Source organism: Drosophila navojoa, chromosome 2 (assembly GCF_054131105.1).
Source record: "Drosophila navojoa isolate 15081-1374.11 chromosome 2, UAZ_NAV_1.0, whole genome shotgun sequence".
In the NCBI taxonomy this organism is placed as follows: Eukaryota; Metazoa; Arthropoda; class Insecta; order Diptera; family Drosophilidae; genus Drosophila; species Drosophila navojoa.
Genome location: NC_142890.1, coordinates 25,592,639 through 26,465,978, shown reverse-complemented (window position 1 = coordinate 26,465,978; position 873,340 = coordinate 25,592,639). Strand labels below are relative to the sequence as shown.

The 873,340-nt window shown below is 39.8% G+C and overlaps 113 protein-coding genes, 7 long non-coding RNA genes and 2 other non-coding genes across 260 annotated transcripts; 60 read left to right on the top strand and 62 right to left on the bottom strand.

Annotated features, from left to right (window-relative positions):
* Positions 1-11,749: 11,749 nt before the first annotated feature.
* Hel89B (histone acetyltransferase 1) lies at positions 11,750-24,324 on the bottom strand. Its single transcript, XM_018112956.3, has 7 exons — positions 24,203-24,324; positions 18,776-18,867; positions 17,676-18,634; positions 14,896-17,042; positions 12,774-14,827; positions 12,472-12,712; positions 11,750-12,406 (listed from the first exon to the last, which is right to left on the bottom strand). Exons 2-7 carry the CDS (start codon positions 18,784-18,786, stop codon positions 11,963-11,965), a joined length of 5,856 nt encoding a protein of 1,951 aa, XP_017968445.1. The 5' UTR covers positions 18,787-18,867; positions 24,203-24,324; the 3' UTR covers positions 11,750-11,962.
* Positions 24,325-25,334: 1,010 nt separating this feature from the next.
* On the top strand, positions 25,335-30,278 carry mor (SWI/SNF- related protein mor). The gene is made up of 8 exons (XM_018112959.3): positions 25,335-25,580; positions 25,677-25,802; positions 26,067-26,994; positions 27,052-27,382; positions 27,440-28,217; positions 28,280-28,493; positions 28,774-29,799; positions 29,867-30,278. The coding sequence occupies exons 1-8, from the start codon at positions 25,464-25,466 to the stop codon at positions 30,001-30,003; spliced, it is 3,657 nt and encodes a 1,218-aa protein (XP_017968448.1). The 5' UTR covers positions 25,335-25,463; the 3' UTR covers positions 30,004-30,278.
* Positions 30,279-30,297: 19 nt separating this feature from the next.
* On the bottom strand, positions 30,298-33,265 carry Rbf2 (Retinoblastoma-family protein 2). The gene is made up of 2 exons (XM_018098091.3): positions 33,112-33,265; positions 30,298-33,056 (listed from the first exon to the last, which is right to left on the bottom strand). The coding sequence occupies exon 2, from the start codon at positions 33,047-33,049 to the stop codon at positions 30,671-30,673; it is 2,379 nt and encodes a 792-aa protein (XP_017953580.1). The 5' UTR covers positions 33,050-33,056; positions 33,112-33,265; the 3' UTR covers positions 30,298-30,670.
* Positions 33,266-33,631: 366 nt separating this feature from the next.
* LOC108660357 (uncharacterized) lies at positions 33,632-34,180 on the top strand. Its single transcript, XM_018113724.3, has 2 exons — positions 33,632-33,810; positions 33,867-34,180. The coding sequence occupies exons 1-2, from the start codon at positions 33,700-33,702 to the stop codon at positions 34,059-34,061; spliced, it is 306 nt and encodes a 101-aa protein (XP_017969213.1). The 5' UTR covers positions 33,632-33,699; the 3' UTR covers positions 34,062-34,180.
* LOC108660356 (uncharacterized) lies at positions 34,068-35,084 on the bottom strand. Its single transcript, XM_018113723.3, has 2 exons — positions 34,893-35,084; positions 34,068-34,839 (listed from the first exon to the last, which is right to left on the bottom strand). The coding sequence occupies exons 1-2, from the start codon at positions 34,937-34,939 to the stop codon at positions 34,311-34,313; spliced, it is 576 nt and encodes a 191-aa protein (XP_017969212.1). The 5' UTR covers positions 34,940-35,084; the 3' UTR covers positions 34,068-34,310.
* A 73-nt stretch (positions 35,085-35,157) lies between these two features.
* On the top strand, positions 35,158-36,872 carry LOC108660355 (uncharacterized). The gene is made up of 2 exons (XM_018113722.3): positions 35,158-35,402; positions 35,462-36,872. The coding sequence occupies exon 2, from the start codon at positions 35,475-35,477 to the stop codon at positions 36,501-36,503; it is 1,029 nt and encodes a 342-aa protein (XP_017969211.1). The 5' UTR covers positions 35,158-35,402; positions 35,462-35,474; the 3' UTR covers positions 36,504-36,872.
* A 2,103-nt stretch (positions 36,873-38,975) lies between these two features.
* Sap47 (Synapse-associated protein 47kD) lies at positions 38,976-75,550 on the bottom strand. Of its 16 annotated transcripts, XM_089259239.1 has the most exons (11): positions 75,224-75,550; positions 74,185-74,883; positions 60,079-60,126; positions 50,048-50,281; positions 46,908-47,005; positions 46,430-46,530; positions 46,075-46,349; positions 45,889-46,007; positions 44,787-45,083; positions 40,268-40,496; positions 38,976-40,054 (listed from the first exon to the last, which is right to left on the bottom strand). In XM_089259239.1, exons 2-11 carry the CDS (start codon positions 74,394-74,396, stop codon positions 40,012-40,014), a joined length of 1,656 nt encoding a protein of 551 aa, XP_089115365.1. In that variant the 5' UTR covers positions 74,397-74,883; positions 75,224-75,550; the 3' UTR covers positions 38,976-40,011. The 16 variants fall into 16 exon arrangements, 12 of the variants coding, with proteins under 12 accessions (XP_089115365.1, XP_017968352.1, XP_017968354.1 ...); XR_016196668.1 differs by lacking the exon at positions 75,224-75,550 and adding an exon at positions 42,442-42,764 and having other exon boundaries at positions 38,976-40,496; positions 74,185-74,459; XR_016196670.1 differs by lacking the exons at positions 44,787-45,083; positions 75,224-75,550 and adding exons at positions 42,442-42,764; positions 43,193-43,582 and having other exon boundaries at positions 38,976-40,496; positions 74,185-74,459.
* LOC149092288 (uncharacterized) lies at positions 40,820-41,417 on the top strand. Its single transcript, XR_016196676.1, has 2 exons — positions 40,820-41,115; positions 41,170-41,417. It is a non-coding gene; the product is annotated as an uncharacterized LOC149092288 (long non-coding RNA).
* Positions 47,099-50,041, bottom strand: LOC149092287 (uncharacterized). Its single transcript, XR_016196677.1, has 2 exons — positions 47,932-50,041; positions 47,099-47,793 (listed from the first exon to the last, which is right to left on the bottom strand). It is a non-coding gene; the product is annotated as an uncharacterized LOC149092287 (long non-coding RNA).
* LOC108659787 (LON peptidase N-terminal domain and RING finger protein 1) lies at positions 50,886-52,277 on the top strand. The gene is made up of 2 exons (XM_018112880.3): positions 50,886-51,173; positions 51,260-52,277. The coding sequence occupies exons 1-2, from the start codon at positions 51,009-51,011 to the stop codon at positions 51,299-51,301; spliced, it is 207 nt and encodes a 68-aa protein (XP_017968369.1). The 5' UTR covers positions 50,886-51,008; the 3' UTR covers positions 51,302-52,277.
* A 138-nt stretch (positions 75,551-75,688) lies between the features above and the next one.
* blp (mitochondrial import inner membrane translocase subunit Tim16) lies at positions 75,689-76,383 on the bottom strand. Its single transcript, XM_018112879.3, has 2 exons — positions 76,118-76,383; positions 75,689-76,057 (listed from the first exon to the last, which is right to left on the bottom strand). Exons 1-2 carry the CDS (start codon positions 76,278-76,280, stop codon positions 75,801-75,803), a joined length of 420 nt encoding a protein of 139 aa, XP_017968368.1. The 5' UTR covers positions 76,281-76,383; the 3' UTR covers positions 75,689-75,800.
* A 199-nt stretch (positions 76,384-76,582) lies between these two features.
* LOC149092286 (uncharacterized) lies at positions 76,583-77,617 on the top strand. Of its 2 annotated transcripts, none has more exons than XM_089259292.1 (2): positions 76,583-77,437; positions 77,551-77,617. In XM_089259292.1, the coding sequence occupies exon 1, from the start codon at positions 76,600-76,602 to the stop codon at positions 77,251-77,253; it is 654 nt and encodes a 217-aa protein (XP_089115418.1). In that variant the 5' UTR covers positions 76,583-76,599; the 3' UTR covers positions 77,254-77,437; positions 77,551-77,617. The 2 variants fall into 2 exon arrangements, with proteins under 2 accessions (XP_089115418.1, XP_089115416.1); XM_089259290.1 differs by lacking the exon at positions 77,551-77,617 and adding an exon at positions 77,506-77,542.
* Fbxl7 (F-box and leucine-rich repeat protein 7) lies at positions 77,310-93,808 on the bottom strand. Of its 3 annotated transcripts, XM_089259235.1 has the most exons (6): positions 93,258-93,808; positions 93,010-93,070; positions 79,347-80,215; positions 78,414-79,244; positions 78,164-78,343; positions 77,310-78,097 (listed from the first exon to the last, which is right to left on the bottom strand). In XM_089259235.1, exons 3-6 carry the CDS (start codon positions 80,146-80,148, stop codon positions 77,562-77,564), a joined length of 2,349 nt encoding a protein of 782 aa, XP_089115361.1. In that variant the 5' UTR covers positions 80,149-80,215; positions 93,010-93,070; positions 93,258-93,808; the 3' UTR covers positions 77,310-77,561. The 3 variants fall into 3 exon arrangements, with proteins under 3 accessions (XP_089115361.1, XP_017968346.1, XP_089115357.1); XM_018112857.3 differs by lacking the exon at positions 93,010-93,070; XM_089259231.1 differs by lacking the exon at positions 93,258-93,808 and having other exon boundaries at positions 93,010-93,128.
* LOC149092285 (uncharacterized) lies at positions 90,224-90,820 on the bottom strand. Its single transcript, XR_016196211.1, has 2 exons — positions 90,581-90,820; positions 90,224-90,519 (listed from the first exon to the last, which is right to left on the bottom strand). It is a non-coding gene; the product is annotated as an uncharacterized LOC149092285 (long non-coding RNA).
* An 807-nt stretch (positions 93,809-94,615) lies between the features above and the next one.
* Positions 94,616-95,574, bottom strand: LOC149092284 (uncharacterized). Its single transcript, XR_016197696.1, has 3 exons — positions 95,438-95,574; positions 94,733-95,386; positions 94,616-94,666 (listed from the first exon to the last, which is right to left on the bottom strand). It is a non-coding gene; the product is annotated as an uncharacterized LOC149092284 (long non-coding RNA).
* A 3,458-nt stretch (positions 95,575-99,032) lies between these two features.
* LOC108659782 (uncharacterized) lies at positions 99,033-109,459 on the top strand. 5 transcript variants are annotated; one of them, XR_016196220.1, is made up of 8 exons: positions 99,033-99,949; positions 101,741-101,951; positions 102,017-102,880; positions 102,930-103,457; positions 103,515-103,599; positions 104,535-105,842; positions 107,464-107,588; positions 107,822-107,841. XR_016196220.1 is itself a non-coding variant. In XM_089256431.1 (8 exons), exons 1-8 carry the CDS (start codon positions 99,714-99,716, stop codon positions 109,301-109,303), a joined length of 3,711 nt encoding a protein of 1,236 aa, XP_089112557.1. In that variant the 5' UTR covers positions 99,040-99,713; the 3' UTR covers positions 109,304-109,459. The 5 variants fall into 5 exon arrangements, 3 of the variants coding, with proteins under 3 accessions (XP_089112557.1, XP_089112564.1, XP_089112559.1); XM_089256431.1 differs by lacking the exons at positions 104,535-105,842; positions 107,464-107,588 and adding exons at positions 103,956-104,073; positions 107,133-107,319 and having other exon boundaries at positions 99,040-99,949; positions 107,822-109,459; XM_089256433.1 differs by lacking the exon at positions 104,535-105,842 and adding an exon at positions 103,956-104,073 and having other exon boundaries at positions 99,041-99,949; positions 107,822-109,170.
* A 789-nt stretch (positions 109,460-110,248) lies between these two features.
* On the bottom strand, positions 110,249-112,807 carry EndoU (Endoribonuclease U-specific). Its single transcript, XM_018112878.3, has 5 exons — positions 112,467-112,807; positions 112,250-112,409; positions 111,963-112,168; positions 110,859-111,091; positions 110,249-110,790 (listed from the first exon to the last, which is right to left on the bottom strand). The coding sequence occupies exons 1-5, from the start codon at positions 112,606-112,608 to the stop codon at positions 110,548-110,550; spliced, it is 984 nt and encodes a 327-aa protein (XP_017968367.1). The 5' UTR covers positions 112,609-112,807; the 3' UTR covers positions 110,249-110,547.
* Positions 112,808-112,976: 169 nt separating this feature from the next.
* glob1 (globin 1) lies at positions 112,977-121,387 on the top strand. 5 transcript variants are annotated; one of them, XM_089256455.1, is made up of 4 exons: positions 112,977-113,102; positions 120,422-120,648; positions 120,708-120,869; positions 120,933-121,387. In XM_089256455.1, the coding sequence occupies exons 2-4, from the start codon at positions 120,490-120,492 to the stop codon at positions 121,071-121,073; spliced, it is 462 nt and encodes a 153-aa protein (XP_089112581.1). In that variant the 5' UTR covers positions 112,977-113,102; positions 120,422-120,489; the 3' UTR covers positions 121,074-121,387. The 5 variants fall into 5 exon arrangements, with proteins under 5 accessions (XP_089112581.1, XP_089112585.1, XP_017968222.1 ...); XM_089256459.1 differs by having other exon boundaries at positions 113,055-113,074; XM_018112733.3 differs by lacking the exon at positions 112,977-113,102 and adding an exon at positions 114,600-114,716.
* A 1,369-nt stretch (positions 121,388-122,756) lies between these two features.
* Positions 122,757-170,712, top strand: LOC108659688 (atrial natriuretic peptide receptor 1). Of its 2 annotated transcripts, XM_018112725.3 has the most exons (11): positions 122,757-123,181; positions 133,050-133,717; positions 133,784-133,967; positions 134,032-134,234; positions 159,862-159,976; positions 162,791-162,935; positions 165,764-166,190; positions 166,264-166,992; positions 167,064-167,228; positions 168,331-168,514; positions 168,942-170,712. In XM_018112725.3, the coding sequence occupies exons 2-11, from the start codon at positions 133,162-133,164 to the stop codon at positions 170,686-170,688; spliced, it is 4,455 nt and encodes a 1,484-aa protein (XP_017968214.1). In that variant the 5' UTR covers positions 122,757-123,181; positions 133,050-133,161; the 3' UTR covers positions 170,689-170,712. The 2 variants fall into 2 exon arrangements, with proteins under 2 accessions (XP_017968214.1, XP_017968213.1); XM_018112724.3 differs by lacking the exons at positions 122,757-123,181; positions 133,050-133,717; positions 133,784-133,967; positions 134,032-134,234 and adding exons at positions 150,203-150,405; positions 155,260-156,307.
* On the bottom strand, positions 167,427-168,307 carry LOC108659692 (uncharacterized). The gene is made up of 2 exons (XM_018112732.3): positions 167,902-168,307; positions 167,427-167,845 (listed from the first exon to the last, which is right to left on the bottom strand). Exons 1-2 carry the CDS (start codon positions 168,104-168,106, stop codon positions 167,505-167,507), a joined length of 546 nt encoding a protein of 181 aa, XP_017968221.1. The 5' UTR covers positions 168,107-168,307; the 3' UTR covers positions 167,427-167,504.
* An 828-nt stretch (positions 170,713-171,540) lies between the features above and the next one.
* Hmt-1 (ABC transporter ATP-binding protein/permease Hmt-1) lies at positions 171,541-175,349 on the top strand. 2 transcript variants are annotated; one of them, XM_018112730.3, is made up of 7 exons: positions 171,541-171,692; positions 172,267-172,576; positions 172,650-172,849; positions 172,907-173,229; positions 173,296-173,700; positions 173,756-174,481; positions 174,544-175,349. In XM_018112730.3, exons 2-7 carry the CDS (start codon positions 172,280-172,282, stop codon positions 175,188-175,190), a joined length of 2,598 nt encoding a protein of 865 aa, XP_017968219.1. In that variant the 5' UTR covers positions 171,541-171,692; positions 172,267-172,279; the 3' UTR covers positions 175,191-175,349. The 2 variants fall into 2 exon arrangements, with proteins under 2 accessions (XP_017968219.1, XP_089112328.1); XM_089256202.1 differs by having other exon boundaries at positions 171,558-171,692; positions 172,248-172,576.
* Positions 175,350-175,486: 137 nt separating this feature from the next.
* cv-d (vitellogenin-like lipoprotein) lies at positions 175,487-186,159 on the top strand. 2 transcript variants are annotated; one of them, XM_018112729.3, is made up of 16 exons: positions 175,487-175,738; positions 176,175-176,374; positions 178,139-178,366; positions 178,430-178,740; positions 178,797-179,458; positions 179,517-179,904; positions 179,960-180,179; positions 180,240-180,474; positions 180,701-181,200; positions 181,265-181,362; positions 181,436-181,562; positions 181,618-181,836; positions 184,512-184,655; positions 184,720-184,899; positions 184,965-185,566; positions 185,631-186,159. In XM_018112729.3, exons 1-16 carry the CDS (start codon positions 175,708-175,710, stop codon positions 185,893-185,895), a joined length of 4,410 nt encoding a protein of 1,469 aa, XP_017968218.1. In that variant the 5' UTR covers positions 175,487-175,707; the 3' UTR covers positions 185,896-186,159. The 2 variants fall into 2 exon arrangements, with proteins under 2 accessions (XP_017968218.1, XP_017968217.1); XM_018112728.3 differs by having other exon boundaries at positions 181,265-181,380.
* LOC108659691 (arginine kinase) lies at positions 181,866-183,729 on the bottom strand. The gene is made up of 2 exons (XM_018112731.3): positions 183,488-183,729; positions 181,866-183,412 (listed from the first exon to the last, which is right to left on the bottom strand). Exons 1-2 carry the CDS (start codon positions 183,494-183,496, stop codon positions 182,051-182,053), a joined length of 1,371 nt encoding a protein of 456 aa, XP_017968220.1. The 5' UTR covers positions 183,497-183,729; the 3' UTR covers positions 181,866-182,050.
* A 52-nt stretch (positions 186,160-186,211) lies between the features above and the next one.
* On the bottom strand, positions 186,212-192,939 carry spn-E (tudor domain containing 9 protein spindle E). The gene is made up of 11 exons (XM_089256201.1): positions 192,675-192,939; positions 192,337-192,588; positions 190,109-190,836; positions 189,400-190,052; positions 189,214-189,344; positions 188,557-189,146; positions 188,339-188,486; positions 187,135-188,265; positions 186,950-187,071; positions 186,676-186,888; positions 186,212-186,614 (listed from the first exon to the last, which is right to left on the bottom strand). Exons 1-11 carry the CDS (start codon positions 192,864-192,866, stop codon positions 186,482-186,484), a joined length of 4,293 nt encoding a protein of 1,430 aa, XP_089112327.1. The 5' UTR covers positions 192,867-192,939; the 3' UTR covers positions 186,212-186,481.
* Positions 190,922-192,052, top strand: Pbp45 (proximal sequence element A Pbp45). The gene has a single exon (XM_018100138.2). It carries the CDS (start codon positions 191,005-191,007, stop codon positions 192,001-192,003), a length of 999 nt encoding a protein of 332 aa, XP_017955627.1. The 5' UTR covers positions 190,922-191,004; the 3' UTR covers positions 192,004-192,052.
* Positions 192,940-193,059: 120 nt separating the features above from the next.
* LOC108651002 (putative SERF-like protein) lies at positions 193,060-194,334 on the top strand. The gene is made up of 3 exons (XM_018100396.2): positions 193,060-193,229; positions 193,651-193,756; positions 193,821-194,334. The coding sequence occupies exons 1-3, from the start codon at positions 193,223-193,225 to the stop codon at positions 193,909-193,911; spliced, it is 204 nt and encodes a 67-aa protein (XP_017955885.1). The 5' UTR covers positions 193,060-193,222; the 3' UTR covers positions 193,912-194,334.
* Positions 194,335-195,923: 1,589 nt separating this feature from the next.
* LOC108650977 (uncharacterized) lies at positions 195,924-206,134 on the top strand. Its single transcript, XM_018100351.3, has 4 exons — positions 195,924-196,138; positions 203,925-204,189; positions 204,255-204,408; positions 205,190-206,134. The coding sequence occupies exons 2-4, from the start codon at positions 203,947-203,949 to the stop codon at positions 205,288-205,290; spliced, it is 498 nt and encodes a 165-aa protein (XP_017955840.1). The 5' UTR covers positions 195,924-196,138; positions 203,925-203,946; the 3' UTR covers positions 205,291-206,134.
* On the bottom strand, positions 205,628-206,682 carry Manf (mesencephalic astrocyte-derived neurotrophic factor). Its single transcript, XM_018100325.3, has 4 exons — positions 206,491-206,682; positions 206,275-206,399; positions 206,047-206,188; positions 205,628-205,981 (listed from the first exon to the last, which is right to left on the bottom strand). The coding sequence occupies exons 1-4, from the start codon at positions 206,576-206,578 to the stop codon at positions 205,815-205,817; spliced, it is 522 nt and encodes a 173-aa protein (XP_017955814.1). The 5' UTR covers positions 206,579-206,682; the 3' UTR covers positions 205,628-205,814.
* A 575-nt stretch (positions 206,683-207,257) lies between these two features.
* Positions 207,258-211,540, top strand: LOC108650946 (uncharacterized). 4 transcript variants are annotated; one of them, XM_089258740.1, is made up of 3 exons: positions 207,258-207,879; positions 209,800-210,256; positions 211,049-211,540. In XM_089258740.1, the coding sequence occupies exons 1-2, from the start codon at positions 207,776-207,778 to the stop codon at positions 210,221-210,223; spliced, it is 528 nt and encodes a 175-aa protein (XP_089114866.1). In that variant the 5' UTR covers positions 207,258-207,775; the 3' UTR covers positions 210,224-210,256; positions 211,049-211,540. The 4 variants fall into 4 exon arrangements, with proteins under 4 accessions (XP_089114866.1, XP_030241812.1, XP_017955784.1 ...); XM_030385952.2 differs by having other exon boundaries at positions 210,894-211,540; XM_018100312.3 differs by lacking the exon at positions 211,049-211,540 and having other exon boundaries at positions 207,282-207,879; positions 209,800-209,954; positions 210,036-210,797.
* On the bottom strand, positions 211,179-215,601 carry pad (poils au dos). The gene is made up of 6 exons (XM_018099508.3): positions 215,124-215,601; positions 214,624-215,051; positions 213,862-214,570; positions 212,412-213,730; positions 212,115-212,277; positions 211,179-212,058 (listed from the first exon to the last, which is right to left on the bottom strand). The coding sequence occupies exons 1-6, from the start codon at positions 215,262-215,264 to the stop codon at positions 211,753-211,755; spliced, it is 3,066 nt and encodes a 1,021-aa protein (XP_017954997.1). The 5' UTR covers positions 215,265-215,601; the 3' UTR covers positions 211,179-211,752.
* A 104-nt stretch (positions 215,602-215,705) lies between these two features.
* SF2 (splicing factor 2) lies at positions 215,706-217,302 on the top strand. The gene is made up of 4 exons (XM_018100217.3): positions 215,706-215,989; positions 216,066-216,435; positions 216,504-216,601; positions 216,715-217,302. The coding sequence occupies exons 1-4, from the start codon at positions 215,826-215,828 to the stop codon at positions 216,821-216,823; spliced, it is 741 nt and encodes a 246-aa protein (XP_017955706.1). The 5' UTR covers positions 215,706-215,825; the 3' UTR covers positions 216,824-217,302.
* A 1,485-nt stretch (positions 217,303-218,787) lies between these two features.
* On the top strand, positions 218,788-259,344 carry Sulf1 (Extracellular sulfatase Sulf1). Of its 6 annotated transcripts, none has more exons than XM_018099497.3 (11): positions 218,788-218,928; positions 219,499-219,577; positions 230,057-230,104; positions 254,089-255,021; positions 255,081-255,407; positions 255,476-256,145; positions 256,214-257,157; positions 257,213-257,523; positions 258,080-258,280; positions 258,345-258,447; positions 258,510-259,344. In XM_018099497.3, exons 4-11 carry the CDS (start codon positions 254,210-254,212, stop codon positions 258,607-258,609), a joined length of 3,468 nt encoding a protein of 1,155 aa, XP_017954986.1. In that variant the 5' UTR covers positions 218,788-218,928; positions 219,499-219,577; positions 230,057-230,104; positions 254,089-254,209; the 3' UTR covers positions 258,610-259,344. The 6 variants fall into 6 exon arrangements, with proteins under 6 accessions (XP_017954986.1, XP_089115448.1, XP_089115446.1 ...); XM_089259322.1 differs by having other exon boundaries at positions 218,790-218,964; XM_089259320.1 differs by having other exon boundaries at positions 218,790-218,993.
* On the bottom strand, positions 231,887-234,607 carry LOC108650611 (hexose transporter 1). Of its 2 annotated transcripts, XM_089265543.1 has the most exons (4): positions 234,530-234,607; positions 234,351-234,490; positions 233,213-233,385; positions 231,887-233,139 (listed from the first exon to the last, which is right to left on the bottom strand). In XM_089265543.1, the coding sequence occupies exons 1-4, from the start codon at positions 234,538-234,540 to the stop codon at positions 232,024-232,026; spliced, it is 1,440 nt and encodes a 479-aa protein (XP_089121669.1). In that variant the 5' UTR covers positions 234,541-234,607; the 3' UTR covers positions 231,887-232,023. The 2 variants fall into 2 exon arrangements, with proteins under 2 accessions (XP_089121669.1, XP_030241810.1); XM_030385950.2 differs by having other exon boundaries at positions 234,351-234,554.
* On the bottom strand, positions 235,081-237,421 carry LOC108650600 (uncharacterized). The gene is made up of 3 exons (XM_018099790.3): positions 237,159-237,421; positions 236,552-236,724; positions 235,081-236,492 (listed from the first exon to the last, which is right to left on the bottom strand). The coding sequence occupies exons 1-3, from the start codon at positions 237,328-237,330 to the stop codon at positions 235,359-235,361; spliced, it is 1,479 nt and encodes a 492-aa protein (XP_017955279.1). The 5' UTR covers positions 237,331-237,421; the 3' UTR covers positions 235,081-235,358.
* Positions 238,409-240,285, bottom strand: LOC108659463 (uncharacterized). Its single transcript, XM_018112396.3, has 3 exons — positions 240,094-240,285; positions 239,762-239,934; positions 238,409-239,694 (listed from the first exon to the last, which is right to left on the bottom strand). The coding sequence occupies exons 1-3, from the start codon at positions 240,209-240,211 to the stop codon at positions 238,540-238,542; spliced, it is 1,446 nt and encodes a 481-aa protein (XP_017967885.1). The 5' UTR covers positions 240,212-240,285; the 3' UTR covers positions 238,409-238,539.
* TRNAV-AAC (transfer RNA valine (anticodon AAC)) lies at positions 242,465-242,537 on the bottom strand. Its single transcript has one exon. It is a non-coding gene; the product is annotated as a tRNA-Val (tRNA).
* On the bottom strand, positions 242,645-242,717 carry TRNAF-GAA (transfer RNA phenylalanine (anticodon GAA)). The gene has a single exon. It is a non-coding gene; the product is annotated as a tRNA-Phe (tRNA).
* Positions 259,345-263,659: 4,315 nt separating the features above from the next.
* Positions 263,660-267,177, bottom strand: Zip89B (Zinc/iron regulated transporter-related protein 89B). The gene is made up of 2 exons (XM_018099835.3): positions 264,621-267,177; positions 263,660-264,046 (listed from the first exon to the last, which is right to left on the bottom strand). Exons 1-2 carry the CDS (start codon positions 265,858-265,860, stop codon positions 263,823-263,825), a joined length of 1,464 nt encoding a protein of 487 aa, XP_017955324.1. The 5' UTR covers positions 265,861-267,177; the 3' UTR covers positions 263,660-263,822.
* A 2,589-nt stretch (positions 267,178-269,766) lies between these two features.
* On the bottom strand, positions 269,767-306,017 carry gish (casein kinase I gish). Of its 41 annotated transcripts, none has more exons than XM_089265750.1 (17): positions 305,220-305,605; positions 303,578-304,351; positions 303,192-303,451; positions 303,008-303,109; positions 285,955-286,157; positions 282,011-282,073; positions 281,667-281,777; positions 280,552-280,718; positions 277,398-277,512; positions 277,062-277,330; positions 276,461-276,631; positions 275,653-275,730; positions 275,127-275,207; positions 274,712-274,774; positions 273,791-273,889; positions 271,357-271,463; positions 269,767-271,187 (listed from the first exon to the last, which is right to left on the bottom strand). In XM_089265750.1, the coding sequence occupies exons 3-17, from the start codon at positions 303,215-303,217 to the stop codon at positions 271,118-271,120; spliced, it is 1,725 nt and encodes a 574-aa protein (XP_089121876.1). In that variant the 5' UTR covers positions 303,218-303,451; positions 303,578-304,351; positions 305,220-305,605; the 3' UTR covers positions 269,767-271,117. The 41 variants fall into 41 exon arrangements, 40 of the variants coding, with proteins under 40 accessions (XP_089121876.1, XP_089121877.1, XP_089121881.1 ...); XM_089265751.1 differs by having other exon boundaries at positions 303,192-303,843; positions 303,916-304,351; XM_089265755.1 differs by lacking the exon at positions 305,220-305,605 and adding an exon at positions 305,900-306,017 and having other exon boundaries at positions 303,192-304,351.
* A 383-nt stretch (positions 306,018-306,400) lies between these two features.
* On the top strand, positions 306,401-310,533 carry Mat89Ba (nucleolar protein 6 Mat89Ba). Its single transcript, XM_018099456.3, has 6 exons — positions 306,401-306,574; positions 306,629-307,998; positions 308,132-308,242; positions 308,303-309,543; positions 309,609-310,012; positions 310,084-310,533. Exons 1-6 carry the CDS (start codon positions 306,539-306,541, stop codon positions 310,483-310,485), a joined length of 3,564 nt encoding a protein of 1,187 aa, XP_017954945.1. The 5' UTR covers positions 306,401-306,538; the 3' UTR covers positions 310,486-310,533.
* Positions 310,038-311,529, bottom strand: Mst89B. Its single transcript, XM_018112409.3, has 3 exons — positions 311,389-311,529; positions 310,507-311,320; positions 310,038-310,437 (listed from the first exon to the last, which is right to left on the bottom strand). The coding sequence occupies exons 1-2, from the start codon at positions 311,453-311,455 to the stop codon at positions 310,587-310,589; spliced, it is 801 nt and encodes a 266-aa protein (XP_017967898.2). The 5' UTR covers positions 311,456-311,529; the 3' UTR covers positions 310,038-310,437; positions 310,507-310,586.
* On the bottom strand, positions 311,500-314,069 carry asun (integrator complex subunit 13 asun). Its single transcript, XM_018099566.3, has 4 exons — positions 313,408-314,069; positions 312,316-313,345; positions 311,956-312,249; positions 311,500-311,892 (listed from the first exon to the last, which is right to left on the bottom strand). The coding sequence occupies exons 1-4, from the start codon at positions 313,931-313,933 to the stop codon at positions 311,703-311,705; spliced, it is 2,040 nt and encodes a 679-aa protein (XP_017955055.1). The 5' UTR covers positions 313,934-314,069; the 3' UTR covers positions 311,500-311,702.
* Positions 314,070-314,215: 146 nt separating this feature from the next.
* Positions 314,216-317,113, top strand: bor (ATPase family AAA domain containing bor). The gene is made up of 5 exons (XM_018099618.3): positions 314,216-314,739; positions 314,874-315,348; positions 315,411-316,235; positions 316,290-316,488; positions 316,548-317,113. Exons 1-5 carry the CDS (start codon positions 314,529-314,531, stop codon positions 316,647-316,649), a joined length of 1,812 nt encoding a protein of 603 aa, XP_017955107.1. The 5' UTR covers positions 314,216-314,528; the 3' UTR covers positions 316,650-317,113.
* A 6,169-nt stretch (positions 317,114-323,282) lies between these two features.
* On the bottom strand, positions 323,283-327,332 carry LOC108659482 (sorbitol dehydrogenase). The gene is made up of 7 exons (XM_089256584.1): positions 327,124-327,332; positions 326,979-327,055; positions 326,876-326,909; positions 326,341-326,810; positions 326,066-326,284; positions 325,527-325,648; positions 323,283-325,465 (listed from the first exon to the last, which is right to left on the bottom strand). The coding sequence occupies exons 1-7, from the start codon at positions 327,320-327,322 to the stop codon at positions 325,282-325,284; spliced, it is 1,305 nt and encodes a 434-aa protein (XP_089112710.1). The 5' UTR covers positions 327,323-327,332; the 3' UTR covers positions 323,283-325,281.
* A 960-nt stretch (positions 327,333-328,292) lies between these two features.
* LOC108650989 (uncharacterized) lies at positions 328,293-333,973 on the bottom strand. The gene is made up of 2 exons (XM_089256754.1): positions 328,822-333,973; positions 328,293-328,483 (listed from the first exon to the last, which is right to left on the bottom strand). Exons 1-2 carry the CDS (start codon positions 333,971-333,973, stop codon positions 328,437-328,439), a joined length of 5,199 nt encoding a protein of 1,732 aa, XP_089112880.1. The 3' UTR covers positions 328,293-328,436.
* A 110-nt stretch (positions 333,974-334,083) lies between these two features.
* On the bottom strand, positions 334,084-335,681 carry LOC108650928 (sorbitol dehydrogenase). The gene is made up of 6 exons (XM_089256585.1): positions 335,526-335,681; positions 335,421-335,454; positions 334,887-335,356; positions 334,612-334,830; positions 334,426-334,547; positions 334,084-334,364 (listed from the first exon to the last, which is right to left on the bottom strand). The coding sequence occupies exons 1-6, from the start codon at positions 335,577-335,579 to the stop codon at positions 334,181-334,183; spliced, it is 1,083 nt and encodes a 360-aa protein (XP_089112711.1). The 5' UTR covers positions 335,580-335,681; the 3' UTR covers positions 334,084-334,180.
* Positions 335,682-337,156: 1,475 nt separating this feature from the next.
* Positions 337,157-338,786, bottom strand: LOC108650818 (Sorbitol dehydrogenase 2). The gene is made up of 6 exons (XM_018100113.3): positions 338,574-338,786; positions 338,484-338,517; positions 337,928-338,397; positions 337,656-337,874; positions 337,472-337,593; positions 337,157-337,411 (listed from the first exon to the last, which is right to left on the bottom strand). The coding sequence occupies exons 1-6, from the start codon at positions 338,625-338,627 to the stop codon at positions 337,231-337,233; spliced, it is 1,080 nt and encodes a 359-aa protein (XP_017955602.1). The 5' UTR covers positions 338,628-338,786; the 3' UTR covers positions 337,157-337,230.
* Positions 338,787-340,444: 1,658 nt separating this feature from the next.
* On the bottom strand, positions 340,445-342,472 carry LOC108650791 (uncharacterized). Its single transcript, XM_018100077.3, has 3 exons — positions 342,046-342,472; positions 341,405-341,951; positions 340,445-341,344 (listed from the first exon to the last, which is right to left on the bottom strand). The coding sequence occupies exons 1-3, from the start codon at positions 342,178-342,180 to the stop codon at positions 340,770-340,772; spliced, it is 1,257 nt and encodes a 418-aa protein (XP_017955566.1). The 5' UTR covers positions 342,181-342,472; the 3' UTR covers positions 340,445-340,769.
* Positions 342,473-342,982: 510 nt separating this feature from the next.
* Fdh (alcohol dehydrogenase class-3 Fdh) lies at positions 342,983-344,567 on the top strand. Its single transcript, XM_018100101.3, has 4 exons — positions 342,983-343,140; positions 343,207-343,296; positions 343,367-343,828; positions 343,882-344,567. Exons 1-4 carry the CDS (start codon positions 343,120-343,122, stop codon positions 344,446-344,448), a joined length of 1,140 nt encoding a protein of 379 aa, XP_017955590.1. The 5' UTR covers positions 342,983-343,119; the 3' UTR covers positions 344,449-344,567.
* Positions 344,568-344,943: 376 nt separating this feature from the next.
* Tsp86D (Tetraspanin 86D) lies at positions 344,944-346,974 on the bottom strand. The gene is made up of 3 exons (XM_018100162.3): positions 346,299-346,974; positions 346,056-346,226; positions 344,944-345,997 (listed from the first exon to the last, which is right to left on the bottom strand). Exons 1-3 carry the CDS (start codon positions 346,678-346,680, stop codon positions 345,675-345,677), a joined length of 876 nt encoding a protein of 291 aa, XP_017955651.1. The 5' UTR covers positions 346,681-346,974; the 3' UTR covers positions 344,944-345,674.
* A 111-nt stretch (positions 346,975-347,085) lies between these two features.
* On the top strand, positions 347,086-352,478 carry SelR (methionine sulfoxide reductase SelR). Of its 6 annotated transcripts, none has more exons than XM_089256683.1 (4): positions 347,086-347,261; positions 349,231-349,428; positions 349,499-349,663; positions 351,986-352,478. In XM_089256683.1, the coding sequence occupies exons 2-4, from the start codon at positions 349,317-349,319 to the stop codon at positions 352,216-352,218; spliced, it is 510 nt and encodes a 169-aa protein (XP_089112809.1). In that variant the 5' UTR covers positions 347,086-347,261; positions 349,231-349,316; the 3' UTR covers positions 352,219-352,478. The 6 variants fall into 6 exon arrangements, with proteins under 6 accessions (XP_089112809.1, XP_030241244.1, XP_017955740.1 ...); XM_030385384.2 differs by lacking the exon at positions 347,086-347,261 and adding an exon at positions 347,701-347,972 and having other exon boundaries at positions 350,342-352,478; XM_018100251.3 differs by lacking the exon at positions 347,086-347,261 and adding an exon at positions 347,701-347,972 and having other exon boundaries at positions 350,339-352,478.
* Positions 349,737-350,360, bottom strand: LOC149092283 (uncharacterized). The gene is made up of 2 exons (XR_016196258.1): positions 350,209-350,360; positions 349,737-350,154 (listed from the first exon to the last, which is right to left on the bottom strand). It is a non-coding gene; the product is annotated as an uncharacterized LOC149092283 (long non-coding RNA).
* Positions 352,479-352,679: 201 nt separating the features above from the next.
* LOC108650707 (thiamine transporter 1) lies at positions 352,680-355,527 on the top strand. Its single transcript, XM_018099940.3, has 5 exons — positions 352,680-353,647; positions 353,710-353,792; positions 354,236-354,537; positions 354,603-355,170; positions 355,231-355,527. Exons 1-5 carry the CDS (start codon positions 353,522-353,524, stop codon positions 355,493-355,495), a joined length of 1,344 nt encoding a protein of 447 aa, XP_017955429.1. The 5' UTR covers positions 352,680-353,521; the 3' UTR covers positions 355,496-355,527.
* Positions 355,528-356,719: 1,192 nt separating this feature from the next.
* On the top strand, positions 356,720-358,610 carry LOC108650716 (thiamine transporter 1). Its single transcript, XM_018099962.3, has 5 exons — positions 356,720-357,143; positions 357,205-357,506; positions 357,573-357,907; positions 357,958-358,199; positions 358,259-358,610. Exons 1-5 carry the CDS (start codon positions 356,932-356,934, stop codon positions 358,497-358,499), a joined length of 1,332 nt encoding a protein of 443 aa, XP_017955451.1. The 5' UTR covers positions 356,720-356,931; the 3' UTR covers positions 358,500-358,610.
* Positions 358,611-358,806: 196 nt separating this feature from the next.
* Positions 358,807-361,572, top strand: LOC108650417 (uncharacterized). Its single transcript, XM_018099555.3, has 5 exons — positions 358,807-359,192; positions 359,303-359,453; positions 359,644-360,432; positions 360,498-360,858; positions 360,921-361,572. The coding sequence occupies exons 1-5, from the start codon at positions 359,074-359,076 to the stop codon at positions 361,559-361,561; spliced, it is 2,061 nt and encodes a 686-aa protein (XP_017955044.1). The 5' UTR covers positions 358,807-359,073; the 3' UTR covers positions 361,562-361,572.
* Positions 361,573-362,437: 865 nt separating this feature from the next.
* ear (ENL/AF9-related super elongation complex transcription factor) lies at positions 362,438-366,243 on the bottom strand. Its single transcript, XM_018099521.3, has 2 exons — positions 365,673-366,243; positions 362,438-365,609 (listed from the first exon to the last, which is right to left on the bottom strand). Exons 1-2 carry the CDS (start codon positions 365,851-365,853, stop codon positions 362,935-362,937), a joined length of 2,856 nt encoding a protein of 951 aa, XP_017955010.1. The 5' UTR covers positions 365,854-366,243; the 3' UTR covers positions 362,438-362,934.
* Positions 366,244-366,549: 306 nt separating this feature from the next.
* On the top strand, positions 366,550-368,467 carry LOC108650588 (uncharacterized). The gene has a single exon (XM_018099780.3). It carries the CDS (start codon positions 366,708-366,710, stop codon positions 368,196-368,198), a length of 1,491 nt encoding a protein of 496 aa, XP_017955269.1. The 5' UTR covers positions 366,550-366,707; the 3' UTR covers positions 368,199-368,467.
* LOC108650719 (uncharacterized) lies at positions 368,410-371,199 on the bottom strand. The gene is made up of 3 exons (XM_018099977.3): positions 370,506-371,199; positions 369,936-370,435; positions 368,410-369,316 (listed from the first exon to the last, which is right to left on the bottom strand). The coding sequence occupies exons 1-3, from the start codon at positions 370,676-370,678 to the stop codon at positions 368,679-368,681; spliced, it is 1,311 nt and encodes a 436-aa protein (XP_017955466.1). The 5' UTR covers positions 370,679-371,199; the 3' UTR covers positions 368,410-368,678.
* Positions 371,200-372,674: 1,475 nt separating this feature from the next.
* Tm2 (tropomyosin 2) lies at positions 372,675-378,006 on the bottom strand. 2 transcript variants are annotated; one of them, XM_018100176.3, is made up of 4 exons: positions 377,847-378,005; positions 374,902-375,548; positions 374,662-374,839; positions 372,675-373,323 (listed from the first exon to the last, which is right to left on the bottom strand). In XM_018100176.3, the coding sequence occupies exons 2-4, from the start codon at positions 375,493-375,495 to the stop codon at positions 373,241-373,243; spliced, it is 855 nt and encodes a 284-aa protein (XP_017955665.1). In that variant the 5' UTR covers positions 375,496-375,548; positions 377,847-378,005; the 3' UTR covers positions 372,675-373,240. The 2 variants fall into 2 exon arrangements, with proteins under 2 accessions (XP_017955665.1, XP_017955671.1); XM_018100182.3 differs by lacking the exon at positions 372,675-373,323 and adding an exon at positions 373,985-374,339 and having other exon boundaries at positions 377,847-378,006.
* Positions 378,007-380,669: 2,663 nt separating this feature from the next.
* On the bottom strand, positions 380,670-410,574 carry Tm1 (tropomyosin 1). Of its 19 annotated transcripts, none has more exons than XM_089265676.1 (10): positions 410,415-410,574; positions 406,008-406,162; positions 405,637-405,762; positions 394,796-394,929; positions 394,504-394,621; positions 389,351-389,421; positions 388,735-388,810; positions 387,792-387,854; positions 386,198-386,267; positions 380,670-381,219 (listed from the first exon to the last, which is right to left on the bottom strand). In XM_089265676.1, the coding sequence occupies exons 2-10, from the start codon at positions 406,119-406,121 to the stop codon at positions 381,143-381,145; spliced, it is 849 nt and encodes a 282-aa protein (XP_089121802.1). In that variant the 5' UTR covers positions 406,122-406,162; positions 410,415-410,574; the 3' UTR covers positions 380,670-381,142. The 19 variants fall into 19 exon arrangements, with proteins under 19 accessions (XP_089121802.1, XP_017955399.1, XP_017955406.1 ...); XM_018099883.2 differs by lacking the exons at positions 380,670-381,219; positions 387,792-387,854 and adding exons at positions 381,363-381,640; positions 388,517-388,579; XM_018099877.3 differs by lacking the exons at positions 380,670-381,219; positions 387,792-387,854; positions 389,351-389,421; positions 394,504-394,621 and adding exons at positions 381,363-381,640; positions 388,517-388,579; positions 390,036-390,106; positions 393,180-393,297.
* Positions 410,575-413,097: 2,523 nt separating this feature from the next.
* l(3)neo43 (cytochrome c oxidase assembly protein COX16 homolog l(3)neo43) lies at positions 413,098-413,651 on the top strand. The gene is made up of 2 exons (XM_018100384.3): positions 413,098-413,285; positions 413,350-413,651. The coding sequence occupies exons 1-2, from the start codon at positions 413,167-413,169 to the stop codon at positions 413,558-413,560; spliced, it is 330 nt and encodes a 109-aa protein (XP_017955873.1). The 5' UTR covers positions 413,098-413,166; the 3' UTR covers positions 413,561-413,651.
* Positions 413,652-413,691: 40 nt separating this feature from the next.
* Positions 413,692-415,496, top strand: MRG15 (mortality factor 4-like). Its single transcript, XM_018099929.3, has 4 exons — positions 413,692-413,845; positions 413,908-414,022; positions 414,087-414,202; positions 414,263-415,496. Exons 1-4 carry the CDS (start codon positions 413,776-413,778, stop codon positions 415,348-415,350), a joined length of 1,389 nt encoding a protein of 462 aa, XP_017955418.1. The 5' UTR covers positions 413,692-413,775; the 3' UTR covers positions 415,351-415,496.
* On the bottom strand, positions 415,483-416,397 carry LOC108650879 (18S rRNA aminocarboxypropyltransferase). Its single transcript, XM_018100206.3, has one exon. It carries the CDS (start codon positions 416,304-416,306, stop codon positions 415,515-415,517), a length of 792 nt encoding a protein of 263 aa, XP_017955695.1. The 5' UTR covers positions 416,307-416,397; the 3' UTR covers positions 415,483-415,514.
* Positions 416,398-416,590: 193 nt separating this feature from the next.
* Positions 416,591-422,307, top strand: Cp190 (centrosome-associated zinc finger protein CP190). The gene is made up of 5 exons (XM_018099478.3): positions 416,591-416,718; positions 417,500-418,009; positions 418,076-419,147; positions 419,517-420,511; positions 420,568-422,307. The coding sequence occupies exons 2-5, from the start codon at positions 417,608-417,610 to the stop codon at positions 421,582-421,584; spliced, it is 3,486 nt and encodes a 1,161-aa protein (XP_017954967.1). The 5' UTR covers positions 416,591-416,718; positions 417,500-417,607; the 3' UTR covers positions 421,585-422,307.
* A 54-nt stretch (positions 422,308-422,361) lies between these two features.
* Zip88E (Zinc/iron regulated transporter-related protein 88E) lies at positions 422,362-424,144 on the bottom strand. The gene is made up of 5 exons (XM_018100125.3): positions 423,739-424,144; positions 423,412-423,644; positions 423,130-423,343; positions 422,610-422,988; positions 422,362-422,535 (listed from the first exon to the last, which is right to left on the bottom strand). Exons 1-5 carry the CDS (start codon positions 423,964-423,966, stop codon positions 422,528-422,530), a joined length of 1,062 nt encoding a protein of 353 aa, XP_017955614.1. The 5' UTR covers positions 423,967-424,144; the 3' UTR covers positions 422,362-422,527.
* A 269-nt stretch (positions 424,145-424,413) lies between these two features.
* Positions 424,414-426,174, top strand: LOC149092282 (uncharacterized). Its single transcript, XM_089256275.1, has one exon. It carries the CDS (start codon positions 424,557-424,559, stop codon positions 426,033-426,035), a length of 1,479 nt encoding a protein of 492 aa, XP_089112401.1. The 5' UTR covers positions 424,414-424,556; the 3' UTR covers positions 426,036-426,174.
* On the top strand, positions 426,055-427,226 carry LOC108650842 (uncharacterized). Its single transcript, XM_018100150.3, has one exon. It carries the CDS (start codon positions 426,214-426,216, stop codon positions 427,138-427,140), a length of 927 nt encoding a protein of 308 aa, XP_017955639.1. The 5' UTR covers positions 426,055-426,213; the 3' UTR covers positions 427,141-427,226.
* A 6-nt stretch (positions 427,227-427,232) lies between these two features.
* On the bottom strand, positions 427,233-428,319 carry ATPsynO (ATP synthase subunit O, mitochondrial). Its single transcript, XM_018100282.3, has 3 exons — positions 428,159-428,319; positions 427,500-427,943; positions 427,233-427,446 (listed from the first exon to the last, which is right to left on the bottom strand). Exons 1-3 carry the CDS (start codon positions 428,186-428,188, stop codon positions 427,291-427,293), a joined length of 630 nt encoding a protein of 209 aa, XP_017955771.1. The 5' UTR covers positions 428,189-428,319; the 3' UTR covers positions 427,233-427,290.
* Positions 428,320-428,407: 88 nt separating this feature from the next.
* Positions 428,408-430,299, bottom strand: Set (NAP domain-containing protein SET). The gene is made up of 4 exons (XM_018100195.3): positions 429,873-430,299; positions 429,110-429,299; positions 428,697-429,044; positions 428,408-428,639 (listed from the first exon to the last, which is right to left on the bottom strand). Exons 1-4 carry the CDS (start codon positions 430,119-430,121, stop codon positions 428,629-428,631), a joined length of 798 nt encoding a protein of 265 aa, XP_017955684.1. The 5' UTR covers positions 430,122-430,299; the 3' UTR covers positions 428,408-428,628.
* A 129-nt stretch (positions 430,300-430,428) lies between these two features.
* Positions 430,429-436,659, top strand: LOC108650453 (eukaryotic translation initiation factor 2 subunit 3). 3 transcript variants are annotated; one of them, XM_018099605.3, is made up of 5 exons: positions 430,429-430,716; positions 431,306-431,480; positions 434,862-435,098; positions 435,159-436,032; positions 436,103-436,659. In XM_018099605.3, the coding sequence occupies exons 1-5, from the start codon at positions 430,651-430,653 to the stop codon at positions 436,176-436,178; spliced, it is 1,428 nt and encodes a 475-aa protein (XP_017955094.1). In that variant the 5' UTR covers positions 430,429-430,650; the 3' UTR covers positions 436,179-436,659. The 3 variants fall into 3 exon arrangements, with proteins under 3 accessions (XP_017955094.1, XP_017955090.1, XP_089112399.1); XM_018099601.3 differs by lacking the exons at positions 434,862-435,098; positions 435,159-436,032; positions 436,103-436,659 and adding an exon at positions 432,592-434,457; XM_089256273.1 differs by lacking the exons at positions 430,429-430,716; positions 431,306-431,480; positions 434,862-435,098; positions 435,159-436,032; positions 436,103-436,659 and adding exons at positions 432,090-432,171; positions 432,592-434,457.
* Positions 436,660-436,963: 304 nt separating this feature from the next.
* LOC108651012 (uncharacterized) lies at positions 436,964-442,921 on the bottom strand. Its single transcript, XM_089256272.1, has 4 exons — positions 442,752-442,921; positions 440,644-442,687; positions 439,073-440,214; positions 436,964-438,999 (listed from the first exon to the last, which is right to left on the bottom strand). Exons 1-4 carry the CDS (start codon positions 442,811-442,813, stop codon positions 438,915-438,917), a joined length of 3,333 nt encoding a protein of 1,110 aa, XP_089112398.1. The 5' UTR covers positions 442,814-442,921; the 3' UTR covers positions 436,964-438,914.
* LOC149092281 (uncharacterized) lies at positions 442,892-444,953 on the bottom strand. Its single transcript, XM_089256274.1, has 2 exons — positions 444,804-444,953; positions 442,892-443,166 (listed from the first exon to the last, which is right to left on the bottom strand). Exons 1-2 carry the CDS (start codon positions 444,844-444,846, stop codon positions 442,892-442,894), a joined length of 318 nt encoding a protein of 105 aa, XP_089112400.1. The 5' UTR covers positions 444,847-444,953.
* A 1,206-nt stretch (positions 444,954-446,159) lies between these two features.
* Amt (Ammonium transporter) lies at positions 446,160-448,573 on the top strand. Its single transcript, XM_018099632.3, has 3 exons — positions 446,160-446,694; positions 447,159-447,554; positions 447,616-448,573. The coding sequence occupies exons 1-3, from the start codon at positions 446,255-446,257 to the stop codon at positions 448,538-448,540; spliced, it is 1,761 nt and encodes a 586-aa protein (XP_017955121.1). The 5' UTR covers positions 446,160-446,254; the 3' UTR covers positions 448,541-448,573.
* Positions 448,574-449,491: 918 nt separating this feature from the next.
* Hsc70-4 (Heat shock protein 70 cognate 4) lies at positions 449,492-453,475 on the bottom strand. Its single transcript, XM_018099591.3, has 2 exons — positions 453,268-453,475; positions 449,492-451,748 (listed from the first exon to the last, which is right to left on the bottom strand). Exon 2 carries the CDS (start codon positions 451,746-451,748, stop codon positions 449,793-449,795), a length of 1,956 nt encoding a protein of 651 aa, XP_017955080.1. The 5' UTR covers positions 453,268-453,475; the 3' UTR covers positions 449,492-449,792.
* Positions 451,803-452,681, top strand: LOC149092280 (uncharacterized). The gene is made up of 2 exons (XR_016196219.1): positions 451,803-452,009; positions 452,131-452,681. It is a non-coding gene; the product is annotated as an uncharacterized LOC149092280 (long non-coding RNA).
* A 427-nt stretch (positions 453,476-453,902) lies between the features above and the next one.
* Positions 453,903-455,033, bottom strand: LOC108659491 (uncharacterized). The gene is made up of 4 exons (XM_018112448.3): positions 454,694-455,033; positions 454,440-454,634; positions 454,131-454,371; positions 453,903-454,073 (listed from the first exon to the last, which is right to left on the bottom strand). Exons 1-4 carry the CDS (start codon positions 454,909-454,911, stop codon positions 453,960-453,962), a joined length of 768 nt encoding a protein of 255 aa, XP_017967937.1. The 5' UTR covers positions 454,912-455,033; the 3' UTR covers positions 453,903-453,959.
* Positions 455,034-455,288: 255 nt separating this feature from the next.
* On the bottom strand, positions 455,289-456,193 carry mRpS10 (mitochondrial ribosomal protein S10). The gene is made up of 3 exons (XM_018100338.3): positions 456,096-456,193; positions 455,791-456,029; positions 455,289-455,714 (listed from the first exon to the last, which is right to left on the bottom strand). Exons 1-3 carry the CDS (start codon positions 456,102-456,104, stop codon positions 455,459-455,461), a joined length of 504 nt encoding a protein of 167 aa, XP_017955827.1. The 5' UTR covers positions 456,105-456,193; the 3' UTR covers positions 455,289-455,458.
* Art3 (arginine methyltransferase 3) lies at positions 456,164-458,344 on the top strand. Its single transcript, XM_018099773.3, has 4 exons — positions 456,164-456,299; positions 456,357-456,973; positions 457,049-457,230; positions 457,507-458,344. The coding sequence occupies exons 1-4, from the start codon at positions 456,278-456,280 to the stop codon at positions 458,195-458,197; spliced, it is 1,512 nt and encodes a 503-aa protein (XP_017955262.1). The 5' UTR covers positions 456,164-456,277; the 3' UTR covers positions 458,198-458,344.
* On the bottom strand, positions 458,198-460,280 carry Caf1-55 (chromatin assembly factor 1 p55 subunit). 3 transcript variants are annotated; one of them, XM_018100027.3, is made up of 4 exons: positions 460,139-460,280; positions 459,896-460,071; positions 459,271-459,831; positions 458,198-459,121 (listed from the first exon to the last, which is right to left on the bottom strand). In XM_018100027.3, the coding sequence occupies exons 2-4, from the start codon at positions 459,915-459,917 to the stop codon at positions 458,412-458,414; spliced, it is 1,293 nt and encodes a 430-aa protein (XP_017955516.1). In that variant the 5' UTR covers positions 459,918-460,071; positions 460,139-460,280; the 3' UTR covers positions 458,198-458,411. The 3 variants fall into 3 exon arrangements, with proteins under 3 accessions (XP_017955516.1, XP_017955508.1, XP_017955524.1); XM_018100019.3 differs by having other exon boundaries at positions 459,896-460,257; XM_018100035.3 differs by having other exon boundaries at positions 459,271-459,828; positions 459,896-460,256.
* Positions 460,281-460,523: 243 nt separating this feature from the next.
* On the top strand, positions 460,524-461,946 carry Dcps (Decapping enzyme, scavenger). Its single transcript, XM_018100090.3, has 3 exons — positions 460,524-460,816; positions 460,868-461,026; positions 461,083-461,946. The coding sequence occupies exons 1-3, from the start codon at positions 460,624-460,626 to the stop codon at positions 461,871-461,873; spliced, it is 1,143 nt and encodes a 380-aa protein (XP_017955579.1). The 5' UTR covers positions 460,524-460,623; the 3' UTR covers positions 461,874-461,946.
* Positions 461,947-462,723: 777 nt separating this feature from the next.
* Positions 462,724-465,824, bottom strand: Madm (MLF1-adaptor molecule). Its single transcript, XM_018099578.3, has 2 exons — positions 464,105-465,824; positions 462,724-463,632 (listed from the first exon to the last, which is right to left on the bottom strand). The coding sequence occupies exons 1-2, from the start codon at positions 465,284-465,286 to the stop codon at positions 462,820-462,822; spliced, it is 1,995 nt and encodes a 664-aa protein (XP_017955067.1). The 5' UTR covers positions 465,287-465,824; the 3' UTR covers positions 462,724-462,819.
* Positions 465,825-466,109: 285 nt separating this feature from the next.
* On the top strand, positions 466,110-470,087 carry Sym (symplekin scaffold protein). Its single transcript, XM_018099467.3, has 5 exons — positions 466,110-466,315; positions 466,384-466,577; positions 466,636-468,767; positions 468,823-469,739; positions 469,801-470,087. Exons 1-5 carry the CDS (start codon positions 466,229-466,231, stop codon positions 470,002-470,004), a joined length of 3,534 nt encoding a protein of 1,177 aa, XP_017954956.1. The 5' UTR covers positions 466,110-466,228; the 3' UTR covers positions 470,005-470,087.
* Positions 470,088-470,196: 109 nt separating this feature from the next.
* On the top strand, positions 470,197-472,096 carry LOC108650766 (lipase 3). The gene is made up of 4 exons (XM_018100046.3): positions 470,197-470,320; positions 470,557-470,821; positions 470,877-471,602; positions 471,660-472,096. The coding sequence occupies exons 2-4, from the start codon at positions 470,666-470,668 to the stop codon at positions 472,047-472,049; spliced, it is 1,272 nt and encodes a 423-aa protein (XP_017955535.1). The 5' UTR covers positions 470,197-470,320; positions 470,557-470,665; the 3' UTR covers positions 472,050-472,096.
* Positions 472,097-472,585: 489 nt separating this feature from the next.
* LOC108650782 (lipase 3) lies at positions 472,586-474,192 on the top strand. Its single transcript, XM_018100065.3, has 3 exons — positions 472,586-472,911; positions 472,970-473,692; positions 473,752-474,192. Exons 1-3 carry the CDS (start codon positions 472,756-472,758, stop codon positions 474,133-474,135), a joined length of 1,263 nt encoding a protein of 420 aa, XP_017955554.1. The 5' UTR covers positions 472,586-472,755; the 3' UTR covers positions 474,136-474,192.
* A 3,846-nt stretch (positions 474,193-478,038) lies between these two features.
* kumpel (kin of rumpel) lies at positions 478,039-492,260 on the top strand. Of its 7 annotated transcripts, XM_089256706.1 has the most exons (12): positions 478,260-478,402; positions 478,645-479,481; positions 482,132-482,291; positions 487,685-487,750; positions 487,849-487,900; positions 488,144-488,211; positions 488,270-488,424; positions 488,488-488,737; positions 488,858-489,238; positions 489,305-489,474; positions 489,538-489,857; positions 489,919-490,046. In XM_089256706.1, exons 2-11 carry the CDS (start codon positions 478,904-478,906, stop codon positions 489,821-489,823), a joined length of 2,166 nt encoding a protein of 721 aa, XP_089112832.1. In that variant the 5' UTR covers positions 478,260-478,402; positions 478,645-478,903; the 3' UTR covers positions 489,824-489,857; positions 489,919-490,046. The 7 variants fall into 7 exon arrangements, with proteins under 7 accessions (XP_089112833.1, XP_089112834.1, XP_089112832.1 ...); XM_089256707.1 differs by lacking the exons at positions 478,260-478,402; positions 489,919-490,046 and adding an exon at positions 478,039-478,147 and having other exon boundaries at positions 489,538-489,860; XM_089256708.1 differs by lacking the exons at positions 478,260-478,402; positions 489,919-490,046 and adding an exon at positions 478,047-478,136 and having other exon boundaries at positions 489,538-489,860.
* On the bottom strand, positions 492,141-493,754 carry LOC108650725 (uncharacterized). 3 transcript variants are annotated; one of them, XM_018099999.3, is made up of 3 exons: positions 493,169-493,754; positions 492,873-493,108; positions 492,141-492,803 (listed from the first exon to the last, which is right to left on the bottom strand). In XM_018099999.3, the coding sequence occupies exons 1-3, from the start codon at positions 493,752-493,754 to the stop codon at positions 492,399-492,401; spliced, it is 1,227 nt and encodes a 408-aa protein (XP_017955488.1). In that variant the 3' UTR covers positions 492,141-492,398. The 3 variants fall into 3 exon arrangements, with proteins under 3 accessions (XP_017955488.1, XP_017955497.1, XP_017955479.1); XM_018100008.3 differs by having other exon boundaries at positions 492,141-492,800; XM_018099990.3 differs by having other exon boundaries at positions 492,141-493,108.
* A 2,518-nt stretch (positions 493,755-496,272) lies between these two features.
* Positions 496,273-544,169, bottom strand: CCAP-R (Crustacean cardioactive peptide receptor). 2 transcript variants are annotated; one of them, XM_018099761.3, is made up of 7 exons: positions 543,455-544,169; positions 519,961-520,469; positions 497,977-498,112; positions 497,696-497,893; positions 497,339-497,599; positions 496,990-497,266; positions 496,273-496,930 (listed from the first exon to the last, which is right to left on the bottom strand). In XM_018099761.3, exons 2-7 carry the CDS (start codon positions 520,375-520,377, stop codon positions 496,696-496,698), a joined length of 1,524 nt encoding a protein of 507 aa, XP_017955250.1. In that variant the 5' UTR covers positions 520,378-520,469; positions 543,455-544,169; the 3' UTR covers positions 496,273-496,695. The 2 variants fall into 2 exon arrangements, with proteins under 2 accessions (XP_017955250.1, XP_017955241.1); XM_018099752.3 differs by having other exon boundaries at positions 496,990-497,275; positions 543,455-544,166.
* LOC149092279 (uncharacterized) lies at positions 517,506-519,067 on the bottom strand. Its single transcript, XR_016196191.1, has 2 exons — positions 518,029-519,067; positions 517,506-517,895 (listed from the first exon to the last, which is right to left on the bottom strand). It is a non-coding gene; the product is annotated as an uncharacterized LOC149092279 (long non-coding RNA).
* A 4,944-nt stretch (positions 544,170-549,113) lies between the features above and the next one.
* LOC108660300 (uncharacterized) lies at positions 549,114-551,729 on the top strand. The gene is made up of 3 exons (XM_030385375.2): positions 549,114-550,313; positions 550,370-550,493; positions 550,558-551,729. Exons 1-3 carry the CDS (start codon positions 549,369-549,371, stop codon positions 551,379-551,381), a joined length of 1,893 nt encoding a protein of 630 aa, XP_030241235.1. The 5' UTR covers positions 549,114-549,368; the 3' UTR covers positions 551,382-551,729.
* Positions 551,730-552,808: 1,079 nt separating this feature from the next.
* On the top strand, positions 552,809-559,646 carry boss (G protein coupled receptor bride of sevenless). 4 transcript variants are annotated; one of them, XM_089257737.1, is made up of 6 exons: positions 552,809-552,934; positions 555,682-555,851; positions 555,919-556,404; positions 557,178-557,627; positions 557,681-559,131; positions 559,187-559,646. In XM_089257737.1, the coding sequence occupies exons 2-6, from the start codon at positions 555,830-555,832 to the stop codon at positions 559,442-559,444; spliced, it is 2,667 nt and encodes an 888-aa protein (XP_089113863.1). In that variant the 5' UTR covers positions 552,809-552,934; positions 555,682-555,829; the 3' UTR covers positions 559,445-559,646. The 4 variants fall into 4 exon arrangements, with proteins under 4 accessions (XP_089113863.1, XP_030241242.1, XP_089113873.1 ...); XM_030385382.2 differs by lacking the exon at positions 552,809-552,934 and adding an exon at positions 554,682-554,821; XM_089257747.1 differs by lacking the exon at positions 552,809-552,934 and adding an exon at positions 554,922-554,943.
* A 4,390-nt stretch (positions 559,647-564,036) lies between these two features.
* Positions 564,037-579,133, top strand: fid (class I SAM-dependent methyltransferase fire dancer). The gene is made up of 5 exons (XM_030385383.2): positions 564,037-564,821; positions 568,090-568,745; positions 575,304-575,720; positions 575,785-578,614; positions 578,681-579,133. The coding sequence occupies exons 1-5, from the start codon at positions 564,749-564,751 to the stop codon at positions 579,097-579,099; spliced, it is 4,395 nt and encodes a 1,464-aa protein (XP_030241243.1). The 5' UTR covers positions 564,037-564,748; the 3' UTR covers positions 579,100-579,133.
* Positions 579,134-581,110: 1,977 nt separating this feature from the next.
* Positions 581,111-593,918, top strand: Nf1 (neurofibromin 1). 3 transcript variants are annotated; one of them, XM_018113279.3, is made up of 18 exons: positions 581,111-581,354; positions 581,697-581,840; positions 581,900-582,284; positions 582,340-582,481; positions 582,538-583,125; positions 583,200-583,521; positions 583,586-584,138; positions 584,201-584,735; positions 584,800-586,391; positions 586,450-587,056; positions 587,117-589,472; positions 589,527-589,784; positions 589,871-589,966; positions 590,531-590,620; positions 590,963-591,165; positions 591,224-591,410; positions 591,474-591,639; positions 591,818-592,254. In XM_018113279.3, exons 1-18 carry the CDS (start codon positions 581,295-581,297, stop codon positions 591,937-591,939), a joined length of 8,406 nt encoding a protein of 2,801 aa, XP_017968768.1. In that variant the 5' UTR covers positions 581,111-581,294; the 3' UTR covers positions 591,940-592,254. The 3 variants fall into 3 exon arrangements, with proteins under 3 accessions (XP_017968768.1, XP_017968770.1, XP_017968769.1); XM_018113281.3 differs by lacking the exon at positions 591,818-592,254 and adding an exon at positions 593,152-593,918 and having other exon boundaries at positions 581,112-581,354; XM_018113280.3 differs by lacking the exon at positions 590,531-590,620 and having other exon boundaries at positions 581,112-581,354.
* A 2,497-nt stretch (positions 593,919-596,415) lies between these two features.
* E(spl)mdelta-HLH (Enhancer of split mdelta, helix-loop-helix) lies at positions 596,416-597,530 on the top strand. Its single transcript, XM_018113731.3, has one exon. The coding sequence runs from the start codon at positions 596,737-596,739 to the stop codon at positions 597,292-597,294; it is 558 nt and encodes a 185-aa protein (XP_017969220.1). The 5' UTR covers positions 596,416-596,736; the 3' UTR covers positions 597,295-597,530.
* Positions 597,531-599,822: 2,292 nt separating this feature from the next.
* On the top strand, positions 599,823-600,795 carry E(spl)mgamma-HLH (Enhancer of split mgamma, helix-loop-helix). Its single transcript, XM_018113734.3, has one exon. The coding sequence runs from the start codon at positions 599,912-599,914 to the stop codon at positions 600,563-600,565; it is 654 nt and encodes a 217-aa protein (XP_017969223.1). The 5' UTR covers positions 599,823-599,911; the 3' UTR covers positions 600,566-600,795.
* Positions 600,796-605,724: 4,929 nt separating this feature from the next.
* On the bottom strand, positions 605,725-607,705 carry E(spl)mbeta-HLH (Enhancer of split mbeta, helix-loop-helix). Its single transcript, XM_018113733.3, has one exon. It carries the CDS (start codon positions 607,126-607,128, stop codon positions 606,397-606,399), a length of 732 nt encoding a protein of 243 aa, XP_017969222.1. The 5' UTR covers positions 607,129-607,705; the 3' UTR covers positions 605,725-606,396.
* Positions 607,706-612,727: 5,022 nt separating this feature from the next.
* Positions 612,728-613,529, top strand: E(spl)malpha-BFM (Enhancer of split malpha, Bearded family member). The gene has a single exon (XM_018113735.3). The coding sequence runs from the start codon at positions 612,822-612,824 to the stop codon at positions 613,269-613,271; it is 450 nt and encodes a 149-aa protein (XP_017969224.1). The 5' UTR covers positions 612,728-612,821; the 3' UTR covers positions 613,272-613,529.
* Positions 613,530-617,944: 4,415 nt separating this feature from the next.
* On the top strand, positions 617,945-618,775 carry Kaz-m1 (Kazal-type protease inhibitor m1). Its single transcript, XM_018100502.3, has 2 exons — positions 617,945-618,343; positions 618,409-618,775. The coding sequence occupies exons 1-2, from the start codon at positions 618,130-618,132 to the stop codon at positions 618,663-618,665; spliced, it is 471 nt and encodes a 156-aa protein (XP_017955991.1). The 5' UTR covers positions 617,945-618,129; the 3' UTR covers positions 618,666-618,775.
* Positions 618,776-619,996: 1,221 nt separating this feature from the next.
* On the bottom strand, positions 619,997-621,085 carry E(spl)m2-BFM (Enhancer of split m2, Bearded family member). Its single transcript, XM_018100557.3, has one exon. The coding sequence runs from the start codon at positions 620,950-620,952 to the stop codon at positions 620,257-620,259; it is 696 nt and encodes a 231-aa protein (XP_017956046.1). The 5' UTR covers positions 620,953-621,085; the 3' UTR covers positions 619,997-620,256.
* A 5,559-nt stretch (positions 621,086-626,644) lies between these two features.
* Positions 626,645-627,995, top strand: E(spl)m3-HLH (Enhancer of split m3, helix-loop-helix). The gene has a single exon (XM_018113144.3). The coding sequence runs from the start codon at positions 626,849-626,851 to the stop codon at positions 627,530-627,532; it is 684 nt and encodes a 227-aa protein (XP_017968633.1). The 5' UTR covers positions 626,645-626,848; the 3' UTR covers positions 627,533-627,995.
* A 1,555-nt stretch (positions 627,996-629,550) lies between these two features.
* E(spl)m4-BFM (Enhancer of split m4, Bearded family member) lies at positions 629,551-630,957 on the bottom strand. The gene has a single exon (XM_018113148.3). The coding sequence runs from the start codon at positions 630,222-630,224 to the stop codon at positions 629,757-629,759; it is 468 nt and encodes a 155-aa protein (XP_017968637.1). The 5' UTR covers positions 630,225-630,957; the 3' UTR covers positions 629,551-629,756.
* Positions 630,958-636,817: 5,860 nt separating this feature from the next.
* Positions 636,818-637,771, bottom strand: E(spl)m5-HLH (Enhancer of split m5, helix-loop-helix). The gene has a single exon (XM_089258139.1). It carries the CDS (start codon positions 637,684-637,686, stop codon positions 637,120-637,122), a length of 567 nt encoding a protein of 188 aa, XP_089114265.1. The 5' UTR covers positions 637,687-637,771; the 3' UTR covers positions 636,818-637,119.
* A 4,710-nt stretch (positions 637,772-642,481) lies between these two features.
* Positions 642,482-643,236, top strand: E(spl)m6-BFM (Enhancer of split m6, Bearded family member). The gene has a single exon (XM_089258144.1). It carries the CDS (start codon positions 642,483-642,485, stop codon positions 642,819-642,821), a length of 339 nt encoding a protein of 112 aa, XP_089114270.1. The 5' UTR covers position 642,482; the 3' UTR covers positions 642,822-643,236.
* Positions 643,237-646,381: 3,145 nt separating this feature from the next.
* On the top strand, positions 646,382-647,529 carry E(spl)m7-HLH (Enhancer of split m7, helix-loop-helix). The gene has a single exon (XM_018113145.2). It carries the CDS (start codon positions 646,481-646,483, stop codon positions 647,114-647,116), a length of 636 nt encoding a protein of 211 aa, XP_017968634.1. The 5' UTR covers positions 646,382-646,480; the 3' UTR covers positions 647,117-647,529.
* Positions 647,530-649,415: 1,886 nt separating this feature from the next.
* E(spl)m8-HLH (Enhancer of split m8, helix-loop-helix) lies at positions 649,416-650,195 on the top strand. Its single transcript, XM_018113147.3, has one exon. The coding sequence runs from the start codon at positions 649,517-649,519 to the stop codon at positions 650,066-650,068; it is 552 nt and encodes a 183-aa protein (XP_017968636.1). The 5' UTR covers positions 649,416-649,516; the 3' UTR covers positions 650,069-650,195.
* A 525-nt stretch (positions 650,196-650,720) lies between these two features.
* Positions 650,721-657,704, top strand: gro (TLE family member transcriptional corepressor groucho). 10 transcript variants are annotated; one of them, XM_018113135.3, is made up of 14 exons: positions 650,722-651,170; positions 652,043-652,433; positions 652,518-652,612; positions 653,271-653,334; positions 653,438-653,620; positions 654,085-654,120; positions 654,452-654,643; positions 654,709-654,807; positions 655,138-655,194; positions 655,331-655,507; positions 655,638-655,909; positions 655,977-656,650; positions 656,720-656,919; positions 657,128-657,704. In XM_018113135.3, the coding sequence occupies exons 2-14, from the start codon at positions 652,398-652,400 to the stop codon at positions 657,233-657,235; spliced, it is 2,193 nt and encodes a 730-aa protein (XP_017968624.1). In that variant the 5' UTR covers positions 650,722-651,170; positions 652,043-652,397; the 3' UTR covers positions 657,236-657,704. The 10 variants fall into 10 exon arrangements, with proteins under 10 accessions (XP_089112590.1, XP_089112589.1, XP_017968624.1 ...); XM_018113138.3 differs by having other exon boundaries at positions 650,722-651,202; positions 654,088-654,120; XM_018113134.3 differs by having other exon boundaries at positions 650,722-651,202.
* Positions 657,705-658,598: 894 nt separating this feature from the next.
* Exo84 (exocyst complex component Exo84) lies at positions 658,599-661,213 on the bottom strand. Its single transcript, XM_018113143.3, has 6 exons — positions 661,037-661,213; positions 660,820-660,975; positions 660,434-660,764; positions 659,577-660,370; positions 658,993-659,522; positions 658,599-658,933 (listed from the first exon to the last, which is right to left on the bottom strand). The coding sequence occupies exons 1-6, from the start codon at positions 661,074-661,076 to the stop codon at positions 658,748-658,750; spliced, it is 2,037 nt and encodes a 678-aa protein (XP_017968632.1). The 5' UTR covers positions 661,077-661,213; the 3' UTR covers positions 658,599-658,747.
* Positions 661,214-661,428: 215 nt separating this feature from the next.
* Positions 661,429-662,502, top strand: Vps2 (vacuolar protein sorting 2). The gene is made up of 2 exons (XM_018113449.3): positions 661,429-661,854; positions 661,919-662,502. The coding sequence occupies exons 1-2, from the start codon at positions 661,542-661,544 to the stop codon at positions 662,365-662,367; spliced, it is 762 nt and encodes a 253-aa protein (XP_017968938.1). The 5' UTR covers positions 661,429-661,541; the 3' UTR covers positions 662,368-662,502.
* Cmpk (cytidine/uridine monophosphate kinase Dak1) lies at positions 662,484-663,455 on the bottom strand. Its single transcript, XM_018113448.3, has one exon. It carries the CDS (start codon positions 663,387-663,389, stop codon positions 662,619-662,621), a length of 771 nt encoding a protein of 256 aa, XP_017968937.1. The 5' UTR covers positions 663,390-663,455; the 3' UTR covers positions 662,484-662,618.
* Positions 663,456-663,566: 111 nt separating this feature from the next.
* On the bottom strand, positions 663,567-664,450 carry Sld5 (DNA replication complex GINS protein Sld5). The gene is made up of 3 exons (XM_018113450.3): positions 664,295-664,450; positions 663,780-664,233; positions 663,567-663,724 (listed from the first exon to the last, which is right to left on the bottom strand). Exons 1-3 carry the CDS (start codon positions 664,439-664,441, stop codon positions 663,603-663,605), a joined length of 723 nt encoding a protein of 240 aa, XP_017968939.1. The 5' UTR covers positions 664,442-664,450; the 3' UTR covers positions 663,567-663,602.
* A 56-nt stretch (positions 664,451-664,506) lies between these two features.
* Positions 664,507-665,201, top strand: LOC108660157 (pre-rRNA-processing protein TSR2 homolog). The gene is made up of 2 exons (XM_018113451.3): positions 664,507-664,646; positions 664,702-665,201. The coding sequence occupies exons 1-2, from the start codon at positions 664,530-664,532 to the stop codon at positions 665,164-665,166; spliced, it is 582 nt and encodes a 193-aa protein (XP_017968940.1). The 5' UTR covers positions 664,507-664,529; the 3' UTR covers positions 665,167-665,201.
* On the bottom strand, positions 665,186-665,666 carry PIG-P (phosphatidylinositol glycan anchor biosynthesis class P). Its single transcript, XM_018113452.3, has one exon. It carries the CDS (start codon positions 665,664-665,666, stop codon positions 665,190-665,192), a length of 477 nt encoding a protein of 158 aa, XP_017968941.1. The 3' UTR covers positions 665,186-665,189.
* Positions 665,646-666,114, bottom strand: Tcs6 (Threonyl-carbamoyl synthesis 6). Its single transcript, XM_018113453.3, has 2 exons — positions 665,973-666,114; positions 665,646-665,920 (listed from the first exon to the last, which is right to left on the bottom strand). The coding sequence occupies exons 1-2, from the start codon at positions 666,011-666,013 to the stop codon at positions 665,677-665,679; spliced, it is 285 nt and encodes a 94-aa protein (XP_017968942.1). The 5' UTR covers positions 666,014-666,114; the 3' UTR covers positions 665,646-665,676.
* Positions 666,115-666,305: 191 nt separating this feature from the next.
* RpL34a (Ribosomal protein L34a) lies at positions 666,306-667,329 on the bottom strand. 2 transcript variants are annotated; one of them, XM_018098043.2, is made up of 3 exons: positions 667,165-667,329; positions 666,857-666,928; positions 666,306-666,797 (listed from the first exon to the last, which is right to left on the bottom strand). In XM_018098043.2, exons 2-3 carry the CDS (start codon positions 666,919-666,921, stop codon positions 666,386-666,388), a joined length of 477 nt encoding a protein of 158 aa, XP_017953532.1. In that variant the 5' UTR covers positions 666,922-666,928; positions 667,165-667,329; the 3' UTR covers positions 666,306-666,385. The 2 variants fall into 2 exon arrangements, with proteins under 2 accessions (XP_017953532.1, XP_089117713.1); XM_089261587.1 differs by having other exon boundaries at positions 666,857-666,933; positions 667,167-667,221.
* Positions 667,330-667,447: 118 nt separating this feature from the next.
* On the top strand, positions 667,448-669,272 carry Trmt61 (tRNA methyltransferase 61). The gene is made up of 3 exons (XM_018098123.3): positions 667,448-667,753; positions 667,815-668,273; positions 668,907-669,272. The coding sequence occupies exons 1-3, from the start codon at positions 667,585-667,587 to the stop codon at positions 669,227-669,229; spliced, it is 951 nt and encodes a 316-aa protein (XP_017953612.1). The 5' UTR covers positions 667,448-667,584; the 3' UTR covers positions 669,230-669,272.
* LOC108649119 (uncharacterized) lies at positions 669,056-670,710 on the bottom strand. Its single transcript, XM_018098124.3, has 2 exons — positions 669,682-670,710; positions 669,056-669,625 (listed from the first exon to the last, which is right to left on the bottom strand). Exons 1-2 carry the CDS (start codon positions 669,948-669,950, stop codon positions 669,289-669,291), a joined length of 606 nt encoding a protein of 201 aa, XP_017953613.1. The 5' UTR covers positions 669,951-670,710; the 3' UTR covers positions 669,056-669,288.
* A 17,320-nt stretch (positions 670,711-688,030) lies between these two features.
* dysf (neuronal PAS domain protein dysfusion) lies at positions 688,031-718,249 on the bottom strand. Its single transcript, XM_018112522.3, has 11 exons — positions 717,490-718,249; positions 714,523-714,978; positions 703,714-703,895; positions 700,788-700,855; positions 698,677-698,766; positions 695,023-695,286; positions 690,799-690,983; positions 690,596-690,702; positions 689,752-689,905; positions 688,459-689,690; positions 688,031-688,179 (listed from the first exon to the last, which is right to left on the bottom strand). The coding sequence occupies exons 2-11, from the start codon at positions 714,939-714,941 to the stop codon at positions 688,166-688,168; spliced, it is 2,715 nt and encodes a 904-aa protein (XP_017968011.3). The 5' UTR covers positions 714,942-714,978; positions 717,490-718,249; the 3' UTR covers positions 688,031-688,165.
* A 9,925-nt stretch (positions 718,250-728,174) lies between these two features.
* Positions 728,175-750,425, top strand: Cipc (Clock interacting protein circadian). Its single transcript, XM_018113629.3, has 3 exons — positions 728,175-728,765; positions 742,220-742,381; positions 748,827-750,425. The coding sequence occupies exons 2-3, from the start codon at positions 742,225-742,227 to the stop codon at positions 749,534-749,536; spliced, it is 867 nt and encodes a 288-aa protein (XP_017969118.1). The 5' UTR covers positions 728,175-728,765; positions 742,220-742,224; the 3' UTR covers positions 749,537-750,425.
* A 4,326-nt stretch (positions 750,426-754,751) lies between these two features.
* On the top strand, positions 754,752-762,196 carry LOC108660282 (glucose dehydrogenase [FAD, quinone]). Of its 3 annotated transcripts, none has more exons than XM_018113628.3 (4): positions 754,752-755,654; positions 759,892-761,113; positions 761,177-761,463; positions 761,528-762,195. In XM_018113628.3, exons 2-4 carry the CDS (start codon positions 759,916-759,918, stop codon positions 761,891-761,893), a joined length of 1,851 nt encoding a protein of 616 aa, XP_017969117.1. In that variant the 5' UTR covers positions 754,752-755,654; positions 759,892-759,915; the 3' UTR covers positions 761,894-762,195. The 3 variants fall into 3 exon arrangements, with proteins under 3 accessions (XP_017969117.1, XP_089121384.1, XP_089121383.1); XM_089265258.1 differs by lacking the exon at positions 754,752-755,654 and adding an exon at positions 755,806-755,825 and having other exon boundaries at positions 761,528-762,196; XM_089265257.1 differs by lacking the exon at positions 754,752-755,654 and adding an exon at positions 759,301-759,770 and having other exon boundaries at positions 761,528-762,196.
* A 943-nt stretch (positions 762,197-763,139) lies between these two features.
* Positions 763,140-829,817, top strand: LOC108660302 (uncharacterized). Of its 6 annotated transcripts, XM_089258018.1 has the most exons (7): positions 763,140-763,341; positions 797,850-798,000; positions 813,645-813,695; positions 827,825-828,002; positions 828,057-828,233; positions 828,297-828,411; positions 829,149-829,817. In XM_089258018.1, the coding sequence occupies exons 4-7, from the start codon at positions 827,930-827,932 to the stop codon at positions 829,267-829,269; spliced, it is 486 nt and encodes a 161-aa protein (XP_089114144.1). In that variant the 5' UTR covers positions 763,140-763,341; positions 797,850-798,000; positions 813,645-813,695; positions 827,825-827,929; the 3' UTR covers positions 829,270-829,817. The 6 variants fall into 6 exon arrangements, with proteins under 6 accessions (XP_089114144.1, XP_089114142.1, XP_089114148.1 ...); XM_089258016.1 differs by lacking the exon at positions 813,645-813,695; XM_089258022.1 differs by lacking the exons at positions 763,140-763,341; positions 813,645-813,695 and adding an exon at positions 796,509-796,794.
* Positions 829,818-830,317: 500 nt separating this feature from the next.
* On the top strand, positions 830,318-831,021 carry LOC108660303 (pfs47 receptor). Its single transcript, XM_018113652.3, has 2 exons — positions 830,318-830,456; positions 830,525-831,021. The coding sequence occupies exons 1-2, from the start codon at positions 830,450-830,452 to the stop codon at positions 830,956-830,958; spliced, it is 441 nt and encodes a 146-aa protein (XP_017969141.1). The 5' UTR covers positions 830,318-830,449; the 3' UTR covers positions 830,959-831,021.
* A 1,064-nt stretch (positions 831,022-832,085) lies between these two features.
* LOC108660301 (co-chaperone protein HGH1 homolog) lies at positions 832,086-833,676 on the bottom strand. 2 transcript variants are annotated; one of them, XM_018113650.3, is made up of 5 exons: positions 833,495-833,676; positions 833,193-833,380; positions 832,642-833,136; positions 832,365-832,582; positions 832,086-832,299 (listed from the first exon to the last, which is right to left on the bottom strand). In XM_018113650.3, the coding sequence occupies exons 1-5, from the start codon at positions 833,577-833,579 to the stop codon at positions 832,188-832,190; spliced, it is 1,098 nt and encodes a 365-aa protein (XP_017969139.1). In that variant the 5' UTR covers positions 833,580-833,676; the 3' UTR covers positions 832,086-832,187. The 2 variants fall into 2 exon arrangements, with proteins under 2 accessions (XP_017969139.1, XP_089114138.1); XM_089258012.1 differs by having other exon boundaries at positions 833,458-833,601.
* Positions 833,677-847,154: 13,478 nt separating this feature from the next.
* On the top strand, positions 847,155-848,610 carry Glut3 (Glucose transporter type 3). The gene has a single exon (XM_018101826.3). It carries the CDS (start codon positions 847,171-847,173, stop codon positions 848,569-848,571), a length of 1,401 nt encoding a protein of 466 aa, XP_017957315.1. The 5' UTR covers positions 847,155-847,170; the 3' UTR covers positions 848,572-848,610.
* Positions 848,611-873,340: the final 24,730 nt, after the last annotated feature.

Sequence of the window (873,340 nt, the reverse complement as noted above, 5' to 3'; positions counted from 1 at the left end):
TATGTACATACATACTCATGGCTAGTGATGGCACGATTAATCATATGACACACAATAATCGATTATTTTGTTTCAATTCACGATTTTATTGTATCGCAATATGGGTTTTGAATAATCGAGACAATCGATTATTTGCTCAAAAAATCGCAATAAGCAACATTGGCGCGTAAAAGTTAGAAAGCGAAGCGTAATTATGGCACCAACAATTAGTAAAGTTTGGAGATTTTGTTCTAAATTAAATGATGCATTTCAAGGATCCTCTTGCCTTGGCTTCAGTTATGAAGCGCATACGACAAGAAATGGCGGAGTTTCCAGATATAAATGAAAGTTTAGGAAGCAGTCGGCTCATGTACTAGCGAAGCTGAGTTCGATTTATGGACCCACCACAAGGCGCTGGCCCAGAAAACCAGTAAGAAAGACGGTAACCATTTTCAAATTCAGAACGAGCTCAGTCTTTTTTTAAATGTTCCTCTTTTTGAATTGAAACGTGATGTCGTCAACGCCTGGGAAGAGATGCGTACTGTATACCCTAAGCTATATGTTATAGGTTGTCGGTATTGTTTTTTAATAGGCACTTCGGTACCAGCGCAGCGTCTTTTTTCCAAGGCGGGTGCCACATTAACCGAAAAAAGGAACAGGCTACATACAGAGCATCTCTCACAACTACTATTTTTTAACTCAATTTAAAATAAACATTTATATTCTTTACTGTTGTTGTTATTTGTGCTTCTAAAAGGAGTTAAACAAAAATAAATTAAGCGCATTCAACAAATCATTTGATTAATCGATTTTTTCATTTTTCCGCGATTGATTGCAATTAATCTTTAAAGCACCTAAAACAAATCATATGATTAAATAATCGAACAATGATTTTTTTTTGACATCACTACTCATGGCAAGGCAAGTAGAGGAAAAGACAGCAAAATTGGTTGAAATTTTAAAGCATGTTGAGCATTGTGTCATTACGAATGATCTTTGGACTTCTCAAGCTAATGAGACAGTTACTTGAGCATTTATTTCAAAAGACTTCGATCTGCGCACTGCCGTTTTATCAACAAATAAGTTCATTTCGGAGGCAAATCAATTTTGCCATTGAGGAATCGCTGAAGCCTTTTATACTACTTTATAACAGTAAAAATTGGTTGGATACGCAAGCTCATAGCCCGGACTTAAGCCTCATTGAGAATTTGTGGAATATGTCAGAAACCTGGTCCAATCGATGAACAGACGCTTGGAAGCAGTCATAGATGTCAACGGCGGCCAAAAAAAGTATTAGTTTTAACTAAAAAGTAGTTAAAACACTATAATGAAATAATTATTTTAGTTGTGTAAACACTTTCTTGTCAGCTGATTTTGGTTATTTCTTTTGTTTTCTGTTATTTTCTTTTGTTAGTGGAAACATTTTCTTATTTTTTTTTTTTACTTACTAATATACTTTATAGTTTAATTTACCTATTTTCATTAAATTTTTTTTTCAAATTAATATTCCTACTGTTTTTAATACGCTTCAATATTTCGATTCTTTAAAGATGGGTGGAAAAATTACTAGGGGCGTGGCAAATCGGACCTGAAGATATAGTGATTTAAATTGCTTATGAGGTGTGAGTGAGTATTCCGCAGTCGGTAACGCCCGACTGCAACGTTCTTACATGTTTCTTATACATATGCTCTGCTTCATAACATTACCGAAAAGATTGTGGAGAAACGGTCTCTCTCTGTTTGTTTTGTTTTGAATCGGTTTCTGCCAAGCGCTTTGCATTGACTCATTTGCGTGACGCTCTCAAATGAGTGTCGCGTAAAGAGTAGATAGTATGTATGCTCATACATACAGTGGCATTGAAAGTAAAGTGCGCGAACTGTGACATGGAAAAGGCCGATTATTTTAGTTTTCTTTAATTTTAAATGTTAATGTTAGTTTAAATAGAAAAATAATGAAGTGCGTTAATACACAATGAATAACCAATAAAAAAGACCACATATAAATTTTTTGAATAACTTTACTTTACTTATTCCTGCACGAAATAAGGTGTATTTTCCCTGCTCAAGCCTCAAGAGACTGAGCCGAGCAAATACGCAATTGGGCAGTCAGTCTCTGTTATGCACATTTTTTCGGCGTTGAAAAAGTGGTATAATATATACATACATATATACGTATAAATGTACGAACACACATATGTACATACATACATCTGTGGGTATAAGATTCCAAAAAAGCGGCAAACGGTAAATTTTGTACTTTACAATTTGCACAGGCAGCAAGAGTTACGCACACAGGAACCTAAGCACCAAATACTCACACATGTAGCAAGGGACTGAAAATGTGTGTGTGTGCGTAGAAAAAGTTTCTTGTAATTGTTGTGTTGTATAATACAACTTGTATTGTTAATAATAAAACCCATGGCCACGAGAGAAACTAAATCTGTGTCACTTGGGATCGAACACTGGGAGGGAACGGACGTACTCACGGAAAAATAATGACCATCGTTGATTATTGCCGTGATTTTAAAGTGTCGCCTCCTGCTATAGATTTTATTTATTTTTTTATAGAGCTAGTGCCACTTTGATTGCCAGGAAGGTTGGAATAGATTCAATAAAATAAAGTAAAGTGAATAAGCTGTGACTATTCAATAGTGGAGTGGATAGGTGTTGCCAGGTCACGAGTTACGGTGTGTGGCAGACACCGCCAGACCTGGAACTGGCCTGTTGACAGCCTCGTTGTTCTCTAGACCTGGCCTGTGGGCTTTGCGATGCACGGCGGACGCCGCAAGACTTCGCTCTGAGCATTATACGCCGAAGTAGTGCCTGGACGGCTAGCAATGCGCGTGTCTTGGCTTTTTCAGGTCGCCTGTTGATTGATCACCGTTTCCTGCTGCCGCGTCTTAACACCGTTTCCTGTGGTTTTTTGTGGTAGTTTATAGTTTATAGTTTATATCTCCGAAGGTATAGGGGCATTTCATACCAAAAACTACCCTCTAATTAACACATTTTTTGAGCGTAATCACCATATGATTATGCTCTGAAAGTTCAATTAAGATTGTACTTCTAGAAATTAAATTAAATCAAATAAATTCTCATAATATTACCCACACTGCAGCGCAGCCCAAGCGCAGTCACTGCTCACTGAGCAGTTAGCAGAGCGCGTTCTTATACGTGTGGTTGGATGCATGTTTATGTGTGCATAAAAGAAGTGCAGAATGATTAAAATAACAGCTTGGAGGGTTAGTTGCAGTCCAGCAGTCTCGACTAGTTTGTAATTAAACATATTGCAATACTGTTCAACCACTGCTACAATATCGGCTACTTTCCTACTGCCTGGAAACGCAGCAGAGTAATGCCGATCCCTAAACCTAAGCAAAACCATCAAAGCCTACAGGGATATAGACCTATATCAATACTCTCAGCCATTAGACTCTTATTTGAAAAATGCTAATGATGCAGATTAAAAAACACACGGAAATGAATGAGATACTCAAGTCCTACCAGTTTGGATTCAGAGACAACCTCTCTATAAACAACTCACTGGCAGTCGCAAACTCATTCATATATAGTAACCTCTCAAAAATCTTCATCTTCATAGGTGATGCTCCTCTTCCTGATGCTTTGGAGTTTCGTCAAATTCAACCTTGGTGGCAACCTATGCGGACGATATCTGCGTGATGGTGTCAACAAAATCCAGCTCCGCAGCGGCGGAAATTCTCCAAGATTTTATTCATTCCTTTGTTCAATGGGCGAAATTAGCGCCACCAAAAGCAGGAGCTTATGCTTTTCATAAAGAAGGGAGGCGCCCGCCACCGTATTCATCAATGGTACCCCCTGGAAAAAGCCCGGACGGTGAAATACTTGGACATACACTTGGACAGTCGGCTCACTTTCAAGCCCCACATTCTGGCGACTATTGGCACCTGTCGCGCCCGCCTCAAGCAGATGTCCTGGCTGCTACACAGCAAAAGCAAGCTGTCCCTCGCAAACAAGCGCATGTTAATAACACACATAATCAGCAGAACAAGGCCTTGCGCCAAATCACTGGATGCCCCTGGTTCGTTCGAATTTCTTCCTTGCATAGTGATTTCAAAATGGATTCAGTGGAAGAGCAGATCTCACTTCATTCAAGCCGGTATAATGACCACCTCAAGTCCCACACCAACCGGCTGGCAAGAAAGCTGCCAAATTCGAAACCCATTAGTCGATTAAAAAGACGACAGTTCGAAAACCTCATCGCTAATAGTAATGAATTTACCTTAATATATATGTTTAAATTTAGTAGTAAATGTTAAACCTGTGATGCAAATTTTGTTTCAAGGAAGATTATAGGGCAAGGAAGATGCTCTGGCGCTTCCTAATAAAAATGAATTAAATAATAATAAAACACAGCCGTTGCTCATCCGAGTCACCTCTAAGCTTCGATGAGTACACAGACAACGAATGCGAAGCCCTGGCATCAACCTCAAAGATTATGTGGTTCAATAAGGAGGATTTCAACAAAATAATGGAAGAGCTCGCTTACCTAGGAGAGAAAATAGCAGGAGCAACTCCCGTCCAGACTCCAAAGAAACAAAAACAACAACGACTACGCAAAAGCAAACTAACCCGCTTCATACAGACGCTGAGTGGGAACAGATTTGCTTAATTAGCAGAGCAAGAGGAAGACAAAAATGAAGACAACATTGAGGAGACAAGCAACTTGCATGAGACTAACGCAAACGAGGACAAAGACTTCCCAGCGCTGGACGCAAAAATGGAAAAACCCTCTAAAAAGACCAGGAAGCTTGCGGGCCACTCACACCAACAGACACCATGGAGGTTGACAATAACGACTCACGCAAGAAAAACAAAAAAATTCCTGCGATAACAATATACAACACACCAGCCAAGGAACTGACGGGTATGTTGCAACAGCACATAAAAAAAGAAAATTATAAACTAAATATAATAAATAAAAACATAACGCACATAAACGTATACACTCATGAGGACTTTGCGAACGTTAAAACGCTACTAGTAGCAAGCAAAAAGAATTTTTTTTCCTACACCCCTAATGAACTGAAGCCATATAACGTTTTAATTACAAAATTACCTCATGAGAGCTTCACAGAAGCGGAGGTTAACTCTGCCCTAGAAGAAGCAGTTTCAGAACCAGCTTACAAAAACCCCAAACTTAAGAACCAACTTCTACATAAAGACCCTATTAAACTGTAAAGTCATAATTGAGCCCCTAAAAATAAAAGATAGAACACACCAGTGCCACAACTGTCAAAGATTTGGACACGTTGCTAGCAACTGCAAAATGCCCTTCCGCTCCATAAAATGCACAAAAACCCATAACCCTGGAGACTGTAACATGAAACACAAAAGAACCCCCTAGGCCGAAAGATTAAGCAAGCGTTAATTCTAGACTTCCTTATCCAATTAGCTCAATACTGGTTAACATAAAAATCATTTTTCAAAATGTCAATTCTATTGTGTCTCTACACAAGAGACACGAATTGAACACTTTTTTAAACCAACATAAGCCAGACATAATGCTTATTGCAGAGCACCGTCTCAGCAAAAAGCACTATACAAATTTCAATAACTACCAATTCGTTAGACAAAAGGAACGTGCAACGCACTCAGAACAAGCTCAACGCCCCAATCCCGAGAACTGTGGCTCATCAGTCGCCATTTGCACAAAAAATGGCATGAAATTCGAGACCATCCCGTTTCCACAATTAAAATATATTGAGGCTATGGCTATAAAAATACCCTATAGGAGCACAAACAGAGGCATACAGCACCTAATTGCAGTATCCCTGTATAAACGTCCAAACCACCCACTTCTTATCACTGATCTCAACAAAATAAAAAAAACAATAAGTTTATCGAGTGGGAAGATAGTAATTGGCTGCGACTTAAATGCCAAGCACCCAAGCTGGAACGAACCATACTTCAACCCGACCCACTTAAACACTCACGGGTCCAAACTCCTCAAATGGCTCGAAAGGCAACCCGACCTAATACTCCACCCATCAAATAAACCTATGCTCTACAGACCTCCAAATAGAATCCCGTAACATATGCCATATGATAGACGACTTCTCCTCAGACCATTTTGGGGTTAAATTGAGCATTGAGCTAGCCCGGCAGTGCTTGATGAACAATGACCCCATAATAGTGCGAAATTTCAATAAAAACAATAATAAGCCCAAACTAAACCACTCTGAAATAGATAACAGTATAAATAACCTAAATGCTGTTAATAATAGCTGTTATTGTAGTTTTGTCAGATGACGCTCTGTTATTAGCTTATTGTATTTTACACATAAATGCATACTCTAGCGTTGAAATGAGACTGATTTGTTTTTGCTTTGTTCTTGAATTTATCATCCGCTACTCTGACTCTTCTTTTCTAAAATGCGTTATAACAAGAATCTCATTTTTGGATTTCATTTTAATTACAATTGTTGACAGTAGGTGGTAGCGCTGTCGGCAACGGCGCCGGTTTAATTTGTTTTTGTTATTTTGACAAACATGGCTTGGGTGCGAGCTCAAATCGCGCGGAAAACTCTTTTTTGTAAATTGCAAATTTTGTTATTTTATTTTTCTTTTATATTTTTTAAATATTAAATTTTTTTTTTTATATATAGGAGATATAAAGTTTTGCGGTTTGCCACGCCCCCTTTGGGCAGATATATATCCACCAAAGCTTGTTGGACTTGGGTGGTCAACTCGTGTATACATACCAAATTTCAAGTCTCTAGCATCAATAGTGCCTAAAATATAGCCAAATTTGAAAAATCACTATATCTTCCGATTTGCCACGCCCCTAGTAGGCGTAGACATAAAATTTGTTCATCAGTCATTATAGAATTATAGCATTAGCTCACGTGCGAAATTTCAACGTTCCATCTTTAGAACTTTAGCAGATACAGTTTTATCTGATTTGCCACACCCCCAATGGGCGTAGATATATCCACCATAGCTTTTTGGACTTGGGGGGTTAACGCGGATCTACATACCGAATTTCAACTTTCTAGCTCTTCAACTAACATGATTTCTGGTATATCGGAAAATACATTTTTTGATTTGCCACGCCCCTAGTGAGCGGATAACCGCCATACAGACGCTGAGTGGGAACAGATTTGCTTCACTAGCAAAGCAAGAGGAAGCCACAAAAGAAGACAACATTAAGGAGACAAGCAACTTGCTTGAGACGAACACAAACGTGGACAAAGACTTCCCAGCGCTGGACGCAAAAATGGGAAAACCCTCTAAAAAGGCCAGGAAGCAAAAACAAGCCGAGCCACTCAAAGGAACAGACACCATGGAGGTTGACAATGACAACTCACGTAAGAAAAACTAAAAAATTCCAGCAATAACAATATACAACACACCAGCCAAGGAACTGACGGGTATGTTACAACGATATATAAAAACAAGTAAGATATTCTTATCATTCTGCACTTATTTTATGTACGCACACATTCATACATATGGATCCATATGTATTGTAGATATAAAATCTTGATGAAATTTTCAGGGCGTAATTATTATGTTATGTTATTGGGGCGAAGGGGGCGTGGTATCCAAAATCTGTTGATTGCAAAATGTTTGTATTCATCATATGTACATACACAGTAAATCTGAAGTCTCCATGTCTAATAGTATTCCAATGAGGCTCAAAACACAAAATCAATTTTTCGATTATTCTCGATAAAAAAGTTATCGGATGAGTTATCGAAAAAATAAAGCCAACTCGTACTGCGTATGGTATACACGAGTATGCTCTCTAGCTCTTATATCTTCTGAGATCTCGGCGTTTATACGGACGGACGGACAGACGGACAGGGCTATATCGACTCAGCTCGTCGTGCTGATCAAGAATATACATACTTTATACTTCTGCCTGTTACATATTTACGTGCTCGTTACTGTACATCCACCAAAGCGCCAAAGGCCACTCGCCGCTCCATCCACAACTACCCCCAACAACCACAGGAAACGGCGGTAAGACCCGGCAGCAGGAAACGGCGGTCAAGCAACAGACGGCCTGGAAACGCTAAGGCACGCGCATTCGGCGAATAATGTTCAGAGCTGAGTCTTGCGGCATTCACCGTGTCTGGCAAAGCCCACAGGCCAGGCCTAGAGAACAACGACAGCAGGTCAAACCCAGCTCTGGTGTATAATACTCTGAGCAGGATCGCGCGATGTCTGCCACGCACCGTAACTCGTGACCTGGCAACACCTGTCCACTCCACTGTTCAATAGTCAGTTTACTTTATTTTATTTAGACTATTCCTACCTTCCTGGCAATAAAATCGGCACTCGCTCTATCAAAAAATAAGGAAAACCCCAGTCTACAGCAGGAGGCGACACTTCAAAATCGCGGCAATAATCAACAACGTTTATTATTTTTACGTAACTACGTCTGCTCCCTCCCAGTGTTCGAACACAAGTGACACAGCTTTAGTTGTGCGCGTGGCGATGGGTTCTGTCACTAACAATACAACCAGTGGTGCCAGCTTTTGAACGACAAAATAGGCTAAATTTCTCAAAAATATAAGCTAGAATAGGCTAAAAATTCTAAAAAAAAAAAAAAAAAAAAAAAAAAAAACAGACTTTAAAAAAAAAGCCAAAAACTAAACAATACATAAATATTCATCTATCTAAATCTAATTGTGCATTTATTTTTATCTAATTGACAGTCTGAAGAAGTTGCATATTTATCGCTGCAACTTAATATTAGATTAATATATTTTTCTGACAGTTCGTAATTATGGCAACATTTGCTATGACGGCTCAATCCATATCTGTACAGATGTAAGGAACATTGTTTATATATTTAAATCAAGCAATTAAGTATTTCTTAAACAAACCTTATATGAGTGATTACAATCAATGATTTATTTGTCATGTTATTTCTAACTTTGATAACATTTCTATTGCAAAAATTGAAATTTCATGATACAAGTTGTTTTTGCTAGCATCTTGATATGCCAATATTTCTTACGAAAATTTAACAGTATCATTTGTATTTTAGTATTAATTTATGATATTTCCCATGGTATATAATGGTAAATCTCATGTTAAACCTAAAGACCTACAAAAAAGTTTAGTTTTGTTTCATTAGCTAAATAGGCTGAAACGGCAACACTGAATACAACACAGACACAAGGCACATACAACAAACATTTTCTACGTATTTTCGTATGTGCTCGGCTCACTCTCTATTGGCTCGGGCAGTCAAAATATGCCGACAGTCAGTGCGCTGCTATTTGCTATTTTGTTAATCTAACTCTATCCCTCTCTTTATGTGCGCACAAACAACCATCGGCTCCAGGGCTGTCATTTTAGCCTTTTTACCGTCAGATCTGATTTTTTTGAAGTCACAATTCGTAAACGGCGGGTTACGGAAATTCCGGCTTTAAAAAAATTAATTTAGCTCTATTTTAGAATTAAACTATACCGTAGTAAAGTATAACATAATTAAAAATGCGTTAGCTCCTCATTTTCGCCAAGATCTTAGAATAAAGTTTCAAAGCGCCAAGTTTATTTCGATTTTGCACAAATCAAGTGACAAAGCTTAAATATATATCACTTAATTTTTTAAAACCCTGCTCTCTTTTTAAAAGTTTGATAATTTTCTAATTTTTATATATATTAGTTTAATTTATCTTGAAAGTGGATATTTCTTGTCTATAGTTGAAGGAAACAATTTTAAACTAATGAATAATCATAAATGAATTTAATTGAGAAAATAGTGTTCTATACTTTGGCTTAATTTTCTTGAATCAGCTTTTTTTTTTGCGCCAATCTGGCTATATTTGCTCAAAAAATTATGACAGCACTGCACGACAGTCAATGCGCTGCTATTTGCTATTTCGTTACTCTATCTCTCTCCCTTTCCCCTTATGAGTGAAGAGTATAACCACTAATCAGACAACACATAGACCGGACCATCTCGGTCGAGCGCATGAAGAGAAATGATTTTGTGTTTCCATATTTTCGTAGCATAAGCCTAAAAAGGCGCCGAGCAAATACGAATGGTCTGGGAACCGATGCTCGAAAATAAGTATGCAAAACGCCTTGCACTACGTGTCCGGTCTATGTGTTGTCTGGTTAGTGGTATAACGCAATTTTAACAGTGTTTGCCAACGCATAGTATTAGCTATTTAATGAATATTTGTGGGAAGGGTGTAGAAGCGTCGATTCCCATTAAGAATATGATTTGGCAACGGGCATGCATGCACACACTTGCAGTCCCTTGCTACATGTGTGAGTATTTGGTGCTTAGGTGCCTTTGTGCGTAACTCTTGCTGCCTGTACATTCATACGTGTTTATGTATTTTTTTTTTTGTATTTCTATTATTTTTATAACATCCAAGGGATGCTCTAAAGTGATCCATTTGACTTGTATATGTACATATGTACATATGTACATATGTATGTACATATGCACATATGTATGTATTTAAAAGGGTAAATTAATTAAAATAAAATATTTGTTGCAGGCAAGCCGACGATCATTAATTAAATGTGAGCGCGATTCAGCAATGCGAAACTAAAACCGTTCACACAATTCTACGTTGTGGTAGGCACACTTAAATGCCTAGGTCTTATGTGTACACACATGCAAATGTTCAGGCATACAAATGATTTAGTAAGTGATACCCCAAATTAGTGAGCCTCGCGTCCCATGGTGTTGCCGGTGTTGCCGGCTTTCCTTATTTTCTGCAAGATCTGGCTTATTTCTAAATGCGTTTGCGGAAAAAAATTGTGAGTTGCCGATAGCGGAAAGTCTTATTTAAGAATCGAAACAGCTTTATGTTTTTTAATATCTAATTTTAGTTATCAAAATAAAGTTTCTCAATTACCGATTGATAGACACACTAACAGTCTGGTAATTATTAAAGTCTTACATCACTAATTCTGCAAAACTTCCATCCCTATAATATAGTGGTGAAATAGATTGGCAGTTGCGATTCGAATACATCCGTTACCTTGATCGCCGAAGTGGAAAGGGTCTTTAGTAAGTAAATTTTATAGTATAAACTTTGAATACGTTAACCTTAAGGTAACCATAACGCTTAAAAAGTTACAGTCTTATTTTAACAGAAACTAATATTTTTAAATTTTTACATGCGGATGGGATCGATTGATTATAAAGTTTCTCTGAACTGCTTCAAATCGATAGAAACCAAGGAACATTTAAATAATGAGCCCTATTAGTCTGTCAATTATCCTATGACAGATTTATTATTATTATAAACATTAAAATGAATCTGAGAATAGAGGCATTTAGACATTAGACGTATGGACCTACGCATTGCAGCTCTGTTGAACAGTCAGAAATTCAAATATTGAAATTCATCAGCGCTATTAGTCAAAAACTTAGAACAATCAAGGAACATCTGTTTCCTTGGTATATGACAAACTTTGACATCTATAAAGACTAAAAACATCCTCTTATCAAAGAGGGAATGAGAGGGAGAGACAGAGAAAGAGCGCAGACAGATATTCAAATAGGTTGACATGACCATTGCAATGGTTTAGCTTTAGGACTCCTCGACAACACAAATAACAGCCAACGGCGGTTAAAACTATTTATCGTTCTGGAATTGTCAAATAGAGAGTAGATTTAGTTATTAATATGTAAATATATGGATTTATATCACTAGAGTTCAAACCATCCGGTTATTGTTAGTTATTGCTAATACATTTGTTTATTGTTTAATATAGACAGATTGCAAATAAAAAAGAAAACAAAATTAGATTTAATTTCAGCTCGAAATGTTTTTATTATATGTTTCAGTGCTTTTCTTTTTCAAGTTTCAACCACTACAGGAACAGAGAAAAACATTTAAAAAATATCCAAAGTGCTCATAAAATTAAAATAAGAGCTTGACTCATCTTTAACGAAGTTTGAATGTAATTTGTGAGAGTGTACGTTTGATTGCCAAGTCTGGGAAGGAAATATGTGGCGGATCTACTTCTTTAAAGCCTGAACAAAGTTGCCCATGTCGTATTCTTCCTCATACTGGTGCTCGGACCACAGCTCCGGAAGGTTCTCAATGATAGTATTCATAGACATGCCACCACTGCCTCCAGCGGCTGTTGCAGCAGTTCCGCTGTTACTGGCCTTGTTATTATCACCATTGAACAGATCAAAGATCTGTGAGGTGCCCATGGTCTGAAGCGAAGCATTGTCGGCACTGACGACCGTATTAGCGGTTAGGATCTTAAACTTTTGCAGGCTCATAATTTTCTCTTCGAGCGAGTTGCGTGTAATTAGGCGATACACGTTGACCACTTTCTTTTGCCCAATGCGATGCGCCCGATCCATAGCCTGCAGATCCTTCATGGGATTCCAGTCATGCTCCACAAAAATGACAGTATCAGCACCAGTCAGATTCAGACCCAAGCCACCAACCTGAATACGAAAAGCAACACATTGGGTTTAATTCTGGGGCTGGCAAAAATTATGATTGGACTTACCAAAGTGGTCAGCAGCAGCACATCGATGCTGGGATCACTGTTGAAGTTGTTCACAATATCCTGGCGCAAGGATGCTGGCACGCTACCGTCCAGTCGCAGATATGTTACGCTGGGTAAATGCTTGCGCAACAAATCGTGTTCCACGATATCCAGCATGGCCTTCAACTGGCAGAAGATGAGTGCCCGGTGCTGACTGACTGACTCCGTTTGGACACCAATGCCGCAATCCAAAAGTAATTGCCTGCCAAGGTAAGGATTAAGGGATTAGCATGAATCAATGACTTAGATCTTAGACCACTTACTTCAAGGCTGGCAGCTTAGCCGAATGTTCGATGTCATCCAGTGTGCTATTGTTAAGTGCGAGCTGGGCGACGACATTGCTGCGCTCATCGCCGGATTGGCGCAACACTAGTTTGGGGTGATTGCAAACGTTTTGCAAATACCGTAGGGCTTGGAATATGTGTGTTTTGGTACCGAGATTCTCCGTATCGTCCAACTTATCCAAACAGTCTTTCAAATGTTTATTGCTAAAGTCTTCGTACAGGCGCAGCTGCAACGGACTCAGTTCGCACAGCAGATCCTGGGTGATTTTAGGCGGCAGGTCCTTCAGCACATCTTCTTTAACACGGCGTAGCAGGAATGGTAACACCTGGCGATGCAATGCCTCCATGGCCAGCACGCCAGCTTCCTGCTCCTTGGCCGAGCTTTTGCCATCGCGTGAGGCCAATATGGGCCGAGAGTACCGTTGTATAAACTGTTTCTCAGTACCCAGAAAGCCAGGCATTAGGAAATCAAACAGCGACCACAACTCCAGCACATTGTTCTGAATGGGCGTGCCAGACAAGATTAACCTATGGTTCGCCTTTATCTGTTTTATGGCTTTGGAGCTCTTCGTCTTTCCATTTTTTATGATGTGCCCCTCGTCCAGCACACAGTAGTTGAAGTGGATGCCACTGAAGTAGTCAATGTCCTTCCGAATGGTGTCGTACGAAGCGACCACCAGGTTGCAGCTAGTGCCAATTTGGCTCCGCAGTTTCTCGCGTCCAATGGGAAAGCCGAAGTAATGCAATGGCCGCAAAACTGGCGACTGGGCCAGAAACTTTTCCACCTCGTACACCCAGTGGCCTGTGAGTGTTGGTGGGCAGATGACTAGGCTGGGAAGTGGCGCCAGCTTGGCCTCCTGGCGCTGCACATGGTCACCGGCTAATATGCAGATGGTCTGGAGGGTCTTGCCCAGGCCCATATCGTCGCAGAGTATGCCGTGCAGATTGTACTTATTGAGGAACCACAACCAGTTGACGCCTGCCTGCTGATAGCCGCGCAGCTCCACACTGAGCGTCACCGGCACACGATAGTCGGGTATAGTCTTTGGCGCGAACAGATAGTCGAGGAACTCACGATCTCGCGTCTTGCGCTCTAGCAGCGGCTCGCTTTTGATCTGTGTTGCTGTCTTCCCGCTCTCATTGCTGTCCAATGGCATCAGTTGGATTAGGGTGGCAAAGGAGTGGGTGGCCAGCAAGCGGACCGATTCATCCGCATCACTCATAGCACCAAGCAGTGGCACCACTAGCAGAACTATATATGGCACTACGCGGATTTGCAGTCGGTTGACTATCCGCTCAATAGCCTCCACAGCGCCCTGTCGCTCAATCGGCTGCTCTATCTTGAGTAGCAGCCCCAGCAGCTCCGTCACCACGAATTGCATGGTGCGGCATGGATCGATCTCAGCCAAGATGGCGATGCACCGAGCAGCCATGTGACGCAATACCTTCAACGGATGCCGCACAATGAAGCCGAGATGTGGCAGAAGCGCAAACAGCTGCTCATGCAGCGCAACGTGCAAATGCGGCGCAGCCGTTTCGATAAGCTGCAGTGAGCTGATTAATTCGTTGCATGACGTCAGTTCCGGGAGCGTGCTAGCTAGCGTCTGCGCATTCGTGCTGGCCACGAATTGCTCCAGCTTGCCGAACATCAACTGCTGAAATATGGGCACCTTGTCCACAATGCGCTCCCCGAATGTGCTGCAAAGCTTGGCTATGGCGCAGGCGGCTCCCAATCGCTGAATTCGACACTGTCGCGCCTCGGCCTCTTTGGCCTGCCGGGTACTGAAATCACAACTGGCCGCAGCCGCCGCCGCCGCAGCCAATACTTCACTGGCCGGCGGCCTGCCCGGTCCCCTCGGCGTTGTTGCCAGGGTCGTGGCGCCCGTTCGAGTGCCCGCGCTGCTGCCGCTGCTGGGCGCACTGGTCGCAGCCTGTTGCTGCTTAAGCGTAAGTATTCCGTAATAGTCGCAATTGTCGTTCTCACTAACGCTGGTAGTCGGCCGTGTCTCCAACAACGTGTGCAACGGCACAGCCTAAATACAGGACATATGTTAGTTATATTATGGGGGTACTTGAGGATACCAAAGTTGATTGCACTTACTAGTTTGGGGGTATACTCCGCATCGCTGCGCAGCAGCGTACAGAGATTGTTCATGATTTTGCTATTGGGACTAGGATTTCGGTCACAAACTTGGTCCATGAGGTGCACCAAGAATTCGGCTGATAGTTGCTGCAAGGGAACGCATTGCTCTCGCTTGATCGACTCCATCAATGGCTTGACAACGGGATTTAGCTTGTCAGGAAGACAATGCAGCGCACAGATGGCACTGGCCAATGCCGCCTGAGCGCTGACGTGATAGGCGCCCTGTTCGCTGGTCGTCTGCTGATAGGAGGTCTGCAGGCTGCGCTTTCGTTCCAGCAGCATGTCCAGCACCTTTGGTTTGAGCGTATAGCTGCGCAGATTGTCACTCAGCGTGTTGGCCACCGCTTCGATCTGATCGAGCGTGAGAATCTTGGCATTATTGAAGTCGTTGATTGGTATTTTGTTCTGCTTCAGTGTCGCTATAAAGTCCTGTGCCTCCTGCAGCAGTCGTGTTAGCGACATGGCTACTTCGTCATAGTAAAAATACTCTGACACACATTGATGCAGCTTTTCCTGCAGATTTGGTGGTCCAGGTCGCACAGGCTCATCCTCCAGTGCCCAGAAGGCAATTATCAAACCGCACACAATGCGCTGCACCGCCGAGTGCGCATTTAAATGGCCCAGCAACACTTTGGTATAGCACTCCGTAGGACTCTCCACCTGTGGGGTATAAAGCACGCCTGGCGCCGGCTGCACCAGGTAGTGCGAGAGAGCGCCCAGAGCTCGCGATGCTGTGATACGCGCGCGCATGAAGTTCGCTTCCCGAACCTCTAGTGGTGTCGCCTCACTGCCGCCCAAATACAACTTCTGCATGGCATTTGTATGAGCCAAGGCAACTCCGCCCAAATCGTCGCCCATTCGAGGGGTGCGACGCCGCGTGCTGGCTCCCGACACAGAAGCAGTATCGCCAACAGCTCTGATGATAACGGCCGAGTCAAAGGCCAGACGTGGTGGCTGCATGGCTAGGCATATCCAGGACGAGACGTGCGGGCAGGCTGCGTGCAGCAGCGCACCCAAATCCGCATGCTTGATAAGATTTGACCAGACCTGATACGCCAAACTCTGTATGTCTTCCTGCGGCTCAACTAAAATACGCTGGTAAATGTGACGCAGGCTTTGCTGAAGCAATTGCCAGTTCCAGTCCACGACGCCAAAGTTGAGTTTCAGCACCTTTAGCTGACCATTGGTGCTGTCGGCTCCCTTATCTGGCTCCAGCTTGACATCAGAGGGTGTTTGTTTAGGCTCAGCCTCGCCGCCACTCGTTAGTGTGAGCAGTGTCTTCAGTGTCGAGCGACGCACCGAGCTGGTGCTGTGGGACAGGAACGGAAATAGGCGTGGCACCAAGCTGCCCATGGGTTCCATTTCGATCCAGCTAGCTGCCCGTGGCAAACATAGTATAGCTGCCAACAGACCCATGAAGCTGTTGCAGGCCGACGTCAGTTCATCCTGATCGAGCAGCAAGTCCCACAGCATCTTCACAATGGCCGACACTTGTTTGGCATTCAACAGCTTTGGCAGCCACACGGCCACTGGGATTAGCGTCGCAGCCGCTACCGCGCCCACATCATCAACGGCATCCAGTAGACCCGATAGTATGTCCGATATTGACTTGGGCAGGTGAATGGACAACAGTTCCTCGCGTACGACAAACACATACTTAAGGCCCAGCAGGCCGCCATGGCGGACTTCCCACTCGTTCTTGTGGCGTATCAGCTGCAGCAGAATGTCCACAATGCGGTGAACCTTGGGCTCATCGATTGCCTTGACCAGGGTGCCCAGCACTTGCGCACATGTCTCACGCACCGGAGCCACCACCTGGTCAGACACAAAGTCTCCGAATCGATCAAGGCATAGCACGCACAGCAGCCGAATTGCAGCATCCTCCAGCCATCGACCGTGCGCCTCGTGCATCTGCTCCGGGCTCTGCTGCACGCATTTGCCTGCTCCCTTGCCGTGCAGATTGATGAGTTGGCGCAGCGCAGTGGCCGCCCCATGGCGAACCTCCCATTTGGCGTGAAAGAGATCAATAAAGAGCCGCGCACAAAAGTTCTCCAAGGGCCATGAGACCGCATCAACCCAGTTGCCCGTCGCATCTGGCACAGCGGCTGTAAGAATAAAAATATATATAATTAAAAGTTTTAATTAAAGGAAGCGGAGGAAAATGAGAGTGAGGGAATATGAGTCAGTCGTGTGGTGCATCCCAGTCTAATTTATTTAAAAAAAAAAGTAATTTAATTAGGCAATTAAATCAAAGGAAGATTGAGAATAAACAAGAGCGAAATGTGAATTGCTGTAGAGGCAATATGACATCATGCATATATGCCAGATATTCCATCTGATGGGTATCAAACGATTCCTAAAATATTGCGAAATCAATCGAGTATATCGACAATTGGGATATAAAGGGATGAAGTATGTACAGGAAATTGATATACTTTTATAAATTGATAAACAATTGATAAAATTTAACAAGCAGCGAAGACAAATCCTAAGATATTGGTGTTAAATTTAATTCAAAACATAATTGAAGAATATTGGTTACAAGTCAAAGAAGCAGCTTGATGGATATCTATAAAAATGAAGGTCAAATCAGCTTGTTACGATATTTAATGGACACTTTAGTGCACTCAACTCATTTAGCAAAAAAAAAAAGAAGAAATATTTCATCACAAGTGGCTAAAAATACAATTTGACGTCACTTGAGCAAATATTGTGGTTTGGGACTGCTGCCCACGTACCATTTAAGCTGTAGAAAATCTCGTGTCTGTCGCTTGATTTCAGTTTTTTCTTCTCTGGCTCATCGCCTGTGACTGTGGCACCGTTGCTGTTGCTGTTGTTGTTGCTGCAGCTGCTGCCGCTGCTGCAGTTGCTGCCGGCGCCAATGCCGGCTGTTGAATTGCGGCGACTGCAAGTAGGCGTGACTACGGAGGCGGAATTGGCGGTGCTTTGACGCGCTTTGCGCTTGGCACGATTCATCTCACGGCAACTGAGCCGCTGGCCCGACGCACTGACAGCACCTCCTCCTCCTCCATTGGCTTGCTTGATATTCAGTATGTGCTCCACAGGCAGCTTCTCGGCATTCACATTGTAGCTGGTGCCAGAGCGCGCCAATGCCACATCCTCGTCGGTGATCATGTCAGTCAGATTGACGCCCAGCTTGGCGGCAGTGGTGAGGCCCAGTTTGTCGTTGAGCAGGGCACGCTGGCGACTCAGTCGGACGCCCTCGCTCTGATCTTCGGCGGCGCCCCCACTGGCAGGCTGCTCCTCCTGCACATCGAATTCATTCCCCTCAGAGCCGATCAGTCGGGCGCCTTTCTGTAAAATCTGCTGCAAATCGAACTCATCAAAGCTGAGCAATCGCTCGCTGCATGGCGTCGTCGTAGTCGACGAAGAGGCATTCGATTGACAGCTGTCCTCTTCGGCCGCATCGCTGGCCGAGCGCTCTTTCTTCAATTTAATGGCGCTCAGCTGCAGCTCCGGCTGCCATTGCGGCACCTGCTTCAGTATCGCCTCCACTGACTGCGCGGCGGCAATGCGTGTCTCCCACGAGGCACTGTGCAGATATCCCACTAGCCGGTTCAGCAGCGTGTGCAGCTCATGTGGATATAGTTTTTGCACCTCGCCAATTTCCTTGGCAGCCGCATGGCGCGTGGCTGCCGTGGAGCCCGACTCGAGTAGTATGAAAAGGCGATCGAGTCTGCAAAAGAGAGAGAGAGAGATGCATGGATGGGTTTAGTGGAAATTTGTTTAAGCTGTATTTCTTATAAACAAACGGTTTTTCGTATTATTTTTATGTTTAGCTTATTTCTATTTATATTAATATTTAACAATTACTTACCGGGATGTCATTCTCCAATTGAGATTTGTGATTCGTGTCGGTTGCTTAAATAATCAGACTCCGAACTGCTCTAATTACTATATGTAACTAATCTGCAAAACAACAAATATAAGAGATCATTAGTTTCTTGGCACTGAATTGGCATGAATAAGAGCTATAGTATCGTTATCTATTTTGGTTTGATTAATTAATGCATAATTAATTGAAAAGTGAAATTATTTTAGCTGCAAATATCTTCAATACAGTCTGAACCCTTTCAGAATTGGTGACCAATTGCTAATCTCTGAAGCCATCATCATTACTATTCACTGGTAGAAATAACATTTTTTATATTTCAGTTATATCTGTTATCAATCTCAGCCATCGACTGTGCATGTTTATGACTCTAGATAACGTGCAAATGTCTATTTATACATATATGGAATAGATCTGCATATAATGTTGCATGTTACCAGAGTATTTACATAAATACGTTCTTACTCACGTATTTGGGCGTCATAAAGCCATCAAATTACACACGATAACAATTTCATTCCTATATTTATATGTACAAAACACTTACACACTAAAGCTCATATTTATTACATTGGGACTGATTGGGGACCAGCACAAAAAAAGGCATTCAGCCGTAGGTAGAATTTGCCTAGGGCCAGCAAATGAATTTTCAACTAGAAAACTATTAGAGAACTGGGTCAGTTAGGAGCCCTGCCCATACTAATACTTGGAATTTCGACTCGGCAACAAAGAATAAAAAATTTATACGAAATCGCGAGCCTCGTATGATTTGTGTTTATCAAAAACAAATCTGTTTGTTTCTTTGAATTTACTTCTCTTTCTTTTTGTATAAGGAAGCTAAACGCTATTGCAACCTTGAATATTAATCAAGTATTTATATAACAATATGCTTGTACGTTTCACGAGTCTGTATGTATGAATTAGTGTGTGTGATTGTTTCGTTGTTTGTTGTGTTTCGTATTTTTATAGCAAGCGCGTTGAAATCGAATCACATTATTACGATTTTTTGGCTGCATACACAGTGAGTTTATTTATTTATTATTTTTTTTTAGTTTTTATTTTGTTTTAGTTTTTGTTTTTGGGTTGCGCTTGCGAACACGCAACGAGCAAGTAAACAAACGAGCGCCAACTAGAAGTCGACTGGGGGAATGAACATATCTAGCGGAATGAGCATATAAATTATATATATATATATATATATTGGGGGTGTATTGGATTGGATTGGAGTGGAGTGTGGTGTGCTTACTAAGCTGTAATCGGCAATGACATAACGGGGCTGTTTACAGAGCACAGATGTGCACAAATTGATATATCACAGCTATGCACTGTTTCGTAATGCAATTTAAATTTGTAAATCGTTCCGTCAAAACTTAACTCATATCGAATGTGAGAAATCAGTTGCTTTGTGTTTAATACATTCCATTTTCGAGATGAATCACTTTGGTGTGTGTCATATATACACGTATACAGTTTAAAATAGTTAGGCTTCTGTTATATACAAAAAAAAAAAAACTAAGTTTTAAGCCCTTTAAATAGCGAAGCTACAGAAAATATATTTATTTGACATCAAACTTAAAAAACAGGTTTCTTATTTTCTTAAAGAATTATATATTATATTGTGCGTTATCTGAAACAAAGACAAATTTAATAATATTATTCTAATATTGAAAATAATATAAACAAAAACTAATATTGCATGTGAGTTACACTTTTAACTGGTGAAGGATAAGAGATATTCATTGAACGTCATCAATGGGACGTGATTATTTAATGACATTTTTTTAATTCATAAAAAATACGTGAAAAAATCGTTAATTTCAAAAGTAATTTGACCAAAAGAAAGACAAAAAACAAATTCGCCTTAGCATGATTTTATTCACAACAATTACCGGCGTGCTTTGATACGAATGCAAATTATTATTAAATTTTTCATAATGCTTTACTTTCTTTGAACTTATCTATTTGACTGTTTTGTATACAAGAAAGATAAGAATTGATAACGAATGATGCTTTAAGCGATTACAATATAATTGTATATAAAATTTTAATAAAAACATAATCAGAAAATAATGTAATTGAAATGGCAAACTGATTGAAGATCAATAAAAAATTGATTTAGCTATAACCATCAAAACAATAAAATCGTTAGATTACATACATTGACATTGCCTGGATAGTTTGATCATGCATTGACAGCAATAATAAACGATTATGTATTTGTTAAATAAATGCAAGTCAACGATCGCAGCGCATTCAAAGTTCATTGAAATTCTAAAAAAAAAAAGAGAATTTCAATTGAACTTCTCTAAAAACAGACCTTGAAATTGTACACAAATTAGATTATCTACAAACATATAGATATCTAATCTATGTTTTATATGTATGTATATAGATAATCTTTTTTATATGTTTAATATATTTGGTGCAAACCATTGCAAATATTTATTCGCGCCTGAAATATTAATAATCGGTTAATTAATTATTGCGCAGTCGTTTACAGTCGACTTCTATGTTCTTACTTCCTGTAATGAACCTTTAGCAATAGTATACATATGTGTATAAACTCATAAATACCGAATTTCGTAGCTTGTTGATAAGCCGTAAAAAAATATATAAATAATGAGCAAATAATGATTAGAAATACAGACAGAAAGAGAGTCAGCGAGCGACAGAATGAGAGCGTTAAAGAGTGATTTAGATAGCGAGAGGGAGAGAGAGAGAGAGAGAGAGAGAGAGAGAGAGTCTGGGAATGAGTGACATTGAGAGGGAGTGAAAAGAGAGAACAGAAATAATATTCTTAATGCATACATGAATGTTTATTCATTCATAAATAAATACATAATATATACATATTTATACAGCTGGGGTCATAAAAATAGTAGTACGGCAGAACACTTAATGCTTTACAACAAAAATGTATTAAGACTTAGTAACTCAATATCGACATCTATATTAATAAAAATATATTAATCTTACTATACATTTTTAAAATATTTAGCTTACACCAACAATTTTTTTACGTCCAATTGCATTACTATCACACCTATTTTTATGAGCCGCAGGTGTTTGATGTCTGAACTCATTTAGCATACAATATCAATGAATTTGAAACACTTAAAATTATGAGGCTATCATTTAAGCCACGTGGATTTTTAATAAGCGTGTGCTAATATGTCTTATAAACACCTCATGCCATGAGTCAGCTAGCTTAAATTTAGATGAGTTATAGATAACTAAACGATAAAATACATCGGACGATAAAAATCCATTTTCGCAAATTTTTCTTACGAGCTTTCAAACAATAAACCTGGCATTATGAAATGTTATATAGCTTTCATTTATTTTTTGTGTGGATATATTTATTATTTATATATTACGTTTGTAAAGCAAATCATACCTTCTATAAATATTTTGATCCATACTTCAGCAGGAATTCATCTGTCTGATAAGTATCAGACATCCAACTATATGGGCTTTGCGTAATGTGAAAGACAAAGTAAACAAAATATAATAGTCTAGATACACTACAGAAATTTTACGCTAATTTTTTATCGGCGTAAATGGATTGTGAGGGATTTCGCAAACAGAAGAAATGAAATAATAAAACAAAAAACCTGAAAAATATCGTTAAAAACCTGAACAGTAAATAAATGTTTAAGAATACTTGTATTTATAGACTAAACAAGTTACCGAAAAGTCGTGTGGTCGATTATATGTTTAGGAATTCTGCACAAATGGAGATACATGTGTGTTTGAATTTTAAAGAGTTCAATATTAGCATACGAGCCACATTTTGCAAATATTAAAACAGCTGTCGTGGGCATTTCATTGAAAATTACACAAAAATCGAATACAAAATTATAAGACAATCTAAATGCATCTATATCTAGCCACATGGCTGTCAATTTTTCTTCTCTTTTCAATTGAATGTATTCAGTTCAAACCTTTCTTGTCTAATTTTCTTATAAATTAGTTTTATGGCTGATTTGTGAAGATTTTAAAGATATATTATTATTCTGCGACTTTACTGATTATCAAACGTATACACCTTTAATGGCAATGCTCAGGTATTTGAGTTAAGTGTTCAAGTTTTCCAATTTATTTATTTACAATTCAACCAATAACTGACCGTTCATACGTACAGACATATCGACAACGATATAATTGAAATAGTTTATGCATCCAAGTGTGAACTAAGTACACAAAAGGCAACAAAAGCTGCGAGTTCATTTAAAATATTCATGTCAAGCGACTAGAAATAAAGTGGCTAAACATATTTGGACCTCATATATATACATACATATATATAACTAGTTCAAGTGCCCTACCCCACTAAGCCTCACAGAAATAAATTTATGCACATATGACGTTTCATTGTACATAGGTACACACGTTTGTATGTATAGAAGGAAAGAGAGAGAGAGAGAGAGAAACTGGGGAGCGGACTGCTTTAGGCGGCAATGTCGATTACGGTAGCAGACCATAAATAAATATAAATGCCGCTTGCTGCTGGGTCTGCGTCAACGTGGACAACGCATGTTGACTGAGAGTACGACGGCAGCCGCGACTGCGACTGCGACTGCGACAGCGACAGCGACAAACGAAGGCACATCAACGTTAGGCATAAGCAATTGCTTGTAGTCAATTGGTGCGCATACGCCGCCCAAAATGTAAGTAAGTGTGTGACTGTGTGTGTGTAAATGCTGGGAGGCGCAGTGGGAAAGAGAGCTAGACAATAATAGCGAAATGCCGAACAACAATTCAAAATGCCAAACAACAAGCACAAAAGCCAAATTAGTATTGGGAAATGGTTGCGGCTAAAAATACAATTGCGAGGACATTTCAAATACTGCAAATAATATAAAATAAAGCCAATAAATTCCACTCCAATATAGGTACATATATAAAACAGGACCCTTAACTTTGCTATTTATTCTATATAACCTCACACACACGTAGCAACAATAGAAAGAACAGATGTAGATAGTTCTGGACGTTTGTAAGTACATATGTATGTATATGCAAAGACATATTATGTATGTATATGTACACATGTTTTTGTGCATGAGCCCACATAAATTGTACTTATAAAATTTCATAAATGGAGCTTATCACAGCTCAACATGCCCTCGTTGCCCCTCTTTCCGCGCGCTGACGAAGCAAAAGTCACAAAGACAGAGCACACACACACACACGCACGCACACAATAAAAATGCAACGGAAGACGCGCAGCGTCAAGGAGAGCGTCGCAGTCGACTCAACGATAAGTATACGAGGGCTGCGTCTCCAAACAGAGTGCTTAATACTAATGTAATTATTTAATATGTTTTTAATTCATATACATAATGCACACTATATTTATGTATGTATACTATCTTGTCCATATTTATTAACACATTACACGGCACTTACCTTTGGCAAATGTTACGATTCGGCTGGTGCTGTCGCGGCGTGCTGAGCTAGCAACTCTGCAGCATACCTATGGCGGCGTCGGAGTCAGCGTCAGCGTCGACGTCGACGTCTGCTGCTACTGCTGTTGCTGGTGCGGCAGCAATGCGACTGCTTGCTGTCACTTCAGCTCATGCGCGTTGCATTTAGCTGATGCATTTTGTCCACTTTTCACCACCAGATAAAGATTTTGTAGAAAATATCGCTTATTTAACTTTTTGTTTATTGTTTTAGATTGTAGAGTTCATTTTTTCGTGCGCAGTAGGTATGTGTGTCCCCTTGTTCGCTGCTCTGCTACGCGTTCACTTTTTTTCTTCTGCTAGCGTCACAAAACTATTCTTATTTCACTTGCACGAGTAGCCAATTCGTTTCATTGATTTTAAACGCACACATATAACAACAACCCCGGCGTAGGTGTGAAGACCGCAACAGATTCGATTGTGTCGCAAACGTCGTTTGGCCGAAACAGTCAATGCTTTAATTTAACATTTGGTTTGACACAACTACAAATGCACTCAATACGTTGGATATTCTCAAATTTTCGGATATTAATATTACCAGGGAAAGCCATGTTCGCGGCGTTCAAGTCACATTTATACTGTGCGGTGCTCGAATGGCGCATGAAATAAAATACAAACAGGGTTGTCACTGATCATTTCATAGTCTCGATTAGCGTGTAATATAATAACAAACTTATCAACAAATTTATGAAAACCACACCATGATTAATGTCATATCCTAATGTATTTAATAAAGTAGATAACATTATGATATTCATAATTTTTTACAACAGAACCAATGAGCGTTTGCATTTGCGTTGAGTGGTAACACTGCTCAGACTTAGAGATGGAATTTTTTGTTGTGATTTGGTAAATATGAACTAGTTTTATGAGTTAGAACTATAATACTTTTAGAACTAAAAAAAATAATTGCTTCAGACTTGCATTCAACATAAATTATCGAATCAAATAAAGAATAATAACAAAAAGAGCAAATTAGGTTGAATAGTCTTGTAAGTCTATTGTTTTTTGTGCTCAGAAAAACGAGAGTATGTGGTATCGACCACCTTTTTATATCGATAGCCATGCACGTCTATACTCAAGTGGTATCGATACTCCGCCATCCCAATTGTGTGCGTCTATTCCTGCTGCAGCATTTTCAATATTCGTTTTCGACTGGGAAACTGTGCACAATATCAAATAAAAGCATAAAAAAGTGTTGCACAATGAACACTCTCGGTCCTAAAAAGGACGGAAGTCCCAATGTTGAGTTTTTTCAATCACCTGAGACGCTGCAAGGTTTTGAGTCTATACGACTATGGCTACAAAAGAATTGTAAAAAGGTGAGTACAACGCCAGCGCCGCCACCGTGAGTGAAAACAAAAATGGCGCTTCAAGCAAATTAAAAACATGGTAATTTACATGCATATGTATTACAGTATTTGGCGCATAGCTCGGAGCCAATAACAAAGGAATCACTTGCTCAGCTGCTAATACTATTCTTGCAATATGTGGAAGCAAAATTGGGGAAAAACTCGGCAGAACCGCCGGCGACGAGGATCCCGGTAAGTGAATTGGGGGAACAGGGTGTTTTGGGTGTGCAAAATGTTTTGTATGTACACGCGCGATAGAGATGCGCACTTGTAATATTTCTGAGACACGAATTTGGATTTATTTATACACGACCCTATATATATTGTATTTGAAAGCGATATAATAATATATAATTAATAACATACTTCGAATTTTTTTTTTTTTGTTTTTATTAAGTTTTAATTATTTATATTATTAAAAATATATAATTATTGTTTCCCTTTAATTTTTTTCAGATGCGTTGTTTTTTGGATTTCAAAAACGGTGGAGGTCTATGTATAATTTTCTCCACCATGTTTCGTTTTCGCGCCGAGCAACGTGGCAAGAAATTTGACTTTTCCATTGGCAAGAATCCTACTCGAAAGGATCCTAACATACAATTACTGATCGAGATTGAGCAGGCTTTAGTGGAGGCAGATCTCTATCGTATACCCTACATTTACATCAGACCAGAGATTGAGAAGAGTTTTGAGACACGACTGCGTGAGATTCTTGACAATCGACGTGTTGAAATAGTCACCGACGAGGAGGATGCGACGCACATTGTGTATCCCGTGGTGGATCCACATCCTGATGAATATGCGCGGCCTATATTCAAGCGTGGTAATCATGTAATGCTTCACTGGTACTACTTCCCAGAGTCATATGACTCCTGGACACTGAATAGTTTCGATTTGCCTGATAATATACCCGAGAATCCGGAATCGCCTGCAGAACGTTGGCGGGTGTCTGCCTCGTGGATTTTGGATCTGGAGCAGTACAACGAGTGGATGGCAGAGGAAGATTACGAGGTTGATGAGTTGGGCAAAAAAAAGATGCACAAACAGCGTATGTCCATCGACGACATAATGTCTTTTGGCGATGATAAAAAGAAGCCGACCACCAGCAGTGGCACTGGAAAGCAGAAGCGACGTCGCTCTCCATCGCCCACTACCTCAACATCTACATCGAAGCCGGGCAAGCGAAAGCGCTCCCCAGCAGTCATACACAAGAAGTCGCGCAACGATGACGATGATGAAGATCTTACTCGGGATCTCGATGATCCACCAGCGGAGCCTAATATCCAGGAAGTGCACAAGGCAACGCATTCGGCAATTCAATCGACTGCCAGCCCAGCACCCGGCGGCAAATCGCGTGGGGACAACGATATGATGCCTATCAAGGGTAAGTGATCCATTTTATTATTATTGTTGGCAATTATTGTTATATTTGATAATTCAGGTGGCACTATGACTGATCTGGACGATGAAATGACTGGCGGCAGTGCTGCCCAAGCGATGTCCGCTGGCGATGGCGACAATTCACAGACGGGCAAGACTAGCGACAACAGCAATACCCAAGAATTCTCATCGTCTGCCAAGGAAGACATGGAGGATAATGTGACCGAGCAGACGCATCACATCATTGTGCCCTCCTATTCCGCCTGGTTTGACTACAACTCGATTCATGTGATTGAGAAGCGCGCCATGCCCGAGTTCTTCAACAGCAAGAACAAATCGAAGACGCCAGAGATTTACATGGCTTATCGCAATTTCATGATTGACACCTATAGGTGAGTTCCACTCTACAAATTGAAAGTCGAAGAGATCCATTCCCTTTTTCTTTGCAGGCTAAATCCAACAGAATACTTGACGAGTACCGCTTGTCGCCGTAACTTGGCTGGTGATGTGTGCGCCATAATGCGCGTGCATGCATTTTTGGAGCAGTGGGGTCTAATCAATTACCAGATTGATGCCGACCTGCGTCCAACGCCTATGGGCCCGCCGCCCACTTCTCACTTCCACATACTGTCGGATACACCATCAGGCTTGCAGGCGATTAATCCGCAGAAGACACAACAGCCATCGGCAGCCAAGACACTACTTGATCTTGATAAGAAGCCATTGGGCAAAGAAGGTGGCGCGGATTGCGATAAAGGCAGCGGTGGTGCATTGGGCATTAAAACAGAGACATTGGAAAACGGCGCAGCCAGTGGGTTGGCCTCTGGGGTCAGTCAGTTTGGTCTGAAACTGGATCAGTATGCCAAAAAGCCGGCGGCCATGAAAAATCGTACGGCGGCGAGCATGGCGCGGGAGTGGACCGATCAGGAGACGCTGCTCCTGCTCGAGGGTCTCGAGATGCACAAGGACGACTGGAACAAGGTGTGCGAGCATGTGGGTACTCGCACCCAGGACGAATGCATTTTGCACTTCTTGCGGCTGCCTATCGAAGATCCATACCTTGAAGACGATGGCGGCTTTTTGGGACCGCTCGGCTGCCAACCAATTCCATTTAGCAAGTCTGGCAATCCAATTATGTCGACAGTGGCATTCCTGGCATCCGTGGTGGACCCACGTGTTGCGGCTGCCGCTGCGAAGGCTGCTATGGAGGAATTCGCCGCCATCAAGGTAAGTTATACACCACACAGATCAATGACTGCAATTGTTAATGGATCTGTTGCTTACGGCAGGACGAAGTGCCAGCCACCATAATGGACAACCATATGAAAAACGTGGAGAAGGCTTCGTCTGGAGGCAAATTCAATCCCAACTTTGGTCTGGCGAATAGCGGCATTGCCGGCACAGGGAACGACAAGGACGATGATGAGTCAAAGGAGGGCAACAACAACAGTTCCAATGCAGCCGGCAACGATGAAGATGCAAAAGATGTTAACAAAAAAGACGGTAAGCAACTAGCTTTAGTTTAACGGTTAATACATATTTCATGCGATAAGAGTTCCACTTTTATATATAATGATGAGAAATATCTGTTTATATAAAATTAAAAACCGTGAAATTGAAAATTTAATTTAATTTAGAATTCAATGTGCAATTATGGCCGTTTTAAAATTCATTTGAGTTAATATTAATATTTCTTATATTGTTAAAATTGGTATAAGTGGTTTAAGCTAAAATTTATATTGCATTTATTTACATTTTCCCACTTTGTTTAAACAATCAACAGACGATGCAAAGTCCAAAGACAAAACGAAATCGGATAAGCTCAGCACCGCTACAGACTCGAGCTCCACATCAGCAACATCGTCAACAACAACACCAACTACAACAACAGCAGGAGTCGCAGCAGCAGCCACGACCACCTCAAATAGCACAGACAAAAAGTCGAAAGATTCGTCGCCGTCAACGGCCGCAGCCGACAAAGTCAATAAAACCGACAAGACGGGCAAGACGGCTTCCAACTCCTCACCCACAGAGACTGGAGCGAGCAACGATATTGAGATCAAGACCGAAGAAAACAGTGGAGACGGCGAGACGAAGGATGGCAGCAACGATGCCAGTAGTGGTGGTCCTTCTGCCAAGGATGGAGCCTTCAGCGAGAACAATATGCAAACGGCAGCTGCGGCCGCCTTGGCATCGGCAGCTGTCAAAGCGAAACATTTGGCAGCTCTGGAAGAGCGCAAGATCAAGTCACTGGTGGCGTTGTTGGTGGAGACACAGATGAAGAAGCTGGAAATCAAGCTGCGGCATTTCGAGGAGCTGGAGGCCACCATGGAGCGGGAGCGTGAGGGCCTTGAATATCAGCGACAGCAGCTCATTACGGAACGTCAGCAATTTCACCTTGAGCAGTTGAAGGCCGCCGAGTTTCGAGCGCGTCAACAGGCGCATCACCGTCTGCAGCAAGAGCTACAACAACAGGGCCAGGTGGGTGCCGCTGTAGGTGCCATGGTGATGCCACCACAGCAGCAGCAGCAACAACAACAACAGACGCTACCGCCGCCTCCGCATCAACAGCATGCCCAACAACAGCAGCCGCAGCAACAGCATCCTCTTCAGCCACCGCCGCCACAGCAGCTGGGAGCACCTGCGGTGCAGCATCAACCGTTGCCGACACATGTGGCTGCAGCCGCACCACCAAATGGTGCACCGTTCACAGCACCACCAGCTGTCGCTCCGGCGGCCGCAGCGCCGCCAACACAAGCAGGCGAGCTTCCTGCACCAGTGGCCCAGCCTCAAGCGCCCACGCCAATGGGTAAGTGAGAGTAAAATCTCATCAAGTTTAAATTAAAATGATAACCTTATCTCTGTCTTCCCTTTAGACACCACGCCGCCAGCTAATGCACCACCTGTTGCCGAAGCCGCCAGCGTGGCAGCAGTTGCGCCCAGCTCAGCGCCTGCTCCGAGCATTCCTGCGGCAAGCGTCGCTGCTGCTAATCCTCCTCCTCCTTCATCTTAAAGCTATTTGTAGGCATGAGAAAAACTTTAGCTATAAGTTGCACACTCTCAGTATATATTGTATGCTCTTCTCCCCTCCTCCACCTCCACCTCCGCCCACAACCCAATTGTCAACTACTCCCGCTTGCAAGTCCTTTTTTAGATTATTTTAACTATTTTTTGTAGAGCCGTGGTGGCGCCTAATCGTTTGACTAGGCACCTTTTCAATATACACAATTTTGAACCGAGATTCAAATTCAAAACCGCATTAAAATAAAGTCTATTCATATGTAAGAAGTTGTTCAATTTTTTAAAAAATGTATTCCCAAAACTAATAATCAAAGTATCTTGGGGGGGATACGATTTATATAATATGTATGTGCAATATCAAATATATTAAATGTAAAAAGCAATTTACAACGCAGATTACACAACCGTAATGTGTACACACTAATTTGAAGAGAAAGATAGATGGGAGGTGCTCCTTGATAGACGTAATCCAAGTGTCCATCATAATTCATGATCTAATATTGCAAATGCAACTATAATAAAAAGTATTCTAAATAGGTCTTCAGTAATACCTAATAAGATTCAAATTCATTCACAAAAAAAAAAAAAAACTAAATCTAACTTAATGAACCATAACAAGAAATAGCATTCTAGTCTTCATCGATGAACAGATCCGGTTTTCAGAGAAAGGTCGTGCGTCGTCTGAGTATGTTCGGTCGTTTACTGGATACTGGATGACCCAGCTCATCGTTGGAGTGGGCACGTTTCAGATTCTTCGGGGTTGCCTCACGCTCACTTATGATCTTGGCTTTGCAGTCGTTGGCCATGCAGATGCGGGGCATTGCTGCCGGCGAGACAATGATGTTGATCTTGAGGCAGCGCTTGTTGTTGTTGCCGTTGAGCTCCTGCAGGGGCCGACTGGTCGCAGCAGTTTCCTTTGCAGCATCAGATTGTCCGCATTGGAGGGCTACAGCGTAGTCGGCCATGAGTGGAATATAGACTCGATTGTAGAAGCTGATGATATCCGTGGTGGGCCGTCCATCGGCACAGTATACTGCCCGATAGATGGCACTGTCGGCATGAGGCTGGCGTCGGTACTGTTGAATAATGTCGCTGAAGGTGATGCGCAGTTGCGACTTGCGCCCCCACAGGTAGATGGCGCATATCAGCAGCTGTTCGAGGTGGCGCTGCTGCAGCAGCTCTTTGCCATGCACAATGATAGAGTGCTCAAAGATGTGCCAGATCTGTGTGTAGCTGGTCACCAAGGATAGACACTTGCAGAAGTACGTCAGTCGCTGGTTGGCCACATTGTAGAATTTACGCAGGCAAATTGGAACTGAGCCTGAAGCAAATCTGACATTTTCTTGGCCCAAGCTCGACTGCACATCCTTAAATCTGGGCAGACCTGCACTGTCTACATAGCGCCACAGCTGCGAGCTCTTCTGCCAGATCAGTTTGGTCACACATTGCGTCTCGATCTCCTGCAAGTGCTTGATCAGATCACGCGTCAGCAAACCGCTCTCATGCCGCACAACCAGCTCGATTATCTTTTGGAAGTCGTAAGCATCAATACTAAAGCATTTCAATACCCAGGGAAATTTCGTCTGTGTCTCGTCCGTTCCGAAGATGTGCAGCACCAGCTCCAGGCAGCAGGCAATCAGTGTTGCATTGAAGGTGCGCTGTAATTGCTTCAGCATCTGGGCAATTTTTATTGAGGGCCTGCGACGTAGCTCGGCGCCAACGATCTTGTCCAGCAGGACATAATACAACCCTCTGAATAGGTTAAAGCGGCATTCAGCTGTGTCTTGGTTCAAGGGCGAATTGCGCTCAAGCCTATCGCACATCTCACGCAGCGACTTTTCCAAGCGATTGGTAGCCTCCTTGCCGAGAGTGCCACCTATGTAGACAGGCAGGGATTGAGGCAGTCCATCTGTTAACAGCTTCGTGAGATTATCGCGCTGCGTGGCGTTTGTTAGCAGAGAAATTATCTTGCGATCGGCTTCATTTTCTTTAGTTCGCTTTTCAGTTTCTCTCAGCGCAAGCTTCTCATTCCAGGAATATGTTGTGGGTTTTAGTAGAATTCGTTCGTCAATTTCACTGATGTCTGATACGAGTACGGCGTAACTCCGATTTAAAGATGTTAAGTTCACTTCCAATATGCCGTCCTTGACCAATTCGCGCATAGCTCGATCGTTGCCCAGCAGACGTTGATCCATAAACAAGCCCATCACAGCTTTATGGAAGAAGGCATTTTTCATGATTCGAGCTCCTTTAACAGGCAGCTCCGGTATAAGCCCGCAGATGGCATCCAAGGCACTGTACTTGAGTAGCATATCGGTGTCGAAATTATTGCTACTCCACTTCGGGGGTACGCCCACAAATGACGTGTTAATTACGTCTGATTTGTGCACTTCAAGCGCGTTCACATAGACCAGTTCCAGGGTACAAACGAGCACCTGACAGCCATTGACAATGTTAGAGGTTGCGAACGATGGCAGCTCGTTGCGCACCACTAGAAACAGCAGCCAACCAAATTCATATAGCATTTGATAGTGCGCTCGACTCTCTGCAGTCGATGGCAGTACATAGAGTTTGTTGAAAATGCGTTTGTAGTGCTGTTGGAGGAGCAGCGTTATACCGAGACGTCTCTCCAGATCATTGATTTCCTGCTGAAACACTTCAGAGCTCTGCGCTATCCAATTCCAGTGTTCCATTCTCTTGAGAAACTTGGTAATATTAATGTTGAAGCTGCGCAGCAATTGGGTCAACGAAATGTTCCAGCTTTTGGAACGCGTCTTCTTTTCCCATGGCTCGAAATCGTTATCGCTCCTAGTGGTGGTGTCTTCTTCCTGACGCATATCCTTCATTTTGGTCTGCTGCAGCTCGCTGTATATGGCGCAGCACAGCCAATCGTCGGCTTCGCTGGACAGCACGCCATCTGCGTTTAGTTTATGGAATGTTTTGGTCGCTTTTTCCCAAATGCTTTGATCAATTTTTAGCATTTCACAGTTCTCAATGAAACGATTAAGGATCATCCCCTTGTCTTCGTCTTTCATCATTTGAATGCTGCAACAAAAAAATAAATAAATTTGCGAGCAGTTCTTAACCTCTATTTAATTACCTTTCTATATTTTAAATAGCTAAACAAAATAAAAGTTAATTTTCTTTCGGCGCGAACATTAAAATGCGACGCGGCGCACACAGGTTGGTCACACTATTTTTATGGTGTTCTATGATCCCAACCACTGGTCAGTGCCCCAACCTAATCAAATAAAATACGTTTTTATTGGTTTACCTCTTACAATAAAAAACTAAAGAATTTATAGGAATAAAAGCAAGGCTTTGAACACTCGATTATGATATGATGTCCTTTTAATTTAAGCTTGAGGCCAAGTGTGTGACCAAAACAAGTCAAATGTTATACCCTTCGGCTTGTTTTATAAAATATGTATATTAAAAACCAGAGTAACTAAGTCGCAGCTGTTAAATGTTAAATATGCGCATAAAGCGCACTAAATTATATTATTTAGCAAAAAAAAATCAAAAGCAAAAAATATATATGTATATGTATATACATATGTATACACTCAATATGTGTTTCCATTAACAGCTAAGCGTAATGTTAATTTAACAGTAAACAATGCATGCTGCATAACAGCTCTGTATTTGTAAAGTTCTTGTTAGTGGTTCTTGTTTGCAAGTGGTTAAAATGCTACAATCAAACCGTGTCTTGCTAAAAGAGCAGACTCATTTGTATGCCATAGAAAGAAAGCTGGTCAAGGCGCTGCCCATTATTCAGGAAACACTGAATTCGCTTAAGGTGAGCAGTGAAAATTAGCGATTACAATAGTAACTTAAAATCTATTCTTTGTTAAGGTTGAGGAGCTGCATTTAAAATCGAATTCAGTGCATCAAGCGGTGTCCATGGAGCCATCAAATGTGGGCATGAGTAGGGAAATCTGTGACCAGAGTATGAATACACCGAACGAGCAAATAAACTGTCAGGAAATCGACTTGCAGTTATTCGAAAACGATTTGCAACAGTTTGGTGTGGAAATCGAATCAGACTGATCGAAATTATAGCTGTTCACAATCATTTATTGGTACAAATTAAGCTAATTGAAAAAAATTTCCAAACTCATTTCGTACTAAATTAAAACTATTCTAAAATATAGTTGTTATAAAATGTTTCCATATTTGTGAATTCCCGGTAAAAGCACTCAAAAGTAAACTAAACTACTAAAGCTATGTATGCATTATACGTATTACAGTTACAGTTATTGTAGTAGTTATATTGATATTGAGAACTGTTTATACATCTTATGCATCGTCATCGGACGATTCAGCTGAGCTATCCCGGCGTTTCTTCTTCTTAGGTGATGAGTTTTCTTGATCATCACTGCTGCTAGAGCTGGAGTCGTCATTGTCGCTGTCACTTGAGGAACCTGAGTCGCCCTCTGAGGAGCTACCATCATCGTCTTCGTCGGAGCTGGAACTATCGGAATCGCTGCTGCTGCTACTATCCGAATTTGACGAGTTAGAACTGCTAGTTGAGCTATTAGACGAACTCGACGATGAAGAGCTATTGCTGCGTTTTCTTTTACGCTTTGTTCGTTTCTCCCGATGCAGGCGCACTTCAGCGCCGGCATCTGAAGAACGGGCCTCGTTGGTCGATGTTGATTCCACGTTGGTTGCAGCCTTTTCTGCCAAATGTTTGCTTAGCTGCTTGGTACGCGAGCTCCGGTGAACGTACTTTCGCTTTTCCTTACACTCGTAGCTCCAGTGCCCAAAATTCAGACATTTCTGACAGCGTATGCCATTTGGGAATGCAGCGGCCAACTTTGCAGATCTTCAAAGTGAAATATTAGCTGGGATATTTAACCTCTTATAGCTCATAGTTACCTTTGCTTTTGAGCCAGCTTGCGGGCTGCCAAACCCACTAAAGTCATCCTTATATAATATTCTCTAAGATCGTGTCTGGAGCCAATTTTGATAGAGACTTGTGGTAAGTTTAGGAAAAAATGTATATTAGGGTAGCTGTCAAAACGATTTGGTCCTATTTTGTTTTGTTGTCGATTCGATAAGTGTGACCGTAGTTACTATACCTTAACGCATTGAATATGCCGGAATTGTGTTGGAAGTGATTAATAGCATTCGATTACAAAGTCCATAACATCAAAACATTAGTTTGTTGTAACACATTAAACAACTTGTTATTGATTCATTAGCGGGGAATGATGTCTTATCGCTGTATACCGCTGTATTACTTTCAAAAATAATAGCGCATGCCGATCGAGGGACTATCAGGCACAAATTCGATCACCGAGTGGCTAAGATTACTCAAAACAATACAATCATTTGCTGACTAAGAAGCGAAAGCTGAACCTCGATATTTGATTGCGAAAAGATCAGGTAAAGGTTATTTGACCCGTCGGATGGTTGTTCAATAAACATACATTGTATATTCGCAGAAACACTTAAATAATGACCGAAACTGATGCGACGGGGACGGGTGTGGTGGCAGCATCAGCTGGCGCTCGATTTATGCCGCCTGAGGAGTTAGCCATGCAATCACTTACCAAACAGTTATACAAATCTCGACTCTTTCGAGGCGTTTACCTTGAGCGTTGCTTTGTGGAGCAGCTTGGTGGCTATCGCGACGTTATAGTCCTACAGCGCAGCGAACGTGATCTGGAAAAGCAGCTGTTGTCAAGCGCAGAGCAACTACAATTGTTTTACCAGCGTTTCGTACCCAATATGTGGGTGGGCATAACCAGAGGGAGCGTGGGTAGCTACAAGCACATTCCACATCCTGCACAGCTGGACACATGCATTTGGACGGAGCTGAGTGATTTGGCTTTTGGTGAATACTGGTTCAGCATTAAGACACTACGGTTTCGAAGTCAAGAAGTTCAGATCAAGTTGAAAATGATTCGCCCTGTTGAGGACGAGCCTCTGCCAACACCACGACCCTCACTAAAGAAGAGTAGCCCTAGCAGAGCCCTAACTTCTGGGGACAGCCCCAGAGTGGATGTTGATGACGAAGTACAACCACAACCGCAAATCGGATTGGCTGATTTTCTGGAGGTTCTGCAACAGTGGCGTCAGTCGATTGTGACGACAACGTACGAATTTATGGCGAACGATGTAAACAAGCGCAATATAATAGGAACAATACGATTTATGTGTCTGATCGCATTTTCCATATTGAGCGGCGCAGCTGTCGCTCTTCGGTTTATGGGCATCTTTGCGGTGCGCTTTCTGTTCGAGCTCAGTCGCTTCACACACACCGCTACCCCAATCATATTTAAACTAATCGAGTTTGTCAACAGAATAGTCGGTGCAATCTTCGTCCTCATAGCGATGATATGGAAGGATTTGTTTGTAAATCGGGGCGGCTCTGCACCCAGACAACAAGCACTTGAGGCAAACAATCAGTTCAAGAGCATCACCTATGAGAACTCCGAACAGAGGCACCGCAGCCCGCGCTATGGGTCATCTTATTATCGGTAATGCCGTTTGAATCAACTTACCTTACTATATCCCAATTTGTAGGTTGCATCTGCATTTAGTCACGGGTCTATGGGCTTTCGGGTTATTGTTTTCCCTCTCAAATTGTGTTACTAGCAGTAAAATTGTAATCAGCACTCAGTCCCTCAGATTTCGTTGATGTTTGCTCAGCAAACATTCAAAAATGAGATTTTGGCATTTTAAGCTTGAAATTGTTGTTCAACTATTTATATTATTTTAAACAATCAGGTGTTTTTTATTATTGTATATTAACTCGTGCATTGTTTCCAAAATTGTATAGTCTGCGGACAGGATTGTTCGATAAAATTGATTAAATTATTAAATTTTTGTGAATAAAATGTGTAAAATATTTTCGAATATTTTTATTTAAATAAATAAAATTATTATTATCAATACGATATAAGCAGACAGACATATCGATGGATAAGGCTAAATCGGATAGGGCCTGTTTAAAACCATAAGTATATACATATATATATATATATGTATATAAATAAAATAGAATAATGTTAGTCATAATGGAGTGAAGAGTGAATGTCTTTAAATTAAGTTCTTGATTCTCAACTTAAATTTTTACTCAGTCACAATTAAATAGAACCATTTCTAGACGCTGGAAATGTGACAAATAACCGACTGCATGATTCTAGCACGATTTAATAGGTGAATGTCTTCAGTGCATTTCCGATTTCGATTGATGTATCTGTAAAATAATGATATACATGCAAAACTTAGTGATCATAGGATATTTAGGCCTTTCCAGGTAACTTGAAGCTCTTAATCTGAAAAATGTATTGTAATTTCAAGCAACAGCGGATATGACAATAAAATATTAGTTGATGATTCAAAGCCATACAGGATTATATGTTAAAGATAAATTTAATATATTAAATACGTTGTGAGCATTGTACCCATTTTGAAAAGAAGCATACTCTAATCATAGCTCCAAAGTTAGCCAGAGGCTTAGCTGAGGAGCTTTCAACCGTTGTTTTTATTTTTAGATAAAACCTTTGACTAAAAATGACGACTTGTTTTTTTTTGTTAGTTTTAATAGTAATACACTTTCATTTTATTACTTGATGTTATTCTCATTAAATTGTTTTCATATATTTAGGTATATATACATATATGTATAAATATATATAGAAATATGTATAGTTTTATATATTCATACATATACATATATATATACATATATGTCGACTAGTATAATTTCTCGTTTTGTCTAAATCTTATAGAGATGATGTTCCTTCTCTCAGTGTATTTAGTTTATATGTTGTCAAGTTATCAATCTATTGCATTTGGGTTTATGTTTCCTCGTTGACTGGTACTTCTTTAGTATGCGCTCTAAGTATTACTTGACATTCAATGTTTGTGTTTTCTTGTTCTACTTCAATATGTTGATAAATCGCAGTATTTCACTTTCCATGTTCAACATTAGTCAACGCCATCTTGTGTGTCTAACTGTTATAAGTAATAATGTTGGGTTTTATTATTAGTCAACTAAATTATATATATATATATATTTTTTGTTTTTTATGGTGATACATATGTATACTTTATTTAGTACATAAACATAATATATGGTTTATTTTTGCTTTATTTATTATATATTATTATTTTGCAATGTTTTATATTTATGGAATTTTCTGCGTGTGTCTTTCATTAATTTTTTATTTTTCGACTTTCGGTATGCAAATGCTTTAACAAACTTTTCATAAAAACTTGAATTAACTGTTGCTTTGCTGTAAATTGTTCGACATATATTAGAATATGCATTGGATGTTGGATGTAAAACGGGTTTTGTGAACATTTCAATATTTCATTATTTGTCGTATTTTTTTTGGTTTTTTGTTTTTAGTTCCAGTAGAAAGGGGAAACAAACAATTGAAGTGTAATCGAAATTTAAAATATCAATAATTTAACCCTTGCTTTTTATTCTTGTTGTTATTGTTATTGTGAATACTTTCGATTAGTTTTAAAAGTAAAATTTACAATATACAATCTCCATCCCGATATCGATTTAAATCTCAATTTCAATAACTTTTACTTGTAATTTCAATTATCAATATATTTTGCCATTGTTAACAAATAATTATACATTTATATAGCATACGTCATATGTTTTTCATTTTAATTGTTTAACACGTCCTTGCTTGCTGAAAATAATTTATATATTTTTTTGTAACAATTAGTTAGACATTTAGAGCAAAAACATTGATAATATAGATTGTTTGCTTTGTTATTTCTTCATCTTCTTCTCATTTTATGCATAAAAATTTTTCTAGTGAAATATATATGTAAATATATATATATATATTTATAAGGTTTTTTGAACTGCTTATTGTTTATAATTGCGATTTTGTTATTTGTTTTGTTTTCCCATTGTTAATTGCGTTTTTAATTATATTTTGTTAAAAGTGTTATTTTACCTCAATTACTGTTGTTTTTAAATAATTTTTTTTTTTTTTTTTGGCATTTATTTTAGAAGGAATATATGCGTGTGTGTTTTGGTTAATATATTTATATTTATATAAAATCAGCCTAAGGGAAAACATAAAATGCTAGATTTGTAGATATAAAAAAGTATTTAAATCAAAATCAATGCAGTAACAAAGCTAATAAATTCAAAATTATTATTTAGTTTAAGTAAATTCAAGTAAATGACCAAAGAAAATTCAATTTTGTATTAAACAAGTTTTCTTGAATTTTAATATATTTAATTGGATTTCATATATGTATGTATATATATATTTTTTTTACAGAGTACATACATATATATACATATATATGTTATATATATCTATAATATTTATAATATTTTTTTACACATTAAATTCAAATGCATTAATTTTATCTTTTTCTGTATATGTATATATGCGTATATATATATATACATATATTTATATGCACATATATACACATATATATTTATATTCATATAATTAATTATTTATAAATATAAATAACAAAATGTTTCGCATTGAAGCTTCTTTATGCATCCATTACTATATTTTAATACGATTTATACTAATGCCGTTTTGTTGTTTCGATTTGTTTATTTTCATTTTCATATTTGTTTGTTTTTGTTTCATATTCTAGTTTAACCAGTTTCATGTGGAAATTTCTGTGTATGTATGTATGTTATAGTTAACTGTTTGCCATTTTCGTGTGCTGAACAATTGGCGAAAGTTTCCGACTCGTCAACCAATGTGACAAAACGATAAGGAGAATTCGTGGTATTTGGATTTTAGTTTGAATTTAGCCAAAGTGGATTTATAAATTGTAACATAATTGAATTGTTTGAGTTTAGTGTCTTATATCATCTTTAAAAGGCAACTGAGTAAAATGTTTGCATTTTTGCGCACGGCCAATGGCCAGATCTCAACCAACTTTTCCAATAGGATCCGAGGCAAATTCTATTTACATTTAATCGTTGTATGTTAACCAACTTTTTACGCCAACATTAGATGAGCGTAAAGATTGCCTCGTCTCATAGATAGCCCAACATGGTGCGTTTTAGGCACTTCAATGTTCTGTTGATGCGGCATAAATTGGTTGCAGATCGGTTTGGGGTCGGGGTGTTTGGTTTTTCATGGGTTTACGTAACAATAATCAGAGAGTAGTGGTTCGAAAACAAGTAAGGTTTGTTATTAAAAGAAACAAGGAATAGAAAGGAATGGAAAGAAACGTTAAGTTATAAACTTAGAGCCAACTTAGAAGAAACTACGATATAAGCTCTTAATTACTTTAAATCATCGGTATCCTCAATTAGGTCGGCATACTCCTCCCAATCGTTGTTAGTTGAACGTGTGCGCAAATTGGATATTGTCGGTGCGTCATCCTCATCCTCGTCCCCATCATCTGTTCGCTTCTGTTTGCCGCCGCCGCCGCCACCGCCGCCAGCGCCAGTGCCTCCTTCGTCGACAACCTCGTAGTCCTTGAGCTCAGCCTCCAAGTCCTTCTCCCATTGTTCCTCTGAGAAAGATGCATCAAACTGTCGATTAGTATGTGTGTGGCTTATAGTCACATGAGTTCATATTAAATATAGGTTGTATAGTTGGCATACTTATGGCATACATTATATTGAATATTATTGATTATAAATGTGTCTAGGCAAGCATTGAAGTTTGTTTAATTTAGATCGACCCTCCAAGCAAGTACATGTGTTTCTTTTCTATGTCTCGTTTTATATATTTTTACCTTGCAACTAATCGCGTGGCATATAACTAAGGGGGCATAGGAGGTTTTCACAGACTGTTATTCGTTTAGGTATGCGCACCGTAACTGAAAAGTAATCGTCTACAAAAGGTGGAAAATGTTCTTTTAATATAATAATGAGGCCAATGTAATAAATTATTGCTGTTTTTGTTTTTTGTTTTTTGATTAGCAAACTTGTATATGCCCATAACCTGGCTAATTAACGAATAGCGTGCAATATGCCCACGCACCAGGAAGAAAAGCTAGGAGGGGAAAAGGTCCTGCGCCATGACTTGCTTGTTGTTGTCCAGATACCAAATCAGGTGCCAAAGATGACACCAAGTATATAACGTATATATGTATGTATATAGAAATATTTATATAGATATACATTTATGTGAGTAAAAATGTTGAATAGTATTAAATTAAAATCTGTCATGTGTATTTACAGCATATTTAACATTGAAATCAAAAGCAAGCTAAATATTTGGATATCATTTCCGTTTATATACATATATTTACTTATACAAAGCACGCCAAATATATAAAAACTAACTAAAAGCTATTTGAAAAATTCTGCAAAGTAAATAAATTCGATTTCTGAACAACAATTAAAATTAAAAATGTGTTGGAACATGGACGGACTGACTTACGTTACTGGGAAAAGGTGTTTTTGTTGTTTTTGTTGATAATTGGTTTTTGAAAAATAAATTTCTTGGATTTTGTGTGGTGAGTTGGTTTTATGACAAACAAGAAAGAAAACATATTTTAAATTGGTTTCTAAAATCATGTTTCTTTCAATTTTTTGTTTCTTTTCTTTTGTGCAGTTAAAAGCTTCACAATTTTTGGGTAGAATTTCTCTTGTTTTTTAAAGGGTTTTTTTTCTATATATAATGATGTAAACTACATTTATCAAATTTGCATTTACTCAAAAAAAAAAAAAAAAAACAAAAAAATAATAAACTAAAAAAAAAACAACTACAAAAATACAGAAATTCATGTATTTTTATTTAACCTATACTCATTCACGAAAGTGACATGGGTATATTGCTTTTGTGTATTGTCCGTCTTTCTGTCCGTCTATCAAACTTGAAATGCGGAACATACTCGTGTATACCCTCCAACTATAAAGTTTCAACATATTCCCGATCCTTCAAATAGGAACGTGATCAAGCGGAAATCATATTTGTCAGAGAGTTTAAGTAAGCTTTTAAGAATCTATGTACCCATTGGGGGCGTGACAGAGCTATAAACTCACAATGTAACACCTCGATTGCTGTTGACATACTCTATATATATACCAATTGGAAGCGTGGCAAATCGGAAAATGGATCTATTAGTGTTTGGGCCGTGAATAAGCATTCTGCAATCGGTAATGCCCGGCTGCAACGTTCATACGTTTTTTTTTTTTTTTTTTTTTTTTTTTTTTTTTTTTTAACAGAAGTAAAAGTAAAATTTGTTGAAAACTTAAGTGAACACGAATAACAACAAACACATTGACAGATATTATATTGTACTTATACGTATGGGACACACATTGACAACAGCGATAAGAGAAATAAACTTGAAATTCGTGGCAACTATTTTGTGGAACAGAATTTGTATGCAATTGAAAATCAACAACAAAATATTCACAAATTTTTTATTTTTTTCGATTTGTTTTTTTTTTTTTTTTTTAATATAAGTGAAAATTGAATTTTTCAATCAACAATTTCTAACTTACCACACAAAATTTTGTTTCAGTTTTTAAGTAACATTTTTGGGTTTCTTTTTTTTGGTTTATATAAATAATATATATTTTTTTGTTTTGTTTTTTTTTTTTTTTTTTTTATGTTTGTCAAGTGAATATTTTATATATGTATATAATTTGGTTTGCTGTTTTGTTTTTGTTTTTTTTTTTTGTAAATCGTTTAACATTCTGTTTTTTTATTTGTTTTTGTTTTTTTTTTGTTTGCCGTTATGTGGACAATTTTGTTTGTTGTTGTTTTGTTTTGTTTATATATTTTATTTTTAGTTTTTGAATTTAGCGTTTATCCATTCAATCTTCTGCAAGATGATTTGAGAACAAATTAAGAAATACATGAAGAAAAATAAATGCTTGTTAAATGTTTTCAATACATAATTCATATTGTGTGTTAGATACTAAGAATTTGTATAGCTTTTTATAGATCTTTCAATGTGTTCAGTGTGTGGGAGGTGTTTTTGTGTCAGAGGGGGAAACGCGATTTAATTTTGTCTTCAAATTTTGTTTCTCATTTTTTTTTTCATATGATATTTGGCCGAAATATTTGGAAAGAATATGTTAAGACTAAAAAAAAAAAACTATAAACAACAAAATTGATAATCATACAGAAATTTGAAATAGCGAAATTTTAGAAAATTTTATGAATTTGCAATTGAATAAAAAGCACAAGATTGCAAAGAGTATTTCAATAATAATAATAAGAATCTGTATCATTTTGGTCATACTCAACTTGTTCGAAATTGATTTGTGGCTAGTTCATATTTTATTAATATCTTCTTAGTTGTTATAAATATATGTATTTATATTGATCATAGGTACTTAAAGTGGGCAATTATTGAATTTGTTTTGTTTAGTACTTTATATGCTAGTTAGAAGGGAAAGGCAACAACAGATTAGACTAGACTTGAGTTGTCTCTCGTGTTATATGCTTTTTATCATTTATATATGTACGTATATATATGTGTTGATCTATATATTATTTATAATACTTTATTATCCATAAGATGCCATAGGTTTTGCATATTCATTTCGGTTTTGTTTTATTATTTTATTGTTGTTGTTGTTGCTTTCATTTCAATTGATATTTATTGTTTATTTATTTAATAATTAAATGCCAGAGCTTTGGATTGTTGTTAGTTAGTATTTCGACAATAAAGAAAACGATTTGACAATAATTGAATTCATACAAAAGAAAGAAACAGAGCAGAGGAGAAAAAAGAGAATTGTTTGGTTTTTACACTTTGTTTTGTACACACATTTCTTGGTTTGTTTGTTAGTTTGTTAAGAGTTGAAATTTGTTTTTGTGTTCTCATAAAAAATTTCTATTTGAATAAAGTTAGTTTATGTATGATTAAATGATAATTAAAGTTTGTACAGCCAAACAGTTCAAATGTGGCAAGGGCAAAAGGCAAAAGAAACCCGAAATAAAATGAAAGAATTCAGAAATGTATATATGTATATTATATAGTATAGTTATGATACGACGCGATGGGGCGTGATAGACTAGAGACATGAGTCAAATATGCTGTTACGGACATGGAAATCAATTGAATTGGATTATTAGATCGTTTCACTTGAAGCTAGGATGAATGTATGGATGTGCCATTCGAAATCCATAGACTACAAACATTGCCTTCAGCATTTGCGTCTCTTGTGTTGCCATCTATAACTATAGAATTGCATGAACTATGAGAAATGCCACGATTTGAAGCGCTAATCGTTGCTTCCTTTACTATGTACGCATGTGTATGTATATATGTATGTGTATGTATTGTATATTTATGCGGCAGCCAGTGAAATTTATGCACGGACAAACTTCAAGGGCGTTGCATAAAAAAAAGAACCAAACCGAAAATGTATGTACAAAATGTGTAAAATAAATAACTTGAAATAAATCATAAGCAAATTGAAATTAAGTTTGAATATTACATAAAAACATATTAATTTTAATTTATTAATATTTAAAGGTGAATCGAAACTGACTTGATAAAACATTTTTCTATTAATTTTATGCCAAGCAGCTTTAGCTTAGCAATAATTCAATTTATTTTCTGCTCTATTATAAAATTGAAAACGGAATGTTATAGAACTTTAGAGTTATCGTCAGTCTTTATACGTATTTCTCGAACACAGACAAATACAGACAGCAATCCTCTGCTTGCAGCCCAAATAAATATACAAAACTTGTGACATCTTCGAGACTTCGACTGAAGTCCCAAGTTCTTATGTACAACCAAAAAGTAAAATGTTACCCAATAATAATTAGAACGAAACTTAATCAAATCACAGTTAGCTATTGCATTTCGCAAGCTAAGACCTCTTACCATCGGTGCTGGCGAGTGCCTGTTGGGACAGGCTATCGATGCCCAGCTTGCGCATACCGTCTTGGATTTCGGCCAAATCGGTATCATTGGATGTTTGAAATTCGTCCGAAACGAACTCGGACTCGGAGATTTTTTGGGTCAAATCATGCTTAAGTTCTTCGGCGGCCTTCAAATCAATGACAGGCTTCGGTTGGTCAGAGACAGCGGCTATTGCTGTGGGGCTGTCGCCGCCTGTCGTACTCTTGACAGGGCTGACAGTGGGATTAATATTTGCTTTATCTGGTAATTGTTTAGCTGCTTTCGAGCATGTCAATTCATTACAGTTGGGTTTGATTGTTTTTTTGGTTTTACAATTTGGTATTTAAAATAACCAAAAAATATATACATGAAAGTAAAAAACAAATAAAAATATACATAAATTTAATGTTAAGAAAAAATGTAGAAAAATCAGGAAAGAAAGAAAGACTGAGTTGATTTGATATTTGATTATAGATTATTGATCTTGAGAGCTGAGCGCACGACGAAGTGAATCGGTGAAAATGAGAAACGAAATCGAATCTTCAGCACAGGCGACAGACAGGCCGGTGCAGTTGAAGGACAATTACAAATTAAATTATAACCGAATCCAAATGATATCAAAATCGATTGAACAGAAATGAAACTTAGGGTTCAGATAGCATACTATATAGGCGGTGTGTAGTACAGATACTAGCCGAAAGTTAAAACGAGAGACTTATAACTTGGAGCTAATTCGAAATGAAAAGAGAAAAGGCGCGTGTATGAAAAGAAACGTTTACTAAATCATAAGTGGAAACATAGACTTAGATAGACAGAGAAAGAGAGAGAGAGTTAGAGAGATAGAGATAGCGAGAGCGAGAGACATTATTGGCAGAGTTAATTCACAGAGCGCGCGAATAGCGAGTGTTTGTATGTGTGTGTAGGTGAGAGAAAGAGAGTTTGGTAGAGAAAGTTACTGAAGAGGAAAGCGCAAGAAAAACAAAAACTTGCGCATGTTTATCGCTTCGGTGCAAGCGCTTGATTGTGATCTGTTCTTTGGTCTTTGGTGTGATAGCTGATGGGCAATAAACCATGATGAACTTACCATCTTCACCGCTGGAAGCCTGGCCCACGCCATCGGCGCCCAAAGTGCCCAGCTCGGCGGCCTGAATGATTAGCGAGACTCGATAGAAGTAATTCCGCCAGAAGTTCTCCTCAGTGATGCTGTGCACGGATAAATGAGTGAGAATCTTTAGGGTTAGCTTGGACGGGCATGGCCACGCGCACTTACATCTTGGGCACCAACTCGAAGCGCATCGTTTCGAGCGCCTTGTCTTCGGCCATAATGGCTATGGCAGTGGGATATGCAGTGTCATAGCTAAAGTCAAAGTCAACGCCGGCTGGCGGTGCGCGCACAAAGTTGCGACGATCCTGTGACAAGCCCAGGATTTCCTCCTTGATCTTTGCCTCGTTGGCATGGCCGATCCAGGGGGCAGCACCGTTGCCTGCACCGCCCTGGCCCTTAATGAATGCCTCCTGCTCCTTGTTGAATGACTCGAGTATGGTCTAAACGAGCGAAACGGGGAAGAACCACAAGAATAACATATAGAATATGCGGCTTTAGGATTTCACGCATCTGTACTCACATTATCCTTGACCGTCTCCTTGATCTTGCTGCCAGCCTTGCTGATGGCCGATGACAAGAAGGAGCCAAAGTGCTTGGCCTGCTGTGTTACTTTCGTGGTAACTGTGGAAGCGATAATCGGTTCGATTAGTTCATTGAATATGATGCGAATGAAGTAGAGTTAAAGTAAAAGTGATTCCAACTAATTAATGCAGTCAACCAAAGTCGCTAGGCTACAAACTAAACAGTATTGGGAGATCGGAATATTATCAGCTAGGGGTGTATAAGTAGGTGGGTGCTAGAAGTGTGTGGAGCATATTAACTACGGGTTGTATTTACTAGCTAATTAGTAACCTGTCACCGCTTTCTATAAATTTAGTTCGCACTTCGATTTGGCAAATTGCAATTGAAGTTCACTTTTTGCTTGTTTTCAAGTTGACTTTCATTTGACTTTTTATCAGTATTGATGTTTTTGTTACCAATCAAACTGTGACACGTACTTTTCAATTCATCGCCCTTACCCTGTCCAATTTGACCCTCGTCGCCAGTGGGCGTGCCGCCGCCCGATGCTGGATGCGAATCAGCACCCTCTGTAGCGCTGTAATTAGAAATTGCGTCAGCGTGCAACACAAAGAGATAGAGAGAGAGAGAGAGCAGAAAGGGAGAAAGAGAGATAGAAAATAAGCTTGCGTCAGATTTATGTTTGTGAATTTTGGGTACATTTATATGGAAATATTGTATATATATATCTATATACAGATTATCTGGTGTGGTTATTGCAGTTGAACTCGTGCAGCATGCGACATGCCCAACAACAAAATCAAATTAGACATTTGCCAATTGGATCCCGTTAAGCAACTAATATAATATACAAATCAAAGATACGTGCAAATTAAGTTGGGAGCCTGTAACTAGAGAAGGTTACTGGATCTTATCATAGACTAAATTAATCGATTCTAAATCATATTTTCATTGTTTTAATTAATTTATTGTGCTAATTAGTCAAGTTCATTTATGGATGCAACTAAGGGGGCATGGAGAGCTTACAATTGCGTTAAATTTGCGCTGACAATTAATTATTATACCCTCCAGCCTTTGTAAACGGGGTATAGTGTTTTTCTGCAGCTGTACGTAAGTGCTCAGAGAATCCTATTATAAACAGAGACATTTCTTTGTTCGGAGACGTTTCATTCAGGGAATGTTTTAATTGGGCATTATCAACAACTTTATGTTATACCCTGCAGCTATTGTGAATGAATGAAAGGGGTAAACTGTACGCAAGTGTCAAGACAATTCTAAACAAAGCACCTCAATATTTCATTATTTACAGACATTTATTTTGTAGGGTATCTCTTAGTTGGACATTCCGAGTGAGAACACCCTTACCTAACTTTTGATATAGCCTCTAGCTATTCTGAACAAGGAAAGGGTTATAATGTTTCTGTTCAACTGTACGTAACAGTCAAGAGAGTCCTTAACAGAGCAGCTAAATATTTCAGGGTATCCCAGTGAGAGCACCCTTACCTGACTTTCAATCAGGTTGGTCAGAGCTTTGTGTGTGAATGGCGACTAATTGATAATGCGTTGCCCGAAATTCACTCAATTTGTAAATTGCGCTGCAATGAGGATGGGCAAGCAGGAGATAAATTTATCCGCGCGACGCAAACGGCTGCCTCTCAATTATGTAAATTGAAAGCAATCAGTGTAATTGTCTAATTGCGTTCAAAGCTATATTTAACACCAACTCTATGTCGTATATTAATTTAGTCTATGATTGTGTGAGCCTGCGACAATTACTATATGTTTCCATAATCACATCACGTTTATGTATATTTACACGTTTGATTTTAGTCTCAGTCAAGGACAGTTAATATTTAAATTATTTTTGATGATTGCGAGGTGAATGCAATGTGAGAAGAATATATGTCGATTGATTGATGCAAACCGAAAGGAGGAATGAAAACCAAACCAACTGATATTACAAATGCATGAACCTGAACTCAAGAGACCAGAAAGAGAGATAGAGAGTGAGAGACAGAGGACACTAGGACATGCACTAAAAGAGATTTCAGTTTAGTTATTTGAGTCTCCCGCTGTTCGCTTTGTGACTTTAAGATCAATTAGAAAGAACTCTAGCACAATTGGAGAGTGTATTTGGAAGGAGCTGCAGAGTTGCAGAGCTGAAGAAAATGATATAGTTGCTACATACATTTAAAATCAGATGAGAAAAAATATAGTGAAAACATAGAGAAAATGATTACTGAGACACGATGAGCTACACATCGACACTGAGAAATTAGGATGGAATAAAAAACATTGTAAACTAATATCAAATCAAATGATAACAGCTATTAACAACAATTAGTTTTTAGTTAGTTTTATCTACTGCGTAGCCACAAGGATATTTCCAGATTAATTTGGTGTGAGTTTTGCTTAAATCCTTGAGGTGGTTTGATGGGCCGCTCAATAATGATGGAATCTGATACTTGAACATTTCTTTCTGTACTAATCGCTATATATATTAAATCAAATTGATTGAATTTTTAAAATAACGCGTTACGAAATGAAAATGTGAAATGAATCAAAGTGTGAAGTCAACTAATGATGGTCTTTGGTTAATGTTGTATGGGGCGTGTCTTCTTACAGCATGAATCCAAAATTAAATGATTATATAACTTGATTATGAGTTTTATGGAATTCGTTGTTTATGTTGCCGTCTCTTCAAGAATATTCTTCGACTATCCATAATTGTGTCCCCTTACAAAATGTCGAATTATCAGAGTATAATAAAAAACTTACCTTAATCAACTGATTGATAAAAGTGAGAAAAACTAATTCAAATTTTGCAAAGGGACAAAATTCTGTTTGATAATCGACTTTTTGGCACTTTGTTAGTTAATTGTAAGTTCCTTATTGGATATTAGGTATACATACAAAAACGTTTCAAAGAGTTATATGTGGGTAATTGTCTGTACAGTATAAAGACAAAGTTATAAGTAGTCAAACTAAATTTAGAAGAAGAGTTTTGAATAAAAAAAATTGAGCAAAAGTTGGAACAAAAAACGATAGAATTTGTTTGAAAGTGAATAAAAGTATTTGGTTTTGTTTTCTTGTTAACTTTTTTAGCTAAATAATTGTAGAAGAAAAATTGGTGAATAGTGAAAGACAAAACTAAATGACAGTAGTCATAGGGCATATTTAGGGTAACTTGTGTTTAAAATGTATATATATATAAATATGTTATTATTAGTTGTATCTTATTGTTTTGCCACTTTAGTGGGCGTATCAACGCAAAGGCTTGGGCGGGAGCTGTATAATTAATTTTGGTTTCGTTTCAAAATTCAAAGTTTCGTCTTGATTCATTCCGCAGGTTGAAACAAAACAGAAAAAGAAATATCCCGACAAACAATAGCCGTCAAGTGAGCAAAATTTCAACAAAAGGTGCGCCAATCGTATCAAAAAGTTGCACAAGAACTTAAGTAAAATAAAAAAAACTTACGAAAAAAGAAAATAAAAAATTTGTATATATAGGATAAAAGAAAACTTAGTAACAAACGCGCTTTTATATATGATCTTTGCTTTATGTTTGCCGCTGTTTGTATCGCATATAATTCCGTCATTCTTAAGCATGGGCCCATACCTAATATACCTCGACTTGTCGTCATCATCGCCTCCACTCACAGTACCCGCAGCCGCGGCATCTGCAGCGCCCTCGCCGCCCTCTGCTCCGTCGGCGGCGCCGCTCTTGCGTAGTCCAGGAATCGATGGTATCGATGGCATCGCCGGCATCGATGGCATCGACGGCATTGCCATGGCCGGCATCGACGGTATCGAAGCATTGCCCAACCAGCCCTTGGCGCTGCCCAGCCAGCCGCTGGAAGTAACAAAACAGAACAGAAATGGCATGAGCATAAGTTAGTCAACAGGACTCCTGCACGATAATCAATCTCGGCTGCAATTTGACGGCGCTCAACGCTTGGCTGCTCATAAGCAGACTCGATAATATCTATATATTCTATTCATTCAATAGTATGTCAAGCAATGAACAGGCGCGCATCAACTTGGCAAAAACTACTTCACAAAGCCCACTTCACACAAGCACGCACTCAACCAACCACAGGGTGTTCCAGGGCACAGAAAGCCATAGATCGAAACTAAATAAGCACTGTATTAGTTAAGGATATATAATATATTACTTCTACATAGCATTAATATATATTATAATAAGTAATAGTATTCAGATGGTCCTTCCGCACAGACACCCTGTACGATATTTTCTCTTACTTTCTAGAGTCTTATTTTTTTGCTGTGCCCAAAGGTTTGCGATTTATTGTAGAATCTTTGTTTAATGGCCGCTGTCATAAATAAAATGAAAGCTCGTGTAATACATTTAATGCACTCAACATGAAAAACGAGAGCGTAGAATGTCAAAGATGAAGAAGAAGAAAACAAAAATGTGTCAAAAATATTGCCTTTGCATTAAACTTCACGTGACATACGTTTGACTCGTATTTTTTTGGTCGCACATTCATAATCATCGGAAAAACAAACATTCATAAAAAATTAACTAAAACCGAACAACAAAAGGAAAAGTACTACAAATGGACGCTTCTGAAGACTTTTGTGCTATTTGCCTCTGCCGCAAGCATCGCATTGTGAGCACTCCATGCAAGCACACATTCTGCAAGCGCTGCCTCAAGAAAGTCTACGATGTCTGTCTCGCCAAGGTCTGCCCACTGTGTCGAGCTCCGTTCGAGTATTATATTGTGAGTATGGCGAGTCGCTGCAAAGCTCGCTAATTGGCAACTTGTTCTTAGCGCTGTGAATCTCTATCTATGTGTCTCTCTTCCAGCGTGAACGTGGCTCTGGCATTAAAATAGTATTTCTGGCATAGATCTCTACATATACATATAAACCGACGCGACGTTGGTCTAATTTGTTCAGTTACTTAAATTTTCCTGTTCTTATATTTAAAAAAAGCATTTTTTTTTTTAATTTCTGGTTTTACCTTGTTAAAACAATGTTCAAATTAATTTCTTGTATGTGCCTGCGAAACTCTGAAGCTTTACAAGAACTGAATACAGGGACTTGGAACATGAAAACGAATATTTGATTAAAAAAAATATAAAATTCAAATAAATCTAAGCAGATTGCATTTTACTCTTGGGCTGAGCTCACTAATCGAAATCACTTGACTCAGATTCATCAATGCCGCAGAGCGACGCTTCGATTCTATCCATTCAAGCAACAAGCAGCACAAGCACAATCCATGTGGGGCGATGGATGGAGCTCGATTCAATTCAATTCGATTTGATTCGATTCTGGGTAACATGCAATGCCAAAGCGAAGGTATTGAATGCTTTGCCTGCGGCAATACAAAGAAAGGGAAAGAATTGTCGAATTGCCGTTTTGCCACGCCATAAGCGTATCGCATGCTAAGTATGGATGATGACGAAGCTGATGATGATGATGATGATAATGGTGACGATTATGATGATAAAAGGACACGTTAGACCAGTGAAGGCTAAAGCATATGCAATAAAAATTGACAAGCAACGGAATATTACAGGCTAGCTGACATTCCATTTCATTGTGCTCTATGGACGCATTGACAGGGCAAAGGGATGCAGTGAGAAGGACTGCATTGCAATTATAATGGATATACACACACCGACACACACGCATGGGATCGATGGGGAATGAGCTCAGCGATGCGACAAGGACTCAATGCATACGAACAAAAAGTGACCATAAATTGACGCAAGTTAATTTCATTTCATTGCAATATTTATTGAGTTTCGCCTCGTGCAGCACCTATGGATGACAGACAATAAATGGAATTATTAAATGCATACATTGTACACGAATAAGCCATGTCGTGCTCAATTAGCCAACAGAGTTCAAGTCGGGGCTTATCTCTTGCAGCTGTGCAGCTTTGCAGCTCTGCTGCTGATAAGCCCTATAACTATCATTAGCATTCACCATCTTAGCCAAGTGGCCAAGTGGCCGGCTCCACTGCCACTTTTTGATGTGATTTATGCGTTTTGGGGGGCGCGATGCTTTTACGCAATTTTGTTTGCCTGACAGACGGCTACAGTGTTTATTTATGGCCCGCCTAGGACTATACAGCATTCGCATAATACTGCCCAGAGTCTGATAAGTGGCATACTTAAAGCCAGAGAGCTGGGCAGCGCCATCCAGGCATGTCGTGAATTTAAGTATATTAAAGCAGACCTTTAGCCTCTTCTCCTACACAAGAATAATACATTTATTTCTCTTTACTTTAGACTCTTCATTGAGACTGTAAAAATGAACCCCCATTATAAAATTTTGATTAACAATTTTAAATGAAAATAATTATTTGAAATATAAACAATAACTATTATTAATATTAATTCTTTCTAATTACTAAAATCCATTTCATTTGCTCAAATTAATTGGAAAAACCACAAATTTTTCAATATAATTTTTTTTTTTTTTTTATCAATTAATTTGGGCAAAACATATACACATATTATATGAAATATGATTTGTACAAAATATATAATATAAAAAACTTTTAAATAATTATTATTCAAAATTAAAATTTTTAAATAAAGTTGAATTGAAAAATGTTATATTCATTTAATTAATGGTAAAGAGTTCTCTATATTTTCGTTCATATTTTCCAAGTGCTATGAAATATCTTTTTTGAAGACGGACGAATTTCAATCTTCAATTTCATTCCTACCCAACATGTTGTGGTCTGAGACCTTAGAGAATTATTTTTTACGGAGCTTTTGAATTTTCATCATGTGCAGTATTTGTCAGTCCATGTTGAGAGAATTTTTCACGCTATATGCGTTGAGCCATTCATATTGATGTGGTTTTTCGTTGCTTGGTTTTTTTTCCTTTTTTCAGTCGAATTGCAGACAAAAGTTTTAATTATAAAAGTTTGGCGCAGTTGCCGTTCTGCAGAAAAATAAGCCATGCCGCAGGACTCTGCACATTGACTTACACGCACACATGCAGAGAGCCAGAGGCTAGGAATTTAGACAGCGATAATTTCATAAGGAATCCTTTCGGGCCAAGAAGTTAAAGCAATTTTAAATGTCTCTCATTTTTGCATTTAATTATTTACTTTTCAAGTTAGTATAAGCAAATCTGCAAAGCAAATAATTTAGCTTCACCTTGTCAAGAACTGAATGTTTATTCAACATATATTTTGCTGAAGAGAGATATTGAAATATATTTTAAATTTTAAGTTGTTTCAATTATCATATCATTTTATTTAAGATTGTACATCTAACATCCTTAAATCAGTGAGAGCTTGTTTTAATTCCTACTTTGCTAAAAATAGGTCGACTGCTAATTCTATTGACCTGAATCTGAATAACTAATGCGAATAGTAAACAAAGAAATAACTAATTATTCCTATTCATTTGTGTTTGCTGTCTGTGCAATGCAGCTCGATGCAGCTCTGAATCCAAGTCCCTGCGAATGCATTTAACAAGCAGAAGGAGGCATATTCAGACCATTTACATTTTATATGGGGAAGGATAGGATGGGTCGCATGGTTGTAACAATGCACTCCAGCCTATCTATCTATATGTATGTCTGCCATGCAGACTCTGTATGTATTGAAAGTTGCAATGCATTAAATAACAGCAACAGGGTATAGTAGCTCCTAGAGCACTCTTATTAGTCTGAATTGCATTTTTTTCTAAGCCAAGCATTTTCTCTGTTCTGGGTTTACACATGGGTTATAAAAGGATTGAGAAAATATAAAGGAAGTACATCACTTATATTTGCTGTATGTACAGAGTTGGGAATATCTAAGTTGAAGAGCAACAGCTAACCTCTATTAAACATAAATTAGCTTTATCTGATGGTTTACAAATTATTATTATTTTTACATTGGCACTCAGAGAAAATTCAAATTTTTATCACATTTACTCACAAGTATTCTATTTGCATTCAAATGTTATTAGTGTTATTTTTTATAGTTTGTCAATGAACTTTCACCCAACAAGTTTCTCTCCACAAATTGAGTTTTCATTGTTGCGTGAACTTTGCAGTTAAGCCAACTAACCGAATTGCCCTGATGCTGGCTGTATGCTCCAGAGCATTGTTCCCTTTATGCCAACTACAATAAAGACTTTTGACCTTAAATTTGCCTCAATGAGGGAAAATATGCAATTAAATATAAAAATAAATTTGTTTTCTTTTTTTTTTATAAGTTCATGACAAAGCAAAGGGATAACAGACCAACAACAACAGTAACAACAACGGCAAGAACATTCAACCAACACACAAATCGCACTTATGCAAATTGAAGTAAGGACGGCGAGGGGCAAAGCTAAGGACAACAGCTGCAATATGCAACTGCAGTGCAGAATTGCAAATGTGGCACACTGTGCGGAGGATATGTCAATGTGACACATCAAATTGCCCGACTCTACACAAGCCCCCCTACCCGCCCCTCGTGCCTGCTGATGCGCAAATTGCATTCGCTAACGTAGATGGCTTTTTCCCTCTCCTTTCTTTTTTTTTTTTTTTTTTTTGTAGTCGATCTGCCTGATTGCTTATCGCCATTTTATGGCTTCGCGCTGACAAAAAACACAAATGGCAATTGCCACAATAGGTGGATAGACGATAACAGCGCGAGCGGATTTTAACTAGCCGAGCTTGCTCCACTGGCTGTAAGTGCGCTTTTTAATTGAGTCTGTGTCGAGTGTCGGGCGTGAGTTTGTACTTTAATTGGATTACTTCGTCGTACCGAGATTGCGCTGGCTCTGATTTCAAAGCTGCCGAGACACGCCATTTTAAAGTAAGCTCGAAAGTGGAAAGCTGAGGAAGAAGCAGCAGCCATGCCTGGCAACGCCCGCCCGTTGCTACGGTAAGCCTCTGATGGATCCACGTGCGCAAACAAGCCCACCCACGCACACACGCACATACGCACACACACACATACGGCCAGCATATTAAGGGTAATGGTAAGGGAAATTTATTGCATTTGCACAGAAAAATAACGCTAAATGCGTATAAAAGCTAAATAATATCATGTTGTACGGCAACCAAGCAGCCGGTATGATGCTGACGCACAATGCTTAGGGCTCAGCAGGCAGCACTGGCATCGCGAGGGTGGTCAGAGTAGTTGGCCCCGATTAACTACATTTTGTGTGCATGGCCAGATTTAATTAAGAATTCTGCTACCTATAATTTTATATAACTGATTGTTTTTTTTTTTAATTTTGTATGAATTTTGAACAGAAATATTTTGCTAAAAAATACAAATTATATATTCAGTAGATTAAAAACAAAAACTCGATAAAGAAGTTATAATAATATATATTTTGCATGATATTATTAGGTATGTATATTGTTTTCAACACAGCAAGATAAACTTTATACATAATTTAATAAATAAAATCCCAGCATGACAGAAACAAATTATAACAAATTTGTTATTTATATATTTGGACAATAAGGAATTTCTGTATTCCATAATATAAAACATGTAAAACATGTTAGCCCGATGAGGGCTTTGGGTTGGCGCGTATTAAAGCGGAACGTCTCAAGTGATTTAGCAGAATCTGATGTTAAGTGCATAACTGTCAAACCCTTCTCACAAGTTGGCCCTCGCAGGGGGCAGCCTCTTTGAGGGTAAGGATATAAGGCAGTTTGGAATGCCCCGATATAATGTTGATTTCAAGTTTAATGCAGATTTATAAATTGATTTGGAAATGGCAAGCTTTCGAGCCACCCTCGCCAGAGAGACGCAACAGCCAGTAAAGGAAATGAAAAAGAATGGCCAAATCCACATTTGACAAATTACCAGCAAGCAGGTAAACAGCAGGTAAAGAGACAGGTGCGGCAGGTGAGTGGGAGGGCGTAATGGATGCCAGCCCCCGACAGGAGGTAAACACCGTGAAAAATGGAGCCTATGAATGACATATACTCGCCTATCGCGTCCATCTATTGTGATGATCATGTCTGGCAATTAATAATAGATGCAAGGCTCATTTAACGCCTTTACAATGGCCACGCCCACAGTCGATAGGTAATTATTGTTTGACATTTGACTTCCGTTGTTGTTTTCGTTTCAGCATTTTCATGAACTTTGCTGTTAATGCCAGCCGCTTTTCATATTTTTCTTCTCACATTTACCACGCAGTCTTCAATTTTCGTTTTATGTCTGCGCTGTGCACGCTGAATTTTTCCAATTATATTATTTTTATAAGCAGGCGCCGTAAATTGTGCCATAAAATATGCAATACAGCATCGTGGAATTATGAAATAAATACGAATACTGAGACTTCTCAAAGAAACTCGTTGAAATTGCCTCTGATTGGCTGAAAAGGTCAATCCAATGGGTAGCTGCCTATAGATGCTCGAGTTCACTTGTGACCTTTCCACGAGGCATCATCTGCGACTATGATTGGCAAAATAGTGTAAAATACTACTTAGACGTCAGCTGATACGGCGAAGCTGAGATGATTGCCAAGGTCGACCTTGACTGAGCTGACAAGGCTGAGCCAAGATTTCTTACTCTGAAGAGTTATGATTCAACAATTCGCTTTATTAGAATTCATATACATAAATCTAGATAATCGATGCTATGATACAAAGAGGGAAGAATCAAATCCTATTGAATTTTATTAAAATTGTTAAGTATCTCTATAAAAGAGAGGAAGCCTCCAGTTTTATTGATGATAATAGACTATTAAATACTTTCAACAACGTCAGATATTCGTATGAAAACATCGATAATTTAGCCAAAAGTGGGAAAAACTAAATTAATACTATACATCGCAGAGACTATTGAATATAGTAGTATAAAATCATCGATAGTTTAGGCAAAAGTGAGATAATACAAAAAATACCTCATTTTTTTAATTAGCTTAAATTCGTAGTAGGCTTTTTAAACCAAACGAAAATGTTTCTTCATAAATAAACGAAAGTTTTGATCAAAAGATCGAGATTTTAACTTTGAAGTAATAAATTAAAACTGAAAAATATTTAATATATAGAGAAACTATATACGTCTTGCAAGTCAAAGGGTAGACGTCTCGCAGTTGGGTAAGTAAAGTGTACAGCTCCTGATGAGTTTTTGCTGAGTGTGAGAGATGATTCTGTTCTCCTGGGATTATATATCTAATGGTATGTGCTATGCTGGAAGAGCGGCTCTCCACTGGGTCGAGCAGTCTGTAGACTATAGTCAGTTTGATAGATCCTTAGTCTATTATAAACATGACACACCGACTTCTGATGATTGAGGTACGCTTTTTCTCTTATCAAATATATTCCAGCCCAGCAACTTAATGGCCCCTTACTAACCCTAGCATATTAGTGCCCATTAACTGGGCGCAGCTTCATTATGCTCTCCCACTTCCCCTAGTTTAGAGTAGTTTGGTGGAGGCTTAGAGTCGTGTCATGTGCAGGCCATTTGTTTTTAACCCTAGGCGCTCATCTAATCATTGGGCAACAGCTAAGTTCTTGATGGCTCGAAATCCTCAGCAAAACATAACATTTAATGGCGCTGGCAGCACCTGGCAATGGGTATATAATTGAAGTGAGCACTGCATCGCATCGCAGCCCACTTCCGAGTCCCAAGTCCCATTCAGGTCTTTAGTTGTCGCCGAAGCCTTCACAATCTACTTAATGGGATTGCTTAACTCGAGCAGAGCTTGTGGCCGAGAGCAGCATTAAAATATCCTGTGACTGGATCCGACTCTGGTGTAAACGTAACGAACGCAGAATATAATTATAAAAACAGGCAACAAATGCTGCCATAACAGAGAGAACAGAAACTAAATAAAAAAGAAACCAAAACTTTGTACAAATGTCTAAAAATATCAGCAGCTAACTGCAAACGTTGCGTGTCGCTGACAGGCAAGAGAAAGGCTCTGAGAGGTCCTTTGGCTGCCCTAATGTGGCCCAGTGTTATAATACTCTAAAACTTTTGACATTTACCGGGGCACGCATACTCTAATACCCAGCACACCTGTGTGTGTGTGCGTGCGTGTGTTTGTGCTTGTGTGTCTGGCTTCATGTATTTCATTTGCTTCTTTTTTCTTTTTTATTAAAACATAATAATGCGCCTTGGACGCGAACAGTCAGACACTCGTGTGTTGCCTTATATGGGCAGATTATATACAGTAGCAAATAAATCGCATTAACGGCAGTTGATAGCTTATGTGATTTGTGCGTGTATCTGGGTAATATGTCAAGAGCGTCGCAAGTAAGTTCCATTGTCTGCTCATTCGAATGCACATAAATAACTAACAATAAATATGTGTTCGATGTGTTCCAAACACCAACTGAATACTCTTACAATATGGGATGTTTTAAGCCGGAAGACTAAATTAGAATTACGAAATTACTATTTAACAAATTGATGAAATTATATTATTAAATTTATATTTTTACCAGATCTATTTCTGTTAGTTTTCACTTTTTTAGAACTCTTACTGTGTCTCCATCTATTATGAAAATAGTTTTAAATGTCTCCAAACTAATCAAACAGTATTAATAAAAAATTCTTCATTCTTAGTCATTTTGCTCCGCATATTAATATTAATCAAAAAATTAAATTCCGTCCAAAGAAAGGGTATACGAGGCAAGGACAAATCACTGAATGATAAACAATCAGGACACACTCGTTGCTCGTTGCCATGGCAGCGCACTCAATCAAATGCAGGATTGGGGACGTGGCAAACGTGGACGTGTCTGGGGCAGCAAACAAATACACAAAAAGGTGCAAATGGCCAGGATTTTATGCGCATTAATTAAAGGTAACTTAGCACAAAGGCAGGCCCCAAAGGCTGCCCGGCCTGAGCACGAGCACAAATGAATTATTTAACATGATATTTAAGCTGATTGAGATGAATTATCTCGAAATGAATAGCTGATGGCAGTAAACGGGGCAGTGGATTGTTGGTCGACCGTGGGATTGTGACACCTTGGGATTATGGCAATTTAAGGCTCAACATGTGGATGGGCCCAAACTGTGCTGGAATCGCTTTTTGGCCTGGACTCGCGATGGCCTACAATTAGCAGAGCAGCTGAACGTAAGCCGAGAGTGCAGCCAGGCAAAATTACACATAGCCCCAAGGGGACAGCGACATCCAAAGTGACATGACAAAATCTTGTTGCATATGCCGCGGCGCGATGGCCGCCAGCGAAGCGATTAAGTTGCGCAACTTTTCACATATGAGCAGAACTTTGCGTGGGCTTATGTATGCGTGCGTGTGTGGGTGTGTGTGTGTGTGTGAGGTGGGTGCATAAAGCATGGCTGTGACACTCGCAAACACTTTGGCGCAATTAAAGTTTCGAAATGCCATCGGGATGCGAGTCCCCCAGCAGCAGTAGCTTTTATTTGACTTTCTCTACAATTATGGCGCCGAGAGTTTTTCTTTTTGTGATTGCCTTTGCCATTTGGCGGCTTAAGAGACAGCCAATGGGCGTGGTCGGGTGCTGGTTTTATGGTAGAAAGTTATGACAGCATTCAGTTAATAGTTTCGCTTTTATGTTTAGTACGACATACTGATGTCTTTACGATTCCACTTAAAACTGGCGTGCGGAGTGAAAGTAATTTTATTTAAAGAAAATGTTTATTATAGCACTATAATAAAATATAATGAGTCAAAAATAACATAATTATAAATTAAATGAATATTGAAAACTTACGTGGCTTCGCTGACTAACGAATCTACCAGGGAGGATGATTTGGGTAGGCTAAAATAAAATGTGTGCAAAATTAAATAACAAAATAATAAAAATGATGAGTTAAAAGTTAAAAAAAATTAAAAGTTTTTAAATAATCCTTAAACACAAATAAATATTAATATTAATTTTAAAGAGTGAGCAAAGTGGAAAGTACTAAATTATATTAAGTACATGTAAAGCAAAATCTTTATTGTTGTGGATTTTCTATATATTCGGTAGTTCCATGAAAAACTTATTAAAATCAATATTTCAAGCCGATTTTTATCTTTACTTGAAGTGACTATAAATATATATTTAAGAAACAATCTGAGTCCTGGCTAATTGTTTTTTTTTCTCAATATTTTTCACCTTGACCTTAAGTTAAATTCATCATCGTTTGAGTTTTGCCTTCATAGTTACCTGAAAAGAGGGAAAATTTTGAATTAATGAAGATTTATATCTTTGCGATGGAAATGTTAAGAAATTAATTAGACATTTTACGTTGAGAAGCCGGCAATTAAGGCCCATGAAAGGATTATCTAATGACCGGACCGAACCGAACCGAACCGAGCTAAGCCGAGTCGACCCGACCCAACTGAACCGGATCGGACCACTTTCCACATGCAACCAACTGAGTGAATGCCTTTTAATTAAGTCTCGAGATATGATTAAACGAAAGTGATATTATGTTAAACGGAGCCTCGACATGAAAGCCACTGAACGGCCCTTCATTGTTTTCGCACACTACAGAAGTTCAAAGTTCAAACACGCAAGCGACAAGCAAAAGGTGAAAGGGTACAAGATCCAATAAGGCATAAATCTATACAGGCAAGCCTCCGTAAATCAAAATTAATACGAGTCAAGAGAACAAAAGGGACAGATTGTTTGTTGCTCTCGGAACTGGTTGAAACCATCGACGGGTAATGTACGGGCATTGCAACAATTTGCCATCAAGGACCAACACATTGTATCTGCTGGTGGTGTCCTGTTTTTATAATCAATTGACAGGAATAACGGAATGACAGCGAAAAACAAACACAGAGGGAGAGCGAGATACAGTTAAAGAGAGAGACAGCACTCTCGCAGTGCTGAGGTGAACATATAAAAGTTGCAGCTGAGCTGGAAATTGAAATGTAAATCGAGCTGACCTTGGCCCAGTGCATGCGGCATGTTGTTGCCTGATGCCCGAGTCCTTAGTCCTGTGATAGAGCATGGAAACCAAACACGAACACGAACGGCTGGCTGCCATCAAAGGGCAACAAGGCACACATGGATAGTACAAGTTGTGCGAAAAAAAGAAAATTGCAAGGATATCCACAATGTATGCAAAATAATGCCTCATGCTGCCGCAAGCCACAGGCCACAAGGAATTTTTATTTAATTAAACGCAGAGTTCAACCAAACTCAATCTCACACATCGCCTGGGAGCCACGAGGCATTCTAACTTGTTGAAGCCACAGGAAGTTTCATGGCGTTGCTTTATAATGCTAATTAAGTATACGCAGCGTATGCGAGCTACGAAGGCTACAACTGAGCGATATATAATTCAATTAGAATGATGACTTGTCGGGCAACATGAATACGGTCTTCGGGGGCGGAACAGGCCCACAATTCCAATCAGCTAAATAAATAGTCGTAATGAATTTCTAGTTTTAATTGGAGCGTAGCCAGCAATATCAATCAATCAATCAGTTGGATAAACAGCTCAAGTCCCTATATAAATATAGTTTTTGTTGTAGGCATTTCAAAATATTTGTAGATACATATTTCTAATGCAATATACAAAATGAAATTGTACTTCAGTTTCAAGCAGTTCTTGAATGGAGCTCAAGCTGTAAGAAGAGAACTTAATGAGAGTCTGCTGCGAGCACTTCAAGGCTTTGGTTGTTATGAAATGTTGACAGGATGACCAGGATAACAGCATAGTTGAAATATCATTACCAGGAGACGTCGAGGCAGCGCCAACTTCAAAGTCTCTGACAGACAGACCCCTTGACCTTTGAGGGGGCCCTGTATTATTTTCATTGGTATGCCAGCACTTGTTTAAAGGGGTCGCTGCTAAACGAGGACTTAGCTTTGTAGGGGTGCTAGCGCATATTTCATTACTCAATTACAAAGCAAACAGTTGGCGCATGCTGCTGGAGCAGTTGGCGCTTGCAATTTTCAATTAACGAGTGAGTGGCAGACATTACAGTCCACAAAGAACTAAAGCCCCAAGCTAAGGTCATATTGCCAGGCGATATGAGCCATGCGCCATACACCCATGGCAGGCCGAACTGAAGAGGTCGATAATCAACAGAGGTGTGCGGCAGCAGAATAACATCTTAATGAAGGATGCAGCCCCTGAAATAATGCAAACCGATTAAAACCGCACATTGACGTGACTCTAAGCCTCAAGTATTTAATTAAGAAATCATTTTCCATTGACACGTCAAAGGGCGCAAGGCTGTTCTCGACACTGACTCGTGTCTGCATTCACATTGATTGGGTACGAAACGAGAGTCGAAATAAAAAACATTCTATTCGAAATCAAGCCAAAGCAATGGCTGCTAAATTAAGTGCAAATGCAATGCAATGTATGTAAATAAATGAAATTGAGCTATGAAAGGCAGTTGATTAAGCAATCGATTTATAAAGGGGAGAAGTACCATTAAAAAGATATTGAGAATAGGGATATATAAGGCATTTCAAATATAATATATGATCAAATATGTTTTTATCGATAGATTGTTTATATAAAAGATATTATATAGCTAAATGTACTTTTATAATAATTATTTATTAATTTATTTTTCAGAATGAAAGAAAGAAAGCTTACATAAATGAATTAATTAATATTTAATTAGGTTATTTAAACTTGTAACTATTAGAAGTTTATTGAAAAAAGAAGAAAAAAAAATAATAATAATAAATTATTAAGTGTAAAATAATTTATTGACATTAACAAATGTAATTTATTTTGATTTAATATTAAAATGCATTAAATTTATAAAATTTTTTTTTTATTTCAGTCCCACGAGAGAAAAGTTAGAGAAAATTGTGTGTTGTACAGAAATATGAACTTGACAATATTAAGTGAACAAGTAAACCGGATTAAGAGCACATATAGTTATTAACGTATGACTTGGGCATTTCGTTTCATCTTTAATGCCTATTTAAACTTGGAAAGTTCTCTGGAAAGGCTCTAGAGCTGCTACGCAGTCGGATATTTATATAAAAGTTTGAGAGCGCTGTCAACATCTTGTCACTTTCTTTATGAGTCAAGATGTTGGCCACCGCTCCCCGGGTGTTCATGAAATAAGGATGCTGCCAAGCAGGAAGCGGCGGCGGCTTTGTTTGGCAAAGCAAACGGCACCCGCGTCCCCCATAAGCCGGCAGGATGTTGCTTGGGGCGGAAATTGTATTGGCCATAAAATGTTTGGTGGCTTTTGAGGCACAGACACAGACACAGACGGAATCAAGGAGTTGCTCCGAGCTGGAAGCTACGACAGCTATTTTTAGATTAAGCCAAAGGTCGTGCTGGCTCTGGCACATGGAACAGCCCTGCCAGCATATTCTTGGACTGTGCCTGAAAATTTAATAAGTTTGTCCAAAATATATATCGACAAAGGTTTGCATTTACTTGATGGCTTGTCAAGTGCACTAAAGCAGGCAGCCCCTAGTACTAGATCGTTCACTAATAATTTAAGGGCTTGTCAGTTAAATAGTTTGTGCTGTTTGTGCACCTTAGCACACGTAACTAGCCTCAGGTGACTCAGCCGAATCGGAGCGCTGATGTACTTAGGAGTCGGAGCTCAAGTTTGGGCACAAACTGAAACTCAATCATGTCAGTAAAATCGATTCAATTATTTAAGATGCCCTGAGTTATTAAATATTTAATAATACATTCAATATTAAATTAAAAATACTTTTTACTTGAGTAGAAAATGTAAAATAAATAAAAATAAAATAAAATACAGTAAATGTCATTGCATATTTTCTCAGCTTTATTCAACTTGAAATGGGTCTAAAACACGAAAACCTAAGAGCCAGTAAACAGCAACACTTTATGAAATGAGTTGGTCATTAAAAGTTGAAAGCGGGCCACAGCCGAAAGGGTCGCTAAATATTGATAACATAACAATTAGATTAAACGAGGACTAAAGTGGAGCTAAGGAGTTGCTCTGTGAAACCACAAAAGCGAAATTGAGATGCAGTGAGGAAAACCTTAAATTGCAAATTGAGTGGGCGAGAAACAAGGGAAAATGTTGCGACATAGCCACAAGGTGTTGGCTCCGGCTCTGGCTCTGGCTCTGGCTCCCTGGGCTGCTTCTGTTGTTGACAGAATTAATTGCGCACGTTAGCGACGGGCGCACAACACAAAATTAAATTGCAAAACGACGTGCCAGCAATAGCAGGAGCAGTAGCAGGAGCAGCAGCAGCAGCAGCAGCAGGAGCAGGATGCCGTGGCAGTAGCAAGAGCAAGCACGTCAGCCACTGCGCTCCTTGTTGCCGCTGGCATCTAGCAGCGGAATTGAGTTAGGCGCTGTTTTTCATTCCAACTATAAACACATTTGCAAGGCCAATAGACGCTGCGCAGTTGTGGCCGCGCAATTGCGTTATGTCGCCATACAAAGGCTGTCCACGAGGCACGCCAGCTAAATTGCGTATACGCCGCCTATGACCAACGCAATATTTTCGAAATTTAACTTGCAAGACTTTAAGAAATTTCTTTCTTACGTGATACAGTTAAGCCAAGAAGACAATGTCAAGTCAAGCCATGATTAATCACTGGCAATATATGTTCTCCTCAGAGTTGAAAGCTTTAATATATTGACTTAATAGAATACATATTGCTTAGTCGACAATTTGTTACTTTAATTCTTTTGCATGTGCTAAAGCGTCTGTCATGCCGATAAAGCTGTATTTGTACAGTCGCTGCTTATCCTCTATTAAAGCAGGTTTAGGGGTTCTAAAAAGCAGCCAAAATGAAATGACCAACGTTTACGCTTCAGGCTGTGAATTTTACACTTGGGATGACCTTTTCATTCAAACACAGTAAACAGAAACACACACAGACATATACCCACCCATACACACACACACAGACACACACACATGAGCAACCGAGTCTGACTTTTGAAAGCAGTCAGCAGCTATTAGCGTTATGCAAATAGAACTAAGAGCAGTCCCAGCCCCAATCCAGAGTCCAGAAGTCAAAGCCAAACCCAAACCCGCACCCGAACCCTCCGCCATCGAAAGCAACCTAGGGTTGCTAACAATTTGAAAATTTTTAGTAAGTGCGCGCTTATCAAACGCGTTTTAGCATTTTATAGAGCGTGCGAGTTTTATGTTCATTTGACTGGCTCGCCAAATGGATGTGGCAACGGAATGAGGAATTACAGAATGCCGGATTAAGAGCTGCATAACAATGGCGACACTTTGATACCCTGTATAAATATTTTCAATTAAAAATGATGTGAAGTGGATGTATCTAGTCTTCCAGAGGCAAAAAATAATGTCAATTGATAAACAAAGATTCGACACTGCGTATAGGGTATCTATCTGTTATCACTCTTTACTGACTTCCTAAATCCCTGCAAATATTAAATGTTCTCTGCTCGGGATTCATTTCGCCAAGCGGAACTGCATAGTTGAATAAACAAGAAAACAGATATGAGATATAACAAAATATTTGCTCTTTACACATTTGTGTTGAAATGTTATGAATGATATTACACTCGGAAAATCAAATTAGATATATATATGAATGAAATAAAAGTGATTTAAGCTAACTGATATAAATGTTTAATGCAAAAGAAAGACAAGATAAGAGCTATTAAAAATCATGCGTGGAGTTCATAATCTGAATTTTCAGATTAGTTCACCTACATTTTACTATTTCTTAACTTCTAATTAAAATATGACTTTCGAACGATGATAATGAAATGGTAAAAGATATTGAAAACAATCTAAACTTTTAATGAGATGGCTTACTCAGGAATATATTATACACAGAAATATTTCAAATGTGGATTCTCTATTTTACAGTCGGAGAGACGGATATGGCTACGTAGACTCAGCTTGTGAGGAGCTAAAATATATACTCCGAGACTGAGTTTTCCTTTCGCTTTTTTCTTCTGACACAAATGAGCTAAAAAGAGCATTATAAACATTTTCCGTGAGTTCAGGTTGTAAATCAGTTTCATAAATTTATTTTCCGCAGCTTATAAAACATTTCTGTTATCATTATATGGAATCTAACTGAACTTTTTCTTTAAAGTTGACTTCCTGCAATATTTTTTCGCAAACTTTTGCCGTATCTCAACGTGAAACTTAAACAAAATGTTTTTTTTTTTTTTTTTGTTGTTGTCACAGTGGATCCGTAGAAAATACGAAAAAAAACACGTAGACATTGCGCTTTTACGTTACGGCGTAATTTGCTATTTTGTAGCATTTTGGTAGCCTGAAGACATATAACAATTTTTATGTGTGTGCGTGCATTGTCTCAACACACACACCCACACACACACACAAACACATTCTGCCAGTTAGTTCGTAGCACCCCCTTTTCTACTTTCACATCATTTGTTGGCATTACTTTGGCTGTCACTTCCGCCGTGCGTTAATATTTATGTCTTGATACGACTCGCCTCAGACTACGCTTTCGGTTGTATCGCTCCTTCCGTACCGCCAACTACATAGCTCATATACGTATATATTTCTAGATATACATATATGTAACCCTTTGTATGTATGTGAAATGTGCGTAACTTTTGCCAGTTTTTCCGTTTCCTGTACTCGTCGCCACTTCCGTGCACTTTGCCCATTGTTCCCTTCTACACATTTATCTTGATTTCTCCCAGCGCCAGCAGCAAGACAACGGGATACTTTAGCATATGTTCACACAGCATCCGCCATATGCTCGGACGGACCCAATCAAATTCGTTTAGTGCTGCAAATCAAATCACTTAGAGCCATAAAAAAATACGAAAAGATTCAATTGTATTCAAACTAGTTAAGGAAACGTGGGCCTATGAGTATAAAAATAAATGGAATGAAAGCATATGCGACCATAAAGCAATATGAAATACAGTTAGTTTAATACTTTTGCATATTTATTAAAAAATACATATTTTCTCTGCTCAGGCTGCAAATTAATTACAGAGCAAATGATAAGTAAATTTGCACAATTCCAATATTAATTGCTTTCACAACAATTATAATTATAATATTGCAGCTGCTGTAGAGCAGAACTTTAATTAAAAATTACATTTAATTAGGATGCTTTACTAAGAGTACAACAGTTCGTAAGCTTAAGACTCCTTGAAACCTTTTTTTAATGTCAATTAAGTGAAGCAGCAGAGATAATTTCAATAAATGTAAATAAATACATATAAAATATATTTATGCAGTTCAGTTCAATGTTGTATTTTTTTTACAACTCTAAGGTGTTTTGAATCAAATAGCTGACTAAATGTTTGATCTATATATGATCTATATTTCTAATTAATATCACGGCAGTTAAAAAAAATGACTATTGATTAGAAAACCGACTTTATTTGTAGCTGCAAATATCCTTAAAGCAAACTCTAGTCTTATGACTAACTAAGCCAAAAGAACTTTTCTTTTGACCGTTACGCTCACACATTTTTTTCACAATTCGCATGCAGGCAATTAAAACTGAGCACCATTTTAAGGGGTTACAGTTAATCGATTATATTATTTCTTTTTTATATCCTGCCTGTGCCATAAAATCAGCTGCCAAACGCTGCCAATTGGCCGTCAATTTGATTTAGCCAAGCTGTACAACTGCTGTGCAGTAACAAAATGAGGCTAAGTGCAGGTCAGAAAAATGGTGTCCATAAAATTAAAACGATAAAATTGATTGAACGTTGAACGTTCGAGACCAGTGCGCATGTGGGCTACTGGCCGACGAATAAGTCTTTCAGAATGGGCAGCAATGCAGGGATATAAAAGTATACAAATGTTCTCCAATTAGTAAAAGTGTTTAACAAAAACATAAATTTCAGTGAAAATTTGCTAAAATATATTCACAAAAGAATCAAACTTAATATCACGTATGGGAAATATGGCGAGCTAAAATTGAAAGGCTAAGTAATTCGAGGTTTCACTTTTGGTCAAAACCGCATTCAATATTTATGCTGCATACTTTGCGGCGCGGCCTTTGGCTGGGCGGGCAATTATCCTGTGAATTATATACAGGCGGACGACACTGACATGGAGTGGAAAGGAAAAAAAAAACAAGACTGCCTACAATTTCAGCCCCCATCTTCACACTTGACACACGAAATATTGGCACGTTAATGTGCCTCACATGGCAAGCGCCCACGCCACCCAGTGTCCGGCTGTCCAGCTGTGCAGTGTCCTGCGGTGCTGCTTGGCATACAAGTTTAATATCGTCCTTAAATTTAAATAGCCTCAAGTTGTCGGTGGCCTTTGCGTTTGATTTGCCAGCATTTCAATTCAGCACAGAGCATTTTATTTTATTTTTATTTGCCTGCCAGCCAACCGTCTTTCGGGGGCGGACATAAATTCTCAGCCTTGCGCCGTTGCTCTATTTATTTATTTATACATTTATTTTGAGGCCAGCGCTTTGATTTGATTGTGCACTGCAGTGAGCTGAAGATTCCCCCGCACAGGTAGCCAGCGCAGCAATGTAGGCTATGAAAACTGCATAAAGGCCTTGAAGTTGTTGACGGATCAACATGTGTACACACCTACATATAACTAAACGTATGTATGTGTATGTCTATGTGAGAATGGAATACTGTGCGCATGTAGAAATACGCATGTCTAAATGCGACATTTTCATTAGCCTTCTTAATAAGCCAATGCTCAGGTGAATTGTTCATTTAATATATAATCTTTGAGTCATTATTTAACAGTTGATAGGCATGAAAGATATGGCTCAAATCGTTTACTTTCAGTTGTAAGAACGATTGATATTGATATTGAATATATTGATTTATACTTATTATTGATTTATACTTATACAAAATAAATAAAATTCATATTTAGTTGTACAATACTTGTTTCAAATTACATTAAGGAAAATAGATATAAATAATATATATTTAGTTCAATAATATATACATATTTTAAAATTTTTAATTATTTATACTTAAAATATTTTCTTTGATATCTAGAAATCATCAATGATCCACCTCTAAATTATACTAATTCTGACTCTTAAACTGTGATACATGTCTATGGCAGAAAGTAATAAATTTGCTTTAAATTCATCTTAAGAGGAGATCAACCATAGAATACTTGCATTATTTGAAGGTTAAGAAACAGAGCCGCATGGCCAGTGAATAAATTGTGTATTATATTGTATTGGTATTAAATGCTACAAGAGTAAATATATTTTAGGTGATGAAACCGTAGCGGATATGATATATATACAAAATTCCAAGTAGAGAGGAAATGCTGCGAGGAGAACACAAAACCAATATACTCTCACTTCCTCTCGCATAAACAAGTAATAAATAAATGGGATATACGATTTGATGCCAATCCATATTGGCATATGCAAGCTTTTTGAATCGCAAATAAAAATTGTGCGTAGGTATATTTGATTGGCTATTGAATGTTGTTGGTAAGCAATCCGAACCAATTTCAAATTGAATCAATGCAAATATTTACCAGCTTTATTTTTCATGATAACCCAAAATAAACTCGGACGGTTGTTGTTCGTCTTGTTCTTTGTTCTTTGTTGTTTGTTGTTTGTGAGGCAATCAAAAGTTTTCAAAAAGTTGGCACGCACACACATGCATACAAATGCAGATATTTGTGTGTGCATAAGCATAAATTAATAAAAGTCTGTGACAAAGAGAATTCTCAAAATAACATAGCCTAGTTTAAGGCCAGCCCTTCGTCCTGCTTATTTGCGGAGCAATTTGAGCGCTAGTTTTGTTTTCATTGTTTCTGTTGGCATCATTTCGAAATACGCAGCAAGCAGTCGCAATGGCAACAACAACAACAACAACAACAACAACAACAACAACAACAGCGACATCAAATGCAAGGGCATTCACACATACACACGAGCACATACAGACACACGCAGTCACAGAGAGCAACTGCAAATAGTGTAAATGTCCTTGAAAGCGCGCAAATGGCAAAGCCAACAGCGTTGGCCCTGGCGACGCGAATACAGGTGAAGGCTGTGCAGGACGAAAATCGGGGCCAGCATGCTATCATGTTCGTAATCCTTTTGTGCCTCAAATTCTCATAATTAGTGAAGATATTTTCCAATATGGAACACCTACAGACAATGTATAATTGTAATTATATAAACGTAAATATAAAAATATAAATATAAACATAAATATAAATGTAAATATAAATATAAATATGAGATAGAAAGAGAAAGAGAACTATAACGATAAAGAAAGATAATAGAAAGAGAAAGAGAAAAGAAAGGAAAGAGAAAGTAATAGAAAATGAAAGAGAAAGAGAAAGAGAAAGAGAAAGAGACAAAGAGGAAATAAAGAGAAAGAGTAAAAGTATACAATATAATATAAGATAAGATAAATATAAATAATAACTAGAATATAAATATAAATATAAATATACATATAAATATAAATAAAGATAAAATAAAAAAACAATAAAACTATACAAATACAAAATAAAAATATATACATATCAATTTTAATTTATTATTACCCCTGAACCCATTGACAATGCGGAAATCAGGGTCTATAATGGTTTTGTTTGAATGTATGTAACAGGCAGGAAGGAGGCGTGGCAGACCCCACAAGTATATATATCTTGATCAGCACGCACGAGCTGAGTCGATTTGGGCCCCCTGTCCGTCTTGTCTGTCTGTCCAGTCCGTCCGTCACGTCCGTCGTTCCGTCTGTGCCGTATGTATTTCCTGAACGCGTCGATCTCAGAAGATATAAGAGCTAGAGACTTCAACTTTTTTTTAAAATGTCCGTATATATCGCGCGCATATCGAGTTTATCACCAAAAAACGATAACTCATTCCGATATTTTTTTATCGATAAAAAACCTTATCGAAAGTCAGTTAAAAAATTATATCTCCTACATCATTATGGCTAGAGTGTCCAAATTTTAAATATATATTAAGACGTATTTTATACAATTTCGGTTTTTGTTAAAATTTACCCCCCGCCCCTATATCCACCCCCTCACCATCATCTTTGTAGAAGTCGTATATCAAATACTAGAGACTTGAGCTTCGGTATACACATACATTTATACATCATGATTACGTTCTGAAAGTTTCATTACGATCGTACGTCTAGAAATTAAATTATTCCACAAATAAGTTCTCATAATATCGCCAACACTGCAGCGCAACCCAAGCGCAATCGCCTGTATATGCGAGTGTGTGCGTGTGTTTGTTTGTATGCGTGTGTGTGTATGTGTGCGTGTGTATGTGCGAATTATTATTGAAATATCAGTTGCTTGTAGGGTTCAGGGGATCTCGTAGTCGAGCAGTCTCGACTAGAGCTTTCTTACTTGTTTTTAAAGATAAATATTTATATTGAGATTAAAATTTTTAATTTTTGAAAGAAATTTGAACTTGAAATTCTTTTAATAATTGTTTAATAGTTAGATATAACAAAATTAATTTCATTTAAATAGAATATTTCAATTTTCTGTATAAATAAAAACTAATTAAGTGCTTAGCCGACAAATGAGATCAAGGGAAACGAGTTTCAAGTTTCTATAAAGTCATATAAAAAGTTATAGAAGTATATAAACGAAGTTCTAAGCTTGCTAATTTACACTCTGAATGCGCTTTTTGTTATGATTTAGTCCATGGAGTCAACTGCTATTTGTCCCAAATATGTAACTTTGCTTCCATATGACAGTTTAATGAGCTACATTTATGCATGGCAGGCAAAATTGAATAAATTAATTCAACGAAAATTATAGAGATTTAACGTTGATTGCTATTTTGGGGGGCGTCTGATTCTCAAATACCAGGCCACGTTCACTGAATGCACAATTATTAAATAGGCTGGCAAAAGGACAACAAGAACAACGGCAGCGAGCCGCAGTCGCAGCACTCGAGGATGGCAAGGATAGCGTCCTCTGCTCCACTATTGGCGAGGGCATATCACATGTGCACATTTCGTTTTGTTTTACAGACGCAACAGAGCAAAGGAGAGCGACCCAATCTTTAACTTTCTCTCTCTCACACTGCTTCTCTCTCTCTTTCTCTCGGCCTCTGTTGCCGCTCTCTTTGGTATCGATCCGTGCAAAACATGCAAAAGTCAACTGGAAACTGGAAAGCAACCACCAGAATCCTGTCCTGCTGCTGTGCTGCTCACCATGGAGCAAATGTCTCTGACATTGGTGACAGGATTTCGGTTTTTGCGTTACTCAAAGGAGAAAAACACTGAATGGCAACGACAGCGAGTGAGTGGGTGGGCAGCATGACTCAACATTTTGTGGTTATGCATAAGCCACGTACACGTGCAATTTGTGAGGAGTGCGAAACAAGGCGGATAAAGGAAGCCTGTAGTCCGTGTAGTCCGCGACACCGTCGTCACACAACTTGTCAATGTCAGTTGATAGTGAAAGGCAGCAGCGGGAATACTACTAAATGGGTAGACTAGGAGACGCACTTCAAAGTCTGGCAGCAGCTGTTGGCAGCTGGCAAAGGCTGCTCACGGGACGTGCCCAGAATTGGCTTGCCACAAGCACACACACACACACACACACACACATACACAATTAAATATTAATGTGCCAAATTAGGTGAAAAATGGCATTTGACGGTCTATGGTTTGGTGGGAATGTCGGGAAATGCGTCGAGCATAGCTCACAAAAGCTCCACCGTTTGGCTTGCGATTGTTCAAAGGATTAGGCAGTAACATTTGGAATTAACAGCTTGTCAGTTGGGCTTAAATTGTCTTAGGACATGTCACAAAATAGAATTGATGTCGATTGTATAAACTTTTCGAGTTGGTAGCAAAATAAAGAGAGACTCCTGTGTTATATGGCCATAAGCAATAACTAAATGCATTTATTCATGAAACTAAATTGTTTTCTTTTATTAAATACACAAATTTGATTATTAATTTATCACATAATGAGAAACAGTGAAGGAGAAAAAATATAAACAATATTGTAATGAGAATAATAGAAATTCGAAGCGCTTTAAATTTACTACGGTTTATATTTTGATTATTACAAAATTCCAAAATTTATCTATTAAATAGATAATTTTCTAGCTAGACAGGAGGAGATAAGTCGAAAGTCCTGCTTACAAAATGTCCAAGTCAAACATATGCATATCGATATCTATATCATATATAATTCTACGCCTACAATTCGGGTGCAAGTTTTTTTTTTTTACTAAGCAGCATAAGCAAATTATTTCCCTTCAATAACTAAATAACGAGATTAACTTGGGCATATGGTCCATGGGGAATCGCTTACTTCCCAAATGAAACTTGTCATTGCATTGAAAATGTTGATTTATATTGTGGAACAGCATGAATAGAAATTCACAGAGCCAGAGGGAGTTTTTCAACTTGCTAATTTCTCCTGGGCATCCAATAAATAATGTCATTTGAGATATGCTCGAATTAGCAACACAATCAGTTGGCAGTTAGAGTCATCACAATTGGGGAATCTAACAGTAAATCAACTTCTATCACGATACCATATACACATATTTACACATACATGTATAACGAAATGATCAGCTATACGTTTGCAGTCAAAGCAATTATGTTCAGTCACGGAAGAAAAAGTGCAATGAAATATGTAAGAGCAAAATCCAACAAGGAAATATGGCTAAGCCAGGGTAATCGAGCAGCCAAAAGGATTGGCCAAAATGCTAAAGGCAAGAAACTGCAAGGTCGATTCGGCACGCAAGTGGGTCTCGGGCTGGAGGCATAGAGCGAAGCGACGCTGGTGTGAAATGCCAATATGTTATAGACTTTCAAGGCATGTGCAGCTGTCAGGTAACGGGAATTGGCCTTGAGTGGCAACTGCCAAGAGATAAACACACATCAAACTCTTATCGGTTGTGGAAAGTGGCAAACATTTTGTCATTTTGATCGAGCCATATTGAGTGCAAGCAAGTTGACTTACCTTTTGGCACCCTCCTCGCCTTCGAGCAGTTGCTCGCCGCCGGCAGCGGCTGCAGCATCCTGTTCCGCTGATGTGGCAACTGCCTCCGCAGTTGATGTGGTTGCAGCGCCAGCGGCAGCATCGCCTGTGGGCACTGGGACATCCTCATCGCCAGCGCCGCCCTTGACTGCGCCCACCAGCGAGGTGAATTGATTTGTTAAACCCGAAAACATGTTTGGTTTTATTGCTCTGTTCTGTTTTGTGTGCGTTTAGCCAGCGAAGCGCTCGAAAGGATTAGCCTGGCGTCCTCGTGTATACACAAAACGAATGCCACACACAGCCGAAGTCGCAGACGTCGAAGCCGAAGTCGAAGAGCCGAAGACTCAGAAAGCAGAAACGTGCAAACGTCCGCAGAGTAGGCGCCTCGTTTGTGGGTGGTGTTGATACTTTTGGTACACTCTCTTTGTGGCTCTCTCGCTCTCTCTCTGTCTATCACTCTCTCGCAGGCTGCCCCTTGCTCGATACAATTGGCTCTCTGGTCGTGGTCTGCAAACGTCGCTGCTCTGTCTCGCAGCTACTTTGTCTCCTTCCTTCGTTTAAGTTTTATTACACTTGGCAGGAATTTTGTAATAGGTTTTTCTTTAGCATCAATGTAGTTTCACTTTCAATGGGTAAGTTATGTAAATTTTTTACTCTTTTACAGTTATTTATGTTATCACGCTGCAAATTGAATGAGAAACAATAAAAATTAACTAGAATTCGAATTAGGCTTTTGCCAGAAGCGAGGAAAATCAATAAATAGGCAAATTAATTGCAACTGATTATAGTACACTGGGCTTTGACTGACACTGAGAAAATGTCGCGTTTAATCGATATTTGTTTACGCTTCACGCCTTCGACTTTTTACTATATAACGTAACGTTCTAAATTACCACTTCATTGAGTTTGTTTTTTAACTGTTGTCTGCTTGGTAGAGCTAGCAAAACTCGAATTTTCGCCTGCCTGTCTCGAAGGTCCTCTGAAAACTGACTGAACAGCGGAATTTTCTTTGCACTAATACCGTTGTCTGGCGCGTACTCTCTTACCCCCCTTCTCCCTCTCCCACGCGTTCTCACTCTCTCAAATGCAGAAATGTTAGAGCTCCTAGAACGATGCTCCAAAAGACACCTTCTCTGTGGAAAATTGTCGTCGTTGCCGTCGACGTTGCTGGTGGTTGATTTCCTCGTTTGCTTTGTGCTGGAATTTCTGTGTATTTTCGCGCATGTGCCAGCTGTTTTGCGTCGTTAGCTTTTAGGCTTGTCAGACTGCGACAATTAAACAAACAATCGACACGTCTGATTGTACACATTAAAAACTAAATACTCTGTGACAACAATACATCTGCGTAGCATTGAATTTTTATCTTTTCTTTGTATGCACTCCAGTGCTGCCAAGCACCAGCTGTTACACGCAGCCAACTTAGCTTTGCCATAAGACAGGGCTGTCATCTTAACACAACCAGCTGTTTACAAACTTTTGAAATGTGCAAAGTATTATTTCGTATATTTACAAGCGAAAAACATTATATGAACAACTACTTAAAATCTAATTATAAACTAAATCTCGCGTCATTTCGAGGTAGAAAACACAACAATTTGTTAACGTCTTTGCCTTGCTCTGCTTTGCGGCGCTTCCTCCGCTTCTTGTTCAGCACTTGTCTTCTGATGTTGTTGTTGTGCCTTAAGTTCCTGGTCCAGACGCTCCTTGGCACGGAAGACTTTAGATTGTAAATAAAATGAACCGCCCTTTGCTCGATCATTAACGTTAAACAGATGCTCAAAGTTTTTATTGATGCTATCCACGCTCTTGAGGTCGTTAATGTTCAAGATTTGCTTGGCCTCCTCCAGTGTCATACCTATGGACAATGTGGTTAATCAACAACTTCCTAATGTTATCAATTAATAGTTGTAGCCACCTGTACGCAAATTTGATTCAGCACTCTGATCTCCTTTCCGACCGCCACCGGCGCGTCTAGCAGCTTCTTGAGATGCGGCGATCTCTTGCTTCAATGCCTTTGCAAAAGCACGACCGATTGCCTGACCACCCAGCACAATAATTTGAGCGATATACTTCGCCATGTCTGCTTCGGTTAGAATAATATTTAGGTAAAACTCGTACTTGAATTTAGGGATACACTTAAAACAGGCTCAAATCAATTTATGTATGTACTTGACATTATACAACGTATCTAACCTCCAAGCAGACTAGGCACGCAGGGCAAGCCACATACAGCTGTTCGCAGAGTGATGGGTAACACTAGTGTTGAGAGTGACCGTTTATTGTAATGAAGATTCGAAAATATCTGCGGATAGGAGCTATCGATATCTTCGATAACATATATTCCAAATTTAAATTGTTCAACATTATCAGGCTTCCAAAAATTGTCAATTTAATAAAATGGTTAAATCAAGAAAGCAGCAATGGCAAAATGACTTTAGTTACTTTGCCTACCAGTATCGCCGTGACCAGAAGAAAGTTAAGCATCTGGTCCACCAGATACATTGGCTAATTTGCAAGCACACGGACACAAAATATAATATTGCGTTGGAGAGCCAGCAGTATGGGAAGAAGATTAAGAAAATTCATGATCTGCGCCAAAAAGTAGAACATATACTGTCTTTACCGGATGTAAAGCTGAGCGCCAAGTATAAGGCAAAACTACGCAAATTGCAGTCAACGCTGCCCATCTCCGATTCGTTATTGGATCGAATCCGGCTAATGGAGCTTCTGGATGAGCTGCCAACATTTTCGGAGAACGTACATCAGCGGATGCACCATTTGCAGAGTTTGCATAGAAACAGCTTGAAGCGGATGGCCAGACACCAGGAAGAACTTAAATATATCAATGGGGAGACGCGCCAAGTTATCAATGATATAAAAGAATTGTTGAAGATCCTGGAATACTTAAGAAAGAGCCGAAGAGGAAAATGGAAGATCAAGCCGTCACTTGTGCGGAGTTGGTTGGAGCGCCTAGCCAACTGTGGTGTGAGGTCCACAGTTGGCACATCAAACAAGCAGGGGAGCCACAAAATATATGTGCGTCCGCCATAAATATTGAGGAACGTGCCGAGAATCATGCGAAAAATATAAAATAATCTGTAGAGCTTGGGGTTTATATGAAATAATTTATTACGCAAGAATTAGTCTAGAAGGCGCGCTACTTAAATGCTAGCAAATGCTCTATGGGCCTAGGCTAATCCTCTCCAGCCATATGTACAATCTGTAGTAATCTTAAGTAAGTATTTACAGTAACGGACTACAATAATTATCAGCTAATAATTTGTGTTTGCATTCATTGTTTAGAACATCTTAGCTCATATGGCCTGCCTCTTTGCTTTAACGTTCCAGCGTCCGTGCGCTCAACAGAAACCCGGATTGGTGTGCTCGATGATGCAGCGCTTGCAGTACTTCTTGACCGCACGATAGCCCTCAATGGATATCTGGCAGTCCTGTATGTTCAGCTGCTGCAGGCCACGACAATAGTAGGCAATGCATTGAACGCCACGATCCGTTATCATATCACAATTGCGTAGGCTGAGCTTCTTCAGGTTGGGGCAGCTCTCGGCAAGGGCGCGCAGACCCGCATCGCTCACATCGCACTTCCCAATGTCGAGGGCTCGCAAGCGAGGACAGGAGCGAGCTAGTACTGTAATGGAGTCGTCGCTGACTGCCTCGCAGCCGCGCGCATTCAAATAGCGCAGCTTGTAGCAGCGCCGCGCAATGACCTTCAGGCCCGCATCCGAGACGCGTTCACACTTGGCCACAGAGAGATAGCGCAAGGCGGCGCCCAGCTTGGCCAGCTCGTACAGGCCGAAGTCCGTGATATTGACGCAATCCGAGACGCTCAGTTCCTTCAGCGAAACACAAAAGCTTGGCACAAACTTCAGACCCGCATCTGTCAAGGAAATGGGAGTGACGTAAGTTAATTTTGTTCACAGTGATTGCAGCTCTAGAAACTTACCTGTAATTTGAATGCAGCGTCGCAGATATAAATACACCAGCTGCGGGCAGTTCTTGACCACGATTTTGAGGCCCATGTCATCGATGGCCATGCAATCGGTTAGGTCCAGATATTGTAGGAGCAAGCGACGTGGTGGTTCCACATGAGGATTTGGACTGATGCTGCTCACCTGACTGCAGCCTACGAGCGAAAAGGTAATCAATTATATGAGTTTCACTCTTGCATTCGAAAATAACAATTGCCGACTTACCCGTCACATCCAGATGCTGAAGATTGCTGCATTTGGTGAGCGCTTCGACCAGCGCCTGATTGGAGACACCGACACAGGTCTGCAGCTGCAGATGCGTTAGCTCTGGACAGCGACGCGTCAGCAGCTGCAGACCTTTGTCTGAGATGCGGCAGCCATCGGCAAGCATAACGCGCTCAACCTCTGGGCAGGCGCCATTGCAGCTCTGTCCGCACAGCTGGCGGAAGATCATCTTCAGCGTCTTGTCACCATTGAGATGCTCGCCGCGCAGCGTGATGCACTTCCAGAGCACAGGACGCCAGGCGAGCTGCTCGAAGCGGCGACAGACGCGCGCCACATTGCACAGCTCGCAGCTATCGAGCCAGCTGAAAATGCGCACAACGGCCTCGTCGGGCAGGCGGTCAAAGAAGGGGCCACAGCGATACGGACCCTTTCGGTTCCAGGGCGGCGGTCCAATAGCTGTGCCATTAACAGTCCCATTGCTGCTGCTGGTCAACCCTCGGCGCGGAGTTGTGGTCGGCGTGCTGCTGGCAATGACGCCGCCGCCAACAACATTTGGGCTGCTATTCTTGGAATTGCTGTTAACCACAATGCCCGCCGTGCTGCTCGGGTGGTGGCCAGTGGGCGATGGCGACACCAGTGTGGCATAGCCTTGGTCCAGGCTGGGCGAAAAGCGACCCATATTGCACAGTCCGTCGGAGAGGCTTTGCACTTTGGTGTGATGATGGTCCAGCTGGAAAGCATTGGCGGGCGAATTTGTGCTGCGATTCAGCAGATAGCGATCCGAGCCGCTCGTCTCGCTGGGACTGGAGTTGCGTGGATGATGCAGACGTTCTATAATGATGGAAACAACGTATTAACACTCAAATTCTAATAGTAAATTGTAATATATCAACTAATATATTTTATAACTGCTTTCAGTCATCTCTTTCTCACCTGGTAATCGCTCGTTGCCACTCCCGCTGCTGTAGTCCTCCAGGTAGTAGCGCTCGTTTTGGTACTGACTCGCCTCGGCACCCAGCGGCAGAGCTCGTAATGCATTCCCCAGATACAGTGACTCCATCTTCTTGTCCAGCAGGTATTGGGCACTGCTGTTGCCATTGCTCAGCACCGTGGGCACGCTGCAGCGCCCGCCTTGGGCTTGGCCACGCCTTCTGCTGCCGCCACCACCGCCCACATTGTTGTCGCTGGAGTCTTCGGTATCGGCGCTGTTGCCATGCAGCCAGTCCAGCGTCAGAAAGTTGCGCGGCTGCGGCACTGGAGCTATGGATCTGGTCGCTGGTGCGGGCAACGTTTGCAGCTCCGGCGACTTCTTCAGCTGCGCATGTCTGCCCACAGAGGCGGTGGAGTGAGTGCCATAGCTGGACGACGACTGCTCCTGCCGCGTGTGCCGGCCCCGCAGCTCGAATGTGGCCGCCTTCTGCTGCACCATATGCAGCACGGCTGCCGTCGTGGCCGTCGTCGCTGGCGTCTGCTGGTCGCTGTGCGGCGTAGAGCTGCGCGAGCCACGTGGATAGAGGTCGCCACTGGCAGCGGTATCGTTGATGTTGAGACCGAGGGTTGGCGACTTTCGTGACATCTTATAAGCTTGCGGATCCAGCGGGCTGGAGCTTAACGGATGCGGATGATGGTAGTGTGCCGCCGCCAATTGGTCTCGCACCGCATTGCTGGTCCGTCCAAGCGACGCCAGTGGACACTCCAGATCTGTGGCACGTCGTGTGCCCGTCTTGTGTGACATTATTTTATTTTATTAATATGTTATTAATTTTATTTTATACTGTGAACTTCGCCTTGGAGCTGAAAGTCTGCAAGGATAGAGAAATATAATGTTATTTATTCTATTTAGGGAAAATAATACTAATTTGATGTAATAATGTTATTCATATAATACAAATGTGAATAGCAAATTTTAGATATATTGAAAAGTGTATATGTAGAAATTATGTAATAGAAAAGTTTTTATAATTAAATTATTTTAAATTAGTTTTTATAATTAAATTAGTTGTAAAGTATAACGGTGAATGTCAATCGAATAAAATGCTTGTAAATATGTGTAAAACATGTAAATATCAGGTATTATAAAACTCAAATGTTTTAAACGTGGTTACACATATTTAAACACAATATTAAGAAAATATATTGAAAGTTTCAAAGCATCTGAGTGCAATTAATGGAATTGTTTCTTGATTTCTGCTTATTTTGCAGCAGGTGCATTATTAGCTTATTTTCTCAAATCCATAAAAATAAGTGAAAACCCCTAAGATAAATGTAAATGTATTTTTCATATTATCACAGAAATTCTACCAAACAGAAAAACTCTTTAATCAGTAATGATTACGACGAGCAAAACAAAAAAGATGTATGCACAAACTAGAGATTCGAACCCGGATTCTCATTTGTTCAAATTGACGAAGCCACTTGGACAAGAAGTTTAGACAGTCCAAGACAGCAGCAGAGAATTACAACAATAAAAAATATTAATTAATTGAACACGTTTGCTAATTTAAAAAAATGTACACCATTTGTCATTTAAAATTCAACAAATATATTATTGACGAACAAACGTCACAGAAAATCATTAGCATCGGTTTAATATTATAAAAAAAGGTAACTTTGAGTTACTTTTGCGGTAGTCAAAACAAAGTAAAATCAAGTTAAGATCAACCATTATTTCGCTATAAAAATTAGTCAAATAAACAGATAATATCGGCTTAAGAATTAAATTATTTTTGAGTCACATAAGAGACTGCAAGTTGAAAACAAAAAACCTTGGGTCGCCCATTAAAAAACCTGACAGAGTGTTTATATTTCAAGTGTGATTCAGTGAGTCCAGAGGAATATTTACTATATATGTATAAATATTTTGTGTATATACTTAAATTTTTTATATATATGCATAACTTTTTTGTATTATTTTGTATTTAAAATTAGTTCTTCAAATTAATTTAAAATATTGATTTATAAAAATGAACAAATACAATGTGAAAACATATTAGATTTGATATTTATTTGTACGTGAATCATCTCTGTGCATTGGCTGCAAAAGCAGAATGGAATTCGGGTCAAAAATAAGAAAAGAAAAAAATCTTAAAAAAAAAAAAACTGAAAAAATGTATATAAATTATATTTAGCCTGAGCTTCATTGGCCATGGGAATGAATTGTGCAGCGACTGTGTGGGCAGCTCAAAGTGGATTTTCTACGACTCCAATTGGCAATCTACACCGAGATATTTGTATGCGTATGAGCCTTCAACTATACATATATTTAAATTCTGTTTTTCTGGGAGTGCATTTGACCTTTACGATAATTGATAGCTGAAGTCTAGCCAATTTCTGCCCACGTCTGAGAGCATAGAGCATTGAGATTTTGGTTAACATGATTAGCTATTTAAATACGGCGCCAAATATATTTATATGTATATTTCTGTGAAGCTGAAATTGTTAACAATTTAACAATTAATAAGCAGTTCGCCCACGCCTCCAACCAATTATTCAGTTATTTAATTTTTTATTTTTTCGGTTGTTGTCCGCTGGATTTTACGGACACACGTATGCTGTCATATACTATATTTCCCCCGCCATCTCCATTCATAGGCCAGAGCTTAAAAATAAATATACATAGGTTTTTTCTTTTTCTTTTTGGCATGAAACCAGTTTGGAGTGCCTCGTGGAACATTGGAAACTCTAATCATAAGCCAGGCGTGGGCTGTTCTAATGTTAGTCCGTGGCCATCTGCAGCTTAGCCTGGCCTGAAAGTCGGCTGCTGCTGCTGCTGCTGCTGCTGGCTGGCATTGTTTGTTTTGTTGCTGTTGTTGCTGCTGTTGTTGGTGTAACCTAAGACCTTAAAGAATTGATGTTGAAAGTAACCCAATTCGGCAAATAGAACAGGGAAACAATCATAAACATAACCATGCGCCACTTTGGTCCCGCCTGCCTATAATATTTGTTTGTTTTCAGGCGGCTTTGCATAATTTTCATCCATACGAATAGACACAACAACTATCTAAATAGAAAACAATAAATTTATTTCGATATTTGTTGTTGTTGGCGCGGTCTCTGGCCAAATCTTCTTTATTTTGGTTTGGTTTGGAATTTGTTGGGTTGGGCCCGTCACGGTGCCCACAAACACTCATCTACACACACCTACAGAGTTTGGGGCAATTGTGTGATGGGTCGATCTTTCATTTGCCTACCTAGAGTCAGTTTTCGGGGCACGTAAATCAAACGCTGCTTACAAGTGGCTCGATTTCGGATCTGAGCTGAGTGCGTGAGTGTGTGTATGTGTGTGGCTTTATTTTTATTGTAATCAAATTTGAAATTAATTTTTTTTTCCAGCTATGCCATAAATAAACATTATAACAATAATAACACTAGGCCGCATTCATAAGACAGCAACAACAACAACACAGCTGAGCATTTGAGGCAACAAGTCAAAAAATCAACTATATATGTACATACATATACATACATATGTGTCTTGTCATTTGGCTTATGGCAGCTGATTAATCTTAGCATCTCCCAAATGGACGCCGCCTGTCGCGCCTCAAATGGAATGTCGCTCAACTGGTTCGCAGCGAACGTGTCCAAAACTGAGCAAAGGAATAGGCCAAGCGGCACAGCCGAGACACTTCAGCTGGCCAGACTTGGGAGTTCGACTCCATTTGAGAGCTTTTTGGGTATTTGCTTTCCATAATTCACAATAGTTAGACAATAAATAATTAATAATCAAATCAGCCGCGTGTGGACAAAAGTGTCAAATGGCTTATTGGGCAACACAGCATGCAATTTGCATAAATTTACATCTGTTCTTTGTCACTTACAGCCACAAATATTTATTAATCAGTATGGGCTGGGAAAACCCTATCGGGGCTATCGCCAGCATATGCTCAACTTTTACTATTTTCGAATTCGAATAGAAATCAAATTCTTAATTGTTATTATAGTGATAAGACGGTTCCACAAAGTTGACCTCTTTTCGAGCGTTAAATGATTTGATTTTGAATGGCCGATTGCTCTCTGCTAAACCCTAAGCCATTTAACCTAAAGATGTGATTGTAGATCAATCAACATTATGCAAAACTCATAGAACAAGTTTTACTTAAGCTGCATATGAGTTCTTTTTAAAAAATGTATTTTCATAGAATCTATTGACAATATGATTGTTGTACTCTGCCACTACAATCTAATCTAAGATGCTTTCATGTGAAGTGTTGGGATAAAAGCTTCATATAAGAGATGATAGAGTCTGATTTCCGCAATGACTGATACTAGGACTAGTCTTATACCCTATACACTGGTATATCATATCGGATGCTAGCCCACTGACAGCCACCTACATATGCTGACTACATGGCCTTCCTCAAATCTCCTAAATGCATCATCATGGACCAATATCTAAAATGGTGTATACGTCAAACCCAAGAAGTCCAATCAAACCATTTTTGCATTTAGAAGAAACTCGCGAAGAGTTCAAAGTTCCTTAGATCCATCATGAGATTTCTAAATCAACCGCAGATCATATGGATTGTATAGGCAGACACACGAACAGAATACAGTCTAAACTATCTATCTAACTTTTATAGATAGAGTTGCTTTCATAGGCTCTGTTTTCTTCTAACAATTTACTGCAAACCGAACCCTAGTCAAAAGTTACATTTCAATATTGAATACTTAAAGCTTTATTTAAATGTATTTTTTCCATATAAATAAATATTCATTTAAAAAATATATATACATATTTCGATATACATATATATTAACAAAGTCATCTAATTGTGTTTACTCAATTAATAATTGTTTGTAAAATACAAATTTGGTTCACATTACGAAATGAAGTTCGATGTTGCCTTGGCTTCAAGCACTATGGGTCAGCTCTTCAGCTAAACCCGTCAATGGCCATTCAATTAAATCACATTTTTGTCCATATATTTTATAAGGCAAAATGCGAAAGGCCAACACTTGAGTTGAGGCTATTGAAAACTGGTCCTTGTCGCTGCTTTAGCTGTTCATTTGCCAAGCCTCTCAGCGGGCTCAGCTGCTCAACAAGCAACAAGCAACAAGCACATAAAATATGACAACAACAAGTACTAATTATTTAATATGCTTAATGAACAAATGTCACCACGATGGTGGCCACAGTGGTGCAGCCAGCAAAGTGATTCACATTTGCGCACAGTGGTTAAAAAGATAAAATTGAATTTTTCAATACGATAACTTTTTAATAGAAAGAGAAATTTAATCTGCAATAAAATTAATTATGCAAAAATTAAAATAAAATGTAATAGTTACAAATATTGTAAATATGTTTCAATTAAAAAACGGTATATTTAAATCTTAAAACTGTTTGTTATTTAAACTGTTGGTAATTTACTATTTGTAATTTTATTTACCAAATAATTAAGATATTATATATATAAATATATATATATTATTCATTTATAATTTTACAAATTGTTGTTAGATTCTTAGATTTTTTTATAATTGTGAATTAGGTAAATTAAATTATATATTAAATTAAATCAGAATTTTGTTTTCATTCAATGAATAAACTATAAAATGTAACAATTGAAACTGTTATAAGAAAACATATTTCCAGGCTTTGCCTCACTGTGCTGAGTTTGAAACTAATAACTGCTGTGCTTGCCATTTGTGTGGTGTTCGTTGTCTGCACATGGCTGAAATCTAACGCTAACACAGAAATTACTTGGCGCCACAAAACAACAACAACGACAACAACAACAACAGCAGCAGCAAGAACAACAACTACAACAACAACATCACACATGCCAATGGAGCTAGGGGTATGGGCACCTTTTGGCCTCTATGGCATGGCACGCTGAGCGCCTGGCCCCAGTCTGGCCCGACAATCAACTATGTGGACGTGTATGTGTATGTGAATATGAATGTGTGTGTATGTGTGTGACTAGTCATGTGTGTGTGTGGCTACCGTGTTGCAATTTGCGCTCCGTGGGTTGGCTTTTTGCATAGTGTCAATTTTGATTTAGCAAAATGTTGCAGTTGCCGCTTGCTCTGTCAGCGCCCCGCCCGATAATTCCCAAGCAAATGGAACTCCTACACACTCAAACACACAGTTATATTATGTATACACATATATGTATATATATGAAGTGGACAGAAAGTGGGTGGCGCTGACTAGTTTCTGAGAAACAAGAAAAATATTTCTTGCAGCTAAACAAAAAGTGGGTGCAGCTGCTGAGCCGCTGCTGAGTTGAGCCAAGCATCGAAATGCTGTTTGATTTTCTGCGTTTTCCTTCATAACTTGCATAAAATGCAATTTGTTGTATTATAAATGTGGCGTCATATGTCATTTTAGTTACTTGTATTTATTTTGACTAATATGCCAATATTCAAACAGTTGGATTATATATATAAAGCTTTACTAGATAAACAGATATATGGTTAATGGATGAGAAGCCAGATTTAAAATTTTATTATTTGAAATTATTATATTCTAAGATGCTCATTACATTTTAATTTGTATAAAAAATTGTTTTACGTTTTTATTTTGTGTAAGCTATCAGCCAAATATAATATTATTAATTTAAAAGATTTATTGTGATCAATATAAACATAAATCTCAAAGTCTTTTGACTATTGACATGTGTACAAAATATTTTTAATAAACAAAAAAACACAAATTTCACATTCACATTTTTTTATTATCGAGTTCCCTTGATGCTTTATGTAAATGGGCATAAAAAGAATTGAAAGTTGTCGAGGCTGTGGCGCAGTTAACGACTAGAAAGAGTGCAAAATCGAGCCCGAAACGAAATTCGGAATGTGTGAAATGAATATCGAAAATATGTTTATGCGCATATTGAAAATGGTTTATGTAGATTGATCTATAGACGATACAACAATTTGAAGATGATTGCCAGTGAATGGGCGCTCATTAAAAGAAGGTCTGGGAAAGTCGGATCGAGCCCTTAAATAGCAAAGATAGAAAGTCGAATATATGTATATATATGTCGAATATATTGTAAAACAAATAATCTAGCTAACATATACATATATATGTATATATATTTGTATGTATCATTATATTGCAAAGTACTTTATATTCCATTAGTTGATTTCTTATGCTTGTAGATGTTTTTAATTTTCCTTAAGGCTTAATAATTTTTAATTTATTAATCCATGGCTAGCTAGCTTTCTCTCTCTCTTTCTGTGCTTTGATCATCAAAATTAGTAATACCCTACTTTTGACCACCAATTGAGAATATTTTTTAATGATTGTGTAGCATTTTATCATTAACTGAACTTAAATTTCACTCTGGACCGGCAGATTCATTAAAAAAATGCAAAATATTTTTTAGCCAAACTAATTAAACCGAAACTTATATAATGAACCATGAAGAAAGACGAGGCGAATGCCCTTTGCATGCCTTTGTGCCTCGCAATCTTTGGCTCCCTTTTTCGTTCATCATCGCGCGGCCAATGGATGAAAATTACCTGTCATTAATCAATAGAAAATAGTTACAATACTTTGCCTCTCCCTCCCTCTCTCTCTCTCTCTCTCTCTCTCTCTCTCTCACACACACTCGCTCTTTCTTGTTCTTTCCTGTACTCTTGCGCTATGTTATTTGAGTTTGATTGCTGCTGGGAGGAATAATTCAAATTCCAATGCAAAGTCAAAGCAGACGAACCAGTTCGTTGCTTAAGTCTTTTGTTTTATGACCCAAATTTCGAACAAAGCGACAGGCGAAACAGTCAACTGTGCATAAACGCCACTTAACCTAAAATGTAATGTCCAACAAAACAAAATAAATCACAACAAGCCCAAAAGAAACAGCAGGCAAAGACGCTGACTTACCGCAAATTACATGCTGTGCGACAGCAACTGCAACAACAACAGCAACAACAGCAACTGCAACAACTACAACAATGAAGCCACTGTGAACGTGAATGATGGCGCATCTAATCCAAGACAGCGCATAAATCCAGGCCAAACTTAATCCAATAAAAATGCCGACTAAATGCAAACGCGACAAATGCTTGACGAACGAATAGACAGCGCTAATTTATTTAAAAGACTTGCCCGACTTTTGCCTAGCACGCGAAGCAGTTAGACTGAGTCGGCGCGGTTGCTATAGTTGCCGACTCTGGCTTGGCAGCAAAATTTTAATTAAGACAAAATATTTGAGATTCTAACGATGACGACAACGAGCTGACTTCAACAAGCCAACAATTTGCCGCGTGCAATTTTTCAAATTACATTTCATTAAAGCGCGACAGAGAGAAAGAAAGTAAGTAAGAAAGAAGCCGCGGCCTGATGAGCAAGTGGAGAGAAAATACGCAGATGGAAAGGCAGAGAAGAGTACAAAAACAAAATGAAAGAAAAACGAATGTAAAGCACCGTTTTGTCTGATTTCAGCGGCACACACGTACAGAAATTTAGATGCTGCGAGCCAGCAACGACAACAGGTTATCTGTATCTTTGTATCTTTTGTATCTGCGGGCTGCTCGCTGCCAGCTCTGATCACTGATCGCGCTGCCCGCATGCAGCGACGCCCGCATAGGGTGACGCTTTGTGGCTTAGAACGCAACTCTTTTCTTTCTAATATGCCACACATAAATTGTTAGGCTCTACAAATTAAATTTTTAGACTTTTGCTCGCTGTTGCCCTGCAAAGCAGAACCAGAACAAAAGCCGCAACAGCAACATTGACAACAATCACAACAACAGCATTAACAGCAGCAACAACAACAACAACAACAACAACACCAACAACAATAACAACAGCAAGAGCAACAACTATGTCAGTCACTTGGCAACATTGCCAACTAGCAGCGACAACATTCCAGCTACCTTTGCTGCCCGCCAGCCGCTCCCCCTCCTGTCGCATTCCCTCCTCTACAGCTTTCAGTAGTCATCAAGCCCGTAACTAGCTGCAGCTACAAGTTGCCGTTTCTAATACAAAACTGTCGCTTGTGGCCGTGAGAGCTGCAAAACTGCACCGCAGCTCGCTAGCTTCTCCCTCTCCAGCTCCATCTGTGGCCATTGCTGGCAGCGGCAGCGAAATAAAAAATAATAAAAAATACATCGCATTGCATTTCAGTATTGCTTATTGCGCCGTTGCAAGCGCTATGAAATCATATATTGTACGTTTACAAAAAAAAAACAAGTAAGAAAGCTCTAGTCGAGACTGCTCGACTACGAGATCCACTGAACCCTACAAGCAACTGATATTTCAAAAATAATTAGGAAACACACACGCACACACACACACATACATACAAATACACGCACACACACACGCATACAAACAAACACACGCATACACACACTCGCATATACAGGAGATTGCGCTTGGGTTGCGCTGCAGTGTTGGCAATATAATGAAAACTTATTTGTTGAATAATTTAATTTCTAGACGTACGATCGTAATGAAACTTTCAGAACGTAATCATAATGTTAAAATGTATGTGTATACCGAAGCACAAGTCTCTAGTATTTGATATACGACTTTTACAAAGATTAGGGTGAGGGGGTGGATTTAGGGGTGGGGGGTAAATTTTAACAAAAACCGAAATTGTATAAAATATATCTTTAGCTGTAGCTTGAAAGATGTAGGAGATATAATTATTTAAGTGATCTTCGATAAGGTTTTTATCGATAAAAAAATATCGGAATGAGTTATCGCTTTTTAGTGATAAACTCGATCTGCGCGTGATATATACGGACATTTTAAAAAAAAGTTGAAGTCTCTAGCTCTTATATCTTCGGAAATCGACGCGTTCATACATACGGACGGACGGACGGACGGACGGACGGACGGACGGACGGACGGACGGACGGACGGACGGACAGACAGACGGACAGGGCCAAATCGACTCAGTTTGTCGTCCTGATCAAGAATATATATACTTTGTGGGGTCTGCCACGCCTCCTTCTGCCTGTTACATACTTTTAACAAAACCATTATACCCTGATTTCCCATTTTCAATGGGTTCAGGGTATAAAAAGCTATGCAACAAAAATTGTAGACAAGAAAGGTAAATAAGCAGACAGAGCCAATGCGAAGCGTATTATACTCTGACTTTGCTTTCAGACTTGTTGGAAAACAATGAAACCCTTTACTTTTGTTAATGCTTAGCTTTACTATATGTATGCTAATAAATATTTATATATACATACATAAATATTTGTACACACATATGTCAATTAAGAAGAAATAAATTTACCAATATATTAGATATTGATATTCAAAAACAATTACATTTGACTCAGTTCAACTATTTGCATTTAATTCAAAGATATGTTCATATTTATATAGAAATATGAAAATATTCAGATATTATCATAATTGTTTTCCAATTAAACTAATTTCAAATATTATAATAAATATAAATCTTATGTCTTATTTTGCTTCAGGAATTGCTGATCAGCTGGCTGAGCGAACGGATTTTAAGTTTGAGTTTTATTATACATATATAAATAAGAAATATATTTCTGAATTTTTGTCAGCTACAATTTGATTGATGTCTACTTTATATACTATACTTAATGAACTGGGGGTGATAAACCTACATAGCAAACTTACGTCGTTTGTTATCGACGTGTTTGTTGTCTGTTGTGACGTATTTTTTGTAAAGAGCATAATAATAATTTATAATGAAATTAATAATACTAAAGCAAGCCACACCATATTAAATTAAGTTTCTGCCGTTCCGCCTTCAGAGCTTGCTTATAGAAGAATATTAGTTCTGTATCTGTTCTGCTCTCTAAGAGAGATTAAATTGTCATACGGACCACGGACAGATATATCTTCTAGTCAGTCTTTTCGGATCATATCTTTTGAGTCAGAAATCATTGCTTTATTATTATTATTATTTTTAGTTTCAAATAATCCACCAGAACTTTAATTAATTATAATTAATTTATCCAAGTATATTACCAATATACCCCACTAATTTTAAAGCTGACCATTCTTCTACGTTCATCTTCTTAATGTATTCGCTAGCATCCTCTCCCGCATGACCAATTGCTTGAATTGCTCTGCCCGCTAATATTAAACCGTCATAAAACTTTTCTTTGAGAAATTTTAAGATGAAACCTTGGGTTTTTGGAAAATGTAACAGGAGCAGAACTGCAAACGAGACAAATAAATGTATTGCTGTTACTCGAATATTTGTGAAATTTTAACCTACTGGCAATTGTGAAATAGGCCTGTAGATGATTCGCCATGTTTGTAATGTTCTGGTCGATAACAAAACTATTTCTGAGGCCCGATTTTAGTCGACTTTAAAACCCATTTATTCGCCAATCGAATTCGTCATATATCATATTAAATTAATCTTTAATGTCGTTTGGACATTTGCAGCTGCACTGGAACCAATTGTAGGCGTTGGCGTAACAAACTAGGATATACCATAAACCCACTTTAAGTATTGATTTAAGGCGCCGTAGATGTTGAGAGAAAATTATAAAGGTATTTCTCATGTATCTTTTACAGCTTGGGCAAATTATAATATACTGTTATACAAATAAATTCATACGTGTTAATCAAGAGTTTTATGTTGGTTCAGTATAATTAGTTAGCTGAACTAAGACAGTTTTAGTTTGAACTTCATTATGAATATATTAAATATTTATATAAATGCACATGAAATATGTTAAAGTTTCAGAATCGGTTTGATCGACATCTTCCATAAATTACATTGCATGATTATAAATATTTATTTTTCATAAAAAACATATTGAAATAAATATTTGACTTGATTATAAAATTTATTATCATAATTAACTTAAAAGTCAGCAAACTAATTTTTTATAGCAATTACAATAAATAACCAATTTCTTTAGCTGAAAGTTTTTACAAGTTTTTATTTAATGAACTATTTTATTGTGATAGTTAAATTTATAAATTCCAAACTTGTATCTTGCAGAATGGCGCAAATAGATTTAGCAATAATAAAAATTAATTAATCAAATTAACAGCATTATATCTCTGATTTTCAGATATGATTGGATTAAATTAATCATCTTCTTTAGCTAGTAATGAAATATAATAAGGGCAAGCTAAATGCTTCTAATTTTTTTTATTAGCATATGAATTTGCCAACTGCATGGCATAGTTACTATGGCCAGCTAAGGTATTTAAAAGTTCATTGGAAATCTCATGAAATCGACGCGCGGCTTTTCCATGTCTGCGACGGCGTCGTTGACGATGTTGTCGGCTGCTTTTGGTTTGAAAGCTTTTTGGTTTTTGATATCTGAAGCTCGAGGGGCAGCTGTGGAAGGGGGCGCCTTGATTGAGGCTGCGGGCCATGGCTGACTGGACTGGAACGGACGAACGGGCCAAGTTGGCCTGGCTCGGCCGACTGCGGCTGGCTTGTCATTGCAATGCGCATATGTTGACATTTTTTATAAAAATACTTCAAATTGTGGTTAAATGCATTAAATGGCTGAGCCAGGCGGGCTGATACTAAGGCCTATGATACTTGCTTTTTTTTAATATATTTTGAGAGACGTTCAAGTTTGTCGTTTAAGTCTTTTGTTTAGCCATGGACATTTGGAAAGCTGCAGCGGCCGTCACTTGCCTGGCAAGGAAAGTGCTTTGCTCAAATGTCATAATGTTATGTCAAATCTCAGACAGATATCAAATTAACAATTTATTAACATTTAACCTTTCGTGGCAAGATAAAATAAAAAATAAAAACCATATGCTTTCCGCGTTGGCTGGCACAACATAGCGGATGCCTGCCAGGCATTCAAATAACAGACATAAAACCAAGAAAACATTTGGCACACAGATGGAACAGCATGGGGTGAACAAATACATACATACATACATACATATACATTTAACTGTAGACACATATGCATATTTAAAGCTAGATAATTTTATGTATTCGAGTGGTTTCATTCCCAGAAAGGGAACAGATAGTCAGACACATAGACAAAAAGTCACACTGCGCCGCCGATTGGGCTGTAATTGATGTTTGCTGCGACTGCTCGCATTGCAAATGAGTATTATAAAATTAAATTAAATGGCAATTATCATATCCGTTGCCTGGGCCAGTAATGAGAAACTAACTAGCATTGGTGGCTGCGTTAATGTTTATAACTTTTTCGCTCATTGCAAACAGAGCTAGGTGAGTGCGTGTGTGTGTCTGTGTACCAGTTATTAAAGCAAAATAAAAAAAAAAACAAAATAACAACAACTACTACTACACCACGCTGCATGCAGCCTGTTACTTATAATGGGCGTCTATGCAGATCAACCAGTTGCTGCAGCAGCAGCAGCAGCAAGCACTGAGGCTGTCTGACTTCCTTTACGTATAATTTGCATGCGAAATTGCCAGGCCAGGCCAGAGAGGGTGTATCTGTATGTGTATGTGCGTGTGTGTGTGTATATCTGAGAGCGCGAACGAGTTATGGCCAAAGTGGTGCATATATAGGAAACCACAACAGCCGCAAACACAAACACACAAACAATATATATATATATATAAAAACAACAACAAATATTTCTTTGAAGGTGTGATTTTAATGTGACAACTTTGCAACTGGTTTGGGCCAGTGCAGAGGCGCAGTCAAGTCTCTTCAGGGGCAGGGAAGATGTGCAATAATTTACCAAGTAAATGTCTGTCTAGGATATCCGTGGAGCTGCAATTATTCCTTGAGAATTTTACGTTCTAGCACCATAAAAAACAGCAAAAGCCTTTTTTTTTGTTATTTTCAATTTTGCGTTTACTGAAGCCATACAAAAACAAGAGGGAAAGAGACACGGAGAGCAAGACAGACATAGAGAGAGAGAGAGGGAGAGACAGTAAGAGAGAAAACCTGAATTGGAATTGCAATTTAATAAATAGCAGTTGCTACCTTTTTTATACACGTCACTCGTTTAGTTTTCATTTATGCATCGCACAGCTTCTCATTATTTGGCAGTTTTTGCTTCATTAAATTCCGTTTTAAATATATATACATATATACGCATATGTACATATGCATGTGTTTGCGTTTTAATTTCCTTTTGCTATTCCATTTCACACAACTTTTCTCTACTTTATTTTTATTGCAAGCAAGTTGGTATTGTGTGTGTGTGTGTGTGCGCGCGCGCAAGTATGTGTGCGCTGATCTTTCACTGTGGCTCTTTTACTTTGCTTTATGTTATCTTTTTGCTGCCTTTGCTTTGAGCATAGCACCAGCAACCACTACACGGACGCACTATACACACTCGCGCTCACTGGGCTCACTATCTCACTCACTCGCTCACTCACACACACGCGCAGGCAGGCACGCAACGTAATGCGGCGCCTCAAGATTCAGTTTCATCCGCAACGACAATGCACGAATTACAGCGCTCGGCAACAGGTAAATGGCAACTGAGCATGCGGCTCGTCGCGCAGTGACCGACCCGCTTTGAGCTGCGTCTGTGAGTCATTGCTTCGGCTTCTCAGTGCTCATTTACTATATCTCTCTCGCTCTCTGTCTCTGTCACTCCACAATCTTCTCTTCTCTTCTCTGCCGACAACGACTCTTTACGGGGCAGCGTTGCCAGCAAAAAGGAAAAACTTAGACAACAAACCTGCGGCATCGAAGCGCTAGAAAAATAATGAACAAAAAATATTTTTTAGTAAATAAAAACAAAACGTTTAAAGCTAATTTTATTTAAGTTAAAAATATATTCTTTCAAATATTTATATGCATTTATTTGTTTCTTATAAAATTATATTCTATATTATATAAAAAATAAATAACAATTATGAAATAATAAACAAATTTAAAAAAAAAATTCTTTTATTTATTTGTTGACTTCGTAAAGTAAGCCACATAATTTTCATTCATTCCATTCCATTCCATTCCATCCCGCCTTTTAATACTTACTCGCAAAGTTATAAAAGTACTATATATGTTTTGTATAATTTGCTTCTTCGTCTGTTTGCTATAGAGGGTAAAGTGTCACTCCTAACCCCCTCTATCCCTTGTTTTTGTCTGATGTGAACACTTAATAATTAAATTAAGGAATAATTTCAAGATCAGAAATGATTGTGAACTCCATTTTTATTCAAAATTTCTACTAGGTTTGTACTCTCAGCGTCCAAGCACATTTCCCACCGTTTGCGTTATTATTGTTCCATTAAGTTTTTGCAGGTAATTACCAGCAGTTTCCCCCGCACTACCAATCGCTTCGATCTTTTCACCCCCGAATATGACACCGTCATATATCTTATTTTTGATTGTGCCTATGATGGAACCGGGGCAATTCGGAAAATGTAACAGGAGCAGAACTGCAAATAAAACGAATTTATATTTATTTTTCGAATATTTTCAGTATATCGAAAGATTCCACGTACTGGCAACTATGAAATAGGTTTGTAGATGATGCGCCATGTTTGTAATGAGCTGTTCGCTAGCAAAACTTATTCTGATGTCAGATCTTACTCTACTTTATTCATTTATTTGTTAACCGAATTCGTCATATATCGATTTATATGAATTTTAATTTAATTTGCAATTGTACTGGAACCAATATTGTGACTCGGTATTGGCGTGACCAGGATACACCATAAACCTACTTTGGTGTTGATTAAGGGCACAGTAGATCTTGTTAGATTGCATTAATGAAGTCCTAGATATCATGGGAGCAATATGAGAAAATATAAGTATTTCTTATATATCCTTTACAGCTTGGGCAAAATATATTATCATCTGTTATTCAAATAAATGAAATGAAATTTATAATCGTAGTCTTCTATCTATCTTCTAGTCCAGTCATTCCCGACCACCTCCTTCCTTCGATCCGACTAAACCCAGACTATTTGCAATAGTTTGAGCTATGCTTATAATATTCAATTGTGTTGAGTTAAGTTTGCTATAGTACTCGGCTGCCTTCTCTCTCGCAAGACCAATTGCTTCGATCAATTGGCCCGCTGATATTAAAGTATCATACATCTTTTGCTTCTCTGGGCTGATCCCTTGGTTGCTCGGAAAATGTGAAAGGAGTAAAACTGCAAATAAAACAAATTTACTTCTGTTATTTTTTTAGAATTTTCACGTACTGGCAATTACGAAATGGGCCTGTAGATTATTTGCCATGTTTGTAATGTTCTGGTCGATAGCGAAACTATTTGTGTTGCCAGTTTTTACTGGACTTTAAAACACAATTTTTCGTTATTACGATTCGTCATATATTGTGCAATATTATTTTCACTTTTAGGCTATAAGTTATAGCTGAACTGGAACCAATTATTCGACTTAATGTTTGCGTGACAAAGCTGGTATAACTTAAGATCCCATTTAGATGTGATCAATGTTGTTAGAAAAGAGATATTAAGCAGTAGAAATTATTTTTTACATTTAAAATTTATATAGAAATGATGTATGGTACTATTATTATATGTATATATTTGCAATTTCAAGTCTCTTAATATTGTATATTGTAATAAGGAAATTTCCCCATTTCCTCTTCCAAATATTTTCTATATTGGTATATAGAGGGTAATACCGCGTATCTGAGCTTCTGTTAGAATAATTTGTGCAACGTTCTCTGCATTACTGTGATCCATATACATAAATAACTTCATATACATATTTACACTTGTTTTGGCGTAAACTTTGACATGCGTAAAATTACCTAGTTTTCATTTATAGTAATTAATTTAAAATACGTTTTGCTCTGCTTAGCCTCGTAGTATATGCGCTGGTTGAGTTGCAGTTACTTTCCAGAGCCGCGGCTCCTTCAATTGGAGATCGGCTGGTGAAAATTCTGTGCCACTTTTGCACTGGTCACAAGTTCGAGCAGGCCGCTCCGATGGCCAAGACATTTCACCATAGCATTAATAAATATCCCCACAGGCCAAACAGCCTGACTCGAAGAGAGGCACTGCAAAGAGAGCGGCAGAGAGAGAGAGAGAGAGAGAGAGAGAGAAACAGCAGCAGCAGTCGAAGAAAGAGGCTAAAGAGCACAAGTCGATATGTAAATGTGCATCTGTGTAAGTGTGTGAGAGTTGGATTACATGTGAGCATGCGCAGTGTGCGCCTCTCCCACCGATCAGTTCAGCTCGCTTTGGCTCTTTTGTTTGCAATGGAATTTCTTTCTTTTCATAAACATGTTTCGAGCGCACATTCAATGTTGCTGCTGTTGTTGTTGTTGTTTTTGTTGTTGCTGCTGTTGTGGTTGTTGTTGTGGGCTTATTACAGCATTTATGAGGCAGGCGGCTTGGGCAGCATTTGTTGAAGGAGCACTCGCTCAACCGCACACACATAAGCCAAAGTGGCATAAAACAAGTTCAACAGCGTCCATGGCTCTGGCTCTGCCGCTGCCTCTGTCTCTGACTCTGACTCTGGCTATGGTTCTGTCTTCGGCTTTGGCTTCTTGAATGACTGCGGCGCAGGAATGCAGTGTTGTAAATAGTTGCAGCAACGACGACGTCGACATTGTTGGCCTGGCTTGGCTTGAACGCCGAATCAGAGCAAGTCAAAGCCAGAGTCAGTCAAGGCAGCAGATCGCGACAACGATCAGAGCACAGAATACAGAGCCACAGACACAGGCGAAGCCAAAGCTGAAGTCGGAGCCACAGCCATGGCCACGACAACAGCAGCAGCAGCAACAGCAGCGGCAGCGGCAGCGGCAGCAATGAAAATTGCTGAGAGCGCCCCGAGGGCTTCCACTTGGACTTGGACTGGGCCTGGATCTGACCAGGTCTTAAGTCCGGGCCGTTTGTTGTTTCCAACAACATTGACCACGATCGATAACACTTACACACACATGCACACACACACACACTGAAGCACACATGAGTGCCTCACATGCTAGTCACTGTTTATGTTTATGAATTGTATTGCAGATATTCAGATCGGGCGCAAGCGGGAGTACGGCATTATGCGTTTATCTTAGAGGGTTAATATTTTTTCTAGACCCCGCATTCTGGACTTGGTAATTAAATCGCAAGAAGCTGATAATGATGCAACACACGAGCAGAGTCGGACAACAGCAAAAGGGCTACTCCACTCCACACTCACTCACAATTACAGCCCCAAATATGCCCTCTAGGAAATTATTCATGATAACACAGATTGCATTGATTGATTGAGCGCGCGTTCGCTGGGCTCGGCACAGTTGGACTCGAGTCTGAGTCTGAGTTGGAGTTGGAGTCGAAGTCGGAGGCTGAGCCGCAGTTCGTTCGCGGCACGGTTGCCCTCCTGGTAGCAGCCACTCGGCCTGAGTTATTTGAGCTATTAAATGTCTGTGATTTGCTCATAAGTTACTGTTCCGATCTCTAGATCAATTGTTGGCAGCCCAGGCGCTTCCACATGTGCCAGTGCCCCTGTGGTTATTGTGCACACCGCGCCACAAATTAGTGCAAACCGAACCATTCTTTCGACTTTGCATCACAATAACACGATCTTCTTGTTTTACAACAAATAAAAGTAGATTTTTAATTAACAAATTTTAGCTACATTTTTTTTATTTTTTTTATAAATAAAGAATTTTAGAATACAAAATATTTATTTAGCAGAACTCTTTGAGCTATTTTTATCAAATACATATGTGAATAAAAATTATTAATATTTTTTTTTTTTTTTTTTTTTTTTAATATTAAATAATGTGTATGAACTAGAAATATCAAACCTTTTGATTTTAAATATTGAAGAACATAAATTTATTATAATAAAATAGTAAGAGTAAGGTATATATGTGAAATGTTCGTCTGTCTATGGTAATAAAAACTATAAATTTTGTTGTTTAAATAAAATATTAAATGTTTATTATTTTCATAAATAATCGTTTGTATATGAAAATAATAAATAGTTACAAAAGAATGTTTAAATGCATTTTTTAAAGAATAAAATAAAATGTTTCAATTATTTATTTTCATTAGATATTTCTACAATTTTATTTTTATCTTTTGTTTTTTATTTATTTACTTTTAAAATCTTATATTTATATTTCCATTTTTACGTATTCTTACTTTTATAATACATGTGGAAATATGGAAATATGGTATTAAGGTCGACTCCTTAATTATTAATTCGTTTCGTTCTTCCCGTGTTCACAAATAATAAAAAAAATCAATATTAAGGAAACTTGGTCAGGTAATAACCATAAATATATATATTTAATTAATAATCAAATGAAAAAATATATGTATATACCTCTACAATACAATTTAATATTTTTCGAAATTAAAATAAATAAAATTAAAGTCTTCTCCAATGCAGCTGAACCTCTTGGTTTCTTCCACCACTTAAGGCGACTTCGATTTCATTCTCAATCTTCAGCAAGAGCGCAAATACCACATGAAGGGAAACGTCAACTGGAATAAGGTTGAAGGCACCAATTTGTGATCGTTTAGCAACGGATTGCCTGGCAGTTTGTCAATATTTTGATTATACAATATAAAGCAGTCAGCGGCAAGTCTAACTGTCAATGGCAACTCGTGGGTAGTATTTATAAACCACTTGCAGAGAACCCCAAAAATATGCACTGCTCTTTATTTTGGTGGGCTCCAAAAATGTGTTTTGGCCCCGTTTCCCTCGAGTTGAACAACCGGGACGGCGCCCGAGGGCTGGTGGAGGGAGACTGGAGAGAGACAGCAGACAGAGCCAAATATTGGCACAGATGTGTGAGCGTGCCGTCAATACATCGGCGGCGACAAACGTCGACCATTTCAGCTATCGATCAAACAGACGCACAGCCAAATTGCCGAGCAGCGGCGTCTGCCACACAGATTGTTTGCCCTGCGGATTGGGGCCCCCGTTGGGCGAACGCCTCTGGAGGCAGTTTGTGCATTCGCACAATTGTTAACATAATGCTGTGGAATTTCTGGCTGGGCACGCCATGGCACCGAACACATTAAAAGCACACTAAACTATATACATATACGCAACCCGGGCAACTAGCCGAAGGGTTGCCCTGCCCTGCCCTGTCAAGTCGAAGTCGACGGCGCGACGAGGAATTGTGTTGTAATAGCGAGTCTATAAAAGCTTTGACATGTGAGCGCGAGCGTTTCAGTTTAACTTTAACACGTTTCAACGTTCTGTCGTCCTGTCATCCGGTCGTGCCCCGCCGTAACCGCATCCGCGACCGTCTCCGGGCCTCTCGCCGTAGCCGCATCCTAACGCCAGCTCAAAGAAAAGAAACAATTAAAGCATAACCGCCAAGCGGAAGGAAGTGCATACCACAAGTGCTTTCCCCACTTGCATCCTTGCATGCCCGCACAAGTGCCGAACAAATCGTAACAAAGTTTTAAGACTCGACCCCCCAAGACCTAGTTTCCATTGTGCTCTGCTCCGTTGTGCGCCCTATGTTGGCCTCGCCTCGCTTTGTGTAAAATGAAAACGGAAAACTTCCTCAAGTACGGCGCTCCTTTGTACAACTCGAAAAGTACTCGCGCTCATTCGCAAGCCCAACCGCACACTGTCGGCAACAGCCATCCGAATAGCCTCGCATCTCTCTTGACCAACGAGAACTTGCGGAATCTGACGCCAAACCGCGCATCCGGATATTCCGACAGGGAGAGCATCTGCAGCTTGAGCAGCGCCGGCGGACGAGTTAAGAGGCGATCGAGGTAGGTGCACAGACCTCATATGCTTAATATTTAACTCATTTTCTATAAAATAAGACCTTTCAGTTATTAATTGTTAGTATATAAAATCGAAAAATAATAAATCTATTAAATATATACGCAGATTCGAATAATCAGCGCAAAAAGTAAATTTCAAAAGCGCCAAAAGTATGCAACAAAATAAATAGCTATAAATATTTTTCATAAACAAAAATATTATTCCCTGATTTCGTTGGGCTCAGAGTGTAATAATATTTCTGTAATATAATCAAGAATCTTAATTGTAAAATTTTACAATGCAATTGCAATCCATAACTATATTGTTTTGATTTATATTTGTTTTAATATATAATTGAATATTTCAAAATAGCTTTAAAGTATTAGTTTTTATGCTAATACTTTAAGCTATTTCGAAAGATTCAATTATATATTAAAACAATTATTTCAGTAGAAAAATATTTCGTATGTAGCTTTACCAATTGTTCCCTAAACTCAGAAAATTGGTATAGTATATAGCATTAATGAATGATAATAATAAAAATTTTCAAATTAAAATAAATAAAAAAAATTAAAACAAATAAATAAAAAAATATAAATAAAATATAAAAAAAAAAATAAATAAGAATTAATAAATAGATATGTATATTAAAAACAAAATTAAGAATACATTTGCTTGTGAAAATCATAAAAAGTATATTTATTTCAAATTAGTTTCATTGCATGAGTCTCGTCAATAAGTGTTTCCCTCTAGTTTCTAGTTTGATTTTAGGTATTTATCAATTTATTTTTATTTATTTCTATGTTTGATCTAGTTTTTTATTTATTTGTTTTTTTTTTTTTTTTTTTTTTTTTTTTTTTTTTTTTTTTTTTTTAAATGAGTTTAATGCAAAAAATATACATTGTTGCTGTTCAAATACTCAAGCTAAGATAGATTTTATGTTTTTTTTTTGAGAATTTTTATTTATTAGTAGATTTTTAGGCATGTTTAATTTAGACTAAACTTTCTCAAAAACAAAAAAATAAAAAAATTTTTTTTTTAATACAACTTAACGTTTTAAATAATAATGGTTGGCTTGACTTGTAAACTGGTAAATGAAGAAATTCCTTAGATAGGTAAATATTAAATTGTTCAAATATGAATGTGAATGCAAAGGAAATATTTACATAACTATTATCATGTCACAGAGTAGATTTACCAACCCCCGTTATGTTCTATATTGAACATATCGAGCACCTTAAACGTATTGAATATTATATACCTTTGCAGATATAAAATATATATAGATAATATTTCATATAAGCGAAATGAATTATTAGCTTTATAGTTCTAATAGCAAAGATATGAAATCATATTATGAATACAATACATATACTCTCTACTATATATACTCACTAATTTTCATATTCATACTGATCAACTTATGAAAATGAATCGAACGTGAAATACCCAGTATAGAGAAAAGAGGGAAAACAAGGCGGGTCCACTGAACCGTGTCGGGTGCACACATGGTCAAAAATATCTTTGTGTGTGCGTACAGAGGGTTAGAACAGGACAAAACACATTTGTATTTTGGCTAACTTGTTGTCCCGGCAACCAAGCGACAGTCCATGGCACAAGCACTGCATTTGTCACCCCCAATGCACGGGGCCAGCCTCAGTTCTTGTCCAGCTCGCGCACCATGCGCTCTCCTAGGGATACATTTTTTCAAACTGTTTTCAAAGAGCTGTTTAGGATGTGATTTCTCATAGATGTAGAGTACAAAAGTGTTGTTTTTCTTCTGTTCGCAACTTTAGAAACTTCTCGATGAAGTCCTCGAAGGGCATTAGCAAGAAGAGCAAGACCATGGACTACACAAACTATGCGTATAACGAGGCTGTGGGCCGCCTGAAGGTAATGCTGGCCGACAACTCCTATGCGGCCACGCCCAAAGGGTTGGGCAGCTCCTCGGCCTATTTGCGCAACTTCAACGAGGACTCAGGCGATAATTTCTCGGACAATTTGTCGGTAGGTCTAATATAAATTATCTCCATTATTACCCCGATTTGTTCATGCCTCGATGCTGGGTTCAGGTCATCGAACGACCCGTCTTCTCTGACATTTCCAAGTACTTGTCGCCCAGCCAGAAGTCACGCATCAGCACCTATCGTCCGAAGAAGAGCTATACGTCGGGCTACCTCTCGGCGTCCAAGGAGAACCTAGCCACGCCTCCAGCTCTCTATCCGAGCACCATGACTGCGCCGCCGCTGCCCACGGACAGCGTTCAGGCCCCGGTCGAGATATTCAACTTCATTGAGAAGCAGGAGGATTACATTGAGCAGCTCGAAAAGGAGTCCAAGTACTGTCGCAACGAGCTGACCAATTTGCTGGGCAAGGTCAAGGATGTCATCAACGAGAACGAGCATCTGACGGAGAATGCGCGCACTGAGCTGGCAGCGCTTGGCGGTGGCACCTCCAAGCCCTCGGCTCAACTGCCGCAGACCACCACGAGTCCCTCCTCGGACAGCGATGAGCACTTGCTCTACGCGGGCCGCAAGACTCCAACCACGCCGCGCAAGAGCAACTTGAAGTCGCCGCAGTCGCCGCGCTACGCCAGTGCGCCCAACATTGTCTACGAGGCACGCATCAGCGAGCTGGAGGCAGAGCTGATGCAGGCCAACATCGATTTGAAGCGCGTGAAGACCGAGAACGAGGAGCTCAAGCGCAAGTTGGCCCACACGGATCCGCTCAGCGCTGTCGCCACGTTGGGCAGCGTCAACTGCGAGACGCATCGCAAGCAGCTGGAGCTGCTGCAACAGGACAAGACCGCCCTGGAGGAGTCGGTGCGCCAGCTGCAACGCATGCTGGACGAGGCCAAGTCGCAGCAGCAGAACAACAATGCCAGCTCCAAGCGCTACATCACGGATCTAGTGCAAATGGAGCGATCCCAGGCAGAGGTGAGTGAAGGGCTATGATATATCCTATGATACCATTTCTCGACTCCAGCTAGAGGTGCGCCACCTGCGAGATGAGCTGGACAGGCAGCACGAGCGCGTGCGGGAGCTGCAGCATGAGATGGCGCGCCGCTTGGCTGATGAGCGGGCCAGTGCGGAGCGGCGCTACAACAGCCAGGTGGATCAGCTGGGCGGCGATCTGAGCAGTCAGTGGGAGCAGGTGGCCAAGCTGCAGCTGGAGCTGGAGCGCCAGAAGCGCTACGAGTCCGATCTCAAGCGCGATGTGGCCAGTCGCAATTCCCAGATCGAGGAGCTCAAGATGGAGCTGCGCGCCAATCGCACAACTTTCCTGGCCGACATGGCCCAGGCCAATGCGGAGAAGCAGTCGCTGGAGCAGGAGATTACCTCGCTGCGCCTGCAGCTGGATCGTGCGGCCCGGGAGTCCAAGACGGAGGCGGCCCGTCTCACGGCGGAGATCAACTCGCTGCGCCAGCGCCTAGATCGTGGCGACGCCGATCTGTTGCACTCGAAGCGCGAGGTGCTGCGCCTCAACGATGAGATTGCCAACTTGGAGAAGGAGGTAATTGACAGTCTTATCCAACAATGATCGCTCGAAATTGAAAATGATTTTTTGCAGCTGGCGTACGGGGAGCTAAAGAACGAAATACGTCCAACCAAAAAGGATTTGGACAAGCGCATCTCTGAGATGCAGGAAAAGCATGGTATGTGCACACGTTTCTTATATCTAGTTAAGTCGATCTCTCCACACAATTAGATAATTTCTCAATTGATTAAACCTTTCTGAAGCACCGTCTCTTGCTAATTGAACACATTCTCTAAACTCTGGTTGAGCTATTGATTTTCATATTGTGTGCGGTGAACATTCCCAGGCTACTTGTCTTTAATTCGAATTACCGATCAAACCTATCCAAAAGTCTATATCTATACAGATATACTATATGTATTTAACGTCAATAGTTTATCCATGAGTTTGCCTTACCCATAATGATACTCAATATACTCGCACTTCATTCACTAATAACCCACAACAATCTGTCTGTCTGTCTACTCTTTGTAGCGGAAACGGTAAATGAGCTCGAAGCAATGATAACGTCTCAGAAGCAACTCATGGATAAATTGACGGCCGAGTGTAAGACCTTAACCGGCAAATTAGAGGATACGACCTATAAGCACAAGTAATTATCAAATGCATTTTAAAGCTAACTATTTTGACGGCAATTCTCAGGCACTCACTGACTGCAATATCTATGTGCAATCCACCTATATTAAATACCCGTTAGTAGTTGTAAACCGAATCGTACAGTTCGCCTTAGACTTAAGCAATGAGCAATGCCAATTTTACAGATCTCATCAACCGTAGTATTATCACCTATGTATTATCGATCTTAACTCTATAAAATTGAACACAGCGCAATATGAAATTCATGGCCAGCCCCGAGCAAAACAAAAAAACGTAAAAAAAATATTCATTTTGCCACACCTAGTGCAATTAATTTTGTTTTGAGATTCGTTAACCACAACACAACAAAAACAACAACAACAACAACAACATCTACCAGAGCTTGACACTGGATTAACTTCTTCAAACCTCTTTTGTGCTGCCTGCCTGCGTCGCTCTGACATTTGTTAAATTTAGATTATGCGATGCCAACAACAACAACAACAACTGCAGCAGTAGCAACAGCAACAGTAGCCACCACAACAACAGCAACAACAACTGCAATAAACGCACATTCGATGCCAACTACAACAACAACAACAACAATAGCAACAACAAGCGCAGGCGAAAGCGTGTTCACTTTGCCGCCTGATGTGGAAACTGTAGATGAAACGAAGCCCATGGACGCGCATGTTGCTGCTGCTGACAATGGTGACGAGATACTAAGGAACATAATCGAAAGCAATAAGCGCTTGGCCAACGAGCTGGCCAAGATGCCGCCGTTACCAAAATTCACCAGCTACAATGCGCACAGCAGAATGCACAACAGCAACAGAAGCAGTAAAGCAGAGACAACAACAACAGCAGCAGCAACAACAACAATGGGTGCCAAGCCAAAGTGTTTTTGCCCCAGTTTTATGCGACACAAGCACGAGCATGAACATGTTTATACAAAGTCAACAATGCGCAGGCGCAACAGCAACGATATTAGCGCTACATGTTGCAGCAACAGCAACAGCAACAGCAGCAGCAATGCCAACAACAACAGTCGCAATCGTGGAGCTACAGCGCGTACACAAACCACACACAGCAAGAGCATGCATTGTCACGCTCATGAATTCACCCTAGACACACACCACCAACCACATCAGCCACAGCAACAATATTGCACAGCACCAGCAACATCAGCCACTTCAGCAACAAGCACACCTGCAGCAGCCCAGCAGTCGGCCAGCTGCTGTCATCCATGCAAAACGGAGCTGTTGCCTTGGCTGCAACAGCATCTGGTTTTGAATCAGACCATCAGCAGTGCCAATAGCTGTCAGGCCCCATGTCAAAGCTCGCATTTGACGGTGGACACTGAGACAACAGCAACTGCAACAGCAACTGCAACACCAGCAGCAACAACAAAAACATCAGCAGTATGCAAAGGCCGCAACAGCAATGCGCTCAACGCCAGCATTAAGCCGAAGCTTTATTTTGAGCAACTGTTGCAGCGCGATGGCTGCCACAAGAAGCCACGCCCACCCGTCAAAGTTGATGTCAACGTGCGCCTGGTGCCCAAGCAGGCGAAACAGTCGAAACAGTCACAGCCAAAAGTGAATACACTCAATGAAACATTTGTCCAAGAGCTGGACGAAGTGGCCCAAGCCCTAAACGAGACTTTCGTCAAGGAATCCTCGCCAGAGTTGGCCAAAATCGATGAACAACTAGCCCAATTCGAGGATGTCATCGATGATGACGTCGAGGACGACGACCAGGAGCAGGCCACCAAACTTTGATAATGTTAATATACCCAACAAAAAAAGAAAAACCATACCAATACCTTTTAATTCTGAGAACACATCACCAACTAGCTTTCAATTTGCATAGAGACATAGAAGTATAATCAAACCATTTCTTTAGCGTATTCTATATTCGTTATGCCATTATTATCATTAATTTTACAATTATTTTTAATTAGTTTAATATCTGAGACATTGTCAGTTTTGCCTCTTATATAAGATGTTACCCCTTTATAACATTTATTTAAGATACAATCTGCTATTACAGTTTAGCCACCATAGGGTTTCTTTGATTTATAAACAATTTTATACGCAAAAGAAGTCTATTACTTTTCTTATAGAGGGAATGGATTAGGTTTTCTTTGATTTCCAATTTTTTCTTATACAAGAAATTTATTAATTCTAGAAGAAATTTGTTATTCTTTGTTTTGTTTGTCCTATTGAAAACTACTTTTAATTAAAACGTAATGTATTTGCTTTGAGCACTCTAAATATTTGATTTCATTAAGGAATTCCTTAAAAAAATATGAAAAAGTTTATTTTTATTATTGCTTGTTTTTGTTATTTTGTTACTTAGATCAAATATATTTGTTTCCAGAGACCAACACTTGGTAACCATTGAACATATTATATTATAATGTTTTTTTTTTTTTTTTTTTTTTTTTTTTTTTTTTTTTTAAATTTTTTGATATAAATTTTTTGAATAAAATTAAAATTACAGCTCAGAAATTGTAATTAAAATTCAATTTAAATACTCAGCTATTTTTAATCATTTAAATACTGAGTTTGGTTAATATTTGGGGTAAATCTAATGAACAACAAAATTAGGTCACAAACAGAATCATATTGCATATAGTTGCATTTCCTGTTGAAATTAAAAATTTGAAAACATCATAAAAGGATTAGTCAACCCATTACAAAATAAACTAGTATATTATTCTTAGATAAACAAATTACATTATGCATACCATATTTTATTCTTTCTTACCTTTCAAATACGCCTTCATAGCTCTTATTTTTGTCTGCCTTAAGTTCTAGTCAACAGAAGCCTTAAGAGCAGCATTTAATAATAATAACGATAAATAAAAATAATTATTTTTCTTTCAGCTGATATATTAGGCTATTTGAAAGACTCGATGCATAATCAAAAAGAATTATGTTATATAACGAAAGTGTTATATTTATTTATTTCTATTTCTATTTTTATTTGATTGTATTTTATTTTTGCATCAGATTTGCTTTTCGCACATTTTAATATCAATTTGCAAATATTTCGTCTCAATCTTCTCAGCCAAGACAAGCAACAACTACGTGCTACAAACGAACAGCTAATGGCACGTCTACGGCAAATCTGGTGTAAATACAAGTCACAATTAGTTCACAATGGCAATAGTGCTAACGAGCTTAGCTCCGAAGAGTCAACACCCAATGATGAACGCAGTTGTTTATCGAAAATGCACCAAATTGACATATCCCAGGTAATTGACAATAAAGAATTTGTATTTGACTAACAAATTTTCTCTTTCTCTTTCTCTTTCCCTTTCTCTGTCTCCCCTCCTCTCTCTCTCTATATCTTTCTCTGTCTACCTCTTCTTGTCTGTCTCTCTCTCTGCTGTCCTTAGAGAGGAAATATCTGCTTTACAATCGAATCTAGAATATTTGTCTAATCGCATGTTGAGCAATGAAGAGCATATGAGTAAATTAGATACCACACCGCATGATTATACTAGCTTAGGCGCCGGCAAAGGTAAATCTTAAAAGATCCCATTACAAACGAAAAAAGACAAACAACACACAAGCCTCGATCATACACTAACTAATTGCCTTTGCCATGGACTGGCCCAGAGAGGATGCGGCATGCAGCAACAGTTTCATAACTAATCACACACACACACACACACATACATTCATAGATCATACTACACTAGATCCTTGCATTCAATTGGCCAGCAACACTAATCAAAATTTCTGTAACTATAGCCGCATACGACTACCAGCCGTCCACATATGACACTACAATTGAACCCATACAAAGCACCTCACAACTGCACAACAACGCTGACGACGACTACAGCAAGCCGAGCAACTCCTACAGCTACGATGCCGCTGGAGCAGCAACAGTTGCCGACAACAGCAGCGCCAACGGCAACGGCAACAGCAACGCCAACGCCAACGGCAACAGCAACACAGCTGCTGGCGCATCTGCAGCAGCGCGCAAGAGCAGCATCAGCAACGGCAGCGCCAGTTATGGACTCAACGATAACGATGACGAAAATCTCAAGGACAACCTTGGCATGGGCGAAAAGCAGCAACAGCAACAGCAGCAACAGCAACAGCAACAACAGCAACAGCAGGAGTTTGAGCAGCAACGCGAACGGCAGCGGGAACGAGATCGGGAGCTGCAACAATTGCGAGAGCAGCGCGAAAAGCGGGAAAGAGAACGCGAGCAACTGGAGCAGCAAGCACAGCTCAATCGACGCTACAGCAACGGCGAGCCGGAGCAACAGCAATCACAGCAGCAGCAACAGCAACAGCAACAGCAACAACAACAACAGCCACAGTCACAGTCACAGCTTGGGGATGCGAACGTCAGCAATGCCGGCAGCGCCAACCTGGCCGCCTACAACACTGACTACAGCGCCTACGATCAGCAGCAGTACGATGCCAGCGGGTACGATACCAGCGGCTACTCCCAGCAGCCATACGACTCGCAGCAGTATGGCTACGATGGCAGCGCTGGCTACGACTACAGCGCCGCTGACTATGGCCAGTCTGGCTATCAGTATGACGCCTCGCCAGACGCAGCCGCAGCCAACCAGCCGCAGTATCAGTCAGCGACAGGAGCCGGCGCTGCGGCGGACTACGCCCGATCGCCACCGTCGACGGCGACGCCGACAATCGCATCCCCTCCAGCAACAGCAGCAACAGCACCAGCTGCTGTCGCCCCAGCTGCGAGCCGACAACAATCGCGCCCGGGCAGCGGAACTGTGGGGCCAGCAGCTGCAGCTGGAGTCCTCGGCAGCGGCAGCAGCAGCAAATCCGCTCTGCCACAACAGTCTGCCGCGCCAGCCGCCGGCAAGAAGTAGCTGGAGTCCCGAGGCGACCGACCTCACGCCAATCGATCCGCTGCTGTTGGACTTCGGCATTAGCAGTCCCAGTCTGATGCGCTCCAGCGACGCCTCCAACCTCGACGACGACGACGACTCCTGTGCCGACCTGAGTGAAACATATATCCTGCCGCTCGTCGACTCCGATGCCAGCCTCTCGCCGGCTCACACCACCATTGTCACAGTGCGCCGGGCGAGTGCACCGGCTATGGTGCAGCGCGTCCAGGACGTCAATGAGACCATAACTATTGAGGTGGAGGAGCAGCTGGAGCGCCATCCACCGGACATCGCCAACGAGACGGTGATCATTGAGCGTGACCATGATCGTGACTATCGTGCATCGCAGCAGTTGTAAGCACAAGTTTTCCAGTTCACTCCGCTAGGGAGACTTCCAATAATATTCCACTCATATGTTTCGGATGGGCTTTAACAAATAATCCATATTTGATATTAACATTTTGTAATTACAACAATTTCTAAATGCAATATAAATTTAACTCCATAAACTTGATGAACGTGAGTTTTATTTCATTTTAAGCAACAAAACCTGAGATTCAGCTTAGTTAAATACGAACATAAACATTTTGACAAACAGAAATTGGATAATACAAAAAATTTAGGTTCGAATTAATATTTCACTTAATTTAAACTTTGTGACAATTTGAGGGCTCTCAATAGTTCTTAATAAATAATGATGATAGGACTTATAGCTCTCCTATAACTCTCAATGTCAAGTGCGCTGTTGAAGGTCATTAGATAGTTCTCCATGCAAGTAAATGTTGAATTTAATAATAAACAACTGAATGATAGAATTGCGAGGGCGCTAATATCATGCAAACCTGTCAAAGGAACTCAAATGCCGGCCTTAGGGACTGAGTGACAGGCCCAGGAAATTGGCGTTGACACGCACTTAGGGCATCAGCAATTATATTCTGAGCTCAAACTTAAAGTTCGCAAACTGAGGGGGTTTCACTTGAACTACTACTTGAACATGGGAAATAGTTTTCTATCCTGTTTCGAATACTTGGGCGGAATACTGAATAGATAATGTTACTTACGAAATGTTATTGAAAATTGAATACTTTAAACATATACATAGAATCGTCCTTTAAAAAATAACCCCTCTTTTACAATTTGCTACATATGTTGTTGAAACACTCTACACATACTTTAGCCACACTGAAGTTCATAACTCAACGGATTTTACTTGAACTATGGGCATGGATTGTCTTACAAAAATAATTTTGACTGAAAAATGTATATCCTGTCTCAAGTGCGTTTTCTGAATGCTGGATAGGAAATATGTCTAAAGAAAGGTTGAAAATTGGATAATAATTTGGGTCCATTTTCTGTACACAGATTATGAAAATACTCTTCCTAATCAAAGCAAGTTCTTCGATTATAAGGAAAGAACAAATGGAGATTTAGAAATTTTCGGAATATCTAAGAACATATTTACCATAATTATATCCAGCTAACGAATCTAAAATTCTGCTAAATTATTTATATATGTATACATAAATATATACATATATATAATGCATTTATATATATAGGCATGTTTTTAATTCTTGTTGATTGAGACTCGTATTGTGGCTTTTAGTCAAATTGCACATAGGCAGACGCTATTAGTTTCTTGCCTTTCCACTCCCAGACATGTGATACGATGGACAGCTTGGCCTTGTCCAGCTGGATCTCGCAAAGCTCATTCTTGGGCGTTGCTAGGAAGCACACTGTATATAGACTCAGCTCCAGCTCTGGCGAAGTGCCGACCAAGAAGCTATTGTACGACTTATTGATGCCAAAGAAGCTCATGCGGAAGGCCAATGCAAATTGATTGGGCTAGAAATAAAAGGGATTTTATAAATGAATGTAACTAAGATCAAATAGAATGAAATTGTTGAACGCACTCTTCCCGTCTCCTCGCGATCCAACCAGCCCTTGTAGTCCAAGTGACCCTGCTGCTCCTGCTCGGCAAAGTACAGCCAGTTGTGCATGCCGAGCACATTCTGATCCCGAAGCTCCGCCATGAAGACATGCTCGAAGCTGGAGCTACCCAAAATGCCTTTGCCCCGGGAATACGGGGTGAACCAGAGTTCATGGAGGAGTTTAAGCTGTTCATCGTAGTCACTGCCAACGAGGCCTTTAAATAGAAATGGAAATTATGATAATATGTTGTTAATAATGATGTTAAATATGGGTATATTATGTACAGTAAATAAATAAATATACGTGTGATATTTCTTATCTTTAATATTATTAAAGTGAGGAAAAATTTGATTAAAAAAATAAATTACTATTATTATTTCAATTATTATTATAATTATATGTTTATAATGAATTATTTTAAATATTCATTTAAAAAATTATGTTTAATCAGTAAGTATTATTGACTATTAAAAATATATTGGTGTGTGTTTCTCTGTTTTATAAAATATTCGATGAACAGAAACCGAATGTATATTATTTTTTTTTAATATCAATTTCTCTTAGTGTGCATATTTGAGTTTGTGTCGAATGGATGGAACTCACGACCTTCGAGGGAAATTTAATTTTTCGCTACGGTTGCAGGTAGTGAAACTAACTAACTAAACTTTGAGTAAACAATCGGGGAGGGCGAATTCGCGTGAATCTTGTACGTAAATCTATTTATAGCAAGTAAAATACGTAAATAAATAAATAAAATAAAATTCATATACATTTTATACATTTATATATATATGCATTATATATACATATTCATGAAATAAACAAATTTTATTGTAGCTCTACTATCTTATCTCTCTACATATCAAATGTTTAGGAAGCTGTGGCTGCTCAAAAGTACTTAAAGCACTGTACTTCTCTGTTGCTAATCGAGAATATGAAAGTATATGCCCAGCCCTACTTTAAGCTTACAACAAAAGCCACACTGATTCACGATCCAATCTGACTACTCCCATGAATAACAGCTGGCTTTGCAACAATTTCGGAATGCTTTTATACCAATTGGGTGAGCAATTTTGGGAGCTTACCTTTCTTGGCTAAGAAACGCATTGAGAGTTTCATGACGCGTGTGTTCATTACGGCACGCAGAAAGTCCAGCTGCTCTTGCTCATGCTCTGCCGTGACTACGTCCGGCACGGCGACGTCCAGCTCATAGTTGTTGAAAAGTCGCTGCAGCAGAGCCGTTGTGGAATTGCTATCTCTGACCAGTAGATCATTGTGCAGCTCAAAGAGCCTGAAATGAATTAACATAATGCAATAACCTAACATAGACCAGCTTAACAGAATCATGAACTGTTACAGCTCTCATACTCACGGTCCTGGGGCTCGATCGTCATGTGCGCCGGACTTGGTCTTGCCCTGCAGATTCACCTTGTAGAGATATGGGTTTTCCGCAGCTTCTTCTTTAAATAGCGTCTGCGACAAGGCCAGCACATCATCTGGTGCCGTGGGCAGCGGCTTGCTGTGGAAATACTCTGTAAATATACATAAATGTTTATGGGTCGCAATAAATGTGTGTATATATTACGCACCATAGAAATGCCAGCTCAGTATGCCAATGGTGATCAGCAGTCCGATGATCACGAATCTTTTAATTTGCTGACATTTCTCACTGTCGCAGTTAATGTTGTTGTTGCTCGTTTGGCTCTGTTGCTGTTGTTGTTGCGTGTCCATTGTAACATTTGTTTTGTTTCCAGTTTTATTTTTGCTATTTTCTTTTCTGTTTGGAAGCGCTCTTCACAGATACGCTTTTATCTTGCTATCCCAACGAGCCAGCATCAACTGTCAGAGATGTTCACTGAGAGAACCCGTTACGCTCCGTCACCACAACGATCTCGCTCTCGCGCTGAATATGACTGAAGCGTGATTACGAAACAGACTTCCATATCCAAACTCACATTATTTCGCTCTCTCACCTCTCACTCTCTTGGTATCCAGCTCTCGTTGTCTCTTTAGTGCATGTGTGTGCGTGTCTTTCCCTCTCTCTCTCTCTCTCACTCTCTATCGTCTCTCTCTGGGGAGCTTCCATCTGTCAGTTTTGTGTTTTGTTTTCATTTCATTCACGTTCGGCTTCTGTTTCTGCGCCTTATTTTTCCTTTTCTGTTGAATATTTAATTATTACTTTTTTTTTCAATAAAAGGTAATTTATTAACAACAAATAACATGTGGTAAGTTGGCTGTACAAGTGGTCGTTAAAGTCGCATATTTCAGCCATATCGAGTTATTATTTAAGCTCATTTTCACGAATGTTTACCATGTGCTATGAAATTCCGGCTAGCCAAAGGCCTGACCATTGCAAATAGGAATTCATACAAAGTAAATAATAAAGTGTTTACGCTTGTTTAGATCAAACACAAATAATCATACATTTATAGATACTAGATATATATAAACATAGATAAAATTCCTGCATTTCGCAATGGGCAACGTGACTGGAATAGTTTATCCCCAGAGTTGAATTGTTTAAACAAAACGAAAATCTGGAGAATCAATAGGAATAATCTATATAATAGTATTTGACCATTCCAGGTAAGTTTCATTAATATTTGCGTCTCGACTGTTTTTTAATGACCCACAATTTTGGCATAAACAATTGGCTCCATAAAGCAAAGGAAATAGTTTGACGCGCATAAAGAATTATTACATAAAATGTGTTTGAATAATAATATTCAATTCTAATATATGCATAATGCATAATAATTGAGCTGAGCCAAATAATTAGCAACAATGATAGACAATAATAAATACACTTTCCGACTCAACAGGTTCTAGCAGGCCTCATTAAGACTTGAAATGGGAACTCTTCAGAGCTTTGTGAAGAAGAAAGAAAAGAAAGAAATAGTGGTTCATTAGTAAATATTTTTATTTATGACAAATTTTCGTATGTTTTTGACTGCGAAGTAGATGTTTAATTGGCATTATAATCAACCCAGTGGAACAATAAAAACTTTTATTGCGACAAATTTGGGATTCTACACAGTTTGGTTTTCATAAGCTAATTATAAGAGTCGGTTTTCAACCCAGCCAATGGAACTATTTACAATGATTCGAATTCGTTCTTAGATCATCAGCTGAGTGGAGATAAATAGCGAGTGGATAGCAATGAAATAATTCATTGGACTGAACAGAGTGTGCCTGGAGTCGTGTGAAAACTTTGGAGAAACATGCAAAGTGTCCATTAAGAGTCCCCAAACATCTCGTGACAGTCGAAAAAGTCGAAAAGCTATGCAAAGGTCAAGTAAATGTGAGTTTGCAAGTGCGAAATAGATAAGAAATACGCAGTTACTTAACAAACCTATTGAACCAAATGGAACTGCTAGCAAAAGCAAACTATGCTGATATTCATATACAGTTGGAAATTAATTTGACCTCTTGACCCCACACATTACATCCATTGTATGCACTAATAAGAAATATATATCATTTACATACATACATCTACGATGATATTCAAAATAGCTACAGTGAACACCTTAACTAAGTATGTGATGTCCGTGATGCAATATTATTTTGATCTAACGAAATGCTCGATAACCCCATGCTCCCTAAATCGTCGATGGGAGCCGCGGCGATTAATGAAGTGCTGCTTGTTGTTCTTTGTCAGTGTTTAGCCCAAAATTATTTTTATTTTTATTTTTATTCATTTTCATATTCTCTCGTCTGTTCTGTTCGATTTGTTGTATTCAGTCGTTTTCGAAAATCGCTTAAATAGCCGCCCGACTTGACGATGCTGCTTAGTTCGAACTTGAACAGCGTTGAGTGCGGTTGCGACGGTGCTAAGAGTGAGTTGTGCTTGAGGAATACTTCCATAGAACTTTTAATTTGATAGGCAACAAATACACTTGCATATTATACACATGTGGAATTTCTTATATATCGATATGCGAATATAAACATACATACGTATATTGACTAAAGTGTTCTGTGATTTTAGCGCATTATAAACGAATTAGTGTGTTTTGTAGCTAGTTTTTTGCCGAGCCATTTGAATTTGTTTGTGTTTATTATCGATAAGCTATTGGCATTGTGTTCTATACATATGAACTTGTATAAATGTGTATGTATGTCATTCATTGTGCTGATAACAGGTAGAACAGCAGTTTGTGAGTTCATTGCAAGGCGGTTATCAACCAAAGCAGTAAAGCGAAAATTATATAATAAATATATTTTATTTGTACATATATGTATATACAGTTTATAGTTTTGCATTATCAGCCGCAACTTATAAATTTATTTAAAAATAAAAATAAATATTCAACAATAATCGAGAATTCGAACTGAAATTAGCATAATACAAATTTGAAAGCTGCATGCAGAGTTTATTAATTTAAATTTAGCGGAAATAGATTTTTATTAAAGTTTACTCTTTGCTTCGCAGAGCTAGAGTACGTGAGCGGAAGTCTGAGTTCTCAGAGAAAAGTTTCTATTTACATTAGCTGGGCTACAGGTGGCAGGTGACAATACAACATACCCGACCGCTACCATTCGGGCAGGTGTTGCTCTGCCAGTGCAGTGAGTGAGGCAAGGCTAAGGCGACCGCATGACATGCATGCGTAATCAAAGTGCTATCATGAGCGGCAAATCGTAAACAGCCCCCCAGTGAGCGACGCCGCTGCGCTGTCGCTGTCGCTCTCTCGCCGCTCGGGTCGGGATAGTTTTGCACGTTTTTGGCGCGCACACAACAACAAACGTGCAAATCCGACTGTATTTGCCGGCAGAGAGCGCGTTCTGCTAACGGCTGAAAACGAAACGCTCAGTTTGGGTCTCAGTTTCTTTCGGTTTCAGTTTCAGTCTCCGTTTCAGTGTCTGATTCGAACGCAAAGCGTGCGGTTCACAGCGGACTCGACATCGGCGACTTGCGACGACAGGTTTAACGAACTGACAACAAATAAAAATCAAGAGAAAAAGAAAAAAAATAGAAAAATACACACAAAAAAAGAACATAAACAATTTGAAAATCAGTGAAGTCGCAACGCCGCAGACAGCGCTTGGGCAACCGCTTGAGGAATTATGAAAGAATTGGGTGCGATTATCATGCCGTTAATTTAGAGCAATGCAGTTAACTGTGAATTCAAGTGCAAATGCGCAAATCGTGTTTGTTGCATTTAATGCGCGGGGGGAATCTTTAAATTTGCCGCGCTCTCGCTCAACAGGCTACAGCTGATTTAAAGTTGCCCCTGTGTTTCTGTGTCTCTCTGTCTGTGTATCTTCTGTCTGTGTCTGTGTCTGTGTCTGTTTCTGTTTCTGTCTCGGTTTCTGTTACGGTTTCTGTTTCCATTTCTAGTTTTCTTGCTTTTGTTGTTTTCGCTCTTCTTTGCGCTCTGGCGCACAAAAGCATGCTTTAAATTTATGGATTTCTCAGATGTCCTTGTGAACAAGTGCCGTTTCGTTGTTGCTGTTGTTGTTGTTGTTTTTTTTTGTCATTATCGTTAATGTTTCCGATGAGCATATGTCTGCAGTTGTATGTGTGCTCGCTCTAAATATGTGTGTGCGTGTGTGTGTGTGTGTGTTTGTGTATTGCCTGTACGAATAAAGCAGACGAGTTGTAAATTTAAAAACCTTTAGGCTGCCTACAGCAATCAAATTTAACTCAATTTAACTAAACAGGAAATGCCTTTGGGGCCCTTTGAACGTTCACATTATTCGATTTATGCATATTTCATTCAATCTAAAGGGCTTGAATTGAATTTGAATGTGTATCCTTGTTGCTTTGGCTCTTCTATCAACTTCAAAGATTTATATTGAGTTTTTTTTTCGAATTGAATATATTTAGTCTTAAGATATTGACAGATATTTACGTTGAAAAATATATCTTTCGTTTCTTTTTATTAATTTAGTTCGATTTGTATATATAAATACATTTTGCTATTATATTATATATTATCATATTTTTTGGATAATATTTTCAGACTGATTCTGTTCATCCATCATATTTGTATATCATATTATATATTATTATGTGAAGATGAAGCTGACACCTTAACAAATGAAATAGATCTCGAAAATTTTTACAAAGGAATTACTTTTAATACAAGATTCCTTTAAATTAAATTTTATGCCAAACACTGTCTCAAATTTCGAAAATTTAAAACCTTTTGGCAATAGTCTCAGTCGGGGATTCTTTTTATTTATTTTATTTTTTTTTGGGAAATTGTAATGGAATGTCGGACGACACTTGAGTGACAGCATACACACCATAGAATGACACACACACACACACACACACACACACACACACACACATAAACACGCAGACAGACACGCATATACACATATACAAGTACACACTTACATTGGCAAGGCTAGCGCCGCACTTTAGCAACACCTGAATGATTGGTTGGCTTTAGTGTGGGCAGGAGCAGAGGTAGAAGCAGTGGCAGGGGCAGTGGCAGGAGCAGGAGCAGATGTCAGCACAGCGACAGGAGCCGGGGCTGTCAGGCCTGCTGCCAGTTGCCAGTTGCCAGTTGCCAGTTGCCAGTCGCTTGCGTCTCGTTGTCTAGTAGCTGTCCATCAAGCTTTCTTAATTTAATTAAGCGCTCAATGTCCTTACCGACTGCGCACAAATACACGCAAGGCAAGCGGGCAACGCTTGATTTGTTGCTGCTTTTTTACTCTTGACTGCAGCATACACACACAGGCACACGCACACACAACCAATACACACACATATATATATGTTTGTATAGGTGTGTTATGTATCAACCACAAAAGCCACAGGACGTTTTGGCATGAAGGATATTATGTATGTTTGTACGTACATCGCTAGCTGCCACTGTTGTTGTTATTGTTGTTTTTGATGATGATAACGCTGATGATGATGATTATTACGATGATGATTATGACGATGATGATGATGATGGTTTCAACGATTGTGGCCTGAAGCGGGCTTCGAGACAAGGTTACCAAGAGTTGGCACATTCGCCATACCCTGTATACAAAAGGGGTTGGCAAGGGTTGTGCAACTTGATCAATTGACAATTGAATATGTCTGAGATGGGTTAGTTCGGTTTACTATTGTTGTGGAATAAAGGTAGCCACAGATTGTTCAGAAGGTTTATCAGCAAATTTAGTCTTTTATCTTTATTCGCATTGCAGTTAGAATTTTTGATTAAATAAATTGTAAAATTTTATTAATTTGTCTGCAATTATAGTATACTTCAAGCTTAAATTTGAGGAATTTAATTTAATTATTTTGTTATATAGGACACTTTATTTTTAATCAATTCTCGGTATGTGTATTACCAACATGAGCCTACATATATGAATATGTTGGAAGGAGTGCCACATGGAGAATAGTCTATTCAGCTAGATTGGTGGACTTGGCACAATTTAAGGGGTATCTTGAGTGCGCATATGCCCGCTGTCAGCACTTATACTTGGCATACTTACTACAGCGCGCAGTGCTGTGCAGCCCACTCCGCCCGCTCTGGGCAACAATAACATGGTGGCCACCTGCTGCGGCTGCACTTGAGTCCATTTCACTGTTATGCTATCTGTTTGTTATTTTTTCCACATGATGTGTCTCTCTCCCTCACTCTGTGAGTGTGTGTGTGTGTGTGTTTGTATGTGGGTTTGTTGCCTGCGGCAGCTCTGTCAGCTTGTAAATTTTTAATAAACTTTCAGTTGACTTTTTTTCTCCTTATATTATTTATGCTGCTGTTGCTGTTGCCTTTGCTTTCCTCATTAAATCAAGAAAAGAGGAAGCGAAATGGTATATTTTATGCTAAGCAATTGAGCTCGGCCTGCAGCACGATTTCATATTCCGCAAAACTCTCATTAAATATAGACTTGTGGGCTGTTCCACCATTCCGCATAAATATTTATGTATCCAGCGAATTCAATTCTCACTTTCATTTCCATTGAAACGGGCCATATTTTGAAATATGCAAATACTTATGTACTTCGTGGAAATCGGCGCCAACTCTGGATTATATGAGTTTCTTCTGAAAACTTTCCACATTACCTAATAATTGTGTATAATTGCTGAACAATCGCCGTTCATAATTGTAAATTATCATCTGTATTTCTAATCTCGCTGTTTACATTTCCGTTTTCCGCATGGAAACCTATCGCCGAGCTCTGCATGCCAATCCGATTCAGAACCTGAAGCTGAATCAGAATCTGAATTAAGTGTGTGTGCCGCACAATGCGAATCAAGTGCCACCACAATTTATGTCGACGAGAGCGGTCCACAAGAGCTGCTTATTAAGATGGGCGAAGGGAGCGGGAAGGCCAAGTCCACACAGCGCCGAGCAAACTCAATTTGAGATGAGCTCTTGTGGAATTCATTGAAAAAGTTTTAATTCACATTAAATTTGTAAAAACATTTATTTGCATTCCCTAGCCATTTACAAACAGAATAAAGCAGTGCCTGCAAATATATTTTTTAAAATTCATTTCACATATTCATAAGTTACTTGGAATATAGTTAGTGTAGTTGTCTGATATGAAAGTACAATGCAAATCACGCTATCATCTCTATTATGCTTCGTTGATTGACATATGCACGTTAATTTGATGGATGTTCTATTGTTGCTCTTTCGTTTGTTGACTTTCAGCACGTGTTGTGGTGTGCGTATATTTATATAAGCTATTGTATCTAGAGCATTCATGCTTCAAACTTTGTTGGGCTCCTCTGACTTGAATATGAAATGTGTCATGAATTGATAGATACAATTTGTACTTAAATATATAATTATGATAATATATTTTTGATTGTGGGTCACTAATATGGCAGCACATATTTCAGAATATGCATGTATGAAGTGGTTACAATTTTAATTGAAATATAGAATTTGACTATCAGCAATCAGTCAAACATTTATTTGAGTTTGCAATATAAATCTGCAGAAATTTGAATATTATTAATAGAGTTGATCTGAATGGAATACAAATTATTCGGAAATGTATTCGGAGTAGTGGGGAGAGGAATGTCTGGAATTATATGTATATAAATAAAAATATATACCATAGCAATAGATATAGAATATAGATAGCATTACTAACATTAAAATGATCAAAAATTATATTCGTATATCGAGATATGTTGATCAAACTAAACAATTTAAATGATCATATATTTCATAGTTAAAATCAGATTACATATTTGTTAATCGGCAAGGGCATTTGATCTTCGGTATTGCCAAAGCTCTTTCTTGTTTTGATTTTCGATTGTTGTCGTTGGTGCTCGTGAGCGCTTATTGCACAGCGAGTCAGAAAATGCGAATAGCAAATGGCAATTGCGATGTAAAGCTGTCAATCTCAATTGTCAGCTGACAAAAATGAGAGCGAGAGAACAAGGAAACGAGCAGAAAGAGAGAGAGAGAGAGAGAGAGAGAGAGAGAGAGAGAGGGAGAGATAGAGAGAGAGCATGGGTGACAGTGAGAATGCGTGCATGTGTGTGAGAGCGTAAAGAAGAGTAAATTTGAGCCTATAATCTGATCTAGATTAATACTAATGTGATTTTATTTAATTTGCTCTCTTACAGCCTAAGACCCAATATCGAGGCTACCATTTGAAGAGCAGCAGCAGCAGACGAGAATTTTAGTCGAAAACATGAACAGCGATGAGTTGGCAATGATCAAGAAGACCTGGGAGATTCCCGTGGCGACCCCAACAGACTCTGGAGCTGCCATACTGACAGCTTTCTTCAATCGCTTTCCGTCCGCATTGGAAAAGTTTCCATTTCGCGATGTGCCCCTGGAAGAGTTGCCCGTAAGTCGGATGTGAATGTGCAAAACGTGAAAACATAAAGCTAACCCATCTTTCTTCAGACCAATGCACGCTTCCGTGCCCATGCTGGGCGCATAATCCGGGTGTTTGACGAATCGATTAGGGTGCTCGGCCAGGAAGGCGATCAGGAGAAGCTGGATGAGATCTGGACCAAGGTGGCTGTCAACCACATTCCTCGCCGCATATCTAAGGAATCTTACAATGTGCGTGCTCAGCATAATCTATCATATCATATACATACTTATATACGGGTCTCGTTTCTATAGCAACTCAGAGGCGTAATTCTGGAAACGCTCACTGCTGTCTGCAATCTGGACGATAGTCAACAGGAGACGTGGACTAAGCTGGTCGACCACGTCTATAGCATTATATTCAAGTCCATCAACGAGGAAGGCGATGCCATCTAAACTGAGCCAGACGAAAGGCGTGAGAGCAGGAGCGAGAGCGGAGCGGGAAAGTAACGAATGCAGTTCACATTGCAAGGCACAGCTTATGTAGATTTAAGTAAATGATAAATGATAAATGTTAGCTATTTTCATTTTGTATTTATGAGTAAAAGTCCAACACACAAGAACACCGGCAAATAAATACACACACACACAGACATGACACACTAACACACTCGCACACTGCTCCGTAAAGCTTTAACCCATTGTCAGCCTTAAGCACTTAATAAGAATACAAATAAAATAAAGAGGTCGCTTGTAGTCGTAAAGCTGCAGTTTCTAGTTTTTTATAATTGGTAAGCATTAGTCTTAGAGCAGTCAAACTAAAGATAATCCGAGACAGTGGCGAAGTATTATATTAGTTATAGTTCTTCTGTCATCAAAAGCATATAGCTACGTCGTACTCCCAAAACAGTATCATATATCTTAATTTAGGCGAGTCAAGAGCAGTAGCAGGCATATACTTTCTAATGGAGCATAGCCTGAGTAAGAATTGTGAAGGATAATATACATTTTGGGCAGGTGTAAAGGATAATTAGAAAAAAAATTAGAAGATTCTATTTACAGTAGAGTATTATATATAGATTTATACATAAATACATATGAATTTTAATTGTATAGATATTTATATATGAAATTAAATATAAATATTTGTACATATTACATACTTTGCTTCATACATAAAGATAATTGAGATATTCCCATAAAAATATTTCATACACAAAATATACATTTTTGATCAGAATTCTAAAACGCAGTAGATATTAAATAACTTGTTTATGTTTCAATCAGTTGGCCTGAAAAAGTGTTTCAGGAAAAGCAACTAAGAAGGAAAAGTATTTTAGAGGCAAGTGCTAGACACACTTGAAAACCATTTCCCTGCACACTTATATGTATATATATTTCGCAAGCATTTGCAAAAGAATTTCCGCTGCTCAGGGCTCGCAACAACCAGCCGCAAAAGAATAGACTCAATGCAATTTAAACGTCACTCAGCTGGAATTGCATAATTTTAGGAAGAGTACCGCAGATGGGCGTTAAAAGTATATTAATTGCAGGCGCGTTAAATGGCAGCAGCACCTGCATCTTGACGACCCATGCATGGGGTATGGGCAATGTTAAAATATCTTAATTGCGCATACGACGTGGAGTCAGTTTTCTTTAAGGTAAATTATACACTTGAATCGGTCTGTGTTTTTTAAATATTTAAAAATATAACAAATAAAAAAGTTTATTTGAAATTTTAGTATAATAATATTTTAAAAATTAATTTAATGTAAATACATCGAATATAATGTATATTTGTTTGACTACAGGATACCAAAATCAAAAAATTCTACACATGAGCCCGATTAGCTGCTGTAAAAAAATCAACATGCCAATTTGGAGGCGTTTCTTATTATTCGTATTATCATTTACCCTATCAGCACTAGGCCAGTTAGATAGATAACAGGTTAATTAACAGCGTGCTAACATCGGCACTGTTAAATGGTCATGCCAAATAACAGCCATAGCGGGAACAGCCACCGGCTGGCGCATGTTATCTGGGCGCTTTCTTATCACTAACAGAGCTCGTTGTTGAGTTGCCCTCGCATTGGTGAGTTGTGCAAAAACCGAGGGCAAGCTTTACAATATTTGTCCAATAATAGTCGAAAAATAACTGTTAAGCGGAAAGCGCGCGTTTCGGGTTAAAATACGCTGCGAACGGTGAAACATCGAAGTTGTCAGCAATTACGAAAACGCGCGATTGTGAGTGTAATTGGAGTCTAGTGTGAGAGTGCGGGCATATCAGTGTATAATATTCGTGTTCCTCACACCCTCTTGAGTAGGCCTAGTAAGATATTTATAGCACCACTGATTCAATCATCAAAAAAGAAGCTAATTGCGTGTAGTTATAAAAGCATGAATGCCTGAGCAGTAAATAGAATTGCTATCAGTAAAAAAAAGTGTCATAGTCAAGTGCGCTGGCATTCCAATCAAAGCAAAGCAAGAACAAGCAGAAATAAATAAAATATCAAAGAAATCCAGCACAGCAGGCCACCCACACCCCGCACGCGTTAAATGACCAGGTAAGCTCTCTTAAAAAGACTTTATTGGCAGGTGTGCCATAAAACGTTCAAAGGATTCCCATTAGAGAATAAATACAAATACTTCGGTCAAGTTGGACTGACTTTAAAACTAACGACGGCCTTCACTCCCTCTCCTGATTAATGGCCAAAGTTATTTGACTGAATTGGCTGAATTAAAGGCAGATATATTTCAGTTTCTAACTTCGATGTTGCGCAATCCGTTTGGCCTTTGGGAATGCATCTATGCAGCCCGCCCTCACTTACCATAATACGCATATTTCCAATACCCCCACAGAATACGCTCTAAGTGTGCACACTTTGATTGTGCTTCAGCGAACCTTTAATGCATCTCGAACATCTAAAGCATCTTCACATTGCACAGCGAGTCCAGTGTCGTCCATTATTGGATGCTGCTTGACAAGTTGAACACCCTTAAAATATGTAGATGAAAGCTGTTATCTGTGGTCATCCAATAAATATTTCAATATGCATTGAAGTTATTTTTAATCAGCAACAGTTTCAGAGTGGAATCCTATAAATGCAAATTAGCTTTTTTATACTGAATAAGAAGTTAGATACTGAACTTTAAATATGCAGAAAATTAACTAAATACTTGAAAGTTATGTACAAATCATAGTCATATACGATTTGCCATACGTCTGATTTTGAGTGCGGGCATTGCGTTCTTCAGAACATTCCATTAAATTTACCATTATTTCAGTGATGATTATATTAATATTCTCTGTCATATGAATTAATTTCCCTGAAGAATGAAAATAAATATTTTTAGTGAAATTATCGCAAATATTAATTGTGTAAATATTTGTATATTGATTACCATAATTTTTATATACATTATAATTGAATTCAACAGAATTTTAAAATTTGAAAGTATGTTACATTTTGAATATTTTTAAAATATGTCAATTTTACATTCTTTTTAAAATTCAACATTCTAATTTGTGTATTTGTAGTTATTTTTGAGTTTTTTACATTCTATTAATTTTAAATATACACATTTTTTTCATAATATACACATTTGTATCATGTTCTGATCGATTTATATGAATGCCTGAATAAATTTGATGATAAGACAAAATTTAAATATAAATTATCCTTTTATTTGACTGTAAATTATATGAAATTGTATAAAATAATAGTTACTTAAAGCATAAATTTTTTTCTAGCTATATTAAATTTGGAAAAATATCTAATTTTTTTTTACTTATAAATAATATAAATCCATTATAAATAATTAAAAATTATTAATAATTAATTATTAATTATTAATTAATCAATAATAATAATTAATAATTAATTTTATTTATTTTTAATTTTACACAAGTTTACTATACAGTTTCTGTTAAATTTTCAATATACATATTTATTCATGTAATTAAATTGATTCGATTTAATAATTTATTATTCAAATTCAATAAGCATTTAACTGCAGCGTTTCACTTTAGCTGAAATGAATTTCAATATAATAGAGAACAATTATAATTATTTAAAACCAACCGTTTTGCTTTTGTCTCTGCAGATCAGGCTTTATTAATTACGCTGCTGAGCAAAGAGAACTGACAAACAGACATTAATTGTATGCTTAGTCTTGTGCTCTCTCCCTTATTAACAGCTGGCACTTAATTTCGTTGAAATTTAGTTGTTTTTCTATACACAATTTGTCTCTGCCTGGGGAATGACGTTTTTCTTTTGTTGGCTTCACACGCTTCGCTTCAATTATATAACTTTGTTTTGAACGCGTTGAGCTCTCCGACGTCCCAGTGAAGTATGCTGCATTTCTTTCTCCCAGTACTTTAGCTGTCACATACACACACACGCACACACATACACAGTGCGTATACGTAATGTTATTCAGCATTGTTATGCATGCATGCAGACCCGCACAGACAGCTGAGCAGAAAGAAGATTTGCTATTGCCTTCAACCACATTACATTATGCCCTGACTTGATGACATTTCCTGCACGTTAAAGCGAAACTTTCCTAATATCTGTAGATGTATATCCATATGATATCGTTAGCCATTAAAGCTGAGCTGTTGGGCTTACCGCAATGTCAATACAAATAATACTATTTGACCACAGAGACCCCCACATAAACAAAAGACATCCTTGTGTCTGTCCTCTATGAACTCTACACAAGTACAGCATATGGACAGACCTCAAAAACCTCAGCTCTAATTCTATGCACATGTCTTGTATTTGCATATGAATTTGCTCGCTGGCAAAGCCATTTAACTCTTTCCCTGCATATGGCAAAAATCATATCACACACTTAACACGACAATCGATTTAGTCAACGATGTCATCGATGTCTGCTCTTGTATTCAATGGAGCAGTTAATGGGGTATGTCTGCTTGAAAGTTTTTATTTCGCTTCAAATTGAATTTATTTGTGATTTAAGAATTCTGTTAAAAATCCTCTCTGATATGAAAATATATTTGTTTCGGTCTCTAAATGATAGTTTTCTTAATGTAAAGTTCTGGAATTCGGGTTGTAAATTTCTTATATATTTTATATATTGTCTTTGTTATACAAATTGACTATTTTAAAAAGCTCCTTTCATTTTAAAAATCCTCTTTGGTATAGTTTTAGTTTTTTTTTGCTTTTTTGTATTTTATTTAATTTTTTATTGCCCACCTTCTTCATTCAGTTATGTTTTGGCTTCTCTGCTAAGCTACAGTAGCTCTTAGCAGCTAACTCCAAGCTGATTTTATCATTTCACAACATTATCTGCTTCTCATATATGTATATACAAATGTTAAATTTAACAACTGAAATTTAAGAAATGTAGAGCTCTAAGTGAATTCAGGTGTTTTTGTCTATAGGGATTTGATACAGAAACTGTGATTTGCTTTTGAGCAATAGCTATTTAAATTGCACAGCTCTACACGTTTCACATCCCTTAAGTAGATTTCACAGGAAACATGAACATTGAATTTTTGCCACCTTTAAGATTTGAGCAAACATATTTTCACACATTTCTCAGCTCAGTAACGTCAGAACTTTAGCACGTTCAAAATTGATTGGTTTCACTTTGCCACAAACACTCTTAAGATGTCCGAGCCAGAGTAAACTAGTCCCCATTGCAGAAGCACGTACCTTAAATAGCACACATGACAATCGATAGCCCGAAATTGTAAAATAAAAAAGAGAACAATAAATTTAAAAAAGGAAAATAGGAAAGTATATGTATGTGCTCACTCCTATATATCTTAGCATATAATTGAAAACAAAGTTTTACCCAGACTAAACTTGAGTTGTCTTCGAATTGCCGCAGGCAAAGTTTAGCAAACTTCGACTTGAGCCCGAAGACAACTTATTCAATTTGTGTCAATAGAAATTTCAGTTGAAATATATTAAATTATTGAGCGTGTGAGCAATTACATAGCTGTAAATTGGCATCAGTGACAGTTTTTTCATCTGCTAAAGGCCATAAATGAGCGTACACTTCATTAAAGCGCTTTAAGCCATTTAATTAATTGCAGCGCTGTCCGCGCTGTGCCCGCTCACAAAATCTATTAAAGTTTTTCATTAGGCTTTAAAAACGTCATTCTGTTCTCTTATGGACACTGCGTGCTTTAATAGTTCCTGAATGCGCAAACTAACGAATTTATGTTAAAGCAGAGACATGTTCACAAAGAAAGGGAACCAAAATTTGTGTTTCATATTCACTATAGCCATGGCTGAAAGGGAAAGATAAATAGAGGAATCTCTATATATGGGATAAGTAAGCAAGAGAAAGGGAGAGAAAAAGAAAGAGTGAGATAGAAAAAGAAGCTATATGGAATAGTTCCGGGTTGCATGAGTGCCATGCTTACGACCAAAAATGAAAAGGCGACTTGTTATTGGAGTCCAGCACTGTAGAGTATGACAAAGCACTCTGTTTAAGGAAAAGCAATTTCCATAAAAGACAATGAGAAACAGAAAACCAAGAAGAGTTCATAATTGGGCACTGCGAAATAATTTTAATTTAAAATTGAATAATGATTAATTAGTTAGCACCCCCACAACATATATATGTATATATTCAATGTATCTCGTATACATAGATATTTAAATTAAGATATTTATATAATAAAAAGGATTTATATCAAACGAAAATCTTTGAAAATAATAAGCAGTTGCTAAAAGCAGTTCAACTAAAACATTAATATATTGTAGTTTCAATATTGAAACTTAATCGGAGCGAACCAAATCAATACGAAGATTTGGTTGGTCGTAGATAATCCACAGCTGTCATTTTAGCAGTCGGCGGATATTGCTGTGCTCTGGGAACGTTTGGCTTGCGTGGCGATTATTTGTCTTTAAATTTGGCGAAGGCTTTAAAAATACACTTGTGCACATTTTTGGCCTGTTATCAGGGCAGCCGGCAGTCTGTCTATATTTAAATAAAGTTATCCATGTATTAAAAGTTGATAAATAATATAAATTTAGCCGCGGCAAAGCCGGGCCAGGTTCAGTGTAAATAGAGCAAATGAATTATGGCCATGATGAATGGACATTTAAGTTGCATGCAAATTACTAGATTTAAAAACGATTAATTAAAACAACCTGATGAGAGCGCAAAAAACCGGAATATTTGTGGACAGTTATGTAAGTTAGGAGTATGCTTTAAGCAGTAGCTCGATATCTGTGCGTTTACCCCACAAGCAATCGCAGCGAATTTGTGGGCATTCCGCAATCTTATCAGCCCACGCGGCTCATTGATTAGAAGCTAAATATATAAACAAGTAACTATAAATAGACGCATTGGAATTGTAAGCGACTTGCCTCTGCCACTTGCTTAGCATGCGCTCAGATTCGATGAATTGCAATAGACCTCACTGGAAGTGTTTCGCCAAGGACTCTGCCTTAATTGCTCTTCATAAACTTGGATGGTTGACATTGCAAGTGCTACTCCATCTATGGCAATGATTGAATTGAACTTGTAAACAGAAATTAAATCTAATTGAACAGATAGAATCCTCAGGAAAAAGAAAGAGAGCGAGCGAGCCAGAGAGAGAGAGAGAGAGAGAGAGAGAGAGAGAGAGAGAGAGCGAGAGAGAGAGAGAGAGAGAGAGAGAGAGAGAGAGAGAGAGAGTCAGTTTAGACTAGTTTAATTACGTATTTCAATATACATAAAAAGATGATTTGTTCAGAGTTTATATTTATTATAGTTTTAAAAATTGAATACATTATATAATGTCAATTTATATCAAAGGATTAAATACCTTAAGGTGAAAAAATCCATTAAAATATGGTAATGAATATAACTGATTTTATTTGTCGCAATAGTCATCCTGAAAATGAAATATTTTTACAGCAGTTTAAACCTCTTAAACCTCTATATATATTTTATTATATATATTTTATTATTTTTTTAATGTCATCAATAAATCATGTTATATTATAAATTAAAAAATTGTAAATTAACTCAAAAGCAATAATCAATAAAAATGCTTTAGTAAACAAACTTATTTTTAGTAAATAATAAAAACCTTTAGAAAAATATATTATTATGTTTTTATTTTTTTATATATAATATAATGCTTAAAAAATTTTGCTCTGTTTTTTATATAATTTAATTTAAAATTCTTATTCAGAGCATAAACAATTTACTAGCTTAGATTTATATTAATCGCTATTCACTTATTGCTATGAATTAGTTCAAAGAATTTTATAGACTGTATTCTATGATGTTTTGTTATCCATAAAGCCACTAAGCCAGGCCACGTGTTGCTTGCTTTTAGTTGAGTGCCTGTATTAATGCGAAACTATGAGTAAGTCCGACGCGAGCCGTAAATGCGAGAACAATGCGGGGCTAAGTGCATATCAGCTGCCTTTGTTTGCCTACCCTGCACCCAGGCCAAATGACGGCTGTGACGGCTGTTGGCCAGACTGAAGAGGATTCGCCTTAATTTGCTTATCGTCTCGTAATTTGATAACTTTCCTAATTTGCTAATACAAAATTCAGTTGTTTATGTATGCTTATGTATAAATAAAGAAGAGTTTCGGCGACCTGGACTGAGCACAGGGTATGCGCGTGTCGAGCACTTTCGCAGCAGCATAACAGCACAAATTGTGCACATGTGTTGAGCTATTCGCTCGATGGCCCGATGGACATGTTATAAGTGGCCATACATATGTATATAGCGTCTATATGTATCTAGGTGTTTTAGCTATAAATATTTACACATTTGTTGCGTTGGAAATATGAGTAAATATGATTGATTCGCTCGAGGTGCAGCGCCATGTCCCGCCGAGTTGGTCGAGTGGGCAGAGAGAGGCGAGTGACGCCCCCGATTCCGATCATAATCAATCAGCACTTTATTTAATTTTGTTAACGACCTAAAAATAAATTGACGGTTGCCAATTGATAAGCCGTTTGATGTTTCAGCCAATTTGTTATTAATTTAATATATATATATATATATATATATATATATATATATATTTTTTTTTTTCTTTTTATGAGACCAACTTGACGGTTATTTATAGACGCTGATCAATATACCGAATGAGTATTTTCTACATGTAGAATTTTTTTTATTTATTGAAAATCAAATTAAAAATATATACTACATAAAAATAAAAAATAAAATAATTATATATATAAAAAACAATTATTATTATTTTTTAAGTGCAAATTTATTTATTTTTAGTATTTCATTTATTTTTGGTTTTATTTGATTTTAAAGTAAAAATATTTTGAAAACCAAAAACTTTTATTTTGTCTTATTAATTTTCATAGTAGAAATACTTAAAAATAAAAAATTTATTTTGTACAGTTTTACAATAAAAATACTTTGAAAGGAAAATACAATTTTTTTTTCAGTTACTTTATTTATTTTTAAATAAGCAAAATAAATATTTAATCTTTAATTGATTTTTTTTTTTATATTTTGTTTTATTTATATATTTGTATATATATATTTTTTTATATTTATATTTATTTATTTGTTAAGTTAAAATAACTATAACAAGAGAGATTAAGTTTTTCAAAGTTGATTGAATTTGCATTTTTATTTTCGCTGACTAACTCTGAGTCTTGGCTTTGAAGTCCTTTTGCTTGATTCGTGTTACCAAATTCTCATTGCTAACAATATGCTTCACTATGATTGATGTGGGTGCTTTTTTCTTTAACATGTATTCGCTCAGTAGTTGGCTTTTGTCATATCATAATGAGGGCTTTTCAACCGTTCAACTCTGCTGTTGATATCAAGCACATGACCCAAACGAATTGATATTTGGTATCATTGGCATTTTGGTTTCCAGATTGCAATTACCTTCTGCGCCTTATATTTGCACTGTCAACTGCTTGTGATGAATTCTTATTAATTACGCCTACCTGTGACGGCCCCCCGCCCCGGCTCTGATAAGCCCACTTCGCCCCCACCTGCTCTCTATTGATAATGTTTGTGTTTTGTCTTCATGTCTATTGGCAATATTTTGTTTGTATAGTTTCGTGAACAGGGACTCCCAAGCACAAGAGAACACCCCAGACAATGCCCCAGACGCGTGGCATTCCTGTTCTCTGGCGCCAAGCTCAACTGCGCTGCGTCAACTTTTATCAACTTGCTCGATATAGAACTTTGAATCCATTCAATGTCAGAATACGCTAAGCAAATATTATGGCACTAGTTTTAGTACCCTGCATATTGATAAGAGCTAGAAAGAGTATTCGAATGTCGATTAGGTTTGAAATGACGACCATTCAGCACTTCAATTAACTGCAAATCGATAAATATCGATTTTTCATTTTGCATGCATTCAAGTTATGAAAGTCTTTTATAATCGAACTGTGTATAAAGCTACAACCAAGTAGTTACTTAGCATTAATGGAAAAAAGTTTCAGCTAAATCATTCACTATTATTAAAGGTTTGAGACCTAGTCTATAAGCAAAGATAATATACGATTGAGAGAGAGTTCTTTTATAAGAATTCACTTGCTCTACCATAAAGTGTACCCAATTCTTGTTGGCAATTATGCAAAATCTATTTCACCGATTTTATGTCTTACATGACTTTAAATATATTTGCAATCTGATAATCCCCAAGGTCTTAAGCTACTACTTCTCGAACGTAGATGATTCGAATAATTCGAAACTGTCAAGGGTTCGTATTGTATTGAAAACTCTTGTCAAACTATAAACAACACAAAAGTTTTGTGGAACCATTGATAAGATTAAAAATCAATGTTGACAAATTAAAGTTAGCGTCAATTAAGTATAATTTCGAAAGTTCTTCTTCTGTTGCTTATTATATTTTATATTTTCGCTGAATTTCGCAGATTTCCGAAAATGTTTGATATGGTATTTTGTTTTACTGTGAATGCGTCGTGGTTCCATCGACAAAGTTTCCTTGCAATGGAACCTTATCAATGGGTTCTGTTAATGTAAACAATTCCATGGAATTTTGTATTAGCCATTGAACCTTTTAATACCCTCTACTTAAGCCAAGCGGAAGTATATCTGCTTCGTAGAATTATACTTTGAGAAATTATATATACTTTTATATAAGAGAAACATAACACTGATTGGCCACGCCCACTCAAAGATGAGATTAAAACAGCAGTCAGACTAAGTAGTCCTAATCTAATCTCGCTTCCGATTATCGCCAGTAAGCAAAGGAATACATTAGCCAGTGCTTACTATAAATAGAGTATGTCGTAGTTGAGTGCATCCGCCCACACTGCAAATGCTATGAAATGCTTCACACAACATTTCCACAATACAGTGATTCACTCTATCAGTTTATTAAGGGTCCATAAAACTCAATACGTCAGTCGAACGAATCAGATATGCGGACAAACATATCATAGCCGTAATGAGATGTTTACGGACTGCCATAAATGAGAAATAAAGTGGCCAAGTAGCAACTAGCTGGCTGCACGGCTGGCAAATCTGATAGGGGATTGCAAAATAATTTTATTTTTAATTCAGATTTCGTACAACTTTATGTGGCCATTAATCGGACGTTAATCTGACGTGGTCAATAATTTCATTGATTCCAGAGAGTATTCTTTCCCTCTGTGCCAAACCCTAGTTCAACAGACGATAAGTTTTACTATGTCAATATATATGTATATCTATATATACGTATAACATTTAGCGACATTCAATTGGAAAACAGAAATGTGTTTTATATATGGGATTGTCGAGTCTTTCTTTTTTTATTGCTCTGGATTTTGTGTGCTCTATGTCAAATCATGGAAATTGTGGAATAATTATGAACAAAGTTTTTTTACGGCGTTTATTGCGGGGCAATAAAAACAAAGATAAAAAGTTCCTTTAATTTAATGAGGCAGTAAATTTAAATTAAAAATATGATTTTATTCTTTGTTAAATAAATAATTTATATTTTTTTCTTTTAACAAGAGTGTTATGTATTTTATAAAAAAAACTATTGGTAAATAAATTAGATAAGGGAAAACCCTACACTGAAGATTCTCATGTCGACGTGTTCAAGCCCACAGCCAGACAGACGGACAGAAGAAGAAGAATGTATATATTTATTACATACATACATACATATTCACTAAGTCTATATAACTTATAATATTTTTCAGAATATATGCCTAGGTTGGGTGTTTCCTAATGTACTTGAGGAAGCTATTAAGATTATAAAGATATAACAACTCTCTGATATAAGACTATATTTTGTATAACGGTCTTAATACTACTTACTCATTAAAAGCTGCTAACTTCATAAAGCTATGTTTCTAATGAAAACGTATCCTAATACAATTGAAAAGAATTGAGTAAATATTGAATACCTTTATAGGTACATCTATAGAATCCTAATTTATTGTCTATTAACATTATTAAATAGCAAATTTAACGGAATCTTCCATAAATTTTCCTCACAGCATCAATATGCAGCAGAATCAGCCAACGTTTGTACTCCTTATGCGGTCAAAGCAGCTTAATTAATTTGTGAGATCCACAAAGCAGCAATCAAAGCAGAGCTGGGAACAGCTAATGAGCCCGAAAATCAAGGAATTAATTGACAGCTGCCTGGCTTCAGTGCAAATGAGCCAATTCTGCGACCAGAGGCTACAAAGTGCCCGAGCCAAGAGTTGCAAATCATTTGGAATCATTGGAAGCATCGCAGCTGGCACCTGGCAATGGCAGCAGCCAGGTGTGACTAATGGCAGTCTGAGCCAGCTTCAGTTGCTGCTGCTGCTGGGGCTGGGGCTGCTCTGCCTGGGCGGCTGCCAGGCCCGGTGCCGGGAGGAGCCAGCGCGTGACTGTGAGGCGATTTGCAATGCGGCAGGAGGCAACTGCTCGATACGCGCTCTGGTGCTGCTGCCCAACGACGATGGGTACGAGGCATCGCTGCAGCGAGTGCTGCCCATTCTGAAGGTGGCGGAGCAGCAGATCCGCAACACGGCTCTCATACCGCCGCACATTGACTTCGAGTGGCTGGCGCACGACACCAAGTGCGATGCCTCGCTGGGAGTCATCCGGGCCATGGACGGCATCATCAAGCAGTGTGCGCAGGTTATCTTTGGACCCGTATGCGACTACTCGCTAGGTAAATGGCCAATCAGAAGAACCCATTAAATCATTTTGCCCTAATGCGACCTAATGATTGTTTCAGCTGCTGTTAGCCGCATTACCAAGTACTTCAATAGCCAGGGAACGCCCCTCATAACCGTGGGCGGCTCCACCTACGACTTTGAGCAGAAGAAAACCGACTGTGGCGATGAGTTCTATATGCTGCTGCGCACCGGCATGCTGAGCTTTGAGTCCATCTCCGAGCTGACTATAAATGTAATGAAACAGTAAGTCGACCATCTTTCCATCAGGCAGAGCTCTCCATTATTGTTGGATCTACTCATGTCGCAGGCACAACTGGTCCCATTCTATATTCTACTATGAGCGCGATGGCCAGCGCAATGTGGCTGGTCTGCACACTTGCTTCCTGATGATGAAGTCCCTCGGCAAGCAGATGCGCAACGAGAACATGACCTTTGCCCAGTATCCGCTTGAGTCGAATGTTATGAATCGCTCGGAGGAAATGCGACGTGAGATTGGCAATAAACACTCAAGTAAGTTAATACTTAAATGATATTATTATAAGAAAGCTATATGCATAAATATTAAGAGAAATACAAATGTATATGGATGGAGATGTATCCGTATTCAATAACATGTCTCCTTAATGTTAAGTGAGGCACTAACAGCAGAAGGCACTGCTAAACAACTGCGCAATGCATTGTAATGTAAAGTGCCACATAACAGCGCTATGTTAATAACATTTTCAACAATACTTCAAGCAAAGATAACAACCATTGTGCTTTCAAAGCGCAGCCGTTACGATTATTATGAATAAAAGCACTGTAGATTGGAAGTTAGTTTCGAATATTAAATTTTGATTTAAGCGTTCAACGAAAAATATACTTTTCTTTCTTTTACCAGCTCTGTAATTTTGCAATATCAGGCAATGTAACATTTACTACACCTCCTCCCAGCAAATTTTGAATATTTCCCTCCATTACTTGTTAATTGCCTTACCGTTTTTTCTAGTATTGTAGCATATATATTTTTCTATGAAAAATTCGACCTGCTTTCCAGAATAATCATCATTCAAAGCATAAACAAAGACCACCCAATGCTGGCCCGCATAAAGCTCATTGTGAAACGTGTCATGCTTTTTCGAAAAGCAACATCAAACAGCTGTTAACGCACACTATTGCCGGCATGTGCCAAACGCCGGCTGCATTCTTACACACATACACTCGCACCAATGCTTGACAGTTTCGAAATCGAAAATCTACCGTTGTTTCAGTTAGCATCAGTAGCCGGCGATAAATTGTTTGGTGCGCACTAAAAGTTCAAACTGGCAGCGAAGTATTTAGCTATGGAAATTAAAAACCCGTTAAACGAGAATGAAGGCAATGAATTACCTGTGCAGGCCAGTGAAAACGAAATAATGCAGAACAAAATAATCTACTATAAAAAAAATACTTCAAAATATTGCACTCTTTAAAAAATGTGACTGAATTTAATAAATATTCATGTTGACTCCATATCAGCAGCATTAGCTAAACTAAACAATGATACATTGTTGATATCCTTTTATGCTGTAAACGCACTTGTTATCCTGGCACCCTTGAATGCTTCATCGCTTCCATGCACAATGCATATGTCCAAGTTGTGAAAGACATTCTTTGCATTTTTCATAAGCTGTTTACCTGTCAGCCACACGCAGCTCATCCTCAAAAGAGCTCGAAGAATTATGGCACATGAGGTTCGTTGGGCACCCTCTGGGCGTGCATTGTTATGCTTTGAATGTCCCCATCTTATGCAGCATCAATTTGTTGTGCATGAAATAAATATTGTATTCTGATAGACAATTGAATAAGTGAAATAATTGAAGAATGTCGAACAAAAATACTTGAAATTCAATGTCTTGAAGTCGAGTGTTTATTGATATATATATTTAATGTGCAAGGTTGTTTAATTGACAAAAGTATTTTATAGACTAACGCATAGCTAATCTAAATAATAGTGTTATTTAACGCCAATTTATCTATGACCTTGACATTTAACCAATGAACGTGGATTCGGTCTTCTATTCAAGCTCCTATTGTGTCCACAGCTCACTAATTAGTTATATTAACAGTATGATATCTCGCCTTCCACACGCAATAATGATAAAGCCAACAATACCCCAATTGACTGCCAAGTGCTAAGCTCAATTGAGACGTATCAATGTACCCAATCAGCATAATTGCTGCTTGCACATTTGCCTCATTAACATGTCTCCACACTAGCCACTAGCACTGTAGGTGTTTGACTTAATCAATTCAGACAGGCAATAAGCAATGCAACGGAGAGAGAGAGAGAGAGAGAGAGAGAGAGAGAGAGAGAGAGAGAGAGAGAGAGAGAGAGAGAGAGAGAGAGAGAGGAGAGAGAGAGAGAGAGAGAGAGAGAGAGAGAGAGAGAGAGAGAGAGAGAGAGAGAGAGAGAGAGGGGAGAATAAACACACTAGAACTTAAATCAACAAGAGTTGAGCTAGTCTATTATATTTGTGGACTGTTATTCATACTCATTAATATCTGTAGGTTTCATGTTCTGTATAATGACGTGATTACATACGGAGATTGTCCATTTAGTATAATAACTTTTTATGAAATCTTAGTCGAATTTGAACTATAATTAACTCAATAAGAATGTCCACAAATTTGGTATGATATTAAATATAAATGAGTTTTTTGGCAATAATCCCATCTATTTATTGTAATTATTTACTTAACTCTTTTTAATATTATAACTATATTAAAAATGCGATTTCTTTAAAAGTTTAATGTGGGTATCTTGATTTCTATCATCCTATTATATCGAAAAATTACACTCAGAAATCAGTTGCTCATTAGATATTACTGAATATAGCTTCTGCTTTAAGTATCTCTATTTTTCTATCAAATACGCATTAAATATATTTATTTATAATATTAGTAATAGTAATTCATTCTTTTATTATTATATATTTAGATCTTTTTAATATGATTGAACTGTAATGTCTAGCACAACCTACGCAATTTGAGAGTAATTTATTTGTGCTCTTTTTAAATCGTTTCAACTTCAACTTTTCCTCTGGCCAAGCAAGAGCCGAAGTGACGCGGTGATTTCTATTGTTGAAATATTTATTGCTTGTCTTCAACAGTTTTAACAGGGATTTTATCTCATGAGCTACAATAATATATAAGTATACAAACTGTGTCCATTCTATATATAGCTGAGACTCTACTTCCTTTGATATTCTCTGTTCACACACTGGAGGCAACCCACAAGAGCCAAGAGGCATGCGGCCACCAGCTCCAAAGGACCAAGCACTGAGATGAAAGCCGTAAAGAACATTTGTAAATAGCATCTGCAGTTACAACTGCCTTGGGCGCAATATGTGTATGTGAAATTTATTTCCCTTGCCCCAGCCGAATCAGGCTTCCTGCCTCAGGCCCAAAACTGCTTATGAGGTCACAAAAAAATGGTTAACCTGAAAATTAATTTCAGTAAATCGAAAATTACCTTATTTCTCTTCGTACATATTCTGGTCTACTGACAGACAAATCGCCATGAATAAAGCTACAAAATACATTTACTTTCCAATTCACAGCAATAACTCTTGTTAAATGCAAATTTGCCAAATTCAAAGTAGTAGTAACATAAAATTGCAATTCAACTACTCTCTTGCATCAAGAACAGAAAATACTTTGATAAAAATGCAGTACTGGCATCTTAAGGTCGCTAAGGCTCATTTATAATTTAGCAAACTTTCCCGATTTTCCAGTACTATAAAGCATGCCAGCAATGGCATTTTTATTCACATTATATTTGAATTTCATGCAAATTTAAAGACTTTCCACTGCTTGACTGCTGACTAAAACCTTAAATTTCTGCAAACTATGCTTCAATAGATGCCCAAATTTCACTTAGCAAAAATTTTTATAAAAGCGTTACTACATCAAAAGTGAACAAGCAAAAGAAACTTTCAATTACTTTTAATTAAATCTGAGCGCAATTTCATCGAGTTAAAAGCCAACCGAATTTGTTGCCTACTTAGCGGCGCCTTATAGTAAGCTGAATGAGTTTTTCTTTTGAAAAAATCTTTGTCCTACTGTAAATAATCGTGCCTTTATTTCCAACTCGTTAAGCTGCCAACTAGGTAGTAGAAAGCCTGTTTAAATAAAATAATACATATTTTTACAAAAAAAAAAAAAAAAAAATTGTGAAGCTGTATGTAACGGATACTGAAAGTATGATAAGAAAAATATTATATCTTAATTTTTAGATTATTATTTTAAAAGAATATATGAAAAATTGTGTAGAACAATTTTCTATATATTAGATAGAATATGTAAACAATAAATTTCGATATATAATAATATACACAAAAAAAAAAGTAATTAAATAAATAAAAAAATACTTAAATTCTAAATTTTTAACCGAAATATTTAATATACAAACAATAATAAGTACTTCAACTGTAAACACAGTCCATGTAATAAAACTCCTATTCAAGCAAATGCCGGTTCTCATTGTTCTCCTATTAAACTGAACGTCACTTCTCATTGTTGGCATTTGCCATTCAATTGTTCCACAGTAATCGATTGTAAATGGGGGTCCTGAGGCATAAAAAAGCTTTGCGAAAAAATGAACATTCAACAGTTTTAAGAGAAAACGAAAACGAAGTCCAAGACTTTACGAAGCGTAAAACAAATGTTTATTTAATCAAAGAAAATTGATGTAGTTTGGTGTGCCCTTTTACATCTTTCTTAGGCAAGAACTCTAGAACTGGTCTGAATTAAAAATATTATATGTAAATTATTTAAGTTATAAAAGAGGAAAAGATATAAAAAAGACAAATGAGAAAACCAAAAAACCCAAAAAAAAAAAAAACGAATATAATAAATTTACTAGCAAAATGCCTTGAAGACATAATTTCCTTTTCAATTTATTTTTTAATGTGTGCGTTAAGAAAACTAAAAATATGTTGGCCTTTCAATATTAAACAAGAGAAAATACAGAGAATATTGTTAAGCATTTGCTGTGCGCAATCAACTTTCGGCAACTTGTTGTTGTTTCTCGACATTGGCTGTGATTGCTCTTTGCTTATAAATCAGAAGTCTTGGTCATTGGCTAGAGGCCAGAGGCAATCAGACAGCGTAAAGGAAATTCATAAGAAATGAAGAAGAAAAGAAATGCAGAATCGAATTGCAGGAATTCCATTGCAATGAATTCATCTGGCAAAGAGAACTCAATCTCGTTCTCAGACAGACTTACCAAATTTAATTTGAACAAGAGAACTCTGAGCACTTTGCATATGTGTGTCAAGGCTTAAGTTCACGTTTGTCCAGCTGCTTTAATTAAATATTACGCATACGCCGCATGGCCGTCAGCTTTGGCCACAATTTAAAAATTGAAATGCTGACACAAGCATCACAAATTATTCACAGAGTTTTCCGTTGTCTAAATTTATGTTTGCCAAACATATCTCTGGCGCTGCTCAACAAAAAAAGTGAATTTCGTTTTTTCTCTATTTTATGGCACTTTTACTGTTAGCTTAATGGTCCAGCTGCATTTTATATTAACGCATAAACTCTGGAGGCTATAACTGGATTATTTGACTATAGCTTTTTTATACACCCGCTGGATGAATCTCTTACTTTTTTTTATTTCCATACATATTTAACGGGCAACCTCATTTTGGCGGAAAACATAAATTTGATATTTAAATTTGAGAATACTAAGTAAGAATATATAACAGTTTTTATCTGTCCGTATGAATACCGAGATCTCAGAAGATGTACGAGTTTTTCATTTATGGACAATAATCTATACTTCCCTTAAGTATATGTATAATCTAAGTATTTCCTTTAAGCCGTTCCTCTAAATCTTATCTCTATTTCCTATAAGTATTTCTTCAAAGTATATTCCTCCAAAAGTTTCTTCTAAGTATTCCCTCTGTCTTTAATGGTATGCTGAACGATCACAGACAGCAGTTTTTCTGTTCTATAGGTCTATTGAGGAGGATAGCTCTTCCTACTCAAATATGCTATATCTAGCTTGAAATAAGCTGAAATTATTTCGGTTTTTAAATGTTATTTGAATACTGTTTGAGCTAGACTCTTCAGATGTAGAGTGTAGATGCATTTGACGAATACAAATATTTTCTAATTTGTAGATCTTAGATACCACAAGATCTTGCATTCATAAAAAATCCCCACCATCAAGGTGAGCTGTTGAAATTGAAACTGAAGGCACGTCTAGGGCCACATATGCCAAGTGGCCTTGTCAGCTGTTGGTTAGATCCTCAAAAGCGTTTAGCTGTGGTCTTTAGACAGCACTGCATCTGGCAGTTAACCAATTGGTGGTGTGCTTCTGTGTGTGTCGATGCGGTTGAGTGGCTGTGGACTCGCCAGTGTCACCTGCAAATGATTCCTAAATCCGGCAGGTATTTTGGGGCAGCTGAGATTTTCGATGAGCCAAAACTTAGATTAGTTGAATGAAACATTTATCAGATTTTTGTTATACTCCCAAGCTAAAAAACAAAATAATAGTAAACCTATTGCTGTTGCATACACAACGAATAGCTATCCATTTTGAAACCCATTTCGCTTGATTTGCTTTCAATTTGCTAATTGCATCGTCATTCAGTTGAGAGAACAGGCAAACGAGCAACATTTCATGGATATTTGTTTAAATAAAACAATTCAATTTTATTTGGGCCCGACTGATAGGTCATGCGTATATTAAATGGTTTTAGCATGAACAAAACTAATTATGTTTAAAATTCGGCCAAATTATGCGTGGAAATTAATATATTTATATTAAATTGAAATTATTTCCAATTGATTATCCCTACTCTATGCATAGATAATAAGCATATCGATGGAATTTACTTCCAATTCATTATCAAAATTGGAATTCATAGTTAATCCGCCATTCAAAGCCTCTTAAAGGCAGCAAAGGCTGGTTGAATATTGCGAAATTGATATCCTTGCTTTCGGTTAATAAGCTAAATTAAGGCAATATAACATATCTACTCACATTTGTACATTTACATTTACATGTGTGAAGAGATGCTTATTGAAAAGGGACAAATTAAAGCAAATAATATTCTATTGAACCTTTTGGAATTATTCAATTTATTGAAACATTAAGCTCAAAATTGTATCTTACGAAGGCGCTAAACCGGATGTCGAAATAGAGTAAGCTCCACTATTAGATACCCTATACTCAAGGCATAACTTCGAAATATGAGTGAGAGAGAGTGAGAGAGAGATACAGATATAGAGAGAGTGAGAGAGATTGAGAGTGTAAGGCAGAGAAAGAGTGAGAGGGACTTATGCATTCACTTATATTGCATTTCTTTCATACATTAATTTGAAATTTGAAGTAACCCATATACAATCTTAGCATGCTATAATTTCCAAAGTGTATAAGTTTCCACTGTCTCAGTCAGTAATACATAGAGAACAACACATCGTACTCATTTTGCCTTCTACACAATATGTAATATTCTATTTGGTAATTAAATCAAATATGTCTAATATATATTAAAAACAAGATTTCAAGGACTTAAAGACTTAACTACAGGCAGCTAACGCTTAAGCTCGTTTTGTTTGATTTTCAGGTTGCTCTTTAAGGTATGAGTGTGAGACTGTTTGTGCATGTATGCATATGCGTGTGTGCGTGCTCGCATTCATTACGGTAGTCCAGTCTACGTCAGTTCCAGCTCACTTTGATGGTGTCTAATCAGAAATGATTTGCATAAAATTAAAATGTAGCCACACACACACGCAGCACTGTGTGCTGAAGGCAAAGAATGAGCTGTTAAAAGATTAAAACTTCACTCTAACCGGAACGCATATGCTGGAATTTAATAGTCGATAGATGGAACGAGAGTAGTTTCGCTGAAAGTTTGTACGATTTGGCATTTGCTGTAATAATAATATTATGGCTTAAGTGCCCACTCAACGTAATCCTCTTCTAATTCAGCCATCTATGAATTCCGTTTAAGTTGCGCAACTGAATTTGGCTTTATTAAAATTCTCTCTAATATCAAATTGTGGATAGTTGATTAAATCTAAGGACATATAAATGAATTCAAAATGAATCAACTTCAACATATAAGTTAATGCCATTAATTGCATCGATAGTTGATAATTTTAAATCTATTCAATTATTATCATTTGCAATTCAACTTTATAATCCAGCTAATCGGACGCGAACACAGTTTTTCACTCAGTGAGCTCAAACTTTTCCTCATTTTCACTAGTCTGGAATAATAATGCAAATTACTCCTGGGCCTTGGTGCCTTGTAATTGGCCAAATCAATTGGACAACTGTACCAAACTGAGTTTTCATGAGCTGTGACATTTTACATCAGATTTAAGTAAACAATGAAAGCTCGCTTTAAGCATTTGCCAAACAATCAGTGGCGATTTAAATTTATTTAACCGCCAGCCAGCAAGTGGCTTCGAAATTCGGAAGACAAATACAATTAGTTAAGCGCCAGAAAATTTAAGTTCGCTCAAAGTTTGAAGCGGAACTTCGCTTCAGTTCACTTCAGTTCAGTGAGCATCGTCGCCGCAGCGTTGAGGCCTTTTGGGCCGGCGAACTTACTTTTGCATCGGCAAAATAAGTGCATTAAGTATACGCCGTGGGCATCGCGGTTATTGATGTATAAGGTACAGCAGGGCAGGTGGCAATTGAAAGCTGACTGCCGACTGCTGACTGTTGACTACCACTGTATGCCGAGTCATTTCATTTTCCCACTTGCAAACTTTTCTGCATTCAGCTTTTCCATGTTCTCCACTTTTTTTTTTTTTAATTGAAACACAATTGCTGTCAGCTGAGAGGAAATGTTTTATGGCGCGTGTATTAGGTGCACCAATCCACGCTGTGCAAAACTACACAACAAATCGTAACAGTAGAAGGGTACTTTACTCGAGAGACTACTCCTGAATATACCCTGTATTTACTACTACCCCTGTATTTACTGTGCTGTTTCCTTTTTTGTATCTTCTATAAAATATTTATAGCTTTATTTTCATGCCTTATCATCTTCATTTTTTTTGCTTTTTTTTGTTTTATTTTTCTTATCTATTTTTTTATATATTAGCATTTGTTTTTCTTCATAACATTCAACTTTCTAGTCACTCAAAATAATATTTTATTTTCTATCTATATGTAAAAAAAAATAAAAAGAACTATATTTGAGCACCTCATTCACTGCTAATTCATCACATGTAAAAAAATAAAATATATCAAAATATATATTGTTTCAATAGTTATACAAATGTGCCCTCTTTTTGGCATACCCCCCATCTACCTTGATTCGTGCAGGGTACAAACACAATGCCCTGTAACACGCCAGAATTTGTCACGTGAATTTGGCGTGAAAATGTGCTGGAAAGTTATGAACAAAACTGTCGCATCGTTAACAGTTGTGAAGAGAAAGAAAACTCCAAAAAAAGAAGGAAAATAATAATACACAAAAAAAAACAAAATTAAATTTTGAAGTTGAAATGCAATTTGTGCCGCAGCTGAGTTTGCTGACACTCTTAATTGAAATCGTATTTTTACTCTCTTGGGTGTTAATTTAATTTATAGACTCGAAAGAATCGCTTTTAAGGAAAGAATCCTTGAATTCGCATTAAATAAATGAATAAATCGTTACCAAAATCCATTGAACTGCAGGCGCATAATAATAAATTATGTTTCCCGCATTTGTATTGCATGTCTGTGTGTGTGTGTGTGTGTGTGTGTGTGTGTGTGTGTGTGTGTGTGTGTGTGTCTGTTTCTGTGTGTGAAAACTTGGTAAACCAATGCCAAGTGAAGGGCTAACAGCCACTAAGGCGGCACAGAAAGCAACAAGAACAATAAAAAAAACAGCTGCAGCAGCCGCAACGGAAAAGGCAATAAGACAACAGCGTATTTCGTGGCACTTGCACTATATACTGTATACACGTATATAGTATATATATGGCACATAAATTTCACACATTCACGGAGTGGCAACAAGCGTCTGGGTGTCCAGGCAGCAGAGCTCTCAGATAAGCACAGCATTATTTATGTAGCCATCATTTGAAAGCCATTAAAATAGCGAAGGGCATGTGCTTCATGTTAATTAAGTTTGCTTAGCCACGTAAACGGAGGCAGCAGAAGATGATAATTTAAATGTGAAAGGAAAGAATAATGAAAAGTGGAAGCTAGTAAGAGCAATTATAAAAGGTTTGACATGCTTCATTATCACCGAAGGAAAGAGCGTCAGCTAAGTTCGCACTCCCGACCAAAGGTAAATCACATTTGCTAAGCTGGCAATTGTAGAAAGTTTCCAAGATATATACATACATACATATATACGCACAGCTATCAACTGCCACACTTACACAGTGGCAAGTCAGCATTTTGGCCAGTTTGGCACAAGATCTCTGAATATTAATCACTTACTTTGCATATTGCCTTGAATGCAGACAGTTTGCCACAGCCGAACTAGAGCTTAACTGCAGTGAAGATTTACAGGCTTACGATTGCTGTCACTGCTTTAAATTCCATTTATTATAGCACTTGAAAAGAATCTGCTCTGACTAGGCTCAATATATTAAACATGCAAGTTTGCACACCAAATGCTGCACGAAGTGAATGGAATCATCTATATGTATGTATATTGGTTTACCTAAATACTAAATTAGATTCAAACAGTGTCCTAGGTCTCAGTGTATGTCATACACATAGATTTTACTGGTAGATACAGTATAGCCAGGTTATAGTGACGCTCAAAGGGAACGTCGTTATACCTATAGAGTACTGAAAAGTCGACTATTCACACTGCATTTAATGCGGCTGCAAGCGTTATTCAGCCCGTCTGGCTATATGCCCATAAATAATACATAGAGAGGAATTCAAACAAGTAAAAAACGATTTGTAAACTCGCTTCTTTTGATAACAAGCTGCTTAACTAATTCGCCATAAAAATATCCTGTTCACAAAATTTATATAAAGAAAAGAATAAAGAATAGATAGTGGAGGGCAGCGAGGGGCAGCAATCGTTTAGCCGCTTTTCGGTCTGGTCAAATGGCTGTTATTCGCAGTGGGCCAAATGCTAAAGACAGGTCCGCAGACAGGCGAGGCGCACAGAGCCCAAGTAAACATAAACACACACACAGCGGAATACTTTGAGATGCATGAGCCAGGCCATAAACACGAGCAGCAGCAGGCTGGACTTGGAAATGAAAACTAAATATGGTTAGCAGGCAGAACGCCATAAAGGCGGCATTCCAAATGAAAGCAAAGCAAACACAAGCACAAAAAAATGTTTAAGTTCCTTTATATTGTATATTGTTCCATGACATGGCAGAATGCCACGAGCCTTCGTACACAAATTGGAGTTGCTGCAAATAATTTGTTCTGCCACAGTCATTTATTAAATTGATTTTCTCAATTGTGGCTCGAGGCAAGAATTTATACAATCTGCTAATTTTTTAAGTCATTTAAAAAGTCAAATTTTGAAATATTCAAATATATGTCAATATTCAATATGTGTAATCAAAAGGTATTCAATCCTTTTAGTAAGGAACTGGCAGACATCAATTGAAAACGGAAGATGAACGCATTAGTTGTTGAATCGAAATCAAACATTAGCTCCAGTTGGCAGCACACACAGACTTCACTCAGTTTAATCATTCAATTACCACATTGGTTGAATTGGGCTCGAATCAGTCGCGAAAATGCAGCTCAATGGCCAATCATGCACGTTCGCGGCCAACTGTGCGTATGAGCACTATGCGAAGCGGCATTGCTAACACCCACAAAGTAAATTGTGCACAATTTGAATTACGTGCCTGGCGCCCATTTACTTAACTGTAAACAGAAGCACACACACACACACATTTACACACAGACAACATTTTGTGTTGCGCTTTTGTTGATTTACTGTTGACTACGAAATGTATTTGTCATCAAATGCGGAAATTTATTTGCCCACTTCATATTAGTGAGGGCTTTGAGGCCATTGAGGGTCATTGTGGACAGACAGCAGCAAAGATTACGTATACGCCATGTTATGGTATTTATTTTCCAGTTGCATATAATTTATTTGCTTAATGCTGGTTATTGCACCCATTGACGAATGTGAAATGAGTATATTGGTTTAGTAATGTCCGTCATACTATACGCCCGTAATGCAAATCATTTCACCGCTACTACGCTGTTGATCTATTGAAAATGAGTATGGGATGGACAGAAATCGAGGCAGACTATGCAGAAGTCTTGCTCCTTAAGAGAACAGAGAGACTGCTGTCATTAAACCGCCATCTAATCATTATATATATTAATGAGCGATTTAACATATCAACACCTACATATTTCAAGTAAATATATTTTTCTGCAATGCGATAAAGTAAACCGCATTATTTATGTGTGTCTGTTCGAAAAATAACTACACGAGATCACTCAAGTTGCTTATATGTATGCAGCAGTACTCATTTAGCATCTATATTTAAGTAAAACGAAGCTCGAATGCTGGCAGCAGCAGAGAGCGTTCCCATTGGTCACTTGAGCCTCGACTGCAACGACCTCTACCTGGCGTCAGGCTGAGCATTTGAGCACCACTTTGTTTTTGAGGAAGAGTAGCCCTATATAAGGGGCAGCTGCTACAGCATCTTCTTCAGTCGCTCAGGCCTGATGGAGGGGTCAGTCGTGCAGTGCATTAGAGTGAAGTGAAGTAAGGGGTATGATCGTTCAGCAAAGCATTAAAGAGCTAGAGGAAAGATTTGAAGGGAAGATTTAGAGGAAATACTTAAAGGAATTACTTAAAGGAACTACTTAAAGGAAATACTTAAAGGAAATTCATAGAAGAAATACTAAGGGGGAATACTATGGGGAAATACTTTGATGAATTACTTTAAAGAAATACTTAACAGAATATTCAAAGGAAATACATGGGGAAATACTTGTTTGTACACATAAATATAGATATAAATATTTAAAGGAATATATAGCCTACATGTTACATATCGATAAATTATTACTTTTGAACCTAGTCAGCCTTAGGCACTTATGGCTTGTGGGGGCGTATCACCCGCAGGGTTCATAGTTGAGGTGATGCATACGCACGACTGCAGGTGTTTTAAATGCTGAAGGCGAGTCATTGTCCCGTTTGTCGCCAACACTCGCCAACATTCACATCGAGCCCATTCCGTTTTGAGCTCTAGCATTTAGGGGCGATTCATGGCTATTTGATTTTTGTTTTGTCATCGCGCTCAACACTTGCTGCATTTACCATCTGTCAACCAGCAGTGGGCTGGGACTGGTGGAATGCCGGCCGAGTCATGCTTGGCAGTAGCATACACATTTGAGTCATTTACACTTTATTGACCATTTATGTGTATTACGGGCACTTAATTTGTAAGCGCTGAAGTCGTGCGAAACTGTCGATTGCCCCCCAGACGGAAGCACACTGGTTGGGTGCCGAGAACAGGGAGTTGGAAATTATATATAATGATAGGGCTGCTATAACCAACAGCGCAGTGACTGCCAAGAATTTAGGTATGCAAATTACTTTCACAGCTGACAGATCGGACGTGAGGAACACTTAATGCAAATGGCTTAGCTCCAATTTCAATAAACTAGATTTATGCGCTAACAGCAGGAACTATTTGCATAGTAATTTTGTTAGGATTATAAATTAATATAAGGATTATAAATTATATATAATAATATAAATTAATTCTTTATCCATAATATTAATTAATAATTTAATAGCTATTTTATTTATTTATTTGTATTTGATAATTTATTTCTAATTTACTTCATCAATTTATTTTCTTAATTTATTTACTTAAAAAAAAATAAAATAGGTATCTATTCATTTTTTTATGAATAATCTTTTCTTTTAATTATTTGATTATTATTATTTTTATTTTATTTGAATAAATATCAAATCGAGTGTCACCAAAAAGTTTTAGGCTATAACAACATATAAACAAAAATAAACAAAATATGTCTCAATAATAATATTTTATTTGCATTGCACCCTAATATAAATTAAAATTCAAAGCCTAAAATAACAAAAAGCAAATAAAGCAACAAACAATTTTTTTTTGTTTCAAAATGTTTATATATTCAGATTAAAAATACAAATCCAATTTAAGCAAAGTGAGAAATAAAGAGAGACTTAAGATCCACACACAAGGAGAAGAATGGCCAGGCCAGCAATCTATGCCTCTGCTCACACTCTGCTAGGCCCATTTGGCGATTATCCGAATTCATCTTTCATTTTATACTTATTTTTCACAATTTAATTTATTCCATTTTGAATTCGTAGCAATAAATCAATTATTTCAATATTAAGCAAGGCGTGAATAGTAAAAAGTTAATTCTAGCGAAAAATACACATATTTGACCAATTATATCGGATGTCCGGCTGGCATTTCACAGCGATTCATTCACTTGACAGATGACGCCCGATAACCTTTGCCATTTTGACTGATAACTAGTTATTGCTGCAGGTGAATTATATCTGTTATCCGTAGCCATAACCGTGTCCCAATTGCCCACTGCAATGGCTTGGCTTCGTGTCAGGAAATTGGAAAATTCTGACATTGAATTTATGCGAAATATGCCGAGAGCTGGGGGAAGAAAACTAATTTATGCCGCATCCGTTTGGGTACCACGTGCAGTCCGAGTGAAATAGTAGCCAATACAATCCAAACAGCTTTCCTCCTTCTCACATATAACAACAACAAACTACCAAATTGAACGCAAACAATTACCAAAAATCCAACTGTCAAAGTTTGTTCACTGACGAAACCGGCGCCAGCTGCGTTACCAAAATGAGTTGGGCAACAAGTGCAGCTAAACACATGAAGCCGAAACACACATTCACACAAATATAAATACACATGTGTCCGTAGACATAAAAGGACACGTGCCAGATGAGATCCAATCGCATTGTGCTCGCACGTAACCCGATCTACGCGCAGCCACTGCCTTGCAGCCGTATGATTTATTAAGTTCAACTGTTTCCTGCTGCTGTGCAGAATAACAACAAACAACTAACAAAAAGGGAAGCTCAAGGCACTGAATTAAATTCTGCCTTACACTCGCACCAACACACACACATGCACGCATCGCACTCTGTCACAACAGTTGCTGTGTGACACGCGGCGTATGTGTGATATCTGTGAGTGCTCCGAGTAATCTAAGCAAATGAACTGCATCACGCAGCTGCTCCAAACGAGGGAATTCAAATTGTATCTGCACAACACGCAGCGGCAGCACAAACGAAACACAAAAACTGCAGACAAGAATAAATTATGTGCCCAAGTTCAAGTTGAGTGATTTCTTGTTGTGCTGCTGGTGAAACTTATGTGGCATAAATGGAGAGGAGGGCAATAAATTTGTTTACTGGCAACTGATATTTTAGAGAAGCAGAGACTCTAAGACTTTCATTGCAAATCAAATAAATGCATGTCTAAATTGGAAATATCTTGAAATAAATTAAAATTTAAGAGCTTCTTGAGATCAATCATTAAAATTGTCGTCCAAGTTTAAGAAACTGCTCAAGCCTAAAGCAAATTGGGCTGAACCTGAGCCGAACTCTCTTTAAACACTACCAGCTCCATCATTCGTCGACTTTAATGTCAACTTCGTGCTTCTCTCGTGCTCCGTCTCCATCTCTATGTCTCATTTTGCCTCGATGTTTTATAAAAAAGTGTAAACAGAGCCAAAGTCAATTTTGTCTGGAATTTAAGCGACGGCACGTTTCAGTGAAAGAAACAAATTTAATCGCAAGCTAAAAATAAACTTTGATATAATCAGTACACTCTACTTTAAATCAGAATTATGATATAAGTAAAACATATAAAAAAAAAATATATATTTTCAATAAAAGCCAGCATAAATATGTATAAAATAAAAATCAGTTTACTTTATTAAATATAAATATTTCTAGTTAAATTTCAATCTTAAATAGTCTGCAAATAAAATGCAAAATCAAAAATTCGCTGCAAGTGTCAACCGAAACAGCTCAATAGGTGGATATTTGACAATGTTATAGTATTTTAAGCCAACACCAGATCAGACTTCTAGCAAATAGGATTACTTAGCGTAAGTAGTGATTTGTTAGCCATGTTGATTTTGGGCTGTAAAACGGCTTAAGGCACTAAGCTCAAAAACCCTTTTACCACATTTACATGCAAAAACATGGACTAAACAGGCGAACAGGAAACGTGCGAACGCGACAGCAGCTTCGTCGCTTAAACAGCTGACTAAATAAGCGGCTGCATCTCTACACGTGCATGCGTATGTGTGTGTGTGTGTGCGTACTGGTATTTTTTCAACATTTGTTTCTTCTGATTTTCCATTTAGCTTTTGCTTTTTGCTCTCCGCTTACCGCAGATCATATCAAACGGTCGCTTACGTAGTTGTTGGCGCTGCAGCGTTTACGTTTATGTTTACGCTAACGTCTGTTGGCGTCCAGTTGCGTCGAAGCCGGCGGCGGCGTCGTCGTCGTCGTCGTCGTCGACGTTCTCGACGCGTCGATGCGTCTGGCCGAGTGTTTGGGTGAGGGTTCGTGCGTTCAGTTCGGTTTTCGACTCGAGACTCGACGCAACGGCCAAGCGAATCGCGCGTTTTTAACTCTTTGAACAAAAAAGAAATAAAATACAAATACATATATTTTCTAAACGCATCTCGGATTGGATGAATGTAATTGAACACAATTTAAAAATAAATGGAATAAAATAAAATACCTGCTTGATAATTGAATTGCCAAAAGTCGCAATAAATAAAAGTCATATTCACAACTGTGTAAACATACGACTCAAAATTGTGCTATTATGTAGACTGAAGTGAAGTTGTCTTTATAAATAGGCATTTGTGCCAACTAGAAAGTGAAACTGAAAATACAATTGAAATACAATTTGAAATTGCCAAGTGCGTTCGATTCCTTATCTGCTCGAACGTACTTGACATTAATGCTATACAAACAAACAGAAATTTATTTATATCTTCTCAAAGATATTACAAACAATTCGCTAGACTTTATTTATGTGAAGCTGTTTCATTCATCGAACTCAAAGTGTTTCCAGTAAAAAGCGAACCAGTTCTCAGACCATTAATAGTTGGCAAATGTTGTTTATAAACTATAAATAATTGATAATTATGTTTGGAATTTATCAATTTCAAGTTGCTTCTTATTTATTGAACTGAACTTCTAGCAACAAATATCTATCAACAAGATTGCTCTGTAGTAAAACTTGTTTTCGCAAACAAATATTCCGAATCATTGTTTATTTATTACAAACTAATTGTAGCAATAACTATAATTATATAATTATTGTGCGTGAGTCGTAGAAAACTCTATTCTGATCCAAATCACGCAACGGGCGCCTTACTGTCTCGGCGTCGATCAGACGCGTCGAACTTGAACGTTTAATTGTATGGGGCTTTAAATGTGTGTGTTTTAAATACCCTACACTTAACTCAAGTTATGTTTAATTATATGCAAATAGCTAAAGCTGGCAAACAGAATACTAGAAAAAGTTATTTATAAATGGGACGTGTTGAGGGTATCTAACTTAGTCAACTCGTTCTTATTTCAGTGTGATTTATTGCTACAATTGAAGTGTAATTCGTTTAGTAGTGATTTAAATTCGTTGTTTAGATCAATTGGATTTACTGAAACAGTTGTTTGAGTTTTCATTGGAGGTTGCTGTCTTATAATGCCCATCCTACTCATTAATACCTGATTTATGCCAAATAAATATTAAATATAAAATTTGTTCAAATATTTACATATTTAAAATATTGAACATTTCAAGTGACAATGCATCAAACAGAATATGAACTCGAAAGACAATGCAGCCGTGTCAATGCATAAATAAATAACGCCATAATTAATCATCGACGGAAATTAAAAGCTTGCACTTTTTCAGATGCAGCTCGGGCAATTAAACGTTTGATTGAATTAACTTGACTCGCTTGAAGTCTCATTAAAATTTATAACATATCGGATATTGTCATGCAGTGTGTCTAATGTGGTCATTGAACTGTTTGTAATACAACTCAATTATTGCAATTAATTTAGCCAATCAGTCTAAGCTTTTGCTAAACAACACCATAAAACTCACATATTTTGTAATTGCAATTAGTGAATCGATTTGTTGTTTTCTTTTTCCATTTTTTATGCCACTTGGTAAATTCCATTGAACTATTGTTATTTTATTGTTTCTGTTACCTAACATCACACATCGACCATCGCACATTGCGGCACTCGATAATATTTTTAAATAGAGCTAAAAATAATAAAAAAAAAAAAAAAAAAGGAAAAATATGCAGCTCATATTTCACAGCAGAGGCCAACGCAATTTACTTAAGCAGCGATCCCAGTCAAAACAATAATATTAGCCCACAAGCAATGACAGTATTGAAGGCTGAGTAATGCTCGGACAGAGATTGAACAACTTTCAAATGCCTCTCATAGAGACGAAACATTTTAAAGGCATCTGAAGAGATGAAGAGCAAATAGTTCCATTCCAAATTCCAAATCCGAGTCCATAATTAAACTGCAAAGAAATTGATTGAGAAAGGTGATCAATGGAAACTAGTTAAGCGATTAATACTGTGCATCATTAGTCCAATAAGGATGCAAGAAATAAACCCAAAAGATGAATATGATTAGAGATGAGAGACAGAGAGAGATGAGTCTGTAAACAAGTCTGCACCATTGACTCATGATGGATCGCGAGATTTGATATATTAAAAGCTCATAATTCATAGACTCTGTGCGAATCAGCAATTAAGACGCAGCTCAGCTGTCAATAACTGTCCGCGGCTCTAACGGCACAAACACAAACAAGCCAATACTAATGACTGACCGCTGGGCCATAGGAGGGCTTTACGCCCGCTGTGAGGCTGGCAGGCGATCGATCCGGTAATCCACGGCACGTGTAAGCTCTTAAGGTCTGCTTCGTTCCCAAAATAAAGAAAACAACGAGTGATCATACAAAGCTCGAGACCGTAGGAAATCGTATATACAAGTAATAATAGCCACGGAAAAATTGGCAACAAAATTACCTCTCACTCTCCCTCTCTCTCTCGGTCTCTTTCTTTCCGTGGGATTTGACCCATATTATATGTCTGGCTCTATTTAAAAATAGATGTATGTAGGCTTTCGATTGCTAGCCAGACATTTGACAATGAGTAATGAGTGAAGCCATTCAGATTATTTATATAATATTCATCGGGTGTTTATTTTTTTAATTGCATCGAACCAAATAGGCTATTCAAGTCATTTAAAATATAAAAGTCGAGCAAATATTTTGAAAACCATTTAGCAATATTAATACACTGTATAGAAACTCGTATACGTCTTTCAATGAAAAAAATTTATATTCTAATAAATCTCCTATTGTTCAATTTTATTTATTATAAATACAATCATTTATTTTCCAAATGCATATATTTGTATAAATATAAATATTTATATAGTTCCATAGATAGAATGAGTGCTATTTACGAATTCTTAATCATACTCGCGAATTAATTGCTTTGCTTATTCAAATCATAGATAAACAAGTAAGAGTGCTCTAGTCGAGGTTGCTCGACTAACAGATCCCCTGAACCTTCCACAGAGCTGATATTCCAATAGTTTTACTCTCTCTCTTGTTGATGGACTTTTTAAATCACACTCTAGATAACTATATCAATGAGGTCAGGTCAAGAATATATATGCGTCAGCCACGCCTCCTTCTTTCCGTTACATACATATGAATAAAACCATAATACCCCGACTTCCCGTTCTAAGCACATTCAGGGTATCATAATAATGATTAGCTTGAGATTGCATTATCTATTTCTCTCCCATATTATTTACTATCTATTAATTAACTGCCTTAGATTAGTATATGGCGGTACTAAATGCTGATTCTGCTTCTAGTACACGCATCGTCATCTTTTTAAGCATCGATCAATAACCTCAACGCGGATAGAAAGAAACTCTAGGCAGACAATTGTGTCAATGGCAAATTAAAAGTGTTCAAGCCAGGCTTCCTTTATTTTTATAACATCCCAAAATAAAACAAAGCAAAGCAAAGAAAAATAAAAATAATATAACTTGAAAACTCCACTGCCGTAGGGCATCTGTAAAGCTCTCTGTGCCAGCCTTTTGTTGCAAACTCTTTCCCATACATGCTTATTGTATTAATACTATTGTTTACTGTGGCCAGTCGGCATGCCTTGGGGTCATTATGTTTTGTGGTTATTTTTGGCATCAGCTTTCTGTGAGTTAGCCACCGATTACCATCTCGGGCATATTGTGTGAAAACCGGAGGGGAAGATAGTTGGCTAGCGAAAATCAAATAAATTACATATATAATTTGTCAGTTTGGTTGAAGTCTTTTGTACTCTAAATACCCTACACCTTTCCAATCGTTTGCCGGCCAAATGTGCTTTGTGGTTCAATAAACTTGGTCAGGCGGACGCTGTCTTTTATGCCAATTCATTCTGTGCGTTTTGTAACTCTGGGCCATTATTTACTTTGGTAATTGCCGTTAAATTTGTAACAAATTTCGATTGGTTTTGGATCGTAAAAGTCACCCCAATTCTCACTAATGTCCACTTACATTGACTAGAGATCGTCTCTCTCTCTCTCTCTGCATGCTTTCCAATTATCTATGAGTATTTATTGTGGGACCGATTTGTATTTAAATTTGATATTGGCAGACACGTAAAATACGTGCCAGTATTTCGTTTAAAATTCCCCAACGTGTATTAAAATAACAACATAAAAGTGAAGGTCAAAAGCATTGTAAACGCCGTAGCTGGTTTTATTTTTAGCCCTTTTGTTTATTTATTTTTATTTTTATTTTATTTTTTCTTTCTCTCTTGAGTTTGTCAACTCGCAGGCAAAAATTAATGAGTTTCTTAGGCATTTTAAACAGAACAAGTTCTTTGCCTCGCGACCCGTTTCTAAACATTCTGTCTGCCTCGATATAAACGTTTTTATTCTTAGTTTTTATGCTAAATATAAAACAATATTCAAGAAATGTAACTTTGCTAATAAGAGAACAACCGTTAAATGATTCGTTAAATGAATTCAGTTCAATGCACCTTAAAATATAATTATAAGCACGTTTATTTTTAACAATTGAAGCATATACAATATGAAATCAAATGAAAAACAATAAATTATTCAAATGAAATGTTTAATTTTTATACAATTAAAAATGCGTGAACAATAATAATCCTAATAAAGAGACACAAACGATTGCGCATGCAGATAAAGAATACAGTGAAGACTTAATAACAATTAAAGACAATTTATAGAGACTGCGAAAAACAAAACAAAACAAATTTAGTAATAATCAAGTTATTGTTTCTTAGCCAGGGTCTCATGAAATGCATAATTGAGAAACCAATATAAATAATGAGATCGACAGCCATAAGACGGTGTTACGCCTGCCAAACACTCGAGAACGAAGTCGAAAACAAAATTAAATACACTTAAAAAGAAAAGAAATATTAAAAAACAAAATCAAATCAATATATACGTATATAAAGTAATTCCACTACAAAATAACGGAGAGGACCGCACCAATATCGACACATCGGAGGCAACTCAACGGGACGAGCTGTCGCAGAATGTCCTGCAACATTGTGCGGCAGCCACAAAGTCAAAAACAGAAACGTAAACAGAAAGGAAAACTTCGCGAGTTGGTGCTGCTGGTGGCGCTGCTGCTGCTGGTGCCGGTGCCCAGCCAGAGAGCTGGACCAGCGCCAGTCTACGCCTGGTTCTACGATGTGGAGAGCGCACCGCATGCGAGCGTGGCCAGCATCAGCAGCATATCGGAGGTGCACAGCTTTAAGGTGCCCGAGACGCGCAACTCGTACAAGTCGCAGCGGACGCAGCTGGTGCAGCAGTTCCCGAGCAGCGTCAATCCTCATTGGAGCCACCATCATGACGGGCCGGTGCAGCGTCGCCAGCTGGTATTCGTGGCTCTGCTGCCGTCGGTGGAGTCCGATAACAAGAACGACTGCATCATGCCGAAGGTGCTGCCCGTGCTGGAGCTGGCCATTGGGCACGTGCAACGCATGGGCTTTGTCGGGGGCGTTCAGATTGACATTACATTGATCTCGCGCGACACTTTCTGCTCCTCAACCTATGGGCCGCTGGGATTCTTTGAGATCTACACGCAATGGCCGGAGATGAATGCCATCTTCGGATTGCCCTGCGAGTACGTGCTGGCGCCCATCTCCCGTTACGCGGATGTCTGGCAGATTCCCTTGCTCACGACCGGCGGCAATGCTGGCGAGTTTAGCAAGAAGACGGAGAGCTACTCGACATTGACCCGGCTAAAGGGCGCCCAGGTCAACAATCTGGGCAACATGGTCCGCGCCCTAATTAACACCTACAATTGGACACGCACCGCGCTGATCTATCAGAACGAGAACGCCAAAATCAAGGGCAACTCGGTCTGCTTCCTCTGCCTGGCGGCCATCCACGCCACCATCGAGAAGGAGTCGGTTTACCAGCTCGGCTTCGACACCGCGCACTGGACCAAGGCATATATCATACGTCTGCTCCGCAATGTCGCCATGCGTACAAGAAGTAAGTGAAAGCTATCTAGAGCTTGACTTGCAATTCCTAGTCATATATTTAGGAATTTAATTTGTCTACTAAATCTTGTATTAGACTTTAAACTTATCCTTCTATTTATTACGAATAATTCCTTAAATACTTTAATTTACTTTGATTCATTTATCAAGTATACAAATGTGTTTAGGAATTAAACTGTTATGCAGCGAATATTTGGGAAGCTTATAATTCATTATGTTTACAAACAGAAACCTGTTGAAGCCTAATTAAAATTTCTCTCCATCTCTTTCTTTGCCTTACTCTTTCCCTCTCTCTTTCCCTTTTCATTTCCATGTCTCTCTCTCTGTTTTTTTCAAAAGCATCTTCTTTGTGAGGTATTACTACTTGTTCATTAGTCATTTGCAAATGACTTATATAGATCATAATTATCGCAAACTAGATTAAATATAATTAACAGGCAAGAAAGTAACGGTTGGGCATTACCGCCAGCAGAATACTCGTTCACGGCTTAATCGCTGTGAGAAATTTGTTTAAGTCCGGTTGCGGAAATATTCGAAAGCAGCGGACACTCGATATCTTGACATTTATTCTTTTATTATTTCCAAAGTACGGGCCGAAATTTGAAAAGTTAAAATGGTTTTGCCTATTTTCTCATCCTTTTTACATACAAAAAATATAATCCTTCTATTATTCTCTAGTTGTTATCTCACGCTTTCATTCTTCAGCCAACAATGTGAGAATTGAATAAAATTATGCAGAGACTAATTAAAAAACATTTTTTTATATTTGGCATATTTACAGGTTATTAGGGTTTATTGATCCGCAATTTTGTATACATTACAGCTTATTGAATATTATTTACAATTCAAACAAACAATAACAAATGCCAAACATGTGTCACGACAGGCAACGCCACGCCGCAATGCAAACTGAGTTCAAAAAGATGCTAAATAAAATTCCGATATTGTTTTAAAATAAGAAGGAACTGCTGTGGATGAATGGCTGCTGAGCTGATCCCAAGTCACAGCTAAAAATGTCTCATATTTACTTCGGGTACAAATATGGCCAGCTGTATCAATAGTTCTTAATGCTGAACGAAAAGCGAAACTTAAGTTCTGCTTAATTATGAAACGAAATACAGAAATGCCCACAATATGTTAGAGTTTTAATATTCACGACACTTAACTTAACTAACCGCATACCATTAAATTCACATTAACAGCAATTTTTGGCAAATTTAATGTACACATTAATGCATAATTATGGCCAACATCAAAGTACAATAGCCAAACGTATTCTACGCCAATAAACGAGATATTCGGGCACACTTTGAGAAGCCGCCAAACAATAGATTCCCCAATTGAACAAAGCTACAAATAGATTTAGAGTTCAAGGGCAGCCAAATGAAATACTTATAACAATTATTATTTTTGATGCTCAGACCTCAATCTGAAATATTGCAGATTCCATTTACACATCAATTAGTATTACTTATTCTACAAGGTATTTTCGAATCGATTTTTACATAGTAAACCATATTTCAATGAGGAACCGGGTAATTTGTATTCAACACGCTTCACCCAAGTTTTGAACCTTTTGTTTTTAACCCGAATGCAAATCCAATTTATAATATAATTTAATAATAATCCCAATATATTTTGCATGATAAATATATTATGCGATTATTAATTAAGTATTTCTTCAAAATTATAATGCCTCGTGAATTATATCAGTTATTGGTATATTAATTGCCTAATTTATTATTAATATTAATTGTTTTAAATGATATCAGATCGGAGCTCGTTTGGTTCTTCAACTTTCAACGCAGAAATCACACTGACACACATAATTATTCAGATGCGTATATGCATGTGCATATATGTATATATAATATGACTCAGTCTGGTCGAGCTGGCAATTTACATCGACAGCAGCAAACAGTAATCAGTTTATACTTGGACTCATTCGCAAAGTTCACGTAAATGTAGTATATTTATGTATGTGCATATGTATGTGTGCATATGTTCTACATTGCATCCCACTTTAGTTTTGGCAGCTTTGTGCAATTAAATCAAATCTAGCTTTTACTCTGAACTTGACTCTGACAAAAGAGAATCAAGCATCATGGAAATAATATTGCTTAGAAATTCCTACAAGGAAATAAATTTCACATAAGTGAAGCTCAGAAGCTTATGATTTTAAATATTTTATGGTATACATTTGTACAATTTATTGCTTTTTCGTATCTTAGTTAATTCTTAATTAATTATGTATATATTTTTTAATTCATATATATGTATATGTCCTTTAAATATTTATCTTTAAATACCTTAAATTTTATAATAAACATATAGTATTTATATATTCATTTGAGACCTGAAATTCGCTCAATTATAGGGTATACAGAACACGTCAGTATCTTTATGGCATTTATCTACTTGTGTGCTGCGTCCGTCTGTTTGCGAATTGGCCTGCTTTTAAATAATTAAACTAATCCTCTGATAGTGGAAACAAAAATTGTATGTAACATTTGTAAATTGCATGGCAAGAGAGAAATTGACATAAATTATTTTGTTATTATTATTGCCAATTACGTATTAGCTTTGCATAATACTTGTAATAAAAATCTCAAAATTAAAAAGAAAAAAAACAAAGAAAAAATTTCAAAAAACTTTACTCTTCTGATTAAATTATTTTTTTATTCTATATAATACAAATCGATTTTCGTATTTTAAGATATGACTTATACATGATGAACACAGGCCTTTACATTATATATATACTAATATAATATATGTAGTAGTAGAATACTACTAAGTAGTTATTCTGTTGAACATAACTTACTCTATATGTATGAGCAATCTGCAAGAGTGTTGCCCATCTTAATTGATTATTTTCCATTCTGTTTTGTTGCGCCCAGACAAAGATTTCAAAAAAACTACTTTATGAACTTAAGAGTCATTACGAGTCAGTTCAACTACATCAAACTCTTTGAGTTATCTGCTGACGTCAAAGAAACTGACACTAAAAAATTGAAACAACTCAAAATTGAACTTGAGCTCTGTCAATCGCAGAATTCTTCTTCTGCAAAACATGGTGATCCTAAACCCCATTTAGACTTCTAAATAGATTTATACTTGACTCGCTCAAATGGAATCATCTTGTTGGATGGGTTATCTATAAATAAAATGTCAGAATATTAATTCTAATATTAACGTGAGCGTAAAAAAGGGGTAAAAAGGGGTGCACAAAAAAATACTATTTGTCTATAAGTATAAATATATCGAAAATAATAAAAAAAATAAATTTAAATATTTATATAATACAAGTAAAATTAACTCTTTAGCTGCCTTACCAAACATACAAGCTGAAATAAATGAATACATTTTAATGAAAAAAGACAGAAGACAGTGCTGCTGCCCCTACTTTTGTTGAATTGTAATTCAAGGTAGACAAAAGTCTGAAGTAGTTCCGAAAATGTTTTCTTTTCAAGCTGTTGCCTGAGATTTGCAATTTTTGCTTTAGTTTTGTTATTTACTTCTATTTTTGTTACGTTTTTTTTGCAGTTGTCATTATGTGCGCCGATCCGCAGTCCATACGTCAAATTATGCTGACAGCCGAGGAGTTGAATATGATCGATAGCGGCGAATATGTATTCATCAATATTGAATTATTTTCGCGGTGAGTACAAATACAAGTATCAAATAAATATATAAATTACTCAGCAAGCCCAAGTATGGAGCAACAACAGTAACAATCACAACAACAACCACAATAATAATAATAATAATAATAATAACAATAATAATAACGTCAACAATCACAAAAACTGATATTTGTAGCAATCGCTACAGTTTGTGGCCTTTCACTTTGGCAAAGCATGCGCACTTTGAATATTCTTTACAAAGTGCGCATAATACATGTTAGCCAAGGTTATTAAATTATGAAATTTACCAACAAAAATAGCTTTAAGCGATTCCAAAATGCTGACCAGTCAGCAATTAATATCTATTTATAAAACGAGGAAATTCCGATATTCGACACATGTCTGACTTGACCATTATTACCTCTAATGGCCAACGCAGAGGAAAAAAATACTGATTCGCGTCAACACGAGCCCCCTCTTTCCTCTTTCAGCCCTCCCCGATCATCATCTCCGATAGATAGCTGCTGTTTAATTACTGTGATATCTTAAATTAGCCGAGTCATTGCTTCCTCGCACCCACGTATAACGCGCGTCTTTGTATTTGCAATATTAACTAAGCCGCTCTAAGATATTCTATTTATAGACTGATGGCTTTTTAGTCAAGTGACATGATAGTTGAGCTGAACTGACACGACTGCTGAATTAATTTGTAGTCGATTTCCAATCGGCGTGACTAAGAAATATCCTGTAAACAGTTTTGAGCTGCTGGAACTTATCTCTCTCTCAGGAGATTATCGTTCCTCTCAAAGTTCAAAGTTTTGAAAACTGATATAACTAAAGCAGATTCTAAGAAACAATTGAATTATAATTAAGAACGTATATTTATTTAAAAAGGTCCGTTTCGACTCTGCTACATAAGTTTGATGTAGATGTGTTTAAATTAAAAGAAGTACCGCAGCATATAAGCTATCATGATTTCTGAAATACTAGAATATATCACACCCCTAGGGGGCGAATCGGGCAAAATCAAGTCACTAAAGTTAATAGAGGCGAAATGGCTTGCACTCATAAGGACAGACCGACATCCAGACGAGAATTGCACTTCACTTTCCTGTCAGAATATGAATAGTAGGTTTTCTTTACATAATCGAAACGGGAAGTTCTTGACACACAGCTATAGAGGCATTTGAATTATATTTGTGTCTTGTTGATTAGTAAATTTCATAAGTTTTGCTCTGCAATGTAATCAATGACATTAGGGGGTCGAGCTGCCTGTTACTCCTACACCATTGAAAAAGCAACGGCACATTTACAGGTATTCGTTGGCGGTGGGGAGGTAAACAAATAGAAAATATTTGCAAACACATACTACGCGGCAGTAAAAATGGGCGAGCAAAGCCAGGCAGATGGCGGGGCTTTCGTTCTCTTTTGATATGTAAGCGAACAATCGGTATTATTCCTATGTGCATTGCTAGTAAAGCTGGCTAATCACATGACCCCAGTGAACTCGTAATCGATCGAAAATATAGCGAATGAATAAAAATCATCAGTCTATGTGTTGCATTTACTATTGCATTTCCTGATATGGACTCTAAGTTCTATGCAATTTAGCACGGATCGAATTGGACCCATGCTTACTTACTGCTGAAACACAGTTGATAGACTATTGATATAACAATTTGATCTCCTGAGATTCATTGAGCACCAGAACATGGCTGTAATGTGGGTTAAAATTAGCTTAAGAATTTACATCTAACCACATTACATTGATTCATGTTTAGACTCAATTCAGAGTGTGGAAAAGTGATTTTTAAAAATAGTTGAAAACAAATTTAAATTGCTTATTTGAACCGGCTTGGCTGAGTTATTGGCTCTCTGTCAAACCGGTTCGAATATGTAATCTCAATTTGTGCTTATACTCAGTCAAACATTTAGAGGAGTATATTAGCTTCATACTTGTGATTTTCTATAGCAATGACAGCAACAACAAACAGAAGCAAATTTTGAATTATGTATATTAAATATGTATATTAAATATTCAATTACATATATAAAATACCAAAAAAAAATTTGTGTATAAATATTATATATAAAAATATAAATAATATTATTGATGTAACCTTCTGGAAAATAATATCTAATAATTTCTATGGGAAAAATTTACCATTAAAATTAACTATACGTAACTCTCACGCTCTACAAAGGCCATAAGCTGCAATTTTCGACCAATTTTCGAAAATTATTCCCGCATCATCAGCAGCATCATTTTGTGCATTTAGCCAGAAGCAAGTGAATCTGTTTACCAACGATAATCGATTTGCGGCAAATGTCATTCGCTTACTTGGCACAAAGCAGCTGACATTGAGTTGGCAACCCAAACAAGCTTTCACTGATAACAAGAACATGCCCTATTACTGTGTAACGAAATAAATAAATATATGCATGTATAAATGAAATTAATAATAGAATAGATCCGCAGCACCTCGAGGATCGTTTGCTTAAGGGGAGGTGCAACGGATCCAGGCAAAGACCTAGGCACAGAGACACTTCTAGACACGTGCCATATGTGGGCACGTAGACCCAAAACTAGAGAATCTTTATTCATTTTGCAATACATGTATGTACATGTAATTCTATTAATAAATAGTTTATGACGCATATCAGAGGAAAACTAAGCACATTGATAAGCCGACAGTACAAACTGCATAAACCGAACTGATAAGAGGCTAGCATTAAGTGCATTTACACACACACACACACATACACACATGCATGAACTCACACACGCGTAAGCAGATCTGCTTGAGAAGCATCTAATTTTACTTTGTAATCCCGCTTCGCAATTGCAGAGTGCCGTATATGACGTCGCTGCCCTGGTACGATAAGAACGATACCGACTTCAACAACGAGCGCGCCAAGAAAGCCTACACAGCCATGTTGACCGTCACGCCGAAGCAGCCCAATGACGACGCCTACACCAAAGTCTCCAACGAGGTGAGTCCTGGCACCAGAAGGTGGTCTACCGTAATTTGCATGGCAATGGACCTCAGCCAACAGTATATACATAGATTCCTCTGATTTCTCATAGTTCCTTGCGGTCAATTGCTGTGGCAGCATTTGTATACCCTTTGAGAGAGAGAGAGAGAGAGAGGGAGAGATAGAGAGAGAATGAATGTGAGAGTGAGACATAGACAAATTAAGAAATAGAGAAATAGAGAGATAGGTAGATTGTGAGGGCGTGAGTGTGCGGGAAAGAGAGTAAGAGATCGAGAAAGAGAACAAGTTAGTGAAGGAAAAAGTCGTATAGTTCTCTTATTCAATTTGTCACGTTTAAACTTATTTATACAAGATTTTTTTTATTTTTAAAAATTTATTTTAATATAAAAAAATATATACTATTTGATTCTCCAAGACTTTGGCCAACAGATTAGCTGAACCCTTGAAAATCCTTTATTGACAGAGTATTTAACACTCGTTTCTGTTCTCCTTTTTCGACTCGAGCTATTTGTTTGTTTCAGACTCATGCATACTCTACCTACGGTAGTGTACGTGCTCAGAGCCATCCCAATTTGCATTTATATGCGAGCGTATAAATGGTGCCTCTGTGTGAGCACCTGAGCGTGTGTGTGTGTGTTTGTGTAAGTCTGCGAAATTGTAAACATATTTTTGTATATGCACAAGGCAATTACAACGGCAACAACACTCGTCAGCAAGACAGATTATCACAATTGCTCGACTGAGACATCTCCTGTAACTAGCTGAAAGAATTATCAGCTGTCTATCTAGAATTGCAATTACAATATAATATAATTTTTTTGAATTATGCCATCAATGGGAACAAGGTATATTTAAATGGCGCCAGGCTGCTACGCCGGAATGCATTTGTTAGCCAACTCCCGGGAGACACTTGAACCAGCTCAGCTAACAGCATGTAATTATCTTAATGTCTTTTGCTGTGTAGGAAGCGACTTCATGTTGCTCTTGGGCTAATTCTGATGACATTTAACACTTTGTAACTTTGAGAAGATGACGTACATGCAGTCGAACAGCATCAGAAACACATTACTCAAATCATTACGGCAATGCATTGGATAATCGAGTGTCGAAAAGTCGTAACTTTGAGTTTTACTAGGAAACAACTCATAGATTTACATTCAATTATCGCTGGGTTTACCCTACACTACTTACAGCTGATAACAAGCAAAGCAAACTTTGCAACCAGGACAATGGCGCCGCAACTGCCAACGTGGCTTAAATACTTTTAATTTGAATACCCTAATTCCATCGCAAATTCAAATTCGGGGCATAATCATTCTGTTGAGATTTGTTATAAAATGTAGACGAAGGGGGAACATTTACATACATATGTATATAAATCATCTGAGTAACGAGCTGTTCTGACCTTTGCCTATAAAATCTAAAGGATTTTCTATAAATCCCCTTATAGGAGACCTAGCTCAAGTTTGTTTCAAGTTATCGATAATCATCCCAAATCAAATATATCGATTAAAATTATTTCTGAACTTGTCTTTTGTTGAAAGATTGAGTGTACTTGAACAAAATTACTAGACTTCGCTTCGGCATTGTTTCTTCGTTCATCTCTTAATCCACTGTCTTCGGCTTTGCCAAATTGTACTTTCCATTTTTTGCTTTATTTATTCTCACCCATCTCACTAAATGTCGTATGCTATGCTACACAATTCGAACTCATATTAATACACATTTGCTGCATTGTATGCCTCGCACTCAATCAAAGCACTTCAATTCAAATTGAGTTCGAGATATATTGTGAAGCAAGCTATGCAGATTTCTAGTACATACACACATACATCCAATACACATGTACATATGTATAACTCGTGTGGTTTTTGGCTGAATATATGGAGTATGTTTAATATACAAATCGGTTGATAGTCAGGATATGTTCTCTCTACTGTCTTACAAGTAAAATATTATTATTAGCATGTGCAAACTAAAATATATTCAAAAACTATAATACACTACAATAAATATAGATCCCCCTTTTTGACTATAAATAATTAATTTGAATTAATATACAAATTATTCAAAATGTCTATGCTTAGGTTATGCGAATTACTAGAGGACTAAATGTAAACAATTTTTATCTAATATTTTAGATAAAACTAAATAGATAAATTATAAGCATAATTTATATGTAGACACAGACACAATTTATATTAAAACTCAAAATAAAAAGTTCACCTGGGATTGTGGCATAAACCATAATACTTTCGCCCCTACCCCAATTGATAATAGTTATAGGGTATTCAAAATAGAAGGCATGTGTGCATTTGAATGGTGGCACATCTTGAATTCACCGAGAAAACGTCAGCGACTCTTCATGGCTTCAATAATATAGAGAGGACGTTGCTGCGGCTTAGCATTTTGTCATGTATTTGATATATGCGACACGCTCTGCTGGGCGTGGCTCTAAAGGCAGTTGGCGTCGCCCCGTTGCAGTTCCACACCACTCGAAATCCATCTAAATGGCTGTGCGAAAAGTGAGCCTTGGCAAAATGCTTTCGCCCAAGCCCGCCCGCTAAGCCCATTTGGGAGGCTATGGAACTGTGAGCTGATGGACTCAACGAGCACAGCTTTGTGAGCTGCGACGTGCAATAATTTCCGCTGGGCTTGCGGGTAAATCTCGGCGGCGCAGTAGTGGCCCTTGCCTTTTGTTGGCCGCGCAGATGTAATTGAATTTCACGGATGCCAAAGCAATTCGACACTAAGACTCGCAGTTGGGAACGGCTAGAACTAAACACTGATTGCTGGAATTAATGTGCTGTGAAACTCATTCGCAGATCAAGGACATCGCCTCGGCCAAATACAATTACACCTTCAGTGAGAACGAGCCGATTTCGGCATTTGTGACCTCGTTCTTTGACGGCGTCCTGCTCTATGCCAATGCACTCAACGAGAGCATCCGCGAGGATCCGAGCATGCTGACCAGACCCATCAACGGCACCGACATGGTGCGACGCATGTGGAATCGCAGCTTTACGGGCATCACTGGCAACGTGACCATCGACTCGAATGGGGACCGCATCTCGGCGTACTCTCTGCTGGACATGAATCCCACCACCGGCAGATTCGAGATTGTGGCACACTTTCTGCACAATCGTCTGGAGTTTGAGTCGGAAAAGGAAATCCATTGGGCCGGTGGTCGGGATCAAGCGCCACCCGATCGTCCGATCTGCGGTTACGATGGTTCGCTATGCCCAGACAACTGTAAGTAAATCACCAAAATATATATCCAATAGATCAAATTTATCGGATATTGATGTTGCCATCATCTTTGCAGCTTTACCTGGGTACGCCATTCTGTCTATAGTCCTTGGCATAATGGTAATCATAATGGCCGTCTGCTTCTTCGTCGGCTATCGGCACTATAAGGCCGAGGCTGAGATTAATTCGATGAGCTGGAAGGTCTCGCTGGATGATGTCATGTTCCGAGATACCGCAGATCATCTGATGCGTGGCTCTTTTCACTCGCTGGTCAAGCAGAGCTCGCAGCTCACACTTATGTCCGAGGACATGGGCTCCATAAATGGCGATCGCCAGATCTTCATTCCCGTGGGCATGTACCGGAAGAGCAAGGTGGCCATCAAGCCAATCGAGCTGGATAATGTTCAGGGCATTCTGTCGCGCAGCCTGATGCTGGAGCTGAAGCGCATGAAAGACCTGCAGCACGATCACTTGGTCAAGTTCTATGGCGCCTGCCTGGATCAGCGGCGCAGCTTCCTGCTCACCGAGTACTGCCCGAAGGGCTCCCTGCAAGACATACTGGAGAACGAGCAGTTTCAGCTGGACTGGATGTTTAAGCTGTCCCTGATGCACGACATTGTGCGTGGCATGCAGTTCATACACAGCTCCGATATTCGCTCCCACGGCAATCTCAAGTCCTCCAACTGCGTGGTCGACTCCCGGTTCGTCCTCAAGATCACCGACTTTGGACTGCACAGCCTGCGCCGCACATCCTACGACATTGAGAGCGACATTGAGAACTGCAATAGTCATGCCTACTGGAAGAGTAAGTGAGCTGTTGCCCAGGTGGAGTATATACGATTCATCATCCTCTACCCTCTCTACCTGCTCTAACAGAACGCCTTTGGACTGCGCCTGAACTGTTGCGCCTCGAAAATCAACGCCCGCCCGAAGGCACTCAGAAGGGCGATGTTTATTCGTTTGGCATCATTGTGCATGAGATAACCACGCGCCAAGGTCCTTTCTATTTGGGCAAGTGTTCGCACGAGAAGACGCCACAAGGTAAGCAAGAAGATGAAAATACCCCATTAAGAGATGGGCCTAATATTGATTAAATTAAAATATAAGTTATCAAGTTAGATCAACCTAACGAGACAGACAGAGCTAGATCGAATCAGTTTGTTGCCGTCGTTAAAACATTTACATTATGTAAGGGGCTAATTATGTTAAAATGGCTACTGTACTACTTATCCAGAACCGTATGCAATTTTTATATAAATTTATATATATTTATGTTCTAATTTAGTGGAAAATTGTAGAATGTCTAATCAAAACAATTCATACACAAGTGCTTTTACAATAGGGTAAATCACAGCTTTCCGTATCGGATGCACAAATACATCTAAGCCGGAACCATCTCCAGCAGCTTCTTTTTTTTGGAGTCGCTTTTGTCGATTTTTTAGCTGGATTAGTTAGATCATCTGTTGGGGGCTTGCATCTTTTGGGGAGTGGTCTGGAGCAATTCTGTATCAGCTGGAACCGTTGCAGCTGCTGTTGGCGCTTCTCCAATTCCCATAGCCAATCGATTCTTGACTTACCCCAACCGTATCTGCATTCCCGATTGCAAAATAAGTATTCGCAATTACAATCTCCAAAAATAATCTCAGCATCTGTGGGCGCTGAAAGACACGTTGATTGATCACAGTAAACACTGAATGGCCTGGATTTCGCATACCTCTTGACCGATTATAGACTGTGTTTTTTCTACTATCATAACTTGTTGCTTTTGTATGAAACATCAACTTGAATATCTTTGCTTCCGCCTCCACATCACGCTCATAGAACTGCACAGTTAAACCGTTTTGGGAATTCGGATGCCAGGTGGCATGGCGTTTCTTATCCGAAAAATTCCTCAGTTGTATGGCCGTATCCCTAGTCATTATATAGGATTAAACAAATTCCAAATATATCGTCTTCGAGTACATGTATGTTAAAAAGTCTATTGGTGTGATAGAATGCGACTTTATTGGCAGGCATTATATATAGTGTAGCCCATCGAACTCGATAAACAATGAAAAAAAAATATTTGACAACTTTAATTTTTCACTAAAATAGGAATGAAATATAAATCTGAGTCTAAGTTCGTCCATTTATCCATTTTCAGAGATTATTGAGCTGGTTAAGAACTACCAACCGCAGCAGAACAAACCGTTTCGCCCCGAACTGGAGTCCTGCACCGATGATACCAAGTCAGACGTTGTTGGCATCATCAGACGCTGCTGGGCAGAGGATCCTCTGGAACGACCCGACTTCAATACGCTCAAGTCGATGATCAGAAAGTTCAACAAGTAAGATCATCATCTATCATCAATTTAAAGTTAAGCTCTAGAGAACTAAGAAAGATTACTAGCCTAGCAATATGTGGTAAAGTAATCATTATCATATTTTTTTTGAAGAATGTTCAATATTTATAAGACATGGAATGGAATTCAAAATGAGTTTTAGTTTGCAAGAGTTCTCGCACTATTGATATTGGGAGCTGATCCTAAATATGAATTAATCATATCATCGACAGACTTGACAAACAAAACTTTATCTTTAATAGATCTTAGTTACAGTGGTAGTGTTTTTCGGATTTCCCATTTTATTATTCATAAATTTCTGTACCGTTAGCTTCTGCTGCAATCGAAAACAGTTTTAAAATTTGTCTGTTCTAAACAAAAATCAAAAACGATCATTTATAGAAAGCATTCTAACCGATCCGACTGCTTTCAGGGACAACGAAACTGGAAATATTGTTGATAATCTGCTAAAGCGCATGGAAATGTATGCGAATAATCTGGAGGAGCTAGTTGAGGAGCGCACCCAGGACTACCTGGAGGAGAAGAAAAAGTGTGAGAAGCTGCTCTATCAGCTGCTGCCGCAGAGCGTTGCAGCTCAATTGATCAGCGGACAGCCTGTGGTTGCCGAGACCTTTGACCAGGTGACCATCTATTTCAGTGACATTGTGGGCTTCACGGCCATTTCAGCGGAGAGCACGCCCATGCAGGTCGTGCAGTTCCTGAACGATCTTTACACCTGCTTCGACTCGATTGTGGAGAACTTTGACGTCTACAAGGTGGAGACCATAGGCGATGCTTACATGGTGGTATCTGGTCTGCCCATACGCAATGGCAACTACCACGCCCGCGAAATTGCCCGCCTGGCTTTGGCCCTGCTCGAGGCGGTGCACAACTTCCGGATACACCACCGACCCGACGATCGCTTGAAGCTGCGCATTGGACTGCATACGGGGCCATGTGTCGCCGGCGTTGTGGGCCAGAAGATGCCACGCTATTGTCTCTTCGGAGACACCGTGAACACAGCCTCGCGTATGGAGTCCAATGGCGAGGCACTGAAAATCCACATCAGTGAAACGACCAAACTCGCACTAGATGAGTTCGGCAGCTTCTTGACGACGCGCCGTGGCCTGGTGCCGATGAAGGGCAAGGGCGAAATGTTGACGTACTGGCTGGAGGGCGAAGTGCCCAAGCCAGATGAGGTAATGTCACCCGGCAAGCTGCTGCTGACGAGACGTTCGTCCCTTAAGCAGCCCCAGCGGCAGCCGCATTCCTTCTACAAACAATACTCAGAGCTGGGCGTTATGGCCACGTTGGCACCGGCAGTGCCGTCCATAGCCTTGCCTGCAGCCGAAAAAAATATCTCACCCAATCTTCGGGTCAAGCGCAAGATCAGCTCCAGCTCACCGAAGCTAAACGGAAGCTGCTTCGAGCAGCATTCCGATAATCAAAAGACTGAGCCTAACAACTGTTATTTGGATGCTGGACACCAGACGCTGTGTGATATATATAGCAGTCGCTCGCTGCGCAGCGAGGAGGCTGGTGCGGGGGCAGGAGCGGGCGTTGATGCAAATGCCAGCGATAGCTGGGAGCTGGCCAATTTCCGACTGCCACTCAGCGGCACGCTCAAGCAGCATCACAGCCAGCAACAACAACAACAACAGGGCAACCACCATGCAACACACTCCAATTCTAATTCCAATTTGAGCGGCATTCTGCAGCCAGCGCCGCAGGCAAGAGGACGCCTGAGGCCATCCCCCACGATCTCAACGTTGGTGAAGAACCATCGCAGCGACAGCTCCGCCGCCGACGCTGGCAGCACGAGCAGCGGCCAACGGATCAAGTTTGCCAACTGTGATGAGACGCCACTGCTCAGCGGCAAGACGCCAACAGCGCTGCCAGCGTCCGCAGCTCTCAATCTGGAGCGCAGCGGCAGCAGCTGCAGCAATCAGAACATTCCAAATCTGAGCAGCGACCATTCATATGGGTATCTAGTCAAGAACTATAAACAGCTTCTGTGCAAGCCCACAGCCCAAGTCTCGAATAACCACGGACATGGCCATGGACATGGACATGGACATGATTTGTCCTTTGCCGAAGAGTGCCCGCGGGCTCCATTGACTGCCCGTGGCACCGCGAGTAGCGCCGTGACCCAACCACTCTTGGCCAAAATTAACTCGTAGCCCTAAGCACTGAGAGACACTGAGGGATGAACCTTAATAACCTTCTCTAAATAGTACCTAATCGTAATGATGATGCATATTAAATGTACTTGTTTGTGATAATAAGTTAAAACCAATTTGAACAATTTAGTTAATAACGCAGGCCCACTATTTAAGCACACAATATACATATATCTCTGTTAGAAATAATTTAATGGAACACTCAATACTTTATACACACTATATATAAAGTAAACAAGTTAAAAGTTATTTTGAAAATAAATTTATGAGATCAAGTCAAGTAGATTTTAGTGTTACTGCGATATAGCTAGACACAAATTGTTGTAATATATTAATTTAAATTTTAATATATTTTTAATATAAATTTAAGTAGCGAATTCTTTAAACACATTCAATGAAAAACACACTTTTCATTTCTAAACAATTTGTTCTAAATTAGTTACTACCTTCGTTCTGATTAGAAAAACTATTAAAAAGCTCAGAAACTACTTTCGAAGATTATTATTAATTAGAAAATGACAGCTTGATTATTAGTAATGTAACTGATTATTAATTTTATTGTAAAGTATTAAAAAAATTGTTTCTTTGAAAAAAAAAAATAAATAAATATTTATTTACGAAAAATTCACTTGCCCACAATTTGTTATACTTGTTTTTGGTTTCATGAATTTTTTATATTCTGGAAGAATTTAGCCTAATTTTTGTGTCAAACATTGATACACAAACATTAAATATATTTTAAATTGATGAAGTGGTACATAAATTCGACCGCCAATACTTAAGCAGCGTACTCGCCTCAATGTTATTTATCACAGAAAAATTTTGAGCAGTTGAAGCTAACAGTGCCAATTTGAGTAACAGTCCATTTCGAGTTTCAAGTGCCGTTGTGAGCAAAACATGTTAATACAAACAAGTGCAGCTGCTCACTGTTAATTAAAGAATTGCTTAAATCAAAGTACTATATTTATATTACAATCATAGTCTAGGCAGCAGCACAAGCAAAGGTAATGATAATGATTTTGTCAACAATTTGAAATCAGAGCTTCCCCAAGTAATATAAAAAGAAAAAAAAATTAAAATTGCATAATTAACAATGCAAATGATCAATGAATGAATTGCAACTTTTTTCAAACTTTGTGTCAACACAATTTAAGCTGTGGGCAGAAAGTAGTTCCAATTTTTTATTAATTTGACTATTTTATTATTGCTGATAATTTCGGTGATTTTTTGTACAGTGCCATGTTGTGAAATAACAAAAGCCGGAAGACATACGCCCATTTAAATAAATCGTTTCAATTAATTTTAATAATATAAAACGCGATGTGTAGTATGTAGTATGTTTCATATAATTTTTATCAAAACTTATAGCATATAGTAACAAGCACTCTTGGTTTTCTTTGCCACAAAAATTGCTCCCAGTTTGATTTGTCATAGTCTGCACCCGGGCCGGTTATCGTCGTTGTAATTATCACTATTTGCGCACGTCTTTTGTTTCATTATATCACGATAAGTTCAACGTTGACCTATGTGTATCTATCTAATCAATAAACAAAAATAAGTACATTTGACCAACTGTAGGGCGACACACAAGATGTTGTATTGTCCGCCGAACATCACGTTCAACGAGATTTGGACCAAACATGGCATTTCGCACTGTTTTATGGACACCGTGGGACCGGCGATCTGTGGTGGCTTTCTTCTTCTCTTCGGCGGTATCCAGATACTGATGTACCGCAAATATGCGACACCAACAGATCCCACACACATCACAAAGTCCAGGCTATATTTCCTCCAACTGTTTCTCCTCCTCCTTGTACCGGTGCTGGCTCTATTGAGATTCTTCCTCAACGCTCGTATCTATCCAGACAGTGCAGTTTATGGCTATATGGTTCGTATAGATTGACTCCATTATTTGATATATTATATATATATATATATTTTATCATCCATTTCATTGCCAGATATTTTACACATGCGTGGTTTGCTTCTCATATCCATTTTGCATCTGGCTAATAGTCAAGGAGCGTTATTATCAGCTGCCATCGCTACCGACACGTGGTCATGGACTCATATTATTGCTCTTTTGGACGATGGCATTGATTAATGAGGCGCTGGCCATAGTCAATTTGGACCATGAGGACTGGTGGTTCCACCTAAAAAAGTTAGTAGTTGACGATTATCATTATATATTGATTTTGTCTATATTTTTGTTTTGTAGTAACAAAGATGAAATCGAGATGGGCATGTTTGTTACCCGCTTCTGTTGCTCTCTGCTCATCTTCGTGCTCGGCTTGAAGGCACCCGGCATTATGGCACCCTATAATCCGCACCAACGTCTGGATGACTCATCGACCGACTCAAATGGCAATGTGCCAACTGGCTCTGCTTTCCGCAATGGCTGGCGCAAGCTACGCACCCTGTTCCCATATCTGTGGCCCAAAAAAGATAGGATGCTGCAATGCGCTGTGCTCGTTTGCATAACGTTGCTTGTTGCTGGTCGTGTTATCAAACTGTTTCTCCCCATTTATCGCAAGCTGTTGGGTAGGTCATGTTCTCAACTAACGAAAATGGTGACAATAATCGGCAATCTATTCTCTCTTTTTTCAGTTGACAGCCTGACCATCGAGCCTATTGAGTTTCGCTGGGACTTTGTGCTTATTTATGTTACACTATCGTTTCTGCAGGGCGGCGGTACTGGCGGCATGGGTTTGTTCAACAATCTGCGAACTTTCCTGTGGATTCGCGTGCAGCAGTACACGACGCGGGAGATTGAGATTGATTTGTTCAGGCATTTGCATCAACTATCATTGAGATGGCATTTGCAGCGCAAGACGGGCGAGGTGCTGCGCATCATGGATCGCGGCACAGACTCAATTAACAATCTACTCAACTATATTGTATTCTCCATCACACCTACCATACTTGATCTGATAGTTGCTGTCGTGTATTTCATCTATGCCTTCAACTGGTGGTTTGGCTTGATTGTTTTTCTTACCATGTTCTTGTATATAGGTAAGTTTGAATGAACTTGAAATGTTTGCCAGTCATTCAATTATATTTTGTATAGCTTCTACAATTGCCATCACGGAATGGCGGACCAAGTACCAAAGGCGAATGAATCTGGCAGACAATGAGCAGCGCGCTCGAAGTGTAGACTCTCTGTTGAACTTTGAGACTGTGAAATACTATGGAGCTGAAAGCTACGAGGTGGATTGCTACAGAGAGGCCATATTGAAGTATCAAAAAGAGGAGTTCCTCTCCATGCTCACACTCAACCTGCTCAACACCGCTCAAAATATTATACTCTGTTTGGGTTTGCTCTCTGGCTCCCTGCTATGTGTGTATTTGGTGGTGCATCATCAGACCCTGACAGTGGGTGACTTTGTGCTCTTTTCCACGTATCTCATGGACTTGTACATGCCGTTGAACTGGTTCGGCACATATTATCGTGCCATACAAAAAAATTTCGTGGACATGGAAAACATGTTTGAACTGCTGCGTGAGGATGAGGAAATCGTGGATGCGCCTGGCTGCGCACCACTGCTAACTGCTGGCGGCGCAATCGAGTTCTCAAATGTTACATTTGGCTACACGCCGGATAAGCTGGTGCTTCGCAATGTCAGCTTCACTGTACCGGCAGGCAAGACAATTGCCATTGTAGGTCCTTCCGGCGCCGGCAAGAGCACCATCATGCGATTGCTATTCCGTTTCTATGATGTGCAATCGGGATCTATCTCAATAGACGGGCAGAACATCAAGCTGGTTCAACAGCAAAGTCTACGAAAAGCAATTGGTGAGTACAACTAAAAAAATCATTTGAAGGAACATTAAATAACAAAAGTTTTTGCCTCTTAGGTGTTGTTCCCCAGGATACGGTATTATTCAACAACACTATTTACTACAACATTGAATATGCCAAGATAGGCGCCAGTGCTGATGCAGTCTACGAGGCTGCGCGCTCCGCGGACATACACGAGAGAATATTGAGCTTCCCAGATAGATACGAAACCAAAGTGGGTGAGAGAGGACTGCGTCTCAGTGGCGGAGAAAAGCAACGTGTGGCCATTGCCCGAACGCTTCTGAAGGCTCCGATTATAGTGCTGCTGGATGAGGCTACTTCTGCGTTGGATACGCACACAGAGCGAAACATACAGGCGGCATTGGCACGCGTTTGTGCCAATCGTACAACAATTATTGTGGCACATCGCTTGTCCACCATCATCCACGCAGATGAAATATTGGTGCTAAAGGAGGGCACCATTGTTGAGCGTGGCAGACACGAGGAGCTGTTGCAAAGAGATGGAGGCATTTATGCAGACATGTGGCAACAGCAGCTGAAAAACTTGGATGCCGAACAGAATGCGAACGACAGCTCAGAGTCTATTACAGCAGAGGGAACCTCAGCGGCGGCTAGTGGAACGACTGGACGGCCACAAGCGCCGTCAACTTTGGGCAGTGGTGCTGTCTTTAGATCGGGACATGGACATGGAGGAGGGCACTAAGCGTTGGACATTAAAATATAGATATTAGGCGTAACTTTGATTATTTTTGTTAAATGTGATTTGTGGTATTTGTTGTATATGAACTGCATGTCTGATTCCTCGTTCTTGTGTACTTTACTGTAAAAATAGAAATATAATAATAATTTTTATAAACCTAAATAGATTTTTATCAATCGTTACCCCTTCATTCATTAATGCAATGAAAGAGCGTCCGCAAGAGCGTCGCTCTTAATATTGCTCAGAAACTGATGCCGCTGCTTATCAGTAAGAACCTCCAGCAAGGCCAGAGAATCGGCTTGAGAACGACACCAGCTTCAGTTCGAGTGAGGATCGCGAGCGAAGCAGACGTAGAATTTCAAAGTCGTTCTGCAATACGTTGGCGATAAAGAAAATCGGCGGTTTCTTTGAAAAGATTCCTAAATTACACACATATATATATTGTTAATGCGATATCGGAGTGAGGCGTGTACATTGTGTTATTAAATCTGAAGATTCACGAGTTTTTATACAGCGAATCATGCGGCGACTGAAGTGTTCCGTGTTTGTGTGTACGTAGAAAGTAGAAAATAACCTAATTGATAAACCCAGGGACCATATTTATTCAGGAGCATGACGCAATGTTTCATTGAATAACATTTAAAATCAAAATAACAAAAAAATATAAAAAGAAAAAAACCACCAGCATATATGTATACACATATATTTAATAATAATATTGATTAAACAGTTTTTTGCTCTGTGATGACCACATAAATAATCTACATGCATACATATTTATGTCCATATACCAGTGTATATATAAATATATATGTATGTACATAGATGCCTACATATATATTCATATATAAGTATATAGACAAAATTCAATTGATAAAGTGTATTATTGGATGCTGTTGCCCCCGGCTTGGGCTGTCACCAAGTTTATTGCCACACACAACAATTTCTTGCTGAATGCAAATGCTGAACACCATTTTCAATTTTCAGTTCTATTTTTGGTGATCGATGTCGGTCGTGCATTCAACATAATTGGCGTCAATAAGCAAATGCTCTACGAATATGTGGGCAATGTGCTAGTTGGCTCCAAGCCCCAGGACGAAGGGCATCCGGCACCGCCAACCACTGGCTGGATAGTCCGTGGAAAGCTCACGCTACAGCGACAGAGTGAACTTGTGATGGCCGCTGCGGTAAGTCAAAAGTCAATACTACAGCTACATACATATATGTATAGATGCAGAAATAGGTATATGAATCCCGAAACTAGATCCTTTGCGAATTAATGTGTATGAATACTGAAGGGAATAAAATATGCAACTAATTGAATTAGAGATATCTTTATACGTAAATATACATACATAATAATAAATATATACGAATGTAAACATAACTATGTTCAGAAATCATAGGGAATAAATATTTCTTAGCTATAAATACTATAAATTTTAAAGAATGTGTTTTTCAAATTATAATAATGCTTACAGCCTTACGGGCAGACTTAAGAAAAACAAAACTGAATTATATATACATATACATACACATATATTAATATATGGTATATATAAATTTATATATTGTATGTAATTCAGTCATAGCATATATAGAATATATTTTCATTTATAGCCAATTGAAAAACCTAAATAAAAATTTTGATTGATTTCACGATCAATTTGTACAATTCAATTAAGCTCGAACAGTGCAAATTCTCGGGGCCCCTAGTTGATGCCCAGAATTGCTGGACCAGCTGGCTCAATTCAAGTTTTTGCAGACACTTTCGCGAAAGAATTTGCAGATGAATTATAAATAATTTAACCTTTCCGCAGTCCCAGTGCACAATGAACTGAACTCGGCTGTGAACTTCTTTCATTGAGACAGATAAAATGATGCTACCAGTATACCCACCCATGCACCCATACACACGCACATTTGTATTGTATCACACACATATTAATACACAGGCATACATGCATATACATATACGCGGAGTAATCAGTTTAGATTGTTTTGACTGTGGAAGTGGGGGAAGGGCTCATAAAGCGGCGCTATGCTTATCAACAGACACATACAGAGACCCGGACACAACACACAGACACAAATGCAGACGCAGACACAGACATGTGTCTGCCATATGTAACATGGCTCAGTCTGCCCACTGAGTCTGACTAATCTTCATACCCTTTCAGACGATATTATAATTTTCACACGAAATGTGCAACCCCATGAAAAAAATATATAGATATGTATGTACATATATGTATATGTATATGCATATACAATTAATCTGTATCAAAAGCTGTGTAGATATAACTATGTATATCCGTTCATTTATCACTTTTGTGCAAACTAGTTCCTCATCTTTATCTCTTATATATGTATATAGCTGTTGTCGAGCAACATTATAATAAATATGCCTAAGAAACGATCAATCTTATATGTATGTTATAATATGAAGTCATATTATGCGATATATACAAAAAAATTGATTTATAAAAAATATAGAACTACAATAAATTCAATACTAAATATAAAATAAAATCTGGAATACTATTTAATAATAACAAATTCAATAATAAATATAAAAAATGTAAAATACTATTCAATAATTATAAAATGTTTATATTAAACATAAGGATTTTTTATCATTTTTGTATTGTATAACAATTCAAATTAATCTGAAATAATTATTAGGTCAGAAATATAGAAATATTTATATATAATATACATAAATGCATTTTCTAAGGGTATTAGGCCGTCACTGATTAAAAAATAATAATACAAATAATATTTTTGTTTATGTCAAGATAAACGTGGTGAATAAGCCAACACAGCTGATTTGTGCCAGCAAAAGCGAGTGTAGACCGTAGATTTCTCGACTCGGGATTTCCCGACCTATACATAAGTATTTCAATTAATCCTCTTTCTGTCTCTCTTCCATTTGCGCAATTTCAATTTAGCTGGTCATAGACGATGTAACGCTCAACAATTCTGGAGAAAAGTTCTTGCAGAACAAGGAAATGTATCCGCCCTACAAGCCCTTCAAGATCATTCTCACCAAGGAGGGGACCATCTCGCATGTGGTCTTCAAGGAGGGCGATCCCATTTGGTCGATGAACTTCAAGCGTGCCATTGCCAGCACTCTGCAATTTCAAATCAAGTCTAATGGCGCCTTTGTGGTGGATGAGGTTAGAGATCTTCGCCTATGCAGTATACAAATGACCTGATTACTAACTGCATTCATATTCCAGACGGGCATCCATGGCCAGTGCCAGACGGAGTATTTCGTGTCGAACAAGACCAACTACATATCCATACGGAAGACGCCCGAGCTGAAGACCTGTCTGCCCTACTCGGAGGCCGTGCACATTACGCGTAGCAATGTGCCCCCGAACACGTGCGAGTTCGACCACCAAAAGAGCGTCATCATTGGCAACGAGGCCATATACGGCATATTGCCCCACAATGAGACAGGGTACTTCCTCAGCATGGCCCATGCCAAGGGCACCACGCTCATTCACACTTTCGAGTCCACGGGCGAGGCACAGTACATCAACTCGGAGTAAGTTAAAAAGTGATCCATCATTCGTAAATGTCTAAGTCAAAATTGATTTATAGGCTGCTGCTAAACTTCCAAAATGAGACACCGATCGACAATCCAATTGATATTGAGACCTCCATGTCGACCGAGACCTCGAATTTGCAACTGCAGCCGCTGGAAATCAACGATCCGACTGGCGGACGCAACCCTCAGCAGCAGGAGACTCTGATATCTGCAGCGGCTGGGCTTCTGGACAACTTGGCCGAGGCGTTGGAGAGCACGGAGTTTAAGTTTAACGAGCCCTACGACTCGACACTGTCCGATGTCATAAAGCTACTGAGTGAAATGGACTTTGAGTCGCTAAAGAAACTCTACACCGAAGTGGACATCGGCACATCGTATCGACAGGAGACGATACGAAACATCTTCCACGAGATCATACCACGCATCGGCACAAAAGCCTCGGTCTTCTTGACGCGCCACTTGGTCAAAGAGAAGACGATCAAGTCGAACATTGCGGTGCAGCTGCTCATCCCCATGCCCTTTCACATATTCGAGCTGTCGGCGGAGTTGGTGAAGCAGTGCGAGGAGTTCCTGAGCATAGGACCCGATCGACCGGATGTCCGGCAGGCGGCTATCTTGAGCTTTGCCACACTCGTCTACAATGTGTACGTGGCACGCGGCATTGACAAGGATCAGTTTGAGGAATACGTCCAAAAGTATTTCAATTTGTACTTGAGTAAGTTGCACGAATTGCACTCAGGCGATGAATAATTAAAACCTATTTGCCTTCCCAGACGAGCGAGACTATGAGCAAAAGATGCTGTTTCTGCAGGGCCTCAGCAACTTACAGCTGGGCAATGTGGCCAACTATCTGGAGCCCATTGTGATGGAGGAGGGAAACGAGGACCTGAGGTTCATGGCTGCGTGGACAACACTCGCACTGGCCGACAAGCGCGCTGAGCGCATCTACGAGATCTACTGGCCCATCTTTGAGTCCCGCAACGCCAGCCTGGAGCTGCGTGTGGCCGCTGTTACCCTGCTGCTCATATCGAATCCCACGGCGGCGCGACTGATCAGCATTCATCGCATTATACAAAGCGAAACCGATCCACATCTAATCAACTACTATCGCACCACAGTCACCAGCATATCGGAGACGACATATCCATGCTATCAGCATCTGTAAGTGGGCTGAAAAGAAGAGAGTTCCTCTGATTCTAACTTTCGCCTTCCCTAGCCGTCGTCTGCTCTCCTATATGCATCGGCATCTGCCCCAGAAACCCGAGCCGCGCTACTGGGTGACGGGCAACTACATATTTGATTACAGGGACTCGAAATTCGGCATTGGTGCAATGCTGCAAACGTTTCTAGTAGGCGATCCAAAGTCGGATATGCCCGTTGTGGCATTTTTCAAGTTTGACACGGAAGCGCTAGGCAAATTTACGGGACAGCTTGCGGTAAGTCCTTTCAATTGATGAAAGTTTTCCGGTATCGAATCCGAACTTTCTATTTTTCAGCTGTATATAAAAGCGCGTGGATTACCCGATGCTATCTGGCAGACCGTTCAGTCCAAAGCCAACGGCTCGGATCCCTTCACTTTCAAAAGCATCAAGACCTTGTTGGCCATGCTGAAGGCGCCCATTGTCAACTCGAAGAACTTGCACATCGAGCTCATATTGCAAATGGAGGGCAAGACTGTGCTCTCCTACTACTTGAATCAGCGCATGTTCCAGCAACTGACCTATGACAACAGTGAGTATGGGTGGCTCAGTCGGCTGACTGAGCTCTATGTATGTATGATTCTAGAAATTGTAATGTAAAGGGAACGCTTTGTGATTTATATGTATTTACTTCATACATATTGCAGATAGATAGATAATATTGATATAATATACGATACACATACATTTCTGTTCCATTCCTTATATTTCATCCTTTCCCTTTCTAACTCTCAAGATTCAATTTTTCCGTTTCTCAGTTTTGGATCGCCTGCAACTGCTTATCCGCACCGATAGCCACATAAACATGCAGACGGTGCGCTGGCCATTTATGAACAAGTACTCGGTGCCCACTGTGCTGGGCACATCGTCTGATGTGCTGCTGCAGACCACGGTGCTCACCTCGCTGCGTGGCAATATTACGGAGCATCGGAAGCCGCCGGGAACCAAGCATACGTTGGAGATCGATGCGCGTTACTCATCTTACGCGACTGTGCGCAGCCGCAGCTACAATCCATTTCTTAACTTGGACCACGAAATAAAACGGGAGCAGGGCTTCCTCATCTACATACCGTTCAGCAGCGAGCTGACCTTGAATGACAGTGCACAGTGTGCCCGGTATACCTTTTCGCGGCCACAGAACCTGACCAGTGGTCTGTCCTTTAAGTCGCGAGCCGTGACCTCAACGCGTGGCCAGGTGACCAAGACAGCCTCCGCACCCTTCGAGGAGATCATGTACCCAGAACGAGGCAACGAAGTGGTAAGCGATGCGACAATGCCATCGATAGTCCTGAAGTTCTTTCGACTAATGCCCACCCCTGCAGTTCCAGCCTTTCAGCTATGCCATGCCAGACCTGGGTGTCAAATTGAAGGTCAACATAAATCTGAATGAGATGATTAAGTTTCGGGGCATGCTACTAAAGTCTGAGTTCATAGAGAAGTAAACTAAAGTAAACACGGAATGGAATTGATAAGTAAATCCCTCTATATTACAGTGGCTTCTCACGCAACATGGTCGTCAGCCTGATGATGTACGTCTTTGGATTTACTCAGCTCAGCTCCATCCACTTGGGTCACGATCGGAACTTTACCCTCTTAATGTACAACGAAAACGCCACCAAGGTAAGTCACTGAAGTCCCAAGAGGCCAGCTGGACTGATATAGATATATATTACAGATCGATGGTAATATCTGCGTCGAGGACGTGCTGAAGACATCCGAGCTGAAGGGCAAGCAGATCGGATTCACACTGGAGCACTCGGACGAGACGCAAAATGTGCAGTCCCTGCACAAGTGGAACGTCATAGTGGACATTCAGACCTCAACCAAGTCGAACTGGTTCAAGGTCAGCGGCAAGGTGCAACGGAACTCGAAGGATGATGAGGAGGATTGGAAGGTGAGTTAATGATGGAAGAACAATACTACTTTCGAAGGGGCTGAAATTTATTAAACCGAATATATGTGTACCTAATGTGAAACAATGTGATAACCGACAACTTAATTTGCTTAGAGTAAACTCGCACGTTCAGCCCCACTTTGTCCATGATTATGTTTGTCTTTAAGAAGTTACAATGGTGGTGGTGATGTGCTATTATTGTTGCTGGACGAGACTAGCCCTCCTGTCCCGCTATCTCCAGCTCCTCCTCGGCATTAATGAGAGCCACAATGCCGTCCTGCAGAGACTTGACCAGCTCAAACTCGGTGAAGCCCATGCGACGCTTGTTCGATATGTCCATAACGCCATCCTCGATAGGGGTGTGCTCGCCACCGGTACCGTGTATCGACAGAGACAGCTCCTCAGACATTGCCTTCAATCGCTCCTCGTCCTTGCTCAGAAGGGGCAGGCGAATATGTACAGACGCCCGCAATGTGGTGCCCAAATTTGTGGGACAGGCGGTCAGATTACCGTAGCTTGGATGACGAATGAATGTCAGATTCTTCTCCAGTTCCTGTATACCAGTGACCAGACGCTGGTAAACGTCACCCAGGTCACCGCACTGCGCCGCCGATATGACACGCACATGATCCTCCTCGTTGGACCAAATCATGAAAGTCTCAGCGGGATTGTGGTAGACTCCACGTCCGGTTGGCCAGAAACGGTAGCAGCCAGCGGTTTGCAAATAGCCTTCGCCTCGCGCGAAGAGAACGTTACGCTTGACCATCTCCTGTTGAGTCTCGGTATCAATGTCACCCATCGTCAGATAGGTGCCAATCAGCTCGCCGTCCATGGTTTCGGTGGCCGCACGGATCTTATCCTCTACCTCAATCAGCTGCTTCTCAGTCAGCTTGGGGAAGAACGGCAATCCCTCGATGTTACGCGAAAGGCGTATGCGCGTAGAGAGTATATATTTGCGTTCCGCATCCAGATTCTCGATCTCGTCCACGTTGCCCCAGTCGACGTCCTTCTGTAGCACATCGCTATCGTTCTCCTCCTGACCGTGATACTCCCTGATGATCGGGTCGAATAGCTTAGTAAACACATCGTAGCACTCCGCATCGGCCGCATATATGCCCACAGGCGCATCATGATGTTCAAAGCCAGACACGGCACAATCATACAGATAGGCATCGACCGGAGACGGGGTGGTCACCAGCATGTATTCCTCCAGCAACTCGGGCGTGAGGTATTTGCGCAAGAGCGAACTGACATACTCCTCGTCGTCGATCAGGGACTTGTAGCCAGCCATAGTAAGCTCTTGGTATTCCTCCGGCGATTTTTTGATTTGTCCACGCAGACGCTCCAGCTCCTGCTCGAGGCGAGCTATCGTCGTCTTGGCCTCATCCAAATCATTTTTCATCAAATCATACTGAGCATCGTCCGGGCAACTTTCGCACATGAACTTGCGCACGAATCGAATGGCATCTTCGGGCTTATTCTGCTCCTCGTAGAGCTTTATTAGTGCCTTGCTCAACGCATCGATAACTCCGGCGCGCTCCAGGTACTTGCGGTATTGCACGCGTTTTGATTCAATCTATGAGAGGAGGGAATTCGAATAATCCAATTTACATTTTCACATTCGCATCGTCTATCCATCGTTCTCTCTTACCGAAGTCATTTTGCTCCCGACGAATCAAAATCAAATAACCAAAATTTAAACACAAAACAAAGCCAATGCTCAATACTAAAGCGACCAAATCAACACGCTTTACAAACTAGAGCCCTCGGATTTTTCCACACTTTATATTTAAAAAAAAAAAAAGTGAATTTTCTGCTGAATTTATGATGTGAGAAATGCGTCTGAAACGTTTAGTAGCTGACTGCTTTCTAAAGTTGAAACCGGCCTGAAACATATTGATCAAACTAGCGACGTTTCACTCCCAGCCTGCTAAGCAATCTGAATATGTGGGGCAGCAATTGTGGTTGCTGCAGTAGACTCGTGTGCCACCTGACAATGTCTCTTGCTGTTACATAATCAAGTGGCACGCAGACAACAGGCCGACATACAGCAACAGCAACAGCAGTAGCAGCAGACCCAGCCAACCGACCCGACGACAGACAGCCAGGATATGTGTATGTTAATCGTTGCCGCAGTTGTTGTGGCTGTCTCCTTGGCTGTCGCTTCGTCATGGTAATTTGACCCACCCTCGCAGAGCACATCCACCTGCATGCCTGACGGCTGTAGGAATATTAATATGACCACAGGTTAATTATTGAATTTGCATAGTGTGGCATCAACTGCGAGAGATCTAATGACATTTACGGAAATATTATTACAGACTTGAAATGGAGTTATTTTAAGTTTAAATCAAAATATTTGCATTCAATAAACTCCAAAATACAATCCGATATAAAATATATTTAATAATATGTATTTCATAATTATTAATTAATATACTTTAAAATACTATTAAATTCTTGTATACAATTTATTAGTTACATGTCTGCCCTTTGAAAAAAAGTATTCCCATTTACATTATTCCCATATACATTGCTGCTGCTTCTATCAATGCGGCCAGCAATGTATATGCTTCAAGTGCTCATACAGGGTGCATGTTGGCTAATGAGAGCACTTCTCGCATGTCAGTGGCTGACTTCTTGACTCATTCTGTGTTGTGTGCCGTCTCTTCCAGGCCTGCACCAAGTTGACCTATGAACCTCTCGTGTTCACCAAACGCCCACACACACTCAATGGATATGTGGTCTTTGGCCTGGCTGACGAGAATGGGGAATGCCCGGAGACAGGCTCAAAGGTGCAGTTTGCCGCACGCGCAGGTGTAAGTACATATATTTCTGCTATTATAATTAGCTTATATTCACGATATATTTGTATTACTGTAGCCCTCGGAGCATGCACGCGCATTCCTACGCTCCGACAAGATTTCGCTAACGGACACCGACTTCTGCCCCAAGGAGGTGCTCAAATTCTCGCCCATCCCCACATCGAAATATTGCAAGCGCAGCAATTTCGAAAATTTCACATCTATAACACAATATGACATGGACTTGAAGTTTAATAATGTAAATTGAAAAGCACGTGGGGAATTTCAAAGATCAACTATATACTTAGTTATTATCCTCTTTAGATGCCCGCCTGGTTCGAGCTGTGGTCCACGCGTCTAGACCATCTGGTTTCCGCATTGTCGGCCAACAAGGTGGACAGCTTGAATATGAGTAAACAGATTAACATAACGATGCACACGCCCCACGATCATTTCTGGTTGACAGTGGAGGTGAATGGCGTCCATTGGCGCATCTATCACATACCGTTCCTTTACAAGCTCGACTCCAAGTTTGATGCATCGCACCAGCTGACCTACGACTCGGGCCTGAAGCGCTCCTGCTCGGTGATCAATGGAATGATCAATTCCTTCGATGATTACCTCATTAATCTGGGCGAGATTGCAGCACACCCGAACTGTCTAACTCTGCTGGTGGCAGACTGTTCGCCTCTGCCGAAGATGGCTGTTTTCCTCACCCCGTCGCCCGACGCCAAGAGCCTGGCCAGCAACTATGGACTTCGTGTGCACATTGGCCCCAACTATTTCAATTTCCGCTCGCGTGCCGGCAACAGCAGCCATGTCGATGAAGCTCCGGTCTTTATTTACGTCAACCAGGCACAAACACCATATGACGTACGCCAGAAGCCGTATCAATGGCCAATCGATGACAGCGACTATGCATTCCGGTACACTCCACTCATGGCTAATAATAATTGTTGATCTATAAATAATACGATTTCATTGCTTCAGGGTGGAACTCAACGAGCAAAACATTTTGATTGTGGAGTGCACCAAGCTGAGCGCCACCATCCAGTTCGACATGTACAACATCTTGAACTTCGAGATCTACGGCGTCTACAAGCACCAGATGTGCGGCCTCTGCAGTAAGCCGCTAAACCGCATGCAGAACTACACGCTATGTGAGCTGGATACGAGAGGGACGCCGACACCGACACCGATGCCGACGCCGACGCAGATGCCTGTGCGGAACGTATCTAAAGTACTTCTTACATAAGGACAATCATAAAGTATAACTAAAGTAAGAGAACGCTGTAGAACTCAAACTCGAAAACTTAGCTAAAATTCATGTACAACACGGCGGTCTTTAAAAAATGAACAAATATAACTTAAGAATGCTATTAACAAAACATAAATAACGCAGTCATTCTCAAATTTACAAATATTAATTGTACCATAGAACTATAAATCTTTTACAAATTGTAGCATACTTATCGGGACTCCAAATTAAATTGATTAAAGAGAAATTTAGCATTCAAAATTTATTATTTAATAATTTGCATTTATTCAATAGTAAATTTGAAAATGAAGCATTTGAGCATTTTGATTGGATTAATTAATTTGTTATGATGAAAAGTGAAAGAAAAGTTTGCTCGCGAGAAGCTTTTGTTTTTGGTTTTCAATTAACTTGTTGCAATTAATTTCACAAATTGCAATACGCGTATTCCATTATAATAAAGAATTGAGAGTTCAAAATTAGAATTATATGATGAAAGTCTATTCTTTCGCGTCAAAGGTGAAAAAAAAAAAATAAAATAAAAAATACTTTCTTCAAGAAAGGCGTGTTAAGTAAAATGTAGAAATTAGTTCTGCTTCCAGCCCACTTGCTTCTCCCGATCGCGATGAAGTTGGGTCAGCAAATGCAAGCGCAACTCAACAACGGACTCGAGCACATCGTTGCACAATCTGCATTTTATGGGCTGCATAGTACCCTCGCTGCAAGAAAAATACTTTTTAATATAATATTCTCTCAAGCTAATAGTTACAAGACATTTACAAGTTGCGCCAGCTGTACAATTCCTTGCAGTTCGCCTGTAACGATAACAAATTGGCCATATTTTCGCTTTCCAAATCATATGAGCTGTGCAAGGGGAATATAGCACGCTTGCCGTATGGTTCGGAGGGCGGCTCCAAGTCAGACATGTCCTCCCAAAGGTATTCCGAGTTCGATAGGTGACGTTCAATGAAACTCCGATCCTTGCCGAGCAGACTGCAAAGAGGATATGATAAATTAAATATCAAAATTGTTGCATTGCTTCAATAGCACAAACCGAATAAGCAGAGATCGCAACTGATTGAATATTACTACGCGATCCTCCGTTCCCACAGAGGGCATTTCGTTGACATCGAAATTGTAAAACATACTGTCAATATTATAACGCATTTGGTTTATCTGAAATAGAAGAAAATTAAAAAAAAAATCCTTTCTTTTAGATATTGAGACAAAACTACTTACAATACGAATATCATCCTTAACTATAGTCACATCCAAATTGATGACCATGTCGTGCTCTTCAAAATGCGGCTGCATAGTGTCGGGATTATATCCGAGTCCTGCTAATATAGATATGTACCTTGTACGATCCTCGTTGCATTTGATTTGCATGGTCGGGCAGAAAAGCATGGCCATGAGAGCACCAAAGCCATGTATGTTGGGCATCAGAGTTGTTCCACGAGCCGTCAAATTGTCCGAAGATTCAGTCACGGAGGCAGCCACTACCATTTGGTCATGACGATCCTGTGGATCACTATCCAATAGGACTGAATTGACAGATTCCTTGTCAATTAACACCGACTTATACGTGCCAATGCGGAGCAAGGAATTCAAGCTGGTCTCGAGCGGGCTGTATGGGCCTTTGAGACGTATGCTAAGATTGCATTTATTAAGAGGCGGTGGCTCTAAGTCCGCATCCTTTGGCAATTGAGCAAAACGTAAATACTCTTCATTGATGAGTCTTTGGTCTGCAATCGAAACATTTCGTTTGGTCTCCTGCTTACGCAATCGCGTATCGTGATCCTTGCGTGACATATAGTCCTCGTCGGCACGTCGAGCCAATTGAAGCTCCACCAGCATTTCGTTCAGCACTCCATCGCGCGTGTGTATCAAAACAGCAGCTACATTGTTGACCAGCGAATAAATCTCTAGCTCGACCCGCCCGGACTTGGCAACCGAAATCAACATTTCGTTGGCGCGCTGGGGCCAGAGATTATAGGAGCTGGCCACTGACGACGGCTGCACCAATGCCAAGCGGCATTCAAACATACGCGGCGGCAAACGCTCAAAGTCACGTTTTAACTGAGGCGACATAAGACGCAGCCTATCTATGGGCACGACTGCCATATCACCATAATCAATAAAGCGCACACGGAACCTTGGATAACCATTTATCTGAGTCTCAACCTTTAGTACTACTGCGCGCTGGTAAAGGCTTCCCCGCTTTGCCAACAATTGCAGACCCTTCGTAACTGCCTTCGCGTTCTGTACGTAACAGCTGAGGTGCAAGGATCTATTGAATATCTCTGACATGCTCGCAATACGCTCGGCAAGCTCTTGTGGCTGAAAATAAAACTTGCCACAATTGACACTCTGCAGATAAAGACGATTCATATAATGAAGATCAATTTAGTTCAAAAAGAAAATATGTCACGTCCACACTTACATGGGTTATCAGTCCAAAGATGGTCTTGTCAAATACGGATGGCAAGGTGAGTAGCTCTACAGGCCATTGATTTGATGGCGGCACCCAGGTACAGTCGCTAATTACACCAATTCGATTCTGCTCGATATACTTAAATGCTGAGTTTTGACTGTAGAACACACAAGTCAGGAAAGTCAGCTTTTACTTTATTGTTAAGCACCTTTGCTTAATATACTTACTCCATAACGCGCAGTGGACGATTTGGATTGTCAAGACGCATTCGCACTGCTTTATATACCTCGGTCATGACACGACCCGGCACCTGCACGACCTTTGTGGTATCCGTATCCTCATCGTCTGGTTTGAACGTTACAAATAACTTTTCTGATCCGTGCTGAAAGGTGACGTCAATGTTTTCGGGTGGGATTTTCGCCTCTAGAAACAGTTCCTTGATGCGTCGTGTGTATAGCTCGCCCATGTAGCGCGGCTCAAAATTGGTGAAGTAAACGGTGCGACATGGATCATTACCGCATATAGTTTGGTATAAGCTTCGATCGTAATCGGCATTCGCTTTGTTGCTACGCATAAAATAATTGGGATAGAACGCTCCAGCGATGATTACCTTTAGAATTATAGACTTCTCACGATCATCCCACATATGGCAGGCGCCATAAGGCAAGGACTGAATATTCAAAGTTGCGCATCGCTGGCGCAAGTCCTGTACCATCAAGTGCATCTCCTTAAGCGAACGTAAGTTTACGTTAAAGCGCCTGGCCCATTGCTGTGCCGACTCCTTAAGCATGCGATCCTGGCACATGTTCAGATATATCTAAACATAATCCAACAAGGGGTAACATTTTAAATAGGTTGCTGGTGCTTTTTCATTTGCTTCTTACGCTATAGACGCGCCAAATGGCAATCATATCTGAGCCGGAACCATCAGCAAATATGTAGTGCATCCAAAATGCCTCGTTCATCTGTCCACGATTTTCAGTCAGGTACAAGCTTCGCACAGTCAATCCAGCCGCTGAGAACAAAAACTTCTTAAATGAAATCCCCTAAGCGATCGCTTTATCACTTACCAATGACAATAGCCTCATCCAGACAATTGAAGACATATCCCAGTATAATCAACCGGCTGAGACGTACGTCTAGTGGAAATTTGGACATGATTTTGCCCCAAAAGCTAAGATCGCCATCAAGCTCCTCATATACACCATCAACGGTCATGTACAAGGCGCCCACCTCCTTGAGAAGCAACACAGTGTTTTGTATGTCAGAAAGATTAGGCGGAGACATAGCTAGGGCCAAAATCTCACTCGGCTTGCCCATTTCGAGTTCTTTGGATTTTAGTACCGAATTTTGGAGCGGCGATCGAAGCATTTCTGGTATGCCAAACTCATTCATATGATTTGTATAAAAGGCTTTAGTCACCATACGATAAACGCGTCCGCTACGTAGGCGGCCAACGCGTCCAGCACGTTGACGGCAGTTTACCTTAGAAGCCCACTCCAAACGCAGGCTGCTAAAATTGGAGGCCGTATCGGTGTGCAGAACCTTGGTTAAACAAAAATCAATTACATAGGAAACATCTGGCACTGTAATAGAACTCTCCGAAATGTTGGTTGTCAATATGACCTTGCGATGGCCAAGAGGAGGAGGCAGAAAAACTTCCTCCTGCGAATCGGGTGACATGAGCGAGTGACAGCGCACAATACTAACTTTAAAGTTAGGGCTGCAAATAAATCAAATCATCAAATGTATATCTTTATGAACTGTTTCTTTACTTACTTTTCATCGACGATTCGGCTAATATGTTCCGCCATTGTGTCAATCTCGTTGATACCAGGCAGAAAGATCAGCACAGCGCCGGTTCGCTTTGCTTCTTCATAGGACTGCTGAGATTGATTATCGGCCTTACGCTCCATATTATCAATGACTAAAAGTAGTTTAATGGCATCGTTATAGCCCTCAGGTCCGATGCCTGGTGTGGTCTGTTGGGGCTCATCCTTCCAGTGTATATTCTTCAACTGATCGCGATAGAATTTGACAAGGGGATATTTGCGTCCATGGCTAGCGGTCACCACGGGGGGAAATGATGAGCTCATGGCAAAGTATTTTGAAAACTCGCGTGTATCAATTGTGGCCGACATCAAGATGACTTTCACATGGCGTGAGTTAAGTGCCAACAAGCGGCGCACCACGATCAATAAGAAATCCATATCCTGATCACGCTCGTGCACCTCATCCAGTATGATATGTGTGTAATGGGTTAGCGTTTTGACTCGTATAAGATTGTTGAGCAAAACACCTGTAGTGCAGTACAATAGACGCGTGTCCTCCAGATTCGATTGGCGATGTAATCCCACCTGATAGCTGCACACAGTACCCGGTTGCCATTTTCTCTCCTGGCACACGCGATTGGCAATCGAAATGGCTGCAATGCGGCGTGGCTGCGTAACGACAATATTACAAAATTCGCGCCGTTTGAATGCCTCATCCAGAATATATTGCGGCACCTAGCGGACAACAAATGCAACAAGATAATCGATAGCAATATTATAAATATACTTTTCGATAGTCCGAATCCATCGCCCAGATGGCAGCACAATGCAATTTTGTAAACAAATTTTAAAGTGCAAGCACAAGAGACTGAATTCCTGAATTGATTTACAGCAACGATTTGCATGGAGCGAAATGTATATGACGACTGCTGGCAACTGCTGCAAAAATTTGGACAAGCCGCTGACGCTTCAAAAGAGGCAAAGTTCGAACTGTTTTGCCAAACATGGCACGAGTTGCAAATTCAGCATATTTACTCAGCGCAAACTAATAATATTGAAGTGATTGAGACCACAATGGCCGCCCTGCACGTCGGCAAACGAGTGGCATGTGCTCGTCGCACTACCGGTGAACCATTCCAGGCGACACGTGCTCATCGTATTGGCGGCATATACTTGCTATATGCCATTTACAACAAGCAGCCAACGAAATTGTTTGTCAAGATTGAGGTGTCGCCTCGCACGTGGCAGTCCCTGACCGACTATGTGGAGTACCTGCGGAGCGAAGGCGCCGATCGCAGCGATACGCACCAAGTTAGTTACATATTCTGGCAGCTGGTTAAACAGCAAGCTTTCCGCTACACAGCTTTGGATTACTGTCAGGCACTAGATTCGCTGGCAGCCTACGACAGCTTGGAGAGCTTCGCGGAAGCTAAACAGAAAACGAATAATAGAGCGGCGCTGTTAAAGCAACAACTTAATTCTAGCAGTAGCACTCTTTCCGAGGAGCTACACGAGATAGCGGAAATTGCAGAAAACTGTAAGACTTTGTGCCAGCTGGAGGCGGCATACAACAAGCAGATGGAGCCACATCGTCATTCGTTTCCCGCTACAACCATTTTCACGCATTTACGGGACGTTTTCTGTCAGATAAACGATCTGTTAACGGACGAGGAGTGCCCCACTACATCTAGCGCCCCAAATGAGCAACTGGATCTGCGAAAGAAAGCCCGTCTCAAAGCGATGTTTGGCGAAATCAAAGAACAGGCGCCAACTGAAGAGGTTGATGAAAAGAAGCTGACCGAACCACGGGATCCTCACGAGCGCCGCATGTCATCGGCGACGGTGTTTTCGCGCAGATTACCGGATGATGTGATTCGTGACTTGGAATGCGAAAATCATTAGTTATACCATATAAGTTATTATAACATTGTATTCTTATTATATATGTATGTATAATTGTCAGGCTAAGAGCTTCAACTGTGAAACATTCACCAAACATTATATGTAAGATAAATGTAACATATTAAATTGATTTGCATTTAGCCAAGAACTAAAAATTTTAGAATTTCTGAGATCTTCAACGACTTCTGATAAACCAAGCATATACTTTTATAATGCAGACCCATGAAAATTGGATTCTAAATCTAATCTATAATTTAGTTTTAAATTCTGTCACGCGTTCATTATAAATGATTTAAATGAAACTTGGGCTAGGTGGAATTCAATGGAACATACCTGAGTAGTCTTACCACAGCCGGTTTCGCCTTTCAAAATTACCACTGGATTTTCCTTTATGGCTTCTAGAATCTCCTCACGTTGTTCGTAAATGGGCAGATTTTTGTTACGATTTAAATCGAATCGATACTTCTTGTAATATTCTTCATCAGAACGCACGCTGGGCAGGTCTTTCATTAGCACTTCGTCATCATCGCTGTCCAGTTCATCGAGAGTTCTCTTATTTTTCGATGTATTGTATCCGTCTGCAAGCTGTTTATAAACAAAAAGCAAAGCGAGGCTCCAATTACAAACGACTCACACACACATACATAAATGTGCACCGCATGCACACATACTTTGTTCATTAGGTGCTTCTCTTTCTCAACAATTTCATGTACATAATCTTTGCCTATTATCTCCCGCTTGATCGGCTTAGAATCTATAGTCTCTGTAGTAAACGCTGTCGGGTCGCCAGTTATACAGCCTTTTGGTGCTGGTCCGCGGCTAAACTCCTTTGAAAAATCAAAAAAGTCCATCAAATCATCCATGTTGTCGGAAATCTGAGATGAAGCTTAAGCACTTCCAAAAATTGCCTAAACTGTCTGCGCGCAACTACGATTAAACGGTAAATGAAAAATGTTCAAATCTGGCAATATTTATATTCCCTAGCGTTTACCAACACACATAGCCGATATATTGCTAAGCACTAAATATATCGATATTAATTTGACGTATCTATGCGACAAAAGTATCAGTATCGATGCTTCAGTAAACTATTGCTGCTGACGTTTGACAGTAGAGCTAAACGAAATATCAAACAAAATTATTACTATATAGAACAAATAAAATATAATACTTGGATCAAAATTGTTAAATTAAAGAAGCTGCCTGTAAGGAGCGCAAAATGACTCGTAAGTGAATCGTACACTGAAAATATCTTTATTTTTTCCGTCTGCTGACTGTAGAGAATCGTGAATCAAATAAATGCCGAGGTTTCAATAACTAAAATAATATGATTGTAGTAGATAAAAGAATATTGATTGCATTGCTTATGACCGCATTGTGTAAATAGGGCTTTATATATACCTTTATATACATATAGATATTTTAGAATATATACATATGCATATGTACTTATATGTATATATGTATGTATGTGCTTATACATATAGATGTGTGTATATGTATGTATATTCTTATGCATAGCGTTCTTCTAACCTCTACAAACAAGCTTAAATAAATTAGCACGCGAGACTAACGTAAAGCTAGCGGTTAAACGAAAAATTCTTTTCAACATATGATAATGAAAAATCATTTTTATTTGTTTTTAAGGCGGCAATCAAAGGGATCTGGCTCGCGCCAAAAATCAAAAGAAACTGGCTGAACAAACCAAAGGAAAACGCTCCGATGCCCTTACGGTAGAGCAACGCAAAGCCAGGTGAGATGGAAGTTGTCTGATAACCAGACCTACCTGTACATCTTTATTATTTGTTTATTTACAGGGATGCTGAACTGATGAGAGAGAAACAAAAGAAAAAGGAAGAAGATGCGGCCGCAGCTGCAGCTGCCGCGGCTGCTAGCAAAGGAAAATAATAACTATTGATACCAGTTCCAGCTAGAACAGCGTGCATCCGTGCAATCGTCTAAGGTCAACACAAAATTTTAGTTAGGCATAGTCAGTTACAAGTAAAGAAAGCAGCAGCCGCAATCCGGAGCCAACGATCGAGGCCAGCGTTCGACTCCAGGATAATCAACATCAAAATCAATTGGTTAAATTGCGCTAATTGCGCCAAATGTGAATGACGAACAACGAAACAGCAATGTTTATTAATAACAAAGCATCCTTAGGCAGAATATACCCACAAACACACACAGACAAAACCCAAAACGCCGTTTTATTATCCTGCTGAGCGATTTATTATCTTAATTATTTCTCTATATACCTGACTAAATTATTTAATGTAAAATATAAAAAAAAATTTTCAATAAAACATATACAGCCAAAAATAAACCAAAGCGCTTGAGTATATTTTTTATATAATACTATAATATTTATAGTATTATAATATTATTTCATATTTAAATAAAGAAGAAAAATTGAATGTTTTCTATTGTATTTTACGCTAGATTTTGCTTGTTGGCCATGAAAAACAAAATATACGATTAAATAAAATACATACACTTTAAATAATTTTGAACATACTATAATTTGGTGTGCCTGTGTTTGTAATAAAATACATTATTTTAATTAAAAAAATTTAATGCAACCATTCGTGTCTCAACTTATCCATATGTATATGGATTGCGATTAGAATAGATTTACATGGAAGGCATTCAAGTGTAAGCAAAAGACGCTCATTTATTGACTGTAAATGCAGACTTAGTACTAATGCAAATATAAACTATTGATGTCTAGATCTTCAGCTCTTAAATTTTATAATCCAACAAAAAAAAAAAAACATTTTTTTGTTATGTTGAAGGAGGAGTGATATGTACATGAATCTATATAAAAAAGGTTAGATCAAATCAATCAAACTTTTCTAATATTTCTTAATTACAATATTGCCTGTACCCATAGTAACTCTGTAAACTTTTTAATATTAGTGTAAATTAAATTGTATTATCAGATCCTTCATTATTGGTCAAAGGGTATCCACAAACGACAATCAATACTCTCTATTGAAGAGATTTTTCAATTGCAGCCTCAAATTTAGCACAAATTTGCATACAATAGATCAATTGTAGGTCAATGAGAAAAAGAAGATGATATATAAACGAAATGCCGAAGCTTGTATACTCTTTAAAGTTTATTTCAAACTGAAATTAAAGTAGAAATCGAAGAATTCCAGTTGTAGCTACATAATTCGAGCTGTAAGGAAAGTAAGCTGACTACAAATAGAAGCCCATTGCCAATAAGTTGAATGTTGTAGTAGCGTTTACCATTTGTATAAGCATCGGTGAAATGCCCAAAAACAAAAGTAGAAACCACGATCCACTGGCAAACAGGCCAAACTAACCAAAAATGGGCGACAGCGAAGCGTGTTGCCATCATATCTATGGCGCGTATCTTGAACAAAACTAGTCAGAGTTCCATGGGATACGGATGTCGATGCTGGGAGTGGGTCTGCAACTGGTACAGGGTCGCGTGCGAGACGCTCCCATGCACACAGAGTTCTTGGAAATGCAACAAATGCAACAACGATGACCAGTTGCCCGGGTAATGAGCGACTTTGACTAATGATTTGTTCAGGGATCTAGTGCAAAACGTTGTCGTTGATATCGCCAAGCAAACAAAGGTTCATTGTTAGTTTAGTCTATTTTGTTTGATAATACTATGGCAAGCAATAAAAAACACAGACCAAAAACAATAACAGGTTTTTTTAAGACTTACAAGTTCCCATAGTAGAGAAAGCTTCACATCGAAAGCTTGAATATTGCCAAGAAATCTTTAGTCTCAGAACTTTTCTATGCCAGAAAACAAAAGAAGAGAAAAATACTTAACGGCGCCGTTGTCGTCGACGTCGACGTCGCAGCAGCCCAGCGGTTGAGAGTTGAGAGCAACAACCGTTCGCTGTCGATCGCCTCTCTATGCGACTCTCATGAATAGCGTGCGCGCGATTTCAGTCGCTACGTGAAACTCGCCGCAAGCACAACGAAAACGCAAGCAAAACCGTGCCAAAAAGTTGTGTTAAAATTAAAGCTGGGCCGCCGATAGATAGAGTTCTCAAGAGAAGGAAAACAAAATAAATAATTATCATTAATTGCCAATTGTTAAAAAAGGGCTTACGTTGAAAGTGAAGTGCGTGAGAGATTGGAAAGTGTAAGTGAAATTTGGCCAACTGCCAGCCCTCTTATTTGGCAGCCCTTCAATGCGGAAGGAAATGCTAATGCAAATGCCAAGTGTGTGACATTATCAGCAGCCATTTGGCAAGTGAATGCAATTGCAAAAAATAAAAAATAAATAAATAAAAATAAATTGAAATGATAGTCTGCCTGGGCAGTGGGCAGCTCGATCGAGCGATCGATTGAACACCAAATGCAAATCAAGTGATAAACGATCGCCACGAAATTGAAATAACAGGCGTACAGCTTTCGGCTGATAGGGGGACCAGCTAACCAAGTTCCTAGTTCCCTCCCCCTTTGCCACTGTCGATCGGAGACGATCGTCTGCCATTGACTGTCGCAAGTCGCCACTCGCCCCTCGCCCCTTACCATTCACAAGCCGCAGTCGCAGTCGCAGTAGCAGGCGCAGTCGTGTGTTTCATTTTATTATTTATACAAAATATATTCAATTTCATTTAGCTGTCGTCGGCGTTGGTGTTGTTGTTGCCTTCGACGGCGTCGTCGTCGTCGACAGCAATTCCAATATTCAAATGATCATGATCACTTGACTTCAACGATCGCGTTTCAAAGCTCAGCAATTTCTGAGCGCCTGCAACGGCAGCGGCAGACGCCAACAAATTATGATAAATACGCTAAGCAACAAAAAAGCAAATACAATTAAATATTATTACTAACAACAGCTCCCGTTTACGTTCTGATCGCGAAGCCTGCTCTCACCTACATCTGCTGCCTCTGACCCAATTTGTGGACGGCATTGATGAAAACTTATGAGCAAAACAAAACAGTTTGTTTATTTTTTTTCCTACGGTTATTTTTGCTTTTGCAATTGCGCTCTATAAAGGCATGACTGCATATATATAAAAATATGTGTGTGTGTTTATTTATACTGAATTGTGTTTCCTTAGCGCTGCATTGCTGGGCATGATGTCAGCTCCATCTCCCACTAAAAGAGAACGCGTTGACATTGAATTTGACGTCAACAACCTACAATGCTGAATTTTATTTTTGGGCATATGACTTTAAAGTCTGAGACTAAAGAAAGTGCAAAACAACTGAAAATGCATATCGACTGGGCGAATGTACATACATATATTGCAAATCTACAAGTAAACACACTCAGCTCAATTAGCCAGCGTGGGCGTATACGTAATATTTAGCATAAATTATCATTTTTGGCCGCGGTCTGCGCTACTTTTTAGGTATGCCAGTCAGCGTTGCCCAATAAAAATCACATTCAAAGTCGATAAGGAGAGACGAGCATGGAATAAATTTAAGCCAATTTTTAAGCGTGGCAGAAGAGAAACACCTGTTTTATCTGTGAATTGTGGCTAAGGATAACGAGATTTTGTGTATATATACAGACATAAATATACGTAAGACAACTTAATGAAGCGTTGTCATTGCTCAAACATTGATGAGCACTCATCTTTGACACAACTATATATATGTAAAAAATGTATATACTTGTGTATAATATTTATTTCATGCTACAATGCGTCATTAGGTTGCCTTTTAGGTTTGGGCATTAAAACACATTAGGAACTAATAAAAGTGAAATAAAAACACAACAGCAGAGAAGCTTTTACATAGATCGGCTGTAAACTCGTATTGTTAATATATGAGTCTCCTGCAATCTGAATACACCCGATCAAGCATTTCGTTTGCCAGAGTATGCCAAAAGCCAAGAGAGCGAGCAGCAAAACGTGAAGGTTAAAATTTACAAGGCAATCGGGCAGGCAGCAAGATAAAATAGCGGAATTCTAAATGGAATACATTTCTAGAAAAATGTTCTAATGCCATAAATGAAGCAGCCGCACACCTTCACAAACTAAAGTAGGCGTTGACTTTGGTACAGTGGTGCACGACTATGTGTGAAGCGAATGAAAAACCACAAAATATATATTTAATTAAAGGTATGTGCTTGGCAAATGATTTTCAAACGCAGCTGTTCAGAACTGGCAAATTGATATTTAAAATTTCTTATTGTATTAGATAATTCCATTTAATTACAAGTCTGTGAGGTAACTGCTCGGACTGCTGCCTGAACAAACAGGGGCCGGCTAAAAGCATTTTATTTATTATAAAATCTATAGATATCTAGAGAGCACAAAATGCTCGCGACCTTGTGGACTATTTATAATTCATTTAGTATTTGCTCGCCTGCCCGTTTCAAAAATGAATCATTTTTATGCCGAGTTTATACTATATGCATGTTTTCTCACTTTCGCGAGCGAAAGGAAAATCTTAGAGAATCATATTAGATTTAGTTGTTGAACGCGTTCAATGTCTGTTCATGACCATGAGCAAGTGTGACGGCTGACTGCGACAATATATATGTACGCATAGATAGATATGCGCAAATGTATCTCAAAGATACATAGCGGCATGTGCGTGTGCTAAAAGTTTGCCATTGCGAAAGCAATAAATGATAAATAAAAACTTTTCATTCGTTCGTTCACCCTGCAACTTCAAAGGCGGCAGCTGAGCAGTGCAGCTGCAACAACTTTAATTGATTTATACTTGTGGCATTTGCCAACTCAAGTGATTGAAAGCCTCATGCGGAAAGCCTAACAGACAATATACGAACAGACAAGAATTATCAGTCCCAAAGCAAAGTCGCGATTCGAGTTTTAGTAAAAACAAAAAGCCAAAGCCGCGTGCTTTCAACTTGTCAAATTTGGTAGAACGATTTTTGACCGGTTTACCAAAGCTCTGTCATATATCGAGACATTTGCTCCCACTAGCCGCACAGATTGAGCAATTTTGGCCAACAACGAGTAGAATAATGCTTTTTTGTCTTCATTGTGTTTCGCATAAAAAGTAGCGCAAAAAATGTCAAATTTAATTACGCGTCGATGCGCAAACAAATTGTGTGGGAGGTTGAACAAGAGTTCAACAATAATTAAAATTAAACTGAACAACAGTGCGGCACACGATTCAAAGATACATTTGTATCCCCAAGATACAAACAGCGAGGCACACGCTGACTGCACAACAACGATTCGCTTTCAGGCCCACAGCGCAATCGCTTTGAGCAGCTTGATCAACCTATATTTTAGGCGCCTGCACAATTCAGTTGATTTGTTTTTCTCTTTTATTTTTCCTATGCCCGCTGAATTCGAAATCAGAGCAATTGACATGATTTATATTGACTATATTCATTTCAATGCACACGCTGCGGGTGATTTTTATTTTGTTTAGTCGTTGGGCATATAGGTCATGTTTGTCTATCATAAATATAAATGTGTGTATGGGTAGTTACAAAAAAATCATAAATCTATCTCAATTATCTTACAATTATAGAGCACACTATAGCTTTCTATAGAAAGACTTACCAATAGAAAATTTCACAATAGCCGAACGCTTATAATTATTTATTATTATAATTTTTTTTGTTTAACCAATATAATATATACATCATACAACCTACATTGGCTATTTAAGCAAATACCCTTTGATAAAATATATTATAATACTAATCACAATAAATTTTATAAAACTTCAATTTTTCCATTAAAAACTCCTATCATCGAATAGGAAAACTATTATTATTTAATGTATCCTATTAAAGACTTATGATTTCGATATATGCTATGCGGAAACCGCAAATCTTACTGTATTAAAAACTTACCATTTAAAAAAATAAATAAATAATATTAAAAAATAAAAGACTTTGTAATGAAAATGCAATTCAAGTATATTTTATTAAATTAACTAAAGTTTGAGTTATTTTTTTAAATTAATTTAATTTTAATTTTAAAAATAATACAAAAACTAAATTAATAAAAAAAAAACTAGGAAAGTTTACATTAATATAAGCTATAATAGCTAAAGCACAAAACTTCTAAGGCCTTCGGCTTCAAATTGTAATGTTGTTAACTAACTTTACTAAATAAACGAAACAAAAGTTTTCTGAACAAATGAATCAATTAATTATCTCCATAAACTTATTTCCGCTCTGCATACAAAATACATTAACTATTTATCTATTCATAGTGATGGCTGAATTTAGATAAACGAATGATTTATAGCTTGATTATTAGTCGCGGCAGTTGACTGCTTCAAATTATAAGGTGAAAATATCAAATGGGTGATTTGTAAATGTATTTCTGAATCAATTAACACAATAGCAGATTTACTTCGGTAGCTGCATAAACTTAAAAGACTTTCCATCGGTCAGCGTTATGGACATGATCTCTAGCTCTCTTCATCTGCCAACCTTTCACATTTTTCGACATGAAAATACAGCATTCAATTTCATGAATGCAGTTGAAAAGCGCGCCCACACACATGTTGTGCCATGACGATCGTGTGCAAGCAACCAGTTGCACTTGTCAAACACTTTCCAGCTGAAGCCCACATAATCAACGAAGCTGCCTTTGAAATGCTTCAGAAAAGTCGCCAGCGAATCGCGCTGAAGTCGCGCGCACTCGTACGCCTACGCGTTCGCTTGAACTTGACTCTGTGCGCTTTGCGAGCTGTTTATGACCACATGGCAGCTCGCAACTCAGTTTAATTGTATGCAGAAGCGGAAGTCAGCGTCACCATTAGATTTTAATGTGCTTATTACACGGGCCATTAGCAGATGCTTTCGGCTGAACATGGGCAACGTGGCGCACATTGCTCAACTGATAGCTGGAAGCGTTGTTTACGTGTCACTATCGATGCCACTTGGCCAATCAGCCACCTACACTCCAGTGTGTGTCTGTGTGGTGTATGGGTTCGCATAGTTGGCATACGTTCATTCCAATGTATGTAGGTTGCCACACAGTCCAGCTAATTGGCCGCATCAAGAGCTTCAAGTGCTGTGCTCTATAGACCACATACAGTCAGACGTACTATATACCAGACCCCCAGCCTCGACTCCAAGTCTTGCCACATACACTATTAAAGTGTATAGAGCGTATCGTATAACAATAGACATGTAACTGTATATATGTACATATATAGAAGCCCTAAAAGCTCTGTGGAAACTGCGCATATCATTCTCAAATGGTTTAAATTTATTCACTATTTACACAACAACCAACACAACTGTAGGAGTGAAAGACGCGTACGAAACGCGTTAAAAACGCGCCATATGTCTGATTAAATTTCAACCATCTAGCTAGCACCGATCTCACGACTTTGCCCAACTATAGCAAAACGTTTACCGACCAATCTCAGCCATAAAATGTACGCTCTCCGACAGGTCTCGCCACTCACCCTTTCCCCCTCTTGGCCTATGCCCTTTTTAATTGCGTAATTTGTTCAGTTTTGCTTTTGTTTTCTATTTTGTTTTGAGTTTTTGCTAATTTTCGTAATTCTTTTCTCAACTTTTTGTTGTCTACGTCAAGTCATCGCATGGGATGTATTTAACAAGATTGAGAAAGATATATCAATAGTGTATTTGTTGATCAACGGTTTTATCCTATTCAATTTAGCCATTTGCTATTCTACGATTCAGAAACTTTTTGTAGTAGATTTTATCTGAAATGTTGTACCAGAGTTATAGTTCCAAAGTGATAAAATTGTAATACATATAAGTTTCCGGGAATAAATACAATTCATAATCTGGTGTACAATTTATATATTATAAAAGCAAATATAAAACAAAAAAAATACTTTAATGAATGCCTTAAATTAATTATACATATAAGAGAAAATGCTTCATTAATACAATTAAAAATTGAAGGCTTCAAGACAACAAAGGTTTCAGTCTGGCAAAGTCAACTGCATACTGCGGGCTTAAGGTGTATAAACAAGTTTAATTTTAATTTAAAATTCATATTTCCCTGTTTTCGCAATAAACTATATAATTTAAAGTTAATCTGTAGGGAAGGTCAACGGTAATCTGTGAGATCTTCAACTTATTTATATTTACAATCTCAGCTGTTATTAACTTTCCAGCTTAAAACCAATATACTCTGTTTGTCTTTATGAACAAGTATGAAAACAAACATCTACAGGGAACTGAATTCAGTCGAAAAGAATTTTACGATTCCACAGTTATATATTTAAGCAACAAATGAGTAACAAACGAGTAACAAACTTAGATCATCATGCTCTGCCTCTTCGAATTGTTATTTATTTATACAATTTAAGCGCTTTCTGCGATAGGTGTGAAGAAACGAAAATTCGCTTCGCCTATTTTCCGGTCTGCTGGCACTGCGAGTTTAAATTTAACTGCTGCTCTGCAATAGATGTTCCTGACACTGACTTTTGCAATGGCAACTGGTTAATGCCTTCGTAAAGTGCTTCCATGTATGACAAGACATTTTGGCGTCTTGCGATTATCTCATCAGCGTTGTATTGCTCCGGGCTTAAAACTAGTTAACCAGCACGTCCATAGCAGATAAAGAAAAACCGGCTAAGCTTCAATTTGAATTTGAATTCGAAATTTGCATGTGGCAACATCCACATCAACATCAAATTGGAGCTGCCGTTGTCGGCGTTGCATGTTAAGCGTTTGATTAATTTAATGACAATGCCCGTAGGCGGCAATCGATGAGGCATCACTTACATCTATCTACAGAGCTACATATATGTTAGTATCTGTGTGTGAATATGTGTGTAAGTAATTCATGTGCACGATTTGAAAGTCTGGCAAGGAAATCGGCTCTATCAAATTGATTTGATAAATTATTGAAAGCATGTTTTTTTTCCAGGAGAGAGTTTGCTATATTTAACAAAAATATGTATTTATATGTACATATAATCTATATTACATACATCTATAGTACATACATATACACATATACATGGCACGATACCTAAAAAAAAGAACAATATAAGAAATGCTTTTGTTATTGTGCTATATTTCTAAATTTAAATACGATTTGTTTTATAAACAATTTTGTGCTGACCGAATATACAGGCAATGCTTGACGTCATACAAAAATCTGTTTCACTTTGAATATTTCGTTTGCTTTAGGCACATTGCAATCACACATAAATTATTTTGGAAATGTTGATAAGATAACCTTTACCAAACATTGTGCTCATAATGCATCTGGGAATTGCAACACACACTTAAATTTATATAATGCTGACAAACAGTTGAGCGAATGTTAAAGTAAATAGTTACGTTAAGCGATTAACCTGTTTGAGGTCTGCTTATCTGTAACAACAGTTAATAAAGATAATTTCCCAAAAGTATTCTTAATTTCGATTACACCGTTAATGACTTATAAAACTGTTCGAAAAAAGTGAAGACGTGTGCCCATCACGTCATCATTTTGGGAAAACAGAGTTCGAGGTGTCAAAAGAATATTTTATAGTTTTTCAGAGTTCATTAAAAGCATTTTTTGGCACATATGGGGAAAATACATTTTTATGATTACAGAATACATGTACATATGCACATATATACACAATAAATTTGAGGCTCCATAAAAACTAAATAAATATTATGTACATAGAACACATATATATAAATATATAGATATATATTTATATAAAGGTCAAGGCAGCAGAAATTAAATTCAATTAGAAGCTGCTAACAAGCTGTATTTAGTTTTATAGAGCATTAAAAATGATTGATATACGTCGGAATATTACTATTGTACACTGAAAAAAAAAAAAACTGTTTTGCTGTAATTTTTTAGCAATAAAAAAGATTTCAAAGTAAAAACAAAAAAATATATACTTATATTTTAATCTTTTTGTTTTTTTTTTTATTTATTTATTTATTTTTGTAATTTGTAATAATAAAATATTACCATTCTTATAAAGCATGAATCACACAATTTATACAAATATTTTATATGTATTTTTATCTACAGCTAAGCAATAAATCAATTCAAAATGCCGAAACCTCTCGTCAAGTCCTGCTGCCTGTGTCAGTCGACACGTAATGGCTCCATTATCTCAGGAACTTTGGCCATCATTTTATCCATCATCACGATAATTGTGATATTCACAGCACGCGTGCATTTCAAGACAATTATCTTTGACTTCATACCAAACAACATAGTGAAAATCATTCTGGTGGTAAATCTATGCATGACCATATTGATATCATTGCTAATGATGTTCGGCGTTGTCAAGGTATGACCACTGATTATAATAGGCTGATTCCAAATCTACATATGTATATATATTCATTTTTATAGCGCAATCACTATCTGATGGTTCCGTGGGTGGTGCTGGGCATAATGATTGCCATTGGCTTGCTCATTTCTGTAATTTACACTGCCGTCGTCTTCTTCATCGACGGCTTCGTACTGACGGGCGTTCTGTGGCTAATCTTCGGGCTGATCTGTTGCGGTAAGTGCATATCGTCTACACCAGCTAATGGTGGCTTCTCCTTGTGCGGTTTTTAGCACCGGATGGCGTTTATATGCCAGCCGTTTTCACTTTATTGACGCATTTATCATGCGTCGATCACCTTCGTGCCGAGAGCAAAATGCGGCTGGCGCGGAGTTCAGACTGGCTGACAAATGAGGCGCGAAGTGCCTTGCCACGCAATTAGCTCTGCTGCCAAATGGCAAACAGTAGTGATTCCCATTTAAAAGATATTCAGGCTTCCATATCCATAATATCTTAACCTTAATTACATTTATAGACTTTTTATTATTATTATTAGACTTTCCATATTTATTTTTTTTTTAATTTTAATCTACGCCCCTAACAGCTATTTATTTTTCGTAGTTCAAAATGTAGATACATAGATGTTTGCATAAATATTATATATTTGTATCTAGGTAAACAGGTTGATGTCTTAATACAAAAGAATTACAGAGAATCAATTCATGTAACTTTAGAAAACAATTGTTACCTTATTACAACTGGATTTGAAATTTTGTGTATTTTTGAACTATTGCTAAAATGTGTAGTTCCTTTTGAAATATTCAATATTTTCTGGCCGCGCCCGCAAGTATGCTACACTTTTTATGTTGTCTGCTTTTGCTGTGCAGTGCTGTAATTTAGCCTTTTTACAGTTAGATCTAGCCGTTTGTTGACTGATCATGCTCTAATTTGAATATATATGTTTTCCTATATTTTGATTCTGTTCAATTTTAATATATGTATGCTTTAATATTTCCAGCTATACTCACATATTGTTGGTGTGTCGTCTACAGTGAGTACGCAAATCTGGCCGAGGAGAGCGAACGTGGGCGGTACAACAAGCAGCCGTATCGTCGTTGATGGACTCTATAGATCATAAAGATCTATCTTATCTGTTAGTTGATAATAAACTAAAATAAAACTGCTTTTGTTCGTAATTAGCTCATATGCTTAACTAATAATTTTAATTTAATTACTTTATAATGCGTACCCCAATTGGCATATACGAATACATAATATAGTTAAGTTAAATCAAATCATATTGGGTACGTACTAAGTGTAATTGAAATTCTTAACCCTTATGTCATTCTTTTTCACTGTCCAATTGTTGTAATTTGTACGTTAATTTTGTAATACAACATAATAATAATGATATTGTTAACACGTAAATAAAACAATTATTATATACGATAAAGTGTACGAGGTCATTGTGGGTTTATTGTGTAACTTCTCTCACATTTTCTGGTTTTCCATTTTATATTTCAAAATAGATATTTATTTCTCTCAAAGTCTATCAAAATTGTAAATTAACTAAAATATATGTGTGTGTGTGTTGTATAGTGGTATTGAGTGGGCGTGTCTCGTAAGTGACTAAGTAAATTTATTTACAGTTCATTTCGTGAATATTTGGGCTTAAGCTCCTCAATGCGCTTAATAAAATCGGTTTTCTCCAGACAACCGTCACAGCTCTCATCCCAATCGTTAAGGATCTTCTTCAGATCACGCACTTTCAGCTTCTTTAGGTCAACATTGTTCAAATCAATTTGTTTCTCTGCAAAATAGAAATAACTGTTAGAAACATATCATATATTAAATGTTGAATATTGAATCACATACCATAACGTAAATCGCAAATCTGTGCATCCTTTTTCTTCAGCTTTTCACATACTTTCTCCGCGGGCATTGACCAACTTAGTGGTTTACTCATTTCATTCAAAATACCTGTGGCTGACTCCTCAAGACCGCCCAGGTAATAACACTGCGTTAAATAAAAAGGACGTTTTTGTATGTTTCATTTGTTAAATGAGAACCTGTTTGCCGGCAATTTGGCCTTGGTCAACTCACAAATCTATGTTCCTTGTTTTTCTGTGTCTTGCAGAATTTCTTAAATGCAGTTTCAATCAATTTATAATCCTTTTTCGTCGTATCGTCCAGTGTGTCGGCAAAACGTTTAACAGTTTTCACACAAACTGTAATTACATACGGTGAAAATGTATTCCACAGCATTTTATACTTACGTGGCCATCAACGGCCCACTTCTTATATAGAAGGTGTACATACCTTCGCAGTCATCCTCTTTGATCGCCAGTGCCGTTTGTGCGACGCCGACTATGAAACATATCATTACTACTATTTGTGACGTGTTCATTTTGCACGCTGCTTTTTAAAGTTTTATTTAAAATTTAGTATTTGTTTGATGCTTACGTTAGCTTGGCAGCCAACTTGTTAGCTCGACTTGGGTTCTTAACTGTGTGACCAGTTATTGAACGGAATTTAATATGGAATTTCTGTAGAAAAATACTAACCAACCCATATTGCATGTTTTTCAAAAATATACCATAGAATTATGATATTATAAAAATGGCATAAAATACTTCTTTGATCGTGTAAAATTTAAAAACAAAAGTGTTCGTTTTATAAATCCAATAAACAAGTTTGTTGAAAATTTAATTTTATGCAATTTTTGTTTAACTTTTCTCTGGAACATTATAATTTTCTTGTTTTCTATGCCATACTCTGCCTAAAAATAGACTACAGTGTTGTTTATAATTTATTGTCGAACAAAACAAGAATTGTGTTTATGTGAACGATCGCTGGCTCTTTTATTTGTTGCCAAATTAAAATACTTATAGATCATATATTTAAACAGCTTTCAGAGAGTAAATACACCATAAAATGTAACCATTTTTGCTCTGTATGTATTCAAGCTCATCATATATATGTAAAAGTTAATGTGATTAGGTTAATGAAATTCTGTTACCCATATCTATTCGATAAGATAATTTATACTTATGCGAGAGTGTTTGAAAGCCGGTGTGCTGCTGCTCTCGTCTGTGGAATGCAAAAAAGCCGAAAATTCAGGCAGTACTGACTCAGTCAACGCGGCGGAAAGAACTTAGAGCGTGTGTCGGTGGCGACAGCGGTTGCAGTCAGCAACTTAGTTAGGTTCTTCTATTGCTATACGTAAATGAGAGGGCAAATATGTATCTTTTATTTAGTGAAAAGTGCTTTACCCGTGACGTCGTCGTGCGATCTTTGGACTGCTATTTTTGTTGAGAACGTCTGCTGCTGCGAGATTGCAGTCGAGCAGTATTATTCGAGCAAGCGAACTGTAAAGACCTCGCGGCTAACCTGTAACCGTTAGCAACCCAACAGAAAAGCAAAGCAAAGCAAATTAAAGCGAAGCGAAATCTAATTTGTTTACATTTTTGTTGAATGAAACTGCAATTTATTGACTTGAATACATACCTTGAATTTGTGTTGGTTCTAATTGTTTAAACGTGTCTAACAGCTGCATCCATATATTTAAATAGCGCACTTCAATAAAATAAAGTAAAGTTTTAAAATGGCTGAAGTTAAATACTTGGTTGTGCTACCAACAAATCCCAACGAATCAGACAGGATGAGCAAAATGGGTATCCAAGGATGTCTGCTGCAGGAACCAGAACAGTAGGTTAACTCTTACCACTTAAGAACAGTGCTCTTTTATTGTTTTAGAAAATCGATGGAGCCCTTTAAGTAACCCAATTTTTTCTAAGAACTGCCATTACGAAACTTGCGTGTAAACATTTTTAGTAGCTTTGCCGACATTCCATTGAAAGAGGCATTTCTAAATTGGGTTTTTAGAGCAAATGCACACATATTGGTGTGAAATATTTTAACGGCATTATTGGTTTAATTTTTATGATGTTACACATATACATAGATTTTTTGCGCACAACAAGAGGAATTCAGTCTGTTTATTTGCTTAGCCTAAATATATTAGGATCTAATTGATATGCCAGCCTGCAGCATAAATTATCGCGGCTCGCCTTGCTCTTGGCTTTTCTATATCAGTTCCCACAATCAATGACATCATCAACACCAAAAAAATTAAAGCATCATCAGCCACGCGCTCAAGACGCCGGCCGCTGGGCTGTTGCGACGGAGACAACAATACGATGAAATCTTTTTAAAACAGACAACAGACAATTAATAGAATGAAAAGCATCAAATAATAAATATGCCAGTACGATGGTCAGTCAACAGGTCAGACTTTGGGTGCCCATTCTTCAACTCGATGGTCACTGAGCAAATGATATCAATAAAGCTTAATTCTACATATTTCATCATATTCGTGGAGTTTGCGAGCTTACACTGCTTGGATCCGGCTTTGTGTTGTAAGGCGTGACATTGGCATTTATTTACAGTTCAATAACGCTATCTCGCCGCGATGATAACATGAGCATTGATTGTTAACTTTTCATGTCTTTAATTCGTTACCCTTATAATGATAAGATAGATTCATGACTAATATTTACAGACAAACTACGTAGATTAGTTCTTAAGATAAGATACCTCTCTATATAGCTCAATTTCTTATAGCCCCTTAAAATCATCACTTGAATTGTTCAACTTATTTATTATTGAGTATGCAACATTCAACATATTAATATAAACCTTATGTTCCCATGCAAAAATGCAAAAACGAAATAAATCTTCATATAGCTAAAAATAGACACTCTTTCTTGATTTGATTATCGCAAGATTTTTGCTTCATTTAAAAGGTCATGGTCTTTGAACTGATCTTCATAACTAATAATACAAATGGACCAATTACAATATGCATCTATTTATATGCATCATATCGATCGATTACGGTATATCAATCCGGCTCTAGCTGTATTCGCATTTCAATGATAGAAGATATATAAAATAAAAACCTATATTCGGTATCTATCGTTCGGTAATAAATGATTGTGTACTAAAAATTCAGTCTCTTGTCTAGTGTCTTTTGTGTATATAGTGCCATACAAAATAACGTATATGTGGTAAAAGATATGGTAATTTGTCATGGGTATAAGAAAACAAAGTACGTAGCACATTGTCATTAGAACCTCGCTTCAGTATATATATGTATGTATATATTCGAAATTTAATGTCTCCAACTTCAATAGCAATGTTATGCTTCAAATTCAGTTGGACATCGAAGCGGATAGTAGGTGCTTTATTGAGCACTTCAGAAACACGTATGAGAATTAAGTGTCATTTGAGGAATGTGACAAACATTCAGAGAGTTGAGCGTTGCCAATGTGTAAGAAGGCACTAACGAATTTACAATGAATCATTAGGCTACCGGTTGGAATACCGGTTGGGAACAAATTATATTTTAGGCGTAGATTGTGAATTTGTTGCACGTGCTTCACACCTACGCGAACATATTTGACTAGTGACATGAAGGTCAGCTTAATGATATGTGTAGGGGTATTTAGGGGCTCGAACTTAGGAATTTCACATCTGCTACAGCAGATTCCTCATAGACTATGTATTTACTTGTTAATTGCTAACTAAATATGCTCTTCTGGGGGTTTCTTTTTCTTTCATTTACAGATTCTCGATTAATTTCGTAAACAGTCCCAGCTGCACAGACAACATAACATATCATTTTAAAGTTAGGGTACCCGCACAGACGATCGTCGAGAATTACAAGATCAATGGCGAGTGGAGCGACGCACACCAGGAGAAATATCTGAATATATTCGATGGTAAAAGCGACAAGACAATGCCAAGCATATCCAGTATTATAAATGACGGCATCGATGCCGTACTTCACTATTCGTTCACAGAGTCAACCTTTTCGCTTGAGTTTCAATTCGATTACAATAATTCGACCATACACGTTTACCAAGTGCGTGGACAGGGTCACAATTTCGTTACGAAATTCGAAACGCTCTTTTCCCTATCCGACATACAGTCGATTCAGGTGTGGGGCGATGTCCAAAAGATAACCCAATTCTCATTGAGTTACGATTGAGGGTAGCTGCAAACCTGATAAACGACCTATAAGGTTAGCGCTGCATTCTTTATCTTCTCAATAAATCTGTTTTCTTCTGGTATGTTTGGTCCGCCGCTTGGTTTCTGTTTGGGTTTGTTATGTTCTGTTCTTTGCTTGGCTTGGTTTTGTTCGGTTTGGTTTGGTTTGGTTTGTTCCGCTCTCTCCCACATCTAACAATGTTATTTGCACTTAGTCCCATGCACAATTCACACGGAACCTAAATACATACATATATATGAGTCCAAATCACAATCATTCGATTTACAGTAACACATTTGGAGTAAATTGCATCGCCCTGCTACGCTTTTTGCACTGCGCCTGACTGGATTGCTCCATTGCTGCATCATGAGTGGAGCGTACCCACTATCCAGTAGTATTATGTAGTATGTAGAAAGTAGTCGCTAATTTTAATACACTTTTCTTTTCTGTTATGTATATTTAAGCCAAAGAATTTGAAATTTATTTATTTTCTATTAAATGTAAGCAAGATACGAATTCGGCAACCTCACATCCCATTCAAAGTATTAATTACAATGAAAAATAATAAAAAGAACATGAACATTATTTAATTTTACGATCCTAAATCCCATTAAATGTTGAGTAATTCGTTAATTTATGGTTTCGAATTCATTTCACTTGAAATTTTCAGAATTTGTTTGCGTAATATTTAGTTGGAATCGTGCTTCAATTTGCACTAGCCAATGGTATTTAGTAGTATGCCTGCATTCGTTGCGTTTCGTGGAAAAAAAAAAAATGATTTAAGGATGGCCAGAAAACTATTTTTCTTTATTTTTTCTTTTCTAGTCTATATTTTCAGCCTACGAATCAAACAAAGAAAATAACTTGAATATATTGTTTAAACAACGACGGCTGCCATCTGCTTTATTGCGCATCGAGCACCGAGCGCTCCAAAACCAATAAAATAACTATTCCATAAATGAAACAATTGCATTTATTTTCATTTTCGATTTGGTTGAACTTTCCCATTTCCTTTCCATTTCCACCTAACAGGTGTGGGCATTACAAAGATCTTAGTATTACAAATAAGTTTACGGCTACTAGTTTATGTATTTGCGTTTGATAAATATTTACATTTAAATGCTAATAAAATCGGTCTTAGATCTATAAATATGTATCTCTAATATTGGCAAGTCCTAGTGCTTAGCTTTATATAATTGAATTAAAATTAAGGAAACAAATATAAATAATTTTGGAAATGAATCGTAAAAGAAATAATAATCAAATAAATTAGATGAAAGGAACAAGGCAAACAAACAAACATATAAATATAATATATACAATACAAAATAATATAAAACGAACGCGTATATTGCACAAATAGAACTGAAAACCCTTTGCTTGATTGAAAAACAAAAGGGATCGACCTAAACATAAGTAAAACATAATGAGAAAAAAGCATTAACATTTGTTCTGGTAAGGAACCTGGCAGTAGACCCACACGGACTAGATGAGAATTCGAGCTACTCTAGTAGAACGAAATCCGAAATCTACTTTTCGAGCTTACAAACTATTTGGTTTGAGGACCCGCTGCCATTGTGAAACTGTGATAGTCCCAGCTGGACAAAGTTAGCCAGAGATGGCATAGAGGAATCGGCTGCCTGAGTTATTGTTATTGTATTCCCATCCAAATCTACATGCATGATTTGTGGATGTTGTTGTTGGGGCTGTTGTTGCTGTTGTTGTTGCGGCGGCTGTTGCTGTTGCTGTTGCGGCTGCTGTTGGATTTGCATTTGAGATTGCGGCTGCTGCGCTGGTGCGCCACCTGAGGATTCTTGCTTCACTTCATACTGATTCTGCAATGCGAACCGCCAATTAGTCCATGTGGCAAGGAAAACTGATTGACTATTACCTTTGTACCACCTGTATGCGCTTGTGTGGCGGAAGCTGCGTTTCCGGCACGAGACTTTTTGTGCATCTCACGGTGCTTTTCATATTGCTGCTTCGACGCGAAGTTTTTATTGCAGATGTCGCAGGTGTGCAGTCGAGTCTCGCCAGGCTGGATGTTGTGAGTTCTGAGGAGGAAGTAAGTCAGGTATATTAAAAATTCAAATTTACTTTTAACAAATATCCACATAAACTAAAGAATACTTTATTTTCAGTTTGTAGTGTATTTATTAAAAATAAGTTAAGGACTCAACGTACTCACCGCTTATGCTTGTTTAGATTATCCTTGCGCGAGAAGGGTTTCTTGCACTCCTCACAGGTGAACATTTTTTGGCCAGAGTGGGAGACGAGATGGCGTGACAAATGCTCCTTCCGACTGAAGGCCTTGTCGCAGCCTTCTTCGGTGCATTTAAAGGGACGCAGCCCCTCGTGAAGTTTAACGTGTTGCGTAAGATGCTCTTTCTTCTTGAACTCGCGCCGGCAGTTGGGACAGGTAAGCGCATTGACAGGCGTGGCCGTGGGCGGCTCAGTTATCGAACTGTTGGCCAACTGCTGCTGTTGCTGCTGAGGCTGCGCCTGCGGCTGTGGCGCTGTAGGTACCGGCAGAATTTGCTGCTGAGGTCGAGCGGCTTTTGTTTTCTGATTCTGCTCAGGCGGCTTACGATTGATTTTTCGTTGGTTAAGAATATGTGTGACAGGCGGCGTTGGCAGCTGCTGCACCGCCAGGGCTGGTGGTGGCGGCGCTGGCTCGGTTTTGGGCAATTGTAACTGTGCTTGTGGCTGTGCCTGTACCTGTGCCTGTGCCTGTACCTGTACCTGTGCCTGTGCCTGTGCCTGTGCCGTTGCCGCCGATTTTGCCTCCGGCTTTGGAGCAGCCTGTGTGGATATGCGACTAATAGTTATATTTTGCTTGTTTATCAGCGGCAATTTATGGCTCGCCACGGGATGTTGCTGCTTGGGCAACTTGGTGATGGTTGTATTCGACGAGAGTCGTTGCAAGGCAGCCACGTTGGTTTGTCCTGTTTGAGATGGCGGCTGTTTAATCTGCGGCACACGCTTAAACTCTGTCTGGGGTGTATTGCTAGACGTTACAGTTGAAGGAGCTGCAACTAAGGAAGCACTCGACGGTGTGGCCTTATATTTGATCTGCTGCTGTTGAATCGGCTGCTGCAGCTGCCGTGGAGAGGGCATCTTGAATGTCACCGACGATTCACCACTATTTTGCTCAGCGCTTACGTTCCGAATAACCACCTGTGAGCTGTTCCCATTTCCGTGGGGAGATCGAATGATTTGCTGTGAGGTTACTTTTGCTGTAGCAGGCGCTAGTTGTTGCTGTTGCTGCCGTGATTGTTGTTGTTGCTGCGAATGCTGTTGTTGCTGTTGTGAAAGCTGTTGCTGTTGAGGTTGTTGCTGTGGCTGTGGTTGTGGCACAAGGAACTGATTTTGATGTGTTGTTGTCGCTGCTTGAAAGGCCGTGGCATTGCCCAACGTCTGTGGCGTCAACTGCAATGTGGCTGGAATGGAAGTTGGTGTCAACTGCATAATGGGCTGACCGTCTGCTGTGGCCAATTGGGGCTGAAGCTGCAAAATTGAAAACAATTTGAATATGCTAAATATGCATTCAGAAACCTAAAGCTCAATGCACAGACATACATACGTAAGTAAAATTCTATTTGCATATTAGATTCGTTCATCAGCCAAGTAATGCTCACCTTCATTTGCACCTGATATGTGGTGGGCAGCACCAAATTCTTTGTGTCGATGTGCGCCACAATCTGCTGGTCGGAGTTTTCATCACGTATAGTTATTGGCAAGAAGCATTTATTTGGAGAGAGCATGTTGGCGGCTCCGCTACCACCAACTAACTGAGTGCCCGTCAGGGATAACAGAGCGGCTGCATTGAGCTGCTGGGCGGGCTGAACAGTTGCAATGTTGGCCGTTGAGTTGTTGCTGGAACTTGCACCGCCTGGCAACAGTTGCAACTGAATTTGTGGCTGTGTCCCACCTACATTTCCGAACTGTGGTAAGCTTCCAGTAAATTGTGGAGCTGTAGCTGGCGATGATAGTACAAAGTTTAATTTCGGTTTTTTGCTCTCCGTGGCATCATCGCCTCCATTGGCCAACTGCGATTGCGCTTGCAGCTGTTGAATTTGTTGCCAAAGTGCCTGTTGCTGCAGTAATACATTGATGTCGTTAATCTGCTGCGGCTGCAACTGCAGTTGCGCAGCAGGAGCCGGCACCGCTGTTATCGTCTGCGTCTGCAACTGTACAGATTGCTGTTGGGGCTGCTGCTGTTGCTGTTGATGCTGCTGTTTTATACTCGATAAGGTGGTGCTGCTCTGTGTGCTATGCACGTTATCCTTCTTACCGAGCGGCGTAATTTTGATGTCAGGCTTAAGGCGTATAAACTCTTCCAAAGTGCTGCAATCAAAGATGATAATAAATAAATGATTTGATTGCAAGTTAAAACCTACTTTTGCTTTTCGCTCTTAACATCATTCTGGGAATGTGAATGCTGCAACGGTTGCGCCGGCACATGACTATCCACAGTAATTGTATATTGCTGTTGTGGTTGCTGCTGTTGCGGTTGTTGCTGCTGTTGCTGGACCTGCATGCCAACAGCCTGCATGATGCTGCTGAGCAGATCATTGGGCTGTTGGCTAGCGTTGCTTGCGACAAGACCTCCGGACGATGTTGTGCCAACCACGCTAAGACTCTTTCCAGAGTCATTGATGGCATCCTTAATGAACACCTTCTCCTCGCTCTGTAGCGTCCGGTGGTTCAGCCAGTTGTTGAGTATCGTCTGAGAGTTTCTTGATATATTGCGCATTTCGTATATCTGTTCCACTTGCTGCGCGCAATGGGAGCATATTACCTTGGGCAGCCGATCCTTTTCGTCGATCTGTGCATTAGGATGGCAAATAATAATTATTATTAATACAGTTATCATGATTTCTTTTTGTATGTTACTCACTTGCACTGGCAGACATTCTGAGATTTTCTGGCTTAAATTTTTCGCACGTCCATCGGGGGAGTAAATATTTATTTTCTGTTCACTGCTTGCGGTGCAGATGCGACACAAATCCCAAAAATTTATGCACCGCACATTGGACATGTTTTGAATTATTGTCCAAGTTTAGGCAGCTAGCGAGAAAAAAAGAATTGCAACCGCTTCCCGCGTTCGCACTTTGTTTATATACACAAAATACACACACACACACACACACACAAAGTCATGCACACTCGATGATAATCAAGGCTGTTGTCTGCTGGCTTCAACAGACATCTTTATACACCTTAACGTGAATCACAACCGCATATTTTGAATATTTTTTACACTCGTTCTAATTCCTGTTTGTTTTATGCTTTCCTTTAGCTAGATAAACGCATCTATTCATTTTTTGTGAAAACAAAAGTTGTTTAGCAGAGTCAGACGCCGCAATACTCTGACGAAATGGTATTAAATTTAACCTTAAAACAAAATACCAAAAATTGTCATTTTTTGGTACTGCCAACCTGATAGAAAGCATTCTGTCGATAACTTAAACATGCAAGCTTGTAACGCCATCGCTTAATGTGTATATGAAATTTCCTTGTGTGTGTAATTGCGTGACAGCAAAAGTTCTGTGAAAAAAATTGTACTTTAATTTATTTTCCAAACTCTACAAATTACCAAATGGGCTCACGCAACGAGTGTCGCATTTATGTTGGCAATTTGCCACCAGATATTCGAACCAAGGATATACAGGACCTTTTCCACAAGTTCGGCAAAGTCACATTTGTCGATCTAAAGAATCGGCGTGGTCCGCCATTTGCATTTGTCGAGTTCGAAGACGCGCGGTAAGTAATGAAAGCAAATTTCTGCAAAAGAAGCGGCAATAATCAGGAGTTCCTTATTAAATTTGGTGACCAACAGCGATGCTGACGATGCCGTTAAGGCTCGTGATGGATATGACTATGACGGCTATAGGCTGCGAGTTGAGTTTCCTCGCGGCGGAGGTCCGGGAAGCTATCGCGGCAACAATCGCAACGATCGCAGTCGTGATGGCGGCGGTCGCATGGGTGGTCGTGGTCCCCCAGCTAAACGCTCACAGTACCGCGTCATGGTTACTGGTTTGCCTGGATCAGGCTCGTGGCAGGACCTGAAGGATCATATGCGTGAGGCCGGTGATGTTTGCTTTGCCGATACATACAAAGACGGCTCTGGCGTCGTGGAGTTCTTACGCCACGAGGATATGAAATATGCCATTAAGAAGTTGGATGATTCACGTTTTCGTTCACATGAGGTAAATAAATCAATCGCTTTGTGTGATTAATGCATTGCATATTATACTAAATTATGGATGACTTTTAGGGAGAGGTGGCCTATATACGAGTACGTGAGGATAGTGGAGATAATGACCGTGGCGGCGGTGGTGGTGGTGGCGGCGGCAGCCGTGAATATCGCGATAGGTAAGTTAAATGCTGATATTTAAAAAATGCTGAGTGCAGCTAAATATTTTGATTACTGGGAAAATGGTACAGACATTAATAATATTAATCTCCAATAAATATTAAATTTTCAGATCACGTTCGCGCTCGTTTTCATCGCGCCCTCGTCGTCGTGGTACTCCAACATATTCGCCGGTGCGTCGCCAATCCTATTCCAGGTCTCGCTCACGCTCTAATTACTAAATTCTGCAATCATTATCCATTAATATTAATATTTCTTACGAGCAGGAAAATTTAGGAAAAGCAAGAAAATTATCAAGACCTCCCATACCCCACTAACTATCTATCTGTTTAGTTAAATTCTGTTGAGCCGATCAAACAGTTTCAATATCACGAAAAACAAAGAAACCCTTTTATCAAGACTCAAGCAATCCAAGTGCGAATCCAAAATTTAGGAACACTATGTACACTTGCTTTTCTCTTTATCCAAAAAGATTCTTTTAAATTATTAAATTCATACAAATACACATTTGACAAGTTAAGTTTTCGCAATAATTATAATTCAAGGAATTCGTCTTTTTACACATTCCTTGTTTTAAAATTGGTTTAATTTACAAAAACCTAATTTATTAGAATTTATCGTATTAAACTGAACAGCAACAGAAATATTAAGAACCCAACACTACTGAGAATAAATATATGTAAACAAAATCCAAGCATAAGCATTTGTATGGAGTAGTATACATTAACAAATTATTAATATTTCATTTTATTTTCTTCTCTTCCCCCTTTTGCGCGTTTATGTTTGGAGTGTAATGAGGATAATTGGAGAAGGAGGAGGATGATGAGGAAGGATAAGGATGAGGAGAAAGGATAATTTTGATGTTAATGATGGAGTGAAGTGTGAAGTGGAAAGGATAAAGATGATTTTGGATTAAATTAGAGGAGGCAGGCTATTCGGAAAGCGTGTTAATTATAAAATGGTATCAGGATACAAAAGGATTTGGATATTAGATATCATAAAAGGATTCGGACTTTAGGCATTTTCTTTTACCTATGCGAGAGAAGCACACTAGACAGAGAAAATCACTAGGACAACGTGGGATTCAGTTTTCCCACGATAAACATGGAAAAGATGATTTCGATTGTAACATCCTTTGCTTTCTACTCTTTGGAACCTGGTTAAAAACAGCGTTACATCTTTTGGGTTTGTGTGTGTTTCGAGTTGGATAAAATTTGGTGTGTTTGAGATATCTTTAAATATGTGGAAGTAAAAAAAACTAATGCGCATGGACAGGATATGCAAGGATATTGGAGATTTCGGAAACGCGTCCCTTCGTACTTCACTTCAGCATTCGTTTCGCATCGGATTAGGAATTTATATTCGCATTTTTCCACCTTTTGGATAACATTCACTCGCACCACGTTTCGTGGCCTTTTCGACCATATCAATGGATTTTCCGCATCATCCAACGTTGTCTTTCGCCCAACGCTGGATAGTGTCTGGTCCTTAAGATCTTCCTCTATCTTTCCTCTTGGTATGTTCGATTTAATCGATTTAGCTACTGTTTTTAGTTTATTTTCAGTTTACGTTTTTTACATAAACCAAATAATTTGATATTTAACACTTGCCTTTATTGATGTGTTGCTTATGGCAACTTCTTCAGGCACGTGCTGTATATAAAGGTGTACGTCTATGTCTAAATGTAATATGCAAAAATGCCAGAGAACTGTTGCCATATGCCTTATGTGTATTTGTTTGATTTTGTCCAACTTATAACTGAAACTGAAATCCAAGCTATAGCGTTAATCTTTTGCATGAGGTTTCTTAATATTCATGTGTGTATTTCATTTAAGATAGCGCTGAGAACCATCCAAAATCAAATGAAAAACTACTTAAATGAATTGGCAAATCATGTGTTCTCTATGCTTAAAATTCTAAACTTAAATATTTTCTACTTCTTCATAACTTTAAATTGAATAAGTAAATGGAATATTTTTGAAATTAAATAAACCAACTGGGAGACAATGCATACTGTGTTTTTAATCTGGGAGAAGCCTTTTAATCTTTCATAGAAGCATTCAAAAATAGAAATGAAAATTACAAAGAGTTAACAGAGTCAATCGTTAACATAATCTAAATAGTATCGTAATATATTTATCGAAATGAAACATATCGATATCAACCGCGCAAAAATCAAATACATCGACAACTGCAGCTCAGTCGCAAGCAAAACATCGAACGTGAAGGTTGTGGCGCGGCAGCCTTCGTCGGAACGCGCACAGTACAAAAACATTCGTTTTCTTGACGCGAGTCGCAACCATTAAACTACAACAATACACGAAAAGTATGTGGGGTAGCAGATTTTGAGCCAAAACCAAGAGTAATAATAAGTGATTAGTTTGCAAAACGGTTAGCAAAGTACCTGCGTTCCGCGCTCACTCTGTCAGTTGTCAATGCGCTTGTTGTGGCATTACAATAAATGCATTTACAATTGCCGCGGGCTTTTCAAATAGTACGCAAATATATATGCACCTTTATTTATACATATTTGTTTGTAAATGTGTGCGTGCGTGTGTGGGTGTGTGTGAACTTGTTATTAATAACGTAAAGTGCATTGGCGCTTGCCCAAGCAGCTGAGCGGCGCGCGCGACGTGTGGGCAGCCGGCAACACGGATGAGTGTCGAGTGGGCTTCCAAGTTGGAGGTGGATTCATCAACCGTTTGGGTATTCTGGAATTTGTTTGGCCTTCACTGGCATCGCGCGCGCTTGCCCCTCAGCACGCACAATAGCCGGCTTTTTATGGACAACCATTGATTAAATGATTTATGGCCAGTGCCGGAGAGAGACGATCGTGATCTTTTTATTACTCCATTCGCCGGGTTAATTGAGTTTATTATTTCCACTAAAATTTCAGGCTAACACATAAAAAGGAAAGTGAAGTTCGCTACAAATAGTGAGGATAAACAAATACCTACACACCTGCCAGCTATAAGGTGAGTATATCAAATTTAAAGATTATCTTAGATCTTCTGCGTGGAATGACACTTTTGTCGTGTTGTCGGTTGGTGCGGTTGTAGTATGTAACTCGATCTTGAAGATTTGTGGTTAGTTGGCGGCTGCTTGCATCCTTGCGGCATCAGAGGTATCGACAGAAACCGCCGGCACGTCTTACCTACCTGGTGTCGGTTGCTGACAGACTCTCCCTCTCGCTCTCCCCAGCCCGCCCTCTTGCAGCTTCCGTTGCGTGCGTGTGTGGCAATTTTCGTTGCATCGACCGACAGCGTCCCTAAAATGACCTGTGTGGCCACCAGGTCGCTGTGCTTTTCCGGCGTGTTAATCTTTTGTTGTTATGACGATGCTTATCGCGCCCAAAGCAAAGCCAAACTGTTTGTCATTGCGGCAGGTGCGTCGTAACTTTTCTTTTTGTTAACCCAATGCGGCAATGCCTCTGCCTCTGGTCCCGCCTCCGCCTTTGCCCCCTCTACGGAAATGTCAGAGTTCATTTGTGCGAATGATTGACGGGCAGCTGTCCCGAATGCGAACCCAAACCAAACTATGGGAACCCTTTTTCGAAAGTCAATGAGCCGCATCGCGTACGCAATTTATGTTAATTGTTCTTGTTTGTACTCTGCCGCACACTTCGGCAGGCTCGATCGGTAATCTAAAATCATTGGCAACAATAAGAGATTGGCAAATAGAAAGTAGTTGAAGTTTAAACAATGAATCAAATTCAAAAACGATAAAATGGGACAAGTTTCCTCAAGCCCAATATAAGGAAATAAAGTTAAGAGACTTTGCAAAATAGAACTGATATGCTTAAAAGTAGAAAATATAAATAAAGAGCAATCGTTTTCACTCGTACACTACTGATAAACAATATGTTGATATTAATAATAAGACATATTGAATATATAAACCTTATTTAAAAAAAAATATGCATTATAAGTATGTTGATATTAGTAATCTAATTTTTATAAAAGCTTAGAGCCTTAGAAGAAATCCTTAGAATCTACTCATATATGTATTTTAATAACTACTAGCTGAACAGACTATTGACTATCTAGTCATTGATATTGACTATCTAGTCAATATTTTAAAAAATATAAAGAGCATTTTAACTTCGTTCAAGTCTTTGCTAGAAGTTTCTCTATTCTTTTTGTTGCGCTTGTCGCTTTTCCCGTGGGTTAAAGAACAACGCATTTAATTACACATTTTTTAGTTTTGACTTTTCACGCTGCAAGTGACCCAACCATAACGAAAAAGTCAGGGAGAGCCCGCTGCAACCGACCCAGCCCCTCCCAGCTGTAGTCGACCCGGCACGGCCCCGACAGCCTGCCAACAGCTTTTCCGGCAATTCGACTGTCTGTAGTCAGCCGCAACAAGTTGTTTGGACACCGCCGAGCTGTCTAATTGTTTTGACTGCAAAAATTTTCTCCACACCATTTTCGGATGCTTTCGTTTCGTCTGAGAGCTATGGAACTGGTTTTGTAGCCTAGCCAGCATAAAACAGAGAATCCGCTCAGCCTTGCATTGACTGACTTTCGGCTTTTGGCAATAGCATTATTTGATGAATGGCCAACAGAGCTCTGCTTGGGATGGGCAATCAATCAGACTGTCCTCAGAACTGGGTGCCACACACACACTCACACACATAGCTAATTGGATAACAAGCTTGACAAGCGACGACCATTGTGTGTCTGCAACTGGCGCTCATTTGCATTTCCTATTAACCAGCTCCAGCTCCAGTTGCCTAGCCCCCAGCTCTGGCAGCCAGTCCAATACAAGCTCGACTCATTAGCAATAATAGCTAATGCTCATAGGGGTATCATTTGAATATAGTCGTAAAAAGCGCCACAAGCGATGTCAACGATGGACGCGTTTTAGGCGCCGTTTAATTGCGCCGCTCGCGTTTCTGACGCGTTTTTAACCGGTTGCACATTGTGCATAAATATTTAATAACACAAACAGCAACAGCAACAGCTTTTTATGTATATTTTAATAGCCAGTGTCAATTTACATATGTATGTCCGCACATATTAATATACTTTAGATGCAGAACTTGACAGCCACTAATTAGTTTGAATTCAATTTAAATATTAGTATTTTTCTCTTCCTCTAGCTTGCCTTTTTCTATTTTTGTTTAGTCAATTGATAAGGCTGTCAGGGGTCAGCTCGAGCGTCAGTTTAGTTTATTATTGGCACCTAAAATATATTTTGAGAGTATTTCGGCGCCACTTGCACGGCACATGTTTAAAATACAAGGTTAAAGTCTTTTAGCATACCCTGTAATGTGCTTTAGTCGCTCGCTAATTTTTTTTATCTTATTCTATTTATTTAATCAATTTATTTTTGCATGTTTTTTCCTTTTTTATAGCCTATAAAAAGTTCCTATCTTTTGTAATTTAGCTGATGAACTGGTTTTTAATAGCTATTTTATAGTTGTTTACTTAATTTATTTTAAATACTTTACTGATCCTATGATCTCTGATATCATACAGATCTCGTGGTAAAACTATTTTTAGTATGACATTGCTCAGATATAACTTAAGGCAAAGTATTCCTTGATATCGAATAGTTAAATCAAGCATTAATGAAAAACAGTGTTAAAAATTCATATTATGGCCCATTGATGACTTTTATGGGCCTACAAGAAATGCTGTTAATACAATCAGGCAATATTAATAGGGCTGTTAATGATTATTGTATTTTGTTTACGAGGCGCTGAAAACGCTATCGACAACAAATTGTAGGGCCTTTAGGTACTTAGCATGCAATTGCTGTGGCCCGACCAGTTCTGTGCTTGCCTAGCCGTAAGGCTAGTCCAATAAAGAGGATTAGGCCTGGCGATCTGTGGCTCGGCGGGGTAGATAGGTAGCCAGGTATATGCATATAATTATATACGCAAATGTGCGTAATTGCAGTGGCTATTAAAATAATTCAGCTCGTGCCGGCAATGAAACGCATCGTAATGGGCCTGACATCCGAGGAAGGGTAGCTGATTACTTCAACAACGTCCGCCTCGGGGGTATTAACATAATTTTGCTAATATTTTGAGCAAAAGAGCCCACATAATGCGCTTAGAAATATGAATAAAAGCGGCATTAGCCCGAATGACCACGCCAGCTGCTGCGAATTGCACAGGCACAGCAAGCCAACAAAGGCTCACACTGGGATGGCTGAGATGCACTGTCTGCAACAACGGATTCGGATGCGGCCTCCAGCTGCATGATGAGCTGGGCTGAGCGAAAACGCGCCAATGCAACAGCCGCAGCAGCAACAGCAGCAGCAGTGGCGACGCCAACTGCACCAAAGTGGAAAATCCTGTCTGACAACATTAAACAAAAACAAAAAAAAAAACAAAAGTAGAAAAAGAAAAGGTAACAAGTAAGAAAACTCTAGTCGAGAGTGCTCGACTAGATACTACCCTGAACCAAAATAATAGAAAAGCACATTTAGTATGGTTCAAATTTCAATTTCGATGTATTTAAAAATATAAATTAAATAGAAAACTCATTTAATTAAATAAATAAAAATTTTGAAACAATTAAAAGAGATAATTCCGACACGCTCCGGGTTTGAGCCCGAGACCTTGTGATCAAGCGCCGCGCTTTCTACCTTGACGCCACCCTTCTGTTTTAATTTTCAATGTCAAAACTGAAATAGATTCACTGCTACAGCGCCATCTACCAAATCTAAGTCAAACTAACTGCTGATGTGACTTTAAGAATGTGCAAGAACAACCAAACTAATAAAAATGTTAAAATTTCAATTTCGATTTTTGAAAAAATATAAGAGAAATTTAATCACAAATATATAAAAGTTTTGAAGCAATTAAAAGAAAACTACAATACGCCCAGCAGGATTTGAACCGGGGACCTCGCGATCGAGCGCCGCGCCCTCTACCATGACGCCACTCCTCTGTTCTCATTTGCAATGTCAAAGCTGAAATAGATTCACTGATGCAACGCCATCTAGCAGAACTAAACGAAACTAACTGCTGATGTGATTCAAAGAATGTGCTAGAAGATGTTTGAATGTATGTGTGCACACGTATTGGAAAACTGCTGTTGCTGCAGCACGTGCGTTTGTTAATTGGCCAAACATTTTGTTATTTTTTAACGTCGATTGACTAAACCGAATTTAATGAAAGTTTCAGCATATGATCTACATATTCTATTGAATATTTGGCATTTAAAAGAAAACATCAAATCAAATCATTCACAATTAGCTATACTAGAATCTGACCTTCACTGGGGATTCTGGTGAATTTGGAGCCGGTATCCAAAATATAACAAAAACCGAAATTGTATAAAATGCATTGGAATATACTTTTAAAATTTGGAGACTATAGCTCTAAAAATGTAGGAGTTATAAATTTATAACCTATTGCTCTTGGGTTGCGCTGCAGTGTTGGCAATATTATGAGAACTTATTTGTTGAATAATTTAATTTCTAGACGTACGATCGTAATGAAACTTACAGAACGTAATCATGATGTTTAAATGTATGTGCATACCGAAGCACAAGTCTCTAGTATTTGATATACGACTTTTACAAAGATGAGGGTGAGGGGGTGGATTTAGGGGTGGGGGGTAAATTTTAACAAAAACCGAAATTGTCTAAAATACATATTAATATACATTTTAAATTTGGAGACTCTAGCTTGAAAGATGTAAGAGATATAATTATTTAAGTGATCTTCGATAAGGTTTTTTATCGATAAAAAACTATCGGAATGAGTTATCGTTTTTTAGTGAAAAACTCGATATGCGCGCTGTTTTTACGGACATTTTAAAAAAAAGTTGAAGTCTCTAGCTCTTATATCTTCTGAAATCGACGCGTTCAAACATACGGACGGACGGACGGACGGACGGACGGACGGACGGACGGACGGACGGACGGACGGACGGACAGACAGACGGACAGGGCTAAATCGACTCAGCTCGTCGCCCTGATCAAGAATATATATACTTTGTGGGGTCTGCCACGCCTCCTTCTGCCTGTTACATACATTTTAACAAAACCATTATACCCTGATTTCCCATTTTCAATGGGTTCAGGGTATAAAAAAAACGCACACAAAACACATAATAAGCGTGAAAAAAGCAAAATGAGAGCAAACCAGAGCCAGCCAGACCCAGTCTGGGCTGGCCAGGCGGTGTCGGGCAGGGCCAGGATTAAAAAGGCAATGAAAAGCGAATGCGGCTAGAGAACAACAACAAATTACGTACAATGTACAAACTGTTATATCTACTATTCAGAAAGATTGCCCACGGCAAGCGGACTGAAGGCCCGCGTCTGACAAAGAGTTATCCAGGATTATTTTCTAGTATTTATATTTTTATATTTTCTTATTTAATATTCACTTCAATTTTTGTAAATATTTACGTAGTGCATCTCAATTAAGCGCTATATTAAACTATTATTGCTTAACTTGATTTGAGTTCCAGTTTCCAAAAACCAGATTTCAGCTTTTGTATAAATATTTAACAAACAGCGTTTTTGAGATTGTTGAGAAATGATTATGTACATAAAATATAAAATATATTTCGATTTTAAATTGACTTCAATAAAAAAATACATGTGTTTAATTATTAATTAACACTCGTTAAATATATTTTAGGACTTAAACATTTTTTCAATAATGTTTAGCTCACATTTTTAATCTATATTTTAAAGTATAATGCTCCCAAGTCTACTATTTAAAATAATTTATGTTTCCGTTATTCAAAACATAAATTTCTCTCGAAAATCTTCGAGTAATTTTGAATAATTTCGTTTTAGGCGCTGCAAATTGCAAACTGAAATTATTGAAAAAAGAATGAACGAAATAAACTACTTGAGCCATAGAGCCATAATTTTGCACTGACAAAGTGCTGCTGTCAAAAGTCGGTTCATACAATTCCCAGAAATATTTTCAATTAACATTTGGCGAGGTAAGCTTCTTCAATGAACCTTTCATCCGGCACGCTTTGCCTCGGCCTCAGTTCAACGTAGCGCAATATATTTGGAGTCATTAATCACGGCGCCCGCAATCTCCAGTTCATTTAGCAACATCAACACATAGTGCATACATACATACATATATGTATATAGATATATGTATGTATATATTCTGATAGTTGGCGTCGCTGCTTTTCAACACATGCATTTCGTGCTGAATGTGCACATTTCTCATTTGTTTTGCCCAAATCACAGAAAATTAAGGTAAATAATTTTCCATAAATATACGGAACGAAAGCATTTGCTCTGCAGTTGAAATCATAGTTGCAAAAATTTGTATATATTTTTTATAGGCACATGAATTGTTCATTGTTAATTGCTAGCCAATAGACTTTTATGGATGTTTTGTATTTATTTTTCCTGCAATGAGTCAGTGTTTCAATTGTTGAGGAAACTTACATTAATAATAAATAATATTTGTGGACTTGTATAAGCTGCTTAACTTATTTATATGCAATAATTAAAATGTCACTAATCTTGATTATGCTGCTCAGCAGGCCATTAATATTATCTATTTCCAATAACCATTAAATTTGATTGTATTACAATAAATCATATGCAGCAACAATAACAACAAAGCCTCTTTTATATAAACAACGGCTATTAGGATAATTTTATTCTCCTATGATTGATTCTCTTATGCCTTATAAATGATGCCATTATGCTGTGAGCTGAAATATTTACTTTGTGCTGCTCTTTCTTCTTATATACATATATATATGTATGTGTATAACAGCATTTTTTCTTCATTCAGTTTTTTGTCAAGTCGGTTACAAATCGAATCGAATATGTCATTCGCCGTGCAGACGCAGAAACTATTTGGTCTTTGTGCAAGTTAAATAATAAGTGTGCCGGCATTTTGTCAAAGTCAAAAGCAGAAAAGGTAAAACATTTACTCATGTCATGTTACTTCCAAACACGCACGCATACACATCTATAGCCTCTATATGTCGTTGCATGTGTGGGAGTTGGACGGACCTGTCATTAGCAACAAATGGCAGGCTGTTGTTAACAAAAGGCCAGCAACCGCTGCTTACAGAAATGACAATTACTTTGGCCTCTGTGCTGTAAGTAATTTCACTGCTTTTCCTTTCGTTTACAAATATTGAATAATTAATTTAACATTGTGCTTTACTGCGCGCCAAACCCAGAAATCAATTAATAACCAGTTGCGAATCGTAATTGCAAATTGACACAATTGCTGGAATTGGCTCTGATTGTTATTTATGCGCAGATGCTGGCATTAAAGCAAAAGGTCTCATACTCTATATAATCATAAGAAGAGGAGAGACATGCTGAACATATGTATGTAATGTATAAACTATTATACATTACATTATAAATGTGTTTGCAATAATCCTAAGGCAAGTCTAGGATGTCTTACTTGGCTGAATATATATTCACATTACTTTTATTATTATTATATTATATTATATGCTTTAGTATACTGGATTATGCAACTGTCTTGATTAGAATTAGCAGACCAGCTTATCTAACTAATTGTAGTCTAGCTAGAAAAGTGAAGAGCATTTAAAAGTTTGAGCTTATATTATTATATTGTGTAATTTTTCGCTGTATTTTTTGTTTTCCAATTCATAGAATTATTAAAAGCTGTTATTTCCCTTGCCGAAATGTTTCGTCTAAATTATCAAGTATATACTCAAAGGCTATAGAGACTAGTAAGACAATTTTGATTTGTAATGAAAAACGAAAATGATTACAAAACATTTAAAATAACTCTCCCCCCTATCTCTTTCTTAAAAAAAAAAAAAACATTCACTCTCATTTATCTGTCATTTTAAAGAATTTGTTCGATTTTATATCTAGAGTAGAGTTTCTCGATAATATACGGAACAACTTAAATTCAAAAATGCATATGTAATTAGACGACATATTACATAGATATAATAAGAAGATATAATCAATATGTATTCTACGATTCATTTTTTATTATTTGAAAAATTTTTATTCATTTATTTTTATTAAAAAGTTCATACATAAGTAGAAGATGTCATTCAATGATTTTTTTCCATCACTACAAAACATGCATTAAGAGGACTTCCACATATATTGGATTAACTGTTAACTGCATTCCAAATGGTTAGCTCTAAATAGCTTTCAACTTTCTCACACCCATCGTATATAGAGTGTCACGCCCCAGTGGGGCGTAACTTTAGCCATTTGATTCCCAAGCCTGCACTCTAGCTATCGTCCCAGCCGTGCCCCTCATCCGCTGGGTCAGTGAAGCGTTAACTATAGCATTTTTGCCATTCCGTTTGTTTATTTGTTTGCATTGTTTATTTGACAGTATGAAATCATGCAATTACCTGTTCCGTAGTCATCGCCTTCTATTAATAAAACAGTGAGCCATTCAGCAATATCGTGTTGATATCTGCATCAGCTGATATAGGGGCTAGTTTTTGTGGGTTCGATGTGGCACAGAGTCAGAGATCGTTGACTTTGGAGGCTCTTATCGGCTGTAGGAAGTGAGAGCGGGTAGACTATATAGATAAAGCTGGCGGCATGATAAATGAACAGCTATCAATAATGAGAGGCTGCAGCAAGCACTCTCAATGCTGGCTTCAGTCTGAGTATTTACCTGCAATCAAAGCAGTTTATATATATATGTGTTTTTTTTTTTGTTTTTTTTACCTCGTGTTCGCTCTCTGTGTGCACTTCAAATGTTTGTTTACATGCCTGTCTGTGTGTTTGTCGAGCCAGCGAGAAACAAACAGCGCGACGAGCGAGCCACTCACTTTTCTATAGCTCACTTAAACTTATTTACAGTCGTTTATTTGTTTGTTAGCATAGGCAAACGCTGCGTATACGCAATGCGCTCATCTTATCAGCGATTCAACTAGACATTTGTTTCACTTTTTACTATAGGTTTTGATTCGATTGATTTTATCGAAGGACACTAACTGACTCGGCATTCACCCACTTTACCATCTGCATACGTATCGAACAATTTCCCCGCTTGACTTTTCCAATTTGCATATGCAATGAGCGCAGCTCGAGGCAAAGCTAAATGCAACTGTAATAAAGGTGTTAATGCTTACAGACTCTAAACAGCCGCAAAAGCAAACTAGGTTAAAGGCGAGTCGGGTCGGGCAAGGGTAGACATTGCGCATACGCAGCGTTGCACCTAAACCATAAAAAAAACAATTCAACACTGCTACCACTGCTGCCGCTGTTTGTTCAATAAAAGTTAAACGAGCTAGCAGCTTAACTAGGAAGAATTGTTGCAAAAATGAAGCCGCAACAGAAATACACTTTCTTTTTAACAAGATGGATATCAATATATTGTATGGTAAAATACGGCACAGCTGGATCACTTGATATGGACATTGATTGCATTTAAGATTACGACATAAAATATATTCTGTGCACAAGTTTTAATATCTTTAAAATTATTATTATTTTAGATTTAGATAAGCTCCAATCAATATATGGAAATTAAGGTTTTTATAATTATAATTGATAGCCTGTCTGTCAGTTAGCTTCATTTTGAAACAGATCTTACTTCCTCTATTCGTCCAAGTTTAGATACATACCTTTGGCTGTTTAGAGTTTTATTGCTTCATTCAATGCCTAGCAGGTGGCGCGAAAGTATCGCATAAATCTTGGCTCTCAGTCACAGCTAGAGCTCGAAACTCAATTAAAATACCAAGTTCAGAGCCTGCCAACGTGCGAAACTGACAGCTGACAGATGGAAATGGAGATGGATATGTAGATGGAGACGTTGGTGGAGCTGGGAGTGAAAAGCGCCTGTGTCGGGTCACGGACTCAACGTCAACATTTCACAGACTTCGTCACTCACTCGCTCATTCACTCACTCATTCACTTAGTCGCTCGCTCAGCCATTCGGTACAACTATCAATCATTCAAGACTTACATTGCTCATTTTTCAGCATTTCGTTTGCGGCAGGTGCAAAAGTGCAAAATTGACGATTCGAAATAAGCCAAAGTTCAAAAGTTTTGTCGCCCTCACTGACAGCCTGAACAGGGCACAGGATATTGCTAATTGTTATATTGATAGAACTCTCTCTGTTCGCTTGAAACTCGCCTCAAGTTTCACAGCAGGCACAACTCTTGCTTGCCAACACCTGTCAAATACAATATGCAGTTGCGTTACCTGTCGAAAGTCGACTGTCCGCTGTCCGCTATCAACTGTAAATACAGCGAGCCGCTTCTCTTTAATTATCTGAGCTCAAAAATATATTATTTAGATTCTTAGCGGCCAGAACGTATGCTTAACGAACTGATTTGATATAACTTAACTACTTTTGCTTTGATTCTATTTTATTATAAATCTTATAAGCTGCATATATCTAAAAATATCTAGAGTTTCTTATAACTATATTTATTTCAAGAATAAGTCAAGAGACTTGAGCTTTATTTTGTCTTTGTGTAAACTTAAAAACTTAAGCCTAATAACTCAACCAAGCTTTTACTTTAATTATTTGCAGATTTTGCTACATAGTTGAGGAACTTAAAGAAGGAAAACTCTAATTCAAGTAAGTAACAGTTAGCATAAGTCCCGTTATTGGCAGACAGGTGATTCTTTTTTATGAGTCTGTGACTTTTATGACTGAATAAATTAACTACATGAAATCCGTAAATGCCGCGGCGAATCCTAAAAAAAAGTCTGGGACAATCACAGAGGTTAACGAAACTTCTATTCCATTCCGGACAATTAAATGCAGTTTCGTTGGCTATTCGATTATTTCCATTTGGGTGAACTCTATGCGCTGAGGGGAGAGTTAAAGGAACTAACTTGAACTGTCACCTCGCTGTGATGTGCATTGGAGATGCCTTCAATTGATGTAAAAATCACGAACATGCATTTAATTCATTTGGCGCCTCGTCTGGCAAATGCTGTGAAAGCTGAAAAACATCGGCCTAACAACATTTTTGCACGCATTTTGTAGCTTGTCGATTCGATTTAATTCAATTGGCTAACACATATTTCCCCATCTTGGCCAGCATTCAATCCATTTACGAATGCGAGTATGTATGTATGTGTGTGTGTGTGTGTGTGTGTGTTAGCCATTAAGGGGCATTGAATAGTTTTCCCAGCTATGGCTGGGCTGCCTAGTGACTGCTGCTGTTGCAATGGTCCTTTATTGCCATTCCTTCATTGGGTTCGTATCTTGTAGATATTTTAATGCAATGTTTATGCGCATTTCTGCGCACTGTAATGTGTGGCTGTCCTATAACCATTCACAATAATTTCAATTGTGATTCATGAGGCAATCGTCTCGCAAGTCCCATTGTCTAGTAAAGGCAATCAGAAAGCTCTTGAGATTCTGCTTTTCTGGAACTCGTCAATTGCTGCTCAAGAGAGAATTTTAATCCATCAAAGAATGATTTTCGTGCTAGACTTTGGGCAAGAGCATTTTAATTTAATAATATTATATATATTTTATACAAGTTTTGTGCAGGCATTGAAATAATTTTAATTAAATATTCAAATAGTTATTATAAGTTGTAATATGTAGGAATTTAATAAGAATTACATAAGGGGTCTGATCCTTTGCAAAAATGTTATACATGTAAAACGATATTTTCTTCTGCCTATTTTTGTTGGAATGTCCTGGATATAATAATAATAATGAAATATTAATATGTAGTACGTATGGCATTTCCTAGCCTCAGCTTTACTTATTCTAAGACAGCAGCTGTGGCTAACAAACTAAATTCAATGATCCACAACTTGTAATAAACACACATTCAATGTTGGCAGCATAATCTGAAAAGACTTTTCAACTTTTAATCTTCACAAATAAAACGACATTAATGTGTCAAAATTAGTAGAGCCTAGCATCATGCTAACCAAACTATAAAGCTCTACGAGTAGGGAATTATGCCACGCCATGCACAAGACCGAGGAAGTTTATCCCGCTCGCACAGCCAGCGGAGATATAAATTAGTTTATAATATAAAAAAATAATGAAAGAGAGAGAGAGAGAGAGAGAGAAAAAAAACCGCAACGACCGCAAGCTTATAAAAATAGTCTTCATGGGCTGCGTTGTGTGAAAATTAACAGCATCAAGCATTCGAGAAGGCATAAATTGTAATAAAAGTCGAAAAAGTGAAACAGCTGCTGGCAAATGGGAGAGGAGACCAACTATGTTGTGTTGCAGTGGGGTGTAACCAACGGCCTAATACTCGTTCACAGTCCAATTAAAACTGAAAACTGGACAACAATAAACTATGATTTATGCACTAATGGAATCTATCCAAAGCTAATATAGCAATAGAATTGTGCGTGTATTTGAAAGGTTGGGAATATAAAATGCGTTAGAAAAGTTTTCTGTAACTTTATTGTCTACAACAATTATACTTTTTCTATGAGTGAGTGCTCGCTAGATAAGACAAGCTAAGAACGAGAATACGAGCTTAAATCCAATAAGGCTTTGGGCTGATTCTCAGCTTAGTGAGCCATGACATCGTGAACTCGATTGAATCGTCCGGTGGCCTGACGGAGCGATAGGCCGCGCGTCTCTGGCATCAGCACGGCAAAGATGATTAGGCCCACCACCAGGATAATGCCCACAGCCAGGAAGTATTGGTAGAAGAGATTTAACTTCATTGCACATGTCTCAATAACAATGATGTGAATCACTTGCTCGAGGCAGACGATCAGAGCGATGAAGAAAGACTTCACCTTCAGGGGGAACGCCTCACCCAAGTAGGTGGAGGTGCAGGGTATGTAGAGCCCAGCAAAGAACTGGAAGGCCATGGACAGATGACAGACCTGGCTCATGTAATAAGTGCTTATTAGCCTCGTCGCATCGGAATAGATGCCTGCCATTCCCAGCATCAGGCCGGCCATGCACAGTAGACCCAGCAGCGAAACGAACTTCCGTCCCACCCTGTCCAGTAGAGGCATGGAAAAGAAGGTGCCAAACCAGCGCAGCAAGCCCCACACGATGATGGGCCAGTTGAAGGCTAAATCCGCAACAACAGTGCTCGTAATCATGGAGTAGCTCAAGGGCAATGAGATTGTAAGCGGCACGAGGCAGCGGCTGAAGAGCATTTTGATAAAAGGCATCACAGAGGCCGCCAATAGGGCGCCGGAGCTCTGGCTGGTAGCTGTAGACACATACTGCTTGGCTTCGTCCAGGGCTGCGTTATAGATCTCAGCATTCCCACTGTGGGCGTAGAGTATCTTCAGCTGTGTTAGCGCCTGTTCCTCATTGTTTTTGCGTAGATAGAAAATGGGCGATTCGACGGATACGGCCACAAATGCTGTGGCGACCAAGGAGAAGACAATGCCAAAAATGCCATGCGCACTGTTGATGCCGTCATCTAAACTAGTGTCTAGGATCACCTGGATGGCAATGCCCAGCGCCAAGCCGTACTGCTCTACGCCACACCAAAATCCACGGCTGTTTTTCATCGTGATTTCCGAATTGTGTATGATGAAGGCAACCGTTATGAGCCCGATGCCTATTCCGCCCACATAGCGTGCTGCTAATAATGAAGTGTACTCGGATGTGCTCACGAATATAATTCCATCAATCAACAGCATCAGTCCTCCTAATGTCTAAATCAAAATAGAATAGAATAGAACTGGATTATTACTGGTTTAATTTATCACTCATTTTCAACCTGCTCACATAGAAAACCGATTTGGGAATGTGGTTAATGGTCAAACCCGACACAAAGGCGCCGATGATGACGCCAATGAACCAGCTGTACTGCATCTCTGAAGTTGTAGGCAAATCCGTCGATATATTCCAGCCAAGGCCCTGAGCCATATCCATTCCGCCATAAGCAAACAGCAAAATGCCTAGAGTAAAGATATGTTTGATCTAAATTTTGCTTGAAATAAAGTGGAATGAATAGGAACATACAAATCGCATACTATTAGATCTATTTATACTATCTCTTTACATTTGAAGCTGAGAGATTTTTTCCAAAAACTTTTTAGACATCTCATGTATTAATGAAATCTTCAATTTATCATTAAATATACATATATCTACTCCTTAATTTTTTTTTATATACTTGTTTGAATAGTTATTGTCGATATGATAAATAATTCTTCAGTTTCAACGGATTATTTATACGACTGGGTCTTCTCTATTAAGACAAAAAGTAATTAAAAGTAAATCACATGGAATTACACATAAATCATATGCAGTAAATGTCAAATAAAAATAGTCATAAGGTCAAGTAAAGTAATTTGTCCTTATGTCATATTTCTCTAGAGAATAATTACAAATCGGATTTTCTAATAAATCTATTATTTATATTTATTGAGTCACTCGCGTACTTTTATGTTATTATATCAAATAATTGATTTTTTAACAAATGGCGGGGACTTTTTTCATAACCAAAATATTCTAGAAGTTTTTTTTTTAAGATTATGTTTCTTTTGATGACTATAGTAACGAATAATAATGAATCATAATATTAGCAATAATTTGAATTTGTTAAACTATATATTATTATTCTTTATGTATAATACATCTATATCATACAATACTGTTACATATATATGATATGAAATGTCAATTAGTATAAGCTACGTTGCTTAATTATTTAGATATGATAACGCAATATCAGTTCTTGAATACACAAAGAAGACTTTCTATTTTTTTGGCTATATACGTACAAATGTGCCTAATTTCTAAATTTTGTGTTCCTCAGTTTGAATATTAATATATATTCAAAATATATAATATATTATTTATACCATATATAATTAGTATTTAGAAAGAGTATATGTCTATAGTATATATTTCTTCCCACCTGATGCCGCTGTGTGAGCATTCTGCTTGGTGGGTCGTCGAGTCCGCACCTGAACATAGGTGGTTTGTGGTGGTAGTGGAGGAGGACCTGCAGTTACATAGGTTACCTGCGCTGGCTTCGATTGCTGTGTGGTAACATAGGTAACTTGTGCTGGCTGTGCTTCGTTTGTGGTAACATAGGCGATAGTCATTTTTTTGGTCACTTATTGGTCACGCGTGTGTTAAGATTCGTTCGACGTAAAGGCTACTTCGTAACTGACTTCACAGCGTCAATTTGTTCATATTTATGTGAAAAAGAAAACTCCCTTATCATTATCTAATTATAGATAATGTATACAAATTGTAATCGGTATATATATATATATTTTTTTTTTTACCAGCCCCTTGACCATCCCACTTCTGATTTTGATTCATTATGGAACTGGGCCCGCTCTATATCTGGAAAAAATACGCACTTAATTACTGTTGGCTTTATTGATATGTATGTATTTATACATAGATAAAGATATATGTATTTATACATAGATAAAAATATATATAATTGCAAATCTGTGAAAAAAATATTTAAAGAAATGGAGTAAATATGTTGAAAGAATTGCGCATATTATAAACAGCTAAGGAAGGATCATTTTTAGCTAAAAACTATTTCATTTGTAAGAAATACTCAACATGTATTTTAGTTAGAAGAATATTTGAATATAGCGGTTGAGCCACCCAATCATATTTAATATTTTTATTAATTTTTATTTTGTACATTATAGTTCATAATATTATAATAATATGAATATTATTATTATATGTGATGCAGGTATCAATTTTATTTTTATTAATATGTGCCTTTAATAATATTGCGGCTAATCCATAGTCAATGAATAAATATTAGAAAGATTCAGCTTATCCAGGAACTTGATCATTGCTTCAATGAAATTTGAACCAAGGCCCAGTTGGATACAAGCAGAATTCCAATTTGACTGTGTGAAACATGTTTGGCCCCACTGTAAGTTGCTTCTCAATAGGACATCACGTCATAGTAACGACAGAAGCGCTCGTTAGCCTGTCGGAGGGAGAGGTCTCGAGTTTCGGGCATCAAGACGGCGAAGATGATCAGGCTGACGGCCAATATAATGCCCACGCCAACAAAGTACTGGAAGAAGCAGTCAGAGGTCTTGCCGAATGTGACGATCACAATGATGTGAATCAGCTGCTCAAGGCACACGACGAAACCAATGAGATAGGGCTTCACCTTCATGGGGAAAGCCTCGCCCAGGTAAGTCGGCGTGCTGATCACGAAGATGCCAGCAAAGATCTGGAAGGCCAGGGAGACGCGAGACACTTCTGCCATATAATAGGGGCTTGAGAAGTTCGGATCGTGCGTAAAGATGCCAGCCAGAGCGAGCATGAGGGCCGCCATGCACAGGAGTCCCACCAGCGAAATGAACTTGCGGCCGAGCTTGTCCACCATGGCGATTGCGATGAGGATGCCAATGAGGCGCAGAATGGTCCACAAAATCAATGGCCAGCTGTGCATGGTATCCTTCCAGACCACCGTGCTGTTCAGCATGGCAGCGCTGAGCGGATAGGAGAAGGAGAACGCCACAAGGCAGCGGCTGAAGAGCATTTTGATGAAGGGCATTCCGGATGCCGCGAGCTCTTCGCCGAAGCTGCGACTGTTGCTCTCCATGACGTAGCCCTTTGCCTCGGCAAAGATGGCCTCATATATATCCGTTGGCACCATGGTGCCCAGCAGCCGAGTTTGACAGTTGCGCGCCTCATCCTCGTTGTTGCTGCGCAGGTAGAAGATGGGAGACTCAACGGACATGGCCACGGTGCCGGTGGCCAAGACGGTGAAGATAATGCCCATGATGCCATGCGCCGTATTGATGTTAATACTCGAGTCGTAGTCCCATTGCGAGTCCATCAGCACCTGGATGAGTATGCCCAGGGACAAGCCGAACTGCTCCATGCCACACCACTTGCCACGTGTATTGCCCAGAGTTACCTCCGAGTTGTGTATGATGAAGGCAACCGTGATCAGTCCCATGCCCACTCCGCCCACATAGCGAGCGGCTCTTATTGGGTCGTACTTGAATGGTGCACTCACAAAGATAACGCCATCAATGAACATCATGACCCCGCCCAGGAGCTAGAGAAGCGCGCAGTTATTAGTAGTTCGATTAGATTCGCATAAATTCCCTGACTCACATAGAAGTATTTCTTTGGCACATGGGTTATTACAAGTCCTGCTACAAAGGCTCCAATGATGACGCCAATGAACCAACTGAATTGAATCTCAGCTGTGTTTGCAATACCCGTTCCCAGATTCCATTGAAGACCCTGGGCCATATCCATTCCGCCATAGGTAAAGAGCAGGAATCCTAAGGGAACCAAATTGTATAATTATCATTAATTTATTTGTAATTCACTTAAACGAAGGCAAAACAAATGGAATAGCTGAACTGTCTAGAGTAAATCCAATTCCCGTCAATAGTATTTGAATATATATAATTAACTGTTAATTAGTATTTCACTAAACGTATTACATAATGCATAAAGAGTCACCTGATAGACAAGGTGCGTAAATTGAATACAACTGTTATTTCTATTCATATTTAAATTACTGAAATAATTTTTGTTTCGTTTTGGAATGTATTAAAATGTTAAAGAAACGAATTTCATTTCGAAATTGAAAAATCATAAATTGCAAACTGAAGGAAAGAGAGCCATAGAGAGGCATTCCAAAACTTCTTATCAGGAATTTAGTCACATATTTAAATTTTTTGGTTGGGCGTTTCCATGTCGGGCGACTTACCAAAGGTTGCCGTGTGGGCGTTATGTCCATTTGTCCAGCGATTGTAGCCGCGTTGGGTTCGAGGATCTTCGATTACATCGATGTAGGTCAGTTGCGGTTGTGGAGCGCTCGTTGCTACAAAGGCTGGCTGCACACCTGGTGCTGGACCGCTGATTACGTAGGTGGTCGCCATTGGGACTCGCGTGGACTCTCAACTCAACCCGCTAAACGCTTGTGCAAAACTAATTTGAAGGCGATAATTTATGCGTTTATTTATCGTTAAATAAAGAATTCGTTATCTGCCTAAAAATGTCAGATATAGATATTATTACCGTTTTATAGATAGACAAAATTTTTGTGCTCTGCGGACGAGTTAACTGTGGTACCTACGGCAGCTAGATACGATCGTGATTCACTTCAGCTTGTGCCTGCCTATGCGTAGTCCCCAGAGACAATGTTCATAGTGCTGATTAAGTATGTAGAAGAGCGAATAATTTCATTGTGACTCACTGAAAACTCTTCGAGCTCGGGTTCTCTGCTGGGGGACACCTTTTGATGAATCAGCAAATATTTTGCTGTCATTCGCGAATGATATGCTAGCCAAGATTGATTAGCTACATGATATGTATCAGATCATGTCATGAAATCGGCGAAAGAATCTCCCGCATTGGAGCTCTTTCCTCTTGAAGTTTGTGGTGTGGGGAGAGACAGACCAACAGTCTTTCAATATCATACTTTGGGAACAGCATTCTTACACAACTTGATTTTTTGTATAAATTTGACTCTTTAGTATATGTACTCTTTTTCACTTCTATAATAATAAAGTATATAATAAAGCAACTCGGAGGCGTCATTAGGGTATCTGCGCGTCGATTATCTCTGCAGTTTCACTTGTCTATGTTGGCAATGCCTTCGACCCTCTGTCATATTCACCTAATGTTCACAAATCTTAAGTAATCCCCAGATAACAAAAATGCGTGAGGCTATCAATGCCAAGTAGTAACAAGTTGATAAAAATATTAATACTTTTATTACATTTCTCAGTTTATTGATACTAAAATCGATATGTTACTATTATTGGTCTTCATCGCACTTTGTATGCTAAAAATAATTATACGCATTTATATACCAAATTTCGATCTGTCGACGATTCAAATTCTCTTACCGAAATTCTTTAATAAGAATCCAAACGGTATTCGAGCTCTGTTTTCAACGTGTTAAAACTTAAACTTTAATTATATACAGCAAACAATTGTGTTCTTTAGGCTTTCTTTATTTTACATTTTTCTTATAAGCACAACCTATCACTAATTGGATTCCTGTTTAGTTTAAATAAAATTAGACTGCCTAGCTTGAGATATATGTATATTTTCAAGCGTGTATGAGACTTCAGTTGAAAAATTCATCGTATCTTCGTTAGTGGGCCTCGAAATGATATGTCATGAAGGCGGCGGAAGCGATGGCCAGCCTCTCGTAGTGTCATCTTTGTCGTTTCTGGCAGCGTCACCAACAGGCTCAGCATGCTTATGAGTAGGATAATGCCGACAGCCAAATAGTATTTGTAAAAGCTGTCTGGAGTCTTTTTGAAGGTGACGATCACAATGATGTGGATCAGTTGCTCGATGCACACGATGAGGGCAACGCAGAAGGGCTTGACTCGCATGGGGAATGCCTCGCCCATGTAGGCGGGCGTGCATGCAACGAACAGGCCGGCAAACATCTGGAAGGCCATGGAGAGGCGACATACCTGCCCCATGTAGTATGGACTATTCGTGTTGGCGTAGTTGGAGTAGATGCCGGCCATGCCCAGCATCAGGCCGCCCATGCAGACAAGGCCCAGCATGGCGAGGAGCTTGCGGCCCAGCTTGTCCATCACTAATATGGAAATGAGAGTGCCGATCCAACGCAAAATTCTCCACACGATGATTGGCCAGCTGTATAGAGTGCCCTTCCAGGCATCGCTGCTCGCTATGATTGTCTGGGTGAGCGGCATCGAAAAACTGAATGCGACGAGGCAGCGGCAGAGCAGCATTTTGATGCAGGGAACGATGGCAACGACTAGATCGTGCCCAATGGTTTCGTGTGTGCCCTCCGAGACGTAACTTTTGTTCTCCTCCAGCGCCTCACGCTGATCCTTTGGCGTTGCTTTTTTATCCATCAGCTCCCATTGGCAATCACTGGCCTTGTCGTAATCATTGCGGCGCAGGTAAAAGATGGGCGACTCCACCGAGAGTATCAGGACGGCTATGGCAACAATAGCAAACACAATTCCAATGATGCCGTGGACTTGATTGTTGCCAAAGGGCAGGGCCGGGTTCCACATTGAGTCCATGATCACCTGCACGGCTATGCCCAAGCCCAGGCCGGACTGCTCTACGGCGCACCACTTGCCGCGAGCGTCGTTTGGCGCCACCTCCGCGTTGTGTATGATAAAGGCCACCGATATGAAGCCAATGCCAATGCCTCCAATGTATCGAGCTGCGACCATAGCATCGTAGTTATACGGCGCACTCACACAGATAATGGCATCGATCAGCTGCAGCACAGTTGCAAAGGCCTGGATAGAAGCACAGGAGCATTATTCAAATGCAATCTTATAGATAGTCTCTGATTTTCTCACTCACGTAGAAGAAGAGTTTGGGCACGTGGCTAAATGCAGCTGCTCCCAATATCGCCCCAATAATGACGCCAATGAACCAACAGAACGAAAATTGTTGGGTGTCTGCGATTCCAGTGTACAAATTCCAGCCGAGACCCTGTGCCATGTCCATGCCTCCATAGGAAAATATTACCATTCCTATGAATTAGATTGAATACAAATCAAATTCGATGCGCTTTTTCGCTAATTTTAGGCTAATGCAATTTTTGGTAATCGAAATGGCATGCGGCATATATTTGGACTTTATTATAATTGTGATAGCTTTTAGTTGCGCGTATCATCGTTTCATCTATTCACCTGTTATGATGGAGTGCAATCTCTGACGATTGACGCAGCAATTCTGCAGCTTGCTGTCAGGTCGGGTGTTACTTCCCACCTCTATGAAGATATCTGGGTTGGTTTGACCCACAGCCATTTTCTTTTCGTCTTTATTTTTGGTTCGTTCGCTTCGATGGCTGTGCCAAAACTGTTTTCTAATGGTCAGCTAAATATGTTTTTATAAGCAAGGAACATCGATATCATTGGGTGTATTGATGACTGCCAATTGGAATCACGTTAACTGCACAGTTAACAGATAACAGACAGCAGACGGTAGACGGTAGACAGCCGATATCAGAGGGCGGTCAGTACCCAACTGTGATTCATGCGACCTAAAGTTCAGTATTTCTTATGCGGAGACCCCACCTGAATTAAGCCCTTACGATTCATTTCGTAAAGCTGATAATGGTCGTGACTCATTGCAGAGCCGTAGAACACTTTGAAAACGGCGGTACTGAATCAGCACACTTAACTTGGCTTAAAGCCGTGTGCCAAACTGTTCGATGACTTTCGGCTGGCTTTATAAAAACTTGAAATTCAATAAATGCATTCATGTACGAATGCATCAAATACGAATGTCTATCTATATTAATAGACTCCTGATAGCGAAGGTATTATTATGGAATGTATGTAACTTGTTTATTTGCAAACTTGCAGATATCTCTATACATACTCTAGGCTTGCCATAGACATATAACTACGCTTATAATTTATTGTATTTCATGCCACTTTCTAATCATTTATACCCATTAAACTATGACTGAGGGAGGACAGCTTATCATATATCTTATATATCCCTGACTACCCCAAGGTAAAAATCCAAAACATTGGTTTGAGTATTTGATATCAAAAGACAGACAACAATCGTTTGATATGCTTTTCACGCTAACATCTATTAAGATCAAGATTCAATTGAAACATCAAGAGAGTCCTATTAAATTACCATAAATATTAAAGAAATTGCTTCGAATCCTGATTGGACGCCAAGAGACGCTGTATTATTATTATTACACTTAACAAGCATTTATAATTAAGCAATGCACTTGGAGAGTTGGGTGTTGCCACACCTTGGCCCAACCCTAAATGACTGGCCAGGCCACTTGAGTTGTGGCAAGTGTCTAATATGGATGGCGCTGTGCAACATCTTCATTAGCTGACAGCGCAAACAAACGTCATTAATGTTGCAGCAACAGTCGACAGCAGGCAACCGAGCCAAGCAACATCCCTCTGGCGGCAATCTCAAGTGTTTGCTCGAGTTGTCTCAAATTGCGTAAAGTCTACTCTATCACAGCTCCAACTCCAACTCCAACTGCAATCCCAATCCAGACTCCATCGTCGCTGTAAGCCAATCTATCTTGTTGCGCATCAAACTGTCAAATTGTACACATGTCTCTGGCACTTCTGTGAGAGAATATTAGATGAGGGGGAAACGGGAAGCAGGGTATGGCAATGCGAATTCTTGGCTGCTCCTTGTCATTTGTCACTGCTCGACAAATTAAGCAAATGTGACGCCAAATGGCCATCGCTTCCATCTGCCATCTTCGCAACGCGTCGCCTCATATTTTGAGGCATTCAAGTACATTTTAATGAGTTTATGCACCAGGCTGTCTAATGGCTCAAAAATTATGAGCGCCGCATCAAGTGCCACCACCAGCACCAGAACCAGCACCAGTCCAAGCGAGCACATATCAGCATTAGCACATGGTGCCCATAATTCACATCCAGACACAGATACAGATACAGATATATAGATACTAATACAGCTAGCTGGAGACATCTGAGCACTTTGCATCAATTTCTGTATACATGCTCGTCTCGTGTCTGAGTGCGTGTGTGTGTGTGTGAGTCTAAGCAAATGCTTCAAGGAAGTGTCTGCCAGTGCCACTAATGGAGTCTAATTACCCCGACCGACAGGCGACGACCGATGCGGATCCCTCCCAGTGCCTTTGGCTAATAAAAGCATATTAAAACGTTTGTCGTTCTTATATGCTTGACAGACAACCAGACAGATAGAAAACATTGGCGCTTGGCGCTTTGACTGACTGTTGCTCATTATTTATTTTCGTACAATCCAAATAAAGCGCAGACCGTAGATCATCAGATTGCACATCACAGCCCGAAGAATTGAACAGCTCTAGACATAAATGTGTGATGAAAATTGTCTTCTTCTACTTGAATCGTTTTCATCGCAACACATAATTCGCTGAAAATGAATATCAATTTCCAATACATATGCATAAGTTATGTCAAGAAATGAAAATCCAATGCCAAACTATATAAATAGCAGCAATGAGTGATATAATAATTTATAATATTAATTTTAAAAATTGCTATAAAATAAATAACAATATGTTTCCGCCCGGGATTGAACCGGGGGCCTTCCGCGTGTTAGGCGGATGTGATAACCACTACACCACGGAAACTTATTGTTTTTTAGTTTAAGCAAAATAAAATTTCAAACGTCTAAAATAAAATTTAAAAAATTTTAATAATAATAGTAATAGATAAAGAAATTGCAAAAAGTTTCGTTTGCCGAAACCCGGGATTGAACCGGGGACCTTTAGATCTTCAGTCTAACGCTCTCCCAACTGAGCTATTTCGGCTAATAAGCGATGCGTGGCAAACGACGAATGGAATCTACTTAGCGAATCAATTTGCAAATGCAAAGCACACCCAATATGTAAATATATATGTATGTATGTATTGCTGTTACAATAATACAATACACTGCAAAACAAAGTTGTGGTCAAACAATGTAAGCAAAATATAAAAAGAAATACTTGCGCTTCGGCTTTCTATAAATAGATAGATGATTTCTCATACACAATATTTCGTATATGCTACATAAATCACTAAAATCCACATTTGCGCAGCTTTTGGCTCGTTTTATATTCATTTATTTATTTATTGTTAGACAGGCAGCCATGAGAATTGCGCTGACAGTTGCACGTCTTTATAAATTTGGCTGCAGTTGGAAAACTTTTTGCAGCTGCAGCATTTTCTCGCGCCTAAGTGTAACTTAGTTCAACGGCGTCTATTTAATATTTCAAGACATTTTATGCACATCAAACAAACTTTTCAGGCTGACAATTGTTAGCTGCACTTGCGTCAATTAAAAATAAAATCGTTTATGCAAAAAAAAAAAAAAAAAAAACATATTACAACACTTTCGTCAGGGAAAATAAACAAGAATATCAAACGTGATCCACACGACATTAGATTGTAAACTTAATGACGTCTGTGCGCAATAAAATAAACATTTTATAGCATATTTAATGCTTTTCAGCGCTTGCATCGAATCGTAGCGGGCAGTATCAAAAATTAAGTGCCACCTTTTTGGCAAAGCTTCAAAATCGGCTGAATTAAAATTCACAGCCAAACATAAATATTGACAAAATAAACTATAAACATTGGTCAAGTTCAAAAAATTTACGATTTCATGAATTCAATATACAATGCAAATTATTAAACTAAATACACAAAAATAAACTAATATTTACTATTTTATTTAATAGTTCATATAAAATTGGTCTCAATAGTTCAGACTTGCCTTATCAGCTATTACATACCACAATCTTTTTCTTGTTGATAAAAAATAAAAATAAGCAAATATTTCAATTATTTTGAGTAACAGTATAAAGTACTGAAACTATCTGTTCTGGTTCGGGTAAGTGGAGTTTGATAAGCCATCACCTCTATTATGCGATCCTACTCAATGCTTATTAATGTGACCTTCTTCATGTGAGTTGCTCATAAGAGAAATGAGTATAAAAAGTCGGATTGAAGGCCAGTCAATGCCGAGGCTCCTTTTGCATTTGTGTCATCGGAGCGGCTCGTGTCCCTCGCTTCGATTGCCTTGGGGCTGAGTGTCGACAAGTGGTTGAATCACCTGATATATGTATATGTATAGGGTCGAACGTCTCTCCTGTGCGTTTTGATATCTTATTTTCTTGATTTTTTTTTTATATTTTATTTTATTTTTTTTTTTTTGCTGTTTGTGTGTGTAACTAATGCGGCTTCCGTTTGACGCCCCGTACTGAAAGCTGAACCCTGACGGCCATTAGCATTCTCAGGCTCAGGGAAAGGTTTGTTTTCGACGTCGGCGTCGGTGTCTTGGTGGAGCAGCAGCCTCTTCTTTGCAAGTGATTCATATTGTTGAAAGCTGATCGCAGTAGCAGCCGAAATTCTTTAGAAGACCCAACCAAAGCCACGCCCACCCAGCAGCTATGATTTATGGCCAGCCCGCTGCAGCAACTCTGAGCTCAGCCCAGTTGTTGACCAGGGCATTTAGTCCAAGGTAGGCAACTTTTCAATAGTCGTCGAATTTGTTGTTTTCGGTGCCATCAGCAGAATATTCATGGGAGAGCGTGAGAGAGGGGTGCGACGAGCGGTGTCTGGAAGCGTTTTAGCTGCTGCGACTATTCGCAGCAGCTTCAAATGCGGCAGCGACGACGACAATGGAGACAGCCAGACAACATTCCTGTGATATGTCACGAGAATTTTTAACATTTGCACTAGAATTTCTATTTTAGTTGCGTTCACTCCACTCCCTCTCTCCCTGTTGCTCTTGGCTCCGCCAGCTTAAGCTGTTCCCCAGCTGGCGAGCCGCAAATTCGAATTTGTTATTTTTATTGAGGTGTTTCTAACGAGTGCATTTCGCTTTCTCGGCCAGTTTGGTTCAAAGTTCCTTGAAACTATGCGCAATTAGATCTAGAATTTTACTACTACTACTACTACTACTACTACTAGTTGTGCGCCCATTTTTGCCTGTTTGCAAAAGGACTCTGTAGTAGGAGATGTGCTATGGGCAGAGCATTTGGTATAGTAGACATGTAAATAATATAATATGAGAAGATGATCTAAATGTGGCTAATTAAGGCTCTTTACGCTTTGATGTTCTATTAATACACTCTCTATTCGTTTGGCATAGTATTGAATTTGTATCCCATATTTTACTTCACATTTCCGTAGGCTTTAACACTCGAAATTCTTAAATTTGGTCTCGTTTGGAATCTGCTGTCTCTCCGTCCGTTTCCCTGCATATTTGCCACATGTCCAAGTTGTCCGAAACTTCAGTTGGTCATATGCAAATGTCGGGCAACGTTGCAGAAGTCCTTTGGCCAACGAGTCCTTTCTGAATATAAATTGACAAAATGTGCTGAAAAAACCGCAGTTGAGTTTACAGTTAAGAGGATTGTTTTTGATTTTTTGTTTTTTTTTTTTTTTTTTTGTTCTGCAATTCAATGAAAATGTTTCATTTTCTATTTTTTTTTTACCCAACTGCAACATGACTTTTCGCTGTCACTGTCGCTGCATGCATATGTATGCGTGTCCATGTGTGTGTTTGCTAGTTCGTTATAGCGGAAAATTGTGTAAGCCTGTAAGTGGGTCACTGTTTGATTTGATTTGTTTATGGCACCGCAGCACCAATAACCACAGCTGTAATAGGGCTTGTCCTAGTCGCATTCTCATCTAAATGTTCGCCTGTAATTGGCCAATTGTGTCGGGGCAAAGGTGCATAGAAAAACGAACGTTTCCTGTCGTCATAGCCAATTAGTCAGTGTATTCAAATTTGTCTATTTCAATTCGACTGGACTTGGCCAACAACCAGCTCGGTTGGTGCTGGCTTGCACCGCACCACAGACTGCAGCTGTTGCCATTGCCATTTGACCTTTCCCAAACTTAACGAACTTAATAATAATTCTTTAAAGAGGAAAACCTTCAGGCAATTAGCTGATAATTGCCGAAAACGCCAATACCTACTATTTTTATATTTATAAAATATAAACTTGGAGTTTTTTTAAATGTCAACTGCAAGCTAAATTTATGCTGACGTTGTTAACGGCTAAAACATATTTTGCAAATTGCTCAACAGATTGCGAATTCACACATTCAAAATTAAAAATTCCAAAATATTTTATTGACTCAAGAGTGCGATTTCGCAATTTATAGTATTATTCTCTAAAAGCTGCAATAGGAATTTAATAGTGCCTATTATTATTATTCTAGGTATAGGTACATTTATTAAAAACTATGAATGAGTTAAATGCTTTTATGCAAGTTATATTAAATATGATATGCATAAGTAAGTGCCCAAGTTTTTTTACACTTTCTTTTAATATGACAATCTATGAAATTGAGTTGAAGCAATTTATTTTTTCTGAGTAATTAAACTGAAACGACACTTATACGCCTAGCTATAGAACCCAAAGTAAACTCGTAGCTAATAACTGTTCATGGAATTCGAATCGGTATTTAAGCCAAAAACTCATAACTTTAAACTTTATCAGTTCAATTAAAAATATTCAAGAGACAATCTATAACAGAAAAGTTTACTCGCGCATCACTTTAGAAGTAGGGTATTTCATAACATTTCGTCCAAAAGTCCAACCCATTGATATTATGATTTATTTGCGCATATTTCAAACAATTTGTAGCCATTTAAATAAAAGAAAGAGTGAGCCCCTAGCTGTAGCGCTTTGAATCCATTCAAATTTGAATACATACGTACATTCAATTTGTATTTATGTTTTGTTTTTGTTAACAAATTAATTTCGCTGCTGCTTTGCCCACACACACACACACATACAAACAAACACGCACACACGCACACACAGATCTTTAACATTTGTTGTTTGTCTGACACTTGTCTGAAAATCCGAACGTGTGCCAAAGTCATTCACATTGAGCAGGTTTCGTGCTTCTCTTTCATTTTCGCATATACAAATAAACAATAAATTTTACAATTTATTTTTATTAATTTTTACTAGCTTTTTCTAGTTACCCTGTAAAAAGGTATAGCAAAATTATGTTTACGAACTTTATTAATGAGATATATCCTATTATCATATATTATATCAGTTAGTTTTATTATATTTTTCTATTTATTTTATTTTTTTTTTTTTAATCTGAGGAAAAAACTAATAATTTAATCTGATATTTTTTTTTTTTTTAATTTTAATTTATTTTTATTTATTTATTAATTTTCTCATTTATTTTTGTATTTATTTATTATCTCATTTATTTAATGAATTAAGTATATCAATTAATATTTAAGTATTTGATCAAGTTGAATGCGGATCTTATGCCTTATATATGCCATGCGTGAAATACATGATATCTAACAATCGATCAGCTCTTACTCTTGCATCGACAGCTGTTTAATAAACAGATCAATACAGTCTTCAAAGATACGTATGCTCTGTTTAGTACAGCTGAAAAGGCGTATTAGCTTTTAGGGTAAGAAATCTTTTTGTGTATTGTTGACGTTTATCGAATTGTCAGGAGCTTAAGCCACTGACCAAATATGAAATAAATCTTGCATAATGGAGCTGGCTGAACACTTAAATATTCATAGCCGTAATAACTGTCTAATGTGTTTCTGCAAAGCGACGTCGCGACGTTCCGCTCGCCTCGCCTGCGCCTCTCCAACGAGTTGGGCTCCACCCAGATGGCATTTGCTACATATTACCGAGTGGTTTGGCGTTCTTACGAATGTTGTGGGCTGGCATAACTTCGAGTTGGAAGTGGAAGATGCTGACGTTGGCTGAGTGTGCATGTGGGCGTGTGGGCGTGTGGGCGTGTCCGACAGCCCACACCTCCCGCGTGCGTGTTTTTTATAGCTTTTTGCACAGCGCATGCTGCAGTTTTTAAATAGTTAGTTAAGCGTTAAATTGAGTTGGCACCGAGATGCCCATTCCGTCACTTGCTGTTCAGTCAGTCCTTAACTGGCTTGCCTGCCTAATTGCCTAATTAAGCACTGAAATGGATGGATCCGGAGTAGTAGATGCGACAGCCCACGCGGCTGGCTTCGAGTTTGCAGACTCTTTGACTGCGCAAAGCTCTGGCAACGATTGCCCCAAATGCGATCCACTGCCATGACGACTGTGGGCTGCCCACTCTCGGTGGACAACCATTTGCACACGCGAGTCGCTGACATGTGCACTAATGAGCCATGAGTCCAATCCTGCTCCAGCGGATCGGACGGCGGCGTCGCTGATAAGCGAGACTTATCATTGAATGCCGACTGTCGCCTGGCTGTCGGATTAGTGGCATCAAGAAGCCAACTGCCATTTATTTGCATATTCATAAATCTGCGCTAAGCTCAGCCACTACCCTGGCGGACGAACCGCCATTGCGTGCCGCGAATGCCTCCAAAGTCCGGACTCAATTGGCTCGGACTGCGCGCTAATTGAAATACACATGTATTTATTTGCATTTCATTGAACGTACAGCCGTCCGTCCATCTGATGGATGGATGCTTTCGACTGGACAATGGCAATTTGTGCTGCGTAATCAGCTAGTGCTATAATCTGATATGCATCTGTTCAGTTTGTCACGTTTGTGCCAGAAATAGAATGGGAGAGATCCATCTTCGGCCTGCCAAATATGAGATTCCCCTGGTAAATGTGCTTTATGTAATGTGATCTTGTCTTGTCAAATATTTTAAGCTTCGACTGCTAATGAAATTGAGAGAAAACGGAATGCAGCTCGATAAAAGTCTCTATGAATAGTATAAAATTCTGCCAGCTTACTGAATATATATTTTGCTGAAACTGTAGTACAATTATTAGCAACTAGCTTAATCTTGCTGTGATTATATATATATACAACTTTATTGAAATAAATAAATAACATATTTAAAAAGAAATATAGGAATTTGATTAAGTTTAATTTGTATAGACACAAATAATTTTCTTAAAAACATCTCAAAAATATATTTAGCATATATCTATTTACTAAAATTATTAGAGACTTGATTTAATCTAAAATTAAGACAAACTTTAGAAGTAACTACTGAAAACAGGGGTCCCACATATAAAATATATGATTTGTTATGTTTACGTTATGTTATGTTTCAAATATTAAATACTTTCTGCAGGGATTGTGAAGCATTCAAATGTTATCAAAACAAACTGTCTAATTCTCTTTTATGTTGATCAGAATAGTTTTCTTCTTCTAAATCCATAGTTAGGATCTTGTTAAAATGAAGCACTATAAGGGTTTTGTGTGTTATCATAATATATTTAAATTAAATATAAAATTTAACTAATAGCTAGAAATCTCAGTCATAGAATTAAGCAACTCAAATACAGTCTAAGCCAGTAAAAGACGTAGGAACCATAAAAAGACGTAGGCAATCAGTTATTCAAACATCATATTTATAGAAATAGATAGATATATCTGATTGCAGGCAACTAACACCAAAGGAGGGAAATTTGAAAAGATAGCTGCAAAGGGTATTAATTCTTTTCTTGTTAAATTTCATTTGATGTCCCATTCCAAGAGAAATTCCTACGATGCCAAAACCCTTCGAAATGTTGAAATGCACAAAGGCTACTATACTTAAGATGTTGCTATTAAATTTTACGAGCGCATAGCAACAGGCCAGGCCGAGCAACACAGACCGTTTCGAAACCGAACAGAACTGAACAAAGAGCATAACAAGACGGCCTAACAAACTCACAATATCCGGGCAGAGCGAGCGGAGTTGACAGAGCGAGCGGAGCTGAGCGAAGGACACAAAGCAAATAAATATCATGAACTTCATGAATGAATCAGAGAGAATCGTGTGGGCTCTTTATTTGTTGCGGCAGCGATAGAGATTCATTTTGTTGCTGTTGCTAGCCGGCAGAGCAGGTCCAGCTCCAGCTCCAGCTTAAGGTTTGGGTCCACGTCTGCTGGGTGCAGGGTGCAGGGTGCACTGTCTGCGCATGCGTGACGCCTGTCAAGGCGGCGACTGGCCGTGAGAGGCCGCACATAAAAAGAGCAGCGTTTGCAGCGTTTTGTATTTGTGCAGCTCCTTTTTGGTCTGGGGCCAGCGGCCAGTGGCCACAAACATGTTTCCTTTTTAGGGCCATGGACGTGGGTCATGCTGGGCAGCAGCAGCAGCAGCAGCAGCAGCGCAAAACTTGTTCTCGCCGCTGTTGCATATTAAGCAACCTTGGGGAATAAGGAAGTCGATGAGTCGGGAGTCAAAGAAAAAGAAGAAGAAGAAGCAGAAGAAGAGGCTGACGCCGATGCTGGGCACTGTCTGTTGCCAGCTGCTTACCTAAAAGCCACTTCAGCTGTTTGGCTTTCTTTTGAGCTACAATTGCTTGCGATTTCCAGCCACTCGATCGAGAAATGCAGCATAATTGGGCATAAATAAATAAAACGGCCAGGCAAAATATTGCATTTGCTGCTCTGCTGAAGACACTCGAACTTCGAGCACTTTCATACATATATACACACACACACATACACACACACATGTATTTGGCATGTGTTTTCCTTCGTGCCCCCGTCAAGTGGCCTATTGAGGCGCCTTCGATCTCCATTTTCGCCAGATATTTCTGTGGCAACCCGTGGCTGCTCCGTCTTCTGTTTGCATTCGCATTTTAACATAAATGGGCGCACATTTCAAAGCGAAAATAACAGCAATTTCTTTTTACTCCGCTGTGCACAGTTTAAATAAACAGCAGACCATTCGAATCGTGTAGTTTTCAGATATAGGTATATGAATGTATGTATCGAATGGTCCATGCAAAGATGATATGGGCTTGTCGCTGCAGGTCGAATTGGTTGCGAAATGTAAGCGAAATATACGTTTGAAAAATTGCACTAGTTGATTACAAAAACCAAAGACTATATATATATTAACTGACCACATACAAAAATATTCTTATTTAAATAAAATAAAAAATACAACTAAGTAAAGATAATACACTAAAGCAAAGGCTGGGATCTTCTTTAAATTTTTATTTTTAATTTTCTTTATACAATTTTTTTGCAAACGGTTTCATTTTAATGAGAACTTTAAAACAAAGACATGATTGTATGAAGATGAATAAATTAAGCTTACAAAGTGTGGTGAGAATAAATTAAATAGAATGTTTTATATGATTATATGTTCTATATGATTATTATGTACGATATTTAAAATATGTGAACTTTTTCTTCTCCATTTTGATGTTCATTTGTTTGATAAATATCCATTAAATATTTTTTTAAATGATGATCATCATTTGATTCTTAAACTAAAGGATTACATATTTTTGTAAGCAGTCTTATTTATAGAGATTAGAATTAATATAACATTAAAACTGACTAAAAACTTAAGCACTGGCAACTGGGCTCTTAAACTTTTCAAAAACAAATTTTAAGAAAATAAATAAAAACCAAGCATATGAAAACCCAACGAAGCATTGCAAGTTAAATTCATAAACTTAAGAGTTAGCAGAGCCGAGCGTTATTCTGACTGTAAGAGAGTTAAACGAAAGAGAGAGAGAGAGACTTAGGTGCTCTTTTGAGTCGAAGGTCGCAGTGCATAGAAAGATAATTGTTAGCAAAATTTTGCAACGTTTGCTCAATTTCAGTGAAGGCCACAAATAAGTGTGTTTGCTCAACTTGGAGGCAGCTGAATAGAGTTGCGCATTATGTGAAATGCATATCTCAGGTATTTCAAAATTTATTTGCCGGAGAATAGGGGAAAATGGCAATAAGCTTGTTGTTGCAACATCCGTGGCAATGGTAAAAGCTCCTTACAGCAGAATGCACTGCATAAATCACACTCAAGCCGCTGCCTGCACCCTAACCCTCAACCCTTAGCGCAGCAGCCCCTGCTCGAGTGCTGGCAAGCCAAGCGAGCGCAAGCTGCATCTGGAATTCGCTTGGAATTACCAGAAAGAGGAACAGAGCGAGTGCGAAAAAGAAACGGCAGTAAAAGCAGTTTTCACTTCACCGGCAAGTGGCACATAAATTTCAGCAAGGACACCGGTGCACTTCAAGAAACAGCAGCAATAGCAACAACAACAACGACAACAACGACGACAGCGAGAGCAACGATGACAGCTCCTTAAAACTGGGCAAAATGTTCATTGCTCTGATTCTTTCACCCGACCACGAAAAAGGGAACAAAAATTATGTTGAGAAAATGAAAACAGGAAATCTTTTGCAAATATTTGGTGACAAGAGCCCTTGTCTGCCGTCTGCTGTCTGCTGTCTGCTGTCCGTGCGGAAGGTCAATCGGTGCATAAAATATGCGAGAGAGAGAGAGAGAGAGAGAGAGAGAGAACAGCTGCAAAAGGCGCAGCAGCTGCCTTTGCCTTGACGGCTCTTGAATAACCAACTAGATGCGTCTCTAAGATGGCGCACAGATCTTAACCCAGATATGCGATGCGAAAAGCCATAGATTGGCGCTTTGTTAGCACAGTTTTGCAACAGTTGCTAAACCCCGGTGCTTGGGTGAAAGGTAGGCGGCAATAAAACCGAAAAGAAATCTGTTTTAATTAACTTTCTTGAGCGTGAGGCAAGAAAGCGTTGACTGGGAGATACGCTTACGCATACATTTATCTTCTTTATATGATATATATGACCTATGTATGTGTATATATATAAGCATTTACAAATATGAACAAAGTTAGCCTATCTACGCTCTATTATCAATAAGACTTTCATCTCTACAAGAAACTGGAAAACCTCTTAGAGACGAAAATTTACAATGATATTAAGATAGTGAGTGTGAATAAAGACTCGAGTGTGAAGTGGTGTGAACTAGATGAAAACATTGATATGAAATGAGACTATGAATTATCTAAGATGAATTATATATGCTTAAAATATTTTTTTTCTCCTTTCTTTTTATACCCTGAACCCATTGAAAATGGGAAATCAGGGTATAATGGTTTTGTTAAAATGTATGTAACAGGCAGAAGGAGGCGTGGCAGACCCCACAAAGTATATATATTCTTGATCAGGGCGACGAGCTGAGTCGATTTAGCCCTGTCCGTCTGTCTGTCCGTCCGTCCGTCCGTCCGTCCGTCTGTCCGTATGTTTGAACGCGTCGATTTCAGAAGATACAAGAGCTAGAGACTTCAACTTTTTTTTAAAATGTCCGTATATATCACGCGGATATCGAGTTTATCACTAAAAAACGATAACTCATTCCGATACTTTTTTATCGATAAAAAACCTTATCGAAGATCACTAAAAAAATTTTATCTCCTACATCTTTCAAGCTAGAGTCTCCAAATTTAAAATGTATATTAAGACGCATGTCATACAATTTCGGTTTTTGTTAAAATTTACCCCCCACCCCCAAATCCACCCCCTCACCCTCATCTTTGTAAAAGTCGTATATCAAATACTAGAGACTTGTGCTTCGGTATACACATACATTTTAACATTATGATTACGTTCTGAAAGTTTCATTACGATCGTACGCCTAGAAATTAAATTATTCAACAAATAATTTCTCCTAATATTGCCAACACTGCAGCGCAACCCAAGCGCAATCGCCTGTATATGTGAGTGTGTGTATATGCGTGTGTTTGATTGTATGCGTGTGTGTGTGCGTGTATTTGTATGTATGCGTGTGTGTGTGTGTGCGTGTGTGTTTGCTAATTATTTTTGAAATATCAGTTGCTTGTAGGGTTCAGGGGATCTCGTAGTCGAGCAGTCTCGACTAGAGCTTTCTTACTTGTTTCTCTTTCCCTAATTCCCTCTAAGTTACTCTCTTTCTGTCTCTAAATATTTAACTAGTTTGTTTTTGTTTCTATCTTTTACGTTGCCTCTCTCTTCCTTCTTACTGTCAAACTCTCTCTAGGTTGATTTATAGAGTCTTTAAACAGTGCTCTTCGCTATATCTATCCCTGGACTCTCTCACCCCCTCACTGTACATTTATGTCCGTCTGTCTAGCTGTAATTTCACTCTCCCATTCCACATTTCAATCTGGCTCTCTTTTTCTCTGTCTACCAATTATCGCTCCTGTCTTTCTCCCTCTCGTTTTCCGCTCTATCTTTCCATTTCTCTCGTTCTATATATCTTTCAATTTCGTCTCTTTATCTTAACATCTCTCTGCCCCTCTCTCTCTCAGAGTCCACTCTCGCTCCCTCTCTTCCCTCTCACTCTATCACTCTCTCCCTCACTCTCTTATTTAGTCAAATACTTACGCAATTTATTAAATTACATGAACTTTCTTAATCTACTTTCAGAGTAGTATTTAATGCATGTTGCGCTCGTCTCATAATGTGGCAGCTGACGTAAGCCGCGTTTCTTTGTGAGAGCATCTAAGCCAAGTCAGAAGACACCAGCCACCAGATTTTATAGTGAAAGATGCCGCCATTGAGGACTCACCTGGCCATTTGCTGCCTGGCGCTGTTCGTGTTCGGGCTACACCTGCTGCCCCTGTCGGCTGATGGCAAGGAGCAGCGAGAGCCATTGGCAAGCGAGTCGCATAGTAAGCAGCAGCACCGCAGCCACTCGAGTGGGGGATCCAAGCGCTTCTCGCGCGACTCGAATGCGGCTCGCGAGCGACGGCCCAACATAATCCTCATCCTGACCGACGACCAGGATGTGGAGCTGGGCTCGCTGAATTTCATGCCGCGCACGTTGCGGCTGCTGCGCGATGGCGGCGCCGAGTTTCGGCACGCCTACACGACCACGCCCATGTGCTGCCCGGCGCGCTCCTCGCTGCTGACGGGCATGTATGTGCACAACCACATGGTGTTCACGAACAACGACAACTGCTCCAGCCCCCAGTGGCAGGCGACGCACGAGACGCGCTCCTATGCCACCTACCTGTCCAATGCGGGCTACCGCACCGGCTACTTTGGCAAGTATCTGAACAAGTACAACGGCTCCTACATACCGCCTGGGTGGCGCGAGTGGGGCGGCCTGATCATGAACTCCAAGTACTACAACTACAGCATCAACCTGAATGGGCAGAAGATCAAGCATGGCTTCGACTATGCCAAGGACTACTATCCCGATCTGATAGCCAACGACTCGATTGCCTTCCTGCGCTCCTCCAAGCAGCAAAACCAAAGAAAGCCCGTGCTGCTGACCATGAGCTTCCCGGCGCCACACGGACCCGAGGACTCTGCGCCACAGTACAGCCACCTCTTCCACAACGTGACCACGCATCAGTGAGTGTCGATCTCTCCTTGAGTCATATAGCCATACTAATCATTTACTCGATCTCTAGCACGCCCAGCTATGATCACGCGCCCAATCCCGACAAGCAGTGGATCCTGCGGGTCACGGAGCCCATGCAGCCGGTGCACATGCGCTTCACCAATATCCTCATGACGAAGCGCCTGCAGACACTCCAGAGCGTCGATGTGGCCGTGGAGCGAGTCTACAACGAGCTGAAGGCGCTGGGTGAGCTGGACAACACGTACATTGTGTACACCTCGGACCACGGATATCACCTTGGCCAGTTCGGCTTGATCAAGGGCAAGAGCTTCCCCTTCGAGTTCGATGTGCGTGTGCCCTTCCTCATACGCGGTCCGGGAATCCAGGCGTCCAGGGTGTAAGTAATCCATGCAGATTTCCTCAATCAGCTCAATCCATGCTAATCGAGTCTTCTCTTGGCTGCAGTGTGAATGAGATCGTGCTGAATGTAGACCTAGCGCCAACCTTCTTGGACATGGGTGGGGTGCCAACACCGCAGCACATGGACGGACGAAGCATCCTGCCGCTGCTGCTCAGTCGCAATCGAGTGGTGCGCGACACCTGGCCGGACAGCTTCCTCATCGAGAGCTCAGGTCGTCGGGAGACGGCAGAGCAGATAGCCGAATCCCGGGCGCGTCTGCTGGCGGATCGACACAGCATGAAGCTAGTCAATAGCACGCTGCTGGAGGATTTGCTGGAGAACGTCAACAGCAGCAGCAGCAGCATCTCCAGCACAGTAGCTACCCTGTTGAGCTCTGTGGCAACCACAACGGAGCAGGAGGAGTTTGAAGAGGATCTGGACACCGACGCCGAAGACGAAGATGGCGACGATGCCATGGACAGCTCAGCGGCTGCGGCGGACGACGAGGATCTGGTAGATGCTGGGGCCGAAGAAGACGATGAAGATGAGCTCGAGGAGCAGGACCTGCTGCACCAGCAGGACAACCATCTGCCCATAGCACCCTACATCACGAAAATGATGCGACTCAACTCCGAGTGCTCGGATCCGGCGCTGCTAAAGAACTGTCTGCCGGGCCAAAAGTGGAAGTGCGTCAATGAGGAGGGACGCTGGCGCAAGCACAAGTGCAAGTTCCATGTAAGTATGGGCTTTGTTACCAGTCAAGTAATGCAAGCAGGTGCTCAATCAATTGTCTGACTTTTTAGCTGCAACTGGAGCATCAGCTGGCGGCGATGCCACGCAAGCAATACCAACGCAACTGCGCCTGCTTCACCTCGAACGGTTTGGTCTATACCAAGATCCGAGCACCGACTACATCCCTGCATCCGCACCGCCTGCACAAGCGCACTCAAATGCAGCACCACCAGCACCAGCAGCACCTGGCCAAGAGACGCCACAAGCGCCAAGTGGCCGAGGAGGTCTATCACTCAGAGCTGCCATACGAAATGGAGGAGCTGCTCGACTTACACCAGGCTGTCGATCTGCTTGCCGAGCACAAGACCAGAAGCAAACGGGAGGCGCCCAGCATGCAGAACCTCACTGCGAACAGCTCCAATTCCAATTCTAATGAGGCCATCGCTGGGGTCATACAGCAAATTCAGAGTACTCTGGAGACGCTGGAGCACAAGTTCAATGAGCACGAGCTGTACAATCGCAGCGCAGTCCCTTTGGGGCGCGGTGAGAAGTTCTCGAAGGGCGGCACCCGCTGCTATGTGGAAGAGAGCACGGACAAGGTGAACTGCTCGGATGTGATCTACGATGATGAGAAGACCTGGCGCACCTCTCGCAACCAAATTGATATGCTCATCAAGCTGCTGAAGGACAAGATCAGCACCCTGAAGGACATGAAGAAGCAGATGCGGGAGAGCAAGCAGCAAGCGGCTGCGGCTGGCCGACGTGGCGAGGGCCGACGACGCAATGATCCAGCTGGGCTCCAGGAGGGAGCCGGTCCCGAGTTCAACATGAGCTACTTTGGTGATATCGCCAGCACGACCCGCTCCGTCTTGCTGCCAAATACGTATGGCGGCAGCCAAAAGGATATCATTCGTGGTATCGGAGGAGCTGCTGGCTACGACCTCCCGGATCAGCCCCAGACGCCACACTATGCATCGCGTGCCGAGTGCTACTGCGAGCCAGATGTGGGCGAGAGGTAAGCTAAGGCAGACAAAATTAAATTTTCAGTAATTCATGCAATATATTTTCAGTTATGCCGACTCCAAGGAGATGGCACGCGAGGCACGGCGTAAGCTCAAGGAGGAGCGCCAGCGCAAGAAGGAACGCAAGCGCCTCAAAAAGGCGCGCCTGGAGAAGGAATGCCTGTCGGAGAAGATGAACTGCTTCTCGCACGACAATCAGCACTGGCGCACGGCGCCCTTCTGGAACGACAGTCCCTTCTGCTTCTGCATGAATGCCAACAACAATACCTACTCCTGCCTACGCACCATTAATGCCACCCACGACTTTCTCTACTGTGAATTTACGACGGGATTGATTACGTTCTATAATCTCACTATAGGTAAGGATACGACTGTAGAGGTCTAAGATAATGTAAGACAATGTGGAAGAACCTAGGAGCTATTTCACATGCTCCATATATTTTAGTCATAATCATAATTATCAATTAAAATTAAAATCTTGGCAATATGAATAGATCAAGGGGAATGTAAGAGAATGTTGAGGAACCAAAGTGTTATTTGCCATACTCCATTCATATCAATATTATCTGACATAAGTACAATATAATTCGTATTCGTATGTATATGAATCTATGAGAATTATCCTAATCATATTGGCAATATAAATTGATCTAAGGGAATGTAAGAGAGTGTAGAATAACTAATTACAATATTATTTATATTGTATATTTATCTAAGAGGATGTAAGAGAACTCAACGGCTATTAAAACCAATAACTTGTAAGCTTATAAGTGGCCATAAAAAAGCCAATCAATATATTCATATCAGAAATATATGTCAAAAAAAAAACTCACATCATATATCCCATACTCAATACATTCACATCCCAGTCGTAAATTGCAGTAATAATATCAATATAATTTCCCTTTTATGTAGATCGATTTGAGACACAGAACCAGGCCTCTAGTCTAACGCCTGCTGAGAGATCGCACATGCACGACACCCTGGAGCGCCTGAAGAGCTGCCGCGGACGCAATTGCAGCATTCGCCGCCAGCTGCCGCAGCTGGGCATGTCAGCGGCTGCTAACCCACCCACCGCCGTCAATCATGTCCAGCGCAGCAACAAGCGGAAGCACAGTAAGCAACGAGTGGAATAAATCTCTCATTGGGAGCGCGTTTAGACATTTATTGTATTTCGCAGACCCCTTGTCGGGCAGCGTGGGCAACTTTGGCTTTGTGGGCAGCCGGCTGGACATGGATGTGGTGCCATCTGCCAAGCGACGCAAGCTCTCCAAATATCACAGGCAAGCTGGCAGCTGAGACACGATTTTGTTTCAGACCTTAACTCACTTCAACTCGTTCACAGATGGACCAACTCGCAGAACACCCATCTCAAGCGTCGCCCCTGGAAGCAGCAATCCCATCGCCTCCTGCCCCAGCCGCCGGTGCCCGCTGTGGCTGCCTGAGCTGTGTTGCCATTGCCATTGCCTCCACCCAGTGCCCAGTGAGCACACATATGCGTATCCTACAGCTTGCCACGCCCACTCAGCGCATTGCTCCGGCTTGCATATTTGGATAGATAGCTGTGGAATGCGTCCTGGCGTTTTCTTCAATTTTCTTTTAAGTAAATAAGACTGTGTTTTTTTTTTTCTTTGTATTCAACTTACACTTAGTTCGGTATCTTTGACGTCTTGTAACTGTGTCTCTTCTTTGCTTCTTCGGCTTGAGCCCGCAATATTAACGAAAGATAGTTAGCATTTAAGCGATCTAATTTGTACATAAATTTAGGACGAGAGAGTGAAAATATTTACACCCTACATAAATTATTTAGCGCAATTGGTTTTACAATTAAATTATCTAGAGTAGACGAGTACACTTAGCCAAGAAATTAACTAACCATATAGATCCTATTTACATACGAACACGCACACACACACACCTGTAGCATTTGTATTTATTGGAAAACGCTAAAAACGCTACGCAAATAACAAATTGTTATTGTTTTAGAATGGAAATTGTGGGACAGTGGTCACTCATTGCCTCGTTGTGCTCTAATGTGTAAGTCAACTTGTTTGTAGCAGGCCTCACGCCCATGAACAAATATTGTAACTGCTCTAGCAAGCCCAATATCGTCTATTTAACACACTTAATCTAACAAAATAAAGCAATACATGCATATGTAAAAATCAGTACCTATTTAACTCTAAATGAGTTTTATTGAATAACTCCTACATATTTTTTATGAACAAGCTCTGATTTTCGATAATACTAATTAGAGAATCTTTAGCATTTGTGAAGTGATCACGTTATTCCTAATTATTCGGACGTGTATTATGTTCTAATCGCTGAGAGAAAATTTCTATTGTCAATATTTTTGAAAACATGATAATGGCACACGCTTATCGCTAATTAGTGACGTACTCTGAGAGAATTGATTTGTCACGGCTGACACTCGCACCTTTGACAACCGGATTTCACGAATATCTTAGCAGGTTTACATTCAACTCTAGGGATTGCACATATTTTATCAGTTACACAAACATATTTTTATGCTCAGGTTCGGCCAATTTTTGAATATAATGGGCAAATAGCTTGAAGAGCTTGTCTCTCAGTCGATGTTGTATGAATAGCAAAAGTGAATATCAACTGCGTTTGATACTTATTTGCAAATTTATTAGCGCACTCGCATATTGCCTTTGTCTGGGTTGTGGTATGAACGATACTCGTTTGGCCGAGAAAGTTCTTGACATTGGAGCGAAGCACGTGTCTGAAAAAATATATGAAAAGGAAAGGAAAAGAAAAGAATTTTTCAACTAGAATTAAAATTCTGTTCTTAAAGAAGTCAGCTGTAAATAAAGTCAAAAACTTTCCTAAGCTATGTTCGTTCGAGTTTGTTAATTTTATGTGACATGAATTCAGATTGCAACGCAGTTAGCTAATTAAATTTATTTTCAATATGATATTCAGTCTGTATTGCAGTTAACTTGAACATCATGAATACATACCGAATTTAACATAGCTATACATGTATTACACATAGACTTAATAATTATAAATTAAACTTAAACTTATATAAATATTAATTTTCTTTATATTCAGATTGAATCCAATATTTCTATTTTCACATTCCGAATGGTAAACCAGTCTGAATTTCACTTACTCCCAGAGAAAAATATTCATGAAATAGACTTGGGAGACTTTTCTAATTATGTTAAATTAGTTGGAACTTCGAAAAGTATGCAACAGAAACATTCGGTCAGCTATGGAGCATTACGAAATCTGTGGCATACTTATGCTCAAATATAAAACAAAAGAAACACGAATAAATATTCATAGCAAAACAAACAACAAGAACAATATGTAGACAACAGGTAGCTGCCCTCTAGTTCAGGGTGCCAAAAATCATTTAAATACTATTCGTATCAACAGAATGAACAACAATCTGTTTTCTTTTTGTTTGTAAATTAATTTAAGTGAAAACATGTTTCGGACTCGTTCGATTTGAATGAAAGAAACGTGTGTGCATTGATCTTATGGAGGTCAGGGCCTTGATTCAATACTTTTCGAAAACTTTACTTAATTAGTGAGCAGAACGATATGTAGATCTTGCCAAGAGAAAGTTTAAATAGTGAATTGCACTGTGTATATACATATACTGTAGATTCTTCACTCCCTAAACATTTCCCACACATATATTTCCATATTTCTTCAATTGCGCTCTAAACACATAATAATTAATTTGTTTTCGCCAAGCGTGAACATTCATTCACCTTACATAAGGTAACTTTTATAGCAACCCAGATTTTATGGCTCAAGCAATAAACTAAACGGCAATCTGTCAGTCAGTCAGTCAGTCAGTCAGTCAATCAGAGCAAACAGTTTTATCTGTGTATGCAGTAGCTTTTTAGAAATAATTTGCTGCTCGGTCTGCCCCAACCAGGTCAGCATTTGTAATAAAAAAAAAAACTTAGTTACTCAACTTAAGCACTGCTATCAGCCGAATTGTAAAGATAATAATTATTAACTGTTAACAGGTATCGGAAACTCTTCACTGATGCTTAGAGTAGGGCAATATATAAAAGCCTATCAATGCGAACATCACATTTTTTTTGGCAATCACTTGAGTAAATGTGTGTGCATGTATTTTATATGCATGACAGGCTACGACTGATAAGTGATAATCAGTGATAACAAACACTTGTAGTCGCTGATTGGCATTAGAATGTGTATGCATTGAGGCAGCTTCCACAATTCCAGATGGCCACAGTACAGTTAAAGCTAAAGCCAAGAATTGGGCAGCCAAAGCCAAGGGAGCCGAATCAAAATTTATTGCCACGAACAACATCATCGACATGAGACCCAGATGTAAATAAGATCAGCCGTATGCGCTAATTGAGTTGCCGAGATGTTTTCATCTGCTGCTGTCAAATATTGTTACCCACTTGGCAATTCACACTTGACACTTGACGCGCTAATTTCCGCTGCAGCAGGAGGAGGTTGGGGGCCTTCCCATCTTATCGCAGCCGAAGAGAGGAGAGCCCACTGACTGACAATGGGCCAGAGCGAGTGCGAGTGCGTGAGAGCGAGAGCGAGAGCCACTGCGAGAGCCACTGCGAGTGCGAGTGCGACTGCGAGAGCGAGAGAGATAGTTGTCGCTCGGAGCGTACATGGGGAGATATCGTGTTAAAATTTTGCGCAAGCAACAAAGTTATCAGTTTGAAATTTATTTATTGTTGTTTACTAGGCGACGGATACATACATATGTACCTGTGTACCTACCTGCCTAGTGCCTAGGTAACCAGGCAGACAGTAACAGTACATGGGCCTGAGCGAGGCCTTTGTGCCAGCGTTATTATAACCCCACTCAGCCCGCCCCCACAACGCCCGCCATTGCTCGATCTTGGAATAGCAACGAGCTCATTTATTGCAGACCGGGGCCACTTTACGATTTGCGCACTTCAATCGAGTTATCGTGCTGAAATTTCACAATTTCAGAATTGCCTCACCTGAAACGGGGCCTTCTCGTGGAGGGACTCAGCGTGGAGTGCCAGGCACGTACACAAACTAAACTGGGCAGCTGTTAAATATCACATAAGCAAATTATGCGACTCATGGAACGATGAACTCAACGAGAATCCGCACTGAGCTCTACTATATCTGGAGGCATCAGATAAACCTATTTGCATAATACAATGTTTCTTAAAAGTTATAAATAAACTAAACATAACACAGAGACGATAAGTGCATTAGTTATCTCCCCTGATAATGCTTTGTCAAACTCGAGATTAAAACTTAAGATCAAAGTTATCTACGAATAGGTTTTCCCAAGTAGACACGAGTCAAGAAATCAGATACACCCTGATTTTAGTACTTCATTCCATTATCATGCGCATATTAAAATATAGATGTTGGTTAGCTAAGCAAAAAAGTCTTTTAGTTTATCACTATCGACGTACTTGATAATTTAGTTAAATAGTTGAACAAACATTCCCAAAAAACAAAGGGAATGGAAAAAATATTGCTTCGCAGCGTGACTGATGATAATATTTGCACAAGTTTATTTTGCCTTTGAGAGAATAAGAATTATGAATTTCTTCAAGATCTAGTAAATCAGTTATCAATAGGTATATTATATATATAGGTAAATAAATTGTGTGAAATTTTGTGCTAATTGATAAAGCCAAATAATATTTGTCAATTTCCGACTCGGCTATGCAATTTTCCTTTGTGAAAGCAATGAAGATAATTTCACTTGGTAACAAGCTTGAAATGGTATCATAAATGAGGATAGAGCTTTCAGCAAGGGATTATCAATTGGCTAATCAATTTTCATTTTACAATGAATACCACTTAACAGATGCCATAGACCAATTCAGTCGGACAAGAATTCATAAGAATCTTTAGCGAAATGTTGATACATATGGAAATAATTATACCTAAATAAGCGAACCTCAATGGAATATCACAAAGGATTTTCATTTTCCATATCTAATTAAAGCCGCAAAAAGATGCTTCGATAAATCGTTTAAGGCGTATAACAACAATCATAAGCTTAATTAACAACATCAATTTAATTGCGGCTGTCAAAAAGCGCCAAGTGTTAAGTGTTTACTGTACATGTTTAATTATACCCATGCGGAGGTTTTTATAATATTGTCACGATATGTCAGACTGAACTACTGAGCGAGCATCCTCGGCTCTGAAAGATATACAAGATATACGAGATATACAAATATTCTTGTTTGGGATTTTGTGTTTTTCCACTTGCCCTTGCTTTAGCATTGAGTTCTTATCGAGAAGTATTTCAGATCTCGCGACTTTTTATTGAGCTTCAAGAGAAATTTCAGATCAAGCTAATATGTGTGAAGTCTAGGTAAATATCATAATAAATCATATTGTGCTCCGTTGATGATATATTTTATTGTGTTGTATAATGAATTATCACTGCCTAAATTGAGTTTTGATGTCTATGCTACGATTATAATAAAAAGACTTTGCTAACTATATTTGATTGTATTTATATTTCTAATAATTTAATTATTTGATTTACATCTTTATTACTACCTAGATAAATACAAAAGATTTATAATACGTATTTACAATTGCTGCTTAGCAGTTAGTAAAAGGGTTTATATATTAGCATGTCCTACATCCAGTAGAACCAACCGATCCGTCCATCTCAGTGATGATTGGGATTCGCCTCGAGCAGCTTTTGGGTCACCTGGCGCAGCACCTGCAGCTGCTCTTTGTACTTGTGCGCAGCCTCCAGCTGCTCAGCCTCGGTGTGATGTGGGTGGGCGTCTGCACTGGAGTCTGCTGCGCTATGATGGTCGTGGTCGTGGTGATCCTCGTCCGAAGCGCCACAGCTGTTGCCGTGGCTATGGCCATGACCTCCACTGGCACCTGCAAGACGAAATGGAAAGATGCGATTTGAAGACTCGGAAAACGTAGGTCGCAAAACAAGTTTCGACTGAGATGCAATACAAATTGAAAAATTAAACCGGAATCGTTACGTGTGCAAATCTTTATACACTATACACACACACATTTATGTATATACATTTGTATATGGAAACATTTTTGCCGCAATTGATATCTATATTGATATTGTCGCAGAGCAATGGAAAGTACAGACGGTTCTTTTTTCCGTATTTGGTTTGGCCGGCAGCTGAGATGATTTCACTGCGGGATTTTCCTGAGCTTGTTTGCGGTGTACTCGTACGTAAAACCACCGGCATCTCAGACCGCAGCGCGACGAGCAAGGGGCAGACGATGTCTGTTACAAGGTTAAAAACGCAAAAATAACAAAAACAAGCTGTCGATCTATCTTTTCAGTACGCATGCTCTGTAAAGAACCTGTTCCTATTTCGTCGGATTTGATTCCGGTTGAAGAATCACAAAGCTCTCGCGATCTCTTGCCTAAGCTAACACACACACGCACACGCACACACACCTGCACACATAATTGTTTACTCACCGATCTGTTGCAATCCGAACATAATCAGAAATCCAATAAAGAGCGCCAGATAGGCGCGCAGACCGGAACGATTCTTCGATAGAATCTCGAAGAAGACCACATAGATGAGCGTGCCGCAGGCGAAGCCTTGGAGTATGGCCGACACCAGGTTGGGCCCGGCTCCATGCTGGCCATGGCTAATCAGTATGCCCAGCCCGATGCCCAGGGGACTGACAACAGCGAATGTCAGCACGTAGAGCACCGCCAGACTGAGGCGGGTGCGGGCCACGATCAGCTCGACGCCCACGCAAAAGGCCAGCACCAGCTTGTGCGCCGAGACGGCGCCGAACATGAACCACACCGAGCTGGCGGTGCTCTCCAGGCCAATGGCCATGCCCTCGAACAGCTCGTGCAGCGACAGCGCCAGCACCACGAAGAGGCCGCGCAGCGAGGAGGTCAGCATGTCATTCGACGCCAGGGAGCCATCGCCAATGGGCAAATGGCTGTGCCCGTGGCCATGTCCGTGGCTGTGGTTGTGGCTGTGCTTCTCCTGATGCACTGCGCCATACTTCTGCTGCTCCAGATCGTTGTGCATCAGATCCTGCACAGAAAGCGTCGCATTGTTGCCAGACGTCGTGAGCTCGGAGCTATCGCCGTTTGGCGCCGTCGAAGAACCTTCCGACTTCACCAGGTGACTGTGGCGAATGCTGTGGCCACGCTCGAAGGCAGCGCCAGCGTCGTCCTGGTGATGCCGGTGCACATAGCAGTGCATGGCCTCCTCCACGAAGTACATGAGAAAGAAGCCGCAGCACATGAGCAGCTCGGCCAGCGGGAAAGTCAGCTCGCCGATGACATTGCACTCCTGCAGCTGCTCCACCACCTCCTGCACCTCGGGCAGCAGATGGAGGAAGGTGGTGGCCAGCAGAACGCCGCCGCCGAAGTAGAGCAGGCACTTGACCACGGTGGCCGAACGGGCGTTCGTTTGATTCTCTGTCCAGCGGTAATAACGATTCAGCAGGAACGGAATGGAACCACAGAGAGCACTGGCGCAGCAGAGCACCACCATGGCGGTTACTTTAGCCGTCAACAGAGAGCCGGAGTCGTCGTGATCGTGGTCGTGATCATGATCGTGATCGTGATCGTGATCGTGATCATGGTCGTGGTCGTGATCGTGGTCACTGTGATGTGCCGCCAAGTGACGAGCGGGCTCATCAATTTGCAGGAAGCACTTCAGAAAATTATTCACTTGTGTTTGATTCATTGTTGCTTTGAATTTATTTTCGTGTGTCTCAGCAGATCAGTAATTATTCCTTTTCTCGGCCTCTCGCTCTCGCGCTCGCTCTCTCCCTCTCTCTGTCTTTGGCCTACAATTGCCAAAATGTTATTGTTGCTCGGGCAGCAAGTGCTGCATTGGGAGTCCAGCTGCAATGTCTGCTTTGAATGTCAACGATTTTCACTTTCCAACTTTTCTTATCCAAAAGGTTTTCTTGCGCACTCACAGAAACGGGATTCGACGCTCGCCGTTTTATTTTATTTTCGACTTATTGTTTTTTAAGTGTTTTACTTAATGCTCTTCTCGTTTTTCTTGCTGTTGGTATTGAGATATTTGGTTTTGCCGCCACACAAGACGTGAACCCTCGGAGCAATCTCACAGACTGATTGGCGTTGGCTGAAACCGAGTCTGGCTGGAGCTGTTGCTGCTGGCAGTTAGTTAGCTGCCGCTGTCTATCTTGCAGTTATTTGCTCTGCTCTGCCTGCCCGCCTGCAACATACGCCAGCTAAATACTCTCGACTCGACTCGATTCGACGCTACGTGAGCAGCAAATTAAGTAAGCGTCAACAGCGGCGATACTCTTAAAGCTCTAACCTGCTCTCTTCTGCCTACTCGAACGTTCACCTGTTGAGCGACTTCAGTTTGCTTTGGGCTAAGCATAATACGAATCGCTCACACTCACACATCCGACATGCACACACTCACGCACACATACGCAAGCATATGTAATAAATATTAGCTTAGTAATGTGTTCATTGGAATCCCTTCACTTTTTGCATCGCCGGAGAGTGCGACAGAGATGTCTGACCTTTAGCTAGCTTTTGTTAGGATTCAATTGCTTTGCTCCATGTTAATTCTTGAGCAATTGCTGCTCAGGCGGCTGCCCGCTTGGCCAATCGAAGCAAAAGCTTTTGTGGCGAACCACGAAAAGCTTTTTGGTGTTTGTCTTGGCTAAATTTGCACAATTTACGTAGTCAAGTGCAAAAACAGTTACCAATATAATTAGCAATTGCTGTAAATGGCTTCGCTCGAGCAATGTGATCACGCTGCCGGAAAAACGTGTAAATGAAATAATTATTAATTAAATATATTCACTTAAAAAACAAAGCAAAGTGTTAGTCATGCGCACGATCGCGACCGATTAGCTGCAGTTGAATTGATATTTTTAATAATTAAGCCCACAATCGCAATCCGTCAACAATTGTGATGTGGTGACGACATTTGCATAGTTGTTTCAACAAAACTGCCCCAGGTTGTACATTTATAAATACAGCTATTAGATAAATGCAATAAATTTGCCACTTCAGACAAAAATGTTATTATATGTATATTCTATGTATATTTTTAGTTATATTTATCCAAGTTTAATGATAAATTAGCTTTTAAATATTTTCATAAAAAATCTATACTAAATATCTACATGCCTAACACTATATGTCTGTACAAAATGTTACCTGTCAGAACAATTTCATCGTCATATGTCATGCACTATATAATTTATTGACCGTAGACCGTATGTATATAGATCTATTCTTGTACTTCATCAGTTCGTGATGACAGGTTAGCGAGAGATAAAAATTGAGAAAAACAACTCTAATATATGTCTATAGATTTCGTTGAATAAGTTTCTATTGCTCAGTTGACAACAATAAAGATAAAAGGGATTAGTAATTACCTATTTAAAAGAGATTTATCGATCTAGCGAAAAACAAATCACGCTTCGACAGTACGGAAAATCCAACTATTGAGCAAGTCACATGCGGCAAATATATTATTTTAATTATGCATAAAAAATTACGTCTCTAAAACTAGCTTGTAAATTTTATTTCTAACGGAAGGAAGAGAAATAGAGAGTGAAACAATAATCGAAAGGATTGTTGACCAACTACACAATGTGGTAGATCTTCCAGGTCATCAATATTTTAATCTGATCATTTCTAAGCACTGTGAGTGATTTTCCTATGATGACCAGAAAACAATGGTTTTATTAACGGTAGAGAAAATTCATCGGAGAGCGCATGATCAAATTTAGTATAAGAAATGCATTAAACGTAAAGCACGTTGGGCAAAGAATAATCCGATATGCAAAAACGGAAATACGACCGACGAAACTGTCAACCTTAGTATTTGTCCATCAATCGACTAATGAATGGATCCATTCGTGTCCTTTAAGAAAAAATTTTTTCATATCAGATACCATTTAAGAAATTCATTTTCATGCATCCAGATAATGTAATACATTTAGAAGCTGTCATAAATCACGACACTTTTATTTTTTTTAATAATTTTCTTTTATTTTGTTTTCATTTTTAGCTTGTTTTTTCTGTTTTTTTCGGTTTGTTTCTTAGGGGGTTTCTTTCTTTTACTTAAATCTTGTATGTTTTGTTACTTATAATTAATAATAAATCATTTTTATACAATATTTATCTTTTACATACTTGTTTTCACTTTTCAACTGAAATGGCGCTTAAAACATTTTCAGCTGTAAATGACTTAAATATTTTTTAAATGTTTTTGTTTTTGTTTTTGTCGCTCGCGTTATGCATTTAATTTAAATGTTCAATTTGTTTAAAACTGCTTGCCAGAGTTAACAATGTCAACTACTTATCCTGCATTTAGCGAAAGGCTCTGCGTGCATTGCTTGCGCCAACCGGTTCAACTCCCCCGCACTCCTATGCTTCCTCTCCAGCTCCATTCTGCTCGATTTCCGTTCTGTGTCTGTATAATTCAAAAACTGTTCTGAATGCCGACTTGTTCTCTGTTTTGCTGTCGATTTGGTATATATATATATATATATATATATATATATATATATATATATATATATATATATATATATATATATATATATATATATATATATATATATATATATATATATATATATATATATATATATATATATATATATATATATATTTAATCAATGCATGCGCTTAATTTGTTGTGGTGTATATTCATTTTTTTTTTCTTTATCAACATTAAAGTACATTATTTTGTATTTATAATTTGTTATACTTGACTGTTCATATAAATATCGCTTTCTTATTATTGTTTAGCATAATTTTCTTTTGTTTTGTTTTTTACGTTTTAGATTTCATATATAATACAAATGATTTTCATTTAACTATACAAGAAATTTGGTAAGTTTTATATATGTTTTTTATTTTATTTTATTTTTTTTTATGATTTATGTATCATGCAATGTTTTGAAATTTGATTTTTGTTTACCCATGTTTGAATATAATAGCAAAAACACATTTAAAGTTAAGTTGAATTTTTCGCTTCATTTGTTTTTCTTGTTGTAAAGTCAACACTATTTGCATCTAACTTCCTCCTGCTCTTCTCGTAGTATGTATATTTATAAGTATAAAAAATTTGTTTAAAATATATATATATTTATATGTATATATATATATCGTAGAGTTGCTGTTTTTTTTTTTTCAAATGGGGAAGGAAAACAAATTCGTACAGATGGGTTGAAAGTAGTTAGCTGTTGCTTCGCACACACATATACATACATACATATATACCGATATATACACATATATGAATATTATTTAAGAGGTTTAGATCTGTGTTCGTTCACGTATGTATGAATGGGGTCGGGAGACGTAGCTGCAGGCAGCTTTTAGTGTAGTAAGTATGTAAGTTTAGTATCACGTAATATCAAAATAAATAGCTCAGTACTTTGTTTATATTTTCTCTTGATATTTCTTGTTTATCTTTTCCCTTCTTTCAATTAACATTAACTATAAAGTGTGATTGATTTTGAGTAGTTTCTAGTGTTTTAATTACTTTTTAGTTTCTCTTCTCGTGTATTTGCTTTAATCTTTTGTTAGCTATTGGAAAACAAGGTGCCGCCTAGAAGGATAGTGTGCTAATAGATTTCCCTTTCTCTTCTTTTCTTTTTGGTTAAGGCTTTATGTGTGGAATTCCAGCTGCACTGCATGCGATTATTTTAACTCGTTTTGTTTCTTTCATCTAAATTTTGTAAATGTACGTAAATAAAATTGACCTAAAGACACACACTAATCAAATAAATGCACTTATCTTGTACAAAATGAATTCGACTACAAAAACTTTAATCGGCGCATATCATGCTTGACTTTCGGCATTAGTTATAAAAATTATGTACAATAGCATATACAATATATATAAGTATATATGTATATATATATATATATATATATATATATTCATAAAAAAGTGCATCAAAAATCAGAGCTAAACAAAAGCTGCCTACGCTAAGAGGGGGCTGCGGGGGTGCACAGTGTGTCGCATGAGCTGTGCGTGTGTGTGTGGGTGTGTGTGTGTGATGGTGGCGCAAACGAAATATAATTTCTCTCATTTTGTTCAATAGTTCTTCGAATGAAATACGCGTATTTAATGTACAATTTGTTGTCTATAAATATTTATGTATCTATATATGTTGTTGTATTTGACGCTGCACTAGTTTTTAAATATATATCTGTATAGATTTATATAAATATGTTTTAAGTGGTACGCTGTGGCGTGTGTATGTATGTGTGGCTGTGTGTGTGTGTGTGTGTGTGTATAAGTGTATCAAGTTCTTAAAAGTTAGGATCGATTGGATTCATTCTCAGCTTTTAGCACGACTTTGAGCTGCCTGGCTTTGAATTATGAAATGTAATATGACAGTTTTGTATTTGTTGTTATTTTGTTGTATTAAATTTTGATGTATATTATTTGCTGTTTGTTTCTCATTTGTTTTTTTTTTTTATTAATAATACAATTAATAATTATAATAATTTATATAATTAACATAAACGCAAAATTGGTAAATAATAAAAATAATAATAAAATTGTGTGTTTTTCTTTTATTTTGTTTTGTTTTCGTTTGTATTTTTTTTTGTTGCAATTTTTTTACTGTTTTTTTTTTTCAGTTTTCTGTTTTTCTGTTTGTGGTGTTTAATGTTTTTAGGCTTTTGTTTATGTTCTTCTTCTCTTCTTTTTTTTTTAATTTTTTGTGGTTTTTTTGCTTTTCTCTATTTGCTGATTTCTGTATTTATATAAATTACAACGGAAGTGTCGGTGTATTTGTAGTTGGTGTTGGCGTCAACATCGACGCGGATGGAGGATAACGCAACGTGTGCTGCGACGTTGCCTGTTGGATGTAATCCTGACTCGGATTATTCAATACGCTATCCCGTGAGTTTGAATGTGAAGTGGCGCGCAGCAAGGTAACTGCCTCGCGTTCTGGACTACATTGTACACCTTCTAGTCATTTTTGGCGCGTTGATTTCTTCTTCTTTCGTTTAAAGAAACAACAACATCTGGAATATAAGGAACCACTAGAAACAGTTACAAAAAAGAACCGAAAAGAGAGATGCGCATTAAAACGACAAAGCAAAAACACCAAAACAGTTCATTCGATCGATCCACTCATTGACAAATCGATCGATGATCGACCGATTAATCAATCGATTCACCAAGAGCAATCGCATCTGATGCGCAACATACTTTGTTTCATCGACAAGCTCTACTTCCGGCTGCTGGGTGATGGGCGTATTGGAGTGTCCGGCCGTGGGATCGTCCGCATTCAGTTCGCCGTTTGTCGAACTCACAACCTGTAAAAACGACACAAGCAGAATGCAGAGCATTGCACAGCATTATTTGCATTAGTTTCGACCGAATCACGCTCACACTCTAACACTAAACATAGAGGGTACATAGATTGTCTGTATTTATATTAAATATACTTGGTGAAAATACATATTGGACGCATCATAAACCCTGCTGTTGCTTATAGCGCTAGTCAAAAATATATGAAAACCATAATCGGTTATTCTCTACCAACGAAACAGAATTCACAATGAACAAAAACAATGTCCCATCAGGAAGTTGATGAGGTTTAGCTAGTATTGTGCAGCTATCGAGTGAATGTGATCAAATTTAGATACTTTTTCTCTCGCATGAGCGTTATTTGCATGTCTTTCTGATGAGCTGCAAACGAGCTGCCTCTGAAATGGGGTTTACCCCCAACATCATTTGCAAAGCGGTACAAGAGTATTACTGAGTATTACTTAAAATGACTCAATGCAACTCTGAAATGGCTTTTTCTATATACAATTGACAAATGAAATTTGAATTACAATTAATTACGAATGAATGTAGAAGATAAAAATTACAAACTTTTACATATTCAATAGTGTTATATGAGATTTATCGCTGATTTGCATCTGATGCGTATGAGTTTACTTTACAGCTCAGTTCTACAGAGATTGCCTTTCCATATTCAGCACGTTTGCAGCAAAGTAAATTTTAAAAGGTTGATCCTAACTGAATGTATTTACACAGAAACACACACATACACAGGTCGGACGCACACACACACACATATATATATATATAACATCTTAGACTGGAGAACAGGCCACAGAAATTGCATAAGAAAATACCTCGCACTCAGTGTTGACACTAGAAACACATGTAAATAAAACCTTATAGCATATATTTGTTTTGGGGTAGGCAAGTTTATTGGACAAACAGAATTGTAGCTGGATCTAGCAGGTAGTAGGTAGTAGGTAGAAGATAGTAGATAGCAGATATCGGATAGTGGTAGATAGTGGAAGTAGAAGTGGTTATTATTTCTTGGGCCCATCGTCGCCGTCGCTTGTCTCATAATAAGCATCAAATGGGCTATCATCGTCCGAGCTTGAATCTTCGGGCAATCTCTGTAATAAGTTGGGGTTTTGGTTTGTTTTCTTCTTCTTGTTTGGCTGTTAAGCAGTTGACTCTGCTTGCGAATGGGCATGCCAATGAGACTGATTATGTGCACAGTAAAAAATTTTGGTTCCCTTTGATGTCAATGCCCTTTCTTCCTCCTGATCTAAGGGAAGAGTATTTTGTTGACTATGAAATTGAATTCAAGCCTATTGAAAATCCGAATTGATTGGATGTTATCCAACATTTTTTACTGTGTAAAGGATTATGATAATCTAATTATTGCCGAATTCTCAAAAAGTGTGCAGACTATGGTAATATATATAGAGGGAGAGAGATATATCTATGTGAATAGTACATGCAGTGTTTGGATTCTATAGTGAGGGTCATGCAGTATGCGATCAGTGTGGGTTAACGTCATGCGGTGCAAAAAAAATAGTCATTCTTAAGAGAGATCTTCTCAAGAGCTATTGCATTGTTCTCTACATTCATATTATCCATATATTTTCGACATGCAATCGTTTTCGATATTTTTACTTTTCTTTCAACTAGATATCAAGCTATGCATTCCATTTGGTAATCGGCGCAGTATATTTCAAACTTCAAAAAAGTATGTCCGAGAAAAAGAACTAGTGGAAACGGAACGGAACGAGAGAACAAACAAACCGAACGATTGTACTTAGGTAGAATAGAAACACTTGGGATATATTGAATTCAGTACCTTGTTGAGCTAATGTAGAGTAAATCAAGTGAAAACATTAGAATTGAAAAGGCCAAAAATATAACAGTCTGCGAGTAATTCAATTAATAGATATTGTTTGTTGTTGTAATCATCATCATCATCATTGTCATTAGCATTATCATTATCATTATCATTATCAGAAAATAATGTAAGTACATAAATAATCTAAGGATATATATGGATATGTTTAATGGATGCGTATGCTTAATGTTACACATATAAGAGAGTAGTTCAACGATCGGGAAACAATAGAGCAGAGAACATTTATGTGCTTAAGATGTAGAGCCTAGAATAGATACCCAATGATATTGATATGGCATGGGGAGGGTAGCGCTCAAATCAGTTAGTTCTCTAGTTGAATCATGAATTTCGATATATTTACAGAAAACAAAACCAAACTGATAACGGAACGATACAGAGAAACGAAATGTGGTAACAAAAGTGGCGCCTGGCTTTCAGCCTCGGCTTCGTCTACGACTCTGGACTTACCTGCACTGAACCATGCCGATCGGCGGGTGTCAGATTGCCAAGGGTCGCACCCGGCTTGGGCACGTCCGGCCACGCAGCAACACCTCCTTTGGCATTTGTCTGTGGTTGGTATCGACCGGAGTAGAGGAGCAGTGCGGAACGGATCGGAACGGAGCGGATCGGATCGGATCGGTTGGAGTGTCGTTTTACAGTGTGTCGGATGGTTTTATGGGTTTTAGGCGAGCGAGCGAGCAATGCATAAATTTGTCAATTATTAAATTTTATTTTATCGGTTTCAAAAGATATAGAAAAAGAGAGACAGAGAGACTAGACGCTAATTGTTTGTGGCTATCGACAAAAGTATAAACTAAAGCAATTCTCAAGTCGAGTGTGTGCCCATATGAGCTAAACTTGTTACAACAATAAATCATATAATAACCAAGTTGATAACAATTATAACACTTAAGCAAAATCAAATTCCAACGCCTGCAGTTGTATGTGTGTGTGTGTGTGTGTGAGTGTGTGTAAATGGTGTGCAGCAGCAGCTAAATATGTATATGTAGCAGTTAGAACCGTTCACCAAATTTCCATATTGTTAGTCATTAAACATTTTACAGTAGCAATTAGACTTCTAAGCTATCTAGCACTACGAATCATGTATTTCCTTTAACCGGACCTCTTTACAACGCAGTGCCCAGAATTTAAATTTACCTTCGAGGAACGAGCAAATGGAATCGAAAAGCAGCAAAATTGGAGTTAACACAGTCAAGAGCTTATAAATTAAAAAGCAACATCTAAATATACATAAGTCAAATATAGCAATTACATTTATCTATCCTTTTCTAGCTCACTGAAATGACAATCGTGTTCATATACAGTTATTATTAAACGCTAACCAGGTACAAAACATGTACTATATATTTTAGGTCTACTAACTCTAACCTGAAGTATTATATATTCTTCATTTTCATTATCAATTTCATCAAAATCAAAATACGAGACGTCCTACAGCAAGTCGGGTTCAATAATCAGAAAAAAGTATTGGATATTGGTTTTTGTTTTTGTTTTTGTTTAGATAGATAAACGAGAAAACGAAAAGCAGAAACCAAGTAAAAGAGCCGTTAGGAGAGAAGAGTTTGAGATTGAAATAACAGAGTAAAAGAAAGCGAATTTAAACTATTAAAGTAGTCAGAGTAAATTAATAACATTTTAAACTTAGTAATTAGGAAATTGTTTGCCTTATAACCGGAAGAATTATAACCAAAAACAAAACAAAAAACAATGAACAGAAACAAAGAAGTTAAATAACAAAGAAGTTTCTCACGAAAATTGTCAGTGATAGATTAGAATACTTTACCTTAGCCGTAACATTATGACGATCTTTATTTGGTGAAATGATGACTTCATGGCCAGTTTGCAGAGATCCGACGGGCGTTGACTGTGGGCGTGGTTGATTGGTCAATGATATATTATATATGGATGCGGTCGATTTAGTTTTTCGATTGATATTTATATGTAGATATATAAATATATTTATTTTAGACACAGATACACGCAGACACATAATTATTTTATTTATATTTATTATTTATTATTTATTTTTTGTTTGTTGATTTGTTTATTTGTGTTCGTTGTTGTTGACAATCATTAGGACAGAATTTTGAAGAAAGAGAGAGAGAGAGAGAAAGAGAATAGTGCTGTTAGAATGGCTTCAATTACAGTTAGTTCAATTAGGCCTTAATGCTAGTGCTTAACAATACGTAATGTGAGCTTGCGACAAGCGTTTACCAACACTGAACAAGCAACAATAATGGCAGTAACTGGCAGCATAACATCGATTCACTGGCAATATCGGCACAAAAACTGAACTGATTCGAGTATACCTTATCGGATTTGTTCTTGGCCAAATACGATGGCGGCGCATTTTTAATAACCTTCATTTGATCCAGCTGGTCCTTGGTCTTAGAAATGATAGTGCATAAACACGAGGCGTTCAAACACACACAGAAAGAAATGCTCTTTATCGAATTTAGTTGCAAATAACATAGAGAAAAGCTCACAAGCAATAAATGAAACAGTTTATGTTTGGTTGATTTTTGGTTTTCTTTTTTTTTGGGGGGGAGGTTTTTTCATCACTGATTGATGTGAGGTTCGGTCTCTCTTTAATTTAATTTTGTAATTGGCGCTTTATAAAAATATATATTCATAAACGAACTGAAAGAAATAAACATCGCGCTGCAACAAATATCGAAATCGAATTGAATTGAACAATCTGGGCCCATCACCATATTCAATCAGAAATCATTTGATGTTTTTATATCGCATCGTATTTGGGCATCTTTGGCTCTTTTGCATGCTATCCGAAATATTATTATTGATTACTGATTTTTTTTTTTTCAACTTTATACACTCTACCGGTGGGGTGGGCGGAGATGGGCTTCAACATGCGTTGCCCATTTTAAAATGATTATTTTAGAGTTACATGAGGAGGCGCATTACTCAAGTGTTAGATACTGGATATATTCTTGCTTTGCTTAGGTCTCCTATAAATTAGATGAGTTTAGAATTCGGCTCGAAGATGGATGTTAAATGGCAAATGTGAATATCAATTTCAAATATGCGCATATTTTCATAATGGATCGTGGGTGATTATCATTGTTAATCGGTAATAAATTTCAACTTGCTACCCACCATGGTTTTCCCTGTCCAGTCAAATTCGCCCTCGTCGGTATAGCCCTTACGTTCGAATAAGTCTTGAAACAGTCTTCGCAGAAAATCATAGTCGGGTGTTTCGAAAAAATCTAACCGCCGCACATAACGCAAGTATGTTGCAAACTCTTCAGGGTGGCCGTCACAAAGTACCTGCATAATATAGAGTTGTAATTAGTATATCTTAAGAGATATGTTGATCATTTTCTGCTTCTGAATTCTGAAAGGCCTTTGAACTGAGGAAAGTCATCTCAGATTTTTGTATGAATAGCCTAAATATGTCTTCATCAATAAAATATCGACAATATTCCATCTAAATATTCTAGATTTTGAGTATGTTTAAGGAACATAAAATATTCTTGATTTGACTTATGGTTTACTGGATGAATGAATTCTACTAGGACTCTAGTTTACATTGATTGCAAAGAATTTTCAATAATTATATTTCTATTATTACTGTTACTCTATGGATTCATATCTTTAAAGTTGTTTTGTACGTATTTTGATCTGCTGAATCGGTATATTTATCATTGGCTCATAAACAGAATTCAGAAGCTGAAATGCAATAGTCCTCCTCTCTCACCTCTATAGGTGTTGCACGTTTTGTATCACCGATTTTTTGATATCTCTCTTTGAGTGTATCAGCCTTAAGGCCTTGCCAGGGCAGTGATCCTCTTAAGAAGTACATAAACATATGACCCAGAGCCTCCAGATCGTCGCGCCTCGACTGCTCGCGCCCCATATGCGTGTTAATCGACATATAGCGAGCGGTGCCCGTCAGGGATTTATGCTCCCGATATGGTATATGTCTATTTGTATCTAAATCAATATATTCTTTGGCCAAACCGAAATCTATTGAAAATAATTAAAAGCAATAGATTAAAACTTGGATTCACTTACTTTCAATAATATCACTTACCAATTATATGTATAATTTTTTCACGTTTTGTTGATGTTCTGCCAATGAGAAAATTCTCTGGTTTTACATCTCTATAAATTAAGTGCCGACTATGAACATATTCGATCCGGTGGAGCTGTGTTTGTGTTTAGTTGAGTAATTGGTGAAAGAAAACAAGATTCAATTAGTATGCGCTCGGCTATAGGTGGGAGCTCTAACACGTTCAGTCTGCCAAGGAGCAAATCGTGACAAGTTCATTTAGAATTCATTCAATTGAGTTTTCTTTGACTCATTGACAGACTGATGAAATGTGTAAATGAATATTGAATTATATTTAATGTCAATCTGATTTGTAGTGTCTCAACTAGCTGAAGTTTTGTTGTTGTTGGTTTTATTTTTGATGGCAACAGTTTTCTGATAACTGAAATTGATTCGATTTCGATTTTTCTTGAAATATCTTGAAATTAAAAATTAATGCGAACGCGCTTTAAATGCAAAATAATAAAAAAATAGAGTATTTCTATGTCAACTACATAATAAATGCACATGCAATTACTTATTATTATTATTTTGATTTATTTTGAATATTATGAACTGATTGGTTTTGTTTTGTTTTGTATTTATTTTATTTTTTTTATTACAATGAACGTTGGCAGTTAACAACTAAATTGTAAATATTGAAGAATATGCTGGGTAAGAAGCGGCATTAAAATGTTTATGGCATTGGAATGCATTGTGATTAATGCTAAACTGAAACGTTAAGAACTTAAGAGCTACTTGCGTAAAAAGCCTTAACCAGTTATTGTCTACAAATGAGGTAAAAAGATAAGTTCAGGTGGGAGGACGAATAAGATTCAAATCAATATAAAAAGCATCCTTTTCTTGTTGTTGTTGTTGTTGTTAGTAAGCAAAATCAAATTAAAATACAATTAAATGTCGCAGTTAAATTAAAATTGATTAACTTAATAAGAATTCACCCAAGCAGGCCCTACAGATACTCTCTCCCAAGCACACAGACACACTCACACACACACACCTACACAAACAGTCGCATTCAACAAGAGTCGGATCGGATTGTCGGGTAATATATATTTAGTCATATATTTAAATGTGTGTGAAATCTTGCGCTTGCGTGGCCAGTGTTGGTTAATTGTTGGCTTAGCTGCTACCAGTGTTGTGTACGTGAACGAATATGTGAAATGTACTGAGAAATGCGCGTGCTCGAATAAAAAAAATTACGTTTTGCTATCTTTCTTTTTTTTTTCATAATTTTTTTTCTTTATTTTTTTTGTGATTTGTGGTATTGGTTGTACTTACTAATTGTATAGCTATCAGTAGTACGCTCTTCAAAGTGAAACGTCTGCCGCAAATATCGAACAAATCTTCGAGTGATGGACCAAGCAATTCCATAACAAGAGCATTGTACTTGCCGCATGGGCCGAAGTAATATACTTCTGGTACACCCTCTGCTACAGGCCAACAAAAATTTCGGAAATTTTCAAAGTGTGGGTGGGTGGGTGTAGATAAAAAGCGATTTTTAAAAATTACATTTTGTGGTTTTTGTTTTTTTTTTTTTTTTTTTTTTTTTTTTTAGTTTTCAGTGTTGGGCAGCGCACAGAAGTAACGTAGTAGTTTTTGGGGAAACACGTTGATTGATCGTTTGTTGTTGTTGTTGTTTTATGCAAGAAATCGACAAATATAAGAATATAGAGAAAGGGAGAGAGAGAGAGAGAAAAAAAGAGAGGAGAGTGAGGACAAAAAATTATTTTAAATATATATTTTTTTATTTCCAGCTTTTTTTGAGACAGAGAGAGAGAGAGAGAGAGAGGGGAGCACCGGGAAGAACATGAGATTTCAAAGAGATAGATAGAGAAAGTGAAAGGGAGAACGAGCGAGCGAACGACAGTGAGATTTATGACTCTTTGAGGTTAGTTTAGCGCGTCTACGTTTTATTACCACCTTTTATAAATTACTGCTTCATCACTTTGGGAATTTTTGATTATTTAAAATTTATTATTATTATTATTTTTTAGGAAAGTCTGTGCTAAAAACAACAAGAACAACAATAATAGAGATTCTCGAAGCATATAACGAGGAAGCCTATGAAACGACCCTGTCATCATTCAAAATTTATAAAATTGCTGCAGCATTATTCTGGATAGCAAATCCAGACTACGTTTATAACAGTTATACAGTTATATCGTTACGTGGTTATCACAGTGCCTGCATTCAACTTATAGCTATAGTAACTGCATATATAGGCCACATCTTAAGCTTAACTTAGGTGTAGAGAGTTGAGTGTATAACAGTTATAACAGTGTAGGCTCTGGGCTCTAGCCCATGATAAATTGAGTGTTTGTTGTTTCTGTTGGATTACCACTTTAGCAAAGTATATATATTTTTATTTTTATTTGATCTTGGAGCTGTGTTAGTAAATTGGTTAAAATAAGTATAATCAGAGAGAGGCACATACAAAAAGTTTGTCATTAATTGAAATCAAGAGAGAAAAACTTAGGCAACTAACGAGGAACTGTGGTTAATCAACTGCTTTCGCAATACTTGTTTTTTTTTTTTTTTTTCGATATACAAAGAAAGAAAGTTGTTCTTTATTATTTACATAGGAACATTGTAAGTAGTTTTGCCTATAACGACTCTTAGTTTACATGCTTTATAATTTAATTGGTGATTTTATTTGATTTGAATTTGGTTTTTAAATGAGCTACAACCCAAGGAATAAGGAACAAAAAAATAACGGAAAAGTTCTGTATTATTTGTAAGCTACGACGACAGAGGTATATTCAGTTCGTTCAGTTCCACTACATAAACTAAAATGTTGACACTAACGTTCATTGTGTGTTTTTGCAGTCGAATTTGAAACAATAAATAAATCGAGTTGCTAACATGAAACATTTAGCCGTTGAGACACTTTGCTTAATAATGTTGTTTTTTAAATCGAAATTAAATAAAGTGTAGAACAGTTTCAGCGAAATAGGCGACGGACTTCACACTCGCAGCGTATCTCTCTCGGTCAGTCATACTGTTATACGCACTGTACTACACATCGAACAAAATTATTCGGGCCATGTGAAAAAGCGAAAATGTGAAATCCGCGCCAATTCGCTCAAACATTAACGAAATGTATAATTTGTTCGCATTCCATTTTGAATAAACTTACAAGTTGTTTCGCTATCATCAATACAGTCTTAAGTGAAAATTTACGGGAGCAAATATTGAAGAGATCTTCTAATGATAATCCCAATAACTCTAAAACCATGGCATTATAACGGCCACCGCAAGTGCCCAAGTGATAAATGCGTGGTATGCCTTCTGGGGCGTTTTCGGCTGTAGGAGCATCGGATTGGTTTGTTTTTTGTTTTTACAGGGTATGTGCCATGCCATCACAATGTTTTATGCAAAAGAAATCAGCCGATTGATTTGGTGTTGGTTGATTGGTTGTTTGGTTGGTTGGTTGTCGCACGATGATTATATTTTTGACACGGGATTTATTTAATATCGCAGCCGGGACCGTGATCGTAATCGTGATCGGGACCGAGATCAGTTTCAAATTTCATATTTCACAGCGTGAGTTCATTGGTGGATGGTGTTTTTGATGGTTGAATGAAGGAACATAGCAATTTACATACATATATGTATTTATATATGTGTGTATATGTATGCATATATACATATGTAAGAACAACGAAAAAAGAACGGGCGAAAAAATAACGTAAGAATTGTTTAATAAGGTTGAGTTGAGAAATCAGCATATAGTAAGTTGGTGGGTATAAAATCAGAAGAATATAATGGCTGTACAGCGTAGCTGTGTCCAAAATATGCAATAGAATTCATTGTTTATATATTATTTTCATAATTATTCTCATATTTTTTCTTCTTCTTTGTTTGTAATTTAATTCACGCACCGACCTCCGAAATATGCTTGAGAAAATCTATTCATGTAGTCTTATGTGTATTCTTATAGCACTTCAAATTCAAAGTGTTATGCATAGAATTGAAATTACGAGCTTATTTGACTAACGAAGGTGGTAACGGTGCAAAACATAGTATTATTGGAGTGGTAGTTGGAGTAAGTAGGATTGGGTTAGCAATTTGTCAATAAATCGACAAACGGGCATGGAAAAGTATATATGTTTTGTAAATGATTGTTTTTTTGTTTTTTTTTTTTTTTTTTTCTGGCCTTATGGTTTATTTTGTTAGTCAATTTTACGGGACGGAGTAGAGGTTGGCATATTATGTGTATTCAATAGATATAATAAAAACATTTTAACATACCATGTGATCCTAATAGCTTATAAAACCTATACTCTAAGTGTAGTTGTGGAGCCTTCGACTTCATAGGCTCCATTTTTATTGCTACATGTTCATTGTTGTAAAGATTTTTTCCTGCAAAAGAAAGAGAAGGAAATATTAGCAAATTGTTCAATTAAAGTGATTAAATGGTTTTTTAAAACTGTCCCAAAATCCCGTTACATGCCTCGAAAACCAAGAGACTCCCACACACATACGCACACGCAGATAGGCAGACAGACACACACACATACATACATAACATCATGCTCAAGAGCACAACTGCAACTGGGCGGAACAAACATTCATGCAGATGACGCTTAGCCTACCTGTAACATTATCAGCGCCACGCCCACCACCAGAAGCACCTCCAAAGCAACACATGCGTCGACCTGACCATTAAGAGAATACCATTTGAAATGCGATTGATAAACGATCCAACTAATTCCCAGCCCAGGAAATGCGAGATCCCAACGGATTATATTTACTCTCACGCTCATTATTTTCAGAGTTGAAAATTGACTCTTCGTTTACATAGTTATCGTATATCATTATAGTAGTTGTAGATTGAAAGATTTGCTGTTTTACGTTTCTATATTCCTATATCTAAACAGCGATTCATACAAATATACTATATTAGCTCCTGGTTCTGTTTCGGCGCCCAATTCAAATCATAAATAATGGAAACTAATTGCCTGATTTTGCGGTTTGCGTGGTTTTATTCCGAGCTAAAGCGATTTGATTAATTAACTCGCATACACGTTTATCTTTTGTATTCAGTTAATTGCATAAATCAAAACGAAATATACATATAAAAATGTTATATATGAAGGAAAAGGCCGCTAGGTGCGAAATTATGTCATGAATGATTACGAAGTAAAGGGGGAAGAGCTTATCGCTCACCACAACATTGTCAACATTTATAGTCATCACTCGCCCACATTCACACTCACACACACACACACACACACAGCCGCCATGTGTGCGAAAAGCCGCATGACTTTGATTACAACAAAGCAAATTTGTATATGGAGCAACAGCCAACGGTCTGGTCTGGGTCTGCCACGCCCCATGCTTGCTTTCCATGAATTTGTTGTTTACCAATTTCATTTTGTTTGATTCATACTTTATGCCACTCACAATAAAAACAAAACAATTTGTAACTGTAAATATCGCGTCGCCTCCATTTGACCGAAACAAATTGCATTTTTGATTAATTCATGCAATATGTTTCCGAATAGAATTTTGATTTTTCATGGAAAAGCTAAAGTAAAGTAAATAAGACTTTCTCTAAAACTAAAATTCGAAAAGAAAATTTAACAAACAGTTGTAGAATTATTCTCAGCACAGTCTATAATATATTACTACTATAAACCTCAACGATTAACATTTCCTAATTTCTTTGGTAATTATATAGAAACAATAAAAGCTGGCCGCTTTTCGGCTTTATATTCCACTTAACTTAAATTAGAAGCGTGCTGTTATTCAAGCGTAGCTAAAGCTCTCCTGACCTAACTCAATATATACACGAGTATAGGCCACATACAATACATTATGCATTATATTTTCAGTGAATGTGGTGTGTGTGTGTGTGTATACATACAATCTAACACGCACATAAATTAAATCTAGAAGCATAACAAAGGCACATTTTCTTGAACAATAAATACAACAATATTAACTAAATAAACAAAAGTTGACCCAAAAACAACAACACGATTTACACACTCTCCCACAATTAATAGAGGCACAATTATAATAATTGGACTAAACTCAATTTCATAGCATTTCGTAAAGGCTATTAAATAAAAATAAATAATAATGCAATGCCCTAGCATAAGCTATAACGAAGCAAGAACACAATTGGCAAAAGTTTAAATTCGTAGAGAATGCCATGTTAATTAACAGCTGGATAACAGAACGCTGTTAAATAAATTTATTGGCTAATTTCTGAATTAGAATGTGTAGTTCCCTGAATAAAATGAAAGCAAATGAAATTGTGCATTCTCGTGCCTTAAAGTAAACCTAAAATAATCTAATTACGACTGTAAATTATTCTGGGGTAAATTTTTGAATAATGTAATCAAATGTGAATCATTTGAATCATATCTATATCTGTATATTCTCCTATGCAGCAGTAATACTACTAGACTAAGCTCTAGAGATAGAACAGCAATCCCAGCAAAGCTAAATTTGCCTTATTGCTAATTAAACACAGCTTTGTTTGAATAACTGACAACTGTATGTATGTATGTGAAAACACAGACGCACACATGCACACAGTTCATTACCTGTTAAACTGTGGAGTGACTCATACACAAGCACACACATGCATATGCATATACATGTGTTAAGAGCAAAAACCAGAGCTTAAGACATTGAATGATCACCTGGCTGGGGAATAATACCTAGCCAGACACTAGAGACAAAGAAAACGTGAGAGAAGGAACAGGTAAGCAAAAAAAAAATGAGCAAACTGGGAGATAGAATGTTGGGGCGGATGCAATTAGTTGTCATTCAAAGCGACGCGCGACTATAGCTGCTTAACAGTTTAAGCAGCACTGGACGACGACGACGACGGCTGGCTACCTGTTGGCAATAACGAACAGCAACAGTCGCAACAGATGTATGCAAATGCACAAAGGGAAGTGGCAAGCCCACAAAAGTAAAAGAAGCAGAAGGAGAGGTAAAAACCAAACGAAGTAGCAGCAAGAAAAACACAATTTTATAAAAGCGCATTTAGCAAACAAAGCAAAAGTGGCGATGCCAACAGCAACAACAACAACAACAACGGCGACAGCGACGACGACGACGACGACGACTGGGACAACAAAACAGATGGCAAAATGGAATGGCATTTTATTTTGTATTTTGCAAAAACGAAAAAAAAAAAAAAAAAAAAAAACCTCATTGTGGTTTCCCCAGTTGTTGTTGCCCACCTTCCCCCCTCTCTATCTCTCTCCCTCTGCTGTACTGTTGGCAGCCATGAAAAGGAATGCACATGCAAAGGAAGTCGCAACAAAGATGGCTATACAAAAGTACTCGAAGCCAACAACGCGTCGTGTCGCCTGCCAAAAGCTTTAACGAATAGAAAACAAAAATGATAAATGAAAACTTGTGGGCGTTAAAGCGCACAGCGAGAGAACAAAATAACTTTCGAGTCGAGTCGAGTCGAGTCGAGTCGAGTCGTAAGCGTAATTTACAACTTCTTTACAGTTATGAGACGCGCGTCTCTCGCAATCAGCCAACTTCTTGGTGTAAGAGGGGCGACTAATGATGTAAGACTTGATTCAGATACACTTCTGATAAGCTCATAAAGATACTGTTATGTTGACCCACTGACTGTGAAAGTTGGCTTTTAGCTTGTGGCCAACTTCTCTTTGTTGAGGTATACGCTTTGAAGTCGCTTCAATGCGATTCTCAGGTGGCAGTTATTCATCGCATATTATTTTGTTTTAATTCTATCTAGAGACCCTCAACAAGTTGATGTAATTCTAGCTTTTATAATTATACTTAGGCTTATCCCTACTATTAGAAGTAATACTGAACCTTTTAAGAAATCCTAGCATATTCAGATATAATATATGTATATCTTATAATATATAGACTTCGTTTATTATTTCTTTCATTTCTTCTTCTTTACTCTTTCAACAGATACTTTTTTTTATGCACAGCTAATTAATTCATCATGATCCACTTGAATAAATTAAATCTTTGTTTATAACCAATTGCTGTTATCGTTAGCCAATTCCAACTAGGACTACGCCTACTTTAAGTGAAATAGTTTAGGCACTTCGAGAACTACCAGGCATATTCAAATGATGCTAAGGTTGTCAACGAAACGAATGATTTTCCTTTATCTCTTTATCTCTTTCCGATATCTCTTAGAATTACAGTTTCTTTACTCTTTCAAACGAAATCCGAGTTAAAGTAACCCTATAAAGCAGATCAACTAACATGTTCAATTAGGATTCCTGTCTCAAGAATATATACACACAGACACCCACACGCAGTATTTCATGACAATTAGCCTTTGGAATAGAAGATCTCCCTTTCCTAAGGCTATAAACCAAAGACCCTAGAGTTTCGAAAACTTCACTCACAACCCAAATATTGTTTATATGCGGGATCAGAACTATTGCAACTAAATTTCAATACATTTACAAACTTTCCAATGTGAGCCCCTCCTCCTCCCTGGCAACGCTTTCATATTCCCCATTCTCATTACAAATTTAGTAGCTTACGATATATAAAATTCAATGAATGAACTTACCTAAACGCAATTCGCCAAAGTTACCACAGCCAATTTTTTTACCGACACGAAAATTTGGTCCGACCATGAGCACACCGGTTGTGGTGCTTACAGATTGGCGGGTGGAATACATGTTATTGCTTGTGCTCTTACCACCGGCAATGGTAGCATTTGCTACATTACCAGCGGATGGACCGGCAGTTGTTGTCTGTGGACCGCCGCCACTGCAAAGATAAGAAAGGGAAAGAGAGGCAAAGAGAGAGAGAGATAGAGATGACATTGATTAGATATATATATATATTGATGTATCAATTTATGGTATGTGTGGGTGTTTGTGTATGCGTGTGTGTGTGTGTATTTGATGTGCGAGTGTGTATGTGCTTGCAACACAACCTGAGATAGGTTTTAAACTTTTCAATCAACTTGGGCGCCATTAATTCCAAGTCTCACCAAACCAGAAACAATAATTAACAAAACTATCTAATCGAACGAACGTAAACAATGAGTTGATATATAGAGACCACAGCCGCGATTCTCGCGAGTAACTGGCGCTCTTTCGGCTGATGATTTGTTGTATTTGTTGTGTTTGAATTGTGATGTACGTACTGGGGTTTTTTTTTTGGTGTACGATACATTCAATTTTGAGAGACGACAAAAGCAAAGCACCGTATATTTTATAAATATACTTTTTTTTTTTTAATATTTTTAGTTTTTTTTATTTGGTGGGGGTGTTTTTAGAAATGTCAACTAGTTTCCTTAAACAGCTTTGGGATCTCGAAAAGATCATTTAAAATTCTCTTGTGGCCGACTACGAATACAAAATGTGCCCAACTTATATCGAGGATTACAACAGTTCAAGAACAAGTTGGTCGAAACGCTTCTGCGGCTAGTAGTGATCGAATGTGAAATACTCTCACATCTCAATGCTAACTCGATTAGCATAGAATGTCGAAAACTAAAAGAATTTGAATACAACTATGAGATATACATTTGATAATAATTAATAATTGTATTTATTAAATGTAAATTTGTAACTCTTCAACTGTAATATTATAATGAAATTCGTATTTAATAACTAATTCTTCATTTTTATAAAGGAAAGGGAAAACAAAAAAAAACTCGTACTTCGTATGATAGATATTTAAAATTTTAAGAGCACAACTTCTGCCTGCCTAGACATGGCTTAATGGACTCACTTCGTCGTCTTAATCAAGGATGTATGTACTTTATGGGTTCTGCCACGCCTCCTGCTGTAGGTTTTCCTGCATAAATTCTACTCTTATTTCGCATTTTTAATGGGTTCAGGGTATACCAAAAAAATAATCTAATTGCTATTGAATAAAATCGCTTTTCAATCCAATCAATTGAGCAATGCAGAGGACTGCTTAGCCCACAAGAGAGAGTATCTTGAAAACTAGCTTGGCGTGGCAAAGGACAATGACACAAAAGTTTTCGCTTGCATTTCGCAATAACCACAACAAAGCGAGCCACAGACAACCCGCAGCCAATCATAGATACGCGACTGCGACTGCGACTGCGACTACGACTACGACGACTCCAACTCTTCCCCCCTTTGGTCATATAATGTGGCCGCCCGCGCGGAACCAATTTGGGTGACTCATTCGTTGAGCGCGTCAGCTGGGCTTTCAGAAATATTATGGGCACAATGAATTACATACATGCCCACACATACACACGCATACAACATGTATATGTATGTGTGTATTTGATTAAGACAAAAGCCTTTTATGCTGTGCTGCTTGCTTGGCACTCACAATGTGCTTAGCGTCTTTGGGCGTGGCATGGCGTGGAAAATCTGCTGTTGCAAATCTAGTTCAATGTCAGGTCAATCATTCAAATGATTGCAACATCTGCCACATCGTGCAACGCACCGAGTCACGGCGGCAATGGGCATCTCAAGGGAAACCCAATGCCATGCCTGACTAAGGTTGACGCAGTTTCCTTCGGCAAGTGTCGTTTATCTTGAGTTACCCCCTGAGCAAAATGCCAAGGCTCTATCGATATATGTATACCATGCACAAGTTGAGGCTACATATAATTAATTTATTTATTTGTATTATTAAAAACAAATGACGTAAAAAAATATCGCGCTTTGAGCTCAAATATTTGAATTCCTTTGAGTAAACATTAAATCCCTCTATGCGAGGAATTTGCGATAGATGAAAGAAATATATTAATATCTAAAATATAAGTTTATATCAATGTAAATTATAATTATTGTATTGATATAAACAATACATATATAGTTTTACGTTTGATAAAAAAAATGCGCAAATGAAAAGAAAATTTAATTTAAATTCCTTGTACTATTTTTTTCATAATATTTTTTATGTATATATGTATATATACATATATATATAATTATAATATAAATTATACAAATTTCTTATAAATGTACATAATTCCTACATCAAAAACTTGTTTCTTAGATTGTCATGAATCGAAATATAAATATCTCTTTATGCTTATTGTTTAACTTAGGACAGATACAAAAAATAAATAAATAAAATAAAATATGAATTTAAAAATAAAAGCAAAATAAAATTGATAAATCATATTCCTATGCATGTTTGTATATTTAACTATAAATTTCTTTATTCGGTATCAGTTTACAGTCATATCAGTGCCCCGACACACACATGCACACATAGAACTATATAAAATCCAAAACATCGATAATTGTACCGTTAAGCACTACTGTTAAGGAAAAAGAGTATAAACCGCCGATAACAATTAAGCCCAGGGCAGTAACAGCCAACTTTCTGCAAATTGCTGTTGCTCTGCATGCGTGTGCGTATATATATATATATGTGTGTGTGTGTGTGTGTGTGTGTGTGTGTAGAGGGCAAGGGGCGTAAAGTGGGCTGCTGAAGTGGGTAGTGGGAAGGCAATGGACTAAATCGAATCGAAACTCAAGCTCAAACTGCAAAGAGAAACCAGTTTTGTGCCTCTTTGTCGCTGATGTGTTGGCTGCTTGCTTGCTTGCTCGGTTGGTTGGTTGGTTGGTCGGTTTGTCGGCTGCGGCCTGCCTGGTTTTATGGCTTAATATCCTGCAGCGAAAACTGGTTCAAACCAATCCATCGATCGATCGTCGCAACGAACTTCACAGCAAGCTCCACAACAGTTGAGTTTTCACAGTATTTTCGGGTCGTTCGCTTCACTTCACTTTACTTATTATTTATTTTTTAGCTCTTCACAAACGAGTTCTTGCCCTCTCTCTCACTCTCTGTCTCTCTCTCACACACACTCTTTCTTTCTCTTTGGCTTTGTTCTTAAATTGCCCAGCATTCGTTTTATGAATTAAATGCTAGGAAAAGGCTCCCAGTTGGATTCGGGACAATCGCACAGCTGGCCCGGCTATCGTTGACCGGTTGTTGGCTGTTAGCCGAAGGAAACAACAAAACCAACCCCTCCCACTCACACACAGAGTTAACTAACTGTTCTTTGTGATCGAAAAAATAAGTTAGCTTTATCAAGTCATGAGTTAAACAAAATCAATCATAAAAGATTATTTGGGCATTTGAATCTCACAAAATATTTAAATTATAATATTTTTAGTATTCAATAAAAAGATTTTAATTACAAACTAAAGATTTCCATTAAAAACGTTGATCAATAAATTTTTTCTTATGAATAAGGTTGATATTTTAAATATCATATATTATTTTATATTAAAAACAACTCTCTTTTTTATTATGTACTCAAAATATTTAATTTTAGTCAAGCACATTAAATTCCTGCCGATATATAATACAGAATATATGTATATAGCTCTCCCAAGTCATTTTGGAAATAAATAAAACACCGTTCAGTAACATTCAGAAATAAGTGAACTTCCGTTTAATAAAACAAGGAAAAACCCTAAATAAATTTGCAACAAGTGAGAGAGAAATTGCAGTCGGGCACTACCGACTGCAGGATACTTTGTTGAGACTTTGTTATTATGCCCTGAAAAAGGGAAAAAGTACAAATTTTACAATTAGGCGCGGCTAATTCGATTGCCAATAAGCCAAAAAAAAAATAAGCTTTCATTCCTTTTGGAAATAAAATCAAAATATATAACTACAAATTAATATATTTAACTTCTATATATATCTACCTTTTATAAACCTTTTTACTGTGAGCTATTAGAAACATAATTCGCATACAACAGTATAACATTCTGTCAGAGTAAAAGGAAATCTATGTAGAGCAATTTTAGAATAAAATCGATATTTAATTAAAAATAAGCCAATGGCTAAAAATAAACTCTTTCATGGAAATGTGGTTTTCCACACACACACACACACACACACACACAGGTACAGGTGAGAGCCAAGCGCAAATTGGACAAAAATTGAACTTAAAGCAAAAATGGAAAGAGAAGTTAACGAGGCGGCGCGATTTAAATTGAGTTTGGAAATTCGTCATAATAGGCGGAAAATCCCCAGTGAAACTTGACAAAACGGGTGTCACCACTTAGCAGCGACAACAACAACAACAACAACAATAGCAATAACACCAATTGAAAAGTTTTTAGCATTAGCCAAAGCAATTTGCATAATTTATCAAATTATCGATTTTGCTATTGACCACCAATGCTTGTCAAACTGTGAGTCCAAATCTGTCTCGCATTTCAACTCAATTTGTCAATTTAATTAAGCAAAACTTAGACCAGAAACCTTACAAAAATCTGTTTAGCGGCAACGATTATATAATATATAGTAGCAAAAAAAAAACCACAGCCCAAAAAACGACGACAACAATAAATGGGAGCTTAAAAGTAAACAAGAAAATAAAGCATAATCGAAAAGAACTGTTGCTAGTAACGCATACAAATAAAATGTATGTATGTATATGCATATATATGTGTATTAACATTGTATGTGCATTTACATACATGCACAAGGAATACTTGATAAATAAAACAAGTGATAAGCTGATTGCCTTATCAACTATTCGTTGTCTCGTTCGCCTTATCCCAAATAGATTCGAACTGTGACGTGTTTGCGTCTTTTATTCATTTTATTTAGTTACTTTCTTGTTTATTTACTTATTTTCGCCTGTGCATAGCAATTGCGTTGTTGCTATTTTTAGACACAAATCAATTTCATTTTAATTGTCCGACAGCAATTGAATATAAATCATGGCGAAAACAAAATGCAAAAACATTATTGGAATCTCCCAGACCTTCTTGCTGCTGCTGCTGCTATTACACACTTCTATATGTGATAACAATATCAAATCTACTTTGATAAATTGCTTAGCTTAGATAAGTCAATTACAATTATTTTGAGAATGTATGTGTATTTCATTGATAAATCACATATTGAAGAGTTCATTATCAACGACGAACCGGAAGCAGTGAACTGAACTTTTGCCAATTATTTATATCCTTCCGGCTTGGGGCCGCTTTTTATCTGGCGCTGCTGCACACAAATAGAAAGGCCATCAATTGCAAAGTTTTTTAGTTCAGTTCTTTTCTATTTTATTTTGAATGGAACTCGAATCTCCAATGAATATCAAATGGCCAGCAGAAAGGCTTACAGTGAACACTCCTCAAGCATTTGAAATGCAAATCTCATTCGCATTTGTATTTAAAATTAGAAATAAAGTTGTTTTTTTTTTTTTCGAAATGAATAGAATAGAATGTTCATAATTCGATTCTATTGACAAACTGCCAACAATGCGCATTGTTATTGGTTTTATTGCTTATGCATATTATTGTCTTTTCTTCGACTTGTTGTTGCTGTTTGTAATCGAATTGCGGCACACATGTCAATATCCACTTCCAATGGCATTTGACGTTGAATAAAGAATAAAAATAAAATAATGCGAGAAACGAACTGAATAAAGCACAGCAGTAAATAACAAGCGTAGCAATAGCGAACGCCTAAGCAACAACGGTAACAACAACAACAACAACTATAATGACAACGTTTTGATTCACATAACATAAATGAACAGCCGGTTGCGCCCCCACAGAGCCCTCCTCCAACATGTTCAAAGACAACAAGCTGAGCAAAATGATAAGCAAAGAACTCACACACGCACTCAAAGACAATCTCTCATGCACACACACACGCTCACGCCGACCATTGACGAAGCTGCAGTACACACAAACACACACAGCCCGAAAAAAAAAAAACAAATTGGCTAGATAAGGGCGCGTTGATTAGGGGCCGCGACATCGCTGACAGACAAACAATAGCGAGAGTCAAAATGACGGAGAACGAGTGGAGAACGCTAAAAAGAGCGCCGGTAAAAAGAAATAGCAACGAATGAGAGGGAACAGCAGCAGCAGCAGCAGCAGAAATAGCTGCAGACGCCCCACTGACGACTACAGCTGTGTATATGAGTGAGTGTAAGTGTGCTGGCATGTTTGAACGGTGTCTCAATGGCCGATTGACCTTTGCATGCTAGATTAACATTGACTATGCATCTCTCTATGCACTTACTTTGCATGGATCTATATGTGTGTGTGTGTGTAAGCACTTCTATATATATATATATATGTGTGTGTTGTTTAGGGGGCCAGGCAGTTGGCTACTTAATTAGTTTAGTTCGCAATTCGCACACGTGCAAGAGCTAAAATCTATGTAAATGAGCTTTAGAGGTCAAACTTTATCAGCAGAATAGCGAAAACGCCCACCAAGCCAATTATACACACATTTCTACACATACACATACATATGTATGTACAGCTACACATACGTACATACATACATATATAAATTGTCTGTAATTTGTTCTCTAGTGTCTTCTTCCTGCATAGACAACCTTCTCGCTCGTTAGCATTGCAATATGCCATCATCCCTGCCCCCACCGCCTCCGATAAAGCTTCTCGTTCTACTTTTGCGATTCCTTCCTTCCGCTTGAGGAAGGACGGCAATACCGCTGCCCGCGCCCACTTGCCCGTTCCCCTTAACTGACGGCATTGAAAAGCCTCACGTGCATTGGCGGCCACAATACTTTTTCGAGTGTGGAAGTAAATATACACACACAAACACATACAGCCATATGCATTCACAGGCAAATGTGTGCGTGTCTCATCTTGCAGCTTGGAGGTCAAAGTTTTTTATTTTTATCTTTTGTTGATGGCAGAAAAAATGTTGGGAGTCTGGTAACACTACCAGCTTCAAATTTACAGTTTGAAATGCGAACGCATCCATTTACATACATACACAAGCAAGCATGCACGTTCAACAACATATGCACACATACCTACATATGTATGCATGTGTGTAGACAAGTTACACTAACCCGGCAAACTCCGTTTAACGGCGCTTTTAATTCTGCTTCGCTCTCTTTTACGCGCTCAGTGAACGCCGCTGTGGTCTCATGTGTTCACGCCGAAATCGATGCGGGGGAGCAGCGCAGAGCTAATGTTGATTGTCAAACTGTAAGCACAGCTGTTTCTTTGGCTCCTCTGCTTCTGCTGTTGCTGCTGCTGCTGGTGCGGCCGTTCACTCGCGAGCTCGTTGATTGGCAGCGTCTGTTGCTGCGCGTTGCAGATGTTGTACTTTTTTTTTTTTTAATTGAAACTTGTTTTTTTAATTGCTTAATTGTTATTGCAACTTGTTTTATCATTCAATATGCAGACTGCACATGCACTTCATTATTTTTTGGCATTTTCTATTAATTGAAAAATATAATTACTTATTACTTTCTTTCTCTTTGGATTTAATTCTTTATTAATGATTAAAACTATTTTCATTTTTCGCACAGAAAACACTTCACTTTTCGCCAAACTTTTTTCCTTTATATTGTATTCATTAATTGTATTATTTTATTATTATTGTTATTATTATTATTTTTTGCATCCGTCGATTATTTAACACCAACGCGCTTTCTATTTTACACAATATACACTAAAGTCTACAACAACAATGGCAGCAGTAGTCTCCACTAATTTTTGTTGCCTTTGCTTTTGTTTTTGTGTTTGCTGCTGTCTCTCTCCATCTCTGTCTGTTTGCCTGTCGGTCGCTCGACAATTAAAGCTCAACTACAGTCAGCACACTGAGTGTGTTAAGTTGTCGTTGTCGAGTGCTGGGAGTTTGAGTGGAATATGTAAAATTGCGTATAGTTGCTTTTTTTTTTTTTTTTTTTTTTTTTTGTAATTTGTCATATCCGCTGCGCTTTGCGTCTGCATAGCCCCGTGTGTGTGTGTAAGTGAACCAGAGTGAGCCTGTACCCCCGCTCAAATATCAGATGTTGCAATTCGAGATGCAACTTTCGCCACATTATGAAATTAATGAAGCGGAGGCGCCCCCAACTGTTGTGTCTCTTAGCTGTTTTTGCAGGTCAAATGTCTGAGGACCACTTATGTGTTTATATACGTATATCTTGTACATGTGGGGACAAAGAAGAGATACAGAGACCGAAAAAGCAGGCATAGCACAGGCAAAATATAAATTGTAGAAAAAGTCATAAATAACTCGAAAAACCAGTTTCGTGTTGCCGGTGTACACACCGCGCCGAAAGAAAAACAACAACAGCAATAACAACTCCAGCAGCAGCATCAACAATAAACAAATGTGCAAGAAGTGCGCTGCGCTGCTTGAGCTAGCGGGCGAGTGAGCAAGATGGCAAGCTAAGAATAACACTCTTAAAACTCGTTAAAGTTGTGCAGAAGATATAAAGCACAGGGGCAAAAAGACAGCTGACTCAAATCAGAAAATAGATATACACAGTCACACATACACACAAACACACAGAGAGTATCTCCATTCTGGGTGTGAGTGAGAGAGCGACTCATTAACAGAGTAGGCAGCAACGAGACAGAAACGACAGTCAAGATAAGTTTTTACAGTTTGAGAGTCACAGTGCTGTTCAGGTGCATACTATTGAGTGCAAACTTCAAACACAAAACAAACTCAACACAATTATCAGACAATATGTATTCTTTTTCTGTGTGCATAAACTAACAACTTTGGAAAATGTGACAGACAGCAAACTGGAGCAAACACAAATTAACAAAAACATCACAACGATAAAGTGATTAACACATACACGCACACATTCACATAATTCATTTGTATGCGCGTGCATGCATGTGTAAACACCCACACATACACTCACTTAGCCACGCATGCAACGGCATACAGAATTTCCTCCATGCGTATGCTTATGCTAGTGTTGCTAGTGCTACTTCTTTGTTGTTGTTGTTGTTTGTATGCACACCCGCAGCGCTCCGCGCGAGTGAGCGTTGCAAAAACAACTTGCTTTTGCTTTTTTTTTATTTTTGTTCTTTTTTTTTACGCTAACAGCACCGATAATGGCCGCAAAGAAATGACAACTGCTACGGCGCACGATCGAAAACGAACTGAGAGTACGAACTGCGAACAACTGAAAACAGCAACGAGCGAGAAGCGTTTGGGAGAGTGAGCGAGCGAGAGACCTCAAAAAGACAGAGATAGAGAGAGACGGAGAGAACTAGGTTCAGCTACTGCTGCTGGCACTGGCACTGGCGCAGCCACAGATACGAAACACTTGTGCTTGTGAGCGTGTGAAAATTAAAATGCGGCAAATGAGCATTTTGTATTAGTATGTAATTATTGTTGCTGCTGCTGTTGCTGTTGCTGTTGCTGCCCTTGTCGTTACTGTCGTCGCGTCGTAGGGGAGGAATACACACAACACTTGAGCGCAGTGAATGTGCGAGAGAACGAAACGACAGAAGTATTGATAATGATAAATAGTTGTTCTCGTATTTGTGTGCATACACATACATACATCTGTATATAAATGTATAATTATGTATGTGTGTGCACATATGTCAGAGCAAAAACTACATCACAAACTTGTTACACATACAAGAAGCACCTGTCAAACACATGCACGAGCATGTACAAAAATACAATGCACACATATACACACACACGCGCATAAAATACAGCAAAGCCGGCAGCAGAGATCTGCCAAGCAATTGAATGTGACCAGAGAGCTCGCAGATTTAAACTGAAGTTGAGTGACTCATGCGCAGGTGCCTTGGCCTCGCACATACACACACAACACAAAGATATACTGACACATACATATGCATATGGATATGTATATATGTATACCTAACTGTGATATGTGACCAGCTGTTCGCTGTTACTTTTAACAACGACCAGCCGCAACAGAGGCATATGGTATTTTATTTAACCCATTGATGACATGGATACAATTTGAAATGAGCATTTTTAACATTTTGATTTGCAGTTCAACGACATTTGAAGCGGGTCGCGTAAGACGTTCATAAATACGCATACGTTATATAATTATTTTTAATGGGATAAAAATTCAAAAATAATGCCTGTGAAATGAAAATCATTATTATTACTAATACTAAGCTTTATAGGCATACCTCGCCTGGACATTAGTCCAGGCAATAGAATTTAGGGTATTTATGGAATTTTTGCGTTGATTCTCAGATATTTCCTATTGCCTGCACCGTCTAGTATACCTTGCAGTCGTTCAGGGTATTCAAATATCCAGGTCGGTGTCGCATTGTTGCCAACCAACAGGCAACAACCAGCACACATACAACATACATAATAAACCACAACTTTTCGTACGACTTTTATGATTTTTTGTATTTTTTTATAGCATTGTGGGGTTGGGATAACCTAAATTTTGCGCTATCCCAGCAGCAACTACAACAAGTAGAGTAGAATAGTAACTGTAAGTGTAGCGTGGTGTAGGCCGGGCAATAACAGAGTTGCCACCTGTCCCACACAGACCGCAGCGCAAGGCAAAAGTTGCGTGCGGCAGCCGGAAAGTGGCTTCAATAATCAGGCTGAAATGCTGATGAAAACTCAACAAAAGAAGGCCCGGGGTAAGCGGGTCGAAAGCGGAGCAAGTAGGCTGGCAGACCAACAAAGTGAGTAGCAGCTGTGGCACATAAAAACAAGGACAAATTGCGGATTTAGCAAAAAAAAAGAAAATGTGAATGTGAAAAAGAAATAAAAAGAAAACACGACTCGCAGACGGACAGCGGAACGATGGAAAGGCGAACGTTCGCACGATGGAACGAGAGAAACGAAACGAAACAAGTGACCCATCAAACATTATGCGCCAATGACGTCATTAAGCTGTTAGCGGCTGTCAATGTCGCTGTCTCTCTCTCTCTCTCTCTTTCTCCTACCTCTCTGTCACTCGTTCGCTCTTTTGAAACGTCTGATAATTTGTGTGGGTGCATGAAGAAATAGCAGAAGAAACAACATGCTAAAGGCCATAAGATGTTGATGTTTAATCAAAACATAAGGAACCGATGGGGATGTTATGTGGCCAGAAAGAGATAGCGGTATTTACATATAATCATGCATACATACACATATTTATGTACATACATATGTATGCGAAGAGAGACGAGGTCTAAGTGCATTCGTGTGTTGCAATCGCTAGAATTTAAGCAAACTGTATTAAACGGAAATCAATGTGTTGGTGTGTGGAAATGGACTACTTGAGCAGCCAGTAGGTGGTACTCAAGGAAAAGCCAATTTGGAAAACACCTTGGCACGATTAATAATAATTAAAGCTTTCTTCTTAGGCGGCAAATATATACAAATAATGTGTGTATCTCCATAACAGACAGAACTAAATCACCGGCATCGGCATCGGCGTCGGAGACGTCAGCAGCAGTAGATGAAGCAAAGCAGGAGAAGAGGAAGATGACGAAAAACCAATAGTGTGAAATTTTCATCTAATTAAATTAGATGCCAGTCATGCTTGAAGCGAAAAGCTCAATGGGCGCGAGCAGGACGGGACGACACACAAGCCGAGGAGGCGATGTGAGAAAAAGGTGCATAGTGAAGAGACAGTCAAACAAATCGATGGGATTTAACGACCAGCCAACAAAACAGTAGCACACACAAACACTCACACATGCACACATGTACAGCTGTGAGCATGCTGAGGCTAGGCGCAGCAACAATGCCCAAAGTCCAGCGACGCAGGCATCGCGATTGTGACTCATGGAAACTGATATCGCGAGCCCTTGAAGAGACTGTAAATGACATTCAAGTTTGTCACAGCTGAAAATACTTAATAATCGTATGCGTACTCAAATGGGAAAACTATGCGAGTAAATAATCGCATTGTAAGTAGTAAATTCAAATATTGTTGCATAGGGACTCAAAATAAGATTGTCATCAAATTTCTGTCGTGTTAATCAAATAATACACTAGCAAGTCCTTATCTATCAAATTGGAAATACCTCTGTTGAAAAGCAATTAGACTTTGTATGAGGAAGAACTAGGAGGAAAACAAAATTACATCCCCAGCCGCCACAATGAATGAAAGATCTTAGACGTCCCCACTCTTTAGAGCAGCGAGACCGTTTCTTAACATACCAATGGGTTAAAAATCCGTTTAAACTTTACCTGTGATACTCGTTCCCCAACAAATCAATTTTGTTCACTTATAAAATTTACTTTATGTTCATTATAAATTTATTTTTTTGAATTTTATGTCAAAGCTCACTACAACTGTTTCCAAAGCTCGAAATGAATGAACTGTATTTTCAATACATGTCTAAAAAACGGAAGAAACATAAAACAAGTGTTTTAGTTCATTTTTGACTAAAATAACTTTGCATGAAAGGTAGAAGAATGCTAATAATTTCATAATAATTATAAATATATATATTTAAAAAAAAATCCTAGCTCATAACTCATACCGGTTAAAAAAAAAAAACTATAAGATTTCTTCAGCGTGCATTGAATCATAAGTATATTAAAAACCACATTTTTTTCATAGGAGAGTGTATAAATTTGTAACCTAACATACCCATGTATATTGCACCGCCCACGACGAGCAGTCAACAGAAATCCTTTACAGCCTTTACAGTGATAAGCAGTTTAACAGACGACACTTCGCTGTGAATGGCAAGCGGCAAATGGCAATGTCAAGTGACTGACAGTTATAAGCTGTTCATTACTGACAGCTGCTTGGAGGCGCCACGAGGCACTGACAGTTAGCCAGCCAGTGTTGATTAACAGCGGCATTAGCATACTGTAACAGACACTCAATATGTTTGCTTGTTTGTTTGTTTGTGAATAGATTAAGTTTTCCCCCATGAGTAATGTCATAGATGTCAATAAAATCACAGTTCCTGATAAATGCGCGAATCCTCAAAATAATCTTTATCTTTAATGCTTTGAATCATTTAGAGACGATGACTAACACTAAATGAAAAGATATTTCAAACAATTACACTGATAAAAAAACTCACATGCCTCTTATTTTGGGTTATTAAGAAAACTTTCATGTGATATTTTACTGCAAAGTGTACATAAATCAAGTCATATCCACATATATTTAATCATCTTAAATGAAGTTCGAATCTATATGTATTTACGCCTTTATTTACTAATGGATGGAATTAATTATGATACGATGTAATGAGTATATGATAAGTAGAGCTAATTTGACTATCGACTCTCATAATAGTATAATAAATACGCCAAGCATATACGTAATTGACTTGAATTATCTAAAGTTTTACTACACCTTTCAGCTCTAAGGCCTCTAACACGCCTTACTCATTAAAAAATGGCGAAAATTTCGAATTTATAGCTTGGCTCTCCGCACTTGTAATTCTCAATTTCGCAATTCTCTTTCGACGGCGTTGGAGAATTCAAGTGCAAAGCAAATGCCAACTACTTTAGAAAAAGTTTTAAATGCTCCTTGCAGCTGGCACTGCCGCTCTATTTGCCTTGGACTGCGTCGTCATCTTTATCATCGTCTGGCACTTGTTCCGCCATGACGACGACGCAGACATGGCCGTTGACTCATTAGAAGCGCTAACAAGTTGGTCAAGTTTTCAGCTCTCTTTTCTCTTCTACACTCTCTCTGGCGTTACTCAGATTTTCCGTCATGTTTCCTGCATCAAGTAATTCACTTGCCAAAAGGCATTCGCGCTGTGACGGCCAAAGTTGAGTTCAAGAACAATTTCAATTTAATGAACCCCACACACAGCCGTCAGACAGGCCTTGTCTAGGGTCATTTGCGCCCCGGATTTGTTGTGCTTGATTGGCGCTCATCTTTCGCTGTTTGAGCCGTGATCTTAATTATTAACAGCCAGCGAAGCAACTGGTTTTACTTTAGCATTAATTTTATTTTTAGCATAAATTTCATTTGAATTAATACAACATCCCACTCACATATATATATACAAACTTGAGTGTTATCTCTGCTCTCTCTCTCTCTCTCTCCCTATTTTACTCTCTTTTTATTTTTGATTATGGTAAGTCAATCTCAAGTCCAAGTCCAAGTCGCCAGCAGGCTCTCCGAACACATGCGATAATTACAACATATATATGCAGTATGCAGCCCATGAAATTTCAATCGAAGGTTAAATCACTTTAGATCGGTATTTCAATATTTAATCAATTAATTATGAACATCACGCTAGTCTCTAGACTGCTGCAGGCATCGGCTATAGATATATGGATATATCTATATACATATCATATAGGTATGTATATCTATAGTCCGTTACGTTTACACAGTTGACGCTATTGGCTGATTGGGTTTGACATGTTATTATTCTCGTGTTTGCATTTCACAATGCAACAGCTGTTCATATGACACACAAATATAATATTTTCATTAAATAAGAATACATTCTCTAGTTATTCCAATGTACTTTATCCTTGTTGCTCGGGCTTTCACCTTGAATTACGATATTCATTCTATTCTTTTAATCAGCTTCAATATTCGGCCTTTACCTTGGATTAGAATATTCATTCATTCCCATTATATATTCCCGTTAATCGCCTAAACAGTTATTTACATCTTCCCCGAGTCAGATCAAAATATCGAAATGGAATTGAACTCTTTTTAATAATATCGGAATATCTAAATAGAATTTAAAGAAACTTCTTTATAATTTTAAGTTCTTTCTCTGAACGGCAGAATGTCTACAATTTGTTTTTATTCCCGCCACTTGAAGCCATAAAGTTACAAAAGTAATTATACCCCAAGGTCTCATTGTTTGGGCTTAGTTATTAGAAACATTAGTTTCCAGTCTAGGCCCGAAACAAAATAATATTATCAGGGAAAAGCGACAAGAAAATATTCTCTGTGTACACCTCGAAATGCAGACTACAAACAAGGCTTACGCAGAATGAAGATAGTAATAAGAATAATAATATTAAATATAATAATAGATGGGGGCGAACCGTAAACAAAAAGAGGACAACTAGTGCAAACAGCAACCTAGAAATGTCAATAGACCCGGCACAAGGTAAAGGAAACGGCAGCAACTGAAATTTGTACAAATATTCAGAGAGCAAAAGCGAGAGGGAAATATAGATCTAAATATATATGTGTGGGTGGGTATTTGAACTCAACTTTCCGCTTCCTCACAAGACACACGCATCCTCCTCCCGCCCGCTATAGAATGAACTGACGTTTCATTCAAGCCTTCAACAAGCGAATGTCTGCCAAGGAATCGCATTACAATAAGTGCTCAAACATACACAAGACGAAAAAAAAAACACGGAACGATGTCGAAAACAGAATCGAATAAAATACAAAAGTTTAAATAGAAATGCGATTTGCTAAAAATAAAATGTTAGAGAAAACAACAAATTCATAGTCCACACATATACATATGTACATATATGTAAATATACAAAAAATAGTTGGACTTTTTCTCTTGGCCATCGATAAAAGCCGCTGAGCATTGGCGCACAGTGACTAAATGGAAAACCGAAAAGAGAGCAACAACTCACACTTATACACTTATACTTCCACAAAACTTGTACGTTTTTAGAAGAGTACGCCGTGAATACAGGTGGCTCTGGCAACGTGCTCTCGCTGGCCAATGAAAAAATTAGTGCTTCGCCTTGAATTCACGTTGTAAGCTAATTTCTAACTAACTGCGACGACGTCACGAATTGCCAAACATTTATAAATAGAGTTTCTTCTATTATTAGTATTATTATTATATTCGATCGCCACTTTTCGCTTGTTGATGTTGTTTTTGGCAGTATTTCAGTTCCTAATCAGTTTATCTTTAAGATTATAGAATTTCTGTTCCTGTTCCCTTGCTTTTATCATAATTATATTCAATTCATAGTGGTGTGAAATATCTATTGTAAATCCAACATACAAATTATTAAAATGTATATTTCATCGAAGCGAATTCGTTAATGGGATATGCAAACTTAACTGATTAATAATAATTATTAATTAATCTGATGATTTTATTAATTCCAGTGAACTCATCCACAGATTTACATACTCCACTAAATATGTATTACTATTACTATATCCTATCTATCCAGTATCTACTAGCCTATAGCCATCTATATACTACCATCCTTGCTTTTCAGCCCAAGCTTTTTTTTACACGACTTCGATAATTAACTGAGTTATCTAGTAGTCCTAGGTCTATAATACACTGCCTTGGTGACATAACATACATATTTATATTAATGTCGGATCTTCATTTCATTTCAAATAAGAAAAATTAATAATAAACAGAAAACATTTGTTAATTCAAACAGATTTCTAATCTATATTCCCAATACTAGCTGATCAAAGTCTATATCATAAATATAACTTCTTTGTAAAAATACCCTATACATAAAAGGCATATTCGATTTCGACGTTCAACAGATTGATATACTTTCTTCCTGAATTATCTAATCGCCAAACATTTCAAGTTATTTTCAACTTTCTCAGCAACTGCAGCGCCCGCCCTGATAACAACAACGCATTGAATTGTACAGACATATATAAATCATTATAATGAACGTTTTTTCGCGTTACTTGAGTTTCGAGATAACACGCAAAAGATTGACAAAATATTGCTCATGATCGTACTCGGCAATGCTCCTTGGTTTGTTAATAAAAATTAATTGATTTACTGACTTGTTTTCATATATTCTAGAAATATGTATTCGATTTCAAGTATCAGTGAACCAACGAAAGAAAGTATTCTTAAGTCATTTGAAAGAATAATTGTTGCTGCAAATGGGCAATTTTTCGAGTTGGAAATAGTTTGTTGTTGTTTGAGTGTTGTGTCAAAACGAATTGATAAATGTGAAATGAATAAATGAAAAATGGGAAATCTACGCACGATTTTCGAAGATTTAAAGCAAGAGGGATTTGAGTGAGCTTTGCATACCACTGACGCAATGTCCTAACAAGCACGTTTAGCCAACGTTGAATGAAATCAAATCTGTTAGTCGGAGGGTTAGGGTATTTGTATAGCTGATCGATGGAATAGGTATTTGATGAAATGAATTAGATTTAACACTCACCTCGCTTGTCGTTCGCGTCGCTGCATATTGTTAATATTATTGTAATTATTGCTGCTGTTCTTGTTGATGTTGACGTTGTTGTTGTTGTATTTGTTGCAAGTTTCGTTCAATCACTCTCCACAGAATTTCCAAAGATAATATATATATGTATAAATATATATATATGCACGAAACTAATAGCAACGGCTAATGATTGTTGATAAGATTGATCCAAAACGTTGTAGAAATGCGGAATTGTTGCTCCAAATTTACCGTTCAAACTGTTGAATGTGTGGACTTTATTGTTGATCGTTTGTTGTTTTAGATGCTAGTTGTTGCTGCCGCTATGTTGTGCGTGCACACACATATACACGCATGCACACACTGGCACACGCACACACACTCACTTAACATCCACGCATGCCGCGCCTGCGTCCAATGCATACGGCAAGCCAATCGTTCTGTTGCTCTGTTGCACTACTCTCTCCAGTCACACTCTACCTCTCTCTTTCGCTCCTCTCTCTTCTCTAGACACGAGTTCGCAACTACCCTACTACTGCTCCCTTCTGTTGTTCTTCTGTTAACTTACAGTTGCTTTTGTTGATCTGTTGTTTGTTGCTGTGGCATCAGTGCTGCTGTCGCTTGACATTTAAGTATTCAATTTGAGCATTTCCTTGGTGATTTGTTATATGTTAAATGTTGTTGTTGTTGGCTATTGTTGAATGCAGCTGTATTATATATTTACTGTTTGTCTTAATTTAAGTGCTCGCTCGCTTGTCCGGTGCGTCGAAATATCTTTGTTATTATTGTTGCTCTTGTTGGATAAAGAAAGGCAGTTACGTTCTATGTAGTACTAGGTAAACAAATAATTTTGGCTAACAATTTAACAAACACACTTTTGCACATTTTCCCCACAAATTTCTAACAATTTTTGTAAATTATGGTTGACGTATTTTGCTAATGTTACGCCTACGACAACTAACAACAATAGTTTCTTGTTTTATTTATCTTTGATCTTTTCTTTCTTGATTAGCTTTGAGTCATATTCTATTTAACCGATCGTCAGCTGTCATTTGGCGCGCGCACATTGAAAATATGTTTGTTTGTCTCTTTTTGTGGGATGGTAGCGCTGTTGAATGTACACCTTATGGCCGACCCTGCGATTAGCATGTCATAACAGGCTGTAATTATAAAAAAAAAAATAATAATAATACATAGAGTATAATAAAAGAAAACTGCATTTATTTCAGATTGACAACAGAAAAACATATATATATATATATATTATTTTTTTCTGTTGTTTATTTGCATATATATTTATCTCATAAAAATTCAGCATTTGGTCAATTCCATTGCATTGAACTGTTTAATTAATCATTGTTTAACTAATATCACTTAATCATCATACATTTTAAGAGTGCGAAAATGCACCTAAAAGATGTACTAACAGTATATTGTGGTATATTCACTGTATTAGGTGCGGTCACACTAAAGCTGAGAGAGTGCCTGCCGCATACATTTGTCCATTGATTTTCAGGCGCTTATGCTGGCCTAAGAATAATGTAAATGGTTTTAACTATCACAATTATCTTGTCAATGAATTAACTGATCCTTCAATGAAGGTCAAATATAGCCCAATCAGACGACACAAATGCCGCCATCACTGAAGCATACAATGCTAAGGAAGTGTATCAAGAATCAGGCCAATTAGTGCATAGACATTTGGCCGCACATAAATATATGGTTGACCTGAGCAGAAATGGTTCATGGTTTTTTTAAATTTCTGTTTTTTTCATAAACAAGAAGGCCACACAAATTTTAACTGTATTTGTACGTGGTTTTTTATTTCATTACTTTTTTGAATGCTTTCGGCACGCAAAAGCTTCTCAACAACGACCGCAAAACTACAGGGTGCACAAATTTTAACTGTTTGAATTTTGGCATATTTTTTTAATTGCCAACGCGTCATTTATATTATGTCGTGGCTGATTTTTTGTAACACACGGTCATAAAGTTTAGCTTACGGCTACATTTGTACTTTTTATGTACCTTTTCGACAATTTTGCACACATATTCCTCACCTACGCCTCATTTTTCATTGCTCACTTACACACACGCGCGCACTTACACAGTTACACACACACGCACACCAGCGATTGGCCAATTTCTATAGTCGGGTATATGTATGCAATGTTACACTTATTATGCGGCGCGTTTTCGTGGATTTGTGTGTTTGCTTCCTACATAAAAGTCAGGCAAACACTTTTTTAATATTTATACGATTCGCCATCTAATTGTTTAGCAAAGCCAAACGTACGCAAGAGAGCACGAGAAAAATGGAGCGACTTTTTCTCCTGCCTTGCACACACACACACACAAATTGAACACTACGATGCAATGTGACCGTGCATAAATAATGACGAAATACTAAGTTGAAAGAGATACAAAATCATTTAGGAAAATATACTAGGCAAATACATAAAAATAATTAGCCGGCCTTTGTTTTGACAGAGGAAAACTCTTAAAAACACTCGACGACCTTAGCAAGGCGCGTTGAAATACTTTTAATTTAGTTCAAGCCACTTTTCATTTGAATTACTACAATGGTCTTGTCATACAAGTGTTGTTTAAGGTAACATCTGTGTAAGCACCATACACTGACGCAATCAACAATTTATTTCACAAAGGGAATTTATCGTTGTTACTCCATAATTACAGTTATTCCGCACCATTAAATACAGTACAAAATCCAAGTGTCAGCAAAAAACTGATAATAGTTTCTATACAGGTGCAAAATATCTGCTTTGCACTACTCCTCAGCAGAGTGACCGACTTTGGTATTTTGTTAATCGTATGATATTGGGACTATATCGACAAAGTATCGATAATGACATGCCACTGCTTTTCATCGATATTAAATATATTCGATTTGTAAACTCATAACGACAATTAAAAAAATTGTTTATTGTAAACTAAAAATCTCTTTATGATATTAATCCGTATTTAAATATGTCATTTGTTGCGTGTTAAGTTTCCTTTTAAAAGGTGAAGTCGTTCGTTGATAATTGAAAATGTAACAATTACACTAAATACATTGTATTTCATTAAAATGTGAAGGTCAAAAAGATGAATGGCTATATATTTCGTTTCTTGGTCATATATACATTCATTAACATTTCAAAACTAATAAAAGCAGAAATGAAAATTTTGAAATGTATGAAAATACTATTTCAATTCACTTATTTATCGATAAATTTGTGGCAAAAAAGCGCAATTTTTGCCGTAATTTTAAAACCAATACCAAGTAGCACGTGCAACTGTTGTGGACGCTCTTGAACTATTTTAGTTGATTGTATTGAATAAACAAAATGGGCCGAATTAAAGAAAATCCATCAAAAAAGAAGGTAAATTTCTAGTATTGAGTACCGGCGTAACTCTTATGTCATTTCCTATTACAGATGTTATTGACGGATTCCAAAACCTACTGCGATCAATCTGCAGCCGCTGTCACTAGCAGCGACGATGGCTTCGACGAACCAAAGGAAATTACAGCGCCTAAACGTAAACTGCCTTGCGCCAATAGCGAAGCGAAAAAAAAGAAAGTTAAGCACACAGGAGTGAACGTGAAGCCGCCAACTTTAGAAGAAATAAAGGAGATACGCGACACCCGTAATCTCTTTCACTCTAATCTGTTCAAGCTGCAGGTTAAAGAGATGTTGGAGGAGCTTCAACTCAAATCCAAATACAGCACCTACATTGAAAACTGGCTAGAGACGCTTACGACTGCGGTGCTCGAGCTCCAAGATGGACTGCTCGATGACTGTAAACTGGAAGTGCCTCTACACTTGCACAAGAAACCATTTAATTTTCAATTTCTGGCTCCAACTGCAGAGCCAAAGTTGATTGGCGCAGCGGCCATAGGCACATTGCTGGGTCCAAAACTTGTAGCGGATGTGGCTCTGGAAATACCCGAAAAGTGCTTTCAAAAGGAGGACTATCTTAATCTTATCTACGATCAAAAGCGCGCCCTATACCTCGCGACGATTGCCAGCAAATTAAAGGAGCTACCAGCCTTCGCTGCGGATCAGTTCGCTTACAACTACCATGCAAATAATCCACTGAAGCCAGTGCTTGAAGTAACACCCGCAGGCAAGATAGGTAAAAATTTGTCGTTGCGCCTCTATATCACAGCGCCGAAGGACATCTTCAAGCTGAGCCGCTTCGTGCCCTGGAATAACAATATTCGGCCATCATTCTTCGGCGACAAATGGAATGAGTCGGAAACATTGCCCTCCACCCAGCACTACAATGCAAATGTGCTCTTCGACTTAACGCTAGCTGAGAATCAAAAGCTGTTGCTGAACACATTCTCTGGCCACCGCAACTTCCAGGAGGGTTTGGTGTTGCTTAAGGTGTGGCTACGCCAACGGCAGCTGGATGTCGGCTTCAGCGGATTCAGTGCTCACATCCTAGCCGCCTACATTGTGTACTTGAAACAAAACCGTTTGCTGCATCAGTCAAGCAGCAGCTACCAGGTGGCTCGCACCGTATGGAATCAGCTGGCCAACAGCGACTGGACGCAAGGCATTACCCTATGCCCGAATCAGCCGCACCAGCTGAGCACCTTGGCCGGCTACTATGATGTGTGTTTCATGGACATCACTGGCTATTACAACCTGTGCACCAATCTCCCGCTCGCTGTCTACAAAGCCGTTTGTGCCGAAGCTAAATTGGCCGTTGAGCTGCTAAATGATGTGAAAGTTAATAGTTTTTCGCAAATTTTCATGCAGGCATCTCCCTTGTACACTCGACTGGATAACATCCTGAAGTAAGTGGCCTGTTATCCTGCTAAACTACTTATCTATTTATTTAGTAATATAAAAAGATATATCATTATATTATGTTATGTTATGGATTACTCAAAAAGCTAATCACTATTTGTAATAATTATCGTTGCAAAGGATTACGAATCCCGCCACCGTGGACCAGCTTCTTGAGTTGCATGCTCAGCCGCAGGTTAAATACGATTACGCCGACTATGCGTATCCGCAGTTGCTTAAATTGCTAACAGAGTGAGTAACATTATGTTATGTGTCAAATGTTAATAGAAACCTAAACATATTCTTGCATAGCTTACTTCAAAAGGGCTTGGGACAACGCGTCCATGCGATCCTGCCATTAGAAACGGCTTCCCAATCCTGGACCGTGGACACAAAAGCTCCGATTATAGGTCGCTGCTTGACGTTGGGGTTGATTCTCGATCCGGAGCACGCATTTGAAGTGCTGGACAAGGGTCCAGCGCCAAACGAGGATCCCGAGGGTGCTGCTGAATTTCGCAAATTTTGGGGCGAGAAATCTAATTTGCGACGCTTTCAGGACGGCAGCATAACGGAAGCAGTAGTCTGGGCTGCCGTCACAGATGCCCCCAGCAAAAAGCGCGTGATAGTGAGGCAGATAGTGTTGCACTTGCTGGAGCAGCATCTGCAGCTGGAGCAAAGCGACGTGCACTACATTGCTGGAGAACTAGATATTGTCTATTCTCTGACGTCTTCATTTAAAGTGGCCAAGCTGCAAACCAAGTTGAAATTGGAGCAGGAAACCGACGCCGAGGCAGTGGCACCGCTTGTCATCCACTGCTACGATGCACTGGCCCGGCAGCTGCACAATCTCGGGGATCTGCCGCTGGATATAGTCTCAATATCTGGTATTTCGCCGGTCTTTCGGTATTGTGAGCCGCAGCCTCTGCTGCCGCAGGCGCGGCTCGTAGCAGACAGAATGCACGCGGGCGCCGTACTGCGTGTGATCATTCAGCTTGGGCCGAGCGGCAAGTGGCCCAATGAGTTGGGCGCACTGCGCAGCCTGAAGACCGCCTTCCTAATACAAATTGGCAAGCAGCTAAAGGAGCAGCAACACCTTCACACACAGCTCTGCAAAGAGGGCTTGTTGGTGCTCAAACAAGGCTACTGCTTTCTCCTGGAGCTTGCGCACACCAAAGAGGTGGCACTGCTGAAACAGCAGCAAACGGAACGTGGCGTAACTGCATACGTGGATAATGCGGCCAGCCGCGAGATCGAGCGACGCCATTATATACTGCCCCGCGTCAGTGGCGCGCTGCATGCGTTGCATCAGTCGCACAGCACATTCGGACCCACGGTGCTCATTGCCAAGCGCTGGCTGGCCACGCAGATGATCGACGATGGTCTGTGGCCTTCCATAGCAACAGAGCTGCTGGTGGCACATCTATTCCAACAGAGACAAACGCCGTACACAACAGTCGCCCCACAGACTGGCTTCATTCGTTTCCTGCAACTACTGGCGCACAGCGACTGGGCCAGCGAACTGTTTCTGCTCAATTTCAACAATAGCTGGACAGGTAAGGGTTGCCTGCGTCCATTCTCTATTCTAATTCTAATACTGTGTATGTGTGTACTTTTGCAGAGCAACAGATTACAGACTTGGAGCACAACTATCGCAGCGAACGTGACAGCTATCCGGCTTTGTGCCTGGCCACGGCCTACGACCAGCAGCATGCAGGTCGTCTGTGGACCACTGATGACTGCCCCAGCAAGCCAGTTTTGGGGCGAGTCACACTCTTGGCACGACACGCACTGCAGCTGATCGAGTCGAGCGTGTTGTCGCCCAGCATTGGATTTGTGCGGCCTGCCCAGTTATTCATAGCGTCCGGAGAGGGTTATGACTTGGTCATCGAACTAAAACCAGATCTGCTGCCTAATACGCTCTGTTACGATCTCGGCTCGCCATTTTTACCATTCAGCCAACGCAATTTTCGCTTGCCGCTGGCGGGCATTGACCAACTGGCCAAGATTGTGCAGCAGCTGAGAGTAAGTTGCAATAAAAACCATTCAATTAGAAACAAGTTTTCTTATGCAATATTTTATTTGTTCTCTTTCAGTCAGCTTATTCTGAATTCGCTGCCTTCTTTTATAATCCTCATGGCGGCAAAGAGCTGGCCATTGTGTGGCGACCTGCCTCTGAATTTGCACCCAAACCGTTCAAGGTTAACGAGCTGCAAGCATGCACGCCCTGCTCTGCAGGGAAAGTCCAAGTGGTGAGGGATACGTTAGTCGAGGATTTCAAGTTGCTGCTGAAGGACTTTTATCTGCGCATCTGCACGCCGGAGGAATTGAAGCGTGAACAGCGCAGTCACAACAAGCCCAAGCGTTATTTTAATGACCAGAGTGTGCCGGATGTGGACAAGCCGCCAAAGAAGAAGCAGAAGCAGGGGACCGTAACTAAGCCAACTGACCTAAAGAAACGCCTGAAGAAGAGTAAATCACTAAGTGCTTTATGTTAATATGTAAATACCACTACTTACAAGACATAAAATTCCGTTAAGGCCAAATTCTAAAATCTAAAACCTTTCTTAGAGTGGCCAACGCCGATGTAATGTGATTCCTATTTTTTATCCTCCACCTTCGCCTTGTCCTTGTCATTTTCCTTCGTTTCTTTGGAGGTCTCATTAGGTATTTGTGTTTTGGATTTGGATTTGACTTTGCATAAGCTGGGTCGCTTGGGCATAGATTTCTCAGATTTTTTCTCCTGCAGTTGTGTGTTGGGACTGGACGGCAGGCATCCCTTGGATTGAGTTTGTTTTACATCCTTTATTTCCACCGTGGTAGTTGGCGGCGGGGTGGTTTGTGACCCTGTGTCCGTTGCAGTAGACTTTACCCACGTTTGGCAACTACCATCTCTTTTAACTGCACTCCGCTTCGGGATACGCTTGATCGGTTTGAAGCCTCGGAGTCCAGTGGTCGACGTTGAAGTGCTGTAATTGATCAGATAAGGTGAATTGGAGTTGGGCTGCTTGGACCAAAGCAGTTGGTTAGATACGTCTGCCACCATTTTCAAGGGATTCGATTGCATTTCAACGTCCTGACAAGGTGGACTAGTTGGAAAAGTGGAAGTATTCTGGGCCTGGCTGGCCAAAAGTAAAGCTTGCAGGGCGGAAAGCTGATTAGCTGGTGCGCTACTGCCAAAAACATTACCATTAAGTTGATTGAAAATGGGAAAAATGGGATGATTGGGTTGAATGGGAAGCACTTGATTGTAGCTCAATTGACGTATATCCTCCGTCCGTCTGATGTCCTGCTGTACAATCACAAACACCTCATTACCCACCAAAACGGGTACTGCAAAAGAAGAATTAAGACATTTCGGATTAGCCAACTCGCTGCGGAGGAACTAATGCAAAGCTTACTATGCACTGCTGGCGCTGCCTCCTCATGTACTTGAAGGACCCTCGTGACTGTGTGATTATTGGCCATTCTTAATAACTAAATAATTTTGTACTTTAAAAGAAACAACACGATAAATTTAAAATCTTCTGTTTATATAAATATTCTTACTTAATCTACCTACAAATGATTACACAAACCTAACAGAGTGCTTAGAGAAAAAGCATTCCTTATGGAAAACACACAGAAAGATAATTATGAAAAAACTCGGTTGAGATAAGGTTAGACATTGAATCTGCTAGCATTTGGTTGCCTAGTCCAATCTATCGTTGCCCACTCAACTTCGAATTGATTCGTCTTTTAAACTTGATGGAATAACGCCAGGGGTTAGGATGTCTTTATCCTTATTTCCAAATTCAGGATACAATTTGGCCGTTTGGCCCGCCGGCGTACAAAGCCGTCCAGAAAAATCCAAGCGTTTGCTCGATTGACTCCGTTCGGCTGAGCTGATTATATCAAGCAACGACCTGCAAAAGTGTAGAAAATGTTGTTTACAAATTAATCACTATCTCTACTATCTGAGAGCATACCGTTGTCCACAGCTAGACATGCGCCGCTTGCTGGCTTTTAATATGTTGCCGGACGAACTGCTGACACTATTGGTCGGCTCAAGGCGTTCAGGTGAGAGGGGCGATTCAGTATAGGAGCGCAAGTGAGCTGCACCTGGCTCCGACTTGTTGGAGGCATCTCCATAGGCCGCGCGCAGACTTTGCAGACTTTCCAGCAGATTCTTGTGATGAGGCGTATGTGCATTAAGCTGAATGAGTTGTTCCAACTCTCTATAGAATAGTCGGTACTGGTCCTTGGTTTTGTTTACCTTTAGGCTGAAAGAGTTCAGAGAGTTAAATGTCATTTTAAATAATATATTTATTAAAATTTATATTACGTACCGTGCGTTATTTGAATTGCTAAAAGGCAGCAGGTCGCCACGCGATGCGCTTTTGTATAGCTCGTGGATCTGTTGCTGGCAGCGCACCTCATCCTGCTTGTCCATATCCTCCTTAACTAGCAAATGCAGAAAGTGTGGCAGCCAGCTCAGCTGTCGCTGCAAATTGAACAGAATCGTCACATTGGCTGTTCTGGGAAAGTATCGCGGCATTCGCCTCCATAGATGTTCTCCTTGGGAGCATTTGCCCTTGGGCCTAGTCTTTAGGGGCACCAAGCGCGACATCTTAAGTAGTTGGCCCATTTCTGGTATGCGGTAGTCGGTGACACGTCCGCCGGGTCCGTCGGTTATTGATGGCGCCTCATCCATAGCCGAGCGTGCAATCGAAAGGGAGTGCACAAAGATTTCACCGCCACGAGCGGACAGCATGTGACTGGTTGTCTTCGTGCCTGATTTCCTAGGCACCTCCAGGAGTACAGAGCGGCCGTTTAACAGAAAGTTGATCAAACAAGAGCTGGGCCGCGAAGTGACATCGACGGGCGTAACATTATACTGACCCACACATGGTTGTAGATCCGCAGAGCCACAGCCACGCGGCGTGCACCATTTGAGGGTAACTGTTTCGTAGGCAGTTCCCGGCTTGATACTGGTAGTGAAAGTAAAATCTGGCCCACACACTTTGGTATGGGCGGCACGTTCGTGCAATATTTCGACGTCATAATTAGCGCTGGAATTGGCATTTTGTTCCTCTTTCATGGGTATGTTGGTGACGGTAGTGCTGGCCAGATCGTAATGACCCATTATAAGATGCAGTAGCTTATCCGAAATTTCCGGTGCATTGACTGTGTGTATTTCAGCATTAAGAAACGGAGATATTTCAAGCAAACTTCGATTTGTCACCAAGGATTCCACTCCCAATGGCACGATGTTCAATATTACTAGATGGCAATGATCGATCTGCAAGCCTTTTTTGGAAGGTGGTGCAACCAACGCATTCTGTTGTATTAGTACCGTATTAAATATGTCCTCTAAGCCTATGGAAAAGCATTCGGATGAAATCCTTTTATTCAATAAATTTCCAGCTGATTCTACTTACTTTTCATGCTAGTATTATCCCGCGCTGATGTGATGCAAATGACACGGCCCTTATTACCAATTCGTTTGCAGCCGGCATGAGCTGCTTGCAGTTGCTCATCTGTCGGCTCGGCCAATGCCTCGATGGCAGCTCGCAATCCATGTATGACTGAATAGTCTGAAGATTGCGGAATGCTGCGTGATGGTACGCTTACCATCATCATGGCGTTAGATACATGCGACATATTTTGAGTGCTCGGACTCCAGGTGTTTACTATATGCGCCGCCGTATCAGAGACAATAAAGCGCACATGCTTTTTCCCAGGAAACAGATCCCAAACTATGCGACAATACTCTATGGATGACTCGACAGCACACGTCCATAAGCTTTTACTTAACTGAGTCCCAACTATCGAGCTACCACTGCCTGGTGACTCGGCGACCGGCTTGCCTTTTAGATAGTCCATTGATATATATTGCTCACTAGAAATGCTGAAATAGCGAGTGTGGTCCAATACAAATATGGTTTTCTGGTTACGTTCGAACATGATTGTAAGCTTAATTAAAAAACTGTGACTTTTGCTAACTTAAGTTAAAATTGATATATGTATGTTTGTTGACAACAGGTGTTGCAATAGTGACGTGCTACATTTTCGATCACGCTACAAAGGAACGGCGATAACGAACGATTATAGTTCCGCAAAATGACGAAAAGTACATCACCATAGACCCCTCAAAAAGGATATGAAAACGATAATGAAGAGACAAGTAACCTATGAATTTAGCATATCAAATATATTCATATATTATACGTCATTCAAACTTAAAAAAAAAAAAATAAATAAATCATTGAAATAAACAGACACAAATGATACTTTAATTCATACAAATGATTTATGATATGATTTTCATTGTCTAGGGTGAATTATTTAACCATTCATCACGGTCAATCGATACATCGTATAAACTATCCATAAAATTGAATATCGATGTGTCTCTTACATCACTACTAGAATCACGTTGTCGAATGTGGGTTTGAAAAAAAGCTCGCACATTTTATTTATAGTATATTTCGTGCTTATATTGTGACAAAATTACGTTTTGAGTGGGTGTCAACATTGTAAACACGAATAACATAGCAACATGTCATGGTTATTGGGTAGAAATCGTCAGCAACCGACGGACTTTAGTGGTGGAGCAGATGGACCTGACAAACCAGAGGGTCAAACTGCCGGCGAACGTGGTAATGACTCGCAACTTACGAAAGCGGAGCGCAAGGCCATGGAGGCTTATCGGTTCGATTCCTCGGCTCTGGAACGTGCGGCGGACGCAGCGAAGACACTCGAGCGTTCAAGTAAGCGTATACTAAACGTACACAAATTCAAAAATTTCATCATCGGTTGCACGCGTTGCATAACCGATGGCAATGTTGATTGAAGTAGATGTGTGCATGAGTGTGGGTATTGACGATTATATGACATGTTTCAGGACATGCACGGGAGGCACTGGAATTGTCCAAAATGCAGGAGAGCACGCGACAACAGGAGTATGCCACCAAGGTAAAAGAATATGAGGCGCATATTGAGCAGGCCAAAGTGGAGCAGAAACGCATTGATCACGAGGAGCGGCGAAAGACGCTCATTGAGGAGACCAAGCAGCAGCAGCAACGTGCACAATACCAAGATCAATTGTCGCGAAAGCGTTATGAAGATCAGCTGGTGCAGCAACAGCGCGTGCAAGAGGAGAATCTTCGCAAGCAGGAGGAGAGCGTGCAGCGTCAGGAAGCCATGCGCCGTCAGACCATTGAACATGAAATTGAGATGAAGGAAAAAAATCGTCTGAAGCTGCTTGAGCATGAGCTGCGAGCCAAAGCTCGAGTGGATCGTGAGAATCGCGACATCAATCTTGAGAAGATTCGCTTAAAGGCACAAGAGCATCGTACCACAGTGCTGGAGGGTATACGGTAAGTTCTTAGTGTAAATATAAGATATATAACTGTCCATAAATAATATTAATTATCATTAGCACCGCTGGTTCAGTGATTGGTGCCGGTGCGGAGGCGATGTTGACCGACTGGGATAAGGTCTTGACGGCTGCTGGTGGATTGTCGCTGCTTGCACTGGGAGTGTACAGTGCGAAGGGTGCTACGGGCGTGGCATCTCGTTACATTGAAGCTCGCATTGGCAAACCAACGCTTGTGGGTGAAACCTCGCGTTTTGCATTTCTGGATGCTATAAAGCATCCTGTGAAGTATATGAAACGATTGCGATCGAAGCCCGCGGATGCCCTGCAAGGCGTTGTGCTGAATCCGAAACTAGAAGAACGTTTGCGAGACATCGCGATCGCTACGAAAAACACGCGAATAAATCGCGGATTCTATCGTAACGTGCTAATGCACGGACCACCTGGAACTGGTAAAACAATGTTTGCCAAAAAGCTAGCCGAACACTCTGGCATGGATTTCGCTATCATGACCGGCGGTGATGTGGCGCCCATGGGCAAAGAAGGTGTCACAGCCATACATAAGGTATTCGACTGGTCGAATACCTCGAGGCGAGGCCTTCTGCTGTTTGTTGACGAAGCGGATGCCTTTCTGCGCAAACGCTCGTCGGAGAGAATTTCTGAAGATTTGCGTGCTGCATTGAATGCTTTCTTGTATAGAACTTCCGAACAGAATCAAAAATTTATGCTTGTGCTGGCCTCGAATACGCCTGAGCAGTTTGATTATGCAATCAACGACCGTCTGGACGAGATGGTGGAGTTTACGTTACCTGGTCTTGAGGAACGAGAACGCTTATTGCGGCTCTATTTTGATAAATATGTTCTACAGCCAGCAGCTGCTGGAGCAAAGTAAGTAGAGTTTGTATATTAACGGCCAATTAGTTGCTAACTAACATTTTACAGACGCTTTAAGCTTGATACCTTTGACTATGGCAAGACATGTGTAAAGATGGCACAGATGTGCGAGGGCATGTCGGGTCGTGAAATATCTAAATTGGGCGTCGCTTGGCAGGCTGCTGTATACGCCTCGGAAGATGGCACGTTGACAGAAAAAATGGTTCTCGATAGATGTCGAGATGCTGTACAGCAACACAAGCAAAAAGTGAGTTGGAACCGCTTACTAAAAGTGGCCAAACAAATAAAATATTGAATCTTTTGCAGATGGCCTGGTTGTCGGAGCAAGAGCGTGCCGACCATAAATCAATAAGTGGGGCTTCGGAAGCCTCTAAACCACCGCTAACACTAACTGCCGACAAACTGTGAGATGGATAAGCTGGATCTGTCTGTTGACGAGCATTCAAAATTTGTTTAGTTTTAAAAGTGGACTAAGATGTAGTGTAAATCGCGAATAGCTTTTACTGGTCAACGGATCCTTCATTGTGTATATACATTGCGTATGTCTACACAAGCATTTATTACTGTACAACGAGCATTGCTGGGACTAGACATACAATTAAGTTTAACTTACTGATAATTGTATTTTAACAAAGCATTGCATATTAATTCTTACTTGTACAAAGCACAAGAGGTGTTGCAACTGCAAGATACGGCTTTGTATATAGTTTAAAAGTTAATGTCCATTGCTAAGGACAGCAATTTTCAATTGGTAACGCTGGCACTGTGAGAGATTTATATTAAACTTCTCGCTAGCGTTACCATAAATTCTAATTTGGCCAGTAATTCCCACACATTGATTTATAGAGAAAAATAAAAACATTGTTAAATTATTTATGTGTTTCATATTTAAAACAGATGGATATACATATTAAAAGCCATGGAGCAATAATTTGGCAACAGAAGGGAATTCTTAATAAATTTGGAATTTCAAACAATATTCCTGTATATGAAATAGCCAGTAAATTATGTTCGATATAAAATCCTGCGATAATAAAATCGATGTTATGTATGATTCGTTGCATGGTTATGTAACGCAGTAAATCCCATATTAGTGGTTACATTAATAATACATGTAAGCTACAGCAGTTAAATAATCGATAGCTCTAAATATTGAATGGTGAATTGTTTAGTTTCAAAAATTGATGACAAATTATTGTATTATTTTTATTCGGGGTTAAATAATAACAAATTCATTCAAATTTAGAAAATCAAATATTTTAAATATATCTACTTTTAATTTAAACGGAGTGGCATTCAGAAAGTATCTGTGTATTAGGTTCGAGAAATTGGAAAATACTTGTGGTACAGGCCTATGCCATACTTTATTTACAACATGTCCATTTCGCATTTCATTAAAGACTCATTCTCTTTATAATCTGTTATTTGTCAGCCCATAAATAAAGTTAGAGTCACAATTGATATAGAAACTACAGCTCATGTATTTGCTAACTTTGGTTAAAATGGGTTAAATACATGAATCTGATTTTAAAGCGTGGAACAGAGGGGAGCAGTTTAAATAAATTTCAAATAATTTGAAAAATAATATTGCTTATACATTTTACCACTGTAAATTTCCTTTATCTCTGTAAACACATTTCCATGTTAAAGTGAAATTTTAGCGGCTTGAACAATAGTATCCATGGCTGTTCAAATGTTTGCTATACTCTGCATACGACACGGTTTCTGCTAACACAAGTTTTCAGGCTAACACTTGTTTTCAGGAATCATCAGACTTTTCTTGGGAGGCAATTCTTTGACACTCTTTTCGTAATTTCATACCAGCTGCTTTACGATCGGCTCGGCTCTTTTTCTCCTGTTTTTTCTTAAGTTCGCTAGATTTCTTCTGTTCGGACAACTTCTTGCAAAGCTCTTTAAGTTTTTCAAAATTTGACTGCTGTTCTATTTTTTTGCATTTTTCTTTCTCGGCCAGTTCCTTGCTTTTTTCCTCTTCTTTATTACTTTGTTTACCATTGCTATGTTTTCCCTTCTTAGCTAATTTGGCGTGTTTTTCTTTTTCAGCCATTGCTTTGCATTTTGCCTTTAGCTTTTCTTTTTCCTTTTTGGCTAATTTAGCGCATTGTTCCCTTTCTGCCAACTCTTTGCATTTCTTTTCGAGAGCTTTCTTTTCTTTCTTAGCTAATTCCTTACACTTTTTCTCTAGGTTTTTGGCACTCTTTCCTTTTTTGCCTTTGCCCTCCTTTTCTTTCTTAGCCAGTTTGGCGCATAGTTCTTTTTCTGCCAATTTCTTACATTTTTTATTAAGATCTTTGTCTTTCTTTGCTTTCTTTGCCAATTTAGCGCATTGTTCTTTTAACGCCAATTGCTTACACTGTTTATCTAGGTCAGGTTTTCCTTTTTTATCCTTGCTCTCCTTTTCTTTCTCTGCCAATTTAGCGCACTGTTCTTCTAACGCCAATTTCTCACACTTTTTATCTAAGTCTTTATCACCCTTTCCATCTTGGCTCTTATTTTTCTTTTCTTTCTCTGCTAATTTAGCACATTGTTCTTCTAACGCCAATTGCTTACATTGTTTATCTAGATCCCTATCATTTTTTCCTTCCTTGGACTTTTCCTTCCCCTTTTCTTTCTCTGCCAATTTAGCGCACTGTTCGGCTAATGCCAATTTCTCACACTTTTTATCTAGGTCTTTATCACCCTTTCCATCTTGGCTCTTATTTTTCTTTTCTTTCTCTGCTAATTTTGCGCATTGTTCTTTTTCCGCCAATTGTTTACATTGTTTATCTAGATCCTTATCACCTTTTCCTTCTTTTGGCTTGTCTTTCCCCTTTTCTTTCTCTGCCAATTTAGCGCACTGCTCTTCTAACGCCAATTTCTCACACTTTTTATCTAAGTCTTTATCACCCTTTCCATCTTGGCTCTTATTTTTCTTTTCTTTCTCTGCTAATTTAGCGCATTGTTCTTCTAACGCCAATTGCTTACATTGTTTGTCTAGATCTTTATCATTTTTTCCTTTCTTGGACTCTTCCTTCCCCTTTTCTTTCTTTGCCAATTTAGCGCACTGCTCTTCTAACGCCAATTTCTCACACTTTTTATCTAGGTCTTTATCACCCTTTCCATCTTGGCTCTTATTCTTCTTTTCTTTCTCTGTTAATTTAGCGCTTTGTTCTTTTTCTGCCAATTTTTTACATTGTTTATCTAGATCCTTATCACTTTTTCCTTCTTTTGGCTTGTCCTTCCCCTTTTCTTTCTCTGCCAATTTAGCGCATTGTTCTTCTAACGCCAATTTCTCACACTTTTTATCTAAATCCTTATTACCTTTCCCATCTTTCGCCTTGTCTTTCTCAGATAATTTTTCGCATTTCTCTTGTTCTGCCATTTTAGCGCACTTTTCTTTTTCTGCCAATTTAGCGCACTTTTTATCTAGATCTTTATTCCCTTTTCCATCATTGCTCTTGTCCTCTTTTTCTTTCTTTGCCAATTTAGCGCATTGTTCTTCCTCCGCCAATTTCTTACAGCTTTCATCAAGATCTTTATCACCTTTTCCTTCTTTGGCCTTGTCCTCTCCCTCTTCTTTCTCTGCCGGCTTAGCGCATTTCTCTTGTTCTGCCAATTTAGCGCATTTCGCTTCTTCTGCCAATTTAGCGCATTTCTCTTGTTCTGCCAGTTGAGCGCATTTCGCTTCTTCTGCCAGTTGAGCGCATTTTTCTTCTTCTGCCAATCTAGCGCATTGTTCCTCTTCAGCCAATTTAGCGCACAGTTCTTTTTCGGCTAATTTTTTACATTTTTCCTTCGCTTTCTTAGCCAATTCAGCCCATGCTTCCTTTTGGGCCAACGCCTTTTTCTGTTCTTCTTCTTTTTTTGCCAATTCGGCACATTGTTTCTCTTCGGCCAAAGCTTTTTTCTTGGCTTTTTGTTTCTTTAGCAATTGGGCACATCGTGCCTTTTTGTCCAATTTTTGATCAGTGCCGTTGTCATTATTTTCGTTTTCGCATCCGTCTTCCCCTTTACTTTTCTTTCCTTTCTTAGCTAACTTAGCGCACTGTTCTTTTTGTGCTAATTCTTTGCATTTCTGTTTTAGATTTTTTCCTTTATTTTCTTGCTTAGCTAACGCGGCGCATTTATCTTTTTCAGCCAACTCTTTGCATTTTTTTAGTTTCGCCTTTCTCTCTGCATTAGCTTTTAATTGGGCTAATTTATTTCCCGACTCTTTCTTTTCTCCTCCCTTAGCCTTGCCTTTCTTCTCTTCTGTCTTAGCTTTGCCTTTCTTTTCTTCTGTCTTAGCTTTGCCTTTCTTTTCTTCTGCCTTAGCTTTGCCTTTCTTCTCTTCTGCCTTAGCTTTGCCTTTCTTTTCCTCTCCCTTAGCTTTACCTTTCTGTTCTTCTCCCTTACCTTTGCCCTTTTTATTTACGTTATCACACAGTTCTTTTTGACCTTTTTGCATGCATTCTTTTTCAATATGGTCTACTTTACAAGGTGCGTCTTTTTTGCAATTAGCTTTCGCCATTTTAGCCAAATTTCGGCAATGCTCCTTGAGTTCTTCAAAGGTAGCCATTATCTTGTTTGTTTTTTTCTTGTTATCGGTCTTTGCTTTTTGATCTGTGCCTTTCTCTTTTTCGTTCTTTCCCTTTGGTTTCTGATCTGTACCTTTACCTTTCGCGTTCTTTCCCTTATCGCCCTTGTCCCCTTTGGTGTCTTGTTTCGTTTCATCTTTCCCTTTGTCGGATTTACTGCATTGATCTTTTTCGGAAAGCTCTTTGCATTTGTTTGCCAGTTCTTCATTTTCTTTCTGTTCTTTCTCTTTCTCAGCTAATTTAGCACACTCTTCTTCCAGTGCAAATTCTTGACATTTCTTGTCCATCTCTTTCTTCTTTTTCTCCCTTTCTTGCCTCTTTTTGTTTTCGCGCTCCAGCTTTTTCTGAAATGCTCTGCTTTTCTTTTGTTTCGCTTCTTTAATTTTCCTTGCCTTTTCCTCTTCGAATAATATCGCGCACTCTTCTCTCATGGCTTGCTCTTTGCACTTTCTATCTTCTTCTTCTTTAGCTAATTTTTCACACTCAGCCATTTCGTCGGTCTTCTTTCCCTCCCCTTCTTTGCCTTTAGCTGCTTTATTGCCTTCTCCCTTTCCCTTAGCCTTCCCCTTTTCTTTTTGTTGACTTTCACCTTTGGCTTGCTTTTTGTCTCCTTTTCCTTTTTTCGATTTATCTGCTTTTCCGCCTTTACCCTTGTCTTTGCTTTCACTGGCCTCCTTCTCGTCACACTTGCTTTCCTTCCCTTTCTTTGTTTTTTTATTTTTTTCATCGTTTGTATTATTTGCCTTACGCGACATCTCTCTACACTGCTGTTTGAAATTATCTGGATCTGTAGTACCAATCGCCCCCATGGGCTTTACCTTTGCCATGTATGCCAAATTTCTGCACTGATGCTTCAACTCTTCCAGCCTTTTCAATACTTCATGTTGCCTTACGAACTGCTCCCTTTCGAGCCTAAACTGATGTAGGTGGTCAAATATGTCATCCATATTCCTGTCTATCTGATTCTTCGATTGCGTTTGCTGTTTGGCCGATTGACCAGACTCTTTATACTGGGCCAGTTCCTTAACCTTCTGCTCAAGCTGCTCCTCTCCACTAGCAACTGCGTTTTTCCATTGTAACGACTTAGTTTTTGCCAACGCTTTGCATTGCCTTTTCAAAGTGTGTTGTTGCTTTTTCTGCTTATCTTGCTTGATAGCTGAATTTCCCAAATGTGATGAATTTTTAACATGCTCCGGCATTTTATCGCTCTCATGCTGCTGATTCAGCTCTTTGCATATGTCGACAATGGCTCTCGCCTCACTATTCAAATCTTCCAGCTCGACCAAATTGGCATCCGGGTGCTGTTGAACCAAGCTTTCACAATGAACTCTCAGGTTTTCCAGTTCGTTCAGCATTTCGTTGCTCTGCCGAAAAACCAACTCCCTTCGTCTTTGTGAAATTGATCCGACATCCCGCCGCCTAAAATCATCGATATAGAAGCGTTGACAAGACACCCTGTATTTGCGTGAGGCGGGCTTGCCTTGAACCGGTAGCTTGCCTTTTGGGGCAGCTTTGCTGTCGTTATGCTTTCGTCCAGTAATCTTAACATTCGAACTATGATCACCTGTGGGTAAGTGAGGCGCGTAAAATGAAAGCCTCATTACATCCAATCGATATAACTTACGACCAATAGTGTCATCAGTTTGGTCAGTGGCGACTGTACGCGTAGTAATTTGGCAGTTGTCCAGCCTTTGCATGAGTCCATTGCAAAACAAAGAATTGCTGAACGTGATCACGGGCTGCATGCAAGAGTTGCACGACCTCGCTAATGTCTGCGGATTGCAGCTAACAACTGTTCGCGTAAACATCTTTGGGCCGGGCTATAAAATGAAATTAGACTTTTTACTATAAATTTTGAGGTCTGGCCCAGACTAAGCTCAAGCAAACAATGATAATCTATCCGATGCTAAACAACTTTGAAACAATAATGACAAATGTTACCTGGCCTGCCTACCTAGCCTATCATTTGTATGTAACATATTTACATACATATGTATATGCAGGAAAATCAAAATTACAATTCAAAGTTTCACTAAGGATCCAACATGTTGTAGGCTGCTTGAATAGCTAAAATATATAGCACACCAAAGCTAATGTCCACTGCGCATTCCAATCTCGTATAGCTGTTTAGTTCTTGCTCACTTTTATTTTTATAGAGTTAGGCATTAAAATACAGCACATGACTTGCTACTAATTATAAATAATTTATGAAGTTTTTCACGATATATTCGATATCGAGAACTATGATTTTTTTTTAAATTTCTTGAGTCAATTAAAAAAGTTATTGCTGTTTTACTAAGAAGTATTCCAAGGTAAAAGACATTGATTTTTCTTCATATGAAGATTTTTCTTAACATAAAGCTATGAAATACGTAATAAATATGCTAAGCATTACTTATATGTTGAACTTTATCGTTACGGCTTTTTACTACATTTCGATTCGAAAATTGTGAAACTAAAAACGATCTTTATTTAATTAGACGAACTTTATATCGGAACTGGAGAGTAGTGTACAAGGTTAAGCGACTTAAACAAATTATCAACATCAGCTGGCGGTGGGTTCTTGTGGGCTCAGTGCTTTATAGGCTTGATGGCGAATTTGGTTTTGTTGGTTTTGGCTTGTTGTTTTTGATGCTCTTGGATTTCGCCTCTTTAGCCTTCATTGCTGACTGTAAGTTCTGCACTTTCTTGGCCCTGATTAGCTCTTCATCAATTTTTGTAGTGAAGCTTGACATATTTTTTAATGCCTCAGATGGTGTTGCTGCGCTCTTGTCGCTCGATGCACTCTGAAGGGTCTTTGCTTTGGATAGCCCTTCCTTATTTTCATTGGAGATATTGGAAATATCCTTTGTATCCAATTCAGTTTTGGTTGCTGTACTTGGCTTTGTCTCAATCTGACATTGAGTTTGTTTACTTCTCAGAGAGTCTCTTTCAATTACTGTCAATTTAGGTTCTCGGCTTTCGGATTTGATCGAAACGCCCTCTTTGCTTATTGTGCCTGGAAGAGGGCTTGCTTTAGAATTATCCTTTGCAGTCGATATAGAATTGATTTCTGTGCCAGACTTCGTCTTCAACTGGGTTTGAGTTGGATTTTTAATTTCTTCTATTTTAATTGATTTAGTTCCTTCCTCAGATACACTTTCGTTTAGACTGGCTCTTGGTTTGAGTAATCCTCCCTTAATTTCTAAGGACTTCTGTAAATTATCATTTGTATTTGAATCAGTTTTGATAGTTGTACTCGAATTCTTCCTAGCCTTTAGAGAAGCAGATTGCTTCAATTTACTTTGCATGGCCCTACTTTTAGCTTTAGAAATATATTCAAGAAATCTGTTCTTCATATATGATTTGATGTCCTCCGAGTCGGAAGTTGATTGGGATTGTTTTGGAGCCTGTTGATTTTTGTCATTTATGTTGGTCATGAAACGCTCAAATCCATTTTTGCTTGTGCTGGTTCTGGTTCTTTCAGTTTTTCGATTCATATTTGTATCAGATTTCCCTTGGATTCTGAGCCTCACCTTGTCATTGCTTTTCTTATCACTGCTCGAGAGATTAGCTGAAATTTTATCTGCTTCTAGTTTACTTTTGTTCTGCTCCTTAAGGATTTTACTTTCATTCATCATCCGTTCTGTTTTGAACGCAATTATACTTCTTGCAAGTTCTGCTTTAGCTTCAGCATGATACTTTTCATCACCCACGCTTTCGTCATTTTCACTTTCATCGACAGGCTTATTTTTGGAATTATCATTATTTGCCCTTGGTAGATTTAAGTTGTCATTTTCTAATTTTTTCTGAGTTTCTTCTATTTTGAGTTTTTTTGACATTCTTTCACTCGACAGCCGTTGACGTTTCGACCCTTTTCTTTTTACTAAGGCTGATTCAACAAAGCTTTTCGTCCTCTTTTTGAATGCCTCTACATTTGAGATCAACTTGCTCTCCTTATTATGAGATTGACTCACAGTCGATGAGCGGGACTCCAATGAATCACTAGAGGTTGGGTTCACTTTGACTGGGAACTCAGAGCCATACAGATTTTTGCTGTTCTCAGCTATATCGATATTGGACGGTGGATTCACATTTTTGTCTTTAGATAAAACGGCGGAGTCTGCCTTTTGCTTTTCCTTAGCAGCTTCGCGTTTCAGTTCAGCATTCTTCTTCATTTGTTGTAGCAATAGCTTTTTAAATTCAGAATTGGGATCAGTTCTATCTTCATGTAAGTAACGAATCATAGGAACCAATGAACGGCAGGAAACCAGCCTAACAAATGAGTCGGTGCAAAGAGATTGAGACAACCGCCAGTACAGCATATTGGACATTTTAACTATTTTCCTCCAAGTGTAAAGTGCCGACACGAAGCACTCTAAGAACAAAGTTGAAATTTTGCACCAAACCAAAATATTTATTCTTTCTGACTATACGTATTACATATTTTCGAAACCATATTTTCTGAACCCAGAGCTTACTACAATCTAACATCTCACTGGATTGTTGGTATTCCTAGGTTGAACATGTATCATAACTTTGATGGCACCGCCCTTGCCATTACGAGCTGTATCGAATGCCTTTTGGGTATCCTGAATATCAAAGTGGTGGGTCACAAGCCGCTTTACATTTACTCTTCCAGAGGCCACCAGGGACAAAGCAGCGGAATAGCTACAATGACAAAGAATTTTTCAACCTGTATATTTGGATAAGGAATTAGGCTTTCACTCACTCATTGCAGTAACGGAAGACACCGCGAATGTCAATTTCTCGTGCCAGGGCATTGAATAGAGGCAGCTTCATTTCAGGCGGTCCCATGCCAACGATAACAACAACACCTCCTGCTCGTGTAGCCTGGAGTAAAAGAAAAGTAAGTTAATAAGAATACCTTCTGCCATGCCCTTCTCAATACTTTATCTTTTTATATTTATGGATTTTTAGAATATAAGTACATATACATATGTATTTTTGCTGTTGAATAAACTGTTTTTAATAAATCTCCTGAGGAATTTGCCGGATCTCAACTAAAAAATTGTTCATATATTCATAATATATACAATCCGTCTTTCCAAGCTTCCAATAATTTAATATAATTTGTACACGAGTATGTCTTTCAGCATGGCTGCACTTTAAACGTTTAGTGTTCCCTGATTAGCACGTATTACTGGTCGCTTAGGAAAATATTATAGCTTTACTATTGTAGTTTGCCTTTGGACAGGCGGACATGTTGAAGAATAGTTATAAGTGACATTTATTTAGGAGTGTTCTTACAAAGATTGCCAAGCGTGTGCTGCTCTCTGCTCCACAGCAGTCAATCGATATGTCGGGGTCCTCAATCATTGTGTGACGTACACAGTCCACGACCTGCTCAGCTTTCTCATCACGCGTCAGCAGCAGAGTATGAGTGGCGCCCAGCTCCTTAGCAATGTCCAGACGGTGTTGCACTAGGTCGGTTATTAAAATTTCTGTAGCGCCCATGGATTGAGCAACCTAGAGCACTCCCAATGAAATTAACTGCAAATGAATAGTTGAGGAAGACCACTCACCAGCAGTGTAACCAATCCAATAGGACCTGCACCTAGAATCAGCACCCTCGATCCCAAGCTGACGCCTGCACGCTTGCAGGTATGCACTCCCACGGATAGAGGTTCTAGTAACGCACCCTCCTCCATGGTGACATGATCAGGCAACTTATAGCAAAAGTCCGCGGCGTGCTTATAGTAACGGGTCAGATTACCATCGTAAGGGGGCGTGGCACAGAATGCCATGTCAGGACACAAATTGTAGCTGCCTTGCTTACAATGATCGCATTTGTAGCAAGGAACACCCGGTTCAATAGCAACTCGATCTCCTACAGCCAGATTCTTAACTTTGCTGCCCACTTTGGCAACCACGCCTGAGCTTTCGTGGCCAATTACCATGGGCTTGGTCACCACAAAGTGGCCGATACGGCCTTTAGTTAAGTAATGAACATCTGATCCGCAAATCCCAACGCTGTCCATTTCGATCAAAACTTCTAATGCAGTTTTATGTAGGAAAATACTGCTGAAGATGAATTAAAAAATCACAATTTTAATTTACCTTCTGGGGAAATATCGGGTATCGGGCGTTGCTCCTGTATATGGAAATATGGAAAAGTTAAATAAGTGAACATTTTTTATATTGTCTTCTCCAAGTGTCGTACCAAGCGCATGTCATCGATGCCGTATAAAACAGCTGTGAGGTTATCCACAGCACGATTGGTTTCATTTTGCGCGATTTCTGCAATAATTGAATGTATTTATTGTTAGCCTAATTGAAAGTTTTTGCTATATCTCAGATCTGATTACCATTATTGTCATTCCTATTGTGGCAAGCAGCACGTCTAATGAGGATATGGTAGCTTACAATCTTTTTCATCAGTCCAATGCCAAAGGAAGGCGTGAAAGGCTTCGCAAATGCTTGCGAAATGCAGCTTACAACAGAGCGTAAAAGCATGTTTAGTTCAGGTTTAATACTTACAATTTTAATGCGTGCCCAACATACCATATGTGTAATTCACTCCAATAATATTCCAAAAGTGACAATAGTTGTTGTGCCTGCCTTGATTCTTCTTAGTATTTTTATTTGATAGACCATATCGTACAGCCTTCGAATAAGTCGGAAATGTCATATTGCAACTCACTAATGCCTAAAGGTCTACAATTTGTTAGGTAGGCCTTCTGCCTGACGTCTCGTAAGACTGGAATCATGTGCTGCTCCCACTTTCAAAGGGCTCAGCGTATAATGAGCGTATACATAAACAGAGAATTGCAATAATCAGATTTTTTGTTTGTCTCCCGAAGAAGAACTAAAGATCGTTTAAGTTGTCTCTTTGCATGCAGCAGTTTTCTATTTATATTTGAGTAAAACGAAGCTAGAGTGCTTGAAGCAGCAGAGAGTGTTTAAGATTGGTCTCTTAAAGCTCTACTGATACGACCACTACCTGGCGCCGGCCTCAACATATGAGCGCGACTTTTGCTTCGAGTGAAAGTTGCCCTATATAAAGGGCCGCTGCTGCAACAGTTCTTCAGTCGCCCAGACCTATTAGGGGTCACTGGTCTAGTGTAGTATAGTGAAGTGAGGAAATACGTAATGAAATACGTGATGGAAAAACGTAATGTAAATACGTAAAAGAAATACGTAAGTAAACACGAAATAAAAATACTTAGAAGAAATATTAGAGGAATTACTTAGAGGAATTACTTGTAAAAAATACTTGTAAGAAATACTTGTTAGAAATACATGTAGGAAATATTTAGAGTAAGTATATATTCAAATGCGTACATTTAAGCACATGTCTCTAGTATTTGAAATATGATTTTTTGCAACTTTTCAATGGGATAAGGTTTTTAGTTTGTACATTTTATCATATCACTATTCAAAAAATTATAGCAAATATATCTAGTCGATAATAATTGATTGCAGAAAAATTAAAAATAATTTACAACCCAAACTTATTTATTCTTCATTAAATAACTTTTTCTTTTTAATTTTATTGAAAAAAAATGCTATTAAAACGTGAAAAATTTAAATATCATAAATTGCTTAGAGGCTTGACTTCGTCTTTGTGTTTTTTTCGCTTGTTTAATGGCTTTTTTCATTGGTTGTCGCAAGGTATTCCTTAAGACCGGTCCTTAGCATTTTTGTCAGTTCTGAAAAAAGCAAAAACTGCACAAAATATATTTGTTAGTGATTTGATGTTGACTTACAAATAACCTAATTACCCAATGTCTTATTGCCATGTGTACTATGTATATTCGCATTATCAACGACAGCAAATATGTGTGTGTAGCTGAGTGTGAATATTAAATATTTATAGTTTGATTTATTCTGGTAATCTATATAACGCAACTGTCATTCACCTCGATATGACATTGAATGTCCCATAGGGGGGCGTGAGTAATGGTGCTAATCTATTTCATAATAAGCTGTTTAAGGCCTACAATCTACTCATGCTGATATACATACATTCATATATATGTATATACATATTTATATATACTTACTAATGTTCTGGCTCAGCTGTCGACCCAAGGCACTAAATCTTCGCTTGCCACTTTCGTTGTCTATTCCAATGCCCTTAATGGCTTTCAATTTCATTAAGCAGTATCTGGATCCACCTTTAATTTCAATGTTGTTAGTTTCCTTCCTTGTATCGTGTTTATCAATTAGACTTTTTTCCTCGAATTTGAGCGGAGAGCCACCAGGCATGTTTGCCGTATCAACACTGTGATCATCTAAGTTTTTATCTATTTCTGCCTTTTTAGAACCCATTAAGACGTCGTCTGGGCTCGGGTTTGGGGTCACGTTCCAATCGGTATCGGAAATAATACTCATGTTGGCCTTTGGTGTCGTCTTCTGTTCGGTGTGACGAGGGTTCCCTTGAATATCGAGAGGAAACTTTGTTGGATTGGTTTCAGAACTTTTACGTTGCCTATGGAGTACGTCGGAGCCCATGCCACGCTTCTTCACATCCGGCGAAATGAAAGTCTCGTTTTTGGTTGATTTTTTAGGATTAACCTTGTATTTCTTCATTATACGCTTACTTAAACGATAATTGTCCGCATCTGTGTCCTGGCATTGAGCAGCCGAAGTTGTGATATTCCTGCGACCAGGATCGTTTTCGCTATTCCGCTGACCTTTAAGAAACTGATATAGATATTCTGTGAGCGTCAGTTTACGTTTTGGTAGACTAGTCAGCTCTATCTGTTTTTTTTCATCTTTCACATGTTCAAACAATTCCATTTTCTTCTCTACTTCAATTTCTGTATCCTTGTCTGATCTGGACTTTTTCTTTTCCAATCCCTTCTCTCCTCTATTATCTAACATACCTGCAACATGATCTTTATCTTTTTGATTTGGTTTTGGTTGTACGGACTCATTTTGTACTTTTTTGTTATCTGCGACCTTTTTCACTGCTTTTTTTTTGGTACCGATCGCTGGTTTGTTGATGGGCATTAAATTAAATGGTTCCTCTTCCACCTGAACACCTAACATATCTGGGATGCGGTCTTCACCTTCTGTTTTGGAATTATATAGCTTATCTGGAGAGAAGTCATCCGTTGACATATTGGTTATCTTTGTCGGTTCCTTATTTACAATTTTATTTGTGTCTAAAATATCATTTTGGTCAACATTTACAAACTTTCCTAAATTTGTTACATCTGCATTCGTTGAGCTCCTATGAATCTGAATCTCATCAGAAGCAACACACTGCGTTTTTGGGTAAGATGTTGTAGTGGTTCCTATATCCGAATTCCCCACCGAGTGAGACGGTGGCCAGAAATAGCTCTGATCAATATCAATAGATTCAAAAGGGGTTTCATTTGCTCTTTTACTAGTGATTGTATTACTTGTTATTGCATTGGAGATTAATTGAGCGCATGTATTATCACTTACTGGCTTTTTAGAGAATTTGTCGATTGGCGTTCCAGTAAGAGATGACTTGGTAAGGTTCCCTTTACCAGGCGCAGAATCTTCTCTAGCCTTGCTACTTTCAGTTAGATTTTGAATGTTCTCTTTCCTAAACTTTTCGTTTTTAGTTCTTTGCCTAAGTTTTGCGATAATGTCACCAATTGTGATCGGACGAGGTTTAAATGTCTTTGGCTTTGGCTTATATGAGCTCTTGGTGTTGCTTAGGAGAAGCGATTCGACGGTGTTGTTTTTCTTATTTTCAGTTTTGTCAAAGGCTTTGTTGTCCTCAGGGGATTTGAATCCGTAATATGTAGTCTCTGGTTTTGTATCACATGAAACGGCCTGATTTAAACTTGGTCCACTTTTGGTAAAATCTACGTTGATACTATCTGGACTAAAAATGCGCTTTGATTGAGTCTGTCCACTATTTACAACTGAACTGCCTGATGCAACTAAATCAATTGGCTTAGCCTTGATTGTATCATCCGAGATTTTATGATCTAAAGTAGACGAAGGCCTCACGGGATCGATCGGCTCAAACGAATCCTTGATAACTGTCGATGAAGAAGATGTAGGGTTCTTGGAACTGTTAGGGCTGTTGGTCTTCGTTTCTTTGCTAGGGTGAATAGACGGATCTTTTGGTTTGAAGGCTTCGCGAAATAAATCTACTGCGCTCGTTTTCTTCCAAAAGGGTCTTTCTTGGGTATCCTTTAGTTGCTTAGCTCTTGATAGCCACTTCTCAATGTTAGCACTGGTACCCGATTTATTTTGTGGTGTCACAGACTTAGTTGTTCCGCTCTTTTTGCTTGACACACTCTGAGGATATCCTTCTTTAGATTTTATGCTGTTCTTGGGATTATCCGTGGTCAGGGGACCCTGATTAAGCTCTTTCCTAAGATTTTGTTCAACTTTAATAGTTTTAGTTTCATTCTCTGATTTTATTGGTCCGCCATCATTGCTAGATGTTTGTTTAAGTGAACTCTTTGCAAAGTCCTTTGTATTCCATACAGATTTGATTGATATACTTGACTGGCCTTGAGAAGGCTTACTCTTAAGAAAGGGCTTTTCAGCTTTAGTAGATTTAGTTTCGTTCTCAGATGTGGTCGATACGTTGCTTGTTGCGCTCTGAGAGACTTTTGATTTGGATAATCCGTCCCTATTTTTAGTGGAGCTCTGGGAATTATCCAGTACAGTTTTGATTAATATAATTGATTTCGTCTCTAGCCTGTTTTGAGAAGGCTTGAAAATAGGCTTATAGTTTTTCTCCACCTTAGGAGATTTAATCTCTTTCTTCGATTTTGATTCCTTAAAAAGGTGTTTGACATTCCATTTGCTTGTCTTAAAAGTGGATCGCTTCTGAACATTCGTTGAGTCAGCCTCACCTCTAAACAGCTCGTTTACTGCACCTTTTACTAATATTTTATTGCCTTCAGCGTCTGAAATTGTTTGAGATTGTGCCGGTTCAGTTTTGCCTTTGGTATCCAAATTTGTGTTCGTTGATGTTTGTTGTGCTTGTTGTGTTTGTTTAGTTTCCTTATGGATTGTGCTATTCTTTAAATTTAAAATTTTGCTATTAGAACTCAAAGCATTTTCTGTACCTTGTTTAGCTTCTTCAGACTTGCTTTTGCTCTGTCCTTGTATGCCTTTTGTTTCATTCAAAGCCTTCACTTTGGTTTGAGACTTAATTTCATTTTGAGCACGATCTGCCTTTGCTTCTAATTTGAATTTTGCTTTGACTGCCGCTTTGGCTTCGGCTACTGCTTTTGCTGCGGCCGCCGATTCCGCTTTCAGTTTCTCAATCGCTTCCGCTTTAGCTTTTTCTTCTGCTCTTGCTTCAGCCTCTGCTTTAGCTGCGGCGACCAATTCTGCTTCTAGTTTCGCTTTCGCGTCTGCTTTAGCTTTAGCTTCTGCTTCCACTTTAGCTCTAGCTTCTGCTTCCGCTTTAGCTTTAGCTTCTGCTTCCACTTTGGCTTTAGCTTCTGCTTCCGCTTTAGCTTTAGCTTTAGCTTCTGCTTCCGCTCTAGCCTTCGCTTCTGCTCTAGTTTTCTCTTCTGCTTTAGCTTTTGCTTCCGCTTTAGCTTTAGCTTCAGCCTTAGCTTTAGCTTCTGCTTCCGCTCTAGCCTTCGCTTCTACTCTAGCTTTCTCTTCTGCTTTAGCTTTAGCTTCCGCTTTAACTTTAGCTTCCGCCTTAGCTTTAGCTTCTGCTTCCGCTCTAGCCTTCGCTTCTACTCTAGCTTTCGATTCTGCTTTAGCTTTAGCTTCCGCTTTGACTTTAGCATTGGCTTTAGCTTTCTCTTCCTCTTTAGCTTTCACTTCTGCTTTAGTTTTCTCTTCCGCTTTAGCTTTCACTTCTGCTTTAGTTTTCTCTTCCGCTTTAGCTTTCACTTCTGCTTTAGTTTTCTCTTCCGCTTTAGCTCGTGCTTCTGCATCCGATATAGCTTTTGCTTCCACTTTAGCCCTTGTTTCTTCCTTAGCTTTCGCTTTCGCTTCAGCTTTGGGCTCTATTTTCATCTCTTCTTCCAATTCGGCTTCTACTTCGGCTTCCGCTTCAACTTTCGTTTCGACTTTCGCTTCAGTTTTCGCTTCGGCTTTCACGTTAGCTTTCACTTCGGCTTTCGCTTCCGCTTCCGCTTCTGCCTGAGATAATTGTTCAATTCTATTTTCTTCAATCTTGCTTTGCCCCTTTGGCCCATCCATAGACATATTCTTGGATTCCCTATTTTTGGAACTTTCAGCTTTCTCATCGCTTTCTTTTCGCAACTTTGTCTTAGAAATATAGGGATCAGTATAGTGATCGAACATTCCTTCCCATGGGATTTGAGATTTAGTTTTAAATGAATCTTTACCGCCTTCGCTCCTAAGGTCCTTTAAAGACTCTACAGTTTTCCCAGTTTTTGTTGATATTATGTCCGTTTCCTTATTTACTTGAGTTCTTGATAGGTTAAAGTTTTTACCCTTTTGATTCCCTGAATCATGCGAAACGCTTTGATTTGAGTTAAAAGGTTCAATTTTAATTGATTCGTTTAGTCCATAGCTTTTGAAATCTTTTTGAGACCCCGATGTTTTCTTAGCTTTTGCTGATATTTTTAAACCAGTTTCGTTCTGTATTTCAGGTCTAAATAGAGAAAAACTTTTACTTTTTTCCTTCAGTGGATCAGGGGAATCTATTTTAGGTGAGTCGACACTTTCCAAATGAATTGGTGTTGAAGTACTTGGGGAAAGCTTTGGCTTCTTCTTCTGACTATTTTTTGAGGCCTGTTCAGCTTGTGGGCGCTCAGATTCCTTTTCCTTATGTTTGGCTGATTCAACAAATGTTTTCGCCCTGATTTCAAACGTCTCCACACTCGACTCGATATCCTTATCTTGAGATGGATTTGGAATCACGGAGCTGGAAACCCCTGAACAATCAGAGTCGGCATTTAGTTGGATTGGGCACTCAACACCATATAGATTTGGACTGCTCTCATTTACATTAATACTGGTCGGTGGCTTAGTTTCGTTAACTTTAGATAAGCTAGCGGACTCTGCTATGGTGGTAGGGGATGCTTTTTGCTTGACCTTAGCAGCATCGTCTTTTAGCTCAGCATTCTTTTTCATTCGTTGTCGCAGTCGTTGTTTAAACTCCTCAGTCTTATCTTCATGAAAGTATCGGATCATTGGAGCCAGTGGACGATAACAAACAAATCTAACGGATAAGTAGGTGTAAAGAGGTCGAGATAACCGCCAATACAGCATGTTGGACATTTTGTGCGGCTTTTTTTTTATTTTTATTTTTTTGCTTGAGTCCTAATTTAAACTACCGAAACTAAGCGCATAAAATGCAAATGTAATTTTGAAACTATAAGAACAAACGGTTAATTTTGTACCAAGCAAATAAATTTATTTTTTCTTCTAAAACTACTTATTACATGTTTTCAGAAATATATCCCAGTGCTTACTGAAATCTTTGAGCTAAAATTTTACAGGATTGTTGGTATTCCTAGGTTGGACATGTATCATAACTTTGATGGCATCGCCCGTACCATTACGAGCTGTTTCGAATGCCTTTTCTGTCTCCTTAATATCGAAGTGGTGGGTGACAAGCCGCTTTACATTTACTCTGCCAGAGGCTACCAGAGCCAAAGCAGCGGAATAGCTACAATGACAAGGAATTTGTTAACACGTAAGTTTAGATAAAGACTTTCGCTTTTACTTACTCATTGCAGTAACGGAAGACACCACGAATATCGACCTCTCGAGCCAGGGCATTGAATAGAGGCAGCTTCATTTCAGGTGGTCCCATGCCAACGATAACAACAACACCTCCAGCCCGTGTAGCCTGACGTAAGAAAGAACGTAGTCTTAGAACGAATTCAAATAACAGACATCAGTTGGGGTCTTACAAAGATCGCCAAGCGTGTAGTGCTCTCCGCTCCACAGCAGTCAATCGACATGTCGGGCTCCTCCCCCATTGCCTTACGCACACGGATTGCGACCTGCTCAGCTGTCTCATCACGCGTCAGCAGCAGAGTGTGAGTGGCGCCCAGCTCCTTAGCAATGTCCAGACGGTGTTGCACTAGGTCGGTTATTAAAATTTCCGTAGCGCCCATTGATTGAGCAACCTAAAGCTTTCCCAATGAAATTAACTGCAAATGAATAGTTGAGGAAGACCACTCACCAGCAGTGTAACCAATCCAATAGGACCTGCACCTAGAATCAGCACCCTCGATCCCAAGCTGACGCCTGCACGCTTGCAGGCATGCACTCCCACGGATAGAGGTTCTAGTAACGCACCCTCCTCCATGGTGACATGATCAGGCAACTTATAGCAAAAGTCCGCGGCGTGCTTATAGTAACGGGTCAGATTACCATCGTAAGGGGGCGTGGCACAGAATGCCATGTCAGGACACAAATTGTAGCTGCCTTGTTTACAATGATCGCATTTGTAGCAAGGAACTCCCGGTTCAATAGCAACTCGATCTCCTACAGCCAGATTCTTAACTTTGCTGCCCACTTTGGCAACCACGCCTGCACTTTCATGACCAATTACCATGGGCTTGGTCACCACAAAGTGGCCGATACGGCCTTTAGTTAAGTAATGAACATCTGATCCACAAATCCCGACGCTATCCATTGCGATTAAAACCTCTGTGAATGAAATTTAGTTTAAAATCAATCAAACTTTTAATTGATACCGATTTAAAATCTGTACCTTCTGGGGAAATATTCGGTATAGGACGCTGTTCCTGTTTATGATATGAGAAAATTAAATGATTTATATTTTTAATTCTTATTATGTATTTGGACTTTGTCGTACCAATCGCATGTCCTCAATGCCATGTAAAACAGCCGTTAGATTATCCTTTGCCATTTTGTTTTCTAATATAGAATAATAAGTCAAATATTTGTTTGAAAGAAGACGTCCACACAGCTTGAACGCTGATTCGAATCTAATGCAAAATTTGTTTTCAATAAAAGTTCGCTGGTCTTATCAACAACTTACCTCTAATTTTCCATAATCAAGGTTTCATTTGATATGTATGTATGTATACCTATACATTTGATTAACAACGAACTTAACAAACATACATATATAGTAAATACCCACATAAGAAGTGTATAATGTGTGTAAGAATTCGTTTACTCGCCTAAGAAGTGAAATTAATTTATTAGTGCTAAGCATTGCGATGATCTTTAATTAAGAGACATTTGTACCATTTACCAAAGAACAGTGGACATACATATGTACATATTTACATACATAGCTGCCTGCTATTAGCTAAGGAATAAAAGGTCATGAGAGCTTCATACATATATGTCATCCTTTTTTTTCTAAAATAAATTAAACCATAATTACCAAATACCATTTTTTTAAATATTCCCTATGTGAGCAAACCGACTACTGCATCGATTACATTAAGTTCCACTCGGCGCTCAAATGATTGATCTATTAATTTTCTACAACGTTTCCACTACTTCAGTTGTACAGCGCCATCTGTCTGTCATTGCTACTATTCATTCGAATTTCTAATAATCGAATAGCAACCTACAGTAAGAGCTAAATAACACCTGATTTATTTTAGCAGAAATATGTTAATACTAAAGTATCTCCGACATAAAAATAATAAAACGTTCAGTAACATTAAATTTAAATCTTTTGGTAGAATATCTACATAAATATACTAAATATAAAAAATATTAAAAATCTAGGGAAGGATCGATTATTTTTGTATCAAATATGTTCGTTATTAATCTTTATCGAGTAAAATATGCATATCGTCACATGTATTTAATTATCTAATATTTCAAAATGTTACAAATAGAACAAATTTATTAGGAAATCATTCTTTGTAATCCTTTTATTGAATTAGTCAAGATTGTTCAGACATTATAGGATTTTTACACCTTAGTAGACCTTGCAGTAGGCAGATTCTCCATGGACTTTTCTCGGTACCTATGATTCATGGGTGCCGTTTCACTCTTAATAACGGAAATAATTCCATTTATTTTATAGGCTGTTTCGCTTGCAATCGAATTTGATTTTTTCAATGTAACCACGTAATTGCTTTTGATCTTTTTTTTCTGCTCCATATCTAAATCCTGTTTGAGAACCTTCTCCAAGCTGGCTGCCTGTGTTGTGGGCTCACTAGACACATTCATTTGCCTTTGCTCATTTGTTGTATGCCAATCAGTAATCAATTGTTTGCGCATGCGTTCCTTGATCAAAACATCGAGATCCGCCCCTACTCCGTGCAAGTGTCGAATCATTGGAGACAATGAGCCGTAGCCGCTGTACTTTCTGGTTAAACAGCTTAACAGATTCCGCAACAGTCGGCAGCTATCCATTTCGCTTGAAACGGCTAAACTACTCCAATATATATATATATGTATATATATATTGATTTTGTACCAAAAAGCAGTATAACCAGAATGAGATAAAAACAAAAATTTTCATTCAATTATAAACGTTGTGTTTGTCGAAATAATATATTTTGAATAATAGTGTTACGTTTCATGGCAAGCTAAAATACTGGATTATTTGTATTTCTAGCTTGTACATGTATCATAACTTTAATGGCGCCACCTAACCCATCCCGAGCTGTTTCGAATGCTTTTTGAGTCTCTGTGATATCAAAATGATGTGTGACAAGGCGCTTTACATTCACTCTTCCAGACGCCACCAGAGCCAAGGCAGCGGAATAGCTATAATGATAACAAATTTCTTAGTTGTAATTTTAAGTAACAACCTAGCTTTCCACTCACTCATTGCAGTAACGGAAGACACCGCGAATGTCTACCTCTCGAGCCAAGGCATTGAACAGGGGTAGCTTCATTTCAGGCGGTCCCATGCCAACAATAACAACAACACCGCCAGATCGTGTAGCCTGCAACATATGACAAAATCAGATAAATAGAGCATACATCATATCGCATTAGAAGCTCTTACAAAGATTGCCAGTCGCGTGCTGCTCTCTGCTCCGCAGCAGTCGATCGCCTTATCGGGTTCTGCACTCATCAATTGACGCACACGCTCAGCGATGTCTTCCGCGACATCTTCTTTATTTAGCAGCAGTGTATGGGTGGCGCCCAACTCTTTGGCAACATCCAGACGTTGCTGTACTAAATCCGTGATCAGAATTTCCGTGGCTCCCAAAGATTGTGCTACCTATAAATATAAACATTTAGTTAAATTGACCAAATTAATGAATATTTGCATACCAGTAACGTAACCAGTCCAATTGGACCTGCACCAAGGATAAGCACCTTGGAGCCTAGGCCCACACCAGCACGACGGCAAGCATGTACGCCCACGGACAACGGTTCTAGTAAAGCAGCTTCCTCCATGGTGACATGATCAGGTAGCTTAAAGCAAAAGTCCGCTGCGTGTTTATAGTATCGGGTCAGATTACCATCGTAAGGGGGCGTGGCACAGAATGCCATGTCAGGACACAAATTGTAGCTGCCTTGCTTACAATGATCGCATTTGTAGCAAGGAACTCCCGGTTCAATGGCAACTCGATCTCCTACAGCCAGATTCTTAACTTTGCTGCCCACTTTGGCAACCACGCCTGCACTTTCATGACCAATTACCATGGGCTTGGTCACCACAAAGTGGCCGATACGGCCTTTAGTTAAGTAATGAACATCTGATCCACAAATCCCGACGCTATCCATTGCGATTAATACCTCTGGATAAAATTATTTGAAATTAATATCGATTTATCGACAGCTGTATTCTGCGGGCGTTCGATACATGTTGATGTTAATGGCTTACCCTCATCTGATATTTCCGGGATCGGACGTTGCTCCTGCATATAAGATGTATTAATTTTTATATTTATTATATCATTGATTATTTTTATACCAATCGCAAGTCGTTTATTCCGTGCAGAACTGCTGTCAGATTATCCTGTGCCATTCTGTAGTTCAGCTATGTACTTTTACTGATACGAATCCAAAATTATTTACTTGCAAGCAAATATGGTCTGCACGTATTAAGCGCCCAATTGATACTAAACTGATGTATTAAATAGCTGGTCGCTATACTCAACAACAAAGTTTTCTCTAGTGGAGAACTCTCTCTCTCTCTCTCTCTCTTAACACGCGAGAAAGATATTCATACGAAAAAATAAGTAAATGTTGATTTACATACATACATATATATAAGCAGACATTATATTATGCATATAATAAAATATGTAATTTTTTGTATTTGTGTATAGTATTAGAAATAATTCAGATAATACTCGCAGTAGACTTACTATCTGCGCTCTTGAACAGCTGTTTATTGATGCAATTCGCCCACTTGTTTTTAGTTTATTCACTGAGCTTTCCTGTTTTTGTTTGTGCTTAGAATTGCCGGCTGCTATATTCCTATCTCCCTTCTTCCAATGTGTATAGCATTTAGGTACACACATATATATTTATATTTATGTGTGCATGTGTCGCGTGTATTATATTCATTTCATAATATGAAGAGTTATATTGGCTTAGAGTATAGCTTATCATTTCAACCAATATTTACCATATACGTACGAGGTGCGTCGAACAGATTAAAAGCAATTAAAATTAATATGAGCTATAATATATGTATACCTAATACCTAATAGAGGGCATTATTTTGAAAATAAATTAAAACAAGTGGGTTAAGTTATTCTCAATTATAGTTTTTGTTTTCTTTATTTCTCAAACTAATTAAGTTTGTCATACATAAGAGATGGAAGTATACTTTTCCCCTCGCTACCGCAAAGGGCATTTTAATTTGGTCACAGAGCATGGACAACACTTTAATGGGAGCGACCTATTATTTGTATGTGTACGTATATATGTATGTATTCATGATCAACCTATCATTTGAATGCATAACAATGCATACTGAGGTGCATTAGATCAAATTGTTATTGGCAGCATGCAATGCGAAATCGGCTAGATCGCTTTCCTATATCATATATGTATCTGTGATAGGAACGATCTGTCGAGAACGAAGCTGTTGTTCTTAGGAAAAAGTTGCTAATATTTTATGTACATATGTATATCTTAACCAGACTTAATAAATACACAAATCATTGCACTTAAAATAGTTTTGTTTTTTGTACAAAAACATTTTGTTCATTAACTTAAATTAACGTTCACGAGTCATGGGAGATATTTAGCGTGTCTGATAGAGTATATAATATTCAGCGTCACGCATTAAGTTTTTTTTTTATTTTTTTATTAAGTATACCACTTACATTTTAAAAATTCTATTTAAAAACATTTGCTTATATCGCATATCATTCAAATATATGTATATTTTAGCCTCTACTATTGGCTGTATTTTTGGTACTTAAGACTAAATAAGATGCTTGCTTATGCTTAAGAAAATGCTTTATAGCTACTACGCAGTTTCACTTTGGTTTATATCAATATAAATGCAATTATTTTTAAATGCAATCGTAATCTCTGGAGTATATATATTCTTAAAATTTGGCCTTGAGTAAACTTTAAAAGAAAACCAACAAAAACACTAAATTGTGACATTGAATATATATGACTATTTGATTACATATATGTGTGTATGAATATGTGGATTTAGAATAAAAGGAACTTAATGTCTAGACTCTGTAAATTGGATAGTAATAATTTGTATTTGTGTATACTTGCAGTAGAAAGCTATGAAAGGAACAAATTTGGCCAAACTGGAACTAAATGCATTGAACTTTTGTTTTAGTTTTGTTGTCGTACTCATAGCACAAAGATATAGATATAATTTGAGTAACTGGTGTTTTTTTTTTTTATGTTTCTAATTACGTTTATCACACATATGGTCGAAAATCGAAACCGTCACAAAAAATATTTCGATATGCTGTTGGCTACTGCGGTGCTTGTTCTATTTGCTATATATTATTTATATAGTTATGTAGAAAATATAATAAAATCATAAATCATATATGAATATATATGTATATTGAGAGATAAACTAGAACCTGTCCAAATTAATTTATGGATGCACCCAGCACTTTTATGGCATTTGACGGTTTGCGCTGCTTTTTGCTAATATATTTTTCTCGATTCTTTGGTTTTACATAGATAATTCCTGCCTGGGCTTATTTATGTGTAGCCGCTGAGGGTCCTGTGGGGCCACACATATATCAGTTAGGATGACCACCTCGTAGGGACTGCAGTCAGACATGTGTAAGAAGCCGCACAACCAGCCATAGAAACCCTTCTCTATATCGGTTATATCATTTACCCAGCTGCTGTATTGCAGACTCAGTTGCTTAAATCCCGAATACAAGCCCAGGCCAAAGGTGCAAAGGACAATCGCCAATGGATAGGCCAGAAAGAGTATGGGCGTGACAAAGATCTTGTGCAAATACGACTTCTCCTCGCAGTAGTAGTTGAACATATTATACCAGGTCAAAGTGCCGATGTAAAATGAGTAGGCAGCCGAGATGATAGTCACAAAGGGTAAACATATTAACGAGATGAGAAAGATGTGTAGACCAACACCACAGCTGCAAGTGCAGCAGAGATTCTGACCCTTGTGCGATTCACTCGCCATGGCATGGGCATTAAGCTGTTCCAGTTCCTCCCGGCTGATGTTAATCTGCAGATCAATAGACTGACCTTTCTTGCGACCCCTCTTAATGGTGCCTAACCAGAGACAATGACGATGAATTCCAAAGCAATGAACTGAAATGTTTTGGTACCCACCTGTCATAGTTAAATAGTTACTTCCATCGACTCCCGACTTGCGTGTTTGATAGCGTTCTAGACTTTGATCGTAGGTGTTCAGCACACTGGTTTCACCCGACTCCAGATCCTCATAGTTGGCTATATCCGGCGTAGCTCGTCCGCTGCGCACTTGTGGCAAGTCGGAGGTGCGTATGTTAACTCGCTTCTTTGACGATGAACGATTGCTCAGACTAAGACAGTCCTGCGATTTGCTCAGCTTGGCATCCAAGCTGCTCTCTGAATAGCAACAGCTGCTGGGCGTTACTGTGCTGCTCTCATGGCGCTGTGACGTGGACTTGGTGCCCTGGGAAATAGACTCAAAATTCTGTAGCTCATTCAGATTGTTGGCGGATCGTGCTGATTTATTGCTCTGTTGAGTGGAACTGGCTGAGTTGGTGCTGGCGATTGTGTCACCCTGTTCACCTGGTAACTGAGGCAGTGGTTGTTTATTTTTGATTATTAATTTCGATTTAAGCAACTCTTCCTCGAGACCTGGATTCGAGGGTGACAGTTTAGTTCGGTTTTGCTGCAAACAAATACATATATTATTTAAGATAAGATATGTACCGCAATATATACATTTTATGGCTAAAATTGAAAGCAATAATAAGTGAAATTACCTGCACATTAACTATGTGATCGACATAATTTTGCTTTTTAGCCTCGGCTTTGTTTTGTTGACGTTTTCGTGGTGGAATGAAAACAGGGCGTTCCTTTGTTGTCACATCTGCGCTCAATGCGCCTTTACCAACCATTTTGTACTCGAGCAATATATGTAACTTATATTCACAATCTATATGTTTTTAATACCATCTATGCAATAAAATTTGCGTTTTCTCTGCTGCAGTTAACTTGACACTCATAAAAATGCACTTCCGGCTGTGCGTCTTAGTAGCTATGTAATTATTGATTTTTCATACTAATTCAATGTCCTTGTGCTGATTTGACGTTCCTTGACGTTTCCGCCTTTTTGGGTTGGGCGAATGATGTTTACAGAAAGCTAACGCAGGCGCAGCAACTTGTTTTAAAATGCAATCAAACAGCTGTTTAACAATTCAATAAAAAACAAACTTGTTAACTTCTTGAAATCAAAAAAGCAAACCATGCTAATTATATAATTTATTTTAGTTTTTAAAGGTAAATGTTGAAGAATTAGATTTGAATTTAAAACAAAAACGTTATCAATTTATTTGGTATTTTAGCAATTCGATATTTAATTTCGCCGGCAAAGTCTGCCATACATCGATAGCAAACGACAAAAAAAAAACAAACATTGTTTCAAAAATTAAAAGACAAAAAAACAAATAAAACTTTATGCAAAATACAGATTTACAGAAGCACGATATTATTCCAATTTAATAATATTTGTATCTAATAAATGCACATATTTAGTGGCTTGTTGTCTATGGCGCCAAATCTTAGCAAAGTATCGATTAATCATAACAAATGAGTTAAAATTATTGCAGGACAGATTTCCGAATATTTGTTGGAATACATATTCCAGCGATTATGTCATGCCCGCTGGTTTGGTCCACCAATATTAATTATTCACAATGACCGACAAAAGAAAGAGAGAGGAAATCCTCGGAGAAACAGCATATAGCTGGCGTTTGCTCACATCTCTAACATTCGCTATTCCGCTTCTGCTCTGGTTCAGTCGTTGTGGGTTTTTTCCATTAAAAAGATAGAAGAAAATGTCCGCTACTGAAGGAAAAGTGTGTATAAAATAAGTAACTTAACTAAAGCACAAGTCACAACTGTATATATGTGTTCTCCTTTAGGTTATCAAGTGCAAAGCTGCTGTTGCTTGGGAGGCCAAAAAGCCGCTTGTTATCGAAGATATCGAAGTAGCCCCCCCCAAGGCACATGAAGTATGTCGAGAACGATACCAAAGTCTAACTATTACAGTTATACATACATATGTATGTGTGTACTTTATAGGTTCGCATTAAGCTTACGGCAACAGGTGTGTGCCACACAGATGCTTTCACACTGAGTGGCGCGGATCCCGAGGGCCTGTTCCCCTCTGTGCTAGGCCACGAGGGCGCTGGCATCGTGGAGAGCGTAGGTGAGGGCGTGACCAACTTTAAGACCGGCGACCACGTTATTGCACTGTACATTCCTCAATGCAATGATTGTAAGTTTTGCTTGAGTGGCAAAACTAATCTTTGCCAGAAGATTCGAGTCACCCAGGGAGCTGGCGTAATGCCCGATGGTACAACTCGCTTCACTTGCAAGGGCAAACAGCTGTTCCATTTCATGGGCACCTCCACATTCTCGGAGTACACTGTGGTTGCTGATATTTCATTAACCAAGGTCAACGAGACTGCGCCGCTGAACAAGGTGTGTCTTCTGGGCTGTGGCATTTCTACTGGTTACGGTGCGGCTCTCAATACTGCTAAGGTAAGTCAGCATATGATATTATATATTCAGCTCAAGCAATGTTTTATATACAGGTAGAACCAGGAAGCACCTGTGCCGTTTGGGGACTGGGCGCCGTAGGTTTGGCCGTTGGACTAGGCTGCAAAAAGGCTGGCGCAAGCAAGGTCTATGGCATTGACATCAATCCAGCTAAATTCGAATTGGCAAAGCAGTTCGGCTTCACTGACTTCGTGAATCCGAAAGATGTTGCCGACAAGGGCCCTATTCAGAACTATTTGATTGATTTGACCGATGGCGGTTTCGATTACACCTTTGAGTGCATTGGCAACGTAAATACTATGCGCGCTGCTCTCGAGGCTACGCATAAGGGTTGGGGCACATCTGTGGTGATAGGTGTGGCCGGTGCTGGCCAGGAGATTTCCACTCGACCATTCCAATTGGTTGTGGGTCGTGTGTGGAAGGGCTCTGCTTTTGGTGGTTGGCGCTCCGTTTCGGATGTACCCAAATTAGTGGAGGCCTACCTAAAGAGAGATCTACTTGTGGATGAGTTCATAACGCATGAATTGCCACTAACTAAAATCAACGAAGCTTTCGATTTGATGCACAGTGGCGAAAGCATTCGCAGCATTATAAATTACTAAAACTTGTTCAATATACATACATAGTACATACATACATATAAATATACCACATTTTGTACTTGCTCTGTTGTAAAAGATAATAAAGAAAATATGTAATTGCCCAGTACACGCAAGCAAAATACTTCACTAGAACGATTTAATTGAAGCTTCAAGAAGAGCTAGTTTAAAGAGAGACAAAGTCTTATCTTTTGACCTTTGATTAGGTAATGTAATCTTGATGGTGCTCGAATTATCTTCAGCCTTGGAATATAATTTCATCAAATGGTGAAATAAAAAATATGTATATTCATTATATATGTATGTAGGTGGATGATTTAGCAAAAATAAATACATACCGACACATAAGCATGTCTGTTGACTTTGAAATTCCTTCTCATTTGGAAATATTGTAAGTTGTTTCTTATAATTAAAGTAAAAAGTCTTAAGGATGGCTTGAAATATTTAATAAATTATTTACTATACTAGTAACGCAATCAAATCAAATATTCAGAGATCTAGTATCTGACATTTGTATACACATATATTTGTTCGATATTTTGAGATAAGTATTTTTGAATGGTGTACTACTACAATACAATAGGTTATATAATATTTATACTAATACTAATTGTGTTGGGTATACAATACATATATAAATGTGCATGCAATTTCAAATTGGCTTATCATTTAGTTCGAATGCCGTACAGTAAATGCATACACCTCTCTTAACATCTATGTACATTATGTCTTTAATTTTTATGATAACGAGAATATATTAATATTGCGTTGAAATATATCAAAATTTGTTAATTTCATTATAATTTTGTCTATGCTTTAAAATACTTACATATAAACATGCATTAAATGGGCAATGCTCATTACAAATGTGGCATTTGGTAATATTATTTCTCTATGATTATAATAGGTATACACGATTAAGATATAAGGGGTAGTATTCGGAGTATAATATTGAGTAATTGAGAACAATGAAAATGGCAATGAAGGGCAATAGTATTCGAAATGCAAAAAGCTTCAGAAGAGTAAAATTGTATAAATACTGTTTGATTGTGAAAAAATATTTGAGCATTGCACGGACCAGATAAACTGACGATTGACAAAGAAAGGATTACCAAGAGTGACGCAGGCGCGGCCTGGCCGTTTACTTTGTTGCCCTCTGCTTACATTTGAGTGTCGTAGTAGTAGAAATCATCGAATGGATACCCGTAAAAAACCGGGTGCTATGGCACTCACGACCAACGAGATTTCTGCATATCGATCTGGCCCTCGAGAGTTTTTGCCAGGTAAATCACAAAGAGCTGTAAGAACGCAATTCCCAATGCAACTCCTGCAATCACATATAGATTCCTTTCTGCCCAGACACGAACAATCTCGATACAGCCGCTGGTCCATATCCGTTTGCTAGCTGCAGCCACAGAGTGCTCCTGCACACCATAGCCGCACATTATGTTGACTAGACCCGAGCTAATATCCGTAGCATTGATGCAACAGCTGTACGGCACGCCACATTTTTCTACTGATGGGGACGAGCAATTAAAGTATTCGTTTTTGCCTAAAAAGGTTACAGCGTTAAGGGGTTTTTAAAGTTTACATTTCAAATTTCTACGTACTCCAATCCTGGTAGCCAGCATTACTTAGACCACAGCACTTGAACTCCTGCTGTGCAAAGTCTATAAAGTTCTGTAAGTCGGAGTCATCACGGTATGAGTGGATAATCTTATCAGTAAATTGAAACTCTAGAAACGAGTTCATGTTTTGTGGGAATACAAAGCAAATGATGGCTGTAAACAGATCACAATTAAGTTAGGTTAACTGACGGTGAATAAAAAAAACAAAAACAAAAAGGTGCCCACCTATAGCCATTTCCATGAGAAAGAATATCAGCAAGCACATCGAATAGAATTTTAAAAGGCAAGTATTTTCTCGTAGAGCTCCTAAACAACCAGCAAAGCTGACCACAAATATGACAATACCAGCTATGATCATGACTAAAGATATATTGAAGATAACGTCGTAAATTGTTTCCAGTCGAACCCAGCCAATGCCATCCTTCAATTTATCCATAAATGCGTAAACGCCAATCGCTAAGAGCAGCCCACCGAACAGCCAAAACAAAAAGTTTAGCAAAAAGATAAGGTATTTCACACAACTGGAAACGTAGGTAAAGTGATGTGGATACGACATTCGTGGATGCATGTAGCTGCCGCCGCCGTGATGATATCTGTGGTTACTCATGGCAACGAAGTTATCACAACTACTACTAACAAGTAATACAAATATTCGTTAGGCGTCGAATTTGTTTTTTCTTTTTTTAGTTCTTCTTCTTTGTGCTCTTCCGCCCTTTGTTGACGCCCTCTTTGCGTGTGGTCGCTGCTGGTTGCTTTTAAAATTCAGATTTTCACATCGCGGTTATAACTATCTACGCCGACTATTTGCCATTATTTAAGCATCGAAATAATACTCTTTTCTTTTAATATTAGCGACACAAATTAACAAATTTGCAAGAGATTAAACTATATGTGCAGCCAGCAAAACAAATGTATCTGCAGTGCTACCAGATAGACCAAAATTAAAATTATAATCGTTGGCAACGCGGTACAACAGCTGCTTGCTTTTGGATTTTGTCTGGTAACATTGTCAACTTACTTAGGCAGCTGTTTTGTAGCTTTTTAGTTTTTCATTTTCCGTTGCTGCGAAAACAGAGCAGTTGTGGCTAACAGACGCAAATTGAGCGCAACACACAACGACTGCAAACATTATAAACAAAAGCCAAAAATAGCAATATAAGCAACACCAAATTATATACATATTTGCAGGTGAGCGTTTTCCTGGCCTAGCCGTAGCGCCCGTTCAAGGACACCTACGTTTGAATATATGTATAAACATATGTATGTGTGTGTTTTTAGTTTGCCTTGCGCCTGGCGTATTAGGAATTTTTATTAATAAGTGTTTGTTTTAAATTATCTGGTTATGAAAAATTCTATCAACTAGAAAATGAATGTATTTATTTTCTTTTTGTAAGCAACCGTGTGATATTGAGCAAGCTGCAAGCATTAGCATTGGCTTTCTCTCTAATACGCTTTCTCTCCCTGTTTGTGTGCACACATAAACTTACACAAGCGTGCATACGTAGAAATAGAATGCCAAAAAATAATAAAAACACGGAAGTGAGAAAAATTGCATAAATATTGGTTTAGTTAATGTGTGTGTGTGGGTGTGAGAGCAACACTCACGGGCGAAACATTGACTTTTCGCATTTGTTTTTTTTTACGATTTCACATGTGATTAAATAACCCATCAGTGCCAAGTGCAAACTGCAGTCGCGCCGTTGCTGTTATACGTTATTCGTTTTACGGACTTTCGGTTGTCAATTGGAGGTGTTTGAAAAATGTTTTCACTTTCTCGCTACGCACCGTGGGCACGAAATTTCGCACTTATTGCTAGTAAACAGCACAGGTACAACTTGAATCACTTGAAGAGCGGAGTTGTTGCTGTATCTGCACTACCATACGTGCGTGCCTTTGCGGGTGAGTCCGAAACCGAGAAGATAGGATGGGCTGGGTGGGCGTGGCACGGGCATAGCTGAGTAGTTATTTTATAAGTTGGACCAATGCGAATCGGGCGCCGCATAATACAATAGATGTGATTTATAATGAAACGCAATTAAATTGATTTTTATGCGGCCAGCCCATTGGCGAATTTCCAATTACAGTTCAATTTTCTAGTTCGAATTGCTGACATTAATACCTTGCACACTTTATAGCTGTCAATTTAGTTGCTATTTTTAGATGCTCACTGATTCATTTTATTTGATCAACAATGCGCATTTGTTTTGGTTTTGTTTTTTTTTTCGAAATGAATTCATCGTTTTAAGTTGTGCGCGACACACTTCAGTGGGTTTTTCTTTTAAAATCAAAGAAAAATTTAACAAAAACGCCCCCAATTTTCCCTCGTTTCGTGCATAGTCTGTTTTATGTTTATATTGGGCGCCACTTAATTTAAGTGCGGAGCATAAAATTATTTTTAACCTATGCGTTTCTTCACTCAATTTGTAGCGTTGCAGTTTCCAAAGACCTCACAAATTTGTTCACACCTTCCATTTTACTCAATTTTGTATAACTTTGTTAATGCACATATTGTGTATACAAATTATGCGGTTGGTTTTGGTTTGCAGTAACATTGCTTTATTTTTATGAGCTTCAAGTTGTTTTTCCACAATTATTTCTTGCATATCATTGCTGATAGCGGGGTAATTAACTTTCTTATTATTTGCCCGGCGAAGTCTGTTTTTATAATTTATGATCCTCTGTAAGGTTTTGTCGTTGAGTCTACTGATAAGTTAGTTAGGGCTAATAAAATAATCGCTATTTGCTTGATTTTCAAAAGAACAAAAGTATCAAAGCTGAGCGAAAGAAAAAGAATAGGGAGCTCACATAAAAGATTATAAGATAGATTGGAATATTACTTGAGATTAAGTGGAATCATATTGATAAGATGATTCAAAGTATATGAGAGCAAGTGCTAAAGAACAAATTTTTGTATTCGTATTTGCCTTGATTAAACTGGTTATCTAAATCCACTTTCTCAAGATGTGTAACATACTAAAAATTGCTAGCTAAGCAAATATTTTCGTTCACCTAAGTAGAAAATTTGCTAGGGCAACAACACATGGAGCTACTTACTGTACATACATTTTTATGGTAAACTGATACAAATTGCTCAATTGTTGCGAAAGAAAAAACGTTAACCGCAAGCTTAAATATACGGATTCGACTTAAATTGCAGATTCACGTCAAAGCAGCAACAGCAACGGCGAGGGCAACGGCAACGCCAACAACAAGAACACAAATTCCAACACATTTCAAGCAAACATGGAGAATAAAAGTGAAAAGATTACCGTAAACAAGGAGGAGCTGCGGAAACGTCTAACGCCGCTGCAGTATCAGGTTACACAAGAGGCGGGCACTGAGCGCCCCTTCACAGGTGTGCTTGAATAAACTTGACACTAATTACATAAACCTGGCTCTAAACCATGTACTTCTGTATTTTCAAGGCTGTTACAACAAGCACTACGAGAAGGGCGTATATCGATGTATTGTCTGCCATCAGGATCTTTTCAGCTCGGATACCAAGTACGATTCGGGCTGCGGCTGGCCAGCTTTCAACGATGTGCTCGATAAGGGGAAAGTCACATTGCATCGCGATGCCAGTATACCAGGTATGTGTGCTATATGTCTACATATAGTGCATTTGCGATTTCAATTTCTATTTAGCTTAGATACGTTCAGCACTTTTAAATGTTTTGCAATTGATTTTTATTTTGTACAATTCTTATTTAATTTGATTTGTTTGTCGCTTCGCAACAAGAATTTTGACTGCAAATTGAGTTTAAGTTGAGCACCCTGCAAATAAAATATTTACAAAAGAGTATGTTATATATAGAAAAAAAAATTGTATATAGTTACAGACGACAAAATCGAAAAGTTTGTGAAAATCCCATAGTCAATATCTATATCGTCGATCTATTACGTTTATTGTTGTTCTTGAAAAAAAAAAAATAATAATAATAATAATGCGTTTAGACTGTTAGAATGCTACAATTTACATACAAATACATCTACATATATGCGTGTGTTATATCCATGTGTTCACTGTAGTGTTGAGCTGCTTAAGTGTCAAACTGTTTGTGCCGTTACTTGTGATTATGTCCTGTTGGATGAATGTGCAATAGCCAAATTCTGAATAGCATTAACTAATTCTTACCTAATTGAGTATTATGTTCTTTTATCCACCATCTTTTTTGCTAACCAAAACCGAAAATTTCTCAAATTATGAAATTGACCTTGAAAACAATTGCAAAAACTAACATAATATAATATGATTAAAACAACAGTAGTCATTTCAAAAACGTTAGGGATGGTTCGCACCGAGGTGCGCTGCTCCAAGTGCTCGGCCCACATGGGTCATGTGTTTGATGATGGACCTCCACCGAAGCATCGCCGCTTCTGCATCAACTCGGCCTCGATTGATTTTGTGAAAAGTTCAACTGCAGCAGCGACGACGACATCGTCCAAAAAATAATGGGTTATCAGTTATTCATAATGATGTTGATGATGATGATGAGAACCAAGTGAGATCTATACAGAAAGACAAATGTTTTATGTTAAGTACATATAGTACATATATTTATAAAAAAAAAAAGTTATAGGACTTTATTTACTTGTATGTAACAACAAAAATACTCATGATACAGCGTTGATTACACTCAGAGAATGTAATTTGAAAAGTATTTTCGGGGGGAATTCAACTTATTAAAGAAACCATTTTTCTTTTATGTTGTTATTTCGTTCATCCATTTTTGATTGCGGTTTCAATATTATTGAAGAATTCTCGAGTTTTCAAACGTCCCATTCACCGTAATCCAAAAGCACGCACAAGCTTTTTCCATTAACTATAATAGTTTTTCTCACAAAAATTCATTAATCAAACATTTTGTTGGGCTAGGAGTATTTCACCTACATGTATATATATATTTATATATTTTGATTATATGTTCATATGGATGTATCTATGCATCAAAGTTGGTTGGAAGATCTGGTCGCATTGCTTTTTTTCTTGGGTTAATCTGTAACATATTTTATTTGGCTTTCTTTGATATTTTTATTATTTTTTGTTGCTATTCTTATTCATATTTATATATTTTTTTGATGTAATACACTGCAAGACTATTGTAGCTGATCCATATATATTCAACAAATTGAATAATGAGTATTTTTCGTATATTTTCTATTTCTCTTTTTTTAACTCGCTTCGAAACAAAAAAAAAAAAAAAAAAAAAAAACCAAACAAAACAAAAACAATATTAAAACTTAATGTTCCGCCTGTAAACGTTCTTTGGGGGTCTGTTTTGCTAACAAAACATACACACACGATCACACATTCACTTAAAATCATTGTTAAACTTAATGCATTACACCTGACGCATAAAATGGCTTATTAACAATCAATTTAAACACACTAAATCATTCGTAACAATAAAAACCAACACATTTAATTTGATTTGTATTTACTTTTACGCTACATTTCATATTTCAATCGATGCCGTCCACTGTTATTTTCTCTCGTTTACACCTATCTTCGCTTATCGTGTCTTTTGATTTGCACTCGCAATTCTCAATTGTCATCTGTACTCATTTGTCTCGCTGTCTCTTTCGCACAAATATACTTTCGCCGTTACTTTTTCTGTTTCTATTTCTCTTATCGCTTGAATCGACGCCTTTCACTCTCACTGAACCGGCCTCTCATTCACTGTCTCCCTGCTTTTCACATCTCTTATTTTCCAATTAATTTTGTATTCTTTTCAATTGTGTTATCAACCAAATTTAACAAACTGAACAAATTCAATGAAATGCAATTATCAATTATTGTAAAAACAAACAAACAACAATGGAAACGTAACCCGATCTATGCAAAAACAAAAACAAAAAATGAATGAACGTACCCAATTAATCTCACATTTGCAAAAAAACAAATTAAAAAGGGGGCAATATTTTACTACTAATTGCACATCCAGAACGTATACGCACCGAGGTACGATGCGCCCGCTGCAATGCACACATGGGACACGTTTTCGAGGATGGACCAAAGCCCACACGCAAGCGTTACTGCATCAATTCGGCGTCCATTGAGTTTGTCCAATCAGAGCCGAATTCGTTGACGGCGACGTCGGCGCAGGCCTTGAGCCCCCAGGGTACACCCATTGCGCAACAATGAGAATGAAAGTGACTAGAAGGAATGAGTGGAATGGAACAATCAACGAATACGAAACAAGTGCGAAAGAGTCTAACCTCAATGTTGCTGTTAAGAATTTTTACACGTATTTTCTAACTTTCCGTAAATGTGGCCAATAATTCTTAGTATAGTTCATTGATATATTGTATTGTATTGATAAATGGTCAGCTATTTATATGAATTATTTACATGAAGCAAAGTTATGAATAACATATTTCCGTCTGTTTGTGTAAATAGCTAAATGTTTCTCTTTTACTTTGTTATACATTTTCACATATAAATACTTTGTAACACTTACACACACACACACACACACAGATACATATAAATACTTTTAAAATGTGCGCGCTAATAAACGTGTATTTTTTACAATATACAAACAAAACTGTGTATATATAATCTCTGGTTAGTAGTATAATTTACCGTTGTTATTGTCGCAGTTGGAATTGGGTTACTTGTTTGAGCCTAAGCGCCAATCACAGATGAGGTGCGAACAGCTGTTTTTCACATCGCGTTGCCAACCAAATAGTGCACACAGCTGTCTCTTGCACGTGCATATTCATTTGTGATGTAACAAACGTCAACTTTATGAAATACAAATACATTCTCTGCTGACAACAACAAGCCCAAATAAATTGGAACAAATTGCGATGTTGCTGATGCCTATAAATCAATTAAATCAACAACCAGTGGCGTCGATAACATTCTGATCTTACTGTGTGTGTACGTGCAGCGGTTGCAATTGGTGTAGGGTATTCCGGATTCAGGCTGACCAACTGTTTACACTCAGTTATGTATATACATACATAGGTATATGCTCTTATTTCTGTGTGTGTTGCTGACATTCAAAATGTTGCTTACTCGTGTATCGAAAGCCGGCAAATTGGTCGCGGACCGTCAATGTGAACACAACGTCCGCTGCGATTTGTAACTTATAAATTTGCAATTATCTAACAATCGTACTACAAAAAGGAAAATAAACAATCAGTGTGCTAGCATTAATGCGAGATAATGCCATCTTTATAAACCAATTCAACGATTAGATTACCGACTACCGACTTGTCTGCAGGTCGTCACTTCCAAGAAGCGCACTTCAAGATTCTAAAATTAAACCGTAAAAAGCATGCAAAAAATACACACTCCAAGCTCAGTGAAATCAAACGTAGCGAGCTGCTGATGTGGATGATATGCACATAAATACACTATCGCATAATATTTACGTATTGCGTGACCGTTAAATTGTGGTGCATCACGTTACTATACGTAACGTATATACAATAAAGAAATGAAGGAATGGCTAAAAGTCTCCTGCCTGCTTTGCGTATTTGGCTTTGTTCGAGAAATTCGGCCCTCGGAGCCGTACGTAACGGAATATCTTCTCGGTCCGTGGCGCAACATAACGGAGCAACAGGTGGGCTTTGCGGTTAATCAATTTCGAATTGATTATACAGGAAAAATGTTTCTAATTCACAGCTTATTCAAGATGTTTATCCGGTGGGCACCTATTCGCATCTGGTTCAATTGGTTTTTGTATTCCTTATAACAGACTTTTTGCGGTAAGTTTTTCAGTAATTGAATAAAGTTGTACTTTAAAAAACATTATTTATATATATATTTATAAAAATAAACCATATGCAAACGTTAGAAGTCACCACTAGCAGATACGCCGGACCTAAAAAATAATTTTTAGCGCTTCGTTGTTTCTATCGTAGAATATATTTATTTACAAAATAAACACGAGGGATATGAAATCAAGAGATTAAGATGTATAAATATATAGAACATTTCGAAAATTTGCAAATATATGAATGTACACATATATATGTATGTATACATATGTATTAATTTTGGGTTTTCAACAATATGTATATGAAATCAATATAAATTCAGCTTTGATCTCAAGCTAAGTATGGGATATTAATTTAGCATAAATAATGCAATATTTATTTTTTTTAACTCACAATTTCATAATACGTTTTATATTTACTCTACTTTGCAGTTATAAACCGTTGATAATTACTATAGGTGCAGCTGGCGTAATAATATGGAGCATGCTCATATGGACAACCAGCTTGCTATCATTGCAAATTTTGGAGTTCTTCTATGGCACGTATATGGCCGCCGAGGTGGCCTATTATACGTACATCTATGCCAAGGTGGACAAAAAGTATTACCCACGTGTCACTTCCCACACGCGTGCAGCGATGTTCGTTGGCAAGCTGATCTCGGGGATAATATCGCAGCTGATGATCAATCTGGAGCTTATGAACTACAGACAACTCAACTACATAACGCTGGCCAGTAAGTGGGGCCAATTAAAATATTTAAAGATTAAATAATTAAGGGCTATCTATTTTTAAATACAGCACAGATATTGGCTATGCTCTGGGCTTTCGGACTGCCAAAAGTTGATAAGAGTCTTTATTTTCATCGCGAGGCGTTAGAGGAGTCGACGACAGCGCCACCATCAACAAATCAATTGCAGTTGGAGCCCGATGGTGTTAGCCAACAGATGAGCCCTCCGCAGGTGGAATCTAGTCCCATGCAACTGCTGTGGCAGCACTTTCACAATGCCTACACAAATCCGCGTGTGCTACAGTGGAGTCTCTGGTACGCCATTGGCTTAGCTGGCTATCTGCAGGTCACCTACTATATGCAAGTGCTGTGGAAGGTTATCGAGCCCGAGCCGCAGATTGCATGGAACGGCGCCGTGGATGCTGTGCTAACTGCTTTGGCAGCATTAAGTGCTCTGGCAGCTGGATACTTGCACAGCGGTCGCTTGAGGCCAAAGGCCAGTTTACTAGTGCTATCAGTGCTATCGGCGCTGGAAGGTGGCAGCGTTCTAGTCTGCTGCTGGGCCAACGACATCTATTGGTCCTATGTGGGCTTTGTCATCTTTGGTGCCCTCTACGGCTTTACCATCACTGTGGCCAGGTGCGTCTACATCTATCTGTAAATCTTATCATATTAATGAATTGAAATTTATTCCTACAGTGCGGAGGTGGCTCGCAATCTGCAGGAAGAGAGCTTTGGCCTGGTCTTTGGTATTAATACGTTGCTGGCGCTGATCTTCCAATCTCTGCTCACCATTATTGTTGTCTCCGAGACGGGCTTTGAGCTCAGCCCCATTGACCAATATGCCGTCTATGCTTTCTATTTCATAGCTGTGGCCCTCATATACTTTATCTCCGTCTTGGTGGAGCATCTGTGGCAGCGCGGATCCGAACAAGTCCATGCGAAAGCTGAAAATTTAGAATAGGTCTTTAGGTTACCCTTAGGTATTTTATTTAGAGAAATTAGCCCTTTAAAAAATCTTTTTTTTTTTTCTTAAATTTCTTTTAGCATTCCTTATTATTATTTGAAAAATCGTTTAAATTTAAGATAAATATATTTGTAGTTTGTTATTTCATTGTACCCTATTGTACTTAATATTACAGATATCAATTAGTTGTACATAGTAATAAAAATATTTATACAAATTGCACAAAAAAATGAAGCAGTTAAAATGCTTTTTGTTCATGAGGATAGTGTTTTTTTTTTTTTTCAATTATATTTACATTTATTATACCAAATCGTGAACCGAAGTAAATCGGCAGAAAGCTTAAGATTTAAGATATTGTTTTAAATCGGAAGAAAGCTTAAGATTTAAGATATTGTTTCAAGTGAAGTTTTATTTCTAGTTAAACGATGATGGATTGGAAGCCCTACTTTATTTATCACAATATTCTTAATATAAGCTTGAATATAACAAGCAAATGAATATACCATAATAAACATTTTATGATTGCAATACAAAACCGTTTTATCAACTTATTAATAGTCATTTCACAGAGCATTGAAAGAATATAATAAACTTTACGACGTAAGTATGTGTAATAATTTACATCCTTTATTTCTTTGCTCCCTTACTAACAAGAGCAACTAACCTTTCGCCTCGTATTATCTCATTATACCCTAAGCCTATTATACTGAGTAATTCGAGGTATGATGAGTTGCTATATACATAGTAACATACATCAGAAACCGCGTTTTTATTCCATAATCCCATAATTGAATAATAATAAGATAAGAGATACATATCACGATATATCTTTATCACGAAATCTATGAGAGCTAAAGATCTGAAATATTCCACAATGGTATCATAGTAAGATTAAAGCATATATATATATAGATATTTATGCATAAGTAAGATTGTTTAAAGCAACTCGAATAGTGTATTATTGTATTCGTGTATTCGTGATATTCAGACTGGAACACTCATGTTTTATAATCACCGTCTAGAGCCCCCCTACCATTGTTGTATTAAATAATTGAAACTTATTAAATTGCCGTACGGTAATCTTAAACGCGCTTTAAACTTATTTATAACGAATGCATAGATGAATAATGTGTGAATTTTTGCAACTAGTTAACTGCAGCTGTATTCGAAAGATTGTACCTGTGATTAGGGAAAATTTTCGCATTTCCCGTCTGGTACATTCGTCTGTGGACTACAGTGCTGATTACAATAAATATATATAGTTAGGTATATAGACACCTATGTGGCCGTGTTGTTTAACTTGTAACCCCATAAAAAATGTGCAATTATTTTAATTATTTGTATGCTACGTCCGATTACTCAAGTTACAGCTCGTTAGTCGAGTTTGACCAACTCGCTGATTAGATTGTGTTGAGCAGGCACTCGCACCAGCCATGGAGCATTCTTGGCTGAGAATATCTGGAGTGCTTTGTGTATTCGGATTCTTACGTGAGCTGCGGCCCTCGGAGCCCTACCACTCGGAAATTTTACTGGGCGAGTGGTATAATGTGACACAAGATCAGGTGAATCGGAGTGTCTACCCCATCGGGACCTATTCCTATTTAGCTCTGTTGATTGTTGTTTTTCTGGTCACCGATTTTCTTCGGTAATATGCACACAAAAACTCACACCCACATACATTTACAATTCAAATACCCTACACATAGATACAAGCCCATGATTATTGCCAACGCTCTGACTGGGATTATTATTTGGACCGTGCTGCTAACTACGAGCACACTGTTTGGCCTACAGATCAGTGAAGTATTCTATGGTTTCTATCAGGCCACCGAAGTGGCGTATTATTCCTATATATATGCCAAGGTCGATAAAAAGTATTATCCCCGTGTCACATCCCATACACGAGCGGCCATGTTTGTGGGAAAACTTGTGGCCGGATTATTGGCCCAATTGCTCATCGGCTTTGATTGGATGAACTATCAGCAGTTGATGTACATATCTGTAGGCTGTTAGTATGACTCAAGTATACATATATTATAAAATACGATCATATAGTAAATGGTGTATCACACAGCACAAGTGTTCGCACTCCTATGGACCGTCTTATTACCCAAAGTGGAGCAGAGCTTGTATTTCCATCAACAGGTGGCAGTCAGTGGACCCGTTGATAAGGAAGCTGATGCGCCTGAGCAGCTTAAAGATATTTCTAATGAGCATTTCAATGAACTCTCCGTTGCCCAAAAGGACCGTGCTCAACCGTTGCAACTGTTGTGGGCGCACTTCCACATTGCATACACAAATGTTATGGTCCTCCAGTGGAGCTTGTGGTATGCGGTGAGTTTGGCTGGCAGTTTACAGGTCGCAACCTACATGCAAGTTCTTTGGAAATCATATGAAAATGAGCCAAAAGTGAGTAAAATGAGAATAATTTGTTTTTGTTATTACTCATAGTTTCATAGATTGTATGGAATGGGGGCGTAGACGCCGCCCTAACTGCACTAGCTGCCCTCTTCTCTCTCATGGCGGGATATCTGCACGCAGGGCGTTTAAAAACTCGTGCCAGCCTTTTATCGGTAGCTGTGCTAGCGATTCTGGAAGGTGGATGCATATTACTCGCATCCTGGACCTCAAATATATACTTATCATATCTGGGCTATGTGCTATTTGGAGGAATATTTGGATTTATCATAACGGTAACCAGGTAAGTTGAGATTACATTTTAGTCTATTTTTTAAAAGAAACGCTTTTCACATATTGCAGCGCCGAGCTAGCCAAAAGTTTGGTAGAGGATAGTTTCGCATTGATTTTTGGCATTAACACTCTTATTGCACTGTTACTACAAACTATACTTACTCTTGTCGTCGTCTCTGAGAGTGCGAATCTTCAGTTGAACACGTTTGAACAGTTCACCGTTTATGCATTTTATTTTATTGTAATAGGCGCCATTTACTTCATAGTCGTTGTTGTTCAATACTTGATTAGTTGCTCAAAAACTAATTAAGGGCTTAGGAAAAATAGTAATACTATTGAGGTATTACAGTAATAGTTAATTCTATGGAAGAATTGACGGTTGAAGCTTAAAATGAAATAATTATTATATTTTTTTTAGAAGTAAGCATTTAATTTGTATTGCAACTCTATTTTATAATTTCAATTATATTACAATTAAATAACTATACCTAATTTGTATTAAAATATAGTTTTTATATTTTGAATAATCGTGCTACCAGACCTAACAATAAAAATACGTTAATGAAATGAAGTGCATTTAAAAATACTAACAAAATAAAAAATCAGTTCAACCATCTGGTCTCACATTTTTTGATATCTTGTGACAGCTCGGCACCATAACGCGGGGTTAAACAAAAATTTGGCTTGGCAGAAAATGCAAAGCGTAAAAAACAATTAATACTGATGCAGCAGACAATCTTTGACATATCTGCACTTCAAAGTGCTTCGATCAGCGAACTGTGCCAGTTTAGGATGTAGCTATATACAACATATTGTCGAGCCATATACTTATAAAATTGTTTTAAAATAATTAATTGGTTTTGCTATTATCAAAAATTATTAAAATGCGCTTTGTACGTCGCGGTGTAGTTAAGCTGGTGCTAATTTGCACAGTATTAGTCACGTTCGTCACATTTTTATTGCTTAACTCCGAGCCGGAGGATGTAGATAAAAACATAAAAATGTGAGTATATGAATATACATATATATGGAATTATATGTATGCAAAAAACATATATGTATCTTAGACTTTATTTACGTTTCTTGATTATTCAACTTTGCGAAACATTGCAGTCAAATAATTGAACGATCGATACGGTCTGTCATGAATCAGGGGGAATGTCGCCAACCCCATTTGCCACTGGATAATCCCGACATAATGAAATTCTACAAGCCGGTTGATAAAATAAACTGTGGGACAAGCCCGGATTGGGTTATGTGTGAGGTAAATACTGACTGCACTTGAGTATATATTTGCATTGTTGTGGCTATATGTTTTCTTTTGAAGACCTTTGCATGTTATCATCTGCATTGGAAGTCCGAAACTTTTAGCAATCATTTGTATTTTAAATAATACTGATTAAGGATATCGAATTTTTAATTGGTGTATACTTTAAAATTCGATAATTCCGTAGAAATCGATATGCTTTGTGAAACCCGAGATAACGGCAGTGCATGGCGATATAACATGCTCGTATACGGATATTATACGCAAATCGGACTACACTGCGCGCTTTGGACGAACAAATAGAATCAAAGAGCCTTATGTACTACAGAATAGCGATTTTGTTCGAGTCGCCTGCCATGCGTCCAGCGGTGAGAAGTGGTTTGGCATGGCATTTGGAATACGAGATACTGTGCAACGACCCGTAGTACCAAATGTAGCTGTATTACCTGCCGAAATAGTTATTGCCAATTCACAACAACAACCACAGCTGCAGGAGGTGCCGACGAGTCCCTTTTACAATGTATTGATGTTTGGCTTCGATTCCCTGAGCCGGAACGCATTCATTCGTAAGCTACCGCGCACCTATGCCTATTTAACTCAGCAGCTGGGCGCCATTGTACTCCAGGGCTATAATATTGTTGGCGACGGCACTCCACAGGCGTTGGTGCCTCTGCTGACTGGTTACACAGAACTAGAGCTGCCGGAGACAAGGAAACGAATCTCCAGCGCTGGTAGTGTTGATGCATATCCCATGATTTGGCAGGATTTTAGACGACTCGGCTATATGACCTCATTCAACGAAGACTTGCCATATGTGGGCACGTTCACATATCGGATGAACGGCTTCGATTCCCAGCCTGTGGATCATTATTTGCGCACGTATTATATGCAGGCTTCGAATATGCTGAGTGGTAGTGCACCAAACTGTATTGGTGCCCAGCCAGATCATCTAGTCATGCTGGACTATACAAAAAATGTGAGTCTCTTAAATATAACTTCATGCAATCATAATTCACTTAAAGTGTCGTTTTCGAATTACAGTTTATGCTGAAGTATCGTGACTCTCCGCGCTTTGTATTCAGCTTTCATGGTGGTCTCTCCCATGATTCTATTAATCTCATTGGCGCAGCCGACGATGATGTGCACGATTGGCTGGTGACACTCAAGGAGAAGTCCCTGCTCGATGATACTATCCTAATATTCATGGCTGATCATGGAAACCGATTTGCAGAAGTGCGCGCCACTCTTCAAGGCAAGCAGGAGGAACGTCTACCGTTCTTTAGTTTTACATTTCCCGAATCATTTAAGAAGCGCTTCCCCCAGGAGTATAATAATTTCTTGGCAAACGAGCACCGACTTGTCACACCCTTCGATGTGCATGCCACGCTCAAGCATCTAATACGTAAGTTTACCTAGAGCTTTAACCTATTATATAGAATCTAATTAACATTTATGTTCGTGAAGAGATGCAATCAGTGGGGCTGAATGACCAGACGCCTGACACTAGTTACGATGTCTTCAGCAATGATATCCACACGGAAACTAGTCAGACTATACACATCTCGGAACAAGCGCGAGGACGTTCCATATCGTTATTTGAGCGCATACCCAGCAATCGATCATGTGCGGATGCGTACATTGAACCACATTGGTGTGCCTGTCTTAACTGGCAGCCGCTGGAGCTGAACGACAGCCGTTACGAGGGCATTATTCTCAAGGCTGCCAACAGCATAGTGGAAACAATCAATGCAGCAACCCTTGAGAGGCGTCAGTTCTGTGCACCACTTCAATTGCTGAAAGTCAACTGGGCGCTGCGACTGCTGCCACACAAAGAACTCTTGCAATTTAAAACCAATAGTGACAAAGACGGCTTTCTGGCCGACATGACGGGTCACACCACAGTACACGAGGTCTTCTATCAGCTGCAACTTGTCACCCAACCAGGCCAGGCGCTGTATGAGGCGAGCGTGGCCTACAATTTGCACACATTCGAATGCACAGCCAAACTCTCGGATATATCGCGTGTCAACAAGTACGGATCGCAAGCGAGATGTATTTACGAGCGCGATCCGGAGCTGCGCAAATTTTGCTACTGTAGAGATTAAAGACCTAGTCAGTGCACAAACAATCTATATATTTAATTTAAAATTAGCTCTCTAGAATACGAAAATTTTGTTTGTATTCCTGTGCCAAAGACTTAGCTCTTGTCACAAAAATTTAAATTTTACGTTTGAAGCTCTCTCATTGTGCATAGTTCCTTAATTAAACAAACCTAGAATATTTTGATATTGAAAAATACAGTTATTATTTTTATAGAGGTATTTATTAACTTGTATGTTGTGTTTATATCTTTATTTGAATATTCTCTTAAACCATGCCTATGCACTTATATTCATATATCATTACAAATGCATAAATTCGTAACCGCATAAGTATTGCTTTATACAAATGAACGGATCTTTCAAAAATATAGTATTTGTAAATAACCAACCGCACATAACTAGCCAAAGAATTGATATTTGTAACTTGCACTCGTCTGGCATTAAACCCTAACAGGCAGATATATATATTTTGTAGATCGGCAAACAAATACGAAACATGTTAACCATATTTAAACGGGTTGTCTGAGTAATGGGCTATAATAACACTTGTACGTTCATTATGTTGTCAATGGCACGTTCGATTTTCTGGTCTGTTCAAATGTATTGCATTGTGTATATAAATATATGTGTATATGTATATATATGTTTAACCTTTATATTTTATTAATATATGCATACTTATATTTATATAAGTAACTATAAATTATTTATCGCACACAGTACGAATCTTAACTTTGGGTTGACTGCTACGGATTGAGCTTTTTCATTTGTTTTTCAATACTTTTAATATTATTCTCAAAAAAAATGTATTTTACTGCACATGTATTTTATAAACATGTTAGAAATCATGATTTATTTGTAGAAAAATACAAAAAAAAAATCAATAAATATTTATTGAAAAAGATATAGCATCATGGTATAAACAAATAGGAAACTAGGGTAATAAGATAATCTACATTAAGATGGAAACAGGACATTATCGTTACAGTTGCTAAATTAATTTTTTATGTAGTAGTTCTAAAAAGATAGCCTTGCAATATAAGGGGCGGGGTCTATCTGTATGTGTGTGTCGGTGTGTGCTTAAAAAGTATCGCATACTTTACGGCATAGGCGTTTGAATTACCCGCACTCATCAAAAACTTATAAACTAACCAGACAAATGGCCATGAAAAACGTAATACCAATATACACGTGACCAATAGAACTTGGGGTGTGTCTAAAATTTGGGGACATTCGTATTGCATTTCTGTTGCTTTAACTAATTGTAATTGTAATGATTATTTGGTTAAGTGCATGAGAGATTTGCCGATGAGTGTACATCTTGCTTAGCTATAAGCTGCTGTGGCCGCTGATGTGCCTGTGGATCCCATTTTGTGTCACGACACGGACGTCGCCAGGAACTCTTGGAGCCGCTGAACGGTGCCTCGATCCAATTTGCACAGATCAAAGTCAAAGGTTTTGTGCGTGATCTCGTAGCAGCCGGTGGCAGCGATCATTTCGACAACCTGCTGCAGCTCCTCGTTGTCCTGCAACGTCATTATCTTGTGATGCAGCTCCTGAAGTTCGCTCAGATATTCTGTGGGCAGAGGCGTGCTGTTGCCGGCTCCACTCAGCGGTTGATTCAGGGGATCAGCAGGTGAATGACTATTATTGCTATTGCTGTTGCTATTTATAGCTGGACAACTGTTGCTGTTATTGTGGCTACTCGGCGAGGAGTTGATGCTATTGTTGTTGGCTGACACTGCTGTGCCTGCTGCTGCTGATCCTTGTCGCAGGGACGGCGACTTAGACTTCTCGCGCGCAGATTTGCTTGCTGCCTGCTCTTTCTTTGTTGACTTCAGTGCTGGTTCAATGAAGGTGGTGCTGCTATTGCCGCTATTGCTGTTCTGTGAGTTGCGTCGATTGCGTTTCTTTTCATCTTTAAGCTCCGCCTTCTCAAGCTTCTCTGCCTTGGCGTCCGGTGACTTGTCCACTTTTTCTGCCTTCTCTGGCTTTTCGGCTAACTTTGACTTGGCTTTTTGTTCTTTGCCCCCATTGTCCGTCGGTTTGGTATCCTTTGCACTATTCTGGGCGTTTTTGGCACCCATTGAGCTCTTCTGTTGGCTACTCTTCGCTGGCAAATCAGGAAAACTGCTGTTTGAGCTGTCTGAATGCTGCAGTGTTGCAGCTGTTGCCGCCGCCAAGGCACTGGTCGCTGCCAAGTCTGGAGCCGACTGCGCCGAGTCCATATCACTCAAATCCAAATTGCTTGATCCCTTAATTGGCGTGTGTGCCGCTCCAGCTGTTGAGCCAGACGTGGGTGTCGAGCCCTGCTTATTACTATGCTTACTGTCAGCCTCGCGTTGTCGTTTCTCTTCTTTGCTGGCTGTTTTATCTTTCGATTTTTTGTGTTTCTCTTTTTTGCTAGTCACGGACACAGATTTTTCCATGCTGGCTTCAGCCTGCTGCTGACCACTCAGTTCTGTCTTCGGAGATGCTTCAGTAGTTCCTGCAGCCGCTGCTGTTGCTACCGTTGTCGACTTATCCGATGCATTTGGCTGTAGCTGCTGTGACTTATCCTTTTCGCGATCCTTGGGCTTGTCCTTGTCACGCTCCTTATCCTTATCGCGCTCGCTACGGTCCTTGTCTTTCTCCTTATCCTTTTCTTTGTCTTTGCTCTTATCTTTCTTCTTGTGCTTGTGCGATTTCTTTTCCGCGGTGCCATTGCTATTGCTACTCGTTGATTTCTCGTTTTTGCCTTCGGCGACTTTTTCAGCGCCCTTTGTTGTTGCAGCAGGTGATTTTTGTGGCGGCACCGTCAGCTCATCCTTGTCATAGGCTCGTTTACCAATGCTAGAGGCCAAACTACTGGTACTTGCGCTGCTGCCCAGCGAATTGGGTGTGCCTTTCCCGGTGGCCTTCATAGAATCATAGCTGGCTTGAGATTGTTGCGACTGTGCTTGTTGTGTTTGGTTGTTGTTGCTACCACTACTACCGGTGGCGGGGCTGTCGCCGTGTCCACGTTCGTCCTTCTGTGACCGCTTATCCTTTTCCCGCTCCTCTCGCTGTTTTTCCCTTTCCCGTTCACGTTCCTTGTCTTTTTTCTCCTTTTTCGACTTTTTGCTTGAGCTGCGCTCTTTGTCCTTTGACTCAGACTTCCCAGTGGACTTGTGCTCGTCACGCTCTTTGGAACGGGCATTCGGTGTACCAGATGCACTGTCCGTGGGCTTTTTAGGACTCATTTCGGCTAGTCCACTTCTACCACCGGCCTTAGGGCTGGCAGTGCGACGGACTAGTGCACTGGCAGCTGCAGTAAGCGTGCTGCTGCTACTACGTTCTCGTTCACGATCCTTGTCGCGGGACTTATCCTTTTTGGATTTCTCCTTGTCTTTGTCGTGTTTGCTGCTGCTGCTCTCGGATTTGCCAGACTTTCGTTCTTTGTCCCGACCATGTCGATCTTTTTTGTCCTTGTCGCGTGGTTTGTCCGAACTGTTTGACTTATCGCGCTCCTTACTTGACTTCTCCTTACCATCGTGAGCACCGACCTTGCCGCCACTAGAGCCCGATTGTGCCTTAGTGTCTGGTGAGTGCTTGGATGCACTTATTGCCGGCAGATTAGCGCTAGACGCACTTCCTTTGGTAATAGGTGAGCCAAAGAGTGCAGAGAATGTGCTAGCCTTGCCCTCATCGGTACGCGACTTGTGTTTTTTAGAGCCCGACTCAATTACCATACTACTGCTGCTACCACCCTTCGCCTTGACTACGTTCAAATCTGATCCTGGTTCACTAGGTGATACCGTTCGATTCAGGGTGCTGGCGGCAGCAACGTTTGCACCAAACACCGGCACTCCGCCTCCACGCAACAATTTTGCACGAAACTCTTCCGAAGGCGCTTCAAAAACATGAGTTTTGACTTCAACACGATGGCGAGGTGGTCCGGAATTTTGCAGATCTAAATCATATTGGTACATAATGCGCTTCGGCTCGTCTCTATTACGAAAATATATTTCGACGGGTAGTATAAAGCCGGCATATCCTGATTCCTGTATGACATAAGGTGGCTCTTTGATAACTGAAAAGAAATGATTGCTGTTTTGGCGCGCAAATCGAAAACAATATAATTATTAAGTCTTACCACGCTTTGGCTTGGGAAACGACTTGTGCAGTATAAAGACGACCTTGTCAACGAATGCACTTATTTCTGCCTTATTTACGCCCTGCACATAAATCTCCCAGTCATGGGTGAAGCCCAGCGGATGTTTTTTGTTGCGCAGCTTTGATGTGTGACCAATTTCGAACTGCACCTTTACTGCCATATCGATGTCGCCGGCAACGGTAACGGTAACGCATTAATCTACTATGGCCTTTATATCAATATTCTTTATATAAACAATTTGTTCAATTTGCCTGCTCTCCACTTTGAGGCGGCGCAGTATGAATGTCTGGCCGAGTTTTATGTGTTGGTGCCACCTTAACCAAATGTTTTAAGTACCAGGCAAAAACAGTAATTAAATGTTTATTGCTGTGCAATTTTAATCATTTAATTGTTACACTTCGTGTGAAAGCGACTTCGATACCAGCTTTTTAATTTAACAACAAATACGGGCAAAGAAAACGAAAACACTCGCACCACATACACATTGGGTAATATCGATATCGATATATGTAAATAACTTGGATAACTAGATAATGCAACACTGCAGAGCTCAGTGGCTGCGCAAAGCTCCGTTTTTCGAATTTTGACTTCGATTTTCGACGAATACTCAAGTTGGAATGCTTAGAATCTCTCCTGAATTATTGTTATTAATGTAATAAATTTTTGTTGATTCCACGATTAATGAGCTGAGACAATTTTCTATGTTTTATGTCTGCCTTTATTTAATATGCCACTCTTAATTAAATTAAAAAGTAACTTTTAAAATTATTATTTATTCAATCCATATACTAAATACCAATATTTTGTTAATACCGACTACGATAAAACAAAATACTACAGATATAATATCGATAGCGAAACCGCTGTTGACAGCAGCTGTTTTGCCATTCGCTTGCAACTGTGAAAACAATTAAATGTTTTGCGAAAAATTAGCTCAATAAAACTTAAGGAAAATTGCAATTCATTAAATGTAAGCAGAAGATAGACCTTGGTCGCATATAGAAAGGGTCTAACATGGCTAGCGATTATAGCGCCAGCCAATTTGTCTCAACAAATACATGTGCAGCAAGTGCAGCTAGCTCCTCACGCTGGTTGACCGAGGAAGTCTTCAAGCTGATCGATATTGTGCAACGCGATGAGGCCATCTATAATCCAAGACATAAATATTACTTTTGCCGGCCATATGTGGAGAACTTTTGGCGTGAAGTTGACCTGAAATTGGAGAAAAATCCCGGCGCTAGTTTAGCCAAATGGACTAATCTGCGCATTTCATTTCGTCGCGAATACACGAATTATTTAGAAGAGAAAGTTCCACCATGCTGGTCGTACTTTGATCGCATGTTCTTCCTACATCCATATTTACGTAAAAAACATCAACAGCCCAAATCGTTAGATACACAGGTTCAAGATGCACTGGCCCATCTCAGCAACCTCTCAAGCCGAATGCAGCGCGAACGAGCAGTTAATACTTGTCCAGCTGCAAGTTCTACCAATGCCAGCAATGCGGCGCAAGTGAATCCCAATGGAACCATTCACTCGGCACAGCAATCACCGCAACAGCAACCGCTTGACAACTATTTGGACTATTTCGATGAGCACGACCACAATAACTCGGAGCTTGATGAAATAATTGATGAGGAGCACAGGACACGTTTTCAAAATCATACGCTCGACAACAATGACATCAAATCAGAGTGCGAAGAACCAGTCGATGACTACGAAGCCGAGCAAGAGCAGCGTGTTCATCATCAAGATGAGGATGACCACGATCATGAGCCTGATGAGCATGAAATGCGCTCGTTAGCATATGATGCGTCAACTACCGCTGCGGCACCCAGTTCTACATCCACATTAGAAAAACGCTACACTCAACATTATCAGCAACACGCTAGCAGCAGCAGCAGCAGCAACGGTAGCAGCCGGCTGCAGCACATGAACCGCTTACAACTACGGAATTACCACGAGGAGGCACGTTCAATGCGTTCTCGCTCCCAGGAGCTGCAAGGCGTTGCCGCTGCCGCTGCAGCAACTGCAGTGGCGGCATCTGTCAGTGCTGCAAGTTTACAAACTCATTCAAATATTTCGTTTGTACGGCCAACCTTCAGCAGCAAGGCCGTGGACATGGTGAGCACCACCACGCATGCTAATTCAATGGTCGCTGGCAACACTGCAGCAACAGCAGCATCCACAACGGATAATGAGAATCTGACAGTTGTTGCCGCACCTACCAGTGCTTATCTGAGTCAGCGTCATATGCATGTGCCGCACACTCACGCCCACACCCACCACCAGGTGACGACTCCATCGCAACGCCTGGAATTGACCAATTCATCAACAGCAGTGACAACAGCCGGTCCGGTCGAACTGTGCGACTGCAAGACCGATTCGGATGCCATGTTTCTAATGAGCCTGCTGCCCGACATACAGAAGTTGAATGGACGTGATCGTGGAAAGATCAAAATAGCTTTCCAAAACATATTGCAGGATTACTTGTATCCCGACTAAATGCGACTCTAAGTCACAATTGGCTGCTAGTTAAGATCTCCCAGCTCTATTCTGTGTATACAATTTTGCTTATAGCATGCACAAATTAAGTTTATCGATCGGCTCAGCCGAAAGTTTTTGTTTTGAACGTATTTCCTTAATTCCTTGAAGCTTTGCTGTGCAAAAACAAAGTATCCTTAAATTGTACTTTAACTGTATATCCTTTGAACAGTATGTGTTATAAATTATTTTATTTATATAATATATGTATAAATATATAATGAATACAAGACGTTTTGTTAAATTAAGAAATTCTTTCCAAATTTACAACTGTCAATGGCTTATGTTAAACTATAGCTACGCAGCCCTGTTAAAAGTCTCTTTTCGGATTAAGGCTTTAAATAGTAATACATCATTGAAATTCATAACAACTCAAAGAGTGGTTACTGAACATTAATCTTAGACAGTATTGTGATTTCGAATTATTTATTCGATTCGGGTTTAGTCAAAGAGCTTTAGATCGCGCGCTATCTTCTGTATTTTATTGTCCAGGGTCTTGTCTTCGTATTCGCAGATGTAGTAATGCCTTGATGTGCACTCTTGTCCATAGTATGCATAGGTGTGCTTGCCCGCGTTGTAGCTGAGGCGCAAGCAGCGTCCCTTGCCTTCTATTTGGACTGTATTGTTGAGTATATCGCTGTCACCTTTGGTTTCCTCGCTGCTGCTGTCAACCAGATTAGAGGCTGTTGAATTTTCCGCCTTCTGCGACATTGCAATCGATGTGAGGTTGGTATTCGGATTGACGGGCTTGGCGGAATTGGACCAAATCCACAAAAGACCCGGATTGAGACCACCAAGCCAATAGTCACGGCCTCGATGCGTTGGCTGATTAAGTAAATAGGCCATGATCTCCTCGTTCTCGGACAGCTTCTCGAATTCGGCCAGGTGCGCCGATAGTCCCTTGCAAGCAGTGTTTGCCGTCTTCCAGTTCACCTGCTGATGACTATTTATATAATAGCAATTATCGCTGATCCGTGTGAAATTTGTTGGACAGGGATCCCGGACTTCCTTTTGATTATTGCCAGCCATTAGATAATAGATCAATTGTTCTGTTCGCCTTACGCGACTTTCCAAATAATCTAGAAAGGGCGACAAGAAATAATACAAATTAGACTGAAGAGCTTGAATATTGTATTCCATATATAAGAGACATTGCTGGAAATATATATAAAAATTTTAATTTTTATGAGTAGAATAAAAAATTAAATACGGCGAGAAGGATTTTAGGTACTAGAATTATATATAAGCTAAATATATGATCTTTAATTGATATTGAATCATTAATACACAAAAAAAAAAGAGTGATAAAGAGATATTTGTCTGTCAAGTACAAGTAAAGAACTTTATGAAAATGGACAAGATTTGAGAGATTGCGCTCCATTGTTTTTTATCTTTTACCACAACATATAAATCATATAGAAACAACATATAAGAACATAAAAAGAAATTTCATATATACATATATCATAATTAAATATTGATTTCTAAAATAATCATTGAACAGCTTGAAAAAGACTTCAAACCATTTTAACGTCCAAATTATTTAGGCGATTAGCCTAATTATGATATATCAATATATATGTATATATGTAATTTAGAATATAATTAAATAGTATAAACAGCAAAAATGTAACTTAAAACATCTCCAATAATCCTATCTATCTGTTCAACTTATATTTGTATTTTTTTATTTCTTACCAACGCGATAGACCAACTTCTCAATGGCGCCCAGCAAATACAAATCGTTTTCAGAGACGGCTCGGAAAGTGTTGGGCGGACTGCCATGTGCCGCCAAATGCTGCTGCTGCTGCGAATGGGGCGGCGGCGGCTGCTGCAGCGGCACGGGACGCAGGTGCGCCTGAGGCGGAGTTGGCTCAGAGCTACCGAAACCAAAGAGCTGTTGCAAGAAACCGGGTTGCTGGCGCTGTTGTTGCTGCTGCTGCTGTAGTTGTTGCTGCTGCTGCTGCTGGTGCAACATTTGGTTTGTCATGGGCCGAAACTGTGGATTGACCATCGGGCCTTGACTTTCTACCGGCGCGCGAAGATGCGGCTCTAGCTCCACAGCCTCACCAATGCGGCGAGTAATATAAATATTGTTGCCCGGTCGCCTATATGCCGAGGAATGATAATTAATGGGTCCGCTCATCTCGCCGCCCATATAGGCCAGATCCTTAGACATGCGCTGGCTGCTGCTCTGGCTACAAATTGACACAAGTTAAATATAATCATCCATCTGAATCACCAACTAACACGCACACACACACACACCTTAGCACATAATCTTCGAGAAATTGTGACCAATTGGAGGCGTCCGTCAACGATTCATTTGCGTATTTTTGCATAGTTTCACTGCCGTCCGGCTTGCATAACCCGGGGCAAAGGCCCAGACATATGAGCCATATGCAGACATGACGACACATCATTAGTTTCTTTACCGACATGTAATGTTTGCTTACAGATTCCACTCACACTCCCTATGAATAATAATCACAAGAAATACAATATGCAATAAAAAAGAAAATGAAAAACACTTTCGGTTTCTAAGAGTCGCGTCCGCTTCTTGTGCCACTCAAACTCAAACTGAGACTGAGACTGAGCTTCAATTGGCGCTGTGGTTGGGGCTGGCTCTGTCATGACCATGGCGCGGTTTTTTTATTCAGTTATATTTTTTTTTTACCTGCGTTAAATGCAAAATTTCACTTTCTCCGACGCTCTTCACGAATGTAAGTCATTGGGTTTGCCGCTGTTTGTTTGTATTGTTTAAGTCTATTTGATGGCGGCGCCTTTTTCGGCACTGTTGTTAAACTTAGTGCGAGTGCGTTTTAATTGTTTACTCCAGTTTATTGGTAAATACAAATTAATTAACCTTACTTATTATCGAAAAGTCGACTACTGGGCAACTGAGTCTTATTTATTTACTCTTAAAACGGGTTTTATTGCTCAAATGAAGCTCAAGTATGACAATTCAATACAATACAATAAATGAGCATAAATCGTCTTTAAAATTGTATAAAATATTTAAGTTATTTTAGGATTATTCAAAGTTTGACTAATAAAAAATGCTCAGCTATATTAACCGAATCTTGTTTGGAATTTCCAAAATTTGATTAGATATCAAATTTACATTCATAGTATAGATTTTATATGAGCTATTTAATAAAATTGTATTGTATTTCTTTTTAAATTCAAGATACTGTATTACCTTGTAACCTGTAATGCCTTTTACTTTATTAAAGTTTCACATGCTTTTTATAAAAGTGTTTTAAAACTAGTTCTTAAAAAAGTAAGTTTTCAGGTTTTCTAATAAAAAGCTAGATATGTAAGCCAAGCCAAAGATTATTTATTTATTAAAGTCCTTGTTGTTGCTATTATAATAAAATATATATAATTATTATATATATTTTGAAATGATTTTTCAAATTATGCTCATCTTAATGTGATAACCTTTTATCATTATTCAATTAATTGTTTTTTTGTAAATAGATCGTTGCCAAGACTCAAATGTATATTAAAATGCGTTAAGTATATAATAATTATAGAAGTTTAGGATATATATTTTTGAAAATTATGCATCCTGTTATTTTGTTTATAAGTTGTTTATCAAAATGCAAAAATAAAAATATACATATATTTTACGATAATTTATGTTTGTCATGACTATTCACAAATCATTTCTACAAAGTTGGCTTTCAAAGAAATGGCAGTTGAGTTTGAGCCAGTTTGCATATCATTAAAGCTTGATTAATCCATTGAGTTGCCGCTCGCTCATTGATGACTTTAGAGGCGAACGGCCCAAAATGAATGCGACCAGCATCCGTGAGTCGTGGAGCGTGTTTCCCGCTCTGCCCACATGACTGTAAGTGCTCTCGAGAGACATATTAAAATTATTTTGGATCGGTTGCCCTGAGCTGATCAACATGCTCAAATTGACTTTCATTGCGACTTATTTTGACTGCTTATTAGCCATCAATTTAAGCATGTTGCAACGAAGGTCTCTTCTCGACTTTGGTCTGGTTCGATGACGCATTTCGTGTTTCGTGTAATTATTTATTTGTGCGAAGGGGTTTTCCCAACGTGTTTTGCATTTCTTTAAAACCTTATGAAGAGTTACGGCAGACGTTTCTCAAGCTATACGTAGAAATCCAAATTCAGTCTAAATTTTAAACAAAATATGTGGCTTTTTGTTGCTTCTTAAATCTGCGCTTCTTCGATCTACGATAAAACTGTATCATTTGTGCGATACAAATTCGATTAGGAAACTCGACAACTTTCTCTGGCCCTGGCCTTCAAGCATTGACCTTGGATTCCCCAGATTCTGCGTAAGTTTGACAAAACCATTTAGCACCTTTTGCCCTTTAAGAGTAATTTAATTAAAGCGAATTGCCCCACAATAAAGAATTGAGAGCTCTGTTCCATGCAAAGACAATAAGTTGTAAGTTCTCATCAAAGCAAACATCAACATATAATTTTTTTGTAATTTTTTTTATAAATTTTATATAGTTTTTTTTTTCGTATTTTCTGGGTTTTTTTCTTTAATATATTATAAAATTTGAAATTTTCAACCATTCATCATTCTTAACAGCATAGATATATATTAGGTCTCTCTCTTGCTCGCTTCGCTCTCTCTCTTTTTCTCATTCTCTGTATATATATTTTCATTTATTTAAATCTCGTGCTACTAAGGATTGGGTGGTTAGTTACTGCTCGAGTTCTTAATATTTTTAAAACATGACTTTAAAAATACAAAAAATTATTCTTGAATTCAGATAATTGTTCATGTTGTTGTTGCTGCTGTTGTTGTCGATGTTGTTGTTGTTATTATTTATTTATTTAGAAATAGATTTGATTTAAAGATATACACAAAAGATGTTGTTCTTGGTATTTGGTTTTTCTTTCTTTTTTGATTTGCAAAATGATATTAAGATGATAATCGTTTACATTAAATTGAGTTCCACTTCTTCTTCTTCTTCTTTCTCTACTATCGTCCGGAGCAGAGGCCATGTTTAGTAGCCAGCCAATTCGGCGAATGTGGAGTCCATCTCGTCGGCCAGAGACTTGTACCTGTCCTTGTTGATGCCCAGCTCGTCTGTGAATCGAATAATATATATGGAGTATTAATAATTGGCACGGAATATTGGCGGATAAGTAAACAGAGAGTGCAACATTTATTTGAACACAAGTAACATAAATATTGAGCCACGTTGCCAGCAGTTGGCTGTGATACACTGTAAGAAATAAGTGTGCCGGGTTAATATATCAGTTTAGTGTTGCGCCGTTGACAAGCGTTTCCATATATGTAAATATATTTCTTTTAGTTAGTATTTGTAAATTACATAAAAAGGAATGCGTATTGTGTCTGAGTGAGGTTCATAGAGTGGTGTTCGGGAACAAGAAATCTCTAAGTGTGCAATGAGCGAGCCTTTGATGACCCAAAACTGAGCTACATGAGTGTGTATTCAACATCTGTCAAGTAGTGCCTTGGCAAAAGCCATCCGAACTGCAGTCTAAATAATGAGATATGAGCAGCAAAGGCGCTGCACGGATAGTATAGTCGAAAGTTGGGCTTGTTTTTGTGTCTGGGTAGGCAAGACAATTGGACATGCCACATTAAACAAAAGAAAAGAACTTTGCACTAAACAGAAATTAACTTTGTTTTTTGTTTTCGATACATATATATAAGATAATGGAAATCACCTGTTGATTCGAAAGCATAAATAACTACAGTTGGCATATAGAGAGTGGAACTGTTTCTTTGTTTTTACAGTGTAATAGTATCTGAGGGCTGGGTGGTATGTTGGAGAGCAACCACAAGACTATACAAATTATTTACAGTGTAAATTGTGACTGATCTGCACAGTGTCCAACAGTAGGGAATATGAATAATGCGAAATATGTTAGGGGAATACATTTGCTTGTGTCTCTGTATGTGCGTGTATGTGTGTGTGTTTGGACGTATGTCAGAGTGTGTGTGTATGTCATTATGGGAACTGTTTGACAATTTGTTTTTCTTATTTGGTTTTTAATATCCAGTAAGTTCAGCAAATGTCTGGTCCAAATCGTCGCAGATTGCTTTGTATTTTTCTTTCTCATGGAAGAGACGGTCTGCAAAAAGCATTTGTTGTTTATTTTATAATTATATTACATATGTACAATTAATAAAAGCAGCGTGTATTATTGTGGATAACCAACAATCAACATATGTACATTATAGTATAAGATATAAGTATATATAGACTGTTCGTATTAGTTGAAGCTGCATTTGAGTTTTTAGAACTTGAATGCGATATTTACATATCGTATATCGTATATCGTATATCGTAATTCATATATCGTATAGGGCAGGTGCACGCGCATCTCATTGGCGCACCGATATGGTTCGAGTAAATATATTTGGGAGTTATAGTTCGATTAAGGATTGACATACCTTCTAGCCTGTCGACTTCCTTCTGCAGGCGCTTGACTTGCTTCTCAGCCTGTTCGGCGCGCTGTTCGGCTTCCTTCAACTTGACGGACAAGGTCTTCATCTCACGCTTGAATTCCTCAACGCGCTGGTTGGCCTTCTCCTCGGACACTTCCAGAGATTTCAGCGAGTTGCCGACAACCTATATTGAAAGTAACGAGTTTCATAGTATTTTGGAAAAGGAATTTGATGTGTTGTATCAACCTTCAGTTCTTCCTCCAGCTCCATGATCTTGGATTCACCGGAGCGGACACGATCCTCAGCCACTTCCAGCTCATCTTCAACGAAGGCCAGCTTGCGGGAGACCTCATCGGACTTGGTATCGGCATCCTCAGCGAGCATGCGAGCTTCCTTCAATTGGTTGGTCAACTGATCCATACGCTCCTCATCCTGCTGGGAACGGTTCTCCAATACTTTGCACATACGGTTGTTCTCATCGGCCGACTGTGTGGCCTCCAACAACTTCTGTTGTGCGGTGGTTGAGCGCTCCTCAGATTTCTCCAAATCCTCCTCAATCTGTTGCACCTTACGGTTCAAGGTGGCTACCTCGGATTCCGTGGCGGTCAACAGTTTCTCCTTCTCCTCCAATTCGGTGTTGGCCTTCTCCAGCTGCTCCTTGGCGGTGACCAAATCGATCTCAACCTGAACAAATTTCTTCTCCAAGTCGCGCACCTCCTCATTGAGTTTGTCGGCGCGGGAGTTGGCATCCTTAGCTTGATTCTCGCAGGTATCTGCCTTATCAATGGCATTATCCTTCTCAAGCTTCATCGCTTGCATCTTCTTCTTGATGGCGTCCATGGTGTTTGTGTTTTTGTTATTTGCTTAGGAGGGAAGAAAACCGGAAAAAGGCACTGCAAACGAAAAATGTTAAGGAAAATTCAATAAGGAAAAATCTTTAAAGTAGTTTTTTTTTAATATTTAGTGTTATTTAAATTTAAAATTATATTTTATTTATTTATTTTCTATTTAAATATATTAATGTGATTATAATTATATTAGTATGGAAAAACATTTAAAAATATAATACATTCCAACACAAAGTACTTATATTAAAATTTTAATGACATGTCAAATCTACAGTTCTTTTTAATATAATATATTTATATTTCATATATTTTTTAATCTAAGATCTCTATTTTAAGATTATTTGCGCTTTTTCTTTCAAAAATTAAATTGCTTTCAAATATTTTCTCACAGCTCATTAAAATGCACTCCAGATAAAGAAAGCAAAATGTTTATTTTACCCAATGCAATTTATAAGGCTGCAGTCTAATAGCTGGAGGTGAATAATATATAGGTAGAATATACATACATATAGCTACATATACACATATATATGTATATATTTAAACATAAAGACGAAATGTAAACAGAATTTGTTTTTGCCGAAAACTTTTTAAAGCTAACGAATTTTTCTACGCCCACAAAAGAAAACTGAACGATCTCTATTGCTCTCTCTTTCCCTCCCACATGTCGATTCCATTTGTTAAACAAATTTCAAAGAGTTTAAAAATAAATCTGATATGCTTTTGCATGTGAATATATCCAGTCCAATATATGTATGTATGTACATATAGAATGCTGCTGGCGTTTTTTGGACATTTCGGCCTGGCCTGTCTGTAATTCTAGAGTTTTTCAAAGTGAGCACAGACATATATATATGTATATACATATATATATGTGTATATCTATATACATATATATACAGGCTGATTGCAATTTGAACATTTTCAGCTCATTTCTTTTTTGGGGTCAGAATTTGTGTAGGCGTTTGCCTATACACACGTAAGATTGTTATGTCTGTTTCTGTGTCGTTCGATAAGTAGGGCAAAGTCATTGATGTTGTAGTTGTACGGGGTTAATCCCAGATGGGAGAGGGAGATGTCAAGGCTTTAAGGAACAGCCAGACAAATGACTATAACATTACTCAATCATAAGTGAAATGATCAGCGCAATCCTAGCAACTTGAGTTTGACAAGGGAATTGATTGAATAAAATCTTCAAATTCAATGTAATTATTTTATATTTTTCCTAGAATATGGGAGCTATATATGTTTTATTTTGTATGGCCGTCAGTTTTATTCATATATAGGTAAAACGGAAAATATTGTGTGGGTGGCACACATCTATGTGTATATTTATTTATAATATACTCATAGCTATTTCTCGACATCTGCTCTCTAATAATTTTCTAGCATTTCTGACAAATGGCCAAAAAAAACTCAAGGATAAATTACCATTAGCAAAATGTTCGTTTGTGAGATCATGAAAGCTCAATGGGAAAAGCTTTCTCGTCTAAGTTTCAAGTAGAGTTAAAAATAAAATCTTTAAAGTTTCTACTCAGTCAGTATCTGTGTATCCGTATCTATGTGTCTGTGCGACAGGCAGGTGTCTGTCTGCAGTTAATTTTATAGAAGAATAGAAATCTGCTATGGGGCAGCTTTTCAATTCCGTTGTGTGTGAAAATTGTGCGTATGTGCATATGTATGTGTATATATGTATATGTATATGTGTATGTGTATATGCTCATGTGTGAGTGTATGTGTGTAGCTTTTCGAAAATGAGTGTGTGTGCAAATTGTTCACTCATACATACATTCATACACACTCACACACATACACATATAGAGGCGGATATTTTGGTCAGATTTAGTTACAAAATTCCTTATAAGCGAATTTTCTCACAACGTTCATATCATAAATTCGATATACTACATAATTCGTATAACTAAATGAGGAACAATAAATTTCGATTTTCTTTGTTTTTACAGATTTTTGGGCACTTTTTGTTGAATTTTTAATCTTCTGTCAGATTTATTATTTGTATTTTTATATTAATTAATCTATTTATAGACACATACATATGCACATTAATAACTGAATTCGTTATATATAATATATAAATATATATATATATTATTTATTTTTTAAGTTTTTATTATGCAGATAGCAATTTGAAATATGCATTTCAACTGCACTTTTCACTTTTTTTTATAACGTATAAAAATTTTTGTATGTAGAATTTATTCTGTTTTTTTTTTTAATAATTACGCAGTTTTGTTGAAAATATATTATACAGTTTTCCAATTTATATTTATATATATTTTTTATATTCCCAATGCAAAAATCCTGGCAGCAGCCGCAACTAACCTTAGCGTTTCAAACACACTATACGCTGTCGAAACCCCGAGAACACTGATGCTGACCAAGTCGCGGTGCCGAGAAAGCGACCCCAAGAAATAACGCAAGGCGCACACACACACACACCTGCACACAAACATACCAACACACACAAGCACTCACTCATACATAGGCACGCAGTATTGAATAATTTTTAATTTCGTAAAATTTCCCATTAAAAAAAAAAAAGAAAAGCGCTTTCGCAACTTTTCATGGGCCATTTGAAATTTCCCTCGATATTTCCCCAAATACACATACACATATACCTTCATGTATCCGTGTACTTGTATACATGTGCGAAGATCTCACGAAGAGCCAGCTCGCTCTTTCTTCTCCTCTCTCTCTTTTTTGGACTATGCTCGCATTTTCTTTTACTGCATTCAAGGCGTATGATGTCTCACAGACAGGCGTGAAAATTATGCGTTTTTTTTTTCTTAATTGAAAAATATACATACGTGAGTACATATATATTTTTATTTTGTATTTTTTCTATATGCTTGTGTATCTGTATCCATCCAAAGTGATGCTATAAATAGCACATAAATGTACGAAACATGCCCGAGTCGGACACGGCTAACAAGATGAGAATCTATTTTGATTAAATAAATATTGAGAAATTTTTTTTTCAATTTTTTTTTTCACACGGTGCAGACCGCTTTTGGTCTATATACATACTCACAACTATAATTTTTATATACATACATATGCACATATATATTTGTGACGTGGCATAAGAAAAACACAATTATAGTTTCAAAACTTAAATTTATTATCAGGAAACTAAAAGAACAAAAAATGAAAACGAGAAAATTAAAACTAAATATTGAAGAGAAAATTGCAATTTTTGCATATTTTAATGAATATGTTTGAAAAGTTGTAAACATCTTTTATTAGTTTACTTGAAATAGTAACCGAGAGCAACCAATCTGCAAGAGCTAGAATGAAGCATTTATATGGACATGCTTACCAGTGTCCGAAATATATATACATATATATATTTGTATTATAGTACGATCACTACTTGGATGTACTCTTAACTTATTTGTTATATTAGTATGAAATATTTTAGCTATTGTGAAGTTTACAATACGTACAAGTTACATATATGTATGTATGTACGTACTTTCCTATTAAAGCTATGGCTATGGCAATATAGGATATTTTTACTATGTATGTGAATCACTCAAGCAGAAAAAGGCAAACTTCCTTTTGGGATTGCTTCGCTTTATTGCTTTTACCCAATTAAAGAAAACAAGTAAGAAAGCTCTAGTCGAGACTGCTCGACTACGAGATCCCCTGAACCAATCGAGCAACTGAGCACACACACACGCATACAAACAAACACACGCACACACACACACACACACACACACACACACACACACACACACACACACACACACACACACACACACACACACGCACACGCATATACAGGCGATTGCGCTTGGGTTGCGCTGCAGTGTTGGCGATATTATGAGAAATTATTTCTGGAATAATTTAATTTCTAGACGTACGATCGTAATTAAACTTTCAGAACGTAATCATGATGTATAAACGTATGTGTATACCGAAGCTCAAGTCTCTATATATATTTGATATACGACTTCTACAAAGATGAGTGTGAGGGGGTGGATATAGAGGCGGGGGGTAAATAACAAAATCCGAAATTGTATTTAATACGTCTTAATATATATTTAAAATTTGGACACTGTAGCTATAATGATGTAGGAGATATAATTTTTTAACTGACATTCGATAAGGTTTTTTATCGATAAAAAAATATCGGAATGAGTTATCGCGTTTTAGTGATAAACTCGATATGCGCGCGATATATACGGACATTTTAAAAAAAAGTTGAAGTCTCTAGCTCTTATATCTTCTGAGATCGACGCGTTCATACATACGGACAGACGGACGGACGGACGGACGGACGGACGGACGGACGGACGGACGGACAGACAGACGGACAGGGCCAAATCGACTCAGCTCGTCGTGCTGATCAAGAATATATATACTTTGTGGGGTCTGCCACGCCTCCTTCTGCCTGTTACATACATTTCAACAAAACCATTATACCCTGATTTCCCATTTTCAATGGGTTCAGGGTATAAAAAGACAGGTCTAGCACAGGAGTAAAAATAATTACTTAATCGTTACAATTACGTTTCATTTATTTCGCCCCACCAAAAATCAACCACGAGGTCCACCTTGTGCATACCTATGTAGTTGAACCTTTTTCTCAAGCATAACTACGCCTATATAGTGGGCGAAGTTATAGCCAAAAGACTTCTATTAAATTAAATCATTTTATATATATATCTATTTATTTATCTTTTATTGTTATTCTCCTCCTCCACTTTGCCATATGTTATTAAAAACATATACCCTGTTCATAGCACAAATTCCAATCCTAGCTTCCGAACCATTGCAATCTAGGATCTATCTCCGCATCTTCCACTTACGATCACTGAATCATTTGCTACAATAAGGAAAACAAGACAAGGAACTCCCATATGACAGAACTTTAAACTTACTTACATTGGGCCATCGAACTGGAACCATTATGCAACACTGTAAACTCAATGCGGTAAACTTCCCATCAATATCCAATCAAAAGTCATTTGTTTTCATATTTTTATGCAAAAGAATTTGTTTTTCCATTTATTTGTCATAAAAATATAAACGCTTAATAACTGAGAATGTTTAGATTTTTAAAAATACTTGTACATATTGAATTTGTATGTTTCACAATTACAAAAGCTATGAATGTGTAAATTTTATTAATATTGGTTTTGGAATTTTCTTATACATCTCAATTTATTTGCAAAGGCCATAGAAATTTTCAACTAATTTTAGATACATTTGCCAACTAGCTTGCAAGCATAGATTCCATTTGATTTATTAAAAAATTTACCGAATTTTGTATAAAAAAGAAAAGTATGTGTGTGCAGTATGTGAAGCTAAGGTATTACATATATAAGCTATTGACTGGTGGGCTTCAGATATATTGAGAAATATAAATAAGTGATCTGTGGCTGAGGCTGAACTTCATTTAACTTGCAACCCTTAGGTTTACAGGCAGTATTTTCTGTTGAGTCAAGCTATTTCATACAAATATCCAATTTAAATATGATTCATATATAATTATATATTTTATCGCTAAAAATTTGTTTTATTTTTAATGTGGGAATGCTTAAGTAGAACGTTTTTGTAGCTGGATGTCGAAGGCTCCACTGGACTCCAATTGGTCATCTCTCATCAGCTCAATAGTTGTTGAGGTCGGCGTATTCCAGCTCCTGGGCAATGCTTTTGTACTTCTCCTTACCTTTGCTCACCTCATCTACGAGTGCAGCAGTCGAATAAATATAATAATAACAATAATAGAAAAGACGTAATCATTTGTATATAGTTTTTTAGTTTATTGCATAGTAGATTGTGAATACAAATGATAATTAAATAAAATTGAGTTAAACAAATACACAATGCGTTTGTCACATATAATTTAATGAAGGCTTTTAACAAAATCTAAATACATTTACTTTAACTACACAGGCAATACACGTTTACATAGAACACCTACGAGTATGCTACGAGATACATAAACAAGAAATGTGCAGAAAAATATGTGTAGATAGACTTTGGTGGAGCTCTTGGAGGCGGGCAATGGAGCAGCGCTTATTCCTTGAGGATGAGCTCGACAAAGGCGGTATCGAGATCGTCGCCGATATCCTTGTAGCGCTCCTTCTCCAGGACAAGGTCGTCTGTTCATTGTTGTCAAATCATAAGCGAACACAGAAGAGTAAAGAAAATACACAAAACAAAATATTTGAAATTAATAAAAATGAAAATATACTTAAATCAAGTACACAAATAAATATTGATAAGCCCCTCACATAACATAGAAAAAGAAACCTTTTACATAAAAACATTGAGACTGACACTATAATGGATTATAATCCAATCTGGACAACAAATAAAATCAACTGAATATATTTACCTCTGTAAATAAAAATAAATAAAAAGTAACGGCAGTGGCACTGCTTGTCGGCGGCAGCGTTTGTGGTCGGTAATGCAGTGCGTCGCTAGCTGTTAAATTCAAAATCAAAAATAAAATGCAACAGGCAAACAACAAGAGCTCAAAACAAAACTCAGCCAAGCAGCGTGTTTTCTTTTGTTTTTGCTTTGCTTCGATTAGATTGTTTTAATTAATATGAATAACAGTTTTTGTTGTGCATCAAATAATAAACAAATAAAAGCAGGGCAGCAGTTTGTAGCGGTTGTATGTCTTGCGCAGCGAATTGCGGGGCATTTATCGTTATCGCTATCGGTAAAGATAACGATAGCGAGCTTCGTTGATTTAGGCTGGCGGCGCCTCGGCCTCAGCGGCTGGTGCAGCGGCCTCGGCAGCTGGCGCAGCAGCTTCAGCAGCTGGTGCCGGTGCAGCCTCTTCTGCCGGTGGGGCAGCTGGTGCTTCGGCCGCTGGCGCAGCTCCTTCAGCTGGTGGTGCAGCAGCGTCAGCTGGTGGAGCAGCACCCTCGGCCGGTGGAGCCGCACCCTCAGCTGCGGGGGCCGCGCCCTCAGCAGGTGGTGCAGCTCCCTCAGCCGGTGGGGCAGCCCCCTCAGCTGGTGGTGCTGCGGCTTCACCCTCTGGAGCTGGCTCTGGCTCAGAGCCGGGTGGTGGTGGCTCATAGTTCTTAACGAACGGCACTTCAGCGCCCTCTGGCGGCAAGTCGATCGAGTATTCGAATGGTGGTGGTGGTGGTGGTGGTGGAGTAGGTTCCTTTGGTGGTGGAGTTGGCTCCTTTGCCACTGGGACACCAGCCTCTGTGACAACAGCTCCCTCGGCACCCTCCTCGCCAGCCGCAGCCGCCGCTGCAGCTGCAGCAGCAGCGGCCTCCGCCTCTGCCGCAGCTCTGGCCTCCTCCATGGCGGCCAGCTCTTCGGGCGTGGGCGTCGGCAGCTTGGGTGTGGGTGGTTTCGGATTGCGCGGCGTCCAGAATGGCTCTAGGCCCTTGATCAGGTCCAGGAACGCCTCGTCGAGACTGTCGCCGATGAGGCAGTAGCGCTCTTTTTCAACGATTAGGTCGTCTGAGATGTTTGGCATGCGAACGCGATGGCAGAAAGCAAGCAACACAAGCAGTCGGGTGAGAGATAAAGCAATAGAGAGAGATAGAGATAGAGAGATAGAGGCATGGAGATAGCAATAGTGAAAAGGAAGCATAAGCGAAGCTAACTAATTATTAAATGCTTTCCTAAGCAGCGGGTTAGTGGGCAAGTCGGGCGAATGGTTGGGAGGGCGTGGTCGCTTGTGAATCAGGTTAATGATCGTGCATTCGACGAACAGGAAAACACAATCCATAATTAGTTTTAGCCATAACGAGATCCTTTTTGATCTATTTACATAATTTGTTAACTACTTTATCAAATGAAATCAAATTCGATGCCATTTAAGCAGGAGGCGCTTCACCAGCAGCTGCATCAGCAGCAGGAGCTTCGGCAGCAGGTGCTTCAGCAGGAGCTGCTTCGGCAGCTGGAGGAGCCGCCTCTGCAGGGGCTGCTTCAGCAGGAGCTGCGTCAGCAGGAGCTGCATCTGCAGGAGCTGCATCTGCAGGAGCTGCATCCACTGGAGCTGCTTCAGCAGGCACGCCCTCTACAGGTGCGCCCTCGGTTGGTGCTGCATCTGCAGGAGCTGCTGGCGGAGCATCGCCCACTTCGAAGTTCTTTACATATGGCACTTCAGCGCCCTCTGGCGGCAGATCAATATTGTAATCAAATGGCGGCGGCGGTGGTGGTGTGGGCACTCTCACTGGCTCCTCAACAACTTCGGCAGCAGCTGCTGCTTCGGCGGCTCCATCGACTGCAGCAGCTTCGATCTCCGCACCCTCCCCTTCGCCTGCGCCCTCGGCCGCTTCTTCGGCAGCGAGCTTGGCTGCCTTGGCAGCAGCCGCTGCCTCCCGCTGCGCCGCAATGGCAGCGATCTCCTCTTCGGTTAGCTCGGGCGTGGGCGGCTTGGGGTAGCGATCGTTATAGAACGGCGGCATGCCCATTAGCTCGACGAACGTAAAGTCCAAGCTATCGTTAATGATCGCATAGTGCTCTTTCTCGTTGATCATCTCGTCTGGTGGCGGTGGTTTGGTAATTTAGTTGGTCAGTTCATTTTGGTTAGTTAGTGTTATTAGAATTGAAAAAATATCTTGATTAGTGCAAATATTGGCAGCTCTGGTTATGGCTAGTTAACTCTGGAATCCAAGAAGCCAATTCTGTGTGGGAGCACAATCTTCACAACAACAAAGACAACAATTGGCTGAAACAGTTCATTCTTGGGTTAGTTAGTACAACGAAAAATAGTCCGTCTGTCATAGGTCTTGGTATTTCATTTACCACCAGAGATATTTGTTCTTTTTTGAAAAATACTTTATTTGTGCAATTGCAGCAGCATGGTATTGTATTTGCATAGTATGTAATATATATGTATGTATATATTAAAAATATAAATAATTAATTTATGTAAATCGTAAATAAATCAATTTTTTTGTTTTTTCATTTTCATTTTGTTTTTGATGTCTCATTTAATGCCATTTTATGTTAGGTTCATTTTCATTTTAGCTTGCTCTTTTATTGGGGCAAGAACACATTTTCAGCAAAGATAGCGCATAGAAAACAGGGACTTTTAAATTTAATATTTTTAATTTAAAATAAAATATAGAAAGTTAACAATAGCTGTCTAATTATGAATGCTTGCAATTGGAATGGTGTGCGTGTCATTTGATAGTGTTTTGTCTTTTGTTTATTTCGGTATTTGCTTTGAATTTGTGTCTACAAAATAGGCGTGGCAACTTATAAGTAAGCAAATATTACACAACGTTCTGCAAACACGATTTGTTTAAATTGTATAAACAATGTATATATTAGCATAATTAATACAGTAGTTTAGCTGGCGACAAAAATACGAATACAAATACAAGTACAAATCGAATCTTTCCTTTTCAGTTACTTTACATATACATTTGTATAAATAATTACACATTAACTAATTCGCAAGTTGTGTCTTTTGTCATCTATAATAATTAATTACTTCGATCCATATCAAAAACAAAGAGTAGAAGAATAATAAAAGGGCTAGCAAAAGCAAATAGAAAGAAAAAGTTTAAACAAAATATTGCAACAGTTTTGTAAAGCATCAAATGTTTAAAAGTGCCGCCATTTTTTTTTAATTCTTGTATAACTTATTGCCATTCCAAAGGACAGCGATCAAGTGTATGCCATTCGCAGCGCAACGCGGACAAGCGAATGGCCAACAGCTTGCACTGCTTGAAAACATGAATGTATAGATTCATAGAAAATTTGGAATGCTCTCAATAGAAACAGAAGACATTCTTCTGTTTCAGTTTTAAATGTTTTTCTTTTTGTTTTAGTTTTGCTTCTTTGTTTTTGTTTGTTACGAGTTCTCTTTTCTTTCTTGTCTGCTTTTCTTTGAGTTTACCGCTTAAAATTATTAACGTTTTCATTTAAAAGTTTATCAAAAATTTAACGGCATGGGAAGACACATGGCGTTGTCCTGTGTGCCTTAGTATGCGTGTGTGTGTGTGTGAATGTGTTTGTGTTTTCTATTACAATAATATGGAAAGCGCCAGTTTTCTGTATTGACGTCAAAGCAGGCAGTTTAGTTCATTTACATAAGCTGCAAATTATTTGTTTACATGTTCTGTATGTCATGTAAAGTGTTTTCCATCTCCTCCTGCAGCAGTTTGTTCTTGGCGCGTTCGTTCAACAAGTCGTCTTTTTTGTTTCAACAATAACAAACGGGGAACAAAAAAGAGCACAGCAATACGTGGCATGCATTTAAAATAACAACAAACATTAGGGCGTTGGCGTTGGTTCAGCAGGCGGGGAGCGTACAAGCGGCACACAAGTTGAAATTGGTTTTTGTTTTGTTTGTTTTGGTTTTTTTTTTTTTCGGTTAAGCACAACAACGAACAAAATCATATGAAAAATAAACATTAAAATAGTTATATTAATAGGCATGAAAATAAAAATAAAAATTTAAGTACAAATAGAAATAATAAATGTAAATCTGGACTAACATAAGGAAATTGAGTTTTGGAATAAGGAACTTAATTTTGCACCTACTTAAATATAGATATATATAAAAAAAATAAATAAACTTCTCTATAAAAAGTCTACAATTTGTATATTTGAAATACTGCTACATATAATATTGAATATAATAATAAAGAAATTGTACTATTTGAAATTTTTCTAGAACTCTGAACTTTAAAGTCTTAGAGATATAAGATAATATTCTTGAACAGACATACCTTCGAGCCTGTCGACTTCCTTCTGCAATTTCTGAACAGAACGTTCAGCGAATTCAGCGCGTGCCTCAGCCTTTAAGTGTTGGTAAACAGAAAGTGAGAAAATACAGTTATTAGTAGTGAAATATTTATATGAATACATATTAATGAATGCAGCGTCTACAGTTAACCAGGATGAATTTCTTCAAGCATTATTCATATTGGTTAACATACAAATTCTATTCAAATGCCAGTGTTGTAAAACGCTACGTTTCAATAGAATTTGCAATTATCAAGCTTATTCATATAAACGTAAAAGAAGCTTCCCAAACAATTTGCTACCAAAACCAGCGGAATAAGTACATTATAATTTATATGAATACATGAAATATTAATAGTTGATATATTATTAATTAAATTAAATTTATGTGTTTATGTATGTAGTTGTGATGTGTTATAAATAAACGAAAATTCGTAAAATAAAACATTCAAAATAAACAGCATAACAGTTAAGAAGATAACACAACTTTGATCACTTAATCCATATGCTTACACTTTTTTTTTCTTTTTAATATATATTTATATTTATTTAGGGTGATTTGGTTTAGACAAAACCTAAAGTTGACAAATTAAACAATCATTTTTACGGGAGTGTTGATAATTTAATTTAATTTAATTCAACTACAACAATCGCTGTACGACGCTACGCAGTCACTGAATATAAGGAAAAATCGAAACTTGGCGCCAATTCGAAATGCTGTTAAAATTGATTTTTTAACATCAGCACAAATTTAAATGATTTAAAAAAAATATACACTATTTAGGCTGCGGCGACTTACAGTTTCTACATTTAATTTGAACTGAATGAGCTCCTGTTCAAATATTTTTTGATTTTCGCGTGCCTAGACGTCGAGAAATATACAACAAATTTTTGGTATATCAATAACAGTGCAGGACATACAACATAATCATTATCATTATCATCATTATGTGTGCAGTGTATGTGTGTGTGTGCGTGTGTCTGTGTGTATGTGTGTGTGTTTGTAATATGTGCAAGTGCTTTGACAATAAAATATCTACCGAATATTATAGAATTAATTCAATTTTTAAGTCGTTTTGTTTGTTTTGGGTACAGTTGCTACTATCAAGCAGTAGTGTTGTAAAACGTCATTTTTTGTTTTAATCATTTGCATTCAATGCACAAAAAGTTCTTTTCAATTTTCAAGTAATGTACACACACACGTCCTATACATATGTATGTATAGGGAAATACTTGCCGTGATGCACGCTATTGATATACATTTTGGATACTGCTTAAATAGGGTTTCTTTTCTTTTTTAATTGGATTTGATTTGTTGTATTCTCTCCCAGACGTTTGGGCAATTGCGTTTGCTCTTGCATATTTTGTATTTTAGTTTTTGTTATTTTGTTTTTAAAAGAAAATATCAAATGTGACGACTATGTACAATTAAATTAAAATTGAGAATAACGATTTGTGCAATTTAATATTTTCTTTTTTATTGCTTTTGATAATTAATAGATGTACCAACACCAGAGACCACAAACCGCTTACAAATATTGTTTTAAAATTATATATTGTATACAAGTGGGCATATACCTCTTTCAAGGCATGATCCAAAACCTTGATTTGCGTTTCAAAGGTTTCCTCTTTTTGTGTAGCCTGTTTTTTTTTTTTTAACATAGATATATTTATTTTTTGTGGTCGTTGGTTGAATTGGTGGAAATTAAATTGTTTTGCGGGTTAAGCAAACAAAAATTGCAAAATTATTTAGCAAATTATTGATGCATGCAGAGTTTGAGGCGTGGCAGGGAGGTGGGGACAGCATATTTTAAGCCATTTAGGTGGTGTTGATCAAAAATCCAGTGCGCAAATCATTTTTGTTTATATATCAGTCACAGATATATTCGCAAAAATAATCGATTGTATTTTGATTTTGTGTCAGCAACATTAAAGCGGAGCATGTTAACAAATATATGAAAATAAAAGTAGAAAATATAATGAGAATTAGTACACAAATCATAAATCAGAACAAATAAACGTTTTTAAGGGCATATATTAAAGGACAAGTTGCACGAGTTGTCGGTAGACATTTTATATGAATGCACGCGTGGCCAGTGTTGTGCAACGGCTTTTGGAAAACCTTCGAGCGGTCCTGTGCGCTCAAATTATTTCGAAAAAAAAAAAAAAACAAACAAACAACAACAATAATAATATATGAACAAGAAATCGCTGGTTGGTTTTGATTGCATTTTCCACAGCTCTGGGAAACTCCTTTCGTTTGAAAGATTTCTTTTGTTTTGCTTTGATTTTTTTGTATCTACCTCCTTTAGACGAGTGTTCAGGGTCTTGATTTGGTTCTTGTACTCTTCCTCACGTTGGTTGGCCTATTTATTGTTGTTGTTGTTTATGGGGGTGTGGGATTTACATATTAATTATTGTAAAAATAATACAAAAATATATATATTTTATTGATGATCAAAAATAGATTGTTTCGATCGTGAGCAATCATCTTGACTGATTTGTAACATTTCATACTGACCTTCTCCTCAGAGACCTCAAGGGATTTCAAGTTGTTGCCCACAACGCGCAGCTCCTCCTCAAGCTCCACAATTTTGCTATACATCAGAAAATAAAACACAAATTAGCTTCAAAGATTTACACAAATTGTCTTCAATTGGACTTTCGATGGGAAAACAAAAAAACAAAACAAAGTGCGCGTCTCATGCGGTAATTAAATTAAGTTTTTGAGCAATTTTTTTTATCGCCAACGCCAAAAATAAAAGCCGAAAAAAAATGTGACACTTTACTTTCAAAACTTTGGCACTGGAGGCGACAGAAGTGTCAAAAAAGAAGGAAAAAATAACAACAGAAAGAAAGAAACTAAATCATGACTGGCCAAACCAGACGAAGGTCTCTCGCCTCATAGCAAAATTTTTTAAATAAATAAAATATAATAACAACAGCAATTGTTGTTGAAGCCAACAATATTTCACTGAAACGATTTCACTTTTCTTACAGTTTTGCCTTACAGTCAAATATTGTATTTATTAAGATTTTCCATTTTGAATATTTTCAGTGAATATTTTTGGGCTGGCGATTCGATTGCATAGTTGAAAGTGCAGTTAGTACTTAAAGACAGATAAAGCAGGACAAACCTTTCGCTAAGCTCAACTTTTTCCTCGGAACGTTCCAGATCCTGTTCCATGAGCACTAATTTTCTGGCCACCTTCACAGGTGAGGGCGATCAGGCGGTCAGCAGGTGAGCAGGCATTAACAGGCAGGCGGGTTTATTAAACAGAACACAGACATAGCAACACGTAACGCATTTTGTGGTTAGGCATTGCGCGCATAAGAAAGGGTAATTTTTTTCAAATTAGTTCAATTAATGTATTGGCAGTTGCATTTTGGCCGAAAATGTGAATATGTTGTGCATTATGAGAGAGCATGAAGTGATATGCTTCTACAACAACTAAGATAGACGACACATGCGCGTTAAATACACACATACAGAAACATTCGTTAATTTTGATCGAGATATTCACATTTTTTGCCAATTTTAAATATTTATATAAATATAATGCCAAGCTAGCTAGCTAAAAATAAAATAACGGAATAAATAAAACGAGAAAACTATGCAAGAGAATTGGGTTAGGTTGCGTTGGTATCCTCTGTTTTTAACATGGGTAACAACTGTTAGTTAACAGCGCTGCAAAAAACAAACTTACAGAACTATGGCCACACTGTTTCATTTGAATTTTTTTAGGCACAACAAAAATAGTTTTCAAAGCATTTTGGCGCAACATTTAACTGATATTTCAAACAAATGGTTTTTCAACGTACTTTTCACCCTGTTCGGCACGTTCTTCGGCACGCTCCAAATCAGCTTCAACCATGGCCAATTTACGGGCAACCTTTCATTTTATCATATTGATATTTATATATATGGCGTGTGTGTATATATATTGTTGATATTTGTACATAATTTTACAATCGTCATCGTTCATCGAATATACACACAGAACAAAGAAAATGCGTTAAATTTCATGTCAATTTATCTAACAATAATTCGGTTAGTATTAACAACAGGATTGATGGAATTTACAGTTTATGATTTGGTTTCTTTTCTTTTTTATTAGTATTAAACAAAATGTTAATATTTTGTGATTTTATTTTTGCTGTGTATGTATTTTGTGTTTTTTTGTAGTTTGTTTTGTTGGCTGATCATTTGTGCTTTTGTCGTTGCTTCTTTAAGAACTTTAAGCTATCTTTCAATTGATAATGTACTCATATTTATGACCATAATTTATATTTTTATATTTGATCAAAAAAACGTTTGGAATTGTGTTTCTTCTCCATGTCAGTTGTACATCTTGGGAACAGAAAAGTTTTACCTACAATATAACATTTTTTCCCTTTTACTTTTCATTTTCAGCGGAAATTAAATTCAGTTTCTTTAAGTTTCCTTAGATAAAACCTGGGTCTTAAGAAATCTGATAGCTCCCTTAAAGTTCTGGCCAGTTACAGAACGGAAACGACAAGGTTTCCGTCATTTTTGGCTCGGCAATTAAGAGTTTGTGACTAACAAGCGAAAACCTAGATTACAAATTATAAAACCGATAAATTGAATGTTTCGCCAAAAAATAAAAAATATAAAAAAAAGTCGGGCCTGCTGAGGAAATTAAGTTTGCCAATTTGGACGACAGAAGTCGCAGCTGGTGGGCTCTGTGAATTTTGATAAGCGGGCAGCGCTACTTCTATGGATGCCAATTATAGGCTGACCAAAGCTGAATTTCCTGTGCACGTTCGAAATTATTATAAAATGAATGCAATGCGAACGGTTCATTATAAATTAAAATTATTCAGCACATCTCAACGGCAAACCCAAATGCAACACGCATCGATGTACCTGGAGTTCGCATCTCTCCCTCCTCAACGTTAAGAGAGTCATACGCATACGCCTGGACAGCCAAAGTAGGTGTGAGTCATAGCCACACGAAGAGCGGGGGCTTTACACACACACAGACACACTTTGGCAACGTGTGCTTTACTCACATACACATACATATGTGATTCAGTGAGTCTCTTGGGTCAAATGAATTTTTGATTCATCATCGAAGCGTTTGGCAACACTCTTTTTCTTTCTTTCCCTTTTTTTTGCAGCTGCTTATGTCATGAGCCGACGAAGAGCGCTAAATATACAAATTAACGGGGCATGATGGTATAAGTTTCATACGAAGTTTCCCGTTTCGCTTATCAGTCAACGTTTTCTTGTTTTCCTTTGCTTTCCGTTTCACAGTTTCTGCGAAACACAATATGTATATGGATTGATAGATAGCCAGCCAGGCTTGCTTATCGTCTTTTTGTAGTTTATCAATTTAGCCTGCTTTATATAGCCGATTCGATTGACGTACGAAACACGTAAGCAACAACTTTAAAGCATATGTGCTAACACAATAAATTAATGCTGCGGCTTATGCCCAATCGTGTGCAGCTAAAAGCCTGTTGAGCTAATCCATGTTGCGCCTGTCTACCTATATAATTATTATATCATAGAAATCTCATATTAATATGAGATTATGCCTGTGATTAAGTTTAGGAAAATCAGCAAGTTATCAATTGTATCTATAGCAATTTCTATTTAAGTTTTCGATAATATGAAAAACCTATTACAAAAACCTATAAACAAAAGAAATTCTCATTTAGCATTCCCGAGACCTATATATAATATATTATCTTTGGCCTTTTGACCATCCACTTCAACTACAAGTTATGCTCAATGTCGGATCCCAACTGGTTGCTCCTTATAATGTACAACTTCAAGAGAAATCCAAGAAATTTCTGCACAACTCCAACGCTTCAGGATTAAATATAATTATATATAATATATCTAAGTCATTTTTGTTGATGTTAACTTTATTGCAAAAATGTTATAATTCAATTAAATTTATTAAGTGTTACATATTAACTTTATATGCATTAGCTGTGAACTTGTTTTCTTTCTTTAGAATTTGCTTACGCTTTACACATTTGCATTTTGCATTTCACAATTTACATTTGTTTCTAAATTTTTACATAGAAAATTCCAAAATAAGCCCAACTAAATCATTTACATACAAGATATACAATAGCATAGACAAAATATTTATATAGAGTTAAAAGTTTTTAAAGGGCCAATATAATATGCTCCTATATTCCTTTGATTTGGGATATGATTATATATGCATATGCATAGATATCAATTTTTATTTTATTGCTTTCCAGCACAGTTTTGAGTACATTAACAATTTGTTTAGATTCGCTTAAACATTTACATTTCAATTTCATTTATTTTTCACAAAGGACTTTGTTCAGACGTTATATTAAAAAAAACATCATATTCAGCATACATATTTATATATATACATAAATAAAATGAATTAACTAATACAGAAGTTAATTTATTTATACATATATATCATATTATATATTCATGTATATATGTAAATATTATTTATAAGTAAATCGTTTAACGGGCGGCTAAGGCAGCGGCATGCCAGCATTTCTTTTTATTGCTTTAGCTGCACTTTTATCTTCAATTAACATCATCATCATCATCATCATCATCATTAGCATTAGCATTGACTTTAGCACAAATTTTACAATATCAGCACCAATAAATATTTGCCATCGCTGATTCCTGTGCCAAATTCCATTGCTGGCTCATTAAAGGCCAAAATCGAAATCGAAAGAGAATAAAACTTATTTTGTTTGGCAAAGAAATCAATGGACGGATCAAGTATCATTAGGTTTGTGGGCATTATTGTTGTGTTCGCTGTGTGGAATTGTGGAGGACAAAGTTGAAGTTTCACCAACAGCAGCAGCAGTAATATTTGCATTGTTATTGTTGTTGTTGGTTGGGTTTTCGATTGGGTGACATGATTTACTGTTACTGTTACTGTTGTTGTTATTATTGCTTAAATTAATTAAATTGGTATTTAGCTGCACCTCATCGTATTTCTTGTCAGCCTCCTCAGCAAGGAAACGCGCTTCCTTCAGCTGATTCTCAAGAGCGTCCATGCGTTCTTCATCGGCAAGGGCGCGATTCTCAAGAATCTTGCGTGCACTATATATAGTATATATAGTGATACAGATATGGATCAGTGTATGATCAATTATAGGACGACCACGTTGCGACCATGCCCATAGAAGACAGTGACCAAGTTGTTATATCGATGATTTGTCGTTGCGTACAGCCCCAAAATATTATGAATCATTCGACGTCATCGCATCCACATCGGTGTAGAAAGTGTAGAGTTGTTGTTGTTGTCAAGTTGTTGTAGAGTATGACAAACACATGGATGCGCAGTGGTACACACAGGTAGACACAACATAAATTATGTTGAAAGATTAAGTTTTGATTCGTTTTGTTTTTTTTTGTCGGATTTGTTTTTTTGTTTTAGTGAAGTTCCATAGTACAGATCAAGATTTAGAGAATTTTGCAAAAAGAAACAAAAATTTGTTTTCGCTTGTTGAGTTTTACAGTTCAGTTAATTAAAAAAAAGATACAAATAATAAAACGAAGCTGAAACAGTGCTTTGTGTAGTTTTTCAATTTCAGTTTTTTTTACTATAAAATAGCGCAACCGTTGAGCTATTTTTCAGAGTTAAATGTATTGTGTATAAATGGCTTCAAGTAGTATTTTACATATTTATAGGTATATTGAAGGTGTTTTGCGGTTTTTCTTTTATTACTAAAATATAGCTCTAAGCGTATTTTGAGGAAAGTGTATGAGCTCAAATCTATATTCTCTACACAGTTTCAAGGCACAAGGCAATGTTTTAGCTTTTTTCACATACAAACAATATTTTGGTTGTAAACAGATATTTAGATATTTAAACAGCGATTTACTAAGACACTACCATAAGCTAGACACATGCCATAATTAAATAACAATGTGTATATACGTAGAGGTTTATAAATATATACAATATACATAGTCCAATGGATCCATTTTGTTCTTGCTGATGCTGTCGTTGTTGTTGTTGGCTGCGGTCGGCGTTGGGCTTAAGACTAAATGCTGTTTACAAATGGTTAAGCGTTCTTAAATATACCCTATAATTATTTAACATATATATGTTTGGAGTCTGTAAGAGAGCGCAGTATATATAACCCATAACCTAATTAGTAACGGTAATTTCGACGCACCTAACCTCAAAACGAAGAAAATAAGTAAAACGAATAGAAAAGAAAACGACGAGAAGATAACCCTATTAACCCTAATTCCCTAAGATTTTTTCAAAGTTGAATTCAAAGCAATAGATAACTATACCTCTTCATATTTCTTATCAGCTTCTTCTGCAATTAATTTTGCTTGCGCTAATTGGTTCTCCAATAGAGCTACTTTGTCATCTTCCATATTTGTGCGATTTTCAAGCGCTTTTCGTATCCTAAATTTCAAAAGCAATTGTAAGAAGAGGCATTTTAAATATAAATATACCGAAGATAAGAGCTTGAGCTGGATACTTAAGTTGCTTACATATGCTGTAGACTTATTATTAATGTATACAATTTGACAATAAATATAATCATAGGGTTTAAATATAGCAGAAAATTGTACTAACCGTTCGCTCTCATCGGCGGCCTGAGAGGCTTCCGACAGCTTGGCTGTGGCGGAACCCAGACGCTCCTCAGAGCGTTCCAAGTCTTCTTCGAGCAGTTGAATGCGACGGTTCAATGCGGCAACCTCAGATTCAGCCTATAAAATAGATATTCGATGTTCGAACGAACATGACAATATAGCAAACGTACAAATGCTTAAAAATATACTATTATTCTAACTTAGGAGCTTACAAACTAATGCAAGAAATACACTGAACTTAACTAGTAAATTTTGCTACTTTTGGTATAAATCAAATATAGAAAGTTTCTCTCCTAACTTTAGCGCTCTCTCATAATAAAAATAAAAGTCTCCATATTTTAATAACTATTTAAAATTCAACTGTTTGCGACCGCAGCTTTTGCTCCATCTGAAATTAGAGATATCTTTTTCTTCTTCCTTTTTTTCTGCCTCCTTTTTGTCGCCCCATTCGCCTGAGTAAGCGTCGGCCTTACCATTTTAACAAGGTCGCCGGTGTTAACGCCCTAAAGCTAGCAATAAAATGTTTGTTTGCGTGTGCTATCGATAACAGTTCAACAGCACGAAGCCTGTCAAGGTTTCTGTTTTGGCCAATAATTAGGGGGTTCCATATATCGATTACACTTGTCTCAAGTTGCCAGCTCAGGAAAATAGGCAACAGCTAATCAAAGCATGTGCATGACGTCAACACATATGGAACAACAACCTTGCCAAAAATTTCGATTGCAATCTTTAGCGGCCAGTTTTTCCCACCAGCCGTATTTTCCAAAACACACAAAACGAAGCAATAAACATATGCCCATTAAAGAACGGAAAATATTTGACATTGACGCCGTCGCATTTGATTGCCTTTTACAGAATACGAGAGGGAAAGACAGAGAGGGAGAGCAAAAGAGAGATGGGTAGACAAATGTTGAAAAGCACAAATGAATTAAATGTTTGTGCAGCTCAGCTCAGCTCGCAGCACACGCCCAAAAATGGTTAAAAACGGCTTTGACCAAAAGCGGCCACAATTGGACAAGGTAGTCCAGGTCCAGTCGACGCGGGATGATTATTTGCCAATTTTTCAATACACTGCAATACACAAATACAAATAAAACAAACAAACATACATACATACACACATACATAGGGTTGTATGAGTGACGCTTAGAACGCTGCGGACGCGCGTCGTAAAAGTATCGTGTGATTATGAATTGGAACCAAAACCAACCGCGCCGCCGCTGTAGCTTACGTCATCGTCCAAACAGTCGATAGACAGGCAGCATACAAAGTACACACACACATATATATATCTATATACATACATAGCATGTGTGTAGCGTAAACTTAACGATAAAAAATCGTATAGGGGCAAACAGCGCAGCTTTCCAAAACACATACGAAAGTCACACAACAAAACCGTTGATGAAGCAACAGCGAAAAAAAAATGCCAAAAAAAATATACTCAGCTTGAGTTTCGTTTCGTTTAAAAATAGCGGGAGTCGCGCACGTTAAGTGTGTGCGACAGAGATGGACCTAAGCAAATTTTTGGTCTTTGCTTTGAACTCATTAACAAAACGTATTGAAGATTAAACGCCTCGAAAAGAAATGCAAAGCTAAACAGAACAAGTTTCGGGGTGAGGAATGGCAAAAAATTGCCGGCAAAACGGACAAGGAAAAATAAAAAACAAATAATAAAAGCCATGAGTATGCAAAAGCTGCATAGCAGAGAAATTGTACAAAAAAAATTGTTGACGGCTTAGTCACACACACCTTGAATTTTTTATTTGACTCGAATTGCTGTGGCAACGAAACCAAAAAAAAATATATATATATAACAAAAACAATAACAACAACACAAAAAACAATAACACAAGAGACGAGAGGCTACGTTCGAGTGCGTAGGGTGTGTTTAAATGTTATATATGATGCATTTTTAATTATGAGCCCGAAAATAAGCCATAAAAATTGTAAGCAAACCACTTCCAAACTTGTAAAGCGTAAAAGTAGCGATCTCTCAAGCATAAAATATACTAGAGTTTTATAGCATGTAGCTACTGTCATGCACATCTGCCTGGTCGTGTGTTGTAATCTCAAACTGTATGTGACTGTTGACGAAATTACGAAATGTAATAGAAGAGAAAGACAGAGTGAGAGAGGAAGAGAGTACTTGTCCAAAAGGCAACAAATCAAAACCAATTTGTCACAATAAGGCATTGAATTATCAGTGCTCAATTTCGTAACAGCAAAAAGGAAGAGAATGCGTGACGGGTAGAGAGAGAGAGAGAGAGAGAATGAACTGCTGCTGGGGCCACGCAAATGACATTGAAAGCATTGTCTATAAAAATTAAAACAACAAAGCACATTATGTTTTTTGTTTCAGCTTTTGTGCAACTAGCAGGCGAAGGGGCTGAACTAAACGTCAATCACTTGACAAAAGCGTGGAAAAATGAGCGCAAAAACTAGCAACTAACGGGGCATAGATGACAGACAAAATGGGAATGGGAATGCTCAAACTGAAAATACATTTTGATTTTCGGGGAGTGCCGTTACAGTTTTAGGAATTTTAACAGTACACGATCGAAGGACTATGAGAAACAACTGAAAACTTCTTCATACAAAATGACGTCAACAATGTTGTCATTACTGCGATACAAACTTTGAATTCACTAATACAAATATGTCTATACATATATAAAATATACAAATGTATATGTATACATATAGGGTTATCTTGCGTAATTGACTAATTAGAATTGAATTAAGCGCACATTTAGCTTGCGCCAAAAAATCGCACACACACTCAAACATTTCAAGAAGACAATTTGTTGGCCGTAGCTTAAAATTATAATTAATCGAATTTAGAACACCGCTAACTATACGCTGTGGCTTTGAACTGAATAGAGAAGCCGGTTTCAGTTCTTTTAAGTTTAAATTTTCACTGAATAGATTGCTTTTTCTTCTGATATGCTAATGAAATGCTGTCCGGGTTTGTGCCCCGTTCTTCGATTAGATTTTGAAAGGTGAATGAATTTTGGTCACTCAATTCATATTAGCTTAGAACGTACAAAATCTGAACTGAGATCAAATTAAACAGAAGCGCACTCTGCGTATATATAAACATATATGTATATGTACGTACATATTACAAATTGAAATTCATAACAAAAGATAGTCCAATAAAAAAGACAGCAAACCCATGGAGGAACAAAACAACATAAATGTGGCAAGACAGAGAGCGAGAGAGAGGGATCGAGAGAGCAGCGCAATGAGCGCGCAAAGAATGAGAGCGTGTATTTGTCTGTGACAGTCTGTCAGTGAACTTGCATCAGTATTTGTGTTTGTATGTCAGGCACAGTGTCTGTGTTCATGAGCATGTATTTGCATTGGAAACGTTGGCACTGCTCAGAACGAAGACCGAAGAGCGAAGAAATGCTTGCGCTGGACTAATCTTGAGCGATGGCTCAGCTTTGATGCAAAATGTTTATACCAAAAGTAGCAGCAAACTGATCTATATAGTTTTTTTTTTTTTTTAACTGAATTGTAATGTTGCCGATTGCTTACTTCTTCACGTCGAACAACTTCAAGTTGTAGTCTCTTGTGAAATTCCTCGCATTCATCTTTATACTTTTCCATTTCTTCTTTGGTCTGACGCATTTTCTTCTTGAGTACATCCAAAAGTGTACCTTGTGGAATGCTGGTCGTCATTTTTGTGCTTGTTTTTTGGACTTGTGGGTGTTTGTGGTAAGTGTTTACAATTGGACTTTGCGTTGGCAGGCAGTGGCAGATGAGGATCGCTTTTTTGACCGGCGATTGGCAGTTGGCACTGAAGCACACTTGTATTGGCTTTTGCCTCTTATTTTTTGTATTTATTCAAAATACAAATTTCTTTCGATATGGCAGCACCAGAATATATTTAATTTATAAACTGTGAAACACCAACACACGCACGTAATAGAACGAACGACCGAACGAAGCGACGACACAGACAAGAGTATGCGCTAACCACCGGTTTTTTTTTTTTCTTCTTTCTCTTCTACTGCTTTTCTCTTCTTTTACTGGTTTGCTTCGTTGCTGCTGCTGCTCTGCTGCCTGTAGTATTTTTTTTATTTTGTGTGAAGGGCCGATTAGATTCGAGCACACTTGATACACATTTATAGTTGAATAATAATTTTATATATTAAAACAATATTAATATTAATATTTAATTGCAGAAAGCTGCACAGAAACTACACACACACACGGAGAAACGAAGACGATAAAACGACGCGATTCTGCGACTGGCATTTGTGAGTACGTAACTGGAAATGAACCGCTGAAACACTTTGCATGCTCATGTCTACAAAGCGGCGGTGGTGGTTTATACGTTGTGCGAAAGAGACAACTGCTGTATGTGTGTGTGAGACTTTCCAGTCTGGCAGTGCCTCGCCTATGTGTCGTGTCGTGTCGCTCATATCTACATGTGTGTGAGTGCGAGTGCGCTAACCAGTGTGTATATGCGGCTTTCCCGCTGGAAAACCTGTTAAAGCCGCTAAAAATTCAGTCTACATGTTTGTTGTTGTTTGCATTAATTAGTGAAGAAATATTTGAGATTTTTGCCTTATTTCTCCAATACAATTAATATTATGCAAAATTGCGAGCGAAAATGACGACTGGCCAATTGCCCATACGCCAGTAAAAATGAGTAAGCGACCTGTCATCAAAAGTACATGTGCATGTGTGTGAGTCTGAATCCTCCCCGCTCGCCACTCACCACCTACCCTAGCCCACAAACAAGATAATTGTATAATACGGCATATAATGCCGGTGCTCTATCAGGCTTATCAACACGCAAGCAGGAGCAGCACAAATGACTAATCATTGGTCGCTGCGACACCGAGTATTGTTCGTATCAGGTTGTAGTTGTTGCTGTTGCTGAGCGTTCGCATGTGGTCCTAGTCCGAGACAGTTGACGATTGTACAAAGCTCGATATCGATACCGATAGGTAGACAGGGGGCGCGCGCAAGCAACAAGTGGAAATGCGATTTGTATTTGGCAAATGACATAATTGTTGATAATACAAACGATGATTGCCAATGGTCAATTTTAATTAAAATAAGCATGCCTGCCCATTTTTGGTAACTGTGCGGCATTGAAAAGAAATTAAAAGTAAACGTCAGTGCCACATAAATGAACACACACTACCATAGTGGGGTACATGTACACACACACACACACACGTAAAACGAAGGTCATTGGCGTTTTGCAGCGGTTATGAGAACACGTAGAAAACTGAGAATACGTTTAATTTAATATAAATAATAATTGTCGGGCCATGTTTGAAAAGAAATACATTTTTGGCTACAAAACGTATTCGTTTAATTTTTTTTTAGCTGCTGTAAATCAACTGTTGCTTTTTATGGAGTTCCACAACTAAATGAATGTATGTATGTGTGTGCGGGTGTGTGTGCGGGTACACGAGTGTGCATAAGCACAGATAATTGTAGCAGTTGTAACATTTGGTCTGTTTTGTTATCTGCTACCTTTTTGGGAGAGGCAGCGCGAGTGCGAGTGACGCCCACAGAGCGAGAGTGAGTGCAACAGGTGCTCGTCAAGTTTACCGTTAACCGGCCGAACAATGTACCAAATGCTGGAGCGCGCAATTGCGTAACTAATTAAACAATTGTTTGCAATTAAGTAAATAGGAATGTTTCTGCTTTAGCTAGATAAACAGTTGAAATGCTTTTGTGCTGAGCAATAAGAAAGCAAATGTGCGTATGTGTTTATGTACATATAGAAAGAAAAACCTTCACGACAGTTGTTGAGCGATTAACCCACAGAATGTGCATACGTACATCTGTACATATGTATGTATATATGTATGCGTAAATGGGGTCAAGATTTTATACAACTTGCGAACAATTGCAATGACAAACGATTTGACGGGCCAGCGAAGGGTTAAAGCAGAAACGGAATTCGGCGAACGTCGAAGAAAGCTAAACGAAGACGGCGACGTAATCGCTTTGCAATGCACACAAATTCACGCATACAAATACACATGTGGGTATGTGTGTGTGCGAAAAAGAGAACAAAAAGAACAAATTTGGAGCATTCATAGATAGAATAGACAGAATTCACTCTGAACCTAACCAAACTTTCTGCACAGCTTTGTCTTTTTTTACGCTTTCTGGCAGAGGCGACAACAAAGGCGGCTTGAAGAAAGAGATAAAAAATATGATTAGTGCAAATAAATGAAGTATAGTCAGTGTTTATGAATTAGGCTGCCCACATTTAATTACCCGCTTTAGCTGCGTGTTCATAATGTTGTGCAGCTCGTTTCGAATGATGTTGAACTTCATCATGGTGTCGGAGCTGAAGATGGAGCGTCCGAACGCCAGGCCCGGATAGTCAGCGCAACGTCCTTTGTTGCGTCGCGCCTCCCGTTCGGCCACAATCTCTGCCGCTTCACTGGTGCAACGCAGCTTCGCCCATTCCTGAGCTTGTGAGTCCTCATCCTCAGGGTTTAGTACAATGCCCTCATCAATGGCCCCCGCACTGAGATCTGTTGCAATGCTGTCGCTGCTCACATCCATTATGCCGCCGCTGCCACCTTGACGCTTGCTTTTCTCACGCTTGCCGCTGATGCCTGAAGAGGATTTCTTTTTGCGCTCGGATTTCTCTTTGTCGCCTTTGTCACGCTTCTTCTTCTTTTTGCCACTGGCAGCAGAGAGAGCGTCTGGTTCAGCTGCAACTGCTGCTGCTGGCGTCACTGCTGGAATTGTCTCGTCCAGCATGCTGCTCTCATCGGTTGGTGTGGGACTGTTGCTGCCCAGAGAATTTGTCACAGATTCACTCAGAGGAAGGCTGAGCGTGCTGCGACTAGCAACTGGCTGCTCCTCTGTTGGGGGCTCCGTCTGCGGTGTCGTTTCGCCACGTAGATTGGATAGCACGCCCTTGGAGTCACCGCGATAGAGAGCGGCCAAGATTTCCTGCACATTGGGCACGTTGGGGCGCCTTGTGCCGGCGAAGCGTGGATGATGCTGGTGGCCGCGTCTCTTGAGCGAAGACGGCACAAGGGACGAGGCATTGGAATTCGAATTAATGGTGCTGTGGCTGCCCGCACCACTGGTGCTGGACAACGCATCGTCGTCGACGCTGTTGCCCTGTGACATTTCTGAGTCAGAATCACTCCAACTCCAGTCGTCCGATACCTCCGATTGCGATCGCTGCAACTGCTGATAATTATTGTAGAGCTGGGCTAGATAAAGCTCCGCATTTTCATCGTAGTAGAGTAGTTTATCGAGCACATTCAGCTGCTCCTCGATGGAGCCCCAGCGGGAGGAAAGCTCCGATTTGTAGCCGTCGGAGCCGTTCTTGCCACGCTTGCTATTTGATTGCTTTTTAGGCTTGTGTTTCTGTTGTTCACTTTTGTGGCTTTGGGACTGTTTATTTGCATTAATTATGCGTCTGTTGCGCTGCTGTTGCTGCTGCTGTTTTGTTGTTTTTGTCTGCTGTCCTGCAGCAGCTGCGCTGCTACCTGCTTTATATGGAATTGTTGATATTACTATATATCGATATCGATAGTGTCGGTACAAATATCGTGCAAATCAGCTGATTTGTAAATACCAATATCGATAACTGAGAAAAAGTGTGACCAGACAAGTGCAAAAGACAAAGTTTCCAACAAAAAACAACTACATTTGCCTTGTGCACTTGTTTTCATTTTGCATAGAATGTGAAGCATAACAGTCCGAAAAACCCGGAAAATGCTCTGCATTCTATACAAATGATGGTCTTTTAATGTACAAATTTGTTTATTATTACGCTTTTGTTGTTTTGGCGGTTGCTTATCGTTGCCGCCGCTCGTCAATAGATGGCGGTGAGCCCGCTTTATTTGATGCGCAAGCGTTTGACGACGTGCCGCGTTGCCAACGTATCTTTTAATAAGCGGCGTCTGCGTTGCCGGCTTAAGACACGTTAAAACTTTTGTTGTTGAATTTGTTGTTGTTGATTTGTTATGGCTCAAATTAGTTTGTTTTATTTGTATTTCTGTTGAATTTTTTGCAGTCTTTGTTAATGTTATTTTATTCTTTTGTTTGCTTTTAGCCACCGACGCCGATGCCGATGCCGTTGCCGCTGCCGCCTTCGCTGTCGATGTCGATTGATTTTTGCTGTAACTCACTTTTTTCCACTCATATGCATTATTAACTTTTGCAGTTCCTATTGTTAATGTTTTCTCGTACATATTAATTATAAGTTGCGGCTTTTAATTTTTGTTGTTGTGTGATTTGGTGCGTGTTGTTTTTCTCTTTTGTTGATATTGTTCAAACAGCTGTGCTCATGGTACCGTTAGCTTTGAGTCTTTTATCTATTTTTACTGATGATTTAATACGGTTTCTCTATCTCTCTCTCTTCGCTTTTCTCAATTTTCAGTCGCGCGTTAAAAATTGAGCAAGGGAAAATTTGCGTATTTGGCCAACTTCCGCAACACGTTTTTTGTTTTTGCGATTTCAGTTGCCGTTGTTTTTGTTGTAATTTAATTTATGTAATTGAAAATCACTAAAATTTTACTTAATTTAAATTAAATAAAAATAGTGTTTTACTTGTTACCAAAGTGTTAAGAAGACGTTTAGATTATTTATTGAATTAATTGAATAATTATTGAATTTATTGTAATTATTTATGCGGCGTGCGGGCGGCTCGGTTCGGCTGCTAGTTGTTCGGCCCCTCCGGCAGTTGCTGCTTGCTGCTTGCTTTGGCGTTGTACTTGAAAGTGTTGTGCGATCATTTTTGTGGCCATGCGCTCGCTCATCACGGCGTACGCGCGCTCGGCCTCTTTGCCGCGCGCCTTCTCTCTTTCACTCACACACTCACTCACTGTCTTTCCATTGCTGCTGCTGATGTTGTTGTTGTTGTGGTGGTGGTGGTGGTGGTGGCAGCGCCCCCTGCCAAGCGGCAGTGGCAGCAACAGTCAGTGCGGCACATGTGCGAGTGAGTCAGCATTATGCACAGCTATTCCCGCCTGCATCTGTATTAGTGTTGCAGTGCGTGCGCTATGCGGGTGTAAAGGAGCGCAAGGCACTAATACTACCAGCTCCCACCGCCCACTCTCTGAGAGTGAGAGAGCGGTAGTGTGATTGTTCGCTCTGTACTCATTTCCATTTTCATGTTCTGTTAATTTCATTTGTGTGTTCCGTTTGATTTAATTGCTGTTCATTCTCTTCTCTATTTCTTTTATCATATTTGCGCATATTACTCAGCCGTCTCGGTCGTCTGTATCTCATTATTTATTTAAGGGAATGGTGTGCGGCAAGCAACAATGACATCAAAATATATTGATAATGATAATGAGCCAAAGTATTTTGTCAAAACTTTTGAATTATGTTGTCTGATAAGCATTTTTTTTTTTTTAATTTTTGTATCGTTTATTTGGTTACCTGTGTACACTAAACATATTTTTACTTATTTTGAAACGCTGCCAATTGGCAGCAAAACCGGCGAATGTCCTTGAAATACTTTCGTAGCAAAATAAAAGAAACCAAATCAAATCAAATGAAAAACTTTATACATTTTCCAATTGGAAACGCAACCGAACAGACCAAGAAAAATGTGCTAAATACTGCGCGGCAGCTATTTCGAAATTCTTATTGTAGAGAAAAAGCAAAGAAAAAACAAATTTGCTTGAGCAAATAATTTGGCAAAGCCAAAGCAAACACAATAAAAGAAAAACATCGCATTTTGTTTTTGCTTTTGCGTTATTTGATACACACACACACTCTCACAAACACGCTTAAACGCACATGCTGCATAGTCGCTGCGTCTCTTTCGCACCCAGCCAAAATTATTTGAACAAATTTAAAAATAGCGCGCTGCAAAGGCGTTGCCAACAGCAAATTAATTTCGATGTTTTTCACTTGGAATTTTTTGTTTCATTATTTCTGTTTGAAAAACTTTAGAGTTTTAATGGAATATAAGGGAAACAGACAGAACGCATTTTCCCAAACATTTGACGAGGAAACATTTATGAAAATCAACACGTAAAACACCCGTGAAATTCTTAATGTCAAACAGATGGCACAAATTTCCGAAGCCCGCGCCCCATTTTCGCTGTCACCAAATCGTTTATATATATATATATATATATATATATATATATATATATATATATATATATATATATTCATAGGTTATATATATCTATAGTCATAAAAATCTTATTCTAGTATTGATTTCAAGTGTATTTCTTGCATTCGTCTGACTAATTCACAATGGAAACAATGCTGATTCAGAATATACGTATCATAAATCTCTAGTAATACTTAGATGCTCTTAAGAAATATTCTAAAATTCTGCCGATGACCTACTTTCACATATGATTAGATAATGTATTTGAAATTGAAAGAGTTGATTCTTATGTTTTAAATTGGAATTTTAATCTAATTATATTTAAACAGCTTTTGAGTCAATTAGAATTTTATTCTTAATAAAGATATTTCATTTTTCAAAGGCATTGGAATTACTATAAATATTTCAATTAGAATACATTTTTAAAGCTTTTACTCGATTTTTTTTTTTAATTTTTTAAAATTTTGTTTAAACTTTGGTATTATGAGATAGAATATATTAAAAATTATACATTTTTTAATAAAAATAAAATTAAAGACTTTTACGTCTGATAAATAATATTATATTGTATATCAAAATATAATAGTAAAAAACTCATTCAAAACCTAAAAAAAATGAGATCTCTAACCTTTTCGAATTTTTCTCATACAAAAATTGTTTAAAATTATCTTCTATCTCGAACTTAGGAGTAAGCTAATTTATAATGGAATATATGTAAATTGTTCTAAGTGTGGACTTACATTCTGCAGAGCCTTGTTCTTCTCTTCCAGTTTGCCAGTGACCAGGGTCAAAGCCTCTTGGGTCTGATCCAATTCGTTTTCAACGGTCTGGATCTTCTTTTGCAGCTGGCGAGCCTCCTCCTCGGCCTGCGATCGATAACAAATGAGAGAGAGAGAGAGAGAGAGAGAGAGAGATATCGATTATTATTGGACAGGGGCAGGGCAACAGGTAATAGGTAATTAAATATGCAGGTGTTAACAATTTAACAGCCATTAATTATGGTTGTTTTCTTCATTGTTAGCAATAAATAGTTTTGTTTATGTTTCTTCTCCGGCTTCTGGGCTGGGCTGGGCTGGGGCATGCAACATGCGTTGCACGGTCGAGTGCTTACCTTCTCGGCGCGGGTGTTGGCATCGCGTGCCTCCTGCTCGCAAACGAGAGCGCGCTCCAATGCGCTATCCTTGTCGACTTTCATCGCTTGCATCTTCTTCTTGATGGCATCCATGGTGGCTGGCTTTTATTTGTCTCTACTGCGCTCGAAAGAAACTGAAATGGAAAATTGAAATGAAAATCAAAACGAAAATCCCAATTGAAATGGAAATTAATATCAAAACAATAAAGTAATTAAATTTTATGCGATAATCAGCGCCACATAAGATTTGAGAAAGTGAATTTACAACTCTTTATGACTATGTGACTTGAGAAAACATACACATGTGTATGTGCATACATTCAGATATAGATAAATGGAGATATTGCTTGATATGTAGATTCTAGACTCTATAAGTATACAATGTGTTTATGACTTTTACAACAGCTTCCACATTTTTTAACATTTTAAAAATAATTTTTATAGTTAGCATAATTTGATATGTATGTCAATTATAGTTGAATTTTCTATTTATTTTAATTTAATTTAAAATTTTTTCTTTGATACAGCAAACAGAATAATGATCTACAAAATATAGCTATGTAATTAAAATTTGAATGGCCTTTACATCGGATATATTTATAATAGTTATAGACTTTTTAAAGACAAACTCTATTACTCATAAGTGAGCAGCAACCTAAGAAACCAATCTAAAGTCTGTAGCTCTTATAGGATCTAAGATCTTCACGTTCAAGTCAGCTCAACGTCCTACTCTAGTATCTATATATAACTTATGGATCTGCTACGCGCCCCCCTGCCGACTACATTCATTCTAACAAAACCCTTTTACCCTGATTTCTGAGTTTCGATAATAATTTAAAAAAAAAAAAAAAATTGGTAGTGTACCTATTAATGTGATCATGATTGTACAAATCTCATTTATTATTACACATCTCTAGCTTATTTTATCGTGAGGCAAAATACATACAAATAAACTGAAAGAAATTGACACAATTTTTGGTAGCTCTCTACTTAGCTATGCTTCCAGCTTCGCGAAGAGCCGCTTGTGACCAGCATAGCTAATTGGGAGAGGAGGTGCTTCATCCCGAGCAGAGTTCCCATTCTCTTGCGCTTTGTTCGAAATCTCAGTTTGGGGACAAACAAATCGTTGAAGAACGTGCTGGCTGTAGCACTAAATGATTTAAATGATGAGAAATTGAAAGACGCCAGCGAAATATTAAAATACAATTTGTGAACTGAAACAATGGGATGTGAACCTGACTACGAATCGATTATTGGAACAAGCAAAGCAGCCTAAAGCTGCTTGCCCAGATGAGTTAAGCTCAAAAGAGATCATCAATGTAAAGAGTGAAGGAAAGATATGTTTAGCTGTAATAAAAAAAGACTCTAATGGGTTTGTCATGATTCACGAATTCAGAAAGGCCACAAATTAAACTTTATAAAAAAAAAAATATATATAAAATAAAATAAAATAAATAAATTGAGATATTCAATATGGAGATATTCAATATTTTTATAAAAGATCAAATTTAATTCAAATAAACATTGAAAATTAGCTAAATAAATACACCCATATTTATAATCTTGATACTAAATATGAATTTGCAATATCAAGTTTTCAAACGAAATAAAACTTCGAGCTGGTTCGAAGCTTGTTTCAACATTTTGAACTAGTTCATATGAGTTCCTATTCGTTCGATCCTAAACAAGCCGAATAGTTCTAATTATTGTTAGTTTATTTGCGTTTGGTTTATTTTAATACATATTGCGAATTGCATTCGAATTAACTAAAATATATATGTATATATTTGGCTTATTCATATTAAGTAAAATTTCTCTTGAGCTTAAGGTTTTCACACCAGACCCCATTGAAGTAAATCTAAAAATATTTTCAAAGCGAAATACTTTAAATTTTTCTCAATGCTCAGAACGGGGTATCTTCTAGTCGGGCGCATAGCAATAGTTTCCTCCTTTAATTTCCCAATGCACTAGCTCTCAAATTTGATAAATAAGATGAGTAACTAATTTTGTTTTCTTTGCACTTTTCGAACTCTCATCAGTTCACTTGAACTCTGCGATTTCCAGGTGGGGAATGCGAATAAATGTCGCGTTGATAAGGTGAGGAATGAAATGCCCAACAGCCTGACTCACATACTCGAGTGACAGAGAGGAAGAGGAAGACAGAGAGAGAGAGAGAGAGAGAGGTGGGAAAGGGGGAGAGAGAGATTGTGGATTCAGCTGTGAGGAGCTCTGGGTTAGCCCTGCGCTTTATACTTGACCAACATTTCAATTTGTCATGGCTGGAATGCCAAACTAATTGAGTCAGTGCCCAGCTATGGGTTTGTATTACTTATAATACTGCGTACATCTGAGTTTATTTTTAACACTTTTGTTTACATTGCAGCTCCTGAAAGAGATTCAACCGGCTAAGCGAAGGCAGGTTTCAGGCTTTTAGGCAAGCAAACAAAAACAACAACTGAAAATGCAATCGAGGCAAAAATTTATATGCATATATATATATATATAAATATATATCCCATTCAGACGGACAGAAGATATGGGGTCTTACAATTAGTTATATATGTCGCAAATCGAACGAGGTGACACAATGAATTATGTTTGCTTGTTCAGCAGAAAATCACTTTGGAATTTTATAACTTCGGAGGCACGAATAATGGCAATGACATACATCTACAAACGAGCCTATATAGACCTATATATGTAAAAAAAAAAAACTCCTCATCTAGAAAAATTGCAACGCTGTTAATACCCTAGATTTAGTTGATAAACCAAAAAGGAAAGGAAAGGAATGTATACATATATATAAATAGTATTTAGATGGCAATACTTTATAGATCTCACTAACTGCCAAGCTTATATATTTAATAATAATTTGAAATTCATTTTGCATTATTTTCGCTGCTTATAATATTAACAATGAATACAGAGTTTTTAAGAGTTAAATTTTTATCAAACTTATACATTTTTAAAAAGGTTTGAAAATCGAAAAATCGATCAATTTTGTATATTTAGTACACTCTTATATTGATATATACATGCACACCTTAATTCCAAGCTACTGGGCTATATTCTAGCTAGCGCACAATTTTATAAATTTTCAAAATCTTCAAAATTTCCAAATATCCCAAAGAAAAACAGGTATACATACAATTTGCATGTTCAGCTATTTTTAAAGTACAAATATATACATACATATTTGATACATATATATATATATATATACATATTTGATATAATGTAGTCTAACACAGACACAAGTAAGTATATATATATATATATATATATATATATATATATATATATATATATATATATATATATATATATATATATATATATATATATATATATATATATAAGTGTATTTAAAAAAGCCTGGCAGCGTTAAAAGCTCATAAAAGCTTTATAGATCACACTCAATCTCAATCTCTCTCCCTCTCTTTCTCTCTCTCATCATAATCTCTCGTACTTTTGGTGTTTCTAAAAATAACCTGGCATCTGTTGAATATTTCCTAACAGCTATGCGAATGGATATTACTTAATATAAACTGAGAGAAAAGCTTTTCAGGAACATACGAAAGCATTTCGCCTACGCCAGTCTTTAGATAGATTCGAACGTCGGCCACTCTGGTTCTGTATCAAATTACAGAGTAGACCAAAGTTGGATAAAGAACGTGTGATTTTGCAATATTTTGAAATATAAATACATATAATTGAGGTCTTTGAGGTCCTATAAGCTATGATAACTATTTCCACAAATAACAATTATTTTCAGCCACAATAAGTATCTAGAAATTATGCTACATTTTATTATATTCTTCTGGCCTGCCTCAACATATTTTTGTAAATTTTTCTAATCTAAGCACGTTTCCATTAGCCTATTGAGTATATTCACATATATCATATATGTATGTATATATGTAAGTATATGTATTTTAATCTCATGCAATGTGTTTAATTGAAATTCTAGAGCTCAAGTTGTGGTTAAGACAAAGACATTGGCTTTTTTCATTTTTTTTGTCATCATAAGTTTTTGCATTAGTTCAAACTGTTTGCCAGAGTTGCTTAACCTCAATTTTGTATATATATTTATCTTAAATATTTGAAATACTTGACAAAATATTTGCGGTTATTCACAGCACTTTGATTAGTTACATTATTTGTTATTTGTATTTTAGATTTGATTATGTAATTTTTCGACAATGTCCTTTTTTCAATTATTTAAGAAAACTCTCGGCACTTGTTTTTGTTTTTCAATTCATTTTTGCTTTTAACTTAAATATTAGCTGCAGCACAATTAATATTTGTTAATTTAATGTTGAACTGCTTGAAAAATTTAACTAGTTTGATTCTTTGTGGGTTTTCTTGTTTATTCCTTTTACTTACAAAACTTTTATTCGGAGTTATCCGCGACTTGAACGGATTGTGATGTTCAACTGAAAATATTTATTCAATATACTGACGTTCGATGCCCGCCGTTTTTCGATTTCAAGCTGTTTGCGTCTGTGTGCGTGTGCAGAGTGTGTGTGAGTGTGCGAGAGAGAGTAAGCAGAAATACATTTTGGGCAAAGCAGCGAAGCGAAGGCAGGCAGCAGTGCTGCGCCGCCTCGCTCGCACGCTCACACGCTCGTTTGCTCTCTTAGCAGCTGGCATGCGTTTTGCATGCTCAACACAAATCGTTCGGCGCTCAAATTTTTATTTTGTAACTGCATTCACGATGGCCACAGACGACGGGCGCTCAATTTACGAGCGCGTTCTTTTTCTGCATAAGCACGAGAAATCAAAGAACACAAAAAAGAATAAGTCGATGCAGCAACAACAACGAAATTGTGGCGCTCATTTTAATAGCTCTCCCTCTCTCTTTCTCTTTCACCTGTTCCTTTGTAGGCGCAAAGAATTTCAAAATTTCCCAGTATATTTTAAGCTTAATATGCCTGTATTTTGCTCTGTGTGTATATGAAGATTTTGTTTTATTTTATTTGGCTGATTTTTTTCTTTTTGAGCTATTTTTAAATTTCAGTTATTGATATGCCAAAAAACAAAATCTTGCTTCACATTCTCTCATACATTTACATACAAAATTTTTTGCTATTCTGTGCGTATTTTTTATAGATTTCTCAAAATGTTTTTCTGATTTTGAATTTGTTTCCCACTGCATGGAAAATCATATACATGTGCACATTTGTATTCATTTATATTATTTTTAAGCCAAGATAATTGAAGCAATTTCAATAAGATTGTTCTGAGTCATAATCTAGTGCTGAACGTGATAAAACCAATTTATGATTTAAAGCCTACACTACATGTATTAAAAGATAAAATATTTTACTTCTGAGCACGCATAATTCTTAATATTTTTGCTTAATGATAATATAGATTATGATACAAAAGCTATCTACTTATATTAATAATTGCTCTTTTGAGATTAACATTAACTTATAGTTAATGAAATTTAAAAAAAGAATCATCTTTTTATGTTTTATGTTTATCATTTAAGCCATTCTGAAACCAAAATATTTTAGCAACGAAAATAACAAAAATATATGAATACATAAACATTTGGCGATTTAGTGATCCACAAAATAATATATGATAAGCTACAAAATTCTAAAAAGACAATTTTCAATTTAAAATGTACATATGTGAATCATTTTTCAACAAGAACCCGAAAGAATTCAGTAAAAAACTTATTTGTAGTAAAATGTATTATTAAATATTAATCTTATTTATAATTAACCGTATATAACATAATTCCATAATACTTTTTTCAGACACATTTTTATTACATACTTTGTACATATTAAATATATATATACATACATATATTATGTATTTAAGTATATATATAATTATTTATTTAAATAGCAGCATATATGCTGTTTTTAGGTTTTGGAGAAATTCTGTTCAGCAATGAGGACACAGAAAAATGTCTATTTAAATACGAGCAACACCCACATGATGACGTAACTGTTTTCATTCAATATTTTTGGCAATGGCCAAAAAGAACAGCAAACGGAAAACAAATACAAATATATGTATAAATTTATTTTTTATATATATTATACATAAAACATATACATACATACATACAAATGTCTTTCAATTTAGGATAACATTGTAATGGCCAAAATACTAAAACAACTTGCTAAATATGATAAACAAAATCATGGCCAAATGGATAACGTATGTAATGTGTATAAATACAACGGATTTTTCATAATTCCAATGTGTTCTAAAATATATATATACATATATATTTATTTTTTTTCTATATACACATATTTTTATGTGTGCACAAGTTTGAATTTGTGCTGGTGCTCAAACAAGTGCAAAATCTTGTTAAGAAAATTACAACCATATTTGGTGAAAATTCAACAAAAATTATGGAAACTAAGCTTCGGCCTAGACGACTTGCCACATACAATTGCAACAACAAGCTGCAAGCGGAAAATGAAAAAATAATCGCAGATCGCCAACTGGCGTACATCGATTGATGACTCAATTGTCACCGTGTCGACTTCGACGTCGATGTCTAAGCTCCTTGTGAACTGGTTCGGCTTTGGTACTAAAAGGAAATCTTTACATCGAGCCACTTGCCTTGCCTTGCCTGGTCGGTCGGCTGCATAACGGCCAAGGTGAACCACAGACAGCGCTGTTCGTTCCATATCAAATGTCGTGGTGTGCATGTGAGAAACTTTTTGGCGCTCTTAAAGCGACGTCAGTGTCAATTAGTTGCTGAATACGTATGTGCAGAAACAATCGTTCTAGACCTTGAACTTAACGCCAAATCGTATGTAAATAAAGAACAGCAACAAACATAGCCGGAAAACAATTGGTCATTTGTAAATTTCTAGAAGCGAGCTAAACAATTTGGCAATTGGCATCAAGGGCATGCGAATATTTGAATTGAGCTATTTTTATATATGTAAATACAAGTAACAGCTGCGAATTTTTTGTATGCAGCTTAGAAATTCTAATGATAGTGCACAATTTTTGCAGTCAAATGAAAACTAAAGTCCGCCAGACCTATCGTACTGTTATCGATACGTTGATATCGATAAGAGTACATACATAAGTTGCGACCTATCGTCAGCCCTGGCGAGATCTTGTGTTATTATTTCATAACAATAACATCAACATGTCTTTTACACAAAAGCTGAATAACTACACCAAACGAAAGTCATTTAAATATGGTGTGCCCTTTCTTATTATGATAGTAGGCGGTTCTTTTGGATTGCAACAATTTTCAAATCTAAGGTAAGCTGAATATAGCTAATCTCACTAGGAACTCACATGCTAACGTATTTTTATTTGCTTCAAGATATCAGTACGCCAAGATGCAGCCTGTAACACCGGAAGAAATGAAGAAATTTGGTGTGACCATGAAGAAACGTCAAGAAGTGACTCTTGAATCGGAATATGATAAGGTAAAAGGCATAGATATTGAGAATTGGTCAAACAAGCGCGGTCCACGTCCATGGGAAGAGGAAGGATTGCCGACGACTTCATCTTCGCCGACGGCAAAGCAGTAAATGCAAATTAAATGTATATTGTGATGTAGGCATTAACGCTCGTTAAATATTGTAAATAAATACCATTCATAATACAGTGCAATAAATTGTCGCTTGTTTTTGTTTTGCACCCCTAAATTATCGGCGATGCATATATGTATGTAGCTACATATTTTGGGGCTGCCAACCTGATCTAATCAGCTGCGACGCTTTGGCATATATTTTCAATAAAAACAATGGGAGAAGTTAAACCCGTAAAAATGGACAACTGGACGCCCTCTGACTCCACAACATTATTTGCTGACGGTAAGGCCACAAAATGTAGTGGCAGGCAGCTCAATGTTTGATTCCATTAACTTGTTTTCTAGGGGAGCGTGTGCTTTGCTTTCACGGGCCGCTTATCTATGAAGCCAAAGTACTCAAAACAAAACCGGAAAGTTCGCCGGTTGAATATTATATACATTATGCGGGTTGGAGCAAGAAGTAAATATGCTTGAAATCCAATTTGTTACACATGTAATTCAATGAATTTTTCTACGATGCGCAGCTGGGATGAGTGGGTGCCAGAGAGTCGTGTGCTAAAATACAATGACGACAACGTAAAGCGCCAAAAGGAGCTCGCACGACTGTACGTTGAACGCTCGAAAAAGGATAATAAAAAAGGTATGAGTAGGTAACCTGCCAGAATTATAACTATGAGCTAAATATTGAAATATGTCGCAGGCAGTGCAAAGGCTAAAAAAATGGAGCATGTAGGCAATGAATCCCGTGCGTCGACACCCTCTAAGGACAGCAGCCAATCTCAGCCATCATCAGGCGCCAGCAGCGCCACAACCAGCACACCCATCGCTGCCGCACAATCAAAGACCAAAAATGATGGCAGCAATAGCAGCAGCAGTAGCGCAACCACAAGCAACAATACCCCCATCACGACCACAACTAGTCGAAGCAACCGCAAGTCCACACAATCCGCTACAGCTGCAGCTCGTCCAAGCACACCGAGTGCTGACAAAAAAGAGGATGCAACAGCTGCCGATAATACAGAAGAGGAGCCCGCTACACCCACAGCGCCGCCGCCGCCTAAAGCCAAACGCATGAGCTCCCAAAATAGCAATAGCGAACAACGTTCATCTCAGAGTGGCAATGGAATAGACGCCGCCTCAGCACCGCAGTCAACAACAACAGCTGCTGCAGCAACAACCACGACAACAACATCAACGCCAACAGCAGCAACCACAACAACAGCAGTTGCTGATGCACCGTGTGTTGAGAGCGAGGAGACCTACACGGCAAAGCTGGAAGTGAAAATAAAGATACCCGATGAGCTGAAGCACTATCTGACCGATGATTGGTATGCGATAGTGCGTGAGCACAAGCTCTTGGAGCTGCCGGCCAAGGTAACAGTTCAGCAGATCGCAGATCAGTATTTGGCGCACAAGAAGTCGGTGAAGTCGACCAGTGCCAGCAAAGAGGTGGCCATTAACGATGTCCTCGATGGTATTATCGAGTATTTCAATGTGATGCTTGGCTCCCAGCTGCTGTATAAGTTCGAGCGCACCCAGTATGCGGACATAATGCAAAAGAATCCGGATACGCCGCTATCTGAACTGTACGGCTCCTTTCATCTGCTGCGCCTGTTTGTGCGACTTGGCTCGATGCTGAGCTACTCGGCCTTGGATCAACCGGCAATGCAAACCTTGTTGGCACACTTGCATGATTTCCTCAAGTTTCTGGTGAAGAACAGCGCCATGTACTTTAGCATGACAAACTTCATTAATGTCGATCCGGAATATGTGCGAAATGCTCAGTAGACATTTAGCTAGGTAAACCTCTTTAATTTGTACGCGATTTGAATTAGAGTGTTGCTACTCACAACTGGCTTGTAATATAACAAGGAAATCACCCATTTAGACTTTGTATAAACAAATAAATCGTCTTCGGCCTCTTGTATAAATAATATACAACTTTATTTTATCTAGTCTTCGTTTTCCTCTTCGCTTTCGCTACTACTGCTGCTTGTGGGATAAAACTCCTTCAGATCCCGCGGCTTGTCACGTTCTGTTTGCTCTGCTTCAAGGTATTCCTGTTGCACCTTTAATATTTCGTCACTGCTTTTACATGCTGCATACGCATTGAGGAGCTTCTCGTTTAGCTCGAGGAATGCATGACCCCAAGAGAATTTGCCCATAAACCATCGCGCCTCTTCGGTGAATCCGCATATATAAAGGGTCGCTGCAATTGCCTCCACACAGCTCAGCTTGCAGGGTTTTCCATAGTTGATTGGATTGGCGGCCACCAAAAACGGCAGCAGCCGAGGATGGGGACTGCGCATTCTGTTGAAGGGCGTCTCATCCAACTTGGCCCAGGAACAGTCAATAACTGCTACTCCAGAGGTAGACACGATTTCGCGGTCCTGTGGACTAACACATAGTTGACCGACGGGCGAAAGGACGAGCCCAGGAAACTTTTGACCCAATCGCAAATTAGAAATAAGTCCAAGACGTGCTAGTTTTCTGCCCGAACACTTTTTTGGATCACAGTGATTGAGGTCCCACATGGAGACGGCGAATTCGGGCGCATGTCCAAGTCCATCCAAATTGTCACCTGACGAATCGGAATCCGATTCAGAGCTATCTGTGGCATTGGAAGCAGCCAGTTCATTGGCTTGTTGGGCGAAGCTGCGTTCGCAATTGTGACTTGACTTGACGTTGCGATAAGAACTTCCTCCAGCACCACGCCTGGATTTGCCTCTATGCCGAGTACTCATTTTGCTTTGTTAAAAACAATATTTATTTATATACAATTTTTTTATGTTGTCTTGCCAGCAACCGTTTCTTATCGATTTCGATAAATTAGCCGCGTGGTAGAAGTTAGCGCCCAGTAATTTTTTTAATATAAAAGATTTAACATTTTTGGCTTATTTTATTACTGATTATTTTCTCCATTTCTATTATCTGCTTAAAAATTGTATGATTTTAACGAATCTATAGCCCATTTTCACCCAACAATTTTATATATCTGGCTAAATCAGATTATTTATCGATTTAATGATATCGTTAGTGTGGTGGCGTGCAGAAAAATGTGGATTTTCAATAGGGTCACTCTGACGCCATCTTTTTTGTTGAACGGGGAAAATTAAAAATTTGTCCGGTAAAATCAGTGTGCAATAAAAAACAAATGTATGTTAATACGTAAAAAAGGTTTTAAATGCTTAAAAATATTCGCGGAAAGCATGTACAGACTTTGAAATGTACAGTTTGCATAATAATTTAATTGAGTCTAGCGATAACGATTGTGTCTGCAAATAAACGTTTTGTATGAGAAAAGTAAAGCGAACATAGCGCCAATTTGCTAAACATCAACATATAAATACTATTAAAGAATGTCAAGCTATTGTATATATAATTGAAGTAATTTGTGCTGGATTGTGCAAAGAAGGCGATGGGCATTGCATTTCATATACACATTACAATTATATATATGTGGCATACATACTAGGGTTGAGAGCGTGACTTCCGTGGGTGAATATATGCAAGGCATTTTAATGCTTATTCTGTTATGCCATATTTAATGTTTGGGTATATTTCTTATTTTTTATGATGCTAATTTGAAAAATCGTCAAATAACTAAAGAAAAATAAAAAGAAAAATATTAAATATGCGCTCCCAAAAGTTCTTCATTCGTAATAAATTGACACGCTCTCATCTCTAGCATTTACACATACAGACACACACACATGCAAAACATATCGGAGCTGCATTGCCGCGCCACGGGCAGTTAATATGTTTGTTGAAAATCAATCGACGCCCGTGATGTTCGTTTTAGTTTTGCAGAAAATCTCACAAAACTAATAATTTCGTTCATTAATTGAAAAATTCTTATAACTTTTGCATTCTATGTCAATCCGCTGTCCTGCAACCGTGTCTAAAATTCAATTTTCCTGCCCCCACCGGAGTACAGTTGCGCCAGCCGCACGCTAGGAAAGCCAAACAACGACAACTGTAGACATCGCGACGGGGAGGCCGCGTTTCAAAAATAAAGCATTTTTAACTATACAAGTTATCCAAGATGGGTGAAGTGAAGTCCGTGAAAGTAGATAACTGGGGCGTCTTTTTTCTGCAGAAGCTCCAGAATTTCTTTAATAAAACGGACTATTGCGATTTAACGCTGCAGTTTCGTGACAATTCACAGTTGAAAGTGCATCGCCTCGTTTTAAGCGCTTGCACAGATTATTTTAATGTGCTGGAGCAAACTTGCGACATAATAGACGACGCACTCATAATGCCGAGCGAATTTCAAGCCGATGTCGTTGTGCCCATCGTCAATTTCATGTACACGGGCACACTTGAGTTTGAGCTTAAAATGTATGGCAAACTGTTGCGCACCGCCAAAGAGATGAATATGACCGTGTTGCTGAAGCTATTGGAAGCCCATCGACGCACAATGGAGAATGTGAATCGGCAGCAAAGAGTGAGATTTTCATTTATTTATGGATTACCATAAATGGTAAACTGACTATTTCTTATCTATTAACAGCCTCCCAGTCCGAAGGGTATACGCCGTCGTCCTATGGTACCCAGCAGCAATACCCCGGCCGCCCAGCAACGTGTGTCCATATCGACACCACCGAATCGCATTGGTTCCAGTCCGGGCAACAGTAACGCGGGACGTACGAATGTGCAACAATCGCGTGCTGTAAATACCCCCGCAATCTTGCGATCCGGTGGCATCAGCAATCGCACACAATATGGGGAGACAACATCCACAAGCTCATATGTCAAACAGGAGCCCACTTCGCCGTTCGAACAACTACGCAAGGGTTACAACAACAATAAGAGACCGGCACAAACGAGCCTCTTGTCACCGCCGTCAAAGAAACCCAGCCTGGAGGAGGTCAAAGAATTTGCGGAACAGCAGCGCATGCGCAAACAAATCGCCGCAGAATATGGTGACCATGGCGATCCCGAATATGATAGCAGTATGCTGTACGATGATGTGCACACTGGCGATGATGATGACGATGATATGCCTCCACAGCCATCGACATCTAAGCAGCAACAACAACAGCAGACCCAGCAACAGTCCGGAGGGACGCAAACCCAAATGGAACATGGCACAACAACCATCATTCTGAAGCAGGATTCCCCAAGCCAAACGCCGACGATTATTGTCAAAGATTCGTCGAACACCAAGCTGAATCATACTAAAATAATAGCCGAGGTGCTCCGTCAATATCCGCACATTGTCAAGGGCCACAAGAACATAAAGCTGAAAATATTACCCAATAGTCCGGTCGAGAAAGCAGCTACGACAGTTAAACGTGCATCGCCGGCACCAGTTGGATCGCCAGCTGGTCCCACATCGCCACACAAGAAGCTGCACGTTTCATTCAAACCAGACAAACCAATGATAACAACACAGCAGCAGCAAAGGTCCACACAGAAATTGACGACGGCTCAGCCAGCAGCAGTCGAGGCAGCACCACAGCCAGTCGCGTCGGCAGCGGCAACCTCCACCACGTCCGCTGCATCATCAACAGGGCAAAAGCGGCGCATTGATAGCAAGACGATGCATGCGTTAATAGCACAGGGTGCCGAGAACACAACAGGTGAGCACATAACGGGACGGGGCTTATTTTTTAGTGAGCGATCGATAAGACGAGAACAAAAGATGATCTGAAAAGTTCTCCAAATTATTCGCTTGGTTCTCATTCAATAAAAAGCCCAGCGATATTATGGGTACACAATGTGGTCTCTTCAACATGTGATATTCCAAACGTTATTGAATATTTTTATTTAATTTATTTCACACTATTTTAATGTATCGAGGATAGTAAATTACTTAACCTATACTAAGATATAATTACTAAATAGGCATACGTGTATATCATATGAAAATTTTACAGATAAAATATTTTTCTGTAGAGATAACCCATATTATTATATATTTACTCACACTGAACTGTCTTGGCTTGCAGGTCCGTGGTTGTGTCTGCGTTGCGGCGTTAATGGACGGCCAATAAGCATTCCATCATATCGTGGCTTCCGTCGCCATTTGATCAACACCCACAAGGAGACAATAGATCCGGCGCTATGTGAGCATTGTGGCTGGCGATCTGCGAACAATCGGGAATTGCATTTCCACATGCACACAGAGCATCAGATTAAATCGCTGCTATACAACTTCGCGGAGTGCGTCCTGTGCAACCAAACTTACTTGACCAAGAACGAGCTGGAGCAGCACATCAACGAGGCGCACACGGATGAAAATAAGCAACAGTGCATTTATTGTTGCAAGGTGTTTGCCCAGGAGCTGCAGCTGTATAGGCATATGAAGAACTATCACAAGGCACAGGCGCTGGAGGATGGCATCATTGATGAGACCGATGAGGAGTATCTGGGCTCGCAGGACGAAGACGGACAGATGGAAGATGAGGAGCAGGAGGAGGAGGAAGTGGAAGAGGAGCCAATGCAGGAGCAAAAGGTGCGCATTTTATCCGACATCAGCTTGCCAGCGACCAGTGCCATTGTACAGCAACAGACCCGCGAAGAGCCCGATGAGGGGAACGTGACAGAGGAGGAGCAACTCATGCAGTCGCCAAATCCAGAGCAGGAAGTCAAGTTTGTCGGCGCCGATGGCAATGAGGTCGAGTTGACTGATGAACAGCGCAAGGAGATATTGTCCCAGCTGAATCAGCAACAGGCAGGCGCTCCAAGCGGGGGTGTTGTCATGGTGCTTAGTGAGCCAGAAGTGGATGCAAAGCAGGAAAGCGATGCGAAATCCTTAACGGGCACCGAAGAGGAATATGATGACAGTCAGATTTATAGTGAGCTAGCCGCCACCGGGTCTGTGGAGAGTAACAGCAAAAAGAGTGAGGCGGCCGATGAAAGTAAGGAGTCCATAGATAATCTGGAATGGGCCGAGAATTTAATATCAAAGCATGACTTGGAAACAGATCAGAATAGCAAAGAAGTAAGTGAAGTAATAATATTAAAGACAAACTCTAATTACCAATTTCTTTACAACAGCCAAAGGCAGAAAAGGGCCGCGATGACATTAGTGAAAAGCTTAAAGAGCTAACGGGCGAATGGACCGAGGATGAGAATGAGGATGAGGATAACATAGATGACAAGCCTGCGACATCAGAGCTAGCATCTATTGTACAAACAGAAACAAACACTGAGAAGCAGGTGGCAGTATCAACAGTTGCTGAGGCAGCCGCAGAGGAACCAGAGCCGGAAGATGACATTGATCTGGCGCTAGAAAGCTTGCACAAGGGTGGTGGCGAGACAGATGAAACAGAGGCCGTTGCCAAGAAAACGGCAGCTGCCACCACCAGCAACGCAACTGAAATAAGTCAAGGTGAACCAGAAGCAGCGGAAAAAGTAGCAGCAGATGAGCAGCCTATTAAGAAGGAAGATGACGATAAGAAAGAACGTGAACCTGAGGAGGAATTCATTAAGGAGGACGTGCCAACATCAATCGAGGCCAACGCCGAAGCCGAACCCGAACCTGAAACCGACGATATCATTAATGAAAGCATTGAAGAAAATTCTGCTCCTACAGACACCGCCTCTGGTATTGATGATGTGAACTTGGAGACAGAAAATATTCGGAAAGTGTTGATCGACGAATTGATTGCTGAAGCAGGAGCGCCTGGAGCCGATGTTGATGTGGATGCCGACGCAGTAACTGGTGAACAAGAATTGACCGAAGTTTCGCCTACTCAGCTAGCTGAGGTAGATGGATCCGATCAGACACTTCAAGCTGAGGCAACCAAACCTGTTGAGGCTGTAGATGAATCAATAGAAAATAATAATGAGAAAAAATGCGACGAGACAACAACAACAACAGTGGTAGAATCGGCTGCTGCCACCGAGGAGAAACCAAACACCAGCGATGCAGTTGCCGTCGATGGCAAAGATGAGGCGCTGACAGCAGGTACACAAGAGAAATTGAAGAGTCTCATGAATGAGTGGGTGGACGATGATGATGATAATGAGGACGAGAATGGGGTTACTGCTGCGACGAAAGAGCAACTCTAATTACTAGATTTATTTATGTTTTAAGCTAATTTTCATATGCCAGTGCTACTATTCAAGCAACTGAATAACATGGATTCAACATGGAGATCGTGGTTTATATGCAGATTTATTTGTGAATGTCATGATCAATGAATAGCTATGGCAAAAGAATTTTGGTTTCGATTGTAAATTAAAAACTGTTTCAATGGTACTTCTTTTTGAGACATATTTGTAATTGCACCGGATTTCCGCAACTTATAGAAATAGTAACAAAAATAAAATATATCATATATTTTACGCATGTGAAGCACATAGTAACAAAATCGATTTGCGTATTTGATAGACAAACCAATCGAGTACCAAGCAATTAGTTTCTCCTGCGTTTTACCACCAACAATTCAACTTCAATTATACACACATACATATAAATATATTTATACGTCTACATATAAAGTTTGTCTATATATATCTGGAAAATATTACATACATAAATGTGTATTTATAGAGATGTTTTAATTGGTTTAAAACAAAATTATAATGGCAAAGCAAATGTGTATGCAATTACATTCAATCGCTTAGCAAGATGTTTTATGATTGATATACATAAATACCTAGTAATACAAATCAAAAAACCACTTGAAACCGTTTTTTTTTTTATTTACAACTACATTAAGGTTGATAAAAAGGAAAAATCATAGAAACTTTGGAGAAAGCCACAACAAATATAAGTGTAGATATGAAGAATATTTGTCTTTTATTTATTTGCAGCTAAGCAAAAATCACACTCATAAGAATGTTAAAAAAAAACGTTATATTATATAAAATAGCACACATCTATGTTGTACAAAACATTTCAATTGGCTGAGACACTTAATAATACATTAAACAATAAAGCATTTTGCATACAAAATTTCTGATACACATACAAGATAAAAGAAAAACGGGCCAGTGCCCAATGAGATTCTCAGTCGTCTAGAATAGAAATGTAAATGTAAATAAATATTTGATGCGTAAATGCTAAAACTGATTATTTCGGCATGACGTACCAGCAAGATAATAATTAATTATGCACATTGTCGCAAAGCCAGCAACAACTGTAGTGAATTGCGCAAATCCCGCCCAGCGACGAATCGAGTTCGTATGCCATCGTGCCTTCTCACGAGGAATCACCTCACACACGGTCACATAAAAGAGAGTGCCGCCAGCCAATGCTTGTATGATGGGCAATGCCGTTTTCGACCAACTGGAGGGTATGTCAACGATAAGCATGCCCAGACCGATGCCGCACACGGCACCCAAAGCAAACACCAAGATGCCAATGAATTGCGAACGAAAGCTTGCACGTGGATTTGAGCGAAATTCCAGACCCAGGCAGAAGCCCATCACGAATTTGTGACACGCAACGGCGCCCAGCAGAAAGAGCACCTAAAATAAAAGCGAATAGACAAAGTACGAAACATTTACAACCGTGTATGCTCGCTTATCAAAATAAATATTTAGAAAGCAATCCCAATGATTATCTCACTGGTAGCATAAACTAAATGATGTCAAGGTAATCTCTTATACCTTGGTGGCCGAGTTTTGCACACCGATAGCCAATCCCTCGATGGCCGAGTGCAAGGAGAGCGCCACAAAGAGCCCCAATGTCCCGGTCATGGATTGAGCACATGGCTCAGTGTGGCTGGTATGACAAATTCGCGCATTTGCATCCTCAACGCTGACATCATCACATCCGGGAACGGGAACGTACATATGACCGTGATTATTATGATCATGACCGCTGTAATTAAAGGCAATCAATGAAATTAATCGATTGATTAAATAAGCTATTCACTTCTTTTATCATACTTTCCCCCATGTCGATGATGATGTGTTGTATCACCTCCTGTTAATGGAGTTCGTTCATCAGTTGCACCATAGACATTGTTGGAGCTTGGAGCGCTCGCTGCTGGAGTCACTTCATGTGTATGCTGAATGGCTTCGCCAAAGAAGTAGTGTATGAACTCGTCTATGAAATAAATGATGAAGAAGCCACCACACATCGCAACTTCGGCGAATTTCGAGTTCATTTGCTCACGTACCTAAACAATAGCACAAACAAACACACACATCCACACATAAACATATGAATATAAAAACAGTTATCAAATTGCACTCGATTACAGCTAGGTTTACCTCTGGCAAAATATGCACCAGCGCTGTAGCCAGCAAAATACCTGCACCGAAGCACAGCAGCAACGAGGTTATCAATGGAAATCGCTGACGATTACGTTCTGATATTATGGCCGGCAGCATGCCGGATAGAAGGCTTCCAAGTCCTAGCACTAACATGGCTAAAACCTTTTCCATATCGCCACGATCGTCGGCTTGCCAGTTGGTTATATTTGTGCCTGCTAAACTCATTATTCTGTTTTTAGTCTACTCAGTCATCAGCAAACAAATAAACTAAAATTGGATCGATTCGATGGGATGTTGACTTCGCGTCGCGAGTTTTTAAAATTAAACAATCAGCCGCATATATGGACGTTCAACGGACTACGAAACCCAACGAACGACACAATGACGAATGTTATTGCACTACCCCAGTATCGCTGATGCTGTGTTTTTTTTTTTTCAGCTATCGATAACTTTCCAATTCGCTGTCCAAGCAGTTCAGCTCATCGCACTTCTGCATTCTATTTGAATTTAACATACAGCAAGTTGGCAGACTTATAAGATTCGAAATGCTTATAAGCAAGCATTCCTAACTGCTTGTAAGGCAAACTAGAGTGAATTCATTGTATACATTTAATGAGTTAAAAGCAATTATTGGCAACAATTAAAACATTTATATGATATTCATAGAAAATTATATGATCTTGAATAGATTTACGTGTTGAAATTCTTTCGACACTTGTTTTTAGATATTTGATTTGCAAGTGATCCTCGACTATAAAATCTAAATTAATTATTTTGCCCCCGCCCATAAAAAATTTTGTCATTTGTGCCTTGTAATGGAACGTCGTTGTATCATATGTGGAGAGCAACCAACCTCAAAGTTCACCTATCCACATACTTTGGAGCAAGCGCTCAAATGGCAAAATATGCTCGCTATCTTTGTGCCTGTGGAGACGTTGATGCATAGCTGTTGTGTTTGCAATAAGCATGTTAATCGTAGGGAATATACTGTGCCAGAATCTCCTATTGATGAGGATCGTTCTGTAACTTTTACCAGCGCTAATGCCGTACATTACTTCACAGATCAAAGGCCCGAGACTCAGTTGGATTGTGCACATACAGAAAATTTTAGTAAGCCACAAATTTATTATCGATCCAATGATAATAAACAACCAAGCGACCAAATGTACGAAAAGTTGCGCATAAGATCGACTTCTGGTAGCGAGTTAAACTTTCGATTGAAAAAACAAAGTGCACTAAAAAATGCAAACTCCAATAAAAATCGGACGCAATCAAAAGGATCCTCAACTAAGAAAGCCTGTAAGTCAGATTGCAATCGATGCAGTCCTCCAAAGAGCTCTGAATACAATCAGACAATGCCAAGAAAGCGAGAGAGCTCTCCAGATAGGTCGGGCAGAAACCCGCAGCTCGAATCGAATTCAAGCTCTTATGGCTATCCACTAAATGCATGCAACAGGCAGATGTGTCTACAGAGACAACAACAACAAGAAAAGCAGCAGCAGCATCAGCAGGAACAACATAAAATCTGTCCTGGAATAAGGAAATGTTCTAATCACAACGTACGCATGCCAACGTGTAGCGAGAAATCATGTATGTGCGATCGCGGCTTTAGAGAAAAGGCTTGCGGAAATTCGAGCCAAATAAATTTGGGAAATTCAAATATGGGCAATGCACCATGTAGGCAGTGCTCTTTGATGGACACTGGCCGACGGCCACCGGTTAATGTTCTAATAATGGGTGGCTCCATGGTGCCTTCGTATTACAATGATAAGGACCTGCGCAAGCGATCCTCAGATATTTCGCAAATCTGTGTGGTCGAGTCAGATATGACACGCGAGGGAGCTTTCTTTCCAGACATCGATGAGCCGAATTATTCAGTTTGCCGGCAGCCTGCAGAGAATGGCCAGAAAGGAGCGGCGGATTCAACTGATGTACTGCTGCTGGGCACAACGCCTGAGAAGAAATGCCCGTGTGCTGAGGCGGCTTCAAGTACAAGTCCAAAAACAATGCCTCCTGCAGCAAAGACCATCCAACAGGCAGAAAAAAAGGCTTCAGAATCTATTAATAAAAAAGGAGCACAACAGTTGGATGAGCTGGAGTCGCTGTTGGCCCAGCAGCAGCGGCTTCAAAAGTCCATTCAGGCCAAGCTAAATGAGTTGCAGGCCAACACAAAGGTCGAAAAGGAAAGAGTCAATGCGGGTACGGTGCAATCAAACTTCAATTGGCCGCCCTATGAAAGAGTGACACCAAGAGTACGAGTTCTCAGATCAATGGCCAACTACAAAACATATTAAAGTGGGGGCAACAAAGAACTGAACCACATATATACATATAAACATATCCAAATAATACAAAGATCACACATAAAGTCTCACATAGCTATCATGACATTTAGGAAGCTACATTAACACACAAAATATTCTGTCAGTAATATTTTAAACAAAAATTTTAAGTTAAATTTTGAACGTTCCAATGAACCGTCGTTGTGTAACTTGCGGCAAGGAGTTTGCCAATGATGCCGTTGATTCCACCTATCATTATCCTAAAAATGAGAAGGAAGCTCAGATTTGGCAGAAGAGTATGGGAACCTTCGATACCGCTGTGGAAAGCATTGAGAAATGTTGCTGTGTCTGCATTGAGCACATACCACAATTCGTGGAACGTACTCAGAAGGAGGCGTCGCTCATTAAGGAGCAATACAAGGGGGATAACTGGATAATGCCAAAGATAAAGCGGCCTTCGCTGCAGGTGCTTCTCCTGTCGGGTGCTTCGCTGTCACCTTGTTTCGGTATATCCAAATCAGGAAGCAACGAACAGCAGGACGATGGCTTAGACGAAGAGATTTTTGTGAGCGAATCCAGCTATAAGGATTGTGGCATCCCATTGCCCGACATTGAGGCGACCGAAGCGACTGTGCTGCCCATGCACAATGAAAATATGGCAAACAACAATCTGCGATGTGGAGATATAGATTGCCTGTGCAATTGCACGGATGTCTTGTTGCTGGGACGCAGCCAGAATCATCCATGCAAATGCGAGGCATCTCCCCAAAAGCCACAGACAGAGAACTTTATGGAGGGCAGCGATGTAGAGTGCCAATGCCAGATGCACCTGCAGATGGGCGGAATAATCGAACAGCAACAACAGCGCATTTTCGAGCTAGAGAGTATGATCTGTCGGCAGAACGAATGGTATATAGCGTTACAGCAGAAGATGTATGAGTTATATGCAGATTTTGGCGTCATAGACCAGAGCGAATCAGTCAACTGCAATCAAAATAATCATCCATACCAGGAACAGTTAGTAAGTGCAAGTGTCAAGTCTGAACACGAAATAACTCCCAACAGAAAAGAGTTTAGGTGTCCAAGTAATAACATGCAGCCAGAGCCGTCAGAGTGACAGATGTTGTCGTCTTATCCTATACAGTATGCATACTAGTCTTCATTTGGATAAATATTGATAATAAATAAACATGTCTAACAATAGCTGGAAATGTTTTAAGTTATCCTCAACAGGTTTATTCGCTATTACACGCCGAACACGGAAATCTTAAGCGGCGGACTGAATGACGTCTGTGTAGAGTTTCACTTTGGTGGCAATGCTCATGTCCACATATTTGTCGCCAATGGACACGATCAGTCCACCAATAATGCTGGGATCCACGCGAGAAGTGATTTTCAGCGACTGGTTAGGCTTCAGGAAAGACTGGAAAAGAAAACTATTTAGTTTCGCTACATATTGAATACTGATTTTTTTACCTTGAGGGCTCCCTCCAATTGCTTGTTCTGTCCGGCATCTAGAGGCTTGGCCGAGATAACTTCGCAGACAACCTCACCACGGTGAGCAGCCATAATGGTCTTGAAAGCACTGATAACTGTGTCCAATTTCTTCAAGCGTCCATTATCAGCCAAGAGACCCAACAAATTGGCTGTTGCTGGTGCAAAATTCAGCTTTGCGGCAGCTTCTTTAAGAGCAGTGGCCATCACCTTCTTGTTGATGATGGGGCTAGTGACTTGTTCGCGCAGCTTCTTGTCGGCCTTAATGGTCGACTGCAGTGCGGTCAAATCCTTTTCCACCTGATCCAATTGGCTCAATTTGGTGGCTGCCGAATACAGAGCGGTGGCATAACGGCCCTCCAATCCGAACAATTGGATTGGTGGCTTCACCACCTGCTGGGCAGCAGCGGAGCTGAGTGTGCGGCTCTGCAAGCAAGCGAAGTACCATTAGTATAAATCATCTCTTAAAATCGCAAATGAATTTTGGTTATTGGTTAAAATTGCAAATTACATAACCAAGAAATTCGTGTTAGATAATTGTTTTCGGTTTAATACTATTACTGGCTTCCACAACAATCAGCAATTATTGTGCCGTTGCTGTAGAAGGAAGTACATTTTACACAATTTATAACAAAACCTACCAAAAGTGCTAATTTGTTAATTGAGGCCATTGCTTATTCCTTGCAGATACTTTTCCACCTAAATCTCGCAGCTGCGGCGTACAGGGTTGATTCGACTACACAATATTAGAGTTGTCATGGTCTTCCTTATTACCACAGCGGCATTGAGTATACCGATAACGATAACTTGATTATCGTTGAATCGCCAAGAATAAAAAAATGCAATCGTTTTTGGACTCACTTTATTTGTATTTTAAAAAACTGCTGCTCGTAGATGGGTTTTTCGGAAATACGTATTCATTTTACTTAATAAGTAACTATATAACTGTCTAAAATGGTATTTGCAATGCTCACGTAAAAGTTAAAATCATGTTTACGTCTTTATACTCCCGTTCCGACATAACCATACATAAAATAATAGTTTTAAGTGGTTAGCACATAGGGAAATAAATTGGAAAAATCAAATTGCATATATGTATTGATTTAAGGATTTACTTGTCATCTGAAAATATAAAATTATGATAAGTAACTCTTAAAATAGTTATCTGTGCCAACACACCTTCATCTTCGAGGTCTTCGTCGCCTTCATCCTCTCCATCTTCATCATCGAACGCTTCCTCTTCGTTGTCTTCATTTTCATCATCATCCTCGGGTTCCACCTCAATATCAGGTACGAGATAATACTGGAGTGGATTTGGCCAAAGATCATCCTTTATCAGTTCAGCAATCTCGTCATTGACGGGGTCAGCATTGTCCGAAAACCAATCGAAGAACGTCTTATAATCGGAATTCCGTTTCTTCTTATTGCCATAAGGTTTCGTTAGCAACTGTTTAAGTAAATTCTTGCCCTCCTTCCATTGAATGGGTGTGCTCGTAGACGCGGGCCAATCACCATTTTCAGAGGCAGCTTTAACAATTAAAGAGATTACATTGATATATAAGTGAAATAACATTATTTGCAATTACACATACCCGCTGAATTCAAATGAAACTCTTTGGTAAGAACCTTGTTCTCAAAGTACGGATTTTCATCGAAATGGAAATTTATGCGGTATCCTGATTTTATGTCCTCGAATTCCTCAACCTCCAGTTTGTTTAGTGCATGTAGACACTCCTCCTCTTCTTCGTCCAGAATGCCGGATACTTGCGGGTGGTTAATAAACTAAAAACAAATGGAAATTTAAATTAGATATCTGCTATCCATTTGATGTTACTCAAGAATATAAAGCTCGAAGTGACATAATCAGGGTGTATTTGAGTAACATATTGTCTACAATAATATGAATATACATTTATGTAATGCAATGTTTATGGAAATAAGTTAAACAACAAACCGGTAAAGAATAATTGTTCAGAACGATTAATTTAATTTAGAGGGTCAGAAATGTGCGGCTTCAACGCAGACATTTATCGATATATTCATACACTCACATGCACACGCACACCATAGGCAAAAAAAGAGCGGTGCGACCGGTGGCGGCGGCATGCATAGAAGACCAAGATGAAAAAGAACAAACGAAAAAAGTTCCTCGAATAGAGAAATTTTTCTTGCACATGTAGTAGAGACACAAAATCAATTAATGTTGCCTTTTTGTCTTTAAAATGCTGTGCACGCATTAGTGCTGCGAGATATGGGGCTATACCGAAAAATTAACATTTGTTCATGCTAAACATGCAAATCATGGCCGCTTAGAAAGATTCGCTCGATCACTACTACATTCATGCTCAAACTTACAGAAGTAACCCAAAAGTTGGGGATACGTTTGACAAGTTCACTGCGCTTTTCGTAACACGGTTTCCGCAGTTTGTTATATTTTTGCTCCACTTTCAGTATCTCTTCACTGGCTTTCTCGTTAAGCGCGTCAATTTCGTTTTGACAGGCATCGATTAGTTCCAGCGCCTCCGACTCCTCCTCGTTAGCACCGGCAGATGTATTTCCATCGGCGGCAGCATCCAACTTTTGTCGCTTTGGCACGCTCGACATATTGCTGGCTTTGTTTTAAATGGAGCGGCAAAGGGGAGACCAACACTTGGATTGACGAAATTGTTGTGAAAAGCTATTAGTTTATCTAGTACAGTTGAGCTGAAGTCGATTTAATACACTTAATGCGCGCCGTCCTCCCGGTTTGCGAATTCTTATCTAAGTGTGACCGACTATTTATATCGTAAATATGCATTGCGCAGGGTTGCCTTAATTCTTTACCAAACACAAAACGACAACTAAACAACTATCTTGAAAGCATTGAAAAAAATGAACACACAATTTTTTTTTGCTTATCTATTTATATATTTTTCTAAGAAACTTACAAATTTAAATAATAAATGTATATAGTTCTAGTTCCGGTTCCAAAATACTCAATGTCGTATCTGAGCATTAACAACACTTAAAAGATTACAAGACATTTTCGGTCCTTTACAACACGCGCGGACAATATTTAATGTCGAGGTGTAAACGAGCTGGCCCATTCATTTTTTAATTTTATATAGAAAGCGTTTTTAAAAATATTAAAAACATGGCCACGGCTGAAGCTCAAGTCAACGTAAACACAAATTTGCAAAAGCAGGACCTTAGCAATTTGGTGAGTGTGCAGGAATATACGCCGAAAATATCCACCTCCGGTTCGATGACTCGCGTCAGTTCGTGTAGACGCTGCATCTAAAAACATTAGGGGACCGCGGCCATTTGTATATGAAAAAGTGTCTTCGTTGAAGTTGAGACTGACTAAGACTAACTTTGATAAAACGTTATGTATAATCATCTTTTTACATAAATTGCTTTTGTTGCGCTTTGTCGGTGTGCAGTCGACCTCAAAAGAATGCAGCACGTGGCGCTGCCTGCTACGTTTCGCTAGCATTAATAGGGGTTTTTGCCCTGTGAGTTGTTTGGCATATGTTTGCAATATGCTCGGTGAATGTTCTTAAACTAACTTAATGAGAACATTAGATATGCGGCTTAACGGTTGCTACAATATCTGATGCAATATTCGGTTCATTCTAACCTCAAAAATGTACGGCTTTTTCTACGCACACTCATACCATTGTGTATATTTGTGTGCGTATACAGATGTATGCGTGTGTCAGTTTGTAAGGCGGTTTAGGGCGTGTTGTGAAAGTTCAATGGTTTGGTATAATATTTACGATAATCTACTATTTGCATTGTATTTACAGGAAATAAGCAATCTAACACCACTGTCGCCGGAGGTGATCTCCCGCCAGGCCACCATCAACATTGGCACAATCGGTCATGTAGCCCACGGCAAATCCACGGTTGTCAAAGCCATCTCCGGGGTGCAGACTGTCCGCTTTAAAAATGAGTTGGAACGAAATATTACAATAAAGCTCGGTGAGTTATATAGTTCTTTATCTTATATACTCAAATCATAATACTAGAATGACATTTGCTATTAGAATGATGATTGCGGAATGTGCAATATTGCGATTACCAAATTGCAAATACCAAATTGGGTAAATTCTTTAATCGTGTCATTTTAGCTTAGTTTTTATCGCTTTCGGCAAAGATTATTCCGTTTTATGATGCATAAAACTTAAATTTTCCTTGTTCTATTAACTAAATTACTAAACAAAAACCCAACTAATGTTGACGACGGCACAACGCGCAGATTATTCAAATCTATTCCAGTTTTCAAATTCGCAAAGAAAATTGAGAACTGAATAAATCGGGATCTAATTATTTTTTTTTTTAATTGAAACCTTTAATTTTAATTTTACATAATGTGAAAATCAACAAATATAATGATATATTTTTGGCTTCTAAATTACCTGCAAATTAATCTATTAATATTAACTGTATATAAATGGGAAAATTATGCATTTTAAAGTTGTCTATAAATGTATGGAATAAAATGTTTGGCTTACTAAATATGAAACTTGGAAGTAGTGATTTGTCAAAACCCAAATTACTTTATATATTCTAAGCTACTTTTGTTTGCAATATTTTTGTCGCACATACCGTGTAAAATTTATAGTTTTAAGTGTCGTGATCGATGATTTTGGATCGATGTTCTGAGCGTTCTGTAAATGATTGATAGATAAATGTGATATCTTTAAATATGACATGCATTGCTGGATTAGTCCCCCAACATCAAATAAATACAACACACGCACTGTGTCGTCGCCTTTGTAGTTTGGATTAGCTTTGGATTAACAGTCAACTATCGGCTAATAAAAAAAATTGTTTTTTCCTTGTACTTTGTATACATTTTAAATTTATCTATAGTTTGATAGTTTCTTAGAGCATTGCCAAATTTAATTTCATTGTTTTCGATTAATCCAGCAATTGTAATTAATTCAGTCCATCTTTTTCTTCTTCTTTTTCTTCGTTTTTCGTTTGACCAAACGACGCTCGTTAACCAAAACAAAAAAATAAAAATAAATAAATAAATAAAATAAAAAATAAAAAACAAAAATCGTACCAATACCAAAATCATTTGCAGAACGCTTAAGCGAAATGAAAATCCAAAAACTTCTGAAATCCAAACAGCAGCGCGATGCATACGACTTGAAACAGCGCCAACTGCTGAAACAATTGAACAAGCGACGTCAACGACAGCCGTCCAAGAGCAGACAGCAGGAAAATGCAATTGCTCCTTACACTCGAACCAGGCGAAGCATCAGCCAAGTCTCACTCAGTCCTAGTCACAGTAGCGGGTATGGCAGCGTCATCGGCCCCGACGAGCACGACACTTTGCCCGTGGCCATAAATCAGAGCGACAATTCAACAGTAAACATACGGAAGCGTTGCCGTAGCCCTAACGACCTTCAAAACGAGCACTCATCGTCGCCGGCCTTGAAGCGAGCCAAAAAGAGACCAAAGGGCGAATACTTTGTGGAGGCCATTGAGCGCGTTGAGGTGATGCACAACGAGCCCATCTTCTATGTGAAATGGCTGGGCTACGATAGCAGCGAAAATACTTGGGAGGCATATGAGAACCTAGCCGACTGCGTTCAGCTGGAGGATTTTGTGGATCGGCAGTCACAATTGTATGAACCCTTCATCAAAAAAATCGTTGGCAAACTGGAGGCAAAACTGGCGACAGCCGCTCCACTTGACTTGAGCAGTATTAATATAAAGAAGGACTTGGATAACTACGAGTCGATGCCGTTGAGTTTGGATTTGATATTGCTGGCCCAGTATCGGGCGGCGGGCAGTCGCAGTCAGCGTGAGCGCCAGCGCATTGAAGATCGAGCTCTGCGACGTATCCAGATCCAGGGTTGTCATTATGCGCGCCGAAAGCAGCTACAGGAGCTGGCCCAGTTTGAGAAGCGTATGAACAGCGTGGAGCTGCCTTCACCGCCCATAACTGTGAAAAACGACGTCGATTTGGATAGCATCGATGCGAATTTCGTGTATATACAGAAGAACATGTTGAGCGATTCGGTGCCCCACCCTGAGAAGGCAGTCTTCGGCTGCAATTGCAAGCATGACGAAGGGGATGGCAAGACCGAATGTTGCGCCACCAGTCGCTGTTGTGCCCGGCTCGCCGGCGAGCTGTATGCCTACGAGCGTACGACACGTCGCTTACGTCTGCCCCAGGGCAGTGCCATTTTTGAATGCAATAGCCGTTGTAGCTGCGATGAAAGCTGCACAAATCGCCTCGTACAATTTGGACGCAAGCATCCGCTGGAGCTCTTCAAGACCAGTAACGGTCGAGGCTGGGGAGTACGCACGCCGATTTCGCTGCGTAAAGGCGAATTCGTTTGTGAGTATGTGGGAGAGATTATTTCCAGCGACGAAGCCAACGAGCGTGGCAAGATCTACGACGACAAGGGCCGAACATACCTGTTCGATCTGGACTACAATACGGCCGCAGAGAGCGAGTTCACCATCGATGCGGCCAACTATGGCAATGTCTCGCACTTCATCAATCACTCCTGCGATCCCAATTTGGCGGTATTCCCCTGCTGGATTGAGCACTTGAACATGGCACTGCCCCATCTAGTATTCTTCACAACGCGGTATATCAAGGCCGGTGAGGAGCTGAGCTTCGATTATATACGCGCCGACAATGAGGCTGTGCCCTATGAGAACCTGTCGACGGCTGCGCGCGTCGAATGCCGCTGTGGTGCCCCGAATTGCCGGAAAGTGCTATTCTAGATTTCACATTCTTCACCATGGATCAAATGACTTTTATTTAAATAACCTACCCATTAAAATTTGCAATAACTTATAAGAATACAAAGCTATTCCACAGTTCATTGACGTCGGCTCTCGAAAAATAATTGACAAAACTGTTTTAAGTTGTCTGTTTAATATTATTTATTGTTAATATTGTATTTTTCAAACTTATACACACACATTAAATTAACTGTTTTCAAGTATAAGACATATATGTTAATCTTCTTAATCTAATTTTAAGTTAATTGATGTGCGAATTCTGCACTAGAATTAATTATTTTTTTCCGCAAATATATTATGCATTTTAAAATTGTTAAATGCTCATAAAATAAGGTTTTACTCTTAATGCTACTAAAAATTACATAATAAAATATCGTACAAATATTAACCCACAGTTTTTCGTACTAATGGTCTTCAAAGTTACTAATGTTGAGTGGCGAGACAGAACAAACACTTGACTGACTATTAAATTAAATTCATACATTAGGGCACACGATACCTAAAAAATATATATAATAAATATATGTCATAAAATAGCAGCCATAATATTATTAAATTATCCATCCATTTGGATTCATTTGTCCACAGGATATGCCAATGCTAAAATCTACAAGTGCGATAATCCCAAGTGCCCGCGTCCGGCCAGCTTCGTATCGGATGGATCTAGCAAGGATGACAGCATGCCATGCTCGCGTCTCGCCTGTTCCGGCCGCTTTAGACTGGTGCGTCATGTGAGCTTTGTCGATTGCCCCGGTCACGACATTCTTATGGCAACGATGTTGAACGGCGCCGCTGTTATGGATGCTGCGCTGCTGCTTATCGCAGGTAAGTCATGGTATTCACAAAACTATAGCACATTGGCTGATGCGTTATTTTTGCTTCAAGGTAACGAGTCGTGTCCACAGCCACAAACCTCTGAGCATTTAGCTGCCATTGAAATTATGAAACTGAAACAGATTTTGATATTGCAAAATAAAATTGATTTGGTTAAGGAAAGCCAAGCCAAGGAGCAATATGAGGAGATCACAAAGTTTGTGCAGGGCACTGTCGCCGAGGGTGCACCGATTATTCCAATTTCGGCCCAGCTGAAGTACAACATTGATGTGCTCTGCGAGTATATTGTTAACAAGATTCCCGTGCCGCAGCGTGACTTCAAGGCGCCGCCCCGTTTAATTGTTATTCGATCCTTCGATGTCAACAAACCTGGCTGTGAGGTGCAGGATCTCAAGGGCGGCGTGGCCGGTGGCTCCATACTGAGTGGTGTGCTCAAGGTTGGACAAGAAATCGAGGTGCGTCCCGGTGTTGTCACCAAGGACAGCGATGGCAATATCACTTGCCGTCCAATCTTCTCGCGCATCGTTTCGCTCTTTGCCGAACAAAATGAGCTGCAGTACGCAGTGCCCGGTGGCCTGATCGGTGTGGGCACCAAAATTGATCCGACGCTCTGCCGTGCCGATCGTCTGGTCGGTCAGGTGCTCGGTGCCGTTGGTAACTTGCCGGACATTTACATAGAGCTGGAAATTTCATATTACCTTCTGCGTCGACTGCTCGGCGTCCGCACTGATGGCGACAAGAAGGGCGCCCGTGTCGAAAAGCTGCAGCGCAATGAAATTTTGCTGGTCAACATCGGATCGCTCAGCACCGGTGGCCGCATCTCCGCTACCAAGGGTGATCTGGCCAAGATAGTGCTCACAACGCCCGTGTGCACGGAGAAGGGCGAGAAGATTGCGCTCAGTAGACGCGTGGAAAACCATTGGCGGTGAGTGCAAATGAAAATAGGGAAAAGTTACTCGACGTGTATGTAAATGAAATATTTCTATTGCTTTCAGTTTGATTGGCTGGGGACAGATCTTCGGTGGCAAAACAATTACACCCGTTTTGGACAGTCAGCCAACGAAGAAGTAAATGGATCAACAACCAGACCCGCTCCGAGTTCATATACAATTTAAGCGTTTCAAGTGCGTGTGTGTGAGAGAGATCACAAATAATTCTGTCGTTTGGCCAATTCGCTAATTTCGCTGCACCGTCTCTTCATCTATAAATCCCGCGTCGTCGTCCTCCTCCTTCTTCACGTCCGTTGATAGCAAAAACAAACAAAAACAAAATACGAAATAAAAGCAAAAGAACTACTGAAAATTGATGCATACATACCTTAAATTATTGAATTTTGTATGTATATAAGCGATTTTTGCTGAGATCTGTTATGCATGTATAGCAAATCCAAGCATTACATGAAACTAATAGGTTATACCATATACATATTATATAAAAACAAAACAAATCTGATACATCGTAAAATTGTTTTTATGATTTAAATACAAAAACAAACATTAAAAAAAAAAAAACAAGTAAAAAACTGTATGCATTTTTACAATTCAAACTACAATATATGGTTGTTTTACATATTTGGGAGTGGAGTGAGGCGAAGAACCATTTTAAATGGTTTTCAGTTCAAGCTAGCAAGAATTCAGGAATTTTTCATTATAGATCCATTTATTTGTTTAAGCATATTACAATTTTCACATTGTCGTTTTTGAAACATGATTTATTTTTAGTATTTGGTAAATTACATATTTTGAAACATCTTTTAATGTATGTATCGCACTTGATTCGTTTATCTAGCGCTCACTAATGTAATTGTAAACTACTATTTATGGTATGTTTATTTGTATTTGTTTTTATTTTATGTGTTTTTTCATTTTTTTTTTCGTATTGGTTTATTGAAATTATTTCGATATTAATTAGCTTAATTAATAAAAATTCGTACTTAGTCGCGATTCACATACATACGTTGTGTTTTGTTATTTAATTGCTGGAAACGTTGTTTAATTTAAGACTATTGAGATTGAGTAATTTGTAATTATTATAATACTTATTTCAAATACGCTTTTAAGTATTCGACAACAGAGATTTTCTTTCATTTGTTGCATTAGTTTCGTTGAACACATTTATAAATAACTCATATTGAGAATTCATGTCTAAGAGTTTGAGCGATATTAAGTCAGATAATCAGTAATTTGGAATGCAGCTGGAGAATTTCTCCATATTCCATATAACTTTTGAGATCTAAGCTCTCGTTGAGAATCAACATAATTTTAACCAAAACTGCCACAAAATGTGCTTTATATAAATAGACGATCATTTTAAGAAAATTTAATTTAAATAATAGTCTAACTTTGTTTGATGCTAGCATGCCTATGGTCTTAACTACCTGAAATTTTGGCTAATTCCAAAACATTTCAGTTCATTATTTTTATTATATAAAAAAAAACTTCTTTATCTAATCATAAGCACGCCAAGCAACAGCTTTGAGCCTAAACTGTTGCTTGGTGCGTTGCTTAAGGAATCAAATTATAAACAACATACTCTTTCGTTTAATTTGAATATGTATGCGTTGCTTATAAGATAGAAATGCTAGACTCGCTGTCCATTTCGGTACATCTTTTTGGTTTTTCTTTTCTTGTTCTGTTTGTTTTAAATATTTGTCATAAGTCTGTGTCGTACTATCAATAGACATTTCAAGTAAATAATATTCAATATAATTGTTTAACACAATTAGAAGAATACTATTTAATACATACATATAACAAGTACAATTCAATATTTCCTAAGCAAGAAATCAATCTAATATATATATTTATATATATTCTTTTTAAATTTGTTTGTTTAAGTTTAATTACATTGAACACCTTAAAGTGCTGTTGGATATCCATGCGTATACTTAATATACAACACACATACAATTCAATCGCCTTTCTTCAATTAGTAATTCAGCTTCAGCTCTCTTAGATAGTTAACATTTACATTTTTGAAATGGGTGACTGTGAGCGTGAGTGTATTTAGTATTTATGAATGCTTATTATTTGCTACTATTTCTGTGTGTGAGCTTTGGTTTTAGCTGGGGATATGACCCGCAAATTTGGTCAGCTTACATATAACATACAGAGCATGTTGTTTTTATATATAGTACATACATAATACAATTTATTGACAGTTATCTTTGGCAAATTGGAGTTTGTGTTCTTTCAATTTCGATCTTGACTAATCATTATTTGCTCTACATATATATACACATATAAAACAAGCAATACATGCTATATATTTATGTGGATCGACTATAGTATAAATCGAAAAATTGTAATTTCAACTTTCTGCATTGTCATTCTTTTTAGTTGATTTCAGTGTATTATAATTCTATTCTGTTTTTGCTTTTCTTCCTAACAAACTATAATCTTTAACAATTTTGACATTTTCTCTAACGATTTGAATAACGTTTGCAACTCTATTATGATACAATTTGAATTACTTACATAGTTACAAATGTACATATATTTGTGCAGAATAAAGCAAATTTTACATGCCAATGTTGGTTATCATAGCTACATAAATATATAAATATCTTTGAGCAATTTGCAAGTACATATATTATAAGTATACACCTAAATTTAGCACATCATTCTTTACAAATATATTTCACGGTTTTAATCAGGTTTTTATCTATGTATGTATTTATTTATTTAGTATATGCCATTAGGGTTGCGAGTTGGGTACAGAAGTAGAAGCCTGCATTTTCTTTAGGATGCACTTTTTGTTTTGGCATTTGGGTGTGGGTGTGGCATCTTAAAGAAAATGGCTCAAATCTCATTCGTTGACGTCCTCATCCGACGAACTGGCCGCAGGGATTGTGGAGAACTGCCACGCCTCGCGATTGTTGTTTTTGCTGACACTTTATGAAATATATAGAAATATATGAAGATTATTTGATCATACATGACTTTACTATTAAAGTTTATTCATACCCATGCTTCTTGGCATTGCTTGGCAGCGTGTGCGAGCTGCGGTAGTAACTGTCGTGCGGCTCCTCTTTTGTCTCCTCCAGTGATTTGCGCTGCAGCGTCATAGTCTCCTGTGGTGTTAGGGCGCTGGCTCCACCACCTCCGCTCATCTCGGCGTCTAGATAGTATTTGGCACTCTGTGCGATTTTGCAGTTCTCGCATTCGCTTAGATAGTCGTCGTCCAGGCTGGTATCGTTGGGCAGAAAATGCTCGTTAGGATTCAAACAGTTCTTCGATGTGGTGCACACTGGCAGCTGCTTGCTGGGCGTGCCACCGCGCCCGCTCTGCGCCTTGGCCACCAGCTGCGGATAGCTGGGCATTTGGCAATGGGCAATCGATTTGCTATTTGTAGTTGTTCCTGCTGCTGTTGCTGTCGATGATGCTGCTGCTGCTGCTGCTGCTGCTGCTCCTGTTGTTGTTGCTGCTGCTGCTGTTGTTGTTGCAGAGGTCGATGCTGTGTTTCGTTCGCTGTCCCGTTTCACACGCAATATTTTGGGCAGTGTGGTGCTCTTGCTGCTCACCGTTGCCTTCTCATTGTTGTTCTCCAATGGGGGTATGCTGATCACCGAGGGCACCTTGCTGACCACGCTGTTGATGGTGCTGTTCAGCGAGATCTTGCCGCTGATGTGCTTGGGCAGCGTGTAGGTGACATGATTGTTGGCCAGCGGATAAAATGTACTCGAATTGATTTTGCCGCTCGACTTCTCCCCGCAGCTGGACGAGGGGCTGTTCGGCGGCAGCGTCAATGTTGGCGCCTGCTCCTTCCGCTGATGTACGCTGCTGCCCGCCGACTTGCTGAGGGTGTAAATGGTGGCCACAGCATTGTTGTTGTTGCCTCCACTGCTACTGTTGCTGCTGCTGCTACTGCTGCTATTGTTGCTGTTGCTGTTGCTGTTGATGGCGCTGTTGCTGTGGCTGTTCGTACTGCAGCTGCTGGTGGCAGTGGTTGATACGGTTTTTAAATTCGTTAGGCTTTTGTTGAGTTTCGGTGGTAAAGTTGGATTGCTTTGATCGTTGTTGTGTTGTTGTTGCTGCTTCTGCTGCTGCTCTTGCTGGTTATAGAAATGTTGCTGCTGTTTCTGCGTCAAACTCAAGTATGCATCAACCTGTAAAGATCACTAATGAGATTAGCAAAATGTCAAAGGGAATAATATATATGTACGGAGAATAAAACCGCAACAAAACTAAGCAAAATAAATATTATGTTAATTACGAAATCCAAAAGAATTATTAAGATTGGCTATAAATTATAATATGTATAGCAAGATAAACTCTAAACACGAACAGAACCTAAATCGACACTTAATTATATTTTTATATGTTAATCAAAAACAGATACATATTAGAATATGTGTACATATGTATGTATTATGCTTAAAACTGTCTCAAATATATGTATGTATGTATGTATGTATATGCATTATGCATTTAGATATACATTTTTGGTCCATTTCATTATACATATTCTATGGTAAAGTCTATTGAGTGTCCAAAGTTCAGTATTCACAATGGGATTACTTACATTTCGAACTCACCTTTCGATTCAAGTAGGCGCTGGAGAGCATATCGACGCCGGATTGGGCAGCAGCTGCTGATCCGCTGCTGGACGCACTGCGTCCGCCGCTGCTGCTGCGGGCTCGTTCAGCAGCGCTGCTCGAGCTGCTGGAACGCTTTTGCACGCGACCCAATACAATGGGTGGAGCGCTGACATCGTCGTGATGCTGCAACGGCGGCGGCGGTATTATGGCGGAGACACTGCTCGAGCCGTGCGATGGATGTGGCTGCATCTGCAGCTCGTCGCCCACCTGCTTCGAAATGGTTGCAATCTTTGTGTCATAGGCGCAGGCACTGCGGCTGCCAAGCAGATCCTGTCCGTGCTGCTGCTGCAGCTGGAGATTAGTTGTGGACTTGGCGCGCTGACCATACGCCAGCGTCGCGGCATGCCGTGTGCTGGAGCTGGGCGAGAGGGCGCAGGCATTGCTGCCATTGGATGCGAATAGCTTGCCAGCGCCGCTAAGGAATGCGTTCGCATTGGCATTGGCATTGCTGCCCATGTAGGACATGGGCACATGCTGTATGGGGCACTGGCACATGGGCTTCTTGCTCGCCTTGTCTGTGCTGGAAGTGGAGCTGGAGCTGACGTTGGTGCTCATGCTAGACTTTGGCTTGACATTAACCACCTGCAGCGGATCGGCCACAGCAAAGTAGCGCGGAATGGTGCGATGATAGCGACGCGAGCTAGAGGGCGTCTTGCTGCCGTGCTGCTGCTGCTGTTGTTGTTGCTGCTGCTGTGACTTGAGAGCGGCGTGCAGCGGCAGCGGTAAGGGCAGCGTTTGTGTGACCGACTCAGCTGTGCTGCTGCTGCATGTGGGCGGCGTTGTTATCGTCGCTATGTCCATGGCTGGCAGCATGTCTATGGCAGTCGTGGACAAAGCTGCTGCGAGTAATTGCTGCTGCTGTTGCTGTTGTTGCTGGTGATGGTGTTGTTGTTGCTGCTGCTGCTGCTGCTGTGACAGGTGGTGTGTGGGCGTGACCAGCATGTCAGTCGTGGCTGGCAGTGAATGATAACTAGCGGCACTTGCGCTTGCATTAATCTCCACATCGGCTACAGTCAGATATTGCTGCTGTTGCTGCTGCTGCGGCTGCTGTTGCAGCAGTTCCTGCGAGCCGCGTGGCGTTCGCCGTGCTGCTGCATAGGCCAGCGAGCTGGAGGCGCTGCCAGCAGCAGTAGCCGCTGCGGTCGTTACACTAGCACTTATATTGAGATGACAATTCTTATAGCTGCACTCGCTATTGACACTGGGCTTGGGAGTGGGCAGGGTTTGCACACAGATCGAATTGCTGGGCGTCGGTGCAGAGAGCTGTTGTAGCTGCTGCTGGTGCTGCTGCTCCAGATTGTGCTGCTGCTGTTGTTGTTGCTGTAGTTGCTGCTGCTGCTGTTGCTGTTGCTGGTGTTGCTGCTGTTGATGTTGCTGCTGCTGCTGCTGTTGCTGCTGTTGCTGCTGTTGCTGCTGTTGCTGCTGTTCGCTTTGCAAGCTGTAAGGTGGTTGGTGATTCTCGCCAGTGGCGATTGTGGTTACGCCGCCGCTATTGATGTTTATATTAATCAGATTCGTAGTGCTCTGCGTATACTGATTGGATTGTGCGGCAGCTGCAGCAGCGGCCGCGGCACTCAATTGATGCGCATGCGGATGCGCTGCAGTCACGGGCACCAGCTGTTGTGCGTATGCATGTGGGTGTGTATGCTGCTGTGGCTGGGTGTGCAGCTGGAGCGTATGTTGCTGCAGGTGCTGCTGCTGCAGTTGCTGCTGTTGTTGCATTTGCTGCTGCTGCTGTTGCTGACTGACACTGGACACAGCCTGGCGCTGCACATGGCTGGGCAGCGTTACGGTGCACTGAGCGCTTAATGCCTCCGCCTGGGATATTGCGACGGCCTCCTCGTACGGCGGCGGTGCCTCGCCCCGCGGAAAATAGCCGCTTGGTGGCTTCCACAGTGGATAATGCGTGGTAGCTGCGCCATACGAATAGTCCATAGCACTCAGATTGCCCTCCATGTAACCCATGTTGCCGGCAATGTAACTGCAATGTTGATTGTGTTCAATTAGTAAATAGAATAAGGACTTCTTAGCTTTTGGAAACTCACCCAATGCTACCCACAATACTGCGCTGATCCTCCGCGTTCTGACGATTCTCGCGTGCTCGCATTTTCCGCTGTCTTAATCGATTGACCAAGAAGAAGAGCAAGGATAGGGATAGCGTGGCCGTAATGCCACTGGCCACCAGTCAAATGCCAAAATCAGTGCTGCCATCGCTGAACTGATCATCGAGGCAGATGACCTCGCAGCAGTTGTTGCCGCTGCCCACAGTTTGAAAGGACTTGCACTTGCTGAAGGCCTCGCACAGCACCATTTTACACGCCTTGGGCAAACCGCTATCGCAGATGCAGAGTCGACAGGAGTCCGGCCCGGGCATGTAATGCATGCCAGTCTCATACAGTTTGCCATTGTAATCGCGGCAATGACCACCCTGGATGAGGCTGGAGCTCACAGCGTTGCTATCTAATGTGTCAAGGACGATAAAAACATTAGGCATTAAAATTAGTTGTTGTGTATATGCAATTAAATATTATAATATTAAATAATATTATATTGAATATGCTATTTAATACTATAATATAAATATTCTGAAATAATATGCTGAAATATGTACAGTTTGAAGTTTGAATATAATACATATAAGCTTTATACACGATTAACGATAATTAACATAAATTAAATATAATACTGAAATGAAATTATAGTTAAAACAAAATAAAAACTTGTATCAAATTTAAATTAAATAACAACTAACACTTTTAATTTAACACTAAATAAACAAGTATGTATATGATTTTACCTACGAACATGGTTATGTATGTACATATGTATAAATTTCCGAACAACTGTACGATTCTTTATTTTGACACACTTGACCAAGTTTCGCTTTGCTACTGATTTAGCAGTTACCGTTTTTCGCCCAACATTCTCTCATCACCCACCCACACACACACATACATACACCCACACACACACATGTACATACATCTGCAATGGCGTATTGAAAATGCAGCAGGTGCTGTACACCCTTAGCCCCTCACCAATCGACTTACAGATAGATAGATATACATATCTATAGATACATATATACATATACATATATGCATATACAAGTGCATGAGTGTGTACATGTACATAACATTTATCACTTGAATGAAATTAAATGCAAGCCCATTACATTTTCAACATAATTTAAATGCTAAACAGCAAAAGGAAATTCAAATTAAAAACAAATATATCCAGCAAACGTCCTCTGGCAGCAGGAAAGTGGAAAAGTGGCTGCAATAACATGCACTAACACAGTCGACACGAACGACAAAGCACGAGTGCGAACGGCTGGGCAGGAAACACACGAACGAAAATGGCAAACAGCGCGCTTTACGCCCCCGCGCAAAGAAAAAAATTGCTGCCTCTCAGTGCGAGTTTCCAAGTGAAATTTTTGCAATAGACATACACATACACCAACATATACATACTCACACATACACACACCCAATCCAAGCCCATTCGCACACACCCAAACACATGGCAAAGTATACATACATGCAAAAACGAACGACCACCCACAAACACATACACATTGAACGGAGAGCAAGCGAGAGAGAAAGAGAGAGTGAGAGAGAGCGAAGCAGAAAGTAAGAGCGGAATGGGCAGCACTAACGCACAATTTTGCACGCCACTTCCTTCACATCGCCCAGTGGTAAGGCGTTATGCCCGCTTTTCGCAGGAGTTGCTGCCTGCTTGCTAGCTCGCTGAGAAAATGAGCGCAGCGCAAGTGTGTGTGTGTGTGTGTGTGTGAGTGTATGTGTGCCCCGTGTCCCATAAATTGTGAAACTCTGCTGTGGCCATGGACCATATTACAGTTATTGTAGATAGAGAACAAAAATTAAAATTGATTTTAGAATGAAAAAATAATACATATTCATTCGAAGTCCTTATCTCTAAGCACATTGGAAACAATTTTATTTCAACCAAAAGCCTAAGCTCATAAGGAAAAAATAAAAATTTTCACTGTTTTACTCTCTTTAGTACAGCAAGGATATGGTGGCTCTATGGTTGTGTGTGTATAAAGTTTTTCAATTTTCACTAAACTCCTTTACCTTTGGCATTTCCAATAAACGCAAGCACTGCCAAAAAATACATTTTGCTGGCGTTAATATGCACTATCAACTGCACAATTAACTTTTAATTGTTATAATATACACAGTTTTTATTTGATATTTTCAACGGTTTTAATGAACGTTCGAGCAATACCAACTAGTGCTAAAATTGATCTGAGTGACCGTTTACGTTAACGCCAAAATCCCCAAATTGAGCTTCAAAGTTTCCGTAAATACTAATAATACTAAACATAACGCAAGGAAGGAAAGGAAATAACGTAACAAGCTTAGGTCGACGTTCAAAAAATGGCGGAAAGCAGGTTACGTTAACGTTCTGAATGCAGCTCAAAGTATGCTATAATTTATGATTATGCACGAAAATATTGAACATTAAATAATGACCAATTTATAAGAAGTAAAAATATATTAGAAAAAATTAAAAATTAACACATAAATATAATATTGCTCAATATGAAGGTGATACAAGCAGCATTTGCAATTTAATCGGCACTGTTGAGGAGTTTATCACGCATTTGATAACGATATTACGTTACTCAGACACAAAACAACAAAATTTAAATTTAATTAAAAAAGGAAAAAACTTGTAATTGAATTTCATGCAAAATGCGCGCATTATTTTTGCAAAGTGTTTTAAGTCATGCAACGACTACAAACGCAACATCGTCAGCAGCAGCAACAGCAGCGACAACAACAATATTAACTTAATCGTAATGTCGAGTTCAAAGTAAGGCGATGGCAATTACTTTTATAGTTAATTAACCAAAGTCCTCGACAGAGAATATCTATACAAAATAAAAGGATTAAAACTGAGTAAAAAGTTAAAATACATAAAATAATATTGAAACAGTAATTTCTATGTCTACATTTTTCAAATAAAAAAATGTTAAAAACAAATATTTATTATAATATTATTAAAATAATAAAAAAAAATTCATTAAAACTAAAAATTTGGTATACAAACATAATATAAATTAATACACAATATTTTAATAAATACATACATATATATGTACATACTATGTAAATTTATTTATTTATACAAAAATTATTTTTTTTATATTTTTTGTATTGTAAATTTATATACATATTAAGGAATAACAGATGTATTATATAATTACATATGGATTTGGAATGTTTGGATTATTTGGATTGTAACTACAATTTGTACAAGTCACAAACACCCAATTTGTATTTAGTACTGGGTATATTTAGCTTGTTCATTCGAAAATAACACGCACGCAAAATTAAGCTAAATAATTTAGCTTTTTGGGTGGGCGCTGCGATTAGCTTGCATTCAAATCAAATGAATGTAATTTGTTGGCTTTCGCATTGAAATTGAAAACAACTTTGTTTCGTTCACTTCTAGAGCAACTCCCCTGAGCACCGGACGCGAGCGTCGGCACTAAAATAGATACGAGAAGAGAAATAAAATGAAGTTGGAGAATGCAACAGCGTCACAGATGATAGCGCTGAAGGGAGTGATTCGGAATAGCAGCTATGTGATTCCGGGTCTCTATGATCTGTCGATCGAGGATACCAATTGGGTGCTGACCTCATCCTTTATCATCTTTACGATGCAAACGGGTTTCGGGATGCTCGAATCGGGCTGCGTTTCCATAAAGAACGAGGTGAACATAATGATGAAAAACGTGATTGACATTGTCCTGGGTGGCTTCACATACTGGCTCTTCGGTTACGGCATGAGCTTCGGACGTGGACCCTTCTCCAACCCCTTCATGGCTATCGGTGACTTTCTGCTTGACCCTCCCGTTGGCGACGAGCTGATGGGCCAAATCTTTGCCGCCTTCCTCTTTCAATTGTCGTTTGCAACAACAGCAACGACCATTGTCAGTGGCGCCATGGCTGAGCGGTAAGCAAACTAAACATGAAAACATTTCACAATTGTTTATTTTTCATTACTATTTTTAATTTGCATAAACTATTTTATATGGTTATACCTATTTCTTAATGACACCTAAAATTTTCTAGAATATCTAGTATTGGGATAAGCTTAGCAATATTTTAATTTCCAGGTTATGCAAAATTTCTATAAAAATAATTCTTTGATTCCTAGTTACTATATTTTACCAAATTTGTTTGGCATTTATTATTTCCATATGGTTCTTGTATTATATTAATCATTTCATGTGTGATTTTAAATGATATTATTTGATTTGATAATCGTGGCATATTATAAAGTTTTAGTTCTTACAATATCACATAATTTGATATGATATAAAATATATACATATGTATATGTATTTTCTTATGGAATGAGGATATGATACGATATGGTATAGTATGTTTTAACGCGATATTCCTTGCACTTTACAGCTGCAATTTTAAGGCCTACTGTGTGTTCTCGTTCCTAAACACCGTGGTGTATTGCATACCCGCGGGCTGGGTGTGGGGCGAGCATGGATTCCTAAACAATCTGGGCGCCGTGGACATTGCGGGCAGCGGCCCAGTGCATCTGATTGGAGGCGCTGCATCGTTTGCTTCGGCTGCCATGCTGGGGCCACGTCTGGGCCGCTATGCGGAGGGCATTGATCCACTGCCACTGGGCAACCCGGTGAATGCGTGTATGGGTCTCTTCGTGCTTTGGTGGGGCTGGCTGGCCTTCAATTCGGGCAGCACCTATGGCGTCAGCGGCGCCAAATGGCAGTATGCCGCGCGTGCCGCAGTGATGACCATGATGGGCTCCTTTGGCGGGGGATTTGTGAGTTCGCTGTAAGTGCAGACCGACTACAAAGAGTTTTCCAGAAAACCATTAATCACTTTTCATATGCAGCTATTCGTTCTGGCGTCACGATGGCCGCATGGACATCATGGATCTGATCAACGGCATTCTGGGCTCCCTGGTCTCCATCACAGCTGGCTGCTTTCTGTATCGCGCCTGGGAGGCGCTGCTCATTGGAGCTTTGGGCTCCCTCCTATGTGTGATCAGCATGCCGCTGTTCGATCGACTGGGCGTGGATGATCCAGTGGGTGCGAGCTCGGTGCATGGGGTCTGTGGCATTTGGGGTGTCATTGCCGTCGGGCTGTTCGCCGACAACCCACTGCCCATGGACACGACAAAGGGACGCAGTGGCCTGTTCAAGGGCGGCGGCTGGTACCTTTTGGGCATCCAAACGCTGTCCGCCCTTTGCTTGGCCTGCTGGGGTATTTGCTCGACATTTTTGCTGCTCTATGTGATTAACAAAGTAATACCCATTCGAATGGACCCGCATGAGGAGCTGCTGGGCGCCGATCTCACGGAGCATCGCATTCGTCACACGCAAATCGGACTTTCGCGTGCTATTTCTGCTCTGGCCCCCATCAAGATCGACCTGAATGAGATTGTTGGCATTCAACCAATTGGGATCAATCCTGGGCACGAGCGCAGCATCGAACAGCTGCGCGCTGCCGAGGACAAACTGCAACAGTGGCAATCCTACCTGAATCAGGTGAGTGGCAAGGCGCACAAGCTGGACACTCCCCACAAAACTCTTGAGGAGCACCAACTGGAAACGGACATAACTCTCAGCTTGAAGCCCAGCATAAACGAACATCAGCAGACGGGCAACGTATTTGGGCGCAGACTGCGGTCAGTCCAGATTAAGGAGAACAACTGGAACCAGGACCAGGGCACCTATAAACCCAACAACAGTGAGCTGCCAGTGATTAGTCGAGTCGCCAAGCTGGACAAGGATGACAACTTTGCCTGGGTTGATTAGGCACTCAAAGGTTTATTCTCTCTTTGAAGATCGGTTCATCGTTGCTAATCAATTTTGGGATTATTACAACTAAACCGAATATCACAATATTAATTATGTTAATCACTGAAAATTGTAAAATTTATATATAAATAAAATTAGTTGAACAGCTCTAAATATGCAACTTAAATATACAAATTATTTTAAGATCGCTTAATGATTTACAAATTTCATAGGAGAGTCAAAAGAAAAACAGATAAAATGAATATAATAGATTCCATATTATCAAAACTTCATTCATACAAATGGAAATAACTATTATTATTTGTTCTTATTAAATGATATACACATTTATAAGCACTAATAAAATACTAATTATCATTCAATCTACACTAAATCATGCACTGCCACCAACCAGCTGCAGGTATAGACCATAAGCTTTTTATTGCTGTCTCTTTCGTTAACAGAAGAGCTGACCGTTCTGCTACAGCTCTGTCCACCCCTCGCTGTTAAAAGACTCAGTAAGTTATGTAAAGAACACTGTTAGGTCCAAGAAACACTCAATTGTGCTCACCACTTGCAGCCGAAAGCAATTACGAGCGATCGCATGATTAAGCAATGGGCTGAGTATTTTAACAGTGAACATGATAAGCTCTCATTTTGTTTCTGACATAAAGTTACTCAACTCGAAGCCACCGCCTTGGAGACTTTTTGTTTCAGAGTTAATTTTCGCACTCGTTCCAAATTTGAGTGCTTTTAAGGGCAGATAGCTTCTATCTTAAATAAACAAAATCCAGTTACTCTACAGCAAAAATAAATAAGCCCAACTACACCACGCCCAAAGATTTTATGGCCCATTTGATATAATCATACTTTTTTTAATTAGTGATAACTTTAAAACATGTATTTAGGCCTCAGAGATTTATTTGAATTTGTTGAGCATTTCCACCCCTCGCCAAAATTAATAACTCGTTTATTCTTTTGCAAATCTCAAATTAGATGTATTTTATTCAAGTATAAGCAAATATTATTTGGATGATCGATCGATGTATGATGATAATAATATAATATATATGTATTATCCTATGTAGTGCTTGGGCTTTCGCTTGCTTTTTATATATTTTAAATGTTGCAGTTGTATTATTATAATATAGTTATCAAGAGCAGTTGTCATTTGTTCTTGTGGTTGTGTGTTTTCTAATTTAGAATCCAAGTTGTGTAAAACGTATAAATTGATTTATTGTTTGGTTTGGGATTGTGGTTGGTGAATTGTTTAATCGACCTCCTCGATGGTTGGGCCAGCACCGCCGGCTCCAGCAGCGCCAGGAGCAGCACCAGCTCCGGGCATACCCCCAGGCATACCGGGCATGCCACCAGGAGCACCACCAGCGCTCTGGTACAACTTGGTGATGATTGGGTTGCAAACGCCCTCCAACTCCTTCTGGCGGTGCTCGTATTCCTCCTTGTCGGCCAGCTGATTGGCATCCAGCCACTTGATGGTCTCGTTGCACTTATCCAGGATGGTGGTGCGATCCGAGTCGGAAATCTTGCTCTTCAGATTCTCCTCATCCAGTGTGGCCTTCATGTTGAAGCAGTACGACTCCAGACCGTTCTTGGCAGAGATGGTCTCCTTCTGCTTCTCGTCCTCGTTACGGTACTTCTCAGCCTCGTTGACCATGCGTTCAATATCCTCCTTGGACAGACGACCCTTGTCGTTGGTGATGGTGATCTTGTTCTCCTTATTGGTCGAACGCTCAAGAGCGGTGACATTCAGAATACCGTTGGCATCAATGTCGAAGGTCACCTCAATCTGGGGAACGCCGCGTGGTGCGGGTGGAATGCCCGACAGCTCGAATTTGCCCAGCAGATTATTGTCCTTGGTCATGGCACGCTCACCTTCGTAGACCTGGATCAACACACCGGGCTGGTTGTCTGAGTAGGTGGTGAAGGTCTGGGTCTGCTTTGTGGGGATGGTGGTGTTGCGCTTGATCAACACGCTCATCACGCCGCCAGCGGTCTCGATACCCAGCGACAGGGGGGTGACATCGAGCAGCAACAGATCCTGCACTTCCTGCGACTTGTCGCCGTGCAAGATAGCAGCCTGGACGGCAGCACCATAAGCAACAGCCTCATCGGGATTGATGGACTTGTTCAGCTCCTTGCCGTTGAACAGATCCTGCAATAGGCGCTGCACCTTGGGGATACGGGTGGAGCCACCGACCAACACAATATCGTGAATGGCCGACTTGTCCAACTTAGCATCACGCAATGCCTTCTCCACAGGGTCCATGGTGCTGCGGAACAGATCAGCGTTCAGCTCCTCGAAACGAGCACGCGTGATCGAGGTGTAGAAATCGGTACCCTCGAACAGCGAATCGATCTCAATGCTCGCCTGGGTAGATGAGGAAAGAGTACGCTTTGCACGCTCACAGGCAGTGCGCAGACGACGCAGAGCACGCTTGTTGGTGGTCAGATCTTTCTTGTGCTTGCGCTTGAACTCCTGCACAAAGTGAGTGACTAGACGATTGTCGAAATCCTCACCACCCAAATGGGTGTCACCAGCAGTAGATTTGACCTCGAAGATGCCGTCATCAATCGAAAGAATGGAGACATCAAAAGTACCACCGCCCAAATCGAAAATCAACACATTACGCTCGCCAACAGCCTTCTTGTCCAGGCCATAGGCGATGGCCGCGGCAGTTGGCTCATTGATAATACGCAATACGTTCAAACCGGCGATGGTGCCAGCATCCTTGGTTGCCTGACGCTGTGAATCGTTGAAATAGGCGGGCACAGTGATGACGGCATTGGTAACCGTCTTGCCCAGGTACGCCTCGGCGGTCTCCTTCATCTTGGTCAACACCATGGAGGAGATCTCCTCGGGGAAGAAAGTCTTCTTCTCATCCTTGTACGTAACCTCGATCTTGGGCTTGCCATCAACGTTCACGACCTCGAAAGGCCAGTGCTTCATATCAGACTGCACGGCCGCATCATCGAATTTGCGACCAATCAGACGCTTAGCATCGAAGATTGTTTGGGTTGGGTTCATGGCCACCTGGTTCTTGGCGGCGTCACCAATCAAACGCTCCGTCTCCGTGAAGGCAACATAAGATGGGGTGGTACGATTACCCTGATCGTTGGCAATGATCTCAACCTTGCCATGCTGGAACACACCCACGCAAGAGTAGGTTGTGCCCAAATCAATACCAACAGCTGGAGCCTTAGACATCTGCAATAAATATAAAAAAAATGTCTAAATTTTAGAAGAGTTTCTATACGTAAATATTGTTTATTTCTCCTTCGTTTTTGTGATTTGGAAATTGAAAGCAGTCTCAAAGACAGAATTTACTGTCATTACGGGCATTTCAGTGACGTGTTGTATTGTATTGTAAAAAATCAATCGATTCAGTATTCCTTTGAGGACTATGGACTTTACACATACATTTCTTTTATTTACATTTTTGATGATGATCAATAATTATCTAGTTTAGTAGGTATACATTTATACGTTTAAATATTTGTTTTCATTAACAAACTTTTTAATACTTATTTAAAAGCAAAGGCTACAGCCCCGTCCATGAAATAAAAGTTAATGTTCTGATCATTTTCAGACCTTTTACGTAAAATTTCTCATGCAACGGAAACAGGTTGTTGCTAATGTCAGAGCGAAATCCAAAAACGGTGAAACGTGAGGTAAATGACTAATTTATATGACCGAGGCACGTATGTACAATTTATTATGTATACATGCTCAAGCCAAAAAAAAAAAAACACAAAGATAACAAAAGTGTTGAAGTTCAGCTGCAATTGCAGCTGCTAAATTTCAAGGGATGGAAGTACCGCATGGACAAAGTCGAAAATTCTGGAATACTATAAACCACAAACACATACACATACGCATAAACATATGCATGTATCTAGATGTATATGTATAGAGAACCACGCCGTTGCCAGACTGATAAGTTTGCACCCTGTACTGTGCGCATGAACGGGACGGCAATAGTATACAAGCACGCGCGCGCTAAATTTTCATACGTTTTGACATGTTTTATTCCAACAACGCATACAAAGGTATAGTTTAAAATGCCGGTTAGCAACGCGTTTTTTAGTATAAAAAATAAAAATAGCTAAAATCCAAACACTTGCCAAAGATGTTTCTTTATTTTTAGCGAAATATTTTTAAATTATAATATAAATCCAGACGTCAGTAGCTGAATTCTATTATGACTCATAATGAGTAGGCAGGCGAATGGAAAATTTGTATGTGTGTGTGATGCGGCAATTTTTCAATGGAATATTCCAGCAATTTCAAATAAACTTGCCAATTTCGAGAAGTCATTAACTATTGATGTATACATAATTTACAATGCACGCCGCAGTGCTCTGTTTATTGGAAGTCCCGAGTGTCGCAGAAAAATCGAATGACGCAATATAGGCACACATATTTAAATACGCGAATTTATGCACTACATGCTGTCCATGTATTTTTGTCCGTATTCTAAAGTTCAGTCACTTGCAGCCATAATTTTTTTCTTTATACAGTTCAATAGCAAAGACGTATTCAAAATGACCCCAAAATTACTTGCACCTAACATAAAATTATTGATTTTAGTCGTAAGACACATGGAAGACAATGGAAATTTTTTTTGAGGTCAAACCCACGCGGCAATGACCACGTGCCAAATTTAGAGTGCATTTTAATGCATGAATGCTTGGGAAAATTGTTAAATTCTAATTATAACACTTACCTTTTTCTTTTGTTCAGTTGAAATGTACTAAATATATGAATAACCGTGTAATTGCTACTTCACTTTGTCTCACTTAAATTTCTTTCTGCCGAACCGACACTCAAACGTTCGATCAAACTGGCGCTTGTATTAGGAATAATGATGGCGTACGACTGTGCCTTTACTTATAAAGCGGCTTGCCCTGCTCTGGAAAATTCTAATATATTAACTTTCACGATGTGGCAAGGCTGGCTGAAAACAATGTTGCCCTAATGACGCTCAGTGTTAATCGAAAATATCCAATTCTGCAGCCCTGCGTACTATGTTAACGCTGCTCAGCCGGTAATATACGCGCCAAACGCGCAAATTCAAAAATAAATTTATGACACGTCTAAGTTATAAATCAATAGGTGGTGATATCAAGACCCCACATCGAATCTGTCAAGTAGTTAATGGCATTCAGCTTATCAGCAATATTTAGTTGATAATGACAGGATTAGAATAGTAAGTGGGCTTTCCTATTGCTGTTTGTGCACTTTATCAATAGATTAGTGCATATGTTTTAAATATATACCTTTTATCGCACAACTTATCGTAACGATCTGCAAATACATATGCGACAAGCGATTTATAACCAATAAACAGAGTGGAACACCTTTGAAACGTTTCTATTTATTTATTGCTAAATTCATTATGCATATTAATTAGCCTTATTAAGGAGCAGGAAGCTTACAATCCGGTTCTACGCCTTCAAAAATAGGTGGTTTTCCACTGCCACCTCCTCCAATAATACCTTGCAGAATTCCCGACAGTTTGCTATTGATCAGCTGTAAGGGATGTAAATTATTAATTTAATTAATTATTAGTATATATATAATACACACCGCTTCGACTTTTGCAACAACTTTGGCCTGCTCATAATTCCATACATCACCCAATAATTCAACACCCATTTCGTTAATTAGATCATGCAGAAACAAATCAATTCGCTCTTCCTCCATTAAGTTTTCAAAATTAACTTTTAAATCTCCTAAAAGGATATCTATTTGCAAATCTGTGATGGATAAGGAGGACGACAGTTTCAGTTTCCATGAAATTTCAAGAGAAAAGGCTTTCACCAATACTCTGGACATTGAAGAAGAGATAGATTTAACAAAAAGTTTTTTTTTATATATAATCTCTATATTACTTACTCTGCATTGCCATCGCCAGCCAAATTTACAATATACGCTAAGGAACCTTTGGCAGTGTAAAGAGACTTCAAATAAGTGTATGGAAAGGTAACTTTAATTGTGCTACGAAAGCCAGGCACGGCATTTATTTTTAATGTATCTACAACAAAATCTGAAAGTCCTTTAAGTTGAAAGTCCTCAATGGAACCAGTAAAGCTGAATTTAAATAAATATCAATATACATTTATTACGTAAATTAAATAGGTGTCACTCACTCGACAAGGTATTGGTTATTCACAGCTGTCTCGGCAGGACCTAGTTCAAGTGGATCCAATGCAGGCAACCCCAAATTGGGTATCGGGTGACACATGCGCATACGAAACTCCTCTAGAAATTCCAATATTGCAGCCTCATAGATGCACACAACAGGCGAAAGGCAGCAATAAAGAGAGGCCGTGGCTAATAGCAGGCGCAATGTGTGACCCGACTGCATTTCGTTCGCTTAGGGCTAAAGCACGCAACTGAACTGCTTAGCCAAAAGTATTTGGTTTTTGTCAAGTGCTACCGTTTCCAGTTCCCGTTATGAATGTCAAGATACGATTAATACAAATTCGTTATATACCCTATCCTTATCACTGTATATTGGCGTAGCTGTTTTGCAAATAACAGAAAAATACGCTCAATTTTATATTGAGTGGTGTATAGGAGATATTCTGGGCTATCATTATACTCTTGTCTTTGAGGTATAGTTCCTTCATACAAAATATTTAAGCTATTTTGATATCAAGACCAAAAGCTTATCACCAAAACCTGGTGGGGCCTGAAACGTGTAAATCCAACATCAATTCTATTCTTATCAATAAACACAAATTTTTGATTAACACGACTTTTTATTTGTGTTTAACCATTGAACAATAATCTCTACGCTTCTGTTCGGTTAATCGCTTCAATGACTGTTATCAAAAACGTAAGAGTTAAATATGTACGTAATATGTATATGCAACACTTACAACTAAGTTCAGTAAATATGTATGCTTATGCTAAACTTGTTCTGGCGGCTGTTGCAAATGAGCAGGCAGCTGTTGTAGTTCCGTCTTGGCTGCTTGTAGCGCCACACCCTCGGGCAAATTGCGCTCGATGTACTCTAGAAAAGTGTCCAGTGTCGATCCCGTTAGCTTGTGGAAGTTCATATAACGAAAATGAGTTCGTATCTCATATTGAACGCGATGCTTCTTATAAATGTGCACGGACTTCAGTAGAGTCATTCGTTCATGGTGTGCCTTGCGGGGGCTCCAACTTTAAATGTACGATACAAAGCATTGAAATTAAAACTGCACATTTATAGTTCGTAAAAGAGAATAGACACACTTACCATTTGCCCAATTCAATGCCCAAATGCTCCGCCGCGGTTGTGGCGAACCAGGTATAACTTTTCAGAACAGCTGGATCAATTCCTCGCAGCTCAATTTCCAATTTGCTGTAGAGCTTATCGGGTTCGCCTGAATTGACAGCAGAAGAAGCATCAGCGGTGATCGAAGATGTATTTGTTACTGTGCTGCTTAGAGCAGAGGCAAAGCGCGTAGGCTGGGTCAAACGTAAACTCTTCAATACCTAAATAGTCACAGTTCAAACCAAAATATTAGTTCTAATAAATAAAAAATAAATTGAGCTACGCACCTGAAGCATGTTGTTATTAACAGAGTTATGCAAGTGAAGGGATGCGAAAAGTAAATTAGTTATCGATAGTTTAATAACATTTGCCGGGGTGTGGAAACACTGTTCCTTCCCGCACGTGCTGCTGTCTAAGAGCGCCTTTAAACTATTTGGTGTTGTTGATAAATTGGTTGATATTTATAAATATGGATAACCCAGAAATTAAAGGTAAATTTATATACAAACATATCATGAATATATCTCCAATCTGATTTTCAATAATAGCTAGTGAGTCCAGCTCTGATGAGGAGGCATTCGAGGACATCGATGATAATGAAGAAATTGAAGACGCCGACGACGAAGGAGAGCCAACAACTTGTTTATTTTGCACTCAAGTTTTTTCCAGTGTCGATCCGGCGATCGAGCATTTGAATAGCCAGCATAAGGTGAATTTGGCGCAGCTTAAGCAGAAATTCCAAATGGATCAGTATGCATTCATTAAGTTAATAAATTACATACGTGGAGGTCGAATAACTGCTGAGCAGCTTCTCCAAACCAAACAACCAGAATGGAATGATGAGAAATATTTAAAGCCCATTCAGTACGAGTCGTGGCTTTGCTACGACTACGATGCTATCACAACTGATGCTCCACAGGCAGCAGCGAGCGTACCCGAGTTGCTGCAACGCATTGCCGAGCAAGGACAATTGCTGCAACAAGCCAGCGAAGATATGGAACGCATGCGCAACGACTACAGAGATCTGTTACAGAAAGTGCACAGCGAGGGAAAGGATACCGCAGCAACCAATAATGGAGTTGTGCGTAATGCTCCATCTTTTGACAAGGAATATTTCAATAGCTATTCACACTTTGGTATACACCATGAAATGCTCAGCGATACGGTAGGATATTACATATTAACTAACTCTGTATGACCATTATTTTTGATATTATTTCTATTACTATTCCTTAAATAGGTTCGCACTAGCACCTACCGCTCTGCGCTAATGGAAAACCAGAAATATTTGAATGGAAAGTCCGTTTTGGATGTGGGCTGTGGCACGGGCATACTCTCCATATTTGCATCTCAAGCTGGCGCTAAAAACGTCGTTGGCATTGACAATTCAGAGATTGTATATACTGCAATGGATATCGTCAGGTAAGCCAAGCATCGTTAAGCATTTCAATTAGTTAATGAACAGATTTTTGATGATTATAAATAAATTTGTAGATATATTATTTTTTATTATAACTAAAACCTTTTGTATAAATTAAATAAAATTCGTCTCTGGTATATAATCTTATTAGAATTAAATAAGAATAAGGGAAAATTGTTGATTTAACGATTATAAATAATCTGTAATTGAATATACAAAACTTTTAAACTAATTTAGCCATTTAATACTTAATACCTTAAATCATCTCTCCTTAACAGAAAAAATAAAGTTAAGAATGTGCAGCTCATTAAAGGTCGATTGGAGGACACTGAACTGCCCGAGGCCAAGTACGATGTCATCATATCGGAATGGATGGGCTATTTTCTGCTCTACGAGGCCATGTTGGACACGATTATCTATGCACGCGAAAACCATCTGAATCCCAATGGGAAAATTCTACCCAATCGCTGCACACTCCATTTGGTGGGCATAAATGAGACGCTGCATGAGCAGCACGTAGAGTTCTGGTCAGATGTGTATGGAGTGGATATGAGTGATCTGCGTAAGCGCAGCATAGAGGAGCCGCTGATTGAGGTGGTCAACCCAGAGCACATACTAACCGACAGCCAAGAAATAGCCAGCTTTGATATGATGACCGTTGATCTGAGCTATTCGAATTTTTCGCATGAATTCCATTTGAAGTGCACCCAAACGGGCAAGCTGGCTGCCTTTGTGGGTTACTTTGACACATTCTTTGATCTGGACAAGCAAATCATGTTCAGTACTTCGCCAGCTGCGACGCCCACACATTGGAAACAGACGGTCTTCTTCATGGACCAGCCACAAGCGGTGGAGAAGGATCAGGTGATAAGCGGAAAGATCATGTCGAGGCGACACCAAGGAGATGCTCGTGCCTTACGCGTGGACATTGAGGCGTTCGGCAAACTGTTTAAATACACTGTTGATTAATTTGTTGGTCTTCAGATTGTTTTAATGCAAGATTTGTTTTGTAGACAAAATGTGAACTTAATTAATTGTAAAAGTATGTAATATATAAATTAAAATGAGTACACGTCGCCGGGTAAGCTGGTTTCGTGCTTAGAGCCAAGAAAACAATTTCTTTCACATATATTTCTTATGGGAGGTTTGGAAACATGCCAAAAACAGAAGTCGAAAGCGGGCCTTAAGCCGTATTGGTTTCCAGATCGGAGGCGGGTATCTCGGGCTCCTCATCATTGTACACATTCTCGGCCATTTGCCACACTTGCATGATATTATCCTCTGACACGGAGCAGATGATCCATGGCTCATTCGGATTCCAAGAGAAATCGCTGATTTTGGCCGTGTGGCCGCCGTGGATGAATAGCAGCTCCGGTGGCCCATCTTCGGCATCTTCAGAGCTCTGCTCCTCGCCAATTTTCGACAAATCCCACACATGGAGGCGTCGATCGGTACCAGAGGAGGCCAAAATGGTCTCATTGTGAGGGGACCATTGCACCTGGAAGATCTCATCCTTGTGCGACTCGAAGGAATGTAGTTTCAGCTTCAGATTACGCAAATCCCACAACGCAACCGTCTTGTCCGCCGAGCCGGTGGCCAATATGAACTCGGAGTACGGATTAAAGCTTAAACAATTCACCTCAGCCGTATGCGCATCCACAGTGTGCGATGGCTTCGATGTGTTGTTGTTACGCGTATCCCAAATCATGAGTTTTTGATCATCGGCCACCGAGCCAAAAAGTGATTCGTGCAGCAAATGCCAAGCGACATCCTCAACGACGGCCGTATGCCCAGTAAATATATTTTTCGCATCAATGACGCGATGTTCCTTGGGTGTGGCATTGATGTCCCACAAGCAGATAGTATGATCATCAGAGGCCGAGAGCAAATAGCCTAAAGAAAGAGCACGAAATAAGTCAATATGCATGGAATATAACTAAAGTTAGAAATATAGAAAATTATAAAAAAGCAATCTCCTCTTAAGCTTAATATGTCTATCTATTATCTAATTTATTAGTGTATATTTAATATTTTGTGATTACCATTCAAATTGGGATTCCAGGAGAGACCGTAGCCTTCCTTTTGATGTCCACGCAAACGTAGGTCAGGCTGGCATTCGCCGGATGGTTCAGGTTTGCTTGGATGCTTTGTGTAGTCAAATACGAGAACATCACTCGATGGAGTTTTCGTTGCAATGACGCAAGCATTTTGGGGCATGTAGCGTGCCCGGTTCACTTCACCTTCGTGATTGATTTTGATTTCAATTTCAATTTTCCCGCACACTGAACCAAAGCCACCAAACTCTCCCTTCTCATTGTCATAGTGGGAGCCATCAAATTGAGCATCCTCACTGGGCAGCTGGACGCTGGCAATAAGTAAATGGTTCTGCTCATCCGAAGTGTGTGTGCCCAAAATGAGGCGATGCACAGAGTAATCCTTGCCATCCTGTTTGGTCACATCCGGCAGCCATTGGGCCGTCAGCGAGGGCCACTCCAGAGCGTGGGTCATGACCAAATCATATAGAAATGGAGTGTTCTTCTTCCATATCTTGTATTCTTCGTTGATCACACGTTCCTCGACGGCATCGTCAAAGGATTCCGCTGCTTATAAACCAAAATGTTAGTTTTAATTATCATTTTAATCGAAATTGTCATATTTATTAATTACCATTATCGCTGCGATCCACCATTTTGACACACGCAGCTAAATTATATTTTCACGCAAATTTTTGTGCGCGTCGCAAAATTCAGGCGCCAAAACAACAAAGCGGCGGCGGTAAAAGCGTGTGCGCAAAGTCGGCAAAAGTTTTCAGTTTAAGCGATCTTGGGCCGCAAGTAAACGTTCTGCTTAACAATGCAAAACTTGAAATAACACTTTAAATGCGTTTACAGCAATTGCATATGCCCTTACACTTTTTGCAACAATACTTCCAGCAAAAAGTGAAGAAATTATTTTTCCTCTTCTTTTTTTTTGTGCAAGCGCGTCGGCTGCTAGTTGCGACAGAGATGAGTGGAAATCTTATCGACAGTGAAGGGAACAGTCCGATAGATCAAAAAATTCTTGGTACATAAAACCCGTTGTCGATTGTTGGCCTATGTCACTGACCAAACAGTTGTTGCCTATGTACATGTGTGGAGCAATTATGTTAACATATCTAGTCTAGAAAAAATAGTAATTTTATTATTGGTAAATTAATCATTTATCAATATACATATTTTTCACAATTTTCTTTTTATGGAAATGCTTAGTGCAAAATATCTTTATTGCTAATAACAAGATTCAATGACTCAAATGGTAATGGATCACTAGAAATATCGTTTATCCGTTGTTTGCCAACACTGAATAAATAAATTGCCGCCGAAACAAGACAATCCGAAGAAAATAAACATAAAATAATGCCTGAACAAGTAGAATCAAGTCCAAAACTGAATGTAAGCAGTGAGATTAAGTCACCAACTTATGATTTAACCAAGTTCCACCTCAAACGAATACTCAGCAATAATAGCAAATGCAAGAGTATAACATTACTTGGCACTTTCCCGGATATATCAGAAACTGATGCTGCAATTGTTGTTTTTGAGAAAAATGGTTAGTAATTCGTATGTGTCTTTAAAAAATGTTAAATGTCTATTTTTGCAGCTTATCGTGAGAGTGACGTGGCAACTGAAGTGCCGGCAGATCAGGATGCCGACTCGAGTCCGAAGCCAAGTTACTTTAGCACGGATTTGCAAGTCCGCACCGATTTTATAAATAATATTTACGCGAGTTTTCAGTGTGTGCCCACCCAGGAGCTGTGTAGTAAGTAATTGTAACTGTTTTGCCTAACAAACACTAAAACATTACTCTTTTAATAGCCGTGAAGGGTACAGTGATTTATCCAGCCACTGAGAAACATATTGAGAAATATTCCATATGCCAGAAGTATATAATAAATGAAACCCCAGATCTCTACGAATCCATTACGTTGCCGTACATCACCTCAAGCCAATTCTCGTTGGACTGGGTGTACAATATTCTGGAACACAAGCAGGAAACTGAACGTATTGTATTTGAGGATAAGCATCCAGAGAATGGCTTTGTCCTCCTTCCTGATCTCAAGTGGGATGGACGCAATGTGGAGACCTTGTATTTGCTGGGAATAGTACGCAAGCGCGATATTAAGTCTTTGCGTGATCTCAATGCGAGCCACTTGCCCTTGTTGCGCAATTTGCGAGAGTCGGCCAAGCAGGCAATACTTGAACGTTACGGCCTGAATCCTAACCAGCTGCGAATGTACTTCCATTATCAACCGTCATTCTACCATCTGCATGTACATATCAATCCGCTTAGAAACGACGCACCTGGCATCTGGTGTGAGAAATCGCACATGCTGGATACTGTCATCAACAATTTGGAACTGATGCCTGATTACTATCAGCGAGCCAGCCTGCCCTTTGTTTTATACGAGGGCAACAAGTTGTTGGAATTATATGACAAACAGTTGGAGGTCCGCCAAGTCGTAGCGCAGGAGCTGAGCGAGGCTGACGAAGCGCCCGAAGCTTTTACAGACGATGAGCCCGAAGAGGGACGGGAATGCAAGCGCATCAAGCTGAGCACTCCTCAGGAGTCCACTGAGGCGGAACTTCTTGAAATGCCGTGTGCCTAAAATTGGATCTATTGATTATCAACCTGGTTTGGTATAATAGTAAAAATAAACGTACAAAAGCACTCAATCAATATTTGTGTTGTCAGTTTTTTGCTTTCTTTATTTATTTAGTTAATTATTTATTTATTTAATAATAGTGTCGCTATGTCTGTTGTGTATTTGTTGTTGTTGTAGTTGTGGCTGCTTTATGCTACGATCCGTCAGTGTTTTGCTTTATTTGTGGTCTTTTCTTTTGTATTCTAATATTTGTAATACGTTGAAATACATTTACTGCGTTTGGGGACATTTTTGCTCTTTCATCATCTTGCTCGTTAACTACCAGAAATGTATGTATGTATATATGCATCAATAAAAACCATATACATATTCTTTTTGAGTGCCTAAATGCTATTTCGAAATGAGTCGAATTTTTTTGTTTGCTCTTGGTTTTCATGGGGCTGCTGCCTTTGCAAGTGTCTTTAACTTTTTTTGTTTAATATTTCTTTTATTTTTATTTCGTTTTAGATTAGATTTTCTAGCGGTATATTCGAGAATGCCGAATTCGATTCGGGATTTTCGAAAGTCGTGCTAAGCGAATGCTTTGATTTTATAAGCTCGTCTCTGGCTTACGAGTTAAAGCAGTGGCTTATGTATGTATGTGTGTGTGGTTGCATGTGAGTCGTTCATGTGTGTATGTGTGGAGTCGGTGTAGGATACACGTCGGAAATCTCTTGCCTGGAAGCCTTGTACAACATCGTTTAAATACATATACATACGCAAATACATAAACACATACATGATATACATACATTATAGATGCATATATATAAATACATACGTGTATGCATATATATAAAAATAACAAAAATAATAGTAGCAATAAAATCGTAGAGTGTAATTATTTCATTCCAATAATAAAAACAATGCGCACCCCGCCGGCTTTGCCCGAATACTTTCATCATCATCTTCAATTGCTGTGACTGTTGCTGCTGTTCTGGATCGGCGCACCCTCCGCATCAGCTGGCTCTTGTGGCACGTACATGACGGCCGCGCTGGGCGAAGTGTTCACGGACATGCTGGACGTCATCGTTTTGTCTGCATCCGAGATGGACCAGTTCCGTTCCAGCTGCTCCAGTGCAGCCATCGTGGCCGTTGTGGTGACACCGGCGCCAGAGCTCTCTGCGCCGGCGCCATCACTGAGGACGCCTGCACGTAGCGTCTCCTCGAGTAGGGCCTGAATCTTGTCCTGATCATCTAGATGGACAAAACCCAGGCGCACCAATTCGCTGGTCAAATCCGCTGCCGTATCCTCCTCGTTCACCTGACACGTCAACTGCCGATTCATTTTGTCATCCATGCGCAACAGTATTGTCATCAGTATATCGTTGCTATCCTCCTTCAGCTTCTTCACGCTGCACATCATGTTCACGATTCGGCGCGATTCGGTATCCACTGGCTCCGGCGTCTCCGACTTGACTGAGTCGGCACGTTCCGGGGACGCGGCACGCGAACGAAAATGTGGCGGCTTCTTGCCGCTGTACGTGATTAGCGGATAGACACCATATTTAACATCTTCGACAAACTTTTCCAGCTTGTCGGCCCCGGTCACATCCGACAGTCGAAATTGTACCTCATTGCCGGACTTTTTCAGCTGTGCCATTATCACATCCGGGTGATTGTAGCGCTGCATCAGTCCGTCGAAGGCTGTTTCCGAGAACATGGTTCGGTTGGCGGGCGAGAAGACCAGACAGTGGGCGGCCAAAAGTTTTAGTGCATGCACCTGTTGGGAGAACCCAAATTTATACAGTTCTATCTGACAAAAACTAGTTCAAAACAAAAAAACCAAAAAAAAAAAAAAAATTGTTTAACAAGTATCGAACTCGGAAGAGTACTTTAGTTGACAAGATATTCTATATAGATTACGTTTTTATTGACTTGGAGACGAGCTTAGGTCGTTTGATTTGCTTTTATACAAGTAACAATGGCTCCTGATCCACATCGTTGCTTCTAATGCAAGATTACTTTAGCAGAGAGATATAATAATATATTCTCTTCATTTTCAACAATGAATGATCGATGCTCTAAGCAGTTTACAGTTCCTAAAATTGATTCTCTAAGCTATCTAGTTTGTTCTTCTTTCAAAATTAATAAAAATATTCTTTTCTTTGCACTAAACTACTTATTCAATAATTACAGAGCTGTAAGCAACACATGACAGACTTGAGAGTTCTATATTTCTTTCGTGCACTCACCTCAAAGAGTAGTGGATGAAATAGCAAGTCGCTGGCACTTGGTCGATCTTGTGGGTTGGGATTGAGACACTTCAGTATCAGATCACGCTGCAGATCATTGTCCAAGCTGTTGATTGTGCGCAGTATGGTCTCCTCGTTGATGGCAGTCGATTCGCTGTTGCTAGACTGTGGCTGGATCTCCAGCGCGGCCATTTCCAAGGCGCACATACCAAAAGCATAGATGTCCACGGCGGCTGTCAGCTGCTCGGCGGCCCCATATTCGGGTGCATGGAAGTAGTGGGCACCACGCTCGCGCTCCCGTTCGGGCAACTGGTCAAGATGCTGACGGCGCACGCTGTAATGGACCGCATCTGGTACCACCGAGCCGATTTTGACCAGACCATTGTGCTGTATGAAAATGCTATCACAGGTTAGATTGCCATGAATGATGGGCGGCGAGCAGGAATGCAAATAACTGAGCGCGGACAGGATCTGTGTGCACCAGCGGCGCCATGATTCAAGCGGCAATCGCTTGGCATTGCGCTTGGTGCGCTTGAGGAACTGTTTCAACGAGCCGGACGACATGTACTCCGTGATGAAGATGACGCGCGGTCGCTCCGCATTCAGCGTGTCTGTCCAGTAGCGATGGAATTTCACAATATTCTGATGGTCCAGCTGCAGCAGATTGTCAAACACTTGACGCATCTTGTCCTCCTGAGTTTTGAGCTCCTGCAGCTGCGCATATTGCACCTCATTCCAAACGACTTCAACACCCTCCTCGGTGTCCATGGCCAGATGCACACAATCGATCCCTGGCACATCGCGCTGATCGACCTCTTCGCGTCTTTTTAGCCACCGACCACATGGTGACTCCTCCAATATTTCGCTCTCATCCTCTGAGTCATCGCCAGACTCGCGAGGCGATGAGTCCACAGCCAAGTTGTTGACACCACCATCCCCAGCTGTTGATGCAGTTGCTGTTGTTGTGCTGGAAGCGCCCACTATGTGCGGTGCGGTTCCACCTCCAGGTGCAGCAGCAGACGCCGGCTGTCCAGTGGAGCTCTGAGCTGCCGTTGTCGATGCGGATGTCAGATTGATGCTGCTGGCAATTGTGGTGGTGCCCGGTGAGGGATTAATTGCATTTGGATTCGTTTCATCCACGACGCTACCGCTGCTGCCGGCATTTGCTTGGCTATTTGACATTAGGGCGCGGTCGTCGTGTGTTGCTTACAAAAGCAGTTGAGCCGCTGTTGCTGTTGCTTCTACTAATGCCCTTGTTGTTGTAGTTGCTTCTTGTGTTGTTGTTGTTGTCGTTGTAGATTTTAGCTCACTATTTACTTGAAATCGTGGCTCTGTGTTTGCTCTGCCTCAACTAAACCTGCCGCTGTCGTCGCCGCTGCCGCCGCTGCTGCTCCACAGCCGCAACTTCTACCCACACACTCACATACACACATACACAAGCACGTACTCTCCGCTACCACCCTTCTCTTGCACTACCTTTGACTCTTCAGCCGTTGTTCAATAACACACCGTATTGCTGAACCTTCTTTTCTTGCCGTTTGTGCCTGCGACTGTCAATGCCTTTTGATGCAGCAGCTAAAAGAATTAACTAACTGCGCTTATTGGTCCTGATGTGCGGTCGTTTTGGCTTGTTTAGGCGTTTTTTTCACGCTTTTAAAACACCCAAAAAATGTGAGTAAATCGATGCATCGATGCTATCGATAATTATTAGCCGATGTATCGATATTACGATGTTTTATATGCAATGTTGAAAACGAATACAAGCTTAGAAGATAACATTTTAAGAATACGAATATGACGTCACACAAGTCATGGGAGCATATCATTTGCACTGAGCTTTAAATATATATATATATAAAAAAATAACAATTAATATTGAATGTAATGTGTTTGGCCTGTACCTAAACAGTTTCTCAAAAGGCTAAGAGGCAACGTAATATTTCTCCAGCTTTCGGTTTTTAGGACGGAGTGAAGAGAAAACAACGACATTGGCAAGAAAATTAATCGCTAGTGCCATTGCACATCACTAACGCTATCGAAATCTGGGAGCTCCTTCAGCTTGCACTTGCGGCATTTAAAAATTGTAAAAGACTCACTATATTTTATTAAATATACATTTTAACCATGGATAGTATAATTGGGCGCAGCCAGTTTGTGTCAGAAACTGCGAATCTTTTTACAGATGAAAAAACGGCAACAGCGCGTGCGAAGGTTGGTAGATGCTTTCGTGTCGAATTTGATGCGCTCATGTTATTTGAAACCTTGTTTATTTATCTTAGGTTGTGGAATGGTGCAATGAATTCGTGACAGCAAATGCTACGTTGAAATGTGAACTGCTGGTTAAAGTGCAGGAAATAGTGCTTAGTTCGTGTGTAGAGCTGGCAGAGGAGTTCTTGGAGCCGGTGCTCTCACTGGCACACGATCAAAACCAAGAGGTGCGAAAGCAAGTGGTCTCTTTTATTGAACAGATATGGTGGGCATATATCCTTGAAATACATAATTGCACAAAGTATAATGATGTTCGCTTTCAGTAAGGTTAAAGTGGAGCTTCTACCCTATGTAATTAATGTGATATCTATGATGCTGCGAGACAGTTCAGCTCAAGTCATTAAACGTGTTATCCAGGCTTGTGGCAGCATCTATAAAAACGGACTGCAATATCTATGCAGCTTGACTGATCCTAGCGACAGCGCTGAGCAAGCATGGAATGTCTTAAGTTTGATAAAGGCACAAATTCTGGACATGATTGACAATGAAAACGATGGCATACGCACGAATGCCATCAAATTTCTAGAGGGCGTCATCATACTTCAAAGTTATGCGGATGAGGACAGCATGAAGCGAGAGGGCGACTTCTCACTGGCCGATGTGCCGGAACATTGCAAACTTATCCGGCGTCAAAAGTTGCAAGACGAAGGCACCAACATCTTTGACATTATGCTGCAGTTCCATGGAACTACGCACATCTCGTCGGTGAATCTGATTGCCTGTACGAGTAGTCTATGTACGGTGGCCAAAATGCGGCCCATTTTTATGGGCTCTGTTGTTGAGGCCTTTCGACAGCTCAACAACAATTTGCCGCCCACACTGACAGACTCTCAAGTTAGTTCTGTAAGAAAGAGTTTGCGTCTTCAGCTCCAAATGCTTCTCAAGTTGCGCGGCTCATTCGAGTTTGCTGGAACAATACGTAATATATTAATGGATTTGGGAGCTAGTGCGAGCGAGATACAAAAATTGCTGCCCAAAATGGATAAGCAAGAGATGGCGCGCAGGCAGAAACGAATACTAGAAAATGCAGCACAGAGTTTGGCTAAAAAAGCGCGTCTGGTCGAGCAGGAGCGACATCCGCAACAGCCACAAGAAATGGAACTTGATGAGGAAGAGCTAGAGAGGCAGCGTCAGAAGAGTACGCGTGTGAACGAAAAATTCCTGGCAGAGCACTTGCGCTCCACGGAAACAGTGGTGAATTTGGTTATTGAGTTTTTACCCTCTCTGCCGGATGCGGCAACTCCGAAATTCTTGGCAGAGTACACGCCCATCAAGCAGCTGTCATTGCCGCAGCAAGTGAGCAACATTTCCCATCTGTTTGGGCAGCAGCTGACGGAGATGCGCATGGGACCCGGCTCGGCTGCATTCAGCAAAGAGCCGCCCATGAAGCCAAAGAGTCAGTCTAGTATTGCCATTGCCGATCCAGAGCCTCTGGCCATGGATGTGGATGATGCACAAGGAAAGCTTAGTGAACAGGAGCTGCAGCGCAAAGAAGAAGCGACGAAGAAACTACGCGAGACCATGGAACGTTCCAAGGGCGAACAGACGGTCATTGAGCGAATGAAAGAGCGCGCCAAGACGCTCAAGTTGCAGGAGATCACCAAACCCCTTCCACGCAATACTAAAGAGAAGTTTCTCTTAGATGCCATCATAAGGATCCTCAACTCAGAGCGGCAGTGCATCATGGGCGGCGTGGCGGCCAAGCGACGTAAATTAGTGACTGTTATTGCGGCCACATTTCCCGACAATGTGCGCTATAGCATCATGGAATTCATACTAGCTGATATCAAGCAGCGCATAGATCTGGCCTTCTCTTGGCTTTTTGAGGAATACTCGCTGCTGCAAGGCTTTACGCGTCATACGTATGTGAAGACAGAGAATCGTCCAGATCATGCCTACAACGAATTATTGAATAAGCTAATTAGTGGCATCAATGAGCGTTGCGAGTATAAGGACAGAATCATTTTGCTACGCCGCCTCTTTCTAGAGGCTCCCATACTGCCCGAGGAGGCGATTGTGCAGCTGGTTAAGTTATGCCTGGTCGAAGAATTCATGCATCACGGCTTGGAGATAGTCAAGGATCTTGCCGTGCTAAGACCTCCGCGTAAAAATCGTTTCGTACGCGTGCTCCTCAACTATGCCGTTCATGAGCGCGCCGATCTACGGGAGCGTGCTTTGGGCCACTTGATTACCATTTATCATGTGCACAAGATTGTTCCAGCGCGCATCGATGAGTTCGCTTTGGAGTGGCTACAATTTGTGGTTGCTGAAACACCACCGAATGCCATATTTTCGGCAGATTACGGCAGACCGACGCCGGAGGTGGCTTGGAAAGAAGATACTGCCAAGGTGTGCCTGCTCCTGGCTCTCGCGCTGCTGCCCTACAATCCGGAAGGTAAGCGTCATCAGATAGCACCATGCTCAACAAATCGTAACTCATTCCTTTGCAGTTTATCTGGAGAAGATTTGTCAAGTGTTTATGGAGACATCTGCAGAGCTAAAGCGGACCATACTACGCAGCTTGGATGCCCCTATCAAGAAGCTGGGCGTCGAGTCTCCGGCGCTGCTCAAGCTGCTGGAGGACTGTCCGAAGGGCTTGGAAACGCTGGTGATACGCATTATTTACATCTTGACCGAACGCGTGCCCACGCCACATCCCGAGCTGGTCCAGCGCGTTCGTGATCTCTACCAAAACAAAGTCAAGGACGTGCGTGTGCTAATACCCATTTTGAGTGGCTTATCGCGCTCTGAGCTAATCGCTGTGTTGCCCAAGCTAATAAAGCTCAATCAGGCTGTTGTCAAAGAAGTCTTTAATCGTTTGCTTGGTATTGGTGCCGAGTTTGCTCACCAACAGATGGCGATATCACCCACAGAATTGCTAGTAGCTCTCCACACAATCGACACTAATGTGTGGGATCTAAAGTCAATAGTGAAGGCCACTTCACTGTGCCTAGCCGAGCGCGAGGTGTACACACAAGAAGTGCTGATGGCAGTGCTGCAGCAACTGGTAGAGATGATGCCTGTGCCTACGCTCATGATGCGCACCACTATACAGAGCCTGACGCTGTGGCCGCGTCTCTCAAACTTTGTACTGAATTTGTTGCAGCGCCTAATACTGAAGCAAGTGTGGCGCCAAAAGGTCATCTGGGAGGGCTTTCTTAAGACTGTGCAGCGCCTCAAGCCGCAGTCTCTACCCGTACTGCTTCAGCTCCCGCCACCACAATTGGCAGACGCACTGCAGCAGTGCCCGGACCTCAGACCTCAATTGCTTGAATACGCGGAGAGCATTCAGGACGAGCCAATGAGCGGCATCACTCAGCAGATACTGGATATTATTAGCGGCAAATCGGTTGATGTTTTTGTGACGGTTAGTTTTATGACCTAATATTAATAATCATGTTCTAAAGTGTTTGAATTTTCTTTTGCAGGACGAAAGTGGTGGCTACATAAATCCAGACAACATCAAGAAGGAGTTGGTAGATTCCTCAGAAATGAACATTATTTCTACTGTTCCCGTTTTGACTTCAGTGCCAGTTGCTGCACCACAGCCCGTACCCGCACCCGCACCACAGCCAGTGCCGGCGCCCGTTCTAGGGGATTTAAATCAGCCGTTGCCACCTGGCGAGGATTAGTCATAGTTTAGTTCTAGTTTATTCTGTTTTGTTTAATATATACATTCGGTGTTTTAGTAAACCAAATCAAATGGCAATGCAAATATGTGTTCTGCAGCTCTACTTTCAAAGCTTCCTTCCACCTTGGTCTCTTTGTCAGGTAATCACAGAAATTGTTTGAATTATTATTATCATGAGGAGCTAGTGCTTTAAACGTCAAAAATCGAGCGTTTTTAAATTGCCATTCTGTCTATAAGTTAAACAAAATTAACACTGTTTTTTTGCCGAAATTACTAGCAAGGTTGCAATTCATGCTTAATGGACTATCGTCATGTGGGCAAGTATCAACAACGAATGTGTAATTAAAGAATTATGAATTAAGCAAATGGGTGCGGAATTTCCAATAAAAATAGACCTATATCATCTAGGGCAATAATGACATTATTTAATATTTATTTATAATTTAAATCTAAACCTGATTTCCTCTCATTAAATTTACCTTTTAATATAATATGTTTCCGGGGTAAAGGGAACCGTTTCATACGTTTATTTATTGATCACTTTCATACACAGATATTCCGGGTCATCGAAGATCCCCCGATGATAAATTTAGCAGAGCCAATCAAGCAAAGCTGGACTTCCAATGATTGGCTAACCACAGATGTAGTTGACACGTTACATAATGCATGACTACCTCATCTCGGCGCTAATTTTATTGACTGTATCAGTTGTTGGCTTAAACTCTGTTGCGCTTTATATCCCTGCAACTCACGCCCTTTACGAAAGCTTGTATCACACAGCAGAGCTTTTGGCTGGTGTGGACATGTCTACCACGACGGTATGTGCCTGTCCTTAACCTACCATATTTCAGCTCCTAACGACATACTAAGTAGAAGGATTTCATATCTAGTCACGGCTATCCGGCAGAGCACCATCACATTGTCACCGAGGATGGCTACGTTTTGGGTGTGTTTCGCATACCCTATTCCCACAAACTAAAGAACCAGGAAAAGATCCGTCCGATCGTGCTTATTGAGCACGGCCTAATGGGCGGCTCTGATATTTGGTTTTTTACTGGCCCAAATCATGCTTTGCCTTACCTGTTGGTTGACTCCGGTTTCGATGTGTGGGTCGGCAATAGTCGTGGGAATACATACTCAAGAAATCATATTTCAATGTCCACAGAAGACCCGGATTTCTGGAAGTTCAGTTGGCACGAAATTGGGTACTATGACATTGCAGCCACGATCGACTACTCCCTGCAGGTCAATGGTCAGGGACACCAGGCCGTCCATTATGTGGGACATTCTCAGGGTACAACTGTGTTTTTTGCATTGATGTCTATGCGTCCCGAATACAATGCGAAGATCAAGACAGCGCAGCTGATGGCTCCCGTTGCATGGATGTCCAATATGGAATATAAATTGGTTCATAATTTATCGCCCTATTTGAGCAATCCGTATAATCTATTCACGAGGTTCATGGAGAACATGGAGTTTTTACCATACAACAAATATGTTTTGAGAACTTTCGCCAATGTATGTGGCCGTGACCAAATTTTTCGGCCAGTCTGTGTGTATCTCATTAATTCGTATTACAACAGTACTCGCTGGAATAATGTGAGTAAAAGGCAGACTTCGTAATGCACATCATCACCATTTCATTTCAATTGATAGACTGCCATGACAGAAGGTTTTGGTCATCAGCCAGCGGGATGTTCCAGCAATCAAATAATACATTATATGCAAGAATATCGTTCAGGGCGATTTTGTCAGTACGATTATGGTAGCAAAATAAATAAAGAATTGTATGGATCAGCGGAGCCTCCAGACTACCCAGTCCAGCTAATTACATCAAAGGTCCACCTATGGTATGCACAGAATGATATAATGGCTGCTGTGAAGGATGTTAATTTTCTGGCTGAACGTCTGCCCAATAGGGAGCTGCACCTTGTGGATGACCCATTGTGGGATCACGACGACTTTGCTTTGAACGTGGATCTTCGAAAAGTTATTAATGATCCAGTCATTGAGATTATGAAGAAATTTGAAAGTTCTAAAAATTAAATTGTAATTTTTTCATGTATATGAATAGCTTATTTGATCCTGATGAACTGCATTCAGAGTAAATCTAGAGAAAAAGTATTATAGGAACTAAAGAGTATGAGAGCATGTACATGTGCATGTACTAATAATTCATTAATTATCAGATAACATTTAAGATTCATTTATATAATATCTAAATGATATGTGGAGTATTTTCTATTTTTCTATTTTATTTTCGACTTATACAAACTTCGATAATGCACAATCTCCATGTGTGGGCTTTTAATCAGCTCTATAATTAGTAGATTTAGTACAAGCCACGCGAAAGTTAATAAGGAGATTAATGATAAGTTAAGCAACGTCAATTAGATAGGCATATGTTTCCACGAATAATACCTATATTTTCTGGAATCGCCACTTGATAATAATTACAACTATATTACCCAGTAAATGGAATACTTAACGTACAACCGTTTATAATATATCATATAAAATAGTTTAGGTAAGTTGATCATTAAAGAATAGAGAGCCCTGGGATTCAGAAATATTAATAGCAACTTGAAATTCGAGTAACTTTATTTAATCAGTATTTTATTGCAAATAACTCTTGTTTATTCTCTTCACTCTTGAGAGTCTTCACTTTAATCTGAGACCACTTCATGATAATTCCCATTAAAAACCTACGCGACTGTTTGACTGGCCATAGTCCCAATTCAGACCCATAACAATGCAGCACAATTTGCTTTTGTTAACCTTGATATTGCTCGGTTTAGTGGCTGCAATAAATTGCGCAGCTGTAAGTGCAGCACCACCCGAAATCGACTTCTATAAGCTGTATGACAATCCGGAAGCCCACATAAGCATAAAGGATCGACGCACAACGGTAAGTCTCTGAAATTCGATTGTCCTTGTTTGTTCTTCACGTACAAGGCATCCTTCAGCGTGACCGCATTGCTGCGCATGGATATCCGGCGGAGCACCACCACATTGTCACCGAGGATGGCTACATTGTGGGCGTCTTTCGCATACCCTATTCCCACAAGCTGCAGAATCAGGACAAGATCCGACCCGTTGTGCTGGTTCAACATGGGCTGACAAGTTGCTCGGATGCTTGGATACTCCAGGGTCCCGATGACAGTCTGCCCTTCCTGCTCGCTGATGCCGGCTTCGATGTCTGGCTGGGCAATGGACGTGGTAACACCTATTCAAGGAACCACACATCCCGCTCCCCACAGCATCCGTACTTTTGGCGCTTCAGCTGGCACGAGATCGGGTACTTTGATATTGCGGCTATGATCGATTACGCCTTGAAGACGAATGGGCAGGGACAGAAGGCCATCCACTATGTGGGCCACTCCCAGGGCACAACAGTCTTCTTCGCCCTGATGTCCCTGCGACCCGAATACAACGCAAAGATCAAGACAGCTCACATGTTCGCGCCCATTGCCATTATGACGAACATGGAAAATAAATTGGTGCGCACTGTGGGACCCTATCTGGGCCACCGGAATGAGTACTCGCTCTTCTTTGCTGATCAAGAGTTCATACCGAGCAATAATTTCCTGTTGAGTTTGTTCTCCAATCTCTGCGAGCCCGATTACAAATTGAGGCCCGTTTGCGAAAATGTTGTGCAAAAGTTGTACTCTGGGAGTCGTGTGAATATGGTAAGAGCAATCACAGATCAGAGTTCTAAGTAAATCCTTACTATATATTTATTGAACAGACTGCTATGCCGGACGGCATGGCCACGCACCCGGCCGGCTGCTCCACCAATCAAATGCTGCACTATCTGCAGGAGCAGCAGTCGGGACATTTTCGTCAATATGATTACGGGCCTCAAAAGAATCTGGAAATATACCAGACGGAGGTGCCACCCGACTATCCAGTTGAGAACATAAGCTCTCAGGTCCACCTATGGTATTCCGATAATGATAATATGGCCGCTGTCGAGGATGTTCTCGCCCTGTCAGACCGACTGCCAAACATGGAGCTGCACCATATGGAGGATCCCTTGTGGGATCACGGGGACTTTGCCCTCAACCTGGAGGTTCGCAAATATTTGAATGAACCCGTTATTAAGATAATGAAGAAATTCGATCAAATGTGATTATATAGATTAGATTGTACGTTTTAGTAAATAAATTAATCTCGGAGTCTATTTTAAGGCTTTGTTTTATTGGTTTACTCTACAGTCGTTATCTCTAATCGAATTCCCCAATTTCGGGGAGGTCTGACGTAAGCTAAGGCTATAAATCTTAAGATTAGTAAAATCTAGATATTGGGCAATACTCACATCAATGTCAATATGAGAAATACAATAAAAAACTAGTTTATACATACATATATACATATGTATAAATATAATTGCCAAATCTTTTATTAAGTGCTTAAGGCTCATGCTTAAATATATATTCATAATTCTTTGGGAATTGTCGCCCTTTTGAACTCTCTGGGTGCATATGTCAAACGCACTTGGGGAAAATATGCTAAACTTTGTCAATTTGTTTCCATAATATGTCTGCCAGCTGAAATATTTTTAAATTGAGCAACTTTCAATGTAAATATGATGACCCATAGACACGAGTAACATATTACAAACATTTCTAATAAACTTTCGCCCCACACATATTAACTCATTTGACGGGCTATTCTTCAACTCTCTAAGGGACACGCCAACTTTCTGCTCATGCACTTGAATATGTGTATATATGTATAATATATATGCGTGTGTATATATTTAACTTATAGACGTGAATATGCGTGCTATTAACAGCAGACCAATTCAAATCAAGTCCTCACGGACATCTAAAATGAATTTCTACATACTGAAATAAATCTGGCATTGGCCTTTGCAGCCAAGTTCAAGGACGTTTCTTGGCTGAAATGGGTCAGAAGTGAGTGCTTAGCCTGACTTTGATTTGATTAATTAACTTTGATGGACAAGTTAATTAAGATGTTCTTTGCACATTAAATAATATACGTTTAATTGATGGTCCCATTTGTATTTTAAATACTATATGTTTTATTGATGATAAATTACTTAATTGACATAATAATATAATAGGGGAAATTTTTAAAAATACTTTAATTAACTTGGATAAAAGTAATAACAATAATAAATAATAATACATATTTTTCATTTAATTTTTAACTAAGATATTTTAATGCAAAACTTTAATTCATTTAATGTGCCTCATTTGCCATTTTGCTTTCTCTTTTATCATTTGTTTTTAGTATGAATAGTAACCATATTATAAAGTTTTATAAAAATACAAATTTGTGCTTAATTTTCATATAAAAATTAAAAAATAATAGCAATAATAATATAGTAATTAATTTGCCATAAATTGAGCTCTTCAGTATTTCATTTTGATGCTTTGCTGAATTGTCTATTAATGGTGATTGATTTGATTGAATCGTGTATGAGCACCCTTCAGATTTCTTCACTTCAGTGCATTTTAATTAATCCATTTGATAATACCTATGTCCGTTATCAAGCAGCATAAGCTGCAGCACAGGAGAAGAGTTTTCTGCAACAGTGTGCAGCTAACAAGTCACATCAGGGGTCCTTGCTCACTTTTTGTTCACTTGCTGCAGATGCGAGCTAAAAGTAAATAAAACTCTGCCAGAGCACATTTCGCTTTTACGGCAGCGCGAGGAGCAGCGTGCAGCCAGCGGGCGTGGCTAGTATAAAAAAGAGAAACAAAAAAACACACGGAAGCGTTAAATTGGCTCAAATGTGTGCAATACAAAACGAAAATAAAACAAAACTCTTTCAAGCGTTCAAATAGAGAGTGCAGGACTAGCAGGCATGCTATATAGGATAGTATTAGTATATGATATAGGATATGTGTTTTGATGGAGCACACTTGAAAATAAAAAGGTATAACCTAGATTATTCCCCTGTGCAAGAATCATGCAATCATTAATAATGGGAAAATAAATGAAGATCTAATATTAATCCACTAAACAAGCAGTTAGCTCTCACTAAAATACTCAAGCTAGATTGATAAATTACAAGCAATTAATTAATGGAATGTTTCACTCTGACTTCAAATCATATCCCAGCCCATCTCTGTGAAGGCACTGGGTATGGCAGCAGTGAACACAGCAAACTGATGCTAAAGTCAAGTCAGTGACAAAAACAATATAGCAAAAGACTCGGATGTTGCCCATAAACTATAGAAATGCTCTTACACCGTATCCTTTTGCCAAATACACAAGAGCAAATTCGCCTGGGTGGAGCGCAGCAGAAGAAGAGTTTCGCCCACGCATTAAAGTAAAGCTGTCGTTGATTGTTTTTAGCTTTTGCTATAAGATTCAACTAAGTGCGATTTCTAGACAAATTAAGAGGGAAAGACACTTTATACGTATATATGTATATTCATGAATATACAAATATATATGTAAAGGCTTTCATATTTATATGAGGGACTCCAAAAAAGAGGTCAAGTTTCTGCGTTTTTCGCTCTGTTAATTTTTTGGCCTATGCCAGGCATTTATTATTATTATTTTTTTTAAGCTTAAGCTTGTTTTCCTCTGGCTTTTGCTTTTCGCTTTCAGTATTATAATTCTGTATACAAATTAGGAGAAATTAAATTTTAATTTTGTGCAGCCCTTTGCGCCTTTTTGGCTCTTGCGTGAATCAATTTCTGTTGGTTTTTGTTGTGGCTTGGCACCTAAAGGGTAAATGTGCTCGGCTCGGCAGATTCAGACTTATGAATTTTCATAGCAAATTTAATAAGACCTTTTGTTGTTTGCCTGGTTGCCCTACCATAAAGCCATGTGCAGTACGTAAATGTGGATTAGAATTGCATGTTTCTCTTCAGATGTTTCGCTTTGCAAATATTACGCATTCGCCTCGTGGCACACTTGATGGGCTTGCAAATTGAATTTGCACAGCCAATTACCTAAACCACAAGTAATTACGACTAACTGCATTTAGTTGCAGAGCGAATTCCAATAAGCGCTACCAAATGTTTCGGGTTTGCCATGTGATTTCAATAGGCAATTAGCCAGCATAAGCACTCGATGCATCTAGAGACCATTATATGGTTTATTTCCGCACTTTACATTCAGCATAAATTGACGCCACTCCACGTGCATCAATGCTTTATACACGCATTAATGCGCAACAAAAAAAAAATACTCTGAATGCAGTGCGCGTGATAGCGGCGCAGCAATTGCTGATGAAGTGCTATGTAAATAGCAATGGCAGCGACTCGTTGATGGTTTAGCTATTGCACTTGGGCTCATTCTTCGAGCTTTTGAAATGTGTGAGCTATTGCTCATCATTCTATTGTATTCGTAGACATTTAAGATGCCTACAAGTTGGGGTAGCATTATCACGCATACGCCATGCGTGCACAGCCTCTCGTTTATGATCTATTCGGGCGCACAAAACAAATTGTCATTTATAGCTTCTGCAGTGCAAATAAATGGCACATCTTTCAAGCGACTGCAACGTGAGCAATTACACTGGATAACACAACAAATGTTTAATTTAATACTACTAGAAAACTTGTATAAATTCAATAACTTAATATATACAATATATATACAAATATAAGTTAGGAATAATAGAAATAAAATTTAAAGTCATCTTTACATTATATAGTACATGTATATGTAGTACAATGTAAACATAACCAGTAGCACCTGCCAAGCGCCAGTGAGAATCGGAGTTATCAAGGTGTTGTAAAGTATGTCAACATAATATCTGCCGGGCGACTACCTGATGATAGGAAAAAAACTGAGCAGAAGTACAGTTTATCCAAATTTATCTCGTATAACTGGGACTCATCTAATGGCGCACACAGAGCCTTTCCCGCAACACGTCCGCCCATGGGCGAGTGGGGGTGTGTTTTTATCTAGCCTATATATACGTCCGCTAAATCTGCTGATAAAGACCTCGACACACAGACAAGACTTACATGAATTATGAGCTCATCTTTCATCACCTAAAGCTTATCAACAGAGCCATGGACAATGCTCAGTTCGTTTGTGATCTAATTTCAGTTTCTCGCTGCGATTCGTGCGTGCAGCTTGTGCTTGAGCGCTCGATGTGAGCTGTGTGTGTTTTATCCTGATTTTCAAAGGGATTCTGCAGTGAGAGTCGAGTAAAGTGAATGTGCAACTGATTGTAAAATTAAATTAGAAATAAAAAATAAATATAAATCAAAATTAATGAATTTTGCGATCATTTTAGTTGCAAATATATTCAAATATCTATAAATAAATTTAATATAAAAAAAATATATAAAATATTACAACTTTTTTGGTAAAATAAAAGAACATTAAATAATAATAAACAGAAAAAAAAGACAAATGTTCACAATATTTATGGAGTTTAATTAAAATAAAAATAAATAAAAGTAAATAAAAATAAAAAAAAAAAAAAAAAAAATTAACTTTGCGATCATTCAATTAACAAACCTTTATTTTTGCAAATATAAAAAAAGTAATTTATAAAGTGTATTCTATACTTGCATTTTTTTATGATTATAAAATAAATCTTCACAATATCTAAACGACAAGTAATTAACAGAAGAAAAGAAAAGTTCACAATATTTATGCAGTTTATATAAACTAGTTTTTTTTTTAATTTTCAATTCAGCCAGCAGTTCAGTTTTCCTTGTGGCAAAGTTATCCGTGCTGGTCATTAGGATACACAAGCTTCTGACTGAAGCTTAATGAAAAATCGAAGGAGTCTGCAACAAGTGTCGAAGCGTGAACGTCTGTATGTGTGTGTGTGTCTGTAAACCAATACAAAAGTAATCAAAGCTGAGCGCATTTAAGCAAAAAGTGTGCTTGGGCAACACGACAGGAAGTCAATGAAAATAAACACATAAAAGCAACTTGCGGTCTACTGAATTATGTCAACGACCATTCAGCGGGAGGAAATAATAATGGATGTGGCTGAGGCTGTTAATACGCCGCCGACAGTGGTCAATGCGATTGTTCAGACAGTCCAATCCATAATTAGCAGCACAACGGCAAAAGCAACAACAAGTGTATCAGACTTGGGCAGCTCTAGCATCAGCACCGCAGCTGCCTTCACCACCACCACCACCATCCCCACCAGCACCACCGCTGACACCACAGAAGGAACAATACCAACAACATTCTCAACGACAACAACAACAATAACAACATCGTCGTCCAGCATGACAGAGAAGCCCAGCGTGAGCGATTTAAGCAGCGCACTGCAACATTTTGGCATTGTTGATTATTTGGTTTTCATAGCCATGCTGGTGGTCTGTGCCGTAATTGGCTTCTACTTTGGCTTCATCGAGAAGAAGAAGAAACAGCAAAAGGGCCAACTGCCCACCGATGAAAAAGATGGCGCCGGCACCGCCGGCATCGAGGAGCGTCGCGGCTCGGAGGCCTTGGATTACTTGGTGGGTGGACGCAAAATGAAAGTGTTTCCGGTTTCGCTATCCCTGGTCGCTAGGTGAGTTACAGCAAATAGCAACAGTATGTAAATGCGTCTGGGGCGCCGCCCCTTTTGGGCATGACGTAGGATATACGAGGGCTGTTTAATTGCCTCGACTGGAGCGTGCAGCGCCTAATGGGATTGCTCTGTGTGCTCTGGCTGGCTGGGGTCAAGCAATTTTGCAGCGCTGGCTTAAATTGAATTGTACACGAACCTGGCCATTATTTTTGTCTGTCCGTCTGTCTGTTTTGGTCACAGATTCTATTTGAATACAATACAGATAGGGAAAGTACATTAATTTACCTACAAGCCTAATTGTCAAGTTAAATAACTTGTAAAAACATCAAAAATTTAATGAAATGACATTCAATAAATTATAATAACTTACTCAAGTATTTACTTTAAATTATATGTTATTGGGTAGTCCCAAACTGCGTTTGCCATGGAATTCAATCTAAAATTTTAGATTTTATATATTTCTGCTTTCTTAATATTTATATACTGAAAGAATATAAATAGAGAGAATAACTTGAAATGAATAAATTTTTATAATAAGAATTTAATCGACTTTATTTTCATAAAAATCATACTAAAACAATATAAATATAAATAGTTACCAATTCAAATGAATATAATTAATTAAATAAATTATATTGTTAGTTTGAGCATTCTGCAGTATTTAAATATTTAATAAAATTTTTACCAGTATAATAATTTATTTTAATATTATATTTCTAATCAAGCATAATAAAATAGATCCATAAAATCTACTTAATTTTGTTCAAATTATAATGCACATTTATGGCATCTACACATAAAAATTTAAAGAAAAGAATTAAATTAAAATAAATTAGGAGACTGACGAAAATTGCATAAATAAATTGAAACACCGCCGTCTCGGAGAGTTTGTTCGTAATCAAAAATTTGCTGACATTGATTATACAGATTGGTCTTTGCACAATGCTTAGCCAAACGAAGTTCGGCATTTTCTCGGAAAGCAATCAAAAATATGTGCCTAATTTCACTTGATTTGCTGCAAGGTAGCCGCGACTAACCGTGCGTATGCGGAATCTGAAAAAATAGAGAACAAAAATCGTATATATAATGCCAGCCCGAAGACGCGTCGTCTGGCGAAATGTTTGTCAGCGCAAACAAAAGAAATTTTGCTCAAACTTTGCCCCCAAAGTGGAGTGAAAAGTGAGGCGCCAATAAATAAAAAAAATGTATATAATACAATATATTAGAGTGTCAGGGTCAGAATTATGCCTGATGATTATGTAGATAATGCTCTTCGATACGGCGTGGTGGGCACTTGCATAACTTTCTTGCTAAATATACAATTTGGCAGCTCTCGCTGCGTTGGTCGGGCAGCCACTCGTCGCTAAACGAACTAAGCCTGATTGAAGTTATTTAAACTTACGGCAGCCGCAAACTCAAATAATTTGGCAAATTACTTTTTGTTTTGGCCGCACCGACCTTGGTGTTGGCCAACGCTTTTTGGCCCACTCTATTTAGCACGTTTGGCCAAACACCTTTCAGCGGCGCATTGCCTTTGTCCTCGACGTATTGTCACCGCATTAATGACGGCAAAACCAGAAAAAAAAAAAATATATATATATATATATATATATATATATATATATATATATATATATATGTATATATACATACATTCATTTTGTTGGATGGAGTGTTTCCAATACTTTTGCTGTTCATGCTTCTGCTGCCCAGATTTTGGTCATTTGCCCCGACGACAATTGTTTTGGGCGGCTTTTATTGTTGTCCTTCATGCTATGTGCCGTCGTTTGCTTTCTGCAACAAATTCTGGCAACGTGCCTTGAATTACAATTATTCGCCAGCTTTCGCTCGCTCGCCAGCTCCATTCGAACGAGCTGCTCCATTATGATTTTACATTTTATTTTCCGAAATTTAGCATTTCGTTGCTTATTCGATTCGCATTATAGTGGGCTCGGCCTCTGCATCTGCATACTGTACTTCAACGCCACTTGTTATCAACTTTTAATGGTATTTGGGCTGGCTGTACGAAACTTTTCTGATGCCACGACCATGGCCTGGGGGCACTGCATATATCTCAGGGCTGTACTAAAATGATGTTTGCTGTGTACATTAATCGCCAGATTGAAATTATGCCTTGTGATATATATTTGTATATATATATATATATATGTGTGTGTGTGTGTAGATGACAAAGATTTGAAAAGTTTTTCATAATATTGCTGTAGCAGACGTTCCATTTCATCTTCTTGATATTTTTTTACTATTAAGGATTATTTTCTCTTCTGCTCTAGAGTTTTTTCGTCATTTATAGAAAGAAAGGAAAATTTCAGATATTTTCACTTGTCCATGTGGCAAATGAAGTGGATTGGTTTTGTCGCATGTCTGTCTGTCCGTTATTAAAGAATCTTGGCTTTTATTGTCATTATTATCATGAAAATTGTTTGTAAACGAACACTTGAGATGTGGTATATGAAGTGAGGGGAGTAGAGGGTAGAAAACAAGGGCAAAGCTAAGTGCTAAGTACTTTGCGTTTTTTTTCGATAATTGGACATTAATTTAGTTTAATTTTTCTCTTTTTATTTTGTATTCCTATTTGATTTTTATTTATTATGTTTTTATATATTTTATGTTTATATTTATTTTTTTTTAGTTTTGTTTCGGGCATATCATTGCTGGGCACATCAACGGAGATTTATGTGTATGGTACGCAATATGCGTTCATATTAGTTACGCTGGCCATATCGGGAGTCATATCGTGGTATATCTTCCTGCCCGTCTTCTGCAATCTACAATTGACCTCCACATATGAGGTAAGTTGAGCGTTATCTGATATGTCTTTACCTGTAATATGTATATATATCTGCTCTCTAATTACACTAAATATAAATGCTTAAAATATACATACACATTGCTACAAAATTAATGTTCTCTGTGTTGAATTCGGAAAATCATTTGGACAGAATTCTTAGTTTGCCAAGGTGTTGAGACTTCGGCTTGCTGAAGATGATTTTCTATTATATGTCAAAGTGATCTGAAAGCATGTTATATCATAAATATGTGTTGCATCCTAAATTTTTCTGTTGAATTGTGCCGAAATTCGCATGTCAATATGTAATATGTGTTAGTGAATTATGAGTAAATTGTCGATACACGATTATATTTCTAAATAAGCAATCGCTATACGAAAGTCGGGTTAGTCAGTTATTGTCGAAGTAGACAACATCAATGGTATTTTGTGGAACAAAACATTGACCAGTGTCGAAAACAAATGGGCGTTAAAGCTATTGATGAGTCGGAGCATTGTTGTTGGGCCTTGTTGCTGTCGTGTCAAGTGAAATATTTATGTGTGTTTGCCAGCAAATTGCAAATAGGAGCACAGAGACTCGTTGCTGTGCTCAACATCCAATTGTTGTTTGTTGCCAGCAATGGCCAACAACGGCCTGCTGACGGCTATGTGGTGGTGGCTCAAAGGCTATCTCAGATATCGGCTACACGGCGTATGCGTAATATTCGATTATGTATGCGTTGCCTTGCGTTGCGTTGCGTTGCGCTGTGTGTGTGCTCGTTTTTATTATGTGTTTTGTAAACGTGAACGTTGGGACTGTCCGAATCGAAAGATGCCAAAATACCAAATCAAATAAATGCTTACAGTACTTCGAGCTGCGCTTCAACAGAACAACTCGTGTAGTTGCCTCGGTGCTCTTTAGCATAACCACAGTAAGTACCAAGCGGTAGACGCAACACAGATACAACTACACTCACACACACACACACACACACACACACACAGATACAAATAACCAATTATCATCGTCTAGCTAATCTGGCTGCCTATCGTCATCTATGTGCCAGCGCTGGCCTTTAATCAGGGTAGGTTTTCAATCAGATCCACTGGAGTTTGTTTCAATTGTTGCGCTCTCCGTTCACAGTGACGGGCGTAAATGTTCATGTAATTACGCCGGCGGTGTGTATTATTTGCATATTTTACACCACGGTTGGCGGCTTGAAGGCTGTCGTCTGGACGGATGTTATTCAAACCATAATTATGGTGGGCGCCATAATTATCGTTGTCGTCAAGGGCACCCTGAATGCGGGCGGCCTGGGCGCGGTCATCCAAAGGAATCTGGATACTGGACGCCTCGAATGGCCCGAGTAAGTGATCATCAATGTGCTGAGCATTTGATTTTAAATACTTTTCATCATATTTCGATACACTGAATTAAAAGGGGTTTCTTTCAAAGGGGTTTCTTTTCAGGCAGTAGGAGCCATCTGTCCGTTTGTACGTGTCGATCCTAGAAGCTATAAGAACTAAAGACTTGCAATTTTATGTTTGAAAAAATCAATAATTCCTTTCATTACTTTGTTATCGATTAAAATCCTTATCGAAAAGCAATTAGATCTCTTATACCTTTAGAGCTACTGTGATTTATTGAAACATCGATTCCTTGAAGCGGTCAGGGGATCGCCTAATTGAGTAGTCTCGATTATATTTATTTTATATTTATATTTTACATATATTTTCACATATCAAATAGATGGACATTCGATCCGAAGACCCGCATGTCCGTCTTCGCCCTGTTCGTGGGCTACACAGCCCATTCGACGTACAACATCGGCTGCAATCAGATCATCACCCAGCGACTGCTGTCGCTGCCCAGCGTGAGGGCAATGGGGCAGAGCACATTGCTGTTTGGGTTCGGTGTGATCATCCTGACGTCACTGACCTTGTATAATGGCCTGCTGCTGTTCGCCACGTACCACGACTGCGATCCGCTGACCACGAAGGTAGGTGTCCCGTGAGTACTCCTGTTGCAATGCTGAGCGTAATTGTGATTGACTGGCAGCTAGCCAAGGCAAAGGATCAGCTGGTGCCGCTGCTGGTCATGGACACGCTGGGCGCATATCCGGGCGTGTGCGGCATGTTTGTGGCTGGCGTGTTTAGTGCCTCGCTCAGCTCGCTGTCCACGGCGCTCAACTCGATGGCCGCCGTCCTGCTGGAGGACTACATCAAGCCGCTCTGCAAGCGGCCCCTGACGGAGCGCCAGACGGCCATCACGATGCGGCTCTGCACCGTTACCATTGGCACCCTGAGCACCGTCCTGGTGTTCGGCGTGGAGCGCATGGGCACGCATGTGATGCAGCTGTTCATGATACTGAGCTCGGTGACGCAGGGTCCGCTGTTTGCGCTCTTTGTGATGGGCATGCTCTGCCCGCGCCTAAACTCAAAAGTGTGTATTCCGTTCAGTTGAGGGATGTGTGGATATGTTTCATTCATAGCTTGTATATCTGGCCTTGCAGAGTGCTCTGACTGGCGCCCTGTGCTCCTTCGTCTTCATGACCTGGCTGTGCATCAACGCCCAGCTGGCCGCCCTCTCGGGTGAGCTGCACTACGAGCCGAAGCCGGTGAGCGTCGAGGGCTGCACCTACGGGTACGACGCGCCGGACGTGACTCTCGCAAATGCCACATTGACTGCCACGGAGCCGGCGTGAGTTACGGCTTGAGCTGCTCTCGGTTGTTCAGTTAGTAATTTCTTTCTTGAAAAAAGTTCGCTCAGCTTTTTCCAGCAGATCTACTACACATCCTTCATGAGCTATACTTTGTTCGCCTCTCTTGTGGGCATCCTGGCTGGCCTGCTGTCGAGCCTCGTCTTTGGACGGCTGAAACTGGAGCAAGTGGACGTGGAGCTGCTGGCGCCCTGCATGCGGCGATTCTATAAGAGCAAATACGCCAGCGTGGAGCTTAATGATTCCGCATTAAAGTCTGCCTAAAGAACATAAAATGTGCTTACGACTTAAGACTTAAGCAATAAAAATTTTGATTAAGTATACGCCGTGTTTGACTGCAAGTTTTATTGGACTCTAATCTTGTAATGTGACATGTATCTCATATACATATATGTTTGTATAAGTGTTCTGTTTTTCTGGTTTTAGGACTGTCACTAACATGCATCATGCGCACTGACTCGTTACTAAAAATCTTGTAAATATTTGGGTTGTTGCTGCATTCATTTTTACCAATAAGCGTTTCGTAATGCTCATTAGATAATTAACATATGATTTCTAGTACTTTAAGCTGCGCTACGGCAGCAGCATTCGAAACTTCGGAGCTGTGCTCTTCGTCATCGGCATGGTAAGCATCATTCAAATAGATCGGAATTCATATTGAACAATGTTTCACGCAGTTGCTGTGGCTGCCTGTGGCCCTGTATGTGCCTGCCATCACCTACAATCAAGGTGAGTTTTCTCACACGGCCGCTGGCTTCGAAGCTAAAGTTCAACAATTTCAGTGACTGGCACGAGCATCCATGTCATCACGCCCATTGTTTGCATTATTTGCACTTTCTACACGTGTGTGGTGAGATTTAATTAAAACACGGCCTGCTTGGCATTCGCTCACACACAAAGTGCCGCAATTTCAGGGCGGCCTCAAGGCGGTGATTTGGACAGATGTCATCCAGAGCTTTGTCATGTACGGATCCATTTTGGCGGTGTGCATCAAAGGCACCTACGATGTGGGCGGCCTGGGCGTGGTCTTGCAGCGAAATGAGGACAGCGGACGTATCAATGCGCCGGAGTAATCATTGCATTTGGCTTACATTGCGAATTTCTTTGAGCACTCTGCTTATTTACAGGTGGACCTGGGATCCCACCGTGCGGCTGTCTATGGTCTCTGTGATAGTGGGCGGCACTCTGCACAAAATACAATCATCGGATGTCAATCAAGTGTCAATCCAGCGCTTTCTCTCCCTGCCCAGCTACAAGCATGCCAAGCAGTGCATGTTCCTCTATACCGTGCTCCTCATATTCCTGCTGAGCTGCTGCAGCTACATGGGCCTGGTCACCTATGCCGTCTACCAGGACTGTGATCCCATTAGCACCGGGGTGAGTCTTTGATACACTTGCCTTAACTGCATGCACAGTTAGGTGGTTCATTAGCAAAGAGAGAGAATTGGCATATTGGTTTTATGCAATCTCCGCATTGGTATGAATACATGTCCTCATTGGTGGCAACTCCATCTAGTTTTTATGTAACCCCTTTTAATGACCTCTCTGCAGCTTGCCAAGGCCAGCGATCAGCTGCCTTCGCTGCTGATGATGCGCACCTTGGGATCGTTTCCCGGTCTGCCTGGGCTGTTTGTGGCTGGCGTTTTCAGCGCTGCGTTGAGCTCGCTGTCCACGGGACTCAACTCGATGGCGTGCGTGATCTCACAGGATGTGGTGCGTCCGCTGCTGAAGAAGCCGTTGACGGAACGGCAAACCGCTTTGCTGCTGCGCGCCATCGTCGTCTTCTTCGGCCTGAGCTGCATGGGTCTGGTCAATGTGGTGGAGAAGCTGGGCATGGTGCTGCAGCTGGCCACCACCACCTCGGCTGTGTCCATGGGGCCGCTGCTGGGTATCTATGCCATGGGCGTGTGCCTGCCCTGGGTGAATGCCAAAGTTAGCTTCGCCTCAATTGCATTAAGCAAGGACTCAACTAACGCAAGGCCTTCTTCCAGAGCGTCATGACCGGCAGTCTGGTGTCCTTTGTTGCTCTGGGCTGGATCTGCATCAAGGGTCAGCTCGCGCAAATGCAGGGCGAGATTCGGTATCCCAAGATGCCAGTCTCAGTCTCGGGCTGTGATTACGCCTATGACAATGCGACCGTCTGGCGCACTCTGCATGAGTACAGGTAAGTATGAGAAAGCTACCTACCAAGCTTATAAAATATAGTCCTTGTTCCATTCGCAGTCCCTCAACAGATCGCAACATATATCACTTGTCGTTCTTCTGGTACACTGCGCTGGGCGGACTTATTTGCACTGTGGTCGCCCTGCTGGCGAGCCTCGTCTTCGGCTGGCAGGATGTGTCTGAAATGGATCCGGCTCTGGTCACGCCTTGCATGCGTCGCTTCCTGCCCAAGAAACAATATGAGGCTGTCGATCTCGAGGAGCTCTTTAGGCGCAAGGCGGAGAAGCCTTGAACCGAGATTTCAATAAAAGCTACCTGCTAATAAACTGTTGTTATGATATTCCAAAACAGTTTTTTATTTCCCATTAAATTAATTATCATTTTAATTTATGTTCGCTTTTAACATAATTGTGTTTTAATTTGATGTTGTTTTTATTTATTTTTGATTTAATTAACTACCTTCAAAGCATTATCATTTGCTTTCATTTTTTTTTTTTATTATTGCTCCTCTTTGTATCCTTGCTCTGCACTGCAGTACTTTGAGAGACGCTTCGATCGACGTATTCGCATCTTTGGATCCTGCCTATTCGTGCTGATGAATGTGAGTGCTCCGATTGAGTGTTTCGACTGAATCTAATAATCGATAATTATATTATTATTATTATTATTATTACTATTATTTTATTTTTATTTTTACAGATACTTTGGCAACCGATATGCATTTATGTGCCTGCTCTAACATTGAACCAAGGTGAGTTTTTATCATATTTAATGCTTCATCAATAGGAGCTCAGCTATACATTATAGATATTATATCATTTATTTTATATATAATATTATACCTAGTGGAATTAGGTTATAATGACGTTGAGGGGGCTGTCGTTATACCCGGAAGACGCTATAAGCATTTAATTTTGCTCACATTTCGTTTTTTCGTCACAATAACCGTACCGGATTCTATTTTATTATATAATTGCCTTTTCTCTATTTTCAGTTTCTGGCATCAGTATCCATATGATCGTGCCCTTAACCAGTTTGATATGCATTCTCTATACGAGCATAGTAAGAATTCAGAACTCATATGAATGCATTTCCATTGCTGACATTTCTAATTATCCAGGGCGGCATTAAGGGCGTCGTTTGGACAGATGTCATACAAGGAGCTGTGATGATTGGGGCCATGGGCTTTGTCATAGTCAAGGGCACTGCGGACTTGGGTGGTTTGGCGGTGGTGCTGGAGCGCAATCGTCAATTCGAGCGCCTGGTGGGTCCCGAGTAAGTTGTTCTTTACTAACCTCGTATTCTCCTCAAATGTCTTGCACTTCCCTAATTCGCCAGCATGACACTTGATCCGACGGCTCGCATGGGCGTGTGGGCCTTGTTTATTGGCGGCGCCTTCTTTAAGCTGCAGGCCAATTGCATTAACCAGACGGCAGTCCAGCGCTTTATGACCTTGCCCAACGTGCGGGCCGTTAAGCAGGCGCTGGTATTGTCGCTGATAGGCTTCATGCTTGTCATGGCCATGTGCATCTATCTCGGCGTGCTCGCCTTTGCCGCCTACTACCATTGTGATCCCATCACCACGGGTGTGAGTTTTCCCCTTCCACTACATTTATTTTTATTGTTAATAGGCGCTGTCATACTTTTATAAGTATAGGTTAAGCTGTCATCGCATCCATTAATCATCGGCTCCCATTCCCCTTTGCAGCTGGCACGTGCCAAGGATCAGGTGATACCCTTGTATGTGATGCAAAGCGCTGGGATGGTGCCCGGCATTGTGGGTCTGTTTGTCGCCGGCGTGTTTAGTGCCGCACTCAGCTCGCTCTCCACCGCACTCAATTCACTGTCGGCGGTGGTGCTGAAGGACTTTGTCGAGCCCCATCGCAGCCGCCCTCTGACCGAGCGCCAGACTGCCTTTGTGCTGAGAGGCGTGGTCGTCGTGTTTGGGCTCATCTCAATGGCGAGTGTGCCCATTGTGCAGAAATTGGGCATGGTCATGCAGCTATCGTCCACAGTGGCCGCCATCACCTGTGGCCCCCTGCTCGGCGCCTTCTCAGTGGGCATGCTGCTGCCGTTCGTTCGCACAGAGGTTCGACTCGGCTCCTGCCAGTGGACGACCTAGCCAATGACGGCTCCATTTATGTTTCTATTGCAGAGTTTGTTAACGGGCATTTCGATGGCCACCAGCTTCACAGCTTATGTCGTTGTGCGGGCCCAGATTGCCATGGCCACCGGCCAGATGACTTTCCCCACGAAACCCGTTTCCGTGGAGGAGTGCGACTACAGCTCCGAGCTGCGCTCCAACTGGAATGCAACGACCAGCGCGTATGTCTCTCGTTCGCCAGCCCAAATATGTTATATTCCTAACATTTCAGTTTGTATTTATAGATCGCCCGCCGAGGCCAAGAGTCGCAGCCTGCATGAGCTCTCGTTCCTGTGGTACACCATGATTGGCTCTGTGGGCACGCTGCTCTGCTCGCTGCTGGCCACGCTCTACTTTGGCAAGCAGGATGTGCGGCTGGTCGACAAGGAGCTGGTTACGCCCATTTTGCAGAGCTATTGGTATGGAGCGTACGAGAGTGTGGCCGGCGATGATGCGGAAGCCAAGCAGCTGGAGCTGCACGAGTCCTCGACCCAGCCTAAGCTGGACCCAAGCCCAAACCGATTTGATTGATTAATAAATGTTGTTGCAAACAGCCGTGACCCTTGTAGTTTTGCATTAACCTTAAGCTCTGTTCTGTGGCGTATTTAAATTTAGATTGTTTTCAGCTGGTTACCTTGACTGGGCTGCCAATACATACATAGATACTTATACACACTCACTCTTTCAGTACTTTGAGAGACGTTTCAGCAGGCGAATGCGTTTATTTGGGGCCTCGCTCTTTGTGCTCAAGGCGGTAAGTGAATGCCCATGGAAAGACAGTCCCTGACATAAATATATAACCAAGGTATTCTTGCGCTCTCCAGATCGTTTGGCTGCCCATCGCTGTGTACGTGCCGGCGCTGACCTTCAACCAAGTCACTGGCATTGGCGTGCACACCATAACCCCGATTGTGATTATCATTTGCACCTTCTACACGACGGTCGGCGGCATCAAGGGCGTTGTCTGGACAGACGCCGTGCAGAGTGTGATCATGTACGGCACCCTGGTGGTCATCATGATCAAGGGCACCATAGACGTGGGCGGATTCGGCGTGCTCTGGCAGCGCAACTTGGACGGCGGACGCCTCAATACGCCCGAGTGAGTCGTGCGAAAGTGAATCCAACTCCTTGAGACAATTTATGAATGTGTGATTGTTTTATATATAGATATAGCCTGGATCCCACGGTGCGTATGAGCGTCTTTTCGGTTTTCGTTGGCGGCACGTTTTTCAAGCTGCAGAACACGTCGATCAATCAGGCGACCATTCAACGCTTTATGTCGCTGCCCTCCCTGAAGCACATCAAGCAAACATTGTTCACCTTTAGCATCGGCTTGACCCTGCTCTATATGGGCTGCATCTATGTGGGCCTCGTGTGCTATGCCGTGTATTATGACTGCGATCCGATGGCCACGGGAGTGAGTTCGACATGTAGCTCCTTGAGAGTTCCGTCTTACAATTTGCCCTTTACTCATCTCTGCAGCTGGCTGGACGCCGGGATCAGCTCGTGCCACTTCTGGTGATGCGAGTGCTGGGCGTTGTGCCCGGCCTGCCGGGTCTCTTTGTGTCGGCCGTGTTCAGTGCCGCGCTCAGCTCGCTCTCAACGCTTCTCAACTCATTGGCAGCCGTCATACTCGAAGACTTTGTGAAGCCGCGCATGAGAACGATCAAGAGGCCCATGACGGAGCGCACTGTAGCCCTGACTATGCGTCTGGTGGTGGTCGTCTTTGGCATTAGTTCCATATTCATGGTCTACGTGGTTGAGCATCTGGGCATGGTGCTGCAGCTGTCAGCCTCGCTGCAGTCCAGCCTCTACGGTCCCATGCTGGGTATCTTCACGGTGGGCATGCTAATGCCCTGGGTGGGAGAGAAGGTTTGTTCACATCAACTGCAATTAAGAATGTTTCCATTTGAATTTGTATACATTTTCAGAGCATGTTTGTGAGCAGCATCGTATCCTTTGCTATCATGGCTTGGATTGTGGTCAATGCACAAATAGAAAATCTCACGGGCTCCTTCCGTCATACGAAGCTGCCAGTTTCCGTGGAGAACTGCACCTACGACTTCGACATGAACCGTTATCTGAACTCGACAGCAGAAGTGTAAGTGTTTTAGAATATTTTTTATTTTATATTTTATATTTTTTTTTATGTTTTATATTTTATATTTTATATTTTATATTTTATATTTTATATTTTATATTTTATATTTTATATTTTATATTTTATATTTTATATATTATATTTTATATTTTATTACAGTGAATCACACAGCGGCTCATCCGTATACCATATTTCATTCCTGCTGTACACCATGACTGGGGCCTTGCTGAATATTATTATCTCAAACGTGGCTACCTTCTTATATTTCGGACGTCAGGATGTTAACTCTGTGGATTCTCTACTCCTGGCTCCATTTTTGCAGCGCCACTTGCTCAAGAAAAGCCAGTATGAGTCCGTACGTCTTAAAAGTAGAGCAACTATTGTTGAGAGCTCGGATTAAAGTTGCCTTAAATCCTCAAATATACAGCCGACGTGTAGATCAAACTTTGAATCGATTTTAAGAAATCTTGGCTTTATATATAATACATAATTTTCTGCAACTTAGAAGCTAACTGAAGTCTTGCTTACGAGCTACTTCAAATTATTATTGAATATCCCTATTTACCTCATTATTATTATGTATGAATTATTTGTTCATGTATTCAAATACTTGTTCCTACACCCTGAAACCAGTGAAAATGAGTTTTCAGTTGAGTTTTTTCGTTACCTTTTCTACACACCATTCTGGAAAACCATAAGAGATATTAAGGATCGTCGCATATTACCTATGAATTGGAATAATTGGAATCTGCTTTTGGCTGGGCTTAGGGTATCTGCCGGTCGGGCAGTCTGAACTACTTGTTCTTTAATAATTTACTCTAATATTGTAAAAACTTTAACTACATTAAATTTGTAAAATCTGTAGAATTTGGTGAATATAATCTAGGCACTGTGCCAACCAAGTATGGCTGTCAACTGTGTGCATGGGAGTTTAAAGTGCCATGGAACACAGTTGGCAGCTATCGCGGGTTGGCGCTCAGGCCCAAATCAGAGACTAACGATTGATTATTTGTGGGATCTTTCATCATCCACACTGGGCATTGATTTGCCGTAGCTACGTAGCTTTCGTCTCGAGCCAATTGAGCTGGTGGCCTGCGTGACCGGCGCGGATGAGTTGAACTGGCAGCGGCACTTGCGACTCGTTCCAGTTGCGCTCGACGGCGTCGCCTGGCTGCCCCGTAGTCCAGTGCCCAACGGCGTCCACATAGTGGGCGTGGCTGGACGCTGGCTGGAGTGCTTGCTGCTCTTGCAGCTGGGAGTCCTGGACAAGGGGAACAGCGGCGAGTGATGCAAGTCGGGCATGCTGGTGGTCGAAATGCCCTTGACCGTGCGCTGCACAGCGATTGGCCTCGAGCAGCTGGAGTTGCCAGACCTCGAGGACTTGTGGCTGCAATTCTTGCATGTGGACTGCTGGAATAGAGGGCGTAAGTCTTGTTGTTCCCATAGCTGATGCTGTGGTCTATGTTGCGAAGGACTTGCCTTCGGCCTTTGCACAGCCGTGTCGGACTCCTCCCTCTGATCGTACTCGTCCAACAGGCGCTGAGCACACTCCACGCTGTAACATTTGCTCTCCTCCGTCAGGTCATCTGGGCATAGTTTTCTCTTCGATTGGCGCTGGTTGTTGAGCGCGCGATAGAACAACGTCTGATTGTCGATGAGCATCTGGGCCACAAACTTGAACTGATTGAGGCTTGACTCATTCTGCTCAACAATTTCTGGGGGCTCAGTGAATGAACATCAATTTCTAGTACTCAAATCAATTCACGCGCACTTACTTCCCATTACATCGCTGTTGTGCTGCTTCAGTAGCGTCTCTTGCTGCGTTAGATCTGAGGCAATCTGGTCCATTCTGGTAACAATGTGAGCAAAGTGCTTGGTCACTATATGCTCGACGGCGGAGTGCACCGCGTTAAGCACATTGTCGTAGAGGATGTTGAAGAAGTCGGAGCAGGTCTCAGACGGTGCTCGGCTCAGATCGGGCAAGTTTCTTGCGGGGGGTGCACCCTGCGGCTGAGGAGGGCCCTGCTGCAGCTTTTTACCGTACTCCCGATCATCTATCTCAATGCTGCCAGCGTGCGCCCTGTCTCTGTGCAGCTGCTGATCCATGGGAGGCAGGAGAAATTCCACGCTACGCCCGGCTGATCGTGGCTGGGTCTTCGCAGCGTGCAGCCTGCGCAGCCGCTCATTGTGCTCCTGCAGAGCCTGCTGCGCAGCGAACCCATCGTCCCTGACCTTGCCGCGATGCCGCAACGGACGCGAGTCGACACGCTGGCAGTTGCCATTGTAGGCGTTCTTTGGCATGTACAACAGATCGTAGCCATAGTCGTTGGGCACCTTGGAAAAGCAGTAGTTGGGAAACATGTCTCTCGAGAGGAAGGCACGAGCTGCACATAAATTTATGGTACGGGTTCTAAAAAGATGGTACTTTACTGTGATTTTGACTATTACACAAGCGACGTATGAGTGCGAACGGATGGATTCAACAACACTGTTTGTATAATTTCGAAATTGTTTGTTTTAATGTGTTAGAGTTCGATGATTTTGAAGGAAAAGCCAAAATGTGTCATGTCATCTCTGGGGTATTTCGGAAATTAAGGGTATTATATTATTTATTATAAGCGAATAATTAAAGTTTACAGAATTGATTACTCTTACTGAAACATTACCAGCTCCCAACCTTTTGCTTTTTCATCACTCAATAAAATTAGTAAATGTTAATTGAATTTAACAAGTAGAAGGAGGCGTGACAGATCCTATATAGCATAATAAAATATACATTATTCTTGATCAGGGTGACAAGTTGAATCGATTCAGCCATGCCTGTCTGTTTGAACGCGCCGATCTCAGAAAATGTAGTAGCTTCAGACTTTAAATTTGTTTCTTAGCCCGTTGTATATCACAGCTCAGATCGTTTTAGTATCCAAAATTTGATAACTATCATTGGTTTGATGTTATCGAAAATCGGTGTGCAAATTTTATATATTTATACATGTTTATTGTAATTTTTGTGATATTCCACCCAAGTCCCCCCTCTCCCTAAATTTGAAAAAGTGTACTTTACATACTAGAGACCTCTGCCTAAGTAATATATTAACATCGCGCTACATTATTCTAAGAATATCCTTCAAGAGTTTCTTCTAAGTCTTCCTTTCAAGTATTTCTTCTTAGTATATTCTTGAGGTATTTATTTCAAGCAAAAATATTCCTTTCAAGTATAAGTAATTCCTCAAAGTACTCCCTCCAAGTATTTCCATTGAAAAATTCTTCTAAGTGGCTCCTCCAAGTCTTAAATGCTCAGCTAAACGATCACACACTGAACTGCACGACTAGCCCCGGCCTGGGCGACTGCAGAAATGCTCCAGCTGCTGCCCTTTATATAGGGAGACTTTCACTCCGACTCTCAGTTGCGTTCAAATGTTAAGGCCGACGTCAGGTAGAGATCGTTGCAGTCGAGCTTCAAGTGACCAATGAAAGAACTCTCTGCTGCTGCAAGCACTCTAGCTTCGTTTTATACAAATATAAATACCAAATAAAATACCAAAAGAGCACTGCTGTATACATAAAGAAAAGATCTTCTGTAGGCAGAGGCAAGCAGGCAGAGAGACAAAGCTTAACTATGTTTGCTTATTCAATGTAATCAACACTTTCAACATTATCCTATTTATAGAAATTTCTCATTATTATACTCTGATCTATGTCAGTTTATATATCTTACACACAATTATAATTAATGCAGTTTTGTCAAGTTGTAAAGTTTTATTTCTTTGCTGCGCCGTATATACGCCGTATATATAAGTAGAAGTTTGTTTCTCTTCGCTCTGCCTTCCTACAGCAGTCTGTCGCTCTAATGGTATTTCAATTAAAAGTTGGTAAGTAAATTATGATAGCCTCATTGCAAACTGTTTACGCCTAGCCACGTTCCCAATGAAGCGTACTGGAAAATAAAAGCGGCCTGCACTTGATGCTCGCAATTTGGCAACTGGCTATATTAACGGCATTAATTAGTTAGTTTCGATGGTCGCGATTATGTCATTCCTGCTATTTATATAGCTTGTGCCATTTACGCAATCGGAGCATAATAAAATATGTTTTCATATTCGATGCAGGCATTCGACTAATTTATTGCGTTCACGTTGACTTTTGGCCATTGACGTCAAGAGCCGCCGACATTACAACAATTATAAATGAAGTAAGAGGGGTCGGGAGAGGGGGGGAGGGCGAGAATGAGAGCTGTCCCGTCATGTCCTCAGCTGTCCCAACTGTCCCAGCCAGTTCTCTTTGCTCTGCCGTTGGTCCTTGTCGCGTCGTCCTTGGGCCCATTGTGCTCTGTTGCATGGAGACCTAAGAATGAAATTTGTGGCGCATGCCAAAATGAATTAAAATGCGAGTCCGCAGATTTCTCAATTTCGTTTTTTATTCTTTTATTATACATATACTATTGGCCTTTATGCTTTATGCTCGGCCAGTTGATACACATAATTATGAAATAAATATTGGCTTAGACCAAATTGACTAAAACGTTATGCTCTATTAATTCTTAAGTTTTGGCTTTCAATGCTTGGACAAGTGGTGCACGCTTAAGACCTAACAAGTATTTAAAAATATTTACAGATTCAAGATTGGTACATAGAGAGACAATTAGATAGCGATATATAAATGTAGATTATAGTAATATGTATTTGTATATATGTAAATACTTAATTGGCTTAACGGCTAGTTGGACAGAAAAGAAATGCAATTACTGAATTTCGTGTAAATAAATAACATCAGTCTGATAAATAGAATACGAGTAGGAGTGTTTTTATTTTGTATTACTTGTTCTACACTAAAATAACATCACTTGGCCGAAACTTGGGCGAAATCGAGAGAGGTTTTCGTATAAATTATACCAAAAAACAAAATAAAAAAAAAACCCACGCCCTTACGCTTTGTGATGCCACAAACCTTAATTCAGCTAAAATATAGTTTAAAATTACGGTACGGTAATGGTTACGAGCTAGCTGCATAAATACTTAATAGATAAATTGCAATGGGAAATACACGCACTGAATTCGCAGCACACATACACACACATCTGTATATACATATATAGTACATATACATGTGTCTGCGTATTCGATATCCGTTTTTGGGCTCGCGCTATGCATACACAACTATCGCACTTATTGTCTAAGCCTCGTAGAGCCTGCTAATTGGGGGGCGGGTCGGCCGTTCACTTCGCTTAAAGGAACTCCGCATCGCTGAAGGACGTCGGCCCACGGACCGCAAACGTTGAACGCCTGCGGGTCGAGTGCGCCAGCTATCATACCTCGGACATGGCAGCCACAGTGATTACCTTGTTGGGCCGCTCGCAGATGATGACCCGGGCGTTCGCCTTGTTGGTGGAGCGTCTGGAGACCGTCAGAGATGTGGTCAGGGTGCGCATGGAATCACAGCTGTTGTGCAGGCGACGGCCCACCGTGTGGCAGCGGTTCTGCTGCGAGTTGTTGCGATACGATTTGCAGCAGCAGGTCAGCCACTTGAAGGGCGGGAAGCGGCTATAGAGTGGGCGGGGCATTTAATAGGGGCGAATAATTGGGTCCGTGCTGGCACTTACCTGAGCGTACGGAAGACCTGCGAGGAGAACAGGCAGTAGATAAGTGGATTTGCCGCCGAATTGAGCGGAGCGAGACTCTGAATGAATGTGGCGATGGCAATGTTGGTCTGCGAGTGCGGTATCTGCCCAAAGACTTGCAGCAGATCGAATATTATGTACGGCGACCAGCAGATGATGAACACAAACACAATCGTCAGCGTCATCTTCACGGTCTTCACCTTGGCGCGTGGTATGATGCCCCGGGAGCTGGCGCGTCGCGTGGCCGCCCCACCGAAACCTGCACGGTCTAGCCAGAGTGGAACGCATGAGCAAGGGGGAGCACAGGACAGGGGTTAGCTAGTCCACCTACCTGTCGGCACAAAGATGGAGCCTTTGGCCCATATGGTCTTCACAATAATCGCATAGCAGGCGGAGATTATCAGGGCGGGCACCGCAAACAGCGTGGCCGACACGAGGCACATATAAATCTGCCAGGCCATTGGCGAGCCCAGCTCGATCCAGCACTGCGGATGGCCCTGTATGAGCTTCTCCTCGTAGAGCACCAGGATGGGCAGGGAGAAGAGCGCGGAGACTACCCAAGCGCCTGCTACCAGATGACGGGCGCGTTTCCCTGCAAAGGTAAGACACACACACACACATGTTTTGCGTTAGGCCCAACTGCCAAAAGATTTCCCAATTAAAAAAGTTTCTGTGAACGAGAACTTACACGACTTTGAAAAGTTCATGGGATGTGTTATAGCATCGTATCTGTCAATGCTCATGGCCACGAGCACATAAGTGGAGGAATAGGTGACGCACACCTGCGAGAAGCGGATGACCTTGCAGGCCACGTTTCCGGCACGCCACGAGATGGTGATGCGCCAAATAATATCAGTCAGCACATTGAGCAGCCCCACGAATAGATCTAACACAATATGGATTAAATTTGATTTATTTAAGTATTAATTGTGCTCTTGGCTGCTGAAATCTCTCGCTCTCTGCACTCACCTGCCAATGCCAGCTGCTTGATGAAGTAGTTCATGCGGGATTTGCGATTCTTGTTGATGAACATCACGAACAGAACCGCCGAATTGCCTAGCACAATGATGGTAAAGAGTATCCAGAGTACAGCGAATTGTTCCGTCTACGAAGAGAGAGAGAGAGAAAGAGAGTGGGTGAGTGAGAGTGAGAAATTGAGTAAATATGTCTGTTATTTTTAAAACATTTTACAAACCGACCATAAAATTCATTGTCAACAAAGTGTTAAGAGCGGAAATCACACATAAAACTCAATTTAATATCAAGGCAATTTCAAAGACACACACGTATACACACATATATATACATGGATCTATATGGACACCGAGTCACATAAAACCACACACGCGTCTTTGTTTATGGCTCTTTAAATAGCCATAAAAATGATAGACACTAACTGAGCCGTGGCGAGGCGAGGCGAACCATGCCGCACCGAGTCGGTGCCAATGTAGGCGTCTGCGCCTCAATGGCAGGAACTGCCAACGGAAGTTTACTCTACCAGCCAACCAGACACGGCAACAGCAACAACAACTGCTACAACAATAGATGGAAAACACACATTGCTCGTAGTAATGATAGAAAGCAAACACCAAAAGTTGTTGCCTTCAATTGTGCTCGGTGCTCGGCGAGGTAATTAGGTTTTCGCTGTGTACTTTGAACAGGAAATTGAGGCAGAAACCAAGTGCTGGAAGTGCCACAAATCAGAGAGTCTAGCTGGGCTGTTTCACGATTGCCCAAAGCTGCGTAAATCACTTTGTTATCTATTTAAATCAGGTGAAATATGCCAGCCTAAGATATATATGTATATAAGGATTAGAACCCATATCAATATCGCATGGTGCCGGCTCCTTTTCATGTAATCCTGTTTACAACGCTAAGCAAGGTCTTTGCTACCTGGCCCAACTATATTGGGCTCGCGCAAACACCAAAAGTAAATTTGCAACAACAAGAACAACAACAAGACAGTCAACTTGACGTCTGCTTTTTGCTGCTTGCCTTTCAGCAGACTGGCGACGCCTGAACTTGTGCTACAACTTTTTGGTTGCTTGATTTTCGTTGCCTTTGTATTTATAAATTCTTGGCACACCGAGTGCTCGGGTCCCGCGTTCCGCGTCGCCCCCCGCCTGCCCGTTGATCATGTTGCGCAAATTGCCGTATAAATCAGCGAGAACGACAAATGAGCAGACGCGGCCAGACAGCGCGGCTATTTTTACTCATTTCGCATTTGATAGAGAGGTAGGTGTATGGATGGACGGATGCCTGCTGCTCCCGGCTGCTTTGGTTTTCATTAGTTCTTAAAAAATGTGCCAGCAAAATATTTGTTTAAAGTTAGCTTGAGTAAGGGCTTTTCACACTCGGGGGCAAATTCAGCATCCTTTCGGGTTCTCTGCCAAGTTCAGCCACAATGACTGGATCATTTTATGAAAGCCTTTGGCTTTGTGGCCCAAAGTGCTTTGGCCGCTACCTCGCTTCCTCGCTTCCTCGGAATTCCCTCGCATGACTTTGACAATTTTTGTTTCCTTGTACGTAAGCTAGAGCATCAAGCAAAAGTAAAAAATAAACAAGCCAAAGAAAGTTATTTGAAACTTTCGCCATTTAACGTGCGCTCGTTCAGCTCTTGTGCACTTTTATTATAGCCCTCGTTTTTTTGCGCATTTTATTCACATTTTTTGCTGGCGGCAACTGTTGGCAAAATATTTGCGCTGTGCCAAGAATTTTGGCTATTTGCGGCGAGTTTATACATTGTGAGATATACATATATGTATACAAATATATTCTGTAGAGTGAATATCCGCGTGTGCTGCCGGAATTCATTTCCAGCTACTCTCACTTCGAATATTTCATTTGAGGCGATTATTGACAGACATCAATGTTATTTACCGCATATAAAATAATATTTAAAATGAAAGGGCTCCATTGTGAGCACAGATTGAATGTTTTATGACTATCTTCCAGCTTCATTTCAGCAATAAAGTCTCAGAAGTCATAAACGTTTTTATTGTGTTTTCAAATGCGATTTCCTTTCAAATTTTGCGAGGAAATTCTTTTCCGAAACTCATTTGTAAATTTTGTATTTTAGTAATATTTTTTACTCAAGTTCTTGGCTCCTAATTTTTTTTTCCTTCGTCTATGCCATGCTGCGAGCCTTATAAGGAATGTAATAAATGGCACGTTGTAAGCCTTTTTTAATGACCAGATACTTTTGGTTGTGTGTGTGTGTGTGCGTGAGTGTGTTGCCCTTTTTATTTGTTGTTGTTTTTTTCGTTTTATTTTTCCTTTTTTTTGCGCTGTTTGGCAGCAAGTCATTATGCCCTTTTCAATTTCGCTTTGCACCTCAAGGAAATTGCTTTTTTGTTGGCAGCAATAAAAGTGCGAAATTTAATTTAGAGCCAAAGGAGTTTCGGGCTGAGCCTAAAGGCAAAGCGACTTAGCTGGCAGCCGATAAGGCCACATCAGCGACCACAAGACCTTATTAAAGGCCAATTTCGCAAACGGGGCCAACGGGCCAAGTTGCAAGCTGCAATGCCAACAATAGCTGCCGCTTAACACCTGCCACCGCCCACCACCCACCTGGCAACAGCCTTCAGTCCTCTGTTCAGCCACCTGTTGCGCATCGTTGTCTGGCTCGGGCCCCAACTATTATGTCTGATTATTAAGTGTGCCAGCCATAACAATGGCAGCCACTTGAGCCCGACACTGCTGTTGCTGTTGCTACTCCTGCTGCTCCTGCTGCTGCTGCTGCTGCTGCTGCTGTGGCTTGTTGGCTCTCCCCTTTGGCTGGCCTTCGCTAGTAACTTAAAGTGCGCTTTGTGCGGCTTTTGGGCGGCGGCTTTGCGCGGTTTAAGTTGCTTTGACAAATTCTAGCAGCTGCGCAGCAGCTAGATAAATGCCTGGCCACAGAGCACAGCCAATGGCAAATTAATTTCATTCTACTGCAATACAATTACAACAATAAAACGTTAAAGCTCTGCCAACTGCTGTGGTTGCAGCTGCAGTTGCTGTTGCCATTGCTGTTGCTGTTGCCATTGCTGTTGCTGTTGCTGCTGCTGTGGCTATGCTTATAAATCAGCAGCTGTAGCCCGCAAGTCCACAAGGATTGTAAATGGCATGAAAATGGTAAATGTTTGCAGTTGACTATCAAGAAATGTGGCCAGCTCTGTAGCCCAGCTGGAGTCGTTTTTTATGGCCGTTAACATTTCAATGCAGCTAACGCATTAATTGAAGGTCAAAACCAAGCAGACTGGGCGTATGATTTCATGCTATTTTAGGAATCGGAAAAATAATAAAAAATACACAAAATTGCCTTGATTTTATTAGCAATAATAGCATCCTTATGCTTCAGCAGGAATTTGTATACAGAGCTCTCTTTGAAAATCTGTTCGATTGATGATGATGTTGGTTTATTTTTAGTTGGCACTTGGGAATTCTTGCGTAATTCATAATATCTGTCATGTAAACCATTAATAATATTGCATAATAGCTTTCTAGAAATTATTAAGAAATCTGAATTTATTTTCAACTTCAATTTCAATTTATTGCATAACAATCATAGATTTCGATTGAATAGCTAGAGATTTTCTTCGTAATGTCGTTATATAAGTTGTTATATATATTGCGGTCGTTCATGACCGAGTGCCTAACAGTTCTTAGAACCAAAAACGTTGTCTGTAGTTACTCAACAGTCAAGTTTTAGCCGTAGATCGAAAATGAAAAAACATACAAATATATAAAATATAACAATATACATAAAGAGAGATATATATGTTTTCTTTGCTAAATTATATAATAGAGAATTTAATTCCAATATAGATATTTGTTTCCTGTATAACTTTTTGGGATGTGCTGTTTTAAAAGCCATACAGTAAACATTAAATTTTAAGGCTATAATATAAATATTTGAATGAACTTTTCACTTGTTGGCTTACTGTAGCATAAAATTAAGTATTTCTTTGGTTTTTTTTTCGGTTCTATCCCAAAAAGTAAAGCACTCAAACAGCGAGAGAGAAAAAAACACTCTTAAACGGCTTACGAATTTTCGCACAGCCATTAAATGAATAAGTTTTCAAGTTGTGCAGTCGCAGAGCGAGTGCCCCATTGATATCTATGCAGGATCTACTTGAAGTTTTTCAAGTTATTTTCCATTACTCTCGCCTGGCTGTTCGCAGTGTTTATTTTTATTGCACTTTTCATTAATACCGATTACGCTGTGCTCGAGTGCGGAGTGGAGTGGCGTGGTGGCATAAAGTGAAATTAAATGGAATATTACGTATACGCGGCGTGCCAAGCTCAGAACGGTCAGATAATAAGCAAAATAATGTCGCTGCCATGGCGACAAGGCGAGCGATGTGGCAGCTTCTTGGCTCGGCTGGCTGAGTTCAATGAACCCGGGGCGTGCTCTGCTGTTGAATGCTGTTTAATATTTAAGCATCCGCATATTGTCCACACTCACACACCACTACAGACATACACTCGTACACACATTGACACTAACAAACACTGGACGATTCCGCAATGTAAGCGTATCTGTTAAGCAGGCATAAAAACATGCATTTGGGTCAAGCCGTGCGCATCAATCATGATTTTAATGGCCGCTATACGGACAACAATGGCCAGTCGTTGAGTTTTATGAACTATGCTCGAGCCAAAGCCGCAAAAGCCAGTCGCCCACATTTGCTGCGGCCCAGGCCGTGTGACTGATGTGAGCCAGAGCAGTCGAAAAAGTGCGCTTTAATTCGGCTAATGGCATACATTTTGTCATCAGCTGGCTTAAATCATTTCGTTTGGCTCACTGGCTGCGCATATTTGGCGTTGATGTTGACACAAATTGAAATTAATAAAGCGTTCCACCTCCGCCCCGCTAGCCAACCAACATACATTAGCTGTGCGAGCGAGTGAGATGCAAGATGCGAGTTGTGTTTGTATGTGTGTTGTGTTTGTGTTTGTTTACTTGACAAACTGTTGAGCGGCACTTTTGACAGCCGACTGCGTAACGGTCACGAGCAGCCTAGAGGGCTGGCTAGAGAGCTGGGCCGGATCGGGCTGGGCTGGCGAGAGTGAAAAATGACCAAAATTTGGCTAACATCATTTTGGTTAGTTGCTGGTCGCAGCTGCCGCTGTGGCTGTGGCTGTGGCTGCCGGCACAGTTGTGGCCAATGATAACATAAAGCCAAAAATGGCACGGCAAGTGCTGTCAAATATATTTATGCATACATACATACATATACACATAGTAGGCAAATACAGGAGAGCTCAGCGCATTCTAGACTCGTAAAATGCTGTTTAAAGCGGATTACATGCTGTAAATGTGGCGGAAAATAATAATATTAAATATGATATATATATATATAATATTAATATATATTTTATAGTATGAATTAATAATTGCAATTTTCATAATATAAAGTACATACATATGTAAATTTTGCAAAATAAATAAATATTTATATTGGCAATTTATTGCCTGGCAATAATAAAACAAAAACAGTAAAAAAAAATAAAAAAATATATTGTAAAAATAAATAAATGAATAAAAATGTTTATATTTAAAATTTAAATGTTTTTATTTAAATAATAATGTAAATGATCACAAATAAATCAATATCCATATCTAAAATTTGCATTCAAATTGAAAATGTATTAACATATTGAGCATATGAAATAAAATAATATTATAGTCCAAACTGAGTCAAGAATGGAAGCAACTTTGGTAGTTCAATACAAATGCTGAACTGCAGACATAGGAGAGTAAGCATAATGATATTAGGAAGAGCGACCGTAAGATCCCAGAGCTCCCACCCGAACAGCTGCTTTTTATAGCGATACTCGCGTAGCGTTGCCTGAGGTTAAATTGAATTATTTCCAGTGACTTGACAAATATATTCTTTAAAAATAAATACATTTTTATACCTGTAATTACAATAATTTAACTATCATAAATCATTATAAACTAATAAATATTTATATTTTATTTCCACTGAATCTGAAACTTTATCCAAGTTTTCAGCATTTGCAAGAGAAAACAGATTTTTCAAATTTATTTACCGTATAACCCTGACCAGCTCTGCTGACAAGCTGACCGCAAAAAAACATCAATGAATATGTAAGCAGAAAAAAATTTGAATTTTATTGCAGAGAGTCGTAAATTCCCCAGCCCAACCGCAAGATATTAATCAAATGAGCCAAGCATAAATCTAAGTGGCATGCAAAAGGCAAAAATATTTGTATATTTCTCCAAGAAGCTGCAAGAGTAGTGAAGGACATGAAGGACATGAGGAATCATTGCTAAATGCTGTCGCTCCATTGGAACGAGCAGAAATAAATTTATTGTCAGCGGAGTCCGAACATATTTATGAACAGAGCAGTGAAAAGGCCAAATTAAATTTAGCCAAAAATAGCTGCTAAATAAACATAACTTACGCACACGAACGCACATTTACCGGATTGGCCAGACAATGGCAAAACAAAGGCGCAGTCGATATGGTTTGCTTCCTGCGCAGAGCAGACATCGAGTCAACAATAAATAGAGACACGCGTCTCGAACTATGCAAAACAAATTACAGCCAAAAAAGGCCAGCTAAATGGAGAGAGAGTGTGTGAGTGTGTGTGTGGGTGGGTGTGTATCCCAGAGTTACGAGTGTGTGTACTTCGGTAATTTACATAAATAACAGCAGCATGCAGGATACTCGGAGCCTGATCATGATAGTCCTGTTGGGGCAACTCGGCCAGAAGGCCAGAAGTCAAGTCAAGCATAAATTTGAATATTTTTCGCCTGTCTTTTGACTTTGAGTTGGGTTTTGGGCTATGGACGCCCAGTGCTAATTAACACATAAGCAGCGGACGCCCATCAGAGCTAACTGAGTGCATACAAAATATAAATAAATACGTCTATTTATCTAGTATAACTGAGCGGAATGAACTGAGCATGACCACAGATTTCAGTGTGTGTGTGTGTGGTCAGCAACTGAGCAGCCTGAGCTGCTGCCAGCAGAAAAGTCTGAAGTCGCTTCAGCCTCAAGTGGCAGTTGGCATAAGTCAAAATTTATTTGAAGGCAAACAGTTTGAGTGCTCTGCTAGGAATTGCCCATAAAAGCCATAGATTCCTATATATTTATTCGTTTGTATCCCGTAACTTACGAGTCTCGTGTGGCTGAAAAGAATTTGAGGCACTGTTAAGTAGAGATATTTGATATTTCTGTATTTAAGCAATTATTATTTCCTTTAACACCTTTAACTATGCATACTTCCCTAATTACACGCAATTCAGTTCCATAAAGCAGAGCATTTCGTTGTGGTCTATTTTTAGTTTAGCTGCGAAACTTTTGCGCCTTGATAACCCAAATATCATTAGACGCCAGCGTCCGTATCTTATTCCAGTGACTGGCAACTTCCTGCAGTCGAAACTCTTAGCCAACTTTTTGGCAACTAACAAAAAAGTTCAGCGTAAGCAATTTTAAGTGTGAAACATTTCAGCCTCGGCTGCTGCCAGAAGCAACCATAATAAAGTGTATTGAAGTGTTTGCATTCCTCAAGAACCTGTCGCCCGTATTCGGGCTTTGCAACTAACAAATTTAATTACTGTCGGGCACAGCAGCAGCCAGTGATTAACCAAAGGACAAAGACTTTACTTTGGCTGGCCAGAGCGAATCGTGTTCGACCAGAGGCATTCGCAGCTGAATAAAGTTTTTCTTAATTTGAAATTCCTCGACTGGCAGTTGTCAAAGGACGCAACGGCAACAAAAAGCCAGCACATAAGATACACAGAAGAGTAGACAAATACAAATACAAATACAAATACAAATACACACAGACAGGCACACACACTTAGGTAGGCAAACATGTATAGAGGGCAACAAAGGCGGAAAATACGAACTAGCTAGCGGAAATGCAGCAGCTTTATAAGGAAACAGCTCGGACAAGTTGGTAAGTTAGAAAAACAGATAGCAGACGCACGGGCAGGACGAAGGCGCGCGGCCGGCAATGCATTCCTCTCAGCTGCGCCGGCAGTCAAGTGGCCCTGGTCGCAACTAAAACTAGACGCCCGAGTTGTTATTTCTGATTTTGTTGGTTTTACAGTTTACGGGTGCTCAGCTACCCCGGGCGCCATGCTCCACGCTCCATATAGCTGCAATGGACGCCACTTGGCGGCTGGCTTTGATTCTATTTAAAGCTAAACCATTCGCAAATGTTGGCCCGCTCGCCTCTTCTGCCTCCGTCTCCTCCCCTGGCCGTGTTGTCAGAACAAGTAATTTGGTGTGTAAATGAAAAGTGTGTGGCCCGTTCGTGTTATGCAAATTGCTGCGGTTCTGTTGCCGCTGAGGGATTGTCTACGTGTTGGCCTGCTGCTCGACCCTGATAGTTTTACTAAAAAACGAAACGAAAAGTCAAGTCGGGAAAAAAGAACTCGACTTCCTGAAATTTAGGCACTTAAAATGGATTGTTATAAGTCAGCATTTTGTTGGGCCACCGCCCACTAATGATCGAGCTGAGAACTTTACTGTTCAAGCCATAATTAAATTTGTAGCGCTGCGAAAGAGCTGAAGCTCAATTCAGGGCATTTAGCACGATGTAAAAATGTAAACTTACATTTTTTGGCTGGCGTCAATTTAGCTCTTTGAAGTTTCTTTTCGTATAATTTTTGCGTCTTGAAAGTTTTGAAGTTTCATGTAATGAACAGACTGCTCTAAATGGAATGCAAAATGCAAACAAAGGAATCTCAGGAAGTGGATAAGAACATTCAATTTCGGGTATAACCATTTTTAAAGCTGCATTAAATCTTATAGTTTATTAACAAAAATTGACAAACAAAAATTGATTTGGCAAATACAAAGAAACATTATTTTAGATAAAACAAAATGTAATAATAAAATGAACTTTAGATACTCAATTAATAGTAATATTTTGCAATGTTATACCTTTCCATGTTTTTTAATTTTAAAAGTATTACAATCATAGCTCGAGTGTATTCGTTTAGTGTGTGTTTTTTACCCTGAACCCATTGAAAATGGGAAATCAGGGTATAATGGTTTTGTTAAGTGTACAAATTGGTGAGGTAAAGTTTGAGTTTTAAAGTTGTAAAAAGCTTTTAGCTTATAAGCAAAAATTAAGCAAAAGTAAAATGCATCCTTTAAAACTCGTAAAAAAACAAGATTCTGCTCATATTTAAATATTTAAATTTTTAAATAATGATAGTAAAAACTTTTATTCCGTTACATTTTTTCTTAATTTAAATGTATTAATATCAGAGCTCGTGTATGTCTGTCAAGTATTTCTCAAAGCTCGCAAATAAGTGTGTGAAAAATCACAAATGGAATAGAAAAGAAGAGTAAAAGTCTGAGTACAACGGTTTTGCAATTGATCTTTAAATGTTTGCTTTTTTCTCTTGTTATTCCGTTCTCGTTACTCCAAGACTATTTTCTTGAGCTCAATGCAGCCAAATATATTTTGTACAAGGGTTGGTATATATGCGAGAGTTGAGTAGAGTCATTAACCGCGTAAGTGAATGTGAATGGGTGCAAGTGCATGTGAAAGTGAAGACTATTTGCAAAGACTCTTTCAGATATCCGACGCTGACTGAGCCTTATTGAGCGAGCCTTAATCGTATCACTCTCGAAACAACGCTCTATAAAAAGTGACGGACAAATAGCTCACACAAAGGCGAAAGCGAAAAAAAAAAAAAAATAAGCACGAATACTCTTGCTTAGAGCAAGAGCGAATGTGTATAATTCTTTTCCGTTCAAAGCCTTATCACTTATTTACTTAATTAGAGCAGATGGCAACAGTATTCCTTGGACTTTGCTTAATTTATAAATATTCTTTATTTAAATCCATGATAAATGCTTCAATAAGTTCAAAGTAATATCAGCATAAGAAAATTGACTTTAGGTCTGCTTCACTGTCTTTCAGCACAGAAATGAGTGAGGTGCGTTACAAAGTGTCATTCGTTGCTCTCACTCAATAAATGTCAAAAAGTATATCACATGAGCAGCTGTTGCAATGACAAATCACAGCATTTTATTAAATACCACATATGTGTATGCTGTCAGGGCTTACATTACGTATACGCAATGCGGGCTGCTGTCAATTGTGAGAGCAACCGCAAATTGAAACAAGCCATGTAATTACAATGGAAATGGTTGATTGAAAAAAGGTTAAGGTGCACAAAAAGGGAATCAAATGCAATAGAAAATGTCTTAATGTGCAATTGATGTATGTGTTTGATTGTGTGGGCGGGCATTATAAAGTGCTTTGTGTCAAAGGCAAAAATGCATGGACTGTACGTGCAGTGCAAACCAAGTGTAAGCACGCACTTAATCATTTATGCACTCACACATACACCAAGCGACATTGTGTCTGCTCATGTGTGTGTGTGATTCTGTGTGACATTGTGCACGTACAGAGCATCGAGGCGTACGCGACTTTTACACGCGCTAGCAGCATTTTACTTTTAAGTTTCTATTTCTTTGCCCAACTAGCGACACTGCCATTAAAGTATATTATGTGGCAAATGACAAATGCAGCGCTGAAAGCAGCTGGCAAACGAAAGTTGGCCATATATGTACATTCGGCATTAATAAAGTTCAACATGAGCACAAGTTGCCTGACAGATTTTCACTCTACTCATCAGCAGCAGCAGCAGCAGCAGCATTAGCATCTCGCAATGGCAATGGCAATGGCAATGCCAATGCCAATGGCAATAAGCACTCGCTTTTCTTAAAAAGGGGGATGTTTGCTCCAGTTTCTAAGAATTGCATAAATAATGCCGGCACGTTCCCACCCCACATATTCCCCAAAAACTTTGTTATTGTTGCATTTTATTTGGTTTTGGGGCTGGGCAGCCTCAATAGAAGCGTGAACGTGTTTCCGTCACTTTGATGCAGCTTCTGATGGCTGCGAGTAGGTGTCGAGCACAAACAAACTATCAGACGGCATTCAACTCACAAGCAGATGCAGATGCAGATTTTATGAATTCCGTAATAAATTAAATTTCCAGGCAGTTGATTACGAGCTGGTCATGCCTGAAATGATAAACAACAAAAGAGTGCAAACTTCTCTCGTAATTAAGATGCTGCAAATTAATCGACAACAGCCCCAGATTGACTCGGATGCAGGCGATAAAGCTGCTAACTTTGACTGCAAAGTTCTGAAAGCAAAGTGCAGCCGGAATGGAAGTATTTACCTCGACAAAATATAAATGTATACAAAACTACATTAAACAGAAGGCGTCACCTTATGTAGATGGAAAATATTTATAAATTCGCTTTAGAATTATTTGTGAGTGACATCACATCTTGAAATCTGTTTAAAACAGAGAACAAAATGAATCAAATCAAGTTATTAAAGAGAAATTTGTTGTAAACAAGGAATTTAGCAAATTTGATTGAGTTATTAAAGAGATTTATTTGTAATTTTGTATAAACTTTTCTTATATTATATATTATTATATATTAATTTTTTTAATATAATATAAATTTATTATATTAAATTTTCTTTGTTAAATTTAATTTATTTTTAATTGTTTTTCATTTCGAATTAGATTTAAATATTATATTTATTGTTATATATTTTTTTTTATTTTATTTGTTAAGTTTTTTTATTATTATTATTTTTTTCCCAATTAAATTTAAATAAAAATAATGGATACTGAACACTGAAAAATATCATATTTAAGTCTGCTACAAATAAATTTAAAAAAAAAAAAAAAAATTGTTATACTTATATGTATAATTTATTTGCTGATGCGAAGTTTTTTAAAAGTATTTTATTTTATTTAAAAAAGAATAATTCGCTGTGGTTCATTGACACGTACTCGTTCTTTGTTTGTTTAAGTTAAATATAAATCAAATCAAATAACACATTCAATATTTAAATGCACTCGTGGTTAATCAGTTGAATATAATGAATTCATTATTTATTTAGTTGCTTAAACAGCAGTAAACAAATATTTCTCTGTTGATGTACGAGACAGGAGCGCATTCAAGGAGTGGAGTAAATGACCTTTCTATATTCAAATTTAGTTCGCCAGCTTCATTAACTCTCAAGTGGCGCGTAATAAAAACACAATTCATCATCATGAAATTTGTTGAAGTCATTTCATTTAATTTCATTTAAAGCGCCCGCAACGCATTGCATACTTTGGTGCGCTGTCGACTGCGCTGGCGCTGACCCAGTTCCAGGCTCCACTCGGACTGATGATGCTCGGGCTCAGCGTGCTGCTGACGGGATTTTATTTGATTCTCCGTTCTTTTCTTTTCTTTTCTTTTCTGTTCTTTTTTCTCTATCTTTTTGTCGTGTTTACTCGACTTGCACTTGAAGTCCCCAGTCGGGTTGAGGCACTCGGCTTGTATCTCAAGTATTTGCCGGGTACAAATTCGCTGTTCGTTGTCGCCTCTGCGTTTTCTCATTAAGCGGATTACGCGCTTGCACAAAAGCCGCACCGAGTGCTGGCCAGACTGTTTTGCTCTTTTTTTGCCACTCTGCCTGCAATTTGGTATTACTTATTTTTAGTGCACTCCAAATTCAGCTGCAATTATCTGGCCTGGCGCTCCTTAGGCGCGGACTTCAACGCTTTGCCCATTTGCATAATGTACAACTTGTGCTCGCGTTCTACAGCCACTTTTCTTCATTTTGTTGTTGTCGTTGTTTGGGTTCTTCTTTTTACGATTTTTTAAGTGCCCCTGGGTCGCGTCTGCAGGTTTTTTTTTCGCTTCATTCAAGCGCCGACATAGTTTACTATTTTTTTGTTTTTGTTTTCGTTTGCGTTCCAGCGACCTTCTGTCGTCTGTTTGCAAGTTTCTTACAGCTGCATGCACCTAGACAAAACAGCAGGCCACTGCGTCATGGATTATCTATGTGTGTGTGTGTGTGTGTGCGAGTGTGGGCATATGTGCGCGCTCGTGCGCTTCCGTTTCCGGGAAAACTTGTAGCGCCGCTTTGTGCGGCCTTACTTCGCATATTACTCATACGCAGCGTGAGCAGCGGCCGCACTGAATGGCTGTAAAACTGTAATCGACTTGGTCTATGCAAAATTTATTGCTGACTGCCAGCTCACGGTGCTGCCGCTGCTCCTGCTCCTGCTGCTCCTGCTGCTGCTGCTTATGAATGCAAATTGTCATTGCCTCGCAGTGCGAATGTTTCACAGCTTTTCCCACAGTTCATCGTGCAACATATTCTTTTGTGTTTGTTTTTGTTTTCTGTTTTGTCTGTTGCTTCCTGCCACATGCAGTGAGTGGCATTTTGTGCTTATGAAGTGAAATTTAATTTCGTGTTTCATTTCATTTCTACAAACGTCAAGTGGCTGCCATTCTGATGTGTGTTTGTGTCGCTTGTGTGTGTGTGTGTGTGTGTGTGTGTGTGTAGCAGGATGTTAAATCGCACTCCGCTTCATTGTTCCATCTAACTCTTATCGCCAGCGCTGCTTGCTCGTGTCCGCTTTGAGCACCAACCGCAAATGTCGCCCTGTGTCTTTCATTAGGGCAACTTCCGAAATGATTACAAATAATACAAATATCACAAAAGAAATGTTCACACTCATTACTTGCGATAGCGCCTTTGGCTGAAGTCCATTTCATGTGCGGGTGTCTGACATTGCTGAAGGTTGTTTGGACTACCAGGAATTGATTGCGATTATCGTGGTTATATGTGAGTAATACATGAGTGCTTAGCCCTTTTATCTATATTTCATTAAATAATTTGTGGTATTAAAAGAAACTTTTAATGTCTTAATGTCTCATAGTTCGTAGCATAAGCTTTATATGTGAAATAAAGAGATGTTAAAGAAAATATATATGTATTTCTTTGGCATTTTTATGTTGAGTGCTTAAGCGTTCTATTTGACTCTCATATTTAAATATTGATTGTTAAATACAAATATTTACAGCATTTCAAATCCATCTAATATTAGTCATTTATAATATTTGTTAGTTGTTGAAAATTTTCCTCATGTCTGATTTGAACATATTAATCTTTAAGCGTTTAAAAACAACCCTAGCAATTTGATACACAAAATGTTTATTATTTGGATATATTGTTGTCTGTATGTTCAGTACAGAGTCCTTGATTCAGTTCCGTTCATTGATGTTATTTGAACAGCAGTTCCCAGTTAACTAAATACAAATATCAATAATCATTCGAATCGAACGCATTTGTCAACAGACAGGACATCAGATATGCCTTCAGGCATCGCTTGCGCTCCATCGAGCACATTCCACACCGAGTTGCCAAAACAATTGTGAATACGATGCTCTGTCTCCCAGCTCCAATCCCACTCCCTCGTGGTCTGCCCCAGCGCCACAGCCGTCTGCAGTTGCTCCCAGGCAAGCATGCAAAATACAAATCAATTAGGCGTTAAAAAGAAAACATACAAAAAGTAAAGAAGAAGACGGAGCAGAGTCCCAGTCCCAAGGCAAACACATCCTCACATATGCTTGCCAAAGTCTGCGTGCGTCCTTCGTCCTGTTTATTTGCTGCTCAGCTGCTCAGCCGCTCCGTGGCAGCCCATGGCGACGCCTACTTAATGGCTATCACTGAAACGCTATTAACGCCAGCTTGATTTATAGCAATTTAATTTTGTTTCAATTTGGCCGTGTTCGAGTATTTTATTCCACAAATTATGTGCCGACACGGCTGGGGCGTGGCCAGCGCCTGGCCAAATGGTCGTGGGCAGAGTCCTGATTATTTATAGCAAAGGGCCGCATGATTTACTCCAAACTGAAAAGTTGGACAAAAGTTTATTTGCAGATGGCACAAGAGCTTTTATTGCTAGACAATAAAATCATATTACGCCGTTTCGGATTTAGCTTTAATTTGTTTACGTCTTTGATTTTTATGTGCTTTTTTTATAGATCCCTTTAACGCCACTTGGAGCTATTAAGCGTCTGCCTGCCTCTCGCATTCCTCAAAAAAATTGATTTGCTTTTGCCTTTAATCCTCAATCAAGTGCCCGAGCGTCTCACTTGCTGGCGGAAAAGAATTTCTTTGAGCTAGACTTGAATTTTTCTCATCCTTTTCCATTTTTATTTTTCGATCGAACTTATGCAAACTACAAGTTTTTATTTTGCTGCCTTTATGCATGTGTGAGAAGAGTTTTGACTGCTTCGCCCGACACACAAAGTTGCGCCTTTGAGTCGTCTGCCACATTCCGCGTCACGTCCCCAGCCTTGGCTCAAAGGAACATAATAAATTCCCCTAAAGTGAGCTGCAACTCTTTTCCTTGCTGAGCGAGCGCAAACATGTTTTAAATTTTAATTGCATTCAAAAATAACCTACATTTATTGATGTGAATTGAAATTAAAGCTGTGATTTAACGATGGCTAATTTAATCGATTGCCGCATTAGGCAAAGTGAACTGGCATCTCACACTGAGTACAATCAATTTGAGCATCCTTTAATGCAGAGTCGCTCTGTCACAGCTTGTTACGCGCAATCAATTGCTGCTTTAAGTGAGCATCGAGGGGTTGCTGGCAAAGTTTGCAACCCCTTTTAATTGAGCACATTAGCCAAACATAAACATCGGGTTCAAAGTTCAAGCGTGACAAATAAACCAACAATTAACTTTAATAGCCATTTGCTCCGATCCAAGCCGTCCATAGAAATATATTTGTGAAATTAACACTTTTGCTCATGCTTGAGCTTAAAGTTCTGATCGTTGTTGTTGTTGTTTGTCTGTCGTAAAGTTGGACAATAAATCCTTTACGTGATGAGGGGTCTAGCTGGCTGAGAGCTGAGCTGATGGATGCCGCAGCCATCAAGACACAAATTATTGCAATTAGCTGGAAAAGTCGTGTCGTCTATTGATTTCTGTGGGCCAAGTGACACTTGAAAACTTGAGGAATGCCGCCTGCACGCTTGCTGCTAAGAAAAGTGTCAAATACAAATTAGATAGAGCCAGCCCGCCCCAGCGCATTGAACCGGTCTCGGTATGAGCATTGAACTATGTAATGAAGGAATGTCGGTGCTAATGCACAGTTAATGAGCTGCCAAAAGTCAGCGATGCTGAAAAGTCAATAGACATTCGAGTCAGCATTAAAGCACAGCCACACACGGAAGTGCATTGACATTGAGAGAGAGAGAGAGAGAGAGAGAGAGAGAGAGAGAGCGAGTGTCTGTTTAACAATAATAATAATATTTCATTGGGCTCTGGTACAATCATAGCGAAATAATCGAGAGCACGCACAGCGAGCGCAGAATTGACGAGCTGAGCTGGACACGAATACAGCCTGATGGCAGCAAATCCTAAGCTTTATAAATCGCCCCTTTCTCTCTCTCTCACACACACACATACACACACACACACATACACACATAGATATAGAGCGGTAGACGTGCCAGATAAAAGTCTTGTCAAAACGTATTTTATGGCGGACTGAACCCTGCGGCCTGTGACATTGCATGTTGCTTGAATTGATGCTGCGTTCATTTATTAACTTGGCTAAGAGCACATAATGTTGTTAGCTCATTTTTTCGCTTGCCAGTGCCTCCCAAGGGGCACATTGTCAGCTTTCAGCTTCCACATGGGCCACTTCACTGTGCTTCAATGTGCTCGAGTCGATTTCTTCTATTTTGTCAAATGCAATTAAAAGCCAACTATGCACGTCTCAGCCATGCTTTAATTCGTGTTAAGGCACTGCAAGTGTAATTATTGCCACGCCCCTGCCGCAATCATTCATGGCTGTCTGTTGGCTAAATAAACAATCCAAGTGAAGCCTCGTCTCGTCTGGCCTTGCGCAGCAACTGCTTGGAGCTTCACACGCACATGAATTTTGCTGCCGCTGCCGCTGCCCATTGCCAGTGTCGACTTGTGGCAAATTAAATTGTTAAAAGGAGGAACCGTCCAACCGTCCCACTTGCTCAGCAATCCCTTGGTTAATGATGTCGCTTTGTGACCGCTAAGCGTTTAACCTTCAGACGCCGAGTCGTCGTCGCGACACGTGATAAATGTCGAGCATGCACATACATGCCTCCCCCCCTCTCTCTCTCTCTCACGCGATACATATATATATACATGTATATCTCGCATGCAGACGTTCAAGTCTAATTCTCATTTATAATTTACATTTGCGTTTTCAGCAATGCTTTCTATGCATGCTTAATTGTGCTTGACAAGCGAGCTTAAGACACATTTTCTTGCTAGATTAACGCCAACTGGCAGCAGGTCTCGTCGGTGAATGACTCTATATGGGATCAGCTTTAACAGACATGTGGTATTTAGAACTTATTTGCAAATATCTATTTAATAGATTCTTTGGAATACAGTTTAAAGTTTGATTTCTGAATTCTGAAGAAACAATCAAATTGAAAATAAAATTTTTAAGACTTTACGTTCTCTGTCAGCAGCTGACACGGCGTTTTCTTTAAAGAATAAAATGAAATATAAAAATTTAAAGTCTTAACATTTTGTTATAAAAACCCAAAATAATATAAATGAAAATACACTTTTACTTTTAATATTACCTTTATACATCATAAAACGTTTGCCGATAAATGAATAAAATTAAACAGAATACTTTCAGGAGTAAATGATAAATAATAAAAAGGTTTTGTGATTAAAGATTAAAAATAAAAATAAAATCTTCTAGACTTAAATATTCTATAAAGAGCTAAAGAAAAAAATTAAATACAGTTATCAGTAATTAGCAAAAATTCAATTCTTTAAATTTAAAAAAAAGAAAAAAAAAATAATTATAAGAAAATTGTATAAAAGTTAAAGCTGTATTTTGATCAAATTATAAAAATTAAAGTAAGACTTTTATACTCCATAAACAGATAATTCTGTATACTGATGAAAGTATAAAACTAAAAATAAAATGATCAAGAGTGAATAGCTTGATTACACAGAATCTTATATTAAAATAATGTAAGAAAATCTGCAAGTATTTACATGCTTCATAAAAAGGTAAGACAATACTAATTAAAGTAACATTTTTAGGACTTAAACAGCATGTATTTTATACCAACAAAAGAATAAAGATAAAATAATTGTTAAAGCATTGTCAATTTTGTTCAAACAGCTAAGGCCTTGCAAAATCTGACTTGGCTTAGGCAATGGCGCTATATTTAACCAAGTTAACATTTGGAGAAATCTCATACATTTCCTATTGTGCGCGATGCCCGACAAAGTCTTCAATTAATGTTGCCTTTTGATGGCCACATGGGCCGAAGGTCGCTATTGTTGTAGCTATTGAATGCTTACAAATAAATATATATAATAATCACATATAATAAGCACACATACGCACCACGACAGGACGTCGTCGCTGGGCTGGGCTAAAAATAAAGTGAATGTGGATTATGAAAAACAAGTGCTAGGAGGAGGCCTTGAGACGAGCGACGGGTGACGCCGAGAAGGTTCAGCAGGCTCAAGGTATATTGAGTAACGGCTACCAGGGTCATTAGCGCCACTCACTCACCCACATGCCAGACGGCTTTGAGTCCTTGGCCACCGGATAGCGGACAGCGGACATTTTTGTCTGAGTGAATGAAACAAAGGGCCAAATTGCTGGAATTTAATGTTTAAAGCCAAGCCAAGGAAATGGGAATGACGTGTGTGGTCGTGCAGCTATAGCAAATAGAACGGACATGAGCTGGCAAAGTAGCTGGAGGAGCACATTTCTGGAGTTCAGCTGACAAACAAAGCGAGTAGCTGCGTGTGCGGCTGCATAATATGCTTCGATTTTGCTAGCAAACATACATAAAATTACGCAATGTTTTTGTTTTTGCTCCCGGCTAATCGTGCGAGTGTGTGTGTGTGTTTGTGTGTGTGCGATTGGGGGGATGCCTGAAAGCATGTGGAAAAATCCAGCAACTAGCAAAGGCAAAGCTGCTTGCACATGAAACGAAATTGCTGCCCATTCCTATAGCCCAGAAGCCCAGCAGCCCAGCAAAGGGGCAAAGCTCCCGGTTAGAGCTGGGATAGACGCAGATACCAGATACACTGCAATCCGTTCGAGCTGGCCATGGTCGTCCGCATTGGCTGCTCGCTGCTCGATTTGGCATGAGCTGTCATATTTGACTTTGTCTAACCTTTCGGGCGCCGCGTGCAGAGTGTGATGCAGCTGTAATTGGCATATCTGTGTCAGAGCCATCGACAGCTCAATGTGCCAAGATTAGTCCCCAGGGCATGGCCTTGCCAATGTGTGAGCATGGACTGCGTGTTGACGAGCTTTAATGCAGCGCCACACTCTATAGGGCTCTGCCCAGGTTATGCTGTTGATTTAATCAAGATTTGAAATACTTTACTGTCATCTAATGCTTAAGCTATTTAAATTTGAGCAGAGCTCACGTGGCATATGATTTTTGAAATGTATGTATGTATGTAAGTGAAATATACATTTTACTTATTGCTCTATCAATATTGATTACACACTCTTAAGCTCGTCCACGTGGCGTATACGTAATAAATTATATATGTGTTACATTATCAATTCTACTTACTTAATCTCTTAAGTATTTAGACTACTTGCGTATGCTTTCACTGCATAACAAATCACTTCATTTCATTCCAGTTCATTTCATTTAGTTTGTTCATTTATTTGCATTCGTCACATCGCTCAAGTCGAGTTCACATCGAAACTATTCAAATTTCACAGCAGCCCCAACTAAGCCGGACTGAAATATGACACCGTTGGCTAAGCCCTTCGTATCCCTTTTTGTTCAGCAGTCGAGAATGGCTAAGGAGTTGAAATTGCGACGCTGAGATGTCTAGGCAACTGATTTATTAATAGGAGGATTATTTATTTTACATTTTTGGCTGTCTCTGGCTCTGACCATGGAATATATGAAATTCAATATTGTTATTTTTAGCGAATGCAAATAGAGCGAAAAAAGCTGCTCTAAGCAAACAGATATTAACATCTATCAACGAGTCAAGTCGGGAAGCCATTTGCGTGATTTGCCTAAACCAATAGAAAAAGAAAAAGAAAAATATTTGGTTTATATGTAAAACATTTGGACTGTCAATATGTCGCAAATATTAAGGGGCAAACTTATGTTTCGTCCAGTCGAGACGAAGATGAATTATATGCTTACCCTTGCGATCCTTTTCTTTATAGGGATACTGCGATGGGCGCACATAAAAACTAGCACTCGAATCAATAAGCTGTTGGCATTTGTAGCCTACGCCTGCTTTGATTCCCCATTGCTTTTTTCTCGATTTTGCTTTTTACAACTTTGTCATTGTTAGCCGGGCAGACGAGCGGGGCAAGGTTGAGGATTTAGCTCTACTCTTTGTCAGCCATATGCTGGCAGTGTATATATGTGTTGGAATTTGGCTTTTTACTTTTTGTGCTGCTCATTTAAATAGATCCAAATTTATGGCAAACACATACACACACACACACACAAGCACTTTGAGCGATTGGCAGCACAGATTGGTTGACGGGTCGGGGCGCGGGGACACACGGGGAACGTCTTGGGTTTAAGGCTATTTCCGCTTTAACAATGGCAGCTCGTTGGCGTGATTTATACGATGGCGCGTGTGGAGATTTCATTACACGTTGCATGCGTGCCACACTTGGCGGCATTTGCCTCAGCTCGCACCGCCCTGTCCCGCCCCCAGCTTCGGCTTTTATGGCAATAGCAAGAAAAAACGGAAGTTTAGTTTAATCGAAGTTGTTGTCACGACTTGCGACCGCTGATTGATTGCCCAATTGATAAGCCACGCCCGCCAGCCATGCAAATTAACCGCGAGAGAGAGAGAGCAATAGCCCCCGCATTCGGTGGCTCCTCTTGCGATTTCATTTCTAATTTGCAGCTGCGAAACAAATGACATTCGCCAACAGTCTGCCTTATTATTGTGCGTTGTCTTTCTGTCCCAGAGAGCGCTTCGTGTCGCGTTCCACTTGCGCAAAATTCAAATTTCTACCAAAACAAAAACATGGTAACAGCTGCCGACTGTGACCCCGGCCAAGAGCGCCAAGAGTTTTGTCTGCCAATGTTTAGCTCTGCTCTGCTCAGTTTTGTTCTGTTTTGTTCAGTTTGATTTTGCGGCAAGCGAATAAGAAAACTTTGCAGTTTGTAGCCAAAGTCATTCACATGCATTCTAAATGCGAGGGTGGATTGAACACTACATAAGCATATATGAGTTAATATATCTATGAGCTAAGATCAGTAAGAGACATTTCGAAATGGAAGCTTCAAATGAACAGTAAAAAGTCTTATTAAAATAAAATAAAATGAAATAAAATAAGACAGAAAAATAAAATAATTTGGTTATGTATGACACAATGTATATTATATTTTATCTACTCGGTTATGAATACTCTTTCTTATATTTCTATATGGCTATATGTATGTTTGAGCAGCTCTAGTTATTTTGTTGTTTATTGATTTATTTTTTTATCAACCAACATTTTTTTTAATGTATTATTTTGTTTTTTTTTTTTTTTTTATAAACTAACATAATTTATGCTTCACCACAAAAAGTTTTCAAACGAAATATATTATTTTACACTCTCAAAAATCTAGATATTTGAAGTTGACTTATTCACTTTGTGAAAAATTAAAAAAAAAAAAGAATTAACATATAAATATAAATAAATTAATATAAATATATAATAAATTAATATGTTTTTTTTTTTTAAATGCTACAAAATATTTTTTTATTCAGTGCCTTCTATTAAACATTAAAACTTTTAATATTCATTTCATTTAAGTATTAAATATTTTAAATTTTCTATTTCTAGCTCTACATCTAGCTCATTCTTTTTAACCCACCCTCGTAGAGCTGTTTTGCCAAATCAATTGAATGAAACAAAAAGTTAATATAGAATGATTCTGGGCAGCCCTATTGCAGCTTGTCCTGGTTTTCAATGCATAAATTAGCTGACTGCGCTCAGCGCAGATGAGCTGACTCAGAAGACAATGCCAAGAGTCGGAGCTCCAAGATATTTCTAATATTTATATATATGTATAAATATATGTATATGTATGTGTGTATATGTACATTTGTTGGCTACCCACCTCGTAAAAGTAGAACGAATTCAAGTTGTCCAATTCGCCCGCATATGGCGACGTCGCGTTGTCGCCGGCTGCTGCTGCTGCTGCTGCCTGGAAATCGCTGCCGGGCGATGTTGTTGTCGCTGCTGCTGCTACTGCTGTTGTTGCTGTTGCTGCTGTTGTTGTTGCTGCCGCTGCCATTGTCGCCGCTGTCGTCTGGGCGGCACTGGCGGTCGTTGGCGTCGGCGCCAGCATCACGTGTGAGTTCGCAGGTGTAAAATATGTCAGATTAACTGTAGCCTCCGCACCGGGCGCCGCGACTGTTGTGCCATTCAGCGTCAACTGGCTGCCATTGGTCGCCTGAGGGGGTGGCAGCATGCCCGACGACACGGAGGCCAGCGTATAATAGAACGAGCTATCGAACAGCCTCAGATGCAACATGCTCCTTCTCGCTTGTGTGTGTGTGTGTGTGTGTGTGTGTGCGTGTGTGCGGCCCAGCTTAGGCCTGAGCCATGTCGTACAGAGTGTTGTTGCTGCAATGCAAATTGAAAAACTCATTAATACAGTCGCGTTGCGTATCAAGCACGCTAAGTGCAACGACAATTGGCATGCCACAAGACCTGTTAAGCTTGCGTACCTAAACAGCCACTCATAAATCCACGGCTGCATAATGAATGCTTTAAGCGCTCGCTGGCGTTACGCCAAACCACTTGCCCCACGGCTGACATGGCGCTTGTCTGGGGACAGGGATTGGTTTTTGGTTTCGTTTGGGCACCAGCCGTTGTCTGTGTGTGGGTGTTCGCACTTTGTGTGTATTTACCTGTTTAGCTGGATTAATTTCAGCTCAGGTCGTGTACAGAACCTTCTGTTATAAATGTGGCGCCGTATGCGACTTTTGTAGGTGCCAAACTTTAGCGCCCGAGAATGATAAGGGTACGGATTTGCCCAAAAATTGCCGCTGCCTAATTCTCTGTTCAACTTTCGTTGAGGCCGGGGGCAGGAGGAGGGGCAAAATTAATGGCAAACTTTTTAATATATTAAATATGGGTTTGTCACTGAAATCGGCCTTTAATTTGGAAGTTTAAGCGTCTTAAATAGGTGAAAAGAAATTGGATAAATTAAAAATTAAAACCGATGATAAAAGAATTAAAATTAATCACACGAAGCAGAATATTCATGTCTAGCACGAACAAGATTGCAATTTGAGAGAGTCGCAAGCAGACTCACTGACTTTCCTTATCAAGATGAACGTTTAGAGAATATGTCAAAGAACAAGCTCAAAGAATACGAAAGAAAACTTGGGGAATATAAAAAGTAAATAAATAAATCCAGTTCTATAAGAGACGACAGTCTCTGCGATAATCTCATCTAATTTGTCTACATCGATAAGGCTGACAGCTTCTGCTGCAATATTCGAAGAGGAATGTTGACCCCACTTAAGCTAAATAGCTAACTAAAATAATATACAAAATTCAGCCAGATTAATCCATTAAAATCTACTCAATTATTTGCCTGAATTCATCTCGTTGGCTAAACTAAATTTGTTTAGTGCTAAGTTTACATTTTCCATATACACATAAATCAATCGCTGGGAAAGTTTTGTGCTCTGCGATTTGGAGGGGCACGTATCAAGGAGAGATTATCATCACGTCCCTAATTGAATTAAACATATGCATGTCTTGACCCGGCGGACATGAAACGGATTGTTAGATTGTTCATGGCTGATAACAATAACTTGAACAATTAGCTCTTGTTGCTAACAATGGCAATGGCCGGGCAGCACGCACGCCTCGGCCTGGGCCAGCGAAAGGACCTTTTGAACTCTTTGCGTGGCCTTAAAAGTTCTGCATATGCGACTCTGTCTGGATGGCAGTCTGACTGTCTCTCTCTCTCTCACTCGCTCTCTTACTGTTGCTATCTTTAACTGCTTGCTGTGACCTTTGACAGCGACTTAAAATTAAAATCGCTTCAAAATGTCAACTGATTAGCCAGAGGCTGCTCGACTGGCTGACAGTCGCAACGTGCCTCAAGTTGCCAAATAAATTTTATTCAAAGCTCACACAATTTGAATGCGGGCACGCAACTATTTGGCCCAATGATATATTAGCACACGTACAGGCCAGCTCAGCCGTGTGCGTGTGTTTGTGTGTGTGCTTGTGGCTCTTTGACACCTTCAATTTAGTCGAGTGGCTGCTGCTGCTGTTGCTGCTTGGGGGCATTGGAGGCGTGGCCACATGTCGGCACCTTCGATGCTTATATGCTTATATTTATCACTTTTTATTGCATTTTACATGCGCATAGTTTCTCGTTTTGGCACATGGCCAACGCCAAATGCGTTGCGGCGTCTGTTTTGTGTTTTGTTTCGCCCACCCGTCGCACCACCTCCCCCACCACACCACACCACACCGCTGGCAGCGGTAACGTGGCGCCTTTGTGGATGGGCTGCTGCATTGCAGAAAATAATTACTAGAAATGTGCTAGCAAAATGTCACATAAAAGGCAAACGCTTTGAAGTGCCGCACGTTAAAAGTATATGAAATATGATAAATTGCGTATACGCAGCGTTTCCGTCTGCTGTGCACTGGCGAAAAGTTTGCACCACCAGCAAAATGCGAACAAATTGTTTGCTGCGAGCATAACTTTATGTTTTTAAAGCGGTTCTATTCTATGGTTCTATGGGCTTACACGAACTGCTCACAGCAGCCATTGCCTTTTGTGCTTGGCTCGTGTGCAGCATATTGCAGCACAATATTCATTAAAAGTGATGCATTTAGTTTTGCTTAAATATGTGCATAATTACTAAGGAACTCAATAGAATCTGGTAGTTGAAATGTTTTTCATTGTCTAGTGAAAACTAAAAGTTGTAAAAGTTCTTTAGCCGGCAGTGCTTGGCCAGACGATACCCTTGCCAGCCCTTGCAGAGCTGAAGCTCACAATTTTTTACTTGTATTTATATAATGTTCAAGATATATTTTTATAAATGATAGAACGATGTATTTAATGTTCAAGGATTTGAATGTTAAACTAATTGATGTATTCAAGTCTAGTCCTAAATCAGTTGAAATATATAACACTTATATCAATTTAAGACAATATCACGTTAAGGAGAGTGCGCCAGAGAAGAACAGATATCAGTTTTAGATTTCTATAAAGTATTAATATATTATCTATGTCTGCCTCATCCTCTTCATATTGCTGCAGCTATTTCAACAAAAGAAACGTAATACTTTCACTTCGTTTATACACTGAGTAAAGGGTATTTATCGTATAAAATTTTTAGCTCCGCATCAAGTTTCCATTTCAATGCTGATAAACAAGTTCATTACAAGTTAATAATAAAAAAAAACTTTTAAAAAGCTGTTTAAATTTTGTTGCGCATTTTTTTGCAAAGATATTTAACAATTTTTATTTAAGACAGGAAATCCCAGGAAAAATTTAAAAAAATTTCTATTAATTTTTTTTATTTATTTATTTTTGTTTAAAAGTTTTTAATTACTTTCAATTATTATCATAAAATTATACAAATATTGAATATCTTTAATCATGTGAATTTTATTATTATTATTATTATATTTTCATAAAAACTTTAAATTGTTTAATTTTGGGTTTCATACAGAAAACATTTAAACCTCCTTAATGTAAATATAATAGAAAGGCATTCCACATCTATTCAAATATTCAACAAAATAAAAATTTTACTATCTATCGTCTATCTCTCTAAAGAGTTCACATGTTTCTAGACAAATGGATTAAATTGAAAAATCTGAATTGGAATAAATAAAATGAGCTCGAACCGGTTCGTCGGTTGCCTTGACTTCAACATTAAAATTGTGCTTTATGCCTATGTAAATTGAGAAAATCCTTTAAAATAAAATAATATAATCGGCTCAACCCATTTGGACTTTGCATAAGCAGTTTGGCATTTAAGTTTAAGTCTACTGCAGATGCTGCTGCTGCTGCTGCTGTGCTAATGCGCATTTAATTTGCATGCAAAATATCTGAAATATTCGGCAAAGCTTCTTCAATTCATGGCCTAGACACGGGCTGAAGCTAACGCGCCATCGAGTATTTGATTTTATTTGTTTTGCTCTACGCTTTGGTTCACTTTGATTGACGTATTTTGACTAAGCTGTCAGCCGAAATGCAGACAGTTTCAGACAATGAGAAGCCAAAATTCCTGGGCTCCACCACATTCCTTGCATTGGATTTATTTATTTTTTATCTTTTTCTTCTGTTGGCCACAATTGGCGTTGGCATCAAGCCGCGCTCTGTTCGACGGGCTGAAAGCAATGGCAGTGGCAGTGGCAGTGGCTCAACTTAATGCAGCTCTTGTTTTTTGACGCCTCGAGCGGCGAATGAGCAGTTCTCAGTACTCAGCTCTCAGCTAACAGTTCTCAGTTTACGGGACTAGATAGAGATGGAGAGAAATGTAGATGGGGGAAACGTATAGTTGAGCTTGTGGCATTTGTTTCGCCAATTCGACAATTTGGGAATCTGACAATCCGACAGCTTAAGAGCTGACACTCTCGCCTTTGCTAGTTGCAGCGCTGCCTCCTGCACTGGCAGCAGGAGTCGTGGCAGCAGCTGCTGCCTCTGCCACATGACTTTACGGCCACTTGCTGCATATTTATGTTTTCTTTTGTATTGTTTGCGCTTTTGATTGTGACCGCCATTATATTTAAGCCATTACGTTGTCTGCGCCCAGTCAGAGAGAAAGAGAGAGAGAGATAGAGCATATTGCCAGGACACGGCGTGGCGTCGCCATCCTGCCACGAAATGAAAAATTGATTCAACTGCAAAAATACGAGCATGGCCTGCCCAGCCACAGCACCCGGAACCCAGCACACAGACTTTATTGGGTCAGCAGACCTAGCAGCAGGCCACGCAGCGTCTGTATTTCTTTTTTATTTCTTCTCTTTCTCCCATTATTTTTTTTGGCATTTGTATTGCATTGTTTCTGCACTCATATTTTTTTGAGCTTATGCTTTGGCTTAGTACACTTTGCGTTATGTTTATAGACGGGAGCTGGGCCACGCGCTGCGCCCCTCCAGAATATTGCGTCACATGTGCAATTGCAGTTCATGGCAATCAGCACAATAACGGCACAAATTTAGTATTTCATTTCAATTTTATGGAGCGTGACGTGTGCATGCCACATAAAGGATAATTGGCAGTCGAGTATGCCATGGAGACAGCCGAGCACTACTTTCGCAAAAATAAACATTTTAACTGCAACAGCTTTTTTATTTTTTCTTTTTTTTTTTTGTTCTTTTATTTGTGAGCTCACTATTTGCTGTTTGCTTTGCAGCAAAAAGCGCTCATATTTGAACGAGCTGATAGTCAAACATACTAAAAGATGGCATTGTTAGATTGACTTTGTCTCTTTGCCTCTCGACCAACTGTTGGAAACTTTTTATGTTTGCATTCAATCTGGTCGACAGAAGTTATGAGTCACACTCGAAGCCACAGCAAGCATGAGCAGCACTTGCTTTTTGAAATACAACAATGGCCTGAAGCAACCCGTAAAATGGGTGATTATACTGCCATTCCAAAGAGTGCTCCTGCTAGTCAAATACTTGAAGTAGTCAAATACACAGAAAAGGACAAATAATTAACCAAGACTTAGTGCCTGAATTACGAATGCATTCCAGGCAATAAATACTCTACGTTGAATCCACATTATTGAGCCAATATCGAGATGGCAGAGACAAATTAATCAGAGTCCATATTGTTATGTTTAAGTAGAAAATGACTGGAGTGTTCTTTTTTCTTATATAAAAAATTTGTATATAAAAGCGGAATTTTGTTTAAAAAAAGTATTCCATATAGAGTAAAATAAATGATAAATGATATTAATCATATTTCTAACCCAATTTAATTTATAATTTATTTTTCTTTATGCGAGGTTTTTCTTCTTTTTATTTTCCTAACTTTAAATTACTATACGATATATACCTATAAAAAATTAACATTAGCTTTGTAATTTAATTTTAGTATTCACAACAATTTATAATGCTATAAAATAGAAAATAAATAAATAAATAAAATTAATAAACAATAAAATTAAAGTACAAAAATATTTATACATATTTATACATATATATATATATATATATATATATATAGATATATTAAATATATATATATTTTTTTTTTTGTTTTCTTCATCTGTCTCTCTCTCTCTCTCTCTTTTTGTTTTCTTTCTCTGTTCTCTCTCTCTCTCTCTCTCTCTCTCTCTCTATCTCTCTCTCTCTCTCTCTCTCTCTCTCTCTCTCTCTATCTCTCTCTCTATCCCCCCCATTTCATCAAACAAAAAAATAAAGGTAAAAAACAGTTAAAATAAAATTCAAAATACATATTAAAAAATTAAAATTGAATTGAATGAAAATCAAAATTATAAGTAAAAAATAATAAAAAATTAAAATCACTTCTAGCCGCTTGAAAAAGTATGTTCAATGCCTTCCTTAGAAATAATTTAATTATAAATTAAAATTTAACACTATTCCAAAAATGAATAACTGCACATTAAAGTAAATTTTTATGGCACTTTAAAAATAATATATATCTCTTATTAGCGAATTGTAATAACGTTCAACAATCGTAATACAAGTACAGTTATATAATTAAAAAGAAAAACAACTTATTAATACGGCTCCGCAGTATGTATATAATGTATATAGTGTATATATACTTTCAAATTGATTATGAAATTACAACAGCCTCTGAAAATTTCGCCAATTTAAACAGCATAATATAGAGAACATTTTACTGTAATTGCATTTTGTTTTGATTGGTAGAAGGTCGTTGCTGCCGTGCAATTGCTTAATATTTTCAGTTGTTTAATGCTAAATAGTCGCAGGGCAAATGCCAGACAAAATTAGTCTGGCTTGGAGGCCGTTAATGGGACTGTCGCGCATCTCAAGTAGCCGCTAATTCAGAATCTAAATGGCAGACGAAAATAGTCGCACGTAATTTCAAATGAAGCCTTTGCTACAAATTTGGCGAAACGGCTCAATGGCAGCGGCAAATGGAATGCTCAAATACGCTGTAAGGCAACGTTAGCGGGGTATATAGAATGCAGAGAAGTTTTTAATTTACCTGGATATCTTTTGGCACAGTTTAAGATGTTTTGGAACTACATAAGTTCATTTAGTCACTCACAACTGTTCTTTAGTTCAGGGCAAACACTTTTTCCTTGCAGATCCTGCTCAGTTATTTCAATGCGAAATAGAAACGTAAACGACATTGAAAACTTGGCGGATGAAACTTTTGCCAGCATCTTCCCGCTGGCCGGCACAGAGCTGGGTGTCTCCGGTGGCCAAACAGCCGTCGGGTCTGTCGTCGTGCGGCATTGAATGGCATTTCATTTTATTATTACACACAGGTGTTCGTGAATTTATATTCAAATTTGTAGCACCTGTACAACAGTTTGGGAAACAATGAAGCCACAACAGACGCCGGCAAGGGGACGTTCTTGTCTGGCAGCTGCCACACAACTACGCGCAAAGAGACACACACACACTCGCTTTTATAATGTGTGTGTGTGTGTGGGCGGCCTTTTAGCAAAAGTTAGACAAATATACGCAAGTGTGTTAGCTAAATCGCATCGAAACATTTGCCACTTGAGATTCTGTTAGGGCACGCCGCTAGCGATAAATTTAAAGTTTTCTCACCTATCAATTGCCAGACATTATGATTATGACTTGAAATAAAGAAAACTTTGGCTTACGCGTGTCTGAGTAGGCTGTCATTTAGACAGCCTGCTAACCAGACACAAATATGTCCTTGTGTTCTCTAAGCTGACAGCATTTAATTCTGCAGCTGCACCAAAGGACGTAATGTCAAGAAAGAAAAAAAAACAGAGAAGAAGAGGCAGATTGCGTATACGACATGTTGTGCGGCCTAGACAGACGCGTGGGCGGCCGTTCGATACGAGCTTTTGCTTAGTTATATTTAAAGCTTTCAGCACAAAAACAAAACTGAAACACGCAGCACACAACAACAGTTTCGCAATTGATAAAGTCTTGCGACTGCCAAGCGGATTTATTATTAATTTTCGACACACGTACACGTCGCCCCACACACACACACACACACCCACACACCCACACACTCAACACTGTTGCTTTTTATAGATGCCTTGAACTCATCGACAATTGATCTAAAGAGTATGTACTGTAATCCATAAGGAATATGCATTCTGTCATGAATATATCGTCTGTTTATTTACTGATAAGAGATTAGAATTTAAATAAAATTATGAGTAACTTAACAACTGAGCACTGGCAAATATGTTCTATATATGATGATAGAGTAGAGCTAAAGAGTTGAGCATAAGGAGCACAGACGATCTGAGTGAGATTCTGGCGCCTATATGAATATATGTATATGAATATGTGTTGCATGCGAGACGGGTAATCAAATGAGTCATAAGCATATCGTCTCTTCTTGTAAATGTCGTACCCATCATATATACAGAAGAGTTGAAGACTCGAGCATACAGTGCAATAAAAGAGCACAAGTGATACGAGTGGGCTTCTGACACCTTGGGATCATCATCCGAGTCGTACGAGTCATGCTCATATGCTTGGCCATATCTTCATCTAAGCCCATGATCTATATAGAAGTTGAAGCCTTTTTTAAGTAGTTGAGCATAAGAAAATCAACTCTATACGCATATGAGGCTCTGTGAGGCTCTGCCGCCTATAAAAGGCGAGTCTGCTTCAGAGCTCGTTCAGTAGTCTTTCGAAATTCCTGACGGCCAGTCGAAGTGCAGTGCAGTATGTTGTTTGTGTGTGTTCTATTAATTTTAATAAAATTACATATATGAATAACATACAATAATATTAATACTAATGTCTATAATGTTATATTGATATTTTTAGTTTAACTTATAAGAAAATAAAAAAATATTAAAACTAAAATAATAGTTTAGCACTGGCAGCTCGCTCATATGTTTAGTAAATTTGTCAATATTTTCATTTATATATATTACTACAATTGAAAATAAATAAATGTGAATGTAAATATAAATATTAAAAAAATATATTTACAAATGTTGCTAAGTATAGGTATAAAGGAAATGATTTCATGTCTCATATGTATACACATTAATATCTAAGTAAAATTGATTAATTACTACTGTGTATAAATGTGAATAAAAGAAAAGTTAAATAAATGTACCGCCGATATTTAGTTTACAGGGTATCTCCTAACCACATACTATCGCCTCAATCAATTTATCTTTTTTCTTTTGGGCTTTTCCTGCTTATCGGCGTCTGTCTGTCAAAATGTCAACAGCTAATGTGCTCTTATTGCTGTCGGAGCAACATGTGTGTGGCTCGAGGCCAAGAGAGGCGCACACAGTGCGTATGAGCGATATGCGTACGAATTTGAATGACAAGCTCTTGTAAATTGATACTTTAATAATGCCTTCAGCTATTCGCAGACATGCCTGCATTATTTGCGCATTAAATGGACCCAAGTCGAGCACTTTAAATGCCAGCACAGCCGTCTGCCAAATCGGCCCACCCAGGCACGAAGGCCAACGAATGCGAAAGCGAATGCGGCCTTAAGAGACACAAGGCAGAGGATGCGGAAAACTGTTTGGCATTACTTGGCACTTGAGTGCTGTGGCATAACGTTGGAGTACCCTTTATTGAATGCTTAAATTTAAATAATTTGCACCTGAATGGGGCAGCGAAAACAAAGGCATAAATTATGCGGAATAATTAAATTCATGGAAATGAATCAACGAACGAACGAACCAACGAACGAACGAACAAATGAATGAACGTAGCCGGATGCTGTGGCTGCCACCTGACCACGCCCAATTGCTCGGAGCCCATTTAGTCAATTATAAATAAATTATGCTGCCTTCGGCAAATATTCGACTGCATTAGTTATGCCAAGCCGACGTGAAATTAATCGCCCAGGGGTAACAGGGGCGGGCATTAATTAACCAGGGGTGGCAGAGCAGCGGAAATGCCTGTGAATAAGTTATTAATATTATTTATGTGTATTTACGAGTTGTTATAATGCTCATTTCAGGAGACCACTTTGCGACTAGAGTCTTTTTATGGCTTTGCCACCCGCATTCCCTTGCTTAAGTTGACTCGAGCACTTTTTATTCAATTTCCCAAAAACTAATCAACTTTATAAAATATGCAACAAAACTGTAATAGAAATCGGCCAGCCAGCAGCGGCAGCTGTAAATGAAACTACGCTGCCCCAGACACCCAAGGCTCCTCCCCCAGTCAGATGGACAGACAGTCAGCTAGATCGGCCGACACATAGACACGCCAGCTGATGGTCGGACAGCGAGCACAGCGTATTTTCTTATTTCTTAGATTCCATAGTAGTATATAATTTATGCGGTGCACACTGTTTGCTGGCGACGCGTTTTCGTCTTAAATAGAATTTTGAACTTGACTTAATTAGACAGAAGTACAGCGAATAGGGAATACCACAACCGCAATGCAGACAAGTTGAAATAAAGCTTCGCCCTGACCCAAATAAAATGCTAAACAAAAGGCTAACAAAAATGCATCATAAGTTTGATTTAAAGTCTTTAACTGCCAAAACAATTTATAATATATTAATTAGAGGGAACAATTTGCACTCAAATTACAATTCAATAAATAAATATTGAATAACTATAATAAAGTAAATTTAATTGAATTATTAATTACAAATTTAAATATTTTTAAAATATTATTTCAAGGTAATATAACAAAAAAAATGTAAACAAATTATAATGTTATCGACAAAAACTAAAAAAAAAAAAAAACTATTTTAAAATTAAAAAAAATATAGTTCTGTATTTATTATATCTTTTACCGTCAGAACTCCAAATTGGTAAAAAAATTAATAAAAATAAATATTTAGTCTTAATATTTTATAAAAAAAAAATTTTTATATACCTTATAAATCGTTATATACCTTATAAATATACTTCACTAAAATTTTGTTCATACATATTGTAACTGGAATTGATTGAGTGCAGCTAGAAAATAGCTAAATGAGCATCAATTGTTGAATGTTCAGTTCACGCGTTTGTCGCTTTGCCAAGCCCAGACCAAGAATCAGACTCATGCCCGAGTCTCGGCCCAAAAGGCCGTCGCGCGTTAATTAATCAAAAAACTGTTGAGGCTGCTGCTGCTGTTGATTCTCGAGGTGGTGGCGTTGACTGGCGTTGGTGGTGCTTGGTGGTGCTTTGGTGTGACTGGTCAACGAACTTGGCACCGCATTTGTCGCTCTGTGCAAACAATTAAAGCAGGGCAGCCCAATCAAAGTGCATTGCATTGGTGGGAGTCAAAATAAGTCAGATATTTAATTAAATGCTGAATAAAGTAGCACGTGTTGCGCCAGGAAGTGGCACAGTCACAGTCCCAGTCCCAGATCCAGTCAGAGTTTCCCATGTAAATTTGTGAAAAGCAATTTTAATAAACGCTAACAAAAGTTGCGATTGCAGGCCAGCAGTCAAATAATATATACACATACATACAGACATACATACATATACAAAAAAGTTGCAAATTCGAAATTGAAAACTCACGAAAGGAAATGGCCACAGCGTGGGCGATGCCACAGAGCCAAAAGAAGTACAAACAAACCCAGAGACAGACAACGTCGAGTCTACAGCGCGAGCCAGATAAATGTACATGTGGCTATATAGAGCGACGACAAATAACAGATAAATGGATCTCTCAACACCTACAGAAGCAGCAGCAGCAGCCGGAGAAGTCGGGGAAGTCGCGGCAGTCGTAGCAGCAGCCAGCAAACTGTCAATGGGCAGAAATCAGAATTTTCACTGGTTTCAATCTGCAATGCCAAATACGTACATATATGTATATGTATGTCTGTGTGTATGTATGCCACATGGGGCATGGCAGAACAACTGTGCGACAGCGGCTTTTTTGGCAGGCCTGTAATTAGAACAGAGCGGGGCGAGAATGGGAGAAAGAGAGACATGAAGACAGAGAGATAGAGAGAGTTGAGGTGCGGGCAACAACCAAAATGTAAATCAGAAGGCGTGAATTCTAAGACAAAGCTGCAAACATTTGATACCCTGCTTAACAGTTATTATAGGGGTGTATGTTATACATATATAAGAAGCAGTGTCTATCATTAATAATAGGTTTTTAATTGTTCAACTTATATAATTCAAAAATTAAGATTAGTTTTGAAGAGATATATGTTAAAGAAGTATACTTAAAACAGCCAAAAAAATAAATAAATAAATAAAATGGACATAAACAGAAAGAAACAAAAGGTTAAGTTATAAAATAATACACTACAGAAACTCCAAAAAGCCGCAAAAAAATAGTTTTTAAAATAAGATAATGTAGAATAATGTATTGCCAGGCCTGCTCATCTTTCAATATAAATGAAATTCAATATGGAAAATTAATCTTTTATACTACGAATGCTAAGGAAAGTATTAATTTTACATTATGTATTATCATAATTAATGTAATATTTGCATGATTATATAGAGAAAACTGTTAGCCATCACATTGAGCTGATTAAAAGTCAATCTTAATCATACGCTAAATATGCGCTGCCTGCGATATTCACGGTACCTTTCAGGGTCATTTTATACAATCGATTCTATAGCATACTTTTCAGCTGTATCAAAGGCAGTACTGGGTATTTCGTAGTCGATACAGTTGCTGTCACTGCTTGCCAATCAGAGTCTGTCAGTTATTCGGCGAGTTAGTCAGGCACACAGCGAGTTTTTAACTCAGCCAAGTTCCAGACATGTCACAAATCGTTCAGGTGTAAAATAATTTGTCTCGCTTTTCTCAAGCAATCGAATCAATAAAAGACTTCAATGCTGCAAATGACAGTCAGGCAACGCCATTAACAGAAAAAAATAAAAATAAAAATAAAAATGAAATAAAAGTAAAAGTAAAAATGTAATAACAAAAAGCAAGCTCGGCGTCATTTGATGCTGCTGCATATTACATCTGCGGCTGATGCTCCTTAATTGTACTGTCTTTTGCCTCCTGCGGTGCGCGGCTTCGACTTTTCTTTGCACCCTCTTCAGCCTCCGCCTCCGCCGCCGCCTTCAGGCCTTTGCCTATGCGCGACACGTACGCGACGTCGTCATTGCATAGGATTTTACTCCTTTCATGTGGTCTTAGCGCAGCTCTTCGCATCTGTTTGCATACCTCCACTTGTCGCCGAGTGGGCTAATGCAGGTGTGTGCGCGTGTCTAACCTTTGATTGCCCCACTTTATTCATAGACAAAAATCAAACACATGTAAATAAAATTGAGTATCGCACGTGCAGTCGTGTTTGCTTGCAAGCGTTTAAGGGCCATTGTGCACATATTTAGGTTACATTTGTTTTTATGGGCACATGTCTGCGTCCCACTGATTGAATTACGCTCTCTCTCTGACGTCATTATCAGCATGATGATGAGCCCAAGCCTATAAATAATAATGTCTCAGTCTGCTTATCGCATGCATAACAATATTTACCCTTGCCAAAATATTTTATGTGAGTGTGTGTTAATCAAAAATTCGTTCAGTCTGAGCACATTTAATCATAACATAATAATGATAATAATAAATATTGATTACAATATTCAATTCATTTTGGTAATAAATCGAAACATTCGCATTGATGCCAAATAGAAATTATATAGTACTATATTATATTTAAAATTTCTTTAATTCAATGAAAAATCAATTTCAACTCAAATTGCATTTAATTTGTACTTTTTCTTTAACAGACGCACAGAAAAACCTTGGCTGTTTTTCAATCCAATTCATGGAAATTTCGCCTACGTTGATTTCATTGAAAATTTTAATCAAATCATTTCACCTGAAAGCGACTTAATGCAATCGCAATATCAATCGAATTTCGAATCGATAAGTACTTATGGATATGCAGAACTCTATGTCTATATACTCTGCACAAGCAATTTAACAGGCAAAGCTGAAATAAATTTCTATCGCCTCAAACATCTTGAAGGACGAGTTGCAAAAGTTTTTGCATCCAAATGCATTGCAATGCACTCGATTTCAGTTGGTTCACAGCGAGAAACATAATTTATCTGGCTTATTTGACAGGCAGTCAGGCGATGCGAATTATCAAGTCACTTTATGGAGCAAACCCAAAGATGAGAAATGCAGTTCTCTGCCTGCCCTCGACTCTCAATCAAATTTCAGTTGATTCGCGTTGTCATAGCTGCTGGAATGAGACAAGAAGCGAGGAGAGCGAAGCAGTGGCATGCAAAGAACGTTTTTTAATGCGTTAACCTTTAACCTTTGAAATGAGTGAAACTTAGTTTTTGAATAATTTAAGTGAAAGCTAAATAAAACAAACGTACAATTGAAAAATCTCATAGACTTGCCTGTTTTTGAATCAATAAAATAGATAAAACAGAAGTAGGAGTTCTGTTGCCAAAAATAAATGAAATATATATATTCCACATGTTTGTTTTAGTATATTTATTATTAAAGTTATATACAATTAAATAAAAAATATAAATTCATAAGAATCACACTTAACTGATCTATGATTTTATTTTTATTTTTATTGATATTATTCTGATTTGCTATTGTCGAAAATAAAACAAAAATTAATTTTTAAAAGTGCTATTTATTTATAATTAAATTACTTCAAATAATTAGTTATTTTATTAATTTAAAAAATTTCAATTAGAATAAAGAGCGTATATTTTATATTTTTTATAGACATGCATTATTTGGCTAAGCCACTCACTTGCTATTTCCATCCTTTCGACTTTGTAATTCTAAAATTTCTCTTCTATTTATCTAATTGTTCTCGCATCAAATTTCTTTTGCCTATACTAACGCCGCAGGCACAGCATTAAATCTATGTATAAATAATTAGCTAATTAAAGAAAATAGACAAGTCTTCGTTTAGCCTTTCTAAATAAAAAAGCGGGAGTCGTAAATAAGTTCAGCAGCTCCTAATACATAACAAAATTGCCCACAAAAGAAACAAACTTATCATCTTTGATGGTCTTCAAATAAACTTAGAATACGAAAAAAAGTGAATATCAACGAAAAAGGCGTATTATATTTTAAAGAGTTCTTGTAGCCCAAGCTTGGGTTGGATGTGACTAGGTGAACTCAGTTACTGATTAAACATACTTATGCGGCCTACCACATGGGCTTCTACCTCTTACGCAAATTTTCAGCAAACCACTAGACCCAGAATTCTCATTTTCCATGGGATCAGGGAATACAAATTCATTTTCAAGTAAGCTATGTCGAAAACATAGCCAATCCCATTTTGAGTAGTTAGCTTCATTCATAGCATTGGCTGCACTTTTACTCCACAGCAGCAGCAGAATAATTGTGAAAACATTTCGGAACTAACAACATTTTTGTATTAAACGAAATTTGCACAGCATTGCCGCTGTGAGAGCTGGCAGCTGTCTAGCGCGTTGGAGTGACTGGTTGAATGGTTGATTGCCTGGCTGCATGACTGACTGACGGAGTGACTGAGTGATTGCCACAGTTGCAACGCGTGCAACATGTTAATGAGCAGTCGTTCCATTAGCGAACAGAATGATTTTCTTTTGACTGGCGCTGACATCATTTGTGCACATTTAAGGCAAATTATGAAGGCTGCGCTGTACGCTGCACTGACGCGAGCCACTGTTTTTGTTTTCACTCACTTTGAGCCTCATGACAGCCATTTCCCCATCACAGCTGCGCCCGGCGCTTCATGCTGCCAATGCTGGAGTCCTGTTGGTTTTCCTGCTGACATTGCTTATTATTGTCGACGCCCAGTTGGTAAACAGTCGAATTCCAATACAGTTGACACAGGCAACACGGGCAACACGGGCGACACGGGTAACATGGGCAGCCTGCCAGCTAGCATACATCACGCTTATCAGAAGGGCCTGTCCCACACATGGCCCAATTAGGCAACAAAGAGAGGGGAGAGAGAGTGTTGTAATCACAGCTGCGATAAAATTGTGAAATATGTTGTGGCTTATAGCCTGGCTATCTATCTGCCCAACTGGCTGCAAAGCGCCAAGATTTATGAGACATTTAAACTTGAATTTGTGTCTTTGGTCACGCAAGGCAAACGCTCTACGACCTCCACGCTAGCCTTTAATGCTTTAATGTCTCGCTAGCTGCAGCCGGCAACAATAGCGAAATTCTTGGAAGCAACTCTGGTAATCAATCTTTACTTTGTTGCTTCAGCATTATCATTAACGCCGTCGCACTCAGCGCCGCAGCAGCCGTTCCATTAACCTTTCCTCATTAGTTCTTAAAGCGCTTTAAACAGTCTCAAACTATTATATTCATAAAAGTATTTTGTTGTATCGAGCGAATCATTTTGTAATAGATTATTTTTTATACTTTTTGTCTGCCCGAAGTCCTAGCAAGTACTTATCTTAATGTAAATTCAGATAGATAGAAAAAACATGACAAGAAATAATGGATTCTGCCCCTAGGCGCAGCACTTGACACTGCGAACTGGAAAAAACGCTTAGTTATTTCAGATACTCTATGAAAATGTAAATTCTGGGTACGCTGGATTTGTTGAAGTGCATGCAACAGGCGGAACGGGGAGTGAGCGTGCCTAGATAAGGATGGCATACTTTAGTTCTCACCGTTTGCCTCTATCTCAATCATCTAGAAGAGTGAAACTTGTTATGTGGGGAAGGACGTCAAAAGGAAATTGTATCAAATTTCCAATCCTATTAATCAAAATATTTAATTAAATATATAAAAAAAAAAAAATAATAATAATAAATAAATAAAAATAAAACATAAATATAAATAATTTGTCATTAATTATAGCAGAATTAAGAAGAAATAAATTTAAGCTAACAAGAAAAAATTAAAAAAATAATTAAATGAAAATAAATTAATAATAAATAAATAAATAAAAATAAAACAACAAATTTTAAAATAATAATAATAAACTGAAAATTGTCTTAAGTCTATAATTTAAGTCATTAAAATAAATATTATTGTTAGTATTTTTATTAAATCATAGCCTTAATTTTGATTTTATTACTGAAATTAAATTTAAAAAAATATTAAATTACAAAAAAAAATTAAACAATTATAATAATGAATATAGTTTTAATAGTCCCTTTGCAAAGAATCTATAAAAAACTTCTTCAAATTGCAGTGACTAAATTAAATGTGCAGCCGCTTAAATTTATATATATTTTGGAAAAATAATATTTAACATTAAGTAAAAACATTGTAAATATGACTATAAGAGAACTAGCACCTATGGTAATTTGCCCATGTATAGGTAGATCATTTGCTGAAAATTGCATTTCCATCCGCTAAGTCGGCTAAACAAGTCAGCATTCGGTCAATTGGCTGAGCCCCGCGGCAATCAGCGCCAAGTTCACATTCAAATGCATTCCTTATCGAATTCTATTCAGAAAAAAGCACAATAAGGATTGAATTGTGTGTGGAATGGCAGTTGGTGGCTGCTTTGATAGCTGACGATGGAGTGAGATGGATGGCAGTGGAGACTGAGGTAACACTCCTGGGCGACGTGAAGTTCTGCATCGTATGAACAGGTTTAGGTACTTGTGGTATGATATTGCTTGTTCGTTAAGGGTATTTTGTAGTCGCCCACTATTCTATGAATGGGGGCTCATGCTTAAAATGTGTGCTTAACGTGTGGCATTACGCATACGCCGCGTTGTGTGGCGAGCATAAGCGAGTTAAATATGCAAGCCAAGTGTTTTTTTTTCCCCAGTGGGTGGACACACACAGACACACACACGCGCGCACACGAGCTACACATGATTAACGTTGCTGACAAGTGTGAGTGGCAACTGAACGTCTGAGGCTGTTAATGCATTCGTGATATTTTGAAATCCCATAAATTACTTTTGCATTTCGCGCACGGCCCGCAGTCCCCGGGCGGACGGCCGAAGTGGTTAAGCGATATGATATTACCGTCCACAATAGCGAGACAATAACAATAAAAATTAAATTATTGAAACGTCCGACGAGGACCGATTCACGCAGATGGATAATTGCGCGGCCAATAAAAATTAAATGCACATTGAACGGGTCGTCGTGTCGGCCGTCAAATGCACTCGATAAATAAGCCAAAAGTGTTAAGAGCACATAAATTGCGCGTAATGTGCGAAATTAAATAACTCGTGCAGCGGGATCTCTGCCCTCCCTCGCTTAAAGACATGTGCTCGCCGCTGGGCCGAATGTGCGAGCCGCAGCAAACCGAGGCGAACGCCCACTGGGACAGCCGCCCATTAATGTGGCGGTGGCATCATTAAAAAAGTGCCGCACACAGCACAAAAAACGACAAGATGAAGAAGAAGAGCAGCAGACAGTCAGGCAGTCAGACAGCCAGACAATTGGGCGGCCAGACAGAGAGACAGACGGCACATTATTGGTAATCACAATATTTATGTGCGTTTAACGACACGACAGCCAAAATTGTTGAAACAAATCATTGACAGCTGGCGCTGAGCTGCCTCCGCTGCCCCGCTGCCTTCGTTCGCTCTACCATCAGCATCCTCTCGGTCTGCACTGTAGTCCTCCTGTCTTACAGTGTCTTCTGATTTCCATACCATTTTCTCATCTTGCACTTCTATTGCCTCGTTTTTGTTGGTAATTGTTTTTTGTTTTTTGCAAATTTTTGCACATTTTTTTTGTTCAGCGAGACTTTTCACAATAAATGAGTTTTTTTTACTCTCGCAAAGTAAGGCGCAGGAATTTTGCGAAGGCGCTGACTAAGCCACTGAAAAATTATGCCAAGAATAACCTAAAGCAAAACTCGAGCAATAATAATTTATAATTTAGAATTTAGATGTGGATGGGTGGCGATTTACTCTTTAATGTGACTAAATTAAAATTGATTTTCTATGTCTGCGAAATGTTTGTATTAAATTTTAATATTTAAAAACAATGCAAAAAAAGATTTTTATTTTAATTATGTTGTAAGGAAAAAAAAAAAATAATTCTAATAAAAATAAATCAAAATTGTTATTCACGAAACTGAATTAAAGTAGACTTTCATCATTAAAACAAAATTTTATAAATAGGCACAATTCCTTAAAATATATGTGTATTAAATTAGCTATAATTTTTAAAATAATATTGTAAGTTTTAGTTCAATTTTCTACTATTGCAAACGTACATCAACAAAAGTAGATAAATTAAGGTGTTCATTGAAAACATTTTTAAATATTTTAGTTGTTGAGAATATAGTAGGCTTTTATAAGCCTTTCATCACTTTAAAAACAGTTGGACAAATGGCCAAAGTTCTTTTAAATGCGTTTAGCTTTATTTGTAGTATAGCCCACTTAAATAGAAATGATATCTGCTTATTTTTGGTATTTTATTCTAATATATTTTACTACAAAAGTTGAGAGCTTTAGTGCACGCTGAAAAGTCAATGCACTTAACATTCTCCCTCAGACCTAGAAATTGTCCCACAGTTTCACTGGGAGTTTGTCAATTCACCCGAAGGAAGCATAAAAAGCGAAACATGCCCAAATCACAGACTAGTACTGAATGAAAAGTACAGTTAAGTGGCTCTAGGGACTTTTTACAGCTAAGGCTTGAGGAAAAATGGGGTTATATAAGGCCGTGTTTAAAGCCTGGACTAACGCGTTGCAGTTATGGATAACAGCCAGCAAGTCAAGCATGGAAATACTGCAGCGATGTCAATATATATCCCGCTCTCAACTATGTTGATATAATTAAAGACCTCAAAGTTCGATTATCTATAAATGTGCATGTGCACAAAAATTAATTAGCTCTCTTACCTCTGGAGCATACAAAGCAAAAACACCTAAAAGGACTCCCCGTCCCGGGCCTTTCAAGTAGACAAAAGAAAATGTATGAATAAATATATGAGTTCATTTTAGACTAAACCATTCTGCTATTAATAATTAAATTCAATTAATGTGCTAATTGTTTCGGTTAAGACAGATTGTAAATAACACATGAATTTAAAATACAAAGTATGCATATATACTATATATATTTTGTTCTTTATTTTTCTTTTTGTTGTTGAATAAAATTCATTACTTGTGAACATTTAGAATAATTAAATTCATGTTAAATTGAAACAATTTATATTAATTTGTAATCGATATTAAACAAATTGCTTGATAATAATATGCAGAAGGATAGAAAATTTCATTAAAGTCATACAAATTCCAATTTTAGACAATATTTCACAGTTTGGGTTATACAACTATCTTTTTACTACAACTATTTATTTACTTTATTTTTTTTCTAAATTATTTTTAATATGTTTTTGTGTGCTCGTTGGATGCATGTTATATATTTTGACAAAATGTATGCCCTAATTTAGCAGACAAACATGAATTTGACATTTTCCATTTAGTTTTTGTCGCGGCAATTTCGTGTGTATTTCGCTGTTGTTGCTATTGTCAGAGAGCAATTGGGCATATATTGGAAAACCCTTTAATGCATGAGGCTCGTAGCTGCATAACACAAAGCTTAATTGAAAATGCCGAAATTTTTTTTGGCCATTTTGCCTTGAATTTTGCGGCATTGTTGGGTGATGAAATTAATAAAATGAATTTCTCAGAAAATTTCGCTGCCCTAGAACCAACATTTTGCGAGCGCTCACACAAGATACACGCTGTAAAATTGGTTAAAAATGATTTAAAATTGATTTATTCAAGGAACAGTTTTTACATGGACTTTAAGTCGATCTCTTGAGTAATTTAATTTGAACAAACAAATTAGTTACACTTAGTTTAAAGCATCGACAAATTGATTGCACGGAAAATTCAATTAGGTGTCACAAATCACCGACAGACTCAAGTTGAGCCCATTTCCATGAACCGAGATAAGACTTGGCGGAAGCTGACAGACAGTTTGGATACAGCCTGTGTGTGTATGTGGGAGCGATGTGGGCTGCGTAATAGACTACTTCCTGTTTTTGTCAGTCAGTTGTGCACTCAATGACAGATCAAATTTGTCAAGTAATTGCCGAAACGTTGAAGAAAAACTAGATAGGAATTTGAAAAATTCTTAGCCTGCTAGAGAAGTGAGTTTTTATTCAAATATATGCAATAAAATAGTCGACAACGGCCAAGAAATTCTCCAGCTAAGCATAAGTAGTAGTCTAATATGAACATAAGTAGCTACTAAGGCTATAAGTGCATAATCAGAAATGCAAATGTGGAAGACCCACGGCTCAAGCATCGAGGAGAAATTGAAAATCACAGAACTGAAATATGCCAAAGCAAATGGAAAATGCTTAAATACAAATACCATTTGCAATTTTACACGCACGTATTTCTATTACTTTATGGGTATGAGAATATTACTACAAGTCGCAATAGGAGTGGCCATGTGTGCGCGTGTGTGTGTGTGAGTATGCTCGTTCATACGTGATCCGGCTGGTATTGCCGTTGCATACATCTCGGCAACGGCGGCGATGGCTGCTGTGAATTGACTTGGCTCACTGCTCGGCTCGGCTTTAATTTTTCAACTTGAGTGGCTGCTTACCAAGGCTTATGCTATGTCTTTCATAGTGTGGGGCGTTCCGGGAAACATGCTTATCGGATTTGTAGTCTGCAGTGAATGTTGCCTAAAAGTCTCTCAAATAATCTCTGTTTTTCTTTCGAATCTGTTCTGCTCTATAAAAAGTTTTATATTTTTTTTTTTTGTCATAATGTAAACGTATTCCGGAATGCTCGATTTTTCATGCTTGATGACATATTTATGCGCATTTCACAGCTGCTGTAAATCAGCGCTCGGCCTATCAACATTGCCGCACACGGCCACGCCCACATACTTCCACACAAAGAGCCGCCGCTTTGGACCCTTGACAGAATGTTGTACAAAAAACCGCATGATTAGCTAACCCAAAACTCCCTTTCTGTCTATGTGTGTGTGTGTGTGAGTGTATGTGTGTGAGTGCGTGTAAGTGATTCTGTATTCTCCTGCAAAAAAAAAAGGACAACTTCACATATGCTGCCAGCATCGTATTGCATGTGCGCATCGCCTCGCGTCCAGCTAACAACTTCATAAATATGTCGAGCATGTGTATCGCATAACAGCTCCGTCAAAACCTCACAGACTCTGACTTGCCATCAAATCGTCCAGCTCTCTCTCTCTCTCTCTCTCCCTCTCTCAAAAAAAAGAAAAAAATCCCCAGGCAGAGATTTGTGCGTGTCATCGCTCAGAGCGTACCATTTTTACGCTTCCGTTCAACAACAAAATGGCATTAAACGCAGATCAATCACAATCTGGACACCGAACTGACCCACATGGACACATGATATGGCCAGGGCGAGCGATAGAGCTCGGACTTGTGGGGTTAGATTTTCCACCCATACCCACAGCTGACATTTGAACTCTGCCGAAGTGGGGGTGGCAATGAAGTTTTTCCATTTTCTGCCTTTTCTGCATGTGGCCAGCAAGTGTGGAGTAGCCTTAATTTGTCTTCGGCTCTGGGCGCAGTTAAGAACTACAAATTTATAGATCCCTTATCACTATCGTTGAACTCTTTGGTATCTAGCGGCACTGGCCATCGTTCATTAATTACTTATGCTTAATTGATTAGGAAGACATTGCTAAAGCCTCAGAAACTTCTGCAGTGTGGAATGTTTCAGCTCGATTTTGTCTGTGAGCTGTGGCAGCCACAGTTTGGCAGAGTTTGGCACAGTTATTGCTCTGCATCTGAGCAGAAATGGCAACTATTTGATTTTGTCTGACCAAATGAACTGAAAATAGTCACCAAGTGATAGAACTTTGCCATGGTTTATTCAATTAACATTTGCTTTCACTGCATTGCCTCGGCTATTGGCCAATGAATTTTTCAGCCCCAACTGAACAAGTCAAATTAAAAAGTTTTTCATTTTTCGAACTGCTGACAATGTTCTTTGACACACACATATGTATATACTTGAAAAATGAAAACAAATGTTTGCCATTTGCAATTAACAGTTAATTGCTGTTCAAGTGATTGCATTAAATTAATTAGTTTATTTATTCAGAGAGTGTTTAAAATAACGTAAATCTCATCTCTCATCTCATTCGATATTCATGTGCATTGGCATATTGCATTCAGCAATTAATTTGCCTGCATTTAGCTGTGAAATTCCGCAAATTCCCATCTACAATAACAATGTGTGTTTGATCAAAAATGCAATACGCCGCCACTTGGGGGAAGCACACGCATAAATTGCAATTGCGAATGCAGTTTTCACCCGACTCGAAATGCATAGGGAAATTTCAACATGATTTATATCCAAGTGCAAAGTGCGAATACTTTTGGAAAATTACTTTGAGCCGCAGACGGGGAGCACTTAGAGGCGCATTAATTAAATCAATTGCTAGGCAGATAGACATACAGAAATAGCTATGTATGTGGCAATAATTGAAATACATCGAATGACTTTTGCAAATGTTAAGATTTATCACTGTCAACTAAATAAACACATGCCTGCATATAGATATAAATTGGATAGATACTTAAGAGCCAAATCGGTGTCCGAGGCACGGCGCTTAGCTGATAATTGCGCAATACTCACTCAACTATTTGCCGTGGCATGAATTGAAATTGAAATTGCAGTTCGCAATCGCAGTTCGATGTGTGTTTGCCGCTTGGCTTGCAATTGCGATTGGGCTTGAGTTGCAAAGTGTTAAACAAGTGCCGCCAATTTGCACGAGCGACTTGTGAATTGCACTTGAGTTTTGTAAATTTTTTGGCATGCAAAAATTTCACCCGTTGCCGCCGCCTCTTCTTCTTCTTATCGACGAACTTTTGACGAACTGCAGCTCACAGTCTGTCTGTCGGCTGTCTGCACATTCTTCTCTGTGCGATGCACACGCGAGTTGGCCAATTGATTGTTAACCTTGTTTACAGCGACACTCGATCTGACACCGTTTTATTCTTATTTTTTGTTTTTTATTTTTGGCCACGTTTCACGAATCGCACGCGCGCATAAATCTTGATCTTGTTGCGGTCAATTAGCTTTTAGCCACTATCCTTCCGCTGCCAATTGTCAATTGCCAACTACACTTGGCCGTTTCTTTCGGCTTGCTTGTCGAAGGTTGTGCCTCCAGTTAAGTGCTCAACATAAAACACAGCCACATTTCATTTTGGCCTATTACGAGTAATACTTCGCGATATTCCGCACACAAAAGTCTTGGCGCTTCGGGACGCAAGCTATTCGCCGTCTGGCTCATTCACAATTTCGCATTGAACTGAACTGGTGTGTGGCATCGTCGTGCGGATTTTCCTGTTTGCTGTTGCCGTTACTGCTGTTGCTGCTGCTGCTGCTGATGTTGCTGCTGCTGCCGTCAAAGCACAGTGGCCGCGCAGAAGAAAGTTAGAAAATTACTTTCCCTCTTGCTCATTGTTGATTGAGCTGTTAAGTCTATTATATATTACAGTATTATTTAAATCATCTCTGTTCTTTTTTAAAATTATATATAATTCTAGTATATACTATATATGTTATTTTCAAATACTATTTATATATTTTTAAATAATTTAATTGCTTCTTTTGTTTATTTGTTTGTTTCTTTGTTATTTATTCATTGCCATATGTTTACATGATGCTAATTGATGCCTTATTTATGTTTATTGTTGAAATATATTTATTCATTATTTTCATCAAATTACCAATTTTTAGTTTAATATATATTGATTGTACAATTATTGAGTTACTTTTCTTTTTTAAGTTGTATTTCAGTAAATATGTATAAGAGATATATAAATTTTTGATTTTTTATGAATATATAAATTTGATGAATTCTAAATATTATAAAATGATTAATTTCAAATTTTTTAAAAATATTGTTTGTTAAACCATTATGTTAATTTTCTTTTAAGATGTTACTTTAAGAACATGTATAATTATTTTTTCATATTTTTATTTTATTTTAGTATTTATTTATATATTATCTAATAATATTAAAATTTTTTCATAATTATATTTTATTATATATTATATAAAACACAATAATATTGCTTTTTTTTTTAAATTTAAATTTAATTTATTTTAAAATAAATTATTATTATTAGTTATCCTTCCATTTTTACTACTATCAGCCCACTGTGCAACGCTGACGTCGCTGTGCGCTGCTGCTTGATTTCACTTCAGAAAGCTTTGCCGGCGCCCGAAACTGAGCCAGTAATCTGAACAGCTGTTTTTTGTTTATGTTGCCCAACTGGTTTTCGCACATGTTGCGCGCTAATGTGTTGCCACTGCACTTGAATGTGGCACGTCAGTGGCTGCCACTGCACTTGATAATGAGGATGCGCGTCGGCAGTCCAAGTGCCTCGAGTTAACATTTGTAATAATTTAACTATTTAATTAAGTTGTGAACGTGGCTGCCAGCAACATTTGCTGAGCAACACCAATGCTGCCCAGCAACATTCGAAAGCTTTTTGCATAGCAACACAGGCACTCGATGCTCCAGCGAAAGCTTTCTTATCAAATTGTGGCTTGAAACACTAAACAATTGAAAGAACAAGAATGAATATTTATCTGCACGTCTAACATAAACTTTTTCTTTTTTTTATAATTTCTAATTATAGATTTGCTAATTGGAAGAAAAAAACACATGAAAAAATCTAAATAAATGTTTTATGTTTGAAATGATCGTAAAATTAAAATGTAAACATTTCGTTTGGTTCGTGTTTTCGTGAAACATTTCGTAGTCCGTCATGTTTTTGTTTTTACCCAAGCATATTTATATTTATGCGTTTAATTGATTTGAGAGACGCAAAAATGTTGACCCAAATACCAACGCATTCAATTTCATTTCAGGCAACCCATGCAAATCAGGCAGGCGAAAGATCAGTGGACAAAAATCTTAAAGGCAAAACATATTCCCATTTATTTAGTGATATGCAGTGCGAGTGCAGTGCAGAGTTCACCAGCTGCTCTTGATTCTGCTTTTTTTGTGAATGCATGACAAAAGGCCATCGAAATACAAATAATCGTCAGCAATCAGAGTTGAACAAAGCGATTTGTTATTGCATACAAAATGGCAACAGCTGCGTTTATGAATATCGCATTTTGACTCAATTCGAAAACTTTGGCAGCAACGCATAAATAATCAAAGTGTTCGCGTTTTTTTTTTTTTTGTTTTATGTTTTACTTTTGCCAATATTCAGTTGGTAAATTTATTATTGTTGTATTTATTTATTACGCACATTTAGTCATAAAGCACAGCGAAATGAGACGACGGCAATGAATGCCGACACTCGTCATGTTCGCCTGTCAAGTGGGGAATGCTTTAAACAACAGTCGAGCAACAACAATGAAGAGCGCTTAAATTAAACAAATGCGAGCGAGTAAATTTCTACACTTCTTCTGGCCACACACGTGAAGCGATTATATACTGAAGGAATTGTAAAATATATACACTAAATATAAATATGTCTGGCGTCAGCTTTTGCTATACCCTCGAGAAGAACTTAAGAAAATATGTTAATTGTAATTGCATAAATGTTTTAAAGAAACAATTTAATTTGCTATTTTTACATAAATTAATTAAATGCGTACTCTTACACTCGTTCAGGAAAGAGAGAAGAGTATACTGGTTTTGTGTTATGTCCAGCTGTCCAGCTATGAACATAAACTACTATATAGACCCCCAAAATATACATAAATATACCATATATATTATAATCGTATATATCTAGTTATAAAATGTTAAGATTTTCTTGATTCGTATCCAGAAACCAGAATAATCGATGTGCTAGATAGTTCTCATCTAATAACCCAACATCAGTAAAATATGTCGGATACATACATATAAACTCATTATTTATTATTATTATTATTGCTTTGACTTTCACAAAATAAATATGTATGTATGGGGGCGTGGTAAATCGTAAAATGAAACCGGCAGCGTTTAGGCCATGAATAAGTATTCTGTAGTCAGTAATGCCTGACGGCTAATTGTCAATTCCTTTAAACTTATTAATTGTTTCACTTATACTTTTAGTTAAATATCTAATAATTAAGTAAAAATTTTCAAATAGTTCTTATCTATTTATATAACTATTTATTATTTTTTTATTAATATTTATTTTTATTAACCTTTTTATTCCCTATTTTCCTAATTAATTAATTAATTTTATTTATATAAGTATTCTTATTTATTTAATTGCCTTTTAATTTATTCCCTAATTTCTTTAAGAACAATAATCCCCACAGCATGATTTCAAGTTGAGTATGAAATAACATACATATGTATCTTTGTAAGGCGTCGCAGTGCGTGGGTGTTTCACGATGATATATATGTTGATCTTGACGACATCTGATAAATTTATGCATCTGTGAGAGACTCACATGAGTCTCCACTGGCTAATTGGGCAGCTCATAGTGGGAAATACATATATATATAGAAACACATATACATACATATATGAACTTATACATGTATTCGTACAAATATTCGTCATGTACTTATTTATTTTCTTTGCTTAAGACTTAACACGCGACAAATTACTGGCTGGACTTGTGTTTTGTACGCACTCTGTTAGATTTATGGTGTAAACTTGGAATGTTAAGTATGCATCATGGGAGTTTTGGCGCCTTAAGCCTGTCTAATGCGCTCTCCGTCTCACAGAATTAAGTATGCGTTATTTATGACTGTTTATGAATAATATCTATTTAAATGCCAGCGCGTGCGGGTCACTCCCGCCATAGTTCTCCCGCTCTCGGGCGCAACAGTTAATTTGCCCGCAAAGCCGGCGACTGTAATCAGCAGTCCTCATTTAGAGAACTCAAGCTGAAGCTGAAGCTGAAGCTGATTATTATAAGTAGACCATTAGGCATGACAAGGATAATGTCTGCACACATGCTTAGCCTCAGCTGCAACCGACACATGCAAATAAAGCCATAGAGAGCACGCTTATGAGTGCGATGATGAGCTACAAAGCGTTGCATTGGAAGTGCACAATTGCACATCAAGGCAACGGAGAACCGCATCTCTGGCAGACAGCGGCCATTGTGGTCAGCTACAGCATGGCAGCTCCAGTGGTGCACACCAGACAGTCGTTGAGAATCATAAGTCATCAAAATGTTGACTGTTGCTGGCAACGCTTGACACGACTCGACTTGACTCCATGCTCATACAGTGCGAGCAATAAGTGCGTTAACCAATGAAACTCTGCATTAGCATACATAACTTTCTTTGGATCATTGTAAAATATAACTCACTCAAAAGTTGCCTAAAAATATTATATGTATTGCACGTGCGTATTCTTTTAAGAGTGACTGTGAGCCTTACTCTGCATGTGCGTATGTCTTGTCCTTGCGCATCGCATGCAACAGCTTGCCAACTATATTATATGCACAGACAGAGACACACACACACACACACACACACACACAGACAGCAATGCGTGATAGTGCGGCGCCCAGCAGTTGCCCAGCAGCGAACACGTCGTATGCGCAATTTGCATAATGAGCAAAGAATCAAAATGGTGCCGCATGTGGAATGGTTTTGATTTCAGAGCAACTCAAGGCAGCAACTAGCACACCAGCAACACAACAACAGTCAGCTGACCCAATTACGTTACCACCAAAATCGTGGGCGTCTGTATCCCCAGGCACTCTATGATGTTTCGAATTGGGCTGCCTTAAAGCTATCATGTCGAAAGTGTACCGCCACTTAGGCAAACATTAAAAATTCCAGATGCGTCCAGCATCTGACGAGCCCCAACGCCCGATCCAACCAGCTGCTGCGCCGGGTTCAAAGGTAAATAATCTGATAAATTTCTTGCACATATTGGTACGCCGCGCATATTTATCTACACAGATCCATGGGACTCAGCCGAGCAAGCAAACCGCTTTAAACATCGCAATCAGCACCAAGCACCAAAGCAGCTGAGCTCATTAGCATTTTGATTTGGTAAAATCAAACAAACATTTCCGGCAAAACGGCTGACAGCAAACATTGAACTTCGACTCATGTCATTGGCTTTGCAAATGAGCCAGCAAAAGATGACGAAAATACGCAGATCCAAAGTGTTTGACTTAATTGGAGTACTCGAAATGAACTGAAGCTTGATTTGATGAATTCATAATTTATTATTTACTTTTATTCAATATTTATGGTATTCAGATATTGAACTTATTTTTGGATTTCAATTGTAATTTAATTTAATATTTGTTCTCTCGAATCGCAGCCGGCTCTGAGTGGAGCATCAGATTTCGTTCCCTTTGAATGTGTCAAATCATTTAACCTTAGCAGTCAGTTGGATATATACAAATGCAAAACAATAAAAATTTTTATACATTTATCAACATTTCAGTTTACAAGTAACAGGAACTTTGTGTATTAAGACCCCCCTCAAAAAAAAGGGGATCATTGATGAGAATACCACAAGGAGATCTTGTTTTGCATTTCAAATTGTGTTTTACCTTTTGGCGGTAAGTTTCAGTTCCATTGCAAAGATCTATAGGCAAACTGTTAGGGATGGTGCGCGCTAACCGACGTAAGCCCATTGAAGAGGTATATGGCACCAAATTGGAGCCCATGCAGCCGGCCCGACTGCAGGCCATCCCCCAGCCGGGCATGACCAAGACGGCCGCCATGCGCGTGAACTCCTCGCGCCAGGGGGACGCTCGCACCCAGCGCAGCTACGTGACTGCCAACGACTATTACATCACTACCAATGTGCCACTGAATGCCACGAACATGCGCGCAGCGCCCAGTGCCGTGATGAGCCATCCGGCCAAGTCGGGCCAGCTGCCGGTGCAGCTGCAGCAGGCGTCCACCCAGATGGCCAGCTACGGCTCGCTGTCGAACCGGCGGAACAAGCAAAGCGCGCGGCAGCCGCTGGCCGGCCAGCCGGCGAAGGTGCACTTTGTGCCCGCTGAGAGCAAGGCCAACTGCCATCCTCGTCCACATGGGCACGGGCATCCGTATGCCAAGGCGATGCCGCTGCAGATGACACAGCGCACGGCCTATGGGCAGAGAGACTGCGAGATGGATCCCAATCCCACGGAGATGTCGGACAAGGATCAGATGCTCAATGCCAACTCGATGAATGGCCGCCGATCCCATGTCCACTCGCATCCGAATCCGAATCAGCAGCACCCCCAGCATCCCCCACATCCCCTACATCCCCTACAGCACCAGCTACACCAACAGCAGCACTTGCCGAGCAACAACAGTATCCACACGAACATGCAGCAAATGCACCATCACTCGCATCAGAATATGAAGCACCAGCAGCAGCAGCATCATCTGCAACTCCAGCAACAACAAATACTTCACCAGCAACAACGTGGTCCGGCGCATATGCGCCAGCGCGGCGGCATGCAGAGGACCGTTGTCACCGAGGAGGAGGATGAGAAGGATGAGGATCCCGAGGAGTTCTTCGAGCTCATACGCCAGACCGTGAGAAAGGCCGTTGGCGTAAGTACCCACACTGGCTGTTGGCCTTGCATCCCACTTATCTTTTTTGCTTTCAGACAACCATTTCGGATGTAATTTCACGGAATTTCCGTGACCTAGCTAACAAAATGGAACGCTTCGCGAACGAGCTCAAGATGACCAATGAGAATTTGGGCAAACTGCAAACGGAGGTTACCAACAGTAGGTTATTTGTGTTTTGTTGCTTTTGTTTTTGGGGTCACGTCTCTCACGCATCCTTACTCAGAGGTAATCCGCTACGGAGAGGAGAACACGCGTCACTTTCGGTATCTGTGCATGAAATCTGAATATGATAAGATGTTCTACCAGCAGCAGACACTGACTGCTGGCAATCAGCTGTCTGCTAAAGTGGCCCCCACTCCAGCGATGTCCAATGCGAAGGCGACGGCGATGACGACCTCACGGGTGGCCAAGCAGGCGGCCACCTTCAACATGAAGGCCGGCAAGCAGCTGACGGGCAGGAAGCTGGGCTATGCTAGTCTGAAGAAGACACCACTCGATTGCGTCAAGGAGCAGAATAATTGTGCATGCCGCAGCACTTCGAAGTCCTCACACCAGCAGCCGACGGAGGATCGCCAGTCATCATCGGATCGTAGCGTCAATGCCAAGTCCTCGGAGCTGGGTGTGCGCGAAGTGTTGGGGCAAATACAGCGCTTCTGCACACAGATGCAGCTGGGCGATATGAAGGAGGAGCAGCCGAAATACAACTCACAGACCGGCATCTGCGGCATGGATCTCAGCGAGAAGATTAGCTCCGGCTCCACCAATTCGCCACTCGACAAGGCTTGCAGCAACGCCAAGCCAAAGCCACACGTCACCATCAATGCCACTCCAGCTGATGCTGTCGACGAGATGGACACTCCGGTCGACAGCATGGACGAGATTGAGATTGACAATTTCCAATACAGCTCTGATGAAATGTCCTCGTACAGTGAAGACGAGAGCGAGGTGAAATTCTCTGGCAGCGCCACAGCCCGTGCACCGCTCCAGCCATCCAGGGCTAAGCTCCCACCCCAACACTCGAACAAAGGTGCCGGCGATGGTCAGTAATCTAGGCAAACATCCATACACCCACACACACGCACATATACACACATACACACATACACACCAACACACACACACAAACAGTGAACGAATGCCAAAGGACGAGCAAGACTAAACAATCCAACTGAATTTTCCTGAGATCATCTTGCGTTGTGGTTTACTTTCTTTTTGGATCGCACAAAATTTTAAATATCCAGTGCTAAGCAGTGGGAAAGCAGGGCTCAAAACGTTTGGATATTTTTTACTGAATGAAATTTGTTCAATGCGTGACTTTGTTTTATTGCCTCAGGAAAATACATAAATCAATAAATGATTGCCGAAAGATGCAATAATATGATACCAATAAACCAAGTGAAAGAAGTGTCGATATTCTTTGCTACCTTTATAGATGTTTTCATAGGCAGAAATGGTATTATGAGGCGATATATACCCCTAGGTAAGATGGAGGAAGGAGTCTCAGCATAAAATACTTCTTACGTGATATTTTAAGCATAAGCCATTGTACATGATACTCAATTAAGTTATTTCTTCTTATTTACGAATTTAATTGCCATTTGATCTCTTCATCTTCTTTCATCGATTTTTTTTCATATTAACTTTTCTACTCATTCGTCCTCACATTGTAGTCTTCTTTCTCTTTCTACAGAAATTGAATTGCTTCACTTTATGAAAACAGTAATCACTCTTGTATTTAGAGCTCTGTACGAAAGTAACACATAATGCTTTTTTACCATTTGGTATAATATAAATAAAAATAAATATTTAGATACAAAGTAGTGGAGAAAATAGTAGTAACCGCTAGTAGATTGTCAAAAATATAATTTAAAATCTTAGAAGGTATATGTAATATACAAATATATTATTAATATATTTATTTGTTTTCCTATGAACTAGTTTTAAATATTACTAGCATTAAACATTTCGAATGCAGTATAAATACGCTTTATTTTATCTTAAATCTCACAATTTCCAGTATGCTCAAAATAAACTTAAAGAGGGCAGCATTATTCGTCTCACACTTGAACATTATTTGACATGTGTTTCTCTCTTTTGTCAGACGGCTTCAAAGCGTATTTCCGCTGCCCGCTTAGTAGGTGCTTACAACTGACCCATATATACAGTCGGGCTACCTGGTACGTAATGCCCTTTGGTGTCACTAATAACTGCATAATATATTGACTGCAAAGAATGCATGGCTAAGCACAAACAGAGAGGGAGAGAAAGAGAATGAGAGAGAGACAGAGAGCTGACACCAAAACTAGGCATAATTACAAGCCCAATGAAAGCCTGAGTGAGTGACTGTTGAGTGAATGAGTATGTGAGTGTGTGTGTGTGAGTGAGTGTATGCATAAATGCCTACCAAACGGTGGGCCGCTGCTCCACCCTCTGCACTGAGCTCTTGCATTTTTATGGGCTTACGGCTCTGCCGTACAGCAGCGAGCTCTGCGGCCAAAACAGTTGATATATGGACGTGGTCGTGGTCGCGTGAATGAATGACTAAGTGCATAGTGAACGACTAACGACTAACGACAAACGGCTAACGGCTAACGGCTGAGGTACCGTTTGTATTTTCGCTATCAGCTCGGTTACATAGCGCAATTCTCTGCTGGAAATTGCGTAAACAAATTGAACATTTGGTCGAAATACTGTCAACTGTTTGGCCCGCTCAACTGTAATTAAAGCGCCCAAAGTCGCTCTTTGACATACAGCCTGAAGGACGGACAGACGAACAGACGAATGGATGGCTGAACGAACATACGGACGGATGGTCAGAGAAATAGCAAACAAATTAAACTTATGCAATGATATTGGGGCCTCGGGGCCAAGTGAATCGCCTCGACTGCAGCTGCATTTTCGTGTTGACATTAATTAAAAGTGTTATGCAAAACAATCTAAGCCGGAAATACGCGCCCAGAAATGTCAATGTCCCGTTGGGGCATTTTAGCACGCTCTGCTGCCCATAGTGCCATGGACACTTGTCAAGGACTTGGCCCATGCAGTGAAAACTATTTATATTGAAACATTCAAGCTTTGTTTGTGCGCTTCACTCACACACCGAGCTGTTTATAGAAAACTTTATTCTATCAGCCATAATCGTGGAATATACTTGTAAATTTAATCAACTGTGCTGCTGTTTATCTGCTCCAGCACATATATAAATTATGTTTTATTCAGAATGCAAATGAATACAAAGGAAAACAGCAAACAGATAGCAAAACAGAGAGACTGCTGCAGTAATGAAGATAAACTGATTTTTCATTTAAATTCATTTACAAAGAGTTAACCAACAGAAGAGAGAGCGCTACTTCTATTATGTAGAAAATTGGATTTAATTTTAATGCATTGTTTTCTTAGAGGCATTCTAGGAGAGTTGTGCTCTTAACTGATTTAATATCCTCACTACTGAAAATTTTGATATCCATTTTTATAAGAGTTTCAGTAATTAACTAAATAAACCAAGAATGAATTAACAAGTCAGCGGTTGAAAAATAAGCAATTATATAGTTATATATATATATACTTTTTTTCAATTGAGTGTTAGTTATTTTTTATAAACTTTGTTTCTTATAAAATAATAATTCTTATAAAATAAATATTTAAAGTATTTCTTAACTTTTCCTTTTGTACAACAAAATAAACAAAACCATTTATTATTTTAAATATTTCTAACAGTTTTTACATATTAATTTAAATTATTTCAACCTAAAAAAAATATAAAAATAAATAATTGCATAGCTGTATTATTTTTTTTTTTTTTTGTTTTTTTTTTTATTATTATTTTTAATATTTTAAATTTATTTAACTCGAAAATTACAATTTATACAGTAGTTATCATTTGGCAACTGGCAGCCCTTTAATATATTACTACAATACTAGAGAGAGAGAGAAAGAGAGGGAGGGACACAGTGTGAGGCCTTGTTCAACCCCCTCGCCATGGCACTGTGTGTGCGTGTAACTGAAAACCTGCTTCAATCAGCCGCCTAATTGTGATGACCAATGTTTGAACTGCAAACTTTAGCCGGCAGGCCACAAGACCAACAGGAAAGGGGTTAGCGCAGCTCGAACACGTCACAGAATGTGGATTTTTGTAATTATGAATAGCTTTTCACTCAAATATTCCAGCGAGTGAGCCGCCGAGGTTGAGCGCATAACCATAACAACGCACGCTCGCTGTTGGCCCAAGCCCAGTTGGCCAAAACAAAACAAATGAAACAGGTGCAAAGCATTACGAGGGTGGCTCGAGAGCCCAGCAGAATAAAATAAAATAAAATAAGAAAACAGGAACAGAAGCAAAGCTCAATGCAGCATAATTGCAGCGCGACTCGGTTTGCTAACAATTGTCAGTGCCGTGCCACTTTAGGTTGCAGTTGCAGTTGCAGTGCTGCACCCGTTCGTGGGCGGAACACAAATTGATTGTCCGTCCTCAAATAACAAAAAACCGAGTTGAGCAAATCAAATACTATATATACATACATACATATGTAGTACATATGTGAATGGTTTTTGTGCTCGGCTTTCAGTGGTCAAATATAAAACGAGAAACGTTTAATTGACCCCAAAATCAGTGAAGCGTTCATCTTTTTTTTTATATATATATTTAATGTGTTTTAATAGTTGGAGTGAAAAAGTTAAAAAAGGAATGGCATAGAGCAGCTGAAAACACATGTGAACTCTGGACAGTAGTGCAAAAACATCTGTAAAAGTTTGTCAAGCTATAATCGATTCTATTGAAATAAAACTAAAACTGAAAAGAAACAGAAACTGAAAAGGAATAAAAAGGAAAAGTTGGACCTATTAACAAGCCAATTTGCATGGAATATCATTGCGGGCCACAGCAATTTCCGTAGAAAATACCTATTGATTTTCCTTTGGCTTGGCTTGCCATCCGCATTTTCCGCTGGCCGCTTTAAATAAAATGAAAATATGAAAAACTCAAACTAAAACGAAAACTAAAATATTTCCCACCGCATTACTTTGCACAGATACGAATGAAAAGCGTGCAAAGGCGAAAAGGCAACTGTGCCAAAGTTTTGTGTGTGTGTATGGGTGTGGGTGGGTGGTCTCTGCGTCTCTGTGTTAGTGTGACAATATTTAATGCGATTAAAGTGCAACACTCTCCCAAAGAGTGAGGCGACAAAGCGACATGGCAAATGCTAAAATTCTGCACTAAAAGCGCAATGCATAACAAATGCGCTCGCCAAACGCAGTTGCGAGCGCATTTCCATCCTATATTGGTTTTCCTTTCCGGCACTAATTTTCACAATTAAATGTATTGTTTGTTTCATTCTTTCGATTCTCACAGGCAACTTGTTTTGATTGCGATAATTAAAGCCTGCTAATTGTCCATAAATGTTGAGTGCATCGCATCGAATCGAATCGAACGAGAAGTGAATACAGAGCGAGAATTTCGTATTCAATTTAAATATTTAAAGCAAAAATCTGAGAAAGTCATGAGTGGCTCCACTCAATGCGGTAAGCATTGTCCACTCCATACATATGTATATCCATAGATTGATTTCATCAATTCACATCTTTGCAGCGTTAGTTTGCCTGCTCATCACTGTGAGCTGCATTGCTCAGTGCCATGGAGCAGGCACTGCCACGCCCATCAAGAAGGGGGCTCCGCTGCGCATAACGAAACCGCAGCCCATCAGCAGCACCACTGCGGCACCGCCAACGACCAGCGTGGACAGCACCAGCACCACAGGCGAGCTGCTGTCGCCTCTAATTTACTCCACGACGGAAGCAACCGCCAGCAGCGCCAGCGCCAGCAGCATCACGACGGCAGAGGACGGTAGCAGCACAACTGCAGCGGGCAGCCTGGTGCCGGAGATTTGTATAACGGGACTGCAACTGACGCTAACCAATGCGGCCGGGGAGCAGGTGGTGCGCAGGCAGCCAGAGCTGGTGCAAATCATCGAGGGCGACGTCATGCTGAGTGTCCTGACCAGTGATCCCGTCTCGGCGATGTTTGTCATCAATCGCGTGAACCAGGCTAATCTCATCTCAGCGGACTTTGAAGTTGGTAAGGAATCCCTACCTACAATATGATGCAATTCTTTCTAAAAATGGGCATACAATCTTGAATCTAAGTTCCTTATAAATGGGTATATGATTGTTTATCGAGGGATTTTTATTGACTGAGGTAGTTTCTGACTAAAAGGGAGATTTACTTTTCCAGAAATCCAGTACATATATTCGCAATTAGAGCAGTTCTTAGTAAAAGCTTTGATTTAAACGAAAGACTGTTCAGCATAATAAAATAACAGCAAGATGTTTTTCAGTTTCTGATGAAAATTCGCATATTTCTACTTTTTCTTAAAATTTATGATTTTGAACATATTTCATTTTAAAGATAAACAAGGATATATCTAAAATATATATACTCTATGGGGTCTGCCAGGCCTCCTTCTGTCTCTTATATACATTTAACCAACCCATTATGGCCTGATTTCCCATTTTCCATTGAGTCTGTGTATGTATATGAATTCTACTTTTCTTTTACTTTCAATGGGAAATTTATTGTTTATTATACTCATTCACGAAAGTGAAATGAGTATATTAGCTTTGTTTTTATTATTATTTTGTTTTTATGTCTTTGAAAACATTCATTAGGAATCATTGAATTCTAATAGTAAAACAATTTGTTCGAGTTCGCTCGGTTTATTTCGTGACTCAAAAACATCAAATCCTCCTGCTTCATACAATATAATAGTATAAAGTTATACTATTATATACTATAACTATACTATAACTGTACTATAACCATACTATAACTATATAAAATTCTCTACCCAGGCATTCGCGCCATAACTGTGGACAATGCCAGCCTGGCTGAGAATCTGCTCATACAGGAGGTGCAGTACTTGCAGCAGTGCACTCAGTACTCCATGGGCATATTCCTAGACTATGATCTGTACAGGCACCTCGAGTCGATAATCAGGGACTTGGAGTACAATGTGTGGCCCATACCCAGCACGCGCGGCCATCTCTTCCCCAAGGTGGCGCATCTGCTGCACCAGATGCCGTGGGGCGAGAAGACCGCCTCCGTGGAGATCGTCACCGAAACCCTGGACGTGTACAATGAGTTCATGGACGCCGCCAGGCAGGAGCACATGTGCCTGATGCACTTCAAGAGCGACGACAACATCTACATACTCTTCGGCAACAAGATGGCCAATCACTTCAAGGAGAACGGCACGGTGTTTGTCGTGCCCACGGACCGTGCAGATCATGTATTCCTGGAGGGTAAGTCCGAGCCGAAAGGTAGTCCGCTCTCGTTTTCATCAAGCTCTTTGCAGAGCTGCCCAACAAGGCATTCGTTCTGATGGAGAATGACATAGAGCTGCGGGCGGCTGACCTGGATCCGATGCCCACGGCGCTCGACGAGGTGCTCATTGGCAAGAGTGTGCTGCCCTCGCGCGTCCTGGTCTTCGCCAGCCCCGTCGTTGACCTGATGAACTGGCTGCGCGCCTCGCTGGCCAAGCACTGCAAGCGCGATGAGGACTTGTATGTGCTGGAGAGCTGCTTCAACTTCCTCAACTTCATCGAGGACTGGCGCACTCCCGAGTACCGGCGACCCCACGACACGCAGGAGCTGCTGGCGCTGCTGCGCATGCGCAAGCTCTCCACGTCGATGGTCTTCCAGATGTACCAGAAGAAACAGGAGACCCTGGATGTGATAACGGGCGAGTCGCGCATGGAGCTGCGCGAGATCGCCTCCCAGAACTTTGTGACCAACGTGACCACCTACTACCACTACAATCGCGACAATCACACCAGCCTGGAGCTGAAGACGAAGTTCGGCTTGGTCTTCAACTGCCAGTACACGGTGGGCGACAACCGGCGCCACCCGTTCGTCTTCGATGGCGAGAGCGTCATGTTCTGGCGCATCAAACTGGACACCTGGGTGGCAGCGGGCCTGACGGCCGCCATTCTCGGCCTGATCGCCACGCTGGCCATTCTGGTGTTCATTGTGGTGCGCATCTCGCTGGGCGATGTGTTTGAGGGCAATCCGGTCACCTCGATCCTGCTGCTGCTCTCGCTCATCCTCGTCTTCTGCTCCTTCGTGCCCTTCTCCATGGAGTACGTGGGCGAGCAGCGCAACTCGCATGTCACCTACGAGGATGTGAACACCCTCAACACGCTCTGCGCCGTGCGGGTGTTCCTGATGACGCTCGTCTACTGCTTTGTCTTCTCACTGCTGCTCTGCCGTGCTGTGATGCTGGCCTCGATCGGGTCCGAGGGCGGATTCCTCTCCCATGTCAATGGCTACATTCAAGCCGTCATCTGCATATTCAGCGTCTTTGTCCAGGTGGGCATGTCCGTGCAGCTGCTGGTGGTCATGCACATGGCCTCCGAGAGCGTCTCCTGCGAGAACATCTACTACGGCCGCTGGCTCTGGGGCCTGATGGCCTACGATTTCCTGCTGCTCTGCTGTCTGGTCAGCCTGGTGCCGTTCATCTATCGCTCGCAGCGCAACTACCGCGAGGGCATCCTGATTGTGATTGGGGGCGTGCTCATTCTGATCATCTGGACCGTCTGGATCATCCTGTCGCTCTTTGGCGACGAGTGGCGGGATGCGGCCATTCCGCTGGGGCTGCAGGCCACCGGCTGGGCTGTCCTAGTGGGCATCCTAATACCACGCGCGTTCCTCATTGTGCGCGGCATTGAACGCTCGGACATTGCCCAGGCGCTGCCCTCGCTTACCTCCCTGGCCTTTGCCCAAAACAATCAGTATTCCTCCGAGCAGGTGAGTTCCTCAATTGCAGGCTATTCGACAGCCTATTGACATCTGCTTCTTTCAGAGCGTTTATGAGTGTGTGAATCCTGCTATGCGCCACTGCTCGCAGGAGGAGGTGAACCATCAGTCGCCCAGCGAGATACCCACGCTGCCTCTGCGCGGCGGCGGTCCACGACGTCAGCAGTTCTTTGCCAATCTTCGCCAGGCCAATGCCAACATCAATCCGCAACGTCCGCCGCCACGCCCACAGCAGAGCCCCTCGCGCTCCTCCGTCTGCTCCCTGCCGCCCTCACCCGAGCACAGCAAGATCACACGTTTCTGAGCGAATCCGGGAACAGATCCATAGACAGACCTAACCAGCACACCGCAACTTCCGTTCGAACTCTAGTCAAAGCGCCAAGAATGTGCATTAATTAAATTGCTGTAATCTATTTGTTAATCTAACATTTTAATTATCGACGAACCAATAACCCATGGCCATTTACGACTTTAATAAAACTAAATGGATACAGACGAGAAATATATTACAGATAATTATTATTGAATATAAATAAATATGATAAAGATATTATAAAGCTAATAATATTGAATATAAATAAATGAATAAATATGAAATAAAAATTAAAAAGCTCATGCTTTTGTCAATAATAAATTAAATTGAAATTCCATTTTTTCTTGAAATTTAATAGATAGAAATGTTATAGATTTGAGAAAAAATGTAAGAAACCAAACATATTTTATATTAATTGATAATTTAAAATCCGGTTAATTCAAGTTTCATAGTTAAATCATCATTTAAAATCTTAGTCATTTAACTGAGATTAATATATAAAACAAGTATAGCCGAGTTTCGCTAATATGTACCCAGCTTAATCAAAAATTCGTGATAAATCGAAAAAAAAATTCTATTCCCTTGAAAGTAATTTGTTCTCAACAATTCTTGATAATTTGAATTTCTACTTAAATTGAATAGAAAAAAAACCGATACCCTTGCCATTTCGAATTATCCATATTCTACTGTTTTTGAATTGACGCCCCATTTAAGGCCACCCTCCTATGCCTGAACCAACCCTCTTAAAGTGCATTGTCCGCTTCGATAACTTTTGATTTGGCTGGTTGATGTCTTTGCTAAGTGAAAGCTTTCCAAATCGAGCTTTCTAACGGTAACTTTAATTGGCTTTATAGACACGTGATTATTATAGAAATTGGCTCAAGACGCCCAAAAGAAAACTCAATATCCTCTTTGCGTCACGCGACACTAGCGCTGGCGCCCATTGTTTGGCCTTGAAAAGGGGCGGGGTTTCAGCGTTATTTCTTCTTTTTGTGTGTGTTTTGCTACATTTATGCGTGGGCCGCTGACGTCAGGCCGCCAGTGTCCGCTGCGAGCATTGACCGTGGCACATGAGAAAATGCGCAACAAGACATCAGCTATAAATGTTTGGCCACAGCAACTATCAAAGTCCAAAAAAAAAAAAGCAAAAAACGGGAAATACAAAAACTAAGCAACATTGCAAGGCCGCCAAAGAACACGCGACTATCAGGAATGGCGTCGCTTTTAACCGTTGTCGCCACGCGCCAAGCATTAGATTTTAAGCAGAGCCGAAGAGGAGGGGAGTATAAGGGGGGCGTGGCTGGCAGCCGCAGTAAAGTTATGCCGACAAGTTTTATCTGGCTGGCAACGGCAAGTAGAAGTACGTGTTGTGCTGGCCAAATTTGCGTTGCATACTCTGTGGGCCTGGCTGGGGGCGGGGGGTGTGAGCGGAGGGCGTACTTCCGGCATAATTTGCACTCCATTTGCCCAAGCACACAGAGAACACCGAAAACAGCGAAAACACAGAAAACATCTTCGCCAGGACATTCGCGCAAATTTGCTTTGCCTTAAATCAAGATAACAAGCAAAACGTTTTGTATTTGCTTTTGACACAATTTTTTAATTAAATTTGCAATTTGGCACAGCTATTGTGCGTTTAATTAAACCTGTGCCGAGAGTAGATGGCTGTCGGGATACTGCCGTATAGAGGCCTGAGCTGATTCAATTATTTAATCATTATCTAACGACGCAGTTGCTGTCCCTACTATTTCTATTTATATACTTAAGCTCTGCTAATTGCATTCAAGAACTCACAAGCTGACAGACTGTCCATTATAATTGCCAGCGTTATCCTGGCTGCGAGTGGAGAGTGTGCGGCACTTAGCTGTCAAAAGCTCTGCTACGTGACATTATTAAGAGTGCAGTCGTCCATCGTGCATACACTGACTGGACCGGCCACCCCACAGACAGACGGACCGACAGTCGAACTGTGTGCCGGGGTGCGTATGATTTATGAGTGGAACGCAACTAATGATGGCACATTCGTTAGATGCCGGGCGTGCCAGGAGGCGCAAGGCAATGCCACTTGCACATGGACTTACATATCTATACATTAATAAATAATATGGAAACTACTGCAGCTGCTGCCAGCTGCAAAGTCGAACAGCAGGTCGATATTAAATGATCATTAGCACACAGAAAACAAATGCAAAAAACAAAAAAAAAAAAACAAAAACTGTTGCAAACTTTTACAATTTTAACCAAAATATCGTGTAATACCCATGCCCAGGCCAAACTTGCTAAACTTCCTGCCAATAACAATTGAGACATCTGCTCATTGCGCACTCTGTCGTTTATTTATTTTTATTTATTTATTTTATTTTGTTTGATATTTTTTTGCACATTGTCATTTGTCACATGCCAAGAGGGCTATAAATGCGCTACGGAAGGCAAAGGCAAAGGCAAAGGCTGAAACTTGCCGGCTGCATGATTCACCAGGCTTTTCTTGTTGGTTCTGTGACGACATCAACGCATGCCGACGCCCCCGCAGCGCGGCATAATAAATATTTTGTTTAAGGTTATCTGTCGTCGGGCTGCTTAACTCGCATTTGCCAAACTCATTGGCATGTCGCCAAAAATTTCGACGCCATATCCAGAGTCGCGTTGGCCATTTGATTATATTAGTCATGCTTACAAAAAAAGCCATATGACGCTCGGGCAACCGCCCACCCAGCCACTGAGCCACCTAGTCAAGAAGCTAGAGCCCACAACAGCTTTTACTACACACACACACACACATACACACACAAAAGACAACGTCAACGTCAGTCGACCCTTATTTTATGGTACTACACAAAAAAAAAACATGCCCTACCATATATAGACGGGGCTTAGGAACGGGGCAGGACGAACAAAAAGCTTTTCATTCATCAGAAATAATCAGGCGAACAAAGTCTTGTGGCCACTGTGTGTGCGTGTGTGTGTGTGTGTTTGTGCTTGTGTGTGTTTGTCTATGTGCCATTTGGTGTAGAGTTTGCGCTGCGCAAATTTCACAATCGCGTTCTATTTTTTGGCCCGTTCTAGTATCAAGCGACTATTTTGGTTAGCTCAGAGCTCCTGCTGCCAACTTGACGAAACTTTTGCTGCTGCTGCTGCTTCTTCTTGCTCGGGCTGCCTTTGTTTCTATTTTTATTTCTATTTATGTGCGTCTTCAATTGCCTAAAGGGATTCATTCATGAAATTTGACAGTCTGACGCGAGGAAGCAAACAAAGCGATTAAGCTTTTTATTTTAATTGCCCCGAGTTTGGCTATTTTTAGGCCAGCCGCAGCGCGAAACCAAGTGAGCGACCTACGAAATTCAATTTTTATTGATTCTCTTTCACATTTGAATGAGCTGCACACAGATTAGCATAGAATAAAACTGTCTGTCCCTGATTGACAAGCGCTTTTTGATTTTATGGCCCTGAAACCAATTCAACTGTAGACAAGTTTCTCAACTATAATAAATAATAATGTTTATATTTTTACTGTATATATAATAAATAAATATAGATGAGTTTCCTAAGGACAAAAATTAATAGTATTTATTTTATTTATAATTTATTGTACATTTATTACATTTAGTTTTTCATTTCTTTTCATTTATTTATTGCCGACTTATGAATTTATTAAATTATTGTTATTATTATTATTTTGTATTTTATTTAATTATTTATTTATTTATTTATTTTTTTTTTTTTTATTTAATATATATTCATATATATTTTTATTTTATATTTTAATCACAATTACATTTATTTCTGTATATTGTTGGTTCTACAAAAATTCCTCGAATACTGATATCCAACGAATCTTCTCTTATGAAGTTAGATTTTTAAATTAAATACTCCACTTATATTTAATTTAAGTACCTTATTAAATATAAGAACCTTGTTCAACATAAATATATTTAATTAAATCTTTCTTTATATGCATAAATTCTTGTAATTTTAGATCATTCATTCTTAACTCTGTTGGCAATTTAAGGGGATCTTCAGAGCGTCTGCTCTATTTGCGATTGTCGCGCAGTCGCAAATTTTTTCTTTTTGTTTTCCCTCTGGTTGTTGTTTTGTTGCCTTCCTCAGAGAATCACTTTCGCTCTCTGAGAACAGCTGTGGCTGGCCCAAGCTTTCGTCAAGTTATTGCCGAAAGCTCGCTGAATGCAATCCACATGGCAACAACATCCTTGAACAAAAGGATATGCGCGTGCTTTTGTGGCCAGTACGCGACGTTAACTCATGGCATACACACACGGCAGCGGCAGGTCCGACCCACACACAGACAGAGACACACACACGATATACATATACACGGACACGCTCACGCACACGCACACGCACACGACGCACACACACAGGCGCAGGCAGAGAGAGTTTGTGTTTGGAAATTGAAGCGCCAAGTGCCAGTGGCCTAGAAATAATGTGCGAAAATAAAAGTTGAAATTAATAAATAAGGAAATTCCATGTGCAGCGCTGTCGATGAAAAGTGCAAGTGAAAAGTGCCTAAAGCAGAACCAACGAAATCTCACACACACACACACACACATGTACAGCCATTGCTGAACACACACACACATGCATACACACACGCACGCACACACACAGTGAGACCCACACAAAGAAAACATCATATGCCAGAGGCAGGCTGTCGCTTGGCAGGCACATTGACAGCAACAGCAACATAAAGGCAGCAGGAGCAGCAGGAGCAGCAAAAAGCATTTTGTGTATCCTATTTTGTGTGTGAGCGAGCGCGTGTCCAAGTCCGTGTCCGTGTCCTTTGCCACAGCAGTAGCGACAACAAAAGCAGCTAACGGCAGTAGCAGCAGTAGCAACAGCAACAACAGCAGCAACAACAACGGCAACAGCCAACCGTAGCACAGCAATTACGGCGTGTAGTTGCTATAATGATAGATTTCAAAACAAAATTGAGCAAATTATCGTATAAAACGTGCCCCGGTTGGAAAATCTAAAAATAACACAACGCCAATTCCGAGCCGAAGTCGAAGTCGAAGTGGAAGTGGAAGTGGAAGTGGAAGTCAAAGTCGAAGCCAAAAACCAAGTGCCGTCTGCCCAACTGACTTTAAATTATGCATGCACATTGATTTTCTGACGCGTCGACGTCGACGTCGTTGTCGTCTTTACTTTCCTATTCATTGTCGTTAACAACAACAACAACAGCAACATCATCCACATCAACAGCAACAACAGGAACAGACCCTGCCTATATATTGGCAATCTCGTAAAGTCATTTCTCGTCCTGCGTTCAGCCCGCATCGCATGTTATCAACGGAACTGACGTCGACGGCGTTGTGGAATGCGAATTATCAGCGCACCAACGGCCTAACAAAAGGTAAGCACTAACAGTAGCAGCAGCAGCAGCAACAACAACAACCACAAGAACCGCTAGTCATTACATTAGGCAGAAGCCACAACATATTATGCATACGCATGATGTGCGCGGGCCCTCGGGACGTATGTGTAATATTCGAAATCATTCGGCAAAATGTATACAAAGATGCGCCCAAGATAGCAAGCATATGAAATTTAATGGCTGTTCATTATGTGAAAAAAGTCAAACAAGCTAAATGAAAGCTATTAAAATTACGTTAAATGCGTGCAGGCCGAATATAAATAGCGAAAATATTCGGGGAGTATTTACTCAGAGAGAGTACACATAAGTGTATATATTTTATATACCTATAAATAGAATTCATAAAATAAATAAATGACGATTTTCATTCATGATATATAAGGAATTACATCAATTTTAAAATAATTAACATAATATAAATAAAATATATGTATATGTAAATAGAAAGTGCATCTATATTGATACGTATATTTTATATATAAATATGAATAAAATTATATATTACTTCTCTCATCATAATAATAGAAAAATCTTTATTTATTTCCTGAATTAATTAATAATAATTCAATTCAAATCAAAGAAAATAAATAAATCAATATAAAGTCAATAAATTATATATTTATACATATATAAATATATATCGAATATATGTTTAAATATGAATAAAATTATATATTACTACTTTTCCCATCATAATAATATAAAAATCTTTATTTTTTCCCAAGTTAATTAAAAATAATTCAATTCAATTGAAAGAAAAGAAATTAATCAACATATGATGAATGAAGCAATATAAAGTAAATAAATTATATATTTATATATATATAAATATATATATATTTAATATATATTTAAATATGATTTTTCTCATCCTAACCAAAAATATCGCTATTTATTTGCCGAACTAATTAATAATAATTAAATTCAAATGGAAGAAAAGAAATAAATAACATATGGTGAATAAAGTAGTATAATGTAAATAAATTATATACCTATATATATAAGTAGAAAGTGAATATACATATTTACGTATATATTTAATATAAATATAAATATTGAAATATGTATGTATATTTCTCTCAACATAGCTAAAGGAAAATTACTATTTATTTGCTGAATTAATCATTAATAATTAAATTCAAATCAAGCGAATTTTGTTATGCTCTGCATTGGAAATGAATTCCTACAGCAAAGCTGAATAATATTTTGCTAGTTGCTATCGATTGGTTTAAACTGAACTAAACAATTGTAAATTTGTTATACATTGCATCAAATCTTAATAGACTGCAAGTAGTAATTTACTAAATTTATAGTCATTAAAACATCGCTCAAGATTTCCTGGCTAAAGTTTAGCTAACTGATTAATAGCTGCTCATTATGGCTATTCACTGGTCTCAAAGTTTAGCCAGTTAATCCATTACAGACAGGAGCAGTTCATTAGGTACCACAATAGTTAAGCTCTTAAAAGCCTTCAACTTGTGTAATGCGCCCGCAACAGCATAATTGAAAGTGAGTTGGAGCTGCCGTGTCATAGTTGCCCTTTGTCGCATCGGCAAATTGAATTAGACTGCCATAAAGTACATTCGCAGCTCATTTGCTGCGCTTATTAACACATGCACATGCACTCATTAACACCCTCTCACGCACACGCACACACGCACACACTTACGCACACAGGCAGAGACTCCGTTATGGTTTATTCTTTGTGCTCAGCTGCCAGAGGACTGCGATGCTGCGTCATTGTTGCCATTATATTTGCGTTTAATCTGATTTCAATTATAATTTCATTTAACAGCGCTAATGCGCTTTGGCACCCACTCGCAGTGGCAGCCGTAGGAGCCACTGTCCCTGCCATGTGCCCATCCTTCCCTCTCTGTGCCTATGCCTGTGACCCTATTTCTCTCAATCTCTGCCTCCCGCTCCCTCTCTCTCTCTCTCTCGCTCTCTGGCTTTTCCTGCCTATTTGCTGTGGCCCTTCTTAAATACAATTTATTACGCTGACAGCTTCTTGGTAGCTGAGGGCGTTCGAATTTCCATGCATGCGCTTTGGCCAGCGTCAACGGTAACTGGCACCGGAAATACAGTTATAAAATGTCAACAACAATGCAAACTCATGCTAGTTCTACATTTCCGGTATGCAAGTTGCCCAATGACGGCGTTGACAACGCGTTTGCATATGTGTGTGTGTGTGTGTGTGTGTGGGCTGGCTGACGTTGACTGTAACGATTTTATGGCTTGATGTCATGCATTGAGCAACAACAACGCAATAACAGAAACAATAACAACCACAACACCCACACACACACACACACACACACACACACACGAATATGCAATTGTAAATTTGGTTAAACATGCAATAGGGGCGAAAGTTTTGAGTTTATGACTCCTATTAAGGGACCCAAATTGCATTAATTATATAAATTGTTGGCACATTATAAATAACCATGCAGTTTTGCATATTTTTAGGCAATACAACAGAAATTTCATGGAAATTATACAAGTTACCTCTATATCAATGATTGAAGCGATTGTGAGAGATATTAATGGAAATTATGACAGATTTAGATTTATTACATTTGAATGAGTTTTTAGGCTGGATTAAGTGATCATACATTAAAGCATTTATGGATTAATATGAAAGAAATGATAATATGTTATTAACATAATTTTATCCCTTCAGCCCGAAGGCTCAACCATTTTTTCCATGCAAAGATTCTTATGTATGAACAAATATTAAATAATATAAGACAAATAAAAGTGGAAAAAAATTAATTTTGCGTTTCGATTTAGTTTGCCACTAATGCCGAAATATTTTTATTTTTAATAGATTATATACTGGACAGTCGGTAATCTTAGTTTGCAAATATTATTAGAAGTTATATTTATTAAAAGTTATATTTATATTTTTTAGAAGTTATATTTATTTATATTATATATTAATTATATTATATTAATTTTTATGAATATATATATATTGTCAATGAATATATTTTGGTTTTATGGCAGTTTCTCTAAAACTTATAAGCAGAACTGTATAACGCCATTATAGATACATGTACGTCTAAATGAAACACATTTAATATTAAAAAGTTGTCTGCATATGACTATACACCATCATTATATATCTACATATACAAAATCCCAAATGAGGAACATATATTCTTTCATATCATAATCTTAAAAAGTTATTTATAGAGCAACGTCTCATGTACATTTCCTCTATCTGTCTTTTTCTCACGCGCAGATGAGGCTTGCCTGTCGACGACATATGAACATTGCAGCAAAACGGAAACAGCGACAACAACAGCAGCAGCAGCAGCAGCAACAGCAGCAACAGCAGCAGCAGCAACATCAGCCGCAGCAATGACCAAACAATTGACAACAACAACGGCGACAAATGCAGCGTCTAGCATCACACAAGCGGCTAATTTGGCGCCCACGGTGATATCGCCCACAACACCAGGCGCGACAACAACAACAACAGCAACAACAGACGCAGCAGCGCCAGCAGCAGCAGCAGCAGCAGAGACAATAAAGACGCAGAGGCAGTGCAGAACAAAAGCCTCCTCAGCAGCATCAACAGCATCCGCAGCATCCGCAGCATCGGCAGCGACTGCAACAAAAACAACTTCTTCAACGGCATCAAGTGATGCCAGCGGGCGTTCGGCGGCTCTGGAACGTGCCTACGTCCATGATGTGTATGAGCACTGCGAGGAGCCGGCGAGGCCGGCGCGACCGCGAGTGGCACAGTTTCTGGGGAACCTGGAGCCGGGCTCGGTGGTCTGCGACGTGGGCTGCGGCAGTGGGCGTTACCTGACCCAGTGCAATCCCGCCATATGCACCATTGGCGTCGATCGCTGCTACCGCCTCAGCAAGGTGGCGCACGAGAAGGGAGGCGAGGTGAGTGGGCCGCGCCGGGCCGGCTGCCTGAATGCCATGCAATTGTAATTGATGTGGGTAAATTACTTTAAAGTGGGTCTTACAGCTGTGCCTGTGTGTGGGGGCGTGTCTGGCTGGCTAGATAGATAGATGCACATTTTTGTATTCATGCGAACAATAGTTCATTTGTCCTACTCTTATCTCTCTCTCCCTCTCTCCCTCCCTCTCTCCCTCTATCGCTTTCTGTTGGCATACAATTGACCCATTTTAGCCATGGCCAAGCCATCGCCTTTATTGCAGCGCATAAATTATGCTTATCATTTGAAATTATTTGCACATGTTCCCAGGGCTTTGGCGAGCGCTGAGCTGAGCTTTAATGCCCCCATAATTGCAATGGCCAACAATGGAGCCATAAAACGAACAGCGCTTTGGTCATTAGAGAGCAACTAATAAAGTGCAGCCGTCGCTGCAGTCAAGTGCATTCAAATCGATAACAAGCCCAACTGAGAAATGCCAACTGGAGACTCTCTGGCTCCGCTCGACAGCAGGCGGCCATATTTCTTGGGCCGGCTGCAAAGCTGTGCAAATTTAAATGCTCAAATTTATTGCTTTCAATTCAGTGCTTGACCAAAAGTTTCAGCTGCAACAATTTTAACAGAACTGCATGTGAGAGTGCAGCACCGACTGCACAGTGCTCGTTCATGGTCCACAAATAGTTTGCCAAGTCTCGAGAGCGAGTGGGTGGCAGAACTAGAGTGCTCATTAGTGTAGATATATCTATGTATGTGTAGGTATGTATCTATGTTTGGTTAATTTATTAGACGAGTTTCTCATTAAACTATAAAACTTTGATTTAAGATTTGGGATTATTCACTCGAATTCGAAACCTCTATATAAGCTAATAAATGGAGAGATATATGTATGTACGTCTCTCTGTCCATCCATCGTACAAACTGATGAGTGGATGGCAAATACGAATGAATGAGAAGCTAAAGAAATAATGCAAAAAATCAATACATGCTCCTTTAATTTCTCTGCAAGAGCAAAATCAAGGAATATTTCGCAATTTGAGAAATACAATTTTGGTCTAGCTTCAAAGTAGAAATTGAAATGTTTTATGAATTACAATCTTCTTAATGAGCAATACGGTTCATTTATGCATATATATACTTTCCCAAGTCTAGCCTACCCTAGCAGCAGTTGCTGCAGAGTAAGAGCAAACTAGAAAAGCATTTACAAATGCAAATTATAAATAAAGCTCAGCTTTATGGAAAACAAAACAAGTTTTCCCCAAGGCAATTTGTATGAATAATAATGAAACCAATTATTCAGCTTGCTTCTGTAACATGTTATATATGTACAAATATATATTTGTATGCATATACTTGACTTCATTCGGATATTTATGGCATGCCTTTAAAAATGCAACTACTTTGCAGTTAGTTGGTTGCCGTTGAATTAATTTTCATTGTGTTCACTTGTTGTTCAATTTGATTGTTGTTTCTCTTTTTTCACTGTTGCTGTTGTTGTTGTTGTTGTTGTGAAGTCCACAACATTTCCGTTTTCTTTATAGCAGCGAACAATAAATTTCGTTTCCCAGCTGCCAGCTCCCAGCGCCCAGCTCCCAGAGGTATGCAATAGTTTTTGCAATAATCTATTACACGCGCTTCGTTTCGCTTGGCTTCGCTTATTTATGGTGCCATTTGCAGGCGAGAAATGCCATTTTCTAAGAAATGCATACTATTCACCGCTCCACAATCATCATGCCCGCAAGTGAAAGCAGGAGAGGGAGAGGGTGCGGGAGTGCGCCTCTTAGCGCCGCGCCCTAGGCTCTGTTGCAGGCATTTTTCGCATTTAAATTGCATTCGCTGGCATTGCGTGGGGCTCGAAGTTCGCATGTAATAATGGCGAGGACAACAACGAGGACGGCGTCGCCTAGGGTTACTGTTCAATGGAATCGCACCCGGCCAGGGCTGCCACCCCTGCCGCCTCCTAGCCAAGCGGCAAAGTGCACACAATTTAGTCTAAATGCTTTCATTTATTTAATAACCAGTCCCATTGCCATTATCCCCGGACAGGAGAGACGGCGTAACGTGTCCATGATGGGTTGATTGTTGCAATTGTTGAGTCCTTGACATTTCATTGTTATCCATTAGGGGCAATTATATTCTTGTTTGAATTAGAAAAACTTAAATCGTATACAATTTTATACCAACTAAATTGCGATTAGTATTGATTAGATCGTTTAAAGGGCATTGAAAGGTCTGAAACTACGTATTCGAAGGCTAATATATAATTTATGCGAAATTATCTTTAATGAAAAAGAGTAATTATTTTATATTAGTACTTAGAAATTCAAAGAGTAAAGAACAGGCTGCCCAGAATGGCCCACATTATGGCCAAGTTTTGTTTTATATGTTTCCATAAACTGAAAATATGAGATACCTTAGCTTAACATATGTAAAACCTCAGTCAGACAGAGGCAGCTCTATAAACTATATGAACGACCTGTAAATTTTCAGTTAATAACAGAGATTACGGGAAAATAAGGAATATATGAAGTTTTACCTCTCTATTAGCTGACTCTTGAGTATCATAAGTATAGAAAATATACGAGAATTTTTAAGCTCTATTGTACTTTCTTTCTCTCAGACTCTCTCTCTCTCTCTCTCTCTCTCTCTACTCAGCAGACTCGTCTGCCTTACAACTTAAGAATGAATGGGTTATATCTGTTGCAGGGTTACATCTGTTGTATACACAGCTAAAAAAATATATATATGTATCTAAAAATAATATTATTGAGCTATGCATATAATTTATGCAATATTAAATGCCCACAAGCGGAATGTCGCTCTCTGCATTTATATAAACGCATTAGAATAGCTGAGCATGCCAAGGGCATTATTTAAATTACAATATGTCGAATTTGTCTTTTTTTATGTTGAATACGGATGATATGTCAACTGTGTGCATGTGTGTGTGTGTGTGTTAAATAAACTTAAATGTATAAAATGTAAAAGGCGTAAGCGACTCACGTGACCTGCATACGAATGCAGTTTGATACTTTGATTGCGACTGTTACTGTTGCCATTTTTCCACAAAAAAAAGGAGAAGAAGAAGAAGCAGCAGAGAAAAGCAAGATAAAAACGAAAACTATGTGAAAAACCAATTTAACTTCGACTATATTTACATATATCTGCTGCTGTTGCTGTTGCTGCTGCTGGTACAAAAAAGTTTCAGTTGCTGTCAGGCAACTTTGATTTCAGAGCTCGTGCATGGCCTGATTTACTATAATTTTGTAAAGCAAAACAAAAAAAAAAAAAAACTGCCAAGTGGAGCAGGCTATGCAGCAGGCATTAAGCAAATAACACACACACACACACACTCACACACTCACACATACATTCGTGCACGCAGCCTGCACTCATAAATTTTGTTGCTGCCCGAAATGACGCATTGAAAAGGAAAAACAAGAAGGCAGCAAATAAAAAAAAAGCAGCACCAAAAGGCAACAACAAAAAAAAAAAAAGGATGAACTCAGCGAATGCAATGAGATTCGTTGCCAGCTCCTCTTCTTCTTCTTCTTCCTTCTCTTCTTCTATCGCTTTTCAGGCCAAATCTTTGAGCTTTGTGCCCGTCGACTGCTGTCGACCTGCCGCAGCCATCAAGACCTCCACCTGTTCTCTTCGCTTTTATGTGCTCTGTGGTTCGTTTAAGCGCCATTTAAATAAGCTGCTGCCAGCCAAAGCGGGCTAAAGCAGATGTACAAAAATGTATATACATAGATATACATATATATACTTGAATTTCTCTATATGTATTTGCGATTGTGTTTTTTCTACTCGTTTTGCTGTGCAGCTTGGCTGTGTTTTGGCCCCCCTTATTAGTGTGCAACGCGGCGTATGCGTAACGTGTTTCACCTGACGCTCACAATATTAAGACGGAGCTGCATTGAAAACTTGTCAACATAAATTTCTAAAGCGTAATGTGCACGACCAGTGTGACATTACACACCCACAAAGAGACTGTGTGTATGTATTTGTGTGTGAAAAATGGCAACTGCTATAAATACAATTTGTAAAGAGTATGGAGAAATGTCAGCGCGTGCATTCATGACACCGGAACATGTGTTTAAAAAAGAATAAAAATCGAGGAACAGAAAAAGCACACACACACACATACATGGGCTGCACACAGCACTAAAGTCGAAAGCGAATGGGCGGCAGTTTATGTGCAGCTCCATACAAATGCCAAAGTCACATAAACAACGCCACGCCCACTAGTGGGCAGCGAAATGGACTCGATTTTTTTTTCAATTCAGCAGAAATATTTATATGGATCGAAACATAAAAGAGCTAGCGAAAGGATTATTGTGGCTTAATAATGTTTTTTTTTATCCATATAGATGTAGATGCTATATATATTCCTACATAATAATATAAATATAACTTTTGCTGCTCTAAATGAAATCCAAGCATAAATTTCTGGCTGTGGCTTTACACAATTTCTATTGCAAGTCAGGCTACAAACTTGACGAACTTTCCATTTCATGGAAACACGAGAAACTTTCTCGTCATCCACATAGCATTTGGCGTTGCATTTGCACGACCTCAGCACCTGCCGCTGTCAACTCTGAGAGCAAACACTTTACTTAATTGATATTTAGCTGCTGATGTTCAGCAAAAATACGAAAAATAAGAACTAAAATGAAAGAGAACGAAAATAAAAGTGTTTTGCCACAGGCTGAGCTGCAACGTCTGTTGCATGGGTCCTTGGATGACATGCCCAAGCACCTGCCTGGTCAGCTGCCGTTGTTACAGATCCACACAGCGGGACGAGGGGCTGCAGGACTGCCGCTTTGGCTGGTGGGTCAAGGCTGTTGCAGTACCACACACACACTCACACACACACACACATACACGAACCGAACGAACGATATCTGGCATTATTGCAACGTACAAATTATATTTGGGGCACGTGCAACGCAAGAGGGGCCACATATGCCCAGCCATTGTCCAAATGAATAGATATTTCACACAAATTCACGTAGCCAGGCAGCGGCTGGTAACAGTAGCCGCATTGGTATTGGTTTGGCAGCACGATGCATTAATTCATTCAGTGTAATCGATGCTAGTTTATTGGAAATCGCATTCCATGGAAAATTGTAAATGAATCGTGAAATGATTGAGCTCCTCGCATACGTGCGAAAATGTCCATTGCACAGCACAGCTCGTCCACATACGGACTGAATTTGTCCCCGATTTGTTTACTTCCCTTCTGATCAAAGTTAATTGACACTTTGAACACTGGCCGTAACAGGGGAGTGAATATAAATGACATGTATCTATAAAAAATATACATATATATAAATAAAAATAAACAAGCCACACACGCACACACACACTCCTTCATGTGCAGGCAGTTGAGTAAGGTCAGTTCACTGGGCACACATTTTTTTAAACGAACTTTTTCAATTGAAGCGAACAGAAACAAGACCAACTCAATGCAGATGGCCCAACCGACCACTACATGTGTACGTGTGTGTGTGTGTGAGTGTGTGTGAGTCTGTGTACACTCGCTGTGGCACTTCAATGGCAAATTGGGTAAACCAACTAGCAATTTTCATGAGGCGAGCGTGTTAACTTTGTTTTCACCCAGCTGAACAGAAATTCAGTTAATTGCAAACTCTTGTTGCCAACCGAAAACTTCCAACTAGAATTTCGGCAGCTATGCAAATTGCATTAAAGCATTTTCTATGAAAATCCAAAAATTGTTTTCATTTCATTTCTAATTACGTTCCCTGGCAAAGCTGAAAGTAAACTCAAACTTTGCCAAGCTCATGCATAAGAAATATTTAATGCAATCATAGGTAGTTGCTAATTCAGTTAAACTATATTAAATTTGAGTGCGAAATATTATTTTAGCTATACTATTTTACTTCTTTAGCAGTAAGAGAAAGTACTTTTGTCATTTCATCAACTGAAACTAGTTTTAAATATTTTTAGCTATTGCTTAGAATATTATTCATAAATTTTATTTTTAATATTCCTTTCAATTTTTTGTTTTGTTTATCATTTCTCTTGCTTCTGCTCTCACATAATATATGCTTGAAGCTGTATGCAATTAAAATTCCTCAAATAAATACAAAGCCCTAAATGCAGCTTGGCCCTTGGAATTTGTTGCATTGCTAGTGTCTCACAGGTTTTCGGTTTGCGCAACGCAAACGCAACATTCTCAAGTGAAATTAATAAAACGTAACTAAAAGAGAGCAGGAGCAGCAGCAGGAGCAGTAGCAGGAGCAGCTCAGGAATGCCTTTGGTTGGTTACTTAGCCAGCGGTCAGCTTTGCTTAGCTGCAGTTATGCAGCAGGAGGCAGTTGAGGCGTGGGCGCAGTAGGTGGGGCTAGTTGCTAGGGGGATCTGCTACAGAAGTGAAGGAGCAGAAAGAGAGGGAGAGAGAGAGAGAGAGAGAGACGGTGGCGTCTTGCGTAATTTAATTGGCTGAGCATGCAGCAACTTTAACTCGTATTTCCCTTGGCACCGAGTGGCTCGAAATTACATTGCCCTCTTTGGCCCACAGGTGGCGCTGTGTGACAATCTGGAGCTGCCGTTTCGCGATGATAGCTTCGATGCGGTGCTCTCGCTGGCCGTAGTGCATCACTTCGCCACCACGGAACGGCGCGTCAGGGCGCTGAGGGAGCTGGCCCGCATTCTGCGCGTAGGCGGCCGAGTGGTAATCACTGTGTGGGCGCTGGAGCAGCGCCATCGACGCTTCGAGTCGCAGGATGTGCTGATACCCTGGCAGCCGCCCAAGAATCGCACCTACTCTTACTCGTACTCCGACGAGGAGGAGGACGGAGACTTTCTGCCGCCCTATCATGCGTACACGGAGGACTCGACCAATTCCAGTCGCTCGGCCGGCGATGGCGACAGCTCAAGCCTCAGCTCATCCTCGCCCGGCGAGTCCTGCTACAGCTTCGTGCGCCGCGCCATACAAGTGAGTAGAGCCGTCGATATCAGGATGTGCATAGGCATTACTAATTTGTGGTTTCCATTTGCAGAAATTGGCTGGCGGACGTCGTCATGCCTGGTTCCTGGACTCCTGGACCTCCAAGGACACCAAGAACGACAGCAGCCTGGACTACGAGGATGCCAAGGATCTGCCCATCGAGCTGCGTCGCCTCGAAGACTTTGAGGACTTTCCCGATCCGCCGCTCTCCGCAGGCCTCAAGTCACGCAGCTTGGGCAGCATCCTGCAGCCGCCGCCGCGACAAATAGTGCGCTCGCGCTCCAGCGTGCCCAGTCTGGGCGGTCCTTTGGTGCCCGTCGAGACGAAGGCCAGCGCCGCAGCCGCCCTCCTGCTCAGCGCGCCCGATGCCCAGCTGCAGCTCAATGGCCGGCACTCGCCGACGAGCACCGCCAGCGCGGGCAGCACACTGAGCCGTCGGCCCAAGCTGATCAAGCAGAAGCAGTCGCTGTGCGAGGACGACATCACGCAGCTGGCAGACGCGGCGCCTGAAGCCGAGGCTGCGTTTCACATGGTCAGCAGCTACAATGGCGCCAATGGAACTGTCAGCAGCAGCCTCTACGCGCGCTCTGCCGCCAACCCAGCGCCAGTCAGCTGTCAACAGCCTGGCAGCTCCGCCTTGGCGACGGCAGCAGCAGCGCCCACCACAACTGCTGGAGCGGCGCCCAGCTTCCTGCGCAAGCAGAGCTCCCTGAACGAGGAGCTGATGGCGGGCAATCGACTGCGCGAGAAGGAGCGGGTGCGCAAGCGCATACAGAAGCAGACCTCGCTGAACGAGGCCTTCCTCTGCCGCTCGGCGCTGTTCTCAAAGCGGCTGCAGGTCATCCGGGAGGGATTCACCACCAAGATCAAGAGCTCGACGGGCAGCTTGGAGCGCGTGACCAAGACGGGCATCACGAAGCTCATGCAGAACATCAAAATCTCGCCCGCCAGCCAGACGGCGGCTAATCCGCCAGGCAATGCCCAGCAGGCGAACAACAACAACAAGCAGCCCACGACGCCAGCTGCGCAGACGCTGCAGCAGCAGCATCAGCACCACCACCACCACCACCATCATCACACGAGCAACGCGGGCAGCCTATTCCCAGCCCACCTGCTGCTGTCGTCGGCGACCACTGGCCCAGTCAGCTACTGCAGCGTCGTGGACTGCAGCGCGCCCAACATCTGCCACTGCAGCGCCTATCAGCAGGACTGCGTGGCCTGCGTGGCCTGCGCCGAGAGCGAGCAGGGCAACGCGCGCCGGCACTCGCGCGAGTCCGGCTCCGACTCGTCCAAGGACAGCAGCCTGCAGTCGGACACGAGCATTGAGTCCGAGGACAGCTTCGCCTCGGTCATTTTCATACCCAAGCCGGAGCAGCACCAGCAGCAGCTCAACTACCAGCAGCAGCATCAGAACTCCAACTCCAGCTCCAGCAACTCCAGCTCCAGCAATGGCAATGCCCAGGCGGCCTTGGCTGCGGCGTCCAACCCGAACGCAGCCGCCCAGCCCTGCTGTCTGGCGCGTCTGCCGCCCACACACTCCGTGCCAACATCGCCGCTTGTGATGCCCTGCCCGCCGACTCCTGCCCACTCGCCAGCCGCCATTCAGGGCGCGGTCACCTCGCCGCCCCAGTCCACGGCGTTTGTGACGGCAGCGATGGCCATCTTGACGCCCGTGGCCAGGCCTAATCAAGCGCGCTTCAATTTTGACGAGGCGCACATCAAGCAGCAGCAACAACAGCAGCAACCGCAGCAGCAACCGCAGCAACCACAGCAGCAGCAACAGCAGCAACAGCACCAGCAGCAGCAACAGCAGCAGCAGCAGCAACAGCAGCAGCAGCAGCAGCCGCAGCAACAACAACAACAACAGCAGCAGAAGCAGCAACAGCCACCGATACCCAAGATCACTCGACAAGCGATACGTGAAATGCCGCCCATACCCAAGTTCCGCAAGCAGCAGTCGCTGCAGCTGCAGCGCCAGAACTTTCCGATCGTGCGACGAGCGTCCGGCTCGGGCATGGCCAGCAGCAGCAGCAGCAGCGCCAGCAAGCTGCTCTCGCTGGAGCTGTTCAATCCGGCCACCGACGATCTGGACAGCGACTCCAGTGAGCCCTCCTCGCCGGACTCCATTGACAGTGTGATCAGCGCGCCGCGCTCCGCCCAGCTGCTCTCGGCCCCGAGCACGGGCACCGGCAAGTCCAGCGACGAGTCGGAGCCGGCGGTGGTGCAGCTCATCACGATCAACCAGGAGGAGTACCACAAGGGCGAGCTGCAGATCAACAGTGCCACGCCCAACGAAAACGACATCATACTCAATGCGGACAGCGCTCCGCTGCTGCCCAAGAAGCGCGAGGCTGGCCAGGCTCAGGCCCAGCAGCCGCACGACTGCGCCGAGTTCGCGGAGCAGCTGTCGGCGCAGCTGCAGCGCGAGCTGGACGACAAGAGCAATGGAGCGGAGTGTCGCAGCTTGGATAGCATTGGCGACATTGGGGAGTACTTGAGCGGCGCCGGCAGTGCGGGCGGCGGGAGCTCGAGCAGCGGCTCCAAAAAGCGCTCCAATGGCGATCTGAGCGCGCTGCGGGACGAGCTGCGCGAGCGGCGTCTGATGCTGGCCAATCTGTCGACCCAGCCCAGCCTGCAGCAGTCGCCCATATCGTCGTCCACCTCCTCGCTTTCGTCGCAAACGCGCAGCTTCACCATACACGAGGAGCAGGAGGGCGAGGAGGAGGATGAGGAGAACGAACGCAGCTACACCCTGGGCATCTACGAGCACTGCAAGATCTCCAAGTTCAACTACAAGCGCCATCGCCACTATAATCTCAACCCGGAGACGGCCTACCTGCTCCAGGACGATGGCGACAGCGACGTGCGCGACGACGAATATCGTGAGTAGACAATGTCCTGTATGTTAGGGACTCTAGACTATAATCCATTTGGTTTTCTCTATGCAGCCATACCCGAGGAGGATGAGGATGCCGAGGCGCTGGAGGCACGCGGCGGCGACCAGCTGGGCGAGGGCATGCACGAGTACGGGCAGCGCAGGCGCAACTTCAGTGCCATCAAATCGGTGACCTCCAGTGCGTCCAGCTCCACGGAAACGCCGCCCGCGCAGCAGTCCACGCAGCAGCAGGCACTGCAGCAGCGCACCTCCGCCGATTCGCTGGAGCACTCGAATAGCTCAAACACCTCGCTGGACAGCCCCTCGCAGGGCGGCTCCACCACCCATCATCGCTACTACCACGTGTTCCGCGAGGGCGAGCTGGACGCGCTGATCAATCACCATGTGGCCAGTCTGCATATTGTCAGCTCCTACTACGAGCGGGCCAGCTGGTGCGTTGTGGCCGAGAAGGTGCAGGTGTGGACGATCTAAGTTAGTAACCTAAGAGTAAAATAATAATAATAATAATAATAATTTAAAAAAAAAAAAAAAAAAACTAACTAAAATAATCTATTTATAAACAAAAAGTGTAATTGGAATACCCAAAAAGTCTCTGAAGCCCCCAAAGGAATTGTTAAATTTAGTCTTTATTCATAGTTGAGAGAACGCAAAATTTAGCACTAAATTTTAAGTATTCGTAACGACTCTTGCTTAGGGTTGCCAGGCCTGCTCAACGGCAGGGCTGCCGCACTGCATTGAAATTGAATTTCAAGTAAACCGTTTAGTTCTTAAGCCAAAATCGAAAGAAACAAAATCGAAACAACGCAAATTACGAGAGGATGAAAACGTATTGTATCAAAACTAAACAAATTTAACGATATATATACAAAGATCACTTACAACGACTATCGAATTTCATTTACCATCACAACATGGGAATGTTTTCTAAATACCATTTTATTCCACACATCCACAAATATACGAATAATTACAGTTATAGCGAAAATCTAACTAGGAGTTACTTAAACCGCGAATCAATAGAGAAAATGCAAAAACCATATCTAAGCATCTATATATATATATATATATACCAAGGCTTTATACACAAAACATAATGAAAATATTGTCGAAAAACTGAAATCTATCTAGCCACATATACAACTATTGAAATGAAAGTGAAAATCAATACGTAAGTTTTCTAATATCAATAACTGCATTTAACAATACTCAATGCAAAACTAATCAAAAGGGAAAAGCAGCAGAAATATATAGAATCGTATATACATTTTGCAGAGCTCACAATAATAATTGTATAACAATTTCAATAATTTTTTGTAAATTTCCAACTTTGATATTTACTTAGCACATATTTGTTTCTATTAAAAAAATAAATAAAACAAAAATTAAATGGAAACATAAACGATTTAAGTGAAACACTTCCCAAACGGCCAACAAACCCGAACATATGAAATATTAAAATATATGTTAATAATTCATTTTTGTCACCTAAGGCGAAGTTATTTAAAAAATAACGCAAGTTTTTTCAATATGTATATTTCGACTGTACATGAGATTTTTAGATAGCTAAACTAAACTTTATACCGTACAATATTAGAAAATGAAAAGTTGGATGATTAAATTAGAACGCAACTTCGAGACACTATGAGATCGATTTATAATTACGTATATGCGCTCGATATGCTGAATATGTATTTACAAAATATTATAGTATATACATAATTAGTATTATGTAAATCGAAAATACGTATTATGTATTTGCACGACCCACACAGAGATAGACACTACAGCTGCAAAAAAGTAACATACACTACCAGACAAATTCAATAAATTAAAAACAAAATGGAAAAACAACAATATGTTAAGCGTAAAGAGAAACATTTAATAAACTACAGCTACCAATACTTACAAATGAAACATGTATTTTGACTATTTCATTATTTCATAACGCACTTTTTTAAAGGAAATAGCTTCTTACGTGCTTGGCAGCACTATTTAGATTTGGCCGCACTGTTAATACGCAATTGATGGCAGCACTAAGTCGATAAGTGAAGCTATCGAAAATACTCGATTCTTGCAGTGTTCCTATAGATTAAATAAACTAATTTAATTTTGCATATATCGCACAAGTTTATTAGATAAAATAGGGCTTTGAAATATATATATATATTACGTGTAGTGACTGTATTGGTGCTAATGTCAATTTTGAATTCAGAGCGCGCAAATTCCTATACGAAGCAAAAGTATCGATACGAAAGTCGTCAATCAGAAGCATGTTTTTACTGCGTAGGTCGAATTTTTCGCACATAAACATGGGAGATGTGACGTCACACAAAGCAGTTTTCATTACATCGCCAATTTAAAGATCTATTAAACAGTTTAGCAGTGTTCTAATAGCTGATTAACTACTGAAATTAATATGTTTCTTACTTTTAGGCAGTAGTTACACTCATTTACGTAAATTGACTCTTGGTCAAGCAGACGCCAAGAGAGCAATTGGACTCTCATTGCAATGCAACCTCTCTCTAGCATTCGCTCCACACACACTCAGCTCTCTCAATGCAACCTCGACCATCGTTTTACACATCCATACAGACCAGAATTTCGTCGTATTTAAATTAAATAAAATGCAGTGAAAAACGGAGTACAATTTGTAAAATTAACGCGAAATGGCTACCCAAAAGCCTGGCGAGTGGGCGACTGGTCTGCTGACTCGGTTCGAAGATCAGGTAAAGGTTTTACAGCATTTTCAATATGTTGCGTCGCGCTGTCTTCGAGCAAAGTGAAAAAATGTACCTGCTGCTGGTGTTGTTTTGGTGTGGGTGTCGGTGTTGAGGAGGTGGGGTCTGGGCGCAAGTGGGGCCGGCGAGGCTTCATTCATGAAATGCCGAGCTCTGATTTGTTGAATGAAGTGCCGAGACGCGCATACCCTTAATGGCACATATTGCGACTCACAAATAAAGTTCTGAATTCAAATTAGCGATTTTATTTGAAAATAAACAAACGCGTTTAGATAAATAAATACATCAAAAGCTGTTAAGCTGTAAATAATAAAACTTCTTCATTTGCAGCTTCCATACAAAATCGGAGCATATGGCACTCAGGCTCGTATGAGCCAGGACCAGTTGGTGACATGCCTCATACACATCTCTCGATACCGCTTCTCACTGGTCATCTCCGGTCTGACAAAGATGCTGCAGCGTGTCAACGAGGCTGTAAGTATCTCATAATCCTACAATTACGAAAGGAAAATACTAATTATAAATAATTACAGGCGCGACAACCGCGTCATGAGCCTGAACGCTGCTACTTTGAATCTCTGGTCATCATATTGACCACACTGGAGCGCTGCCTAACCAACCAAACAAAAGATACCGCACGCTTTGAGGAAGCCATGAATGTAAAGCTCCTGTTACGCGAAATTTCCCAATTTGTAGACGTGCAGAGCGATAACAATCCCAATGCGGCTCAACTAAAGGCTCTCGCCTCCAAGGTGCTCTTTGCACTGTCCCAGAATCATTTCTCGGCGGTCTTCAACCGCATATCAGCACGCATTCAGGAGTTAACCTCGTGCTCCGAAGAAAATCCAGATTACAACGATATTGAACTGATACAACACATTGATATGGATATGATCAAGCTGACCAAGCTGTTGCAAGGTATAACAGCATCGACATTATTGTCGAATTTGTATTAATTATTGATCCCTTGCAGAAACAATTACCAAATTTCGCTCAAAGCGCGCACCGCCTCTCATTTTGCTGTACTCCTTAGAGAAGGCCATATGGAATTGGATCGAATATCATCCACAGGAATTTCAGGACTTGCAACGCGGCACTAATCGCGATATCTCAACGTTAGCTAACTTACATTTTATTATGAAATTCAACTAATATAAAATGTGAATTTCAGCTGCTGGGAACCCCTGCTGGACTTTGTTGAGTACTTCAAATCTGAGAATAAGAAGAGCAAAACTTTAGTTTGGCCCCTGCAAATGCTGTTGCTCATTCTAAATCCCTCCAGCCTGGAAGCCACTGTTAACGAGTTGCAGCAGTCGGAGAAGGAGAAGGAAAAGGAGAAGATGCCCTCAAAGTCGACACAATCCACGTCACGCGACAAAGACTTCTCGGCCAGGCAATTTATCGAGAGCATCAAGCGTGGTCTGGGCCCACATTCGCCATCGAAGCAGGTGACCGAATCCTCGGCCATAGCTTGCGTTAAACTCTGCAAGGCATCCACGTACATCAATATCAATGACTCCAACAATGTGGTCTTCAAGTTGGTCCAATATTTCATTAACGATCTGAAGGCGCTGCTCTTTAATCCCGTGAAGCCCTTTTCACGCGGCCAGGGCTACAATTATGCAGATATTGAACTAATGATTGACTGCTGGGTCTCGTGCTTCCGCATCAGTCCACACAACATAGAGGCTCTGAAAGTGTGCTTGAATCTGTCTTCGCCGCAGGCCTATCACTTCGTTATCGTGTGCTCCTTGTTGCGGTGAGTGAAATGAAATTAGTGAGTGAAATTAAATGTAAATTGCTAATATTCATATGCATAATACCAATTTGTAGCCTAGCGCACATTTATGTGGATTTTCGACTGCAAAATAAGAATCCCTTTCGCATTGTCAACCAGCCGCGTCTTCCCTGGTGGCCACAGACCGACGTTGTGCACTACCGTTCCGCTGAGCTACGCGCTCTCTTCACGGATACACTGAATAAAGCCACGCAGGGCTATATAGCGCACACACCACTGCGCTACATAACTTCGTTAACACTCAAGTCCAAGGACACTCAAAAGGGTTTGACACGTTCGGAGGAGGGACCAGCCCATAAGATGCTATTGCTGCTGTTAGTGCGTCTCATACACGCAGATCCCACGCTGCTCTTAAATGTAATCCCAATCATAAATTATAATTTATAAAACTTAAACTAATTTACAAGTTCCTCATTTCCAGACGCAAGGCAAAGTGGCGCACGAAGTACAAAGCTCAACTCTGGAGCTTATTAATGGCCTGGTAAGCCTGGTGCATCAAACGACCTTGCCGGATGTGGCACAAGAGGCTATGGAAGCCCTACTCGCCCTGCATGCGCCGGAAAAGATCGAAGTCTGGAATCCAGAAGCACCCATCAACACGTTTTGGGATGTCAGCTCACAGGTCCTCTTCTCCATCTCCCAGAAACTTATACAGCATCAGATAGCCAACTACACTGATGTACTTAAGTGGCTGCGTGAAATACTGATATGCCGCAACACATTTCTTCAGCGGCACAAAGACTATGCCCATGTGGGTAGCCAGATTGCCATATGCAAGCAGGCGCACATTAAAATGGAAGTGGTCTTCTTCATGTATTTGTGGAGCGTGGATTTGGATGCGGTTCTGACCTCACTTTCCTGTTTCGGGCTGCTCTGCGAGGAAGCGGAAATCTGCTGCAGCTCCGATGAGTTAACAGTGGGCTTCATCATGCCCAACTACCACATCTACCAGGAGCTAGCACAACTATCTTCATGTGAGCCAAATGCGATTTATAAGTATATCGTGTTAATTTATAGCATCATCCATTCATTTCAGCCGCCACGGATACACGTATTTGTTTCTTTGAGAACAGTCATGGCAACGTGAGCCGTGGGAAACTCCAAAAGCGTATTATGCCACTGCTGCGAAAGATCGAGCACTGTGTGCATGGTGTCCAGCCCGCCTGGGAGGAAACCTTTCGCAACTGGGAGGTGCTCAGTAAGGTGCTCCAGACTCACCCCAAAGTTAAGACCGAGGATGCGCAAGCAGAAGTGTTTCATCGTGGCTTGGGCAAGCGTCGTGCCAGCCACCAAAGCTCCGAGCATGATCTAGAGGAGCAAATCACCGAATGGGCCAATATGACCTGGTTTCTGCTGACCTTGGGCGGTGTTTGCCTGCAGAAACGCAGCAACAGCCGCCAGCTCTTGTTGCAGCAGTCGCAGAACAACTCGTCGGTGGCGTCACTGGCACAGGCGTCTCTCTACTCGAGTTCGACTAGCTCGGGACATGGATCGCTGCATCCCAGCACGGTCTCATTGTCCACCATACCACCAGCACCGCCCCAGGATGTCAGCTATTGCGCGGTTACACAGTGCGTATAAAATCAAATAATAATTATCCAGATATGTATATTAATAATAATTGTTCCACTTCAGATTTATTGGGCAGCTGCTGCGTCTGTTGGTCTGCAGCAATGAGAAAACTGGGTTACATATACAGAAACATGTGAAGGAACTTGTGGGCGAGGAAATGTCCACTCAGCTGTATCCCATACTCTTCGATCAAATCAGAGCCATAGTGGAAAAGTTCTTCGATCAACAGGGCCAGGTTAATGTGAATGTTACGGACATTAACACTCAGTTCATTGAGCACACTATTTTCATAATGAAATCCATACTGGATCCCAAAGCGAGCAAGGATCCCAACAACGACCAGCCATCGCCATCGGAGCATTTGGGAGTCACAAGCATTGAAGGCATGATGCTGGGCATTGTCCGTTATGTGCGACACCTGGATATGAATGTCTATGCTATACGCATAAAAACAAAGCTGTGCCAACTAGTGGAAGTCATGATGAAGCGACGCGACGATTTGGCCTTTCGGCAAGAGATGAAATTCCGAAATAAGCTCGTTGAATATCTAACGGATTGGGTAATGGGAACCTCGCATCAAATTGCTCCACCTAGCTCCGCAGATGCATCGCTACTCACCAGCACTTCGCTTATCTTTCGGGATCTCGACCAGGCGTGCATGGAGGCAGTGGCAGCTCTGCTACGTGGTCTGCCGCTGCAACCTGAAGAGTCAGATCGAGGCGATCTCATGGACGCAAAGAGCGCATTGTTCTTAAAATACTTTACACTCTTCATGAACCTGCTGAACGATTGCATTGACAGCTCGGAGGCCGAAAAGGAACTCAACAACACACCTCTTCTGCCGCCTCGTCCACGCATGGCAGCTGGCAAATTAACTGCGCTTAGGAACGCCACCATACAAGCCATGTCCAATCTGCTGGGCGCCAACATTGACTCTGGCCTGATGCACTCCATCGACTTGGGCTACAATCCCGATTTGCAAACTCGCGCTGCTTTCATGGAAGTGCTCACCCAGATCTTGCAGCAAGGCACTGAGTTTGACACTCTGGCTGAGACGGTGCTGGCCGATCGGTTCGAGCAACTTGTCCAGCTGGTGACCATGATTAGTGATAAGGGAGAGCTGCCCATTGCCATGGCGCTGGCCAATGTGGTGACAACCGCCCAAATGGATGAGCTCGCACGAGTTCTGGTCACGTTGTTCGATGCTAAGCATTTGCTGTCTCCGCTGCTGTGGAATATGTTTTATCGCGAGGTCGAGGTCTCTGACTGCATGCAGACGCTTTTCCGTGGAAATTCGTTGGGCAGCAAGATTATGGCGTTCTGCTTTAAGATTTATGGAGCCAGCTATTTGCAAATGCTACTGGAGCCACTTATACGACCGTTGCTCGATGAGCAGGAGGAGATTTGCTTTGAGGTGGATCCAGCGCGACTGGACCCAAGTGAAGATATCGAAGAGCATCGCAACAATTTGATTGCTCTAACTCAGAAAGTTTTCGATGCCATCATCAACTCTTCAGATCGATTCCCGCCGCAGCTGCGCTCCATGTGCCACTGCTTGTACCAAGTGCTAAGCAAGCGATTCCCAAATCTGTTGCAGAACAACATTGGTGCCGTGGGCACGGTCATCTTTCTGCGCTTCATTAATCCAGCCATAGGTGAGTTGCAGCTCTTGATTTAACATTGGCTCAGCAACTGACGATTTCTTTATTGCAGTCTCTCCACAGGAGCTGGGCATTGTGGGCAAGCAGGTGCCCAGTTCGGCCAAACGTGGGCTTATGCTCATGTCCAAAATCCTGCAGAACATTGCCAACCATGTAGAGTTCTCCAAGGAGCAGCATATGCTTTGCTTCAACGATTTTCTGCGCGATCACTTCGAGGCCGGCAGACGCTTCTTTATACAAATCGCCTCCGATTGCGAGACCGTGGACCAAACGTCGCACAGCATGAGTTTCATTTCCGATGCCAATGTGCTTGCTCTGCATCGTTTATTGTGGACGCACCAGGAGAAGATTGGCGACTATTTGTCCAGCAGTCGGGACCACAAGGCCGTTGGTCGGCGACCCTTCGACAAGATGGCCACGCTTTTGGCTTATTTAGGTCCGCCGGAACACAAACCCGTTGACTCTCACATGATGTTCAGCTCATATGCACGCTGGAGCTCTATCGACATGTCATCAACGAACTTCGAAGAAATTATGGTCAAGCATCAGATGCACGAAAAGGAAGAGTTCAAAACTCTGAAGTCCATGAACATATTCTACCAGGCGGGCACCAGCAAATCGGGTTATCCGGTCTTTTACTACATAGCCAGGCGTTACAAGTGAGTGTGTGTGTGTCAGTGTGATGAATGCCATATGTTCATTTATTTCGTATTTTGTAGAATTGGAGAAACCAATGGGGACCTGTTGATCTACCATGTTATCCTGACACTGAAACCCTTCTGTCACTCGCCCTTCGAGGTGGTCATTGACTTCACGCACACCTGTTCCGACAACCGCTTCCGCACAGAGTTCTTGCAGAAGTGGTTCTATGTGCTGCCCACTGTGGCCTACGACAATGTCCATGCGGTCTACATTTACAATTGCAATTCGTGGGTGCGCGAGTACACAAAGTTCCACGATCGCATCCTAGCACCGCTGAAGGGCAATCGCAAGCTAATGTTTCTGGAGTCGCCCAACAAGCTCATCGATTACATCGACGCTGAGCAGCAGAAGCTGCCTGGAGCCACGCTCTCACTGGACGAGGACTTGAAGGTGTTCAGCAATGCACTGAAGCTCAGTCACAAGGACACCAAAGTGGCCATCAAAGTTGGCCCCACGGCGCTGCAAATTACCTCGGCTGAAAAGACCAAAGTCCTGTCGCATTCGGTGCTGCTCAACGATGTTTATTATGCCTCTGAAATTGAGGAAGTGTGTCTGGTGGACGACAACCAGTTCACGCTGTCCATAACTAATGAAAGTGGCCAACTGAGTTTCATTCACAATGACTGCGATAACATCGTCCAGGCTATCATACACATACGGAATCGCTGGGAGCTTAGCCAGCCGGACTCGGTCACAGTGCATCAGAAGATACGGCCCAAGGATGTGCCTGGCACTCTACTCAACATGGCGCTGCTAAATCTGGGCTCTTGTGATCCCAATCTCCGAACAGCTGCCTACAATTTGCTGTGTGCTCTGACCGCCACCTTTGACCTGAAGATCGAGGGGCAGTTGCTAGAGACGCAGGGACTCTGCATACCTTCCAACAACACCATCTTTATCAAGTCCGTTAGCGAGAAATTGGCCACCAATGAGCCGCATCTGACGCTCGAGTTTCTTGAGGAGTCGATACAGGGCTTCCAGCGCAGCACCATTGAGCTGAAGCATTTGTGCTTGGAGTACATGACGCCCTGGCTGAAGAATCTAACCAAGTTCTGCAAGTCCAATGACGACGCCAAGAAACTAAAGGTCTCGCAGATTTTGGACAAGCTCATCTGCTTGACGATCGACCAGAAGGAAATGTATCCCTCGGTGCAGGCCAAGATCTGGGGCTCCATTGGTCAAATCCCAGAGCTCATCGACATGGTGCTAGACAACTTCCTGCACAAGTCCATTAGCTTTGGCCTCGGCTCACCGCAAGTGGAGATCATGGCCGACACAGCTGTGGCACTGGCCTCAGCCAACGTCCAATTGGTGTCGAAGAAGGTCATCACACGCATGTGCCGCGTCATGGACAAATCCTGCACAAATCCCACTCAGTATCTGGAGCAGCACATGATGTGGGATGACATTGCCATACTGGGACGATATTTACTTATGTTGTCCTTCAATAATTGCCTGGATGTAGCCACTTCGGTGCCATATCTCTTCCACACCATCACCTTCTTGGTCTGCTCTGGCTCGCTGTCCATGCGCGCATCGACGCACGGCCTGGTCATAAATATTATACACTCACTGTGTACCTGCACAAATCCCTCGTTCGGAGAGGAAGCTCAGCGCGTGCTCCGCCTGTCACTGGACGAATTCTCGCTGCCGAAGTTCTATCTGCTCTTCGGCATTAGCAAGGTCAAGTCGGCCGCTGTCACAGCCTTCCGCTCCAGCTGCCGTCACCCGAATGACAAGTGGTTGGGCAACGAGCGCGTCACCCAGCCGCTGCCTGCGGACCGTGAGCGGCTCTCGCTGCCATCGCTGGAGGTCATCACGGACGCTCTTCTGGAAATCATGGAGGCTTGCATGCGCGACGTGCCCGACAGCGATTGGCTGCACACCTGGACATCTTTGGCGCGCAGTTTCGCCTTCTGCTACAATCCAGCTCTGCAGCCACGCGCTCTGATTGTCTACGGCTGCATTAGCAAGAGCGTAACGGATCACGAAGTAAAGCAACTGCTGCGCATTCTAGTCAAGGCACTGGAGTCCTTCAACGACCTAATATTGATTGAGGCCTTGGTTATGTGCCTCACGCGCATCCAACCGCTGCTGCGCCCCGAATCGCCCATACATCGTGCACTCTTCTGGGTGGCTATCTCAGTGCTGCAGCTGGACGAGGTTACGCTCTACGGCGCTGGTCTGGCGCTGCTCGAGCAGAACTTGCATACGCTCAAGTCCCAGGGCTGCTTCGACAAGACGGAGACCATTGCTGAGGTCATGATGAAGACGCGCGAGAAGCTCGAGTGGCACTTCAAGCAGCTGGATCATGCCGTGGGCTTGTCTTTCCGCAGCAACTTTCATTTTGCTCTGGTCGGACATCTGATTAAGGTGAGTTGTAAATAATGGATGATAGGATTAAATTAATATGCGCATTCCTTTTAGGGCTTTCGTCATCCAACACCCACCACAGTCTCGCGCACATCCCGTGTGCTGACAATGCTTCTGGGAATTATAGCAAAGCCATTGCACCGCGACAAGTTCGAGGTGACGCCGGACAGCGTAGCCTATCTGACGGCACTTGTTGCTGTCTCCGAGGAGGTGCGCTCGCGCTGCCACGTGAAGCACGCGCTGCCCCGCTGGCCCGCCGATGTGTGCGGCAGCAATGAAAACGGCGAACCACTAACCAATGGTGTGCAGACTGTAAGTGAATAATAATTACGCATGCATATATAATGACTACCTATATAAAGTTACATATTAAATGTGTTAATACTGTTTACCTTTAGATTGGCCAGCCATTGTCGCGGCGTCAGAAGAGCTGGGATATACTCGACCAGTCAGCTCTGCAGTTTGCGCGACATCACAAAGTACCAACACTTCAGGTGAGCTGATCCAGTCCAGTTAATGTATTATCGTGTGTATACTATATATTTGAATCAAACTGTTGTACAAAAGTTGTTATAACCATTTGCTATAGTAACTTTTGGCTATCCACTTGTTATATTGAGATTACTATTATGTATACAACCCTGTAATCGAGCCTATTATCAACTCTATATCTCGAATATCTCGCCTTTGCATAACAAATTTATTAATCGTTCAATGACATTTCTTTCTTATCTCTTTTTATGTTGTTGAACAAAAATAATAATAACCGTAACATACATTTATCACAAACGTAACTCGTGTATACTATTACTATGCCACTATATATGCCTGCTGACTACTCTTCCATCTAATTGGTGCTTGTAACTCTCATCCATATACTCTTACTTATACCTACATATACTACTCGTAAATGCCACAACTACCTACTACGCATGAACATGGCTTTTGATTTCCGTTTGATTTGGTTAACGACATCAACAACAAACAACTAAACAACACTCACATCGACAACATTAACAATTAAACAACATCAACAATACTGTGCAACCCAATCGTAGAATGCGCGAGTTTTATTCAAAACTCAACGCTCATTTTCGGTACCAACCACCAAGGAGCCGAATAATGCGAGCGGCATCGAAGAACGACAGGTATTGCTCAACCAAACTCTCTCTCTCTATCTGTCTTCTTTCTCTCTCTCTCTCTATCTCTCTCTAGACCTTTAGAACATCCACTAATACCTAAACGTATGCGCCCACAAACCCCACCAAGAAATAGTTACTCAAATACTAATACTAGACGTTCTTATATTTTAATTATTTATCATTTTCCTGCATGGCCTTGCCTGTTCGCTTAAAGCCTTATCAATTTAATCAAATTCGAGTCCTAATCAAATTCGTTTCGCTTAACTAGTTTAACATCCATGTCCCTAATTAGCTCATTAGTTGTCAAGTCTAAACGGGTATCTAACAACTGTTTGTGCTAACCAACAGGAACGCGGCTCACGCTCTTCCGTCTCCAATGAATCAAATGTCCTGCTCGATCCGGAAGTGCTTCCTGATCTGTCCATACAAGCGTTAGTCTTAACGGTCTTGGCTACGCTCGTCAAATACTCCTCGGATGAGAGCGAAACCCGTGTGCTGTATCAGTATTTGGCTGAGGGCTCCGTTGTCTTCCCCAAAGTGTTTCCAGTGATGTGAGTTGCTAATGGATTCCCTAGTGAATATCTTAACATTATACGCCCTCATTTATAGACACTCTTTGCTGGATCAGAAAATCAATAATATACTTTCCGTATCGCACGATCAAGTCGTGCTGAACTCTGTGCAGAGCATCATACAGAACATGTTGGCCAGCGAGGATCCGTCACAGCAGCAACTCCATTTCCTGCAGAGCTGCGGATTCGGAGGACTTTGGCGTTTCGCTGGACCCTTCACAAAGGTTTGCGGCTTGAACTTAAGGAATCTATCCAATAGTGATAATTATTCTTATTTACACTTGCAGTACAACATGATGGGCGAATCTTCAGAGCTCTTTGTCAACTGCCTAGAGGCCATGGTGGAGACATGTTTGCCCGGGGATGAATCCGCGCCCGTTCCACCTTCACCGCGTCCCTACAACCTCAGCTCCAGCTTGAGCAGCCTAACCCTAGGCTCGCCCACTGATAAAGGTAAGTAATTTGCGAATGTAAATATAATAGAACATTAGCTGCATAAATTGTTAAACTTGCTTTTAGTCTAGCGTATTATTCTAGCCGCATACATATATGGTATACCTAAACTATGACAAACCGTTATATATTCTCTATTTACTCTTTCTTTATGCAAACACAACATTACGTTATATAGCATTCTCATCGGAATCATTAGACTTTTACGATAACTGCTCTGGCAGCGTCACCTCGCTGCGACGCGCCTCACACAGCAAATCACGCGCCAAACATCGATTGAACGAAAGTCCATCACATTAAACAGCAACTAATTTGATATAACCAATTGACAAATAACAAAATAATCAAATGAAAAAATCAGCAAGCTTAGTAAATTATACACACACACCTAAACAAACTCATTATCGTTGAAAGCACGTTATATAGTATATACATGGTGTTCTATAGAACCTACTATTGTACAATTACCAAAGCGAAACCAAATTGAATCCTTACCAACAATTGAAAGAGTCGAAAATGATTGTTTTAACTAACGGAAAAACATATATTAATCAGTATGCAAATTGTTATCAATCCAGTCCATCGAAAAGCAAAACAAACAAAAACCAAAAATAACTAGAAACAGAAATTATAAAACACACAAATGCACTTTATTGTATTAGCGAATTTTAATTTGGAATAATTGAGAATTGTATTTACGATATTCATCAGTACCTTGAAGCATTTAAAGAACGTTTTTCGATTACATACATATGTGACTCCAAATTGTCTAGCGTAGTGTAGTTGTCGTAAACGCTTGTTACATTCATTCATATACTATATATATAAAATATATGCAGATATATATTTGATAAACAGAAATCGGCCCTTGTTACTAACAACTATTTGATTTACCCAGTCACTCGACGGGGCTACCAAAATCGCCAGCTTAGTAACCTGGGCCTATATTTTATTATTCAATTTAGCTAAAGGAATTACGAATCACAAATATATAAATAAATAATATACCAAATATTCAATGTACCTAACGCTTACGCCATTATAAAATAACCGCATGTGACTTGCAAATATGTTGCACAACCACAGTTAAGAACCTGCTTAATCCATTGCACAACCACCTAAAGAATAAAGTTAAATTAAATATGCATATATATATGTATGTACAATATTTCAGTTGAAAGAGAGATTTGAGTTTTTACAATAGCTTTAATCTAGACTAAAATGAAACCGAACAACAGCGATATTTTATACATATTTTATACATTTGCATAGCATATTTTTGATTAGTTTAACAAAATACAAAACTAAGTAACTAGATAATAGACATTTTTATAAACGATACTTTGTACTAATTTGTTGCGTGGGAATTGCATTCCCAGCATCGATCTGATGATGGGAATTTCATTTTTAAACTGAAATATTCCTCCTGAGTACTCACTCGACTCTTATTTGTTTTCTTGTTTTTTACTTAATTTATGTATATGTTTTATGCCTCTTCTATCTTATTTTCAGCTGCATGAATAACAACAACAAACCCACGCACTAGACGTACCACACTAATCGCAAAAGTTATGCGTTTTCTGAATATATTTAAAAAATGTTTCTGAGCCAAACAACAAACGAAACTAAAGAAAACAAACTCTAAAATGTACAAACGCGTTTAAAGCGAATATTCATTGGTGAAGATCATGTATGTGTATTGAAAATATTGAATAGCCGAAAAAAACGATATATGTATGAGAACTTACTGTATATGTATGTATATAAGAAGAAGAATATAGAACAGCTGACAGAAACACAAGAAACCCCACGAATTAGTAATCCAGTTAGCGATAATTCATATAGTAATAGACGTAAAGATCTATTTTGTCACAGATTAACAAGCAAGTTCGAAAGATCAACAAAGTTTTAAATATTATCGAATCAATGTAGTTTTTTAACATATTTATGTATGTAGTTGATAAATAAGCACGTACTTTAACCTACTCACCAGTTCCTGAGACGAGCATGGCCACGGCGTTACGGCACCATTGTACCAGAGTTCATCAATCAAGAGGATAACTGCAACAACAAGAAGCTTTAATAGATTTGGCAGGCGAGATTTAGCTGCCCTTTTTGTTCTTTTGTATTACATTTGAATCTCCCGCTGCAAACAGAATCAAATTTGTAATTTATGGCATTTATTTATGTTTGTCTCATTTTGTTTAACTTAAGCTCATATTCATTTCAATTTTTATTTAATTTATTTCACAAAACATATATAAATATTTTTTTTATATTTTTTTATATAAAAATTGCAAAACACCAAAAATTGTAAAACACTCTAAGAAATAAGTCCAAAAAATCTCCCAGTGCGTTTTTAATGCAAATTAAGTTTAAGCAAGTTTTAAAGATCGTAAATCGAAATGTTTTTACGCGAATATATACATATGTACCTCTAATTGAAAATTCAAGCGAAAACAAAATTTCATTCAACAATTTAGTCCAGTTTCTTCCTTTTCTTATAAGGCAAACTAGCACAAAAAAATTTTTTTTTTATTCTCATTGCATTTTATTCTCTATGCATCTAATTAAATATATTTCTTAAATTTTCATGTTTCGAGTCTAAATATATATTGAACTAATTAATTTACTCTCAATAAAATGTTGAAAAAAAAAAACTGTTTGACTTTTGATTGGCACATTTGAAGGAAGAAACATTTAAATAACTGAAGCTTTTATCTCGGTCGGATTTATATTCAAAATAAGTAAGTCGCTTTCTTTCAATCTAGAATTGCAAACAATCGTTTCCTTGATTTGTGTTTGCTTTTTCTAACAACTCCAGCCATTATGAAGTAAATCTCTTTTAATCTATTCTGACATCTCAATAGCTGCATTCGCGATCCCTTTTCTTTGATAGGCAAATACTTAAGTCTCTTCTTGCAATTCCATCAGATCAACCCCAGAGTGAATACCATATGCACTTGCCTCGCAGCCCGGCCAGACCAAAAACCTCCCCCACGACGCAATCGGAATCAGTGCCTCATCGAGAAATGCCGTTGCTGTTGTTGCTGTGTTTGTTAACTTCTCGATTTCATGCATGCGATTACACGACCCTCTGAGGAGGAGGCCAGCACACACACAAGCAGGCATACACATTACCCTACACACTCACCCTCGGCTCGCAGGCCGAGCAGGTGGATTTTGTGAATGGGCCAATCGCAGTTGCAAACGCGCCAAAAACGGAGCAAGTGCCACAGCTGACCGGGCCAAATCTGGCATATTCCATATCCCAATACTTGTGGGAATGCTTGAAGTAAACTTTCTCACGATGCGACGCCAACGGCACACCGGCTGGCAAGTGGCTAGTGGCTGGCAGTGGTACGGGTGGCAGTCGCTGCGGTGGTTGCTCGAGCGAGCGAGCGCGACCCGTTCCCGTTCGTCAGTGTAACGCAATGTCGCGCCAAAGAGGAAATGAGGTCTGGGTCTCGATCTGCTGCCTGCGACAGCGCGCCAAAGGCAAGAGTACAAAAACGCACAGAGAAAAACGAACAAAGCCGCCATCGTTGAGATTGCCCATGTGTGAGGGTAGCTAAAGGGAACGGGCATGGCACGCATGGGGCACGGCTGCCAGAGAGTGTGCGAGGCACAGACACAGCGACAGCCAGGTCGAGGTCATGTCGCAGTCGCAGTCGCAGTCGTTCTTGAGTTAAACGTTGCACGCAGCCAGCTCGTGTGTGCGTGTGGTGCGAGTGGTGCGATTTGCTGCTGCTGGTTGGTTGGTGGTTGTTGCTCTGGTTCGGCCTTTGTCTCTGGCTCATGCTCATGCTCTGTTCCTGTTGCGCAGGCGCACGGCAATGGCACGAGAGACAAAGAGAGCGCTCTGGTTCAGGCAAAGGCTCTGCGCTCGCTTTGCTTGCATCAGACAGGAGATTCTGCACTGCGAACAATTTTAGAATTGAACTCGTACTTAAATTATTATAGTTTTGCATATTTAAATATTGTGATTAAATGAAATTAATTTGTCTTCTTTTTTTTTTATTAATTTGTTAATATATTTAGTAGATATTATTTGATTTATTTCTACTAAAATATGAGAAATAATAAAAAAAATTTTTAATTTATTATTTTATACATTATTATTACAAATTAAATTTATGTATTTTCAAATTGTCTTCGTTATACTTGCACGACAAAATCTCACTTAATTTTTTTTCAGTGTAGACAAATGACATCCGCTGGTTAATATTGCTTATACTCTGTAAATAAGAGGGCATACCCAAGGCAAGTTTTGAATTATCAAAATATATCTTAACGGTACAAATTTCATTATGGAATAAATACATAAAAATAATAATAATAACAATAAAATAATAATATATTTGGTAATATATTAATAAAGAATACATACTTTAATAAAATTATAATAATAATAATATTTTCTTTTTTTAATATACATATTAGAACAATAATAATATTGTAATAAATACTTTCTTTCAGAGATTTCATATCATTAATACATCAATATATACAAATAACTATTTATGTTATATAATAATTACACTTTTATAAATCATTTCTCATTATAAAATTACCAATATAATTTAATGAATTTTTAAAAATGAAATTTATTTCCTCTCCAAGAGCGAGTTTCAGAAGTGCACAGGGTATTTCAAAGTTGATCAGTGAAAATGGGTTAAATGTTGCACACGTGCAGCGTCGACTGAATGTTGCCACAAGCAGAGAGTCGGTGCCACACACACGGACGCACGCACAGCGACACGATTGATGCTCGTCTTGGGCCATCATTCCCGATCTCATCCGATGCGATCCGATGCGCTTCGCTCTGCTCGTTTGTGAGCGTTGCGTGGTAGCAGTTAGGGGAGGATTTTGCAAGTGTACGCACCGCCGACGCCGACGCCAACGCCGACTCTGCTGCAGCTACAAAAAGGATCAGTTTACCTTGCGGCAAGATCATTTCTCAAGCGACTACCGTGCGGTGAACAGCAGCAAGTGTCCTCTTCGCAGCAGCGCTCAACATTCAACGATCGCCTGGCCAAATCGAACAAGCCACTTGCCACATTTCAACCAAAACACAGACACACACAAATTTGCACAATGGCCGTGGAGGGTCAGAGATTTATGACCAAGACACAGCACTATCGCAAGGTCACCAAGCCGCTGCTGGAGCGCAAGCGGCGTGCCCGCATGAATCTCTACTTGGACGAGCTGAAAGATCTGATTGTGGATACAATGGACGCGCAGGGGGAGCAGGTCAGCAAGCTGGAGAAGGCCGACATACTCGAGCTGACAGTCAACTACCTTAAGACACAACAGCAACGGCGTCTAGGCACCGGCTCATCTACGCCCACCGCCACGCCCACTTCGCCGCCGCCATCTCAATTGAACTTTGACAAATTTCGTGCCGGCTACACGCAGGCCGCGTACGAGGTCTCCCACATATTCTCCACGGTGCCTGGCGTCGATCTCCAGTTCGGCACGCATCTCATGAAGCAGCTGGGCCACCAGCTCAAGGATATGAAGCAGCAGCTGAGCAGCCCAGTGCCCAGCGAACAAGCCAGCGAGCCCGTCAACCTGGCCAACGGCAACGAACAGCGCTCCACATCACCTCAGGAGAATCTCGACAAGGGCGAGGATGTCTGGCGACCCTGGTGAAGCGCCCGCTGAAGCCAACCCCCAAGCTTTATAACTAACATTTGCACATTGAGAGCTTTATTCCTCTGGTTTTAGTTTGTAAGATCTAACCGAGTTTTCCAAGGTTTACTGCAAGCATTTGCCCAAGTTTAGATACATACGATATGATGTGATGTTCCTGTGATAGTTTTTAAGTGCGTTTATTAGTATTTGATCTCCGGTAGAAAATAATACCAATGCTTGTTAACATAATTTATTTTGATTTCGATTCACACTGAGCTTCCCATATTGAGCTTCCACTTAGATTAATCTTACATTTAAATTTAAATTTAATCTTACTCATATAAATGCTTTAAATAAATATACAAACTAAATACAAAACCCCAGACAACTATGCGTATTTTGTTTATAGTTTTTAGTTAATGTGGACAAGCAAATAAGCTTTCCCATTATACATTATCTGTGTACCGACCTAATTTAATTATTAATTTTTAAATCAATGCACTGCATTAATTTGCAGACATTAATTAATAATATACAATTCAATTTTAAATATAAAGTAAGCTGAAAATATTATTTTTGAATGTATTCAAAATTCAATATTCGCCATATTTTCAAAATAATCAAATCTGGTCATATAAATACTAAATATCACTGCTTTTAATAATATGTATTTTTTATTCAGTTCAATAGCAGTTTAGTTTTTAATTTTTTATCCATCTTAAATCATGTCTTATTTGCTTATTAATTTATCAATTCATTTAAAAACAGATGCAATCTCTTTGTTTTAGATGCACTGATTCTATGTAGTTCCCTTTACATTACAGAATCGAGGAAATCTTAGTTACCTTCAGTACATTTATGTAAGATTTGTTTTTTATAAAATATTAAATCTCGATGTTTAAGGATCTGCTAAAGAACAGTTAATAAAACAATAACCTTGATGTTGTGTGAAAGAGAAAATCTTGCAAATTATAGCATTTAAAAAAATAAATAAATAAACATTATTATTAAATAAAGACGTTACAAACAGACGAACAAAAATAAATACCAATAATAATAACAATGATAAGCTGCATTTCATTGAAAAGGAAATTAAAAAAAAATATATATATATATATATAATTGTATATAAAATAAATAGAAAAATAAAATAATATTGGTAGATAAAACTGTAAAGCCAAATGCTAAAAAAAAAATAATAATAATAAATGAATTAAAAAAATGTATTAGAACTTTTCTTGAAGTTGATTTGAATTTGGATGTTATCTAAGATAAATATTAAAAAAAAGTATATTTTTACAAATACCAAATAAATACATATATTTTTATAGATATGATGCTTACATTCTTTTTAAATAAATTATGAAAATGTTAATTCATATATGAAAATATTAATTCATATACTTTGTATTTACGGTCTATTACTTATTCATAAATATTAGTATTCTTCATTCTTTTTATACAAATTCCTGTAGTAAGCCCAAAGCCTAATAAACCAAGGCCATAAATATCTATCCAACACCCGAGTGAGTACTCACGAGCACCACCCAACACCTCAACGCGTGCCAGCCCACACTCGCATGTAAATTTCACCCAAAAGTCCTCTGTCGTATTACAAGGGCCTGGAACGCGTACGACTTACAGTCAGAAGTCGAAAGTGTGTCTACCGTGCGCCACACGCGACTGGCGAGCTGCAGGAGTCGAGCTGCAGCATCGCTTGGCCCCTGCCCGACCTCGACTCTCACTTACAAAAGGTGTCCATGGGCCAGGCGCTGAGCTGAGCAGAGCAAAGCAGAGCAGAGACGGAAAAGCAACGGGAACGCACATTAAGCACACTCGTCGCACACGAGCAATGTTCCCACAGGATCGTGCAGGCCAACAAGTGTAGGACGAGCAGCCGAAATGGAATACCAATTCACAAACAGGAAGTGCTTCTCTTTGCAGCTCCGCCCGAGTGAAACGCCCCAGCAGCAGAATGTTGCTGCTCCTAGCATTCCCACGGCAACGAGTCTCTGCTGCTGCTGGCACAAACGAGATGGAAGATGAAGCGTGCAGTTCATTATCCTTTCGCTCGCCCATATTCTCTTAGGCAAATCATAACACAAATCTATAAATGCCAGCTGCGCCACAAACGCTCGCAAACACACAAACTGCAAAAATTCCCATGGCCAGGCGAAGCATGGTTCGAGCTGCGCTTCGTTGCCCATTGAGCAGGTGAGCCTGCTCAGAATATTGGTGTGAGAAACCAAGGAGGAAAGTGTTTCCCACGATACTGCAAGCACACACACACACACACACACGCACACAGAGGCAACGATCCTGCAAAGGCAGCGATCCTGCTCCCTGGTGCCCGCTCATGATAAGGGTGCCACAATAAGAAACCGAGCGAACAATAAGAAGCAGCGGAAGGGTCGACGACGACGTCGAGCAACCCTCATGCCAGCACACGCTGCACACGAAATGCCAGCACAGCCGAGCCCAAAGCCGAATGCCGATGGGATCATGGGGGTTGGTTTTGGCCACACGGCTATAAAAGGCAGCGGCCAGGCGAGACAGCAGCACACAACGTCTTGCACACTCAGAGCAGCAACAGCTCAGCAAAGCAACCAAATATCACATAGAAACATCCCGCAAAATGTCATCGATGCAAATATCGGAAATGTCCAAGACGTATCAATACCGCAAGGTGATGAAGCCGCTGCTGGAGCGCAAGCGACGGGCACGCATCAACAAGTGCCTGGACGAGCTGAAGGACCTGATGGTCGCCACGCTGGAGTCGGAGGGCGAGCATGTCACACGCCTGGAGAAGGCGGACATACTCGAGCTGACCGTCACCCACCTGCAGAAGATGAAGCAACAGCGCCAGCACAAACGCGCCAATGGTGGCGCCGAGACACTTACGCCGGCAGAGGGCTTCCGCTCTGGCTACATACACGCCGTCAACGAGGTGTCCCGATCCCTGTCCCAGCTGCCCGGCATGAACGTTAGCCTGGGCACAGAGCTGATGACACACTTGGGCCAGCGCCTCAATCAACTGCAGCCCGCTGTGAAGGAGGTGCTCCCAGTGACGGCGCCGCTCTCCGTGCACATCGCCAGCCGGGATGCCTACTCGGTGCCCATCTCGCCCATCTCCAGCTATGCCGGCAGCCCCAACTCCAGCGTGGCCAGCGAGCGAACGGGCAGCGCCTCCCTGCTGACCACCTGCTCCAGCAACCACAGCATCAATGTGACCAAAATGGATGAGGGGCCTGACAGCGAGGACGAGGAGAACGTCTGGCGCCCATGGTAGACCCACACAGCCAATAAGAAAAGAAAGAGAGAGAGAGAATGAGAGTTAAGAGTAGCAAAAGTCTTCCAAGTCAATGGGCTAAACAAAACCCATTGACTCCACTTAGCATAAGTTAAAAACAAATGATAAAAGAAAGCTTTAACCCAGGCGTAGTCCATGTGATAACTAAAATTAATAATAAATTATATAGCTAAAAATTGAAATATGCAAACATGTTTTTATTGACTCATCATTTGCGCCCCAGAAATTAATGGGAAGAGCTGCTTATCGGCAAGCGATTGCCCATCCAATTGGTCAGTCGCGATTTCAGGAATGCGCATATAATCGTACATGAGCTCTGCCATGTTAAAGTCCATCGAGCGGAAATGGTCTGACCGTAGCCTATGCTGCTGCTACAGATTCTCGAATCCAACTGCGTCAGTTCGTTGTAATTTTCTCTGTTTTTTCTTATTGTTACCAATAATCTCAGAACAATAGAAAGCGAAAACAATGCCAAGGCCGAGAAGAGAAATAAAATGGAAATGCCGAAAAGAAAATGGGAGAGAAATAAAATCAATGTCCGTTACGAGGCTACCGACGCGTCCAGCGCTCAGAGCTCAGAGCTCAGAGCCCTGGGCACCCTTGAACACGTGTGCAGACAATAAGACCGGGCCACATAAAAAATTAGAGACTTATCTCTTGGCGTGTCTAATCGAGTTACGACAATGTCGCTCAGTCTTAGGCACACAGCCCGAAATCTTTGTAAAGCAGAGTCGGGGCCGAACAATAGCAGAAAAGGATCGAGTCATCGGTGTACAACCCTCCGGTCCAGCCTCTAGCCTCCAGCCATTAAACATCCTTTTTTTAGCCAGAGCCACTCGGCTAGAAAATCTCGTGCGCACAATGGTCAAGGCAAGACACATAATTGCTCGGGCTGTCTGTCTGACATTCAGGTAAAGGTAAATGATTGCCATTCCCTAGGGCACCGACAGGATATCGCTCTTTGTTGGTGTTGGCCCGCATCATTTGGTTATCTTTTGCTGCCGTTGCTGTTGCTGTTGCTGTCGCTATAGCTGCTGCTTCGGCTGCTGCTCCAACAAGACCAGTAGCTCCGACGCCTGAGCTGTTAACAATCAATGAAGTTAAAGACAGCCACATAAAATAGCCCAGACAACATGAAAATTATGAGGGCACCTCTAGGGATGCATACTGTGGCCTTGATCAGCATAAACAATCTTAAGATTTAAGATTGCTGTCACATTGAAGAAGAAGCAATAAATTTAAGTGGAGTTTAAGAGCTGCGGGCGAAGATTAACTATAGATTAATTCAAGCGAAATGATCTACTTGTAATTTTCACATAATTACTTTTATAATTTTAAGTAATATTATTTAATATTGAATAATTATTATTATTTTTAATACATGTATAATTATAATTATTGTTTAATGTTAAATAATAATTAATAACTTGGGCTAACAATCAAAGGATTTTTATAAATTGTTTTAATATTTTTAAAAATATTTATTTTTATTATTTTATTAAAATTTTATATAAACCCAACTTGCCATATGTTTGTGACATAAAAAAAATCATAATTATATATAAATATTTTATTTTATGTTTTTGTTAAAATTTTATTTTATTTATGTTTACATATTATAATTTTGATTATGATCATGCTTCTCCATCCTTAAACCGAATAGTATATTTTATATTTCTTATTTAAATGAGCACCTATATACAAAATATCATGAAACCCAGATTCCCTGATTTAAGTGTATTTAGGATATTAAACATATTTATTGTATACATGTGTAACTGTGAAGTACTTGTTAAAAAATAAAATAAAATAAAATAAAATAAAAAATGTTGACTACTTTTCTGACTGTTAAATAAGTTGATTTTTAAGTATACGTAAATTGTCAAATATCAAATTAATATAAGTATATACATATGTATATATATTTTAGTTGGCTTTATTAAATTTTTCTTAAATATTTTATTATTTTTATTAGAGTGGAAATAAAAGAATTTACAATGCAAATAATTTAGATACAGCATTTCACAATATTAATATATAATAAATATTGCATAAATTGCGTTCGACAAAATCTAATTCAATAATCAAACTAAGCAAACAATAAACAGGCACATCAATTCTATTATACAACTCAATTGAATGCTCAGTCAAGCAGCTCAAGCAAATTTGCATATGATCAATGCGCAAAGCAGTAAGAAATCGCAGCTTAGTGCCGATCCTCGCCCATCCGCAGGCAGCATAATTGTGGCATGGCAACAAACGACAACGGCAACAACAAACAAGATGCATAGCCAGAGCCGACACCGACAATGGACAATGAGCAGAGTGTGGCATAAGGCAAAGGCGCAGGCGCAGGCGAAGGCGAAAGGAAATGCATGCGTGCTACAAAAGATACTTAATCTTAAAGGTAAACCCGATGAATGATGAACGAATGTGCTGCGACGTAACCGAAACCGAGGCCCAAAACTCTGAAGCGCTCAGAGAAGATTTGCAGCGAGCTCGACGAACGACGAACGTCGAACGCTCGAACGCAAGCCCAAGTCATTAAAAATCTACAATACACAAACTGCATACGAATCACTTGAAGGGCCCCAGCACACGCACACAACGAAAGGCGATAGACGAGGGACAGGGGTGCGGTGATGCGGAGAGTTGGCACGGCGTAAGGGACGAGGGAGAGCAGTACAAAAAATATCAGAAGCGAAGATCGTGAGAAAATGGTTTGGAACGTGGTTCTCACACGATCGACACACCTGCCCTTTTTTATATGTATTTGTATATGTGTATATGTGTGTGAGTGTGTGTGTGTATGTGTGTGTGTTTGTCCCTGTTGTACGTATTTCTGAATTCAAGATACAAGACCACTTACGGGCAAGATCACGACTGAGGAGCGAGGAGGAGAATAGCTGTCGCTGCCGCTGCTGCTGCTGCTGCTGTGACTTGAAAGAGAAAAGCAGCGTGCGGTAAGTGTGCGGCAAAGTCGACGTCGTCGCATTGGCCAACATTGTAATGACTGTGGACACACGATCGTTAAGACCACAGCGTAGCCGAATTGAAAAGGGGTAGGGGCATCAGCGCAGGGCAGGGGGCAATGCAGCGAGAGGCGGCCTGTGGCGCGGCGCATGCGCGAACGCAGTCGCGCCGCAACGTTTTGTCGAACGAACTCAATTTACTTTGTTTATGGCCAGAGCGAGACGCTGTTAGAGCGTGCGATAGAGACGGCCAGCGAGTGTGAGGCACCAGCCGAGCCGCACTTATATGGTGTGCTATTGACTCTGTAATATCTTTAATATGGGATGTTGTTACACTGCATTGGCACACGCGCACGCTGCCACTGGACAAGCGCTGTCCACTGCTCTCTCTCGCTCTGTCTGTGTGATGCTGGCACGAGTTGTGGCATGGCAGCCCCACCCCGCCTACCAAACTGAGCGCTGTTCATCCCAAACGATGGCTCTGGCCCAGCGCCCGCTTGATCGGCTGGGCTGGTCGCCTGGCCGGTTTTTGATTTTTGTTTCTTTTTTTATTAAGTGGGGGTCTTGCGCTTACTTTAATATGGCTGCATTAAGTTTTGCGGCGTGTGTGTATGATGACTGCAGTAGGTGGCACTGCCTGGCCCCGGGGTAGCATCAACAGCAGCAGCAGCAGCAGCCGGAGCTTCCACTGCAGTTGCCTGAGTAAATGGGAATGTGAATGGAATGGAATTAGTGTGGGGCCAACACTCAGAGGTCACGTGATGTGTGCGCCGTACTGTACTTCTTTTCGCAAATACAAATATATGTGTATATCTATATATATTATATTTTTCGCCTCTTTAAGGCGCTTATGAACCGTTCAAGCTGCTCCAAATTAACTTTTAGTTATTGGCCCACTTCAAATAATATCATGAACATCATCATTGTGTCTGCTCTATTTGATGAAGTCAATAGCGAAATACTTTATCAAGGTGTCGATATTAGTTCATCAATAATTGTGAAATTAAGAGTCTCAATTGGGTTTGCGAATCTGTTTGCCTCGAACGGGGCAAAGTCTATGAAATTTATTGCCTAGGCGCAGCTAGCTTTAAAGTACTTTGAATAAAAGCAAATAAAATTCCAAGCAAGCAAACAAATTTTATTATAGGTAAATATTATGTATTTTCGTCACAAAAGATAACAAACAATCTATAATACGTGTAAGGCAATATTTAAATTGTTTTCCCCTTTTCTTAATATTCTTTACACATATTATTGTTTCTCCTATTTTTCATTATTATTCATTAAAATTAGTCATAGCAAAATTGATAATTTGGTGAATTTTTGTTATTTAATAGTATCCTCTACATACATACATACCGCATATACTGACTATATTATTATTCTCACCTATGTCATTAAAATATCATCATAAGCCTACTAATCTCTGACCGCACTTTTCGAAATCATCAGCCAAGGCGAGTTCTTTAATGATCCTCTTGCAATTTTCGTTTCTTCAAACTTGACCGAACAAAAACAAAAAAGCGCTTAAATATAAGAGCTCATATATGAGTGTGTGCGTGTGTGTGTGTGTGCCTGTGTGTGTATGATAATAAAATAAAAGACTTGTGCAGGTCGCTGTGCCAATGTTACGTGACTAATCACATTTGGCAAAGATTAGCAGCAATCAGCATCTGTGGAGAGTAGCAGTCATCATCATAGTTGTCCACACCAGACACAAAAGCGTTCAATTCGAAGTTCCGTAACCGAACCGCACATTCGCATACCAATACATAGTATGTATGTATGTATTGATATGGCCACTCATATAGCGATACCAATACCGATACATAACAAAGTTTTAAGTGCTCGGTCCGGTCGCGGTCGCGGACCTTAATTTGCGATGTCTGCTGGTCTGTTCGTCTGTCCATCTGTCTGTCCGTTCAGCTGGCGGCCCCGGCGCATGTGCCAAACGGTCAAGCGCAGTTAAAGCTGTCAAAGCTACAACAACAACAACAATGCGAACCATTGACAGCCGACTCGAGCGGTTCTCACACTCAAAAACTTGTAATAAATGACGTTTCCTAGAATTCAGTTGGTGTTCTCTATATATATACAGACAGCTCTATAGATATCTAGATATATGTATGTATGTATGTATGTATATACTTATAAAAGAAAAGTATGTTATTTTCGTATATTGTTGCTCTACGCTGTTTTTATTATTTAATTGCCATAGCAGCGCCGGCGCAAAAGCCCCGTCGGCTTGGCTGAATGAAGTCGGAATCAGAGAGCTGAGAACTGAGAACGAACCGTCATTAAATGAGGCCAACTCTGGAGAGGCCCCGAGTGTGGGAAAATATTTAGCGACTTCCGGCTGCGGTTTTGATTTGGATTTCTATGGAGCTCATTATATGCCTGTCGCCTCCGGAAGGGCTTCATTGATGATTGTGCTTATCGTGCTGAGCAAAAGCAAACAACAACAACAACAACAAAGGCTAAACGTGACGCAGGCGCCTCTGATGAAATATAATCACTTGCTGAAACTTTAGACTGACCAAATTGAAAAGAAATTTCGTTTTTTTTTTCTGTTTTTTGTATTTTTATTTTTTGTATACAAATTTTTTTATTTTAGATTTTGATTTGCTCCGGGTACACAATAAAAAATGTAGCAACACTCGTTAGCCATGTTGTCGGCTCCAGCTGAGTGGCTCGTAGATGCATTTTTTCCCATCGGAGTGGAGCTGTCGGCGCACGGTTTCCAGTCCAGCGCGCCTGAGCGAACAGCTGCCCCGGGTGAGTGGGTGGGTGAGTGAGTTGTCAACGCCTTGGGCATCAAGGCTGCCGCCTGCAATGCCTTCACCATGGACGCCACATGGGTCCAGTGCTGTTGGAGCTGGTGCTGGCCTCGCTGGGCGCTGGGCTGCAACTGCCGCTGGCGCTGCCGCATTCCGAGGGCGGGGGCGTCACCAGAGCTGGAGATGGGCTGCTGCTGCTGCTGGGGCTGCTTAGCTCGTCGGCTGTCTGCAGTGGCACCGCCACTCCAATGGGCAGCGTGGGCACCACCACTTGCAAGTAGTTGAGTCGATGGCCCAGATGACTCATGAGCTGCGTGCCCAGATCCACGCTGACGCCGGGCACTGCAGCCAGGGTCTTGGACACCTCATTGGCTGCATGCACGTAGCCGGCACGAAAACTCTCCGCGATGCTCAGCTTGGAGTCGCCGGCGACGCTGGCGCTCGAGCCGCTGCTGCCCAGGCGCAGTTGCTTTTGGGCCCGCAGCTTCTTCATGTGCTCCACGGTCAGCTCCAGGATGTCGGCCTTCTCCAGGCGCGTAATGTGCTCGCCCTCCTGCGTCAGGCACTCCACCATTATGTCTTTCAGCTCGTCCAGGCACTTGTTGATGCGCGCACGACGCTTGCGCTCCAGCATGGGTTTCATCACCTTACGGTATTGATATGTCTTGGACATTTCCATTTCTAGCACCATGTTGTCTACTAAGGTTAACTCAACGATATCACGCGTAATCCACAGTTGGTCTTGATTCTTTCTCTCTCTTTGAGTTTGCTCTGCGCTGCCTTCGTGTTGCATACGCCGCAAAGTCGTAGCTTTGAATGATTCAGCTCGCCGTCTGCGTCGCGCTTTTTATAGGCTCGGCCCTCGCTTCGTTTCGTTGCGATAGCGAGTGCGAGCGAGACGCGCATTTTGCCTCGTGCGCGACCCAACTTTAGAGTTCCTTTCTCCCTTGCGCCTGATGCTTGCCGCTGGCCTCTTGCTGGCTTCTGTTTACGTATGCGCTGTGTGTGCGCTCAGCCAACGTCGCGCGCGCTCTCTCTCTCTCTCTCTCTCACTCTCGCTCGCGCTCTCTCACCCTCCCGTTTGCTTGTGTGCGAAGGCAATAAAATGACTTGAGCTGCGGCTGCGCCTCTATCTTGCTGTATGCATGCGCCTGTATATGTGCATGAGTGAGTAAGTGAGTGTGTGTGTGTGTGTGTGCTGTTGTGTGAGTTGTGATTGTTATACCGTGGGAAACTGTTTCGCAGCCGATTTCCACGACGACGACGACGGCTGGCAGCCTGGCCTGACTTCTTCTGATTGTGCATGCTTGGGGTCTTTGCCTGTACGTCCGTCCGTCTGGCCCGGACTGACGGCCCGCCTTAAGAGCTCTGACTGTGGCAGAGCGGCAGCCAAGCGAGCACATGCCTTCCATCCATAACAAGATGTTTGCATTTCAATTCATTTGTATGTGGCCGGGTATTTGGACTCGAGCTCAGAGCTCTCTGTTGTTGTTGTTGTTGTTGCTATTGCTGTTGCTGTTGCTGTTGCTGGTGGTTCGTCTTGGGTCTTGTCTTGGCTTCGGCTTGCCATGTGCCTTCGCCTTCGCCTTCACCCTTGCAGTAGCTTATGGCACGCTGATAATTGTGGAATCGTCATCGCGCAGCAGACTGTTGTTGTTGTTGTTGTTGTTGTTGCTGTAGTTGCTTTGTTTTGTTTTTGTTTTTGTTGTATGTATTTTTTTTTAACGCTTTATGGATCATTGATTGGGATCGTGGGCTTCGTGGGCCAAGCATTACGCTTTTCGTTTACATGATTATTCTTGATTGCCCATTGCGACGACCACTGCTCGGGCTTTGGGATCTGTTTGTGTTTGCGCGCTCTCTCTGTGTCAGTATGAGTGTAAGTGTGTGTGTGTTTGTGTTTTTTTTTTGTATTTTGAATTTTTTGACTTGGGTACGGCTTATGGCTCGGACTACTTCTACCATTTGTAGACAATTACCGGCTTGACTGGGCAAGAGGCAAAGCATTTTATGCGACGTGTGCGCGAAAGTCAGTTTCGAGTCGATGCTTTGCCGCTATTGTTGTTGTTGTTGTTGTTGTTGTTATTGTTGTAGCGGTGGTTGTTGTTAGCACACGCTATAAATGTTGTTGTTATGGGCTGGCTATACATATGTGGCTGTATCTGGCTCGTGGGGTGTTTGAGGCTTTTGTCACGTCACGAGTGATTTGAACTTTTTAGCACATATTTATATTTAGCACGGCCTTAAACTGTGATTCATTCACAATTCTCAATTATGTGTGTGTGAGTGTACGTTTGTATCATGTCTCCAATTCAACTATTTATAGCAATCATTGGCACACAGAGCTCCAATTTCACAACACTTAATTAGAAGTGGCGAACCGACGAAATCACATTCAATATGACAACACAAGTGGCGCATCATCAGCGTCGAGCAACAACAACAACAAACTGAAAATAAATAAATAACAAAAAAAAGAAGAGAAAAACAAACAACAAACGGGGCACAAGACAAATTAAGTTGGCGTTTTGTACGCATTTCAAATGAGCTACAGTTAACAAATGTTAACAGCCTCATCTTCATTTTGACCGTTGTGTTGTTGTTGTTGTTGCAGTTGCGTTGGTCCGTTAAATGAGGCGCGAGCTCAACGCCGTCAAAAAGCTGCCTGCTCCGGAAATGGCTAATTGGACTGAGAGTGAGAAGTGTGTGATTGTTAGTGTTGTAAAACACGCGTATGTATGCATATGCACAAAAGCATAGGGGTGTCGTAATTGGGCTCGATTTTACGAGGGTTGCTTGCCTTGAGCATCATTAAATCGAGTGAGTATTAGATCTGTCATGTGCTAACTTAATAACATTCAATTCATATGATATTCATGATATTTAGTTTCAATGAATTGCAGTTGACTTCGTTAACTGCTTCACTTTCCACAATCAACTTTTAATGTGACAAGCAATCGCATAGAGGAACATATTTATATCTATTTAAAATTCTAAAATGATAAATAAAAAAATAAAAATAAAAATAAATAAATAAAATTCTAAATAAATAAAATAAAAAATCGAATATATAAATCTATTTCATTAATTTTATAAGCATAAGTTCATATTAGTTATGCAATTAATTCTGTCTAGTCACGATCACACACATGAATCAATTTGTTAATTGAATTTCATGGGAATCCCCAAGCAAAATGTCCAAATCTTAATTGATTTTTAGTATATCCTAGAAGAGAATTTACTAATCGACGAGCTAAAACAAATTATTAGAAACGTAAATACGTTAATTATAATATTAAACACTGTTTCAGATTACAATCAGCTAAATTACGAAAAGTGATTCACATCAATAATTCAAATATGTGCTATAAAAGTACCCCCATTTTTACCGTTCTCAAAATATATTTGGCTCTACATTTAATTAGATTTTATTTATTTAGAAATATGATTACATAATTCCAATAGGCTGTATTTCAATAATGCCCAGTTCAAAGGTCTCATTCGAATTCGTCATCAGTCATACGCACTGTGAGCCAATGTAATTTCGCCATATGCCCAGCGTAGCGCATTCCTCACAGTCGTTCAAAACCAACTTAAATACCCGCACCACACACCATACACACACACACCACACACATACACACACCAATTCTCGGCAAAAGCCCAACGAAGACCTCATTTCTCTCGCTTTGGTCGTTTATTTTTTTCAGCATTATTTCTGCTTTTTTTTTTTCATTTTTGTAAAACAATTTTTATTTTTTTATCGATGGCATACGCACGCGCGAATTTTAGTGCCCCCGCTGCGCCGGCGACCAACTTTGGAGCAGCAACAACAACAACAACAACAACAGCACGAGAGCGTGCACAGGCACAAGCACAAGCACAGGCCCAAGCCCAGAGACCAAGCCGGGCAGCAACAACAGCAACAACAGCAACAGCAACGACAACAAAAACAACTATAGCGTGTTGTTGAATTAATTTATATCCAACAGTGCGCTTTCAACTTTATTGCGCCGCGAAAAGCAGCCACAGCCACAGCCAGAGCCAGAGCCAGAGGCAGCAGCGTCAGCGTCAGCGTCAGCAATGTGTTCGCGTCGCCCCCTGGAGACCGGCCCGCACCGAGAGCTCCATAACGCCGCCAGCAACCCACACAGAGACAGAGGGGCAGCCCATCCATACCGACAAAAGGCACGGCGGCGCAGTGGGGGCCTGCAATGGCACTCACAGATACTCGACAAGCCACACACACATGCGCAGTGCCAGACCGTGGGAAACAAACTCGTGCCAGTCGTTTCATTGCTGTCAAATAATATCTTGATGGGGATCAACTTGAAAAGATTGGTTGGGGCTGGCTCGTTGCCGCTGCCGTTGTCGTTGTTGTTGTTGTTGCTGCTGTTGTTGTTGCTGTTTGGCGAGTCGCTGCTGGCCGCTGTTTAGGATGCGGTCGACGCTTTTGTTTTTTTTTATTTTTAGGTCTCTTTTTAGTCTTTTTAATACTTTACACATTTGTTCGTCATACCCCAACCGTTGAGTGTCTTATGTCTGTATGTGTGTGTGTAGTTATAGCCATGGTCGTAGATCAGCTTGGAAACCAGTTTGCCATCCGCCAAAGCGAGGCTGAGGCTGACTCTTTGGCTGCTGCGTCAGCGTCTGCGGCTGCGGCTGCGGCTGCTGTAGATGCCAGCACATACTCGCTAAGATCACATAAAAGACCCGGCACGCCCCACCGAACCGCCCCGACCCACCGCCTGACCCGGCGCAAGCGGCCGCAACTTTCGGTCAGCTCATTCGTGAATGGCTGCTGTGGCTCGCTTTTATGATGCACTGTTTGCGCTCACACACACGCACGCACACACACACACAGGGAGACATGCGAGCACTTGGCACGTTGCCCATTATCTTCAGACCGCTGGAGGCTTCAGTTGCTCAAGTGCACATATCATATTACCACAGGGCCTGGGACAAGACGCAACTATGTATATAATGCAAAGGCTGCAAAGCCGCCAACTGCACCCCCAAGAGCTGTGGCTGGGGGTCCCCCTTGGAGGCGCAATTGACACATGCAGGCGCTCCAGCTCTCAGCTCTTCGCCGTGATAAACAATGTCAGCATGTCTTAAAGGCATTTCACACACACACCCACTCGATCCATTAACTAGCATAAACAGCGACCCCTTTCTATCACCCCCCTGGCTGCTATCTAATGTCATTAAAAAAAAGAAGAAGAAAGCAGTATCTCAAAGATATGCGCCTATTGCAACATTAATGCCAACAGCAATCGTCAGCGCGCTTCACACACACTTCTCCCCCACACTTCAGTCGCCCCTGCATCGAGAAAATGAAAATTAATTAAAATATCTATATGAGCTCACAGGGGAGCGTCAGCGTCAAATAAGGGCGCATTTATATTGAAATCGAAGACAAGTGGCAGCCACATTTATTGCCGCAGGGTTCGAGTTCAAGTTCGAGCCGCAGCACAAACAAAATCCGTGTGGGAAAGTTGAAAATCGAAAATCGAAAACAAGTGATTCAAAATGCCCATACAAATAAAGCAGAACCGCAGGACGAATGTTGTGGCAATGCGTGGGAATGCTGGATTTAGTGCTTCATTTTTTTCCTGAATATTCCCATTCCACTCGGGCACAGATATGCCCTAGGGTATACAGCCTTTATGTTGATTGCCCATTAGGACAACAATTTGCACTCCTTTTAACCGTATGATGATCCCATGCACAAATATTGGGCCTCGTCTTCTGTGTCCTGGCTTCCTTCGAGTCGTGAGAAATTTTACGAAGGAACACCTGCCTGTTGTTATTCGTTTTGAAGCCAAAGCCACTTGAATACATTTCCTTCCAAATTTTTAGGGTACCAAAAATTGTTTCCCACACTTCGTATAGCCGAACAGTTGCACTTTTTGTTCCCCTCTCACTTGCCCTCTCTCTCACTCTCTCGCTGTCCTTTTGTGAATCGGGGGTACATTTACGTTTCCTTAGCAAGTCTCGCGACTCTCGACTTCCTACACACACTGGAAAACAGGCTCGACTACCTGCGCTGCCCTTACCGTAGCCTCGGCCTCAAATTTCAGGTTCAGGTTCTCGCTCCCTCGCTCGCTCTCCAGCTAACCGGCTAACCTGCTAACCATCTTATCTCTCTCGCCACGGTCGCTTTCAATGAGGGTGAGGTGCGTACCACGTACGCGTGTCTGTCAGAGGGTCTTTCAGCGTTTCCTTAACTGTGTGTCTTTCTCTCTCCCTCTTTCTCTCTCTTGTGCGCTCTCTCCCCTCGTCTGCGGCCACAGGAAATGCATTTTGTTTGGCTGCGCTGCCGCTGAGTGCGGTGCGGTGCGGTGCAGAGCGGAGCGGAGCGTTCAGACAGCTATAAAAGCGGTTGCCTTTCGGTTGGGAAATCATTCTGACATCGTCAGCGTTTCAAGCAACACACACAAGCAGCACAACAAACCTATTCACTTTTCCATTTCAAATTCAAAAATGTGCCAACAAGTCAGCAGCAACGACAACAACAACAACAACAAAATGAAGACCAGCTACAGCCTTAAGCAGGTCTTGAAGACGTTCTTCAAGAAGCAGCAAAAGCAACAACAACAAAAACAGCAACAGCGCCGCCAGAACTCACTTGAATCCCTCGAATCAGTGGACAATCTGCGCAACGCCGAGGTCGAGGAGGTCTACTATGCCGAAATCGATGAGAATGCCGCCAACGAGAAGCTAGCCCAGCTGGTGCAGGAGCAGGAGCTCGACAGCGAGGAGGACATCTATGTGCCCGTTCGCTTCGCTCGCACCGAGGCCGGCACCTTCTTCTGGACGACCAATCTGCAGCCAGTTGCCAGCGTCGATGCCGATCTACTGCAGCCCGCTTACTGCTACTCCAGCCAACAGCATCCGTTCATGCAGTACCAGGACCGTTGGGCCCAGGCCTAAGATTCGACAGCCCACGTCCAGGCCTCCATTATCAACAAGCTTTAAATGCATGCAACATTGTGATAGCAACAGCAGCAGCAGCAGCAGCGGCAGCGGCAGCATCGTACTTAATCTTAACTCAAACTCAACTCAGCGATCCCAGCGCTTCCATTAGTTCTTAAGACATTGTGATAGAAAATGACAGCTTTAACACAGAGATGATGAAAAACAAGAAAGAAAAGATATTTTACAATACAAGAAAAGATATAAAAACTAAAATTACATTTGGTTTCTAATTGGTTTCGGGTTTCGGGTTTTGGATTTTAGATTTTGGGTTTAGCATTTCAGTTTTACGATCTAAACAGATCTTCAGCATATTTTATGCACATCCTTCATATATCTCGAGCAATGTTATGACGTCTGGCATTCCACGCAATTGAATAGATGCCTCAACATGTTTACGATATGAAATTTTCAGCTTGTGCTCCGCTCGTAAAATATGTTTCGCTCCCCTACGTGACAGATAAGAGACGTATGTGTTTATACGCTGGGATGTGACACATTCTTTCTAGATCATTTCGAAACAATTTGTTGTTGTTTACTTCGATGATATGTGGCGCCATTCGATTTATAGTTACAATAGGAGTTTTCAGTTTCTGATTTGTTTTTTTTTTTTTTCTGGCAATGCATTTGAAAATATAGCTAACATTGATTAAAAGTAAGTAAACAACGGAGGCAATAAAAGTCAAGACAGATATTGTAAGAATGGAAGCATGCTATGAGGTTTTAAAATAGATCAAATATGAGCTTATCTTAAAACAAAATACAACTTGGATATGTGGATATATTTAGAGTGGAATAAGGAAAGTCTTGATATTATTCAATAAATAATATGATTATAAGCTTATATTAAAGACAATTTTAGGTTAAATATTTCAAGTATTTTATTAAAATATGAAGATATTAATTATTATAAGACCATCGAATATTTTTAAAAAATATTAATTGCGCTAAGCCCATTGAAACTGAAAATCAGAGCAAAATGTGTTTTTTTTTTTTTTTAATTTAAATTTATATATAGTTTTGTTTTTTATTAAAAAGGACTTTCTGACCTTTACTGGCAACTAATAATTATAATAAAAATATTGAATATCATTAAAACATTATCTTTTAATCGTAACATATTATGTGTGCTTATTATATTATCATAGATATTTAAAACTATCTAGCGAAAAATAAAACATCCATTTCCACGAATCATAGCTGGTATTATATCTTTGCCTCTCTGTCTGTCTTTCTGTTCGTTTCTCTCCGAATTCATGAACTTTCAATGAGATGTTGACGCCAGAAGTTTTCTTCAAGTACGCTTTTCTTCTCTACAGCCCTTTATAAGTCGACCTTGCCTTGGACAACCTTAGCAGAGTCTATGCACATTTTATGGCATGCATTCCATTGGGCTATTGGCTTGTTTGGCTGGCAGCCAGTATGAAATGTTCCCACTCCGGCTGCAGTGTCATCATATTATTGCAGTTGTCACTTGCCTTGGCTAAGGCCACCGCCACCTGTGTGCCCAAATATGGCGATGGTGTGCATAACTTCACGGCAATTGCTTGCACGGGCTTGTCGCCGCGTGTCGTACAACTTATTTATGTGCTTTTCTAGAAAGAAGAAAACAGTCAGTCGACAGGAGAAGGAATTGGCGCTGGTGCTGGTGCTGGTGCTTGTTGTGTTAAGGAAAAACCCATATCAAAAGCCACAATTAAAATGCAACATGTAGACGTCAACACCTTCCAGTCACGGGCCAGTCACAGTCGCTGCAGACACGCAAGACTCACATGCCAAGGCGTTTCGAGGCGGACGTTGAAATTGGGCATAAAAACAGTACCGCAAAAGATAATCGTTCTCATACACTCCCATCTCTCTCTCTCTCTCTCCCTCTCTGTCACTCTATCAATCACTAACGCATTTCTCCTACACTAAAAATGCAAATTGCTGTCACACAAGAAAATAATAATAAAAAAAGTGGAAAAATTGAAAAAGAATCGGGGAATTGAATAAAATTCTGGTAGCGCCGTGACGTAAATTAAGTAGCTATAGAAGTTTCTGTTAAATTGGCTCCGACAGCGCATAATTAATTTCGTATGCACGGCGGTACTGAATTGGAAGAAAGAACCATCATGGAATGCCGTTGCTGATGTTGATAATGCTTGCGATGATTGCCTCTGCTGCGATTGGGATCTGTGCAGCTCGGCTACCTCTATTCATTTGCATTTACAAGCGAACGCTACATGTACCCACTCGCCTGTGTGTTGGTGTCGTATGCGCCGCTCTGTCTTGGCGAGTGGCGAGTGGAGTACGCGCCGGGCTGGCCTGGCACACGGGCACAGGTGTACGGAGCCTGCTGAACTGCTGGGGTTTAATGTACGCCTCTGTGCCCAATTCTCGGCGACAACTCAGCGGCGGCCTTCGCGTGCGTGACCGGCATGCGCTTAGCGGTCATTGATTGGCCAACACCAACAGCACCAGCAACAGCAACAACAACAATAGCAATAGCAGCAACCGTAGCGGCAGTTAAAACATTGTTGGCCAGTTCTTTGACCATGTCTATGCTCGACGAGCTGGCTCTTGGCTAAGGGCGCCGCGAGCAACAAGTGTGTGAACACATTAAGCGGTGATTAGCCGACACAGAGACATTGTTGTTGTTGTTGTTGTTGTTGTCGTCGTCGTAGTCGTAGTTGTTGCTGTTGCCTAAGCACTTTGTGTGTGGCGATTGCTGCCACAAATTAGCCCGCTGCAATGTTACCATTAAATTGATGAGGGACAATGTGGGCAGCCGGAATACACAAAATGTATCCACATAAAGATCTAAGTGCCGAGACAGAAGATCATTATGCAAATAAACATACATACATGTACATATATAATTTAAAAACAAAGTAAGTCATTTATTAATATAATATATATATTTATAAAATATAAAATAAATATTTTTTAAATAATGCATATACATATTCAGGTATACAAAAATTAAAATGAAAATCATATAATAATAATACATACGTACATACATTGAAATTTCATATATGTTTGCAGAATAAAGCAAACGCTAATAATTATTATTAAAATAAATTGAATACATTTTAAAAATAAATATAAATACATTGATGATTGATATATGACTATTATTTTTGTAAATTTTACTTTTGGCTACAATTATTATTTTATATAAATACAAATATTAATTTTAATAATAATTAGGTATTACTGTTTCAATAAAGTCTATTATATTTATTATTTTAATTTTAAACAAAATTTGCTTAAAGTTAGTTGGATTGCATTTTATTATTAAAAAATTTAAGTAATATCTATGCTATGAATATATAGTTAATATATTTTGTATAATGTATACTAAGATCAAAATCAGAATAAAAATGGTTCTAATAAATATATTTTAAAATTTACTCAAATTTTTATATATATTATTTTATATATATCTATAAAAAAGTTCGTGGAAAACATTTTGACAATCAATATATAATTTCTAGCACATAAATTATTTGTTTTAATATATGTACACAATTTTTAAGAGCTACATTGTATATTTACTTTGATCCTTTACAGCTACATAATTTTTCAAAGCATACTTTCGTGCTAACGGTTTGATCACATCGGATTTCAGGCACGTCGCAGATTTATTGATAGATTTTTCTTTTTTTTTATAGGTAATCTATTAAGCAAAAAACTCTAAAACTAGGCAAAGATTTTAATTGAGCACGCTATGTGAGTTTAGATCTCGACTGTATAGGCGAGCGCTGTCAAACGGGTTCAAATAAAAAACCTCAAGATTTATTGGCGATTGGTCATGGCTTGTGCGTAACCTTGATAAGTCGACTCTGCTGAGCCGCAATTAAATGGCAAAGTCGCTCAAATAAATTCCAATACATTTCCGCATCATGCAGTAACTCCTGATGTTTACGGACTGTGCTACATTTAATGACTTTTGATGCGAGAGATCGAGTTCTAAGAGATCATAGATAGGTATGTAACCCCTTCTATTGGTCAATATAATTAATACAATAAAACGCTGTTTCATATCATTAACTAAATGTTTTTCAAACTTCAAATTCCAGCTAATTCAGCGGAAGTATTTTAAACAAAATTTTTCTGATTTTCCACTGAAAATGTGTAACTATATCTATTCCGAATAAAATGAGTTTTGTTTACGTAAATAAGACAGACTCCCAAGTTGGGGAATTGGTAAACAAATGCTCGCTGATGACATCGCATATATTTTGCTCACAACATCCATTCGATGTATTTATGGCAAATGATTCCCCGAAGTTATCGCAAAAAAAAAAAAAAACAATAAGAAAATGTTGTTCTGATGTGATAAACAAGATACCAACTGACAAGGGAACAATATAGATGTTGATTCTCGGTGATTGCCGATCGATTGATGGCTAATGGCTGTTGGCATCAGGCAGACAGGCCCGTCAATTAGAGCATAACAAACGACGGGTATTACTCACCTCGGCCGTGGTACGAGCCAGAACGCTGTAGACCAAAAATAAGCACATTGCATGTCGCACTTTGAGATAGGCATTCGCCTTATCAGTCCGCAACTGATAAGAGTGCCCGAGTTGCCGCTGAAGTGGCGGCAATATAGGCGTATAAATATATATAAATCAATGAATTTCCAAACAGTAACAGCAATTGTAAGCAACAGCTAACAGAAAGCACACGTAGACCACGCAACCTAAGCCCAAACCAAAGCCAACAAAGGAAAACCCAGAGAAAAGAAAATAAATATTCATTTATACAAGCATACATAAATATTTACAACACACGTTCGCAAGAAAAACAAATAAAAGTTCGCTCAATGAATTCGCAAGCTTTGTCGCTCTGCTGCTGCCTGGCTCTCCTCGCGGGCATAGCAGCCACATCGGTGTCCACCAACGAGACGGACTGCCCGCAAATGTGCCCGGCCATCTATCAGCCGGTGTGCGGAACGGATGGCTTCAACCTCAAGGAGTTCGCCAGCTTGTGCAACCTGAAGGCCAGCAACTGTCGCCGTGCACGCAACGCCCAGACGGGTAAGTCGATAATTGCTCGATAATCGATTGTGGCCATTCCATATTTCTAACGGTTCATTGCTTAGTCTACGCTGCCACTGACATGGCCTGGTGCACCTCCAAGAAGGTGGAGAATCTGGACAAGCAACTGAATATCAAACTGGACGTCGCTGGCTGCCTCAAGCCCTGCCCCATGATCTACAAGCCTCTGTGCGTGACGAACGGCGAGTATCGCGGCCTCGTGTCCAACGACTGCTCCTTGGAGATCTTCAACTGCGCCCTAATGGCAGCTGGCGTCAATACCTCCAAGCTTCTCCGCATTCTTCAGGCCGAGACTTGTTGAACCTTCTAAATCAATCAGGAACATATATGTAATATAGGACATACTATGTCCTTTACTCACAATTGATTTGAAATGAGAAAAATATATAAAAACTGAATAACGGAAAATAATTCGAATCGCATATTTATTAAGCTAATACTGGGGAACTAATATATTAAATAAACAAAAAACAGATTAAATACTTTAGCTTATCTAATCACGACAAATGCAAAGCTAACGCGTTTTATGGATTTTGTTTTTTAAATATATGTGTTCACACTTTAGGAAAATTATCTGTTTCCCTGACAGTTTTCATTTACAATATCACAATTATCATAAAAAATAGCTCAGTTAAAAACTTTTTGCAAGTTTTTTCATTTTCAAGTAATTAAAAATGATGCGATAGCTTTTCATATTGTAGATAGCTCGTGCAATATAGAAAACTTGCTCTAATAGAGTACATATGTGTACATCTTTAAAAGTTTCTGTATCAAGAATACATGAAATTTAATTGCATTTTAAAATAGTGCTTTACTTTTAGTTAGTTTTAATTTGTTACCAAATTTTGAAATTTTTAATAAAAGAAATTATACATAAAGTCCTAATAATGTATTTATTCAACTCAAGTTTATATTTGAAAATTTCCCTTTACGGAACATTTAGCTGCATTATTAAATTTATTGAGAATTCATCATTTATTGATATACATTTATTAATATAATTTAGCGGATATCTATGTATATATCAATTGTTTATATATGAACTTATTATAAACAAAATTAAAATTTTTTAATAAAATAGGTCGTTCAAAAAAATTTGCATAAAAGACGATTTACATTCAATATATGTAAAAAAGGATTACAAATAATAATAATAATACAAAATAATACTAAGCATAAAAGAACAAAAAATTAAAATTAAAACATAAAAAATAATAATTTTCGCATAATAATATAATTTATCCTATTAATATATTATCTTAATTATATATATTTTTGGTAAATGCATTTCTGGTAATCATATTTTCATATGTTAAATATATTTGCAATTTTATAAAAAAAAAAAAAAAAAAAAAAAAACGATTTTCTATAGATCATATATTTTTCCAAATATGCAAAATCAAATGAAAACAATATTCTCCGTAGCTGCCATATTTTCAATAAGAAAATACTTTCTAATATATGAAAAAAATAAATCAAGATTTTACATATTATCCAAATTTTATGCAAAAGTAGAATAAATAAATTCTCCACTATCCGCATATTTTTGCTATTGAGATGAGAGAAATACAAATAGAGAGATATTTTGCTGTCAAGAGTTTGTTTAGCATCAGCACAAATCCACATTTCGCATAGTTTTCCATAGTTTTTCATTTATTTGCAAATTGATATCACATTGACAAAGTAAATATTGCGTAAGAAAATAAATAATTGTGTGAACAAGTAACTAATAAGTGTTTGGGCTGCCCAATGCTGGAACTCGACTGTCGAGGGTCGAGAGTCGAGCTGCAGTCACGAGTTGTCCAAATTGAGATCTGTTGTGGAGAACACATTTGCGGTCTGTCTGGGGGCGGGGGCGGGGGCGGGGGCGGAGGCGGAGGCGTAAGCGGTGGCTAGCAAAGCGTGCCGGGCAATTGGCTGAAGCTTTGGCAGAGCCAGGCGTGCAGCAGGTCGTCGTCGACGCGCTCCTGTGTGTTGGCCCAGAAGAAGGTGCCGTTGTCGGTGCTAATGTACTGCAGCGGCAGTGGCAGATCCCACAGTGTGGCTGCGGGCGTCACGCTGGACGTGACTGCGGGCGTGGGCGTGGAGTGGGACACTGCGCTGACATTTAGACTGTGGGCTGTGCGGTCGCTGATGTTGCTGATGTTGCTGCTGTGGTGTGTGTGCTGACAGTTGCGTCCATGGTGGCAGGCATTGCAGCTCTGTGCACTGACCTTCTCCACGTAGACGCTGCTGATCAGCGTGGGCGTGTTGGGCGGTGGTGGCGTCTGTGTCAGCTCCTCGTGCACCTGCTGCAAAGACAGCTCGGCGAACTTGCTGATAGACTCATCGGGCGTTGATTTGCTGCTGTCGCTGTTGTCCGCCTGCAGCGGCTCCAGCTGTGGCAACAGCTGCGTATTATTGAGATCCACATTGTTGGGATGCGGCTGGCAGCTGGGCCTGCCCTTGCCGCCCACTGTCAACAGCCGTCGCAGTGGCTGCCACACTTTGCGCATGCGTCTCCCCGCCCTCGGCGCCGCTAAAGCCGCTGTGGCTGCTGTCGCTGTGCTGCTGTTGCCGGCCGTCAGGTTCTTCGTATCCAGATACATGGCGTTAGCTTTTGTGTAAGCTCTGCTCGACTCGTTCAGGTTGTGAGGTTGTCTTCAGCAGCGAGTCGTTGCGTGTGCGCACCTCGCGAGAGTCGTTCGTTTTCTGATGCTGCTGCGCCAGCCGGCGCTCATATTTATATATGAGGCGCTGCCGCAGCGCTGCCAATGGCCAGTCAAGAGTGAAATCGTATGCCGGCTGATCTCACGAGCCCAGGCCAAGCACCGAGCACCGAGCACCGAGCACCGTACGAAATTTGAGTGCACTCTCATGCACACACACACACACACACACACGCTACACATACCAATGCAGACGCTTCTCATCGATGGCTATGAGGGAGAGGGAGCTGCTTTTTATGTGCGCGTATTTCCCAAATAAATTCCAACAGGAATCCACAAGCTTGTGTGTACTTTTCCCATGCACGTACAATCGACAAGGGCCGCTTGATGAGTTTTGGCTGCAGGTAGATGAAGACGATGCCGTTTGCACAGTGGTGCCAGAGTTGTTAAACGGGAAGCCACTGATTGGATTGCAATTGAAAAGGCTTAAGACCATAAATACTGCCCAATAAGTATATTCGAATACAATAAGTATATTTATGCAAATCGATTATAGAGATTAGCATGAATATTATTGCAAAAATAAACATGGAATTATGTCTGAGAACATTTGACAAAACTGTTCCTATGCCCACTCTCTGCTAATCGCCTTAAGGTATTAAAAATGTTTAGTTAATGTGCAGAAATATTAATGGCTCACTAAATTGATGATCATAAAAATTCAAATATTAGCATAAGCTTATAAAAAGGCTGTAAAATATCTGCCTGTTACTTTTGCTAATAGGGGAAAGAGGAAATCTAAAATAACTAATGTATTTATTGGCTGAAAACATGTTTTGATTAATAGTTTTGTTTTTTTCGATAATATTTTTTTAATATTAAATTAAGCAAAAATACATAATTTGTTAATAATCATATTACTATGCAATTTTTTATTTTTTGTATACATTTATTATTTATATTATGATATAAACCTAATATAAATTTTAAAATATATTTTTAATTAAATTTTTATATTAGCCAAATAGTTCATATGAAATTCAATTGGATTTTCAAAATTTCCCGTTTTATTGCCCATATGCACTTAATGGCCTGCAGCAAATTGCTTTGGCACCACTGTGCACTGCCTGTTCCGTCATTTATGCACGACTGACTTTGTTTTCACATTCACACGGTACCCGAAGCCGCAGCCGCAGCCAGAGCCAGAGCCAGAGCCAGAGCCAGGGCCCAGTAGTTGTTGCTGGTTTACTGCTGCTTGTCCAGCTGAAGCCGCTTGGGCGCAGTGACGTAGGCATTTCGTTGGCTCTGCGCGCACTGGGGGCAGCAGCTGCACCTGTTCCATTGTGGCCCCTGTAAACTAAGACGCTGTGCATTTCCGTCCTGGCGCAGGCGGCGCACCGTTGCGAGTGTGGGAAAGGGCTTATAAGAATTTCACTTGGGTTGTTCGGGTTTTTGGGTTTTCGGGCACTATTGTTGTTGTTGCTGTTATTTTTGTTTCCTTTCTTGTGATTTTTTGGTGTTTTGTTATTGCTGTTGCTGTTGCTGTTGCTCTTGCTACTGTTGTTGTTGTTGTCGGGAGCAGCTGTTATTGCTACTTGTTCGCCTGTTTGTTGTCATTTATAATCAAGGCTCCGAGCCCCGGCGCTGATAAGTTCATTTTACGTTCGTCGATCCTAGCCAAGGGGATTATGACATGTTGTTCACACGCTCAGCACAAAGGCAGATCTAATGAGGCCGTGACCTGATTTCACATACAGACAGACAGACGGACAGACAGAGAGCAGTCCTTTAGCTCTTTCCCACACAACGGCTAGTCTCGACAAACTAGTCGGCCCAGTCCGATCGCAAACAGAGCCTGGCCAGCTCTCTGGCTGCCCGGCCGGGGGCCGAATGCAACAAACTCGTGCCAATCGCGTGTACACCGCACGCCTGCAGCTTGTGAGCCACCGTCTCCATCGCTTTGGCCGCCATTAATCTTGAACCCGACGCTGGCGACGACGACGACGACGACGATGGCATCGTTGCCCCGCACATTTGCCCCCAATCAGCGCCTAGCTTTGAACTGCACGTTTGCTAAATTGAAAGCGACTTTAACTCCAGCTCCAACTACAACTCCAACTCCGACTCTGACTCTGACTATGGCTATGAGTGCAACTACTACTACAACAACTACAGAAACTAAGATGCTGCCCGCTTCAATTCCAACTGCACCTCCGAACGAGCTGCGCATGCGCCTGCCTTAACGCCTTATTGGTGGATGGGATAGTCGAACGCCAAGCTGCTGCCTTTGCTAAGCAATACACTTACTTTGGCCGTAACACTTACCCGTGAATTCATTTAATTTGCCCAATAAAAATATATTTATATTAAACGACTGAAAGCGAAACTAATGGAAATACATTTTATTTAAAATAAACTACATACTTAACTAAGAATTTAAATCTAATCAGATTTGTCTACAATATCTATCTATATCTACAATATTATTATGAAGATTAAATTTAGTTTTAAATTTGAAGGATATTTTACTTCCAACTCAATAAAGCTTCTGGATTTCATCAATTTCGTTTCGTGGCTTGTCAAAGCTTTTCTCTTTTAATAGTTTCAATTTGACTAAAAGCTTTCTGGCGAAAAATAATATCACCTAAAATGATATTGAATAGTTTGTAAATATTGTTGTAAATGATGTTATGTAAGCTCAGTTTCTAGAAAGACAATAGATAATGATTTTTCAGTTAATTTATACTTGCTCTATTCCTTGCTCTATGTAGGACTGATAAGACAGCTTTCTTAGAAATTATGATCAATTTTCATTTAAGCAATATTATTTAGTTAAACAATAGTTGGAAACTTTAGTGAGCTCTAGAGCGACTATTACTAATTATTACTAATGTAATGATGTTATGTTAACTAACAGATGTTACTTAACTGATCTCCACTAATTTGGGCAGAGTATTTTGGCTTCGATTTCAGGTTGCTGCAATTTCTGCTTCTTTTTTAGCCACAAGCAACCATTTGGCTTTTGGCTTTTGGTTCACACGGCAGGCGACCAAACGGGCAGCGAGGCAGCGGGGCAACGAGTTTTGCGCAAAACTTAGCGCAGAGCTTAAAAAAAGATATATGTATATATGTATGTGTGTATACATACATATATGACAAGCAATTAGTGTGCATTGAGGTTAGTTGAAAATGGTTTTTGGCTGTGGCTTGTGGCTGCTGTGATTCGCTGTTGCTGTCCGAGTGTAGTGTGTGCGTGTGTGTGTGAGTGTGTACAGTTGTATATCTGTGCTTTTGCATGCGCCTTGCGAGTGGATGCAACTGCGTTACTCATACGACACGTGTGACAACAAAGTCGAAAGTTAAGTCCGCTTGTAAGCTGAAGCTCTTGTTATTGTTGTAATTGTCATTGTTGTAGCCGTTATTATTGTTGCCTCTGTTCGAAGTCAGCGGAAAAAAGGCCAAGCCAGCAACCCAGCAAGCAACGGCTAACGGAAGTCATGGCCAAAAGACAAACAAACAAACCAGAGATTCTGCAGCATCATGGGAACTGCTTGGACCGGCAAAAAAAAATATAAAATAAAAAATAAGAAGAGAAAAAAAGCACAAGTGTCATATTGCTGTGCTGGTGATAAATAAAAAACAGGCAACATTTTATACACATAGTGTGTGTATGTGTGTGCCCCTTAAGAGCTGACAGCTGCCCAGCTGCCCAGTAGCTGTAGCCGAGATCAGCGAAAAGATGAAATAAAACATCATCTTAGAACGACAACCGGATGTTGAAGTTTATTGCGCTGAACGTTGACGGCGACAACATTTAGCTATGCAAAAGTATTTCGGCTACTCCCGAGGAGCTGTAAGAGCTGTAAAAGCTGGCGACGACGACGACGACGACGACTGCTGGGGACGGCTACGCTAAATCGATACGCTTCAACGAAATGCTAGCCACTTAATGTTGCTGTTATAGTTTTGTAGTCGTAGTTGTCGCAGTCATCATCATCAGCCAAGCATGCGACATAATTGCGCGAGTTAAAGCCCCCCAAACAAGCGACAACAACAACAACAACAGCCGCAACAACAGCAATCATCAGCAACAGCAGCAGCAGCAACAACAACAAGCAGCAAAACATTTCAGCAATCCATCGGATCGCATCACAATCCAGCCATCCGTCCAACGTGTGGGAAACACACGACAAATCTGTTTCCCACGGTCTCGTAAAGTAGGCACAACACAACACACACTCATAGTAGGCTCCCATTTGTGCATATGCATGTCTCTATATGCGTGTGTGTGTGTGTGTGAGTGAGAGCACCAAAGAGCCAAAGAGCCACAGACGACGACGAATAGGAGCCGCCGTTGAAGCAGCAGCGCAACTGTCATCATTGACAATAAGTATGACATGGACGATGGCAACAGCGACGGCGACGGCAGCAGCAGCAGCAGCAGCTAGCAACGACGGCACACTGAGAGCCACGCGCAGAGCCATTCTCACTCCAAATCCGAGATCCGAAAGCCACGACTGCGACGCGACGCCTCGCTCGGCAATCAATTTTCGAAGACGACGCGCGCCAGAGCGCAACAGGGCACGCTCTCTCGCTCACGCTCAGCCAATGCAGCAGATCAACAGTGCTTTGCCGAGTCGCTCTGCTTCGTAAACTGTCGCAATAATATGCCAAAGAGCGCACAGTGGACCCAATGTAATTATTATTTGTAAAGTTATCAAACATGCGGAAATTTATATTCAAACTTTTTGTTCAATTCGATAAGCTTTGATTTGTAATATAAGTAATTGATATAGAATACAATATTTCAATATTATACTTGTAAGGTAAAGCTTTTTAGGCACTATAGTTTTTCAAATGATTGGCAAAAATGTATTGAAAAAATATATAATATAAATGCTTTTTAATATGATACTGTTTATATATAATACAATATATATATATATATATATTTTTTTCCAAACAGGTTTTAAAGGACATTCGCAGCATACTTTAAGGAACAGAAAATTATTGAATTGAGACAGTAAATACCTATGCAGCTTTTATTGTAATATTGAATAAATAACTATTAACTATTTTACTGTATATATTATTGTTTTGTAAACTTAAAAGTGATTACCCTTCATTATCTATTTTTATTTGAAATTAGGTACTTCTGCTCTCAAAAGTAGGCAGTAGAAAATATTTGTGAAAATATAGCATCTCTGGATTTTTCTATATTATACAAAAAGAGTGTCTGTTATGTTTTCTTTTCAAAGAAAAATAATTAGATGCAAACTAAATAATTATAATATTGCTAAAGAAAGTGAAATCAATATTTTTCTATTTCATTAGCAAGCCCACACAAATTTGTCCACCGCCAAGTAGCAAGCACAAGTTGTTCACTGCCGACCCACTGTGCAGTCGGTTGCCAGGCAGCTCGACTACCCCAACCCCAACCTGTGCCTGCAACGGACTTCACAGTAGCCTCTCTTTGTGCGCGATGCCGAGTGCCGCTACCGAGCCGAGACCGAACGCGCACGAATGCCACCACAGCCCCGCGCGTGTGTGTGTGTGTGTGCGCGTGTGAGCGATCATGCGGGAGCTGAGGCCCAGCCGCTGCGCTGGGAGAGCGTCGTATAAAAGTAAGGTTGGGAACTTGTTTGCCACTCATTTCATAAACGTGCCGCCTGTTGAACGGAACGCTCAGCGCGACGCACGCGCAACCGCCCCCAAAGAAGTGACGATATCGACGTGAATATGTGCGTCTAGTTCGGTGCGAGCCAAAAATCAAAATTTGAAATAAATCCAAATAGAACTATATTAGAGAATAGTGGAACGTGACTCGAATCACAACATGGTCATGGAGATGTCCAAGACGTATCAGTACCGCAAGGTGATGAAGCCGCTGCTGGAGCGCAAGCGACGGGCGCGCATCAACAAGTGCCTGGACGATCTCAAGGACTTAATGGTGGAGTGCCTGCAGCAGGAGGGCGAGCATGTCACGCGCCTCGAGAAGGCCGACATACTCGAGCTAACGGTGGATCACATGCGCAAGCTGAAGCAACGCGGTGGCCTCACCCTGCACGCCGTCGGCAATGCTGCGACCGGTGGGAGCGGTGTGGCCGCCTCCAGCACCAGTGCCGCCCACGTCGAGTCCTTTCGCTCGGGCTATGTGCACGCCGCCGATCAGATTACACAAGTGCTGCTGCAGACGCAGCAAACCGATGAGATTGGCCGCAAGATTATGAAGTTTCTATCGACGCGCCTAATTGAGCTGCAGACTCAATTGCTGCAACAGCAACAACAACAGCAGCAGCAGCAACAACAACAGCAATCTCTCTCTCATGCCACAGGACGCTTGGCCTTTCCGCTGCTGGGCGGGTACGGCGCCGCAGCCGCAGCCAGCTACAGCGCCTTCCTGGCGGGCAAGGACGAACTGATCGATGTGACATCCGTGGATGGCACAGCGCTATCCGAGACAGCGTCGATTAGCTCGCAGGAGTCGGGCGCCTCGGAACCCGTCTGGCGGCCCTGGTAATCAACTGGCTGCTGCCTGCCCGGCGACATCATCTAATTTCTAGATCTTATCTTAAGTATTCCAAATGGCTATTAACCGTTCGCTGCAGCCATTATCAGCCGCAGCAACATCAGCAGCAAAATCTGTTGTCTTCCAAAGCAAATTGTGACGACGAGTCATTTCATTGATTCCGTTGCACTGTGCATTGTTTTTTAAATACTTTTAAGTTTATTTTGATAATAACTGTAAATTGTTGCATTTCAACTGTGATATAACTAAAGTACGCGGCCTTTCAACTCACCTGGAATGCGCCAACATCCTAATAATCTTTGCTAAAGTTCCCTAGAGTTAAAAGTGTGCATTGTTCATAGGTAAAGGCATCTTTAAAAAAATATACATATATATAACTACATTAAGCTTTAAATAATTTATAAATGTTAATTTAGACCTTATACATAAATAAACAAAACGTTCTCGTGTGAAATGAAGATCAGCGATGTTTTTGATTGAAGAGAAGAGATGACAATTAATCGGATTGAGTGTTCTAATTGGATGCCAATTGGATGGGTTGTACTCATGCTAAGCTAACTATTTCGCAATTTCATTTAAATTATGTGTATTTATGTGAAATGTTTGCATGGATTTCGTTATATCATGAAATTGTTAATTGAAGTAGATAATGTATAATATATATATAAAAAATTTGAAGTCATGCCTGAGAAATATTATATGGATTATATTACGCTTGCCTTATACGCATATAAACAATCAAGATGAAGAGATCCTGAAGATTAGAGCAATTTAAGAAGTCATTCCTTAAATTTTTATTTGGCTATTTGAACACAATAGGTTAATGGATGGAATCATACAGATAATATTATTTATTAAGAGAGAGTGCTGAAGAGGCGCAGTGTAAGTATCTAAAAATCCAATCCCGATCCTATTCGCTCTTATATATTCCCACTACTCTCGATCCAACGAGCTATTGCTACACTACAGCCCTCCCACGCGGTTATTGTTATTGAAGGCAATCAAAGATATTTAATATCATCAAATATATATTTATTGAAAGGTTTACAATGCAATAAGGCAAACAGTAAAAACACTGCTCTCACATTCATATATCAAATTCAAGCGGGACATCAAATCATAAATACTCTGTATTTTCTTGATGCCTATCTATTGACATTAAATATGCGCTGAGTGTGCATTCAATGAATTTTCAAGCATATCTTCACATATCTCCACATATCTCCAGTGCTCTCATTTCAAATGTGATCTACTGCCACACACACACACAACCACACACACACACACACTTGCATGTGCTGACTTTTACTTTTATCAGTCGAACATCTCTTCACATTTCATGCAACAAGTACATCAGCATATCTGAAGTTGCCTTCACACAAGCAATTAAGAGCTTGTAGCTACTGTAAATAGATGCAGATACAGATACTGCATACATACACACATATGGAGATAATATGAGTGTGGTTAAATATGTATGCATACACACATAATGTGAGTGTCTGAATCATTTATGTAATCAACTGTGCATCAGCGAAGATGCGAGAGCATCCTCTACTTCGGCTGGACATAATTAAATAACTGTCCAATCCAATTGGAGCCCTGGCACGATCAACGATCCCTTGTCCAGATTCTGATTAGCGACAGCAGGTAAATGCCAGAAACTGGTTAGACCTGCTGGCAGAGAAAACAACCCCTAAATTTGATGCTGTTGCATACAATCGGATTTTTACCTGCATGCAGGTTAAGACATAAACAATAAGCCTGCCCTAATAGGGACAATAGGGCAGGGATTGAGCTCAGGTTCGGGCTCAGGTAGACCCAAAGCCAAACAATCGATCGGTCACAGAGTGGATTAGCCAAGCGAGCAATGACTCAGGCTACTTAACAATGGTTTGCAGTTATGCAAAGGTTATTAAGTAGTTTTTGTTTGCTGGGGATAGCTGAAAATTGAATGCCATTTAGGAATGAGAACAAACAGGAAGTATTTCTTTTGAATTGTATATATATTTTGTTTTTGTTAAAGTATGAGTTAAAATTTATCACAATTTTGTAAAGCTCGATTGAGTGTTGCGCCTTGCTGTTAATTTTGATTTGTTGTGGATGCTCAAAATTAGCAGAAGACGCCTTAAAGCAGGAAGCTGGAGCCGCTGATCGCTGGTCCCAGAAGTGGAAGACATGGTTGCATGTGGGTGGATGACCAAATGTTGCTTGCTTAGGCCTGCACCCAGCGATCCTGGAACTGTGCGACGGCGATTTCGTTGGCGGTGCTGCAGTAGAGGGGCTCGACGAGATCGTTATCGGCGGGCAGATCGGAGGCGGCGGTCCAGAAGAAGGTGCCATGGGCGGTGCGCACAAAGTGAACTGGCACGGTGGGCAATTGCTCGAGCTCGTAGTCCTCCATTTCGCAGGAGGCGGAGAGACGCTCATTGGCCTCGTTCTCATAGGATTCCAGAGACACGGCGCAGGATTTGTTGATAGACTCGAGATCAGCATTGCGGCTGTTCTCGATGGACTCCAGAGATTCCAATGAGTTGGCCTTGTGTGTGTTTTGCATGTTCTGCTGCTCCTCGACTTGTTGCTGCTTGAAGATCTTTTGCAGCAGCTTCTTCACGCTGTAGGATTTCTTGTTGCTCTTGGCGTTCATGTTGTTGCTGATGATGATGTTCTTGTTCTGGCACATCTTGAATTTGTTATGTTGTGTGGTTGCTTAGCTGAGATGCTGAGATGTTTACTGTACGAAGCGTAGTGCTCGAATGATGTCTGATCCTCTGAGCTGTCGGCCTTTTATACCCGCACAGGACCAAAAACGAAACCCAAGCCCCGACAGCAGGTCGGGACGACGAGGGTTGAAGCCGGCAGGCAGGCAGGCAGCCAGAAAGATACACCAGATACACTCGTCGAGTGTGGGAAAGTACAAGGATACGTGCACAGACAAAACACTGTAAACGAGAAAATCCTGAGCGCACCAACACACAGATGCACACACACATTCAAAAACGGCAGGTGTGTTTCGAAACGGACGGCTGGGACGGACCTGCACGCCATTAACCTGCATGCGGCGGAGTGTGAAGGCATGTCATGCTGCTCCGCTCCCACCTGCTGCTGGTGTATCGCAATGTTATCCTGCGCCAGGATCGTGAGAAGCGAGACTTTCTACCAGTTCCCACAGTTTTTCGAAGGATCCTTTTTCGAGCCTATTGAAAACAACAACAGCAAACGAATCTTTTTGCTGATCACTTTTGGTTTTTATATGTTGTTATCGTTGTTGTTGTTGTTGCTGCTGCTGGCAGCTCTTTATGCACTTATCTCGTTTTGGTTGGCATAGAAATCCCTTTTTTTCGGGTCTTGAACACGTGTGCATCGGTTGCCCCCGCAAACGTGGGAGAATATTTTCAATTTTCAACGCTCGAACGACTCAAACAATTAATGGCCTGACAGCAGAGGCCCAGATCAACTAGTTGAATAGGCAAACACATTGGACTCGCATTATTCACTGAGATCTGGGATCATTTAATGCGCTGTAATTTGAAATTTATAATTTTTGTGTGTGCCTCGAGGCGTTGCCCGAAACGAGCGAGAAAAAAGGAGGATCACAAAAAAAAAAAAAGAAAAGGAAAAAAAGGAAAAGGAGAAAAAAATTTAACCAAAAACGTGTCAGGCATTCGAAAGCCGAAGGAGTTGCTTTTAATTTCATTTCGATGGCACACAATTAGCAGACGACCCCTGCGCTGGCCTGCCCCGTCTCTCTGTGCCTTATTAAGGGGCACTTTGTGTGCTTCCATGGAGCAGGCGCTGAGAGCGAGACCGATCACAGCCGCTCGCTCGAGCGTTGTCCTTTTTGGACCTCGGCTCGGTCGCAAGTTGGACACGTGATGGCGCGTGAGGCGTCGACGTTGGCAGAGAACGAACCATTCCGGGGACGATCCTGTACTTAATGGATTGTCTTTGACTCGACTATAAATATTTGAAGCCCCTGAGCGTTGGGTTTCTTTTTTACGATCTTTATCTTTTTGGAGCTATAGTTTGTTTTAGTTTTTTTTTCTGTTCCATTTTTTGTATTTCAGACAGAGAGACAAATTAAGATTCCAGCAGCGACTGTGCTGGTGAGAAGTTGTAGGCTGGCGTTAACAGTTCCAGTTCCCAAATGTGTTGGTACCTAGGGATTGCTGTGGTCCTATTGCTGTGTGCCTTGATCGTAAGGCTCGCTTTGTTATTAGGAGCTAGTTGAGCTGATTTGTGTGTGTGTTTTCTTGCATTTATCTTGAGCTGAGCCCACCTATTGACGTTCAATTAGAAGTAAAGGCAACAATCTAAGCATTTGTTGGCACGGCAAAGCGGAGCCATAAATAGTCCACTGATAAGCAAGAAAGTGACAATTGGTGCTGTTTGTAGATTATTATTTATTGTAACTTTGCTTCTGCGACAGCTCTGCCTATGCGTGCACAATTTTTGTATAGGTAGCATAAACAAACGATAGCTGCAGCTCCAGTAATTTATTCAAATGCGCTCCCTGATGATGTGTAATTTATACAAAAAGGGTCTCAATATATCGTATAGCCATAAACAAAGCATAAAAGAAACATGAATATTTAAATATATTTAATATTTATTTCTATAAATTATAAATTCATCAAATTATGCCTAGGTTTTATTATTCAAAATAAAAATATTTCAAGGTCAGAATTATTCAATGTAATGAACTATAAGTTATCTTTAAAAAATTAATCAAATGTGAATATAATAAAATTTTATATTTTATATATATGAAATATGTATAATTGTATTTTTTCTCAGTGTTTTCATTGTTAATCTCAAGAAGTTTATGAAATACTTGTTATTCGATTCTACGCATTATGGGAGCCGTAATCAAAGTATGGCATTTTTTATGTATTTATAATTTTAACAATTTTGTTATTATTGTTGTTATTATTCAATATTTTACTATGAAAATTTCATTATGTGCGATAAGCTGCAAATAACCAAACTATGAATTTATTTACGTATTTATAATTTTATCAATTTTTATTCATATTATTTTGATAATTCTTATAAGTATTATGATAATTATTATTATTAATATAATTTTAATTATTATTATAACCAAACTTTGATTTACTTATAGCTAAATAGGAATATTCTAACAATATCTCTGTTTGCTCTATAGACCTATAAATGTAAATGCGACTATCCACATTATTTTTCTTAAATTATTATATATTATTAAAATTTAAATAGTTTGGAATCATAATGCAGTAAACTGGCATTTAAGAGATAACATCTTATTCCTCATTATAGCTACCATATGTGTCCCGCGCGATTACCCCAAACAGTAGTAATTCAAACTTCTCAAGAAGGACATTCTAGAAGTCTCCATTTGATTGTCTGATAAACTCCATGATGACTTGCTCAGGCCAATTGCTCAATTTACCACTGAAGACTTGATTTGGCAACAATTATTTTTGGTATAAAAGATCAACGGCATAAAGAAGTCGCATGATTCCCGGAACACATAGATCCTTTAAAAAAAGTAAAAGAAAGAGCTGAGCGATTCGTAACGTTTGACGAACGTGCAGAGAGCAGAATTTCATGGAATTAGAAATTAGGGCCTTGTATGTTTTGGTTGAATCATTCTAGCATATTATTGTTATGCACGATTGTTTGTTCCAATTGTGTTTCGTCCTTGGCTCTATTTTCGGTTGACTCATTGCCCGAGTTTTCCATTTCATGGCCCACGTGCATGCCCATGCGATCCAATAGAATAGCCACCAAATATTTCTATGGCAAACCGAAAACACCAAGAAAATAACAAACGAAAAAAAAGAAATAACCAAAAATAAAACTAAATAAATGATCGTACGAAAAGCCCTGCTGGGGGTCCCCTGACTACAGAGATAGACCGATAGCAGCTACCACTGTGGCGGTTTTCGGTTATTCGGGCTACCGTGGTGCCTTGTTTTTGGCCTAAAATCGTTTCTAACGAAATCTCTTGACCTGCTCGCTCGATGAACACGTGCACTGATTTCTTATCGTTGCCGATCATTTAAGGTTCCCAAATTGTAGATTAGCCCGAAACACAAAACCTGTGGCACACACAAAAAAAAAGTAAAATTGGAAAAAAAACCGTATATGTACATATATCAACAACAACCTGACCCCTCACCGATTGCCATTGTTTGCTGGTGCTTAGATTCCTGTGCGCCTACACACACGCACTTGCACTGGGATTGGCATTGGGATTGGGATTGGGATGGTGATTGGGTTTTAGGGCTTGGTCTTTGGGTATGAGAACGTGCATCGTCTTGTTTGAACACGTGACGACCTCGTTTCAAGCGCTGCGGGATGTTTGGTCTTACGACGCCGTTTCAAAATTGCAGCGTCGCCAACAGACACGTTTCGCTGATGTACTATCCATGCGATATGCAGCAAGTGGCCAAGTGAATCGCTGCGGTACGTGCGTAACTAGCAAGCGGCAAATTTTCACACATGTGGCAGCAGCAGCAGCAGCAAGAGCAACAGCAGCAAATCGGGAAATGCCCGCAATCAGGTCCAGTTACAGGACTCGGACTTTCCAGCAATTCATTGGCAGTGGTGCTAACTATGCCGCTGTTACGGTATTTCCGCTAGTCGCCAGCCTGGTCAGCGTGAACATCAAACGAGGCGTGCGAAAAATTCAACCGAATGTAACCCTAGAGCCGACTCGCACTTGAGTCCAATTGAAACCAAGGCAGCCATGGGCCATACGCAACGGAATAGATCAAGTCATGTGCGCTGCAGTTAAAACAACAACGACTACAAATCGCAGCCACATTTGAATATCAGCGACCCACACGGCGGTTTTGTAATGATAAAATAACACAGCATAACACACTCGAACTCGCACTCGTACACACATGCGGCACACTCATAAATGCGCTATAAAAATAAAAATAATAAAAAAAAAGAGAAATAACACATGTGGGGTCCTTCTTTTCAGTCATCATATTACATGCAAGAGACGGGACGGGCGCACTTGACACGAGACAGCGCGACATGTTGAATTATCTTTTAGTTTACAAATTAGTATGTGAGATGCAGGCTGTTCCCGGAATGCAGACATTGTTAGTTTAGGATCAGGATCAATGGGCAATTGCCGTGGCCGCACTGTCCTGCTCCTGCTTTCTCTCTGCTCTTTCAGTACGCCCATCACTCAGCGCACGTGCAGTGCACAAAAGGGGTTGTAATTACAGTTTAACTCAGTGTCGCCGCCCTCCCTAAAAACCAGACTCAACACCAGCACCACAGAGCACCACACAGATCGCACCACACAAGCCAGCGAGCGGCCCATGCAGATTCGATGGCAACACGTGCATATTGATGAGCCCGCTGAGCTGGCGAGGCGTGGACAGGTCCCAGACTCGTTTCGTTTCTCGGCTAGCCACTCAGGGGCGTCGTCGATCGTTGCAGCTAAGGTTACACACACACACACATATACATATATGGTAAAAGCCAGCTTAAGGGTCAGGACCTCCTACTTGCGACCCTAGGGAGCTCGAGTTGCTCGGTCGCTCGGTCGCTCGCAGCTGGGGTGTTTGGTTGCGTTGACACGTTTGGTTTACCGAACGAGTTTCTGGGGAGCCATTCCAGCATATACGTATGTAAACAAGCACCTACAAAACCTACAAGACCCCATTAAGACGGAACACAAAAAAGAAAACCGAAAAACAAAAACCGAAAACTCATTAAAAAATATCGAAAGTGTCGTCCCTTTTTTGCCTCGATCATTCCACACGCACGCATGCACGCACAAATCTTCCAATTTGGAAATCGTTAGCGTGTCTAGTCCCATTTAATCCTTCCAAGACTAATTACAAAATTGTAGACGCCAGAGTCCTGTTACGCATGCCGATAAGGCGAGTAATTTAAGAGCTGTCTCCCCATTAGATAGGATATCTTACTCTCATATTGGGTTTCAGCAGCTCTCATTCTGAATGCCGAGCACGCAACTCTCCAGATAGCGCTCAGATATTGCAGTCTGATCTTGATAGCAGCCGCAGACAAAGGACCGTGTCAATGTTTTGAGGCAACATCAACAGGTTGAGTAGAAATAAGATATTGAGCTGAGTTGGTACAGTTGTGCCAAGCCTCTAACAATGGCAGAATAAAGTACTTTCATTTCGCCCGAAAAACAAAACAAAGACAGATAATATCGATGACTGGAATAAGGGCACTTTAAAGTAATCTCAAAAAAAAAAAAAAAATCAAATCATTGCTGAGCATTGAGTAACGTTGTTTTACATATTTTTGTCTAATCTCGCAGGCATTGAATCGCCAATATAAACCCATATACAGCATATACAACAATGTCAATTATTTATATTATGTTATATCTTAAAGCCGCGCATGAAATAAACGGAAAATATTGATTTCTGTCATGCCCTTTGGCTTTCGACTGTCGCTCACGTAAATATAATTAGAAAATTTCAGAGTGATATAATTGAAGACCTCCATCTTAAAGCTATAAGGACGCATAGCTTTAGTTATATTATATTTCAGCACTTTCTAGATACAAATTTCCATGCTTTTTTCGCCGCTCATAAGGATTTTTTTCGAGATCTAATTGTTGGAGTGTGATTATTTGACAGCCAGACGTAATTGTAAGTTTATTATATTTTATGATATTGTGTAACATTGCTAATATGTATCAAAACTAGAAGATAATTTTCTCTCTTATTTCTTATATTCTATTCAGTGCTCGACACAAAAAAAAAAAAAAAAAAAAAAAAAAAACTAAATAATTATTATGTAAGAAAATAGTACAGTATGAAATGAGTACAGTATTTTTAAGCACAGTACTATGGTTCTAGAAATGATTACATTCATGCAGATGTCTAAAACAAAGAGACAAAACACTTCTAGATTCTGAAATAAAGTTAAAAAAAAAAAAAAAAAAAAAAAAAAAAAAAAAAAAACATAAACATAATTTAAGTAAGATCGTAAATCCTTAAAAAAAAAGAAATCTAAAGCCAAAAAATTCTAAAAACTTCTCTCAAACGGGAGTTATTAAAAATTCCATTGCAGAAAATCAAAATAATTATGAATTAATAGGATCCCAAATCCTAAAAAAAAAAACCTTGGCCTAGCAATCCTAAAAACTTCCCTGAATTTAACAAAGTCTATAGAAAACAAAAATCTAAATAATTATGAATGAAGAAGATCATAGATCCTAAAAATATCTTCAGCCCAATAACCCTAAAAACCTCTCTGAAATGCAAGATATTAAAGAGTCCATTGAAATTTGTTTTTTTAAGTTTTAGTTTTTATTTCTATTAAAGCTTGTAATATTTTCTTATTGCCTAGAGTTAGTAAACAAAATCTGGCTACATATGTACAATTATGCTTAACACTATTAAAGCTGGTTTTCTTATAAGTATGTTGCGCTTAGATCTACGTAAAGCTCTTGTTATCACAGTTTACAGCGAGTCAATTGGAAGACATGATTCGTTGTTATGGTTGTAGTTGTAGTCGATTGGAAGACATTATGGTTCGTTGTTATGGTTGTAGTTGTAGTTGTTGTAGATCGTTGATGGTTTTGTGGTTTACCAGGGGCGCCACATGGGATTGCTGGATGACTGCGGACTGGCTGCTGCGTCAGACTCCTCGGCATCGCTGTGATAGCCAGAAGATGCTGGACTAACTGGACGACTGATTGGCGATGATTCCAATTTGCTTTGCTGCTGCTGTTGTTGTTGTTGTTGTTGTTGCTGTGGCTGATCTGCCTGCAGCATGCGCTGGAACTCAATGCCCAGATGGGTCATCACCGTTTTGCCAACATCAACGCTCATGGCCGGCGTGCAGGCCATCACCCGGGAGACTTCGCTGACGGCGTTCATGTAGCCGTTTTTGAAGCTGTCCATGGGCACAGGTGAGACGGGCGCCTGCTGCTTGATGAGCTGCTTGCGCATGAAGACAAGTGCGGCCTCGAGCATTTCGGCCTTGTCCAGGCGCAGTATGGCATCGTCGCCCTGGAACTCGGCAACGAGTGTCTTCAGCGTGCCCAGGCACTTGTTCATGCGGGCCCTGCGCTGCCGCTCGAGCAGCGGCTTCTTCACCTTCAGATAGTGTTGCGTCTTCGAGACGAATGCGGTTTCGGTTTGTGGTGCCATTTCAGTTGTGAGTTCGAGTTTGGTGCTTGCTTGAGCTGTGCACGGCTTGCAGGATGCTGTGTGAATGATGCTCTACTCGAGTGCAGCATCGGCTTTTATAGGCGCACGCATCCTGCAGGACCTGCTGCAGGTAGCCAGAGTTGCAGAGAAATCTAGAAATCTCGCTCTTTCTTGCGCTCTTGGGCTCTTGGGCTCTCGCGCTCACTGCGTGGGAAAGGAAATCGTCGCTAGACCCTAAGAACTGAGCTACACGGCAACAATAACTATAAGACGATTGTCTAGTTGCGTGTCTGAGCCATTGTAACTGCAATTAAACCGTAAAATTCTGACCAAGAGCCTAGAGCAGCGACCGAGGGCCCAGACAATTGACTGGACCGTGATGATTTGTCTTGGCCAAGCCAAAGGTAAAATTGATGCACAGCTATAAATGCCCGGGCTTCGATGTGGTTTTATGGCTGCATCCTTTGCATCCCCACGATACTCTGACCGCACTACAACAATTTACACAAAGTACTGGCTGTACCAATTTGACTTTAAATTGAATTGAATGTGATTCATAAATTGTATCGTCTTATATAATGAGGTAAATCAGTTATTTGTTTACTTTAGTGTTTGTTTATAAGAATCTCTCTCTCAATGCTCATATGTTTATAATAATTATATATTTGTTGAGACACTCAGAGATTTGGGTACTCATGGTTAGGGCTTTGAATAAAAGGTTCGTTAATTAATTGGCTCTACTGGTAATATCACTGCTGTTCCGTAGAGTACATTTGACTGCTTTTATTTTTTAGCAATCATAAATCTGCACTGAATTCTTTTTTAAAGGTATATATATATCACCTTGCATAATTACCTTATGTAGTAAACAAGTCTACATCCAATTAAATTAATAATTAATATTCATCTGTCTTTTAAGCATATATTGGATATACATTGTACGTATACTTTTAACCCAACAAAACAAACAACGAAATTGTATTTTGTATATGGAAAGGCTGCTAAGCCGCAATCAGCCATCCTTTCGAAATGCCTGCAATGAGCTAATCCAATTACAGCTCACAAAGTCCCGTCCCAATGAAAATACAATATTTTATAATTACACTCGGGCTGACTTTGCGCCGACTACAGCAAGCGTCTGTAGAGCTCCAATTAGGATGCATGCTTATAAGAAGGGTAGGTAAGTAGGTAGGCAGCTCCATTGCGGAAAGTGGCACCCGCAGCTCGGCAGCTCGGCAGCTCGTCCGACGTCTGTCGGCTGTCGTCTGTCGTTCACTTGTGCGTCGCTTGCTCGATTTTCATATCGTGAGAACCGCTCGAGTAACGTCGTGTGTTTCCCACGCGATGTGCACACCTGCCATTTAAGTCGCTTATATGGTTACGATTACAAACAGCAGCAGCAGCAGCAGCAACAACAACAGCAGCAACAACAACATGAGGGCCTCGACTGTCGACGGCACACATTTATTGCGCCGGCGCGACGCGTATTATCAGCGTCGTGTGGCTGACTGCCCTGACGACTTGACTGACTAGCTGACTAGCTGACTGAGTGACTGAGTGACTGAATGTCTGATTGTCTGACTGACTGATTACTGACTGCTTTACTTTAGTTTTTCACTCTTGTCGTCATCATGTTGCTGCTGCCGTCGCCGTCTCCGCCACCGCCACCGCCGACGTCGTCATTGTCGATTGTTTAATTTAAATCGTCGTCGCGATGTCGGCTACTCGGCTTCAGCTTAATGATTATACCTCAAAGTCTGCCTCGAGGTTTCTGCGGAATTGTGCGCAATAGTTATTTGTACTTTACGACATGCGCTAATTGAACCGCCGAGGAGTTTATGAGCCCCAGCTTCAGCCTCAGCTTCAGCCTCAGCCTCAACTACAGCCGCTGATTGGCCAAAGCTGAAGGTGAAAAGTTGGCGCTACCGTTGACGTGATTGGAATTGAGTTTGTTGTCGATTTTTTCTTGTTTATTGTCGGCCAACATCAATGGGCCGTCAATTGAGGATTTGATTTGATGAGCATTGGTCATGTGTGTGCGCACAGAACATGGACGGAAAAAAAACCTCAGAGCCAAATTGACAACAGGTGCAAAACTTAACAAATTTGCAATCCAACAGATATAATTCAGAGCGTTGCATGCAGAAGAACACAACTGAAGACCTTGAATGCCAGTTGAAGTGGAATTATACCAAATTATATACATAATTACAAGTCTCAGTTCACATAATAAGCATAACCATTAAAACTAAATTTATTGGTAAGGACTCAATTCTAGCGAAGACTCAATCAGAGGAACTTATATTTTATACAGCATATTATTAGTATTTATATGTAATACATATATATACATATTATGTATATAGAAGCACATGTGTATGTAGATATGTCTATGTCAGGTAATTTAGAGCAAGGGTAATTATGACCCAACCCTATATAATATGATAATAATCTATAATATCCGGATATGAGCTGTTAATGGATGCGAGTCCTTGTTCAAAACGAAAGCAACTGTATATATTAATTGTGTTGACAGTTTCTAAAAATTACCAAGTATTATAATAATATATTTATATTTTAAAAAGATTTGTAGATAATAAAAATTGACATAGGAAAATAATTGCCTCAGTTTGTGTTTTACATAGTTCGACAATAAAAATCTATTCTGAAAAGAAATCATTAACATGATAAGCAACAAATTTTTACAGAAATCTTGCCAATGCATTGGCAATTGATTGTACAGATTAAGCTAAGATGTTAAGTCACTAATCAAACGGAATTACCAAAGATTAGAAATACGCCGATAAAAAAAAAAAAAAAGTTTGTTTCAATTTCAATATGATAGGTGAAAATCTTATGTATTTATTAATCTTGCATACATACATAAGAAAATACGCACAGACATACATAAATACATATATAGATGCATACATGCATACATAAATACATAGAATAGGCTGGCGTTTCTATTCGGATATTCAAGGAAAGATCATAACCATAATATTATGTTTAATATTTCGATTAAAGAGAGCTTAGAACTATTGTTACTAAATTATTCAGTTGTATATAAAATGCAAGTTTATTTATCTTCGATAGAATAGGATGTAGCGCCTCTATTCACTAGTGATCTAGTGAGGGATTTAACTAAACTACTATTATTATTATTACTAATTAATAGATTCTCAATTGAATTTGCCTGGCAACAATTCTATAAATTAAATGACAAAAGTCTAAAAAATGTACTTATTTAAAACTTTAATTTATTTATTTAAAATTTATTTCCACCTCGTCGCACGACGCACTTCACCCATGAATACTTTCGAGAATAACGAAGAAAAACTTGTCGAAAGCTGACCGAAGCTTGACGATACAATGTCAACAGCTAAATCACCTGGAATTGCTTACCTTATTTGCCTGGGCATTAGAGCATATTTATTTGAGCATTAAGGGAACATTTCCCAGGCGTTATTGCTCAAGAAAGTCAACTTGAAATTAGTTGAGCGTTAACTGGGCAATTGTCCAAAAGAAATCTGCGTGGGAAGTGCCAGAGGGAATGTTCCCAACACCTGACAGCGATTCTAATTGGTTGAGTCTACGTGGACCACTAGACCTGGGCTAGAGCTGGTCCCACACTGATAGCCCTACGTGCCCATAGTTACAACCACTTGAAAACCACATTTAATTAACTAACAATTTCCTATGCAACCACCCGAAATGTGGCGCGTGCCACACCCGGCCACAGCTTTAATTGAAACTGACTGCAAAAGCACTCGAATTATAATCCACATAACGCCCATAAAAACTCAATCAAGTGGCGATCAAACAAAACCGAGCTGCGCCACCTTTGTGCACCACAGAGCGAGCCAAGTGGCAAGCAAATCAAATATATGACTGGCCACGTGACCGCCCAACGCCCCGCAGGCGACTCCCGTTGCTGCTGCTGCTACTGCTGCTGCTGCCACAGCGCAGCACGAGGCAAGTGCGTCTGCCACGCGACTCCTGCCAACGGCCAGGAGCTTCAGCGCACTTGAAAAATTTCAATCAGGTGCAAATGCGGCGCAGGAGGCGGCGGCACTGGGGCTTTTCAATTTTTGTATGCATTTGATAATTGAACGCGTGCCAATTAGGAGATGCGAGCAACACACACACATGCGCACACACACACACACACACACACACACACGCGTGGACACACTTGTCCAAGCAGGCTTTAGAGGTCGAGCGAGACTTTCGCCAGGCAGCAAGTGCAATATGTGTCAGCCAGTCAACATCCACCACCAAGACAACAACAACAACAACAGCAGCAACAACAACAACAACAACAGGAACAACAGCAACATGAAACGGGCTGTGGCCTAAATTGCAAGCAGCTGCCACTCGAACCGTGGGATATTTTTCCCCTAACCAAACCGAGGGCCATCGAACCTTATCCATGGGAACCACAACTGCTCGACGCTCTCAATATTTATTTTGTGCGTTCGTTATATTGAATAAGGAAAGAAAAAAAAAAACAGCACAGAGAGACAACAAAAATGAAGGGAAAGGATGCCTCGACAATGAGGGGTGCGGACGGCTGACAAGATTATCCTGCACGTGTTGAGCTTGCTCTCCACTTCGCCTGCGCTGAAAGCGTGGCAGGCGAGTGTTGGGCGGCTGCTGCTGCCACAGTTGCCGCAGTTAACTTGCAACATCGGACAGCCGCGTGCTGGGCACATGTGTTGCGCATGTGGCACTTGTTCGCTGGGTGGTGGTGGTGTTGGTGGTGGTGTTGATGGTTTGCTCGATTTTTGGGCGGGATGCTGGGCTATAAAAGCGCGACACTTGTTCAGCCAGCAGCACAGTTCAAATTTGCAACGCGACACGCAAACAACAATCTAAGCACGAGTATGTCGAAGGTTAAGAATCTAATTGCCAAAATGCTGCAGCGCCGCGGCAAGTGCAACGGCAGCAGCAGCGTCAGCGGCCACAACAACAACAGCAACAACTTCAGAGATTGCCAGCACTACGAGAGTCTCGAGGAAATTGCGCAGAATCAGGCCAACGAACGCATGCTGCAGGAGACATCAAATGCCGCACATCAATTGCTCTTCTGCCTGGAAACCGCAGACGGCTGCTTTTATTGGCATGCACAGTAGCAACAGCAACAACGACAGCAGCAACAACAACAAACCGGTAGTTAGAAGCGGTCAAATGTATGAATGAAACGACTTTGTCAATGAAGCCATCCAGCCAGTCAGTCAGTTCGATTCATGCACTCAGCATGCGCAACAAGTTGCATGCAACGCATGAGCGACTGATAAACTAGTTGCCATTGCAATCAGACAGGCAGCCAGGCAACCAGGCAGCAATGTCAACGATGTCACCCAGGCCAAGGTGTGAATCCAAACTCTTAATTTACGCCATATGCCAATTTTAAATAACTTGTGATATATACGTATATACCTATATAGCTAAGTACTCAGTGTCGGATCGGAGTTTAGTATAAATGTTTCTAGAGTGTAAGCTATTAATAAATGACTTGCAAAGTAAACCTGAAAATGTTATTTGAGTTTTATTATATATTCGTCAATAATTCAATATTATTGTGTGTTATCAAATTGACTTCAAACCAATTTATTGCGCATGAACAACACAACTGACAACACACATAACAACTAAATTGAGTTGTGTTTGCGGTCAAAACAACTCAATTTTTTTAAGGCGTGCTTCCTTAAGCACTTAAGGGCTCCAACTAAATACAAATTCTGATATGAATACACAGTAATCATATATGTTTATCAATACATATTTAAATTCGTAGACACGTAAAGGCAAGTAAATTGAGAAATAATAATAGCATTATTAAGTTCACAAAATTATTATAAATTAAGATATTCAATATATTGAATATAGTGCATATATGTATATTTATTTGGGTATATTCATATTCCATTTAAGTTCTGTCAATATTAAATTCTATAAACATTTATCATCCAAAGTTAAAGCCTGAGCTGAATTAAAAATTAAAGTTTAACTATTTTATTTTGTTTGATTATTTATTTGTTTATTTTTATTATCTTTTTTGACATATATTTTTTGTTTTTTGTAAATATTTAAAAAATTTAATTTAATCCTATTTTAATTGATTATTTTTTAGTGTTTCTAATAATAATATATACTACATTTTATCATAGCAACATTCTCACATTATTATTATTATTTTTGCTTTAATTTTAATTTTTTTTTTAAGTAATGTCCAAGTTTAATTTCTATAGTTTTCATAAAAGTCAAATAATGATCCTATTAATGCTTTTAAGTGCTGTATAAATCCAATATTAAATCTGAGCTATAGAATATATTTGAATTAATGTTAATCCACATACAATTCCTCTGTACAATCTAAAATAATCCATATGTTTCCAATTTGAATTTAGTTAAGGTCGCACCCAAGTTCCATCCACATTCGTTTAGCAACCCTTTTGACGCCTGCGCGCCCGCGTTTCGCAAGCATCTAGCCTGACATTTTACGTGTGTCTGTCGCGCGTTATTACGTGGTCCAAGCATGCGCACATATTCAATTACACAGCCAGCAACAACAACAACAACAACAACAAGAGCAACAGCAATAGCAGCAGCAATAATAACAACAACATGAATAGCCACAACGATGACAAGAGCGTTGCATTGACAATAAGCCGAGCAACCCCCAAGACCGTTGCGTGCCTAAATGTGCCCCTGTTAAGAGTCGTCGATCCGTCGATCCGTTCGCCATGTGCAGTTGAAAAAATGTTCTCACACTCTCGAAAAGATTGTAACGGCTTGCTGTTCAGCACACTCTCAGCACGGCATCGGCATCAGCATCGGCATCATCATCATGCTCTGCCATCTCATCCCCCTGCGCATGCAATGCGATTGCCTCCCTCTCCCTCTCCCTCTCGCTCTCGCTCTCGCCGATGATCGGCTGCTCGCACTTCCTGCCCGTGGCCAAACTGGCCACGTATATTGTTTATATAGTTAACGAATGCGATACATTTAATCTTTAGTGTGTGTCAATTTGCCGTACAGTCATTTAGTTTGCATGCCCCGCATCGTCCCTACAGCGTCCCTACCCTACTCGTTACCCGATTCCTGGCTGCCCGGTCCCACGACGTGCCCAGGCATGCCACTTAGCGTGGCCCAAGTGTTCAACAGAAGCTACAATTCAGCATTCATAATTGACAACAAGAACAACAACAGCTACAGCAATAGCAACAGCAACAACAAGAACAACAGAGATAGCAACAACAGCAGAGAGGAACCTCTGGGCCACGTCTGGCAAGAGAAACAAAAAAAAAATAAAAGGCAGGTGGTAGTTTTTTCGGTGGTACTGTCCACACCACTCGCCATGACTCGGTCTTGGGCACGGTCAGATTTACAGTGGGGCAAAAGCAGAGACAATGCTGCCAAATTTTGATTTATATAAGACTTTCAGCTAACATTGATAAACAATTAAAATAATATTTTATAATATATGTAAATTGTTAATCTAGATAAATGTATTCTTGAAACATAAATAAGTCCAGAATTAAAATATAAGTAAATATAAAAAAAGATTTAATAGGTTTTGTTTTTCATACTTCCCACGCTCATCTACCAAACCTTTCAAATAACTTAGAAGATCTATCTATTCACACCTACTAAGTGCGAAAAACCCTGGGCGGTGTCCATTTGAAATTTAACCTTGTAGCTTCACTTTACCACTCGTAGTATTTCCAAAAATTCTTTGTTACTGTCAGCACCGAATTACCAGAGACTAACCGTATCAAGTACAGAACATGCCACGTTTATTCCACAACAGTTCTTTTAGTTTTCTACCTTGCAATACCGAAAACTTACAAGACTTCATTCCCACGCACAGTCAGTACCACCCGAAAACCCTGAAACTAGCCATATCAAGTAAGGGACATGCCACGTAAAATCCACAACAGATTTTCAGCAAAGCTGCAGAATTTTACACAGCAAGTAGAAGAAACACGTAGTGGAAAGTCCAAGGAGCTCATTCAATTCAGTTTTGTACAAAATTTCCGCATGTGTTTCGCCCACTGTGCAATGTGCATAAGGGCTCAAATCGAAGACTCTATACCTAGCTCCCTCTCTCTCTCTCTCTCTCTATCTCTCTGGCTCTCACTCGCTCACCCTACACGGCCGACCGATTATAACTTATAACACCAACGAGCGAGAAAAATCTTGTGGGAAACTTGAGGGCAAAGTGTTTCCCACGATTCGAACGTCAATGTAAAAGAAAACAGAGAAGAGCTAAAAGCGGCAACAACAACAACATGCTGAACATGTGCAACAACCACCACCAGCAGCAGCACCACCAGTACCACCATCGACCACCGACACCACCAACACACAGACAGACGCACCATCAGTTTCATCCCCTGCCAACACACAACAAACTTGTTTGCCGAGCCAACAAGAGAAAAACCAACCACCACCAGCCGAGGATCGCTGCAAGGCGCAGACGCAGACGCTGACGCTGACGCAAACGCGCCGAGAGCCGATAACCGAAATGCAGACACGAACCGAAGCGAGCCGAACGACTGAGTAATTTGCTCGTCAGGTGGTGCCGTTGTTGTTGTTTCTACTCTCTGCTGTTGGCTCTCTTTGTGCGTGCGCTGAGCACGAGACGCAGTCGACGTCGACGCCGGCACGTGCAGCTATAAAAGCAGCGGTAACTGGAGATGGCAGCAGCATTCTCAACGCAATCGTCGTGCAGTACACATCGTACAGCTCAACTTACATTCAAACAGACATCGCCAAACAACGCAACATGGCCACCAAATACGAACAATCAAAGACTTATCAGTACCGCAAGGTGATGAAGCCCCTGCTGGAACGCAAGCGTCGCGCACGCATCAACAAGTGCCTGGATGACCTCAAGGATCTGATGGCCGAGTGTGTGGCCCAGACGGGCGATGCCAAATTCGAGAAGGCCGACATCTTGGAGGTCACCGTAGATTATCTGCGCAAACTGAAGCAGTCCAAGGCCGCCAATTCCAATGCCAAGGCCGCTGCATCCGCCACTGAGCACAGTTTCCGTGCCGGCTACATTCGTGCCGCCAATGAAGTTTCCCGCGCACTGGCAGCACTTCCCAAAGTTGATGTCGCCTTTGGCACCACGCTGATGACCCACCTGGGCATGCGCTTGAATCAGCTGGAGCAGCCCATGGAGCAGACAGCGCCAATGTCAATGAACACGCCACTCAGCATCAACTGCGACTCCGTCTACTCCAGCAAGAGCAGCAGCAGCAGCAGCAGCAGCAGCTCCAGCAGCCACCGCGACACCTACAGTCCCGTCTCCAGCGGCTATGCCAGCGACAGTGATTGTGGCTCAACCACGCCCATCGCCGCCCAATCTCTACTGCAAATCAGCAACAACGGTACCAGCGTCTGGCGTCCCTGGTAAAGGAGTCGTCATTAGCTCCGCAGTCATCGGGACACGCACGCAATCGCACTGTCGCTTTACAAAGCTTTACAATGATCTTCATTTTGCCTCTAATTAAGTGTTACGCAGTTTTCTAAGTTAGGTCTGTGATAGGGCACGTTTTATTGACTCCATTATAACAATTAGCCAGAAGTCTGTTAGCCAATACAAATGTTTATAGAGTTTAAGCAAAAAACAAATCAAAAAACAAAAACAAAACAAGAAAAAAAAAAAAAACAAAACAAAATTATATGAAAACATAAATATAAACAAGAAATATGAAAAGAAAAATACTTGCATCTTTTATTTTGAAAATGGTTCCTATTTATTTATTACAGCCTCTTCAACTCTAATCAGAACCATCTGTTGGAATTTAATTACTCTAACTCAGGTGTAGGAAACCAACGGCTAATTGGAGACTCGTTAAATAATAATTATAATTCAATTATATATAACATTTTTTAAATATATAACGATTTGCTATCAATATGAAATATAATTATATTATGTTTGAAAGCAATTATAAATGTTCATTAATACTGAATTTGACTATGTGTTTTTTCTTGGCTCAACTCTTAAATTTTATGTTTGCATTCAAATATAGAAAAAAATAGCTGCGAAATATATGAACCTGCGTTCTTACAAATTTTGCAACTTGAATTATATCGCTAATTAAAATAATATATTTCTATAGCAGCCCTAAACACAGTTATTTATTTGGACATTTTTTAATCTATTATCAGCACATATAAAGAAATAGAAAATATAACAAATTATGAATAAATTTATATTTTAACAAATTATATTTTATTTATTTAATTTAATTTTTTTTCTTTTTTTTTTTTTGTATTATTATTCAATTAAAATTTGTGAGTTAAATATGTATGTATATACACATACATATGTATGTAGATTTCTTCAGGTCTAGGCCACGCCTTCTTCTGATTGCTCGATACTTATTAACGAATCGATAATAACCTGAACTCCCACTCTCAATGGCTGGAATAATATGTATAGTATATCTTTATTATATTTAAAATAACTTTAAGCTAATATGAATATAAAATACGCATATCATTTAACGTGGTTTCCATTATAAGAAATATAAAATAACCAATTTATATAATCAGCTGCTATCCTCTAAAATTCTTATATTTGATACAACCAAACTTATTAGAAAATTAATTTTAAAATGTATAATCTAACACTCTCTTCAATAAGGTCAATCCTTTGTGATATATAATTATGACTCAGTTAAATAGGCAAAATTGACAAATATAAATTCCAATTAGCACTGCTCGTGCTATAAAAGTGACTACTTATACCTCATTTAGGTAATACAAACATCTATTGATTGTTAATCAAATATGTTAAATGGCATCAGGCTCGTAACTCAATTTCCAATTAGGTATGAATGTGTCTGCTAGGCGTGAAACACAATCAATTATTGCTGATAATTCTTAGCTGAGCACTAAAGGTTAGAGGTCGAGGGGAGGATTGTAAGTAAGCCCTCCGATAACCCAGTCCACCCAGCGATCACCTTTGCCCGGTGCGCGGTCCACGCGCTGCCACACTTTCAGCGGCCGCCTGGCCTGGCAGGCCAAAGCCAATGCCAAAGCCAAAGCCAAACCAAGCCAATATGCCACACTAATTGTGCCCAATAAACACTCATCGGGCAATGGGAACGTGGAAAACAGGGATCGAGGCAGAGACCGCATTATGCCATCATCATCTGCATACATTGATGAAACAATAAGCGAGAGATGGCACGGCAGGATAACAATGAGAACGGGAACGACCCACGCACACGCACAGGATGAGGCAGTGAAGTATGCATTAAGGATAATAACACCGGTCTAAAGAGCAACTACAGCAGCAGCAACTGCAGCAGCAACAACAACAGCAGCAGCAGCAGCAACAACAACAGCGAGAGCGATGCCCAAAACAGCGACAGCTGCAAAATTTGTGCTCTGATCCTTTAAAAAAGCGAAGCATGTGGCCAAAAGGAAAACAAACGAGAGAAAAAAAAATTGTGTGAGAAACTTACTTTCAGGTCGGTTCCCACGCCACGAGCCACAAGGATTGCCGATTGTCCTCCATGCCAGCCGCTCAATTGCAGCTGTTCCACACAGTTCCAACGCCTGCGTGCCAGAGAGGGAGAGTAGCGTAGCCAGGGCATGCGCGTGCGTGCGAGCGAGACGGGGTGCGCTCATGCGTAGCCGTGGCCGAGGGTGGATTCTGAACTTGGGCCCTGAGCGGACTATAAAAGCAGGGTACTGCCAACCGAAAGCCATCATTCACGATACAGCCAGCAACAAGGCAACCACGAGCATTTTGTACACTGCAAAACGCAACTGAAATTAACAAAACATACACGTAAAAATGGAATACACAAGCAAGACACAGATCTACCAGAAGGTGAAGAAGCCGCTGCTGGAGCGTCAGCGTCGGGCGCGCATCAACAAGTGCCTGGACACGCTAAAGACACTTGTCGCCGAGCTACGCGGCGATGATGGCATTCTGCGCATGGACAAGGCCGAGATGCTCGAGTCAGCTGTCGTCTTCATGCGCCAACAGAAGTCAAGCAAATCAACAGAAGCAACTGCAGCAACACCAAGCATGCCACTGGAGAGCTTCCGCAATGGTTATATGAATGCCGTCAATGAGGTGTCACGTGTCATGGCATCCACACCTGGCATGAGTGTCGACCTGGGCAAATCGGTGATGTCGCATCTGGGCCGCGTCTACAAGAATCTCCAGCAGTTCCATGAGGCACAAACAACAATGTACGCATCAGAGGCAGCCACCGAGTTGAGCATCAACTGCAACTCGGCGCCTCTTAGCCCCGCCTCATCCGGATATCACAGTGATTGCGAGAGTCCTGCGCCATCGCCAATGCCAGAGGAGGCCGAGAAACTGTGGCGCCCCTGGTAAATCATCAGGCAATGAGCAGTAGACAACAAGAGGGAAAACAAAAGAAAACGCAACTGTGATAACCAACTGTGATGGGAACAAAACAATTAGTAAAACAATTAAATAAATGCAATTAAGAAACATAAAATTATTTGGCTTATGAATCATATGGGTTGGGCAAGCATGGGTGACTTTCACTTTTAGGATTGGGCACTGGAAGAGTAAGCAAACAAATACAACAATTGATTATCGAAATTCTGTTTCCCTTGAGATGTTTGCTATAATAATTGAACCGTCGGAATTTAGATAATACACAGTTAATTGATTTACATTAATCGTAGGAGTTCTAACGTTAAATTGATTATAATTTTCAATTACATTTTTTTAAATTTAAATCTAAAACTAATTTATTATTTGTTAACGTTATATGAAAACAAGTTTTTGTATATTTTTCTTTTTTTTTTCGTTTTTAGTTACATTATAGTGTATATTTATAATTAGTTCGTATGACAAATAACATTGCATTGATTTTGAAATTTCGATTACGCGCTAGATTGTGGTAATATTTGCAAGTACATAACAATGTTGTATAGACGATAAATAAAAATCTTCGATAACGTTCAACAGCCACTCAAATCGATAAATCAAAGAGTGTCGATATAATATGGAGGCTCGGCGATACCTCTAAATAATAAAGTGATGAGACATATCTGGCGATATATCGTCGGCTTTTTATTTTTTCCACGCATTAAAATCACGTTCGCAATTTAAAAACAAATCGGCATTAGAGTTGATTAGCTTTCACATGTAATTGTGCGTTTCGGGCGGTGCAAAACGTCGTTGAATATAAGTTAAATACAGCCGAAAATCTAAGTGCAAAATAGACGGCTAAAGCAGATGCGAAAAAAATAGAGACGAGAACGAGAACGCCACACAACACATACACGACGCTCAGGCTGACTGTCAGACGTAGCGAGTCGGTCGGTCGGTCGGTTGAAGAGGCCAGTTTTTACGGGTAGAATTCGAGTAAAAAATTACGTTTTTTGCATTGAAAAAATCGGCTCGTGCAAATATCAGTGGAGTGTATGTGTACGCACACAAAGTGGCAATAAAATGTGCAATTGTACGGCAAGCTAAATGCCCAAATGAAAATTGGTACTGCCAACTACTCCGTTTTTTAATTGCTTTTGTTTATTTTTTGTTGGGCCAATTTTTCTTTTGCGCTGCGCTCGTGTGTGCGCCTGTGTTTGTGTGTGAGTTTTGTCACTCGTCCGTTTAGGGTGCGCGCGCGTGTATAAGTCTGTCTGTCTGTTTGTGTATATGTGTGAGTGAGCAACTCGCTGTCATAGTAGTGTTGCCAAGAAATTTCATTTTCTTTTGGGATTATACATTGTTTATAATAAAAAAAATTTGTTTCACTGTTGAGCTGCCACAAAACGTGTAATAATAAAAGCTATTATAATAAAAATGCGTCAAATTTGCGATGTATTGATCAGTGGCAATATTTGGTGTTCGGTTAAAGGTGGCAACCCTGCGTAATTGCAGTCTATGTGTATATGTATTGCACGGGGTACATTTGTTTGTGCAGAGCGTGCGGCCAGCGTGCATTGCTTTTGCAAAAATTACATGCCACAGTAATGTGGAAATAGTTTAACGAGAATATCTTATGCTGGCTAAGAAGTGTACGATCATATTATACCTTATGCCGCATGCTTGTTTTTGCGTAACATTTCGCCCAGGCACATGCAACTGTGCGTTTGATTTTTTCGGCGGTAAACACTCACACTCATACCCTCGTATGTGCGTCGTCCTCTGTATGTATGTGTGTACACTCGTTGTTGCTGGCATGGCTGCCATTGCTGAGATGCTCAAGAATATGTGAGCGCGCTTATGTTTGTGTGTGTGTATGTGTGTGCGTGCGTGAGATTCTACGTATTGAAAAAAATGGTGCAAAATAACGACCAATAACTATGAAATGTAAAATTCCCATTGCAGGATACCCGCAAAATGTTAGACAATATGGAAACGCATGAGTTGAACTAAATCTAAACTCACAACAAAAGCAATTAAACGCTTGCAAAATTTTATACATGTTCCGGTGCTAGTGCTGCTAATTTCGGCAGAGGAGAGTTAAATCTCAGGGTGCCAGCAGCGGGCAGCGGCGCGCTGCCAACAGGAAGAGGAAGCATAAGCAGTTCGGTCAACTAAAATATATATAAATATATAACAAACAAAAAATAGTAACAATAAAAATTACGATACAACAAATTACAACTATTTGTTGTTCATCCCATTGCTTCTTGGGCAACAATCAAACAGGCATTACAAGAACAACAGAAACACAACGACAATGTATCCCGCACCGGTGCGTCACCCCGCCGCTGGGGTAAGTATTAAAGATTGCAATGGGACCCAATCAAGTGTTATACTAATTGTGTTTCGCCCCCATGTCCATCTTCAATACGAACAGGGACCACCACCTCAGGGCCCAATCAAATTTACCATTGCCGATACATTGGAGCGCATCAAGGAGGAGTTCAATTTTCTACAGGCACAATATCACAGGCAAGTGTCTACGACATACAATTTCGCAATGGGAGCCCCCAGCAGAGCCGCGCGACAGATTAGTTAATGCGATTTCGAAACTATATACATATGTATAATTTAATACATTCATATAATTTATTTCGTAATTTTTATTATGGCATCGAATATCGCATCGTTCCAGAATTATGGCCTCAGTAATAATATAATAACATATTTATGATATTATGGAAAATAGAAACAACAAAAATATCTAACAAAGCAATGGGTCTAATGGTGTCATAAAAACGTCCTTACGTGCTTTTTGGATACATATGTTTTGTATTGATATATGAAAGTGTTTCTCGAAACATGTTCGGGTAAAAAACTTGGTTTTTTTCATAGAACATTCTCCATTATAGTCGTTTAAAGAATGTCCGATTTCAGATTCACAAAAATATAAAAAGAAAAAGAATGTTGATTGCTGTAGGTTTTTCATGCGCACATGCTCTGCTGGGCTGGTCTACTGCTGCCTTTCAGCCTCGTATGTCTTTGGCTGTGTAAACCGGTTTGCCAGGCCGCGCGCCATATGCGCTGCTGGTCATAGGATTTTTAGCCGGCACGACGACGGAAGCGTTGCCCGAGATTTCTTTCAACTAAACTAATTTGCCCTTTTGATTATTTTTCCTGTGAATTTCAGCATCAAATTGGAGTGCGAGAAGCTGGCGAACGAAAAGACCGAAATGCAGCGCCATTATGTTATGGTAAAGACATATATATATATACATATATAAATATATAATTGATGAACTTTCGATTTCATTATGTTTAATCTAATCCTTTTCTGTTTTACATTTTCTAACGCAGTACTATGAAATGTCCTATGGCCTTAATGTGGAAATGCACAAGCAAACGGAAATCGCGAAGCGTCTCAACACACTAATCAACCAGCTACTTCCATTCCTACAGGCCGATCATCAGCAACAAGTGCTGCAGGCGGTAGAGCGTGCGAAGCAAGTCACAATGCAGGAACTGAATCTGATCATTGGGGTAAGTTGGTAAAATTTGTTATATACAGTAGCCAGTTCCCAAAATACTATAAAATACAGAAAAACTTGAATAGCTTAATATTTTATACAAAAACTTTAAAAAATTTCATATTGAGCATAGAAAAAATTAAAAACATGTGAATGCCCACAAATTGGTTTGATAAAACAAAAATGTGAATGCTATAATGAACAACTGAAATTCAAATACCTTAAATATAAGAAATAATTTAGTATTGCTCCATCTTAAACTGACCAAATGTTTTTAATATTTTCATTGCCTCAGCCTTTTTAGCACTGTTTTTTTTGTAAGACTGGCTTAGCATTAAAAAATAGTTCTATAATTTACCAAGCTGCATGACCAACTAGTTTAATTTATGTTTATACTATAATAATTATATGCGAACTGTAAATACTATTATTTTATTAAACGATGGGTTTGTGCGTGCGGTATGCGTGTGTCTGCAGCAGCATCAGCAGCAACATGGAATACAACAACTTTTAGTAAGTGATTATAATTTTGTTTGTTTGCCATTTGCGTTCGTTCGTTTGTTTGTTTGCTTGTTGCGTTGTTTCTCGCTCGCCTCTCCACAAGTTGTTCATTCTGTTGAATTCTTTTTTTTTTTTTTTATTCAATGCGTCAAGTCAAAATCGCCGCCGCTTGTTCTACTTGTCGATGTTGTTGGTGTTGTATGCACACACACACACGCACAGCTACATCCACTAGCCTTTGTTACACGTCCCAAAGCCAAATAACAGAAACAATTGAAGCGCCTGCACTTCAACAATCACAATTTGATCATCAAACTAACGGCCAGCGGCTTTTCCATTGCAGCAACAAATACACGCACAACAGGTGCCAGGCGGACCGCCACAGCCGATGAGTGCACTTAATCCGTTTGCATTGGGTGCCACGATGGGCTTGCCACACGGGCCACAGGGCTTGCTCAAAGCGCCGCCGGACCATCAGAGGCCGGATATAAAACCCATGGGCTTGGAGGGACCAGCGGGCGCTGAAGAGCGCCTGGTAAGTGGCAGCATTCGAAGCATAGATTGTTTCAAATACTTATCCAACTATTTATTATGTTGCAGCGCAACTCGGTTTCGCCAGCGGATCGTGAGAAATACCGTACGCGCTCGCCGCTGGACATTGAGAACGACTCGAAACGTCGGAAAGATGAGAAACTGCAAGTGAGTATCAAGCTAAGATGAGCGTATATATCATTTAGTATGCTCGTATCATTGTGTCATCAGCTGTTGCTGCCTCTCAACTCACCAAAAAAGAAAACAAAAACATATTCCTTTAATATATAGTAGCCTATCTCATATGTAGTTGTTGTTGTTGTCTATTTCTAATCCTCTGTTAATTCATGCGCTTCACAAAACCGAAATTAAAACTATAAAATCACATACTTGTAGAGTAGTGCAATTAACAGATGAATTGCTATTTGGGTTGTTGATGTTATCGTGTACGAATTTTGTTTTATTGTGTTTGTTTGTTTTTTTCAAAATTATTTGCAGGACGATGAAGGCGAGAAAAGCGATCAAGATTTAGTCGTAGATGTTGCAAATGAAATGGTGAGTTGAGTGTCGGCCCTGATATTCATGCAACAAATTCCTCAAAATAAAAAATAAAAATAAAAAACAAAAATAAAACTTTACGAATAGACACCAAGAAAAATAAAAGTAACTGTCATTCCAATAACCATTGTAGGAATCCCACTCACCACGTCCCAATGGCGAGCATGTGTCCATGGAGGTGCGCGATCGCGAAAGCTTAAACGGCGAGCGACTGGACAAACCGGGTAGCAGCGGCATCAAGCAGGAGCGTCCGCCCTCGCGGTCAGGCTCCAGTTCTTCACGTTCAACACCCAGCCTCAAGACAAAAGATGTAAGAGCCAAAACAATATTTGATGTGCTCATAGCAACTGTGAACCGTTGATATAGCCTAGAGCATTGAAGCCTAAGCAAATACAGATTGTAATTATTAATATTTGCTCAATTTTTGATTTGAATAATAGATGGATAAGCCGGGCACACCGGGTGCAAAGGCACGCACACCGACACCAAACGCTGCAGCACCATCTCAGGGCGCAAATCCTAAACAAATGATGCAACAAGGTGGCCCACCGCCGGCCGGCTATCCAGCGTCGCCGTATCAGCGACCGGCGGATCCCTATCAGCGTCCACCATCGGATCCCGCCTATGGACGACCGCCGTTGCCGTACGATCCGCATGCGCATGTACGAACAAACGGCATTCCACATCCCTCGGCACTAACTGGTGGAAAGCCGTAAGTACCTGATCTTATGTGATCCACGTCCATTGTCTAACCTTTATTTATTTTCTTTTTGGCATAGTGCTTACTCTTTCCATATGAACGGTGAGGGCAGCTTGCAGCCGGTGCCATTCCCGCCGGACGCGCTGGTGGGCGTTGGTATACCGAGACATGCGCGACAAATTAACACGTTATCGCATGGGGAGGTCGTGTGTGCGGTGACCATTTCAAATCCTACAAAATATGTCTATACGGGCGGCAAGGGCTGCGTGAAAGTGTGGGACATCTCACAGCCGGGCAATAAGAATCCCGTCAGCCAGCTGGATTGCCTGCAGCGCGATAATTATATACGCTCGGTGAAGCTACTGCCGGATGGACGCACACTTATTGTTGGTGGCGAAGCATCGAATCTATCGATATGGGATTTGGCCAGTCCCACGCCTCGCATCAAGGCCGAGCTAACCTCAGCAGCGCCTGCCTGTTATGCGCTCGCCATCAGCCCCGATTCGAAGGTGTGCTTCTCGTGCTGCAGCGATGGTAACATCGCTGTCTGGGATCTACACAATGAGATATTGGTGCGCCAGTTCCAGGGTCACACGGACGGTGCCTCGTGCATCGATATCAGTCCGGATGGCTCACGATTATGGACTGGCGGCCTCGACAACACGGTGCGCTCGTGGGATCTGCGCGAAGGCCGCCAGCTGCAGCAACACGACTTCAGTTCTCAAATATTTTCACTTGGCTACTGTCCCACGGGTGAGTTTTACTTTAAAATTACGGGGTGATCAAACACATCATTATTTACGCCCTCCGCTCTTTTAACAGGTGACTGGCTGGCCGTGGGCATGGAGAACTCGCATGTGGAAGTGTTGCATGCATCGAAACCAGACAAGTATCAGCTGCATTTGCACGAGAGCTGCGTTCTGTCGCTGCGATTTGCCACCTGCGGCAAATGGTTCGTTTCCACCGGCAAAGACAACCTGCTTAACGCATGGCGAACACCATATGGTGCCAGTATATTCCAGGTGAGTGATTCAATCCAAGCTCTCAAATAAATTCTCTTGACTGTTTATTCGAATGTAAATTTGCTAATTTTGAGCAAACAATCCATACTCTATATCAAGTTTATCTGCAATGATGTATCTGAAAACCTACTTTATGAATTAACAATTCTCGTATTTTATTTAATTGTATAATACATTTGTGTCTTTTTGTTATTCATATCACTTGCAGTCGAAGGAAACATCATCCGTACTTAGCTGCGACATATCAACTGACGACAAATATATTGTGACGGGTTCGGGCGATAAAAAGGCTACTGTCTATGAAGTTATTTATTAAAACAAAATCAACAACAACAACAACAGAAACAACAATACAAAAAGAACACCAGAGGGAATCCACACTTTTCATTTTGTAATAAGCGCATATAGGTTTTTATTACAACTATACAAAATAATAAAAATGAAAAATACATTGTTCGATAGCATGCTAATAACAACAAACAAAGAAATAGCAGCAACAACACAATACAGTGGCAGCAGCAGCGGGGTGCATAAAAGCGAAGTAAAATTTCTATAATATAAATAAAGATAAAACAAAATGAAAGAAAACCCTATAAAAAAATTAAGCGTACTTTTAGCTTTTAAGCCTAGGCTAAGTCCAATAAAAAGTTGAACACAAATTGCAAAGTAAAAAATACCTAAAACAAAGTAATAATAATAATAATAATAATGAAGGAAACATAGAGTGCAGCAGAACGGGAAAAAAGCAAAAAAATAAAAATAAAAAAACAAAAAAAAAGTAATAACAGTCGGCGTTACCTACTAAGCTCATCAAAAGAAATAAATGCAGGGTCCTTTTTAATTGTGGACCCAGCATGGATTAGTCATTGCTGGAGCGTTGAGATTATGAATACCAGATGAGAACACGGTGTCAGAAATGTGAGTGCTTTTAGTTTGTCTATGTGTTTGTCTACGTCGGCAGCGAAGGTTTTATTTTTTTGTAAACAAAATCGAACGTACGTACATCAATGATTGCGTGTGCGTAACAAAATTCTGTTTTTTGTATTATTTGTCTTTTTTTTTTTTAATTTGTTTAAATTCGTGACTGCTACCACAATGTCCTGAAACGCCCCCATTTCCCTGCCCGTCGCACACGAAACACATTTGCATGCAGAAAAAGTATATATGTATATTTATTTATATATGTATATTTATATATATATAAATGTACAATTATATATATATAAATGAATATAATGATAAGCAGTTTAGTTAAGAATTTTACATTATAAATTAATACAAGAATAACAGAAAAACGAAGCAGGCGCCGCCGCAACAGCACGTCCACACATTCGCACATAAGCACACACAAACACACCCACATACACATAGACACCACACACACACACAGATACATCAATAGTCGGGGGCGCCAATGCAGCCAGCTTTTGCTTGTATGTAATTTTGAAAAATCAAAAGCAGATTTAAATCCTTTGTCAAATTTAAACATTTGTAAAATCCTATGTTTCGTGCAGCTAAGAACAAGAACACAAAACACAAAAATAATAATAATTTAACAAAGAAACTTGTTTACATATTAGTTTATATAGAAACGAATCGGATATATATAAATATATATATATTGATTAGTGGGCACATCTCGCGCCCAGCGGAAATTGTAATAAGCAAATAACAGAGAATAGAGTGCAGCACACGCTTCGATTTTTAATTTTACAAATATTATTATTATTGTGGTTATATATGTATATAATTATATTATAAATAATTGAAGCAAAACGAAAAAAAAATAAAAAATTATATATGTAATCAAAAGCAAAGTTGACTACTCCTAAAATACATCGGTCGTGTAGACGCTCCGCTGGCGCGGCACAGGAGCACCCTGCTGGCGCGAGAGCTTCGTGTGGAGCTCCCGCATGGTCTCGCACTGGCGACCCGATGTCTTGCGAAACTTTTCGATGGCAATGGGCAGGAGATTGTCCACCAGAAAGATTTTGTTCTTCATCACAAAGTTGGGCTGTGGATTATGGGTTACAAGTTATTACGATGATTTAGTGAAGTGAATGATCAACTCACATCCACTGACATGTCGCTGGGTGGCCTCAGGGCATGGTGAGCCAAAAAGAGATCACGCAATAAATTCTCCAGGCTCTGCAGCAACGTCTCGCCTTTGGCCAGGCAGCCGCAGTGTTCGGTCAGTTGCAGAAATTGACGTACGAATACCACGGTGGACTGGGTAAGGTTCAGCCATGTATCACCAGTGGTCTGGGCGCGCACATCTATGCCCAGTGCATCCAGCTCTAGCAGCAATCGCCTTAGATTGGATTTCGTTTGCAAGTTGTACGGCTGCCAGCTCTCTTCGTTGCGACCCACGGCGTCCAACAAGCGCTGCTTGGACTCCTCGATAAGCGACTCGAGCGTTGTGCGCAATAGACCTTCCAAATGGTAGCTTATGTCCAGGCCAATCTCAGTTAGCTTTGTGGCCGGCTTGCGCACGCGCTCCACGCACTTGGCCACCGCCTCCAAGGAGGTGCCCTTGGTCAGGTAGTGTTTGATCAACTGGCTGGCAAAGTACTGCAGCTCCGCATTACACCACACGACGAGGGCTATGGGGAAAAATTTTAGCTTGCGGATAGGAATCGAACAATATGCTTACTCACCACTAACGCAGGCCGGCTGCTGCTCAAAGGCGCTGAGGAAATCGCATGCCACCTGCGTCAAATCGCAGAAGAAAAGCTCCGATATTTCCGCATTGTTGCGACGCGCCTCACGTTGTGCCACGCGCAAACTGACCGTGCAGACCTTCAGCAGTGTAGCGCTCGCCTGCCGGGAGCGACCCATCTCGACGAGTATCTTCAGGGGGCGCCGAACTTCACGCAGTGCGATTTGCAGATTACGATTGTGACTGTTAGACAGCTCTTGGAGCAGCACATTGGTCAGCTTCTGTTCCTGCTGTTTAATCTTTGCTTGAATTGCATCTGCCTGGAGCAGTTTGTTCTTAGGCTGGGCCATGCTCAGGTACTCCTGGGTGCGCTTGATCAGCGACTGCGCGTCCTCAAAGTGGCGTTGGGCCACCAACGTTTGAATTTCCTCGCTGGCAGTGCTCAACCATTCGGGTGTTTCATCCTCTAGGGATTTCGGCTGCGCATCTGTGGGACTTTGCTCTGGCAATTTTTCGGGAGTGGCAGATTTGGATTGGGCTTGCTGTTGCTGTTGCTTGGATCGATTTGGTGGCTGCGGCGCTTGTCCCTTCTTTGGTTTCTTTTGCTGATCAAAGCGAAAAGCCTCTTCAAGCTTCTCAATCCACTCGCTCTTGCCGGCGGCTGTGATGCTCTGATATATCTTGGAGCCGTCAGGCGTTATAATGTTGATGGCGTTCTTTACGCCATCCAGATCTTTGATATTGATAACGGCTATCCTTTTGGGATCGTATTCCGTAAGGAATTCAAGGCGTCTGCAAGTAAGAGGAAGTATGAAATGAGAGATGGACAGATGGAATAAATTAAGGATGCCCTACTTATCATGCTTCACTTTGCACACAATGAGCACATCGTTGAACAGGAAAAAGAAGACGCGTTGAATAGGCCGGTAATCATTGGCATCCAATTCAATGAGCGCTCCCTCGTTCAAGAACGTTTTTCCTTCAAGATTCCCATTGAAGCCCTGCACCATTTCCTTAACAGCGCGCGTCGCCTGACTGTTCTCCACGTCCTCAGTGGCCGCACTGCTCTCCGCCTCGATGCAGTCCGCCTTGAGATTGCTTGAAGTCTTCCCATCAGTCATGGTAGCCAATATGTTGCGCTGCTCAATGAGAATGTGCGACAGCTGGTACATTTCCGACTCCAGATCTGCAGACATTTAGATATTAAGGCTAACAATTGATAAGTAATAATTTCCATTTACGTGAGATTTCCTTGGCCGTTTGTATGAACTGCATATAGTTCTTTTTGCAGGTCTGCTTAAGCATTGCCGACGTCTGCTCATTGTAGGCCTCGATTTCCTTTTTTCGCTGCTGCAAATCGCTACCGCCCACACACTCCCGTGTCAGCTCCTTCGTGTCTATGGGAATATAAAACGAATGTGCTAAGAGCAAGTCAGATTAATTGACAATAACGCCTACATTTATCCACGCTAAAATTGAAATCGTCGAACTCCTTCATTGTTGATTAGAAAAATGAAACACAAACTCAAAACTTGTTGTTGTGAGCTGAGCTATGCAGATGTTAACGTAAGGGCAAACAATATAACGTTAACGTAAGCTTTACATTATTGACGCAGTGTGGCGTGGCGCAATGCTTAGTACGGTGCTCACACAGCAAAGAAAATTACCAAACACAAACAAGTAGTGAACATTAACTGTAGTACTCAATAAATATTTTTACCACACTAATATAATATAATTATTTTGCAGCTCAAGTAAACAACAAAATTAAAAAATGCCAGCAACAGTTTTTATGAACCTAACAAAACCTGTTAATAATGGGAGTTTTCTGTTAGCTAAAAAGAAATTCTGTTAACCAACTGAGTGGCAACGCCAGACCATCATTTGTTGTTTTGATGAGTAATTCTTAAGATTTTAATTCCTGCACAGTTCTTAAGACGTAAATAGTTATTAATTTGGAAAAATGGATTGGCTTTTCGGCAAAAAGATCTCACCGGATGAGATGCTGCGCAAGAATCAGCGTGCTCTGAACAAGGCTATGCGTGATTTGGATCGGGAGCGCATGAAAATGGACCAACAAGAAAAGAAAATCATTGCCGACATCAAGAAAATGGCTAAAGAGGGCCAAATGGATGCGGTCAAGATCATGGCCAAGGATCTAGTGCGCACGCGCCGCTATTCCAAGAAGTTTATGCTCATGAAGGCCAACATTCAGGCGGTCTCGCTTAAAATACAAACGCTTAAATCTCAAAACACAATGGCCCAAGCAATGAAAGGTGAGGGGAGAGAAGGTTTCCATCGATGATTCACAGCTAACTTATGATATCGCTATTTTCGCAGGTGTCACCAAGGCCATGCAGAACATGAATCGTCAATTGAATCTCCCGCAAATACAAAAGATACTGCAGGACTTTGAAAAGCAGTCGGAGATGATGGATATGAAGGAGGAGATGATCAACGACGCCATCGACGATGCCATGGAGGATGAGGGCGATGAGGAGGAGACTGACGCTGTTGTCTCTCAAGTGCTTGACGAGCTGGGCCTACAGCTAGGAGAGCAATTGGGCGATCTACCCACAGCCTCCGGTTCGCTGTCAATAGCAGGCGGAGCGGGTGCACAGAAAGCAGCTGCGGCTGTTGCTGCAGGTGGAGCAGGCGGCGGGCCATCTTCTGGCGGTGGCGGCGGTGCAGGTGGTGGCGGTGCAAGTGGTGGCAGCGGTGGCTCAACACCCATGTCCGATGCCGACGCCGATTTGCAAGCGCGCCTGGACAAGCTGCGCAAGGATTAGTTAAGCACCGTATTCACCTGCCGTTTTATATGCTAGACGCTGTTATTTTTAAGTAACAAATTTGTTAACTTTGATATGCCCGTAAATTCCCTCACGCAGAAAGATTGTATCGCTAATTATGATAACAAGCGTAAATATTCATATATTTAAGTAAGGGGGGGATGTACAATTAAGATTACACACATATTAGGAAAACACACACAATTCAAGCTAGAGTGTCAACAATTGAATGGGCGATTCCGCAGGGAGTTTCATTGGAAACCATTGGCTATGAACACACGCTCCACCTCCTGAAAGACTTTGTCCGCATCGGGGCTCGCGTCGATTCTCTTGACCTGCCCTGCATTCTCAAAGTATTTGATGATGGGCAACGAGTCGTTGTTGTAGGTTTGGATACGCTTTTTTAAGCTTTCCATGTTGTCGTCGCTGCGGCCGGAGCCGCTCTGGCCGCGTCCCAAGCACCGCTTTACGCACACATCTTCGGCGCAATCGAAGAACAGCACAAACTGCATTTCTGTCTTGTCGGACATCTGCCGGTTCCAGCCATCCAAATTGTCCTGGTTTCGGGGGAATCCATCGATAAGAAACCGTGACTTGCCGGAGTTTTTCATCGCATTTTCCAGCAGTGAGCATGTGACCTCCACGGGAACTATCTTGCCATTGCGTATGTACTCCTCAATAAGCTGGCCATATTCAGAGCCTTCGCGCGAGCGCTCCTCACGCAACAAATCGCCAGCCGATAAGTGCTCGAATTGAAATCGCTCGACAATTTTCGAGCATTGCGTGCCCTTGCCCGCCCCGGGGCCTCCTAAAACAAAGACAACCTTTGGCTTCACACTCGACATTCTATATTTGGGTTTTATGAGCGACGCTTGGTTGTGTAAGCTGAGGTAATTGGTTTTACTGCAGATATTGTGGTTGTAGTTGTACAGCTGGGAATGTTGGAACTGCTTATGTAGCACTGTGACACCTTGGCCAAGAGAGTCAAGTGATTTTGGTATCCGCGTAATTGCGCGCCACATTGACAACTGAGACTAAGTCGTGGCGTGTGTACCTAATAATTTCCACTGGAAATACGTGTTCTGACGTCATTACTAAGCCGCCAGCTGTTAGCGAAGAGGAAGCAGCAGAGGCAGCAACAATGCGCGTATACCAACACTGGCTGCATTTCGAGCGCGAAAAATTGGTTCACTGATGGATTATAGTTTTAAATTGAATGTGTATTTCCCAGATATTTATATAAGTTTCGCTTGGTTTTTCTGTATAAGATCGGCCACCAGTTGATAGGGAATGATGTGCTGAGACCCTGGCGTAAGATCCACCTCTTCATCATCAACGCCCACAATAACGCCAGACACTAAAAACAAATTAATTTTATAGAAGAATACATAACTTGTGAAGAGTCCACGTACCTGCCACATTGGCCTTGAGAAATACGTGGCTCATGAGATTGGGCGCCACAATTCGTTGCTCGGCCTCACCCCGCTGCTGATTGGGCATATACCGTGTGGCCACTTTGCTGAAGTATTCATCCACGTTTGTCGCGAACTCCTGTGCATATTTCGCCTCTTCGGGCGAGAGTCGTTTGTCGGCCGCATCGTATGTCGCATCCTGATTGATGATGTACTGCGTGAAGGCCTCGATCTTTTGTAACCGACAGCGCAAATAGCTCGCCATAATATAGCGTATGCGTTCCAGCTCCATCTGATGCACCACGTAACGAAAGTCATTCTTGTCTAGATCCTTCATTTGCTCTTCCATATGGGCCACTTGTGACATCATTAGCTCCAACATGTCTGACTGGTGTTGCAACAATTCGGGTGCAAACATCTCGTTTGTCCAAGCGGTTTCCAAAATTTCCAGAACCTGCGTTTACAAAATATAACAATATACAAGTAGTCTCTCAGCCCACTAATTGAGAACTCACCTTTTGTGCGGTTATTGGCTCTGCATCTTCGTCATCATCATCATCCTCCTCATAGGCATGGGCTAGGTCTGCTTCCGTGCTCAACTCATGCTCATTTGGAGCTTGCTCCACATTTTCGCTGTCCGACATAATTTCGCGCGTCGACATGTAAACAAAAGTTCAGCTGTCAGCAATTATGTTGACATGCGAATGGCAAGTATCTATTTACAATTGCACAGCACTGGTATAGCACGCTATGGCACAAACCGACTTCCATAAGAATTTTCGCTTAATTGTTGAAAGGATTTTCAACAATTGGCAAAATCTACGCTTGGCTGTAGAGCATGGCATGGGCGGACGCAATGGCCAGCAGGTACGCAAATATTCCATTTCATTCTCAAACCAAATGTAACCTAACAATTTCGCAGGTGGCCATACAAATAATGGACTACACATATGAGTACTGTGTGGGTAACGAGAATATAACGCAGGGTGAACTGCAGGAGGTGATCGAAGAGCTAATGGATCAGGAATTCAACACATTATGCGACGATCATTCCATACCCGAAATATGCCAAAATCTATTGCGGTATAAGCAAATGGCAATGGCCTCCCAATACCCGCAGATTGAAATGGAGCTTAGCAAATTACCACAAGGCAAGGATTGGCTGCGTCCCGATGTCAAAATTACATACACACCCATAGACGACTCATCGTCTGATGAGGATATGGAAGACGATGACGAAAGTGCCGAGGATCCCATGAATGCAGCAGACAGCGACGAAGAGGCCGGCACAAGCAGTGGGCGGGTAACCCGTTCTCAGACACGCAAACAGCAAGCGGAACAGTTTGTGGAGCCAGAGGAAGGCTGGACGACAGTGCGTCGCAAGTGAAAATAATATAAAAAGCAAATTTGTTAGTTGTAGTATGTGGCGTTTACTTCTTGTAGGTCTAGAAATCGAAGTGGAGGTATGGGCAAACGAGTCTTTGCTACGTGCTCCGTTTTGCACAGATTGCACAGGGTGGTGGTTGGCGATCGATTAGGTTTGGGCGTCGCTGCAGAGCATTGACTCTGTAGCTGCGACCAGGAGGTGAACTCTGATCCTTTGGGCAGTACCAGCTTGAGATCCGCAACCGAGGCAATTGAATCGATATCGGGGGTCAATGAAAGATTGATGGCCGGATATATGATGACGGCAAAGAAGGCACAGACCATAATCAGCACTGGCACGAATACCGCAAAATACTTGTCCGGCAAATAGGAGTGCATGCCCAGTTCCACCGGTAGAAAGGCCCACGCCACATATACAAAGAATAGCACAGTGAAAAGTATATAAAATGCAAATCCATAGATTGCTCTATGTGGAGTCGGCGCTGGGCTGTGTTCCGGCATTGTTATTTTGTTACGCTTCTGGTTCTTTGCCGAACAATTTAATTGTGTCCTGGCACAGTAGCAGGCACTCAAAGAACGATGTTATGGCAGTACGTAAATTCTTTACTTGGTCAGCACTAAAGTGGACAACAAGCACATCGTCCTCCAGACTCAGCGTTTTCTGCACAAAGTTTCGACGCGGTTCCTGATCCACACTCAACACTCGATAGGCAATCTTAGCATGCTCCGGCGTATCGAACGGCACTCGTATTGTGCTGTAAAATTAAGTTTTTAATGTGACAGTAAAACAATTTATTATAGACGTACGATTCGTTCGGTTTGCTGACATTCGCTTGAAGTGGCATCATAAATGAGTTCTGACAATTTTTAAGTTTAGCAGCCGCATTACTTTTTTTGATTGATCTGTGAATGTCAATTTATGCGAAACAGCTGTTCGATTAGCTCAGACACAAACCAGGAGAATGTAAAAAGAGATTGTGCAGTTGCGTGGCTTTATCAATGCCTGCTGCAGTTGCACGATTGTGCTTGTAAACTATGAATGTGAATGGTAAATTTTCGGTATTTTGCTAAACTTCGGCCAGCTGATAATTTAACCTAGTCACAAACCATTATCCAATTTGCAGAAACAAAAATTAAAAGTAAATTTTCCAACTTGTATTTTCTTTATTACAAAATGCTTCCTCGTCCAATTCTTAACTCAATGAAAATCCTAAGCACATTTACTTCTTGGACTTAATGCCACCCTTGGGTGCGGGTTTCTTGGATGCAGTTTTGACAGCGGATTTGCCGACAGTTTTACCAGCGGGCTTCTTGGCAGGCGCCGCCTTGGCGGGCTTCTTTTCCACCTTCTTGACGGGCTTAACGAGCGCCTCGCGCTGGCTCTTCAGTGCCTTGACAATCTTCTGCTCTTCGATAAGGAAGGCGCGCACAATGCGCTCACGCAGGCAGCCATGGCACAAGACGCCACCGTATGTGCGGGACACGGTCTTATGGCGCTTGGACAGACGTGGACGCTCGCTTGGGCGGGAGGGGGTGATACCCTTAAGCTTCTCCTTGCACTGACCGCAGCGTGGCACGGTCTTGTTCTTCTTCACGTACTGGTAGACCAGACGACCGCCGGGAGTGCGCACACTGTAAACAAACGTCTTATTAGATTACAAAAACAACATAATTTCTGATTTATTACATACATGCGTCTCCTGTTGGATCTGGTGTTGTACGACAAGCGTCTCCTCAAAGTCAAGCGTTGGACCATATTGTGGCTGTTTTTGTTTCAATTATTGGTTTTAGTTGAAGTTCGTTCCAAGTAATCACAGATAGGTTCCAATTAGGCATAAAATTGTGCGAAAAAGAAAATGAGATTTACATAAGTAAGTCATATTGCTATAGAGCGAATGTTTGTCAATAATCGTGAGTGGCAATTAACTAAAATTTTTAAGCCGTTTTTAGGATGTTCACAGATTATTTGACAAATTCAAAGAAAGCAGGCTTTACATACTTGTAGTAAAAAACCAAAAGAGGGAAAGAAGAAGCAAATCAACGCGAAGTCGGCTGCTCGTCGCACCAAAAACGTGTTGGTAAGCGTCTTCAGTTATTAGTTATTAGTATTTTTTGCACACCATTTAAAAGCTGGCTACACTATTGTTTTAATTGTTATTCGTTGCCGTAATAAAACTGTTAACTCATGTTATTTATGTCTCGGATTTTATATTCGAGTGTATTTTATACGAAAATAAGTTCGAAACATTTTCAAATAATTTAAAATAAATAAATTCACTTGGGTATTTTTGTAGCCAATTATGCTGGTCACACAATTCGGTATTAATGTTGCCGCTCGCGGTTTAGTTGGCCCACGCGTCTCCGTGCCTCTCGCCATATCCTCGACAATAACCGGCAATCGCAACGATCGACCATAACAATGAGTTTTTTGAAGCCCAAAACACACATAGAGCAAGGTGACATTGTCATTCTCTATCTGAGCGTGAACTCTATGCACGCCATAGAAGCGGTGCCGACGATAGTAAACAAGAAAGGCGAAACTATAGCGCATATCTTCCAGACGCCCTACGGCTCACTAAAAGTGCAAAGTAAGTCCTTAGTCCAACCACTAGTAAACTTTTAATTAATTTTAATGTACTACGTCGGCAGGTATTATTGGTGTGGAGTATGGCAGTCGCGTGGAGCTATCCAAAGGTTATGCACATGTATTGCAGCCAAATCCCGAACTGTGGACACAAACGTTGCCGCATCGCACACAAATCATATATACGCCGGACATAAGCATGATACTGCATCAGCTGGAGGTGCGTCCCGGCGCAGTTGTTGTTGAGTCCGGCACCGGATCCGGTTCCTTGTCGCATTATTTTTTGCGCGCCCTGAAACCCACGGGCCACCTGCACACCTTCGACTTCCATGAAGCGCGAGCAGATCAGGCGCGCGACGAATTCAAGCGACATGGGCTCGCCGACTTTGTAACGGTCTATCATCGAGATGTGTGCAATTTGGGCTTCACCAGCGAGCTGGACGGTGTGGCCGATGCGGTCTTTTTGGATCTGCCCTCGCCAGATTTGGCAGTGCCACATGCATTCAAGGCGTTGAAGTTGTCGGGTAAGTGAAACGCGACTGCCCAGTCGCCGCTTGACAACAAGTTGTCAGCGCCCTTTGGCGCGGCAGCCGACAGCAGCAACAGCAGCAGCAGCAGCAATCAAGACCCTGGCCAGGTTGGTCAGTCAGTTGTCTCTCTTACTCTTTGCCTGTCTGTCTGTCTGTCGGTCCGTCTATCGGTCTGTCTGTCTATCTTGGCCATTTCATTGTGTTTGACATTGAATGCGCCCGCTTTTGGCAGTTGACGTGGTCAGGCAGCCCGCTGGGCAGCTTTGTCACTCATTAGCGAAACCAAATGCGCGTTGCAACATTGCAGCTGCGATCGGTATAAGAATGTGCACTTCGTATGGATAACCACATGTAGATATTGTGATATGTAATATGATGAGAAAGTCGTATAGATTTATGATGCATGTAAAAGATTACGGAATCAAAATTGAATTGATGGAGTATATATAGAGAAATATGTCAAGAAAGTATGAGCGAATCATTGGAATTGTTTCAATATTTACAGAAATGTTTCACATTTATAATATCTATTGAATGAAGAGACCATAAACTAGACAGTAGGTCCAATCTTTAGACCCGAACTAAGAGCATCTTTAATAATCAATCTCACATTCTCATAAATTTCAGGTGGTCGCTTTTGCTCGTTCTCCCCATGCATAGAGCAATCGCAGCGCTGCATTAATGTGCTCACCAAACTGGGCTTCAATGAGATCTGTTCGATGGAGGTGCTGCAGCAGGAGAGCGTGATTAAGACTCGATCATTTCCCGTCATCGACTTGGAGTTTCTCAAGGCGCCCAAGAGCAGCGAGCCAAATGCGAATGACGACAGCAAAACGAAGGACCCCAAAGAGCTGAAAAAGTATCTAACGTCCAGTAATCCCCAAGTGCTGCCCGGCCACACGGGCTTCCTCACCTTTGCCACGCTGCCGCCCAATGTGCCAAAGGCGTGATTGTGTGTGTTCCGCTTGTTTAATAAATTTCTAGCTACTTTTATTTGTCTGCTCGATTGTTATTCATAGTCAAAGGAGTAGTCCTCGAAGAGATTGCGCTCCGTGCGCCTGATGCCGCCACATTGATAGCAGCGCTGCTGCTGCTGCTGTTGCTGTTGCTCCTGTTGCTTGCGGCTCGAGGACTTGCGTGAGGGCGGCCAAGGCAGACGCTGCTCCGGAATAACCACTTGGGTGCGCTCGGGATTACCGCTGCAGGTGGGACAGCGGCCCACAACCGTTGGCTTGGGCATACTGCCATAGAGCACCGGACCGGGAGGCTGTGCGCCGTAAATGGTGACAACCTGTGGCAGGCTGGAGTAGGGGCGCGTGTGAAACATCTTCTCCCGGTGCAAAAAACTAAAGGAAATCGCGAAAATTAATTGTAGAGAATCTTCAGATTTGGTTAAACATACTTGGGTCGCGGCTCCAGCCACAGATTGTTCATGCGCTTGGTGCTCATGATGTCGCCCAGCTTCTGCAGCAGGCGCAGATTCTCCCGCTCGATTTGCTGCTGGCGCTCCCGCTCGCTCTGCAGCTTCTTCCACTTGCGCTGCACATGATCGTGCCGGCGGGGCGACTTGGTATCTATCGCCGGACGTGCGGACATCACTTTCTCGCGATGCTGGGCATAGCGCAGCTCCTCCCAGGGCAGCTGCAGCAATTTGTCGCGTCTAGAGATCATTGTCAGCCGTTGCTTCAACTGGAATTGGAGTTCGTTCGAGCTGGCATTTCTTTTTCTAGCGTTTTCCTTCTGTATTCGGCGTATCGCCCGGCGTGTTTACATGCACAAACAAACATTGGTGCGTCCATAACAACCTTGCCAGGACAACGCGCACACTTGCTCCTCCACTCTGCGAATAGTGCACAGTCATGCTCGCAGATTAAGTTCAACGACGGCGGCGGCGACTTTGCTCAGCTGTCCCGCCTGTCTATCCAAACAGTGACATCCCACAGACTTGACTTGCAAATGCCGTGTTACATAATTCTGAATGCTTGAGGTTCTTCTTTCTGTTTCTGGTTCTGGTTCTGGTTCTGGTTGTGGCTCTGATTCTGGTTTGGGTTCTGGCTCTACCTCCGCTTGTTAGTCAGCCGGCGGCCCGGTTACCCATTCCCAGTTCCTGTGTAGTAGCCGCTTCTCTTGGTGTGGCGGCAAAATGTTCTTTCTTCTTTCGGCTTTTTCAACTGTTGCAGCGGTGGCAGCGGCAGCGGCAGCGGCAGGGCCAGCGGCTGCTCCTGCTGCCTGTTGCTCATATGTCAACTGGCAACTCAGCTGCTGCCGTTCTAAACTCTTGTTTAGTGTTTGATTGATGCTAAGTGCTTGTGCCTAGCTCATATTTAAGTACTTAATGCACATACCAACTTTTCAATAAGTTCTCATTAAACATTATTTGGTAAGTGCTCCATAGAGAAGTTTCATAAATTGCGCATTGTTCAGAATCTAGCAACTCGTTTCCCATGACAACAAGAAACGTTGGCAAATACAAAAAAAAAATTTAAAAAAAAAAATAAATAAATAATTAATTAATAAAATAAAATAAAAACATAATCATTTTTAAAATTGAAATTTAAAGATAATTTATATAAACATTTTAAATTACGTTTGTTTTATTTATTTTCTCTTTTTCATAAGACTATCTGGGCAGTAACAACGATTATTTTGTTTTGTATACCTACATATATATTTTGTACTTTTCAAACTATTATATTATATGGTGTTTACGCATATAAATAGTTAATAAAAAAATCTTTTGCTATTGTGTTTCTAAATTGTTTTTAAATATGCTTAGACTCAACTTTGATCAAATATAATTTACATAAATATTTTTGTTTATTATTATTATTTTTCACTTTATTTATTAAATTCCATTGATTTTGTATTTTATGTTTATTTCATTATAACATTTATTTATTATTATTATTGCAAATTTTTTATTATTAATGCAAATTTAATATTTACAGAACCAATTACATATTTACCCATTTAAATGTGAATTCTATAACTGCTCTATGAATAACTTACAAAATAATGTTTAAGTTTTTTCGTTTGGGAAAGATTTCCTGGTATAATGATCTGCCATTTGAAGTCAAATTGTTGTTGTTGTTGTTAGTTTAAGCTATTGTGAGTCTAAGTATATATGAAACTATTCTAAATAATTTTGCTGTCAAAAATGCCAGCAATTGTTCTGCTTTGAGTTTATTAGCCCCCCGTTGGGGCGTCTTACAAATGCGTCTATTGTTTTTTGTCTGCGTCCGTGTTGCATCTGTTGCTGTTGCTGTTGCTGCTGGGAACAAGTTGCTGGCCAACTGGGCAACAGCAGTACGCTGTTGCCGTCCGCTGGGCGTGAGTTTGCACTATTATCAAATTAAAAGCATTGCCGCTTATTGGTCAGTTAATTGGAAGATCTGTAATTTGATACTGGGTAACGTGTTGCTTATCACAGCTCTCGTTGTTGTGCCTCATTGTGGTGTTTGTATTTGTACAATTATCTTGTTAGCTGATCGACAACTGTAACGGATTGCCATTTAGCCATGGCCCATAGCCCACAACCCGCAATCCACAGCCTAGAGCCCAGAGCCAACAGCTCATCATCTGTATAACTACAACTACAACTACTACCAGCCACACTTCGGTGCCACACCGGGCATCTAGCTCGGCATTTATGTGTTTTCCATTGCTGTCGGCCAGCGTTTGACTCGTCACTACTAAACACCTGCTTATTTGCGCATAAATTTTCGATAGAAATGCTCATATTTATTGAAAATACTTGTATTTATAAAATGGCATATAATTGCGCTGTGTTATGTGTGTGTGTGTGTGTGTATGTGTGTGAGTGTGTGTGTGAATATGTGTGTTAGGGGGGTGCAGCGCTGCCCGCAAGCAATATGGCCAGTTTCTCACCTTTAGAAACCGACCAGCAGTCGCAGATGGCGAGTCAAGTCAAGCAGAAAAAAAAATAAAATAAAATAAAATTATGATGCCAGAGGTTGCCTCTGCTGCTGCAGCGTCTGTTCATTATGAAGCCTTGAACATACTATAAAATGTATATAAAAATATTATACAAATAAATAAGGATGCATTAAAAAATACTGCATATATGCAGTAGCCGATTCTTAATTAAATATACAGCAATAAATACTAAGTAGCCTATGCGCAATGAAACTGCTCGACTAATCCTTATTTATTACTATTAACTTGTTTTCAATCGTTTCTTAAGTATTTTAAACTATTAAATAACATTGATATGTCTGAGATTAGCATATAAATCGATTCTACTCTTGTTACGAGATTGTGCATATTTCGTTTTCACTTTAAACTAATTTTAAAAAAATAAAACAATATATTAGCCTAGTTATATATACATATTTTGAAAAATTTTTGTAATTTGTTTCAGACCTCCTAAAGACCTTTTTAATATTTCTAAGATACTTAGCAGCTAAATAATTTACTCTTTGCACAAAATCTACATAGCCCCATATCATTTAATTTCTAGACCTTCCCTATTTTAAGAGCAATGAATGCTTTAAGTTTGCCAAACACTTTTTATCTTACTTTTGTTTCTATATATCTATTTATGATGTGCAATAAAGCCTTGTCACACTAGTTAAATAATTCACATAGATTTTTCTATTCATTCATTTCCTTCTACAATTTCTGTATTTCTCGCTTTCCTTCTCATTAAACATATATCTTAAAAGGTTAAAGCCATCAAGTTTTGTAAAAAGTATAATGAAATGAATTAAATGAAATCAATACAACATTCTAGCATTTCAGCTCTCACCTGCAACTCTTGCTGTCCTCGTTTGTAGTCTTTGACAAAGTGTAACAGCAATTGATGGTGCTCAATTATTGTAGTGTGCTCGAGCCAAGTTTTGGGTTAGTACTCGCATATCATATACAAAGTGCATACAATAACAGGCCTGTCCATTTATTACAATATGCGCCGGCAACGCCGCGCAGCAACAGCAACAACAACAACAACAACAGCAACAGTCGAAAACTGCGATTTGCTGTCAGCTAATAATAATAATTTCGATATTGAAAATACGTTTTCTTAGTTAGGTACGACACTAAACGATTTCGCCCATTGCGAGCTGTTGTTGCTCAGTGCTAAAAGTCAGGCAAGCACTGCGAGCAATAACAACAATGCAACACTTGCAACACAGGCAACAAGCAACAGACAACGGGCAACAGCCAACGGACAACGGACAGCGGGCAATGGGTACAAAGTTGACCGTTGGTGGGGGCGGTGCTATTTGCTGCCGCTGCTTCTTCTTCTTCTTCTTCAGCGCGTTTTTTGCAGACAGGTGGTGTGTGGTGTCGATGTTGCTGGGTCGCGCTCGCCTTGGTGTTCAATATGAGCCACAATTGAGGCATTTAATCGAGCATCTCTTAACACGCCTTGGAATGTTGACTTATTATTGGCCATGCAGCCAGTTGCAGCAGTTGCTGTTGCCGTTGTGCCTGTTGCCTGTTGCCAGTTGCCAGTCGGTCGCTCTCTCTCTTCGACTGTTGCTGCACTGGTGTGGGCAATGGTTTGTGTCTGCTGCGTCGGTGTCAGAAGTCTGTAGTTACCTCACAGTAAAAGCGTTTATCATCATTAGACTCAATCTAAAGACGTTTTGGCCGGGGTTATCATGTTGATTATGTTGTGTGAAAACAAATTACATTTTGCGCTCAGGCTTTAACACCATTTGTATGCGCCAATGTTGTTGTCGTTGCTGCTGTCAGTATGTGGCTGCTGCTGCCACTAATGCTGCTGGCTAATTGTGAATCTGCCTGAAAGATTCAATTGTGCCATTGACAAACCAATTGGCTGCTCAATTTTTGTGAAAGGCTTTTACTCGCTCTGCGGGCCGTGAGAAAATTGCAAATCAAAAATATTTCTGCTATTGCCAATAATTGCCTTGCGCAAATTTGTACCAAGCGAAAAATATGAGAAAGAACTTGATAATAATTTAGCTATGCGAGCTTGTCTTAGCCACAGCTGTGTTCTATATTGTTGTTGCTGTTGTTGTTACTGCTGCTGTTGTTGCTATTATTGTTGCTGCAGCAGCTGCGCGGGCTTGCCACTTGCAACAACAGCAATAGCAGCAGCAGCAGCAGCAAAGCTAAAACTTGGCCCTGACCGTCTATTAACACTGAACAACAAGTCGAATATCTCGAAAGAAATGTTCATATATTTATACTATTTTTATGTAATAAAATTTTTTCTAATTCTTTATTCAACTTTTTTAAATTTGAGCAAATTTCACTTTTTAATTAAATTCGACTTGACCTTTTGTTGCACAGTGTAGTTTATTGTCGTTGCTTGGCAAACTAAAAGCGAACTTGATTTCGCCCAGCCAATAAACATTTTTATGCACTTTTAAATTGTAATGTTTGTTGTTGTTGTTGCTGTTGCTGTTGCTGTTGTTGCTGCGATAACGTTTTTAGATTTGTGCCACACACAGTCACACACACAGACACACACAGTGGCACAAAAACTCACACAGACTACTTATCGAGGGTCAATGTCACACCTTGACGCCTTCGCCAACATATTTTAGCTGACTTTTTGTCACAATTTATTACATATGGCTATATCGTGAGTATGTGTGTGTGTGTGTGTGTGCTGTTCTCCTGCCTTTAGCCGTTGGCTGCTTTATCTTGTCAACGCAATCGTCTGTTAGTTTTTCTTTTTTAATTAATTAACAATGTTCGCATGGGTGTCCATGGCGAAAATAGCTTGGCATAGTTGGCTAGCGGGCCCAGGCATATTTATTTTATTTCCATTTATTGTATTTTTATTTGCACAAAATTCTTTGGCCTACTGTCGAGATGTCAGTGTAGTTGTTGCTGAAATAAATATGTGTATGTGCATGGGGATAAAGATCTGCAAATTTATGGACTTTAAATGTGTCAAAAAGTGTAAAGCTATAAAATCAATTGCAGTTTATAATATAATTTATAAAAAAATTAAAAATCAATTTGCAGGAAATTATATTTTATTTAAATTTTAAAATAATTAATTTATTAAGTGATATGCATATGCATAATAATTATTTTTTAGTTTAATTTTAATATAATTATATTTTAATAAGTAATTTTATAAATAATTAATTTAATAATTTACGCAATGCTTATACTTAAACTTAGACTTTTACAAGCCTTTTTAAATACTTGTAAATTTTATATAAATAAATAAATAAGTCTTAGCCAAATTTAAATATGCTTGAATATTAATATTAAATATTAATATCAATATATAAAAGTGTATAAATCCTCTTCTAAATCGATTTATATAGTATTGGTAATATTTAATGTAATTTAAACATGCCTGAGAATTAAATACCTATTAAATTTTATATGAAATACTGGATATATAAGAATCTATAATTTAAATCGTATTTCTTTCTCCAAATACTAATCGTAATCCATTGACTTCTTCATAATATAATATTGATTTGAATTTAATTCTTCTACTTATGATAAACAAACTGCAAACTGATTAAACCAGCTTAAGACTCGAATGCACCTATCAACATCTAAATTGAAGATTTCACTGAAAATTCCATAGATTCTTGCAAGTTTGTCAACTCGCTGCGCGATCTGAGCTGAGCCAAAAACTATGCAATGCCAATCAATAAGCGCTTGGACAAGACGCCGCCAAGGGGTCGGCCTATGGGAACTAATTGAGCCATTTTGAGCTCTATGATAATCGTTTGTGAGTACCCATTGCGACTGGCATGGGCAATCGAACTGCTCTGGCCAAGTGCCCACACCCATTCGGCAACGCCTTCACACAGCCAAAGAGGTTTGCAGATGTTGCTCAGCGCTGGCTGCTGGCTGCTGACTGCTGGCTGCTGACTGTGTCAACTCGAATGTGCAATAAAATTAAAGTTTTGTTTATGAATGGAATTACATGGGCCGACTGCAGAGGCAAACAGCAAATGGAGAACGGCAACGGCAAATGGTAAAGACAACGACAACAGTCGACATTTAGCCAGAGCAAAACGCAGCTGGAGCTGGGCACTGAGAGAGACCCGGCTCAGATTCACAGACACTTCATCTAAATGTCAGGCCATATCTAGCGACACTCGCACAACGTTCCACTCGCTGTTAGCCCTCAATTTCAACACTCGTATTCGCACTCGCCCCGGCAGCAGCAGCAGCAGCCACAGCCACAGCAATAGCAACGTCCACTCGGACAACGCCGTCGTCGTCGTCGGCGACTGCTTTGGCGGCTGCTTTGGCCAAATCAATTGAGCCGCCTGCAAACGAGCCAAAACAAATGACTTGAGAGTTGTGGCCAAGCGACTTGGCCGCGAGGAGCGCTCAAGATCATTAGTATAATTTAAGTAAATTAAACGCAGCGATTAGGCCAGGATGCAAACGGCACCATCGCGACGTTGCAACGTTCGCAGCTCAGCTACAACGAGCACCACATCCAAATCGCCTATTCGAGTCGTCGGCAAAAAGGCTTGTGTTTATTTAAATTTATTGTAACATTGGCAACGCGAACGCCGTACGCTGGTCGCCGGACAGGCGATTTCAATTTGTAAAACAAGCGAGCAAACAAGCTGTTAAAATATAATGATTGGCACCAAAAGATGCTGCGACTCAATATCTAGGTTAAACAGTCCGCATATGCATATCGCTCTCGGCTCTCAGCTCTCAGCTCTCAGCTCTCGGTTCTCGGCCATTGCTGAATTTATGTGGCGTTTGCGCATTGTGTCCGAAATGCTTATGAGCCATGCTTATGATTGGTAATATGCCGATGCATAAACCATTTGGCATTGAAAACTGTGCGCGCACTCAAACGACAGTGGATGCGGATACATTGTTCACCAGAAGTTTTTACAAGGCAAGCGCGCCAGTTTCCCACACAGACAATGGGGACTCCAAAAAAAAGAAGCAAAATAAAAATAAAAAAACTAAAGAAAAAAAAAAAACTGTGGCGGCGACAACCACTGCCAACAACAACAACTGGCAACTGGCAACGACCGCCGTCTCCGATCTCTAGCTTCAACTGAAACTGCAACAGAGGCTGAGCACAAAGGCAGCCCAGACAGAATTACAAGCGCAATGGAACAATGAATGCAGTCAGCACCATACGAACAGTGGTGAAAGTGCAAAGCGAGCTCAATGAATATTCGATAGTAGAAAGCGAATGCTCATCAGCTAATAATCGTTGATTGATAATATTCCAATATTCCAATTAGCTGAGCACATGATTTAAGCAATTTAATATCTAATCATATATAAAATATTCAAAATGAATACATAAATAATTTATAAATATACATTTTTAACATAAGTATACTGTAAATTATTGCAATTACTTATTATAATTAATTTTTAGTTACTAAAAAATACTACTACTAAAGAACAGTTTATTTATTCGCTGTTCGAGGTTCAGAAATATGCTTGACAATAAAAATAATAAATAATTATATTATAAGAACAGGCATTGACTTTTTAAGATTGTACCAAAGATAACATTTTATTTTTTATTTTTCTGATTATATAAACTAAATATTAAAGTGAAAAAGCCAAATCTTGATTTTACTGTTATTAAGCTCAAAATTATTTATTATTATAATGAAGCTTTTGCATATTTTTACAATAATGGAATGCTAATACTTGAAATGTCACTTATGAAAGGCCAATTTTGTGCTTATATATAAATAATAAATAAATATAAAATTTCATAAAAATTAATAAGAAAATTATGAGAGTTTTTGTCTTTATGAATTACAAATTTATAGTTCTTACATTTATATAAATGCAGTTTTTTTTTCCATTTTTATTTACTTTTTTATATTATATTTATTTAACAAACGTGTAAGTTAAATATTTGTATCAGCTAAATATTTTTATTGTGTTTACTTTTAACCTTATTTTAACTTCGTAAATAATTCCTCAGCCATGTTTAGACTTTTTAATTAATTTGCTCCACTGTGCAATGTTCGAGTCTTTGGCAATTGACAAAAGCCAACGTAAACAACAGCAAGAAAACAAATAAACAGTCAGCAGAGAGCAAAACTGCGCAGACAAAACAGCAATTCATATTTGCTCTGATTTATATGGCGTCTAGAAGTTTTCCATTTTTATTATCATTATTATGATTATGATACTTTTTTCCCAGGCACAAAAGAGCGGCAGAGCGCACCAGCAGCAGCAGGAGTAGAAGCAGCAGCTGCAGCAGCGGCACAAACTGTTGTAATCAATCAGCGGGCAACGCGCCAGAGATTTGCTTTTGCCCATTTCGACTTGTTCAGCTCGCAAAATTAATGTGCTTTAATTTGCAAGTTTGTGTCCTAAGTCTTTCGTTTGCTGCCACACACAAAGCACGGGGCGTTTTGTGTGTGTTCGCTGTTCTTGCCTGTTTCTTCCACAGAAATGTCATTAAAGCAACACACACACACACACGCACATATACACACGTTTTCAATGGCAGAGGGTGTGCGAGCTGTGTTCTGTGATCTTGGTTAATGTCAATTGTTGCATCGCCGGAGATCTGCATTGCTTGATATTCTAATTGCTGAAATTGTTTGTCGCAGACAAGTGTGTGCGATTATATGCGCCATGCCCAATGAATAATCATTGAAATCCGCTCGATGTTGCTGTTGTTGTTGTTGCTGTTGTTGCTGTTGACAAGAGCAAACACCCGCATGGAGCCAGAGCCAGCGGCTGAGCCTGGTGGTGGTCCTCATTGTGTCGCACTGATTCAAATCGCAGCGCCAAAGCAAAAGCATCAAATTTTTGCTATACTCGTTTTCAGTTCTTGTTGCTGTTGCTGTTGTTGTTGTTGGTGCTGTTGTTGGTGTTGTCGCTGCTCTTGCTTTTCCATCAGATATGAAAGCTGGAGCGTCGTCGCCGTCGCCGTCGCCGTCGTTGGCGTCGCTCGTCTGTTCCTCGCCCAACGCAGTTTTCGGCTTGATTTTCTTAATTAAATTTTTGCTACGCCGCTGCCAAGGCTATTCTCCAGCTACAGAGCCTGGCTGCTGCTCCTTTTGGCCTGCTTGTTTAACCCGATTGCTTGTTGATGATGCTGCTGAGGCTGCTGCTGAGGCTGCGGCTGCTGCTGCTGCTGATGATGATGATGATGTGTGCTTTATAAGTCTGGAGCAACGCTCCGACGCAGTCGCAGATTTGACGTTGTCGATAGGGATTCGGTGCTTGTTGCTCTTGTTGTTGTTGTTAACACACTCCCACATTTTCTTAGCTGCCTTTTTGTTTTCTTTATTTAACTTGTATTTTTTTATTTCTTTTAAAGGAGTAGCTGGCGCAAACTTAATGCAAAGGCACCTACTTAAATTGTTTGCTGACCAACTAAAGCAAGTAATTAATTAGCTTTAAGTTAAGTTTTTACAATGAGGTGACCACTTATTGCTTTGGCTTGAGACCATATTTATAGCTTATTCGAGATGATTGTATTAATAGCCGTTGCAAACACTTTTAAGACTTCATTCACTGTGAACTACCAACTTGTTTAACTTCTTGACATGGTTATCTGGCCACAATTACCGCACTTGCCACATAATGGCCACAGCCAGGCCCCATAATTTATAAGCCTTACCAAAAAACTGAAAAATGAAAAAAAGCTTCTCTCATTAACCCATCACCCATCTTGTCGCCCAAAACTTGACCCGCACTCAACTCGACCCACAGCGTGACCCGAGTCGCTTATTTTGTGCAACGTAGACAACAGCAACGGCAACAGCAACAACAATATGAAAATGTGCGCTGCCAACATCATTTACATCATCATTCACAATAAAATAAAAGTGCACACGCCCACTTAAAGGGCCTCATAAATTGTGTCGAATAATCAGTTTCAACATAATTTATTGTAATTTACGAGTGTCGGCAACGTGGCAGAAGCAGCCGCGTAGACCCAGCGTGGAATAGAGCAGCTGCCTGGAGTGGGGAGGCCACCGCCAGATCTACACTAACTAACAATATGCAGTCGAGCCGCTAGATTCCAGCCTGAACCTGAATCCGTATCCGAATTCACATTGCGCCCACAAGTTCGCCACGAGAGTCTTATTTTTTCTCGCTTTTATAGAGCGTTTCGCAGCTAAATGCTACAAATGAAAATCCTAAACGGCACATTGAAAGCATCTTGATAAGAACATTGAAGGCAGCGGCGAATAAGCTCTAGCTGGAGCCGAGAGCTTGAAGCTGGCGTGCGAACACCTTGGCAGCCCAATATTTCAATGGCTAATAATATTTTTAGCGCAGCTTTCAGTATGATTGCATGGCCAGAAGTTGAAAGCCCTGGACAGAGATTTCTGAAGCGTATTCCTCCAGTTAGTTGGGGCTATTGTAATTGAAACGATTGTTTCCTATTCTGTGGAGAGCTCTGGAACTGCTGCCAAACAGCATTTATATCAATCACTCAATAAAAAAACAACGATCAATCAATTTCAAACAATCAGCGCAATATCAATGCGAGAGATGGATTGAGAGAGAGACTGAAGCAAACAGAGCTAGACAAAGAGAGGGAGAGAGAAATCTGAGATGCAAAGATCGATTTTGAGCCAGCATTGGCATTGTGATCTGTGGTAAATGCGGCGCTGGCTATTGTTGGTACCGGAATCATCCCAATCAGAAGAATTGAAATGTCACTGTAATAAACTTCAAGAGTCAGTGCGATAAAGCGTCGCGTCGTTCATTTCCACTTGACGTACTGACAGCACACTGTCTTGGCCTATTATCGCCACTTGCAATCATTCAAAGCATCATCCGAGCGACAGTGGCCTTATTAAATGGCCATCTGGCCGTCTCTGTCTAACGCTCACCACCTTGGCCACCCTTGTCTCGGCAGATCATTGGCCGCAGATATGGCCGAAGCTCGTTATAATATTGAGTAACCATAAAAAAGGAGGCGGCTCACAACAAAGCTGCCAAAGCAACAATTGAAAAATTTCACTTTAAGCGAATGCAAATAAGCCATTGGCGAGCGGGTGAGAAGCGCATAAGCGGGTGAGAAGCGCAGAAAGACGGCAAAAACGTTGCTAAAAGCTTTATTATATTATTATTATATATAATATAAAAGACTATTATAAAATGTTTGAGTCATATTTAAACATTACATTAAACATATAATCTGTATCTGTATCTGTATCGTTCTGTATCTGTATCTGTATCTGTATCTGTATCTGTATCTGTATCTGTATCTGTATCTGTATCTGTATCTGTATCTGTATCTGTATCTGTATCTGTATCTGTATCTGTATCTGTATCTGTATCTGTATCTGTATCTGTATCTGTATCTGTATCTGTATCTGTATCTGTATCTGTATCTGTATCTGTATCTGTATCTGTATCTGTATCTGTATCTGTATCTGTATCTGTATCTGTATCTGTATCTGTATCTGTATCTGTATCTGTATCTGTATCTGTATCTGTATCTGTATCTTCCTCTAATTAAGTCTCAATTCAAAATGTTTTGCACATTTTTTTAAACAAATATTTGTTAACAATAATCCATACACAAAGTTGCGGTTACTGACTGCAATTACTCAGCTTTGATACGCGTGTGCTGCACTCTGTCTCTCTGTGTATGTGTGTGTGTGTGTGTGTAGACCAAGTTAGTGCGGAGTTCAAAGTGCTTAGTCTGTGCACTGATTACCCGACTGATTCAGCAGACGGTCAGAACTTGAACGACTTGTTGGCCGGGCCGTTGCGCATCTTCCCAACGTAATTTAAACTAAATCGGTGCGCTCGCTAAACTGCGTAAAGCAACGGAGCAGCAGTTGCACCATTGCCCCCAACAAATACACACAGACGACAGACACACAGACATACATATAGTAGACACAGTTTGAACTGGGCGCTTGTTGCTGTATCTCGAGTGCGCCTGGGCTCTGTCTTTGGTCGCTGTGTCTACTCGTAATAATCAATTATTTCTGTGTAATTTATGGTAATGTTCAGTCATGATGGATTGACTGCTCTAATGTCGCTCTAAATCTTTGTAGCTAGCTGGGCCATGCTGCTTGTAGCGGCATCGCACATGGCCACAGTTCAAAGCAGAGCAGGCACCGATCGAGGCTCAGGTCCAGGCCGAAGCCGAGGCTCGGGCAGGTGCAATTGCCCAGACGCAGCTCTCCCACTAAAAGCGAGCCGAGTCTGCCAACCAGCCAGGCGGCTGCACTTAACAATGGGGCGGATAAAAATATGAGAAAGTACAAATATTTAGATTAAAGATAAAGATTTTGGATTCATGATTTCATAAATGAATTATACTTTATTTATTTTATTGTTTTGATATTAACTTTAAACCACTAAGCATAAAAAAGAATAAAGATTTGAAGTAAATATACATATTCATATTTGCTTTTGAACATTTCCATTCATATGTTAATTGATGATTTTATCTTTTTTTAGTTGTAAATAAAATAATTTATTTTTTTATTATATGTGATTAAAAAATCTTATAAATTTATCATTTTAAACACTAAATGATTTTTAGCTTAAATTGAAAAGATGCTAGAACTAGCTTTCAGCTCTTTCCATTTTATATGCAAATAACCCAATAAGCTCCACTGTGCGCCTGCTTCTTTACTTCCGTCACTGAGCGCTGCGAATCGTCGCGCCTCCGCTCCAGCTCCGCCTTCGCTGTCATCCTCGATGCAGTTCAGTTGGGATCGGCGGTAATATGTAGCATATGTTTTCGTAAGTTTTTCTTGTATTTTGTTTAATGGCAGCTTAGATTACACGAGCTGTGCGCGAAGCCAACTGCAGGCGAGTGAGTGCCAAGGGACAGGGGCGGGCGCGCCTCGCTTGCGTCTCTTGGGATCCGTTGGGCGCATTTTTGCGCATGTTTGCGGTGGCTTCCAATGGGGTTGCCTGGCTGGATGTGGCGGCCTCTGTCGCTGCCTGCGCCATGTAACTGATGTTTAAAATTGCTGTGTGATTTTCGTGGCGAAATTAATGTTAAATAAGCTTTTAGTTTATGTCCCGCCACAGCGTTGATCAATTTCTCAGTCACCCGGTCTGGCTCATCTTCGGCTCTGCTCCGCTTCGATTCCAGCTCTCGCCGCTCTGCATTCTAATCGCAATCGCCTGCCAGCACCGTTGCTAGCTGCCTCCCCGTCTCCTGCCACTCACTGTGCAGCATCCGCGTGTGATGATGTTGCAGGTTTTTTTCTCTTTCATTTCTTTTTTTTTCTATGGCTCGTTGTCTTGTTTATGTGTAAATTATGCTTGTACACATTTTATTTACAATTGTGTATAAATTATAGACGAATTATTATGTTTTTTTTTTGTTCGACCTGCACAGCTCCCCTGCGCGGCTTACATATTAATATAGCGCCAATGCACAGTCTGACTCGGCATTTTCTCTAGCCCATTCGAAATTCAAGCATTTGAAGTTTTACCATATGTGAGGTTGTAGGTGTGCGATGCATAGCTTAAGAATTTAAACTAATCTAGCTGTAATCTAGCTGTTTCTTTACTATATTTTGCGGTTAGGGTGAACAATTTTGTAAGTTCAATCTTAACTTAAATTTTTACTTATTTTTTACTTACAAATCTATATGTGTATATGCTACACAAAAATCTTATAATATGAGTAAGTAAAAACTAAATTAAATAAATAAAATAATAAAATATATAAAAAAAACCTTTATAAATAAATAAAATAATATTAAAAACAATTTAAAAAAAATAATAATCAAAAAATAAAATGCAATGTAATATTAATATAATTACAAATTTTAAATATGTAATAATATAATATTTAATAATATATAATATATAATAATATAATTAGTATGATAAAAATTTCATGTTGATAATTTTTAAAGCAAAATTAATTGAAATTATTTTTACACATTATATTTTTTTTACATGTTATATTTTTATTAAATTTTTTTTTCTATTTAAATATTTGTTTTCTCTTGTAAAACAAATGAAAAATCTTAAAGCAAATATTGTATTTATTGTTAATATTATATGTTTTATATATATTTAAAGTCCACCTCTTTCCCCAACCGAATCCACTCTTAACAGTGTAAAATGTGGATGTTGACTTTGGTCAAGCCCCATCGTTGGTTTTATTTAAGCTGTGGCTGCAGCATCTGGCTCTTGGTGAGGGCGTATCGGAATATATTGGTGCTCGCGAGTATTTATAGCCCTGGAATATGAGCGCATTAGTTCTGGGGTGAGTTCCAGGCAGTCGCTTAGTTCGGCCCCATTGCAGCCTTAGCAATTGCTGTGAACTGCATAAAAAGGATTTCGCATGCAGTGGCAAAGCCAAGCACAGACAGATTTGAGTCGCCTGCAGGCCACATCAGTGAGGGGGTGCTTAGGCAACAGATAGGAAGTGCAGACGACAGCAGCAGCATCAGCAACAGCAGCAATAGTTGTATCTGGCTGGGCCTGGGAAACATCCTGTGCTGGATTTTTGGCTTGTTTTTGTTTGCTTTGGTGTTATGCAAATGCCATGGAACAGGAACATCAGCACACCACCCTGTGTGCAGTACAATGGCTACCGTGCGCGTGCAATGACAACAACACCAACAACAGAAACAGCAACAAGAGAAACACGTACAAAACAGCAGCTGTTTAACATTTATTTGCCTATTTATTAATTTCATGTAACATTTTTTCCTAGGAAATGGCCACAATGCAACGAAATCAAAGCCAAGGAACAAGCGCAACGCATTCTCTTGACGCCAGGCAGTCGCAGTCGCAGTTGCAGTTGCAGTCGCCATTGCCATCGGTCAGACCCTGGCCAAAATGTCCAGCCGCGCCAACTGTTGCTGCTGTTGCCCCCGTGCCTTATTGTTTGTGCAACAGCAGCCGCAGCAGCCGCAGCAGCAGCAGCACAAGCCTTAGGCCTTGATGCCTTTGCCATACTTCTCCCACTATTTGACTGCGCTGGCCTGCCATCGTCTGTGGCTGCCACAAAAAGTGTCGTGACCCCGGACGGGCCGAGCCAGGCATTGCATATGGTTAACCGACTCTGACTCTCGCTTGCCTGCCAAGGAGCAGGGGGCCACGGGCGGCATGTCTGGGTAGTCTGGGCTGGAGCTCAAAAATTACATGTTGTTCCTGTTGAAATGTTTTGTGTTTTGTGTGTGCTGCATTTCCATTGTCGTCGACGTTTATTTCTAAAATCTTTTTACTTTTTTTTCCGAAGTTTTTTGAATACTCTGGCAGGGGCATAAGGAACTTTGTCATTCAGTTTTCACAAAGTACATGATAAGAAATATACCTTGTAATTGGCTAAAATGTGGGTCATGAGAAGCTAAGTGTGGGCTACAAAATTTGATGTGATATTAAAAAAAAAAAAAAACTAGATATATGCTTAAAATTAATATGCGGTTCACTGAATTATTTAATAATAAATTTCAATTTTTTTTAATTTTAATTTTAGTTTTTTTAGTAATATATAAATTAAATATATTTATGATCACATTAGGGTATATTTTTTCGGTCATCTTTAGTGACTATTAACCCACACACACACACACATGCATATACACACATTCATATTGAGGTCTGAGGCAAATATGTAACAATCCTCCACACTCTTGGCGGTCAAAGGAATCGTCGTCGCTTACGCTTACATAAGGCCTGGGCTAGGACAAAGGAAATGCAAAAATGCCAAAAAGTCGCACAACTCAAAATCCAATGCGAATGTGAACGCGAGTAGGACATTTAGTATGAGTATATGAGAGTACGTATACTAATACGAATGCGAATGCGAGCAAGAGTACTCTCGCACACAAAACGATTCTGGCACCCATGAGCAGGAGCAGGAGCATCAACAGCATCAGTTCAGTTGCAGTTGCAGTTGCATTGGCAGTTGGCTGGGCGGGTGGTGGCTCGTCGCTGCTGATCGTGGCACATTTGCATACAATGAGGCCACAACTGAGACCTAATCCAGCCAGTCAGCCAGCCAGCCAGCTAGCTAGCCAGCCAACACACACACTCGATGGCGCAGCATGTTATCTCTGGCTGTGACCTACACCAATATTTCTGAGAATGCTGCTGTGGCCCGTCGTCGCCTGTAAGTGTGTCGTCGTTGTCTCCGTCTTAGTCCAGTCCAAGTCCGTAGCCAGCCAGTCAGTATCTCAGACGGCCGACGACGAGGAGTCATTCAATCGCGCCAGCTGCGGCGTCTGCGTTTCGTTCCGTTTCGTTTGGGATTTTTATTTGGTTTCGTTACGATTTGTTTTGTTTGCTTTTGCCTCGCTTTTGCCGGGCCATTCTACTTACAATATTTGTGGGATATCACCGCAGATCTCGGCAACTGCAACCCGAAAACAAAATAAAGGAGCCTTTGCCTGCTGCTGCTGCTGCTGCTGCTGTGTGTGAATTTCCACTCTGTCTGGCGTCTGTTCTGCGTCAGCGGCCCCAGCATCGTCACCATGAAGTGGTACGAGTAGTTTGAAATGGAAAATATCTATGAGCTGGTCCCGGCTAGGCGCTATTTCCCCAACTGCTTGGGGAGTGGCATTTAGTTTTTTTTGGACGAAAGCATTTGGGCAGCTAACTGCGATTTCGGTGGCTGGTTCAGAGTGCAATGCATTTAATGGAAACTTAAAATCATGACATTTACCATAAAGTCTTTGGCTTGAGTCGCAGCCGTAGCCTCCGAAGACGTATCATAAATTTCGAGAATCGCCTTGAGCGCACATAAACGGCAAACAATGAGAATTATTTGTACATGTGATTTGACAACTCGATGAGTCTTTGCTGCCTATATCAGTTGATTGTGATTATCACGACCAGTCGTAAATCAATAATTTTTCCCATTTAGGTAAATAGGGCTCTGACAGTATCTATTACTTCAAAATACTCGACTTGTCGGCATTTCAATAAATTATTATCTATTTACAATTTAATTAGTAAATGATAAATATTTCTTTAACTTAGCTTCACTTGAAATTGTTTTAAATCTAAATTTATTAAATTTAATAATTTAATTTTGAAACTAAATTAATTTAGTTTAAATATTTATACATCTCCTACTTAATATGGGATATTTTTATATATTTAACATATATATAACTAATTTTATATTTATTAAGCAAAGGCATCTGTAGACAGTGCCTGACTCTAAATTAAGTTCTAAACTTTATATATATAATAAATAAATAAATAAATAATAATAAATAAAAAAATATTTTTATATATTATAAAAAATATGTAATATATTTTTAGCAAAATTGATATATAAATGCTTTTAAAATAGAGCCCACGTTTTTAACGATACCCACATTTGTAGCCATGTCAATAAAAAATCCATATTTTTGTTCGTTTTTATCGTCTTTTAATTTTCAACTCAAAATACTTTTGTTTGTTTATTGTATAAAGCAAAAGCAAAAGGCGTAAAGGTAATAAATATGGTTTATAAATAACTTTTCATAAATAAAATAATTAACCTAATTTGTCTAGCAGAGAAATACAATTACATATACATACATACTCAAACATATAAACAGAAATACAAATACCGATGCGCCAAATACTCGTAAAAATGTTCATAAAAATTGCCATTTACAATATGAAGAAAATGGCTTACAGCTAATAGAGCTCTTCTGCTTATCCAGGTGCTTATCGTAAAACTAATTTGCCAGCATTTTATTATATGCCTATACAGTAATTAAAGTATTTCCAATGCTTAAGCTTTGAACAAAATTGCACAGAAAATATGGTTACATGAGCATTGGCTGCTCAAATCAGTTAGTTGCTTAGATTACGTTAGTTATAACTGCCTATTGTTACTATTCTACTTGTGTGTGTGTGTGTGTGTGTGTTCATTTTGTTTAGAGTTAGATAAAAATAATTTAAACGCTAAGATGACAAGTGGCAATTAATTTAAGTGTGATTATCACCTGCCCGTTGCACGCCGAGCCGCGCTGGGTATTTCCGAGCTTTGCATAATGCGCAGGTCACTAATTTTTTGGATCTGAATTGAGTCGATCCAGAAGAGGGAGAAAAAGAGAAAACATATACATATATACATATTAGAGGTGGCGCATAAGCGTGTCATTAAGCTAGCGGAAGCGCAAATTCCTAACATTTAGAATATTCAACATTTATATTTATTTATTTTTCAAATATTTCTTTTTCTTCTGTTTTTTTTGTTTTTTCGCTTCTGTTTCTTTTTGTTTTTGAGATTTGTTTCAATTAGCAGCGCGTCGCCAATTGGACACTGATTGAAACGTGCCAATCAAATTGTACTAACCTCTATCCTCGACCGGTTCGGCGGCATCCGTTCGACCCGTGCCCACCAACGTTTCGCCGGCAAGTTCTACACGCGCCACGTGAACACCGTGGAGCAGGTGTTGTGCATGCTGCTGCTGCGCTTGTTGTTGGTGTTGTTGGTGCTGCTGCTGGTGTTGGTGTTGTTGTTGATGGTGTTGATGTTGCTGCTGGTGGTGGTGTTGCTGTTGGTGGTGTTGATGTTGCTGCTGTGCCGCGGCCAGATGCTGCGACAGATGCTGATGATGATCGCCTGTAGCGGGCGGCCACTGTTGATAGGCAACGGGCACCAGGGGGTCCGACATCCATTCAAAGCTGAACGCGGGTCCGATCGTTTGGACGCTGATGCCACCATGATGGGGCGTGGCACTGGTCGGCGTGGGCGGCGTAGTGGTGATGCAGGGACTGAGCTCATGCGAGGAGCCAAAGCTATCCAGCGATGCTTTCTGCGCCGACTCCGACCAGGGCGGACTGGGATTCCATTGCTCAATAAAATCCGCCGGATCCGGCGGCAGCGTCTTGTTCAGCAAACGCGGACGTGTTGGCACAATGGTGGCATAAATAACCGAGGCGGTGGCATCGCTGCTGCTGGCCGCCACTCCAGCTGCGGCCGTGGCATACGCTGCGCCCGGATGCAGCGCATAACAGTCCGGCTCCGGCGTAATGGCCGCCACCGGCGAGCGCTCAGCGTGCAAATAGAGCGGCTCCAGTTTGTTCCGCGCCCGTTTCTTAGGCGGCGGCGGTGTTGCCGACGGTGTGGACTTTTGACTGCCGCCGGTAGGCGCGCCATTCACTTGACTATAATCTACGGGCTCCAGGCCGCTGCCACCGCCGCCCGGCTGAAAGCCGTACAGCTGCTGGTCCTCCTTCAGTTCGACTGCACCCTCGGCATGGTAGACGCCTCCATAGGCGGCGCCCATGTGCGGATGATGGTGATGGTAGGAGGCAGCTGCCGTCCCATGATGGTGATGATGATGCGCATGATGGCTGCCAAATACGCTCGACATGCCCGTCGCAGAGCCCGGCATGCCCAGGCCCACGCTCGCAGCTCCGCCGCCATGCGGCTGCTGATGTGAGCCGTAGTAGCCGCCGGAGTTGCTGCCCGGCGGCACACGCATCGCACTATCCAGCGGCATGCCGAACTGTATCTTCGACTGCACCGTGTAGTAGTGATAGAGCCACGAGTTGGCCAGCATTATGGTAGCCTCGCGATCACTGGGAAGATTGTCGCCGTTAGCTAGGGTAAATACTGTAAGGGGGAGTGGGTGTTACTTACTTCAGCACCTGGTTGGTGCACACAATGACAGGTTGTTGTGTTGAGTCGGGACTATCTCGCACCTGGAGCACCACGTGTACCCAGGTGTACTCGCCACTAGACCTCTGCATGCGCACTAGAAGAATGCAACTGCGATCCTGTTCCGATTGCGTTACTAAAAGAGCGGAAGAAATATTTAAGGGGGGCCCGTTAGTATTTTGTTATGCATTTTGAGTAGTTTATTCTCGTATATTTATAATTTATACAATATTTATTAATTAAGTAGTGATTTTGTATGAAAAAATAAAATGTTACAGCTTAGCTATTCATTTAGTTTGCAAATAAATATTTTAGATACTTTTTCTCATTTAATTAATTATTAATAATTAAGTATTTAATATTTATTTGAAAATTATACGTTATAAAATTTGAATTTTATTTGATAATTATTTTTGTCTAGTTAGGAACATAGATTCAACAAAGCTAAATTGATGAGTATTGTTTGAGTTAATATAAACAATTAAAATTTGTAATTTTTTTTAAGTGATGTTTAAAAAAAAGTTTCTTTTACGACTTCAAAAAAAAAAATAAAAAAAAAATAAAAAAAAAATAAATAATTAAATAAAAATAAAAAAATAAATAAAAAAATTTAAATAAAAAAAAAGTATATATAATAAAACTATTATTATTAATATAATATATCAAAATAATTACGAAAGCTTATCAGTTTAATAATTAAATAAAATGATTTGATCCAGGTATTTTTTCTCATTTTACATAAATATTTCATATCAATTTTGCTTCAGATATCACCCCATTTAATCTAAATAAATAATTTGATTTTTGCAAAGTTTCGTAAACTTACTTAGCCTGTGCTTGCTCTGCGCCTCGCGCAGATTCTCGCTGTGTATCAGATTGTACCAGGACGTGCCCTGCAGCGCTGCCTTCTCGTAGCCCAAGTGGAATTCGCCACTGCAATGAGCATATGGAGTGGAGTTAGCATATACAGGGAATGCATTATAAATGAGCACTCGATTGGTTTATTAGCCGCGTAACGAGTCAACTTACTTCTTGTCGATGTGTGCGATTTTCATATCCATGGAGTGTATGGTGGTGAACACATTGGTGGCGCCCTGCACCACACACTCGCGTGTCTCCGGCATGGCGATGGGTGTGCAGGTGGCTAAAAAGACGGGCTCGTTCCGACTGCAGAGCGGCAGGAATGACAAATAGTGACCCTGTACCAGAACGACCTGCAAGCAAACAGACAGAAACAGAGAGAGAGAGAGACTATAGATTGTTGTTGTTGTTGGTTATTTTGAGGCGGCGGCTCCCACGAAAATTGGCGCGCACGTTGTCGCCGCTAGTTGTGGCCATTTTTGGGCTGGCATGCTTCGACTCTCATAGACATTTTACTCTGATTCCATAATTTAACAAGTAAGAAAACTCTAGTCGAGAGCGCTCGACTAGATACTACCCTGAACCAAACTAATAGAAAAGCACATTTAGTATGGTTCAAATTTCAATTTCGATATATTTAAAAATATAAATGAAATAGAAAACTCATTTAATTAAATATATAAAAATTTTGAAACAATTAAAAAAAAGAATTACGACACGCTCTGGGTTTGAACTCGAGTCCTCGTGATCAAGCGCAGCGCTTTCTACCTTGACGCCACCCTTCTGTACTGATTTTCAATGTCAAAACTGAAATAGATTCACTGCTACAGCGCCATCTACCAAATTTAAGTCAAACTAACTGCTGATGTGACTTTAAGAATGTGCAAGAACAACTAATAAAAACGTACATACATATAGTATGGTTAAAATTTCAATTTCGATTTTTGAAAAAATATAAGAGAAATTTAATCAAATAAATACAAATTTTGAAGCAATTAAAAGAAAACTACAATGTGCCCACAGCAGGATTCGAACCGGTGACCTCGCGATCGAGCGCCGCACCCTCTACCATGACGCCACTCCTCTGTTATTATTCGCAATGTCAAAACTGAAATAGATTCACTGATGCAACGCCATCTAGCAGAACTAAACGAAACTAACTGCTGATGTGATTCTAAGAATGTGCTAGAAGATGTTTGAATGTATGTGTGCACACGTATTGGAAAACTGCTGTTGCTGCAGCACGTGCGTTTGTTAATTGGCCAAACATTTTGTTATTTTTTAAAGTCGATTGACTAAACCGAATTTAATGAAACTTTCAGCATATGATCTACATATTCTATTGAATATTTGGCATTTAAAAAAAACATGTCAAATCATTCACAATTAGCTATACTAGAATCTGACCTTCACTGGGGATTCTGAATTTGGAGCCGGTATCCAAAATATAACAAAAACCGAAATTGTATAAAATGCATTGGAATATATTTTTAAAATTTGGAGACTATAGCTCTAAAAATGTAGGAGATATAAATTTATAACTTATTGCGCTTGGGTTGCGCTGCAGCGTTGGCAATATTATGAGAACTTATTTGTTGAATAATTTAATTTCTAGACGTACGATCGTAATGAAAGTTTCAGAACGTAATCATGATGTTTAAATGTATGTGCATACCGAAGCACAAGTCTCTAGTATTTGATATACGACTTTTACAAAGATGAGGGTGAGGGGGTGGATTTAGGGGTGGGGGGTAAATTTTAACAAAAACCGAAATTGTATAAAATTCATCTTAATATACATTTAAAATTTGAAGACTATAACTTGAAAGATGTAGGAGATATAATTTTTTAAGTGATCTTCGATAAGGTTTTTTATCGATAAAAAAGTATCGGAATGAGTTATCGTTTTTTAGTGATAAACTCGATATCCGCGCTGTATTTACGGACATTTTAAAAAAAAGTTGAGGTCTCTAGCTCTTGTATCTTCTGAAATCGACGCGTTCAAACATACGGACGGACGGACGGACGGACGGACGGACGGACGGACGGACGGACAGACAGACGGACAGGGCTAAATCGACTCAGCTCGTCGCCCTGATCAAGAATATATATACTTTGTGGGGTCTGCCACGCCTCCTTCTGCCTGTTACATACATTTTAACAAAACCATTATACCCTGATTTCCCATTTTCAATGGGTTCAGGGTATAAAAAAGGCAATCACTGAAATGTTGTTGGTTTCTTCCTTCTGCCAGCATACGCAAGGCGGACGCCGTAGTGAGAGTCACACACAGTTGGAGCTGACTCCACACAGCAAAGCACACACACATGCACACACTCACACGCCAGGTAGTCTCAATGGAAGTCTCAGTCGGAGTCGCAGCCATTGTCTCCCAATTAAAACGTGCCTGCATTTAGTTTTCCATTGCAATTGCATTTCGTAGCTTATGGCCGCGTCTTCTGCTTGAATGCAAATGCAGCCCGAATCCAAATCCAACTGCGAAAGCAAAACCAAATCCGATTCCGATGCCGAAACCGATCCCAACCCATCGATGACGCAGACGCCGTTCGCTGTTGTTGCCTGTGCTGGTTTTTGGTAAATGAGACGACCTTAGACTGGGGAGCAGGCGCCACAGCCACAACTCTGTCGCCATCGTCTGCTCTTGTTGTTGCTGTTGTTGCTGTTGCTTTAGCTCTAGCTGGAGGCATTTATTTTTGGTCTTTTGTCTATCGTTTTTCTCCCTCTCCCTCTGCTTCTTTTCGTTTTTTTTGCCTGGGTACTAGCACTGAACTATGCTGACCTCATTCATAATTATTTATTGGTCCATTTTTATTGCATATTAACGAGTGCCGGGTGAATGTGCCGCATTCTCTCGTCTGCGCTCTGGGTTATCGCTGCCAGTTCATGTGGGTCCCAGTCCCTGGCGACAGTCTACACAAATGCTAAGCTCTAAGCATTTAGTAGTGAGCATCCCAACTAGTTTACCGATATGCAAATAGGCCTCCAGAAACCCCTATAACTTCCGCTCCTTCATTTGTCATCGAACGCAGCAGCTCTATGATTCAGCGTGTGAACCCAATGAGTAATACGGCCCAAAACATTTTATTACATCAACATGCATTTAGAGCCAGATCCAATAACTAAATATATAAATATTAAAACTCTCTAAAACAAATAATCCCATGTCCAAGCCACACCCAAGATATCGTATCGTAAGCTTAATGAGGCTGCTATTTATCTTAATTTCCGATAAATATCTTGCTAAACTCGACTAGTATGATCGCTGCTGTCTCTGATATTTCCATCAGCGTTCAGCTGGTGTCATTGCAAGCGGAGCCTGCGACCTGGATTACTTGTGGCTTATCTTTTTTTTTGGCTGTTGCATCTGTGGGTTTCTCTCATGTGGGTACATCTTGGAGAATATATGTATATATAAAGTCGAGAGGCAACAGCACTTCCTGCACCTCATTAAAGTGCCAACTTTCAACTTAATTAAAAACGTTTGCAGCAACTGTCAACGCCTCGGCTTATCTCCATAACTCGCAGCGCACATCTGCGCACTTCACAACTGCAAAAATGGCAACAACTAAAGAATGAAAACCAAAACCAACAAAGAGTATATAAGATATGCATGAAAGACCAGCGACCGCCCACAAGATTGTGAGTGCGCTTCATACAGTAGCATTCACATCATTGCGACGCGTCTGCGTCGCGTCTCGGACTCGCTCGCAGCACGTTGACAGATTTGGTCTTGTCTGGTTCAACCTGCCTCTCTGCTAGCCTCACTGACTGACTGACTGCCTGCCTGCCCGCCTGCCTGTCTTCCTGCCTGGTTGCCTGCTGAGCCAAGTACTTGGCTGACTGGCTGACAACTTCATATTGTGCTCGCATTCATTTATATTGTTGCGGCCTTTTTTGTTTTCTCACATCATCATCATCAGCCTCGTCGTCGTCATCATCATCATCGTCATCAGAAGAGGCGGCCAATCAGAGCAGTCAACAGCAACGCGGCACCCACCCGTTTCACATCAACTGTCATCGTTTGTCAGCTTATAGTTAAGCGTACGTCTGTCTGTCTCCCTGTCTGGGCGTTCGGCCAGCTAGCTATAGCTGGCAGGCAAGATGTATGACCAGCCCCAGTCCGGGCAGCCGGTTGGCAGACGACGCATGCGCGCCCGGCTCATGCATAATTCATTGCGACTGTTGCTGTTGCTGTTGCTGTAGCTGTAGCTGTGACTCTGACTGCAGGCTTTCGACTCTCTGGTATCCAAGTGTTACACGCAACACGCTCCCAGGTGATTCATTCATCAATTTCTGTCAGAGACTACACGCGCTTACTCACACACACACATATGTACAGCAACTGAGTGTGTGTGTGTGTGTTGCACTTACCTTCTGATCACCGAAACGCATTTGCCGTCGCGCATTGCGGCTAACATTCATGCGACAGAGAAACATGCGATGCTCCCCCTCCAAACTGGAGGCGCCGCCAGTGCCATTGCTGGCTGTCGAATCGCCAACGCCGACGCCAACGCTGCTGCTGTTGCTGCCACCTGGCTGCGGTGGCACGTTCCGATTTAGCTCGGCCTGTATGGTTGCGTGATCCTGTTTGTCAATGATATCGTAAACGGAGTCCCCATGTATCAGTAAATCCTCCTGTGGGCAATGCAACAGAAGAGCAAAACAAATATGATAAGCGTGTGGCATGGCACGTTATGATAATAAATTATAATATTGTATATCTGGTTTTGCAACATATTTTCAGAGTATTTATAGGTAATTAATCGAACACATTTGTGAATAAAATATATTTATTAATTAAAACACACATATTTGTATTTTAAATAGATTTTAGTATAATCAAATGTCAGTTAAAGCAAATAAAATTAATTGAGATTTGATTTGTTTCGAATTAAGTTATTTTTGTTAGTATTATTATTATTTTTTTTTTTTTTTTTGTGCATTAAAAATCATATTATGTTAAACGATTTTTTTTTATATTTCTTTTTAAAAAGAAAAATATGGCTTTTAATTTCCAGTAAAAAATTGAAAATAATAATGTATCAAATCAATATATTAAAACATTAAAATTTATTTTTAATTATTTATTTTATTTAAAAAAAATATTTTTAAAATTATAAAATACCTAAAACAATATGTTTTCAATTTTTCGACATTAATTGATGAAAGCACAAATAATAAAATATTATGGTATATATTTTTAATACATTAAATCTATTAAATATATTAAAATATTGTGTAATGTATTTATTAACAAACAATCATAATTTAACTACAAATATTTTTAAAATTTCTGTTAATTCTTCTACATATATTAATGAAAATAAAAATCATAATTTACTACATATTTGTGCACTACTAAACTATATCGCAACTCATTGAGTTTCAATTAAAAATTAATTGAAGTGGACTTCGGTGTTATCAGATGAAGCATTTGGCAACTCTCAAGTGACATTATATGTAAGAGGTATCTATTGGGATGACAAATTTAATTTGTTAATGATGTGTCAGCTAATGCTCGGTCGAGTGGGGCTCGTATATGCTTTTGTTTTGTTGTTGACAATTATGGGCAGCATTGAATGAGCGTTAGAGCAAGCGATCGGGCAATATACAATGCCATGTTGTTGCATTTGTAATTTATTTATGGCTGCTGTCGCTACATGACACATGACAATGGCAACTTGTTATGGCAATATGCAAAAATCGAATTGGAATTATGATGCCCAAATAGCAACAGCAACAACAGCAACAACAGCAGCAGCAATAGCAACAGCAACAGGAGCAACTGCAGCAGGCGGCAACAACTACAACAACAACAAGGCCTTCATTGACATTTTTGGCAGTTTGTTAATTAACTTTGCTTGTTGTTGCTGTTGCTGTTGCAGTGGCTGCTACTGTCGTTTTGGGCCGTTAACTAACTGTGAGGCTGGCCCGCTGCCTGCCACAAATTAAAAGGTTGGGCAATCCACTTTTGGGCCCGCTCATGTGCACACACAGTTATTATGCCGTAATTATGCCAACACATGGCGTACGAACAATTTATGAACTCGCTTGACCATTTAGCTGCTATTGTTGTGGGTGTCCCCTGATAAGGCCTGGCCCCAAAGGCCAAAGGCTGTCAAGTGTCTAGCTGGCCAATTGGCCTGCCAGCCTCTCGATCTCGCTACATCTGTATGTGTGTGGGCTTACAGCACTCACGCTACACTCGCTTTGACGGGCCTTACAAAAATGTAGCCACAAATATTGGTTTCCCTGTCTGCTCGATATGAAAGTTAGTCCCAGTCTCTGGCAATAGTCAGACAGTTGCCGGAAAACTACTCTAACTTGAATATGGAATAGCTGTTTTAAAGTAAACCAATCAACAGCTCTTGCAATTTAAAATACGTTAATTGAAATGTCAATTAGAAAAACTTTGATATTTTATGCAATGGAGCTTACAACGAGAAATATGATTGATTCTCGAATCGATTCAGCAACACCTTCGGCTATAACTTTTGCTAGCAATCGCTAAAATTTTAATTGGCAATATTTTAACACCAATGACAAGTCCTGATTTAAACGAGCTGAAGCAGTATAATATATATGGAATATCGAAAAATTCAAGAAAACTGAAAATATGATAGGATTTTAAAAATTCACCTGTCATATCTAAAGTCAAACTTTGAAATATTGGAAAGTAAATCTATAAAGAAATATATAATAGATATAAAGTTATATTATTATATATAATAGATATAAAGTTATATATTTCTTTAAGAATTGTGTATTTTATTACATATATATATATATATATATATATATATATATATATATATATATATATATATATATATATATATTTTTTTTTTTTTTTTAATCTAATGTTTATATCATATTTTTTATTTCATATGTACTATTAAAGGTTTTGCAATCTTTGGCATTTATATAGACAGCCAGACAAATGGACAGTGGGACGGCCAATATGCTCAATTCACTTTGTGAACAATCTACTATATATCTAATTTAACTGAGCGCAACTAGGACAGCATGGATTATGATTTATTGGCAAAATGCTTCGATTTCTCACAAACTTTTGACAGTTGCTGCAGTTGCAGTGCAGTAAAACTCATACGCCCCCTGTGCCGATCAAAGCCGGAAAGTTGCAGTTGCAGTCGGTAAGGCACATCAACAGTCAACAATCTCCCGGCATATGTGTGTATCTGTGAGTGTGTGTGTGTGTGTGTGTGTGTGCTCGAATCAGAGTTGGTAACAGTACCTTTGTCAATGTCTAGCTGTTTGTTTTAGATGAATAAGTAACTGCACTCGCGCCGGCACTTGCATTGGTATTCGAAGTCGTATTCGAAGTCGTATTCATGTATGTAGAACGGGGAGATATGTCACATGTGCTGCATGCGAGTGCATTTATATATGCAGCGCAACAGGCACACATATATTTATTTAGCTTTAGTACTTCAAATGCAAAGTGAAAGGCCACGATGTATAACCTTGCTATTTAAGCAGCGTAAACGTGCGATAAACAAAACTTGAAACAACCACAACAGAAACTAAAACGGCAGCAGCAGCAGCAGCAGCGGCAACAAAGTTGAGCTGTTTGCAACAGATTTAAGGAACTTTTGTGTAGTACAAGCCACAGATTTATGTAAGCTCAATGAATCGAGGCTCTGGCAGTCAGTTGTTGCTGACTTGTCAACGGGAGCAGCAGCCAACTACCAAGCCAAACGACCAACACAAAAACTGCAGCAAATATTTGTTGTTGCTGTTGTTGTTGCTGCTGGGCCGACAACGATGTTGCTGTTGTTGCTGGTGTTGTTGTTGTCTTCGTTGCCTGTTGTCGCTTGTCAGAGATTTGTATCAACGGCTGTAGCAATTTTAGCCAAAAACTTTCATAGACTGCGCTTTTCTAATTATTCGCGCAAATCGTTTTTGTTACCCCCAAAAAGCGAAATGAAAAATTGTCGAAGAAACAGAAGAAGCAGACGAAGAAAAAGCAAAGAAAATGCAGCAATAGAAAAAACATCAACTCACCATGGAATGTCCCAGGTACTCGGCAGCATTATCCGATATATAGAGCAATTTGCCATTTTGTGTGAGCATCATGAGAAAGCCTGAGAGTGCCTGCAAAACAAATGATATGTTGGGTTAGACTAGCTGCACATATAGGGTGTTTGCTAATGGAAGGAAACTCTCCAAGGAGGACAAATTATATAATAATAATACTTATTGTACTTATTAGTCGAGGTATTTGAATAAAACTGCCTGATGGATGACTATACCTAAATTTGGAAATATATTAAAAAATAATATAAGATTGTTGAATAATTTTATTTGAATTTTCTTTACCATTTAATTATATTTATGACAAAGAATACTTGTAAGATACAGAATATAATCTAATATTGCAGGTTGTTTATTTATTTTTTTTATTTTCTATATTATTTATTTCTTGAAGTAATTGAAGAAAACTCCTTGTAGGATGAATATACTTCAGGAAAAATTAAAAATTAATAATCTATTATTATTGAATGATTTCATTTAAATTTTCTGCATGATTTATTTATTGATGAAGATACGTAAACTTATAAAAATAATACATAAGACATAAAAATGAGAAAAATAATACTTGTAATATTTCTAGTTGGAGTAATTTAAGAAAACTCCCTAAGAATTATGATACCTAAAGCTGTAAAAATACGGAATAGAATACAATATTGTTGACTGATTTTATTTAAATTTTCTATATTATTTTTATTAAAAAATGGATACACGATTAAATATTCATTAGTTTCTCATGCATAGACATATGCAGCGCTATTCTGTTGGTTGGAGAAATCGAATTGAAGTCGAACTGGTGAAAGAAACACCCTCTATTGGGCTGCCCAGCAATTGTGTTGAAAATGCAAATTTATTTTCGCGTCTGCGCACTAATAAATTGTTAGCCCCAAAGAAGTTGGCTGAAGAAGTTGACAACTGAAAATTGACTGTGCTTGCTATCAGCACACTCACACATATATACACACACATACATATGTATATATGTATGTATTAAATTCAGTCACGAGTGCGCACAGGTATGTAGATCAATCTGCCGACCATCGCCGAGTCGCAGCAGCCAGTGGCAGGCAGCCAGCTTGACTGACTACTGACTACTGTCTGCTCTGTTGTTTTTGTTTATTTTTTATTTTTTCATTTTGTTTTTGGCTAAGAGCAGCATTTATTGTTTTCTTTTCCATTTGCTGGTGGTTGCTGCTCGGTGTATTTTTTTTTTTTTTTAGCGCAGCAAGTGGCGGCGGCTAAACGATTTCTGGCTTATGATATGGCACAGTTGCTGCCATTAATAGAGTTGTTTTCCCTGGAACTTTCGGCTCACTAGTTGAGTTGTCAACGCGCCTCACTTAAATTGAGTTGTTTCCAATAGCAAGCAGAAATTTTTAATTGAATTGACAAACGCATCATTTGTGGCATCAACAAAAATCTGGATCAACATTGCGATAATGCCACCTTTCTCCATTCAATATGAACGAGACTCCTAGACTAGACTAGAAATTAATTAAGTTTATCTAAATAAAGTAGATATATATTGCTTAATAATATGGAAATTAATAATGAAGAAAAAATATATAAATTTGTATACATTTATATTTATATTTCAACATGTTTGGGAATTCTAAATTAAATATCAGATTAGAATTGAAAATTACAGACTTATTAATAATCACTTGAAAGACAACAGAATAAATTTGTATTAATTAATATAAATATCAAGATGTTTGTTATAAGAATAATTAATCAATATAAGTATTAAGTATATTTTCCCATAAGCAATAAGTTTATATTTTATATTCATCATTTATTAATATTATTATCAAAATTTATGTTCTGAAAAATATTAATCAAATATTATTATTAAGATTTTATTCATAAGCAATAAGCTGATATTTCGTACATCTAAGTTCGTTCAAGTAAAATCCTACTGCAACTTCCTCAAAGGGAAATAGTAAATAGAAACAGAAATAGTAAATATAATAATATGCATATATTCAATATATCATATGTATTTATTATTATTATAAGATACGTTTAATAATTATTAAAATATAATCTTTTTTTATCTAAAAATAAATTGATTTAATATTCACCTTCGAGAAGCCAATATTTGGTGTTGTGGTCTGATGATGTTGATGCAGCGTATTGTGTCGCTTGAAAACTGTAGGTGAAACATGGAAAACATAGAGAGAAATGCATATAATTAATTTAATTCGGCTTCAACTCTTGACCTTATATGTCTTTGCATAGGCGCGCCCAGCCACATCCGCGCTCTAGCATCCGCCTTAAGGTAGAGGCGAATCTGTTTAAAAATCTCAGTATTTTCCCATAGCTCCTTGTGTGTGTGTAATTTGTATGCATATACAAACAAAAATAAATACTTATCGTAGCTAATTAAAAAAGTATCTGTTAATAATAGACCTGGTCTCTGACGGCAATTGTTAGATGCAATTGATTGTGCATTCATTGATTATATTCTACATACAATAAGCGACGATCTTGCATTAGAAAAACAAGTGAATCACAAAAAGAAAATGTGTCATTGTCACTGAGGCAACAGCAACAGCAGCAGCATCAACAACAACAACAGCAACAGCAGCAGCAAGAACAGCAACAATACGAAAATCAACAGCGATCACTGGCTGCAATTGCACTAAGCAGTTGCAGCTGCGCTGCAGCCAGCATCAAGATCAATTATTTTTAAAACACTACGAGATACTCCCGCACCTGGCAAAAAGCCGAACAGAAACAGTCACAGCAACAGCAACAACAACATCAGCAGCAGCAACAACAACAACGACGATCACTGCAGCAGCAACCGCAACTGGTAATTTCATTGAACTTGAACGGAAAGGCCATGAATGCAGTCAGATTTTGTTTGCAGTGTTTTAATATTGCAACAAATACCAAGAAATTCGATTCGATTGTTGTCTAGGTTAAGGCAGTTACATAAAGGGCGTGGCCGGATGCCCAGGCTAGAAGAACAAGCGTTGCATTGCTCATTCTACGTATTTTCCAGCGTTGTAAATTTTCCTAAAGATAACTAAAATTTTCTTGAAAATCTTAATTACTGTTAAGAACATTTTGCTTGATCTATTATTGATTATTTAAATTTGTTAGCTAGTTTTCAGTATGATATAAAATTGTTTTTAACAATTGTGGTCAATTAGTATCAAGCTATTGGGAGAATTTTCCATAATTCTCTGAACTATTCTCGGATTTTAAATCGCGATTAAGGAATCCAAATACTGCGACTGAGTAGTTGATAGAATTATTGCAATATTGTTGCATTGCAAATTGTTTTATTTTTGGATATCAACTTTTTCTTATGTTATAATTGATTGTCATATAAATACATTTCAATTGCTAATGAATGTATTATATAACACAAATATGTTTATTATTATTCTTGACCCCTCCTTTCAAGTGGACTGTCATATAAATATTAATATTTAGATGATATATTTGCAAACAAGTTGGAAACTTCTTCTTCTATTTCTGCTCTCGCTGTAAATATTATAAATTCGAAACTTCTAATCGCTGATCGCAGCAGGTTAAATTAAATGTATCCACATCTAGGCCGCGTTTGTTGTATCTTAACAAGTTGATGCAACTTTCACAGTTTGCGCCCCTGGAGCCTAAGCCGGCCAACAAATACGATAAGTATTATTTTCGCAATGCGATTCAAGCCGTCGGCCAATCTGCACAAATCGACGCGCATCAATAATTGTTTGTGAAAACTCAATTTGGTTTATAAATATTTCATTAGCCGCACCAGAGAGCCGCAGCCACACCCACAGCGCCCCACACCCACATTCACTAAATCAATATATATGTATATGTATGTGTGTATATGTATAACATAATGCCCTGAACTTGGAGATAAAGCGCGTGTGCTCAATGGCTCCATAAGAGCTGCGATGGCGTGCCAATATTAACACAATTTGTGATTATAAATGCTTTTAAACGGTGCAATGACAATGAACAATAACAACAACAAACACACGCACACACACACCCAGGGCAAACGACAAGCTAACAAACGCCGACAATTTCTCACACTTAGTGAACCAAAAAAAAAAAGCTGAGATATATCTAGACAGCGTGAGGGAGAGGGAGAAGAGATAGAAAGAAGGAAAAAAAACAACAGTACTTAAGTTTAATTTTTTGCAATTTGTAGAACACATAAATCGCACATTTTGATTTATCGCAATATTTATAGCAATGCAAGGCAGACGCTGTTGTTACCATTGCAATTGTGAAATTGGCTTGGCTAAGGGGGAAGCCCGTTTCTCGTGCCTCGTTCCTCGCTCCTCGTTCCTGGGCAACGAGTTCACATGGCCTGCCAAAGATGCTAGCCAAGTTAAGAGAGCCAGGCGAACGAACAAATGTGTTTGTATGCGTGTGTCTGCCGCTGTGTCTGTGTGTGTGTGTTATCTATGGGGCTTATGTACCGCACAACGCTAATTTGAAAAACAATTTTCGTAATTATCCAGAAAACAAAAATAAAGAGCGCGCAATGCCTGACTTGATCTCGTTCAGTTGCGCCTGCGCATTGACCTGTGCGCATGCGCATTAAAGGAGGATGCACATTAAATCGAGTCAGAGTGTGAGAGAGAGAGAGAGATGGCTGCAATTTGCAGGCCTGGTCTGGGTGCGTGCCTAGACGCTTAGGCAATTACTTGGCCGAAAACAATTTTGCCGAGCCGGAGACACAGACATATGAATGATGTGGCATACCCCAACATAACAGCTTCAACTATGCTGCACAGAGTTAGCGGTTTATTTCCAGTGCTGGATTTGTTCATTTCGGCTAAACGAATGCCATGGCGCATGTTTTTTGGCGGCGTGGGGTCCCTGCCCAGTGCACCATGACTCATGCATATTCAATCAACGTGCAGCCAATTATCAGCATGCATATGCATCAGGCCTGCACTCGTCCCCTTCCTGATGTCTTTTTCTGTTTTCTTTGCTGCCTTTTTTTTCTATTCGCCCCATGTCTTTGGTTTTGCCACTCACCTTGTTGGAAGTAGTTGGCTTTGCGCACATAGACACAGACCAGGGCCATCAGCTGCAGCTGCGACAGTCGCTGGCGCGTCGATTGCGGCAGCGGCAGCAGATCCCGCAGATTGGCTATCTCCGCATTTATAAGATCGCGCCGCATCTTCGAGGCGCCCTTCGTTGATTTGTTGGCGTCGAATCTGCAAAAGACGGCAAACAAATCAAATAAATAGATGAATTAAAATACGAAATAATAAGCAATTATTTTTAAATAAGTATATATATGCATATGTATGTATGTATATTTGTATGTCTGAATGTGTGCACATTCACAGCTATGGCTTAATAATGGACAGCGCCGACACTGGCCACAGGCGCATATGTTTTCACAGCCTCCAACTGCTAGCGTGTGCATGTTTAACCTGCCACAGGTGCACTGTGCTCCAAAGTGCCGACAATAAGAATATATGTCTTGTTTAATATTTTATTAATATATCAATAATAATTTTTATTAAATTATTTGCATTTATATCGTTTAGGTAATATAAATTATGTTTTTTTTATTCATTTTATTATTATTATTTATTTATTTATATATATATATTATTTATATCTAAAGAAATATTTTATGCAGCAATTATTAATTTATTATTATTATATTTTTTTTTTATGACTTTTGATATTTATTATTTATTTTAGGTTTTATACTTAAATGGGTATATATTTCCTCAAGGTTCGTATGAATTATGGCTTCATTAGTAAATGTAGAGCTTCATTTTATTATTAAAATGATAGAATAGTATTATATATTTTGTATATCATAGCTAGGTGTTTCAGAGCAGAATCGATTAAAGAACATAATCCCAAAGGAAATAAAAAAAAAATAAATATTAAAATAAGAAGAAGATTTCTAATTCTAAATTGCCAAAGATATTGAGAGTACATAAGTTTTTTTTTTTTAATTTTTTGTGAATAGCTCAAATCTGTTATTTGTACTTTTTACTCTATAACTCTAGGCCGCATCTTTAATCGCGGCACCATCTAAGGGTTAATTTGCTGGCGCAAAACAAAAAGCGCATGCGAGATGCATAAATAACTCATCGCGCATTTAAAAATCAAACAACTAGCAGTTGTTGTTGTTTTTATTGATGTTGTTGCTGCTGCTGTTGTTGTTGTTGTTGTTGTTGCAATGCTGGTCGATGTGGGGCACACTTGCCACATGCCTTGTGCGGAAAACTGTGCAAGTAGGTTGGTCAGTTGTGCTTGGTAGGTTGGTTGGTTGAATGCTTGCTTGGGTTGGTTGTTCGATCGAGAGATCAGAGAGTGAGAGAGTGAGAGAGAGAGAGGGGCGGCGGTGTGCGCAGCGGCTGGAGCGTTTAGCGAGCTGTCCGTGTGTACCTTACTGAGCATATTATTTACAAGGTTGAATTCATAAATCATAAATTTGTCTTTTTATGCAGCGGCGGCGGCGCACGCGGCGTATAAGCATTTTTTCGTTGTTGTTGTTGTTGTTGTTGTCTGTTATTTTATACATACATATATTTATGCTGACGTTGTTGCCATTGTTGGCTCGCGGTTGGAGCATTTTGCAAGCGCTTGATAAATATTGGTAATATTGTTGTAATAACAGCAAGTGCCCGCGCCTTTCTGGCTTTCACAGACGGGCCAGACTGCCATTTTGCCGCTGTTATTGCCTCTAAATGGCCATGTTAACATTTAAAACAATCACACACATGTATCTCTCTCAGATACACGCGCTCTCAATCTCTCTGTGTGTGTGTGCGTGTGTGTGTGTGGGTTAGCGTTGCATGCAACAAACTGTTGCCGCATGCAATGCAAACGAGCGCCACGGCCACGGAACCGTCCGATTTGGTGTGTTTGTTGTTGTTGTTGCGGTTGCTGTTGGTTTCTTGGCCAGCATCCGTTCGCCTTTGGCAGGCGGCGACAGCTCCAGCGACATTTGCCAACTGCCCATAATAGAACAGATTGAAGCCGAATTGAGTGGTACGCTCAAGGGGGTCACACACACACACACATGCACTCTCTCCCTCTCACACTCATGCACACATTTACAATTAAGTCAAGGTGATTTGTACAATTAAAACGAATATTGATTTAAGTGCTGCGATAGTCGTAGCTCACACAACATATGATTGTATTGCTTTCGACTGGCATTGGCACTGGGCGCCAGCATGGGCAGCATGTAGGCGTGGCCACTGCGAGCTGAGAGTGAAGGGTCGCCACCAGTCGATTGGTGGACCGATCTTGTCTACGGCTCGTACTTGAAACTATTTGCATAGCTGAACAATTGAATACATTTTATTGGCTCAAAAAAAAAAAATTTCAGACAATAATCTAGACAATTAAAAAGCTAAGAAAATACAAATTAAGTAATGAAACACGTAAAAAAAATATTAATATTAATTGATGCATAATCTAAAATTATCTATAAAGTATAATATAAAATAAACATTACAAGAAAAGAGTGTAATAGAAATACATATAAAATATGAAAAATAAAATAATAAAAAATAAAATAAATGTAAGAAACTATAAAAAACTAATTAATAATAATATGAAAATTTTGTAAGATAAAAGTTATCGACAAAATTTTTAAACTTATTTTATAGTCTAATGAAAATTAAAATAATAAAATACTAATAACAATAATTTTATGAATTTAGCTTTCAAATACTCAAATATAATTTTAGATTTTTAAATTATTCTTATGAATGCTAAAGAAAATATAATAACAATTTTTAAATAATATTTTGAGTATTTATTTAATTTAAAAATACTTATCCATGGTTTCAGTGAGAACTTAAAAAAACTGAATAAATTATATTTTTAAAATGTATTCAATTTTTCAAAAAATTGGGGTAAATATTGTTCAATAAATAAAATTCAATAAATGAAAATAAAAATTGTATTTATTTCTAAATTAATTAAATATAATTTTACCCACGTTCTAATGCAATGTTTTCTCCTTTTAACTCGATTCAATTTATATAAATTGATGAGATCGCTACATAAATATGCATGAGCATGAATTGCACCTAAAATTTATGCTCAGACGATGAATATCAGCTGGTTATATCTACAGCTATCGCTGGCTTCGTAGGCGATCTCTACTCCCACACTCGCACGGCACGGCAAGTTGAGCATTTCCCAATTAGCCGAGCTGAAAATGCCAACTAGCAAATGGCCAAAACTGGGCAGCTGCTGGCGATGCTTGGCTATTTGTGGCATAATTAATAAGTTTTTTAAATATTTATCATAAACAAGATGTCGGCCGGGGCGATAATATGATAATGCTCATCCTTCGTAAAGACCAAAACGTGTTAATGGCCATAACAACGGTAGCAACAACAACAACTGTGAGATTTATGGCCATGCGGCCGTGGCTGGGCGAAAACTCCCGCGCATCCTTGTCTTGTAATCTACATCAAAATTTATCTGAGCGAGCCTAAGGCTGAGGTGGAGTGAGCGAGACATGTCATGTCATTTCTTAATATATCTATCGCTACCTTGAAATCTGCACTAAGTAGCACCAAGTGGTTTGTTGTTGTTGCTGTTGCTGTTGCTGTTGCAGTTGCTGTTGCAGTTGCTGCTGCAACTACTTACTGTACAAGTTGTTGTTGCTAATTAAAAGCATAAACACGATTCTTAGCGAGGCGTCAGCAGCCAACCTGTGCCAGTGCCACTGCCAGTGCCTGGACCAGTGTCAGTTTGTATTTGCGTTGGAGGCGGGCGTAGTTAAAGATCTTCCACCCTCACAGCCAGCGGCAGAGCGAGTGGCATCAGTAGTTGGATGATGCTGCTGCAGCTGCTGCTGCAGCTGGGATTGCAGCAACTGCCACAGCGACTGGTTGCTGCCACATGTTTAATCTCAGTGCGGCAGTCAAGATCTTAATCAAGCTACTTGGGGCTCAGTTTGTTTTACGCTTCACTGGAGAGATATCCAACAAAGTTTACGTGCTCCACAGAAATTAGGCGCAAATCTTGTTGTTGTCATCATCAGCTCAGCAGGCAGGCAGGCAGCAGAGAGAGAGAAGAGAGCAGAGAGTAAGCAGCAGCCGTAGCAGAGCTCAGCAATACGCCCACAAACTGAGGAGGCTGAGGTCTGGGCTGAGGCCTGCCCGTTGGGCCCACTAATTAGCACATAAAGCTCAAACATAATGCCAAACTATTAAGGGAGAAATGCATTTTAAATGCAACTCGATGGGGCGATCTTTAAGCTTTGCATTTTATGGCGTCCCTCAGCGCCATCGTAAAAATCCGCAGCAAATAAATCACAGGCGCCCAAGGCAAACAGCTGTATTTCCATCTCCATCTCCATCTCCATCTGCATCTATAGCTGTGCCAGTATCTGTATCTGGACACACACTCACACACACACAGAGACATTGGTATCAATCCAAGTCGAGGATTTAATATGCATGGGGCGTCAGTCAGCCGCAGCCATGGATAGGCCAAGTCAATAGCAATTGCAGGCCAACAGAAACACGAAATTTGCGCAAATTTTTATTGCACTTTTCCTGGAGCGACTGCGGTTTACGAATTGTCTAGGCACTCGCACTTCATCTGCCTCTCTCTGTCCCTCTGTGCCTCTTACTCCCTCTCGAGCTCTGTGTATGTGTGTAATTTGGGCGAGTTTATTTGCCATATTCCCACGATATAGTTTGGTCCAGCTCAGCGCTGCGGGCAGCTCTAATGATTTTCTGTGCGGAAAATAGTGCAAAACGGCGCATAATGAACGCGCGTCCAGCATGCAAAGCTGACTGACTGACTGAGTATCTGTCTGACTGCCTGTCTGTCTCTCTGTCTGACTGACTGACTGTCTTGGTAACCCTATACTGTAGACGAACTGCGCTGAACCCACGCCCGACCACCGCCAAGTTGGCGCACAATTAATTGCCAGGCGCCGCACAAAGCTTTTCTGCCATGGAGCCCAAAATTTCTTGGAATTCCTGGGAAACACTTGTCGGTCCCTCGTTCCACTGTTCTCTGCCTGTCTGTCTCCCTCTCTCTTTCGCTCTCCCTCTCTCTCTCTCTCGTCTTGCTGTCTGTGTGGCTTATTGTGTGCCCAAAACGCAACGCGTAACCCGGTGGCAGTAATCGATACCTCGCTGTGCCGCTCCAGCTCCGCACAGATTAGCATCGGCGACGTTTAGCATGCTGCAGGAAAAAAAAAAAAACAACAACAACAACAAAGCAACTGCAAAGCAAAAAATGAAAACGATCCTTGGCACGTTTATGTTGGCCATCTAATAACCATGGGGCGCTGGCTGCTGTGCTATGCCACGGCCTTTAGCCAAATTATATGGCCAGCCGCCAAGCGCGGCCGCTCGAAGGTGTAGCGCTTAGGCTTAGGTGGCAACTCTGGCCTTCTGTTTTATTTAAGTATTCATTTTATGGCTTTTGTTGTTGCTGTTCTTATTTTTTTAGCCTTCTGTCTGAGTGGCTTAACAGTTTTTAGGACGAAGCTGTCAAAAAAAAATTATAACAATTATTGTGCGTTGATTTTGTTCTCATATTCACAAGTGCATACATATGTGTATACATATATACATACATACACACACATGTATAAGATGTGCTAAATAGTGTAATTACAATATATAAAACAGTGTTTTTTTTTTTTTCACAAGGCGAAAACTCTATAGCAGGATATAAGCAATAAACAATTAGAAACATTAATTTCTTTTATTACTTGAGTTTAAAATACACTTGTTAAATCATTTATAATTCAATATAATAATATAATATGAATTGTATGTCTGCTCTGATTTTTTGAAATTTAGCAGAATAATCAGAAACATTTATAGTATATGGATATATACTATAGTATATGGATATATACCATAGTATATGGACATATACTATACTGAGCACAATAGCAGAATATTAAGAAATATTAATTTCAGTTATAACTTAAGCTGAAAAATACAAATATATACATGTATATTATATTATTTTTGCATGTTTATATTTAAAATACAAATTATGTATACAATCGAGTATTATGTGCTTTAATAAATATATTGCTAAGTGAAAAAATGCATATTTTATTTATATATTATTATATATTTATATTTCATTAGAATATTTTAATTACTTTTAATTAAAATAATATGATCCTAACCATGCCATTATTTTAAGTTCCCCAGAATGTAACAGCTTACCCAAAATATAAATGAAGAAATTTTAAATTTTAAATTTTGACTTAGTTTGTTTATAAAATTCAAATATATCATGACACGTTCAACAATTTTCAGTCAAAAGCGACTCGGATAATATATTGAAAGTTTTGCTATAAAATAATCAATTTAGATCATATTAAATGCAGTGAATATATGTATGTTTAATAATATATATATATGAAAAAAAAATAAATAAATAAATAAAATCAATTTAAACTCTTTAGATGCTTTTCAATACAAAATGCGATTTCTAAAAATTCATTAGCTTTAGTTAATAGCTCATACTGTCTCTCCATATGCTGATAGTGTTCTATCTCAGTTTTATGCCACTGCTCTCGGCCCTCTCAGCCAAGATCAAGATCATTATGGTGCCCCCTCCGGCCGCCCGTTTAGCCAGTGGGAATCGCATAAAGTTGATTATGTACACACTTGTGTATCTTTGCCATTTGCCACAATCAATTAAGATAAGCAAAGTTACGACTCGGATTGTGGCCATCCATATAATTTAGTGGTGCATAAAAGAGCTGCAATGATGACTGGTTAATGTGGCAGCTACTGTTTCGTTTTTGTTTTATATTGATGCATATACTTGGCCAGACGGCGGACAAGAAGACAGAGAGACGGACGGACGGACAGACGGAGGGACAGACAGGCATCGCCTGAATACACAGCGAAAAAGAGGAGGAATGAAATCAATTGTTGTTGTTGCTGTTGCTGTTGTTGTTGTTGTGGTTGTGGTTGCTCTCATTGTTGTGCTCGGTCGTCTTCGGTGTGTATGTCCGATTGGAATCTTGGCCACAATTTAATGATGGACTGCCAAAAGCACACTTCGACGTCATCATCGACTGCAACAGCAGCAACAACAACAAGAACAACGTCGCCACCGCCACCGCCGCATAATTTTTCATATTTTTATGATTTGTTGCTACCGGGTACTAAACCCGTTTTGTAGAGCGCTAACCATGGAGCTGCTACCGTTGCAGCATTTGCTTTCGATTATCTTAATTTGCGTGCGAAACTGACTTTTTTGTGCCGCAGCCGCAGCAACAGCGGCAGCAGCCGCTCCAGACAGCGACTGCGACGCTAGCTGCGACTGCAGCTGAGGCGTAAGCCAAACCCCAAATTGTGTGTGTACGGAAATTTTCCCATGACTCGGGTTCTGGTATCGACTCCAGCCAGTCGTAGCTTTGGCTTCGGCTATGGCTCTGCACATTTTGCCCGGCGGTGGCTTGGCCAGAAATTACCCAACTTAGCCAGAGCCTGAGCCTCAAATTCAGTCCCAGACTTGAGACTCGAGATTCGAGACTTGAGACTTGAGACTCTCTGGATTGATGGTTGCTCTGGCTGCTGCACTTTACCGGCAGCAGCAGCAGCAACGGCCACATCAGGCAATTAGCACAAGGATGCCGCAGCTAAATAATTTGACGCGCCTCGGGGCAAATTTTTGGTTTAAGGCAGATGCAGCAGCAGCAGCCGCAGCAGCAGCGGCAGCCGCAGCAGCAGCGGCAGCCGCAGCAGCAGCGGCAACCGGAGCAGCAGCAGAGCACCGCCAGAAGGTGGGAGCTTACGGCGCACTTACATATTTGATCTGCATTTCATTGCGAGCAATCTTTGGAGTCGCATCAATTAGCTGCGACGCGCGTCATCAAATATTGGCCAAAGCAATTAGATGGCCCAGAGCCGCAATTGTGGTATACATTACAGATCTGTCGGCTGGTGGAAATGCAGTGCAGTGGAAATGTGGCCAGCACAAGGCAAATAACTTGCGTCGATACCGATTCGGAATGTGTTAATGAAATTAGCAGCATAAAATGTTGCTGCTGCTGTTGCTGCTGTTGGTGTTGCTGCTGCTGCTGCTGCTGGTGCTGCTGCCGCTGATGCTTGCAACGTTACAGATACAAATGTATCTGCGGCCGCTAATTGACAAAATTAACACCAACGGCCCGACCCCACAAATGGGCTTCGACTAGTTTCACCCGGAGAGGAAGCAACCAATGCACTTGGCCAGCAAGCAGCTGCCTCTTCCTTTGTCTTCCTTTGGAAGTGGTTTCATCTTGGCTGTTGGCTGTTGGCTGTTGGCCGTTTGTTGACTGTTGGCAGTTGTTGACTGTGTGGCATGTGTTAAAAAAGCGATTTCTTGGCTTTAATTAGTGTTATTTATTATTTAGAGCATATTGATATAGTTTTCGTTGTTTAACGGTAGTTTGTTTCGGTTTCATGCCGTTCAAGCCATTGTAGAATATAGTATATATACATATATAGTAAATATATATACATTGGCATTCACGTATATTTATAGAAATCCATGAGAGTTTTACTCCAGCTTCATATTTACACATTTTGATTCTGCTTTTTATCTGTGCTGCGCGTGCGAAAGAGTCGCGCGCGCTGTTTAAATAAACACAAATGAAATCTTTCCGGTGAAAATTTGTAAGATCTGTTGAGTTTCGATATGGGAATTCCAAATATTTCACTTGCTAAGTGGCTGCCCTGAATGGCAGCCAAACGACCAGAATCTATAGACTCTGAATGAATAACTCCACTCGCAAGGTTTAATTATCTAGAGAGATTTTGACTTCTATAGAAGTCTTCCTCTATATTTGATGTAGATCTTGATGTTCAGTTTCAATTGATGAAATTCATATTCGATCATTCATTCACTGATGGCCAACTCCCTTCAAGTGAACTATGACTGAGCATTGAGGAATTTACGATCATTTCTATAGAAAACCATGGCAATAGATATAAGTTATTATATTATAAAATAATTATAAATGAAGCTACAATCAGTGTAACACAAGATATCGCAGTTCGAACATTATCTTTGCTGAATTAATTGATTTTTATTTTTAACTGACTTTATTCAGATATTAATCAAATAAACAGATCTGCATTTGTATACAAAATAAAACACTTCCAGTATGACACTTGATTCAATTTGCGTTTAAAAAGACCCAATTATATTGGGTACATGAAACAGTTATAATTGAACATGTTGAAGTATTTGCAATAAGTTTTGTCATTTAATGTATAAATTCTTAAGTTAAAAACTTTTAACAATAATAAACAATAATAAATGGTCCATAGATTATTACCAACTGATGTATTTTTGTTATACGAAAATATATATATATATATATATATTCTTATATATTTGATTATTAATTATTTTAAATGAATTTTTTTAAATAAAATACATAGATATTTTTTATTATTTATTATTTTATATTTTTTGTATGTGTTTCACTATTTATTATTTAATAAATTTATTCATAATTATTTGTATATATTATATAATTTAATATTTCATCAATTTATTTAGAACAATTTTATTATTTATATTTATTTATTTATAATTATTTTTATGTTTCAATTTGTTTTTTTTTTTATGCTATAATTATATTTATTAATATATTTATTTTTTTATTTCTATTTAATATTATAGAATTATACTCTTATAATAATCTCTCGCCACTCGATGATCGCATGATGACAAAACGTTCTAATTTTGTACAATTTTGCCAATGACTTCTGCTTACCAATTGGTCGCCCAGCCGCAGCAGGCAGACACCAGTAACTACACCTATGGCATAAGCAGCAGAGGAGCCAAAAACAAACACCCACAGCTAGCAGCACCCACACACACAGGAGACAGCAAGAGCGAGCCAGAGGAGGCAGCTCTCTGCTGCTGGCTGGCTGCCATGTGGATGGAGCTGGAGGCGGGCGAGGCGGAGCCATCAACAGCATCACACGTGAGTTTTACACATTTCAGAAGCAAACGGGCAGCAGACGCTGCGCCAGCATCCCACTGCGGGAAGGACTAAGCACAGCCTGGACGCCTTGGACCCGGTCCGATTGCCAGGTTCGTAATGTCAATCGCACTGTGCGGGTTTAACTTATGGCAAAACATTTGAAGCACTAATTAATTGGAGCTAAATAAAATGGCACAGCAGCCGCGAAGGAGGCGAACGAGTGAGTCTTTTTTTTCGTCTTTTGCTTGTTTTTATTTTATTTTATTTTCTTGCATTTTTTTTGAGAATTTTTGTGAGAGTTGCAGAACGGCGTTGGCGCTGTTGCTGTTGCTGTAGCTGTTGCTGTTGCTGTTGCTGTTGCTGTTGCTGGTGCTGAATACGCACGGGCTGGCCATGTGGCGACGTCGTCTGCCGGAGCTGAACAGATTACGAGTGCCAGATAAATGTGAACTACAAGTTGCCAATACAAGAGGCCATTAAAACCCGGCAGCAGCACCACCAGCAGCAACAGCAGCCACAGCAGCAGCAACAGTTGCCACTAAAATAAAAATCCCAGCCTTAAAGAAATTGAAAGCAGTGCGAGAAAAAAATCAATGCTTTGCAGTTTCTAGAACACACACACATATATATATCCACACACACACACTCAATTGACAAATATCGAAGCGTGCGAAAACAAATTGAAATTAAAAGTTTGCATGTTGCGCATTTTTGATGCGTTGCTGGCGCTGATTTGTTAGCCCTGAAAGCCAGCCAGATGCCAGTGCGATAAGAGCTCCAGATTGGAGCTGTCCATATACACATACATATACAGCACACACATACATATATATAGGTTCTGGTTCGTGTTTAAAATTGGCGCTAAGACTTACCTTGTAAACATGCCGGCTGCCTGTTGCTGTTGCTGCTGTTGCTGCTGCTGCTGCTGTTGTTGCTGTTGCTGCTGTTGATGTTGCTGCTGCTGCAAGTGTTGTTGCTGCTGTGACAATGGCGTGGGCTCATGTTGCTGAAAGTTATGATGCGTTTGCATATGTTGCTGCATGTGATGTTGCTGGTGTTGCAAGTGTTGCTGCTGGTGTTGCAGCTGCAGCAAATGATGATGCTGCTGTTGTTGTGGCGGTTGTTGCTGCTGCTGCTGCTGCTGCTGTAGGGCATGTGCATGCGTGGGCGTGGCTAAATGTGTGACTGCCACTGCCGCCGCCGCTGCTGCTGCTGCTGCTGCTGCCGCTGCCGCTGCCGACGTCGACAGCGTGGAGCCGGGCTTCTCCAGGCCACGTTTGTCCGCATACATGTCGTGGCTGGCACGTTCGCAAATATTTGTGCAGTTCCTAAAATTGTAGAATGACAGTTCTTATTTTCCTTTTCTTTTACTATTTAATAAACTCGCTCAAAATTTTCCTAATGCCTTGGGCCAATATTGATGACAAGCGCAATATCAAGTCAATAATGTGGGGCCTAATGAAAGTCTGCAGACTTTTTTTCATTGCTAATGAAATGGAACAACAATTGCTGTTTATTGGTACCGGCACGCAGCAGACAATTACACACACACCGACACCCGCACCCACACACACATACATAGACGCATAGATATATTTTGAAATTGGTTCAGTTTTGGCTGGCATTGTTCGAATCGTATCTGAAGAAGAGGAGGGCGAGCCATCTGGAGAATTGATTTGCATTGTTGTGGCTCGATCGACAATTGAGCCGTCGACATTGCTCAGTGGCATTGGGCATTGGGGGAGGGCAGTCAGAGGGCAATTATCTATATGTACACATGCGTATGCTCATATCGGAGCACTCGCCCATCGTCCATATGCTGCTTTGATGACTTGGCAGTTTCACGGATTGCATAAGAAAAATGATTTATGGCTCTGATTCGACTCGGAGTCGAGGTTAATGAAATGCGTTACAAGATTTGTACTAAATACTTAAAGGCTTTCCATCACAGAGATCCCTCTAAGCCTAAATGATATTGACTTTGAAGCCTCACACACATACACACACATGTATATTCATGTATACAATCACATATATAACTCCTCTTTTGGGTCTACTTTGAATTGGATTTAGCATTTCGGACTTGTTATGCTAAATTGTGAGGCCTACACATATCTTAGCACAGATCTATTTGATGACGCACTTAAATTTAAATAATGTTTTGTTTCGCTCAATTTAATGGAAAATTTGTCAGTTTTTATGCCTAAATGCGATACGAATGTGTTATTAATGGCGTTGCGAGAAGCCTGTATAATATATCTTATTGTGAGCAGTAGAACAGTAAACCAGAAAAACACATTAAAAGGCAGTTCAATAAATATAAAACTTAATTATGAAATACTACATGTATTTGTATTCTATTACAATTTTAGTCGTGATAAGCTGAAGAGGGAAGTTGAGGAAGCATTAAGAATAATTTTATGTATTTATTTATTTTATTTTATTAATCAGGACTGCATATTTTAATACTTGGCCACATTTTTGAGCCAATTTGTTTTTTTACTCAAAACTTTATTTTTTAGTTATCAATTAACAACGTTTGTTTATTGCTTTGGCATTGGGATCCATTTTTTGATTTGTTTATAATATTTATTAAAAATATATTTTTAAATTATATACAAATATTTATTTATTTACATTATTGATTTATTTTTTCGTTTTATATTTTATTTTATTTTTTTATTTTATTTGTTTAACAATGATAAGCCGCTTTCAATTTAAACTATATTATACCTAATTTTCATATATATATATATATATTTGATCTGCGATCTTTCATATCCAGCAAGCATTCAGTGCATAGCAATTATAAATCTAAATATATATTGAATTTAATTTAAATTTCAATAAAAGATTTTATACTACCCAACAGAAGTAGAGTTATATGGAAGATATTAAGGCTATTCTTGTATCCTTGCTGAGAGTGGTACCTAAAACATTATAGTGATCAGACCATATAGGGATCAGACCATACATATCCCAAGGTATATTTCTGTATGGGAATGTCAAGGAATAATAAAATTATATAACATTTGGTCATCTATAAAATCTTTTCTTATTCATCATCTACTTCGTTTCTCTTCTATCAAATTTCATATTTTCCTACACATCAGAGCCCATACCTTCACTACTATCACTTTCCGTGGCATTACGCATGTGAAAAAATGCTGGATGGCCCTTTAGGTGGCGCCAAGAAGAAATCTCGATATGCTCGTCTATTCAAATATTCTTTAAAATGCAACAATTGAAATTAGTTTTGTAAATGAATTTCAATGTTGTGCTTCAATATTCACTACCGACTGCGGCCAGCCTCTCCTTCTTCTTCTTCACATTCTGCCTCTGATCATGTGTGAGTGTGTTTGGATTTTTGGGGCCCGGCTTTGCTTTAGACATGGCTTTGGTTGGCCTGGCTTAGTTGCAACTCATTGTCAAGTGAACTTATCAGAGTTGAAAAAAAAATTTGTTCGAGTTGACGTTTGGAGTGCCATCGAGTCGGTGCTTGATTTGTTTGGAGTTGTTTGAATAGGGACCACCAAAAAGTCATTGAATGAAATGAAGAACGCCGAGATACGTCAGTCTGCATATATGTATCCATATGTGTGTGTGTGTGTGCGTGTGTGTGTTGACTTTTGTTGTGGCTACATTTGCTCTGTGATTGTGCGCAACTGTTGACTGGCTTTTTAAGTATTTTGTTATTTGATTTCTATCAAAGTTAATAATGAAATTGGTAAATCGCGTTTTCGATTTTTCGTTTTCCTATATATTTATATATATGTATAAATACATGCGTACGGGTGCGGGTGTCGGTGCGAGCTTTAGCTGAGACCTTGGGCTCTTACCTTTTCTCGAAAGATTTAATTTGCGATATCCATTGGGTAGAGCAGCAGAGGACACAGCATATAGCGTTAGCTTTTTTATTGTTTCAATGTATTTGCTGAACGCTTTTGTTGGGTTTTCGTTTGCTTTTATTTTTTTCGTTTTATTGCATAAATTATTATTTGATAAATCTTTTGATTTGAATTTTCGTTTTGCACAATGTTTGGCACTTGAGCGAACTTGCTGTTGCTACATTCAACAATTTACATTTCAATTACAATTGAAATTTTATGCATAAAGATCTCAGCTTTTAAATGTTTTTCTTTCTTCTTCTTTTCGTTTGCACAATAAACTATGTATTTAATTTGTAATTCTTTATTTATAATTTATTTATTTTCTGTTGTTTTGAAGTATTTCAGAGATTGCATATTCATGGGCTTTGATTGAATCTGTGGCCCGACAAGATTTATGGGGTTTCTCTGAAGCGGCAAGCCCTACAGAATTATTCGCAAATCTTGGGCCACATCACTTTTTGAACTTTGTCACTTGAGCTATGAAATAGCCAACGATAGGCCGATAGCTCCGACCGACGCGCCGATAACGATTGCGATGACGACGATAACTGTGAACTTCCGACGGCTTTGAATCGTTACTGTTATTGTGCCTTACTGGCTATAGAAAATCCGATCAGCCTGGCTTACAAAACGCTGCTCTGTGGGGACAACCGTGTAGAATGCGCGCGAGCACCTTTCTGTGCGGATCACCGAAGCGACACAGAAGCAACAAACTTGATTTCGAAACAGGTAAGGTAGCTTTCGTTCAGTTTCAGCTCAAGAGCTCGCACACAAGTGCAGCCAGCGCTCAATGCGTTTGTATTGGTGCGGCTCACCCAATGCGATCAGCGATCGTGCACTGAGCGGAATGGGGAAGTGACACTGAAAGGTGAATACAAGACAAGACAGGGTTTAAGAATATTGATCTGAGAGTAAGGAAAAAAAACTGATGGAAGAGGGAACGATATGAAGAAAAATGACTATGAAAACACCGAAATAAATTTATATGTACGATATTATAAACTAAAGGAAAAAGAAAGTTTATAAAAACTCTAAAGTCTATTGATTTATTTATTTATTATTTTTAAATTTATCAATGAACAAAATCTACAAGAATAGAATTACAGATGCGCGAATATACTTTATTTATTTTTATATGTAAACATATATCTATATGTAAAAATTATTATTATTTGTCTATGTAAAATAAAATGCAGTTCAGATAAAACACATAAATTTCATAAATTATCAAAATTATTCTGATCTTACTATTTCCATTCATTCCGAATCTCCATCTTGTAGCTCCACTTTTTATAGCAGTGTAACCATCTGATCTGGCTCAGGTAGTCAGCGGCACACACACACAGCCAACTGACCAATACAGAGAGAGCGCATGTCATTTGATGACGCCCCTTTTTACACCTACACTCACACACACACACACACACACACACACAGACACACGTGCTTAAATGAATCTATGTGTTTTTCGGTGTATTTGTTGCCGGCTCTCGTAACTCATTAGCTGGTAATCTATTCAAATTAGCCATAAATCAATTAAGTTTGCATATCCAAGCCCGCTGACTGCTGTAAGCCCGAAATATTTACATGTTGTATTTGCTTGGGTGAATTGATTGATCAAATCGCCGATTAGTTATACTATATATGAATAATTCCCTTTTATTTTATTTGCATTCCCGTGCTAACCAATACATGAGCCGCAGCTTTCAGATGAGTTGGCAACTCTGTGCAGACACAGCGCTTGGCTGTGCTTGTGTGTGTGTGTGTGCGTGAGTGTTGTTGCTGTGCTGCGATTCGCTGATTGGTCAGCGCTCGTTAAGCTCCGTTAAGAGAGAGAAGAAAAAAACTATTTACAGTTTCGTTGTTTTGCTTTTGCTTTTGATTTCGCTTTCCTCCACAATAGACAGCCGACTTATGCGAGAGCCAATGGGACAGCGCAGCTGCTGCGTGCGTGTGAATGTGCGCGTTTGTGAGTGTGTGTGTGTGTGCGCGCGTGTGAGGTATTTTCGTATTAATGCGGGCTTTTAATTGCGCCTAATTAGCCAATTAAAATGGCGCTGGAAGGCGCAAGCCGGGCTTGCAGTATATCAATACGTAATGTGCTATAAATCAATAGTAGAGGCAGACAGGTGTAGGATAAGATATCTATTAATAAAAAATACGTATATATTTATGCAAAAAAAAAATATTTTAAATTGATTAGAGAATAGTTTTAATTGGGGTTTCAATAGTCCTAAAATTATATTATAGTAAAGAATTATTTGTATTAAATAATGTATAATACTAAATATTATAGTACATTAAATCCATCCTATTATATTTTATTGTTTCTATTGTTTCTTATATTTCATTATTAATGATATAAACAAAAACTCGTCAAACGTTTGTCTCATAATTTATGGATCTGACCCATTGGAGGCGGCACGACATCCACTCTATATACGACTATTGAGCAGCGCACTCAGAGTAACATAAAAGCGCAGTCAATGACTCGAAAACAGGACTCGTGTCTTTCATTTGATGGCTTAGAATTTCAGCTATCGGTCAATTTAATGGTTAATGTTGGACTTTCATGAAATGAAATGCCCGTCGCGACGACAGCAAATTAGCATATTACGAGTCGAACATAAACAAATCGTGCATATCGCATCGATGCTATATGCAGTGCATATTTAATTAGCCAAATCGACGAATCGACGAATATATCGAACACATTTAGGTGTAAGACAGCGAAGACAATCGATTGAATACAAATTAAAATTGTAATTGGTTTCAGATAATGGGGTTATTGAATTTAGACCTAATGTCCATTTCCAGTCTTATTGCTTCTGAGTTTTCTTTTTCAAAATAATACAACTAATTGGCAAAAAATTTATGATGAATATGTGAATTGGCTAAGAGACGGTGATAGGTTAACTCTTATGTGATTGTTAATTATCTAACGCTAAATTATCCACGCTGAAACGGATATAAAAATGCAAAAAAATAGAATTAGGGCAAATGATCACGATCGATGATTCAGCAGATTAAGCTCATTAGAATATTATTTCTTGGATTACAGAATATTGTCAAGTATTAGAATTACAATTTTATTGTTAGGAATATGATAAAGGAGTATTGTAATATTATTATATTCGCTTATAATATAAGCCAAATAAATTTTGAGCTGTGAAATAATTTCTTTAAATAATACAGAAGCCAAACAGAGAAGATTGCAAATACCTTTCACTGAAAGATGCAAACGAGTTAAGAACCCAATCGAAATGCAACAATTTCCTCGACAAGATCTTCACAGTCCACTAAAACGTATAAAAAGCCAAACTCTACTAATGGCTTGCTTTTGATTTGATGCACTCGGAATGATGATGAGTCATTTGGGCAAACAAATCACATCCGAGTCGAACGGTCGCCCTTTGAACTAGTCGCGTGGCGCAGCGCGAGGAGCCACTGGAGGCCCGGCTACGTGCGGTGAGTCAAACACGTCGAGCTGTGTATCTAACTAGCAGCCAGCAATCAGTTGACAGCGTGCATATTAACTAGGAGCAGGCTTGAGGTCCCATTGTCGCCGTTCTTCTCGCTTTTGGGTCAGCCATGGAGCGGAAGTCAGGCAGCAGCACGCGCCATGGCTAGGGCTTTGATGCCACCGATGACAACCTCCAATCAATTGATCTGAGTCTCTGTGAGTGTGCGTGTGTGTGTGTGTTTGTGTGAGTGTGACGAACTGCATCGTAAAACTCGTCAGATATCAACGCCTGCCCCACCCTCTCAGTGCTCCACTTGTGGGCAGTCTGGGGCCAAGAGCTATCCCACGCCTATAAATACGAGCGCACGAGTCAAATGTCGTATTTCATTAGCTCATGTTAACGCTCCTCGCAGCGGTGGGCCCCATCCGCCCCCCCCCCCCCCCCACTCCCCACGCCCTAACACACTCCGCTGCCAATAGAATTGTAAAATTGCCGGTTCAATGCGCCTACAAAACCGTCGAAGAGAATCCCGAATTGAATTGCGTTGCGGAAATCGTACAAACTGGTCATGAAAAATGCATCACCCGGCCCAGACGGAACGGACTGGACAGACCAGAGAGTGAGACAGCCCGACTGCCAGACAGCCAGACAGACCAAACAGCCGGCTAGACCATAAAAGTTTTTGGCCAGACAATGACGACAGCCGCTGCCAGGGCCCAGGATCTGCGTCTGGTTCTGGTTCACATTCTGGTACCATTTCCTAGCCGAGTGATGAAAATGTACGACTTTTGCTTGCGGCGCTAAATCTGCACCGAAAGCTCAAGCAGCGCCAAGAGTTGCTTGGCTGGTTGACTACGTACGTAACGCTAATAAAGCTGACTTTGAACTCCTGTTAAGAGTTGAGAATATGGAGCAGGTCAAGCCCCTATACTTATATAATTTATAAATAAATATAGATATTCGCACGTAAATATATAAATGTAACTCGATTTGGCATATATGTGGTATAAGAAAAGGGCCTTAACAAATCTTTAATGCAAAATCAGCAACTTAAACAAGCATATATTAAAATTATTTTTATTAAAATTTATACATAAATTTTGTTAAATATATTTTTTAGAAATCTATTTTTAACTCGGAATATTTATAATCAATTTTAAATATATAATATTATAATTAATTTTAAAAATATTAAACAAAACATATTTTTTTAAATATAAAATGTTTAATATTAATTAAAAGAAACATTTAAGTTGTTCATAACAAGTCAAAATTCAAACATATTTTGTTTTAATTTTCTTTGTTTCATTTTCAATATATTTAAACTAATGCTTAGATTTTAATTCAAATAAATTTCGATAACATTTTATCTTTGAATTTTAATGGGATTATTTACCCAATTCAATATATATAATTGAGATATTGCATCACTAATTCTACTTTAATCAGAATACATTTGTAAGGCAATCATGTATTATTTAATAAATTTATAATATGCAATATACAAAATATTTTGAATGCATTTATATATTATATACATATTTGTTTGATTTTTATTTATATCTTATATACACATTTGTTTGATTTATTTATATATTATGTATGTACATATATATGTTTGTTATTTATTTATCTAATTTTATTTAAAATTACAGCCACATGCGCAATTATTTAATAATCTTTAATTATTTAATTATTAATAATTATTAATTATTTAATATTAATATTATGAACATCATTTTAGTATTAACTTTTTAAAGTTGTCAACATAATTTTTTTTAGTTTGCAACTAAATATATCTCAGTATCAATAAATTATTAAATAAATTTACTTAAATATTATTGTTTCATTGGATTATAAATTTTACAGATCCTGTACTGTATTTTATTTAAAATAAAATTAAAATTTCAGAGTATTCTTAGTGTCGTTGCGATGTTTAGTAGCTTCATAACTCTCGTATTTAGTTACAGTTACACACACACACATGCAGATGGAGCAAGAGGGCGAGAGCGCGTAAGAGCGAGAGAGCAAACGCGGCTTGTTGTTGAGTGGTCCAAAGAGGCGCCGTGGGCGATAAAACTTGACCAAGTCAATTCGATCCAAACGGAGGACGACCAGCCGTCTAGGTGGTGCTAGCTGGTGGTGCTAGCTGGTGGTGCACTCGCTGAAATCAATCGATTCGACATTATTATTAATTTTTCATAACTTCTGCTGCGGCCGGCGGCCAGCGGCCAGCGTCGGGCCCAGTGTGCAATATGGCGCCCTAAAACCCCGGCTCCATGCCATGTGAAACTAATCTATTTGTGCGGCCAGAAAGGGCCGCCTCAGTCCGCATCATCTGGCTGGCCTCTTCATCGATCGCCGATGCCTGTAACTATATGTATATACAGATATATACAGAAATATAAAATATATATGTATATTTGCGTGTTATCTGCTATCGCTGCGCTTTGATCTTTTACCGCTTCTGCTTTGCATAATAAATTCGCTATCGATGAAAACTAACTTGCAACCTGGTCGATCTTTAGGGTATCTCTGCCTCTCCCGTTTCTCTTCTCGTCTAGGATATTGGGATTTCCCCGGCAATTTGTTTTGCAGCGCTTGGGCAGCGCCTTTGGGCCATTGGCTGTTTAATTCGATTGCGCTGGCGATTTTCGGTTTCGGCTTTACCATTTTATTACAATAGCATAATTTTTTACTATGCTTAATGAGTTCTGCTTTGATTAGTTTTTTTCTGTTTTGTTTTTGTTGTTGTTTCTAGTTTGGCGCTTGGCGCCTTGGGCATAATTCGTTGTTTGTTGGGTGTCGTTGGCAAAGGCTCAATTTGCAGAGAAACTGAAGCGGCAGCAGCTGAAACTGGAACTGAATAGGGACTGGAAATGCGACTGGGACTGGCATTGGGAGCCGCACTGTAGGTAGTTAGCATTTGCCTATTGAAATGTTGCAAATTGAATTTGTTATGCGCCGTTTAGAAAACATTGATATAATCTAGATTAAGATTAAATTGAATTAAGATAAAAAGCATAGCTTTCGCTATACATAGTTTTATGGCTTATGCTAACATCAAAGTCCTTAGAATTTAGTAAAATCTAAGCATCTATATAAAAAAAATATATATAAATAAAATACCTTTTCAAATCTAAGCTTTGTGTATATCACTTACTTTGTTTATATTTAACATGGTACTCCAAAGTACCCACCGATACTGACTGTTTTCTTATTTGTATAATATTGTTATTTTTTGCTTTGTCATATATTATATTTTATGTATTATAGCGACTTCTCCCGCTGAAATTTGAAACCTCGTTATCAATTGTGCCGCACGGCTTGCTTACACTGCTTGTGTTCACTGCTTAGCAAACACTGCTTACCCAAGCAGTTGTTGTAAGTCTCTGATGAAGCAGAGTCTGGACGTTTAATAAGCACATGCAGATGTGCAAGCTGTCAAAATCTAACTGCTATGCGCATGACGGTCGTTAAAGTTCAAACCATTTTCAATTGCTTTTGCAGTTAAGTTTAAATATCACACTAACTGAGGCATACCCACAGCGCGATTAGGCGTATTTAATATCAACAGCAGCTGTGAAATTTGTGCTCAAATTCGTGCTTTACTTGGCGAGGGTTATCATGTCGACGCTATCAGGGCACGCATTGACGCCAGCCAAGTTGCGGGGGGCCACAGATGCCACTGACACACATATGTGTGATTTATGTGGTCATACCACACACACACATTCACATGCGCATGTATACATGTATGCGTATCGGTAGTATTTGCATATGTGTGCGCACAAAGTTTCGGCGCGTGTCTCTCATCTAGCTTCCTAACACCTGGGCACTTTATTTTCGGGCAGTTCATGGAGATAGAGATAAAGACGGAGAAAAAGAGTGTGTGAGAGAGAGAGAGAGACCTTGACATTGCGCGTGTATAAGTGCCTTGCAGTGCCAAACAAATTAACCAAAAAATAAAAATTAAAATAAAATCACATCTTATAAAAAATCAAAAGCCAAACGAACAAAAATTTCAACTCCGGCACATGCAGGAAAAACCGGTACCCAAGTACAATTCGAGTTATTTTTGTTATGATTATTGATATTGTTATTGTTACATGCGCGAGACGCTGACACGTCTAAAAATATCCGCCGGACATCTATTGATAACCGTACATCGCGCTGCCTGTCACGCCGCATGTCTGACACTATTTTGGCAAGCGACGACAGAGGACGGACACACGCACACACACACACACAAACATATATGTGTATCTATATATTTGTTGGACGCGTGTCGTGGCTTTTATTTTGTTATATAAAATATAATTTGTTGATAGCCATGCCATTGCCAAAAAATATGTTAGCCAATTGCTTAAGACTTATTTATTAAATTAAATTAGTATTTTTTTATTTTTATAGTTTATGCTTTTCACAATAACTCCGCTCTGTCAGCTATTAATGAATTTCAAATATAGAATCATTCAGTAGGATTTGCCATTAAAATGTAAATATTTTTACAACTGGCTAAGGCATTTTTATTAACGAATAAATTCGTGAAGCCGTTCGTGTTTCTGATTTCTATCAAGACAACGCGACACGTGATGGGCCCTATTAAATAATCATATACACTACTCCAACTGGGCATACTTGAGTCGATGTAGCTTATGTAACACTATTGAAGGTTGTTGAGCAGAAAATTAAATATTAGTTTAGTCAGAACTAACTAAATAATTTTAAATATTAGTTATTTTATAATAATAAATAATAGTTATATTAGTTTTATTTATTTATTTATTTAATTTTTATTAAAACCATTTTATTTATTTAATTTTTAGATTTTAATTTATTTTCATTGCCCTTTATTAATATCCATTTTATATACATCCCGAAATTATGTAAAAATATTAATTTTATTTATTTATTATTATTATTCATAATTTACTAATACGCTTTTATTTATTTAATATTTTGATTTGAGTTAATTTTCAGTTTTTTATACATTTTAATTTACTTTATATAAAAAATTCTAAAAACATGTTTAGAAATATAAAAAAAAAAAAATCAATAAATAAATTTGGAGTTTTATATTTAATTTATAATTTACATTACATTATTTGATATAAAATAATCAGATATATCTTTTACATCTCGAATCAAGATTTTTCATCAATATTACTTTATTTTAATGATATTATTTTGCTCAATCTAGAAATCTGTTATAATTCTACAATTACAATATCTGAACATTATGAACAAAAACAAAAATTAGTATTCATGTTAGTTTTGATTAGAACTATTATACAAATACAACTTATATACCAATAAATTTAATAAGTATAATTAAGTAATTTAATGTATATCATTTCAGTTCTCTCCAAACGTCTGCTGAGGGTATTCCCACATCGCTGTTTGTTTGTTTTTGTTTTCCATTTGTATAAATTCCTGTTTTTGCCAGTTCGTACATGTGTTTGAGGAGTGGAGCTTGTTCGGGGGCTGGGAGCTGGGGGCGTTGTTATTGCTGCTATTGCTGGCTGGCGCGTGTTTAATTCGTCTTGCAAAATATAAATTTACCACCTCTTGATTACGCACTTTCCGTGGTCAATGCCGTTGATATGCTTATAACGCGTTTTGCATTGACGCAAGTGGGCGGGCAGCGAAGTGGCCACGCCTTGGACGCCGCTCTGTGCCGTTCCTCCAGCCGCCCCTTTGGCCCGTTTATGTCAACGGCTGCAAGTTAATTTTCCATTTCGCTAGCGCACAAAACTTTTTACAGCTGCTCTGACGCCATTTTCAGGGAGTGAAATGGGCCAGACAGCCAAGCCCTCCCGCTCCACCCCACACTCTACTCCACTCTCTACTATCCACTTTCCAGCTACTGCTGTTGCTCCACTTGCTCGCTCTTTTTTGCTTCGGACGTCTCGCGCCCGCACGTGTTGGCAATTGAAACTGAAAAATGTCTGCCGCCAAGCATGAAAAAAAAAAAAAACACCCACGAACCCATTAAAACCATACATAACCATTGGCAGTAGGTGGGAGTGGTAGGCAGAGCGAGAGAGAGAGAGAGCGTGAGAGTATGAGAGAGGTGGAGCAGAGAGGGGCAGAGAGGTGACAGCTGACGGCTGTCGAGAGGCAGCTCATGTGTTATGCTAATTTCTTCTTTATTGTTTTTGCTACGCTTCTTGCGCCAAGTGTACGTGTACGTGTGTGTGTGTGTGTTCGTTTATGAGTCTGTATTTGCTTTTGTTTTAGATTTGCAGCGTTTGCCGATAAGACAAAGAATCGAAAAACCGGAAATCAGACGCGCTGTCTATGTTTACCGTTAGTTGGGCAAGCGTCACCTGCCCGTGGCATAGGGCATTGAATTACCTTTTCATTAGCACGCGCAACGCACATCAAGCGAGAGAATCTAACAAAATATTCACACCCACAAATACAACGAGCCAAACACACACACACACACACACACACACACAAACCATAGAGAAAAGCAATCGGCCGTAACAAAATTTCCGACACGTGCGACAAAATTGACTAAAAGGGCGGGTATGTATGTGTGTGTGTGTGTGAATGAGTAAGGCAGAGAGAGAGAGAGAGAGAGAGGCAGAGTGAGTGAATAACTGAGGGAGCGAGAACGAAAGGGAAATGAGAGTTAGCCCAGGCACATGGCGCTAAGCACGCTCTGTTGCTGCAGCATCTGTTGCGTCAACATTTGTTGCTAGCAACATTTGACGGTTCTGTCAGGCAGCAAAAACTAAATGCGTGGGCCATTTGCAGTGGGAATGTGACTAGATTAGAATAGATCTTTAAAAATAACTCATCCACGACTGATTGCTTATTTTATTTTCATGATGCTGATGTGCACACGCTGTTCATTAGCTGCTATCAGATAATTTTGATAAGGCGGGGCGCCTAATATGCCATTTGAAAGGTACTTAAAAGCTTATATGCGAGTAACGGTTTGCCAGACAAGATGCTCGATTATTTAATGCACTTAGCCTATGCTAAATAATAAAAAAAATATGCTAAAAAAAAAATAATAAAGACCCTCAATTAAATCGTATTCTACCTGTATTATTCGTCAATCAGATTCCCTTAAACATTTCGTCCACTGAAAACATTTTCGACGTGTGTGTCGGGTGTGCGGCTGTGTGCACATATTTAAACGACGCGCAGCTGGCAGCGCGGCTTCATTCCGCTTTGCGCCGTTGTTCCGTGCGCCTCGCTAGAGAAGAAGAGCTTTCGAGTCCAACTGAATAGATTCAAAGCACTCTGCATTTACGTACTTGTACGTGTATATGTGCAAGCTGTTCAAACTGTGTGCGCGTGTGTGTGTGTGTGCCAATGTGTTGGTGTGCTTGGGTGCTCGTGTCTAACGCGTAACGAAAGCGAAAGTTTTGTTTGCGCGCGTGTTGCCAACAGACGCGTCGTTGGCGTCGTCTATCTCTAATAACTGCACACACGTCGCAGTCGCAGTCGCAGCCGCAGTGAGCGTCGCGTTTGTCATTGTTGTTGGCGGTGAGACTACCTAGAAGGGAATAGATTAAAAGCGTGTGAAAACAACAAGAATGCTCATTAGTTTCAATGAGCGTGCAATAAATTAAATAAAACGTGTTTATGTTGCGCGTGTGCATATCCGTGAGCTAGTGCGTGCCTGTGCGCGTGTATTAGTGTGCGGTCGCCAAACAGCTGTTAAGCGAGAACAACGCCAAACGCATACATTCCTGCATCACTTACTGCTTGCTGAACGCTTCTGAAACAAGCCAACGGGTGAGTAGCGCACACAAATAAATTGGCTCATAAATCTAGCCGTCTTAGTCGCCTGCCAAACACCACCCGCCCCGCCCCAAAAAGAGCGCAGAGAAAGAAAGGCAAAGAAACGGAGAGAGATAAATAAATGTCCAACAGCCACACGTGTCGCCTGTACAAATTGCATGTCACCGCCAACGTTACCCATTGCAGAGAGCTTTCAGCTCGCTGCCTCTCGCTCTGTAAATATGCCCATCTCGCTCTTGCTGTTGTTATTTTTGTCTCCCTGCGTGTGTGTGCGCGAGTGTGTGTGTGTGTGTGTGTGTGTGTAGGCATGCATTCAAGAACTTTGCGCCTACTTGCGCTGCCCCGTCCCTGCTCTTCATTAATGCTTTCCGCCTTGCAGCATCGCTTACAATCAGCATTTTTGCTTCACCTTCTCAAGGACGAATATCCTGTGTGCATGACTATCTCTCTGTGGGTGCGTGTGTGTGTGTGTTTTCGTTTCCCTGTGTTTGCTTCTTGACTGTTGTCGTATAGTCGCTGCCCTTTGGCCTTTGCTCGCGCTGCAACGACTGCGACTGCGACTGCAGTTGGCCAACTGGCATACATGACGTATGAGCATTATTGATTTCTCACAGACATACATTTACATAATTTACATATATTTTTGTACATGTATCGAAATGACATGAACTCGAATTAACTAAAGAATATAAATAATTATATTTAATTTTCTTGATAAATTAAATAATAAAACTCTTTGATATTCGATCGTTTGTTAATTAAAGTCTCGTACTTCTCGTTATTCCCTTATCAGCTTACAACTGAGCATAGAGTCTTTAGAATCAATTTGAGTCGAAGCATATCGAAACAACACTCTTTATTTGTTTGCACAATTCCTGGAACCTCGGACGAGTCAATGGCCCGCTGATGCCTTCCTGCTGCCCCGTTCTCCCCATTGGCCAGAGCCAATCTTCGGCTGCTCAATGGAAATTGCCGCTCGTAAAGCGGAGCGTGTGAAGCGCTTCTCACATTGAAGCCTTCAGATTGCCTAAAAAATGTAAACAAAATAAGCAATGCAAAACAAAACAAAACAAAAAACGAATTAGTCAAGAAAACAACAACAACAACAAATACGTGCGGATGTCGTAAGCGAGGTTTTGTATTCAATTTTGTTTTTGCTGCTGCTGCTGCGTTGCTTTTCAAGTGCTCAGCAGAAAAGTGAATCAAGCTGTGACTTTGACAACATATTCAATCTGCCGTTGAGTGACAGCTGTTTATTTACTGACGTGAATTAATGCCTTCACTTGGCCGTGTGAGCTGCGACGCTTAAGCGCTGCACTTGCGGCCACCTGAAGCCGGCTTAGGCCAACTAATTAGCTGCTAATGGCAGTCATTAAATTAGTCAGAGTATATATGTATGTATGTACATATATGTAGATACGTGTACTTAAGTAAATTTAACTACCATCGTTTCGATCTGATTTCACAAGTTCTGCGAACGCCTTATAGACCGACTTATCGTTATAGTTACAGTTAATCTATTTCGTGTATCCTTGAGTGATCCGTCCCGATCTTTACCCAGTTAAATTTCATGCAAAGCTATTTTAATGATGGGACAGCCGGATATTATTTGATTGTGCACACAATCCTTTAAAGTGAGTAAGCCCAACGCGTTTTCCAAATAAATTCGCACAGCAATTGGCTTGGCTATTGGCGCCCCAAACATGACACCCCGTGGTGACCATAATAATAGATTTATAATTAAGGCTCGAACGCGTTGCGCATTAAAACTTCAAAATTATCCAAAGAGCATTCGCATAAACAATACGAAAAAAAAAAAACAAAAAAAAAACCTTTGAAAATATAAACAAACTGTTGTCGAAAATAGTAACAAATGCTGCTCCATATTGTGCGGTCGCTTGTAGAGGAAGGGGGAAGTGGGAGAGGGGGTGTGTGTGGGGAGCATTGGTCGTTGCTTCGTTCGACTACATCAGCCGCAACACGTGCGCCGTTAAATCAATAAAAACAACAAGAGAAAATCACATACAAATCACAAACGCACACGCACACACACACACGCACACGGACACGCACGCACACATGCAAACACACACGAGCATCAGAGACAGCAGCACAGAAATTCATTAACACCATGTGAAAGCATTTTCGTGCACCCAGCGGAACTTTGGGAAATAAATCTACATACAAAAGCGAGCATGCTCGGCGCGAGTGCTTGTCTGTCGCCGCGGCTGCTCTTCGAGCAAGAGGAGCATGCATCGCCGGCTGAGTTCGGCATGTCCAAGTCATGTCTTTGGGTTCGTTTGCCAAAAAGTTTCAGCTGGGTTAATTTATTTTTTATTCTGTCTCGCTCGTTGGCTTGTGTAGCCGCAGCCGATCCCCTCGCTGCCCTCTCCCATTTCCTCTCTTCTCTACCTCTCTCTCTCTCATTCACACACTCACACGCACACGCACACTCTCAGAGTCTGGCTGTCTGTGAGCAGCTCGTGGCAACGAAATTATCGCCATTTCGTTGTCGTTGTCGCTGCCGCTGTCAGCGTCGCAGTCGCAGTCGCTGTCGGCGTCGCCAGCGCTGACGCGTCCGCTTCTCTAACTGCGATTGAATGACAAAGTCTTTTTAATTTATGCAGGCAACTACAACGAATAAATTCGCTTCTTTTACTTTTTGCTTTGGCTTTTGGTTTTATTATTTACCGGCTTTGGCGCCCACACGTGTATGCAATCACTGTGTTCGTGTGCGCGAGTGTGTATGCGTGTGTGTGTGTGTGTGTATGTAACGAATTGAGTCAGTTTTTAAGTGTAACAAATGGTGGCTGCAAATTTAAATACTTCAACTTAAATACGATTCACGCGCTTTTTCGGTCTGCCAAACGGTAGCGAAAGCAATAAAAATTTTGCCTAATTTGCAATGACACATTCATTTTGTTTACCTATACATACATATGCATATAATTATATATGTACATATATTTCTGTTTGAGTTTTCTATTTTAATGTTAATGGCATATTAGCGAGCTTAGTTGGATGCCCCTTAAATCCAACTAATGTGCCTGGGCTATACTGCGAAACTAAGTTCGGCATGTTTATGGCAACGGGCCGGCGATAAGAGTTTATCAGAGCATAAAAGTATAAATAGCATTGCATTTATCGTAACATACAGTTATTATTTTATTATATTTCTGATTTAAGTAAGAAATCTAATATTTCGTTTCAATTATAAGAGAATATTAAATGGAATATAAATACTTTAGCATCTCATTTAAGTAGATTACTCATTTTAGCTTTTAGTTCTCCGTATACAATAAGCTTTCGTTGCAATTCATTAAATATTTATATCTCAATCAAATGTCTATATTAGCTGGCTAGCATAACTGTGAATTGGTATGTAAAAAACATTAAATTTATACACTTTGTGTTTATTTTTTGCTCCATCATTCTGATGGGCATTATTGCTGATGCTTAGTTAATTATTCTATTCAGAACTGAAACAATAATATAGATAAATAAATAGCCCTGAAAACTGTGTTAAAAACTCGCACGATATGTGACGCATTCAGACGGCTGAAGCGTGACGGTCCGATAAAACTTACTTAGTACCACATGACGTATGGGTAATTAGTGGCTGGACCTCGATAATTATTTGGACTTGGTGTCTGTTGCAGCACGAAACTGTGTTTGCCCTAAACACACCAATATTTATCAGACAATCAAATATTCACAGACGATGATCATTTTGATGGCCATTAGCACTGTGACACATCACAGTCACATATGTTCAAAGGCGCACAAATGGGGCATTTATATTAGCATCAGCAGTGCTAACAACATTATCAACAACACAACAACAACAACAGTAATAACAGTTATAACTAGTACAGCTAATTACTGACCCAGTAATGCGAGACACACGCCATCGTATGTAACTGTAAATTGCCACACGCGCGTGCTGTTTGCCCATGTGTGCGTGCGTGGGTGTGTGTGTGTGGGAGCATGTACAATGCGTTCCGTTGCTCAGTCACAATGCATTGCGACCATAGTCCATTGCCTCGCGTTGACCGGCCGTCGTTAGATGTCACACGTGCGGCATTCTTGGCGTGACGATAAACGGCAACGGCAACGGCAAAGTAAACTGAATACGGCAGGCAGACCGATCACCGTCTATACCCTACAATTCCATCAAATGGGCATTTCCGGCGAGAAAGACTCCTATACTTGAGAAGTCTTATAACAATATGTGCCTGAGAAGTCTAATAAAAATATATATTTTTGTGTAAAGATTTTCTATTAATCAGTTGCGAATTAATATTTCAATACTGTTAGCAGAAAATATATTTTCTTGATATTTATTTAGTTTAAAAAAAAAAATCAATTCGTTTTTAAACAAATTCATTTAGTATTATTATTTTTTTATTTTTTATTTTTATTTTTAGCTTATAAGTATAAATTAAAGTCAACTTTTGTATGTTTAGTAAACAAGCTTTTTATTTAGAATTTTTTTTTAATATAGGCTTGCTTTCTCAACATACAAAATTTAAGTTTAATTTATACATATATTTATTTATTCATTTATTTTTTTTTTTTTTTAATTTTTACTTAAATATATATTTGTTTAATATATGTCATATTATCTAAATTATTTTTTTATATCTTTAATACCTGTTTATTTTTAAATTGATTTTCATTATTATTAATCAAATTTATTATTTATTTTTTTTTTTAAATATATTATTCGAATATAAAATTCTAAGGCTTTTACATTTTTTTTTTTTTAGATTTATTTTTGTTAGTATCTATCATGTTTACTTATTTATTTTCAATTATTTTAAAGAGTAATAATAATAAAAAAAATATATATTTTTATTCCGAGCACAAATTAATTATTTATATGATTATACTTATACTTATATGATTATACTTATCATTTTATTATTTAATTCAATTATTTTTAAATTTTGTATCCCAACAATTAGTTTGAATTCTCATTTCCTAACCTTAGCAATGATAATATTATTATTTTCTTCTCTTGCTTGGACTAGCCAGCAGCATTTTGGTAGTCATTCCGTTTTCTATTTGCTAGAATTCGCGTTTTTGTTGCTGTAGTTAATTTTATGGTTACATTAGCGAATTATTTTAGCTGTTGTTCGCGGCAGGGTTAAGGCAAATATAAATAAGGCAGACAAGGTCGCAGGCCTCAGACGCAGGCCCACTCCCCGGTACCAATGACGACGATAATGATAAAGACGATGACGATGATGCTGATGATGATGATGATGATAAGCAAACAATAATAAAAACAAACACACGCGTCGCTCATGGTTGGCTTTTGTTTAAGGCGACGGTCTGCGGCAATGTCTGTGGCTCTGTTTCTCTTTCAGTGGTGCTGCCACAGCTGCAACAGTTTCTGTGCCACAAGCATACACATAAATACACACACACACACACACACAGCAGTGTGCTTGACTGTGCTCAGTGACTTATCAAGCCACGAGTGAGCAGCGGCGCGTGGAGACTCTGCTGCTTTAAATAATACTAATATTTATGCGAGCTTTGCATATGCTGTTTAAAAATAGTTTTTTTTTTCTCCCGTCGTATGGTCATAAATAAAGTATTTTGGGCGCATATCAATAAATAAAATATATGTACATTTTGCTGCTTATTACTTTGACAACTGGCATGTGTCGCATTCTCAATGAGTTTTTGTTCTGCAAAGTTGTACACCCCTTCGCAAAGGCAATATTTTCTGATATATGGGAAATTCCATGAATTGTCATGATACGAAGTAAATGTTATTGCCGTTTTCTTTATTTATCTATCTGCCTTTCACTTTTCCATTGAACTTTGTCGCCGCTAATGAGACTTTTGTCACGTCGACTTATCAACTGGCATTTCATCAGCTTGCGACGGTCTAAGTCTAATTTAAATAATGAAATATGAGTTTATTTTTACTGTAAGCTAATTGTTTGAGTTGCGAAATGTGTATCAAAATTAAGAGCAAAAATATATATTATGCAGAATTGAGTATGTGCTTTATTTCTAATTAAATGAATTGAAGGCATTGTGAAATTTAAACTCGTATACTAGAGCTGTAACCCTGCTGAAACAGAAATAGTTTAGGCCGGGCTGGCATTTGTTTCATTGTTTGTATAGTTTGAATAATTTCAGTCGACGGCTGGCTTTGAAAAATTCTTGTTGCTGTGCCGGGGCATTATTTGTTATTTTCAACTGTTGTCAGACAACAGAACACGATTATTTCATAAAAAAAAAAACAAACAAACAAATAATGCTAAAACAGAACACAAAGAGCTTATGGGTGCGCCGCGAACGGAAGTAATGCGCCATCAAGTATACGCCCCGGTGCACAGCAGGCGCTACACGTGCCGACTCCAGTCTGTGTTTCTCTGTGAGTGTGTGTGTGTGTGTATGTTTAACATATGCGAAACTAATTAATTACGTTAAATGTTTCGCATTTTATGATGTGCCAATTAAACGAGCGAAATAAACTGCTCGTGTCAACACAGAGAGCGAGCAGCGCTCACATCGAGTTTCTTATTGAATTCGAACTCGACCCCGAATCCGAATCCGAATGCAAATTCAGACTCCCATTAGCGTAATACATGAGCCGTTAAATGCGTTCATTCATCAAGCCCAAGAGTCAACACTAACTCCAGGTAGCTATCAAGCCATGAAACAAAACAGAACTGAATTATGCTAACCGAATTTAAAGTTATGCCGAACAGAATCCGAAAGTGAACTGCCAAGAGGATTCCCATTGACAAAGTCCCCTCCCCTGATGTGCAGAGAATGTCGTCAGAAGATTCATCATTTGGCCGCGCATTTCGTGTCATGTTTCAGATTTGTGTGCGCCTTTATAGACGTCGAGAACTCGTTTCGCCCGACTCGCCAACAAAGCCAATTTTTATTGCACTTTAACAGACAGATATGTTTAGCTAATTGGATTGTTTATTGCCAGACCATGCGCCTGCCACAAAAGTCGCCGTATAATTGATCTATTGTATCGTCAACACAGTTCGTGATCTAACAAAAAGTTTCTTTGTTTTGGCTTTTTTTTTTTTTTTTTTTATTTTTTAACTTTGTTTTAGATTTTATTTTATTTGAATTTTTTATTTTCATTTTAAATTTTTGTCATGGGCACCATCATAGGCTCCCATATATATTTCAATTATTAGAAGGAAAACAAGCAATCTAGTCTTTGAGCTTTGAGTTAGTATAAATACTAAATTGACAAGCAAATATTAAATTTCTAAGCGTATAATATAGCGCAATGTCTATAGTATTTCTATATTGATCATATTTGAACAACTCGTCTTGCTCACTTAATAAAATTTGATTTAATATGTGACTTACATATATGGAACCTTTTTAAATGCATTTTATTTTATTTATTAAAAATTGGGATTTATCTAAAATTATTCCAAACAAAATTTTGTTTATTTTGTTTCTAATTATTAATATTAAACGCTTTTCTTAATAATTATACATTGTTTTTATCATTAAGATTTCGTTTACTTTTTCACTGTATTCTGTGTGTGCATCTCATATCTCATTTTTAGTTCTTTGCATCTGCAGCTTTGTAAGAGCTCTTGCTGTCTGTGGATTTCTTAATAATATACAGGACTAATATAAATTTGATAATTGTTTATATTCTTGACGAAATGATCATGCTTTAAATCCTTATGTTCGTGTTTGAACATCTCTTGATTTTCTATTTCCTCTCTAGAATGCTAAAGTGTCTCTATATGCTCTCCCGGTGTGAATTGCAACACTATACTGCTCTGCAGCTCTGTTCTAAAACCATTGTGGACCTACATCGACAACTATGACTCTTCCTGTTGTTCCAATTGAAGACTCTTCCTGTTGCCAGCGTTCCCTTATATAGGTCCAGAATGGTTTCATAACAGAGCTGTTGAGCTGTACTTTGTAGCTCAGAGTAATGCGAGAACGAGGACTGATATATCAATGGAGGCTATTGACTTTTATTCTCAGCAGCTCGTCCTCTTAGTTTCAATGTCTGTTGTCTAATTGTGCACCCGAAGATTGCTTTAAGGGGTGCACTGTTTAACCATTTTGTTTGCTCGGATAGCCATTCATGCAGATGAAGATGAAGAGATGCGTTGCTCATCTGTTGCGGCTGAGAATATCTGTATTATCAGCAAAGCTGGAGGTTGTCTCTCTTCTGCTTCTATTTAGGAATATCTGCTGTGGACAGTGCACCGTTGTACGGCTACCTTTAACTGTCGGAAAGGTACGCATTTATGCATGTTCTATATAGTGACTACAGAGAGAGTTATGAACTTGATTCACTCTAACTGATTAATCAAGTTGACAGAGTGCCTGTGTGTTTATGGGCAACTTACAGTGCGATGCCAGTTAATTAATTATAGCAATCGTAGTTGCGATAACTGCGTGATAAACCCTTCGTACGTGGCATAATCAAATAGTATGCATGGAAAATTTGCTGTGCTTTGTATTTCATTTGATGGCTGAACCAACTTTTGACGTGCTCGTCCGGGCAAGTAAGTAACACTCGGGCCTAATTAATAGCAATGTGGTTGTTGTTGTAGTTGTTGTTGTTGCTGCTGCTGTTTTTTTTTTTTTTTTCGGGGGGACTGACTTCTCTGGGTCTTTAACGAGCGGCTGTTTGTGGAACCATATGTATTAGTGTATTATATTCGTCGTTTTTGTTGTTGTTTGTTTGCTTTTGTTTCTGTGCTTGTGTGGCGCACGGTTTGCGCGTGGCTGGTTTTTGTTTGCCATTGGCAAAGCAATTGGGTCATCGTTAGGCACACGTGTGGCTCGTTCAATGTTTCGCTTTTTATTTGCTTTGCTTGTCGCCATCATAAATTTTTATCGCCTAGCTGGCAATTCAATTGGCAATACTGCACATTTGCCAAAGCCCATAACGTCTATCGTCTCTCCCATCTATACATACACGTGTATGTGTATGTATGTATGTATTTTTTTATTGATAAGTCCAATTTGTATGTATGGACGTCTCGTTGGCTCTGTTTATCTTTTGATTTCGATATGACGCTTAGGTCACTTTTCGGTAAGCGTCTTGCCCCAAAATTTGACACGTCTCGCAGCTACAGACGTTTGCAATTACAAGGCATTTGTATTGTCTCAGCCACAGTGTGAGCATTATAATTTTATTACTTCTATTCCGGCGGCTCGACTGCTGTTGCTTTGAGATCTCCACACTTTTTTTATTTCCTTGCCTCTTACGGCCTGGAGATAACATGGAAATTATCACTCCACTTCTGTTGTTATTTTATTTTTCTATTTTTTAATTGCACACGCTGAACATTTAAGTTATCCGCAGACAGTGCTAGCTGACGTCAAAGTAGAGGGCAATGTCCATATAAGGCTGCATAGACTGGGGCATAGATTAGCAATGAAAGTAAGCCTTCCATAAATTCAAATACACTTAATATATACAAATCTTTTGAATAGTGAACAAATGAGAAATATAAATACATTTTTGTTTCAATATTTCTAAATTTTCTTCAATAAAGCTGCTAAATTCATGTTTCAATCAAACGTGAAATGCCGCTAATATCTTTTATTACCTTGAATATAGTCTGACTGCAGAAAAATAAAACCCCAAAAATTATAAGAAAAGTCTGGTGAATAGTTTACCTAGTCGAGGCTTTACATCGAAGCGGTTTATATGGCCTTTGTTTGGCCATTTGTACATCAAGTCAGATCGGAATGATAAACATCAAACATAAACTTTTAATGCCCACAGTCCGGCCATAAAATGAGCACCATTCATGTCTGGATATAGAACTCAGACAAACGCACTGAGCGTAAGCAAAACTTTTGTGGGTAAATATGCCATGGAAAGTTTTTTGCATCGTTGTTGCTTTATTTGCTTTAGAAATTCCATTGGCCGAACTATTCGAGATTTTTGTTGGCGGCGTCGCTTGCAAATAAAGATTTGTTTGTTCTTGATGTCTGTGATCAACGGCACGTGCAAAGGTGTTAGATTGAGACGATGAAGCCCATACGTCAGCCGATGGAGCCAGGGTGCTAACGAGCCAGGGACCGTGACATGGTTGGCATCGTTGTGCTTGACCAGATTCTATTGGCATTTACCTAATTACTCAGCATGTGCCACACCCACACACACACACACAAAGTCTGCTTGAGGGGCGGCGTACGTGGCGTATGCGCAATGTGCATTAGCCACAAGAGAAAAAAAAGTAAAGCAGTCGCTTAAGCTAATGAATGTCGAGTTATCACATGCTTAAATATTTAAAAGCAACGTTATTGCGGGAATTGTCCTCGACATTTAAACAAATGAAGCCCATGTGCCATATAAAACGCTTTTCATGGTCTGCGAGCTCACTAAAATGTGCAGAAAGCCAGACGGCTACACGTATGAATGTCTGGCTGCGTGTATGTGCCCTCTATCTGTGTGTGTGTGTGTGTGTGTGTGACAGACCCTGCCCACCCTGAAGCGTAGCAGCGTGAGATGTGCGCCAAATAAACTTCAATATGACAACGCCTTCCAAGCAAGTTCGGCTGTGAGAGTTTTTTGAACTTGGGTTTTGTTTGTTATTTTCTTTCCTCTCTTCTTCTGCTTCTTCTTCTGCTTATTCTCTTCTTTTATTTTAGAGCGTTGACAATCACAATTTCATATGGATTCGGGGCGAGGCAGAGGCCTTTGTTTGTTGGGGCCTCACAAAGTAATTGGCCAGAAACGCCTCAACAATTTGAGCGGCCAATTTCCCGTTTTGTCTCAAGAGTCAATGAGCTGTGGGTCTTTGTTTTCTTTTTATTTAAATGGCTGCCGGGGGGTCGGATAGGGCGGTCGGGTCAGCCAATTCACGACAGCTGCCGTGTTGTGTCCAACAATTATTTGGCTAATTTATGCACACGCAGTGGCAGTTCTCATTATGGCCATTGATTGACACGACCTCCAGCCCCGGCGGCTGTTAAAGCTACAGCTACAGCTACAGCTACAGCCACAGGTGACGGTCTACGCGTGTTTCAAATTGTTTTCAAAACACCTGACTCATGTACACGTAACACACACATTCACACACACACACACACACACACACACACAAACACACAAACACGAACACCGACAGTTATGTATATCTAAGGAAGATAGCGTATGAGTCAAAGTTTTATTATGTTTTGTTTTCTTTTTATATATTTTTCATTATATATTTTTTTTTGCTCTGTTGCTGGCAGCGGCACGTGTTGCTCGTTTTGTGTCCAGTTCAGGGCAGAAACAGGCTAGAATGATCAGACCACTTTGTGAGCGGAATACGCAAGGGGGTTTTATATCATGCGAACCTTTTTGGGTTTTTTTTATTTTTATTATTTATTTTTATGTAAGTGATAGATATATTGTGGAGACATCTGACTTTGGCATGCATTACGAGTGGCAGCGCTTAGCAGTAAAAGCAAATAGCTCTCAGTTATATTTTAGAAAACTAACTACTGTTATTTTAGTTGAAGGGAATATAATATTATATTAATTAGACAGTATGCTGTAGTAGAATACAGATATTGATTATAGTAGTAAAATTATAATAATATATAATATTATATATTTACATGAGTTACTATATAGTTTTGGTGGTTTTAGTAATATTGTAATAATAATATATTAATATTAATATATATTATTACAATATTTATGTATATTAATTCGCATTTTTGGTAAAATATTTGCATATCATTTGTCTATTTTATTTGATTAATATGATAATTATTTAACTATAATATATTATATTTATTAAATATAAAAAGTATAAATATAAATGTATATGTATACTTCCATAAATCTGTACTTCAATCTTAACAATAATATTTATATATAAATATTTTTATCAGTGTATTTAATCATCGACTGCTGGGCATCTATTCTGTCTTCCCCTCTCTTTCTTTCTCTCTCTCTCTCTCTCTCTCTCTCTCTCTCTCTCTCTCTCTCTCTCTCTCTCTGTCTTTTTCACATGTCCGTTTCATTTGCTTATGGCTTGTGAAAATATGACTCGAATTTGGGCAAAAATGTCTTTTGGCCTGGCTGACAGAATGGCTTGCTGGCTGACTGGTTGGATGGCTGGACCACCCGGCCAACCCCTTGGAAATGGCGGCGCGTGCACGTCAAATATGCCATTGGGGCTATTCGTTGAGCTTGGTATACGTTACGCTTCACGGTTTTTGTTACATTTAATGCGGGACTCTGGCTGAGATGCTGGCTCACCCAAAAGCCAGACAGACAGCCAGCCAGACGTCTTTCACCGGATGTTTGAAGGGCCAAGAGACATAAATACTAAATTTGTATTTTGAGCTATGCATATTGGCACATCGACATGAATTCTGTTTGGCTTTGCGAAATCCGCTTAGTCGATGCCGTGCCACGGCCTCGCATAAGTATTCCAAATGAAAATGGCTCTTGATGGTCGCGTTGCCGCACACTTTTCAAATGTAATTACACTCAAGAGATACACGTGCCGGCAATAAGATCTTTGTTGTTGCTATTGTTCCTCTTCCTCTTCCTACTGTTGTTGTTTGTTGTGGGCTTTTCAATTTGAATTCGGCTGCCTGAGGCCCATCGGGCTGACAGCACAACAATCCCAAAGCCACAACAACAACAACAGCAGCAATAACAGAAATTTGCATGCGCGCCAAAATGTTGCCTATCAATATAGTATATATATACACGGTCTATTTTAACGTTTCCTTAGCTCGTAATAGCGTCTGAGACGACGGCTAAAACGTTTTCTTGCCCAAGTTTGTTTACCTATTGTGAAATTGGATCGCGACTACTGGCCATGGCCAAGGCTTGTGCGCGGATTTTTGGAGCATGGCTAATGAGTTTTAGCCAGCAGATACTTTAATGTAAACGCCATTATTATAGTTGCTGTTGTTGTTGGTGGTGTTGTTGATGCCCTGTTGCCAGGGCTTCGCGTGACAGCTTCAGCTACAGCTGAGTCCGGCTCCAGTTGCGGAAATTCAGAGCACCGTCTGTTTATCAGGCAGAATGACTAATGTACTGCAAATTTCGAGAGATTAAGGGCTGAATAGCACAATAATAATATTTAAGATGCTTAAGAGAGGGCCGCAAACAATGCCACAAGGAATAATTTATAGACTAAAGAAGGCAAGTTAAGAGCGTTCGCTGTCTGGTTGGAAATCACAATATCTCATCAGTTGATTCACTTTTGGCACATGTCAAATCTAATTAAATTTTATCCCAATTCCCCCACAAAAAAAGTTAATTGTTTAATTATATACAAATGAAAAAAAAAAGTTGATTGAACTCGTGGCGGCTATAAAATTGTATTTTTTGCTGTTCGCATTACGTGGGCTTGACGCTTGGGCTGCAAGTCAATCAATCAATTATTCAATTTGATGGCCAATTAATTTTGCATTATTCGTTTTCTCTCCCCCTCTCCTTCTGTTGTTTGCAGTTCGAATGGCGCCTACCGTCTGCTCGGAGAAGAAAGTGCGCTTGGCGGCCATCAAGGAGGGGCGACGGCGGAACAATATGAGCGCGGCGCAGGCGAATGCTTCCACGTCGGCGGCTGGGACTGGAGCTGAGATGACAGCGAGCAGAGCTGAGCTAAGCTACGGTGAGTAAAACTCTGGACAGCCGCACATGGCGTATACGTAACACGAACTGAACTTTGCTTCTGCTTATACCTCAAATTACCCTTTACGTTTTACGTTTTACGTTTTGCGTTGTCATTGTTGTTGTTGCCTTTTAAATTATGGCGTCCATTTACAGCGTGTTGTTGTTGCCGCTGCTCACGTTTCGCGAGCTTGTTTAATTAATTTATGTAAACTTGGCCGAGCAGCACTCCTGTTGGCCATCTTCGGTTGCAGTTCATCGGAATAACAAACACCATGCAGAGCACGTGTGTCGACGTTGTGTACGCTTCACGTGCTCCCAGCTTCATGTTGCGGCCGGTGTTGGTGCTGGTGTTTGGTTTGCCTTGGCTCGTGCCCCAGTTATGGCAGCAATTTGCGTCAGCAATGCAACATCCAGCATCCAGCATCGAGCATCGTTCTCTGAGGTCTGTTTGCATGCCACATTTATATAAGAGCTCCTTGGGCACATGACTAGATAGCGAATAAAAGGCAATTGTCGTCGACTGCAACAAATGCTGGAAAATTCCTTGAAATTTACGATGCTACAACGACGCAGTCAGCTCGGAGAAGAGAGCCATGATGATGCTAAAAATATAGCCAGACGCAATAGAAGCCACGGAGCGCATTAAATGAACTGGGTTAAGTGGAACAATGAAAATCCTTTTAATGTACCGGAAAGTTCAGAGAAAGTTAGAGAGAGAGGGGGAACGAGAGATGGAGAGGCAGAGGGATATAGGTAATGAGAAGGAAGGGACTTGCAGAGTAAACACAAAGAGAGGGAGAATGGAAGCATAATAAGAGCGATATAAAGAGTTTACGATTATAAGAGGTACAAAGAGAGATAAAATTAATGTGTAAAGAGAAAAACGAGATATAAACAGAGAGAGAAAAAGAATGAAACAACGGAAAAACAGAGAGAAATAGATAGAGATAAAGAGATCAAACAAGGGAAATAAAGATAGTGATATCAAGAGAAATGCAGAGGAGAAATGGAGAGGATAGATAGAGAGAGAGAAAGAGAGATTAAGCAAAGATAAAGGTGGAGAGTGAGGTCGAAGGTAGTAGAACTGTAGAGTGAAACAGAGAAACGGGGAAGATAGAGAGAGAGAGAGAGAGAGAGAGAGAGAGTGAAATATGGTAAAAGAGAGATAGATAAAGAAGGAAGAGGAAGAAGTGCGCCATGAGTTGAGAGATCTTGTGCAAAATAAGTAGAAATATAGAAGAATAACGACAGAGGATAAATCAAACATACATATGTCTAAATCATGAAAACTTTATAGACGATACGATATAGCATAAGTTGTTCGAGGGCATTATAAAGCAATCTGAGAACTAAGAACCCTACAAAGCTTAGGCTCATCATAAGTGCGAAATGATGATTGAGACTAAATAGATATACCCAATAGTCTGTGTGGAAATATGCAAAGCAAACTTAGTTCGAATTAGGGCACACATCGATCAACGCATCGTTGATGTACTGTTCATATTGTGTTCCCAGCAGGGCTCAATCATTCATCATAATGTGACACTAATTGACCAAAAGCTCTTGCACTGCTCATATGTATGTACATATATTCCCGAAATGGTAAATGCGATAAAGAGCAACACAAACATTTTTGGTAGCTGCACAGGCAAGCGTCTTGAATGAGCTCAATAGCAGAATCTAGCATAAATATTGTATAAGCATTTTATTTTCACAAGAAATATTTCCTAAACACGGGTCTTCTCTGTGAGTGTGTGCGTATGTGTGTGTGTGTGTGTATGAGTGTGTGAGTGAGTGTCGTAACCTTTATTTTGTTGCCATTTGGCGTGGCACGTTTTCTGTTGCCCTTTCATTTACTGCTGTTGTTGTTGTTGTTACTGTTATAGCAGTTGTTGTTGTTGTTGCTGTTGCCACAACTGTGCTACTTTTGCTAGCTTATTTACAATTTTCCCACATTTGTTTGGCTGCTTTTAGCTTTTGCCGACTTGGCTTTTTATAGCCGCGTTTGTTGTTGCAGCGTTTATTGGTGCCATATTCAGCGCAATTATTCCAAATGATTTTCTTTTTTTTTTCGTATACCCAGCTGTTACATAAATGCGAATGGGGTATATACGCACCTTTGCTGTAAAGCTTGCTTAACTACCTTGCTCTAAGTGTATCTCTATCGTGGTTTAATGGGCATCTCGCAGTCGCGTGGAGGATTTTATCATATGAACCTGGCTCATAATGAGGAGTTTTCTTTCATGTGTCATATTACTTATTAGACTCTCGTTTGTTCCAAGTCTATTTCTATCTTTCAATGAGCATGTCGCAGTCGCTTTTGTTTATAGAGCTTTTTGTTTGCTTTATTTGTTATTATTATTATTTGTTGTTGTTGTTTTTTGCTTTGTGTTTCCTGCTAATTTCCAGCAACACGTTAAAATGTTGAATACTAAATGGGTGTGACGAAGCCACGTGCAGGCGTCTATGATGCCCTGGACCCCCGCATGCCCCTCGCCAGTGTCAACGTAACAGCTTGGCTAACGACAGTGGGTCGCATATGTCTAATATTATTTGCAAATATCAAGAATTGAGTTGCTCTGATTTCTAATTAAATTCAGTCTCACCTTGATTTGCATTTGATTACCCTTAATGAGTGCAATTCGCTCTCCGGTCGTAGCTCTGGAATTCATGTAATGCCTCGACAGATAATCATGAGTACTTGATAAGGTATGTCGTAGATTTGTTGATGGGATGTACATAGAGATAAATCAGTTTGCAAATATAACTTTTCTTGTTTGTATGATAAACAAAAGAAAATATTTTGTGCTTGAAGTCTGCTACAAAGACATAAAACGAAGCATATTTGTTTAAATCGCAAAAAAGAAAAGAAAATAAAAATAGAAATAAACAACAAATTAGTAATATATTGGAAAAATATAAAAATTATTTACAATCTTCTATGGAATTTAACTTGATTTTTTTCTACATAATTTAAATATATTTTCATTTTTTATTATTAAAAAAAGTTGATTTAAAGATTTATTTATTTTTTTTTTTTATTAATTCTTTAAAATAAATAAAAGAATTATTCAGGCATAAAATTAATTTAAAAGGAAAAAAATTTCTTTCTTATTTTTTATTTTTTTTTTTATTTATTTATTATTTAAAATAAATTCAAGAATTATTCTGGCATAAAAATAATTTTTGATTTTTTTTGTATTATTAAATTTTTTTAAAAAAATAAGTAAAAGAATTATTCAGGTATGAAAACAATTAAAAAAAAAAAAAATATTTCTTTTTTTTATGTTTGTTTATTACTTAAAATAATTTCAAGAATTATTCTTGTTTTATTTTTTTCTATATAATTTAGATATATATATTTTTTTTTATTATTAAACATTTTTTATTTAGTTCTAAAATTGTATTTATGCCTGAATAATTCTTGTATTTATTTTGCCTCTTGCTTTGTGTCAGTGTTCATGGATTCAACTTTTGGGCTGTTAGCTTTTATATTTGTAGACATTTGTTGCGACAATAAATGTCGTGCGGTTAGAAAGCAATTGGAACGGACTCGGAGTCGGCTGGCAACAGAGCCTAATGCTGTGGCTTGATCATCGTACGCTTTAATTAAGCATAAATGGTGGCTAATTCGATGCGAGGGGTTGGCACGTGTGTGCGCGCCGTGTTGGCGCTTGGCGAGGCCACATCGCAACACACAGCAGCGAGCCAATATGCCCGCAGACCCCAGTGCCTCAGACCTCCAGACGTGACAACAACAATGGATAGTTAAATGTTCATTGACGTAGCGTAGTCGACTGCAGGCAAAAGTGCTCGAGGGGGCGCGAGACTTGCATGTGACGAGGGCGAACAGAACCGGAATATGGCGTTGCAGGAAGTAAGCACAGCTAGGCGAGCCCAACGTCGGCAATGTGGAGGTGAATAGCAACAACAACGACAACAACAACAACAACTTGTATCGACAACAATGCAATCTAAATATTTCCGTATTAAATTGTAACTCTTACGTTGTCAGCGTTGCCTCGATTCGAATCGTATCGTAACGCTATGCACATGCTTCAAACACGCATTGAATAGGGCTTATGTGTGTGTGTGTGTGTGTGAGTGGAGGGCAACGCCTGATGCAACAGGGTGGCAGTCACGGGGCGTCGAACAGAGTCTGGGTCAACCCAAAGTGAATTTTCCTTGAATGCGCTGGAATAACAGCAGTTGTTCTGTTATGGGATTATGTAGCTGAAGCACATCTATTGTGTTGTCAATTCATATTTCCTCTTATATATTCACTATAACGTGCATAACAATTGGATTGTGCAAGTGAAGAAAACTATGGTTATATATAGGTAAACAGCTGTAATTGGAATTTATAATACATATAAAAGCAGGCAATAATAATTGATATTTATATAAATTATAGCTGAAAAATGTAAACATAATAAGTACTGTGTCAATATTTTCTCTATTATTCATCGTATTATTTACCATTATTAGTGTGTATATCATCATTATTATATAGTTTCACATTTCAGAATCGCAACCGGAAAGTCAGTGATTGAGTCTCATAAGCAACTCATTTCCTTTGTTCACCTTAAATAGTTTCTATAGTGATTTTCAAGCTCATTATGTGATGATGGTATACTTATACAAGTATATAGTTAAGTTATAGTTGAGCTTTTGCCTTTGATTGAGTCATACGCATTGTTATTATAATAAGAACTAAAGTTACATTATCGAAATAATAGCATTCATTATAGGATATATTATATATACAATAATATATATGTACTTAAAGATTGAGTCCAAATATAGTTAATAATTAACTTCAACTTTGGCTTTTGATGTCAATTCAATATTATTACATATTCTACTATTTTTATACCAAGAACTGAAGTTAATCACTGAATATAATCGCATATAAGAATAGATTTTTATTTATACAAATATAGTTAATAATTAACTTCAATTTGACCTTTCCATATTGATTCATTATTGTTCCATATTGTACTATATTTATAATAATGAAAGTAATTACATTCATAATATATTCTCCTGTTACCTATCCGCTTTCGATTGTAATTTTAGCATTCATGTATATATATTTAGCACTTGCAGTGCGTCATCTGCCAGCACACAGACATTCAGACATTCTTCGTTTTAGCCATTGTGCTGCCCCCCGCGCAGAGCGACACGCCCTTGGGCCATTGTTCGCTCTCACGTTTCAGAGCACTGGGGCAGCGTATCAGAAACTGCTTTATTTGCGAAAAGCAAACGAAACGCCGAATGCGGTCAGATAGACTCGATTCCAGTCTACCATCAAGCACTGGCCCTGGTGCGAATGGGAAATGTGCAGTGCCATGTGCTCGAACCACTCGGCACTCGGCAGTTGTCGCCTGACCCTGACCATAGACACAGTCGCGGAAACACAAATTGGAATATGATTTGTTCTGAGTGTGTGGAAGGGGAGGGGACGGGGAAGGCGTATGGGGGCATACGCTGTTGTATGTCGCTCATGTACTGGCATGTCTCACTCGCTTGCTCGTAATTGCAGCCGGAGTCGAGTGTGCGTCGCCCATGATTTGAGCAGTCGGCGACGAGCTCGCCAGATTGATGCGAGGCGCGTCACTATCGCTGATGTCGTTGTTGATTGCTGGCCCTGGCTCTGGTCACGTTTCTTGACACACACAACGAACACACTAATCGTAAACAAACAAACACACACACATGAACACATACTCATAGACAGTTGACAATGGATGAATTGGCTGATGGGCAAAAAGTAAAATTCTTCAAATAAAATGTTAGAAAAAATTTCAACACAAATATAAGTGTATTAAAATTAAAATATATAAATATATATATATTATAACAAAATATATCAAATAAAAAAAAAAAATATATATCTCTATTTAAAAATCATTTATATTAAAATTGTAATTATTAATAAATAATATATATATATATATATATATATATTTGACTTTTATTTACTTTTGTGGAATATATTTATAGAATTTTATTAATTTTTCTTTACTTAACAACTCGATGTAAAGCTTCGACTGAGGCGAATTCTGAATTGCTTTTCGTTTTTGCAAACTCATGTTGATAAGAATTATTTTGAGAATTTAACATGGCATGGCGTGATTTTTCAAGAATCAGGTCTTACGATAAAAATTGTATATTTATGTATTGTTTACATGCTATGCGGTGCGACAAAGCATAACAAATCGAAAATGATTTTTCGTTATTTATATAAAAACTAAATAAAATATTCAGCTACTGCAGTTACAATTGCATACTTACTGGGTTGGCGGGTGCTTGTCTTGGGAATATATTGCATATATTGTAAGAGTGTGCGTGAGTGGCACGTGATTTATTGCGCATCTGTGCACCTTGAGTTGCTTGAACTTTGACATAGCCCTAACGTGTTCCTTTGTTTTTCCTTGCAGCTGTCAAGAGTTCGACGAACTCAATAAATCGTGCACAACGCCGACGTGGGGTCGCATTGCTGCCAACGGGCGCCAAAAGTGTGGCATCGTCTTCGAGTGCTGCTGGAATTGAACTGGAAAGTGAGAGGACATCAAAGCAGGCCGAGCATGTGGAGCGCATGGAGGTGGATGGGATTTATAATAAGACGAGCACGTATTCAGCGCACACACATTCCAGCAGCGCCTACAACAACAATATCAAAACAGTATTACAACCAACAATGGCCAACAGCAACAGCAACAACAGCAACAGCAGCAACAGCAACTGCAGTGGAATCAGCAAGGCATCAACAGCCAAACACTGTGATCATGCTTCGGGCATGGGTGAGGATAAGGAGGACGACGATGAGGACGGCGACGGGGATGACGAGGAGGAGGATCAGGGCGATGGCGACAGCGGCTATGAGTTTGCCCTGGACCCCATCAAGCCCCCGAATCCACAGCAACAGTATCACACACACAACCAGGGCCTGCTGTCCATAGCCATCAAGACGATAAAGCTGGTGCAGCGCAACAAGTTGCTGCAGAAGCGCTTGGCTCAGCTGCAGCTGGAGACCTCCGAGTTCATTGCCTCGGTGCTGGCCAATCCCGAGAATCGGCACTTTCGTGAGAAAATCACGGCCAAAACAGACGCGGCCAACAAAGTGAGCAACGTTTTGCTGCGTCACTAAGCGACAAATAATACAAATGAAAAAAATGCTGCATACTTTTGGGCGGCAGCAAAAATGCCGCATTCCGATATGTCACAGCAATCAAACGAGGAAGCATATGAAAAAAGAAATACATTGGATTGATAATTTAAAATATATAAATAGATTTCCATTTGATGTTTTTTTTTTTTTTGTATTCATTGTTTATCGAATTCGAAATTGATTGCTGCGACACAAGGAACTGAGCTGAGTTTCGAGCAATTTGTACTGATTACATTTATAAATTAACAAAATGTAAGTTAAATATTTGAATAAACACAAATAAATGAGAAGAAGAAGAAACAATACATAAACATATACATGAGAAATATTTATAAAAGAAATGAAAAGTCAAGAATGAAACTAATTTTATGTAGTCCCTAAGTACGTTTATGTTCAATATTTTTGTACATCCTAAAAATTTATTTATATGAAAATCATACTTGACGATAATCTACTAGAACTTACTACTTAGGTTTCTAAAGAACAAACCCAACCGGCATAATCATTTTGAAGCTTAAATGCTTTTGGCTATAAATGGCAAATACTTGCATTAACATATACAATTTCAATGCAAAGCAATTGGTTTTTTGAAACTTAGCTTAGCAAATCACTATACGTAACTAAATGATCGTCAGAAGAAAAAAACTATATATATGAATAAATATCATTGATTCAAATCGTTGAGAACTACATTCATACCCCATATGTATTTTGATTGAAATTGAAAACATTTATCAACTGCATTTTCTACTTACCTAAATGTTATGATTATTATATTAGACTAGCATGTAGAGAACCAACGCGAATCGCGAAACAAATTTCTAATAAAATTCATTTTATTGAAACGCAAACATTTTACAACACACAACACATTGACTTATTTATTGTTTTGCTTGCTTGAAGCCAACAAATTCAGCTTCAACTTGAACAACAAAAGGTTTCAATCATCGAGAGACCCACACTCGGCGGTCGTGTCAATAACACCAATCATCGCGTTCAAAGACCGTCTCAATATATTTCTGATGTTGCGGCTGTCAACTCAATCATAAAAATTATGATTATTGGGCTGTTCCCAGAAACGTGCGGCGCACTCCGAATTTGAGATTGCCAGGCAAATCTCCATGCAAAAATACGCAAAGAAAAAGATGATTTAGCTGGCAATAAGAAAAGTTTTGCCTAAAAACGTAATTAGAGTTTGACTAAAGTGTATTTGCTTTTGTGACAGATTTATGCAGTCCATATATTTAGTTTGGCTCATAACTGGAACAGGTTGTTTATGTCTAGTGTGGAAATAAAATACATATAATTATATGTACTAAATGAGCTAAGCATATTTTAGATTTCTTCAATTAAAATTGCGAGTTTAGTCAATTTTTGCTTTGCCTGGCAGCTTATAGAATAGATTTTATATGTATTTTTTGTATTTTTTTTTTCTGGAACGCCCTCAACGTGTTGCGTGTGACACCCACACACACATCTCACACAGCTTGTTGGCATGCAATTTCGAATCACACTTCAGTTGTTTCAAGTTCATTCAATTAAGCCGCAAGAGACGAGTATCTGTCTGGGTCACAGTGTTTCGAGTGGCATTCAGCTCGCTTTTCGGCTCTGCGATTATTGTGAGAGTGTGGCTCCGCTGGCCACAGCGCTTATGGGCTCTTATTTATTTTTGGCTCAGGCGGCATTTGTCAGATTTGTAATCATCAAGATATAGATATATTTACGCCTGGTAATCATCATACAAAACTTTCAGACATTTGCTTTTGTTTTTATACCCTGAACCCATTGAAAATGGGAAATCAGGGTATAATGGTTTTGTTAAAATGTATGTAACAGGCAGAAGGAGGCGTGGCAGACCCCACAAAGTATATATATTCTTGATCAGGGCGACGAGCTGAGTCGATTTAGCCCTGTCCGTCTGTCTGTCCGTCCGTCCGTCCGTCCGTCCGTCCGTCCGTCCGTCCGTCTGTCCGTATGTTTGAACGCGTCGATTTCAGAAGATACAAGAGCTAGAGACTTCAACTTTTTTTTAAAATGTCCGTATATATCACGCGGATATCGAGTTTATCACTAAAAAACGATAACTCATTCCGATACTTTTTTATCGATAAAAAACCTTATCGAAGATCAGTTTAAAAATTATATCTCCTACATCTTTCAAGCTACAGTGTCCAAATTTAAAATGTATATTAAGACGCATGTCATACAATTTCGGTTTTTGTTAAAATTTACCCCCCACCCCCAAATCCACCCGCTCACCCTAATCTTTGTAAAAGTCGTATATCAAATACTAGAGACTTGTGCTTCGGTATACACATACATTTTAACATTATGATTACGTTCTGAAAGTTTCATTACGATCGTACGTCTAGAAATTAAATTATTCAACAAATAAGTTCTCCTAATATCGCCAACATTGCAGCGCAACCCAAGCGTAATCGCCTGTATATATGAGTGTGTGTATATGCGTGTGTTTGTTTGTATGCGTGTGTGTGCGTGTGTTTGTTTGTATGCGTGTGTGTGTGTGTGTGTGTGTGAGTGTGTGTTTGCTAATTATTATTGAAATATCAGTTGCTTGTAGGGTTCAGGGGATCTCGTAGTCGAGCAGTCTCGACTAGAGCTTTCTTACTTGTTCGTGTTTGGTTTTTTCGAGTAGCTGCTGCAGCGTTTATTGTTATTTGTTACGGAGGTTATTTTCAGCTGAATTTTATTGCTATTGGGTGTTGTGCATGCCGTGGTTTATTGTGGTCTCAGCGCACGTCTTCATTTTTTAACGGCATTTGGCATTAGACACGTGATTTACGAGCCAGGCGCAAATTACAGACTTATAGACATGTAGAGCACTTGACAATGAAAACAACTGTGAGAACTGTTGCCACGCTGAAGCGCAACTCGATTTGTGTCTGTGTTTATGCAGTTTAAATTTGATAATTTATATTGTGTGCCTGTGTGTGTGTGATTAGCGTGCGAATGTCGTTATTCAGTTGTTGTAGCATTTGTTGTTCCACCGGCCGTCGCAAAATTGTTTATATTATAGAGTTTTGGTAATCTTTGCCGCTGACCTTGACAAGGTCGTTGCCAAGCATTTATTTGGCTGTCCAATTAGACTGCAGCAATTAGCAGTGAATAATGTGACTTGATTCCATTCAGTTTGACTCGAAATAACATTTCCCTGGCCAATGCACCGTCGATGGTCGCAAATTGTTCTTGAGCGATCCAAGACACTAAAAGACCTCAAGCTGACGAAATATTATGACGAAATGTTCTATCAGCAAGTCAGCATGCGTTGCCTTGTCTATGGGTTTACTCAATTAATTAGTTAGCATGTGCATACGAATATGTATTGTCTATTGCTTGTAAATTCTAATTGAAAGAACCCTGACAGCTTCTGAGCATTCGACGTGCTTACTCAATTAGTTCTGAAATGCAAACATTTTAAAGTGTTTGTGCTAGATATACATATTTCAAATAAGCATCTAGTGGAAAATTTAATATTATACTAAATCGAAATCTAAGAAAATAACTAACCCAAAATAAATGAAAATAAAATAGGAATAAATAATGATAAGCAGAATGTAATACTACATCTTCTTGCTTGAAAAAATTTACATTTTGATATGCTAACAAATTATTTCGTTACAAAAAAGAAAATTTGAAGTACCCAGAGGAACTTAGAGAGTAATTTTGGTACTTTGGGCATGTCAAATTGAGAAAAAGACAAATGTGTCGAAAAATAATACTTCTGCAGAGAACAGAATAACAGAAAGAGAAATAAAGTAGAATCCGATTATAACGCCGGTCAAGGTGAGTTTTCTCATATAAAAGTTTTCTGGGGACCAGACAAATAACCGTACTGACTTTACGTTGTCATCATAATCGGATTCTACTGTATGGTATATATACACCCACTAAAGGTTTGTCAAGTCATAAGAGAGTTCAAGAGCGTGGCAAAATTGAAACTTTAGTTGTGTATGTCCATTCGCAAATTGATTTAAAAACATAATAATATTGTGCAATGCTCGTAATGCTTCCCGTCTGGGTGTCCGTGTGTTTATCTGTCTTGATATATGAATATATATACATATACATATATTTATATACAGTCGAATCGCTAAATCGAAAATCGCGATACATAGATCCATAGAAAAAATGCGTTCTCGATAATTATCGATAATTTGAATTTCTGTGCAAATCGACCAAAAACTGATCCCATTGCCATTTCGAAGTATCGGGTCTCCACAGTATATATATGTATTATATATATGTATGCATAAGTTCATTTTTTTCTGGTAGGATCAATAGAGAAGTTGAAAATCGAAATACGCTATATATTATAGCATTTATTAGTGCTTCACTGAATGCTTAACATATATTTATGTATATATACAGGCCTAAGATGTGACTGTGTTCAACTGAATTTATTTTAATTTAGTTTAATAGTTTAATATTTCAATTCATATGTAATTATAGCTAACGATTCCCATATCAAATACACTCTTCAAAAATCTCTTAATATTTCTAAGACTGTTTAGTTGATTATTCGTTCCCTTTATATACATTTTGGGGAAGCCCTGTTATATATACGATTTGAATTTTGTGTCATTTGACATATTAATATTAAATTGACTGCGAATAAAATAACAAAAGTGCTTAATCATACTGCGCCTTAGGCGAATTAATTTAAATATACTATCACTTTTTGACACTTAAACACATTCGTTATTTATTGTTTAGCATATCTGTTTAAATTAGCAGGGCTTTGTTTCAGCTTTTGATCTATTAACAATTAATGCTTTCGAGTGCTATGAGTACGGCACTTTTCTGTACGTCTGTGTGTGTGAGTGTGTGTGTTTTTGCACTTGATTAAAATCAAACAGCAGTCAATTCAACAGTTGCCAAGTCATGCGAAATGAATATGCATAAAATCTGTGCAAATATCAACTATGAACGTTTAAACAAAAAGCGCGCGAGAGTCGGCTGAAATGCATTGGCGGCAATTTGTTTGGATTTAAAATAGAAAAACTATAGAAAAGAGATATTTATTTATACATATATATCGATATGTGTATGTGTATAAATGGGTAACTGAAGGTCGCTGGCGCCAAAAAATTGATTATGAAAGTCGCAACATCAGCAACGAAATGGCAAATCCCTCAACCTGAAGCCGAACCAAAGACGCACATATATATATGTATATATGATGTTTGGCCATTAATGAATAGCCGCACATTAATGCTTTACATATGCAAATGTCTCTGGCTGAGCTTTCAGTTTGTAATCGCTGTAACGTGAAGTCATCGCCAGTAAGCGCATAGATACAAGATAAACAGAGATAGCCGGCTCGCGAGAGGGAGAGAGAGAGAGGTAGTGGGACAGGGACTGCGTTGACATTGAACTCGAGCTGTCAACAGCAGCATCTGCTGCCGCGTCTTTAAATAGCGGAAGCACTATAGATCATAGTTATATTTATTCGCAAGCAATTGCTAATAGGCAAATGGTTGATTAGCGCATGCTTTGCCGCCAATGGATGTCGAGCATAATCGAGTGCTGTTAATCAAATGCCAGCCAGCCAGCCAGCCAGCCATGATATGCAAAACGAAAACATTTGGCTGTGACTAAAATCGAAATGTATGGCGTGTGATGAAACGGAGCAGAGGCTGACTGTGAGCCGCAAATCAAAATAAACTGAAATGAAATTTTTGCAAGTTCATGCGCTGAACTTGAAATACAAAGACGAGAGAGCTTAAGCTGTTTCGCCGAGCACAAACTAGTCCGGGCTACTTACTGGGCCACTGTCCAGCACCGGCGGCGTCTGGGTCTGGCTCTGCGTGCTGGAGCGAGCGTAGCGCGTCAAACTGACCGACTTAACCGACGGGCAGCTACCCGTCTTGATTCGTGCCGCATAGGCTTCGTCGTTGCAAGCGCCGGCAGCGGCGATTCATTTACCAAGCGGACAGCAGCGCGCGCGCATGCGCAGTAGCTGACGAGATCACCAATCGGCTAATCAAGAGGCGAAAATCTAAAATCTGAAACAAAGCAAGACATCGAGCACACCAAGCTCCAGTCAATCCGTTAAGGAGAGCAGCACGCCCATTGCGTAAGTGCACTCTGAATGCAGCAAGCATAGGCAAACGTGTTTAGAATTTCGCAACTAATGAACTGAATAATATGTGACACACACACACACACACACACACACACACACACACATACACACACACACACACACACACACACACCTATTTGGGGTCTGCTGAGCCGGATCTGTGTGAGTGAATTGCTGACTTTAACAGAAACTGCACTTGCTATAAATATGTGTGATATATGTATGTGTCTCTGGCAACTATATTGGCTAAGAATACCAAAAGCAGACAAAGTGCGAATAATAAAATAAATAGATTGTGAACTGTGCTTGCATTATAAATAAATATTTCTTTTAGAATAAAAATATATTGAACATAAAATTTGGAATTTCAAAAAACAAAAAACAATATAATTAATTTAAATAAATTTGCCTTTCATTTACAATAAACATATCACCAACATCAAAAATGTTTAGTGCTGCGTGTTTTATACAAGTGATTTATGCATTTCGCAAGAATATTTAAAATTCAAATTTAGCATACTCATAAATTTTTATTGCACAACAAAAAGTATTACAAATTGTTGACAAAAGATTTTCGTGTGATACATATTGAGTTTTTTTTTTAAATATTTTATAGCCACGTTCAAAATGAATTGTTTAACAAAATTTTGGTGTAAATTAAAAAAAAACCTTATTGAAGTGAGTTTCTATCTAAATTTCAGTTTGTAGATCAAACATGAATATTATTATAATTAACTAATTATTTTAATGGGTTTTATTACAAGTATTTCAAATCTGATTTTTTAGCTGCTTCAATGCAGCTTTCGCAATTAAAAGTGAACTTAATAAAGTCGTTATCAGTTTTAAAAATAGGTTCATCGCAGTTATATTTCCCTTGCCCAATCGGCATTGCCAACTTATTAAATAATTCCTGTAATATCAGATAATAGTTGTTCAACATTTATCTAAATCTAATTCAACTCTTTGAGCCATTCGTCACGCCAGCAACTTGTTAAACTTGGCTAATTGGATACAGTCCACAGGCCGAATCCATTGAGAGACACAAAATGCAAATGGATATGAATTGAAAGATTTTCTATGAAATATAAAATGTTCGTAAAGAGTTTTTATGACAGCCATTAATATTAAATGCAGCGGAACCAGTTTCATCTTTGTTTTGACACCATAGTCACTTGCTACAAGAGCTGCGAGAGCTGTGAAGAACATTAATGAGCGCATCGCCCTTCGATCGATTCCAGCCATGAAATTGACAGTTTTGTGGTTGGGCAGTTCTGTATGGGAGATCTCGTCCGCTGGCCGGTTATAAATGAGCGTTTCTTCAACGTCAGTGACAATGCGACCGAAGGCCATGCACGTAGAACCAATTGTGCGGGAACAAAGGCAGATAAATCGGTATCGTTACATTGACTGATTGCACAGATAAATCAATTAGCTGTAGGATGTATCTCCACTCTTTTATTGAGGTTAATTGAAATACCTTTTCTGTTTGTTTCTTGCTGTTGCTGTTGTTGTTGTTGCTATTATTTTTGCCTATTTGTGCAATTTTAAGCTTCGATAGACTTAAATGTTGGAGGCAAAAAACCCAAAAATATTGGCCATATAATTTGCATATAAAGTAATTTTGTGGAATCACAGCGCGCCCACTACATTGAGTGGCTCAGTTCAGATTGTGATGCTCTGCAAGCGAGAGTATTGCAATTATAGCAATCAATTGGTGACACGCTTAGAGAGGCATATCAAATAATTGGAGTGATTTAATTTGAGAAAGTTTGTTACTCACCTTTTTTTCTCAAATTGAAAAGTATTATTTTATATACATTTGCTCAATATTAGAGTACTATAATAGTTTTAATATATTTACTTATTTTTGTAATATTATAAATTACTTCTTGCTTATTTATATTTTACACAAGTGTGTGTTTTTTTAATATATGTATATTATATTTATTGATTTAATTTACATATATTTTTAATGCATACATATATTTTAATTCATAAATATGTTTTACATAAGTAAGTACAGCCATTTCCGTTTTGATTAATATTAACATAAAACAAAAATAACAAGTAAGAAAGCTCTAGTCGAGGCTGCTCGACTACGAGATCCCCTGAACCCTACAAGCAACTGATATTTCAAAAATAATTAGCAAACACACACGCACACACACACACACACACGCATACATACAAATACACGCACACACACACGCATACAAACAAACACACGCATACACACACTCACATATACAGGCGATTGCGCTTGGGTTGCGCTGCAGTGTTGGCAACATAATGAAAACTTATTTAATAATTTAATTTCTAGACGTACGATCGTAATGAAACTTTCAGAACGTAATCATAATGTTAAAATGTATGTGTATACCGAAGCTCAAGTCTCTAGTATTTGATATACGACTTTTACAAAGATGAGGGTGAGGGGGTGGATTTAGGTGTGGGGGGTAAATTTTAACAAAAACCGAAATTTTATAAAATTCATCTTAATATACATTTTAAATTTGGAGACTCTAGCTTGAAAGATGTAGGAGATATAATTATTTAAGTGATCTTCGATAAGGTTTTTTATCGATAAAAAAATATCGGAATGAGTTATCGTTTTTTAGTGATAAACTCGATCTGCGCGTGATATATACGGACATTTTAAAAAAAAGTTGAAGTCTCTAGCTCTTATATCTTCTGAAATCGACGCGTTCATACATACGGACGGACGGACGGACGGACGGACGGACGGACGGACGGACGGACGGACGGACGGACGGAGGGACGGACGGACGGACGGACGGACGGACGGACAGACAGACGGACAGGGCCAAATCGACTCAGCTTGTCGCCCCGATCAAGAATATATATACTTTGTGGGGTCTGCCACGCCTCCTTCTGCCTGTTACATACTTTTAACAAAACCATTATACCCTGATTTCCCATTTTCAATGGGTTCAGGGTATAAAAATATAATAAATTAATATTTATTATAGCCAAAATATATTTATATATATATAATTTAATTTGTTTACCTATTTAAATATAATTTGAATTTATAACCACATTTTCTCATGATTCAGGTTTAATTTATTTCTTCAATAGTCAATGGCTTCTACTAATGAATTTAATTAAAGTAAATACAATAATTTTTATTTCGGCATGCACATAATATATAAAATACAATATCAAACATTTACAGCTAATTTAATTCTTCTACTACAAAGTCAAGTTTCCATTCCAAGTTACTCAATTTACTCGGATGAGTTATTAAATTAGCAATTAATAAATAATATAAATTATTCTACGCATGCGATTATGCACAGCCTTCAGTTATATATTCAATTATATATTAATTATAGGTCGCATTCTTAAAGCCAATTCACAAATTAAACTAACTCCAAACAAAATTCGAATTCAGCTTTTTCTCATGCTAAAAGTTTCAGCATTTTGTACAAGAGTCACGTAAGGCAACATGAGTATATTTTCTTGAATAAATATTAGTAATCATTAAAACAAAAATTTAAATTAAATATTTCCAATATTTAATTATATATTAATTATGAGCCGCATTCCTTAAATCAAAGTCAGCTTTTTCTCATACTAAAAGTTTTAGCATTTGGTTAATATAATATAATATTCTTGATTAATTCAATTGGAGCGTATTGTGCAGTCGTTGCTCTTGTAGCTTCTGTGGTTATTTATTGATTTCTTACATTTTGTTTATGTTTCGTTTGGCTTTCATGAACATCCGCGAACGCGTTTATGGGTCAACGTCAACGGGCAAATGTATTTTTGCCCGGATTGCGCTCGAATTATTTTGTGAGTTTCGCTTTCGGCTCTCGCTTCTTCTTCTTCTTCTTCTACTTTGTCTGCTTGTTCAGTTTTTCAGCTTTTCTGTTTTGATCGGCAACCGGTTCAGTTGGCCACATGTTTGTTATTGTTTGGCTTTCTTGTTTCTTTTGTTTATTTATTTTTGCACACTTAAACTTTTATTGCTGCTGTTGCTGTTGTTGTTGTTGTTGTTGCTGTTGTGCATCGATGTAATCGGAAACTAGTTGAACTTGAGCTAAAAAAGGGGAATAATCAGCGGGTATCGGAGAATAGCCGTTGGTGCGTGAATTTTGTGATTTTTGGCCAGAATTCAAGTGAAATCGAAGGTCGTTCGCAATTTTCAAGCGAATGCTAATGTGTCGAGTATCTAGAACGTTACGCTAATTAGCATATCTTGCAGATACGTTTCCCGTTGCCGCCGAAGATGCGCCTGGCCTACGTGCTGATACTCTGCCTCTGCTGGGACTGGGACTGCGCTCGGGGCCAGCTGTTGGTGGATCTGGTGCGCGATTTCGAGACATCGCTGCTGAACACACGCATTCCGGACACCACGGCCTTCCGGCCGGAGTATGACTTCATCATTGTGGGCGCCGGGTCGGCGGGCTGTGTGCTGGCCAATCGACTGAGCGAGATTAAGACGGCGAGCGTGCTGCTGCTGGAGGCGGGCGACCAGGAGACCTTCATCAGCGACGTGCCCTTGACGGCGGCCCTCACCCAGACCACGCGCTACAACTGGGGCTACAAGGCGGATGCCACGCCCAACGCCTGCCGGGGCCTGCGCAACGGCGTCTGCAACTGGCCCAAGGGACGCGGCATCGGAGGCACCAGTCTGATCAACTTTATGCTGTATACGCGCGGCCACCGCCGGGACTACGACGGCTGGGCGGCGGCGAATAACACGGGCTGGTCGTACGAGGAGGTGTTGCCGTACTTCAAGAAGTCCGAGCGCATCGGCATCCCCGACCTGTACAAGTCGCCCTACCACGGGCGCAACGGACCGCTGGATGTGCAGTACACGGACTACCAGTCCCGCCAGCTGAAGGCCTTCCTCAAGTCGGGCCGCGAGCTGGGCTACGATATAACCGATACCAATGGCGAGAAGCTGCTGGGCTTTGCCCGAGCCCAGGCGACCATCCGCAATGGCAGACGCTGCAGCACCAGCAAAGCCTTCATCCAGCCCGTGGTGCAGCGGCGCAACCTTCACATCTCGATGAAGAGCTGGGTCACCAAGCTGCTCATCGACCCGGATACCAAGATGGCCGTGGGCGTGGAGTTTACCAAGAACCGCCAGCGACATGTGGTGCGTGCCAGCAAGGAGGTTATCCTGTCTGCAGGCGCCATAGCCAGTCCACAGCTGCTGCTGCTGTCCGGCGTGGGGCCACGTGCGCACTTGGAGGAGCACAACATACCTGTGCTGCAGGACCTGCCAGTGGGCTACAATCTGCAGGATCACATAACGCTCAATGGCCTGGTCTTCATGGTGAACGATTCCACAGTCAACGATGCACGGCTCCTCAATCCCACGGACATCTTTCGCTACATATTCTCCGGCCAGGGCCCCTATACGATTCCTGGCGGCGCCGAAGCCTTTGCCTTTGTGCGCACGCCCAGCTCCAGCTTTGGTAAGATATCCGATTATCCATCTGGTCTAGTCCCTACTTTAACTTTGATGTCAACCTTTTCAGCCAAGGACTATGCGGATATGGAGCTCGTCCTGGGCGCTGGCTCGCTCAGCGGCGATCGCTTTGGCACCCTGCGCGATTTGCTGGGCATCACTGATGAGTTCTATGAGAAAATGTACTCCGATATGCAGCACAAGGAGACCTTCGGCCTGGTGCCTGTGCTGCTGCGCCCCAAGAGCACTGGACGCATCTCCCTGCGCAGTCGCAATCCCTTCCACTGGCCGCGCATGGAGCCGAACTTTATGCAGCATCCGGATGATGTGCGCGCCATGATCGAGGGCATCGAAATGGTACGAACTACCCCTCATATAAATGTAGTCAAGTCTTCTCTCAACTCAGTTGACTCCTTTACAGATCCTGCAGATAGTGCGCACCAAGTCCATGCAGAAGATGGGCACGCGATTCCATGCGCGTCCCTTTCCGGGCTGCGAGCACCTGATCTTCGCCAGCAACGACTACTGGCGCTGCTGCCTGCGGCTGTACGGCTCCAGCTTGCAGCATCAGTCGGGCACCTGCAAGATGGGGCCGTCCACAGATGCCACGGCTGTCGTGGACCCGGAGCTGCGAGTCCACGGCATTCGCCACCTGCGCGTGGTAGACGCATCCATTATGCCGCACGTGCCGGCGGGCCACACGAACGCGATTGTTATCATGATTGCCGAGAAGGCGGCCGACATGATCAAGAATGCGTGGCGCATGAAAATCGTGCCGCCTCAATGATGAGCGAAGTCCGTTCCAGTAATTTATATTTATTGCTTAGCTTTCGTAGGAGTCATACGATGGGATGGTGAAAAGGTATTTTATGTGATAGGTTGTTGTTATCTTAAGTACTCAGTCAGCCAATTGATTTGGCCACAATTAACGAAATTCCAAAATCGATCTAGATTACGATTTAATTTAATAGAAATTTAACTATTCAAAATTCGCAACTTGCCTTAAAAAGTATTCTATATTTCATTATTGATTTTCATTTAATGATTTTTCAAATGTATTACAAATCACAAAATTAAATTCATATATTAATCTACGATCAATGATTTTTAAAATCATGGTCGCTTGTTAATATAGAAATAATTAAAAAACTGTATTACAAATCAAATTTCTTTTAAATATAAGCAAATATGTAGTCACAAATTTAAAATAAAGAATGTGCATATCAATTGTTTGTTTTATTTTTGAGAATATTAAAATAAATCGAAGACAAAAATTATTAAATCTAATTTAAAATAAAATATTAGTTAATAATATTCTGTTATGTTATTTCTTTTTTTTTTAATATAAAATTTCTCATAAATATCTTTGTTAAAAATATTTTTTTAAAAATATATTTAATATTTTTTGTATACAATTTCTAACTTACACAATTTTTAGAAATACAATTTTAAGTTATTTTTAATTGAATACACAATTTGAACTTACTCATAGCCCGCCAAAATGTGAGTGCAGGCTTTCTTTTCTTGATATATGTTTGTCTCGCTTTTAGTTCATTTAGACTGCGTAAAGCAATTGGCATATTGTGAATTGTGAACTGGTTCATATATGTCATAGCAATCAGCTTTGAAGCGTATGCAGTGTGATTAGTGACACTGTCGTACGCTAGGTGGCGCCACACAAATTAAATACAGTAGAACAATGTGCAAATATATTTGAAAATTTCAAATATTTTTAAAGATTTATGTTGGGATGTTAAGTGCAATAATTAGCGTATATACATATATTTTAGGAAGCTAACTTTATTAATATTGTAAATTTAATAAAGTATATATGGAATAATTAAAGAACCACTTAAAAAGGTTTAAAAACTTCTTATTCCCGTATATAAGCCAGCCCAAGTGTTAACTTTGTTTTGATTTGGCGGCATGTGCTTTGCGCAGACTCCGCAAATGTCAAACGGATTTGAAGCCGGCGTCGCTGTTTACGTCGCTGCCTGCGTCGACGTCGCTGGCTTTCATTTAACCGTTAGTCGAGTTCAGTTTTTTGGCGGCTTTCGTGTGAGGTGGAGCGCGACGTAAAGGCGTTAGGGACGCTCGCCAAACGCCATACGCTACGTGTCGTGAATATTACGTTAGTTATTAAAAAAATTAATATACACAGTTGCTATACAATTAAAGTGCGAGTCGTATAACTAAAATTAGACAAAATCAAAGTGAATCTGGGCTAAAGCGAAGGTGAATAATAATGAATAATAAATAAAATAATAACAAAAGCTCGACGTACACGTGGCCTGTTGTATGATCGTGTGTGTGTGTGTGAGTGTTTGTGGGCGTGTGCGTGGGTGTGGGTGTGGATGGATTGTTGTGTGCATGTGGCATGAAATGGAGCAAGAGAAAAAAGTTTATTACTCGAGGTCCCGCAGGGGGCTTTAATCAAGTAAAAGTAAAAGTAATAGCAATTTGGGTTTAGTCGACGCTATTATTGTTTTTGTTTTAGTGAAATTAACTATTTTTATTAACTCGCCCACACACGATATGCGCCGCAATACATATGCAGTCGGCTTAGCGTGGCATGTTAAGGATTTAGCTTGATGCAGCCCCTCGCTGGCAATTGCCTCAACGGATTGTGACCTCGTCTGGCGCTGGCGGTCGCGATTTTAGGGGTTCCTTAACCCAGCGTAATGTTTAACCTACATTGCCGGCTCTGGCTGTGGCTTTGGCTGCGGCACGTGGCGTATGCGCAATATTTTAATTAAATGTCGAAATAACTAGGATGGCAACAACTTGAAATTATGCTCGCCTGAAATAACTCAAGTATTTGCTGCTTGAATGTGAAAAACCCGAGCATTTTTCTAACGCCAGCGGACAGACTCGTCCCTGAGGCGCAACGAGTGCCCGACGCCAAGTGGCCGGGCTTAAAGCGGCCTACATTAATTATACGATTTAATCGCCACAAACGACAGACAAGTGAGTATTCGTATTCGTATCCTTGTTTTGTTGGCATTTGCCTATCGCCCCATAAATCAATAAGACATTTCGGTTATTACCCCGAACAAATAGCGCTCTGTTGTTCGCGTCATGAATAATGGGGCCACTTAATCACGGCGAGCGCTGACTGACTGCGACAGTGAATGTATTTAAATTCGAATGAAGCCTCTTAAGTGCACGCAGGACAATGCCATTGGGCCAGTTGAAGACATTCTATTGAGGAAATTATAGTTATTGATATATTAAGTTGAGAATATTGTAGACCTTTATGTGAAGAGATATCTTGAAAGTGTTTTCTGTTTTAGCTATTATTTATTTAGTGAAAGTTTTTGTTGAGACTGCTACACCCTCTGAAGAGAGTTGATATACCAAGCAATGTGGGTCAAGCTATGGGTACTTAATTGTTGAATAATTGATAACTCTACTCAAATTTACCAAATATGATATTTGAAAAACAAACTTTAAAGCCCCAAGTCTCTAGTATTCGAAGCAGGATTTTTACAACTCTGTTCGGAAGACGGGTTTTTACTCAAAGTCCCATTACTGACTCTCTGTATTCTGATATCTTTTGTCTTCTACATAAACTACATAAGCTAACCAGATAATAATGGAATGAGCTATCGGAATAATGAATAATAGACTCGTACTATCTATGATGCTTGACTCTACATTTAAATACTCGTGTTTCAAGCTTTTGTTGTTTATGAGATTGCTGCGCTTATATCGCCGAACAAGCAGAGATGGAAATATCGAATTAATTTATTGTAATAATCTAGAATATAAAGTTTACTGGGCCAGCTACGCATATTTTTTAATTTGTATATAAATTTTAACACAACTTTTATATTTAATTTCTTAATAGCCTTTTTAAGCCAATAAAAAATTGGGATATTGGGGTATAAATTTATGTAGGCAAAAGGACGCGTGGCAGACTCGATAAACCATATTTAGACTTTGGTGAATCCCGAATTCTTTCACATATCAAATTGAGATGCCTTTCACTTATAAATTTCATAAATAAATAACAATAAGCAATACATATATATAGAGATTTCTTGCATGTATGTATTTTTAATAGATTATTATAGTAAATGTCAGATCCAAGGCTGTGTTCATACAAGTGGAAATCCTGCTGGCGAACATGCATGTTGTTTTCCTTATCAATTTGTATTATTGAGTTAGTTAGTGCAAGCAAAATTGAGTTAATATGGTTTTATGTTGTTGGAGCATATCTTATGAGGGTGTTCTTTTGTTTCGGCAAGTAATTCATTCTTGGGCAATTACCATTTCAATCAAAATGCTAATTTCGGCCGTCAAATACCAAACGCCAGTTTGTCCGGTGTTTGCCGTTAGGCTGTCACTCTCGCGTCCTACCTGAGTGGTTACCTGGGCAGGCTCTTTGTTCCACACTCCTCGTCCCACGTCCCACGTCGCACGTCTCACGTCCATTGTGCGCTTTGGCATATTTAATTATCTGGCAATTCATCAGCGTGTTTTGTGTGTGCTTTGTCTTTAATTTGCAGCTACCCCAGCTGAAATAATGGCGCCCGCATGCGGAGGCACACAGTGCGAAAGTTTCTCTGTTGCGATAATAATAAAACTGTAATAAACAATAAAATATAAAAGCAAGAGCAGGGCGAGAGGCACGAAATATTGCCAAGTGAGGCAGTCGCAGTCACATAAATGGAATGACAATGAGAGAGGACACAGTTGCTGCCAAACAATACGCATGTGTGTGTGTGTGTGGGAGGCAAGGTGTATTGCACACACGGCCGACAGCCTGCGGACAGAGAAGTCCACTGTGGCTGGAATGGAGTGGAGGCGGCGGGGCGTGGCTCGGCCTCCCCTCCCCGAAAAGAGAGGGGAAAAAAAGGCCAAGGCAACTGAGGCGGTCACAAATGTTGCCACAAATGTCATGTGCTCGCATTGCAACCAAACTCGTCGCTGCCTGAGTTTTGAAGCACGCCACATTACGTATACGCCCCACATTATGCTAACCCCATGCCATGAGCGTTGCGTACACGTTAAGTTGCCACAGGAATATTACCAGCAGTCACGTAGGAAAGCAAATGCTGCCTCGCCGCTTTTAGTGTATGTGCGTGACTTACCATGTGTAACAGTGTGTACGTGTGTGTGTGAGTGTGTATGTGTGTGGGTCGCTTATCAGCCATCATAATAATTGTTGGGGCAATTCCCTGGCACTAAACTCACGCTACACGAATTCAGCGAGTTGGGACACACACAAATATCTCTATGTACATATGTGTGTGTGTTTGGGTGTGTGTGTGTGCAACAGTAAACACGCGACCATTTGGTCAGCCAGCCACATTAGCTGTGGCCAGTTGGAATGTTGCCCAAGGCGCTCAGTGCGAGGCATAATTACACACGCATTTGGTGGTCATAAAAAGAACATTTGTGCAGATGTATAATGCAAAGGGAGAGAGTGAGAGAGAGAGAGAGAGAGAAAAATGTGAGAAAAACTAAACAAAAACTTGCACAGTGAATGCACTCGACTGTGAGATACCCTGTAGACAGAGACAGTTTATATAACTTTTGCGAATTAAGAAACATTCCTACCTCAATTTATTATCATTTTTGGAAATCAAAAGTCAACTCTACAAGTCCTATATCTATTCTCTTCACATCGCTCTTTAGCTATTTCCTCCATTAGGCAGCATTTGCATTCATTTGCGGCTGCCACACTCATTTCTTTTTGGCAGGGTATACAGCAAATTATATGCAGCGTAGTGAAAGCTCAGCATTTGCGGGAGTAACAAATGAATTTAATGTGGCATTGTGCCTTAAAATTTTACTATCCGCCGTGGCATGTTCTACTCCAGTTTCATACTCTGCTGCGTGCAACGTTTTTATGAATAGTTGAGGCACTGAAGAAATATTAAAGGCAGCCGGGGCACAATTTCTGGGAAATTATAATTTTACGATGCTATTCACTTTATTTTGTTTTTCTTTTTAATATCAGTAAATTTTAATATTGCAGTAAAATAGAGTCTCTCAGCCACAAGAGTCGCCTGTAGGGAGCAGTCAGTGCATATTTTTTCGTGATTAAATATTCAATGTATTTTGCAGTAAAACTTAATTACATGAATTTGTATTTTTTTTTTTTTTTTTTTTTTTTGTATATATCTATGTATTTTAATATTTGTGTAGTTACAGTTTATTATTATTATTATTTAAGAGCAGATTCATATACAATTTTTTACCTCATTCAGAAAAGTGAAATGAGTATATGTCATTAGTACAATGTTCGTCTTGCTGTTTATGCGTCGGACCGTATAAATGCAATTTTTTTCTTTATTATAAATTGATATATTTTCATTTAAAATTGCTGGCAAATAAAAATATTGGAATATTTTTTTTTTTTTTTTTTTTTTTTTCATTTTGAATGCATTCTGAAGGTAAATTTAATTATATCTAAATATATATATATTCTCTATGCATCTTGAGGACATTTCCAAAATATCATATTATCTATATTTTCAATTCATTTTGATGGCAATTCATATATCTCTGTATTTTGAATGCATTTTGAAAGTAAATTTAAATAAATATACAGAGTTATCATTATTTTTAATACATTTTGAGAGCAATTGAAATAATTCTATATTTTCAAGGTCAAATTGAAATCTAACCGCCATTCACATATTTAACACTCGGACAAGTGCTTATTGTAAATCAATTGGGGCAGTGTTTAAGGGCTCTTGAGCCGTGCAAATTATGACAAACGATTGCTACTCGTAGGCCTAAGCTGTGGGCCGTTGTTTGCCCAGCATTGAGTACCTCGTCAAGGGCTCTTGGGCGGCGACTATTAAGAGCTGGGTCTGCAGTAATCAATAATGATTTATGCTTTAATACATATACTCATTGGTTATTTCAATTTTACACACTGCCTGCCTTTAAAATGAAATTCGTGTTGGCTGCCTTTGAACGGGTCCCTCTGCCTGTGTCCGTGTGTGTGCGTGTGTGCGTGTCACTAAACTAGGGCAGCCGGAGGAGAGTTGAATCCCTTTTGGTAAATATCTGCTGTGGCGTTATTTGCGCCTGCTTTTTAATGCACGCAACGGTAGCATTTTATGGCAAAGCCAACATCCTTTGACAGTCGACCGTCTCGCTCGCTCGCACTGTCTGTGCGGCTATTTAAACAGGCAACGAGCCCCACGGCGATCAAACAGTAGCCAGTAACAGAATAAAACTGAATCCATAGGAGAATTGCAGCTGGAAGTAGACTCGCCCGGGGCACTCTGGCAGAGCTGACGACTCGGATATGGCGACTGGTTTAAAGCGTAGTAAAGGCCAGAACGATGCCATTAAGTAACCCAGCAATGAACAATAAATGTGTGTTAAGCCGGGCAGTGCAGAGCTTTGCGACGTGGAGCAGCTTAAACATCCGCGCTCAAAAATATGGTTCAAAGACAATTTACTTAAACATATTTAATTGAAATTTAAGAATGTGATAGGAGTTCTGCAAGGTATTATAATAATCTCAATTGTAGTTTAATTAAATTTATTTATTTTTTATTATTATTTATTTATTTTTATTTATATCTATATATTTTTATTTTTATTTATTTTATTTTTTTTTTTAATTTTTATTTATTTATTTTCTTTATGTAGTCTCAGTTGCTCAGTTTATTAAATCTTTAAAATTTATGAAATGTTTGTTTTTTTTTTTTTTAATTTAAAGTTGAGATATAGTAGGTTAACGATTTTATTTTTAAGGATAGTTTAAATTATTATTTATTAAATGTAACTAATAATAAGTTATTTATTTTTATATTATATATTATCAAAGCAAAAGTTATTAATTCTTATTAATTACAATCTTCATTCTATTTATTTATCGAATCTTAAATCAAATACACAACTTGATCAGTATATTTACACCTACTCTATATATTTTTATTAAATAAACTCTGAGCTCCATTCCATAATTTTTCCCATCTGTTGAGTTCCTCCACTCAACACGCTTAGAGTGCATGGACATCGTCTTCAAAGAGCACAGGCTTCCGCACTCGCCCTCGCCCTCGCATATGATGGATTATCTTTCAGTGTCATGCTGGCCATAAACAATTCCATTAAACTGCTGACTGCTGGCTAAGCCCACGCAATCCCGCCAATCAAATTGAATCGCTCTGCCATGCTATTTAACAAGCAAACATGATCCATGTCCATGTCCATGTCCATATGGGGTCGACTACACCCGGCTCCTGTCGCTATGAAAACAAACGTCGCAGTGGCAATAATATTTGCAAGAGGCCAAATCAAATATGTATAAAGTAAACACGCCGCAGGCCCCACGATGGGGCCATGCCAGGCCATTCGATGCCATTCGGATGAGCGCGATGGTCACTCAATCAATTCTATGAAAATGTTTTCATTATACCCTCTATGCATGCGTACGCTGGCATTGGGTGGAGTTGAGCATAGTTGAAATAGAAGATCAATTTTGAGAGAAATACTTATTTCTTTATACACCAAGCTGAATCAGTTGAGCTATGCCTTGATTAGTCTCCTCAGGATATGAGTAGGAAAAGTAACTCTTTGATATTGTTGTTGTATGCCCAGGGTATGCACAAATCAATCACGTATGCCTATAAAATATTTCTATATTCTTTTTAGCTAGCTGCGGTTGCCATAGACTTCCTGCAGATTTAAATTTTACAGTGAATGCCATTAAATGAATCGATGATTTTGATGTGTCTATATGTCTATCGATGAGGCCATATATTTTATTATTATAAAATATGTATTCATTGCAAATTGCAGTCTGCGTTTTGAAAATCATAATAATAAGCTGTGCGGCTCATGGGTCGTATGGTTGATATTGTGGTTGCATTAATTATGGCCTCAAACAATTGGTTATCTGTAGACAATATTGAGATAATGAAGTATAATTATGGCAATCAAGGCTTTCAACTAGTTCGCTGACATTTCGACCACATTTGTCCAACTGCATTATAATTAATGTTGGAGCCATGCTCGTTGCCGAGCCTGAACATTCAGCCAACGTCTTCGGCAACTAACAAGGTATAATTAAATTCAACGCTCTTCTCTCTCCGCCACAATTCCATTTGCAAATTACCCACTAAGCAGACTAATGGCCTGACTAACTAACTGCCTGGCTGTCCTCTTCGCCGACTGGCACAGGAAACAGTATTCGGTTCCAGTGTTGACGGAAACGGAAGCCAGTCAACGCCACATACAACTGTTCTTGTCTCTGACTTTTGATTCCATTCCATTCTATTCTATTCTATTCTATTCTGTTTTCTGGCTGAAATTAAGTTTACCTTCTGTGCATTGTGTTGTTGCTATTGCTCGACTCTCTGTAGCTCATAAATAGAATATAAAGCGTTGTCAGTGTCTCTGGCTGTCGCCAGGTAGTTGTCCCTGTTGTCCTGGTCCTCTTTAACGATGGCAAATCTGCTTGTTAGTTGCAGCCTCAATGGAGTTATCTCATTGTCTGTCTGTGGCAGGACTTGTTTAATTTCGTGGCTACCTTTATGGCCAGGCAATGGCTAAGCTGCTCAGTCAATGTTTACGACAATGCGCAAACTTTGTGGAGAAGTGTTTGCCTCATTTCCTAGAAGATCCCACAAAGGCAACTCAATTAAAGCCATCCTCATAATTTCTAGCACTGAATCATTTTCTGCTTTCGCCAAAGACCTCGACTTTCTGGCTGATATGTATTATCTGGTTTACTTGGGAGGCCACTCGGATTGGCTCGTGGCGCACATTAAAGATGAAAAATGACAGAGCCCTCGAAACACCACAAGTCTAGCCAACAAAGCCCCATTAATTTCTTAATCTGCTTGTAAATTATGATGCGAATGGAGGGACAAGTCTATTCTTATTCCAATTCAGGCTGGCCATGTTGCCAGCAGCACCTGTGAGAAAAACGCGGATTATTATAATTTGGTTTACGTCCCTCTCTACTCTCCTTTCAGTAGAAACAAGAGAGGGAACGTGATTACAAAGGAATTGCAAGTTGTCAAATACTCAAGTGAAGACTCTTCTTCAGAAACTCTTAGGACACAAGGAATCTGCTTTGTTTGCTGCTGCCTCTGCTCCGCTTGGAACCGAATGATTTATTATGATTTTGGCTTTGACAATGATAATCTGGGCATAAGGAGACAGACCTCTGTTTGGATTCGTTTTGCTGTGCTGTACTCGACGGCTGCCATCGGCTCCACTTCTGTGATTAGGCACAATCCAAACTCGATGTTATCGGCACAGTCACCACTCCCTCCGCCCATGCTGATGACAAGGGTCTGCAGTGTCAGAGGCGACAAAAAAGTCAATACAGGGCCAGACAGGCAAAATCTGGCCCAAAGTTTAGACAAAGGCCGCCCTTCCCCGACACCCCGATACCCAAAGACCCCTTGGCCCCTTGCCCTCTTGAACAGCCGCGTGTGTCATTGTGTCTTAATGGCCTGGAAGTAAATGCCACGAAGCGTCCATTTTACTGCTCAGCCCCGCCTCGAGTTTCAATCAAAGTTGCAAAGTTTTTCCGCCTTCGCTGCTCTTTTTTTTGCCCATTTTCCCATTTCGCCCGCTTGAATTTCAATTTCTGTCAAATTAACTTTAAATAAATTCAACGTAAACAAGCAAAAAGACCAAATGGAAAACTTCCTGTGGAGGAGGCCAATTATTAAATTTGACTTTTTCCCTCAAACTTTTAGCCAAGTTGGCCTAATTGTTCTTGGCTGAAATAATGTGGCACTGTCTGTTTTAAAATTAACCAAATGACTTTGTCTATTCCACTCTAATTAAAATTAGTTGACAGTTTCCGCTCACTAAAAGTCTCGATAACATTTGACGCATTCGTTCAATTCGCTCTGCGGGTCGCGCTTTGTCATCGCGGGGTAATTTCATTTCACGCACGATCCACACACTTGCACACACACTCGCACACATTACACACACACAATTATACGTGGACACACACGAGGGATAAATGCATTTGCATAACTGCAACTTTAAGTGGAAATTTCGTTGTTGCTGGAAAATTGCATTTGCGCTTTACAGCTACAATTTGCAGTTAGCTGTCATAGTATGCGTGTGTGAGTGTGTGTGTGTGTGTCCCTCACACACAGCTGAGTGTGCAAACAACGAGTTGGCAATTTAAAATGCGATTGTCATGTGTTCAGTCAGAAAGTAATTTAGTTGCTCACTTCTATTATTATTTTAATATGCACATCATTTGTGAATAATTACTTTTAATTTGGCTTATTTTGTGACAAAGTAAACACTGAAGTGGCCAAAAATGCAAATTCAAATCATTTTGAGAGTCAACATTTTATATTTAATATTTGATTTGTCAATTTAATGCTTTCAGCTTACTTGAAACGCGATTTACAGTTGCTATACGATTAGTTTACCAAATGGAATCTAAATTTATTTTATAATGCTGTTATGAATTCAATTAGCCTTTGTGATTTCATACTGAACTACACACAAAATGGAATCAAATTTAATTAAATGCTTCGTTCACATAGTTCTCCCTATCTCCCATGATTCCCTGCGATCCCTGCGATTCCCTGCGAAAGCCAATTAACTGTGTCCTGATTAATCCCTATCCCTATCCCTATCCCTATCCCTATCCCTATCCCTATCCCTATCCCTATCGCTATGCCTTTCTCTTATCCTTCTGCTATCTTTGTTTATTGGCCATGCTCTGTGGGCCTGTAGCGGAAAACGTTTAATGGACGCACACTCTAAAAATGTTGCAAGCTCACGCAAGCAACCTCGTCCAGGAAAGGAGCTGCCCCAACTAGCTGGAGATTTATGTCAGGGTCATGAAAGTGCCCAAACTTAGTTTCTCCCTCTCTCACTCCCTCTCTCTCTCTCCCTCTCTCTCACTCTCTTTGGGTGGCAGCACGCTCATGAGCCGGCTTATTGCCATGCTTACCATTAGTTAAGCACTTAAGCCAATTTTTTCAATCATTGCCTGAAATGGAATGGACTGGGCTGGGCTGGGCTGGAGGATGAGGGTCTCCCAGTGCCAGATGCCGATTTGAATATGCTTCGAGTGGCATTCGGGCCACTCCATGCGCGTAATCCCCGCTGTGCAGCTGCCTGTCGAGCGTGAACTATTGTGCGGGTGTCAAAATGAATGCAGCCTGCATTCAGGTAACCGCCAACTCACTAAGCCCCACCAGCCGTGCAACTGCAGTGTTGCAACACAGATATCCAGCATTTGTGGCTGCCTCGGAGCACGCACTCGGCTCGCTCTCTCTCTCTCTGTCTCTCTCTCTCTCTCTCTGTCTCTGTGGCTCTGGATGTGGCTGTGGCTGCGGCTGTTGCCATAAATCAACAATGCGACATGTGGGCAGCTGGCAAATCCGCGATTTCAACCTCAAAACATTCCAATTACGACTCGACCACGACCATGCCTACTCCCACTACCACTCCCACTCCCTCGATATGCCCACTTATAGTGCGATAATCAAATTTGCTGCATGCCGCACTAATTGCCACGGGAAACACACGAAACCAACGAACGATGAGGGCTTATACCTGGAGTGGAGTATTTGAGAAACGAAAATACAATTCGACTCGGACTGAATGTGAACTGAAATTGTTAAGAGAGTATTCAAAATCAATTTAAGTCTTTATAAAATATTCAAATGTTTTGCTCTGACTTCATCTCTCTTAAGCTGCGACACTTTGCATTTGCTTCTACTGCGACAGAAATCGCAAATGCATTTGACATTGGGTACTTGAAGGCTTAGCCAGGCCAATGCCCATTTGCACTTGAAAGGCGCTTAAGAATCATCTACTCAAATGGAAGCAGACATGATAAGAAAGGCCAACTCCGCACTCAATAGTTGCTCAGGGCTGGCTAAGCGAAGTGTGAAGCGATGCTAAGCAGCTTAAGATGTTTGCCTGCTGCACTGCATGCAAAGCAGCTCTGCTCTCACTCCCCTCTCTCTCTCTCTCTCTATCTCTCTCTTACTCATATCTATGCTCCTCCTACTCTGCTCTCAGTATCAGCAGCTGTTGCCTGAGCTAATTAGTAACTTAATGATGTGACAAAATGGCTAGAAGGGCTGCTCGATGGGCAAATGCAGCTAATCTTTAGCCATTGACACCAATAGCTCTGTGTTTGTGTGCGATGGCAGTCCCTCTCACAGAGCTGAGTGTGTGCTTGTGTGTGTGTGTGTGTGTGTCTGTTTTGCCATGTTCGATGACACTCGACCGCAATTCGCCAGCAGACAAAGCAACAGCAACAAGAGTCCCCTTCTACAGGCTGCGAGTGTGTTTGCCACTCAATGAGCCACGCTGACTGCCTCTGCCACTGCCTTTTCCTCTGCCTCTGCCACTTCTGGAATCCGATTCCCTTGCCTCTGTCACTCTCCTTCTGCCTTCTGCTTGTGCCCTGAGGCTCTGGTGTTCACACGGTTCACTGGCCAAACGAGGCTGCTCACTTTCTGCTGGGCGAACTACAAAGCGGATACGCAGGACAGCTGAGACAGGGTGACAGACAAACCCATATTCGGATGTCTCCCGGTTCTCCTGGCTGCCCGGTCAGTGCACAATTCATCTAATTGCGTGGTTATCCTGTTGCTCTTGCTCCAGTCCGTTGACCGGCTTAATTAATGGATTGGGCTCACTTTACAGTTTTATCGCGTTGTTAACAACGTAAGAAGTCACGTGGATAGAGATTAGGGGAACCAAATACAGAGCCCCTGGGCAACGAAGATGTTCGAAATTAATTGCCAGGCTCCAAGTCTCAGTTACGTGCTCCCAGCGGCTCCTGCGGCTCCCAGCTAATTGACAAAATACACAAAATCAGCCTAGAATCAGCCTAGTTAGGAATCGGAATGGCCGTGGGGGAATCGGGGTCCGCTAATTAATTAAATTATGCTTGCAAATACTTTGCTTCCGTTTGGATGTTTCGCATTTCCACGTGGAATTTAAAAAGCATTTTTTCATTAACTCTGAGTGTTTGTTCGCCACAGAGACTCTGCGAAACGGGGACAATGTCCTCACACGTAATGCCGAGTCAGCAATCGATTCCAAATTAAAACTTAAGGGAAACTTGAGGAGAAAGGATACTAAGTGGACACTTGCACCGATTAAGGTGCATCACACGGGATTAAAATGCAAGTGAACAGCGAGGGGGCAGAGAGGGAAGCGAATTCTATTTAAGCTAAACAGTTCCTGAAGGTATTTAATTATCGATTCTTATTCAAGTTCTTTCAATTCGATTTACAGTCAATGTTAATACTGACATCTCCTTAATTTATATATCCCTGAGAGGAGCGAGGCGAATTGTAATTGAAGGTTTCGCAGCAATCTAAATTTTTAAACAATTCCATGAATAACAAAACAGCAATCAGCACATACAAATTGCCACGCCCACAGCGCCCAGCTCTTCTCTATTAAATTCTCTCTTTTCTCTCTGTATGAAAACTCGCCCGAAGAAACTCAATCTAAAGTGAAGTCTCTGAGGCTGTGAGCATGACCGAATGACAGATTGAAGAACTGAGGCAGGAGTAGCATTTCAAGTTCTCTATGCGTGTGTGTGTGTGTGTGTGAGGCCACAAGGGTCACACACAGGTGAGAAACCAAAGCAAAGTTGCCCGAGGACTGCGCTCGCTTCCCACTTGCTCAATAATGCAAAAAGTTGGAGCCAAAATGAAAATGAAAAGTTTTTGAGACCAGAACAGATGAAGTGCACACCAAGACAAGATAATACTTGTGTAGACATGCACACACATGCACACACACACATAAGCTACAAGGCAATTAATTGGATGGAGCTACCTCTCGGAAAGAACGCACTGGGAGTGAAAAATGACAGGAGGAAAACTTTAGCTAATTAAAGTGCTTATCAGAAATACTTCTCTGTGTGTGTGTGCGAGAATATATGTATATGTGTATGTGGGTGCTCACAGGCGGAAATTATAATTGTACAATTTGGTTATTATGTCAAAGCTCTTAAGTGCGTGTTAAGGGCTCAGCGAAATGACTCTGAGAGAGGGAGAGAGTGAGAGAGACAGAGAGAGAGACGCCCTTTGGGGCTGCGGCTTTCAATGCGGTTGCTTCCTTGTGTGGGTCCTTGTTTGTGTTTATGCTCGTGTCCCCAGTCACTCGATGCCACCTGCTGGGCCTCGTCTCTTCTTTCACCATGCAAATATTTACACTTTATGGGAATCTCTTACACAGCCTCTCCTCCTCCTCTTCCCTCCTTCCTCCTCATCTACTGTCAGCCTGTTTGTCAAGTGGTGAGCAGGCTTTGTCTCTGGCGTGTGTCGAGTGTTGGATTTGCACTTCTAATTATGTTAATCGCCTCACGTGTGCCTCACAGCATAAGTGCCGAGCCTTAAAATTATAGCGGAACATTTGAAGTGAAAGTGTGACAATGCACACTAAATGTTTTCAGGGGAATCCGAGGAAGAGAGAGAGGGAGGGCTGCGAGGCGAGGAGGAATTAGCTAGGTACTAATTTAGTTGAGGTAGCACAAATAATGTAACTCAAATGTAGACAGAGAACATTTCACGAGCTGTTTTATTTGGGCGGAATATCATTTCCTGTTACATTCTCCCATTTAACTAAAAAACCATAAAATAAATATCTACCTCGTTTTCAGGTTGAATATGTGGAGCAGAGCAACTGCACAATGTTTGATGGGGGGAAAGAGTTTCACATTGTTTGGCTGAGGAATTTAGGAGAAGCCTTGCTCTACTTTAGTCTGGCTGGTGCATCAGAGCTCAGGCTGGGAAAACATTTCCAATTTATGCCTTGGCTGTAAATTTAAGCCGCATTTCATAGCTTGCAGCAGCAGCCACAATGTTGCGCAAAGGCGATGGAGTGTGAGGAAGCTGCTTAGATAGGCGGCTAAGCAGCTCACTCTGCCTACTCTGAATATCGATTTGCACTTTAATGAAACGAATGCAACATAGTCCGTGGGATATGCAATTTATTTTAAATAGAATGCAGTTGATATAAATAAAGCATATGCACATTCCGCATTTAATTAAATTCTTTAGTAAATTGAATCAATTCACATGTTACCCATGTGTGTGTGTGTGTGTGTGTGTGTAATAAGACCTGTCCGCAACGATCTGTAAACGAGCTTTATTTCTCGGGCCATTCGAGTGGCTCGAGGCGCAATGCGCCAATAATTTCTCATTATTTTTTCAGGCAGCTGATGCACAGCTGGGCGAGGGAAAATGAAAGCTGTCAGCTGGCATTATGCCTGGCCGAGTCTCTCTTTAAGGTTCAGCCTCTGCCTGGCATGGCTTACATCTACCTCATTGGCATGAGCCACAGCTCTGCCAGATGTCGGCCAAGGGGCGGTTGAGTTGGTTTTTCGTGTTCATCAAACAAAGTGCATTTTGTCGTCGAGCATGACACAAGCAAATGCAACAAGAGCATCAACCACTGCAGCAGAAACGAATTGCAAGCTACAACAGTTCAGTTCACTTGTTACTCTGCATTTCTCCCCTTTCTTCTCCCCCCTGCGAATTTCTTTTAATTTGAGCCAGCGAAGCGGCACCCAACGATTCCTCTCGTTCTTCTTCTTTGAAATACTTTAACTTATTTACAAAGTGCGCAAAACGCCGCAAAGTATGCAACGGGAGCAGCGACTGTTAAGAGTTGAACCTAAAGCGCTTCATGGAGTTGGGAGTAGGATTGGAATAAGAGAGAGAGGGGAGAGAGAGAGAGGGGGGAGGGGGAGAGGAGAGCTCAATACTTTCCGTTCTTGGATGCAAGTTTTCAGTTTTCTTTTAGTTTTAGTTTTCTAGCTTCGTGTATTTGGCAAACTACAAGAGAAGGGTGGATGAAGGGAAGGGGAGGGATGGAGAAGTGGAGCACGGAATATCGAAATGGATGTGGGCAAAGTTTTTGTGCCTTTGTGCAAATATTTTGCACGGAAATTGCATTTGCGGTGCCGTTTGCAACAGTTTTAGTAGCTGCAACAATTACAACAACAACAACATGATGACGATGATGATGATGATGATGACGATGGCGTGATAATTAAAATTGCGAGCAACTTGTGTAATAGAGTCGCGAGTGCAATGCGGCGTGCTCAATGTGGCAAGCGCCACGAGGCACAGTGCCAAATTACGGAGAATGAATAATGGGTTGATGGAATGAGAGAAGGATAAGCGAACAAATGCCACAAATACAGTGAATGCAGTGGGATGCTTTGATTGATGAAGAAGCAAATCAAAGATATACATAAATCAAACTTGAGGCAATTGATATAGTCAGCTCTGTCCACAGAAGGTTTCCCTCCCATTCCGAGAGTGTTTAATGAGAGATTGTAGAGAGTAGAGAATACTCTGTTTGGGATATGCAATGAGAGTGCAATTCAGTAGAGTTGCATCGTTGCTGTCATTTGCATAGTGCTCAACAACATGAAAAACAAACTGGAAGCAGTTAAGCTTCCGGTTAAGTCATTCCGCAACACAATTCAATTTGCCGTAGTGCCAAATGCAGGAATTATTAAGGCGCGTTTGGTGCAAATAATGAACTCTATAAAGTTTTACCAGCACACTAAAATATGGAGAACATGGCAGCCAAGCAATGCAAAGAAATGCCAAGAAATGCCGGGGAATGCCATGAAATTATAAAATGCTTGAAGAGGGACGAAAAGTTGTTGCCACTTAACGGAAAGTTTGCTCAAACAGAACAGAACAGAATGAAGCAGAGCGATCCACGCAACGACTTGCCGAAGTTTTTCAATAAGCAGCAATGCCAGCAGAAACAAGGCTCAACATGTGTTCCAGACCTGCCCACGAAGGAGCAGTCGAGGGCAAGGCAGGAGGAGGAGCTACACAACTGTGAAAATGTGATGAAGCGAGTGAAAGCTCTCACTAGGTGAAACGGAAGGGCAGAGGTGGAAGGGGCGTGGGCTGAGAATATATGGAAGCCAAGGCCAGGGAGCATTATAATTTATGATAAGCCAATAAAAATAATTGAAATACATTAAAGGCAGGCAGAGCCAGCAACAGCAACAGCGACAGCAACAGGGAACAAAGAGAGCCAGAGTCAATATCTGCCCATCCATATATGAGTTGGAGTTCTTTCATCGATTGCTGTGAGTCGTGAATCGTGAATTGTGAATCGAACTGGAGGAGGCACGAGAATATTGAAGTAATGGCACGCAATAAAAGGCGAGGCATAAAAAACGACGCGGAATGTCAAAGTTGAGCCGCACGCCTCGAGACATTCTGATTGCGGCTACTGGGCGAAGGCTGTGTGAAGGCTATGAAAAATACAAACAATATAAATAAAACATGGCGGAAGGTAATGTCAGCATTTGAGGGCGAAATTCGGCGGGTTAAGACGAGACGAGATATGACTAAGTGATTGCTGTTTGATGATTGTGGCTCGACTGGAGATAAGATGACAAAGGCCTTTGATTTGCGTGTTAGAGTCAGCGACAAAGAAAGATTTCCCATATGGCCCACGCTGCGTATGCGTAATAAAGACGGAAGCAGCGATAAAGTGACAAATTGCACACGTATCTCACATTTGCTTTAGTTGTCTGTGACATGTCCCATTTACACCTCTAATGGACTGTTTGCATGTCAACTTTGATTTCATGAGCTCATTAAGAGGAGGAGGAGGAAGGGGAAGAGGAAGAGGGGAGTAGATATGTGGAGATATATTTCTTTCTATTTTGACTGTATTTTGATTCTAGTTCATAGTTGGCTATAAGTCAGGAAAGTTGAACTTCTCAACAACTCAACATCTTTCAGCATCTCCATAAAGTTGTCTTCATGCCCCAGACACACATTTATCTCCTAGCTGAGCTGCGAAATACTTCAAACTCTTCAGGCACAGCTGCTTGGCCACTAAAAGTTGAACGCGTTAAATTTCACAGCTTTGGCTTTGGTTTGGGCTCGTTTTGGTCTGGCTGAATTTCCCTTGGTGTTTTCCGCTTGACAACTCTGCTTAATTTAACACGCTTTTTAACTCAATTTCATTTTGAAATACGTATTTAATTTAGCTTTTAGCGCTCTGAATTATTCATTCATTTTTGTTTGTTGCATGTTTCATTGAATAAATACAAAACGCAAAATGAACCGCTGAGTGATCAATTTGAAGCTGACTACGAATTACTTTTGCCACATCATCACGAATGCAGAAAATTAATAAATTTCATTAAATTTCAATTTGCAGCTCTTTTGTGGCTTGCAACGGGCGGTGGCAATAGCAACGGCAACCTGGTGGGGCAACAATTTATTATGTGTCTGCTTTGCATAGCAGCAGTAAAAATAACAAAGGACAACAAACAACAACAACAATATTTTTATTTCATTATGTGCGGCAGGAAGAGGAAGAGCGACAAAGGAGACAGTGGGTGGTCGGGAGGGCGGGCCAGGAGAGGGAAAATGGGACAACAATAACGATAATCATAATAGCAACAACAATGGCGCGAGGGGTCGTTAGCGACTGAGTGGAACGTCAGGGGAGGGGAGGGTAGCATGTGACGGGGCGTGGCATGATTGACACTTTTACATGCTGATGGTCTGCTGGTCAGTGTCCTCTCTGCCCGGGGTCAAACGAGCACGTGTGCCAAGTCTATGTATGTATGCAAATGAGTGCGAAGTCCACTGAGGACGGCTGCCGTTGCAGTTCAAGCTGCATCTGTAGATGTCAGCAACAACAAAAAGCTGATGTCACAGGCAACCTGTATGCCATGTCTGCCAATTGGGGCTGACTGTGCACTTTGTTGTGTGTCTCGTAGGAAAGATAGCAGAGCGACGGCGACAACTGGATGCGGTTTTATTTGCAAGCCAAACAGAAGTTCCAAATTGCACTGGGAGTGCGGAGAAGCCAAAACGTGGCTGGACGGAGCATGAGTAGCAAATTTCCAGAGTGTGTGCTGAGGCTAAAAGTTTTTAGCCACAATCCGAACAAAGTGCGGTACGTGCAGCTTGGTCTTGGTTTGATTAAAGGGCTGTGGCTGTGAGCTTTGAGCTGAGTTGGCGCAGTTGAAAGACAAATACGAGAATCCAAAGGCAGCCTCTTTAACTGTTTGAATTTGAGTTTGGAATAAAGCCATAACATTTAATTGAGCTGAGAGGAAAGAGAAATGCGAGCCATTCAAATAAATGTGTTTGAAAATGGAGACTTTTAAGTTAATTAACATTTCAAGTTAATGTAAACAAAAGCAGCTGCGATACAAAGGCGATTCGCATCACAGATCTGAAATCCTTTTAAATCACAAACAAGCCAGAGTGACGAACCGCAAGCCAACAAAAGCCAAACTCAAGCAAAACTCAGGCCGATTTGCTGATTAACAAATATGAAACACTTTACTCAGGAATAAGGCGTCTAGCTACTACTCTAAGCTCAGCTGAAAAACATATAATTAACTCAATAGAAAAGTTGCTTCAAATGCCGAAAGGGTAAAAAAACATTTGAAACAACAGCAAACTGTGCCTAATTTATTAAATTCCATACACAATAAACCTCTTTTATGCTAATGCGTTTTGCATCCCTTTTTGTTGTCAGCCATTGACTTAATGCGCCTTGTTGGCTGATATACAAAATTGGATTTGAGAATATCACGTATACGCACCGCATGCAGATATCCTCGTCTGCGGCTGGCACATAAATCAAAACTCATAAATTTTATTATCCTCCCCTTTTTGTTCTCTGCCCACTGAGGGAGTGGGAGCTCCTAAATGGGCGCAGCTCAAAAACAAGTCCCTTGACAGCATCGCCATAGGGGATAAGCACATTCGCATATTTCAAATGCTTTTAACGGCGCATTTTATTAACTCCGTTAAGTCCTCTGATTAGGCTCTGCCAGGAGTATTTTGAATTATTAATGCGCGTGGGGAGAAGTGGCTGATGTAAATGGCGACTAAGGTAGGCAAACATGCAGCAGCAATCTCTTTTTTGGCAGTGCAGATCCCAAAACACATTGAGCTGGGCAAAATCTCGCACCCAGTCAATTAGCAGCGACAGCAGCTAAGGACCAATCCAAGTGACCAATCCAATGATTGGTAGCCATTGCCTGCTCTTGCCCCGAGCTGGGCTACATCAAAATTGCATTGCCCAGCTCAAGCCTTCCGGATATGCAACACTTCTTGTGGGTTTCAGGGGGGAAGAAAGGTGAGGGGGGAGTGAAGCGGTTGTGGCTGCGTGCTGTCGGTTGCTGCGTTGCTGATTCTGTCGCCCGCTGGCAGCTTCCGGCTGCTGAGGTAAATTTAATGCAATTTAAATGGAACTTTCCTGCTTTCATTTATCGAATACGCACCGCAGCACACACACACACAAAGGGCGCACACATACAGGCTGCAGCTGTAGATTTCCATATTTGTCACATAATTGGGACAAGGACTTTCTCTGGCTGCAACAGCAGGACATGCCTTCAATTTGTACAAAACTGAAATGGAACAATGTCTGTCAGACAGTAGATGGGCGTGGCCTCCCACAAAGTATCCGCAAGGGCTGCAGGACTCTGCAGGACTCTGCTGGCTATGCTGCTGACGGCATGGATTCTGCAAGGGAAACAGACATAAGTCCCTGTCATTTGCCACACTTGACAGATGCTGCCCCCTCCTCCCCCACAGCTAGACAAACTCCTCCAGCCCATGGGCAAATAGTGCCTAAATAGCCTCCTCTCTCTCTCTCTCTCTCTTTCTTTCTCTCCCTCTTTTACAGTGATAATATTCCAAATTATGTTTACCAAGTATTTCCTTGCTTGCTCGCCTAATGCATTTCGCCAGCCTCCTGCGGTGCCTGCAAAGAAAAACAAGAGACAAGTCAAATACCATATTTTAGGCTGGGTTCCCCTCGATGTCAGAAAGTCAAAAGATTTTTGAATGGAAAAACTGATTGTCGTCTGGATTCTTGTTTGAGCAATAAAAACATTTCAGGCTGGGCCATAAAACTCGCTCTGAGAAATGTTCGCTATCGCAGGTTGGAAATTGAGAATTTAATAATGGCTCCCAGAAGTATTTTATATTATCGAGAAGGAAAAATCAAACAAAATTTGTGAAAATATTTCTTTTAGTATTGATGTCTGCCATTTGGAATATATAAATATTTCGACGATGATTTGAAGAGGTTTTCTGTTTTCAGTTTTCCCTTTTTTGTCGTTGCTTAAATTTAATTTGCCCATTCCATATATCGACTCTCTTCGCAGCTCCGCAAATATTTACCTGGTGGCTTTTTAATTTAAGGTTTCCCTGTGTCACACGAATTCCGAACGAAGTCAGATTCGGAGTTCAGAGGTTGCTCAAAGCATTGCAGAGCCTCGGCCTGTGTTTACTTTCGCTTTTTATTAATTTTCTCGTGCAGGAGCAGGCGTTTGTGCCCCTGTTAATCCTTTTATCGGCGAAAGGATCTGTTGACACTTCTGGGCTACAGAGAACCCTTTCGCCTCTACCCAGTCCCGCCCTCCATGCAAATAAATTCAATTCACGGCTTTGCACAGTGTGAAGAGCGGGCTGTGGGTGCACTTCGTTTCTGGAATCAGATTATGTGTAGTGCCTCGATTTGCATCCCAATATCCACATCCCACTCGAGTACGAGTGCCTCGTCAAGGTGAATTCATTGCCAGGTGAATAAAGCGAAAAGAAATTCCAGCGCCACGCAAATTTTGATTTGACTTCCTCTGCCCGAGGCACTCAGCTGAACGAAATTGGGCCAGTTTCCATTACTTGGCGTAAACAATCCGAAATGGCAACAATTTAATTCAGAATTAACGGCACATTTTCGCCATCTGCTTTTCGTATTAACTAAAGAACTTTGCTGCTCCCATAAATAAAGTAAATAATTAGTTGGCCATTGACTGTGGAATCTTTGAGAGAAGCTGAGTTAAAATGAATTTGCACAAAATATTCGGAGAATAGGGGAATTTGTATGAATTAGGAGTGCGTCATATCGCATGCTTGTGCACAAAAGTTGATGCAAATATTTACAGAGCGAAGGCAATTAACTATTCCATTCATTTCAAGTTTGCTCGCCGAAATTCAAATGCCAAATTCAAAGGAATAAGTGAAATGGTTTGGAATGCCAGAAAGAGGAAACAAGCGAAAATAACAATGAAAGGGAATGGGAATGGGAATGGGAATGAAACAAAGGCAGGCCAATAAAAAGCACACAAATTTAAATAATTATATATAATTATTCGAGACAAAATTCATTTACGTTGGCGGCAGAGGCTGCGTTTTATGTCTCCATCGGCGACACTTGTCTTGAATTAGGTGCGAATGGCAGAGTTGATTGTTGTCGGCTTCGTCTTTCGAGGGGCGGAGGAGAAGGGGTCAACTGAGCCAAGGAATATCTTGACAAGAGAAATTCTGTCCAAGGAGGCGGACAGCCACAATTCAGATATTTATCTTGCTGCTGCTTCGTGTATTTGTCTTGTCCTGGCATATCTCAGGACTCGGCACATCCTCTCAAGTAAGCTGGCAATATGCGAAGCAACAACGGAAGCAATTCACACAATGCAAATTTGTGAGTCAAGCTAAGCACTTCCTTCAGCTGTATCCTCGCCTTGCCTTGCTTTGCCTTCTGAGTAGAACTTCCTTTCATTTAGAGAGAAAATATGAGCAGGCGTTGAGTAATTTCACTCCAGCCCTTTTCTCGTTTTGCGTGCAAGCAAAGTCTATTAAATATGATTTATTTGAAACATGTTTCTACCATGGCTGTTGAGGATAAACTTTTCACGGGTACAGAAAGAGAGAGAGAGAGAGAGAGAGAGAGAGAGAGAGAAACGGAATACAAATCATCCCGAACTTTTTCTAAGTGCAACAAAGTCTCATTTCTATTTTTCATTTTGGATCCCAGTTAATGTCGTTTGGCCTGTTTGGCATATCATTCAATTCTTCATGGACTTCGGACAGTTCTGTCTCCATTCATCTCCACTTTGAGGTCTTCATTTGTTCAGCTAATTTATCACTTTTAATGAGCTCGTTTCTTGTTGTCTTTTCTTCTTCTTTTCTCTTCTCCCGTGCTCACCTGAATCTATAAGTGGCTCTATTGCGATTATCCGCCTCTCTCTGCGCTTCTCATGGACACGTAGTCGATGTCGAGCAGTTCATCAAAATGGCGCACGGCTTTAAATTGCGCAGCTCTGTTAGTCGCCTTATTAATGACAGCAATTTAAGTGCCCATTATTCTTTGTGCCCGCCGAGCACTTTACACTCGCACTTCCCTCCGCTTCGCCTTCCCTTGAGCGCCTTGCGGAAATGATGTTGTCACCAAGTCAAATCGCTTTATATCCGCTCCGGGGGAAATACTTGGACGCGGACGCACCTTTCAACTACATTTCTTCTGCACCTGCACTTTGTTGGCTTGGCTTTGCCTTGCTTTATTCCCTTTCATCGTTCACTCTCGGCTTTGGTCCACGAAGCTCTTGGCAAGTTTCAATTATAAACACTCTGAAATTGGCTCAGTGCGCTGCGCTTTATGGTCAGCACGTGCGTGGGATTGGCAACAAACGGAAGTTGGCTGCAATCAGTTGTAGAGAGCCAAGAGTGTGGACCCCGAGGGCAGAGGAGTTGGTGGAAGCTGAAGTGTGGAGCAATCAACTTGGATTTCTTGTATGATGCATGAGTGAGCAGAAACTTAATGAGCAACTGAAGGGATTAGAGTGAATGTATGTAGACATGGTTAAAAAAATAATTACGATGAGAAAATGAATTTCGATAAAATAAACTGAAATAATGAAACTGTCTGAATTGTTTTAGTATCAATTATTCATTGAACAAAAAATAACTCAAATATTATATCTTAATTAATTGTTCACAGATAATTTTATACATTAGCAGAAGTGAACATACAACCTTATAATTGAATTGAATTTTCCTCTCTAATTTGAGTGCTCTAATTGCAATGCCAGAAAACCGCAAGACGTAAAAGTTGAGGGGAAAAAAGTCTGGTTGGTTTATGTGGCCATTAAAAGAGTTTGGCTGCGGTCGATGAAACCACCAAGCCGAAGGTGGGTCAAGCGGCAAATGGCAAACGCAATGACAAGACAGAAGCAAAGCATATTCAGACAGCAGAAGCAGCAGCAGGAGCAGGAGCAGGAGCAAAGGAGCCTTCACACAGCCAGGACAACACTCATATCCCTAGTCGACCGTAAAAAGTTTAAATGTGCTGAAGTGGCAGCAAAAAAAGAAGAAGAAGAAGAAAAAGAAAACAACACAGAAATATACAGCAAGGGACGTAAACAAACAATGCAAAAACTGAAACACAACAAATTGTAAATAAAAAAGCTGCAAACTTTTGTAATTGGGCAGTGGGTACTGAAAGTCTATGCACAGCACGGAGGAGGGCGACAGGCGGAAGGCGAGAGGGGGAAAAGTCAAAATGAAAAATTGTTGCAGCCTGCTCGTGTTTTGGTTCTTGACTTGTGCCCACATGCAACAGCAACAGCAACAGAGAAAACTAGCTGAACTATCAACAGACCGGACAACAATTCAGCACACACACACACACACACACACACACACTTATATTTACCCACCCTAAGGCTGCAAGTAAAAGGTCCTGCCAAAAAAGTCCTCAAGTGCCCAGTCCCATGTTTAGTTTTAAGTGTAGATTTTTGGCTTCATCACACACGAATTTATGCTTTGTTTCGCATTTCACATTTCGGACTTTGGACTTTGGACTTCTTCCTCCTCTCAACACTAACCACACGGACCATATCATTATTCATTTCTGGTTGAGCAAAATTAATGAGCTCGGTTAGGATGAAGAAGGAAGAGGAGAAGGAGAAGGGGGCAGAGAATAAGGCAGCTGTTCCTGTGGTTTGTTTGAAGTGGTCTGGCCAAATGAACTTGTTGGAGACTGTCCGGCTAGTTGACTCTGCAAACACAAAGTAGAGCAGATGGACAATGCCATATCCGAATGCTAAGTGCATGTGGATTTAGCATAATTTGTGTGGAATATGCTTTCTGCTGTTGCCCGTAATATGCACAAATTGCTGTCGGTCGGAGTGAGAGGGAGAGGGAGAGGGTCAATGATATCATTGGAGGACAAAGCAAACTATCAATGACAGCTAGGCAAATAGAGTGAGAATTACGATTGCTATTTATATATAAGGAAAGCGAAAGAAGAAATAAAAAAGGGTCAATTGCTTTCAATTGGGTCAGCTCGCAGCTTGGCTCCCACGATGCTAAGAAAATCGATAGACGGCCATAAAAATGGGTCACAAATGAACAACGGCAACTTCTTGGGATCCTGGGGAGGCTACGGATATGACTAGGGATGTTGAATATGAAACTCCTCCATGTGCTGTGCCCTTTTTCGTTGTTCCAGCAAATGTTGGTTTGACCAATAACTGAATGTGCAATTCAATCAGAGAGGCTCTGCGAAAGGCCCTTTAAGCCAACACGATTCAAGCGAAACAAAATGTGGCCAATTCGAATGCACTTCCTATGGAAAGGCTTAAAAACAAAAACTAAAATCGCCTGCAACAAAATGAATCAGAGGTGGACCAGCTGGGCTCAGTTGTGGTTCTCTCTATGCAGTGTGCACTGTAGACTGTGCTCTGTGGACTGTGGACTGCACACAGCGATGGGCTCTGACCCACTGAGTCTTTGTTGTCGCTCGCACGCACAATTAGGCGAGTGAAAAACGCATCAAACAGAACGATGAGCGACGGGCAAAGGCGGAAAATGCCAATAGACGAGCTCACACGCACAGGAAGCAAACACGAATCACGAATGACGAATCAGGGCTGCGTATACGTAATTTCCGGTGGCCTTTTCAGCCCCATCTCTAAGCTACTTGATTCAAACTGAATGAAAGGCGGAATGTTTAAGCTGAATAGAAACAAAGAGTTGTCGAGAGATGCGCTGAAATGACTCTCGATGAACACGAACAGGCAATGCTGTTGCATCGTGCACTTCGCTTCCTGCCCCAGACACAATGAGAGCTCACACGAAAACAATAAATACTGTTCCCTGTTGGGTCTTAAGCCCCTGTGAAAAATTGAATTTCATAGACATTCGCGTGTTCGCAAGTGCAGCAAACGTGAGTTTTCATACATGCACTGGCCGAGTATCACACACTCATCCGAGTAGCGCTTTGCCATGGCGGAGCACCCCAAAATAGGATTCATTCGCAACAACGAAACACGCTATTTGGCACTCCATCTATTTTTCATGGCTGGGTGGGGAGGATATGGAGGGACCCGGGTCGAGCTCTCATCTAATGCGCGAGCAGCAGCTGCTTATCGGGACACATCAGACACACGTTATTCCCTTTTCCTCTACGACCTTCCACTTCCACTTCCAGTGCCAGTTCCCTTTCATGTTGTGCTCTGCTTTTCTCCCTCTGTTTGTTTTTCAGCTTTGCTTGTTGATACTGCAGCAGATACAACAATAAAGCAGAGCTGAGAAACATCAACGGACCCTCACTTGCTGCTGTTTATTTTTTCAAGTGTAAAACAAACATTGCTAGCTGACTGACAAAATTGCAACAGCTTTGACACCATTTTAACTTACAAGAAAAATATGTGCGAGTGCTGGAAGAGTCATGAAGGCTGTGCAGGATGCGAAGGATCCGATGCTTTACTCAGTGCTCCATGGAACATGGCCTTTGTATTTCGTATATACTTATAGAAACATATGCTATAATTATACTCAGAACTCAGTGAAAATGGCATCTAGGGGTATATTGGTTTTGCTAAAGTGCTTGTAACAGGCAGACGGAGGCGTAGAAGACCTTCATAGAGTTTTATACACTCTTGATCAGCATGAGCAGCAGACAGAAGACATGTATAAACATGCCCATCTGTTCGTTTGTCTCTCCATATTTTATATTATATATGTAATTGATCTCAGGATTTCTAAGATATCGGATCTGACAAGAACACTCAATAAACACAAAAATTATAGTTGTCATATGTTAGTTAGCTCAAATATAATCACCCAAGTATCTTTGACCTATTGTGTAAGGTAAAATAAATATTTAAGACCATAAAGTGTTGCTCTCGAGTAAATTGGGACAATTTGAGTTTTATAGTTGCCCATTACTATTTGAAGGGGTACTTATCTTTAATAAGCGACCATTTGTGGCTGAGTTTTGGGCAATATATTACACACATTAGCAAACATGGTAATACGAAATATATTTGGAAAACATATAAGCAAATGTTTTGGGAAACTTTGTGGGTCGATCAAAACACACAAAGAGGAAGAGAACATTGACCCGAAAAGCGGAGTCGAAGACGAAGCATCACCGATTAACCTATCCAACACGTACTAAGTTTTTATTGAATTGGACGCGAGGGAACCCAACCAGACAAAAGGGAAACTTAAGCAGAAGCAACAACTAAGCTGAAAACTATTAACAGGACAAACAACAGAAAACAAAGTCAAACAAAAGGTCCAAGGCCTGCGCACCCACACATGGAAAGAGAGACAGAGAAAGAGAAGGCGGAAAGAGCGAGACAACTGCGTGTAGGGGCAGACGAGAACGAATACAGTGAGCAACAGATGAAAGTATACGACTTGCTGTTACTCTATCAAAATGAAATTAAAGTCTTGCTGTCTCTGTTCTGCTGCTCCAGCTCAACCTTCATTTGGTGTCTGGTTGTCACAGTCTAAGAAATTACAAAATGCTGTTGAATGCCGTTAGATTGTTGCTCCATCCATTTGGGGCAGGTGCAATGTAAGCCCATATTTCTTATTCAGCTTCATCCACATCGCCGTCGCTGGCCGAAGCATGTCAATTGCATCATTAATAATGGCATTTGCCATTGTTCCACTCCAGACACGGTCCGGCTGGCTGGCCATACATTAGGAAACGTGCCCAAGTCTGTGTGTCGACTCTTGAGTAATGGTTCGCACATACGCCAAGAGCCTTGCAGACAATGAACTCGAAGCGAACCGAGTGGAAGGCGGAAGGAACGAAGGGAAGTAGAATGAGCCAAATCGACTCAGCTGCCCGACTGGCACAGGTTTGGTTGAGCCCATTCCCCATTTAGTGCTCAAAGGGGAACGTGATCTGCATTGCAAATCAACTCAACCAATTCTGATTCACTCCTACTCCCACTCTACTCCCACTCTGCTCCCACTCTGCTCTGCTCAGCTGTTCACCTTTCGATTGACCCTCTTAGGACACATTGCGTATACGTAATTTTTCAATTTGCTGCAATTTAATTGATTTGCGGTCAGCGCGTCGCATCATAAACACCACAAAGCACTTCTAATGCCCAATTTAACAAATTAGCAGCTCTCGAAGCAGCCCTGCCGACAGTGCTCTCCGAAAGTCTGCTGACGGCGCGCTTCAACTTCAGGTAGTCGCAGCAGGGGAAAAAATAGAAAGATTTATGGTCTGCCTCTCAGGCGTACTATATTCCATCGTTAATATCAGAAAATTTACGCATTATGTTGGCGGCAACACATGTTCCTCTCCCTGCAGACCTCTCTCCCTTCCCTTAAGACCACTGCTCCAACAGGACCTGTTCAGAGCAGGCAAAAGCCATAAATATGTTGATGTTGGTTTCGGCTAAGAGTCTCGCCTGGCCGATACGTGTATGTGTGTGTGGGTGCGTGTGTATGAGAAACCCTGTGTGGGATGTGTTATGTTATATATACACATCCTAATTACATTTTAATGCCAAGGCATTTGCCACTTTTTATGCCCGCCGTCTGCGCTAATGTGGACCGTTTCCTATAGCTCCAACAGTCCATGCTTGAAGCTATTCCGCACAGGCAACTTCATTAAATTTGCTTAAGATAAGAGCTGCAATGAGTGCTATAAAATGATATAAAATATATTTAGTCTGGTTAAAAATAAATTATTAATGCATTTGAAATGATTTAAAATTATTAAAGCTCATATGCAAGCATATCTTTAGTTCATTCAATGTCTAGTTACATCCACAAGTTCTTCATCAATTTGTGACTGAAGCCTAAAGATCAACAGTCGATGGAAATGTTCGTAGCTAATGGAAACTATTCCATTTAAGATTTCATTCAAATTGAGTTCACGACGTCTTTTTGATTTCCTTCATGCAAATCGCAGTGACAACAACAACAACAACAACAATGAGCAAAGCCACAGGCTGTAAAATTAGAAAACTTTGCTCTGGCATACAAATGAAGCGTCTAAATTGTCCACGCCCTCCCATGGCAACAATTGTCCTTTTAGCAGCCAATAAGCCGCACCCAAATCATTGCGAGAAAGTAAGCATTTAGGAAATGAAGCTCCAGTGGGAGAGTGGAAGGAGAAGCAGGAGTAGGACTGTGCCGCAGACTTTTATTGGGGCCCGAGATTGGCGCAACAGCCGGTGAGGAGCACACAATGGGGACATAATTGTAATTGCGGGGGAAATAGTTGGACTGGCATCAAGAAATGCGATGGCAGTTGGCGCTTTTCCAAGTGGGAGCCGCAGCTGGTGCACGGGGTGGGGTGTCTGGTAATAGTTCTAGTTCGCTCTTCAGCCCAGGCCTTAGTCTCCATATCCGTTTCCATTAACGTCGAACCATTTTAATATTTAAAATATCATTCGCAAAAAGAAAATAGCGCAGGCCAGAATTTTACGAGCGGGATGAATAATTCAGCAGGAGACAATAATAATAGTTAGGATATGCCTTGCGCAAGCTCTTGACTCGCAGCTCCCCGATTCCTGTATCCAGGCAGGAGGCAGTCCCGTTGGCTTAAGTGCTTTGCATGTGAAAATCCCTTGAAAACACATACGTTGGCTGTGTAGGAGTTGAAAGGGACCAGGATGAGGGGGAAGATATTGACGACACTCACATGGACTTCGAAGGAGCTCAGACTGAACCCAGGTCTGAACGAGGCGGCAGTGGAGAGTCGAGACTGGCACGAGGAGCCGCTGCAAAGCGGCATTTAATATGCAAATTAAAGTGCAGCCAGGTGAGCAGTTGAAACCAGACCAGGACAAACCAAGCCAGACCAACACCCAAGTGCGAGTCGCGCGAATGTTAATTTTCTGGCTCAAGTTGAAGGAGCCCAGAAGTGCGCAAAGTCTTTTATCCAGCCCAAACTTTAACTCGCTTGAGCGAACGACCACGCATTTGGCGAGTGTTGCGATGTTGCGTATACGCCACGTGCGCCCAAGCACAGCACAAGCAAAAATGTGTGCATGTGTGTAAGTGGGTGTGTGTTGGAGGGAAAGCCATAAATTTTGCTGGCTGAGGCACGTCGAAATTCAAATTTACTTCGTTGGCGTAGAAATCATTCGTACGACTATCGCCAGCTGGCCAAAGCCAAAGCCAGCGGATAAACTCTGAGGAGAGACCACAAATATTCCCGTCAGGCTGTTGCCAGTTGCCTGTTTCCAGTTGCCTCTTGTTGTATTTTATTTGATGAAATGCAAATTTATAAGTAGAAAGTTGAATTGAGTTACAGAAAAACACGAAGCAGAGGAAAACAAAAACATCATCATAAATATGACAGAGCAGGCAGCCACAAGAACAATTGATATGCATGAGTCTCTCCAGCGATAGCCGAGCTTAAACCCAAATGTTTGACTCTCAATGTGGAATATAAAAATGGGGATATCTTAAGAATGAATAACATCTCTCAAGCACGACGGAGTTTAGTTGTATTCCTACTCCTCATCGGGATTGAAATTAATATTATGTGACAGAGGTGTAGCGTCTTACTCTTTTATTAATTTTTAATTATTTATTTACTTTAATTAGGCGCTTTCCTTAAGCCCCTCTCAACTAATGCGTCTCACATTGTTGAACTACTTAAAAATGCCACAAAGCAGAAAGTTCATTTGCAGAGCGACGGCCAGACAGAGTCGGGTCCCTGACCCCGAGGGCCAAGCGAACCGCCCGACCGCCCGTCGGGGAAGCTGCTTATAATATCCCAAGAGTGTAAAAGCGACGACAATGAGTCTCGGCTACATTATAAAACATGTCTGAGACCCACCTCTCGATTCTCGTGTTTCTTGATTGTGCACAGCCAAATTTCTTTGTCATATACATCGACTAGTGGATGCCCTCTCCCAGCGTGGAACATGACGCGCTCTGATTAGGGCATATTAATTATGCACACAGCTCTATTATCAGCTTTTGAATAGGCATTCTGTGTCCTCAATAGAAGTGTAAGTCATCTCGTCAACCTGTTGGGTCTTCTTATCCCGCATCTGCGTATCATGCGGCAAATCCGTTTATTGTATGCCCTTCTGTCCCCTACTGTCCAGGGGCAATGCCAATGCCAGTGCCATTCACAATCCTCAGCAGAGAGGAAGACTTTCGCACAATGGGCATAAATGCAATACAATCTGTTATGCGAATGTGAAAAGTATAAGCGAAAGCTTTTCATATTCAACCTGACACTGAGAAATGATTTCAATTTCTCATCTCGCCCCTCCAGAAATCTCCTCCTCCTGAACATGCAAATCCAATTGATGCTGAGTCGTTCGTTGAGAGAATCTCTCACTTTTTCCTTTCTTAACCTGATTTCTTTCAGCCTCTATCGTACTCTCTTTCCCTCTGCCAGTTGCGTACCTGCCAATTGCCCACCCGGAATGGAAGGTAGGGAATGGAGGGTGGAGGGTGGGTGAGCTCCTGTGATTTTGTTTGCTATTGGTTTCAGGGATTTGGGCTTTCCGTCAGCCACTGGAAATGAATTGTATTTCTCGTTTCAAATTCACATCAATTTAGAAATCTGGTTTTCCGTTTCCCGCTTCCCGCTTCCCGCTCGTTAGGGAGTGGAGTGGTGGGTTGGTGGATTAGTGGTGTCGAGCACTTACTGCAGTGGGAAAACATGTTTGGGAGTTGTTTTTCCTTCGTGAGGAAGTGCAGAGCAACTTGTGGCAAATTGTTTTGCAGTTTAAATCGCTTGCTATCAATCCCCAAATTGCCGGCTGTTAAAATGATAAACGCTTCATTGGGCTGATAGACTTCTTTTCAGTCAAATCCACCTGGGCTGCTACTCAGTGCAAGAGAATAGAACCCAATGCAACGTTGTTGAGGTTTTTGAAGGTATTTCGGACTTCCATTTAATGGCTTCATTCAGCTCATTGCAGATAAAGCAGATTGCGTTTCAATTAATGTTGAATTGAATTAAGAGTGAACTGGGAAATAGAAATCCAATACCCCAATTTCACATACGAGTATATTTTTATGTACGCAGATCATTAATTTACAAGGTTGATTGGTAAATTTAGTTGAGCAAGAGAGTGAACGTAAACATGATGAAGAATGCAGAGAGAATCTGGTGGCCGACTGAGTTATTTATAGCATGTGGAATATAGAATATCTAGCCAATTTATAGTCTCTGCTCTGGCAACAGCTAAAATCAACAGTGAATGTGCGCACCAAATAAATACTGTTTATATCAGCATATAAGATCGTGGACTGCCAAATGGAACAAATTCTTAGTTCTGAAACGCAATTTGAATGTGGAGCATTCGCTTAATGTACTCAGCCACAGTTCACTAAATATATTTAAATTTTCCTTTGTATGTGGCTTTTTATCTGCAAATTGATTGGAATGACTCCCGCAGGACCATCTCGAAGCGGGATTTCTCACTATTCTCTGGCACATTCTCTTTCTTTTTTCCACTCTCAGTTTGTTTGCTTCTCAATTTGCGTTGCCAACAGCAACAAAGCGAATTGCAGAATTGCTGAATTGTTGAATTGTCAGTCGTGCAAATGTTTATCGTTGACTGCTGCGGGCTGTTTATTCTTATGTTTACTTGAGTGTTGACTTTCCATTTGAATGTGGCAGCAGCTAATGCCCAATGCCCAATGCCCAATTGGCTAACTGATGTGTGCACTGAGAGCAAAGGACAAAGATAAACATTTCAAGCTTCATCTTTAAATCACAGAATTCAAAAGGAATGGCAATGCCTAGACTGCCAGCCGTGTCCCACATACAATTCCGCTGCCTGACTGGCTGACTGACTGACTGACAGAGTGACACTCTGACAGTCACACAAGGCACGAGTGTCCCATTGTGTCGCCTGCTGCAGAGGCAGCTCAGTCTCGAGGCTGACACTGAGCAATGTGCGCAAGTGTCGGGCCAACCCGACTCGCCTGTCCTTTGGGTATGCGATGCAAATGTCTTTCCTCTGCCCCATCTCCTAGAGATGGGAAGACGACATCATCATTACGCATCACCCCAACACATTTGGCACGCCAACGAAGCAACGCCCGCTTCAGATGGAGCAGCTGTGCTTCAGCAAGTTGAAAATATAGGAGACAGAGAAGAGCTGGAAGATCCATTTGTTTCTTTTTTGGTTGAGGAAGAGATTGAACCACGAAGTGGCAGGACGTATTCAGCGAGAGCAGGCAACTATCAGGCAAATCTGAATCGTGGCACGGAACACGTTTCGCCAGGTTGTGTGTTAATGATGATGACAGCGGAGGGCGCTTTCCTCTTTGTATTGCTTCTGCTGCTGTTGTTGTTGTTGCTCAACAAGAACTACTTGGCCATCTTGACACTTTCAGCGCACGGCTGTGGCCATATCTTGGTAGACATATGTCACTCCAGGCTGCGTCTCTCTTTGTCTGCCACTCGCGTGGCACTCTGTGCCACAAGCGAAGGGAGACAACCGCCGCAGTCGACACGTGTTTGTCAGCATGTCAAGCGGTCGAGTGCACAGCAGGAGTGTGAAATAGACAAAGATATAATAATGTATTATATGCATAGAGAAACGGCATGTGGATGTTTCAGATGTTCTTTGAAATATGTTAACAAATTGTCAGAGATTTCTCAGTTTGTTGATTGGTTGCTTTGAGGCGTTCATGATTCTATTTTCTGTATTTCAATGGAGAGCATTTCTGAATGAGTTGCAAAAACTTTGCTGTTGCTCCAATTGTTTTTAGTTTTTTGCTCTTTAATATTTACGTTGAGCAAACCTGTCGCATGCTTTGACATTTATTAAATTTGTTGAACTTTATTGCGCTTCTGATGACAAGCAGAGAAAAAAATATAAAAGTTCATATATTTTTTGCTGACTACTGAAAGTTCTATATCTAAATATTTTTATTTTATTCATTTATTTTATTTGGCATATGTATTTTGGGAATGAAACCGAATGCTAGTTGCTGATATCAATTTTTCTTATTTTCTACAAATCTGGCTCACAGAATGCAAATTAGACGAATTCAAATTTTTTGCCCACCGAGGCAGATAGACAAATTCATATTTTCCAGTGACTTGTTAAAAAAATCAAATATTTGACAGAAAACTGAAAGTTTCAGCATAAATAATCAATACAATTTCCAGTAATTGAATAGCTCAGAGAGTTTTTTCTGCATTTTGTGTGCTTGTTACATAAATAAATATAAAATTAAAATATTATAGATCAAATTTTAAAAGATTCAAGAATGCTACTGAATTTCAGCTTATATTTTTAACATATCTATTTTCAACTTTAATTTTAAGTTTATTATTATATATGTTTATTTATATATTTGTATAAAAAGTAATTCTATTTTTTCTATTTATGTTTCTCTTTACAGTTTGTGAGCATTTGAAGCACCAAGCACCGCATAGGTGTTAAATTTGTTTTGATTGAACTGCGCAAACTCCGGAAACGTCAAACGTCAATCGAAGCAGCGCTGCTTCAGTCGCTGCGTCTGCCGCTGCCACTGCCACTGCCGGTGCCGCTGCCTTTGCCTTTGCCAATGAATGCTCACTCGAACGTTTTCCCGTTAGACAAGTCTTCAGTTATTTAGCGGCTTTTGTGCGCAACGCAACTGAACGGAACGACGTGTTGCCGAAACGTTGAGCGTAACGAGCAACGCGTTTAACGTAAGCAAAGTAATAACAGCAACAACAGAGACAACAACAATAACAAATAACTATCCGGCATTATAACGAATGTTTTCCCCTGTGTCAAGGGAGCGTAAAAATAGAAAAAAAATCGAAGTGAGGCAATAAATAAAAAGCCAACGACCCTCGTGTGTGTGTGTGTGTGTGTGTGAGTGAGTGTGTGCATTGGTATAGGTATGTGTGTTTACCCAATACATAGAAAAACAAGAGAACCAATAACTTGTTGTCTTTGCCATGTGCTATATCAATTAGCAGAGGATTACATACCCTAGCAATTTCATTGATTCGATTATGTTGCAATGCAAATAAAAGATTTAAGCAAACAGCTAAGAAACATAAAAACAGCGAAATCAAATTAAATAAGCTTAATTTAAAACTAAATGAATAGAATATATTGAAATGGATTTTTGCATGCAATAATCTAATATATATATAATCTAATATATATCTAATATACTACAAATGTAATAAACTTGTTAGCTGTGCTTGTTTCTTAGACAATTAATTAAGGAGACTTAGGCAACTTAGCTTATCCATTGTTCTTTTCAACTTATTTTTGCTTCTGTTGTTTCTCTTGCAATATAATTAATCTTAACCCATACACACACATATATTCATACGTATATCAATATAAATTAATGCAAATATGATAATTGCGTGGTTCGTTGCTCGAGTCGTGAATATTTAATGCTTTCGCGTGGCTTTCGCCCAGTTGACATCCTGTGAATGCAATTCAACTGTCGAAATGGTCGCAACGGTCGTACATTATAACGGTTTTTCACCCACAATTATGCGCATATGAATTTAACCTCCTTTTAGAATCTGTTTGTGTGTGTGTGTGCGTGTGTGTGAGTGCGCGTTTTACATAGCGTATGCATTTTTTTAATTAAATGCTAAAATAACTCAGCTGTTAAAGGCTGCAACAGTGGTGTTTGTTGTTCTGGCTCCTAATTAAGTTCTCTAAGTGTACATGTGTGTGTGTGTGCGTGTAAATGTGTGCAAGCTATATTTAAATTTTATATTTGCTCTTGCAGCACGTTGATTCTATAAACAAGCGTGTACACCGCATCACAGTGAAAACACAATTCAAGCATAAAAAAACAACACTTTTAATATAAACAAAAAATCGGAAAAAAATAAAAAAAAAAATAAAGTGAAAATTCAACGCACTACAACAACAGAAAAGTGAGTAATTTTATTATTTTCCATTATTTTTGGCACAATGAGTCATGCAATGTGTGGGATGAGCGAATGAACTACTTTTAATTAATGAAATGGCCATTCATGTACAAATATTGTTAATCACGAATGATCTATAATAACACTTAAACCAAAATTGCTTTCAAAAATACAATTTCCCAGTAAAAAAGAGGAAATACAACATATTCATGCATATAAATACATTTATAAGTACACATATAATATAATTTGTTCATAAAGACAGAGTATCATCTATTTATAGTCTATAAAATATCCCATATTGACTCTATTAATTCAAGGACTAAAACGAGACATTGACATCATTCATTAGGCTTGTTGATTCGATTTACATGTGTTTCCCGTAAGTCGACGAGCTACTCCACATCATGTGTATGGCTATCAAATGCAGATAAGACAAGTCGCATTAAATAGCCATGCAATGCACTGAATGAGCGCAAACTAAGTGGAGGTGATTACGCTTGATCAGCTCATGGAATTTGTCGCTTATATCCTGAAAATCAATCAACATTTGTAGCTGTCGCAAATTTGTATTGAAAGCAATCCATTTACTAGCACTTGCCATATGAATCAATATGCAAATCTCGATGTGTGCGCAAGCTGCCGAGCTCCCCCCCCTCTCTCTCTCTCTCTCTTGCCCTCTCTCTTTACCTTTCCCCATTTTGGGTGCCAGCTGGACTGCCAGGCTGCCAATCTGTCCGCCTGTCATTCAACCTTTAAGCCAACCGCCCACATGGCCAACATGGCGCTGCGTTCCGTTGCGTTGCCTTCAGTCCGACAGTTGGCATTTTGGCATATTTAATTATCTGCCAATTCATCAGCGCGTGGGACTTAAAAGTATATTGTTTATTTGTCTTTGCTACGTCCAAACAATATAAAAAAAAAAAACAACAGAAAAGCGCAAACATTGCTGTTATTATAACAAAGGCGTACAAAGCCAAACAAAAATACGGCAGCAGCAGCAACAGTAAACAGCTGCAGGAATGCTATCGTCGGAGCAGGAAAACCAGGCAGGGTCTGTGGCCACGCCCACAAAAGTGCTGTTGGTGTATGGCGAGCGTAAATAGCAATTGCTGAGTTTAGCTAAAGCCGCCCAACATTACATTAAAACCGAGCCGCACATTACGTATACGCAACGTGTGCACCCGAAATTAGCAGCCATCACAATTTCAGCTTTGCAGTGTGTTCGTGACCTGACCCATGTATGTGCCAGGCTGTGATGCCTATCTGCCATCAATATAATTGCCGGGGCACTTCTGTGGCACTCGAATCGCGTGCTGTCCATTTGCGGTCACTCAGCATGTTGTTGCATGAAATTGTAGCTGTGACCTGCCCTCATAGTCTCTGCCGAGCATAATTACACTCACACTTGGAGCTAATAAAGAAAACATTCGCTCAAATATATATTAGATTTTATTATATTCTATGAGCCTCACATAAAAAGCCCGCAAATGGCAGCTCAACATGTGCGGACAGGCCAATGAAAATAATTTTATTACATTGAATTAGCTGCTGAGATGTGCCTTAAACAAGCACTTCATACCTCAAACAAGTTCTAAAAGCTTCTCTCAGTCCAATGTATGTCACAAGATGATTAGCCTTTTATTACTATTCGACAACATAAATGAACTTGGGTTATAAAAAAATACACATAGTTGCCTTTAAAGAGCTATTCATGCCCACAAAGCCCCTTGTGTATGACAAAGCAACGCTGACGAACCCATATCAAGCCATTCGAGCGTGAGCATGAACTATCTGCGACAATTTGTTAACATATTTCAAGGAACATCTGGAACATCCACATGCCGTATTCTCTATGCATATAATACATTACTTTATCTTTGTATATTTTACACTCCTGCTGTGCGCTCGACCGCTTGACGTGCTGACAAACACGTGTCGACTGCTGCGGTTGTCTCTCTTCACATGCGGACAGGCACCTCAATCCGAGTCGCCGACAATGGGAGAAGCAGCTTGGAGTGACATACATCAACATGAGTGCAGCCAGCTTAGCCAATTTCAGGCTAGATCTAGCCATGCATCGAAAATGAGTATGGAATGGAATAGCCAGCAATTGAGGCAGTCCAAAAGCGAACTATAGAGCAAACGAAACTTCTGTCTATGTTATCTAATAATTAAAAGTATTGGCATACAAAAGTTATTTAGCATATTAACACTTGCCCTTATAATTATATATAGCCCGCTGGCCTATACCCGTTCGTATATCTGTATACATGTCTCACTATCTGCCTCCGTGTCCACTTCACAGTCTGTCTCTCTGCCCAACAAAAGCAAAAGGCGAAGAAGAGCTACAGACTATCATTTAATTTATCTGTAAGTGTGTACAATTATTAATTCGTTATTGATATTCAGGTAAAGCGAAGCTGAATGCTTCAAGCAGCAGAGAGTGTTCTCATTGGTCAGCTAAAGCTAGATTGCAACGATCTCTACCTGGCACCGGGCTGAACATTTGAGCGCGACTGAATGTGAGAGAAGGTGCCCTATAAAAGGGCAGCAGCTGCAGCCTTTCTTCAGTCGCCCAGGCCTGGTGGGGTCAATCCTGAAGTGCAGTAAAGTGAAGTGAATAAATTGTGAAGTGATTATTCAGCTGAGCGTTAAAAGGGAAATACTTGGAAGAAATATTTATAGAAAATATTTATAGGAAATAAGTAAGGGAAATTCTTAAGGGAAATATTAAGAGCAGATATATAGAAGAAACTCTTATAGAAACATTTAGTGCAATTCTTACAAGAAATACTTAGAGGAAATATTTGGAGCACTTACTAGGAGGAATTATTAAGAGTAAATACTTAGAGACAATACTTAAAGGAAATATTAAAAGTAAATACTTCGAGAAAATACTTCGAAGAATTTCTAAGAAGAAATACTTTGAAGCAGTATTTAGAGGAAATATCAAGAGGAAAATATTAGCCTACTCTACGCCAATATAATTGGCGAAATTTTGGATAGGGCTAAATATTGTGTGAAAAATTAAGTTAAGTTTTTTAAAATTTTATTTTGATGAGAAAAGAGGTAAAAAATAAAATTTCTAAAGTATATTAGCATTGTTTCCTAAGCTTTAACCCAACACGCTATTCCAGGACTTATTTATTTTAAATTTTTATCCAGTTTTAGCCTACTTTTAATCACTATCCAACTTCTAAAGCGAGCAACACTGGTCAACATATGTCTTGATGTGGCTACGGTCGAACGCTGAAAACGTCAAGTTAGCCAAGTAGTTGTTGCCTGCCACAACAATACCAACAGCCACAACAAAAACAGAAGAAATACAAAGAGGAAAGCGCCCTCCGCTGTCATCATCATTAACACACAACCTGGCGAAACGTGTTCCGTGCCACGATTCAGATTTGCCTGATAGTTGCCTGCTCTCGCTGAATACGTCCTGCCACTTCGTGGTTCAATCTCTTCCTCAACCAAAAAAGAAACAAATGGATCTTCCAGCTCTTCTCTGTCTCCTATATTTTCAACTTGCTGAAGCGCAGCTGCTCCATCTGAAGCGGGCGTTGCTTCGTTGGCGTGCCAAATGTGTTGGGGTGATGCGTAATGATGATGTCGTCTTCCCATCTCTAGGAGATGGGGCAGAGGAAAGACATTTGCATCGCATACCCAAAGGACAGGCGAGTCGGGTTGGCCCGACACTTGCGCACATTGCTCAGTGTCAGCAGGCGGCACAATGGGACACTTGTGCCTTGTGTGACTGTCAGAGTGTCACTCTGTCAGTCAGTCAGCCAGTCAGGCAGCGGAATTGTATGTGGGACACGGCTGGCAGTCTAGGCATTGCCATTCCTTTGGAATTCTGTGATTTAAAGATGAAGCTTGAAATGTTTATCTTTGTCCTTTGCTCTCAGTGCACACATTAATTAGCCAATTGGGCATTGGGCATTTGGCATTAGCTGCTGCCACATTCAAATGGAAAGTCAACACTCAAGTAAACATAAGAATAAACAGCCCGCAGCAGTCAACGATAAGCATTTGCACGACTGACAATTCAACAATTCAGCAATTCTGCAATTCGCTTTGTTGCTGTTGGCAACGCAAATTGAGAAGCAAACAAACTGAGAGTGGAAAAAAGAATGAGAGTGCACCAGAGAAAATCCCGCTTCGAGATGGTCCTGTGGGATTCATTCTAATCAATTTGCAGATAAAAAGCCACATACATAGGAAAATTTAAATATATTTAGTGAACTGTGGCTGAGTACATTAAGCGAATGCTCCACATTCAAATTGCGTTTCAGAACTAAGAATTTGTTCCATTTGGCAGTCCACGATCTTATATGCTGATATAAACAGTATTTATTTGGTGCGCACATTCACTGTTGATTTTAGCTGTTGCCAGAGCAGAGACTATAAATTCGCTAGATATTCTATATTCCACATGCTATAAATAACTCAGTCGGCCACAAGATTCTCTCTGCATTCTTCATCATGTTTACGTTTACTCTCTTGCTCAACTAAATTTACCAATCAGCCTTGTAAATTAATGATCTGCGTACATAAAAATATACTCGAAAATAAATCAGGGAGGTGTGTGAAATTGGGGTATTGGATTTCTATTTCCCAGCTCACTCTTAATTCAATTCAACATTAATTGAGACGGAATCTACTCCATCTGCAATGAGCTGAATGAAGCCATTAAATGGGAGTCCGAAATACCTTCAAAAACCTCAACAACGTTGCATTGGGTTCTATTCTCTTGCACTGAGTAGCAGCCCAGGTGGATTCGACTGAGAAAAAGTCTATCAGCCCAATGGAGCGTTTATCATTTTAACAGCCGGCAATTTGGGGATTGATAGCAAGCGATTTAAACTGCAAAACAATTTGCCACACAGTTGCTCTGCGCTTCCTCACGAAGGAAAAACAACTCCCAAACATGTTTTCCCACTGCAGTAAGTGCTCGACACCACTAATCCACCAACCCACCAGTCCACTCCCTAACGAGCGGGAAGCTGGAAACGGAAAACCAGATTTCTAAATTGATGTGAATTTGAAACGAGAAATACAATTCATTTCCAGTGGCTGACGGAAAGCCCAAATCCCTGAAACCAATAGCAAACAGAATCACAGGAGCTCACCCACCCTCCACCTTCCACCTTCTACCTTCCATTCCGGGTGGGCAATTGGCAGGTACGCAACTGGCAGGGGAAAGAGAGTACGATAGAGGCTGAAAGAAATCAGGTTAAGAAAGGAAAAAGTGAGAGATTCTCTCAACGAACGACTCAGCATCAATTGGATTTGCATGTTCAGGAGGAGGAGATTTCTGGAGGGGCGAGATGAGAAATTGAAATCATTTCTCAGTGTCAGGTTGAATATGAAAAGCTTTCGCTTATACTTTTCACATTCGCATAACAGATTGTATTGCATTTATGCCCATTGTGCGAAAGTCTTCACCTCTGCTGAGGATTGTGAATGGCACTGGCATTGGCATTGCCCCTTGGCAGCAGGGGACAGAAGGGCATACAATAAACGGATTTGCCGCATGATACGCAGATGCGGGATAAGAAGACCCAACAGGTTGACGAGATGACTTACAGTTTTATGGAGGACACAGAATGCCTATTCAAAAGCTGATAATAGAGCTGTGTGCATAATTAATATGCGCTAATCAGAGCGCGTCATGTTCCACGCTGAGAGAGGGCATCCACTCGTCGATGTATATGACAATGACATTTTGGCTGTGCACAATGAAGAAACACGAGAATCGAGAGGTGGGTCTCAGTCATGTTTTATAATGTAGCCGAGACTCATTGTCGTCACTTTTAGACTCTTGGGATATTATAAGCAGCTTCCCCGACAGGCGGTCGGGCGGTTCGCTTGGCCCTCGGGGTCAGGGACCCGACTCTGTCTGGCCGTCGCTCTGCAAATGAACTTTCTGCTTTGTGGCATTTTTAAGTAGTTCAACAATGTGAGACGCATTAGATGAGAGGGGCTTAAGGAAAGCGCCTAATTAAAGTAAATAAATAATTACAAATTAATAAATAAGTAAGACGCTATACCTCTGTCCCATAATATTAAATTCAATTCTAACGAGAAGTAGGAATACAATTAATCTTTGTCATGCTTGAGAGATATTATTCCTTCTTTAGATATCCTCATTTTTATATTCTACATTGAGAGTCAAACATTCGGATATAAACTCGGCTATCGCTGGAGAGACTCATGCATATCAATTGTTCTTGTGGCTGCCTGCTCTGTCATATTTATGATGATGTTTTTGTTTTCCTCTGCTTCGTGTTTTCCTGTAACTCAATTCAACTTTCTGCTTATAAATTTGCATTTCATTAAGTAAAATACAACAAGAGGCAACTGGAAACGGGCAACTGGCAACAGCCTGACGGGAATATTTGTGGTGTCTCCTCAGAGTTTATCCGCTGGCTTTGGCTTTGGCCAGCTGGCGATAGTCGTACGAATGATTTCTACGCCAACGAAGTAAATTTGAATTTCGACGTGCCTCAGCCAGCAAAATTTATGGCTTTCCCTCCAACACACACCCACTTACACTTACACACATGCACACATTTTGGCTTATGCTGTGCTTGGGCGCACGTGGCGTATACGCAACATCGCAACACTCGCCAAATGCGTGGTCGTTCGCTCAAGCGAGTTAAAGTTTGGGCTGGATAAAAGACTTTGCGCACTTCTGGGCTCCTTCAACTTGAGCCAGAAAATTAACATTCGCGCGACTCGCACTTGGGTGTTGGTCTGGCTTGGTTTGTCCTGGTCTGGTTTCAACTGCTCACCTGGCTGCACTTTAATTTGCATATTAAATGCCGCTTTGCAGCGGCTCCTCGTGCCAGTCTCGACTCTCCACTGCCGCCTCGTTCAGACCCGGGTTCAGTCTGAGCTACGTCGAAGTCCATGTGAGTGTCGTCAATATCTTCCCCCACATCCCGGTCTCCCTCAACTCCTACACAGCCAACGTATGTGTTTTCAAGGGATTTTCACATGCAAAGCACTTAAGCCAACGGGACTGCCTCCTGCCTGCCTACAGGAATCGGGGAGCTGCGAGTCAAGAGCTTGCGCAAGGCATATCCTAACTATTATTATTGTCTCCTGCTGAATTATTCATCCCGCTCGTAAAATTCTGGCCTGCGCTATATTTTTCTTTGCGAATGATATTTTAAATATTAAAATGGTTCGACGTTAATGGAAACGGATATGGAGACTAAGGCCTGGGCTGAAGAGCGAACTAGAACTATTACCAGACCCCAGACCCCACTCCATGCGCCAGCTGCGGCTTCCACTTGGAAAAGCGCCAACTGCCATCGCATTTCTTGATGCCAGTCCAACTATTTCCCCCGCAATTACAATTATGTCCCCATTGTGTGCTCCTCACCGGCTGTTGCGCCAATCTCGGGCCCCAAAAAAAGTCTGCGCCACAGTCCTACTTCTGCTTCTCCTCCCACTCTCCCACTGGAGCTTCATTTCCTTAATGCTCACTTTCTCGCAATGATTTGGGTGCGGCTTATTGGCTGCTAAAAGGACAATTGTTGCCATGGGAGGGCGTGGACAATTTAGACGCTTCATTTGTATGCCAGAGCAAAGTTTTCTAATTTTACAGCCTGTGGCTTTGCTCATTGTTGTTGTTGTTGTTGTTGTCACTGCGATTTGCATGAAGGAAATCAAAAAGACGTCGTGAACTCAATTTGAATGAAATCTTAAATGGAATAGTTTCCATTAGCTACGAACATTTCCATCGACTGTTGATCTTTAGGCTTCAGTCACAAATTGATGAAGAACTTGTGGATGTAACTAGACATTGAATGAACTAAAGATATGCTTGCCTATGAGCTTAAATAATTTTAAATCATTTCAAATGCATTAATAATTTATTTTTAGCCAGACTAAATATATTTTATATCATTTTATAGCACTCATTGCAGCTTTTATCTTAAGCAAATTTAATGAAGTTGCCTGTGTGGAATAGCTTCAAGCCTGCACTGTTGGAGCTATAGGAAACGGTCCACATTAGCGCAGACGGCGGGCATAAAAAGTGGCAAATGCCTTGGCATTAAAATGTAATTAGGATGTGTATATATAACACAACACATCACACACAGAGTTTCTCATACACATGCACCCACACACACACATACATGTATCGGCCAGGCGAGACTCTTAGCCGAAACCAACATCAACATATTTATGGCTTTTGCCTGTTCTGAACAGGTCCTGTTGGAGCAGTCATCAAGAGGGAGGGGATGTAGGTCTGCAGGGAGAGGAACATGTGTTGCCGCCAACATAATGCGTAAATTTTCTGATATTAACGTAGGAATATAGTACGCCTGAGAGGCAGCCCATAAATCTTTCTATTTTTTCCCCTGTTGTGGCTACCTGAAGTTGAAGCACGCCGTCAGCAGACTTTCGGAGAGCACTGTCGGCAGGGCTGCTTGGAGAGCTGCTAATTTGTTAAATTGGGCATTAGAAGTGCTTTGTGGTGCTTATGATGCGACGCGCTGTCCGCAAATCAATTAAATTGCAGCAAATTGAAAAATTGCGTATACGCAATGTGTCCTAAGAGGGCCAATCGAAAGGTGAACAGCTGAACAGAGCAGAGTGGGAGCAGAGTGGGAACAGAGTGGGAGTAGAGTGGGAGTAGGGGTGAATCAGAATTGGTTGAGTTGATTTGCAATGCAGATCACGTTCCCTTTTGAGCACTAAATGGGGAATGGGCTCAACCAAAGCTGTGCCAGTCGGGCAGCTGAGTCGATTTGGCTCATTCTTCTTCTCCTGTTGCCTTCCGCCTTCCACTCGGTTCGCTTCGAGTTCATTGTCTGCAAGGCTCTTGGCGTATGTGCGAACCATTACTCAAGAGTCGACACACAGACTTGGGCACGTTTCCTAATGTATGGCCAGGCAGCCGGACCGTGTCTGGAGTGGAACAATGGCAAATGCCATTATTAATGATGCAATTGACATGCTTCGGCCAGCGACGGCGATGTGGATGAAGCTGAATAAGAAATATGGGCTTACATTGCGCCTGCCCCAAATGGATGGAGCAACAATCTAACAGCATTCAACAGCATTTTGTAATTTCTTAGACTGTAACAAGCAGACCCCAAAATGAAGGTTGAGCTTGAGTTCTCAGCAGAACAGAGACAGCGAGACTCTAATTTCATTTTGATAGAGTAACAGCAAGTCGTATACTTTCATCTGTTGCTCATTGTATTCATTCTTGTCTGCCCCTATACGCAGTTAAGTGTCTTTTCCTCCTCCCTCCCTCTCTCTCTATATCTCTCTCTCCCTCCATCTCTCCCTCTGAGTGGGCCTCGTGGCATGCTAGAGTTTGTGTGGACCTTTTGTTTGACTTTGTTTTCTGTTGTTTGTCCTGTTAATAGTTTTCAGCTTAGTTGTTGCTTCTGCTTAAGTTTTCCTTTTGTCTGGTTGGGTTCCCTCGTGCCGAATTCAATAAAAATTTAGTACGTGTTGCATAAGTTAATTCCCTTCTCCTCGTGGTCGTGTCTGTCTTTTGCGCCACACAAGTTTGGGGCCATGAAATTTTTCTTTGTATAATATTGATGTTTAATATATATTTGGCCAACCAACAAAGTGTTTAATGTTTGTCAATTATAAATAAGTAGCCTCTAAAGAAGTTTGGGAAAGGCTAATGATTGTGTGTTCATGCAATTTGCCAGATATTCATGAAGTTTTTCGCTTAAGATAAGAGAAGCGATATTTATATGGCAATTAGCCTCCTGGGCTATTGAGAATCTGAATGACACCACGCACACAGTATGCAAACGACGAGAGCAAAGACAAGATCACCTTGAATAAAGTAAAAATAATATTAAAAGTAAATTCAGTGGAATGAATGTTAAACAAAGTATCCGAGTTTTATCCTCCAATTTTCTCTTGACTTTGCACGCACTTTCACATATATTTCTTGTAACTGACAATGGTGTCACAGTTGTTGCAATTTTCGCAGCCAGAAAGTGAAAGACGAGAAATGAAATGTTTGTTTTACACTTGAAAAAATAAACAGCAGCAAGCGAGGGTCCGTTGATGTTTCTCAGCTCTGCTTTATTGTTGTATCTGCTGCAGTATCAACAAGCAAAGCTGAAAAACAAACAGAGGGAGAAAAGCAGAGCACAAAATGAAAGGGAACTGGCAGTGGAAGTGGAAGGTCGTAGAGGAAAAGGAAGGGAATAACGTGTGTCTGATGTGTCCCGATAAGCAGCTGTTGCTCGCGCATTAGATGAGAGCTCGAGCCGATTCCTCCATATCCCCACCCAGCCATGAAAAATAGATGGAGTGCCAAATAGCGTGTTTCGTTTTTGCGAATGAATCCTATTTTGGGGTGCCTCGCCATGGCGAAGCGCTACTCGGATGAGTGTGTGATACTCGGCCAGTGCATGTATGAAAACTCACGTTTGCTGCACTTGCGAACACGCGAATGTCTATGAAGTTCAATTTTTCACAGCGGCTTAAGACCCAACAGGGAACAGTATTTATTGTTTTCGTGTGAGCTCTCATTGTGTCTGGGGCAGGAAGCGAAATGCATGATGAAACAGCATTGCCTGTTCGTGTTCATCGAGAGTCATTTCAGCGCATCTCTCGACAACTCTTTGTTTCTATTCAGCTTAAACATTCTGCCTTTCATTCAGTTTCAATCAAGTAGCTTAGAGATGGGGCTGAAAAGGCCACCGGAAATTACGTATACGCAGCCCTGATTCGTCATTCGTGATTCGTGTTTGCTTCCTGTGCGTGTGAGCTCGTCTATTGGCATTTTCCGCCTTTTCCCGTCGCTCATCGTTCTGTTTGATGCGTTTTTCACTCGCCTAATTGTGCGTGCGAGCGACAACAAAGACTCAGTGGGTCAGAGCCCATCGCTGTGTACTGTCCACAGTCCACAGAGCACAGTCCACAGAGCACAGTCTACAGTGCACACTGCATAGAGAGAACCACAACTGAGCCCAGCTGGCCCACCTCTGATTCATTTTGTTGCAGGCGGTTTTAGTTTTTGTTTTTAAGCCTTTCCATAGGAAGTGCATTCGAATTGGCCACATTTGGTTTCGCTTGAATCGTGTTGGCTTAAAAGGGCCTTTCGCAGAGTCTCTCTGATTGAATTGCACATTCAGTTATTGGTCAAACCAACATTTGCTGGAACAACGAAAAAGGGGACAGCAGATGGAGGAGTTTCATATTCAACATCCCTAGTCATATCCGTAGCCTCCCCAGGATCCCAAGGAGCTGCCGTTGTTCATTTGTGACCCATTTTTATGGCCGCTTATCGATTTTCTTAGAAATGTGGGAGCCAAGCGGGAGCTGACCCAATTGAAAGCAATCGACCCTTTTTTATTTCTTGTTTCGCTCTCCTTATATATAAATAGCAATCGTAATTCTCACTCTATTTGCTTAGCTCTCATTGATAGTTTGCTTTGTCCTCCAATGATATCATTGACCCTCCCCCTCTCCCTCTCCATCTGACTGCAATTTGTGCATATTACGGGCAACAGTAGAAAGCATATTCCACACAAATTATGCTGGATCCACATGCACTTAGCATTCGGATATGGCATTGTCCATCTGCTCTACTTTGTGTTTGCAGAGTCAACTAGCCGGACAATCTCCAACAAGTTCATTTGGCCAGACCACTTCAAACAAACCACAGGAACAGCTGCCTTATTCTCTGCCCCCTTCTCCTTCTCCTCTTCCTTCTTCATCCTAACCGAGCTCATTAATTTTGCTCAACCAGAAATGAATAATGATATGGTCCGTGTGGTTAGTGTTGAGAGGAGGGAGAAGTCCAAAGTCCAAAGTCCGAAATGTGAAATGCGAAACAAAGCATAAATTCGTGTGTGATGAAGCCAAAAATCTACACTTAAAACTAAACATGGGACTGGGCACTTGACGACTTTTTTGGCAGGACCTTTTACTTGTAGCCTTAGGGTGGGTAAATATAAGTGTGTGTGTGTGTGTGTTGAATTGTTGTCCGGTCTGGCTGTTGATAGTTCAGCTAGTTTTCTCTGTTGCTGTTGCTGTTGCATGTGGGCACAAGCCAAGAACCAAAACACGAGCAGGCTGCAACAATTTTTCATTTTGACTTTTCCCCCTCTCGCCTTTCGCCTGTCGCCTTCCTCCGTGCTGTGCATAGACTTTCAGTACCCACTGCCCAATTACAAAAGTTTGCAGCTTTTTTACAATTTGTTGTGTTTCAGTTTTTGCATTGTTTGTTTACGTCCCTTGCTGTATATTTCTGTGTTGTTTTCTTTTTCTTCTTCTTCTTCTTTTTTTTGCTGCCACTTCAGCACATTTAAACTTTTTACGGTCGACTAGGGATATGAGTGTTGTCCTGGCTGTGTGAAGGCTCCTTCACCCCTGCTCCTGCTCCTGCTGCTGCTGTCGCTGTCTGAATATGCTTTGCTTCTGTCTTGTCATTGCGTTTGCCATTTGCCGCTTGACCCACCTTCGGCTTGGTGGTTTCATCGACCGCAGCCAAACTCTTTTAATGGCCACATAAACCAACCAGACTTTTTTCCCCTCAACTTTTACGTCTTGCGGTTTTCTGGCATTGCAATTAGAGCACTCAAATTAGAGAGGAAAATTCAATTTAATTATGGGGTTGTATGTTCACTTCTGCTAATGTATTAAATTATCTGTGAGCAATTAATTAATTAATTTAGATATTTTTGACTTATATTTTGTTCAATGAATAATTGATACTAAAAAAATTCAGACAGTTTCATTACTTCAGTTTATTTTATCGAAATTAATTTTCTCATCGTAATTATTTTTAGAACCATGTCTACATACATTCACTCTAATCCCTTTAGTTGCTCATTAAGTTTCTGCTCACTCATGCATCATACAAGAAATCCAAGTTGATTGCTCCACACTTCAGCTTCCACTAACTCCTTTCCCCTCGGGGTCCACACTCTTGGCTCTCTACAACTGATTGCAGCCAACTTCCGTTTGTTGCCAATCCCACGCACGTGCTGACCATAAAGCGCAGCGCACTGAGCCAATTTCAGAGTGTTTATAATTGAAACTTGCCAAGAGCTTCGTGGACCAAAGCCGAGAGTGAACGATGAAAGGGAATAAAGCAAGGCAAAGCCAAGGCAACAAAGTGCAGGTGCAGAAGAAATGTAGTCGAAAGGTGAGTCCGCGTCCAAGTATTTCCCCCGGAGCGGATATAAAGCGATTTGACTTGGTGACAACATCATTTCCGCAGGGCGCTCAAGGGAAGGCGAAGCGGAGCGAAGTGCGAGTGTGAAGTGCTCGGCGGGCACAAAGAATAATGGGCACTTAAATTGCTGTCATTAATAAGGCGACTAACAGAGCTGCGCAATTTAAAGCCGTGCGCCATTTTGATGAACTGCTCGACATCGACTACGTGTCCACGAGAAGCGCAGAGAGAGGCGGATAATCGCAATAGAGCCACTTATAGATTCAGGTGAGCACGGGAGAAGAGAAAAGAAGAAGAAAAGACAACAAGAAACGAGCTCATTAAAAGTGATAAATTAGCTGAACAAATGAAGACCTCAAAGTGGAGATGAATGGAGACAGAACTGTCCGAAGTCCGATGTCCATGAAGAATTGAATGATATGCCAAACAGGCCAAACGACATTAACTGGGATCCAAAATGAAAAATAGAAATGAGACTTTGTTGCACTTGGAAAAAGTTCAGTATGATTTGTATTCCGTTTCTCTCTCTCTCTCTCTCTCTCTCTCTCTCTCTTTCTGTACCCGTGAAAAGTTTATCCTCAACAGCCAAGGTAGAAACATGTTTCAAATAAATCATATTTAATAGACTTTGCTTGCACGCAAAACGAGAAAAGGGCTGGAGTGAAATTACTCAACGCCTGCTCATATTTTCTCTCTAAATGAAAGGAAGCTCTACTCAGAAGGCAAGGCGAGGATACGAGCTGGAGAGAGTTGAAGGAAGCTTGACTCACAAATTTGCATTGTGTGAATTGCTTCCGTTGTTGCTTCGCATATTGCCAGCTTACTTGAGAGGATGTGCCGAGTCCTGAGATATGCCAGGACAAGACAAATACACGAAGCAGCAGCAAGATAAATATCTGAATTGTGGCTGTCCGCCTCCTTGGACAGCATTTCTCTTGTTAAGATATATTGACCCCTTCTCCTCTCCCCCTCGAAAGACGAAGCCGACAACAATCAACTCTGCCATTCGCACCTAATTCAAGACAAGTGTCGCCGATGGAGACATAAAACGCAGCCTCTGCCGCCAAAGTAAATGAATTTTGTCTCGAATAATTATTTAAATTTGTGTGCTTTTTATTGGCCTGCCTTTGTTTCATTCCCATTCCCATTCCCATTCCCTTTCATTGTTATTTTCGCTTGTTTCCTCTTTCTGGCATTCCAAACCATTTCACTTATTCCTTTGAATTTGGCATTTGAATTTCGGCGAGCAAACTTGAAATGAATGGAATAGTTAATTGCCTTCGCTCTGTAAATATTTGCATCAACTTTTGTGCACAAGCATGCGATATGACGCACTCCTAATTCATACAAATTCCCCAATTCTCCGAATATTTTGCGCAAATTCATTTTAACTCAGCTTCTCTTAAAGATTCCACAATCAATGGCCAACTAATTATTTACTTTATTTATGGGAGCAGCAAAGTTCTTTAGTTAATACGAAAAGCAGATGGCGAAAATGTGCCGTTAATTCTGAATTAAATTGTTGCCATTTCGGATTGTTTACGCCAAGTAATGGAAACTGGCCCAATTTCGTTCAGCTGAGTGCCTCGGGCAGAGGAAGTCAAATCAAAATTTGCGTGGCGCTGGAATTTCTTTTCGCTTTATTCACCTGGCAATGAATTCACCTTGACGAGGCACTCGTACTCGAGTGGGATGTGGATATTGGGATGCAAATCGAGGCCCTACACATAATCTGATTCCAGAAACGAAGTGCACCCACAGCCCGCTCTTCACACTGTGCCAAGCTGTGAATTGAATTTATATGCATGGAGGGCGGGACTGGGTAGAGGCGAAAGGGTTCTCTGTAACCCAGAAGTGTCAACAGATCCTTTCGCCAATAAAGGGATTCACAGGGGACACAAACGCCTGCTCCTGCAAGGGAAAATTAATAAAAAGCGAAAGTAAACACAGGCCGAGGCTCTGCAATGCTTTGAGCTACCTCTGAACCCGAATCTGACTTCGTTCGGAATTCGTGTGACACAGAGAAACCTTAAATTAAAAAGCCACCAGGTAAATATTTGCGGAGCTGCGAAGAGAGTCGATATATGGAATGGGCAAATTAAATTTAAGCAACGACAAAAAAGGGAAAACTGAAAACAGAAAAACCTCTTCAAATCATCATCGAAATATATATATATTCCACATGGCAGACATCAATACTAAATATTTTCACAAATTTTGTTTGATTTTTTCTTCTCGATAACATAAAATACTTCTGGGAGCCATTATTAAATTCTCAATTTCCAACCTGCGATAGCGAACATTTCTCAGAGCGAGTTTTATGGCCCAGCCTGAAATGTTTTTATTGCTCAAACAAGAATCCAGACGACAATCAGTTTTTCCATTTAAAAATCTTTTGACTTTCTGACATCGAGGGGAACTCAGCCTACAATATGGTATTTGACTTGTCTCTTGTTGTTCTTTGCAGGCACCGCAGGAGGCTGGCGAAATGCATTAGGCGAGCAAGGCGAAATACTTGGTAAACATAATTTGGAATATTATCACTGTGAAGGAGGGAGGAAAAGAAAGAGAAAGAAAGAGAAAGAGAGAGAGAGAGAGAGAGAGAGAGAGAAAGAGGAGGCTATTTAGGCAGAGTAAACATTACACATCAAACAGAGCAAAGCGAGTAAATTATACATAATACTATTTGCCCATGGGCTGGAGGAGTTTGTCTAGCTGCGGGGGAGGAGGGGGCAACATCTGTCCGGCAACAAGTCAAGTGTGGCAAATGACAGGGACTTATGTCTGTTTCCCTTGCAGAATCCATGCCGTCAGCAGCATAGCCAGCAGAGTCCAGCAGAGTCCTGCAGCCCTTGCGGATACTTTGTGGGAGGCCACGCCCATCAAATGTCTGACAGACATTGTTCCATTTCAGTTTTGTACAAATTGAAGGCATGTCCTGCTGTTGCAGCCAGAGAAAGTCCTTGTCCCAATTATGTGACAAATATGGAAATCTACAGCTGCAGCCTGTATGTGTGCGCCCCTTGTGTGTGTGTGCTGCGGTGCGTATTCGATAAATGAAAGCAGGAAAATTCCATTTAAATTGCATTAAATTTACCTCAGCAGCCGGAAGCTGCCAGCGGGCGACAGAATCAGCAACGCAGCACCGACAGCACGCAGCCACAACCGCTTCACTCCCCCCTCACCTTCCTCACCACCCGAAACCCACAAGAAGTGTTGCATATCCGGAAGGCTTGAGCTGGGCAATGCAATTTTGATGTAGCCCAGCTCGGGGCAAGAGCAGGGAATGGCTACCAATCATTGGATTGGTCACTTGGCTGGTGTTGCTGCTAATTGACTGGGCGCGAGATTTCGCCCAGCTCAATGTGTTTTGGGATCTGCACTGCCAAAAAAGAGATTGCTGCTGCATGTTTACTTTGTTTACTTTAGTCGCCATTTACATCAGCCACTTCTCCCCACGCGCATTAATAATTCAAAATACTCCTGACAGAGCCTAATCAGAGGACTTAACGGAGTTAATAAAATGCGCCGTTAAAAGCATTTGAAATATGCGAATGTGCTTATCCCCTATGGCGATGCTGTCAAGGGACTTGTTTTTGAGCTGCGCCCATTTAGGGGCTCCCACTCCTTCAGTGGGCAGAGAACAGAAAGGGGAGGATAATAAAATTTATGAGTTTTGATTTATGTGCCAGCCGCAGACGAGGATATCTGCATGCGGTGCGTATACGTGATTTTTACAGAGGCAATTTTGCGTTTTTTGCCAACGCTGCATGTTGAGCAAAGCAATATATAAAAAATCTGAAAATAAAAGGCTTATTTCGCAATAAAATTGTAAAGGCGAATTAAATAAATTAACCACAATTTGTTGGCTTTGAAGCTTTTTATGCCTGTTTTAATTATTTTTGTTTACACAATAAGTAAAGGAAAAAACGCGAGCTCTCAGCATATATTTGAAAAATCAGGATAAGCCTTTGTTGTTTTAATTTATTTACATTGCAGTCAAACGTTTTTTTTTTTTTATTTGCAATTTTACATTTTGTATACTTTAATTAAAGTATTTATATAATAATCCGTTTCAAACTTAAATTGTTTGACAGAGTGTAATATAAATGCATCATATGATAATCACTCCGTTTAGTTAGTAGTAAGTAATGAATTAATAAACTTTTTAAATTTTAAAACTGTATTATTTAGCTTAAAATTTTATTTTGTATGTAAGTCTGTAGTTTTCATTTTCTCCTTATGTTAATGTCTTTCATTTAGTTTTAAGTTGAACTAAGTCGAGTTAAAGCTCTTTTCGGAGCATTTTTATGGAGCTCGGCCATCTTTTTTCTTTAGCTAGACAACGTTAACAACAAAAACCTTATGTCCCATAAGAAATGCTTGAATAATTTTAATTTTATTTCTTCATGTTTCCCTTTTTTGAATTTTGTATTCCCACTACGTTTTGAGTTTTCATTTTGGCTTGCAAATTAAACCGCAGTCTGTTGACTTTTCTGTTTTGCTAACTTTACCAAAACCAGCGAGGCAAAGCGCAGAGTCAGTCAAAACCCCATCGCAGCTCCTGTCCAGGTTTGTTTCGAATGAAGCGACGCAGCGTCAGCTTTCTTTCTGCAGTAGCTTGAACTGCAACGACAGCCGTCCTCAGTGGACCTCGCTCTCATTTGCATACATACATAGACTTGGCATACGTGCTCGTTTGACCCCGGGCAGAGAGGACACTGACCAGCAGACCATCAGCATGTAAAAGTGTCAATCATGCCACGCCCCGTCACATGCTACCCTCCCCTCCCCTGCCATTCCACTCAGTCGCTAACGACCCCTCGCGCCATTGTTGTTGCTATTATGATTATCGTTATTGTTGTCCCATTTTCCCTCGTTTGGCCCGCCCTCACCACCTTCCACTGTCTCCTTTTTTGTCGCTCTTCCTCTTCCTGCCGCACATAATGAAATAAAAATATTGTTGTTGTTGTTTGTTGTCCTTTGTTATTTTTACTGCTGCTATGCAAAGCAGACACATAATAAATTGTTGCCCCACCAGGTTGCCGTTGCTATTGCCACCGCCCGTTGCAAGCCACAAAGGAGCTGCAAATTGAAATTTAATGAAATTTATTAATTTTCTGCATTCGTGATGATGTGGCAAAAGTAATTCGTAGTCAGCTTCAAATTGATCACTCAGCGGTTCATTTTGCGTTTTGTATTGATTCAATGAAACATGCATCAAACAATAATGAATGAATAATTCAGAGCACTAAAAGCTAAATTAAATACGTATTTCAAAATGAAATTGAGTTAAAAAGCGTGTTAAATTAAGCAGAGTTGTCAAGCGGAAAACACCAAGGGAAATTCAGCCAGACAAAAACGAACCCAAACCAAAGCCAAAGCTGTGAAATTTAACGCGTTCAACTTTCAGTGGCCAAGCAGCTGTGGCTGAAGAGTTTGAAGTATTTCGCAGCTCAGCTAGGAGATAAATGTGTGGGCGGGGCATGAAGACAACTTTATGGAGATGCTGAAACATGTTGAGTTGCTGAGAAGTTTAACTTTCTTGACTTATAGCCAACTATGAACTAGAATTGAAATACAGTCAAAATAGAAAGAAATATATCTCCACATGTATATTCTCCTCTTCCTCTTCCTCATCCTCTTAATGAGCTCATGAAATCAAAGTTGACATGCAAACAGTCCATTAGAGGTGTAAATGGGACATGTCACAGACAACTAAAGCAAATGTGAGATACGTGTGCAATTTGTCACTTTATCGCTGCTTCCGTCTTTATTACGCATACGCAGCGTGAGCCATATGGGAAATCTTTCCTCGTCGCTGACTCTAACACGCAAATCAAAGGCTTTTGTCATCTTATCTCCAGTCGAGCCACAATCATCAAACAGCAATCACTTAGTCATATCTCGTCTCGTCTTAACCCGCCGAATTTCGCCCTCAAATGCTGACATTACCTTCCGCCATGTTTTATTTATATTGTTTGTATTTTTCATAGCCTTCACACAGCCTTCGCCCAGTAGCCGCAATCAGAATGTCTCGAGGCGTGCGGCTCAACTTTGACATTCCGCGTCGTTTTTTATGCCTCGCCTTTTATTGCGTGCCATTACTTCAATATTCTCGTGCCTCCTCCAGTTCGATTCACAATTCACGATTCACGACTCACAGCAATCGATGAAAGAACTCCAACTCATATATGGATGGGCAGATATTGACTCTGGCTCTCTTTGTTCCCTGTTGCTGTCGCTGTTGCTGTTGCTGGCTCTGCCTGCCTTTAATGTATTTCAATTATTTTTATTGGCTTATCATAAATTATAATGCTCCCTGGCCTTGGCTTCCATATATTCTCAGCCCACGCCCCTTCCACCTCTGCCCTTCCGTTTCACCTAGTGAGAGCTTTCACTCGCTTCATCACATTTTCACAGTTGTGTAGCTCCTCCTCCTGCCTTGCCCTCGACTGCTCCTTCGTGGGCAGGTCTGGAACACATGTTGAGCCTTGTTTCTGCTGGCATTGCTGCTTATTGAAAAACTTCGGCAAGTCGTTGCGTGGATCGCTCTGCTTCGTTCTGTTCGGTTCTGTTCTGTTTGAGCAAACTTTCCGTTAAGTGGCAACAACTTTTCGTCCCTCTTCAAGCATTTTATAATTTCATGACATTCCCCGGCATTTCTTGGCATTTCTTGGCATTGCTTGGCTGCCATGTTCTCCATATTTTAGTGTGCTGGCAAAACTTTATAGAGTTCATTATTTGCACCAAACGCGCCTTAATAATTCCTGCATTTGGCACTACGGCAAATTGAATTGTATTGCGGAATGACTTAACCGGAAGCTTAACTGCTTCCAGTTTGTTTTTCATGTTGTTGAGCAGAATGCAAACGACAGCAACGATGCAATCCGAGAGCATATTGCATATCCCAACTAGAGTATTCTCTACTCTCTACAATCTCTCATTAAACACTCTCGGAATGAGAGGGAAACTTTCTGTTGACAGAGCTGACTATATCAATTGCCTCAAGTTTGATTTATCTCTTTGATTTGCTTCTTCATCAATCAAAGCATCCCACTGCATTCACTGTATTTGTGGCATTTGTTCGCTCATCCTTCTCTCATTCCATCAACCCATTATTCATTCTCCGTAATTTGGCACTGTGCCTCGTGGCGCTTGCCACATTGAGCACGCCGCATTGCACTCGCGACTCTATTACACAAGTTGCTCGCAATTTTAATTATCACGCCATCGTCATCATCATCATCATCATCGTCATCATGTTGTTGTTGTTGTAATTGTTGCAGCTACTAAAACTGTTGCAAACGGCACCGCAAATGCAATTTCCGTGCAAAATATTTGCACAAAGGCACAAAAACTTTGCCCACATCCATTTCGCTATTCCGTGTTCCACTTCTCCATCCCTCCCCTTCCCTCCGTCCCCCCCTTCTCTTGTAGTTTGCCAAATACACGAAGCTAGAAAACTAAAACTAAAAGAAAACTGAAAACTTGCATCCAAGAACGGAAAGTATTGAGCTCTCCTTTCCCCCTCTCTCTCTCCCCCTCTCTCTCTCTTATTCCAATCCTACTCCCAACTCCATGAAGCGCTTTAGGTTCAACTCTTAACAGTCGCTGCTCCCGTTGCATACTTTGCGGCGTTTTGCGCACTTTGTAAATAAGTTAAAGTATTTCAAAGAAGAAGAACGAGAGGAATCGTTGGGTGCCGCTTCGCTGGCTCAAATTAAAAGAAATTCGCAGGGGGGAGAAGAAAGGGGAGAAATGCAGAGTAACAAGTGAACTGAACTGTTGTAGCTTGCAATTCGTTTCTGCTGCAGTGGTTGATGCTCTTGTTGCATTTGCTTGTGTCATGCTCGACGACAAAATGCACTTTGTTTGATGAACACGAAAAACCAACTCAACCGCGCCTTGGCCGACATCTGGCAGAGCTGTGGCTCATGCCAATGAGGTAGATGTAAGCCATGCCAGGCAGCGGCTGAACCTTAAAGAGAGACTCGGCCAGGCACAATGCCAGCTGACTGCTTTCATTTTCCCTCGCCCAGCTGTGCATCAGCTGCCTGAAAAAATAATGAGAAATTATTGGCGCATTGCGCCTCGAGCCACTCGAATGGCCCGAGAAATAAAGCTCGTTTACAGATCGTTGCGGACAGGTCTTATTACACACACACACACACACACGTGGGTAACATGTGAATTGATTCAATTTACTAAAGAATTTAATTAAATGCGGAATGTGCATATGCTTTATTTATATCAACTGCATTCTATTTAAAATAAATTGCATATCCCACGGACTAGGTTGCATTCGTTTCGTTAAAGTGCAAATCGATATTCAGAGTGAGCTGCTTCCACCTAGCTATGCTCCAAGAGAACACAGGAGAATAGCCGCCTATCTAAGCAGCTTCCTCACACTCCATCGCCTTTGTGCAACATTGTGGCTGCTGCTGCAAGCTATGAAATGCGGCTTAAATTTACAGCCAAGGCATAAATTGGAAATGTTTTCCCAGCCTGAGCTCTGATGCACCAGCCAGACTAAACCAGAGCAAGGTTTCTCCTAAATTCCTCAGCCAAACAATGTGAAACTCTTTCCCCCTATCAAACATTGTGCAGTTGCTCTGCTCCACATATTCAACCTGAAAACGAAGTAGATATTTATTTTATGGTTTTTACTTTTAGCTAAATGGGAGAATGTAACAGGAAATGATATTCCGCCCAAATAAAACAGCTCATGAAATGTTCTCTGTCTACATCAGAGTCACATTATTTAGTAAATAATATTTACCTGTGCTACCTCAACTAAATTAGTACCTAGCTAATTCTCCTCGCCTGTCTCTCTCTCTCTCTCTCTCTCTCTCTTTCTCTCTCTCTCTCTCTCTCTCTCTCTCTCTTCCTCGGATTCCCCTAAAAACATTTAGTGTGCATTGTCACACTTTCAGTTTAAATGCCCCGCTATAATTTTAAGGCTCGGCACTTATGCTGTGAGGCACACGTGAGGCGATTAACATAATTAGAAGTGCAAATCCAACACTCGACACACGCCAGAGACAAAGCCTGCTCACCACTTGACAAACAGGCTGACAGTAGAAGAGGAGGAAGGAGGGAAGAGGAGGAGGAGAGGCTGTGTAAAAGATTCCCATAAAGTGTAAATATTTGCATGGTGAAAGAAGAGACGAGGCCCAGCAGGTGGCATCGAGTGACTGGGGACACGAGCATAAACACAAACAAGGACTCACACAAAAAAGCAACCGCATTGAAAGCCGCAGCCCCAAAGGGCGTCTATCTCTCTCTCTCACTCTCTCCCTCTCTCCCTCTCTCAGAATCATTTCGCTGAGCCCTTAACACGCACTTAAGAGCTCCGACATAATAACCAAATTGTACAATTATAATTTCCGCCTGTGAGCACACACATACACATACACATATACATATATTCACACACACACACACACACTCAAACACAGAAGTATTTCTGATAGGCACTTTAATTAGCTAAAGTTTTCCTGCTGTCATTTTTCACTCCCAGTGCGTTCCTTCCGAGAGGTAGCTCCATCCAATTAATTGCCTTGTAGCTTATGTGTGTGTGTGCATGTGTGTGCATGTCTACACAAGTATTATCTTGTCTTGGTGTACACTTCATCTGTTCTGGTCTCAAAAACTTTTCATTTTCATTTTGGCTCCAACTTTTTGCATTATTGAGCAAGTGGGAAGCGAACGCAGTCCTCGGGTAACTTTGCTTTGGTTTCTCACCTGTGTGTGACCCTTGTGGCCTCACACACACACACACACACGCATACACACGCATAGACAACTTGAAATGCTACTCCTGCCTCAGTTCTTCAATCTGTCATTCGGTCATGCTCACAGCCTCAGAGACTTCACTTTAAATTGAGTTTCTTCGGGCAAGTTTTCATACAGAGAGAAAAGAGAGAATTTAATAGAGAAGAGCTGGGCGTTGTGGGCGTGGCAATTTGTATTTGCTGATTGCTGTTTTGTTATTCATGGAATTGTTTAAAAATTTAGATTGCTGCGAAACCTTCAATTACAATTCGCCTCGCTCCTCTCAGGGATATATAAATTAAAGAGATGTCAGTATCAACATTTCATTGACTGTAAATCGAATTGAAAGAATTTGAATAAGAATCGATAATTAAATACCTCCAAGAACAGTTTAGCTTAAATAGAACTCGCTTCACTCTCTGCCCCCTCGCTGTTCACTTGCATTTTAATCCCGTCTGATGCTTTTTAAGCGGTGCAAGTGTCCTTTTAGTATTCTTTCTCCTTCCCTTAAGTTTCAATTTGGAATCGATTGCTGACTCAGCATTACGTGTGAGGACATTGTCCCCATTTCGCAGAGTCTCTGTGGCGTACAAACACTCAGAGTTAATGAAAAAATGCTTTTTAAACTCCACGTGGAAATGGGAAACGAAACATCCAAACGGAAGCAAAGTATTTGCAAGCATAATTTAATTAATTAGCAGACCCCCATTACCCCCCGGGGGAATTCTGATTCCTAACTAGGCTGATTTTGTGTATTTTGTCAATTAGCTGGGAGCCGCAGGAGCCGCTGGGAGCACGTAACTGAGACTTGGAGCCTGGCAATTAATTTCGAACATCTTCGTTGCCCAGGGGCTCTGTATTTGGTTCCCCTAATCTCTCTTCGTGACTTCTTACGTTGTTAACAACGCGATAAAACTGTAAAGTGAACCCAATCCATTAATAAAGCCGGCCAACGGACTGGAGCAAGAGCAACAGGATAACCACGCAATTAGATGAATTGTGCACTGACCGGGCAGCCAGGAGAACCGGGAGACATCCGAATATGGGTTTGTCTGTCACCCAGTCTCAGCTGTCCTGCGAATCCGCTTTGTAGTTCGCCCAGCAGAAAGTGAGCAGCCTCGTTTGGCCAGTGAACCGTGTGAACACCAGAGCCTCAGGGCACAAGCAGAAGGCAGAAGGAGAGTGACAGAGGCAAGGGAATCGGATTCCAGAAGTGGCAGAGGCAGAGGAAAAGGCAGTGGCAGAGGCAGTCAGCGTGGCTCATTGAGTGGCAAACACACTCGCAGCCTGTAGAAGGGGACTCTTGTTGCTGTTGCTTTGTCTGCTGGCGAATTGCGGTCGAGTGTCATCGAACATGGCAAAACAGACACACACACACACACACAAGCACACACTCAGCTCTGTGAGAGGGACTGCCATCGCACACAAACACAGAGCTATTGGTGTCAATGGCTAAAGATTAGCTGCATTTGCCCATCGAGCAGCCCTTCTAGCCATTTTGTCACATCATTAAGTTTATAATTAGCCCAGGCAACAGCTGCTGATACTGAGAGCAGAGTAGGAGGAGCATAAATAGGAGTAAGAGAAGAGGAGAGAGAGAGAGAGTGAGAGAGCAGAGCTGCTTTGCATGCAGTGCAGCAGGCAAACATCTTAAGCAGCTTAGCATCGCTTCACACTTCGCTTAGCCAGCCCTGAGCAACTATTGAGTGCAGAGTTGCCTTTCTTATCATGTCTGCTTCCATTTGAGTGGATGATTCTTAAGCGCCTTTCAAGTGCAAATGGGCATTGGCCTGACTAAGCCTTCAAGTGGCCAAGGTCAAATGCATTTGCGATTTCTGTCGCAGTAGAAGCAAATGCATGTGTCGCAGCTTAAGATAGATGAAGTCACAGCAAAGCATTTGAATATTTTATAAAGACTTAAATTGATTTTGAATACTCTGCTAACAATTTCAGCTCACATTCAGTCCGAGTCGAATTGCATTTTCGTTTCTCAAATACTCCACTCCAGGTAGAAGGCCTCATCGTTCGTTGGTTTCGTGTGTTTCCCGTGGCAATTAGTCCGGCATGCAGCAAATTTGATTATCGCACTATAAGTGGGCATATCGAGGGAGTGGGAGTGGTAGTGGGAGTAGGCGTGGTCGTGGTCGAGTCGTAATTGGAATGTTTTGAGGTTGAAATCGCGGATTTGCCAGCTGCCCACATGTCGCATTGTTGATTTATGGCAACAGCCGCAGCCACAGCCACATCCAGAGCCACAGAGACAGAGAGAGAGAGAGAGAGAGAGCGAGCCGAGTGCGTGCTCCGAGGCAGCCACAAATGCTGGATATCTGTGTTGCAACACTGCAGTTGCACGGCTGGTGGGGCTTAGTGAGTTGGCGGTTACCTGAATGCAGGCTGCATTCATTTTGACACCCGCACAATAGTTCACGCTCGACAGGCAGCTGCACAGCGGGGATTACGCGCATGGAGTGGCCCGAATGCCACTCGAAGCATATTCAAATTGGCATCTGGCACTGGGAGACCCCCATCCTCCAGCCCAGCCCAGCCAAGTTCAGCCGCAATGATTGAAAAAATTGGCTTAAGTGCTTAACTAATGGTAAGCATGGCAATAAGCCGGCTCATGAGCGTGCTGCCACCCAAAGAGAGTGAGAGAGAGAGGGAGATCGAGAGTGAGAGAGGGAGAAACTAAGTTTGGGCACTTTCATGACCCTGACATAAATCTCCAGCTAGTTGGGGCAGCTCCTTTCCGACGAGGTTGCTTGCGTGAGCTTGCAACATTTTTAGAGTGTGCGTCCATTAAACGTTTTCCGCTAGAGGCCCACAGAGCATGGCCAATAAACAAAGATAGCAGAAGGATAAGAGAAGGATAGCGATAGGGATAGGGATAGGGATAGGGAGTAATCAGGACACAGTTAATTGGCTTTCGAAGGGAGTTATAGGGAGATAGAGAGAACTATGTGAACGAAGCATTTAATTAAATTTGATTCCATTTTGTGTGTAGTTCAGTATGAAATCACAAAGGCTAATTGAATTCATAACAGCATTATAAAATAAATTTAGATTCCATTTGGTAAACTAATCGTATAGCAACTGTAAATCGCATTTTAAATAAGCTGAAAGCATTAAATTGACAATTCAAATATTAAATATAAAATGTTGACTTTGAAAATGATTTGCATTTGCATTTTTGGCCACTTCAGCGTTTACTTTGTCACAAAATAAGCCAAATTAAAAGTAATTATTCACAAATGATGTGCATATTAAAATAATAATAGAAGTGAGCAACTAAATTACTTTCTGACTGAACACATGACAATCGCATTTTAAATTGCCAACTCGTTGTTTGCACACTCAGCTGTGTGTGAGGGACACACACACACACACACACGCATACCATGACAGCTAACTGCAAATTGTAGCTGTAAAGCGCAAATGAAATTTTCCAGCAACAACGAAATTTCCACTTAAAGTTGCAGTTATGCAAATGCATTTATCCCTCGTGTGTGTCCACGTATAATTGTGTGTGTGTAATGTGTGCGAGTGTGTGTGCAAGTGTGTGGATCGTGCGTGAAATGAAATTACCCCGCGATGACAAAGCGCGACCCGCAGAGCGAATTGAACGAATGCGTCAAATGTTATCGAGACTTTTAGTGAGCGGAAACTGTCAACTAATTTTAATTAGAGTGGAATAGACAAAGTCATTTGGTTAATTTTAAAACAGACAGTGCCACATTATTTCAGCCAAGAACAATTAGGCCAACTTGGCCAAAAGTTTGAGGGAAAAAGTCAAATTTAATAATTGGCCTCCTCCACAGGAAGTTTTCCATTTGGTCTTTTTGCTTGTTTACGTTGAATTTATTTAAAGTTAATTTGACAGAAATTGAAATTCAGGCGGGCGAAATGGGAAAATGGGCAAAAAAAGAGCAGCGAAGGCGGAAAAACTTTGCAACTTTGATTGAAACTCGAGGCGGGGCTGAACAGTAAAATGGACGCTTCGTGGCATTTACTTCCAGGCCATTAAGACACAATGACACACGCGGCTGTTCAAGAGGCCAAGGGGCCAAGAGGCCAGGGGGTCTCTGGGTCTCTGGGTGTCGGGGAAGGACGGCCTTTGTCTAAACTTTGGGCCAGATTTTGCCTGTCTGGCCCTGTATTGACTTTTTTGTCGCCTCTGACACTGCAGACCCTTGTCATCAGCGGGGGTGGAGGGAGTGGCGACTGTGCCGATAACATCGAGCTTGGATTGTGCCTAATCACAGAAGTGGAGCCGATGGCAGCCGTCGACTACAGCACAGCAGAACAAATCCAAGCAGAGGTCTGTCTCCTTATGCCCAGATTATCATTGTCAAAGCCAAAATCATAATAAATCATTCGGTTCCAGCTGGAGCAGAGGCAGCAGCAAACAAAGCAAATTCCTAAGAGTTTCTGAAGAAGAGTCTTCACTTGAGTATTTGCCAACTTGCAATTCCTTTGTAATCACGTTCCCTCTCTTGTTTCTACTGTAGAGGGGAGTAGAGAGGGACGTAAACCAAATTATAATAATCCGCGTTTTTCTCACAGGTGCTGCAGCAGCTAATGGCCAGCCTGAATTGGAATCAAAATAGACCCGTGCCTCCGTTCGCATCATAATTTACAAGCAGATTAAGAAATTAATGGGCCACCAATGCGGAGGACGGAGAGTGGAGTGGGGAAGGTGGGCTTTGTTGGGCTGACTTGTGGTGTTTCGAGGGCTCTGTCATTTTTCATCTTTAATGTGCGCCACGAGCCATGGCCTCCCATGTAAACCATATAATACATATCAGCCAGAGTCGAGGTCTTTAGCGAAAGCAGAAAATGATTCAGTGCTAGAAATTATGAGGATGGCTTTAATTGAGTTGCCTTTGTGGGATGTTCTGGGAAATGAGGCAAACACTTCTCCACAAAGTTTGCGCATTGTCGTAAACATTGACTGAGCAGCTTAGCCATTGCCTGGCCATAAAGGTAGCCACGAAATTAAACAAGTCCTGCCACAGACAGACAATGAGATAACTCCATTGAGGCTGCAACTAACAAGCAGATGGGCCATCGTTAGAGAGGACTAGGACAACAGGGACAACAAGGACAACTACCTGGCGACAGCCAGAGACACTGACAACGCTTTATATTCTATTTATGAGGCACAGAGAGTCGAGCAATAGCAACAACACAATGCACAGAAGGTAAACTATTCAGCCAGAGAACAGAATAGAATAGAATGGAATGGATTGGAATCAAAGGCAGAGACAGACAAGAACTGTTGTATGGGGCTTGGTTTGGCATTGACTGGCTTCCGCTTCCGTCAACACTGGCGCTGAATGTTGTTTCCTGTGAGTTGGCAGAGCCAGAGCGAGCGACTCAGTCAGGCCAGACAGTGACGTGGTCAAGTAGTCAGCCCGTTAGTCTGCTCAGTGGGTAATTTGCAAACGCAGAGGCGAGTGGCTTTCGCAGTTTAATTACACCTTGTTACACTGTCCGATGGCGCAGGTGAACACATTAACGGCGAAATTCAAGCTGACAAAGCGAATTATTACGCTGAAAGAGTCAGCTGAGCTTAAGCGTGAATGGCCGCCTAAGCCAGACGAGATAGATTCTAAATAATTGTTGTGTTAATTACGTAACTCAACTTTGTTTCGTAAATAATTACTGGCCCGGCAGCAAGCCTGCCTGCCTGGGCTCCCGGGCGCATAATTAACGCAGTCAATTGCGTCTAAAATGTGACACATACGACCCGTGGGCCATGCAGATTTTCATAATTTGTAACGCGGCATCTGTCGCGCCTGCTGCCTGTAATAAATCATCGGAGTGATGCATATGTAGAGCAATAACCGAGAATTCGCACTGAGTGCCCTCTGGGCACATTCGAATGGATCCCGTAGCGTGTTTACATGTTTTATTTAGTTGGCGCTGCATCGATTGCTTTGACTTGGATCGAGATTCCAGGGCGGGCATTGACTGACAAATATCGTTGAATGTATTGCATCTCAGCGCAGCGCAATGTAAGGCAAACATGGGCGTGGATGACTGTAATGAGAGGTGGATGGGCGAGCCATTGAGTCGTCTTTGACAGCCACATGAGTTATGAGCTCTCGACTTAACTACAGTTCTTGGCAGGTCGCTGCTCGCAACTGCAAATCATTTGTCATAATTTATATCGTAGAACAAGAAAAATGGCCCAGCCGCCCGCCTGCGCTCGTTAAGCGTCCAGCAATAACAACAATGGCCATTAACAAGAACTATAAAACAACACGAAAAAGAAGCAAATATGGCCGGGCATTCAACACGAAAATCGACTGAAAAGCAATTATTTACACTCTGCCAATAAAAAATATGCCACAGGCTGCGTCTCCGCCTCCCACCAGTGCCATGCCAGACCAGACCCGACCCGACTCGACTCGACTCGACTCGACTCGACTTGCACGCAGTTGAGTCCACGCAAAAACGAGAACTGAAAAATTGTGTCAAAAATTGGTGCTGTAAAATTTATTACCTTTGCCTTTGGCTGGCTGCGCGTCTTCTCTTCGATTGCATTTCGGGTGTCCCGGCCAAATTTTTATGGCCTCTGGCCTAACAGAGAGGGAGAGAGAGACAGAGAAAGTGGGAATGAGAGAGATGAACTCAACTTTTGATTTTTACGAGCTTGACGCTTTCAAGCGTCGAGTCGACAAATCCAAATCTCAATTGAGCCTCACTCATGAATAGGCCAGGGATTTCCACAAAAGCCAATTATGAAAATGGGAAAAACCCAACGCTCGCATCTGCCCACATCTTGACGTTGACATTTTCAATTTGTCGGCCATCAACAGAAGCCGTATAATCAATCAGCTATAATGTATTTCTCTGGCTTGCTTACAGACCGAAAATGCTGCAACGCCCGCATTGGCATTGGGCCACATAACGCAGTCCCCCCCGTTCAGCATCATCAGCGAGGCCGCGTGTTGAGTCGAGTGTGTTTCGAGCATGGCGGCGCCCACGTCAATGGAAATCAGCTGCTGCCTGGTGCTGCTGCTCCTGCTGCTGTTCGTCCACAACGGTAAGCCAAGCAGATTTCTCGCAAATTGTCGCTGACTCTAATTCGCTTCGACAGGCCACTGCATAGACTGCTTCAAGTGCGTTTCGAATAACGGCGCCAACAAGGCCTGCGACGATCCATTTCATAATAATTACTCCACCGCCATCCTCGAGTCGCCCTGCATGGGCGGCCGCAAGGGCCGCGACGGCCTCTTCCCGGCCACCGCCTGCATCAAGATCGCCGGCTACTATGGTGAGTGGATGCTCTAATGAATGAATGTGAGTTATTAATATTACTGAGTTGCACTCGGCACAGATGACAACGGCGAGACGATAACGGTGCGCGGCTGCGCCCTGGACAGCGGCACACTCACCACAGACACAGAGATCATAAGAATGTCGCATTGTGGAAAGTTCTACTATGACAACAGGTGCGTGAGCTAAACAAATATATATGTGGATGTAAGAAGATATTAATGTATCCTTATGTATACATACATACACATATCTTTTGTTATGACATGCGTGAAATTTTATGAGGTGATTGGCACAGGTCTCTAATATGGCCATAAAGACGGCACATTTGAATTTGCCATAACTTTTTATGAACTGATACAATTACGTGATAGGCAGTCAGGCAATTTCGCTCGTGATTTGCAATAAACGATATGCATTACGATAAAGATTATGTTAAAGTACTGGCAGTTAACATAATACGTTAATGCTGTGCACCTATAACAGAGCACGTAACGATAGCAGGGCTGTTAACTATAACAGAAGGCAACATCTTTAAGCTGTACAAATTTTCAATAGCCCGAGTTCAAAGTTGTGCAGAAAAACATTTTATCTATTTATTATTTTAATTTATTTTATTTTTTTGCACTGTAAATGCTATTTACATACAAATACGAATTCGAGTTAGGCCAACTCGCTTGGCATGTTTGCTCGCCGATGTGCACAAGTTAGATAGGTCTGATGGCGTAGCCATCTTACCGTGGCAATCCCATATTTCTCGCCTGCTCCGTGACGTATATTAAAAGGCGAGCAGTCGAGCTTTAACGAAATTCATATGTTACCTTTGCGCTGAGCACGCTGACATTAATATATTCCCATTGTCGCAGCCATAACTTAACATTATCTGAGCTACCCGTTCTTCCATCTCTTTCAGATACGTTCACGGCTGCCTTCAGAGCTGCAGTGATGCGGACGCCTGCAATGGCAGCCACCCTAAGGACGTGGAATCCTTGCTGCTTAGCATTGCGTTGCTGCTTTTGGCAACAGCAAGGTAGCAGTAACAACAACAACAGCTATAATAATCGGAAGGAACAGCAAATAGAGCTGTAGCTAGCGACCCGTGAAAGATGAAGGAAGGGATTAAGCTAAAGCGAACGTGAAAAACGCATTTAATATAATTCAGCTGCGCGAAAATATTTGTACACTACATCCGCTGCTCTATCTGTATCGTCTCTCTCACTCCCCCTCACCAGCTATATTGTGTGTCTAGATCTATCTCTCCCACTCTTCCACTCTCTCAGTGTCTACAATTGCACATAACAGTAATTGCGCACAAGGATAACACAGGATAAACGGCAGAAAGAAATAAAAATGAAATAAAAACAATGTGAAGCATATTTACATATATGGAATCATCAAGCAATTATGTGATTTATAAATGAATATTTAACAACTAATTAACAATAACTGATGGAAAAAAGGAAAAGAACATTTAAACGAAACGAATATTAAACAACCTAATTTAAACTATTTACCTATGAAATACAAACAAAACGCAAAGCGCTCCTAGGTAAATATCGACTCTAAATCAAAGCTAATAAAATTTAAAGAAAACAAAAAGAAAAATGAGAATTCAAATTCAATTGCAATTATTTTTAGCGAATACTTAGGTACATATTTACATTTTGAATTACATCTCACCTGTGTATTTATCGTTCGAATACTGTAAATAGATGAACTCATTCGTTAGGAATTGCTGAATTTTAGGCAAACATTTGTTAACAATTACGAGTATATAAAAAAATAATCTTAAATTACGGCCATCTAGATAGAGTTGAACTGCGAAACGAGCTGTAAATCAATATTGAAAAAGCATGTTATTTATTAAGAATTCCTTTAATCTATTTCTGAGCTAAAATTCACAAATAGTAAGTTCTCCGATTTATCAGATCGTTAATCATTTTTAAAGCGAATTCCAGCGTGATTATCAAAGTTCTTTTATGCTAAGTGAATCATATCATGAATGGTAAACCACATCTGTGCTCAGTTTATGATTTCAATGGTTGCCTTGCTTAGATAATTTATTCGTGAATCGATTGTTAACTGCGTTATCGCCCCAGCCAGCTAGTTCCCTAATGCCGCCCCAGATAAGATTTCAAATGGAAAAAACTTCCAAAAGCAATATTAGCTGGCCGCCTTTAGAAACCCTTAGTACCGATTCGAAAGCCGAGCAGAATGTCTGGTAAGCAGTGGCGCACGAGTCCATAGATCTGGTTGCATCACCTAACACCTCCCGCTGATCCTTTGCAGTCCACACCTGGTTACACTACAGCCACGGCGCCTTGCCCCAAGACGCCGTCGTCGCTGGCCACGATGCCGATGGCGACACCATCTTCATTGGCCGTGCATTCCAGAACAACGATTTGCTGCCGGCGAAGGTCATACCGAACAAGGGCAAGGCCTACGTGGCCTATGGCGGCAACGAGATCGAGCTGGAGAACTACGAGGTGCTGAGCGGACACAACTACATATGGCTGCCAGGCGCAAATGGCGAGGTGCCGATCGGGGCCGTTGAGGTGGGTCACACCACCGATGGCGAGACGCTGTACGCGGGACGCGGCTACCATGCCGGCAGCCTGACCGTGGGCAAGGTGCACCCCTCGCATGGCTGCCTCTACATACCCTTCGGCTCCGAGGAGGTCAAGATATTCGAGTACGAGGTGCTGTCCCGGAACGCGCGTTAAGCGCCCGTTAACATATGTAGATCCATATTTTGTGCAATAAACTAAAGCTTTTGTAGAAACTAATCTACCGCCTTATCTTCGTGCCCAATTGTCCGGCGGAATAGTCTACGGCTTCGTCTATTTATAGTTATCGCAATATGCCGTCACGAGGCGACTTCTGTGGTCTTTATGATCGGCTTCTTCAGTTTCGCAGTTGTGTTTACTTTTAGTCAACTCTGGCCGGGAGGGAGCTAAGGAAGGGTAATCTAATATTGTACGACAGCAGTTCTTAGTTAACAAGGAAAAAGAAATGAAATTAAACGATATATGTATAACTATCTAACATTAAGTTTTCGACTTGAACGACCTACATTAAGCCTAAATGTTTAATTAAAAGTCTAACTACATTTTACGTACTCAAATGAAAAATGATAAACCAATAGGACCAAGCTATATCTACGTGCGAGGCTTAAGAGAACAGCAATAGCATTTTATAAATGAGAATCGTGAATAGTGAGCATACGAATAGAATTGCATTTCACAACTCGTTTCTGTTTCAAATTAAATCACTTCATTTTATACAAAGCGAGCTTGCAATGGTTTCCGCATTCGAATATCAAATCAACTTTGTAAAACAATTGACAAAAAACAAAAAGAAAAAAAAAAAAAAAAAAAAAAAAAAACAAGAGAATAATAATAATAATAATGAATTTGCACACGCTTTTGATAAGATAACAAAATTTTGCTGAAATCGCTTGCTTGCAATGCAACAAAAGTATTTAATCAAAATGAGCAAGTTTTTTATAAGCTAAGCACCTGATTGGCTAATCACAGAAATAATTGAAATTCTTCAACACAGTTTACAAAATGCAAAATACAAAATACAAAATATTCATAGCTACATATAATGAACGACCAAACAAAGTGTATAAATTGAAAGTTTCATGGCAAATAGTTGCTAAACATTTTTGAATGCAAATGTATTTAGCACCTAAGAAGTTTATATTTATATTTAAGCGCAAGCGAGAATCTAGATAACGAAGCTACTAAAACTAATCGAATTGAATTAAAACTGTTTCTTCTTTTGCATTTAAGTGCGGGCGAACAACTTTTTCTAGCGCTAAGATAGAACACACACGAGAACTATCAAAATTTCGAAATAAAAACTGCATACATATATTGAAATTTCAATATTCCACACGTGTTTCACTAAGCCTAGGCATATTTACAGTCTGGTAGAGGGATTTACACTAATCTAAGAGAGTCTTAACATAGGCAGCATCGTCCTGGATAAACTTATCGGCCTGCTCTGCTGATACTTCTACGCTATGGTAATTGTCCAAGCCGATTTCTTCCTCTTTCCTGTGAAGATAGAACGTTTATTGGTTTAGTTTTTAAGGGGGATTTACAACTCAGACCGGACTCACTTGAGCAGAATATCGACAACATTCTCACACGCCAGCAAGCACTCGCTATCTCGTCCCACTTTCGCCTCCCATTTGTGGTACTCCCGCAGTATCTCGTAGACACCCTTGGAGCGCAGCACCTCGCGGCAGCGTCTCGTGGCGCAGAGCTGCAGCAGGCACTCCAGCAGCATTTTGCGCAGATCCGGATCGGTCTCACGGGTCTTGCTTTCTGGCAGGTACTAAGAGGATATACACAGAATAATACGAGCCCACTGAATCTGTATTGTAATATACGCACCTGCAGCTCAATGGGCAACTTCTCGTTGTCTTCGTCGCTGAACTCTTCTGGGCCGCACAGCGGCTGCAATATGGCCACCAAAATGTCGTCCTGCTCATTCAATATGATATCATGGTACACCACATCGAAGCATATGTTTTTGATGATGCCAATGGTGCCGCCGCGACGCACCACACTCTCCTCAAACGAGGCAAAGGGCAGCAGCTTCTCCAGAAGCTGATACTTTGGCTGGCAGCAGAGCTCTCGACCACGCGGCACCTGAGTTAGATTACAAAATATTGGCGCCAGGTAGTGGAGCTTGCACTTTTTCTTATTATAGTCCAATTTGGCAAACGCTTTCGCCAGTTGCGGCAGCGTCGGCTCCAGTGTGTCCAGTATCGCCGGCGCCAGCGACTCGACGCGGGTTAAGTTACTCAAGACCATGCTCCAGGCATCCGCAAGCTCCGCCTGCTCGTCGCTTATTTGCTTGGCAGCCACATCCGCAATGACAAAACGCTGTGCAATTCACGTGATTAGTGAGTACTTTAAGCTTTCTTTTATCATAAACTTACGGGCTGCACTTGCTGCGCCAGCTCAAAGACTTTGATAGCGCCTGCCTCCTCCGCCGTGAGATTTATCAGGCTGAGCACTGCGTCCTTTGCAATTGTGGCATTTGCATCCAGCGTCAGCCCACAAATGGCCATTAACATATCATCTAACGAGAGTATTGCATCCTTTCCCTCTGTGCTGCCAGTTAAACCTAGGGGATTATGAAAGTACAATTTTTACCATTAATAATGTGCATTGGACATCGAACACGTGTTGCGTTTGCCGCACGTTCTTCCAGCTGCGCCTGATCCAAACATTCACCTACTTAACACATGTGTCAATGCCACTGCCTTGAGATCCAGGCGCTGATTCGGTTGCATAAATTGTATTAGCTCTTTTACGGTCTCCATGGTCTGCAGTTATTGCCCCAAGAAATTTATTTAATAATTTGTGTACTTTAAGCGGCGCGTAGTGTGACTGTATGCAGCCTAACATAAAAATACATAGTTTCTGGACGAAAATGCCAGCTGTTATGTTAAAATCAGCTGTTAGCTGGTTGTATATTCGTTCAATAACTGGAACATCTGTTAGATGGTTGATGTCTCTGCTTAATAGAAAGTCGGTTAAGTGTTATACGAGCATCTTTCTAAGCTTCGTTAACATTAGAAATGCGACTTCGTCATATTAAATTGAATCATTTGTATCGATGGTTGCAGTCTCTGCTAGAGGTGTCGGTCACTTACTAAAAAACTCACGCTATCTGTTATACGAGTATCTTTTAATTCTGAATTCGTTCATGTTTCAGTTACGTCTTCCCTTCCCTTCATAGTCCCTTATTAAAGGCGATAGTCACAAAAGGCTAAGTCTAAACTCGATTCTATTAATATTTTTAATGGTATATTTTAAGACATTTTATTTTACAGACTATAGTGACCATGATTATTAAATTAATACTGTGGTATTTTTGTTAAAGGATAAACGCAAGTATAACAGTCTTATGTGAACGTTTTCTATGCTACCTACTAGAAGCTCAATGTTATGAATAAATATAAGTAACGTATTATTTAAATTGATTGCTGATTAAAATCGAAGTATGATTTCATAAATATATTTAATATTTAACTTCGTAGAAACCTAGATTGCCAGTAGGTATAGGTCGTTGAAAAATAAAAATATAAAATAGATGGATATACTTTCAATTTATTATAAAGGTAGATTTAAATCAAGAAGTATTAACTGGGAAAATAGACTAACTGAGAAATCGCACACAAACTTTTACTCAGATAAAAACGATTTTGGCGATGCAAATCGATGCAAATGCTCACTTGGCTTGAATTGAATTGAAAGTTTTGCGATTTGATTGCAAAGAGCTGCGACAAGGATACAATCCGAAGACCTCACAGCTGCGAAAGGATCAACAATTGCAATTGAGAAAGGATTCGGCTAAAGAGTTTTGCTCGCCTTTTGGATTCGCTGAATGAATCCCCGAAGCGGCTTTATGCGCAAAACTTTTGCTTGTTATTTTTAATGGCCGGCAATAATCGTTAAATGTGTCGACTGTGTACTCGGCAGCGGTGATGCTGTCGCTGCCGCTGCCGCTGCCGCTGCCGCTGCCGCTGCCAACGTCCCAGTTTCTGTTCGGATGCAGCTCAGAAGCTCAGCCCAGGAGGCGTCGAAGGGGCTGCTGGCAACTCAACTGAAAATTTCATTTCGTTTCGCAAGACCTCCGCACCGCATCGCCCCACACCGCACCGAAGCGAACCGCACCACAGTTGGGGCAATGGGTGGGCCGAAAACTTTTTAGACTTTTTGTCGACTTTTCGCATTTTAAGTTGCGGCCAACTGGCAAATGCTGGCTCAGCAGGCGCACAGCGATGGGGCAGGCCTTAGCCTTAGCCTCGGCTCCAGAACTCCCAAATGTTAATTTCATAACCCGATTCGTGCACGACTAACTGTTGTTTCATTTATTTGCGTTCTATGCAAATACCCAACGCCCACATGCGCCACCCATTTGGGCGTGGCAGCAGCGTGGTTAAAGTCCAAATTTCAGAAGCTATGAGCACGAGCAGGAGCTGGAGCAGGAGCAGCGCCATTTCCTACCTGTTTGCATAGTGGCTGTGTTTTTCCTCTCCTTTTTTTTATAAATATTTCAGAATTCTAATCAAGATTCAGCTGGTTGGACGCTCGAGGACACTAGCTGGCTTCCAACTGCCCACAACCTCTGCTGAGTCCAGTTCTGCTCAGCGCTGAACCCATTTCAGCTGGCAGAAAATGTCGTGTTGATTCTGTTTTGGTGGCATTTTAATGTCCTGCCAAAAGCGCCATTCAAAAGCGAATTAAAACGTTGCATAGGCCAATATAAACAGCTCGTATGAGCTGGATACGTGTTTAAGGTAGTTTGTGTCCATTTAGGAAAACGGTTTTTGGGGCAACTGCAGAATCTGTGCTCGATATTTTTTTGATGAATAAATCTAATTCTTGATCCATTAGACTCTTCAACTGGAAATGCAGGACTGAAAGCAAATTCGTAAGAATAAATATTAAAAAAATTTTGTTATCTTAGTTAAATACAAAATAAGCCATGCTAATAAAAAATCTACATCCATTTAATAATAATCTTTTACTTATTTCAAAAAATAAAAATTTTATAAAAACTTCTATATATATGTGCTTACCAAAGTGTAGTATCAATTCAGAAAATTGTTTGTTAGGCAACTAACAATATTAACTTATATATTTAATTGACAAGAAAAAAAAATAATAAAATGAATTCTGATCTAGAAGACTGGCTAATTAGGTAAGATACATTTATAAACTAATTTTTTAAATTAATGTTTATTATAATATATAGAGACCATGTAAATAAAAACAAAGCCCAGTAGTTATACGAATAAAAAATTAAATTTAATTGTTCAATAATTTTACCAATTTTATTAGAGCAGAAATGTTGCTAACTTTACTGTAACTTTTGCTAAGCTAAAAGGCTCAAGGTAATCTATTTAAGCAATAGTAATTATTGAGTAAAAAACACCCCTATCTACTCATGCAAAATCATCATGAATAGAACGCCAAGCAATCAACTTTCAATTACCAATAAGGCAAGTTGATGACGAAACTTGATAGCGAAATGTTATGAGAATACGTTGAAATATGAGATTCATATTTTTATAGACAACTTGATATGTATTGACATTATCAATGCTTATTTTTATGGACTATCAATAATTAGCAATAACATGAACCAGAGCAAGCAAATTATTTTAATTTCATTTATCTAATCTATATATATACTCATACGACCTATCTCTTATACTTTCCATCAATTTATATAAATATGACTCTATCCGTTCTTAATTGCCCACCGAGCACTCGTATGCATATGGAATTTGACTCATGTGTGGTCCGCCGCTCAATTAAGATAAAATGGACAAAAAGAGAACAAAAGAAAAAATTAAGAAAACACAACCGCAAATTGAACGAATACAGCGAAACAGAGGGAATATAAAATGGATTCATGAACAAAAAAACAAAAAACGCCATTAAAAGGGACGTTGATTGGATTTATGAACACCGAAAAGAAAGAAGAAGAAGCAGAAAAAACAACAGCAAGAATAAGACTTCAGCGCGCTGGGGATAGCCAGAGACAAAGAAACTCGTTTTGGGCCACTCCTCCGCCGTTGCAGCCGGCTTAAGGCTGGACCAATACCAACGTAGAATTCGGCCATAACTTTCATTTGTTGTCGGCACACTCAGAGGCGAAAAGGTCGTAATTAACAGCTAACATGCCAGCCAATCCGCAGTGTAATTAATTTTCAGCACTGCAACTTGTCGGCACTGTTGTTGTTGTTGTTGTTGCTCATTAGTGTATGCAGTAAACAGGTAACACAGGTAACAGGCGGCCGCTTGTCGCTTCAATGACGCTGCTCATGAAGTTGACACCTCAATTCATTGCCAACATGGCCAATAATATTTCTATGACTTTACGCAAATTATTAATTAATAAATTTAATTATATTTTTTAATATTTATAGTCTTATACATAAATATATGCATTAAATATCATATTTAATAAATAATATAAGACGATAATTAACTTGAAACAATTGAAACTTGATGAATAATGATTATTTATTTACTCTAAATTTATTACATATGTACTCTTATTATTATTTTGCGTATTTGTATTTCTTTTTTTTTTCATTTCTTCATTATCTGTTATACTTTTGTTTACTTAGTGTACGGCGCATTTTGCTCAAATTGTTAATTATATTAATTACCTCTAATACTATATAAAATATTTACATATATCAAATATTTTTCTGTAGTAGAATTTTAGCATTCTGAACATACATATATACCTCAAAATAGCAATGAAAGTCATACAGAAAATAATATAATAATTTTACACATGTAGACCCTTACAAGTATATTTGAATATATGAATACATTGCAAATAAGTTATAAAAAATACATATTTTTATTATTATTTTTTTTTTAATTATTTAGAAGAAGGTAGATGCGATAAAAAAAAGTGTTTCACCTTTATTAACTGTATATTTTGTTGATTTAAATATTTTAATTATTTAGAATGAAGTAAATGCGAAATAATAAAGTTTTTACCTTTATTAACACTATATTATATTGATTGACCATTAAAGAAATAACTTGTGAGCATTCGCCGAGTTGACTTAGCTGCATGTAATTGTATACTTATATGTACGTATTTATTCTTATATTTTACTTTTGAAACAGAAAATGAAGACAAAATCATAGCCCTTTTGTATGTTTACTTATAATTTGTTAAAAAATCTGGATAAATAAATTTAAAAAATTAAAAACATTCTTTTATATACACACATTGGACAGTACTTTACATAGAAATGATGTCTGCTTTTTAAAGAAACATATACAAGCTCCGTCCAATGCACAGGAGGAGCTGAGCGCCAATACTCTTGTGTCAAGTCTTGAAATATTTTGCATGTTCTGCGAATATTAAACAAGCAAACGACAGTTGCGAAGACAAAGCGTGCGTTTTAACGATCCCAAATGGCAATCCCTAGCACATTTGCTCAGCTGAAAGGCAGGATATGAATACGGCCGGCCGTAAAGGTCGAACCTAGGGAAAGTCAGGGACACGACACGCAAGCCAATTGAATGGCAGACTGCAGACTACGGAATACGGAATACAGGAAAAAGGGTGTGCGACAACTCAGTTCTATGTTCGTACTCTGGCTTCTTGGAGTCGTTCATATTTATGCATTGCCAGGACGTTGGATGTTCGCACATCCTGCGTGGGTACACATGTACGTGTTAATATCCTGCCTGGCACAGAGCTTTGTGCGATGTCGTTGTAAAAATAAAATGCTCTTGCCGCCTTTGCCGTTGCACTTGCTGTATCCACATCCAAGAAACAAACAGCAGCAGCAGCAGCAGTAGCAGCAACAACGTGCATCCAGCTCTCAATTGCCATTGGCGCTGGCGCTGGAGATCGAGCTGGAACGAGCTTGGAATGGCAGGATGTGTTGCGTATTCATTAAAACTTTATAATCACCAAACGTGAACGATACGTGTTCCGATTGCAAAGTGCGTTATAAGCATAAATACGAACACGCACATAAGACACGCGTTTATCGTGCATTAACTTTTTCCAAGATATGGGGCTGTATCTCAGCATATGTGCGAGCTATAATGATGTGAATCGGAATGTGTGTGTGTGAGAGAGAGAGGGACAGAATGAGTGAAGGAGTCAGTGCCTGCTTATATATTATTATATTTATCGAGGCATCAATAACTGCGCATAAATAATAAGATTAAAGATTAAAACTGATACAAAGTAATGTAAAATTTAAATATTTTTTTTGCCTCCATGCTTAAATTATTTACTTCAATATTCTTCAGGCTTTGTATTGCCAAAGAATTTTCAATTTTTTCTGTAAGCAGGGATATATCGGATCTTGATATACTAAAATGAGGAAGTTATTTTATATTATTCATTGACTCGAAAAACTTATAAACCATACTTGAGTTTGTAGATCGGCATATATCTGAGGTAGAGGGAGAGAGAAAGTGAGAGATAGAAAGAGAAAGAGTAAGGGACATGAAAAGTTAGTGACTTAGAAAGATATCTTATTATTTAATAAGGATTATACTTAAGTGACTAATAATACGTGAGAAATAAAAAGAGAGACTGCATGATAAAAGTATAAATGACGACTTACAAATATATCATAGGAAAAATTAATTAAAAATACGAATTCTTTTTATAGTAGTACTTTTCATTTAGACTCTAGAGACCCACCTATAATTTCAAATATTTATCTATGAGCAGATATATAGCTAATTCTTAATGTAGTCCACATATACTACACTAAAAATAATAATCCTATTTAGGGAGAAACTAAATAATTTGTAAATGAAAATGAGATGTTTTCATTTCCTCTTCTGCTTCAGTTTAGCTGTGAAGTTTAATGGGGGAACTTGTAAAAATAATTTCAGTTTCCCCACGAATTCAGCTGGACTTGTTTTGCTTACTCAAATGAATGCAATTTAAAATGTTCCTTTTCATAATTATATTTATACAAATGTGCACACACATGCGAGTCGCTGGCACAAAGTTGAGCTGGCATGAATATGTGCACATGTTCACATATATATATAAATCTGTATACATATATAAATAAGTATGCATGTGTGTGTGTGTGTGTGTGTGTGTGTGTGTGTGTGTGAGGGAGCTTGGCTGCTAGTGGGTAGAATATAATTTTCGTTTTTAATATTCTCTCGCATGCCCGGAGTTTGTACATTAAATTTATTTATTGGCGCAAATATTGGATCGGATGCCGTTGGCTTGTCTCTTATGCCATTTGCATTATGTGCCCCAACGAGAAAAACACGCATACATACATACATACATGTGTAGACATACACATGGAGGAGCAGGAGCAGGAGGAGGAGAGCATGCGAAATGAGGGCTGTGCTTGGAGCTGTGGGCAAACACTCAGTGACAACTTGTGCAATGCGTTCCACACAAGTTATAGATGCAACAACTGAAAGAGCTTTTCTCACTCACTCTCACTCTATCTCTCTCTCTCTCTATATATATATATACGCCAGCTGCTGAACAATAGGAATCCAGAAGATTCAACTGGTCCGGACTATAGCTAGAATTTAAACTCAAACTCAAAGTTGGTAAGTTGCCTGGCTGTTGGATGGTGCCTGTTGTTTGCTCAAATGGAATTTCCAAAGTCGTTTAGCTCCTTATTTTTCTCGTTTCGCTTTTCTTAAATGCCATTTCTTTCCATTTCATGCGTCCGCATTCAGACAGCTGCCGTTGCCATTGCCGGTGCCGGTGCCGGAAGCTTGTGTAGCTCCGGGGGTGGCTGTGCGGAATTCCTGAGTAGAATAACAGCCGAGAGTGAGTGCCACAACATGGCTGCCTGCCGCAGCCCACGACCCACCCCTTGGTGGCCGTTGCCATTTGTTTGCTTTGCCGCATTTCTTGGGCTGCCAACTGTTTCTTCTTCATCAGCAGCAGCAGCAGCAGGAGTAGCAGCAGCAGGAGCAGCAGGAGCAGCATCCGCAGCAGCCTTAGCGTCTTAGGGTCTTCCTCTGGCCCGAAATGCCATTCGAATAGTTTGCTTAGGTTCATTTTACCCCTCATCCAGCGCAAGACCTTGGCCAAGGCAGGGGCTGGGCAGGGGCTGGAGCTGGGGCTGGAGGCCAGTGGCAGATGAGGGTGAGCACGGCCATTGTTGCCAGAGTGTGCGCTCGTAAAGAAGATTTATTGCGAAGACGCGCGCGTTTCTTGGCCTGGGTCTTGGGTCGGGGCTGCACGTAGCTGGCAGCAAGTAGCATGCCACAGCAGATTCCATTTGGCCAGGCTGCGTCCCAAGGAAGGAAATTGGGTTTGCTTTTCCATTTCCCGTGCCGCCACTTGGTCTCAGACTTGGCAAGCTACAGCTTACTAAATTGCTTTCGTATGCCCTCTCGGAGTGCGGGCCGGGGCGCTGCGAAGCTCAAGAAAAATTACTTCGCTTACGCCACAGCACAAAAACAAAGATTCTATCTGTGTGTGTGTGTGTGTGTGTGTGTGGGTGGGTGGGCAGATACGAAGTTTCCTATATCACATTTCTCACATCTGAGACTAATGCGATTGTATTTTTTGAGAGTTTTTTCTAATTTGCATTTAATTTTTTGCAGCTGTTACCTTCTGCCGGCTGGCTTTGTCTAATTTCGACGTCTTTAAGTCGTTAAAAATTCTGAAAGCGTTTCGTTTAAGTTTAATGACGCCTCACATCGAAAGATAAACATTTGAATGGTCCGATTAAGCACGCCAAGCACACTTGGTATGCAACAGGATGCCGCTAGGTGGCGCTGCCAACCCCCCCAGGGGGGAGAACTCCTTGAATGAGTTTAATTTCATTCGCATTTGAGCAGGAGTAGCCAACAGTAATTGTACAATTAGGCATATATACCATTCAAATGCTTAGACAGCTTAGTAAATGAGTAAATATATTAATAGTTTAATATTAATTGATAGCACTTGTAGTTAATAGTTTTTAAAGTAAAATATACATATACATACATATATGTATACTGTTTGTTAGAGTTAAAAAATAAAAAATTAAACTTGTATAAATTTAATAAAAAATAAAAGCAAAACATATTTTCTGAATCATAAAAATCATGAATAAAACAATTAAAAATATTTTATTTATTTTTATGATTTATTTATAAATATCAATTATATTATTTTTATTAAGATTTTTTATTAATTCATTCAATATATTTTTATTAATTATTGTAATATTCCTTTTAAAAATTTAAAAAAATAGCAAAAAATTGTTTTTGATGTTTGTGTCATATTGTCTAATTGTAGGAAATATAATATAATACTTATAATACTTACTCATTATAGATAATGCAATAGGAATATATGTACATATATAGAAATTTATCCTTGCTAAATATAATATATTTACACAATATTTATTTTACAGTGATTCGCTTCAGATTTGCAAATGAAAGACACGAGTAGCTGCTTCTAGTTAAGAAGATAAGAAGCCTTACTTCTTGACATCTCAGAGCTCAGCCGATGCTATTATAATCATAAATAGAATGTCACCTGAAAACAGTCGACTGCAGATATCCTGAGAAACATGTTCCATGCCTCAAGGACAAACTTTTCTGTTTGTTTTTTGCAGGTGAGTCTCGACAGTTTTTAAGCTAATTGCGACCAGTAAAAATGCGACCAAGGTTAATTGCCGGGCGCATTAAAAAACACAATGCAGCTAAGAGAAATTCATAATTCACGGTTATTACCTTCAGCTGCTTTACTTGCACATCGAATCGCAGCATGGAGAGAGAGGGAAACACTGGCAAAACAGGTAAGCGCATGTCCTTCGCCGAGTCCTCAGTGGCCAACCAAGTACATCTTCTTCGTGCCATTCGCAAGAGGTAAAATAAAAAATTTCCCACAAGAGCAATACGAGCAAATCGAATCGAAGTCACGGCTCCTGCCACTGGCGAAGCAGTCTTGGCCCTGCTCCACTTGCTTGGCCTGCGCATATCGTTTTCGTTTCGTTTTTTGCGCAGTCTCAGCCACGTTCCTAATCTCATATATTGGGGATTTGGGGGCAAAAGGTCCTGCGGCGGCGCCGGCACAAACCCCATTACAATAAACAACGAGGCAGCGGCAGTGGCGGCTCCATCGCGCTTCGCGCTCGTATCTTCGGATGTCCTTTTGCCATCATTGGTGGAGAAAAAGTCAAGCGTTTATTTTTTCCTTTCTTTTTTTTTCTGCTTCAGTCGCCGCCTTATCCCTTTGGGATTTTTGCGCCATTAACGTGAATTGCTTTTTGGGGAAATTATGTGTACCCCGCATACAGAAGCTTTAATGTTTTGTAAATTCACATAAGGAAACCATTATCACCTGAAATATGAAAGCAATCTTCGTGCATCCTTTCGGCTTGCAAGTTCCACTAACTCCTTTCTTGGCCAGCTCGTCCCCTGGCCAGCTCGCTTATCTACATGCTGTTCCCAGTTCCCAGTCTACTTTCTTTTCGGGAATAGGTAATGGAATTAAGTAAGCGAGGAGAATTTTAAAGTTTAAGAAATCGATGAATAACTTTAATCTCTTTAGTTTTTCAATTTTTAATGCAATAATATATAAATGAATGCAATAATATAATCAATAGCAGACTAATGGCTTTTCAGCTATAGCTACATTATAAGGGACTAGAAAATATTTTGTGTACTAAGTTCTACAAAGCAAGTTTCGGACATTAATGACAAATGATATGATAGGGACCAACACATATCCCGAGAAATTAATATTTTTTGATATTTATTTAAACAAATATTAAAAATATTAAAATGCGATTTAATTGAAAATTATATACAAGTTTTAGATAGAGAAAATTGATTATTCCTGAGAAGGGAGACTATTTCATTTCATACTCCAACAATTTTATTTGAATATTTCAATATTTTTTTATTGTATATTTCATTTAAAATTTTGAACGCATTTAGAATATATCTGCTTAAAAAATATTCCAAATAGCTTAGGTAAATTTTATTAAATAGCTAAAGAACAATATTTTGCCCCTATTATACATTCAGTCTAAGAAGACATCCTTAAGGCAAGCTCAAACGTCTTCATTTGGCATTCGGATCAAGGTTCGATTTACTCTAATACATTGGTTACATAAAAAGCTTATTTAAAATAGTTGTAAACACCGACGGCGCATTGCTGCCAATTTTCGGGACCAACAACTCGAGTGCTGCAGCCCGCACAAGTCGAGGCAGCTGCTGCTGGCCAACCAGCAGGCGAGCAAACGGCAAGCAGAGGCGAGCTGGGGCCAACTGGCAACTGCTTGCAACATCGTGGCATCGTGTCGTTGGCGCTATTCCGGCGGCCATAACAATTCTCGTAATACTTCGGGCATCGCCGACTAAACGATAATCGCGCGTAAATGCCCCACTAAAATCAATACGACGACTGCGACGACAATAGCGACGAGGACGAGGTCCTTGGCTGCCGCAGCGACTGCTTTCTTTCAGTTTCACCTTCGTCGAGCAGCAGCCACTCCATGTTGCCATCCCTTTCGCCAACTCTGAGACGCTTATGCACATGCGCTGCCCAGACCCATTGCGCTTGAGTCCTTCCCAGTCAGCATTTTCTTCGAGCTGATTTCCTTCTTGTTTTCCTTATGGCCTCGCACACCCAGCACAAATGAAGTCGACTGCCAGAAATCGAGTATATTTGGGCCTTCTAACCAATGAATAAGCACACTTGGGCGAATCTTTATCGCAAGTCATTGATGAGTCAAAGAGCAAGTAATTTACATATATAATTTGGCTATTGAACAAATTTAGACTTGGGCTAGCTTATATGTATATGCATGCTGTGAAATTTATTTCATTTTTCAATAAGGCAAACAAATTTCAAAATGCCATTATATTGAAGCCATATAACGTAAGCGCATATTGTAACGAGAGCTTTAATGAATTGAGCATATTTTACTTATATTAAATAATCAGCAAAATATAATAACAAAGACTATAAACTTTAGGGAGTAAGCCTAGCCTATCGACTATTGTTTGTTGAGCTTGATGTTCAATATAAACGTTTAAGATTTATAGACTTAAATGATATTTCCTATTTTTGATTTTATTCAATTTATATTTAGGTAAGCAAAGTAATATAAAGTAAGCAAATCTGTTTAATGAAAAATGTAAATATTGACACAATCTCAATTCAAATTGTATTTATATTGTATTAATATTTAGTCCCACGCAGAAGGCTCTAGTTGCCCGTGCTTACTTTTAAGTTAATTTGAATTTTATGAATTCTCTATTCAATAAATATTTGCACTTAAACCAAGTTGCATTTATCACCCCGAAACAAGTTTAAATATAAATATTTAATATGAAATCATGTAATTTGCAACGCCTCGTTATGTACACGCTCAGTGCGTAATTGAAAGTTATGTTTCTCACTGAAAAGTCATTGGGAATGTGCTGCATTTATGAATTTATGTGCCTCGACTGCTGCTGCACGGCAACTGGAAGTGCGACTGGGCGAGCAAGGAGCCACAACAACTGCACAATCGCATAAATATTAATTTGCATTTTGTGAAATGATTTAGCAGCACATTAAGTGCAATAAATGACGACTTCTCTCTCTCATTGAGATAAATGCAGACGAAACAGACAGAGCTAGTGGAAGGCGGCAACAGTTGGCTTCAGTTTCAGCAGAGAGTAGCAAGCGCACCTTTGAATTAATTAGTTAAATAAATGCATCTGCTCACCTGTTGTGGGCTCAGCTTTGGCGATCTCAGACGCCGACTCAGACTCCGCTTCCCACGAGCTGGCCGCGCATGCAAATCGAGCCAGGGCCAAACAGTTGACAGTTTGTGGCCGCAGCTGAGCGACAAATATACGAGTGGCCATTAAAATAGTTTATGACTTTTAATTACGGGCTCAGCATGAGGCCGCCGAGTGAGTCGTTGTCGCAGTCACAGCCACAGCCAGCAGCAGCAGCAGCGACTGCTTCTGAGCAGCAGCCATGCCGCAGACAACAGCCAATGGCAGAGCGCATCAGAAATTAACGCAGAGCCAGAGCCTGCGCGCAGTTGGCCAAGAGAGGGAGGAGACTGCCTTTTGTTTTTGTCCGGTTATTTATTGGTTTTTTAAGCCAACATTTTTCTTCTTTTTTTTTTTTTTTTGTGTGTGTGTGCCTGCGCCTTCTTTGTAATTTCTTTGAATTATATCTCAATTCATGCCCGACAATAAATTTGATAAATTTCCCATTCGACCTGCCTGCCCCGCTGGGTTCCCTCGAACGGTGCGTGCGCTGCACCGCCATGTTGCCAGGAGCCATAAATAAGTGGAAGGCACCGCCATATGCGCGCCAGCGACAGTGGCTGAGAGGGGACGGGGGGCTGATTAAAATGTTCGGGTCGAGTTCCTTGATCGTTAATTAAGAATGCGTCCCGATCGGTCAGCGGGCGATGCAATCGCTCGAATCGAAATGAATTCAAAGTGGAAACTGAACGACGTCTATATGAGTGTGTGCGGTGGCAGAAATACATGCATATGTATATGAGTAAACACTCACGAAATTAATTTGTAATTCAAGGCGATCGCTAATTGAAATCCAATTAAAAATTCAACCCAACTCAATTGACGACAAACAAAACAAATATGCAGTCTTAATTCAAATGGCTGCTTGATCTGAGATATCATCATATTTATCCCTCAGTTATAATTAAATTGAATACATTTTAGTACTTTTTAAATATTATAGCTCGTTGCCGTAATTGGGTAAGTATAATTTTATATTTAATAAACAATGTCGACATTAATGTATAATATAGATATGAAATGCTTGAAATATGATACCTATACGAGAAAAATAATATTAATTATTATTTAATAATATATGATATCTAAGATAAAAAATAATGATATAAAATAATAATAATTTTACATTATAGCTCGTTGTCGTAATTGGGTAAATATATTTTTATATCTTATAAAATGAATGTTAGAAATATGATACCTATAGGAGAAAAATAATATTAATTATTATTTATTAATATATAATACCGAAAACAGACAATAACAATAATTATTGTTTTTTAAATTTACGACAATTTTTTTTTTAATTTTTAGGAAAAATAGCAATAATCAAATATAATGATAATAATTCTTTTTTAAATATTCTATGTATGCACATATAATATCTATGAGAAAAAAAAATTATTTATTAAATTCACTACAAGTTTAAGCAAACTTTCATTCGATGAAATGAATTGTAAAATCCTTAATCTTAAATAAAATATTATTTATTTGGGAATTTTATTATTTAAAATAATCTGTTGAGTTCGTTTGGTAAATAATTTCAAAGCAAGCAATGAAGGTTTGCTCTTCTTTAATATTTTTCTATTTTCTATTTTAACAAAATTATTTATTTGTTTATATTCAGAGATAAGTTAATATATGGAATCCAATGTGACCATTCGTTCACGACTTCCTTGCGAGCCGCTCAGATGCTGTACATGCCATGGCCAACAGTATCTGGCCGGGCTAATAAGCAACTTTGGCGTCTTTTGCTTTGGCGCCACAATGGGCTGGGCACTCTTTGACGATCATCCTTCCAGCGAGAGTGCCAGACACTTCATAGTGGGCAAGAGCTCGCGCCAGTGGACGAACAGCTTGCTGCCCTTGGGGGCCGCTTGCTTCTGCATGCCGATGGGCGTGATGATGAAGAAGCATGGCAGCAAGGGTCTGATGATCTTCCAGCTGCTGCCCTACATCTGCGGCTGGCTCCTCGTGATCTTCGCCAGAAACGTGTACATGGTGTACGTGGGCCGTTATCTGCTGGGGATCTGTGGCGCTGCGCTGTGTGTGGCCGTGCCCGTGTATAATGTGGAAATCAGTCAGCTGAGGGTCCGTGGCCTCATGGGGAGTATGTTCTATGGCGCCATCGTCTACGGAATTGTGTTCGCCAACATCTTGGAGCACTTTTTTGGCGAACAACTCGTCAACATTATCGTCCTGTCGATGGCGCTGCTCAACTGCTCGGTTAAGATTCTACCCCAGTCGCCGGCCTTCTACATCCTGCACGGCGAGCTGGGGCATGCGCGGGCCGCCCTCCACTGGCTGCACGGCGATGAGGCGATCGACGTCGAAGCCCTGACGGCACAAATGATCATGCCAGCGGAGGAGGAGCATAGGCACAAGTACTTGTGCGGCCACAAGTACGCACGGATGAACGTGCCCCGGGCCAGTGTGATGCTGCTGCTCTATCAGCTGTCCGGCGGCGTTGTTATCTGCGGATTCCTGCGGGATATTCTGCTGCCATTTTCATCGGCTTTCCACAAGTATGAGTGGATCGTTTGGGTGGCTATGCTCCTGGGCCATCTAATCTGCTTCTTGGTGATCGATCGCATGAGCCGGCGTCTGATCCTGGTGCTGTCCGCGGTGCTCATGTTTCTAGCTTCGCTGTATTTGTGCACCTGGTTCCAATGGCTGACGCACACCAACTGGAACTTTCAACCCCTGACGGCGCTATTCCTGTTCATTGCATCATTCTCATTTGGCATGGGCCCGGTGTCCTGGATACTGTACGTCGAGCTCATCATCGAGCCCTCGCGCGCTCTGGGCTGCTCCTTCGCGGCAACCCTTGGCTGGCTAACCGCGTCCGCGATGGTCTTCGTATATGCGAACAATCTGTACATGCAAACAGTCTTTTATTTCATGCTAATTGTCTGCTTTGTCACTCTGCTGTTCGTGATCATCTTCGTACCGGAGACCAAGGGCCTAACATCGCTGCAAATTCAGATTTTACTGTCACACAGATCCTTGGGTGATACGCACTCTACCGATTCATCATTCTAGATGATGATTGTGTCTGTCCTTTGACTTAAGACAATATACTCTTAATAGCTTTTCTTATTTAAATCTTTCATTCGCTAACCGATCGAGCTATGTCTCTTGGCTTTGCAGAAGCATGGAAAACCTGATGTAAATGCATCTGCCATCGACTGGGCGCTGCACATGTAATATTTCAGTGTGCCCAAAGTCCCTCGGCTAACATCAGGGCTCATATGTACTTGTATATGTGTGAGCATATATGTATTCGTATTCGCATTCGCATTCGTATCTGTATCTGTGTCTGTCTGCGTGAACTTCTGGCAAGTGCAAATATTTATGCGTATTTGATAGCACTAATGGGCCATTAAATGCGTACGCAAATACACACACACATGCGTGTTCGTGTTTGTGTTTGTCTAAACGAGCTCGTATGGGTGGCAAGGATGAAAATGTACCTAAGCGAATCTAAATGGCATCAGGGGCACCGAACATGCAAAATCATGTACTCGTAAATCTCTTTAATGCCAACGGCCTCCGGCCAGAGCCGAAACACCAATGGGGCCACGGGAATTGCGGGAGTCCGGGTCCTGGGTCCGTCGATGAGCCGCCCACACGCAATCACATGGTAGCTGCTTGTTTACTCCCGGGCCAAGGAACGGCTCCGGCTCGAGGTTGGGCTGCCTGCGTAATGAAACTGAATATGTGGATGCTGCAGGCGGCGCTGTGGCTGCAAATGTGTGTGCGTGTGCTTGTGTGTGTGTGTGTGTAAGGTGCTTTCGAATACGTATTACGTAACTAACGAAAATTAACGTTAATAGCCCTGAGTATCAAAATAATGGCAGTAGCTCCGTTGGCAGCCGCCTGCTGCCTGTTGGTTGCCCTCTTGGATTGGAGCAGGAGTTGTGGCACTGGCTGTGGAACTGGAACTGGAACAGATACGGCGGTCGGGGCTGTCGGCCATATAAATTGCACAAACTCATTCCGGACTTAGGCAAAACGTGAAAATATTGTTACGACCTCTTGTGCTGCTGTTTGCTCACTCTCACTCTCTCTCTTTCTCTCTCTCACTCTCGCACTTTCAATATTTTCTCCCATTCTCTCTAGAACCCGAGTCGCAGTCCCAGTCAAGTTTACTGCAGCTTCGGCAGATTCCGCCCATCGAAATAAATTTGATTTTAGTCGCAAAATTACGATACTCATGCACTTAATTGAGAAAAGTGAAGCAAAGATTTTTAATGATGTTGTATGCTGGCAACAAGATGGCAAAGATGGGAAAGAAGTGGCTTGTTAAGGCAAACATACATTGGGGGTGATATAAATAAGAGTTATGTGCTTTAGAATGATGCTTAGATATAATACTTTAAAGAAAAATATGCAAGCTGTATTGCAAAATATTCTAGATGAGTCTGCATAATCTTAAGATAATCTTATTAAAATCATTTATTTAATTTATTATAATTTTTTTAATAACTAATTCAAATTACCATATGCACATTTAGCTACCCACCACTAAAGATCATCATGAATAATTAATTTTAATCCAACGTTTATTTTGTTGTAAAATATAATATTTTTGCGTTTCTCTCTGAAGCGAAGCTTTAAGCCGTGTTCAATTAAGTTAAGGCATTGCATATATACGGTACAATAGCTTGTTCAACAAAATTAAAATTTCAATTTAAAATCGGAATGCTGAACGCTCCTGCAGGACCTCCGCACCGTCCGCACCAGCCTCACCCACCACCCCCCTTTCGCTCGGTCCAATATTTTGCGCACTTTGTGTGCGTGTGTCGTTAATTTTTATTGGACAGCTTTTGAGATCCTCCTCGCATCGAAATCGAATGAAATTCAGTTCGTTGTGTTGCTTGTTGCTGTATTGCTGCGACTGATACGGTCTCCAGGGGTCGGAGCAGGGCTAGCGTGGGGTGGGGAGGCGCTGGTAATGTAACTACTGTGTGGGCATGGAGCAGGGGCTGGATGGGATATGCTTTCGTGTTTGTGTTCGACGACGACCAAAACGCAATAAGCAGTTAAAAAATACTCGTAATTGCAACGGGCAACTCCCATGGCTCATGCCCCATATGAGTTGTTATTGTCTTTGTTGCTGTTGTTGTTTTTGTTGTTGTGGAACGTGCGCAGTGGCATCGACAATGGACAACAAGAACGATGCTCCATGGAATCGTTTCTGTGAAAATTCATGCATGTAAAGATGAAATTGCTTCGCGAGCTGCCAGCCAAAGACTCTATGCATATCATTGGCCAATACTAAGGGTTGAGTCTGACAAAGAACTTTAAGGCATTTCAGCAATAGCTTAAACAAATGGAAGAAATATTTAAAGTTGAGTTGCAGAACGAACAGGATAGTAGGAGAGAGTAGAGAAATTATCATTATATATTAGTGTATTTTTTGTTTTCCAAATAATAAGCAACCATTGAGGCAATTGCAGAACAGAAGAAGAAAGCAGAATGTTTGCCTCTCACTTTATATTTAATGCAGAAAAACTCATCGTTTTTGTTCGAAATATTTTGGTCAGTTCAGCTCTGTCAATCATGTGGTCTGGAATTAAAGACATCTTTAATAGAAATTTTTCCCCTTAATCAAGCAAACAGTGAACTTTATCAAATAAAATATTTGATATACATTTAAAATATTTTTATCAATTTAAAAAATAAAAAATTAAATTAAAAAATATAAATGTGAATTTTCAGAGCTCAATTTAATCATAAATATAAATAAATAAAATTATTTAGAGCCGAAATAATTTTCGAAATTTCAAAATATTAGAATAAACCTATATACGAATTTAGGACCACGAATTCAATAAAACCTGCAACAGATTTTTGTTTTTCATGTCCTCATTACATTATAAGTATATTTATTGTTACGGTATGATAACATTAATAATATAAGTATAAACTTGTAAATTTGGCGCACAAATAAAATGAAAAAATATGGTTTACATTACATTATATCGATATATGTTGTATATTTGTAATATACCTATTCTATTTGTTCAGTACAATGTATATACTATAGTAATTATTCAGTCGAAAGTAATTAGTCAATATCCTATAATATATATTCTCTGCATTGTCTATTTACTACAGTATTTATTGAATAGATAGTAACTATAGACATCGTAGATATTATAGTATAGAACTTCAATACTTAAGTACTTAAGTATTTATTTAGTAGATAGTTACTTTTTATTATTCTCTATGCATGTATGTGAAATAGTATTTATTCAGTCAATCGTAATTAGTCTAAATACTATGATATTTATTCACTAAATTGCTTTTCTCTATAGTTTTTTATAGGATTTATTCAATAGATATCAACTATCTATATAGTCGATATACTGTATTAAAGAGGCTTGCTACTCTCTATTGTATTTACTCAGTAGATAGTAACTATGTAGTATCTATACTTTACTATTTAGGCTATATTATATTGTCTATATAACGTAATATTGATGCATTCTGTCATTCTCTAGTTTCGCATTCTCTCTATGCAGGAAAGAAAGGCACATTCTAGTGCATCCGCTGTTCGAGCATATCCGTTTCATTTTCATCTTTGCTTTTCTCTTTTTTGTGAGAGTTTTCTTTTCTTCCTTTCGTTATGGCCATTATATTGTTTGGCCGTGTGCGGACCTTAGCGCAGTTGCCTTTGCTGTTGCTGCCGCCGTCGTCCTTTTGGCTATTGTAGTTATAATGGGCTAGTGGCAGCAGCCAACTGGGAGCCCCACGCTCCCCCACGCTCTCCTCACACTCGCACCACGCCCGAGAGCACTGTGCAAAATGTTGCCCAAATGGGTTCATATTTTGACGTTTAATGTAGCGAAAATGAAGCAAGGATTTATGAAATGTGCACGTTGCCCCCGCGGGCCGAGTCGACTAATATCAAAATGGAAGCGAATATCGAGCGACGCCCAAAGTGCAAATCAAAAAGCAATTGCATTATTAGAAGCGATACGAAATCAGAGGGGCGTACAAATAAACTCGGCTAACTCAATTGAATGAACGCTCCGATTGTCTAGCGTCTAGACGTCGAGGCCGTATATTCCGCCGTGTCTGCAGCAATTAGGATTGTGTAGCTAAATATTAAAGATGCGTGTTTAGCTTCTTCTATTTTTTTACTCTTCATAATTTTTCCTCTACGAAAGCCGTCAGTCAGGTGGCAGCCGGTGGCTTTAATGAGCCATAGGAAATGATGAAAATGCCATTGGAAGCTGGCTTAAATATGTCTAATCGACTGTTTCGGGCACTTGATGGCAGCAGTTGCCAATGGGTACACAGCCGGGACAGCAGGCACTCCAGGGACTCCGGGAACTCGTGGCCCTTCGCCAGGGATCAAGTAAATTGCGAAAACTATGTGCAAGATGGGCTGTTATTGCAGCAAAAACGCTTGTAATGATGACTCTAAGTGCCGTTTTCTTGAGTGTATTACCTATAAAAAATTTATACAAAGCTGCTGCCAAATTACCCGGACACGAACCGAGACAGCCGTGTAGCTGCCACCACCAACACCGCCAACACGCCACGTTCCGCCCCCCAGCTAGAAGGTAGAATAGATACAAAAGGCGATGCGAACGGCAATGGAAATGCTAGCCACCTCATCAAGCTCACCTCTGCCCTGAGCCGGGCTGCCAGCGATAAGACAGCGTCTTCGTCGAGCGATAAAATGCAACATTAAATTGCTGATTTTTTTTGTGAGCTTGGGTGGCTGCTGGAGACCCTCGGGTGGCAGCAGTTCATTAGGGTAGCACCCGCCTAGGGCTGGGAATGCAATCTGAAGCGATGTCTAGCTGGGGACAATCACTACAAGTGGCTCAATGGCCGAGTCTCTGCTCTGATTGTCAGATTGCCTGCATAACAAAACAAATTATATTCGTAATTATCATTACCATTTGGCTCAACTCGAGTCGTAATCGAAGGCGGCATTTAAATTATTAATATAATGCTATAGGACATGGACAGAAAATATGCTTGTACAGATGATTAATAAAAAATTGGGATGGCAAATTGATGTGGGGGTTGGACATAAATTTGTAATATAAATCAAGCCGAAGGCCTCAGGTGGCAGCGCTTAACATTAAGCCTTAAGTTGGCTTTAATTTTGTATTATCTCTAAATTGTTGAAAATTCAATAAATATAATATAAATTAAAAAATTATCTAAATTAACAATTCAAAAAATTTGTAAAAGAAAAATATATTTATTTATATTATTTTTATTTTTATTTAGTTAATTAACTAATTGAATACCTTTTAAGAGCAACAACGATTTGTCTCTATTTTGTGTTCGCGTTATTTAGCATCATCTTTGCTCCAACTAATTCAACTTAATGTTTGGGTTGCGCTCCTAACTCTTCGTTTGTTACTGATTCCAATTTGAAAGTAAGTAGAAAATTAGAAAATTCCTCACAGTTTGCGATGTAAAACGGTCTTTGCCGCTGGGCCGTGCCCCTGGGCGCTCGTAGTTTATGTTTACGAAGAAATTAAAATAAACGCCAGCATGAGATTTATGCAATGTTTGTATTAAGCCGCTGTCCACGCGAGACACCAGCGCCATCAAAGAGCAGTCCAAGGACAACAACAACATCCACCACCACCAACACCATCATGAAAACCACCACCGAAGTGTGCACTAGCTCGAGTCGATGGCAGCGCAAAGCGCAGTTCCGAGCCATTTGGGGTGATATCCATAATGGTCGTCGAACCAGCGCCCGCTTTGTGTTTGCTCACACGCGCCACCAACAGTGACGGCACGGTGGTATCGGTGGTTCAGTGTCTGCCGCTGCTGCTGCTGCTGTTGTTGCTGCTATTGCGGCTGCCGGATTTAAATTCTAATCTAACTCGCCCAACGGCGCAGACTACGGAGCGAGCGCTGCGCACTTATCCGGCATGGCGGTAATAGCTTTATCTGCCGACAGAATTATGGCCAGGCGCTTGATTCATGATCCCACATTGTGGACTTTGTTGCGCCTTTGCTGCTGCCCGTTCCAGTTGCCGTTTCCGCCGCCCTTTGGCGACTACGCTCTGGGGTGAAGAGCCATCGGCAGCAGGACACCACGCAGGAAGCTCAGGCGCTGGGCATTGTTAAGCTCAGTTGTGGATATGAATGGATGCATTGGCTATCGTTGCATAGCATGTAGCTACCGCTACAGTGGGGCATATGAGTATATAATCAGTTATATAATCTATATAGTTTAGATAGATTTATTAAAAATTTTAATTTTGATAGAGATTTTTGTGATTTTCCAACTGGAAATAGTTTAATAAATTTGACTATATATATAGAGCCTTATGATTTGCTTTTCCTGCTTCAGATAAATTTTATGAATCTTTAACAGAGATGGGCTTTAACAATTGACAGACTCGAATAGAGTTAGAACAGATTTCATGAAGTGGCATATATCTAAGAGATGTCTATACAAAAGATCTATGTCTATATATCAATATATAGATTTACAATATATTACATATACATATGTAAGACATATTCCTAACTTAGTTGCTTCTGCAAGTAAAAAATTCTCCAGTTAAAGTTCTCTGCTTGTCTATGAAGCTCTATAGACAGACAAAGCGCAGATTATGATGGCATTGTAATGCTTCTGCTATCTGCTCGCGCAGCATCGGAAATCCTGTTTGCCATGGAACTCTCCCACTATGGTTTCGACAAAAGGACTCTTCCCACTTTCCAGTTTTCAAAAAAAGAAACTTATGCTCAATATGCGACGGCCACATGGAAAATCGATATGCCCAACAGTATGGCGGGATAGCAGTGGGGGTTGGATCTGGATCTGGGGTTGTTTGTTTAATTTTCCGCAGCACAAGTGATGAAAATCTATTGAATGTGCGTCCATGCTGGAGTTTCCGTCATTTTGGTTGCGCACTGTGAAAATATTTATTCAGTGCAGCAGCAGCTCAGCTGCCGGCGCGGAGTGAAACGGAAGTTCGGCTCAAGACCCAAGTGTGATGACGTCTCTGATGAGCAGGGAGTTCAGGCTACAGAGACTACAATCCTGTTGAGCTGTGCTGGGGGCACAGATGGACGGACGGTCGGACGGACGAGCCGTGAATGATACGCACTCGTTTAAATTGCCATTTAATGTCAATACAATGACAGTTATTTTAATTGTATTTGGGTGTTGAGACAATTTATGTTATGGCCGTAATTGTTATGGCAAATGTGTTGCTTATTGGACGTGAGTCCATATCATATCAATGTGTATGAATGCTTATAGCTACTTGAGAGATTGCAGAGAATTTCGGGTAAGATTATTTATTATAGAATGAGTTACGAATTAAATAGAAATATAACATATAAATTAATAAAAAAAATGTATTGTAATAAATAAGTCATGATAAAAACTTTTTAATAATTATATAAAATTATTTATTCACTATAATACATTTTTTATTATACATATAAGTGCTTACTTGTTAAGGCAAAATTAGGGCCAGTTGCATTGATTTACTAATTCATTCAAAAAGTTATTCAGAATACACTTAGAAAATTAAATTTTGCAAATAAGCTATTGGAAAGTCTATATTTATTTTTGGGCGCCGCAAACCTTTAACTACGCTCCCGTTGGCAGCGGCAAAAACCTGTTTGTAGTCTCTATGTGCCGATGGGGCAGCCCAGGAGAAGGCACGTTAAAGAAGCTCTCCATAGCTCCACTTGCGTTCCACAACCATTCGAACAACATCCACACACACACACACACATACACACGTTGACTGGCTGTAGCACACGTTTTAAAGTTGCGGAAGAGAGCGTGGGGGCCATTGGTATATGACCGCCGCGTGGTGCATTCGCATGCCGCTAGATGGCGCGCAGGTCAATTTAGTGGAATTAATGGAATTGGAATTCATGGCGCGGAAATTGAATTTATGCGCCTCGCTGAGCCGCGCCGCCGAGCCGCCGGGCAATCGGATTTTAATGCGCCATTGAACGCTTCGAAATGGCTGCGATTTTGTACATTGGCATTGGCAAATGCAACGGCTCCAGCGGCTCCAAGAGCTCCAGCAACGGCTGGTGGCAGCCAACCAACTAACCAACCAGGCAACCAGCAAACTCCCAACAAGGCCAAAACTTTGTCGGCTACAATGGAGGCAAAACTGTACAGCAACAGTCGCAAATATCGAGAAGGACGCCTTCTGGAATGGCAGTACGAGTAATTAAAAACACGTTTGTCCTTTTGGACTATGTCCCGGATACAGTCGTAGCCCAGGAGCGCTGCCATTACACAGCTACAAAAGTTGCTCGCATTGCTCGCATGCCTTTGGTTTTGCTGTTGCCTTTGCCTTTTCCGTTGCTGTTGGCATTGCATGGGAAAAGTTGAAAATAAACTTTGCGGCATGACAGCAACGACATCAACTGAGGCAAAAACAAAGCCAGGAACGCATTCACATAACTCCATGATGTCAACTCTCGCCTTGGCTCTTGGCTCTTGGCTCGGTTTCCCTCTCCACTTCTGCTCGTCCCGTCGGTTGATTAACGCCCAAGGAGCACGAAATGTTTTCGTTTTCGTCACTTTTTGCGACCGTTTCGGCTAGTCATAAGAAAAGATTTGAAATATGCGAAAAGTAAATGAGAAAAAATGTAATTTGGCTATGGAAACGTGCGAGATCGATAAATAGGCAGCGCTTAATGAATAATAAGCTTAATGAGTTGACGAACGAGCTGTATATGTGTTCATATTAAATAATAATGTAGATGAAACATATTTTGAAAAAATTCTAAATATTATTTAAGCATTTTTATAATATTTCCATGAGAATTTTTTAAGCGTAATTGATAGATATATTTTATATACTTACATATTTAGAGATTAAGAAAATAATTTAAAATATATTTTAATAATAAGCTTAATGAGTTGACGAACGAGCTGTATATGAGTTTATATTAAATAATAAAATATATTTAAAAATGGAAATGAAACAAATTTTGAAATAATTATTAAGCATTATTTAAGCATTTTTATAACATTTCCATGAGAATTTTTAATTAAATATTTGTTATATATATTTTATATATTTATTTAGCGATGAAGAAAATATTTTTAAATTTATTTTAATTATTTTAAAATTATTAAAATATATAATAATATATTTAGTATATGGCTTTCTTCATTTAAATATTCTTTACGCAGTCATTACTTCAAATCTAATGCCAGCTGAATTGATGCCAAGAACTTGGCCAAGAAATGACTTTTGGCAGAGTGCTGAATTGTGCTGTTAGGAGCAGTAGAGCCAGGTCTCTGGCTTCGTTTTGCTTGGTTGGGCCGTCGCCAAATTGTGCAAAGTTGCGAACTTTATACGAATTAATTTGTTCAACTTTTGCTGATATATGGAATGGAAATGGGGCGGTGTGTGCGTAGCTGTACGACCGCTAAGACCGCAATAAACCCACATGAGCCCGGGTAAACGATGGCGAGTGCCCGGGCCTGGGCCCGAAAATCCAATCTCACAAATCACATCGATAAAGCGCCAAAGGCACGCAACCCTTTCGCCGGGCCCATCCAGTTGAAAAACGAACTCACATGCTTATATGGCCGCTATAAGCTCGCCTTAATTACACTTTACAGGGCAACCCTTGCGAGGCTGAGCCTCTCGCCTCTTGCCTCTCATCTCTCACCTCTTGCCACTCGCCTCTTGCTGAGAGGCCCACCCACAATGGACAGCCCGTTGAGGAGGAATTGAACGACATGCGACACAATTAAGCATTCATGGACCAGGAGCTCTTGGCGAGCTTAAATTTTGACATTTTGTTGTTTGTTTTGGGTCGCCGAGGGCGAAGCGACAGATATGGGCGGTCGGTCCGTAATCAGACACACGTCCTGTGCCTTTCTGTTGATCCCGGCGACCATTTTATAATGTGTATATAGCAGCTTAGTGCACCCGGGAGACTCATTGCCGACGGCACTAAACAATTTTATCATTTTTAATCATCAAAGTGGATATGTCCTGCCCAGCCCCACCCCGCCCCGCCCTGCCATGCCCTGCCCGTCGGCACACTCGGATTAAAAACACATATTAAGTTATTATCGGACTGCCAGATACCAGAGCAGGAAAGGCGACAAAGCGTGGGTTGAACCACCATATGAATAGCCAGTGCGAATGCCTTGAACTCTGACTGCACTCACTTTTGTCGCTGCCAAATAAAAATTCATTCGCCAACGGAGCTGGGCTGAGGCGAGGAGAGCGCAAATATCTCAGCGTATGTATAAAACATTGTCTGGCTGGAACGCTGGGCACGACTCGGCACTTTGGAACAAAGGATTGCTGCCAAATTGGTCTTGGCTCAGGCAGCTGAGCTCGACGGCCCGGTCCGGGGGCCAGTGCTCATGGTTAATGCATGATTTAATGTAATTTGGACGCTTGCACGCAGTCGTCGGCAACGTTGGGCGACTCTCCGCCAATTTGGCAGCGCATCAACACGCCATTTGGGAACCAGAGCCATGAGCCAGAGCCAGAGCCAGAGAGACGTAGCTGGAATTTAGCGCAGGTGCGGGGCCACCTCGTTGCCTCAGCTGGGGCATTGCGCAAATTTCCATTAATGGTCACATCCTTGGTGGCAAATTGGAATCAGTTTCAGCGGCCCATAACTCAGCCCCGTCGGCTGCTTAACTGCCGTTTAAAGCAATGCGCTGCCTGAGCGAAACTGCCTCCACTTTGATTATTGTCGTGCCTCACCTCAAGCTGCCTTCCTACTTAACCTGATGTACGTTAAGGCCTATTCTTTTAGACTATGCTCAAGCTGATTCCTGAAGCTATTACCTCGCACTGAAATCTTTAAACTTTACTTTAATAAACAAGGCCTCAGGCATTGTTAAAACTGGAAACAGCAGCATATAAAGCATTTAATTTAGAGTTTCTTAGGCAATCAAACTAGGTATGTAATCATTTTAAAATAGTTTAAAAATTATTCTATAATTTTTACTTAATTATGAAGATGTCATATGACTTAACCCTTAACTTTAGTCTATATTCCTTATTCCAGGTTTTAGCTTCAGCAGTTGTTTGCACGTTGCCTAAACTGATATAGAGGTTAACTTTGTCTTTAATCCAGTAAGTTATTATTCATTATTATTTGTGAGTTTATAAGAGGTTCATGTGATTATGGTATTTTTAATATTTATATAAAATAATTTTATAAATTTTAAAATCAAATCATGGCACTTTTATTTTTGTGAACACATCAGAATATTTTCAGCCATTCCAGTCCCTCTTAGTTCTAGCACGTTGCCCGGACCAAGCTTCTCTTCGAGCAAAGACAAGTTTTGTGCACTTAATTGCCCATTCTGGAGGCCAGGCTCCACGTGCCGGGCAAAGTAAAAGTTTTAGATACAAATGTCGTAATTGCAACACGTTCAATGTGTGTGCCCGTTAGGTCCATTAGGTATACGAGTGGTATCTGTGGCCGTATCTGCTGGCATGAGTGCGCCTGGATGTGTTGTGACTCACAATTTTAGAATTAAAGCCCCAAAAGCATAAATTGCCGTAAACCGCAAGAAACTTTGGCCTGGCTGGCTGGCTGGCTGGCTGCCAGAGCTTGGAGCGATGGCTCCTCTGGCGCACCGACAACAGATGGAGACGCTGTCGAAGCCGAAGACGCCGGGCACAAAAAGTTGCTTAATTTAATGTTATTTGCGTTTTAGCATATAAAGAATTTTGTGTCTTAATCTTTTGACTCTTTGGCTCCAGCAGCAGCAGCAGCAACAACAGCAGCAGCAGCAGCAGAGGCAGCACCGACCGTACGCCTCAGATGCTTTGAATATGCTAGTGCTATTTATGCCCCAGACGTGAGAGCAGCGAGCATCGAGCACCGGAGACTGGAGACTGTCGTGGCTGGCTGCACTTCTGCCGATCTGCGCCCAGTCTGTTTGGTTAGCAGCACACGAAAAAAGGGATGCAAATTTATTTCTTCATTTGCATATTTTAAGGAGCTCGATGCGATATATATTTGCGCCATCTTTTGCCAGCCGTGCCTTCCAATATGGGACTGCGACTGGGCCGAGCGCGAGGCTCCTTTGTGGGCAGCCAATTCTCCTCGCGAATCCCATCTCTCAGTCGAGCCCTTGATGAAACTTTATGAACTTTGGCTTTACCGCTGCGAGTGTACTATAAATTTTTTGGGGTACGCTTGCCTGATTGCCATTGCCATTGCTGTTGTTGTTGTTATTCTTCTTTTTGCCCCGCATGTAAATTGTATCTGTATCTTTACAATTGTGCGCAATCAGCGAAATTATAACGCAGCTCGTTTTTTACCAGCTTCAATGTCGTCGCATTCGTAAGCCCAGACTTACGTCCACAACGATCCCGATCCGCGAGGCTGATCCAGCAGTTCTGACGCATCTGAGCTGTACATTTTACACGCAAGCTCGAAGATGTTTTAATTAAAGTGGAAAAGAAAGGAAATATTAGTAAGCTTATGTCTCAGTGTGAGTGTGTGTGTGGGTGTGGTTGTGTAGGTGTGAATTTGTAAATAAATGGTAGTGAAAATAGTATTATATGTAGATATTATATATAACATACTAGAATATTTTTCGTGAGAAATATGCAGAATGAGTTTAACATTTGTTAAGCATACAAAATATGACTTTCTTCAATTAAGTGAATGAAATAAAATACATACATTTTTATATATTACAAAGTTTGTCGACTATAGCAAACAAAGGTATCCATCTGATAATTTAATCCATTGAATATTTTTTTGCATTAATGTTTTCAAAAGCGTATATAAAATGCCATTATTTTATTGGCTCATCTGTATATCCTGGAGTCAAAGAATTAATCGATATAGCTGTCTCTCTCTCTCTCTCTCTCTATCTCTCTCTCTCTGTCACTTTATTTGTTAGAAGAACCTAAAGATAAAGTTCCAAATCATTCTAAAGAACACAGTTTTAGTTATAGCTCGCTCTCTCTCTCTCTCTCCATCTCCTTGTCAATCTATCTACTTTTTGGAATACTAACAGAACTCGATTTAAAATCTCATATGATTTTATAGCACATAGTCTTAGTTATTTATATCAAAGTTTAGCTGCAAGCCGAATCCTAATCTGAAAATTTGCCTATTTTATAGATCTTGCGTAACCGACTTATATAACCTGAGCATGCTGGCGAATTTCAGTAAAAGCAGAGATCGCAGTTAAATAACAATACACCCTCAGCATAAACTCTAAATTGAAATTGCGTATTCCAGTGGAATAAAGCTGGGCATAAAATTATGCGTGAAGCCCGGCGTAGAGCCCGGGAGTCATGCGCATGCGGAGGTTTTGGCTAGCCATAAATCGCATTAAAATGCAGAGCATATCCTTATTGATTTATAATTCGAGTTGGAATCGACTCGGCGACACTCACTAATAACTCATTTAAGGCAAACGCCGTGCGAGGAATCGAAAGCGAATTATGCAAATGGCAGGCGGTCTTAGGTCTGAGGTCTGGGGACTGGGGCCCAGGGCCCGAGGCCGTGGCAATCGCATAGAGGGAAAACGCGTCACGCGTCCCATAAATATCTGCGAATGCTTCTAATAATAGCGCTGCCAAGGACCGCCAGTTGGCAAACTCTAATGAAGCGTTCCAGCAATCGAGGAACCATTCGGCAGGCCATTTGCATGGCGTCCATCAGCTGCATCAGCGGCCAAGGGTGGGGGCTGGCTGCTTGCAATCGGTTGCGTTTCATTTAATTTTTAATCTGGCTAAATTTATTTCACACTCGTTGCAAGCACCTACCCCGCCCCTCAGCACCCCTCAGCCCACAACCACCTGGCGTGGGCAATTGTGTCAGCGGCTTCCGGGCGTATTTATGCGAGGTACATTTGAGCCATATTGATGCGGCCATGTTGGCGCGGCCAATTGAAGCGCAGCTCTCGGTTTTAATGCCGCAGCAGCGCCGTAAATAATGCAATTACTCATCCGCGTTGCAATCTACTGATAAAAATATTTAATTGCATTTTTGCATTCATTCATTTTTTGTTCGCATTTTCATTTTGTTTTATGGAAAAATCGAATCGGATTTTTGCCACCGCGCATAAATTGTTGCATATAAATTTTTCATTCGCCGATGCGAAGGCCTGATAAATAATTTAATCGAAATTTTTTCCATTACAGAGCAAGAGCTAAAAGTGCAGCAGAAATAAAAAAATACCAAAATATATATGTGTATATATATACAAAATGAAATCACGCACTTCATTTAATTTTAATTTATAATGACGCCGTCGCCGCCAGCTCCCAGTCCAGCCCCAGTCATGTTTCATGCCCAGCCTAGCCGCGGGCCACATCCCGGCTCTGGCCTCAGCCTAGCCTCGGCTGTTCTAGCATTGGCCAGCGTCTCCTGCCCGCCCACTTGCTGGCGATCTCATCTTACTGCGCTGCATGTTGCAGTTATTTTTATAACTAAATTATATACGCCCGTCTTGCGGCCCACGAGCATGACTCGGGCTCAGGCTCTGCGACTGGCTTGGGCCTCTGTTTCCTGCTCGATTTATGGCGCACAAGGAGCGCGAAACCATAAACAGCTTTTATGGCGTTCTACTGGATTATGGCCAGCTAGCCCAGCCTCGGCTGCAGCTCGAGTCTCAGTTAACTGAATTCGCCCAGCCAGCGATACCTTTTGATATAATCAATTCGATAAATTCGTGGCCCACGTGCAATTGTATTGCTCTTGTTGCTGCGTCTCCTGCATTAAGTTTCAGTGATATATAAAATGGGCTTAGTTGAGTGTGCCAGGCATGTTGAATATTAAATTTGAATATCAGGTAAAGCTCTTAGGTTCAGTTCGGACAATTTAGAGTCAAACAAGAGCTCAAGATATACACAATGGATTACTTAAAGAAAGCACATCTCAAACGTCAATATACGAATAGATTTATGGGAAGATCAAGAGCGGAGAGACGAGTTATAAAAGAAATTATTGCAGCTTATGCAAGACATAAGCAAACATTTTCTCAAACTACCTTAATCCATTCAGCTTGCGTTACGTGGATTTCCGGCATATCTTTGCTTAGCTTAAATATTCATTCATTCTCTCAGAAATCATGTCGATCAATTGGGAACACGCCCACAAATAAGTTATCCAAATACGCGCTACTTTCTTGTGCTGCTGCTTAAGCAAATATTGCATTTACTGGCATCTCCTATAATGAGAAAAATGTACTCCATCTATCGTGTATATACGAATGAATGTGTGTGTGTGTGTGTGTATAAGCCATTTGGTGGTCTCACTTCCGAGGAAAACTTTGAGCCAGAGTGTTTGCAGTTTGTTGTTGTTGTTGTTGCTGTTGTTTGCTGTTGTTGATGTTGGTTGTCGTGTTGTGCTGTCCTGTTGCCCCCTTGGGTTTATTCATGACGCATAAATCTGGTCGGCAACACTTTATGCGAATACACAAACAACACGCCACCACTCGCCATGTACTCCTCGTAAATTTCGCAAGAGCAACTTTTTTACGAAATTAAATCTTGTTACAACAACAACAGCAGCATGTAAGCTGCTATATGTATATACGTATATATGTATATACATTTATATAAATGTATATGTGTATATTTATGAGCTGGCGTCGGTTTCTACGCAAGTCGCCGCGCTGTCGTCTAAGGCAAAGTTTTTTGGACTCAAATCAGAAATCTGGCCACATGGGCGAGGGCAAGAGCGTGGGCGCTGTGGCAGTGGCGATTGCCCGTTCGGTGGGTGTGGCATCTTGGGCGTACGCGTGTTTATTGCGCTGCCTGGCAAGCCAGGGGCAAAGATTTAGCATTCGAGCAGTCGGACGACATAAATTGGCCACCAGCCCAGAAGGCATGGTGGGCGGACGCCGCTTGTGCCTGGATGTGTACACACAATGGAGGCTGCTCTAGGATGCAGAATCTTTCCAGAGTGCTCGCTGCAGCATTCAAAGTCCATGTGAGCCAATGAGCTACGGCCATTCATTTGCAGTCGGTTGTTGTTGCATGTTGCAAGCGTTGCAAGCGCCCCAAACGAGAGCATAATGAATGCGGTCAGCTAATTGTTAATGCACTCGCCATTATGGCCACACAGCGGCAACTCGTAAATGTAAAATGCATTTTAATTAACCGTCATATATTTCACTTAAAGCATTTCAATGCAAATTGCCCGGCGTAATGAAGGGACGTAGGGGAGTGTGGGGCGTGAGGGGCGTCCCTGCTGCTCGCCTGCGGGTCCAGCTCCAGTCCCAGGCACCTCGCCTCGGCGCGCCATATTAAATGTAATTATTTGGCACAAATTGCGTGTTTAGGATTAATTATGTTATGGATAGGCTAATAACGCGCTTCAAAGTGTAAACTACAAAAACCATCCACGTTTCAAATGATGTGGCGCTTAAAATGCACGTCGATTCGTCGATCTTGCAGCTTATAATGGAAAAAAAACTAAATGCGTTAGCTTAGTAAATTGAGTTAAGCTAAACTTAACTTAATATAAACAGAAAATAAATATATTATTTAAGGCTCACATGAGAGTAAATTCTTAAAGGAAAATATAGTTTGAATATCAAATATTATATATATGTACTTTCTTTTACATACTTTTTATGATATCAAAATAAGAAAAATTTAGTAATGTATTTAAAGTTCATATACATAAATACATAAATACCGTATATACTTAAATCAAACTAAGAATAAATTTGTTATTTAAGACTCAGATGAGAGTATAAACAAAGATCAAAATATAGTTTATATATTAAATTTGGTGTTTATGTTAGGTTTATTATTTACATTTACTTTCAGAGCGGAAAGATTAGATTCAAATATATATGATGTTTATAATTATGAAACTATATTAAATATCTAGAACTAATAAAACCATAAATATAAATATTTACAAACAATTTTTTTAAAGCAGATTCAAATTTATTAGAAATTTAATATATTATTTATTCAAGTAATTATAAATAACAAAACTATAAAAATATGTACAATAAATTAGTAATGCAGATATTTCTTAAAGTACATATTTCCATTTTAAATCGAAGGCACGTTGTTTATTTTATGAGTATTAATTATGTCAATTCAAACTTTCTAAGTAACTAAATAAATATTTTAGTTTGCTCTATGCCGTAAGACTTTCTATTACCTTTTGATTTAATAATATTCGTTATTGTGCAAGCAATTATACTTGAAAAGAATAGCAATGCACGGCTTCCCTCTGATCTCCCTGAACTGATTCGATTCTCATTCGCAGCCACTTGATTGCAATATAAAATGAGACCAGTATGAGAGTGCACCGACAGAACCCTCAGAGCATTTTTAGAGTGATCTGATATAGCATTTAGAGCCTGATATGAATGCACAAGGGCACAGTCCCAACATACACTACTTCACTTTTTCATATCTCTATTTATCTTTTCTTCTCTGTTACATACAAGGTATTTATTAAAATTTACTTACAAATTACTCCATATCATAGCAAACAGTATCTTCTTTATACTCTCCCTTTGCTCCTTTATAATCAAGGTTCTATGGGAGCTGAAAATATAAAAAAAAAAAAATATATATATATATATATTATTGATATATTTGTATATTTTTATGTATTATAAATACAAATACATATTATTTATTCAAATGAATATTATAATAATAAAATAATGCTTACACATCTAACGACCGTTGCTTCAATTGATTGGTTTTCTTACAGACTTCATTGTCCCTACAAAACGTTCTGTTTATTTTACACATTATTTATTCAAAGCTTGTTTGATCATTATTGCATTTGTAAACAGATTTCTATGGAATATATGTAAATAATTTAATTCAATTGAGACAAAGTTTTTCCATTGCATTTCCGCATTGTGCATAGCCAAAGTCTCTGTTGTTGTTGTTATTATTGTTGCTGTTGTCGTTGTTGTTGCTAGCCCGCAGTGCCTGGAGCACATAAAATTCATTTAATTACGCAAATGTATGCATGTTCATGCAACGCCTGCACTCGTTAATTTTGAGCGTACATGAAATCCGACACAAGATATTGGAGCAGTACGTACATGAGGAACAGAGGCTGGCTGCATCGATAAACTGCACACAGGTCAAGCTGTTGCCGATGCTGGCAGCAACTGCAGTCTGCGACTTTTTGGGAGCAGGCATCGCCTCGTGTACTTGTAGTTCATAAATTGAATGGCTCGCTGGACCGGGAAGCAACTGTGTGTGGTTTATGGTCCGACGGCCCGATGGAGGTCATCGCAGTGTTGGAACCTTGGCAGTAATCATAATTCTTGAGCTGGACTTTCACATTGTGTCGCATCGCAAAAAGCAGGTTGCATCATTTTCCACACCTAAAAAAGATAAGCGCGCAAAATCAATCATAATTAAACACAAACAAAAAACCCAGTCAAGGTTAAACAGAAGACGCAAGGTAGATCACGGCTGAGTCGGGCTCTACTCAAATGCATTTGCAGCTCATTAAAAACGCACAAGTGCAGCGCGCAGCGGAGTGCGAGTGCGAGACGATCGGCAGATGAGGGCATGTTGCTATCTCGCTCTGGCAAAGGTGAGTCTCTTACCTTTTTTATATTTTTTTAATGGCTGCCTTTGTAGTTGAGTTGACCTTGGTGTGAATTTTAAGCGGAAATATTATATTGAGCAGACGGTTTTTTACGATCTTTTTATGGCGTTTGCAAAAAATGAAAAACGAAAAAAAAGAAGGAAATTCAACTAAAAAGTATATTCCCGCCGCGTTTCACGGCGCGTAGCAAACTGTTTTGGATTTGGTTTTTTAGCTGCAACCTCTGGAAATTTATGATTTATGATGATGGCCGTGACCCTTTAGCCAACAGGCAGAGATCAGGCATCGGACACAGGATCGGCTTAGGGATCGCCGACTGCTGTTTTGTAAACACTCAGTATGAATCCCAGTACCCGCTCGCTTGGACGTGGCGCATTAACTACAGAGTAAACGCGACGGCACTGCAGAAATACCGAAATGAGTTAAAATTCGAAAAGTTGTGCAGAAAATATGAAAAATATTAAAAAACATATGGCGAGAAGTGCATAAAAAACGAATGCCAGAAGTGTCTCTGTTGTGCATATGCACTGCATCTATATCTGTATATATCTTGGCACAGTTGAGTGTGAGTGTGTGTGTTTTTATTTTTGGTGGGAAGAAGATGAAAAATGATTAAATTCGAATTAAAAAAATTTGATCGAATTATCAAAATCGCAAAAGCTGAAAAAGCTACAAGGCGTCATTGATGGACACATACTGTTATAAGTAAGTTTAATTCAACTAAATCTATATACTCTATGGAAAATGCAAATTTGCTTTGTATACTTCACTCCCTTAATTCTATATATAAGAAAACTCTTAATAAAAATGTATACAAAAAATCTATAGAAAAAATTCTTAACTTTAACCTAAAAAATTTCTTTAATTTGTATTTATTAATTTTCTTAATTCATAAATAAATAAATTTTTTATTAATTTACTATTTTTATTAAATTATTATTTTCATATATTATATATGTATTATTATTTTTTTTTTTTCTTCCATTTTATTATTTGTGTAAGATAAATTGTTTGATGGTAGAAAGTTAATTTATAATAAAATAAATCTTTGTGTCCTTATAAAACTACGGAGATATCTGGTACGTCAGCATTGCCTTTAACTCCACAAAAACACACAAAAAATCAACTCTGGCCAGAGACGCCAAATGTGGTTAAAAGCAAATGTAATCCTGAAATAAATCACAGAGGCAACAGATTCATCTCACAGTGCGACTCCCATCGCATCTCATTCTCATGCTCATGCTCGGGCTGTGTTTCAGAGGCGTTCGTCGGGTTTTTGAGTAATTCCGCGGAATACACAGCGGACCGGGCACGCTAAGATATCTGAAATGAACACAAAAAAATAAAACTGAGGAACAGAAACTAAAGAAAAATCTTAAGAGAGCAATAAACAACATGGTTGACAATCTTAAATCTTGCAACTTACAGGGCACCGCAGCAGATACAGATACGAATGCGAATGAATGTCGCAGCCATTATGGAACGTTGTTGTTGCTGCGTTGTTGTTGTTGTTGTGGACATTTCTTTTTGTTGTTGGCTGAGCGAGCCACACAATCACAATGCCAACAATACCCAATGTCTGCAGCGGTCATTGCTATGCTGGAATGCAGCAACAGCAACAACAACAGACAGACAATAACAACAACGAGGCAGGCCAGTTTAAAGGCTTGGCCCAGCCATGCCCAGGCCAAGACCCAGAGCCATAGCCAGAACCAAAACCTGAACCAGAACCTGAACCTGAAGCAGACCCATAGCCCAAGTGGCTTAGGTAGAAACAGCTCCAACATTGTCTTCCGAGCCTCTCGGACGGTGTCTGGGCCTCGCTGCCGTTGCTGGCTTGTTGTTTGTCTCCTTTATGGCTTCTTTTCGTACCTTTTATCTCCATCTGTGATTGCGGCCAGATTTTTCTTGTGTTTTTGTTGGCTTCTTCGTGCCTTTTTTTTGGGGTCACATTTTCGTGCTCTGCCAGGTATGAGCGAAGCAGATACGAAATTTTCCCCTTGCGGATATCGTGTGGCAACGTCTTCAGCGTAATGGCTGATAAGCGGCACGCACGCCTGAGTTATGGCCGCCAAGTCTGCAGCCCATTCAACTAGCCAGCCCGTTAAAGCCAGATCATAATTGGCTGATTCACCCCCGCCCGCCCGAGCACCACAACTGCTGCTGCTTAACGACTTTTTAAACACTTGTGTTTGCTCTTTGAGGCATACAGATTCAATGACATAACACATTCACTCACCGATTCGCCCGCTCCCTTGCCGGCAGACAGACAGACAAGGCATTCGGCATTTGATGTTTATTTAATTTACCGCAATTCATAACAATTTCGTTTACGACATTTTTACAGCTCGACGAAAGGCCGTAAACAAAATGCCGCCGTCGATTGCTGTTTGATGCCACGAGCCGGCGTCTCGGCGTAGTTTTACGAGCCACCTTGACGAGCAACCTCCGGCTCCTGGGCACTGCAGCGCACTGCTCTGGGCCAACGGCAATTAAACGCCAAGTGCAGTTAGCAGTTGTTCTGACCGTCCCCCGTTCGCGCCACCACCAATTTATGTGCGTTTTATAGATCGTAAAAGCAACACTAAACAACAGCAAGGTCGTTGATTTTACGATGTGTTGAATGCCGAGTCAGAGCCAGAGCCAGAGCCAGAGCCAGAGCCAGGACGTCTGCCACTTGTCATCATCCAGCATTGCAGCTAGCTGTCTGTCCCCGTCTCTTTGAACTAGAGCTGCCTTCCTGATTGGGCTCAAGTGCAAGCGGCATCGTAAAACTCCAGCTAATGCCTGAAAGAGCCGTAAAACGGCTATAAACAAAAGTGTCTGTCCGCAGGGCCAAACGAGACGAGCGCCATTAGGAAAATATTTGTGTTCGGTTTGTAAACAATTTGATTTAATAAGGATAATCGCTTGTCGTGTCGTAAAAGACGAAGCAGTTAAACTACCGAGAGATGTCTGTCCAATTGAGTCATGGAATTCATGAGGCTTAAATAAATCATTTATATGTTGAGATTGTATTTCTGTTGGACAAAGTCTAACAAAATGTTTATGATTTGTAGTGGACTGTAAGAGCTGATTAAATTTATTCAAGAGTTGCAGTGGAAATACATTTGATTTGTGCTTTTAATACTTGTTAAGATTTCATAGAGTTTATTAAAATTATCTTGAATTTATATCATTATTATTATTATTTGTTATTGACTGTAGAATCATTTTGATTTTACATTTTCGAATACAGGCATCCCAATTATTATCTTGTCCCAAGTTCATCCCCTTTGCATAGCTACCCTATGAGTTTTGTTCTACCACCCTTTGCATATCAAAGGCTGTTTCATAGCCGCAAATGAAGTTTGAATATCGAAGGTTTCTCGTTAATTTAAAGCATATTGTAACTCAAGTGTATTTTATTTAAATTTTCAATACATAATAAAGTACAATAAATGAAATTAAATAACTTAATATATGCAATAATAAAATATATTAAATTAATAAATTGTAGCAGATTTAAAAAAAAAAATAAATATTCAATAAATAAACTAGATTCACTCTAGAGAAGCATTCACATTTATTTATATTTATAAGATATTCAATTTAATATAATAAAATATAATATAATATATATAAACAAATAGTAATATAATATTATTATATTATAATAAACATATAGCCAACGATTCATTTAGATAACACATTAGACTCTCAAAATTTTTACAGTTTAGTATCATTTAATAATTGAAGGTAAAGCAAGCTCGAGCGAAGGCTATGGAGCTACATAGCATATATAAATACATATTCTTATCCACAGTCACAGCGTGCCCGAGCTTCATTATTTAGCCAGCTGAAGACGTGTTGATAAGCAATGCCAGTCCCAGTCCCAGTCTCAGTCCCACATCCAGTTCCATATTCATATACTCCACACAGAGCAAACGCAACAGCGGATGGGGCAGACAGAGAACAATTGAACTAATGACGTGACTATGGACAGTCGGCATCGGTCTGTGACTCGGTTCATTCGCATTCGACCATCCGGCCGAGTGTCCAGGTTCCAGGTTCCAGGCGGCGGGCAGCGGGCAGCGGGTAGCGTCTGGCCGGTGGCTCATTGTTATCAGGCGGCATGGTCGAGACTTATGCATCGAAAGTGTTGTTAAATTACGCCAAATTGCTTAATTCCAATAATGAAACGGACCGGCTGAGCGCCTCAGAGTCGGCCGGTCGCTCAATGAAATTATAAATTTTCGGTCGTCCAAGTGATATGCAAAGCGCATGAAAATGAAGCCCCAACAGCGAATTTAATTTTTGTTTTCTGTTTCTGTTTCTGTTTCTTTTTCTGTTTCATTGTCTGTTTTCGGCTTCAATGGATCGCACTGGGGGCGATCGCACCTCATTGCGAACGCCTCAATGACCGAGACAATTCCCGATCCCGGCCATACGGCGGCGCACAGGGAGCCCATTAATGGGCCAATCCAATTGGTCGTTAATGTTGCTTTTTATTTGCCTTTTATTGTGGCTCTCTTCTTGTTATTGTTTCTGCCGCTGTAGACTTACTCAATTTTATTATTGTTTATTTATGCGATTTTAAATAATGCGCAGCAATTCACAAAGATAAGACGCGGCCTGTGAACTCTCCCCTCTACTCGTTTTGCTGCATTGATTTACGGCCAAATTATTTATTAGCTGGGCGCAAGTTGGGCCCGACTGGACTATTGGATAGGTTTGGTTCTTAATATTATGTACAGCATTTTGTTTGTTTCTTCTTTTTTTTTGGATTGTATTATTATTTTTGGCGCCCAAACAAAGCATTATAAACTTTTTCATAGTTCTTTGTGGTAGATAAAAGCAAACAAAGAAGCGAAGTCTTGTGAAGTTTGGTTTTATTATTTATTGACATCGTTATCGTGGGCGTATACACAATATTTCATAAATTTCGTTTTGTGCTAGATACTTTGTATTGGAATCCCGTGGGTGGTTTTCGCTGACTTGAATGAACAATAAATGAATATAAGAAATAGGTTAACTATTAATGAAGCTGTATTTCTTCAAGTTTGGCATGATATTTGGATAAATTATAAATTAAAGATACTGTTTGATATGCCAATAATAGATCCCTAATGAATTGGGGCTTAGTGTTAAAAAAAAGTATAATTTAATATTATGCTGTTTTACATACCTGGCAGTGCGCCACACCAATGAAAATAAATTAAGATAGAGGTTATATTATATATATTAAAATTATAGCCTTAAATTATAAAAATGTTAATTATTAATTATTTTTGATGTTAAGGAAATTAAACTTAAATAAATAAGAAATAAATTGTGGACTTTTGGTGCGGTAATAAGGGTTTGAAATATAATAGTATAATATAAATATAAATATTTTCTAATTAAATGAAAATATTTCATTGAATTATCAACAATAAAATTGTTTGCTTCCTAAGCAAATCAAGTTTTATATTAATATGTTTTGTTTCTCAAATAGAACTTAATTGTGGTCTAAATCAAACTTATTTAATAAATATAATGAAATAATATTAAATATGAGTTAAATATTTAAGCGACTTTTTCTTCCCTGATAACTTTTTCTTCCCAGAAAACATATATAATATTAAAATTCATAGTCAAAAGTTTTCAATTTTTCAATTTATTATTTATTGTTTTATATTGTTATTAAAAGTGAAAAAAAAAAAAAATGTTTTATTGAATTCTTTAAGAACAAAAAATTATTAAAAATGATATAGAATATAAATGTGTAGGCCAGATACTTTTCTTCGTCATAGTTGATTAAGTTTTTTATATACACAAATTTATTTGTATTGAAGTCGAGGTTTTTGACGGAACTGTATATGGTTTACAAGAGTCGTTATAGCCGGACTCTACTGTACATTCTCGGCCATTCGAATAACTAATAATTATTTTCTGGATTTCGTTTGTTCACTTAACTTTTCGTGCAGCTTCAATGCTTTTTGGTATTTCGATTGTCATTTGATCGAGCACTGCCATAGACTCATAGTTAGGTTGGCGACTCACGCTCTCGCCGTACTTCGTTGCACTCTTGGCATGGCTAATGCTTGTGCTGTGACTGCCTCTGCCCATGCCCCAGCCACTGGGCAGCACGTTGGCCACGGAGGCGTTTAATGCACGTCAACAAAAGCTACAACATGGGCAACACAGCTATATGAGTTGGTCTGGTGACGCTTGGACGTTTGTTGTCACTTTATCAATGTCGAGTATCATAATTTAAGCGAATCGCATGCAAACTGACAGACAGACAGCT

What these genes read in the sequence shown, in the direction of transcription:
- LOC108650766 (XM_018100046.3), top strand. Translation starts at nt 470,666, where the DNA reads ATGCATGACTACCTCATCTCGGCGCTAATTTTATTGACTGTATCAGTT. An exon ending in TGGACATGTCTACCACGACG is followed by an intron (nt 470,822 to 470,876) that starts GTATGTGCCTGT and finishes CATACTAAGTAG; the next exon opens with AAGGATTTCATATCTAGTCA. An exon ending in ACAGTACTCGCTGGAATAAT is followed by an intron (nt 471,603 to 471,659) that starts GTGAGTAAAAGG and finishes TTCAATTGATAG; the next exon opens with ACTGCCATGACAGAAGGTTT.
- Tcs6 (XM_018113453.3), bottom strand. Translation starts at nt 666,013, where the DNA reads ATGATGCCACTTCAAGCGAATGTCAGCAAACCGAACGAATC. An exon ending in GTCAGCAAACCGAACGAATC is followed by an intron (nt 665,921 to 665,972) that starts GTACGTCTATAA and finishes TTAATTTTACAG; the next exon opens with CACAATACGAGTGCCGTTCG.
- Hsc70-4 (XM_018099591.3), bottom strand. Translation starts at nt 451,748, where the DNA reads ATGTCTAAGGCTCCAGCTGTTGGTATTGATTTGGGCACAACCTACTCT.
- LOC108651002 (XM_018100396.2), top strand. An exon ending in GTAGAGCAACGCAAAGCCAG is followed by an intron (nt 193,757 to 193,820) that starts GTGAGATGGAAG and finishes GTTTATTTACAG; the next exon opens with GGATGCTGAACTGATGAGAG.
- Hmt-1 (XM_018112730.3), top strand. Translation starts at nt 172,280, where the DNA reads ATGTTGTATTGTCCGCCGAACATCACGTTCAACGAGATTTGGACCAAA. An exon ending in CATTTATCGCAAGCTGTTGG is followed by an intron (nt 173,230 to 173,295) that starts GTAGGTCATGTT and finishes CTCTTTTTTCAG; the next exon opens with TTGACAGCCTGACCATCGAG. An exon ending in TACCATGTTCTTGTATATAG is followed by an intron (nt 173,701 to 173,755) that starts GTAAGTTTGAAT and finishes TATTTTGTATAG; the next exon opens with CTTCTACAATTGCCATCACG.
- boss (XM_089257737.1), top strand. Translation starts at nt 555,830, where the DNA reads ATGAGTGGCTCCACTCAATGCG. An exon ending in GAGTGGCTCCACTCAATGCG is followed by an intron (nt 555,852 to 555,918) that starts GTAAGCATTGTC and finishes ACATCTTTGCAG; the next exon opens with CGTTAGTTTGCCTGCTCATC. An exon ending in AGATCATGTATTCCTGGAGG is followed by an intron (nt 557,628 to 557,680) that starts GTAAGTCCGAGC and finishes AGCTCTTTGCAG; the next exon opens with AGCTGCCCAACAAGGCATTC.
- Sap47 (XM_089259239.1), bottom strand. Translation starts at nt 74,396, where the DNA reads ATGTTTTCGGGTTTAACAAATCAATTCACCTCGCTGGTGGGCGCAGTC. An exon ending in GGCTTCCAGCGGTGAAGATG is followed by an intron (nt 45,084 to 45,888) that starts GTAAGTTCATCA and finishes CATGCTCGAAAG; the next exon opens with CAGCTAAACAATTACCAGAT. An exon ending in GAGGATACCGATGATTTAAA is followed by an intron (nt 40,055 to 40,267) that starts GTAATTAAGAGC and finishes CCGCATCAACAG; the next exon opens with AACATTGAAGTGCCTAAAAC.
- Pbp45 (XM_018100138.2), top strand. Translation starts at nt 191,005, where the DNA reads ATGGAGCGAAATGTATATGACGACTGCTGGCAACTGCTGCAAAAATTT.
- LOC108659782 (XM_089256431.1), top strand. Translation starts at nt 99,714, where the DNA reads ATGAAAACGGAAAACTTCCTCAAGTACGGCGCTCCTTTGTACAACTCG. An exon ending in CGAGTTAAGAGGCGATCGAG is followed by an intron (nt 99,950 to 101,740) that starts GTAGGTGCACAG and finishes TCGCAACTTTAG; the next exon opens with AAACTTCTCGATGAAGTCCT. An exon ending in ATTTCTCGGACAATTTGTCG is followed by an intron (nt 101,952 to 102,016) that starts GTAGGTCTAATA and finishes TGCTGGGTTCAG; the next exon opens with GTCATCGAACGACCCGTCTT.
- LOC108650842 (XM_018100150.3), top strand. Translation starts at nt 426,214, where the DNA reads ATGAACCGTCGTTGTGTAACTTGCGGCAAGGAGTTTGCCAATGATGCC.
- LOC108650716 (XM_018099962.3), top strand. Translation starts at nt 356,932, where the DNA reads ATGGAGCATTCTTGGCTGAGAATATCTGGAGTGCTTTGTGTATTCGGA. An exon ending in CTGGTCACCGATTTTCTTCG is followed by an intron (nt 357,144 to 357,204) that starts GTAATATGCACA and finishes CCCTACACATAG; the next exon opens with ATACAAGCCCATGATTATTG. An exon ending in GATGTACATATCTGTAGGCT is followed by an intron (nt 357,507 to 357,572) that starts GTTAGTATGACT and finishes TGTATCACACAG; the next exon opens with CACAAGTGTTCGCACTCCTA.
- LOC108650791 (XM_018100077.3), bottom strand. Translation starts at nt 342,180, where the DNA reads ATGGTTGGTAAAGGCGCATTGAGCGCAGATGTGACAACAAAGGAACGC. An exon ending in ATCACATAGTTAATGTGCAG is followed by an intron (nt 341,952 to 342,045) that starts GTAATTTCACTT and finishes ATTTGTTTGCAG; the next exon opens with CAAAACCGAACTAAACTGTC. An exon ending in TAACTATTTAACTATGACAG is followed by an intron (nt 341,345 to 341,404) that starts GTGGGTACCAAA and finishes GTCTCTGGTTAG; the next exon opens with GCACCATTAAGAGGGGTCGC.
- LOC108650719 (XM_018099977.3), bottom strand. Translation starts at nt 370,678, where the DNA reads ATGTCGGTAAAGAAACTAATGATGTGTCGTCATGTCTGCATATGGCTC. An exon ending in CTCGAAGATTATGTGCTAAG is followed by an intron (nt 370,436 to 370,505) that starts GTGTGTGTGTGT and finishes GTCAATTTGTAG; the next exon opens with CCAGAGCAGCAGCCAGCGCA. An exon ending in GAAGTTGGTCTATCGCGTTG is followed by an intron (nt 369,317 to 369,935) that starts GTAAGAAATAAA and finishes CGCCCTTTCTAG; the next exon opens with ATTATTTGGAAAGTCGCGTA.
- Caf1-55 (XM_018100027.3), bottom strand. Translation starts at nt 459,917, where the DNA reads ATGGTGGATCGCAGCGATAATG. An exon ending in GGTGGATCGCAGCGATAATG is followed by an intron (nt 459,832 to 459,895) that starts GTAATTAATAAA and finishes TTGGTTTATAAG; the next exon opens with CAGCGGAATCCTTTGACGAT. An exon ending in CTGGAATCCCAATTTGAATG is followed by an intron (nt 459,122 to 459,270) that starts GTAATCACAAAA and finishes CTCTTTCTTTAG; the next exon opens with GCTATTTGCTCTCGGCCTCT.
- LOC108659688 (XM_018112724.3), top strand. Translation starts at nt 155,341, where the DNA reads ATGTCCTGCAACATTGTGCGGCAGCCACAAAGTCAAAAACAGAAACGT. An exon ending in TTCGCTATGCCCAGACAACT is followed by an intron (nt 166,191 to 166,263) that starts GTAAGTAAATCA and finishes TCATCTTTGCAG; the next exon opens with CTTTACCTGGGTACGCCATT. An exon ending in ATGATCAGAAAGTTCAACAA is followed by an intron (nt 168,515 to 168,941) that starts GTAAGATCATCA and finishes GACTGCTTTCAG; the next exon opens with GGACAACGAAACTGGAAATA.
- Fdh (XM_018100101.3), top strand. Translation starts at nt 343,120, where the DNA reads ATGTCCGCTACTGAAGGAAAA. An exon ending in CCCCCCCCAAGGCACATGAA is followed by an intron (nt 343,297 to 343,366) that starts GTATGTCGAGAA and finishes TGTACTTTATAG; the next exon opens with GTTCGCATTAAGCTTACGGC. An exon ending in CGGCTCTCAATACTGCTAAG is followed by an intron (nt 343,829 to 343,881) that starts GTAAGTCAGCAT and finishes TTTTATATACAG; the next exon opens with GTAGAACCAGGAAGCACCTG.
- Art3 (XM_018099773.3), top strand. Translation starts at nt 456,278, where the DNA reads ATGGATAACCCAGAAATTAAAG. An exon ending in GGATAACCCAGAAATTAAAG is followed by an intron (nt 456,300 to 456,356) that starts GTAAATTTATAT and finishes TTTCAATAATAG; the next exon opens with CTAGTGAGTCCAGCTCTGAT. An exon ending in ATGAAATGCTCAGCGATACG is followed by an intron (nt 456,974 to 457,048) that starts GTAGGATATTAC and finishes TTCCTTAAATAG; the next exon opens with GTTCGCACTAGCACCTACCG.
- spn-E (XM_089256201.1), bottom strand. Translation starts at nt 192,866, where the DNA reads ATGGATGATTTGATGGACTTTTTTGATTTTTCAAAGGAGTTTAGCCGC. An exon ending in TTAAGGATGATATTCGTATT is followed by an intron (nt 187,072 to 187,134) that starts GTAAGTAGTTTT and finishes CTTCTATTTCAG; the next exon opens with ATAAACCAAATGCGTTATAA. An exon ending in TTGTACAGCTGGCGCAACTT is followed by an intron (nt 186,615 to 186,675) that starts GTAAATGTCTTG and finishes TTTTTCTTGCAG; the next exon opens with CGAGGGTACTATGCAGCCCA.
- bor (XM_018099618.3), top strand. Translation starts at nt 314,529, where the DNA reads ATGTCATGGTTATTGGGTAGAAATCGTCAGCAACCGACGGACTTTAGT. An exon ending in ACAGTGCTGGAGGGTATACG is followed by an intron (nt 315,349 to 315,410) that starts GTAAGTTCTTAG and finishes AATTATCATTAG; the next exon opens with CACCGCTGGTTCAGTGATTG. An exon ending in TACAGCAACACAAGCAAAAA is followed by an intron (nt 316,489 to 316,547) that starts GTGAGTTGGAAC and finishes AATCTTTTGCAG; the next exon opens with ATGGCCTGGTTGTCGGAGCA.
- mor (XM_018112959.3), top strand. Translation starts at nt 25,464, where the DNA reads ATGAACACTCTCGGTCCTAAAAAGGACGGAAGTCCCAATGTTGAGTTT. An exon ending in CGCCGGCGACGAGGATCCCG is followed by an intron (nt 25,803 to 26,066) that starts GTAAGTGAATTG and finishes AATTTTTTTCAG; the next exon opens with ATGCGTTGTTTTTTGGATTT. An exon ending in AGATGTTAACAAAAAAGACG is followed by an intron (nt 28,494 to 28,773) that starts GTAAGCAACTAG and finishes AACAATCAACAG; the next exon opens with ACGATGCAAAGTCCAAAGAC.
- MRG15 (XM_018099929.3), top strand. Translation starts at nt 413,776, where the DNA reads ATGGGAGAAGTTAAACCCGTAAAAATGGACAACTGGACGCCCTCTGAC. An exon ending in CACAACATTATTTGCTGACG is followed by an intron (nt 413,846 to 413,907) that starts GTAAGGCCACAA and finishes CTTGTTTTCTAG; the next exon opens with GGGAGCGTGTGCTTTGCTTT. An exon ending in TATGCGGGTTGGAGCAAGAA is followed by an intron (nt 414,023 to 414,086) that starts GTAAATATGCTT and finishes TACGATGCGCAG; the next exon opens with CTGGGATGAGTGGGTGCCAG.
- LOC108650417 (XM_018099555.3), top strand. Translation starts at nt 359,074, where the DNA reads ATGCGCTTTGTACGTCGCGGTGTAGTTAAGCTGGTGCTAATTTGCACA. An exon ending in TGCTGGACTATACAAAAAAT is followed by an intron (nt 360,433 to 360,497) that starts GTGAGTCTCTTA and finishes TTCGAATTACAG; the next exon opens with TTTATGCTGAAGTATCGTGA. An exon ending in CACGCTCAAGCATCTAATAC is followed by an intron (nt 360,859 to 360,920) that starts GTAAGTTTACCT and finishes ATGTTCGTGAAG; the next exon opens with AGATGCAATCAGTGGGGCTG.
- Trmt61 (XM_018098123.3), top strand. Translation starts at nt 667,585, where the DNA reads ATGAGTTTTTTGAAGCCCAAAACACACATAGAGCAAGGTGACATTGTC. An exon ending in CGGCTCACTAAAAGTGCAAA is followed by an intron (nt 667,754 to 667,814) that starts GTAAGTCCTTAG and finishes CTACGTCGGCAG; the next exon opens with GTATTATTGGTGTGGAGTAT. An exon ending in CAAGGCGTTGAAGTTGTCGG is followed by an intron (nt 668,274 to 668,906) that starts GTAAGTGAAACG and finishes CATAAATTTCAG; the next exon opens with GTGGTCGCTTTTGCTCGTTC.
- Sym (XM_018099467.3), top strand. Translation starts at nt 466,229, where the DNA reads ATGGATAGTATAATTGGGCGCAGCCAGTTTGTGTCAGAAACTGCGAAT. An exon ending in TCTTTTATTGAACAGATATG is followed by an intron (nt 466,578 to 466,635) that starts GTGGGCATATAT and finishes GTTCGCTTTCAG; the next exon opens with TAAGGTTAAAGTGGAGCTTC. An exon ending in CGGTTGATGTTTTTGTGACG is followed by an intron (nt 469,740 to 469,800) that starts GTTAGTTTTATG and finishes TTTCTTTTGCAG; the next exon opens with GACGAAAGTGGTGGCTACAT.
- mRpS10 (XM_018100338.3), bottom strand. An exon ending in GGCATTGAATTGGGCAAATG is followed by an intron (nt 455,715 to 455,790) that starts GTAAGTGTGTCT and finishes GTACATTTAAAG; the next exon opens with TTGGAGCCCCCGCAAGGCAC.
- Set (XM_018100195.3), bottom strand. Translation starts at nt 430,121, where the DNA reads ATGTCGAGCGTGCCAAAGCGACAAAAGTTGGATGCTGCCGCCGATGGA. An exon ending in CCAACTTTTGGGTTACTTCT is followed by an intron (nt 429,300 to 429,872) that starts GTAAGTTTGAGC and finishes ATTTGTTTTTAG; the next exon opens with TTTATTAACCACCCGCAAGT. An exon ending in GTTTCATTTGAATTCAGCGG is followed by an intron (nt 429,045 to 429,109) that starts GTATGTGTAATT and finishes TAATTGTTAAAG; the next exon opens with CTGCCTCTGAAAATGGTGAT.
- LOC108650879 (XM_018100206.3), bottom strand. Translation starts at nt 416,306, where the DNA reads ATGAGTACTCGGCATAGAGGCAAATCCAGGCGTGGTGCTGGAGGAAGT.
- Tm2 (XM_018100182.3), bottom strand. Translation starts at nt 375,495, where the DNA reads ATGGACGCCATCAAGAAGAAGATGCAAGCGATGAAGCTTGAGAAGGAT. An exon ending in AGCTGGAGGAAGAACTGAAG is followed by an intron (nt 374,840 to 374,901) that starts GTTGATACAACA and finishes CTTTCAATATAG; the next exon opens with GTTGTCGGCAACTCGCTGAA. An exon ending in GGAAGTCGACAGGCTAGAAG is followed by an intron (nt 374,340 to 374,661) that starts GTATGTCAATCC and finishes TGCTTTTTGCAG; the next exon opens with ACCGTCTCTTCCATGAGAAA.
- asun (XM_018099566.3), bottom strand. Translation starts at nt 313,933, where the DNA reads ATGTTCGAACGTAACCAGAAAACCATATTTGTATTGGACCACACTCGC. An exon ending in GGATAATACTAGCATGAAAA is followed by an intron (nt 313,346 to 313,407) that starts GTAAGTAGAATC and finishes GCTTTTCCATAG; the next exon opens with GCTTAGAGGACATATTTAAT. An exon ending in ATGTCTAGCTGTGGACAACG is followed by an intron (nt 311,893 to 311,955) that starts GTATGCTCTCAG and finishes ACACTTTTGCAG; the next exon opens with GTCGTTGCTTGATATAATCA.
- LOC108651012 (XM_089256272.1), bottom strand. Translation starts at nt 442,813, where the DNA reads ATGCGAGCACGCGAGAATCGTCAGAACGCGGAGGATCAGCGCAGTATT. An exon ending in GCGCCTACTTGAATCGAAAG is followed by an intron (nt 440,215 to 440,643) that starts GTGAGTTCGAAA and finishes TGATCTTTACAG; the next exon opens with GTTGATGCATACTTGAGTTT. An exon ending in AGCAATGCCAAGAAGCATGG is followed by an intron (nt 439,000 to 439,072) that starts GTATGAATAAAC and finishes TATTTCATAAAG; the next exon opens with TGTCAGCAAAAACAACAATC.
- Madm (XM_018099578.3), bottom strand. Translation starts at nt 465,286, where the DNA reads ATGTCAAATAGCCAAGCAAATGCCGGCAGCAGCGGTAGCGTCGTGGAT. An exon ending in TTCATCCACTACTCTTTGAG is followed by an intron (nt 463,633 to 464,104) that starts GTGAGTGCACGA and finishes TTCTCCCAACAG; the next exon opens with GTGCATGCACTAAAACTTTT.
- Vps2 (XM_018113449.3), top strand. Translation starts at nt 661,542, where the DNA reads ATGGATTGGCTTTTCGGCAAAAAGATCTCACCGGATGAGATGCTGCGC. An exon ending in AATGGCCCAAGCAATGAAAG is followed by an intron (nt 661,855 to 661,918) that starts GTGAGGGGAGAG and finishes CTATTTTCGCAG; the next exon opens with GTGTCACCAAGGCCATGCAG.
- LOC108650818 (XM_018100113.3), bottom strand. Translation starts at nt 338,627, where the DNA reads ATGGCACAGGATAATCTGACAGCAGTTCTGCACGGAATAAACGACTTG. An exon ending in GAATAAACGACTTGCGATTG is followed by an intron (nt 338,518 to 338,573) that starts GTATAAAAATAA and finishes TCTTATATGCAG; the next exon opens with GAGCAACGTCCGATCCCGGA. An exon ending in TTGGACTGGTTACGTTACTG is followed by an intron (nt 337,875 to 337,927) that starts GTATGCAAATAT and finishes TTATATTTATAG; the next exon opens with GTAGCACAATCTTTGGGAGC.
- LOC108660355 (XM_018113722.3), top strand. Translation starts at nt 35,475, where the DNA reads ATGACCGAAACTGATGCGACGGGGACGGGTGTGGTGGCAGCATCAGCT.
- SelR (XM_018100234.3), top strand. Translation starts at nt 347,834, where the DNA reads ATGTTTTCACTTTCTCGCTACGCACCGTGGGCACGAAATTTCGCACTT. An exon ending in ATACGTGCGTGCCTTTGCGG is followed by an intron (nt 347,973 to 349,230) that starts GTGAGTCCGAAA and finishes CTTAAATTGCAG; the next exon opens with ATTCACGTCAAAGCAGCAAC. An exon ending in TCGCGATGCCAGTATACCAG is followed by an intron (nt 349,664 to 351,985) that starts GTATGTGTGCTA and finishes CAAATTAAAAAG; the next exon opens with GGGGCAATATTTTACTACTA.
- LOC108659787 (XM_018112880.3), top strand. Translation starts at nt 51,009, where the DNA reads ATGGACGCTTCTGAAGACTTTTGTGCTATTTGCCTCTGCCGCAAGCAT. An exon ending in CTCCGTTCGAGTATTATATT is followed by an intron (nt 51,174 to 51,259) that starts GTGAGTATGGCG and finishes TCTCTCTTCCAG; the next exon opens with CGTGAACGTGGCTCTGGCAT.
- Cp190 (XM_018099478.3), top strand. Translation starts at nt 417,608, where the DNA reads ATGGGTGAAGTGAAGTCCGTGAAAGTAGATAACTGGGGCGTCTTTTTT. An exon ending in GGGTGCCGAGAACACAACAG is followed by an intron (nt 419,148 to 419,516) that starts GTGAGCACATAA and finishes CTTGGCTTGCAG; the next exon opens with GTCCGTGGTTGTGTCTGCGT. An exon ending in CAGATCAGAATAGCAAAGAA is followed by an intron (nt 420,512 to 420,567) that starts GTAAGTGAAGTA and finishes TCTTTACAACAG; the next exon opens with CCAAAGGCAGAAAAGGGCCG.
- LOC108660157 (XM_018113451.3), top strand. Translation starts at nt 664,530, where the DNA reads ATGGCACAAACCGACTTCCATAAGAATTTTCGCTTAATTGTTGAAAGG. An exon ending in GCGGACGCAATGGCCAGCAG is followed by an intron (nt 664,647 to 664,701) that starts GTACGCAAATAT and finishes ACAATTTCGCAG; the next exon opens with GTGGCCATACAAATAATGGA.
- LOC108650707 (XM_018099940.3), top strand. Translation starts at nt 353,522, where the DNA reads ATGAAGGAATGGCTAAAAGTCTCCTGCCTGCTTTGCGTATTTGGCTTT. An exon ending in CAACTACATAACGCTGGCCA is followed by an intron (nt 354,538 to 354,602) that starts GTAAGTGGGGCC and finishes TTTTAAATACAG; the next exon opens with CACAGATATTGGCTATGCTC. An exon ending in TTTACCATCACTGTGGCCAG is followed by an intron (nt 355,171 to 355,230) that starts GTGCGTCTACAT and finishes TTATTCCTACAG; the next exon opens with TGCGGAGGTGGCTCGCAATC.
- Fbxl7 (XM_089259235.1), bottom strand. Translation starts at nt 80,148, where the DNA reads ATGTCACACAAGACGGGCACACGACGTGCCACAGATCTGGAGTGTCCA. An exon ending in TGGCAACGAGCGATTACCAG is followed by an intron (nt 79,245 to 79,346) that starts GTGAGAAAGAGA and finishes CCATCATTATAG; the next exon opens with AACGTCTGCATCATCCACGC. An exon ending in TCAGCATCTGGATGTGACGG is followed by an intron (nt 78,344 to 78,413) that starts GTAAGTCGGCAA and finishes TTTCGCTCGTAG; the next exon opens with GCTGCAGTCAGGTGAGCAGC.
- ATPsynO (XM_018100282.3), bottom strand. Translation starts at nt 428,188, where the DNA reads ATGGCCTCAATTAACAAATTAGCACTTTTG. An exon ending in TTAACAAATTAGCACTTTTG is followed by an intron (nt 427,944 to 428,158) that starts GTAGGTTTTGTT and finishes GCTTGCTTGCAG; the next exon opens with AGCCGCACACTCAGCTCCGC. An exon ending in AATTGGAGGGAGCCCTCAAG is followed by an intron (nt 427,447 to 427,499) that starts GTAAAAAAATCA and finishes TTTCTTTTCCAG; the next exon opens with TCTTTCCTGAAGCCTAACCA.
- Zip89B (XM_018099835.3), bottom strand. Translation starts at nt 265,860, where the DNA reads ATGAATCAAACACAAGTGAATAATTTTCTGAAGTGCTTCCTGCAAATT. An exon ending in GTTCGGATTGCAACAGATCG is followed by an intron (nt 264,047 to 264,620) that starts GTGAGTAAACAA and finishes TTCGTCTTGCAG; the next exon opens with GTGCCAGTGGAGGTCATGGC.
- glob1 (XM_089256455.1), top strand. Translation starts at nt 120,490, where the DNA reads ATGAACAGCGATGAGTTGGCAATGATCAAGAAGACCTGGGAGATTCCC. An exon ending in TGCCCCTGGAAGAGTTGCCC is followed by an intron (nt 120,649 to 120,707) that starts GTAAGTCGGATG and finishes ATCTTTCTTCAG; the next exon opens with ACCAATGCACGCTTCCGTGC. An exon ending in TATCTAAGGAATCTTACAAT is followed by an intron (nt 120,870 to 120,932) that starts GTGCGTGCTCAG and finishes TCGTTTCTATAG; the next exon opens with CAACTCAGAGGCGTAATTCT.
- LOC108650782 (XM_018100065.3), top strand. Translation starts at nt 472,756, where the DNA reads ATGCAGCACAATTTGCTTTTGTTAACCTTGATATTGCTCGGTTTAGTG. An exon ending in TAAAGGATCGACGCACAACG is followed by an intron (nt 472,912 to 472,969) that starts GTAAGTCTCTGA and finishes GGCATCCTTCAG; the next exon opens with CGTGACCGCATTGCTGCGCA. An exon ending in CTGGGAGTCGTGTGAATATG is followed by an intron (nt 473,693 to 473,751) that starts GTAAGAGCAATC and finishes TTTATTGAACAG; the next exon opens with ACTGCTATGCCGGACGGCAT.
- LOC108659482 (XM_089256584.1), bottom strand. Translation starts at nt 327,322, where the DNA reads ATGGTATGTTGGGCACGCATTAAAATTGTAAGTATTAAACCTGAACTA. An exon ending in GCATCGATGACATGCGCTTG is followed by an intron (nt 326,910 to 326,978) that starts GTACGACACTTG and finishes TTCCATATACAG; the next exon opens with GAGCAACGCCCGATACCCGA. An exon ending in GCACACGCTTGGCAATCTTT is followed by an intron (nt 325,649 to 326,065) that starts GTAAGAACACTC and finishes CTTTTACTCCAG; the next exon opens with GCTACACGAGCAGGAGGTGT.
- kumpel (XM_089256706.1), top strand. Translation starts at nt 478,904, where the DNA reads ATGTCAACGACCATTCAGCGGGAGGAAATAATAATGGATGTGGCTGAG. An exon ending in TCGCTATCCCTGGTCGCTAG is followed by an intron (nt 479,482 to 482,131) that starts GTGAGTTACAGC and finishes ATTTTTTTTTAG; the next exon opens with TTTTGTTTCGGGCATATCAT. An exon ending in TGCTCTAACATTGAACCAAG is followed by an intron (nt 487,901 to 488,143) that starts GTGAGTTTTTAT and finishes CTCTATTTTCAG; the next exon opens with TTTCTGGCATCAGTATCCAT.
- PIG-P (XM_018113452.3), bottom strand. Translation starts at nt 665,666, where the DNA reads ATGCCGGAACACAGCCCAGCGCCGACTCCACATAGAGCAATCTATGGA.
- LOC108650588 (XM_018099780.3), top strand. Translation starts at nt 366,708, where the DNA reads ATGGCTAGCGATTATAGCGCCAGCCAATTTGTCTCAACAAATACATGT.
- LOC108660356 (XM_018113723.3), bottom strand. Translation starts at nt 34,939, where the DNA reads ATGACTTTAGTGGGTTTGGCAGCCCGCAAGCTGGCTCAAAAGCAAAG. An exon ending in AAGCTGGCTCAAAAGCAAAG is followed by an intron (nt 34,840 to 34,892) that starts GTAACTATGAGC and finishes TTCACTTTGAAG; the next exon opens with ATCTGCAAAGTTGGCCGCTG.
- LOC108650928 (XM_089256585.1), bottom strand. Translation starts at nt 335,579, where the DNA reads ATGGCAAAGGATAATCTAACGGCTGTTTTACATGGCATTGAGGACATG. An exon ending in GCATTGAGGACATGCGATTG is followed by an intron (nt 335,455 to 335,525) that starts GTACGACAAAGT and finishes TATCATAAACAG; the next exon opens with GAACAGCGTCCTATACCGAA. An exon ending in GTCTTCCGTTACTGCAATGA is followed by an intron (nt 334,365 to 334,425) that starts GTAAGTAAAAGC and finishes TTGTCATTGTAG; the next exon opens with CTATTCCGCTGCTTTGGCTC.
- gro (XM_018113135.3), top strand. Translation starts at nt 652,398, where the DNA reads ATGTATCCCGCACCGGTGCGTCACCCCGCCGCTGGG. An exon ending in TAGATGTTGCAAATGAAATG is followed by an intron (nt 655,195 to 655,330) that starts GTGAGTTGAGTG and finishes TAACCATTGTAG; the next exon opens with GAATCCCACTCACCACGTCC. An exon ending in ACTTGGCTACTGTCCCACGG is followed by an intron (nt 656,651 to 656,719) that starts GTGAGTTTTACT and finishes CTCTTTTAACAG; the next exon opens with GTGACTGGCTGGCCGTGGGC.
- LOC108659463 (XM_018112396.3), bottom strand. Translation starts at nt 240,211, where the DNA reads ATGGCTGTGGGTCAAACCAACCCAGATATCTTCATAGAGGTGGGAAGT. An exon ending in ATTGCACTCCATCATAACAG is followed by an intron (nt 239,935 to 240,093) that starts GTGAATAGATGA and finishes TCTAATTCATAG; the next exon opens with GAATGGTAATATTTTCCTAT. An exon ending in TGCCCAAACTCTTCTTCTAC is followed by an intron (nt 239,695 to 239,761) that starts GTGAGTGAGAAA and finishes GCTTCTATCCAG; the next exon opens with GCCTTTGCAACTGTGCTGCA.
- LOC149092282 (XM_089256275.1), top strand. Translation starts at nt 424,557, where the DNA reads ATGGAACGTCGTTGTATCATATGTGGAGAGCAACCAACCTCAAAGTTC.
- Manf (XM_018100325.3), bottom strand. Translation starts at nt 206,578, where the DNA reads ATGAACACGTCACAAATAGTAGTAATGATATGTTTCATAGTCGGCGTC. An exon ending in AAAACAAGGAACATAGATTT is followed by an intron (nt 206,189 to 206,274) that starts GTGAGTTGACCA and finishes TATTTAACGCAG; the next exon opens with TGTTATTACCTGGGCGGTCT. An exon ending in GATTTGCGATTTACGTTATG is followed by an intron (nt 205,982 to 206,046) that starts GTATGTGATTCA and finishes TCTATTTTGCAG; the next exon opens with AGAAACAAATTGATTTGAAC.
- SF2 (XM_018100217.3), top strand. Translation starts at nt 215,826, where the DNA reads ATGGGCTCACGCAACGAGTGTCGCATTTATGTTGGCAATTTGCCACCA. An exon ending in CACGTTTTCGTTCACATGAG is followed by an intron (nt 216,436 to 216,503) that starts GTAAATAAATCA and finishes GATGACTTTTAG; the next exon opens with GGAGAGGTGGCCTATATACG. An exon ending in AGCCGTGAATATCGCGATAG is followed by an intron (nt 216,602 to 216,714) that starts GTAAGTTAAATG and finishes TTAAATTTTCAG; the next exon opens with ATCACGTTCGCGCTCGTTTT.
- dysf (XM_018112522.3), bottom strand. Translation starts at nt 714,941, where the DNA reads ATGTATGCGGACAAACGTGGCCTGGAGAAGCCCGGCTCCACGCTGTCG. An exon ending in AGTACCTGGGACATTCCATG is followed by an intron (nt 695,287 to 698,676) that starts GTGAGTTGATGT and finishes CATTGCCCACAG; the next exon opens with GAGGATTTACTGATACATGG. An exon ending in TGCGTTTCGGTGATCAGAAG is followed by an intron (nt 690,984 to 695,022) that starts GTAAGTGCAACA and finishes GTTTGCTTGCAG; the next exon opens with GTCGTTCTGGTACAGGGTCA.
- Exo84 (XM_018113143.3), bottom strand. Translation starts at nt 661,076, where the DNA reads ATGAAGGAGTTCGACGATTTCAATTTTAGCGTGGATAAAT. An exon ending in CAATTTTAGCGTGGATAAAT is followed by an intron (nt 660,976 to 661,036) that starts GTAGGCGTTATT and finishes ATATTCCCATAG; the next exon opens with ACACGAAGGAGCTGACACGG. An exon ending in TGCAAAGTGAAGCATGATAA is followed by an intron (nt 660,371 to 660,433) that starts GTAGGGCATCCT and finishes TCTTACTTGCAG; the next exon opens with ACGCCTTGAATTCCTTACGG.
- Sld5 (XM_018113450.3), bottom strand. Translation starts at nt 664,441, where the DNA reads ATGTCGACGCGCGAAATTATGTCGGACAGCGAAAATGTGGAGCAAGCT. An exon ending in AGCCAATAACCGCACAAAAG is followed by an intron (nt 664,234 to 664,294) that starts GTGAGTTCTCAA and finishes TTGTAAACGCAG; the next exon opens with GTTCTGGAAATTTTGGAAAC. An exon ending in TCTCAAGGCCAATGTGGCAG is followed by an intron (nt 663,725 to 663,779) that starts GTACGTGGACTC and finishes ATTTGTTTTTAG; the next exon opens with TGTCTGGCGTTATTGTGGGC.
- cv-d (XM_018112728.3), top strand. Translation starts at nt 175,708, where the DNA reads ATGCGGCGACTGAAGTGTTCCGTGTTTGTGT. An exon ending in GCAACTGACCTATGACAACA is followed by an intron (nt 180,475 to 180,700) that starts GTGAGTATGGGT and finishes TCCGTTTCTCAG; the next exon opens with TTTTGGATCGCCTGCAACTG. An exon ending in AGTTTGCCGCACGCGCAGGT is followed by an intron (nt 184,656 to 184,719) that starts GTAAGTACATAT and finishes GTATTACTGTAG; the next exon opens with CCCTCGGAGCATGCACGCGC.
- LOC108660282 (XM_089265258.1), top strand. Translation starts at nt 759,916, where the DNA reads ATGCGCCTGGCCTACGTGCTGATACTCTGCCTCTGCTGGGACTGGGAC. An exon ending in CACGCCCAGCTCCAGCTTTG is followed by an intron (nt 761,114 to 761,176) that starts GTAAGATATCCG and finishes CAACCTTTTCAG; the next exon opens with CCAAGGACTATGCGGATATG. An exon ending in TGATCGAGGGCATCGAAATG is followed by an intron (nt 761,464 to 761,527) that starts GTACGAACTACC and finishes ACTCCTTTACAG; the next exon opens with ATCCTGCAGATAGTGCGCAC.
- fid (XM_030385383.2), top strand. Translation starts at nt 564,749, where the DNA reads ATGTTATCAACGGAACTGACGTCGACGGCGTTGTGGAATGCGAATTAT. An exon ending in CACCAACGGCCTAACAAAAG is followed by an intron (nt 564,822 to 568,089) that starts GTAAGCACTAAC and finishes TCTCACGCGCAG; the next exon opens with ATGAGGCTTGCCTGTCGACG. An exon ending in TCGTGCGCCGCGCCATACAA is followed by an intron (nt 575,721 to 575,784) that starts GTGAGTAGAGCC and finishes TTCCATTTGCAG; the next exon opens with AAATTGGCTGGCGGACGTCG.
- Hel89B (XM_018112956.3), bottom strand. An exon ending in GATTTTCTACAGCTTAAATG is followed by an intron (nt 17,043 to 17,675) that starts GTACGTGGGCAG and finishes TTATTCTTACAG; the next exon opens with CCGCTGTGCCAGATGCGACG. An exon ending in CGGAGTATACCCCCAAACTA is followed by an intron (nt 14,828 to 14,895) that starts GTAAGTGCAATC and finishes TCCTGTATTTAG; the next exon opens with GCTGTGCCGTTGCACACGTT.
- LOC108650725 (XM_018099990.3), bottom strand. Translation starts at nt 493,754, where the DNA reads ATGTTTCCCAACTACTGCTTTTCCAAGGTGCCCAACGACTATGGCTAC. An exon ending in CAACAGCGATGTAATGGGAA is followed by an intron (nt 493,109 to 493,168) that starts GTAAGTGCGCGT and finishes CTGAGCCCCCAG; the next exon opens with AAATTGTTGAGCAGAATGAG.
- LOC108650946 (XM_089258740.1), top strand. Translation starts at nt 207,776, where the DNA reads ATGGCTGAAGTTAAATACTTGGTTGTGCTACCAACAAATCCCAACGAA. An exon ending in CTGCTGCAGGAACCAGAACA is followed by an intron (nt 207,880 to 209,799) that starts GTAGGTTAACTC and finishes TTTCATTTACAG; the next exon opens with ATTCTCGATTAATTTCGTAA.
- EndoU (XM_018112878.3), bottom strand. Translation starts at nt 112,608, where the DNA reads ATGGACACGCAACAACAACAGCAACAGAGCCAAACGAGCAACAACAAC. An exon ending in GACGATCGAGCCCCAGGACC is followed by an intron (nt 112,169 to 112,249) that starts GTGAGTATGAGA and finishes AATTCATTTCAG; the next exon opens with GCTCTTTGAGCTGCACAATG. An exon ending in ATCGCGAGGAGACGGGAAGA is followed by an intron (nt 110,791 to 110,858) that starts GTGCGTTCAACA and finishes TTTTATTTCTAG; the next exon opens with CCCAATCAATTTGCATTGGC.
- LOC108650611 (XM_030385950.2), bottom strand. Translation starts at nt 234,540, where the DNA reads ATGACTATCGCCTATGTTACCACAAACGAAGCACAGCCAGCACAAGTT. An exon ending in TGCTCACACAGCGGCATCAG is followed by an intron (nt 233,386 to 234,350) that starts GTGGGAAGAAAT and finishes TCTTTACTCTAG; the next exon opens with GCATTTTGCTGTTTGCTTAT. An exon ending in TTCCCAAATCGGTTTTCTAT is followed by an intron (nt 233,140 to 233,212) that starts GTGAGCAGGTTG and finishes ATTTTGATTTAG; the next exon opens with ACATTAGGAGGACTGATGCT.
- Tsp86D (XM_018100162.3), bottom strand. Translation starts at nt 346,680, where the DNA reads ATGAGTAACCACAGATATCATCACGGCGGCGGCAGCTACATGCATCCA. An exon ending in TCTCATGGAAATGGCTATAG is followed by an intron (nt 346,227 to 346,298) that starts GTGGGCACCTTT and finishes ATCTGTTTACAG; the next exon opens with CCATCATTTGCTTTGTATTC. An exon ending in TGCTGGCTACCAGGATTGGA is followed by an intron (nt 345,998 to 346,055) that starts GTACGTAGAAAT and finishes TAACCTTTTTAG; the next exon opens with GCAAAAACGAATACTTTAAT.
- LOC108650989 (XM_089256754.1), bottom strand. Translation starts at nt 333,973, where the DNA reads ATGTCCAACATGCTGTATTGGCGGTTATCTCGACCTCTTTACACCTAC. An exon ending in ACAGCTGAGCCAGAACATTA is followed by an intron (nt 328,484 to 328,821) that starts GTAAGTATATAT and finishes TATTTTGTGCAG; the next exon opens with TTTTTGCTTTTTTCAGAACT.
- LOC108650977 (XM_018100351.3), top strand. Translation starts at nt 203,947, where the DNA reads ATGCCGAAACCTCTCGTCAAGTCCTGCTGCCTGTGTCAGTCGACACGT. An exon ending in TGATGTTCGGCGTTGTCAAG is followed by an intron (nt 204,190 to 204,254) that starts GTATGACCACTG and finishes TCATTTTTATAG; the next exon opens with CGCAATCACTATCTGATGGT. An exon ending in CTTCGGGCTGATCTGTTGCG is followed by an intron (nt 204,409 to 205,189) that starts GTAAGTGCATAT and finishes TAATATTTCCAG; the next exon opens with CTATACTCACATATTGTTGG.
- Mat89Ba (XM_018099456.3), top strand. Translation starts at nt 306,539, where the DNA reads ATGGGCCGAATTAAAGAAAATCCATCAAAAAAGAAG. An exon ending in AAAATCCATCAAAAAAGAAG is followed by an intron (nt 306,575 to 306,628) that starts GTAAATTTCTAG and finishes TTCCTATTACAG; the next exon opens with ATGTTATTGACGGATTCCAA. An exon ending in AGATTGTGCAGCAGCTGAGA is followed by an intron (nt 310,013 to 310,083) that starts GTAAGTTGCAAT and finishes GTTCTCTTTCAG; the next exon opens with TCAGCTTATTCTGAATTCGC.
- LOC149092281 (XM_089256274.1), bottom strand. Translation starts at nt 444,846, where the DNA reads ATGTATTTTTTGGCAGTGCTTGCGTTTATTGGAAATGCCAAAG. An exon ending in GTTTATTGGAAATGCCAAAG is followed by an intron (nt 443,167 to 444,803) that starts GTAAAGGAGTTT and finishes TTGACACATTAG; the next exon opens with ATAGCAACGCTGTGAGCTCC.
- blp (XM_018112879.3), bottom strand. Translation starts at nt 76,280, where the DNA reads ATGGCGAAGTATATCGCTCAAATTATTGTGCTGGGTGGTCAGGCAATC. An exon ending in TGAATCAAATTTGCGTACAG is followed by an intron (nt 76,058 to 76,117) that starts GTGGCTACAACT and finishes CATTGTCCATAG; the next exon opens with GTATGACACTGGAGGAGGCC.
- Kaz-m1 (XM_018100502.3), top strand. Translation starts at nt 618,130, where the DNA reads ATGAATTCGCAAGCTTTGTCGCTCTGCTGCTGCCTGGCTCTCCTCGCG. An exon ending in TGCACGCAACGCCCAGACGG is followed by an intron (nt 618,344 to 618,408) that starts GTAAGTCGATAA and finishes TTCATTGCTTAG; the next exon opens with TCTACGCTGCCACTGACATG.
- LOC108660357 (XM_018113724.3), top strand. Translation starts at nt 33,700, where the DNA reads ATGCTACAATCAAACCGTGTCTTGCTAAAAGAGCAGACTCATTTGTAT. An exon ending in AAACACTGAATTCGCTTAAG is followed by an intron (nt 33,811 to 33,866) that starts GTGAGCAGTGAA and finishes TTCTTTGTTAAG; the next exon opens with GTTGAGGAGCTGCATTTAAA.
- Dcps (XM_018100090.3), top strand. Translation starts at nt 460,624, where the DNA reads ATGCCTGAACAAGTAGAATCAAGTCCAAAACTGAATGTAAGCAGTGAG. An exon ending in TGTTGTTTTTGAGAAAAATG is followed by an intron (nt 460,817 to 460,867) that starts GTTAGTAATTCG and finishes CTATTTTTGCAG; the next exon opens with CTTATCGTGAGAGTGACGTG. An exon ending in GCCCACCCAGGAGCTGTGTA is followed by an intron (nt 461,027 to 461,082) that starts GTAAGTAATTGT and finishes CTCTTTTAATAG; the next exon opens with CCGTGAAGGGTACAGTGATT.
- LOC108659692 (XM_018112732.3), bottom strand. Translation starts at nt 168,106, where the DNA reads ATGACTAGGGATACGGCCATACAACTGAGGAATTTTTCGGATAAGAAA. An exon ending in AGTCTATAATCGGTCAAGAG is followed by an intron (nt 167,846 to 167,901) that starts GTATGCGAAATC and finishes CGTGTCTTTCAG; the next exon opens with CGCCCACAGATGCTGAGATT.
- Mst89B (XM_018112409.3), bottom strand. Translation starts at nt 311,455, where the DNA reads ATGGCCAATAATCACACAGTCACGAGGGTCCTTCAAGTACATGAGGAG. An exon ending in GGCAGCGCCAGCAGTGCATA is followed by an intron (nt 311,321 to 311,388) that starts GTAAGCTTTGCA and finishes CTTCTTTTGCAG; the next exon opens with TACCCGTTTTGGTGGGTAAT.
- ear (XM_018099521.3), bottom strand. Translation starts at nt 365,853, where the DNA reads ATGGCAGTAAAGGTGCAGTTCGAAATTGGTCACACATCAAAGCTGCGC. An exon ending in GTTTCCCAAGCCAAAGCGTG is followed by an intron (nt 365,610 to 365,672) that starts GTAAGACTTAAT and finishes ATTTCTTTTCAG; the next exon opens with TTATCAAAGAGCCACCTTAT.
- Nf1 (XM_018113279.3), top strand. Translation starts at nt 581,295, where the DNA reads ATGGCTACCCAAAAGCCTGGCGAGTGGGCGACTGGTCTGCTGACTCGG. An exon ending in GCTGACCAAGCTGTTGCAAG is followed by an intron (nt 582,285 to 582,339) that starts GTATAACAGCAT and finishes GATCCCTTGCAG; the next exon opens with AAACAATTACCAAATTTCGC. An exon ending in ACTAATCGCGATATCTCAAC is followed by an intron (nt 582,482 to 582,537) that starts GTTAGCTAACTT and finishes TGTGAATTTCAG; the next exon opens with CTGCTGGGAACCCCTGCTGG.
- Tm1 (XM_089265671.1), bottom strand. Translation starts at nt 403,016, where the DNA reads ATGTACGAGAAAACATTAACAATAGGAACTGCAAAAGTTAATAATGCA. An exon ending in GCGTAATAATAAACAAATTT is followed by an intron (nt 402,312 to 402,577) that starts GTACATTAAAAG and finishes TTCCATATAAAG; the next exon opens with CAGGTAGCAGCGCAGCTGCT. An exon ending in GGAAGTCGACAGGCTCGAAG is followed by an intron (nt 382,968 to 386,197) that starts GTATGTCTGTTC and finishes CAAACATCTCAG; the next exon opens with ACGACCTAATCGTTGAAAAA.
- LOC108660302 (XM_089258016.1), top strand. Translation starts at nt 827,930, where the DNA reads ATGGCGGCGCCCACGTCAATGGAAATCAGCTGCTGCCTGGTGCTGCTG. An exon ending in CAAGATCGCCGGCTACTATG is followed by an intron (nt 828,234 to 828,296) that starts GTGAGTGGATGC and finishes CACTCGGCACAG; the next exon opens with ATGACAACGGCGAGACGATA. An exon ending in AAGTTCTACTATGACAACAG is followed by an intron (nt 828,412 to 829,148) that starts GTGCGTGAGCTA and finishes CATCTCTTTCAG; the next exon opens with ATACGTTCACGGCTGCCTTC.
- pad (XM_018099508.3), bottom strand. Translation starts at nt 215,264, where the DNA reads ATGTCCAATGTGCGGTGCATAAATTTTTGGGATTTGTGTCGCATCTGC. An exon ending in CAGAATGTCTGCCAGTGCAA is followed by an intron (nt 215,052 to 215,123) that starts GTGAGTAACATA and finishes CCTAATGCACAG; the next exon opens with ATCGACGAAAAGGATCGGCT. An exon ending in CGCATACAGGTGGTACAAAG is followed by an intron (nt 212,059 to 212,114) that starts GTAATAGTCAAT and finishes TTCGCATTGCAG; the next exon opens with AATCAGTATGAAGTGAAGCA.
- LOC108649119 (XM_018098124.3), bottom strand. Translation starts at nt 669,950, where the DNA reads ATGATCTCTAGACGCGACAAATTGCTGCAGCTGCCCTGGGAGGAGCTG. An exon ending in TGGCTGGAGCCGCGACCCAA is followed by an intron (nt 669,626 to 669,681) that starts GTATGTTTAACC and finishes GATTTCCTTTAG; the next exon opens with TTTTTTGCACCGGGAGAAGA.
- Cipc (XM_018113629.3), top strand. Translation starts at nt 742,225, where the DNA reads ATGGCGCCTACCGTCTGCTCGGAGAAGAAAGTGCGCTTGGCGGCCATC. An exon ending in CAGAGCTGAGCTAAGCTACG is followed by an intron (nt 742,382 to 748,826) that starts GTGAGTAAAACT and finishes TTTTCCTTGCAG; the next exon opens with CTGTCAAGAGTTCGACGAAC.
- Amt (XM_018099632.3), top strand. Translation starts at nt 446,255, where the DNA reads ATGAAGTTGGAGAATGCAACAGCGTCACAGATGATAGCGCTGAAGGGA. An exon ending in AGTGGCGCCATGGCTGAGCG is followed by an intron (nt 446,695 to 447,158) that starts GTAAGCAAACTA and finishes TGCACTTTACAG; the next exon opens with CTGCAATTTTAAGGCCTACT. An exon ending in GGGGGATTTGTGAGTTCGCT is followed by an intron (nt 447,555 to 447,615) that starts GTAAGTGCAGAC and finishes TTTCATATGCAG; the next exon opens with CTATTCGTTCTGGCGTCACG.
- LOC108660300 (XM_030385375.2), top strand. Translation starts at nt 549,369, where the DNA reads ATGGTGCGCGCTAACCGACGTAAGCCCATTGAAGAGGTATATGGCACC. An exon ending in CCGTGAGAAAGGCCGTTGGC is followed by an intron (nt 550,314 to 550,369) that starts GTAAGTACCCAC and finishes TTTTGCTTTCAG; the next exon opens with ACAACCATTTCGGATGTAAT. An exon ending in GCAAACGGAGGTTACCAACA is followed by an intron (nt 550,494 to 550,557) that starts GTAGGTTATTTG and finishes ATCCTTACTCAG; the next exon opens with AGGTAATCCGCTACGGAGAG.
- LOC108659491 (XM_018112448.3), bottom strand. Translation starts at nt 454,911, where the DNA reads ATGCAGTCGGGTCACACATTGCGCCTGCTATTAGCCACGGCCTCTCTT. An exon ending in AATAACCAATACCTTGTCGA is followed by an intron (nt 454,635 to 454,693) that starts GTGAGTGACACC and finishes ATTTAAATTCAG; the next exon opens with CTTTACTGGTTCCATTGAGG. An exon ending in GCTGGCGATGGCAATGCAGA is followed by an intron (nt 454,372 to 454,439) that starts GTAAGTAATATA and finishes TTCAATGTCCAG; the next exon opens with AGTATTGGTGAAAGCCTTTT.
- LOC108660301 (XM_018113650.3), bottom strand. Translation starts at nt 833,579, where the DNA reads ATGGAGACCGTAAAAGAGCTAATACAATTTATGCAACCGAATCAGCGC. An exon ending in GGCATTGACACATGTGTTAA is followed by an intron (nt 833,381 to 833,494) that starts GTAGGTGAATGT and finishes ATAATCCCCTAG; the next exon opens with GTTTAACTGGCAGCACAGAG. An exon ending in TGGCGCAGCAAGTGCAGCCC is followed by an intron (nt 833,137 to 833,192) that starts GTAAGTTTATGA and finishes TGAATTGCACAG; the next exon opens with CGTTTTGTCATTGCGGATGT.
- LOC149092286 (XM_089259292.1), top strand. Translation starts at nt 76,600, where the DNA reads ATGGTTAAATCAAGAAAGCAGCAATGGCAAAATGACTTTAGTTACTTT.
- Zip88E (XM_018100125.3), bottom strand. Translation starts at nt 423,966, where the DNA reads ATGAGTTTAGCAGGCACAAATATAACCAACTGGCAAGCCGACGATCGT. An exon ending in TGGTGCATATTTTGCCAGAG is followed by an intron (nt 423,645 to 423,738) that starts GTAAACCTAGCT and finishes GCTATTGTTTAG; the next exon opens with GTACGTGAGCAAATGAACTC. An exon ending in TGCAAAACTCGGCCACCAAG is followed by an intron (nt 422,989 to 423,129) that starts GTATAAGAGATT and finishes CTTTTATTTTAG; the next exon opens with GTGCTCTTTCTGCTGGGCGC.
- Cmpk (XM_018113448.3), bottom strand. Translation starts at nt 663,389, where the DNA reads ATGTGGCGCGCAATTACGCGGATACCAAAATCACTTGACTCTCTTGGC.
- LOC108650453 (XM_018099601.3), top strand. Translation starts at nt 430,651, where the DNA reads ATGGCCACGGCTGAAGCTCAAGTCAACGTAAACACAAATTTGCAAAAG. An exon ending in AGCAGGACCTTAGCAATTTG is followed by an intron (nt 430,717 to 431,305) that starts GTGAGTGTGCAG and finishes TTGTATTTACAG; the next exon opens with GAAATAAGCAATCTAACACC. An exon ending in AAATATTACAATAAAGCTCG is followed by an intron (nt 431,481 to 432,591) that starts GTGAGTTATATA and finishes AATCATTTGCAG; the next exon opens with AACGCTTAAGCGAAATGAAA.
- RpL34a (XM_018098043.2), bottom strand. Translation starts at nt 666,921, where the DNA reads ATGGTCCAACGCTTGACTTTGAGGAGACGCTTGTCGTACAACACCAGA. An exon ending in AGATCCAACAGGAGACGCAT is followed by an intron (nt 666,798 to 666,856) that starts GTATGTAATAAA and finishes GTTTGTTTACAG; the next exon opens with TGTGCGCACTCCCGGCGGTC.
- gish (XM_089265755.1), bottom strand. Translation starts at nt 303,217, where the DNA reads ATGCAGCGACGCGAACGACAAGCGAG. An exon ending in TAAGCTATTAGGATCACATG is followed by an intron (nt 280,719 to 281,666) that starts GTATGTTAAAAT and finishes ATGCTCCTACAG; the next exon opens with CCGAAAACGCCCCAGAAGGC. An exon ending in GTCATAATGTTACGGCTAAG is followed by an intron (nt 274,775 to 275,126) that starts GTAAAGTATTCT and finishes GACTTGCTGTAG; the next exon opens with GACGTCTCGTATTTTGATTT.
- Rbf2 (XM_018098091.3), bottom strand. Translation starts at nt 33,049, where the DNA reads ATGATGAAAGACGAAGACAAGGGGATGATCCTTAATCGTTTCATTGAG.
- Sulf1 (XM_018099497.3), top strand. Translation starts at nt 254,210, where the DNA reads ATGCCGCCATTGAGGACTCACCTGGCCATTTGCTGCCTGGCGCTGTTC. An exon ending in GTTCTATAATCTCACTATAG is followed by an intron (nt 257,524 to 258,079) that starts GTAAGGATACGA and finishes CCTTTTATGTAG; the next exon opens with ATCGATTTGAGACACAGAAC. An exon ending in AAGCTCTCCAAATATCACAG is followed by an intron (nt 258,448 to 258,509) that starts GCAAGCTGGCAG and finishes ACTCGTTCACAG; the next exon opens with ATGGACCAACTCGCAGAACA.
- Glut3 (XM_018101826.3), top strand. Translation starts at nt 847,171, where the DNA reads ATGGAATCCAATGTGACCATTCGTTCACGACTTCCTTGCGAGCCGCTC.
- CCAP-R (XM_018099752.3), bottom strand. Translation starts at nt 520,377, where the DNA reads ATGTTGCATCTGAGGCTGTTCGATAGCTCGTTCTATTATACGCTGGCC. An exon ending in CATGAACTTTTCAAAGTCGT is followed by an intron (nt 497,600 to 497,695) that starts GTAAGTTCTCGT and finishes TTACCTTTGCAG; the next exon opens with GGAAACGCGCCCGTCATCTG. An exon ending in CTCCATCTTTGTGCCGACAG is followed by an intron (nt 497,276 to 497,338) that starts GTAGGTGGACTA and finishes CACTCTGGCTAG; the next exon opens with ACCGTGCAGGTTTCGGTGGG.
- LOC108650600 (XM_018099790.3), bottom strand. Translation starts at nt 237,330, where the DNA reads ATGGCGACCACCTACGTAATCAGCGGTCCAGCACCAGGTGTGCAGCCA. An exon ending in CGCCCACACGGCAACCTTTG is followed by an intron (nt 236,725 to 237,158) that starts GTAAGTCGCCCG and finishes TGGTTCCCTTAG; the next exon opens with GATTCCTGCTCTTTACCTAT. An exon ending in TGCCAAAGAAATACTTCTAT is followed by an intron (nt 236,493 to 236,551) that starts GTGAGTCAGGGA and finishes GCGCTTCTCTAG; the next exon opens with CTCCTGGGCGGGGTCATGAT.